The sequence below is a fragment of the Pleurodeles waltl genome, chromosome 2_2, assembly GCF_031143425.1.
Source record: "Pleurodeles waltl isolate 20211129_DDA chromosome 2_2, aPleWal1.hap1.20221129, whole genome shotgun sequence".
Classification (NCBI taxonomy): Eukaryota; Metazoa; Chordata; class Amphibia; order Caudata; family Salamandridae; genus Pleurodeles; species Pleurodeles waltl.
The window spans coordinates 231,463,534-232,616,966 of NC_090439.1; the positions used below are offsets into that span (position 1 = coordinate 231,463,534).

General features: G+C 44.7%; 1 protein-coding gene across 1 annotated transcript; it reads left to right on the forward strand.

Annotated features, from left to right (window-relative positions):
• The first annotated feature begins 6,124 nt into the window (after positions 1-6,124).
• On the forward strand, positions 6,125-763,139 carry ADAMTS16 (ADAM metallopeptidase with thrombospondin type 1 motif 16). The gene is made up of 23 exons (XM_069219698.1): positions 6,125-6,642; positions 6,839-6,944; positions 36,235-36,560; positions 140,851-141,157; positions 142,984-143,183; positions 160,735-160,818; positions 191,125-191,284; positions 220,489-220,594; positions 242,051-242,188; positions 287,860-288,013; positions 337,741-337,836; positions 407,797-407,945; positions 431,123-431,295; positions 458,750-458,880; positions 464,832-464,955; positions 495,252-495,496; positions 536,282-536,420; positions 639,987-640,113; positions 697,685-697,886; positions 716,871-717,065; positions 746,437-746,661; positions 760,752-760,899; positions 761,881-763,139. Exons 1-23 carry the CDS (start codon positions 6,580-6,582, stop codon positions 761,994-761,996), a joined length of 3,714 nt encoding a protein of 1,237 aa, XP_069075799.1. The 5' UTR covers positions 6,125-6,579; the 3' UTR covers positions 761,997-763,139.
• Positions 763,140-1,153,433: the final 390,294 nt, after the last annotated feature.

Here is a 1,153,433-nt window from a genome sequence, read left to right on the forward strand (position 1 = left end):
TTTGACGCTAAACTGCGCTAACGCAGTTTAGCGTCAAAAAATTTAGCGCCGTCTAACGCCATTCTGAAGCGCCATGCGGGCGCCGTATTTATGGAATGGCGTTAGCCGGCGCAAGCAGACCGGCGCTGCCTGGTGTGCGTGGAAAAAAACCACGTAGACCAGGCAGCGCCGGCGTTGGGCAAAAATGACGTTAGGGCGTCTTAAAATGGGGCAAGTCAGGTTGAGGCAAAAAAATCGCCTCAACCCGATTTGCGCCATTTTTTTACGACGCCCAGACGCCATTTCATGACTCCTGTCTTAGTAAAGACAGGAGTCATGCCCCCTTGCCCAATGGCCATGCCCAGGGGACTTGTGTCCCCTGGGCATGGTCATTGGGCATAGTGGCATGTAGGGGGGCACAAATAAGGCCCCCCTATGCCACCCAAAAAAAATTAAAAAATATAAAAAATTATACTTACCTGAACTTACCTGAATGTCCCTGGGGTGGGTCCCTCCATCCTTGGGTGTCCTCCTGGGGTGGGCAGGGGTGGCAGGGGGGGTCTCTGGGGGCAGGGGAGGGCACCTGTGGGCTCATTTTGAGCCCACAGGCCCCTTAACGCCTACCCTGACCCAGGCGTTAAATAGTGGCGCAAATGCGGGGTTTTTTGACCCGCCAACTCCCGGGCGTGATTTTTGCTCGGGAGTATAAATACGACGCATTTGCGTCGCCGTCATTTTTTTAGACGGGAACGCCTTCCTTGCATCTCATTAACGCAAGGAAGGCGTTCACGCAAAAAAATGACGCTATTTGCCAATACTTTGGCGCTAGACGCGTCTAACGCCAAAGTATAAATATGGCGTTACTTTTGCGCCGAATTTGCGTCGAAAAAAACTACGCAAATTCGGCGCAAACGGAGTATAAATACGGGCCTAAGTTCTTTGTTCCGTAAAAAAACAGCAGGGAACAGTTTACTTCATGAAAAGAGTTGTCATCCTAAGAACCTTATACATAGTATTCCATATGGGGAACTGCTCAGAGCTTAAAGGAATTGCAGTGCGGATACTGATTTTTCACAAGAAATAGAGACAATGAGGGATACATTTTTATAGAGAGGTTATTCACGAAAAGTCATTGAAAATGCATGTAAAAAGGCCATGACAATTGACTGTGAAGAGTTGCTGATCCCACAGGTAGGAGTAATGAATGATGAGATGCAACCTGTCAGGTTTATTACAACTTTCCCCAATCAGGCTCGGGAAGTGAGATGCAGTTTAAACAAGTACTGGGATATATAACGAATGGACGAACATCTAGGTGAATTCATTGGAGATAAACCTCAGATGACCTTTAAAAGATGCACTTCACCGAAGGATAAAATAGTTTAGTGCAATCTACACATATTGGTAGGCAAACACCCATACAAGGTTTTTTCAGATGTGGTTCATGTACAGCTTGTAAATATAGCAGCAGTTGCCTTGAAATCCAATTATTGAAACACATGAGACCATATATGATAAATAAACACTTGACTTTTAATACGGAATTTAGGGGCATATTTGTACTCTGTTTGCACCGAATTAGCATCTTTTTTTCCACTCTCATTCGGTGCAAAACTAACTCCCTATTTATACTTTGGCGCTAGACCAGTCTAGCGCCAAATTTATGGAGCTAAAGTCATTTATTAGACGTGGAAGCCTACCTTGCCTTAATGAGATGCATGGTAGGCGTTCCCGTGTAAAAAATTACTCTATGGCCTTAATGCCATATTTATACTTCAGTGGAAAAGTGGTGCACGGGTGGGAGGAGGGGTAAAACAATGGTGCACGGCTTGCTCAGGGTCAGGGCAGGCATTAGGGGACCTGTGGGCCTATTTCCATGGTGGAACACAATGGAATAAGCCCACAGATGCTCTCCACAGGCCAAAGGGCCACCCTCACCCACACCAGAGAGACAGCGGAGGATGGGGGACCCCATCCCAGATAAGTACAGGTAAATATTTTATCATATTTTTTAAGTGAAATAGGCGGCCCTGAAATGTGTCCCAATACATGGCACAGGGTGCAATGGCCATGCCCAGAGGACCCTGGTCCCCTGTGCTGGACATTGGGGTGGTGGGCATGAGTTCTGTCTTTTCTAAGACAGGAGTCATGTGGTATGGATAGTTTTGCGTCAGAAAATGTCTCTAGGAAGGTTAGTCATTTTATTTTACTCTAACCTACCTAATGTCATTTTTTGGTGCAAAACTCCCTTCTTCCATACTGCCAGCCCCACCCAAATAACGTAATTTTTTGTTTACACTAGCCTACCCTTTGCACCGGCTTTCACCATTCCATAAATATGGTGCCCGGCTGGTGCACAGAAATGGTGCAAGCTGGTGCTAAACTTTTTGGTGCAAAAATGCGTTAGTGCAGTTTTGCCCCAAAAGTATAAATCAGGGCCTTAGTGTCTATGCATTAGGCTTCCCGTGTGAGAAATATTACATCAGCAGCACAATCCATAAAGTCAAAAAACGAGTGCCCGAACACATGAGAGCTGTAATTAATAGGGATAAACAAAATCCAATTGCTAGACATATTGCCCTGTACCATCAGAAAAACACAAATGTGTTAAAGTTTTGTGCTTTGGACTGCATTCCTATACACAAGAGAGGGGGTAATATGGAGCAGGAATTAAGGAGACGGGAATCTAAATTAATTATTAAATACAGAGCTCCCTATCCAGAAGGATTGAATTTAGATGAAGAATTATCTGTGCACTTAGGTTAAATTTCAATTGCAATTTTGTTTTTCAGGTGCTAAGAAATACTTATCCTAACAGTTAAGGTATTATGTAATAAGAGACAATAAATGTGATTTGCTTGATTCATTATATTCTGGTATTTATTTTGGGTTGTAAAATGACTTTCATGTTGTTTATTATGTTATTTCAGGGGAAGATTATCTTCCGAGATCGAAATATTGAAACACAGGAGAGCTATTATATCTGAACTTCTGAACATCTATTTTTGGTCTGTGATTGTTGGAATAAAATGGAATTCTGAAGTAGGAAGCTGTATTTTTCTATCAGTAGTTTGGAAATGGGAATTGTAATGTTGGAATTCAGCAATTGAAGTTATATTACGATAAGACATTTGTATCTGTATTAAGAAAAATATGGTACGTTTTTTAGCCACAATACATTTAATGATATTAATGCAACATGTAAAAATGAAACATATCTATTAATGATTTTCTATGTTGATACGAAAAACAACAATTTCCTGATTAATATTTTTTTATTAAAAGCTGATGATTCAGTGCTATATAATAGAGAATTGTATTGAGTTATATTAGTTAAAGAATATACAGCATGTATGTATATATATATATATATATATATATATATATATATATATATATCCAATTATATATATTTATATTGGTAAGGTTGAATCCAAAAATGAAGTTGCAATGTTCCAATATGGGCGACATTGTTTTCACTGTTCTGCTAATAGGTGCTTGTCTGTCATTTATGTAAGTTGTTTTTGCATATGTAATGGCTAGTGGTTATATAGGGAATAGGAGGGGCCACATGAGTTGTATACTTGAAGGGCCAAAGAAGAAGACCGTGATGGTTGAAACGATCGCCCTATTTTTGTTTCTGTGTCACTACGGATTTTTTTTATATGAAATGGAATTTTGGATGTGAATAAAGGGCAGTCATCTGCTTGGAGTGCCAGCATCTGAATTCTATGTGGAGTATATATATATATAATCCTCAACAGATGGAACAGTAAACATCCGACGGCTGCACCAATCCCTTGATTAAATCCCGACCATTAGGACGAAGTCAGATTCAACAATGCTAAATTAAATTGTATCGAGTTTATTCCTTGTAAAGGTTACACAGAGTCCTCCATATATATATATATCAAAGAAACAATTGCATCGCCGTATCCTTCGCCGACAGGGAGAGATGGGGTTGCGACCCCCACTGTATCAATCCAAAACCATTATTCCGGCCAGGTGAAGCATCACAAAAGTAAATAATGAGTCTCTGTCACAAAGAAATAATTGAAGTGAAGATGTAATGAGCAAAGCTTTGTCTGTGGTGTGTCATGACGCTTCGCCCGGCTGGACTATATATATATATATATATATATATATATATATATATATTGTGTGAGAGAGAGAGCACAAAAGGGGACAACTGAACCTTATTATACCGCACTTTTCCAAACAGTGTCCCTATACTCACAAAGGCTACTTGCCCACATCCTTCTGTCAATTGTCCCAACAGCCCTATAGTGAAATATCTTATAAAGGAGAGATAATGAAAAGAGTATAGTAAATGCATTCTGTATAAAGTCCAGTACTTCAGTAATGCTTCCAAATGATCGGGCCCTTGATGAAACATTACTTTATTTTAAATTAAGTTATTCACAAGGAAAACAGGACAACAGAAAACACGTTTCACTCTCCAGGTGAAGTGCTTCTGCAGGGCTGTAAATCAAAATTACACAAATAAATAAAAACTGAATATTTATATACATGTTAAAGTATTTTTTACTCAAGAACTCTTATTTGCAGCATTACTGAAGTATTGGACTTCATACAATGATGTTGTTTCTATACTCTCTTTTTGGCTTCTTCTTATTAATATATTTCACAATTACATAAAATATAACAATCTGTAACATCGTTTGTTCATAAGTATGACAATTTCTGGGATCTATGGTTTTTGAAACCACTGCTGGGAGGTCATTTTAATTATGATCCAAGAAGACAGACCTAATAAAACTTAAACATGTCACCTCTAACCTCACTGAACTTCACTGGTGCCCCTTGTTGGTGTTCACCATATTCAAAACCATCTGCATCAGTTACTAAACCATTGCATCATGCACCCTTGCTCAAATCTGATAGACAAGCTCACCATATCTGGTGGCTCTGTGCACACCTGCAACCAGGACACCATGAGACTGGAGATAAAGGAGAGTAAAAAAGAAAAAATTAAGCAACAGGTCTTTTCCGGCTAAGCCCCCGGCATCTGGAACAACATACCCAATCACCCAAACTTGCTTCAAATCAGGAAAGACTTGAAAGCACGCCTCTTTTATAGGACACTATATCAAGATGCAATAACAGTCCACAAATTAGCTACCTCTCAAAATACCATGTTAACTGTAAGCTTGCCCATGAGCCTGTACAGAGCACTAGTTACATAATCTTGGTTTGAAATATAGGAGAAACACATATGTACATATATGTATGCATACCGTACCGCCAGACCGAACATTAGACTTGCCCCCCAAAGCACCATCATACACCAACAGCACCAGACTATTACCCCTGCCACTACTTGACCGCCCATCACACACTAATCGCTGCACTAACACCCACCAGTTCTACATTTGCACACTCAGCAGTGCACTACCACTCACAACACTGCAGTTCCACCAAACAACAATTACTGCTTTTGTGATTACTTTACTACCACCACGCTATCACACAATGATGCTGCACTTCCACTGAAAGCACTGCGCTGCTTTCATCACACAAAAACGATCCACTGTTGCATTGCTCTCAACAAAACCATGCACCCACTCACACTACCACACTTCCACACCACACAACTGAGGCTGTCACTTTTACTCACTACAGTAACACGCTCTCTCTCTTGTGCTGTGTCATGTTCTGCTTAATCGCTGTTAGCGGTATTCATGGAAAATATATCAGGGAAATCTCTTTTGCTGGAATTTGTGATTTTTTTCTGTTCAGTTATTTCACACTACGCTGGCATCCACGTTGACTTTACAGATGAGCAACGATTTCAAAAGTAGGTGTGTCAAAATTTGATGATAAAATGTGCTGTGAAATATAGTGATGAATGTCTAGGAACTGCCATCTTTTTCTTTACTTCATGTGCTGTACCTGCTGGAGCGGGAGTCACCTCTGGGACTCCGCTGTGGCGATGACCAGCAAGGAAGGAAAAAGTTCATGCTGGGCAAAGCCTCCAGCGAGAGTGTCAACTCGCTGCTCCCACCCCCAAGCCTCAGCCTGCCCACCATGGGAATGCAGGTGCGGTGGTTGGCTCGCGAGGGCTGTCAATCAGGACACACCAGCTAGCCAGACTTGGACAGAAAAGAGCCACAGTATGGTTGTCAGAGGCTCACATGGGACTGCTAGAAAGAGGAGAGGGGAAGCACAGCACCAGCCAAACAGCTGACGAGCCACCACCAGCAAGTGTTCCCACTTCCTGCATGCCCTTATCCCGACAGAAACACTTCCACTTGCTGCCATTCACTGCCTCGTTTATTATGCATTGTTTTGCCACTCGTGGCGAGCTTGCTGTTATTTAGCAATGTGAAGCAACAACAGTCCGCTGCAGGGGTACAACAACTGCAGGGCACAGACTATACTTCTGAACACACCTTTCTGTTAATGATAGTAACTCGCGTTCCAGACGCACACACGCTGAGCCACAGTCTTGTGCGAATGTCACACGTGTGAAACAGAGGGAAATCTCTACACGAAGCCTTCTCGGTTCTTGGCACCCTTACTTGGGCATACTGCACTATCAAGGAGAGAAAGACTGCGGCTGCTTACATTTTGTACAGGATGCATTTAAAAAGGGATTGTGTAGGCTGGAGTCTGTTTCTTGCACTTGGCGTCTATTTTAAGGTAAGTTTGAGGTGATTTTTTCCATATGGCTTTCCTATTCAAAATTGCCTTTTTCTTTTCGGATACTTTTTCATATTGGCATGAAAATGTATGAAAATACACACAGGCATTACTGGTCTGCTTCATACTGCTATCTTCCGACCTTCGATCCTTTCTCGCCTCCCGACTTAGTCAGACTTTTGCACATATTTTGCAGAGTGCACCTGCCTGCGCTGCTGAAGGGACACCCGCGGCTGCAAGAACCCGAAGCCCCCCTCAGCTCTCCCTGCACTCGGATTTGCTAGACCTGACCGGGCACAGCGGTGAGTACGGAAAAGGCGTGCGGTGTGCGCGCTGGGAGGAGGGATGATTGGTGGTAGCTATGTGGCGATATTTAAGGACGAGAAGGAGAATACGTTATTAAACTTTTGATATAAATGTGTGAATGTTTCCGTGTGACTGTGTTTCGGGAGGTCTACCATAACGCTGCCTTTAAAACACAAGTACTTAAATAAAGATTCCCTATCACTGACCGTACTGCATGACACTGGTGGCATAGCAAGGATGCCATCGATCATGGTGCAAGCAAAATCCCCTCATCCTAAAGGTTAGGGACTGAAATACATCTATAACTGAGGAACAGAGGGTTCTTCAGACCGCTTAGCCCCGATGCCACTGCACCTGCTGCACTAGAGCTATCCCGAGTCCCACACACTTACTAGGTGTGAACACGAGATGCCCAGAAAAAAGATGTATGCCTCTTTAAATGCTCATCTTCTGAGGACCACGTCCTTGCATTTTGACAGAGGTGACTGCGAAGCTTCGGGGTCGCCAGTACTCGCAAGTACATACTGTTGTGTAGGGTCTCCGAAAGGCAAGGGGGTGCAGGTACAGTTGGCGTTAAACGCGCGCGCCTCTCTGGTCGAGTGTCCTCTCTGGGGACTGCGAGCCTGTGGTAAGGGTGTACAGATTCCCATGCTATTGATGCGGGCCGAGCTGTCGCGCACACGAGCATCTGAAGGGGAAATCCCGCCCGGCGCGCTCTCTCTCCTTTGTTCTAAGTTCTGATGACAATTGGAATGGACAGCACGCGGCCTCACTGCTGCTGTTATGACGCGTTAGTAGCTCTAAGACCTCAGGGCGCAGAGCAGCAGTGAGGATATGCCACTGTACTGTGACGAGTTTGAGGTGTTCACAAGACCTGTCCAGTTCCTATTCCAAGAGTGAGGGCATACTGCTGGGGTCAATGGGATGACTTGGTTTGCCCAAGGTCACATAAACTGACATTAGAATTAGCGTAGGGATTCTGGATTCGCAGCTTGATCACTAACATACCCCCAAGACATCCTTGGCGGTGGAAGTACATCTTTGTGTTTCTACTTCTTGTCCAGTGTGGCTATTGTATGTGCTGTATGCATCTTGATATATTGTAGGACTACTATACCTGAAAAAGCCCAGTTTATGGTTGTGTATTGATAAATGTGCCACGACGTATTATTCTGAAATATGTGCTAAGCACTGCTGTTGCCATGGTGGGCGCTTTGCGAGTTTACGTTTCCACGATGAGCACATCGCAGCACAGGTGGCCGGTTGTCATAAAATATACCCTGTTCCTATACTCTGTGATCAGGGGGACTGCCAAACACCCAGCGGCAGTCCTAGCTAATGTTGTGGTGTAGTGATCTGTGCGCATTTGTAGCACGCCCATCCAGCTGAGCACAAAACTCGACACATGTATTCCACTAGACTGCCAGACCAAAGAGGCGTGTTACTGGAGAGTCCCACCAACAGCTGCACTCGCTTCCTGTTTTATATGGGAAAGAAAACTGGCTGAATCCATGGCTGTCAACGAGATGAAGCCTCAAGAGGGCGCTATTAATAAAGACGTGAATTGAACGAGTTCTTTAAATACTATGCAAACGTTCGTGTGTAATATATGATTTTCTAAAGATTTATCACTGATGCAGTGAGAGCAGTCGATTTGCAGCGGAGATGCATAATCATCCTGCAAAATAATCAGCGTTTTAGTCATCCTTCATCAAATAGTTAAAAAAATATATGAATAGATGTGTTAAATAGAGAAGTGCCAACAAAACCTGCTGAATTATCCATTGTCTTGTCCCCCAAGTTACCACTCACCACTGTATGAGATACTTTAGATTTAACCCGTGCAGTGCCGTAGGAAGGGTGCGATGGTCTTTGACGTAAGGAAACAGGTTGTACCACATACCTCCAAATTGTAATGAAAATACAGACATACTTGAGATACATTGGGCCTTTCACTGCCTCGGCCCCGGTGCCACTGCATATACTGCACAAATGATAACCACGCCCCTGAACCCGTGGCAAGTGAACTCTTTTAATTCCTTTTTGGGGTTCACATCTGTACCATCTGGACCAAAGTGATTCGCCAATCCTCGTACTTGACTCAGCTTTGCAACAGTGCTAGAAGGGGAAAAACGTCCAACAAGAACTTAAGTGCAACTGATGTTATAGCCTACTCAGTGCAAACTGACAAACACATATAATCTCTAATTGGAAACTAGAGTTCGTAAGCCTAGCTGCATATTTCAATAACGGAATTAAATATTTTTAATACGTGGCGTGGTGCTCCTCATAAACGTAATGATATACTTTCCAAACTAATTTGTTGCTTATAAGTTTTCACATCTTACTCCGTGCTTAGTTTAAGCCGTGATTGCAGGTGGGCTTACCAGCACTCTTTTTTGAGAACAGCACTTGTTTTTCGTCACCAGATTTTAACCCCGAACAAGAGAGAAGTGGGAACAAAGGAGGACTATTATGACATCAAAACATGATATAATAAAAATCGTGACCAAAGGAGACGGTTGGAATGAAAAAATAAACTGCAAGAGGGAGATAAAGTGATAGGGAGAGGCGGGTGGTGGATTAAAGCAACCTGAGATGAAATCAATATTTCGCAGATTGCAGTGGGTTCCTGAGAAAAATGTATGGCTCCGACACTCATTCTTTTACATTCTTACTGTTCATGCAGCACACAAAAAGAGTGGACGAGTTGCAGGGCACCAAGTTCCAGGTTTGACCCCAAGCTCAGGTCACGTTTAGGAAGTTCAGCTGTAGTTTAAATAGGTCTCGCGCATTAAATGGATTAGATTTGTAATAACGTATCTGCGCCGGAGCGCTGCTGGGAGGTGGCCAGCTGAAACACACAATGACCACATGCACTCATTATCGTGTTGCTGCTCCGCCTCTGCAAGAAGCCGGTTTAACACAGCCTCAGTTAAGGGAAAAAGTGTCTCACCTGCTTGTAGCCAATCGGGACATACAGGCGTGACACTCTTGTTGGTGTAAAAGGTCATTTATTAGAACAGGTTTTAAACATCATTACTCAAAACTTAACTATATTTCCTTTAACAGACTTTAACTTAAACAATTCCTTTTCTTTTATTTCCTCCTTAAAATCTCTCCCTTCAATTCTTACGTATCTACTCCCCTATTCTTCCCATGCCTTCCCTGCCTGTAGCCTACCCCTCCCCGCTCTGATCCTTCAAATCCTTGTTTTTCCCCCTGGAAGGGTGGACAAGCCCGCACCTGGCTCTCCACCCTCCCCCATCTCCTGCCATTCCTTCGAATTCACCTGTCCTAAATGACTATTAACCCCCCTTCTTACCCCTTCCTGCCTACCTACAATCTCCTCCCTCCGTCTTCCTACGCTGGGTGGGTGGTCCAAACTAAAACTCCCTCATACCTAGCGTCGGCGCTGAGAAAGGGCCGACCCCACCCTCCACCCCCCTTATATACCCTACCTAACAAACCCACCCCGCCTACCTCCCTACCAATGGGGCGCCTTGCGCGCCACTTCCTCTCCCGAAAATGCCCGCGGAGAGAGACTAGACTGCGTCTCTCCCTCTCCGCGGGCCCCCCCATTTCTCCTGGTTTTACAAGGCCCTGTCCTGGACGCTTCAGCTGTCGTTCCTCGGATGCACGGTATTAGCCTGTCTCAGTCCTCACGAATGAGAGAAAACTGTCAGCCAAAGTAGTTTTTTAGACAAAAGGTGTAACCCCTCATACACTTTAAAGCTAGCCGGGGACGTAGAAGCTACAATATAAAGTTCACATCTGACAACACGTTTCGTTGGGCTTCATAGTCGCAGACAGTTGAGAACTGCTGTTGAAGTCTATGTATCTGAATTCGTTTCTCACGTGGACCTCTGCATAACGTTCACATCATATGGGCAAGTCAAACAGCGAATACACATATTTAGTGACTGAAAGATAACACCACAACAATAAGGGCACACCAAGTTTCTGTTGGAAGAAAGTTAGGTTGCATGTTTGCTACACAAGATATTGGTCTCCGATCCAATGGCAGCCTACACTGAAATGACCTCAGCTGACTGCCCTTCTGATTGGCCAACAATCATCAGGAAGATACATCACCTAGTCTTGAAATATTGTATGGGTTACTCCAGCATCTGGCCCACATAGCCCATGGAAACTTAAACACCTACACGAGGTGGGCGATAACAGACCATCTCTGGCATTCAGGCTGCTAACTGTCCAAAAGTAATAACATATGGAGTAGTTTTCCTCCCAGGTCCCTGCCAAAAAAGGATCCAGGGGAATTGACTTGTATTTTCATTTGGGTTCTTTCTCATGCTTGCTTTCTTTACTAATTTCCTTTGGATCTCTTTCTTGCTCTGCCAAACCTGAAGGGGCATTAACCTCCAGGACCGAGATTCCCTATTCTTACCAGTGATATGTGAGTCCTGTATTTAATTTGAATTTGTCTCTTTGCAGAGAGGCCTTTTAGCCACTGCTGATTTAAACCTAATGGCATTCCCATTTACATCGGTGCTCAGTTAATGTTTTGCTATCAGACACCTGCAGTTTTAAAAGGCTGCTATTTTGAGCTATCTTCAGGTGTACATCACAGATTGCCACTCCATAACGTTATTGGCATTTTCCTCCTAGTCCATTGATTAGGACGTATTTGGGCCTAAGCCACAGGATAAGACTTCTCCCACTTCCAGAGGGTGGTCATGCATTAGTGTTTCAACTGGGACTCTGACCGGCCCCCGGAGCTTGTCTCCCTTCTTTAACTAGGCAGCTTCCTTTGCTTCGCTCCAATTGATCATGCAGTGTAACTGCCCATCTCAAAGTGACAGATAATGATAGAAGCTCATAGATACCATTCATGTTAGGTGGGTGTCTGATTTAGAATATTATCCATGTTCATCTGCTCGCCTTATAATTGTGCTGCTCTGGCGGCCCTTGCGGAGCTGCCCCTGCAGCCTGTGCCACAGTCGTATTGTAAATGGGAAACCTAAATGACACAAACCCCTGAGGATGGCCTTGAGAAGAGGGATTGACAGGTCATAAATGTTTCTTTCTCTGTGACTCTAGGCACACCTAACTTTCTGATGCTGTCACTGTTCTGGTAAATAAGGTCTTACAGAAGGCAGGTTTTCGAAGGAGTATTAATGATAGCCCATTAGCAGGAGATGCTCTTATTTGCATCTGAAAGGCTGTCTCTTTCCTCTTACCCACAGAGATGTTTAACCTTTGACTGCCTACAAAAAGGCAGAAGGTCAGGAACTAAATTTTATTTTGCATTTAAAAGTCCTGCACTTTGTCACTATGACATAGGATCCCATAACCTTTTTTGAGAAAACTGCATGTGTCATTGTGGGGCTTGCAGTTTTGCTCTTAACACTTTCATTATTGGCTCAAAACCCCAGAATGCAAAGTGCTGTTGACTAAAATTTAAAACTTGGTTGGTTCTGTTATACATGACGTGGAGCTACTTCTCAGCTGGGTTTTACATTTTTACAAAGTCATATACTACATTTAAAAAAATGCTTATCCTGCACATAAAAACAAAAGTAAACACTGCTCACATATTTTGTGTGAGTTTATTAGATCACTCGCATTATGAATTAAAACAAGCGTTGGCAATGTGGATCGATTTTTCTTATGCATAGTGAGAAGTTTACACCAAACTTCTCAACCCAATGATAGTACAACATGGATAACCACAACACAATCTTCCCTAACACAAATAATAAGTAAATAATGGATGGAAGTAGCAGAAGGAATATTAAGCAATTCTCTGACAGACAGAATAGGTACAATACAGGAAGCGAACACAGTAATTAGGGAATGAGAGGCCCTAAAGGACTTTGTAAGAGTCTAATAAACAGACATACAAGAAGTACAACACTCCTGCATACAAGATCCACACCACTTTTATAATTATCATACATTTATGTATTCACACAAGATGATGAACACTCATCTAACTAGTATGGTATGCTTCATCAGTGGGTTCCGTATCTTGGACTGGAAAGCATTCAAGAGTACTCATGTTAATTGGTTGTATAGATTGCCAGCTATGACTTCTCTAATTTGAGTGAGGTTATGCCACTTATGTCAGCATTTATGGTCTGTCTTTGTTAAATTGTCAGACCTATATTAAAATGGTATATGGATGACCTAAAATGTGTTTTGCTGGTGTCTCCCTACCAGAGGATTGACAAAAGAAGGGCTGAGCAACTGATCCTACTTCTCTTTCCTATCAGCATGTTTCGGTGTTCAAATCAGGGGCGTAGCTTTGGAGAGTGTTTGGGGTGTTACACCCCCCCCCAAATAATTGTATTTCCTACTAAATAGGAGAGGTAGAGGTGATTCCAGTTGGTGAGGTGTCTGGCGGCGTTTTACCTACACACAGACAAAAACTCATGCAAACTCTCTCCCTCTCTGTTTTGTAAGTCTTCAAAAATGTTTGCTAGTTTACAACATATTGGCCCTCATTACTACTTCGGCGGTCTTGCAAAAAGATCGCTGAAGCTGCAGGCGCCACAATAGCGCCAGTGCTGGCGGTATTGGTGGCTCCCTATTTTGACATTTCCACTGGGCCAGCGGAAAAGTCACATCAACATTAAAGCCGGCTCATAATAGAGCCGGCGGAAATGTTGATGTGCAGCGGGTGCAATAGCACCTGTCGTGCATTTCACTGCCCAAAATTCGGGCAGTGAAATGCGCGATGGGACTGTGCCTGGGGGCCCCTTACCACCAGCCTTTTCATGGCAGTGTTTACCGCCATGGACAGGCTGGCGGTTGAGAACTCATAATCCCCAGGGCAGCGCTGCCCTGGGGTTTTATGACCGCCTGGCGGAAGCCCGGCAGTATAGTGGAGGGTCCGGCGGTATGGCCGTGGCTAATGCGCCTTGGTCATAATACACTGGCGGAACACCACCAGCCGGTTGGCGGTGTTACCGCCAGTGTTCCGCTGGCCCCCAGGGTCGTAATGACCCCCTTAGTGTTTTCTCTCACTTAATAACCCTTACTAAACCGCGTTCCTCTCCCTTTCCACTGCCCCTTTAACCCATGTCTTGCACCTTACTTGTCGTAAACGTTTACAAAATTAATACCAGAGTGATTGTTAGGAAATCTGAATATCACCCCCCTCACTCTTACTGACCAAGCTGCACCCCTAGGCAAGGTATTGTTTCTGGTGAGTAGACTCGTTCGAGAGCATGAAAAGAGAGAGCCAAACCAAAAAGACACGAGGTGTGAAATATGAAGGTGGAAGATTTCAGAACAATCTGGGAGAAAGGGCTTGCTCTAACAGAAAGTGACCACAGAGGAAAGTGGTATGAGAGCAGGACAGTAGTCTTTGAGACATTCCATAGACCACTACCCTTCAACAGAAGTTAGTAAGATTTAATTAGGAGTCTCATACTTTCAGAATTGAAACATTTTCGATACTAACTATTCACAACATTGTTACTCATTTATCTGATACTGTTACCAACATTAGTAAAGCCAATAGGTTTGTCTTCTTTTAGGCATATATTTGTTATTGTGTAATATGTCTATATGCAATAACAAAGAGGCGCTCAAATTCTGGGTAAGGGACCCTGAAACACAGTAAGGTGCCAAGCCGAATGAAGCACAGGAATTTAGTACATGTTTTAAGCCACACCCTTAATTAAATATGCCACTTCTCTTGGAAATGATTCAAAGTTCTGATTCTTTTGCAATGCACCTTTTAGTGACCTCTTCCCACCTTTTGTATCTCGCTTTAAGCCTAGGTGCAATATATCATACATAATATATACTAGGGTGGAGACACACGCTATCACAGCATGGCTTTCAGTACAGAACCCTGTAAAATCCTAAACAATATGGCCATGTGGTCAGTGTGACGAAGTGGAAGTGCTGGTCGAAGCACTGGTCGGGTAGGAGGGGAGGACGCTGAAGATGCGAGGGATGTGGTGAACCGGAGGAGCGGTCGGAGCAGTGCGGAGGCCCAGTTGGACGACCAGAGGACCGGATGGCAGAGGTAGGCCGCAGCAGGGGTGAGCAGGTTAACGGGTTCATTGGTTTGCAGCAGGGCTCCAGCAGGGGTGTGTATTGGAAGGAAGAAGGTAGCCCCTCGTGCTGCAGTGCACCTCATGCCTGCCATTGGCCCATCCACGCACTTGCCCGGCCATCCGCCAGCCTGCTGCTAGGCTAACCAAGCTCAAGAATTAGGACTCTAGACTCCGGGATCAAATCCCCTTGCCCCATTCCGGCTCTAGCCTTAACACCAGCCCTAGCCCTGACGCCGGCATAAGAGGAAGAGGCAGGAGCACGGGGGAGTGTAGGGGATTTCACCGCCAAGGTGCCCAAGCTCCCATCTGTGTTCCAGTCTACATACTAATAAATGAGACAGATTTATTACCAAAATTAACACTAAAAGACTGAGAGGAAATAAACTACTGGTAACCACCAGCGACCCAGCATGCCCGTGCCCCCTCCTCTGAACCCTGGTGGGGAACACACCTTGGTGCGTAACACACCTAGGCAGGGGAGTGGCGGTGCTGGACAAATGCACTTGGCATGGCAATGCAGTGGCCCTCATGGACAGCCCTTTCGTGCTTTTTTACTGCCTGAATTACAGGCAGTGAAAAGTGCAACGGGTGGTGTGGCAACCGACACACCGCAACATTGCCGCGGCTCGATTACGAACCAGCATCAATGTTGTGGCCCAGCGGGAAACTCGTAATAGGGCCGTTTTCTAGCCCAAAGAGTTTGGCGGTCACTGCTGCCCGCCAAACTCAGAAAGATGGCCCTTATCCCACAACACAACAGTGAGAAGAACTGGTACCTTCATATACACTTGAATTATCACAGGAGAAGGGCAGGAAAATGCCTGCAAGCACAAATACTGAGGAGCAGCAGAACGGTACTGAGAATGTATGGACACTCCTATTAAGTACTGTGCGACTGTCAATCAATGCGATGTACTACCAATCGGATAAGATGGACATTCAATTATCTCTCCTAAACTCCTAAATTATCTCAAATATCGATACCAAACTATCTGACATGAACAATCTGATTAGAAGGGCCCAGGCTGAAATGCAGCTAACTCAATCATGCTGCATCTGTGTCATAATAGTCAACAAACTATCAATGTTACCAACCCCAATGGGGGAACTCCTGTCTAATATAAAGGAGACAACCAAAACTACAAAGGTAGTACTCCATGCTGGCCTCCATTTGATGGGTAATATGACAGCAAAAACAATAAACTGAGATGAGTCAAGAGGACAAATCAGCTAGAAACATGCTTAAATAAATATGGACATCAAAAATCAAGTGATTGGTGGGCACCCATCCACACCCTTGGAGGAGTCAGCTATTAAAGATCCTGCTCAGTCAGGGTAGTTGGAGAGGGATGAAACAGGAGTAACAGTGCAATCTGCCACAAAGCAACTTCGGAAACAGTGGAGGAAGGGTAGGAAAATAAAGGCCGACATAATGGGATTTTTCCAAACCGGCTCTGCCATCCCAGAAATCTGAACCATAACGGAGGGGGTTAACAGTGTACCAACAAAAGCGAACATGCAAAATAACCCAAACCAGCCTGTCACAAGCAAAGAAGTAGCTGAGGAGCCTCGAAGGAGCAGGGGTTGTATTAGCGGGAAGATCTAACAACCAGCACAATAGGGGCAAGACAGCAGCCTCATAGGAGGAATCTCCCAAATTCTAACTCCAACTACTGAAGATTCCCTGTAATCAGCACAGTCAGTGGCGGTAGGTCCTGTTGAATCGAGAGAACGAGCATACTAAGATAATCCATCAAAAGATATGTAGGCACAGCTAGAAACCAGTCCTATCCTGTTCATTCCAGAATATAAGACCAGAGGCTGGGGTGAACACCCTCAACAGAGAGAATATCCTCAGACTGTTAACATCAATCAGCAGACTGGAGGATTTAACACCCTGTGATCTTGAATCAATTAAGTTTAAAGAGTACAGAAAATCTCTCAGCAAGTGAGATGACAAAAGCAACCTTTGCATTACTGTGATTAGCAAAGAGGAGTATGGCTGAGCAAGCACAACTAAGTTCCTGGAGGATCAAATTGTTTCCCTACCAAACAAATAGGCTACCCAGAACCTCTACTACCAAAACATAATGACAGCCAGACCGCTGCCCTATGCACACAATGGTTAAGATACAATCTGTACTCAAATGGGCCCAGAGCACAACCCCAGAGCACCAGGAGGAAACTGAAGGCTGGAGGAATAGGCAAGCCAAGATAGATACCTCGGCATCAGATGATTGGCACTGGCTAGCCAGAACAATAAATATTTGGAGCAGCAACTCCTGACTTGAACCAAAACCATTGATAACACCCACTTACTCTTGGCACAAAAATGTCTTGGGTAACAAAACTATCTTCAAACCAACATCGACAAATGCTACACAATCACTTAGAGCGGACATAAGAAGTGGCAACAATAAAGCACAGGTGGTGCTTATAAATGTGTACTGTCTCCCACGTGATAAGGTCAATGGAGTGAAACTCCTGAGTGGGGAACTAACAAGGCTACTAATGGAGGAGCCTACTCCAAACTTTGTGCTTACGGGTAACTTCAACATGCACTTGCTGAGCCGCCAGAAGAGGATCACTTCCTGGAAGAACACTGGTCGGCATGGAGCATTCCACAGCAGGAAAGCAATTAGTGGGGAAAGCAAACCATGATAGCAAAAAACCTAGTTAGAGACATGAAACATCTAAGGTTTTGTGCATTGAGGCCGCTATTCAGGAGATCGACACCCTGCAACATCCTTTCAAAAGCATTAGCTAGCACCACAATAGACTATATGTTTGTATCGCTCCTCAGATTGGTAAAATAGCAGACTTCCGTCTAAGAGCAAAAGATTATTGCAACCATCTCCGACAAGAAATTATAATGAGAGTACAGGGCGCAAATCCAAACTGGCCAGTGGAGGACCCCACCTCTATACACATAGTAAACAATAAAAGGATCAAATGTAGGATAGACAAAGGCAGGAGGAAGGGGGCGCCGTGCCCAAATTCGATTCCACCTGTCCTGTTTCCCTGAAACCAGTTTTTGTGAAGATTCTTTAAACAGAAATAATTCCAGCATCTTGTGGGGGGGGGGTCAATATTCTCCCCAATCTACATGAAAGGTAACAAGAATAAGGCAAAAAACTACAGGCTGGTTGTCATTAATAGATGATGACAGCAAATACTATGCTGGTCTCATACTAGAAGATCTGACAGTCTGGGTGACAGAAAATGCATTCATCCCCCTTAATCAAAGAGGCTTTAGTAAGCAAATGGGGACAACTACAAATATACTAATTCTCTCCCTCCTGATAGATGTGGCAAAAGATGCCAACTGGCCATGATATGTCTGCTTTATTGATTACTCCTCAGACTTAGACCATATAGAAAGGAAAAAACTGTGGGACAAACTCATTAAAAGAAATATTCCTTCTGGCCTCCTGAACCAGCTGATTCTCCTACACACCAACACTTTGGTCCAAGTGAAAAAGGGAACTGGGAACCATCTGTCAAGAAGGATTCCAACTACAAATGGGCTGAAACAAGGCTGCGTTTTAGCCGCTACTCTATTAAATCTTTTCATGTTGGCTCTACCATCCAAACAGGATAATTGTAATACTCATGCCCCGTGGATTTACAGTCTCACCCTCTTCAATCTACTATACGCCAATGATCTTGTGCTCATCAGCCAATCCCTGGTCTGCCTCCAGCGCTTACTAGACACCTCTGAAAGTTATTCTGCCAAAAAGGGGTTGAACATAAACTTAGACAAATTCAAATTTATGCTGTTGAATCAAGAAACGGCTAGAAACATTCAACAAATATAAATATCTGGGCGTAAAAGACATCAAATGTACATTTACGGCTCAGAAAGAAGCACTAAAAAGAAGAGGAATCACAACAGCAGTGGCAATTAAAAAATCTGAAGAACAAAATCGCCGGCCCAAGCCATACTCCGCTGATCCAGGTAATACAGGCAAAACTTATTCCTACCATCACCTATGGGAGTGAATGCATGAGGGGTAGGGATGCTAGTATGCTGATGAGATAGTAACAGAAGCAATGAGAATGAGCCTTAATTTACCAAAATAACCTCACTGACCCAAATAAGACTGGAATTTGGCATGTAGACACAACAACTTGCATGCAGAGGTGCTTATATTGAAAGCTGGTACACGATCAAGAGAGCTGTGGCGGGCTCCTTATATGCTCATTTACGGAACAAACTGTTGACAGAAAAAAGCGGCACAGCAATGGCCTACTTGTAAGAGTCAGTAGATCAGCTAGGCCTACGTGATCCCTAGGTTGCCCCGGAGTCATGCAGCAACCTCAAACAGCTTGTCCATAAAGCAGTCAAAAGAACCTCCTGGGCTGAGAACAAAGCATTGCTGTCTGTGAGGGTGCACAAATAGTTAACACTACACAGCTACACTAGGGCGGCTTCACAATCTTACTTGGGTGCAGCGTTTTCCAAAGCAACTAAAGAAACGTTTTTACGGTACAGACTCAGTATCCTCCCTTCTGTGCTCCACTCACCACCTAGGAAACGTCTGCAATCAAAACTCACCTGTCACCTGTGTGGGGCGGGAAAAGAGGATGTGATGCATCTGCTGTGCATTTGTGGCAAACTTATACATGAGAGTAGATCACTGCTAAAACCTCTCTCTTCAATGCCAAGGGAATAAGAACATGTAGGCACGCAGTGAAAGCATGTTTTGGGGGTGGAGATGTTCAGCTAGCCTGCCATTTTGTACAATTCCTGAGTATTGCTGAAAAGAAACTCAAACAAAGGGAACAAGTTTCCGCTGAATAGATCAGCGACCAACAGATACCTATGTTCATTTTCTTCAATCAAACATGAAATCCAAGCTTGCCATAACAACTTGGAAAGCAAAACTACACATAATCTAGAGGAGCTCTTTAATTAACTGATAACTTGCATACTTACATATCACTTCAATACTGTTTTTCACATAATGGTCGCTGCCATCTGTATTAAGAGCCTAAATATTGCAGACTTTGCACGTTTGCACTTATAGTCAGTATAGAATACTACAGTTGTATGGCTTTTTGATCCCAAACTTTTAGCTGCTAAACAGCATGTTCTATTTTTGATTAACTGATTTGAACTGTTTCTTGTTTTTTACTTGTGGAAAGACTACAAATGCTGGTAACTTTGCACATCGGTCCTTGCTGTCTACATAGAATTGTATGCTCCCATATGCTTTTATTTTAACATTTTAGCTATTAATTGTAGGTCTCGCCCTTGATACATTTCATCTACAATTCCACTTTAGCTGCATGGTCTCTGTTTTTTTACCATATCAGTATCTTGCATTGGTACAAGATCAAACTGCCATTTTTTGGTTTTGTTTATGGCTGTAATTTAATGTCAACTCGTTCACGTTTGCAATGATTTTAATTAATCATGAAATAAATACATTATTATTATTATTATTGTTATTATTATTATATATGCAGGCATGCTGTTAGATGATCATGGATACAATGGTTATTCCCAGAAAACGTGATGAAAATGCTTGAGTTCCTTCAATATGCCCAATGTTGTACAAATTAAGAATGCAACTCATGTCCCTGTATATTATGAAAGTAATGAGGGCATGAGCATTGAGGTCTTTCATGTGTGCATTTATATGGTTCTATATGGGGGGGGAGTTGCACCTAGAGAGTGGTTATCTATCAAGATATTTGTGACCATCTCCTATGATCCAGACAGAGTTATCATGTTAGGAAATTTATAGTCATTATGATAGTCACTACACCTTACATATACACTAAGAAATGCTTCTAGTTTCTTTAGGTGAAATCTTCTATCTGCCCCATGAGTCAGGTCTTTCTGGTTCTAGAGCTTGATGTGCTATTGCATTTTAGGGGTTGCAACATCTCGAGGTTTGTGATCACAAAGTGCAAGCATGCAATGTATCAAAGACGTTTAGCAAGTCAGAAAAGACTTTCCACATGCAAAAAGCGTATTCTAACTCCTTGCAAATCAAAATTAGGAGGAACTGGGAAGGGACAGGTATTGACAATGGCAGTTTGTGATGAAATGTATCACTGATTTGTGATCACAACTACCATCACAGACCATTGTTCAGAAACCGACACTTGAGATTGTCTAGTATCTGATTCACCAAAGGGAACATGTTGCCCATTGGACAACTTCCTCTTTGTGAATTATGTCTGGCGGGCTCTCCATCGGGAGCAGGTAGTGGTGCAAGATACCACTTCCTTCTATTTCTTATATTTTCAGGTGTGAGTGTAACTCATGTAATTGTCAGTAGCGTAGTGTTACAAATTGGGTCTCTAGTTGGCAGAGGTTTGCACTCCATCCAAGTAGGGACCACAATCCTAGTCAGGGCTAGTTAAATACACACTAAACGTTTACCTGTGCTCACCCTCTGGTAGCTTGGCACAGAGCAGTCAGACTAAACTAAAAAGGCAATGTATACAGTATTTGTGAACACACAGAGTAACACAGTGAACACACCACAAATGACTCCACACCAGTTTAGAAAAATAGCCAATATTTAACTGAGTTAAACATGACCAAAATGAAAAAAATGCAACATACGCAAGTCAAGTTATGGATTTTTATAAATCAAATCAAAACGCAGTGCTTAGAAGTCAAAAGCTCCAACCGGGACTATCTAGTCACGCTGGACAGGGGCAAATCCAAGAGTTCAGTCCGACCGCAATGGAGCGCGAGTCCAGTACAGAAGTCAGGCAGACCCTCTGACAGTACCTCGGTTACGTCGATACTTGGGACGATGCGTTGATCCAAAATAGGGGATGCCTCGCTATTGCAGGTGATGCATCGTTTTCTGATCGGGCATCGTCACTGCTGTGTCGATGATCAGAAGCAATGTGCACCAGTTCCAGTGTGTTGGTGCTGCGTTGATTAAGTCGGGTTGCGTTGTAAGTCAGGGTCGTTGAGCAACACAACAGTGAGAGGTGTCCCCGCATCGGTGCTGGCAGTGGTGAGGCGTCATTTCTGCAGGGGGATGCGCCAGGTTTGATGCATCAGTTCCAATTGGCGCGCCTGTGTCAATACATCAGTTTTTGAGTTGCAGCACCACACTCACCTCCAAGGGCCCAGGACTGGATTTTGCACCACTTGGCAGAGCAGGACTCACAGCAGAGGAGCCCAGGTGCTGGTAGCATGATGCAGGTGAAGGCTTCAGTGCCTCTGAGACTTCAGAAACCAGAGGCAAGCTCAGTCAGATCCTTAGAGAAACTTTAGATTGCAGGATGTAGAGAGTTAAGCCCATTCCTCTCACTCCCAGACAAGAAGCAGTAGACAGCATGACAACACAGCAAAGAGAACAGCAAAGTTGCAGTCCCTCCTGGCAGCACAGCAGTCCTTCTTGATGGCCGAATGTCCTCTGTCCAAAAGTGTTCTGAGTATATAATGTCAGAGGTCCAGTGCTTATACCCAAAAAGGCCTTTGAGGTAGTGGTGACTTCAATGGAATTCTCTGAAGTGCAGAAGGATCTATTTAAACGCAACCCTGGCTCCATTCTCCCATTAAGGGGTGCATCAGCCCTTTGAGTGAGGGCAGGACACAACCTATTCAGATGTAAGTGTGCAATATCTCTCCCTTTCCCTGCCCAGGAATACTATCAATGTGCAGATGAATGCAGATGTATCCCCTGTCACACTCAGCCCTCCCTGTGTTGTGGCTGTCTAGAGAGAACGCACAAGTGTAGCTGTCACTCAAACTCAGACATGTATTCAGAGACAGGTTCAGGCACAGAATGGTTAAAGTAAGAAAATGCAAACTTTCTAAAAGTGACATTTTCAGACGTGCAATTTAAAAACCACCTTTACCAAAAGATGTGTTTTTAAATTGTGAGTCCAGAGACACCGGAACTCCACTTTTCTGTCTTTTCCCAATTGGAAATTATACATAAAAGATGGTTTAGGTTAACTCTGATGTTAGCCTATGGGATAAATAGTCCTTGCAGTAGTGAAAAACGAATTTAAGAGTTTATCACTATCTCGACATGTTAAACTTAAAGGTACATATCCAACTTTTTAAATACACTGCACCCTGCCCTAGGGGCTAACTAGGGCCTACTTTAGGGGTGACGTACATGTAATAAAAAGGAAGGTTTGTGCCTGGCAAGGGGGTACACTTGCCAGGTCGAAATGGCAGTTTAAAACAGCACACATAGGGTGTTCAGTGGCAGGCCTGAGACACGTATGAGAGGCTACTGAAGTGGGTGGCACAGTTGGTGTTGCAGGTCCACTTGTAGCACTTGATTTGTAGGCCCTGGGCACACATAGTACACTTCCCTAGGGACTCATCTGTAAATCAAATATGCTAATCATGGACAGACCCAGTATATCACATTTTGGACACAGAACCCGTGCACTTTAACAGTGGTCAGCAGTGAAAAAGTGCACATAATCCTAAAGCCAGAAATAACAAAGTTCAGCACACAGTCAAAACAGGAGGTCAGAAAGCTAAAAGTCATGGGAGACCACGGCAAAAGATGTCAGGTCTTACAGGTAGGTTACGTAGGTTATGTACTACACCAATGCCTCCCTAATTTCCCCTTAAAGGGCATTAGTTGCATACAAGACTGAGCACTTGAGGTATTAAGAGCTGTGGACAATGAATTGAATAGTAATTCTTGCTTTTTAATATTTAATTAACTTTATAACGTTTTGTATTTTCCCTAAATTCCAGAGACTTGTTCAGCATAACATTTTGCTTCCAGTTATGTTTTAATGTGTACGTTGTGAAAAAAGAAACTCTATACATGAATAACAGCATCATTTCAGGATAGAGGGATGCTCTATTACCACTCAGACTAAAGAATAGAGGCAGTAGGATCAATTTTCTTGTTCTCGCTATTACATAAAGCATGCTTTAATACTATCCCCCGATGCCTGTATATTATTACAAATGTACTCCGCCCTACACATGCCCAGTCTAATAAAACACCAGGCCCACATTTCTAATGAATCGCTATAAAAATCATTAAATATGCCAGATTTTTCCAATTAATGGATTGCTGAACAGCTCTTTTGTGGCAATTATTATCCTGCTTGGCAATCAAATGAACCACAAGACACGGTGCCAAGGAACAGAGCAGTCAAAGGCTTTGTTCTTTGTGTGTTCTTTTCCTGGCCAACTTTAGGAAACTTAGTGGAATTGTAGCAGACCAGAAGTCATGCATTAAAAATACAATTACAACGGATGAGCAAATTAGGCAACATTATCCTTAGGTGTATCTAAACCTAATTCAAAGGTGAAACACTCATAAAGTTTAAACGTATCCGTACATGAAATATCTATCATGTAGACTTGCAATATTTATTACAGAATCGGTAACAGATCCTTTTACTTAGTCCATAGAAAAAGCGTTTTTTAATGGCTGCTGACTGAAGATGTGAAGTTTTTTTCAATGCAAATTCCGACAAATATTTTCAAAACTTTGCAAACTTTTCAAAGGTTGCAAAATGTAGATTGTTTGAAAACCTCCTGCTTAAATAGGTTTTGTTAAAAGAAATCCAATCAGCAAAACTTGTTTTGTAAAACCTCTCTTTGCAGGACAATTATACTTTAAAAAAATTGCTTTCAAGAATATTCGATTAGAGGCAAGGTTTTGCGAAGTATGGAACACTTGTACACCTTCACGAAATGTGAAGTTTCTATATTTTGCAAAATATTCAGTGGAAAATGATATTTTTTTCCACACCCACTAATATCTTTGACTCCCTTTTCTTGAAAATTCACAATATTACCCAACAAATGAAGAGGCCACTCTAGCCTGTTAATACAAGTTTCTATCAGAGAGGTCAAAAGAGACAAGTATGATAGGAAAGTCCTAAAACCTGTCTTTCTAATTCATAGTGCCATACTGCATGGTCCACACACCTCACGGATAACAAAAAGAAATAAAATAGCTTCTCCAGCCTCTTAACCTGGGATAAAAGGAAATATGAGTCATAAAAACAACCAATGAGTCATAAGAGAAAAGAGGCACTATAAAAGGGCCTAAAAAATGGGCACCCAAGCCTGACCCAATGTAAGGGAAGGCAAACCCTTGCTACCAGAGCCCCATTGCTGCTATCCTGCTCCACTCATGAAACATAGCTTTGCCTCCTAGTTCTAACCCCTCCTTAGCCTGCCTTGGACCTTTCAGGGTTAACAAGATAATCTCAGTCTTTTGCCGAAGTATGCACGACTAGAGAGCAAAACGTCTTGTTAGCTTTTCCATGCTCGACCAGCAAATGGAGAGCAAAGTCATAAGTCCTAGAGCCTTCATCTACACTTTGGTTGCTCCCTAGACTTTTCCAAGGGAACGGGATTACGAAAATCGTATGGCCTTCCCATTTCCTCACAAAGTCCTTGATTTTTCAATGTCTGTAGTACTCATTATTTAACCATCAATGCTCTCTTATTTTTCCCAGGGGCCAGGGAGCAAATATTTGAGATCTTTGTGCATTGTCACTCCTTCACTACACTTGTGTGCTAATGGAATGTATGTGGCAGCTAGCATCAGGTGCTCTTCAAGTATTCAAAGGCCTAGTATGCATCACTGTAGTATGAAGAACTGCATAGAAGAAAGCTGCCCCATTTTCAATAGCAGCATATATATGCAGTGGACAAGGTAGATGACAGCTGTCTGCCTCTTGGCATTGTGGGAGGCCCAAATGTTCGCTGGGGTGCTGCTTTTTCTCCATAGACTTAAAATTAAAAGTAATCAAGGTCATAAGTTATCAAGGTCATAAGCCACCACAGAAAAAGTGAAAAGCCCTGGCCTCCCCATGTTCAGTGGGAACTCCTCAGTCAGGATGCATAGTACACAGTATCTAAAGTGGGCGATTGTCCATAAGGGCTCTATGAGGGTTTAGCATAGTACAGTATACAAGTAATTTAAGTTGACGGAGACCTTTCCATTTTAGAGGAGTACAATGTCTCACCACCTTGCATCTCCTCAATATTTTCCAGTGATTCCAGTTCTGCGGAGGTAGACTTTCATGACTGTGAGAAAAATAATATAAAGTGTGTTCCACCTTCTCCTTCTCATAAAAGAAAACTGTCAAAAGGCTGCACATCAGTTGATAGCAAGTTGTTCCCAGAAAGGCAGACTTTGCGGGGCAGAAGAACAAGCACACATTCAAATTCCAACCATAACATCCACAACAATTCATGCGTTTTATGGCTATCCTGTGTACATTCTTTTTGCAAGACCTCATAGTTTACAACCTGTCAGTGCAACACCTTAACCTACACCTGCAGCAGTAACCAGTCATAACTGAATCAGTGCACAGTATTCCAGTAGCAACTCTGTGGCCGACAAAACACTAGCAACAACAAGGTGATGGATGGGACTCTTGAATTCGTCGCAGCCACGGAAAATCGCTGGGCTGCACTCCAATCCATCAAATTTCACCCCCGTTCCTTTTTAGACAAAGACCCATCTTATGCAAATCAACACTGACCCTGCTCCTCATGGGAACTGTCTGTCTCGAACTGCTATGAGAGGTCCCCTACCAGAAAGGACCAGAAAGAACCCCAGAACACTAGTACCATATTCAACCTGCTCCAGATGAGGAACCACGCACACATACGGTACCACTTTGACAGCAAACGTCACAGAGAGGTTGACTGTGGAATTAAGTGAGGTATGTGGTGCGATAGATGTGAAAGACCTTGGGGCTTATTTACAAGCCCCTAGCATCACTGCTGCATCATTTTTCTGATTCAGTGGTGGCGCTAAGGAGTCCCCTACAGTGCACCACATTTACAAACTGGTGCAAAGGAACCATTGTGCCAGTTTGTAAATCCTTGCACCACATTATACCTGTGCCAGGTATAATGTATGCAAGATAGGCATTCACCTCTTAAAAGCCACTCAGAACTGGCGCAGTGAAATCTATAACATTTTATGGTGTGGTTCTGCTCAGAGCAGGAGTTAAACGGATTCAAGGCTTTCTAAAATGGGAGCGTTCTATGCATTGCTGGAGTAGCATATTTTTTTACGCTTGTCCAGCAATGCGTGACTTTAGCGCCACAGATGTGCCTGAATTTCTTACGCATCTGTGGAAAATGTGCACTATGGAGCTCTGTATAGTAAATATAGTGCTACCATGGTGTCTTTAGGGGGCCGCAGGGCAGCGAAAGAAATCTGGTGCATCGGATCCCATGCGTCAGATTCTTGTAAATGAGGCCCCTTGTCTTTCAAAGTAAGAGCTGTCCTCCATTGTGGCAAAAAAGTTTTGGAAGTCATTTCACAAAGAGGGTGCCCCTCTCTTCACGGATGATATCTGTGAATTTGTAATACACTTTCCAGCACCTGCCATTTTGTCAATGAAATGTGTTGTATGAGGAACATCGGATGTGCTCGAATTTTAGCCAGAAATACAGTACACTTTGCACAGTGCAAAATACTTACAGGAACAAATGTGTTCCTGTATATACTTGAATATTCATGTTGCACTTACCTGGTCGCCACGCGACTGCACTCTTTGAAAAAAATGTGGTGCCATCCTGCTTCTCAGTACAAAAATATCTCTCTTGTCCATAAGACTGAATAATGATGGCAGGCTAAAAAGACAGCCCAAACAAACGGGTTGCTATCATACAAGACACGTCTAACTCATTTATTGATGGGGTCTATGATAAGAATCCACAGATACCATAGAATCCTATTTCCATTATTAATAATCTTTATGTGAAATACTGGTCTTCTTACCAGATTGCTTTAGTTCTACAAACTGCCTTACCATCATCCGCTGCTGTATATGCCAACAATTGAAATCCTAGATTACAGGTTTACAGACATCCTTGTGAACACCATAGTGCTCTAAGTGACTCCAGGCTCAATTGATTCATGACATGGGATTGTTTTCCACCAACCCAGAGGCAGCTCATGTGCAATGTCTGCTGAACAGGGAGCATATGATGGTTGAGTCTGCCTGAAACTTAAATTACGCTCGTGTAATTTGTGTAATTTCATGTTAAACTTGTTACGTGTCACTTTCCATCATAGTGCATTACTGGTAAAAATGTACAGCAAAATGTACCATTCGTGGTAAAAATTTACTACAAGCACACCTGAACAACAGAACACGTGTGGCTCTTGTTCACTGTGTTTTATTTAAATGCATCCTCACTCCAAAAATTGGTGCAATAATACATTTTACACAAAAATATTGTGCAAAATGGTAGATTTGCACTTCATGTAATTGCACGTAATTTGCACAATTTTGCTGAAATTTCCATTAGTTACATGAAAGCAAATTACGCACATTTTGCACACCCCTAATGATGACACATTGGCAAACTGCACTGGAGGCACATTTGCAATGTTGCTTTCTTGCACAGTGGTGGTACGAATATAGGCAACCCCAGAGCACACTGATCACTCCAATGTTTTTCACCTTTTAAACCCATTCCATTGGGCTGAGGAGGAGCACATGTAACATGTAGCATGTACATGGCAGACAACATCACAAAGCAAGCCTTCTAGATGCTTGCCCCCTTAAATTCTTCACAGAAGTGTGCAGGACGTCGCCTCAATGCTAACTTCTTTGTGTAACATTTTGCTGTCTTGTGCCAACAAGCCCTCTATCTGGAAGCAAGCTCTCTTAGTCCCACTATTCAAAGAGTCTTCTGCTGACCCTTTCATTCTTAGAAACTATAGGACTATTTCTCTTCTTCTACTTCCTGCAAACATCAGAAAAAGAAGTCAATATACAGATTTCTACCTTTCTTTGAAACAGCAGGACTTATAGCCTCTTCTCCAACTGGCTTTCGACCGTGCAATCTGCTTTACCTCCTGTGTCATCAGAACTCCCTGACAGACTTGACTGAGGAGGCATGGCCACTCTTAAACTTTAAATCTCAGTGTGGGTTTGAGAATTTTGGTATCCACGGCCTTGCTTTGGATAACTGCAATTCTCTATACCCGAACCAGCCTAAAATTGAAAATTCTGGGCTTCAGCTCTGAATATTGGTGATAGGCCCTTACTTGGTATACCTCCTTGCTCTGCATTAAAGCACTAGAGTGGGATGAGTAACCACCCTAGTATTGAATGAACACATTTTATATAACTGAAAAATGTAACCATGGATCGCCAATTGTAATGGTATTTGTATGTGGCATACCAGCCCAAATTTAATTTGTTTTTAAACCGTCATGGTTTGTTTTTCAAAGCTTGCAATCAGTGACAAAATCATATATATGTAGGAATACATTTTGAAGTGTTACCAAAGGTATTCCGATGGTACAAAAAAAAGACAAAGGTGTTGAATTTGTTGACTGAGCAACCAGGTTCACATAGCCTTTGCTAGCGTGCCTGGTCCTTAGTAAGTAAACTTACAAGGGGATGCGTATAGGTCAATGAACCTTTTGATTCGCATGGAGTGTTCTAGCTATGGTGTAATCGATGTGCATCAATAATCAATACTCAAACCAATAAGCAAAACATTATTTCGTAGTCAATATCGTCAATATTCATGAAAAACCACAACTCAGTATCTGTTCTAACAATTTTATTTCCCTATTAGTTAGAGTACTAAGTCATGAGATTAATTCAAACTTTATTCAAATGCACTCAAGATTAACTCATTAGTGAGCATCAATAACATAATCTAATCGGAACTTGAGAAAACATGCGTTCTAATGCCTCAACATGAACCAATAACGATGAATATGTTAACATGAGTAGCAGAGTTCAGCAAATCAGTCTGTCAATAATTTGCCACCGTTTATGTCAATGTCTCAGAATAGGAGCCCTACCTAACCCTGATTAGCATTAGCATATGGGACTTCATGCAAAAACAGTTTAGAATATAAATTTGGAAAAAACATCTAGCTTAAGAGAAAAACTATTTAGACAGTGCAGTTGGTACTTAGAAAGAAAAGGCACAAGAGTTCAGTCACATTGTCATAGTTACATATCCACGGTGTGGATCAGCAACAAAGTCAGACTTCGTCTTCAGATCACCAATAGATCAGCATCGCAACAGGCTCTAAAGAGCATGAGCACAGTGACAGAAGCTTGAATCTCTTCTCCCCCAATATCACATCAATTTCGGAATAAGGTCTGAAGATTTTTCCCTCTGTCACGGCATTATACCAAAGTCACCAAGACTATCCCCCAATTCCTAATTGGTCAATTATTCACCAGTTATGACTCTATCCAATGATCTTAGTTTTTCAAATCTATGAATTCTAGTATTACACAGTTCTCAAGGTGTCGATTGGTTCACTGTACGATGTCCTCATCATCCGGCTCATCAGGTATCAAAAATGTTGCATCTTTTTCTCCTGTCAGTGTCTCCATTGTTTGAGTCCTGGGAAAGTACAGTTTGTCTGCTTTACCCAGTCCTTGATACATTTATGATTCCATCATCTCCTGTCCGTCAGTTCACGCATAGGATTTTTGCTGAGCAGATTTTATTAAACCATAAGCAGTTCAGGGTCAGTTCAGCACATTAGCTTCTCTACATCACAATAATAATTCAGCTTCTGCATGAGGTCTGGCAAAATCAGGACATAACTTCGGCTAAGTTATCTCTACAATATAATGCAAAACACACATTATATATCTCAATATGACATACTACTACATTGTTTTAATACATTTTTCTACATTTCATACGTTATTCATTTTATTAGTACATTTGTGAATCTTGATGACCACTCTCCGAGGGCACATTTTCAAACATGTACATTAATTCTCTACATTATTTATTTCAACATTTTATTATTATCCTTCAAAATGCATAAACACTATATAGCATGAAACAGAACAAAGAGGTAAAAGTAGACGCACACCAAGGATGTCATTCCATGCTGTGGTAGGGTCGACTAAGGACAAGGCAAGTGATGATAACTTGAACTTAATTGATCAATAATCCTATTATGCCCTATAAACACCACTGAAAACAATTACAAAATGTATGCTCGTAAGTAATGGCGTAAATTGTACAGTATGGTGGATTTATCATTCCATTCATGTGAGACACAAACATATTTGCTCAAAGGACTATATTACTCGCTGGTTGAGTGCTTGGTTTATTATTTTTAACGCATACACAGATCAACATAGAGCATATCAAACTACAAATGCATAATTCAGCTTTCATTAATGACATAAAAAATACAGTGGCCTGTCCTGTCATAATTCTTACTTGTCATGGTGGTCTGGCCCCAGTTTCCTTTCGCCGCTTTCAGCGGTACCCCCTTGTCATCGCCCCAACAGTGGCGCACAATTTATAGTTATGGGCCCAGAGGGCTGGCAAAGTACACAGAGGCTTGAGGCATACCAAGGGGAAGAAGCGCCAAAGTGAAGCGGGACCTTATTAATCACCACAGGGAGAACCTCAGAGGGAGGTTGGCGAAAGCCGTTTGTTACGGAACCATTAATCATTTGTAAGGGCTGGCGCTGGCAGCCTTTAGTGTTAGTAAGGGATAACAAAGGCCATTAATGTGCCGTCACTCCCATTTAACTACGGTAAGCGTCATGTAATCAAGCCATGTCGTAAGTGCTAAAAAAGAACCTGTGCCAAGGTTTCTGCTGTAAATGGCCTCCAGGGCCGACAGGCTGTGTGTGCTCAGGTGAATAACGCATCGTGATCCGAAAGTCGAAATGCACCATACAGCTAGCCTTTAACCCCCGGTCCTATCGTGCAATAGTCCCTCTCCCTCGCCCAGCCCACACATCGCACTTTCAGCTTTTTAAAACGTGCCTGAAAAATGTTTGAGTGCAAGCAGAACTACTTAAATAACCAAAAGGCGTTCTTCAAAAGGCCTTAAAAGCCAAGGTCTGTGGAAAAATAATTTAATTGTTTTTTTTTTTATGAAGAGAAAATCTACGATAAATACAGGATCTTGGAAATTACTGAGCTCCCGGTTTTGGAGGAACGTGGGCCCTGATCTATACTTTTTGGTGCAAAACTGCACTAACACTGTTTTGCACCAAAAAGTTTAGCACCGGCTTGCACCATTTCTGTGCACCAGCCAGGTACCATATTTATGGAATGGTGCAAGCCGGTGCAAAGGGTAGGCTAGCGTAAAAAAAAAAATTACGTTAATCAGGTTGGGCTGGGTGTATGGAAGAAGGGGGTTTTGCACCAAAAAATGACGTTCGGCTGGTTAGAGTAAAAAAAAAAGACTCTTACCTGCCTAGAGTCATTTTCTGATGCAAAACCATCCATACCACAAGACTGCTGTCTTAGAAAAGACAGGAGTCATGCCAACCACCCCAAAGGCCAGCACAGGAGACCAGGAACCCCTAGGCATGACATTGCACCCAGTGCCATGTAGGGAGGCCCATTTCAGGGCTCCCAAAGGAACTTAAAAAAAAGAATTACTTACCTGTACTTACCTATACTTACCTGGGATGGTGTCCCCCATCCTCTGCTGTCCCTCTGGTGTGGGTGGGTGTGTCCCAGGGGCCTGTGAAGGGCACCTGTGGGATTATTTCATGGTGTTCCACCATGGAAATAGGCCCACAGGTCCCCTAATGTCTGCCCTGACCCAGGCCTTAAAAAATGGTGCAAAGCAAGCTTTGCACCATTTTTTACCCCTCCTCCCTCCCATGCGTGATTTTAGCATAGGAGATAAATATTGCGCTAAGGCCATAGACTCATTTTTTGCACAGGAACGCCTACTTTGCATTTCATTGATGCAAAGTAGGTTTCCACGTCCAAAAAATGACTTTGACTCCATAAATTTGGTGCTAGACGGGTCTAGCGCCAAATTATAAATATGGAGTTAGTTTTGCACTGAATTTGCATAAAAAATGACGCAAATCCAGCATAAAACAAGTATAAATATTCCCGTAGTATTCTCAGTGAGGTAAGCCTCCGTGCATCTCTCATTGAAAGGGCAGTTTCATTTCCCTGTTGACTGTGAGGAGGTATGAACTGACAACAGTTCTAGGATGGCTCCTGGAACCATCTTGAAGGTAGACGTGTCAAAGACAGTTGACGGGGTAAGACCATTAGCCCAGTTGATGCATGTTATTCAGAGTAGAAACTGTCATGATACTGTACAATTTCTTGTAGTCAAAAAGGAATTATCAAGAATTCAGTTCTATCAAAGATTCCTTATGTGTTTGTTTATTACTTCGCAATGATGTGACAACAGCTGAAAAATGTTTCAGTTCCACATTTATGCCCTTGAGTTTTCTCAAGGCAAAAATTCAATATTTATATCATTTCAGAAGTCCTTGAATGTGCTGAAAGTGAACATTGTTGTATTGGTCGCACATTGAATGTGCCTATTGGTGTAGCCCGAGTTGTTGGACTACAAAACAACTGCATCAGCGCATCTGTGCATCAGTGTATCTTTTTGGGATTATTAGTTCAAATTCTGTGTCTGCTGTATTCAGGCTTCTTGTGATCTCAATCCATGCACCTGTTGACAACAGTATAGTCAGCAGTATGGTTCTCGGAGGGGGGTAGTGAGCTTCAAATATAATGGTGTATTGTCAATACATTGTTAAAGTTTAAAACTCATATTTTTTCAGTTTTTATATAGTACAAATTCGACCCGAAGGCATTGGAGTGCTTTACATGAGCAGCAGTCACGTTACACAAGGACGCATTCATTTTTGGTAGGCACAAGGAGACTAAGGGGCATATTTATGAGCCCCTAATGCCACTGGAGCATCACTTTATGTGACGCTCTGGTGGCGCTATGCTCTGTGCCGTATTTACAAGGTGGCGTTAAGCCACTTTTTGTGGCTTAACGCCACCTTGTAACTATGACCCCTTCACACCCAGCCCTTTGCGTGGAAGGAGCGTGCAATGAGTGTTGCTGTGGGCTTGCCACAGCAACACCCATTGCATTTTGATGCTGCCTCAGATTTACGAGTTTTCGTAAACATGAGGCAGCGCCAAAATCTAACGCCACCCCAGGGTGCAGCATGCATAGAAAGAGCAAAATGAAAGACATGATTGTTTATGTGTGGGAAGGTGTCCCTTACTGCACATAAACAATCATTTCAAAATGACTCATGGCACTTCTGTATTTGCTGCACTCTGCAGCACACACAGAAGTGCCAACTCGCCATTAGTGATTGTTTATATGCAGGAAGGGACACCTTCCCACACATAAACAATCAAACCCTCAAAGCAGACATCCTTGCATGATAGTGCAAGGATGCCTACATTGGCGCTAGCAGCAAAATTTAGCACCAGCACAGGGGACAACACATTCAATTAAATAATGTGCATCCCTGCATTGTGAAAATGACGGGGCGCGTGCTGCCAATTTTGGCACACCGTCACGCTTCATCATTTTCCTTTAAATATGGGCCTAAGTGATTCACTCAGAATCACAAGATGTTTAGCCAATACAGAAACTCGACCCTGGTTCCCCAGCTCCAGAGTAGGCAGCTCTAGACGTTATAGAACATACTCTCCTTATTGCTAGTCAAGCAATTATATCAAGGCCTGGCATACACATTACATAATGGTGGTAGATATTATAGGAGTGGAGGGCTCTGCTTTCTACCAGTGTAAACTGAAGCGTATACGCACAGCCCTATAAACATTGATCAATGAGATGTGATCTGACATGCTATATCTCAAATATTTCTGTAGCACTGACTGTTTTTCTATATATTAGATAGGAGACTGGGCCCATGATCTGAGGTTTCATACACAGCAGGCATTCACATGAGGACCAACAATATTGTGGGCAATTAATGTGAGGGTGTGAGGCTTTCCTCTTTAACCACCTACAGAGCAAACTCTTTGCCTCCTTTAGGTTGTAATCATAATTTTCCAGTTCCAAGTATGCAGTGATTATGCTGTAGCATGTGCCACAGCTGTTGGGTCACTTGTAGGGGCAACTTGGAATATTTGATGAGTTTGTGCGCATAATTACCGTTACATTGGGCAACACCCCAGCAGTACCATGCAGTCAGTGCTTAATTTGTAAATAAAAAGATGCCGGTGCTCAAAGCCTTCTTAAACACGCTGCTGCTGCACTTAAATGTGCAAACAGGGAGTACTGAGGCAGCGTAATCCTGAAGTCATCTCGGGCCTCTTCAATCCATTTGAAACCCCTCCCTGTCCCTTCACCTGACGCTTGCAGCATTCTGCTTTCTCCCATTGTGAAGCTTTTTCGTGTTTCTCTTCCTCCTTCTTTCCCAAATGTGTCTTTTGCTTGCAGCAAATGCTTGAGACAGTAGACTTAGCCTCAAAAATAAGTGCCGGTGCTTAGCACCGGTTACAACAAGCACAAATTAAGCCCTGCATGCAGTGATGGATTAAAACTCTTGGAAAGGGAAATAACAGTGTGACTATGGAAATACTGTGCTTATTCTGCACTGTGTGTTATACCCTTTTTCTAAGGGGTATGACATACACATTTACCATCTGCTGTAAGCAAGTGCTATATGTGGACAGGGACTTATGTGGGGGCAGTGTGGGTAGGTAAACTAAGGTGGAGGTAAGGGGAACTCAGTTCAGATAGGGTTGTATTAAATGTTCCCCCTTGCTAGAGTAATTAGTTAGAGAGGAGCGCGACTTGACTGCTTTTGCAGCCAAAGGTTCATGCGGTTCTGCTTGCTGGAATTACAGGCTAATAAAATCAGTTCCCTAGGGTATGGAAACACCAGCTGTGATCAGGTGGAGTGGTCTCGCACCCGAATTTAGTGCAATTTAATGCTCCACCTGACTTGTAATCCCGAGGGTAGTCTAGCTAAGTCTCTTTGTTCCCCACCAGTCTGGCTGTTTCCAGCTTTGGCTACATTAAGAGGTGAAGCACTATATGAATAACTGTTATTTACTTACTAATAGCCTTTATTGTTGGTGCTGGTGGCTCTGAACTGTGGAATTGCTTGCTGTCTGATTTGTGCTTGTGAAGAATACAATATTCATACCTATTGAGGAATTTTGCTGTTGACTGTAGACTACTGCCTCATTTCAGGGCTGTGTGATGTTTAAGCAGTCTATCCATGAATGCCATAGTGTGTGATAGTCGAGAGCAGTACAAAGGGTTCTCAATATTGAGGCTGGTGTGGCTTTACCTTCGAAAACAAAGCAATTTCCCCACCTCTATGTACGGTGGAAAAACCTAGATGTTGGTGTTTGGTAACCCTGCAGATTTTCAGCGGTGTTCCTATTGCCAACCACCTCTTGATGAGATCCTAAACCTAATTGTATAATTTTAACTGTATACTGCAGCTGCAAAAATCATATTATCCAGCTATCTTTCGAGGGTACTCTCTTTTTTACCTTGTTCTTCTCCTTCTTTCACAGAATATGAAATCGTGGTTGTTCAAGAGGTGGATAGCACTGGAGACCACATCTCACATGAAATTGCTCACCATCAAAGAATGAAAAGATCTACTCAGAGCTTAGAAAGCAACCAGGTTCACTTTCGAATCCATGGATTTGGTCAAGATTTTCACTTGGAGTTAAAACTTTCTGATGGTCTATTGGCACCTGGATTTTTAATACAGACACTGGGGAAGAATCGCACAAAAAACATGCAGGTGTTCCCAAGTGAGGAGTTCTGCTTTTACCAAGGTTCCTTGCGGGCGCAGGAGAACTCATCGGTAGCACTTTCAACATGCCAAGGCTTGGTAAGTAAAGATGAAGACGGCAAACAAACAATTACATGGAAATGTTTATTACATTTTGCAAATTGATGCTCCTCACATCAGCCAAGTAACATACACAAATAGACCTAATTAACAGTACCTGCAAAATAGTTAATTTGAAGCTGACAGAATTAATTTTATCAAGCGTGGTCTAAACAGATCAGCCACCTTTGTAGTTGATAGAACATCGTAGATTAGAAGCACATGTGTAGCTGTTTGACAGTCCTGGGCTCGATAGTGAGTCATGATGCTTGAGGAGGTGGCCTTTGAGGCTAGCTTTGAATGTGTTGTTGGAGAAGAATGTATTGAATGATGGGCTGGAACATTCTCATTGCAGTGATTTGTTACCAGTTTTTTTATTTACCAAAACTTGTTTTGAATCTCGGCTGTTTACACTTTGTGGACAAAATATATGGCTTTCCATCCATCCATGACCGGTGCATTTGTAAAATGTTGCACTTATAGGACATGGATAATACACAGGAATTATTTCATATTTTATGTGTGTTGAGCATGCGCACATTGTTCAAGGGTGGAATGCTGTCATTCCCAGGAAGGGACGCCAGAGCCTTAAGTGGGCTGCCCCTTTCTGTATGCTGAGGTGGATGGAAGCAAAATGGGAATGACACTGCAGAAGACCAGTGGATGAAGAAGGCTAACTGAAAGCCTCTGAAAGTAGACATACTACACGTGGTTTTATTAAAAACAAATTTTCTTGTCTAGCGCCGGACCTAACAATAGTGAAATATAAGAGCACTAGGAAAATAGCTTGTGCAATTTCAAGAGCCTTGATTGCGGCCAATAACTCACTATTCACCCTCTACTGCCCTGGGGTGTATTGTAAGGCCCTAATAGGCCCCACGATTGCCAAGACCTGGAAGGGCCCCTCTCAGCCTGGACTTTGTGCTACAAAACCAATAAAGAACAAGTTCGCAGCTTCTTCAGCTAGGCTGGAGCCCGCTGGCGATTTCACCCCAAGAACAGAAATGTATTTATTGCGTGAGGCAAGGGGGGCCCGACTTTTCCTTCCAGGAGTGGGTGTGGCCCCCCTAGAGACAGTAGGTGAATGGATGTGGCCTCACCTTGAAAGCAGGTGACGAGAGGCCATCTCTCTTGTTGTGTATCCCCTCCTTCTCCTGTTCACAATGGGCAAACTGCAACTTAATTTGACAAACATCTCTCTGTACCAGTCCCCACTCCGAACTGGAGCTCCGAGGAGGGGTACCGGGACTCTGCTAGGTAAATAGATTGGCTGCCATTCAAATTCTGTAATAGTCCTCATTGCTCTCAGAGGACCTGCAAGAGTCTGTGCTCCACCTTCCTGCACTGACATCAGGTAAATCAAAACAGCAACAACTCATTTCTTCTGGTCTAATTTGTTTAAGGTTTCAATCTGGACAAATAGAAATTCTTGTCGCACAATATTTTTGCCACTTTTAGTGGATGGTATTTGCTTTCAAACTTACTAATACTCATATTGAAATCAAAAATGAAAGTTTGATTTAGCTCTCCATAAATTCAAATATACAGCTCGTGATCTGCAAGATACACATGAATGAGAGCAACAAGCACATGAACCCGCTAAGATATGATACTTGGATCATAGTGTGGGACATGCACCATTCACAATGATTAGCAGCACAGACGTTAACATTTCATGACATTTTATGACCTTTGATCAGCTGATTGCACATAGGTAGATATCTGCAGCGAGTATTAACCACCCTACCCTTCTTACCAGAAGAACAGAGACCTGCTTCATACAAACAGGTTGCTGTAGTGGGTGCCTTTACGCTTTCTGCTATTCTTCAGCAGATATATTTGGCTAGCACATTGTACTACTTCCTAAGGACAACCGAAAGGTCATATGTTTGAATCTCATTGTGGCCAACACAGCCGTTCATGCAGCAAGGATCGATAAAATGTGTACTTTTCAGTTATTTAATAAAAACACATATCATTTACACTGCCACTCACTCAACTGTGGTAAAACTTGCAATTGTAAAAAAGTAGTGCAGGTGTGTTTATGCATCTATAATTGTTAGTATCATGATTGTCTAGTTTTTGGACCTTCACTGCTGTAAAATCCACAAACCTAGGTACTAATCCATCCCTACGTGATTAAACTGTGATATTTCCTTGCCAGTTCAGTTCTTTCACTGTATCTCTATTCTGAAAGCTGACAATGCTTGGAGTTCTAGAAAACAGGCTAAGCTCAGAAAGCACTATATCAACCCATCTTGCAATGACAATCGCAGTGGCTTTTATAATGAACAGATGTTTGCAAGCATATAATAAACTGAAGCGGTGTCTGCTCATCCCGTGGTACTACAGGCGTCCGGTGAGGGTCATGCTGGACTCATACATGCAGTCCTGGCCCCTGTGCTTGCAGCAGTTTCACAGAGTGCAGACCTGCGCCTGGTGGAACTGGGCCCAGTGTCATCAACCACTCCGTGAGGGCTGGCCTATTACACTTACCCCACACCCATCCCTCACAGGCATCACTGATCAGGTAAACCTGCCAATAAAAGGGCAAGGGGACAGTTGCATACTCCCTGGCCATGTGCTGCATGTGGGCCTAGGGCCCAAGACCCAACAGGGGTCATGACCACAGATTCACATAATTTCAGTGGCCATGCATACAGAGAAGAATAAATGTTTCCTCTGTTGCTAGGTACTTTTTTTGCAAGAGAATCTTGCAAGATTCCATGGGAGCAGTATGATCCTGAAATTGTAGTGGACCTGCACTTGAAAAGGCATCATCTTCTCCCACAGTGTGGGACATGCCAAGAGATCTAGGCTTGCGCTCTCACCGCTGAGGCCAGACACACTCCTTCAGGCCATAGAGTTAGGGGCACCAGTGCTTGGAACACTGCTCACTTCTCCTGCAGGACACAATTAGATATCTAAACTTTTGCCCTCACTTCTGACAGGGGCATAGCCTCGTCATATTATTGGTGGGTTGTGAACTTCAGATGTACCAAGAACCACGCTGGGCTATCCTATTAAAACACATTATACAAGGTCCGGACTCAAAACCCAAAGTAGACCTGGCTAATTGTCAGACCAGCTCACATAGGGGGTGATTCTGAGCCGCCCGCCAAGCGGGAACCGCCAGAAGACCGTACCGTGGTCAAAAGACCGCGGCGGTCATTCTGGGTTTCCCACTGGGCTGGCGGGTGACCGCCGAAAGTCCGCCCGCCAGCCCAGCGGGAAACACCCTTCCCACGAGGACGCCGGCTCAGAATTGAGCCGGCGCAGTGGGAAGGTGCGACGGGTGCAGTTGCACCCGTCGCGAATTTCAGTGTCTGCTAGGCAGACACTGAAATTCTTTTTGGGACCCTCTTACAGGGGCCCCTGCAGTGACCATGCTATTGGCATGGGCACTGCAGGGGCCCCCAGGGGCCCCGCGGCACCCCCTACCGCCTACCGGGAGAACCGCCAGGAACAGGATGGCGGTAGGGGGTGTCAGAATCCCCATGGCGGCAGAGCGCGCTCTGCCGCCATGGAGGATTCTCAAGGGCAGCGGAAAGTCGGCGGGACACCGCCGACTTTCCGTTTCTGGCCGCGGCTGAACCGCCGCGGTCAGAATGCCCAGCGGTGCACCGCCAGCCTGTTGGCGGTGCTACCGCAGTCATTCGCCCTGGCGGTTTTTACCGCCAGGGTTAGAATGACCCCCATAGTGTCCATAGCACAGTTGTCCACTACAAAGGGGCTTAGGAGGGCGAGTCTTCCCTCCACCCCCCTAGAAAACTTGGTGAAAGAAGTGGCAAAAACGGTGCACTCTACAACACATTTGTCATTATATAATCAATTGTATTACTTTTTAAAGCATTGTAAATCATGACCTTACAGAGCACCACTGGGGCTCTTCGAAGATTCCCTTACCATTACCCACTAACATTGCATCTCATCTCACCATAGCCCCTCTCTCACATTTTTTTCTTGTTTTATAGTCCTACCATACAGCATTGGGTGATGTAGCACTTTACATCACACACACACACACACACACACACACAATGAATCACATGTGTGTAAATCAGTGTATAGCAAATCTTATATAAGATAAAGGAGACTACAAGGTGTAGGATTCACATGTCATCCATACTAGTATGTTTTTCTAAGAGTACTTGGTCTGGGGAACTATAAATTCTGGATTCAGAACGTAACACAGTAGTTAGGGTTGACTTTACTAACAGAAATTTATTTCTACCCAAACAAATCTTTTTTAGCGAAATTAGGATAATAAAAGACTGTGAAAAACATATCTCTCTAACCTGTACCTTGCAGTTTGCAACCAGCTCTTTGATGACAGTTCATAGCTCATTGTGTTAGATTATGAATGTAACGTATGAGCTGTACACACAGTAACAAAAGATATCTGTATGACAAAAGCAGTATCCTGCTGAGCTATGCATGTGAAATACTATACTGTAATCTGCATAATACACATTCTTTTCAGCAGACGTATTAACCCTCTGCGCTACCTTACATGAGCCAAAACTGCAACTAGACAATACTTCGATCTCACTCCAGCAGGTACACTGCTCACCACAGTTATCTTGGCACTTTTATTGTTGCCTGAAAACTGTTAGACATACAAGGGACTCTGTAATGCTTTTAAAACAGCTGCACTGCTACAAAACCGGCCCCCAGTAACAAAAGCGGTCCTTCCAGCCTCCAGGGGAAATGCTCGCAGCCTGGAATGGAAAGTCGGGTCTTGCTGAGAAGCAGGACAGTATGTGGGCTTAAGGGCAGTGGAAAGAGAGGAGAGTATGGATTGTTAGGGGCACTTAAAACACAACATTTTTCAGACTAATCTACATATTTTACAGCCTTCAAAACACAGGGGAGAAAGACTGTGTGTTTTTGTAAGTGTGGACGTGTAAAATCCCAGGTGAAATCCAACAGACATTCCACATTATCTGAATAAAAGCATGTGTACCCAAATATTTACTACAGGATACATTTTTAACAGGGGTGTACCCCCCAAAACCCTGGCACCAGTGCTTGGAAAGGTGGGGTCTTCTCCTGCAGTGCTGGATATGCGAGAAATTAAAACTTTTGCTTGCACTACTGAGACCCGAAACCCCTGCTGGGAGGCCACAGGGAGAGAAGCACCAGTGCTTGAAAAGGCGCTCTCTTCCCTCACATTGCCAAGAGATCTAAACTTTAGTTAGCACTACTGAGACCAGAAACACCTCCCTGAGGACCATGAAGGAGGGACACCAGTGCTTGAAGAAGTGCTCTCTCCTCCTGCTGCGCTGGACACCTGAGAGATTTAAACTTTTGCTGCACTACTGGGCCCCGAAACCCCTTATGATTAGTTAATGCACCAGGGTGAAGAAGAGTTGTATCCAACTAGCATTTAAGGACCTAAACTTGGCCTTCAACTGTGTTAATCGGCAAAGGTTATTTGGAGCTGATCTCTATGGGGGAGGAAAATCCCTGAGTGCATTTTGTGAGACAGTTGCACAACGATGTCACTGCACAAATCTGATGCAGCCCTGCTGGTGAGTGCTCTGAACCAATTTGGATTGGGTGAGACGTCATGCAAGATTGCATTCTACTTGCTAAAGACCTAGAGGAAAAAACTACTGTTGATCTCTCTGAAGTACCCCTATGCCGACCACCGTTGTTGGGAGAGCAAAAGAGCATTAGAATTCTTCATTTTCCGATGCATAATTCTGAATTTGAATGTAGAAGTATATACACTATGCTGCTAACAGTTGCAGAGATATATATATGTAGATAGTGCTGTCAATTGGTCAGAATGTGCCGGATCTGCATTTGAAGAAATATTCTGTTCCCATAATGGGGTTTCAAGCTAAAGTCAGTCATCTAGGATTGACACCAGCCATAGCCTGAGGTGGTGCGCCGACTGCTGTCAGACACTATCAAGACACACATCACTGACTGCTCGGCATTCTCTCGGTCACTGTGCTGTGCCAGCACACTGCATGTGAGAGCAGTACAAATGCAAAAGGCGAGTAAAACAGGATAATGAGGAGAGAAAGTGCAATGTCTTTTGCAATGCACCAGTGCATAGGGTGTGCCCTCTTCTGCCTCCCAGCCCTAGCCTTCACATACAAGGGAGGACAATTCCAAAAGTATCGGAGGCTAGACAGAGCAGCAAATCTATTGCTTTCCTGTTCTACCCTGTCTTAGGTCTACTCCCATGCCTAGAGCAACGTTGAAGCAGCACAAAGCATCAGAACCTTTATGATGAACATATACTAATGGTTCCTCTTCACATATGAGAATCACATGGTACAGTGGTCCACAACGTGTGGTCTGGGGACCCCTAGGGGACCGTGAAGCCCCCTCAGGGGGTCCGCGACGGCTTAGAAAATTAAATATTATTAACAGATTAGGTCTCCAGCTTTCAGTAATGACTCAGTGGGAGTCCCTAGATTTAAAAAAAGATTCAGTGGGGGCCCTGGGTGCCAGTAATGATAAAGTGGGGGTCCACAGTAGTCAAAAGGTTGAGAACCACTGGTATGATACATATAACAATGTGGCCTTGTCTGAGTCTGTGCTAGCCAAAGTTGGCCTCCAAAAGTTGTACTAGTGCTCCAGGCATTAGAACCGGGCGCCATATTAAAGCAAGAGACATTAGCTCTTGATACAATGCTCAAGATAAGACCTCCATAACTGGACAAGTACTCTTTATTTCACACCATAAATAGACCAATAATGGCAACACCTAAGTTGCAGTAACTAAAGGAAGTAGCCATATTCTAGCGGAGTCATTGAGAACTAGAGACATTATTTCACATGAACCCTTTAGAACCAGACATCGTACTCAAGATAAGGCCGCATTTTAGTGATGTTCACAATGTAAAGTTACAACATAACTGTCCTTATCTCCTGGTTGTGTAACGTCTACCTCTGCCCCAACACTCCTTTTTCTTTTTCCATAGATGTATCATATTTCTTATGGACTTAGGCCCATATTTATGGATGGTTAGCGTGACTTTAGCGCCATTAATTTTGGTGCTAAAATGGCGCTAACCTAACTCCATATTTATATTTTGATGCTAGACCCGTCTAGCGTCAAAATATTGGAGTTAGCGCCATGTTTAGGAAACGTGAAACCACCTTGCTTCAATGAGATGCAAGGTAGGCATTCCCAACCTAAACACAACGGTAACCCCCGAGCGCCATATTTATCTCCAGGCGCAGCAATGATGCGCAAGGAGGCGAGAGACCTTAATAATGGTGCTAAGCCATTTTCATGTTGGAACATCATGGAATGGGCACAATGATGCCCACCCCAAGCCACAGGGACACCACCACCCACACCGGAGGGAAACTACAGGAGGGGGACCACAACCCAGGTAAGTTTAGGTAAGTATAACTTTTTTTCGTAAGTATCATTGGGGGCCCCTTACATGGGGCCCCCTGCCTGGTACTGGGTATGTTGGACTTGCCCAGGAGACACTAGTCCCCCGTGGTGGGCACTGGGCTTGTGGTAATTACTTCTGTCTACACTTAGACAGGAGTCATTTTGTCTGCTTGGGTGTCAAAAAATAATGCTAGGCTAGTTAGCGACATATTTTTTACTGCTAACCAGCCTAATGTCATTTCAGACCCACTAGCGCCACTTTCTTAATGGCATTCCTGACCGGCTAGCATCTTTTTTTAAAGACGCTAGCCATTCTTTAGTGCCATCTTGCATCATTTAATAAATATCGTGCAAAGATGGCTCTATGGAATGGCGATAGCCGGTGTTAAGAAAAATGATGCAAAACTGCACTAGCGCAGTTTTGTGACATTTTTCATAAATATGGGCCTCAGTGTACATCCAAAATAAGAACTCGGAGATGCTCAAGGAGAAGGGACGGTTGCACTGCTGTCCCCTAAGCTGTAACTGTGTTGTGCCTCTTAAAGATGCTATCTCTGCTACTGCGTATAATGTATTTGGTCTATGTATTTAAAGGAAACTTACAGTGCTCTTTTTCATTTGTTCGATTTTAGCTAGTTAAAGCATTCTCTGCTGCTTACCATAACACACTCTTTCCGTGAGTGTGAGGGAAGCTTGCAGTAAAGATGCAGATGTCTATCCTGTACCTGGTTCTGTGTGTAGAAAGATTGATGTTGCCTACGTTGTGCCTGTGTTGTGTGTTAGCTTAACTTGGTAAAATGTGTAGGAATAGGAGGAGTTTGCAGCGTATGAAGACCTTGATACCTTTGATCACTGCTTTGACTTGGGGCAGTCTAAACCATATTCTAGAGTCTAAAATGTTCCAGGTTATATCTGTGATTGAAGGAAGGATTCTGAGACCTTGGGGGCAAACAAAGGGTAGTAGAATGGGCTCTCCTTCTCCTCTTAGAAGGATTTCAGATTTGGCTCTCTTCATGCAAGGCAGGATTTTCTTCATCCAGTGTTGCACATGGTCCGCACATGAGAAGATCTAGTTAGGGCTAGTAAGTTCTCTTGCCAGAAATCAATTTGTGGATCATCAACACATTTTTGGACGTTTATGTGGTGCTGGTTGAGAATCTAGGCCGGGGGTTGAACAATTGAACAACATCATTAAAGGGATGATCTATGGGAAATGCCACAGTTCAATAGTTTTTGTAATGACTCATCTGATTCAATTCTAATATTGTAGCTGTGGGTACTAATAATAAATAAAGTCCATGACAGAGCACCCCCCCCCCAGTGTGCCTGGCCACTGTTTGCACCTTTCTACAAATATTGTGTGATAAGCAGTGTTATAGAAGCAGAGGGGCTTAAGGAGTATAAAGGGTGTGTTCTTGGTTCCATCCAGAGAAAGGTGGAGCTAATGTCTAATGTTGGCTAGAGCTAATTGAGTACCAGTAAAGGGTCTCAAGCCTTACTGATGTCATGGAGGATGAGTCAGTTCAACATACCCATGAAGTTGTCTTCAGGACTTCCTTTCCATGATTGTGTGGAGGTTGGAGATAGAGCTGTAGTTGGCTACAATTCTATGATAAGCATTTTTTGGGAGGAGGTGATCACTGCATGCTTCAGCAGGTTAGGCACAATTCCCATGTGGATAGGGGCACCTATCATGTTTGTAGTGTTTGTTGAAGGAGAAGGGATGGATGGTTTGAAACAAGAAGCTGAACTTGGGTTCATGATCTGGTTAGATACTGTTATTGTGTAAGTCAGACTAAGGGCCTGATTTAGAATTCAGCTGATGGGTTACTCCGTCACAATGGTGATGGATATCCCATCCTCCGAAAGATAAATCCCATAGGACATAGTGGGATTTATATTTCAGCAGAAAGGATTTCCCTCACCGTTGTGAGAGTAACTTGCCCGTCGAAATCTAAATTAGGCCTTAACCTTCTTGGCAGTCTTCAGAGATTCTAATAAAGAGAATGAGAGGCTGTGGTGATGAAGTAAGTGGAAAGAAAAAATTAAGATTGCATCACAAAGTATGGCTATTTTGGACTTGAATATCTCAACTAGATCTTTGCAGTTTTAGTGGAAAGCTCATTGGTTGTATTACGGGTCAGCAAAACTAGATAATTGCTGATAAATATTGAAGATGATATTTCTTTGAATAGGAGCCTCAATTATGCATTTATGGAAGTAGGTCTTGTTGACTCTTGATTGCTCCGTGGTAACATTTCCAATGGATCCTGAAACCAGTGTTATCTTCTTCAGTATGGGATGAATATCATTGATTTTCCAGGTTGCAGGTAGCTCACTTGTTAGTTGTTTTGATTTTGTACGATTTAGCAATTTGGCTAGAGCAAAGATGTCTAGGATGGATCCTATTTTAATTTACACAATTTGCTGAGTCGAGCTGCTTTGTCTTCATGGCACTCTAAATCATTTCAAAGTTCTGATTGTTACTGTTTCTGAAATGATGCATTGGTATGGTGAATTGAGCTGTTATTTTAGCAAAGGATAGATCTGTACTTTTGGCAACAAAGTTCATAAAGATGAAAACATGATTGTATCATTTCTGGTAACTTTGATTTTTCAGGTTGAGTAAGAAGATGGCACACGTTGAATGTGTACCATGCAGCATGCCTTGGGCCATTCACTACCTATGGATAAGTGAAGCCTGGGGATAAGGGGAGGAAGTGAGTGGCACAGCTGAAGCAGTGGTCTGAGGGGTTCAGTAGTTTTATAATTCTATTGAAAGAGCGAGTTCTACATTTGTGATTATGTGATTGGGAGAGTGGGCATTTTGGCATTGCAAGGGAGCAGGTGAAGAGATCAGAGTGGTTGTTTACATGTGATCTAATGGCATGGGAGGTAAATTAGAAAGTGGTGTTTTTTTAGGGTTGACATGTCTGTTTTTATACTTTTCTGCATTGCATCTTTACACCACTTCCTACACTTTCATACATACATGCAATGTGGTAGGGAGAGTGTCAGGGCCACCTGGAACTGAGGAAGGTCACTGACCAATTTGGGCTTTTCAGTTGGCTGATAGATGCCCACCAAAAGAAGAAGGCATAATATGAGTTCCTTTTGCTTTTTTATCTTATCAGCGATAGCTTTACTAAAATGTACACAGTGAACCACTAGATCATTTTAGGCTGTGATTTATGGGTCCTATAATAATCTTTGAAATATTTTCTATAAGAGCTCCATATATTGCTATACCATTCAGGTATATCACTTGCAGTGAATGACGAGGGACCTATGATGAAGCAGGCCACCATTCGTGGGAGAGGGTCCTACCTCCTTAAAAGGAATACTCCTTGAGTAGATGTACTTCTCATGATCTGGTCCCAGTATCGGGTCCGGTACCTTTTGCTTGTGTGTATGAGAATTTGGGAGGATGTGTTGGAGAACCTCTAACCTCCCACTTCCACTCTTTGTGGTTGGTTTGTATTGAACATTCACCCGGAAGGATTCAAGCTAGAGGGCGCCGTAAGTGAGAACCCACTTAGCAGGGACTGTCAACCTGTTTCGAGCCCAGTGAATGTGAAACATCTCTACTCTGTTTTAGTTACTATCTTTGAATGTATGGCATGAGGATTATGAGGTTTTCAGTCTGCACGTTACACTTTAGAAAAATACATTCACCCTTTACTCCTAGAAAGCAGATACGCCTTGCTGCAGAATTCCAATTGCATTGAAAAAGTCAACTCATCTGTGCAGATCGTTTTTCACATTGTTAACAAATGCGAAATACTTTGCAATAATCTCTTTCCAAGAAGTGGAATCGTTTGGTTTTCGGGTGTTACCTGTAACTCCTCGACGCACGCACATTTGAGCCTTTAGTAGTTTTCCTTCAGTGAGTGTTCCTTTGAGCTGGGAAGAATTCTGTGGGAATTAACATTAAGACAGCACTTGGTAATTGAAACATCAGGGCTCTGAATTCATTAGAGCTCAGTGATCATCTGTGAGCCCAAGCTCACATGAATGACACCATGCAGCCAGAGCTCTGAGTCAATAAAAGGGCTGGATGGGATTGGGGCTCTTTGATCCTAGTGGGAGTTCACAGCAACTGCCTAAAAGAGTCACTGTTAATGAAATCACAAAGGGAGGAGAGAAACTCTCTCTTCACGTCACAGTCGGAGAACAGCAGTCAAAGAAAGAGACCAGGCAAAACAGGATAGAGCAGTCCGATTAGTCAAACTTAAGACATGCATAACTATTGAACAGCCATTCCCAGGCTCAATACAGTAAGTTTAAAAAAACATTTATATGTTTGTGAGCAGCAATTAAAGAAGGACAACGGCTGAGTTCGGTTTTATACTTATTTTAACAATGGTGAAAACGTAGCATCCTTTTAGCATCTGCTATGAGTGGGCAATAAAGGAAGTGCTGCATGATATCAGCCTCAGCATTCAAATATGTTATTGTGTTCTGTTTGTAAGTGTGTGTGTTTGTGTGTGCAACGCTTGTAAGTCTTCCGTACAAAGCATGAGGAAGAGAGTCGAGAACAAATAATGTGTCTCCACCCTTCAAGTACTGTAAATGCTGCACTTTCAGCTGCTCTCGGGTGTCAGTACTGCATCCTTTCGGTTGAGGTTATGAGGAGGAGGTTCAGGAACAAATGCTGAGAGGAAATATGTCGTCCACCACTTTCTATGAGTATGTGGGAGAGGGCTGAAAGAACTGAGGTCTTGCAAAGCCAGGCAAAAGGAAGTTTCCTCTGGAAGTGGGGGGTGAGCAGAACATGGTAAATACATCTCCTGCACCCTGGTACTTTGCAACGAGTGCCTTCAAACTGTTCCCACTAAACAATGGCTCCAAAAAAGTTAGTGTTGCTTTGTGTTAGAGAATGGGCAGAGCAACAATTTAGCAGAAAAAGAGCTTGAAACTTGATAACAGCATAATATCAGGAACAAATTCGGCAACTTCGGGATACAGGCTGATGTGTTTGATAAGTACCTCAACCTAAGTGATCAGCTGGCCTACAGAGTAGAGGGTGTGCCTTGGAGAGGCAGCGTGGTCTAGCGAAAGACATCCCTAGGAAGATAGACAACTTGACCTAAAGGGCAGACTTCCACCTCAAACCACCCTTACTGGTGTATGAGTGCATGCTTGAGGATATTTTTTGACCTTATCAATAAATCGTTGTTTACTTTTATTACATGATAAGGTATATATGCAGGTTTAAGGGCAGCATGCTTTTTTTATGGGAATCAAGACATTCCATAAGGCCGTCCTCTTCTATACTTATAGTATACTATACATAACCAGCACAACTTATTTTTTTATCAGTGTTAAGCTGCGTCTGGCCGCTGATTTTTCTCAGCAGGAAAAGGTGTGATGTGCTGAGTAAGGAATCTGATTTTGTATTTATTTTTGTTCTTAGTTTGAGTTTGTCCCTAGTTTAAAAAATCAGCACACCATTGAGGGTTCTGTTGCATGAAAGAGAAAATTTCAGATACAGCCTTTGGTGCAAGTGTATAAGGTGCCCAAAAATGGAAATGGCTTTTCCAGTCCCCTGCAGCAAATGCAGGGACTGCACACTACTGAGTCATAAAAGTTCGTAACACAAAGGAAATTGTCCACAGCTTCCATTACTGTGTGGGTCTTAGATACATTTGTAGATATTAAGGAGTCGCGCATTTGTAGCGGAGTAATGCCAAATGTGATAAGGTTCCACTGAGTCTCTTATATATCACAGACATTCATTGACTTTGAGTAGTTTGAGAGCCCCTTAAAGTGATGGAGTCCCCCCCTCAGAAGGATTGGGGCTACTACCCTGCACCGCCGGAGCTGCTGAGGCCTGGTACAGCCCCTTTGATAATTGGGGCATTGGTGAGTGATACTGAAAGACCTGGCAATGAAACCTAGCATAATTGCACAGCTTCTGTCTGGAAAACAAATCCCTCACCTTCACCTTCTTGCTAATGTGTATGCGTGAACTTAACTCCAGTGCAAATAGTGCTGCAGTTAATCAGTAACCTGCTGTTGACATTCTCATGTTTTGTTAGTAAGCCTAAACCCAGACGTATTTAATTTTTCTACTATTTCTTAGAATATTAAAAAATTAAGCGGATTTAAGCCACAACACCATGAACATCATTTAGGGTTCGCCAGGGGTCACAGCTACGACCCCCTAGCCTGCCATGTGCCCCCCCCCCCCCCCACTGCCGTCACCCTGGCTTCAGAGGTAGAAAATTCAGTGCCAGTAACACAGTGGCAGCTCTTCCTTATGGACGTCAGTTGGAGCTCTGCTCTTTTTGTTTTCTGTCAATTTTTATTGCGCTAATAGAGAATGATAGAATATTATTCACTATTAATGTAATAAAAATGTGAATGTGCCCTTCCATGGCAGCTGAGGCAAGTAAAGAGTATTTTTAATGTATGTTGTATGCATGCTTGCGGGTGAGAGTGTGTTCAAGTGAGAGAGTGTGTGTATAAGTGTGAATTTGTGTCTGTGAGTGAGAGATCAAAGGGCACGTGATGTCGCTTCTGCTCTCCCAGGCATTTTGGTGAACTGACGCCCTTTCACAACACCAGGCGGAATTCAAAAATACAACACATTACATCATGTCATCAATTAATCTGCTTGTACTCAGAAAATCCTGGAGAGGATTTAAAACGGATTTTTTCAGCATGTTGATAGGTCGATTGACAAACAAGTACTTCTGAAGTTAGGCCTCGTTTTTGCAGTGTTCCACGGAATTTGCTTATGAAAAGAAGTGCTTGATCTGTGAGCACTCTGCAGAGCTCAATTCAGGCATTAATGAGCTGAGCAAAGACTAACAAACAAAATGAGAATAATAGACTTACATTTTTCAGAGAATCTATTGTGGTAACACAGATGTAGATACAATTCTGTTTCAAATAAAGAAACTCTTTGACTTCCTGTAAGAGACGGGGTCGGATGACCCTATGGGGCAAACAAGCAGTGCCCTACTGGCTGGTCTGAAAAGTCAGTGGGTGGGCTGTTTTGTGCCGTTTGTGGCCCTGCTTTATCGTCTAATGGGTCTTTTTAGGGTCGAGCGTGCAAGCTTTCTAGTCTGCTGTAATCTCTCTGTGGGCTTTTACCCATGCCCACTGCACTCATCAGTTTTGTTGGTTTGTGGGCTTGCCGTTTAAAAATCGCTTGCTTTCATTTGTGAAAGGCATGCATAAGTCATGCCTTTTCCGGTGTTTAGCCCTCTTCGAGGACATCTACCAGTTACTGAAAACATACGAGGGTACATGTTTTCCGTATGGCTTCTGGACTACTTTTTAAAAAATTTCCTACACAGCGTGAGCTCGCTGGGCAGTAGTCAAGCGCTTTGAATGACATCGACCCTGTTACATGGATAATTGCACATCTGCCCATACGTTTGACGGCAAGCAAACTTCTGTTTCCTTTTGTGTATTCCTTCATGCTCATGGCGTAGCACTTTAATCAGCTTGTTTCGGTAAAAATGTATTACTTTTCATTTTCCATTTATGTGGCAATAAATGTCTGGTTCGGACTTTACAACACTAATAGCTCTAAGTCGAGCAAGTGGGAGATCTATTGCATTGCAAATGCTTGTTTACGGTTGCTTTCCCTGGAATGATTGCATGCTGCAGACTCAAATTCAAGCAGTCTTCCATACCTTGCAAAATACTTATACGGCGTGTCTTTACAAGTTCAAAACTCCCCCTATTTCAAACAAGGGACACTTTTTAGCAATCTAATTCACTAATGAGGCCCACTTTTATTTTGGTGTCGGGGCCTATTTTGTGCCCCAGTACCACCCCAGTAAGAGATGTCCACTGAATTGTCAATGCTTCAAAATTAAGTCACATGTATTTGAGATTGGTGAGGTTGTTGAGAGAGGGTGTAAGACTGGGGTTGAGTCCGATTGCTGGGGCACCAGTGTGAGCCTTAAGGTATGTTCTTCGCTCTGAACCACAATCTCCTGTTAGGGGAGGTAGGAATATCACCTAGCAAAATGTCTACTTCTAAATTAAATTGTTAGGCAAATTACAGTATTTAAGAAGGTAAAGGTTCCAACTGCTGTTGTGCAGGCCATTATTTTGTGACATGTTGAAATTATAATAGCATTTAAATTGTCACACTGGCAGTGAGAGCTGTGAATGAGAACCTCCAGTAAAGTAGCATCTTTCATTCTCATAGGAAATTGCTGGTAGAGTTAAAGCTGCTGCTATCACTTAAGATGGGCCCATTCAAAAAAGTAAATATTCATAATTATATATACTCATGTGTGTATTAGTACTGTACCTGATTGCAGTCTTTTACTGTCCGCCATTTCTGAATGGAGATTTACCACTACCTGTAGACTTAAGAGCCTCCACTCCCTTACAAGTAACTTAACAATTCTATTTTCCATTCCACCAAGTTGGAGGGCACACCCATCACCTAGGGCTGAGATTTCCATCTTGGAGATGGAGATCTCCCTATGGGAAAGCATAAGGGAGTTTAATACAGTTTATTATTTCTTAAAAAGCATATACATTTATACATTCTAATGTGTAAAATAAATTTAAATTAATTTAAACCATTGTTATTAAACAGAAAATATTAGAATACATTTCATTTTTACAGCACACAAACTCCTCAAATTAAATATGTATTAAATAATAAATTGCATTAAACATAATAATTACATTTATAAACCTTAATTTTTAACAATTTAAAGGAAATGACTCATCTTCACTAATTTATATTTATTTAATATCTAGTAAACTTGGTGAGAGTAAATATTTAATTAATTTACAAAAAATAAAAAAGTTATCATTTGTAATGTATTTCTTAAGTTGAGTTTATTATTACATTAAAAATATTATATAATAAATATATATTTTAATTTTGAGCCAATTATTTATTTTAACATTATTTTCTGAGGGGTGTTCATTTAATTAGCTGACTCCATTTATTTCTTTACTGGTGTTCCGCTGTAACAGTGGTTGGCCATACATGGTTCTTCACCTACTCTAAGGCTGGATTGTAGTACATTTACATGCATTTTGACACATTTAGGGTAGTATTAAATTTATAAGTGTAATTTGTGAATTGAAGTTTTCTTACTTTTTTAGGGGTGTGTGTTTTGAATAGCATGTCCCTCCAAAACACCTCCTCACTCTTCCCTACAGCCCTTCTATATAGTAGCAGTGGTGTCATTAACACTCCCACCACTTTGCAGCTTGAGTGGGGTGAGTATTACAAGGCATTTCTATGTAACATGGAGCATTAGGATGTTAGTAATGGCCCCTTTGACTTTGATTGGACATTCTGAGCTCCAGGAAGCTCATAAATATGATCTATTTGAGTGGAAGACTGAGAGGGAGGAATGGGTGGACAGGAATGCCGCATACCTTTCCCTTCTGCCTGCACCGGCGCACAAATTGGTGTCTAGTGCCAATGCGGCGCACTACAGTGCAAGGGTGTCTGCATTGTTGGCACAATTGTTGTTGTGCAGGAAGGGACAGCTTCCCCCACAAAAACAATCAATGGAGGTGTTTTCCTCTTTCTGTGTGTGCTGCACAAAGAAAGTTATTTCTCCTTGTTACGCCTCACCTGGGGAGGCATACAGTTTTGACTCATTCCCAGGTTTACAGATACTTGTAGATCTAGGAATGAGTCAAAACCCATTGGTGCTGCATGGGAAAAGCCACGGACATGCCCATGGAATGCAGAATAAGGCAACAAAGCACTTAGCACTGCCTGGCCTTAAACCATATCTAGGAGGCCATGCAAAGCCACGCAGGGTGGCTTTGTGTCACCTCAAAGATATGACTGAGAGCATAAAAAGTGACGATCCAGTGATGCAGGCCTCTTATAAAAGAGCCTCTATGCTTTGCTGAGAACATTTAATAGCAAAATGAAATATTTTCTTAAGTGTCCTGCCTCACTGCCAGATATACCGCTTATCTGGCAGTGCATCAGGATAATTAGATGAATACATTAGTTGGTGTGTTGTGATTTGTTGGCAGTGGGTAACTGTACCCAATGAGCCCGCCAGCATCACAGAACAAGGTAAATGTCTTTGGCTCAGAGTTGCGACTGGGGGTGGGGGCTGGAGTGAAGCATTGTGCTGCTTCTTGGAGATTGTGGAGAGCATAGCACTTTAAAAAAATGTTTCTTAAAGTGATATCATGTGAATCTTTCAAATAGATTAAAATATTTGAATGGCCTAATTAGGCCTACATTGATTTTGAGGTATTTCTTAACACTTTTTGTGCACCTTGGTGAAAGGAGCATAAAACGTGTAAATTGCACCTTCAGATTCAACAGAAACAAGATCTGGGAATTTTACAAGCTCTCATGAAACTCACAACAGACAATCCACAAGGGGGCATTATTTCTACTAAGTAAGTGTGATAGTGGGGTATGTAATGTCTTTGTTTCCAGGAGGGTGCTACAAAAGTAACAATTTCAAATGTTTGGAACATCCAAAAAGTCGGACTTTTTTGGGGGTGTAAACTGACATTTGCAATTCTTTCCCACCCTAACAGTGCATGTAAACATTGGCCTAAAAACAGAGAAAGGATTCTCATTGCTCTTGGTTTGATCCTATTCTGTCACGAACACTAGTGTTTTACCAGCACAAGTTGGGTAACAATGGGCGGTAGGTATTTTGTGGATTCCTTCAGATTCTGAAAGCTTTCACAAGAGAAATGTAAGGAAAAATGCATGCTTTTAGGCAAAGTTTGACGTTAACAGGGCACTGTGGGTCAGAAAGCTTGAGAGATGAAGGCATGGCACACCACCCTGGAATCCTATGGTTGTCTAAGTTTTGAAAATATATGTGTTTTTTAGGTTTGCATGGTTGGCACCACAGCACAACCCTAAATAAGGCAGCTACCTTCATTGCTTATCTTTCGACGTAACCCTTTAGGGTCTTTTGTGTTATGGTCTCTTGCTTCACCCACACATGTGGGGTACCATTATTGGTGGAAGACATGTGAAAACTCAGGGTGGTAGGAAAGTTGTGGCTCCTCACAGATTCCAGAACCTCTGTCACAGGACTGTTAGAAAAATGTGTTTTTCAGTCAAAGTTTGAGGTTTGCAAAGGATTATAGGTAGACAAACCTGGTGAGAGCCATGCAAGTCACCCCTGGTGAAAGCCATGCAAGTAAAACTAGACTAGGTGTCTAGTTTTTAAAAATATGCAGGTTTGCTTAGTTTCCCTACATTCTGGCTGAGGTAGGGCCCAAAATCCTCAGCTACCCACTATGCAAAAAAGGGTCAGGTTTAAAAGGGAAAATGTAATGTAGCGATGTTGCCTTTTGGGCCATTTTCTTTTGTAGAAACTGGGCCTACCCACACAAGTGAGGAAACCTTTTATCAGGAAACTTGGGGAGTGCTGGGTGGAAGGAAGTTTGTTGTTCCAGGCAGATTCCAGAATGTACCATCACAGAAATATGAGGAGGTAAACTGACATTTGCAATACTTTCCCACCCTCACAGTGCATGTAAACATTGGCCTAAAAACAGAGAAAGGATTCTCATTGCTCTTGGTTTGATCCTATTCTGTCGCAAACACTAGTGTTTTACCAGCACAAGTTGGGTAACAATGGGTGGTAGGTATTTTGTGGATTCCTTCGGATTCTGAAAGCTTTCACAAGAGAAATGTAAGGAAAAATGCATGATTTTATGCAAAGTTTGACATTAACAGGGCACTGTGGGTAAGAAAGCTTGAGAGATGAAGGCATGGCACACCACCCTGGAATCCTATGGTTGTCTAAGTTTTAAAAATATATGTGTTTTTTAGTTTTGCATGGTTGGCACCACAGCACAGCCCTACCTCCATTGCTTATCTTTCGACGTAGCCCTTTAGGGTCTTTTGTGTTGTGGTCTCTTGCTTCACCCACACATGTGGGGTACTATTCTTGTTGGAAGACATGTGAAAACTCAGGGTGGTAGGAAATTTGTGGCTCCTCACAGATTCCAGAACCTCTGTCACAGGACTGTTAGAAAAATGTGTTTTTCAGTCAAAGTTTGAGGTTTGCAAAGGATTATAGGTAGACAAACCTGGTGAGAGCCATGCAAGGCACCCCTGGTGAGAGCCATGCAAGTAAAACTAGACTAGGTGTCTAGTTTTAAAAAATATGCAGGTTTGCTTATTTACCCTACATTCTGGCTGAGGTAGGGGCCAACATCCTCAGCTACCCACTATGCAAAAAGGGTCAGGTTTAAAAGGGAAAATTTAATGTAGCGATGTTGCCTTTTGGGCCATTTTCTTTTGTAGAAACTGGGCCTACCCACACGAGTGAGGAACCTTTTTATCAGGAGACTTGGTGAGTGCTGGGTGGAAGGAAGTTTGTTGTTCCAGGCAGATTCCAGAATGTACCATCACAGAAATATGAGGAGGTAAACTGACATTTGCAATACTTTCCCACCCTAACAGTGCATGTAAACATTGGCCTAAAAACAGAGAAAGGATTCTCATTGCTCTTGGTTTGATCCTATTCTGTCACGAACACTAGTGTTTTACCAGCACAAGTTGGGTAACAATGGGTGGTAGGTATTTTGTGGATTCCTTCGGATTCTGAAAGCTTTCACAAGAGAAATGTAAGAACAAATGCATGATTTTAGGCAAAGTTTGACATTAACAGGGCACTGTGGGTAAGAAAGCTTAAGAGATGAAGGCATGGCACACCACCCTGGAATCCTCTGGTTGCCTAAGTTTTAAAAGTATATGTGTTTTTTAGGTTTGCATGGTTGGCACCACAGCACAGCCCTAAATAACGCAGCTACCTCCATTGCTTATCTTTCGACGTAGCCCTTTAGCGTCTTTTGTGTTGTGGTCTCTTGCTTCACCCACACATGTGGGGTACCATTCTTGTTGGAAGACATGTGAAAACTCAGGGTGGTAGGAAATTTGTGGCTCCTCACAGATTCCAGAACCTCTGTCACAGGACTGTTAGAAAAATGTGTTTTTCAGTCAAAGTTTGAGGTTTGCAAAGGATTATAGGTAGACAAACCTGGTGAGAGCAATGCAAGTCACCCCTGGTGAGAGCCATGCAAGTAAAACTAGACTAGGTGTCTAGTTTTTAAAAATATGCAGGTTTGCTTAGTTTCCCTACATTCTGGCTGAGGTAGGTGCCAACATCCTCAGCTACCCACTATGCAAAAAAGGTTCAGATTTGCGTGGAAAAATGTGATTATCTACATTGCGTTTTGAGCCGTTTCCTGTTGCAGGCAATAGGCCTACTCACACATGTGAGGTACCATTTTTATCAGGAGGCTTGAAGGAATGCTGGGTGGAAGGAAATTTGTGGTGCCCCACAGATTCCAGAACTTTTCATCACAAAAATCTTAGGCAAATATGTTTTATAGTCAAAGTTTGAGGTTTGCAAGGTATTCCGGGTAAAAAAGCTGGTGGAAGTCATGCAAGTCACCTCACGCCGGATTTCCCTAGGTGTCTTGGTTTGAATTATGTACATGTTTGTTAGGCTTCCCTAGGTGCCACCTGAGCTAGTGCCCAAAATCTACAGCTACCCACATTTGGGGGAAAATAGTCAGGTTTGAGTGGGAAAATGTGATTTGTCCATGATGCATTTTGGCCCATTTTCTTTTGCAGGCACTAGGCCTACCTACAAAAGTGACATTACATTTTTATCAGAAGACATGTAGAAATATAGAATCATAGAACATTTATTATTACCAGTTAGATTTTAAATCATTGTGCCAAATGTAGGCCAGTGTGTAGGAAAGAAGACATTTTTTAAAATTCCCCATAATTCACATTCTACTATGGGCGCCCACAGATTCAGAGATGTACAAACAATCACTACTCCTAAACTCCATATCTTGTGCCTATTTTAAAAATACATAGGTTTCCTTGATACCAATTTCTCATTCTACATATTTCACTATATGAATTGGTCTATACTTGGTACTAAATGAACAGTCATTGTACAATGCAGTTCGGTTGTTGATTCTGGGTAGCTCATGTTCTTGGAGAATCTACAAGCCCTATATATCCCAGCAACTAGAAGGGTCTTGCAGATGTAATGGTATTTTACATTTGTAAATTGCCCATCATGGCAAAAAGTTACAGATGAAAACCCTCCACAAATGGGTGTTTTTTCTTATTCATCTCAATATTTCTTTATTTCATCAGTTAGTTATTTGGGAAACCCTTGAGGGATCTACACACACAACCCCATGCTAATTTCAGAATTCAGCCTACTTTTCAGAAATATTCAGCTCTTCTGAATTACTCAGTAGTTTCTGACTGGCTCCCACCACAAACTGGAAGTAGGTTGAAAGCACAAAAAAGGAGAAACAGGCTTTCTATTTGTAAAATGACAAAACTGTGGTACAAACATAGATTTTTGAGTCAGCTCTGCTTGTTCTTGAAAGCTGAGAAGATGGTTACTTTAGCATTGTAAATGTTCCATTGATGCCATCTGTAGAAAAACACTTTTTGGCAGAGTACTTTTTCCCTTTTTTCCCCCCAAAAACTAAAATCATCTCTAATTTGGATTTTTTCTCAACCCCTTCAGGAAAATCCACAAACCCTGGGTACCTTTAGAATTCTCAGGATGATGGAAAAAAGGATGCCAATTTGGTGTGGATACATGATGCGGAAAAAAGGTTTGTAGTCTTAGCACAAACTACCCCAAAAAGCCAAAAAAGAGCTCAGCACTTTGGATGCAGGGAGTTCGGGTTAAGCGCTTCAGCACAATCATATTCTGAAGATAAATATATGTCATTTTTGATCCCGTTCTAACAATGAGCACTGTGCTGTAGAGCAAATGAACACAAATCTCACTTAAAACTTTATTACCTTCTAACAGGTGCATTACCCTTAATGTCTCACAATCTCCTGAATCCCCAGCACTAAAAAATGACTGAAAAAGGAATCACAGCAGCAAAACTGAATAGTAATGAAACAATAAATCAACAAAGAACTATAAAATGTCTCAATTCGGAATGAGCAGTGAAATGGACAATAATATGTGATTACCTCTCAAATCAGGGTTAAGGATTGTCTGGTGTGTAAAATATGGATATCTTGTGGACCGTGGTTCCGCAACCCATCTGGATGAAGCAGCAAAGAAACCCTGACTGTAAAGGGTCAAGCTTGCAAACGCATCTTCATCCAGAATGCAGACCTAGTGCCAAAGTCTCCCCTTTCCGTCATCCCAGGCAATTTACGAGATAACTTCAAAGTGGGTTGAAACTTGAGGCGACACACAACGGAAATGAGGAGACTGATGAAAAGAGCAATAGAGAGTCCTGGGGAATTGGTAGACACTGGTGTTATGTGAAACAGAAGCATAATTATCATAGATCAAGGTACTTTGCCACTGCAACTAGATCAGGAGTGGGCCATGACATGGATCAAGAGGCCAGAAAGCAGATTGCGACATGACAGATAGAAGGGGGAAAGGCCAGAGAATGGCTACCAGGTGGAGGAGACTTTTGTGGATCTGCTGTGGAAACTTGAGAGGGTCAGTTTCAGCTGGTAATACAATTCAACCATTTTGAGGCAACTACAAACATATTTAAGAGTTCAGGTGCACAGAAGTAAAGGTATTACCTTTACATTTCACCAATTTAGACTTGAATTAGGTCAGTTCAGCATGAGCAGACAGTGCAGACCGCAATAAGTGGAAATAGGAGGGACTCTCACTGAAGGAGTGCACCCAGATGGAATAACTCCCCAAAGAGAGCATTGAGTGAAGTATTTCAGCCAGAATTGTGGAAAAAGAAGCAGAACAATGTGGGGAGGTACTTCCCGCAAGAGACAACACATGCTTTATACACAAGACCACAAGGTGCCTGCAACAGAAGCTGAATATACCCCCAACAGCAATTTGGAAACACTACATGAGACCTATGACTGCAAAAGTGAAAAGGAATTTGTGAGCATTCTATAACTCCAGGTTTGACTCTTCTAACATGCCCAGTCCTTAATAAGTAAACTTCCAAGGGGAAGTGTATAGGTCGATGAACCTTTTGATTCGTATGGAACATCCTAACTATGGTGTGGCCAACTGTTCTCAATAATCAATACACAAAATCGATAACCATTAATCAAAATCATTAAACAGCAGTTAATAACATCACACCATGACCTTTCAGTCATGAATAACCACAACTCAATATACGTTTAAGCAATTTTATTCCCTATTAGTAACAATACTAAGTCATGTGTTTAATTCAAACTTTACTCAAATCAAATCAAGATTACTTCATTAATAACAACCAATAACACAATCTAATTAAAACTTGAGACAGAATACGTTCTAAAGCATTTGCATAAGTCAGCATGTGACTCATAGATGAATACGTCAACATGAGTAGCAGAGTTCAGCAAATCAGTCTGTCGATCATTTGTCGCTGTATATGTCAACATCTTAGAATAGGAACCTCATCTAACCCAGATTAACATTCGCATGTCGGACTTCATGCGAAAACAGTTTAGAACATGAATTTGGAAAACATCTAGCTAAAAAGAAAAAAAAAAAAACTTTTAGACAGCACAATTGGTACCTAGAAAGAAAAGGCCCAAAAGGTAATTCAGTCACATTGTCATAGCTATCTATCCACGGTATGGATCAGCAACAAAGTCAGTCTTCGTCTTCAGGCCATCAATGGATCAGCATCGCATCAGGCTCTCCTCATAAAGAGTATGAGCCCAATAACAGAATCTCAAATCTCTTCTCCCCAATATCGCATCAGTTTCGGAACAAGGTCTCTCTTCGGACATCTGATCCTAACATCTGAACTCTTCCCTTCTGTCACGTCATTATATCAAAGCCACCAAGACTATCCTCCGATTCCTGATTGGTCAATTAATCACACGATTTTCCTTTACCCAATGATCCTTATAATTAAAATCTATAATTTCTAGAATTACACAGTTCCCATGTAGTTGATTGGTTCACTGTACGATGTCCTCATCATCCGGCTCGTCAGGTATCGAAAATGTTACATCTTCCTTTCCAGTCAGTGTCTCTATTGTTCGTGTCCTAGGGAAGTACATCCAGTATGCTTTTCACACTGTCTGTTACAATTGTATTCTATCATCTCCTGTCCGTTGGTTCACGCAAAGGATCCTAGCTGAGCAGATTTAATTAAACAATGAGCAGTTCATGGTCAGTTCAGCACATCAGTATTTCTACATTGAACGTGAATATTCATCTTCTGCACGAGGCCTGGCAAAACTAGGTCACGACTTTGGCTAAGTTAAGCTCTACAATATAATGCAAAACATACGTTATATCTCTCAATATGATATACTACTACATTATTTTTATATATTTTCAATGTTCCACATGTTTTAGTCAATTTTTTATATAATTTGTGAATCTTGGTACCCACTCTTCAAGGGCACATTTTTCAAACATGCACATTATTTCTCTACGTTAATTATTTTCCACTTTTTTCATTATTCAAAATACATAAACATTCATTAATAATTTCTAATTAATATATTTGCGTTAACAAACCCTCCTCTGATGACTAAATATGTTATCACACTACTTTACCATCAACAATTTCACAACTCTGTTTCTTCACCATTTTATCTTCTCCTCAAATCTTCCCTATAAATTATTTCCCTGTTTCGTTCTTCCCCCCCTCTGATTATTTTTAAACCCTTCCAGTTTAATCTTTTGACACAATTTGCATGAACCCCATAATCCTAATATGCAAGCAATCACAATTAATATTCCCTGTATGATTTTTAATAATACCATATTCCACATATTACGAAGCCAATTTCCCACTGAAACGTATCCTTTTCCAAATTTTTCCCAAACACCTGGTTCCTTCAATTCTTTCAAATCCTTACTTGAGTTAGTCAGGTTAGTAAGTAAGTCTCTTATCTCCTTACTATTGTTAGGGATATAAGAACAGCAATGCCTAGAGTTAATAACTTTACAGACTTCGCTGTCCTTCACTAGAAGGATGTCTAAAACAAGGGGACCTTGAAGAGTCATAGCTCTATCCACAGCCAATTCAGTATCTATCAGGATAAGTCCCTGTAAAGTTTGTCAACATGTTATCCACAATAGTAGACAACTTTCGTATCTCAATCAAATTCAGGATGACTCCCAGTGAAGGAATCACCACACCAAATATGTCTCCCACCACTGCAGAAGAGGATTCCCTCCTCTGTCACTTACGATGTAACTCAGTCAGTTTCGGAAACTTTTTCAAGTCATCTCTCTGGTAAATCTTTCGGAAAAATATCCCCAAATAGCATGTCCCATACCATCCTCTTGGAAGACGATAATAAGCATTAAGTCCACAAATATAATAGATACCTGGAATCGCAGGGTCCTGACCATTCAACATAAAGGTCCACTTACTCTGAAAAAATATACATGCTTACATTCACTCGTACCCACAAATAAATTGTCAGTGCGTTATATTTGCCTATATATACAAAGCTTCCCTATGTGTAATGCATTTAGTGCTAATTTCTCTTGCGTTTTAATTGCAGTGTAAGCATAGTCATTCTTATAAGTCCTTTTCTTTAACCCTTTTTCTAAGTTTTCTTTTAATGCCTTTCTTCTGTCATCAGTATGCCCTATGAAGCTCTTTTCTAAAGGTGTAAGCAAGCATGTAAGGTTATTTCTGTGCATGTATGTAGTTCCAAATGTTAGTGTAGGCTCAAAGAATCCTCTAACCAATACTATATCATGATCCTTAGCTACTCTACTCAAATACCTAATAATAGGGACAAATGAAAACACCATATCATAATTAGAGTAAAACTATGGTATATACTCTTGGTCATAGAACCTTGTTAGTACCAGACTACAGCTTCTTCCGTATGATAGTGGAAGACTGTGGTATGTAACTCCTTCCTCTACTGATGAAGGAATTTGCATACACACAAGACAATCCTTTGCACCCATTGTCTCAACATACTCACTCAACAAGCGATACAAAACGTTAGACGAAAGCTCTCCTTGAGCATTAGTAAAATCATGCAAATACTTCTCATCTAACTTAAACTTCTCCAAAGCCGTTAGTGTAGAAGTCCCAGAAGCAGAGCTACGATTGGCTCCTTTCACATCAAGAACAGACATTCCCACATTCACTACTATAAACAAAATCCCACACATACTCGCCAATTCAGCGCTCATATATTTACAGCGCCTAGTATTCCTAACTTGATCATTTAACTCAGCCATGATCTGTAAAGAACCAGAAAGCAGAAGTAATTCTTATAAAGTGCAGCAAAATCAAAAATAGCAAAACATTCTTCTCCCGCAGTTCAGTCTCACATCCAGGAACCCCTTACCTTTGTCAGAATCGATTAGCAGCTTGTCACATCCGGTTTTTAATGTCAAATCAGGTTTACAATGTCTCTTCCGGTTTAATTTCAAAAGTCTCTTTTCTTAAGATATTTTCAGATTGGTTCAACAATTCATCTCCTTGATCACCTTCAGGTTACATCAAAATACTGACTCAGAACCTCTCAATCAAAACAAAAAGACATAAACTTGTGTTGCCATTCATTAGTAGTTGCATACGCCCATTCAGGACCTGCATATCGCCGACCTGCTATTCTCTTTCTTTTCAACTTTCGATCACCACTTAGTTCTCCTTCACTCAATTCTTCTTAGTCTGGCACTTGCTTTGTCTGTTTCTCAGCACTGTCTGGTTCTGGGAGAACCCCTGCTGAGCTAGGCTCTCCTGCTGTATCAGTTGAGATTGATTCTCCCGCACTCTCCTGTAATTCTTCACTTTCGGCTCTTGCTGGGGTAATAGAACCATCTTCCACAAGCTCTTGTTCAATTTCAAGTTCTCTTTGCTCCTTCTCCAGTTCAGGTGTGGCAACCTGTTTCACCGTTGTTGGTACTCTGAACAACGCTTCTTCATGATCCAGTGGACATGCCTCCTTCTTCTTATGACTCGCGTGAATCCAGTTTGGGAGTCCTGCATACTTCACAGCTGTCGTAGTTGTTAGGACCACCTGGTAAGGCCCTCTCCAGTGTGGCTCCAAACACGTCTTGCGAACAGGTTGTCGGACAACGACCCAGTCGTCAGCTCTCAGATTGTGCCCTGGATCATGAATTGGTGGTAGGATAGTGGCGCCCAGCTGCTGAGAGAAAGCTCGAACAACGTCAGCCAGACCCTTGCAGTAGTCCAACACCATATCATCTGTAATATTTACAATGCATTTGCTGGAACTGCTGGTAATCTCATTGCTCTGCCCATGAGGATCTCGTGGGGCCACAGCTCTGTCTTCCTGTCAGGTGTATTTCTCACCGACATCAACACCAAAGGCAATGCATCTGGCCATTTCAGATTTGTGCAAAAACAACAGATGATGGATGGAATGCGGAGCAAATCAAGCATTCACCCCCAGTCACAGATCTGGATTTAATCCTTCAGTTATTTTGCTTGCCATGCCTTCCCAGTTTGGACCCACCCATATGCAAATCAGTCTTGACCCTGTTCCCCATGGGAACAGTCCAGCCCGAACTGCCAGGCCAGGTCTTCACTGGACCAGAAACAAGCATCCTGGGACCGGTTTCAGGGTATCACCCTTCATCAGCCAGGCTAGCTTGAATCTGGTGGCACAGCAAGCACGGGACCCATGTCTGGGTATACCCTTCCCACTTGGGGCAACAAATGCAAAAACAACATCTGATGGACGGAATGCAGAGTAAATCAAGCATTCACCCCCAGTCACAGATCTGGGTTTAATCCATTCGTTTTTTTGCTTACCGTGCCTTTCCAGTTTGGACCCAGCCATATGCAAATCAGTCTTGAACCTGTTCCCCATGGGAACAGTACAGCCCGAACTGCCAGGCCAGGTATTCCCTGGACTAGAATCAAGCATCCTGGGACCGGTTTCAGGGTATCCCTGTTCATCAGCCAAGCTAGCTTGAATCCAGTGGCACAGTGAGCAAGGTACCCACGTCTGGGCGTACCCTTCCCAATTAGGGCAAATTTAGCAACACAAAAGGATGATGGACGGAGTGTTGAACAATGCAAACACTCACCACTTCACTTGTCACATTGTCATAGCTACCTATCCACGGTATGGATCAGCAACACAATCAGTCTTCATCTTCAGGCCATCAATGGATCAGCATCACATCAGGCTCTCCTCATAAAGAGTATGAGCGCAATAACAGAATGTCGAATCTCTTCTCCCCAGTATTGCATCAGTTTCGGAACAAGGTCCCTCTTCGGACATCTGCACCTAACATCTGAACTCTGCCCTTCTGTCACATCATTATATCAAAGTCACCCAGACTATCCCTCAATTCCTGATTGGGCAATTAATCACACGATTTTCCTTTACCCAATGATCCTTATAATTCAAATCTATAAATTCTAGCATTACAGAGTTCCCATGTAGTTGATTAACTCACTATACGATGCCCTCAGCATCCGGCTCGTCAGATATCGAACATGTTGCATCTTCCTCTCCAGTCAGTGTCTCTAATGTTCAAGTCCTCGGAAAGTACATCCAGTATGCTTTTCACACTTTCTGTTACAATTGTATTCCATCATCTCCTGTCCCTCAGTTCACGCAAAGGATCCTAGCTGAACAGATTTTATTAAACAACAAGCAGTTCATGGTCAGTATTTCTACATTGAACGTTAATATTCATCTTCTGCACGAGGCCTGCCAAAACGAAGCCACGACTTTGGCTAAGTTAAGCTCTACAATATAATGCAAAACATACGTTATATTGCTCCATATGAGATACTACTACATTTTTTTATATATTTTCAATGTTCCACATGTTTTAGTCACTTTTTAATATAATTTGTGAATCTTGTTAGTCATTCTTCGAGGGCACAGTTTTCAAACGTGCACATTATTTCTCTACATTAATTATTTTCTACATTTTTCATTATTCAAAATACATAAACATTAATTAATAATTTCTAATTAATGTATTTGCATTAACAACTCTGAGAGTTCTCGAAGAGAGCCCTTCCACACTAACGAGACACTAGCTGCCACTCTCTCCACTTCCATATCCAACTATTACACATTCTCCCACTATCAGACATAGGTGATAACTAAGTGCCATTCAGATTCCCTTTGTTCCATCTCTCTCATCCACGCTGTTTGATTGTCCTCTCCACTTATGACACTGTTTATCTTCACCCAAAGTTATTTTAGTACACTTACGTACTGTAAGTTCTAATTGTTCTAATTTACAAATGTGGTGCTAAGGGGCGCAAGGGCATTGTAAATCTGGCCCTAAGTGAGGTGAATCTATGTAAATTAGAACAATCATGCATTTTTTTACTACTAAACGAAGTTGAGCTCCTGCCTCTCAAATTATCTATAATTATGTTTTACTATATGGGTGTTACAGAGATTCTAAAACCTAAATTGGAAAGCCTTTGCATACATCATACATAATATGTGCAAAGGGTTTACAAGGTGGCGCAAACCTTGGGGCAGATTTAAGGAAACTGGAGCTGCACTCGGTGCAGTGCCACTTTCTTTATACCTTAGCGCCCCCCACTGCCACCATGCGTGCGCGCATTTAAATATGGCACACCATGGCGCAGAGTAAGTGGCATAGCATTCTGTTACCTCCCATACAAACTTTATTGTGGCAACCTGCTGAGACACATCATAAGAGGGTCACTAAAATGGCACAATGGAGTCTACAAGATTTCATAGCACCATTTCTAGCCTCATTTTTAATACCTGCTTAAAGCAGGCATTAAAATGAAGCTCCCATTGATTTAAATGGGCCTCTTAACACTATACTGGACTAACGTCATTTTTTTTTAATGCTAATCTAGTATAGCGTTATAATAGCATCTATTGCCCCTAACATGCACCATGGTGCGCCGTATTGTAAATACAGAGCTACCATGGTGGCATTAGGGGACGCAAGGGGGCGCAAGAAAAGTGGCGCATCACTAGTTATGTGCCACTTTCTTGTAAATATGGCCCATCATTTTACAGAATGTTATGTTTCTGTGATGCACGATTACTTTAATATTTTCTTCTAAATGGGCAATGCTATTCCCATTCACAAAGAGGCTTGCAGACTGATTCTGTGTCGCGGTATGTGCACTGTCACCACAGCTCATTTACAACCCTTAGTTGAAGTTCGCCTTTATAATGTGTCTTACAAATTTGCTTTCCACAAGGCAAGCTGAATATCATCAGGAAGTTTTCAGGAATGTGGAGCTAAATTTTGTTAGGACATGCCGACAGTATGCTGGGCAGAATTCCGGGATTACTGCGCATGAAATAAAGTCTGCTAATGCTTCAGTGACCAATGACTTGCTGAATGGTCAAGTATGCAGCGACAGAACAGCCACATAGGCATCTTTCTACAGTTATATTCTGTGGAACGAAAAAATAATCTCCTACCTGTCAACGTTTGTCTGTCTCTGAAAGAGGATTTGGGGGGGGGGGGGTCAGTAGGACAAACACATTTGTAAACCCTTGTAAATTCAATGCTTGGAGCGGGAGAGTTTTTAACTCAAAGGTGTTGCCATGCGTGTCAATGTTTTGCTATGTCCTGCTTCCTCTGCTTTCAATACTAACGTTCCTGGTGATAACATGCCAGGACAGAGCTCATTGCACTTGTTCTTTCCAAGAACAGCATCACCTGGATCATTCCAAAGTCACTTGCACACCAGTGGGATATCATTGTCTACAGTGTCCCTAGGTCATGAGCCTTAAATAGAAAAACTGGCAGAGGGGGAAAATGCCCTCGCATCTACTAGGAGTTTACTAGTCCATGTGACTGGTTGCTCTCGATGGGTGGCAATACATGCATTCTTTGATTGTAAAGCGCTCAGAGCAGTGGAAGAATAGGGAATCTGTGTTGTGCCTTTTTACGGGCTTTCCCCCTAGCTGGAGAGTATAATTTTTTCATGCTAGCAAGTGATCACTTTTGAGGGTTATGATGTAATCAGTCATCTTTTTAGAACACAAAAAAATCAGATCACTACAGAAATTCTGGTTTGACAGCTACTTTTCAAGGAATTTCTAGGAAAATAGAGGCATTTAATGTTATTTATAGAGAAGCTACATTATTCTCCGCAAGCGCGTAAAAAAACCTCCAGAGCGCCAATCCATGAGCAAGGAAATAAGCATTTATCATATACTTGCAGGTTCTTTTTTAGAGCACCGACGTAGCCACAGGGAGAGCAGAGCACCTACATCAATATTTACCTCTTGAGTAAGTAGCTTGTCCCGGGACAATACATAGTCCAAAGACAAGCTATTTAATGAAGAGGTGAGTTTACAAGACTTTTCAAAAGGAAAGAAGATTGGTGCCCCAAGCGTTGCATATTCCATCAAGTTGTAGACTCTAGAGCAGAGATTGCTAGAGTTTTTGCGTTCTCTTGACGTTTTTATTAGATCTCGTCTACAAGGCAACTGAGTTACTGTCAGCTTCATTTGCTTGCTTTTTCATTTTTTGCTAGCTTGTGTCATCTTTCCTTCCTGTTCTTCTGTTTGTCCCTCCCCTGGAGTATAGCCCCATTGCTTATGTCCTCTTACTACTAACTCTTTAGAAACTATCTCTTCCTCTTTTTTAATAAGCACTCCTTTAGAGTGCATGTGTTTTTCAGCTGCTCTGTCGCGTGCTTGTCTCTCTCCTTCAACCTCATTCTGCATTCCTTTCTCTTGCACATGTGCTTCTTCTATAATAGAACCTGCAGGCCTTCAAAATGACACTTCATCACACCTTTCTTTATTACTTTTTGACATGCCGATCAGCTTCTTGCCAATGTTGTACAGCTTAATGGAAAGGCACTGGAAAAGCCAATAGGTCCCAAAGTTGAGACCCATTGGCTTTGCTAGTGGTTGTCTTAAAGGGATGCTGAGAGAATATGATTTTCACCCAGTGATGTGGAAATCCCCACTATTGGAGATTTCCCAGAACACGTTTGCAATTTATTTTGATGCCATACAATATTAAGGATTGATTAAAAACTACCAGCAATGCTCCAGCAAGAGAGACAGAGGGCAACTCTAGAAACTTGTGCAGATTGGTAAGGTGCATGGTGTCTGTGCACTAGGGAGCTTCGATATTGCTACTGAGGCACAGGGAGGGCTGTGGCAGTGAGGAATCATTAGGTCGCTGGTTAAACGGCCATCTAAAGTCAAGCCTTAATTACAACATAAGTATTGACATAATCACTGTCACACCACCACTATGCGCATACGTTTGAGTTGGTATTTCCACTATATATTCGTCACCTTTTGTTTGGAGAATGGCGGGACACAATTTGAAGCACTATGAAAAAAATCCCTTAGGTTTGCATTGATTTGTGTTACCATTTTATCCAATGTCCTTTGACGGCATCTACATCTTTTTTTCAACAAGGACATTTAAGCTTGGATAAGATAATTATTTTCCAGTTCTCTTTTATTTCAGTTATGTTAATGCAAACATGACCCATGGGCCTTAGACCCTTACAATAGAACATGACTAAAAAATAGGGAAAACGTCATCATTATGGGTGCTTAAGATGTTGAAGGCAAAGGTTTTGAGGGGTCAGAAAGTCTAAGAGGCAGTTTTACTATGATTTTGCATCAGTTTTGTGTCACTTTTCTAGTGCAGCCCTGACGCAAAATCATTTTTGACATGTACGAAGCCACACAAAGCACCGTGCTTGGATTTGCATGATTTAGTAAATGCGAACTAACGAAATTTGCATTACTTTGTGCTGTCTAGACACCACATGGGCAGAGCATGGGTGGTTCTATTCATCCACCTATGTATTTTGATGTTTACCCAGATTTGCATAGACTTGTAAACATAGGTTGGCGCCAAAATGATGCGCCTACCTAACAGAGGCATAATGAGGAGAAACATCTTTGTTTCTCCTTGTTAATTACTCTTTCCGCAACACACATAGAAAAGGAACATAACTCTACCGATTGTTTTTGTGCAGAAAGGTATCCCTTCCTGCACAAAAAACTATAAGGCAGGCACCCCTGCACCATGATATAAGTGTTCCTGCTTTGGCTCTAGGCAGCCTCAAGTGCACAAGCGCAGGGAGAGAGCTTAGCATCATTACTTCCTCATCTGTCTTCTTCATCTCACTCCTTACTAATGAGGCTTCTGCCTCCAATGTAAACCATCCCAAGTACAAAAAGAAGCACAATAATCCCCAATGGGGATAGACCTTCCTCTTTAATGTAGTTGTAATAAAAGAAAGACTAACTCTTCCCATATACTATTTTCTGTTGTCCCTTCGAGATCATCCATAAGGTGTTTTTTTTTCATATTATAAGGTTCATACATTCTTTTGTTAGAATTGTGTTATGCGTGCCGGCTTCACGCTTTGAGTGGCTCCTATGGCAGACAGGAGGACACGACTCAGTGCGTCCTTTCTGGTTGCAGGTAAGCTTCTCAGAGGTTATAGGGATGCGAGAGGGCACAGGTCATTGTGTCCATTTGTGTTACAGGGAAGCAGGCCGAAGAACACAGTTTAGCACATCCTTCCAGGCCGCATGAAGGTTTCCCTGTTGGATCAAGAGGATGTGGCTGTATGTAGCCGTCCTCCCGGGGTGATTGTACACTGGTGATGCAGCTGTGCTATAGCCAGCGTGCCCATCAGTTATAGTATGTAGTGAAATAGTAATAACTGTGCTGAAGCGAGCCTGTGTTTTTTATTTTTAAAAGAAAAATAAATACATACAGTTTTAAGATGCAGCGTGCTGATGCCAGCAAATTCTCAATGTTTTAAGTTTTCTGACTACTGCCTGTTCTCATAGGAGGCAGTATTTTTATGATATATACATGTATTAATGGAGATGTTTATCTTTGGCTATCATATTCTCCTGTAGTTTGTTACTGATTTGAATCAAACTGCGCCCCAGCCAGTTTTCTAAAACTGTGTAATTCTCCTGGTAAAATCTTATCTGGGGTAGGCTGACTACCAAAGAAGTAGATGAAATTTGCTGAAAAGAATGGTGGGTCTTTTTATAGATTCTAAATCTTGTGAGATTTAGTAAATGAAATTTGGGTAAGGTTAAATTCAGGCGATTCTGTTGCCTCCTTTATTACGCCTTCAGTCATGAAGGAGGAAGGACAAAAGGCAGTCCCTAAGAAGAGATACAAAGATAATGGTGATTTTGAGTTGGAGGTGGCGGATCTGTATGATCCAGGAGGACAGAGATTTCCATTTCTTCAGGATCTGCAGTGCATGATAAATGAGGCAGTGGTAGCAGCATTAAGGGTGTAGGAGCCACCTGCCAAGCAGGCTAAACTGGCTGATCTAGTGGGAGATGTTTCTGAGCGGGGGGCCTGCAACCAGCAAGGTCCAGAATTCTAGGAGATTCTTTCTCATTCAGGACAAAATTTTGGATTTCTTGAGCCAACCTCTGCAGATGAGAAGGCTTTTTGCACAGTGTCAGTGTAAAGAGCCTGAGCCATTACCTTTCCATCCTGCAGTAAATAAGGTACTGACAAAGGAATGGTGTGACATTGAGAAACTTCTGTTTCTGAGTTTCTAGCTAAAAGATACCCATTGGAAGATTTTCAGGAAGGATCCCCCTCTTCTGTAAAGGTGGATTCTCTTTTGGCTGGACTTTCTTCCCATGACAATAATTTCAGAAGACACATCCCCTTCAGATATCGTGGATATGAAAGTGGATTCAGCAGTTAAAAGAGTATATGCTGCCTCTAACTTTGCCCTTTGTATGTCTGCATATGGTTTATATACAGTTCAGTCTCTGATGAAAGACTTTTAGATTCTAGCAGTAGAGATCCAGAAAGATTCTGAATGTACAAAAAGATTGTCCAATATAGAACAACAGATCAGATTCCTGGGGACATTTCATTTGATTTTCTTTCTGCATCTGCTTCCACATCTGCTTCAGCCATCTCAGCTTGAAGACACGTATGGATGCAGTAACGGAGGGTGGATTTGTCTCAAAAGACTATGCAGAATCATTTTCCTTTTACAGGATCCAAACTGTTTGGTTCACATTTGGAGTGCTTCATAAATACGTCATTGGAGGGGAGGAAGCTGATGGCTTCTCACTGCTTTTCATCCAGATGTCATACGTTTTCTGGAAGAAGGGGTGTTTCTTCCCAGAGAGGCATGAAAGGTGCTTTTTAACCCATTTGATGAAAGGGACGTGGCTGGGGTGGCTGCCCCTCTAAAAAATCTCTGTTTCAGTCAGCAGGCTCATTCCATCCAACAGCCCAGAAATCCTGACTGCATTAGTGCAGTAGGAGGACAGCTTCTTCAATTTGTCAGTATTTGGGAAAAGTCAATATCAGATGCCTGGGTGTTGACCATTGTTCATCAAGGTTACAAGATAGAGTTTCAAGAAACCCCTAGGAGACATTTTTAAGGCACTCCTGTTCCACTAAATCCTAATTACAAAAGCTCTATTCTATTGGGTATTATGGATTTACTAGCAAAGAGCACCATAATCCCAGTTCCCAAGAAGAGTACAGGAAGGGGTAATATTCAGTTCTTTGTGTTGTAAAGACGACTTCTGGAAAATTCAGACCTACTCTCGATCTCAAAAAAAGGTTGAATGGTTATCTTCAGCAGAAGCCCTTCGAAATGGCAAATTTACAGTTGATCTTTCCTTTAATTTCCCTGGGAGATTTTTTGACATCTCTGGATATGCTGGATGCTTATTTACATGTCCCTAGTCATGAGCAATTTTAGAGAGTTCTTCTTATTTGTGTGGATGGAAAACATATCCAGATTAAGGTATTGCCTTTTAGGTTGCACCTAGCTCCTTGAGTATTTAGTGCAGTACTGCTCCTTTAGTGGAGTTGTTGCATGAACAAGGCATTTGTTTTTTCCCTATCTTGACAACCTACTAATCTCTGCACCTTCTTTCTTCAGGACTCATCTTCATGTTCAGACAGTTTGTAGAGTTATCCAGGAGCATGGGTTTCTGCTGAACTTGAAAAAATCCCAGGTGACCCCATCTCAGGAACTTCAGTCTAGAGGGTCTATTTTTCAAACACAAGAAGCAAATATGTTTCCCCGAAATCACAGGAAGATCAACGTGACTCAAAGCCTGACCACTCTGTTAATAAAGAACCCAGCTCCAGTAAGAGAATGGTTGGGCGTACATGGGGAGCTATCATCCTGCCTAACTATTGTCCCATCATCCCGGCTTAATTTGTTTCCCCTGGTTCAGCACCTTTCAAGACATTTGAGTCCTTGGTCCCAGGAGTACGAGAGACTAATTCTAGTATTGCAGTAGTTGAGACAGGAATTGAACTTGTGGCTGATTTCAGAAAATCTGAACAAAAGTTTATCTCTGGTGGTTCCTGATCCGAAGACTGCCACTACAGATGGTCTGGAGATTCACTCAGCTCAGGTACTTAGGACTTGGGATGAGAGAGAGAACTATTCAAATTGGAGGGACCTGCCACTTATATTCCAGGCCCTTCAAGCTTTTCTTCCTCTGATTCACAACCATACAGTAAGGATAAGGACAGACAATCTGGTGGCCAAGGCTTACATAAATCACCAACGGGGAACTTGCGTGCAAGCTCTAGCAGTATTGTCCCAGAAAATAGGTTCTTTGGCAGAGTCCAATCTACCTTCTTTGGCAGTGATTCATTTTCTGGGAAAGGAGAACAGGCTTGCCTATCAAATGGGCTGGTTATTCCTGTCCTCACTTGCAATGAGTCTTTCCCCAGTGATTTTCCATCAGATCTGTCAGAAATGTGGAGTTCAGTGGATATACATGCTTGCCACAGAACAGAATTCTCAATATTCCCGCATTCTGCATCTTGAGCCGTTCGCAGAAAACATGGGGTAAGGATCCCCTTTCAGTCCAGTGGCCTAATGCCCTGATTTATGACTTCCTATCTGTCCCCTTAATTGCCAGGGTCCTCAGGAAGATAATTCAGGAGAGAGCACGTGTTCTGTTTTTGGCTCCTCATTGGCCTCAAACGCTGAGGTTTCCCATTCTCCTTAAACCGACAGGAGACAATCATTGTATTTTTTCAACCTCTCCTTCTCCTTTACAAATTGCCCTCATTCCAGAAGCTTCATTGATAGAACTTAGACTAGAGGTCTGGAACTTGAGCAGCCATGACAGACAAGTTTGGGTTGTTCAGTAGAAGTGGCTTCTACAATTCAGCGGTCCCGGAGATCTTCTATGCTCAAGACTTATTCCAGGAGTTGGACAAAAGTTTGAGGGATGGTGTAGTTCAAGGAGATTATCTTCTGTTTCCTGTACTCGTACCCTTATTTTACAATTCCTGAGGGATGTTTTTTACTTGGACTTGCTGTTTCTACTTTGCATGGCCAGTAGGCTGCTATTAGAGCTTTCAGGGGCCCAGAGGTCTGGGCGTTGACAGCCTGGTTGTTAGATTGCTGAAGAGTTCAGCAAAAAAAAGGCAAGTAATTCACTCCCCAATCCCAACCTGGGATCTTCTGTTAGTCCTTAGGATTCTTCAGGGTTCCCCTTTTAAGCCTCTGAACTCTTTTCCCTTAAAATTTCTGACTCTTAAAGTATTTTTTCTAGCAGCCATCATGTCTGGTAGACAATTATGGGTGTATGGGTCCTTTTCGATAGATAAACCATCCTTGAAGTTTTTCCTGATAAAGTCGTGCTCAGAACTGACCCAGCTTTTCTTCTAAAAGTGGCGAAATCTTTTAATTTGAATGAAGATATTATTTTGCCTGTTTTTTTTTCTGAACGGTCTTCAGACAGGGAAATTAATTTATATCTTTTAGATGTTCATAGAGATTTGTCCATTTATAAGGTTCGCTCAGTTGAATATAGAAAGGTTGAGTTTTCTTTGTGACTTTTTGAACAAGTAACAGGAGGCTTCGCCCCACTTCTTCCACATTGAGGAGATGGGTCAAGCAACAATTTCTGGTTGCCTTTAATTCCTGTGGTGCCTCCCCTTCAGGTACCATTAAGGGAAGATCTACAATGGCTCTGTCAACTTCATGGACACCATACAAGGGTGTATCACTCAGTGACTTTCACAATGCAGGTACTTGGGACTCTCCAAGTACTTTTGTTTCAAACTATAGACTACTGTTGGGGGGTGTCCATCTCCACTGCTTTTGGGTCAGGGTGCTTTCAGCAATAGTCAATTGAATGATAGCATGAATAAATTCACTTTTGTGGCATATGTTATGTCTCGGTGTTTCATATTTCTGTACTAGTGACCAGTTAAGGGAGGATGGCTTGGGCATGTCCTCATTAGGAAGGACTGGAACGAGGAAGACAGGTGAAGAGGTAATGCCTGTATTACTTACTGGTAATCTCCATTATGCTGAGTCGTAGTCTTCCTCATCACAGTCCTATAATCCATCCCTCCCTCCCTTTTTAATTATACAGTTCACCTTGATTTTTGGCTGTGGATTACAGAATGTGTGGAGGGGTTAGAACTTCTTAAATTACACCTCCTTTAAAAGGTAAGGTCTACCCCTGTAGTTGATTAAGGTGTTTATTTTTGTACTTTGGATGATCTACGTTGGAGGCAGAAGCCTCGTTAGTAAAGACTGTGACGAGGAAGACTAGGACTCGGAGCAATGAATATTACTGGGAAGTAATTCAGGCATTTATTCCGAGATAAAGTTATTTCCAGCTTTTCGCACAATGCAGCACAGCAACTTGCCTTGCTGCATTGTGACTGAACTCTTAATAAGTCTGACCCCAGATTGGCTGCTGTTGGATGAAATGAAGCAGAACTGAGGTCTCTGTTTAGTTTTAAAGGAAAGAGGCTTACCGTCTATACTTTGCTGGAAAGCAAACAGTAATTGAAAAAAACACCTGAACACCTGATCATTTCTTTTCTGTACACAGCCTAAGCTCCTGTTATTTAATAACAGTGTTTGAACCTGGACATGTATCTTGATGAAGATAAGATAAGGACTCCTACTTACAGTTTATTAATCGTCATTGAAAAGGAAAATGTTTGAGTTGGAAAGGAGAACACAGAGGGTTACAGTATGCTGTTAAGTAACAGTGAATAATGTGGCTTCTGCACAGGTTTCAGTAAGTCTTTAAGTGAACGTGTAAACATGTTAGACAGCAAAGGGTGAAATATTAGCGTGTACCATTCACAGGGGATTTCAGGAATGGTGTAAACTATTTAAAAAAATACCGTTTGTGATTGCTAGGGCTCCTTGAGAAGCCTTTCACAGTCTAACACATACTCCCACTGGGCTTGCTCGTCTCTAGATGGGGTTCATTCATCAGAGGCCTGACTTGGCAAGCAGGACATTACCTAATGAGAAAGAAAGCGTTCATGAAATATTGGCCTATGGATGGGTGAGGGGGAGGGAGGTACGGGTGAAATGTTGTGGTTGGAACAAGAATTTAGTGGGCTAAACAGGGTGGCTTAATGAGTTTAACGGTTGATACTGTAATCTTCAGGCCATGAGATAGTGCTGGCAAAGCTAGCACATCATTCCAGAGTCGGTAAGCAGAGTAAAATCACATTGGTAGGCAGAGTACAATTACATTGGCTAACAGCATAGCGCAGAAGAAAGCGCTAAGTAAAAATGAGCTTACAGCAATTTATTGACTTATGTTTCTGCGCACAGAAACCCAGCACTTTCTCACACGAGGCCAAAGGGACAACACGTTAGTATTTTGGTGACAGTGTTCTTTGGGTAATTCTAGACCTTTGTTCTTGGCTGGTCGCCGTTGTTTGGCCCTAGGCTGTAACGTGCAAGGTCTGTGACGGTCAGAAGACAATGTTATAGCAAATCATGACAACGTGTGGTTAATTCAGTGGAAGTCAACGGCTCCGGTGAAAACTGCGCAACGTATTTTTACTAAACCCAATAAAGAATGACGAGGTAAAATAAAGGGTCCACGTTTCGAGTTTTTACTCAGAAGAGGGGCATAAGGTGGAATTCAGTGCCTGCTCTGTAATTACCTGGCATTTCCCCGCTTGTAAATTCTGCAGATTTGACGTGCTTGAACTGATCTGGATAAAATTGTAGGGGCGAATATTTATTGCACCCTGTAATTACTTCATGTGGAAATTCCGGAACTTGTGAAGATGTTCCCTCCGTATTTACAATCCAGGCAAACGTGTGTGCTGCTACTGCTAGGTCCAGCGTCAACACATTTGCAGTAAAACGCATGTTTCTCTAGGAAGTGAGTAATTACTCGCTAACTGGGATTTCTTTCACTTCCTTCCTTACCACGTGCACAAGCTCACTCGTAGCTATTCCGCTTGATTATGATGTGAACCTGGGTAACATGTCGAGCTCTGCAGAAAAGTGACCTCTGGGCCAGTCTGTGCCTGTGTCTGGAAGAAACGGGGGACAGAGAAAGAGACGGAGGCAGTGCCTTGATAGCACGGGGAAGTAGCCTCAGTCTCCGTCTCCATCTGTTTTCCCCCTACAAATCTACCCTAGCGTGGAAGACTTGATAGAAACTATTGACCAGGAAACCTGAGACTTTAAAGGTACATTTCTTTATTGATTAAATTGGTAACTGACGTGGTCCACGTTACCTACAGTGCTGATCTTCTAAAAACATGATATTATACTTTTTTTGCGAGTATTGCTATCGGATCAACTAGAGCACAGAAGGTAACAGAATGCTTTACTTTGTCACAGAACTGGTGATGCATTCAGGGATGTTTGCAGGGCTTGAGGGGATAACAGTACTGCACAAGGTTGTGGACGGGTGAGCAGACGTTGGGATGCCAGGTGATGGGCTGCAGAACAATCGTAAGGGACACGGTTTTAATTGTTTTCTGAAATGCAGCAGACCAATGACAAGTCTTAGGTGCTGGAGAAGATCACTGTACCTTTTTAAAACATAAGAAACCATCATTAACATAAATCCCACAAATTTTGACACTCCTTATCAAATGTGGACATATATCCCATAGTTTTGTATAGGGTCGAATATCCCAGATCACGTATGGACACGCTGTTCCTTATTGGAGTGAGTATTTACATAAAAAATCAGACCGATTTTCTGACCCCAAATACAGGCAAGCCAATAAACTCTATCCAGATTTCTACAATGCACATGGAGAAAAAAAAATCCTGCTCGCTGTTGCAGTCACAAATGGTACAGCAATTGAAATAATAGTTGGTGATAACAAAAATGTGGTTGTGTACATATTCTCCATCCCATCCTCTCACTCCAGTGACGGAAATATATGGTTGACCATTGTTTTGCATCTGAGTGCATCTTCTGACTAACAATGTATTAAATACAATTACAAGTTAGTTTTTAATGAAAAGAAGAATGAATGTAAAGGAGTTCACTTACAGGAGTCAGAACATACTTTTTGCATGAGGAAGCCAAAAGTAATTCCATTGAAGAAGCACAGCTAAAAAGGTCTTCTTCATCACTAGGATTACAATCCCACTGTTGAGAATCTCTCGTAGCCGGGGTAGCGTGCTCAGAAGCCAATCGGTAAAAAAGGGTAGCCCTTTGGATAACCCCTTCACTTTCAGCGTCCTGTCTAGTGTCTCAAACCTTGAGTGGGTTTGCATGATTGTCGAGCGCAATTAAGAAAAAACAGAGTTAGACTACCAAAGAAGACATAGGGCAGACCAACACACCTCTTCAGAGCCATGCTGGGAGTTTTCCAGAAGAACACAGGCCCTGTCTATCCTCTGGGGTGGTAAAACATGCAGACATTTACACAGTATCAACCTCGAGGGGGGAGGGGGGAGGGAGGATGTGTGTGTGTGTAGGTACACACCTCAAAAGACGGGATAATCAGAGGAGGTCTAGTAGTCCTTTCAGCAACATGCATGAGGCAAAGAACCTATCAAATAAGGAAAATGGTGTCAAATAGGCAAGAATAGAAGTTGGCTACATAAGCAGTAGATGTGCACCTTTTTAAAGGCAGGGATACTGCTCACTACTCTACAAATATATCTGACAAGTGAGGAAAGAATGGAAGAACAATTAAGGATGGCAACGTCAGCAGAAAACACACAATTTTTTCAACCTATTTCTGCTTCATTAAATGATGTGAAAGTTTCAGGCAGGGGTGCATGCTCCAAGCCCTTCATGCTCCAGAAGGTTTTTCAAAGTGGATGAGTACTACTGTGGTGAACCCTGATAGGACAATGACTCAAACCCTGGCCAGTCTGGCACCCTGCATAAGTGAGGACAAAAGACAAAGTGCATGGTAGGTTGCTGCCCTAACAGCAAAAACTGAGGGCCTCATTACGAGTTTGGCGGAGGGGATTACTCCCCCCAGAAGTGACAGATATCCTCTCCGCCATCTTACAAGTTCCATTTTATCCTATGACCCTTGTAAAACAGCAGACAGGATGTCCTTCACTTTTGGGTCAGAGTAATCTCCTCCGCCAAACTCATAATGAGGCCCAGAGTCTGTCCTCTATCCTCTATGTGAGCTCAATACCTTTTCTTAGAGTGCAGAAACCCTTGCACTGTCTAGTTTACATGAGGAGGAAACATCCCAAATTTTTATAATCATCTCCCTGACAACTTTCACTTTATTATTAGTAGGGAATGACAAGACCATATTCACTTCATGTCTGAGCTGAGGGATATCCCTATGTGAATCACAAAATATCATCCACGAAATAGCTCATTAACACAAAGGTAATAAAGACCTGGGAGAAAATTTTACATTTTAAATTTCTCATAATGCAGTTTTACATAATTTTTAAGCAGAAGAGCCTCTTTTGGGCAGAAAATGTCTGGCAGAGAGACATTTTTTGCTCAAACCAGTCTCCTGCAGGTATCTCGCAATATTTTCTTACCTGAAGTGCATTCTTGTGTGAAAAAATAACATGAGATAAGGGTAAAACACATTTCTCCCTAAAATCGTAATCTAGCAACATTTTTATGGTATTTCACAACATTTTATTGGGATGAATACACAGTTTATTCATCATTAGTACTGAGTTGAGCGTATGTTTTAAAGAAATCCATTTATTTAAATGACACATCCTAAAACAGTGTTCTTTCGATCATGAATGTACTTCAGAATCAGTGGGCCCATCCCTCCCTTTAGCTTTCCTCTACAAGGAAGCTATGCTTCTATTCATGTGAGTAATTAAACTGTTCTTGTGAAAGACCACACACAATTCATGCAATTTAAAGTGGATTAGGTGATTTTTAGACGGTCAGAGTTAACTGGTTAGCAAAGCCCTCCTGTCGCTGCTTTATTCCTTGCGTGGGCTTCTGTAATTCTTCGCAGAATCCCTCCCGAGGTTATATACACGAAGGTTTGTTTGTCACTTCCAAATGTAATGTTGCACCACACGATGGTAGAATATTAATTGTATTCACATACAGTGGGACACCTTGTTTAAAGATACTTGTTGGACAGTTCATCGCTGATAGGTCAGATTATATTCCTGTTAAGAGACTCCAAGGCAGTGATTCTGAGTTTGTCTGTGTTTTCCGACCCCTCTTTGCGCTGGGGAGGAAATTGCCAGTTGGGTGCTATTTACTGCACCTGCTAATAACCGGGGGTGTTAAAAATCTCATCCTTCATTAAATCTCAGCAGGTCAAACCGGTCAAAAGTTAACAGAGACAAGCAATAAGATGCGATTGGAATCAAAATCCCCTTTATGAGCCCAAAACTTGGGAAAAATACTAATTATCATAATGGATAAATTCTGAGGACTGGGACAAGGGATTGTGCCAGGTGCAATCAGGGCCGGCTTTAGGGTGGTACCAGCGGTGGGGCCGCACCAGGTGCTGACCTGGACTGGGGGCACTGACCTCACGGGGGCGCTGTGTTTAGCAATAACTTACGAAACTTGCGATTTAAAAGCACCTGCTGAAAAGTTTGGTTTGATTCCAGCCTTCAGGAAACAATTAGAATGTCAAGGTAACTCTTGTGATTAATGTTCCTGCTAGGGAGAGAGATGGGCATTACGTCTTGCTGTAAAGTAGTGCAGAGGGTTAAAATGCCTGCTGCAAAGAACATAACTATATTTTATGTGGATAGCTGAGTAAATTAGTAAAGCCAGCCTTTAGGAGCGCTTTAAAACAAATTAATGGTTGTAAGAGGGGGGCTATGTCAGTGGTGAAATGAAGTTGAAGGGGGGGGGCCCTACAAAGTAACTGTAGGTGGCCCCCTCCTCCCTAGACCTAGTTAGAGGCCTGCCTCCCCTGCACTGTGGCGAGGGGACCCCCTGGAGCTGCCCCCACACAGCAGGGACTGCAGGTGCCTTTGTTATGCCACTGAGCTATGGGGAGATGTGGGACTCACATGCCAGGTGGTATTGAGTGATTCCGAGGAGGTGTTCTTAGGGTGGGGGACACCGAAAAAAGACTGTTGCACAGGGTGTTAACAGCGCTAAAGCCGGCCCTGGGTGTAATAAGCAGCACATTCAATCCACCAAGCGTGGAATCTTCCTCCTCATACTTCATGTTTTTTATGAGTGCCAGTTATTTTCTGGAGGGTTTACAAAATGTTTTTTGTACCTTTTTATATTCATTGTAAAGTGTCTCTCCGCAGGCCTTTATAGGCTAGCACATATGTTGAGAAAAATATTAGGTACTGGAAAAAACTGTAGGTTTTCCGTTATAAGCCAGATATAGTGGCTTTAACAGTCCATAATCAGAATTCCATTTCATGAACTATTTTTAGTCGCAAATTACAAAAAAACACAAACTCATTTACAAATAAGCATAATTTGTATAATACCACATAACGATTTAAAAAACAAACTTGCAAAATATGTCTCTGCATTTCTGCTATATAAACTTGAACTTTGAGTTCATATTTAAACATTTCACCTTTTAGATAAATACAATTCTTCCCATTGCTTGATTTGGTTGCAGACGTAATTTACAACACCTACACACAAGCAAATCTGCCAGTGCAGAGAGATTAAAGTGTACAAATGTGTGAATTATGTTTACTTATTATCCTAAATTCTTAGCATTTCTGATCAAGTTTAAGAATAACTGTGTGCTTCAATAATTGAGTTAGCAACTATAATAAAAAATAAAAAGCATGCTCATAATCCAGGGCGTGGCCTGCACCCATTCCGGTATAACCTGTGATGTGCTGCTCCAGTCCATTTCTCTTTGAATTCTTGGACATATAGGAGGCCATTATGAGTCTGGCGGTCTACTGGCCACCAGACTCACTGTGGCATTTGGACTGCCACCAATGCGACAGTCCGAGCGCCACATTATGACCACAGCAGTCGTGCCGTGGTTGGACCGCCAGCACCACCAGGATTAGTTGTCCCGGTGGTTGTGGTGGTCCTAATCCGCCAGGGGATTACAACTTCATTCTCTGTCAGTGATTTCATGGCTTGTGGAGAACGGGTGCAGGGGGCCCCAGGGGGACCCCTGCACTGGCCATGGCCAGCACCGTTGTAATGTTCACTGTCTGTTTTGCAGACAGTGAACATTGCAAGGGTGCTGGTGCACCCTGCATCCTACAGCATTGCAGCAGGCTTGATAGCGAGCCAGAGACAATGCTGTAGGGTGTTTCCCGCTAGGCCGGTGGGAAGAAATTCTCGTTTCCACCCACCGACCTAGCAGAAAACTCATAACGGGCCCGGCAGGGAGGTAGCCACAATGGTGGCAACCTCCCCGTCGAAAGTTCGGTGGGCGGGTAAAACTGTCCATTGACCTTGTAATCAGACCCATGGTCTATTTTATTCCATTATAAAACAGGAATAAAAGTTCCAGAATTTGAAGGAACAAATCCAGACTTGACCAACACATCACACATGGACCTAGGAAACTTGGCCGCTATGGGTGGGGACAATTAGCCATTCAGGGGGCCGGCCCCATTCCCTGGCCAATCAATATTTGTGAAATATGGGAGGCCTAGGGGACTCTCATCACATTCTGCACAATGGGGCTTATCATTTTGCGTTATGCCACTGATCAGGGCCTGTTTGTGCATACATGTTTGTACGTCTGTGTACGTGTGTATTGAAAATGTGGAGTAACAGTCAGACTGTAACTGAAATTTTTCTGCATCCTTTAGCTTACATTCCTGTCAGTATAGAGCAGAAATCCCAGCTAGAAACGTTATTTATAGTGTTGCTCTGGGGAAGCACTTATCTGCAATGTTGTGCAGTTGCAAGTGGGATTAATTCATTGCAGTCCCAAATGCGTCAACCAGTTCCCTCATCTCATACCGGCATTAACTGCAAATCATTCCATATCATGTGATGAAAGAAAGGCCCACCCGTGTGCAGAACCTTAAGTGCCCCGAGGCATAGAAATATTTGCTGTTTAAGCAATTTCACTGGTACGCCAAACACTCTTTTTGGCTCATTTATTTATTAATGTATCAAAGTGTTTTACACAGCAAATGCATGCTGCTTGTGGCCTGCCTCGTGGGCTCTGCAGCACTTTAAGCAAACCGTCATGAAACAGAATTCACGAAATACAGTCTCAGCAAGCAGTGTGTACCCTGTATGTATGAGCTGTAAACTTTGAACATTCTGTTACCTTTTGCACAGCAATGGCATATTTCCTCAGTACTGTAAATGGTTAGTGTGCCTGCTTGCTCTTGAGAAGTGCCGGTACTCTCCCAATAAAGTTAAAGAAAAGCAGGTGTTCAGGACCGGACAATACCTGCCCATTTAAAGCACTGTATTTCCCAAATAACATGCAAGTATTCATATGGCCCAGTATCACTAAGTCCTTCCTTCTTGACCATGAGCCCACTTTCTCCAGCACATCCCATTACTCCCCACATTTGGCAAGCAAGAAAGTACACACAATTTTCTGGGTTAGGGGTCATGAACCCCCACCGTATTTTTATTAAACATACAAATATTTGTATAGTAAAGATCACACATAATCTCAAATATTTATACACAGTAACCCTTATTATTTACAGCTGGATTTACACAAGTTCATGACTAGCCTTAACAGAGAGACTAGTACATTCGATTTCCTAGCACTATCCAAACATGTTCCTATGTATCACAATTTATGCCCATGAGTGAGATAATGACTGGACCCAGTGGTGTCTCCTTGCCCAGAATCAGCCTTTCCCATCTTTAGGCCTCTGGTGGGTCCCTCCGTAGGAGAGGATCCAGCCCATCTGTATCACCTATCAGGGTACACCTGTGTAGGGGGCCCGCCTGCCCGCCAGGATACTTCCCTTAGGCACCCGCTCAACCATCATTACTAGGGGTGGGCGAAGCTCACAGAGTTCAACTCTGCATAATTCTGTGGAATTGGCTTAAAACTCAGTGAAATTCCCTGGAATTTCACAGAGTTCTGCATGCAGCGGAGTGCTGCCTGCCCTACTGTGACTCCCTGGCCTGAATGAGCCCTATCTCAGAATCTCTAAACATGGTCAGGCCTGGTTAGCCAGGCCTGATCCTGCTTAGTGCTTCCAAGATAAGGATAAGGCACAGTCAGGTCAGGGCCCTAGGCAGCAAAGGCTGCTGTTTCAGGCCTCTTGTGCTGACACAGCCCACCAGTCTGGAGCTTGCTGCTCTCCACACCTGCACACTTCCCTTCACCAACTGCCCTCCTGCCCCTCACAAACTTGCTACTGAGGGCCAAGCACACCCCCTGCCTTGCACCAGCCTTGCAATCGATTCCTTTGCACTTACACACAGCCTCAGACCACCCTTTCTTTAGGGCCTGCACTAGCAGCAACAAACCAGCTCACCACCAGCAGTCTGGTATTTGCCACTGGACTCTAAGTTTCTTTCTAAGGCAACATACATCCCTATCTGTTGGGGGCTGCCAGACTAAAACTCAGCACACAGTTGATGATCGCCCGGTCTCCAGCTCTCCCTGCCGGCCTCAGCACCATACCCCATAACACTACTTCCTTTGCCAGAGATTGGGAAGAAAGGTTCTTTTCAAGTGGAGCTCTGACGACAAGTTCCCTTTTTTCCAAGCACAGACCCCTCCACCCCCCGTATATGCAAATGCTGTCCAGGCCAGTGCTGGACCCTGTGTGCACATAAAAGAGAAAGCTAAACAAGGGTCTTACCTGGGTCCCAGGGTCCCCGTTGCTAGCGGCCTGGCTCTCTGCCTCCCTATTCACCTTGGTCTCGGGCTGCTGAGGATAGTGAAAGAGGGAGGCCTGGATCTGGCGCTGTGGCTGGTGCAGCCCCGCAGATTGCAGCAACTCAATGCCACTAATGTCAGGCCAAGTGTCAACTGCAGCCCAGTTATGGGCCACACAGCACAAGCATAGAGTTTCTCGCTTGCACCGTGTGTGGCTCACAACTGGACTGCAGTGCACACATGGTGAGCTCTACTTCACTGTTGGGGCTAGCAAAGTTTTTGGCTCAACTTCATGCTCCAAGCGGACCATTGAGTGCCAACATCTCTGTTAACTCCACCAGCGGAGTGGAGCTCACCACCCACTCCTAATCATTACTATCCCCCAATGGGCCAGTGCTAGCTGCGCACCAGTTGCACATGCAAGGGTGGTTGGGCAGATGCCAGTGAACACTCACAACAACCTCGCCCTTAGATCCTCCATTCGACTCCCTGCCAGCACCTCTTGCCGGGCCCTGTGACATTGCTGTTATGCTGATGTAAGGCAAGGTATGCCGAATTGTCCCACCAATCATGACCTCACCCACCACAGGCCATCATAGTTGCCCTACTACTTGGCCTACCCCCAAAACCGTCCCCCTTTTGAGGGCAATGCCCTAGCCAGGCCAATAGAATCTCTCAGAACATCTCATTACCGATCGCTGACAGGTGTACTCCGCCCTGTATGAAAACGCTTGCATGTCATGAACCCATGGGGTACACACAACAGCCTAGGCGATCCGGACAATCTTCCAACCTTATTATTTATCCAATTCACTGACTCCCTCGAAATCCTGACTGAACTACCATCCCGGGATGAGGTAAGTCCATGCCAGTATGGCATGAGGGAATTTACAGCCAGCAAACCAGTTTGGGAGTCCATAGTTCAAACATATGCTTCCCGCCACGGTGCACCACATCATGGCCACCTAGATACAGCATGACTCCGGAGGGTGTGGAGCCCTTGGGCAATCGTATCCAAAAGACCTCTGGTGCGCCACCTGCACACCTCCCCAACCATATAAGAACAGACAGTAACCAACACAAACCTACTTTGCACGCTTCATGTATGACTGGCTGCAGGCCCACACATCCGCAATTCTGGCCACCTCCGCCTGGACAGGGGCTGGTGAGAACTCCAGCCACTCACACGACTTTTGCACCTACTGCCTGTGACAGCATGAGAGAGAAAGAAACAGAAAAAAGGTCAGGAGCAGCCTTTACAACATCTGCAGTCTCACATAGTGCTTGTAGTAGCCTGAATACCACCTGCTAATTCCAATGAGCCATTACTGCTGCTGCGGTGGCTGAACCAACTCGAAAGGAGTAAGACCAAATTTATCAGGGCCGAACAACATGTTCTGCGTACATGTGGCCTCTCCAATGAGAGCAAGCCCCTCCTGCCACTTTATGCTAAACCCCTTAAACTTAAATTGATGGTGAAATCGGTGCACTTTGTTGAATTCTTGAGCCCGCAGGCCAACCACATGGTTTGTGGCAAAATTGTATCACTTTTCCCCTGCACAGCGGGTCCCAGTGAACTTCATGAAGAGACATGCAGGCCAGCAGAAGGTGCATTTCAATGAGCCTGAACCTACATATTTGAACATTTGAAAGCTTTATTGACAGAGCAAGTTTTAGAAGACAATCCACTTCTTAACCATCATCAAATACACTGCAAATGTTAGAGACATGTGATTAGTCTTTTTTTGTCAAAGAGGTATATCAATATACATTTCAACTGCCATAAAAGTCACTGCTAACCTCTAAAGATGACCTGCCCATTTCTCTCAGCTGTCATAATCGAAAATCTAGTTTTTAACACGACAGTACAATATAGTGTTTTGCTATCTAAAGATACACAACATTGACAAAAAATCTGCATTTATGTACCTCTTAAATGAACTCTAGACCCGCGCTTGCACCTTTGCTGAGAGAGGAGTTCATAATTGGGACTTTTAATGTTCACCTCGCTGCAAAAAATTTAGCCCAATAATAAATATATCTATGAGTCAGAAACCCCATTGGCGTCCTAGTAACCAATCAGCAGAGCCAAGACTCATAAGGAAAACAAAGTGACAGCCGTCTCACTAGTCTGTTGTTGTCCTCTTTGACACTATGCAGCACATTCCCTGCAGCCAGCAAGATCACACATCTCCCAAGCAACAGAGTCTCATTTCTAGACTACTGTTAGGTATCTCGATTTTTCTCTTCAGTGTGGGAAGAGGAAATTAAATATATTGAAAATCAATGGCTTACCATGTACGAAACCCTCAAAACTTAAAGATCCATCTTAGTTTGTGAATTACATCAACAGACTAGAAGGGAAGGAGCACCCACAGAGAGAAAATGGAACAGTCCTTGACATATGGGAAAGCTTAGTTCCACATCTCTATTAATATGAACGCAGCACCAAGGGAAAACAGGCCACACATTTCACTCATCTAGCAACACTTAATATTTGCGTTGAAGGGAAAGGTTGACCTGGCAACAGAGCTTTTTTTCCAAAACGGTCAATGAGGTTTTAAGTAGATTAAGAGCAAGTGGTATATAAGGTGCGAATGGCATACCAAACTGAAGTGAACTTGAAACAATGCGAGGAGAGGTTGGTGAGTTCTATTCTTCAACTGTTTATTTAGATAATATTGAAGTAAAACAGACATTAAATCACCCCAAACTCAGAATTAGTTTTGAGTAGATTAGAGATGGGTCTGATTAGCGTTGCAAAATTTTCAATAAACCTAGAATAGAACTCGCAAAGTCCCAAAAACGATTTGACACCACCTTTGTCCTGAGGAGCTGGTGCACTTACAATCGCATCCACTAGACCTGGTCTGGGATGCACACCTTCAGCTGTGATGACATGACCAAGATACTCTACTGACGTTTGTAAAAACTGACATTTTTCTCTTTTCAACACAACACCCGCACCATCAAACTTACTTAAAACCTGTTTCAAAATTGCATCATGTTCCTCTCGGTCACACGCATGTATCAACACATCATCCTGGAAAATACACACTTTGTCTATTCCTTTGAGGAGAGTAGACATAATCCTCTGAAATACAGACGCCGCTGACGCCAACCCAAACGGCATACGACAATATTGATATGTTCCCCACGGGGAAACAAAGGCCGTGAAGTGCCGAGAATCTTGAGTCAATTCAACTTGGTGATAAGCGGTAGCCAAATCAAGTTTAGTAAATAATATCGCTCCATTAATACAGGAGAGCATCTCACCAATCTTAGGCAGGGGATGAGAGTCTACCCAGATCTCTTTGTTAAGTGCCCTCAAATCCACACATACTCTCAAGTCCCCATTTTTTTTCTTTGCGACAACCAATGGAGATAACCATAAGGAAGAATCAACGGGTTCAATAATTCCTTTTTTTTGTAAATTATCTAATTCTTTTTCCAGCTCATCTCTGACACTGAATGGCACTCCTCTCAACTTATGTTTAATAGGAATGGCCTTATCCTTCACCTTAATCTTGTGTGTAAAACCTTTTATCTTCCCTAACTCACCTGAGAAAACCCTTGGAAATTCATTCAACAAATTCTCAATATCAGAGGAGTCTCTAATAGCTGACACCTGTTCACACGTGCCTGGGCGCAAAACCATTCCAAACAGCCCTTGGTGAAACCATCCTAAAATGTTCAGTCCTTTCACTGCTACGTAGACCTTCCCCATAATGCGTCGACCCTTGAAAACCATGATGTCTTCAAAGAAACCTACTAAATCAATCCTCCTTCCCTCATAAGAAATAGGAGTCCTATCTGGTGGATTCAACTTTCGTGTGCCCCAGTTTTGTACAAAGAGCTCCTGGGTGATCATAGTGATTCTAGCACCCGAGTCAGCCAGTAACTTCACATTTTTGTCTCCAACTTGAACAAAAACATATGGATCAATACAGTGCTCAGGATTACCAGATACTATGTCCTGGTCTCCAAACCGCCAGAATCATCTCTTGGATTTCAGTCATCAATTCATCCATCCTGTCATCATTATCATCACTGACCGCATTAACCTTAGTGAAACTATTTTTGTTACTTTGACAAACCCTTGCGAAATGACCAATTTTGCCACACGATCTACATTGAACATATTTTGCTGGACATGCTTTTCCTCCTTTTACATGTAATGTGTAGCCACATCTAAAACAAATATTAGACTGCTTGAAAAAGCTACAGGATTTGTTCGCCTCGACTTTGTTGTGAGTAAATGCCGTAGTCTTGCGTCTGTCATCAGATCTCTGAACTACATTCACCTGTTCAGCTTGAGCACATTCCAATTCTTTAGCAGATTTAATAGCAGTCTCAATGCTTTTAGCAATCCTAATGGAATCCGACAAAGAAGGATCTCCCAAGGACAACAATTTTTGCTTTATAGCTTTGTCAGAACAGTGAAAAATAAATTGGTCACGTATTAACTGATCCGTAAATGTGTCAAAACGACACTCTGACGCAAGTTTCCTCAATACCGAAATGTACATGTTAACATCTTCTCCACTTTTTTGCTCTCTCCTAAAAAACTTATGTCTTGAAATAACTAAACTTGGTGGTGCATCAAATCTGTTGGCCAATTTCTTAAGAGCTTCTTCAAATTCATCGAGTTCCTCGCCTTCATCCGCTTGAACGTCTGGTAAATGTTTATATACCGACCTACCCTCAAAACCTAAAGAATGGAGTAACAAGCATTTTTTTCTTTCCGGTCTAAATCTTGACGCTCCAATAGCACCCATATATGTTTCAAACGCATCATACCATTGCCTCCGGGTGTTTCCAAAAAAGGTGGCGGAGGGTTGACCGACTGCATTACTGGAGACGCAGACACAGGAACTATTTACAAACCAATAAAAATTAATTCAATGCAGAATGAAAGGTCCAGTGCAACTATTGCTTGATAAAAACACTATGAAGGTTGAAAATTACTGATGTTCAAAGATGTCCGCCACTCTTTCCATCAAAAATGGGCCTGCCTGCACCATCACCTCCTGAATGAGGGATCATGGGAGGAAATACACACAAAAAAACTCACTGTTATATGATCAGTCCAGGAGGTCATCAATTAGCAGAGAAATAGTACTAGCACAAGTGGGCTACACGATGTCTGCCTGGGGTGATTCAGTTTCACAGCTCGTCGCCAAATGAAGTGAACTTGAAACAATGCGAGGAGAGGTTGGTGAGTTCCATTCTTCAACTGTTTATTTAGATAATATTGAAGTAAAACAGACATTAAATCACCCCAGCGCACAGCAGTCGGCCCTCCGATGTCGAAACCATCCAGCCCTGCCGTCCGACCGTTGCTCTGGAATCCCCGGTGTTCCTCGTTACATAATTCAGATCGAGGAACACCGAGAAACCAAAACACGGGCGCGTGTCAGCGTCTCCGCTGTGCGCGCGGCACAACAAACAGCTGATTACAGCTGACCGGCCCGCGCATCGAGAACGCTGCAATTATATTGTGCTTAAGCACTACACAAACACTTTGTTCAAATCTGATAAAGACTACTGGGAGTCCTAGCTGACGCCCCTGTTCAGCCCTCATTTCAATACAGGCATGGTTATTGACTCCTAGAGAGATTCTATCTTATGCATCCTCTATAAAAACAATCTCCCAAATGCATCTTTCAGATCTGCTTTGAAAACACAAGTAATGCTGCTCACATCGTCGGCAGACACTCTAGAGCTGGCAAAAGAAAAATAAACATCCCTGAGGCTTGTTCCAACCCACTACACCGCCCGCCAGCCGGCCAGACCGCTCCAGAGTCCAAACACTGCCCAGCGGAAAGTTGGTGTCCAGAGTTTGTGAAGGAGCAGCGACGGAGCAGTTTTAGTGAGTGCTAGCCACCAGTGAGTCCCCCTCCCTAGCGGAAGCGGAAAGTGGAAGGAGACAGGTACTGGAGGCAGTACTTGGGCTTGAGGCCAGTCTTCACTGCACAATGACAGAGGCGAGGAGGAGGCGTTCACCAGCAAAGAGCCAGGTAGGAGCCAGCCAGTGGTAAGTAGAGCGATGTGAAGACCACATGGGAGTCAGGCAGTGATAAGTAATGTGATGTAGGAGCCACGTGGGAGCCAGCCAATGGTAAGTCAAGGTAAGAAAAGGGTGGGCTCTAAGCCTGTTTAATTTTTTTTTTTAGACATAAAAGATTTTGCAAGAGCAGTGCAAGTGCTGTGCAGGCGAGACCTAAAAACAATTGTTTTACATCTAGGACTCGTTAGGTATTATGGCTGCTCAGTGATGTCTAACAGAGCCAATGCGCAAATCAGTTTGACTCTTAGCATGCATTTCTTGCTGGCTCCATCAAAAGAATTAAGGCTGTCTTGGCACAGTCACCAACTTTCGAACTACAGTTGCAGGTTATGCGACTACGAGAAATAATCCGAAATAGATCCTTTTTCTGCTGTCCCTTGATTAATAGTGTGAGGAAAGTCTTACTTAAGCAGATTCAATTCACTAACAACATTGGACTCCAGATGACTGCTTTCTCACAATTTTAACTTTAAAATTTAATATACTCAAGGTGCTATCTTACACTGAAGGATTGTTTCATTTTAAGTCGGTTGGTCTGAAATCAATTTTATAAGTTGAAAAACCTGTGATTTTATACAACTGTGGAGTCACCATGAATTTAGATGTTGTTCATTCCGGATACATCTTTACATGCAATTGTGAGTTTTGAATTTTGATATAGTAATGATTTAATGTGTGATTATATGTAAGATTTTAATTGATGAAACATAAAAAACTATTATTTACATATTGACTTGTCTTTTTAAGATGATCATGTGGTGAGTCGAAAGGGTTTGTACACTTTGGAGGTTGCACATAATTTGAAGGGGCGGGAGGGTCATTGACAGGACAACCTTATTTCAGTGGTGTCGCTAGGCGGGCTACTATCCCTTAAATACATTTAATCGCAGTTTCTCTTTGAGGAGTGAAGTACAAATCAAATAAAATTGCTGTGCTGCGTTGCATGAAAGGGAGAAAACAGAACATCACCATGTCTACTAAGATGTGGTGTTGGTCTCCTCTCTCCATGCACGGGTGCTTTTAGCAGCCATAAACCAATTCAGACACTTGTTCATAGTATAAGGTTGGCAGTGTTGTCTAAATATGTTTTTCTAGAGCAATTACTATGCTTTAAAGCTTTCCCTACACCGTATGTGTGTTGTACAATGCAGCACACATGCAAACTTACATACATACATAGAGGACTTTGCCCTTGGTACAAAGCTTAGAATTACAGGTTTGCATGCAAAATTCAATGTGGTAGCACTGGTTTTGGTGTGTTACACCATGTATATAGTGGCCAATAGATGATCAACCTATGATCACCCTGAGATACTGGACCTGGGTCAATTGATGCCCTTGTTATCTGTCATATCGGGTGTGGTTTAACATGCAAGCATCTAAGCGCTCATAATCTGCAATTAGTAAATTTAGATTTAGTACTGATTTGCTTTCTCATAAGTGACTGAACACGTTGTAATGGTTTTCTATATAGATCAAACCACCCTTATGTGCTCTACTGATAGAACAATAAGGAAATATGAAAGAGAGTCAATCAATCCTCTGTATTTATAAAAACCTATATATCCAGTATATGTTTTTAATTCTCAACCTAGCATGACATTTGTTAGCAAAACCTGAGAACAGAACCAACTCACCATTGTAATAGTGCATGACTTTACTTAGCAGGAAAGGGGGAACATTGGCAGGTCCCAGTCTACCATTAAAATAAGCAGTGATAAAACCAGTAGATATCACCCATAACTCCTACTGCTTTTGCCTATGCTTTGTTTCTTTTCCCAGATGGCCATTGTTCAAGAAGATGCAGAGCAGCAGCCATCTTTAACTTGTTTAAGATTAATCTTGAAAATGTGTCAGCAGTGCATGCTTACACATGTGCAGCAGCCACCTTGGAAAGATTTTTCTAAAATCATAAGAACAATCACTCCAGGAGGGCGGCCGCGAATGATTGCACAAAGTGGCAGCCATCCTGAATGGTTTTAAATTAATTAAAGGTTGGCTATCTGCCAATACAATGGTCAGCATTTCTGAGAACACGAATGGCTGGAGGTGGTGGGAAATAGGACACTGGAAAGGCTAGTTATTTATAAAGAGAGTGGCGTTGCCAACTGTGGGGTAGGGCCCAGGGAGAGACATACATAGGGGGAGGAAACAGTCACAGATGCATGGCAATGCAAGGTTCTGACACCAGTGGAAGGATACAACTCATTCATTGAAAACATGTTGAGAGGGAAATGCTGTATGGATGTTACAAACACAAAAACAGGGATGAAACGATTTAACCACTGGCACAAAACCAAGAAAGGCATGAAAACCATTGAATCATGAGCAAAAGGGAGATCCAATGTCCACTCTAAGTCTATATTGGATACAGTAGATTTGTTTGGCAAAAAATAAAGCTAGCAGTAGATGAAATCTAAAACACTTACACCCACTTTCACACTTGATGATCAACCAGATAAAAATCCCTTGAGGCAGCATGTAATTAAATTTCTATCCGACTTTCATAACTCTCCTTCCCTTTCATTTGGTTAGTCAGCCATCTAGTTCTGTGGAGAACTCTTAAACACTTTTAATGACGAGCTAGGAGCGACAATGAGATTCCCTTTCACAGTTCAAAAAGCATATGTTTGCAAATGTTTTCATAACCTTGTTGGGAATGCCTAGCATAGAAATACATAGGAACTCTGAACATGTTAAAGAAAAGAAAGAAAGAAGTAATTTTAAAACATTAATAACTTCAAGCAGAGACTACTAAAGAATTCTCAAGTAGGACCATTTTTGGTCGAAGTTTAAGCATTAGAAGAAATCCCTCACTGGTAAACAACCAAAGAAAAACTATTAGCAGCCCTGGAGGCAGAGAGAGGGTGCAGTTCTCTGGCATGAATTACCACAGTAGTTGGGAATAACTAGCCTCTTTCATGGTTACAATAATAATAACTAGCTTTTAAATCCCTTCATTCTGCACTGCTGCCATTTCCAAGCATTGTTGATATTACAAATGTAAAGTACTATCTAACCTAGCAGCCTCAGAAGACTGAATCCAGTTTTCCAGGATTCAAACTCAAGACCATCATATTGCCAGGGGAGGATGGTATTAAGGGGCGCAATGGGTGTTGCCCCACTAACAATAAACAGAACTGCAGGCATTAATCAAATGAAACTCAAGGGGATGCAACTGTGCAAGTGCCTGACTGGGCAAGGGTTTACTCGCCCTCAAGGTACAAGGCAGGCTTGTGACATCAGGCTGGTGGGCGTGGCATTTTTAAAAGCCAATGCATTCGCTTGCATTCGGACGTTCAGTATGGTGACTCAGAGAGGAGCTCACACAGTTCCATAAACATGAGAGGAAGGGGGTGGACCAAGGAAGAACAGTAGTGAGACCCTTGAGTCGCTTTCAACAGGTCGGTGCCAACTGCAAGGGAGCACGGGCCAGCTACGGAGTCGTAAAAACCTCTGTTACAGTACCTTGGAAATTGATGAGGAAACAAAAATGGTGCACAGAGTAGGGGAGGTGAGGCATCGCTGGAGCCAGTCCATTGTTGGTTCAATACTGCCAGCAGAAAGGTGAGGCATCAGTTAATCACTGCTAAGCAGGGGAGGAGAGGCGTCAGTTCCTTATGGTTGCAGAGGAGGTGATGCAGCATTTGCGGCGAGGCTTTGGTTCCTTACAACAAGACGGAGTCGATGGATCTAGCAGGTCAGGATGCGAGGTGTCAACTTTGTGGTTTCGTGGTCACACCAGAGCGCTGTAGGTGCTACCACAGAGGTGGATGTCACAAGCGTTGGTTTTCAAGGCACACTGGACTTGCATTATGGCAGGAGTTCAGAGACACCGCAATGGAATCGGGGCCTGCATTGTAGATCGTGGTCATTGCACTCAGAGGGGAGCATGGCTTCAGTGCAGGCAGTGGCGTGGGATCGGAGAGCAGCACCAGTTCCGAAGTTGTTCAGGAAATTGATGCAATAGTTTCTTCTTTGTTACACAGAACTCACTCCCAGGAGCCCAGGATCTGGATTTGGCACCACCTGGCAAGGCAGGGCTCTCAGCAAGAGAGCCCAGGCACTGGAAGATGAAGACTTTGATGTCCCTGAGACTTCTTAACAGAAGGGAAGCTCAGTCCAAGCCGTTAGAGAACTTTTCGGAGCAGGATGTAGCAAGCCAAGTCCAGTCCTTTCACTCCAAGGACGGAAGCAGCAAGAAGCAGGCCAGCACAACAAAGCAACTGACAGATTGTGAGTCCCTACAACAGCATCCAGCTCATCTTCCTGGCAGAATTTCCTCAGTCCAGAAGGATTCTACCTTTGTGGTGTCATCGGTCCAGTACTTATACCCATTTCTGTCTTTCAAGTAGGCAAACTTTAAAGAGAAGTCTTTGTAGTGTACAAGACCCTGCCTTTCCCTGCCCTGGCCCCAGACACACTCCAGGGGTTGGGACTACTTTGTGTGAAGACAGACACAGCCCTATTCAGGTGCAAGTGTCAGCTCCTCCCACCACTCTATTCCAGAACGATCCAACAGCCTGGTGATGATCCATCAGGATATGCAGGGCACACCTCGACTCCCTTTGTGTGACTGTCTATAGTGAATGCACACACAGCCCAGTTGTAATCCTGTCCCAGACGTGAATTCAGCAGTCAGGCAGAGGCACAGAATGGTTAAGAAAGAAAATGCCCACTTTCTAAAAGTGGCATTTTCAAACTTACAATTCAGAAACCAACGTCACCTAAAGATGTATTTCAAAATTGTGAGTTCAGAGACCCCAAACTCCACATATTTATCTTCTTCCAATGGGAAATTACACTTAACAGACATTTCAAGGCACTCCCCATGTTACCCTATGGAAGAAATATGTCTTGCAATAGTGAAAAACGGAATTAGTAGTATTTTACTATCACAGCATGTAAAACACACCAGTACATGTCTTACCTTTTAAGTACTCTGCACCCTGCCCATGGGGCCTGCCTTGGGCCTACCTTAGTGGTGATTTACATGTAAAAACAGGAAGGTTTGGGACTGGCAAGTGGGTGCACTTGGCAGGTCAACATGACAGTTTAAAACTGCACACACAGACATTGCATTGTCAGGCATGAGACATGATTGCAGGGCTACTCATTTGTGTGACACAATCAGTGCTGCAGGTCCACTAGTATTATTTAATTTACAGGTCCTGGGCACACCTGGTGCACTAAACTGAGGCCTTACTGGTAGATCAAATATGCTAACCATGGTTAAACCAATCACAAATACAAAGTAAAGAGGGGCACTTGCACTTTAACACTGGTTGGCACTGATAAAGTGTCCAGAATCCCAAAGCCAACATAAACAGGTCAAGGAGGCACAAAGTCTAGAGCTTACCATGCAAAAAAGGCCAGGTCCAACACAACCCCGTACCAGCCTAAAGCCAGGGTAGACTAATCAATACCTTGATGGATTTCCCTGCTTAAGGCAATAGAACATGGACCCTGGCCCATAACAACAAAGGCAGTTTCCAGTTCCACACCTTTCTGAATCCAGTGGATCTCTCTGCCCATAAGCTCAGGGCCCACTAAGTGAACCCATGGAGTATCCTACTCCTAACCTGCAGACCCCATCTGTGTAACACCTAAACTTACTTTGCTCACAGAGGTATACCGATAGGCAGAGAGTACCACCATGGCCAGTGTAGTAGTGTGCCCCATCCACCCTCTGGATATGACTCTTGTTCCCAACTCGAGGGCAATTCTCCATAAGGACAGCAACCCACAATGGCCACTGACAGCTGTCAGTAATGAGAGCCAGGCCTCGCCCCTTCCAGGGGTCTCTGACCTTTGTGGTTTCTCAGAGAGGGGGTGTTAGAAATGGGGTTTTTGGTTGGCAGTCAGGTTACCCTCTGTCCAAGCAAGAACCCTCACTCTAGTCAGGATAAGTCACACACAATCCAAATTATCCTGTGCCCACCCTCTGGTAGCTTGGTACGAGCAGTCAGGCTTAACTTAGAAGGCAATGTGTAAAGCATTTGTGCAATAAATCATACAATAACACGATATAGCACCACAAAAATAGACCACACAGTGTTTAGAAAAATATAGAATATTTATCTGGATATTTGTAGATCAACACAATAAAAGATGCAAGAAGAATTTGTAGAAGTATCACTGAAAAGTGATATAAAGTGTCTAAAGTCTTTAAAAAGCAAACAAAGTCTCTTTCAAGCACAAAGTACCTGGTTTGGAGAGGAAAATCTCAGCAGCGGGCCGCAGAAGAGGAGATGCGTGGAAAAATGGTGTGTGTGTCGGTTACGCCCCTTCACACACGAACTTGCGTCGTTATTTTTCACACGGGGAGACGTGGGTCGTTCTACGGGAGGAAAAATGGTGTGTGCGTCGGTTGCGCCCCTTCACACACAGACTTGCGTCGTTATTTTTCACTCGGGGAAGATGTGCGCCGTTTTCTGGCATGCGGACCGTCTCCTTCTATGGATCGCGGGATTACCAGATGTCCCAGGGTCTGTGCGTGGATTCTTCGGCTTGTTTTTCCGGCTGTGCGTCGTTCCGGGAGGCTGTGCGTGGAATTTTCTTTCTCACAGCAGGCGTTGCGTCGATTTCCCCTCTGGAAGTCAGGCGGCGTTATCCATGCGAGGCCGTGCGTCGAAGTTCCGGTCGCCCCGTAGGCATCGCGTCGAGCAGCGTTGGCGTGCAGCGATTTTCTCGCCGCGGAGCAAGCTGTGAGTCGAAATTTTCATCGCACGAAGAGTCCAAATGAAAAAGAGAAGTCTTTTTAGTCCTGAGACTTCAGGGAACAGGAGGCAAGCTCTATCCAAGCCCTTGGAAAGCACTTTTACAGCCAGACAAGAGTTCAGCAAGGCAGCAGGCCAACAGCAAGGCAGCAGTCCTTTGTAGAAAGCAGAGAGGTGAGTCCTTTGAGCAGCCAGGCAGTTCTTCTTGGCAGGATGTAGTTTCTGGTTCAGGTTTCTTCTCCAGCAAGTGTCTGATGAGGTAGGGCAGAGGCCCTGTTTTATACTAAATTGTGCCTTTGAAGTGGGTGTGACTTCAAAGAGTGGCTAAGAAATGCACCAGGTCCCCTTTCAGTTCAATCCTGTCTGCCAGGGTCCCAGTAGGGGGTGTGGCAGTCCTTTGTGTGAGGGCAGGCCCATCACCCTCCCAGCTCAGGAAGACCCATTCAAAATGCAGATTTATGCAAGTGAGGCTGAGTACCCTGTGTTTGTGGTGTGTCTGAGTGAATGCACAAGGAGCTGTCAACTAAACCTAGCCAGACGTGGATTGAAAGGCACAGAAAGATTTAAGAATAGTAATATTAAATCTGACTTCACCAGTCGGCAGGATTTTGTATTACCATTCTGGCCATACTAAATATGACCTTCCTGCGCCTTTCAGATCAGCAGCTGCCACTTCAACAATGTATGAGGGCAGCCCCAATGTTTGCCTATGAAGGGAGCAGGCCTCACAGTAGTGTAAAAACGAATTTAGGAGTTTTACACTACCAGGACATATAAACTACACAGGTACATGTCCTGCCTTTTACCTACACAGCATCCTGCTCTAGGGGTTACCTAGGGCACACATTAGGGGTGACTTATATGTAGAAAAAGGGGAGTTCTAGGCTTGGCAAGTACTTTTAAATGCCAAGTCGAAGTGGCAGTGAAACTGCACACACAGGCCTTGCAATGCAAGACAAGGTTAAGGGGCTACTGAAGTGGGTGGCACAACCAGTGCTGCAGGCCCACTAGTAGCATTTAATCTACAGGCCCTAGGCACATATAGTGCACTCTACTAGGGACTTACAAGTAAATTAAATAGCCAATCATGGATAAACCAATCAATAGTGCAATTTACACAGAGAGCATATGCACTTTAGCACTGGATAGCAGTGGTAAAGTGCCCAGAGTTCAAAAGCCAACAACAACAGGTCAGAAAAAATAGGAGGAAGGAGACAAAATGTTTGGGGAGAACCCTGTCAAAAAGCCATGTCCAACAGGGGGGCAGTAACCCCAGGTGACTGGCACAGTTTGTTTACTCTCCCTCTGAACATTTCAGGGGTAGCCCTCCAGCCCAGGGTCTGTAGCATTAGGCTGAGCATGTGCCTGGCAAGTCAGGACTTCTGGGGGAGTACAGCCAAGGGAAATACATTCCTCATGTTCTGTATGGGAGTCTGCTTGGCACAGGTCTTCCAACCCATGAACATCTAACAGAGCATCAAGCCCTCCCAACCTAAATCAGGCATCACTAGGGTCATTCCCCACAGCTGGCAACCTCTGACCCACTGGTTCTCCCTCTAGGGACTGTCTCCTCCTCTCGTTCCTCCATCTGGACTTTTGCACCCTCCTCTCCGGAGTAGTGCTGCCAGGCACTAGTACCGATGGGACACTTGCGACAGCCACCACCCAAGTTCTCCTGACACTATGGGACTCCCATCAGTGGATGGTCTCCTGGTATGGACCAGGTCCCCCTACCTGTGCCCCCTCTAAGAGCAATACAAGTATTGGGGCTGGAGATAGGGAACCCAGGGCTTGTACCCACTACAGACCCATCTACCCCAGGGCCTATCTGGGGTACTGCAACCCTTCCCCTCACTCTGATGGGGAACACCTAAGCCACTCCCCTTACAGTTACTCCCAAATGTCTCTTCAGACCCTGTGGCACTCACCCGGAGGTCTGCTTCCAGTGTAAGTTCCCTGGGGTCAGAGAACTCACACACCACCAGGTGTTGACATAGCTCTAGAAAACAGTGACTATAGTGGTGCACTATACTAGGGACTTATCATGGATAAACCAATCACAAATATAATTAAAGCAGAGTTCACTTGCACTTTAGCACTGGTTATAACTGGTAAAGTGCCCAGAGTCCTAAAGACAACATAAATAGGTCACAAAAATAGGAGGAAAAAGGCAAAAAGTTTGGTGTTAACCCCACAAAAAGGTGCAAGTTCAACAGTGTGCCTGTACAAGTGCATGGTCAAATGTTTAACTGTGTGAGTGCAGGTGAGTGGTGTGCAAGTATGAATGCAGGGTGAGTAATGGTAAGTCTAAGTATAGAGTGAAGCGTGTGCCTTTGAGAGTGTTGTGAATGGTCTATCTGTGTGAGCCCAGAGTACGTTGTATGACTAAATGAGTTCACTGGATGAGTGATGTGCTGTTATGAATGCCCTTGTGAGTGCATGGTGAGTGTGCTTGTGTGTGTGGGGTGAGTGAATCAGCATGCCTCTGTGAGTACAAGGCGAGAGGAACAATATGTTTGTGTGAGTAAACTATGAGTGGTGTGTCTGAGTGAGTACCGGAAGAGTGTACCTCTTTATGAGCTCATTCGCCCCTTTTTTTAAAAGAAATGTAAGGCTTTCTTGAAAGCTAAGCCGAAAATGCATAATTTCCACTTATTTTTTTCTCTAATTTTCTCGTGGGAGAAGAACTCTTTCCCCGACGCTACCCACCCATATTTGATTCATTTTCGCTCGCAATTTATATTCAACAAACAACTTCCGCAGCACCACTTTTAAAATGCACCAGCCTCCGCTGCAGATCACTACATTTGTTAAACGTCAAGCTAAATGAGCAGACTGAACCTGCCTTCTGTTTCCGCTTAGTACTAAAGTCCTACGTACGCCTGTGCTCAGTGGTAGGCCCTCGGACTGTCCTCCGGATCCCGCAGGCTTAGAATTATCTTCATGAAATCCTCCTCAGTGGCCGGAAGTGTCGAAAGGAAGCGTTACAGAGCTGTTTGCCAGTACTTTCCTAGTTTAACATCTGGTTACCTGTCAACAAGGTGGAAGTACTCATTTGGAAAGTGCTGTGCACGTCTTTCTGTAAAAACGAAACAATCACAACCGTGCAATTTGTATGTTGTAAAGCGGGCGGCTTGCTCTTTTCCATCTGCGCTGGTAAAGGCTGGGAAGTGTGCCATATAGGCAGCTGCGCTAGGCCGAAGAATCAGATGTTTTCACTCAAAGCATTTTATGGCACTAAAAATCCCACGCTGCTTTCCTATTGTTTACAAGCCTCCCTGTGCTGTGTTTTCATAACATTATCAATATAACGTTGTTTTAGTGCACACCGACAGTTGCATACAAGACCAATCTCAAATAAACAACATCTTTAAGTATCCTCATATTTTTGATGTGCTGAGGTCATTATAATGTGAAAGGCAATGCCCCTCATTGTAGTGTGACAGAGTGGCCCCTATTTTGTCTCTAAAATAATCTAACAAGCTCCAATATTCCTTATACAAGAGACCCCTTATGTGCTAGGTAAATACATTCCTGTGACACCCGTTTGTATAGTTGCAGTCTCTCGGATGGTAATATCACATCATGTCAACAGAATCTTGCAGAGCAAAGTCACACAACCTTAGAATAGTAATTACTGCGTTATGTGGTGTCTCAAGATCATTAAAGCAAGCTCTGGCAATTTGAAATTGTTCTTTTATTGGCTGCCAGCCCTTGGTCTTTGTCACTGTTTGTTTTGCATGGTATGTATAAAACATTTTTGTGGAAGCTGTTGGGCCCTTGCCAATATTAAAACACATTGGATAAAACACACATTCCCGTAGTAGTCCCTCGCAAAAAAGAGAACTACTTTCTTTGCGAATCTGTTCCTTGTGAAAGATCAGAATGCTGCCACAGTGAAATTCGCCATTGGAGGACGTGGTCTCACCTGTTGCCCCAACATATATGCAGTAGTGGGTGAAAGAAAAATGTGAAAGACACAACAGACAAATGAATAAAGATGGCTGGCCAAAAGCCTCTGTAAGTGAAAATACGATAAATATAATTTTAATAAAATCAAATGGAAAATAGTATGGAAAGCTGCCTTGAGACAAATCCTGTCTGTGATAGATAACTATGAATCTATTTCTATAATGTTTTGTGGTCACTCTTTTCCTTCATGTGCTACAATGCCTAGGACTGGCTACTCAAAATCCACCATTGCACCAGTGTGATATCAGTGTTTTGTAGAATACCACAGCATCCATACTGCTATTTCCTCATTCCTTTTATTCCAACTACCTTGTATTCCTGGCTCCCTAGTTCCAAACGAAGAAGCTCTGGCTGTTAGGCTATGTCATCTCTCCTACTGTAAGATGCATGATTAAGGGAATAGTCTGAAGTCCGAAAAAGGCCTGGGAGGAGTTCACGGAGTCCAACTCTGCCGAATTCAGCGGAGTTGAATAAAAACTCTGTGGAATTCCGTGGAGGCGGAGTCCTGAATGTGCCAGATCTCAGAAGCGCTACGCAGGGTCGGACTTGGTTAGCCAGGCCCGACGCTGCTTAGTGCTTCCGAGATCGGGTGCATTCAGAAGCAGGATGTAGGCAGTGAAAGCCGCCATTTCAGGCCTCTTGTGCACTGGCCTGCCCTGTCTGCAGTGCCTGAAATGGCAGCTTTCACTGCCTACTCCCCTGGCCTGAATCCAGTTTCAGTACTTGTTTGTGCACCAGTGTGCACAAACAAGGAAAAAGAAGAGACAATGACTTACCTGGATCTTCTAGGGGGTCCTCCTCTCCTCGTTGCCTGGCGGTGATGAGTCCACAGTGGCTGCCTCTATCTGGCCTCTGCTCCCTGCTCCCATTCTCCGGTGTGCGCTGCAGCCCAGTTATGGGCTGCACAGAGCAAGCGGAGACTGTCTGCACTTGCTCTGTGCAGCCCATAACTGGGCTGCAGTGCCCACTAGGTGCGATCTTCTTCGATTGAGGGGCTAGCAGTGTTTTAGGACTAACTCTGCGCTCCAAGTGAAGCGCAGAGATCCAAAAACTCAGTTAGCTCTGCCAGCCCCGCACACCCCTCTCTAGATGTGCAAATAATTCACGAATAGACCTTATTTCGTGCAGAGATCTGATTTACTGCCAGCACTTCAACCAGGAAGTGATGGCAGCCCTTATGAGAATCGGCTGAAGCAGAGTCCCAAACAAAATTGAAAAAGAAAAAGAAAAGGGGTCAGGGTACCCTAACCCCCCTAGCCTTTGTGCTGGGGTTCCCCATTGGACCCGGCTTGGGCAAAACATGATTTTTGGTTTTAATTCATGGTGAAATTCACAAATATTCACAAATATCTCTGTGAATTAAAAAGAAAACAAGTGTAGTCTCCAATCTTGCTAAATTGGTACCCCCCGGGTGGGCCAGGTCCCGGTGGCATGCAGTGTTTATTAAAATAAAATGGAGGGGTGCATGGGCCCCACTCTAATGGCTTAATTATGCACAGCAGACATCCACCTCCTGCGGCTTTTTTTTCTGAGGGTGGGGGGTGCACAGATCCATAGATAAATACGCAGGGTAGGATTCTTTCTGCCACAATGCTCATTTCACAGAAATTAAACCTCAGCGGGAAGCACTTACAGATATAAACAACGCCTGTGCTCAAGTTGAAACTTCACTTCTGTGAAGTACTAAACATCCTAATTTCTTGTGTATGGTCAAGGCAAAATAAATGTTTATTCTCTACATTTCCTCCTTGAAAAGTTATCTGTAAAAATTGATGGAGGAGTTTGCATCCTTGTATTTTTGAGTGCAGTATCTCATGTAGGGAGTGTGACAAGTGCGTTCTTACTTGGCATCTGCTGCTGAGACCAGAGATCGTGTTATCCCTTTTAAAAACTACAAGTATGTAAAATGGCTTTGAAGCCCCAACCATCATATACATCAGTGGTATGCAACGTCATACCCCCTTTTTCCTGGGAAGATTGACAGCTTTATAAAAAAAACACTCCCCAGCCCGAGCGTGTTTCCTGCCAAATTTGGAGAGGCGTTCTTGATGCATAAGAATATGATAACATCCCCACCAAATAAAGACGCACTTCATGAGTGCCGTAGGGTAGGCTCCAGGGTCTGCCCACAGGCCAGGTCCGTGGCCAACCCCTGCAGCACACGTCCGAAGGTCGTGCATGGTGTGGGGTTAAGTGGTTATAGGGGGTAGGCCACAGGGGCTGACCTGCATGGCAAATCCTCCAGTTATAGTTACCTTCGGGTTTGAGTTACTGTTACTTGAAATCACTCTTAATTATAACAGTTCAATTTCCATGGTTTTGTACGTTTGAAATGTGAGCCTAGCTACAATGTCCCTGTAACCTTTGTTTTTTAAGTGATTTTCTATGTTTTTTTACATTTTAATTCCTAACTGTATCATCCCCATACCTATGTACATTTGTATAACCTAGTGGTGGTTGCCACTAGGTAGTTATATTTAGGACCTTGTTTCTATAGAAAAAAGTGTTTTTTAATGTGCATATATCTTTGGTGCCCGTTGATGGATCTTCAAAAAATGTTCCCAAAAAATTCAGCACTTACTTCAGCTGCTGTCTGGAAAGTTTTCGGGTGATCCGTCTAGTGAGGCTGAGAAAAAGGGAGGGGTCCCAAAATGTGTTTCCCCCATACATTTTTCCATAGGGAATTTGAACACAACAACAGCCCTATCCACTGGACGGAATTACACCAAATTTGGCAGAAATGTAGCTCTTGGTCTAGAAACAACCCTTTTTGTTATTTGGTTTAATTCTGTCCAGTAGTTTGGGAGATATTAAAGAAAAAACACATTTGTAAAAATAGGGACATGAAGGCTCTGCAAATCCTCCTGATTTCATGCTGAGGAAACCAGGAAGTAGTGGCAGCCATCTTGAGACTCGGCTTCAGTTGAGTCCCAGAAAAAATGTTAAAAAGAAGAAAAGGGCTAGGGTAGGGGCACCCTGACCCCTTAGCTCTGGTGTTGAGGTCCCAGAAGATTTTTAAAAATGTAAACTGAAAATCGTGGTGGATCAACAAATCGGGTGACAATAAAAAAAAAAAAGTGTGGGCTCCCACACTTGCACTGAATAGAGCCCCTGGGTGGGCCAGGTCCCAAGATTATTTCTTTTTTAAAAGGAGGGGGGCTCACAGGGCACCCCCCCCTCCTAAGGCTCTCTGCGCCCCAGGGACCACCACCTTCCCGGGGCTTTATTTGATTATTAGAGGGGGGCTGTGCTGATCACCCTCCATGGGCTCAAATGAGCCCAGGGAACCGCCACCTCCCTGGGGGTTTAAGTAATAAATGGAGGGAGGCCATGCAGGCCCCCCTCCTGGAGCTGATTGAAGTCCCAGGGACCATCCACCTCCCTGGGGCTTTATGAAAAAAGAGGAGTTGGGCTGCACGGACCTCCCTCCCAGGCCTTTCTCGACCCCAAGGACCAGCACCTACTCGGGAAGGCCCTTGAAATTGAAAGAAGGGGAATCATGTGTCCCTCCCCCCCCCCCAAGAGCCATATGTGTTCTGGGGCACCACCCCCCAAGGCCAGCTCTTGCTATGTCCCAGGGTGCCCACAACTGGGGTATAGCTGTTTGCTCTGACTTGGCAGGAGATTTGACAGCTCTTCTCAAGTAGGAGCAAACCCCAAATCCACTCCCAGAAAGCAAGAGCTGTCAAACTGCTCCTGCTTGCTGGAAGGGGAGTTTTTCCCTGTTTCCCTGCCCGCAGAGATGAAATGATGGCTCTCACACACATGGAGCTGCATGTTTAGCAGCTCACTGTGTGAGAGCAGTGCTGACTCCCCACAAGGAGAGGCGTTGCCTGGGACCGCGGGGACATTCAGGCTCCTTGGTTTCCAACGCTGCTGACTGGGTGGCTGGACCCCAGGGCCATGGGATCTTCACAGCCGAAATCAGACTGGGGAGGGGGCCATGCAGTCCCCCTCCCCTTTTGAATGAAGACCGGGAACTAGTGCATTGGGTCCGTGGGGCTGAAATTGGCCCAGGGAATGGTGTGACGTGGTCCCCCGCCTCTATTAAATTAGTTTGCCCAGTGATTCCACATTACAAAATTATCTGAAATCCTTCATGGAGGTGACTGAATCATTGATCTATGGGACCACAGTCAGTATGTGACTCTGATGAGAGGGATCTTTCTTGTCCTCTTTTGTAGAGAGCAGAGTCAATGGTTCTCCCTTTAAATTACTACGAGTATGCAATGTGGAAATCACCTGGAAGCTCCACCCACTTGGCCTTGCACTGTCCACCTTAGTATTATGCAAAGGTATTTCCACATTCTGCCAGGATCATGGATGGCTTTCCAAAGGACCCCCAGTGCGATTGCCGCTGGTTTTGGTGGTGTGTTCATGATGCTGAGGAATTTGAGGACATCTCCACAAAACAAAGAAACATTTACCTCATATAGCTAAAAGAAAGGACCCTGTTTTGGTGAGGATTTTTGTCTTTGTAGTCTCATTGGACTCTCAATAGGAGGATTCATGTTATCACAGAATTCTAAAGAAAGATGCACCAGGAACAATCACATTGCCAAATGCACACAAGGTCACTGGTGACATTTCTTTGTGCTCCACTACATAGCTGTAGTGTAGAATACATGCTGGACATTTATACAATGAGGCAGAAAGAACTACACTTGTGTAAATATTTTGTGAAAAGCTGTGGACTCTTGTTGGATAAAAGGGCAGGTGAGATTACTTTGTGGTTGAGTCACTCACACAGCTAATGACACACCCACACAGACACCTAAGCACCCATTCGCAGACGCACTCAGGCATACACTCATGCACCCACTCACAGACCCACTCAGACACTCAAACAGCCACTCACAGACCCACTTAGACACTCATGCACCCACTCACAAACCCACTCAGACATTCATGCATCCACTCACAGACCCTCTCAAACATTCATGCACCCACACACAGACCCACTCAAGCTCATGCACCCACTCACAGACCAACTTAGATACTCATGCACTCTCTCATGTATGTTTTTTATCAATGTAAACCCACTCTTTATTTCCTTCAAATGCTGTGCAATGAAACTGTCTGCTTTTATGTGAGATGCGTTCTTTAATGTGCTGTATGTTATCCAAAATCAATACTTTTCTAGTGTGGTATATTGGGATATACTTTCTTTTTATTTACAAAATGTTTGAAACTTTACACCGTTATGATTTTCTATGATTATTCAAATAAAGACTGATTGGTTGATTAGTCCTCTGCTTGCTACACAATGATCAATCATTATATACATTTTCATGTAGGTGAGGAATATTGAAGTTTCACAACAATTATAATGTTTAGTGATGATGATGATAAATACTTATAGAGTGTGATCAGATACTCTCCCCTAGTTCGGTAGGAGATACTAGGGAACTGTCAGTAGGAACGCTTCAGCAGAGGGAATTTTCCACTGAGTAATGTAAAAATGGATTATAGGTTGAATAAACAAGGGACCTTGTTTATTGAAGGCCCTATAATAGATACACAGAGTCTTAAAAATCAGGTGTTGCGGCACAGGCAATCAGTGTAAATCCTTTAGATGTGATGAGATAGAGCTTTGTAGAGGCACGCCCATCAGGTTCCGAGCTGTAAAATTCAGAATTAATTACAACAGCTATATTGATTTCTTTGGGGTCCCCAAATATAAAGAATTGAGAGAATGAGAGCTCATACTACTATGGAGCACAAATCCATAGCAGTACTTCACATGACATAAAAAAATACAACCATGAACAATGAGAGTATCAATTTGCTACTCTGAGAATTCTTGCCAACTTCTTTAATAGCAGGCCAGTGCTTAGTTCCGGTGGCCACCACAAAGGAGAATAAATCACAAATGACCTTCCAAAGAGTAATAGCTAGTTCTTGTCACTATTTAGCGTGAAGGAGTGCTTTTTCATTCAGGTCACAACCACCCTAAGGCAAGATTTAAAATAGTCAGCGAGGGCAATACATTTTTCTATGAACAAGACGACAACAATCTGTGTGTCATATGTGTAGGGCATTAAGGAGAAGTCATAACTGTGAATTATGGTGGCTGGTGGTGTCAAACAGATATTAAAAAGATTAGCACTCAGTCAAGAGCCTTGTGGACCTCTGCATACCAGGAGCCTAGACTCTGAACAAAAGGCTTGAGGACAACTGCTTGGGAGGTCAAAAAAAGCAAAGGTACTTCAGTTCTTGGACTTCAGTGCCAACAGAGTGGAGTATCTGACAGAGTAGAGCATGAGGTACAGTGTCAAAAGAGGCACTAAGGCCCATGTTGATACTTTTTTTGAACCGCATTTGCGTAATTTTTTTAACGCAAATGCAGTGCAAACTTAAATCCATATTTATATTTTGACATTAGACACATCTAACGTCAAAATATTGGAGTTTGCACCATTTTTTTAGATGTGTGAACCTACCTTGTGTCAATGAGATGCAAGGTAAGGCGTGGCCATCTAAAACATTATGCTATCCCTATAGCCCTATATTTATCCCCCATGCTAAAATGATGCACAGGTGGGATGAGGGACCAAATAATGGTGCAAAGCTTGCTTTGCACCATTATTTAAGGCCTGCATCAGACCACGCATTAAGGGCCTGTGGACCCATTTACATGGTCAGACACCATGGAATTGGTCCCCAGGTGCCCTCCCCAAGCTCCAAGAACATCTCCACCTCCACAGGGGGACACCAGAGGAAGGGGGGGCCCCATCCCAGGTAATTAGGGTAAGTAGAGGTAAGTATTTTAAAAACGTTTATAAAGTGCCATTGGGGGCCCTGAAATGGTCCCCCCTACATGCCACAGGGTGCAATGGTCATGCCCAGGGGACCCTTGTCCCCTGTGCTGATCACTGGGGTGGTGGGCATGACTCCTGTCTTCTATAAGGCAGAAGTCATGTGGTATGGATGGTTTTGCATCAGAAAATTATGCTAGCCTGGTCAAAGGCATTTTTTTGCCTCTAAACAGCCTAACATCATTTTTTGGTGCATCCCCACCCGGCCAACGTAATTGTTAATGACGCTAGGACAACCTTTGTGCCGGCTTGCAGGATTCCTTAAATTTGCTGTCCGGCTGGCACCCTGGAATGACACAAGCTGGCGCTATACTTTTTGACGCAAAACTGTGTGTTTTTTTAATAGGGGATCAACCACTGTTTTTTTCCATAGCTGAGGGATTTCCAACAATCCAAGAGATGTGATCCAGAGGGAAAAGAGCCGCAGTGCAATGGTGTCACCTGGCATGTTAAAGATATGCACCAAACATGGGTCGATTGGGGGAGCCTGCCTTGATCTTTTAAACATGCTGTTTCATAGGCTCAAGTTTCAATGCCTGAAATTGCAGTAAATAGATTTGCAATTCTCTGAATTAAGAACCTTATCTAATGTATTTGATTGGTCAATGTCCTCTTACTCAAATGAGTGTTCAATTTTAAGGATTTTCTCCTGAAATTAGGAAAATATAGAGTCACATAAGTTAAAAGTGGAGTAATAGCTGGAGTGGCTGTGGAAGGGGAAAAAGACTTGTCACAATCTTAAATACTTCTCTCACTGAGGTATCTGCTGTTTGAATGGCACAAACAATATATGTGTCTCTTGCCTTATTGCAGAGTTAAAAAAAAACTTTGACTACTATAGAGTGGGTCTGTCTATGAGTAACACTATAATCAGATCTGTTTCTCTCTAATGTCTTGCACTGATATTTGGCAACATCAGGTTATTCTGAGTACAAAAGAGCTGAGCGGAAACCCTTTGTGGTTGCAAACATTTGCAGGACACAACTTTATCAAAGGCAGAAATAATCAGGCCATTAAAATGTGACGTATTAGCATGCAAATCTTCACTGGTTATTTCAGGCATGGGATAATTGACTAAAGATGCTCCACGGGTGGCACAGGTTCTAACAGGTGTACAATTTGAAATAACAAATGTACTCACCTGTGATCTATCTATGGCAAACCTACAGGTGAATCAGTTGGTATCAACTCATTAGCAGAGGAAATTGTGTTTGAGGTATGTGTGTACCACCATATGTGTGGGAGAATGAAATAATTGATAAGTATTAGAGAGTAAAAGGAATTAGTTAAGGGACGGGTATCTGATTTCTCTATAGATTTAAACTAGCTATGGAGTTCTTGTGATAGCAGAAAGTTAGCATGTCTTGTGAGAAGGTAGCCTCTTTCTAGCCTTGTTACCCCCACTTTTGGCCTGTTTGTGAGTGTATGTCAGGGTGTTTGTCACTGTTTTCACTGTCTCACTGGGATCCTGATAGCCAGGCCTCAGTGCTCATAGTGAAAACACTATGGTTTCAGTATGTTTGTTATGTGTCACTGGGATCCTGCTGGTCAGGACCCCAGTGCTCATAGGTTTGTGGCCTATATGTATGTGTCACTGGGACCCTGTCACACAGGGCCCCAGTGCTCATAGGTGTGCATGTATATGTTCCCTGTGTGGTGCCTAACTGTCTCACTGAGGCTCTGCTAACCAGAACCTCAGTGGTTATGCTCTCTCATTACTTTCAAATTGTCACTAACAGGCTAGTGACCATTTTTATCAATTTACATTGGCTTACTGGAACACCCTTATAATTCCCTAGTATATGGTACTGAGGTACCCAGGGTATTGGGGTTCCAGGAGATCCCTATGGGCTGCAGCAATTCTTTTGCCACCCATAGGGAGCTCTGACAATTCTTACACAGGCCTGCCACTGCAGCCTGAGTGAAATAACGTCCACGTTATTTCACAGCCATTTTACACTGCACTTAAGTAACTTATAAGTCACCTATATGTCTAACCTTTACCTGGTAAAGGTTAGGTGCAAAGTTACTTAGTGTGAGGGCACCCTGGCACTAGCCAAGGTGCCCCCACATTGTTCAGAGCCAATTCACTGAACTTTGTGAGTGCGGGGACACCATTACACGCGTGCACTACATATAGGTCACTACCTATATGTAGCTTCACCATGGTAACTCCGAATATGGCCATGTAACATGTCTATGATCATGGAATTGCCCCCTCTATGCCATCCTGGCATTGTTGGTACAATTCCATGATCCCAGTGGTCTGTAGCACAGACCCTGGTACTGCCAGACTGCCCTTCCTGGGGTTTCACTGCAGCTGCTGCTGCTGCCAACCCCTCAGACAGGCAGCTGCCCTCCTGGGGTCCAGCCAGGCCTGGCCCAGGATGGCAGAACAAAGAACTTCCTCTGAGAGAGGGTGTGACACCCTCTCCCTTTGGAAAATGGTGTGAAGGCAGGGGAGGAGTAGCCTCCCCCAGCCTCTGGAAATGCTTTGTTGGGCACAGATGTGCCCAATTTTGCATAAGCCAGTCTACACCGGTTCAGGGACCCCTTAGCCCCTGCTCTGGCGCGAAACTGGACAAAGGAAAGGGGAGTGACCACTCCCCTGACCTGCACCTCCCCTGGGAGGTGTCCAGAGCTCCTCCAGTGTGCTCCAGACCTCTGCCATCTTGGAAACAGAGGTGCTGCTGGCACACTGGACTGCTCTGAGGGGCCAGTGCCACCAGGTGACGTCAGAGACTCCTGCTGATAGGCTCCTTCAGGTGTTAGTAGCCTTTCCTCTCTCCTAGGTAGCCAAACCCTCTTTTCTGGCTATTTAGGGTCTCTGGGGAAACTTTAGATAACGAATGCATGAGCTCAGCCGAGTTCCTCTGCATCTCCCTCTTCACCTTCTGATAAGGAATCGACCGCTGACCGCGCTGGAAGCCTGCAAACCTGCAACATAGTAGCAAAGACGACTACTGCAACTCTGTAACGCTGATCCTGCCGCCTTCTCGACTGTTTTCCTGCTTGTGCATGCTGTGGGGGTAGTCTGCCTCCTCTCTGCACCAGAAGCTCCGAAGAAATCTCCCGTGAGTCGACGGAATCTTCCCCCTGCAACCGCAGGCACCAAAAAGCTGCATTACCGGTCCCTTGGGTCTCCTCTCAGCACAACGAGCGAGGTCCCTCGAATCCAGCAACACCGTCCAAGCGACCCCCACAGTCCAGTGACTCTTCAGCCCAAGTTTGGTGGAGGTAAGTCCTTGCCTCACCTCGCTGGGCTGCATTGCTGGGAACCGCGACTTTGCAAGCTACTCCGGCCCCTGTGCACTTCCGGCGGAAATCCTTCGTGCACAGCCAAGCCTGGGTCCACGGCACTCTAACCTGCATTGCACGACTTTCTAAGTTGGTCTCCGGCGACGTGGGACTCCTTTGTGCAACTTCGGCAAGCACTGTTTCACGCATCCTCGTAGTGCCTGTTTCTGGCACTTCTCCGGGTGCTACCTGCTTCAGTGAGGGCTCTTTGTCTTGCTCGACGTCCCCTCTCTCTGCAGGTCCAATTTGCGACCTTCTGGTCCCTCCTGGGCCCCAGCAGCGTCCAAAAACGCCAAACGCACGACTTGCGTGTATCAAGGCTTGTTGGCATCCATCCGGCGGGAAAACACTTCTGCACGACTCTCCAAGGCGTGGGGGATCCATCCTCCAAAGGGGAAGTCTCTAGCCTTTGTCGTTCCTGCAGTATTCACAGTTCTTCATCCTAGTAAGAGCTTCTTTGCACCAACCGCTGGCATTTCTTGGGCATCTGCCCACCTCCGAGCTGCTTGTGACTTTTGGACTTGGTCCCCATGTTCCTAAGGTACCCTAAGTCAGGAATCCATCGTTGTTGCATTGCTGATTTGTGTTTTCCTTGCATTTTCCCTCTAACACGACTATTTTGTCCTTAGGGGAACTTTGGTGCACTTTGCACTCACTTTTCAGGGTCTTGGGGAGGGTTATTTTGCTAACTCTCACTATTTTCTAATAGTCCCAGCGACCCTCTACAAGGTCACATAGGTTTGGGGTCCATTCGTGGTTCGCATTCCACTTCTGGAGTATATGGTTTGTGTTGCCCCTATCCCTATGTTTCCCCATTGCATCCTATTGTAACTATACATTGTTTGCACTGTTTTCTAAGACTATACTGCATATTTTTGCTATTGTGTATATATATCTTGTGTATATTTCCTATCCTCTCACTGAGGGTACACTCTAAGATACTTTGGCATATTGTCATAAAAATAAAGTACCTTTATTTTTAGTATAACTGTGTATTGTGTTTTCTTATGATATTGTGCATATGACACTAAGTGGTACTGTAGTAGCTTCACACGTCTCCTAGTTCAGCCTAAGCTGCTCTGCTAAGCTACCATTATCTATCAGCCTAAGCTGCTAGACACCCTATACACTAATAAGGGATAACTGGGCCTGGTGCAAGGTGCAAGTACCCCTTCGTACTCACTACAAGCCAGTCCAGCCTCCTACATTGGTTGTGCAGTGGTGGGATAAGTGCTTGAGACTGCTTACCACTCTTGTCATTGTACTTTTCATAAGAGAAAAATATACAAAACAAGGTCAGTGTATATACACATAGCCAAAAAGTTTTGCATTTCCTCTTTTCACTCTTTTCTAAGTGCTGAAAAGTACTTCTAAAACTTTCAAAAAGTTCTTAAAAGTTTAAAAAGTTTTTTCTGTCTTTCCAAAAAGTTCTGAAAACTTTTTTTCTCTTTTTCTATCACTTTAACTCTCTCTAAAAAATGTCTGGCACAGGAAAAAATGTTGAACTGTCCAAACTTGCATATGATCACCTTAGCTGGAAAGGAGCAAGGAGTCTCTGCATAGAGAGAGGTTTGAGTGTAGGGAAGAATCCTTCTTTAGAACTGTTAATTAATATGCTTAGAGTACAGGATAAGGCCATAAGTGCCCAATCTGTAGAAAAAGTAGCTAATGGTTCTCAATCTGATCCAGGGACTCCCCCAGGAAAAGGTTCAGGAAAGAAACTTCTCAGCCTGCCCATTACTAGACAGTCTAGCATAGTTGGTACAGAGGTTGAATCACACCATACTAATGGTGTGCTCTCACATTATACTGGTAGCCAAGCTGTTAGGGTGCCCTCTGTAAGGGACAGGTCCCCTTCTGTTTATTCCCATCATACCTCTGTATCTAGAAATGTCCCTCCCACCCACCCTGATGACAGATTGTTAGAAAGGGAGCTCAATAGATTGAGAGTGGAACAAACCAGACTGAAGCTCAAGAAGCAACAGCTGGATTTGGATAGACAGTCTTTAGAAGTAGAGAGGGAAAGACAGAAGTTGGGTTTAGAAACCCATGGTGGCAGCAGCAGTATTCCCCATAGTCATCCTGCAAAAGAGCATGATTCCAGGAATCTGCACAAGATAGTTCCCCCTTATAAGGAGGGGGATGACATTAACAAGTGGTTTGCTGCACTTGAGAGGGCCTGTGCTGTACAGGATGTCCCTCAAAAGCAGTGGGCTGCTATCCTATGGCTATCATTTAGTGGAAAAGGTAGGGATAGGCTCCTTACTGTGAAAGAAAATGATGCCAATAATTTTACAGTTCTTAAGAATGCACTCCTGGATGGTTATGGCTTAACCACTGAACAGTACAGGATAAAGTTCAGAGAGACCAAAAAGGAGTCTTCACAAGACTGGGTTGATTTCATTGACCAGGCAGTGAAGGCCTTGGAGGGGTGGTTACATGGCAGTAAAGTTACTGATTATGAAAGCCTGTATATCACAATCCTGAGAGAGCATATACTTAATAATTGTGTGTCTGATTTGTTGCACCAGTACCTGGTAGACTCTGATCTGACCTCTCCCCAAGAATTGGGAAAGAAGGCAGACAAATGGGTCAGAACAAGGGTGAACAGAAAAGTTCATACAGGGGGTGACAAAGATGGCAATAAGAAGAAAGATGGTGAAAAATCTCAAGATAAGCATGGGGATAAGGGTAAAACCAAAGATCCCACTTCAAATCTTAAACACTCTTCAGAGGGTGGGGATAAAACACATTCTTCCTCTTCTTCCCAACCTGCACACATTAAAAAGCCTTGGTGCTTTGTGTGTAAAAACAGAGGCCATAGGCCAGGGGATAAGTCCTGTCCAGGTAAACCCCCTGAGCCTACCACCACTAATACATCAAGCTCTAGTGCCCCTAGCAGTAGTGGTACTAGTGGTGGGACTGCTGGCAACAGTCAAGCAAAGGGTGTAGTTGGGTTCACTTATGGGTCCATAGTGGAAACTGATGTAATCAGTCCCAAGACAGTTTCTGTCACACCTAGTGGCATTGGCCTTGCCACACTGGCTGCTTGTCCCCTTACAATGGATAAGTACAGGCAGACAGTTTCAATAAATGGTGTTGAGGCCTTGGCCTACAGGGACACAGGTGCCAGTTTCACTTTGGTGACTGAAAACCTAGTGCCTCCTGAACAACACATCATTGGACAACAGTATAAGATTATTGATGTCCTTAACTCCACTAAGTTTCTTCCCTTAGCTATAATTCAGTTTAGTTGGGGTGGAGTTACTGGCCCTAAGCAGGTGGTGGTATCACCTAGGTTACCTGTAGACTGTCTCTTAGGTAATGACCTAGAGGCCGCAGGTTGGGCTGATGTAGAGTTTTATGCCCATGCAGCCATGCTGGGCATCCCTGAGGAATTGTTCCCTCTCATTTCAAGTGAAATGAAAAAGCAAAGGAGAGAAGGCCTGAACACTCAGGATCCCTCTCCATCAACAGGTAAAAAGGGTATCACAGTATCCCCTAACCACCCTACCATTCAGGATACTATTCCTGTGGTGGGAGAAACCTCTCCTGGGGTGGCACCTGTTCCAAGGGAATCATCAGCTGGCAAAGCTGGACTCCCTGAGGTGGAAGTACCTCTCTGTGGGATAACTAACATTGGTGAGAAAAAGAGCACCGTTTTAGTTAACATGGAGCATCCCTCCAACCCTCCCAGAGAAACTTTAGTGCAGAAACTCTGCACTGCCTCACAACACTTAGGACAGCATCCCTGCCCTAGTGTGGAGCTGATAGGACAGCATCCCTGCCCTGCTCCAACCCAAGAGAAACAGCATCCATGTTCTCTCTTCCAGCCATATGGACAAAGTTTTTGCCCAGCTATGGCTTTTCTGAGACAGCATCCCTGTCTGGCATTTCCATCACTACAAATAGGTTCAGTGGACAATTCCCACTGCTCTAAACTAAAACTTACTGATAGAAACTCTGAAAATACATCTTCACATTGTTGCTTAGCTAAAAAACTTCAAACAGGGTGGTTTACATCCCCACAGGGAAGTAACCATATAGTGGATGATAAAGGGAGTAACCAGTCTATTGCAGAGCTACTCTCTACTTATCACCACTTAGACAATAAAGTCTCAACTGGCCAAGGTTAGCCTTATTGTCCTTCGTTTGGGGGGGGGTTGTGTGAGAAGGTAGCCTCTTTCTAGCCTTGTTACCCCCACTTTTGGCCTGTTTGTGAGTGTATGTCAGGGTGTTTGTCACTGTTTTCACTGTCTCACTGGGATCCTGATAGCCAGGCCTCAGTGCTCATAGTGAAAACACTATGGTTTCAGTATGTTTGTTATGTGTCACTGGGATCCTGCTGGTCAGGACCCCAGTGCTCATAGGTTTGTGGCCTATATGTATGTGTCACTGGGACCCTGTCACACAGGGCCCCAGTGCTCATAGGTGTGCATGTATATGTTCCCTGTGTGGTGCCTAACTGTCTCACTGAGGCTCTGCTAACCAGAACCTCAGTGGTTATGCTCTCTCATTACTTTCAAATTGTCACTAACAGGCTAGTGACCATTTTTACCAATTTACATTGGCTTACTGGAACACCCTTATAATCCCCTAGTATATGGTACTGAGGTACCCAGGGTATTGGGGTTCCAGGAGATCCCTATGGGCTGCAGCAATTCTTTTGCCACCCATAGGGAGCTCTGACAATTCTTACACAGGCCTGCCACTGCAGCCTGAGTGAAATAACGTCCACGTTATTTCACAGCCATTTTACACTGCACTTAAGTAACTTATAAGTCACCTATATGTCTAACCTTTACCTGGTAAAGGTTAGGTGCAAAGTTACTTAGTGTGAGGGCACCCTGGCACTAGCCAAGGTGCCCCCACATTGTTCAGAGCCAATTCACTGAACTTTGTGAGTGCGGGGACACCATTACACGCGTACACTACATATAGGTCACTACCTATATGTAGCTTCACCATGGTAACTCCGAATATGGCCATGTAACATGTCTATGATCATGGAATTGCCCCCTCTATGCCATCCTGGCATTGTTGGTACAATTCCATGATCCCAGTGGTCTGTAGCACAGACCCTGGTACTGCCAGACTGCCCTTCCTGGGGTTTCACTGCAGCTGCTGCTGCTGCCAACCCCTCAGACAGGCAGCTGCCCTCCTGGGGTCCAGCCAGGCCTGGCCCAGGATGGCAGAACAAAGAACTTCCTCTGAGAGAGGGTGTGACACCCTCTCCCTTTGGAAAATGGTGTGAAGGCAGGGGAGGAGTAGCCTCCCCCAGCCTCTGGAAATGCTTTGTTGGGCACAGATGTGCCCAATTTTGCATAAGCCAGTCTACACCGGTTCAGGGACCCCTTAGCCCCTGCTCTGGCGCGAAACTGGACAAAGGAAAGGGGAGTGACCACTCCCCTGACCTGCACCTCCCCTGGGAGGTGTCCAGAGCTCCTCCAGTGTGCTCCAGACCTCTGCCATCTTGGAAACAGAGGTGCTGCTGGCACACTGGACTGCTCTGAGTGGCCAGTGCCACCAGGTGACGTCAGAGACTCCTGCTGATAGGCTCCTTCAGGTGTTAGTAGCCTTTCCTCTCTCCTAGGTAGCCAAACCCTCTTTTCTGGCTATTTAGGGTCTCTGTCTCTGGGGAAACTTTAGATAACGAATGCATGAGCTCAGCCGAGTTCCTCTGCATCTCCCTCTTCACCTTCTGATAAGGAATCGACCGCTGACCGCGCTGGAAGCCTGCAAACCTGCAACATAGTAGCAAAGACGACTACTGCAACTCTGTAACGCTGATCCTGCCGCCTTCTCGACTGTTTTCCTGCTTGTGCATGCTGTGGGGGTAGTCTGCCTCCTCTCTGCACCAGAAGCTCCGAAGAAATCTCCCGTGGGTCGACGGAATCTTCCCCCTGCAACCGCAGGCACCAAAAAGCTGCATTACCGGTCCCTTGGGTCTCCTCTCAGCACAACGAGCGAGGTCCCTCGAATCCAGCGACACCGTCCAAGTGACCCCCACAGTCCAGTGACTCTTCAGCCCAAGTTTGGTGGAGGTAAGTCCTTGCCTCACCTCGCTGGGCTGCATTGCTGGGAACCGCGACTTTGCAAGCTACTCCGGCCCCTGTGCACTTCCGGCGGAAATCCTTCGTGCACAGCCAAGCCTGGGTCCACGGCACTCTAACCTGCATTGCACGACTTTCTAAGTTGGTCTCCGGCGACGTGGGACTCCTTTGTGCAACTTCGGCGAGCACCGTTTCACGCATCCTTGTAGTGCCTGTTTCTGGCACTTCTCCGGGTGCTACCTGCTTCAGTGAGGGCTCTTTGTCTTGCTCGACGTCCCCTCTCTCTGCAGGTCCAATTTGCGACCTTCTGGTCCCTCCTGGGCCCCAGCAGCGTCCAAAAACGCCAAACGCACGACTTGCGTGTAGCAAGGCTTGTTGGCGTCCATCCGGCGGGAAAACACTTCTGCACGACTCTCCAAGGCGTGAGGGATCCATCCTCCAAAGGGGAAGTCTCTAGCCCTTGTCGTTCCTGCAGTATTCACAGTTCTTCATCCTAGTAAGAGCTTCTTTGCACCAACCGCTGGCATTTCTTGGGCATCTGCCCACCTCCGAGCTGCTTGTGACTTTTGGACTTGGTCCCCATGTTCCACAGGTACCCTCAGTCAGGAATCCATCGTTGTTGCATTGCTGATTTGTGTTTTCCTTGCATTTTCCCTCTAACACGACTATTTTGTCATTAGGGGAACTTTGGTGCACTTTGCACTCACTTTTCAGGGTCTTGGGGAGGGTTATTTTGCTAACTCTCACTATTTTCTAATAGTCCCAGCGACCCTCTACAAGGTCACATAGGTTTGGGGTCCATTCGTGGTTCGCATTCCACTTCTGGAGTATATGGTTTGTGTTGCCCCTATCCCTATGTTTCCCCATTGCATCCTATTGTAACTATACATTGTTTGCACTGTTTTCTAAGACTATACTGCATATTTTTGCTATTGTGTATATATATCTTGTGTATATTTCCTATCCTCTCACTGAGGGTACACTCTAAGATACTTTGGCATATTGTCATAAAAATAAAGTACCTTTATTTTTAGTATAACTGTGTATTGTGTTTTCTTATGATATTGTGCATATGACACTAAGTGGTACTGTAGTAGCTTCACACGTCTCCTAGTTCAGCCTAAGCTGCTCTGCTAAGCTACCATTATCTATCAGCCTAAGCTGCTAGACACCCTATACACTAATAAGGGATAACTGGGCCTGGTGCAAGGTGCAAGTACCCCTTGGTACTCACTACAAGCCAGTCCAGCCTCCTACATGTCTGAGCACATAAAGTGTGATAAACTCAGCAATAGCAGTCCCAAAGTTAGCATCAAGGTCAGGGGAACGGTGCATGAGAAGCCCTGTGATAGTCATTGTTGGGAATAATACTAGCAGAAAAAACAGTGGGCCTCATTTACTTTGCTGCAGGGCAGCGCCACAAGCCTTTTTGCTGCACCGCCCTGCGTCAAAATAAAAAGGTGCTGGAGCTAAATTGCTGCCTAGCGCCAATGCAGGCACCTTTGCACCTCGGTGAAGGGTGCCTGTATTGCAGGGATGATTGTTTATGTGCAGGAAGGGACACCTTCCAGCACATAAACAATCATTAATGGTTTTTCCTCTTTCTATGTGTGCTGTAGAATGCAGCACATATAGAAAGAGGAAAAAACGGGGAGAAATAATGTTATTTCTCCTCGTTGTGCCACTTTAATGCCATCTCTGAGGTGGTTTAGGAACCTGATGCATTCCCAGACGTAGAAATCTGGGAATGCATCAGATTCCATCAGATTCCATGAGAGTTGCAAGGTAACACCCACAGCAACACACATGGTACTCCCCTTTCACTCAGTATTGTGCGTGAAAGGGGTCCATATTTACAAGGCTATGAAAAACCAAGCAAGGTGACTTTGTGTGGCCTCATAAATATGGGAGGCACACTGCACCACCGGAGCGTAAAAAAAATGATGCTCTGGTGGCGCACTGTGCTGCTAGGGCCTCGTAAATGAGGCCCAGTGTTTCAGCTAAATCAAAAGATGGGTTTTGCAAGGAAGTCATGCAGAGGGAAGCATTATAAATAATTGCCAGCCTGCTCCCAGCTTGGCTTTCCATGTCGTTACGAATAATAAGATATCCCGTGGGGAGTGTAATGCAGTGGCTTAACGCAATGCAGTGGCGTAACACAAAATGATGTGGCCCCCTGCAGAATGTGAAAAGTGGCCCCTTAGTCTTCCTTATCTCACATATATTCATTGCCCTTGGGCTCCATAAGGCTCCCTGGAGGTTTATGGGTTTCCTGAAAGATTGGTCCGCCTGTGTTGTAGGGGCTGCAGGGAATTTGTGTTAAGCCCATGCTGCAATGGCTAACTAGGGACCTGATAAATACCTAAACCAGATGTATGTAATGAAGAAAATATCTAAATTGGCTGAGTCGAGCAATAACCTTATATAATGCGCATGACATGGGAGAAAACAAAGCATTTATCAACATACGACTGGTTCTAGAAGTGATATCCCTTGTCTTGGAAGTATGGCATACCTCCTTATAAGAGAGAGTGTGCATCCGTAGGCCTGCCGCTGAAGACAGTATCTCGGGAAACGACTGCAATATGATCGAAAGCAAGCCCTGATCCCTGGAGTTCTATAAACGAGAAAAAAAGGGCTGCACGACCTGTACCCAGCACCTTCGGGACATTAATGGGCGCAGAGTAGCTTGCCTTTGGAGCGCATTTTGGGGAGCCACCGAGGTGCCTGTTGCATGTGCTCAATGTGTGAATACACAGCAGGGTTGCCTAAATAGGCTGATCGTGGGTGGCACATTATACACCAAAAGTGTTTAGGGTAGGACCTCAACTTCCACGTAGATGTGGGGTGCAAACTCAATATTAATGGAAAGCGGAGTTAAAACTACAGCTTTTTACAGCTGCCACAAAAAGGAACAACGGAACAACTAACTAACTGGGTAAGAGCAGTGAGTGCATAATTTGTGTTTGTTGTTTCCGGTGTGGAGGACCAGCACTTATTTTTGAGGGCCGGAACTTATTTTTCTGCCTCAAGCATTTACTGCGCACAAAAGACGCGTATAGGAAAGACCAGAAAGAGAAAAGGGAAAAAAAAGCATCACAAATGGAGAGAGAAGCTGCAAGAGTGAGCTGAAGGGGCAAGGAGTGGCTTTAAATGGATTGAAGCGGCCCAGAGATGGCTTCAGGATTAGGCTGCCTCAGTCTCTTTCCAGCAGGAACATTAATCACCAGAGTTGTCTTGATATTTGTGTTGCTGCCTGAAAACTTTTCGATGCACAAGGAACATGCAGCAGGTGATTTAGAAAATAAATAAGCTATTTCTAAACACAGCCTCTTACCAGGTCAGGGTCAGGTGCAGCTAAACCGATCGCACCGCCTTAAAGCTGGCCCCGAATATCAGGTCAGATACATAATTCTGCTGTATTCACAAAAGGGCTTATTAAAATTGCAGCTGAAATATCAGGCAGCTACCAGCTTTGAAAAAGCCTAATTGAAACTGCCTACCTACGGGGTATATTAATAATCGGGATGTTATGAGATGATGAAGAAAATCTCTCCCTGTCAATCAAGTTCTTTGAGTGAATCGTTCGTTTTGCAAACGATGTTAACTTGAATGCTTGTCCAGCCTCATGCTATTTAAAACGTCTTCCACTGCTTTTCAATAACCTTGTTTCTATTAATGCATCACAACAGGGAACACTCATTTAATGAATATTTGCTGTGTTAGCACATCAGTCTATTCAAATTTATCTTAGTTACTTTCTTGTAATTGCAACTTTTTTTCTAAATGGTTTCTGCCGAGTTGAAGAAGATATTTCCTTTTCTAAGGCGAAAATAAAGGTTACATTTTTTAAATAGTTTTTGGCTTTGTAGGCTTGTGCGGAGACCCCCTTACAAATGGTGTAACGTTTGTGGACTGGAATGTAATAAGAAAGCTGCTTCTGGGGGTGGATGTGTACACAGTAACAGAACCCAAGGACGCTCTGGCATGTGGGAACGGCAAACATGTGCTCGGTTGCACGCGCAGCTGGATGTTGTGTGGACTGCAAAACTCACCGGTTGTCTTTCCGTTAGAATGCGGCCCTGGGAAGCCGAGTGGACGAAACTGACGAGCCCCACGAGGAAACATTCCAATCATATCAACATTATTCTGATTTCGCTTCAATTATAATGCAGAGAAATAAGGTTAAACAGGGAGAAAGAAAACAGGTGCATTATAAAATGTCTGTTTTAGTTTTCAAAACAAGTATTGTTCATTCCCATATGTTCTACCCTCCACCTGACGCTGACAGCAAGATGACTAGTGACTTAAAAACAGTCGTTGCTGATATCTGGGAATCTACAAAACAGAAGCTCGTTTTCTGACGTGGCCAACTCCGCTTCCCATTCTTTTCAGGTCGGTGAATTCAGTACTATTAAACGGATAATTGTAACCGCGGGTGTTTACAGCACCTGGGAGTGACAGAAGTGTGATACGAGGCAATTTATTAAAGAACTAGTTATTATTCTGTGACTGCAAGGTGACACCAAGGCTGTACACAGTAACCGAAATTACTAAATAAATAGTAAAAGATTACTAAACAATTAAAAAAAAATAAACATAGCTCGAGGAGCGCAATTTGTAAATTATACATTTTATCTGATAAGCATTGATGTATTTCTGCTGAAACAGAAGCGCCACCTTCACCGACAGGCAGATTGGGTTATATGGATCATTCAGTAAGGATGCAATAGCATGAGGCAAATGGTATGCAGACCTTCTGCCATAAAACCACATTGCGACATACATTTTGACATCTACAATGTACCTCAGTAACAATGTGGCAGCTGCAGGTGCCAAAATGACAGTGCTGGAGCAAGGAAGCAGGACCGCAGGGGTAAATAAAAACCAGATTGGGGCATTAGAGCCATCCCTCGTACTACGGAGGCAAAAGCTGTCAGAAAAGAAGGTAGACTGCAGAAGCTGGTATTACAGCCGGGTGCCAGTCTGCTAATTCTAGCAGTAAGAGGTTGCTATTCAAAACAGGGAAGAATGGCCCAAAACGTATGTGAGGTATGGGGGGTTGTGAGGGAGCTAAAATAACAAAACATGGTGCAATTATCACCTTGGAACAAACACTTACGCATAGAGTGCGTTGGTGAATGTCCCACAGTAAAAAATGTCCAAAAATGCAGATGGAGAGAAAATGCCAAATCAAGTGGTTTAGAATTTTTCAACACACTGCAAGCAGTAGTAGTTGGACAGAGGCACACAGTCTAGAGCTTTGGCTTGACCACATTGTACACGAGGGCAATGTACATTGCATACAAATTGCTACTCGGCGTCAGGAGAATCCAGAGCCACGTTCCCTGCTACTTGAAGCCCTGCGTTCTATCTGTGAATTATAGGCTCAATAGGGCTTGTCCTTATGCGTAAGCAACTCTGCTTGTGTTAAGATCAAGGGTTAGCCGCCCTTTGTTACCATTAATTAATCCATACTGTTTGAAACCCTTAGAAACGTAGTCGTTTCCAGTATTGTCTTTAAATGGATCACGGGCCAGATGTAGCAAAGTGTTTGCGCCTCGCAAACGGCGAAAATCGCCGTTTGCGAGGCGCGAAAGCCACTTTGCTACTCAGAAATGCATTTTGCGAGTCGGCTCCGACTCGCAAAATGCATTTCCGACTCGCAAATAGGAAGGGGTGTTCCCTTCCTATTTGCGACTCGCAGTGGGATGCAATTCCAAATGGACTCGCAGTTACCATCCACTTCAAGTGGATGGTAACCCACTCGCAAATTGGAAGCGGTCCCCATGGGACCCCTTCCACTTTGTGAATGGACCCAAAAATATTTTTTCAGGGCAGGGAGTGGTCCAAGGGACCACTCCCTGCCCTGAAAAAATACCGAAACTAAAGGTTTCGTTTTTTTTTTTAAGTGCAGCTCGTTTTCCTTTAAGGAAAACGGGCTACACTTAAAAAAAAAAAACCTGCTTTATTTAAAGCAGTCACGAACACGGAGGTCTGCTGACTACAGCAGGCCTCCATGTTTGCGAGTGCCTATACTCGCTATGGGGCCGCATTGCGACCCCATAGCGAGTTGCAGTCGGTGTCTCAGACACCGTACTGCATACCAATTTGCGAGGTGCAAATTGCGAGTCGCATGGACTCGCACTTTGCACCTCGCAAATTTTTACATTGCTACATCTGGCCCCACATCCTTTCTGTCTGGTATAACTCAGTCTATAGCATCAACTCTCTTCTCATTCAGTGACATAATTTTCAGCTGTGGCATCCCGTACAGTCCAATTCATCCTTGATTAATCTCTATATGATACTCGTTGCCTTTCTACCTCTTCAAGCATATGTCTTTCTTTCTTTATCATTTCTATATGTGGATCTTGCATCTCTATTCCTACACCCAGGAGGCTGCTTCTATATGTGTTGCGATGACACTCAGCTCATCTTTGGACTTTGCCATACAGCCTCTATGATTTCTTTTCACCAGAGCCAAATCATGATGGCAAGCCATCTACAATTAGTTGATGGATGTCCACGAGCTTTCTCAGGTTTGAATCTGGCCAGGACAGAGATCCTAATGATCTCATCACTTCCAGCTGTTTGGAAGCACACTTTCTGGCCACAAAAAATAGAACCTCCACCTGCCACTGATTTTTTCAACTTTGGTGTCCAACTGGACCCTGGATATTCAGGTTGCAATTTCTGTTTTGCTGAAATACAAATCTTGAAAAAAATATATACCATACATTGACTGGAGCCTACGCATTTCTCCTATGAATGCTTTCAATTCAATCAAGACTAGAGTTGCAAACTTTTGACTGCTCCAGAATAAAACATATCTGCCATCTCCAACGTGTGCAGTATGCAGTGGTTTGGGTGGTCAGAGCCACTTCTAGACAGGGCCACATTAGTCCCATCTTGAGGTGTTTCCATTGGCTGCCCATCCATTCACCGATCATCTTCAGAGCACTGACTAATGTCCAAAAGGTGATAAATATAAAAAAAACTGTCTTATTAATGACTGCGCATTCTCTTTATCACCCTAATCATTCCTTGCATTCTTCCAACCATCTTTTTCAGCCAGTTGCCAACATAAGAGTGGTATATTATAGAGATACATTGTATGGCACGAGAGGTGCTGTGGTCCCTGTTACCTAAATTAACCCACTACTCTGCTACCAAACCAACATGCAAAACATTACTTCATCTGAGACCACCGTTTGAAGTTGTGATCGAAAGATCTCAGGCCGTATTTCATTTATTGCATACAAAACATTGTGCTTATAAATATCAAATAAACACCACATTAAATATTTGAACACTAACGACATTTCATGTCTCTGACCATAACTACTTTGTTCCTGTGCAAACAAGGAGAATATATAGTGTCTGGGTGAGAGCATGAATGGCACTGTGACCCTTCCTTTCCACCACCCAGTCAGAGACCAGGAGCCTCCATATGGGAGATCCTACCTTACCGCTCCTGGGAGCTCTCGTGCAGGGGGCCAGTGTGCCCCTAGGATACCTTCCTTGGGCACCCATGGTAACCAACTTTTATCTCCCACAAAGGGCCAGTGCTATATCATGCACCTGTGCAGGAAGTGACCGGTAAGGACCACATGTTGGCAACCGCTCCCAGCCCTCTGCAACTTCCATACGAATTGCTGCCAGCACCCTTTTGAGATTCCTCTGACACTGCAGTTTTAGAGATTGTTTTGCTATAAAAGGATGCTGCAGGTGACCCAGGAGTCCCCACCAATCATGACCTCACTTGCCACAGGACTGGATAAGTCACCTACTATCTGCCCACCCCTGCTACAGAGTGTGTTGGGTGAGCCAAGCTAACCAATTTGCAAGAAACATTGCATTGTCCTCTTTGAACAAGTGTACATCATCCTACAAGAAAAAATGTTTGCACTTGAAGGAACAACGGGATATTGATGCCATACTAGTAGTGTTCAGTAGCTTAGCCACTTTTTTGATTAGGCGTTTTGCAGTCCTTGCAGCCTAGGATGGCCAGGTCATTGCCTCCCAACTGACAATTACCACTTCCGAGAGCGAAAGCCTCCGTGGCAACAGTCTGTCCAATGATGATCTTAGGTCCACCAATTGCAGCCTTCCTTGACCGCAGAATGTTAGATGAATTTCTGTCTGTCTGGTGTGCGTTGTGTTGTCCCAGACAACATAGTGAACCTTTACTTGCTTCACATACGAATGCCCCAGGAGCAGTACTTCTCCGGTGTGCCTTCCCCCTGCGTCAGCAGGAGAGTACCAGAAAATGAAAAGCAGCGGACTAATGCCACATCATAATCACATGTTCAGTCTCATACACCACTTATAGCAATTGGACTTCCAATGCCCTATCTTTTACACCAATTGCCCACCAAGGCCCATGCCCACTTCTGCGGTAGCTTAATCCTAAAGGAGTACTCTGCAGGGACTAAACCCACTGCAACCATGGCCAAACTGACCACCCTGTTAAAATGAAACTTATTAAGTGGCATTCCATCTTGTGCCATGTAAACTTCCAAGTTTTTTAGTGGCAACACTCATTTCCCCGTGCCCTGTTAAGCAGGATATGCTCTCTTCTATCTAACTGGTCAGTTTTTGAGTGATTAATGGTCAATGCCAGGAAACCGTTGGCCCTCCAATGTCCCCAACCTGAAGACCTCCTTGTATGTCTTTCTTGCTATTTGCCAGTAGTTCACCTACCTGTAACACCCTATAGAATGGCAGGCAGAAAGCAGCTCTGAAAAGGCACACTTCTGAAGGTGACCTGCAAACCTCTGCCAGGCTGGCAACGATATTCCCCAACTTCAGCTGGTCAATTGGATGCCTATTATCCTGTTCGTTCCCCTCTAGCCTCTGTCAACCCCTCAATGCTTTCTGTCTGCACAGTGAATATCCTAGTCCTATCAGGAAGCCCATGCTTTCTGATGAAGAAGGTAATGATGGCCACCTTACATACAATACCGGCCTACCGTACTCCCTCACGGATCCCAAAAATACACTTATAGACTCAGGTGAAAGCAATTTACCCACTGCCTTATTTCCTTGAAACCTGCAGTATTTGCAAAATTTTCCCTCATAGGCTTGTCTCGTTTTGGGTACTAAGCTGGCAGTCACAAAGTCTGCAGACTGGGGAACAAAGCTGCCAGAGTTACTTCGGGAACAGTGAAGGGAACTCCGCTGCTTTTGGGTAGTGGTGTCTGAAAACCTGCATTTTAATACTAGACAGAACATCTGCTGCATTGTTCAATACACTGGGTGCCTGTTTGGACTTAAAAGTGACATTGAGTTTTAAACATAGCAATATGATTTCTTTCAACAACCTCAAGATCATCTTACACTTTGCTGCTTACTGATTAATGCACTCGGCCACTGCCATTTTGTCGACCAGAATATAACCAACTTGTTGTGAAACCAGTCAGGTCAAATTGTGAGGGCTACCAAAATGGAAAGAACTCAAAGAAACCTTCATTTGCCACACGTCCTGATTGAACCCTTCTAATGGCCAATGTTGTGCACACCAAGAAGTGCCCAGGATGGCCCCAAAAACATACGCTGCTTGCAGAGTGCGTAAACAAACCTAACTCACTATTGGTCTTTGCGGGGCTTGGCCATACCACTGCACCATTGAAGTGCATCAAAAATGCCTCATAGATCCCCATGTTTTGCCTCACTGCGCTTGATTACCTGGCGTGATGGTGTTTCTGCTTCAAACTGAACATGGCCTGTGCAATAGACCTGGAGAAGAGGATGCCCAGGGGTATGATGTGCAATGTAAAATTCACCTGACCCACTACCACTTGAAGCTGGTGCAATGTCGCCTTTCTGATGATGAGGTACTCCTTCAAAGCCCTTGTAAATGGTTCAACCCTCTTCTGCAGTAGCCGAGAAACACCTTCTTTGGAATCAAACTCTAGCCCAAGAAATTCAATTGTTGTGTCTGGGCCAGATGTTTTTGCCTGGGCAAGAGGAATCCCAAATGCTTCCATTGGTCCTTGACATTTTCTGGAGCCTCCCTACAACCTATTATGCCTAGAAGCCATATACACAGGAAATCATCCAAATACTGCAATAACCACAGGTGCCCTGCCTTCTGCCAAAAGACCCATTGCAAGAAGGTGCTAAACCTCTCGATGTAAGAGCAGGAGACCAAACAACCCATAGGCATGCATTTTTCAAAGTACAAGTAGCCCTTAAATTGAAATCTTAGCAAATGAATATTATCAGAGTGGACTGGCAGCTGCCTAAATGCAAATTCTTTATTCGCCTTTGCCAATAATTCCCCAGGCCCTAGCGTCCTAATGGCTTGGTCTAGCAAGGAGCATTTAGCAGAGCACAATGCCCCATCAATGACTTCATTGACCTACTGCCCCCTAGGAGCTGACAAACTATGGATCAAGCAGTACTCCCTTGGATCTTTCTTTGGAACCACCCCCTTAAATCGGAATACACAAAATTCTCCAGTGGGATGGAGTCAAATGGGCCTGCTATCCTCCCTAAGTCCCATTCATTCTGAATTTTACTTCTGGCCTCCATACAATCATCCCACAATGATTACAGTATGAAACCCCTATACAGCCTTCTGTAGGGATTCTGAAACCTTTCCTAAAACCCTCATACAGAGACTGTGCTGCTGCTTTCTTGTTGTATGCATTCAACAATGACACTATCGCTTGCTAATTAACCAGGGAGGGTCTGTTTACCAATAGGGGCTGCTCACTGATGTTTTTTAGGTGCCCTGTCCTTTGACCTCTTGAAATACTGGGATTCCAGGGGATTGGAGTCTGCAGAAGGAGTAACAGTGTTTGAACTTACATATCCTAGGGGCTCTAAAACACACCCTTTTATGAAAGTCCCAACATGACCTCTTACTTCTTCCCCACCCCACCCTGTGTGGGTGGAAGGCCCTAGGGCTAACCAAAAGGACTTCACTGGAGCAGCTTCCACCTTTTGCACATTCATATAACACAATCATGTATTCACCACAGTCTGGTCCAACCATAAAGTGGGTCTGGTAGACTTTATCTTTCAAAACTCATTATCATAGCCTGTTAGACCCAGTTTCCTGGGCACCAGAACACTCAGTGGCTACCCCGCCCCAATTGCATCAACTGGAGTGTCCCCCAACTGGTTATCTGGGGCCTCAGTACTAGTGGACCCAAAACCGGATAACCCAATACTCCTCTCCAGCACTTGACTCTGTCAGATTAGTGAGGCAGAGCAGTCCAAGGCTTACTCAAAGAGGTGAGGTGAGTTTAGACATTCAGAATACAGAGTACATTGTACTACCAGCTAATAAGATCAATGTCCAGCAAGTGCTTTACTTTTTAAGTACTTTAATACACATAAGAGAAATGTGCTGCACATAAAACTAAGATAAACAGTGCCTAGACACTAAGCACTATACAAGCACAGTTAGCATGTAGAAACAGAATTAGCATTGCATATTACAGACAGGTTGCTCTCATTCGCTAGAGCCAGGATACCAATCCTTGTATGGTGGTGGTGTAGGTTCAGCATATGATGTGAAGTCAAATGTTCCAGATCAGCCCCAGGACCCACCACCCAAAGAACAGAAGTGCATTCCCTTAGCAAGGACACTGCTCTGGTGGTGTTGGGGATCTGATCACAGGTGCCTGATGTCTTGGCACAGTTTACTAGAGTCCCACTAAACCAGTAGCCACTGGCTAGCTGTAGGAGGGTATTAGCTGGCCAGAGTGCCAATACACCCTGGTACCCCCATGTGTCACAAGGAGAAAGTTAGGGGTCCTGTACAACAGGACACTCTTCCCTTGCAACAGATTATAACTCAAAGTATCACAGGCCGCAACAGCACAGGGGAGGGGTCTGGGCAGATGTGACCTAACCTTCAAAGGCTTGTGGAATGAAGCTTCCTCGTCTCCCTCTGTTGATGTGCTGCAAGCTTCATTAGCTTGAGCAGCTGTTTGCAATTTCCTTGTCATACAAGCCAATGCTGCTCCATGTGACAAGCCCCACAAACAGGTGGTCTTCTGCATCTGCATTCAGGTAGCTGATTGATCCCTTTGCTCTTTCACAGCTGGCAAATTCCTTCACAGTAGAATCCATCCATCACAGAGAAAACTCTCAAAGTTCAGACGTGGTGAGTAAGCTTCCTTGCCTTTACACCGCTGGGCCACAGCTGGCTTCTGTAGATGCTTGTTAGAACTGAACACCAGTCTTAAACAGCCACTGACCACTCAGGCCAGCCTTTTATTATCTCTGATTGATAGGCTGATCAAATCAGAGGGTCTGCTACTTTTGAATCCTGGGTGGCCCTCCCATCATGAGGACTATCTGTGTCATGCTCACTGCGTGTATAAGAAATATATACAATGAGTTTCTAGGCTTCAGGACAGGGTCTTGTTATCAGCATGGGCTATTCTCCAGAGAGGAATTTTAATTAACTCCAGACCAGGAGGCACTGACCATCACCCCCCTAGCAGAGGGCAGCTAAACACAGATAAGAGCAAGTTTCTATCCCAGCCCACCAAATTTCTCCAAGGAATAGGGAGGGGCACAGGGGAGCTGGAATGTCAAGCAGAACAGTTCAGCTCACATTAAACACAATGGCTCACCTCATCAAACTCCCCTAGGAAACCTACTGACTCTCAAACACACATCCCAGGTAGACAAAGGCAACAGGAACACAGGCAAAGAAGACTGCACAGATCATATCAGGAAGGTGGATGGTAGTCCCCCCCTCTCCCCACCAAGGGTGCAAGGATACAAGTATCCCTGACTATAGATTTATTGCTGCCACGACTGTCAGTCTACCACTGCCTTGGTAGAGAGGGTAGTAGCTATTCTCTATGAAATAGTGGTGCACTATGCATGCTCTCCTCGACCTCAGAGCTAAGGTTTAGGGTCTCAGTCCATGTAAACAGGAGATCCTCAGTGGACATATATGTTTGTCATGTTCACTGAGGTAGTTATCCAGAAACCATACCGTAACTTTTAAGTAACTTGCCTGTAGATCACCAAAAGGCAGGGAAAGCATGCTCTCCAGAGACATGCAGATGACTTATTGTCCCAACATAGTCCTTCCAAGCCATTTCCACAAATTTGTCATTCGCACATACTCTTCTGTTCTGGCAGCTAGCTAGTTGCATCCCTATTGCAGGGAATCTCTCCTTTCATAATTGCCTGAACAATAGTGAACCTCTTGACCCAATTCATCAATGCTACTTCCACTTTTTTCTTATATGGCCAATGTGTGCAATTCCTAGCTGCTGGCTCGGGTACCTGCCCCCCATGGGACCGGCAGGCACAGAAGGGCCAACAATTCATCCTTTGCATCAACAAATCCATATCAACTTCTCAGTGAGGGTGCTTGTTAAGCCTCTTGGAACCGCTAGGTATGTTCACTAGGAACAACCTGCACCTGGGCAAGACAATCCCTAAGAACCACAATGTAACTTTCTCCAAAGTAGGCGCTCTGTGTACTGCAAAAAACAATCTCACAAATCCTGAAAAAACGAACAGATGGCAACCCTCAGCTGCACACTCCCTCCCTTCTTTGTCCAGCTACTACCAACACCGGAAGGCCTTTAACCCCTTTGTCGCCATGGACGTAATGGTTACGTCCATGGCAGTGCCCGTGTGGCGCCATGGACGTAACCATTACGTCCTGCGACCAGCCTTCGGGAGAAACGCTAGCGCTCCCCCCGAGGGCCGCCCCCCCAACTCCCCAGGCCAGGGCTGAAAGGGGAATCCCTTCCCCTTCCACCCCTGTCCCCCCCGTGACGTCAATCGCGCTGACAATCACAGAGCCTCCCCCATTGCGCTTGAAGCTCAGCTTCCAGCGCGATCGGAAGAGAAATGCTTTGCATTTCTCTTCTGATCACGTGGGGGAGGCCGTGAGAGGCTTCAAAGGGAAGAAAATGTATTTCCTTCCCTTGGAAGTCTCTCTTTGCGTTTTGGCAGCCAGATTGAAAGCAATCCGGCTGTCAAAACGCCCACTAGACACCAGGGATGTCTTTTTTTATAAATGAAATTGGCATAAGGGAGCGACCCCTTAGGCAAAGGTCGCTCCCGGGGGGGGGGGGGGGGTTTAAGGCTTTTTCTGCCCCCCCTGGGGGCAGAAACCTCTAGGCACCAGGGATAATTATTATTAGTTTTTTTTTTTTTAGTTTTTTTGTTTTAGGTGTGGGGAGCAACCCCTTAGGCAAGGGTCGCTCCAATAGGGGGCAAATTATATTTAGGCCATTTCTGCCTCCCTTGGGGGCAGATTGTCCTATTTTTATGAGGCCAATCTGCCCCCAAGGGGGCAGAAACCACTAGACACCAGGGAGTTTTTTTTGTGTGTGAATTTCACGTAAGGGGAGCGACCGTTTAGGCAAGGGTTGCTCCCCTGGGGGGCAAATTTATTTTAGGCCATTTCTGCCCGCTTTGGGGGCAGAACGGCCGATTGTAGGTCAATCTAAACCACTAGGCACCAGAGATCTTTTTTTTTGCGCCGTCAGGCAAGGGGAGCGACCCCGTAGGCAAGGGTCGCTCCCTTGGGGGGGGTGGGGGGCACATATATTTTAGGCCGACCTGCCCCCAGGGGTGGGCAGAAACCTCTAGGCGCCAGGGCATTTTTGTTTTGTTTTGTTTTTTTAGAGATGGGAAGCGACTCCTTAAGCAAGGGTCGCTCCCCTGGAGGGACAAATTGTATTTAGGCCATTTCTGCCTGCTTTGGGGGCAGATCGGCCGATTTTAGGTAGAAACCACTAGGCACCAGGGATCTTTTTTTTTGCACCGTCACGCAAGGGGAGCGACCCCATAGGCAAGGGTCGCTCCCCGGAGGGAGGGGAGCAAATTTATTTTAGGCCATTTCTGCCCCCCCTGGGGGCAGATCGGCCTATTGTTATTAGGCGATCTGCCCCTGGGGGGGGGGGGGCAGAAACCTTTAGGCGCCAGGGCTAATTTTTTTTTTGTTTTGTTTGTTTGTTTGTTTGTTTGTTTTTTTAGAGATGGGGATGGACCCCTTAGGCAAGGGTCGCTCCACTGCAGGGGCAAATTGTATTTAGACCAATTCTGACCCCCTTGGGGGCAAATCGGCTGATTTTAGGTGAATCTGCCCCCAAGGGGGGCAGAAACCAGTAGGCACTGGGGATCTTTTTTTTTGCGCCGTCACGCAAGGGGAGCAACCCTGTAGGCAAGGGTCGCTCCCCGGTAGGGGGTGGGTGGCAGATTTATTTTAGGCCATTTCTGCCCCCCCCCCTGTGGCCGGCTGAGCTAGAGGCCAAAATCCACAGGTAGGCACTTTGCAAAAAACACCTCTGTTTTCTGTGAAAAAATGTGATGTGTCCACGTTGTGTTTTGGGCCATTTCCTTTCGCCGGCGCTAGGCCCACCCACACAAGTGAGGTACCATTTTTATCAGGAGACTTGGGGGAACGCTGGGTGGAAGGACATTTGTGGCTCCTCTCAGATTCCAGAACTTTCTGTCACCGAAATGTGAAGAAAAAGTGTTTTTTTGGCCAAAGTTTGAGGTTTGCAAAGGATTCTGGGTACCAGAACCTGGTCAGAGCCCCACAAGTCACCCCATCTTGGATTCCCCTAGGTGTCTAGTTTTCAGAAATGTGATGGTTTGCTAGGTTTCCCCAGGTGCCGGCTGAGCTAGAGGCCAAAATCCAGAGTTAGGCACTGTTTTCTGTGAAAAAATGTGATGTGTCAATGTTGTGCTTTGGGCCATTTCCTTTCGTGGGCGCTAGGCCTACCCACACAAGTGAGGTACCATTTTTATGGGGAGACTTGGGGGAACGCTGGGTGGAAGGAAATTTGTGGCTCCTCTCAGATTCCAGAACTTTCTGTCACCGAAATGTGAGGAAAATGTGTTTGTTTAGCCAAATGTTGAGGTTTGCTAAGGATTCTGGGTAACAGAACCTGGTCAGAGCCCCACAAGTCACCTCATCTTGGATTCCCCTAGGTCTCTAGTTTTTAAAAATGTACAGGTTTGGTAGGTTTCCCTAGGTGCCGGCTGAGCTAGGGGCCAAAATCTACAGGTAGGCACTTTGCAAAAAACACCTCTGTTTTCTGTAAAAAAATTGTGATGTGTCCACGTTGTGTTTTGGGCCATTTCCTGTTGTGGGCGCTAGGCCTACCCACACAAGTGAGGTACCATTTTTATCAGGAGACTTGGGGGAACGCTGGGTGGAAGGAAATTTGTGGCTCCTCTCATATTCCAGAACTTTCTGTCACCGAAATGTGAGGAAAATGTGTTTTTTTAGCCAAATGTTGAGGTTTGCAAAGGATTCTGGGTATCAGAACCTGGTCAGAGCCCCACAAGTCACCCCATCTTGGATTCCCCTAGGTCTCTAGTTTTCAAAAATGCACAGGTTTGATAGGTTTCCCTTGGTGCCAGCTGAGCTAGGGGCCAAAATCTACAGGTAGGCACCTTGCAAAAAACACCTCTGTTTTCTGTAAAAAAAATGGGATGTGTCCACGTTGTGTATTGGGACATTTCCTTTCGTGGGCGCTAGGCCTACCCACACAAGTGAGGTACCATTTTTATTGGGAGACTTGGGGAAATGCTGGGTGGAAGGATATTTTGTTTCTCCTCTCAGATTCCAGAACTTTCTGTCACCGAAATGTGAGTAAAATGTGTTTTTTTTAGCCAAATTTTGAGGTTTGCAAAGGATTCTGGGTAACAGAACCTGGTCAGAGCCCCACAAGTCACCCCATTGTGCATTCCCCTAGGTCTCTAGTTTTAAAAAATGCACAGGTTTGGTAGGTTTCCCTAGGTGCCGGCTGAGCTAGAGGCCAAAATCTACAGGTAGGCACTTTGCAAAAAACACCTCTGTTTTCTGTCAAAAAATGGGATGTGTCCACGGTGTGTTTTGGGGCATTTCCTGTCGCGGGCGCTAGGCCTACCCACACAAGTGAGGTATAATTTTTATCGGGAGACTTGGGGGAACATAGAATAGCAAAACAAGTGTTATTGCCTCTTGTTTTTCTCTACATTTTTTCCTTCCAAATATAAGAGAGTGTGTAAAAAAGACGTCTATTTGAGAAATGCCCTGTAATTCACATGATTGTATGGGCACCCCGGAATTCAGAGATGTGCAAATAACCACTGCTCCTCAACACCTTATCTTGTGCCCATTTTGGAAATACAAAGGTTTTCTTGATAGCTGTTTTTTACTCTTTATATTTCAGCAAATGAATTGCTGTATACCCAATATAGAATGAAAACCCAAGGCAGGGTGCAGGTCATTTATTGGCTCTGGGTACCTAGAGTTCTTGATAAACCTACAAGCCATATATAGCGCCGCAACCAGAAGAGTTCAGCAGACATAACAGTATATTGCTTTAAAAAATCTGACATTGCAGGAAAAAGTTACAGAGTAAAACGTAGATAAAAATTGCAGATTTTTTCACCTCAATTTCAATATTCTTTTTTTTCAGTTGCTATTTTCTGTAGGAAACCCTTGTAGGATCTACATAAATTACCCCTTGCTGAATTCAGAATTTTGTCTACTTGACAGAAATGTTTCGGTTGCTGGGATCCAGCATTGGTTTCATGCCCATTTCTGTCACTAACTGGAAGGAGGATGAAAGCACAAAAAATCATAAAAATGGGGTATGTCACAGTAAAATGGCCAAATTGTGTTGAAAAATTCGGTTTTCTGATTCAAGTCTGCCTGTTCCAGAAAGCTGGGAAGCTGGTGATTTTAGCACCGCAAACCCTTTGTTGATGCCATTTTCAGGGGGAAAAACACAAGCCTTCTTCTGCAGCCCCTTTTTCCCATGTTTTTGAAAAAAACGAAATTTTCACTGTATTTTGGCTAATTTATTGGCCTCCTTCTGGGGAACCGACAAAGTCTGGGTACCTCTAGAATCCCTAGGATTAATTACTGCAGCAGGCTCTCACTACGATGTTCAGGAGGCAAAATATAAATGAACTGAATACTTCACATAAGCTTTGATTTACTGCACACCAAAATGCATGTTTCAGTTACTGTAGCAGGTTCACACTACGAGGTTTAGAAAGCAAAATATAAACGAGCTGAATACTTCAGGTTATAAACACAGTGCAAGCATAAATAATCATAATAATAGAGCAGAGAAACAAAGGCCTTTCATCCCTGTGTGGAACTTAACTTAGTCCACGAAATGCTGGGAAGCCTTCTACCCCCTCCTTGGACCTCTCTCCCCCTCAAGCATCACAGTCAGCAAAACAGGGAGGCAGCGCTGGGCCATGGCAGCTTTCACAACTCCATCTGCGAGCTTCAAATCCCTCACCCACACTTCAGTGCTTAAATAACACGAAGCTTGGATTCTATCTCATTCTGGCATTTTCTAGCTATGTTATCAGTACTTGGCTGCTCTGCCCTTCTCCAGCCTTTGTTTTCATTCCATCTTCTCCCTGTACTCTCGTTCTCAAGGTTGAGACAGAGTCTTCTACACAAACAAGCTTGAAAATAATATCATGAGCTTTTCCACGTTGTTTGGGGGGGGGTTTCAACAGGCATCACACTCATCTACACTGCTCAAGCTAATTAACCCTTCGCGTCACAATGTCTTCCGCACCTTTCCCTATACTGATCAACTGCTAATGAGTTTGCCCCAAAATCAGCTGCTTATGTTTTGCCAAATGGACAGGGTCCCCTTACTTCACACAATGCCCTTTAAACCAGTGACAAGAAAACTCGCACTATTCCCCTGCAGCACAAAGAAAACACTGGTGCCCCCCTAATACTACAAAATATGCATAGAATTCCTTATAATTGCCCCGACCTTGCAGCATACTCAACTGTTAAAAAGACCACGAATCAAACCATTAATCTTATCCAAGACCTTCGTAACCTGAAAATACTGTTGCAGCTTCTCAAAACCCACCAAAGCTGCCTTTAACAGCAAGAGCTCGAGAGTCAGACTGTGAAAACTAGTATCCCAGCCGGTGCAGCTCCCAGACTGCAGGTGCAGGAGAGGCCGGCAGCTGGTGTGTGGAGCTTTGCAGGTGGCTGCTGACGTAAAGAGCTGAAGTTGCGAAGCGGGAAACAAAAAGACTCACTTCTTGACTCACGAACCCCTTCTAAGGGCAGGGCCAGCACACTGTGACCCTGGCCGGAAACCCCTTCTAGCTCCAGAAGGACTAAGGGGCATATTTACAAGTCCCTTGTGTCTCTTGCACCCCCGTAAAGTAATTTTGTTATGCTAAGGAGGCATTAAGGTGGTCCCCACCATGCGCTATATTTACAAAGTGGGGCAATGCATGGATTGTGCCACTTTGTAACCCCTTGCACCATTTTATAAATGCGCCAGGTATAATGTATGCAAGGGAGGTGTTCCCACTTAGGGAGGCCCAAAAATGGTACAGTGAAATTTACAAGATTTTACTGCACCATTTTTTCTGTCATTATTACACCTGCTCAGGGCAGGCGTTAAACTGCTGCTCCCATAATAACCTATGGGGCTCCCTGTGCTTTGCTGGGCTAGCACCATAATTTATGGTTCTAATCCAGCAAAGCGCAACAATAGTGTAATAAATTATGAGGCTATTGTGCTAATATGTGCCATGGTGTGCTGTATAGTAAGTACAGAGCTACTATGGTGATATTAGGGGGACGCAGGGTGATGCAAAAAAAGTGGAGCATCAGAGTTGATGCACCACTTTCTTGGAAGTATGCCCCTTAGTTCTCTGGCATGGTGTAGCTGTGGTCACGCCCCTCAGGCTGCCACTGCCAATCCAGAGTTGTGTCCACAGTTCCTCTCTTGTGGCCCTGGCACCCTGGCCATAGCTGTTAACTCCCCTGAGTTCTGAAAGTCTAGTCCGTTCTTAATAGATACAGCTGTAATTCCCGGCTTTATGGTCTGCGATCTGAAGCAAGTCATCATAGCTTCAAAAAGCTGCTTAAAACTTGACTCTTTAATATCTAGTCCTACCGGTCTGTCACCCCCTAAAGGTTTTGTCATTAGTCTTCATATGTTATGTTATCTTACAGTGCCAATAAGCTCTGTGCAAGTGCACTCAATAAGGCCAAATAACATAACACAAAATAACAAAATATGACATTCTATAATGATGATGCATCAACAAATATCCTTGGAGCTCGAATGAGTAAATTTTTATTGCTTCAGACTCAGAGGGATTGTGCCCCAAGTCTCTGACAATCAGAGTATAATTGTGAAAGAGTCAGTGTGGCAGGTGAAGGGAGAGTGACGAGGAAGCTATGAGGTAGGGGGACGTTTTTAGTTGAGTGGATGGAATGAAGATGGGGAAATGGCATGAGTGAAAGCAATAAAATACATTCTTGTGAGGTGCCTAATAGAAAAGAAAAAAGTAGTTCCATAATTGTGAGCAGCGGAGAAGGATACCAGTCAACCAATGAAAAGGGAGGTGAGGAGGATATGCTCTAAGGGAGGGGACAAACATAAGAATAGGAAAGCAAGCCACCCAAAAAGAAGTAAGCAATTAGAGTGACAATAAAGCCAAGGAGTAATAAGCAATAGGCACTTTAAGTTTTTTATACAGTCCACAAGAGTCTTTCATCTACAGACAGCTAAAAGTTGTCTGACAGGCGAGACTTAAAACACAGTTTGCTTCCGTTCAATTGGCAGTGGCAGGGGCATTCTTTTGTAAGGGAAGAACTGGAACTTCTTAGTGCGATTAATATAATTAAGACAATGTAATGGTTGACAGCCAGTGAAACTGGAAGCACAACTCCACGGAATAACAAAATATGTACCAAAAACAATTCAGAGGCACGGCTAGAGAAGGAAGAGGCTTTTGAGTTGGCCTTAGGTTAGGAGAAGTCTGTTCCTGAGGCTTCTATGAATGTCCTCTCTCATTGTCAAGTGCCACTTGCAGGGTTGAATATGTGACACAGGAGAGGATGCGGAGTGACAAGTAAGTAGTTTTTTGTCATTGGCTAGTGATTGGGTAGTGTAGGGTAGTTACATTCCAATCTCTGCCAGCTGTTCTTCAGTCAAGCAGCAGTCTCCATAGCAGCAGTTCACGGTAGTTGAAATAAATGACCCTTCCAGCCAAGGGACTAGGGGTGGGGATCACCGGCATAGGAAAGCACACGAGTCAATCAGAATTATTAAATGAGTAGCAGCGTAGCACACTCAAATCATGCAAGAAGGAAAAGTTTAATCCTTTCAAGTCAATGTATAATTTGAGTGGTGGTCACCCAGTAAGTCAGAAGTATGGATTGCTAGTAAACTTTTGTGGGGGTGGGGGAGGTGATCTCTTTATTGCAAAAGTATGAAGTACAGTAACACACTGTTTTTTGTGGGTTGTCCTAATTTACCATTCTCTGGGGTCTGCGAGGTCTTCCACGTTATGCCCAGTTTTTCATGTAATCCATGGTGACTGGTGCCACACAGTTTGCCCTATACTAATCACTCTTCAGACCTTGACTGCTCTCACGCACTCTGTACAGGCTGTTTGCACGCTGACAAGGCAATGTGCAATGTGTACAGTTTTCCACCCAAATCCATCGCAGATGTCTAGCTTTAGTGACTCTACATTTCTAGATTTATGATGGGGGTGGAATGGGGAACATAAAGCTGCAGTCTCATTTTTATTTGGGAGCGTGGGAATGCAGCACTTGTGTAAGCAGCAGCCTAGCAGCCTAACCCTCTAAAGTGGATGACCGTTTTATGCGATGAAAACTGAGACCTCCGCCCAGAATGCAATGGAGGGACTGATTCGGCTTGTAAGCTGACCTCAAGCCTCCCTCGTGCACTAAAACACTGTGAGAAGGTATGTCAATAGCGCAGGAAAAGGCATTGTAGCTTGCAACTTAAAACATCAAACCTTAGTTTACGCCACTTAGAGAGTCTGTAAACCAGCTACGAGTGAAATCCGAGAAGAAACAAGAGGAATTTGACTTGGAGATGGTAAAGTGGACAGAATTCAAGGCCAAGCCAATTAGCTTTTACTTTAAACGCTACGGTAAAAGAACCTTGCAAAAAAAAAAAAAAAATTTGCAAAATGAATATGGAAATAAATAAGTGCAAGGTCAGGCCTTTCTTAGCATCAAACGCCGCACTGACTAATGCCACATTTACCGAATACCAGGGCTCCCTATCTACCACCGCAATCCACTTCCTGTCTGCTAGGTGATGAAAAATGAGTCTTGCTCCACCAAAATAAGGGCCTCACTTACAAATGGCCTGCGCCAGCATTGCATCACTTGTTTTGACCCACCGGCAGCGTAGGCTGCAGGGCCATATCTACAAGGCCACGCAAAGCCATCTTGCATGACTTTACATGGCCTTGGAGTTATGGGCCCCTTTCACGCATTACTCCACATGAAAGGGGCGTTCCAAGGGTGCTGCTGTGTGTGTTCCCACCAACACTCATGGTATCTGACACATTCCTAGATTTACAAGGTTTCGTAAGCCTGGGAATGCATCAGTTTCCTACGTCACCCTAGGGGTGGCGTATGGGTGGGCCAATGAGGAGAAATAACATTATTTCTCCTTGCTTTTTCTTTTTTCTGAAGCACAAAAAGAAAAAGGAAAACACCTCTTGCCAAAAACAATCATCCCCACATCGCAGTCATCCTTGCACCAATCGTGCAAGGGTGCTTTGTTGCTGCATGGCAGCAATTTGTGCGCCAGCGTAGGGGACAAGGACGGAAATGCGGCATATCTTGAAGATACACCACATTCCTGCCCTTTAGTTTTGAGACTGGGCAGTGCAGCAAAAGCCTTGCAACGCTGCCCTGTGCCAAAACTTTGGAAACGAGCCCCTCAGTGCTTCTGCACACCACCTGCAACCATCAGTCCAAAGTATGAACTTCTTTCTCTTTCATTGGTCAGCAGGCCTTCCCATGTTTATCATGCGTTTCCCCTGTAATGCGGGTGTATTTACCAGATGACCGTGAAAGGGATCAAACCACACTAATTTCCATAAAATGAGCACATCATTACGACTTGTACAACATGCTAGAACAGAACAATACATTGAAGCAACCGTAACAGTAACATTCATCTAAGGATACAACTAAAACAGGCTACTGCTCATTATGTTGGCACAAGTAGGCAGCACACAACTCTCAGACACTGATGACAGCCTTTGATAGACTTCCATGTAGTACTGCTTGGCATTTTTTGGAAATATGTTGTCAATAACTTATTCTTTGAAAGTTATTTTTGCTCTTTGTTTCTTTAGTCGGGACTGATAAGAACAGAACACGCAGATTACTTCTTGAAGCCTCTACCACCGCACATTGCACTTAAACACAACTACTCTTCGCCTGATGGTCACCATCCGCATGTGCTCTACAAGAGGTCCACAGACAGCAGATTGGACAATTCTAATGAGGTCACACTGGTAGAGGGACAGGTGGGATTGGCCAACCAGAACCAACTAAATCCGGAAAACGGACAAGCACAGCAAGATCTCAACTTCCAGCACCTTAGTGACCACAGACATGGGCACCTGCCAAAACAGCATTACTGTGGAAGACGCAAGAAATGTATGTAAGGGCATTTGTTCTCCTTCAGTCACAACCAAAGTATGCAATATGTGATATCAATAGATGTGACTAGCTGATTAGCTGAATCTAGGCTGTAATGTGATACAGTTTGTGTTATGTTGTGCTGGATTGTACTTTGCTGTTTTTTGTTTGTGTGTGTTATGGGAAAGGCTTTTCTGGAACGCATTAACATCATCCAAAGAGTTGTAGGGCACAATGGGGAAAGGTCAAAAAGAACATGCCTTAATCTAAAAATGAATGAATGGAAGAACCAACTCATTGCACAAATATGTTTTTGTCTTCTTCTGAAACAAAATCAGACTAAACATACTACTGGGTTCTAGCGGGAGAGACGTCCATAAGTAGCTCAGCACAAACCTCACTTTCTGAAAGCAGGGGTCAGGGATTAATTAACAGTTCGAAGATTGTGGGGACTGACCTAATCAACTATTTCTGCAATCCTATGGGAGCATTAGAGTACAAAGGACCTCATGTACCTTTCTTGGGTCCCAGATACAAATATGAACAGCATCTGCAGTTCATACAAGACAATTGTTTGAAATTAGAAAAAGGGAATATTTTTTTTAAAACTGGGGACGTTAATTCTCCACATTAATTGTGCTTTGAAGCAAAGGCAGTTTGGGGTAGGATACAGCTAAAAAAGGCAATTTTTTAGCTTAAAAAAGCAGGAATCACCGGCTGAATCAGATCTGTAGGTATGTAGGTTCCGATAACGTTTTTGTGCAGAGACAGATAAACTAATCCATCAAGGAACGAAAAAAATGCATAAGATTTTTCAGAATCTCGGCTGCTTTAATGTTAACAGGCAAGGGTTCAATTTGTCAATTTCTCCAAATGCCTATGAATGATGGGCTGGAGACCTGTAAGGAACAGCTGACCTCCGTGCCAAATTAGTATCAGCAAAATGCCGAAATTTCAGTGCATGCTCCTTAAAGGGACAAGAACTGGAATTTGAAAATGAAACAGGATGATCCAGAAATATTAGGGGAGCATGCTGGATCCCAGGACTGCGCTGCCTCTTCCCAGAACGAGATGGATGTCTTCTTGGCTTTTTGTATGCGAAATGCAAAAATAGAAGAAATCAGACTGTCAGCCATCATGTCTAGTATGCATCCCGAATGGCAATGCTGGACGTCTCTTGTATATTTTTAACGATGTATTCTGAAAATGTAATATTTTGTGCCGAATTTCGCTAAACCTATTAAATCTATCGTTAATTAGAATTGACAGCACCCGTGAAAGGGACATTTACATTGCTATAGCCAATAATATTGAAAGCCAACAATTATCTTTCATTTCATTATACGGTATTACCAAAAGCGACCTTTTGACCTTTTTGAGAAAAGCTCACATGATGTGTTTGTGCGGGCACTTTACATACAGATCTTTGCTATAGATCAGATGTCAATCGAATAGCACATTTTTCTATATTTCCTTGCATCTTTCTTATTGATGTTAAATGTGTTTCCTTATGGATAATCCGTATTTTTTCTGTATTTACTCATTAATTTTCTCAACCCTCGCCACCTTTTCGTCCTGAAATATTTTCCTTATTCTTTCTAATTTTCTAACAACTGAATTCTGGTACTTTTATCACTCCTGTATATATCTTTCCCTCAAATAGTTGGTTTACAGAATATTTCCCTATGACCAGTTGATTTCCCCATGGTATTTTGGTTTATTACTGTCATACCTAACCTGTTTTTCTGGAATTTCGGTTGCTTTTCTATTACATGAAGTGATTTTATATCCCTCTGTTTAATGGATTATCCTTGTTCTCATAACCTCTTTGTTTTACTTCACAGACATGCCCAAACCGCCGAAAGAAGATATTTACATCTTGCCAGACGAATACCGATTTCAGCCGCGAAACAGGCGCTCCCCCCTCAAGACCCACAAAAATAAACCTCTGAATGTGGAAACTCTCGCGGTCGTTGACAAAAAGATGATGCAAAACCACGGCCATGAAAACATCACAACCTACGTCTTGACGATTCTCAATATGGTAAGGCAGGGACTACTGTTGAGGGAAATTGTGTAATTTTATTTTCACAATACCAGGGCAACTCTAAGAGATGATCGGGATGTTTTCAGACCCACAAACCTGCCAGCTTTCTGAAAGGTGCATACAAATGAAGAGTCAGTCAACATCCAGCCACAAAACTGATAATTGCCTCTTTGCCACAAAGCATGTTACACTCCAGAGGTAAAGGCAGAAATCCTTGAATAATATTTACTGTGGGATCAGGCTGCTTTTAAACATTCTAAACTTTTGTGGTGCCTTACAACTGCAAGTGTTCAATAGTCGGGTTAGGAGGGCTTCTCATTACCCCTAGGGTGTTGTGACAGCGGGAGAGGTGACCATGCTCCAGCAGAGGTTTGTTTCCAGACATAGGATTCACCTGTTAACCTTGCCAGAACTTTGCTCAAGGACAACAGTATAAATCTCCCCATTACGAACTAAAGATGGGCAATTTGCACCCACTGTTTGAGAATAGTAATGCAAATTGCAATATGATCAACTTGTAAAAGGTAATTTCTACATTGTAGCGTGATCTAAATTCAAAAGGGTGAACCAGAAAGACAAGCTCTGTAATGTTAGAGTTGGAGGCCTATGCCAGCTACTAATGGCCTGAAGTTGCTTCATTGTCTTCAATGGCACTCGCACAACATTTCAATGTTCTCAAATGCGTTATTGCACCCAGATACTTTGCGGAAAGTGGTGCACAGCTTTCCGTCCACTTAAGCACCATGCTGATTGTTAAACAGTCACACTTTCAGGCGCACAAAGCAATCTTAGTTATATGTTTTTCCTCAGTCCAGAGCTTTATTATCTGCTTCTTCAAAGGGCCACCTCGCAAAGCAAAGGCTTGCAATACTCCAGGTCGATATTAAAACATTGGGCCAGATTTACAAGGCCCTAGCGCCACCGGAGCATCTCTTTTAGTGATGCTCCTGTGGTGCTCTTCATTGCACCATATTTACAAGGAGGCGTAAAGCCACTTTTTGTGGCCTAACGCCTCCTTGTAAATATGGGCCCCTCCGATGCAGTTTACTGCGGCAAATGGGCGTGCAATGTGTGTTGTTCTGGGCGTTCCACCCCAACAGCCATTGTTTAGATGCTGCCCCAGATTTACAAAAAATCATAAATCTGTGGCAGCACCAAAAACTAACGCCATCCCAAGGGTGTTGTTAGCATGGCGCAACAAGTAGGAATATTTTTATTCCTTCTCGTCTTTTCTTTTTCTATGTGTGCAGCACTTATAAAAAGAGCAGAAGACCATGGATGATTTTTTATGAGGAGGAAGGTGTCCCTTCCTGCACATAAACAATCATTCAAAAATGATGATTTAGTACTTCTATGTGTGCTGCCTCGCCACTGTTGATTGCTTATGTGCAGGAAGGGGCACCTTCCCGCACATAAACAATCCCGCCCCTCAATGCAGACACTCTAGCAGTATGGTGCAAGGGTACCTGCATTGGCACTGGTAGCTAAATTAAGCACCGACGCAGGGGGAAACACAGGGGTGCACCAAATTTTTATAAATACAGTGCATCCTTGCGTTCCAAAATTGGCACAGCGCAACACTGCAAATCTTGTTGCAGCACCACTTTTTTGTAAATCTGGGCCATTGTTTTCTTACACACTTCTTCCTAATCAATTTCAAAAAAATTCTAAGCATTCTCAGTATTACTTATTATGATGACGTCATTTATAGGGACTCACTTTGACAACCTTAGATAGCTGGAAGGCTAAGTTTACCTTGCTGGTATTTGAACACATGACGTACTGATCTGACCTGGTGTTAGCAATGAACATTAATTAAAAAAAATAATCTTAATGGCTGTGGATAAAGGACATGTTTTTTAAAAAAATATCGGTAAAAAAGAGTCATCTTGCCAAACAGGACATTTTGGTTTGGTCCAGAACCTAGAAGTAAGATTTCTGGGCCTGATTTAGAGTTTGACTGATAGGTTACTCCATCACAAACGTGACGCATATCCTGTCTGCCGTATTAAAATATCCATAGGATACAATGGAATTGTAATAAGGCGGACAGGACATCCTTCACATTTGTGACCGAGTAACCTATCAGTCAAACTCTAAACTCTAAATCCTATCCACCAAACTCTAAATCAGGCCCTTTGCCTTGTTCCCATGGATACTCAACTAGTTATCTTTCATCCTCTTGTGCACTTTAGTCAAGAAGTCAGCTTGCCAAGTTGCCAGGAGAGATTCAGCCTGATCTGGTAGACATCTACATAAACTTGACACCTTAGATGATAATTCATGATCACCTAGGTCAAATACAGAACTAACCACTGAGTAGAGTTTGCAGTGTTTCAGCAGATAGGGAAATATAATGCTTGGCTAGCCATTATCTGCTACCAATATACATGTGTCATAGAAAAATTTATTTAATCTAGCAAGGTCATATTTACAACAGTGAGGTCAGATGGGTCAGTGATGTGGTAGTCACTCACTATACTGCTTATATGAGAAAATATTCTACTGCCTTCATCTAATTCCTAGATGGTTTATGTGTCTTTGAGGATAGAATCTTCATGTTGCCTGTCCATGCCTGTCCATGCAAACCCCTTCAAAGGCTAGGAAGCCTTTAAGTAATATTGTTTACTCAAGTAAAAATACAGTTTTCACTCTTGACACTGCTGAGGGCTTGCCCACTATAATACAAACTTTAAACAAGCATTGGCAAAGCCAATGGGCTGCACCTATGAGAACTATTGGCTTTGGCAATGCTTTGTAGCCATGCTATACAGAAGTGCAGATGCTTTGCAGTGTTGCTAAAACTAATTTTAAAAAGTGCTGTGATGCAGCCAGTGTTAATGTGCTTTTTTAAAAAGTGCATTAGCACTGGATGCATCATAGTTCTTTTTAGGTCGCAGCCTACCAGACAGCACAACTTCACTCCACATCACTGTCCTCTATGCCACTCTGCAACACTGCACTCTGTGGCACTACACTTTATGCCAATGCACTTTACTCTGTAACACTCACCTCTATACCCCTGCACTCTATGCCAATCTACTGTACACCACTCTAATCTACTCTACACCACTGCACTCTTTGCCACTGCACTCTACACCAAGTTACTGTACGCAATTACACACCATTACACTCTATGCCACACTACTCAACTGCACTCTACCCTGCACCACTCCATTCTATGCCACTTCACTCTACTCTGAAACAATCTACTAAAAACTACTGCACTCTACACCACTATACTCTGCTCTGTTGCACTTAACTTTAGGGCACTACACTCTATGGCACTCTACTCTTAACCACTGCACTCTGCGCCAATCAACTCTACACAACTGCACTCTATGCCACTGCACTCTACTCTGCATTACTGTACTGTATGCCACTGCTCTGTAACTCTTAACCACTGCACTCTGTGCCAATGCACTCTACTCTACTCCATTCTACACCAATGCACTGACTGTTTACTCTGCAACGCTGCACTCTCCACCACTGAACTCAACCCATCTCTACTGTGTACTACTGCAATCCATGCTACTCCACTTGACGCCACTGCACTCTATGCCACTGATCTGTACGGCATTATACTCTACTCTGCACCACTCTATGCTACTTTACTCTGCACTACTCTATGGCAATGCACTTTATGCCACTCAACTTACTCTGTACTCTAAGCCACTGCCCTCTATGCCACTCAACTCTACTTTGTGCCACTGCCCTTTGCATCACTCAACACTATGGCCCTCATTACAACCCTGGCGGTAAAGTCCGCTGACCACCGTGCCGACAGCCGCCAACATACCATGTCCGTGGCTGAAATCTGCTACGGGTATTATGACCCACACTTAGAAATCCTCCACAATACAGACACCCACAAAAGTCCACCACATCAAAGGTCAGTGATAAATTGGCGGTACCAAAACCCACACCATTACGCCAACAGGAATACGCCCACACTATCACGACTCACGAATCAATGTGGCGGTAATTCAACTGCGGTAAACTATTGGCAGTACACACCGCCGCACTCAAAATACACACACACTTGCAAAACACAACCACATTGGACAATTAAAAATACACACACCTGACAGACATGCACCTACCACACCCACACACCCAATCCAATATAAAACACACACCCACATTACCCACAACCCCTTGCAACAAAACGTTTTGAAGAAGCAGAGATACAGAAAAGCAAAGACCACACCAGCATCCAGAGGCACACAGCACCAGCAGTCATACACCACCCACGCACAAAACACCACACACCCCAAAACATCACCCCACACATCACCTCACACATCACTCATTCCTCATCATGGCACCTCAAAGACACCCCAGGTTTTATGAGGAGGAGCTCAGGGTCATGGTGGAGGAAATCATCCAGGTAGAGCCACAGCTATTTGGACCACAAGTGCAGCAGACATCCATTGCTAGGAAGATGGAGCTATGGCAGAGAATTGTCGACAGGGTCAATGCAGTAGGACAGCATCCAAGAACACTAGATGACATCAGGGAGAGGTGGAACAACACAAGGGGGAAGATACGTTCCATGGTATCCAGACACCAGGTATACGTACAGAGGACTGGCGGTGGACCCCCACTTCATCCCCCACAACTAACAACATGGGAGGAGCAAGTCTTGGCAATAATGCATCCTCAGGGCCTCGCAGGAGTAGCAGGAGGACTGGACTCTGGTAAGGCAAATCTTTACTACTATATCCCCCACCCTACCTGCATGCTACCACAAACACCTACCCTACCCTCACACCCATCACTCTACCACCTCACATATACCCCACTATCACAACCCACCCATCCCAATACGAAACCCTGCATGTTACACCAATGTATAGACACCCATCACAGACGTGCATGGACACCCATCACCAAAGCATGTCCAAGGTAGAGACTCACCCAGGGCACACAAACACCACTCACACAAGGGCCAAGGCAATATTGCAAGTACAGTAATAGAGGGAAACACACCCATTGCACAAGATGGCACACACAGATACATTAACAATGCATTCACATCCCAACAGGACCCCTGCAGGAGGTGCCAGTCCTATCCAGTCCCCCCCACAGAAGAGGCCCACAGTGACGACAGCAGCTCTGCACACCTGGATCAAGATGACCAGCCCGGCCCATCAGGGATCTCTGGACAGTCGGTTCCCCTGCCACAGTCCCAACCCACCACAGAACCTCCCCCCTCAGGAAACACCACCGCAGCAACCACCCAGCGGGCCCATGCCACTGTCCCCAGGACACGTCAATCAGCAGTGTGTCTACCACAACAGGGACCCCAGGCAAACCCACTAACCCAAGCAAATCAGGGACCTGGGGTCAGTGGCAATGGGCACATGGTTCATGGGACAGAGGCACAGGATAACAGGGAAGCTGGGAGGACTGCTGTGCAACAGGAGCATACCACCATTCCCAGGAGACCATGGGCACGGTACTGGCCAAGTTTCAGGAGACCCAGTGGCTGCAGGAGAGACAGTACCTGAGGATCCGTGAGGACTTGAAGTCCATTAACACCACCCTGGTCACCATTGCAGGGTTGCTGGCAGACATGGCCAACACCATGTGGGAGACAGTGGCATACCACCGGACCCCTGACACCAGCCCAAACAATAAACAGCCTTCCACATCCACCGGCGCTAGTGGACAGGAGGTCCAGTCACAGGACCAACAGGCCAACAGCACCCCACCCCCTGCAGAAGGAGAACTACCCCGCAAACGGTCCCTACAATCCAGGCAGAAGACTGAGAACATTGCCAAGACCCCCACCAGGAAATAAGACTCTCCTGACTGTCACCCTTGTGTCCGACTCTGTCACCCTGTCCACCTTGAACTGACATTGTTCCTCTTCCTATGCCACATTGGACAATGCACCTGTGATACAAATAGACTGGACTCTACTATGGACCTTCCTCCACCATCACCCCAGCCCCTTCCACATACCCCTATACACATTAGCCCATAAGTAAACACCCTTGAATCACAAACCAATCTGGAGTCAGTCTGTACTTTCACAAATGTATAATTACAACTTCATTCACAAATATCAATGTAAATGTTCATTTGCACATACCAATGTTTGACAGTTGTTGGGCAGCAGTAAATATAGCAGAAGGCAGAATGAGGTATCCAGATCTGTGAAATGGAAAGCCAAAGTGAACTGTCCGTGTCCATACACAGAGGTTAAGAGGCTGACTTATACAATGTCTGACAGCAGTCAGATATGAGATGAGCAGTGCCAGTCTCTTACCTGTGTGTCACTGGAAGTACTGCATGATGATGTTGTTTCGGTTGTCAATATCTTCTTCCTCTGCCTTCTCTTCCTCACTACCTACATGCTCCACAGCTGCCACAATACAATCATCAGGCCCATCCTCCTGCAGAAAAGGCACCTGGCGTCACAAAGCCAGGTTGTGCAACATGCAGCATGCCACGTTTATCTGGCACACCTTCTTCGGTGAGTAGTATAGGGAGCCACCTGTTAGATGGAGGCACTGGAATCTGGCCTTCAGGAAGCCAAAAGTGCACTCAATAATATGCCTAGTTCTGCCCTTGGCATGGGCAGTGCAGGGGCCCCCAGGCAGAGCCCCGTCGCGCATTTCACTGCCCGAATTTCGGGCAGTGAAATGCGCGACGGGTGCTACTGCACCCGCTGCACATCAGCATTGTCGCCGGCTCTATTACGAGCCGGCAGCAATGTTGATGTGACTTTTCCGCTGGGCCAGCGGACGGTAACAATGTTACCGTCCGCTGGCCCAGTGGAAAAGTCATAATAGGGAGCCAGGAATACCGCCGGCAATGGTGGTATTCTGGCTCCCGCAGCCTCGGTGGTCTTTTTACAAGACTGCCGAGGTTGTAATGACCCCCATACTTTTTTGGAGGAAATAGCCATGCCCACCAACCGAGGGAACTGAACTAAACAAGGCTCCACTAATGGTTACAGGTGCTCCTTGTTTTTGCCACCTATGAAGTGGCACAACTATAGTACTGGTTGTAGCTAAGGTCAGGATCTTTTTGTTTGTGACTGACCTCCGCAGGTACCACATTTCCTATTTAAATCACCCTTTCTTCATCATTCTACTTGAAGTTTATTTCCTAAGGCAAAGAAGAGGACTGAAGACATTCCTCTCCTGCTTTCTCCTGCTGTTTCTACCTTCGGCAATCATTATGTACCGAAGAGCCCTTGTGTGCCCTCTAAAGTTGGCCTTGTCACCTCCCTCCCAGCTGACAAGTGATTCAGAAGGGTGGGCATCCAAATTTTTTCAAAAGGCAGAGACACTTGCAGTTATTGGATTCAGAATGCATGTCATATAGACCAGTGGTTCGCAACCTGTGGTCCCCTGTGGTCCGTGAAGCCTTCCCAGGGGGTCCGCGATAGCCTAGAAAATTAAAAAATATTAACAAATATTGACAAATTAGGTCTCCAGCTTCCAGTAATGACCGAGGCGGGGGTCCCCGGATTCCTATGATGATTCAGTGGGGGTCCCTGGGTTCCATTAATGTTAAAGTGGGGTTCCACAGAAATCAAAAGGTTGGGAACCACTGCTATAGTCAATAGGGAGGTGGGAATTTACAAAGATTTTATAGTGCAACCTTTGCAGAATTATTGCAAAAAATATGAAAAATAGCCAAAAAACAGAACGTTTTATGGGGTTGGGCTTCAGAGCGAACATCATGACTTTCTCATCGCTTTTACTGGTGCCTACTACCTGTTTTCAGCATTTTTTCCTGAGTGTAATTTGGGGAATCTTTTTCTCACAGATATTGTGTCACACACAAAGAAAAGGTACACTAGGTGTGCACTTGCAAACAAACCACTGATCTTCGAGCTCCCCTCTATGTAGTCTGAGAACACAAGATGGGAGAGACTGAAAAGATATTTTCACTGGGAATTTTTTTATTCAGTATGAGCTTTCAAGTGCAGGCTAAGACTCAAAATATTGCACGAATGTCAGGCACTGCACAAACCAAAGCTTGCACAACAAAAAGAGTGCACAACCCTTAAGGAGAACCACCTATGTGCATCAAGGCAGTGACGTTCTCTGATGTCCATTTTTTATATTAAAAAACAATGGTTCCACCGGAGGGAGCAGAATACGTTTTCACTTCCTAGGCAAATATCATTAATTATCAAAAGATGCTGCTGTGTCACATAGTGTAATGTAACAATACAGTGGGAAATAATTCAGCAATCAATGTAGATCTCGACACTATGTCAAGGGTGTTCTCGTTAATGATGCAATGAATAGTGAATCAAGTGAGGGCAAGTGCACAAAACATGATGTGACAGATAAAATAGGGGAACATGTAGAAGAGTCCTCATTTATTCAAGTACAGTATCTGACTCAATTTTGGAGTTCACTAAACAGCAGGTAACAATGTATATATATCTACATGTTGAACCATCAATGTTTCAAACTCTTTAGTGATCTAGATTCTATGAGGTCTTCATCAGGACAATAAAGTAACACCTATAAACTGATAAGAATACAACTCCTCTTCCTGAAGTGGGAGCATAGCAATAAGTAAACCTTTTTCATACTTAATCATATTTGCAGAGGAAGCAAAGGCTTGTTCTTCTTCCTCTGAGGAACCACTGTTTTCTAATACATCACTTACCCAGGTTCCCAGGAATACAGCTGCCATCCAAAGTGCCCTGATGCATAATATTCCCTTACCTTAGTAGAGCATGCAAGTAACAATAGTTAACGTCCTTTGGATAGAGTATTAACCACAAAACATTTTTTTTAAAGTACACCCTAAAATGATAAAATCAAGTTTAAGAATATACTCTGTTCAGAACTTTAAGTGGACCGGGTCCTGCCGGTACTCAATACCGGCAGTTCTAAGAAGCAGGTGCGAAGAAGGCAGGCTCCCTAATTTTGCTCGCACCCTCAGGGTGAAAAAAAGTGTTAAGTCGCCAGCAGTACCACCCTTCACTGCCTTTGATGTAACTTCAGAGAGACTTGTTATAGTTCTTTTACAGTCCCATCATTTTAGAAGTGAAGCATGTTCAATATTTTTAAAAAACGAGGTCATTGTTGTTGCTTACTTATGTCATGCCACTAACAACTAGGTGCATTGTTACTTGTTGTATTATATATCTGTGTGCAATGATAGAAAGAAGAAGCAAAATGCCAGTCGGGCGGCACACTTGGCTAAGTACATATTTTTAGTTTAGGTGCTTTTAAGCTACCGCCTTAATTACATCGGCCACGCCCCTTGAATAGATCCCCTAGTATTTTCATTCCACTCAAAGCCCTGACTCTGGTCAACTTGAGAGTGGGGCAATTGTGTATTCAGCTCTTGGTGGTAGCGACATGTAAAAACGAAAAGTGAGCTCCGTCTGTCATGATTTCTGCAGTATCTTTTAATTAGTATGGCATGGACCCTGCCAAAAGGGGAATTAGAATGGAGCCTCACAGAACCAACTCAATCTATTTTTATGATGCTATTTCTGAACAACGGAGTCCTTTGATCAGAAAGCAGCATTACTGTGAATAAAAGTATCAGCCCTTTTGAGCCAGCACTCTCGGTGGTGAAACACTGGGTTGTCGAGACATTTTTGCACCTTTGACAAGAGCTGCAGAGTGATGCAAAATGCCTGGGTTTGGCAGAGCACACACATAAGGTCTCTTCCCTGTCTAGGCGGCATATTTATAACTTTCATTGCGCTGAATTAGCATAATTTCTTTTATGAAAATTCAGCGCAAACTCAACTCCCTATTTATATTTTGACGCTAGACCTGGAATGACGTGAGCGGTGCTATACTTTTTTACGCAAAACTGCATTTGCACACTTTTGCGTCAAAAAGTATAAATATGGGCCTAGCTTTCTTAAAACATATCTGCTAGGGTGAAATGTTTGTTATGCAAGCGGATTTGCAATTTTATGCAATTTTGCGGTTAGGAAACCCAGTGTAATTTTCACTATTAAGAGACTGGATTGAGCAGACAATTTCTTACGGGAACAGTAAAACTGTTGTTGAGACATTTTCTCCCCAAACTAGTCTCCTGCTGGTATTTCATGTGACTTTTGTATAGGAAGAATACTCTGGCTTGCCAAGTTTATTTCACATAGTATGTTAATTTCTGAAACAAATAAACATGTATTTTGCGCCAACAAATCTCAACTTCGCTCACTTCCAAAAAATGTATTCAATTAAGCATTATATACCACTTCTGAGGGCTATACCAATCGTTCAAGGTCCAGAACTAGAGTTATAGACTTGAGACACAAGTGAGGACCTATAAGAAGGTGGAATGCTTTTAACAGCCTTTATAGCCTGAGACAGAAGGACTGTAATGTGGTTAGAATATTCCCCCTAATGAGGATGGGAAGTTCTAAAATATAAACTAAATAATGAAAAGACAAGCAGTGGAATGTTGGAGCAGAAGGTCTGTACCAGCCATTATTGGCATTAAGCCACTTCATTTTCTCCATTGGAGCTCACAGCATTCCAATGTCACAAATATATACTTATAGTCCGCTGCCAAGAGTTATACCTGTTGATAAAGGCCCTGAACCTGAGTTATAGGCCTAAGCAACAGGGGAAGGATAGTAAAGAGGAAGAAGACCTTTAACAACCAGTATTACCTAAGGCATTAGGGCTATAAGGCTATTAGAACATTCCACCTACTAAGGGTAGAATGTTCTAAATTAAAAAGGGAGAAACATGAAGGCAAACATTGGAATGTTTGAGCTCCGAATTTATTCCAGCCACTGTAGGCCTGGAAGTACTACTCCATTGTCTTCAATTGAATGCTCAGCATTTCAATGTTCTAATTATAATTATTATCAAATTCTAAACTATAAGTTAGAAATAATATTCCACCTCCACCTAATTAACACAAGTCCCCATTTTAAGGACAACCTCTCTCTTACAACCAACTCTGACCATTATCTAGATGCCACTGAGTCTCATTTGTGCCCTAGCCCTGATAACTGACTGATGTTGCTGCATGAATTGGGTTTATCACATTCTAAGAAAGCCTAAAGAAAAAATGTAAACTGTGCACTTGCTGCAGGCTCTACTAGACTTCCCATCACTGCTTGTTTGAGCTTCAAAGCCCCTGAATTTGACGTATAATGCATGGGACCCTTAAGAATCTGAAAAAATACCACCAGTACAGATAAGTTCAACATACCAGTGAATTTTCCTGATGGTACCATGCCACTGAATTACCTCGAAGGAATCACTGAAGCAGTATGATGGCATCAAACAGAGGGGGTCATTACAACTTTGGCGGCCGCACTCCCGCAGTACCCATTTGGACATCACCGCTGGGCCGGCGGGCGGAAACCAAGTTTCCACCCGCCGGCCCAGCGGGGATGTGGGCTGCAACATGGGAGCCGGCTCCAAATGGAGCCGGCCGTGTTGCGGCCGTGCGACGGGTGCAGTTGCACCCGTCGCGCCTTTCACTGTCTGCAGTGAAAAGCCGCATGGGGCCCTGTCAGGGGGCCCATGCCAGTGGCATGGGCAGTGCAGGGGCCCCCAGGGGCCCCACGACTCACCATACTGCCAGCCTTTTCCTGGCGATTCATACCGCCAGAAAAAGGCTGGCGGTCGGGGACTCGTAATCCCCTGGGCAGCGCTTCAAGCAGCGCTGCCCACGCGGATTATCACCGCCAGGGCAAAAGTGGCGGAATACCGCCGGCCCCGGGGGTGCGACTGTGGCGCTTCCACCGCGGTTGTAATAGGCCAGGAAGCACTGCAAGCCTGTTGGCAGTGCTTCTGTCATTTTAGCGCTGGCGGTCTCGGACCGCAGGGTCAAAATGACCCCCTTAGTTTTTTTCATGACTTACAATTTCCAGACACAGGACAATTTGTGTACTAATTGAGTGAATACACATCTTCCATTTATACACAGCTGTAGTTGAGCACCTTAATGTGTGTTTGTTAACAAACTGCTCTCAAGCTTGGTGGATCGCTTCCGTCTCATACAAGCTGGAACTGCAATTCTAATGCTCCACATTCACTTGTAATGAAGAAGCACTTAATTGTCCATGTTCATTGAATAGGGTGGGCGATTTTTGCCAGAAGGTGAAATCCTGAGGAGACAAATGAGAGCAATGTTGTCTGTTGTGACCAAAAACATTCCCATACAACCCACAATTCCCTAGCAGGTGCTAATATCTGAGTGAAAATCAGACAGACCCATGGATCTTCAGCCACTCTACCTTTGTGCATGTCAGTTTCTGAACACTGTATTGGTCAGTCCTCATCGACAATGCTCATGGTTAACAGTGTCTAATGTGTCCTCCAGAGAGAGTTAACAAATATTAATTGTGTCCCTTGCAAGGATATGGGCACAGGATGATGGAAATTACAATTAATAGTTATTAATGCCATACAAAATGTGGGCAAAAATAATATCACTCATTTCACCTAATGTCACCCATCGCAGGCAGCCGAACAGAATTATTATTCCTATTTGCTCTTTGTCCCCACTTTACACTTTAAGTGTACTAAGAATGCAGTCAAATAATAGTGGATCGTACCTGTGTTGTAACTGATTGAGCCAATCTTAGAGTACTGGCATTTGTAAACATCATCCTTCAATTTCATGAGTGCTGGAAAATATAGTGCAACCAGGGAAAAAAACTTGGGGCCTGATTTAGATTTTGGTGGATGGGGTTACTCCGTCACAAATGTGACGGATATCCTGTCTGCCATTTTACAATCTCATTATATCTTATGAGAACCGTAATATGACATATGGGATATCCATCACATTTGTGACGGAGTAACCTATCTGCCAAAGTCTAAATAAGGTACTTAGACTTGAAAAATCTGTAAAATGATTTTCTATATTTTCCAGCAGAGCACCAGGTAATGTTTTTGTTTTCTCACCACAGGTCCCAACCACAGTATAGAGGCTGAGTAGGCCAGACTAAAAGAAGATGTTACGTACATTTTTAGGACCCCTTTTTAAGAAAGGGAATGAGGAGACCTTTTTCTGACATATGAACTTTGCTTCATTTGTAAATCTGCATAAGTTCAGAGACCCAGTTTTTAATTTGGAACCTACTATTAGCGCTACTGAATGCTGGTGTTGCCTTTCACCAAGGTTAAATAGTCTTAATCTAAACCCCATGCCTCTTTCATCCAACACTACTTTTCTTTTTCCCTTGCAGGTACCTTATCATCCCTGTCTTCTTCCTTTGTCACAGATTTCTGATTTTTATCTCCCTTTTCTTTTTGCCTCTTCTGTTTCTCTCTCATTTGTGGTTAAAATATAATGATGAAAAATAAGCACTCGCGGCTGGCGACGAGGCAAAGTGGCTGTCGTGGGAACAAAATAAAAGTGAAAAAATATATACTAAAAAAACTTACCTTAACCACCACACCGCTGCTCTCCGCTGCACTGGCAGCACAGGCTCCCAGCCTTCCCTATGGCCAATCCTGACACTCAGAGCAGCATTACGATTGCTTGGAACACCCTTGCTGGGCACTCTGAGGCAATCTGGGAGCCTGTGCCTGCTGTCTCCAACTTGGCAACACAGTGCCCAGTTGGAGAGAGTCCTGTGCGGATGTGTGTTGGGCCGGCCCAAGATGGCCGGCCAAACATGCATGAACACTGAGGAGGAGTGCTGAGCACCCCCCCTCCCTGCCTGTCATCCCCACGTTGCTTATTATTGTTTTATTTTCAAAGGTTTGCAGCTGCTGTTGCTGCTGCTGCTGCTGCTGGCGGAGGGAAGGGGATGTGTCAACCCTCCACCATAGAGGAGGAGCCGCCCCTGAAAATAAGATTTGGTTCCAAAAAATGAGCACCAATGTCAGTCACTGGTAACTATCCACATACACCTGCACAAAGTAAGCACTGGGTCTGGGAATGACTTGATAGAAACTGGGAATGCCGAGGAACAGAAACTTAAGAGCAACAGAAAGGCAGCTGGAACAGAGTGCTAGTATTAAGCGATAAAATTTGGTAATAGCAATTTTGCCACTACCACCATTCCAAAAAATAATACCACGCCTAGAAAGTGGTTTTAATTTTGAAATGTTGTTCATTTGCATCCAATCACTGTACCCACCTTTCCAGTTGTGGTATTTGATCCCTTAAAAATAAAAAAATAAATTTATTTTATGGAAGATGAAGGTAACCACCTTCGCGGGAAAAGATTGTGATAATCACTCACATATAATAGGAGGGGTAAAGAAGCTGAGTTTCCAGTTATTGCTGACTATATTCTATAATGTATCAGAGTCTGCATTTCCAGTAACCTAGTCTTTACAATGAAGGTGATAGAGCGGAACATGGTAACAATTTACCCGCGTTCGGACGCTCTTTAGGTCGATGAATCCCTTGACTAAGTGGGAACTCTCTGTACTCTTAGTCGATCAATCACTTTCTTTCGATAGTTAATAACGAACATAAGCAACACCTTGAACAACATAACACTTAACAATTAATCCAGAATACATTTCGGCGAACCCTGACCTTTCAGTCAGGAATAACCACACCAGTTTATTGCAAAGTTAGTGAGTTTATTTCCCTATATTAACAAAGCTAGCACGATATAGATGTATCTCAACACCAAATGATAAACATAAATGAACATTAATAGCTGTCCATATCGTCGGAACAAGTGTAATCTATGTAGCATTTGAATCACAAGGCATTCGATAGTGGCAATGCAAAGCACTAATACGATAATCTGCAATGGGCTAATTGCGTACATTTAGTCAGCATAACAAGATCTCAAATTGCATCGTGCGACATATGGAATCCTCGTCTAACCTCAAATTAGCATCAGCATGTGGGACTTCATGCAAAAACAATTTAGCAACATCAATTTAGAAAACTCCTAGCTAGGGTCTTTATCAAAATCAGCAGTTGGTTACCTAAAAGGAACACAATGCAATTTTACAATTTCCTTTCATAATTACCAATTCCAATCAGCAATCAATGAAGTCTTCGTCTCACAGGTACCGTTTCTCGATCAGCATGGGACGGGACAAGGGGCAGGGGTGAACGGGGCAATTGCCTCACGGCGGCAAGATAAACTACTACTTCATGCAAAGGGACAAATCAAAGTTAAAGTCTCTAGGGCAAGAATCATTAAAGTCTCTTTCTCTCGACTAGAGAAAGCATCAAAGTCTCTCAAAATGGCGTCGCAGCAAAATGGGTCATAGTAGCTACGACATCAAAATGGCGGGATGTCCGAAGATAGAAGCTTCCCTCTCGTGCACCTGGGTTTTATAGACAACAGTTCAAGTCCAGTAGGGTCTCCATTGGAGGGTTCATAGGTTAGCTTCAAATTGACCAATCGAAAATGACAATTCTCAAGCTTTTACTTAAGCATACATTATCCTTGGAGATGGGTACGTAATTTGCAACATTGTCTCTCGATTAGCTTACTCTCAGAGCCTCCATTGTCCGCACCTGGAAGTCGACCTTGAATTAAAGAGAAAATATGCCATGCTGGCACTAACTTTAAGATAAGCATGTGAACAGTCTCTGTGGAAAAGTACAGCTTCAAGCAGAAATACACGTTTAATAGCACAGTGGAAAAATACAAACATTTAAACCGTGAGACCAGGCGACTAGGCCAAAGCCTCCGCTAAAGTAATGCTAAGCTAAAACATTTCAAATAAGCAAATCGTAGCACATGTTTATGATTATGTCGGATTAGTGCAATTCTAATACACCACGTTATATAAAGCACGCGTATAAATGATGGTAAACTACTCTGAGGGCACATTTTGTCCCCGTACAATCTTCATTAATTCGGTTAATGTCACACATGATTATGTCAGCACTACGTTTATGCGTTAATAAATCAAAACCTTCATTTTCTGCTTCATCAAAGGTCAACGGTGAACTGAGTGTTCATGGGTTAGGTGGCACTTTGACATTCATCCTTAGAATTTCGTGGTTCACATAACCCTTGTGAGCAATTACAGATCATGTTTAGCACTTCTCCTCTGTAACAGAAGCTAAGAGTCAAAGGCATGGCTTGTAGATATCCTGCTTTCATGTAGGATTTACACTTGGAGAATTTGGCATTTCTGAATACTGTAATAATGTAACGGTTTCACTGTCTCTTCAAGCAGGCGTAAACAGGGACAGTGCACCCTATTACTATCATTGTGCTGGCCCCAGGGCAATCACAAACTTGTGGTGTCATGAGGGCAGTGAAGTCTCTGAAATACAGAGCTGCTGCTTACAAGCCGCTCCTTGTTTCACAGCGCAGGTCGCAGAAGCCTGCAATTTAAAGAGAAAACAGAGATCCCCTTTCAGGTGGGTGCAGTGAGTGACCGCACCGACCTGCAAGAGATCTCTGAGACGTTCATGGAACCCCCTTTGCTCCCCCTTAGAGAGCTGCCCTCAGGGGATGCTCTGTCAGTGCACCTTCTAAGAGCCTGTTTGCCTTTGCACCTAACACAGAGGAAAAGTGATTCTTTCATTTGCATGGGATTTACTAAGAATTCACACTGTGCAGCAACTAAAGTTAACTGTGCTGCATGGTATGGTGGGGGAGAGCAGAACAGTACTATGTCTACTAAGATGTAGCGCTGTTGTCTTCAATGTGCGCTTGCACTATTATGGCAGCCATGCACCAACACAGACACCCTTCGCCTACAATGTAAGGATGTCTGCTTTCTCCAAAGCGCAGGTTTTGTAGTGACAGGGGTCCATTAGTAAAAAAAACTAAGCTTAAAGTCTTTTCCCACTTTGTACTTGTGTTGTACAGTGTAACACACATACAAAATAGGAAAAATGAAGGGAAATTAAATTATTTCTCCTAGTTGTACCTGCCTCGAGAAGGAGTAGGATTTTGGTATAAATCCCTGCAATTCTTTGTGTTCAGTGATTTGCATCAAAACCCATGAGTGGTTGCATGGGAACTCATGCTCTACACATGGAATGCCACCTCGATGCAGCATAATGCAATGTAGCACATTGCGCAACTTTCAGTTACTTTGGGATACTATCTGCAGCAAAGCCATATTTGCATTGGATAAAAAAGCTACCTTAACACTTTGCATCAGGTTTGTATAACAAAAGTAGTGCAAAGGATGCACAAAGCATTAGCAAATCTGGGTCTAGATGTCAGCAGCAAATTAACTCACAAAACCAGTTTACAATTTTACAAATCCAAAGACATGCCCAGACCTGTCAGCTCACATGGTGCCACCGTGTGTCACACGATTTCGGCTGTCTTCACACGGTCACCCAGTGAAAAGGTGAAATCACATGGTGGCAGGTAAGAGGAGTTAGAAACCACTGAAAAGTGTGGATTTCCAGCTCCCCTTTGAAGGCTGTAAACAGTTGATGTCCGTTAAGAGCTGTGAAAACACCCGAGGCCATCCACCGTACCCCAGTAACCTTTGTGTTTTTGTTTCTTCAGAGAAGAGAGAAGGGAGGTCAGTGGGGACAAGGCAATGGGACAGACAGGCCTCAAAGATAGTTCAGCATTAAGCCCTGCCCCTTCCACTGCCACACCCTCTTTTCACTTTGCAATTTTGCCTGTATTTTACCTAAGGCAATGAATGTGTGTATCTCATTTCAGGTGTCTGCCTTATTCAAAGACGGGACCATAGGTGGCAACATCAATATTGTGATTGTTGGACTCATACTCCTGGAAGAAGAGCAGGTATGTTCAAGAGGCTGGTCATGCTGTGGCAAAAACAACACTAACAATCTGACATTTTCTCTCCTTATATTGAATTTTCCATTAAAAAATAGTAGGAGAAATGTCCCCTGACTTGTCAAATATTCATTCCGAACGTTTGTGTGTGTACAGATGTAAAATGCGTCTGTAACATGCACCCAACATCACATTCCGTTAACACGTCTTGATAAAATAATGTTACTCGGAGACCTAAATAAAAGTGAGACACTCTATTTATATCGGTTTGTTCTTTGTACTTTATGACTTACAGCTGTTTAGTCTAGATATCAGCAAGCAATTAATTACATATACACCAGAATTCCTTACGTGTATATTGATTATGGCCAATGAAAAAGGTTAATTGTGTTGGAGATGAGCAGTGAGGACATTTTGAATTGAAGAAAACACATCTCTTGGAACGTGTACAGCCTAACACAAAGTAGGGGACAAACTCCACTTAAAGAAGCCTGAATAGTCCTTGGAAAGCACCAGTCCAATTGGGCTAGCCGTGCCGACATTGCGCAGTGGATTGGACGATGTGTGGATGTTGTTTGAGCTGAACGGGCTGCCATATCAAGGCCCGAGTGCGCAGGGTCATATTTCAGCCACAACCCCTGCCAGTCCCTGCACCACCCGATGGCCTACTTGTTCCCATGAGTCGAAACGGCACAGGTCACTTGCAGCTTGTTCACACTGGAACAGCAAGCAGCATGTAACCCGGCTACCATATATGTGCATGCACACGTGTGTACAGGGTTTCACTTTCATCCATGAGTGGTAGGCAGGAAGCCCCAGGCACAAAGCCAGAAGCTCAACAGTGCAGACGGAAAGGTGGGCTCCTTCCCCTGTCTTCAGTCGTATGAGAAGGTGGCGTTTAGTATTTTCGTTGTTGGACTGGTCCTGTTGGCACAGGTGCATGCAGTCAAGGCGCTTAGACGTGAGGGGTGAGGGCTTTACTGATTGGGATAATTATGGCTTTGGCAGACCGTAAGGTGGTATAGACCTGGTCAGGGTGGCATGTTTACATGGCAATGGCACTTTACACACCTGGAGCAATCAGCATGTTTGCATTTCAATAGAGCTTTGCAGACCAGAGAAATCAATCTGAATTCTGCCATAGTAGTAGTGCGTTCAATGATGGGACAGTATGGATTATTTTGCTTAATGTATGTAGCTGTATGGATTCTGGCATGACAGCGGTCTTTTGCACACTTTCACAATATAGACTGTGCAACAGCAATATTATCTTTTCTATAACTACAATTCCTTCGCATCAACAAAAATGATTCAGAGCTGCTAACAAATGTTATCAGTACAGTATAGTGACAACACCAGACAACATTTCACTGGTTTCCAGCCCAAGAAAGATTAACTGTATTGGCCACTCAGGAGCATCAGGCATGGTTATTAGCAGGAAATTCAAAAAATGATTCTAAATAGAAATGTGTAATGAAATAACATAAACAGCAGCAAGTGCCCTGTGGATCCAAGGAACCAAGGAAAAGACAAGAGCTGTAAGCTTTTCTCAACTCATCATGAATTATCATTCAACTGTCAACTTTTAATGTTTTGTAAATGCAGTCATTATACTTGCAAACAACATCATATCAGTTTCTGTAAATATATACTATAGGAAACTGAAGAATTATTTGAGGGTGTGACAACACATCTCAAATAATAATCAAAATCCTTTTCAGGATGAACCCCAAAAATCACTAAATAAACCTCTGCTTAACCCTCTGGTGGTTTGGCATAAGAGCAGTCAGGCTAACTTAGAGGTAACGTGGAAGTGTTTATGCAGCACTCAAACAGTAATAAAGTCAAAACACTATACAAGAAAAATCTTAAAATAATTTAGAAAAATAGAGTGAATGTGAATAAATAAAATGGCATCACAACAACAAAAATGCAGTAAGCAGAATCAGAGTAATGCATTTTCAAAGTTTTAAATAAAAATAGTGCCAAGAAATGCAAAGTGCAAGTCATGGTAATCTGGGTGTGTTGTACTGGTTCAAAATCAAAAGTTCAGAACCTGGTGGAAAGATTACCTTCTAACTTAGTCCAGTTTTCACATTAAAAGAACTCATCGACAGGGTCACCAGCGGTCAAGCTGCAAGCTGTTCTCTGAGAGAGCCCTGCTCCTTCCACTGTCACGCCCCCTTCTCACATGACGATTTTTATTTTCAGGTTGGCAGGTCTGCATGCTTGAAGACAAGCATGTGGTGATCAGAATTGTGCAACCATTTAAGAGTGGCAGAAAGTATTAATAAGAGTGCATACCTGTGAAAACCTAATACATTTTTAATGCTTCAGATGCAGTGCTCAATAGGCCACACAAGAGTCAGACGTAAAGTTAGATGCCTTTCTTTCATTCCCAACATTACTGCTTTATTTAGCTTCTATTCCACAACAGCTACATTTTATGAATTTGCTGAATATTTGTTCACTGCTGTACTATATTTCAACCTCACTTGTTTTGATTGCAAGTACAGTCTGGGGCATATTTACTAATGTTTCACGCAAAACAGAGCAGCAAGCTCAGCTGTTGCGCTGCGTAATGTGAAACAGAGAGAGGAAATGTGCCATGTCTACTAAGATATGGTGGTAGCTGAAGTCTAAGGGCTGTGATCAGAACTTTACATTGATGGTGTGGTTGTCAGCGCAAAGAGCTAGTCAATGATTGAACTTCACATTGATGGGAAATGGAGGTCAGTTGTTGAAGCAGAGAGCTCTGGGTGGTGAAGTCCATAGGCGCATAGGCAGTCAAACAGTTCCTGCACTGGTCTCAATGAAGTTCGCTCACATTCATGAGGAGACTGGGGAGGGTTCTTTTTGAAGCGAAGATCCCAGAGCATCTGTTTTTTCAATTTGAGTTGACATTGGATGAGCACACTCTTAACAAAAGCCAAGGGCCCAGGACCTTGTGGGGCACCTCTTGGGGGTTAGAACTCACTCCAACAGAGGCCAGCATCAGTGATCAAGCAGGTCCAGTTGGTACTAGTCAGCTGGAAGCTTGCTGTGTCCCTGTATCCTAAACAGTAAGTCAGCCTACTGACCCTTGAAGTCACTTCTGGGGTCCTGGGTTCAAAGCAAGCAGGTCCAGTCTTCCTTTTGGCTTCAGACAACAGGGCTTTCCTTTTTCTGAGCATCCACAGGTCCAGAAGTGTTCTAGTGAGATTTTCTGAGGGTGCTAATTTTATACCTAATGCCAGCCTGTGTGAGGGGAACACCCCCTTTGTCTAGCCCCAAACTCGTTCCAGTCCGTATTTCCCCTTTCTCTTGGTTCAGCTCCAATTTATTTAAGATAGCAAGGGACAGATGGGCTGAGGTGTGGACTACATTTCTCAGTGACAGCACAGGCATCTTCCGAAATCAGGAAGGGGCTGTGTATAGCTCTTAAGCTACCCTTTTTTTAGCACAGTAAGTGATGGGTACAACCCCCCAGGCCACCCTGCTTATGAGAAAAACAAAGGGGCCCACACCAAGGGCCCCTTTGTCTCCTGGTGGGAAAGAATGTACTTTACACCACAAAAGAGCCATTAACGGTCATGTGGCCCTGGACACAGGCAGAAAGGCAGATTTGGGTTAGGCAGAAAAATGACAACTTTCTACTACTGGCATTTTCACAATAGTAATTTAAAATGACTTTGTCATCAAAGAGGATGTTACATTACAATTCAAATGAGCAGAAGAAGCATTTCTCTAGCTGTTCCTCAATGGAAGTTATACCTCATTAAATGTAATAAGGTAATCCATGGCTAGTCTATGGGGGATCTAGCCTTGTGGAAGTGAGAAATGCCTTTGGGGAGTTTTCACTGTCATGACATGTAAAACTTAAGTACACATGTCCTACTTTTTAAATACCATTCACCCTACACTATGAACTGTTAGGGCTTACCTCAGGTGTGATACATAGGTATTAAAAAAGAAGGTTTATGCCTGGCAAAATGTTTGTTTTGTCAGGTCGAACTACCAGTTTAAAACTGCACTACAGGTTGCAGTGTCAGGCTTGAGACTTTTATTATAGCTCTAATTTAGAGGGTAGAACAATGAGTTCTGCAACACATTAGTTTACAGGTTTTGGTTACATGTACTACTAGAGACTTATAAGTAAAATAAATGGACCAATTAGGTGCATACCAATTTAACATTGCCACTGGACTAAAGGGCAAAGGCCGGAACGCCAATAAAAATGGGTTCAGCAAATGAAGGCAAAACCGCTGAGGTTACCCTTCAGATTTTAGCATCAAATTAACACTTTTCATTAAACATAGGTATTTTCCCCAAAAGGTAGAAATTTTTCTGAAAACAACATCATTTTCCTTTGAAAAAACGTTTTTTTTAAAAAAAAATTGTTCATATATATTTCATCTTCCAGCATCAGCTTGTCATGTTGGCTGATTGCTCAAATGTACAACAGCCTCTAATGCACAAATTCTGCCTTACAACCTCCTTTACTAAATCGCATATGAGGGGTGGTCACTGTGATGTAAAGGCTGTGTACAATAAGAGAAGAATGGCTATCATTAAACCAAGGCCAACATTATGGGGGTCATTCTGACCTTGGCGGTCCATGACCGCCATGGCGGAGTGCGGCGGAAGCACCGCCAACAGGCTGGCGGTGCTTCCTGGGTGACCGCCGCAGTCGGAAAAGGGAAGCCGGCGGTTTCCCGCCAGATTCCCGCTGGCCCAGGGAACCCGCCATGGCGGCGCTGCTTGCAGCACCGCCATGGGGATTCCGACCGCCTTCCCGCCAGCCTGTTTCTGGCGGTGTCCACCGCCAGAACCAGGATGGCGGGAACGGGTGCCGTGGGGCCCCTGGGGTCCCCTGCACTGCCCATGCCACTGGCATGGACAGTGCAGGGGCCCCCTAACAGGGCCCCACAAAGATTTTCACTGTCTGCTTAGCAGACAGTGAAAATCGCGATGGGTGCCACTGCACCTGTCGCACCCCTTCAACTCCGCCGGCTCCATTCCGAGCCGGCTTCATTGTTGAAGGGGTTGTCCCACTGGGCCAGGCAGCGGTCTTCTGGCGGTCGGCCGCCGGCCGTGCGGGATAGCCGGAATGGCCGCCGCGGTCTTTTGACCGCGGTTCGGTCTTTTGACCGCGGTTCGGTCTTTCGGCGGGAACCGCTTGGCGGGCGACGACCGCCGACCGCCGCGGTCAGAATGACCGCCTATGTCACCAATCTTCAGCGATTATTCACAGTAGGGGCATATGGGCATCTCATCCTGTTCAACTGAAACAGCCCCAGCCCCCTGAGGGGCCCTTTCCCAATGAGTGAGAGCTTAGAGCCTGCAGCTTCAGCTAACCACACGCTAGAAGCATTTATTTTATGCTTTGACCTTCACCGGAGGTGCTCAAACTGTAATGGTTTTTTACCCTACCTTTGCTTAATGTTACATTCTTTTACATGTATTTGCATAGTATACATTTGCAATTGGAATGTGACCCAGATATATTCAGAGGGCCCCATGTATTGACCTGAAATAGGCCTGTCTTTCATTTTCAGCTGGCCTTAAATGTTCAGTATAACAGGGTCCTCTACACCTCATTCTCTAGCAAATCAATGGGCCTCATTTATGATTGGAGGGAATAGACCCAGTCAAATCAGACAGACCAAATATTATGATACTGCCTATTGCAAGAATTAATACCGAGAGCCATGACACAATGGGTTGAGAATGACATATCTTGAACCAGATGCAAAGAGCTCACCTCCCAACTATTCATTAAGGATTTGAATGCACCTGCACCGCACTTCATTACAGGCAGCTGAAGCAAATGTCAATGTATGTGTACTTTTTAGAAGGGGTGAGCGCAACGTGTGATAATTCTGTGTACCATAATCAAATGGAATTACCTACACTTTTAGCAAGTTTACACTGAAACAAATAAAAACATTGTAACTCTTCGTTTAGTGCAATTTTCTTACCGCAGGGTGCATATTTTGCTTAGAAATAGTGCAAAATGCAACAGAACATGCAGAGCAGTGCGAGAAGCCAGAGACACGAGATAAATGTGCACTTGAAGTAGGATTTTCCCTCATCAATGGCATTCATCGCTAGTTTCTTAAAGCGGACGTGAGGATGCATTTGGCACTAGGAAAATGGCGGTAAATGCAGCACAACATAAACAGCAGCGTGAGCAGCTGCGCGGGCTCACTAAATGTGCTCTCCAGGCAGGTAGGACTTTCCCCCCAAAATACTCTTAATTACATGAGCAGGTGTAATTGCATTCTTATTGGTAACTCTGTGTCAAAGACTAACATGCAATTACTCAGATTACTCAATCATAAGTAAAATTACTCCCAGTCCTACTTTTAAATGTGGTTGGCCTTCAGCTTCATCTTTTGAGGAAGCCCGTGGGTCAAATTGCTATGTTCTTTTGAGCATCACCCCGTATTTACTGCTTTAGTATTTCAATTTGCTTTAATGTCAACTGTTTGTTCATGTTAGATTTCGTGTTACATTTATTACAATTCATTTCGGCTTTATAATTTTCTCTAGTCACCGTCTGCTGAGCCCTTTCGTGGCTCACTGTAATTTCCTTTCTTTTTTCTGTCTTTCTTGTTGCTCCCCTCTTTTCCTTCCATGGATATCCCATCCTCGATATGTGTTTCCTCCTCCTTGTCTTATATTAAGGCATGAAGTCTGTCTATGCAACACTTGCTTGATATTATTATGCAGTAGGCACACCAAAGAAGTTAGCATGATAATCCTGGTTGTGTCAAACCAGGTGCAGATAGTTTATAGAACAGAGGATTCTTATCATTATCTTCTGTCCTTTAGTAGTTTATCTCTGTTTCACTTATCTATTCAAGAACTATGCTTCATATCAGCACTTTAAAGAAACTGAAAGGTTTTAGGATCTAGGTCCTGTTAAACTGAATGCTATACTTTTTCATGGCTTTTATTCAGTTTCTTCCAGGTCATCGTTGAATACTGACAAGAAACATGGCTACACTGGGATCATACAGACATACTCATGTCTGAAGAGAGTCGGCATTTAGGTGCTTCTGGTTCTGTCAAAAGACAGGTTGCTCATTTTGAGTATAAACCATTTTGTCATAAGCTGTTTATTTGCTCTGGTGATAGTATTCTCTACATTAGTGGCTATATTGTAGTAAAGATTTAGGCCCATATTTATACTTTTTGACGCAAACCAGTGCTAGCGCTGGTTTGCGTCAAAAACCACTGGTTTGCGTCAAAAAATTTACCGCTGGGTAACGCCATTCCTGCGGGCCAGGCGGGTGCCTTATTTAAGGATTGACGTTAGCCGGGCTGCGGGCTTGTCAGAGTAAAAAAAAATGACTCAAACCAGGCAGCGCCGGTGTAGGAGAAAATGGGGGTTGTGCATGAAAAAATGGTGCAAGTCAGGTTTGAGTAAAAAATCATGGCTCAAACCGGACTTGCGGCATTTTTTGACGCACAACCCCCATTGAAATGACTCCTGTCTTAGCAAAGGCAGGAGTCATGCTTCCCTGCCCAATGGACATGCCAAGGGGACTTCTATCCCCTGGGCATGGTCATTGGGCACAGTGGCATGTAGGGGGCCCACTTTAAAAAAAATATATATATATACTTACCTCAACTTACCTGTACTTACCTGGGATGGGTCCCCCATCCATGGGTGTCCTCCAGGGGTGGGCGATGGTGGCAGGGGGTGTCCCTAGGGGCAGGGAAGGGCACCTCTGGACTGCTTTCATGGTCAGAGACCATGGAAGTGAGCTCACAGGTCCCTTAACGCCTGCCCTCACCCAGGCATTAAAAAACGGTGCACATCAGGCTGTGTGCCGTTTTTTAAGGCCCTTCCCCTCCTGTGCTTCAAAATGACACGGGAGTACAAATAAGGCGCACAGGGCTTAAAGTCATTTTTTTGGATGGGAACGCCTACCTTGCATGTCATTAGCGCAAGGCGGTTTCCTGCATCCAAAAAATGACGCACGCAGAGGATTTTTGACGTCCGCGGGGTCGGGCGTCATAGTATAAATATGGGGCAAGGTTTGCGCTGAATGTGCGTCAAAATTGTTGATGCACATTCGGCGCAAACAGGGTATAAATATGCCCCTTAACCTCTTAACATTTCAGCCTCTGAAGAAATGTCGGTTATTCAATATATCTTTCCACCAGATTTATACAGTGATCAACCTCCTCTCTATGGTGATAACTTTGCCACATACAGGACAGCCTCACTCTGTTGCTCCTGACTAATTAAGTATCTTTTTAGGAGATCTTAATCAGCTGATTGAAGATTACCGATTCCAGTCCCAGTAAAATGTTCTATTCTTTGATTCTTCGATTGCTCCATTCCATCCTTAACTTATGACTTCTGTATCGTCTATTTCTGCCCTCTTATGTAGAAAGCTGCGCTTAATCTATTCAACCTTGTTGACCTTTGACACATTTCCTGATTGCTGGCTCCAGCTAAAATTCTGAAAGATGCGATAAGCTGGCGGTTTTAGCTTCTGGATGTTTGTCGAGTTAACTTTAACCTCTCAAAGGGCATAGAGGCTTTTCTCATGTCACTGAGATGATGTAGGCGTATTCTAGGAGCATTTTAGAAATTCTGGGGAACTGAACACTGTTATCAGCACCATTCATCTGCCATACCGCAAGGACATTTGCACGTAATTCATGCCAAGGAACCGTAACCATAACAACAGTGGTTTATTTGGTGATTAATTTTGTTATTATAAAGTAATCGCAGCAAGGTTTATCTCCAGTGTACACACAGTGAAGAGAGACTTAGGTGTAATCAGTCGTAATGATTTAATGGTAATGTTATAACTTATAATTAAATCAACTAAATATAGAGAGGTACTGTAGACGGGTCACGGGGACCGCGTCTTCATTGCCCAGGATCCGCCATTCTTCGGCAGGCTTTCCCGAGACGGCGTTGCGTTCCCCTGGCAACGAGGGGACGCCGCGCCGTAACAGCTGCAGCGACTTCCAGGTTCGGGACGGTGAAAAGAGGAAGGACAACGATCCTAAGGGGAGGAACGAGACGGAGAGAACGCCGACCGCGGGAGCAGCCATATCACCAGCAACGCCAGAGACGCAGGAGCCCAACTTCGGAAGAAGAGAAGAGATGCCGGAGATCGCGAAGGGAGAGACGCCGAGGACGCGAGAACCCCGCCACGACCCTGGAGGGTAGTGGCTTATGAAGGTACGGTCCCTCTTAGGGGCAGGAGGGTTACGGGGAAGCACGATCACTGGGAAAGGGCACCAGGGAGGCGGTAGGAAGGCCGGGGAGGGTTATTGAGATACAAGGGAAGGGGAACAAAAGGAACCGACACTGCACAGCGCTGGAACCCCAAACCCCACATCCAACACCCCCTCACGGACCCGCCCTGCTTGCTGCCCTTCCCTCTTTAAACCCAATAAACAAAACCCGATCCCACAGAGGGACTTACCCGTTTCTTTCTTTTCCTTCATGCCTGGAATCTGAGGGAGACGTCCACATCGTCCACCGCCGGGACAGACCAGAGGGAGAGGAATCCTAAGGAAGAAAGAAACAAATTAAGAAAAGCTACAGAACCAGAGACTTACCGAACCTATATACTCTGAACAAGTGAATATCCTGTGAATAGAAACAGAGAATAAAACTTAAAGCATAAAACCTATATACGACCTCTCTGACTCTGCTTGCTCCGCTCGCATATCAGCCCACCACAGTGGTGTCAGAAGTGGGATCAGAATCCCCTGGTGGGCTTACGAGCGAGAGACAGCATGAGTGAATCCCCATCCCTTGAGGATATGATTAAGCAACTTGCAGAAGGACAAAGACATTTGCAATTGGTGTGGGAAGCACACCAAAGAGAGGCCAAGGAAGACCAGGAGGCCTTACAATCGGCCTTAAAGAGTCAGGCTACAATTTTAGCCAGCAACCAACTAGTGCATGAAACCGCATTGCAAAAGTTAACCGATACAATAGCGACCAGTAAAGTGCATCCAAACGTTCCTAGTTCGGTCCTACAAAAATACCAAGAGGGGGAGGACCCGGATTCATTTTTTACTAACTTCGAGAGGGTGGCCTCGTCTGCTCAATGGCCAGAGGACCGCTGGGGTCAGTATGTGGCACCCCTGCTTACTGGATTCCTACAAACAGCATACCAGTCCACCAATCCTGATGGTACGACCCATTACAAAGACATAAAAAAAAGTATCTTGGCGCGAGTAGGACACGATACGGAGTATTATCGGTTAAAATTTAGGAAAAAAAAGTGGAGTACGAACGAAGACCCTCGCTCCTTTTACTTTCGGGTAAAGGACTTGGCTCTAAAATGGTTGGGACCCATGGGGACAACCCGGGAGGATGTCATTAAGACAATTATTTTAGAACAGTATTTAGATTCTTTGCCTCCTAGTACCAAGAACTGGATCCGACAATATCCAAAGGTGGACACTGAAGTTGCTATTGATTTGGCTTGTGCTTACCATCGCTCCGCAGAAATTAAACCCTTATCTCAGAGACCATTCCCAAAACCACCCACCCCTACATCAAAGGCAGGTCCCAGGTATTTCATGGAAGAAACCCGGTTTCCTAAACCCCTAGAACATCACCCTATGCAGTCCCCACAATGTTTCTATTGCGGGGAGTGGGGCCATATTGCAAGATTATGTCCTAAGAAAGTCGAAGGACCGGAACCTATGGAGATTGGAGTCACTCGGCGTAGAGTTCTCTGTACAGGGAAAGGGAATGAGAAATTTAAATACGCTGTCACCATAAATGGACGGGTCATTTCTGCATTAATAGATTCAGGATGCAGCCAATCGGTAATTCGGAAAGATCTAGTCCCTCTTGAAACTTCAGATACTGATCAGTGGGTCTCCATCTGCTGTATACATGGGGACAAAGGAAGCTACCCCCTTGCAGTTGTTAAAATTGAATGGGGCCCCTTTCAGGATATGGTTCCACTAGGGGTTATGGATCGACTAATCGAGGACTGCATTATAGGAACTGATTATACTCGATTCTATGATCTGTTAGACCACATCCGCGGGCCTGTCATAAATCCCGAATGGTGGACCGAAGCCCCTTTTTCCAATACTACAATTGAAGAGACTCCCAGCCGGAAGAAACTCACGCGCAATGAGAAAAGACGTGAGAAAAACCGATATCAGGAAGCCCGAAAGATTACGGAAGATCCTAAGATAGTAGCAGAAATCAACAGCGGCCCCATCTCTTTTCGAAACAGCCAGAGAGAAGACCCTACCCTGTCCCACACCTGGAGCTCGGCCAAAACGGAGATCACCAATGAGGTGGGTCCTTATTTTCTAGTCAAGAAAAACCTCCTATACCGAATAACTATGCCTGTTACGGGAGGAACCAAGCAACAACTAGTAGTCCCTGAACCATTTCGGGCCCAAGTACTGTTTTTGGCCCATAACCAACCCGGGGGAGGTCACTATGGCCGTGAAAAAACAGAAGAATATCTTATGCGTAAATTTTATTGGCCCAGAGTGTATGCTCAGATACGCAGATACTGTTCCCAATGTCCTAGATGCCAATTAACCGAACCAGGAATGCCCAGGAAAGCACCGCTATACCCTTTACCCATCATTGATACCCCCTTTAAACGGGTGGGGATGGACCTAGTCGGGCCCCTACTTCCGTCTTCTAAAGGACACACTTACATTTTAGTCATAGTCGACTATGCGACTAGATACCCCGAAGCCATACCCCTCTCCAGTATGACAACCAAAACAGTAGCACAAGCCATGATAACAATGTTTTCCCGAATAGGTTTTCCCCAGGAAATACTCACAGATCAAGGTACACCCTTTCTGTCAAAACTCATGAAACAAATATGTCAGATACTAGGGATCAACCAACTAAGGACCTCGGTCTATCATCCCCAGACAGACGGGTTGGTAGAACGATATAATCGCACTATAAAGGCACTGCTGCGGAAAACTGTAGATGAATCCGGTCGCAACTGAGATCAGAAGCTTCCCCTGGTCCTGTATGCCATACGAACCCACGAACAGTCTTCTACGGGACATAGTCCCTTTGAATTAGTTTTCGGGAGACAACCTTGTTGTCTCCTAGATATGGCCGCCGAAACGTGGGAGGAAGAGCAGGAAGAAGGGAGACCCCTGATTGACTATATCCACCAACTCAAAAGTCAGTTACAGACCCTCTGGGAAGACGTCCATAATCATTTAGTCACGGCTCAAGCACAACAAAAATCATACTATGACAGGGGAAGCAGAATACGCTCTTTTCTCCCAAATGACCAGGTCCTCATCACGCGGCCTACATCAGATCATAAACTGATTGCTAAATGGCAAGGACCCTATAAGGTTATCAGAGCAGTCTCTCCTGTTACCTATCTATTAGAGATGAATGCCTGCCCGAGGAAAACACAAATTTACCATATAAATTTACTAAAACAATGGAGACCTTCAGAGGAGACGGAGGAACAAACGGCCTCTGGTTGTTTTGTCTTCTCCTTCCATGAAAGGGAAATAGACCTTTGCCCCTTAAGAATAACACACCCAGAAGAGAAACCAACTATTAACAAAGAACTAGCCGAAACTGAAAAAAACCAATTATACGCACTAATCGAACAACATCCTCAATTCTTTTCAGAAACACCGGGAAAAACTTCCTTGATATATCACCACATTAAAACACCGGTAGGACACGTAGTACGTCTTCGTCCTTATCGCATCCCTGAAACTCGAAAACCCATAATCGAAGCCGAAGTAGAAAAAATGTTGGCACTCGGTGTCATCGAGCCCTCTACCAGTCCCTGGAATTCCCCCGTCGTATTGGTTCCTAAACCAGACGGGTCGATTAGATTCTGTATTGACTTTCGCAAACTTAATGAGATCTCCCTGTTCGACACCTACCCTATCCCCAGAGTAGATGACATCCTAGAGAAACTAGGGAAAGCCCGCTACTTATCCACCCTTGATTTAACAAAGGGGTATTGGCAGATTCCCCTACATCCCGATGCCAAAGAAAAAACAGCCTTCTCAACCACCTCCGGTCTCTATCAATTCACAGTCTTACCTTTTGGTCTTCACGGCGCTCCCGCAACTTTCCAGCGCCTGATGGATCGGATCTTAAAACCCTTTCAGACCTTTACCGCAGCCTACCTAGACGACATCATTATCTTTAGCGAAACATGGCCAGATCACTTGCTACATCTTCATACAATCTTTTCCGCCCTAACTGAGGCTGGTTTAACCGCCAACCCTAAGAAATGTTTACTAGGAAACACTGAAGTCTCATATCTGGGTTATGTCATAGGGAACGGCACTCTACAACCGCAGAAAAACAAAGTGGAGGCCATACTCCAAGCTGCGAAACCCAGAACGAAGAAAGATTTACGATCATTCCTAGGCTTAGTAGGATACTACCGTCGATTTATCCCCAGTTATTCGACCCTTGCAGCCCCTCTGACTAACCTTTTGACTAAACAAAGCCCCAAGAAACTTGCCCCATTCACCGACACCCAACAGGGTAGTTTTGAACGATTAAAACGGTCCCTTACCACAGACCCAATACTAAAATGTCCCAATTTTTCAAAAAGTTTTCACTTATATACTGATGCTTCGGACGTCAGTCTCGGAGCGGTACTCACCCAACCAGATGAGGAGGGTTTCGACCACCCCGTAGTTTTTTTTAAGTAGAAAACTGTTTCCAAGAGAGACCCATTATCCGACTATCGAAAAAGAATGTCTCGCCATCAAGTGGGCAGTTGACTCTTTGCAGTATTATCTATTGGACCGGTCCTTCGTCCTCTTTACTGACCATGCCCCTCTCACCTGGCTTGCCACTCACAAGGACTCTAACGCTAGAATACTGGGATGGTTCCTAGAATTGCAACCATTTACGTTCCAGGTATGCCACATTCCTGGTTCCCAACAAGGTCCTGCCGACTACCTCTCCCGGTTTCCTCCTTCATCCTCCTCGGTCCTCGAACAGTCCCGATCATGGGAAGGGGACTGTAGACGGGTCACGGGGACCACGTCTTCATTGTCCAGTATCCGCCATTCTTCTGCAGGCTTTCCCGAGACGGCGTTGCGTTCCCCTGGCAACGAGGGGACGCTGCGCCGTAACAGCTGCAGCGACTTCCGGGTTCGGGGCGGTGAAAAGAGGAAGGACAACGATCCTAAGGGGAGGAACGAGACGGAGAGAACGCCGACCGCGGGAGCAGCCATATCACCAGCAACGCCAGAGACGCAGGAGCCCAACTTCGGAAGAAGAGAAGAGACGCCGGAAATCGCGAAGGGAGAGACGCTGAGGACGCGAGAACCCCGCCACGACCCTGGAGGGTCGTGGCTTATGAAGGTACGGTCCCTCTTAGGGGCAGGAGGGTTACGGGGAAGCACGATCTCTGGGAAAGGGCACCAGGGAGGTGGGAGGAAGGCCAGGGAGGGTTATTGAGAGACAAGGGAAGGGGAAGAAAAGGAACCAACACTGCACGGCACTGGAACCCCAAACCCCACATCCAACACCCCCTCACGGACCCGCCATGCTTGCTGCCCTTCCCTCTTTAAACCCAATAAACAAAACCCGATCCCACAGAGGGACTTACCCGTTTCTTTCTTTTCCTTCATGCCCGGAATCTGAGGGAGACGTCCACATCGTCCACCGCCGGGACAGACCAGAGGGAGAGGAATCCTAAGGAAGAAAGAAACAAATTAAGAAAAGCTACAGAACCAGAGACTTACCGAACCTATATACTCTGAACAAGTGAATATCCTGTGAATAGAAACAGAGAATAAAACTTAAAGCATAAAACCTATATACGACCTCTCTGACTCTGCTTGCTCCGCTCGCATATCAGCCCACCACAGGTACCTTAAATGGATAATATGCAGTGAAAAGATGTGAGTTATAATTTCTACTGTCTACAGAAATTACATACACAAGTGGTGAGAGTATTCTAACAGTAAGAAACTGATATTTTCTGCTTTACAAAAAAGATTATTCCATGAAGTTATTAATCTCCTTCGAATCGTTGATGTTTCAACCTTATTGGTAGCACTTCTGTGGGTCATCACCATAACATAGGGTTTTTAGGAGCATCTAAAGGGAAAGCCAGAAGTATCAAAAGGATTATAAGGTTCCTAATGCTAGTAATATTGGATCAATGTCCTAGGAAATTGCTGAAGATTGATTTACGAGTGTTGGATGATAGTGTGTCTTCTTGCCCTGTTCATTAGTGTCTGGTGAAGTTAAGTATCAATGCAGTTCAGGTTTTGTGATCATTCGCATCAGTTGAGAAAGGGGACAAGGCAATGTGTGCCTAGCTGGTGGACCGTAGTTCGGTGGCTCTGCCACCTGAGGCCCTTTAGCCTGCCTACATTGCCCTGCCTGGGTGGCATTGAACAAATTCAAGGCTTCCCAGGACACCAGACTCACCCCTGGGACCTACCTGGTGCATATTTCTTAGGGTTCATGCTACAACACTCTACAGAGCCTCACTGGCCTAGACTGCGCCTGTATCATGGCACTCTGGGCCTCCTGCTAGCCACCTTGGGGATACCCCCGCTCTTCTGGGGTGTCTCTTGTTTCCGCAGCATCTGTCCCTGGACGAGGTGACATCCATTGTTCTCAGCACTTCTCGGCCCCCTCCGGTGCTTCTGCTGGTGTACTAGCGGCTCTGAGAAAGTGAGGGGCCCTGTCCTTACGACAATGACCCGGACATCGCCACTGTGCCTGGCACTTCTCTATCTCTGCAGCAGAGAACTGAGGGATGGCTGCCCACCTCTCTACTATCAACACCTAGCTGCAGGACCTTGCACATGGCCTACTCCCTAGAGGGACTCCCGACCGTAACCCAGCAATGGACTTTCTAGCAATGAGCAGGTTAGTCATCATTACCTCATCTGACCTATCGTCTTGCCACTCACTTGCCCTTTACCTCCCTGACTCACTAACACTTTAGGGGCATGGGATTGTGGCCTAAACTTCCTCTATCACCTGGCTCTCCCCTCTTGCGCAGTTTAATTTTTCGGGGGTGGGATCGCATGGTGCCTTTCACAGAGGGACGTCACCAAACTTTTGGTTGCACCTTCAGGTATCCCTGTGGCTGACTGGACATCACTGTTCTGCCCTCTCTCCCTCTAGTCAGATGGGGGGCAGCTGGTGCAGGTGTGGGGGAACTTGTGGCCTCTGTTCTCGTTTTTGCGGTGAGGAGGTATACTGGTGTCCACAGCAGACTGTACTTATTATGATAGTCTGCTCATGCTGTGGGAGCCTCCCAATCATTCTCCTTCCTCCTCCAGGGTGAAGCCATAGCTCCAGCAAGCAGCCCACATACTGGAGGCACTGCCTGATTCTGCACTGTTGTGTCGCTACGCATCCTGTACTTCACAATGGGCAAGTCTTGTGCTTAGGCATCTGCCTTCATGGTCTCTCTTTCTGGGGGTGTCTTGACTGCAGAGCCCAATCTCCCTCCCTGACTAGACCCCAGGATGACACTGACAAGCTGGACCTCATCCTGGCTGCTATATAGGGGAACCTCTATTTGCTGGAAGCCAAACGAGGCGCAGTGTCATGATGACAACTACAAACTGGCTGACAATGTTTCCCGTACAAAAATGGCAGTCACTAACCTGTAATCTCTTCTGACCAATGTATAATCTACCCTCACAGACCTCATGGACAGGGTGCAGATCCTCATAGGCAGGATGAAGGATGCATAGGGCTATGCCCACATAAGCAGCCTCAAGATAGTGGGCCTCATGGAGGGTGCAGAGAGTCAGAATCCAACCTCGTACCCCGAGATCTGGATCAAAAGTTTCATGCCTCCACATAAACCTACCCCCTTCTTCTCTATTGAGAGGGATCACAAGGTCCCAATGCACTGAGCTCCACTTTAAAGACGGCAACAAAATCCTTTGAGAAGCCTGGGGAAACTCCCTTCACTGGAAGTTGACAATTGTTTTGTCCTGACTGGCGGTCTAGCGCCAGTGCTCCGCTTTTCTTGGTGTAAAACACAAACTCTGTGAGCTGAGGTTATAGTACTCCTTACTGTTCCCACCAAGATCAAGGTTATCAGCGCCCACACCATCTACTTCTATGAAAAACCTCACAGTGGTGTGGGATTAGGTGGAACAAAGAGTGCACTTCACTGGAGTGGAGGCAGCGGTGGCAGACTGGGAGTGGGTCCCACCACAGTCTTGTCAGCAATGCCCTCGCCACTGTATTGCTTGTCCTTCCTGTGATATGTGCCTCTCCACAGATTATCAAGCAGCAGAGGATCATCGTGCAGCACCAGCCACCATGTCTGCCTTTCACCACCACAATAACACTTCATGGGGACCCCGTAGGACCCTTCCAGCCAGGTAGACTACGCCACACCTCGTCTGTCAGCTTTGGAGGTGAACAAGCCCACCCCAGTTACTCCACAGACAGCAGATTATGTTCTCTGATCAATGCCACTGTGAAGGGGCCTCTTATGAGCTATGTTTCTTTGACTTCTATGTTGAACTGCTGATTGACATTATCTATGGTTTGGCCTCTCCCTGCATTACTGATTCCTGATTGTATGTTGTTTGGAGGGGGAGCTGTTTGCTTTCTGACTTGCATACAGAATTGTTCATTGTCACATATTGCTCAGGGACATTGGATGGCTTCCCTTTGTTGTTGCTTGCCCTGACTGTGAGGTGTGTGATAGCGCTATTTCACTAACGTGCATGCCTCTCTTACACTTGTGTGCACTAACACCTCCCAGCCGTCACCTGAGTGCAGGAGGACCGTGCCCTACAGCTGAGGTCAATATAATCCCATGCTATGCTCAGGGCAACTCCACCACCACTAAGCATAATACAGTCTAATGCTTCAGGAGACACACTTTATGTATCCCAAAGAGCAGAGACAGCAGCGGCGCTGGGTGGGGGTTGTTTTCCACCAACTCTTCATTCTTCTCTTAAGGGGGCCCTGATTTGGGTAGGGGTGGGAAGCCTGCTCTGTCTATATGCCTCCCTCCTTGACCCCAAAGGTCAGTATGTGCTGGTGCATGGCAGATTGGATGGAACTGTGAGCATCTTGGAAAGTATCTGTCCCAACATTGACTAATATGTGTTCTTTACTGAACTCTCCACTTGCCTAGTGCACTGGGCCAATGTCCCCTGTGTTTTAGGTGGGGGACTCCCTTGATAGGTCCTGCTTCCCCTCACCACAGGCCCAAGTGGCACACACTGTTAAGCACTTTGCAAATTGGTTGCCAGCACTGGAATCCCCTTGACATCTGGCACCAGTATGTCCCCCACTACAAAAAGCTTTCTACCGTTGCCTGGCTGCGCTGGCCTGTAAGGGTACCTCACTCGGGCACAGTCCTCCCACTCCCGCGCACACCCCTGGTCTAATTGGCAGAATTGTGGATGACTGCATTCATGTGACACCTCTCTCTCTCTCTCTCTCTCTCTCTCTCTCTCTCTCTCTCTCTCTCTCTCTCTCTCTCTCTCTCTCTCTCTCTCTCTCTCTCGTACCTATCCCCACTATCACTATTGTCTCATAGCTCCTACCCCCATCACTGTGAAAACTACGGGCCCCAGCCTCTAAACCTTATGTGTTTCCTGTTTTTGTTATCACACCCTGGGACATATTTACAAGCCCCTAGTGCCACTGGAGTGTTACTTTTTGTGACGCTTCAGTGGCGCTGTGCACTGCGCTGTATTTACAAGGTGGCGTTAAGCCAAATTTTGTGGCTTAGTGACACTTTGTAAATACGACACCTTCACACGTGGCACTTTGCATGGAAGGGGCGTTCAATGGGTGTTGCTGTGGGCTTTCCACAGCAACACCCATTCCATTTTTACACTGCCCAAGATTTATGAGATTTTGTAAACCTGAGGCAGCGCCAAAATCTAACCCACGCGTTAGCATGGCGCAATGAGGAGAAATGCTTTCATTTCTCCTAATTCTTTGCTCTGGAAAGAGCAAATCACTATTGAAGATTGTTTTTGTGCAAGAAGATATCCCTTCCTGCACAAGAACAATCTCCCCCGCAAAGCAGCTATCCTTGCCCAATGGTACAAGGGTGGCTGTGTTGGCGCTTGTCAGCTAATTTAACGCCAGTGCAGGGGTAAACACAGGAATGAGCCGTATTATTTAAAATATGGCGCATGCCTGCATTTTAGAAGTGACACAGCACAGCGCTGCCAATTTTGGCGCAGCGGACACACTGCGCCACTTCTTGTAAATATGCCCCCCTGCTTCTTAGTTTCCTGGAAAGGGTATGTCTGCTATGCTGCAACATTGAATGGGCTATTACCTAATGGCAGCTAGACTCATGTTCTTACCTCACTGAATTACCGCCAAATTTATTGCATGTACCTTGCTTTATCGGTAGTGACATCTTATGTACCTCACCACTAATGTGTATGTTTGAAAAACCCGAATACATTTTTTCTAAAAAATCAGTGTCAGTTGAGCAATCCTATTCATTTGAGTAATCCTCCTCAAGCGGGGAAAGTGCCCAGAAACACTGTTCTCTGTCCCAGATAATGCAGCACTGACCAAATAGCCTTCTGGTAAAATAGCTATGGATAGTGAGAAAATTGTTAGCAACCTAAGTCCAGTCAGAGGCGTGAAGAATATTACACCTTACTTCATGAGCCTAAATGCAAAGTTTTTTTAAATGTCTACTTTTTAAATGTGTTCTTAAAATACTAACATAATAAACTTTTTGCAAAGCTTCTATGGCACATGTAGAATTTTTTTGTAAAGCTTTCTCAAAAATCGTTCCTCTCACATGTCTCGAAATTCTTGAGAGGTAAAATCCCCTACTCAATGTATGCAATGTAGTATTCATGAATTTGTCTCTGGAGACGAAAGGAGTGAAGTGGCAAAGGCGTTATTTAAATATCTGTCTGTCTGAATCGATGCGGCGTATCTCAGGCTGCTAGAGCGGAAGAGAAGATTGTTTTGTAAACTGCAATTTCAGTAACCGATTTTACATTGCATGGGTGGTAAAGGTTTTGGGGATCATCTTTGGTGTGGGGCATATTTGCAATCGAAGAGGCTTTCACCTGTGCCATAAGAAGCCTGCAGAGCAGCTGGCGGTGGTCAGACCTTCTGCGGCGCATCCAGGTCAATGTTTTACTTCAGATGCTGAACGATCTGTGCGTTGGTATTGACAGTTTAATTATTTTCCACTGCGAAAAGAAAGGTTCTTTGAAATGCACCCACCTAGCAAGGAATACAAAGACCTATCTTTTGATCAAACACCTGCGCTGGCTTTAATTAATGTCATTTTCTTTGGAAGAATGTCTGGCATGCTGACTGCAGTATGAAGATATTACTGGAATTTGACGTGGCGGTACTCACTACTTCAGATGCTCTAATTACTTAAATGCCGGGATTATTGCACCTGTTTCCTCTCACCCGTAATTTGCTGATTCACCAGGCCAGTTGTGCTGTAAAAATGTATGGGAGCTGTGGTGTTGTGCGCAATGGCGGCGGGTCTAGTGAGCATGCGGGCGGGGTCAAAGGCGTGTCTAAAAAAATAATTTGCTGTAGCTTTTTTTGGTCTGTCACCTTGAAGTGATTACATATAAAATAAGGCAAGCTGAAAACATACGCAAGTTAAGTCAATCAGTGGCAAGTACACTATCTTAAATTATGAAACCTGTTAGTTAATGCACTACTGAGGCCTGTGTCTGTAACCAGAGAGCCACAGGAATGTATCCTGGTTGGCGCAATGGGGAATAGTGACTTGAGTATGTTTAGCGCTATGAGATCCTAATCTGTAAAAGAAAGCACTGTGAATATGTAAGTCATTATTTTAAACTTGCATAAAATACGGGTGTTCTCGAGAGCCCTTTGCAAGATGGCCGCACCCTAGTGCAACTCTGCTGGCCGGGGGGGACAATCCATTCAAAATCCTGCCATGCAGCTGCTATTTAGCCCTAAACCTCAGGTCAGTGTTTGAGAGGGGACAAGGCTAACAACAAGGCCCCACAGCACTGCCACCGGTGGCTCGAATCCCAAGGACACTGATCTGTGGTGGCGGCCTTGGGGAAAGGAATCTAGCAGTGAAGTGGCACCCAAGCTGCGGAGAGGATTGGAGACAGGCAAGCAGGCTCAGAGAACGATGTGGGATCTGTGCCGCTGCTGGGAGCACCTGTTAAATGTCTGCCGCCTGTGGCTCTAGGGGGTGAGTGAAGAAAGTCGCAGCGGAGGATGTTGGGTGCCCGGGCCAGACTGCAAAGATCCAGGTCCTGAGAACAAAAGACTGGAATAGCAGCAGCTGAAGCTTCCACCAGCTGTACTATTGTAGGCTGTACTGCACGTCAAGGACACTCTGCTTTCCTGCCCTGAAAGTCAGTTGGGAATGCAAAACGGCAAGTTAATGAGGTGGGTGGGAGCAACGATTTTAAGAAAATAAGAGGCAGCAAGTTGACTTGCTGAAAGCCCACTACTCGAGTTGCGACACCTGCGGGAGGGCGAACATCAGCACCTACTGCTTGCCCCATAGCACCCCTGCAACTGCAGACATGATGTCTGCTCCGACTAGGCAACAACCCGTGGCCCAGCTTGCGAGGACTGGTCGTGTGGGACTTTCCGTTACTGATGCCACAACTACAGGGCTTGAGAAGGTCTTAGTACCATATATTCCTCCTGATATGGTCAACACAATGCAGCCCTTATCACACTAAGGAACCGAGGTGGGAGCTGCTGAAACAACTTTAGGATGCATGACTTGTGGAAGCGCTGTGAACACCAGTGAGGAGAGCATAAGGCGCTGTATTGGGGGGCTTAAGACACAGTGATGAGTGCAACATAGATACAATTGTAGTAAACACAAGATGCTATGCTGAAATCTGATACATGGTGAATGCCATCTGTGCAAACTTAGGGTAAAATTCAGGCAATGACTGCAGTAGGGGGGCAAGTGGGCATGGTGGTGTCATGTAGGCTCTCATTATTATAATGAGACTACTGGATTTTGAGCAACAGAATCGCCTGCGGTGTGGGAGACTGAGTCTAACCCACTGCGGGTGACACCTGTCGCTCTAATCGGGGTTTTTGATCTGGCTAACTAGCAGTGCCTCATCTCTACCATAGGATAGTGATGATCGGGCAGCCGAGCGCATGACATACTAGGCTTCTCAGGGAAGTTGTGGTCACTCAGGTCGCATCCGGTTCTCTCATTTACAACTTAGTCTCATATATCAATGACAAACAGAAGCAGTATATGTTTCAATGATGAGTTTAATAAACCAAATGCATCTTAGATAGCAAAGCGTGAGCTGCAATAACCAGAACGACACAACATGACAATATTAGAATTGTGACGAGAAGACTGAAGCATAAAAACAACGCTATCATATTGTCACTATAATCGATGGACTATTGCCTATCTAGGTTATGATTTGAGCACAGCATGTTAAACTCTAATTCTGCCTTTCAGGTTCCCCTGGGAAGACATCAACCCCCATACCTGAGCAAAGGCCTGTGGTCTGTGTTAGCATCTGTAGCAAAGCATTCAGCAATCAGCATACAGTCGTGGTTCCCTGGCTGGAATCTCCCTCTAACGTGTAAGGGGCAAGGAAGTGTTTATATAATAGCACAGCTGATATTCTGAGAAAATGTCCCTACGTAAGGATGTGTATTTTCTACAAAAGTTGGAGACTAAACTTCTACCATGTTCACCGGCAATGTACTGAACTGTAGCCTTGAATTAATCACAGAGTGATCAAGAATGTCTTGTTTAAGAACAGAGTGCTGGCCTAGGCAAAAACAGTTAGATAGGTGAAAATAAACAAGACTGTAAAAATGGTTATTGTAATAATAATAAAGCGAAGCTGAATAAAATATATCTAGGTTAAAGTGCACAGTGGCCTAGTGTGTTAAAATAACGTGCATGGAGCTATAACTAAAATGGCTACACAACAGTGGGTACTGACATACTGCACCGGGTCTGTGCTTTGATTGAAGCAGGCAAACACAGACTGTAGACTTGGGTACTGAGTGGACCGGCCCACCTCTGGCTGACTGCAGCAAAGCCAAGGGGAGACCACCAATTCACGTGGTGCCCAGGGGAGGAAGCCAGGTACAGGAGACAACTGCTATGGTCAAACCTGGAGTGTGCACACCTACTAACATGGTGAGGGCATACCGCAAACAAAAGCGCCTGGTATTTGACTCCAAATGCTCTATCAACCCTGCTGGAGACAATGTGAACAAGGAGCATGAAGCATCTCAGCAGGGCACATCAGCCCTGGAGGCCATGCTGATGACCATATAACAGAGCCTCCAGTCTACAGATGGCAAAATAGACGTACTTATATAACTTGCACATTGGCATACAGTAAACAAAGCTCAACAAACAGACGGTGCGCATCACAGCAGCAAAGCAGCGCATCTCCACTGTGGAGGACTATTTACAGTCAATGAGCTAGAAATGCTTGACCATGGAGAAAGTCCTGGTAGTCAGACAGGCAAAGAACGAGCATCTAGAGGCACGTTCCTACAGGAATTACTTGCACATCACTGGAATCCTGGAATCCACGAATACTGGGAAAATGGAGACTTATATAGAAGCACTCCTCACAACGCTCTTTGGTCGTAAACATCTATCACAACTACTGGTGGTCAAAAGGACCTATCAGTCCCTTATAGTGTGGCCCACCGAGGGCACCCAATAATCACAAAACTTCTAAACTATTGAGATGGAGGCACTGTACTAAGACTGGCACGGAAGATTAGAGATATTACTTATCAGGGGAATCATGATTATACAGTAGCAGTACAAGCTGCCCAAAGAGTGTTCTTACATATGAAGAAACAGATGCAGAAGGCAGAAATCCCACGCACAATGCTTTACCAGGCACAACTGCGTATAGGCTACCACATCACGTCTAAAATATTTGCGACTTCACGAGTAGCCAAAGATTATCTCAAGACCATCACACAGAAGCGATGGGACCACACCGTAGAAGACACTCCCGAAGAGGGCAATTGACTATGCACTAATAAACTGTCCTTTAGTCATCCTAAAAATCAAGATACAGGAGGTGCGGCATGTGTACTGAGATGGTGGAGGTCTTGGCCTCACAACGATGCACCCTGCTTCAGCCCTCTGATGCAAAAGGGATGGCTAGCACACTGATACTTCTACATCCTGGTGACCTCTTGCTTTCTGGAGTAGAATCGGAACTCTGGTGGCCCAACAGAGGGAACCCCATTTTTTACCTATGTATGGCAACCTGCTGAATGAGATGTTTAGTGTTGAACTCTTGTTGTATACAATTTCTCTTTCTACTGAACGTGGGAATATCTTTGGCATGATTGGGATGCTGAAGTGGGAGGAGGGTAGGCTGACTGTTGTTTAAACAACCAACTTATGCGGACTGTTATGATATTGTCACTGTAAATGACATGTGCTGCACCCTGATTTGCAACATGTTACAGGTACAAGAGTTGGCCTGATGAATATCCACTGGGGATAGGTAACGTTCCTCACCTAGAAAGTTTGGGGGCTAAATAATTCTCACAAAACTACACAGATCCTCTCTTACCTTGATAGGTAGCATGTAGAGCTTGCATTTTTGCAGGAAACGTACCTTACACAGCGGTGTTTAAACTGGCATGGTCATAATTCTCATACTCGAGGGGAATCATGATAAAAAAAGGAGCACCCTTCACAGAAAGGCATTCTGTAGTGGATGACCAGGGTCGATATGTTATAGCACAGGGCAGTCTTTGCGGCACACCGGTCACTTTGGTCAACACACGTGGCCCTAATGTAGATGACTCTGTCTTCTATATAACAGTCTGGCACCATGTACCTGAACTCTCTCCAGCGACTGTTACATATGGGGGAGACCTCAATGCATCCTTAGACCCTGACCTGGACCATTCGGTTGTGATGGACTGGCATGGTAAACAGGCTGCTAAGATTATCAGAGATGGTTTTGCTGAAGTATGTATGCTAGATATATGGAGGCTTTGAAACCTGACCCACCGTGAGGGCACATTCATATCATCTGTTCACGAATTGTGCTCTCGCCTAGATAATTGGTTAGTAACCCGTTAGGTGATTCCTTGGGCAGCAAACGTTCACCACCTCCCTAAGACATTAGCGGATCAGGCACCCACAAATCTTGTGCTCTCAATACCTACTCATCCCCTGACCCAGTTTATGTGGTGACTTCAAGGGAAGACCCTCCTAGATCCATTGTTTCATGAGGGGCACCCATCCACAATTGTAGAGCACTTTGAAAAAATGTAGGCTCCATGGAGGGCGTAGACACGCTGTGGGAAGCCTTTAAGGTCACCATTAGGGGAGTGTGTATCAGCACGCAAGTCGGGGTGTTATGGGCGATCCGTGACCAAATACAAAATGTTGAGAGCCAGCTGCAGTCCTAAGAGAAAGTATACAAGTGCAACCCCAGTCCTGCCACTCTGGTTGGTATTAGGTACCTCATCATCACCTTTCAAGAACTGGTAGCCCAGGAACTACACTTCATAACTAAATGCCATGAACCACATACATATGGGGAGAGTGGACATCTGGGCAGGAGTTTCCCTACACAGCTGAGATCACCAAGGAGACAGGTGCATGCAGTGTGGATCACCGCTCTGTGGGGCATTGACTACTATGACACCCCATCCATATATAAGGATTTCACTGATTTCTGTGCCCACCTGTAAAGGTCTCACCACTCCACTGCAGAGACTGAACTGGGAAGCTAACTTGATGAGATAGCACTAGCATTGTTGTCCTTGGGATAGCAGGAATTTCTGACACAACCTATTACACCCGAAGAAATGAAAGTCACCATAAACTCACTCCCAAATGGTAAGGCCCCAGTCCTGTACAGCTTAACAGGCGAATTCTATATGGAATTTTGAGTGTTGCAAGTGCAATATAGCTACACCCTATATGAAGGGGAGCATGCCACGCAGACTCTACCCTAGTCACTACAGGAGGCTCTTGTTGTTACATTGTTGAAACCAGACAAAGCTCCAGAAAACAGCAAATTGTACCAACCATTACCACTAATAAACATCGACACCAAGATCCTGGCCAAGATATTGGTGACCTGGTTGCAGTTGCTGATTCCCAACTTGGTATTGCCAAACCAGAAGGGCTTTATTGCAGCCCGATCCACCACACGTGACCTGCATACCCTATTTACACTATTACAACAATTAAATCCGTCTCTGCAGGCAGCAACTGTGCTATTGGATGCAGCCAAAGCCGTCAACTCACTAGAATGGGGTTACATGTTCACAATTATGGCTCGAATAGGGAAGCCTGCAGCTTTCCTGTGCTGGATTTGATTACTATACACTAAACCAGTGGTCCATGTCCATATAAATTATAACACGTCTGAGGGGTTACTGGTATACAGTGGTACACAACAAGGGTGCCTTCTGTCACCATTACTATTTACTATTGCACTGGAACCCCTGACCTGTTTGATCTGCCAGCGGCACACCACTTTTGCTCTCCATTTTCATCTGAAGCTGCTGGGTATCTCATTGTACGGAGATGACATGGTGTTATATATCAGGAACCCTGTCATACAGTTAGCACTAGTACTCTGTGAATATATAAGATTCAAGTGTTAATGCGGCCTGAGCTTCAACTGGTTGAGATCGGCAGTACTACCCCTGATACTAAGCACCCGGGCATGCACTCTAGATTTCTCTCTGCAATGGAGTATGGAAACAGTCAAATATTCGGGTATCTGGACACATAGGGATCCTGAACTGGTGACATGCTACACATATATCAGGACCATATCACATTTTGCAGATCAAATACAACAGTGGTCCAGACTGCTACTCTCTTTAGCAGATATAATGGATATTATGAAAATGATTGTAATGACTAAGTTTTTATACCTCGTTACAAACATCCCAATACTATTGCAACAACGTTTTTTCAAAACACCCTGAGCACATATGATGACATTTGCATGGGCAGGCAAACAGCCAGGCATACGAAGAAATGTACTCACCCTGCCATACACAATGGGAGCTTTCAATGCACCAGACCTGCAACTATACTACCTTTGTGCACAGGCTCCATTTGCTCATTACTGGTATGCTCCTCATGCCTAAGTTCCACACTTAGCTATAGAACACAATGAAGCATAGCAAGCTATACTGCAGCATAATTGAGAGTGATTGATGTGTGTTGAGATAAACACAATACATTCCACTACAGATGTCTGGTGGATCCTGGAGGCGCACAGGGGTAAGATCCCCTTATAAGCCCCAGAGCCTCCACTGAAATATCATCCCGCCTTGTCAGTCATTCAGGAGGACAAGGCATTGGCACTACTTGGTCGGGCAAGGCTGCAGATGCTGGGTGACGTATACCTAGATGGCAAGTTTATAGCCTTGGCCGATGTCTCAGGAACAAAGCACCAAACTCTGTTACTGACTTTCACGTATTATTGCCTCAGATCTGCCTTGCACGTATTCTATCCTCAATTTCCTGATTCGCCTCCAGCGCTTAGCGCATTGTGGGCATTGCTGACTAGCAACATCCGCCGGAACCTGATCACTGAATTATACAACCCAACTCAGGCGGACAGACAGGGTGCGGCCCGGATCTGGCAATGGTGAGGTGGAATGAGGTGCTGGACTATCCACCAGAGCCAGTAGAGTGGGGTTTCTGCTGTACGCAGATAAATATGCTCACCTCTAATTGCAATTGGTGCATAATACACTTTTAGTACCTACACCAAATGTACTACACACTAGTAAAATTGTACAGATATGGTTTAAGGGCGGATATGAAATGTGTGGGCTGCTAGATGTGTATTTCTTGCATCTCGCCTGGGTGTGCACTCCGGTCCAGCCATCACAGCTATAAGACATATCTGCTTTCAAACCTGAAGGGACTGAAGGGGGAGAAATTACTGAGGTGGTAGCCTTTATGATCTATATATGTATTTTATCCTCTCACCCTCCATGACATCAAGCTTTACAACTGTGAAAGAACTGCTGTGCAGGAAAAACAAACATATTGGATAATTAGTAACAGTGCTGGTCATCATGTTGTTGTCAGTTTATAAGTTTTAAAAAAGCAAAAAAGAAAACGTGCATTATCCACCGTATAAGATAGGCTGCTACACAATTCGCAAAAATGTTTCAGCTAAAAATATTCTACCTATATAGATGCCACATCAACACCATGATGTCATTTCATATTCGTGACTTTACACTCCAGGAGGGTGGAGCCACAAAGAAGAGTGACCACTAGTGTGACTTTCTAGGTCCCTTTGTTGAGCGAAACCTTCATCGTTTAATCAGGTCACAAAGCTAGGAGGATGGGAGGGTTAGTAAGGAATCTGTGGCTAGACAGTATCTAACAGATAAGGCGTTACTGAAGGTAAGTAAGTCATTCATTTGATGGAGACTTCTAGCTGCAGATTCTTTACCTTAGTATAGATACCTAAGCAATGCCTCTCCGGAGGGGATCTGCAAACCCATCTTGGACCAGAACGTCCTGCAGGACCGAACAACTAAAATGTCCATCCCAACAGACCTGACTGTCCAGGCAGTAGTGCTTCGTGAACATGTGCAGTGAAACCCACGTTGCTGCCTGACAGATGTCTAGGATGTTCTAGGATATAATTTATGTCACGTAACCTAACTGTGATGTAAAGCTGCCTCAAAAGTAATACCTATAGTATTAAAACCTAAAAATGTCACTCGCCTGGCCCCACTACTTTGACACCTAGCAGGTTGAGCAGGTCCTGGTCCCGGTCGATGTCAGAATTGCAGGAAGTGTGAGACTCTGTGCCAATGCTCCTTGTCTCTGCTAAAGCTGTGGAGTAGAGGAACAAAAAGTCAAACACAAAAATGCAACTGGAGAGGGGGAGGTAAAATGGGCAACCGTACGTTCTCCAGAGAGAAACTATATCACCACAAAATGGTCTGGTGGCTAGCAGTATAGTTACTTAAAAACCCTCTACTTAGAGGTGTGATTCATAGTCCTATTTAGGTAAACTGATGGTCTTGTCGGGTGACGTGAGACTGAAGAACATCCTTGTGGAAGAGGAAGCCTTACACACTAAACGTGTCATGTGTCACTGGCACAATTTTGCTGGTGTGGCATGAGAAAACACATCTTGCATAATTTTGCAGTAATTCTATGTAATTATTGTACACAAGGAACAAGTTGCTTTCCTTCGGTAACACCTTATTTGATGGAGACTCTATATAGCTGCATATTCCTTACCTTAGAATTATACCCAGGCATCAGACTGGATCTGGAAGTTGGTGAGCAGTACCACTGTATGCCCTTAAGTGGCATTCTTTGGCTCCGCGTCAGTGTCATCACACTGAACATAGTGCTGTTTTTTATACTTGTTCTTTATAATCACCCATGTCACAGCTCATCTGGTAACTCCCTTACAATTCCACCCAAAAAGAATAAGTATACGTCATCAGGAAGCTTTAAGTGATTCTATCAATTAAACCAATGCCGGTTGGTTCCAAGCACCCTGTACTTTTGAAGACTGACCAGTTGCGCACATTTACATTCCTTTCAGGGAATTTTACATTTCTTTCAGGGAAGCAGGCACCCTGGCAAGGAGGCTTGCTTATCTGCCCTCGGTTTCACAACACAGGAGACTCCCCTCCTTACACTTCAAGTGGAGCATTCTAACTCTCAGAATTAACCATCCCGAAACAGTTGTCTTTTCCCAAAAAGTAGGACCTTTTTTTTCTTTAAATTAAAAAGAACTGACTGGCTGTGCTCTTCAGATCCCGCCCACTTCGACCACTACAGCAGGCATTGGTTATTCAGGTATGAGCATATACTGAGGTATTCCAACGAGGACCATGAGCAGTGCCTTATAAATTGCTGTTGCCCTCTCGAGCTTGTGGTCATTTTCAAATATTTTCTTATTCTGAAATTTCACATGATGAATAAAAATTGCAGTGATATCCTGCTGTACCTTTTGTTTTTCCATATTTTAGTGATAACTCCTGTTAGTAGCCGACTTGGGATGTATAATCTACTTGTAACGAGGGCCAAAGTATTCTGCTTGGGATCACTGTTAAAGCAGTTAGCATGTTGTTGTGTGTAATGATGAGAGACCCTTTCTAATGTAATTTAATGATTTCCCTTGGCTTTAAATAATCACAAAAAGCTGATCAAAACATGAAAAGGAACACCGTCTTCCACTAATCACATTACACTGCCTTAACAGCAAGTGCTTGTTTTTGTTTGTTCTACAATGGATTATACTTGAAGTCGGTACAAATTCATGAAGCAAAAAGATGCTGATTGACTGTGGTGTGGTCCATGAAGTCCTGGTGACGATCTTCTCTTTTGTTTGCAGCTAGGGCTCGTCATCAGTCATCATGCCGACCATACTCTGAGTAGCTTCTGCCAGTGGCAGTCAGGGCTCATGGGAAAAGATGGCAGCCGACATGACCACGCTATCCTTCTCACCGGTCTTGATATATGCTCCTGGAAGAATGAGCCTTGTGATACTTTAGGTGAGAAATTATCATGTTAAGTTTGTTTTTAGAATCTTAGTTCTTTATTATATTAAAACGTAAGTAAAAACCGTGTGGTGAGGATGTATAGAATATGTAGCTAGCCTTGACACACAGCACATACTCCCAGGCTTTCACATTGTCCTCACTAGCCCTACTCTTAGTCACCTGCCTGCACTGCCAGCAACTTCTCCATAGCACCAAGGAAAGTTACATAACTGCTTTCTTTCCCACCAGCATGGTTTTTACACTGGCTGCTTTAAATGCCCAGTCACTTTTACTGTGGCATGTATGTGGCCTCTAACTTGACACCAACTCCAAGCTTTCAGGTGACATTACATCAACATTATTTGCAACCACACTAGTGCATTCTTGCACACATCCCTGGCAAGGCAACACAGCTACTAGCTTACATAGTGGCAGCCGTTGACTATATGAACAAGCATCTACAAAGCCAACAGAGCTCACCTTTTGGCTTTGCCCCTGCACTCACCATGACGCGGCAGCCATTTGTTTTGTGTTTTTAATTGATCATTTTTACATTGCAAACGTTCATCTTGGAGCGGTGAAAAAATTACCAAAGCAGACTTTGTTTTAGAAACCAAGAGCCTCGCACCAAATTGCAGGTGCTGGTCATACTAAAAAATAATAAAAGAAAAGAAAAACGAATGAGACGTGAGGAGGGAGCAGTAGTGGAAAGGGGGGGTGGGTGCATATGCTCTGATGGGCTGTGAAAGGGAGGGTGAAGCAGAAGAGGAGATCGGTGGGGGAGTGTAAGCGTAAAATAAACAGATAAAAACGAGAGGGACTGAGAGGCGGAATCAACAGGTGAGCTTTAGGGCAGGGGGCAGCAACATAGTGAGTGCGAATGCAGGAATTCCTGGTGGGAAGCATCACACGAGGGCAAGAGCAAAAAAACACAAGTACTCGCACGGAATGCTGGAAGAAAAAAAAAAGTCGTTTCGGAAATATAAGCAGTAGAAGAAGACATGTCATCCAATTAAAAATATGGTAATGAAGCTGTGCTCAAGTGGAGAGACAAACTCAAGAACAGGAAGAACAACCTTTAAACAACAAGAAAGCAAATAAAATTGGCAACAAGCCAACAAATGACAAGCAGTGGGTTGAATCAAAATCTGCATTAAATCTTAATTAAGCATGTCTATAGTTTAAAGTATGTATTTAAGTACAAACAGCTAAAAGGCACGACCTAAAAACAATAACATAAAGAAGAAAAAGAAAATGGTATGATGACTCTCGGGAGTGACTTGTTCAGACCTCCATATAGATCTATTGTGCTAAGGCTCACGAGTTTGCACATGTTGAAGATACTGGGTTTGATTTCAAAGTGTATCGTAAAGCATTATACAAAACATCAAAAATCATAGTATGTTTTTACTACAATGCATACCTACGTTTCTTCATAGGCAGGTTTTGGGATACTTAATTATCTGGCCTGTTACTCCTTTTATTATAAGCACTGAAACGTCACCCTTATTATAGCCTTTTAGCCTTCAGTGGTGCGCTATACTGCATCTGTATAGGTGTGAGGGTTGTATCGGATAGAAAGCTCTCCCCTGTCCTCCATTTACCACTGCTGGACAAGTCAGAGCCACACACTGTCAGATATACAGACACACAAATTAGCTGACTGTGAGAACACCCATCCTTACTCAGTGGAGATCATTAGCCCAGCTGTTAGCAATCTAGATAAAATCAAGAAACTAAAACAATTGAAGAAGAAGAACATAAGAACGCAATTGCATGCACAAGTATTATTAGAACACCTCAAGAATGATACCATTCTCCAGGGCAACGAGAGTAGGAACATTCCTATAATTTTTATTTTTTTATAAAACCTACTTGACTCAATATAGTGGAGATGGAACTAAATGTTCTCACTATTGGCCCACTATTGGCTTACAATGTCCATTGAAACAGCTTTACATATTAGTGAAGCTGAATTAAAGGAAACTGAGGATTTAGTAAGCAAGATAGCCAGTGATCTACTATTGAGGAGGCTGAACAACGGTCTTGGAGTCAGTATAAGAGATAATATCAGACTTTAGGACCCACAAAATTAATCAGAAAACCACAAAAGTCTCAAGCTGAATTAAAAATGTCAAACCTGAAAAAGAGTACCCATATCTGAAGGAAGATTTTTATAAACTTAATGATCCTAGTAGCTTGAATTTACAGCACCAAGGCAGGTCATGTAGAAGATTCATAACCTTTTCAGAAACTTCTTGAGGCTCAGAACCAAGAACACCAGGAACCTTCACTCCAGGTTTTCCACACCCATGGGCCCAACCTTTTTGCGGCAGAGGTTTCCGCCAAGGTCGAGGAGGAGGATGGAAAGGTACACCTACAGAACAGGAGCATCTCAGGTCAAAGAGATGGACATAGAGATGATAGACAGAAAAAAAGAGTCTATTCCTACATTTAATCTGTCAAAATATGTCCTGATAGAGGCAGAACAGCAAGTTTTGCACAACAAATGTTCCTTTGTCCCCATACATCTTCAAGACCCCGTAGATACAAAAACAGAAGTGGTGTAGTTTCTAGGTAAAGTTAGACTTACAACATTCTTTTCTGAATGCAATGAGAATTGAGACTTGAATATCACTGGTCTCAAGAACAAATTCTCTTTTTGCCCAGAAAGTAGCAGCATGCCACCTGAAGTCCTCGTATTTGAAAACATGTGATCTGGAAGATTGACCACCCAAATAACCAGAGAATTCATTTCAGGCACAATTGTAGTAAAGAGGAGATGGAAGCAATAAAATGTCTGGCGAGTAATACATTAATAGTGATTAAATAGTGAAGTGATGGATCTGTAATAAATAATTTTAGTTTTTTAATAGACAGGAGTGTAAAACCTCTCTCATATATGAGCTACCAAAAATACTTAAACATCCCACAAGTTCTCCAGGCAGACCAATAATTTCCATATACAGATCCATACTTGAACCCTGTGGTTAATAAATAGACATTTTCCTCAAGCCATTCATAGCAGAGACACTGGCATACTTATGAGATTCAATGCTTGTCATCAATAAAGTGAAAGGCCTTTCATTTGATGATACTAAACAAATATGTCACTCTAGATATTAAGTCACTTTATACAAACATACCAGAGGACGAGGCACTTATAGTCATGAAAGACATCGTAGACTCTATACCAAGACCACACTAGGATTGCTTGCCATTAGTGATAATTTAAAATGCAACAAGTGCAGTACCTGTCAGTACACTAGTGACACAAAACAATCAACATAAATGGTAAAACACATAGACAAGTTATGTTTTCGAACTGCACTACAAAACAGACCATCTACTGCATTCAGCGCCCATGTGGAATCATATATATATATTTATATATAGGGCAGACCATCCAGCCAGTAAAATGTAGAATACTACAATACATGTCAATGATAAGATTGTAGTGGCTGGGGCACTTCAGTAGAACATTTTCAAAAATACAACCATACTGAAAAGGATATCTGATGGACTGTTTTGCACGTTTTACGAACGAAGCTCAAAGGGTCATCTTCAACTGCTAGGATGGGTAGAATAGAGGCACAAATGATTGAGAAATACTGCACAGCGAATAATGGCCTTAATGACCTGGATAAAACATGGGCTTTAAATAATACATGGTTTTATAATTGACTTCAAATTTTATGTATACAGCTGGACAATCTCTTATTTCTCCCGGGAATGTTTAAACAAGAGAAGGATGAGGGTGTCACTTTTAACATTCTGAAGTACTGTTCTTTTCCAATCTATTCCCTGCAGCGTCGTGACTATTGGTTCAGCTAAGGGTAATTCATGATTGGACATTGTATATGGTGCACTCCCAGCAACATGCTTTCTAATAATGTATTTTGAATTTTTTAGTGTGGTCAAAACCCCCTCTGCCATGTGTTTGAGGGGGTCGGAGAAGAATTGAGCAACTTTTAGTCAGCCAGAAGGTATAAGCAAGTGACAGCCTATGTGCGCTCCAGACTTTTCTCTGCGATCTTTTGGACACATAGGAGGGCAGGCGGGTGTAGATTTGCCTGGTGCAGTCATGTGATTTAAACTCAGCAGCCTGTGGAGGAATCCGGCGTGCCAGGCAAATGGGAGCACATCCTCTATCCTCTTCGTGTAGTTTTTTTACTCCTAAAACGGCAGGCGGAACAAAACTGGTTAGTGGAAACCCCATGATTCGTTCTTATTGACCACACCTCAGACCTGATCCTTCACAAGCGCAAGGCAGACACCCATTGGAGCGGCGTAGTAGCTATCAGACTCGCAGGACTTGTTTAGACTGCTGTGACAACAGAAGACACTCACACGTGAAGGAAGTAGCAGGGTTAACAACCAAGCGGCTGCCAGGAACAGCGGGACATTTCAGTCCATGAGTCTGATGACATACGGCAGCAGTAACCTCTGTAATCTTTCATCGGGGTACCAGTGCTCCAAACATCCTCCTTTATAGTCTCCTTGGTCAACACTCAGACCAGGTAATGTCGCCCGCCTCTAAGTGCGTGACTGAAGGCCGGCTTTGAGATGTTTATTTAGCTAGGTACATGCAATTACGCTTTGGTCTGTTACTTTAGATGCGCCTCATGTACCACAAATCTTTGAAGTGCCACAACCACAGAGGAGACAGCCCGTAGAGGCATATGCTGGCAACAGCTTCAGTGCCATAAGGTTCAGTAAGGTAATTTCGGTGGAAGAGGTTAATTGGCTTACCCTCACATGGTGGAGTCACAGTGGGGAGCTTTTAGACGGGAGGGGAAGTAGGGACACTTATTTTTTCCTTCTTCCTATTTTACCTTTCTGCTTCACATTTTTGTTACGTCTCTTTGGTTCAGTCCTTTGAATGGACACTGATGGCCTTGGTATGTTCGACTTGAGCACCATACATAATGCACCACATGGGAGTTTTAGTGTATAATTGCTCTTAGGCTCTGCTTGTCACTTTGTACTGGCGTGCATTTTTGGTGATTCAGCACTCAAACTAGCAAAGTTGAGGTAACAAAGGCAGTGACAGTACACTGTTTACAATTTTCTTCACTAAGTCTTCCTTCTTCCGCTGTCCTGATGAGGCTTAAAGCCATAAAGGCTGAAACACATCGACTTTTATTTGGAGGAGTCTCAAGCAAATTATAGGTCTATCCTTGAAGTAATTAGAGGCACACAGACCTAAGGAGTTGAAGTCGTGGGCGTCTTCAGTTTGTGCACCGCATACGAGGACTACCTCTGTCTGTGTACTTTACACAAAAATTGTCCTAAAAAGCCATTGAAGATAGTGATTTAAAAGTGTTTTCTCCACTCTTCCCTTATATATATATATATATATATATATATATATATATATATATATATATATATATATATAAACACAACAACGTTTTCATGTATGTACTTTATTGCTGAACTGTGTTAGTAATACAGCATAATGAGCACAAGTATGTCAAAACGTATAGTATTGCTGTGATACATGAATGTGTATAAGTATGTCAATATGTAGAGTATCTTCGAGTTATATGTGGGGTGAGTTACAAATCTACTGCAGCCAAGAGCATTGTGAAAGCAGGTTTTGAACTTGTGAATAAAGACTCTACTGGATGTTTTAGTGATCAATATACAGTTGATCAATTCAAGTGATTACTTTGGAAGTTGTTGTTTATTTCCCACTATATATCCCTTCTTTGGTTTTCACTGCTCTGTTTATTGCCCAGAATGTGGGAGTATTTGGACAAACCCTGTTAGTACTGACGTCCATTAAAGGCCTTCCAAAGTAATTTAGGACTGGATTAAGGACCAGTAAAAAGGGAGCAGGACTTTAATGTCAGGTGTAGCCTACAATGGCAGGCCTTAAGGCTATCAGAACATTCCACCCAAGAGGTTAGAATATCCTAACTAAACAATGCTCCTGGAGACAGAGAGGGTTGAAACCTTTCTCCCATCAACATTCCCAAGGCTCTGAAGTCTTTCTTTTGCAGATCTTGCTGTGAATGTTCAACAGTTACGACCCAAGAGACTGCAAGATAACTGCACTTGTGCCTGCCGTTTACTAGTAAACAATTGCAATATGTGATGCTTAGAGGGGTTATGACTGCTTTTGGCTCCGATGTAACTGCACCTGCTGCTCCTTTAAGAGCATGACTCTAGTGTTTCCAAGGTAACCGCACTTGTGACTACCTGTTTAGTAGTAAAATTGAGCAATAATCTGTGTTTAGAGGGGTTCTGACACCTTGTGGCACCAATGCCATTGCACCTGCTGCACATTTAAAACCATGACCCTAGTGCCTGCAATATAACCGCACTTGTGACTGACTGCCTGACTAGTAGTTAAATAAATCAATATTTGATGTTTAGAGAAATTCTGACAACTTTTGGGCCTGGTGACACTGCACCTGCTGCACAATTCAAATCATGACCCTAGTGCCTGAGAGATAACTGCACTTGTGACTGCCTGTTTAGTATTTAAATATTGCAATATTTGGCACTTAAAGGAGTAATGACAACCTTTGGCTCCAGTGCCACTGCACCATTCATTTCATAACCCTATTGCCTGTACGGTAACTGCACTGGTGACTTCCTGTTTAGTAGTACAATATAGCATATTTTGGTGTTTATTTGGGTTCCTAGAGCTTTTGGCCCTGGGCGTCATTGCACCTGCTGCACCACTAAAATCATGACCCTAGTGCCTGTAACTTCACTTGTGACTGCATGTTTAGTAGTAAAATTTAGTGATAATCTGTGTTCAGAGAGGTTCTGACACCTTGTGGCACCGGTGCCACTGCACCATTAAAACTATGGCTTTAGTGCCTGCAAAATAACTGCACTTGTGACTGCCTGATTAGTAGTAAAAAAAAGTCGCAACATTTGGTGTTTAGAGGAGTTCTGACAACTTTTGGGCTTGATGCCACTGCACCTGCTGCACCCTTCAAATAATGACCTCAGTGCCTGCAAGATAACCGGATTTGTGGCTGCCTAATAATAAGTCACTGAGATAATCTAACAATTTGAAATAAAACTTTGCCCAATTATTCAAATGACCTTTCTTTAAAAATGAGTGAGTGGTAATTTAAGAAATGAACACACAAATAAATGTAATAATATTTACAACTGTTATTCATAAGAAATGTAATTATTAAATAATGAAAAACACACCATGATGAGCCCACTTGCTGCTTGCATTACATCTGCACTCGATACTCCATTACAAGATGGCCAACATGTTTACACACATTCAATTCATCCTTTCACGTACAAACACTAAAATGTAACCAATCTCCAAACACCGGAAGGTGTACTTCGGCCACACTCCACACGACGACAAAAGCAGAACAGAAAGCAGAACAGTAGAGCAGGAAGTGATTTGCTAGCCAATCAAAAGCAAGTAAATTCAAGCGATTGGGAGCAACGTTTGAATGAACAAACAGGAAGTTCAGGGAAGTAAGGGGCGAAGTGCGGGCGGGTTCTAAGTCCTTTTAAAGATTTTTTTTACTTACATAATACCTCGCAAGCACTGCGCAAGCACTATGCAGAGGAAACTTAAAAATGACAAAATAATAAAGCAATACTATTATAAAATTTGCTGCATTATGCCGCATAATTTGCCCTTTCTTTCTGCATAAATCACTTAACCCTGCTGCATATTTTGGCTCTCTCCTGCTGTGTAATTCTAGTGGCCCTAATAATTAGGACATTGTATTGTTGAAAGCAGTGGGCCAGTACCTGCGTATAAAGGATGCTGCTGCTCCATTATATTCAATGGACCTCTCAACATTCTGATGTTCTGAGTAATGGTAGCACCCAACAGTGTCCAGCCGGTGGCAATTTCACCGTAGTAAACTTAGAAAAAAGGTGCCCTGAGCACTCAAACGTTAAAGACGCTTTCTAACATTTGTACCACGTAAAGTTTAATTCTTGCAAGTTTCACAGAGAGCTACGAATTTTTATACAATTCCAGGGGAGAACCAACAAACCTTGACTTAAATGCTGACTTTCATGTTTGTCAAAACTCCTGCACTGATTGTTCCCAGTGCCTTGCATCGTACTGTTTTGTGTCGTACTTAAGCCCAGACCTCTGAAATGCCAAAATATATAAAAATGTACAGTTTTTTTCAAGGCTTGCCCTCAGTTGGTGAAGGGTAAACTTATCAGTTTATATGATCATAAAACAAAGACCTCATCAGTGTTTATTTAAAAGAATATTCTTTGTCAGACTTATTTAAGAGTAGGTCTGCTTTCTTTGAGGACAAAGGGTGTGAAAACGGTCACGAGGTGAGGGGACCGATGTTTACTTTGGATACAAAGACTCGATAATTTGAATCTAATTGTGGTGTTTTAGAAACCATCACCTGGTTTGAATTTAATTTGTGTTCACAGGGAAATAAGCACAGTATTTGTCTTTTCTCACCCTTAACCTCCGCCCTATTACCTCATGGTGCACCAATCACCAAGCGGCATTTCGAAAGCACAAACAAACAAACCTTGTGAGAATTAAGATACATTCTTTCACAAAGGCCTCATGCCTGGGATAACCAGCTGCCTGGTCCAGAACGTCATAAGGGGGTCTGACTCTCGGCATGCAAAAATAAACAAGCACTGCCAGTGTCAATCGATACGGTGTTGGCTGCCAGCCGTTTGTCTTTGTCAACGCTTTTTTTGTCTGAGAATATTTGATTTTCAGTCTCAAAAAACATACATTGCATTGTAAAAATTCACAGGAAAGTTAGCCAGTGGTTGGAGTATGCTCACCCATTGCCCAATGCTGTGTAGTGATTTTGGCAAGTGGAACAATCACAGGCCAAAGGATAAGAGGGCTGGTTGAAGCACCTATTATTATTAAATATGTGTGTGTATGTATATATGTGTGTGTATATATATATATATATATATATATATATATACACCGCGGGGGGGGTTGTGAAGTTTCATCAAGCGGTGCCAAAGATATAGGCAAGCAAAAAACAGCTTTTTCTATAGACACTAGGTCCTAACTACAACTATCTAGTGGCAAACGCCACTAGGTAATATGTATATATACTTCATGCATTGAAATAAATTGAACTGTTTGGCTTTAAATTGGTGGTGCCATTGTCATATATACGAATAAATCCAGGGAAGACTGGAATATGATCGTGGAATGACTATTTGGACAATATATTCCACAAGCGGTGAGAAACTGCTCACCAGACAGCTGCACCAAATCAGTAATCGATCCAAAGAGGCAGAAGAAACCAATTTCTTCAAATATAATTCATCACCTTTATTGTCACTCGTAATGAAATCAACGCTGTCTCCACAAAAATGTCTATGCGTTTCGGCTAACGGCTTCTACTGGACATTAACAGCCCTCTTCGACACACATACAAATACAAACCTAGACCCTCATTTGTTTCAATGATACACTAGTGCAAACTAAAATGGCTGCCATCTTTGAACATGTATATTATTGAATTCAAACTGTAATGTCTATTGTTATGATACCATCCATGCACATACCCCTGATGAAGGATGGCACATATTCAAAATAACAGTGCATTATGGCCAAACGTTTTACATATATAGTCACAATGATAAATAGTAAATAGTATTTAAATCAGGCCACTGCAAACTTATTCAGAGCTCTGTTGTAGCTGTCCAAATGCTCCTAAAGGCGGAATCAGCGCTTCATTTATATCAAAATGATCTTTTCCCTCACAGCTAAAGTGCCTAGTGCCTATTATGTCTATAAAGATATTAGAAAAACAATATGACTGATAGCAGCAATATATCAATAAATGTCCGTCAATGTATGAATTTGTCAATAAATAGATCACTGTTCATCATAACATATACACATATATATTCAATATAGTTTAAAAACAACAGTTGCGTTATCAAAGTGTGCAATGCCAGCCATGTTATATAAAGTGCCTAGTGCAAAAGTGCTAACCCATCTATGTATACAGTGTAATAAGACCAAAAATACGTGATAAAAGAGAACAATATTTGTAACACTTCCAGCATCTACATATAAAAAGTCCACATATTATCAAATATTGTTCAGTAGAGCGAACTGTCTCTATATGGCACCAATATGTAAACCATTTGGGATATCTTATGTCATTACTTGTGGAGATGAAAAAGCTAAAAATATAGCTAAAGGGTAAAATCTTATTGATGTTGAATTGATTTCATCATGATGAATCATCATAGATGTACATGTAGTTCTGCATCAAGATTATGTCCCCGTTGATTTTCTGAGCCGAGCAATAGTATCATCTTGGATTTCATCTTTCTCAACTCCAATGTTCTATCACCTGCCCTCAGACTCAGTCTGATCGATTTAATTCCCTAAAAAGTGAAAGTACGGCAATCTCCTGCATGTACATCCCAGAAGTGTTTAGCTAGAGGGTAAGATCTATAATGATTTTTGATTGCTCTAAAATGTTGTAGAAATCTGCTCTTAAGTTTATGAATGGTGCTGCCTACATATTTCTTCTGGCAGCCACATTCAATGACATATACAACATATTCAGTTTGCAAGTAATCCGATCTTTGATCTCACAATTTGTGCCATCAAATGTTCGGTAATTCTGTGTATTCTGTGCATATTTACACGCTTTGCAAAGACCACATTTCTAAAAACCTAAACTTCTTTTTGCTAGCCATGACATACTGTCCTTTTTAGAAAAAGGCTCCTAGTCAAATGATCTCCTAATGAGTGAGCCTTACGATAGGTAATTTGAGGATGTTGACCAATACTATCCTTAATATGAGGATATTGTTGCAAAATGTGCCAATTACGTTGTAAAATGTTTTTAAGTGCCACATGTTGTTGAATAAATTCAACAAATAGTCGCGGAGGAGATCTTTTGATGTTCAAATTATTCTCACTGGGTGAGTTCTTAAAAAGCAATTCTTCTCTAGTTTTACTCTTGACCCTGTTCTGTGCATCAATCAAAATTTTAAGAGGATCTCCCCTCTTCAAGAATCTTTGGGTCATTGCCCTGATTTCTGCTTCAAACCCATCATCCTCTGAACATATCCTGCGAGCCCACCGGAATTGGCTATAAGGTATGCTCCATTTCAATGCCTTAGGATGTCCACTATTACATGCAATATAGAATTGCATGCTGTGGGTTTGCAGTATACTTTGGTCTCCAACTTAAAATCCTTGACTTCCAACAGAACATCCAAAAATTCAATAGTGTGTCTGCTATATAGTGATTCCAGATGGATAATTAGCAAATTATTATTTAACATACCCATGTATTCCAACAGGGATTGTTCATGACCATCCCATATAAGAAAGAGATCATCAGTATATCGCACCCATGATACTACTTTATCCATGTAGATATTGTGGGCCTCAGACCAAGCTATTTCTTTCTCCCACCATCCCATATAGAGATTTGCATAGGTCGGAGCAATATATATATATTACCTAGTGGCGTTCACCTCAAGATAGTTGTAGTTAGGAACTTGTTTCTATTGAAAAAGCGTTTTTTGATTTGCTCACGCACCTACTCACACACCCACTCAGACACTCACACACCCACTCACACATTTTTCAATAAAAAACTATGCATGGAGGGGGCGAGAGTTATAGTTACCTTAGGGTACGATGACACCTTTTATGGCATAATTTATATTATCACAACAATATTTGCAATAAAATTATTGATGAGAAACTTGGAATGGCAGGGCCATGAGTTATAGATACCTTATGGCGTGAGTTATAGTTACTTGAGTCAAGCATAACTATGACTGCTGAATTTCTATGGTTTTATGTGAGTAATTTCAGAACCTAACTATAACGTCCCTGTAACCTTTGTTTTTTTCAGTGAAAAAAGGAAAAAAAAAATATATATATATGTATGTATTTCACTGACAAAACGGTTACGTGGATGTTACAGTTAGGCTCACATTTCAAACATACAAAACCATAGAAATTCAGCAGTTATAGTTATTTCAAGTAACTATAAAGTGTGCCCTAAGGTAACTATAACTCATGCCCCTGCCATGCACAGTTTTCTGATCAGTAATTTTATCACACATGTTGCAGTAGTATTGTCAATGATGTCATAGAAGATGTTATGAGTGATATCATATGTGGAGTAAGTAGCAGTGCATGGTGAGAGCACAAGTTATAGTCACCTTGGGCACGACCCTATGGGGACTGGTCTGACAACATTTTCCCGGGTTCTTCTTAGTTCCCAGTCTGGCCCTGCCTGCAGGCTCACTGCCTCCTGCAAAAAATGCTGCTCCTTTGGTGCGGGAGCAATCCTTTCATCTACACTTAAAAAAAAAAAAACTGCTTTATTTAAAAGCAGTCACGGACATGGAGGTCTGCTGACTACAGCAGGCCTCCATGTTAGTGAGTGCCCATAGTCGCTATGGGGTCGCAAAATGCGACCCACCTCATTAATATTAATGAGGTGGGTCTTTGCGACCCCATAGCAACTCGCAGACGGTGTCTGAGACACCGTTCTGCATATGGTTTTGCGACTCGGAAATTGCGAGTCGCTCGGAGTCGCAATTTCCGAGTCGCAAAACCTATTGTTCCTACATCTGGCCCAGAGTAACATATAGTGCCTCTAAAGTACAGACAGCAGTAGTCAAGCTTTACTTGCACAAACATACCAATAGAGAATGTACATGAGCAGTGCAAGCTCCATTCATAGACAGCACATTTAGCAGAATGCAAGCTTTCAGCTTTCGCTCTAACATTGACAAGCATACAAAGTAACAACATCACAGACAGGCATGCATGAAAACACACTTACAGCAACAGTGCGTGCTTCTGTGTGCATGTATGATTATCTGGTTCCCCAGTATTTACTGGTGAAGCGTGGTACTAATTGTGGTTTGGTTTGTGTTGTAGAAGGAACAGGGCAAGAGCAGGGAAAGGGTTTGATCACTGTTAGAAATTGGTCTCTAGTTGGCGGAGGTATGGACCCCGTTTTAGTAGGGACCACAATCTTAGTCAGGGTAAGTCAATATTACCATAAATTAACCTGTGCTCACCCTCTGGTAGCTTGGCACAGAGCAAGCAAGCTTACCTTGGAGGTAATGGGTAAAGTATTTGTTCAACGCTTGATATGGTAAAAACACTGAAAACACCGCACAAAAATAATCCACAGCATGTTAGGAAAATAGAGCCTAACTTAATGAACAAAGCAAGACCAAAATGACAAACATTCAATAGGTAGAAGTCAAGATATGAATTTTTAGGGAATATCTGCAAATGTAGTCCTTAGAAACGTAAGGCGCCAACCGTGGCTATCTGGTCGTGCTAGACTGGATTCAATTCAAATGTTCAGGCCAACCACAATGGAATGCAGGCCGACTACAGGGACCAACCTTGTCCTGCTAAAACAATACCTTATCTGAAGGGTTGTGTCAACGTAGAAGATCCGATGCAAAGAGCAGATGAGACGATGCAAAGGCAATGTGCTGGTTCCGATCCGCGCGTTGAGGGATGTGCAGCTTCAAACCCTATGCAATGAAGGCAATGCATCGTCATCGAACCTCACAACTGACAATGTGAAAGTAATGTGTCAGGGCTGAAGGTGATGTGGCAGTACTGCAATGTCTAGTTCCTCAGCAGCAATGTGTCGCCGTTGAGGAGAGATCCAGCATTTCCGTTCAGCTCAGTGACGTTGAGGCATGGATTTCTGTAGAAGACAGCTCCAGAACCAACTTCCAAGGGCCCAGGACTAGATTGGCACTACTGGTCAGAATAGGACTCACAGTTGGCAGAGTCCAACAGCTGTAGCCGAGGTGAGTGAAGTCTTTGATGTCCCTGAGATTTCAGAACAGGGGGCAAGTGAGCAAGCCCTTGAACTCACTTTGATTCTGGGGATGTTGAGATGCAAGTACAGTCCTTCTCACTCCCAGGCAAGGAGGGTAGCTGGCAGCAGGGCAGGCACAGCAAAGCAGGAGTCCAGCAAATTCTAGCAGAGTTCCAGCCGAGTGACAGTACTCCCTCCCCTGCTCCTACTCCCAGGGTTCTGCACCCCCCTCCATGGAGAGAACCCCTAGAAGTCACACTGGGGTGATTGGGCAAACCGCCCCCCCTTCAGGTCAGGGTTTACCCCCTGCACCTGATCCTCCAGTCTAGGGTCTGTACCCTCAGACTGGACCACTGCCTAGCAACTCAGGACTTCCTGGGGAGCACACCTACTCCCCATCAGGTCAGAGTTTACCACCTGAACCTGATCATCCAACCCAGAGTCACCACCCTGCGGTTGAACCATTTCCTGGTGCACCAGGACTTCCTGGGAGGCACACCTATCACTCACAAGGGAAACACCTTCCCCAAGGGCCACACAAGAGTCAGGCTGGTGCAGGTCTACGGACCTCTGCCCATCTGTCAGAGTCTGGATTCCTCCCACACCCAGAAATGGTCTCACCAAGGTCAATTCTGGGGTGCTCTGACCTAAGAGCTAACCCCTGACCCTCCAGGTTCTCCACTGGGGTCCACAACCCCCTATCAACCCTCTGTCTGGACTTCTGCACCCCCTAACTAGGAGTGGTACTGCAAGACACCAAAACTAGTGGGACGCTGGCTAAAGCCACCCCCTCCCCGAAATTCTCCTGACACTGTGGGGTCTCCCTCAGCAAATGGCCCTACGGCACGGGCTAGGCTCCCCTCCTGGCGTTCCCTCATGGAAACCTCCAGGACCTGAGACTGGATCTCAGGCACCCTGGGCCTCAGCCCAACCCCATTCCCTCTCCTCAGAGAATGGACATGGGATCCCTCACCCATCCCACTACACTGGGACCTACCTGGGACACTACAATCCTTTCCCACTTCACCTGGTTGGGAAATACTTAGACCACTCCCCTCAGGAGCACCCCCAAATGCCTCTTCAGACCCTCTGGTACTTACCCAGAGGTCTGCCTCCAGTGTAAGTTCCCTGAGGTCAAAGAACTCACACTCCACCTGGTGTTGGCGTAGCTCTGGGAAAAAAGGACTAGACATTTGCTCTCCAGCGACTGCATCACTCAGCCCCTTACATGAATTAACCAAACTACCCTTCACCAAACCATCCATTGACTCAGCCTTGAAAAAGTACCCCACATCACCCTCCTGAGACTGGTGAGAAAATACCTGACTGTCCCTGACACTCAACCCACACTCTTCTGGGATGTCTCCACACTCCATAACCAGGACTTCTACCTGGTGGGAACCCCTCTCCCTGTCACTCTCACCGAGAGCCAGTAGAGTATCCCTTCCATCACTAGGAATATGACTCCCCATGACAGTTCCCCAATCCACCTCAGGGACCCAGTGCATCACTGGAGCTAACTCATACACCTAAACCTCCTGGTGTGTGTTAACCCCCTCCTTCAAGTAGAGCACCAAGTCTCTGGGCATGTGCACTTCTTCATCTTCACTGGATACAAGATTTATGCTGCCACCATCTGACCTGGCTCAGCCCTCATGGCTTCCAGCTTCGGCTCTTCACAGCTCAGCTCTTGAGCTCCCAATATCTCTTTTTCCTTGGCTAAGGCTCTCTTAGCCTCAGCTCTCTCTAGCTGTTCGTCCAGCTCCCTCATCCACTGCTCCTGAGCTAGGAGCAATTCCTCTCTCTCTGTTTCCCTTTCCTCATTAGGGTAGTACACCTCCTCGGAACAATGTGGTATGGCTGCTTCCCAGCATTTAATCACATACTGAAACAGGGCTGTCTCAAAGACCCACCTTGGGGTCCTTCTTTTCACAGCCAGCCCCCTTCCTTGCAGAAAACCTTTAGCTACCTCAGCGTGTAGTACTCCAGCTGCCAGAAGTTGACTTCCATTCTGCAAAGGCCTCACAACCAAAAACCACAGTCCAAAAATATGACAATATCTCTAGGAGGACGCCAGAGAACAAAAAGGAAAACACAGTATGTGGTACGTAGTGGTCTGCGATATGGTAGTAGTGTACACCAATCACTGTGGGTCAAGTGCAAATGCAAGTCCTATCCTCACCGCTGACAACCAATGTTGGAAATGGGGTCTCTAGTTGGCAGTCAGTTTGCACACTCTAGTCAGGATAAGGGAGATACCCGCTCAGATAACCCCTGCTCACCCCCTTGGTAGCTTGGTACGAGCAGTCAGGCTTATCTCAGAAGCAATGTGTAAATCATTTGCACATAACGCACAGTAATAAGTGAAAACACTACAAAAGGACACCACACCAGCTTTAGAAAAATTGCCAACATTTATCTATTTAAAACAAGACCGAATACGATAAAAATCCAACATACAGTAATAGAAATATGAATTCTGCAAGATTTACTCAAAAATGCAGTTCCTTGAAGTCGATAGCTCCACCTGGGACTATCACAGAGTCATGATCAGCAAAACCAACAGTTCAGGCCGGCTGCGGCATTGCGGGCCAGCTACGGTGTCGGGAAGACCCGCAAAGAGTACCTTTGATTTGCAGGGTGTCGTGATTCTCGCAGTGAGCTCCGGAGAGCAGCGGTGCTGATGTTGCGGTGTCGGTTCCGGAGTCGGTGGAGGAGTTGTCAGGCCCTTGAGGTCACACGCGTTGCAGATTGAACTCCAGGCTGTTGAAGTCAGGTGCGCCAGCGTGGATGGCGTCTGGGCTGCTTTGCGAAGTGGGACGATGCGACGTGCGGTGCCCACAGGCCAAGGTGCAGGCAGCTGCTCGGTGACGGTGTCCAGTGGCGTCGGTGAGACCAGGACTGCGGTGTGAAGTGGGGCGGTGTGACGTGCGGTGTCCACAGGTCACGGTGCATGCAGCGTCGTCGTCATTGCTGAAGCCCTGTCGCCGGTAGGCCCAAGCCAGCGGTGCGGGATGGGACGACGGTGCTTCGTGACCCTCACGAGCGGTGTCCACAGGCCACGGTGCAGGCAGGATGCCTGGTGATGACACAGGAGTCGATAGTGCTGGTGCCGGTGTCAGCAGGAGCGTCGTCATCAGGGATGCCCAGGCTGCGGTGTGAGCAGGTGATGCCGGAGTGCGGGGCCCACAGGTCGTGGTGCGAGCAGCGTCTCGGTGAAGTAGTCCGATGACGGCATCATAAAGACCAGGGTTGCAGTGCGAAGCGGGGCAATGCGACTCCGTGTGGCATCGGCAGGTCAAGGTGCAGGCCAGCGGTGTCGTTGGTGGCATCGCGGTGGTTTCTCCTCTTGAACAGCACAAAACACACAGTTTCCAGTGCTGCAGGTCGAGGTGCAGGCCAGCGGTGTTGTTGGTGGCATCGCAGTGGTTTCTCCTCTTGAACAGCACAAAACACACAGTTTCCAGTGCTGCAGGTCGAGGAAACTGAAGTCTTTGGTGTCCCTGAGACTTCCAACAGGAGGCAAGCTCTACTCCAAGCCCTTGGAGAATTTTCTCAAGCAGGACACACAGCAAAGTTCACCCTTTGCACTCTTTTCAGGCAGAAGCAGCAACTGCAGGCCAGTCCGGCAAAGCAACACAGCAAAGAGGCAGTACACCTCCTTCAGTTCTTCAGCTCTTCTCCTGGGCAGAGGTTCCTCTTGGTTCCAGAAAGATTCTAAAAGTCTGGGGTTTTGGGTCTTCTTCTTATACCCAGTTCTGCCTTTGAAGTTGGCAAACTTCAAAGCAAAGTCTCAAGTGTTTGCAAGATCCTTCCTTGTCCAGGCCAGGCCCAAGACGTACACCAGGTGGTCGTAGACTTCACTGTGTGAGAGCAGGCACAGTCCTTTCAGGTGTGAATGACCACTCCTCCCTTCTCTCTAGCTCAGATTGCTCATCAGGATATGCAGGCTACACCCTGCCCCCTTTTGTGTCCCTGTCTAGAGAGGTGCAAAACAGCCCAACTGTCAACCTGACCCAGACAGACAATCCACAAACAGACAGAGTCACAGAATGGTATAAGCAAGAAAATGCCTACTTTCTAAAAGTGGCATTTTCAAACAGACAACTTAAAAACCAACTTCACTAAAAAATGTATTTTTAAATTGTGAGTTCAGAGACCATAAACTCCAAATTTGTATCTGCTCTCAAAGGGAATCTGCGCTTTAAAGATATTTAAAGGCAGCCCCCATGTTAACCTATGAGAGAGATGGGCCTTACACAGTGAAAACCAAATTTGGCAGTATTTCACTGTTAGGACATATACACCACACTAGTATATGTCCTACCTTAAACATACACTGCACCCTGCCCATGGGGCTACCTAGGGCCTACCTTGGGGGTTCCTTACATGTAGTGAAATGGATTGTTTAGCCCTGGCATGGTACACTTGCCAAGTCGAATTGGCAGTTTGAAACTGCACACACACAGACACTGCAGTGGCAGTTTTGAGCCATGTTTACAGGGCTACTAATGTGGGTAGCACAACCAGTGCTGCAGGCCCACTAGTAGCATTTGATTTACAGGCCCTGTGTACCTCTAGTGCACTTTACTAAGGACGTACCAGTAAATCGAATATGCCAATCATGGCTAAACCAATCAACAGTACACTTTACACAGAGAGCATATGCACTTTAGCACTGGTTAGCAGTAGTAAAGTGCCCAGAGACCTAAAGCCAACAAAAACAGGTCAGAAAAAATAGGAGGATGGAGGCAAAAAGATTGGAGATGACTCTGCAAAAAGGGCCATTTCCAACAGTACTTTTAGCAGCACAGCAGTACTTTCTGGCAGGATGTCCTCAGGTCCAGAAGTGTACTGATTTGGTGGTGTTCACAGTCTAGCATTTATAACTAGTTGAGCCTTTGATGTAGGGGAGAACCTTCAAAGAAAGGCCTTCGAAGTGCTCAAGTGCTCAAAGTCCCTGCCCTTCCTTCTTTGGCTCCAGACACACTACAAGGGGTTATGCAGCATTTTGTGAGAGCTCAGGATCAAGCCCATTCAGGTATGTCAGCTTCTCCCTCCCATCCTGCCCCGGATGACCCATCAAGAAGTTAATGGTTCATCAGGCCCACCTAGCTCCCTTTGTGTGTGTCTGTCTAGGGGGAATGCACAAGAGCCCAGCTGTCACCTACCCAGATGTATATTCAGAGACAAGCACAGAATGGTTAAAGTAAGAAAATGCAAAATTTCCAAAAGTGCCATTTTCAGACTTGCAACTTAAAATCCAACTTTAAAACCAGTTGTGATTTTATAATGGGAGTCCAGGGACACCAAACTCAAAATATCTATCTGCTCCCAATTGGGAATTACACTTATAAAGTATAATAAGGCAATCCCAATATTAACCTAAGGGCGAAATAGGCCTTGCAGCAGTGAAAATTTAATGTAAGAGTTTTTCACTTCCTGGCCATGTAAAACTTAATAGTACATGTCCTGCCATTTAAATATGCTGCATCCTGCTCTTGGCATACCTTAAGGGTGACTTATATGTATCAGAAAGGAAGGTTTGGGCCTGGAAATAGGGTTAACTTACCAGGATGACACAGCAGCTTAAAACTGCACATACAGGCTTTGCAGTGACATGCCTCAGTCATGTTTGCAGGGCTGCTGAAGTGGGTGGCACAGCCAGTGCTGTACACCTACTGGTAGCATTTAATTTGCATGCTCTGGGCACAGCTAGTGCACTTTCCTAGGGATCTATAAGTAAACTAAATATGGCAATTGTGGATAAGCCAATGTTACCATGTTTTGAGCAGGGAGCACATGCACTTTAGCAAAGACTCCTAAAGCCAACAAAAATTAATTCAGCAAAACGTGGAGTGAAAAGGCAAAAAGTCTGGAGATGGCCCCGCTGAGAGGGCCAGGTCCAACAGTCACCATGACACAAAGAGACTTGACACATACTCAGCACACACCAGTCTGGCAGAGTAAGTATTTAGCAAGAACATAGTACTGATACAGCACTTATCAAAGTCATGTAAATATCCTTGAATCATGCGTCACATGGACATCATGGATAGTGCAAAGCATTAGCTCAGCACAGGTACAAAGCTGAATGCATCAGTGTAAGCCTTGCTCATTTACATACCACAGGTACTGCCCTGACAGCAGCTTAGCAAGATTGCAGAACAGGTTGAGCTTGGACTACTGATATGATTCCCCCATGAAAGCACAATGCTGGCTGTAGCAGTGCAATCATCTCTGCGAACACAGCACATGACGCAACAGTGCAAGCCATACACTCACATACACTAATCCTTCCCCTGGGTAGCCCTGTAGAGAACTGTTAGAAATGGGGTCTCGATTTGGCAGTCGGTTTGCACCCAGTCCAAGTAGGGAACCTCACTCTAGTCAGGATAAGGGAGATACCAAGCTTAGATAACCCCTGCTCACCCTCTTGGTAGCTTGGCACAGGTAGTCAGGCTTATCTCAGAAGCAATATGTAACGCATTTGCACATAATACACAGTAATACAGTGAAGACACCACACCAGTTTTAGAAAAATAACCAATATTTACCTATATAAAACAAGACCAAAACGAGCAAAATCCAACATACGATAATAAAGAGATGAATTTTGCAAGAATTACTTAAAAATACAGTTCCTTGAAGTCAATAGCTCTGTCTTGGGCTATCACGGCGTCGTGAACAACAAATCCAACAGTTGAGGTCGGCTGCGGCCTCGCAGGCCAACTACGGTGTCAGGAAGACCCGCAAACAGTGTCTTGGAAATGCAGGGCGTTGTGATACTCACGATGAGATCTGGAGTGTGGCGTTGCTGGCATCGGTTCCGGAGGTCGGTGCGGGGCTCGTCATGCCCTTGAAGTCACACACATTGTAGATCAAACTCCAGGCTGATGATGAAGTCAGGAACGCCGACGTGGATGGCGTCTGGCTGCGATGCGAAGTGGGACAATGCGACGTGCGGTGCCCACAAGTCACGGTGCAGGCACTGGCTTGGTGACAGCATCCTGCGGCATCAGGGCTGTGGTGTGAAGCAGGGCGGTGCAACGTGCTGTGTCTCCAGGTCACGGTGCAGGCAGCAGCATCGTCGTTGCTGAAGCACTGTTGTAGGTAGGCCCAACGGGGTGGTGCGATGTGGGGCAGGCTTTGTGCAGCGCCTACAGGTCATGGTGCAGCAAGGAATGTCTGAGGACGACACTGGAGTAGGTGGACCGTGGTTGCAGTGCGGGATGGGACTGTGCTTTATGTACCTCACGAGCGGTGTCCACAGGCAGCCGTGCAGGCAGCAGCACCGGTGTCAGCAGGAACGGCGGCGTCATGGATGGCCAGGCTGCGGTGTGAGCAACTGGATGCTGGAGTTCGAGGCCCACAGGTCACGGTGCAAGCAGCGGCTCGGTGGAGCATCAGATGGCGGCGGCAGTGAGACCAGGGTTGCAGTGTGAAGTGAGGCGGTGCGACTCCATGCGTTGTCAGCAGGTCACAGTGCAGGCCAGTGGCATCGTTGGAGGCATTACAGTGGTTTTTCTTCTGTTGCAGTACTAAAACACAATGTTCTTGGTGCTGTAGGCAGATGAAGCTGAAGTCTTTGATATCCCTTAGACTTCCAACAGGAAACAAGCTATACTCCAAGCCCTTGGAAAACTTTCTCAAGCAAGATACACAGCAAAGTTCATCTTTTGCTCTCTTTTGAGGCAGACGCAGCAACTGCAGGCCAACCCAGCAAAGCAACCACAGAAAAAGGGCTGTACTCCTCCTCCAGCTCTTCTCCTTGGCAGAGGTTCCTCTTGATCCAGAAAAATTCTACAAGTCTGGGGTTTTGGGTTTACTTCTTATACCCCTTTCTGCCTTTGAAGTAGGCATACTTCAAAGAAAAGTCTCTGTTGTTCACAAGATCTGGCCTTGCCCTGGCCTGGCTCCAGACACACTCCAGGAGGTTGCAGACTGCATTGTGTGAGGGCAGGCACAGTCCTTTCAGTTGTAAGTGACCACTGCTCCCTCCACTTTAGCCCAAATGGCCCATCAGGATATGCAAGCTACACCCCAGCTCCCTTTGTGTCACTGTCTAGAGGGAATTCACAACAGCCCAACTGTCAGTCTGACCCAGGCGTGGAATACACAAGCGGGCATAGGTACAGAATGCTTTAAGCAAGAAAATGTCCACTTTCTAAAAGTGGCATTTTCAAACAAACAATTTAACAAACAACTTTACCAAAACATGTATTTTTAAATTGTGAGTTCAGAGATCCCAAACTCCAAATCTCTATTTGCTCTCAAAGGGAAACTGCACTTTAAGGATCATTAAAGGCAGCCCTCATGTTAAATTATGAGAGAGAAAGGCCTTACACAGTGAAAACCAAATTTGGCAGTATTTCACTGTTAGAACATATAAACCACACTAGTATATGTCCTACCTTAAACATACACTGCACCCTGTCCATGGGGCTACCCAGGGCCTACCTTAGGGGTGCCTTACCTGTAGTAAAAGGGAAGGTTTTGTCCTGGCAAGGTACACTTGCCAAGTCGAATTGGCAATTAAAAACTGCACACACAGACACTGCAGTGGCAGGTTTGAGCAATGTTTACAGGCTACTAATGTGGGTGGCACAACCAGTGCTGCAGGCCCACTAGTAGCATTTGATTTACAGGCCCTGGGCACCGCTAGTGCACTTTACTTGGGACTTACCAGTAAATCAAATATGCCAGTCATGGATACACCAATCAACAGTACACTTCACACAGAGAGCAACTGTGAAAACTAAATTTGGTATTATTTCACTATTAGGACATGTAAAACACACCAGTACATGTCCCACCTCTAACATACCCACACCCTGCCCTTGGGGCTACATAGGGCCTACCTTAGGGGTGCCTTACGTGTAGTAAAAGGGAAAGTTGGGGCTTTGCAAGTGGGTGCACTTGCCAGGTCGAATTGACAGTGCAAGACTGCACCCACAGACACTGCAGTGGCAGGTCTGAGACATATTTACAGGGCTACTTATGTGGGTGGCACAATCAGTGCTGCAGGCCCACTAGTAGCATTTGATTTACAGGCCCTGGGCACCTCTAGTGCACTTTACTAGGGACTTACCAGTAAATCAAATATGCCAACCATGGGTAAACCAATCAACAGTACATATATATACTGTACATATAAATATATATATATATATATATATATATATATATATATATATATATATATATATATATATATATATATATATATATATACATATATATCTATATATATGTGTATGTATATTTGTATATATATATATAGATATAGATATATGGAGCATTTGCACTTTAGCACTGATTAGCATTGATAAAGTGCACAGAGGCAATAAACCAGCAAAAGCAGAGTCCGGTATACCATAAATACAGGAGGTCAGAAGGCAAAAAGACAGGGGAGAGATGCTAAAAAAGCTGCCAGGTCTAACAAGAACTATGAGCTGGTCCACATTATGGGATCAGGGGAGAGATACTACATGGAACATAAGTGAAATGAAGAGCAAGACAAGATGTTGAAGCATCTTCACTGGATTAAGAAGGGACCTGGATCAGGGTATGTGGTCCACAGAGATGGGATGGGAGGGACAGGGACTAGATAATGAAAGGGGTCATGGTAGGGATAAGGGGCACACTATTAGAAACACTGCAGCATGGACAGAAGCAATGTGTCATCCCTTCTTTTCATCCCTTCTTTTCTATCATCACAATTAGAAAGCAGGTGCAGTACATGCAGCAGTAGTGAAAGCTACTCTCATGCACAAAACAGCTACAGCAAAGACAACAGTAGTGCAAGCTTCCTTCACATACACAACACAAATTTATAACAGACAGGAGCTATGCAAAGTACCTTATACACAGAACAGGTTCTCCATGGGTATCAGCAGTATAACCTTTGAGCTCACTCACACACAATAGATGTTATGTGATGCAGATTTGTAAAGTGCACTATCACCTAGGAGGATATCCTGGCACGGAGCAGGTGTAAATCTAGCCACACTGAGGGGTCAGTGGGACTGCTGAAAAAACCCAGTCTTCCGCCTCTTGTGGATTTTAAGAAGTGAGGAGGAGGCTCTTATGTTTAGTGATGTAGGAGAAGGCTTGAATGCCAGATCTGATTTTCAGTATGAGTGGGATTTGCGCAACAGGAGTCTGGACGAGTGGAGGTGTCTGGAAGGTTTGTGAAAGCAGCTGCAATTGTTGAGGTATGCTGGGCCAGTGTTATGTAGTGCCTTGAAAGTGTGGGTGAGAAGTCTGAATAATGCTTGTTTGCGGATGGCGGGCCAGTGGAGCTCCATCAGCTGTGTTGTGATGTGAGTGTGGCAAGGGAGCAGCCTTGTGGTGAGTTTTTTGTTTGTCTTGGCATGAAGGGTGTTCCTGCAGCCCAGCAGCTTTCCAGGGGATGATTGGGATCAAGTTGAAAATCTTCCTCAGCATCTTTAGGCCTAGGGTATGGAAGCATGAGGTGGTGAAAGCATTAACTTGAGCAGTCACATTGAGTTTGCTGTTGTTGATGATGATCTCAAGAATTGTGGCATGATATCTGTACTAGCTCTATTGGCTACCAGCTTGAGTTACAGAGTCATATGAATGTCATCCATGGCAGTGATTAGGGCATTTTCTATGATGTGACTGTGTTTGAAACTAGAATGAGGTGGTATTGAGGAATTTGTGGTCATTGAGGTGTTCAATGAGGTGTTTGCTAATGCTTTTCTCTAAGTCCTTGGCCGGAAATAGTAGCAGTGAGACCAGTCTGTGTTTGGCAATATTTGAAGGGTCTGCATAGGGTTTCTTCAGCAACGGGAGAACGGTTGCATGTTTTCACACATCTGGGAAGGTCGCAGAAGAGGTGAAAGTATTCAGAATGGGTGTGAACAAGGCACTGATGGATTACAGTCCTTTGAAGTAGGTGTGGCGGGGGGAGGGGTCCGATGGGGATTCCTGAGTGGATAAACTTCATGGTGGCAGCAGTTACTTCTAATGTGATGACGGTCTATATGTTGAGCTTTGGTTCTGAGGGAAGTGTTTGGTGTTGTCTGTCAAATTTGGTTGTGGGCTGAAGTTGCTGTAAACTGAGTTGATTTTGTTGCTGAAGAATTGAGAGGTCATTGCAATGGTCCTGTGAGGGGACGTCGAGTTGGAGGTGGTGGATGGTGAGGTGAAATCTTTTACAACGTGGAAGATTTATTTGCTTTTGTTAATGCTGGCCTATGACTGGGACTGCAGTAATGGAGCACATTTCTTCAACCTGCCCTCTTCTCATCTGTGCTGCTGTCAGAGAAGAAGAAACACCATAATTATTTGGAAGGCATTGCATTGCAGTGGAATTTAATTGACCTAAAGGTCAAGTTTTGTTGTAGCACAAAAGCTTGACCTGATAAAGGGCTCTGGCTTACACAGTTTGATAATCAAATGATTACAGCTCTTGGAGGGAAAGCACTTTTTCTGTGAAAGCACACAACTTCTGCCCAATCAAAATATATATTCCTGTCCACCAATATGTAGTTGGAACCAAAGCTCTTCTCTGTAGTGCTCCCATAAGCTTATTTTTAGGTTGATCGTATGAGGTGTGATAACAACTGCACTGTCAAGCTAGACCTAAAAATAAGTCTACTGCTGGCAACCAATGTAATTAATCATACGGAAAATGGCTGGCCTCCACTCTTTTTAGAAATTGCTAATTGTTTAGTTCCAGCATCAGCGTGCATAAGGAGCTGACAACAGTAGTAGGACAATGCAACACAGCATAATACAAGCATGGCAACTGTGATCCAAAATGTAAATGAGACTTCTGGGCATAATGAAACACTATGCAGAGGTTGTTCACATGATGTATGAGATTAATTATTTTAAAGTGTTGGGACAGAAAAGTCCTTTTCATGGTGATGGACATGCAACCACGCCCTTAAACGCCTAGCTGTACTAATGCCTGGATCTCTAATGCAGTTTTTTGTTGTCATGTGCGAACATGGATCTTGGATCTGCCATGACACAGGGCTGTCTAACGGCTTGCACTCTTTTTGGACCGGGAGGGGCTCCAACATCTTTACCCTCATAGTGGGTAAAGACTACTGCCTTTGCCAGAAGTTAATCTGCATGAGTGCTGTGGTGGCAACATAATGTGTAGTGACCTGTAGCAGTAAACAGGTACTTGTGACCTGTGTCACTGGAGTGCGTTTAACACAGGCTCACTGATTTAAAGTTCTGTTGCTGTGTGCTTAACTTACCACTCGCCTACATTGGTTTGTTGTGAAGTGCTGTGCAGTACATGTGTGGTGTACGTGTGCAGGGTGTATGTGCGCATTCTGTGAATGGTACAAAATATATAGGATGTACAGTTGTGCAGCACGTGTATTTATATACATGTGCTGGGTGTATGTATGCCTGTTAATGGTACATTACATGAATGACTCTGGACTCCATTTTGGGAGACCCAGGGCTGACTGGGAGAACATGAGGTGACTAGGGAGAGCAATCCCCCTAAGGAGATTTGTGTATTGCTGCATTTCTGCAACCTGGGTGGGGCACACTGGAAGAAAGGAGAGCTAGGTTATTTGTACACTTCAAAGTATACATTTTAATTCTGGGAGAGGTCTTCTCAGGAAGGAGATGGGATTGATAAGAGAATCATAAAGAGTAAGGCTGAGGCCCTGGGGTAACCCTTCAAAACACATATCCCTGTGGTTGACATCCAGCTGCAAATCTCTGGTCAGTCCCATGGTCTGTGTTGTAGGGCTATCAGAGTTGTTCATGCTGTGACAAACTGTTTTCTGGAGATAGAAAGAACAGGTGTGGGCACTTCAAAGGGAAGCAGACCCCCAACATAAACTTCAAAGACTCAGATTCTAAATCACATTTATTGTCTGGAAATGGAAGGGGAGCTTCAGACTCTTAGAACTGTAAACTCTCAACCGGCCAGCTGGGCTGTGCGAAGAAGAGAAGATCTGTTAGACTTCTGCCTGTGACGATGACTGGAGGCCAAGGACTGCTAGTCTCTCAGCTGGGAGTGGGGACATCACTCAGGTAATCCAAAATCACCTACCTTTCTAGCTTGGAGCACCAGTGCCTGCCGGCTTGCCAAGACCAGTGTGCCCTGTGAGGGAGAGGAGAGGGTTGGAGGGAGCGTGGTCCAATAGAGGGATTCTAATGAGTGGATTCCTGTAGTGAGATGTGAGGAGAAGGCTGAGAAGATGACTGCTGCACCAACTAGGTCACTCCTGTGTGCAGGGAAAAGTCTGCGACTCCTGTGATGCCAGTGGAGAGCCGCCATAGGTGAGCCATGACCCGTGATGCATTAAAAGGTTCCTCACTCGTGTGAAGTCCCAAGTCGGCCACCCTGTATGCCAAGTGGGGACACTATGAAGACTGTTGCCATGCAATTGGGCCATAGCCCATGTGTAGTATCAAGTGGGCGACCCTATATGCCAGGTGGTGCCACGGTGAAGATTGCTACCAATCCATTCAGGCCATAACCCGTTTGCGGAATCAAGTCAATGACTTTGTATGCTAGGTGGGGCTGATGTGAAGTTTGCTTTGTGCGGATGGGGCCTTAGCCCATGCGCAAAGTGGAATGGTGACCCGTAAACAGAGAATACAGAACGCCGTGGCCAAACTGATCCTGGACATCCTCCACCAAAGCCACATCTTCACCCACCTAAGATACTTACACTGGCTCCTCGTCAACAAATGCATCACCTTCAAACTCCTGACACACGCATATAAGGTCCTCCATACCATCGGACATGCCTACCTCAATCACCCCCTCTCCTTCTACACCCCCACCAGGCAACTCCGCTCAGCACAACAGGTCCCTGCTACCTTCCTCAGGATCTGGAAGAGCATGGCAGGAGGAAAATTCTTCTCCTACCTCGCCTCGCAGACCTGGAACACAATGCCGCTCCACCTTAGGCAGTCCCCATCGCTGGCTCAGTTCAGGAAGGATCTCAAGAACCAGCTCTTCGACTGACCAGTGTCACCCAGCTAGCGCCTTGAGACTCCCTGGGTGATAAGCCTAGCTTTATAAATGTGGATTGATTGATTGATTGATACGCCAGAGCAAGCCATCGGGACAATGCAAGAAGTGTGGTCTGGTCCAGACCATCAACAGAGGAAGAAGGTGATGAACCGAGCGGGCCCATGACTTAACAGAGGGCCAGCACCAGGATCCTCGCACCCCTCTATCTGTGAGAAGAAGCCCAAGGAACTTACCATGCTTTGGAGGATCATGAAGAACAGTCTGTCTGCTACCGCTGCAGGACCATGTGTGAGGAACTAGAGAACACTTGACCGCAACCCTCGTGGACTGCATCTGAAAGACTTACTGGAGGCAGACACTGCAGCTTCAGTACCTATGAAGGAGGCACCCCCATAGACTCCAGTCACCCGGATACTGCTAGTGTGGGTAAGACTGATTTTCGTGCCTGACAACCCCGGGGGCACTTGCTTGTCAGATAGCACTGCTGCACTGGAACACTTTTGATGTTAATTGAGAGTCAGACTGGGACCCTTGAAACTTGAACTACTAGTGGAACTTAACCTCAATGTCACCAATAGTGAATGGGAAATAACCACTACAGCTAGTTGGAAGGAAGTGGGAGTCAGAGGCCCACCTCTGAAACACTAGAGCCCTGACCTCAGGGGACTGTGTGTATTGTTTATGGATATCGTATTTTTCTTTGTGGTTGTGTATAAATAGTCCTTCTTCATAAAAGCAAGTTTTTGACTGAACAATCATTTATTATTGCTACTGTGCGTATTTTGAGTTGTGAGCCTGTGCTCCTCTTCTGTGTCTACATATCCTCCGAGAAGCCTGGGACTGCTTGACCCATGCTACCACTGAGCTTCACGTGCTGAACGGGTACTTGACCCAACTGCTTAGTATCTATAATAGGTTGGGCCACGTACATAAGGAGTGAAAGGTCTCAACCCCCACGGTTCGGCCCAGGAACTCTTGCTTGGGGTTCTGACATAAATTGAACTACTTGTCATAAAGAGTGAGCAAGGCAATAGGTGACATCAATAGAATGGGTAAAACACATTTACTGTCAACATTCACTATTAAGCTATTTAATTTGATGTGTATCTACTGCATGGCGGCCATATATCATCATAGCTCTGTTTTTTTGGTTCCAGACTTTGGGGAATTTACTGAAACAGCAAATGGTACAGCCTTAGACCTACAACATAGTAAAAATATATATACCGAAATGCCTACACCTCTTAACCATTATTCAACTCACCAATACTCAGTAAGCAGCACTTTTATTATGGGGTACATTTCTGAAATAGAGAAGAAAATATATTTCCTTATCAATACGGAGAATTAGACTAAAAAATATTGTTGTAGAATTTACAAAGTAGCCATGCTATATATTAACCTCATATTCTTTTGTTTTTTCACAACAGGATTTGCCCCCATTAGCGGAATGTGTAGTAAATATCGCAGCTGCACAGTAAACGAAGACACCGGACTTGGGTTGGCCTTCACTATCGCTCACGAGTCCGGACATAAGTACGTTTCTTTTGTTTATAGTTCAATGATTGTGCATTGTGTCCTTTTATGTCAGTGCTTAATTTGTGCTTGTTGTTTCCGGTGCTGAACACCAGCACTTTTTTTGTGTGCTGGCGCTTATTCTTCTGCCCCAAGCATTTGCTGCGAGCAAAAGACACACATGGGAAGGACAGAGGAAGGGAAAAACGAAAAAGCATCATAAAGGGTGAAAGTAAAAAGCTGCTAGAGTGAGCTGAAGGGGCATGGAGTGGCTGTAAATGGATTGACTAGGCCCGAAATTACTTCAGCATTATGCTGCCTCAGTATTTCTTGTTCCCACATTTAATTGCAGCAGCCGCGTGTTTAAGAGGAGTGCTTTGGGCACCGGCACGTTTTTATATACAAATTAAGCAGTTTTTTATGTACTGCATGCCAAATCATATATGCAGGATGGGCTGACTATTCTGCCACTCTCACGTTTTTCTGGTGGGATGCTTTTAGAGCAGGTTATGTGCATGACACAACGATGTTCCTAAGGTTTCAGTCTATTTGCAGCTTTCTAAGGAGTGGGGCTGCTTTGGATTTTTTTTTGCCAAGGCAGATTTTGTTTTTCATTCTGGGTCTACGTGTATAGTGCATTTATACCAATTTTAAAAAGGAGCCTGAGTGACACACATTATCCTTGCCATGTACCAACACCCGAATGTTCAGGGTGTTATAAGGCAGTACTGAACTGTAGTTCAGATCTGAATGCTGTGGTAAAATACTGCACATTATAAAGTATGGACCAGGTGTACCAACCTTTGTAACGTTCACAAACAGCCCGAATTAGAATACAACTGTAAAAAAGGGATTTCTTACGTATCTACCCCGTTATAGAAGTTGTAAAAAATTAACTGCAAAATAGAATTGCGACTGCATACCAAATGTGTATTTGGAAGAGGCTTGTTTTAGGCGTCCCGTCCAAAAGCTGAATGAATATGTACCTTATGTATCATTGGTTTGGAACCATAATTTCGGTTACAAGTCATCGAAAAGTTACTAACCTTCATGTTGCTGTGGTAATTCATTCACAAAAGGGAAGGAACCCCCTTTGCTTTGTGAATTGTGGACATTGCTCTGAAGAAGTAGACAGCTGTCCCATTTCCATTAAGGAAATTAGGCTGCTTTCAAAACGTTTCCTTATTTAAATATAATAACATCCATGGTGGTCTTCTGACCCTTGCAGGCCACCATTCCTGTGGTTCTATTCAATCAAAGTCAATTGCAATTTGAGACCTGCCTAATGAATCTTAATCTGGGAGATCAGATTGCATCCCACTCAGATTGAGAATTGTTCTTACTGATCTATAACCCGATAAGGTGGGTCACAAAATTCAGCCAGTATGATGATATAGATGGACCTATTTGTCCATTGTGGACCTTACTATAAATGTATACAGATGCCATTAGCTTTTAGCTCAGATCATAGTATGAGATTGTGTACGAGCACATCTTAAAAATAATTTAATAAATTCTCTTACTTAGACCCATAGTTGTTATAGCACGTTGAAGGTGTTTTTTCACATTGCACAACAGTTTGAACAGTGAAATGGCTTTCTGAAATGTGAAGTATGAATGTTGGTGCAATGGTATGATGGCTTTATGTGTTGGTCATAATATCGCAAGGGCCAAAGGAGTTTAATCGACAAGGTTTTGTGTGTGTAAATTAAACTTTAAAGATCTGACCATAGCAGACGATGGTTACCATCCTTACATATTCCCTTTGCCACAAAAGCATGGGTAGTTTAGTGGAAATTACCAATGGTTTCAAATGGACCTAGTTGCTGGCATATGTGTTTTTAAACACGGACAGAACTGCTATAAAGATAATTGTATCTTATCACGTTTGTTTTGTGTGACAAGTTATCATCTCATACTGTGTGGTAGTTCATTCACAATTTATGTATAGCCAATTTATTTTGTATGTTACTCATCTATTTTGTGAAGTGTTAGCGCAACCCACCGATGTTCGAGAGTGATTCTGGTGGAGGATGAAAAAGGAACCACAGAGCAAAATCCTTACATAGGCTCAAATCTGTATGCTTGAAGGAAGTAGGGTACTCAGTGCTTGTGGAATTTCCTCCTGTCAGATTTGCGTCAAAGAGATAAATGAAATTAGTTTCTAATGGAAGGGTCTTAAGAGAGTGGAGACCATGTCCAATCCATTATCATTAGGACAGAAGTATTGACAAACTGTGCTAGTAGTGCACCTTCAGCATCTAGATAGTGATGATGGTGAATCAGTTTGAAAAGGTATTCATAGGATTTTTTAATAGAATGTTCATTAACACATCAGTCAGTTTTAAAACGTACCTGTCTGGTAGGGGTGACAAAGGTATGCAGTTTTGTCCATTCCTGCTTCTAGCCCATCAAACAGGAGAGAACGAAAGAATTTATAGGCTAGGAGTAATATTTCATTTTTCATTGGTGTCCATTATAAGCCACCCATGGTTAAACCTGAAAGATGTAGTCATTGAAGGGGCAGCCAGCTCCTCGTTCTTTTTCAATCCTCATACTATCCTGTTTGATGTTGGCATGACAATGATACCCGGTATTATTGCTATTGAGGATAGTTGTGGGAGGTTCCTGATAGGCTTTTGAGAAAGCACTAAATAGGACTGGTGATTGCAAGAGACCTTGAGACAATGGAGAAAAATAGTTTTACTTGTTGGATATGATTTGACAAAAAAGACCTGAACCATTATGATAGCCTCTTTATACCACATGCAGTGTTGACAGGGGTGAGGAGACAATTGTATTGAGCCATGTCGAAAGCAGACAGCACATCTGGAAGGACCTAAGTATGTTCTTGGTAGAAAACCATTTATCCCAGGAGTACATTCGTGTGATTTTGGTACCCCACTGTGGTCTTATCTTACACACATTGAAATCTCTATGGCGAGTGGTTTCCAGGTATGAAGGCTGTGTTGAGTTTAACACTGATTCAAGAAAGTTTGAGATCGATGGCTATATTTAGATGGATATGTATTTTACCTGTACCCTGGATAATAGAATATACCTAGAATTTGCACTAGGCATACAACCTTCAGTTTGCATTTATTTTCAATTTGCTATTATAGTTATATAGGGCTTCAAACTTCTAATAAAATACCAAACCTCTCTTGGTGGATGGATCACATTCTAGTTCATATATTTGGAATTATTCCACAAAGGGGTCAGAGGAAACCGTTTGTAACTGATGACATACAATTCACACCAGTAATGCATAACCAACTAGTTACCATCTGAATATACATAAACGGAAAGGAAGAACCCAGTATATGTGTTTAAAAAAGCTCACCAAAGCAGAGGCCCAGAATCACAGAACTTGACAGTGGTTGTCCCATAAAGAAACCTTCCAATAATTGTGTGTTAGTAAATACATTTGTATAACACAATACTTCCAACATAGTTTCCTCTAGAACTAACACAATTGTCCACTTTATATCCCTTGCTTTCTGGACAAAACTGCACTGCCCTAATGAGCGCTAATAAGAGCAAAACATGTCAGGAGTTGCTTTTATTCAGTATAGGTTGGCTTGGGTGGTATTTTACCAATCCAAAGCATCAATACTGTGCCTGTAATAGTGAAAAGGTTTCGTAATTTTTTCAGCTTGGCATGGATGGAACCTGATAATCCGCTTTGCTGTAAAAACAGCGAAAGCTTTGTCACTTTCTAGCTTGACTTGGATTGCACTGTGCTAATCCTATGCTTAAAAGTCCTGCTAGAAAAACAGACATTTGCAGCGAGCAGATGTGGAGTGTTGGAGATGCTTTAGAGTGTTTACTGTAAATGAATCCTTCATCACCTAAAACCTGGGAATTACCCAGGGTTCCATATATAATTTTCGATGGAAATGACATGTTTGTCCCCTTAGTACCCTTGGGGCCATTTGTTAGATCTGCAACAACCTTTACAAAATAAGTTCAGTCAATTCAGCTCCTTTGTGGAAAGTTTTGCGCTGTTCAATCAAACTGGGAAAATGTAAAACGAGATGTCTCAAAACTTGGATTTCCCATGTTAATTCCCATGGGAAACTTATGTTACATTTACTAAAAAAATGACTGAATGGAATTTCACCAAATTTGGCAGAAGGTCAAAACTTTACTTAAAAGCATGCTTTTCATTATTTGATGTAAATCTTTTCAGTAATTATTGGGAAATTTGCATTTAAAGAATGACTCAGGTGAGAGGATGCAGCTCAAGAGTTGAAGATCTGAGTTCAATCCTGACCTCGGCGTCAGTGCAAGGTCCTGTGATTCCGGGCAAATCACTTAGGGCCATATTTATACTTTTTGACGCAAAACTGCGCTCACGCAGTTTTGCGTCAAAAAAATTAGCGCCGGCTAACGCCATTCTGGAGCGCCATGCGGGCGCCGTATTTAATCAATGACGTTAGCCGGCGTTAGCCACCGGCGCTGCCTGGTGTGCGTGGAAAAAAACGACGTACACCAGGCAGCGCCGGCGTAGGGGGATATGGAGCTCGGGCACCAAAAAATGGGGCAAGTCAGGTTGAGGCAAATTTTTCGCTTTGCGCCATTTTTTTCGACTCCCAACCCCCATAGAAATGACTCCTGTCTTAGCAAAGACAGGAGTCATGCCCCCTTGCCCAATGGCCATGCCCAGGGGACTTCTGTCCCCTGGGCATGGTCATTGGGCATAGTGGCATGTAGGGGGGCACAAATCAGGCCCCCCTATGCCACAAAAAAAAAAAAAAAAAAATACCTACCTGAACTTACCTTAATGTCCCTGGGATGGGTCCCTCCATCCTTGGGTGTCCTCCTGGGGTGGGCAAGGGTGACAGGGGGTGTCCCTGGGGGCATGGGAGGGCACCTCTGGGCTCCTTCAGAGCCCACAGGTCCCTTAACGCCTGCCTTTTCCAGGCGCTAAAAAACGGCGCAAAAGCGGCCGTAAGTCATTTTTTTTGACCCGCCCACTCCCGGGCGTGAATTTTGCCCGGGAGTGTAAATGCGGCGCACATGCCTCGGAGTCAATTTTTTAGACGGGAACGCCTACCTTGCATATCATTAATGCAAAGTAGGTGTCCATGCTAAAAAATGACGCAAACTCCATGGACTTTGGCGCTAGACGCATCTAACGCCAAAGTATAAATATGGAGTTAGTTTTGCGTCAGAATTGCGTCAAAAAAAACGACGCAATTCCGGCGCAAACGGAGTATAAATATGCCCCTTAATATCCCCGTGCCCATAGACAGCGCCTTGAGACCCTCATGGGTGATAAGCTGCACTATATAAGGCTACATTTCATTTTAGTGGAATGAAAAAATATATTCATATAATAATTCACAAAAAAGTAGGGGTACATATGACAATTTCTTCTCAGTCTGATCACACTTTTACTTTTTAGTTCATTTCACAAACTTTCTCTTGTCCTTAGCTGGAGTAAATAGCTAATCTTTTCCAGGGTCAGAAAAGGTGGGACCGAAGTCTGTGAATGCACACAATTGTACATGTTTGTGGGCACTCACAAGCTTACAAGGCAAACCTCTCCTTTTAATGCCCACTTCCAATTCCTGCATGGACTTACCCAGACCGTTTGCCTCCTAAGCTGAGAACTGTCATTTTACCACATGCTCTCCTTGTGTGAGTGAGAGAAAGACCACACCAAGTTCCTCTCTGTGGTGTAATTCAGTTTGAAGTGGGGTAGCAGACGGAGAATGTTTGCTTCCATGGTTTTATCAGTTCAGCCCATGGATAAACAGTCCGACCCCTCACTGTGGTCCTGCTCGCCCGGGTGGGATGCCTACTAGACAACGAGACGGTGTAACTTCAGTTTAGAAATCTGAGTTGACTGCCAGACAGGCGTATTGTTTGCTATCTCGACCTTTCGCTCTGTCTCGGGGGTGTCTTCCTTGCCGTCATTAGAGGGCACCTCAGACACTGAAAAGTGAATTCAGGCAAACAAAGGGTTGACCATGGAGGATAACGACTTCACTACTGTGAAGAGCGATGGTTTGCAGTAAAGAGGGCTGCACCACTGAGTCTGGTAGATTTGCAATTCCCAGACTGCTCCTCGCCAGACGACAAGCTGAAAACGTGCACGGGTCTATGACAGCGAAATGGAACAGAGTGAATGAAACATTTTACTGAGGAAACTAAGAGATAAACTTGTACCGGGGGTGATATGGGTGATATGGGTAGTCTTCATATTCACAAATGTGAATAAATTGGAAAGGGCTCTTTAGAAAAATAAAGTGTATTTATGCAGCTTTTGCTGCAGTAGATTGAGGTTTTGGAGAGCTTTCTATAAGGGCAGCAATTTACTTTTTGCCAGTGGATGGAAAAGGTGGCATCTGCGCTCCTTCCTGGTAACTAGGAATTGTTTTTCATCATCACACTTTAGGCCAGGGCAAGCGAGAGAAGGTGGAGAAAGAGGAGCTGGGAAAGTGACAAAGGGGGGAAGCAGGGCCAGCTAGAGTAGGCTGGATGAAAACAGTGTGGTGCCAGCGTAATTAGCCTAAATTCGGTAATATGACTTTACTATTCCGAAATTACACTATCATGACACATTGCTTAATTAGGTGCCGTTTGGTGAAAGATTTTACAGTGAATGTGCGGTTCGTTGTCAATAAAATGATCGCAAACGAACAGGAACAGCTCGAATGACGGAGCAGGAATGCTTGTTGTTCATTGCGCTTTTATCTTTTTTTTGCACTGTTTTTTAGCGTGAAATACATCTTCGTGTAGTGTACGCTAAAATACAGTGACAAATGCCAGTTTTGAATTTCTCATAATTGCACATAGTAATGTAATTTGGCCAAAATTGTACGTAACTATGCAAAAGCAAATGACCTGCATTTCAAATGAGACATGTAGATTGGTGAGGTGGAAGAAAGAGGTATGAGGTGGTAAAGGAAGTCGGGATATTCGGCATTCACAGCTTTCAACCAATGCTGTGGATGGGATCCTAATAAAGCTTTGGGTCAAATAAGCACAGAATAACTGTTATTATTATTATTGAAGTTAATACACGTGCCAGCCTACAGAGGAATGAGAGACTGAGTCAGTCGTGCTGAGAACTTGTGACCTTCAGGTTGCACAGAGATTTCAGGAGCAAACCGAGGTCAATGTACAAAAGTATTGCGAACTTGTCTATTAACTATACTAAAAGTCTTGCCATTTTCCTGGTTTGCATTCCACGGGAGTAATGGATTGCGCAGAACAGTAATTGTCTCATTGCAATTGACCCCAGTGCAGCTGAACAGCTATATGCTATATATGCAAGACAGTTGGACTTGTACGTTTCCGTCGTACTTTCCGCATAATTATTGATTTACCACTTGTGCCTCATAACCCATCATCTAATGCATAATCTGCAGTTTTTTTAAATGAAAACAATCAGTTTTTCTAACTCAAACGCATTAGCAGCCGTACGTGGGGCCTTTGTTCCTCTGCGGTATAAGCCCCTCACAAAAGTTGACTAGTCATCCTTCAGTTGTTTATTGCTGCATTCATTTGGTATACAAGTCCAAAGAGGCGTTACTATGAGTAAAAATGATAAAATAATTATGCAATATTAACAAAACATTTACCTTTTCTTGACCCATAAATTGCCTTTTCTTGCTGTATAATTTAATCAACTTTTCCACATAATTTGGCTCTCTCCTTCTGCATAATTTCAGTGGTTCTGCATGAATGTCTTCTGGCATTAGAAATTGCACCACGATGCAGTTGCAGTAAAAAGAGCAAATTCGATATATAGTTATAAATTATCTATTGGATTTTCAATCAGTAATTGAGACCTTCTAGTTTTGGGTGAAAAGGATTCTGTTGGGAGAAATAACTTGTTTTAAAGAAAGAACTGTGAGTCAGATTTATCAGAAATTGACGGTGGGTGTCGCTGCACCAAATTTGGCAGTGTTGCACACCGTCATTTTCAAAACACAGGGATTTGCCACGTTTACTAGAATACAGCGCACCCCTGTGTTTCTCCCTGTGCAGGCGAAAAATATGCTTCCACAGTCCAAGCATGGCTGTGTTGAGGGGGAGATTGTTTTTGTGCAGGAAGAAACACCTTCCTGCACAAAAACAATCTTAAATGGTGGTTTGCTCTTTCTATGTGTGCTGCAGAATGCAGCACATATAGAAAGAGCATACAAAAAATAAGAAATGAAAGCATTTCTCCTTGTTGTGCCATGCTAATGCCACCCCAGGGGTGGCAATAGATTTTGGTGCCACCTCAGGTTTACGAAAACTCATAAATCTGGGGCAGAGTCAAAATGCAATGGGTGTTGCTGTGGCACGCCCACAGCAAAACCGAATTGAACGCCCCTTCCACCCAAAGTACTGCGTGTGAAGATGCAGTATTTACAAGTGGAGATAAGCCACAAAAAGTGGCTTAACGCAACCTTGTAAATACGGCGCAGGGCATAGCGTCACTGGAACGTCACAAAACGTGGCGCTCTGGTGGTGCTAGGGGGTCTTAAATATGCCCCCTATGTCTGTTTCATGAGTTTAATTATCATAATGAACGGTTTAAGCAAAGGTGCGCACTGGTGCACGATTTACAACAAAACCGAGTGCCATATTTACAAAGTGGAGCAATACATGCATTGCGCCACTTTGTAACCCTTTGTGCTACATTATACCTGCGCCAGGAATAATGTATGCAAAGGGGACGTTCCCCCATTAGAGTGGCCAAAAAAATGGCGCAAGGAAATTAACAGATTTCCTTGCGTTTTTTCTTTCGCCATTTTTAACTCTTGCTCGACCAGGCGTTAAAAGGGGCTCACCATTGTTTACAGTGGGCCCCTATGTACTCTGCAGGAGTAGCACCAATATTTTGGTGCTACTCCTGCAGAGTACACTAATAGCATCATAATAAATGACGCTATTGCCCCCTACCCTGTGCCATGGTGTGCCGTATTTTTAATTCGGTGTACACATAGTGATTGTAGGGGGGGAGGTAAAGGGTACAAGAAAAGTGGCGATGCACTGTGTGGAGCACCACTTTTCACAAATATGCCCCGAGTTGTTAGAAAAAAATCCTGCACTATAGTTTCGCCCCAAAGTTTCCAAGCAGAAGCATGCCGGGCGACAATTAGTTCTGTCATTCTGTTGAGTCCGTGAATTCAAACACGTGTCAGACTGAGGCCAGACAACAGGCTGCCTGTTTCCTTTGAAAAGAGCGCATTCCTTCAAATAATTGTCTTAGTTCAGTTGAATTGTTGCTATGCAAGCACTGAACCAATCTGAATGTGTGTTTAAAGGATCTCATTGACTAGCCTGAGCATCTGTGACCAATCCATGGTATGTATCGGCATTCCACACTTTGTGTTCCGAAGAACTGGTGGACATCTGAATTGTAAGACATCAAAAGCTCTCGTCCACAAGCTTTTCTAGGAATAAGTCATATTTACTCCACGATGAAACAGAAAGTCCATTTGAAAAGTAATGTCATTCAAAAATTCAGTATCACTAACGCATGCAGACTTTACTACATTTGAGAATCCTATCCACAAAAGTAGTTATGGATAGAGCTGAGCATTTTTTATACCATGTTCTGCAAAACGAGCTTCTGACTCTCACAGAAGAAAATAAGCATTGGCAAAGCCAGTAGGTCTTGCCCATGTGAAAGCAAATGGCTGTGCAGATGTCTTTTAGCCATGGTTTGCAGCAGTGCTGATGCTGTGCAGCATAGCTAAAAGTTTGAAACAAAGTTTTGTGTTACAGCCAGCACTGACCGCATCATAGCACTTTTTTCTTATGGAGGGTGGGGTGGGCAACATGGACAATGGTTAGGAGGGTGGGACAACAGGGAATGGGCAACACGGTTAATGGGAGAGAGGGAGGCAGGCAACTGGATAATAAAAAAAAGAAATGCTGTGACGCTGCTGTGCTGGCTGCGTCATAGAGATTTTTTCTCAGGGAAGGTGGGGGGTGGCAGGGGTTAAAAGCAACATGGCCAAGGGTGTATGGAGGCTTGTTAAAGGTAACACAAACAAAGGTGGCTGAGGGATTAAAAGAAACATGGACAAGGGGGAGGGAGTGGAGTTAAAAGCAACATGTACAAGGGAGCGAGAGATTATAAAAGGAACATGGACAAGAGCGGCATGCTGTACAAAGGCAACACGGATAACAGGGGAGGGAATGTGTTAAAAGCACACAGACAACAAGGGGGAGTAGGTGTTTAAAAGTAACATGGACAACGGAGCAGGGGATTAAATGCCACATGAGCAATGGGGGTGGGAGGGAAGAAGGAACACAGCACAATGAAGAAAGAAAAAATAGTACCTCAAGCACAATGCAGGCAGTGGAAAGACACTGTTCAAGATGAAGCAGTAGGTACTGCGTCAGTTCACCACAATAACGAAAAAATCAGTACGTGGTCAATACTCCACAAGAAGGAGGAGGAAGTCAAGCTCGCACCCACTTGCCAATTAGGAAGCATCAAATAAAAGTGACAAGCCAACATATGTTAAGCATTGGATGGGCTCCAAGTCCCTTGTTGTATACAATATCTCTTGCATGCAAAAGCACATTTGTGCTGTCTTATTCATGACCTAAAAAAAGCCCATTAAATACAAATTGTCCCATTCATCCAGTTTGGCTGGTTCTTCCTATCAAAACTAAGCACAGTGGGAACTACTGAGACACACAAACTGCCCAGTCAAGCTAAGTACATATTGGGGAAACAAACCACTATTGTTAAAATATAAACCAAAATGAGGTTTCTACTTTTCAATATTTTAACCACTTAACCAGCCTTAATGTTCTCATTCTGGCGTAAGAAGATATTTATTTTTTTCACACCCAAACAAGCATTCGCAAAACCAATAGGTCTCACCTATGCGAGAGCTATTGACTTTGTCAATATCTTTTAGCCATGTTGTAGAGCAGCATGGCTGCTGTGCAGCTGAAAAGTAGAAATACAGTGCTATGACGAGACCAGCACTGACCATGAGGGGCAATGATCTCTTTTCTTAGTATGGAAATATTCTCTGCCTTTGCAAACAATGTTTTCAGGAACAAATTACAATAACACCTTGTCAGCAAACATAAATCAACAAGAAATTGAAATACCCATCTATGCATCAATCTTTAGATGGAGCAGGAAATATGATCGAAAGGCTGAGGGTGATGGGCAAAACACAAATTATGCAATAATTCCAAAAATAAACGCTAACTGGTATCTATAAATGGGTGCAAGGGCTGCAATCTACTCAAAGCGATCAATAGTTGTCAAAAGCAAGAAGGATCATCTAAATGCTGCAATGTCTGGAGCTCACAAATACAAAAAAATCAGTGAACAAAAGAAACCTCAAACTTGTTTAATCATTTTACATTCAAGCTGAAGTTTGCCATGTTTGCCTCGCATGAAGATAGCACAAAAAAGGCCATGCCTCATAGGGAAAGCAGCACCATCGACATTTTTGTTGTGTCTTGAAACCCATTGGTGCAAATTTTGGCACTACTTTTTCTGATGGAAAAGGCGGGCATACAGGGCAAGCAGTAATAGGAGAGGAGTGGGGGAGGACCAAACAAGCAACAATGACTGAGGTGGGTAGAGGGTGGGCAAGCAATAATGCAGAAGGGAAGGATGAAGGGGGTGTAGATAAAAGGGAAAAACCTCTGAGAGCAACGAGCAGTGGAAAGACACTGGTCAAGGGAAGCAGTACTTGAGCCCTACTTCAGGCTAGGGAGAAACACACAAACTAGAAGCAAAGACAGCACTCACTGACCACATAGAGCAGCAAGGAAATGAGAGAGATGAAGCCAAACAGCAGTAAGCAATGGGTGGGCTTTAAGCATCCAACAAGGAAACAAGATGTCTTGCAATTGACAGAGCATGTGCTATCTCAGGCAAGACCTAAAGTATAGGGTGTGGAGGGGGGCAAATTGTCAAAGAGGTGAAAGTGTCCACCAAACATACAGAAGGGCATAAAACATCTTACAGTGCCCTCAAAACATTAAGGGGCACTAGGGTGAAGGTAAGAGAGTGTATAAGGAAAGCAAGAAAATTTCCTGCCTGAGGGGGAACAGCCTATACAGCACCACCTTTATAGCACAGCACCTCTACCATGCAGGGAAGTAGTGGACAGGTAAGATCCTTTACCATGTAGATAAGTATCTTTATTATATAATCTACTTATTGTGTTATTTAAAAAAGCGAGACTTAAAAAGGATCTCCAAGGCATACTAATAAAAGATCTAATAAATTGAGAGTAAGTGGTAGGGAGAAAACTACTGAATGTCATAACTTGGTTGCTACATTGCACAAAGCCTTTTAAACTACACTAAAGCATTAATTTATAGTTTTTGTGATAATTTGCTGTATTATCACAATTCAGTATTTGCATCAGTGCTACTGGTAATCATGCCATTATAGCATATTTACAATTAAATGTGATATAAACAACGTTTCTTCAACTTCCTGTGCATTTAAAGGCGCAGAGTTAATTCCAGCATTTGTTAGTGCGCACAGCTATGCATTTCTTATGGAGGGAAATGGTGTTGCTGCAGTAGTGATGTGTAGCACCATTTTATTCTAAATAACACCACTTTGTTAAATGCATGGAAATCCACTGAACATTAAAACCATTCTTCACTACCCACCTTCCGTAAATGAGGGCGTAAGTATATTAGTCATATATTTTTATTTAACACTGGAGACACACATGGCAATGATAACCGAAATTCACTCCATACTAACATGTTTCACAAATATGTCTTTTTAAGGCTGTGGCTGCGTTAAGTACATGGTGTCTGCAGATTCAACAACGAAGTTGCATGTTCCACCTATTTGATTTTGTTCAGATTCTGACTATGAATCTACACTTCTACTGTGGAAACTATAAATCTTCGTAAGAGTGAACATGTTATGTCCCTGAGTACAATATTCTCATTCTGGCAATTGGAGAAAGGTTATACTTTGTAGGCAGGGGCCCTTCAGTATTGAGGAGTTTTGAGGGCTGTCCCTTCTGTTTCCTCGTCAATCCACTGGTCTGGAGCAATACAGTGCTTCCTTTAACCCACCGCTACCAGCTGTAGGAATGACAGAGAATAAGAACTGCACCTTTCTGATGGGCTGTAGTCAATGCCCAGCACATCGGACACACACAGTTTGGGGAGTTTTGAGCACTGATTCATAGCTGCCCATTAAAGGAGGGGCCTAAAATCATAGCCTGCAGTTCTCCAGCAACCGGTGTACATCAACACCCAATATTTAATTGTAGGTCGCACATCACATTAAAAGAGTGATTGATAATGCTATTCCGGTAAAAGAGAGAATCTCACACGCTGTTAATGTGATGCAGGGACTGCAGTGGGATGTGGAGCTGAGAAGAGCATATTGAAGTACCAAGGAGAAGGACTTAGTAGGACAGTTACATTTGGCCATCACAAGTGAAGTATAACAAATGCAGTGGGCAGTTGCGGCTCGCACCGCACAAAAGGGGTGGTGTGGTGTGGGGAGGGGGCCTGAGGGGGGGTCCTGTGGGTATAAAAATTAAATAAAAAAAAACAGAAAACACTTACCTCCTTCGTCACGCCGCTCCTCTCTTCTTTCGTTGCAGGCAGGCACAGGCTCCCAGCCCGCCCTGCGGCCACTGCGGTCAATCATATTGTTGCTCAAAGCAGCGTCAGGATTGGCTGGGAGCTCCCAGCCAGGACACTCCCAGGCAGACTGGGAGCATGTGCAGGTGCTCTCCAGCCCAGCAACTTTGCAGCTGGGCTGGAGAGAGACTACTGCGCATGTGTGTTTGGCTGGCCCGAGACGGCCGGCCAAACACACATGCGCTCTGAGGGGGAGTGCTGAGCAATTCCCCTCACTCCTCGTCACCCCGTCCCTTTATAAGGAAATAATAATAAAACTGTTTATTACTGTTTTCTTGTGAAGGTTTGCATCTGTCGCTGCTGGCTGGGGGGTGACGCTACTCCATCCAAATGGAGGAGCAGCCTCTGACAGTGGCATAAGAATAGCCTCCGCAACCTCTGTGGTGTGATGGGAGGAGGAGCTCCAGGGAGGCCCTCAGGCAGTGTCCACAGGCCCCTGGCCTGAGAGCTCCTGACTGGGTCTGGAGCATGGGGCAGGGCCCGCTTTAGGGCACTGCGTGCACTGACATTGGTGTGGGCTCTGTGTTTAAAAATAACATATGGGTTTAGAAGCACTGAATTTGCTTGTGCATCCAGCAGTTTTCAAGCACAATAAAAATGTCAGGACAGCTTTGATAGATCTGTTGAGAGATCCGAATTTTGTGTAGTAGCAATTTTTACTCATCATAAAGTAGCGCAGATGGATAATATGCCTGTTGCAAAGAACGTGTACCATGAAGATTACAAAACTGTGAGTGAACTGAGTAGCGCTTCAAAAAATAAAAATAAATGTATGTCAGAGAGGGGCCATGGAGAGTTGAGGGGCACTGTTGGAGGGAGGTAGTGAGGGAAATCATGGGGACGAAGGTCATGGGGCAGGGTGCCAAAAAAGATTGTAGCACCAGGTGCCACCAGTGCGAAAGGCGGCCATGCTTGGGGGGCCCCCTTAATGTATTTTGCAGGGGGCCCCCTCAAATTTCGTTACATCACTGAACAAATGGTTGGGATGCTGCTGCTGCTCTCTGTGTGTTGTGTGTGTGTGTGTGTGCACATGTATGTTGTGATATTTCTAAGCATTGTGTTTGAATAGTGCCACCCCTAGTTTAATGCTGTCACTGGGAAAATGGTGGTCATTTTAGGCATATTATGTGCCTCACAGGCATGATGGTGTACACCCTGGTCAATATTGCTAGAGTTCATAGCATGAAATTCTGAATCATGGGCACGCAAGGCAGACTTTATCAATATGTGGTAGTTGGACATATAATTACTTGACAAAATGGAAAACATATGTTAAGATCCAAAACATGCATTTAAAAATGAAATACAGTTAATTCAGGAGATAAAGCAGTTTTTTCATGAAAATTAGGAACTGGGAGTTTGTTATAGGAAATTTTACTTTAATAGCAAAATGTGTTATTTCATAAACTGACAAACATGTATTGGTACACAATATCTATCTATCTATCTATCTATCTATCTATCTATCTATCTATCTATCTATCTATCTATCTATCTATCTATCTATCTATCTATCTATCTATCAGCATTTCCAAAGGAAACATGTTTTTTGTGTTGCTAATAACTTTGGCACCATTTGACAAATCTCCATTAAACTTTCCAAAAAAAGTGCTCTTTTTGCCTAGTTTGTACATGGAAAGCTTTGGGGTGATTCGGATGAGCACTGTGATTGGCTGCCACCAACATGAGAGAAACATTCCTGGCAGCCATTACAAGACTTGAGGACTTAGGACGTTGTCCTGAACTTTTTTTAAAGAAAAATAATAAAAAGGGAAAGGGTAGGGATACCCTGCCTCCCAAGGCCTCATGGGGGGACCCGGAGGGATCACCTTGGTGCCAAAATAAAAAACAGTCATCAAAATGTGCTACAATCCCACAAAAGGCCCACGGAATCACAGCAAAAAATAAATAAAATAAAATGGTAGTCGCCGTTCTATAATTTATATATGGGACAAGGTCGTCAATGGCACCCTCCCCTACCCAATTAGGGCCAACGGGACCCCATTCCCCGGGGCAATGTATATTTAAGGGGAGAGGGGCATGTGGCACCCTCCCAATCTGTTTCCAGGCCGGGGACCCCCTCCCCAGGGACCAAATTAGTTATTGAGGGGAGTGGGGGGACGCAACTGCCCATCCCCAAGACATTTTCAACTTTAGGGATCCCATCCCCTGGGGCCCAATTAAGTCTTTTAGGGGAGGAGAGCATGTGCCCCCCGAGTTTTAAAATGCCCTGGAGACCCCATCCCCCAGGGCCATCATTTTCACAAAAGGGAGGGAGGGCATGTAGCCTTCCTCCCTGAGCTTCCAATGGCCTCAGGAACCCCATCCCCCAGAGGCTGGCTCACTTGCTGTGTCCCAGGGAGCCCACCTCCAGGACACAGTACTTTCCCTGCCCATCCAAGTGTGAATAGGAAAACATGTGCTTGCTTCCGTCTGGAGAGAGCATTTTTAAATCTCCCGCCAAATGGGAGCAAACACAGTCTGCTCCCAGCCGGTGGGAGTTTTAAAAATGCTCCTGCTAGCAGTGAGTAGACTTGTGATCTGTTTCCCTGCCCACACTGAAGATGGCAGTGAAACAAAACAACAGATGGCTCTTGCCCGGAGGGAGCAGCATAAATAGCTGCTCCCTCTAGGTGGGAGAAATTCCGGCTCCTGCAGCATGCGGAGAGCCAGCTGGGGCCGTGGGGGCTCTGGGGTTCCCTCCGCAACCCCCAATGTTGTGCTTTGTGCCCTGGGTGGGAACCGGGCCAATCACCTTTAAATAATAAAGGCCCTGGGGATGGGGTCTCTGGACCCAAGTAGGTTGGGTGATGGGGGCTGCATGGCCCCCTCTCCCATTTTCAAAAATAATAGACAGGTCTGCGACCCCTATCTCTTTTTTTATCATACTTGGCTCTGGAGGATGGGGTCCCCAGGACCTAATAGGGCTCGAGGAGGGGTTCGTTAGGCCACTCCACTTTTAACGAAGGCAAGGCCCTGGGGAATATGGTCTCCAGGGCCTATAAAGGCTTGCAGAGAAGGGCTGCTTGGCCCCCTCCCATTTTTGATTGTATTTGGCCTGAGCAGATGTCGTCCCTGGGGCATTTGAAGCCTCGGGAGGGGGGGCGCACCATCTCCTTCCTGTTTAATTGTATTGGCCCGAGGGATAGGGTCCCTGGGGCCTTTTAAGGTGTGGGGAGGGTAGCCACACAACCCTTCTTTCCTCTATATTCGAACTATCCCTGGTGGATGGTGTTTCGGGGGCCAATTAAAGGTCAGGAGGCTGCTGCATGCTGTCTCCATTTAAAATATATGTTTTGGCCCATGGGATGTGGTTCCCAGGGTCAGAAGGCCAACCCTATGCTGCGCACACCAAAAGCTGTGTGTAGTGTGGGGTTCGAAGCCTGCTGGGGGTTTGGCCTTGGGGCCTGGCGGCAGGCCAAGCCCTCTGGCCAGCCCCCTGCTTCGCATAGCCAAAGATTGCACATCATAAGGATGGCAGCCTGCAGCAAGATAAAGGCACACACAGGCCCTGCAGTTAAACCCATGCCATGTGAGACCAAAGGCCATGCGTGGTGCGTGGTCGGCTGCATCTGCATGCTGCCTGTGGGGGGTTGGATGCGAGGCCTGCCTGCAAGGCCTCGTACCCAAACCGCATGCAACAAACAACCATGCACAGTGTGGGCTGGCTGCCTGTGGGAAGCGTTGGCTGCCTCCGGTTGTGTTGTCTTTACATGCGGTAATAAAATATTGCTTTACGTTTAAAAAACATAGAAGTTCACTGAAAAAAATCTAAGTCAAAGTAATTTTATAGTTACGTGTGATAAAAAGACCTGCTTTGTCCCAAAAAAAACCTTGGAAATTTACTGAAAGAAACAAATGTTAAAGTGATTTTATGATTAGGTAAATATCTCATTGCCAACATTAACAATTTGAACTAAAATAAAACACAAAAATTCATATGATTAGTGGAGCTAACTATAAATTGCAGCCCTGACATGCACTGGTTATGACCACATATATTTAATCACTCATGACATTTTCTCTGACATATATACATATATAATATATATGCATGTGTACATGTATGTATATATTCACTGAAAAAAACAAAGGTTAGAAGGACATTATAGTTAGGTTCTGAAATTATTCGTACAAAACCTTAGAAATTCATTGGTTATAGTTAGAGTTATTTCAAGTAACTATAACTCATGACTTAAGGTAACTATAACTCCCACCCTCGCCGTGCACTGCTAATTACCCCAGATATTAAAGCAAAAAACCTCAACAAGTCATTGTTACCATTGTGAAAGGTGGAAAAATGTGTCCCACAAGGTACAGAACAACAAGCCAAACAAAAGCATCTTTCTTATGCACCCCTGTGGAACAAAATGAAAAATTGCTCTAGCAGGGAGCCACACAAACTACATTTGGAGGACATGGTAATTGGCCACTAAGAAAAAAATAATATTCCCAATTTTTTTAATAATACCAATAATTGCAGTTCTTTCACTTTGAGCTTCATATGTATTAAACGCCTACTAAAAGTAGTCAGGAAACCCCAAAAATAAACTAGACTGCATATATAACGTTTCGGAATTACTTCATGAACAACTAAAAGACACAGTTATGGTCACATAATTATCTAAACCAGGTAGCAAATACAATACAAATGCAATAAATAAAAAAATAAATCACATTAAATCTGATTGCCACTCTGTAGTTATAGTTAGTATTCCCCAAGATAGGAATTAGCTCCCTAATAACTTTCCATCCATTTGATGAATTACCACAAAACTTTTCAGACCTGTAGCATTTTCTACATTTTAAGATGTTGTACATTTTTGTGGTGAATCCTTAAGGGAGTGCAAAGATAGAAGTGGGTCTCAAAGTGAATTTTTCCACCATTGCATTTTCCATGGACTATTGAATCTGATGTACATGAAAATTTGCGGGATTATACATTATGGTGCAGAGATGACGCTTTTTGGGTACTGCAGTTAAGCAGTGTACGTATTCTATAACTTATAAGGCATTTAAAATTAGTGAAATCTGTAACTGCAATACGTTTGTGGAATTTCACAAAAGTTTGTGAAACAACCGCAGTACATGGCCATAAACTCATTTAAACATATAAAACAAATATATAAATGCCCTACCTATTACAATTTAAATAAAGTGGTAATAGGGAATAGGTAGGGACCTACTACTTGCCTATATCTAATGCCTGTTTGGAAGCTTTCACAATGAAATGTTTGCTCTGACTTGATGGGAGCTGACTAAGCTGCTGCCAAGTCAGAGCACACAACTATGTCTCGGGGGTGGGCACCCCGGGACATAGCAGGAGCTGGCCCTGGTAGGTGGTGGTCCTGAGGGCCATCAGTGGCTCCTTTAGGGGACTTGTGCGCCCCCCCATCCACTCTAAATTTCCCCAGGGAGGTGGAGGTCCCCAGGGCCTGGGGGTCCGCAATGGATCCCCTATCTTTTTTCAAAATTAGTCCTGTGGAGGTGGCTTTCCCCCAGGGCTGTGGGATGGCCAGGTGGCCCCCACATTAGATTTAGAAAATCTGGCCTGGCGAGGTGGCGGTACCTGGGGCTGCAGGGGGAGGCCATATGGCCTCCCCCACATGAAAACAATATTTTTCCCTGGGGAGGTAGCGGCCACTGGGGACGGGGCCACGTGTCCCCCCCCTCATTTTACTTTGTGAGTACTTCAGTGAGGCGGTAGTCCCCTGGACTTATAGAAGACTTAGGAGGGAAGTCATGTGTCCCCCTTTTTCTAAAGCCTCTAGTGCTCCAGGACCTGGCCTACCTGGGGTTTTCATAAAAAAGGAGGGAAAACACCTATTTTCTTTCCATTGGATAAATCTACTGATCCATCCGCTTATTTTAACAATGCTTTAAAAAAAATGTTTTTAAGCCCTTACGGGCTCCGTCAGGGACACCAGCACAAGAGCTAAGGGGTCAGGGTGACTCTACCCTGAACCCTTTTTTTTAAACTTTTTTTTTTAGGACTCCAAGATGGCTGCCAACACGTCCTTGTTGAAGTGTTGACAGCCAATCAGATGTCAGCACAGGGCCAGTCAGATCCACAGAGTATCCGCGTGCCCACATATCTATATTTTTAAAACTCTAATATCCACAAAACTATCCACAATCAAAAGAATGCTTTTGGGACCAAGATCTAACTTTCTGCCAACTTTTGTGTAGTTCCGTTCAGTGGTTCGGGCTGTAGTCATGTTCAAAATTTAAAAAAATTATATTGACAGAGAATGGGGGAAAAGTGTTTTGGGGCCCCCCTTTTTCTCCCTGCTTGACAGATCACACCAAAACTTTCTAGAAAGCAGCTGAAATGACCAAAGTTTTGAAACTTTTGTGAAGTTATTGGCAAAACAAAAAACTATTTGTCTATGGTAAAAACGGTCCTGACTATAACTGCCTATTGGCGACCGTATATATATATATATATATATATATATATATATATATATATACACACACACATATATATACATTATTTGAGTGATATTCACCACTGCTCTCAGAGGCTACATGATTTGTGTAACCTGCCTGAACCTGTGAGTTTGAGCAACAGTATTGCTGCCTGGGCCTACAATAGCTGCTTACCTTTGCTGTTCTTCATGAGATTACAAGATTTGTTTCTTTTTTATTCCACCACCATACACTTTCCAGGGAGACCAGGGAGATTGTCAGCCATAACAAATGACAGACAATGTACTTGTGAAAGTGATGTGATGAAAAGTGAAAGGAAGTAAAAAGTTGATGTGAAATTAGATGCTGCAGAAACAACAGCAAATGGAAAGTTGTATTTTCTGAATGAATAGTAACTCCAACGATTTGTTTTATATATTTAAGGATATTGGACCAAAATAACACCTTTAGACACCATTTTCTCAAAATGTCCTTAAGTTGATGAACACCCAGAACCAAGGGTCAGGTTTGTTTCTGCAGGAATGTTTCAAGTGTATATTTTTTGTGCACTAATAATAATTTGTGAAATGCAATTTTAAACATATTCCTGCATAAACAGACTGGATTCCTATAGTTGCAATAAAAAAAAAGTTTAATGTAATATATAGAAGTGAATTTATTAATGTGTTTTAGTTATGGCATATTTTTTGTGCAAAACGTCATTTTAAACAACATGGATGCCATCTGTCACTTATCACTCATGTTTCCCTTCTGCTCACATCTTCTCCCCACAGACTCGCGGAGCACAGTCAATCTAATGTGCAGCAGATTATTTCCACTGTTACGATTACTTTGCTGTTGGTGACCTTCTTCCTGTTCTCTGTGACTTGTAACGTTTGTCAAGGTCTCTTCTGATGCCTTATTTTGTGATCCCTAGTCTTTTCATTAGAAGGAAGCCCTATTGTCTAAATGATCCATATTTGTTAGAACCTCTCCAGATGACATTAGCATAGAGGGTGTTGAATGTCATTTTTTAGAAATGGGATGGTGCTTATGTATTGAGGTAATAACATGTTTCATTCTTGTGTTCTGTTTTTTTGGAAAAATTATACCTTTGCTCGCACCACCAATGTGCGCTCCACGTTGAACTTCTTTAATGTACTTGTCTTGGTGAGCCAGAAAAAAGCATATCAGATGAAGTTTGTCACAAAATTCAATGTTAATTTCTCAGCCAATCCTATCAGTAAAGATGTCAGCATGGGTCGAATTATGCTTATGCTTAAATCGCCACTGTCAATTGGGTTAGGTGCATCTCACTATAGACCAAGGGCAAATTAAGGCAAAAGAAGCACGATGATGAGCTTTCTTTGAAACATTATGTTTTGACGAAGTATTTGTTCCATTTGTATCAATATTTTCTAATATGTTTCTACCTTTTGTTTTTTTAAGTTTTGGCATGGTCCATGATGGAGAGGGAAACCTGTGTAAGAAGTCTGAAGGTAACATCATGTCCCCTACACTTGCGGGACATAATGGTGTCTTCTCCTGGTCTGCGTGCAGCCGTCAGTACCTGCACAAGTTTCTCAGGTATAGTATATCTGCACTGCAATGACTATGCAAGTGTCCATCATATTGAAAAGCATGAATAATACCTTTGAAGTCATCCTTGTTTCATAAAATCATACACTTGATGTGTTCCTCTGCCCGATGCAAATGTTTTGAATTTCAAAGTTTTTGTTTTGTTATTACTTGGATTTGCCATCTATTTTTCTATATTAGTGTATTTTAGGAGAGTAAAGAAAAGAGACTATTCTTTAGAATATTTCGATTTTTAACATTGTAACTAGGATACTCTCCAAGTCTAACTATTACATGTGCTACTCCATCGTTTATCTCAGAAACCTGTTTTTTTAGGTCTGGGTTGACAGCACAGCTGTCACCAGACCGTATGTTATATACAGAAAAAGATCTTCAAGTAGCAACTAAGAGGTAGGCTTTGGCTCCAACAACATGAAGGCTACTTTGAGTACAGTATTCGATTGAGCTGGAGGGTGTTTCCATGAAAGAGTGTGTGTACTGCACGTCTTCTGGCTGGTGGAATGTTTCTCCTCCACCAACATGGCAGCCATGATGTAATGTGATGAAGTTGAAACATGCAAAGGAAACATTCCATAATGTTATGGTAGTATTGGGTATGCTACTATTGGGTCCCCTCACCTTACTGCAGAGAGTGAAGTCCGTCCACCTGCCCTGGCAGCCACTGCAGCCCTTCACACTTTACGTGTGCCAAGGGAGGGCTCATGGCAGTCAGGGTGGCGCAGGCACTGCTCAAAGCCAGGATGGACTTGAGTTATTAAAGTAAGTGATGGTCAAATCCTGGTCACGGTGACGCCGTAAAGGCTGATCAGATGATAAATGGAGTGTAGCCTGGGCTGGCTGTGCAGGCCCAGACAGTTGCTGACTGCAATAGTACTTGAGTTTCTGAGGTGCAGGCAGCCTTGGAGACTGAGACAGGAGGCCGGGTGCTGTGGGAGCTCTCTAAGGCTTGCCCATAAGTCTATCATCGGGAGCGGTGTTTTGGGTCAACCCCCATCCTAATGTTATGCTGACCTATATCTGGAGTCATCTATTTTCACAGGCTGCTGCCAGAGGTAGCGTGCAGTTACAGGCCTGATCTTCTATGGTATCAATGCACACTGACTGAAGTAACAGTTGGAGTAACACATCCTGCAGCAGTCGCCCTTGAGGCTTCGGTGTCACTGTCATTAAATCTCCAAAGTAATCAAAGCAATAGCTCACCTCTCCTTATCTGGTTCTGATACATGGTACGAATATGCCTAAGGATGTACCAAAAGTCTGCCTTTATATCTGTGTCAGTTCTAAAGTGAGCAGTGTTTAAGTGCAGTGTGAAAGATATGTAAGTGCAGATTAAGTAGTGTGTGAGTAGTATGCAAGTGCACTGTGAGTGATGTGTGTAATTGCAGAGTGAGTGGTATGGGAAAGCATGATGAGCAGTGTGTGAATACAGGGTGAGCAGTGTGTGAGTGCAGAGTGAACGGTGTGCCAGTCTTAGCGCAGGAAAGTCCCTTTATAAGTGCAGGGTAGAAACTATAGTTGTGTGAGTGTAGAGTGAGTAGTTTGTGAGTGCAGAATGGACATGTAGGTGTAGGTGAGTGTTGTGCCTGTGAGTGAAACGTGACCAAAGTGCCTGTGTGAATTCAAGGGTGGTCTATTTTAGTCCATGGAGAGAGCTATACTGATGTGAGTACAGGGTAAGTGGTGTGTGAGTGCAGGCTGAGAGGTATGTGAGAGTAGGGTAAGTGGTTTGCTTGTCTGAGTTATCCCTGTGGGTGTCTATAAATGCAGCATGGGATTTGTGCCTTTGTGAGTGTAGGGCGAGTGGCCTGGCTGTGTGGGGTGAGTGGTTTGCCTATGTAAAGGGAGGGTGAATGGTGTTCTTGTGTGGGTTTCAGCTTGAATGGTGTACCTGTGTCAGTGTGTGGCTGGGTCTATATGAGTGTAGGTTAAGGTGTGCCTGGTTGCATGAGTGCAGATGAGTGCAGGGTGAGTAGTTCACCTAGGTGCCTACAGGTGAGCAGTGTACCTGTGTACGTGCAGGGGTGAGTCTATATTGTCCATGTGAGTGCAGGACAAGTGGTGTATGAGTGGAGAGTGAATGGTGCTCAAGTGCATGATGGGGCTTGTGCCAAGTGATTGAGGAAGAGTGATGTGTAAGTGCAGGATGAGCGATGTGAGAGTGCTAGTGGAGGAGCAGTATACCTCTGTCATTGGCAGGATAAGTGAGCGTAGAAGGAGGGATGTACCTGTGTGAGTGCTAAGGGAGGTGTGTGCCTTTATGAGTGTGAGGGTCAAAGGTATGCCTATGTGAATGCAAGGTGAGCGGTATGTCGGTCCGAGTGCAGTTGTCGGTCTCCACTGGTGCAGGATGGGAGGTGTGCAAGTGTGAATGCAGGGTGAGAGGTATGCTTGTGCGAGTGCACTGTAAGCAGTCTACCTAGGTGAGTTCAGGATGAGTGTTTTGGCCCTTTGATTGGAGGGTGAAAAGTGTGTCTGTGTGAATGCAACAAGAGGCTGTGTTTATATGAGTGTAGGATAACAGTTATGCCCTTGAGGGCATTGGGTGAGAAGTGTACCCATGTGAGAATGTGAGAAAACAATTATTGTTGTGTCTGTATGAACACATTGTGAGTGATGTGCTTGTATAACTACAGGGTAAACGCAGTACCTGTAAGTGTGGGGTCCCCGGTGTGCCTGTGTGAGTGCACGAAATGTTGTATGTCCACATGACAGTGTGGTACCTGCTTTGCCCATATGAGAGTATGGTAGGCAGTGTGCCCCTTATGAGTACATGGTAAACAGTGTGTTTTTCCGAGTGAAGGGTTCATGACGTGCACATGTGAGTACATGGTGAGAGGTATTCCTGTGCGAGTGCTGAATGAGGAGAGAAAAGCTTTGAGTGCGGGGTGAGCAATGTTCCTGTATGAGTGCATGGATGCAGCTGTGTGAGTGTTGCATAAGGGGTGATCCTCTGGGACTGTATTGTGAGTGGTGCTCCTTTTGATTGCATGGTGAGTGGCATTCCATTGAGACTGCAGAGAGAATGGTGTGCCTGTGTGAGTGCATGGTGAGTGGTATGTGTGTGAGTGTGCAGGATGAGTGGTATGTAAGGCCATGGACCGTGCCGTGCCTACATGAGTGCACTTGCCCATGTAAATTCAGAGTAAGCGGTGTGGCTGTGAGCTCAAGGTGAGCAGTCTTCCCATATTGATGCAGGATTAATTGGGTGTCTTTGTGCGTGTAGTGGGAGGGGGTGCCTGTCTAACTACTATGAGAGCTGCGTGCCTGTGTGAGTCGAAGGGGAGTGCTGTGCCCATGTGAATATTACAAGGAGAGTGTCTATGTGATTGAAAGACCAGCAGTGTGCTTGTGATAGTTCAGGGTGAGTGGTGGTCTGTGTCATTGCAGGGCAGTGGTGTGTTCTTGTGATTGCATGGTGATCAATGTGCCCATATAAGCGCATGGAGAGAGGCAAGCTCATCCGAATGTAGGGTGTGTGATGTGCTTTTTTGAGTGCAGGGTGCTGCACATTAAGACAGACCTATTGGAATTGCTAATCGAACACTCACTGAATACTTCACGTTTAGCCTGGTTAAAGTGACACTGTAGATCGTAATAAAATATCACATTCTTAAATTCACAGATATGTGGCACTTGCAAACATCCAACCAACAGCATATCCGTTTTAGAATTGCATTGTGATCTTAGAATTGCATTGCTCTGTGAAATATGTCCCTTCCCACAATCCATAAAAAAATGTAGGGACAAGAAGCACACTGTGTAGTAGAAAAAATGTGTTTACTCCCATGACAATTTGCACATACTAACAGAATAGCTAAGCACCCCAGTCACTGCATATTTCACTGCGTACTCGAGTTTTAAAAGAAGCAACTCTCTAGAAGCATGACAACTGAGCATACAAAACATAAAAAGATGCTTTTCTGCTCTGTGTATTTGTAGCTGAGCTAAGATATAATTCACACATGTTTCACCGAAGAGATAAGGAAAGTCAAATTCTTCTTTGTTTAGTTAATCAGTATAATTGTTGTAACTGAGATGCTGAACAACTATCTATTTGCTGTTTGTTAATAACCTCCTGCTTTCCCTTATGCTTAAATTTGGTCTTTTCTCAAGAATTGTTGACATTTTGGGCCGTATTAAGAGTTTGACGGATGGGAACACCTGTCCGCCAAACTCCTGATGGAGTGGTCGCCACCATTCTGGCGACCTCTCCTCCGGCCCCATTAAGACTTTCCTCCTGGGATGACCAGCGGCTTGTCAGCCCAAAGGGAAAGTGGCCGCAGCATTGTTGCAGACTCATAATAGAGCCGGTGGCAATGCTGCTGCATGCAGGGGCACCAACACCCTCGAAATGCACACTGTCTGCACAACAGACAGCGTGCATTTCTAGGTTGGTGGGCAAGTGGGCCCCTCCACTGCCCATGCCACAGGCATAGGCAGGGCAGGGCCCCCCCTTGTGACTCCCTGCATACGTTCTCTGCCAGCTTTTTCATGGCGGTGGTACAGCCATGAACAGGCTGGCAGAGAACAAGGTTGTAATCAGCAGGGCAGTGCTGTGTTCAGCGCTGCCCTGGCTGATTACAACCTGCACCCATCGGTATCTTCGATCCTGGCGGGGATGGCAGTAGGTTGGTGGGTCTACCTGCCAAACTTGTAATGTCGCAGTCGGACCACCGCAACCACGGCGGTTCGAACGTAAATGTCGTAATAGGCCCCTTAATGTGTCAGATTTATTAAATAAATTATACTTTTAATTTATTGAACATTGCACCTTAATTTAGCACATGGAAAAATTAAACACAAACCATTGTCTTCTGGGGTAGAAGGGACTGAGATATATACTTCCAGTAGGTTACTTGAACAATGTGTAGCCAGGAAATTTCAGTTTAAATCCCAGTTTCCTTACTTGCCCAAATTATAATCCCATGTAATCCACTTTATTTAAGCATGCTTTATTTTGATGAAACTGGTACCACCTAGAAAAAAATCATCTCAGGATGTGTGGTACATAAAAACGTAGGTGCTGTATAAAAGACAACATTTAAAATGCATATGTGTTAATAATAGGGCCATGCACAGTCTCTCTATTACTCACATCTCTTGATCACCCACCCTACCCCCAGCCCCCCATGACAAGCCTGCATTTTGTCTCTTTCTGCTGCATACAAGAAGGCATCACGTTTTGAGGAGGTTCCCAATGATGACGCATGCCACCTTTGGTGGGTGAGGAAAATCGTCCTTTAAAAGGAATACTCCTCTACAGCTAAGCCTTTCTCCTTTCCCTTTTTTAGGGTCGAGCCTGCGTCGCATGCGCTTGCGCATGCGTTTCGCTTGCGAGACGCTTTAGGAGTTAGAAAAGGGCTCAGAGCCCTGTTCACGTCACGTCAGTTGTATTTCATTGGTTTGTGGGCTTGCCTGTTGAAATCTGCTTGCTTTCATTAGTTGAAGGCACGCATACGTCATGCCTTTTCCGGTGGTTGGCCCTCCTCGAGAGCAGTGACCAAGTACTGAAAACATGCGAGGCTCGCTGTTTCCCGTCCGGTTTGTGGACTACTTTTTATCTTTTGTTTGCAGCGCGATCTCGCTTGGCAGAAGTCAAGCGCTTTGCATAACATCGATCTTGTTACATAGTTAATTGGACTTTTGCCGGTTACGTAGATAATTGGACTTTTGCCGATAGGTTTCATTACGAGTGAACTGTAGCAGCGCGATCACGCTTTTTTTTACTTTCAATGTGGAAAGAAAAATCCGGTTGGGAGTTTACAACTGCTAATAGCTGTAACTCGGAGAAATGCGAGACCCCAGTGCATTGCAAATGCTTGTCTTTCTTTTTGCTCTTTACTATAGACCCAGGACTTTTGTAGTGTTTCATAGTGGTATACTGGGAAATGAACTCCTGCAGGTCTGTAAAATTCCCTCCGGCCTGTTTTTGTGATTTGGCAGATGACAGTCTGCCACGATGCAAGTCACTGCAACACAAATCAGGTGAACCATGGCCTGACAGGACCGGGAGTCAGGTACTCTCGGTAGCTGGAGCTGCCACCAGCATGTACTACATGTCAGGCTGCTCAATCCCTCCTGTCACCTGACAACAGTACCACCGACTGAGGTGTGCGCAAGTCCATGTTAGGCTGGCTGTCACTAGCACTAACAGCACCAGCTGCATGTGCATGAAGAATGACAAGCACCCGGACCTGGGCCCACTCAAGCTTCCTATTACTCTATGTAGGACATTGACTGGCTCGGGCTGTGTCGAGGCACTCGGGTGGGCCACGCTAGCAATTGCTCAACTTGATCGTGTGGTGATGAAGTGTGCTTTAGTGCGCAGTGTCAGGCCTCCACATAACTGAAGGAAAGTAAAGCAGACACTGAGGACAGTCTCGAGGGCGCATTCAAACAGAGCCAATACCTTGTGCACGAGGACTGGCTTTCTCGGTCTGACAGCTGTTTCTCGGATCAATTTATGTTGTTATCACGTGTGATGCAAATTTCATATGGGGCTAACATAAAAAAAACGTTGTCATCATTCTCCCCTGGTCTTGGACTTCGGATAGCTTGGACAATTAATTCGTAATTTACTTTGAGTATTTCATTGACCAACTGTTGAAGTGTTTTCAGCTCTTTGAACCTCATGCCGACACACAATGCAGGATTATGTTGGCATAGCTGAACGCTTTTTGGAGTCCCTGGCTCATTTTCCTTCTTGCGGCTGGGCTTGGTTAGAGTCGACCCAAAAAACGGTTGATAAGAATCAAGCACGCCTCTATGGCTAGAAGCGACAGCGCAGCTAATCCTGCAACGCGCTCAGTCAGCCTGAATGAGCCGGTTCTTAAAATATTCGCCTGATTTTAAGTGGAGCCACTACAAACACTGGTCGCATTGTTGTTACCAGGAAGTGTCTGCGCGTTTGGTCTCTTTGTCTCAAACGCAGAGGAAGGGTCACAGATGGAAGTGAGATACATTAATCTCTCAGGTCATCCCGGTCAAGAAGCATGAACGATAAAGACATTCTAACAGCAAAGACTCTCAAAGAGGGGAAAATGTATGGATTGCGAGGGGGGTAAACGGCTAAAGACAATTTAATGTTTTGAGTTTGTGAAACAAATCTTTGTAATCATGGCACAGTCTCACCTCTGCTCTCGAAATAATCTAACAGTCCAAAAATCCGGCCATAATTGCAGTTGGCGGAAGATCAGCGTGGCTCTCTCTTGTAGTTGGAGCTACAGACCCTGACAACATTGCACGATAATAGCGGGGGCTCTTGGGCTGGTAACAGCGCAGCGTGCAAGGGCTGCCTGATGCCTCATTCAGGAGCTGCTCTCCTGGCAAGGGATCCCGGAACACGCTGAGAAGCGGACCCAGCAATACAGTAGGCTGTGAAAACAGCTGCTTGCCTGATCCTTTGGCCAGAGGAATTATGCTGAAAGCAAAACACCCTCTGGGGAGGCGTAGCGGGCTCTCGCCCAGCTGACACTGAGTAGTAAGGAAGACAGGCTAATTAGGGCTGGTGAGCTGAGGACAGGAAGGAAGCCTTCCTTCCCCTGCCTCGAGCAGTAGAACAGTTCTTTTTGTAGTGCTGTGAAAAGATGCGTTTAATGAACGAAGGTGGATGTGAGTGAAATAAATGCAGCATAAATTGATTGGCTGTTCTGGCCTAAGAGTGTTCACAGTGCATGGCAACACTTGTTGGGTGAAACAAAAAGCAGCAATTTATCTGCCGAGGACCGTTATAAGAATGAAGCCCTTTAGGTTCACTGATTCTAGAAGTGAGTGCCCGTGAAGCCAAAACTCTCGACACCCAAAGGTTCAAAGACATTTCGGTAACTTGCTTCATGCATACATGCTTCGTCATGTAACTCCTTTGGCCCACTTGATGAGCTGCAGTCCATCAGGAAGAAGGAGGGGCCAGATGGACAAAGCATTTTTACAGTTGTTAAACATTTTACCGACTCTTAAAACGCATTCTGAGTGAAACCCCATACAAGTTTGGTATTTGGAAGGGGCCTGTCCGAATTCGTATGACATGTATCAATGTTTTTTAACTAAAATCCAATAGCAAGAATAATTGACTCCCAAGTTGGGATGGTAAGCCATTCACAAAATAGAGGGGGTCCTTTGGAGTCCCCTTACTCTATGTGAAAGAGGCAGGGGTCCGGGGGGCCACTGCCAACTCTCAAATTGGAGTGTGTGAATATTGTACAATTTGCTTTTGTGTAATTACGTGAAATTCCAGCTAAATGATGTGACATTAAATGCAATTATGCAAAATGCCAATCTGTTATGTTGCGGTATATTTTAGCACAAAATATATTCTCATTTAAATTTTTGATGCAAGGATGTGTTTTGAGCCCCACCAGGAAACCCCCATGGTTCACGGACGCCCTCAAAGAATCTAAGAAATCCTGCCGAACCCTCGAAAAAATCTGGCGCAGAGAACGAACCACAGAAAACATGACAGCCCTCAAGACCGCCACCCGTGAACACCACCAGCTGATCCGCTCCACCAAAAGGACTTCATTCAAAGAGCGACTAGACAACAACACCCACAACAGCAAGGAAATCTTCAACATCGTCAAAGAGCTCTTCCCCCCAGCGCCAGCTCCAAAGACATCACACCCTCACAAGAACTCTGCAACTCCCTCGCTACGTTCTTCCACCGAAAGATCGCAGATCTACACGACAGATTCGGACCCCAGACCCCGCCCCCTACCTCCGAACCTGCAGCCTCCACCACTACACTCAGGTACTGGACCCCTATCACCTCAGAAGAGACCAGAAGCATCATAAACACCATCCACTCCAGCTCCCCATCGGACCCTTGCCCCCAGCACATCTTCAACAAAGCCGACTCCGTCATCGCCCCCCATCTCCGGAACGTAATCAACAGCTCGTTCGCATCAGCCACCTTCCCTGAGAGCTGGAAACACGCGGAAGTCAACGCCCTCCTGAAAAAACCCACGGCTGACCCAAATGACCTGAAGAACTTCTGCCCCATCTCTCTCCTCCCCTTCCCGGCCAAGGTCATCGAGAAGACCGTCAATAAGCAGCTGACTGCTTTTCTCGAGGCTAACAACTCGCTCGACCCCTCCCAATCTGGATTCCGAGCCAACCACAGCACAGAAACCGCCCTCATCGCAGTCACCTACGACATCAGGACTTTGATGGACAACGGAGAAACAACCGCCCTCATCCTCCTGGACCTCTCGGCTGCCTTCGACACCGTGTGCTATCGCACCTTAATAACCCGCCTCCTCACCACTGGAATCCTAGTACAGGCCCTAGAATGGATCATCTTGTTCCTCTCTGACAGAACCCAGAGAGTCCACCTCCTTCCCTTCCGCTCAGAACCCACAGAGATCATCTGCGGCATACACCAAGGATCCTCGCTCAGCCCCACCCTCTTCAATATCTACATGAGGCCTCTCGCCGCCATCGCACAGATTCACAACATCAACATCATCTCCTATGCCGACGACACCCAGCTGATACTCTCCCTCACCAAAGACCCAACCACTGCCAAAACCAATCTACAGGAAGGAATGAAAGACGTCGCGGATTGGATGAAGCTCAGCCGCCTAAAACTGAACTCAGACAAGACGGAGGTCCTCATCCTTGGACAATCCCCATCCGCCTGGGACGACTCCTGGTGGCCCACGGCGCTGGGCACCGCACCAAACCCCTCGGATCACGCATGCAACCTCAGATTCATTCTGGAACCCCTTCTCACAATGACCAAGCAAGTCAATGACGTCTCGTCAGAATGCTTCAACACCCTACGCATGCTCCGAAAAATCTTCCGATGGATCCCCACCGAAACCAGAAAGTCAGTCACCCATGCCCTCGTCACAAGCCGTCTGGACTACGGAAACACCCTATACGCAGGGACCACCGCAAAGCTTTAAAAACGTCTACAACGCATACAGAACGCCTCCGCACGCCTCATCATCGACATCCCTCGCCACAGCCACATATCCGCCCACCTGAAACACCTGCACTGGCTCCCCATCAACAAGAGGATCACCTTCAGGCTCCTCACCCATACACACAAAGCACTCCACAACATGGGCCCCGAATACCTCAACAGCCGCCTCTCGTTCTTCACGCCCACCTGTCAGCTTCGCTCAGCCAGCCTCGCCCTCGCCACTGTCCCACGGATCCGCAGAACCACCGCCGGAGGAAGATCATTCTCCTGCCTGGCAGCTAAAGCATGGAACTCCTTCCCCGCACACCTAAGAACTACCCATTACCATCTTGCCTTCAGGAAACTCCTCAATGGCTTTTCGAGCAGTAGTAACTCCCCCCCCCTCCAGCACCTTGAGACCCTCTCGGGTGACTAGCGCGCTCTATAAATGTTCTGATTGATTGATTGTGCTAATAAATAAGGCAAAAAACAAAGCCACCACAACCAAAAGGCGCTCACATCGCGTTGTTCTTATGTTTTAACTTTAATGATGTGTTCACTGTACATTTTTACTGTGAATGGCATGTAATTACAGACAGTAGTGTAATGGTGTAAATTTGGGAATTTTTCATTACAAGCATAATGTGCAATTCCCAAAATTATATGAATTATGCCAGAGTAATTTACATTTTGACCATCACTTTATTAAAAGGCAAATATAGACTTGGTGGTGGGCTGACCCTAGCAGTTCACCATCCCTATGATGGCCACCAGTCAGAGGGAGTCACAACTTGCAACCTACATTCTTAATATTCATGAGGTAGGTCAGATTATGGCCCGCTCTGAATTACAATTTTATGAAGCATTGTTAGACTTTTCATCCTTGGCGTGGTCTCCCTTAACTTTTTGCCTCTGTTCCCCAGGTTGTTGATGTGTGCTGGACTCTGATTTTACTGTTTTTGTTACTCTGGGCACTTTACCACGGCTAACCAGTGCTAAAGTGCAAGTGCTCCTTTACAAAATGTGCATGTAATTGGCTTATCCATGATTGGCATATTTGATTTACTAGTAAGTCCCTATTAAAGTTCACTAGAGGGGCCAGGGCCTGTAAATCAAATGATACTAGTGCGCCTGCAGCACTGGTTGTGCCACCCACATAAGTAGCTCTGTAATCATGTCTCAGACCTGTCACTGCAGTGTCTGTGTGAGCAGTTGTAACTGTAAATTCGACTTGGCAAGTGTACCCACTTGCCAGCCTTAAACCTTCCCTTTTCTTACATGTAAGACACCCCTAAGGTAGGCCCTATGTGGCCTCAAGGGCAGGGTGCAGTATATGATTAAGGTAGGACATATAGTAATGTGTTTTATATGTCCTGACAGTGAAATATTGCTAAATCCGTTTTTCGCTGTTGCAAGGCCTTTCCCTCTCATAGGTTAACATGGGTGCTACCTTTAATTCTGATTAAAGTGTAGATTCCCTTTGGGAGCGGGTGGACATGTGGAGTTTGGGGTCCCTGAGCTCACAATTTAAAAATACATCTTTTAGTAAAATTGATTTTAAGACTGTGTTTGAAAATGCCACTTTTAGAAAGTGAGCATTTTCTTGCTTATACCATTTCTGCGACTCTGCCTGTTTGTGGATTCCCTGTCTGGGTCAGTTTGACAGTTGGGCTGGTTGCACCTCACACTAGACAGTGACACAAAGGGAGCTGGGGTGTAGTCTGCATTTCCTGATGAGCCATCTGTGCTAGGAGAGAGGGGAGGAGTGGTCACTCACACCTGAAAGGGTTGTGCCTGCCCTCACACAATGTAGTCTACAACTCCCTGGTGAGTGTCTGGGGCCTGGTCTGGGCAAGGCAGGATTTCACATTCAAAATAGACTTTTCTTTGAAGTGGGCCTACTTCAAAGGAGAAATTGGGTATAAGAAGGGCACCAAAAACCACAGACTTTAGAACACTTCTGGAAACAAGAGGCACCTCTGTCTGGAAAAGAGCTGAAGAGCTGAGGAAGAAGAGCTGCCCTGCCTGTGACTGTGCTTTGTGGAGCTATCCTGCAGTTGCTGCATCTGCCAGAGTAATAGGGCAAACACTGGACTTAGTGTGCCTCTTGATTTAGAGCTTGCCTCCTGTTGTTTGAAGTCTCAGGGACAGCAAAGACTTCTCTCTGCCAGCACCTGGAGTCTCTGGAGAGACTCCTACTCTGCCCTGTAGAGCCCATACAGTTCCTGGGACCCTGAAAGGAGAAGCTGGCAGCCTAAAAGGAGGGAATCCACGAACAGAGTTCTGTGCGGGAAAAGATCGACGCAACTCCGATCTGCGGCTGAAGAAACGATGCGCCGCCAGCTCCGTGCCTAAAAATCGACGCTCGCCGGAAACGTGACCGAAGAATCGATGCATGGAGCTGGAGAAATGACACGCAGCAACGCTGACGGAGGCTGGGAGAATGCAACCCGCGCTGCGTGGTTTTCGGATCACTGTGCGGCTGGAGTTCCGACGCAAACACCACTGGGTGCGTAAAAACATCGTAAGGCCTGCCCGGACCCGAGAGTGCTGACCAGATCGACGCATCACTCTCCTGCAGAGAGAAGGAACGACGCGCCCGACCCGACGAAAGGAGAAATGACTCAAGGTCCCGAGTGGAATCGACGCATCGCAAGCCCTTTTTGACGCACACTCGCCCGTGCAGGGTTATCTTTGACGCACCAAAGGTACATTTTCACGCTAACAGTGTTAGTGTGTGTTTTAAACAACATAAATACTCTTTTTGCTTTTTAATTTATAACTTGACTTGTGTATTGTGGATTTTTGTCATTTTGGTCTTGTTTTGTTTAGATAAATATTTCCTATTTTTCTAAACCTGTGTTGTGTCATTTTGTAGTGTTTCCATTAAGTTACTGTGTGTGTTGGCACAGATACTTCACACCTAGCACTCTGAAGTTAAGCCTACTGCTCTGCCAAGCTACCAAGGGGGTAAGCAGGGGTAAGCTGAGGGTGATTCCTTTTTACCCTGACTAGACTGAGGGCCCTTGCTTGAACAGGGGGTAACCTGACTGTCAAACAAAGACCCCATTTCTAACAAGCATTCTGTTAGTACAGAGGTCAGTTTAAACAGTTTTTTACTGGTTTCAAATTGTGACCAGTATTTTTCATACACCTAGCCTGTATTGATTAATATAACTAGGACAGGCCATTGCTGGCATGACCTGAAGTGAAAAATAGAGCTTTATATCTTGGCAGAGTGTCCCTGCAGTGTAGAGTGTCTCCACATGTGATGTTCCTAACAGTAAAATCATTATCATATTTCCCCTGGCCAGACATATGACTGTGGAAGAACTGAATAACAACCCTGTCCCTCCCAAATGAACACACCTATAATTCTGCTTTTGCCAAGCAACTATATTAAAATGTTACAAGTTCTGGGTGCAGACCACAGACAGGTTCAGGTGGGGTAGCATCATTCAGACTTTTAAGTCCAGTCTGTGGTCACACTATATAAGACTTTGATGGGGGATCACATCCACATATGCCCCACTGGCTACTTCACATATGAAATGAATAGAGAATTGGGATCAGAACAACATTTGAGGTCTATATATTAATACTTACACAAGTCTCCCTGGGTTTCCTAAACTGGAACACTTTTCTGCTTTAGTGAATATGAAGAGCAGCCTTGCAGGTTGACAGTATTGGGTCTCTTAATCTAGAGTGAGTGGTGACACTCCAATTTCCACCCTCAGTATAGCTACAGAGAGTTGGAGTATAAAGACTTCAGGGTCAGGATTGTGTGAATACACACCTGGCTGAGAACCAGGAATATGCGCTCAGACACACCCAGGGCACAGGGGCTGCCTTGTGCCAAGGTTGAACTACATAGTTGGTTGTTCATTAATGGTGACTCAACATGTTTGATCACACATTGTCATCTTCCTGGATTCCATCATGTTGCCTTAGAAGGGTTCACATGTCACTTTGTTAATCAGTGGTCGGAGGAGAGCAACCTTCCCTCGAGAACACATCATACCAGCCAAGGATAGCTCATTGTATAAACAGCAAATATATCCTAAGCCCTAGCCTGATTGAGTCTCAAATTTCTGATTACTCAATAAAAAACATCTGGGCATGTAGATGGGATAGGGCACAAGAACCTGATTGGGTCCTGCTTTTGGCTCACCCTCCTGAAATAAAGGGAAGACCTCACCTAGAAGAAGTGTACTTATTGAGGTGAGCTTCAGAGCAAGTAGTTCAAGATAATTTGTTCCCTGGGGGATTAGCCATCCTGTCTGGCACTCTCCATGTGGTTGTGAGAGTACATAGTGCAATCCCTTCAGGGATTTGCAGACATTAAGGGTTTTGTCCATGGTAAAGACTTGATAAGACATTTTTACTAATAGTTCATGCACTGCAGCGTAGCAAGGCAAGATGCTGCACTGCGTTGAGTGGACAGCAGAGAGCTGAACAACAACTTATTTACCAAATTATGGGGCTCCTCCTATGCACTGGCACACTTGTGGCTGCCTAGCACCAATGCAGTCATATTTGTGTCATTGTGCATTAGTGCATGTATTACTGGCAGGATTGTTTTTGTGCAGGGAGGGATAACTTCCTGCATAACACCAATCCCTTAGAGGCATATTCCTTGCTCTGTACGCTGCAGAATGCACCATACTGGAAAGAGGAAGTAACAAGGAGAAAAGAAGATACTTTTCCTTCTCACACCTCTGTTGGGTAGGCACATCATTTTGTGTACAAGTCTTTATAAATCTTTACAATTAATTGTTTTATACAAGTTATATCACAGCTGTACAAGGCAGTCTGTTTTTCCTATTTATGAATTCCCATAAGTGGTCCAATAACACTATGTGAATGAAAGTGCAGGGGCTAAGCTTGTTGCATGTTTGCAATATCCACCCTCTTTAGGGTTCCAGCATATATTCATAATAATGAAAGAGAGGAGAACCTATTCCCATTTAATAATATGTACTGTGCCCACAGTTTTTCTCTGTAACTTTTATTTCCTGAAAGCAGTTGCTTCATTTGCTTTGCATTCCTTCCCAGATGGAAATGAGGGAATTAGCACGGGCTTGGCATTTGCACCTGTTGGAAAACATGGCCCTGGACACAAACCCTCAAGAGTGAAGCTCAGAATGTACATCCCATGAATGGCAGTTTACTATTTTAGTGGTCTTTTGGTAATTGAAAAGAGGGCAGAAGGATGAAGAGAATGATAGAGAAGTTCCCATTGTCACTTTACAGTGTATAGCACGATCCAAATGGAGGCTCTAAAAGGAGGAAAGGGCATTTACTGGGTCAAAGCCGGTCAACATGCATGATATAACAAAGGGTTATGTAACACCTGGCTGAAGAGAAGGCAGAAGGGTGGTTACAGTCTCAATTCATGCAAAATGTTCTGATACTTATTGCTATTGGTTGTCTTGTTTTTCATTTATGTTTATGAGTATTGTATGTAGGTATGCAGGCATATGATATTTCTATAGCACAAACCTAACCAAAAGACTGCTTATTACAGTACATGGGCAAATACAATCATAAAGTCAACAAGTAATAGGAACTGAATTTGGGCTGTTGATTGTTAATCATTGTGATGTAGTGTTCTTTCAAGAGCTGAGTATTCTATTCCTTCCTAAACTGGAAAGCAATTGCAGAAAACCTCATTTCGCACATGATCATCCCAGATTTTTTGCCTTTTAATTGGCCCTATATTTTTGCTGGCTTTTTTACTCTGTGCACTTTACCCCTGCTCACCAGGAATAGAAAACTAGGTGCGTCCCTTTTAACCATTGTTAAATTGGCTTATTCCTAACTGGCACATTTAACACTTGTAAATTTGTAGTACATAGTGTGGAAAGAGCACCTAGGACCTGGAAGGGAAATGCCATTTGTGAACAGAACTGCAGCACCAATTGTGCCATCCACCATAGTGGCTGTGCAAACATGGCTTTAGGCCTACCCTGTGTACAGTGACTGCTGCAGTGGAAAACCTGCAGTGTAACCTGTTAAAATATCCCCTTTTGACAGGTAAAAACCTAATTTTTAAATATTGGTATATCACTCCTGTGTAGGTCATATAGCCCACAAGGTAGGATGCATGGTAGTTAAAGGAGGGACATGTAGGAAATTAATGTTACCATGTCCCTTCAGTGACAAGGCCGAAAAATCAATTTTCACTGTGGCGGGCTTAACTGTCCTATGTAGAAACCCAGAGACCAGAATAAAATACTAATATTGTATCTCGGGAAAAAGGGACTACCTAGAAAAATTATTACACTTTTTTTAATAGTTATTAAAAATAAAATTCAGTGGTGAAGTCAGATTTAAAATAAAATATTAAGGAAAAGTAACTTCTAGAAAGGTATCCTTTACCTGCCTGAACTGTGAGAAAGCTAATTAGCAAAAGTCTCTGCCAGCTCTCAGCCCCGGTGTGAAATGCCTCCCAGTAGAAACAATCGGCTGATAAGAATGGGCAGAGATGACTCCTCTGAACTTTACAAAATATGCAGGATGGAGGCTGTGGGCGTCCTTTTAACAACAGTGTTAAATTCTGCGTGACATGTCTGTTGAGCCACAAGTAAAACTTGGAGAACACTTGGAAGACAGAGAACATGATGCCAAGACAATTCTTATAAATCTCCTGGCGGGTTGCTGAAGGACTGTGATTTCTCCTACCATTACCAGTGAACACTCCCTACACACACCCTTATCCCAGCACTGAGAGCCCAAGTTTAGTGTGGCCAAAGAATTTGTCATCTTGAAAATCTCATAACACACTGCATTTTAGCCTTTTGGCATAAGGCAAACATGTACCACAGAAAAAGTGGGTGGAGTTAGCCCAGGCACCTTTCACCCAGGAGTCATCCCACCCTCAAAGCTGGTTCTATGCATAAATGTAGCACCTCCTGGTACACACTTCAGAACACTTTCCTGACCTGCAGAATATCAGAAGAGGGCTGGACCTGCTGTCTGTGACCTGAGAGGAGAACTGAAGGACTAAGCTTGCTCTATCTTGTACTCAGCGCAAAAAAGTGGACTCGCAGGGTCAGTTAACTGACCTCCTTTGTGACTACAGGGAGAAAGCAACCAGTGCTGACCAGTGGTAAGATAATCAGACCTGGACAGGATCCTGCTGTCGGCATTTGTGTGACACTTTAGTGAGTCTCTAAATGCTTCCCTTGAGTTCGTAGGAACCTTAAACATGTACCTTGAGGTTGATTGAGATTTAAAATACTAAGCCTGAAAGTAAAATCTTTTAACAGAAAAAACCTGGTTTGTATTTGCGACCTGTGCTTGCTCCATTGCGATCAGCTTGAAATTGCACCCAGTCTACTGTGACCGTAGACTATCGTAGGTGCTTTGAGATTTTTTGACCATATTTTCCCTTACATTTTTAAAAACTCATATGTCTGGTTCTCAGTATTAAATTTGTGTAATTTTCGTATTACGTTGTTTATTAGATTTTACTCTATTTTTCTAATTTGGTTTGGTATTTTTATTGTTCTGCATTTTACCTTTATTATGTATTGATGCTGCATAAAAACTTAATCACATCACAACAGGGTGCAGTGGCTCTCAAAGAGATTTTTTTGTATCCTCAATTCTGAGGTATATTAAAAGACTCTAATAAGGTAAGATGATGGTCTGTTTGGTCACATGAAGGAGAGTCATTCTTCTGGAAGAGGAAGCCTCAAACACTAATTGTGTCATGCTTCATCCTCAGCAACCTCTCCCCACCCTGATAAAACAGTGACACCAGGACAGTCTCAACCTCCCAAGAAATATTAGGTGGAAAGAAGTTCCTAAATTAATTGTGCTGGATAGTGCCGGGATCCAGGATAATTAAAAGTACCTTATACCCATGTTGTCACCTTATTAGAGTGGGACCATAGGTATGATTTAAAACCTTTTAGTATGGCCTGTGAGATAGATGACTCACACCATCTATTTTGTCCAACATGTTTCTGCCCTTATTCTGCCTAACTGGTCACGAAATTGGTGAAAGTCTGGCAAGCCGGGGGGAATATCAGCGGCACCAGTGTTGAAGTCCGTTACGTCATGAAATCACAATGTGTCTGGCTGGGATATGTCATTTTTAGCACAGGTAGCATGAGTGCGTGTACCTGAGAGGCGTATAGTGTTGAAGGAAAGGTGCTCTGTGTCTAAAACATGGTGACATTGGCTTCTCTATGATTGACATATTTAGTTTACTACTAGGTCCCTAGCAAAGTGCACGATGTGTGCCCAGGACCTGTAAGTCACATGCTACTAGTGGGCCTGCAGCACTGATTGTGCCATCCACTACAGTAGCTTTTCAAACATGTCTCAGGCCTGCCATTGCAGAGCCTGTGTATGCAGTTTAAACTGCCAGTTCGACCTGGCAAGTATACCCACTTGCCAGTCCCAAACCTTCCTTTTTATTACATGTAATACACCCCTAAGGTATGCCCTGCTTCACCCCAGGGCAGGGTGCAGTGTATTTAAAATGTTGGACAGGTACTTTCAAGTTTTTATGTACAGGTAGTGAAAACATCTTAAATTCATTTTTCACTATTGCATGGACTATATCTCCCATTGGCTAGCATGGGAATTGCATTAAAACACCTTTTAAGTGTAATGTATCATCAGGAAAAGATAGAAAAATGGAGTTTGGTGTCTCCGGAATCACAATTTAAAAACACATATTTTGGTAAAGGTGGTTTTTAGATTGCAGGTCTGAAAATGGCACTTTTAGAAAGTTGACCTTGACTTACTTTAGCCATTCTGTTCCTTAGCCTTCCTCCAATCCACATCTGGTCTGTGTGGGTTTAGGTGACAATTACACATGTGCATTCCATCCAGACAGCCACAAAAACACAGGATGCTGCATTGCCCCTACATTCCATTTGTATACCGGTGGGTCTTCTTGGACAGGATGGGTGGAGGGGCTCTCACTCACACTTCCGAGGGTGGTGTCCTGACCACACACAAAGGAATGATAACCCCCCACAGACCTCCAGGCAGACAGGACTGGGCTGAAAGGGAACTGGGGTGCTTCAAAACCACTCTTTGAAGGCTCCCCACTTCAAAGGCACAATTGGGTATAAGTACTGAGCCTCAGACACCATATTCTCAGAGCACTTCTGGACTGAGGACATTCTACCAGGAGGAAGGACTGCCAGGCTGTCTGGAGGGACGGCCACTTTGATGTTTGCTCTGCTGTGTTGGCCTGCTGCCTGCTACTTCGTGCTTGGGAGCGAGAAGACTGGATCTAACACTGTGCATCCTGCAATCTAAAGTTTCCCCAAGGGCCTGACCGAGCTTTGATCCCTTTACTGAATTCTTTGGGATTTAAAAGACTTCACCTGCATCTTGCCACCAGCACTTGGGCTGTTCCACTGTAAGTCCTGCTCTGCCAAGTGGTGCCAAATTCAGTCCTGGGCCCTTGGAGGTGAGTATGGTGCTGCAACACAAGAACTGATGCAACAACACCAGCGCATCTCTTGGAACGACACATTCTGCTGCAGAATTGCCACTTTGCCACTGCCTGCACCAAAGCCACAGAAAACGTTTGTTAACTGCGCAATGTAACAATCCCGACTGACAATGCCACCTTGGCTTGGCCGATGCAGTACTGACGCATCAGTAGCAGTACTCATCGCTTCTGGACATCAATGCATCACCAATGTTGCCCAATCAGTAACTGCATGCGTGACTCATCCCCTCCTCTAGATCAAAGCTGTGTCACTGAGCATCGATGCAACAATAGTACTGTCAGCAGGTCTACATGACTCTTGTACCCAGCTCGCGCTCCATCGCGGTTGGACTGCACTTTTGAATTTGCCCCGATCCAGCGTGACCAGCTAATTCTGGTTGGAGCAACTGTATTTTAAGCACTACATTTTGATTGAATCTTTGAAACTTCATAACTTGACTTGTGTATGTTGTGTTTTTGTCTTTTTCATCTTGTTTGACTCAGATAAATATTGGCTATTTTTTCTATACTGGTGTGGGTTTCTTTTTTGGTGTTTTCACTGTGTTATTGTGTGTGTGCACAAATACATTACACATTGCCTCTTTAGTTTAGCCTGACTCCTCTGTGCCACGCTACCAGAGGATAAGCACAAATAAACTTTCAGTGTGTATTTTACTTGCCCTGACTAGGATTGTGGTCACTACTTGGACAGAGGGCAGACATCTGCCACATAGAGACCCAGATTCTAACACAGACCCTGAGGCTAGGTGCCTGAGGGTACAGGGTAAGGATTGGTTTAGTTATTGTTTAATGTTTCCTGGCATATACATTTAAGTTTGTGTGCATGTATTTTCATCCTGTTTTCTCACATTTGCAGTGTGTTTTGGTTTTTTAGTGTTACTTGTTGATTCTACACCAAAATATTGCTTTAAATATAAAAACCTTTTTTCTTCTATTTCTATTGAATGTATAGCGAACGTGTGCAGTTTGTCCATAGGTCTGAAGCAATCTATTATATTGTGATACTGTGTGTTGTTGTCTTTATGTAGGTACTTTACCTGACTATTCAGGTAGGATTTGTCTGTTTTTTAATTTATATTTTAGTGATTCAACCTATGTCTTAGGGATCATTAGGCCCCAACATATACCCATGACCAGTTAAGCGATAGAAGGTCAGAAACATGTTGGCCTAAATAGATGATGTGAATTATCTATCTCACAGACCATACTATAAGGTTTTTAATCATACCTATGGTCCCACTCTAATGAAGGTGACAACCTGGGTACCATAAGGTATTTTAATGTCTGGATCCTGCCATTATCCAGAACAATTTATTTAAGAACTCCCTCCCATCTATTGTTTCACGGGACGTTGAGTCCACCCTGGTTGCACTGTCCTACCAGGGTGGGAGGGGCGCAAAGGATGAAGCATGAGACGATTAGTGTGTGAGGCTTCCTGTTCCAGAAGAAGGACTCTCATTCACATGACCGAACAGACCATCATCTTAACTTATTAGGGTCTTTGAATATACCTCGGAATTGAGGACACAAGATAAGCTCTTCGAGAGCCACCACACGCTGCTGTGATGTGATGCTGATAAGGGAGGATGTATGGTGGTTTTCTTTCACCTCCCTCTCTCCAATAGTGATCATGCATAAACACGTAACACAATGCCCTGCAGAAAGCATGTCTGTTCTGTCTCATAGGTACCAGGAGGTTCCGATCAAGATTAATTTAGTGTAGTGACTTTGAGCGTTCACCCTGACAAGAGTAGTGTTTTTTCCTTCATTCACTCCAAATAATAATTAAATTTCCTATAGGATTTTTTTTAAATGTGTATATGACAACACATATATTTTTATGCATTAAATCTATATAATTAGGTCATAATATATAGATAACATATAAGTACATGAGTGTACTTATATGGGTTTATCCTTCTTTGTATGATAATACATGTACGTAAGAGTATGGAGATATGATTATAGGTGCATATACATATGTTTTCCTATGTTTACACACACATATGGTTTCCTATGTTTTCTTTGAAGGGCATAAGTATGTGTATATTTGTATATTGAACCATGCTATATATATATATATATATATATATATATATATATATACATGGCCGGTAGAAGCCCGGAGCTCTGACATTCCAATGTTGTCGAATAAAGGTCTCACAGAGCCAGAGGGGATTTGAATCCCCCTCAGGCTTTGTATGACCTTTGGCTTATTTGTTAGAACATTCTGCCCTCTACTGGTGGACTGTTTTAATAGCCTTATAGCCCTCAGTAGCTGGGCTATACTGGCATTTAAGTGCCACTCCCTTGTTAAAGGCCCTTGGTTTCGGCTCGGGCCTTTAACGCTGGAGCGGGCTTTTATTGACCAGAATAGCCCTCAACGGAGGGCTATAATGCTATATTACAAGCACATCTCCCCCACCACTGTGATTACCATTAAGAACTGACTCAGAGGATGATTACAAGACACTTTAATGGATAATGAGAGGACAATGACGTGCAATTGTGTTCAGAAATTGTGTGGTGGAAAGTCACGAAATTTCAAGGGCATGAATCACCAATTTCAGACAGTAACTCTACTTCTGCTCTGTGCACTCATTTTTTAGGACTGAAGAGGGCATTAACAAACGCCTTTGCAACACGTGTAGTCTTGATTCTAGGCTCAGTTCTCCACAGAAATCCCTTTATCATATTTCTCTGTTTGCTTTCTCTGCTCACATTTGTGTTCTCAGCAGGACATCAGAAGAGTGCTTTGATCTGTCTATACTGCTCTAAAAAAACCTCAAGGAATGCAGCAGCAGAGATGAAATGCATACATCCTCAAAATGGAAGGATTATGATCTCGATCTGCCAAATATAAAATATTAAAAAACATACGAGGGAGCATACACTCCCTTCTGATACATGAAGGAACCCTTCACTAAATGAAAGAGCTGTTCGTGCCACTTTTTTACGTGTGTTATATACATTCCAAGAAAAATACATTTTGTTTGCATTAAAGCAGTTATCAGAAGAACCTCTGCCAGCTAATGAAGCATTTGGGGGAGTGGGGCAGATATTAACGAGGGTAGACCCGGCCCAGCCATCACAGCCACCATTACACTTATCGGTACGACCCTGTTTCAAATAATATCTCACATCTTCCCATTAACCATTACTACTCCATTTCAATTAATCTACCCTTACTCAAAAACTACAGTAACTGCATGAGCACAAAGGTAACACAATCCTAAAGTAAAGGAAGCACATATCACTAATCTACTACCTATTTACCTCTGATCTTGGACTCTGGAGTACTATGCTACCCTCCACAGCGTGCTTCAACCCCTTTGCCACGGCAGTATATACAATTTAAAATGTATAATTACAATTACCCTCTTGGTCAAAAAGATTACTGTCTAAGCATAAAGGCCCTCATTATGTCCCTGGCGGTCTTCTGACCACCAGGGTTAATGTGGTGGTATTACCATCAACAGTCTGGAGGTACATAGCGTCACATTATGAGTGCTGCGGCGGCATTTTGAGCCGGCCTACCACCATGGTTTCCGTGGCGTTAGCAGCGCCACAAAAACCATGGTGATAGGTCCTCTCACCAATAGGCAGCTCCCCCACCTCAACACACACCTGACACACCTACCCCCCTCCATCTAAACATCCCCGATTTAAACACCCCCGCCCCCTTTGATACATGCATTCGTCCCCCCACCCTGCATACACGCACACATACACCCACACACACCAGGCATACACCCATTCACTTACACTGGCATACATGCATTCACTCACTCACTGGCATACACGCATTCACATACGCATTCTTCCAGATATACTCACACACATTCTTACAGACAGACACACTGACATACAGACACGCACTTACTTCACCATTCTTACACGCATTCACTCACACACATACAACCACGCATACAACACAACACACATACTGTAGATGCATTCACACATGCACTCACATACTCAGTCGGATGACCGACTTCCCTTGTCCGGCTAGGAGGTCGTCCAGCAGGTAACAGGAAGAGGCACTGCTACCGCCTGCAGAACACCATCAGGCCGTATTTCTGCTTAAAATAAGGCTGGCAGTGCCTGGTCACCACCGTCCGCCAGTATGAACACTGCCAGATTTCCACCCTTATTGTGGCGGAAGTCAGGCAGTGCTCATAATCTGGCAGACGGATGGTCGCCACTACAGTGGTATGTTGGAGGCTGTCACTGAGGCGGTAGGCTGTTATTACCACCAAAGTTATAATTAGGGCCAAAGTCTATTTGTTAGAGAGCTTCTAAGAAGCATAGGGCAAGAATATCTGTCAGACTCCAACAAACTCACTTTTATTTCATCCAGGCTCTGTTCGTCCAGAGTGTAAGAAAAATGTGAGTGAGCACTATCAAGTTGCTGTTCTCTGGGTTTCCTGCAGTCTACTAGCCTGATTATGAGTTAGGGATAAACAAACGCTCAGATTCCAGGTCAGTGGAATTACCATTTTCGACCAGTATCTCTGCACATGTTTACTGCTAGTACGATTTAAACCCTCAGAATGAGGAATAACTGTGAGGATACAGAATATAGGGGCATATTTACAAGCCCTTAGCGCCACCAGAATATCTCTTTTTGTGATGCTCCAGTGGTGCTGCGCACTGCACGAAGGAGTGGCTTTAGCACAGCACAACAAGGAGAAACTATTTAGCTTCTCCTCGTTTTTTGCTCTTTCTTTGTGTGCTGCATTCTTAGCACACATAGAAACAGCAAATCGCCATTAAAGATTGTTTTTGTGCAGGAAGGTGTCCTTTTCTGCACAAAAACAATCTCTCTCGCCACGCACCTATCCTTGCATCATGGTGCAAGGGTGGCTGCAGGGGCACTAGGCAGCTAATTTAGCACCGGTGCAGGGTAAAACACAGGAATGTGCTGTATTTTTGTAAATACGGCGCATACCTGCATTTTCAGAAAAGACGCAGTGTGGCGCTTCCAATTTTGGTGCTGCACCTCACGCCATTTCTTTGTAAATATGCACTTAAGTCTGGCATTCGCATGGTATTCACTTTTATGTCCTTAGTCTGGCATTCACATGGTATTCACTTTTATGACAGGTTAAGGGCATACCCCATGTCATGAGAACGACTTTCTTTAGTCTTGATTTTTCATTTCTTGAAACTGGGAAATGGGCATTCTAGGATTTTGTAGGCACAAAGAAAGTCAAAAATAAAAGTACAAGTTTCAGAATGCTTAGTCTGATGTACTGAAAAACAAGGACTGGTTGGAAATCACACCATAGATATAGTGGAGTGACAGCCTGACCTACTTTCAGTGGTGTCTGGGAAAGAAGAAAAATCAAGCACTGGCAAATCCACTTGATCTGGCATAAAACGGAAAATTATTCCGCAAAGATTTGTGGTGTTGCTGGGTGAGTGGGTGACAGCAAGAATGTGTCAATAGTTTGAAAAACGAATACATGATTGAACACTTGGATTGATGAGGTAGTGATTGAATGAATGAATCAATGGATGGATGGGTGCGTGTTATTAAAGATGGATGTTTTCATGAATGTGTATTTTGTCATGCTATAGGTATTGTTCCCAAAGTTTATGTTTTTGGGTGTCTTTCGGGTGCACCGCCCCTAAAAAAGCCTTCCTTTAATGTGCAGTGTGTGCAGTAGATTTCTGCCTACTTTGCACTCCTCCAATCAGTGCCCTCCGTCTGTTCTCAATGAAACAAGTACCAAAAAGAAAGCAGTAGCTTCAGTCATCACAGAACTACCTGTAGCACCCTCACTCCTCTGAGGACCAGATCAGCATCCTCTCAACATTCAGAGCCACAGGCATTTAAGTGAGAGAAGCTGGTCTGAAAGTCCTCTATATGGAACATACCCAATTTAACTTAAAGCAGTGGTTTGGTTACCTTAAACACTTCTTTGGTATACTGTACATGGACAAGGTTATGCGCCTTTTATATCAAGATGTAGAGTAAAAATAGAATCTGTTGGCGTACGCTTAGTGTACCCGTAACAGAATTTAGACTGCTCTAAACTAAATTCATTGTCTTATCATGATGTTTGTTTTGTTCAAACATAGCTATAAACCTGCTGAAAATTGTTTTTTCCAGAACTGGCACACTTTTAAGTCTTTATTTGTAATTATCCTATTAATAATTCTCTTGCAAACTCTTGTTTTGTGGGAAAACTCAGCCTTGCCCGGTGAAATTGGGCGAGGTGCACAACTTCATCAGCGAAAATGAACTCACACTTGATTACTACATTTCAGAGCATTACAGCATAATTTAGTCAAATCGTAGAACAGACAACAACACTCAGTTCTAGCCGCTAATATATTGAATATGTGTGAAAATCCAGGTAGTGAATCTTCAGGTTAACTTTTTTCAGGCAGGGTTCTGAAAGTTGGCCAGCAGTTCTGAATTGTGTGGTTTCATGTGTCATCTAATTTTTCTTGTCTGGCTGGGATGTGTCCGAAAGAGTTTACCTGTAATTAAATAGCATGTCCAAGATGCCAGATTTGTTGGCATAGCATGCATCCCTCAGTTGACCTATCAATCACTTCCTTGAACGCTTTATTAATAGGTCCTGAGCAGACAGCAAGCCTACTCGCATTTTTAACGTTTGCTCCTTTTTTTGATTTTGTAAATTTATCTCACCAATTAAGTCTCAGACGAAAGCTTCTTGCTCCCCTTCCAAATCACTTCGGTGTTTTCGATGCATTTCGATGATTTACAAGGGCACGATTTAGATCCGCAACCAGATATTACTTAATCCGGATTAGTGCTTGTGAAACATGAGTAGCTGCTAGAACTTGAAGGATAAAGGCTTGGTCTAGCCTTGTGCCAGGCACAGCTCTGCCATGCACACTTTTGCAGCCAGGGAACTGCTGGAGAGGAACTACACTGCTAGCAGATCCTTTTCAACTTTCTAATTTGTGAGGTGTTCTGATTTGGAACGCGGCATATGTGAAGCTTCAACTGTAATCTAAGGTGCAATCAAATTCAATTTGTTAAAGATCTGAGATTTTCCAGAGGCACCGGTATAGTTTCCCCCATGTGTAGTTTTCTGGGGTAGTAGCTTTTGAGCGCCACCATTTTCACTTTTCGCCCATTACTGTTCATCCGTCAGGAATTCATGAATTACCATGAGAGTGAATCTAGTGTGAACAGCGTTGTGCCGAGTGAGCTATGAGCTCTGGCACTGTGGCCATGTACATTAAACATCAAACACATGCAATGCAATATGTCTCTCATTTACTTGAGTTACAGCTTTTGGCGTTGTGAATGAATAACTGGGCTTTTCTTGCCACATAAATTGGTGGACCCTGCCGCATAATTTGGGCCTCTCTGCCACATAATTCCAGTGGCCCTGCGTATAACTAAAGGACATCCATTTACCATTTACCTTTGACCATTTATCCATTGTTTTATGTAGAATGCAGGTTGTCAGCAGAGCAATTTATCCAACTTCTGAGATGGCAGTAAAATAACCTGTCTGAAAATCCATGATTAGATGTGAACAAATGTTAAATTAGCCACATTTAAACTTAATCTCAAAACATTAACATGATGTTCGCACAATGTTAAGGTAGATGGGAGCAACTCAGCTCTTGCGTATGGTGGTGCCATGGCAATTTAAAGTTTGAAAAGGTGGCAAAAACGCCAGCCTGTTTATTTGGCTGCCAAAGCATCCAGGTGGGCCAATACCGACTGCATGGATACTTGCTGCTGGCGAAGAAGCATGATGCCAGTTATGAAAATCAGACAGTCCAGGGAGACACGGATTGTGGGATTACCCATCACCTGTACGTAACTTGTAAGGGGTAAAGAAATAAAATTCCTCTGGAGTGAGTACCAATCTAGGGTCGATATCCTAGAATGAACCCTGTCTTTGTAATTGCAGGACAGTGCTTTGGGAGAGAGGCGGGCGCCAGGAAGGGTGGATGCAGAGGTGTTCCATCTTCACAAGAAAGGCACCATGTTGTTTTTTAACAAAAGAGCTCTATGAAGACAGCAGGTATCTCTGTCTGAGTTACTAACGGCCTTGAAAGAAGGTCCGTGAGGATCGCGTAGTGCTCATCACAGACCTCAGGACAAAGCCTTTGGGGTGTGGCATTGTTCAGCTTTAAGGAAAAGGCGCTGCAGAAAATGTTTGTCGAGTTTAAAACAAAATCACATCCGACCGCCGCCGGCTTCCTGGCCTTGCTGTGTAAGGAACCTTATAACACATGTCCCTGACATGGAGAAACTGCCATCTGTTTGGGACATCAAGTGCGATCGAGTTTGTGCTATGTAAAACTTGAAAAAGCGCCATTGCTGCCATAGAGCAAAGGAGAGAGGAAACAATGTGAAGCAACTGGTAGTTATGCAAATCGCTCCAATACTGCCGATTGAGATTGCGGTGTGTAAGACTTGAAAGCGCCATGGAGCTGGAAGAATAAACATCGTGAAGTAACTGGTAGTCATGCAAAGCGCTCCAATACTGCTGATTGAGTTTGTGCTGTGTAAGACTTGAAAGCATGAAACAAAAGGAAAAAGAGAGGCTAAAGAGACACGGTAGGTTCAGAAACAAAGTCCTGGTCCTGTGTATAGTACTCCCATCAAATATATAAATCAAAAGATATACACAGTTCCCCTGAAAAAGTAAGTTCGTATAGTTCACAGGCTCCTGGAAATCCAAATATTTTAGAGCAAGAGCTCTCACTCACCATTTGGTGACATGCTTCATCATTGGGCTATGCTCCTCGTCAGGCCGGCACTGCAGTGCCTGACGGGCCCCACAGAGGGTCTCTTTGCCAGGGATCTTTTGGTAATGGTAAATAGCCGGTCAATGTGTGTACTAATGTAGGATTGGTATGCAAAGGAAGTGCTGTTAAAAATGACTAGAGGTAAAACGTATTTTATTGAGATATCTGACCTCTGTCATGATTAAAAACAGGAGTATGGGGAGGGAATAAGATAAGGACTAAACTCCCCAAAAGCAAAAGTAAGCAAAAGGTGTTGGCAGTGTGACTTAAGAGGGTCTCACAGGACTGCACAGTCACTCACTGCACCTGCCTGCAAGGGGATCTCTCTCCCCTCTTGAAAGTGCAGGCAGCCTGTCGCCTGCACTGTAAGACACAGAGCTTTGAAGCAGCCACTGCGTATCTCACCTATATGTGCTACCCACATGGCAACACAAGGTAGCTGCAGCCCTAGGGGCAGGGCATTCTTTGTAATCCAGCACACTGTTCCTGTTTGGGCCCGGTACACTTTTTGAAAGGTATGCCATGGCACAAACAGGGAAAGTGTGCTGTATTCATCATATGGCCCCAGTGGTTGAATTATACATTTTACCCGGGGGCGCAATGGGCGTGTGTGCCTGCTTTGTGCGCCCCGGGCACAGTGGTATTATAGAAGGGGCCGCAGACTCTTGTGTGTCCCCATGTAAATAAGGGAATCAGTTTGTCTCTGAGCCCACATCCATAATATGGCACAGGCGCGGAGGCAAACATGCCTTTAGGAGACGCACTGACAGTACACTACCAAGAGGTGGTGCATTTTCAGTGCACCTCCTAAAAGCAGCCCTCTGGATGGCTGAAAGGGGTCCCGTGGACCCTCAAGACATCCCGTTACAGGCAGGTGCAGTCACTCACTGCATTTGCCTGAAAGGGTGTCTCTCTCTCTCCTCTTGAAAGGATAGGTGCGTTGCTGCCTGCAATGTGAAACACAGAGCAGCTTTTAAACAGCTGCACTGTATTTCACTTGAAGGCACTGCCTTGAGGGCAGTGTAAGTTTGCATATGCTCTGGAGGCAGGGCATTCTTTCTAGTACAGCGCACTATCCCTATTTGCACCCGGTGCACTTTTTGAAAGGTGCACCAGGATTGCATTTATCTACATCTTCATACCTCTGACGTGGCACTAAAGCAGTTTCAGTGGATGTATAGGACGCTACTCGATACCTTTTGAACTGTGAGTGAAAGCCAAGTATAAAAAATATGAACTTGTATTCTCTGTCCCAGTCTGATCTTGTTTTATTAAAAAAAGCCACTTCAAGCACCTCCTTGCCCAGTGGCCTAGGGAATAGTGAAGAAGACACTATCTTACAAAGAGTTTTGCAATTCCTGTCATAGTCACAAGAACCAGGGTTGACTAGACAAATCGGTCAATCAATTAAACAGTGTCCTGGTCTTATGAGCAGCACTTAATGACTTGTCAGCTAGCAACACTTTGCATTCCAGGGTACATCGGTTATCTTTTCTCATTTGCACTATAAGCCTACATCTCCCAACATGCAAAGAACTATCAACTAAATGATGGCAATGCTTGAAGCTGGCACAATGGCAGGGGGCTAAGTTGCAAATATATTCTCGATAATATAACAACTTACAACATTGCCTTTCAAAGCTATACACTGATATGCATCTGATGTGAATATAATTAAGTACTTTGCTTATTCACAGCTCCAGGAGAAGTAGTAGATCTCAGGTGGCAGAATGTTGTCACCGTCGCTACCATTCCATATAGGCGTTAATCTTAGTATAGCAGTAGCTGCAGGTTTTCTAATGAACATCTCTGGCATTGGAGCCTGACAAGTGTGCACCTTCAGTAAGAAACAAGAGGCGGGAGGAAAGGAAGTCTAGGAGAATGATGGCTAACCAAAGTGTGAGTAACCAATTGAGCAGACATTGTAAAATATCCATCAAGGTGGTGGTGGAAGAAAGGACATCTTCAGTAGGGCAGCCAAAGAAGACTTCAAATGCCACTGTTGAAGTCTTGAGGAAAGATCATAAACACAATCACACTTACTAGCACTCAGTTCACTTGGCATGCTAGTGAATTAAGGTCTTTAATTTGTTATTTCATGGAAGGAGGAAAAGAATTTGCTGAGCCAATTAAAAAATGCTCCTATCATGATTTTTATGCAGTTACACTTTCAACAATATAAAATAATTGTGTAATAATTGTGGAAGGAACCCTGTGCCTTTAACCTAATTAGTCTTAAAACAACAATCAATTAAAATCATCTTTGCTTAAGTGGTGGCCAGGCTTTCCATAATTGTTTGGATTGCCACCTCCATCTATGGGGAACACTTTCCATGTCAACTGGAATAGCGCATAGTCAAGTTACAAAGGCCACCGACTCACACATCTGATCTGTTTGAATGTGGCAATCTAAATTTATTTTGGATTTCAAGATCTATGCTTTGCGGACCCAGTCCTAAATGTACTGTTTATCATTTGCTGCATGAGTGCTACCAAAGGGATGGTTCCCATTCCTCGTCCTGGTAATGACCCTGTACAAATAACCTCAAGGGTTTGAAACGTTGAGACAATACTGTGTGTACTGTACTGTTTATGTAATTGTGGAGCCTGAAACTCTGTGTTACAGTTTAGATCAAACAACTGTGCATCCTCCACAGTCACAATTTATGCGTATGTTGTATAGCAGAAGTGCATCTCTCACTCACTTTCCTCACTTTCACTGGGCCATTGCATTGTTTGGGAAAACATCTTTAAATCCGAATGTATATGTTTACAGAGCTGAATGAGTTAGTTTTACTAAGATTTCAAGTGTTGAGTAATCAAATAAAATGTACTCTTTCTAGTAGAGATAGTCTATTGATGGTTATTCACTTCTAATATGACAGGCAGAATATCCATCATATTTTGACAGAATATCCCATCCTGCAAACTCTATTTAAGGCCCTATATGTTGCCATAAAGGCACAAGGGTAAAACCCTGTCCAGTAGACAAACCTCATCCTCAAATACTGATTAATTTCCTCTTACTCAAGACTGAGGGCCCAATGTATGAAACAATTTTGTGGTCGCACAAGGCCAATTTTGCCTTTTGCAACCGCAAAATGGCCTTTTCTAATGTACCATCTCTATTTTGCGAGTCATCATGCAAATACTTACTCACAAATAGGGATTACAACTCACAATTACGAAGGGGCATTCCAAGGGCATCCCTTCCTAATTGCGAGTCGCACCTGCATGTACAATTGCTTTGTGACTGCAACTGTGGCCGCAAAACAATTGCAGTTACCACCAATTTCAAACTGGTGGTAACCCATTTACAATCAGGAAGGGGTCCACACGGAATCCCTTCCTCTTTGTGAATGGAAGCGACAATATTTTTTCAGGGCAGGTAGTGGTCCCATGGACCACTGCCTACTCTGAAATAATTAAAAGAAAACTTTTCTTTCTTTTGTTTGAAATGCATCCCCGTTTTGCTTTGAGGAAAATGGGCTGCATTTAAAAAAATACTGCTTTATTTAAAAATGGAGTTCCGAGCAGGACAACATCCCTGTAAGAGCGGCTATTCCCAATGGGGTCGCAATTTGCGATCTGCCTCATGACTATTGATGGGATAGGTCATTTGCAACTCCATTGTGAATCGCAAACAGTGTTGTTGGCCCTGTTGTACATTTCGTTTTGCGACTTGCAAATGATTGGCAAATTGCGAGTCGAAAAACATACATACTTCTGCCACTGATTATTTTCTTATTTGCCAGTCCTTCTTCTGCAGGATTATCTGTGCAAATATTGGGATGACCACATTGCATAATTCACCAATTTCCTTTAGCTTGATGGCATTTCCTCTAAAAGTGTCTCCCTGGTCCTGCCTCTAGAATCAAATGCACCATCTTGTGATCAGGTGACACCATTGATCATGGGTTAGGACCCTGCACAGATAAGTGTGCTTATTCAAAACACAGGATCACAAAAGGTTTCAAGTAAGAAACCTGGCATTGGAAGTGTTGTCAAGGCTTGTGGTTTCAAAGACAATAACTTACCCATAAAACACCAGCTCCTCTTACTACATTGTATAAGTGGCATTACAGTAAAAAACAACTGCAATAATAGTAAAATATTTAATTTTTGGCTATTGCTTCATACCACTTTTTTTGCACCAAACTAGTAAGTTATTTTGTTTTTTCCCTCAACCTACTGGTACTCAGTTCCTCAACATAAGAGCAATAGCTGATTTGGGCTTGACGGAATTCAAATTTTGTGACTTGCATTCATTGACAGATGTCAGGTGTGAGCACGTAACTACTAGCATCATCTAGACAAAATTGAATTGTTGAAATTCCGGTAGTCTAAATCACAGTTTTTATTTAACAAAAGCTCTGCTGAACTATAATAAATGCTGATAGCTATTAGACTGCAACACATGTGCTCACCCTCTCAAAGATGGTACCTAGGATCAGCGTAGAATATGAGAGTGTAGCTCCATACCACAAGATGGATGAAGAGAAAAATGTTAAGTAGGAATAACTCCAAGAGCACTATGAATGGACAAACAGCAGCTTTCATCTTAAAAAACGAATTAGAAGGATTGATGTCAAAAACACAAAGGCTTCTTTTGCTAGCTGGCAGGAGCAGTAGCTGGAAGAGATACTCCGAAGGGAAGGTGTGAGTGGTCCAGTGTTTCCAGACCTGAAGTTTCTGAGTCCGGAGATACCAGACCGGTTTTAATGGGTATGGTCCTTACGAAGAAAAACTGTGGTAGGAGCTGCAGGCAGATGCATAGCCCAGCGCCTGCCCACCCTCTCAGGCACACCAGGGGAAGCAAAAAAACTACAGTCTCTTTGCTCCCAAAGGTGATCCATGCATCCCACTGCATAGCCACCTCCCCCAACCATCCCCACCCACAGGTATTTACCATCTGCTTAGAGCAGGTGCAAATATCTGTGTTAAACTCTCGGAAATCAAGAAATATCATTCCAGAGAACCTAGCACTTCTGGGTCCAGCTGGTTATTTCCCCATTTCAGGGACCTTAACTTCTGATCCCCCTTTTCTCACTTAGAGATCCCAGCTGCAATAGTTTAATTCCAGCTCTGGCAGCAGCGGTCCAGCATGATGGGCAGAGGGATACCTTTTTCTGACGCATAAAGTGTGACCTTTGCTTAGCCTGACAGACACATTTCATGTTCGGCTCAGGGATTCAGGCTCTGTACGTACACTAAAGGCACAGGCACTTGAGTGTCTGAGCTGAAATTTGCAGGACTCAAGATTTCACAGCCCGGTGACCATGAGGTCCTCAGCCTAGCAAAGTCTTCTGTGAGCTTCCTCTTTAAGGTGAGGGGGTACATCACTCAAACTCTCAGACCTGGGCCACGGTCGATTGCCCATCAGTGACGCTCGTCACAGAGTGCAGTGAGGATAGCAACTGATGCCATCTCACTCCACTACAAGGTAAGGAAGATCCTCCTCTCAGTGTCTGACCTTGTCAAAGGTGGAAGGATCTTTTTTTAACCTCTTCCTTCAGGAAACAAGAGAGGCTTTCCTCCTGCCACACAATATGCAGTGTAGTGAGGTTATTTTTTCGTAATGTTGGATGATTGCATGTGTGTATGCATGAATGTTTGGGTGTTTGTGCCTGTGCGCATGCTGTGAATGGGTGTGTGTGTATATATGTGTTGGGTGTAAGTATTTGTGTGCATGAGTGAAAGAGAGTGTGTGTGTACCGCCCCACCCCTGCTGCACTTTACAGGTCGCCACTGAACTCCCTGCAGAGATAACAGGGAACTCATAATGGAGTTAATGCAGGTCATTAATATTATGCAATGAGCTTGGAGTGGGGATGTTTCTGATCGGATGTTATTTGCTTAGGCAAACTGTGGAAATAGTGAAAGACAGCAAAGATTTTATGAAGTTAACAAATGAAAGGGGAAGGCAAAGCCACAGAACAAGAATAGTTAGTGAAGTAATTTCTTGGTAGACCTATATTTTATTATATAACATGGATACCTTGATTGAAAATAGCTTGCTGTTGTTATTCACACATGCCGCTAACCAGAGCATTGGCAACAGCAGATGTTCTCAAAAGGACTCAAGATGCCTGTCCCATTCCATATGTATCTCAAAGAAAAGCAATGGGCCTGACTTCTGCTGAACAACCCATTGCTTAATTTACCCCCTCCAGCCCCCACTCCATAGAGTAATGTACGATACATGTATGTAACAAACATTCTCAAATCGTAAGTGTTTGGCAAAACGCGGAAATAGGATTGCAACTGCAAATCACTTCATGCAAATATGGAAAATTCATACCTTCATGAAGAGGCAAAGGACAGTCGCATATAGTAATGTTTTCAATAAAGAAAGGAGCAAACCCAGCAAGGGGATTTGTGGATTCACTAACGGGGCTTCATAGCCCTTGTTTACCGCGCCCGTAGGTGCACCGGTGTCATCCTGGCGACGTCAGGAGCTGAAGGGAACCTCTGTGAGGGAAGCCTTCTTGGCAGCGGAACGCTCCCTTTGCTGTTTGCAGTCGCACGTGCACGGAAAAGTCAATCCGTTTCCCAAGCACTTAGCTATGGGCATTAATCCATCTAACGACTTGTGACGGGGCCTGTGTACCAATTGCTAATTTTCGTGATTTATAATCACTTCTGTGTGCATTTATTCATGATGCAGACAGACACGTTTAGTAATCAGCATCTCCTACTTTTTTGATGCCATTTGCAAGTGCAATTGTGGCTACTTTCCCTTAACTTTCTTTCAAAGTGTTTTCGACTACGAACAATGGAACCTCGTTTAACTTATTTCACGTTTGTATTTGCAGTGGCTTGCCCTGTGATTCAGTTCGTGCATTTTCAATCCTGTTGTTATTTTTATGTACAGTGACTCTTCCATTACATCTTAGTATGTGAAATAATCATGGTATGGTAACACGCAGATTTCAAATGTGAAAGTCTCTTTTCAGAATCCCAATTGTCAAGTCAGCATGTCAGCAACTCTTTCTTGCTGTTTTGTGTGATATGTGTCCCTAACTAGCAGAAGATCATTTCTCACAACTGTGCGAAAACCTCCAGAAATGAGTGTTGTGATGAAACGTCCCTTGGAAAGCCACTTTTCACTTCACGCTCGTAGGGATTCAGCCAAAGACAGGGTGGTGGTCGGTCAGTTCTGTCTGGATAGTATTCTGCTTTTTCTTAATGAACATGGTACAACACCCTTACAACTAAAAATAACCATGAAAGAACATTTGTCTTTGGAGGAAATGTATGGAGCCCTCTATCAGGTCCCTGCGTTTTAAATGTTATTTTTTCTGCTGGTCATTAAGTTTTTCCTGCAAATAAGCTATCCATCTCTATGCCTTATGGCATAGGTGCTCACAACATCTGTTTTGTTTGTGCACCTAGGGGCTTACTAGCCTATTATGGTGGTGTCAATAGCACTGTTTACTGTTACCTTATTATGATGGATATTTGGTTTTTTTAAACACACAATTTATTGAGGTCTTTCAGAATACAAAAGCAACAAATCAATGGAATCAAATGTACATAGGTCATGCTTATATGCATAATGTACCATAAAACAGGCACAAGTCAAGACAGGGACTCTAGGGGGAAGGGGGGATCGCGGGCAGGGAGAAGGAGTGCTAGGGGAGGAGGAAAGAAGGGAAAGAAGGGGGCAGTGGAATAGAGCAAAAAGGCTTCCTAAAGCCGACGAATGGGGGCATGCAAGTCATTCAAGGGCATTAAGAGTAAGCATAGGCGGGGTGGTCGCCCCATGTATATTGTAGAAAATTAAAGGGTCATAGATGCATTGTCCGAGAAGAGCTTAACGGTGAGCCATTCAGTCGAGGTAGAAGCTCTTCCTGTGTCTGGACCAATGGCGACAACAGACCCCTCTAGCGTCCCCAGGGTGATGTGATGTCACCTCAGCCATGGCCCAATGAGGAAATCTACATCGCCAATGCTCGGGATAAGGGATGAGGCGACTTTCAACGTGGTGTAATGGCTTTCTTAGCTAGGATGAGAGCAAGGTCTGGGAAGCAAGCTGCTACTCTACGCCTATGCAACCTGGGATGAATTCCCAATGGCCACACCTTCCAAGAGGAGATATTAGGAATTACTGTAACACGCTCCAGTTGAGACAGTATGGTGTTCCAGTATGAATGCTGCTGAGGGCAATCCCATGAGAGTTGCCTCAAGTCAGCGCCTGAAGTGCTGAATCTCTCACAATTATCCTGTGCCCCCGGAGAGATACAAGCAATGTGCTAGGGAGATAAATAGGACCCGTGCAAAACATCAAATTGAATCAATTTAAGCTGTGAATTATGGGATACCTGATGCGGATAGACCAGGGCCTTCTCTCGTTCTTTATCGTGAGGTGGTATGCCAAATTCTAGTTCCCTCTCCTCTCACAAGGGTTGAAGTGACCATTGAGTATGGTCTAGGAGAGCTCTGGTAAGCTATGTAATGAGTCTACGGCCAGAGCCCATCAGGTGCAGGGTTCTAAGAAGCTGGTGCCTGGCGAGTTCCTCGTCTTGTGCAGCATGATAGAAATTAATTTATTGTTCCCTCAGTACTGCAAGCTTTGTTTTCATTTTGTGTGCGCACATATGCACGTGGGACAGATAGTTTAATGCAAAAGACATGACTGTTTAGCGCCTCCTATGTCATGATGCACCACTTTGTTGATGTTGAAGTAACTTTTCCAATAGCAAATACAACATTTGAGGTAGCTTTATTATTTTTAACTTAATGCAGCGCAGCAATCAGTGCTGCTATACTGCACACCACAAGGGGGAGAAAACACCACAGAGTTATGACTGAATTGTGTTTTTATTGAGATGGCGTGGTAGTGCTAATATGCTGGCCTACAACCATTAGTCAACAGGGAGTTAATACCACTTATGAAGGAGAAAGAAAGGAAATGAGTATTTCCTACCCCTCTACCCAAGTCCTCTGCACCGACTGGTCTGCTGCTGCTGTCATCCACTGTGCTGGTGCATTATAACGGCTGCCTAGCACAATATACAAACTTTACATTATTGTTCAGAGGTATGTGAGTGCTAGTTACCATAGCATACCGTTCCAGTACAGAATCCTATACCTAGACAAAGTCTGAAACACCCCACACATTGTATGTGAGCTGTGCAATGCAGCTTCCATACAAAGTGTGGCACGTGTCGAGAAATGAAAGCATTTCTGTGTTAGTGTCTGCATCAAGGAGGTGTTAGATTTTGATGCTAAGCCCAGTCTGGCTATCTTTATAGATCAGTGTTAAAAATGGGGCTTCTAGTTGGCATGAGTATACACCCAGTCCAAATAGGGACCACCACTCAGGTTTAGTCAGATACACACTAAAAAGTAACCTGTGCCAACTCTGTGGTAGCTTGACACAGAGCAGTCAGGCTTATCTAAAGAAGCAATGTGTAAAGCATTTATGCAACGCACACACATTAACACAATTAAAACACCACTAAAAGATTTCACGCCGGTTTAAAAAAATAGACAATAATTTTATAAATAAATCAAGACCAAAATGACAAAAATCCAATGAGGAGTTGCTTGAAGTAGCACTGCACCAGGGCAAAGTCAACAGTTCAAGTTGACCGCAATGGAGTGCGGGCCAGGTACAGGAGTCACGCAGGCCTGGGGAACAGAGTACCTTGTTTTTGGTTGCAAACATGAGATGCATGGTTGATTTGTCTGTAGATGTGTCAATGTCACTCTTGCAGTCGAGGGATATGCGTTGATTTTTTTCTCACGTGTTGATGGCGATGCATTGGTTTCCGAAGATGAGTGCCAAAGCTGTGATGAGTTGATTCCAAAGCTGATGCTCTGGGTTTCTCCACACTATCGAAGGGATGTGTCAGTCATCCTTCAGAGATGGTGGTGATGTGGCAGTTTCATTGCTGCGTCAATGCTGATGTGTTGCTTCCATTAGGCAGGGGCTGCATTAGTCTATGTGGCGGTCCCTGAGATGCTGCTTGGGCCACAAGTGTAATGAGCCAATTTTACTCCTGCAACAGGGTTTGTGTGTTGGTTGCCAGCAGGCAGATGTATTGATTTCACTGGAGCAACTATCTGGGTCCACTTCCAGTGAACCAGGCACAAGAGCAGGGTTAGAGACATTGATATGCCTGAGTCTCTAGCAACAGAAGGCAAGCCAACAAACACTTGGATATCACTATGATTTGCAAGACAGAGTCCAGCTATCTCTCAGCAGGATCAGGGAGCAGGAGGCAGCAGGGTAGCACAGCATAAAAGCAGTAAGCAAAAAGTATTCTCTCTTCCTGGTCCTGGCTCCAGACTGTCACTAGAGGGTAATCAGCTCTTTGTGTGGGAACAGGTACTGCTTATTCAGGTGTAAGTGCCAGCTGCTCCCACCCTTCCTGCCCAGGAAAAGCCATCAGAATGAAGATGAGTGCTCAGTCACACCTAATCGTCCCATGATTGTGGTTGTCTAGAGGGAATGCACAAAGTGTAGCTGTCACCCAAACCAGATTTATTTTGGAGACAGGCTGCAGGCACACAGAGCTGTAAAAACAGAGAAATGCTTACCTTCTAAAACTAAAAAGAACAGACGATGGATGGAATGCTGAACAAATCAAGCATTCACCCCCAGTCGCAGATCTAGGTTTAATCCATCATGATTTTTCTTCACCACGGCACCCTAGTTTGGACCTAGCCATGTGCAAATCAGTCTTGATCCTGCTCCCCATGGGAACAGTCCAGCCTGAAATGCCAGTCCAAGTCCTTCCTGGTTGTGAAACAAGCATTCTGGGACACATTTCATGGTATCACCCCTTATCAGCCATGCTAGCACGAATCGAGTGGCATAGTAAGCACAGGACCCACGTCTGGTCATACCCTTCCCACTTAGGATGACAAAAGCAAAAAGAACAGATGATGGATGGAATGCAGAACAAATCAAACATTCACCTCAAGTCACAGATCTGGGTTTAATCCATTTTTTTTCTTACCATAGCACCCCAGTTTTGACCTAACCATTTGCAAATCAGTCTTGACCCTGCTCCCCATGGGAACTGTCCAGCCCGAACTGCCAGATCAAGTCCACTCTGGACATGAACCAAGCATCCTGAGAACAGTTTAGGGGTATCACCCCTCATCAGCCAGGCTAGCTTGAATCCAGTGGCACAATTAGCACCAGACCCATGCCTAGGCATGCCCTTCCCACTTAGGGCAACAAAAGCAAAAAGAACAGATGTTGGACGGAAGGCTGAACAAATCAAACATTCACCCCAGTCACAGATCTGGGTTTAATCCATCATTTTTTTGCTCACCAAGCCACCCCAGTTGGGTCCTAGCCATATGCTAGTTACATAGTACTGTGCTCTATGGGTTACCTAAACCCTACCTTAGGAGTGACATATATGTAATAAAAGAGGAGTTTAAGGCTTAGCAATTGGTTATGAATGCCAAGTCGAAGTGTCAGTCAAACTGCACACACAGGCTCTGGAGTGGCATGCCTGTGACATGTCTAAAGGGCTACTTTAAGTGGGTGGCACAATCAATGTTGCAGGCCCACTAGCAGCATTTAATTTACAGGCCCTTGGTATCAGTAGCGGCTCGAGGGGTGCTGAAGGGGCGGGGCAGTGCATGGGGGGACGGGAGGGAAGGGAATAAACATAAACATTTATTTAATTTAATACAAAAATAAAACACTTACCTTTCCTCGACGCTCCCCTGTCCCTCGTCGCTGCTGCAGGCACAGGCTCCCAGCCTGCCATGCGACCAATCCTGATGCTGCTCAGAGCGGTGTCAGGATTGGCTGGGAGCGCCCAGCCAGGGCACTCCCAAGCAGACTGGGATCCTGTGCAGGCTCTCCCAAGCCCGGCAACCCTGTTGCCGGGCTTGGGAGAGCCTACATCGCATTTGTCTCTGGCCGGCCCAAGGCGGCCGGCCAACCGTACATGCGCAGTGAGAGGGAATGCTGAGCACTCCCCCTCGCTGCTCTTCACCCCTGTGGCCCCACCCCCTTTACCGGAAAAATATCATAAATCAAGTCAATGATCATTTTCTGGTAAAGGTTTTATAGCTTCCGCTGCTGGCAGGGGACAACGCTCCTCCGCGCAAACAGAGGAGCTGCCACTGCTTGGTATATAAGTTATACCACTTTACAACAGACTTACAAGTAAATTAAATATGGCAATTGAGTATACAGCAATGTTACTATGTTTAGGGGAGAAGCACATGCACTTTAACACTGGTCAGCAGTTGTAAAGCGCTCAGATTCCTAAGGTCAACAAAAAGAATCAGCAAAAACATGAGGCAAGTAGGCAAAATGTTTTAGTGAAGACCACCTAAGGCTGATAGATTTAACAATTAGGTTTTATGTTAAAGCTATGGGAGCTTGCATAGATCTACTTAATGTATACTTAACGCAAACTGGGGCAAAGCAGTGCAAAGTGCTATTTGCACTGAGAAATTGAGACCTTTCCAAGGCAACATACCTTTTGTTCTTGCAAGACTTTGTGTTGCTTTCCATCACTTTGTATGACTTTACACCAGCACAAAGATTTAGTAAATATCAGCCTTCCAGTATTACTTGAGTCTATTGAAGTTGTGAGTAGAATGATTTAGAACAGTTTTAACAATGATTTATTTATCATTTGGTAAATCTGTTCTAATTAAATCCATAAATAACCCTCAATCAGAGATTGAATTGCATTGCATCCTCCAAGAAATGGGGTTTCTGATTGGCAGAGGTATGCTCCGAGTCCAAGCGGGGACCACATTCCTAGCCATAAATTAACCTGTGCACACCCTCTTGTAGCTTGCCATGGAGCAGTCAGGCTTAGGTTAAGGGGCAATGTGTAAAATATTTATGCAACTCTTCAAACAGTAAAACAGTGAAAACACCACACAATAAGTTACCACATCCGGTTGGTGAAATAGATCTTAATTTAATGAACAAAACAAGACCAAAATGACAAGAATCCACTAAGAAGAAGTCCTGATATGAAATTTTAAATAATAAACTCAGTTGTAGAAGCATAAAGTGACAAACGGGGCTGTCTGATCATGCTAGACCGGGTCAGATCTGAAAAGTCAGGCCAACTGTGATGGCATTTTGGTTGGATGCAGGGAACAGTCTTGTCCCGCGGAAAACAGTACCTTAGTTCGGAGTTGCATCAATGTAAAGGACAAGATGTGAGGAGAAGAAGAGATGATGCACTGATGTCAATCCCACAGATGTAGGCGGTGTGTCGGCTCTGAGCCGCACAAAGTCGATGATGCAGCTTGAATGCCGGTGTTGCATCATGCAGTCAACAAGATGGTGCTCCTGATCCTTGCAGCAGCTGCTACGTGGCAGTATCGATTCAGTGTTCTTGATCCTCGTAGTAGCGGCAATACTTAGGTGGCATTGATGCACAAGTTATGGCAGTTGCAGCACTCTATACCCACTTTTAGGGGCCCAGGACTGGATTGGCACCACTTGACAGGGCAAGACTTGCAGCAAGCAAAATCAAGGTGCTGTTGCAGGATGAAGAGAAGTCTGTGATGTCCCCGGGACTTCAGAAGAACAGGAAGCAAGCCCTTGGAGTCACTTTGGTTCTGGGCTGGAGAGTTTCAGGTCCAGTCCTTCTCACTACCAGGCAAGGAGGACAGCAGGCAGCTTTTCAGCAGTGCAGCAATCCCTCTTCCTGGCAGAGTATCCACAGGTCCAGAGGTGTACTGAGTTGGGGGTGTCTGGGGTCCATATCTTATACCCAGTGGTGCCTTTGAAGTAGGAGAGACTTCAAAGAGAGGCCTTTGAAATGCACAGAGTCCCTTTCTTTCCAGCCCTGGCTCCAGGCTCGCTACAGTGAGTTATGCAGCCCTTTGTGTGGGATCACAACAGCCCATTCAGGTGTAAGTGTTAGCTCCTTCCTCCCATCCTGCCCAGGATGGCCCAACCGGCTGTGGATAGCCCATTAGTCACACTTAAGCTCCTTTGTGGGCAGCTGTCTGGATAGAATGCACAACAGCCCTGCTGTCACCGACTCATATGTGTATTCAGACAGGCAGAGGGCATCAGATGGTAAAAGTAAGAAAATGCCAACTTTATAAAAGTTACATTTTCAGGGCTATAAATTAAAATCTGACTTCACCATAAGTTGTTGTTTTAATTGTTATTCCAGAAACTTCAAACCTGGGGCCCTATCTCTTCCCAATTGGAAATTACACTGATGGTGATGATTCAATTACACTTATAAAATTTAATAACGGGATCCCAATGTTTTCCTATGGGAGAGATAGGCCATGCAATAGAGAAAAATGAATTTAAGAGTTCACTACTAGGACATGTAGAATGTAAAAGTATATGTTCTGCTTTTTTAATACACTGCACCCTGCCCTTGAGCTGTCTAGGGCCTACCTTAGGGTTAACCTATATGTATTAAAAAGGAAGGTTTGAGGCAAGAGCGTTAACTTGCCAGGTTGGTATGGCAGTTTAAAAACTGCACACACAGGCTCTGCAATGGCAGGCCTGAGACACGTTTAAAGGCCTACTGGAGTGGGTGGCACAATTAGTGCTGCATGCCCACTAGTAGCATTTAATTTACAGGCCCTGGGCACATGTAGTGTGCCAAGGACCTGTAATTAAAGTTAATGAAATATGCTAATTGTGGATAACCCAATGTTACCATGTTTTAAGCAGAGAGCACATGCACTTTAGCACTGGTTAGCATTGGTAAAGTGCCCGAGTCCCAAAGCCAACAAAAACAAGAGAAGGAGCAAGGCAAGATGTTTGGTGATGACCCTGCTGATGGCCAGTTACAACACATCCTTTATCTTATCTTTTGCAGAGGTTCTGCACAGTACAGTGGGAAGAGATACATTTTGAATTGTGCAAAGCAAGGGCGTTGAATTACATGTTGAAGGGTAGGGTTTAGTTCAGATTTTTCTGCTTGCATACTTGCAGTAAATGATGACCACCTCTACTGATTTAATAACAATGTATATATGCCATATGTAGAAAACATGTGTATTACATGCAGTACACCCTAGCAAACCTCAGCCATTCACATGTTCTTTAAATACCAGTTGTTATTTGTACCCATTTTAATGGTGCTCAATTCACCAATCTCAGAGGGATGCATGACTGGCTTTGCGAGGCCTCAAACTTCAACATTTATTTCCTTCTTATTGCATAGATTGTTGGGGTGTCTGTTCATAACTGGGTCAATTTTTCATATGCTGAAACCGAATTACCCTTGGCTTGACACTATTTATTGAAAGGTCCACCGTTAAAGTCTGAATGGTTATTCTAGCTTTTTAAAATGGTTGTAAAAATTCTTTACATGGGAATTATTTTGTAATGAATGTGGCCGTAGAACCTTGTAAAATGTGAGCACTAAAATATAATGTATTATATACAATATATATTTATCTTGATTAATGATTTGTATACAATTAACGTGTAGGCTTAATTTTATAACTAAAACCAATAAATGTAATGTAAGAAAAAATTGCCCTAGAACATTCACCGAATCTCCCTAGACATAGACTCCAGGAGAAAACTACTAAATTCGTAATCATTATTAAACGTGTCAAATGTTGTTCACGTCAATGTAGCGCTGATTTTAGTACAGGAAGAATGACATAATGGGTGGGACAAGGAAGACTTTACATTGTCGAATGGAAGGACAAAGCAGAATAAATTCAGCAAAATCCCTTCATAATGGCGTTCGTAGCAGATTTGCACTTCACCCAGATATTGCTGGTTTCAGTTTGGCGGCATGGATCCTTCAGTCTAGCCATGTCCCAGCTCCATGCCAGAGTTTCAGGATCTTCGGCCACAGGTTGCAATGTGAAAAGGCATACGGGCATCTAAAAACTGCTGCAATATTTCTGTTGGCTCCAGGGGACTTCTTGTAATGGCTCGGGGTACTGCACATGTTGCTGTTGACAGCAGTACAGCAGACCATCGTGGCGTTTAGTAATGGCAGAGGGACTCTGTGTATAGAGATAATAATAAACACTGTTACATCTGCTTTCTCTAGCAATATAAACTCTAATGTATATTCCGTCAAGGTGAAACGCTCAGTGCCACTTCGCACAGTCAGAGGACCTCACAAAAGAGGCATATAAAGCCAAGGCCGGTTTCTACTTTTAGCAGTCAGATTTGAGAATAGGAAATTGTCTGCAGCTTCAGTGATATTCTCTACGGTATTCGTGATGTGATATGTGATTTGGCAGTCAGGGCACGAATCATGTAGTTTGTCACCTTTGCCATCACATCATTTGTAGGCTCTTGAGAAGTACGCAGTGGGTGTTCTGTGAGCTTTGCCCCCCTACAGCTATAGATTTGATGTGTTTTGGATCATTAATAACTAGATAACTAAAGGCATTTTTAATGATTTTCCATACAATTTTCAAAGTTGTAATTTGTCTGCTTCTGAAGTTTTTGTCATGCTCCTTGCAGCTTGGTTTAGGGTGACAAAGTTATAAATGGATCTGAGAAGTCGTGTTTTTATCCAATTCCCATAGGAGCATTTGATGAAGAGCACAGCTCTCCAAAGGCTGTGCCCAGTATACTATGTCTCTCCAGGACAGACATATGCCCGAGGCCATCCAAAACATCCAGCTGCATCTGGTCATGTGTATAATGCTGCTTGACGAACTCTTAGGTCAGAGCGACTTGGTTGCGGAATGGCCAAATGCAACTCCCTCCTTCTAGTGGGAACGTGGATCAAAACCCAAGAATCACATAACAAAACACAAAAATCACAGAACAGACTGAAAAGCCAGTTTTACAGTTGTTTACTCACATCACTAAAGAGTGGTTGTTATAAAACGTACAATTCCAATAAAAAAATGCAGTTGAAGGGCTGTTATGATTCCAACACCAAATCCAAAACTACTGGAATTCACCTGCTGTGGTAAGGGTTCATAACTGCACTGCTTAATAACCTCACGAATGGTGTCACGTGTTACTTTACGAATAACATTTTCTTTAATACTACTGGTTATGTCACATTTAACATCACCATTAATGTCACTTCACAGAGCTCGACCTTTGAACCCAGAGGAATGCCTAGCAATATATATGCACATGGTCTGGCACTTTCCAGACCCTGGTTTCATTGCCCCTTTTCTCAGGGTCGACTGGGTACTGCCTTCGGGCATGCCTGGTAGGCCCTGGTCGTCCTGGATTCTTTATTCCTGCTAGAGTCCCCTGGACCTTTCATTTAGCTATGGGAGCCAAGTTAGAAATGTAGGGCATGGTACCCAGCAGACCTACCCCCAGAGCCTGCCTGGCACATTCTGTGCTTGTGATCAGTGGGTTCTGAGCGCAGGCTCTGGCTTTTTGACTGGCACTGCGTCCAGCGTACAGGGCCCACACTCCATGACACCTCCCCTTAATAAAAGGTTTTCAGCGTGTACCTGTATCTGTCTGTATGTTTGTGTGCTATTGTTAGTGTGTGGAATTATGTATACGTATTTTTTATATCCAATATTTAAATATATATATTATTGAAAAAATTAAGCCTTACAATACTTTTATTTGTCTCGTCTCTCTTCCAGCACGGCTCAAGCAGTGTGCCTTGTTGATGACCCTCAGCCTGGAAAAGAATATAAGTTTCCTGAACATCTTCCAGGAGAGCTGTATGATGCCAACACACAGTGCAAGTGGCAATTTGGGGAGAAGGCTAAATTGTGTATGCTGGACTTTAAAAAGGCAAGGCATTACACACACCATTCAATCTCTTTAATTTATGTTTGTTTGATGTTTGCATTTGGCACCATATGCTTTGTAAATACTAGCATTGCAGGAAGGGACTTGTTTTTGGGCACTGGTGAAGTGGTTAGTTCTTTGTGAACAAACAGCTATTCTGTAAAGATAACCAAGTACACCCTCTAATAGTGCATGTTATGCCATCCCATTTCCCGAGAGCCCTCGCTGGACGTGAAATCCTCATTTACATCTGTCCTATCGCTGCCCCCACTACAGGTCTTTCAAGGGCAAAAGCAATGGAGAAAACCCTAACATAAAAAAAAACACATGAATACAAACAAAACCACCACCCTTGCCAGTCAGTGTTCAGGCAATCACTTTTCCAAAAGCATTGTAGGGTTCATGAAGGAAGATCTACTTATTATAAACAGATAACACGACAGAGCAATGTCCACCCTGTGCGACTAATCTTGCAGCATTTCTTACTGTACATTGTATGCTCCTTAAATCCCAAATGCCTCCTTTCACCCCATGCCAAAACACACAAATCTACCTCATACTAAGTAGTCAGCGCTTACTTTGAGCAGGTGGTTGCGGGTGGGGCCCAAAGGCACTACATTTTGGGGAATAGCCCTTATTTTTACTTATCAGATTTTGACCCAGAGCAAGAGAGAGAAAAAGCATGAAGGCAGAAAAGAAGTAAAGAAAGGCAGAAAAACAGTGACTAAACCAGAAAGAAGGGATGCAAAAGAATGTGCAAGAGTGAGGTAAAGGGGCAGGGACTGTATGGTAGTGAAAGACAAGAGTCAGATGGTGGAATGAAGAGTATGCAGCCTTGGTATCTAGTACCTTCGATAGTCGGTACCATGGGCCGCAGGCTTCTGAGCAAAACTTTGGGCCCCAGCACTCATTCTTTTGCAAATTAGGCCCTGTCAGTAGCCCTTTAGATGCCTTCAGTACCATGGTGCCTTAATAGTCTTGAAGGCTAAATGTGAGGGTAGTTATAAGCTCAGTGGCTACAAAACAAAAACCGTCATACTGCTTCATACAGCTTGCATTTGATTTAGTCTTCCCTTCTTTTGCCCTCTATCCATCTTATCTCACTTGCGCATTATGGGGCTTATATATGAGGCTTGCGCCACCGGAACGTCACATTTTGTGATGCTGTGATGGTGCAAACCTCTCAACCATATCTATGAGGCCACGCAAAGCCACTTTGCATGGCTTTGAATGGCCTCATTGATATGGAGGAAGATAAAGCAGTGCAAGTAGCTGCTTTGTCTTACTCTGCACCAGGGAGGCATTCCATAGGTATTGTAGTGGGTTTTCCCGCAACACCCATAGACTTTGACGCTGCCCTAGATTCACTTAATCACATAAACCTGGGGAATCGCCTCTTTCCATGTGTGCTGCATTCTGCAAAGTATTCTGGAAAGATGAAAACTCCTTTTTGTGCTGAATGGTTCACCATTGTGCAAGGGTGCCTATGTTAGCACTAGCCTGCCAAAATGGCACCAGAGCAGGGAGGATGGACAGGAATGCACCATATTACATAAAGACGGTGCATTCCTGCACTTTCACTTTGGGCAGCCCTGCAAGATGATTTGCAGCACTGCCCTACTCCAAAACCCCGTAAATAAGGGCCTATGTATGTAAAGCCCAACAGAACCCTAGGAATCATCAGGGACCGAAAATAGGGTCTGTAGATCAACAGTTGTACTCATGGAACATTATTTTCTATGAGACATCCCAGAATGACCCTTCCCTTTATCATCCCTCAACTGTACTATTTTCTAGAGCCATGATCAACATCAGAGTCAATAACAAAATCAGCTGTCTGCAGAAACCCAGAAGGTTGCTGTCCTGAATTGATGTTAAAAATGGCCCTGGAGTTTCCCTGACAAACATCTCTAATCCTTGTTTTTCAATATATGTGTACCAGAATTTCGAGCATTCACTCATTCGTGGATGGCCTTAACAATGAGGAGAGTCCTTATGTCCCATTGAAGCACTTCCGTTAGGTACATATGAATCGGATCAATAGGTAGCCTCTGGGATGAAGCCAGAAAAAGAAAATCTTAATGCTAGTGTTAATCTACTGATGGGAGGGAGTTATCCTTGTCTTTCTAGAGGGTATTTTCTTGGACAGTCCTTGACTGACTGATCCCGCTCACCACAAAAAACACAGATCTTGTTGCCTATGCATCTCACTTTCTCCCCCGGTGATGGGGTCCCTAACATTTCCACTTAAATGTACTCCTCACAGTGTGTCACTAAGAAACTCTCTCTGAATGAAATGACAGAGATGGCATCACAATTTTGTTGTATATCATTTCTCTTTTGTTCCCTTTGGTGTTGTTCAACATGGTGGTCTGACAATACCAGGCCGGCTATTAGGTCTGGGATCTTGGGTATCTAGGAAATAATATCTTAAAGCCTCCATCAAAAAACTATTTGACGGTGTTACTATCACTTGGTTATTAAAATGAGGTAAATATCCTGTCAATTCTCTAGACCCTTGCTGATGTCCAGTAGTTCATGATGTAGAGATCGGCAGTAGAACTGATGTTTGAACATAATTTAAACTAGCTCTAGGAATTGGACCTAAGTGTCCAAAAGATGGTCTTCTTTCATAGTCATGTTGGTGGCCCATTTTAGTGAGTTTCCTTTTAGAATCATCATGAAGAAAGCTCCTAAGGGGTACCAGAGGCATAGCGCACAAACAACTGTTCATAAAGTGCAAAATACACTGCATCAGGAAACCTTGAAAGTATTTTGGCTTCTTCTGCCCCATATTTCTCAGGCCTGGGAGAGGAATGTGTTTTAGCACTGATTCCTGGCAGTCTAGAGTTGGGAATAAACCAGGGGCAAGGAATACCACCCCTAATGAGTTCATAGTACTGGATCCTGGTAGCTGTGGGGGCAATAGCTGGTGGACTACCCTGCTCTGTTGATGGGATGCCTGAGAAAGCAATATTAAGTTCTCTTTGCTATATGCATCTACATTTGAGTGCACATTCTGGAGTGCAGCTGCCATTTCATTTACGAACTTCTCCTTATTGCATTTGCAATCTGTGAAGATGCCGGAAGTTAAGCAGATTAGATCAATACTGGTTACTGCAGGGCACCTACACCTCACAGAGAGGATCTCACCTTGGGTACCTAAGTGAGGAGTATGAGGCCCATTGTCTCTTGAGATAAGGACAGTTTACACAGTCAGAGCAATCAAGGAATTGCAACACAATGTGGGCATGTTTAGTCTTGTTCACAAACGCTAGACAAATCTCCTTCACTTAAGATACTTTTGAGAGAGCACTGCCTTCCCCAAACTTTAAATACTGGATTGCAGATTAGAAATGGTGTCCCCAAAAAACAAACTATAGATTTTCCTAGAAATACCCCCACAGACCATAGAGAAAGAATCAAAAATAGAAGATTTCTAGTATGCAGAAGGATATCGCTACTGTTATTCAGGTATCTTCCTTGGTACAGCTACTTCCGCATCCATAATGTTGCAAAGGTGCAATTCTCTATGCTCAGCATCTTTTGTGCTGGTAATTGGGCAAGAAGGAAGACACACATCTTCCTCTTATAAAACTGTGCTCCTGGAAGTGATCCCAGCAACTGAAGTGATATTGGAAGGGAATACTTTTCTAAATAGCCATTTCCCTGGTGCTAAGTGGGGAGAAAGAAGAGGAGCCTGTTGGGATGAAAAAGTCCCTTGCATGGTGACAGACGTGTACCCCTACCATGAATACCCGAGCTGCAACAATGCCTGGATCCCTGGTGTAGATTTTTGTTGTCATGTGTCTCATGGATTGCAGTATTTGTTGGTCGGGAAATGGTGAAAGGCTACTTCTTTGCCAGGAATTAAGTAGCACAGGCATAGTGGAGGCAGCATTCTGTGTGGTGATCAGTAGAAGCGAACATGCCTTCTTACCTGTGTCGCTGAAGTGAAGCATTCCGGCTCACTCATGTAATTTTCTGCTTCTATGTGATTAAGTCACCGTTGGCCTACATCATGTTAGCATGTAACTCTGTGCAGCACATTTGTTGCTGTATGCATGTGCTGGCTGTATGCATGCTTGTGAATGTTACAATACATGGAAAACTCTGGGTTCCATTTTGGTAGACCCAGGGCTGTATGGAAGGGCATGAGAAGGTAGAGGAATTCCCCAGACATATTTGTGAATTGATAAATTCCTGTGAGCTGAGTGGAACACACTGGAGAAAGATAGAGTCAGGTCACAGTGTACTTCAAAGAGCGCTCTTTGATTCAGAGAGAAGTCAATGGAAAGGGCCTCTGCACATCTCAGGAAGGAGATGGGGCTGGTAAGAGAATCATAAAGAGTAGGGCTGGGGCTCTAGGATGACCTTTTGATGCACATATCACTATGGATGACATCCAGATGAGAACTTCTAGTCATTCCCAAGCCCTATGTTGTGGGACTGTCAGATTTGAAGTCACTACATCTGTGACAGACTGCTTTCAGGAGAAAGGGCAGAAGAGTGAGCACTTAAAAGTGAAGCAGACCCTCAACATAATCCTCAAAGACTCTGGCCCTCATTACGAGGCTGGGGGTCATCAGACCGTCAGCCTCGCTATGCGGTCTTACCGCTGCGGACCCGATGGTAAAGACCGCTACATTACAAGTTGTGAGGTTTGGCCGAAGCCAAACCTCCACAATGCCACCTGGCCCTCCGGTGCAGTCGTACCGACGCAGCCCGGGTGAGAACCTCCAAGCCAGTGGCAGGCCTCAGGCTGCCAGCTGGATTACGAGGCTGCAGACCACCAGGCTTTCCGTGGCAGTCACCCCACCACAAAAACCCTGGCCAAAACGCTCCTGCAACAGGAATCTTCATTCCTGTCATCAGCACACGCACCCTCACATGTCCACACACATGCACCCACACACATCCACAACTTTACAAACATGCACCCCCTCATCCACGCACTCGCTACATACTCCCCCATTCACTCGGAGACACACACTCAAACATGCATACTGAAACACGCTTTCACTCACTGACACACATTCAGGCACACCCATGCAAATATGCACATGAAAACCCCCATTTACACGCACACACACACACAAACATTCACATTCAGTTGCATACACAACCCCCTCCACATACTCGCATTCTTATTACACCCCCTCCGTGTACTCGCACTCACACACGCAGACATACACACACAGACACCCCCCCTCCTGCACCCCATACACCCACCCACAAACACCCCTCAACCATACACATCCATTCACACACATGCATTTACATATACACACTTTCATCTGCACACTTGCACACAGACACCCCCACTCACGCGCTCACGAACACGCACTCACATACCCCCATTCGCACACATACACGCAGTGATATACCCCCATTTGCACACATACACGCACACACCACACACATGCACCCAACACTCCCCTCCAGCCCCCCTTTGGATGATCACCTTACCTTTTCCGACGAGCTGGTTGTCCAGGAGGGAATTGGTCCTGGAGTCTTGCTGCCGTGGCGGTGCTGGCAATGCACCCGCCTCTTTGGAGTTGGACTTCTGCCCATAAATGGGCGTAAGTCATCCAATGACTCCAAATATGGCGGTCAGCAGACCGCCAGTACTGACGTTCTGCTGGCTGCAGCAGCTTCTGAAGTCAGTCATAATGAGGGCCTCAAACCCTAAATGGCATTTGGTGTCTGCAAAGGGACTATAAGAAAGGGAGTTGGAGGACCCCAAAATTGGCAACAGTCAAGCAGCCAGCCTGGCTGTGACAGGCGGAGAAGCTCTGCAAGACTTTTACCTGTAATCAGGGCTGGAGACTCAGGCCTGTCATTCTCCCAGCTGGGTGAGGAGACATCACCCAGAGAATTCCTAGACCACTGGACTTTGAGCCTGGAGCACCAGTGCCTGCCTGCTTGCCAAGGCAAGTGTTCCCTGAAAAGAAGAGGAGAGTGCTAGAAGGAGCAGGTCAAGAGGGGGATCCAGGCAAGTGGATCCCTGTAGCAAGGTATGAAGAGACGGCTGCTGCACGAGTTGGTTGACGCCCCTGTGCAGGTTCAAGCCGGTGACCCGGTATGCCAGAAGGATTGGCAGTGAAGTTAGTGGAGGCTCAGACCTTTCATTCTCCCAGCTGGATGGAGGGACATTACCTAGAGAAATCCTAGAACACCAGCCCCTGGAGCCTGGAGTACCAGTGCCTGCCTGCTTGCCAACACCAGTGTGCCATGTGAGGAAGAGGAGGGCATTGGAGGGAGCGACGTCAAGTGGGGGATCCTGGCAAGTGGATCCCTATAGCAAGGTATGAGGAGATATCTGCTGCACAAGCCAGTCAATGCCCCTGTGCAGGGTCAAGCCGGCGAACCGGTAACCAAGAAGGGGTGGCTGTGAAGTTAGCCATGGTCAGAATCACCACCATGCCGATCAGGCTGTTACCAATATACAGAGTGAAGTCTGCAAACCTGTATGTCAGAGGGGGCCACCATGTAGACTAATTCCAATACGATCGGGTCACAGTCCATGTGTGGAGTGAAGTCGGCAACCCTATTTTCTCAGAGGGGCTGGTGTGAAGAATACTGCTGTGTTGGTCGGGCTGCTGCTTTTGTGCAGAGGAAAGTCTGCAAAGTCAGAGGGTGCTGTGTGTGGTGTAAGGTCAGTGACCCAGTATGCCAGAGGGGGTCCACTGGAAAGGACAAGGACCATTGCCTGGATTAAGCCTTTGTCTAGTGGGAAAACCACCGTTGGGACCCGTGCAGCCTCGGTGGCCCTGACTGAGTATTAGAACAGCAGCAACCTACCCAAACTGTGGAGAGAATCCGAGGAACTTAGTGCCTCACCAGAGGAGGTGCCATAGAGGTCCATCCACTGTCCCTGCAGAGCTGCGAGTGCTACTTACCAGCAGCAGTCGCTGCCACTCTCCACTGACACTCTGGCTACGCCATCCTTGCAGGAGTGGGTAAGACTGATTGAAGGGCTGGAAGCCCAGGAGGAACTTGTTCGGCCACATAGCGCTTCAGGCACTAGAACACTTTTGACTTTTATCAGAGTTGCTTTGGGACTCCTGCGACTCATACTACTGTGTGTCTTGTTTGTGTATGCTATACTTCACTTTGTGTTTCTATACAAATACTCTTTTTTACATAAAAAGCAAGTATTTGACTGAACAATCATTTATTGTTGCTATTGAACACATTTCTGAGTTGTAAGTCTGTGTTTACCCCCCTGTTTCGACTCCCTTCTAGAAGCCTTGGAGTGCTCAACCTGCTCTACCGCTGAGAGTCAAGTGCTGAATGGGTACTTGGGCCCTTTAATCAAGGCTCATAGCAGTTTGGGCTCCGGACATAAGTAGTAAAAGGCCTCATCCCCCATGATTGGGCCCAGTAGCTATTGCTTGCCCATTAGCCCTCTGAAAGGGTTCTGACAGAATTCCTTTTACTTAGATTTCCACCCTTGCCTCCATGACTTTTTTCTACTAAACACCAACGCCAGCATTTCTCTTTCTCACTCTTTTTTTGGGTAATTGATGTCATTATGGGTTGGTGGTTTCTCCACCCCCATGCTGTGCCTCTGTGTCACTACTTCCCACCTGAACTAACACGCTGACTCAACTTGCCACTAGTGGATAGAATCTACAATCATCCCACCTGCTCCCCATATAGCAGCTCTCATGTCTAAGAAGAGGGTCAATCTTCGAAGCGCAGTGATGTGGACCTCTGCTTGCTCCCAAAGTCGCAAGGTGATGCTTGCAGTCAGAAGTGAGCAGCAGCTCCTAAGAATTAGAATGGGTTATCAGTACTCAAAAGGGTGTCCACCACCTGAATGACCACCTCTGCGTTTCTCCTGGTAACCGCTGTCTCTCACTTAATAGCAACTTTAGGAGAGTGGAAGTCACCTATGCCAGCAGATTGTCTGAAGTCAAAGCCTTCAAATGTGGCCATACGCATCATTTGGTCAATCAGAATTTGCCACTAATTTACCCTTGTGTACATCTTACCTATGTGCATAGAAGGTTATGAGAATGATACCAATGTGTTTACTTGTGGAGGTTTTTTGCAGTTTTCTGTATCCAGTATAACACAGCGTTAATGCTCCAATGACGCTTCTGGAGTGAAAACGGAATAGCCCACAGCACAGTATGTTTTTGTAAAACATATTAAGTACCCCAGGGCATTTCTGTGAGTGCATGGATAGCGTCTGGCAGGATCGTTCTGGATTGTTAGGTTATTTCCACCCACACACACTGTTTCCACTTAGCTGGTACTTCTCATGAGATGTCAACACCCTATTGAGAGGCCTGACCCTGGACATCAAAATGTGAACTTCCAGGGCTGTTGTGAAACTTGATAAGCCCAGTTGCATGGAGACCACTGCTGTAACTGGGGCGTCACCACCCTAAATCGCCCCTCCCTGCATTACCTCCTTACACTGCTGTTGCAAGTCGGTGTGTGAAATTATTTGAAAAGTGAAAACTGCACATGCTTATTTGATTATCAAGTCGTTAAACGGCCCATATAGTGAAATAAAATCCTCTTAACCAAGTAATTGTCTCCAGACCTATCTGACCCTCATGGGGCATGTTACAAATCAAGAGTGTTTGAGGTACAGGGTATTTTACTTTTTATGCTTTAAGTATCAAGGTGTCACAGCTAATTGGATTAGTCGGGTTAGACAAAATAACACAGTTATGGAAAGGTTGCACCGTGGTGTACCTAGTAGCTTAAAAGCACCAGCTCCGCCATTTCAATCATACTTTTGTACTCTAGTTCTCCATTAATGAGCATTTTCACAGAACATAATTGCGATCACTAGAGGCACTATTGCTCACCGTCAGGGAATTAATTTAGCAGTGCACGGTCAAAGATAAGCAGCAACAAGCATTTGCAAGGCAATGGGGCTCGTGTTTGCTCGAGCTGGAGCTATTAGCTTTGTAAATTCCTAACTGGACTGGAATTGAAAATGTAAAGTAATACAGTTGACATAAGCAAGCCCATTCAAAGTGCCACAGCTGCCATAAGCAAGGAAAGACACAAAAGGAAAAAGAAGTTTGCTCGCAGTCAAACATATTAGCAAACGTACAATTATCCAGGAAACAGGGTCAGTGCCTAAGGCGGTAACAAAACCGCCCCAAGGCAGGACAAACTTACAGCATTTACAATGCCATCAAAGGATTTTTGAAAGGCAAGCCTACGAACGAGTAAAAGTGACGAGCGTGAGGTGGGTGTGGTTAAAAGCTCACATATATAACAACACGTCGGAAAAGCAGCGCTTGCGCACTGCTACGCTCGACCTAGAAAAGGTATAACTGATTTGTTCCGTGGGCAAAAATTAGGGGCACTAGGCATGTTTGACCATCACCAGAGGGCATTATTGGGCTGCTCATGAGCATAATAAAGCTGCACCCGTGGTATATTTAAGCTGAATAGGGATATACTAGGGATGTACCAAGAGTCATAGTTGACCTGTGCCAGGGTGTAATCAAGCTTCACCACGCACATAAGTGAGCTGCATCTTAACTCAACCTGCCTTTTCATGAGCCTCACAAATGGTGTGATGATTCAAAGGGACCTGTATTGTAGCCTGGTTGCAATGTGTTCTAATTCTTTGAATCTAAACTCAAATACTGAATGATTACTCCATTTCACACTGGCTCGCAGCTCATTATTGCTGTGCCTAATAGCTCTAGGCACCACTGGGGGGCTGTTATAGACAGAGGTTCTCATTTACAAGACCATTGCAACACCGCTGAGTCATTTTTTTACACAATTTACACAGCAGTGAAGTGCACTGCACTGCTCCAGATTTACAAAATGATGCATTGGGCCCAATGCGTCAATTTGTAAAGCCATGTGCCAGATTATACCTGCACCAGGTATAATGTATGCAGGGTATGCATTCCCAGGCAAAAAGCCATGCAGAACTGACGCAGTGAAATTTACAACATTTTACTGCGTCATTCTGTGACTTCACTGCGTCAGAATTTTACCACCTGCTCAGAGCAGGCGTAAAATTGATGCAGGGCTTTCTTCCAATGGGAGCCTCCTCGCATTTCTGGAGTAGCATCATGTTAACTATGCTAGTCCAACAATGTGTGAGTTTAGTGCCAAAAGATGTGTCAGACTTTCTTGAGCATCTGTGAAAATGTGATCCATGGAGCTCTGTTTTCAAGCTGCTGACCCATTCACACAAGCCTCTACACAACCAAGGACTCACATACATTAACCACCGCCTGAACATCCACCAACTGTTGAGAAGATTCTGCTCTGCCTCCCTTTCACTTGCTCATACTCCCTGCATCTACTGAAGCAGAAGTAGAGAACGTTCCTTCTCTCATGTTGCAGCAAAAACCTGAAACAGCCTCCCCACACACCTCCGGACCATCACCTCACTTCTGGAATTCCGAAAGGCCCTCAAGACCTGGCTGTTCGAATAAGCCTCCGGAACCTGCAAGCGCCTGGATACCGTATTGGGCAATTAGCCACGCTCTATAAATCCTGATTGATTGTAAATACAGCGCATTCCATAGCTTTGTTAGGGGATCTTCGGGAAGTGCAGATTCCTGTAAATGAGGCCCAGATTATGGCTAGGACCTATGCACAATAGCAAAACACTCAAGTGTAAACACAAATGCAAACATTTTACGCAGACACAAAACGAGTAAATCATGCTAAACAAGAAAAGCCCCCTTCACAAAACGACACCTTAAAAAAAGAGGCAGCTGGGGCGTAAACATTTCTCACAGGCCTCGTAACAAAAACAACCCTGATAAAAACTGCACCAGCTTTATTTCAAATCACGGAATATGTGTGATGTGCAGCAGTAGTGCTGCCCTTCCAGACAAAATACAAGCCACATAACAGGCACAACAAATGTACCCACTTCCATCACATACAAGTGGAAGATTTCACACGCACAAATGTTATGACAAATGTACAGCGATGCCTGCAGCAGTGCATGATATCAGTAAACAAACAGTAGCAGTGCAAATATATATTCCACAAACAACTCACTTGGGCTATGCAGTTCAAGCTTTGCTCAAACACTAAATATGTATAGAATGGGGCATGCTACTAGAGAAAACTTTATTCATGCACTAGACAAGTGCAGCCATGGACATTAGCAAAGCTAGCTGCCACAAACATATGAAATATTGCTTTGACAGCTAAAGTGCAACCTTCCCGCGGACATTAGATAAGTAGATTTCCTCACTCATTTAATAAGAACATCACATATAGCAGCAGAATAGGAACATAACGTATAGCAGCAGTGCAAACTTCTCAGAGAATGTACACCATTGGCCGAAGCAGTTCAAACCTCTGTTACACGCAGATATTACAGGGACAACACAGGCAACAGTACCGCAAGCATCACACAGACACAGTGCCATTGCCATCATCCTTCATATACAGAACAGGTGCAGCATGAGACATAATATTCAAACATCCTTTTACATGCAAACACTATGGCCCATATTTATACTTGTTTTGTGCCACATTTTTTAATGCAAATTCAGCACAAACCTAACTCCATATTTATATTTTGATGTAAGACACATTTAACATCATAAGATAGGAGTCTGCACCATTTTTTTGATTTTTGAACCTACCTTGCGTCAATGAGATGCAAGGTGGGCATTCCCATCCAAAGAATTATGCTACCCCCATATCCCCATATTTATCCTCCTGTGGTAAAATGATGCACGGGTGGGAGGAGGGGCTAAATAATGGTGCTAAGCTTGGTTCCTTCCCTAAGCCCCAGGAACACCCCCACCCCCACCAGAGGGAGACCGGAGGATGGGGCACCCCATCCCAGGTAAGTCCAGGTATGGTTTTTTCTATATATCTGTTTTACCATCAGGGGCCCTAACTTGGGGCCCCATGCATGGCACGGGGTGCAATTGCCATATTTCTGACCACTGGGGTGGTGGGCATAACTCCTGTCTTTCCTAAGACAGGAGTAATTTTGTTGGTGGTTGTGCGCCAGGAAATGCCGCTAATCTGGATAGAGGCATTTTTTTGCTTCTAACCAAGCTGGCGTCATTTGATGACACACAACCCCCTCCTTCCCGACCGCCATCCCTACCCGGCTAATAAAAACCATTGCAATATAGAACATAATAAAACTCCCATAATGGGCAAATAAAACCAACAATATAATTCCCAAGAAAAAAGACTTTAAGATACATTAAAAGTTGGGAGCAACAATTATATCCAGAAGCATTGGAAACCAAAGAACGATACAGCCAATGATATCATATAAATGGATTGCAAGGACGAAAACACTTTCATGTTCTCACTTGGTGCAAAACAATCATTTACAGTTCCATTAATAAATGTATAAAGTCTGATTTCATGAAAGAAAACGTGAAAAACTAAAAGCCTCAAGCAAGGCAAATATTGCAGCCTGTTAGTATCAAAATGCAAAGGAGTAAGAACTGAGTTCATATTCTGACTTAGTGCAAAACAATCATTTACAGTACCATGGATAATTTTAAAAATCTGATTTTATAAAAGAATACGTTGAACCTATATGCATTAATTAGCATGAATGTAGAGTGGATGCGCTGCGCTTTACTGTTGCAGCACAGAGATTCATTTTGGATTGCCTGTGGGTGAGTGGCATATAGGATGGAGGTTGGAGAGAACATTTCAGGCAGCAATATCAATGGCAGGACTCCCTGAAAGAAGAAAAGGCTGTATAGAACAGAAAGGCATCGAGGAGCTGGGCAGGAGGAAATGAACAATGGCATGCTGCACCTCAGAAAAGGTTCTGCACTGTCAGGCCATGAGGCTTTCAGACCTTGGTCTCCCTGCAGGACACCTTGGAGCACAGCATTCATGCGGTGAATCTGTGCTTGCTTGTGGGAACCATGATCTCATAAAAAGAAGCACCTGTCATGGCTTGGCGCTAAGGATGGTTTCAACAAAGGAAGCAAAAGTACTTTTGATGGCTTGGTGGTAGAAATAATTTACTACTGTATTCAGTGGTTTCTCATTGGATACACTATACTTGACAGGGATCACCACTGTGACCCATGGTAGTCTCATCCTTTGTTTGTGCTTGAGAATGGGCTTAAGAAAATCCAACAATGATCATTTCCTTTCCTGTAACAAGTGATGGCGAGCTAAACCTCAGCCAACCAAGTGGTCTTCTCTTTACGATTAAAAGCACTTGCTTGTGCATAACCACACCATCGGAGGCTGGCACTTGAGCCAGCACTTTTGCTCCCCAGGCATTGTGTGTGAGCTGGAACACTAGTGGGAGCAGTGCCTCTCCCGGCTGTATCCAGTGCAACAGTTATCTCAGAATGCTCACATAATACAGTGCAAGATCAGTGGTCCATGCATTTTGGAATAGGAGCTTAGCTGGTGTCCCAGAAGAGTGTCAAATGATTCCTTTTTACCAATTCCAACAGACGCAATTTGGCCACGTGCACATTTCCTGTATCAGTACAAAATATACCCTCACCTAGCACCCGAGAACAGCCTAAGTCATTACTGGCTGGTTTCCCCTCTGAAAGGATTGCTCCTGCCCAAGTATAAATCTGTGCATTTTTGTGCCGTCAATTTCTATGTTTATTATTGAGTTGTGTTTTATGAATAAAGAGCTGTATATTTTTTAAGTAAAAGCACTGGCTGGATAATGATTGTTTAACTATTACTATGTGCTTAACTGAGGGTCTACCCTGCACACCTCTTTGAGTAAGCCTTGAACTGCTCACCCTCACTTCCTGGAGGGTCAATTGCTAAAGGGATGTACTTGATTCTCAGTTTTGAGACCAATGGTAAGGTAAAGTTCCAGGACATCATTGGTTCCCATTATTGCTATTTGCGGCAACTATTCCCTGAATGACCTGATACTCCTGAAAAAGTTCCTACATCAACTTTATTGGTTCTGGTATTTGAGTGACCAGAGTCAAAGTGGTCTACTGATATTGTGCTTTGTTGTGTTTTGTATTATTGGAAGTTAATCATGTTGAATAGTGTCTAGCAATGATTGAGTAGGTTAATATATTGTTTAATTGTGGATTATATGGGAAGTGGTCAAATACATCCGTTTACAAACCTTTGAGAATCAATGTTTGAATGGGTGCTTATGCCAATAGACATTTCCATTTTATGTACGGCTGTCTGATGTACGGCTTTAAGTGGTAGTTATGTTTTGAGGCATCTTTGCCTGTCAGGTGACTTTGATGCCATTTCTTATATGTGTGGATGTGAGTGTTGTGTTTAAGTACATTTCTATGGAATGGTTGATATATAATTTGCAGATGTAGGTGTTCCAGAATAACTTGTTCAGTGGCAAGCACTTAGCCAACTACATGGAATGGAGTCAAATTAAGTGTGTGAATGAGTCAGGGATTATGTATAATGTGTAGGATAAAGTGTGAGTATTGCTTGATCTAAATGTATCACTGTGATGGCAACTGCACAATGAAGTAGATGGCTTAGAGTTGTACTTGTGTATATGTTTGTGTGTCAAATGCTGCCCGGCATTGTATTCAGTACATAATGAGTTGCAGAGCTATAGTGTTAATGGCTTGATATCAATAAATCAATCAGACACTTGTAAAGTGCAACTTGTCACCTGTGAGGGTACACAAGCACTGGCAGAGTCCTGGGTCTCAGTGAAAGATAGATTAGGTGAGTTCCTGTGGTGCAGGAGGGAGGCAGTTCCAAGCTTTGGCTGCGAGGTAGGAGAAGGAGAATGCTGTGCAGCGTTGTATGTGGGAGGTATCGGCTAGCATGAGGGAGGTGAATCAGAGGTGTCTAGAGGGTTTGTGAAACCTCAGGCGGTGGTTGATGTAGGGGGGTCCAGAGTTGTGCAGGGCCTTGAACATGTGGGTGATGAGCTTGAACTGCCATCTCTTCTGAACCAGGAGCCAGTGGAGTTAGTTGAGGTGGGGGGGTGTTGTGGGTGTGAAGAGGGAGATCCAGAATGAGTCTTGCAGCAGCATTCTGGATGGTCTGTAGTGTTTGAACTAGATGGGCCTCGATTTCCACGTAGAGGGTGTTTCCATAGTCTATTTGACTTGTGACAAGGGAAGTCACTTGAAAATATTATGTAGCATGCACAGGATGAAAAGGCAGGAGGATGACACTGCATTGACTTAGGACCTTATGTGAGTTTGCTGTCCAGGATGGTACTGAGATTCCTGGTGTGCTCAGCTGGGGTAGGAGTGGGCCCAAGTTCTGTGGGCCACTAGGAGGCCTCCCAGGGGGAGTTGTGGTTGCCGAAGATCAAGACTTCCGTCTTGTCTGTGTTGAACTTGAAAAACTTATCTGTCATCCTATTGGTGATGCTGGTCATGAATTGGTGGAAGTGGGTTGTGTCAGCTATGGAGGTTCCAAAGAGGGAGAGAATGAGTTTCCTGTTGTTGGCATAGGATACAATGTTAAGTCTGTGGGATCTGACTATGTTGGCAAGGGAGGGGCATGTAGATGCTGAAGAGGGTGGGGCTGAGTGATGAGCCTTGAGGGACTCCGCAGATGACAGGTTTGAGCTTGGATGTTAAGGGTGGACTTGTTGTCTTCTGTCAGTGAGGAGGGAGGCAATCCATCTGAGGGCAGCTCCTTGGATGCCTATATGGTGAAGTCTGGTGATGAGCATGTGATGGGAGATGGTGTTGAAGGCTGCTGAAAGATCTATGAGGATAAGGGCAGGTGTCTCTCCTTTATTGAGGAGGGTCCGGAGATCCGGATGTCATCAGTGGCCATGATCATGGCTGTCTTGGTGCTGTAGTTGCTGCAGAATCCAAACTGGGAGTCGTCAAGTATGTAATTGTGTTCGAGGTAGATGGTGAGTTGTTGGTTGATGACTTTTTCTATGAATGTAGCCAGGAAAGGGAGCAAGGAGATGGGTCTCTAGTTGTTGAGTTTGTTGGGGTCCTCTGAAGGTTTCTTCAGCAGTAGTTTGATTTCTGAGTGCTTCCAGTCTTCTGGGAAGGTGACAGAATCCAGCGAGGTGTTGAGTAGGGTAGAAAGTTTGAGGCCGATCCTGGATGCTCCTTGGTTGAAGATGTCGCGGGGGCACGGGTCTGATAAGGCCCCTAAGTGTATGGATTTTGTGATAGTGATGTCATCCTGAGTGGTGAAGTGGTTCCAGGTGGTTAGCCTTGGGATGGTCTTGTGCGTGGACGTATGACCATTGAAAAAATCTTCAGGCTTGAGTTGGGGGTTGATATTTCTGTAGATTTTAGCAATTTTGTTGTGGAAGAAATCTGCAAGGCTATTGCATATGTCCTGAGAGGAAGAGATGTTGGTTGTCACCGTTGCGGAGTTGGTGAATTCCTTGACTATACAGACGAGCTCCTTACAGTAATTGGCGGTAGCTTTGATGTGTGATGCTTGGGCTTTTTTTTCATCTCACATAGCTGCCAATGGTATGGGTTGCTTGCTGATTTTCTAGGCGGTTCGGTCAGCTGGGTATTTGTTGGCACACCACCTTCTCTCGAGGTGATTGCAGTGGTGCTTAGCTGTCCTGAGGTCCTTGGTGTACCAGCTGGCTTGCTTGGTGGATATTCTGTGTTTCGTGTTCATGATGGGGGCGATGATATCAGTGCAGTCAGTGATCCACATGTTGAAACCTCTGACGTCTTGGTTCACATTGTTATGGTGTTTGGGCAGGTTGAGGGTGTTGGTCCATTCGGTCTCCGAGGCCTTGTTCCAGCTGTGACAGGCAGCGCTGGGTTGTGTTGGGGTGGGGGCATCGGGGTCATGATGTTGAAGTGAACGATTGAGTGCTCGTCCATGTAAGTTTGGTGGTGTGGCAGCATTTGATGCAATCGCTGATGGTGAATATGGGGTGTGTGTGGGAGCATGGGGTTGTGCACGGTTTGGGTAAGGCGGATGTTGTTCAGGCTGTCAAGGATGTTGGCAGAGTTCGGTTTGGTTATGTTGTTGAGGTGGAAGTTGAGGTCGCCCATGAACATGTTGTCCTTCAAGAAGATGGTGAGGGGGGCAATGAAATCAGTGATGTTGTTACAGAAGATGGTTTGAGGTCCCGGTGGACAGTATGCAAGCATTCCCCTAATGGTGGAATTCTCACCCGTTTGGATAGTGACAATGTGTTTCATTGCTGGGATGCTGTTGTCTGTGGTGGTGATTCATTTGATGGAGTCTCTGTGGATGATGGCAATTTCTCCACCTGGCTTATTGATGCAGTCCTGGTGAGTGATTCTGTATCTTGCTGGTATGGCAGTGGTGATATCAGGGACCGAGCAAGGTCTCAGATAGGAAGACAATGTCGAGCGTCAGAGTGTCAAGAAGGTCCTAGACCTCAGTGGTGTGTTTGCCGTGTGAGCGAGTGTTGAGGAGGGTGCATACAAGCTGGTGGCGAATAGCGGGTGTTGCACATTGAGTGATCTAGGTGCTGCTGAAAGGGCGTGGGTATGCTTGTTGTGACAGGTAAAGTGGCAGAGGTGCAGATGAAAGGTCACACCATGGAGTGTGGTTCGGCACAGTGGCACTGTTTGTGTTGGCATCCAGGGTCGAGGGTACAGAGGGCAGTAGAAGTGCAGCTGTGAGTGGCGCTTGGAACAGAGTTCCTGGCGATGTGTGTAGTCCAGGAGCAGACAGGTTTGTCTTTGGCGTGGCCGCCATTAAGTAAATCCTGGCAGGTGGGACAGGCACAGGGAGGCAGTTGGCAAGGCTGATGAAAAGGCAGGAGGGAGAGGTGGAGGCAGTAGAAGGCGGGAGAAAGAAGCAGGAAAAGTGCAAAATAGGGGAACAGCAAAAGTGGACTAAAAGAGCCCAAACAGGGTAGAAAAAAGTAAAAAGAGAGCAAAAAGAATGAAGGAATGAGTTGGAAACAAAGCAATAGGGAAAAGATAGAAGTTGAGATTGAGAAAAATGGGTTGGAAATGGGTGGGAGCAGTAGCAAAAAGAGAGGGAAAGAGAGCATGAGCAGCAAAAGGGGCAGGAAAGGGAGAAGGAGCTGCAAAAAGGGCAGTAAAGAGAGCAGGAAGAGGCTCAAGAAGAGAGTGGGGCAGAAGCAGGAAGAGGGAGAAGAATGCAGCAGAGTGAGAGATGGCATGGAAGAATGTGGATCCTGGAGCTGGCCGAGGACCAGCAGAGGTAGATGTAGAGCTGGGCCTTGGCAAATCAGTGTAGTGTTGAGATGGCAAACATTTAACTGACTAATAGATGCAACCACAGTAGCACCATGGCACTATCACCTCATGCACAATACTTATACTGCATTAGAAACAGACCTGGTACTGCACTGCTACCAGCAGTTTAAGTTGTTTTTATGCACAAAATAGGTAAATCACAGATGCCATCACTGCAAGCTATCCTCATGCATCTCTGATATGCCATAAATAGCACCACTGGGAGATTTTCTTACGTAAAGAATAGTTGTATCAGTAAAAGCAGCAGTGAAATCTTGTCTCACTTGCACAAAGACTAAAGTACAGATGTATAGCAACAAATTTGTGCCCCGGACATATTCCCACAGGCATGTTGGAGTGTGCAAAGTAGTGCTCCTATAGTACACTTTACGCACAATAACCAGAACACCACCACAAGAGTCATACGTGACTTCCCACGCAAAATCCACAACTTTCTCCAACTCGAAAAGCCACAATGGCTCACCAATCACAAACGCATCCAATTCAAACACTTCATGCACACATTCAAAGCCTTACACAACACTGGTCCACCATACCTCAATAACTGCACACACTTTATCCAGCCTGACAGACTCATACACTAACTCACACATATCCTCTGCATTCACAATAGCAGTACAGGAGGTCGTTAGTCCTCACACATGGCACCAAAGACATGGAGCAGTTTCCCACAACACATCAGAACCTCCTCCTCACTTACTGAGGCCCACAAGAAGCTGAAGACCTAACTCTTCGAATTACTCTGAGAGGACACTCACCGACGCACCTGCACGAGCACCAGGATACTCTCTCAGGTGATTAGTGCACTATTCAAATGGACATACATACCTTTGTGAATTGGCAAAATGGAAACAAAATGGAAATACTCAGGGAATGTTCTTAGACATTTGGTAGGAATAAAGAGTTGCCTGCCTATTTTGTACTTTTACTAACAGGAGGTCGATTCATAAAGTCATGTAAGAGTATGTAAAAGATAAATCATGCAGTACTACTTCCCATACTTGTCAATGCGTTTATGGATCAGCTAATTGTGGCTTTAGTGCGTTGCTTGGTGTATCTCACTTAAGTCGCCAGCCTCAACCACAAGACTGTTTCTTTAGAAATAAACCCCAGCTCTGTTGCTTCCACAATGATTAGTTTGTAAATCTGTTCTATCTAGATGTAAATTGAGGCACTGTTGTGCTGGTGCAGATGCCCCCTTTAATACCCCCACCATTCAAGGATTAAAAAAACATGCACATGTGCCTGGAACTGAATAGATATTGTCAGAGTCATAGTCCATTTCATTGGGGTTCAAATGTTAAGCTGCTTCCAATTAGAGGAGTAATCAGTAAAGATGGAAAGCATCTGCACGCCATTGGTTAACCCGTGTTTGATATCCCAGATTTGCGATAATACTTGCCTATTACGGGGGATTATACTCCCGTCCTTCTTTTTGTATTCTTGTTTCTTTGATGTTGTTTATATTCTGATTAATACACTGTGATCCAGCTAGCACCCTTATGGAAACCCTTTGGTGCCCAGTTGTGGTAAAAGAATTAGGCACAAAGATAGCCTCAACTATGTATTTACCCACTTGGCTTAGCAAACAGAAGCTTTGTTGAAAACTGTTCTGCTAAGCGTTCACTATTTCCCACATTCCAGCTCCTAGAGATACACTATGTCAGCAATAGGCCCTCGCCTCTAGCAGACAAAACTGGACAGCTAAGAATCTCCGACTTTGGTAGAAATCGACACAGGACTACATGTGAGCAAGGACAACCCCGTCAAACTGAGGCCCATATTTATACTTTTTTTGTATTTTGTAAGTTTGTGCCGCTTTTGTGTAAAGATATTACGCAAATGTGGCGCAAAAAAGTATAAATATGAGCCTTAAATTTAAGTTTGTTACTATGACACCTCAATTAATTGTTCTCAAGGATCACAAATTACACACTACCAACAGACAAACTATTAGGAGCTAAGCTTCGACCCAAACTTTAATAAAGGTTCTATGCTACATTTTCTATAACATTGGCCCTACTGTCATAGACACATAAAGAAAAAAATGTTTGCTCGCAGTCAAACGTATTGGCAAACGAACAATTATCCATGTAACAGAGTTGATGGCCAAGGTGGTAACAAAACTGCCCCACGGAGGGACAAAGGTAAAGCATTTACCAATGTTAACAAAGGATTTCTGAAGGGCAAGCCCATGAACGAGTGATAGTGATGGGCGTGCAGTGGGCGTGGTTAAAAGTCCACAGATAGATTACAACACGTCAGAGCGCTTGCACGCTCAATCTAAAAATGAGGGCTGTGTGGGTTCAACTGGAGCCAGGGGAAATCTACTCTCGAAAAAGTAGTGGGATGGGGATCCCCGCACCCAGCAAGAACAATAGGTTTGGGAAGTGGGATTTCAAATTAGTATGCGCAGATAGCATATATTCAACATAGACATAGCCAGCCTTCCCATTAGCATTCTGTGCAGCGTGAACAAGAGGTCCAAATGGACCCTGCCTTTTACCAAGATATTCTTGAGCTACACACCTCATGTATACAAACTTGATACATGTCTTACACATGATAAAGATAAGAGACCCCATTTACAGAGACTGGATCGACATTTCATTGGGAAGAAGCAGTAGGGAGTCTTACATTTTATAAAAAAGCCCTGTGCCCCGGAACTATGAAATTGCTGCCACTACTATGAGCAATCACTACATAACTTGGGTGTAGGGGCAGTAATTGCCCTCATTAAGAAAGGAGATATACTATGAGTGCCACAAATCTCATCACTAATTAAATAGCAAGCATTAAACTAATAATAAAGAGTAACTGAGTTCACTGGAGGAAAAACACAGAGTTATTCATAAAAGATAAACATACAAGACATGCTTGTTTCCAGTCCAGACAGGACCTGGCCTGGCAGTTCTGGCTGGACTGTTCTCGTGAGGAACAAGGTCAAGACTGATTTGCAAATGGCTGGGTCCAAACTTGGGTGGCATGGTGTGCAAAAGAACGATGGATTAAACCCAGATCTGTGACTGGGGGTGAGTGTTTGCATTGTTCAGCGCTCCTTCCATCATCCTTTTGTATTGCATCATTTTTTGGAAGTCTTCAAGTGTCTAATGATGTTTGGAATTAAAATTCCAAAGAAAATATTGCCAGATGTTCTAACATTACTGCCTAGGCGTACCCCTAATGATGAGTGTTTGGCATTTGTGTAGAGACCCTGGATTGTACTGTCAGTCTACAATACATTCTTAGGGGAATCCCAGAAGAGACTGCAAGCAAATGATTCATTTAGATCAGAAATATTTTAAGCTTGAAGCTTACCAGACAGCACAGCTGTCTGGTTTGCTAATTACATCTAGGGGACATTTGGAAAGCTTTCCTGGAAATGCATTCCACCTGCTGCTTATCAATGGCTTTGTGTTTTGTAAGTTATATTTTCTTGCTTTTTATTTGCTGGCTTTATTTGTTTTAGGCTGTCAGCTTGAGTTTGTCCCTACCCTAGCCCAAATCCTATTTACAGTATCCTTCCGAGTGCTCCCTTTCTGTAAATAAGCCTTTAAATTTAAATCTTGTTCTTATCATGTCACATTTGCTGTGCATTCAAAGGGAGGTCAAATGTCAGGTTCTGTCTTCCGAGGGAGCTTTTACTTTTCTTTCCCTGACTTCTAAGTGAGAGGATTTATGTGACAATCATGATGGCTACTGGGTATAATTCTGAAGTGTGGTGGAAATAAATATCTGAATACAATCAAAACAAATCAATACACTAGGTGATGACATTTCCACACATTATAGCTGTGCGCTGTATACGTTTATCAGTAAACCTTTATGTATATGCAAATGTAATGTTCATTTCAATTGAAGATGTGTTGTCTGTACTGGCAGTGCACTACCACACCATGCATACTTCACTTTAGTCCACTCCACTCTACTCTGCACCACTCCATTCCACTGCACTCTACTCTGCACCACTCCACACTATGCCACTCCACACTGGGTCACTGCACTCTACTCTGCACCATTCTACCCTATGCCATGTTACTCTATCCCTCTCTACCCTGCATCACTCTATGACAATGCGGTCTAACTCACTGTACTCTACCATGCACCACTGCACTCTCTGCCCCTCCACCACTTAGCCCTACATTCCATGTCACTGCAAACTATGCTAGTTTATTCTACTCTGTACCACTCTACGCCAGTGCACACTACGCCATCCACTATACCTCGCTCTCATCTAAAGTGCACTACTGCACTCTACGCCATTCTCTGTGCTACTGCACTTTGCTATGCATCACTCCACCAACCATGCACGATTCCGCTCTCTGTCGCTTCTTTCTTCTCTGCAACACTCCACTCTTCCCTATGCCATGACAATCTATGCTGCACAATTTCTCTCTGGCACATTCTACTCTACTCTGTACAAATCTACTGTACACCACTTTGCTGTACTCTAACTAGTGCACTCTATGCCAATGCACTTTACACCACTTTATTAAAAAACAATGCACTGTATGCCACAGCGCTCAATGCCAATCTACTCTGTACCACTACACTCTACACCACTATACTCTGCTCTGCAGCACTACACCACACTGCACTCCACACCATCATACTCTACATCACTGCACGCTATGGGCACTCTTTTCTATTCTGAACCACTACTTTCTCTACTCCACTGCTCTCTATGCCACTCTTCACCACTCTACTCTATGCCATTCTACTATATACACCACTGCATTCTACGACAGCCTACTCTGCAACACTGCACTCTCTGCCACTGAAATCTACGCCACTCTACTCTATGCCACTCTATGCCAATGCACTCCACTACACGCAATGCTATTCTACTTTGAGTCACTGCACTCTATGCCACTGCACTTTATGCAACTGCCCTCTATCCAGCACCACTCCATTCTTCACAGCTCAACTCTAAGCCATTGCATTCTACAACATACTACTATGTAACACTGCACTCTCTGACACTTAAAAATGCACCCCTCTAAGCCACTCCACCACTCTATGGCACTCTATGCAACTAAACCCTATGCCACTCTCATTTAGTGTGCACTACTGCACTCTATACCACTGCGTTCTACACCTCTGTACTCTACCCTGCACCACTCTACTTTAATATTCACCACTGGACTCTTCGCACTGCATTCTGCATCACTCCAGTCTAGACCACTCCACTGTACTATGCACCCCTCCACTCCAGTGCATTCTACAGCACTACTGTATGCCACCCTACTGTACTCTACACCACTCCACTCTACCATGCACCACTCCACTCTATGCCACTTCACTCTACTCTGAAACAATCTACACTATGCCACTGCCCTCTACCCCACTCTTCTCTAAACCACTGGACTCTAACAAGGTACCCTACATCACTTCACTCAAAGCCATTGCACTCTACACAAACTACTCTGAACTACCGCAATCTATGCCACTATATTCTACTCTGCAACACTCTGCTCTATGCCACTGCATGCCACATTGCTCTACACTACTGCACTCAACACCACTGCACTCTACTCCACTCTATTGTACTCTGCACCACTGTACTGTATTCCACTGCTCTCTACAGCACTCTACTCTGCAGCACTATCCGCTATGCCACTGCAGTCTACGCCAATGCACTCTACACCAATGCATTCTGCACCAATGCACTCTGCACCAATGAACTCTAAGACACTGTACTCTGCAAGATTGCACTTTCCGCCACTGAATTCTGAATTCAGTGCTACTCTGCACCACTGAGTTCTATGCCACTGCATCACTCATCTCTACTCCGATGGACTCTATACCACTACACTCCACAGCACTCTAATCTACTCTGCACCACTGCACTCTAAGCCACTATACACCACTGCACTCTACACCACTCTACTCTATACCTCTACACTCTCTCCAGCACCTCTCCACTATACACCACTCTACTCTACACCACTCTACTCTACAGCTCTACACACTCTGCTGCACCACTCCACTTTACGCTACACCACATCACTCTACTCTGAAGCAATCTACTCTACTCCACCTCACTATACAGCACTCTACTTCACTCTGCACTCCAATCTATGCCACTCCACTCTACGCCATTGCACTCTACACCACTGCAATCTACACTTTGCCACTCCATTCTACTCTACACACTCTACTTTACACCAATCTACTCTATGCCATTCTGCTCTATGCCACTGCACTCATTTCCAAAACACTCTACACCAATGCACTGTACACCACTTTACTCACAACCAATGCACTCTAAGCCAATGTACTCTATGATAATCTACTCTGCACCACTATTTTTATACCACTTTACTCTAGGACACTGTAATCCACTCTACAACATTCCACACTACAATGATGTGCTCCAGTAAACTCTTCTCGACCCTGACGCTCAACTCCAGTCTTTGCCACTCCACTCTACAACACTGTACTCAACTGTATGCCACTGTATGACTCTACTCCTCTCTGCGATGGTCTGTGGAATACTTCCTCTATGCCACTTCATACCACTTTACTCCACTTTATTCTGCGACACACTACTCCAGTACTCCACTCTTTGCCACTCCAGTACTCCACTCTACATCAAGCCACTGTATGCCACTCCATGCCACTCAATGCCACTCAACGCTGACACTCTATGTCACTCCACTCTACGAAACTCCATGACACACCATGCCATTGCACTCTATTACACTATTCCACTCTATGCCACTCCACTTTATGACAATCTACTCCCCTCTAAGCCACTCTCCTCTACAACACTCTACTCCAGTCTACATAAAAATTTTGGGTTTCGTAGAAGGGTGCTGCTCATCGAAAAGCTCTTCCTTGTCTTGTTAGTGGTAGTAAGTGCTATATAATTACAATTGCAAATGGAGTTGATGTGCTGCAGTGAGAGGGCAGGCCACACATGTAAAACAAGCATTTCTGTCAAAAGAATTTTCTCCCTCTCAAGGCTTTGCTATGGACTTAAAATTTTCAAATGAAAATGTTGGGTTAAAATGGGTGTGTTAACCTTCTGTGAGCAAGGCTGAAAGGAGGGTCTAAAATTAAAATGACTGCCCTTAAGCCTTCCGCCATAACAAGACTTACAAAAGTCGTAGGTTTAGTGCCATTGAGTGACTGTGATGTTCTGTTTAACATTTTTAGGAAAAGTCCTTACCTACCAACAGAAGCAGCGCTCCCCACCCAGAACACACTGCATGCTCAGAGAGGGCAATAAAAGGGGGCACACCATTGTTTACGGTGGGACCCTATGTACTCTGCAGGAATAGCGCCAAAATGTTGCCGCTACTCTTGCAGAGTACATCAGTAGCGTCATAAAAAATTACACTATTGCCCCCCTACCCTGCGCCATGGTGCGCGGTAATTTAAATACGGCGCACACATAGTGGCAGTAGACGGCCGGTAAAGGGCGCAAGTTTCTTCAATACGTCCCACTGTATCTGCATATGGTGAAGCCTTTAGTAGGCTTTGCTGCCCATGTGGGGGCGGGAATCCTTCGTGAGGGCCATGCTTGCCCCAAAGTCTTTGTGTGCCTGTAAGTGAATTCACCTGAATGAAATCGACCATACACAATTTTGTAGTACATCTCCGACATTTGCATGTGAGGCACGTGTCCTCTCTCAATCGAAGGTGTCACAGCCTAGACACAAAGCTCAAGCCATATTTTGCTGCCTCACTAATTGAGACATTTTTTAAATAAAGAAGACTACAGAGAATGTCTGGCCTGCACTATAGTATTACATAGTCTGTGTCCTGTAAATATTTTAAAATTGTACTATTTTTCTTACCCTCTAAAATCGTATAACACCTGACAGTTCACGCAAAAGATGAAATTAACAAAAAAAAAAATCTGTTGAGCCTTTTGGCGGTAGTAATGCCAAACCAGAGTTGTGGTAATTTGCACGTTTTACTTTAAGAAACACTCTGTCAGTGAGACAGGTTGTACTTAGCCACTCAAAACCTTTTAATGACAACTTAAACCTTTTCTTATGTCTTGAGACATACCTGAGGTTCTTTCTTTTAGTAATTTCCCAGACTACTGTATATCTTTTAAAGCAAACTTTAACTTTTACAACTCCCTCGCCTTCATTTTCTCCACAAATGTCTCCCTTCAATTTTCCTGCCGTATATGCTCCCCTATTCTGCCCATGCCTTCCTTGCCTGTAGCCTACCCCTCCCCGCTCTGATGCTTCACCTCCTTGTTTTCCCCCTGGAAGGGTGGACAAACCCGCACCTGGCTCTCCACCCTCCCCCATCTCCTGCCACCCAGGGAAACCCGTGAGGCGTTTCGCTGCCCCACCCCTTTTTTATTTCCGGGTACACAAGTTCGTACCCCATATGCTTTCCAGCATTAGTCTCAGTTCTGTGATATAGTACACGTTACCTATCTGTGATAGATGCACCCCGTCATCACGGAATAAAGCTTGCTCTTGCTCTTTTATGTCCCCGTGTCTTAAAACCTTGATCCCTTGAGCCCAACAAAAAACTCTCATGGCTCTGTTCAGATTCTTTCTAGCCCGCTCAATGGCTCCATGGTTGATCGCCCCTCTCCATGCCCTTCTTGGCACAAATTCAGTCCAAACCAAACTTGTCCCGCATAGCTTCCGTTTCAAGAGCTCCAGATCCCTCTGCATCAATTGTATCAGAGTGAGCCCTGACAGCTTCACTAAATCATTCTCACCCAGGTGAATCAATAAAAGATCTGGGCATCCCCACTGCGGCAAGTTACCCGTCATAAATGGGAGCAGGCTCCCCCACCTCATACCACTCTTGCCCCACCAATGCACTTCATGGCTTCTGCTGGGCAGTCCCAATTATCTGCCGTAAATTTGCTTCTCTGCAAATTTTGCCGCCCAATGAACGAACGAATGGCCGACCAACCACGTCGTCATCTTTTCCTTCTCTGGCCCGGCCACACAGCCTGCAAAGAAAAAACATTGTAACCACTGTCTTGATAACTAACCGCAAACGCACCCCCCCCCCCAAACCGTTCGTTCTGCCCTTATCAAGGCCTGACATAACGCTCACAGCATCTAGACTTCCATCTCCCTATGGATTTGATCTTAGCCCAATCCCAACCAATATGTGCTGCCTCCGTTGCTGCGCCAATTCTGAATGAGTGTGTTCCATAATCTCCTGCGCGCCGCCCTATCCTTATAAGGGTCATTCTCATCACTTGTAACAATTGATAACTAGTTAACTTTTTCCCCGACGCATGCATAAAAACCCCTGATTCACCTGCTCCTGGCCACCTCGTCTTGAAACTGACCCATTCCTTTACCGGGCAAGCCGCCTCAACGCCCCCTTTCTCTAGCCATATCCACTTGCCCTTACCCAGCTGATCCGTTTTGGACCGTCTTAGCCATATTCCCAACCTTTCTTTGTGTATGCACACCTCTTTTCTCCTTACTCCAATATCCTTACCCACTCCCAACAACTCTGATACTCTAAACGCCCCAAAAAACATCCACAACATGCATAAACGAAATAAACCCACCTCATCTTTATCCCTACAACAACTTGGTAACACCTGTGTCATCTCAACTAACATTCGAATGTAATGGGCTCTCTTGCTGGTCTATCCCCACTCGTTCTAACCCTGCTCCATCCCTTCAGCATTTTACCCAATAAATCACTATGTGCTGGGTCATAACCGAAAAACTGTTTTCCGTAAAAAGACACTCCAGCCAGCTTTCCGCCAATTGTCGCCGGAGATAAACCCTCCCTGATCAGAAACAGCACGAAACGTCTGGTCCGTGCCTCCAGTACCGGCAAGCTTTGCTCCCAAAAATTGCCCCCAAACTGTTCAAAAGATTGAAACTCCAACCATGCCAGTCTGTAATTACGCCGCGTGGATACTGCTAATGACATCTCCACCAGCCCTGTGATCGTCATGCCCCCCATTCCCAGATGTCTGCCGGGACCACAGTCTTGTTCTGATCTGCTCCTGGGGCCAATTCGCGGAAACGTTGCCACTGTGAACGAGATAGGGAGTCTGCAATCTCGTTGTAAATCCCTGGTATATGTGTAGCTTTAAATATGACATTCAAAGATAAACATAAAAGCATAAACTGCCGCAACAAGCGCAAAACTCTGATGTCCTTTGCTCTCTGTCTATTCACCAACTCTACCACCGCCATGTTGTCTATTTGAAAAATCACTGTCCTCTTGGCTAATTCCTGTCCCCACACTGCTAGTGCCACTAAAAGGGGAAAAAACTCCAAGAACGCTATGCTTCTCCCTTGCTGCCTCCAGGATGTTGGCCAAGACTCCGCACACCACCTCCCATCCCAGTATAAACCAAACCCTGACGCTCCTGCCGCGTCCGAGAAAATTTGTACTTGCCATATTGTGTCTGACTCACCAAAAGACATTGGTACTCCGTTGAACCTCCTCAGAAAAATCTCCCATATTCTAATGTCTTCTCGTAATGTCAATGACACTCGTATCTTGTGGTGCGGAAGTACGGCACCTGACATGGAAAGTCCTAAACGCCTGCAAAAAGTCCTACCTCCCCTAACTACCCTGCAAGCAAAATTGAGGTAACCTAACAGCTTTTGAGCTGTCCGCAACTCCATCTTGCGCAGAGTGCGCACCACTGCTAAGAACTCCAGTATCTCCCTCACTTTTGTCGCAGGCAACCTAGCGACCAACATCCTCGTGTCTAGTTCAATGCCTAAAAAGGTTAGGATCGGTGCGGGCCTTCTGTTTTTTCTGGGGCCAGAGGCACACCCGCCTGTTGTGCAAGCTTCTGAAACGTGTCCAGGGCCCACCCACAAACCCCAGATGCCGCCGTTCCTACGAATAAAAAGTCGTCCAAATAATGTGTCACCCACCTATGCCCGCTTGTCTTCACAAAAACCCACTGCAAAAAGGTGCTGAATGTCTCAAACAGGGCGCAAGATATCGAGCAACCCATGGGCAACACTCTATCCAAGTAGATGTTGCCATCTAGCTGCATGCCCAAGAGGTCAAAATCTGCTGGATGGATAGGAAGCAATCTAAAAGCTGATTGAATATCACATTTTGCCATTTCTGCCAACCTACCGCACTTTAAGACCAGCCTTATCGCATCATCGACTGACGCGTAAACTACCTTAGAGTCCTATTGGGCAATGAAATCATTTACTGATGTCCCTTCGGGCCATGACAGATGGTGAATCAAACGAAATTCTCCCTGCACTTTCTTGGGTACCACTCCCAATGGTGATATCATTAGCGCGTCACTTGGCCACTTGTAAAATGGGCCTGTTATTCTGCCTAAACCTAACTCCTTTGCTATTTTGTCGCGTACAATCTGCGGGTGTTCCTTGGCTGACCGCAAATTGTCAGCCCATCTCCTTTGCCGTGGGCCTTGGTAACCTAATCTAAAACCTTCTCTAAAGCCCCATTCCAATAGTCGTGCCTTATCCATATCTGGGTATAAGCGCAACCATGGCCGCAGAAATTCCAATCTAACTGGTGTAGACCCCTTATGGCGCAGGAGCGCCATGTGCCCCTCTCCCTCTAGAGGCCCTCCACTGTTCCGCTGGACTGGATAATGAGAAACATTGTGTGACTGGATGACGACCCCCGCACTTGGAGCAGTCATGCTTGAACCTACATTGTGCTCTGGAACAAAAACCTTTGTTAAAGTTCCAGCAAGTCCCCGCGGTTGCCCCCGCTGTCTTAGTTGAATTGCCCACCCCTCCATGGGCGGGTCGCGCTTGAAAGGGCTTGTAGGTCACCGGCAGTCCGCTCGCCGTGTGAGTGGACGCCGCTGTCTGTGCCGATGCCATCCATTGCATCCACAGTTCGGAGTCTACATCACCCCATGGTTTTTCCAGGTTAACACTTACCCGGGCCCTGAACTCTTCATCGTAACTGAGCCACGCGAAACCCCCAAAACGCATTTGAGCCTTTCTAATTATATCCATGTATTTAAAAAGGGCGATAGCCCTGTCTGGGTATTTTTCACAGTATATACTTGCGAATATCAAAAAGGCCGACGTCCAGTTATCCATTGTTATGGGTACCCGGGTCCTGCGTGCCAACTCCCATTCTTCCTCCTTAGACCCTTCCTTCGCCTGTATGTCCCTATGTAATAGTTTAAACACATCTACGTATTTGTGCTTCCATATCTTACTCTTTGTCTTCTCAGCCACATGTGAACCCAGTGGCATGGCTAAACCCATGTACAGCAGCCTCTTCTTGTGACTTCCCCCCTCCTTATCTTCTACCGCTTTTTCCCCTTTATCCTCCTTTCCTGCCGTGGCCGTATCTATCGTGGCGGGACCCTCCTTCTCCTTGTTCTCGCCCTCCTTTTGCGTAATGCTATTGCCTGCTATCTCCAACACTGACCCGTCACCTACTCCGATGGACCTACTCGTGTTAGCCTCCTTTATTGTCCCCCCCTCACCCCATACTGACCACCATTTCTTACCTCCAGCGCTGTCCCCCAGGTTCTTTGGCACTCCTTTCCAGCTCCTGCCACGATGCATGACTTGCCTACTCCCAGTGGGGCCTTCCAAAGGAGCTGTAACCTGTAAAACAGAGCACGAAGAAGAGGTTGCGCTGCTCTTGCGCCCTCGCCCGCCACCCTTTTTCACAGCGCTCACCTCCCAATCGCATATTTCGCCATCCTCCCATTCATCCCCTTCCTCCTCGTAATCCAATTCCAACTCATCATCTCCTTCCCACTGGCCTTTGCGTTGGCCCACATCTCTCACATTGGTTGATGTACTCTCGTTTGCATCACTGCCCGCATAAGGCGGGTCCTCGTGACGGCGTCCTTGGTCTCTCGGTGTGGAGAGGGCCGCCATAGACCCCTCCAGTGCTTCGTGCCAACGTGTTTGGGCCGTCTTGCGCCCAGTCGGCGTTGACCGCCTCTTGCCAACCTCTGTTGTTGACATTGTTGCCTTGTTGTCCCCATGACCGTCTGCATCACTGGGTCTCCCTGCGCCAACTAACCCTTCGGCCGCTCTAGCCTCTTCCCCTGTTCTCCTCTTATCCGTGGTACCCATACCCAGGTTCCGCTCTCCTGCCCTGGCTGTTGCATCCCTGATTGCCCTCTGGCCTCTCTGGTTTTGGGAGTTGTCTCGCTGTGGGCGCTCGCCTCTTCCCTGTCTTTGCACAGCTGTGCCCACCTGGCCTCCGTCTCTAATACCACCCTGTGCTGTTCCTTGATTCTAGCCTCTAAATCCCAGGTATCTGCCTGTTCCCAGTTCCCTTGGGTGTGCGAACTCTGGCTCGTCCCGACCCTTGTTTCCTGTGGTGTCTTGACTTTTCCCCCCCCTGGCCTGGTGGGGCGCCATCTTGGCCATCCCCGTCCACCCCCTGTTTTTCCCGGCGTACTTGCCTCTTTTCTTCAGTGGCGCCCCAAACCAACCTGGGTTGGGGGCCTCCCCTCTGTGATATGACAGATCTAGGGGGGCGCAAACCCTGCTGGTCCCCGGTATGTGCTGCTCTGCTTCCTTGCCTAGTCCTTCAACCCCGGCCCCCCCCGCCGCCTGTCCGCCCGGGCCTGCGGGGTCGAAACCCACCTGTGCGCTGTCTGTGCCCATGACCTGGGAGGCTTGTGTCTCCTCGCCGAACATCAGCGGGCTCTGAGCCCCGTGCAGTAATTGTGCTGCAGTGCACTGACCGGGGGGATGGGCCCTTCGTCCTTCTCCCCGTCGGACTACTGTGACTCACAGGCCGCTACTGCTGCCGCGACCCTGCCAGATGCCGCCCTTGTGGGGCGTGTCATCCCGACCCAAGCCTGGTCTAAAACCCCTGGCCTGAGCAGATCTGCCCTGCCTGCTTCACCCAGAACGCGTAGTGCGGCCCTCACCGCCTCTGCGTCGTGGCCTGTGGCCATACCGACGGCCGGCACTATCAGTTGCCGATCCAATGAAAACCTGATCTCCTTGCCCGAGCTCTGGGTGTCTATATATATGTCTATATATTTGGCCTTGCGTGTGCACTTTGTCCTTATTTATTGTTGTATATTTATCATTATTAATATATATATTTTTTTATTTTTTGGGGGGGCCTGACCTGCCCTGGCACCCGAGCTCGATTCTCCACAGTGGCCCCCTGCTTAGGGGGGGGGGAGGGGGGAAGGGGTGGCAGGGGGATCAACTGCCGAAAATTACCCAATTCCTAAAAAAAGGGGGAGGGGCCCTCGCCGCCCTGTGTGCTTTACCGCGTGTTCTGTGTGCCCCCCCGCGGGGGAGTGGGGTCGCCGCCTGCCCGCTGGGCCTGCCGTATCTGACTTTTGATACTCGGCCGCTCGGTGTTGCCCGCGTTCCAGGGGGCCGCCTCGTGTTGCCGCGCGCTCACTCCGCGCATTGGAAAGTTCAAATTGCCCGCGGGGCCGGCTCCCCCTGGTGCGGCGCTGCCCCTATGGGCTTCCCCAGCCTCCCGGCTCCGCCCGAATGAACTGACATAAACTTGCCCTCGGGGCCGCCCCCCCTTTTCTCCGCTGCCCTCCTGTCTCTGCTGGCCGCGTCCCGGTGTCCTAACAGCCGGGTAACCCAACGCAGCTGAAAAAGGGGCCTAGCTAACCTAACTGCAACCAACTCCTTACCTCGCCTCACTTAATTAAACCTTCCCCCTCCTAAGTCGGCACGCAAAAAGGGCCGACCCCACCCTCCATCCCCCTTATAAACCTACTCTAATCCCCACCCCCACTTACCAACTATCCAATCAGGCGCCTTGCGCGCCACTTCCCCTGTCCCGAATCCACCCGCGGAGAGACTAGACTGCGTCTCTCTCTCCGCGGGTCCCTTCATTGTGGGGAAGTAGTTACATTCAGAAATTCTAAAAAAAATAAAAACACCGATGGCCCAAGTGTTATTGTGCACCCTAGTACAACTTAAATGAACAAAAATGGTTTGCCAGGGCAAACTGTCATTCCTGATTCAGAGCAGTTAGGAAAAGCTAAATTGCAGGCAAGGGCATTTCGCCAGATTGTTGGACTGCACGCACGCACACACACATGCGGTTGTGAAAGTCAACCAATGTTTTGTAGATAGTTCATTGCATCCTAAAGCCTTGCTCAATAAAACTTGTCGTGAGCAGGGGTGAATGCGTTTCCAGGTGGGAATTTGAAGGGACACTCCCACTATTGATAGATTCTTGAAGGAACATGTTATCCCCAAGGAATATATTTTCCTCTTAGAGTAAACAAGGTTTGAAAGTACACATTTGCATCATACCTCAGCAATACAGATTTTCATCCATACAAATTGTGCATAAAAACATACTTGAACAGTTCAATACATGTGGATAGCTACGAATTCCATAGATCTTTAAAAATACTTCCAATTTCTTTGCCAAAGCGTGGGCATACGCTCCAAAATGATGAGTAAACAAACAAGATTGAATTTCAGAATTTTTAATGCCGTTTTCTGAATCAGGCCCTTGCAATGCTGTACGATTCACACTAAAATGTTATTCACGGGATAAATGCAATTACTTAAATGAACAGGTACTGTTGTTCAGTACCCACACCAGTAGCAGCACTTATTTTATTTGAAAGGGAGAGTACCGGCACTTCTCTCAGGAGCAAATAGGTAGTCTGCATAGTAAATGCCAGCTCGCCTATAATTCTATATAAGGCACCGGATAAATATACATTTTAAATGTAAGAACGTCAGAGGAAATGAACTTGCTTTACGGCAGCAAGCAGCACTTAACATTCTTTCTAAAAACCAGCGAGCTACAGTAATTTTTCTCCCGCTTCAGGGGTTCCCTCTGAAGCGACCCATAAGAACTGCAGGTTTAGCACGCCCTGGCTTCCTGAAGGGCGCGAGAGCTTCCACTGACTTGTAAACAATGCACGTTTCAGCTTCGTATCTACTAATTACGCACACCTTTAATGCAAAGCAATGACTGGGGTGAAGATACTTTTAAGAGCGCCTGGGAGTGGATTTCATGGATTGCACCCTTGCAACTTGCTTTTGTTCGTATTGTATTGTGGTGTTTCTGGGACACTTTTTGCTTTGACGTTTGCAGTGCTTGATAATGGCGCTAACTATAATTGCCACAAGTGCCTAGTACAAAAAGAACATTTTGTAACAGAACTGTGAATTCAAGAGTTGGTGCAAATGATTGTGCGAATTTTACTAGGAAAGGGGCAATCTATGCATTCTGACAATTGACGTCAAAATGTGATGAATACATTGTGCTACAGACCTTTGTTTTCACACAACTGATGCTGTGCAGTAATGTTGCTTAGTGTTTGGCTCGTCTTTTCTCAGCGCTTAACTTGTCAGATAATGAATGCCAGTGCCCAAAGCACTGTTCAAAAGACAACGGGCGGTGTTATTATAGATGAAAGGCTGGACTGACCTGGCTGGAATGCTAACTGGTGACCCTCGGGTTGGTTCAGCTGGTTCGCTGGCCAAATGCACCATGTAGTTTGCCTAACAGCTGCTGTGAGCGCGAGCCCGCCCCCGTGCTAACCTCAAACAATAGGCGTTGCTGGACTGCTGTCAGCGATCTAAAAAATCCTTTAGAACATACTCTTTGTGGCCACTTCTACAAAAGGGCCAGGGCCTGATAGGGCTGGCAAACAGATAGATAGATAGATAGATAGATAGATAGATAGATAGATAGATAGATAGATAGATAGATAGATAGATAGATAGATAGATAGATAGATAGATAGATAGATAGATAGATAGATAGATAGACGAATAGATAGATAGATAGATAGATAGATAGATAGATAGATAGATAGATAGATAGATAGATAGATAGATAGATAGATAGATAGATAGATAGATAGATAGATAGATAGATAGATAGATAGATAGATAGCACTGCAGGACCCTCAGTTGCTGTCCTTCTCTCACTAAAGAAAAGAAAACAGACCTGCCTGCTGTCACCCCTCTAAAGCTACAACATTGCTACATTGCCAGAAGTCCGGTTTGTGACCCATTGCAGAAGCCACAGGTGGATACTGACTTTTACCACTGCTGCCAAAGGGCCTTGGACTCTATTGAAACGCACTGATAGAGCGTTCCGTCCTAATAAATTACCTGTATTTGGACGCTCTTGGGTCGATGAATCTTTTGACCAAGTGGGGCTCTCTTCACCCGAGATTAGTTAATTTAATCAAATCAATAATCAATAACGAACATAAGCAATGCCCTGATCAACATAACACTTCACAATTAATCCAGAAAACATTTCGGCGAACCATGACCTTTCGGCCATGAATAACCACACCAGTTCATTCAAAGTTAATGAATTTATTTCCCTATATTAACAAAGCTAGCACGATATAAATGTGTCTCAACACCAAATGATATATGTAAATGAACATTAATAGCTGTCCATAACGGCGAAAAAGATGCAATCTATGCAGCATTTGAATAACAATGCATACGATAATAGCAACGCAAACCACTAAAACTATAATCTGTAATGGGCTAATTGCATACCTTAGTCAGCATAACAAGGTCTCAAATTGCATCGTGCAACAAATGAATCCTCATCTAACCTCAAATTAGCATCTGCATGTGGGATTTCATGCAAAAAACAATTTAGCAACATTGATTTGGAAAACTCCTAACTAGGGCTCTTATCAAAAATCAGCAGTTGGTTACCTAAAAAGAAACACAATGCAATTGTACATTTTCCTTTCATATTTACCAAATTCAATCAGCATTCAAGGAAGTCTTCGTCTCACAGGTACCGGTTTCGATCAGCATGGGACGGGGGCAGAGGGGGCAGGGTGGACGGGGCAATTGCCTCACAGCGGCAAGATAAAAGGACAAAACTACTACTTTATGCAAAGGGGCAAATCAAAGTTAAAGTCTCTAGAGCGAGAATTACTTAAAGTCTCTTTCTCTCGATTAGAGAAAGCATCAAAGTCTCATTCAAAATGGCGTCGAACATCAATTGGCATCGTAGAAGATGGCAAAATGACGAGGTCGGCAAGATGGGCCATAATGGCTGCAATGGGCAATAATGTCCTCAATGGGTGCAATGGGTAATGGCCAAATGGCTGCTTTCTTCTTGTGCACCAGGTTTAAATAAACAACAGTTCAAATCCAGTAGGGTCTTCCATTGGAGGGTTCATAGGTTGGCTTCAAATTGTCCAATCAAAAACAACAATTCACAAGCTTCTACCTAGGCATACATTATCCTTGGAGTCGGGGACGTAAGTTGCAACATATTTTACCAATTAACTCACTTTCAGAGCTTCCATTGTCTGCACCTGCAGATTGACCTTGGAGCAAAGAAGAAGATGCCAGGCTGGCACGAAACCTTAAAGATAAGCATGTGAACCGATCTCACTGGAAAAGTACAGCTTCAAGCAAGAATACACGTTTTATTAGCACATTAGAAAAACACGAGCATCTAAACCGTGAGACAAGGCAACTAGGCCGAAGCCTCCACTAAAGTTATGCTAAGTTAAAACATTTCAAACAAGCAAATCATGGCACACGTTTACGGTTATGTCAGATTAGTACAATTCTAATACATCACGTTATATAAAGCACGCTTATAAATGTTGGCGAACTACTCTGAGGGCACATTTGTCCCCGTACAATCTTTATTAGTTCGGTTAAAGTCACACTTGATTATTGCAGCACTACGTTTATGCGCTAATAAATGTAAAACCTTCATTTCTGCGTCATCAATCCCTCCTCTGATGACTATTTGTCATCACACAAAACTATTCCCACAAATTTTATTCCATTAAAATTCTGTCAGTTCTCTTTGCCTTTTAGTTCCCCTTGTTCTTGCCTTGTATTCTTCTGCCATTCTTTTCATCATTTTCTCTTCCTTCCTTCTCTTAATTCTTGTCATGATCATTAGTATTCCCCTCTTTATTCCCCAAATCCCAAAGATGCAAATTAGTACTATTAGTATTCCCTGTATTATTTTTAGTAATATTCCATTCCAAATGCCACCAAGCCAATTTCCCACTGAAGCAACTCCCTTTCCAACCTTCTCCCAAACTCCTGGTTCTTTCAATTCCTTCAAGTCTGCACTCTCTTTTGTTAGATTTGCAAGCATTGTTTTAATCTTCACACTGTTGTCTGGTATATACGTGCAACAGTGACGCGCACCAAGCATTTTGCAAACGCCGCCATCCTTTGCTAAAAGAATGTCTAGGGCAAGCCTGTTTTGAAGAGTCATAGCTCTTTCGGCTGCAAGTTCAGCATCCATCAGGATTATAGCACCTGAAAACTTTGTCAACATGTTATCCACTATAGTAGACAACTTTCTTATTTTGATGGAATTCAACACAACTCCCAATGAAGGAATCATGGCTCCAAATATATCTCCTACCACAGCAGCTGCGGTCTCTCTTTTCTGGATACGATGAGATCCAGGCGTCTTTGGAATCACCGATAGGTCATTCAGTTGATAAACCTTTGGGAACACTATACCCAAATAACATCTCCCCCACCATCCCTTTGGAAGACGATAATAGGCATTATGCCCACAAATGTAATATACACCAGGTATGACAGGGTCAAGTCCGTTCAGCATGAATGTCCATTTGGCCTTAAAGATAAACGTATGTTTACATTCACTCGCTCCCACGAAAATGTTATCATAATAAGATTCACCACGATATATTTAAAATTTCCCTACATGCCAAGCGTCTAAAGCTATTTTTCCTTGTGTTTTTATTGCGGCAAAAGCATAATTATCTACTGAAGTCCTCTTACTTAGCTCTTTTTCTAATTTCGCATTCATTTGTGCCCTTCTATCATCTGTGCGATCTAAAAAGCTTATTTCTACTGCAGAGAGCGAGCAGGTAAGGTTTTCCCTATGAGCGTTAGCTGTTTCAAAAGGTTGCATTGGCTTGAAAAATTCCCTCATTATTTTAGCATCCCAATCTTTAGCAATCTGGCTTAGTTGCGTTATTATAGGAACATATGCAAAGGTAACATCATAATTTGAATAAAAATACTGTATGTTAGTTTGACCATAAAATCTAGAAGTTACTAAACTACATGTAATCCCATATGTAAGAGGCATGTGGTGATAAGTCACCCCTTCCGTTACCGATGTCGGTATCTGTGTACACACATAACAATCTTTCGCATCCATAGTCTCAACATATTCTGTTAGTAGGCGATAGAAAACATTATACGAAAGTTCCTTCTTATCATGCAAGTGTCTCTCATCTAATTCTAGTCTTTTCAATGCGGTTAGTTCAGTGACAGTAACAGGAGCAGAAGTAGAAGCATCAATTTTCTCATTCTCACCCTTACCACGCGTTGCAAGCACTATTGCCATTATTATTAGTACACATGCAGTTATCAAGCCTATACACGCATATTTACAATATTTCACTCTACTGTTTTGTGTAGCGTACTTAGTCATGATCTGTATAGAATCAGAGAGCTAGAAGCACCTATAAAGAAACGATTTAGCAATTTGTTACAAAGCTGAACGAGCGCAATGTTCACACAGTTTTCTTCAGGAGCCCAGTCACTTATCGGTTAGCAGCATTTGTCTCAATTCGGCAATAACTCAGTCTTTTATCAGTTAGCAACGTTGTCTCAAATTGGGTTTAAGAGTCAATCAGGTTATCAAAGTCTTATCAAGTTAGCAAATGTCTCATCCAGTTTAGCAATGTCTCAGCTGGTTGTATCACGTTAGATTATAGCAAGCAATGTCATTTATCAGTTTTTCAGTCAATAGTGTCCATAAAACTTTTCTTTTCTATTGGTATCTCTTCTTCTTCGTTCTCGAGGCTAAGAGATTCAAATTCGTCGGTCCAATCGTCATTGACTACATATGCCCATTCTGGACCGGAATATCTCCTGTTTGGTATCCTTTTCCTTTTCAATTTTGCATCTCTCTTTGATTCTGCCTCACTGGTACTTTCCTCTTTGGCCAAGTCCTTTTCTTCACTTGATGTTGGTACCACGACAGACACTTCCTTTCTTTTCTCTTTCACTCTTGGCCCTTCACCGTCGTTCAACGTTTCTCTAGTTCTTAGTTTTACTGGTGATATACTTGGTCTTCTCTTTGCACTGTGTCCACTTGATGGACCTGCGGTCTCTTCTGAGGAAGTTTGAACAGTTTCGTTCTGTTCTGCCTTGTCCCCTCCTTCTGGGGAGTCAATCAGGTTTTCCTTTTCTTTTTCTGTACCGTCTGCTTCTGGGAAAGCCCTCCTCTGATCAGGCTCTCCTGCTTCTTCACCTCTTTCGAGCCCTTTGTCACCGTTACTTTCTTCAGGCTCTTTGTCACTTTCAGCTGCTTCGTCGCTGTCTGAGGTTTCTCCTTGGTCTTCCCCAAGTGAATCGGTTGTTTCGTCCTCAGAGAATATTTCTCTCTCCTCTATTTCTGCCTGTTCGCTTCTAGTTCTGTTTTGCTCTGTCTCAGCGCTCGGCACTTTGTTATCAGGTACTGGCAGTTTCAGCGCTTCAACTTCCTCATCTGTGGGACACAACACTTTCTTTGTATGACTGGCGTGGATCCAGTTGGGAACTCCCGCACACTTCACAGCGGTAGTGGTCGTCAGGATCACTTGGAAAGGGCCTTTCCAACGGGGTTCCAGACACGACTTCCTCACGTGCTTCTTTATCACGACCCAGTCACCTGCTTTCAGTGTGTGTCCTGGACCTTGGATCGGTGACAAGGTGGTTGCTTCCACCTGGTGAGAGAAAGAGCGAACCACGTCAGCCAGACCTTTGCAGTAGTCTAACACCATATCATCTGTAATATTCAAAAGCGCGTTTGCGGGAACTGCAGGAAGTCTCATGGCCCTGCCCATGAGAATTTCGTGCGGGGACAATCCAGTCTTTCTGTCAGGGGTGTTTCTCATTGACATTAACACCAAAGGCAATGCGTCAGGCCATTTCAAATTTGTCGATGCACATATTTTTGCCATTCTTGATTTCAGTGTACCATTCATTTGTTCCACCAGTCCTGAGGCTTCAGGGCGATAGCTACAATGCAGTTTTTGCTCAATGTTCAGCGCTGCGCAAAGTAACTTTATCACCTCGTTATTGAAGTGACTTCCTCTATCTGATTCTAAAGAGATCGGGAATCCGAAACGTGGTATCAACTCCCTCAACAATAGTTTTGCAACTGTAAGGCTGTCATTTCTACGTGTGGGGTATGCATCAATCCAGTGACTAAAAATGCACACAATCACCAACACATACTTCAGACCTCCATGCACAGGCATCTCAATAAAGTCCATCTGCATTCTGCTGAACGGGCCACTCGCCCTGCCAATGTGGCTCACGTTCACAACCGTTCCCTTTCCTGGGTTCATCTGCTGACAAATGACACAACGATGTCAAACTGCTTCTGCAACTTGAAGGAATCTGGGGTTAAACCAATCAGTTTTGAACAATCTTATCATGGCATCTCTCCCTAGGTGAGCCTGCCCATGATAGAACCGCGCTAGCTGCGATAAGAGACTATTTGGTAAAACAAATTTTCCTTCATTTGAAACCCATAACTCATCTGGTCTCCTTGTACATTGTGACTTAATCCAGGAAACTCTTTCATCCTCCCTGACGCTATTCTGTAATGCTTTTAGTTCATCCATTGTATCCACGACCTTCAAGGCAAATGCTTCAGCTGGTTAGAGTTCTGGTTCACTTATCAAATTCCATTCATCCCTGAGCAATATACAGTTCAAGGCACAAAATCTTGCGACTTGATCCGCATATGCATTTCCCAGGGAAACATAGTCCTGTCCTTTTGTATGAGCACTACACTTTACCACTGCAATTTCGGCTGGCATCTGAATGGCGTGTAACAATTCCCTTATTCTCTCCCCGTTTTTCACTAGGGACCCTGAAGAGGTCAGGAAACCTCTCTGTGACCATAATTGCCCAAAGTCGTGCACAATTCCAAACCTGTACTGACTGTCAGTGTAAATGGTAACCTTCATCAATGTAGACAGTTGGCATGCTCTTGTAAGGGCTACAAGCTCTGCTACTTGTTCGGAATAGACTCCTTGAAGCCAGGATGCTTCCAAGACACCTGTTACAGTGCATACAGCATATCCTGCTTTCAAAATTCCCAACCCATCTCTTAGACATGAACCATCAACAAAAATAATATGGTCATTTTCATCAAGCTTAGTATCCCTAATATCAGGTCGGGGTTTTGTGCAAAATTCAGTCACCTGAAGGCAGTCGTGCTCGACGTCTTCAGCGTTCTCAATTTCAGCATTTTCACCGGGAAGCAAGGTTGCTGGATTCAACGTAGTGCACCTTTTCAGCTGCACATTCGGTGAGCCCAGAATTATTGTTTCATACCTTGTGAGTCTTGCTCCAGTCATGTGTTGCGTTCGGGAGCGGGTCAAAAGTATCTCAACTGAGTGAGGGACCATGACTGTTAATGGGTGTCCCATCACTATTCCTTCACTCTGAGTGAGGCTGATACCAACTGCTGCTACGGCGCGCAAACACCCTGGCAGTGCTGCTGCGACCGGATCCAAAGTAGCTGAAAAATACACTACTGGTCTGTTTATGCCACCATGGGCTTGGGTCAAGACAGACAAAGAACATGCATCACGTTCATGACAAAACAATGTGAAAGGCTTTGTGTAATGAGGCATACCTAAAGCTGGAGCCCTGCACATGCATTCTTTCAATTCAATAAAAGCATCCATCTCATCTCCTTTCAGCTCAATTTCATCCAAGGCATCCTTCTGGGTCAGTTTCAGTAAAGGCTTTGCTAGAGTTGAGAAGTTGGGAATCCACTGGCGACAGTAGCTCACCATCCCCAAAAACTTCCTCACCTCCCTCCTTGTCTTTGGTGGACTCATTTGAAGTACACTTGTTATTCTTTCCTTAATTATTCTCCGTGACCCTTTCTCTATTTGATGACCCAAGTATTTTACTTTCTTCTGACAGAACTGCAACTTTGAAGGAGACACCTTGTGTCCATTCCTTCCCAAATGGTTCAGTAGAGCAATGGTGTCGGCTGTGCAGCCACTTTCTGTCTTAGATGCAATCAGTAAGTCATCAATGTACTGTACTAGGGTTGACTCGAATGGCAATTCTAACGCTTCCAAGTCTTTCTTTAGAATCTGATTGAAAATTGACGGTGACTCAGAAAACCCTTGAGGAATTCGACACCAACTGTAAACTCTGTCTAAGAATTTGAAACAAAAGAGAAATTGGCTGTCCTCATGAAGAGGCACCGAAAAGAATGCTTGTGACAAGTCGATGACTGAGAACCACTCGGCATCGCAAGGGACTTGAAACATTATCACAGCTGGATTCGGTACTACAGGGCAGCATTTAATTATGATGTCATTTATTTTCCTCAAGTCCTGCACAATTCGGACCTTTCCACTCGGCTTTATTAGTCCCATGATTGGTGAATTACATGGACTGCTTAACACTTCTTTCAATACTCCTTGTTTTACAAACTCGTCAATGAGTTGGGCGACTTTCATGAGGGTGTCTTGTGCCATGTGGTATTGTGGGGTCTGGGGAAAAGTTACATTGGGTTTTATGGTCACTTTCACTGGTTCCACTCCTTTCACCAATCCCACCTCTTTTCCTGTCATATCCCACACTTTCTTTCCGACTGTTTCCCATAATTCAGCTGGAATATATTCTTCAGTTATCATCGGAAAAAGGTTAATCAGAGGATATTCTTCATCGACAGTTTCCATCTCATCCCCTTCTACACTGTCCTCTTCTTCCCCATCACTGCTCGTCTGAATTCTAATTCCATCGTTCGAACACATAATCGAACATCCCAATTTGCACAATAGGTCTCTCCCTAACAGTGCTATCGGGCTTGAGTCACATACCACAAAATTATGTGACCCTTGATAGTTACCAATTCCGACTTGTACTGGATCTGTGATTGGGTTCGTCAGGTGCCTGTTTGCTACTCCCACTACTTGAACTGTTCTCCCTGAGAGTGGCAAATTTGGTACTTCAATGCTCCTAACAGTTGAACGTGTGGCTCCTGTGTCAACCAAGAATGAAACACGATGACCCATAACTCTTCCCTCCACATATGGACCCTTTTGATCAACTTCCAAGGATGCTGCAAGCACACAATTTCCCTCCTCATCTGAACTTTCACTCTCCCATACATTGTTTATTCCATTCTCACTGTGTAATGGGAACTGTTGTACTGTGCCATTTGTATTCATCACCTGACCCGAGACCTGTGGAGGAACCATCACTTGCTGCTGACTCACTGGTGCCAAAGGTATTTGCATTTGCTGATTAGGTACCATGGGAAACTGCTGTTGCATTGGCTGCATTTGCGTCATCTGCATACGGGGCATCTGCATCTGCTGCGGCTGCATGGGCTGTAATCCCTGCAGCTGATTTATGGTCTGAAAATTTGGGTTTGGACCTCTCATTTTCGGTCCCCTCATTGTCTGGAATGCATTGACATCATTGTTTTGCTGACCAACACCGGCACCTTCCTGCACCACCATCGGGCACTCGCGTTTCCAATGCCCGACGATTCCGCACACGTGACACGGCATCACCCTTTTCATTGCCTGCACACCATTCGGAATCGCAACAGTGTTCAAATCCGGACCATTACTCCCAAAGCCTCCTCTGCCTCTGCCTCTCGCCTGTGGTTGAAACACCATGTTTCCCTGCGGCTGCGGCTGCGGCATCTGCTGTTGGAACCCTTGCAACCCTTGCAAACCTGTCTGAGCTGCTTTAAGTTGCATCACCATCACTTTCTCTTTCAACCTTTTCTGTTTCACTTCAATTTCGTCGCTACAGTATTTCGCATAATTCAACACCTCATCAATAGGTTTCGACTGCCAACAAATCAAATGCGTCTTTATCATCTGACTTATCTCTGGTCTCAGCCCTTCCACAAATCTAAACACAAAATTAAGCATGTCCTTCGCCTCTATTGTTTCCGTGCCACTGTAGTTCTTGAACGCCTTCAACAACCTCTCATAGTAACCATGAATCGACTCTTTAGCCTCTTGGGCAGTTCGATCAATCTTCTGCCAATCCACATTTTTCGCGGCAACCTTCGTCTTCAAATGCTCAATCACCTTATAGTACAAGCTCATCACCATAGGTGATGGTGCACCCGTATCCCTGTCCCTCTTTGGTTCACTTGTCGGCCAACCTACAGCCCTTTTGCAGTCTTCCCACAAATCTGCCGGAACCACAATCTCAAAGAGGGTGTTCAGGTCTTCCCAAAGACATTTTGCAAGCTTCACAAACCTATCAGTCTGTTGATACCATTCAATCGGTTTCTCTCTCAGTTTGGGAAAATCATCCGTAAAAGACTGAATGTCGCTTCTGTGCCACGGTACATGTATTAATTTTCCCCCTGCTGTCTCCCTCATTGGTAACATGGTTATTGCATCACTACTCTGTGGTCTTTTCTCCTTATGCTCTGGGACACTATCTTTCTTCTTTTCCTTTTTCTTTGCCCATCTACTTTCCCATTTGTCTAAGCACCTCCACACTTGTGCACTCTGCAGCAATTCTCTAAGGTGCGTTTTCATGCCTGCTGACCTCATGTGTTCAAAGTCTGTGGTCCCGAAATCCAATCTATAGCTCCTGCTCAAGTGTTTTGTCTTGTCTATCTCAACCCCATTTTTGTCAGCTATTTCTTGCAACCTTCTATGTACCTTGTTCACTTCTCTCGTAATCCTGGGACATAGATACCTCAGCTCTTCTTCCGAGTAGGACTCTAACGTATTCAAACCCATAGTCCCTTCCACCAATTCTTCTGCTTCCATGTTCAACCTGACCCTATTCAGATAGTCCTCTCCCTTCCCACTGGCTGAGCTTTGTGTGGAATTCAGACTGTTGAACCACTGTGTCAGCTGTTGCGCATTCAACCCCATCAGTGTAGCATTCACATCGACTGCCATTGATGGTTGCGGCAACTTTTCAGTGTTCGATGATAGCGGTATCATCAGTGGGGGACTCGACCTCACCACTGTTGACTGAGCACATATGGGACTAAACTCCATCAAGGACCCAGATCCAGTTGGCAGAGCCGCTATCGGAGTTGTCTCTGGAGTGTTTTCTATGCACCTCCTTTCCGTCCCATTCTGCACCACTGATCCTTGACCGCTCATACCTGAGTTAGGCTGAATGTACAAAGGTACCGGTGGACCTACAGTAATGGGTAAGGATATCGCATCTGGGTTCTGTCCATTCCCCAGGTTCTGAGGCATGTTCATTCCCACACTATGGGTCATCATTGCCGGCATGCCCGTCTGACTCCCCGTCATCTGAGCATGTGCGGTTCCCCCCTGCATCTGCTTTTGAGGCATCAAAAGCTGAGTTGATTCAGCTTGTGCCAATGTTGGGTTGCGACCATTCTCTACTCCCATTACGGTTGGATCTAGAATCATTCCCGTACTGTTGTCACTGCTGTAGTACCTTGGGACCTGCGGCTGATAATTTTCTGCTGTTTTCAATATAGGCACATCTGGGTATATTCTCCTAACCTGCGGTATCTGCGGGGTGAACAGTAAACTCGGGTCCTTAGCTCCCGATGGCATTTCTGAATTCGGAGTTTCATTATTCTGTACCGGTGCCGGAGGGGCAGAACTGGTACTTGGACCTTGTTCACTCTCTGCATAAGGTGGTGGACGGTCGTTCAGCAATTGCATGATGAACTCCTCATCCTCTGACTCGTCTTCTCTCCTTAACTTTTCCTCGTCCTCTCTATCTTTGGAACACCTCCTGTTTGTCTTACAGGTAGCTTTCTTGCCTGTCGCCTCTTCTTCCTTAGCAATTGCGGGAAACAATTTTATCCCCTGCAATATATCTGACTTCCACACCTTCTGTGCATTATCCCACCTAGCGTCCGCTAGTGTCTTTTCTACTTTTCATATCCTGGTCTCGAACTTCTTTTGCTGTTGCTGTCTAGCCATTAGTTCCCAAATCGCTAGAGCCTCAAACTGTGCTGGCCTTGGAGGTACCTTCATGCCGTACATCGCGAATCTCAAATTCTCTAGGATCCTTATATTGAATGTCCCATGGATCGGGAACGCTACGCTCCCATGTCTCTCTGTCAGCTTGTGCCATTGCTTTAGCCAAAGGCACGGAGCTACCCCCCTTTCCTCCATTACAATGTAAGCTGGTGTACCTTCGGGTGGCGTTTCCTCTCGCACGCTCGCTTTAATGTAAGACTCCCCCTTCATCGCACTCTTTAATGCTTTGAAAAATTTCATTTTCTCGTCTTTTATTTCACAAAGTTTGTAATCAATAAGTGACTTTAATTCCCGGAATACTCTTCGCTTGCCTTTCCCCTTCCAATCGAGCCCCACGGACTGCGTCCAATCCGTGCGCGACCCTTCTCTGCAACCAACCTATCCCAGCGCGGCTCCTAGTGACGTCACACTCACACACACTGCGGCTGACAAAGCCTCGCGGCTTGTCCTCCTTCACTCAGCTCCTCTCGTAACAACTTCTGGCATGTATCGCGAGCAACCAAATAATAATAAAACAGATCTGTCGGTTTACTACAGGAAGGGTAACACAATCGCTTCAGGACCTTAGGGATTTTTCACTAGCCTCGGCAGTTATTCCATCTTTCTCGGTCCCCACTTTCGCAAGCAAATTCTGACCCGCAGACTCTGCTCTCAACTTGTCAATGATCTATTCTAGTGCACTTAGAATTTGTCAAAGCCCGAAGTCGAAGTTTTCTTCCACTCCCTTAACACACGTACCGACTCGTTGACCACGCCCGGTCAACCTATTAAACCGACCAGACCACAACATAAAACAAGTGTCTCATACACTTTTCAACATACTCCGGAGTCTCTTGACCTCGCAGGGCCCGTCTCAAGAACAACAACCACGTGGACCTTTTTCTGCACAAAGCGCCACATGCACATGAAGTTCGACGACTTCCCTACTCTCACACTCGGAGTCGCACCTCCGCTATTCTCTAAAATCCTCGCAACCTTTTCAAACAATCTGCGGCAATAAACTGTGCAAGCGCAAAATCCTGACTTAACTCATACCGTCACTAGTACCGCCAACGCCGATTTCACACCTCCATTCCTTCCATTCGCAAGCTCCGAGATCCCGGGAAAGTCGCGGGGGACTTAGGGCATCATCATTCTCCCAATCTGTTTTACCCAAGAAAATCTAATTCAACACCATATACTTCTCGAGTGGGGTCTCAAAGAGCGTAACCTTCAATTCAACACCATATACCTCTCGAGTGGGGTCCCAAAGGGCTGAACCGTTACCTCTCGAGTGGGGTCCCAAAGGGCGAAACCGTTACCTCTCGAGTGGGGTCCCAAAGGGCGAAACCGTCAATTCAACACCATATACCTCTCGAGTGGGGTCCCAAAGGGCGAAACCGTCCTCTGCTACCATCTACTGATAGAGCGTTCCGTCCTAATAAATTACCTGTATTTGGACGCTCTTGGGTCGATGAATCTTTTGACCAAGTGGGGCTCTCTTCACCCGAGATTAGTCAATTTAATCAAATCAATAATCAATAACGAACATAAGCAATGCCCTGATCAACATAACACTTCACAATTAATCCAGAAAACATTTCGGCGAACCATGACCTTTCGGCCATGAATAACCACACCAGTTCATTCAAAGTTAATGAATTTATTTCCCTATATTAACAAAGCTAGCACGATATAAATGTGTCTCAACACCAAATGATATATGTAAATGAACATTAATAGCTGTCCATAACGGCAAAAAAGATGCAATCTATGCAGCATTTGAATAACAGTGCATTCGATAATAGCAACGCAAACCACTAAAACTATAATCTGTAATGGGCTAATTGCATACCTTAGTCAGCATAACAAGGTCTCAAATTGCATCGTGCAACAAATGAATCCTCATCTAACCTCAAATTAGCATCTGCATGTGGGATTTCATGCAAAAAACAATTTAGCAACATTGATTTGGAAAACTCCTAACTAGGGCTCTTATCAAAAATCAGCAGTTGGTTACCTAAAAAGAAATACAATGCAATTGTACATTTTCCTTTCATATTTACCAAATTCAATCAGCATTCAAGGAAGTCTTCGTCTCACAGGTACCGGTTTCGATCAGCATGGGACGGGGGCAAAGGGGGCAGGGTGGACGGGGCAATTGCCTCACAGCGGCAAGATAAAAGGACAAAACTACTACTTTATGCAAAGGGGCAAATCAAAGTTAAAGTCTCTAGAGCGAGAATTACTTAAAGTCTCTTTCTCTCGATTAGAGAAAGCATCAAAGTCTCATTCAAAATGGCGTCGAACATCAATTGGCATCGTAGAAGATGGCAAAATGACGAGGTCGGCATGATGGGCCATAATGGCTGCAATGGGCAATAATGTCCTCAATGGGTGCAATGGGTAATGGCCAAATGGCTGCTTTCTTCTTGTGCACCAGGTTTAAATAAACAACAGTTCAAATCCAGTAGGGTCTTCCATTGGAGGGTTCATAGGTTGGCTTCAAATTGTCCAATCAAAAACAACAATTCACAAGCTTCTACCTAGGCATACATAATCCTTGGAGTCGGGGACGTAAGTTGCAACATATTTTACCAATTAACTCACTTTCAGAGCTTCCATTGTCTGCACCTGCAGATTGACCTTGGAGCAAAGAAGAAGATGCCAGGCTGGCACGAAACCTTAAAGATAAGCATGTGAACCGATCTCACTGGAAAAGTACAGCTTCAAGCAAGAATACACGTTTTATTAGCACATTAGAAAAACACGAGCATCTAAACCGTGAGACAAGGCAACTAGGCCGAAGCCTCCGCTAAAGTTATGCTAAGTTAAAACATTTCAAACAAGCAAATCATGGCACACGTTTACGGTTATGTCAGATTAGTACAATTCTAATACATCACGTTATATAAAGCACGCTTATAAATGTTGGCGAACTACTCTGAGGGCACATTTGTCCCCGTACAATCTTTATTAGTTCGGTTAAAGTCACACTTGATTATTGCAGCACTACGTTTATGCGCTAATAAATGTAAAACCTTCATTTCTGCGTCATCACCACCGAAAAATCGATATATCTCCTTTGTCAACTTGACTCTCTAAAGCAAGCAGTCGTGGCACTGCTTACCTTCAGATGAACCTTTTCAAGTGATGCTTATGGCCCAGTGTATTGATGCTCTATAAACTATTAAAATAAATATCATGTTTCCTGCTCATTTTTGCTATTGTTGGCCCATTAAGAGTGTATTTATGAATTTGCTGAGCACAGGAATCCCTATCACGTGTATTTGCACTCTGAGCTTGTGAATGCTTAATATCGTTGATAATGAGGCCCTCTGTATTGTTTTCTTCACCTCTCTTAGATGCAAAGAAAGTGCCCGTTATCTCATTAGAAATTCAATATCTAGTTGGAAAACCAGCTACTGGGCGAAATTCCCACGTCCAGGTGCCAAGATGTAATCAGCCAGTAACTATGTACCACACCTACAGATACCAGAGCAAAAAAAAATCTTTTTTTTTCTTCGCTTTCTCGTGGGTATTGATATGTTAAGACTGGAAGTGACAGAATGGATATCGAGAACAAATAAAAGCTTATATTTGTCTAGTGTGTAATGCCGCAACTATTCTTTGGCCAGTTCTCTTCTGTGCCTTTGATTAGTATTAATGAGGAAAACTCGCATTGTGTTTTTTTCTACATCTGATGTCCTTTTTTTTCTTCTTTAAAGGATATTTGTAAGGCACTCTGGTGCCATCGAGTTGGCAGAAAATGCGAGACGAAATTCATGCCAGCTGCTGAAGGAACTATCTGTGGGCATGACATGGTAAGAAAGAATGCCGAAACATCGAAAATACCAGCAATATCTGCCGTCATTGTCAAGAATTGTCTCCTTTCGCTGTTTGGACATCTCTTCGAAATTCACCTAAAGTACCCAAGCGCAATTTTTTCCTTCTAAAAAACAGAAAATACAGGGCTGGATTTAAGAAAAGTGGTGCTAAACCAAGCACAGTGCCACATTTCTTGTGCCTCTTAGCGCCCCTCTAACGCCACCATGTGTGCGCCGTATCTAAGATATGGCGCACTATGGCGATAGGGAACACGCTTCAACATTTTTGACGTTTTTTTGGAACTTTGCAGGATTAGCCCCATATTTATATTTTTTTAACACCGCATTTGCGTAATTTTTTTACGCAAAAGCGGCACCTCTTACAAATTTTTATTTTATTTTATAAGTTTGTGCTGATTTTGCGTAAAAAAACGATGCAAATGCGGTGCTAAAAAAGTATAAACACGGGCCTTAATATCAAAAATATTGACGCTAATCCTGCAAAGCCCATTGAGGCCCATCGTAAACAATGGTGTGTCTCCTTTTAACTCCTACTCTGAGCAGGCGTTAAAAGTGCTGAAAAAAATGAGGTAAAGAAGTCTCTTAGATTTCTTTTCCTGACCCAGGCGTTAAATAATGGTGCATAGCAAGGTTTGCAACATTATTTGACCTCTCCTTCATCCCGTGTGTGATTTTTAGTACAGGGGGCTAAATATGGCGCTAAGGCCATAGAGTAATTTTTTGCACGGGAACACCTACTTTGCATCTCATTGACGCAAAGTAGGTTTCCACATCCCAAAAATGATTTAACTCCTTAAATTTGGCGCTAGACGGGTCTAGCACCAAAGTATAAATATGGAGTTACTGTTGCACCGAATTTGCATAAAAGAATGATGCAAATTCGGTTCAAAACAAGTATGCCCCCAAATATTGAAGAGGAAAGTGGTTGCCAACCATAGTCACTGCTTTTGAGTTTAGCTCACTTGCACTTGTGGGTATGTGAAGTTGAGCTCTTTGTCTTTGCTCAGTGGCTTGCAGGTCTTCTGAGGACTTTAGGGGGGCTATACTGGCCTCCATGGCATTATGAGGCACTCCATGCAGACAGTGAAACAAGCAAAGGCAGGGCATGATAGCAGTTTCTCTGCAGAGCGCCACGCCTGCTTGGACTCTAGAGGAGAAGGGCAGCACATAGCCTTACACTTCCAAGGAGGGACCCACAGATCCAGGTAGGTCTTGTTATGGTAAGTTTTTCCATAATATCAATACCCTGCCCAGCGACCCTTTTCAATCATATTAGGGCTTGTTTCATGTCCGTATTCATGCTCTGGAGGGCAGATGCAAATCCCGTGATTCCTTCCAGAGAGCTTGTTGAGGGAAAAGGCTTCTGCCGGACAGTACAGCCTTGTTCATCTCCCAGTGTCCCAATAAGTGACCATATTCACACCACCTGGCTAACAGAGATCCCTGGGTTAACAATGGGAAGTTTGGCTCAACTTGGTGTTCTGTGAGCAGTATGACTCTCCCATCTTAGACGCACCACACATACACACACACTGTGAAATGCACCTTCCACACACTTGAAGGGGTTCGCAGCAGTAGGTTTGCTGGAACATGATTCAAATTCCTTTGTACTGTGCTCAAACCTCCTCCTTCTTACCCAAGCTGGATGCATAAACCTTTCCAACACGCTTTCCTGACATACATCAGACCGAGTTTTTCATGCTGACAGCCACATCTACAAAATCCATAGCTATCTTTACCACATCTCATGCTTTCTCCGATCTATGTAAACTTCTCATGATAAAGCAGTCCAGTCTGCCTGTCTGTCCTACTGACCTATTTATCATGGTACTGACATGCTTCAGGGTAATCCACAACTATTTGACAATTCAGTTACACTTGTCTGCCCTGTTCCTCGAACTGTTCCAAGACACTCTTTGTTATTTTGTTTCCGGGAGGATTTCCACTCATATTTATTGAAATGATTCATGGTTCGAGAAACAAACCCATCGTATTCAGGTCTGAATAATCTAGGCCACTGAGATTATGCATGCATGTTAAAATGTGTGTAAGCGTTTGGCAGCAGCACCCGAGATAAGCAACTTGCTGTTACTTCCTCCTTTTGTCTTTGACATTTTGAAGACAAACCAGCACTGTTCGCACTCTTTGTCCTTCATTGTGCTCCTCAAGTGTACTGCAAATGTTACCACAGTCCTTGTAGTTTAGAACTCTATTTAAGTCTTGACAAATAGGGCCATCCAGGGTATGACATGGAGATGCGGCGGCCTAGAACAGGCTGCGTTGCGACTGAAGATTGCCAGAGTCTTTCTCTTTTCACCCCATGGAATCCCCATCCTTTGTCATACTCTGGTCACTTAGGGAATTTAAGATGCGAGGAACAGTAAGTACCTTGCCTCCCCATTTCCCTAGCTCTGAGTTCTCCACGTAAATATGCTTAAAGGACGAGAGAGCAAGAAATGCCAGCCCTTGTATCCTTCTTAAACACTCTTCTTCTTTACTTCAACCCCCGTCACCCATACTCACCTCTCAGTTTTCTTTGTCTTTGCAGGGTTTTGACTTTCCCTCCCTCCCCACACACCTGGTACAACTCCAGTATTCCCATACTCACAGGCAGCACTTCACAATCCTATTATGTTCCCATTTTCAGTGCTTCCTATCTTTATTTCTATGACTATATTTCTTCTGCTTCGGTTTCCTTCTATCACAATATTTCTTCCTCTTCGACCATCTACTGTGACAAACGTGTCTAAAACGCTAAAAGAAGCAAATATATTGTTATTGTAGTAATTACATAGCTAGTAAGTGAGTTGGTGAACCACCATCCGATTTATAATCAGCAGATCTCAACAATAAAAACGTATGTTTCAAACTCTAATTGACCTAAAGTTACTAAAAAAGCTCTACATAAAATGTAATACGGTGCCTAACACTCATCATGAATTAACTGGCTGCATTTAAACTGTTGATTGCTCTATTCAGGAATTCACAATTTGAAAATTGAACTCTAAGGGGCACATTTAGTAGAAGTGGCGCAGCTCAGCCACTGACCCAAAATTGGCAGTACCGTGCTGCGTCACTTCTAAAACGCCGGGATGCGCCGTATTTGAAAGAATATGGCCCATCCCTGTATTTCTCCCTGTGCCAGCTGCAGAGCGCTAATGCAGCCACCCTTGTGCCATTGTGCAAGGATGGCTGCGTTGCGGGAGAGATTGTTTTTCTGTAGGAAGGGACACCTTGGTGCACAAAAACAATCTTTAATGGCAATTTGCTCCTTCTATGTGTGCTGCACAATGCAGCACACATAGAAAGAGCAAAAAACAAGGAGAATTGAAAGCATTTCTCCTTTTTGCACCAGGCTAACCCCACCCCTGAGGTGGCGTTAGATTTTGGGGCTGCCTCAGGTTTACAAAATCTTGTAAATCTGAGGAAGCGTCAAAAAGCAATGGGTGTTGCTGTGCAACACCCATTGCACGCCCCTTACACGCAAAGTGCCGCGTGCTAAAGGACCGTATTTACAAGGAGGCATTAAGCCACAAAAAGTGGCTCAATGCCGCCTTGTAAATACAGCGTAGTGTACAGCACCACTGGAGCATTAGAAAAAGTGACGCTCCGGTGGAGCTAGGGGTTTGTAAATATGCCCCAATTGTGTTAATATGCCTAATATTCTGTACCTACTTATTGATTTGAGTAACTTTTGTGTTAGAAATAGAGAGCCATTGCTACATATCTAAATATACTTCAAACAGGATGAAAAGAATGATTAAAGAAAATGCTAATGTCACCGTATTCTAAAGCAAAATTGTACGCATTTTGAGTATTACTTGAGTTGAATGAGAACCCACCTCAAACAATAATTACAGTCCTTGTCTGGGTGACTCACAAAAGTCCCTAAATAAACCTGTGTCCAACCCCCTGGTAGCTATGGCGAAGAGAAGCTAGATTTAACTTAGAGGCCATGTGTAGACTATTTATGCAGTGCTCAAACAGCAATAAAGTGAGAACAACATGAGAAAAATCCCAAACCAAACAAAAAAAAGATAGAGACTATATTGAGTTATGAATTTTTAAAGTTTGTATTTAAAAATAGCACTAAAAAGCATCAGCTGCCAACCACAAGCAAATGGTCACAATGGACTAGGACCGGGGTACAATATAAGGCGAACTATGATGTAACTCTGGTCAGATACAAGGATCAGGGTTATCCCTGCCACAAGTTATCTTCACACTTAGAAACTTTCATTAATGCAGAAAGTTATCAGTAGAGCCAAGCAGCCAAGTTTGAAAGCTGCTGCATGAGGTCATGGAGTCAATCGGAAGGTGCTTGGCATCAGGCCTGGTAAAGCTGCTGACGAAGGTTGTTGGTGTTACTTAGATGCTGCTCAGCATAGATTTCAGTGAGGCCGTCAATTGATTGCCGATCAGCATCAAGTCTGGGAAAGCTACTGATATGATGCCATTTGGTGTTGAATCCGGATAGCCCGGCAATGGAGGTTGTTGGCGTTGCTTAGATGCTGCTCAGCATCAAGTCTGGTGAGGCCATGGATTAAGAGCTGCTTAGGTCCGGAGAAGCTGTCAATCAGGTGCAGCTCAGTGTCAAATTCAGAAAGGCCAGCAACATAGGTTGTCAGCGTTAATGCTAGGCTTCAAGTTTACTAACGATTTCAGTTATGCAGGATCGTGTACACTCTGACCACAGCCAACAGTCCAGGACCTTGTAGGCAATAATAGGGAGTCAGAACTCAATGCCACAGAGGCCAGCAGAGGGAACCATGTCAGATCTAGTTGTAACTGGTCAGGTGTAGAGCAACTAAAGACCATTGGAAGCATATCAGAGCTCCTTAGCTCAAACAAGAGGTCAGCCAACTTCTCCCTGGAGTCCCTTCTGTGGTTCTGGGTTTAAGACAGGCAGATCTAGTCTTTCATCAGGAGCTTCAGACAGTAGGGCAGTCCTTCTTCTGATTCTTCTCAGGTCCACGACTGTTCTGAGGAGGGTACTGGGGATCCAAAATGTGTGCCCAGTGCCAACCTGTTGATGGGGAGCAACCACTGGCCACACCCTAGCCAATGAGGAAAGAGTTCTCAGAGCTGACCCTGGCCACCTTTACAGAACTCCCTGTGTTCATTATTGTAAACTATCTCACGGTGCCCCTCTCTACCTAAATCCAAGACAGTAGAATATTTCTTCTTTGAGTTGGTGCTCCCCAGGCATTACCAGAGGTGTGGTTCTGATAATGTGCAAATCCTCACTTGCTGTCATTCCAAACTAGTTCTGGGGTAGCTCCTCCTTACACTGGGTTTGGAACCACATTTACTGGAGGGACAAAAGAAGGGGGAAGGCTGATGTCAGGTTCATCTGCTTATGGTGGGGTAGGCCTCTTAGAAATGTAAATAGTCCTTGGACACAGCCCTCAGGCCAGCTGGTCAAGAGAAGACCAACACTTCCCCACAACCAAGCGCTTTGCCCTCTGTCGGAGAACAATCCACATCTCACCCCAGTGGAGTCATCAGCAGTCGAGTGACAGTTGGATACTGGCAGAAAGGACTATAGAGGGTTAGGCAAGGGGAGGCAATGTTTCTAAAAGTACATGTTCCAATATAGTTAGTCAAAATTCAATTTCACCCTGAAAATGGATTTTGAATAACTATTAAAATGAGTCCTTAAATTATATTTTTAGCAGCGTCAAATCTGAAATTATCATTAGAAGGTGTTATAATGTAATTCAGACTTATCCTATGAGGCAGTTAACCTTGCCAACGTGAGAAGGGCTTTTGGGACCCTTTCACTGTCAGGAAATGTGTAACATTAATTTATACATATCCTCCTTTTAAATATCATGTACGCTACCTTTTTGAGCAATATTGTGTTTTTTTAGTGAATGCCATTGTGAATAGTATCAGTTGGGGTCCATTTTGTAGACTTTCGTTTGTGTGTAAAAGTAACATAATAAAAAGATAACTCGCTGATTGCAGCTTGTAATTTGTTATTAATAGCATAATCTGACACATAGTTTTTAGTTACCTTGATTTCTAATACAATGAACCCAGTCATATAATTTGATTCACCCTTGCAGCCTCCTTCCACTGATCCTTGATCTGCTTTTCAGACGTAGGCCTATTTCCTCCCTCCCACATTACTTTATACTATACAAGGAAACATATGTATGTTTGAATTTCTTATCAGCAAAACTAAATTAAAACTGATGTCCCTGAAAAAAGTATTGTTAGAAATTAGGTCTCTAGTTGTCAGGGGTATGCACCATATCCAAGTAGGGACCACAATCCTAGTCAGGGTAAGTCAAATACACAATCTAATTTAACTTATGTTCACTCTCTGGTAGCGTCCCACAGAGCAGTCAGGCTTAACTTAAGAGGCAATATGTAATGTATTTAAGCACACTTAAAACCCACTAACCCAGTGAAAACACTACAAACAGACTCCACAATGATTTAGAAAAAATAGTACTTTTTTTACTATGGAATACAAGACCAAAACAACAAAAATCTAATTACTAGTTTTCAAGTTATGCACATTTTCAAAAGGTTAGCACAGTGCTTAACATAATTGTCTATTGCATGTTGAATGTCAAAGATACAAGCAGTAGATCGATAGACTGGTTTCCGCAGAGCTCCTACTTGGGACAGGGCTTAACTGCCACAAGCAAGTAAGAAGGGATATGGGGCCATTCAGCCCAATGCCACTTCGGAATTAAAAGCCACCCGTGAAGGAGTGCAGGTCGGCTACAAGCACCCACACAGGCCCGCAGCTCATGCAGTACCTTTCCTCGGGAGGCGGTGATGTAGAGGGAACAAGACATCTGACTCACTTCACGCTGGTTGGAAGGTAGGCCTACAGAAATCCCCTATCGTCTTCAAACCTTCGGCGGGGTGGATGCAATGTGGCATCCTTGACCCAGGGAAGACAGGCTCAGCGTTGTTAGTTAACCCCATGGGGGAGGGGCTTAGATGTAGCATTACAGATGAGCCCTGGGATTGCCAAGGTAACTCGTCATTGAACTCTGTAGGGAAAGGAGATAAAGCGTGGCTTCGTAGGGGAGCCCTTGTGTTGCCAAGCCAATGCTTTGCAGTCGGGCAGTGAGCCACGCTGGAGTGTCTGTCCAGGGTACTGCAGAGTCTTATGCAGAAGCAGAGAGCTTGGGCTTTAACAAGGTAAAGCTTCGATCTTTGTCCAGGCAGTCAGGCGGGGCCATGCTGAATGGGCTTCCTTTGGTGCTCCGGCATCTTTGGCGGAAGCAGGGTGCTTGTTCTTTGCCAAGTGAAGCTCTCATTCTTTTAACAAGGCATGCTGGCAATCAGGCATGCGCTGATCTTTTTCAAAGGTACAGCTGCCGGACTCAGGGGTGGCAGAGTGCCACAGCAAAGATATACAGGTGAAGTCTTTGATGGCCCTGAGACTTCATGAACAGGGGGCAAGCCAGAAAGCCCTTAGAGGTATATAGGATTTCAAGAGGTTTTTGAGAGTAATTTCAGTCCATCTCACTGCAAGAGGCAGCAGGCCAGCACAAGAGAACAAGTTGCAAAGTACCATTCCGGCCAGGCAGCACAGCAATCAGCCTGCACCAGGCTAACACAGCAAAGCAGTTAGCAAAGTGGCAGTACCTCCTGGCAACACAGCTCCTCTTCTTGGTAGAGTCTCCTCAGGACCCAAAAGCTAACTGGCTTCATGATGCCAGAGGTCCAGCACTTATACCCAAATGTGCCTTTGAGAGGGGGAGACTTCAAAGAGGCCTTTGAAGATCACAACGTCCCTGCCTTTCCTGTCCAGTCTCCAGGCTCACTACATGGGGGTATGCAGCTCTTTGTGCGGGGACAGGCACAGTCCTATTCAGGTTCAAGTGTCAGCTCCTCCCTCCCAATCTACCTCAGGAAGGTGCATCAGGCTGGTGATGGGCCTTCAGGATGCAAATGTAACACCCAAGCTCCCTTTATGTGACTGTCTAGAGGGAATGCACAAAGCCCAGCTGTCACCCAACCCAGACATGTATTCAGAGACAGGCAGGGGCACAAAATTGGCGCCTGACTGTGGCAGTCCAACCATTTTTGCTGCTAAATCCTAAAATTAGCCTACAACTCCACATGTCTTTTTATATAAATATACCAGGATTTTGTGCTAATTTTCCACTGCTTCTGTGGGGTTCACTCTTGGACTCTGAAGTGGCATGCAGTCAGAGTCTTGCAAAGAGTGGCAGTGACTGGAGCTGCTGGTGAGCCTGAGACCTGGCAATGCTCATATGATTCTGTCAATCTGGCGGCAGCTCTGATGGCTGGCTGTGTGGACTGCTCCTATCAACACATTCTCCCGAGGCAGCAGGAAGCAAATTTCATCTTGCAGAATATGAAGGTGGTTTCCATGAGTGGGAGAGCTAGAGGCGCTGGACTTGTGCCCTCTGTGTTACTTGGTTAGTAGCTGTTAGGGAGTCTAACACTGTCAACAAGATGCTTCTCCAGAAGTCACTAATTTGCTAAGTGGAGGGCCTCCACTATACTAAACCTTGACAGGTAGTGGAGGTGAAGTGAATTGTACGCCTGGTCCCAGGTGTCTGCCTGTCTACCACTAACATTATTCCCCTCTTGGACCCTACGCTCATCTAGCTCGGTGCTGATGGGAACATATGGAGATTTTAATATCCACAACAGGTGAACTGCAAGTGGAGTAATTTTACAGTCACTGCTCATGGAACATTAAGGCCAGCATCTGCTTGGAGTAGAGACTAAGCTTGTGATACCTCCTTCCTGTAGATTCACAGAGAAAAGGGTCCTTATTGTGGCCATTGCTTCACTATGCACCATCCAAACCTGCTATATATCTTGCCACTCAGGGGGCACTAGTTAGAACCTCTGTAGGAGAAGAGTAAATGACAATCCTCATCCTAGTGTGAAAAAAATCACAATATTCTGCGGGGACCTAAAGCGAGGTAAACTGTGATTTGCCCACCCTTTCCTCCTAAAATACTGGAGTGTAAAGAGAGGGGCCCTGACAGCACTGTCGAGTGGGACATGCCTTGGGATTCGTATCCCTGCTATTAAAATGAGGAGCGGCCCAAGGTTCAATTATAGTAAAATAGACAATATAACTATAACGAGGGGAACATCTCAAGGTATGGGTAGACAAGCACACCACCAAAATAAAATTTTTACGGAATGTCAAATGTCAGCTCATACGAAGAGGGTAACCCTAATGCACATGACAAGAAAATTCTCTACATGGAAAGTTCCTTGAGGTCATTAGGGCCAAACACAAATATTTCGATAACTAGTCTGGCAAACCCTTACAATATTGGAAAATATGAACAATTCATTAGGAATCACCTTTCCAGAGATTTCGTTCAAATACAATTTTCTGACAAGGCTCCTCTCAAAGGGTGCATTGCTAATTGGCTTTCAGGCTACCCCGCATTAAACGCTCAGCTCCCTTATTGTGAAATTATGAACTATTGGGACATTCGTCTCACATGAAAAAAGAGTAAATTGGCCTACCAGTTTGCAGCAATTTCCATTTATCTAGACTTTATGGTGTGGTAGAGGATGCTTAAAAAACATTTACAGACGTGAAACAGTGACTCTCACCAAATGGAATACATTATTCAGTGTTGTACCTGGCTAGAATCAAGGTACTGTTGAATGACAAGCTAAAGACGCTTCCAAAATATTGGTGGCATGCATTGGTAGAAGAGCTGAAATAAGAGAGCATTAGAGCAAGGCCGAAGACAACTGCTGAGTGACATTGAGTAGGTCTGCGGTCATTTGGAGTGGTGCATGGATAATTCGTATTTGAAACAGGTAATATAGTTTCCTCTATCTGAAAACGGAATAAACATGAAGAGTTGGTATATTGTTGGGGACCAGCAGTGAAACCACGTTTCCCTGCTTGTTTGTTTTCTTACTCTCTAATTATAGTGTCTTTGCCACCTATATTTCAGACCCTGTATTCTATACTCCAAAATAGAATTGTTATTCCTCATAATCTAACAAAGATTGAAGACTCTTTACAGTTTAACCATATTCTTGCTAGGGTATGTTTTTAATTTTAGTGCAGAGGGTCACTGTTAGGATATTGAGGAATTGATACTGACTTTAGAAGTTGGATTAATTTGAATTTGAAGAGATCTGTTACAATCTTATTGCAATTCTGGCATTCCACCAGGCTAAAATGTTAATTTGTACCTGAGCATATGCGTGGACTATTTACATCCACCCATATAGAGGTTACTTCAAGTTTGATAAATCAGGTTGGTAAATCAGGACATCCTCCAAATAGTTGTCACATATTCTGTTTGCTCTATTTAGAGTACCATTGACATGAGTGCACTTGTAATTCGGCAGCTGGAACATCTACCAGTTTTTATTGGATGTCTAACATCCAACCAACTGTTAATATGTCCCTTAATCCCTAGGTAAATGGCTGTTATGCTCGAATGTTAGTGGGCATAAGGATGCTCCTCAAGCAAGAGGGATGTTAACATGCTGTGGTGCAATAATTTTGATACATCCCTTATTTAAGGGACGCCATTTCCACCTGGGGTCAGAATCCACATTTGTGAAGAAATGAGGCACACAGGCATGTCTCATCCTACACGTCTCATGCCTGAAAAGTGGTCCTACTGTTCAGGAAGATAATGCATTTTAGGTGTATGCAGATGGTGATGGATGGAGAAGACAGGTACTAAATGCTAACAGAGCTGTTAGAAAATCTCCTGATAATCCAAATTCACAAATATAGCCTTAATTTAGGTTGGCCCCACATTTGCCGAGAGCTATCAAAGCAAGTTGACAGCCTACTTCCCCACAATTCTCCGCCCTCTGCTTACCAACTCTGGCATTTCCCAGCTGAGGGACTCCTTGATTCCCTTTTTAATAAGGAAATGAGGGTAACCAATATAGAGCACTTTGGGGCTGATTTAAGAAACGGGGTGCTTCATCTTGTGCAGCACCACTTTCCTTGTGCCCCTTAGAGCCCCATACTGTGACCATTTGTACGCTGTATTTAAAATACAGCACACCATGGTGCAGGGTAGGGGACAATAGCATCATTTATTTTAATGCTAATGATGTACTCTGCATGAGTAGCGTCAACATTTTGGTGCCACTCCAGCAGAGTACATAGGTGCCCATTATAAATAATGCTAGGCCACCTTTTAACGCCTGCTCTGAGCAGGCGTTAAAAGTGCTAAAAAATGGAGCAAGGAAATCTTTTAGATTTCCTTTTTTTTTTTTTTGTCCTCATTCCCTTAATTCCCTGGTCAGGACCGCTTCCTAATACCTTATCTAGTTTATCGCAAGAACGCCTGACCTGGGAGAAGTCCATCTTCGGGCTTTGTAACCCTCTGAAATAGTAAATATACAATTTCTTGGACCTCAAATGTAATCATAGGACCAGCTGCAAGTTACTACTTCGCAAACCAGTTGATAAATGGCTCCCAAAATCCCGAACCTTTACTAGTCCCCCTTCTCTAGCGTCACATACTAACTTATAGAATAACAAGCCTTTCCAGTCTTCAAAAGTTGGGGGCAGCAGGCTGATCCACTCCCTGCATATCTCTCTTCTGGCCAACAAAATCATGTAAAACAACAGCTTAGCACAGTCTTTTTTTTATCCTGTTATCTCCTTGAGAACAATCAAAAATGATCATTGAAGGGCTTACCTTGCAGTCCATGAGCAAAATCTGGTTAATACTTTCACCCACCTCAGACGTTGGAGACAGGGACAGTTTACAAACATATGCAGGTCCCCTACCGACTCGGCCCCACACTTGCAGCAGCATATCTTATTGCCTGACTCCAGTCTTGACAGCTTCTACAGGGTCCAAAAAACCCTGTGAATTGTAAATAAATAGTTCCTTCTGAAACAAGCCGGTTTGACTGTAGAATACAACAAAGCTACAGATACTTGCCACAACTCTGAAATCTGCACTCCTGGGAGATGATCTTTCCAAGTATCTTCTGGCAGCACAAAATCCCGATGCAACGTTTCCAGGAGGGTCCAATACCATAGTTTTTTTTGCCAGTTTCCTCCTCCTGTAATAACTCCTCCACTGGATTTGTGCTGCCCACTCCTTCTTTGACTTGCATCACCCAGCTCCTCATTTGCCAATATTTAAATTTAGATAAATCCTGCTGTACCCCTTAAAAGTTTGCTATAAGACCTTCTTCCGTACTTAGCTTCCCCCATTGGAACAGCCCAGACTCCCACAACGGAACAGCCAAAATGTCCTTTGTCCATTCAGGTGACCTTGGAGAATTCCAAATGGGTGCCCATTTACTATAATGTGGCAGGTTGGTACCTCTCCTTACTTCATACCAGATTTTTGCTGAGTCGGCTAATACTCTGAGCCACACTTTCTTGAAAAATTAGGGTCTCCAAATTTGTACAGAAAGCCCTCCTCTGGAACCTTTGCCACCTTCACCATTACTTTGAAAAGTGACCCAAAATCAGAGGAGGCAGCGCCGCTGCAAGCCTTCCTCATATTCTTTATAAAAGTTGCCCACGCATACAGCTGTACATCTGTACATCTGGTAGTGCTACACTCCCTTTCTCTCTTCCTCCATTCAACTTCCTCCATGCTATACGAGCACTTTTGTTGCCCCAAATAAAGCTACTAATCTTGCCTTGAAATTTATGTATCCATTCTTTATTAAATCTCAATGGTAGTGCATTGAAAATAAACAGCACCCTCAGCAAGAGCATCATCTTAACCAAGTTGACCCTACCTAAAATTGTAAGAGGCAGATTAACCCGCTTCTTCATTTGCTTGCATGCCTCACTCGTAACTCTCACAACCACAACGTTTCTTTCCACAGTCATCCCCAGGTCTTCTGTTATCAAAATGCCCAAATACTTCACCTCTCTACTTATCCTGACGTTTCCCATAGCAGTAATCTCAGGCATGTTCCAGACCATGACCTCTGTTTTATCTCTATTAACCATATATCCTGCCATTCCCCCAAATTCCATTATCAATTTTTCCAATACAGGTAGGGATTGACTTAAATTGCTCACATAAACTAACAAATCATCTGCATAGAAAGCTACTTTCTTATACCAGCTCCCATGCTGGAAGGGGAGTATCGATGAGTTGCGCCTAATGATATTAGCCAGGGGCTTGATATATAAATTGAATAACAAGGGGGTTAGCGGACACCCCTGTCTTGTTCCTCTCTCAATCCTAACAGGGCTGGTTAGGGAGCCGTTAACTAAAACCCTTGCCACCGGGTCATGATATATCATCCGTAATATCCTTATAAACCTGCTTCCCAAATTAAAATGTTCACAAAGCGTAACCAGGAAGGACCAATTAACAATGTCATATGCCTTGGCGGCGTCAATCATCACAACCACAAGAGGAAGCCTACACGTACTCGCTAAATCTATTGTGCCTATCAAGCGTGTGCAAATATCTACCCTTCATGAACCCCCTTTGATCTGCATGAATCAATTTACCAGCGAGCTTACCCAATCTATTTGCCAGGACTTTTGCAAAAGTTTCATAATTTTTATTCAGCAGGGAGATGGGCCTATATGATTCACACCTTGTAGGGTCTTTCCCTGGCTTAGTGATTAAAGTAATCATTGCCTCCCTCCAAGGAGGAAATCGTGCCCCTCCTTAAAGATACTACTACACTACCCCACCAAAACATCGATTATGCTGTCTCATAAAACTATATACACTTCCAGAGGTAATCCATCTGGGCCAGGCGTCTTTCCGGATTTCCCAGAGGCAATCACTCCTTCCACTTCATCCCGCCTAATTCCTTCATTCAAGTTCCCTCTATCCTCATCCTCATTACTCAGGGACAAGAGATCTACACCCTGCAACAAGGCTTGGACCCGCCCTGGAGTTACCTTTAACCTTTCTCCATAAAGATCCTGAAAGTACTCCCAGAATGTCTCCTCTATTTCCTTATTCCCTGTACAGGAAGCTCTTCCATTCCCCCCTTGAATCTCCACCACTCTATTCCTCATCTGTTTAGCTTTTGTTTGCCATGCTAGTATTTTTCTGCAATTGTCCCCATATTCAAAGAAGGTCTTCTTGTTAGCCTCACACCTCTCTTTGACTCTTCTGTCTAATTCAGCTACAAGTTCATTGCAATATTCTTGGAGTACCTTAGCTAATTGTTCCTTTTCTTTCCACCTGACCATCTTTGCCTAACAACTGTTCCTCTGCTATCTGGATAAGCTCTTCCAAACCCGCAATCTTATTTCTATATACTCTCCTTTTGAAGGAGGCTGCTCTCATCAATCTGCCTCGCCGAAACACCTTATAGGCATCCCAAACCACTTCTGGTGCTGCTGAACCTTCATTTAACCTAAAATACTCTTCTGTGTCCTTCTTCAACTCTCCCACAATAGCTTCATCTAAGAAGAGGGTCCTATCTAACGTCCACCTAAACTGCCTGGCACTCCTGCCAAGCTTAAAGTACACCCTCAATGCTGAGTGGTCAGACAAATGCACACCAACATGCAGAACCTCTTCAACGCACTCCCTCACTCTCCCATCCACTAACACATAGTCAATCCTGGATTGATGTTTATTATTCTTGTTATTAAAAGTATACCCCCGCCTGGCTCCCATCCTCTCTCTCCAGAAATCATGTAACCCAAAATGGGACATCATGTTAATTACCTGAGATCTCATTTTCTTGTTCATTTTTGCCCTGCTCGACTTGGACCGATCGAGGTCATAGTCCAGCACAATATTAAAATCTCCCGCCCATATTATTGGATCTGTATACTGGAGCAGGTGATAGTATAATTCTTGCAGAGGTCAGACATCATCCCTATTTGGCCCATAGTATCCCACTAAAGTGAGGGGACCTCCCTATTACCCATCCCCCAGCCCTGTCCACTATTCCTCCCTGGAAAGAGATCTCAGGATGGTTCTTAATTATTAGAGCCACCCCTTTGCTACCTCCCACCTGTGAGGAGCATAGAATATGCTGAATCCAACTATGCGGCTTAAACAACTTACTACACTCATCACTGGACAGATGCGTTTCTTCCAAAATTATCACCGTAGCTTGGGAGTCCCTGCAGTATTGCAATAACCTCTGTTGTCTGGCCCTTACTCTCAAACCATTTACGTTCCAAGAAAGAAGCCTTAGTTCTTTATCCTTCATCCCTATTTCCTCTCTTCACACACGCTCTCACCCTTGCCCTGAAAAGAATGACCATTTCATATCTGAATCAGGACAAACATTTTTTAGTTTTTCGCACATGCTCCCCACCCTGTGCCCTCCTCCAACCTCCCCCTCAACTCTCATATCCCCTAAACCCGCCACCCTTTCCCTGAGAGAACCTACCCTTTCTCCTCACACGGCACCTCACCGTGAAAGGCTCTTGCCAGCCTGGAGTTAACCTTAAGAGAAAATAAATAAATAATACATACACACGGTCCTAATCCCAAAGGCTGATAGTCCTTATCCAATGTCTTAATCAGACCGTCTACCTCTCGAATGTCTCTAAATACATAAATTTTATTATTTACCATCACCTTCAGAGCTGCAGGGAATTTCAACTGGGCCGTAACCCCTAATCGCTTCAGAACATCAATTCTTTTCCCTAGCTCCCATTGTCTATTCAGAGTTGCAGTAGATAAGTCTGATCTAATCTCAAAATCGATACCCTCTGCAGTTAAAGTCTTATTCTTCAATGCCATAGTTAAAATCCGTTCTTTAATGGCATATGTGTGGAAGCATACCAGAATCTTTCTAGGTTTATCCCTATTGTTTGTTTTCCTAAAGGTGTCTCTATGCACACGCTGAATATCTTTTAATAAGACTTCCTCCTCCTCTTCAACCTGGGTACCCTGCTTAATCAAACGGACTACCAAGCCCTTCAGATCCCCTTTTTCCAGTTCCTCCAGGACTCTCAAAAGTCTCAAATTGTTTCTCCTCATTCTGTTCTCCATTGTTTCAAGCTTCACTTGCAGACTTTCCTCCCCCAGTTTCACCTGCTGAATCACCTCCCTATTTTCTTCAGTTACTCTCCTCAAATCGAAAACCTTGAATTCCAGAGCAGCCATCCGCTCAGCTAAATCATCCAATTTTTGCCCAAGAGTTTCACATAAACCTCTAATCTCTCTTTGATTAGTATTTGAGGTCTCAAAACCTCCTCTCACTTCCCCTGCTAAGTCCCGTATCATCCCTGCAATAGAATTGACAAGAGGTTCATCCCTTGGGGACTAGCACTGGGTGGGAGCTACCTCGTCATGGTGCTGAACCTCCTCCTCACCTTGCTTCTCTGTTGGCATCCCATCCTGCCACATAATAGGGCCCTCAACAGAGAGTTGAAGACCCGCCTCTTGACTTGAGACCCTGCCACTCTCGCTTCTCTGGTGCAGATTATGAGATTCTAGCAACTGGAACCTATTAGGTGAGAGTTCAATCTGCGAAACCAGGCTGTTCTCCACCCCTCCTTCTGGGCTATCATCAGGGGTCCCTGGACCTGCTACCTCCATCCCCTTCTCTTTCTCCTGTGTGCCCGGGAGGATCTTAAAATATGGCCTAAGTGACGGGGTAATTCTTGTCCTTCTAGAATCTGAAACTGAATGTCGAGGATTCGGCCTGACCCCTCCTAGCTGACTGGAACAGCTGCTCTTCCCTGCTGGCTGCTGCTCGACCACGCTGACTCACTAGTTCTCCAGCTCCTTACAGGGGGCGGGGGTATAACCCGAGGTACTAAACTTCTTTTTATGTTTGTAATCACCTTTCTTCCCACCTCAACCTCCCCCTCTCCTTCTACCTAGGCTCACTCCCTTTGTACTCTGCATCCTAGAGTTAATAGAGGGATCCACTCCATACCGGATTGTGGGGGTTCATAAAATATGGGTGCCCCCCCAGGAAAGTTACAATACCTCTTTCCTCTATAGGAGTCAAATGCAGGAGCAAAATCTTCCCTGTACTTCTATCGCCCTTGTTCGCGTCCTCCTGGTCCAAAAAATGGGAGTGCAGCTTGTGCTGACACTTCCCTTGTTCCCCCAGAGGGGAACTCTGGTCACAACGCGTCTTCCATGCTGTACTTCCAGGACGGCCCGCATCCAAATCGCGGGCCGCAAGGACGCCGTTTCACCGTTGGTTCTCGCTGTCAATTCACCGTTCTCCCTCACCTACACTGTGGCCGCGGCACCTGCGAGAAACTGGGCTGGGGGCGGAGCGCGATCAACATGTGCACCTCCAGACCGGCTCAGAGCTCATCCGCGGCCCCCGTCAGCAGGCCGCCATGTAACTTCCCTTAGATTTCCCTTGTGACATTTATTCATGCCCCCTAATGGGGGAACGCCCCCCTTGCATAAATTATGCCAGGTGCAGGCATAATGTGGCACAAGGGTTTACAAAGTGGCTTAATGCCTGCATTGCACCACTTTGTAAATATGGCGCAGGGAAAATGCCACTTTAGCACAGCCTTAATAAAAAAATGATGCTATGGCGGCGCTAAGGTGGCACTAGGGGCTCTTAAATCTGTCCCTCTGAGTTTAATATTGGTTCAGTGTCTAAGCCACATGCTGTCTGAGAGCCATTCAGGATCTGTGTAGCCAAATCTTCAGAACTGCTAAAATCCATAAGTCTCAGACTCAATAAGCTTGAATGAGAACTGAAAGACTTTGAGATTCAGGCTAAGGACAGGGTCATTTTGCATGATCTGAATGCCAGATTGATTAAATGCAGAGACAGGGGTTACCAGGAGATGACACTTCTGGACAAATATGGGGCCACAAGGGTATACAGGGAAGGGGAATACCCCAGACTCAAGCTAGCTATGACAATGATGAGTACCTAGGCATCTGCTGAACTGGTAAGCATTAAGAAGAAGGTCGGTGGCTGAGTTTATGACATTACTAGAATTTTGAGAGAATTCACTGCTTTTTTTCATACATTGTTATATTCCTCTAGATCCTTCTGCTTGGAAAGAGTATACTTTAATATCTAAAAGTAGTTTCACTGGCCTGACTAGACGATGCAAATAGGACCTTACACACCTAACCCATCTCAATAATGGTGATAAATACTGTAGTAAGAGAAAAGTGCAGTGGGCGCTCTCAAGGTAGTAATGGGTTATTGGTAGCATTCTATTAAGAGTACATGGATATCTTAGCTCTCTATCTAGTGACAATGGTCGAAGAGGTGAGGGTGGAAGAAATATTTAAATGAGGATATAGGAATAGTGATGATAACAACATTACTAAAATGGGTAAAACTGAGTCTAGGTAGGCTGCCCATGACATTCCAGTTTGGACCCAGCCATATGCAAATCAGTCTTGACCCTGTTCCCCATGGGAACAGTCCAGTCCAAAGTGCCAGGCCAGGTCTTCCCTGGACTGGAAACAAGCAGCCTGGATGATGAAGGGTGAAACCCTGAAACCGGTCCCAGGTTGCTTGTTTCCGGTCCAGGGAGGACCTGGCTTGGCAGTTCGGGCTGGACTGTTCCCATGAGGAACAGGGTCAAGACTGATTTGCATATGGCTGGGTCCAAATTGGGGTGGCATTGTGAGCAAAAGAACGATGGATTAAACCCAGATCTGTGACTGGGGGTGAGTGTTTGCATTGTTCAGCACTCCGTCCATCATCCTTGTGTGCTGCTAATGTTGCCCTAAGTGGGAAGGGTATGCCCAGACATGGGTCCCTTGCTCACTGTGCCACTGGATTCAAGCTAGCATGGCTGATGAAGGTTGAAATCCTGAAACCGGTCCCAGGATGCTTGTTTCCGTTCCAGGGAGGACCTGGTTTGGCAGTTCGGACTGGACTGTTCCCATGAGGAACAGGGTCAAGACTGATTTGCATATGGCTGGGTCCAAACTGGGGTAGCATTGTGAGCAAAAGAACAATGGATTAACCCCAGATCTGTGACAGGGGGTGAGTGTTTACATCCTTCAGCACTCCGTCCATCATCCTTGTGTGCTGCTAATGTTGCCCTAAGTGGGAAGGGTATGCCCAGACGTGGGTTCCTTGCTCACTGTGCCACTGGATTCAAGCTAGCCTGGCTGATGAAGGGTGAAACTCTGAAACCGGTCCCTGGATGCTTGTTTCCGGTCCAGGAAGGACCTGGCTTGGCAGTTCGGGCTGGACTGTTCCCATGAGGAACAGGGTCAAGACTGATTTGCATATGGCTGGGTCCAAACTGGGGTGGCATTGTGAGCAAAAGAACAATAGATTAAACCCAGATCTGTGACTGGGGATGAGTGTTTGATTTGTTCAGCACTCCGTCCATCATCCTTGTGTGCTGCTAATGTTGCCCTAAATGGCAAGGGAATGCCCAGACGTGGGTCCCTTGCTCACTGTGCCACTGGATTCAAGCTAGCCTGGCTGATGAAGGGTGAAACCCTGAAACTGGTCCCAGGATGCTTGTTTCCGGTCCAGGGAGGACCTTGCTTGGCAGTTCGGGCTGGACTGTTCCCATAAGCAACAGGGTCAAGACTGATTTGCATATAGCTGGGTCCAAACTGGGGTGGCATTGTGAGCAAAAGAACAATGGATTAAACCCAGATCTGTGACTGGGGGTGAGTGTTTGCATTGTTCAGCACTCCGTCCATCATCCTTCTGTGCTGCTAAGTGTGCCCTTGTTGCCTATGTCATTCACAAAAGCAGTCGAACCACTGGCCATCTACTTGAGAGAGCATCATCTCAGCAGGGACCTGCGGTCAATTCCCTATAACCACTCAGCCCACTGCCATGCATGGCCTTTGGCCATGCACCACAGGGGTTGGCTGCAGGGTCCGGCCTGTGGCCAGGCCATCCAGCCAACCCCCTACAACCACATCATACCAGCACCACGCAAGGTCTTTGCCATGCATGACAAGCGCTAGCTGCAGGCCAGGACCTGCGGCCAACCCCCTATAGCCAACCCAACCCAACGCTATGCACGGTTTTCACCACTGCACGGTTAGAGGTTGCTGCGGTCAACCCATTTTGAGCTCCAAACCCCATGCCACACTCAGGCTTCGGCTGTGCACTGCACAGATCGGCCACAGATCCTGGTCTACAGCCGGGCCTTGCGTGCTACCCTTATAAGCAACCAACCCCACACGGCCTAAGGCCATGCGCGATGTGAGGTTTGGAGCTTAAAGGGGGGCAGCATTAGATATATATATTTGGGGCAGCCCCACAGCCCCCCCCATCCAACGACAAACACCTTCCCGGGGCTCACTAATAAAAATTGTTGGAGGGCTATATGAACCCCCACCAGGCCGCAGGGACCACCACTTCCTGGGACAACACATTAAAGAAAGTTAGGATGGCTGCACAGACCACGCCCCAGGACCCAGGGATCACCACCTCCCTGGGGCTACATAACACAGTTTTTAAGGGGGAGGTGTGCTGGCCCCCCCAGGGACCACCACCTCCCTGGGGCAACATTGAATAAATATATGGGGGCTGTACAGACCCCCTCATCCCCACTACTTCCCTGGGGCTACATCCTAAAATTTGTTAAGGGGTGCCATGTGGACCCCCTGAGCCCCAGTATCCGCCACCTCCCTGGGGCTACATTAAATAAATATAAGGGGGGGCCACGCGGAACCCCCTGGGGACCACCACCTGTTGGGTCTGCATTAAATAAATGTAAGGGGGGTGTGTGGACCTTCCTGGGCACCAGGGATGGCCATCTCTCCAGTGCTCCCTGCTAAACAAATTTGGTGAGGCCACATTGACCCCCCCCCTAGACTCCAGTAACCACCACCTCCCTGGGGCAAAACATTAAAAATAGGGGGCCACGCTGATCCCCCGGGCCCTGGGGACCATCACCTCCCTGGGCCCCTTTTTATTCTTTAGAACAGGAAGGGGACCACTCGGCCACCCTCCCTAGGCCAATTTTGGCCCTGGTGACCCCATCCCTCAGCCCGAGCCACATCATCCTGGATGCCCTAGCCCCACCCAGGCCACCAAGTAGTGTTTAATGGGGGCAGCGATGGGAGCCTCAAGGCCCCTGTGATCCCAGCTAGCTCCCAGCCTCCCAGCCACTTCTCAAAATGCAGCTCCCTGTGTGTGGAAGCAATGTTTTCATCTCTTTCCCTATCCGCATGATAGTGGGCAGGGAAACAGATGAAAACTCTGCTCCTAGTATAAGGGTGCAGTTTTAACTCTCTGACTTTCTGGGACTGGAGTTATGTTTGCTTTTGCAAGGCGGGAGCTGTCAGCTCCCACCAAGCAAAAGCAAACAGCTACCTCATGAGGGTGGGCGCCTCAGGAGGTAGCAGGAGCAGACCCTGGGGGGTGGCAGTCCCCAGGGCAATGTATGGCTCCAGGAGGGGGGCCACCCAGGGAGGTGGTGGTTCCTGGGGCTGTATATGGCTTGGTAAGGGGCACCTCCATCTTTTTTCAAATTTCTGTGTCCCCAGGGAGGTGGTGGTCCACAAAGCCAGTGGGTCCATGTAGACCCCCTCTTTAAATCCCTTTGCAGCCATGGGAGGTGGCAGTTTGGGGGGTCTGAGTGCCCCCTCCCCAACAATATGTAATAAAGTCCAGGGGAGGTGGTGGTTCCTGGGGCTCAGGAGGGTCCGAGCAGGTCCCAGTTAATTTTTTTACTATAGCCCCGGGGAGATGGTAGTTCCCGAGGCTTCCAAAAGGACTAGGAGGGGGCACCATGAACCCCCCTTCCTGATTTTAAATTTCCCATATCCCTGGGACCTGGCCCTCCTGGGGACAAAATGAATTAAAAATGTTGTAGATAAAATTTTTAAAAAGTTTTTCAGTGAAATCCATAGATCCAGCAGCTGTTTTTTTCAAAAATTAAAAAAAACTTTTTTTATCCCTAGATATCTATATTTTTAGCCTCTAATATCTCTGAAACCTTTGAATGGATTTACACCAAATCACAAAAAGCACACTCTGCGCACCAAGATCTAGCTTCTTTCCAAATTTGGTGTAATTCTATTCAGCAGTTCAGGCTGTAGGTATGTCTAAAGAGCCTACGGGTCTGCTTGACGGATTACTCCAGCAGCTGAACCGACTGTCATATTAGTTATTAGTTTTAAAAATGTAATAAAGGTTCGTCAAGTTATGCCAAAGTTATTGGTAATACAAAAAATGCCTTACCTAATGTAAACTAGATCATAACTATAACTGGCAACCATATATATATATATATATATATATATATATATATATATATATATATATATGTGTGTGCAAAAAAAGAGAGAGCTTTTCCCAGACACAAGTATAAGTTAAAAAAAAACCTTTCAGGTGACACATAACTTGTGCAAAAAAGGAGAGAGAACTCTGAGTAGTTCCCAGGTTAAGACGGAAAGCACTCCAATATAAAACACCCTACAACACCAGCAACACTAGATTTGCTCACCTCAAATATCTGTTTTTCTAGCAATTTTTTTAAGCATAGGATTAACACAGTGCTAACCATGGCGAGCTAAAAAATGACAATGTCTTTTGCCATTTATACAGCAATGTCATTTAACATAGGATCAGCAGAGAACTATCATTGCCGGGCTGTACATGACAAAAGCCTTTCACCCCTCCAGGCACAGTATTACAGATTTCAATTGGTAAAATACCATCCAAGCCAATATAGAATGAGCAAAAGCAACCCCAGACATGAGTTTCACTTTCATTGTATCTCTTTAAAAAGGTTTAGCTTTGTTCAGACACAAGGGACCACCCAATATAAGTCAAAACAAAACCCTTTCAGAGTTAGAGTGATGCATAAAGGAAAGAGATATCTGGTTAGTTCCCTAGTTTAGGTGGAGAGCAGTTCCAGTATAGAACTCCCTACAACACCAGTGACACTCTAGACTTGCTCACCTCAAATGTGTTTTTCTAACAAAGATTTTGAGCATAGGATTAGCACAGTGCTAAGCACACTGAGCTAGAAAATAACAAAGTATTTTGCCATTCATACAGCAAAGTCTTTAAGCATAGGATTAGCACAGTGCTTTCCATGCAGAGCTGTAAATTACAAAAGCCTTTCATCACTCCAGGTACAGTATTACAGCTTTGAATTGGTAAAATACCATCAAAGCCAACATGGAATGAACAAAAGCAACCCCTGACATGTTTTGCTATTATTATAGTTCTTCAGAGAGGTTTAGTTTTTCCCACACACAAGGGAGTGTCTAGTCTAAGTCAAAACAAAACCCTTTCAGAGTTAAGGTGACAAATAAATTATGCAAAAAAGAAGAGAGAACTCTGGGTATTTCTCAAGGTTAGGTGGAGAGCAGCTCCAATATAGAGCACCTTACAACACCAGTGTCACTCTAGATTTGCTCACCTCAAATGTTTGTTTTTCTAATAACGTTTTTAAGGATAGGATTAGCACAGTGATATCCACACCAACCTAGAAAATTAATGGCTCCAGGAGGAAGTGAGGGGGGGCTGCAGGGTCTCCCTCCTTTCTCTTTGCAAGGGCTGGCCCCAGGGGGGTGGTGGTCCCTGGAGGGAAAAAGCAGCCTCAGGAGGGGGGCTGCACTGCACCCTTCCCCTTTCAATATGGCCATGCCCCTGGGAGGTGTCTGTCCCTGGGTCAACTTCAGATACAGGAGGGGGGTCTGCACAGTCCACCTCATATTTTCCTCTCAAGTCCTGGGGAGGTGGTGGTCTCCGGGGCCCATTTATGGAGGGGGTCACACGGCTCCTTCCTATTTCTCCATAAAGCCCCAAGGAGGTGGTGGACTTTAAGGCCTAAACTGGCCTTGGGGAGGGGTACTGCATGTACCACTCCCCTTGTCCCCCTGGACCACCCAGGAACTGAAACAAAAACAAGCATAGGAAACTGCACTTTAAAAAAATAAAAATTCAGGGATCTACTATGGTTTCATGTGAAAAATGTAAAAAAAATGCTTTTTTGCACTTACCCTAGCACCAGGCCTAGGGGGGCAGGGTATTCCTTCACGGCCCCCTTTTCTCTATTTTTTTACTTTATTTTTGGGAATCTGCTGAATCCAAGTCCCAAAATGGCTGCCAGCACTTGCTGGTTGAAGTTTTGGCAGCCAATCAGATATCAACATGAGGTCTGTTGGATCCAAGGAGGATCTGGGTCCCTAGATGTCTATATTCCTTTTTCCAATAGTATTGCAAAACTACAGAACAGATTTATGTCAATTAACAAAAAGAGCTCTTTCTGGGCCAAGAGTTAGGTATGTGCCAAATTTAATGTAATTCCATCCAGTGGTTCAGGCCATAGTCATGTTAAAAATCCATATGGGAAATTGCATGGGGAAAAAGTGTTTTGGTACTGCCCCTTTCTCTCCACCCACACTTGACACATAGCACCCCGAAACGTTCAAGACAGCGGCTGAACTGAGCTGAGTGGCATACTAATTTTGAAAATTTCATGAAGAGTGGCAGTTTTATATATATATATATATATATATATATATATATATATATATATATATACATATATACATGTATATACACATACCTAGTGGTGGTCGCACTAGGTAGGTATAGTGAGTACCTAGTTTCTATTTAAAAAAAAGTTTTTTTTTGCAAGTCTATATTTTTGGCGCGCTTGGTGAATCTTCACAAAAAGTTCCCAAAGAGATCAACGGTGGCATGAGCTGCTGTCTGAAATGTTTCAGGGTAATCTGTGAAGCAGGGGCTCAGACCCTTGTGTACCCACTCACAGCCCCACTCAGACCCTCAAGCACCCACTCACAGACCAACTCAGACTCCCACACACCCACTTACTGACCCATTGACACCTTCATGCACCCAGTCACAGACCTGCACAGACACTGACACTCCCACTAAAACATTGATGCACGCACTCTCACACCCAGAGACTCTCACAGCTGCTCTCATCCTGAGATACACCCTCTCACATCTATTCTCATGCCTGAGAGATAGGCTTTGGCCAACTCCCACCACACACGGCCAAAGGGCCATGCGCAGTGTGGAGTTGGGTGACTAGGGGAGTTGGCCGCAGGGTCAGGCTGCAGGCTGCAGGCTGCATGCTGCAGGCCGGGCCTTGCGGGCAACCCCTGCCACGCATGGGTGTAGGGCATAAATGGTGCAAGATTTGGTGCTTATAGAGGGTTGACCTCAGTTTTGGCCAACTGCCGCGACACACAGCCAAAGGCCAAGCACTGCAGTGGTTAAATTAATGTGTAATAATTAAAATTACTATGCAGTGAAAAAATCAAAGAAACTCACTGAAAAATCCAAGGGTTACAGGGACATTACAGTTAGGAAATAAAATGAAAAAAAACATAGAAACTCACTTTAAAAATATCAAAGGTTACAGGAACGTTATGGTTAGGCTCACATTTTAAACTTACAAAACCATAGAAATTCACCAGTTAGAGTTATCTCAAGTAGCTATAACTCGTTCCCTAAGGTAACTATAACTCGCACCCTCGCCATGCACTGCTAATTACCCCACAAATTACAGCAATTATGACATCTTTGATAACATCATTAACAATATCACTGTAATATCTGAAATCATATTTTTGACGAAAAAACTGTACATGGCGGGGGCACAAGTTATATACTTATACATGTTTGTTTGTGTTACTGAGTGGCAGTTGCCACTCTGTAGTTATAGTTTGGTCAGCTTTTGCTATATGAGATGCGTTTTATGGATTGCTAATAACTTTGTCCACACTTGACGAATCTCTACAAAACTTTCCAAAATGGCACTACTTTTGAATAGTTTGTACAGCTAAAGTTTCAGGATGATCCGTCAAGGGGTGGTAGAGACAAAAGTGGAGGCCCAAAACACAAAATCCCCATGCATTTTCCACAGATTTCTTTCAAAAGCACTAAACCAAAAACTGCTGAACAGAATTACATCAGATTTGGCAGGAAGCTATATGTTTGTCCACAGAATGGGATTTTTGTGCTTTCCTGTGAATCCGTTTAGTAGTTTTGAGAAATTAAGGTTTAAAATTAGTTGGGTCTGCGGGGATCCCTCAGGAATGTCAAGGAGTGCCAGTTTTATAATGGATCACTCTGATTGGCCCAGGGATCTTTTTTTTTCCCTCAAGCCATCTCACGCTCAGGGGAATCAGACTTGCGCAAGAGCAAACACTCTCATTGGCTGTCCGCAACATGAGAAAAATGTTTCTTGCAGCCATTACAGGACTTGGGACTTAGGAGGTCATTACGAACCTGGCGGTCAGTGGTAAAGCGGCAGTAAGACCGCAAACAGGACGACAGAATTTTTTTTTTAATTATGATTGCGGCGGTCATCCGCTACTTCACCATTTCGACCGCCATGGCGCTGAAGACCGCTGGGCTGGAGATTGCGGTCTCCAGCCCGGCGGTCGTCACTAGACCGCCGACGGTATCAGGACCCTGCATACCGCCATGGATCTTGGGTGGTTGGGGACCGCCATGAGATCTATGGTGGTAGGCACTCTCAGTGCCAGGGAATTCCTTCCCTGGCACTGATAGGGGTCTCCCCCACCCCGCTACCCCCACAAATCCTCCCCCCACACCTCCACCCCTCTGCCACCCCCCAAAGGTGGCACAACCCCCCTCCCCACCCCGACCCCAAACATGCACTTATACACACCCCTATACGCACACATACACCCCGACAACACATACCCGCACACTTACAAACAGACATGCACACCGTCCGACCTGCACACATTTCACATACACACAGCACCCCCCGCACGCATACACTCACCTCACTCACTCACCCCCTCTACACTCTCACACGCACACCCCCATGCACACACACAACACCCCCCCACCCCCTTCCCTAACGGACGATCAACTTACCTTGTCCGTTGATCCTCCGGGAGGGGACGGGATCCAGGGGGGCAGCTCCGCCACCAGAACACTGTCACCAGAACACCGCCACACCGAATCATGGCATGTGATTCAGTGGGCGGTGTTCTGTTGACGTGGCGGTGGGGCTGAGCAACCTCCACTTTCCCGCCGTCCACCAGTATGACTGCTGGCGGCTTTCCGTACGAAAAAGGACGGCGGCCTGCCAGCGGTGATAATACGCGGCGCGGAAGACCACCACCACTGGCAGTCTTCAGCATGGCGGTACCTCGGCGGTCTTGCGAAAAGACCGCCGAGGTCATAATGAACCCCTTAGTCCTCTGTCCATGGAGGAGCTAAAGAGGGACCTGAGAGACCCCCTGGGGCCAAAATACAAATAAAATGTGTCATTTTTGCTGAAATCCAATGGGATTCCCTATCATTATAATCAAGGCCACATAACATAAGGGCAGGAAGGTGCGCATCCCCCCTCTTCGACCCATTACAGACCTGGGAGGGACTCCACCAGGGCCAAAATGTCCATAAAGGGGAAGGTGACTGTGCAGCCCCCTCCCTGAAACTCCAAAGGTCCGAGGACCCCATCCGCCAGGCCAGATAAACTTTTTAAAGGGAGAGAGCCATGCTGTCCACAATCAGTGACCGTTTAATGGCTGCAGGGACCCCATCCCCTGGGTTTGGCTTGCTTGCTACATCCTTGGGAGCCCAGCCTCAGGACCCAGTATTTTTCCTGCCCACAGTGGCAAAGGCAGTTAAACATATTTGCTCCCACCTGGCAGGAGCATATTTGAAGCTTCTGCCAAAAGGGAACAAACACAAAGTCCGCTCCGTGCAAGCAGGAGCTTTAAAAATGCTGGAGCCAGCTGGGAGCAGACTTGTATTCTGCTTCCCTGCCGGCACTGATTTGGTCAGGAAAGCAGAACAAGATACTGCTTCCACCATGAAGGCGCAGCATTAATAGCTGCTTTCTCCAGGTGAAAGCAATGCCAGCTCCCACATCATGGGGGGAGCGGACTGTGGCAATAAGGCTCTCGAGCTCCCCCCGCAGCCCTCAACTTCTGCATAATGTGTACCTTGTGCATTTCCGCTCCCTTTTTAATTAAGATGCAGCCATGGGGGATAGGGTCCCCAGGGCCTTATTAGGCTCAGGAAGGGGGGCATGTGACCCACTCCCATTTGAAAAAAAAATACAGCCGTGGGGCATTGGATTGCCGGAGGCTAATAAGGCTTGGGGAAAGGGGAAACACGGTCCCCTCCCCTTTAAATAAAAACACACAGCCCCAGGGAATTGGTCCCCCTGGCCGGATAAAGCTTGGGGTGCTGGGCCATGCAGCCTCCCTGCCGTTTTAAACCAAAAATAGCAAAAGGGGATGGTGTCCCTAGGTCCTAATAAGGCTTGGAAGGAGGCTGCACGTCCCCTTCCGGGTTGCTCTCGGAGCATAGGGTTCCCAGCGCCCAAGAAGGCTTCGGTAACAGGGCCATTCAGCACCTCTTCCATGTTTTATTGTATCTGGCCACAGGGGATGAGGTCCCCAAGTCATATTAATGCTCGAGGAGGGGAGCTGCAGGCCCTCCTTCCCTGATTAATTGTATTTGTCCCCGGGTGATGGGGTCCCTAGGGATAATTAAGGGTCAGGGGGAGTTGCATGCCCTCCTTCCCTTAATATATATGTCTTAGTGTCAGGGGATGAGGTCCCTGGGTGCCTAAAGACCAACGCTACATTGCGCACATCAGACGCTGTGTGCAGTCTGGTGTTGGCAGCCTGCTGAGGGTTTCGCCATAAGACCTGTGGCAGGCCAAGCCCTGTGACCAACACTCTGCTGTGCATGGCCAAAGGCTGTGCACAGCGAGGGGTTGGCTGCCTCCAAGTGGCTGCCTGAGGGGATTTGGATAGCAGGCTTGGCTGCAAGCCAGGCCCTGAAGCCAAACCCATGCTACGTGTGACAAAAGGCCATGCACAGTGTGGAGTTGGCTAGATCTGGGTGAGTTGGCAACAGGGCATGGCAGCAGGTCAGGCCCTTTTGCCAACCCTGTGTTCTGTATGGCCAAAGGCTGTGCACAGTGTGGGTCTGGCTGCCTGTAGGGGTTTTGCCACAGGCCAGGTCCTGCGGAGAGAACCCACTATGCACAGCAAAAGGCAATGCACATTGGGGGTTTGGCTTTACCTATGAGGCTAAAATTTTCCTTTAAGTTAAAAATACCTAGAAATTCAATGAAGAAAAACAAAGGAGAAAGTAACGTTATATTAGGTGTGATAAAAAGATCTTTTTTTGTATTAAAAAAAAGAAATTCACTTAAAAATACAACCGTTAAAGTAACATTAGAGTTAGGTGAACATGTTGGTGACAACATTAACATTTTGAACACAAAAAGCACATAAATTCACCAGTTATGGTTAGCAGAGCTAACTCTAACTTGTGCCTCTGCTTTGCACTGCTAATGGACGTGTATATTACATTACTCATAACATGACATCATTTATGACATTACTGATGACTTCTCAAATTACATCATTGATGACATCACTGATGACATCATCCAGTGAGTGTGCTAGTTTATTTTATAATTTACATAGTTGCGGGTAACTACCATATTATTTATCTACCTAATTTTGTGCAGCCTGTGTCCAGCTAATTGGTGTGTTTACAAAATATATGTACTTCTTATGTGCCATAAACATGCTAAATATCTTTGAATTGAAGAGCAACTCTGTGTGCTCTGAGTTGATGACTTGTGACCAGTATGTTCCACACAAATGTTTTGGTTCTGCAGAAAAAGTTTCTAACAGGGCAAATATTCTACGTAGTAGATACTAAGGGGCATATTTGCAAGCCCGGTGGCCACCTTGTTTCACATTAGCTTAATTTTTTAGGCTAATGTGGTATTAAGGTGACCTTTTGTTCCGCCATATTTACAAAGTGGTGCAATGCATGCATTGCGCCTCTTTGTAACTCCCTTGTGCCATATTATGCCTCTGCCAGACATAATGAATGCAGGGGGGGCGTTTCCCCATTAGGAGGCTCGTTAAAAATGGTACAATGAAATTTACAAGCTTTCACTGTGCCAGTTTTAGCATCATTTTGCTTTAGGCAGGTGTTAAAATGGTGCTCCCATTGTTTTAAATGGGCCTCCCTTTACTTTGCAGGTTTAGCGAAACCATCATTTTTGGTGCCATTGTCCTAATGACCACCATGATGCACCATATTGTAAATACGGTGCAACCATTGTGTCGTTAGGTGGCTGTAGGGGCAAGCAGGAAAAGTAGTGCATCGGGACCAATGCGCCACTTTCTTGTAAATATGCCTCTATGTATTGTAAGAAGCCTTGAGTTATTAGACAGAATAGTCTCAGCATAACAATTTCTACATAACATAGAAAAATGTGCACTAAGTGAAAAGCTATGTACGTGTGCATGTTTTACTTCAGAAGATGGGCTACCTATAAAGTTTTCATCACAGTATGAAGGCTGAAGGTAGAATGATCTTTAGCACCTACAGACCCTGGATTTTTAAGTGAATAGTGTCTATTTTGACTGGTGCATTAAGTGTACACTGTTCTTAGTAGATTCTTTTTATTACACTCTGGTGTATTTCTCATTAGAGTTTCACTGTCTGCGAATAGTGTGGTTCAGAGTAAACTCTTTCCATAGAGTAAACATTTGTTAAAGGACCAACTTTTTCACTCATTACTTCATTTCTCAAATTAGATTCGGTGACTGTGAAGGGCTTCATACAGATAAAAGCTGTCCATAGTAGGGCATTAATTTTGGAACAGACATTGAGTATCTTGAGGAACTTGGCTTTCTCTGAAAAATTGTATACATATTGAACATTGTGTGCAATAAGGGCCTCCTATACATCTGCAGTTGATTGGTAATGTGATCTAGACTACAAGTAAAGTGTATGTTATAGGGTGAATGTTGCACATAGCAAATTCTTGCTGCACCTAAGGGAATTATATCTGTGATGACATTAAAGAGTTATTTATGGAATTATCACTGATTATCGGCAAGGAGATTGAACCGTCTACTTTGTGGTCCTCTTGGAATGCATTTATGATGTTTCACCTTTATTCCAGAAAGTTGTAGCATTTGCTCTATTTTTAACTAGGAGGAGGGCTGAAAAGTGCTGGGGTAGGAGCTAGCAATTGTTAGATCAATTAAAGTCCTGGTAAAATGTAACAACATGCCAGATGGAAGAAAATGAGAGTACTATATGGCAAGGTTGGGGCTTTGTCATGCAGTACACTCGCATTTGTCTCCTTGGGTCCAGTCCGAGTTAGTTGCTCAGCCCTCAGCTCAACCGTTTGGTAGCTATGGTACAGAACAGCAACGCTTAGCAAAGGAACATTGTGTAAAGCATATAACAACACCAAACAACAAAATAACAAAGCCACAAAACAAGAAACAGACATAAAACACTTTATAAAAATAGAACATATTTGTAAGGATTTTTAGAGTCCTTGATGAGTAAAATCCACCAGCGGGTTCAGGAGCTATGAATTTTGAAAGCATTTAAAAACATTATCATCAAGTGCAAACAAACATTGACAAGTCAAAGCTTCTCAAGCAATTGAAAACTTTGTAAAAGTTTGATACACTGTGTTCTGTGACTCCGACCCGGGCTGGATGACCAAATCCGACAGTACAGAGGTCTAGAAGTCTAGAAAAGAAACTATGAATAGTTACTGGCCACCAGAACATCTTTGAAGCAGGTTCCAAACTTTACCTGACAACCGCAATTGACTTCTATAGAGTGCTCCTGATGCTAAAGGATGCAGAGTTAAGGATGCTCAACAGATGCTCCAGAAGCTGTGAGGTCCAGTAGGCTGAAGCCCGGTCGAGTCCGCAGTCCACAGGTGAGTGGGGGCAACTCTGGTCATGGATCTCGGGATCCACAAAGTCCACTATGCAGGTGGAAAAGGGCTGCAGATGCAGACCTTTCGTTCTTGCCACACAGCAGTTCTGGTGCAAACTTTTGGTGGGGGTTAGATGAATCTGGTCACAACCATCACCCACAGGACCAGCAGTCTCGGGTGTAACTCCTGGATATTCCCAAATTATCTGTTGAAATGCCCACCATCTAGTAGCAGCAAAACAGCTGTGATGGCTAGCAGGAATGCTGTTTAGTGTCTTCCAGCTTTAATCTCCCCAGTGACGTTGGCGGCGGTGCAGCCTATTGACCAATGGAGTCTCTGCTTTGGACTAGGGCCAGGAACCAAATTTTCCCCAAACCAGGCACCCAGAACAGGACCCAAACTCCACTAGCCCAAAGTGCAGCAGGTGCAGTCGCTCCAGCGTCACAGAGTCTCTCTTTGAGCTTCCAATGGGTGTAGAGGGGTCTTCTCCTTATACTTGGTCCAAATCCAGTGAGTATTGAAGTCTCAGGTGCCAGGGGTGCTCATTATATCCCAGTAAGGTGCCCAAGGGGACAACGGGGTCACCAGCCAATCGGCTAGTAGGTCCCCTCCTACTTTGTGACACAGTTTTGATGATATGTGGCATCTGACTATCCCAGTGTGCACTTTGCATGTCACAACCAACATGGCTGAAGTCTTCCTCAAGTATGAGGTCCTCGGTAACCCACTCCTGTTGCTACAATGGCCTGCACACCAATCAAAACTAGTTCTGAAAATGGTTTTCCTTTCTTTGGCTCTGGCTCTATGCTGTCTATGGGAAACAAAGGGCTTCCTGCATGGGAGTGTTGTCACAGCGGCCTTTCAAAGGGCGCATCACCCTTTGATGCTTGCTTTTCGGGCTAACACCTTTGCAGCCTATCCTCTGAGTTGGAGTTGCATCTCCAGTGCCTTTGTTCTCAGACTGGGAGTCGTTCAGATGCCTTCTCTGAAGCCACAGGACTAGCAGGGTCAAAATATGGCAACTTTTGCAAAAAAGTTGCCAGCTTTAAAGTGGACACAAATTTAGACTGAACAATTGAGTCACATTTGAAATACCCTTTAAAGTGATACCTTAGGTGCTGCACTGATGAGTGGCCATGCAGTCAAGATGGTGACCACGCGAGAGGCCTGAGCCGCTGCATCACCACGTCCTGTTTTGTTCTGCAGGCCCCACAGGATAAGGCAACTCGGTTGCAGGACCAGAGAAGCCCTTCTGGCACCAATCTGCACAGAGGTACCACACTACCAGCCTGTCCTGAGATGACACTTGTGGAGGCCCTGGATGCAAACGCTACAGGGGACTGAGACTCTGATCAGGTACTCTGGACTATTACCCAGACACGGCCCATCTTGAACTGCAGGGCCTCACCCCCTACATTCCACACTGTCCTGCCCTGGGTCGGAGCTTCAGAATATCACGGGCACTGGGTTGCAAAATAAGCTACATGGCAAGGCTGCCTGCCTTTGTTTTCTTGGCCTGCAACGCCGGGCTGGCCCTCTGTGCACACCAACCTCCTGGTGGCCTATGACACTGGCCTCTTCACTCCTGCATGTGCCCTACATCTTCTCCACCTTGGTAAACATTTTAGTACCCTAACTGAACCCGGATCACCGGGAGGGTGCACTGATACTGGGGGCACCGGATTGAGTAATGATGTGTTTTCTTGCAAGACCGACAGTGCCTGGGGTCTCCTTGTTGCTGGCTATGGTTCCACAAGCTGCAACCTCCCCCACCTCAGTGACTGGATGGGGACATTTCCAGAGCTGGCTGTAGCTACTCAGTGCCTATCCGGCCTCATTTCATCCATTGAGGATTTGCAAGTTCTTCAGGGGGTTGCATGTTCATAGCACTGCACCCTTCCTTAACATGCGCCCACTACAGGGTCTCCACATACATGCTATTGAAGGGGATCCCTTGTGGCCCTCACCAGGAGATAGTTACACCTCTACTCATTTGCCTCAAGCCTCTGGCTGCAGACACTGGGACATATTGCCTACATGCAGAGGTGGCATTAGATCCTGGTGGATTTCCACAACTATGCCAAGCGAGTGGCTGCTCCGCAATCATACCAATGCCCCCTCTTCTGCTCTAAATGAGCGTGACAAGTGAAGCGACCATGGCTTCACAACCCAATGCCAAAACATACACCACGTTTAATAACATCTTCGCCAAAACCTCCTCAAATTGTACCAGAATGCACTATGATGAGCTCTCAGAGTGACGAGGCACCACTCACAAAGGCACTCTTGGAAAGCCTTTTGGTACCCTCAGGGAGGGCATAGCAGCAATTAAGCAGGAAACAGCATCAGATGGGAAGGACATTCAAGGGACCTCTGTGAGCTTAGCCAACGGGTCGACTCTCTGGAACAAACAATCAACTCCTGAACAGAAGTACTGGAGGAGCATCATCAGGAACTTCTTGAACTTCGGGATAAGAAATTGGAACTCCACTACCAGCTGGAGGACCTTGAAAATAGACTTGCCGTTCCAACATTCACATCCGGGGCGTCCCACTGCAAGCAGTATCGGGGGAGCCTGAGAGACTTTGTGGTTCGCCTGTTTCACCATATGGTTTCAGAACTCGTGGACCAGACAATTCACCTTGACTGCACTCATAGGGCAAGTCATCCTGCCTGGTCACCAGGCCAGCCACAAGACATCCTTATATGTCTCCACTATTACAGACAGAAGGAGTCATGTCTGCAGCCTGAGAAAGGAATGCCATTGGCTTCAAGGACCTTAAGATCGGGCTCTAGAAGGACTATTCTCCCTTCAGATTGCAGCACCACCGATCCCTGCAACCCTTGACTGGCTTCCTCTTAGATAAAGGGATCAAATACCAATGACATCACCCCTTCAGGCTGAGACAATGAGACTAGGATCATCCGGACCCCTGAAGAGGCCCGCTTGCTTTTAGACATGGCTGACTTCTCTGGGGAACACTCCACTCAGCTGCCGATGCAACAAGCAACATCTCCCAATGCAGGCAAAAGTGGACCTGTCTGTTTGACAAAGAAACCTGTTGGAAAACACTCATGCAAGGATGAGCCAGCACCTTGGATCCTGATAGTGATCATTGAGTGCTTGGAGGTCATTCAGATGACCCTGTTTTGACAGCTGGCGAATGGTGCCTTCTTTCGTCTCTGGCCAGAGATGCTTCCGGCATGCTCAATCAAATACCTGGGGTCTGGCATCGCCATGTTGATTGCTGATTTTATAGCAGCGGAGCTCCATGGCTCCATTAGTTCGAAGGTTTACCACTTCTTGTTGCCACTGACATGGACCCTCAGGTTTTGATCTTCTATGTTCCCAGGCGAGGGACCCGCTTCTTACACGTTTACTTTTTCTCTCCTTGTTCCTCGATCTCTGCTCCTCTCCCACCTTCCATGAATACTATATCGCACCACTCCACACACTTTTGGACACCACACCACAGACGAGCATAAAGAGATGCATGTATGCACTCTGACCCGTCCATTACTCTATACTGCTCCTAACACACCCCATATACGATGAATATACTTAGCCTGAATGTTTGGGGACTTAATGCTCCAAAGAAGCACCTTTCGCTCTTATCCTTCCTTGAAGGCACCACATGTGACATCTACCTTCTCCAAGAAATGCACCTAATTAAAGCAGACTGGCTACGCCTACGATCCCGATAGTTCGACCGTCAATATTTTTTCCTCAGGGCAAGGGAAGAAGGGAGGAGTAGAAATCCTTTTTGCCACTCCCAGGGGATGTGACTCAGACATATGCAGATCTACATGGTAGGCTCTTAACGTTACAAGTGGACCTCCAAGGGCATACTTTCACACTGGAAACTCTTTATGCCCCAAATGAGCATCAGGAAACTTTTATCAAGGACACAATAGACCGCATTATGACTATAGCAGCCACAGATATTATAACTGTGGGAGACTTTAATATTGTACCTGGCTCTCATTTGGATTGCTCCATCCAGAGGGTGGGAGAGACTGGGGCCCCTTCTGTGTCCTGCAGACAGTGGCTAGCTGATGTGGGTCTGGTGGACATGTGATGACAGAAGAACCTAACAACACAGGAATATACCTTTTTCTCTGTGGCCCATCAGACATATGCCATAATTGACCTTTTTCGTATCTCCCTGCATATCACTGCTATGACTGATGCACTAGACATTGGGGTGGAAGTCCTTTCTGACCATTCCCTCATCACTCTTTGCTTTCCCATGCTCTACAACTCCTCCTTGTTTATGGCATCTTAATCGCAAACTTTTTACCTACGATAAGATAGTGACCGAAATCACAGAGGCACTCACCTCATTTTTAGCTACCAATGACATCCCTAACATGGCTATAGATCTCCTGTGGGACACACTGAAGGCAGTGAGGAAGGGCCAGTTTATTGCAATAGCTGCCTGTTTCAATAAAGACAGGTGCGCTACTCGCGCCAAGCTAGAATCCACCATAAAGGACTTAGAAGCCACCCATACACAAATGTGCTTGTTCGCTACAGGGCACCAGCTGACGGTGGCACACAAGCAATTTAAAGACCTCAACATAGGCATATCAGAATACACCCTACTGAGAACAAAACAAATGTTCTGTGCTGGTTGAAACCACCTGGGGCAATTACTAGCCCACCGTTCGTGCACCCAAGCGATGCAGTAACATGTGAACGCTATTGTAGCCCCTGACAGGATCACAATACATCAAGATGGGCGAATAACACAGAAATTCAAACTCTTCTGCACCACCCTTTACACAGTGGAGGATTTAGAGCTGGGAGTGGCCAAGCCCTATTTGGCACTGGTCCCCCTGACTGGCATTCCTCCAGGGTAGGCCACCAAGCTGAATAGGGACATCTCCCCTGCCAAGGTCCTCATGGTCATAAACTGCCTCCATGCTGGCAAGGCACCTGGGCATGATGGCCACAACTCAGAGTTCTATAAAGTATTTGGGCCCTATTGGGCCCTATTTTGGAATGCCTTTATAATTCATTCAATTCCTCTGGTACCCTAGCAGACACTGTGCAACCTGTGACAATAACAGTCCTCCCTAAGCCTGGTAAAGATCCGGTGCAGTGCTCCTTCTATCGACCCATTTCTCTACTTAATGTAGAAGCCAAGATTTTCACTGGAATTTTGGTTCAGCATCTCATCCCATACATGCAAGGATAAGTAGACCCAGACTAGACCAGGTTTATACCAGAACAAACCTGAAGTGATAGTACAAAACACATTTGCCATTGTTAAACAAGGCACTGTGTTCCCATATCCCAGCACTTGTCCTCTCCATAGATGCTTAGAAGGCCTTAGATTGGGTCCATTGGCCTTACTTGCGCTTGGTATTGGAGAAAGTTGGCTTTGGTCCACAGTTTCAATGGTGGACCCAATGTAGTTATGTCTTACTTAAGGCAATGGTACCGATCAGTGGGGTATATATCTCATCGATCCTCCATGCTACAATGGGAGTCTGGGAAAAGATACAAGTCTGGTGGTAACTGCCTACTCCCATCTCACCGCAGGCGTCCGTCATAGGGAATCCAGATCTCCCCCCACCGCATTACGGGCCCTCATTCATACAATGGCAGGAAGCCAATTGCAGGAGGGTAGGTGACCTATTTAATGCAGATGGCCTTATGGACTTCCCCCCACTCCAACGCGATTATGGGCTACTGACCTCTGCCTACTGGCAATACACTGCTATTCAGCACTGGGTGTCTAGCCCCCTGGTACATTCAGATGCAGGTAGGCACTCACAGTCTTTGAGAAATGGCTTCTTACCCATTCCTCTGACAAACGTATCCTTTCTAACATCTATTTGTTCCTCAACAAGCCCTAAGCCCTTACCCTATCACTGGCACAGTGGAGGTGAAAGGTGGAATGTGATCGCACCTTCACCACAATAGAATGGCCCAACATTTTGCACCAAGCCAGATCCTCAGCTTGCAGTACTGCTAACAAAGAAATGTTCCTCAAAATCGCTCATTATTGGTGTATAGAATAGCACAGTGGAAGAGGGGCAGTGATGATACTTGTTGGCGTTAATGTGGCCAGTTTGCTACTCTTATCCACCTCCTGTGGCACTGTCCCCAGATAAAACCTTTCTGGACAGAGGTCTTCCAAGTGGTTGATGACATATGCAACAAAGGCGTCCTACGTTTTCCGGCTATATTTTACTAGGCCTTCCGAACCCTTTGACCTACCGTTTTAAATCCGCAAAAGGTTGTACTATCACTCCGCTATTGGGAGCGGCCAAACACCTGTGTTGGTGGGGCACAGACAAGATCCTGACGAGACTCAACAGATTCCATAAAGTATGGGAACTCATGGGTATGGAGAATTTGACGGTAGATATGACAGAGACACTACCACAGTTTGATAAGGTGTGGGGACCATGCATACGCTATCTGTCCGATGAATGTAGGGAACTCACCTGCCCGAAATATTTACACATTCTCCGACCAACACACTCCGATCATGCTCCTGTCTGACCCACTATTTAACACGATCTTTTTTGTCTTACTGACCCTACCCCCTTTCTTTTATAACCCCTGGTATGTTCCGACTGCAGACTTCAGCTACCCTCCTGTGACCTGCCCTTGATGTTCCCATTGTTCAAGTTACTTGTTTCCCACAAGCAAGTGGATGTAGGTCAGTGGAATATTGTATATTTTTGTTCAAAATCAATAAATAAATGGATTTAAACCATATATTGATACCTTAGCATGGCATGGTTAGGTAGCGTCTGTCAGAAGTTAGACGCATTGGTGTGCAAACCGTTAACTCTACTATTACCTTATACGGCTACTTAACCGTCCTCAGCAAACACTTTAGGGCTTTGCTGTAGAGACATATCAGAAAATATATGTCTACCTTAACAATATACAGCTCCTTGCCATGGGGTTTCATAGGCCTGCCTTAGGGGAAACATATATATAGTTAAGGGACTTAGGGGACTTTGATGTTAGTGATAATGGCAAAGTCTGCTGTGCAGTGCATGCACAGCCTCTTCCGTCTGCAATGGAATCTGAAAGTCGTGTTTTCACCTTGTCACACAGAGTGGCACAACCAGTGCTGCGGCTCTTGTGTGGAGACAGCCTTATGTGTCCTTGGTAACTGGGTACCATATACTACGGACTTACACGTAAGTCTGCACGTGCCAATTGGTGTATCCAATTCTCCACAACACTTCAGAAAGGGAAAGAACACTGGCACTGAGATCTGGACAGCAGGCCTCAGTGCGCTCCCAAAGTCGAAAACCAGCAGCCAGTAGTCCACAATGGGACACAAAATTGAGAAAAACCTTTAAAAAACGTATTTTCCTAAACCAGATACATACACCTCGTTGCTTCCCCTAACTTCCCATCGAAAAGACAATTGGAGCCCCTTTTGGCAGTATCTGAGTGTGAAATTTGTCTCTGAAACGTAATGCTTGCCTTGAATTTAGCCTTTCTTTTCTCACAGCAGTGGCTCCACTTTTTTTGGTTGGTAACAAAGTTTTCTCAATTGAGTAACTCATGTAAATTTTCATGACTAATAGGCTGGACAGATGCCACTCTACCAGTAATCAGTACTGTAGAGCTAATTTAAGGAAAACATTAATGCCTCAAAGCTTACATGTAACAATTGCTTTACTCAGGGAAACATCTTTCCTAATAGTCAAGATGGCTTTTCAATGTCATTTTATCTTACTGCACTGCACGAATGTAACCCTTAGTTTTGGTCAAATACCTTTTGTTAAACAAAATCATATGAAAAGGTGCCTCGGCAGAGCCATATATGCAGATGAGGAGAGAATAATATGCTATTTATTGCAGTCAGTCGTTAATCTTTTTTTCAGTTTATATGCTGTAAAAATCCAAAACTACAGCATCGATAAAGTTCATTAAAGCACAAGTAATTAACATAGCAATCCTCTAAATGCATCAAGGTTTACCTAAAAAATCTCATACACATCACGCATCACCATTTTGAGGGCGGGAAGGGGCAACGTGGCCCATTCGAGGCTACACATTGTGCGAGTCATGGCCCTTCCCTATACTCAACAATGCTAATCAATGACATATTAGACTCTGCTCATCTGCATATGTAACATGTAGGCGTTTTATTGGCATGCATGCCCTTATGCAGATATATTCTGAACAAATAGCTAAAATAGGACACCAGTGCCTTGACCAGGAAAATATGCCAAACCGATACTTGAGCTCATGACTCCGAACCGTGTTCTTTACTTCTAAGTGAACTTGCGTTATTTTTCTCTACAGCAAATGGCTCATTGGAAAATTAAAATGGAAACTCCCTGGCGACGTTAATGTCTATCTTTACCATTGGTAAAGCTCTGCCTCCTCAGTCGTTTTTGTATTTTATTTATTTATAGTTTAAAGTAAGAAGAATCGAGAGTGAAATAATTTAGCACTGGATGCTTTCCCTTCCTGTAATGTGTGCACACACCAAGGTAAATGGGCGAATTAACAAGCCGGTAGTTTTGTACCGGAATGTACCTCCCATTTTAAAGCACTGGGACAGTGATGAAAAAATCTACCTTTCCATGTCAGATGCGCAAGACATTTCAAGTTTGAACATTCTTCGCGTCTGTGCTTGTAGCATCAGAGCCCCTATGGAGAAATACAACTTTGCATTGCAACCTACTACAGTAGTTGAGTGCAGTTACATTTCTCATATCCATATGCCTTGATGAGGGAGGCTAAAATGCCTTCCTGAGAACAAACCCTTTAAAAAGCGCATCGCACGCTTTCTACATGAACTACGAGTCCGGCAATTTGAATAATGTTTATTTTAACGGTAGAGTGCTCGGTAATAAAACGATCATATTACCGTAGCTAGCTACCAAGGCATTCAGGGTTGTGACCTAGAGCCTGTTCTCAGACTGGGAAAGTCGAATAGATTTGAGGAATTGGACAGAGGTAGGATCTGAAAGCAAGTCTCGAGGAGTAGGGAAAGGGGCGTGGGACAGAAACATGTAATGCAATCCGGTTTGTGCAGTCTCCCAGTAAGGCACCCTGACGTCGGTCAGGCATTCTGCCAATGACGCAGAGCCAGGTGTTTTTAGGACAACGGATACAGGCACGTTCCTGTAATTCGAAGGTGCTGAGCTGAAAGTTGGGCGGTTTTCAAATGTGGGTCGACAGCAAGGGCTCCATTCACATGATGAAGATGGATGATAAAATCATCCTTACCGCCATGATTCCCTTCTAACTTTACAAACACAACATTCAAACGAGACCTGCCCTTGTACTTTCAAAGCCTAGCTTTGGCTTGCTACTTCTCGGCATAAGTGAAAGGGAGAAATTAGCTGGTCGGTGGCTTCAAATGCAGGCAAGTCTTACTTGGTTTGTGGAAAGGCAGTGTGACTGAATCCTATTCTGAATGGGACTGATGGTGTTTGAATACTGAGAATCTTCTAATGTAATCAGGACTTTGCCACCCATGAACCGTAGAGGTCAAGTGACCCCAGGTCTTGAATACATTCTTCACTCGCTCCTGGAATTTTAGGCGTTAGCGTTTCCACTCTGAGGCCCTCATTAGGACTTCAGCAGTCTTTTTCAGAGACCGCCAAAGCCGCTGCAGCCAGCATACCGCCAGACCGCCATATTTGGAGTTGTGTGTGGACTTCCGCCCATTTATGGGTGGAAGTCCGACTCAGTCGGCCTGACCGACAGAGCTGAAGAGGAGGTTGCATCACCAACACTGCCACGCCAGCAAGACTCCGCCCTCAGTATTACAAGCTGTAAGACGGCTTGGTGGAGTCTTGCTGGTGTGGTAGAGCTGGCGGTGTAAAACCGCCAGGACCCATCCCGTCCTGGACAACCTCATTGACAGAGAAGGTTAGTGATCATCTGACAGGGGGATGGGGCGTCTGTTTTTGCGTGTCTGCGTTTGTGAGTTGGAGTATGTGGAGGGATTGTAGTGCGAGTATGCGGAGTGGGGAGGGGTGTTGTGAAGACATGCTTGTATGCGATTGAATGTGAATGTTTGTATGCGTGTGTGCACACGAATGGGTGTGTGTGTGCGTGTGTGCATTTGCATGGGTGTGTCTGAGTGCGTGTAAGTGAGTGAATGCATGTTTCAGTGTGCATGTTTGAGTGTGTCTCCGAGTCAATAGGGGTGTATGTAGCGAGTGCTTGGTTGAGTGAGGTGTGTGTTTGTAAGAGTGTGGACATGTGTGGGTGCTTGTGAGCATGTGTGTGGATGTTTGGTGGTGCATGTGGTGGTGACAGAAATGGGGATTCCTGTCACCGGGTGCATTACCACCAGGGTTTTCATGGTGGGGGTGAGGCCTGCTGCCGGGCTGGAGGAGCTGAACCCCAGCCGCGTCGGGCACCAGCGAGTACTTGGGTGAGTGAGGTGTGTGTTTGTAAGAGTGTGGACATGTGTGGGTGCATGTGAGCATGTGTGTGGACGTGTGGTGGTGCATGTGGTGGTGACAGAAATGGGGATTCCTGTCACCGGGTGCATTACCGCCAGGGTTTTCGTGGTGGGGGTGAGGCCTGCTGCCGGGCCAGGCGGTGTTGTGACGGTTTGGCTTCTGCCAAGCCCCGCCACTTCTAATGCAGCGGTCTTTACTGCCGGGTCCGTAATAAGGACCTGAGTCTTGTACTGTAAATTTTTCCTATAGGCCCAAATATCCACACATGCAAAGTGTTGCTGGCTTAGACGCAAGTGTATCACATGACACATGGACACAAAATTATACAATTCACTGCAGGACTTTGTAGATTATTTGAGGATGGTTAAATTGGGAGAATAAGTTGGATAACTATAACTTTTTTACTTTGCTTTACACAATCTGACTTTGACTGATTGACTTTGCTTGTTCATTACAATGTTGATGATGCCTCTTTTGAGTTGTTTGGGCAAAATTGGGAGCTTACAATTCGGGTTTAATGCCATTTTGCCCTGCCTTTCTGGTACAGTCTCTCTAATAAGCTCCCAATAAAATACCCCAGGGTGCTGTATCCTAAATAGAAAGATCATCTGATATGGTAACTCAAGAAAGCCTGACGTGACTTAAGTATTGTGTACAATGAGTAAAAACGAAGGGCCTCATTTACTAGGCCCTAGTGGCACACTTCACCACCGAACTGTTATTTTTTTGTATACTCCGGTGGCGCAGTGTGCCAGCCCTAATTTACAAGGCCGCGCAAAGTCACCTTATGTGGCTTTCATGGCCTTGTAAATATGGACCTCTTTCACGCATAATACTGTGTGAAAGGGCTGTTCAATGGTTGTTGCTTGGGGTGTTCTCATGCAGCAATCATGTAACTTGAAGGAACCTGATGCATTCCCAGATTTACAAGTCTGGGAATGTGTCACATTCCTACACCACCACAGGGGCAGCATCAAAATGACATAACAGGGAGAAATATCTGTTTTTCTCCACGTTTTTTCCTCTTTCTATGAAAGAAGAAAGCAATCATGCCCGCAATGCAGCTATCCTTTCACCATGGTGCAAGGATGGCTGCATTGGCACTAGGCAGCAATTTGTGCATCAGCGCAGGGGGAGGGGACATAAATATGCCATATCTTGTATCTACGGTGCATTTCTGCCCCCTTCCGGTGGCGCAGGGTGGCGCAGCAAGGCGTAAGAATTTGTTACGCTAATCCTGCAAAGCGCCAGACTAGCATAAAAAATTCTGATGCTAGTACCTTAACTACTGCCATGGTGGCCATATTTTAAATAGGACACACACATGGTGGTGATAGGCGGGCGCTTTGGTATGTAAGTAAAATGATGCTGCACTGTTTTCAGCACCACTTTTCTTAAAAATTCCCACTGATTTGTAATTGGTGGGCAAGCCCCATATTTTGTAGTGGTGCCAAACACCCAACATCATCATTTAAAAGCTCTTATATGGCACCTGGCAGTGAAAGGGTTAAAAGACCTCAGACATTTGTTCAAAAGTAACAGGCTAAAAATAATCAGCATTAGGTTAAATGCTCAATGCAAAGTTGAGATAGCCCTGCAAATGTTTGTTTGCAACCATCATTTTAAACTGTGCCCTGCACTTAGAAAACTACTAAGATTAGTCTGATAACTGAGGGATCAGGAATGATCTTGCAAATGTAAGTAATAGTTGATAAAAGAGTAATTTCATACTGAGAGGTGTGGTAGATGAGGGTGTGGAAAAACAAATCAGAACATTAACACATGTGAGGATGACATGAAGGGAAGCAGTGTGGTACAAACAGGTTTGAGGTACGGATATCAATTAAGGGTAGCTAGAGCTAACTCTAGCATGTCAGTTGAAATCCCTGGCATTGCCCTTGGAACCCCTAGTCTCAGGGGTTGTGAGGACTGTGGTGTATTATATAGTGTGTGTTAGACTTTTCATCCTTGGTGTGGTCTCCCTTAACTTATTGCCTCTGCGTCCCAGGTTGTTGATGTGTGCTGAACTCTAATTTTGCTGTTTTTCTTACTCTGGGCACTTTACCATTGCTAGCCAGTGCTAAAGTTCAAGTGCTCCTTTACAAAATGTCTATGTCATTGGCTTATCCATGATTGGCATATTTGATTTATTAGTAAGTCCCCAGTAAAGTGCACTAGAGGTGCCCAGAGCCTGTAAATCAAATGCTACTGGTGGGCCTGCAGCACTGGTTGTGCAACCCACATAAGTAGCTCTGTAATCATGTCTCAGACCTGTCACTGCAGTGTCTGTGTGTGCAGTTTTAACTGTACATTCGACTTTGCAAGTGCACCCACTTGCCAGGCCTAAACCTTCCCTTTTCTTACATGTAAGGCACCCCTAAGGTAGGCCCTAGGTAGCCCCAAGGGCAGGGTGCAGTGTATGGTTAAGGTAGGACATATAGTAATGTGTTTTATATGTCCTAACAGTGAAATATTGCTTAATTCATTTTTCACTGCTGCAAAGCCTGTCCCTCTCATAGGTTAACACGGGGGCTACCTTTTAATCTGATTAAAGTGTAGATTTCCTTTGGGAGCAGATGGATAAGTAGAGTTTGGGGTCTCTAAGCTCACAATTTAAAAATACATCTTTTAGTAAAGTTGATTTTTAATATTGTGTTTGAAAATGCCACTTTTAGAAAGCAAGCATTTACTTGCTTATACAATTTCTGTGACTCTGCCTGATGGTGGATTCCTTGTCTGGGTCAGTTTGACAGTTGAGCTAGTTGCACCTCACACTAGACAGTGACACAAAGAGAGCTGGGGTGTAGTCTGCATTTCCTGATGAGTCATCTGTGCTAGGAGGGAGGAGTGGTCACTCACACCTGAAAGGGCTGTGCCTGCCCTCACACCGTGCAGTCTCCAACCCCCTGGTGAGTGCCTGGGGTCTGGCCTGGGCAAGGCAGGATTTCACATTCAAGAGAGACTTTACTTTGAAGTAGGCCTACTTCAAAGGAGAAATTGGGTATAGGAAGGACACCCAAAACCACAGACTTTAGAAAACTTCTGGAAACCAAGAGGAACCTCTGCCTGGAGAAGAGCTGAGGAAGAAGAGCTGCCTGCCTGTGACTGTGCTTTGTGGAGCTATCCTGCAGTTGCTGCTTCTGCCAGAGTAAGAGGGCAAAGACTGGAATTTGTGTGCCTTCCATCTTGTGAAGATCTCCAAGGGCTTGATTTAGAGCATGCCTCCTGTTGTTTGAAGTCTCAGGGACAGCAAAGACTTCTCTCTGCCAGCACCTGGAGTCCATGGAGAGGCTCCTACTCTGCCCTGTGGTGCCCATCCTGTTCCTGGGACCCTGAAAGGAGAAGCTGGCAGCCTAAGAGCAAGAAATCCACACACAGAGCGCCGTGCAAGGAAAAGATTGATACAACTCCAATCTGCGGCTGGGAAATCGACACGCCACGGGCTTTGCGGCTGAAAATCGATGCTCGCCTGTAACCGGACCGAAGAATCGACGCACAGAGCTGGAGAAACGAGGCGCAGCATCGCTGATGGAGGCTGGGAGATCGCAACCCGTGCTCCGTGGTTTTCGGATCATCATGCGGCTGTATTTCCGACAAAAGTACTGCTGGGCGTGTAAAAACAACGCAAGGTCTGCTTGGCCCCGAGAGTGCTGCTGGATTGACGCACCACTCTCCTGCGGAGAGACGAAACAACGCTCCCCGACCCAACAAAAAGAGAAATGACGCAAGGTCTAGCTCGTGAGTGAAATTGACGCATCGCAAGCCATCTTTGACGCACATTCTCCAGTGTGGGGTTATTTTTGATGCACCCAAGGTACATTTTCATGCTAACAGTGTTAGTGTGTGTTTAAAACTACATGAAGACTCCTTTTGCTTTTTAATTGATAACTTGACTTGTGTATTGTGGATTTTTGTCGTTTTGGTCTTGTTTTGATTAGATAAATATGCTCTATTTTTCTAAACAAGTGTCATTTTGTAGTGTTTTCATTAAGTTACTGTGTGTCGATACAAATACATTATACCTAGCACTCTGAAGCTAAGCCTGCTGCTCGTGCCAAGCTACCAAGTGGGTAAGCAGGGGTTAGCTGAGGGTGATTCTCTTTTACCCTGACTAGAGTGAGGGTCCTTGTTTGGACAGGGGGTAACCTGACTGCCAACCAAAGACCCCATTTCTAACAGTGTGGTAGTGTGAACTCACTGTGTAATACACTAACAAAACCATCTTGGGTACAGTCAGGCTTGTTTGTAAAACCTCTAGCTCAACCCTGGGTATCTCTGGCTTCAACCAGCAAGACTCAATTTAAACAAAGGAACTAGTGTAAAGCATTTGGGCGCACCAAACTACAGAACAATAATAAAGTCACACAACATGAAAGAAATGTGACACCAATTTAAAAGAACAGATTATATTTTCATAATTTTGTTTTCAATATTTTTATTTTTTTCATTGAGCAATACAAAGAATAATGTACAAGGGCATGCTCAATACCAACTCTCTCATAATGTTGCATGTAAGCATGTATCACATGTAGCAGTCTAATTCTCATTTCTTTTGCCTTGAGCAATTGAACTGCAAACAATTTGCACATAATCATGTCTCATTACTTTAAGACTCCTAAGTTGCATTCTTGCGCTGTTATAGTATGAACAGTCATCATATTTATTCCATAATAGTTACACCAGAGATCCCAGATCTTAGTAAATTTTCTTGGGCAACCTCTGGCTTTATACGTGACCTGTTATGCGACCACGTATAGATCCATCCCCCACCGCCATTCCACTAAGGTGGGAGTCTCTGGTGCTCCCCAGTGTTTCGCTAGGTCTCTTTTTGCCACTACGAGACCGATGTTGCTAAAGAGAAGCTGGGCTCTCGGGATGTCTTTCTCAATAGGGATACCAAGGAGTATGTACTTTGGGTCTTCCAGTATTGATATATTGAGAACCTTACCTAGTTTCTCCATAATTGCTCTCCAATATGAGTGTATAGCGGGGCAGTCCCAGAGTGTGAACGATCCCCCATGGTCCCCACCCGAATTTGTGTAGGCGGACCCAATCATAGTAGACTCTGTGGAGGATCTTATAATGTATCAATCGGAGTCTCGATTTAATCGTTACTTCTCGTGGGTGAATGAGAGTCGCTTCCCAGTCTCTGTTATCCAGTCCACCCAATTCGTCCTCCGACTTCCCCCTTAGTTTCTTTAATTTGTCCCCCTTTCCCTCTTGGGCAGCACTTAACTGTTCCGTGGAGCTGCTCTGGGAGGGGACGGGCTCCTAGGATGCTGCTCTGCCAGCTCCGCCACACCTCCATTCACTGCGCCTCCATTCACCGCCAGCCTATGAATGCATCATTATAGGCATGGCGGTGCCAGGACTAACGTGGCTGTGAGGGTGTAGCAGCACCCACCCCCGCCACTGACCGCCAGCATGGCGGCCATCACTGCCATCAATGGTGGTGAGGCTCCAGGCATCAGAATATGGCAGGATGTCTGCCACTGCCACTGGCGGTCTTCCGTCAACCGTCAGCATGGTCAGCAGTGGGCTATCCCACCATGTTTATAATGAGGTCATAGTCTAGATTGGAGAATGCTCTATGGGTGCTGGAGTAATAGGAGTATTTGCAACATTGAGGGTGGCATCTACGCCAAAGGCGAGTGCGTCCTCGGGTATCTGCAAAACTAGCCAGTGGTGTATCTCTTAGGGAGTCCTGAGGGCGTTGTGACCTATCCAGGTTAGGGAATATGACGTCATTAAAATCTCTCCCTACCATGTGTAGTGAAGAATCTGTTTCAAGTAATATCTCTGCCACCTTTTTCAAAGTGTTCTGCTGTAGTCTTGGGGGTGTGCACACTAATAAACACGATGTCTCTTCTGCCCCACAGTCCCCCATTGACACATATTTCTCATCTAGATGTTTCCATGTCTTTTGGGCTCTAAATGGGGGGCTTTCTAATTAAGATCGTTACTCCCCGGGACCCTGAGGTGAAGCTGCCCTGTGCCAAGGTGGTGTAGGGGCAAACAACATCTGGTTTCAGTCTCCTGATGTATGCGGTCATTACTCCCCTTTTCATTTTGTTTCCTACGCCTTTTACATTCCAAGATAGTACAGAGGTTAAGCCCAGGTCTAAATCCTCACCTCCTGTCATTTATGTGGTTTGACTATGTCTGACTGCCCCTGTAATTAGCTATGTGATGACATTAGTGCCTCAACTGACTTGGTGTCCAGCTCTGAGAGAGATGACATGAACTGGTTAAGCAAACTGTAAACCATTTACCCCTGTTCCCCAACCCTACCCCCACACCCCTGAATATGCATATCCCATATTTCCAAAACAACTGCATTATGGGTTGCACTTGAGAGGTCTATAGCCCACCCTCATCAACACCCCAACAATTAACTTTTTAAGTCAGAAAGAATCAAAACAATCAATTAATTCTTTCTTTACCTCCTTCGGTCATACACTCCACTTTTACTCTTCCAGGTGTACTTGTGTTACCACAACGTCCACTCTCACTCATCTCTCACTGTTCCTCAAACAGCCTTGAACAAAGGGGAGGGAGAACAGTTTCCAAATCACTGTAACACTGTCTGGATCATCTGTTCCTGTTCTCCATGAGTTTAACTCGTAGATCAGTAAGGTGCCTCTCTTCGGCTCGCTGAGACATTCTCACCTGGGCTCGATGGTGTTCTGGCAGTCATTATCTAGCCCCTGATCTCATAGCCAGTCCCACAATCATTTCACTGCCTTTAGTCCTGCAGCTCTGCTGTCTAAGGAATGAGTTGGAGGCTCTTGTTCAAAATGTGCTATGGCAGCTGCCAAAGGATGGGGGGCATCCGATCCAGTCTCCTGATCATCCCCCCTGTAGTCATGTATGGATTCTCCATCCAAGGCATCGTTTTTGATTATTTGGTGTCCATAGGCTATTCTGAAGTGAGTTCTTGCTACCCCTCAATATCTATACTTCTCCACGGTGTTCCTCCTGATTGCAGCGTGGGTGCCTACCTCTACTCTTTGCCTCTGCCAGTCTCTTTGGCAGGCCCCTTCTTCTCCAGCTGGATGTACGTTGGCCTCTTTCCTCATCCAGGTGGGTAATGTGCAGTGTTCTTCTAGCCACTCCCAGGCCTCTTCTGGAGTTTGGAAGAAAAAGGATTTCCCCTGGAATAAGACATTCAGGGGGTCATTCTGACCCTAGCGGTAATTACCGCCATGGCGGAGGTCGGCGGTAGCACCGCCAACAGGCTGGCGGTGCACCGCTGGGCATTCTGACCGCGGCGGTTCAGCCGCGGCCAGAAACGGAAAGTCGGCGGTGTCCCGCCGACTTTCCTCTGCCCTTGAGAATCCTCCATGGCGGCGGAGCGCGCTCCGCCGCCATGGGGATTCTGACACCCCCTACCGCCATCCAGTTCCTGGCGGTTCTCCCGCCGGGAACAGGATGGCGGTAGGGGGTGCAGCGGGGCCCCTGGGGGCCCCTGCAGTGCCCATGCCAATGGCATGGGCACTGCAGGGGCCCCCGTAAGAGGGCCCCAAAAAGAATTTCAGTGTCTGCCAAGCAGACACTGAAATTCGCGACGGGTGCAACTGCACCCGTTGCACCTTCCCACACCGCCGGCTCAATTCTGAGCCGGCGTCCTCGTGGGAAGGGTGTTTCCCGCTGGGCTGGCGGGCGGACTTTCGGCGGTCGCCCGCCAGCCCAGTGGGAAAGCCAGAATGACCGCCGCGGTCTTTTGACCGCGGAGCGGTCTTTCGGCGGGAACCGCGTGGTGGGCGGCGACCGCCGTCCGCCGCGGTCAGAATGACCCCCTCAGTTTTGTGGGAAACAGGAGCATATAGCTCTGGTTAAGTCCTCGCAGTTTAGCTTTGACAGGTGCGATTTGGTTTTTTGTCTCCTCATGTATAGTCGGGGAAGTCATGATCTTTGTGTTCTCATGGAGCACTTCTCCCTTGTTGCTTGATTCAGTAAGGATCATCTCCTGATCCTGAAAGTTCAGAAATCGCGCTATCACCGGTCTTTGGGGGGGGGGCCCCGGTGGAGGTCTTTCCCGCAGCACTCAATGTGCCCACTCAATTATGAAACAGGTGGAGAGATGTCAGGGGACAGGGTGAGTCTCAGTCACTTATCCAGGAACTGTTATCATATTGGGCCTTCCACCCCTTCATGGAATACCACAAATCTCATATTGTTTCATCGGGCATGGTTTTCAGCGTCTTCCAGTCTCCATGTCAATTCCTTTGTAGTAGCTCGGGCTTTGGTTCTTTCTTTACGAATGCCCTGCACTGTGTCCTCCAGCTCCGAGATTCTCAATTCCACCAATGTGACCCTCTCCACCACATTGCGAAGATCTTGGCACAGGAGAGAAACTTCTGAATGCACTTCACCCATCTTTCCCTCCAGGGCCTCTTGGGAGGATTGTATCGCCAAGAGGAGGGCAGCATTGTCAGGCATAGCTGGTGGCGCAACCTCCGCCAGTGAAGTAATGGCTTTCATGTACCGGTCCATTTTCCCCTGCCGAAGGGGGTTGGGGTCTTTTTCCTGAACCATCCCCTCCCCTAATGTTCTCTCAGTGGGTTTCTGTGCTTAGGTAGGGTCTATCCTCTCAGGATGACTCCCCCCACAGTCTCTCTAGCCCTCACCAGATACCACATGAGTCTTACCAGGTCTATAAGGAGGGGACACTAAGTGTTGCAGCCTCACTTCTTCTTTTCTTCTTCACTCAAAGTCTTGCTGGCCTGTGGAGTGTTTGTCTGCTGGTATGTGCAGACTATGTGGTTGACCCCAGCGCAGTCTGGTCAGGCCAATGTGTACAGTCAGAGGGGGGGTCTCCTCACCAGTGTGGTCCTGTCTGCAAGGTGGCGGCTAACTCCCCGCTTCTCTCTATGTGCCCTCGTAAATTTGGCTTCTCCCTCCAGTTGCTGGTTTTACAGGCTCTCACCCCACTGGATCATCCACCTGGGGAGGGGAGGCAGGGTTGGGTGTGCGCTTGCGCCACTCCAGTCCCTCTGTCAACTCTGGATGAGATCAGCAGCCTCTGCCCTCTCTGTCTGCCATCCTGGTGTGGCCTGCTACAATCAATTCCCTCTTGTGGGGCTACCTCCTGTCTCTCAGGAGGGACATGTTGTTTACAGCGCAATCACGTGGTGCTCCCAATGGAGGCAGTTGTGTTCTCTTGGGCCTCCGTCCTACCCACCTCCCTCCACTGTGTTTGCAGCCAGAGCCAGCCACAGGCTGCTCCCTTGTGGCTCCATGTCAGCAGCTGTTAACTTAGGCCATGTGGCCAGGCCTCAAGCCCCGCTCTGTCACAGTAGCAAGCAGAGCGTTTTGGGGAGAGGGGATAGGGGTGATGAAAGTCTCTCACCAGGTTCTAATCACTCGGCCCTGGCCGATCAGTCACGCAGGAGTCACCTCCGTGAGCCTCTCTCAGGCAGCAATCATCTAAACCCCCTTCAGGAATCACTTTGCCAGAAGTCTTCTGTGGCAGCTGAATTTAGTCCCAGGGTGATGTCCGCAGTGTCAAGATCATGGGATGGAGAAGGATGTTGCAGGATTGACTGGTAGGCCCAACATGGAGCTCACTCAAGAAGCACCCGTCACTGCCACTATCTTGGCCACGCTCACATTTTCATGAATTTTTAGACACCAAGATGAGCAAAATCTACAAGAAGGTTTCAGAGATATATATTTTTTAAGTAAAATGTGAATCTCAGCTTTTGAGTCCAAACCTTTTTAAGTTGAAAACTTTAAAAAAATGTTAAAGAGAAAGGTTTGAATACTCCGGCCTGTACTGGGCAACCAATTCCAACAGGAAGAAGGCCATGGGGGCCAATAGGGATTATTTGGACAGTTACCTGGTCTCCTAAGCAATTTGAAGTCCTATTTCACGCTTTATGCAAGGAACGCCATAGACTTCAGTGGGGTTATCCTGTTGCTGAGGGTACAGGATTCTTACGGTGCTGAAAGATTCTCTGAGTGCTCTGCGGTATATGGGGGCCCTTCCTGGGGGCATTCCTCAGGTCCATGGTTGAGGTGGGGTGAGTTGGGCCAACGGAGATGATACCCTTCACAGTCCCCCTTGATATAGCAGAAATCAAGTTATGACTGAGCTACTGGTCTCTGATCACAGCAGGTCCAGCTGTTTCCTTTGGTGAAGGCTAGTGTCTATCTATGGTGACCAATTTGCACTCTGACCACTCACCTGGATCAGACAGACTCAAATGCATCTACTGAGCCAGAGGAATGGTCTTCTTGGCTGGATGTCAGCTTTGATTGGATCAAAGGACTTGTAGGAGGCTGGCCTGGCTTGTAGTGGGTACCAGAGGTAATTACACCTTGTGCCAGGTCCAGTTATCCCTTATTAGTGTAGAAGAGGTGTTTCTAGCAGCTTAGGCTGATAGATGGTAGCTATGGCAAAGCAGCTTAGGCTGAACTGGGAGACATGTAAAGCTCCTACTATACCACTGGTGTCATATGCACAATATCATAAGAAAACACAATACACAGAAGTACTAAAAATAAAGGTACTTTATTTTTATGACAATATGCAAAAAGTATCTCAGTGAGTACCCTCAGTATGAGGATAAGATATATACACAAGATATATATACACAAACTAAATTATGCAGGTAATAGCAAGAAAAGTAATGCAAGCAGTGTAAAGTTACAATAGATTGCAATAGGAGCACATAGGTATAGGGGCAACACAAACCATATATTCCAAGAGTGGAATGCGAACCACAAATGGACCTCAACCCTATGTGAGCTAGTAGAGGGTTGCTGGGACTGTAAGAAAACAGTGAGGGTTAGAAAAATAGCCCAACCCATGACCCTGAAAGGTAGGTGTAAAGTGTACCTACTGCCCCCAGAGAGCACAGAAGTCGTGATAGGGGGTTTCTGCAGTAAGAACAAACACCAGCAATGCAACAACAGTGGATTTCCGGACCTGAGTACCTGTAAGACAAGGGACCCAAGTCCAATAGTCGCAACAGTGTCGAGAGTGGGCAGGAGCCCAGGAAATGCCAGCTGAGGGTGCAAGGAAGCTGCCACCTGTTGTAAGAAGCTTGGAGTTCTGGAAGAAAGAAGAAGACTAGGAACTTCCCCTTTAGAGGATGGATGTCCCACGTCGCAATGAAGCCTGCAGAGGTGTTTCCATGCAGAAAGACCGCAACCAAGCCTTGCTAGTTGCAAGGGTCGCGGCAGAGGTTTTTGGGTGCTGCTGTGGCCCAGGAGGGACCAGGATGTCGCCACTTGGAGAAGGAGACAGAGGGGGCACCCAGCAAGTCAGGGAGCCCTCACAAAAGTAGGCAGCATCTGCAGAAGTACCTGAACAGGTACTTAGAAGAAAAGTGAACCGGAGTCCACCCGAAGTCAAAAAAGGGAGTCCCACGATGCCGGAGGACAACTCAGAAGGTTGTGCACTGCAGGTTAGAGTGTCTGGGACACAGGCTTGGCTGTGCGCGAAGGAAATCCTGGAAGAGTGCACAGGAACCCGAGCAGCTGCAAATCACGCAGTACCCAACAATGCAGTCTAGCGTGGGGAGGCAAGGACTTACCTCCACCAAACTTGGACTGAAGAGTCACTGGACTGTGGGAGTCACTTGGACAGAGTTGCTGAGTTCCAGGGACCACGCTTGTCGTGCTGAGAGGGGACCCAGAGGACCAGTGATGTAGTCTTTTGGAGCCTGCGGTTGCAGGGGGAAGATTCCGTCGACCCACTGGAGATTTCTTCAGAGCTCCTGGTGCAGAGAGGAGGCAGGCTACCCCCAGAGCATGCACCACCTGGAAACAGTCGAGAAAGCCGGCAGGATGAAGCGATACAAGGTTGTTAGTAGTCGTCTTGCTACTTTGTTGCGGTTTTGCAGGCGTCCTGAGCAGTCAGCGGTCGATCCTTTGGCAGAAGGTGAAGAGGGAGATGCAGAGGAACTCTGATGAGCTCTTGCATTCGTTATCTGGTGAGATCCCCAAAGCAGAGACCCTAAATAGCCAGAAAAGGAGGTTTGGCTACCTAGGAAGGAGGATTGGCTACCAAGAGAGGTAAGAACCTATCAGAAGGAGCCTCTGACGTCAACTGCTGGCACTGGCCACTCAGAGCAGTCCAGTGTGCCACAGACACCTCTGTTTCCAAGATGGCAGAGGTCTGGGACACACTGGAGGGGCTCTGGGCACCTCCTCTGGGAGGTGCAGGTCAGGGGAGTGGTCACTCCCCTTTCCTTTGTTCAGTTTTGTGCCAGAACAGGGCTGGTGGATTCCTGAACCGGTGTAGACTGGCTTATGCAGATGGGCACAATCTGTGCCCATCAAAGCATTCTCAGAGGCTGGGAGAGGCTACTCCTCCCCAGCCTTCACACCTATTTCCAAAGGGAGAGGGTGTTACACCCTCTCTCAGAGGAAATCCTTTGTTCTGTCTTTCTGGGCCAGGGCTGCCTGGACCCCAGGAGGGCAGAAATCTGTCTGAGGGGTTGGCAGCAGCAGCAGCTGCAGTGGAGACCCCGGAAAGGCAGTTTGGCAGTATCCGGGTTCTGTGCTAGAGACCAGGGGGATCATGGAATTGTCCCCCCAATGCCAGAACGGCATTGGGGTGACAATTCCATGATCTTAGACATGTTAAATGGCCATGTTCGGAGTTACCATTGTGACGCCGTACATAGGTAGTGACCTATGTCCAGTGCACGCGTGTAATGGTGTCACCGCACTCACAAAGTCCGGGGAATTTGCCCTGAACGATGTGGGGGCACCTTGGCTAGTGCCAGGGTGCCCACACACTAAGTATCTTTGCACCCAACCTTCACCAGGTGAAGGTTAGACATATAGGTGACTTATAAGTTACTTAAGTGCAGTGGTAAATGGCTGTGAAATAACGTGGACGTTATTTCACTCAGGCTGCAGTGGCAGGCCTGTGCAAGAATTGTCAGAGCTCCCTATGGGTGGCAAAACAAATGCTGCAGCCCATAGGGATCTCCTGGAACCCCAATACCTTGGGTACCTCAGTACCATATGCTAGGGAATTATATGGGTGTACCAGTATGCCAATGTGAATTGGTAAATTTAGTCACTAGCCTGTTAGTGCCAAATTTGGAAAGCAGAGAGAGCATAACCACTGAGGTTCTGGTTAGCAGAGCCTCAGTGAGACAGTTAGGCATCACACAGGGAACACATACAGGGCACATACTTATGAGCACTGGGGCCCTGCCTGGCAGGGTCCCAGTGACACATAGACTAAAACAACATATATACAGTGAAATATGGGGGTAACATGCCAGGCAAGATGGTACTTTCCTACAGGGCTACTGACAGGTTACTTCAGCTTTTATGGCTCTGGTGCTAGAAGGAGAGGCAGTTGCAGTCCAGTGGTTGGTGCAGCCTCTCTTACTAGGTCCAAGAGTCAGCAGAGCAGTCCTTTTTCGGTCTTCTCTCCAGGCCAGCTGTGATCTAAGGTTCAGGGTGCCAGGGGTGCCATATTTGTTCCCAGAAAGTGCCCTGGGGATGAAGTGGTCACTAGCTATTTGGCTACCATGTTCATTCTACCTTATGATGACTTCCAGCTATGTGTGGCATCTTAGCAATCCCATCCGGCGGTACTGGGAGCCATATTGCACTTTGTCACACTCAGGGTGGCACAATCAGTGCTGTAGCCCAGGGTGGACACTTTAACGTACCTTGGGTACCTTGGTACCATATAATAAAGACTTATAAGTATGTTAACTTCTGCCTACAAGGAGTAGCAAATTCAACATATACTTTGTATAGGGTTAGAACACTTCCACTGAGATCTAGTTAGCAGCCTCAGTGCACTAATAGAGGTGAACAACCACCAGCAGCAGTAAAAAAAAACTTTGAAGTGATCATGCAGAAAGAGTATTTTCCTAACAGGGGTCATGAGGGAATACAAATAAAATAGTTTGACTTTAAGAGCCTTGTTAACTTTCTGTAATTTCCATTCCTTGACTTTCTCTTGCCAGTCAGCAAATAAGAGTCTGTTGAGGGAGCATGGAGTGGGGCATGGTTTTATAACTGTGCTGTCTTCAGTAGTGAAAGCATACCATTCTCTTTTCAGCTGTGAGCGCTGAGATTTCTGCTAATAAATATTTCATGTATTCAGTAATTTGAATTTGCATCGAAAATGAATTTACATAGAATATAACGTGCAACTCAGTATGTCCACTTGAATGGCTGCCATTTCCTATGAAATGTTTATTAAAAGCGTATTAATGTTTATTCAGAGCTTATATGAATGTGAAGATGTAGTAATATGCCATACTTATGATTAAATGCTATGCATTTGCTTATATTTACTATAGGCCTCAAGTTAGTGAGGTCTAGGCCTTAATAATGCACTGCTTCATATTAGAAATGCAATGTCAGAATAAAAATGATCTCATGCTTGCTGAAAAATAGAGATGTCTTTTGCTAACTGAAGGTTGACCAAGTCACCGTAGTACCAAAATGTTTTTCTCACGAAGAAATGTGTGTGAACCTAAATGTTCTCAAATTGTTATAAATGTTAACTCGAAGCGTATGAGAAAGCAATGTTCCCAGGAACTAGCAATGGATGTACTGACGGAAGGACGACGAGTCGGACGATGTGCATAAAAGAAAAGAAGCCAATCATCAACCTGCGAAAGACTGTTTAATTATATCTTAGATTTAAAAAATAAGTTCTATTAGACTAAATGGCTATCGCATGATTCTTTGACCAATGACAACGTGGGACAACTTTAACGTAACCACACTGCATTGAGTTCTGGGTCATTCCGGCATTTGTCATCATTCCAATCTCTCACTTTTAGCAGAGTTTGACTCAATATTCCATTTTTTCTTGTGCTCCATGCATGATGCTGGTGCTTACCTTTGAACTCGATGCTTAGAGCTTGTAGCGCCTTTTGATGTCTGTCTTCTAATGGTTCAGAGAACTTAAAGTCCCCAATTCTGAACCATGATACCAGCATTGTTAATCTAGAGAAATAAAATTTCTAACTGATATTAAAGGTGTGGTTATTCATGACAAAATGGGTCATGGTATGGGAAAATTACTGACTCCAAAGAATTTATATTGTTTGTTTTGATGATATTGATTTTATGTATGGACTTCCTTAAAGGAAAACGGGATGTGTTTAAAAATGAAAAAAGAAAAGTTTTCTTTACATTTTTTAACAGTAGGCAGTGGTCAGTGGGACCACTGCCTGAACCTAAAAAACATTTTTGCATGCATTCACAAAGGGGAAGGGGTCCGTTGGGGACCCCTTCCCCTTTGTGAATGGGTTACCACCAACTTTAAGTAGGTGGTAACTGTGATTGTTTTACGACCGCATTCATGGTCACAAAACAATCATACATACCTCTGCTATTCGATATTAGGAAGGGATGCCTTTGACATGCCCCTTCCTAATACCGAATTGGTATGTAGTCGCAAATCCAATTTACGATTCAGTAACAAGTTACCAAATCGCAAATTGGACTTGTTACATACCAAAACGCATTTTTGCGATCGCAAATGGTCCAATGTTTGATACATCTGGCCCAAAATGTGTACCTAAAAAGCCTAGGATGACTTTCCAGGCCCTTGGAGTTTGCCTATGCTTGTTTGAAAATGTTCTCAGCGGTCTAGTGATAGTGTGAAAGAGATAGGTTTTGCATTTGCATAGCTTGAGCTTACTGCAGGTGAATTGTGATGTTTGTGAGGGTTAAGGGAGTTTGCGTACTCCAAATACTATTGTTGAAGGAGTTTGCGTTCTCCGAAGTGCGATAGTAGGGAAGTCGCCGAACTTCACATGTGTGTGGCGCTTTGTGCTAAAAAATTATCCACGTAGTTTTTTGTATATGGGCCCTGCAAGGTCTAAGACTCTGGAGTATATTAAAAGTGTATGAGACACTTGCTTTTCGTTGATATTTGTCTGTTTAGTAGGTTATCGGGCCTGGTTAGCAAATTTGAGAGTGAGTGTTAAGGTGAGTGAAAGGTTTTCAACAGAGATCTGGCGAGTCCTATGTGCACAAGGACAGACCCACTCATCAGTTGAGAGTAAATTTTGCTTGCGAATCAGAGGAACTGAGAAGAAAGAGTAACTGTTAGAGCGAAAAGCCGTCAGTGAAAAATCTGTAAGGTTTCTCAAGTGACTGTGTTACCCTACCTGTAGTAAACTGACAATTTGGGTTTTTCTATTTCGTTGAACTGTTCGCAACAATTTTGCATTAGTTCGGTGTAAATCTAAGTTTAGGAGGACAAGCCACAAGACTTTGTCTGCCGCTGTACGTGTGAGTGTGACATCATTGGAGCCACGCTGGGACAGGTTGGTTAGTGAGAAGCGTTTTGCACGAATTTGCGGACAACCGTGAAGCGTAATTGGTTGAGAAGTTTGGCGAAGAGGATTTTGGGATTAAAAGTCACTTCCTGATTTTATTGAAAGCAGCATAAATTAGCAAAAATGACATTTTTCAAAGCTCTAAAGAGTGCCCTAAGAGGAGATGTGTATATTCCAGCAACAATGGGGGAAGCTACTCCATCAGAAGATACACCCACATATGTTGTATTCAAAGAGCAGGGTGCTGCGCCATGCACTTGGTTAAAATAGTGGTGCAAAGCGACAGAAAAGGATGGGAGTTTGGCATTTCCTACCCATGGGACATTTAATTTGAGGATCTTAGATAACTTGAGAGGGTAATGTACGATTTGAAACCCCTCCAGAGACCAGCACAGTTTGAAGCATTAGCAGTTTTGGAACTAGTAGCTAGACTGTAACAGCAGTTAAAATTTGAGAGAAAAATGAGAAAGGCTGAAAAGACACTAGCGGAGGCTAGGTAGTATAGTGACCAGAAGTTCTGGAGATCTGAGACTTTACAGGGAATTAAATTGTTTTCTGCAATTACACAAGATAATGAAAATATTGTGAGGAAAGCTAGCAGAAAGAAAACCCCAGGTCCTTCTGAGGGTAAAGAGCAGAAATTGGCAGAAACTAGTAAGTCTTTGACTCTCAACAAAGACTCAGATGAAGATGAGTTCATTTTACAGTTATTGAAGAATAGTCCTCCACCATATGCAGCACACATGAAGGGCTCAAAAACAAATGTAAACCCTACAGCTCCGATACAAGTTGGACCGACCCAGAGTCCAATACAGAGTAGTCCTAATAGATCTAATACTTTGGCAGCTCAAAACATGATGCCGCACTCGAGTACTCCAAGAAGTTACCCAGATGAACCCATTGCAGGTACTACAACAAACCTAATAGTGCCGACAGGAGAGGTGTACCCAAAACCAGCATTGGTTCAGATGGAGTGAACTCCTCAAGTAGTGCCTTCAATGCAGAGACAAACGATTCCAAGGTATACTTCCATAACAGGAACGCAGACAGAGATGTCTGTGCAGATGAGCCAGAATATGCGAAAATGTGCCCACGAGAACCAAATGTCAGACCAAATCCAGTTGCAGTGTTAGTACCCATTACCATTGGTCAAGTCATTCCATTGTTTGCCCAGGGAAATAGTGAGACTAGCGGCCAGAGAGTCATAAGCCAGAACTTATCAAGGGAAAGACTGGATGAGAAGACCGGATTGGTGTCCCCCATGAGACCGACCCTTGATGGAACAGGACCTTTAATGGACTTAAGTTCTTACAGAGCTCCCCCAAACATTGTGACAGGGTCATACATAATTTCTAACTTGAACTTAGGTACACTAAAGACTCCAAACTTAACCTTACAACAGTTGCTGAAATGTTAAGCCCAATCAAATTTCATTGCAAGGTTTGACAGCCCAACAACTAACTGAATGGCTGGTAAAGTTGAGTAGCCCTCAAGGTGCTTCTGGAGGAGGGAATTGCTTAAACCGTACTAGACGTTTGATGGAAGCTGAGGAATTCATAAAAGGAACAATGGGAGTAAACAGACTTGAGTCATACACAGAAGGCAAGCTGTGTTACTTGTGCCCATTAATTACAGAATGGGATTGGTACACCAAACAATTGGTAGACATGGCAGATAAATATGATATAGGCATTGAGAAAACTAAACATTTGAAGAGAAGTTACAGGTTAGAGTTTGACACAAAAGATTTTGAGCACATGAGAACTTCAGGAATGAAGACGCACCCTAAAGAATTGCTTCAAAGCCTTCAGCAATAGACAAATGGGAAGACAGATGGGTGAAGAAGAGGGTTACAATTAAAAGAGATTCTGAAACTCCTTCTGCAAACATGCAGCAGGCTGGGGACCCAGTAAAAATATTACCAATGAGAGAAATTCAGGAGGGAACTTTGTTCATGTCCCTTGGAGCAGAAGTGATATTTTGTCATTTACAAATGACTGTCCCAGATTGAGAGAGAAACCTGTAGAATAGTACCAACAGATGGATAGGTTCCTGAAGCTTGTGGAATGCATATAAGAAGACTTAAACACTCTATTAGAGATAGTAGTTCCTGCAAACCTATGGGTGGAATGCAAGAGGGGTGTAGACTGGCAGCGCAAAGACAGAACAGCCCAGGAAGCTAAGATGTCCATACATGCATACTACGAGAGATTGTTGCAGGCGTTTAAACATTACAGTGGTACAGAAACAATTGAGCCGAAAGACATGATTCATTTTGTGTTCAGATTTTTTGAAGGACTGAGACCTGAAATTAGTCAGATGATTAAGAGTCATTTGATTTGCTGGCAAGCAAAGCCGATTGATGAAATGTTGCAGTATGCAAAATAGTGTAGTGACGATATTGAGTTGAAGCAGAGAAAGTTGAAAGAAAAGGCAATGGTGATGCAGATTAAAATGGCACAGACAGGGTTACAGGAAAATTTTCCACCACAGCAGCAATAGGGAAATGCGCTGTTTCAAAGTCAAGGCAGAGGTAGAGGTCATGGAGGAATAGGAAGTGCGAATCATGGTCCTGATATAAGCACAGTAGTGGTACAAGGAGAAATGCAAGGAACGAAAAGAATGTTGCCGTGTCACGCTTGTGGAGGCCTTGAGCATTGAGGTTTAGATGTTACTGACGCACAGCTCGATTGTATTCTTGTCGCTTTGATATCATAAGGAACGGTATGATTTTATTCTTTTTTGTAAATTTTTGTAGAGGTGTCACTGCCCCCTGATAGTCCTGATGAGGCCCTGACTGAAGAGGCCGAAACGCGTTGACACATCTTGCGAGATTGAGGGCTTTTTGAGTAAATTTACTCAGACAAGGAATTTTAAGATGCACTACATAATACCTTTGGAAATAAATGTTTAGGTATTTGACAGCTGGGTGCAGCTAAAAACCTTCAATTATCGCATTTCTAGTGGATTACAACGACAATCTTGTCACAGTGACCACAATGTAAAGAAATGGTGTCGGGCATAACCCTCCTTTGGCATATTGCCAATACTGAGATTCGTTACTTAATATGTTTGTAATGTTTTGTATATATTCATGTTTTGTATATATGTATGTTATGTATATACTTATGTTATAGAGTGTTCACCGACGAGCTACTGCTTACCTTTTAGAATGATTTAAATAAATAAGGGGAAGTAATTGACCCATGATATCAGGATTTAGCACTGGTCTCATAAAATAATGGTTTGATTCATCCCTACCTGCTGATTATTTGTGTTTATGGGTCAGGGCAGGCTTTAGGGGACAGGGGGGAATATTTCCATGGTGGAACACTATGGAATAAGCCCACAGGTGCCCTCGCTAGGCCCCAGGGACACCCCCACCCAAACCAGAGGGACAGTGGAGGATGAGGGACCCCATCCTAGGTGAGCACGGGTAAGTATTTTATTTTATTTTTTAAAGTGCCATAGGGGGCCCTGAAATGGGCCCCCATACATGGCACAGGGTGCATTGGCCATGCCCAGGGGACCCTGGTACCCTGTGCTGGCCATTGCGGTGGTGGGCATGAATCCTGTCTTTTCTAAGACAGGAGCCATGTGGTATGGATGGTTTTGCATCAGAAAATGACTCTAGGCAGGTTAGAGTCATATTTTGTTTTACTCTAACCTGCCTAGTGTCATTTTTTGGTGCCAAACACCCTTCTTCCATATCAGCAGCCCCACCCAACTAACGTCATTTATTTTTTACACTAGCCTACCCTTTGCTCCGGCTTGCACCATTCCATAAATATGGTGCCTGGCTGGTGCGCCGAAATGGTGCAAGCCGGTGCTAAACTTTTTGGGGCAAAATTGCGTTAGTGCATTTAGCCCCAAATAGTAAAAATCAGGGCCTTTGAGTCACTAGAAATGCCTCACCAGTTGACACTGGTACAGTATATTGATGATCTGGTGATCACATCCAAAACAAAGGAGGAATGCAAGCATGATACGATTAAGGGAAAATGGTCATAAAGTGTCTCCAGCTAAAATGCAGTAGAGGGAATTCAGAAAATATCAAGAGAAAGGGTTCCAGCCATATTGCAGATGAATCCTCCAACCACTCAAAGAGATATTAGGATGTTTTTGGGAATGATGAGCTACTGCCGCCAATGGATCCCAAATTGCTTGGTCATTTCAAAGCCCTTGCAGAAGCTGAATCACAAAGAGGTTACTGATCCTCTAGTGTTAGACCAAGGATGTATGAATGCCTTTGTGGATTTGAGAGAGAGCCTGTGTCGAGCCTCAGCTTTGGGTATGCCTGATTACACAAAACCCTTCATGTTGTTTTGTCATGAGAGTGATGCATGTTCTTTGCCTGTCTTGACACAAACACATGGCGGTGTAAATCGCCCAGTAGCATATTTTGCAGCTACTTTGGACCCAGTTGCAGCAGCATTACCAAGCTGTCTGAGGTCTGTAGAAGCAGTTGAACAGAGCCTCACTCAAAGTGAGAGCATTGTGATGGGGCTCCCATTAACAATCATGGTCCCACACTCCATTGAAGTTTTGCTCACTAGATCCAAAACCCAGTACTGGACCAGTACAAGATTGACAAAATATGAGACAATGATCCTGGGGTCCCCAAATGTATCAATCAAAAGATGTACAGTGCTTGACCCAGCAGCATTGCTTCCAAATGAGAATGCTGAAATTGATAAAATGGATGATATTGAACATGACTGTCTAGAAGTAACTGAATTGTGCACAAAACCAAGGCCCGACATTAGAGATACCTGTTTGGAAGAGAATGATCAAATTGTCTTTGTTGATGGCTCCTGCCTGAGAGAAAACACAAGCGTATTGAGAACAGGGTATACTATATGTACTATCTCTGGTATATTAGAAGTGCCTGTCTTCAAGGAGTATATTCTACACAAGTGGCAGAGTTCGTAGCTCTTACCAGAGCGTACCATGTATCTGTACAACTTAAGGTTACAGACAGTCAAAATGGATTCAGAATAGTCCACGACTTTGGTCAATTGTGGTCACAGAGAGGTTTTCTGACCTCTTCTGGTTCACCAGTGGGAAATGGCGAGATAATTCATGTACTGTTACATGCCATCAAGTTGCCCGAAAAGATTGCTGTGGTAAAATGCAGTGCACACTTCAAATTGCAAGATTTTGTTTCAATGGGAAATGGATATGCGGCTCATGTCACAAGGTTTGCGCATTAAACTGTATATCGTTCAAGGAAAAATAGGAACTGTTATCTGATGACAATGAAATGTACTCAAGTTACGCATTGCACATTGTAGATACTATGGATGAGTTAAAAGCATTACAAGACATTCTGTCCAAAGATGAAAAATGAGAATGGCTCAAAATGAAATGTGTTCAGAGGGAAGATGATGTTTGGGTTTCAGGAGAAGGAAAGGTGGTCTTGCCAAATAGTTTGCTGACTCAAATAGCTAGATATTATCATGGTCAAGCACATGTGGGAAGGGATGCTATGGTCCATACTTTTAAACAGTTTTGGTTCAATCCAAAGGTTACACAGGATGACGAAGCAATTTGCCACAGGTGTGTTGTTTGTCAATAGATGAATGTGGGAAAAGGAACAGTAGTTAATATGGGCCACAATGGAAAATCTGGAGGTCCATTTAGCACAATGCAGATGGATTTCATTGAGATGCCTGTGTGCACAGGATTGCAATATGTGTTGGTGATTGTGTGCATCTTTAGTCATTGGATCGAACCAGTCTCACCTTAGCAAAGCTAGTGCTTAGGGAACTGATACCACGTTTTGGGTTTCCGGTTTCTTTAGAATCAGATAGAGGAAGTCACTTTAACAACGAAGTAATCAAATTGTTATGTTCACCTTTAAACATTGAGCAGACACTGCACTGTAGTTACTACCCTAAAGCCTCGGGACTCGTAGAACAAATGAATGGTACATTGAAATCAAGAATGGCAAAAATGTGTGTGTCCACGAATCTGAAATGGCCTGATGTCAATGAGGAGTGCACCTGACAAGAAAACAGGACTGTCACCTCACAAAGTCCTCATGGGCAGAGCAATGAGGTTGCCGGCAGTCCCTGCAAATGCTCTTGTGAACATTACAGATGATATGGTGTTGGACTACTGCAAAAGCCTGACTGATGTGGTTCGCTCTTTCTCTCATCAGGTGGAAGCTGCCACACTGCAACCGTCTCAAGACCAAGGACACAACCTGAGAGCAGTTGACTAGTTTGTGATCAGAAAGCACGTGAGGAAGTCATGCTTTGAGCCTCGGTGGAAAGGCCCCTACTAGATAGTGTTGATCACCACAACAGCTGCAAAGTGTGCTGGACTTCCAAACTGGATCCACGCCAGCCACACTTGAAAAGTACCCAATCCTTCAGACAGTGAAGAAGAGTTGTTGAGAATACCAACAACGTCCAAACACACTCCAGGGTTGGAGAGAGGAGAAAACGAACTAGAGACTGTACCTGAGCAACCCATATCCAGCATAACCAATCTTGTAAGACACGAAGTGGAAGAGATACAGGAGAGTGACAATGAACCCACCTCAACTGAGGAAATAAGAGAGACTGGTCAGAGGAGGGCTCACTCAGAAACAGACGGTCTTGAAAGTCTAATAGAACAAACGACTGACCCCAGCGAGGAAGGAGTTGAGGCGGATCAGAGCCAAAATGATTTGACTCCTCCGGAACCGGTTATGGGTATGTCAAAAGAAGATTTTGCAAGTCTGACACTAAAAAGAGCATTGACAAGAAGACCATTGAAAGGAGATAAGTGGCCAGAATCACAGCCAAAAGTAAAGAAAACAATTACAGTGACAACAATTGAGGAGGAAGTTGACACCACAAGAAAAGAGGATTTGAGCGAAGGAGAATTAAGTGGAGATTGAAAGGTGAAAAGAAAGAGAGTTGCGAATCGAAGGTACGCAGGTCCTGAATGGGCATATGTAACCACCAGTGAGTGGCAGAAGGAGTTTTTGTTTTTTTTGTTTTGATCGAGATAGTTCAGGTCCATATTTTGGCTCTTGAAGGAAACCAATGAACTGAACTCTTGAGAATTCCTATATCTCTGAAAAAAGAGAAAAAGAGACTGTTGAAAATGAACCGGAAAATACTTTTTTGATAACCTGATTTGACAAGCTGCTAAATCAATTTTTCATGAAAATTACCGATTTGGGTCCTGGAAGAAAAACTGAAAGCTGTAAATAATTACCGAAGGTTTGAAGATTTTTGTTTTTTATTTTTGCTACATAGCTGTAAAATTTGTCTTTGCTTCTACTTTCTGATTCTTTATAGACCATGAATAACCCCAACCAGCAGAGTAGGAAGAATAGGTGCTGTAAGTATATGGGTATTGGTTTGGCCATAGTATGCATGATATTATGTTTGATATTGATTGTAGGTGTGCTTGTTTTTGATAAGAGTGAGGCCAACCATACCTCAGTTTTAGAGACAACTACTGTATTCACAGAAGTAGATAAGTTTAGGATAGATGAAAAATATTTACATGCAGATGACACCCCAGGAGAACTTTCTTCTAATGTTTTCTATCACTTATTGAGTGAGTATGTTGAGACGATGGATGCAAGAGATTGTTATGTTTGCATATGATAGTTTGTTATGATAGTTTTCCCAAAAATGTACCAACTAGAAGACATGAACAAATTACCTGAAATGAATAAATTACATAATGAAAGACAAAAACGAGAACCAGTTTCTGGTACTGCTGGAGACATATTTGAAGCAATAATTACTTCAGTGGGAGTTGTTCTGAATTCTATTAAAATCCTAAAGTTGTCTACTATTGTGGATAACATTCTGACAGATTTTTCGGGAGCCATTTTCCTCGGGATACAGAGATGGCTGCGTTAAGAGCTATGACTCTTCAGAACCGCCTTGCGTTGGACATCCTTTTAGCAAAAGAGGGCGAAGTTTGTAAACTGCTGAGTCTGCAACATTGTTGCTTATCTATACACCAGATAATATTAGATAACTTAAAGGCCTTATAACAATCTAATCAAAGATAAAGCTGATTTAAAGGAACTAATTGAACCAAGTTTATGGGAAAATGTTGGCAAAGAAATTGCTTCTGTGGGGAATTGACTTGGCAACCTGGGAAAAGCGATATTATTGAAAATAATACAAGTGATTCTAATTATTATGATTTGCTTATCTGGAGTATGGGAAATATGTAAATTGTACAATGTACTTAAAATGAAAAGATTGAAAAAGGATCAGAGGAGGGAAGACATTAGAATGGAAAGATTGTTTAGGGAAAATTCAAAGGGGAAAGAATAAATAAAAATGTAAAAGAGACAAAGGGGGTCATTATGACCCTGGCGGAAGGCGGAGAACCGGCAGTAAGACCGGCAAAAGGCTGGCGGTCTTACTTTGTGAAATTATGACCATGGCGGTTACCGCTATGGTCATCTGCCGGTTCTCCGTTCCGCCCACCAGGGCGGAGACGACCGCTGGGCTGGAGACCTGGGTCTCCAGCCTGGCAGCCATCACTATACCGCCGGTGGTATTTGGACCCGGCGTACCGCCGTGGATTTCCAGCGGTTTGAACCGCCATGAAATCCATGGCGGTAGCACTATCAGTGCCAGGGATTCCCTTCCCTGGCACTGAAAGGGGTCTCCCCCACCCCGACTCCCTCCTCTACACCCCCCACCACCCCTGCCACCCCCCAAAGGTGGCAGGGCCCCCTTCCCACCCCGACCCCCAACATCACATCACCCGTACCCACACGCACGCACGCAGGCACCACCTACACACTTACACGCACACATGCCGACATAAATTCCTACATCCACACACACAGTCAGACACGCACACCCACATTCAAACATACAGGCACACATCCATACAGACATACCCCCAGACATAAACGCACTCATTCCCATACACACAACACCCCCGCAAGCATACACACACTCACACACCCCCTCTACATACAGAGACGCACACCCCCATGCACCCACACAATACCCCACCACCCCCCTCCCCTCACGGACGATCGACTTACCTGGTCTGACGTTCCTCCGGGAGGGGGCGGGAGCCATGGGGACAGCTCCGCCGACACCACACCGCCAACAGAACAACGCCATGGCGAATCACAGGACGTGATTCGCTGGGCGGTGTTCTGTTGGCGTGGGGGTGGAGGTTGAGCAACCTCCACTTCCCTGCCTCCCGCCAGTATGGCTGTTGGCGGCTCTCCGTCCGTAAAAGGACAGAGAGCTGCCAACGGTCATAATAGGCCGAGCGGCAAACCGCCACCACTGGCGGTCTTCCGCACGGCGGTCCCTCCGCGGTCTTCAAAAAAGACCGCCGAGGTCAAAATGACCCCCAAAATGTTGAAGAAAGTATATTGAAATAAATAAATATATTTGGAAATTGTAAGTGTGATGACATATTTAGTCATCAGAGGAGGGATTGTGAGTGCTGAGAATTCTACTACTAAATATTTCATGAATTTGCATAAAAAATGAATTAACATAGAAAATAATGTGCAACTCGAAATGTGGCCACTTGAATGGCCGTAATCTGCTATGAAATGTTTAATTAGAAGTATATTAATGTTTATTCAGAGATTATATGAATGTGAAGATGTAGTAATATGTCATACTTATGATTAAATGCTATGTATTTACTTACATTAACTGTTGGCCTTAAGGTAGAGAGGTCTAGGACTTAATAATGCTCTGCTTCATATTAAAAATGCAATGTCAGAATAAAAATGATCTCATGCTTGCTGAACAATAAATATGTATTGTGCTAACTGAAGTTTGACCAAGTCGCCATAGTACCAAAATGTTTTTCTCATGAAGAAATGTGTGTAAACCTGAATGTTCTCAAATTGTTAAAAATGTTAACTCGAAGCGTATGAGAAAGCAATGTTCCCAAGAACTAACAATGGACGTACTGATGGACGGAATGATGTCAAAATTGATTCTTGACGAGTCAGACGATGTGCACAAAAGAAAAGAAGCCAACCATCAACCAGTGAAAGACTGTTTAGTTATATCTTAGATTTGAAAAATATGTTTTATTGGGCAAAATAGCTATCGCACAATTATTTGACCAATGACAACGTGGGATGACTTTAACTTAACTGCACTACATTAAGAGTTTTGGGTCATTCCGGCATTTGTCATCATTCCACTCTCTCCCTCTTAGTAGAGTTTGACTCTACTTGATATTCAATTTTTTCTTGTGCTCCATGCGTGATGCTGGTGCTTATCTTTGCACTTGATGCTTAGAGTTTTAGAGATATTTCCTTCTAATGGTTCGGAGAGCTTAAAGTCCCTGATTCTGAACCGTTACCCCCTTCATGCCCCGATGTTGATGCTAATCGAACTGATGTCCACCTGACGAAGACTAACAGCTTGCTGATCCATAAGGAGAGGTATACTGAATTTGCAAATGTCTTTGTTGTTGGTTTTTCTTTTGTTTCTAGGTACCAACTGATGCTTTTTGATACAGCTATAGACAGACATTTTCAAAATTTATGTTAACTAAATCTTTTGCATGAAGTCCAAACATGCTGATGCTAATTTGAAGTTAGTGAGAGTCTCCTCTACTCAACTAAATTGGTATTTGATGTTCTTCAGTTGTTGAATTCAAATGGACGTTATTTCCATTGCGCAATTACTCTTGCTGTTGATTTGTACTTTGGCTTTAGCAAGATTAGTTATCAATCCATTAGTTAAGTTCAGATTCTTTAGAAGATTTGGTCAACCACTGTTGTTTTTATACATATATCATGTAGTTTTGAGACTAATTTATGTGATACTAGCATTGTTAATCTAGGGAAATAAATTTCTAACTGATATTAAAGGTGTGGTTATTTGTGACCAAATGGGCTATGGTGTGTGAAAATTACTGACTCCAAAGAATCTCTATTGTTTGTTTTGATTATATTTATTTTATGTATGGACTTGGGTTTGAACATCTTAACGGAGTCCAAAGGTCCATCGACCCTTTAACGCATCCCCTTGGCAAATTAACTTTAAGAAACAAACAAGGCCTGACGTGCTAGCACACCTTGCATTTTAACAAATTGACTACCGTCCATGATCTGAGGGAGAAAAGGAGAAAGCGCACTTGGTAATTTTCTTTCTGTATAGTAAAAATGTGTTTTCCCCATGTAGATGCCCCTTCCCTTCTACCCGACCACCCTAATTCTGGGCATGTTCCTGCACATTGCCTCAATGTATCCTGAGTAGATCTTCGATGTGCAGAAAATTGCTAGGCAATCTGAGCATCTGACAGCCAGAGCTTTCAAATTAATATGTTCACTTCACATTACAGACTGATTGGAAAATGGTGTACATTGCCCAAAGTGCTGAATGCTTTATTGACCCTAGATTCTTCCATTGAAATCCTTCTGAGACCTGAGCCTATCGGTTTTCACAGTAGATATCATAACATCTGAATTTTGCTACACCAAGCTTGCTCTGATACATGTTCTGGCCCTTCAAAGTGATCCTATACACTTTAGTTCTCTTTTCCTGGACTTTTCCCACCACACCACACATCTTCAAAATCATCCAGAATATATTGTAAAACTTAGGTTGTGACCCCCTATTTCATGTGAAATGACTCCAGTTTTTTTATGTTGATTGTAATATAGTTAAGATTTAAATAAACTAATATTGGAATCCTGAAATATTGCAGTGGTGCCGCCGTGGACAGTGTGTGAAGTATGGTGATCAAGGGCCTGTCCCAACACATGGGCAGTGGACAGACTGGTCCAGCTGGTCACCTTGTTCAAGAACCTGCGGGGGTGGAGTGTCCCACAAAGAGCGGCAGTGCAATAATCCACGGTAAATATACACCTTTTCACTTCATTTCTTCAAGTGGGTGGTTAGTTAGGGTCCATGATGCTGGTTTGTCTATTGGTGGATGGTAATTTTTGCTTCACTCTGGTGATTAATGTTCCTGCAGGAGAGGGATTGGAGTTTTGCTTAGTGGCTCTTTTGACTCATCATAAAGTAGCACAGAGGGCTAATATGCCTGCTGCAAAGAATGTGTACCAGGCAGATCATAGAACTGTATTTAATCTGGATAGTTCAATGGGATATTACTTTTGTCACAGAAATCCTTTTGCTACCTACAGTTCATAAGCTACCGTCCTAATATTGTACAGTGATCTATGAACTGTCATTCAAGAACAAGGTATAGGTTAGAATGTTATGTTTCTTCCCATTCTTTAATTATATTGATGTTTCTAAAAATGGTTTGTCTGTGTAGAAATACATTCTTACTGGTAACGCCACCCCAACCACTGTGGTTAGACAATACACCCTTAAAATGTACTGCATACTATTCTGGATGTTAGGTGAATCCTTCACGGTGTTATCCTCATTGCTGTATGTAATATTTACCATAGATTGATTTACACATCTCTGATTCATTGTTTCTGTAGAATGTGTCTATGATGTAAACTGTTCTGACACTCAGTAGAAGTAGCGCTATAAAACAAATGAAAGAGATGTGGAAGGGGAGCTATGCAGGGATGGGGGGTACTGTTGATGGTAGTAGCGAGTTAATCTATGTAGAAAAGTGAATTGTTTGGGGGGGTCAAAAACGTTTGTTGCACCGGGCGTCACAAGAGCTAAAGCTGGCCCTGTTAATTCCTAATAGATTACTGTCTTGTTCACTTTTAAATTAACAATTTTGATGTGATTGCTGTTGTCGAGAATTTTATGTGTAATCTCGCAAACCAGTAAACAAACCGCAGTGTCCAAAGAACAGGTCATATCTCAGGTGCCATTCTTGCACTGCCCGGCAATGCAACCCGATTTGTTTTTGTACTGCTTTCGATGTATAAATCTTTCACGGCAAAAAAAGCACATTCACAAGAATCCTCGGAACCCCTGCCTTACTAATATTGATGCAGTAGTATTCCTGCTACAAATGCATCCTGAAGTTGTGCATGTAGGGATATAGCTCTGCGTAGAACAGTTGAACTTCATCACACCATTCTTCTTTACAAAACACCATGATTGCAGTATCTGTTTCTAATTAACTGTGTAACCACTTAGGCATATGGGTCAAGGCATTAGTCAATGGTTGTATGTCAAAATATCAAACACAGAAACATTGCACTACCTAAATATCTGGGCCAAAATATTAAGGACTAAAATATCTAGAAAGTAAAGACATATAGGTAGGTATAAACTAACTATTCTTAACTCTGCATATACGTATTCTAAAAGTATTTATACCATCAAGGTACATATATATGAAAGTAGGTAGATAAACCTATACTCACTTATACATAATGACCTTGTTGACAATTTGGTCCTTAATAAGCTCTCCGCTATATTTTGGTAGGACAATATTTTTGACTTGATATTAATATGGAACATCTTGGTGAAGGGAGTATCCTGAACATCCAATAAGTAGGAGTGCTTATGATACTGTCCACACTTTACCCATTATAGAATCTCTGAAAGGTGGCAAATGGATTTCCTGGTGGTTGTTCATGTCTAGGAATGTATATTGAAAGTTCCAAAGCTGGGAATTGTAGGTGCAGTGTAGGGACAGTGGTATGGGTTTTAATGGAAGTAGTGCTTCATGGAAGAGGCCAAGATAGGAACAATGTCACCTAGAAGTGTGACCCAAGACAACAGATTTTGGATACAATTGTATTTTGTAATTGAGAGAAAAAGGTAATTTTCTCAGGGATCCCTTGCTAGTGAATGTGCCATTGTGTTTAAGAAATGAAAAAGCACTGTAATAGATGTTTTCAAATAAAAATTCAGAATGTTCACTAAGACCATGCATGAAATATTATTAAACATGTTTGCATCTCATTACTACATACTAATGCCATATCAAAGACCTTGTGTCGCTCTTTAGGTATGGGGTGGGTGTTGAATATGTCTTCTACTCTCACTCCATACTAAGAGCATGATTACAACTTTGGCGGAGGGGGTTAATCCATCCCAAATGTGACGGATATTCTGCCCGCTGTATTACGAGTTCCATAGGATATAATGGACTCGTAATACGGCGGGAAGGATATCCGTCACATTCGGGATGGATTAACCCCCTCCATCAAAGTAGTAATCAGGCCCTAAGTATCTTAATGGCAGGTGCTGTACCTAAGTCCTTGGCTTTGAGAACTTGGGTTCCCTAAAGTATAATCTGCTCCTCATAGATATCACTAGTGATCAAATTCTCTTTAAAATGAGTTAATCGTTGTGCTTCACACATTCAAAATATGACAGTAGATACTCTTTATTTTAATGTGTTCATGCACTGCCATGGTCAATTGAGGAAATTCAGTGGAAAATTACAACACTGGGCTTTTAGTTTGAGGAAAGGCAACATTCTAAAATAGGAAGTTAAGCTATATTTAGCTAATTTAAATCCACTGAGACAGGCACTTCCATACACAGATTCAGACTCATTTGTTACAAAATCTAAAACAAGTGAGGTATTAGGAAGAAGCTGTATTTTAGGAGAAACACTGGTAAAGAAACTAGAAGGTGTTCCGCGAACTGCTTACAATTCATCATAAGGCCATCCATGCGGCCATGTCTATTTAATGTCGAAAGGACTATTTGCCACTGTGTTGCACTGCTCAATTTATCTGTAATGCTGTTCTTCTCACAACACCTTTGTTCACAACACTGTAGTCATGCTGCTCTCTGATTAAAGATTGCTTCCTCTACATGGAACATTACAGGTATTAGCTCAGCTGGAAAATGATATGCAATTTACTTTTATCTTAAACGCAGGGGGACACAAATAGTGCTTCTGGAGGAGCCACACATGGCTGACCCAGAGATAGCCCATCTGCTGAGACTATGGCATAGCCACCGTAACTCTACAAACTACTCAACTTACTCCTGCAGCACATTGATGTGGGCATGTGCTGGAGTTCCCTTTCTGCAGTGCACAACTGTCTTGGATGGGGAGGGGAGATTCAGCCTGCTGGAGGGAAATCTTGATGCCAGACCGCTGGTCTTGAGTAGCATATATGCCTCAAACTCAGAATAGGCTACACTCTGAGGTCACTGGTCTGGGGTCATGGCGCAGTGGGTAAATCTTCATTGGATACTTAGTGGGGACTTAAATAGTATTTTAAATACTTCTCTGGACAGTTCATTCCCTCCACTTCCTCAAGCACTCACTGTGCACAATCCAAAATGGCTGGCCCATTGGTTGTACCAATGGTCCCTGGAAAATATCTGTATGCACCTCCAAGAGGGCTTTTGAGTATACTCCTTCTTCTCACCTCCTCACATTCTACATGCACAGATCAAGCCTATTTTCTGTACCATCTCCATAAGCTCACTATTTACACATACTGGGTATGGAGGTAGGATGGTTTCTGACCACAACACTTTGTGAGACTCAAGTGGGTAGCACCATGTCACCACATCCTCACATGAAAGCTGCAGCCCTCCCTTCTGGAGGACAAGGTATTCTGAACCACGATTCTCAAAAACAAAGAAGACTGTTTTGACCATAATCTCAAAACGGCCTATTCCTGGGCCACAGAGTGGGATACGTTCAAAGTCAAAATACATGGGCTTTGTACTGCAAAGGCGGTCAGGGAATGTGGAACACATGGCACAGAGCTACGTACTTGCGAGGAATCCTTGCTCAGGGTGGAGACTTGAGTGTTTGGGAATGATGCACACCAACAGTCTTGTCTACCAAAATGAAGCACTCCAACTTTTTTGAGTGGCTACACGGCCTCAATTGTGCAGCAAACGTGGTGAAAACACACAAGGGAGCAGACAAGTTCACGACCCTCTTTGCATGGTTAATAAAACACGAATCGCCCCACAACCCCATCCTTTCTATTCAACTTACTCAAGATGCATGTGCACATACTGAGGTAGACATACATGAGGCCTTTCAAGACTACTACACGATCCTCTATGCAGCTCTACAGTCTCCGTCACAGGAGACTGCACTAGTCTTAAAGGGCTCTCCTTTGATTCATATATCAGAGACACACAGAGGACCATATTTGCAAGTGGCCTGCACCGTGGATGTGACACTTTTTTCGATGCATCGCTGACGCAGGCTGCTGACCCATAACTACAAGGCCATGCAAAGCCACTTTGCGTGGCTCTACATGGCCTTGTAGATGAGGAGTAAGGCAACACAGCACAAGTCGCTGCGTTGCATTTCTTTGCATCTGGGAGGCATTTTCATTGGTGTTGCGTGGATGTTCCCATGCAACACCCATGGATTTTGATGCATTCCCAGATTTATGAGGTTTTGTAAACCTGGAAATGCGTCAAAAACACTACGCCACCCCAGGGGTGGCACAGAAGTGATGCAACATGGAGAAATATCTTAATTTTTCACAGTTTTTTCCTCTTTCTATGTGTACTGCAAATCAAAAAGGGGTGAAGGAACAGGGGATTCCTAAAGGGGATAATTCAAAGTGATAAAAAAAGTTTTTAAAAAGTACATCAAACTGTAAGGAAGTAATTTAAAAGTAAACAAGGTGAAGGAATAGCATACTTTTTCTGCAACAAAAAGTAGTTTGGCCTGTGGTTTATGGATTTCTATTTTGCAATCTGGTAAATTGGAAATTTTTAATGGTCAGGAAAAGTCTTTTGGCTTCCTTTAAAATAGAACACAACCCCTCGCCAACACTTGCTGGGATGCTTCATCATATGGGTGCACCTCACCTGCAACAGCTCTTAAGTTGTGTGTGATTTTGATGGTACTGTGGAGTGACCTTAATACTCATAGTTTTTATGCTCCATGTTTTTTGTGTTAAAATTGTGGGTAGTTAGCGTAATTATAGGATAATTATTTTTATTCTGGTTCCTTTCTATCACAAGAATAAAAGTTGAGAGTTTATATGCGTTGCATGACCATTACTGCATACAGGCTTTGTCTTAGGCTTTCCTCAGGACCTAATTGCAGCTCTATATATTATTACTTTCTAGCCTGTGACTGTCTGGTTGGGTTATGTGAGAGTGAGAACAGAGACATATGACATGTTGTTTTGCTACTTGTCAGTTGTTACTCTGTACTTCCTGTATGGGATTAGCTAAAACGTCATGAGTCACATCAATGTGTTAAAAACAGAGCAACATTTTTTACTTCACAAGAACTAGTCCCTTATAGGTTTACCTTACCCAGTACACTTACACGCACCTCACACACTATGCAAAGTGTTCTTTCTATGTGCATTTATGAACACTCACTTAACCAATATTGATTTAGTATATCATAGCCAGGTGGTGGTAGGGAAAAGTATTCAGGGGCATATTTAAGAGCCCCTAGCACCACCAGAGCATCACTTTTAGTGACAGTGTGGTGGTGCTATGTCCTGCTCCGTATTTATAAGGTGGCATTAAGACACTTTTTGTGGCTTAACACCACCTTGTAAATACGGCCCCTATACATGCAGTCCTTTGCGTGGAAGGGGCTTGCAATGGATGTTGCTGTTGGCGGGCCACAGCAACACCCATTGCATTTTAACGCTGCCTCAGATTTACGAGATTTTGTAAGTTTGAGGCAGTGCCAAAATCCAATGCCACCCCAGGGGTGGCGTTAGCAAGGCGCAACGAGGAGGAATACTTTTATTCCTCCTCGTTTTTTGCTTTTTCTTTGGGTGCTGCATACTGCAGCACCCATAGAAAGAGCAAAATGCCAGACATGATTGTTTATGTGGGGGAAAGTGTCTCTTCCTGCACACAAACAATCATTTCAAAATGATGCTTTGGCACTTCTGTGGGTGCTGCATTCTGCAGCACCCACAGAAGTGCCAAATCGCTATTAATGACTGTTTATGTGTAGGAAGGGACACCTTCCCACATATAAATAATCAAACTCCTCAATGCAGACATCCTTGCGTGATGGTGCAAGGATGTCAGCGCTGGTGCAGGCAGCTTAATTTAGCTCCAGAGCAAGAGACAACACAGAGGTGCGCCATATTCAAATAAATACAGCGCATCCCTGTGTTGTGAAAATGACAGAGCGCGGCACTGCCAATTTTGGCGCAGCATCGCGCTCCGTCTTTTTCTTTTAAATATGGGCCTCAATGTCGGATAGTTTCCTATTTTGCTGTAGAATGCAGAATGTTTTACAGAATTAGGGCCCATATAAATTAAGGCCTTGCTAATTTCTTTGTGGTGAATTGGTCCAAATAACCTATTATTTGCAGTGCTTCTGCTTAACTTCTTTCCGGTGCTGCGTCTCGCTGACCATTGCTGATAGTGACCCATTTTTATGCAGTGAAGCATCCATGGTGCATATGCAGTCTGCTTGGATGTATGTCTGACTGAATGATGATGCCATGACATCGCCATTTGCATCAGTGTGTGGTATGTCTATGTGGTGATGTACAATTTTCCTATAATTTTCCTGGGAATTGTGGTGATAATTTGGATACTCTTCTATCTCTGAATAAGGTTATCATGGGTGATTGAACTAAAGAACTAATCCCGCAGCTCTGATTTGAAGAAACCTTTCTTAGATAAAGACATCTCATCACAGTTTTTGTAAAACGTTCTTAATGTAACTATGTTCTATGCTGCTATTAGGCTGTAATGACTTTGCTTTACAATTCTGTTTCATGTTACCTGCTTCAAAGGCTATTGATACTTGGACCCATATTTATAAGAAAATGACAGAGCGCTATGCTGCGCCAAAATTTGCAGCAATGCGCTCTGTCATTTTCACAATGCAGGGATGCGCCATATTTAATTGAATACGGCGCACCCCTGTGTTGTCCCCTCGTGCACCATCATGCAAGGATGTCTACGTTGAGTGGTGTGATTGTTTATGTGCAGGAAGGTGTCCCTTCCTGTACATAAACAATCACTTAAGGGGATTTGGCACTTCTGTGTGTGCTGCAAAATGAAGCACACACAGAAGTGCCAAAGCGTTATTTTGAATTGATTGTTTATGTGCAGGGGGGAACACCTTCCCGCATATAAACAATCATATCTGGCATTTTGCTCTTTCTATGCGATAGTAAATGCAAAAAACTAGGAGGAATAAAAGTACTCCTCCTAGTTGCGCCTTGCTAACGCCACCTTTGGGATAGCGTTAAATGTTGCAGCTGCCTCAGGATTACAAAAACTAATAAATCTGAGGCAGCGTCGAAATGCAATGGGTGTTGCTGTGGCACGCCCACAGCAACATCCATTGCATGCCCCTTCCATGCAAAGGGCTGTGTGTGAAGGGGTTGTATTTACAAGGTGGCGTTAAGCCACAAAAAGTGGCTTAACGCCAACTTGTAGATACGGCGCAGGACATAGCACCACCAGTGCATCATGAAAAGTGACGCTCCAGTGCCGCTAGGGGCTCATTAATACACCCCTTATAATCTTCTTCCAGGCATTTGTTTCCTCCGTGTTTAGCTTCACGCTAATGTTTTTTTTCAGTACGAAGTCTTATTGTGTTGACAACCTTTAAAATGAGCTTTGTTCAATATGGTGATTATATAGTGTTATAGCTAAAAGTTGGTTCCAGTTGGTCTTGCAGACTTAACTTTGAGTGTTCTAGTTTTTGGCACTACTTTTTGAAACCTTGCCCTGGGTCAAAAGTTGTTGTATGTACTCCTCCGTGTTAAGATAATGCATCCCAATTGACTTCTTCTTTCAGTCCTCTCTTTTTCGTGGATAATTTATATAACGATTTCTTTTTCAAGCAAAATCTTGGTCATTTTTTAAATTTCCTGTGCTGCTAAAGTGTTCTATTATTTTCCTACTCACGCGTTCTCCATTATGTTTCATCCTAGTGTAAGGGTTACTAGATTGGTGGTGAGTTATGCACACCTGATGCTGATTTTAGGTTCTACAACCTAAATGTAGGTTTTGCTGGTTGTCATCTCTATTTAATATAAATGGTGGGGTCATGTTATTCTGTGGATTACATTTGGTGTAGGATATTTGTTCCCAAGGAGTAAACATTCCCAAGTCAATTTCTTTCTGTTTGCATGTTAAGTCTACACATACTACAAGCGTCAGATTCCTTAATGTGGTTTGTGTGATGTTAAGTTGGATCATTGGTGTGGGGCATATTACTTTATTTTGTACACTAAGACCCCCTTTGAAGGTAAGTGAACACGCTTCAGTGCCTATATTTGAAAGGCGCCTTGTTTGTTGAGTATCCTTTTGCCCTCTTTAGACAGAGTAGGGAAAGTGTTTACGAAAGTTTCTATGGTACTGTTTAATTCTGTATGTGTTTCTGAGAGAGCATTCTGATATTATTTGAGGTGTGATTTCATCTTTCTTAATCTATTTTTCTCTTAAAAGGGTCGGACCTGTTTTTTTTTATTTCACCTGTGGTCTAGAACTATTGGAGGTTGGTTTTGAAAGCCCAGGTCCCCTCATTGGTTAAGAAATGAATTGCAGGAGGCACCTGGAGGCTTCAAGAGAGGGAGAAATGGGGGATGAGAAAGAAGCAGAAAGTAGTGAGAAAGCGATCAGAGAGGAAAGGGAGAGGCAAGAGAAGGAGAGAGCAAGAATGGAAAGAGAGCTGTAGCGTTAGAAGAGGAAGAGAGCGTGGCTGGGACGAGCATTTTTGTCAAGTCTGCTTTTGGTTTCCCAGTCCAGGGCCGTTGGGTAATGTCACTTTGTAAAGACAAAGGCAAAACATTCAGCTTATGGTACTAAGAATGCCAGCTCCTCATGCTATACCAAATTTCCTCGGTCAAATCTCGAAACAGGAGGTGTGTATCACTCCTAATAAATACGTCACCTCGGGGTATCAGTACTTACTGGGTGCTGTAAATACCACCAACTCTCCCAACCACCTCATAATGAGAGCCTGAGAATGTCATACTCTGTATGGAGGGTAAGACAGGAGCTGGTCCTTTTAAACTCGTTCAAAACAGGCTACAAATAACTGTACTGCCTATACATGAATGCATTCATTGTTGATTGCTAGTTTGTTACGTGACACCTGTAGTATTGAATGCACAGATGTGTAAACCTGCCTCAGATTTGACCTGTGACCAACAACGTGTGCACATACCTCCAACAAGCTCACGGGGCTGAGAATTGGGCTGCAAATACCAATCTACTCTGCGTGCCTGTCCGGTTTAAAATTATTTAATGAACAAACGCTGACACAGCTTTGATGTGCGAGGCACTGGCTGGCACACATTTAAGTCAAGTCATCAATCCATCAACAGATGCTCAAGTTTCCAAATTGGTTAATAAGAGGGATGTTTCCCAGATCAAAGGCAGATCTAAAGGTGGACTTGGGAGACAGACACTTTCGTGAGTCACGCTCAAAAGAGACGGCATCATCATACCACTGTTTAATAATCACAGGGCTACCTCAGGCGAGTGCTTTCTATGTGAGGGCAGCGAGGGCTATTTATGCTTAAATTCAATTTAGTTTGCTATTTCAGATCAAAACATGCTGGAGATGAAAATGATGTCATAAGGCAAATCGACAGATGTGAAGAAAAACGGTCAGGATCATCTCTACTGAAGAGCTCCCTCCCCCAGACTGGGTTTATTTTGAAATTACAAAGGAGCACACTTTGACGCATACATACATTGCAGAGCATACTCACAGTGAGCGTCCACTGCTCTTTTTAGACCTTGTCTATGACAGCTAATTGGCTGTCTTTTGCGAGACATATTGTTATCTTAAAGTGGGTTTAGAGCGCACTCATTGCCTACCATCAGTTTTGCTCCTCTCAACCACTTTAAAAAAACTGAATGTTTTTGCACATTCTTTTCTTTTTAGTTACGATCCAACTTAAATCAATAACTGAAAAGCAGAAAATTGTCCATGTCATTTTGTAAGCACGCACATGTGTAGTGAATGCACCTATAAAATTATGCGGTCGGACTCTTCTAAAGCATTTTTTTTTTTTACATTCTATAGACTGACAGCATGGGATCAGGGATGCTTTGAAACATGGTTAAAACCATTTGCAAATTCAAGAGGTCCCAAATGCCAATTCTAATGCCTTGGCCAATGTTTGATAATATCATGAGGTGTGCTTGATCAGGGAATTCTGCAAATCTTTCAAACCAAATGGAGTTATTTTTAGGGCGAAATGGATACTCTGATGACGAAGAAAATACGAACTGAATTTAAAATGCGTTCTGAACAAAGAAGTTTTTTAATTTAGCAGTTTGACCAACCGCAGAACCAATGGAAACTGGTGAGTTGAATTTGAGGTATGCTGGTGTCTGACAGTAAAATGTTAGGACAAGCCTAAACAATGGCAATTGCCTGATTGATGTTTACATGCTGAAGTACAAGCAGCTAATGTCTGCCTGTTCCCATTCCAACCATGGGCCATCCAGAACCTCAAGTTCTCTATGCCTATCAAAATGTGATTGATTCCTATCGATCCTAAAGGGAGCTGGCATCATCTGCAGGATCTTGGTAATGCACATGATACCCAGCAGTGAGGTTCATTAAGGTTTTCATGTAAATACTGAATATGAAACGTCAGTGGTGGGTCCAGTGGGAACATGCCAGCGACAATCGTGGTAAAAGATGAATGATCACGAATTCCCCCCCTGCCTCTCTCTATGTGCTTAATAAAAAAGAAAGACAGAGCAGTTCAATTAATTATAGCTTAAGCACATCATTATATGATAGCTGGCAACTTTGAACGGACCTACATAAAAGTTTCCCAAAAGCATTTTTTTTGCCACAATATGATTTCTCTGAATGATTCTGTACACAGTGGTCGAGCAAGGCAAATGTTATACTGCAGTCCAAAAATGTGTGTTTTCAAATCAAATCCAAATCAATGTTTCAATCAAAAACTCAGAGGAAGGTTGCTCAAGGGCATAATGAAAATTACTGGACAGAATTACCCCAATTTTGTCAGAAATGAGACGGATGATCCAAATGAAATCCTTTTGTGTTTAGCTAATAATCAGTTGAGTAGTATTTGAAATATCAGAAGAAGAGATAGTATTTTACAGACACTTCACTCACTGAACTGAGGACCAGAAAGGTAATGAAAAATCTAATTTGATTGGCCAAGGCAATAAAAAACTATAGCCATTGATAGTCTTGCAAAGCTCAGGACAGAAGTGGGTGGTCATGCAGTAGGGTATTGGAGATGATGCAGGGTTGTGTTCATCAATTAAGTATTTTAAATATTTGAATTGAACAATAATATTTCATTTTGGATATCAAAAGTTGGTAGGAAACATTGCAGTTACTGACAAAACATGTTGCTCTAAAAACGATTGATACAAGGTCCGGTGAATGCGAAACAAATAGCTGAAAAAAATGAAGAACTGCTGGTCGAACAATCAAAAGAGATGCCAAATGATGAATAACCTGAGCTCAGGAATATAGGGGTGAATGAATACAATTGTAATGCCAATATTGCCTCAGATTTTATATATTTTGAGTAATTTAGTAGTTACAAATCCCCACTCTAAGCATAAATACATAGAAAAAACTTTTTGACTTTCATTTGGGGGTAAAGGAAACAAAGCAAAATTTTGCACAGCAAAGGCTCAACATTTCTACATCTAAGAGGATTTGGATTGCTCCATTTGGAAAAATATCACCATGCTTTTATATTGCAAAAGTATAAGTGATCGCTTAATGTCCAATGTCAGAAAGACTTTGCTGAGTGTATATATAGAAACACAATACAGAAACAAGCCAGCTATTTTGCTCTCAGTGTGCTCAGAACACATGGTGAGAACTGAATGCAACGAATTCCCAAAATGTTATGAGATATAATTGGAAGAAACTGGCTAGAAATGTTGATATACATCTGGATATCTGTGTATTTGCCCCGGCAAAGTGTAACTCGCACATAAAATATGCAGGTGGACTGTTATAACGGGAAAAATGGAAAATAATAGATGGCATCTGCAGTTTTCGATTAATATGGAGTGATGAGGCAGTGGTCTCTTTAAAGAGAATAATGAGAGAATTTGGCCAATTCGAACAATATAGGGTAAAATTCAGAATTATCCAATATTGTTTGTAAGAAATTATACCTTTAGGCAATGACACATTTGCCCGAAATAGCTGGCGCTATCAACGGTGACAAGGATTCAGCTATTACGCGGCTCAAGGCATCAGCTACTCGCACAAAATAGACTCCACCACAGCCAGATCTTACCATTTCAAAAATATAGGCTGGAGTCAAGATATTGCTGGTGAGTACACTTGATTCATGGTCCAAATGCACATCTTATCGGCAGTTTATAATTCCTGATCTCAAATTGAGTTTATCAGAAAGAAAATCCCCTGGAGATTGTATTGGACACCTATGGAACTTTCAAAGTTAATGCTGATGGAAACAGATAAATGCTAGAAATCAGGGTCAAGGCATCTTTTACTTTCTTTCCAAGTAGAACAGTGCTTATGGGAGAATGTAAATGAGAGACTAACTGCTTTGATGTTGAAATTAAAATCAGGATATTGATGTTTAAGACACCCCAACAGTGTAAGACTTCCATTAAAGGAAAACGGCTGTGGACACAAAAGCATTGATGATCGGCAACAGAATCATTTTGAAAAACAAGAAATGTTAAATTAGGCTGAATATAAACTGCTGGATACAAACATACACAGGTAGCTTGTAAAGAAAATACGAGTTCGCTAATCCAATATAGTTTATTATCTTGCTTTAGAAGAAATTACACCAATCAAAAGAGATACCTTTGAATGTTATATCAAAGAACTGGTTGTGGCAGCATAATTGCAAGACTAGAGGTTGGTGGTTGATGCCTACGGAGTGGCAAAAATAATTTTAAGCAAAAAAGGAAAATGGGAAAGGGAAAAGGAATTCTCTGAGCACAAATCATCTTAGATCCTATACCCAAGAAGTTCACTGGACTGGGAGGCTTGGATTTTACTCTGGCTTCGGGAGGAATAGACTTGTTTGCAATGTTTCTAGTGTAGAATAGCCTGACTTTTAGACAATACGTCTGTTACAAATAATAACTGATGGAGACTTCTAGCAGCATATTCCTCACATTAACATTTTACGAGGCATCAGACTGGATCCAGGAGATTTTTCATGATCAGCACCCCAGCAAGTCGGTAGGTGGCATTGTATAGCTCAGTGTGCACCGTCTGCATCGTCCCAGCTGGAAGTGATGTCCGTGGCACCTATATACGCACCACTTAGGTGCGTTGACGTCAGTTCCTTCTTTTCGCACATAAGCCAGTGCTTATCCAGAGAAGGGCAACCCCATCAGTCACTTTTTGACTGAACGTTTTCAATGTTTTGTCAACTCTTTTTGAGGTTTTTACTACTTGTGTGGCAGGGATGTCCTCTAAGAAGGCTAGCTTCAAACCATGTGGCACCTGTTACCTAACATTATCGGTGATGGACTCGCATCTTGTATGACTGTGGTGCCTCAAGTGCGACCACAGCCCGAAGCTGTGCCCAGAATGCTGCGCCATGAACCCCAAGGCCTTGAAAGAGCAATCACTCAAGCTCCTGCGGCTTGGCATGCAACGCCCAGACGTTCAAGTTCCTGGTCGAGAGGAAGGTCCCAGGAGCAGTCGCAGACTCCGAGGTCCTTGTCGCACTCCAAGTTGTAGGGTCACTCAGGTAAGTCCCACCATAAGAAGAAGAAGTCCAAGAGGTCTTTGACATCCCCTCGTCTGTCGGCTGATGAGACGCAATAGCTTCAGCATTCAAGGCCTGGCTCCAGGCTCGAGCCTGGTCCTGGGCTGACTCTACAGCTCCCTGAATTTCTGGGAGCCGGAGCAGCCCCCACCCAACTTGAGGGGAGTTCTATGTGGCATGGACCTCATTTTTAGGTAGGCATACTCCTCTGTCACACCTTTGGGCCCTGAGAAACCAGCAGGGGGCCCTTCTGGTTCCACACTGGTGGCTCTGGTTCCAGCTCCATTTGGGTCCTAAAGATCCTTTCCTGGATCCAGACTGGCACCAGTCATACCATCTTGAACTACCTCAGTGTTGGTTCCCAATGTCAATGCTCCCAGCGGTGCCATCACCATTCTGAACCTAGACTCCAATTTGTTTCCAGAGGGGTACCGATTCCGGTGCCATCTGGCACCATGCCTTCCAGGTCAAGGCCTGAGCCCCATTCCTATGGGCTAGGATTCAGGTAGGCTGTGATCCCTGAACTTCAATAGCTTTTGGTGGCAGTCGAAACTAACATCTTGATGGAGGTGATGCAACCGGGAGTTTCCCTCTCAGAACAGCTGCTACCATTTAACAAAGCCTTCACTGACGTCCTTCTGGGGACTTGGTCAAACTCAGCACAGTGGCTCCTGTGAATAGGGTGATTGCCCATCACCTCCACCAAGCTCTGGGGACCCGAACTTCCTCACCCAACATTCTACTCCAGAGAGCTTGGTGGTCCAGGCCTCTACGTCTCATGTAAATCCTGGAGCATTCCTTACCGCACCTCGGGACAAGGAATCGAAGAGGCTGGACACTTTGGGGAAGATGTTTTCTTCTTCAAGCCTTGCTTTGTGGTCCATGAACACAGCATACCTTTTGGCAGGCCATTACCATGTTCTATGTGTCAGGGTTGTGCAGGTGCTGCCTATGGTCCTGGAGGGTGCCCGGGCCATGGTCTCTCAGGCTGTTGCTGATAGGAGAGATACAGTAAAGTTCGCAATATGTTGTGGACTTGACACAACCAACTCACTTGGCAGAGCGGTTTCACCAACAGAGGTCTTGTGGTGCCACACCTGGTTGAGGATGACAGGCTTTTGGGAGATGTTCAGTTTGCCCTGATTGCCATGCCCTTTGATGGCTCCTGTCTCTTCGGAGACATGGTGGATTTTGTGCTGGAGCACTTTAAAGACAGTCAGGCAATGGCCAGGTCATTGAGCCTTTCTATAGCCCCAAGTCACCCTCAATCCACCTTTTGCTCCTTTTGAAATACATCACACAGGTTTTGCAGATCATGCACAGGGGTCACTCCTTCCCCTTTGTGACCATCCCTCCCACCATGCTACCCTCTTACGACAGGCTGATGGGGAATTATCTTTCTCTTCTCCACTAGGAAGTTATGGCTCTCTTGGCCAATGGAGACATAGAGAAGGTGCCGATGGCAGAAGTGGGCTGTGGATGCTATTCATTCTACTTTCTGGTGCTGAAAAAGGTTGGAGGCTTTCATCCTGTTCTAGACATATGGCCCCTTAACTAATTCCTCAAAAAGGAGAAAGTCAAAATGCTCACATTAGCTCATCCCCTGTCTGCCCTGGATCCAGGAGACTAGATGGTGGCACTGAACTTGCAGGACATATATTTCAACATCTTCCTCCTGCCTGCTCACAGGCATTACATGGGGTTCACGGTTGGCCACAAGCATTTTCAGTTTTCCGTGCTCCCTTTTGGCCTTACCCACGTCCCCGAGTGTTCACTAAGGCCATGGTGGTGGTTGCAGCTCAGCTGCAGAGATCAAGGGTGTCAGTTTCACCAGCAGGCTGTTGAAGGTGGGCTCGTCCCAAGCTGTCATCTCCCATCTCCAGACTACAGCAGACTTCCTGCATTCACTGAGGTTCACTATAAGAGTCCCAAAGTCACACCTGACTCCCTTTCAGAAGCTCCTCTTCATCAGAGTTTTTCTGGACACAGGGCGGTTTCAGGCTCATTCCCCCAAATTGTGAGTCAAAGATATTCAAGCTATGATACCAATGTTTCAGCATCTATCCTGGATTTCAGTGAGACAGACTCTGAGGCTGTTGGGACTCATGACCTCATGCATCTTGTTGGTAACACATGCGTGAGGGCGTATGCAGGCTCTGAGTTGGGCCCTGAAGTTCCAGTGGACGCAGCATCAGGGGAATCTCTTTGACATGGTCCAGACCTCAAAGGGAACTGCAAAAGATCTGCAGTGCTGGCTGATGAACCATGATTGGGTCAGTGGCAGGCCCCTCTCCCTTAACTAGATCTCACAGTAGTGACAGATGCGTCACTTCTGGGATGGAGCAGTCATTTGGGAGAGGTGGAGATCAGAGGACTCTAGTCCACCAGTTGGAGCTCTGTGCAGTCTGACTGACATTGAAGACCTTTCTACCCTTCATCAAGGAGAGGCAAGTGCAGTTGTTCATGGACAACACCACTGCCATGTTGTACTGAAACAAACAGGGTGGGGTTGGGTCACGGACCCTTTGTCAAGAGGTTCTGAATAGCTGGAACTTCAGAGCATATCCCTGATGGTTTAACACCTGGCAGGTTTTCTGAATGTAAGGGTGGACAAACTCAGCCGAAGATGCTTAGTGAATCACAAATGGCGTCTCTATTCAGAGGTGGTCTAAGTTCTCTTTCAGCAGTGAGGAGAGCCTTGGTTAGATATGTCTGCTGGCACAGAAAACTTTCAATGTCAGCAGTTTTGCCTGCTGGAATTTCCAAGGCAGCTCTTGCTCGGAGAAGCTTTTGGCATTGAGTGGAGCTCAGGCCTTCTCTATGCCTTTCCACCAATACCACTTCCACCCAGAGGTCCCAAGAAAATCAAGAATGACCGGGCCCAAGTCATCCTTGTGGACCCGGACTGGGCTTGGAGAGTCTGGTATCCTGAGCTAGTGAGCCTGGCTATCGGTCCTCCGATCAGGCTGACCCTGTTGCAGCAGCAGGGGAGGGTCCTCCAACCAAACCTGTCCAGCCTCCATCTTGTTGCGTGGAGATTGAATTACATCAGTTCACAGCTTTCAACATCCCTCCGGAAGTCTCTAAAGTAATCTTGTTGGCAGGTGGGCCTCCACTAAAATGGTATACACCTGCCGATGGAAAGAATTGTGTCATGGTTTGCAGAAAAACAAGGTTATCCTCTTTCTGCCCCTCTTTCACAGGTTCTCCTTTACATACTTGCTTTTGCCCAGCAGAGCTCTGTGTTGGGCACTCTCAAAGGCTACCCCTCTGCTATCTCTTCTTTCTTGCAGTTGCCTGACCAGCCATCCCTCTTCAAGTCCCCTGTTGTAAATATGTTTCTCAAGGGTTTTGCACATCTTTATTCCCCTTCACTATTTATCATGCCTCAGTGGGACTTTAATCTTGTGCTAACATTATCAATGTGTGCTTATTTTGAGCCTCTCCATAATTGACCCCTCAAGCTCCTTGCCAACAAAACAGCATTCTTTGTGGTGGTTGCATCTGCCCAAAGAGTGAGCGAGCTTCAGACATTGTCATCCAAGCTTCCTTACCTACCAATCTACCCTGACAAACTGGTGCTTCACACAAAAGCCTCCATTCTTCTGAAAGTTGTCACTCCATTTCCTGTAGGCCAGTCCATCACCCTCCCTACTTTCTACACTCCTCCACATCCATCTAAAGAAGAGGAGTGACTCCACCAGCTAGACCCAAAAGAATTGTTGTCATTCTACCTCGAACGAACACAAGTGTTCCAACTCTTCGTGGGGTATGTTGGAGCCAAGAAAGGTTGAGCCATGCACAAGAGGACCATCTCCAGATGGATCTGCTACGCACTGGCCAAAAACTAACCCCCTGAGGGTTTGCAAGCTCATTCCACCAGGTATAAAGCTGCGACCACTGTCTTGATCTGTGGAGTTCTGGTCCTGGATATCTGCCAGGCAGTAACATGAGCTGACAAAGCACTACTGCCTGTGCAGCCAGGTCCATAGAGATGGGCACTTTGCCCATTCGGTCCTGCAGGATTTCCTCACTTGAAATTGGTCCGCAGACCCCTCTCGGGGATGGTATTACTTGGGTAGCTTTTCTAAAGTAAGGATTCAGCAGCTAGAAGTCTCTATTAGATGAACAAGTTACTTACCTGAGGTAACGCCTTATGTGGTAGAAACTATGGGCCTGATTATGAACCTGGCGGTCTCATGACTGCCAGGTTTGAGAAGGCGGGTGGACAGCTGCCAATGTGGCAGTCCGAGCATCACTTTACGACCGCGGTGGTCCCGCCGCGGTTGGACCTCCAGCACCACCAGGATTAGTCATCCCAGCGGTCTGGCGGTCATGGCGGTTCTAATCTGCCAGAGCAGTACTGCCCTGGGGAGTACCACTTTGTTCTCCGGCAGCAATTTAATTGTGGTAGCACTGACATGAAGAGGCTCTCAGAGAAGAGGTGCAGGGGGCCCCAGGAAGGCCCCTGCACTGCCCATGCACTTGGCATGGGCAGTGCAGGGGCCCCCCAGGCCAGCACCGACGCAATGTTCACAGTCTGCCTTGCAGACAGTGAACATTGAGAGGGTACTGGTGCAACCTGAACACTACAGCATTGCCATTGGCTCTATTACGAGCCGAGGACAATGCTGTAGGCTGTTTCCCGCTGGCCCAGCGGATGGAAACTGAGGTTTGCGCCTGCTGACCCAGTGGGAAACTCGTAATGGGCCCAGCGAGGAGGCAGCCACAATTGCGGCAACCTCCCATCGGGATTTCGGCAGACGGGCTTTTCCATCCTCCGAAATCGTAATAAGGCCTTATATCTAGCTGCAGATTCCTTACCGACCCACCCATCCTCTCCACTCTGCGAATGGGTATTTAGGGACAGGTCTGTTCCTGCTCAGGGCCCTAGTTTTTCACACCACTGGTCAGTGTTTTTCATGGCTTCACGCTTCTGGCATGGAAAGTAGTAAAAAGAAACTGACATCAGCACGCTTGGGAGGCACCTATATAGGTGCCGGGAACATCATTTCTGGTGCGGATGACACCAATGGTGTAAGCAAAGCTGCATGCTGCCACCTACCATGGTGCAGGGGTACTGCTCATGAAAACGTCTGGGAATGTTCTAAGGTAAGGAATCTGCAGCTACATATTGTCTCTGCCAGGTAAGGCGTTACCAAAGGTAAGTAACCTGTTCTTCAATCAGGTAACCTAAAAGATGTTGTTTTCTCCTAAAACCCATACATCTGCTAGCCCAAGCCTCTTTTCTTACCCAACAAATGAGATCGGGGACATTAGGAGAAGCCTTCTAAAAGTCTCTTCAATGACTCTCTGAAATCCAAAATCATCTGAAAGGAGGATTTTGGAAAACATATATATGGCTTTTATTTTAAAGTATTAGCCCCAAGGGCAATAGATTGAGATAATAATATTTACAGATTCTCTAAAGATAATGTGTCTGGTGAGCTTATTGCTCCCTCAAGACCATATCGTTCTTAGGCTAATAAAAGTAACTGGGGCTATAAAGGATTTCACATAGTGGGGAATTGAGATTTAAAGGTCACATTGTCCAGGGTACCTACATTGTCTTTGCCTGAAAGTATCTAAAGTCAAGAGTTTCCATTCAGTATCTATTAGAATGAATTAGTAGACTTCTATTTTAAAAAAACATTGGGTCCAGAAAGCTCACATAGAGCCACCCAGAACAATGTGAAAATGCAATGGGAGGCCACAAATAATACTAAGCTAGGTATTAGCAACCAATTTATAAAATTCTAATAGTGGTGAGCTGAAAGACTGGTCCCAGCTAGCAGGGGAGGAAGAGCAAAATTGCCCCATATGCCTATGAAGTACACGCCACATGATTTGGATCCCCCTAGTCAATTGATCTTGTGGAACATGACTGACTGGTTAGCTAATATTTAGTGTTCTTCTAACATATTATGCCTGTAAGCAACTTAAGTGGATCAATTAGTCATTTCACAAACGTTAGAGTGCACATTGTTCCACGTATCCAAACTTCTGGTAGAGGTTGCTACATTAAATGTAAGAGAGTGTACTGTCCTGGTACGTACCTGGTGGATCTAGGGAAGGGTGCACTTGGGCATAGAGTGGGAAATGCACCTTACCTGGCCCCTGCTCTCTAATGAGCAGGATGCAATTTTATCCCAATGTGAGAGGAAGGTTTCGTTTAACAGGAAACTTTACTATAAATATTTTGTTAACAAATTGAGGTTTGGAGGTGATGGAAGAGATTGATTATTTTTTGGCCATCCCCTGAGAAGTATGCCTGTACATAGGAAGAAATCTGAGGAAGAATCTTTTTTGGCTAACTTACATGAGGTAATTACTCAGGCTCTACATGATAGAGTTGAGTCCGATATCCCAATTCAGGACACTCACCAATAGTACTTTTCGCCTACACTTTTGTGACTTGCAATATGTTCAAAGGATGAACAGTTTTGAAAGCCAGGTGCATCTTGAGAATAACTATTTTGACCACTTTGTTTTCATGCTTAATTGCAGGAAGCATCTTCATCCATATAAAAACTCAGGGAGTTTGTAAGATTTAATCCCCTTTGTGGCTTTTGCATTGGTCAAAAAGACTGCTGCCAAATTTAAATTCTTCAAGAGAAAATTTGATTTCTCAGTGGATGGTGGGTTTTGGTAATGGGTAAAGGCAGCTTACATGTAAGCTCACCTTTGAGAAGATCTGTTGAAGGAACGTATGGAAGGTTTAGAGACAAAATAAGGGTGTGGAGTGGAGATAAAGGGATCTCCTGTAGAATAACTTGGTTTTCCTCATTACTGCTGAGTGCAAATGGTCCTTGATGAGGCTTTCTAAGGAATGGAATAAATCTTCCATCAAGTTGAAACACCCATCAAAATATATCAATATTGATTCAATTTTCAGCACAAGGCACCACTGACTTGCCATGTGTGCCCTCTCTACTATGTAAATCTTTGACAATGCATAGGACATAGGCCCTCATTCTGACCTTGGCGGGCGGCGGAGGCCGCCCGCCAAAGTCCCGCCGTCAGGTTACCGTTCCGCGGTCGAAAGACCGCGGCGGTAATTCTGACTTTCCCGCTGGGCAGGCGGGCGGTCGCCTTCAGACCGCCAGCCAGCCCAGCGGGAAAGAGGCTTCCACGATGAAGCCGGCTCGGAATCGAGCCGGCGGAGTGGAAGCTGTGCGACGGGTGCAGTTGCACCCGTCGCGTATTTCACTGTCTGCGCAGCAGACAGTGAAATACATGTAGGGGCCCTCTTACGGGGGCCCCTGCAATGCCCATGCCAGTGGCATGGGCACTGCAGGGGCCCCCAGGGGCCCCGCGACCCCCCCCTACCGCCATCCGGATCCCGGCGGTCCGACCGCCGGGATCTGGATGGCGGTAGGGGGGGTCGGAATCCCCGCGGCGGTGCAGCAAGCTGCGCCGCCGCGGAGGATTCAATGGGGCGGCGGTACACTGGCGGGACCCCGCCAGTGGTGCCGGTCCGACCGCGGCTTTACCGCCGCGGTCGGAATCCCCATTGGAGCACCGCCGGCCTGTCGGCGGTGCTCCCGCGGTCACCGCCAGGGTCAGAATGACCACCATAGTCTTTTTAGTTTTTTTTCAACCTACAGTGAATTTTAGTAGGCAATTACCTGCTCCACTTGCCTGTATTGCTTCCTGCACCTACCTGTTTAAAACTGATTTTCCATGTAGCCCTTTGGAGGGTGGGGGAGTTTTCATATCCACATAAGATAACTATACTTTGAGTAAAGCTAAATAGAATGTTACATGTTCAGTGGTACTTCTGTAGATCTGGTGTGGATGAATTCTCCTGGACATTTGGTAAAAACCCATAGTCTATGAGGGCACATGTTGTTAATAAGGGTAATTAAAGTAGCCCTTTCACATGTTTATGCATGTGTATACACACACACTCTCACAATGACTTCAGAAATGAATTAATGACATCACTGGTGACATTGAATATGACTTAATAGATGACCTTACAGAAGTCACAATTGGTATCCGTTTTCCACATCTGTTTGCAGATGCTTGTTTCATTATGTGTCTAGTGTGGGACGTCTGTATGTTGAAAGTGATCCTGCAGCTTCCCATCTACAGTTAATGTCTATAACACATGCTTTTTCCTATGAGGGTAATTATAACAATATTTTCTCCCCACAAATTCTTTATCAGTTTGCAATTAGTAGTACACTATTTTAGTACGTATATTTCAAGATACCGTTGTCGACACATAGGGGGTCATTCCAACCCTGGCGGTCATCGACCGCCAGGGTGGAGGACCACGGAAGCACCGCCAACAGGCTGGCGGTGCTTCCTGGGCTATTCTGACCGCGGCGGTAAAGCCGCGGTCAGAAAAGGGAAACCAGCGGTTTCCCGCCGGTTTTCCCCTGGCCCACGGAATCCTTGCAGCGCCGCCATGGGGATTCCGACCCCCTTCCCGCCACCCTGTTTCTGGCGGTTCTTACCGCCAGGAACAGGATGGCGGGAACGGGTGTCATGGGGCCCCCTAACAGGGCCCCACGAAGATTTTCACTGTCTGCTTAGCAGACAGTGAAAATTGCGACGGGTGCCACTGCACCCGTCGCACCACCGCAACTCCGCCGGCTCCATTCGGAGCCGGCTTCATTGTTGCAGGGGCTTTCCCGCTGGGCGGGCGGGCGCTCTTTTGGAGGGCGCCCGTCGGCCCAGCGGGAAAGTTGGAATGGCCGTCGCAGTCTTTAGACCGCGGGCGGTCATTCGGCGGTGACCGCATGGCGGGCGGCGACCGGTGACCGCATGGCGGGCGGCGACCACCGCCCGCCGCGGTCAGAATGACCGCCATAGTCCCTGGGTACAGCTATAGGTGGAGTCCAATGGTCTCTGGGTTCTACGGACATTGTAAGCTCCAGTGATTACATTGATGATGTAATAGCAATTTGATATGTGATGTCACTAGTGGTGTCATTGATGATGTCATTTGTACTATAATCTGTGAATTCATATGCAAAATTATGAGCGGTGCATTGATGGGAGATGAGATTGCATAGTTCCCCATAACTGAAAAATGTTAGTGTCTTTTTGTTTTTTACATTATGGATGTAAGATCTCCCACTGAATCATTTTAGGGATATAACTGGGTAGTACATGGTCAAGGAAGAGATACACCACAGGGTAGCAATTGCAATCTCTGATGACGACTAATGACATCCTTGAATTCAATACTGACTTGCCATGTCACTGAACAATAGTAAAAAACAAAAGTAATATGACAACCAGGTAAGACTGTGTGGTAATGGATAATTACTGTGCATACAGAAATGTATTCTGACACAGCAAAAGACTAAGGATTTACAGACTAGGAATTGACCAGAAGCGCATCTCTGATTGTAGAACAAGTTTTTCTTTAAGATTTGATATCTTAATTATTGCATCGGCCCGTTTGTTTGTTTGATTTTTTCAATGTGTAAGATGTTTCTTTTCCTCTTATAATTTCAGTCCTTCACATGGTGGAAAGTTCTGTGATGGCTCCCCTCGCATGTTCAAACTTTGTAATACTGAAAATTGTCCTAAAAACACAGTTGATTTTCGGGCCCAGCAGTGTGCAGAATACAATAGCAAGCCATTCAGAGGATGGTACTACAACTGGAAACCTTACTCCAAAGTAGAAGGTAAAACGTCTATTGATTCTGTCCATTGATTTACAACGTGTTCATCTCTGGAGCCCAACCTCCACAGCTATAATAACGTTCCTTCTTTTCAGGCGTAGGCTGCCTGCTTAAGCGTGCAGACAGAGATATTACAAACGTTTCAATGATTTAGTTATTTATTTGTTTATTTATCTGTTTATTTCTTGTTTATGTATGTATTTATATATTTATTTTTCTCGAGGGTGTTTGTGGTTGGTGAAAACAAAAAAGTGGGAAAATACCACAATGACAAAAGACGAAACAGAAAGAGAATTTTTAATTTTTTACCAAAGTTAAAATAACGAAGAGACAAAAATGATCTAGAGGACCTCAAAGGCTGGCCACTATCAACAATTACTGAACAATTACGAAAAGAGCTAAGATAATGACAAAAAAATACGAGTTCTCAAATGGCTGTATGGAAAGACCCGGCATCCCTGGCTTATCATGAAATTAGCTATTTCATTTGTTAAACGGTAGATTACACAGTGAATGGCGCTCCAGTAGGCAGTGGAAGGGCTAGGGAAAACATCTGATCAGCTTTGGTGGAATTGCTGCATCTGCAATCTAATTAATTTGCCTTATGCCAACTTCAGCTTAAGCTACTTCATCTTGAATGCCTTGTGATAAGAGCAGACATGTATGAAAGTAATGAAGCAATTGCCTGAAAGCTGTTTCTACATTCTTGGCCAGATCATCCAGATATAGAACATATGGAAGTTTACGGTTCTCAGAAATGGCTAGGATATATACAACAAATTAATACCCTTTTTGTTAATAGCAGTTGGGAAGAGTGTAATGTCTAAATACAATTGTGGGGTTTATTTAAAAGCTGACATTATTCCAATATTACATTATTATTAAATATAGTTGGTAGCAATGACTTGTCCCATAGAGGAAGCTCCCCCTATCGACTGTTGGAGTTTTATATAGTTTCATCAATTTAGACTATAGATTCAAAGAAGCACAGACAGCGTTCTACTTCACTTCAGAAAAACACTGGAAACTGAGAGTACTGCCATGTCCATAGGGATAATAGAAGGTAGTGGTAAATGAGTAGCAAGTATTAACTCCTAAACCATGAGGTTCAAACACTAACCCTAAGCCACTGAAAAGGAGAATGTACTCTCTGAGAAGGCCAAACCTTCTTTAGGAGTGGACATTTAACCCCTTCACTGCCAGGCCTTTACCCCCTTCTGTGCCAGGCCTTTTTTTGCCTAATTGGTATAGTTCTTGCTTAGGCCCTCATAACTTTTTGTCCACATCAGCTACCCACGCCAAATTTGCGTCCTTTTTTTACAACATCCTAGGGATTCTAGAGGTACCCAGCCTTTGTGGGTTCCCCTGAAGGAGGCCAAGAAATTAACCAAAATTCAGAGAAAAACGTTTTTTTGTTGTTTTTTAAATGGGAAAAAGGGACTGCAGAAGAAGGCTTGTGGTTTTTTACCTGAAAATGACATCAACAAAGGGTTTGTGGTGCTAACATCACCAGCTTCCCAGCTTTCAGGAACAGGCAGACTTGAATCAGAAAACGCAATTTTTCAACACAATTTTGGCATTTTACTGGGATATACCTCATTTTTACGATTTTTTGTGCTTTCAGACTCCTTCCAGTCAGTGACAGAGAAGGGCATGAAACCAATGCTGGATCCCAGAAATCTAAACATTTCTGAAAAGTAAATAAAATTCTGAATTTAGCAAGGGGTAATTTGTGTTGATCCTACAAGGGTTTCCTACAGAAAATAACAACTAAAATAAAAAAATGTTGAAATTGCGGTGAAAAAAACAGCAATTTTTATCTACGTTTTACTCAGTAACTTTTTCCTGCAATGTCAGATTTTTGAAAGCAATATACCTTTATGTCTGCTGGATTCTTCTGGTTGCGGGGATATATAGGGCTTGTAGTTTCATCAAGAACCCTAGATACCCAGAGCCAATAAATGAGCTGCACCCTGCAGTGGGTTTTCATTCTATATCGGGTATACAGCAATTCATTTGCTGAAATATAAAGAGTGAAAAATAGCTATCAAGAAAACCTTTGTATTTCCAAAATGGGCACAAGATAATGTGTTGAGGAGCAGTGGTTATTTGCACATCTCTGAATTCTGGGGTGCGCATACTAGCATGTGGATTACCGGACATTTCTCAAATAGATGTCTTTTTTACACACTCTCTTATATTTGTAAGGAAAAAATGTAGAGAAAGACAAGGGGCAATAACACTTGTTTTGCTATTCTATGTTCCCCCAAGTCTCCCGATAAAAATGGTACCTCACTTGTGTGGGTAGGTCTCGCACCTGCGACAGGAAATGCCTCAAAACACAGTTCTGGAATCTGAGAGGAGCCACAGATTTCCTTCCACCCAGTGTTCCCCCAAGTCTCCCGATAAAAATGATACCTCACTTGTTTGGGAGGGCCTAGTGCCCGCAACAGGAAATGCAGCAAAACACAACGTGGACACATCCCATTTTTCTACAGAAAACAGAGGTGTTTTTGAAAAGTGCCTACCTGTAGAATTTGGCATCTAGCTCAGCCGGCACCTAGGGAAACCTACCAAATCTGTGCATTTTTGAAAACTAGAGACCTAGGGGAATCCAAGATGGGGTGACTTGTGGGGCTCTCACCAGGTTCTGTTACCCAGAATCCTTTGCAAACCTCAAAATGTGGCTAAAAAAACATGTTTTCCTCACATTTCGGTGACATAAAGTTCTGGAATCTGAGAGGAGCCACACATTTCCTTCCACCCAGCGTTCCCCCAAGTCTCCAGATAAAAATCAAACCTCACTTGTGTGGGTGGGCCTTGTGCCCGCAACAGGAAATGCCCTAAAACACAACGTGGACACATCAAATTTTTCGACAGAAAACAGAGGTGTTTTTTGCAAAGTGCCTACCTGTAGATTTTGGCCTGTAGCTCAGCCGGCACCTAGGGAAATCTACCAAACCTGTGCATTTTTGAAAACTAGAGACCTAGGGGAATCCAAGATGGGGTGACTTGTGGGGCTCTCATCAGGTTCTATTACCCAGAATCCTTTGCAAACCTCAATATTTGGCTAAAAAAACACGTTTTCCTCACATTTCAGTGACAGAAAGTTCTGGAATCTGAGAGGAGCCACAAATTTCCTTCCACCCAGCGTTCCCCCAAATCCTTTACAAACCTCAATATTTGGCTAAAAAACACGTTTTCCTCACATTTCGGTGACAGAAAGTTCTGGAATCTCAGAGGAGCCACAAATTTCCTTCCACCCAGCGTTCCCCCAAGTCTCCTGATAAAAATGATACCTCACTTGTGTGGGTAGGTCTAGCGCCCGCGACAGGGAATGCCCCTAAACACAACGTGGATACATCACATTTTTCTACAGAAAACAGAGGTGTTTTTTGAAAAGTGCCTACCTGTAGATTTTTGGCCTCTAGCTCAGCCGGCACCTAGGGAAACCTACCAAACCTGTGCATTGTTGAAAACTAGAGACCTAGGGGAATACAAGATGGGGTGACTTGTGGGGCTTTCACCAGGTTCTGTTACCCAGAATCCTTTGCAAACCTCAATATTTGGCTAAAAAAACACTTTTTCCTCACATTTCGGTGACATAAAGTTCTGGAATCTGAGAGGAGCCACAAATTTCCTTCCACCCAGCGTTCCCCCAAGTCTCCTGATAATAATGATACCTCACTTGTGTGGGTGGGCCAGGTGCCTGCAACAGAAAAAGGCCACAAATTTGTAGAGATTATGGGGATAGCACAGCGAGTTGATAAGCACATATTCTTCTTTTATACATCTTTAGGCGGACTCTGCTTTGGGGACCCACACAAGTGAGGTGTCATTTTACTTGGGAGACTGAGGGGAACGCTGGGGACTAGGAATTTTGTGCTGGAGCAGTGAGCGCACAAAGAAAAGTCAGGAAAATATGCTTTTTAAAGAAAATTTTGAGGTATACAGAGAAGTCTGGGTAAGAAAATGTTGGGGAATCCACACAAGCCACACCTCCTTGGACTCCTTGGGGAGTCTAGTTTTAAAAAATGTCTGGGTTTGGTAAGTTTCCCTAGATGAAGGCCACACCCAGGACCAAAACCATAGGGGCCCCCTCCCACCCAAACACAGGTAGGTTTGTAATATATCATTTTGATGTGTCCACATATTTCTGTGATGTGCCAAACACTAAAATTGTGAAAAGAAACGCACTTAGGTTATGTGAAAAAGACCCCTCACCCACCAACCAAGTTGGTGGCATGCTTTATCATTGGGGTCCCACATGAGACACCTAGCGTGTCACAAGTGTGCTGTGACGCCTGAATACAACGGAGCAGGTTTTTTAATTTTTACCACACATACTGGTTGGATTTGGCACAAGGGTGAGTGATGGTTCAGTAGATCAAATTTTATTAACAAGAGATTTCACAAAAGTGAAATGCACTGTTAATAACTGAAAGGCCAAAAAACTGAACCAATGACTCACAGCTCGTGAGCTGTAAAGCCACGGCAAGGCACCAACCGCTTTACAGTCCATTCACACACCTTTCGTACATGACATGCACAAGACCATTCACGCTGCCAGCCACGGGCCCAGCACATTACAACTCTCGCATTGACAGACAGCGCCACTCAAGGGCCCATCACTTTCATACGCCCACATGCCTGATACAGCAATCACACCAGCTGATGAGTGTGTAGACTGGCGTTGGGCTGGCACCGTCAGCAAGCGCCACCACACGCACACCGCCAGCCAAACGCCACCCCACGCAAACTGCCAGCCAAGCACCACCCCACACACACCGCCAGCCAAGCGCCACCCCAACCAAACCGCCAGCCAAGCGCCACCCCACGTACACCGCCAGCCAAGCGTCACCCCACGCACACCGCCAGCCAAGGGCCACCCCACGCACACTGCCAGCAAAGCACCACCCCAAGCACACCGTCAGCCAAGCGCCACCCCACGCACACCGCCAGCCAAGAGCCACCCCACCCATACCGCCAACCCACGCACACCGCCAGCCAAGCGCCACCTCATGCACACCGCCATCACTTTTTTTGTTTATAAACAACAAAGAAACCACTTACTAATTATAAAATAAGTACAAAACTACAAACACAAATGTTCTAACTAAATACATGACAGTAATGCCAACCATGAAACTGAACATATTAAAATATAAAATAGGCAGTTTACGCTCACGGTATTTCCCAAACGTTTTTCTTGGTGTGGTAACTTCTAAAACAACCAGGCACACACAGCCCAGGCTTTGAAGGGCAATCGGGGCAGTACATCTGGCTCTCCCTCCGGATTGCTCTCTGGGCACATACTCTGCATTTCTTTGTGGGCAAGTCTTTTTTGGGAGTGGGAGGAATGTGATCTGGAAAGTGCAGATCTTTCAATCTAGCCACATCCTTCACCACTTCTACTCTAGGAACTCTTGCCTGTCCACCACAATAAGGCTCTCTGTCACTGACTCCTGAAATTTAACAAATGTCATCCGTGGCTCAGGTGAACCATCCTTAACACAATAAAAGCATGAAAAGTTGCCAAATGAAATAAATGTAGGGCCAACTTTTTATACCACACGCAAGACTTACGAAGAGCAGTGTAAGGTTCCAACCTCTGATCTACTCTATCAACACCACCCATGTGCCTATTATAGTCCAAAATGCACGCAGGATTGCGCACTTCCGCAACCTGACCCCAAACAGTCACAGGGGAAGTACTCTCATCATGGATGGTAGATATCATGTACACATCCCTCCTGTCTGAAAATGTCAGAGCTAGCAGCTCATTATTCCACAAGGCACTGCACTGTCCCCTCTCAAGTTTTTTATAGACAAGCTCCCTTGGATAGTCTTTCTGGTTAGAATGGATTGTGCCATAAGCAACAGTGTCCACTCTAAACAACTCCTTGAACAACTGCACTCCAGTGTAGAAATTATCTACGTACAAATGGGGACCTTTGTTAAACAGTCATCTAGAAAGGTCCCACACAATTTTTTCGCTAACTCCAAAAGTGGCCGGACAACCAGGAGGGTCAATACTGGAATCCCTACCAGTGTAGATCCGGAAATTATACACATATCCTATACTGCTTTCTGACAGCATATACAATTTAATCCCATACAGTGCCCTCTTACTAGGAATGTACTGCTTAAAAACTAAATACCCCTTGGAAAGGACCAAAGACTCGTCCACACTTATCTCTTTGCCTGGAACATAGACCTCTGAAAACCGATCTACAAAATGATCAAGGACTGGCCTAATCTTAAAAAGACGGTCACAATCAGGGTGATCTCGTGGCAAGGCTAAAGCATTGTCTACAAAATGCAGCACACGAGAAGAAGCAAATAGCGATCACGTGTCATAGTTGCAGGAAATATAGCCGTTGCCATCAAGGGACTAGTAGACCAATAAGAAGCCACTGACGGCTTCCTGATCAACCCCATCCAAAAACTCAAACCTAAAAACTGTTTCATCTCTTCCAGATATGTGGGAACCCACTGAGAAGCTCTAGACTGAGGCCTAAGTCTGGCAGCGTTGTCCCTCAAATATTGCTCTGCATACATATTAGTCTGCTCCACAATCTCTTCCCAAAATACATCGTCCATAAACAAGTGAAAGAAATGGACAGGCAAAAAGTTTTCCGTAGTGACTCTACACCCTGGGAGACCAGTAAATGCAGGTAACTGTGGCTGCTCCATGTTTGAGGCAATCCAGGTGTCAGCTCTTCTAATGGGAAACCCTTCACCCTCAGGCTGCTGCACTCTTGGCACATCATTGTCCTCCTCTAAAACAGGCCCTTCATCTGCACTGAGAGTAGCTTCCTCATCAGAAGAACCCTATTGGACAGAAAACACACTGCCAGAAAATCTCACTTCCTCCTCTGCCTCAGATGCAGAGTCAGTCTCGTAATCATGGTCCGAAGACGACTCAAAGAGCATGCCAACAACCTGCTGAGTGGTCACTCTGCGGCTAGCCATGATCCTCACTAACAACAAATGTATTGCCAACAACAACTAGCACTAAAATAAGTAATAAACAAAGTGTAGCTTTATCACAAAGAGTTATGTACTAAAAAACTATGCCACTCACTTGCCTGAAAAAGCTACTCACCAGCAACTACTCTGCACAGACACAGCAATCACCAATGATATCCCACTAAAAAGAAAAAAGAAAATTAGACATATGACAACACAAATATCATTGTGCTCAAATCTAAGGACAATTTGTCACACAATACTGCATTTAGTACACCACCTACAAACATGTCATTCATGCATGTTAACAATACTCCTTTGGAGTAAATTGCTTTCACTTACCTAAAAACATTCAACTATGCAAACCGCAGGACCACTACTGCCAAAACCACAAGGATCCACAGCAAAGGAAACAAAAGCTTTGAACTAGAACAAAAAAAGAAGAAATAAACTGTTATAATCACAAATACTTTGCCAGTTGACAAACACCCCGTCACCAAGAACTTAGAAATTCTCCTGCCTAAGAAGAAGAAATTCTGGTGCCTAAGTGGCTTCTGCCTCACTAGGAGGCAGATGGGCCTAAAAATAAATAGGCTGATCTGCCCCCAAGTGAGGCAGAAATGGCCAGAAGCTCTGTACCCTGTTTGGTGGGGCGGCCCTTGCCAACGGGGGCGAATGGGGTGCCCCAAGCACAAAAAAAACAAAGGGAACCCCCAAAAAAATCTCTGACATATTTGTGCCTTCTGCCCCCTCTTGGGTTAAGGTTCAGGTTAAGGAACTGTAAATCTATTAGGATATCTTATATCCCCAGATAGAAGAGTGTAAAATAGTGCCAATATGCTGAAAATGAGGATTTGTAGAGGAAGGAGTCTGCATAAGTCGAAAAAATAAAACAGAATAATAGTGTTGACCTAGTTGACCCCACCATTAAACATAAATGTCTGTTGCCCCTCTTCCACTGTAAACTAGTACTTATTTTAAGAAATATATTACTCTTGTAGTGAACTTAGTGGAACGAACTCTGGTAAGATGTTCTATGAATAAAGTAACTCAGTTACAGAGGCAATCAATTCCCTCTAAAATTAGCACTTTGGTTTTGGCCACAGTGAGTTTATTTTCTGAATGAGAGTAAACTCAGGAACAGTTTGCTCATAAGCAGCAGCTCCTTTAGAAGTTTTTTTATACACTGTGACTTCAAAAGCAAACAGTGTTATCCGAATTGCCACAGTAGAATATCAACTGGGCAGAATAACAGAGATATGAGAAATGTATTTTGTATGTGGTCCCATATAGTGTATGAAGGTCTGAGAAGAGAGGATAAACCTGGTTTCTTGGAAAACTGACAACTGTTCTGCAAATTCACTGTTGATAGAGACAGTAGATTTTGACACTGAATAAAGAGTTTTAATCCATGAAATGAACTCAGAGCCCAGGTTGTCCACATCCAGTACATTCAACAAAACATCCACTATTTTATCAAACACCTTGCCTGAATTTAATTGATTACTAGTTTTGCAGTATATTCCTTCAAAAGGATTATGCTTTGGACAAGGTAGATAGATCTTTTCACCCAGCATAGGGGTGTGGAGACAAAGGCATCAAACTTCACAACAAATCATTTTAAAATGACAGTATGACCAAAGTTTCCACACAAGGAAAACTTCAGTCTGAAATAAAGTCCACGGGTGTTTATTACAAATAAAGGCTCAGAGTAACATAGATTATTCTCAAAACAAGACTATAAAGATTCAGAATCATCACAGGCTGTCCAAACCTCCTAAAGAAGTTCAAACAAATTAACATCATAAAGACTAAACACTCGACAGAGGCTACACATAAAAGAAATAAGAAACTCTGAAAGAGTGGAAACAAATGCTGTGTAATTCTGTTAATCATTTAGCAGTTAAATTCTCAATTTAATAACCCAGGCAAGGGGCAACTCTACAAATTAGCAAATCCATAACATTGTGTACTGGGTCAAGCACATGTGAGCAAAAAGGCAAAAAGCACAAAAAAGACAAAACATTTTTTTTTAAAGTAAAGACAGAAGTCATGCCCCCAGCCCAATGGCCATGCCCAAGGGACTTAAGTCTCCTGGGCATGGCCATTGGGCACAGTGCCATGTAGGGGGGCCCAGGTTAGGCCCCCCATGGCACTTTGCAAAAAAAAAAAAAAAAACTTACCTTGACTTACCTGGGGTAGGTCCCCCATCCTTAGGTGTCCTCCTGGTGTGGGTGTAGGTGGGTGGGGGTGTCCCTGGGGGCAGGTAAGGGCACCTGTTGGCTGTTTCCGTGGTCTCTGACCATGGAAAAAGGCTCACAGGTCCCCTAAAGCCTGTCCTGACCCAGGCGTTAAATAATAGTGCTAAGCAGACTTAGTGCTATTATTTAAGGCCCTCCTCCTCCTGTGTGTGATTTTTGAATGGGAGGATAAATAAGGGGCTAGGGCCTTTGAGTCATTTTTTGCCCAGGAACACCTACCTTGCATCTCATTGACGCAAGGTAGTTTTCCGCAGGCAAAAATGACTTTAAGTCCAATATTTTGGCGCTAGTCATGTCTAGTGTCAAAATATAAATATGGAGTTAAGTTTTTGCCGGATTTGCATAAAAAACAAATGTCGCAAATCTGGGGTATACATATGCCTCTTAGTTTTCTAGGCTCTGAGTCTGTCTTTCTCATACAAACACACAACACACACTCCAAAGAATTAGGACTTTCAAGTTGGCATGAAATCAAGTTTGGCTTATATGTAACATGTATGTATTACGAAAAATCGACCATGCACAACTGTATCAAGTCATCAATTGTTTGTCTAATTTCTTTCGTTACATATCCATTGGACTTTGGCTCTAGGGCAACTGATCTGTCCCAATAATTGGCCAAAATCCATGGTGTTACCTACTTATCACAGATGCGTGGGACCATTCAAGATACAGAGGTCTTAAGCTTTATACTTATCTTTATGTATAGTGTTTTATTACATTTTGTATAGCTTCATACTATAAAATTACCTCCTACACACATAAGCTATTCTTTTCATTTCTTCTCTTTATCCCACATAATTTTAAATGGGAATAAAGGATTGTGTATAACCACTTTTAAAGTTTCCCGTGCTTAAATAGGTCAAGGTGCTGGTTAATAATTTTATAAACTTCTATATGTTTGGTTTCCATACACTGATTCTCTGAGCAGACATTGATTGCAGGACCAGAATTTATTAGATACAGTAATCATTTCTCACTAATATTAAGGATAATGAGAGAGTGGTCAGAGACCACAGTGAGATGACTCAAAGCTGTTGCTATATCATGGATGCAGGGAAGTGATCAATGTCTGAGTGTTGAGCATGGTGTGCAGAAAAGAATGAAAAGGCACTCCCATTGCCAATATTTCATTTTAACATGTCCATGAGCCCAAGTACCAATGTAATAGCATGAATACAAAGCAAAGCTTTCCCCTAGGTAGATATATACAATATTTTAGTAACAGTAGACTGAGTAGTGATTATAGAACTAAAATCCACATGGAAAATATTGGCTCCTTGCTGCATCCTCTATTCAAAGGTTGAGAATTGTTAGGGTCAGAAACAATACCATTTTTAAACACCCCTTTTTAGATATAGGATTATTAAATATCCAATGCCACTGAGTCTCTATCTGATTAAGCCTTTAAATTCTATTATTAGAATTAGTGGTTGTGGTTTGTGGGGTACAAAATGGACACTAACTGGAAAATGTATTTACCTTTCCTTGCACAATATGTGTGTTTCTTATAGACAAGCAATGTGAGTTTGCAAATTAGAAATGTTTTGTCAGAACAAATGCTGTTTGGACTTATTGTTGAATACTTTCACATTCTATGTTAATATTGTCAAAAGGAATGTCATGTCACAGAAACACCCAGTATAGTTATGTGATCTGCTAAAGAAAGATTGAGCCCCACCATTGCTTATCAGTTACTTTTCTGTACCTTCGGATGTTGACAAGTAAGTTACAAGATTGATCTAATTAGCATTGTGAGCTAAAAGGAAAACATTAAGCCCTTTGGTATTTGTTTTTAGAGCTGTCACATTCAGAGAATATTGGGAAGCTTTGTGGAAAAGGTTTGCAAGTATTGTTTTGGAACTACTTCTCCCAACACACTGTTCCCAGTAAACAAAAGGTAACTGCAATGCTGTCCATTTTACATGTGAACAAACTTCAGGAAGAATAATATTTTATGTACCATAAGTAAGGAGACTCAGATAAAGTCTTAGAGGTGGTCACAACCACTAGATTTCACGTGCAGCGATGTTCCTGTCTGTTGAAGTTGGTTGTGGTAGGTAAGAATGTAATGATACCCATAATTATTTACTCACAGCTTTTGCAAGGGTAGCCCATGTCTGCCGCCTTCACATATGGACAGCATTGTAAAATAGTGCCAAGTGAGCTCCTCCTTGCTAGGTTCTTTTGTAAGCTCCCCCCATGACATCACAAATTCATGACTATCTGCATTAGCAATATGACACTCTTTCAGCACTGCAAGATTATTATTACTGTCAAGGCAGCTGGTCCATTTCCATTGCCTAGGTCTGATGAGAAGAAACAGCTGCATTGTTGTGCTTGCCTGACATTTCTGAGGGACAAGAGAGTTTAATCTCTACATTGCAGAGTCTGGTGCACTGGTTCATAGTTATATGTTTCTTAGACCTCTGAATAGTTTTGTTGTGGAAGTTGTTAGAGAACCTACTCATGAGTGATGCAGGCAGACTATGATTTTGGAATTGTCGCCATTTGCAGAGACATCATATAATTTGATTGTATAGAAGGGGAATTGCCTTTGCATGGATAAGGTCTTGCTTAGTGGTAGGTCTTGAGGTATTTTAAACTCTGCTTCTCAGGCAGTGGAGATAGAATGAAGTTGACCAATGCCAGTGTGAAGAGGACACCCACGTCCATAGGTGTCATGGTGAACAGCCCAACTGAGATTTAAATATGGAGAACCAGAACTGAGGTCCTAAGAAATGGAAACGTTTTCTATGACCTGGAAGGTCCTTTTCTTTAAAGGCATTGGACTTGACATGTGTAAAGATGCGACGTAGAGACTTGGTGTACTTCATCTGTATTTTATTCCATTAGTAAAAAGGAGACGCGCAGTGCTAGCAAACGAGCTAACCGCCCATCCCTCAATCCTCGCCGATCTCCACATTCTTGAATGCCACTCCGTCATTCTCACATCCGCGAGAAGACATAGCGTGAGGCATTCAGGAATGAAGAAACCGTCACTACATATCTTCCCCTTTTACAATATATAAAAAAAACACAATACAACCAATACAAACAATACAACCAATAAAACTAAACAAATCAGACATATGAAACTACTTCACTTCAAACAATACAATTAAAGATCATTTAAAATATACCTTTAAGAATAATAATCTTCCAATCTTTTAGGTTTACAGATTCTTCTGCCAGAACTACTCCATTTCACATTCCTACTAAGAACACCCTGTGATCCGCATGCATCGCGAGAAGACATAGACAAGTCATCTGCATTACTAGGTGCACTAGGAACGTTCTTATGTTGATTCAAACATTCCTGCTCACTCCTCTCACCTTGATTCACACACTCCTGCACATTCATCTCATCTTCCAACCATTCCTTACAATTCTGACCATCCCGAACACTCCCTTGTCTCGTGTCACTTGTCCTTTTACATAACGACAACACGGCCATGTGCCGTATTTTGCCATCACTTAACCTTACAGAATTATCATACACTGCCTCTACTCTGAGGGGAGATGAAAATCTACTTTGACATTTACCTGTGTGCTTACTAGTTTTAACCCTCACTACATCTCCCACACACAATTTGATTTCTTTACTCTTGTGGACGTCATCAAAATATCTTTTGTATTTATCCTGAGCCCTTTCAATATTCTTCTTCACCTCTTCCGGACTCCATTCCACTCTTTTAACAACTTTTAGCCATCCCACATTGTCCTTCGACATAGGTGTCCTTCCTCTCATGAGCTCAAAAGGACTAGCATTAGTACTCACACATGTGGTAACCCTAAAAGCCCATAAGGTTTTCCATAATTCTGTTTCCCACACTAATTGGTTACAACTAGACAATTGAATTATACCTTTAAGTACTCGGTTGAATCTCTCCACAGATCCATTACCCGCGGGATGATATAACGAGGTAGTTCTATGCTGAATACCATTCCTTCTAATATAATTTTGGAAAACAGAAGATACAAATTGCGAACCATTGTCCGACACGATACATTTCGGTAAGCCTTTTCTCACAAATACTTCATCCATAAATCTAATGATACTAACTGCATCAGCTTTTTGTACAATACTCACCTCCGGCCATTTTTAAAAATGATCCACCATAACCAGCAGAAACCTTTCATTCTCACCAATAGGTCCCATGATATCAATATCTACTCTTTCCCAAGCCATATTGGGACAAGGAATGGGATGTAAAGATGGTCTCAAAACTACTTGCGTCTTATCAGCATTCTCACAAGCAAGACAGTTTCTAACAATTTTCTCTGCATCCTTATCTATACCTGGCCACCAATACCAAAACTTTACCCTGTTCTTGGTTTTTCCTATGCCAAGATGTCCTTCATGACATATTTCAAGAATTTTCTCTCTTAATGCCACAGGAGGTATAACTTTCCCATTTCTGAGAATCAACCCATCTTCCATGGACAACTCATCCCTTACTTCCCAGAAAGGTAGCAAGATTTCCTTAATCTTTTTTTTTTAATGGCCATCCCTTCGTAATTGCAACACTCAAATCATTTAGCACATCATCACCCTCTTGTGCTAATTTCCAATCATTGCGTGTAATGTCTCGACACACACCTTCTTCCACAATAGCCACCCACACATCTTCATTTATGTCATCTTCCTTATTTTTGGTTGGTAAAGGCATGCGACTTAGAAAATCTGCAACAATGTTTTTAACACCAGGCAAATATTGTACAATGTAATTATATTCAAACAAACAAACTGATAATCTTGCCAACCTAAGCGAAGCTTTGTACAACCCCTTCTTGGTTAGAACCTTCACTAACGGTTTGTGGTCACACCTTAACGTGACCTTAGTACCCCACACATACTGTCTAAAATATTCCAACGCCCACACACATGCCAGTGCCTCACGCTCAATAACTGAATACTTCTCTTCAGTCGGAGTCAATGAGCGTGACGCGAAAGCAATAGTATCCTCATTACCTTCCATGTTTACCTGTGTCAGAACTGCTCCTAAGCCTTTACTGCTAGCATCTGTAGTGATAATACACTTAAGATTCACATCAAAATCTTGTAAAGGAGGTGCATTGCAAATATCATTTTTTAACACCTCAAAAGCATTCTGACACGTTTCCGTCCACTCAAATTTGTTCCTTATTTTGAGCAATTGTCTCAAACAATACGTTTTAGTCGAGAAATTTTTAACACATTTTGAGTAGAATTCTACTAACCCTAGAAAAGCACGAACCTCCTCCTTGTTTTGGGGATTGGGCGCCTTACTTATTGCTGATACTAACGCCTCCTTGGGTTTAATGCCGTCAGCAGATACTACATGCCCCAAATAATTGACATGGTCACATGCAAATTTACACTTGCTAAACTCCGCTGTCAAACCTTTCTCATCTAAAACATTTAAAACCTGTAATAACGTTTGATCATGATTTTCCTTCGATTTTCCCATTACGAGAATATCATCTTGAAACACCATGACATTGTCAATTCCTTCCAAAATTGAGCTCATTAGTCTTTGGAACATTGCAGCCGCTGACGCCAAACCAAATGGCACCCGTCTGAACCTATAACACCCAAAGGGTGTAACAAAAGCAGTCAAATTCCTGCTGTTTGGATGCAATCGTACCTGATGATAGTCTGCTTTCAAATCAATGGAAGAAAACCATTTCATGCCCCTTGTGCGAGACAGCATCTCATTAATATGAGGCAAAGGAAATTGATCTACAAGTATATTCTTATTGAGATCCCTCAAATCTATGCATAGTCGTAAATTTCCATTAGCTTTTCTTACTACCACCAATGGAGCAATCCACTCCGACGATTCTATGGGTTCTATGATTTTCTCTTCCTGTAGTTTATCCAATTGCACCTTAACGCTCTCTTTCAGAGGAATAGGGATGTTTCTCACTTTGTGCATCTGTGGCTCAACCTTGTCCTTCAAATGAATGAAGTGCATGAACCCCTTCATCTTACCAATTCGCCCAGAAAATACTCTCGGAATTTTTTTAAAAACTAACTTGCTAATATCCACTTCCGTTTCACAGTTAAAACTGGTTCCGGATTGTTAGGATCTAAAACAATGCCTAATTTACCTTGTTCAACCCAACTCAAAACAGAGGGACCTGTTGCAGCCACATATAATTTTCCTACTGTCACTCTATCTTTGTATTGAAATTTCAATTCCTTGAACCCCAACAATTCAATTACTTCGCTAGTAAATGTCTTAATTATTATGTCTGGCGCACACAACTGCTCCCCCACAATGTGTTTAAAATTCTTTTCCCAAACATTCCTATTAACAATAGTATAGGGAGACCCTGAATCTACAACAATACATAAGGTCACCCCCCCAAATTTATTTCACACGTTGGTCTTTTATTCCTTTTCTTTTCTTCTCCTCTTGCGCACAAAATGGTGTATTCATTTGTGTGTGCATCAGCAGTGTCTACACATAAAACACACATATTCAAAACATCTTCATCAGATGAGTTGGAGTCTTCCAACTCCAACACCCTACTGTTGCTTGCCATTTTCTTCTGACAAACTCTTTGAAAATGTCCAATAACACCACATCTTGAACACTTCTGCTTCTTAGCAGGACATAACTTGTCGTTTGCCAAATGGTCATAACTGCCGCATCTGTAACACTTCTTTCTTTCATCCAGTTTATGATCCTTCTGTTCTGCCACTGGTTTCCCTGGCCATTTCTTTTTGTGCTCAAACGATGTTCTTTTCCCCTTCACTCTTGCAACGATACTCTCATCACTCTTATTTTCATTAAAAATTTCCTTGGCACACCTTCCAGTCAATTCTGCCCTTTTCACAATGTCAATAATTTCTTGCAACAAGCTCTCTCCTTTAGCCCATAGGTTGTCTTGAATACTCGAGTTGGACGCCTGCATGACAATCTGGTCTCGAATTAGCTCATCATGCAAAATACCAAATTTGCAGTTGATTGCTAACATTTTTAAGGCAGCAACATAATCCTCCACTGGTTCGTCCTTCCCTTGTTTACGATGGAAGAATTTACAGCGATCCACTGCCACGCAGACCCTGGGCCTATAATAATTATCTAAATCTTCAAGCGCATTGCTATACAAATCTCCTTGACCATCTTGTCTTAGTTTTTTATTGATGTTTTTAAACACCTTCAGACCTCCAGGCCCTAAACAATGTAAAAGAATTTTGTACTTTTTCTCCGCAGAAAGTTCCTCTTCATCATCAATCGCAGAAATATAATTCTTAAAGTATTCACACCATTCCTCCCATTTCAACGTAGGTGTGCCAGAAACGGATATAAATGGTTGGGGAGGTGTAAGATTCCATGAATTGCCCAAAGCCATGCTGCACAGTCTCCTTAAATCTCCCTTGAAAAATAAATAAATAAATTAAAAAATATATATTTCTTTTTTTTTTTTTCCTTTCCTTTTCTTTTTTTTTTTTTTTTAAGAAGGTACTCAGAAAATGTTGAGTTTCCAAGTTCTAGTGTTTGTGATTAAAAAAAAAAGCGAATGCCTTTTTGCCCGATCCAAAATGGCGGCACGATGCCCAATCCAAAATTGGGTCGCAATGCACATCCGAATAACGTAGCAATACTGGTTGTTAAGGACAGGCCTTGTGACAGGCTTTCAGGATGTTGTGTGTTGTACCAGGGCTCACCACAAGGTGTCTCCACCAGTTGAATTCCTAGAACTTCAGAAACCGATCAACGCTGATCCTCGTCAGAAGGCGAAGGTTTAAAACCTTAAAATCAGCGTCCACACTCCAACGTCGCAGGTGAATCCCATCCTCGTCGCCAATTCTGTAAAGATGCGACGTAGAGACTTGGTGTACTTCATCTGTATTTTATTCCATTAGTAAAAAGGAGACGCGCAGTGCTAGCAAACGAGCTAACCGCCCATCCCTCAATCCTCGCCGATCTCCACATTCTCGAATGCCACTCCGTCATTCTCACATCCGCGAGAAGACATAGGCCCTCATTCTGACCCTGGCGGTCTTTGACCGCCAGGGCGGAGGACCGCGGGAGCACCGCCGACAAGCCGGCGGTGCTCCAATGGGGATTCCGACCGCGGCGGTAAAGCCGCGGTCGGACCGGCACCACTGGCGGGGTCCCGCCAGTGTACCGCGGCCCCATTGAATCCTCCGCGGCGGCGCAGCTTGCTGCACCGCCGCGGGGATTCTGACCCCCCCTACCGCCATCCAGATCCCGGCGGTCGGACCGCCGAGATCCGGATGGCGGTAGGGGGGGTCGCGGGGCCCCTGGGGGCCCCTGCAGTGCCCATGCCACTGGCATGGGCATTGCAGGGGCCCCCGTAAGAGGGCCCCTACATGTATTTCACTGTCTGCTGCGCAGACAGTGAAATACGCGACGGGTGCAACTGCACCCGTCGCACAGCTTCCACTCCGCCGGCTCGATTCCGAGCCGGCTTCATCGTGGAAGCCTCTTTCCCGCTGGGCTAGCTGGCGGTCTGAAGGAGACCGCCCGCCAGCCCAGCGGGAAAGTCAGAATTACCGCCGCGGTCTTTCGACCGCGGAACGGTAACCTGACGGCGGGACTTTGGCGGGCGGCCTCCGCCGCCCGCCAAGGTCAGAATGAGGGCCATAGCGTGAGGCATTCAGGAATGAAGAAACTGTCACTACAACATGCCACCTAAACAGTAGCAATTGATACAGGAAGATCCTGATTTGGGTAGGGTTGCCAGGCTCTGAGAAAGAGGGCTTTATGTTATAGCTTTAAAGAATGCATCACCCCTTCAAATGGTGGTCCCTATTCATTATAATCCCTATTACTGAAACAAATCATGAGGTGAACCATACCATACTAAGAAGTTTTTATAGAAGCTACATCATAACATTGAAAATGCAAAAGCATCTGATTAGGATGCATTACAGAATTGGTGAAAAGTCATCACTCAATAGGGAATACTACTATTATCTGAAGGCTCAGCTTCAAGATCCATGAAATTCGGAAAGGATGATTTGGAAATTGTAATAAAAGTAAATGTGAGTTTGCTAGCCCAAGCACCATGGGTTGCTTTCGAACCACTTTGGAGGGTTATCAGCGTTTTCCATTTGTCTGGCGGTCTAGTTGAAAGAAAGCAGCCACACTGTAGGGGCCTGCCATATGAAAATGGTAGCATCCAGCCTCTTGCAGAGAGGTAAGGTCATCATGTTTTTTTTGACTCCCCTGTCCTGCAAAAGTAGATGTAAACATATTGGGAATATAACACTGGATATAAGCTTCCAATACAGAATTCTGGTGCAAAGAGCAGAATGAGATCACAAGCTAGAAAAGCAGCAGTGGAGCAAGCACCTGATTAGCTGAGTTCCCACTGGTGAATGTGAATAAATAAGTTGAATCGAAAATGTGCTTCTGGGAAATTAGGTAAAATTAGTGCATCAGAAGGCAGGGGGGCTACAAACCTGAACATCCATACAGCCACTATCTTGCCCCCTTTCCTAGCATTTACAGAAACATTTAGGTCTGAAGATAATTCTATGAGCATTGAACAGTGAAGCAAGAAGCAGTTGTTGGACCTGGTTAAATCCCTGGTGGCAGGTATGCTTTGTTCAGTGATAGAAACTCCCATATGCATGTAATGTTTTAGTAAACATATCCTCCTATAGGACATAACAAATGAGGTAACCTGTCTAGAACGTATGTGAAAGCACAGAGTTTTCATTGCATTTGTATTGAAACTGTTAGACACTTGATGGAAAGTCATTACAGATTGAGGTTCAATACTGTTGTCAGATTACTCTGCCTTAAGGCATATGACTGGCTCAGATCATATAATTAGTCATCTCCGATAATATTTGCCTTGTCCATGCTGTCCTAGAGGGGCCTCTAACCTCTAGCAGCCTTAGCAGCTTTTCACCTCATTGTGGGCCCAGAGGTCCAATGGGAGGCACCCAGCTGTTCTATGCTGACCCACCACAAACAGACGCCAAGCATCCAATCCTATGTGGCAAGATCTTTGCCCTGTCTCAGCTGCCTATAGTCCATAGAAGCAACACAAGCAGATCCAGAAATGCAGCACTGTATACAGATATTGGAACACAGCACTGCGGTTTGGAGATTAGGACAGGATTGCAAAATTGAAATATACTGGTAGAACAGCCATTACATCCTATGTTCCTTAATGTGAATGCAAATAAACAACTTGTCTACCCTATGAGTACATGAGATGTTACTGCATTGTCTGGCAGACAGTTTTGTAAAGCTAGTCATTGTGGAAGGCATGGACTTGTTGCATTCAAAGAATATTTTCTTCCTTAATGTTAAGTGCTTAAACCTAAAAAGAATTTAAGATTTATTGAGGCAGAACATTAGGGCCTAGGAACCAATAAAACTCGGAGTAGCGAAATAACTTTGATTACACATGTTGGCAGAATAACTTGGAGCAATTTGTAGTTCACTTTTGATTCCTGCCTGTTTTCACAATCTTTCATACTGAAATCTTCTCCATCTTTAAAAACAAAATGTTTGGGGCGTGGCTACAGCACTGATGATGGCGGCCGCAACCTAACGACGCTCCACGCCATGCAGCCCCAAAATGCCACCATCCTGCCTCATCTCTCCACCTAACGAGACACGAGACAGTCCTATGGAGCATTCTGGCACCCCTGCTGCTCTGAACTGTTGGAGGCTGGGCATTCACTCTGAGGGGCATCGGGAGTATTCTGAGGCAGGGGCAAGGATCTTAGACCCACACGGCCTCTGCCACAACTAGCTCCGTTTGACTGTTGCAGAAGGTGGGTCAAGCAGCAACACTCCTTAGGCATGTTAGTTTCAGCCCAGGAGCCACTGGATTGGTTGTTGCTGAGCCTCCCTGACCGGCAGGGGCAAGCTCCAGGTGTGGAATCATCCCCTGTGGCGAGACGACTTGGGCTAATGGTGATAGCAGTCTGGGCAGTTTGACGCGCACTGTGCTTCCAAAGGCCTTACCTGGGTTCCAGAGACTTCTTTTAGGTGTGGTCCCTCTCCCCCATTGACATTCATGGGGTGCCTCTGGGACGAGGCTTGCCCCATGCCCCCTGGGTCTCCAAACTGCCCTCTACAGGACTGGGTTAGGCCCAATGGCAGTTGACTGCTTGTGTATCCTGTGATCACCATGGGAAGCTAACAGGTCTCTGTGGGACGGGGGGCTAGCTCTGGAAGTGGCCAGTCTGTTCCTGTAGGGCCCACCCGATGGCTGTCTCTTCTACACCCTGTTCCGAAGGGGGGATATATCTCTCTGGTTCTGCTTGTTATGCTTCAGCCTTCAGGTTTTGGCTGCTGGCGGTCCCCTGCAAGATGACGTCTGATCTGCCGTGGACTGGCAGTTGTCATGGGGCCTCCTTTATTCAGGGAGCAGGTCTCTCCCTGTTGATCCTGCAGTAATGACTGGGTAGTGATTGTTGGACTGTTTGTGCCGCCTTGTGGAGATAAAGGGGACTGGCGGGTCTACCGGGACTAAAGACAAACTCTTGAGGATGCAGCAGAAACACAACTTTCTCCATGGTGAAAAATAAAGCACCCTCCCAAAGGGCAAACAGGACACACTGGACAAATTTGATCACACTTCAACAAAATCAGTAGGGATAGATGGTGATGACAATCCCTATGCTACAACCTTGGATACCAACATGATACTGGAGGTGATTACCCAGTCGTGCACCACTCCGGAGGCAAAAATTGGTACAGAGGGGTCTGATGTGATGTTATTGTATAAAGGGGTCGACTGGATCATGGACACAGAGACGCAGGCCTCCACCATAGGGCATGCAATGTCTGAGATGGAACTTAACCTCTCACATTTATCCTCAATAACAGGGACCTGGCTGCATTGTTGAAGGATGCCGAGGGGAGGGCCTCTCAGAACAATCTATATTTTGTGGGGTTCCCAGGGAGCTGTGAAGGAGCCTCACCTTAGAGGTTCCTAGACCAATCGATCCACTCTATAATGCCCGCTGCCTCTTTATCTTCCCGTTTTGGCATTCAGCAGGTGCAATGAGCTCTGACCGAGAAATTGTCCCCAGGGGCCACTGCTCGGCCCATGATTGCACGCATCCTCAACTCCCTGGATAGAGATGCCACACTCCATCATGTGCAGTCACAGTATTCACTGCAGTTTCAGTCCCGCAGAATAATGATTATCCCTAACTACACCAAGCTGGCCCAGGATCAACATCACTCATTCCTTGAAGCCAAGAAGAGGCTACGCAGTCTAAAGTCAACTTTGCAGGGGGGATTATTAGCTATCTGACTTCAAAGAAATGCTTGAAACTACAAACAATCCAGGACCTGGAAACTTTGATCCTAGGGTTTGAGACATGCTAATCCTGCATCCCCAGATTATTCTGCATACATTTCATCTCCAATTCCAATTGTGCCATCTTCTTCTCAACGAGGCTAAGATGTGTGGTTGTCCTCACAATCCTGGATCTATCAGTGAGGGAACAAAGCTAGCAAGCTATGACACCCTCTCTGCTCCAATATTAGACATCATTCCTGGTCCTTTTTTACTAGATGCTGTGGGTTCCAGGGTCACTGGGGATGAAGCTCTAGCATGTCAATTTGCCCATGTTTATGCAGCCTTTTATGCACCACAAACTCATCTGTATGACACACAGATTATGCGATTTGTGTCAGACCTACCCGTCAGGTTCCTGTCGTTGTCAGATAGGGCAACACTGGACGAGGAACTAACTTCTGAAGCACTAACAGTGTCTCTCAGTGAGTTGCACTCTGGTAAGACACGGTGCCCCTACAGGTTGCCCAGTGAATTCTTTTAATTGTTCATAGGCAAACTTGGGGAGACCCTGATGGCCACCCTCAAGGAGGGGACCTCCGCAGGACAAAAACAATAATGATTCCTAAGTTGGGGAGAATCCCAGACCAGTGCTCCACCTATCAGATGATTTCTCTAATAAATATAGAGGCCAAAATCCTGGCTAAAACTGTGGCTAACTACTTACTTAGGGTCATTCCTTCCTTGGTCCACTGTGACCAGGATGACTTCATGCCTGGAGCCTACTATGCGCTTGCCCCCCTGGCAGACCAGCTGGATGGCTCTGCAGCAATACTGCTGGCAGATATTGAGCAAGTGTTCGACTCAGTGGCCTGAAGTACTTCTTTGTACTCATCCACCAGCTTCATGTTGGGCTCAAGTTTCAGAAATATGTTAAACTCCTCTATACAGACCTCACTGCTCACGTATGAATGGGCACTGCTCATTCTAGGTCCTTCCCCATTGGATGGGGCACGCGTCAGGGGTGTCCACAGTCCCCGCTGCTCTTCACGCTTGCTCTAGAACCCCTGGCTGAGTGGCTTTGTATTGGTTCACAGATCTGAGGATTCTAGTGGAAGGGGAGTCTGATAGATAGGATTGCACTCTATGCTGATGACGCCTTGATCTTCTTGCCTCAGTCGTAGACCTCCGACCTTTGTGTGCTCCAGATCTACCAGATCTTTTTTGAGACCTCCATGAATAGGACCAAATTTATCATCTTCTAAGTCCCCCTACTATCAGGGCTTGGGATGGGCCTCTGGTTTCCAGATTTCCGTGCATAGCTTCAAATATTTGGGATGTTCATTTCACCCCAGACCCTTCCCAAGCATGGGAGATGGATATCTGTCCGCTTGAGGATACACTGGCAGTAGAGTACAGTCTATGTTGTGAAGCTTTCTATGGAATTCTGGCACCCCTCACCAAATGTATCAAATCCACAAATGATGGGGGGATTGCCATTGCCGAAATTGAGTCTTATTAAAGGGCAACCCACCTCATAATTGTCGATAAATGGCTGGGCGATATTCAAGATTACCCCGCTTTTACATCAGAAAAGTGGGCGCTCCATGGTACCCCAATCCTCCACTTATTATACAGGGAAAGACATGGCTTTCGCTCCTCCCAGCAACATGGGTAGTCCTGCAGAGTTGGGGAGAACTTTGGCCAAGATAGGCTGGAAGCGGATGCTTACGGTGCATACCCTATTATGGATGGGTGGCTTGCTACCCCAGGTGGCAGCACTGGAGGGTTTCTCCAAATGGGATACCATAGCCATTTTGATGCTGGGGGATGGTACGTAGGGTGCCACACTAAAATGCTATTCTACCCTTTACGGCCAAATTTGGTTTACGTTGTTGTTAGTTCCATTGCTACCAGCTACTACGCTATGCCTTGACTCCATATATTTGCAAGTTGGAGCCACTACCCCGAATACAACCCCCTTGAGGCCAAGCTACTATCAGGAGAATTAAACACACACAAAATCACCCAGGCCTATTGGTCCCTGATTCACCACAATCCTGATCCATTTGCTGAACTGCATGTGGCCTGGGTATGGGACACCAAGGCATTGACAGATGAATACTAGGCAAAGACAATGGAATCCCAAAGATACTCAGCCATTGTGCCCTGACTGAGACTCACAACATGCCTGATTCATTTGCTGCACTGCATGCAGTCTGGGTATGGGACATTGGGCCGTTGACTGATGAAGATTTTGGAGGAGACTAGTGCATCCCCGAGATACTCAACCATTGCACCCTGACTGAGAGTCACACAGCTGACATACTGTCATCACACATTCTTTACACATCACAAACTCTGGCCTGTGGGGAGGATTGCTTCCCCCTCATGTCTTCACTGTGCCTTCCTGCACACTGTGTGGGAATGTGTGATAATACAATCATACTGGACTAAAATTGTGGACTGCCTGGACTGGGTATTGGGACGTCCCACTCCACCGGATCTTAAGTTGATCCTTCTCCACACATCAGCAAATTTTGAGAACGATCGTTACACAACCACCTTCCTCTGGCTCAGCTTCACTGTAGCTAAGAGAGATATAGCTCACCACTTGAAGGATGTCATACCACCTCAGCTGACAGAATGGATGGGGGGCTGGATTAGTGTCTAGACAGGGAAAATCCAGTATACGAAGCCCGGGAATGTCACCAAAAATATTTGAAAATTTGGCAGTGGTGGGCTCTCTATATAAGGATCTCTATTGCACAACCAAAGCTGCGCGGACCCAGCTTGGATGCAGATATTCAATTGTATGGTGGGCCGAGCCCCTGATGCAGCTATTGGTGATACTCCGGGACTTACCCTTGTCTCTGTTTAGGGGACCTTAATATTGTTGGTTGGTGGGTTGAGACTATGCGATGTGTGTTGTGTCTGTTTTGTGTGCTTACCACATCATGTGATGTTGTAATGTTTTTTGCCTGGTGAAATTATATAACAAACTTAATAAAATGTGTTTAAAAAACATACTATTCCAATGGGTCTAGCAGCTCTAGTTACCGAGCGAATCAGAATTTGTAGCCACACTACTCATAATAAGGCCCTTTATGGTATAGAATGTAAAGATTAGGTAACGACCATGCACACCAGTCATCCGGTGGGTGACAAAACTGGCAAAGTGGAAGAGTTCATGATTACTGACCTGCTATCCATGTTTCTTTTCCTAAACAAATTATATTATAAAGAATGCACGTAATGTTGAGGGATCAGATGATTAGCAAATCTTTCTTGGGCAAAGTTTAGTCATAGAATTTCGAACTGAAAATAAAAAATCCATGATTCTTTAAATTGAGGAAAAATATATGCCCGAATGAACATCAAGGTTGGTTTTATTGGAATTTGAAATTTGGTGCCGGGGTAGGTTTAGAATTGTGTTTTACAGACCAATGAAAAACAAACCTCCAGAGGCAAAATGTTCTGCAGTCCTTACTGATTTGTCCATTGGTATTTTTTTTTAAAGTCTTGACACGTCAAAGAACATATGTCAATTATTCTGGAGTGTCCATTATATCATACCTTAATGATACCAGTCCAGGGGGGAATAAGAACTACTTTAAGGAGACCTGGCGTTTTTTTGTCCCACGAGAATTAGAAGCAGAACATGACGCAAATATATCGAATTTCGATGATACACTTCCACCACTTCCCACCAGTCAAGGATGGAAGAAAGGTGGGAAGTTACTGGCATCCTACAGCAAAGCAAAAATCGAACAACCTAGATTGTTGGTAGTCACTGTGTCTCCAGTGCTTTGTGGTGGTTCCTTGACCATGTTTTGTTGTCCAGTGAAACACACCCAAAAGGAATGAAATGACTGAAATCCTCCTGTTTCTCTCTTTTCTAGCCGTGGAGATTTGGACTTTTTTATTTTGTTTTTGCTCCCGTAAACTCTTCAAATGAAGTGGGAAAAGGCCGCATTTCACTATTTAACCGATCTTTTCACCAAGACATAGGCTCTCATTTCAACCTCGGCGGTCTTTTCTTAAGACCGCCGAGGTTCCGCCAGGCCGAAGGCCGCCAGTGTTGGCGGTCTTCCGCCAATCATATTATGACTGCTGGCGACCCTCTGCCCTTTTTTGGATGGAAAGCCACCAGCAGCCATACTGGCAGTCGGCGGTGTAGTGGAGACTGCTCCACCGTCACTGCCACATCATCAGAACACCGCCCACTGAATTACGTCCCAGTATTCGGCGTGGTGGTTTTCTGGTGACGGGGTGCTGGCGGCGGAGCAGCCCCCATGGATCCCGTTCCCTCCCGGAGGACCACCGAAACAGGTAAGGTGATCGTCCGATAGGGGAGAGGGAGTGTTGTGTGGTGTATGCATGCATGGGGGTGTGCATGTGAGTGTTTAGAGGGGGTGTGAGTGCGTGTATGTATGCAGGAGGTGTAATGTGTGTAGGGGAAATGTTCAGTGTATGTATGTGTGCATGTGTGCATGTATGTGCGTGTGTATGTGTGTGAGTGGTGTGAGCGTGCGTGAGGGGGGTGGGGGGTATGTTTGGGGGGTTTATGTGGGTCAGAGGGTGGGATGGGGGTCCTACCACCTTTGGGGGATAATAGGGGGGTCATGGGTGTTGGGGGTGGATTCAGGGGAGGGGTGAGGGGGAGACCCCAATCAGTGCAGGGAACGAATTCCCTGGCACTGATAGTGCCTCCCGCCATGGATTTCATGGCGGTTCAAAACTCCATGAAATCCATGACGGTATGCAGGGTCATGATACCGCCGGCGGACTAGTGATGTTGGCCGGGCTGGAGACCGTTGTCTCCAGCCTGGCGGTCGTTACTGCCGTGGCGAACAGGTGGTACATTGGCAGTTTTGCATGTGCCAAACCACCAATATCATAATGGGGCGGTAATGACCGCCAGCCTATTTGCAGTCCTACCGCCATCACTGCATCGTCCGCCAGGGTTGTAATGAGGGCCATAATGTTAAAATCACCCATAAAACTGGGATGGTACCTGTGAGTTGACAGCAAACTCTCTCATCCATTGGGCACGTTTGATCAGGTATCGTCCTGAAATTCTATTTCCTGTTGTAGTAGAAATGCACCATCTAACGTCCATTCGTCCCCCCCTGTCTGAAGAATATGTCATCAAACAGTGTACTGTTATCACCCTTGATGACAGCACCTGATTTATATCAGATATTAGTGTGATGCTGTTACATTGGTGGATAAATTGTATTGCTATGTGCAAGATAAAAACTAAATTACAAAATTAAATGTTGTTGCGTAATCCCAAAGAAGGCAAAACACTCCTTATTATTGTACTCTTTGCATAAAAGGACATGGATTGTCAGGGCCGAACTGGCCGTTGCGGGCATCGGGCTCTCCCCTAGAGGCTGGAAGGGTGGGGGCCGTTTTGCAGCAGTGGGGGCCTGATTTGTTATTGGGGGCTGGAATTGCAGCAGTGCTGCAAACTCAGCCCCCAGTAACAAAAGCAGCAGTGCTTCGCACTTACATACCCATCCCGGGCTGCTTTGGGTTTCCCAGTCCGCCCTTAGGATGTGTCTAAAAGGCCACTTCATGGCACTAATGTGTATACTGCTTCTCAGTTTTTATATGCAACTTTCCTGCAGACAATAACACCCCGATTAGAAATTGGGTGGAGCAGTATCCATTGTTGGGTTACCTCTAGATATTCTGGAAAGCCCGGAGCGAGAACACTAGGCACCTCACCTGATGATTTACATGGGCATCCTTTATTGTGTCAATGTTTAATTGGGTAAGTTTGTAAGTTTGTGTCAGTAGACTGGCATTTAATGCTCCTACTCTAAAGTTTTATTGCCTAGGGACACATTTATGGATGTGTTTCCTTGCTTGGAAGTCTAATCTTCGATAGTGAGCCTCATCCCGATGTAAAAGATCAGCAATGCATTGATTTCTTTGGTGATAATTTGTAACCCAACACTCTTTTTTTCTTTTCGCAGAGCAGGATCTCTGCAAACTGTACTGTATTGCAGAGGGATACGATTTCTTCTTTTCACTTTCGAACAAAGTCAAAGATGGAACACCATGTTCTGAAGACAACCATAATGTGTGCATAGATGGGACTTGTGAGGTAATAATGAAAATAAGGTACTTTGTTGCTCATACAATTCAGATTTTATAAGAAATTGTTTTTTGTGTGATACATTTTTTTGTGGTGCATGAGAATTACACTTGTACAGGAATGGTCTGTCCACATGTTACTGTTCCACAACTTGGACTCTACATAAGAAAATTATGCTTCCTGAATGGAATATTGACACTGCAGTGCAATCCAGAAATCATAGTTTTCCTAACATACTGTTCCTGAGGGGAAGGAACTCCACTTGTAGACTTTCCAGTAATTTTAGAATTGTCTTCAGATGTCAAAACATTTCCCATCACCACTTAACTCCAAATCATGCGCCAAGTGGCTTGTGTATTCATTAGGCATTTAAGGTATTTTTTTCACTAACTACTTGCATTCAGTTTATAATTTAGTTTAACTCGTTCCTTAATCTATGACTGTTTTCTTTCTAGAAGTCTCTTAACACCTTTCACGGTGTGATTGTCTGATCTCAATCAAACTAAGGCCCATATTTATACTTTTTTAGCGCCGCATTTGCGTCATGTGGTATGCATGGTTTTGCGTCAGAAAAGGACTCTATGCAGGTTAAAGTCATATTGTTTTTTTACTCTAACCTGCCTAACTTAATTTTTTTGTGCAAAACCCCCTTCTTCCATACCGCCACACCCACCCAACTAACGTAATTTATTTTTGATACTGGCCTACCCTTTGTACCGGCTTGCACCATTCCATAAATATGGTGCTTGGCTGGTGCACAGAAATGGTGCAAGCCGGTGCTAACATTTTTGGGGCAAAACTGCGTTAGTGCAGTTTTGCCCCAAAAAGTATAAATCAGGGCCTAAATGTCAGCTGGAATAAAATGCTTCCACCGATCACTTTTCCACATTATACATACTGATATAGAATGAGTTGAATAGTAACGTTCTTGGACAATGGTACGTTTTTAATGGTAAGGCCAATCATGCTACCAATAGAATTCCCATTCCTAGTACAAACACACATATTTAGTGAAGTGAAGATAAAAGCAGAGAAGTAGTTTAAATGACTTTCTCAGTCTGAACATTACATGTGAAAGGGTGGGGCTCTGACCTTGATACTTTTTAACCCCCCCCTTAATATTCTTCCAGGACGGGCATTTAACCACCTATACCCTTGTACTAGTCGAGGTTCCCCACTAGTCACTCTAGTACATTCCCTCTTCTGGGAAAGAGTTGCCTAAGTATAACATAAGAGTTTAAGAGAAGGAAGAAGGTCCGAGGTTGCCATAGCAGATTCAGTAAGGTTACTTTTGCTGGGTACCATTACATATAACCTTGTGAGTGGAGAAGTACATTGGATGTTTTCATATTTTCCATTTTTCCATAAACAATACTGAAATGACCTCATGAAGGGAGCCAAACGATGTTTTGCAACCCCCGGGCCCTCCGTTAGTTACATTTCCTTTAGCTCCAGATGCCGTTGTCTAGCCTGTGGATCTAAAGAGCATAGAAAGCAGAGAGGAATCTCACTAACCCACCAGTGAGGATAGTGTACAGATTTACCAGTATGGAGAATACCACAGACTCAGTATGGTACTTTTATAGGCCTCATATCCCCATTTTGCTGTAAGAAGTTAAAGACAAACTCAACTATATTGATATTTTACAACTGTTCATGTAACAATAAAGTAGAACATAATAGATTCAATGCAATTGTATTCTACATCCTCTAAACATATTAGTACGAGTAAATATTACAAATGTACTCACATAGAAGTTAACTTACACTTTATTAAAAGCCAGCAAGGGCCTGAATTTGAATTTCTGCCAGTCTGTCAAGTGTACACCATCTACACTCTCATACCTCTCCCTAAGTCAGCTGTGATGATGAGCAGAACCTTCCCTGACCCGTTGGTTCATGTGCGGGGCACTCAAGCAAATACCCTTCTGTCCTCTAGAAAACCGGGTAGTCCTCCTTGAACCACTCATAGTCCTCATCCACTCACAGAAAAGGTATGAACAAACATTCTGTCACAGTAGCCCTGGGTTTCTACCTCACAGTATTTTAATGTATCTGATTAATGACATAAGCCTAGCATGTACAGTATAGTTCTATGAGGTGCCTCCATAAATACAGGTTTAAGAGGAATGTAGGGCTCTGACACTCTGTATCTTTTTTATTATTTCTAATAAACAATATCACTGCCTGAGAGGGTACAGCTAGCATTCTGGGGCTTTGTAAGCAGATCCCTGCTGCCCAGTTTTTATATGGACCTAAGCTGATTGAGTAATCATTCAGAGGGGTCTCACATTCTTGAGGTTGACTGGATTATTTGTGAGCTGAAACCAGAAATTATGGGCCAGATGTACTAAAAATCTGGATTGCGCCTCGCAAATTGTGAGTCAGAGCGACTCACAATTTGCGAGTCGCAATCCAGAATATAGAATGTTGGATATTAATGAGGTGGGTCTCAATTTGCAACCCCCTTGCGAGTGGCGGCACTCACAGGGATGGTGGCCTGCTGGAGACAGCAGACAACCATGTCTGTGACTGCTTTTAAATAAAGCAGTTTTTTTTTGTAATGCAATCCGTTTCCCTTAAAGGAAAACGAGATGCATTACAAAATGAAAAAATGAAACGTTTTCGTTTCATTTTTTCAGAGCAGGCAGTTGTCCATAGGACCACTGCCTGCTCTGAAAAAATGTTTTTCATTCCATTCACAAAGGGGAAGGGGTCCCATGGGACCCCTTCCCTTTTGCGAATGGTTTACCACCAGTGTGACACTGGTGGTAACTGCGATTGCTTTGCGACCGCGTTCGCGGTCACAAAGCAATGCAGCATCGCTCTGCGACTCGCAATTAGGAAGGGGAACACCCCTTCCTAATTGCGACTCGCAGTCCCGTTTTGCCAGGTTACCGACTCGCAAAACAGGGATTGGGCATCGCGATGTGCTTTTTACACATCGCAAACAGAGAAATTCGCTGTTTGCGATGTGCAAAAAGTTTTGTACATCTGGCCCCGAGTTACCGACTTTATAGGGTCGGCTATTTTGCCATTGCTGAAGCAAAGGCTTTTGCTCACTGGGTCTCTCGTGATGACATCTCCCAAAGACACATTCTTCAATCAGTGAAGAAGGGGACGTCCTGAGCATATATGATCAAACGCCCTTGAATAGTGAGGCTTTCACTTATTTTCACAGAGACCTGGTACGCTGCTGATAAACACTGATTTGGACAGGGTGTAAATTCCAGGATATATTTTAGCACAGTGATAGTAACTAACAACACTGCCATGCTGTGAGTATGAGATTACGTCTAGGAAGGTAAACTGGAATGTCAAAGTGAATGAAAGAATGCGTGATATCATGTGTTAGAAAATATATAAGAAACAGTTTTGGATAGAAAGCTTTCTAAGAGGGTAAAAAAAACTGAGAAAATGTGACCGCCTTACGGCTTATGTTAAATCCCCTTATGCTAAGTAGAATGTAATAATTTCTCACCTGTTTCTCTCTAACAAGGTCGGCACTTCGGTATGTAACTCTGTTTCAATGAGCAAGCACAAGCGCTATAATTAGTTATTTGTCACAGGACGTTGTGACTCTCAGTGGTGAAGAAAATTGCTTTGCGAGATGCAGATCTCCAAATTCTAACTGATGACTTGTCTAATAATTCTCTTCATGCCTAGGAATGAGAAAGTAAATGAAAAATATGCAATATATTGGTGGGTTTCTCTAAAATCAGACAGTGCTGTTCATGTGTGTCAAAGTTCAGCTGTAAAAACTGGACTAACTAAAAGATCCATGTTATTCCTACTGATGTCTATTATGCAAAAATGAATTGAGGATGGAGAAATTCTTCAGGTTGTATATAAATGTTCATGTTATTTAAAATGTATGTATTACACATGCTACACGCCTACTCTCAACACAAAGGATGTGGATGTAATATTTCGTAAGGATTAGTGAACGGCTGGGAAACCTCTCTCCTTGGGTCAATTATTAAGTGAAGTCGAGGTAGGAGCAAAATGTGAAAATAACGAAGTATTTACCTACTGGGGCCCTGATTTATACTTTTTGACGCAATCCTGTGTTAGTGAAGGTTTGCGTCGAAAAGTATACTGCCGGTCATATTTAAACTATGACGCTAGCCGTAAGGCCCAGTTAGCATCAATATAAGTGACGCTAACCGGGTGGGGCAGGCGTAGGGGAAACTGGAGGTTGTGCGTGAAAGAATGGCGCTAGTCAGGTTAGACAATTTTTTTTTACTGTAACCTGATTAGCGTCATTATTTCCACACACAACCCCCATGGACATGACTCCTGTCTAAGTAAAGACAGAAGTCATGCCCCCCTGGTCATGGGCATTGGGCACAGTGCCATGTAGGGGAGTCCAAGTTAGGCCTCCCTATGGCACTTTGTGAAAAAAAAAATACTTACCTGGACTTACCTGGGGTGGGCCCCCCATCCTTAGGTGTTCTCCAGGTGTGAATGCGGGTGGGTGGGGGTGTCCCTGGGGGCAGGGATGGGAACCTGTGGGCTATTTCCATGGTCTCTGACCATGGAAAAAGGCCCACAGGTCCTCCAATGCCTGTCCATACCCAGTTGTTAAATATTGGTCCTAAACAGGCTTAGCGCCATTATTTAAGGTCCTCCTCCTCCCTTGCGTGATTTTTGCATGTTAGGATAAATAAGGCGCTAGGGCCTTTGAGTCATTTTTTGCCCGGGAACGCCTACCTTGCATGTCATTGACGCAAGGTAGTTTTCCACAGGAAAAAAATTACTTTAACTCCAATATAAATATGGAGTTAAGTTTGCGCTGGATTTGCATAAAAAAAAAATTAGCGTAATTCCGGCTCAAACACAGTATAAATATGCCCCTTGATTCTTCATGGGGCACTTCAGTCCTTGTACAGGCCACTTAAGCTCATGCAGCTGGGAATCAGGAACCTTCTATTACCTCACAGCTTGATGTAAAAAAGGTCAAGGGTGGACATTCTACATTATCGTGACAGATGTCTCAAGTAATTCTTGACTTGTGAGTGTACTGCCGGCTAAAGTATTTGTAGTAGGGCTGCATATGCATATATAGAAACATAGGCCCTGATTTAAGAGAAGTGGTGGTGCACTTAGTCCAGCATCACTTTTCTTGCACCCCTTAGCGCCCCCCCTAACGCCATCATGTGTGCCATTATGTGTGCCACCATGCGGGTAGTCAGGGGAAGTATCGTCAAAAATGTTTGCACTAGTTTGGAGCTTTGCAGGATTAGTGTAAAAAATGTTGACGCTAATCCTGCAAAGCCAATTGAGGCCCATTGAAAACAATGATGTGCCTCCTTTTAACACCTGCTCTGAGCAGGCGCTATGAGTGCTGAAAAAATGGTGTAAAGAAATCTTTGAGATTACTTTGCGCCATTTTTTTGCCCCCCCTAATGGGGGAACGCCCCATTTTCATACATTGCGCCTGGCACAGGCATAATGTACTCCAAAGGGTTACAAAGTGCGCAATTCATGCATTGCGTCACTTTGTACATTTGGCGCAGCAATTTTAACCTCGCTGGGCCGCAGTAGCATAAAAAATTACACTAATGTAGCGGAAGGAGACACTAGGGGCTCTTAAATCAGTCCCAGAGTTCTTTCCTAACAGTCAGGGCCTGATTTATGAAAAGTTAGCGCCGCCTTTATGTCATTTTGTGATGCAAAAGCGGCGCAATCTTACAAAATATAATGAAAGAGGATCTCGTTTGCCCAGTGAGATCTCTGCCAAAGCCTGTTGCAAGAGCAATGCTATAGCACTTTAATGTCTTTGGTCACTCTCACCCTTAAGCATGCTTTGTTTTGCAGTTATGTGTTGAGATGTGCTGACGGCCATTCTTTATTCTTCTAATACACAAAAACATTCATTTTACTTTTTCCCTATACTTGAAAAGTGTCTTATTCTACAGGTTGAACCATATATAAATGCATACTTATCATTTTTACAGGTGGTTGGATGTGATCGTATACTTGGATCCATTGCTGTATTTGATTCATGCGGGGTGTGCAAAGGCAATAACTCTACATGCAGGATGTACAAGAGCCAATATACCAAACAACACTATTCAAACCGTGAGTAGCATAATGCATATTGTGGAACATCTTTACTGTGAGGTGTTTTTATCATTAAAAGAGTAATCATGAAACTGAAAAAGATATCTCTTGTAAGTAGAGGTAGTCCGAAGGCTAAGAACTGGAAACTGTGCAAGATCGCATTTATCTAGCACTCTGTAGTGCTTAGTTTGAGCCTGTGGTTGCAGGTGGGGCTCACCAGCATTCATTTTTGGGGACTGGTAGTTATTTTTCCTCTAAAAACTTTGATAGATAGTTGAAAAACTGTGACAAAGAGAGAAAGCAGAAGGACCATGTAAGTGTTTGAAAAAAGCAGGGAGTGTCAGGTGATGGATTAAAGAGGATAAGGTGGAATCAAGACTAAGCAGTCTTGGTAATCAGCATTCCAATGATCGATGGCGAGTGCCCCGGGTTTCTGAAAAAAACTTTGGCCCCATCACTAATTCTTGTACAAATTACACACTGCTGTTATGCAACATCACACCAAGTCAGAGATGTCTGTTTCTGGGCTGAAAATTGGCAGAACTTCCTTTTGGTGACATATTTGAAAGCTAGAATGTTTCAAAACCTTGGACTTAGAATCTTACTAATTGACCACAGATCTTGGCTAGTGTGCTGTTGCTGGTGACCTATGTAAGGGGTTGGGGTGTAACACATGCTATGGATTTCAGCGAGCACTGTTAAATCTGGCATTGTTTGGCATGGTTTCCCCTGAATTTTTGCATTCTGACCTGTTTTGACGGTGCTGAACATCGTTTTTGCTGGCTTTAGGGCTCTGTGCACTTTTTCACTGCTGACCAGTGCTAAAGTGCATGTGCTATGTGTCTAAAACATGGTAACATTGCCTTCTCCATGACTGGCATATTTGATTTACTGATAAGTTCCCAGTAAAGTGCACTAGGTGTGCCCAGGGTCCGGAAATCAAATACTACTAGTGGGCCCACAGCATCAATTGTGCCACCCACTACAGTAGCCTCTCAAACATGTCACAGGAGTGCTAATGCAGAGCCTATGTGCCATTTTAAATTGCCATCTTGACCTGGCAAGTATACCCACATGAACAGCCCAAACCTTCCTTTTTATTACATATAAGTCACCCCTAAGGTAGGCCCTAGTTGGCCCCAAGGGCAGGGTGCAGAGTATTTAAAAAGCTGAGCATGTGCTTTCAAGTTTCACATGTCCAGATAGTGGAAAAAACTCTTAAATTCGTTTTTCACTAAAGCAAGGGCTATCTCTCCTATAGGTTAATATGGGGTTGCCTCAAAACATCTTTTAACTGTAATTTCCAATTGGGAGCATATTGAAATATGGAGTTTGGTGTCTCTGGATTTACAATTTTAAAATACATCTTTTGGTGAAGGTGTTTTTTTAAATTGCAGGTCTGAAAATGCCACTTTTAGAAAGTTGGTATATTCTTACTTTAAACATTCTGTGCCTTAGCCTGTCTCTGAAGATACGTTTGGGTTTAGGTGACAGCTACACTTGTGCATTCTCTCCAGACAGCTACAAACAGGAAGGGCTGGGTGTGACAGGAGATACATCTGCATTTATTTGCGAACTGACAGTTGTTCTGGGCAGGGAGAGGGAGTGGTACATCACACTTACATCTGAATAGATTGTGTCCTGTCATCAAACAAAGGGCTGATTACCCTCTACTGGTAGTATGGAGCCAGGGCGGGGTTGAAAGGGATCTTTGTGCACTTCAGAAAATTCTTTTGAAGTTGCCCCTATGTAAAAGGCCTTTTTAAGTATAAGTACTGGGCCCCTGAAACCACATTCTCAGAACACTTCTTGACTCAGAAATTCTACTGGGAAGAAGGACTCCTGTACTGTCAGGAGGGATTGTCACTTTGCTGTTTGTTCTGCTGCTTTTGGCCTAGTAGTGAGAGGAATGGGTCTAACTCTCTACATCCTGAAATCTAAAGTTTCTCCAAGGGCCCAACTGAGCTTGCCTCCTGTTTCTGAAGTCTCAGGGAAAACAAAGACTTCACCTGCATCTTGTTAGCAGCACCTGAGCGCCTCTGCTGTGAGTTCTGCTCTTCCAAGTTGTGCCAAATCGAGTCCTGGGCCCTTGGAGGTCAGTGTGATGCTGCAACACAAGAACTGAGCCATCAACACCAGCACTTCACTTCGAACAGTGAATCACAATGCAGAATTGCAGCTTTGCAACTCCTTGCACCAAAGCCGTGGGCACCCTTCACCGATTGCGCAATACAACAACTCCGACTTTCAATGAAGCCCGACTTGCCCGACCCAGCATAGATGCATCAGAACTGGTAGTCATTGCTTCTGGACATCAACACATCAACAACTTTGTCTGACCAGGAAAAACTCATTGTCTGAAAGCTTTGGATCATCGCATCATCTCTGAGCATCGACGCAACAAAGGTACTGGTTGCAGGTCTGCAAGACTGCTGTACCCGGCCTGTTCCCTGTTGCGGTTGGATTGAACATTTGGATTTGCCCCTGTCCAGTGCGACCAGATATACCCAGTTGGAGCTACTGTCTTCTTAGCACTGCATTTTGATTTAATCTTTGAAAATTCATAAGGACTTCTGTATGTTGGATTTTTGTCGTTTTGGTCTTGTTTGACTTAGATTAAAGTTGACTGTTTTTCTAAACCGTTGTGAGGTCCTTTGGTGGTGTTTTCACTGTGCTACTGTGCCAAGTTATCAGAGGGTGAACACAGGTAAACATTTAGGGACATATTTATAAGCCCCTTGCGCCACCTTAATCCACATTAGCTTCATTTTATTTTTTACAATAATGTGGCCCAACAAGGCCAAAATCCTTGCGCCATATTTACAAAGTGGCGCAATGCAAGCATTGCGCCACTCTGTAACCCTTCGCGCTACATTATGCCTGCACCAGGCATAATGTATGCAAAGGGGGTGTTCCCTCATTAGGGGGGCCATAAAAATGGTGCAAGGAAATCTAAGAGATTTGTATGCGTCATTTTTTAGGGCACTTTTAATTCCTGCTCAGAGCCAGCGTTAAAAGGTGGCTTCCATTATTTATAATAAACCCTTATGTACTCTGAAGGAGTAGTGCTAATATTTTGGCGCTACTCCTGCAGAGTTCATCAATAGGGTCAATAAAAATGATGCTATTGCCCTCTACCCTGCGCCATGGTGTGCCATATCTTAGATCCGGTGCACACATGGTGGCTGTAGTGGGGCGCTAAGGGGTGCAAGCAAAGTGGCACTGCACTAGGTGCAGTGCCACTTTTCTTAAATATGCCCCTTAGTGTGTGTCTTAATTGCCCTGACTAGGATTGTGGTTCCTACTTGGACAGAGTGCAAACCTCTGTCAACTAGATATCCAATTTCTAACATTGGTGCTCAGCGGTGGGGAAAGGACTTGTATTTGTGCATTTCATACAGTGAATGGTGTACACTACTTCCATATCTCGGACCATTACATACCAATATACGTTATTTTTCTGTTTGACAACTTTCTGACTTTTTGCAACAGCCATGTCATAATCTAGAGAGCCAGAAACTGCAAATGCAGGAGTAGAGTTTGAGAAGGAGAATTTGGAAACATGCACTGTGTTCCAGCTGTGAGGTTTTTGCAGGGAATTCAAGTGTTCTTTTAAAGACCTTGCTAAAAAGGAGGAGCTGGCAGCCAGGGAAACAGCTGCACAACTAGAGGAGGAGGACAGGCAGGATGCCAAGAGGCTCAAGTTGGAGCTGGCAAAGCTCAAAATGAAGAATGACGGGGCGAAAGCTATGGAAGGAAAGAGATTATCCATTGAGGAAAAGAAAGTTCTATTGGCTCATGATCTGAGCATTAAGGAACTGGATCTGAAAGCCAGGAAGGCTGAGTCCAGTACAGATGTTGGCAGCATATCTTCAGCATCCTCTGAGAAGACAGTACACATACACAAGAGCCTGCTAACTGATTCTAAGGTGGACAAAGACATAGATCACTGGTTTGACCCTAGGAGATTGCTTTGCAAATGCATAGGATCCCTCAGGAGGATTGGAGGGCCAGTTTGTGGAAGCAGTTTCCAAATGAGGGGAGATACACCTTACTCACCCTGCAAAGGAGTGATAACACAAGGTATTGCGCCAGAAGGAGGCCATTACTGGGAAATATGGGTCGACCCAGAAATATACAGGCAGAAGTTTAAGGAGAGTTTTAAGATTCTTCCTCAGACCTGGGCAGATTGTGTTGATTCTTTCTGCATGGCAATGGATAGTTAGGTGAAGGGTAGTTATGTGACAGACAATCAGGGGCTGTAAAATTTGATTGCACAAGAACACATGTTTAGTCTTTGTTTTACAGAGCTGCACCAGCACTAAATTGATTGTAAGCTGTCTGATCCCAGGGAGCCTGCTAAAGAGACAGACTGCTGGGTCAGCACTGTGGTCCACAAGAATGTTTCTGGGGTGGATCAAGCCAAGGGTGGGCAGGGTTCCCAGCAGAATAAGGAGTGGGGGGGGGGGGCAAAAATAAAAGTAAGGAGTTCTTTAAAGGGCCCCAAACTAGTTCCCAGAGTAAGGCTTCCCAACCCCCTACTGAAAACAAAAATGGCTCCTGTCAGGTAAAACTGCTGGGAAGGGCCCCCTAAAGTGTTTTGACTGTAGTTAGGAAGGGTATTTCAGCAGGTCTCCTGCATGTCCCAAGTGGACACAGCCCCCTACTGGTGGGCAGTCACAGGGGGTGGCAAGTGTAGCACTCGGGGAGGAGTTGGTTCCAGCTAGTGGTGGGGAGACAGCTGAGATTACCCTAGTGCCCATGGGTGACAGCAAAATGGTATAAAGAATCCTCATGCCTGACAATACTAAGAAGTATAGGAAGTGGGTTACCATTAATGGGCATATGGTGAAGGCTCTGAGAGAAACAGGAGCCAGTATGGCAACTGTCCAGTGTCATCTGGTGTCTTCAGAGCAGGTAGTCCCTAATGCTAATGTGGTCCACCAGTTTTTTTTTTTTTTTAAGATCTCTTTTATTGCTTTATAATTGCATGAAACGCATACAAAAACAAAATAACTTCCCATCTTTTTGTAACTCCCCCTCCCTCTCCCCTTTCACACTTCCCATCAATTATACAGAGGTATTTGTTCGGTTCACAAATGAATCACTTATTTGGTCTCTTGTACGATCTTCAACAGGAATGTCTTGATCAATTATACATGATCTGAATCTGGTAAATCTGCCTCCGCATCAGAGTTAGAAGTGTCAGGTGTTCTAAAATTGTCCAGTATCATGTTCCAGTGCTGAGCATTGTCTCTAGTTCCTAGGCCCCTGAGTGTTTCCCTTAGTAATACTGTCCCTTCAGTTTCCGCCCACTTGATTAATGCATTTCTCCAATGATTTATCTGTGGTCCCTTCGGATCTTTCCAGTGTGAAGTTATTTCTCTCCTTGCAAGTATCAAAGCCAGGTCTATGAATCTGTTTGTGATTTTATGCTTGCTGGGGCGAGGGAAATCTCCCAAAACCGCCACCATGGCTGATCGGGATAATGTTCTGCCCGTGCAAGTGGAGAGTGCTTCAAATATCCCCATCCAGTAGTCCCTGATTAGTGGGCAACTCGAGAGCATGTGCAGCAACCCTGCTGTTAGTTCTGCACATCGGGGGCAGCTGGCATTTTCTACACCATAAATCTTTGATATCATATAGGGGGTTAAGTAAGCTCTGTGATAAACATAGATTTTTATTAATTTAAACCTGGCATTTCTGGAAACTGTATATATGTTTGTGGTTATTCTGGTCCACTGTGTGTCATCTATTGTAACATCCAGTTCTCCCTGCCATTTGTTCTTAAGTCTATTTAAGGGAAGACATATGCTGGTTAGTTGAGATGTATATATCCCTGAAATCAACTTCCCTTGGTCTCCTATAGTGCATATTTGGTCACAGGTGTTATGTCTGGGGGGCTCTTCTAGTCCTGTACCCCATTGTCTACGAAGAGTCCTAGCAATTGCGTTAAAGGTTAGGAACAGCCCTGGTGGTATCTGGAACCTTTCCTGCAGTTCTGCATAAGTGCACAGTTTCCCGTTATTATATAGAGCCCCTATGGTGTTGATCTGAAGTGCCATGAATTGGGTGATACCCCTTATTACATGATTTCCTGTGACGGTTCCTATACAGATCAGGGGGGCCTCTGGCGAGTACGGTGTTCTGGTGTGTGTTCGTTTTAGGTATTGTTCCCAGCAGTGACGTGATGCTTCCCATTCTATCAGAAGTGTTTTATTCTGTTTCTTGGGGTTTAGTAGAATGCCCAGAATTCTATCACGGGGGCAGTGGAGAGGTGTTCTCAATGCTTCCCCCACTGGGGGTGCTCTGATGAATCGCGCCAGCCATTGGAGTTGGCTCGCCCAATAGTATAATTCAAAGTCAGGAACAGCCAAACCACCCTCTGCTGTTGTTCTCTGGAGGGTGCGCAATGCTATCCTTTGTCTGTTGGTTCCCCATATAAATCCTGTAATCAAGGACAAAATTGTTTTAAATACCACCCTCGGTATAATGAGTGGGATGGTTACAAAATAATATAACATTCTAGGTAACACTATCATCTTAATCAGTGCAACTCTCCCAGTAACCGCTAGCGGGAGTGTCTGCCAGAATATCATGCTGTTTTTGATACTCCTAATCATGCTCTGAATGTTCCCTTCTAGTAAATCCTCAGCGGAGTGATAGATATTGACCCCTAAATATTTGAATGTGGACGGGGACCACGGAAGACCCCGATTGTCCATTGGTTCTTCGATACCCCTAGCAGCTGGAAAAATGGACGGCTTCCCCCAGTTTATCCGGAGTCCAGATGCAGCTCCAAAGTTGTCTAACATTGTCATTGCTCCTGGTAGATCGGTCTCTGCGTTCCGGAGGAAGAGTAACATGTCATCCGCATAGAGAGCAATATGATGCGTCCAAGCATTGATTGTAATGCCTTCGTAGAACCTCTCAGACCTAGCTGATTGGGCGAGAGGTTCAACTGCCAATGCAAAAAGCAAAGGTGAAATCGGGCATCCCTGTCTTGTACCCCTACCTATGGCAAAGGAAGGGGATATTTTACGGCCAGTGCGTACTCTCGCTGTGGGGTTTGTGTAGAGAAGCCTCGTCCATTTGACAAACCCTTCTCCTAGTCCTAGCTGCAGCATCACTCGTTCTAGGTAGTCCCATCGTAGGCTATCAAAAGCCTTCTCGACATCTATCGAGATGATTACTGCTCTATTTGCGTCAGAGGGTAGGGCATGAAGGAGTGAGATCAATCGATGGATATTTTGGGCAGTGCTTCTCTTTGGGATGAATCCCGATTGGTCCTGATGGATTAATGAGGACATATATGGTAGAAGTCTATTAGCTAGTACCCTGCTTAGTATTTTATAATCTAAGTTCAACATTGATAGTGGGCGGTATGATCGAACTTCTGTGGGGGGTTTATGTGGTCCACCAGGTTGTTGCTGTAGACAACTGTCAGAGCCAATGTATGGTGGCTCGAGTTCCCTTTGTATGAGGTGAGGGCAGCTGTGAGTCCGTCCATGCCAGTGGATTGTCTGCTGGGCAATGACCTGGAGTATACCACCTGAAAGTAGGTGGTGCTCAGGTCACACTTGGAGATGTTATGGTTGCCTGAGTGGGCGTTCCAGGCCACACGGTCCATGGCAGCATGTGAGGGTGGTCAGAAGGACCTGGAGCCTGAAAGAGTGGCCCAAGTGTCTGCTAATAAGAGGAAGGGCAAGGGGTGTGGGAAGCCTGCTCCTGAAATTCCCACTGTATGGAAGGAGGCTGACCTTAAGGAGAATGCCCCATGACCTACAGCGGAAGATGTGATCTAACTGGGGAACCTCCCTGTGCTGGCCAAATGGCAACAGGAAGGAGGTCCCTCCAGAGAGGAGTTCTGCACAGTGCAGGTGGAGTTCCTTACTCTTGCAGGCTTTAGAAGCAGGCTGAAGCCCAGGCAGGTGTTGATCCCTCTGACAAGCACCTGATTTACTGAGAGAATGTCTCCTGTATAGTGAGCCTAAGGCTCCTGAACCTGGGCAGCCGGTGTGCTGATGGTAGTCCAGTGTCTCAGAGCTTTCCTACTGGGTCTAGCTCATGATGTGCCACTGGCACGTCATCCGGGGCAGGACAAGACCTTTGAAAGGCTTGTCATCCATTTGTATTAGCCTCAAATGAGGAAGACGTCAGATGTGTTGTGCAGGTCCTTTCTTACCTGCCCGGTGAGTGGCAAGAAAGGGGGGAAATGCAAGGCCCCCCATCCAACCCTTTCCTGTCATGAGCACCCCTTTTGAGCGGGTGGGCATTGACATTGTGGGGACTCTGGATCCCAAGACAGCCATGGGCAACAGATTCGTCCTGGCCTTGGTGCACCATGCCACCAGATCCCCGAAGGCTATCCCTCTGAGGACAGTGACTGAGCCCACTGTGGCCAAGGTACTGATAGGGATCCTTACCCAAGTGGGTTTCCTTAGGAAGGTGGTTTCCGACCGCAGGACCAACTTCATGTCCTTGTACAAAAAGGCCATGTGGAAGGCCTGTGGGTAACGAACAGGCTCTTCACACCTTACCACCCCCAAACCATTGGGTTGGTTGAGAAATTCAACCATACCCTGAAAGGCATGATAATGGGTCTATTCAAACCCATGAGGCGCAAGTGGGACATCCTCTTACCATGTGTGCTATTTGCCTACAGGGAGGTACCACAGAATGGGGTTTGCTTTAGCCCTTTAGAACATCTGTATGGGCAGAGGACCTCTCAGTTTGGTGAAGGAGGGCTGGGACCAAGTCCCAGGAAGGCACCCCAGGATGTATTTAGCTACATGCTGGCCTTCTGCAACCAGACAGTCCATTTCCAGAAACCTGCATAGGTGAATCTGGAATCCGGTCAAGAGAACATGAAAAATTGGTTTGACCAGAATACTACTCTGGTTGAGTTTCAGCCTGGTCAAAAGGTGTGGGTTATGGTACCAGTGGAGCCCGGTACTCTGCAAACCACTGGTCTGGCCCATTTGAGGTTAAGGATTGAAAGAGTGATGTCACCTACCTGGTGGACATACAGACTAGTAGGAGTCCTTTAAGGGTTCTGCATGTAAACTGCTCAAACCACAATTTGCGAGGTCTGAGGTGACCATGCTCTTGGTTACTGATGATGGGGTGGATGAGGAGAGTTAACCTCTCGCTAACTTCCTATCTTCCTAAGAGCAGGATGGGTCAGTAGACGGTGTGAGTCTCTCCCCTACTCTGACCCTAGATCAATAGAGAGACTGTCGCCAGTTGCTGGGACAGTTTGCCTTTGTGTTCTCGCTTACTCCATGGTTAACCATTGGTACACCCATGATATGGAGACTGGGGATAGGCTGCCGGTCAAGCACAAAACTTAAACCTACAGGTTGTCTGACACAGTGAGAGCTAGTATCAAGGAGGAGGTTGCTAAGATGCTAGAACTTGGGGTTTTTGAGCACTCCAACAGTCCTTGGTCCAGTCCAGAGGTTCTGGTCCCCGAGGCTGCCCCACCCAGTGTCACACACAAACTCAAGTTCTGTGTAGACTACCTAGGGCTCAATGCGGTCACTAAGACTGATGCTCGCCCCATCCCCAGAGCTGATGAGCTCATTGATCAGCTTGGAGCTGTCAAGTTCCTCATAACGTTTGATTTAGCATCTGGGTACTGGCAGATTGCCGTGACTGAAGGGGCAAAAGAGAGGTTAGCATTCCCAACCCCAGAAGAGCACTTCCGTGTCATGCCTTTTGGGTTGAAGAATGCCACTGCCACCTTCCAGAGGTTGGTCAACCAGGTCCGGGCTGAGTTGGAGAACCTCAGTGCTGCCTACCTTGACGACATTGCAGTCCTCAGCTCCAGTTGAGAGGACAATTTGTAACACCTTCAGGAAGTGCTGAGGGCCCTGCAGAGTGCAGGCTTCACTATCAAGACCTGTAAGGGCCAGATAGGGCAGGGCTCTGTGGTCTAAGTGAGACACCAATTAGGGGGTGGCAAGGTGCAGCCCTTGCAACCCAAGATTGACACAATTCTGACTTGGGAACCCCTCAAGACCCAGACTGAAGATTTTACACCTCACTGAGTATTACAGGAGTTTTTCAAGGGATCTTGCACCATTGCTACTTCCTTGACAGCTGACTTCCAAAAAGCAACTGCATCAGGTACTCTGGACAGATGAGTGTCAGACTGCTTTTGAAACCTGAAAAAGGTCATGTGCCTGGGCTCAAGGCCCCTGCTCTAACTCTCTACGTCTTGCAATTTAAAGTTTCTCCAAGGGCCTGACTGAGCTTACCTCCTGTTTATGTAGCCTCAGGGATATCAAAGACTTCACCTGTATCTTGCTACCAACACCTGAGCTCCTCTGCTATGAGTCCTGCTCTGCCAAGTGGTGCTAAATCTAATCCAAAGCCCTTGGAGGTGAGTGCAGTACTGCATCACAAGAACTGATGCATCAACACCATCACGTCGCTTAGAACTGATACACCCTGTTGCAGAAACGCCACTTTACCACTGCATGCACCGAAGCCGCAGACACTGTTTGCCTTCTGCATGACACAACAACTCCAATGTTCAATACAGCCCGGGCTTGGCCAACGCAGCACCTATACATCAAAACCGGCAATCATCGCTTCTGGACATCGACGCATCAATGGTGTTGCCGATCAGGAAACGATGCTTCCCCTGCAAGGGCGACACATCCACTCCTTTGGATCAACGCATTGTCAGTGAGCATCGGCGCAACAAAGGTACTGTCAGCAGGTCTGAGTAACTCCTGTACCTGCCGCACCCCATCGCGGTCAGACTGAATTTTGGATTTGCCCCAGTCCAGCGCCATCAGATAGCTCTGGTTGGAGCTATTATCAACTAAGCACTGCACTTTGATTTAATCTTTGAAAATTCATAACTTTTCTTGTGTATGTTGGATTTTTGCCGATTTGGTTTTCTTTGACTTAGATAAATATTGGCTATTTTTCTAAACTGGTGTGGAGTCCTTTGTGGTGTTTTCACTGTGTTACTGTGTGTGTGCACAGATACTATACACATTGCTTCAGTTTAGCCTAACTGCTGTGTGCCAAGCTACCAGAGGGCAAGCACAGGTAAACATTTAGGGGCAGATTTATGAAAAGTGGTGCTGCACCTATTGCAGTGCCACTTTTCTTTCGCCCCTTAGCACCCCCCTAACGCCACCATGTGTGTGCCATATGTAATATATGGCTCAACATGATGGTAGTTAAGGAACTAGCAGTATAATTTTTGACGCTAGTTTGGCATTTTGCAGGACTAGCATAAAAAATGTTGACGCTAATCCTGCAAAGCACCCAGAGGCCCATTGAACACAATGGGAGCCTCCTTTTAACGCCTCCCTTGCATACATTGTGCCTGGCTCAGGCATAATGTGGTACAAGGGGTCACAAAGTGGTGCAATGCAAGAATTGCACCATTTTGTAAATATGGGCTGCATTTTTGGCCATCTAATGCCACATTAGTCTTGAAACAATTACCCTAATGTGTAATTAGGATGGCGCTAGGCCCTCTTTAATCTGGGCCTTAGGGCCTGATTACGACTTCGGCGGAGGGGATAACTCTGTCCCAAATGTGACGAATATCCCACCCGCCGAATCACGAGTCCATTATACCCTATGGAACTCGTAATATGGTGGGCAGGATATCCGTCACATTTGGGGCAGAGTAAACCCCTCTGCCGAAGTTGTGATCAGGCCCTTAGTGTGTATCTTACTTGCCCTGACTAGGATTGTGGTCCCTACTTGGACAGAGTGCAGGTCTCTGCCAACTAGAGACCCAATTTCTAACAGGCAGAATGAGCAAGCCCAATTTCTTACATGGGGTTTAAAGGGTTCTCCTTTCAAGAAAAATGTGAAAAAATTGGGTCAAGTAGTTCATGTCAAAGGACAGTTTTTACACACATTTGATTAAAAGGCCATTGGCACGGAAAGTATACTAATTCAATCTTTAAGTGCTTTCATGGTGTGCCTGTGAAGCCTTATGCTCGAGAGGATTTGACCCATTTTTTTCAAAATGTACTAGGAGTGCTGACCCCAGGTCAATAATTACCTCAAGTTTCTCAAGACCAGCATTTTATCCTGGTTCTCTTATGTCTCCTAAATGTCATGGGTGTCCCCTTAATACAAGAAATACTAATAATAATTTTTGCTGTTAATGGCGTCCTTATACAATGAGTAACCAATTTATTAAAAAATTGTATGTCGGGACCAACATTTTGCCATGTTTGCCTGCCAGTCCCCAGTGTCACACAATTGTTTTCCCATATGCAATAAACCAGTAGCAACATTTTTGTCTTGGTCTCCCATATACAAAGAATTAAAGACAGTATGGCTGGGCCTGGATTTTGAAATAAGTTCCATCCCTATGCCAAAACTTCCATCCACCATGCCAGTGCTAATATGTTGCCATTGTAGAACCAGTATTTTATAAAGGAACAAGGGTCGCTTAGATAAAAGGAATACAGATTTAAATACCACATGGAATCACAATGAAGTCTATGGTAAACATGCAGTACATCAGTATACTTATTCCAAACAAAGGTAAAAAAACAGTGTTGTGGGAAAACAAAAACGTCTTGGAAACCGTAATTCAAAATTGCTGAGGCATACCCCATGTGACAGAAAGCACAGCTAAAGTCACAATTTTGCAGTACTCTTGCTCATGTCAAAACATATATTATTTGAAAGAGTCCAAGTACTAAGGCCGTCATTATGAACACGGCGGTCTGGGCTGCCATGCCTGCGGTGGCGGTAATTACGACCACTGGTAGGGCACAGGCCCCATATAATAAACATGGCAGAACCGCCACTGGAGTAACTCCGCCACCATCAGGCTTCCGCCGCCAGGCAGCCTGGAGATGGTGGAGTTACATATCAGACAGGGCAGCACTTCAAGCAGCGCTGCCCGCCGGACAATGTACCTAATTCTACCAGCCTTTCCCTGGCGGTTTCCCCCGCCAGGGCAAGGATGGCGGAATGGGTGCCTCGGGCCCAAGTGGGGGCCTCTGCACTGCCCCTGCACTTGGCATGGGCAGTGCAGGGGCCCCCCTGCACAGCCCCGTCACGCACGTCACTGCCCGATTTATGGGCAGTGACATGCGGGACGAGTGCTGCTGCACCCGCCGCACTGCTACATTCCCGCTGGCTCCATGTGAAGTCAGCGTCAATGTAGAGGCCCTGCATTCCACTGGGCCCACTGGCGGCAACACTGTTTCCACCCACCGGCCCAGCAGAATGTTCACAATGTTGCCAGCGGAGTCCTCGGTGCGCTGGCGATCTTTTGTTGACCACCAGCGCCGAACTCGGCGAGTTTTCCCGCCGAGTTCATAATGAGGGCCTAAATGCCAACAACATTTCAATTCCTTACTTGATTGTTGAGATCATCAGGACATAAAAATTATGCCGGAGATGAACATATTAGTTATGCTCCTTAATCAAGGCCCTCAATGGGCAATTAGCAGTAATTACTTAGGACAAAACAAGTTATCGGATGTCCCCATTGGAACAGAGTCTCAACAGCATGAGGTGTATGCATGTTCCACCATGCAACCAAATTATTGGCAACGAAAACCTGGAGCCAAAACGAGTCACATGTTGCGCGCCCAGGTTGTAGGCCAGGGACTGCCTTTAAGTAAGAATTCTTACTTATACTGTTGAGACTCTGTTGGTTCCACTGGGGACATCTGGTAACTGGTTCACACGCACACACACTATTTCATTCATTGTTTTACTGTCTCACTCACATACTACCCCATTCACTGGCTCATTCACAGGCTCACATACTGGTTCACTCACATGTTCACACTCTTTCTCAGATGCTGTCTCACACACAGGTGTTACTGCCATTAATATAGTAAATATGAAGCTGAAAAATATATCTCTTTATAGCAGAGGCAACTTAAAGGCTAAAAACTGTAAAACATCTGTGTGTGTATTTATCTACTATTGGTCACACTAAATTACGCCTGAAAATAGGCAGGCACTTCCTCTGTGAGAAATGTGAAAATCTACACATTTTCTAAATCTCGACCTTAGAATCCTAATGATTGACTACAGTTCTTAAGTCGTGATGGCTCATTGTTTTTTTAATTGGGGGGGGATAATTCTTACTTATTTCCAGACATCAAAGCAAGCAAGCCCAACTTTTGTATCCAAGGGTTTGAGGATTCCCTCATAGGGAAATTAAAAAAAAATGTGAGTTACCATTTCAACATAAATGTTCCAGAAAGTCATATGCTCTGAAAGGGCACTCCCAAAACATACAAGTACCTCCATGGTGTGGCATTTAAGCCTGTCACTTAGTTGACCCTATTTTTTAGCAAATGTGCTGTGGGTGCCACCCTTAAGTAAATAATTTCCTCAGGTGCGCCAGGGCCACTATGTTGTCATGGGTGCCATCCTTATGCTAAAATTACCAACACTATGCTAGTGCCAGGCATTTGCCATTGATGCCATCTATATTTCATAGACGACTTATATGTAAAAGATTACCTGCACTATGACAGAGCCAAATTTTCTCACTGCTCCCTTCAATTCTCCAATATCAAATGGGTGCCCAACTTTATGCCAAGAATTACCTCCAATATGCCAGCATCATCAGTTTGATCTGAATATCCCTGTAAGGAAATGCCTCTTTTTGCTTGTTTACCCCTAAATTGTTGAACTGATCCTGCTGGTTTCTTGACTCTGAGAGTACACTGAGGCCTGCTAACCAGACCTCAGTGCCAGTGTTTTAACCCCGTACCAATTACATGTTCAATTGGATTCAACTAATTGGCAACGCCTGACTTACTTATAACTCCCTAGTATATGGTACCCGGGGTAACCAGGACATGTAAAACAGAGGCCCTGCTCAGAGCTGAACCACTGTTTGTGCCAGCCTTCATGTGAATGCATACAAAATGTCTCCCAGCCTGCCACTTCAGACTGGAAGGGCAGTGCTCACACTGCCAGTTCGACTCTGTCATTTAAACCTAAGGCAAAGCCATCTTATCCCTTAGCACTATATGTCCATCCCCCTAAGGAGGGTCTATTGAGTCCTGTGGCAGGGAGCAATATATTGCTATGGAAGATAAGTAAGAAATATATTATACAATATGTCTTAGCAGCAACACTTCCAGATTGTCATTTTGCTGCGTGTAAAGTTGGCAACCTCACTGGCTAGTACAGGATTATCATGTGGCATCCCCAACCTGCTAACTTTTGATGGGGACTACCAAACTGGGTCACATGAGGTATCAAATTAATCATGGCATTAAATGTGACCTAATGGCCAGGTCGAAATTAATGTCACTATTAATAGTGGGAAGCCTTTAGAGAGTTTCCCCTCTGCGCTCTGCTTGTCCAGCAGCCTCAGAAAGGCATACACACCCAAACAGCTTTCTGACGATCTGGGGAGACATGAATAATTCCGAGGCTGGGGAACAAAGGGCAGTGCCGCAGTAGTGATGTGTCACATCTTCTGCCCAGATAGCCACTCGGGGTTAGCCCACAGGCGAGCTACAAAGGGGAAGCAACCTGTGATGGGCCACCTGGCCCAACACTCCTGAGCAGAATGCCTTTTGTTCCTGTAGACAGCCAGGAGACAGGGCCAGAGAGGGGAAACTCAAACCCAAACCAGTTTTACTGTGGGTGTGTTGCCCTCAGGTAGTCATACCTTTAGGGTGGGCTACCTTGCTCCTCATGACTGAGGAAAGCTCATGCCATCGTGAAAGGATCAAGAATGTGCCATTCTTGGATAGCCAGATGCCACACATCCCAGGAAATTCATCACAAGGTAGGAGGGAACCCAGTATCCCATTGGCTGGTAACTGCATGATCACCTCACAGCACTTTCCTGGGATTAAAATGACACCCATGGCATGCTGCCCTCTGTACTCATTAGACTTGGAAGGGGACAAGAAGAAGATCACTTTGCACCTGTTGGAAGCACACAAAGAGAGTCTGTAACGCTAGCGCGAAGGCACCTACTGCACTTTGGGTTAGCAGAGTTTGGGCCCTTTTCTGCATACCTGGCTTGGGGAAAAGTTGATTCCTAGCCCCAATCCGAAGCTGAGACTCAAAATGGTCCATTGGCTGGCCCTCCAGAAATGGCACTGGGGATATTGACGCTGGAGGAGCCCAAGTCAAACCTTTGGTAACCACCACAAAGTTTTGTCACTGCCGGACGCTGGGCACCTCAAAGGACAATTCTATACTCATGAGTGTTGGTTGTCACCAAATTTGTCACTCAAGGCATACACTAGCCTCCACCAAAGATTTGCAATGTGACTGCTGTGTTGCAATCTGTTTAGGCAGCCCTTGGAACTTTGCTAAGAAGACTTCGTAGGACCACCAGATCCAAGAAAAGAGCTGCCCCCAGTCACCTGTGGATCGAGGACTCGTCTGGACTTCACTCCAAAGAACTGCACAGCATCAGGAGCATCAATGAGCATCTTTGAGCCTGCATCCCTCAACAGCAGGACCACTTCATTGACGTCTATGGCAGTCATCCTGTAAAGTTTGGATCTTGCTTGAAAAACCCTCTGGTGGCTAGGTAATTGGCCAAAGTATTCTTTCTGGCCCCCAAGACCTCTGTCCTGTCTGACTTAGTTGCCCAACTTGGGCCGGAGTTGTTGAACTAACTGTTTCAAACTTTTCAAAAATTCAAAATTTTTGTTGGCCAATGCTTGTTTGCGGTTGATTTGAAAGTTATTTATTGTTTCTAAAACCTGTATCTCTGTAACCCTCTGGTTGATTTTAATGATTAGGGTCTCTAAAAATTAATTTAAAAAGCTCTTTTTTTGCATTGTGCAGCACACACAGAAGTGCCAAAGCGCCATTAGTGATTGTTTATGTACAGGAAGGTACACCTTCCCGCACATAAACAATCCCACCTCTCGACACAGACATCGTTGCACGGTGGTGCAAGGATGCATGCGGTGGCAGCTCAATTTAGCACCAGCGCAGGGGTGCGCCGAATTCAGTTAAATACGGCACATCCCTGCATTTCTAAAGTGGCGTGCCACTGCCAATTTTGGCGCAGCACCGCGCTGCACCACTTTTTAATAAATCTGGCCCTTAGTGCCTCATCTGACCCAGGTGCTAAATAATGGTGCAAAGTAATAATTGCCCCGTTATTTAGCCACTCGCCCATGTGTCATTTTGGAACGGGGATAAATATGGGGATATGGGGTTAGCAACATTTTTTAGATGGGAAAGCCTACCTTTCATCTCATTGACGCAAGATAGGTTCACACATCTAAAAAATGATGCAAACGCCAACATTTTGACGTTAGATGTGTCTAAACTCAAAATATACATATGGAGATAGTTTTGCACCAAAGTTGTATAAAAAATGATGCAAATTCTGCGCAAATGGGGTATAAATATGCCCCTTAGTGCGTCCAGAGGAACTGCCATGGCAGTGGTTCTACTGAAGGTACATTAATCTTTTCCAGGCCGACAGAAATCTCTAAATATGGTGGGTGGTAGTCTACCAATGAAAAAGGAGGCAATTGCCTCCGCCACCCTGTCAAACTACTGGCCATCCTCCAAACTATAAATTAAGTTCCTTTTCTGATTTCCACAAGGTCAAGCATAATGCAGCATTGTTTGTGGGAGTCAAAGATCATAGGATGTCCTAATCTGTGATGTCATGATGCTTAAAGATTTAACATCACTGAAAGGATGGAACATATCAAGGCTCCACTTCACTCTTTGTTCCAGTCGACACCTGATTGAGTCTCCATCATTAGTATACCAGCGCAGCATCATTACTACTATCATGTAACGATCAAGGATGGAAATTTTCAGCTATCCATGCTCCACATAACTGGTCATTGAGTGAGGATCTGCAGAACACCTGGTCTGTGGCATTATTATATATTTTTCCCTTTCCAATTATTACATTGACAGACTGCGCAGTGTACAAAACCAGATGGTCAACTTAGCTTGGAACTTGCACTAAAATGTATATAAAAGCAAGTAGTTGGCTTCAGGTGAAGTACAGTATGACGTTAACATTTCTTGACATCGTAAAAAGGACTTTATAAGCAAGGACTCAGTAAGCAAGTCATACTGCTTGGTCAGTCATGTCTGGCTAATTTAAGTAGTTGTAGTATGTACACACGTATATTTACTCACTTCCACCATTCCGCAAGCATACGCAGGAGTGCATAGTCAAAAACAGAGAGTGCAAAACAAAGACAATTGTACATAATTACACCAACCCTTTCACAAGAACACACGTGCACACATATTCATACCCAACCATTCTCAAACACACATGCATACATAAATTTGCACGTACCTATTGATAAGCATATAAAAACACATACTTATACACATCCTTTTACAAGCACACACACAAGAACATCCACATTGATATTTACACATGTACACAAACATTCAATGAAACACTTAGGCCCATATTTATACTTTTTGACGCAAATCAGCGCTTGGGCAGATTTGCGTCAAAAAGTTTACCGCTGGCTAACGCCATTCCAATGCGCCAGCCGGGTGCCGTATTGATGGAATGGCGTTAGCCGGCGCTGCAGCCTGGTTAGCGTCAAAATAAATTATGGTAACTGGGCAGCAGAGGCGAAGGGAAGACTGAGGTTTGTACGCCAAAGAATGGTGCAAGTCAGGTTAGAGTCAAAAATATTGGCACTAACCTGACTTGCGCCATTTTGTGACGCACATCCTCCATGGAAATGACTCCTGTCTTAGCAAAGACAGGAGTCATGTCCCCTGCCCAATGGCCATGCCCAGGGGACTTCTGTCCCTTTGGCATGGCCATTGGGCACAGTGGCATGTAGGGGGGCCCAAGTTAGGCCCCCCTATGCCACTTGAAAAAAAACAATTATACTTACCTGCACTCATCATGGATGGGTCCCCCCATCCATGGGTGTCCTCCAGGGGTGGGCGAGGGTGTCCTTGGGTGCGGGGAAGGGCACCTGTGAACTGCTTACATGGTCTCCCACCATGGAAATGAGCCCACAGGTCCCATAACGCCTGCCCTGACCCAGGCTTTAAAAAACAGCACAAATCCGGCTGGGCGCCATATTTTAAGGCCCGCCTCCTCCTGTTCGTCATTTTGATGCCGGGGAATAAATAAGGTGCAAATGCTTTAGAGTAATATTTTGCACTGGAACGCCTACCTTGCATGCCATTAGCGCAAGGTAGGTTTTCACGTACCAAAAATTACTCATAATCCTTTACTTTGGCGCTGGATGAGCATAGCACCAAAGTATAAATGTGGAGTTAAGTTTGCACCGAATTTGCGATGAAAAAAATGACGCAAATTGGCGCAAACAGAGTATAAATATGGGCCTTACTTGGCAGGCTGCGGCAGTAGATGTCAGGACCGGTGGATGGTGAGAGGGAGATGGAGAATAGCCCGGAAGGAGCTGGAGGCTTTATCAAGGAAGCAAGAACCCGAACATACTGCTGCCTACTTTCATTGTATATTTTTAAGATAAGAGCAACATGGGTATTAACACAAATGCACATATTTATACATTTTTGGTGCAAACCTGCGCTAATGCAGGTTTGCTTCAAAAAGTATGGCGCCATCTAGTGTCATTCCTAGACGCCGGGCGGGTGCCAGATTTATGGAATGGCGCTAGGCGGCTCTAAGACCCTGTTAGCGTCCTTGGAAAGGATGCTAACAGGGCCAAGGAGGTGTAGAGGGAACCGGGGCTTGTGCGCCAAATAATGGTGCAACACTGTTTAGAGGCCAAAAAATTGCCTCTAGGCAGTGTAGTGCCATTTTCCTGTGGACAAGCTCCATGGACATGGCTCCTGTCTTAGTAAAGACAGGAGCCATGCCCACCACCCCAATGGCCATGCCCAGGGTACAAATGTCACTTGGGCATGGCCATTGGGGCCAGCGCCCTGCAGGGGGCCCCAAGTCAGGGCCCTGAGCGGTGTTGGGCAAAAAAAAAAAATACTCTCCCGGACTTACCTTGGATGCGTCCCCTATCCTTAGGGGACCTCCTGGTGTGGGTAGGAGTGGGTGAGGGTGTCCCTGGGGACAGGGAAGGGCACCTGTGGGCAATTTCCATGGTCTCGAACCATGCAAATCTGCCTACAGGTCCCCTTACACCTGCTCAGACCCAGGCGTTAAATAATGGAGCTAAGCAAGCTTACCATTATATAAGGCCTCCATCCCCCCGTACTGGATTTTAGCACGGGCGATAAATATGGCGCAAAGGCCATATCATCCTTTTCTGGATGGGAACGCCTACCTTGCATCTCATTGATGCAATGTAGGCTTTCCCCTCCAGAAAACAACATACACTCCATAACTTTGGCGCTAGATGTGTCTAGCGCCAAAGTATAAATATGGAGTTAGGTTTGCACTCAATTAGCGTAAATAAAAATGACGCTAATTCAGCGCAAACCAAGTATAAAGCGTTCACATGGAACTCATGTATAAAGTATACATTGAGACAGCAAATTAACTGCCATGATTTAATGTACAAATGATTCTAAAGAAAACCATCATGAGAAGAATATTATCAATTAGTTTGAGTTGAATTTATTTTAAGCAAGAAAATGCAACTTTAGCAGAGTTGTAAAAATCAATGCCAAAAGTCAGTGGCAAGTGCGCAATACCCCAAGTGAAAAAAACATAACCAGGAAAAAGTTGAGGAAAAAGTTTGTGTGGTACAAGTACATTGGAAATATCAGGCAGTCAAATACAGTATTGGTTTTCTGGAATATACAGTAACAGAGTTACATGGTATTATTTAAAAGATTGGTCTGTCTGTGGAGATGTGGATGTCGTTTTGACTCTGTGGAACTATATTAGGGTCTCATTACGACTGGGGGTGATCTGGGGAACTAATGATAAAATAGAAGAGTTAGCGCTATGGAAAGTCTCAAGAGGCTCGAATGTGGGACTGCATCTGATCTCCAGAAATCCACTAAAATGCAATACTGCATGCTGTAGCTTGACGGGATGGTTGATAGGACATGCCCTTAAGGAGATCTAGACCACTTCTTTGAAATCCTGCAAAATTCTCATCCGACAACAGCCCAAAATGAGTTTTTTGTCACTCAGCCTGTGGGTTAGTACGCATGCAACATTACCCTGAAGATACAAAAATAAACCACAACGTGTAATCTGAATTACCAAAATGAGGCCTAGCCAATCCTGTTGATGTGCCTTGGCTGTGAGGTGATGTGACTAGAAATGTATCAGGTTGCTGATATGCTGAACATGAGTCACGCCTGGAACTGGGGCTAACAAAAAACAGGCAGGAACAGATTCTTCACCCTGAACATCTTATAGTGGTAGGAGGCTGCCTGAATTGAGCCTTGGAGGCTGGGACAATGACTGGCGAATCCTAAACAGGAAGAAATACAGCAGTCGGCAGTGATGCTAAGCAAGAGTGTTTAAGGTGGAGACTCAATCATAGGTGGGGCCTACAGCCAGATGGTAGCTGGAACAATGAGTGAAGTGGAGCTACCTTTTTCTAGCTGTGGGGATAGTCAGTCTTGGGGAATGGAGACTGAGGCCCATATCTATACTCTGTTTGTGTTGAATTAGCATCATTTTTTTACGCTAATTCAAGGCAAACCTAACTCCATATTTATGCTTTGGCGCTCGACCCTGCTAGCGCCAAAGTTATGGAGTTAGCGTCATTTGTTTACTGTGAAAACCTACCTTGCGTCAATGAGATGCAAGGTAGGCGTTCCCGGGCAAAAAATGACTTAAAGGCACTAGCGTCTTATTTATCCTCCCGTGCAAAATCACTCACGGGAGGAGGAAGAGGGCCTTAAATAATGGCGCTAAGCCTGTTTAGCACCATTATTTAATGCCTGGGTCAGGGCAGGCATTAGGGGGCCTGCGGGCTCATATCCATGGTCAGAGATCATGGAAAGAGCCCACAGGTGCCCCTCCCTGCCCCAGGGACACCCCCACCCACCCGCACCCCCACCTGGAGGACACCTAAGGATTGGGGGGCCCATTCTAGGTAAGTTCAGGTATGTATTTTTAATTTTTTTCTAAAGTGTCATGGGGGGACCTAACTTGGGACCCCTACATGCCACTGTGCCCACTGGCCATGCCGAGGGGACATAAGTCACCTGGGCATGGCCATTAGGCTGGGGGACATGACTCCTGTCTTTACTAAGACAGGAGTTATGTCCATGGGTGTTGTGCGTCAAAAATATGACGCTAGTCAGTTTAGAGTCATTTTTACTCCAACCTGACTAGTGCCATTCATTGCTGCACAACCTCCAGTTTTCCCTACCCCTCTCCTACCTGGTTAGAGTCATGTATTATGACGTTAACCAGGCCTTACCGCTGGCTTGCGCCATTCCTTAAATATGGCGCCCGGCTGGCGTCCTGGAATGGAGCTATCTGGCGTTATATTTTTTTACGCAAACCTGCGCTAACGCGGGTTTGCATCGAAAAGTATAAATATGGGCCTGAGTCTGAGAGGCAGACTTGCCTGGGGTGTACCCCTGCTGCTTGCTGTGACTTTGAGCAGGATTTAGAGAGGGCTGATTGTGGGTCAGACTGGCCTTGAGGACCAATGGAGAAGCCCAAAATGAGATTGATAAAAAAGAAGGAAATTATAAACTTACTCAGTGGTGTACATATTGCCCTGCATTGACTGTGCGGCAGCAAGAGTTACATGCTATTGTCACTGACAAACGTGACAATAATACTGCTGCAACTAACTAAAGGTTTATGAAAAGGACACACTGCTAACTCTTTCGGACAACATAATAAAATGTGGAGGTGATGCTGGACCTCTACTATTCCTTGCACTGGCAAATTCACACATTAAGACCAACTGGTATCTTCAAACACACCACCATACAACAGATAGTCACACTAACCCCAGCATACAGAAAAGACATCATGATGGGCAAAGACAAAACTGGCAAAAAAAAGTAAGGAGTAACACCAACACGCAATGCACCATCTCACAGATGACTGTACAAAAACACACGTTAAAAAGGCACAAGGGCAATTTCTGAGCATACCAAGTTGCCCAAGGTATCCTCAATTACAGATGTACTCTCAGTAATACAAACGTCAAAAAGGCCACTCGAAACAAAGATAGACACTGTGACAATTGATATAAAGCTAATGAGGCAAAATATGCGGAAAGTAGTTGAGAAAAAGCAAACCACGAAAGAAAATAAAGGTTCTGTGGACCACGGCAAACACTGAAAGAAAACGTCATCAGGATAAAGACCTCAAATAACAATCCCGGAAGATTAAGCAAAACAGGTGGAAGGATAACTCTATATGAAATAATCTTCGAATCATAGGATTCCCAGAAATAGCGCAATAGGATTGGATCCTTGTAGGAGGCTGGACTGGCTTGTAGTGAGTACCAAGGGGTACTTGCACCTTGCACCAGGCCCAGTTATCCCTTATTAGTGTATAGGGTGTCTAGCAGCTTAGGCTGATAGATAATGGTAGCTTAGCAGAGCAGCTTAGGCTGAACTAGGAGACGTGTGAAGCTACTACAGTACCACTTAGTGTCATATGCACAATATCATAAGAAAACACAATACACAGTTATACTAAAAATAAAGGTACTTTATTTTTATGACAATATGCCAAAGTATCTTAGAGTGTACCCTCAGTGAGAGGATGGGAAATATACACAAGATATATATACACAATAGCAAAAATATGCAGTATAGTCTTAGAAAACAGTGCAAACAATGTATAGTTACAATAGGATGCAATGGGGAAACATAGGGATAGGGGCAACACAAACCATATACTCCAAAAGTGGAATGCGAACCACGAATGGACCCCAAACCTATGTGACCTTGTAGAGGGTCGCTGGGACTATTAGAAAATAGTGAGGGTTAGAAAAATAACCCTCCCCAAGACCCTGAAAAGTGAGTGCAAAGTGCACTAAAGTTCCCCTAAGGACAAAGAAGTCGTGTTAGAGGAATAATGCAGGAAAGACACAAACCAGCAATGCAACAACTGTGGATTTCCAGTCTAGGGTACCTGTGGAACAAGGGGACCAAGTCCAAAAGTCACAAGCAAGTCGGAGATGGGCAGATGCCCAGGAAATGCCAGCTGCGGGTGCCAAGAAGCTTCTACTGGACAGAAGAAGCTGAGGTTTCTGCAGGAACGAAAAGGGCTAGAGACTTCCCCTTTGGTGGACGGATTCCTCTCGCCATGGAGAGTTGTGCAGAAGTATTTTCCCGCCAAAAGAACACCAACAAGCCTTGCTAGCTGCAAATCGTGCGGTTAGCGTTTTTGGATGCTGCTGAGGCCCAGGAGGGACCAGGAGGTCGCAAATTGGACCAGCAGAGAGAGGGGACGTCGAGCAAGACAAGGAGCCCTCTCTGAAGCAGGTAGCATCCGGAGAAGTGCCAGAAACAGGCACTACGAGGATGTGTGAAACAGTGCTCGCCGAAGTTGCACAAAGGAGTCCCACGTCGCTGGAGACCAACTTAGAAAGTCGTGCAATGCAGGTTAGAGTGCCGTGGACCCAGGCTTGGCTGTGCATACAGGATTTCCGCCGGAAGTGCACAGGGGCCGGAGTAGCTGCAAAAGTCGCGGTTCCCAGCAATGCAGCCCAGCGAGGTGAGGCAAGGACTTACCTCCACCAAACTTGGACTGAAGAGTCACTAGACTGTGAGGGTCACTTGGACAGAGTCGCTGGATTCGAGGGACCTCGCTCGTCATGCTGAGAGGAGACCCAAGGGACCGGTAATGCAGCTTTTTGGTGCCTGCGGTTGCAGGGGGAAGATTCCGTCGACCCACTGGAGATTTCTTCGGAGCTTCTGGTGCAGAGAGGAGGCTGACTACCCCCACAGCATGCACAAGCAGGAAAACAGTCGAGAAGGCGGCAGGATCAGCGTTACAGAGTTGCAGTAGTCGTCTTTGCTACTATGTTGCAGGTTTGCAGGCTTCCAGCGCGGTCAGCAGTCGATTCCTTGGCAGAAGGTGAAGAGAGAGATGCAGAGGAACTCGGATGAGCTCTTGCATTCGTTAACTAAAGTTTCCCCAGAGACAGAGACCCTAAATAGCCAGAAAAGAGGGTTTGGCTACCTAGGAGAGAGGATAGGCTACTAACACCTGAAGGAGCCTATCAGAAGGAGTCTCTGACGTCACCTGGTGGCACTGACCACTCAGAGCAGTCCAGTGTGCCAGCAGCACCTCTGTTTCCAAGATGGCAGAGGTCTGGAGCACACTGGAGGAGCTCTGGACACCTCCCAGGGGAGGTGCAGGTCAGGGGAGTGGTCACTCCCCTTTCCTTTGTCCAGTTTCGCGCCAGAGCAGGGGCTAAGGGGTCCCTGAACCGGTGTAGACTGGCTTATGCAGAATTGGGCACATCTGTGCCCAACAAAGCATTTCCAGAGGCTGGGGGAGGCTACTCCTCCCCTGCCTTCACACCATTTTCCAAAGGGAGAGGGTGTCACACCCTCTCTCAGAGGAAGTTCTTTGTTCTGCCATCCTGGGCCAGGCCTGGCTGGACCCCAGGAGGGCAGATGCCTGTCTGAGGGGTTGGCAGCAGCTGCAGTGAAACCCCAGGAAGGGCAGTTTGGCAGTACCAGGGTCTGTGCTACAGACCACTGGGATCATGGAATTGTACCAACAATGCCAGGATGGCATAGAGGGGGCAATTCCATGATCTTAGACATGTTACATGGCCATATTCGGAGTTACCATTGTGAAGCTACATATAGGTAGTGACCTATATGTAGTGCACACGTGTAATGGTGTCCCCGCACTCACAAAGTTCAGGGAATTGGCTCTGAACAATGTAGGGGCACCTTGGCTAGTGCCAGGGTGCCCTCACACTAAGTAACTTTGCACCTAACCTTTACCAGGTAAAGGTTAGACATATAGGTGACTTATAAGTTACTTAAGTGCAGTGTAAAATGGCTGTGAAATAACGTGGACGTTATTTCACTCAGGCTGCAGTGGCAGGCCTGTGTAAGAATTGTCAGAGCTCCCTATGGGTGGCAAAAGAAATGCTGCAGCCCATAGGGATCTCCTGGAACCCCAATACCCTGGGTACCTCAATACCATATACTAGGGAATTATAAGGGTGTTCCAGTAAGCCAATGTAAATTGGTAAAATTGGTCACTAGCCTGTCAGTGACAATTTGAAATAAATGAGAGAGCATAACCACTGAGGTTCTGGTTAGCAGAGCCTCAGTGAGACAGTTAGGCACCACACAGGGAACACATACATATAGGCCACAAACTTTTGAGCACTGGGGTCCTGACTAGCAGGGTCCCAGTGACACATAACAAACATACTGAAACATGGGGTTTTCACTATGAGCACTGGGCCCTGGCTAGCAGGATCCCAGTGAGACAGTGAAAACACCCTGACATACACTCACAAACAGGCCAAAAGTGGGGGTAACAAGGCTAGAAAGAGGCTACTTTCTCACAATCCTACAATAGCTAAAACTACCCAGCTTGTCATTTCTATTTGCAGTAGAAAAATCGCAGCGGGCCGTGCCAGCTCGATTTCTACTTGGAGCTCCTCCAAGGGCTCTAACTGCAAGATTGTTAAATCAGAGAGAGAGAGGGACTGCATACTAAAACGTGTAAGAGAAGTACAAAGACCTCATTTGAAACCATTAAAACGTAATCTTCACTCACTCACTACAAAAACAAAGTTTAATTGCATCACAAATCGTTCATAGAAGCTAATTAAGCATTAAGGTTAATGGATCTGAAATATACGATGTTGTCCCCATCCTATGTAAAAGTCATACACTTCTTTGAAAGATCAAAATCTGTGAATGGTGGGACATACGGAGAGTTAATGTAGTATGTCAACACAGACTAAGATCATTTGGTTCCCTGCAGAGACCTCCGACATTAACTCATGCCTGGCAAAGATCAACACCATTCTCTGCATACTGATAAACACCTCGAGTAGTGGCACAAGAAGATGGCATCTTGATAGAAAAAACAATGGGGTAGCCGGACGATCCCCAAGAAATGACACAATCACAGAATCACATACCTTAAAAGGAGGAAGAAAACACAGACAATGACTATGCCACATGTAGACTGAAAACCGAATGCAAGCTCTAGGTCTAACCAAACTAAAAGCTATGATCTAGCACAAAAGTACTTGACTTGCAGGTGGGTAGCAAGATGTAGTGGCAGTCTTAAAAATAGCATGTTTTCTAAACAACAAACTTATATAATGCACTGCAAAGCATAACATGACCTTGGACATAATGGGATCTACCTAACACATAGGTAAATGAGCTGGTGAAAGTGGGTGATATCCCTGACTGCATATGCCTAACAGAAGGGAATCCAGAGGACAATGTGGTTCACCTGTGTAAGCAAACTGGGCTTTTTGCAAATGCCCCTCCTCTTTCCCCACCTATTTAAACCCCTAGAGGCTGGCTTTTCAACTCTGATAGTGCACGGAGACCTGCTAACCAGGCCCCAGCGTAAATTGTTATGTCAACATGAATTCCTGATTGACAAACCTTTACCCATCTTTAAGCCCCTAGTGGTACCCAGGGGACCCAAGTGGTAAAGGGGCCCCAGGACTGCAGCATGAGGTTGTGCAACCCCGGAGGGTCCCGGCAAACCACTGATGGCAGGCCTGCTGCCAGGGCAGAGCAAACTGCTTGAGTTCGACTGTGCCCTCACCTTGATTGGCACAGTCCAATGCACTGCCTTACATATAAGTCAGACACCCCTAAGGAAGGCCTCTACAGCCTAGGAGGCAGGGTGCATTGTATTTGTGGTGCAGACACGTAAACACAAGTTTATATGCCTCTATAGCATCCTTTCCAGTAAGTTACACTATAAGGGCAGGCCGGTCCATAGGATAACATGGAACTTAAGCCACAGTTGACCAAGGCTGCTAGCTCCATTATCGTACTACCTAGATATGTCGAGTTTGGTGTCACACAACATTCCTACATTCCCCTAACATGAATCTTGTGTCAAGGAACAACTGCCATGTGCCAAGTTGGCGCATCAGAGGTTGCCCACTTCTTTGCCACCCTCTGTTGTGCTCTGGGTAAGCACCAGCACTTTTTCCAGTGCTTGCTGGCAATAGGACAGAGTTCTGACCTCCTGCCAGGCAGCCTGGATGCTCCCAGATTTCAGGACAACGGGCTGAGGTGGGCAGGAGGTCACACCTCCTACACCCCAACCAGCCTAGTGAATAGAGTTATCAGGGTGATGGGATTCAAAGGCTGCATCACCCCTGATAGCTATCTGTGCTGTCCACCAGCAAGGAAATAGGACACCCCCCTGCCCCCAGGCAGGAAAGTAAGTATGCAGGACTGTGTACACCTCCAGCAGGATGACCACAACTCTAGGGTGAACTACCCGATCTGTGCACTAAATATTAGTTTGTACCATCTTAGGAGTGCTAGAATAGAGGGTTTTGGGTAGCTAAAGGTGACCTGCCCCACCGGATGTGGTCACGTTAGAGGCAGATTAGCTGTTTCATTCATAATTAGGCAGATGGGCAAGAATTGGAAGAAAATTGCAAGACTGATACTCAGAAGGCCACCATTCGCTCACCTCATGCTGTATTGGATCACAAGGCCATTTCATAAGATTACAGAAGAGATGGCCATTAAATGATGGCAGGATTGAGGTTGCAATGTAATTTGCAACTTATAACATACTAGCAAATTTCTCACCTTTGCAGAAACACAAGAGCTTTTAACCGCAAGCCGGACCCAGTTTCTCCAATACTGGAAATTGGAAAACATGACTAGAACAATCTAGATGTGTTTCCAAATAAGCCGCCCATAACTAAAACAGTGGCAACAATACTAACTATGGCAGGTGGCAGGAAATTAATCACAAACCTCTGTGCAGCACTGGTAGGATAAAGGAGGGAATGCAGAGAATGCACGTGAGTGACGGGAAACAGACTAACTTGAATAATTAACTGTCATAAACCTAAATAGTGTGTGCAAGCAGGTTCAAAACATGTCTGCTAATGCACGAATCAAACTGATTCAATTTCACTACATCCACAAAACGTACATTTCACCACAAAAAAACAACAAGAATAGAAGCGAGGACATCTTTGAACTTTAACATGTGGTGGAACTGGAGCAGATTTTCGGCAAATGGTTTTGGGGTACTGTCATTTCAATGTTTTGGGACATGGTGGATGGAGGGAATGCAAAAAGCAACAGGGACTAGAACTGTAGAAATGCAAAGATACGAGCAGCGGAGGAGGGATCTGGGGAAATGGGCAGTAGCTGAGAAGCTACAAATGAAGCAAGTCAGAAAGAATGAAAATCAAAAGAGATAGCACTATGGGTAGAATGCTAGCTAGACTCATTGAGACATACTTCAGAAAGGGGATGGACACTAAACGCCTCTACACACACACGCCTAAAGAAAACTAAACCACGAAATGCAGAGAAACTAGGAAATATTTAAAGGAAAGAAAATTAGATAATGCTGAGAAAATTCTGAAATGTTCAGTTGATGTGTGGAGTGACTCTCCAGAGGACAGAAAAAAACGTATCTTTTTGCTGAAAAACCAAATACATGGAGACACAATTCAATAAAACATTTAAAAAGTGAACGGCTCATGCTAGCCTGTGACTACACAAAGATACAGCCATGCCTAGCAAACTGAACGAATTGTCAAGAAAACTCACCTTGCATTAGTGACTCTGGCAATCCGCAGATATCAACCCCAGAGATTATTTCCCTACCGCAGCAGCCAACATCTTCGTGTGCGGTGCGGGTCCACAGTGGCACCTTTTGCACTTATTCAATATCTCAAACTTTACACAACATCTGAAAAGTAGTCTAAAAGAACGGTAGGAAAATACCAGGCCTTTTACAAAAACAAATTAAATACATAAATAGACTAAGCAGCTTGTGTTTTAAAAGTTTTATGGGTAGTACCCCCTTTGCCTCTTGCTGGATATGAATATTCTGAGCACATTTGGAATTTGTTGATCGTTTTAGAGATTGTGTTGCTATTGACATTTAGACAATTAGCACAAGTAGTTCACATCCATGATTTTATAAAGTTCTAAAATACGTATTTGTATATTTTAATGTTTTGTAGAGTTTCTGCAGTTAAGAGACACCATTTGTTGTGAATATGATATTTTCCAACAATATTTCTTAAATGGTTATGAAAATATGTATTTGCAGTATTGCTTCAGCTCATCGTCTGAAATACAATGTTGATGCCAAACACTAGTCACAGTGTCTCTTTTTAAAAAAAACATTGTCTGTCAAGTCACACCTTTAATGAAGGTATGGGGGCCATCTGATGACTGATTGTACCTTCAGTTCAAACAAGACCTAGTGCTTGGACCTGTGTAAAAGTTAACTCAAAAGGTGTATTTTTCCTTCCCAGAGTATTACACTGTGGTCACTGTCCCTGCTGGTGCCCGTAGCATTCGGGTACACGAAATGAACATTTCTACCTCATACCTGTCGGTCCGCAATGCCCAGAAAAAATACTACCTCAATGGTTACTGGACGGTGGACTGGCCAGGCCGATACACGTTTGGAGGCACTGTATTTGATTACAAGAGATCATACAATCAACCAGAGTCACTCACTGCAGTTGGACCTACAAACGAAACAATAATCATTGAGGTAAGAACACTAGGCTTGAATTGTGACTCCATTTTAATTCTGTCTGGCTTAATAGTGGTTCTGTGTGTTCAGAAATCCAGTGTATCTCCACATTTCTCACAGTTTTCTACTATAACCATTATTTAAGATGACACACTAAAGTATACAAAAAAAACAGTGTCTGTGATTACTTCAAGCAATCCATTCATCATTTTTTGTATACTTTAGTGTGTGATTCTAAGAGGGCTGGGCATGTCCAGAGGTGGGCCCTGTGCACACTGTGTCACTGGAACCAATCTAGGCCTGGCTGAGAAGCCCTAACTAGGGTGAAACTGGTTCTGGGTTGCTTGTGTTTCGGTTGACGGAGGACCTGGCCTGACAGATCTGGCTGGACTGTTCCTACTGGAGCAGTGTCAAGACCAGTGTGCATTAGGCTGGGTCCAAACTGAGGTGGCATGGTCTGCAAAATAACAATGTACTGGGGTGCAGCCAGAGTAATGACCAGTGACTGAGATTAATTTAAGCATTCCAACATTCACTTTTTGTATACTCTATTAATATAAGGCAACATATTTCACCAATAACTAACTCTTAATATTTGACTTGCTATCACATCTTTTTTAAATTACTTATAGCTTCTTACAACACACTTAGGTCACAATATTAAAGGCCTGAAGTTCATATATGCAATAGGCGTCTATTCTGCAGTTGGTCAGAGGTCCCACCTGTTACTGACAAGTGACTACTCAGAAAAAGCTTTAGTGACATAGAGTTGTAAAATGAAATGCCCTCTGAAATCAAAATCTATATTGGTATTAGTAGGATGATGTACCTGTGATGGTATTATGATGTTCTAACCATGGTCTTACTCAGTTAAGGGCTTCTGAATTTCATTCAGCCATCCTGCATGTGGACATTAGTTGTCTGTCAGATGCAGGAGCAAGTAAGCAGCTCAAAGGAGAGGACACTGATGCGCCCTAACATCAAGTGCTTTAGAAACATGTATTCAAGAAACTGTAGACCTACATTAAGCCTCCTTGACCCTCCCGGAAATGTAAATGAGTAGTTAAGGCCTAACCTATCAGAGCTCATGTAGGGTGAATCTAGGTACTGTAAAACATCTCTCAAAGTTACAAAAAAGCTATAAGTGTCCAAACAGAGCTGGTTGATAGCACACCACATTATTTCCTATAATCTAAATCCTACATGCATCAAAGAACATATCTTAGATTTGGTATGGCCTTATAATCCTAATATAGTCTTCTTCTCTGTTTCTACTTGCCTTCGGTCAGACCATCACATAATTAAATGTGACCTCCCTGCATTGTGCAGAAGAATATGAGCTATTTGGACTATAAACCCTTTAAAAACTCCTTAGTAGATCTGCTGATTGCAACAGATTTTAAACCCTAGTCACCAGGTGGACACGGCCAACTCTCAATTTTCAAACTGGCTACTTAGAGCCAGCAATAAACATGCTCTTCTTCAAAATGTTAAAGTTACTAAACGTACTAAACCAGTCCTCTAGTTCACACCAGAACTAAAAGCAGCGACGCCCAAAACCCCTCTGGTACAAAGATGATAGACAAGACAATAAAAATACATTTAAAGTAGGGATGAAAGAATATAAAATCATTCTTCATAACATTTAATCTGATTACTATGCTAATACAATTTCGGAGGCATCAAATGAACAGATGGAATTTTTCAAGATAATACACAAACTATTTTCTACTAAGTGAATCACTCCAGCCATCAATCTTGCACATAAATTCTGTGAAACTCTTAACAACTATTTTATAATTGAAATAGAATTAATAAAAGCAAGAATCACAAAGAATACTTTAAGCCTGCAGATATTGACAGAAGAGAAAAACCAACACCACCTTTCTTCTTTCAATGTCCTAGATAAGAACAGCCTCCAAACGTTAATGAAAAGGCTCAAATTGGGCTCACTATTAGACCCTTGTCTACCAGCCATAATGAGATACGTAGAAGAGGTTATAGAAGCCCTACCTCTGAAGCTACTGAATAAATCTTTAATTAAAAAAAACTGTTCCTAAAACCTTTAAAACATTAGGGCTGTTTTATTGCTACAAAAAAACAAGAGGAGGATCTGAAGGTCGTAAAACGCTACCACCCTATATCCCTGCTGCCTTACTCAGCAAAACATATGGAGGCACATGTGGCACAGGAGACTTGCATTCACCTTCAAAATTCCAAATATCTCAACATGCTGCAAGTGGGCTTTTGCTCCAGTCACAGGACATAATCAGTGTTTCTAGTAGCAATTGATGACTTAGGATTTGATGGTGATGCAGGGAAGACTCCTGCTCTAGAGTGGTTGGGCTTGTTGGCAGCTTCCAACATTGTCAACCATGATATTTTGGTTGACAGGTTGGAGAGTGCTGGTTTAGTTTATTTTTTTTTTAGACCAAATAAGAGCAGTGTTACTTGGACCCCATACCGCAACCTCCACTCCGTTACTTGTGGAGTCCCTCAGGGCGCCTGTCTTTTCCTACTTTCCACACTTGCTTAACATGTATGCCAGGTCCCTAACAAAAGAGCTGGCAACAAAGGATGCAGATTGTACAGTTTTCCTGCTCAACAGAAAATCCAGAATATCCAGAATATCTTGAGCGTTATCTGAGGTTGGATGGGGAACAAACAGCTCTAGCTAAACTCAGAAAAAACAGAGATCGTCATTTTAACTAAAAGAACAAATCTCTAGAATAACTGTTTCTGGCCATCAGGGAAGGCCAACCCCCACACTTCCATCATCATTCACAAAGAGCTTTGGGCTAGTGATAGAGAGTAGACATACCTTGCAACCCAAGTTAGAGTAGCAGTCTCCAAATGTGTTTTTCTTTTAAACAGAATCAGAAATTTTTCCCTCAGTCTCCCCACAGATGTCTTACAAACAGTCATTGTGGCCACAATGGTAATGGAAAAGGCCGTCAACCAGCAACTTGCCAAATTGTTAGAGACACACCAGATCCTAAACCCATACCAATCCGAATTCAGGCGCTCCTAGCAACCACCAACAACATACGGGCCATACTAGACCATGGACACACGGGTCCACTCATCCTCCTTAACCTCACTGCGGCATTTGATACTGTCTCCCACCCCACCCTCTACGCCATTCTCCATGGCACCGGCATCTGTGATGAAGCACTGGAATGGATCAGATCCTTATTCACCGGAAGAACACAGTGTGTCAGTCTACCGCCCTTCATATCAGAACCCAAAGAAACATGCTACGGAGCACCCCAAGGACCCTCACTCAGCCCAACACTCTTCAACATTTACGTGACCCGCTCGTCAAAATCACCAGACAACATGGCCTAAACATCGTCTCCTACGCTGACGATACCGAACTGATCCTTTCCTTGACCTACGACCCAGCAAAGGCAAAGAGAAACTTCCTCAATAGATTGAGAGCAGTCGCCACCTGGATGGAAGCCAGCTGCCTCAAACTAAACTTGACCAAGACGGAGATCCTCTTTATCAGCTCCTCCCCTTCCTGGAACGACTCCTGGTGGCCTACTGCGCTGGGAAATGCCCCCACTCCCACCAATCACGCATGCAATCTGGGCATCATCCTGGACTCCTCTCCGTCCATGACCCGCCAAGTCAACACCGTCTCGTTGTCACTGTCAGGAGTTAACCGCGGCGCCTGCATTGACGATCGGGATATTGTAGTACTTCTGGACTACATATCCCATGACGCCTATCGCCGGAAGAGGTCGCGTAAAACCACGCACATCCAGGAAGCGTTGTGCGTTATTCGTTTCCCAGATCAAAGTCGGATGGTCAACGAGGGCTCTTGTTGACGGCGTTCCCGAGGGTGGATTCTCGTTCTGCTTCCAGTGGAGTACTTGTTTTTCTCCTGTTTCCCTCAAGTCTTGGATATTCCCGATATCGTCGGGAGTCTCGAGTTCTTCCATTTGGATCTTCGAAACATGAAGGAGAGGTGGTAAGCGGTGAGGCGATCTGGTGCCGGATTCCCTCGCCTTTTTCCCACTATCCTGTTCGCCCAGGACACAGTTAGTATCCGAGGCACGGCGTTCCTTTATTTGAACTGTTCGTTACTCATGAACTGTTGTCTTCATAGCCGGAGAACATTTTTATTCTGCTGTGACGCAGTGTTAATGTTTACTTTTGCGGGGATTGAACTGCCGGGACATTTTTGCTTTTCAGTACATGGTGTAGAAAGAATGGGTCATTTCTACCATTTGCGTGACTATGACATGAGGCTCAGTGTTTTAACTGAGTTATAGAAAGGAGCCCGAGTTGGGTTTTACCGTCATTCTTTTTCTTCTCTCTCTTCGTTTTGTTTCCTCACTATTTTATGTCTATCTTGTACAAGAGTGGGTGTTGAACAACCCATAAGAGATTATCGGTGTTCATCGTTGACCTGTGGCGTCCATCTATGATTCAGATGGAGCATAGACAGGCGTTGGACTAGTCCTGCCCTCAGGAGATATTGGCAGGTACGGTCCTTGGTGCTTTAGCGAGACATTGCGAGAATAGACAGGCTAATGTGATATTAACGCTGTGTATTCTTCTCCCTACAGATATCCCTTCCCTGCTGTTCCTTCCCCTTCCTTCCCTCACCTGATTACTCCAATGCACTGTGGTTTTTATCGGTGACTTGGTGGTGTCAGGAGGTGGACTCCCATTTGCATCGCACCGAGTCTGAGGAGCATCTACAACGTGACAGAATAACGCACCCACGAATAACGCTCCTCCCGCTCGGTGTGATGCAAAGATGGCATCTATGGATGATGTATTACAGGCGTTAGTAGTAGTACAACAAGAGTTGGCTAATTCTAGGGCTGAGGCAGCGGCTTTAAAAGAAAGGGTAGAAAAGCTTACTAGGAATCCCTTCGACGCCTCAGCATCCACACCACAGGTAACCGTGAATGTCTCCCCTCCTATCCCTTTAGCCAGCCCAGAACGGTTTTCGGGGGACCCCAAGAAAATTCAGGCCTTTTTGACTCAGTTGTCTCTACATTTCTCTTGTAAACCCACGTCTTTTCCCTCTAACCTTTCCAGGGTAGCTTTCGCTATTTCTTATCTCTCTGGAGACGCAGCTAATTGGGCCGTGCCATTAGTCAGGAACGATGACCCCTTGTTATCGGATTGGAATGCCTTTCGGACTGCCTTCGAGAGGGTGTTTGATCATAGAACAACCACTTTTAGTGCTGATAGGGAATTACTGGAGCTGAGACAGGGGAGGTCTGATCTGGTCACTTATCTTACGACCTTCAATAGACTGGTGGCGGAATCAGGGTGGCCAGAGGAGAAGAGAATGTCTCTCTATTATCAAGGCTTACGAGACGACATGAAGGATATACTCGCTCAAATAGATCCGCAGCCTTCCACTTGTACAGACCTTGTGAATCTTACCCTGAGACTGAACCACAGATTAGCAGAAAGAGGGGTAGAGCGTAGAGCAGGTGATAGGCGACCTGGCATTCCAGAAAGGGAGGTGCGATCTGCTTCTACTCCCAATGAGATAGGTGGGGAGCCTATGGACGTGGGAGCCGTTAGGGCACCCTTGTCGAAGTCTGAGAAGGAGAGTAGGAGGGTACAGGGGTTGTGCATGTATTGCGGCAGGAAGGGTCATTATGTAAGAGAGTGTCCCCTCAAACCTAAAAAGAGATTCTCCTACTCCCCCACTCAAAAGGTGGCGGTTATGTCAGGAAAGACATCTGAGAAAGAGGTTTTGCCCTTTACAGAACCCCAACCGGTGCTACGGTTAACTTCCTTAACCCTTTTTCCACAGGAAGAAAAAGCGTCCCACCTTTTGTTATCAGTAGAGTTGGTGACCAAAGAACGAAAGCATCCAGTATGGGCGATGATAGACTCCGGAGCCACGGGAAATTTCATAGATGCAGGGGTGGTTAGGAGATTGGGACTTCCTAGCATTCAGAGAAAGGACCCCGAAATAGTATTGGCGGTTGATGGTACACCGCTGAAATCTGGGCCCCTCACAGAACATACGGAGGATATTGGTTTGATCTTCAATGGGGTATCTCCGGAACATAAAGAAAGAATCAGGCTGAATATAATAGAGGCTCCTCAGTACGAAATTATTTTGGGAATGCCTTGGTTAAGAAAACACAATCCTTGTATCGATTGGCAAACCAAGACGGTTAGTTTTCAGTCCTCGATGTGTGAGAATAGCTGCTTCTTGTACGACGATCCCCCCACGTTAGCGTTGGCTCAAGGGTTACAGTTGGCCACAGTGGTGGAGAAAACAGTGATATTGCCCTCCGTTTATGTCGAGTTCAAGGATGTGTTCGACGAGGGTCAGGCTAAGACATTGCCACCCCATTGTATGTATGATTGCAAGATAGATCTGATCCCTGGAGCTCTCCTTCCTTCTTGTAGGGTTTATGCTCTATCAGACCCAGAAACCAAGCATTTGAGAAAATACTTGGATCACTTCCTGGAGATCGGGTTCATTAGACCGTCTTGTTCTCCGGCAGCCTCTCCACTCTTTTTCATAGCTAAAGCTAATAAAGAGTTGAGAACCTGCATCGATTATCGAATGCTGAACAAGAATACGGTGAGGAATAGATACCCTCTTCCTCTCATCCCAGTGTTATTGGACCAGGTGAAAGAGGCGGTAATCTATACAAGGTTGGACCTGAAGGGAGCTTACCATCTGGTCAGAATCCGCGAAGGGGACGAGTGGAAAACGGCGTTCAAAACCCGTTATGGCCTGTTTGAGTACTTGGTAATGCCGTTCGGGTTGTGTAATGCCCCGGCGGCATTCCAGTATTTTCTGAACGATGTTCTCAAGGAATACATAGACCATTTCGTGATCGTTTACATAGATGACATTCTGGTGTATTCCACATCCCTGGAGCGCCACTTTGACCATGTTTCCTTAGTACTCCAAGCATTGCGACAGCATAGCCTTTTTTGCAAACTGAGCAAATGCGAGTTCCATGTCCGGAAGGTTGAGTTCTTGGGGGTGGATTTAAGCCCCGAGGGGTTTTGCATGTCGACAAGAAAAATACAGGCTGTTCAGGAGTGGCCAGTACCCACTAGTATGAGAGACGTGCAATGCTTCCTTGGGTTTTCTAATTATTACAGAAGATTCATCTCTCATTTTTCCCACATGGTGTCACCTATAACAAGGTTGCTAAGAAAGGGTGTGTCTTTTGTTTGGTCAGAGGAGGCAGAGGAGGCTTTTTGCTTTTTAAAACAGGCCTTCTGCTACGCACCTATACTTCAACATCCACAGCCAGATGCACCTTTCATCGTTGAGGCAGATGCCTCTGATATAGCGATTGGTGCCGTGTTATCACAACGAAACAAAACCACTGGACAGCTTCATCCTGTTGCGTTCTTATCCAGGAAGCTATCTGCTGCGGAACTTAACTATACGGTGGCAGAAAAGGAACTGCTAGCCATCAAAAAGGCATTTCAGGAATGGCGACACTACCTTTGGGGAGCTCAACACCCGGTCACGGTGTATACTGATCATCGCAATCTGCAGTATATGAAGGAGGCAAGACAACTTACCCAGCGGCAAATGAGGTGGATGCTGTTTTTTTCGGAATATGAGTTTGTGGTGACCTTCCGTCCTGGGGTTGACAATCGCAAGGCAGATTCACTGTCCCGACAAGAGGACGTGAGAACCATAGGTTCAAGACCCGAGGAAGCAATCATCAAACCCGAAAGAGTGCTCTGCGCCCTTCATATCTCCCATTTCCTAGAAAAGGTTTCTAAGCATAAGTCTGCTGCTCAGTGGAAGAAATGGGCAGAACTAAGTCAGGACCGTACCCTTAAGCATGGAATACCGCTGCAATGTAATCGTTTGTATTTGCCAACACAAGAACTCCGAGTGCAAGCCTTCAATTGGTGTCATGATGCGGTAACGGCTGGTCATCCTGGTTACACCAAAACTGCGCAAATTGTTCAACGACATTTCAGGTGGGAAGGTTGGGCTAAAGACGTTGCGGCCTGGGTGGCTCGGTGTGAGATATGTGCACGAGCCAAGGGAGAAAACGCGAAGAGCCAGGGAGACTGATGCCTTTGCCCACTCCGGATAAGCCATGGCAAACCATTAGCGTGGATTTTGTGGTAGGATTACCAATGGACCAGGGGTACAACGCTATCATGGTGGTAATCGACAGTCTTACCAAGATGGGTCATTTTCTCCCTTGTAAAAATCTGCCTACAGCAAGTCAAACCGCCCACCTACTTTTGTCTCAAGTGGTGCGGTTACACGGTCTACCGAGAACCATTATCTCGGACAGAGGCCCCCAGTTTGTCGCTAGGTTTTGGCGCATGTGGTGTAAGGTTCTGCGTATTGAATCCGCCCTGTCCACCAGCTTCCACCCACAAACCGATGGCCAGACGGAGCGCCTTAACCAAACCCTGAAAAAATATCTGCGGTGCTATGCAAAGGACGCTCAAGAATCCTGGGTTTCGTTGCTATGGCTTGCCGAACTATCATACAACAATGCTTGGCATAGCTCGATACGGGAGTCTCCTTTTCGTGCTAACACGGGTTTCCACGCGGAGATGTTGCCCATAACCATACCTAGGGATGTCACGGATCAACCTACGGTTCATGCTGTGATTAAGAATCTCCAATCCGTGCAAAAGAAGATACGACTCAATCTGGAGAAAGCCAAAGAACAGTATAAGAAATGGGGTGATGAACATCGGCGTGAGGGACCGGCATATCAGCCAGGCGATAGAGTGTGGCTTTCCACCAAGTATATACGCTTCAAGATGCGTAGCGTCTTTCATCCTCGTTACATTGGTCCCTATGTGGTGTTACGCAAGATAAACCCTGTGGCTTATCGTCTCAACTTACCTGCTTCCTTACGGATCCATCCGGTGTTTCATTGCAGCCTTTTCAAACCGGCCCTTTCAGCGACCCGGCAGGCGGTGCCTCCGGTGGTCAGAGGTGGCAGCTGGAATACGAGGTGCGCAGAGTGTTGGATTCCAAACGACGGGGGGGTAAGCTGTGGTACTTGGTTTCGTGGAAGGGGTACAATGCTGAGGATGATTCATGGGAGCCGGAACGCAATGTCCATGCCCCTAGGGCTGTGCGGCTGTTTCATGCCCGTCATCCCTCTAAGCCTGGTCCGAGGAGGCGCTTTGGAGGCGGGCGTACTGTCAGGAGTTAACCGCGGCGCCTGCATTGACGATCGGGATATTGTAGTACTTCTGGACTACATATCCCATGACGCCTATCGCCGGAAGAGGTCGCGTAAAACCACGCACATCCAGGAAGCGTTGTGCGTTATTCGTTTCCCAGATCAAAGTCGGATGGTCAACGAGGGCTCTTGTTGACGGCGTTCCCGAGGGTGGATTCTCGTTCTGCTTCCAGTGGAGTACTTGTTTTTCTCCTGTTTCCCTCAAGTCTTGGATATTCCCGATATCGTCGGGAGTCTCGAGTTCTTCCATTTGGATCTTCGAAACATGAAGGAGAGGTGGTAAGCGGTGAGGCGATCTGGTGCCGGATTCCCTCGCCTTTTTCCCACTATCCTGTTCGCCCAGGACACAGTTAGTATCCGAGGCACGGCGTTCCTTTATTTGAACTGTTCGTTACTCATGAACTGTTGTCTTCATAGCCGGAGAACATTTTTATTCTGCTGTGACGCAGTGTTAATGTTTACTTTTGCGGGGATTGAACTGCCGGGACATTTTTGCTTTTCAGTACATGGTGTAGAAAGAATGGGTCATTTCTACCATTTGCGTGACTATGACATGAGGCTCAGTGTTTTAACTGAGTTATAGAAAGGAGCCCGAGTTGGGTTTTACCGTCTTTCTTTTTCTTCTCTCTCTTCGTTTTGTTTCCTCACTATTTTATGTCTATCTTGTACAAGAGTGGGTGTTGAACAACCCATAAGAGATTATCGGTGTTCATCGTTGGCCTGTGGCGTCCATCTATGATTCAGATGGAGCATAGACAGGCGTTGGACTAGTCCTGCCCTCAGGAGATATTGGCAGGTACGGTCGTTGGTGCTTTAGCGAGACATTGCGAGAATAGACAGGCTAATGTGATATTAACGCTGTGTATTCTTCTCCCTACAGATATCCCTTCCCTGCTGTTCCTTCCCCTTCCTTCCCTCACCTGATTACTCCAATGCACCGTGGTTTTTATCGGTGACTTGGTGGTGTCAGGAGGTGGACTCCCATTTGCATCGCACCAAGTCTGAGGAGCATCTACAACGTGACAGTCACGCTTCCACACCCTTCGACTTCTTCTAAAGATCTTCAAGCAGATCCTCACTGAGATGAGGAGGACAGTCTCCCATGCACTCGTCAGTAGCAAACTAGCCTCAGGCAACGCACTCTGTGCCGGCTTCTCAAAGAAACTGCTTTCAAGACTACAAAGAATCCAGAATGCAGCAGCAAAGGCTGATTTTGAACATCCCCGACACAGCTGCATCTCCTCCCACCTCAAAGACCTACACTGGCTCCCAGTCAACAAGAGCAATACCTACAAACTTCTGACACACACCTACAAGGCACTACACAACATTGGACTGGCCTACCTCCACCACCTCCTCACCCTTTATGCATCCAACAGACAACTCCATTCTTCCCAGCTGGCCTTCGTGGCCATTCCCAAGAACTAAAAAAGAGAAGCAGGAGGAAGATCCTTCTCCTACCTCGCAGCCCAGACACGGAATGCACTACCTCTCAAACTCAGACAATCCGCATCACTGAAGCAGTTCAGGAAGGACCTCAAGACTTGGCTATTTGATTGAGCAGTACACCTTGAGATCCCACGGGTGATAAGCCCCACTATAAAAGTACTGATTAATTGATTGATGGCATCAAGTATGGATTACTTCAAATCAATGTTGGTTTCCCAAATAAAACTGTTCTTAGCCTCCAAGTGGTACAGAACCAGGCAGTTTACCATACTTATGGAGTACACAGGCATGCCCATGTAATATCTCTACTGAAACAACTGCAGTGGCTGCCATTCATTCAAGGCATACATTTTAAAATCTCTTGTACAGTCTTCAAGGCCTTATAAGCACTTGCTCCGATTTTCTGGTAAAGAAAATCAATTGGAAAGTGTAAACCCTCATGTATGTCAAAATCATCTAATGCCAATATCTAAGGATCCCTCTGAAACCTTGGCTATTTAAACAGGTCTATTGCTGTTAGGTTGTTCCCTGTATATGTGTACCAAATCATCCTCTGTTACTCACTTTTAAGAAACCGTTTGATGAATGTGTGCTATACCAAGTAGCTGTAGCATAACATAACTTAATAAATATGTGTACAATATTAACAGTGATCAGAAAATAGGAAGTACAAAACAAAATAAATGAATGCAAAACAGTAGTCACATAATAAAACTGGTGATCTCACAATGTGAACAGTGATATCAGGAAGGAACTGGTTATCCTATAAAGTAGATGCTAATCACTGAATACATCAATGAAACCAGTGACTAGCTAAACACTCTATGTAATATTTGTTAAGACCCAATGTTTGCAGAGTTTTAATATGTGTTAAGATTTAATGTTTACAAAACTCAGAACAGATGTAGAAAGGGGAATAACAGAACCCTTCCAATGCAGTTTGGAACCAGTACTGCGGTTACACCAGTTTCACAAATGGTTACTCTTTTTGAAACTCAATCAGTGTCAACATGGAATACTGAACAAAAGGGAGATCACAAACTCCTGGCAAAATGGTAACTTTGTAGAAAGTATGCAATGTTTAAAGTTTGACCCAGCAGGGTCACACAATTTTCAACTGCTGAAATAACATACAACATCAGCATCACACCAGATACATCACTCCTGGCACCTGTAAAAGGAGTGGTCAGTGTCTTGGACCTTGTGTCTGTGTTTACTTAACAAAGAGGAATTCACCGGCTGGTCCATAACAGTGGGTCCAAGCTCACAAACATGCATGGCTCATAACAGATAGACTCCAACATTAAATGGATCTGATAATTGGGAAAGCTAACCAGGTGCTGGCTACCACATTTACTGGGGTTAGGTAGCAACAAAAATAACCAAAGTCATTGCAGTCAAGGGAGCAACAACCAGAAGTTAACACCCATATCATATGCCATTCATAGCAGCCAATCGCTCAGGAGCCTGCCTCTATCTCCAGTGAGGAGCCTGGGGTGAACAGTTAATGTTAGGAGACATTTATTGCCATTGATGTCATTTCTTCAGCAACATGCCACTGATCATGAAAGGAGGAATTGGGTCCACTTTTTTTCTATCATTAGGGAAATCCCTACAGATTAACAAGTCAAAGTTTAACATGTGCTGGGCTAAACACGTGGGCAAAAATTAAAAAGAAAATTGACAAAAAGAATTTGGAAAAATGTTGTCTGGGACATAAGGTGACTAACCAAAATAGACAAAAAGTAAGTAAAAAGGAAAAGTGTCTGCATGTCAGAAGCTCTGTCAAGAGTCTTCTTCTCGTGGACAGGGGACATTTTCTAAGTCTCAGCAAAGCATTTCAAAGAAGGGTAATGGTAGGGAGGACTGTACCTCTCAGAGTTCGAGGGTCTGCTTCTATAGGGAAGGGCAAGAAGGCTGCCTTAAATCCAGATGCGGGTAATGGTATATCAAAGTTAATAGTGCAAGATGATTTGATCATCAATCACTCTACATGACGCAGAAGGAGTAATTGTCCAATGGAAGTCAATCATGTGGCATGTACTGTACTGCAACATCAGTGAAGATTCCCATTACCAACTTGCGAAAAGCTTCCATCTTAGCTCATCTGTGCTGGTTCAAACAATTGTATACATAGTCCATTCCACAGTTCCTGAGTGTACTGGGTGCAAGGTAAGTGTCTCAGCCTCACTCTGTGTGAAACAATAGAGTATCTATTACCAAGCTAGCATTTCATGGGAACAAAGTCTGAAAGAAAAGTTCACGTTAGCAAAAATTATGAAATATTTTCTGCACAGTCAGAAAACAGGGCCTCATAGGCCTCACTTAGGCTATGCAAAATAAGAATATATATAATTCAAAATTATGAATTCAACACTAATAAGCGTTGTCAGTGTTCATGTTACAGTAGATTTAAAATGAAATAACTTTGATGACATATATTGCTTTAAGTGTGGTGCAGAACTACATTCTTCAACTTTTACATGTAACATTTAAAACCTTTCACTGTCGAAATCCTTTATTGTTTTAGTACAACCTATTAATTTGTATCATTAAATATAACATGGAAGCAAATTAATTGATGAAACATGAAATTAAAAAGCTATAATTTAGCCTAGTAACCTATAGTGAATGCACATTAATATGGCTTTCAGTGCATCACTTTACAAGAAAACTATTAGTTCTTTGATTAACAAAATGCATAGATTGTCACCAACAGATGATTATTGTAATTGCAGAGGTAACAATAAAAATTCTGCTACATCAATCCCCCCTCTGATGGCGAATCAAACCATCACATCAAATTTTAATCTCTGATTTTCAATGAGACAGGTCAAAATCTTTGATGTCGTTCCAGTAAAGATCTTCTGGACTCCTCTAACAAGTCCTTTCCCTAAACTCTCAAACCATCTTCCAGTTGCCGAAAAACCACTACCTATAGCTTCCCAGGCACCTATTGCTTCCAACTTCTTCAGGTCATTTTTGAGACTTTGTCATGTTTGCTGTATATTTCTTCAGCTCCCCTACTATTGTCAGGCATGTACTTGCAGCACTGTTGAACTTATAACATTTTGCAAACTCCGCCCTCTTTTTGCAAGAAGGATGATTAATGCAAGACAATTTTGTAAAGCCATTAATCTAATGTCTACTAACAAGAGGGCATCTGCTGTGTCTGTAGATAATTTATCAACTATTGTTGACAACATCCTTATCTTGTGATCATTCAGGATCACATCCACAAATGGAATTATGGCACCAACATATCTCCTACTATTTCTGAGGCATTAGCAGCTCTCTTAACACTGGTGTTTGATTTCTCATCCCAAACAGAATCACTAAAATGCTTCACATGATAAACCTCTGAAAAGACTACTCCTTGATATCACAACGTATCATACCATTCCTTGGGTAGCTTCTAATAAGCATTTTTCCCACTGATGAAATAAGCACCTGGTACGGTGGGATCTTGTCCATTCAACATGAAAGTCCAAACACTTTTCAACAAAAACATGTCTATTTTCACTAGTTCCTACAACTTTTGAGTCAGTCTTTGATTTAGACTTATATACACACATCTTCCCTACATGTTGCCCGTCTAAAGCAAGGGATCCTTGACTCCCTGCTAATATGTGAGTTTCTTCTTTTTCCCATCTTTGTAGCACTACTACTTGTTCTAGCTTTGCTTTCATTGCTCTTCTTCTGTCTTCAGCTTTCGCTATACAATCCTTTGCGTCTGGGGTAAGAATACAGGTAAGATTATTTCTATGGGCATAGACTGTACCTAATGTCAATGAAGGTCCAAAGAAATCTCCAACTGTGTCAATGTTTTTCACTTTGGCAGTGCTGCTCAAATATTTCATGACTGGGACAATTGAGAACACAAGGTCATAATTTGAGAAATAATATTGGAAATACTCTTGTAGATACAAAACAGCAACAACCTACAGAAAATTCCATATGCAAGGGGATACTATCATAAGTGATTCACTCACTAACTGATGAAGGCAATTGAGGGCAGATATAGCAATATTTAACTTCCATGGCATTTACATACTCATTTAATAGTATATAATAGACATTTGTAGACAAATCACCTCTGGAACCATCTGCATGTAAATCTTTATCATTAGACAAAGACTTTGGTTTTCTTATTGGGCTTGCAAAACTCAGGGCACTTATAAATTGAACATTTTCTGAACCACTAGGTATTGGTAAACTTAATCAAGAGAGTGATACTATAATCATGATAAATGTCACAACCAATAGTCTTACACATATGTACTTACATTTACTACTTTTGTTTCTATTTGACTCCACAAGTTCTCTAATTTCAGACTAAATATTTAAAAATCAAAAATGCAAAAATGCAAAAATGTAAAAATACAGTTGTGGCAGCAAAATATCAACTATCTTACCAGTCCTTTTTATTGATGAGCAAGCAAATATCAAGAAAAAATAAAACTGAAACAATTTTTTCCCCAAGACCAAAACGTTAATTGCAAAAGTCTTCCTGATCCTCCTGAAAGTTCATCAAGTTTTTCTTTACTAAAATGTTAAACAAGCCTCTAATAAAAGTTTAAATGTTTCTAATAAAAGCACAACTCATAGTCACTAAGTAATCACTTCAACGATGTAGGGCCTCATTATGACATTGGCGGTGACTGTTAAAGTGGCAGTAATATGGCCAACCACCTGGCGGTAGTTACTGTCAAATTCTGACCATGACGGTGATACCTCCCATAGACAGCCAATGTACCACACCAACCGCCACGGTGTTAACACCAATGACCATGGCAGTAGCCGTCAACAGCCAAGCAGAAGTCAAGGTACCACCCTCCATATTATGACATGGCAACCTGCCAGGATTTCCAGGGATGTACCAACGCCATAAAAAGCCTGGCAGAAACACTCCACAGAAATGAAAGACTCACCATCAGGGACACAGAGGACTCCGCCGCTGCCATGGAACTGGAACTCCAAGTCTTCCTGATGCTCCACCACGCAATAGCCGTCCTGGAAGACCAATGCCGACGAAGAAGACGACTGGAATGACAGCCGCCTAGCACACAAGGGAGGGAGCGAGAAAAGGGAGAGTGACACACATATGCACAACACACACCATTCACACACACACCATTCACAGAACCAGCTGCAGAGTAAAATGACTATACTGATGTACGAACACTGTAATTTTCTGCCAACACCCACCATAAAGAAACATGAAATGTAAATGCAGGTGTCTTCAATGTCCAGATTGGGCCAATGGCCAATCCAAAGTACCAAAGGCCCACATGGCCACAGGGAACAGTCCAAGGCCCAACCTGACTCCAGACATAATCTGAACTCCACTGTTCAGGGGCATCATGTTGGAAATGAGCAGGAGCTTTAGGGGGAACATGGGGGGGGAGTTCACCTCAGCTGAAGTGGGTAACATGCCCACTGGTTCTGGAGGGGGGCTCCTTGCCCACTTGTCACTGGAGGGGAGTGAAAGGCCATAGTTTCTGGAGTGGGTAACATGCCCACTGGTTCTGGAGGGGGCTCCTTGCCCAATATTCACTGGAGGGGAGTGAAAGGCCACAGTCTCTGGCGTAGGTAACATGCTCACTGGTTCTGGAGGGGGGCTCCTTGCCTAACAGTCTCTGGAGGGGGGGCTACATGCCCTCAACTGGTGGAGGGGGTGTAGGAGGCTGGCCTGGTTTGTAGTGGGTACCAAGGGGTACTTAAACTCTGTACCAGGTCCAGTTATCCCTTATTAGTGTAGAAGAGGTGTTTCTAGCAGCTTAGGCTGATAGAAGGTAGCTATAGCAGAGCAGCTTAGGCTGAACTAGGAGACATGCAAAGCTCCTACTATACCACTGGTGTCATATGCACAATATCATAAGAAAACACAATACACAGATATACTAAAAATAAAGGTACTTTATTTTTATGACAATATGCCAAAAGTATCTCAGTGAGTACCCTCAGTATGAGGATGCCAAATATACACAAGATATATGTACACAATACCAAAAATATGCAGTAATAGCAAAAGGAAGTAATGCAAGCAGTGTATAGTTACAATAGATTGCAATAGGAGCACATAGGTAGAGGGGCAACACAAACCATATACTCCAAAAGTGGAATGCGAATAACGTATGGACCTCCAAACCTGTGTGAGCTCGTAGAGGGTCGCTGGGACTGTAAGAAAACAGTGAGGGTTAGAAAAATAGCCCACCCCAAGACCCTGAAAAGTAAGTGTAAAGTGAACCTATATTCCCCAGAGAGCACAGAAGTCGTGATAGGGGAATCTGCAAGGAAGACCAACCCCAGCAATGCAACCAAAGTGGATTTCCAGACGAGAGTACCTGTGGAACAAGGGGACCAAGTCCAAGAGTCGCGACAAAGTCGAGATTGGGCAGATGCCCAGGAAATGCCAGCTGAGGGTGCAAAGAAGCTGCCACCAGATGGTAGAAGCTGTGGATTCTGCAAGAACGAAGAGGACTAGGAACTTCCCCTTTGGAGGATGGATGTCCCACGTCGTGAAGAAGCTTGCAGAGGTGTTCCCACGCAGAAAGACCACCAACAAGCCTTGCTAGCTGCAAGGATTGCAGTTAGGGTGTTTGGATGCTGCTGTGGCCCAGGAGGGACCAGGATGTCGCCACTTGGATGAGGAGACAGAGGGGGCGCCCAGCAAGTCAGGGAGCCCTCACAGAAGCAGGCAGCACCCGCTGAAGTGCCAGAACAGGCACTATGAAGAGGAGTGAACCAGAGCTCACCCGAAGACACAAAAGGAAGTCCCACGACGCCGGAAGACAACTCAGGAAGCTGTGCACTGCAGGTTACAGTGTCTGGGACCCAGGCTTGGCTGTGCACAAAGGAAATCCTGGAAGAGTGCACAGGAGCCGGAGCAGATTCAAATCACGCGGTACTCAGCAATGCAGTCTAGCGTGGGGAAGCAAGGACTTACCTCCACCAAACTTGGACTGAAGAGTCACTGGACTGTGGGAGTCACTTGGACAGAGTTGCTGAGTTCCAGGGACCACACTCGTCGTGCTGAGAGGGGACCCAGAGGACCGGTGATGCAGTCTTTTGGTGCCTGTGGTTGCAGGGGGAAGATTCCGTCGACCCACAGGAGGTTTCTTCAGAGCTCCTAGTGCAGGGAGGAGGCAGGCTACCCCCAGAGCATGCACCACCAGGAAACAGTCAAGAAGGCGGCAGGATCAGCGATACAAGGTTGCAGTAGTCGTCTTTGCTACTTTGTTGCGGTTTTGCAGGCGTCCTGAGCAGTCAGCGGTCGATCCTTTGGCAGAAGGTGAAGAGAGAGATGCAGAGGAACTCTGATGAGTTCTTGCATTCGTTATCTAAAGAATTCCCCAAAGCAGAGGCCCTAAATAGCCAGAAAAGGAGGTTTGGCTACCTAGGAAGGAGGACAGGCTAGCAACACAGGTAAGAGCCTATCAGGAGGAGTCTCTGACATCACCTGCTGGCACTGGCCACTCAGAGCAGTCCAGTGTGCCAGCAGCACCTCTGTTTCCAAGCTGGCAGAGGTCTGGAGCACACTGGAGGAGCTCTGGGCACCTCCCCTGGGAGGTGCAGGTCAGGGGAGTGGTCACTCCCCTTTCCTTTGTCCAGTTTCGCGCCAGAGCAGGGCTGGGGGATCCCTGAACCGGTGTAGACTGGCTTATGCAGAGATGGGCACCATCTGTGCCCATCAAAGCATTTCCAGAGGCTGGGGGAGGCTACTCCTCCCCAGCCCTGACACCTTTTTCCAAAGGGAGAGGGTGCAACACCCTCTCTCTGAGGAAGTCCTTTGTTCTGCCTTCCTGGGCTAAGCCTGGCTGGACCCCAGGAGGGCAGAAACCTGCCTGAGGGGTTGGCAGTAGCAGCAGCTGCAGTGAAACCCAGTGAATGTTAGTTTGGCAGTACCCGGGTCTGTGCTAGAGACTCGGGGGATCATGGAATTGTCTCCCCAATGCCAGAATGGTATTGGGGTGACAATTCCATGATCTTAGACATGTTACATGGCCATGTTCGGAGTTACCATTGTGACGCTGTACATAGGTAGTGACCTATGTCCAGTGCACGCGTGTAATGGTGTCCCCGCACTCACAAAGTCCGGGGAATTTGCCCTGAACGATGTGGGGGCACCTTGGCTAGTGCCAGGGTGCCCACACACTAAGTAACTTTGCACCCAACCTTTACCAGGTGAAGGTTAGACATATAGGTGACTTCTAAGTTACTTAAGTGCAGTGGTAAATGGCTGTGAAATAACGTGGACGTTATTTCACTCAGGCTGCAGTGGCAGGCCTGTGTAAGAATTGTCAGAGCTCCCTATGGGTGGCAAAAGAAATGCTGCATCCCATAGGGATCTCCTGGAACCCCAATACCCTTGGTACCTCAGTACCATATACTAGAGAATTATAAGGGTGTTCCAGTATGCCAATGTGAATTGGTGAAATTGGTCACTAGCCTGTTAGTGACAATTTGTAAAGAGAGAGCATAACCACTGAGGTTCTGGTTAGCAGAGCCTCAATGAGACAGTTAGGCATCACACAGGGAACACATACATATAGGCCACAAACTTATGAACACTGGGGTCCTGACTAGCAGGGTCCCAGTGACACATAACAAACATACTGAAAACATAGGGTTTTCACTATGAGCACTGGGCCCTGGCTAGCAGGATCCCAGTGAGACAGTGAAAACACCCTGACATACACTCACAAACAGGCCAAAAGTGGGGGTAACAAGGCTAGAAAGAGGCTACTTGCTCACAGGGGGCTCCTTGGGTGCCTCTGCTGGTGGAGAGGGCTCCTTGCCCTACGCTGGTGGATGGAGTGCCTTGGGTGCCAATGCTGGTGGAGAGGGCTTCTTGGCTTTCTTTGGTGGTGAAAGGGGAACCTTGGCTTTCTTGGGTGGTGGAGAGAGCTCCTTGGCTTTCTTTGGTGATGTAGGGGGCTCCTTGGCTTTCTTTAGTGGTGGAGGGGGATCCATGTGTTTCCTCTTGTGACGGGTCCCCTTGGCCTTTGACATGTGACTAGTATCCTTGCCTCCAGGTCTAGGAGGTGCATCCACTGACCCCGTCCTCTGTCCCTTGGGTTTTCCCACCCTAGTCCTCCCCTTCTGAGGTAGAGGTGTGCACTTACTAGGAGTGGCTGCTGTCCCACTGAGGGGCCCCTTAGTGCCAGCAGCAGATTTCTTGAATGGAGCTGTGGCAGAGTGGTTGGCTGAGGTGCTGGGCTTGGTTGTTGGGACCCTGCACTTACAGGCAGGATGAGAGGGGTGGAGGGGGAGGGAAGAGGTCAAGTTGGGCAAGGAAAGGCTTCTTAGGGACGTTGGGGTGGGATGTGGGAGGAGGGATGGGAGTGGAGGTAGAGGCGGTGGCTGTAGGAGGTGTACGTATGCTGGACTCGGGTGCAAGTGCATGGAAAGTGTGCATGTGTGAGGTGGATGGCTGTTGGGTGTCTTGGTAGGAGCGTTTGTGTCTCTTAGGAGGGGGTGGAGCAGACAGGGTGGGAGAGGACAAACAGGACGTGTGGATGGATGTTGTGGAGGTGTCTGCAAGTGGGGTGTGTGTGTGCTGCATGATGTGGTGATGGTGGTGGTGGCTGTTGATAAAGTGCATGCAGTTGTGTGTGCAGATGTGACTGTGGGGTAGGAGGAGAGGGAAGCAGTGGAGGCAGTGGATGTTGTTGTGTGTGCAACTGTCTGTTGTTTGTGTGAGTGCTTGTGGCTTGAAGTGTGCTGCCTGTGTTTGTCTGTGCCACTCTTGTGTGATGTCTTGTGTGCATGCTTGTCTGTCTATGTGCATGGGAGGGGTTGGGGTTGAGGAGACTGGGATTGGGAAGTGGTAGCTGAGGGGGGACAGTAGGACCAGGGACACTGGCTGCCATCAGAGAGGAGGCCAGAGACTGAAATCATCTCTGTAGGGCCACCAGCCCACCATGCATGCCCTCCAGGTAGGCATTGCATTGCTGCATCTGGGATGCCAGCCCCCGGATGGCATTCACTATGGTTTACTGCCCTACAGAGATGGATCTCAGGAGGTCAATAGCCTCCTCACTGAGGGCAGCAGGGCTCACTGGGGCAGGGCCTGAGGTGCCGGGGGCGAAGGAGATCCCTCCTGGGAGAACGGGCATGGCCAACTTGGTACTGGGCTACTGGGAGGGCGATGCTGGTACGGGGTGGTGGCTGTACCTATAGCTGGGGTGGTTCCAGAGGTGTCCGCCACCACCAGGGAGCGTCCATCGGAGGAGGAATCAGAGTCAGTGTGGTCACCTCCATTCACCCTTTGTCCCACTGGTCCCCTCGGCATTTGTGGACTCTGCCTCCTAGATCCCATGGGCTGCAGCTCCCTCAGTAGCCGGTGCCCCTGATCCTCCGCTAGATGATGCTAATGCACACATGTACACAATGACAGAAGAATATAGGGACAGGAAGAGAGAAAGGGAACACTGGATCAATTGCAGCACCAACATAACAGATGGCATACACATTACCATCACACACAGGGATCAAGATTGAGCACTACGTACCCCGCTGGCATTCCATTGGCTGGATACCACAGCAAGATGAGAGCCAACCACTGCCATCTGCACCTCTCCTGGGATCTACTAAGCCCTGTCTGACATGAAATGCTATCTAGCTAGTTTGCACGATTTTGCCATTTACCCATTTACCCTGATCTGGACCACGCAGCAATGTCTGAGCTGGCATTAAGGGGCACCCACTAACTGAAACCCACCACCAGGATCCCATGCCAGGCAACAAAGATGTTTTTACACACACTGTACTCCCCCCTTGTGGCTGCTGTGCTGCCCTCACGCGCCCATCCAGCTCTTGGTAGGCCACAACCAGTATGCGGGCCATCAGGGTGGTCAGGTTCCGATGGACACTCCTCCCTCGTTGGGAGGCCATCCCCAGATGGGTCTCCGCAGTCTTCCGGGCCCAGTGTCTCAGGTCCTCCCACCATTCCCTGCGGTGGGTGCTCTGCCTACTATAGACCACCAGAGTCCGCACTTCCTTGATGATGGCATGCCACCATCCCTTCTGATGGGCGCTGACCTGGAGAGGATATACAGACAGAAGAACACCATTAACCATAAAATGGAGCCTGTCACACATATGGCCCTTAAATGCCATTTCCCCCTCAAATGGCACACACATAACCCAGAGCCCTGCATGTACACTACCACCAGCCATACCCCCACCCAAATGACACACTGCCAGCACACACACATCCCCATGCAACCTTGTTGCATGCATCGTCCCTATTCTGTACTCACCTGTTGGTCTGGAGGCCCATACAGCTGTTCATGCAGGGCTAGGACACCATTCACCAGGTGATCCAACTCCCCTGAAGTGAAGGCAGGGGCCCTTTCCCCTGTCACACGGGCCATAGCAGGTTCCAGACTCAGGTCACGGCAGCACATGCAGTGGATGTGTTATCCTGTGGAAAGTCAAGAATCAAGTGAGGTCATAGACAGAAAATGGTGGTAACGTACCCAGCAGTGTACACCGTCACCGCCGCCAGTGATCCTCATCGGACTCTTTACTCCATAGAGCCCCATGTTAGCCAATGAGGAATAGCACAGCAGTGCAAGACCGCCTTCTGCCATGACACCCAATGCCGGCGGAGTTACAACACCTTCACCTGTCCCTACATACAGGACAGGCGCTCGCCATTTTATGGTGCTGGTCAACATTCTGAAATAGAAAACTGCATCTTGGCTGTCAATTGTACATATATTGCCATTTACATAGTCCAATTACATACATGGTCAATGTACACTGAAGTGGTGGTTCCATTGTTCAGTTTGCCATTCCCTTCTCACTCTTGTGTCCCTCAGGTACCTTCCACTGTGGAGGAATAGGAGGAGGAGGCAAGCCCCCATGTACAGACCCCTTGTAGACTTGGCTACACTGGAGGAAAGGCACATAATACTCACCTATAGACTGGACAGGGCCACAGTCACAGAGCTGTGTGCTCAGTTTGAGCCTGATCTGATGTCTGATATTCATCATCCCACTGGAATCCCCCCTCTTGTGCAGGTTCCATCTCTGCTCCATTTCCTGGCAACTGGCTCTTTCCAAGTGACAGTGGGCTTGGCAACAGGAATGTCACAGTCAGTGTTCTCAATAGTGCTGGCAAGGGTTTTTTCTGCCTTGCTCAAACACATGTGCAGCAACATCACTTTCTGGATTCTATGCAATGGGACATATTCCAAATATTTTTGGGGCCACTGACGGAACACATATAGCATTTGCCCCCCCCCCCCGCCACAATGAAGAGATGTTCAGGAATCGGAAGAGTTTGCACTCACTTGATGTGCAAATGGTGTGCCTGGCTGACCAGTACATCTCCCACATCACTGTCAAGTATCCTGGATCGGTGCATGACACCTTCGTTTTGAGGAATAGCAGCATCCCAGATGTGATGGCACAACTACAGAGGCACAGGGTGTTGCTAATAGGTGAGCCTGAGTCCCCACCCAATGCATGTCATTGTATGCCTTCTGGAGTCATCCCCCATTCCATTGTGCAAGGCTAATGTGTGTTCCTCAATTCTTGCCAGTGACTCTGTTTCCCCAAACCTGTTGTGGCTCTTGACCCATGTAAGGAATGCCAGGACAGAGGCTGAGAATAGGTATAATGATGCTCATTGACAAGCCAGGAGAAAAAGTGAGCGGATCTTCGGCCTCCTGAAGGCCAGGTTCAGATGCCTCCATCTGACAGATGGATCCCTCTGCTACTCCCCTGAGAAGGTCTGCCGGATAGTTGTTGTATGCTGAATGTTACACAACCTGGCTATCAGACGACATCTGCAGGAGGAGGAGGGTGAAAATGCTCCTGTGGCAGCAGTAGACCCTCAGGACAGTGAGGATGAGGAGGCAGAGGATGACGATGTGGACACTAGGACATCAGTCATATGGCAATACATCCAATAACACACACGTAAGACAGTGGGACTAACCATTCCTCTGATTACTTATCTTTTCAGTGTGGCTGTAGCATAATGGCAGTCACTGACTTACCATCTCAACTGACTGTCACCTATCAGTGTGGCTGTAACATGATAGCAGTCACTGCCTTACCATCTCAACTGACTGTCCCCCATGCCTTCTCATTTTGCAGATGTTGGTGTGGTTACAACTGTGTACTGATGTGATGACTACAGACAGCTACAGGCCATAATTTGTATGCAATCACAAAATTCAGGACAATTGCACAAGATGAAACTGTCAATATTATTACACATTTTCGTCATATAAACCACTATCACTCAAGTTGTGTTCAAGGTTTTTTATTGTAGTGAAAAATATAGAAGGAACAGTTCAATGGAATGGGGTGATGGTAGAGGTGAGTCCAGGGTATTAGTCCAGTCTGTTTGTAGCACAGGTCCAGTGTCCAAAGGACCAAAGGAAGGGGAGCAATGGCAGTTCAAAGTGGACAAGATGACTGAGTGGAACACAATGGGGACATTCAGGAGGGTCTCATTTCCTGGTGGTGGTTTTGGTCTTGGCAAGTGTCTCTGGCATCTGTCTGGGTCGCAGGGAACATTTGCGGGGTGGTTCACCTTCTGCAGGGGGAGTGGTGCTGGTGGCCAATGGGTCCTGTGGCAGGGCCACCTGTCTACTAGCTGACGCAGATGTGAAGGGATGCACAGTTGACTGGCTAGTGGAAGGGGCCCGTTGGTGTGCTGTGTAGTCCCTCATGATGTTGGCCATATCATCCAGCACCCCTGCTATGCAGACCATGGTAGTGTTGAGGGCCTGAAAATCTTTCCTGATCTCTTGGTGGTGTTCCTCCTGCAGCCGCTGGTTCTCCTGCATGATGTTTAACATCTGACCTAACTAGTCCTGGGATTGTTCGTAAGTGGCTCCTGGGCAATCGGTTCACTGGGCCTGTCCTCCCCCCTGGCACACAACTGTCCTCTGTGCATCCCTGTCCCCTGTGTCTGTGTCCCCTGAACAGTGTGCCCACTGCCACTGACCCCAGGACCCTGATTGTCTTGGCTGTGAGTGTGCACTGGGGTCCATGTACAGGTGGGCACACTGTCGATTGATGTGTCCTGGGGACAGAGGTGTGGGGAGGTTGGGTGGCTGCTGTGATGTTGGATACTGAGGGGTAGGCTCTGTGGTGAACGGGGTGTGGGCTCGGGTGGCCGACTGACCAGTGGTCACTGATGGGCCAGGAAGTTCATCCAGATCCAGACATCCAGAGTTACTGTCATCACTGGGGGCATCTTCTGATGGGGGACTGGTTAGCCATGGCACCTCCTCACCGCTGAGATTGGCTGGGGCACCTGTGGGGATGTAAGTGGTGTATTATGCTACATGTCTGTGACATTTTTTACATACCTAGTATCCCCTATATCGTTGCTGTTGCCCTGCCACCTTTGTTTGTGTATGGTGATGTCTTGTGGGATTGTTAGTTCTCCATTCTGTGCATGCATTGGTGTTGGGTGTAGATGCAGGGCTGGGAGAGATGTTCATGTAATGGGTATGGCATGCAGGGCTTGGCATTCAGGTTAGTCAATTGTGGTGGTACACTGTGGGGGGAATTGAGTGGAGTGATGGGTGTCAGGGTGAGGACTGGTGGTGGCATGCAGGTATGTGGGGGGGTAGGTAGTAAATATTGACTCACCAGTGTCCAGTCCTCTGGCAACTCCAGTGAGTTCCTCAGGATGCAGTATTGCCAAGACTTGCTCCTCCCATGCTGTCATCTGTGGGGGAGGAGGTGGGGTTCCACTGCCAGTCCTCTGGATGGTGAGCTGGTGCCTTGCTGGCATGGAACGTACCTTCCCCCGTAGGTCGTTCCACCTCTTCCTGATGTCGTCCATTGTTCTTGGATGCTGTCCCACAGCGTTCACCTGGTCCACGATTCTCCGCCATACCTCCATCTTCCTTGCAATGGAGATTTGCTGAACCTGTACTCCCAACATCTGTGGCTCTACCCTGACTATTTCCTCCACCATGCCCTGCAACTACTCATCTGTGAAACAGGGGTGCCTTTGTGGGTACATGGGTGTTGTGTGGTGTGTGTTATGCAGTGGGTGTTGAGTAATGTGGTAGGGTGTGAGGTATGTGACGGATGGATGGGTGTTTGTAATGTGTGTGTAGTTGTGTCTCTGATTTACGTGGCTATCTCTTGCCTATTTTTCATGTTCATAAAGGGTTGTGGGTAAAGTGGGTGTGTATTTTATAGTGCTGTGGGTGGGTGGGTGTGGTGTGTGTATCAGTGTCAGGTGTGTGATTTTAGTTTTGTGTTGTTATAAATTTGGGTGGCCATTCTGACCCCGCCGGTGTGTACTGCCAATGGTTTACCGCCATTGATTGTCCACTGTGGTGATTTGTGGGTCATAATGTGGAGGGCGTTGTTTTGTTGGCGTAACAGTATGGGTGTTCGTACCAACAGTTTACGACTAACCTTTGGTCTGGCAGATATGTGTTTGTGGCAGTATTTTGTCAGTTTAGGGTGTGTATGTCATGATATGGCGAACGGACGTTCCCCTGCGCGATGGTATGTTGCTGGCCGTCACCGCTGCGGTAATCAGGATTTACCGCCAATGTCATAATAAAGGCCATAATGTCCTTGTTCATCAAGCAGTAATGAGATTTCAAAGTTCAGCTCCACCTCAATCACAAACTCAAGAATGTTGAACTGTTGTATTGTTAAAGAAAATGTTGCAAATTCCTTCTCCCAGTCATTTGCTGCTAAGTATGTCCAATCAGATGCTGCATATTTTTGACTAGGTAGGAACTCTCCTTCTTTTTGATCTCTGAGCTACTGGTTTATCAGTTTCACTGTCGTACTGACCAGATTTATCAATCTCTTCTGGTATTGTTGTGGGCACGTGCACTACTGACACAGCTTTCTCATTTGACCATTTGTCTCTGGGTACAACTCTCTTTGCTATAGCACTGGATCCTTTGTCAGCATCTGAGTTTTGCAGAGCCAACTGTTTCTGTCTCAGCCCTCTGTACCAACTGCTGCTATTGACTCATCTAGACCCCCCCTTAGACCGCAATTGTGCTGCATCAGCCACTTGCACATCCCCAACAGCTTGACTAACCTGACCCCTCTGACTCCCTGTAACCGTCTCTTCAGGGTTAGATGCTGTATCCTTGAGGGGACCTGGAACTTTTTAAGTATAGCTTGCATATAACCAGTTAGGAAAGCCAGTACACTTTACTGCTGTTGCGATCACAAGCATGAGATGGTGGGGCCCCCTCCAATGTGGCTCTAAACAGGATTTCCTCATGTGCTTCTTAACCATGACCCAGTTTCCTGGACACAGGTCATGGCAGCGCTTCCACTGTGGCTGAATCGTAGCTTCTCCAACCTGATGAGGCAAATAAAGAACCATGTCAGCTAGTCCTTTGAAATAATCCAGTACCAAACTATCTGTGATGTTCACAAGTGCATTTGCAGGTACAGCTGGCAATCTCATAGCACTTCATGATGAGTTCATGAGGGGACAAGCCAGTATTTCTACTTGGAGTACTGCACAAAGTCATCAAACCAAGAGGCACTGCATCAGGCTATTTCAGAGAGGTGGAGGCACATACTTTTGCCAATCTGGACTTCTAAGTTCTGTTAACTTACTCCACCAATCCAGAAGCTTCAAGCCTGTAACTGTGATGTAACCTTTGCTCAACTTGTAATGCTGCACATAATTTCAGGACTTCACTCTTGAGGTCTGTCCCTTGATCTGACTCTGGAGAAGTCGGGAAGCCAAACCTTGGAGTCAGCTCTCCATGTAATAGCTTTGCTACTGACGCTTACAGCAGCAACTGCTTTAAGACTGCCTAGTACTGCCAAAGCCACAGTTTCAAGTGTGAAGGAAACATATGCCACAGGTCTGTTTGCACGTCCATGCATTTCAGTCAAAACTGAAAGAGCACTTTCTTCCCTCTCACAGCAAACCAAAGTAAAATATTTATTACAATCAGGCATTCCCAGAGCAGGGGCATGACAGAGATTTTCTCTCAGCTATGTGAAGGCATGTTTGAAGTTGTCATCCAATGGCACCAATGGCACCAGATCAGATAAATCATTGTGTGTCAGCCCCTGTAAAGGTTTGGCCAAAAGGGAAAAGTTCTGAATCCACTGGCAACAGTAGCCAAGAGCAACTCTTTCCAGAAACATTCTGAGTTCTTTCTGTGTTTTGGGGGGATTCATTTTCAGAATTGCTGAGATGAGATTCTCTCTTGTGCCACCTTCCTTGCACCCTTCTCAATATGGTGACCTAAGTACAATGCTTCTTTCTTACAGTACTGCAATTTAGTCATGGAAACTTCATGTCCATTCTCAGCTAAGTGGTTCAACGGGACACTGGTATCTCTCCTGCATGCTTCCTGAGTGTCTGATGCCACTAATAGGTCATCAGTGCACTCGACCAAGGCTGAATGGTAGGGAATTTTAAGTGAATCTAGATTATTTTTCAAGATCTGGGTAAAAATTGATGGACTCTCAGTATACCTTTGTGGGGCTCAGCACCATGTCAAAACACGATTTCCAAACCGAAACGGAAAGGGATACTGGCTCTCTTCATGCAGTGGTATGGAAAAGAAAGCTTATCACAAATCAGTCATGGTGAACCACTCTGCTTCTCATGGACTCTGGAATAAAATCACTGCTGGATTCGGTACCACAGGACAACATGGAACAACTGTCTTATTCCCTTTTCTAAGTTCCTGGACTATGCAGCATTTTCAATTGGGCTTCAGCAATTTCATAATGGGAGAGTTACATGGACTTCCCATTATCTCTCATAGGATTCCCTCTTCTATCAGTGAATCTGTTGTAGGGGTGACCGCTGAAATTGTTTCAGGGGTCATGTGCACCGGGGAGTTCTTGGGTACACAGAATTCAGTTTCACTGTTATTTTGATCAGCTCAACTCAATTAATGAGTCTTATTTCTGTTCCTGAAAAGTCCCAACCTTCAGGGGACATGGTGTCTTTTAAATCCTCTGGCAAATTATTACATGTCAACATTGGGTACAATGTAACACAAGCTTTGATTCACAATTTTAAATGCTGCATCTTCGTCATTCATGTGGATCTCATTACCATGTGGTGTGCAGCTGATGGAACAATTCAAACTACATAGCAAGTTGCATCTACGCACTTTTACAGGACCCTATTTTTACGGGGACAGATTCTGTTACTGGTTTGGACAATTGTTTATTTGCAACTACTACAATTTCAATTTGTTTTCCTGAAAGTGGCAAGTTCGGCACTACTGCTGTTCTGATGGTAGAACTTGTGGCACATGTGTTGACTAGAAATGACACATGGTGACCCATCACCATTCACCTATGGATCAGGTTGATTCATTTCTAAATAAGCAACTAGCATGCATTCCTTTTCTTCTTTGGGGTAACTTCACTGAAAAATGCCTGAAAAATAATCATCACTCAGATCCATTAAAGGAAACTGTAATGCCAATTGATTCACATCTACATCTGTACCCTGGTTTAAATTCTGTCAGAAAGCATTTGTCTGTTGCTCTGACGTCAGTGTTGTGGAACATACATTTGCTGTCTCAGGGACACATTTGCATTTTGTTTTCAGGGTCTCTGAAGTCTTGGATTTGAACCTGATTATTGTTTTGTGCTTGTACAGCTCAATCACTCTGTATCTGATTATTTACACTATTAAGTGGCACTCCCTCCTCCAATGGCCCAACTGATTGCTTCTTTTCAAGGCCTGGACATCAACAATTGCACTCTGATCTACAGAAGCACCATGTCCTCTACATTGCTGCAGAAAATTATTACATTACCTTTCATCACCTGAGTTCCCTGCAATCCACCATTATTCACTGCAAACTAATGAGCCTGACTAGATTTCTGTGCAGTTTTTAATTACATTACCATCACTTTTTCCTTTAACTTTTTCCGCTTCAATTCCAATTCATCACTGCATTATTTTGCATACCACAAACTCTCATCAATCAGTTTGTTCTGCCAACAAATCAAATGCTGCTGAATTGTGTTACTTTTTTCTGCTTCAATGCCTAAAAAATCTGAACACAAAGTGACCCATTTCTTTAGCTTTTATGGCTTCACTACCACTGAAGTGCTTGAAAGCCTGCAACAATCTCTCATAATAGGAATGAATTGACTCAGATTTGTGAGTCATCCTGTCAATTCTCAGTCAATGTCTTTTGGTTATACCTTATTTTTAAAAAAGCCAGTCATTTTCTGATACTTTTTCATTACTTCTTCAGATACCACATTTGTCTCTGGATCTCTTGGAGGTTCCCTGTCAAGCCAATCTACGTATATCACTCAAAATCTCAGTGTCAAACAATGTATTCAAATCTTCCTACAATGATTTTGAAAACTAACAAATCTCTCTGTCTGCTTGTACCACTCTACTAGTTCTCTATCAATTTCAAATAATCATTTGTGAAGGACAAATATCACTTCCACTCCAAGGTATGTGAACATATCCTCCACTGGGAGTTTCTCTCAAAGGGAAGCATCTTTACATTTGCCTCACTATGACTTGCTCCTTTCGGAGATAAAACTGTTCCCATTTTCTTCTGATTTCTTTTCTTTGCCCACCTTCCATCCCACTTAACTAAAGCGCCAAATTACTGAACGTAAGTGATCAATTCTCTAACTTGCAATCTCATTCCAGGAGGTCTCATGCTTAAAATGTCCTTGTCAGCAAAGTCTACTCTGTAAGTTCTCTTCAAGGGTTTTTGATTTCTGCAAATCCACATCATATCTCTGGGCTAATTCCATAGTCTGTCATAAGCTTGACATTCATGTTTTGTAATGTAATGTCTTTGCACAAGAACCTCAACTCATCTTCAGTGTAAATCTCTAAGTGAAATGTGTCTACATTTCCCAGCATCATTTCATTCAATTCTAACTTCAATCTGGGTATATCCAATGATTTATCTCTCTCTCAGTTGTTTTCTGCTCTTTCACTGTAACTCGTTCCTCCTGTTACATCTTCAGGACTCAAATTATTCAGCCACTCATTTAATTGCTGGACAGTAAAGCCTCACAAACTTATTGGATTATTCTGTAACATTACTGTTCTTGGATGACCTGCAACTGATTGATCTGGGGTACTTGCAATAGACATGTCTTCTGGTGGCTTTAATGGGATTTAGATTGAGGGGGACAGGACATCTGTCACGTTGTGACATAGTAACCTGTCTACCAAGTTTTAAAACAGGCGTAAGTCTGAAGATAGAATTATTTTATGCCAGGAGCAGGATTTAATCAATGTTGATGGCTTTCCAGGTGCAAACTCCAGACAGTTCCCATTCAGTACATTTCCTGCCTTCGTTGAAGGCTTTACTGAAGGTAATTCTTTGACTGGGACCATCCTGGGCTTTCTATCCAAACCGTGCTACATTGCATTTGACCCTAAACCTTACCTTTGTCCCAATCTTACTCAACTAGCTTCCACAGAGTTGTTTTTTTGCACTTTTTGGTGATAAAACGTAATTCAAGCTTTAAAAAAATCATACCTCAGGTATATTGGATTTTTGTCATTTTGGTGTCATTTTGCTCATTAAAATGTTCTCTACTGTTATAAATTGGACTGAGATCTTTATTGTGTTGTGTTTTTTACTTTTTAACTGTTGCGGTGCTTCTAAATGCTTTGCACATTTTCTTAAGTTAAGCCAAACAGTTCAAGTGTATTGCCTGCATTGTTGAAGAAGAGGATGTTGCTCTAGGCTAGAAGTGAGGAGGGATAGGGACACTGATGCCTTTAGAAATTCTATGTGACCTTTTTAGCAAGGGATTGCTGACTAGTCCTTCCTGAGCACTACGGTTTGGTGAATGGTGGGGATGAGCTAAGTCAGCAGAGACAGTTGCTAGTGAAAGTGAAGTTACTGAGTAGAGCCTGGGCCCTTTGCTTCTTTTGAGTGGCCATCGAGCCAGGTGCAGAGCTTGACATTTATTTTGGTCATGTGGATACTGCTTCAAATCAGCATCATCACGAGGATCCATCACCTTGCACGAAGAACTTGTCTGGTTCCAGAGAAAACATGAAGTATGAAATGAAATCATGTTTGAGAATACCACTTAAGAGTGGGTTTCAGACTTACCCACTTTGATTCAGTTTGAGCTGCTTCACTGCCCTAGGAGTAGAGTCATTGTCTTTCAGAACTCATATCACCAATAGCCAGTCCTGTAGAGATGAGGGGACTTTGTCTGGTTTCTGCAAACCTTGCTGAATGAAACTGCGAGCCTGACAGGGAACGTGGAAGTTCCCTGCTTACTGAGACAGAAGAAAAGAGAGACCGGCCCTGCAGGGGATTGATAGCCCATGCAGGAGAACCCTGCTGCCAAGCCTAGTGTGTGGAGTGGGCCATAGATATAAGTTAGATAATCAAGAAGACCCATGAAGTGCTCAGATTCCTCCTCTCTCCTTGCCAGACTGCTGAGTCCAATCTGACTGAGGATAGGTCAAGTCTGACTTGCTACAGTTCACCTCAAAGTAGAGACTGCATAATTCAAAGACTGTCATGCAGAAAGACAAAGACGTGCTGTGAAAACTCTATCTTTGTTGCACTTTGGTGATGACGCCAGTATCGCAGATCAAAGTAGCAAGATCCTTCACTGCAAGCCCTGCAGCAGACTACTGAATTGTCTTTGTAGGACCACTTCTGTGCCAGTCAGCTGACCGAGGAGAGATAGAGGTAGGACTGCCTGAGTGTGACTGGCTCAATGCACTATCTCCCCCTGAGTCACATCCACTAGCAGACCTGTGCCCGTTAATCCCAAGTGTGCACCAGATAAGGTAGTTTGAAATGCTTGCGAGACATTGACTGTGAACATTAGGCTAACAGAGATTAGTGGGACAATAAAACAAAACATTTCTATTCCACAAAATTAACTGGATAGGCTTTTGCTATTGACTGACCCATGTGTCAAAGGATGATAGGAAACTGTTTTGAAGTAACATAGTGTGCCTACCCCTGAGTTTTAATTTTGATAACTTCCATGTTTTCATTCTTTAAAGAACCCTGTAGACTCTATGGTGTATCCCTACAGAGTGACTTAACTTGAGTGTGCTAAATTATTTTCTGTGGTGAATAAAGTATTTATCCTGTTCTAAAAAGACAAACATTAGGGTGGACATCACATTTTCACATCTGTTGTGTGACTGCCTAGCTTCTGAGACTTTTCCCCTTACCCGACTTCCCAGAGGCACCTTGGACTGCTCGCCATCACTAGCCTAAGCGTCAAGGGCAAAAAGGTGTACGTGGTCCAGTTTGCAGAGCCATGGTAGGATGGACCCCGGGACATTGGAGGCAAACGACCTCAGCTACTAAGGTTGGGGCACAGGTGCCCTTATTTGCCCTGTGCCCCCCAAATGGAGTCTGATATGATGAACATCACATTGGATTCTATACAACTTCATAATTATAGCTCTTACTTAAAAAAAATATCATTAGTAGTAATGATTGTGTGAAGGGAACTCATCTCTACCAGACAGAAATCCATTCTTCCAACACAGGACCATTTTTCATCAAGAAGTGACCCTTCACATCTTACCACTGAAAGTATGAGATTCCCTTAGTAAATAACTATTTTTTCTAAATGGTGCTGTATTCAAAGGCAAAGTAATAGACTAGAAGTGCCATTTTGATTCAAGATTCTTGATTTTGTTTTTTGTCTGGTAAGAGCACAAAATGTCCACCTGCATGGTAAGTGACAGTGCTAAACAGAAACCATCTACTAGCGACGCACCATCCTGGGAGCACTAGAAATGCAGTGGAGAATCCCGGTGTTATCCATGTGATTACCCCACCATCAAACCATACACATAATGCAATAATGTTAGTTCTGCTTCAATTTGAGACAGCACCACTTGCGGATAAATGTTTTACATCATTGTCATAGTAAGTTGAAAGTAATTAATTAGCGGTAAACATCAAATGAAGCAGACAACTAATATGAAAATGCAGGTGGAAGGCTAGTTTTGGTGTGTCTTTCATATTTTGGGCCTGATTTATACTTTCTTAGCACCGCATTTGCGTCATTTTTTTACGCAAAAGCGGCACAATCTTACAAAATGTAATTATATATTGTACATTTAGGCTACTTTGGCATCAAAACATGACGCAAATGCGGCACTAAAAAAATATAAATCAGGCCCTTTGTATCCCCTCAGTAAAGTTTGTCATCGATTCTTCTTGCCCATGTTCACATCCAATGAGCCCAGTTGACTCCATCCCAATAGTATCTTGTTCCAACTTTCCAATCCTTCATAATTTCACTTCTCCTTTTGCTCCTTTCCCCATGATAAGGATGGGTATAAATGGGGGGAAAGGGGGCAGAAATATACTCTTTGTCTGTAACCTCCCTTTCCTGAAGAGGCCTTGCCTGTTGACACCCTGGCTAAGAGCAGCTGAACATACATTTTACTCAGATCAGAAACGTAAACTACAGAGCAGACCAAACCAGCTACATATATAAACAATATGGAATATACAAGACAACGACTAAAACTATGGGGCATATTTATGAAAAGTTGTGCATCATGTCATGATGCACCACTTTTCTTGCACCCCATTGCGCCCCCCTAATGTCACCATGTGTGAACTGCATTTATGATACAGTGAACCATGGCACACATTAGGGAACTAGTGTCAAAAATTTGTGATGCTAGTTTGGAGCTGTGCAGGATTAGTGCCAAAAACCTTGACCCTAATCCTCCGAAGTGAAAGGAAGCCCATCAAAAACAATGGGAGCATCATTTTAACACCTGCTCAGGCAGGCGTTAAAAATGATGCTAAGAATGGTGCAGTGGAATCTCATAGATCCCACTGTGCCATTTTTCTGGGCTTCCTAATGCGGGAAGGCCCCCCTTGCATACATTATGCCTGTCGCAGACATAATGTGGCGCAAGAGGTTACAAAATGATACAATGCTTGCTTTGTGCTCTTTGTAAATATGGAGCAGCGTTTTTGCCAAACTACAACCAACCAACATGACTGGTGCAAGGGGCTCATAAATCTTCCCCTGTGTTTTTCCCAAATTGTCAAAAAATGCATAGATGATTATACACGAATGTGCCCTTTTTAAAGAAAATAACATACATCAAAAAGTATAATTGCCCTTTGGTTCAAGCCTTTAAGTCACAACATAAAACAGAAAGGACAGCCAAGAAAAACAAGTATTTCCTAGAAGTATCTGCTTGTTTTAAATATCTGGTGAAAAAGGAACACCAAACACCAACAACGACACTGCACCTTGATTTTTCCTCTTATCCCTTTTAAATGTCTTACGGTCACGTAAGTAAAAGTACCGATAGACAATGTGACAATAATCTACATATGCTTCATTAAAGCATCTAGCATAACTTGCAATATCCAATTTCATGAGTACAGAGAAATTGTTTTTAAATGGTGTTTTATTCCACATTAAAACAATTTTAAAACAAATAAGTACGTAATAGAATATTACTTAATTTAAAGGTCTCTGGAGATTAGCAAACTGATTTTGCACGCAAGTATTTGATCTCATGCGTCCATTTTCTTACGATAATGGCATTACTCCTAGTCCTACTCCCTCGCCTTCCTTTCAACCAATGAGGCTTCCTGCCTCCCACTAGACCCTCCCTTCCCCTTTTAACCCCCCCCCCCCACCCATACCCCCTCCTGTACAAAAACCAAGCCCAAGCAGCAACTCAGACAGTCCGTACCGGGAGGGCTGGAGGGAACGGAAAGGAAGGCGAGGGAGTAGGACTAGGAGTAATGCCATTATCATAAGAAAATGGACGCATTACCTCCCGTCCCTCCCTCGCCTTCCTTTAAACCAATGAGACATAGCAAGAAACACACAGGAGACGGACACTGAGTTGCAAGAAGTTTAATATCATGCACAAAGGCCACCAAAATCCCACCCCTATTACTTCATAGAGGATAAGACCCGGTGACCCAATACCGACTCCAAACTACCCAAGTCCGACAGCCCATAATGCCGAACAAACGTCAAAGGAGAGTCCCAAGCGGCGGCCCTGCAAAATTCCACCACTGAAGTCCCATGAAGCTCTGCCACCCCAGCCGCCATACCCCCGTTAGAACGACCCTGAATCCCAAGAGGAGGAACAACCCCTTACAAGGAAAAAATCAACAGAAACAATGATCTCACCCACCGACACAAGGAAGCCGTGGAAGGCATCTCCTCTACGGGCCGGCCCGAAATTTACAAAAAACGAAGCACCCTTACGGAAAGGAGCCACCACACGCAGGTACTCCAACAAAGCCCTGCGTACATCCAACGAATGCAAATGAACCTCCTCCACCGAAGCGGGATGCGGACAAAAGGAAGGAAGGAAGACCTCCTGGCGAGCATGAAAAGAAGAATTGACTTTCGGGATAAAAGAAGGTACCGGAACCAGAACCACCCGATCCTGAAAAACTTTACAAAAAGGAAAGGAACAGGCCAAGGCCCCCAATTCCCTTAAACGGCGAACCGAAGTAATGGTCACCAAAAAGAACGTCAATAAGGAAAGATGTCGTAAATCACAGTCCCCCACAGGTCCAAAAGGTGAATCCGTAAAAACATCCAACACCAAAGAAAGAACCTATGAAGGAAAAGAACGTACAGGGCGAGGAAACAAATTAAGAAGCCCCTGAAAAAAAATCCCGGCATCAAACAACCCTCAACCGGAAGACTACGCCACGGACCACTAAATGCCTGAATAGCCGCCGACCGTACCAGCAGAGACGCCCCTGACAACCTCAACTGTGCACCGTCCTGCATGACCTGCATCACATCAAAGAGAGACGCGCCGGTAGGATCCAAATCATGCCTCAAGCACCAAGAAGAAAAAACCTACCACTGCCTACCCAAGAAAGTAAAGTGGAACGCCGCCTGGAACCCAGCAAAGTAGAACTCAAATCCACTGGCACCCCCAGACCCGTCAAACCTCTGCGATCAACTTCCAGGCCTTCAAGTGTAACCTCCTCCAAGACCCCATCGAGAAGCAGGGAAACTCCAGGGGTGACGGACACAGAGGAAGAGGCCACATCCGACCGGATGCCCTCAGCCGCAGCAATGGGAACCAATTCGCCCTAGGCCAATGGGGAGCAATCAGGATAACCCTGTCCCCCAGAAGCCGCACCCTTCAGAAAAGACCTGAGTAGCTGAAACGGAGGGAACGCACACACAAGGCCCCTTGGCCAAGGACACGACATCCCGTCCACCTCCCAGGCTCGGGGACACCGAAACCGGGAGCCGAAGTGACCGAGCATCGCGTATTCCTCGGCCGCGAACACATCCAGCACTGGAAGACCCCAGAGCCGAACCAGATGAAGAAACAGCGATCTCCGGAGGGAGAAAAGTTGAGAGGAAGTAACACCCTGCTCAGCAGATCCCCCCGCACATTGACCACCCCCCTGAATGAATTTAGCCCTGAGAGAAGGAACCCCCCCTGAGCCCCCACAAAAATCTACCTGGCCAGACTGAATAAAGCCCTTGACCTGGTCCCCCCGTGTCGGATGACATAAGCCTTGGCCACTAAGTTGTCTGAACAAGCACCGCAGTTCCACCAAATGACCTTGCAGCCGCAACCATAGAAGAGCACGGGGGCAGTCTGTACCACAACCAACCTCACCATGGACCGGAGCACCACTAACCTCATCTCTGACACTGGCACCAAGCCAAGAAGAGTCCGAAACCGAGACCCTAGAAAAACCAGAACCTGGGATGGGACTAAATCTGATATCCCCCAGTTGATTAAAAACCAGTGGTCTGCCGGACACCAGAACTTGGGCCACCTGCCTCTGTAATAGGGACCGCGAGGTTGCATGGATCAAATGTCGTCCAGATATGGATGAGTAAACACCCCTTCTGAATGTAGCAAAGCCACCAGGGGGGCCAGCACCTTCGTAAAAATCCGAGGAGAAGACTTGAGGCCGAACGGCAGTACACAAAACTGATAGTGCACCAGATCCACAGCAAACCTCAGGAACCTCCGCGAAGACCTTGCCACAGGCACGTGCAGGTAAGCATCCTGCAGAACCAGTGACACCAGAAAGTCCCCTTGACTGACCAAGGGAAAAACAGTCAGAATAGGCAGCATGCAGAAATGCACCAACTCGAACCAAGCATACACCTCCTTCAGATTGAGCACAGGCCGAAACCCCCCGATACTTACTGAACTAGAAAAAATAACGAATAAGTGCCTTGACCCCTAACTTCCAGCGGGGAGCGAGCAACGGCCCTATGACCAGCAAGTCCCGGACTCCGTCCAACAATGCCTTTCTCCACGACCTTCCTGCAGGTAGAGGAGTGAGACGTACCCCCGAATCTGGAGGCATCACCACAAAATCGATGATGTAACCATTGGCCACAATGTCCAGCACCCAACGATCGCTGACACTCTCCACCCAAGTCGAAAGAAAGTGACTCAGCCATCCCCCAACCAGCTCTATGCCAGGCCCACAGTGATTGTCAGGACCCCCTCTTGAACCCACCCCGGTTCGAAGGCGCCGACATCTTAGGGGAAAAATGTGGCTGAAAACGCAGTTTCCTGAAAGAAAAAGATTTGGCCCCCATCGTAGGAGAAGAACGGGAATGCTCCTTCCACCCTTTACCTGAAGCAGAACCCCCATTAAAAGGCAAGGCATGCTTCCGTTCCATAAAAGCTTTGTAAAGCATTGAAGGTAATTGAACCCAAAACAAGCTATGACCCTCAAAAGGTAGTCTCAGCCAGGCAGACTACCCCCCCCGGGCCGGCCTTCCAGGCTCGTAACCAGAGGGACCTCCGGGCCCCAATCAAAACACCAGACGCCAGAGCCGAAGTACGGACCACATCTGAAGACACATCTGCCAACAACCTGGCCTGCTGCTCCATACTAGCCAGGAGCTCCGAACACCTTGCCCCAACCTGAACAGCCACTGCCAGATTAACCAAGTCCTGCACCAACGACTGGGCCGCATAAGCAGAATCAATACCTGCCCTCAGAGCCAGATTCATAGCCGCAAAAGCCCTCTCAAGCCCCGAGTCCACCTTACGGTCCAAGGCATCAGAAGGCACACAATTCTACGGCTCGACAGCCGTTCTGCCAATCAGGGTAGCCAAACTTGAATCCAGGAGGACCGAGGGAGGACATACCTCCTCACTCACAAGTAAATAAAGTGTCTGAATGAACCGTGGAACCTGAGCCTTATCCACATCCTCCATTCTCGAAACACCATATCCTCCACAGGTCCCCGAAAAGGCATGGAAAATTCAGACGGCGTCTGATATTGTGGAAATAAGTGAGAGCCAGAGTTGGTAGGTCGAAACACAGGAAACCCCAAATAGTTCCGTCCATGTGCCAACACAACCCACATCACCTTCCAGGAGCCATATTCACCCCCAGAGGACGTAGATGGAGCAACCCCCCCCCTCACTCTCTGAGGAGGACTTCCCTGTAATTGCAGGAGAATGGGTAGCCCTAGCCCCACTAGGCCTGGCCATCCCCGCATGAAGAGCTCTGGAAACAGCCCCCTCGAACATCACCTGCACCTCCTCCCTGGACAGGAGGGGCGCAGCACCACCACCCTGAACTGGGGGCTCCCAGGAGTGGAAATGCCATCAGCACCTCCCTCCCCTGAGGAGGAAGAAGAAATAATCCTCCGTCCATTAACTGAATCTGTAGGCATGATCTCATCCACAGAACACATTGTCACCATATAAAGGTCAAAACAAGAATTTCAGTCAAAAATGCGGGCAGAACGCCCGTCCTACCCGCACAGAAACCAAAAAACACTCTTCGGCATCACTTCGCGGCTCCGCGGCGAAGAAAAACCGGAACTCAACGCCCCAGCCACCAAGAGCCGGCTGACCCCGTCAGCCACCTCCCAGGACGCGTCTTACGAGCAGCCCCGCCAGCTCAGAAAAGACGCACCCGGCCGAAGCACACCTCGCGGAGCTCCGCGTCCCGAGGAGTGCATCCAACGATGTCCCCCAGGCCCTGCCGTGAAGGTAAGTGAAAGGGAACGTCTAGCATGGGCTAGACAAAAAGAACAGGAGGGGGTATGGGTAGGGGGGGTTTTAAAAGGGGAAGGGAGGGTCTAGTGGGAGGCAGGAAGCCTCATTGGTTTAAAGGAAGGCGAGGGAGGGACGGGAGGTAATGACCTTTAGGTCATACCAGATATCAACAGCAAACCTTCGAAGAATATGTCCTCTACCCTGCAAATGAATACATTATACCTGTGAAAAAATATATATTTCAGACACGTGGAATACATGACATGTAGGGGCACACGCCCATTATTTTACGTAGCTGATCTAAATAATTAAATAACTTTTGGACTTCTGTAAACGAATTTAATTTTTTAATTGATTTCTAAACATTAGGGTGCCAGGAAATGTTTAGATCATGGAGCTAGGAAATACAACCTGGAGTGTAGTTTAACTGCCTTAAGTGTAATTCATTTACTTTGAGTGAAAATGATTCCCAGACCTCCCTTGCACTAAACTCAAGAAAACCTCTTCCTGGCAAAGATGAGCAACAGTTACTCTTTCAAGGTCTCCTTTCTGAGTGAACAAAAACAGTGCACGGCGAGGTTTCCGTGAACGATATCAAATTATTGGAAATGCTGAATTTTAAACCAAATTCCACATTCTCCACTCGTCCAGGCCTTTCACAGTGAGTCATAGGTACTGTGGTGCTGTTGCGTAAAACCGGTGCAGGAAGGCACTTTAAGAAAGAGTTTGCAAACTGACACTTGTATGAGTTCTGCCTAGCCTAAGTTCACGTACAATATTTCACTCATACGTAATAGCACGGATACGTTAGGCTCCATTAAGGCCTTCGAGACGAATTGTGTGGATTTATTGAGTGGAGATTACTATCACACACCATTGGAAGCTATCAAGGGTGCAGAATTGGACACGTGAAATCAGCTGCATTTTCGCTAACATTTCTACCTCCTTAGGGTGTTTGAAAAATGTAAGCAGAAAAGGGCCAGTATTAGCTCAAAACATGCAGGAAATGGCCAGGTAATTCCTGGACCGCATGGTATTTTGGTGGTAACCCCATGACGGTGCCATTGTAATTTCCGGGCTGGATCGTAATGAGGATTTAAGTTGGGTAATAATACCACATTATTTGTGCTACTCAAATGAAGAGGGGCTTAATATGGTTGAGTTATCATAATGCTGTTTCTTACTGACTCCTTTTTGGTAATCCCCTAGGTGCTCCTCCAGGGTAAAAACCCAGGAATTGCTTGGGAGTACACTGTGCCAAAGTCAGACGGTGCCAAAAAGTCAACCCCGAAGCACAATTACACATGGGCCATCATTCGGTCAGAGTGCTCGGTCTCCTGTGGAGGAGGTAATGTATCTGTGCCATATTACTCCCTAGCATGAAGCATTTTCTGTAGATTTATGGGCCTGCTGTGGCTGCTTGTGTGTTTTATTAAAAACTTAGTTACAGCCTAGGGGTCTTTTTCTGGTAAAGCAAATCTCGCTGGACTAGATCCAGATTGTATGCGTGTTTTCATATTAGGACCATACTTAATAGTTATCAAGCTGATTTACGGGTTTTATGTGGAAGTTTGATAAAATGACAATCTATGACCCATAGAACTATTATGTGAGGAACTTTCATGCTTTTCGGAACCGCTTGTACTGTATGTTCAAAGGCACCTCAAACTCGATATTCCACCAGAATACCGACAGAAAAACATTGTGGGGCCATTATATCAAGGCCTATGTATCGAGTTCCAAAAAAAGGAAATATGTGTTTACTTTACTTAACTTCACATACATGTACCTTAACCCTTGACGGTATATGTATGTGTGTGTAAGAACTCTGGGTAGTTCCTAGGTTTAGGTGGAGAGCAGCTCCGGAAGGGAGCACTCTGCAACACCAGCTACACTCAAGGGGGCTTATTTACAAGCCCCTTGTACTGCTGGTGGTTCACTGTTTTCCATATAAAAAGTGATGCACCAGCAGCGCAAAGGGGCTTCTAAACAAGCCCCTAGATTTGCTCATCTCAAATGCCTACTTTTCTGGCAGAGTTTTTAAGCAAAGGATTACAACAGTGCCATCCATGCCAAGCTAGAAAGGGGCAAAGTCTTTTGCCATTTGTGCAGTAAAATCTTTAAGCATAGGATTGGAACAGTGCAATCCCCACCAAGTTGTAAAATGACAAATACCTTTCACTACTCCAGGCACAGTTTTACAGCTGTGGATTGGTAAAATACCATCAAAGCCAACCTCGAATGGGCAAAGGCATCCCCTGGCGCATGTTTCTCTATTGTTATAGCTAATCAGAGAGGTTTAACTTCGTTCAGACACAAAGAAGCACCCAGTATAAGTTTAAAAAAATCTAGAGTGTGGCTGGTGTTGCAGGGTGCTCCTTACTGGAGCTGCTCTTCACCTAAACTTGGGAACTACCTAGAGTTCTCTCTTCTGTTTTGCATAATTTATGGGTCACTCTAACTCTGAAAGGGTGCTGTTTTGATCTATCTATCTATCTATCTATCTATCTATCTATCTATCTATCTATCTATCTATCTATCTATCTATCAAGTATATCTGTATTTACTTATATGTACTTCCCTTCACAATATTTAGGGCCTCGAAATTTGGTCCTCGATATTTTGGCCCCACACCTTTTGTGACCCTGATATCCTGAGTTACAACCGTGGCGTTTATGTAAACAAGTAAGACAGCAGTGAATTGTATTTGCTGATGCTACCCTTTTTAATTTATCAGGTTCCTATATTATTACTACATGTTATGTTACTTCTTTCGTGCAACCACTTGTGACATATTGGAGATCCCTTATTTACAAAATTACTTTTCTTGCATGCCTGCGGGAGTACCTACCTTCTGATTCCTGGTATTTCCTATTTCCTTGTGTCATTTTGCTATCAAACTCACTACCAACCTAATTTTCCTTCTCAGCTTTATGTTTATTTTTCTGCTTCACACAGTTATCATTCAGTTTTGTTGAGTTTCGTCTTATGTTCCAGACCAGCCATTCCTCTCCAAGATGGTGGGAGGTGAGAGGGACAGATGTGACTGGCTCAGAAGGAGCTTTACGCCCCCCATTGCTTGCAATTCGTTGGCATCATTATCACATTCTCTTTGTGGCCTTCTAATTCGGCAGCAAGTTCAATGCTGTCACTCTATTGCCTTTGTTTGGAGCATGGACTAAGTACAGAACGGTTTACCTTAATTAGTGTCGGTCCACTGTGATAGAGGAACTATTTCTTCTTATTTTTTTTGCATTTTTAAATAGCACAAGTTGGACCCAATCGAAAGATAATGGGGCACTATCCATGAGCACCAGCTACATTACACAAGTTCACATTCATTGTTTTTGAATGCACAGGAGATTAAGTGATTTGCCCAGAATCACAGGATGTTCAGACAATGCCGAGACTCAAATATGGTTCATCAGTTTAAAAGACGGCATCTTTGCCCACAGCGCCACATCCTTCTTCCCCCTCCCACTCACTCCTCCATTCAGATTGGAAATAAATCACTCTGGCAGCACGAGGCAGACATCCTGTTAACTACATCCCAGCACTGCTCTCCGAGCTTGCAGCATCTCAGCATACAATGAATGAGGGGTCATTTACTAATTGAATCTCTTATCTATGAGTATTTTGAAGAGCCTGCTCATAAGTTGATTGCTGCCAACAGCTAGCGCAGAATAACCTATGTATCTGTCGCCTGATTTAAAAAACAAGAATTTGCAAAGCCTATAGATCTTACTTATGCAAAATCTATCAGATTTGTCTATGTTTTAGCCATGTTGTACAACAGTGTAGATGGTGTACAACATACATGAAAATTTAAAAAAGAACGGTATGATTTGTCCAGCTTTGACCACGTCATAGCTCTTTTATTTTGTTTACTTTCAGCCAGGTTGCACAGCAGCCTGGGTGCTGTGTAACATGGCTAAAATACATTGACAAAGCCAATAGATCTCACATACGTGAGACCTATTGGCTTTGCCAGGGCTTGTCTTTTTAACTGTTGGCAGTGCAAAGGAGGAGGAAACCAGTATGCAGCACAGTGGGTAAATTAAAGCTAACCCCTGTGTCAAATTTGTAGTGTAAACATACAAACAAGTGTGTGCTGCTTAACATAGCCAAATCAAACCACGGAACATTTCACAAGAGGCTATATGTGATTTTTTGTTTCATTGAGCTTTAGGTGTAGCAAAACACTTATGAAAGAAAGGGGCGCATGCCCATTCATCTAGCTTTACTTGCCTTGTTTGATTGAACAAGGAATTTATTAGCCACGTAACTTCCTGCACATATGTTTGAATGAGTGGCAGATTTTCACTCATTGGCCCATGCCCAAATAGGATTAGGCATGGTCACGTTACTGTGTATAATCTGCTTTATTTTAGGCTGTTAGTAGATAAATCAGTGCTACTTTACTGTGCTTATGTTGTCTTCTTCACTGCTTTTGATAAGGGTGATCATGGCCTGTTAGCCAGGGGTTTCAATTTAGACTCCTGTTCGCTATTCATGGGCAGGATAGTTATAACTAAGTTTGGATTGTGCTTGCTTAGACAGTTGACTCATTTACTGGCAAGACCCATAGGCTTGCATTAACTAATAAAGTATTTAATGGCACTCTAAATCGAGCATGCATTCAATTTATTTTTTGGGCAAACCCACAACATTTGAGTTTTTCTGAATCGCAAAATGAGTTTAGAGATTATTACTGATTCACAATTTAGAAGTGGCGTGTTTTAGGCTTTCCTCCTAAGTTGTGAATAGCTAACATGGGGAACAATGATTTGCAGCCATATTTGCAGTCACAAATTATCGATCAGTCACTGATTCCAAATTTGGATGCAAGTTTTTGCAATGGCAAAAGTTCATCTTTGGTCCTCTTCCCCTTTGGAAGCCAGGTTGGCATCTCTGGGGGCAGTAGGCAGTGTCAACTGTCAGTGATTTGTTTCAAAATAGAAAACTTTGAAAAAAAACTTTTTGTATTAAGGATATCAGTATGCTTAAAATATAGTTTTACATTTTGAAATGTAATATGCAGGAACAGTAGTCTGCTTTCTCTTGCAAGCTATCATCATGGTCGTTGTAGCAATCACAAGGGATTGCAAATTGTGATATACCTAAGGGATATTAATTAGGTGGGTTGTTCTGCAACCAGCTGCAATTTTAGGAACCTACCTATTGGTACATCGCAAATTAAAAGACTTCCCACACAAAATCGATACGCAATTTGAAACCACTTTTTGCATCCAGTATGTAAGTCCATCTGGCTCTTAGTTCAAAGCCTTGATGAGATAAGTAAATTTTCAGTTACTTTGTAAAGTCGTAAATCTGTATACAGATTTTTACAGGAGAACCTGTTTGCATTTTTTTTACTTATGAATGCATGATTCATATTTTCATTGGAAAATGGATTATCTGATGTTATCAGTAACTGTTCTACTATTTAAGGTGAACATGCATTCATCAGGCTGATAGAATTCTTTCTTTCATGTGTTGAATTCGCATCACCAAAATCAGAAAACAGTGTGTGGTGACAAAAGGAGTAATTTGCTTATCATTACCTTTTAATTCAATGAACATAACTCGATATTTTCTTAATAGGAAATTATCCAGTTTGTTAATGCACTGTAAGAATCGCTGAGCTGGTGAAAACAAAACCTGTTCCCATTTAAGGTGAAGTGCACTAGTCTTGTGTTATCAATTATTAGAGGTAACATTGGTTTCAACGAGGTAATTATCGGTCATGTATTAGTGTTTTGAGAGCTTAAAGGGGCCAGCAGCTGGAACTTATAGAACATTCAGTATAAATTCCTCAGTTTTCTTTTTTAATATGGCAACCTCAGTTCTTTATTGAGCATGTAAAAAATAAATTTAAATGATCCCAAATCGTTTTGGCGTAATTTACGTTTGTTTCCAGTTTGTACTTCGGAGGTGGGAAAATAACTGTTTTTGCTGACATTGCCCTTTTTTTCTGGCATTGACATGAACATACTGGCAGTGTCACCAAAGTACATTGTCATCTTCTGCCCGCACGTTTTCGTGACCAAGTGTCGCTTACTGAAGTTGTTTTGCCCTTATGATAGGTTTCAACATAGTAACTGGAAGTAATCTCATTGCAGAGATTTTCGAGTGGACTTTCAACAAAATCCTGCCACATAAGCCTGTGTGGTGGGAAACTGAATAATTGCCAAAAGGTTTACTACTTGTCTGAAATGTTCAATCCCTTCCTTTTCTTTTTCACGTTTTTTAAATTTTTTAATTTATACTGTCATTTATTTTAAAACACCTGTTTATTCCTTTTTAAAATTCTGATTAAACCAATGTTACCTGTCCTTGCTCAAAGCTACAGATTGTCCAACATGATGAGTATCCAACGTGATGCACAAACCAGATTTCCATCAAGGATACCATATAGGCTGATAACTTGTCCAACATATCAAAACTCTGAAACCTTTCAATCGAACTTCTAGATAGAAACTGATTATCCCATCTGAAGGCAATTTATCTATGATGGGGTTTCGTTAAAACAATACAACCATGTGCAAAACCATTATAGTGTGATGGCGTTTATGCAAGCAATACCTGTTGCCTGCAAAGGTTCAATCTGACATAGTCACAGCAATGCACAGTAAGATATGGAGGGGCGTACTATAGCCAAGACACTGTAAAACACATCTTGTGGTTAGAACGTTCTTTCCTGCTCTTCGGAAGCTGCTGTGGATACGTTACTTTAGCATGCTATTCTTCCCGAGAAGCAAGCATTGACCCGCCATATGACAGGAGGTAAAGGTACCAGCGAAGAGAGGGCAAAAGAAGAGAGAAAAGGAGAACATGCTAGCTGATGGAGAAAAGAGGAGTCTGAAACCGAGGCAAGGGATTGAGGCGATGGAGAGGGGGCAATTCGTGCTGCTTGCTTTGCTAGTGGTGGAAAAGGAAAACAGCAGGTTGAGGATTGTTTAAGATCAGGTTAATTATTCTGGCCTGCAAACATGTTGTAACAATCTTCTAAAATCACAACATTTTTCAAATTCCTGAAAAAATCTTAAAACACCTCTATCGGGTTCTTCTTACCATAATTTCTCCTACCTTGTAGTTAGGTCGCAGCTAAACTGACTCCCTCAGAATTCAGTTTGAAGTTGAAGCAATAAATATTTTTTAGTGTGACGGAGATGTTATATATAAAGCACCCCACGGCTACTATGGCAAGGGTTGGGCTCTATATATACGATAAGGGAAATGGAGAAAATAAAATCACAGGATGTGCAGCAGCACCCACACTTGTCCTGCAACAGCACATATTAATCTACTTCAAGAAAAGTGGTGCAAATGTGTTTGAATAGGGGTGAGGTACTTAAGGAAGTGGTTGGGCAGGAAGAGTGAGTTTGCAGTACCACATTTTTCGGTCCCTGGATTGATTCAAATATAGCATAAATATTTTGTGAGGTTCGAAAGTGTGCAATCAAATTATTCAGTCAGTCGAGTAGGCTTTTCCTAAATTAGTGAGTGTGCAGATGAACAGTGGTTCTGGATACAATGCAGCATTTGCAGTGCCATTGTACTGCATTGTCCCCACCAGACGTTTTGCTGAAACATCTAAAGAGGAAACAATCTGAACAGACAACCACTTGAGGGAATTCACCCTCCCCTACAACACCTACTCGCTAGAGAATAAAACGTCCTGCTGGAGGGTTCTTTGTGTCCCTCAAAGTGATTCATTAGGATCCTCTCACTTTGTCCCCCACCACAAAAGATGAATAATTGTGTCATGCTGAGGTGTTCATGGCATCTCTCTAGGACCCTCATGTTGGCTGGAGATGTCTCCCAGATGTGCAAAATTTGAAACATCAGAGAGTCAGGAAGTATTTCAGACACACATAGATCGAAAAATATTTCAGGGTAGAGCACCTACCACAGCTCCACAAAGTAGTTAAACGTGCCTGTTGAAACTTGCTGAATGAGGAAGCACACTACAATAGCCACTATACTGCCTGTCATGTCCCTTTTTTGTGTCCACATTTGTGTTGCCTAGTTTTTAATTCTACTTGTTCTTTCATTTATTGAAAAATGTTAGATTTGCAAAAATAGTAACAAAGCATACTTATATCAGTTGGGATTACTTGACGTGAATAATATAGCCAGAAAATCTCCATATAGTGCCAGGTTTTATTTCTTGTACATCCTGGTCAGATAGCTGGCCTTAAACATGTGGCCGGACAATAATGCTTCTTGTCCAACTGTACCACGCAGTCCTGGGACCTCGGGTATAATGCTCACGTACAGTCTCTGCAGTCAGTGCTATAGGGGAATACAAACAGCGCATTAGCTTCAGTGCTCAATTTGTGCTTGTTGTTTCCGTTGCTGAGCACCGGCACTTATTTTTGAGGGCCAGGGCTTATTCTTCGGCCTCTAGCATTTGCTGCAATCAAAAGACACATATGGAAAAGACGGAGGAAGGGGAAAATGAAGAAGCGTGACAAAGGGAGAAGGTAGAAAGCTGAAAAAGTGAGCAGAAGGGGCAGGGAGTGGCTTTAAATGGATTGAAGAGGCCCGAGATGGCTTCAGGATTATGCCACCTCAGTAATCCATGTTTACACATTTAATTGCAGCAGCCGCGTGTTTAAAAGGAGGGCTTTGGGCACCGGCACCTTTTCATTTACAAATTAAGCACTGATTAGCTTCACCTGGTTTCCTTTTCCCCTTCCCGTCGATAGAACAACCTTGGAATCATCTACTAACAAGTTACATAACCTTTACCTTCATCCCATTCACCAGCTACAGGACAATCTTAAAATCGTCTTCAAACACAAGTTCATCTATTTACAAGGCGCTCTAATCAGACTTTGAATCTTTTTGAGCAATCTGAAGTTCAAGCAGACTTGAATGATTTATACAATATCTATAAAAAAATAAAAGTCAGCTTGTGCATCCCTAATCTGGCCCTCAGTGGCTCAGCTGTGCTCTGTTCATGTGGCAGGAGCTAGAGTTCCAAACAGGAATCTCTTAAACTGATGCTTGAATTCAATGAAATTTTCTTCACCAGGTCACGAATAGCATGTCCGTATAGCAACGTAGGCACAACCTTGAACTACTGAATCCTGCAAATAATGAGACCTGGAACTCGGGTCAATTAGCTCCAAGAAACTCTTTTAAAGTGATTGTTATGCTCTTTACAAGTAGCTTAATATTATTATTATTAGTATTAGTAGTAGTATAGATCTTATTAATATTTTACCAGCTAAAAGAAGTAGCTGTTCCAACATGTTCCTTGGAACTATGCTTCCTTACCTTGGTTCTACAATTGAAAATGTTTGCTTTCTAAGAGAACTTTCCAGAAATCCCTGTTAACTCCAAACCATGTGTCAGTAGATGCGAAGTTAATTCTTGCCTATTTTGCATCAAGCTATGTGCATCATTCACTGCACTGCCCTGGGAATCACAGCCTCTCTAGGAGGAAGCGCCAAGCACACCGTATGAAGAGTGCCTGCTGGTTCATTGAAGAAAGTTCTGGGCTTGGCTAGGACGCAAGTGGATGTGGTAGGACATCTTTAAAAGAACGTTGCCAGCATGACAAGCCTTACTGACAGCTTTATGGCTGTCTGCCCTGATCCACGACACACTCAATATTGGAGTGGGATGGAGTCAGTACTGGATAAACACATATTCGTCTGTGGGAGAAGCTCCCTAGCAACCGCATGGTAGAAAAGCATTACTGGACAGTTTGATTAGGGTGGTGTGTGAGGATGCGAAAGGAGGTTCCCATTAGTTCTGGAGGAATAAGCAATGGAAAGGCCTCCTAAAGGGGCAATTGCATTGCAAAACACAGTGTTAATAAGGAACAGAAGACCGAACGAGTTCTGCGTGCTCTTACACTGCTGAAATTCTTAAACATGGCCTCAAACCTCTCTTCATCTTTTCAAATGCTGGTTTTAATAGCAAATCTGCGTGCCTGCAAAACGGCAAAGATCGTACGGCAACCCATCTTGCAACTTAGATGTTTAACGCAGCTGTGCAGTTGCATTTCTTCTACGGAAATCGAAGAAATGCATTTCTGCTGCTTTGTGTGCTCATGCACAAGTGCACAGGCAGAAACACACACATGTAGATATGTGCAGACGCAAACAATTGGCATGCACATACACATACACAGACTCTCTCTTTCTCGCTCTCTTCTCTCTCTCTTGTAGACACTCTGGACCCAATTCACAAATGAATTTGTAAATCCACATCCACTGTTATACAATTACTTTTAGAGCAGATTAGTACATTTTCGGAATTCTTAAAGATTTCCAAGAATAATGTTTGGAACCCACAACAGTCAGCAAAAATTTATTTGCACATGCTCCTTTTTCCTTCTGTGGAAAACTCCTCCTCTTAGCCATCCATCAGTTAAAGGGGTGTGGCCTTCCCCTTCCCTCTTTCTGTAATGAATTTTTCTCTCCCTTGACATATGTAAATTGCCAATCATATTCAAATGGGGATGTGCCTGTGCAAAGTGCAAAGTTTTTAAATACCCAAAACCTTGTGAATTTGTGGGCATTCCATTCCTGAAAGGCCTATTTACCCCTTAATAATATACACTACAGGTATAATATGATGTGTGGGTAAATGTATTTATAATTGCTGATTCAACTTTTGTGATGAACAAAAGTGATATTACAAATTAGAACAGATTTATTCACCTATATTACACAATTCATATGTGAGTAAATATGTTTAAAATTCTGCGTTCTGAATGATGACTGGATGGAGGCACTGGAGGACCCCAAGGAGGCCGCGGTCTCGACCCACCTCCGTCTTATCCAATTTGAAAACGTACACAGGGCCTATTAAACACACCATCACCTGTGGCCTGATGGCTTCACCTCAATGTCTCCTCTGTGGAGCAGCTGAGAGTACTTTCATACGTTCTGTGTGGAGCTGTTTGTTGTTAGATGTGTTTTGGCGCAGGGTACTCTCTTGCCTAGGTGAGGTTCTCTCTTGACCCCACAGCGAGATCCTAAGGTGGTCCTTCTACACGTTACAAAGAGGTGGGCATTGGAGGAAATAGGTATAGTTATGTACTTTTATTTCTGGCCTTACTCTCACAAAGCGTGATATAGAAATAGCATTGGAAGGCCAAGGCCCCACCCTCGCTCACAGTCTGAAAGAGGGATGTAGACCACTGTATGGGGCTTGAGGTAGCTGTTTATCAATCTCAGGGTTTCCAGCAGAAACACTATAAGATCTGGCAGAGATGGGCAGACTACCGGGGAATTGTTTTGGAGCCAATGCGCCCTCAAGATTCAGGGGCCAATGAAGACATTCAAGACCATGGCCTACATAGGGAGTTGGGCACTCAACCACACGTATTTAGATATTGGCTGGTGCATGGACAATTGAGGGGTGGCTGGTAGGGGGCTGGCTAGTGCAGGTTGTTTTCTTTATTGTTTTGACTTTATATCTGTTTTTCACTACCACATGTATGAATTTATGTCTCCATCCTATGTTAGGTCCTTCAGGATGTCGGTAATTTGCATGTGTTCAAAAACCTAATAAAGTCTATTCTTAAAATAAAATCACATTCTGTGATTGGCAAATTTGTGTCTTCAAATCATTCTATTTGTGCACGTAGGTAGAAGTAAGGTGTGCAAGTGGCTTTCTGAATCTCACCCGGGTTCATAAATGCCTTTGCATGCTCTCCTGAAGATGAATCAACCAATCAACCATATGCTAATATCTCCTAGAGATAGCCCAGAAAACCTCATACTAAATTTCTGAAAGCTCAGAGCTCACAAACGAATAGGCCCAACGTTTCCCCCCGCAAAAAAGATCTACTTTTAAAGTTGAGAAGCTTGTTAAAGATGGCGATCACAGTCTTTATGCAAGATTCTGGAACTACTCATGGTAGGAAGTAAGTTCTTTGTTACTTGTTAGGCCGTTAGGTTACAGCAACAGCAGGTAGGGCCTGTCAGGGCTCCATCCTCCTTTCAACTGTCAAACTGTCAGATAAAATTACATAAAATTATCCAATCAATAAAAGAAGATATTCAAAAAACATCAGACATGACTAATCAAAGTGCAATGTGCTTCTAGATAGTGCTGCTGCTCAAATGAACAGAAAGACCAACAAGCATGATTAATCAAGGTGCATTGTGCTTCTAGAACGTACTGCTGCTCCAAGAAACAAGACGACGCAATGGCAGATTTCATCATCTGATAAACCTTGTAAAAAATGGGTCGCCTGAGAACAATATAGAAGATCTCTAAGCTTCATAAGAGGTACTAAAAACATTTTAGTGTACAATTTATTATATTACTGCAAGGGCATACTCTGGAGTCCAACTTATATCCAAGCAGGAGGCATAAAGAATACTTCGTTATATCAGCCCTTAAAGGGAAAAATAGGGATCGCTCTCAGCTCCCACTGGTGTTCCACAAGCAACTGGTAGATGCATCCCCAGGATGAAGGTGCAAATAGCTCATAAGAATTGAATGTCAGCCTTCCATGCTTAACCTCTCTTATTGTACCTGCTCTAATAATAAGGCGTGTGCTTGCTTCCTGATGAGGGCAGCATATGGTGCTGTGTCAGAGTTGTCGGTTAAACAAATCTCTTCCAGGGATTTTTTTTTTACATACACCAACCAAGGGATGGAGAGATCCTTATCACAGGACAAACCATCTGAAAGTATGCATCTTATTAGTGATATTTCTTCCATGATCCAAATAGATAACCACAAAAAGGGTGGGGCAAATACAAATATAATCACACAGATAAATGAATCCCAATACCTTACGGCAAAATAAAATGAGGAGTCGATACAGGGGCTGACAAGATTCTTCTACAAAAATGACTTTTCTTCCCTCTGAAGTGTTGTATGGTCACCTGTTCCCCAGATTTCTGCTCCGTAAGTTGCGGTAGGTACGCACTGGGCAGAATATATTTGCAGGAGGGGTAAAATCACCCTGCCACCAGGCATGGACATTGGGCTGAGGAGTGAGCCAACTGCCCTAGATAGGTAAGCATTTTTCTGTGTGATATGGGGACACCATGGTCCAGTAGAGCTAAAATGACCCCCAGATAGGAGGAAGTGCTAGTGTTTGATAAAATATTCAGACCCACTGCAATAGATAAGAATTGAGTGCACTTTGGGCCACAAATCATTATAAAAGATTTCACAAAGCTGGTCGACAAATCAAATTTTGCCATAAAATGTACAAAGGTGTGGACTAGTAGGTGCAAGGCTTTAGGAGTGTGGATTAGCACTGCATCATCCACTTAGAGTAGTGCAGGAAAAGATGCATCATTTATCATTGGCATGTGGGGGTACACTTAATGAACTCTGAACTAAGATAGTTTATATACAAGATGAATAGCAACGGGGCAAGCACACATCATTGGCGGACCCCTCTCACAATTCAAAGTTCATCTGGCACTATTCCATTATTACCAAACTTGACCCGGCCTTTTGTTCCTGCATTCAGAGATACTAACAGATGTACTCATTTCAAATCCATTCCCAGCTTAAGGAGTTGCCACTGCTTTGGCTGGCTGATGCAGTCAATAGCCATCAACAAGTCCATAAAAGCTAGATGTAGTGTTTTGCCACAGCATATTTCCCAATGATCAAGTGTAGATTGAGATGTTCCTATATCATTACAAAAGCCAAACTGGCAGGCATTTTAGATATTGTTTTGTTAACGCACTCCAGTACTCTGTTATATAGAACTCTACCAAGAATGTTGGCGCGGATATTAACCAATAAGATAGGACGATAGCATTTGGGATCGAAGCGATTCCCTTCATAAAAAATTTGGACAGTAACCAAAGTAAGTTAGGAGTTTGGAATTGTGAAATGACTCAAGCTCTTGTAGACATTTGTCAGCAGTGTGGCCTAAAGGTTCATATTGCACTTATTTATACCAATGGGGACGCCATCCGGCCCTGGTCCTTTGCCTCCTGCACTCTCGTAAATGGCAACTGAGACTTCCTGCAAGGAAACTGATAACAAAAGGTGATGAATCCCTAAGATCTACCTGTGCACAATTAGACTCATTATCTGCATAAATGTTCTCAAAACATGCCACCCATTTCTCCCCATTTACGTGACAGCTAATGGATGTACCTCCCTGGTCTAAAGATCTCATATTTGATACAGCTTTACGAAAGGTCTTACTATTTTTAGTTTGGGCTGTATCAGTTAGTAAGGCCCAATGACAAGTGATAACTGCTTACTTCTCTTACTTGTTACTAACTTACGAGTTCGCTGGATGACCACAAGTGCACAATCACAGGGTGCACATTTAAAGCTCAACATTAAAGGAGATTGGCCAGAGAGCATTTGTGGTCAAACCAACGTGAGTCTTGATGCGCTGATTTCATGGTTGCCGTAAGGCACTGTCTGATCCTAACACAGAATGCGGTAAAAGAGGTAACAATCACCCCTTTTTTCAATATCCTCCGTTAAGCATCCCATTTTGCCAGCTATCACCTTTGTGAGAAGTTTCGGAGGGTCAGACACTTTTCAGCGAAGTCTGAAATTATTCGTGGTTTCCAATAAATTACTAAGGCCAGGAACAATCTGGGGGATCTCCCTATAGGGGCACTTGTAAGGCTATATCAATCGGATTTTGGTCGCCAAAACTGGTGCTAATAATAGTGCCATAAGGCAGCAAGTTCATTCAATTTTAGGAAATTAAAATATATACAATTACTGAGGAACTATTCCTTCCCCTAAGACTGGGTAACCCCAGCATGCCAGATCCAGCTTCCTCCATCACATTATGCAGATCAGAGGTGGCGAGAAAGACCTCCAGCTCTTTGCTTCTCTCGTCATTTCTCACAGGGGCCATGGCTCTTTCCCCGCTTGGAGGTTAGGTAATCTTGCGTTAAAATCGCCCCCCCGATGAGATATACTCACCGCAGTGGCTGATATATAATCAAACAATCCCGGATATTTTTGATTGAGCACATTAAGAAAGTAATTATTATAAAAGTTTATAGAAATAATTTCAAAGCCCCCCTGTAAAGAACAGCTTCATAATCACTCCCTGGGGTTTCACCGTCTTTGCATGGTCACCAAAGTAGATTAATCCAGATGGTCAGTCCTCCAGAGTGTCTCGGCCGAAAACTGGACGGTGCTGCCGATATGCTAAAACACATAAAGCCTTTGAAAACTATGGGGTTAATGTCCCAAGTCTTCTGCATTAATATATTATCATACAGCTTTATAAACAATTGCCAGTGAGGAAGTGATATACTGGAACTTTATATTTATATCTGTGATTTTTGGCAGGCAGGATCATAAGCGCAGAAGCTGAAATGGAGCAAACCAGCGTTAATGTGAGTTTGCTCCACAAAGCGTTTTCTAGGCTATGAGACTTTAAAGTTGTGCCTAGACAAACAGGCTCGGCAGGTATTATGGGCGCTACTGGGGTAGCATGTGCCAGATTTGGGGTCCTTGGATTTGCAAAGTATGTTCCAGATGCAATTGGTGTGTGCTACCAGTCAGTCAAGCTCATTGCAGTCTGCTTAGGCTGCATACCTGTTCTTTCATATAGTGCCCTGCGAGGGCTGGGGCCAATAGTCAAAAAGAGATGGTCGTTAAGGTTCGCTTTGGTGGCTTTTAGAAATAGCCCATGGGTAATGTGACAATCTTTGTTCCAGATGTTGCTTCGCGTGTTCAGGTGGCCAGTAATTAGCCCGCACTCTGAGGTCACCTGAAATTATTAGCGATGTAGTTCCCAGCTATGTTTTCACCAAAGGGGCCAATCCAACCAACTCTCCATGCCGTTATAATATCAAGTCTTTCTGTGGGGTTGAAGATCCTGTGCGCACCAAGCTAGAGGGTAATCTTGTTCGGTAACTCAGCCCGCGTCATGATCTGATTGTGTTTCAAGGGCACCTGCCATTATCAAAACATAAGGGCAGGCCTCTGGAGGTTGATTTAAAATCATGGATTTAGAAATATTATCCATATGCCTGCATTCCTCCGCAGCATGTCCGTGTGGTTCTGTCTACCAGCTGTGGTTGCTAAAGGATTATTACCAACAAACCCTGCAACCTGATTAATGTCCAAATGGTCCAGGCTACCATTTGGCATGTCACTTTGTGTTGTGGGCATGGGGTTGACCGCAACCTAAGGAATTTCCTGCCTTGAATGTGCTTTCGGACAACACACCGAGGGCCTATCACCAGGTACAGGTTTGACTGCACTTGTGGTACATTTGGACCCAGCATTAGATGTAATATGGAGTTTGCGTGTTGTCGCTATTTTGATTTCTATTGCCTCAAGGTGCTCTTTTATTGGTCTTAATTGAGCTTCCAGGATCGTGGCTGTTTGCGACAAGAAAAAGCATTGTGGCATGTACAGACCCATTTTTGTGATTCGGTAATCTATTTATTTACAGAATCTCAAAAAGGGTTTGCGAGTCGCGATTAGGAAGGGGTGCTCCTTCCTAATTGCGAGTCGCAGTCCGATGTATGATTGTTTTGTGACCACATATGTGGTCACAAAACAATCACAGTTAGCACCAGTCTCAAATTGGTGCCAACCCATTCACAAAAGGGAAGGGATCCACATTGGACTCTCGCCCCTTTGTGAATGCATGCAAAAAAAATTTTTCAGAGCAGGCAGTGTTCTCTTGGACCACTGCCTGCTCTGAACAAATGAAAAGAAAACTTCAAATTTTTGTTTTTTAAATGCATTCCGTTTTTCTTTAAGAAAAACAGGCTGCATTAAAAAAATACTACTTTATTTAAACGCAGTCACATACATGGTGGTCTGCTGACCCCAGCAGGCCACCATCCCTATGAGTGCCGCCATTCCCCATGGGGTAGCAAATTGCAACCTACCTCTAATATTCATGAGGTAGGTCATTGGCGACCCCATTGCAAACCGTAAACAGTGTTTACATACGGTTTTGCGACTCGCAAATGAGTCGAAAATTGCGAGTCGCAAATCTCGGGGTCATACATCTGGCCCTTAGCCCCTTTCCAGTTGCTTTTTGTCCTGACTGGGATTTCTCCCATGTAGCATGGACACCAGACTTTTTATGTTTAGACGCAAATTCAAAGGGAGCAGTAAGGCCGTTGGACCACAAAGAGGCCAGGGAGGTACCAGGGATTATTGAAATGGTTGTAACGCCTTGCATGACAGTGGGGCCACGGGGGATGCTGTTTTCCCTGCATCCCTGTCAATGACCTCCTCCATGAGGCTACTAATTTGAGCTACATCAATGCCATTTGCACACCACCGAGGCTGCACCCATGCCCAAAGGATAGTCTACATTCGGTTAGGGCAATTGCATTTGACACAAACCCCGTTGTATGCTTCAGCATGGTGTCAATGATTGTAGTCTTGTGTGGGGGTCCCGAACATCCAGCCACCTTGCACTTGCCCATTCTGGTGGAGGATCAAAGAGAATGTCTCACCTGATTGTCCAAAGTTAATCACCCGTGTCAGAGGGGTGGTGTAGGAAAGTACCATCTTGTCTGGCATGTTACCCCCATTTATCACTGTATGTATGTTGTTTTAGTCCTTGTGTCACTGGGACCCTGCCAGGCAGGGCCCCAGTGCTCATAGTATGTGCCCTATATGTGTTCCCTGTGTGGTGCCTAACTGTATTACTGAGGCTCTGCTAACCAGAACCTCAGTGTTTATGCTCTCTCTGCTTTCCAAATTTGTCACTAAAGGCTAGTGACTAAATTTACCAATTCACATTGGCATACTGGTATACCCATATAATTCCCTTGTATATGGTACTGAGGTACCCAGGGTATTCGGGTTCCAGGAGATCCCTATTGGCTGCAGCATTTCTTTTGCCACCCATAGGGAGCTCTGACAATTCTTACACAGGCCTGCCACTGCAGCCTGAGTGAAATAACATCCACGTTATTTCACAGCCATTTATCACTGCACATAAGTAACTTATTAGTCACCTATATGTCTAACCTTCACCTGGTGAAGGTTGGGTGCAAAGTTACTTAGTGTGTGGGCACCCTGACACTAGCCAAAGTGCCCCCACATCGTTCAGGGCAAATTCCCCGGACTTTGTGAGTGCGGGGACACCATTACACGTGTGCACTATACATAGGTCACTACCTATGTATAGCGTCACAATGGTAACTCCGAACATGGCCATGTAACATGTCTAAGATCGTGGAATTGTCACCCCAATACCATTCTGGTATTGGGGTGACAATTCCATGATCCCCCGGGTCTCTAGCACAAAACCCGGGTACTGCCAAACTGCCTTTCCGGGGTCTCCACTGCAGCTGCTGCCAACCCCTCAGACAGGTTTCTGCCCTCCTGGGGTCCAGGCAGCCCTGGCCCATGAAGGCAGAACAAAGGATTTCCTCTGAGAGAGGGTGTTACACCTCTCCCTTTGGAAATAGGTGTGAAGGGCTGGGGAGGAGTAGCCTCCCCAACCTCTGGAAATGCTTTGATGGGCACAGATGGTGCCCATCTCTGCATAAGCCAGTCTACACCAGTTCAGGGATCCCCCAGCCCTGCTCTGGTGCGAAACTGGACATAGGAAAGGGGAGTGACCACTCCCCTGACCAGTACCTCCCAGGTGAGGTGACCAGAGCTCCTCCAGTGTGTCCCATACCTCTGCCATTTTGGAAACAGAGGTGTTGGGGACACACTGGACTGCTCTGAGTGGCCAGTGGCAGCAGGTGACGTCAGAGGCTCCTTCTGATAGGCTCTTACCTCTCTTGGTAGCCAATCCTCCTATCTTGGTAGCCAAACCTCCTTTTCTGGCTATTTAGGGTCTCTGCATTGGGGAATTCTTCAGATAACGAATGCAAGAGCTCACCAGAGTTCCTCTGCATCTCCCTCTTTGCCTTCTACCAAATATCGACTGCTGACTGCTGCAGGACGCCTGCAAAACTACATCAAAGTAGCAAGATGACTACCAGCAACATTGTAGCGCCTAATCCTGCCGGCTTTCTCGACTGTTTCCAGGTGGTGCATGCTCTGGGGGTAGCTTGCCTTCACCCTGCACCAGAAGCTCCGAAGAAATCTCCCGTGGGTCGACGGAATCTTCCCCCTGCTAACGCAGGCACCAAAAGACTGCATCACTGGTCCTCTGGGTCCCCTCTCATCCTGACGAGCATGGTCCCTGGAACACAGCAACTCTGTCCAAGTGACTCACACAGTCCAGTGACTCTTCAGTCCAAGTTTGGGGGAGGTAAGTCCTTGCCTCCCCATGCTAGGCTGCAAAGCTGTGTACTGTGTGATTTGCAGCTTCTCCGGCTCCTGTGCACTCTTACATGATTTCCTTATGCACAGCCTAGCCTGGGTCCCCAGCACTCCGTCCTGAAGTGCACAACCCTCTGACTTGGCCTCTGATGTCGTGGGATCCTCTTTTGTAACTTCACGTGGACTCCGGTTCACTAATCTTCTAAGTGCCTGTTGGAGTACTTCTTTGGGTGCAGCCTGCTTCTGTGAGGGCTTTCTGAGTTGCTGAGCACCCCTCTGTCTCCTCCTCCAAAAGGCGACATCCTGGTCCTTCTTGGTCCTCAGCAGCACCCAAAAACCTCTACTGCAACCCTTGCAGCTAGCAAGGCTTGTTTGCAGTATTTCTGCGTGGGAACACCTCTGCAAGCTTCATCGCGACGTGGGATATCTTTCCTCCAAAGGAGAAGTTCCTAGTCATCTTCTTTCTTGCAGAATTCCAAGCTTCTTCCATCCAGAGGCAGCTTCCTTGCACCTTCATCTGGGGTTTCCTGGGCTCCTGCCCCACATGGACACTGTCGCGACTATTGGGCTTGGTCCCCTTGCATTGCAGGTCCTCAGGTCCGGAAATCCTTTGTCAGTGCACTGCTGGTGTTTGTTGTTCTTGCAGAATCCCCCTATCACGACTATTGTGCTCTCTTGGGGTAGTCGGTGTTCTTTACTCCTACTTTTCAGGGTCTTGGGGTGGGGTATCTTGTACACCCTGACTGCTTTTTTACAGTCCCAGCGACCCTCTACAAGCTCCCATAGGTCTGGGGTCCAATCGTGATTCGCATTCCACTTTTGGAGTATATGGTTTGTGTTGCCCCTATACCTATGCTTGCCTATTGCAACCTATTGTAATTCTACACTGTTTGCATTACTTTTCTGACTCTTACTTACCTATTTTTGGTTTTTGTATATATAACTTGTGTATATTACTTACCTTCTTACTAAGGGTACTCACTGAGATACTTGTGGCATATTGTCATAAAAATAAATTACCTTTATTTTTAGTAACTGTGTGTATTGTGTTTTCTTTTGATATTGTACATATGATATAAGGGGTATATTAGGAGCTTTGCATGTCTCCTAGTTCAGCCTAAGCTGCTTTGCCATAGCTACCTTCTATCAGCCTAAGCTGCTAGAAACACCTCTATTCTACTAATAAGGGATAACTGGACCTGGCACAAGGTTTAAGTACCTTTGGTACCCACTACAAGCCAGGCCAGCCTCCTACAGGTGGCACAGCCCAGTCTATTCCGACCGCATCCTGTGTGTGTCCCGTACTGCCGGACACTAGGTGTCTTTTTGAAGCACCCAAATGGTGAGAGTTGCTTCCTCCCTCCTGCACCTACAGAAGCACAGAACAGGATGGGGCTTGCAGTCTGCCCCTGAAGTCTCTCTCAGCACGTCCCGCACTGCAGGAAAGGGGGAATCTTCTCAAAGAGCCCTTCAGGTGCGAGTAGCAGTGTCCCTCCTCCACCAGCACAGGCACAGAGCAGAATGGGGCTTGCAGTCTGCCCCCAACGTCTTTCTCAGCGCTTCCTGCCCTGGGGGTAATGGAGTGTCTTTTGAAAGCCCTTGACTGGTGAGAGTTGCAGTGTACCTCCTCCACCTGCACAAGCACAGAGCAGGATGGGGCTTGCAGTCCCCCCTGGAAATCTCTCTCAGCATGTCCTGTGCTGCAGGCAAAGAAGAGTCCTTTTTAAAGCACCTGACTGGCTCAAGTTGCAGCACCCGACATCCACCCACACTGGCACAGAGCAGGATGGGGCTTGCAGTCTGCCCTAAAAGTCTCTCTCTGCGCGTCCCACGCTGTAGGAAAGGAAGCGTCTTTTTGAAGTGCCCTACTGGCGTGAGTTGTTGCATTCTTCCTCCAGCTGCATAGGCACCGAGCAGGATGTGGCTTGCAGTCCACTGCTGAAGTCTGTCTCAGGAGTCAATCCCTTGTACATAAAGTGCAAGAATAATCATTCACAACCACTCACTCTCAAACATGTTTAGCTTACATAGTCACCCAACAACAAACCAATAAACTGTCCAGTACCCATGCAGACAAAGACAACAAATAGAAGTCACAAGACCTCTACAATGGGTGAAGATGTGAGGTTTCTCTCACCGCTTGTCAAACAAAGAAATTAAACAGCTACTAAGTTGTGACTACCATTGCACAATGGTCCCAGACATGCAAGACTTGCAGCCTTCTCGGACATTAGGACCTATCACCAAATGTCTGCACAATCATAATGACACCAAACACCATTTATATATGCAGTACTGCATTGCATCAAGCGGGCATACAATGTGTGGCACATGGGCGTTCCCATTCACTGAAGCATGGTTTTTGAAGCAAGCCCCATCAACTAATATTTGCAGACAGGGCTTTGCGCCTAAAAATAATGCCTCCATGAGGCTTGCACTAACTTTCCCAACAATGCATGTGTGCTGCACACATACAAGGTGGGAAAAGTGTTAAACTATGTCTAATCACAGTATTATGTACTAGAAGGTTAGACTTCTAGTACCAAACCTATGCTTGACGTTATGCATTCACTCCTGCCATATAGTACAAGGGTATGTGTGTTGGAGCATGACTGCTTAAAGTGCGCCAGCACAAGTAGTGAGGAAAACAGTGCCATATCCTAGTAATACAGTGCGGCTCAACTCTCTCCCTTTTACACTACTTTGGTTGCTGCGCTGATTGATAAATTAGTAATCTGCCCAGTGGTGTCTGCTTGAATTACAGACAGTTACTGAGAGACAAACTTTGCAACTTTGCACATCTCTAGTACTATCAAGAACAATATTTCTTATTTGTAAGGTTTGGTGCTTTTTTTTCCACTATTCCCTGTAGTGGTTTGTTGCCGCGGATACCAATATTTGTATTGTTTCTGTATGAGTTTAAATGTGAACATTGAATTTTTCTGTGTTCAAAATAGCAATCACAGCTCCAACAAAGAAAGTGAACACTATATCAAGTCTTTCAAGTAGGTAGAATACTTCCAAATAGTGAAAGTGTGTCCTGCAAAGTTCCAGGAGTGCAGGATCCATGGCAGATAGTTAGAAAAACATTGAATGTGCAATGAGCAACATTGAGATTTATTGTACTTTTATCTTTTGTGGGTATCCTGAACATCTGTCATGGATACAATCTGAGCAGACTATCATTGGACACTAACAACATAGCACATCAAGTCAGATTATCACAGATCAAAAAATGTAGAACCTCCAAAGCAGTTTGTGTAATCCTGACCCAGGGACATATTTATGGGCTTTTGGCAGAGGGCAGTGAAGCAAGGGGCATATTTATACTCTGTTTGCACCTAATTAGCATAATATTTTTTTACCTCTAATTCAGCGCAACACTAACTCCATATTTATACTTTGAAACTAGAACCGTCTAGCACCAAATTTATGGAGTTAAAGTCATTTTTTGGAAGCAGCAACCTACCTTACCTTAATGAGATGCAAAGTAGGCATTTCCGTGCAAAAAATGACTCTATGGCCTTAACGCCATATTTATAGTCCCATGCAAAAATGGCGCACAGGAGGGAGGAGGGCTCAAAAAATGGGGCAAAGCTTGCTTTGCCCCATTTTTTAACACCTGGGTCAGGGCAGGCGTTAGGGGACCTGTGGGACTATTTCCATGGTGGAACACCATGGAATAAGCCCACAGGTGCCCTCCCCAGGCCCCAGGGACACCCCCCCTACACACCAGAGAGACTGCAGAGGATGTGGGACCCCATCCCAGGTAAGTACACATAAGTACTGGTAGGTATTGCATTTTATTTTTTAAAGTGCCATAGGGGCCACTGAAATGGGCCCCACAACAAGGCACAGGGTGCAATGGCCATGCCCAGGGGACCCTAGTCCCCTGTGCTGGCCATTGGGGTGTTGGGCATGACTCCTGTCTTTTGTAAGACAGGAGTCATGTGGTATGGATGATTTCGCATCAGAAAATTACTATAGGCAGGTTAGAGTAATTATTTGTTTTTAGTCTAACCTGCCTAATGTAATTTTTTGGTGCAAAAACCCTTCTTCCATAGCGCCAGCCCCACCAGACTAACGTCATTTTTTTTACGCTAACCCACCCTTTGCGCCGGATTGCACCATTCCATAAATATGGTGCCTGGTTGGTGCACGGAAATGGTACAAGCCGGTGCTAAACATTTTGGTGCAAAACTGCGTTAGTGCAGTTTTGCACCAAAAAGTATAAATCAGGGCCCAAGTCACCTTGCTGTGCTGCACTACGTCAAAGGGAAAGGGCAGGAATGTGCTGTATTTAAACCAACGCCGTTTTGACAGCATAGCGCCAACAAAGGGACCCTTGCACCTTGAAGTCTGCCCTTCACCTTTTACAGTGGGTGGTTTGCAGCCACGGCCCGTCCTTTAGGGCGGAGGGGCAGCACCCCCCACCTTTTGCCCTTCATGAAGAGTGCCTGTCAGGCTGAGCATAGGTCAGCCTGAAAGACACTCTTCATGTTCAGATCAGGAAGCCACGTGCAAGACATGCAAGATTTGTGCAAACTCCTGGCTGCCTGAGCTGAACTTTGCTGGGCTGAAGAGGTCACAGCTCCTGTGGGTGTGACCTCCTCAGCTCAGCAAAGGTGCCTCGAGGCCCATCCCCTCAGTGACAAGGGGAAGCGTCACCCATTGACTTCGACCTGAGCGCTTCAGGTTTAAGCTCTGAAGCACCCAGGGCAAGTGTCAATCAGTGATACCTCTTCACAGAGTGGGGAGGGTCATAAGTCTCACTGACCCCATCCCACTCTGTGACGAAGTTGGGACTGCTGTCTTCCCTCATTGGCTGACCTAAGGTCAGCCAGAGAGGGAAGGCAGCAGTCCCAACCCTCCTGAGACCTCCAAGCTGAAGGTAAGTGTGTGTGTGTTTTTTTTAAATGAATGTTTGGTGCGTGCGTGTATGTTTGAATGTTGATGAGTGTTGTGAATGGATGTGCGTGCTTGCATGTGTGAATGAATAAATGTGAGTGTGGGAGTGTGCTTTCTGCCCGCCCCCTCCCTCCTAAAATTACCGTCCGCCACTGGTGTTTTGTGCTTTTAATGTTTTTCAATAGAGTTGTACTTTTTAGATCTGGGTGAAATTTTTGTTCATTAACAAAAGTAAGCATAATTACTGGTTGCTTGGCTTTGCAGCTTCGTACACTTTTCACAGAGGAGGGTTTGAGTAGTTAATGTCTGTGGTACTGGTTTGTGCGGCAGTTGCAATACATTTTCTCATTAAACCAGTCCCCCATCATCATCTTGCATAGTTATTATAGGCAGGCGTTTTTCATGTAGCCAACAGGGGAAATGTATTTATGCAAGATCTATAATTTTCATTAAAATCACGTGTACTACATAAGTGATAAATCACACATGCGTTTGCCCCTAGTGTTGTCATAACCTTTCTATGCTAAAGCAAGATGAGGAATACATAGCAATTGGTTAGGACAACTTAAATATGTATTTACAACAATACCCTACACAAGACAATAACACTGTATGCGAGGACCACATTTTATTCTGTGCAGACCGTGTTTTTCAAAAAGAAATTGTTTAACGTGGTTAAGGACTTTCTGATACCTAAAAATTCTACTAAAGGAAAAAAACATTCCACGGGTATTTATGAAAGAATTGGTCACTTTAGAAAAACGAAAACCCAACCTCAGGTAACATAGGACCACAATTTAATTGTGTTACTTAACCAGATCACCTTACACCCTTACCTGCCTGTCTAAGGCATAGCCAGGACACCTGACCTTATAGAAATTAGCAGATGCCTTTGTATTCACGTTTTTATCTACGTTCCTGAAGGTTTGTCATAATATTGATAATGCATAATTTTATTAAGGAACTATTCCTTATGAAATAGCCCTTACCCGAAGATAAAATATTGGGCCAGTAGACGCACAACACCATCTGTCTATTTGAGACTAAAGCTGCACATGACATCATAATTAAAGCTTGAATAGCAACCAAAAGGTGACAGGCCTTTGAAACACAAATATGGATAACAGTCCTAAGAATAGTGCTAAAATATAGAGGACCATACGCTAAGGTAAGCGAACAAGGCCATGCCATCTTTTTGAGTCTAGTTGAATTGTCAGTTTTTTTTAAAATTATGTTATATTTCTCACTTATTTCTAACTTTATTAGATTTTCAGTATGTTAGAAACATCACTTAAATGGAACAGATGATGTACAGCATTCAGTGCCTGAGCAGATTGGGTATAATGAGGACACATTGGCTTAATGGATTTAGCAAATGGTCACAGGTCTAAAATAGATATTATAGGGTGGATCTGATATCAAATATTAGTGTTGCCTTATGATAAGAAGGTGCAAGAGAGTGTAAAGGGCCAAATAAAGATTTACAACTTTAATGTAGTGGGAATTTACAGGGATAATAGAGATTTATCACCAAGTAGACATGAGAGCACAAGGTCATGCCTCAATTAACAGAATACTGGTCATAATACTGGCGGACTGGTGATTATGTTAGGGAGTGGAGATCATGATGGCCGTGAATTTGAAGTTGAAACAATATGGGATTTTCTTAGTTGAATTTAGTTTGCTCTCATTTACGAGCCAAAGCATCCCTAAATTGTTCTGAGTTTTCTTGAAGTGCCTGAACAATTTGATCATCTTCCCAGATTTAATGACATAACCTTTGAAGGCTAATATTCTGGTTAGTGTGCGTCACCTATGTAGTGCCACCGTATGCCGCTGTGAAAGGTTCTTGCTAGAACTTTTTAAAGCTTAATTTCAACCACTCCAAAATGTGTCCACCTCGTTGCCTCCGACAAAGCTTTTGAAGCTAGTTTGCAAAGTTCTATAGCTGGTCCCAATTGGTGTGTGAGAAGCAAGACCTGACAAACCTCTGTGGATCACTCAAGGAAGTCTTGATACTGGGAGTGAAAAGGGACCATGTAACTGGAAAACAAACATTCCTACCATAACAAAACAGATGATATGCATGGAAATTATAATTGAGAACGAGACAGGGCTTAAAGGGGTACTAATTTAGAGGAAGGAAAAAACAAGTAAGAATAGAACACCTAAAAATTAAAGAGTTTTTAAATAGTTTTTATAACCTACATATATGGGCCCATATTTATGCTTTTTTAGTGCTGCATGTGTACCACTTTTTAACTCAAAAGTGGCGCAAACTTACAAAATACAATTATAATTTGTAAGTTTGCCCCGCTTTTGCGTCACAAATGACACAACTGCCGCGCTAAAAAAGTATAAATACTGGCCATGGCACCTTTGGTGTTAAAAAAAAACCTGAAAACATCTATTCCAAGAGGCTTGGTATGCCTTTGCAATGCTTCCAGAAGTACCTCTACTTCAAAGAGGACATGGGTTTGATGAGTGGAAGAGGGCCACCAAGTAGTCATAGCTGAATTACTAGCACCCTGTTCCTTCACAGTCCCTGTTCATCCTCCTCTGAGGATTGGTACAGGGTTACTCAGATCATCTTCCATTTCCTAAACATTGCCTCCTCCGTTACTCCACAGTAGCATAACAGCCCCCATCTGGTACTTGCTCCCCATGGACAGAATTCCACTCTTAAGATCATTGCTCCCATTACAGACATATCAGTACAACCATGATCAGAATCTCATCACTTTACCTGGATTGAGCGATTATATTGACTATGGGGCATATTTATACTCTGTTTGCGCCAGAATTGCGTCGTTTTTTTTGACGCAATTCCGACGCAAAACGAACTCCATATTTATACTTCGGCGTTAGACGCGTCTAGCGCCAAAGTCCATGGAGTTTGCGTCATTTTTTAGCGTGGACACCTACTTTGCGTTAATGATATGCAAGGTAGGCGTTCCCGTCTAAAAAATTGACTCCGAGGCATGTGCGCCGTATTTACACTCCCGGGCAAAATTCACGCCCGGGAGTGGGCGGGTCCAAAAAAATGACGTACGGCCGCTTTTGCGCCGTTTTTTAGCGCCTGGAAAAGGCAGGCGTTAAGGGACCTGTGGGCTCGGAAGGAGCCCAGAGGTGCCCTCCCATGCCCCCAGGGACACCCCCTGTCACCCTTGCCCACCCCAGGAGGACACTCAAGGCTGGAGGGACCCATTCCAGGGACATTAAGGTAAGTTCCGGTAAGTATTATTATTTTATTTTTTTTGTGGCATAGGGTGGCCTGATTTGTGCCCCCCTACATGCCACTATGCCCAATGACCATGCCCAGGGGACAGAAGTCCCCTGGGCATGGCCATTGGGCAAGGGGGCATTACTCCTGTCTTTGCTAAGACAGTCATTTCTATGGGGGTTGGGAGTCGAAAAAAATGGCGCAAATCGGGTTGAGGCGAAAAATTTGCCTCAGCCTGACTTGCCCCATTTTTTGGCGCCCAAGCTCCATATTCCCCTACGCCGGCGCTGCCTGGTGTACGTCGTTTTTTTCCACGCACACCAGGCAGCGCCGGCGGCTAACGCCGGCTAACGTCATTGATTAAATACGGCGCCCGCATGGCGCTTCAGAATGGCGTTAGCCGGTGCTAATTTTTTTGACGCAAAACTGCGTTAGCACAGTTTTGCGTCGAAAAGTATAAATATGGCCCTACATATTTTGTGATTTATACAATGGGTGGTTCTTAATTCAGTGTTCTATCCTATTATGTAGTTTGTAATACCATCTTTCAAACATATTGTATACAGAACTTCAACTGCCACAAGAATGGAACGGTAAGTGTACATAGGTACTTGAGATTTACTATGCATAACCCCACATCTGTGAACGCTGACAATATGTTTATCTGCAGGGTGCAGATTAAAAGTTAATCTATACTTTCCGTCATAATATTGTTATTGTGGCTGTACTGATAAGAATATTTTGGCAAGGCAATATTACGTACCTCAGTATTGTGGTATACAACTCTCAAAGCCATTCCCCTCAACTATTTCAACCAAGAGAACATCAGAAGTCACTTTTTGCTAACAGGAGCGCATAAAGGGCTTAAGGTTGGAGCTGCAAAATATGATGTAAGAAATAATGCATGAAATATCACACATGCAAAATGCATAAAATATCACACATGCAACAACACTCACCAGACCTCCCTTCTGATGCTATGCCACTCAGAAAAGATGCACATGCTGCCATGTATATCATCCACTTGAAAAGATGTGAACCGCTAAAGGAAGTCTGCTGAGAGAGTTCAGTGCATTTTCCGCTTCTTGGGCAACTGCTTCTGTCCCACATAGCATCACTGGCCCTTCCTTAGGGAGCAGCACCAGAGCGCATAAGCTGCAGAACTCTACTTCATGGAACAGTACAATGGCATTAGCGACAAAGCCCGGTATGAGTTTGAAATTGCTGAGCAGCATAAAACTGCTTAGCCTGCTGCTTCCATGCCATGCATTAGTCGCTGGCTGCAGGGTTCCCTAAATTGAACATCATTCCTGGAGCACAAACTTACAACTTTAGTTTTGTAAACCCTGCGAATCGAAATAAGGTGCTATTAAGTCTTTTCATGCCCTCAATAAAGGTCACGGCGACTAGAAAGATTATGTGAGTGGTCTTTTTGTCAGACCAAGCATTAGCCGCTGATTATCTGTATAATAAAATCTGCAAAAAGTAATAGGTACTGCAGTTTACCGAGGCTGAGTTACCATTTTAGTGAGGAAGGTGAGGGAGAGGAGAAACCTTGTTTTTTCCTGTGGAATGCCCCCAGCTCTGGATTGATCAAACCTGTACGAGTTCCAGAAGTGCTAGTAACAGGAGTTAACAGCCCCAAAAGAATTATGAGAGTCACATAACCACTGCGCATCTGGTGCATTTCACTCTGACATTGCGGCTGAAAGCAGCAAAATAACTCTGTAATACTCAAGGGAAAAATTGGGATTTAACAGGGGAAATGTACACGGTAGTCACGATTGCTTTGGTAATTTCTCATTTCTGAGGGTATCATCCAGGTACACTTCATAATGCTCAGAACTTTTCCAGACTTTCCCCAGAGTTACGATTTTGCTCTATCAGGACTGAGGCTCTCATAATGAGGACCTTAGAGTAAAATTCAGTTCCACAAAATCTGAAGATACTTAGGGCCACTTTTCTTGAGGCCCCTTGTGCCCTTCTACTGCCACCATGTGTGCGCCAAATTTAAAATATGGCGCCCCATGGCGCAGGGTAGAGGGCAATAATGTCAGAATTTCTGAGCTATTGATGTACTGTTCAGGGTTAGTCCCAAAATGTTTGCGCTAATCCTGGACAGTACATAGAGGCACATTGTAAGAAAATGTGTGGTCCCTTTTAACCCTTGCTCTGAGCAAGTGTTAAAAGTGCCGAACAAAATGACGCAAAGAAATCTCTTAGATTTCTTTGCACCATTTTTTCACCCCCGTCTAACCGGGGAACACCCCCTTCCTATACATTATGCCTGGTGCAGGAATAATGTGGCGCAAAGGGTTACAAGGTGGCGCAATGCATGCATTGCACCACTTTGTAAAAGTGGCGCGGGGAAAAAGCCACCTTAGCATCAAAAAATGTCGCTAAAGTAGCGCTAGACCCTCTTAAATCAAGGCTTAGGTAAGCGTTCTGTGCTGGGACGCCCATTCAAGTAGTTAGAAATGTTTACAGTTGATAGAATTTACAGTACATATTATACATATAACCTCGCTTGCTTACGTGCAGTGAAGCGCCTGATGTTTCTGATAAAGTACTTTACTCAGGTTTAAGAAGGCACTCCTGAGATTATAAAAAGTAGCTTGAATCAGCAGTATCAATCTCTGACCTTAGACATTTCTGTGACCCTACCGGAGTCCTGAGCCTTCATTCCTAGAGGTACAGTTTAAGCAGAAGAGACAAGGGATTCAATTTGTTAATAGCATAACATCAAGCTGTGAAATACAGCAAGGCGTTTTCATGTTTTCTAAAATTCCTGAGCTGAAGGTAGGGCTACGCTTGAGAGGACAGCATTGAACGAATGCCACTGTACCTTTCCCTCCGAGATCGAAACTTAAAGTACCTTTGTTAAGATAGATTCTGGATGGTTCACCAAGACACGCTAATTAAAACAAATAGTAAGTGAAGAGATGCACGGTGAGTGTAACATTCTTTAAATCCAATCATTTGAAGAAGGCATACAGAGCCACTATCCAGTGGAATCTACGAATTATTTCCCAGAATATGCGAGCTGTCTGCACCCTTTCTGTTGGTTACAGTTCTCGGATAACGACAGACTTCAACAGCACGCTGCAGCTCCTTAAAACAATTATTTGGCCATATCATTAACGGGTGCACTGGCGGAGGGCACAGCACTGTCCAGACGGCATGCATATAGTTCTGCAGCAGCTCAGCACGGAAACGGGGAGAAGCAACCACTGCTCCCTAACTCCGAGCTGCGCTGTCTAGAGCTCATTCGCTAATTCACAAAATGTCTAGGTAGCATCTATCTTTTGCTCCAACACACATGTTCATGATAGTGGCCCCTGGGGCTTGTTACCCAAAGTGACTTCGGTGCTACTGGCATTTGTGTCTGTGTTTTTTTTTTTTTAGGTCGAGGTGCAAACGCTTTGACCTATTGTAATTCTTGTGGGTTAATGACTACGCCCACCTCACGTCCATCACTTTCATTCGTCCGAGGGCTTGCCTTTCAAAAACCACTTGATGTCATTGGTAAATGTTTCACGTTTGTCCCGTAATGGGGAAGTTTGGTTACCTCCTTGGACACTGACCCTGTTACAGGGATAATTGCACGATTGACAATATACTTCAGCATAGATGAACTACTTTTTTCTTTTGCCTGCACTTCGTGGCTGCCATGGCCCTCACAGTGCTCAGAGCATGAACTCGATCAGCTGTATCGTTTTTACATTATATGCCCTCTGATCTGTTTAGTACATATTCTTTGCAGCAGGCACATTAACCCTGTGAGCTGCCTTATAATGACTCCAAGCTTCCACTAGACAAAAATACCTACTCTTGACTGCCATGGAGCTCAAAGCTCTTAGAGCACAAACTCGATCAGCTGTATCGTTTTTATGTTATATGCACTCCGATCTGCCTGGTACATGTTCTTTGCAGCAGGCATATTAACCCTGTGCACTACCTTATGAATACTCCAAGCTGCCACTAGACAAAATTACGTTCTCTCCAGAAAGAACATATATCACCAGAGTTATTTTGACATTTTTACACCATTTGCACTTTGTGATTTGCCTAGCACACGTTCTTTGCAGCAGGCACATTACCCTCTGCGCTACCTTATAATGAGTCCAAGCTTCCACTAGACAAAAGTACGTTCTCTCTCCAAAAAGAACATTTATCACCAGTTATTTTAAAAATTTTTCATTGTATGCACTCTGACCTGCTTAGTACACGTTATTTGCAGCACACATATTTATTCTGGGACTTGTAGTTTTACCTTTGTAATGTGATACAAGCTAGAAACCAGCCCTTGGAGTAGTAATCTTAGAGTTGTCCAGCTCCCTAGTTCAATGCGTGATTCACTCATTTAGTTTATGTTTCAGCTTTACATTCTGGGACTTGTAGTTTTACTTTTAAACCGTGATACAAGCTGCGAATACAAAGCAGAAATCTGACTAGATGAACTACACACGTTTGAGACTGAAACGTGAGCTGTGTGTGTGTATTTATAAAACTAACCTCGAGGAGAGCTTACAGTTAATTATGCTGTACAATGGTCAATATTTTATAACAAATATTCCAGTTCAAGACTGACTGAGGATCATTAATATCATGTGAGGTAGCTCTTCTCAAGCGTGCAAAAAATTATGGGCATTTTGTTTGACTCCCCAGACTGCAGTAAAGGGACAGTGATCCAGTAAGCATGCATTCTTGGAGTACAATTATTTATTAATTGCCTTGTGGGCAATGTCGCCAGTACCAACTGCAAAGTAAATATGTTTTGAACCTGGGAGTAGTTTGTGTTTGAAGGGCCTTGTTTAAAAAAATATTACAGTAGACCTACTAGCCCTTTAGTTATATTGTAGGCCCACTGGAATTATGTGGCAGAAAGGACAAAAATATGTGGCAGGGTTTACCAATTAACGTGGCAAAACGTCCAGTTATGCATTTCAAATGCCAATAGCTCCCACTCAGGTAAATGTGATACCTATTGCATTGCAGATGCTTGTTGTTATCACAGAAGGGAACACAGGCACATTCCTGTCTCTCTCACTCTCTGTATGTCTTATTGAATAGTATTCAAATGTGTTATTGGGCCCTTTTTGTAAGAAAATCTTCCTATAAAAACAGTCCATTTGTTCCATTCATTACGTTATGGAAGCCCACGCTTGCTCTTCCAGACCAGTGTCAAATTGCCAGAAACTGTTAGCTGAGAATCTCCAAGGGATGAAAGGTGCAGCCTTCTTTGTCATGTCAATACAAGGAGAAACATGACATCATGACAGAATAGAGGAGACATTCTTCTCTCTTTGCAATGCATTGGCCTTTCATCATTGGTGGCACCCATCCATCTCTTTCTACATTAGTTCCTTCAAAAAACCCAACACTGCCCAGGTGGCACAGTGGTTGGCAATGTCCCAGCAGGCAGTTGGTTAAAGAATGAGCACAGTCAGGCCAGGCTGCCCTCTCCCACGTTGTGGTGTTCTCATCTGAATAGGTTGTACTGGTAAGTGATTGTTACAGGAGAAATGTGTACAGTTGCAGCATGCATTGCTATATTGTTTGTTAAATGAAAGAACATACTTTCATTTCCTCCCAAATGTGTATCATTTTCCCATATCAAGGTAAATAATATTGGTAATAATCTTGAGTAGCTTTGCAAAAGCTGTCAGTGAATGGGTGGAGGAAATACAGCTGACAGGCTATGGGTAAGAGAAGTCCCTGTCTTGTGAGTTTTGGCTGGACATGCACACTGGTTATCAGTTCAGTTTTGCTTAGATAGTCAAGTTTTCAATCATGTACGCCATTGGCTCACCATTGGCCTGAGCAGCAATGCACACCTTCAGACAGGTGTGCAACGTGTACTGTGTGTTACATTACCACTAAACAACAAATTTGTTAAAAGTATAAGGAACAAAAAGCTTCCAACAATTCTACCAAACAGAGATGTTTCATAAGTAAATTGCCAAAAGACCCTGAGAAAATCAGGTAAGAGACCAAAAGCTATTCAAGGAAAATGAGCTGTTCCTCTAATGAACAAAGGGAAACATTGTGTTAACAACAGGCAATTGGAAAGGTAAAACAAAAAATGACAAACTACTCTTGTATGACCGCAACTGTCCCTTGCGACCAGGTCACTTTCACCCACAAGTGCATGCAGTTAGGTCAAAGCTGGATTTTGGAACAGTTAAGCATGTTACCTTTCGACTAGTAATGGGATATGGAGGAAAAATCTGTTCTGCCAGATCAACCAAAAGGCTTGATCTGATGAAGTACGCAAGATTAAAAAAGTTGGTCAACCAGGTGTGATCAAGAAGAAAAATTCCATTTGACAAGTGGTATCTTTCATTGTTTCAAGCTTAAAGCAATGTCACCAACTAAGGAGCAAAGCTTCCCTCATTCAGTGTTTTTGCTTCACGGTTCTTGGTGGTTTTGTTGGTCTGTCAAGCACCATGCAAGGGTTATATCCACCTAGGGCTCTCTGTGATCAGCCTGTGGCTTTTGCAGTTTATGCATAACATATTTGAAAATCCTACAATGCATGTAAGATGCTTCCTCTATCTGATGAACTCACATGTTTTCTGAATTTGGTGCCAAAGAGCTGCCTCAATCTACTGTTGGATTGTGGTGTTTAGTTGACATTTCCGCTTGCAGTTGCACACTGCCCTGCAACATACAAAGGTAAGAATAGTCCACTAAAACCTAATTTTATGTAGATATTCTGAATTGGTTCTTATGAACCCAATCCTCTTCAGTGTAGTTGGCAAATGTGGATCTCCACTATCTAGGCAACTTCCAGGTACTTTCACAATGCACAGCAAGTTGTATGCTCCCATGACATATTAAGTCTTTTGGAGTCAGTACAGAAGGAAGTCATCAGTAGCCTTGAAACAATGCCTTTCACTTAGATATCCAGATGAAGATTATGTTAGTATTCTTGATATATTATCTTGTGGGCATGGCGAGTATTCTCTTAAAATGAAAAGCTAGTACTTCAGTATAACAGAGGTAGATGCCCCTGGAGCTATTCTCTGCTTCCCACCATCCATTACCAGTATCATATTGTCACGCTTTACCTTTCGTTTACTGCCCTACTCAGATGGAGCTGAAGTGCGACCTCGGTTCTTGTAGGTCCTGCTCTGGCCAAGGTAAGGGCGATCCCTTCTGGTAGCCACAGTGCTGCTGACAATGGTACGCCACAACAGTCCATGCCCTCCAGAAGGAGTTCCAGAGGAAAAACTCCTAAGGAAAAAAAAACTCTTTGACAAGAACTCCCTGGAACAGAAAAAGGACACGTCAAAAATCAGAACTCCAATGCCAGGAAAAGAATAATAGGATAAGCTGGAAAAAACAAACAGGAACAACAACTGGAATCAGAGAAAAAACAGCCAGAGCGTGATCAGCACTGAGGGAGGTGTTGCAATGTAAAGAGAAAAATAATCTGATCCCTTATACCACTTAGCAGGAAGTGACATGGAGGAAGAACGCCATCCTAGATTGGGAAAAGAGCTATAGAACAAAGCAGAAAAAGGCATCATATTAGAAAGGGAAACAGATGCATGCAGGGAAACAAAATGAGAATTGCATGCTGGGAAGGAGAAAACATGGCCCCACAAGGAAAAAGGAAAAAAGAAAAAAGGAAGAAAGGAAGAGCCCTAGATCAGGACACCAGTGAATTCCCAGATATCCCGCGGCGGACACCGATGCCACGCATTGAACACGGCGAGGTATCTGCACACATGGAAAACGTAAAAACGAGGAGGAATAAAAGTATTCCTCCATGTTGTGCCATTGATAACGCGTCCCGACTTAGGTACTTTACTTACACAAGGACTCGTTTTAGGCCAATTAACCTTTTGACCCTGATTGGAGACACCTTAAGACGAGATATCTATTCCGCATTTCAATCACTAGATCAATAACCTAATTAATATTCACAACAATAAATTAATCAAATTAGTTAATTGCATCAATAAGAATTGAAACGCAATGTGACCTTTCAGCCATGAATAACCACACAGAATTTAGTAAGATTTAAGATATTTATTCCCTATTGGTTGCACTCTACTAGGAGGTTTATTAGTCTCAGTACCAGAAAACACATTAACAATGTCACAATGTGGCAACTTGAATACGACTTAAGAAAAGCAAAGATCATGAACATTAGGACAAATCACGACGTCAACATGAATCAACGTTAGCAGAGTATCATTAGCACGCTATTCAACAAAGCAAAGATTCAGTCATTTGTCTATTTGCACCCAATGTTAGTGAACTCCTTAACTAACCCCCAATTAGCATCAGCATGTTGGGTTTCATGCAAAACAATTTAGTAACACAAATTTAGAAAACATCTAGCTATGGCCTCTATCAAAAGAGCAGTTGGTACCTAGAAAGGAAAGGCAAACAGACAATTACAGTTCATCATCATATAGTTACCCTCTGTAATGGGTCAGCATACAGAATCAGTCATCGTCCTCAGGACAGCAGTCGATCCACCATCAGCCAGGATAGGACAGCAGAGTCTCGGCAGAAAGGGAAAGTAGGAATACTTCCCTCATAAGGAGAAGAAGTACATTATAGGGCAAAAGGAAGGTGAGGATGTTTTAGGATATCAGGCAATAAAGCCTCAGGGCAGGGCAGAATGGCGGGATAAAAGGCAGGCAATGACTCGCAGAGAAAAATTGGCTGATTTCTCCTTGTGACACGTCATTAAATTGAATTTGCCAGACAAGTCTCTAATTTCTAATTGGTCATTATCTGGTGCACCATTATCTCTATCCAATAGTCCGTTGATCACCTTACTAGAATTTTCACTTAAAACAGTTCTCATGCAGCTTATTGGCTCCTGTGATTTACGTCTTTAACGGGTAGAATGTCAGGTAGGAAGAGTTACACTCCTTGCTTCAGTCAGCAACTCCATTGTCTTTACCAGTTTGAGCGACTTTGTACTTGTTGCGAATTACACTGTTGCATTCGGCAAGAATGTCTCCTTGAGCAAGTCGGATCTCATGAGAAAGAATTTACTACGGTTACACACATCTCTAGCTTCTGGAAAAGTACAGTTTTATGTCCTTCAGGAAGACAGCACATTGCACGTTAGAAAAAACACATTTAATATGAGACCAGGCAGCTAGGCTCAGATCCTTGCTAACTAAGGCCTAATGGTTAATTCATCAAAAACCTCAACATATAACTCTTAATGCTAAAACAGAATCATACATTAGTACATTAATAATTCATCATTAGTCAATTTCATTAATCATCGTATACATTGATGGCCAATCCCCGTGGGCACATTTCAAACGCGTATGTTAACACTAGACTGTCGTGTTTTCTATGCAGCTTTATTACACGTTATTTTGCAAGCATTTCATGTTAATTTTGATTATAAAAGCTACACTCCAACACCAAGCTAACGTCACCCCTAGGGGTGGCATTAGTTTTTGGTGCCATCACAGATTGCAGACTTTTTGCAAATCTGGGGCAGCGTCTAAAGCAATGCATGTTGCGATTAAACACCCACAGCAACACCCATTGCGTGCCCCTCTAAAGCAGAAAGCTGCATCAGAAGGGCCCATGTTGACAAGTTGGTGTTAAGCCACAAAAGGTGGCTTAGCACCACCTTGTAAATGCGGGGCACTGCACAGCGCCACCAGAGCATCACAAAACTGACGCTCTGGTGGTTCAAGGGCCTTGTAATTCTGGCCCTTAATGCTTTCCCTGAGGCCCTGAAAGGATTTAAAAGTTCACTCCTGTTGAGGATTGTGACTTACTGGACTAAGCCAGAAGGTAAAATCTTTGATGAAGGCAAACCTGTGCAGTGTTTCTGACCTGTGCTCCATCACTGCCACCCTAAAATTGCCCCTAGGTTCCAGTCTACCACTACCATTGACTATCATTAGCACTTTGTATTTCATGTTGCTATTTGTACTTAAAACTTTAAAAACTCATATCTCCACTTCCCCTTATGTGCTTTTTGGTATTTTGGTGGCATTTTGTTTATTAAGTTTTATTCTATTTGTTTCTAATTTGGTTTGGGATCTTTATTGCTTTGCATCTTGCCTTTATTACCGTTTTGGTACTGCATAAATAATGTGTCCTAAGTTAAAATGGTCTGCTCTGTGCCATAACTACCAGGCCCTTGAGCTCAGGTTTATTTAGTGACTTTGAGTGTTCGCATTGACAAGGGTCCTGATTATTCCTTAAGGTGGGTAATCACTCACCCCAAAGAATTATCCAGTTTCTTACACTCGCCACGAGCATGACCCAACTTATTGCACCACTAAGTAATTCCACACCTCCCTCTCAAACAGCAGGGAGAATGCCTCACCTAATCCATTCAACCATAGTATTCAGTGAGTCCATAATGGACAAAAACAGATTGTGAGTTTCAGATAGCCTTCCATTCATGTGGCTGGTAGTACTAGGAGCAGCTCCAATTCTTGTTGATGCAGTACAGAACCTTGTAATAAGCTGTGACAACCACTGTCTTTTGGCCACCAATCACCATGGTGGTCAGAAATATTTACTTCTACTGCTTGTTGTTGCAATAACTGGGACCGGGGGCGACGGGGGTGTCTGGGGACTGTATTATGGCAATCCTGTTGCTACTTCAACTACATCATCATGTTGAATTGACCACGGTTTTCATGTTGTTGAAATCCAACTACATTAACATTGTCTTTGCTGAAGGATACAAAGTAAGAAATCCTAAACCAACAGACATTTCAAACCTAAGCTGCCATGCCCAGCTTCAACATTCAAGGTTGGCATACATACCTCCTGCCTCAAAGACCTCCATGTGCTCCTGGTGTCTCTGACTATAAAATTCAAATTTCTTTGCACTGTTTTCTAAGGTCACATAAGCCACTTCCTAAACTACTTACAATACTTATGTCCTAACTATGCTACCAATCACAGCTTTAGATGTAGCAAAGCAAACCAGATTGAAAAAGCCAGATGTAAGGGGAAACCACTCAGAGCGACAGCAGTTTGAGGTCTATGTTCTCAGTTTTGGAGCTCATTGTGGCCAGTGTAGGAGGCTGGCCCTTTATGAAGTGTGCAAAGCTAGGTACACTGTGCAGGGGGTCCAGGCAAACACATGTTCATTTGCAGAGGTAAAAACTAGATGTCCTAATGCTCTACTTTTTATTGTAGCTTGGTCGAACCGTTAGGCCAGTCTTGGAGAAGTGCAAATCATTTGTTATACTCACAGTCTCAATCATGCAACTCACACATTCGAATTAATACCTCTAGACCAATTTATAAAAGTACTTCAGATTTTTATGTAATTTTAAATAACAACATTAGCAAAATTGGTTAAGTACTTTTGAGATATGGATTTTTTAAGTTTAATAAAAATAGTCATTTTTTTGCGTAATTGCACACTATAGGGATCAATGGAAAGTCACCTTATAAAATACATATAAAATCATGCAGTTGCTTTACCAAGTTCTTCTTTTGCAGGTTGTTCGAGGCTGTTGGTGGGAACACTGTGCCAGCTGGAGAAGTTTGGGTGGCTCCCGGTTCCGGCGGGAGCAGCAGGAAAAAGTCTGGAGCTGGTGCAGGGCCACTGCAGGGGACCTCTAGGAAAAGGGATGTGCAAGTAAGTTTAGAGGTGGTTCCTTGGGGTCCCCTTCGAGTGTCGAGGTCGCCGGGGTGAGGGACCCTTAGGGCACAGCAGGATTTTGTTGCAGGGCACAGGACGCCGGGTGAAGAGCTAATTGGTGAACCAGGAGCTGTATGCAAAGATGTCCTTGAGATCTGGAGGTTAGTCACTTTAAGTCAGAGTCCAATTCCTTGGGATCTGTGTGTTGCTCTTTAATGGCCCACCTCCAGGCAACACCAATTCAGATGCCGTAATGGCACTGAAGATTGGAGAGGCTAGGCAGGGGGAAAGGGAAGTAGGAGAGGAACAGCTTGGAAGGAGATCTGAAAAGGAAAATATTATATACAAAGAGAAAGAACAACAATAACATTAAATGCTGGTTAATTATTTATATTGTATTATTTTACAAAAATCATGTGGGATAAACATGTAAGAGATAGAGCAATGCTCCCTAAGGTCAACTAAGAAGATAAAAGCGAAGATACTCCAGGACTAACATATTATCATACATCCATAGATAAGATAGTCTTTGCCAGAAGCTTAGGAAGGACAAATCAGAAACAGGCCGTCAAAAAGTCTCAAGAAAAATCCGAACTAACATTAGATGCTGCTTAGTATTAATCCAGTTTACTTTATCCTCTGCCTTAACGCAAAGAATATGAAGCTGTAGTTGCAGCGAGCAATCATTAGGCTAAACACTCCCAAAATGAACTATTGTCAAAATCATAAACATTTGAAAAATCTAAGCATATGTTTAATATCACACACAAATGTAAATATGCGTTTTTCAATATCATGCACGCGTAATCATAGGTGTCTTTCAATAATGAACGGTTTCTTTAACAAAAGCATGCAAGAATTTACACGTCAATCTTTTCAAAAGAAATCTCCGAAAGAAAAGCCAGATCGAGAACGAACTGGTAACTATGGAAACAGTAAAGACCAAGCTCTGAGAATCAAAGGAGCGGAAACAAAGTATCAAGCTTTCCTTTGAATCTAAATAAACAACGGCAGGGAGAAGCCCCGTCGGAACGGACTCACCCTAGCGAGTCCGGCCACTTGCTTAAAGAAATTCCAGAGGCTTGACAAAATGAAGGCAAACAGGAAGGCTCAACTTCAAAGAGAATCTGACCACAGTTCAAGCCCAGGCAAGGTTCCAAAATAGTAAGCGCTGGAACCTGGGTGTGGCTGGATTTATAGAGGTGCCACACCCTAAACATGGCCTCTCCTGAAGGTTGCTGGGAATTGTAGTCCCAAGATAAGGGAACATCGGGGATGTGGGCAATGAAGCCACCATCGAGCACTGCCGCCAGAGAGCTGCACCTTACCGCAGGAATGACAGGAAAGGTGCGCTTTGGTGCAGCAAAGGGCGTGGCAAGTGCGTGCTACCCTAGGGGGGTTGTTAGGAGAGGCTAGTTCGAGACCGCGCCAAGGCACATGGCTACGCCATCTCCAAAGCCTGACAGTACACCCTCTTCCCGGGCGCGGTTGAGGGCCAGGCTTAGTTGGAGGAAGACGATGAAAACTTTACACCAACCAGGGGGCATGAACATGTGTTGCGGGCTCCCAGGAGTTTTCTTCGGGTCCATAACCTTTCCATGCTACTAGGTACCATAAGGAGGAACCACGGAGTCGGGAATCTAGGATGGCTAGCACCTCATATTCCCAGTGTCCCTGTACCAGCAGCGGGGCTGGCCGAGGTGCGCTTCATGAGGTGGAAGGCTTTAACAAAGACGTATGAAAAACTGGATGTATTCTTAGAGAGGGAGGTAATTTCAACTTATAAGTCACAGGATTGATTTGGCGGAGGACCTCGTAAGGACCGATGAACTTAGGGTTAAACACGTTGTGGTCTTTAAATGTAAAGTTTTTTGTAGACAACCAGACTTTGTCTTTTACCTTGTAGATGGGCCCAGCTTGATGTTTTTTGTCGTATTGTAGCTTATAGTTGTACTTAGCTTGACGTAGATTGGCTTGTAACCGTGTGTGCACTTTTTGCATTCGGGACAGAAACTCTTGAACCGCAGGCACAGTTTGGGTTGCAACTGGTAAGGTGACTGGTAACAATCAATCAATCAATCAATCAGTTAATTTGTAAAGTGCACTACATACCCGTGAGGGTTTCAAGGCGCTGGGGGGGGGTGCTGCTACTGCTCGAAGAGCCAAGTCTTGAGAAGTTTTCTGAAGGAAAAAAGGTCCTGGGTCTGTCGTAGATCCGGCGGGAGGGTGTTCCAGGTCTTGGCGGCGAGGTACGAGAATGATCTGTCGCCAGAAGACTTGCGTCAGATGCAGTGGATGGAGGCGAGGGCGAGGTTGGCGGAGCGGAGATGTCGGGTGGGGGTGTAGAAGCCGAGTCTGTTGTTCAGGTATGATGGTCCGGTGTTGTGGAGTGCCTTGTGTGCGTGGGTGAGGAGCTTGAAGGTGATCCTCTTGTTGACGGGGAGCCAGTGAAGGTCTCTTAGGTGGGGGGTGATGTGGCAGTGGCGAGGGATGTTGAGGATGAGTTGGGCGGAGGCGTTTTGGATGCGTTGGAGGCGTTGGAGGAGTTTGGATGAGATACCGGTGTAGAGGGCTTTGCTGTAGTCAAGTCTGTTGCTGACGAGGGCCTGGGTTAACACTTGTGAGTGTCGACCATACAGACCATAGAAAGGGGTTTCTTTTATGGATGAGTGATAGTAATTGTTGTATGCTAGCTCAGCGAGCCAGAGGAGATCTGGCCATGCGGTAGGAGTGTCAGAGGCGTAACAACGTAAATACTGCTTCAGTGTCTGATTTAGCCTCTCGGTTTGACCATCAGTTTGTGGATGGTAACTGGTGGATAGAGCGGAATCTATCTGTAAGGCTCAACACCAAGCCCGCCAAAAACGGGCAGAGAACTGTGACCCTCTGTCTGAGAGAATTGTGCTTGGCAGTCCATGAAGACGGACAATGTTTTGGAGAATGAGGTTGGCTAGGGTGCTAGACGTTGGGAGTCCTTTGCAAGCTATGAAATGAGCGTACTTTGTGAGACTGTCAATGATTACCAGAATTGTGTTTACATGGTTTACTTCAGGGAGCCCAGTGATGAAGTCCATTGTGATGTATTCTCAAGGATAATTTGGAGTTGGCAGGGGCATTAGTAGTCCTTTTGGTTTGCTATGTACGCTCTTACAGCGAGCACAGACTTCACAGGATTGTATGAATTGTTTGACATCTTTGGAGAACGTGGGCCACCAGAAATATCTTTTCAATAGTTCCATAGTTTTTTGAGGGCCTGGGTGACCTGCCACTGGGTGGGTGTGTAACCATTGGAGGCAGTTTGCCTTAAATCTTTGGTTGATAAGTACACCCGAGAGTAATAGAGTGGTAAGCCTTGTTGGATGGTATGCTTAGTACTTTGTTGTAACAAGTTCTGCCACTCTGTAATGTGAAAATGAGAACGAATAAGGTCTAGGAAGTCATCAGCGGCTATAAAGCAGAGCACCCTTGCAGGATCTATAATGGATTGTGGTTTTGGTTCTTCGTGGGAGAGAGAAGAGTCTTGTCTAGTTAGGGCATCCGCTTTCCTGTTTTCAGTGCCTGACCGGAAGGTTACAATAAAATCGAATTCCGCGAAAAACAGCATCCACCTTAATTGTCTGGGAGTCAACACCCGAGCTGAGCTCATAAACTTGAGGTTTCGATGATCAGAATACACTGTGATCTTGTGCTTTGATCCTGATAGACAGTGCCTCCATTCCTTGAAAGCGTCTTTGATTGCTAAGAGTTCTTTCTCGGCAATGGTGTAGTTTTGTTCAGCGGCATTCAATTTCCTTGACATGTAGGCTACCGGATGGAGTTGTCCGGTGTATGGATGACGCTGTGATAAAACGGCCCCTATCGCCACATCAGAGGCATCAGCTTCTACAATAAAAGGGTCTGCAACTCTTGGGTGGGCCAGAAGAGGAGCAGTGGTGAAGGCCTGTTTTAAAATAGTGAATGCTGCATTGGCTTCCTCAGACCAACAGAAGAGAATGTTCTTACGTAATAGTCTAGTGATAGGAGCCACCTTATGGGAGAAATGGTCTATCGAACGTCGATAAAAATTTGCGAAGCCCAAGAAGCATTGCACATCTCGTACTGATTTGGGTGTAGGCCATTCAATCACTGCTTGGATCTTCTGTTCAGTCATCTGCATTCCTTTAGGAGTTAAAATAACTCCCAAGAATTCCACTGTAGTGACATGAAACTCTCATTTACTGAGTTTACAGAATAAATGATGAATCCGTAAAGTATGCAAAACTTTCATCACATGCTCTTTGTGTAGCTTCTTTGAGGTGGAATAAATCAGGATATCGTCGATATAGACGATCACAAAAATATCGAGATATTCTCTTAATACATCATTGAGAAAGTATTGGAAGGCGGCAGGAGCATTACACAAGCCGAAGGGCATTACTTGATACTCGAACAGCCCATAGCGAGTTTTAAAAGCCGTTTTACATTCGTCGCCTTCACGTATGCGAACCAAATGATAGGCTCCACGTAGATCAAGCTTGGTATATATCACTGCGTTCTTAACTTGGTCTAACAGTACTGGGATCAATGGCAACGGATATTTATTCTTCACCGTGATTTTGTTCATTGCCCTGTAGTCTATGCAAGGTCGTAATTTGCCGTTTGCCTTAGGTACGAAGAATAACAGAGAGGCAGCTGGGGAATGTGAGGGACAGATCAAATTATTCTCCAAACACTGATCAAGGTATTTGCGTCAAAAAAGATTCTCCTTCTCAGATAAAGCATAAATTCTACAATTAGGTATTGCAGGACCAGATAGGAGATCTATTTGACATTCGTACGGCCTATGTGGAGGTAAGGTGCTTGTGGCTTGCTCGATGAAGACATCGACATATTCGTTGTATATGTTAGGCATGGTAATATCCTTTTCTGCTGCAGTAGCTATACATTGTGAAGAACGTTTTTGGTCAGTATGCAAACAGTTCTGTTGGCAAAATGCTGAGGAAAAACTAACAGTTTGTGTTTGCCAATCTATGTGTGGATTATGTAGTATTAGCCATGGCATGCCAAATATGAAGCCGTACTGAGGTGCCTGGATGATATCAAAAGAGAGACTCTCTTGGTGTTCATGACCGTCGACATCCTGGCAAGTCGTGCAAATGGGTAAGGTGCGCATGGTGACAGGGCCTCCGGATAGCTTACTTCCGTCCACTGCTTGCACAATCTCTGGTAGCTTTTTCCTAACGCACGTGAGTCGTAATGATTTAACAGTTTGTGAGTCTACAAAATTCCCAGTTGCACCTGAATCATTTAAAGCCTGGACTCTCTGCCATTTTCCTAGTACCATGATCCATATGGAGAGCCGACAATGTCTAACATGGTGACTAGAGTTGGAGTGTACGGAACGGATCATTAAGGTATCCAAGAGGTCCCCTTCTTTGTTTCTTGGGCCTTCTAGTTTTCCTCAGAATTTTCAAGCATGGCTACTTGTTTCTTTGGGATGGTATTAGTATCCACTTTGTTTTTTGGCTTGGCTAGACAATCCCTTACAAAGTGTCCCTTTTTTCCACAGTAGAGACCTTGTCCCTTACGGCGACAAAGTTATTTTTCCTCCTTGGTTAAGGGTTGACAAAGGGTTCCTATCTCCATAGGTTCGCCAGCACTTTCTGAGGAAGATGTGGAGGATAATGGGTTTCGATATCGATCAGAATGCCAATAGCTACACTCGGGCGTTTTTTGGCCCCTCTTTTTTTGGTAAGCCTATGTTCTAGCCTCAATGTGAGATCTATCAAATCATTGCAAGTCTTTGGTTGAGGATCGATTTGTGCCAGAATCTCTTTTAATTCCTCTTTAAGCCCCTGATAGAAGAGTGCAGCTCATTTCTCCTCAGGCCAAGATGCTTCTACCACCAAGCGATTAAAGTGAGGCAGGTTGGAGATGAGATCTTTATTGCCTTGTCTTAGCTCTAAAAGTTCTTTATCTGCTGACATGGTAACAGCCCGTCGATCAAACACTTTTTCAAACTCGTTTATGAACAGACGCCAATTATATAATAACCGACTGTCCTGGCGTAATAATGGGACCGCCCATGTAGCAGCATCACCAGTTAGGTACGAGATAAGGAAGGCTATCCTGGATTGTGGGTCCAGGAAGGCGGCCGGACGACATGTGAAATGCAGCTCCACTTGAGTAAGGAAGATCTGTACCTTAGAGGAATCTCCTGAGAATCTCTTGGGAGCAGCAAGGGGAATTTGAGTAGGAACATGCACTGAGATATTGCTATGAGGAGAAGGAACATGCGACTGGAGTGTGGCTCCTTGTTGCATGGTTGTTGTACCATCAACCTTGGCTTGTAGTTGTGTCACCTTTGTGACGAGAGCCGCCGTTGTATTTTTTGAGTCTTGTAATTCCTTTTGTAACTGTGTCAAGGCTTGCATCACAGTATCCAAGGTGGCCATTTTGAGCAACACTGGCATAGACCGAGAAGAATGTAAATTTCGTGGGCTTACTATTCTCTCAGAGTCCAATTCCTCGGGATCTGTGTGTTGCTCATTGATGGCCCACCTCCAGGCAACACCAATTCAGATGCCGTAATGGCACTGAAGATTGGAGAGGCCAGGCAGGGGGAAAGGGAAGTAGGAGAGGAACAGCTTGGAAGGAGATCTGAAAAGGAAAATGTTATATACAAAGAGAAAGAACAACAATAACATTAAATGCTGGTTAATTATTTATAATGTAATATTTTACAAAAATCATGTGGGATAAACATGTAAGAGATAGAGCAATGCTCCCTAAGGTCAACTAAGAAGATAAAAGCGAAGATACTCCAGGACTCACATAATATCATCCATCCATAGATAAGATAGTCTTTGCCAGAAGCTTAGGAAGGACAAATCAGAAACAGGCCGTCAAAAAGTCTCAAGAAAAATCAGAACTAACATTAGATGCTGCTTAGTATTAATCCAGTTTACTTTATCCCCTGCCTTAACGTAAAAAATACAAAGCTGTAGTTGCAGCGATCAATCATTAAGCTAAACACTCCCACAATAAACTATTGTCAAAATCATAAACATTTGAAAAAACTAAGCATATGTTTAATATCACACACGAATGTAAATATGCGCTTTTCAATATCATGCAAACGTAATCATAGGCGTCTTTCAATAATGAACGGTTTCTTTAACAAAAGCATGCAAGAATTTACACGTCAATCTTTTCAAAAGAAATCTACGAAAGAAAAGCCAGCTTGAGAACGAACTGGTAACTATGGAAACAGTAAAGACCAAGCTCTGGGAATCAAAGGAGCAGAAACAAAGTATCAAGCTTTCCTTTGAAGCTAAATAAACACCGGCGGGGAGAAGCCCTGTCGGAACGGACTCACCCTAGTGAGTCCGGCCACTCGCTTAAAGAAAATCCAGAGGCTTGACAAAACAAAGGCAAACAGGAAGGGTCAACTTCAAAGAGAATCTGACCACAGCTCAAACCCAGGCAAGGTTCCAAAATAGTAAGCGCTGGAACCTGGGTGTGGCTGGATTTATAGAGGTGCCACACCTTAAACATGGCCTCTCCTGAAGGTTGCTGGGAATTGTAGTCCCAAGATAAGGGAACATCGGGGATATGGGCAATGAAGCCACCATCGTGCACTGGCGCCAGAGAGATGCCCCTTACCGCAGGAATGACAGGAAAGGTGCACTTTGGTGCAGCAAAGGGCGTGGCAGGTGTGCGCTACCCTAGGGGGATGTTAGGAGAGGCTAGTTCGAGACCGCGCCAAGGCACGCGGCTACGCCAGTTCCAAAGCCTGACACTTTAAGGGTTGCATACAGGACAACATAGGCACTCTGGTGGGATTTCCAGGGTGTTCCTGAAGTCCCTTCAAAGGGGCTTCCTCCTGGTTCTTTTTTGGTGTCTGACTTCAGCTGACCAGTACCCAGTGTATTGGTACGCTTCAGCCACTGGAGGGCGCATGGCCACCAAGCTTGGCACACTGACATGGTTTGTCCTTGTGGTTGTTTGTGTCTTGTCGAGTCTGGCTGAAACTTCCTGTTGAGGCGTTAGTTGTGGGTCAGCAAAGTGACCGTCACTGGGTTGCTGGTTTCTTCTTTGTTGCAGAGTTGTACCTCCACTCTGGAAAGAGTTCTTGGGTGATTGGCAAAGCCTTAAAGTCCTCTGGGTTTCTTTAGGTCAGTCCAGTTGTCCAACAGCTCCCCAGCGGCGATTGTCAGGTCCTGGGTGCAGCAGGCAGGGTTTGGTGCCTTTTCTTTGTGCAGCAGGTCCACAGTTCTCTTGCCTTGGATTTTCTTTGTGCTGGTCTTCTTTGTGTCCTTCGAATCTGATTTCTTGGTCTAAAGATACCCACTAAATACTGAATTCAGTGGGCATTTTAGGGGGAAACTGGTATTGTCCAATAGGACACTTACCTTTGAGTGGCTACAGTCACTATAGTGACCATTTCCTGTGGGACGGGTCACTTCCCTAACCCTGATTGGCTATTTTCTTTCCATCTAAGATGGAGGAAAATGAAATGGAGTGTCTACTTCGCAGACAACACTTTAGGGTAGTGGATGCCAGGTTGGGCCACTCTCCTACCCTTTGTGTGGTTTCCTGCCTTTGCTTCCACCAAAAGTGGGGGTTTGCAAAGGGTCTGACCATCTGCTGCTAGCAGCAGGCTTTGGGTCAAGTTTTAAAGGCAGTAAGCCCTTTGAAGTTCACCGCCAGGGCAGTGCGCATTCCTGAGGGAGGGGGTGTTAGCACCTCCACTCAGGAAGGGCATTGTTTTACAAACCAGAGAGACAGGGCTCTCCCCCATGGTTTCTAGATTGGGTGTCTAGAGGTGGCAGGTTGGACAGAACCAGTCAGCAACCATACCAGGGTAGTTAGCTTTTGCAGGGAGCACCTCTAAGGTGACCCCAGGTACATTTAGGGATAAATCCAATACTGGTACCAGTTTGGATTTATCATTCTGAGTTGTTTCATACCAAACAACCCAGGGTTCAGAGTAGCCATCATGTAGCTGGGGAACTCGTGTTGACCAGTGTCCAACACTTGTATTAAAATGGCTGCTCTGTTCACTCACTATGTCCCAGGTTTGGAAAGGACACAGTGGGGGTATATTGCTTATGCAGCTATGCCCTCACAAATTCATTCTCAAAAAACTCAAAAGTCTCAAAAATTACATAAAAATCTGAAGTACTTTTCTAAATTGGCCTTGAGTTATTACTTTGAATGTGTGAGTTGCATGATTGCACTTCCCCAAGCTTGACCTAACTGCTTGACCAGGCTACCATAAAAATGAGAGCATTAGGTGCTCTAGTTTTTACCTCTGTAAACCAACTTCCACAGTCAGTTCTCAGAAACCTGCCAAATTGTCCCCATCAACATTACTACTCCCCCTGCCCAATGTGTGCAGTTCAACCTTTGCTATGGATAAAATCTGACTCAATATGAGGATCTTCAGCCCCCAGGGAAGATGCGGCCTCAAAACAAACTTCCCTTTCCCCAGTTTACCAGTGCTATGAAGTGGCTTTCTATCACAAGTCAGCGCTTCATCACACACTAAAATATTAAATAGTCTCAATAGAATCCAAATAATAATATAATAAGTTGAGTTTCTAAATTGAAAACACAAAAAGGGATGAGAAGAATGCTTGCAAATAGACTAAACCACATGGAGTCACCCAGAGTAGCATTCCAAACCATTGTTTTTGTCCATTGTGCCACTCTAGACAGAAGCCTACTTTATGCAAATCAGTACCTACCCTACTCCTCATAAGAACAGTCCATCCCAGACTGTCAGGCAAGGCCCAGTCTAGAAGGGAACAAGAACAACTCAGACCAGTCTCAGCCTTATTAGGCCTCATCAGAGTGGTATAGCTTGGATCCTAAGCCCCAGCAAGGAAGTGACACATAATGGTGTTCCACCAGACACACAAAAGTGATGGGAGAATTTTGTATGAATAGTCTAACCACAGGCAGTTGATCTAAGTAGTACTCAAACCTATTGTATTTCTCTCACTTTTGTACTCTGGACCAGTCATAAATCCCTTGCTCTCTGTGCACCGGATCCAAGTTGTACCTCACGGAGTGCAACTTTAAACCTTTGTTGGATGTATGTGTGGCTACCCCAAAGATTGTCCTCCCATTCCCATCTAGCCCTTGATATTGCCACCCAGTTCATAAGAGGACCACGGTTCAAAGAGCCAGGTGTGATAAAAAGAAAAAAACAAGAAATTAAAACAAGAAAAATTATGTCCAACTAGTTTGTGTTCTAGAAAACGCAGGAAAACAAATGTGAGGTTAATTGTACAAGGTCAACAGTAGTGACCTGCCTGTGCTACCCCTATCAATTTGTAATGTCATCTCTAGATCTCTTTTGGTACTTTGGCGCATGGCATCATAAGAAAACGGATACAAGAATGCTTTCTCACTAAGTCATACTATAACCTAACTTTACTTGAATCTTAGCAATAAACAGTATTACTTCCTAACATTATGTTTATTATGTTTGATAGCTCATAACAACATTGTAAATTCTAGCAGAATAGAACTTGTGCTTACCTTAGTAGTTGTCATTCTGCAACCGTACCATATTTTATATCTAAATTCTTGTACTATGGACTTTTGTTCCCAGCAAAATACCACAAAGATTGACACCACCAGACCCATCAATAATGAAGAAGATAAGAGAGAATATCAGATAGCAGTTAGAAATTGGGTCTGTAGTTGGTAGAGGTATGCACCCTGTCCAAGTAGGGACCACAAGCCTCGTCAGGGTAAGTCAGATACACAACCTAAATGAACCTGTGCTCACCCTCTGATAGTTTGGCACAGAGCAGTCAGGCTTAACTTAAGAGGCACTGTGCAAAGCATTTTTGCAACACTTACATTACAATAACATAGTGAAAAACACCAAAAAGTCTCCACATCAGTTTAGAAAGATGGAGAATGTTTATCTTAGTACAACAAGACTAAAATTACAAAAATCAAATAAGCAGAACTTGAGATATTAATTTTTTAAAGAATAAATTGCAATACAGTGCTTAGAAATCAATAGTACTAAAAGGTTAGTTAAGGGCGTGCTAGACTGGGGTAAATCCAAAGTTCAGGCCGAAAGCAGTTGAGGACAGCCAGGCTACAGGACCTGCACAGGGCCAGCTGAAAAGTACCTTGGATAGCTGCGTCGACCTCAGGGAGTCGATGCAAAATCGATGCGTCGGTTCCGATCCACACAGACTTGCATCATGCGTCATTACCAAGCTGCACAGTCAGCAAGTGGTGTCCTGGGAGTGCGCCATTGGGCTCCCTGCAATGCAGTCGATGCATCATCGTCGAGCCGTGCAGCGAAGGCAGTGCACTGGAACTGGTGGAGATGCGTCGGTCCTGAGCTGCGCAGTCAGTGATGCAGAGTTCTCAACCTCGCTGCAGAGTTGATCTTTGGCATTGAGGGAGAATGCAGCGGTTGTGATCTGCCCAATGGTGTCAATGCATCGGTTTTTGCAGAAAAAGCAGATGCAGAATCCTCTTTAAAGGCCCAGGATTAATTTGGCACCTCTTGGCAGGACAAGACTCACAGATGGCAGAGCCCAGCAGCTCCAGCAGAGTTAGCAAAGTCTTTGATGGCCCTGGGACTTCAGAACAGGAAGCAAGCCAGCAAAACCCTGGAATCGCTTGGTTCTTGTGAGCATGTAGAGCGGTAAGTCTATTCCTACTCACTACCAGGCAAGAGACAGCAGGCAGCAGGCCAAACCAGAAAAACAGTTCAGCAGAGTGGCAGTCCTTCTTCCTGGCAGAATGTCCTCAGATCCAAAAGTGCACTGGTTTGGTGTAGTTTGGGGTCCAGTACTTATATCCAGTTGAGTCTTTCACATGTGTGAGACTTCAAGGAGAGGCCTTGAAAGTGCATAAGGTCCCTTGCCTTCCTTCTCTGGTTCCAGACACCCTGCAGGGGGTTATGCAGCTCTTTCTGTGGGGATAGGTGCAGCCTTATTAAGGTGTGTCAGCTCCTCCGTCCCATCTAGCCCAGGAAGGGCCATCATCCTTGTGATGGGCCATAAGAATGTAAGTGTCACACCATAGCTCTTTTTGTGTGTGACTGTCTAGTGGGAATGCACAAAGTCCAGCTGTCACCCACACCAGATATGTATTCGAAGACAGGCAGAGGCATGGAATGGTTAAAGTAAGAAAATGCTAACTTTCTAAAAGTGGCATTTTCAGACTTCACCATAATTTGTGATTTTAAATTGTGAGTACAGAGACATCAAAGTCCAAATTTCTATCTTTTCGCAATTGGAAATTACATTTAAAGGCTGCCTAGAGGTAACCCAAGTGTTAACCTAGGGGAGAGTTACGCCTTGCAGTAGTGAAAAAGGAATTACATATTTTAATAGCTTTTCACTACCAGGACATGTTAAACATAAAAGTCCATGTCTAACATTTGAAATACACTGCACCCTGCCCTTGGGGCTACCTATGGCCTACCTTAGGGAAGATTTATATGTAATAAAAGAGAAGCTTTTGGCCTGGCAAGTGAGGGCACTTGCCTGGTCGAAAGGGCAGTTTAAAACTGCACACACAGGCCCTGCAGTGGCATGCTTGAGACAATTTTAAAGGGCTACTGTAGTGGGTGGCAAAATCAGTGCTGCAGGCCCACTAGAAGCCTTTCATTTACAGGCCCTGGGCACATACAGTGCACTTTACTAGAGACATACAAGTAAATTAAATATGCCAATTATGGATAAGCCAATATCTCCATGTTTTAGAGTACTGAACACCTGCATTGTAGGACAGGTTAGCAGTGGTAAAGTGCACAGAATCACAAAGCAAGCACAAATTTAGTCAGAAAAACAGGAGGTCAGAAGGCAAAAAGTCTGGGGAAACGGCACCTACGATGTCACGTCTAACAAAAGCCAACCGAATGCAGAAGTCAAAGGTGCACTCAAGGAAAAAATGAACCAGCCAGCTTCTGAAGGGCAACTTGGGAGGAGCAAAGAGTAACATTTATACTTTGGGTTCCAAAATGATCACACACTCTTCTTATGCTGTTTGTTTATGTAACGAAAGAGCTTTCCTCTTAGGTGATCTCACATGATCATCAGCTCTTGCTCATAACAGGAGTTGGGGTGTGATGCAAGCAAACCCAAGCTGAAAGCTCTTTGCTTCATCAAAGGCACATAGTAAATCATGGCAGACCTTGCAGCAAGATCCAGTGTACACGTAAGACCCAAAGACAACAGCATTGTTTTTTTTCACACTAACCGCAGAGAGGTAAAACCTATCAGGCATACTCATATGCAAGAAAGTCTGAATTTTGTGATGATGAAACAGTGTTTTAATATTTGGAGGGATCTAACTAAGTTCAAGTGCATCTTCCTTCAAGTATAATTTAGCCCCATGGTATTGAACATCCAACAATAATCATGGTTAACAGACATCCCATAATACTACCAGGGAATATATACTTGTGTTGGGGTTTTTATCGACTAACGCCCTGTTAAAGCAAGTCTTAACTCATTTTGAAAACCTCCTTACAGGATGTGGGAGATGGGCAGGCAGCTCATTCTTTTTGTTCATATGGGAGCACCATGTCCTTGACAACAGTCTGCTCAGGTGCTGCTACATACCACAGACTGACCTCTTAAAATGGGCTTGATTCATGAGCACAAAGAATGGTGGGGATCTGAGCCAGACACAGCTACTTAACTAAATTGGGAGTGAGAGGGGAAGCAGCTGCAAAATGACATCAAGGGAAACAAGTGAATATAACTTCATGATTGACCACATTTTCTAACATGGGAACCACCATTCTGCGTCTCCATGTACATGGTGACCCTCTATAGCGGGGTGCTCCACTCCCTGAGACATACTACAACAGATCTCACATTTGGAGAGAAATAAAAGACTTACTACATTGATTTTATCATGCAGGGCCACATGACAGAGTTCACAACATTGCAGTGTTTATAAATATGACTGTACCCTAGAAGTGTCAATCAGGTTTCGTGAATTTCTAGCAACGGACACCATATTCCTTCATGTTAAAATGTGTTCACTTTGGTTAAACTCCATATTTAGCATACATGAGTACTCTTTGTGGTAGTCACTTGGTCATAAATATGTGTACTTCCTGTCTAAGGACTTGTCCACAGGTACTCTGTGCAGGATAACATATTGGTTATATCTAAAATGTTGAGATGAGGAGCAGCACAGGGATATTCAAAACATCAATTTGTTGAGATTAGTTTATTATTAATTTGATAGATTAACTAAGTGTGCAACTGCATCCTGTGAGCAGAATACTAGATTGCTATTCAAATTGTGACCTGCCGGTCACCAACTTACCTTACTCTTCTTTAAGAATAATAGAGTTGTTTTAATGAAATTCCAGTTACTCATGCCTTGCCATTCTCACCCTTAGTCCACCCTGTAGTTTAGTCTTGTGTCTTTTTTTACTTGGCTTTCAATCATGTCCACTCACACATTCTTCAGAAGGATATGGTTCTGTTTAGTAATTAAGCATTATAATGCCCAGCTAACATGAAACACAAAATGTATCAAACTTCATGCTAGATTGTGCCCTCTCTGCAGGGTAATCCTCAGTTTTTTTGTCTTAACCCTCCTGTTTTCTGAACTCCCTTTATAGAGCGCAGTGCACTCTATCTACTCACTCCTTATAACATGGTGAAATTGGCTTACACTCAATCGGTACATTAATTTACCTATAAGTCCCTAGTCAAATGGTACTACAGGTACCCAGGGCCTGCAAACTGAATGCTACTAGTGGAAGCTCTAGGTGCTTTTACCAGTTCAAAGCTAGCACCAAGCATAAATATTGGATCCTCAGACCAACTCTTCAGTACACTCCTTGACCTGTGGATTCTACAGAAGAAGGACTGCCATGCTGGCAGAGGACTTCCCTTCTGCCTGAGGCCTGTCCTGCTGTCAGAGAAGGAACCTTGGACCTGCTCCCTTCATCCCGAGCTACTTGAGGGGCTCCAGGGTCAGCTGACTAACCTCTTGTTCAGTGTTATAGGGACACAACAAGCTGCAGAGTGGTTCTCAGCCACTGCCCAGCTGATCTGCTGCACTGGACCTGCCTGGACTTGCAACTGGACATGCCTGAGCCCTGCTGGTGGAGTGAGTTCCTGATCCCCAAATGATGCCTTGTGTGGTCCTGGGCCATTAACTGGCATCAGAGTGAGCCTAATTGAAGATTCCATCAAATCCATTGCGAAGTGACACAAAGCCCCACAAAGACTCACTGCACAGCTACAAACTCCATTGGGACCGATGCCAAGCAACGCAAAGCTCTGCATAGCTTCGCTGCACAATTGCCAACCTCATTGAAGTCAATGCAGAGTGATGCAAAGTTCTTCCACGCAGCTGCAAGCTTCCTCGGAATTGACACTGAGTAACGCAAGGCCCCGCAAAGCCTCATCACACAACTAATCAGAACAAACACAAAGCCCCGCAAAGCTGTGCCACAGAGCTTCACTGGAACCCAGGCCCGACAATGCAATGCCTTACAAAGCAAAGCCTTGTAGTGCACACACCCAGGACATAAGGCACAATTTTGAGCGGGTCAGACTTGATCCTGTGCTGGCTTGTCCTCCAGGGCAGTCAGCCTGAATTGGTGACTTTGTCCCGGTCGTGCACAACCAGATACCCTCAGTTGGCACTTTGCGCCTTTTGAATCTACTTTTATCGAAATCTCTAAAATGGTATATCTCTAGTTCTATTTAGTAGATAGTTGTTGTTTTGGTGGAATTTTATCTAGTGACATTTGCTGTATTTCTAAATTGGTGAGGGATTTTTTCTGTGTTGTGCTTTTACTTTATTTCTGTTGTTGTGCTGCAGACATACTTTACACATTGCCTCTAAGTCAAACCTGCCCGCTTTTGTGACAAGTTATCAGAGGGTTAAGCACAGGTTAGCTTTGTGGCTTTTGTGTTTAACCCTGACAATTGTGATTATGGCTGTTGCTTGAGAAGGGCTCACACTCCCTAACCAGCAACCCAATTTCTTACATTCCATAATGGTGTCCAATAGGTTTTTGGTGTGTCAACCACTAGTCACATAACCAAATATAGATTGATGGTGAATAAGAACGGTGAACTCCGAAGTCATGACAATTTCATTTGCATTTTTCTATTACAATTTTGCCTTGATTACGAGTGCCCAGTTAACTCTAGTATGTGCAGCAACTCCTATTACAATGCATATCAGAATTACTAGTTTGCCGCAAAACAGAAGCAGGGCAAATTTGCCCGGTTAAATTTTAGCAAGTTAAACCTCCTGATATATGCATGGTGAAAAATGTTCGGTGGATTTTTTTGCAATATGTGAAAAAATCCTCACGTAATGCTACATTTTTCCAGGAAAGAAAACGGGAAAAAGCATGTAATTGTCATAACAAAAGCACCTGAAAAAACCCAAACACCGGACCTCATTACAAGTGGCCCAATAAATTAAACGTGCGTTATCGAGGCCTTTGTTTCATTTTTGTAAAAAAGAATCATCAGATGAGAGAGGCATGATATAATAGCTAATGCTGTATACACAGAAGATCATATGATGGCAAACAGGTGTTGTATTAATAAACAAAGATTAAAAATTATAGATACGAAGAGGGAGTCACACTGCATTTGTTGGAGTTTTACATTTGTGTAATGAAGCAATAGTGTCACGTGTATTTCCTGTCTTTTAACCAAGTGTCAGAAAAGAATAGAAAATGCCAGATCTGTGGATTTTATTCCAATTATGAAACATTTTGGAAAGTTAAAATAAAATTAAAACATGACTAAAACATGTTCTGAACCACAGAGAGTTTCCTAGGTAGCATTTGTTTCTTTATTTTCCCAGGCCCCCTAATCCGGGCAGCTCAAGACACTTCCTGGAAATATTTAGAAAAACCACATGGCCTTCTCCGTGAGATCTTACAATTAATGTGCACATGTCATTGTTAACTGTGGTTGGCATTTACACAAAGAGACCACCAACCACAATTGAGCTGTTTGTCTGGTAATCTGCAGGAAAGACACTGTTCATGGTGTGGCTTCGCCCACTGTGCACCTGAAAAGAATCCTTCTTTCAAAAGGACACAAAAGAATTTATAATGCACTTCATCCCATTTTCAAGATGCAATATTTTCTATCATGCTTTGAAAGGTTTCTTCCTGACTCTACAGGACTTTTGGCAATGTTGTTTCCTTTCTTTAATTCTTTAGCTGTAGATTTTTTTCACTTCTGTAGCACTTTCTGTCTAATATATTTTGCAGAATTAAGCAAAACAATCCAGTGCAGATATGTGTGTGTGTTATGCAGGTCACATGTTTTAAATGCCTGATGCCTTTCACCGAAGTTTTGGAGTGGATTAAATGATTGCTATTGGTTTGGATAATAGTAACACCTGATATTATAGCAGTGAAACGGGAACAGCTAACCTTATAAGGACAACTGACTAGTGAATTATATACATGAGATTAAGCATCACCTGGATGTTTTTACAAAGAGCTTGTTTTTTAAAGTTCAGTCATAAGCTATTTTGTGTGGCTTCTTGCGCGGACTAATTATTTAAAAGTGGCTTAATTTAAACTTATCATTTGATCAAATAATAACTATTTTTGAACTATGGTAAAGAAACTCATTCTATACTCATACACTATCACTACATAAGTACAATTTACACAAGGAGTAATTGCATATACTTAACATCAACCTATATACAGTACACTGCGTCCATCCTACGTAAACTGAATGATAGACAAAACAACATAGCGTGTTCAAATGCCTTTGAACAATTCACCATTTTGGCGGTCATTCTGACCCTGGCGGTAAAAACCGCCAGGGCCGTGGTCCGCGGGAGCACCGCCAACAGGCTGGCGGTGCTCCTTTGGGCATTCTGACCGCGGCGGTACAGCCGCGCCCAGAAACGGAAAGTCGGCGGTCTCCCGACGGCTTTCCGCTGCGCAGGGCTGCGCCGCCAGGGGGATTCCGACCCCCATACCGCCATCCTGTTCCTGGCGGTTTCGGCCGCCAGGAACAGGATAGCGGTATGGGGTGTTGTGGGGCCCCTGGGGGCCCCTGCAGTGTCCATGCCAATGGCATGGGCACTGCAGGGGCCCCCGTAAGAGGGCCCCACTTAGAATTTCAGTGTCTGCTGAGCAGACACTGAAATTCGCGACGGGTGCTACTGCACCCGTCGCACCCCTTCCACTCCGCCGGCTCCATTCGGAGCCGGCTTCCTCGTGGAAGGGTGTTTCCCGCTCGGCTGGCGGGCGGCCTTTTGGCGGTCGCCCGCCAGCCCAGTGGGAAACCCAGAATGACTGCTGCGGTCTTTTGACCGCGGTACGGTCTTCTGGTGGTTCCCGCTTGGCGGGCGTCTCCCGCCGCCCGCCAAGCTCAGAATCACCCCCTTTGTGTTTTCAGCTGATGTATGCAGACTACCATGAGGTCCGTAGACATTCTGTGGTAAAAGTTTTCCTCGTGTCAATGGGTGCAAGTTGGGCACACGTTGTCCCCACTGAGGGCGGAAGTGGATCCCAGTAAAGTGGGAAGTACTATTTTCCACTGGTGTACCTGAACAATCCATAGCCAATATGATTTTTTTCACTCTCATCAAGGTTAGTGTGCAATGGAAATAATGTACCTGTACCTTCTAACTCTAATGCTAAACCTAACCGTAACATCAAGCCATTCTCTGTGATAGTTTCAGTATGCACAGTGCATAAGGCCAGGCCCTGTCGCAAGTACCAATTTGTAATGGTGCATACTGGTATGAAGTGCAGCAGTGAAAAACATATTTTGGATTACATATAACATTAGCACTACATCACGATTATGCATGACAGTTTCTGAAAATATATGTCAATTTAGGTTTCATCTGGAAAAGTTGCATGCTGAGAGACTTCCAAAATATACATTTCCCATTGAAATTTCCATATGGAATTATTGCTAACGTAAAAAATGTTGCACGAGTATGATGCCCATATGGTACTAATAGTAAAGAAATGCCTGCAGGTTGTATCCTTCAGCCACATGCCACAGTCAGAGCTGAATGCTGATTGCCAAACGTCATCATCATTGGGCACTGGGGTGGGAGGACTGGTTGCAAAGCATAGTTGAAAGTCCCACCTTTTGCATAGTCACCTGCAAGACGAGACTGTTTTGCCATGTGTTGACAGGGAACAAGGTACTGGGTGTAGGATACAACCAAAAGCCATGTCCTAAAGCACTGGGTGTGGAGATTGCTTGCTGGCAATGGCAGTGGCCACATCATGCACTCAATGCCTGCGGATCACACCCAGAGACCACGACAAGGAGCATGGAGCAACACATGTAACCCCTGAACATGCTTGTGGATTGTAGCTAACAGAAATCTGATGATGCGTGGAATGCACTTCATAGATAATTTCTATGTGTATCAACTGGGACGGGCTTTTGGTTTAGTTTCACTATTTTAGTGTTAGTCCTTCTATAATACATTCCATTTGGAGGTATTCATCTTGAGTGTGCATGAATGCGTCATCTGTTCCATCAACTAGCATTCAAGTGCTGTGGTTGCAAGAAACATGTGACCTTTGCTGTGGAGGCCATGTCTATAGAAAATGTTGATGCATTTGTGAAAACAGGGAAGGTAAGTAGGTGCATGCTCAGGGCAAAGATCTTCTCAGATTCTTTGATGAAGCTTTTCTCACCTGAAGATCCCGGGATAATCCTTGTTTTTTTTTAAAAAAAGGCCCTTTGCATGCAAAAAGGCATCAAGCATCTAGTGGTTTAAGCTGGGAAAGCCAATCATTTACCTATTGGGAACACTGCTGTAAGAAATGAACCTTATAGTTCATGGAACATAGCTAAATTACGTGAATCCAAATAAGCAACCCTAGAAGAATTACATCCCTTTTGTTCACTGAGACTAGCAAGAGGTATGACAGGTTTGAACTGAGTTAACAGTTGTTGAAGGACTTCAAAGAGGTTGAGGCCCAAGATTTCTCATCTGTAGTGTTATGCAGGGACTACATATAAACTCATGCAACTCCTTCAGTGAGCATCCTCTGAGTATCAGATCCACTCACACACCAGGCAACATCTAATAAGAAATACTCTCATTCATCTACCAGGATATTGTTCCAACACGTGCCAGTTAGGCTTGGGAATTTAGCACTTTTATGATTTCAGAACTCTAAAGAACATTATGGAAAATGTTGGTTTAAGGTAAAATACACCAAAGAGGTGAAATACTTAAATGCGACTTTCCTGGCGTGAAAAGAACGCACTTGAGTAATAACACATTTGTAGTAACTGACTGTTCTATAATGTCCAACACAGACTTTAGGTAGGTATTTGCTGGAATGAAACTAAAACTAAAATACCTATTTGCATTGCTACTTGGACATAAAGGCGGTCATTCTGACTCTGGCGGGTGGCGGTTGCCGCCCGCCAGGCGGGAACCGCCATTTGCCCGCTACGCGGTCAAAAGACCTCTGCCGGCATTTCAACCTTCCCGCTGGGCCGGCGGGCGCTAACCATGTTAGCGCCCGCCGGCCCAGCGGGAAGGAGGCCTGCAACACAGAAGCCGGCTCCGAATGGAGCCGGCTGTGTTGCGGGCATGCGACGGGTGCAGTTGCACCCGTCGTGCTTTTCACTGTCTGCTAAGCAGACAGTGAAAAGCTTCATGGGGCCCTGTTAGGGGGCCCCTGCACTGCTCATGCCAGTGGAGGGGCCCCCAGGGGCCCCAAGACACCCATTCCCGCCAGCCTCTTCCTGGCGGTGAAAACCACCAGAAACAGGCTGGCGGGAAGGGGGTCAGAATCCCCAGGGCAGCGTTGCTTGCAGCGCTGCCCTGGCGGATTCGCCCAGCTGGGGGAAAAACGGCGGGAAACCGCCGGCACCGGTTTTCTGACCGGGGCTTGGAAGCACCGCCAGCCTGTTGGCGGTGCTTCCGTCATTCGCGACCCTGGCGGTCAAAGACTGCCAGGGTCAGAATGACCCCCAAAGTGTTTTAGGTGACAATTTAGGAAAGTGATTTAAGACTAATGCCACCACCTTGATTAAAAGAGTTGGGCTAATTCTTACGATATGACAAAGCATAAATTGTTCCGCTACAGACTTGGTTAGCAATGTTTCTTATGGGACTTCTGACAAATTGATTTTCAAAACAGATTAATCATTCAATTTGCTGATACAGTCTGTCACAATGAATGTATATATGTATATTTCAAATCATAAATACAATAAATACAATATAGGTCACAAACTTAGTCTGGCTAATGCTTGCATGTTGAACGCCTTTCTGTTTGCTGCTTGACAGTTGGGAATGCATTTATCTATTATAATTAAAATTACAGAATGGAGCAACTGAATGTGGTCTGTATGGTAAATGCAGGCACCAGTAAAGTGGGATGGTAGTGTACACAGTTAACATGAATGTACCTGGAAATCAGTTATCATGTCACAAATTGTTGTTCCTAATAAAAAAACATGTTGCTAGTTCTAAGATGAGAAAATAAGACCCTGTATCTTGTTTATTGTCACAGCACCATCTATCCTGTTCAGAGTAGATTTTGAAAATCTGGCACACCTAGGGCATAAAAGTAGGAGAGTACGCTGATGTAAAAGCCTCATCTGCTACACAAGGGTCATGGCCAGAAGCCACACTGTGTAGCCGGTTTACACTGCTCTTAGTCAGAAATCATGTCCAGTAGATGCTGGGGAAGGGTACAGAACACAGGATCATGCCAAAGTTGTCATTTGAGTAGAAAATATATTCTGAAGTAAAACAGAAGAAGTTAAATGCAAGCAGATTACCTGAAAAAATGAAAGTGATCACAAGTGGCAGCTCATTGTTTCACATATTTTTCATACATAGTTCTCCAGATTTGCTGATGTAATAGTCCTTGGCTTCAGGGCCATAACAAATGGAGAGTGTTTGCATTATACGTTTGTGAATTCATCCCATGGTACCCTGAATTGGATCTCAATCTGATCTCAATGCAGAAAGCTTATGAAAACTTGTAGTGTACTTGATGTAAGCCTTTCAAAATTGTTCATGTTTAGAGAATGGTACTTAAGACACATCGAACATAAACTGTGCATTTTTCAAATAGGATATTCAACTACAGCATGTGGCACTCCGTGGAAGAGTATATTCTTCACCTTACAAACGTTTGGTTGGGTATCCTTTTTAAATTTTTTCTTTTAAATTCAATCCTTTTCAGGCATGTTAAGTTGTTGATAAATACTTCTGGGATCTCCTTCACAAATCTTATTATTCCCTACTTCGCTGATTACAGTTGAATAGCTCTTTTTTTCAAAAGAATTAGAGAGGTGGAGTTGGTATCCAATAAGCCCAAGTCTGTTTGATGACACTGACTTAATTTGAAATCTTTCCCTGTTGTGTGCATTTATTTACATTTTACAGAACCTACAAAATACCCAAGTAGATGAATTGGTTCACCACAATATTCTATTGGGCTGATGTGCAGTTTGTACAATCTGACTTTTCCCCTGACATTTTCTTCACACACTTCTTTCCATTTAAGTGTCAACTTAACTTCTGCATCAAAAAAAGATTCCTATACTGTAACCTTCAAATGTTACTTGGCCAATTTCTCTCCCTTCCTTTTCTTATCTCTCTTTTATTTAATTAACTTTGTAAAAGACCTGTACGCTTTGGAATAATTAAATTTATTTCCACATAGTTTTTAAACCGCTTTCAAAACTGGACGTTCTTTACTACATGTCAGGTGACATTTGACCTCCCTACCTATAACATCTCCCACTGAACTCTTCAGATATATGGTTATTTTTTCAGCACGTGCTAAGCTCCACTCATTTTTCTTTGTTATTTGTTACACTTCATTTAACTTAAAATCATCATATAACAATAGTTTATCCCTCACTTTCTTAAAGTTTCATTCTAGCATTAACTAGTCTCTACTCCTCTATTCAAGATTTTCTCAAAAGTCGCAGCTTGGCATTCATTTTCTCAATTGTTACTTTTCTTCTGTCTCCGTTTGCTTATGCTTGTTTTACGAAAATAGAATATCTCCATAGTACAGACTTTTAGTAAAACATGCTCAAATAACGTTTTAATGCATATTTCAAATTCTTTCAAACCATTCACTTCTTTAGAACATACATTATGCATATGATCATAGATACATTGCCTTATGGGCCTCAGCAATTCATAATAGTGAAGGTTTCTTGACTGTGCTCAAATCTGTTCCACACACCTTTGCATAATATGCAAAAGTTGTTTCCACTTTCCCCATTTTAAGGAACAATCACCAAGTGAAGAAGAATAATGAGTGTACTAATATTTTCCATTTTTGTTAAAACTGATTAGTTATTTACACATGTAACACAGGACACAACAACTGAGCTTGAAGTATAGCAAAACAATGACTCTAAAATACAAATCGCCAGTACCTGACCTGAAACAAGATATTGTTATGCATAAAACTTGAAAGCTAAGTTTCTTACCATTGCATTAATACCAGTACATTTATATTTGAAGGAAGAGTTACCACCATCTCCAAAAGATTAATCTTTTAAGCTGTAGTCTTTTTCCTCTGAACAACCTTCTTTCTCTCATGTCATCTCAGTGAACACTTATTCCTCTGCTGTGCAGTGTTTTACATATTCAAAATGTTCAGGTCCTGTCACTGCATCCGGATGCAATGGTATCACATTGCATTGAAAGAACAACATCTTACATACTTCTGGAAGATACACATGAAGTTGTGAGGGTAAATCCCTCATCAACACGCTTGTGACAGAGACGGATTCTTCTCCACATATGCCAGTTGAAACTATGGATTCTTGAAATGTAGACGAGTCCAGAAATCGTAAAGTGCGAGGTAATATGCAAGTACATTGAAGCTGAGATGTTAATTTATGTTTACCTCCAACTGGTTTCCTGATACTAATATTAACAACATCAAAGCAGATGTACACCTTGAAATGCTTAAGAGATGCAGGACAGAAGCATCTCCGTGAGACTTCTGTTGTCTTTAAAGAAGGCAACGTTTTTAGAAATTCTTGTCTAAACTGTCAAGATTAGTATGATGCTAATATAGAGGGGAACAGAGTATGACATCACTAAGTCAAAGAAATGAAACTCATGGTCAAACAGAAATAGGTGTGGGGTTTAAACACATGCAGCAATTCTCCTCCAAAACGCCACAGTTTTGAGGCCCATGCATATCCTTGTTGTCCCTTGATTTACCAGTTAAGATCATTCGCCAATGTGATAAGATACAAACATTCAGGCACTTATTCGCTTTAAAATGTAATCTGAATGAGTGCCACATCCACAGGCAGCCAGACACATTTTCAGATGTAAATTAGTGTATCATGCATTTCAATGGAGCCACTTTCTAGGAGGCGAAATGATAGCCATTCATATGCGGTGAGTGATGAACACTCCTCTGTGCTGATCCAAGGTGCGAATGACAAACACTATTTGTAGCTGGAAGGGGCTGACTAGCATCTTGCCTTATTTGGTTTCCTATCTTAGTTTATAAGGGGACACGTTAGAGGTTCAAAGGACCTTTTGACTGCGCTTAGGGTAGTTCCCACAATCTGCCTCAAATTTCGGTACCAATCAATAACAATAACAGTCAATAGGATCAATAATCTTGGGAGTCAGTAATTTCCACATACCATGACCCTTTGGCCATGAATAACCACACCTTTATGTAAAAGTTAGAATGTTTATTTCCCTATATTAACAATGCTAATATCACGTAACTTAGGGCCAGATGTAGCAAAGTGAAAAATGCCGTTTGCGAGGCGCAAAAGCCTCTCTGCTATGCAGAAATGCATTTTGCGAGTCGGATGTGACTCGCAAAATACATTTCCGACTCGCAAATAGGAAGGGGTGTTCCCTTCCTATTTGGGACTCGCAATGCTATTCAATTTCATTTGCGAAAGCGGTCGCAAATGAAATCGCAGTTACCATCCACTGGATCATCCAAGTGGATGGTAACCCAGTCGCAAACGGGAACCTTCCCCTTTGTGAATGGAAAAAAAAATAATAATTCAGAGCAGGCAGTGGTCCAATGGACCACTGCCAGCCCTGAAAAAAACCGAAACTAAAGGTTTCGTTTTTTTTTTCCAAGTGCAGCTTGTTTTCCTTTAAGGAAAACGGGCTGCAGATGGAAAAAAAACTGCTTTATTAAAAAGCAGTCACGGACATGGTGGTCTGCTGACGCCAGCAGGCCACCATCCCCGTGAGTGCCCATACTCGCAATGGTGTTGCAAACTGCGACCCACCTCATTAATATTAATGAGGTGGGTCTTTGCGACCCCATTGCGAGTTGCAGAAGGTGTCTGAGACACCTTTCTGCATAGCAAATTGCGACTTGCAATTTGCGAGTCGCACGGAATCGCAAATTGCAAGTCGCTATTTGCTTACTACCTACATCTGGCCCTTAGTCTCAAAATCAATGATAAACATACAGAAACAATAAGGGTTGACCGAATCTTCTAAGAATCTCAATTTAATCAATGCGTGGATCACTACACATTCTAGAGTTATGGTACAGATCAACAGCAAGAATAACCGCACAATAGAAATAGCATACATTTAGATTCAGCAAAGAAAATACATCAACTGTTGTCAATTATTTAGCAGGCATCTTCAGTGAGTCTCCTAACTAACCTTCTGATTAGAATGGCATGTTTTGGCTTCATGCTAAATTTAGTCAAAACAAATTTTGAAAAACTTCTAACGATGGCTCTATCAAAATTAGCAGCTGGTACCTAAAGACAAAAACAAATAGACATGGCAATCAGTAACATAGTCTTATACCTTGCCTCAGTCTTAGTCAATTGGATATCAGTTCGGTCAGCATGGGCATCGGGACTCAGCAATAAAGTTCAAGATAGAAATGTCTCAGGAATAGACATAATACGGAATGTTGCTTCTCGGCAACAAAGTTAGTAAAAAGTAAGACTGTCTGGCTATCTCCTCTTAGTAGAGTCTGGCTAAGTAGTATTTCCTAGGACATCTTCCCATGTAGCTATTGGTCAAAGAATAGTACGTTTACATTTAGTCCGATTAAAGTTTTGTGTAGCTATTTTAGTTATAGCTCCATGCACGTTATTTTAGCACACCAGGCCTGCAGCTGTGCACTTTAACCTAGATATATTATATTCAGCTTCGTTTATTACTTTAACAATAGCCACATTTGCAGTCTTGTTTTATTTCTCTCTATCTAGCTGTTCTTTACCTAGGCCAGAACTGCGTTCTTAAGCAAGACATTTCTTTCACTCAGTACTTCTCTCAAGGCTGCAGCAAGATAGGTTGCCAGTAAACGTAGTAACGCTTTGTCTGTGGTATTCATAGAAACATTCACATCCTTATGTAGGGACATTTTCTTAGAACATCAGCTGTTTTATTATAAAAACACTTTCCCTTTCCCATACACGTTAGAGGGAGATTCCAGCCAGATGGCCACGACTGTATGCTGATTGCTTAATGCTTCGCTGCAGCTGCTGATGCAGACTTCAGGCCTCTTGCTCAAGTATGAGGGATGATGTCTTCCCAGGGAAACCTGAAGGGCAGAACTAGAGCTTAACATTCTGTGCTCTAATGTAGCCTAGGTAGGAATTAGTTTAATGATTCTAGTGACAATATGTTAGTGTTATTTTTATGCTTTACTCTCCTCGTCACTATTTTAATCCTGTCATGCTTCATCGTCCTGGTTATTGCAGTACATGCTTTATTATCTAAGTTGCAGTTGCTTCATTAAAACCTTATTGAAACATATACTGCCTCTGACTGTCCTTGTATTTGTATATGTGAGACTAATGTAACTGAGAGAAACAGATGCGATCTGAGTGACCACGATTTCCCTGAGGAGTCAATTGTGTCATGCGCTCTGCTGCCCAATCATCCCTGCTCTTAGGTAGAGATGAGGTACTGCTAGTTAGCCGGAGCGAAACCCGGATTAGGCCAATAGGTGTCACCTGTAGTGGGTTAGACTCAGTCCCCCACACCGCAGGTGATTCTGCCTTTCAAATCCAGTAGTCTCATTAGAATAATGAGAGCCTATGCTACAAAAGTAGAACCTCACATCTAAGATATAACTAAACTGTCTTTCACATTTCGATGATTGGTTCCTCTTCTCCCATTCCCATAGTTGGGGTCATCAGGTGAGAATTTTGTATTGCCTTATACTACAGTCAGTGCATCCATTGTTAGTTCCTTTGAATATCACCTTTGCACACTCTAAATTCTACAAAGCATCAATAGCTAGTACACCATATATCTATCTCCCAAGAAGGCCATATTGTACTCAGTCCCTTTTGCTAGTTCCTACTCTGTCTCCCCAGTCAGCTGCTCCATTTAATCTGACACCTTATCATTTAACCCTGCACCTACACTAACACCAGATGGGCAAAAGGAAAGCAATAGAGGCAGGGGCCGGGGCAGTACTAAAAGCCAAGCGAAAAAGGCATAAGCATGCTGCTAGCAATTGCGTTATGGATAGAATCGACTCTCTCCTGGGCGAATGCAACGGAATACTAACTAGCCCCCAGGGAAACATTTCTATTGCAACTGGGGAGGGGCCCACTTCAACTAGCAGGAAGGAAGGTTTCATGAAAATCGCTGAGATTTTCATGAAACGTGGGCAACAAGTTACTGACACTACAGGGGCGGGTGAAAGTAGGAACGTTATCACCCATGCGGCCCCCTCCCTAGCAGAAGACCTACCACTTGCCATCAACGATTCCATCCAGCTCAGTAACCGCTTCAATCCCCTAACCAACCTCCCTGAATCACGCGACGACATCAACCCAGACACCCTGGCAGATGGGCCAGCAGCAACCAACACGCACTCTCCTCATGTAACCCCACAGCATATCGAATACATACAAGCTCTAAGGAAGGAAGTCACAGAACTCAAGCATATGGTTAACTCATTACTTGCAATAGTAAAACAGCTAACCCACGCAAATAACACGACCACCAGTAACCTTGCCCAAAATCCAATCCTATCAGGCATCACAACAAACTCGCCCAACTCCTCTGCTTCTAGCCACGCTGGCCCTCACCCTACCAAAGAAAAGACCATGAACTCCCACCAGTCTCCCCTCTTCCACAATTTAGGCATAGGAAATTCACTAGACATCTATCATAATACCCTCAAACCCATGAGCAACACCGCCTCAAAATACTCTACGCAACCTGCCACTGACCAGTCCCATTTAGGTAATATAGTTCTAATGGTTAACGTTCCCAAGTTAACCACATTGGCGCGCAAGGAAGGGGTAGACTCTATCAAAAACAAGGCAATCCACTGGATTCGCCATGTTAGAGGCTGCCGATCCATAATACGTGAGGACCTAATTACCGTAGTACGACGGCCAGACCCGGGAACTCACTTTGATATCCTAAAACTGACACTCAAGAACAGGACCATGGCGAACAATCTGGTGGCCCTAGACGCAAGAACAAGCCCACCTGCACACTCACGCATCCAGTTTAAACAGCCCAGGTCACCCACGCTCCACGAGGAACGCCCGAGTTACCACCCGGCAGAAAACCTATCCCCTCTTGGTAAACATGATTGACTCACAGCCCCAACTAAAATCTATGCAGGCAAACCTTGCAACCTTCCAACATCCATCACCCCCAGATCCTCCTTTTACCCCACCACTGTCTGTCCATGTATTCACCCCCCTACCCATGATACCGCGACCATTTCCGGCTCACCGAGCAATCATGACAACGATGCTCCACCCATCTTGCAGGCACATTGCCCACCAAACCTAGAGCTGCTGTCTAGGCCCGCAAGCATCTCCTTGATCAGGACCAGGCCTGTTCCAACAGAGGAACATCACCAACCACCACAAACCTCACGGGCAAACATTGGCATCAACCCATCCCTGCTCCCCCAGCCACATCTGCCAAACCAACCCCTGACAGCCAACCTCAAAAACCCCGGGCATTTAGGTAGGACAACTCAGTCACAATCTGGGGTACGACTTGTCTCATGGAACGTGGCAGGTCTGAAATCTATTCTTCCCCTTCCATCCTTCTCCTCATTTATTGACGAACATGACATATGTCTCCTACAGGAAACATGGTCACTCGACCCACTCTTCCGAACAGGCTACTCAAATTTCCACATCCCCGCTGTGGCCAGCACGAGAGGCAGGCCCTCAGGGGGTCTGACCATCTGGATCAAAACATCACTTAGCTGCCCTATATCACAGCTACCTACCGCCTCTCCCGACCTGTTAGGCCTTCGTCTATCCTTTGGGCCTGACTCTGTGGTGAACATCTTTAATATCTACGCTCGAGGGGTCAGGGGGGGTCAAGTCTCCAAAACCCTCTGCGCCCTCGTAGCCCTCTTACAAAATTATCCCCGCCATCATAAAACCATTGTGGCTGGGGACTTCAACGTCACATTCGAACCCCTTGACTGGGACGATCTCAGGTCCACCCGCGAGGAAGATCAAGTCTGGTCTATCCCCGCCCTGTCCATTGCACCCATCAAAAGGTGGACGTCGGTTGCGATTCAGGTAAAATCATTGACCATGGAGTTTGGACTCAGGGCGCTAAATGGCAGAACTAATTCAGACACCAACGGTAGTCACACATACAACAAAACGAACCACACCAGCAGAATCGATTATTGCCTATTCGATATAAGATTATGGCCTCTAGTCATCGATATGACAATCATCGAAAGGACCGAAAGTGATCACAACCCTCTTTCTGTCCACACATTAGCCCTAGGTAACCTCCCAGCCACGTCTAACCCCGCAGCAGTAGCACCCGAGGGTATTAACCTGGCCAACAACAAAAGACACCTAAAATGGGTCAATATTGTGGCCCGGCCCGCACTCATCAATGCTGCCAACAACACCCTAAAATCCACACTAAGGGACCTAGAGGCAGGTTCTGCAACACCCCACCAGGAAATTAGCTCAATCCACACCTCCTGCTTTAGGGATATCGCAACCCACTTCTCAGCACCCCCAGCCCACGACGACAAACGACCCAAAGCCAGGCACCGCTGGTTCAACAAAACGTGCCGGTCACTAAACAAGCGCCTAGTTCAAGCCATTAAATCCAAGGACCCCATCGCCATCCGCGTAGCTAGGAAGTCCTATAAATCTGCAATATGCATAGCCAAGCGTGATCAAGATAGCAAATGGTGGACATCACTCAGCGACGCTGTGCGTGAGAGAAATTATAGTCTGTTCTGGTCCCTGGCAGCGCGAGGCCCAGAAACCAGTGGTTTGGACATCACAACCAATATTGCCCCAAGAGACTGGATAGCCCACTTTAGTAGTCTGTACTCCCCTGATCATGATAGCCCCACCTCTGTTTGTACGGGCCCCTTCCTATTTCACTCGTTAGCACCAACCACCGCAGCACCCCTGTTGTTCTCCCAAAGTGATATAACTTACTCTCTAAGCACTCTAAAACGCGGCAGGGCCCCTGGTTCAGACTGAGTCCCAGCAGACCTATTCTCAACAGACCTAGCATCCTGGTCAAGATATCTCACCATTCTAGCTAACGCAATAGCATCTGGGGCACCAATTCCCGACTCTTGGAAAGCGGCCATTGTTATTCCAATCTTTAAAAAGGGCGACAGATCTCTTCCCTGTAACTATAGACCCATTAGTCTAATTGACTGTGTCCAAAAAGTCTTCTGCCACTGCCTCCTAGGGAAGATAGAAGAATGGATAATTGACCACGATATCCTTAGCCCCCTCCAAGCCGGTTTCCGAAAGAAGATTTCCACCACTGATCAAGCCCTCAGATTCCTATTATTATATTGGAAAACAGTGTTCATCGGTAAAGGCAGCCTTTATGTAGCTTTCGTGGATCTCAAATCTGCTTTTGACCTAGTACCTCGCAACAAACTGTGGGTCACTCTCTCTCGGATGGGAATCCCGGAACACATCCTTGCCATTTTGATACGACTCCACGAGGACAACTACGCACAAGTCAGGTGGGGCAACAAGGGCCAACTTACCGATAGAATCCACGTCTCTAGGGGTGTGCGGCAAGGTTGCGTACTTGCCCCGACCCTCTTTTCCCTGTACATCAACGAAATTGTCCCCTCCCTCCTCAGACTGCAGGCTGACGCACCTTCACTTGGCACACAAAAAATCCCAGTCTTACTCTTTGCCGATGACACTCTCTTGATATCTAAGACCCCTAGTGGTCTAAGGAAACTCCTTGCGTGCTTCGAGCATTTCTGTTCATCCCAGGGACTCGAAATCAACGCAACGAAAACCAAACTAATGACCCTTAATCCCCACAGATCTTTCAAAGGGAAATTTACTCTAGAGGGCTCCTCACTCGAGAAGGTGGGCATTTTCAGCTACCTGGGCATAACACTCACTGACAACATGTCCTGGAAGCCACACATAGGAAAACAAGCCCTTAAATTAAGACAAACAACTGGGGCTCTACTAAAAAACTTCCACCTCTCACACACAAAACCAATTCGCCCAGCATTACAATTATACGAAGCCCAGGCAGTTTCCTCAGCGCTCTACGGGGCTGAACTTTGGGGTTATACCAAAACCCAAGACCTAACCACCGCTGAAAACAACTTCTTAAGAAACCTTGTGTCCCTTCCGCTAAGCACCCCACTGTTCCCTCTTTTCAAGGACCTCGGCATCAAACGCATTGGTCACAAAGCCCGCCTGCGACCTCTGCTGTACTGGCGGCGTCTCTGGACCACTCCGGAACTTGTCATCTTCACCGAAGCTCTACAGGTCATCCTAAAAGCCGACCACCTGCACAGAATCCCCTGGCTACGATCCATCAAGGATTTACTCCACTCTATCGGGCTCGATGATCTCTGGAACTCACCAGCCACGTCAGTCTTTCCCTCGAAAAGCGAACTAAAGAAACTTTACTGGCAAAGGGCCAACAACGAAGACACTCGGGCTGCACTCCACACTACATTATCTTGTGACTTTGCCAACCTAAAAGAGTCATGCAAGTACGAAACTTTTTGGGACCTAATCACGGCCCCAAGGGAAAGGAAACTGTACTTCCAGCTCCGCATTGGAACACTCCCATTAAGACTTTTCACCAGCAGCTGGTCACACAACGAATCCACCGCATGCCCTGCTTGCAAAGCCCCCGTGGAGAATCTCCCTCACCTCCTTTTTGCATGCCCCGCGTATACTGCCCCCCGTAGGAAATGGCTGGCCCCGGCATGCAGACTACTGGGAGCACGCTGCTCTGCGCTAGCTCTGCGAATCCTTAGATCAGACACCAGGCCAACGCTAGTGATCGCTATCGCCAAATTCCTCGGAGCTAGTTGGCTTATTAGAGGGAAAACTCTCCTGGACAAAGACTCCAAATAAGACTGTCCCAACATCCTGCAGAGTGCATTTCACTTCATTTCATTTTTTCTAATTTCATTCCATTTTATTCTATCTCATTTTTATTCCATTTTAATTTTTATTTATATTTCATTCCCTTTTATCACCATATTTACCTGCAATTTTATTTTATCATGTGCATTTATTTGTATTTATTACTGCTCGCGCTTTTTTGGCTCTTGTAGCCGCAATAAAGCTTCTTTGAATTGAATTGAATTCTAGCAAACAGTTCTCATGGGAAAGAAAGTTAGCTACTAGCATCTGGTAAACACAATGGAAAAGTCTAACTTTCTATGCAGCCATTTTATGTGAATCATTTAAGCAATGCAACTTAACATGAGGCCTTGCAACTAGGCCCAACACCTCGCTAATTTAAGGCCTATGATAAATAGAGCAAATACGTAATACATAACCATTAATATGACATACTACTACATTAATCTAAACATGGGCACAACATTTTACATTAATAAGCAGTTAATGAGGACACTTTGTGATTATTGGCAGTCACTCAAGTAGGCACAAGTTGTAAATACAGCGCAACCATGGTCTCGATAAATGGGGCGGAGCAATTCAAGAAAAGTGTCATTTCAGGACTGATGGGCCGCTTTCTTGTAAATATGTCTCATACGTTTGCTGTTAGAAAAAACACTCTGCTTTGACCGCCTGCATTGCACTCAGAGGAGTATTGTAATTTGTCACAAATAGGGATGGACACCCACGACTTTCATGCCACTGGGCAGCTTCATTCTCGTCAGATGGAGAATGTTGGACACTCAGTGCTGCTCTGGCTGGTGGAATGAACATAGGGTCTGAGGTCAATAATTTTAAAGTTAGAGTGACAAGTAATTGAGACAATAGAAGGCATGAAGTGGAGACCTGTGTTCCCTTTTCACTTTGATCACTTCCTGCCATTCCAGTATTGAGCTTCCCAGTCCCGTTTTTTCTTCCTTGCCTTCTGGTAATTATACTTCAGCATTTACAGTTGGAAAGAAATGAAACTGAAAGAGCCGGATTTCAAACAAAGCAGTACTGCATCAACTAATCACATTGAGCATTGAACCACTTGAGAGCTCTGGTTATGTTGCTTTTTCTTGTGTAATTTGGGTGATAGGTCATGTAATTGAATGCCCATGATAGGGTGTCAACATTCATCGTTGCCTGCGCAAGGAGCCTCCTCAACCAATGGGTCACTTGTTAGTTCACACATCATTCTCCATCTATTTCGGCCACTCATCTCCGATTTACTGAATCGGTTTTGATCACAAAGAACCCTGTTAGGAGAAAAATTTGAAAGTTTCCTTGAATACTATGAAAAATGTGATTGTTAAATATTAATCTTAAATATTAAATAGGTTGACAAGCATATCAAATAAGTTGACAAGCATATTCAACATAGGGATTATACAGACCACGTAAAATCTGAGTGTATTTTGGTATATTGAAGAAAATTTGTCTGATGTATGGGAGTACATACATCCACGCTCGTCAACGCTCGTAAGCATTTTTATAACCCATTGGAATACAATTATGGTAAGGATATTCTTCAGCACCAGTGTTAGGTTCAGATAACGAAATATATCCAAATCAAATATGGCCAATGGCACAATTTCTCTGAAAACTGGTCAAATCAGTCTTTGTAGTTTCACAAGGGCTGCTCCTTGGACTCTATAATAATTTTGGAATAATTTGTGCAATGTCTTGGAGACAATAGAGTACAAATCTATTCTAATGTATGGACCCAAATTCAATGTTTAAAAATCGGAAACAGATTCTCCAAGGTTGTGAGTTAAGAGTTTTCATGTTAAAAAATACAGCATGCACATTTGATATTAAGGGCCTCAGTACGCGTGTGGTGGTCCGAGGACCGCCACACTTGCATTGACAGTCGAACCACCGCACTCTGAGTGGTCCAACCGCCCAATTACAACCCTGGCTGGCGGACCCACAGGGGACCCCCATTCCCGCTGGGAACATTGTTCCTGATGGGCTGACGGAGGCCTTGGTTGTAGTCAACTAGGTCTAGGGTGACCACCTGGCATTAATGCAAATTCTGGACAGGACTGCAAAAAATTCAGGACAAAGGATCAAAATTCCAGACAAAAATTCAGGACAAAGTGTCAAAATTCAGGACAAAAATTCAACAACAAATGTCAGTTTTACGCAAGAGAGGCCATGCCTCATTTTGTTAGTGCATTTATTCACTCTTTTTTTAACATAGCACTATTTATTCACTGTGGTCTTTTTATGATTGTCTCCTGGTATGCTACATTCAGCTGTCATATTACGTCCTTGTTCAGTAGAAAATTAATGCCCTTCAGTACTGTGGCAATGCCATCCCTCCTACCCAAATCTACCCATTCTTTCTTAAAGAGAAAGTAACAGCAAATTTTTGATTTTGTTTCTGAGCATTTTAAAACCCCTGGCAAACAGTTTGGGAAACATTAGGGTAATTAACCTTATTCTAGTTTAAACAAATTGAACAAAAAAATCTGGCTCACCCCAACCGCCCATGAACTTTCAACCTAAAAAAAAATTAAAGAGGCAGGGCAGATGGTGTGGGCGACAGTCTCACACCTAATGTCAGGATGTGAGGTACCCACAACTTGTCTGTAGTCTCACAGCACTAGGGTGTATGTCAGGGACTTTACGTTTACCTTCCATGAGTCTACTTTGAACTTTATGACACTGCACCACTCTGCATTACTGCACTCTCTGCCATTCTATTGTATGCCACTCTACTCCACTGCACTCTATGCTACTCTACCCCATGCCACTCTATGCCACTGCACTCTGCGACAATGCACTCTAAACAGCTGCACTGTACGCCACTGCCCTCTACTCTGCACCACTGTACTCTACGCCACTGCTCTCTGTGCCACTCTACTCCACTCTACATCACTGCACTGACACTCTACTCTGCAACATTGCACTCTCCACCACTGTACTGTACACCAATCTACTATGTACTACTGCATTCTATGCCACTGCACTCTATGCCACTCTACTCTATGCCAATCTACTCTGCATCACTCCACTCTACGCGACTGCACTCTACAGCACTATGCTCTACTCTGCACTGCACCACTCTACACTCCGCCACTGCACTCTGCCACACGAGTCTACTCTGCCCTCTATGCCACTGCACCACTCTACACTGCTGCACTCTCTGCCACTCTATTGTATGCCACTCTACTCCACTGCACTCTGTGCCACTCTACTCTGTCCCACGCCACTCATGCCACTGCACTCTAAACCACTGCACTCTACGCCAGTGCACTCTAAACAACTGCACTGTACCCTGCACCACTGGGCTCTACGCCACTGCTCCTATGCCACACTACTCCACTCCTCACCACTATGCCACTAACTTTTAGCCATGAACAGCTGTCCCTCTGGTGTATAACATGGCTAAAACACATTGGCAAAGCCAATAACTCTTGTGTAGACTAGACCTATTGGCTTTGCCAATGTTTGTTAGTACTATGAGGTACTGAGGCCCCTGAAAGAACTGTGAATGTATAAGTCCTTATTTTAAACATGCATTTGACGCCTCGTCAGGGATAGTAAGCGCTATATAAATACAATTACAACATACATAGGCTGCCACAAAATGCGCAAATACATTTTGGTTAAATAAAAAAAGTGCTTCTCCAGTACAGATTTGAATAATATACAGTTTATACCTAGTACTAACATTTTATATAACACTCCATTAAAACCACACACTCTACAGCTCACCTTGGAACACCATTAAGGTACCTCTCTAAAAGAAAATATATTTGCCATTAGAAAGCTTCAAGTGACTCCTTTGGTTAAAGTGGATGCAGGTTTTCAAGCCCCTTTACATTTGCAGATTTACCAGTTGCCCACATTTGCATTTCTCTAGGGAAGGAGACATCCTGGCAGGAAGATCTGTTTTGTATCTGTCTGCCTCTCCCCCCCCTCACAGCACAGGAGACTCTCTGCCTTTCACTCCAGCTGGTGAAACTAATCTGCCTGTAGTTTCGCCATGCCGTCCTTTGTCCTTTTGGTTTAAGAATAAAATTACAGACAAATGCCGTCCGTTAAGCCTTTCATCACGGACAACGGACGGCAGGGTGAAATTACGGGCAGTCCATGAAATTTACGGACGGGTGGTCACCCCGACTAGGTCGGCGCTGAACTCAGTGCCACCTGGCTGATTACAACCTTGTTTTCTGCCAGCCTTCTCCTGGTGGTTTCCGCACCATAAAAAGGCTGGCAGAGAATGAGTGTGGAGGGCCTATGGCATGGGCAGTGCAAGGGCCCCCCTGGCCAGCACCTTAGGAATGCACAATGTCTGCTTTGCAGACAGTGCACATTCTGAGAGTGCTGGTCGGCCCCCTCTGTGCTACGAGATAGCACTCAGCTCCTTTAAGGGAGCTGAGTACTATCTCATAGCACTGCTCCCACCGGACTGACCAGCAGTAACACTCTATTACAATGTTCCAGCCAGTCAGACTGGCTGGAACATTGTAATAGGAGGAGGGGACGCCACTGACATGGCTGTGGCATCCTCGCTGCGGGTTTGGCAGTTCAGCTTTGGGAACTGCCAAACATGTAATGAGGCCGAAAATCATGCCCATAGTATTTTAACTTTTGGGTATTCACATGTGTGTTCTTTCCTCTCACCTACATCTATGCACTGACTGGGCCACCTGTGACATTATATCAACCACACAAAGGATGACGGGAGAAACAGTCTGGGGTTACTTGTGTCCCATTGCAGAGAGGACCTGGTTTGGCTGTATTGTTCCAGATGGAGAACGACCAAAGCTAATTCGCATAAAGCTGGGTCAAGTGTGATGTGGCACAGTGAGAAAAATAAAGATGGGTTGGAATGCCACCCTAATAACTGGTTAGACTCTTTCAAGCATTTCTTCCATCACCTTTGTGTGTTTGACGCTTAATCACTTTGATTAAGGTCATATGTCAGAATATTGTATCAGAAATATTGTGTGGCATAATTATTGTGTCTAAGTATTGTTTTCAAAACATCATCCTGTTAGGTGTAGATTGTCTATTACTAATTCCAATGAGGTCATTTAAAAAAAATGATATTCTGACTGCGCTATTCTGACCCCACATCCTGCCTAAACCCTCTATCTGAATATCCATACAAACAGGAAGACTATTACACTTTTCTGCAGCTTAAGCTGGCATGTGTTTGTGTGTGTGTCTGCATCTCTGTGTGTGCTTGTGAGTGCGTGTGTGTGTGTCAGTTTGGGTGTCAGAGCTTATTCACCTGTTGCTGTAACTGCATGCCTCCAGGTCGAAAATGCTGTTTTACTGACAATTTATGTCAGTTTTCATTTCAGATATTGCCAGGCAGTGCTCGCTGATTTATTGGCACAAACGCTTTTTAGCTAGGACATTTATTAACGTTAAGGCCGGGCAAATCTTGGGTACTCCTATAAGCATTAGTTCATATAAGTCCTTGTGTTGCTTAGAAATTGGAGCGTGTTCTTTTTTAAGTCAAGCCTACTAGATATCACAAGCCTTTCTGAACTTACTTTGGGATTGCTACCTGCTAATTGAATACAATTGGTTCACATTCTCATCACTATCATTTGCTTCTTTCTTATTTGATGGCTTGCCTTTCTCTTCTGGTGTTTACCTTCCACTGGAACATAGCCTCTTTATTATCCTTTTGATCAGCTGACTTATATCCTTCAACAGCTCACATTTAATTAACTACTTTTTTTCTTTTTAATTCAGCACTTCATGGGAGAGCATGTCTTTTCTAGCTCTCTCCCTCATGTGCTGATTCACTGTTCATATACACCCCCTGTATCCTGTGTCGCTGCCCACCTCTCCAAGTTTGTCTGTAAAATCACTGCAACAAGGACATTTTTGCTGGGATATGGCTAAGGAGCAGGCTTCCAGTAATGTTTTAGTTTTATTTCCTGCATTCCATATTGCATTAAAGCACATGCTTTGGCACACAAAGGCTTTCAAGGCACTTAGAGAAGGGCCATCTACTGCCCTCTCTCAGCTGTGTCTGAGGCATCTTAGCATGACACTTCCTCTGGATGCCCATAATTCATCTGCCTGTGCTACTGGAGAGGAACAAATGGGTAAATCCTCTGGAAAATAAATTAGGCCTTAATATGCATTTCCTTTATGCTCCGACACTTCCTTAATATTTTCAAGTTCTGTTTAGAGTTTCCTGACTGAAACGTATTTGAAAAATAAACGGTGACATTTGAATTCAAAGTACAGTTTTTAGTAACTGTAAGATGCGTTTGCTTTTTGCCTAGTATTTTTTTAAATGTTTTATTTTTTAAAATAATACTTTATAGACAAACATTAGTAAAGGCCAACAACTCGACATTTGCATTATAAAAAGCAAGATCTTTGGGCTTTGCCAAAGCATGTTTAATATACGTTGGGCATGGAAGCATGTAAAATGCAGGTATGCAATGGTGTGACTATGATGTGCAGAATGTTGAATTACTATTTCACCAAAACATCTGAAATTAGGTAGATACTTTTAACTGTTCCTCTTCAATAAAGCCATTTGCTCCAAATTGTGTCTACTCCTTCGTTCACTTTTGATATTGAAATGAATAAATAAATACATGAATAACAAAGAATAAAGAAATAAAAAGGGTAAATATGAAGTCGTATCTTAACAATGAATTAACATTTTTTTATAAAAACTGATCTTATTAAAAGGTAGGAGCCACAGTCAGGAGCTCTTTGATTGTGTGATAGCTGTAGTTTGAATCTCTTTTTAAACACTTCCGCACTTTCACAACACTGATCCAAATTGGTCACATTAAACCTCTGGAAATTACCTTAAATGCATGAATGATATGGAATCTTGCTACTTTCAACTGACAGAGTAAGATGGTGAGCAAAACATTTGAGACGTGCCTTATAGTGGCAACTTCATCTCTAGACCCTACAATGATGCCTTTAATCTCCTGTTTCACACCAATCACAACTTGAATCTCTCCTCTGTGTATCGAGTCAAATGGGATTCTAGTTTGCAATGCGTCAAAAACCCTCAATGAACATAATAAGATGTATATATGTAATAAAAAGACATTCTAGAAAACAATCCCTTATACCATGCTTACAAATCATGGCCACTTGCTAAAAATTTCAAGGCAAATGTCCCAGATATATTTGTGTCACATCAGTGTAAATTTCGAACAAGTGCCTGGTGCCAGGGTCAAGGGTGAAGGAGTTCAGCCCTTGTACCACCGAAGAGTACTTAATTGTACATTTTAACTGTGACTTTAGTTCATTGAAATAGATCAGCCTTTTTCTCATCTAATGACCAACAATCGTGTATCCATGATTTCACATTCTAGTACCATTGTGCTCCTCCTCCACCAATGTGTAGCACGCAAAGCACTCTGGGGGGTGCCAGTGGCTGTGTACATTGAAGAGTTCCACTCTACTGCAGTGTCCTAATTGACATTACAGATGTCTTTCCACTTCAGCATTTGCCTTCATTAAATTCTTTGACAGGACTATTCAAACTAAATCAAGACTGATGGAGCCCTACTTGACCTGTGGGGCAGAGTTTCATTTACTGTGCATTTAGCTGCAGTTTAGTACTGTGAGATGGAGCTGTGGTTTCCGTTTTGTAAACGCTGCTTCTTTTATGTCTACTAAAAATCTAAGATAGCAAAAGTGTGTTTTGACTGTTCGGTTTGCCTTACGTTGTTCAATTAGAAGTGAAACAGCCCCTTTGGGTGAGTCTGAGGGCTCATGTTGGATAAGGTCGACATGGGTCGAAGATTGCAAAAGCTCGGTATGGAAGCTAACCGAAAAAGTGTTTTTTGTACTTAGTGGAAGAACAATATTCAGATTCAGAGGTATTCACAGCAAGTAGATGGAAATAAAACAATTGTAAATTTCTTTATTTTACAAAACATTTTCATCAATGATTCTGTACCCGTTTTTTTCAGTAAGCCTAAGTATAAGGAAAAAAGTATTACTTCGAATGAATGAGACAATATCTTGCTTTTCAATATTTTTCAAAAGCATCTTGTTCAGCCTGTTCACCATGAATGGTTATCTTCTTGCACTATGTTTTGAAAAGGATGACATATAGTAATGACCCTTTCCAGCAGGGGTGGGGGGTCATTCCAATATATGGGGTAATACTAGGCGATAATACCATCTAGGCAAAAAAAAAAAAATGCAAGGTGAGTTTTTTCTCAATGTAGTATTACCTTTTGTGTATTATGTAAAATGAGAATCACGGACTCAAGTTATGAAACACTGTAGGTCACACTTAGTAGTGCAAACTAGGGCTTCCATGCTATTTTGGAAACACATGACAATTTTGTGAAAGGAGCAGGGAATAATTTGCAGTTGGATGTTTCAAGTGGGGGCCGGGATGCTGGAAGGCTTTCAACACTACCAGATGACTTTGAATGGTCATTATCAATCAGTAGTTCATTTTAGTATTTAAAGATCCCATTAAACGTACATAATCACAGAAACAGTACATTAAAACAAATTTAAGATCATAAAGTAATCAAAATATTGTGCAATATACAAATTCCATTTCTACCCTATCATATATAAATATTTAGAATATGCAGGGTACAAAGAGCATCATGCAGTAGCAATAATCTAAAAGATGTCAGAGAAACTCATAAAATAGGTAAAATCGAAAATTTAGATCAGTTAAAAATTGATAGCCCACAAAAATGCTAAATCTGCCTGGAGTCACAGGACATAACAACAATAACTAATACATATCTTTAAAAAACAGCCAAATGAAACTATTCCCATCGCTGATGATCTGGGATGTCTTAAAAGTGCCTATATACAAAGTGCTTTGTAGTCTTCTTCTCATCAGCCAGCCTGCAGTGAGATACCTACTCATAGCAAATACTATGAACGGACCAGTGTGCGACCTTAATAAATTTGAGACAACGAAATAAATGTATAAATCCTGATTTACTGCAGAGAGGATGAAGGCATTTTATTCAGTTTTTTTATACCAATGGCAAAAGAATAATAAATGTTCCACATCTTCTCTAATAGCTCCACAGAAGTCACAGGAAGGATAGGTTACTGGAGAGTTGTTTCCAGCTACTTATATATTGTTCAATCTGTAGAGTACCCAACCTAAACTTAATGTATTCATTCTTGGCTAAAGATGGAGTTAAGTCATCAAGGTAGGGTCCAAAGGCCAGATTACATTTCAACTAAAAACTGTTTGTCATCAAAGAGGCAGATCTGCTATTTCTGAGATATTTATCTTCAATGTAGCAGCAGAATGCTATTCTGGCTGCTGTTTTAATGTCACTGTTTATGGAAAAAGGATTGCTCCATATTGCACTCATACCTAATACCTGAAAGGTGAACTTTATATGAGCAAACCAGCGCATTAGACATACCTAATACCTCAGCACGATTCTGTAAGGTTCTGACTCTGAGGTTCTCCACAAATGTATCTACAATAGCAAGGGTCTTAGGGCTGCCATATCATTAATCAGTTTAAGCCATCTTTCAAAGAATGAGGGATTATAGGTGTTCTTTGTAGCAGGTTGAACAGAGATCTGAGAAAAAGATTTTCTTTAGTGACCACTTCCTTTTTCACCACATAGCCCTGAGCTCATCCCCGTTCAACGCAGGACTCTGTACCTCTGCATGATAGATCTCTAAAGCCAGGGATACATGTATATGTGTTGTTTTTAATATATTTTCAGCATGGAAAAAGCTTGTTGTAACAGGGAAGCACTTACTTTATTCATGTGCATCGACCAGGCAGTTGAATTATTTAAGGTGACGCCAAAATAGTCAATGTTTTCCTCCCTCTGTAAAATGACCCCTTTAATGGGTAAGCCACCTCTGAACAATTTGTGAGAGTTAAAAAGCATATACTTAGCTGTTAATGTGTTGACTTTTAAGCTACTCTCATCACAGAAAATGGTGAATTTGTTTAAAAAAAATAGTAAACCCATGGGACTGAGTGAGGTTAGTAGTGTATCATCAGTGAATAAAAGTGCTGGTACAGGGCTTCCACAGAATCTAGGAGAATCATGAATGCAATCAATCACGTAATTACATCATTATATTTTAGCAGGAGAAAACTCCTTCTTCTTGGAACAATATATTCTTAAGCCAACTAAGCCAACTTACAAAGGAAGAAGAAAAAATACATTATCTTACTGAAATTTACATCTGTTTGAGAAATGGTACAATGCAAATTGCACATTTTGACTATGAAATATGTAAAAGTGGTGGTAAGGAATGAAACTAAACTATTTAAAAATCACAGACAGTAACAGGTGGTGGACAGGGGTGGTACAACCAAAAACCAAGACAGGTCTATAAGTGTTGAAATAGTAAGAGAAATTGGCTGTATGCATCTTGCGTGCTGATTACTGTTTTCTGAAATGGCCTTATCTGAATCCACTTGCAACTACAGTAAAATAGAAAGATCAGATCTTAAAAGTTATACAGAAGTTTGTAATGGTGGGAGTTCCTTTGAAAACAGTAGCAATGCACAGGGTGAATACGGGCTGGTGTAGGCCTGTGGCTCTAGCATTCAACAGTTTCTCTTTTTCTAATCTAAATGGATGTGCTGTTCTAATACCAATATAATCCATTTTAGTCGAAATGGTCCTGTCAAATATGATCATTGCAGACAGCAAAAAGTAACTAGTTAATTAGAAATTACCATAAACAAAATAATCAAAGAATAATGCTGCAAGAGGACTAACATAAGGTCTGCCTCTAAAGAAGACCCAAGGAAAGACTAAGTACAGATCAGTAAACAGACAAACACAGAGTCAGCTCTATAAGCAAGTTAAACAATCTAAGTATAAATCAAATAGACTGACATTGAGTCTGTTCCCAAGGAAGGCCCATAAAAGACTGTCTTTTTGTAAAAAGAAAGCCGGTTTTATAATGTTTCAGGGTACAGAAACCACACGTATTTCTAGGAATGATAAGACCTAAGAGGGCTGGACTAGCAATGTTGCAAACACATAATCCAATCAATATTCTGGTAAACAAGATACTTCTAGAGACACAAAGGACCAAATATGCAAAGCCTTTTTTTGATTGTAAACAGCCGTATGTGCAGGATCTGGCTGTTGCTCCATCAAGAAGACTTCTTCTAATACATCAAATCCTAACTGTGATTTAGTGACACATTACCGAATCGCAATCTGAGTTTGCATCCAAATACTGATTTAGTATTTGGAAGGAGCATATGTACTGATCTGAAATGGCATATTTTAATGTTTTGCAACCAAATTCTGATTGTAAAACATGCATTTTTTACCACCTCCTCAAAGGAGGTAAAAAAACATTTATATTTTACCACCTCCTCAAAGGAGGTGGTAAGCCATTCACAAACAGTAACGGGTCCCCAAGGCACTCCATCCCCTTTGTGAATGTTGAAAAAATATTTTTTATGAGCCATCAGTTACTCTCAAGAAAGGAAAATTACATTTTCTATTTTTCTTTTTAGACATGTCCTATTTTCCTTTCAGGAAAACAGGTTGCATTTTAAGAAAAATAACACTTTATTTAAAAACAATTACAGACATGGTGGTCTGCTGACCTCAGCAGGCCACCATCTCCGTGATAGCTGCGGTTCCTAATGGGTCGCAATTTGCGACTAACTTCATTATTATTCATGAGGTAAGTCGAATTGTAATCAGTAATTAGCCAACGCACCTAATGGTACATCGGTTGGCTCGCACATTAGCACTCTGGTTGCAAAAATGTTTGTCACATATTGAGGGTGGTATTTTTGCGATCAGAATTTATTTAATCTGGCCCCCACTTTCTAATGCATTTCGCTGTTTAGGTTATGCATAACTAATTAAGGAAAGAAACTTACATTTTATGAAACCCATCATTACGATAGCTTGTTTGGCTAATGAATGATATACACAGGACATCAGCAGACAACCTTGGATAATTACAAAAAATAAAGCAACATTCTGAGCATTGCTTCCTCGAGGGAAAACAAATATTACATGTCATGCTTGTTGTTAGAAATGGGGTCTCTAGTTGGCAGAGGTATACACCTTTATCCAACTAGGGACCGCAATCCTAGTCAGGGTAAGTCACACACAATCCTAATTATCCTGTGCCCACCCCCTGGTAGCTTGGCACTGAGCAGTCAGGCTTAACTTAGAATGCAATGTATAAAGTATTCGTGCAATACATCATACAGTAACACAGTGAGAACATCACAAAAATACACAACAGAGGTTTTGAAAAATAGATAATATTTATCTGAATGAAGTAAGATCAAAACAACAGAGATCCAATAAGTAAATTTGAAATATCACTTTTGAAAAGTTTAAAAGAATCTTAATCCTTAGAAATAAACAGTTGTCTCTGTGTTACACACAGTACCTGGCATCCGTCAAAAATAACGGCGCAAGGAGACCGCAGAGGAGGAGATGCATGGAAAAATAATGTGGTACATAGAATTTTCCGACGCTGCACAGACGATGAGTAGTTTTTTTCCACGCTGCAAGGGGTTTGTGTCATTTTACAGTGTGCAGTCTTGGATCCTTACTGCGATGCAGGGATATTTTGGCGCCCAGGGACGATGCATGAAAATCCTGGACACTCTGGAAGAAGGCACCAGCGCTGCGTCCATCTGGTAGACGATACATCAAATTTTTCCACTTCAAGCCAGGCACTGCATCAAATTTCTACTGAGGAAGTTGGGCTGTGTCATTCCGGTTGGCTGCGCGGCGGTTTTTCGGTTGCAAGGCAGATTCCGCATCATTTTCCGCAGGTGTTGCATCGATTTTTAGCACACAAGGAGTTTCTTTGAAGAGATGAAGTCTTTGTTGGCCCTGAGACTTCAGACACAGGAGGCAAGCTCAATCCAAGCCCCTGGAAAGCACTTTTGGGGGAAGGCAGAGTCCTTCCAGCAAAGTCAGAGCGCAGCATGGCAACAGTAGGGCAACCGTCCTTCTCAGTAAAGCAGTCCAGGTAAGTCCTTTGGGCAGCCAGGCAGTTCCTTCTGATAGGATGCAGGTGTAGGTCCAGAAGTGTCTGAGTTGGTGGGGTCAGAGACCCCGTTTATATACCCCAAAATGTTTTTGAAGTGGGGGAATGCCCATGTTCCCCTTTCAGTCCAGTCCTGTCTGCCACGATCCCTGTGGGGGTTATCAGTCCATTGTGTCAGGGCAGGTCACTGGCCTTTGAAAAGTGTCAAGCCATCCATCTTTTCAGCCCAGGAAGAACTATTCAGTATGCAGATGAATGAAGATGAGACTGAGTGTCCTGTATTTGTGGTTGTCTGGATGAAATGCACAAGGGAGCTGTCAACCAGCACAGACCAGACATTGGTTTGAGACAGGGTGTAAGGCAAAGATGTTTTTAAGTGCAGGTCAGAATCTACCACTGAAAAGGTATATGAGGGCAGTCCTAATGCTAGTCTATGAAAGGATCAGGCCTCACTATAGTGGAAAACGAATTCAGGAGTTTTCCACTACCAGGACATATAACCACATATGTACATGTTCTGCCTTATACCTACACAGCACCATGCCTTATGGGTTACCTATCAATCAATCAATCAATCAATCATTCGCATTTATAAAGCGCGCTACTCACCCATAAAGGGTCTCAAGGCGCTGGGGGGGGGGTCAGTGCTTGAAGAGCCAGGTCTTGAGCTGCCTTCTGAAGGAGAGGTGTTCAGGTATGGCGCGAAGGTGGCTGGGCAGAGAGTTCCAGGTCTTCGCTGCCAGGAAAGAGAAGGATCTTCCTCCGGCGGTGGCTTTGCGGATGCGGGGTACGGCTGCCAGGGCCTGTCCGGCGGATCGTAGAGTGCGCGGAGGAGTGTAGAAGGAGACGCGGTTGTTGATGAGTTTGGGTCCGAGGTTGTGAAGGGCTTTGTGTGCGTGGGTGAGGAGTCGGAAGGTGATCCTCTTGTTGACGGGGAGCCAATGGAGTTTTTTCAAGTGTCCTGAGATGTGGTGGTGGCGAGGGATGTCCAGGATGAGTCTTGCGGCAGCGTTCTGGATCCGTTGGAGTTTCCTCAGCAGCTTGGTGGTGATGCCCGCGTACAGGGTGTTCCCGTAGTCCAAGCGACTGGTGACGAGGGCGTGGGTGACAGTCTTCCTGGTGTCGGTGGGGATCCAGCGGAAGATCTTGCGGAGCATGCGTAGGGTGTTGAAGCATGCTGAGGTCACCGAGTTCACCTGTCTGGTCATGGTGAGGGATGAGTCCAGGATGAAGCCGAGGTTGCGTGCGTGGTCGGTGGGTTGGGGAGTGCTGCCTAGGGCGGGGGGCCACCAGGAGTCGTCCCATGCGGTGGGGGTGGGGCCGAGGATGAGGACCTCCGTCTTGTCGGCGTTCAGTTTCAGGCGGCTGTCTGTCATCCAGTTCGCCACTTCCTTCATTCCTTCATGAAATCTGGTCCTAGCTGAGGTGGGGTTGTTTGTGAGGGATAAGATGAGCTGGGTGTCGTCGGCGTATGATATTAGGTCGAGTCCGTGTTTGCGTGCGATGTTCGCCAGGGGGGTCATGTAGATGTTGAAGAGAGTGGGGCTGAGGGAGGATCCTTGAGGTACGCCGCAGATGATCTCCGTGGCTGTGGATCTGAAGGGGGGCAGGCGGACTCTCTGAGTCCTTCCGGAGAGGAAGGAGATGATCCATTCGAGGGCCTTGCCTCTGATGCCGGCGTTGCTGAGGCGTCGTATCAGGGTGCGGTGGCAGACCGTGTCGAAGGCTGCGGAGAGGTCCAGGAGTACGAGGGCCACGGTCTCACCCTTGTCGGTCAGGGCTCTGATGTTGTCCGTGGCTGCGATGAGGGTGGTTTCGGTGCTGTGGTTGGTCCTGAAACCGAACTGTGTGGGGTCGAGGGAGTCGTTGGTTTCCAGGGCGTTGGTGAGTTGAGTGTTGACAATTTTCTCAATCACTTTGGCGGGGAACGGCAGGAGAGAGATGGGCCGGAAGTTTTTGAGTTCGGTGGGGTCTGCTGTGGGTTTCTTTAAGAGGGCGTTGAGCTCTGCGTGTTTCCAGCTCTCCGGGAAGGTGGCGGTGGTGAGGGAGGCGTTGATGACATCTCGGAGGTGCGGTGCGATGATGTCGTCGGCTTTGTTGTAGATGTGGTGCGGGCAGGGGTCCGATGGGGATCCGGAGTGGATCGAGTTCATGACGCGGGTGGTCTCCTCGGTGGTGGTTTGGCTCCAGGTGAGGATGGTGGCGATGTCGGTAGCGGGTTCCAGGGGGGGGTTCGCGTCGGTGGTCGGGAAGCTGTTGTATATGTCGGTGATCTTGTGGTGGAAGAAGGTCGAGAGGGAGTCGCAGAGGTCCTGTGATGTAGGGATGGAGTTGTTTTCTGCGTCCGGGTTGGAGAGCTCTTTGACGATGCCAAATAGTTCCTTGCTGTTGTGGGCGTTGTTGTCAAGTCTGATCCGGTAGGCTGTTTTTCGTGCGGCACGGAGGCGTTGGTGGTGTTGGCGGGTGACGTCCTTGAGAGCTGACATGTTCTCTTCGGTCTGGTTGAGGCGCCACGTCTTCTCGCGGGCGCGGCATTCTTTCTTGGAGTCCTTGAGGTCGGGGGTGAACCAGGAGTTTTTCTTGTGGTTGTTGGTGCTGGCTTGAGTTTTCAGGGGGGCCAGGAGGTTGGCGCAGTCGGAGATCCAGTTGGTGAGGTTGTTGGCGGCTTCGTTTGGGTCGGTGGTGCTGGTGGGTCGGTTCTGGGAGAGGGTTGATGCGAGCTGATCCGTGGTGATACGATTCCAGTGTCTTCTTGGTGGTTGCTGGGTGTGGTGGTGCACAGTGGTCTTCTTGAAGATGAAGTGGACGCAGCTGTGGTCCGACCAGGTGAGTTCGGTGGTGTGGCTGAAGGTGATGTGTTTGCTGGAGGAGAAGATGGGGTCGAGCGTGTGTCCGGCGTAGTGGGTGGGGGTGTTGACTAGCTGATTCAGTCCCAGGTTGGTGAGATTGTCCAGTAAGGCGGTGGTGTTGTTGTCGGTGAGGTTCTCCAGGTGAAAGTTGAGGTCTCCTAGGAGGATGTAGTCGGTGGACGAGAGTGCGTGAGGGTTGACGAAGTCTGCGATGTCTTCGCTGAACTTGGTGCGGGGTCCTGGTGGTCTGTACATGAGGGTGCCTCTGAGGGTGGTCTTGGGGTCGCTGTGGATCGTGAAGTGGAGATGTTCGGCGTCGGGGAGTGAGTTGTCGGTGTCGGTTGAGATGCGGATGGAGTTTTTGTGTGCGATGGCGATGCATCCTCCGATGCGGTTGGTGCGGTCTTTCCGGATGATTTTGTAGCCGTCGGGGATGGCTATGGCGATGTCGGGTGCCGAGGAGGGATTCATCCAGGTCTCGGTGAGGAAGGCGATGTCTGGGTTCGTAGAGTTGATGAGGTTCCACAGTTCGATGGCGTGCCTGTGGACGGATCGGGTGTTGACCAGGATGCAGTGGAGATTGCTTCCGGGGGAGTCGTTCTTGACGGGAGCGGTGTTGGTCCGTAGGCAGGTGAAGTGACAGTTGCTGCAGGTGAAGGGTCCGTGGGTCCGTTTGGGGGGGGCGCGGTAGCAGCCCGGAGTGCGGCCGGGGTTGAGGTTGACGAGGGTGGCGGAGTCGTAGGTCAGGCGGGGGGCGCGGGGGCCAGGGGTTCGGGCGCTGTGCGCGGTCCAGGCGCGGACGGGCGCAGACGGGCTTGCCTTAGGCGCGCCTTCGGCGCGCCCGCTGCGCGGCCTCGCAGCGGCCGCCATTTAAGGGGTAGCCGGGGAGGCGGGGTCAGCTGGGAGGCGGGAGGAGGGCGGGTAGGGCGAAAAAAGCGTCAAAAAAGCGGCGGGAAAAAGGCTCCGAAGGCGAGGAGGCCTAGAAAAATGGCGAAGTGCCGAAAGGCGCAGAAAAACAGGAAAAACAAGGGGGAGACGGCGGGAGGGCAAGGGGGACGGCACTCAGAAGATGCAGGCACTCGGGGATACAGAAGAAAACCAGGGGAGCGCGATCACACAACACAGGCACTTAGGGATACAGAAGGAAAAAAGGGGAGCGCGATCACACAGCACAGGCACTCGGGGATACAGAAGGAAAAAAAGGGGAGCGCGAACGCAGACACACGGCAACACAGACACTCGGGGCACAGGCAGCGATGCAGGCAAAAGAGAAGGCAGAACAGGGGATCTGGATCTGGTGGCGCTGTGAGGACAGGGGAGCGACCTACCCTGGGGTCAAGGGTCGCTACTACTGCCTCGCAGCGGCCGCCATTTAAGGGGTAGCCGGGGAGGCGGGGTCAGCTGGGAGGCGGCAGGAGGGCGGGTAGGGCGAAAAAAGCGGCAAAAAAGCGGCGGGAAAAAGGCTCCGAAGGCGAGGAGGCCTAGAAAAATGGCGAAGTGCCGAAAGGCGCAGAAAAACAGGAAAAACAAGGGGGAGACGGCGGGAGGGCAAGGGGGACGGCACTCAGAAGATGCAGGCACTCAGGGATACAGAAGAAAAACAGGGGAGCACGATCACACAACAAAGGCACTCGGGGGTACAGAAGGAAAAAAGGGGAGCGCGATCACACAGCACAGGCACTCGGGGATACAGAAGGAAAAAAAGGGGAGCGCGAACGCAGACACACGGCAACACAGACACTCGGGGCACAGGCAGCGATGCAGGCAAAAGAGAAGGCAGAACAGGGGATCTGGATCTGGTGGCGCTGTGAGGACAGGGGAGCGACCTACCCTGGGGTCAAGGGTCGCTACTACTGCCTCGCAGCGGCCGCCATTTAAGGGGTAGCCGGGGAGGCGGGGTCAGCTGGGAGGCGGGAGGAGGGCGGGTAGGGCGAAAAAAGCGGCAAAAAAGCGGCGGGAAAAAGGCTCCGAAGGCGAGGAGGCCTAGAAAAATGGCGAAGTGCCGAAAGGCGCAGAAAAACATGAAAAACAAGGGGGAGACGGCGGGAGGGCAAGGGGGACGGCACTCAGAAGATGCAGGCACTCGGGGATACAGAAGAAAACCAGGGGAGCGCGATCACACAACACAGGCACTCGGGGGTACAGAAGGAAAAAAGGGGAGCGCGATCACACAGCACAGGCACTCGGGGATACAGAAGGAAAAAAAGGGGAGCGCGAACGCAGACACACGGCAACACAGACACTCGGGGCACAGGCAGCGATGCAGGCAAAAGAGAAGGCAGAACAGGGGATCTGGATCTGGTGGCGCTGTGAGGACAGGGGAGCGACCTACCCTGGGGTCAAGGGTCGCTACTACTGCCTCGCAGCGGCCGCCATTTAAGGGGTAGCCGGGGAGGCGGGGTCAGCTGGGAGGCGGGAGGAGGGCGGGTAGGGCGAAAAAAGCGGCAAAAAAGCGGCGGGAAAAAGGCTCCAAAGGCGAGGAGGCCTAGAAAAATGGCGAAGTGCCGAAAGGCGCAGAAAAACAGGAAAAACAAGGGGGAGACGGCGGGAGGGCAAGGGGGACGGCACTCAGAAGATGCAGGCACTCGGGGATACAGAAGAAAACCAGGGGAGCGCGATCACACAACACAGGCACTCGGGGATACAGAAGGAAAAAAGGGGAGCGCGATCACACAGCACAGGCACTTGGGGATACAGAAGGAAAAAAAGGGGAGCGCGAACGCAGACACACGGCAACACAGACACTCGGGGCACAGGCAGCGATGCAGGCAAAAGAGAAGGCAGAACAGGGGATCTGGATCTGGTGGCGCTGTGAGGACAGGGGAGCGACCTACCCTGGGGTCAAGGGTCGCTACTACTGCCTCGCAGCGGCCGCAATTTAAGGGGTAGCCGGGGAGGCGGGGTCAGCTGGGAGGCGGGAGGAGGGCGGGTAGGGCGAAAAAAGTGGCAAAAAAGTGGCGGGAAAAAGGCTCCGAAGGCGAGGAGGCCTAGAAAAATGGCGAAGTGCAAAAAGGCGCAGAAAAACAGGAAAAACAAGGGGGAGACGGCGGGGGGGCAAGGGGGACGGCACTCAGAAGATGCAGGCACTCGGGGATACAGAAGAAAACCAGGGGAGCGCGATCACACAACACAGGCACTCGGGGGTACAGAAGGAAAAAAGGGGAGCGCGATCACACAGCACAGGCACTCGGGGATACAGAAGGAAAAAAAGGGGAGCGCGAACGCAGACACACGGCAACACAGACACTCGGGGCACAGGCAGCGATGCAGGCAAAAGAGAAGGCAGAACAGGGGATCTGGATCTGGTGGCGCTGTGAGGACAGGGGAGCGACCTACCCTGGGGGCCTACCTAGGGGAGTTTAAGGTTTGGCAAGTGCTTTTAAATGCCAAGTCAAAGTGGCAGTGAAACTGCACACACAGACCTTGCAATGGCAGGCCTGAGACATGGTGAAGGGGCTACTTATGTGGGTGGCACAATCAGTGCTAAAGGCCCACTAGTAACATTCAATTTATAGGCCCTGGGCACTTGTAGAGCTCTTTACCAGGGACTTACAAGTAAATTAAATAAATAGGCCAATTGGGTATGAACAAATGTTACCATGTTTGAAGGGAGAGGCCACATGCACTTTAGCACTGGTTAGCAGTGGTAAGTGTCCAGAGTCCTAAAGCCAGCAAAAATGAGGTCAGAAAAAAGAAGAGGAGGAAGGCAAAACGTTTGGGGTGACCCTTTCAGAGAGGCCATTTTCCAACACTTGTGCAGACACCACAATTAACACTTCATTTTTATTAGCAATGCTTTTCCTGAAATGGAAAACCACACAAGCACAGAGAGAGAGAGAAAGAAAGACTCACTTGCATAAAATAAACATGCACTATGATTCTGCATATAAATACCTGTCAATGCAAGCAGATCGTGGCCTATCCATGCAAACTGAAACAAGTTTAAATTAGGCATTATTTTATAACAGGTAAATACTTGCCTACAACAGTGTTCCTATCTCTTACAAGCACCATTTTTCCTGCCTTAATAACAGAGGTTTCATGTGGATTTAGAGAGTGGGGACTAATATACAGTGGGTGTCTGGCTACCAAGACACTTTGGTTTGATTGTGTTTCACGGAACTTGGATCACCACCCCATCATAGCCTGTTTACCACCCCTAACCAGAAACCTAACACCACGGAAAATATGTTGTATTTGCAGAATTTCTGCATTATTTTGGCCCTTCTGCAGGTGTAAATCGCTGCAGATGCTGACTGTGTGAATAAGATCATGAAATGTGCTCCTGCAGAGGACTTTGTCATATTTACGTTGAGTATGTCTCAATGAGGTCCATGGTGTAGAAGTCACATATAGCTTTGTTAAAATGTTGATCTAGGAAAAGGTATTTTTGTGATTCTATATGTATTACAATGTTGGAATATGGTATCCTTTGGACTTTTATATTCGTGAATAGTTATGTAATTGCTTAACAATACTTTTTTCACCTGTATCACATATATGGTGAAAACATTTCGATCAAAAATGAAATTGCCACCAACAATAGCATAGACTATCATGGGTTATAATTCATGGATCTCAGATCAGATCTCAGCTCAGCTGCTCCAGTAGGGGTCCACCGTGGTTTCTTGAATCCACAAGGCTAATGCAGATCATTGGAATCTGTAGTTCTACATTATTTTACAAGGCAAACTATTATAAATAAAAATATGACCTGACTTAAAAATTATGGCCTAAATTCCATTTAAAAAAAGACCGCTCCATTTGGTGTAGATTTCCTATTAGCTCCAATGGGTCAATATTTTTTTTTAAATAGTTAGGAGACTGTGGCCCTCATTACAACCCTGGCAGTAAATCCCGCTTACCGCCGTGCCGACGGCTGGCAAAATACCATGTAAGCGGCGGAAATCCGCAACGGGTATTATGACCCACACTGAGAATTCCGCCACTATACAGACACCCACACAAGTCCACCAAACCAAAGGTCAGTGATAAACTGGCGGTAACAAAACCCACACCGTTACGCCAACAGGAATACGGCCACAGTATCACGACCCAAGAATCAATGCGGCGGTCTTTCAACCGCGGTAAACCATTGGCGGTACACACCGCCGCGCCCAAATACACACACACAAACAAAACAACACCACATTGGACATTTCAAAATACACACACCTGACGCATATACACAAACCACACTCACACCACTATAAAACACACACCCACATTACCCACAACCCCTTACAGCGAAAAATTTGGAAGAAGCAGAGAGAGAGACAAGCAAAGACCACACCAGCATCCAGAGGCACAGAACACTATCACTCATACACCATCCACGCACCTCACTCCACATACCCCAACACATCACACCACACATCACATCAACCATCACCTCACACATCACTCACACCACATCTTGGCACCTCAAAGACACCCCAGGTTTTCTGAGGAGGAGCTCAGGGTCATGGTGTAGGAAATCACATGGGTAGAGCCACAGCTATTCGGATCACAGGTGCAGCAGACATCCATTGCAAGGAAGATGGAGCCATGGTGGAGAATTGTGGACAGGGTCAACGCAGTAGGAGAGCATCCAAGAACAAGGGATGACATCAGGAAGAGGTGGAACGACCTACGTGAGAAGGTACGTTCTTTGGTCTCAAGACACCAGGTAGCCATACAGAGGACTGGTGGTGGACCCCCACCTCCTCCCCCACAACTAACAACATGGGAGGAGTAAGTCATGGCAATCATGCATCCTGAGGGCCTCGCAGGAGTAGCAGGAAGACTGGACTCTGGTAAGTCAAATCTTTACTACTATATCCCCCAACTTACCTGCATGCCATTACATACCCCCACCTTCACCCTCACTCCCATTACTCCACCACCTCCCACACACCCCACCATCACAACCCACCACTCCCACAACCAAGACCTGCATACAACAACAATGCATGGACACCCATCACAGACATGCATGGACATCCATCACCAAAGCATGTCCAATAGAGAGACTCACCCAGGGCACACAATCACCACTCACACAAGGGCCAAGGCGATAGTGCAAGCACAGTAATAGAGGGAAACACACCCATTGCACAAGATGGCACACACAGATAAAATAACAATGCATTTACATTCCAACAGGACCCCTACCCAACGTCATCGGACAGGAGGTACGAACCATATCCAGTCCCCCCACAGAAGAGGCCCACAGTGATGACAGCATCTCTGCATGCCTGGATCAAGATGACCAGCCTGGCCCATCAGGGACCTCTGGAAAGTCGGTTCCCTTGCCACAGTCCCAAGCCACCACAGTACCTCCTCCCTCAGGAAACACCACCACAGCAACCACCCAGCGGGCCTATTCCACTGTCCCCTGGACACATTAATCAGTAGTGTGTCCACCACTACAGGGAACCCCACTAACCCAGGACGATCAGGGACCTGGGGTCAGTGGCAATGGGCACACAGTTCAGGGGACAGAGGCACAGGACAACAGAGAAGCTAGGAGGACTGCTGTGCGACAGGGGGACGTCAGGCCCAGGGAACCGAACCTCCATGAGGCACTCTCAAACATCATGGGAGCATACCACCATTCCTAGGAGACCATAGGCACAGTACTGGACAAGTTTCAGGAGACCCAGCGGCTGCAGGAGGGACAATACATGGGGATCAGGGAGGACCTCACCAACATATACACCATCCTGGTCACCATAGCAGGGGTGCTGGCTGACACAGGCAAGACCATGAGGGAGGCAGTGGCACAACAAAGGGCCCCTGACACTAGCCAAATCGAGGAACAGCCCTCCACCTCTGCCGGCGCTAGTGAACAGGAGGCCCGCCACAGGAACAACAGGCCACCAGCACCCCACCCCCTGCAGAAGGAGAAACACCCCGCAAATGGTCCCTGCGATCCAGGCAGAAGACAGAGAACATTGCCAAGACCCCCGCCAGGAAATAAGACCCTCCTGATTGTCACCCTTCTGTCCCACTATGTCACCCTGTCGATCTTGAACTGCCATTACTCCCCTTCCTATGCCCCATTGGACAATGCACCTGTGATACCAAGAGACTGGACTCTACTATGGACCTTCCTCCCCCATCACCCCAGCCCCTTGCACATACCCCTATACTCATTAGCCCCTAAATAAACACCCTTTAATCACAAACTAATCTGGAGTCTCACAAATGTATTATTACAACATTAGCAACAAATAGCAATGTAAATGTTAATTTGCTCATACCAATGTATGACAGTTGTTGGCCAGCGGTACATATAGCAGAAGACAGAATGAGGTACCCAGATCTGAAAACTGGAAAGCCAAAGTGAACTGTCAGTGTCCATAGACAGAGGTTAAGAGGCTGACTTATACAGTGTCCTACAGTATTCTGAATTGTGCGGAGGAGTTACAGTCTCCTACCTGTGTGTCACTGAAAGCACTGCATGATGATGTTGGTTTGGTTGCACCGCTGCAACAAGTCCATCAACATGCTCATCGTCCTGCAGAAAAGGCACCTGGCGTCGCAATGCCAGGTGGTGCAACATGCAGCATGCCACAATTTTCTGGCACACCTTCATTTGTGAGTAGTATAGGGAGCCCCCTGTTAGATGTAGGCACCGGAATCTGGCCTTCAGGAGGCCGAATGTCCTCTCAATAATACGCCTAGTTCGCCCATGTGCCTCATTGTAGCGGTCCTCTGCCCTTCTCCTTGCATTCCTCACTGGGGTCAGTAGCCATGAGAGATTGGGGTAACCAGAGTCACCTGCAAATGTCGAGGGACAACTGTTATCCACACACCAACCCTTAGGGACTACCCCATACCCAGACACCTACTCATACTGTGTGGGGACCTTGGGCTCCCCTATTAGCCACACCCGGTGCCTCTGGAGTTGGCCCATTACATAAGGGATACTGCTATTCCTCAAAATGTAGGCGTCATGCACAGAGCCGGGATACTTGGCATTCACATGAGAGATGTACCGGTCCGCCAAACACACCATCTGCACATTCATTGAATGGTAGCTTTTTCTATTTGTGTACACTTGTTATTTTCTGCGGGGGGGACAAAAGCCACATGTGTACCATCAATGCCACCAATGATGTTGGGGATATGTCCCAGGTTATAAAAGTCAGCCTCCACTCTGGGCAAATCCTTCACCTGGGGAAACACGATGTAGCTGCGCATGTGTTCCAGCAGAGTATACAATACTCTGGTCAACACTTTAGAAAACATTGGTTGAGACATCCCTGATGCCATGGGCACTGTTGTTTGAAAGGAGCCACTTGCCAGAAAATGGAGCACTGACAGGACCTGCATTAGAGGGGAGATTCCTGTGGGACGGCGGATAGAGAACATCAGGTCTGGCCCCAATTGGGCACACTGGTCTTGGATTGTGGCACAATCAAGTCTGTAGGTGATTATGATGTGTCTGTCTTCCATTGTCGACAGGTCCACCAGGGGTCTGTACACCGGAGGATGACGCCATATCATCATCTGCCCCAGCGGTTATGGCCTATGGAGGATAACGGTGAGCAGAGGGTCATGTACCGCATAGGTTGCACAAGTATGTCTGCATTAATGTGAGTAAATCCGTGTGTGACGTAGTTAGTCCATATATATGCCAAAATGTGCTGTGATGCAGTTAGGTGCCATGCCATGTGCCACCCTGAAATGGCGGCTGCCTGACTTGTGAGGAGGGACAAGGGTAAATGAGGTAACTGCGCTGACGTTGTGCTGCGACGCGGTAGGCGGTCAAAGACCGCCGTGTAATTCAGCATTGGTTATCATTGGGCCCTATGGGTTCCAAGAGCCAATGGCGATGTACGCCGGCGGTGACGGTACGCACCGCCGCGGACGTGACCGCCATTTTCTATCTGTTCACTCACTTGATACCTGACCTTCAACAGGAGAGGACCTACTCTGCAAGTGCTGCTGTGACCACAACCTGGAAGCGACAATGGCTCGAGTGTCTGGGGAAAGGGCCTCTGCCTTCACCGCGGAGGAGTTGGACAAACTGGTGGATGGGGTCCACCCCCAGTACACGCTACTCTACGGTCCTCCAGACAAACAGGTGAGTACACTGTGAGCATGATGCAAGGGCAATGCCTGTTTGGAGTGGTGTGAATGGAAGATACATGTGGGGGGGGGGGTGAGGGCTGCATGTGAGGATGGTGAGTGTATGTGCGTCAGGGCATGGTTGGGAACTGGTGGACAATGAGTCTGACGGTCCCGATGGGTGAGTAATGTCCTTACCCCTGTACCTTTCCTCTAAGTCAGCGCCCACCAGAAGAAGGGTATTTGGCGTGCCATCGGCAAGGAAGTGCGAACCCTGGGGGTCTATCATAGACAGAGCACCCACTGCCGCAAGAGATGGGAGAACCTGCGCCGCTGGAGCAAGAAGACGGCGGAGGCCCGGCTGGGGCTAGCCTCCCAACGTGGAAGGGGTGCCCGTCGCACCATGACCCCCCTGATGTTCTGCATCCTGGCGGTGGCCTATCCGGAGTTGGATGGGTGCTTGATGCCATCACAGCAGCCACAATGGGGTGAGTACAGTGTCATAAAGCTGCCTCTGCGCAGTTTAGGAAGTATCTGGGTGGGGGATGTGGGCTGTGGGTGCCCCTAGGCCAGGTCGAACATGGCAGTATAGGTCCCTTGTTGGGCAGGCTCTGAGGTACTCCAACCCCAATAATGTTAGTGGGCATCTACTACTGGGCAGAGTCCTGTGGGTTTCAGGTGTGCACCTAATGGCGTTAGGCATTGTACCCCATGGCCTGGTGACTTTCCTACCAACTGGTAGTGCATGGCCTAGTGCATAGGGCTGCTCTCTGTGTGTTGTATCCGCCAACGGTAGTGGTGTTATTGGCATTGACCAAGTGAGTTCTCTGTCTTTCACCCCCTTCTTGTTTTGTCACCCTGTCCTTATGTGCATTAGCATCATCTGGTGGAGGAGCAGAGGCACCGGCGATGGAGGGATGGAGGGAGCTGCATCCCATATGGCCCAGGAGGGTGAATCCACGGAGGGTGAAGGTACCAGTGGGACGGAGGGTGAGGGGAGCTCCACGACTGGGACAGGAGGGGATACCAGCGACAGCGACTCCTCCTCTGATGGAAGCTCCCTGACGGTGGCAGACACCTCTGTGCCCACCCCAACAACAGGTACAGCCGCCACACCCCCTACCAGCACCGCCCTCCCAGCTGCCCTATAACGAGTTTCCCGTGCCTGCTCACCCAGCAGGGTGGGCATCTCCTTCGCCACAGGCACGTCAGGCCCTGCCCCAGTCAGCCCTGCTGCCCTCAGTGAGGAGGCTATTGACCTTCTGAGGTCCCTCACTGCTGGGCAGTCAACCATTCTGAATGCCATCCAGGGTGTCGACAGGCATTTGCAGTAAACAAATGCATACCTGGAGGGCATTCATTCGGGTGTGGCAGCCCAACAGAGAGCATTTCAGGCTCTGGCCTCTGCACTGATGGCAGCCATTATCCCTGTGTCCAGCCTCCCCCCTACAACTTATGCTACCGAGACCCAATCCCCTCTACCTCAACCTATCCCAAGCACACCATCAGACCAGCATGCACACACATCAACACACAAAAGTGGCTCAGGAAAACATAAGCACCGCACTTCATCTCACAGCCACTCACACAAGCATCATACCCATGCACACCTACCAACATCCACTTCCTCCACTGTGTCCCCCTCCTCCACGTCCTCCAGCTCCCTCCCTCTCTCGTCTCCACTCACACCTGCATGCACTACATCATCAGCCACTCTCTCCATCACCAGCATGCCCATCACTTCACATCGCTCACGTGCTATCACCACTCCCACTACCATTCACACGTCCCCTGTGTCCTCTCCCAGTGTGTCTGTCAGCCCTCCTCCCAAACTACAGGCACACACCCACTCAACAGCCATCCGCCTCACAACAGCCTCCAGCCCATGCACCTTCACCCAAACTCTGCAGACGTTCACCTCGTACAACCACTACCTCTTCCTCCACTCCCACACCCCCTCCATCTTCCCGTCCCAGTGTGTCTAAAAAACTTTTCCTAGCTAACATTGACCTCTTCCCTACACCTCCCCCCGTCCTTCTCCTACGGCCAGGATGTCTAGATCCCAGCCCAGCACCTCAGCCACCAAATCTGCATCCGCTGTGGTCCCTGCTAGTCCGGTATGTTCAAAGGGGGCACCAGTCAGAGCTGCCAGTGTGCCACCGACAGATAATAAAGACCACCCTATTCCACCACCTGCAAAGGTCAAAAAGGGGCCGGCTTCCAGCAGGGCAAAGTCACACCACCCACCCAGCAAGGCCTCGTCCAAACACTGAGAGGACAGTGCCAAGGTCCCTGCAGCCACTGTCAACATGGGGAAGGGCCATAAGCCAAAGGGCATGTCACCTCAGGGCATGATGTCTCCTGGTGAGGGGCTGGTGACCACCATATCATCTGGGATGGCAGCCACCTGCACCACAGTCACCACTGCCGCTCCGACCGCCACCTGCACTGCCACCTGCACCGCCACCTGCACCGCCGCTGCCACAACATCAGGCTGCAGCATCCTCCCCAAGGATCAGCCATCTGAGAATACCGGAGACGGTATGGTGTCTCCATCCACCACAACAGACACTTGCACCACTGCCAGTACTGGCAGCATCTCTGCCACCTGCACCACCATCAGCACCGCCACGTGCATAGCCGATGCCACTCTGTCGGACGTCAGCCCCATCCCCAGTGGGCAGCCGTCCGAGTCTGCAGGTGACGTCCTGGACCCTGGTCACACCACTTGAGACACCACCTCCAGCACTGACACGAACCAGCGATTGGCAGGCTAAGTCGTCGCAGGATGGAGTGTGGCTCTGCCTCCATGGAGTATCATGCTACCTGTTCCAGGTACATCGCATGGCTAAGACACCCAGGTGAGAGGATGTCAACTGCCACACCCCCGGTGCAGCATCACTGGGCACAAAGCCCCCTCCAGAACCAGTGGAGAAAGGCATCCACTCACCCAGTCCTTGGCAGGATGAAGCACACTGGGCACAAAGACCCCTCCAGAACCAGTGGAGAAAGGCATTCACTCCCCCTATCCTTGGCAGGAGGAAGCACTCTGGGCACAAAGCCCCCTCCAGAACCATTTGAGAAAGGCATCCACTCACCCAGTCCTTGGCAGGATGAAGCACACTGGGCACAAAGCCCCCTCCAGAACCAGTGGAGAAGGGCATTCACTCCCCCTATCCTTGGCAGGATGAAGCACTCTGGACACAAAGCCCCCTCCAGAACCAGTGGAGAAAGGCATTCACTCCCCCTATCCTTGGCAGGATGAAGCACTCTGGGCACAAAGCCCCCTCCAGAACCAGTGGAGAAAGACATCCACTCACCCTATCCTTGGCAGGATGAAGCACTCTGGGCACAAAATCCCTCCAGTGAATGTGGGCAAACCACCCACTTGAAAGACTGTGGCTTTGCACTCCTCAGGACCAAGCAGTGGGCAGTGCACCCACTTGAGAGACTTGAGAGGCTGTGGCTTTGCACTCCCCAGGACCAAGCAGTGGGTAGCGCACCCACATGAGAGACTTGAGAGACTGTGGCTTTGCACTCCCCAGGAGCAAGCAGTGGGCATGGAGCCCCCTCGAGGAGCAGTGGTGTCGTATCATCATCCGGCTGAAGTGTCCCCCCTCCCCTTCCCCTGAGGTGCCTGTTTTGTTCCACCTGATGACCCTACAGTATTCTTTCTGTCAGGCAGGTGTCATGTGTGGGCTTTGCCCATGCTTTTTGGGACCACTGGTCCACAGACATTCCATGGGACAGTGTACGGACTTGTGTACTTGATGTAAATATTTGTGTATACTGATTATTTGCTGTTCTCTTGATCTATCTGATTGTTCCAATATAACACTAGTTAAACTCATTCCTTTTGTCCTTGCATTCTTCCAGGTGGTGACGGGGTGTATCTGTGATGTTGTTGGATAAGCGAGTGTGTATGTTGTTGTGGGTGGGGGTGGGGGTGTTGCATGTCGCGTGTGTGTGTCACTCTCTTTTCCCTCCTCCCATCCCCTGTGTGCTAGGTGCAGTACTCACCGTTGTCATTGTCGCCACCACCTTCTTTCCACTTTGTGGTGTATTAGTAGATACAGCAACATGGGTAGGATCTGCAATTCGGGCTCCATGGCGTCCTAGTTCTTCCTTGGGTGTTGAAAGGTGAGTGGTTTCCGTTCAAAGTACTGTTTCCGCCGTGCTTTCGATGGCGTTGGTACTGCCCCAGAAAAGCTGGCGGATTAGTGCCTTGTAATAGTGTGGGCAGTACATTGTCTTCTGCCTGTCTGTTGTCAGTTGCCACCGCGGTGTTTGTTGCTACCGCTGAAGCGGTCAGAGTGTTAAAGTGGCTGTCTGTGATGGCAGTTTCCGCCGTTGTCGTGATCCCATTTTTTTTACCACCGGCCTGTTGGCGGTATTACCACCGCTTTAACACCGACCGCCAGGGTTGTAATGAGGGCCTATATATTTATCAAGAAGTATTTAGGCTATAATAATATTTTGATGCCAGAACTTCACATTCTGAAAAGCCGAACCCATGATGTAAAACAATGTTAAAAAAATTGAAGGGATCATTTTCCCTTCTGTTTTTCTCCATAACCCTCCTCCAGCTCTATCAGCCCTCTTAAGATCCTAGATTCTTTTTTCCATGAAAACAAATCCAGGAATATCCATGGATTCCTCACATTTTTGATGGTGACCAAAATGCCATTTACTATCACTGGCAGTTGGTTAGATTGCTTAGATCTACAAAACTGTGAAGAATCTAGCTATTGGGACCAAATATTCTCTCAACCAATCTGATTTGTTTTCTTTTTTTAAAGTGTTATCTTCAGCAGATCCAGATATAAAAATAATTAACACAAGGCTTTTTGAATTTTTTAATGTGATATAGACAATGATAGTGCTTCTTTGATGTCAGTCTTTTATTTTCCCTATAATATCTTCTGTTTTGCCATTATCTTGTTCAGAATTACAACACACAAATACTAATCGACTCTTCCTTATCATGAGCTTCTAGTAATTGACAAATTGTGTATACATACTGCCAGATTCATGCCTGCGCTTATGTTTCAGTTATTCCTATAAAAGGGATGAATCAGTGTATTTTGGCTCTTGTTCTGTGCTTAACTTGGAATCTGTAATACATCCTTGATGCTAAACATATTAATTACACTATAAAAATAATATTGTTGTGAAAATGCAGAAATGCTTCACGAAATGTGTGTTGGCTGTAATCAAGATTTTTAATGTTCTTCATATGTAGTTAACCAGACTAAATAGTATTGACCTGAAGCAACTTTATAATCACAATGAAGGGTAACGTTATGGCTGGATTAGGTGATCTTTCTTTTTATACAAGATGCACTTGGTGTGGTGGTTTTTGTTCTACATTTTCTCGAATCTCCAGTTTGCATGTGATCTGGCACTATGTATCTACCTGACTTTGTAATATAGTTTAGGTACACGTTTTATACCACCCACTGCCATTTGAACATATCCCCTTGCAATTCAAACAATGTATGTGATATTAATATGCTGAGAATTTGTGGTGGCCATTTTACTCATACATCTGGAAACATGTGCTGTGGAAATAGACATCTCAGATTTACGAGAGGTACACAGTAAGCAGAACGGGCTTTAGTGCCTGGAGGGCACGTTTGGCAGCACGTCTGGTAACCATCGACTTAGTAAAAAAAAGAACGGAAGCGAAGGCTATGACAATCTCTTTATTAATTATACAAAAAATCCACTGGAGATGGTGGCCTGCGTGTCTGTTGTCTAAAACACACTTACGTTGTTAAGGGTTCAAAGGTGAAAACCATAAAGGATGAACGTAAAATGCCAATCCCCTTATGATCTCACTGAAAATAAGGAATTATCTATTTATGCGGTTTATTTTGAGAAATAAATAAGTAGAGGCATCACCCTTATGTTGTCCAGAAATTAGCCTTCCGGCACGAGGCACCGCCCTGCAAAGAACACAAGGTAGTCCTGCTCCAGGCTGTTGCAATGTGGTCATGGCCCATAGTCATTCATAATATCATTGGTATGCCCCTCTTTGAGCCCATCTTTAATTCTAGGTATCCAGGTTCCTTGCACCTGTCCAATTGGGCATCTATTGCTCTGGCAGAACCATTTGATGAGCTGGGTACATTTCTGTATAAATGTTTTAAGGGCTAATAGGTATGATTTTCACCCCATCTAAGTCATAATAACCACACACAAGCTTTTTGTTCAACCTAGGCACCCGTATGGATAGATGTTGCATGCTTGCTGGGCTTTCCTGACAGTGCATCTTTCTGACTAAATAAATATACATAACTGATCACCTTCAGGCGCTTCATATATGAAGGAAATGTTTATAACATTACATAGCATAATACCCCTTCTGTCTCTGGTTATAGAGGTCTTTAAAAGCCCTCTCCCTACAACTCATGCCCAGAACTTGGATAGAAGGACTTTCACAACCAGTAGAGCGAACATCAACGGGCTATTACTGCGATTGATTAAACACTGCCTCAATCCTTTATGATTAAGAACGACCAAAACAGTCATTTTAAAATGTTCTTACCTTGAGAGCACTCCATTCATGATTAAGACATTTGTGTCATCTCGTTGTCATCTGTGGGAGCCCTCAGTTTGGAAAAAATGCCCAAAGATCGGTAACAGACAAGGCAAGGCAAGGCTCTTACTCATGTAGTGCAGCTAGGAGTTCCCAGAATATTTCCTTTTAAAAATTACATTAAATTGGATTATGATTGGAAATGAACTATACTCACAATGTCTGTTTGAAGCAATTTTAAAAAGTTAATATTGTTGTGCTTTTCTAGCGCAAAAAATGCTGGGCAGTTAATGTCTTAAACTGGGTCAAAAGATTAGACTTTTAAAGAAAACATTATTTTAGAATGAAGAAATGGAATAATGATTTTAGAAACCGTTCAGTTAGCATTAAATTACATAGACTAATATGAATGATACGTGTATCAACCACTATCGTTTGTTGGCACTGCCACTTCTAATCCTTTCCTTTGTCTTGGGTAGTATATTACACACACCATGCTGTAAAGAGCTGTGTGTGAAAATACACTGCTATGCCGACATCTTGACTAGATGAGCAGGTCTGAGATGAAATACATTTTGGAGAGATGTAATCCCTTTAGCTAGAGTTCAATGAGTACAGCTTCTACTTAGCTCTCTCATTCGGAAATCTGAAGCTCATTCACTAAGATTTTTAAGGCTGGCATACCTTAAACACATTATCCACTCTAGAGAGACAGGTTTGGAATTGCTTCACTACCTTAACTTAAAATGTAGTAAAATTATTCCAGTCACCTCTTTTTTATGTACGAATAACTAAACTATGGTCTTTCTTTATATGTTTATTGTATCATTCTCAAATCTGTTTTGTAGATTTATGGGACTCTACTGAAAGTTGATAAAGTTTGACTTAGTTTGCCCCATTTTCCCTGTATGATAGAGGAATTTTCAAAGCACCATGTGGCCTAGATTTAGGTTGAGTTTCATTTTTGCATGAATCTGTTTGATTTTGATGCAAAAAGGCCTACAGCGGTTAAATATACTTGGAAACCCGAACTTCACCTTCTTCACTCCAACAACGAATGCCTTAGACGTTACTGGCACTGCTTGTGCAGTCTCGCACTGTGATCCCTCTGGGTTCATTCTAATTGTGCACCACCACCTAGATGATGCACAGTTAGTGAGTTGCTGGATCAACGCTATTTTGGTGGTATACCAGAAAATAATTTCCCTCAGTTGCATTGGGCCACATCTGATGCACATGGGAGAGTACCCACTTTAGAATTTGGGGGTGCAACATGTGAACCGACACAATCAGTATTACTAAATAGGATACAGACACACCTGCAGCACCTTCTGCATTATTGGGGTACCTCAGGGATATTAAAGGATGTGTACTGTGGAACCGTACTGACAGTTTCTGAGTAGTATTTGCACATCACACAGTATAGGCATAATATGTGTGATGTGGAGATGTCTCAGCATCCATGCAGGAATGCTCCACACTGATCAGATATTCTATACCAATCTATGAAAAAGTGTGCATATAGGGTTTTCCAAAATGCTAATTTATCAAAAACAAAGCAGTAATAAATGTTTGAAGAGCAAGCAAAGTCCAGAATGGTCATAAATCTCATGTAATAAAATGTATTTTCTTTTCCCTCAGCCTGATAATGTAGTATGAGGCCTAAGTTAAAAGATACATGCACAAATGTTTGTCACTGTCATTTGATGAACCCATGTACTACCATCAGAAGCTTGACCTCCAGAGTCCCAAATCTCATGGTACTCTGGAAACACAGCTGTTGCTTCCATCGTGCATGTATTCCACCGGGATTATTTCTAATTCATCCACAAGGCAGGACCTGGAAGAGAAACAGATAAGATTAAAGAAAAGAGAGAGTGAATGTAGGAGAGGAGGTGGGGATAGGAGACAGTGATAAAAGTTGTAGAGATGGGAGATACCATTTGTATTGTATAAAAAATGTCCATGTGTACTCCCATGTATGTGCACACACCAAGGTGTCGCTTCTTATGTGTGCAATTATTATGATGTAAAACGTGTGGTGGATGTTTCAAAAACATAAATTAATCAGTGTGGGTACTGGAAATTTGTTCTTAAAAATTACTTACGGCACTGGGAATACAGAGTGAGTATGTTATTTCGGCCTATCTGATTATTTTCGGTGTAGTAAAGTAGTGGTCTATGCAGTTATATTTTATCACAGCTCTTTCAATCATTTAGGACACATGAACACAAAAGAAGCCTGCTACAAAGACTTGCGTGTTCAAGTGAATACATCTTTATGCAATCCAAAAACAAGACCAGTCACTGGCCACATCCCATGCAATCTGCAGGCCTGTCCACCCAGGTAAGAAGTAAACCAAGTTACAAATGTCCTAACTTCGCTCTCATAATGTGTATGTTTGTATCTAAACAGTGGAAAACATATTGTTAAAGTAACAGCGATATTCTTCTACCCTTTTACTTCTGTTTTATGACAACAAATTGTAATTAATTTGAGCAATTGGTAATCATTCTGGGGTTCATAGAATCTCCCCTGTGCCATTACAGTCCAGGAACAACCATATACAAACGGACACTGCAGGCCGAGCAGAATGAATTATTCCCAGACTGGTTTAAGGTGTTTCATAAATGAAGATTTGACTTCTATTGGACAGCGAGTTTTTGACCAAAGCCTCGATATTTCACTCCTGCCGAGTAAGACTCTCTTATCCAAAAAGTTGTTGGTGGATTTGTTTAGATAATCACAGCCACTGATAACCACCACGGGATGCACTGCAGTCCATAATTTTTTATCTGCATACTTTTATAGAAAGGGATCCAACAGATGCAAAACATTCTTCGTCCCGACCCAAAAGTTTGTGCTAGACGTTCCCCTCTAAAGCAGGACCAAGGCTGAATTGTATATGGCTGGTCTCTATTTGTAGTGGCACAGAGCATAAAAATAATGGATTGTAATGTAGCCCTGGCCAATTACCTGTGAATTACCAGTGGCTGAGGTGAATTGTATTATTTTCCAGATCAGTAGGCAATATCAAAATGTATTCTGCACAAGCCTTCAACTTGTCTTGAAATACATTTTGATAGAATTAGAAAAATATACTAACATTCAATTTTTCATCTGCTAATAATCAACAATTGCTACATGTTCGACAATTGGTATATTTTAGATAAAACTAGTGATTGCTTGACCACATAGATTCGGAATCAAATGAGTTGCAAGCATAGAAGTACATTTCACGTCATGGCTTTGCAAGTTTTTGGACTGATGTCTTTGATAGACTAAACTTAATCCTTGATACAGATATCAAAGAAAATGCTAAATTTTCAATACTTAACCAGAATACATCTGTCAATATTTTTTCGATATCAACATGAGTGAAACCAATTCTTTCAACGTCCACCGTCTAGTCCCTCCTTCCTTAGGAGACCCTCACCAGTTATTTTCTATCAAGAGTATGTCTTTTCTCTGGTACACTCGTAGCTGATAGCATCATCGTTGGGACTTTTTTCCCCTAACCAAGGGGGCCGTTTTCACTCAGATGCTGGAAACCATTAGGGATCCATGAAAGAGGAATTACAAAGTGTGGAGAGAGCGAAAAAGAGATCTAAAATACCTCTATAACCCAGATAGAGTCCAACTTTACTGTAATTTGGATAGGGTAATGATGAAGAGCAAAATAAGGTGTGATGTGGCAAGAACTAATTACGTGTCCTTCACATACATAAGGTCAACATGTTTCAGCCTACTGTGGAGTGAGGTAGACTGAAGTGTGGTGCAGTGCTACAGTGGAGTGCTAAAGTGGTTTGGCATATAGGGAGTTATAACAACTTTGGAGGAGGTGTTAATCCGTCCCAAATGTGACGGATATACCACCAGCCGTATTACGAGTTCCATAGGATATAATGGACTCGTAATATGGCTGGTGGTATATCCGTCACTTTACCATCACTTTTGGGACGGATTAACACCTCCTCCAAAGTTGTAATAACCCCCATAGGGTTGTAGAGTGTAGTGGCATGTAACGGAGTGGCAGCCAGTGGAATAGTGCATAGTGTAGTTTCGTAGACTGGATTGCCATCCAATGGAATAGCACACACTGGAGTGCTGAACAGTGGAGTGGCATACACTGGAGTGGTATTGCACTGACTACTGCACAGTGGAGTTGCGTATAGTGGAGTGTCATTGGTTGGACTGATGTACTGTGGAGTTGAGTACAGCAGACTAGCATACAGTAGAGTACCAATAAGTGGAATAGAGTATAGTGGAGTGGTGTGGAGTGGAGTGGCATACAGTGGAATAACATAGACTGAAGTGTGTACAGTGCACTGCAATACAGTGGAATAGCATACAGCATGCAGTTGAGTGGTCTGCACTGTTGTGGCATGCACTGGAGTGGCGTACATTAGAGTAGGGTAGAGTGAAATAGCATAGAGTGGAATGGCGTACAGTGGAGTTGCATATAGTGGAACAGCATAGAGTAGATTGGCATAGAGTAGACTGGCATAGAGTGGAGTACTGTACAGTGTAGTTGCAGATAGTGGAGTGGCATACAGTTGAAGTAGAATAGAGTACAGTGGAGAGGCCATGAGTGGAGTGGCATAGAATGGAGTGTGGTATAGTGTAATAGTGTACAGTGAAGTAGCATAGAGTGCAGTGGCGAAGAGTGAAGCAGCATAAGGTGGAGTGAGGTACAATTTAGTGACTTATAGCATAATAGCATGGAGTGGAATACATTGGAATAGCATTCAGTAGAATAGCATACACTGAAATAGCATACAGTGGAGTGGCGCGGAGTGGAGTGACACACAATGGAGTGAAAGAAACTGTAGAGGCGTACACCAGAGTTGTATAGATTGGAATAGCGTACAGTGGACTGGTATGGAATGTAGTGGGGTAGAGTGCAGTAGCATAGAGTCCACTAGCATAGAGTTGAGTGATGTAGAGTGTAGTTGCATACAATGGAATAGTGTACGGTGGAGTGGAGTGGGGTATAGTAAAGTGGAGAAGAGTGAAATAGCAGAGAGTGGAGTTACCATAGAGTGGAGTAACATACAGTAGAAAAGCATACAGTAGAGTGGTGACGAATAGAGTGTGGCAGACTGTAATAGCATGCAGTGGAGTAGCGTAGAGTGGAGCGACACACAGTGAGTGGTGTACATTAGAGAAGCATACGGTAGAATAGAGTGGGGTGTTGTAGGGTGGAATAGCGTATAGTGGAATGGCTTTGAGTGGAATAGTGTACTTTGGAGTGGCATAGAGTGGAATGGCTTAGACTGCAATGGAATAGCATATACTGGAGTACTATACAGTGGAACAATGTAGACTGGAGTGGTATAGAGCAGATTGGCATAGACTGGAGAGGCACACAAAGGAATGGCATAGAGTAGAGTGGAGTGTTGTACTGTGGAGGTGCATACAGTGGAATACTGTGGATTGGCATACAGTGTAGTCATGCAGACTGGAGTGTAATACAGCAGAGTGGCATACAGTGGACTAGCTTACAGTGGTGTAGTGTATAGTGCAGTGGCACAGAGTGAAGTGTGGTAGAATGGACAAGCGTACAGCGGAATAGTGTAGAGTGGAGGGGCGTAGAGGGGAGGTGCATAGAGTGGATTGACCTACAATCTAGTATTGTAGAGTGGACTGGAGTAGAGTGGAGTGAGTTACATTGCAGAGGTGTCCAGTCAAAATGTGTACAGTGGTGTAGAGCTCAGTAGCGTTGAGTAGCACATTGTGGATTGGCGTACAGCAGAATAGCGTACAGAGGAGTGGGGTAGTGTGGAGTGGCTTAGAGTGGCATAGAGTGGAACAGTGTAGAGTGGAGTGGGGTACAAGGGAGTAGTGTAGAGTGGAGTCACATTGAGTGGAGGGAGGTACAGTGTAGTGCAATACAGTGGAATGGCGTAGAATGGAGAGGCATACCATGAATTGGCAAACAGTGTAGTAGAATAGAATGTAGTGTTAAAGAGGGGAATACTGTAGATTGAAGTTTTGTGGAGTGTAGCAGGCTAGATTGTAGTAGGGTACACTATATTTGCATATAGTGTAAAAATGCACTGTGGAGTGGCGTAGAGTGGAGTGGCTTACATTGGAATAGAGCGTAGAGTAGAGAGGAGTGGCATAGACTGAAGTAGCGTGCAGTAGAGTGTAATAATGTTGAGTTTACTGGTGTAGAGTGTACTGATGTAAAATGGAGTGGCATATAGTGGAGCAGCCTACAGCAGAGTGTCGTACAGTGGAATAGCGTAGAGTTTAGTAGTGTAGAGTGGAGTGAAAGAGAGTGGAGTGACAGTATAGAGTGGTGTACAGTGTAATAGCATACAGTGGGATGTTGTAGAGTGGAGGGGCATAGAGTGGAGTTGCATACCCTTGAATTGCATACAATGCAGTGGTGTACACTGAAGTAGTGTATAGGGGAGTGGCTCAGAGTACAATGGTGTAGAGTTTAGTGTTGCTGAGTGTTGATGCATACAGTGGAATAGCGTATAGTGGAGAAGCTTATACTGGATGGGCTTAGACTGGAGTGTCATAAAATGGAGTGGAATAGAGTGGAATAGCCCACAGTGGAGAGGAGTAGAGTGAAGTGGCGTACAGTGGATTATCATAGAGTGGAGTGCTATACAGTGGCGAGACATAGAGTAGACTGGCATAGAGTGTAATATCATAGACTGTAGTGGCGTGGAGTTGCATAGAGGGGAGTGGCATACAATGGAGTGTGGTAATTGAAACTGAAATATCTTGAGAGCGTGCAAATGACTGTAGCTGTGATGTTTCAGGAATATACATTATGATTTGCAAATGTTCGTTTTTGGTTGTATGTGTGAATAGTGTAAGTAGTGTTAAAGTGAAAAGTTTTTTAAAAAGTAGCTATATACTTTGCAGCTGTATAGCCTGGTTCATGCAGATGAGAAGTCAGTTTGTGATTAGCTAATGGCTGTATTTACCAAATGTAAAAGGCTGCCATGTAGTTTTTAGAACAGTTTGGATGCATGCTGCATTCTGTGTTTTGCTGCATTGTGGATTACGGTCTTAGGTATCGGTAAGTAGTAGGTTTTATTGTTGTTCACTACTTATTACCACTTTATGAAAGTGGCAATAGGTCGATAAATGTATTTGTACATTTTTATACATTTTTACAGCAGGTTAGGGAGAACCGCACCTTTTTTTCAATTTTTTTTAGGTATTGCAGTAATTTGTAGCTATTATTGCAGTATTCCGTAGACTATCTTGTGCATATTTAAATGTTAAAAATAAAGAATACACCGTAGTTCATCTTCTATGTAAAATATAGTGCATTATAATGTATTTTACATTTTTAACATTTTTCAAATTTTCTTTTCTTTTAAGTACCCAGGTACTCCCGGGGCAGTGCAGTGGTACTCTGTATATTATTTTAAATATATAGAAATGTATATTTTCCCAGTCTATCACCACTTTCATAAACTGGTAAAAAGTTGGGGGAAATCCTAATAATTACACATATCTGAAGGCGTAATGCAGAACACAGCAAAAGTGTACCTAAAAACAACATGGCTGCTTTTAGCTTTTGTAAAGGCAGTCATTAATCAATCAACCACTTAGGCCCTCATTACGAGTTTGGCAGGCGGCCTCAGCCACCTGCCAAACTCGTCGCGCCACCTGCCCGCCAGTGAGGGCAGAACACCGCCAACCTTATTACAGGTTCACAGCAGGGCCAGCGGGCAGAAACAGTGTATCCACCACCAGCCCTGCGGTGGACAGGGCTTTCACATTGCAGCCGGCTTGTAATTGCTGAATGCGTGATGGGGCTGTGCATGGGGCATACAACTAAAGTCTCTGAAACATGCATTGGTGCCCAAACGTGTTTTGGAAAACCCATATATTATTTGTACCCTCTTGACGAATAGCCTCAAAACTTTACATACTCCACAAATGTAGAAAGAGGAATAGGTATGCAAAGTTTTGTGGATATTTGTCAAACGGACACAAAGGTATTAGTGACCAAAATTCTGCTGAATAAATTCCTATCCCTTGGAATCCTAACAATAACACTAAAGAGTGGCTATTTACAATCTGTAATATATATATATTTTTTACTGAAAAAAACTAAGGTTACAGGCATGTTATTGTTAGGTTCTGAATTTCCTCGTACAAAACCACAGAAAGCAAGCAGTTACATTTAAAGTTCTTTCAAGTAACTATAACTCACACCCTTGACATGCCCAGTTTTATTATCAATAACTTTATTGCAAATGTTGCAGTGATAATATCAAAGATGCCATACAAGATCTCATTGATGATATATTATGTGAAGTAATTAGCTGTGCATGGCAAAGGCGCAAGTTATAGTTACCTTGGGGCACGAGTTATAGCTACTTAAAAGAACTCTAACTATAACAGCTGAATTTCCATGGTTTTGTACGAGTAAATTCAGAACCTAACAATAACGTCCTTGTAACTGTTGTTTTTTTCAGTGAATGTCTATGTTTTTTCCACGTAAAGTAATTATTCCACACCCGCTGTGCACCGTCGTTGAACGTGGGAGGCAAGGGTTGGCTGCAAGGCCTGGCTTCCAGCCGAATGAGTCTGTAGTTTTTCTTTCACATTTTGTTCATATTTGTGAATATTTTGCCAATAATTTGTAAAGATTTGTGAAAATGCAAAATTTTTCTGGAATACCATGCACGGTGATGAAAACATCATTTTAAACCTGTAATTTTCTCCTAAAACACACCTAATGCACACCCCGGGGTCAGTGTTCTTGACCCCTTATGCCTCTTTCAATTCGTGAATGTTCGCAAATTATTTGCGAAATATTCACAAAGTAATTGCGGCCAGAGATATACACATGTTTTTTCCCTTTAATATAGCTGAAACTACTGAATGGATTTACAGCAAATAAGCGAAAGCATGATCTGTGTACCGAAAGCTAGCTTTCTGCTCAATTTGGTGTAATTCCGTCCAGCAGTTTCGGCTATAGGCGTGTCTAAAGGTCCTATGGGAAACGCAATTTTTAAACCCCCCTTTTTCTCAGCTTTTTTGGGACTATTTCGTGAAAATTTGTCAAATAGTACCAAGATATACGCAAGTCAAAAACACTTATTCTATGGAACCATGGTCCTAATTATGACTACCGAGTGGCAACCCCCACAAGGTAATATATAAAGCTCCTTTATATGGATCCCCCTGCAACTTCACTAACATTCTGAATCTGCTCACCTCAAATGTCTGTTTTTGCAGCAGTGTTTGTAAGCATAGGATCAGCACACTGACATACACTTCGAGCCAGGAACTGACCATTTTTACAGTAATGTCTTTAAGCATAGTATTAGCTAGTCCCATGTAGGCTAAGCTGGAAAACTATAAAATACTTTAACCACTCCAGGCACAGTGTTACAGCTTAGAATTGGTAAAATACCACCCAAGCCAAAGTGAATAAACAAATTCAAACCCTTACACAATACCCCCATTTGATAAATCATCCCAAAACTTTCCAGTGAGGAGCTGAGGGTGGATGATTGTAAAGATTTGCCAAATGGCACCAAAGTTACTAGCAAACCAAAAAAATAGTTTCCAATGGATACCTGGTCCTAACTGTAACTACACAGTGGCATCTGCCTCTGTGTAGTGTATATATATATATATATATATATATATATATATATATATATATATATATATATACACACACACACACACACACACACACAGACACATATATTCACTGAAAAAACAAAGGTTACAGGGTTGTTATATATAGGAAACAGAATTAAAAATCATAGAAATTCACTTAAAAACAAAGGTTACAGAGACGTTATAGTTAGATTTACATTCTTATCCTTGAGATTACATGTAACAAAATACCTGTCCATGGACTTTAACACTGTGTAATAACGATCCAGCCTTAAAATCTCAACAAAATTCATAATAAATATGTCAGGCACATGCCTTTGTTTTACCTTCTAATTACAAACAGATTAGACCTATCACATCTGGAATAACATTTTCTAATAAGGCCTATTGCCTTTAAAATTGATAAACCCCATAATCACCTGATGCCTGCTATATTAAGCATAATATTTTCCAAAAGGCAACTATCAAGCAGACTTTCATAAAATTATAAATATGCACAACATTATAGTTGGCAAACAAATATAAAACCCATTTTATGAGTGATCCAACAGATTACAACAGTTTCCTAAGTAGGAATCTTTTCAGGGAAGCAGTCAGTGGTCCTCTGGCATTAAATGATTCCCAAAGGAGAGTGTTTCTCCAGGAGACAGCTTCCGCTGTTTGAATCACTTACCACCTTCATTTGGGGGTCAGCAACTGGTGTACAGTTTCCAACTACACTTGCGGTCAAAACCTTTGATACAAACCTTTGTGACTGGTAAATTCGGAGGGGACACCCTTTAAAGCCCCCTCCTATTTGTGAGTCAAAGTTGCAAAAGCTGTTGTACGAATCTGAAAGACTCTTCTGACTTATAAAAGGTCTTTCATTGTTAAAAGCCATTTTATATTTACAAATTCACTGATTTTGCAAATTGACAAGTTTGCATCAGCAAAGGACATTTCACATCTGGCACAAGAATTGATTGCAGAAACTGAAAGCTTCCTCACCAACATCTAAATACTTATAACCGAGAGAGAAGAAATTAGCTACAAAACACACCAGCCTATGCAGACCTTGTAGTGATGGACAGGGCAGTGTGAAGTGAGACAGAGCCCCTTCCAGTGTTCATGCTACATTTGCCAAAGAGAGAAGAAAGTGGAGTTCTAAGGAAAGCCCTTCTGAGTTTGTCATAAACCTATACCTAACTATGTATTATTTACAGTGATTATGAATGGCAGAAGTGCGGTGTGAAGCCCTATATAAAAACAGGTTACTATAACCTCTAGCTCTTTAAGTATCTGTTGCTCTGCTGGGTGTAGAAATGAACACATTTTATAAAGATACAAAAAGCAAACTAAGACCTCAATTATGCTCCTGTTCAACATGCGAGGAGAATAATGTTAGCTATTTAAAGCCAATAATGGTCCCATTTTGACCTATTGAGATTGTAGGAGGAAATTACTAATTTGGAAAGTCCCTTGCCATGAATCTGAAGCATGGCCCTTCTCACATACTGAGAGGAAGGAGAAAGTTACAGACAGTTGTTAATAATGCCTCAATTAACCCATTTCTGATTGAAAGGAAGAATGTTCTGTGACTATGGTATTTTTCTAATATGCAATGGTAGTGTTTTAAAGGGTATGGACCATGACGCTGTTAGTAAGGAACTTCTTAGAAAATAAAGAAAAACTGTACCACAATGGCAACGCTCCTTAGCTCGCACTTGGATAAATTTTAGCACAATGGTTCCTGTCTACAGCTTGGACTTTGGCAAACTGAAGCACAGGGGTTGTGCTCTGTAACTTACAATGTGACAAAAAGGAGCGCAATGGTTGCATGTTGTATCTTACACTGAGACAAACTGGAGCACAATGACTACTCTCTGTAGCTTATAATAATGAGACAAACTGAAGTGCAATGGTGGTGCTCTGTAGCATGCACTGGGCCAAACTGCAGCACACTATTTGTGATCTATAGCTTATACTGGGAAAAACTAAAGCACAACAACTGCTCTTTGTCTCTGTAGTTTAAACTGGGTGAAATTGGAATACAAGAATACCCACTGCAGCTTACACTGGGATAAAATGGAGCACAAACGGGTCTCTATAGCTTATAATGGAACACACTAGAGCACAATGTTACATTATGTGAATTTATAAAGAGCATTATCCACATCAAGGGAATTGTGACACTGAGCAGGTGTGTTTGCCTAACCCGTCCCATGATAGGTTTGTTAATTGAAAAGCCACTTCTTCAGCTTCTTGCAGAATTCAAGAAGCAAGAAGGAGGCTTTGATGTGGAGTGGGAGGTAGTTCCATGGTTGAGGAGTGATGTAAGAGAATGCCCGTCATCCTGATCTTGGTCTGTATATTTGTGGGATGTGCGTGAATAGGAGTCCTACAAAGCAGAGGTGAATGGGTGGTTGGTAGAAGGTGATGTTCCTGTTCAAGTAAGTGGGGCCTGAGTTGAGTAGTGCCTTGAATGTGTGCATGTGTGAGGAATTTGAATTGGGCGCATTTGTGTAATGGAGCCAGATTAGTTCCCTGAGGTGTGATGTGAGTTTTGTTTCAGAGGTTGAGGATAAGTCTGATGCCGATTTCTGAATGGTTTGTAGTCTTCTAGTGAGCTGATTGGTTTGGAGATGTTCCCATAGTCCAACTTGCTGGTGATTAGGGCATGAGTGACAGTTTTTCTGGTGTTGCTTCGGAGCCATTGAAGATTTTCCTAAGCATCTTCATAGTATGGAAGCAGAATGCAGTAACAGCATTGACTTGTGTGGTCATGCCTAGATTTCTGTCAATTATTATTCGGAGATTCCTGGCATGGGTACTGGTTGTGGGTCGAAGTTTGCCGACCACTAGCTGGAGTCCCAGGCTGAGCTATGTAGCTTACAGTGGGCCAAATTGGAGTACAACAATTGGACTCAGTAGATTACACTGGGTCGCTCTGGAGCACAGTGATTGCACTTTGTAGCCTACTCTGGGACAAAGTGGAGCACAATGAATGCACTCTGTAGCTTAAACTGGCATACATTAGAGCAAAAAGACTGCACTCTGTAGCTTACACTAGACTAAATTGGTGCACATTGGTTGCACACTGTAGCATACACTGGGACACTAACATGTGGTCATAGAAAATAAATAAAAAGTTCAGTTGAGGATTGTTAGACCTGTCATCTTTTGGCATGGTTTCCCTTGACTGTTTGCTTTCTGACCTCCTGTTTTGACTGTGTGCTGAACTTTGTTTTTGCTGGCTTTAGGACTCTGTGTTCTTTTTCACTGCTGACCAGTGCTAACGTGCATGTGCTCTGTGTCTAAAACATAGTAACATTGGGCGTTTCCATGATTGGAATATCTGATTTAATATCAAGTCTGTAGTAACGTACAATATGTGTGCCCAGGGCCTGTAAGTCAAATGCTTCTAGTGGACCTGCAGGACTGGTTGTGCCACCCACTCCAGTATTCCCTTCAAACATGTCTCAGGCATGCCATTGCAGAGCATGTGTGTACCATTTCAACTGCCATTTCGACCTGTCAAGTGTACCCATTTGTCAGTCCCAAATCCTCCTTTGTATTATTAAATGTAAGTTACCTCTAAGGTAGGCCCTGGTCAGCCCCAAGGGCAGGATGCAGTGTATTTAAAAGGTTTGACATGTACTTTTAAGGTTAACATGTCCAGATAGTGAAAAACTAATAAATTCATTTTTCACTATTGCAAGCACCATCTCTCCCATAGGCTAACATAAGGGTTGCTGTGAAACATCTTTTAAGTGTAGTTTTCAATTGGGAACAGATAGAAAATTGGAGTTTGGTGTCTCTGGACTAGAAATTTTAAATACATCCTTTGGTAAATTTGCATTTTAATTTGCAGGTTGGAAAGTGCCACTTTTAGAAAGTTGTCATTTTCCTACTTTAGCCATTCTGTGCCTCATCCTGTCTCTGAATAATCATCTCGGTTTAGGTGAGAGCTATATTTGTGCACTCTCTAGACAGCCATAAACAGGAAGGCCCGGGTGTGACAGGAGATACATCTGCATACTGATGTTCATCCTGGGCAGAGAAAAGGAGAGGTAGTTCACACTTACATCTGAATAGGTTGTGGTCTGTTCTCACACAAGGGCTGATTACCCCTTATTAGTATTCTGGAAACAGGGGTGGGTTGAAGGGATCCTTGTGCACTTCAGAGAATTCTTTTGAAGTTACCCCTAAATTAAAGGCATTTTGGGTAAAAGTACTGGGCCTTCAACACCAGATACTCAGAACACTTCTGGACTGAGGACATCCTACCAGGAAGAAGGACTGCTGAGCTGCCAGGAGGGACTGCCACTTTGCTGCTTCTTTTGCTGTGTTGGCCTGCTGCCTGCTGCTTCTTGCCTGGGAGTGAGAGAACTGGACTTAACTCTCTACATCCTGCGATCTAAAGTTTTTCCAAGGGCCTGACTGAGCTTGCCTCCTGTTTCTGAAGTCTCAGTGATATCGTAGACTTCACCTGCATCTTGTTACCGGCGCCTGGGTTCCCCTGCTGTGAGACCTACTCTTCCTTAAAGTGATATGCACATATTGTTGACGAGAAAATGATTTTAAACATTAAGTTTAAATTAAAATGTATCATTTGTTGACCCTTCCAAAATAAGGTGCAGTTAGTGTATACAGCGCACTGCCACTGTAAGCAGCAGAGGTGTGCGAACTACTGAAAGCTCGAGTCAGGTTCTACTGTGAAGCCTGGCTCTGGCTCTGACTCAGCTTGAAGGCTTTTTGGTACTTCAAGCTTATACTGAGCCGAGACTTCATGTAGATTACGCCTCCTTCCTACTTGTACCCTGGATGTGGCATCACAGCCAGATCTGCCCACTTTGGAACTAGGGACCCTCCTTCAAGTCTTGGTGGTGGCTCAATAGCCTGTAATTCTGGGCAAACTACTTAACCCCCTCCATACCTATAAACAATGATCAATGACCTTGTGTAATGTGGGTGTTGCTCATATAAAGCGCTCTAAAACCTTTGGGTCCAGCTTGCAGCTGTAGAAAAACTGCAGAACAATGTACAAAGGTAAAAGCGAAGCCTTAACGTAAGGAAAGACAAACTGATAATCATTTACTGGTATTCTGATTTGTACAAAAAAAAAAAATGGAAAACTTGTGGTTTCTCTGCCTAAACTGTGTGATTTTAAGTGAATATTTGATTTCACTAAAACTCTTTTCCTTCATTATCGCGCATGAAAGCAGCTTCAAACATGTGAATTCAGAATACCAATTATACAAAGAGCTAATATATTTGATTTAAGCGATTATAATGTTGCTCTACAATAATCTGTGCCACATGCAGGCTTTACATAACAGTTATCATGCCTCTTAGGGCCAAATGTAGCAAAGGGTTTTACCCATTCTGTGTCTATGGGAAAATGTGTTCATACATATGGCCCTTAGTTCACTAATGGTTCATGTTTAAAAACTATCATTTTTAATAAATTACTCAGTTCTATAATGTGACGTATTTTGCAGATACTTTATCATATTTCACGTGATGTGTGCTGAATGATTGACACAGCAATATTTTCAAGGCTTGGCTGGTGCAGGGGCTCCAAGATCCAAGCCAGACCCTTGGCTTGGCTCAACTTTCCCTGTTAATATAATGGCTTTCCCATCTCTAAAAAGCAAAAGCAACACCCCATACATGGTTCTTTTTACACTACAGACTTGTCAACTGTCATAGTCCTGCAATGTAACACACAATATTGGCTTCCTTCACACAAAATTCCGATGAAGAGACAACATCACATGGTGGCACAAAAAACAAGGGAAGGCCCTTCACGGAGTAAGAGTCTTGCTTGTACGTGGAGGGCTGTATGTACAGCGATGTCCATTATGGGGTGGAAAACCTTTTAGGACAACGGCAGTAGGCTTAAAGGTTTTAGATTTTTGTTGTTGTTGTTTTTAGTCGAAAGGGTTGGATGTGGGTAGAAGTGCCCGAAGTTGTGCTCAGCACTAAACCCCCTCTAAGTCCCTACACTCTCCTCCCAAACAGTGAAATATTGTTATTAATTGTCAGGTCTGGTACTAACTTACAGTTCAGTTATGACATCACAACTTTTTTGCGAGATCCAGCACACTTTTTAGAAGGCGTCACGATGCTGAATTGCAACTGCTGTTCAAACAATGAAAATGAGAACTAGCAGTTGGTATTATTATTTTTTTATTTATTATATAATAATAATAATAATAATAATAATAATAATAATAATAATAATAATAATAATAATAACAATAATAATAATTTAATACTAATAATGATAATAATAATGTAGAATCAGAATCATGTATGGGTAGCAGAATGTTTTCCAGCAGATAGTTCTGAATAAGATCAGCTAGACAGCGAAAGGTAAGCTAGCCCTAAAAATGTGTAATGCACCACGCCCTCTAGGGGCTAGACATATGGTTACACTGCTTTACTTTCAGTCATTCTCGTTTCATGTGGTTATGCCCTGTAAGGGCAGACTATATGGTAACATGACCATGTTTCTTACAATTGCTATTTTGATTGTAGTGTCCTCTAGGGGCTTTTCTGAGCATTACGGTCTAATGTCAAAAGTTTATTTCTGATAAAGGTTTTTATTGGCTTTATATGATAATTGCATATGTTTCATTAATCTCCCCTTATTACAATTATGACCATTATTCAGGACACCTTAGCATCCTTATTACGCTATGACTGAACACCCTTGCTATGTTTGAGTGACTCTTCTAGTTTATTTCCCTTGTTACTCCTCTGTGGCTGCCTTGTTTTGAGAATTGTGTATGCCAGCCAGCAACTCTGATAGTTGAGTGGTGAAAGTGGTATTCTATTGGAATTAGCATGGCAGATTTAAATTAGGATGCGAAATGGCAATATTTTAATTTTGTGCTGCAGATAAAGGAATAAGTTGAATGGAAGTGCTTTAGTTATATGCAGGTCCACTGGAATTGTGTTGCAGGAAAAGACCAAATTATGAGGCAGGGTTGAGCAATTTATGTGGCAAGAAAAGTCCAGTTATGAATTTACAAGGCCAATAGCTCTAACTCAAGTAAATGTGAGACCCATTGCATTGCAAATGCTTGTTCCTTGTAGTTACTTTTGAAAAACTTATAATGCACCTGATAGACCGCAAGGTGTGGATTTGATGTTCTCAAATAGTTCAACTTTCTCATGTTGGTGAATGAGTGCGCTTCAGTGGTACATGTGTAAATGTTTTGTTCGTATTATTTATTAAAGTGAAACCTGTCTAATAAATAATAGATTTGAAGATAGCACATTTGAAAATAATGAATTCCCTTAGCGGCAGTAGAAATGGTGCTCGGCTGTCAGTTTTAGAAATTAGCAATTAGAAATCTTACACTGCCTCACGCTGTGTACACAGATTGATTGCACTGAAAGCAAAAATGCTGGATTAATGTCAAAATGCAGAATCATCGCGCTAATGAAATCCCACCGGGGACTAATGCTCTGCAGGGCGCGGAATATTTGGAGTTCACGGGTGCATTTGTAATTTGAAGCTGATGAACACTTTTGAAGGGTCTTGTGATGGAAACAACACTCTTTCCAAATTAACTACTGAAAGAAGTTTTACATTTCTTTATTAAAACACGAGGTGTGTTTTTTTTCAATTCAAATATTTTTTTCTTTCCGACTGCATCTTCATGGAACCTCACTACATACTCATAGTACGTTTTTGAAATATGAATAATCCGATTGCAGGTTTCTGTATTTATCATACTCTGTTAAACTATTCCCAGCATTCTCTGAAATGGTCGGGGCTCAAAATGTCTGCACAAAACAGAAAGTCATACTAGTATTACAATAAATATATAAACAACTTCAATAATACTTTTTTTTATGTCGCTGACATATTTTTAGACTTTTCGGGTGACTGACTAATCAAAATCTTTAGATTGCTGCATTCGCTGTCATCAACCATCATAATTAAAGATGTGTTTGCAAGTACACTGAAGACTTCCCATTCTAAACTATTCTATACATTGATTGCGCAACACCATTGGTAGAAGTGTTGCTCGATCGTCTATGGTTGGACTATGGATCTTTTGAAATACACTTTTTAGTAACACCTTCATTCCAATTAATCTGTAGACCTGATCATAAAACCAACTTTCTTTGCTGCGCTGGCGTATGTCAGAACGATGTAATTCTTAAGTGGCATGGCTTAAGTAGTGAGATTTGTAAAGATACTGCAGATAGCCAACCTCACAGCAGGCGACCTCCATGCATTTCAGGGTAGCTTCATTGAGAGGGGATCCCCACCAGAAAATCGACTTTGACAGATTGAGTAGGGCTGTAATATCAACTACATGTGTTGTGACCGAATGGTGTGCCTGAGCCCACTCAAACCAAGGCATGTTCAATGCAAGTGTTTTCTACTTACATTCTGGTTCACTTATTTTAGAGAACAGTTTGAATCACGTTGCATTTACAGGTCGGTTAGGTTAGGACATTTAAGTGCTTCACTACAAACAGATATTTTGTCTTTATTATTTTTACTACTGCTCTTATTATTATTTGGATTTGTACAGCAAATGGCGACGCAACAGAGGGTTTCCCAGCGTTATAATTGCAGTACCCAGAAACACATCAGGTGCTGCTCCTAATGCCAGAGTTAAAACAAACAGGTTTTAAGCTTCTTGCAGAGGACTGAGCCGCAGGCTCTCAGGTCGGAGGGGAAGAGAATTTCACAACTTTGGGCCTGAAAAGAAAAGGCCTTGGCCTCCTTGCCTGTATCTCCTAACTCTAGGAACTACAGCAAGCTCCAGAATGCTTGAAAGCAAGGACTGGCTAGGGAAGTACGCCGACACCAGGTATCTTAGAAAAGATGGGACGTAGTTTGAAAGACATTTATGTCCATAGCATATTGCTTTGAATTGAACTCTAATGTTCAACTGGGAGCCAGCGTAGTTTACGGAGCAGGCTGGCTGTGAGATGGAACTTAAGGAGATGAAGTAAGAGTCTTGCTGCTGAATTCTGCACTATCTGGAGCCACCTCAGAAGGCTCTACATGACCCTTGGTAAAGGATGTTTCCATAAGCAGCTTAGAAATTATCAAGGCCTGGATGACGGTATGCTTGGCAGAGGTAGGTAGATCTAATAGAATTATTTGAGCCATCTCAAGATACCAAAACAGGTAGCAGTACTTTAGTGGTTTGGTGACTCATGTATAGGCTCTGATCCAGCCATTTCAGTTCTAGAAGCTCATATGTGGAGTGAAATTGTATATCACAGCACATGTATCCTATCATGCTCTTGTTATGCTACATGATGACCATTCCGAAACACAGCATGTGGCACCAATACATAGGGATAATAATTACCTTTTTTCCACACAGTGACTTGTATCATACTTTCCCATACTGTAAATAGCAGCTGTTACTATTATTACCCAATGTGATGGCACTAAATCTACAATCCTCAAAAGGATGCATTGCTGAGTGAGACTTTTGGGGATTCAAACTTGAAAGAACACTACCACTTGAGTATCCCTCATGAGCAAGAGGCACATTGACCAAGAGGCCAAGACACCTGCCACATCTATACACTACTTCAAAGGAGGTGTACAAAGGGAGAAACCTTTATTTTGTTATATCTAACACTCACCATCTCTAATAGTATCATGTTTCATCATCAGCTTCACCCTGACTCCTAAACGTCAGGGCGGGCTTATTCATCTTCCAGGAAGCTCTTTAAAGAAAGTTAACAAGGGGGCTTAGTTCTAAGATAAAAATTCCTTATCCATTCAAGAGTTATTTGTTGTGCTGCATCTTTAATCTTATCCCAGCTCGTGCCAAATTTGCTGACATCTTTTGAAAAGTGAGAAATCAAATCTATAGTTCCTCTGACATTTTGAGTAGACTTCTAACTTTACACAAAAACCCCCAAAATAATTTATTAAACATCATATAGTTTTCTGTGATTTCAACATTTGCACCAGCAGATTGTCCACTAGAGAGACAATCCATAAGAGCAATTGTTTTGGCTTTTAGGGCTCTGTGCACTTTACCATCACTAACCAGTGCTAAAGTTCTAGTGCTCTCTCTTGTATACATGGACAAAGGGGCTTATACTCAATTGACACACTTAACTTACTTGTAAGTCCCTAGTAAAGTGACACTACCTGTGCCCAAGGCCTGGAAATGGAATGCTACTAGTTGGGCTGCGGACCTGATTGTGGCCCCCACTTAATTAGCCCTTTAAACCTGCCTCGTGCTTGGCATTGTAGCCTGAGCGTGTAATTATAAACTGCCATTTCAACCTGGCAAAATAAACCTCTTGCTATGCCTAAACGTCCTTTTTAAGACATATAAGTCACCTCTAAGGTCCTAAATAGCCCATAGGACAGGGTGTGGTGTATTTAAAAAGTTGGATATGTACGTTTAATTTTTACATGGCCTGTTAGTGAAAACTCTCAAATGAGTTGTTCACTATTACAAGGCTGACCTCTCCCATAGGGCAACACTGGGTTACTGTAATACATTTTATTAGTGATAACTTTTGTTTGAGAGCAGGTAGGAATGTTATGTTTGGTATCTGAGGAATTGTAATTTAAAGTAATCTAAAACCCTTTCTAAAGGCAAAGTCAAATTATAACTCACAATTCTGAAATTGTCACTCTTAGAAAGTTTACATTTTCTTGCCCTATTTGGTGCCTGTAGCCTGTATCCTGGGTCACAGGACAGGATGTAGTTGGCTTTTGAATATTGCCCCCCGAACAGGATCATAATAGAGGATCCGGGTGTTTTTTTCTACTCTTTTTGCCCTCATTTGCAACAGTCAATTCCGACTGTCCATCTTAGATCTCCGTTTGCCTCTAATCTGTCCTGCCCCTGGAGAGAGCTAGGTTTTTCAGATAGGGAGGAAAGGTTCTGTCTTTTTCTGGGCTAAATTTTGTCAGGCACCAAATCTGAGACCCAGTCAGACATAATCTTCGGATGGTGAGGAGGAACAGGATATTTCTCTAATAAGTTTATATTATCCACAGGTTGCTCTCCTCACTTTCTCCCTCATCCATGTTATCACATTCTGGCTCTTTTAGTGTGGGCACGGCTTATGTCCATTTTACATACATAAGCAACTGAGCTCAACCATTCAGCCTTGGACAGACTTGGTTTAGATATCCACTGCTTGAAGATTTCTCTTCTCCCCAGTAAATATAAATACAAATTAAATAAAAAACACAGCTTGCTGCTGTCACTGTGGAATATTCCCAGCTCTGGCATACATCTGAAAACAATCATCTCAGGACTTACCTCAATACTGATTTGGAATATGCAACTCAGGACTTTACCAGTCTCTTCCCAAAACTGCTGTACACTAGAACGAGTCACAAACATATGGATGTCATCAGTATCTTGCAACCCACAGTTGATGCAGAAAGCCCCATCCGACCCTGCAGCTTGGCCATTCTTGTTGGTGTCCAAAGCTCACTGCTAAGGGTGAACAGATGATTTCTTCTAAAAAAAGGCAGGTTTTACTGTGCTGTAAAGTGTGTACATAGATACTTGCTATATATTTTTATCTGCAACTTCATCAGGTACGGTCTCAACAGCATCTCAGGCAGGCTGAAGTCTCCATCAATGATGTTGAGTATTAGTCAATACCATAATGACACCTCCTTCCTCCAATGAGTCCCATTCACCAAGCACTCTTCCAACTCACTTGTAATATTATTAGTTTCCCCCAAAGCTTGGGTCCAGCTTTTCAGCTGATACTACTTGAATTTGGAGATGGATCCCCTAGACAGTCCCTGACATTCTTCCCAAGAACAGAGTTTCCCTACCTGGAGCAACTGGACTTGGTAACACTCGGGTTGCCTGGGGAATCCCATTCTGGGGCAAACCTACTATAGTACGACAATCTTGTTGCTTGTCTGAGGTGCACCCAGAGCAGAGCTACAGCTGCTAATGCTTTTATCCTCACCTTTTTTAAATATGTCATGTTTCCAAACTTGTATATAAACTTGGACTACCCCCCTTCATCTCTTTCAGCATTGCTTTGAACACACGGTTGCCCCCGAGTTTCCTAAGTCTGTCAGTAAGTACCTGCAATCTTTAAGCTAGAAGGATCAAGAATAGAGTTTGAAATCTTACAGCGCAATACCTCCCTTGTTGTGTTTGCTATGCAGTTTCTCCCTTGAAATTCGTGTACACTTGAAAGCCCAGTTAAATTAATTTATCCTCCCATGTAATTTTTCTAACTAGGTTCTCCTAAAACGTAGTGTGATGGCATTGGAAATAAAAGTAAATGTTAGTAAGATGGACATTTTTATTAGATTTACTGTGATCAGCTCAGTTACAGCCTATTTGTTTCCTCAAATTAGCTCCTTTTGTATTTTTCGGATACCACTTTGGTGGGGGCAGAGTTAGTGGTAAGTCCTTCTTGCCATATTGGCATGGCAGATATAACATCACTTATGTTCACCAATGTTGGGATCATTTTCAGGTATATCATGAAGTCATTCACATGCCTTGAGTTTTCTCCGAGTGAGTGTGGGACATTTCAGGATGTTTTCTGTCAGCATCACAATCTGACAATCCCAGACAGAAAGTGCACCTAAGAGGATGTCATCAGATGAGCCAGCCTAAGGCACTTCTTCCACCAGCATTCGTTTGGCCAAAAAGAAAAAGTTTTCAATTAGTAACTCCATCCTCCCCACACTAGAAATGAACTGTGACGGCCACTTTTTTGATGGATTTTCCATTATAGCCCTTCTCTAGATCAGATCTTTATAATTTTTTAACGAATCAGGCCTGCTAAAAACGGGTAAATAAAATGGAAAAAAATGCTAAATACAGGAATGTCATCTACTCTTTTGCAAGATTTTTCATTTTCTATAAAGAAAATATTATTTTATTGAAGTTGCACGTAGTGTGAGGGGGAGTGACGTGGACAAACAATGTCGACTGTGCTAATTCATTTTGTGACTCTAGTAAATAAAAAAAGCAAGCTCAATTCCCTAGGTAGCAATGCAGAGCAGAGGATTACCGTAATACCCTGGTTTAATCATCTCAGATATCCAGACACCTATTTGCAGCTCTCAACATGATAAAAATGGAACCTAGCCGAGTGAGCCAGAGTCTAACACTGCTGGAATCTTGGGCATCTTTCTAAATCCTAGGTAGGCTACAGCATGAAATTGTCTTGCAACTTTGTGCCAGCATAAATACTCCTGATAGATCTACTAGAGACCTGTGCTGTTGGCAAGTGACCAGCACAGTTTTCAACCCGCTTTAACAACATGTCCAAGAAGACGATTTTAACATTAATATTGTCTATCAATAGGCGGTTCATTCGAATTACCCGTCGTGGACATGCTGGGGCAAGACTGTGCTCTACATGAATTTGGATGCTGAGAATTCAGCAGGTAGTGTTGGGTATCCAAGACGAATAGGGGAAGGCTATAAAAGGCATGTTAGGCCACCCCGTCCCTTATGCATACTAACCACATGGTGGGAACCTCTTTTATTATTCTTTGCCGTCATATTAATCTTGGTGATGATTTTCATATGAAGATACGTATTATACGCAGAGAGCATAAGATGCTCCTTTAGTATGAAAACTTTACTTGAGCTTTTTGTAGAAAAATACCTCTGATAATTAATGCTGCCCATAGGGCGTGTTTTCTTTGAAAAGGCCTGTGCCCAGTCCCTGAAGATGGCTAAGCATAGCCCGATTCTAAGGCTCGTTTAGTTTATTAGTAATACTAATAATAATATTAACCGCTTATATGGGGCACACAATAGACGTAATTTCCCCTTATAGTTTAACAATAAGTCCTATAATTGTCCAACTCAAATTTGTTTGCTTTACCAAACGGCAATGTTTTAAACGGGGACGACATTCACCTCAGAAATTTAGCCTGTCCAGCTGAGCTTTCAAAGGTTAGGTATTCACCTTGATGGCGAATCGTGGCCCAGATAGACTGAGCATGTTTGAAGTTGACCCAATATATTTAGGGGCTGCTAAATAAAGTATTTGTTTACTGTGGCGTTACTGACTTTACCTCTCGTCCGTGTATTATTAAGTGAATCTGGCAATTATATTAAAAACTAATTATAGGCTATTTCTTTTCCAGAGCGCTTATCTTAAGAACTCGCACTGGGATAACTGATGCTACACAATTCAAAGTTATGATAGTAACCAGTGAAGCTTAAAGTGCATCTCCTAATTAAAAGTGGCATATTCCCTGGAATATCAAGGATGACATAGGCATTAATACCTAACAATATGTTTGTCATAGGGCTTCTAGCAATTCTCTCCATCACCTCACTAAACAAAGGCAGGCACACATACGTACCCTCCGTGCCCCATTCATGTCTCCGCGTTGCACTCTCACTAAACTTACAACGCAGCTCACAGTAGTTAATGTCAGTATTCGAAGTGGCTCATCCAGAGTCACAATTCCATAAATGGTCATTAGTGAAGTTATTGACAAGTTCTGTAGTCAACAATGCTAGGCCACTCCCCATTCTTTACCATCTTCATGGCCCATGTGAAAGGGCAAATTATCATAAAATTATGACGAATAAAATGTATTTTTCGAACCACATGCCTTTTAATAGTTGGGACCAACAAGAAACTGATTTTAATTCCACCCACGATCATTTCCGTCTGTGTTACAAGTGCAGATCAATCTTCAGTAGTAAATGCAATGCAAAGGGTAAGAAGTGGATGTTACAAGCCATGCTTCGCATTATAAATTTGTCAGCACCCACAAACATCTTTCTTTGTGGGCATTCACAACTACAATTTAATTTCTTGCCTCTCAGGAAAAGGCCGGAGATTTACTCAAGCCAAGGAATGTAGTCACTCCCTTTTCGAGATGGGAAGGGGCACAGATCACACTCACTTGGGGGTGTATGCAAAGGGTTTTTAAAGAGAAAAAGGGCCTTATGCAGCAGGCCCTTTTCCCCACTTATCTTAACACACTAAATATAATTTCAAACATATTTGAATAAAGAACAAGTCAACCACAATTTAGATAAGATTTCCTATTTATTATATTCAAAGCTGCACCTTAACGTGCCCAGTGTTCATTAAGGGTATCCCTGTAATTCCAAAGGAGCTGGTAAGGGAGACACCGGCCTGATTAAAAGTACAAGATCTGCACTTGGGATCCAGTACATTTCACCCAGATATTTAAGCTGCTGTATTCCATCTCTGAAGTAATTCTTCATTTCACGCGCTGTACCGGAGCTGGTTGGGGCAGGAGCCCTTTAAATCTTTGATTCGCGCTCCCGCCGTCGCGGGAAGCGCTGCACCCGTCCAATAGGGCAGGAGCCCTTTAAAACTTGAACAGCGGCCCCGCCGTCGCGGGACGCGCTGTACCGGAGCTGGTTGGGGCAGGAGCCCTTTAAATCTTTGATTCGCGCTCCCGCCGTCGCGGGAAGCGCTGCACCCGTCCAATAGGGCAGGAGCCCTTTAAAACTTGAACAGCGGCCCCGCCGTCGCGGGACGCGCTGTACCGGAGCTGGTTGGGGCAGGAGCCCTTTAAATCTTTGATTCGCGCTCCCGCCGTCGCGGGAAGCGCTGCACCCGTCCAATAGGGCAGGAGCCCTTTAAAACTTGAACAGCGGCCCCGCCGTCGCGGGACGCGCTGTACCGGAGCTGGTTGGGGCAGGAGCCCTTTAAATCTTTGATTCGCGCTCCCGCCGTCGCGGGAAGCGCTGCACCCGTCCAATAGGGCAGGAGCCCTTTAAAACTTGAACAGCGGCCCGCCGTCGCGGGACGCGCTGTACCGGAGCTGGTTGGGGCAGGAGCCCTTTAAATCTTTGATTCGCGCTCCTGCCGTCGCGGGAAGCGCTGCACCCGTCCAATAGGGCAGGAGCCCTTTAAAACTTGAACAGCGGCCCCGCCGTCGCGGGACGCACGCGGGCGGCGCCCGGGCGAAGCCCGGGCCAAGGGCGGGCCCGTCCTTGCCCGTCATTGCCAGGAAGAGGCAGGGCAGGGCCACCCCCCTGACATCTCTTCAATAATCTCTGGACTGGACATCTATGAACATAGGGCTCCCTGAAGGTACTGTGACGCTTTGTTTGTTCTCCTTGCCTCTCAAACCGTCCCTGTTACTGTCGCGCTGCGTTTGCTGAGGGGGCAGGAGCCCTCCAAATCCAACTGTTTATCCGGACTGGCCATAAGGCCCATTCCACGAAGGAACCCTCTGTCCCCCGCTGTCACCAACGGGTAGAGATTTGTCCTGGGCCCCCCCCTCTGTACCCCTGTACCTTTGTGTTTCAACCCGGTCCCCTAGAGACTAGAGCCCTCTTTTTCCCTTTTTCCCTTAATATCAAAGTACTCTGCCTTAGATACACGAATATAGCTCTTCGAGCTACCGCCTACTACTTTAATTATGGGTAAAAGGAAGCACTCGAAACCAAACATTTCAACAAATTTAAAAGACAGTTCATCTATATTAAAATACATCTCTGGGGCGATGGGAATGATAGATAAGCAAATTGCTACTGTTGAAGGGAAATTGTCATTATCCAAAGATCAATCTCATGACTCATCAGGGTCTGCACTACTGCAACATAACTCTCCATCTAGTGAACCTGGGGACGGTAAATCAAAACCAAGGCTTACAAATGGTTGCATTAAAGACTCTTCAAATATAATCTACTCAATGGACGAAATATCCCCTGTTGCTAAGCGACCAAGGAAACCGGAGACGGGCTTGGGGGACAAGACCTTAAAGAAAACGCCAGTGATAGACTTAATAATTACCCCTACTAAAAAAACCTCTAAAAAATTAACCCGGAAGAAGCCCCAAACCTTAGCAGGAGACACTGTTCGATCACTCCTTATAAAACTTCAGGAGACAGTAAACTCACTGAAATTATCTATCGGCGTCACTCTGGACTCAATGTCGGAGCGCCTTAAGGGGGTGGAGTCTAGTCTTGAGGCAGGCCTTGAAACAATAAAGTCCTTACAACGGGAAGTCATGTATCCTACAAGTAAGGATCCCGGAAACACATTGCGGTCCTTAGAACACGAGAACAACACACAATCTATTCCATTTAACAGGCCAAGTAGTACACATCGAAACGCTGACTCCCAGAAGGAGCCTCAACTTCACCCAAATGCTTCCTCTACGAACCAGCATAACCAACCCTCACTTCCACCTCATAACTTTCCCTCAGATAAAAAACTACTGAATCCCACCTTATGCAAGATAGCCAGTAGTGCTACGCGCAGGACAGCAAATACAAATCCCCACTTAGAACCGGGGAGAAACACAAATAGCTGGCCTAGATCAGCAAATCTTGCTTATCTCCCTAGTGACCTATTACATCTTCCCCCGGAGGCTACACCATATGTAGTGGTCCTGGCAAATGTCCCACCTATAGATGGCCAACAACGAGAAACTTGGACAGCCTTAAGAAATAAGGCCCTTAATTGGATCGGGGCCCGTATGAGCCCTGGAATGGTGAGGACTCTTTTTGATGATATAAAAATGGTCAGAAGAATTAAATGGATAGGAACCAGCAGGAAAGCACTGCTCGGAGACTGCGTGGTCCTTTCTTTTGGCTCACCACATTTAGTGAATAGGATTATTCTTGACCTGGGAGCCAGAAATCCTAATTCACAAGGAATTTCGCTATTACCCTTGGGATATTTTTATCAAAGACCAGAGGGGAACAACTCCATCTGCTCACAGAGAGCTGTAGCATCCTTATCTAGTCCCGACTTGTCTAAAATGTGCAACAGATTTTATCCCCTCTCAACGATGGAAAATATAGACTGACTGGACATGAAACAGCTAGCACTCCAGGATAGAGAAGTACAGATAAAACATAGATCAGGGTTGGAACTACAAAAGGAAGATACATCACATAAATCGGTTCCTATAAGGAATGAGATGTTACCTCGTTTAAGCCAGGGCAATGATGAACTTAGTATTATACCAAATACCACTATGGGCAACATTCCCCCTCTTCCCCCAAAGAACCGGTCCTGCAAGCTTCAACAGAATCCTAACCAGAAACCTGAAATAGCCCTATTATTCTGGAACATCGCAGGTCTAGCTAACAAATTAGGCAACGAGATCTGGGTTAATTTTCTAGAAGACTATCTATGTGCCTGCCTACAAGAGACGTGGCTTCTAACCCCTGTCCATCTAAATGGATATAAAACATTCCACACCCCTGCTGAGCAGTCAAGGCAAGGCAGACCTAAAGGGGGACTGTGTACATATATCTCCAACAAGCTGCCCCTACAGAACCTAGCAATGAAATTTATGAGTCCATATTACCAAATGATAGAGAGTGACTTAGATCGTAATACCCACCTGGTCATTATTAACTTTTATAACAATGCTCCTCCTGGAGAATTTTCCAATACTCTCGTGAAAATGGGAAATGACTTAAAAAAAATAGGTGAAAAAAATAACCGTGAGATCCTACTGATATGGGGTGGTGATTTTAATGTCCATCCGTGTAAAGTAAATTCAGATAAGATATGTGGATGGGACTCGGAAGGTATAGGTTCAAGCCTTCACTTCTCTCATAACATCCAAGGAGATGAAATGAATTTGCTAGCTCAAACCTATAACCTATCCTTTGTAAATGAACTACTCTCGGACGAACCACACTTCAAACCAACGTACAATGGAAGGGGCGCAAACACAGTGATCGATTATGTCCTAATGTCCACCCACTTCGCACACCATCTTACAAACTATACTTTGCACGACATCGCAATTAGTGATCACTACCCCCAGAGCATAAATCTCCTACTATCCCTCCCTTTAGTAGATAGGGAAGACAGCATCACACTGATAGATGACATTTCACTGGTGCCGTGCAATGGATACACTATGAAGTGGTCTCAGACAGATCCCAAGTCTCTATTAAAACAGGTTATATGCCAATGTAAACATGCTTTCGCAGATTGCCTAAGAGAAAACCCACATCCTGAACAATGTCTAAGTGCGTTTACGAGGATCACCCAAACCATCAAAGAAGCCCTCACTATTAGAAGCGACAAGATAGGGAAAAAAAGGATGTACGGATGGTTTGACCATAACTGCACTCAAGCACACAAGAGATTGAAAAAGGCCCTAAATGCCCCAAAAAGATGCATGAGTGACATACGCAAACGCAGACAGGAATATAAGTCAGCAATAAAGGAAAGGAAACTGTCTATAAAAACAAACCTGTGGGAAACCCTCCATATAGCAAGCCAGGAGAAAGATAATATACTTTTCTGGAAGACAATAAATTCCCCTGTGCTAGGGGATAGAGACACTCCTAGAATGGAAATTGCCATCTCTGAGGAAGAGTGGGTAGCACATTTCTCTAATATATATTCACTGACGAGTGCTGCATTAGATCATACACATGACCTCGACCATCAGGAAGGCCCACGCCTAGACCTAACCCCCCAATTTAGCCTCCAGGAAATAGAGGAAGCTATAAGTGACAGCAAACCAGGGAAAGCCCCAGGCCCCGATGGCGTTCCGATCGATATATTTAAGGCCAATATTGAGCTGTGGGGTCCTATACTGACGCAGACGTTGAGGGCCATCAGCACATGCGGACCCCCACCATCCTGGAGAGTCTCCAACATAATTCCAATATACAAAAAGGGTGACCGCCTTAATCCAGCGTGCTACAGGCCAATCTCCCTGCTGGACACAACAGCTAAACTAGCAGGGAGAATAATCCTGAACAGACTGCAATCATGGGCAGAGGAAAAGAACGTCCTATCCCCGGTCCAGTATGGATTCCGGAAAGGAATCGGAACAGTGGAACAAAGCCTAAACTTAAGCATCATCATCGCAAAGTATACCAAGATTAGAACAGGTAATCTGTACCTGGCTTTTATTGACCTATCATCAGCTTTCGATTGTGTAATCCATGACAAATTGTGGGTCATCTTAAAAAACATGGGGGTGGAACCAGCCCTCATCCAATTTATTCGCGAAATGTACACAGGGTGCAGAGCAAGAGTGAGGTACGGCCTAAAAGGGGAAGGTACTCGCCTCTTTGGTCTACACAGAGGAGTGTGCCAAGGCTGTGTTCTTGCACCGTTTCTGTTCTCAATGTATATAAACAATTTAGACAAAGAATTGGCCACTAGGTGTAAAGATGTACCACAAATAGATAAGCAACCTGTCCCAGTATTACTTTACGCAGATGACGCAGTATTAATGGCCAGAACCCCAATAGCTCTCCAGAAACTTCTAACAACCTGTATTACATACATGACACAGTTGGGACTTACCGTTAATCGCTCTAAAACCTTCATCATGAACTGCGGAAGGAAGCATGGCAAGACTTATAACACCACCATTCTAGATAGCAAGGTGGAAATGACGCAAACCTTTTCATACCTAGGCATCACATTTGATAAACTGGGTTCCTGGGCCAACTGCAGGAAGATGAAGAGAGTACACCTGACCAAAACAACGACGGCACTTCGACTCTTCTCCAAAAGGCTTGGGGGGATTACACCACCCAACATGATAAAGATCTATAAAGCCAAGTGTATTCCGGCCGTTACGTACGGGGCAGGAATTTGGGGACATACAAACTGTGATCTAGTGCAGACAGTGGAAAATGACTTCCTACGGCAACTGTTGAGGGTACCAAAAGGCACCTCATCGTATGTCACACATTACGAACTCGGGGTTCCATTTATTACAGACGTGATAAAGATCCAGCCACTACTATTATGGCATAAAGTCTGGACTTCGGAACACACCAGTTTTAATAAGGCTATCCTGACCGATTGTACGAAATCACTATATACATCAAGGGTACCATGGCTAAAATACATCATGACCTTCTTCGAAAAAATGGGCAAGCAAGACTATTATACCAACCCAGTTTCCTTACAGAAGATATCCAGGAAGGACCTGAGTATCCTGGCATTAAACTATCTAGAAGACACACGATGGGAGGGGGAATAAAAAAAAACCTCAGTCATTCATAATCAAATAATTTTGACGGCTGAGGGTATGCAGCCGTACTTGGTAAACATGGTATCTCCTCGCTACCGCTACGTTCTCACAAGATTTAGACTAGACACATTCCACCGTCTAGTTTCATTTCCAAGTATGAATGATTGGACCACTGTGTTAAATCCATGTCCTGTGATGCAAAAACACCCCAATCTACAATTCATGTGGTTTTATTCTGTAATTTTTACGCCTATCAGAGGAAGCGTTTAGTCGCTCCACTTCTAAGGACAATTAATCTACCCCAGTGTCGCACAGCTTATGCCTGTCTCCAGTCATTATCTTCTTTAGAGATGTGTGGAATCCTAGCTAATTTTTTATGTTCTGTATTAAAGATAAGGAAATCTATGGAGGAGGCGATCGAATTGTAACTCATTGCGATAGGGCTTCTATTTTATTTTTATTTATTGACATATTAGACTGTTTTTATTGTAGGCTTTTAAATCTTTTTATTATTCTTACCATTTTTATCTTATCTCCTTGACTTTTTCATATTAGTGAAATTGTATGTATGCATCATAAATGGAGTTCTTTTATGACTGTTATGTCTTTTATGACTTGCTGAAAGTCGAATAAAGATTTTGTACTACTACAAGCCATGCTTCGCATTATAAATTTGTCAGCACCCACAAACATCTTTCTTTGTGGGCATTCACAACTACAATTTAATTTCTTGCCTCTCAGGAAAAGGCCGGAGATTTACTCAAGCCAAGGAATGTAGTCACTCCCTTTTCGAGATGGGAAGGGGCACAGATCACACTCACTTGGGGGTGTATGCAAAGGGTTTTTAAAGAGAAAAAGGGCCTTATGCAGCAGGCCCTTTTCCCCACTTATCTTAACACACTAAATATAATTTCAAACATATTTGAATAAAGAACAAGTCAACCACAATTTAGATAAGATTTCCTATTTATTATATTCAAAGCTGCACCTTAACGTGCCCAGTGTTCATTAAGGGTATCCCTGTAATTCCAAAGGAGCTGGTAAAGGAGACACCGGCCTGATTAAAAGTACAAGATCTGCACTTGGGATCCAGTACATTTCACCCAGATATTTAGGCTGCTGTATTCCATCTCTGAAGTAATTCTTCATTTCTAGGTATACATCCAGAGTGTATTGTATCTTATTGCAGTATTTATAAAGCACTTGCCTACATTGGTTGCATATGCTACACAATGTAGGCAGTGTGAGTGAAAAAGAGTTGACTTTGTTCTAATCCTATGGGAAGTGTTTCCATGTTGTGTGTGAAGACCACTGAGGTGCGGTTATCATGTTATGGGACACAGCACTTGCCAGTGGGATGGATGAAGAAGTGTGAGAGATAAGCACACAGTTGATGGTTTTTAGTAAACTGTCTGCTTTGAGCAGCTACAGTCCCTTTGTGGAATATTTTCTGTTGTTAGTCCACTTAATACAGGTTTGTCCATTCAGGGATGTTGTGTTTACGATTTATGGTCCTGAGCAGGCATAGGTGTAAGGGAAAAGTGGTGGAGAGAGCTGCTGGGATGGACTTTGCTATTATCATTTCAAATGTGATTGAAATGGCTGTAGTATGTTGCTAGTAGGGACCTACAGTGTTGAACTAAATAAGAGTCCCTCATTGGCCAGCAATATATGGAGATCTCTTCAGTTACTTTGTGCCTGTTTAATTCAAGATGGATAGTTTATTGCTGTGGACTGCTATAGTACTGGATGGTGGATATGACCATTAGCCGCTTTGTCTTATGTGAGTGAAAGTGTCAGGCAGTAAAAGGGAGTAATTAAGCAGCGTGTATAAACTACAATTGACTGTCAGCCTGCTGATTATTATGGTATTAGTTTTAGTGTGGGTTACATTATGTATTGTAATTGCATTACATGGCACTTACTATCCCTGACGAGACATTGTTGTGCTTTTACACTAGACACATACTGCTGCAGGTGTTTTTTTTTGTTACTTATTGTCTCTATGCCAAATATGAGTTTGCCATACTAAGATAGTCACACATTGTAATTCTTTACCAACATTACCTGTCTTTCACCACGAAACTCTGTTGATGTTAGTTGTATTCAAGGAATACAGTACATTATTTGAGCTCTCAGGGCCATCTATATGACCTGGTTTGCATTGTGTGTGCACCACACAACATAGTACATGTGTGACAGAAGCCTTATGTGAGATTTACGAAGCAAAGCAATGCCACTTTGCGTGGCCCTGAGTGGCTTCATAAATCAGGAGTAAAGCAGCGCAGTGCGAGTCGCTGCTTCGCTTTATTTTGCCCTGAGAAAGCATTCCACGGGTATTGCAAGGGTATTCCTACGCACCTGCCATGGTTTTTGACACATTCTCAGATTTACCAGCATTAGTAGACCTGGGAATGCTTCAAAAAGATATGCCTTCTCAGGGGAGGTGTAACAAGGAGAAATATGTTTATTCCTCCTCGTTACTCCCTCTTTCTATGTTTGCTGTTTTCTGCAGCACACATAGACAAGCATTTGCAATGCAACGGGTCTCGCATTTCTCCGAGTTAGAGCTATTAGCAGTTGCAAACTCCCAACCTGACTTTTCTTGCCACATTAAACGGAAATAAAGAGCACGATCGCGCTGCTACAGTTCACTCGTGAAACCTATAGGCAAAAGTGCAATTATCTACGTAACCGGCAAAAGTGCAATTAACTATGTAACAGGGACGATGTCATGCAAGGTGCTCGACTTGCAAAGCGAAATTGCGCTTCTAAAAAAGATAAAAAGTAGTCCACAAACTGGACAGAAAACAGTGAGCATTGCATGTTTTCAGTACTTGGTCACTGCGCTCGAGGAGGGCTAACCAACAGAAAAGGCATGACGTATGCATGCCTTCCACTAATGAAAGCAAGCAGATTTTAAAAGGCAAGCCCACAAGCCAATGAAAGACATTGACATGACATGGACGAGGCTCCGAGCCCTTTTCTAACTACTAAAGCATCACGCAAGAGATACGCATGCGACGAAGGCTCGACCCTAAAAAGTACCCTAAAGAAGATTTAAACATGACAAGGCGTAATAATACATTAGTTGGTCCCTGCTCCCAAAGAGAAAAGAGTGATGGAAAGAGGCATGACTGACTATTTCAAGGAAGAGAGTTTAAATGACCATGAAACAAGCAAATGAAACAGCTTTAAGCCCATAGTAAGTATACTAAAGTATACAAGAGGCCATCTGCTTAATTACTCACTGTGTATACTTGCTCACAAGGTCCTTTGCTGTTGCTGCTTGCTCACTGGAATTGTGTGTTGGCCCAGTTTCCTTTTAAAGTGATTATGTTATTGTCCGCCATCCTCATTGTAAGGCGCTACAACACACTGAGTGGGCAGCACTATATAAAAAACATAGATAACTAAACAAATAAATGTATGACACTTGTACAGAGTGCTTGAATTTATAGAAACTATTCTCAGTCGATTCCAGGAAAAATAATCTTAAACATTCTCCTGAATGCAACTAAGTGAAAAGCACATCTAACCTATTTTGGGGGGCAGGGGCACTTCCTGGTCTGCAGTGCTTTGCATGAGCGACCTCTCGGAGATGTGATAAAGTTTTTGAAGTAAGAAATGATAGATTTCCTGATTGCGGCACCTCAGAGCAGGCAGAAACCAGAAAAAACAGCTGCTCTCCTCCCTTAAGTCACGCCGCCGGCCATGTGCGTGCTGAGAGCCGGCAGTCCACACTCACTGCCTGCGTCTCACATCCACTGGCCTCAGTAGAAGATGTTCGCACATGTGGCTCGAAAGTGAGACAGTTTAAAAGCCATAAAACACTGCTACATCGGGAACACTAGCCGAGCAGCAAGCCTTACTCTGAGGGTGCGGGCAACATTTTAGTGCCTTAATTATTCTCAATTAATCAAGGGAGGCCTGGCAGTGACATATGCCGCATAATTACGGTGCGGCTTAAAGCAGTGCAGACCACTTTTGCCTCCTTCTGAAAAGAATCAGACAAACGGGTCGCAATGAAAACAACTGCACTTTGAAGGGACCCGCGGAGAGAGAGACACAGTCTAGTCTCTCCGCGGGGGGATTCGGGACAGGGAAAGTGGCGCACTAGGCGCCTGATTGGTTAGGGATAAGTGGGGGTGGGGGTTAGAGTAGTTTATAAGGGGGGTGGAGGGTGGGGTCGGGCCTCTTTGCGCGCCGACTTAGGAGAGGGAAGGATTTTATTTTAGGACCACCCACCCACCCAGCTTAGGAAGACAGGGGGAGGAAAGGTTTATTCAGGTAGGTTAGATAGGTCAGGTAGGTTTGGGGTCAACAGTCATTTAGGACAGGTGAGTTGTGAAGAGGTAGCAGGAGATGGGGGAGGGTGGAGAGCCAGGTGCGGGTTTGTCCACCCTTCCAGGGGGAAAACAAGGAGGTGAAGCATCCGAGCAGGGAGGGGTAGGCTACAGGCAAGGAAGGCATGGGCGGAATAGGGGAGCATATACGGCAGGAAAATTGAAGGGAGACATTTGTGGAGAAAATGAAGGAGAGGGAGTTCTAAAAAGTTAAAGTTTGCTTTAAAAGATATACAGTTAATGTTTTGAAATATTGTTGTGTTAAATCCTGTTCTAATAAATGACCTTTTACACCAACAAGAGTGTCACGTATGTATGTCCCGATACTCTAAAACTGCGTAAGTAAGATGCATATATTATAATAACCGCAGAAAAGAACAGTGGGATTTCAACATACCACTCTTTAAAATCTTCTGCTTGAGACGGCGAATTAACAAAAAAAGCCAGTTCGAGCTTTTAGACTACAGGTGGTTTTACATCTTTGCCTAATGGGACCCCCATATCCACCCAAGAGAACGCGATCAAACCATATACCACTGGTGAAAGAGATTTCTGCCTCGAAGGTATTAGCAATAGAAGTCATTGCTACGCAGCATCGACAAACTTGCAACTAAGAAATGTTCTCTGGTTTGTTCCACCCCTGAGTCGGTCAGGCCTGCGACAGATATTCCCTTCAATGGCATTTAGTAGCAGGCACGTTGTGCAGTCCACTGCCTGGCAAAGCACGGGCAGTCCGGTAGCTGCAATAGGACCCCTGACCCCACGGACATGCAGTGCGCAGTGGAGGGACATTAGAGATTGTTAGTTCCATTTATATAGTGCTTACTACTCCTGATAAGGTTTTACCAGGGCGAAAACCGATATACATACAAAATAGAAAAATGAAAAAAAACAGCGCGATCGCACAGCTACAGTTAATAATGCCTATCAATAGAGAAAAAAAAAAAAAGTCGTCCACAAACCCAGCGAGCCTTGCATGTTTTCTGTACTTGGTCACTGCGCTGGAGGAGGGCTAACCACCGGATAAAGGCATTACGTATGCGTGCCTTCCACTAATCAAAAGAAGCGGATTCTAACAGGCAAGCCAACTTGCCAATGAAAGACACTGACGTGACGGCGACAGGGCTCCGAGCCCTTTTCTAATACATAAAGCGTCTCGCTAGCGATACGCATGCGTGAGCGCATGCGACGCAGGCTCGACCCTAAAAAAGGAATTTGACTCTCAGGATTACTTTTTCGCAGGAAGGTGTCCCTTCCAGCACAAAAACAATCCTGCATGTAATGCAGACACCCATGCATCCTGTTGCAAGGGTGCCTGCATTAGCGTTAGGCAGCCCTTTGTGCACAAGCGCTGGGGAAATGACAGGAATATGCCATATTGCCTTAAATACTGAGCATTCCTGCCCTTTTCATGTGCCACAGCACAGCAAGGTGACTTGCTGCTCTGTGATGCACTGCAGTTTCACAAATATCCCCATAGTCTATAGCCAAAGATGTCCCATTGCTTACTGGAGAACAAAATGTAATACTTTTGGAGTTCAGACAGTTTGCCTCCATCGTCTGTTTCTTGAAAAGGAGTAGGCGGCAGCATTCTGTTTATGTGTTATTCCCTTCTACTCCGAAGCAGTGATCATCCTGGAACAGAATTATTTAAACTGAGAAGTGATCCTGTCTGAGGTGTGCCATATTACTTACAAAATGCACTGTCCCCATTGCACCACATTGAAAGGCAGAAAGATGGTTTGAATCTATTGACCCCAAGGCCTCTTTCAATGCACTAGAAACAATTTGGAGGTGTGCAAGAACCGCCTAGGAAGCGAATCATGGGTGTGGCTGCATTCAGCTGCAGGTGGATGCTTCAGAAATCTCACAGACTACCCTGTCTCCTCCTAAGTGGGCCTTAGAGGGACTCATTGATGGTGAGACTCCTCAAATCTGTTGCACAATCAGTGTACTGGTGAATGGCCTGTTTGCCTCTGGAGCCACATCTGTAATGTGACACAGGTAATGGCACAAAGGCTAGCTCACATTTGCATTGTGCTGCAGCCCCAAGCAAATGAGGGACTGCCCCCCTTGGGCTAGTCTGGGCACAAATGTTGTGTCCCTGTGATCCATTCTACAGAAAGGGCCATAAAGTTGTCTGTGACTCCTGTAATACCACAGTGTCTTGAAGGAGGGGAGGGGATGCAAAATAAATAGGTGCAAATGCCTTTGGCACTTTCTATATATGGCCTATGGTGAAAGCTAGTGTAATGATGCAAATAGAAAAACATAATTAAAAATAAAGGAATAAAGAGCTAACAATTAGCAAGGAGAAACAGTTGACATTCACATGGAGTTCCTCATTAGGAGTGGTTGGTAATTCTTATGGGACCAGTAATATGAGTTCCAAGCCCCAGGGGAAGTAAATGCTTCGCAGGAATACTATAAGGTTTAGCAAAAATCACTCAACCATCAAATGCTTAACAACTAAATAGTATTTAAACACATGCAGGGTTGACCTCTGAAAAATCATACATTTTGGGTTTAGAGAAGACCTTTGGGGCACATACGGGATTTCAAAAAGTAGACGAGTAGTTCTACAAGCCTTGCAAACTCCAGGGATGCTTACGCATTTACATCACGGATAACTGTCGAGCGCATACATAGTACCTTACATCACTCCTGTGCCGTCTCTCCAGTGAAAGGCGAGTCGTCTGTTACTGCCCAGACCATCTAGACATCACTTCTCTGTCCTGAAGAGGATACTTTATAAATCATTAAGCGAACCCTGCCGGGTTTGGCCGCATGCCTATGTCTGAACACTTAACCTGAGGAGCAGGGCTATGATGTCTATAAATATTGCACTTTCTGTGGATACACACTTGGCCGTTCGGTTCTTGAACAGATGTGAAACTTGTTAAGCGTCATGAAGGCATTTACACTGCGCCGCCGGCCTGGTGCCTGGGGTAATATGTGCAATGTAGGAGAAAGTGGGTATGAAACAATACCTGCTCCACCAGCAAAAGCACTTGCGCAATATTTTAACCACATTCGGTTTTCAGTAAGGGAATGCTACTGAATGGGACATACACTGCCCTAAGGTAGATTACCTTGGCGCTTTGTGAGTCAATCACCAAATCAATCAGTAATACTTTATTATGTTTAAATTGCATAAACCATGAAAGCAAATATAGTTACATAGCACAAAGTACAAGTGCAATGATTATCAACAAGCATTTGCAATGAAATAGGTATTGCATTTTCTTGATTTAGAGCTAATGTCATTGTAAATTCATAACTGGACTTTTCTTGCCACATAAATTGGTCAACCCTGCCTCATAATGTTGTCTTTTCCTGCCATATAATTCCAGTAGCCCAGTACAATTATCATATAAACCTTTATCAGAAATCAACTTTTGGCATTAGAGTGTAAGGCTCAAAACACCATAACAAAAATATAATTTTGGACACATTGGAGGGTGAAAGGAAAGAGAGAGTCAGGAGTAAAGATGGAGCGGGCAAGAGGCGTAGTAATTATGTAATGGGCCCTGGATTAAGAAAGGAAAATGGTTGACTGGAATTTTGGTAGGAAAATAGAGCAGTAATTAGAGTTGAGTGAGGTCCTTAGGTCTCTGGACCTAGGTGCCACTGCACCTGTAGCTCTAGCAACAAGGCCTCAGAAGAGAAAGCAGATGGGGCAGAAAAAGAGAAGCAAAAGAAATACAACAGACAAAAGGAAGAAGGAGAAGGGGTCACAAAGAAAGAAAAGAAAGAAGTGAAAGAAAGAACAGAAAAAGAAAGCACAACTAAAAGAAGAAATAGAGCAAATATGTGAGACAAAAGAAAAAAGGGAAGGAAGCTAGCAAACAAAAGATAAAGAGGAAATAATAATTGAAAGAGGTGTGAAAGGAAAGTGAAAAATGAGCAGTTGAGAAAAAAGATAGATGGTGGGAGAAAGAAGCAGCAAAAGAACTAGGGCATGTATGTACTGATACATTTCCCACAGACACAGAATGGAAAAAACACTTTGACACTTCGGGTCCCGACAAGTAACTTGTGACTTCCACATACAGACGAGAAAAAAGAGATTTATAGTAAAACGTGAATTGACAGATAAAGATAAAGAAAAGCACCAGAGAAAGGAAGGAAGAAAGATTTAAAAAAAAGTGAAAAGGTGTACACAGAGTCAAAAGGAAAGAGCAAATAGAAAAGGCAAAGAAAGAATGAATACCTGCTGAAGAAAAAAAGAGAGGAACGAAACAAGGAAAGAAATAACCAAGTTTTTTAGAGTTTTAAAGAGGAGGTAGGAAGAGGAAAATAAAAAAGGGAAAGTAGTAGAAATAAACAGTTGAAAGAAAGAGCAAACCTGTTAACATGTGGATTTTAGGAGCTGAAAAGAGAAAAATGAGGGAGAAAGAAAACACAGAGAGTAAACAGAGTAAAGGAAAGAACAGAGTGATATAGGTGAAACAAACCCTCCCAAATAAATATAGCAGCTAAGAATTGTTAGAAATGGGGTATTTGGTTGGCAATCAGGTTACCCCCTGTCCAAGGAAGGATCCTCACTCTAGTCAGGGTAAAGGAGAATCACCCTCAGTTAACCCCCGCTCACCCCCTTGGTAGCTTGGCACAAGCAGGCAGGCTTAACTTCAGAAGCAAGGTGTAAAGTATTTGTCCCAACACGCACAGTAGCTCAGTGAAAACACTACAAAATGACACAACACAGGTTTAGAAATAGGTAATATTTATATAAACAAAACAAGATAAAAACAACAAAAATCCAACATGCACAAATATGAATTTAAAAGGCAAAAGAGTCTTACATCCTTTTGAAAACAATGAAAACGTTTTTAGGGTACAAAAAGTACCGGTGTAGCATCTAAATAAAGCTGTACACATGAGCATCGAAAAAGGCCAGCGATGCATAGATTTCTCACTCGCAAGCAAGAGCGTGCATCGTTCCTCCTCCAGTCGTGCCTGTGTGCTTAATTTCTTCTCTCCCGCAAGAGAGCGATGTGTCGATCCGGACGGGCACCTCAGGTCCGGGCAGGCTTTGCATTGATTTTCCGTGCCCAATAATGTCGCGTCAAAATTAGTTGCACGGTGTCAAGAAACCATGCTGCGTGGGGGCTTGCGTTGTTAACAGCAGCTGCTGCAGGTGTTGCACATCGTTTCTCCATCCATGTTGTGTCGATCTCCCAGCTGCGATGCAGGAGGGAGCAGCGATTTGAGCCACGAGACTGGCGGCGCATCGTTTCTCAGCCATGAAGCAGTTGGTACATTGAACGTTTCCCCGCACGGCGGTCTCTGATTTTCAAGGTTTTTGGATACTCTTCTTATACCCCTTTCTGCCTTTGAAGTAGGCCTACTTCAAAGGAAAGTCTCTGTTGTTTTCAAGATCCTGCCTTGCCCAGGCCAGGCTCCAAACACACACCAGGGGGTTGGAGACTGTATTGTGTGAAGGAAGGAACAGCCCTTTCAGGTGTAAGTGACCACTCCTCTCCTCTGCCCAGATGGCCCATCAGGATATGCAGGCTACCCCGCAGCTCCCTTTGTGTCACTGTCTAGAGAAGAGGTGCAAACAGCCCAACTGTCAAAATGACCCAGACAGGGAATCCACAAACAAGCAGAGCCACAGAATGGTTTAAGCAAGAAAATGCCTACTTTCTAACAGTGGCACTTTCAAACACACAGTCTAAAAACCAACTTCACTAAAAGATGTATTTTTAAATTGTGAGTTCAGAGACCCCAAACTCCAGATGTCTATCTGCACCCAAGGGGAATCTATACTTTAATCATATTTAAAGACAGGCCCCATGTTAACCTATGAGAATGATAGGTCTTGCAACAGTGAAAACCAACTTTGGCAGTATTTCACTGTCAGGACATGTAAAACACATAAGTACATGTCCCACCTTTAACATACACTGCACCCTGCCCACGGGGATACTTGTGGCCTACCATAGGGATGCCTTACATATATAAAAAGGGAAGGTTTAGGCCTGGCAAGTGGGTACACTTGCCAAGGTGTATTGGCAGTTTAAAGCTGCACTCACAGGCACTGCAGTAGCAGGTCTGAGCCATGTTTACAGTGCTACTAATGTGGGTGGCACAACCAGTACTGCAGGCCCACTAGAAGCATTTGATTTACAGGCCCTGGGAACCTCTAGTGCACTTTACTAGGGACTTACTGGTAAATCAAAAATGCAAATCACGGACAGCCAATGTACACGTACAATTTATACAGGGAACGCTTACACTTTAGCACTGGTCAGCAGTGGTAAAAGTGTCCAGAGGAAACAAAACAGCAAAAACAGAGCCAAGCACACAGAAGCAACCTGGGAAGTAGAGGCAAAATGTTAGGGGAGACCATGCCAATGATGCCACGTCTAACAAGAATAGATTTAATGGCTACCCCATGTCCTCAAACAGAAGTCAGGGTGTGGAACAACAGAGGGCACTGCAGAACAGCAAGAGGTGCATTAGCAGAGTTGTATGTGAATCCCAGTACAGCAATTCTGGGGAGCTTCAGCTCAAGATTAGGGGTATAGACAGAGCTGTGTCCCAGCCCATTGCTGGAATAACAGAAAGGCAGCAGGTAAGGAATGAGCAAAGGAGGGGTGTGTAATTCCTAATATTGGAATAATGGGGTGCTGCAGGTTAGGTTTGAGGTGCACTGCCTGTTATATGTGGGCTGCAGTACTGGAATAGTAAAGGACACACAAAGTCAGAAGTGAGGTATTTTAATGGAGCTATGCGTGGAACGTAGTATTGGCATGCCAATGTTGCAGAGTGTTAGCCTGGAGGTGCCCTGATGAAGCTGCGAGTGGGCCAAGCATGGGAGTGGCTTTGCGCTGAACCACAGAAGCAGCAAGGGGGGGGGGGTGAGCCTTAGTACTGAGAAGAAACGTGCACTGAATGTAAGAGTTGATGGATTCTGGCTGAGCTGTGGTGGTTCCTATCGACAGTGGCTTTGGATGTTAGACTTGAGGTGCACCGGCTGAGCTGTGTTTTGTTCTTTTAGGTCCACTATTGGCTTGGCAGTGGAAATGAATGTTAGAATTGAGCTGCTGAAATAGAAGTGTATATGACTGAGTTCCAAGTAAAGGAAATGAGGTGACCTCATTGGGGTAGAACTAAGGTGCAAGGTCCCAGTTCTGGAACAGCAGTGGGTACTGACTGTAAGAACTGAGGTGCTCTGGCAAACAGCGTGTGTGGCATCCTGGAACGGCTGAGGAGCTTGGAGTGTGTGAACTGAGGTGCAATGATGGAGCTGCGCCCAAGGTCCCAGTACTCGAACATCAGTGTGTACTGTCTGTAAGAACTGAGGTTCACCAGATGCAATGCTCAGAATCTCACCTGTAAATAATCAGATGCTATTACAAATGTTATATATAACCTTACAGTTTATCTCGTTGTCAGAGTCAACTATCACTGTAGTATCATAAATTGGCTGTTTATGCTACAGTTTAATTACATGTCAAGCTATGTTCTTTAATTACACCATAATTTGATGTGATGTACTTTAAATACTTTTAGTTGTAGGGTCTTTTTTGAGGGGGAACGCAGCATACGAGAGAGACATGGACTTCAATTCACCAACACGCCAAGGGTAGTGGAAGTGACATCACATTTCACTTTGACCTAATGACATCACAGGAAGTGACATCAAATGAGAAGTACCGGTACTCTCCAATTAAAACTATTACGTTTTTCTTGAGATGTGCCGGTACTCTCCCTCTCAAAATAAAAAAAGTGCCAGTACTCAGTACCGGACAGTACTGGCCCATTTAAAGCACTGCATATATATATATATATATATATATATATATATATATATATATATATACTTATCAGGAGCATGCACTCTACACAGGTGTTTATTCTACCTGGTATTTACAAATGTAGGTGAAATACTCAAAAGCAACTTTCTGTGCTAGTAGGGAAGCCTTCAGGTAGTCAGTCTGTATTAAAAGTGGTTATATTAGCTTGTGGAAGACAATAGTGTCTCTTGCCTTACGGCCTCTGGAGAAAGGATGGAGAGAAAACTTCGATAGGGGGGTTCCTAAAAAAAACAGATTTACTTTGAGCTGATATTTACCAATATGCCACAATGCACAACTATGCCAGAAAGCCATCCAATGCCTCGAGCATTGCATTCACATCATCTGGTGCCTTCCTGAAGCAACCAAGACGGAATCTTTGCTATTTTCCAAGACCAACAAGCAAAAAACAGTTTTCACCTTTTTATTTTTGTATCAAATACTTGAAATAATAACAAAGCATGTGACTATCACACCACCTTGTCAAGGCACAACCTACTGGCTTTGTCAGTGCTTGTTTAACATGGTGTGACTTTCAGTCAGCAGCCTTGAGCAGACGGCCTTATTAATGGCATTTCGTAATGATAGTGACAGCCCTCTACCAGTGAGAATAATTAGATAGCATGACGACATACCAGACGGACGGACCGTTATAAATAATGGGACTCCCAAAACAGAGGGAACTAAAGACTCACAAAGCATCTGTGACTTCTGGCTGCTCCACCAGTAAACCTGACACTAAGGCCAGCTCATCCCACGGAGGTCCGGTTCCCTGTGTGGTGACCAACACAAGTAGAAACAGAGACATTGAAATAAACGCCATTTCTAGTTCTCCTTAGCAAGGCATGGGTTTTATATTGAGATCATAATTAATCGGTTAGCGCTTTATTTAACTGGTTACGTGCTAGTAAAGACGTGACAGTCTGCTTTTCTGTGTGTGTGAGTGCAGACGTGGGTTTACAGAGCTGGGCTTCTTCTTTTCCACCATTATCTCTGCTGATGCGTATCGCCAGGAGGCTGTCATCAACCTGTTCATGCCCCCCAGATTCCCCATGGGAGGCCTACTGTGCGACAACAAACTAGGAAATAAATGTGGGCATAGAGATGAGAGAACCCTTTCTCTGCATTTCCGGTGTGAAAGGAGCATCTGTCAAAACAAAAGACAAGGAAATATGATTACGGGATGCTGTGCGTCCTGGATGTGACATCTTTCAGCCATTTGGCCCCGAACCATGTCATAAAAAGAATGCTGAACAAAGTATTATTTTGTCTGGACTACTGATTTTACCAAGGTGAAGGAATTGATCCCCCGGGTGATAGTATGGTGTATTTTCGCCTTTTGCCTAAGTCCCATCCATCACTCTTTAGGGTGAAAGGGTGTACCGGTGTGAGACACTTGATAACTGAAAAGGTAAGTTCATACACACTACCTTCTGACCACTGACAAGTGATATGCTCCAGCTTCTTCCACAAAATCACAGCCGTACAGGGATAGGAGGTGACAATTTATTTTCCCTGCTAAGAGCCCTAACCTCCTTCTATGTGTGCAGCTTTCCGCCACTTTGTACTATAAACCACCAGTGAGCCATCAAAATTAACTCAACAAAACCTCATGAGTGTGCATAAAATCAGTGTCCCAAAATTCAAAAACCAATATCCTTGATTACTCTAAGGAGGGGCGAGGGATTTAAGAAATACGTTACTTTCTCCCAATGTGTAACTATCACTTTAATTGTAACCTACAGCCCTTTATTGTCAGTGAGTTCACCGACCGAGTAACAAATCAGGTAGCAACGTCCCTGTGTTCTTTTCATTTAAATGAAAACTAAGCACGGTCGTTGGAACGAGATATGTTAATCAGGAGATAGAGGGCGTGGTATAGCATGGGTCAGGCAGAAAATACATGGGTCATGTTTTCTTTGTTCTTTCGAGCCATAAAATCATAAGCTGTAATTTGGGAGGCAACACATCCAAAGGACTTGTAGCTGAGGCTTGACTGAGTTGAGTGGTGCCTGCCCAGTGCACAAAGTTGATCCTTGGGGGCATAATGGGTCATGGAATCTTGCACTCTGATCTGGTGTGGTGTCAGACTATTGGGTTATCTCGTTCTAGTCTAGGGTCATGATCTACTGGTTCAAGTGATCTGCTGCCACCAAATTTACCATCACTTCACACTTAAAACCGCTCTTTTCCGAAGGACCAGCAATTTATATTTAATAAAGATTCAAGAGGACATTAGACATCTTCGTTGCAAACGCTCTGAGCTAGCAGGCCAAATAGTTGCAGCTCATCATTGTCAAAACCAAAATGCCTTGATTGTGACCACAGGTTGCGGACCTAATGGCTTTATCAATACTTTTTTTCCCAAAATGGCTGCTGTGTGTGCATAAACTTGCAGCAGTCATCTCGGAATTATTTGATATTTTAAACCAAAAATCAAATCATACTAAGGTGTCCATCATGCATGCACGGCGGTCATCATGGAATTGGATTTATTTTGCTTTAATTAAAATAATTTCAAGATGCCTATTGCAGATGCATGCACAAGTTTGGCAGCCACCTCAGAATGCTTTTACTTAATGGAAACAATGGCCATCGCACGTGTGCCAGCCCACTGTCCAACTTAACATGATTTTTATTTTGTTTTATAATCATTCAAAAACGGCCACCGTGCATGTGCACACCTGTACAGCAGCCATATCAGAATGATTTTTCTTAAGGCAAATTAAAAAATTATACCAAGTTAGCTACTTCCCATGTGTGTGCATTCCCAATGGCCACTGTGGAATGGTTTTGCTTAACACATGGGAAAAATAATTCCAATATGACTCTTTCATGAACACATCCTCATGCATTCACATACATAGCTGGTCATCTTGGAAGAGTTTAAGATCTAATAAAGATGGCCACCCACTGAGACAGTGGCGGACTTTGTTCAGAGTGGTTAGGAGGGCAAGCTGGCAATGGGGGCTAGTTTTTTAAATAAAGAGAGCCGGAGTGAAAAAGTAGGTGGACGGGCAATGACAGAGAGAGGGAGACAAATAATTCACTAATGAACTTCAGTGCAAGGTCCTGGTGTCACCAGTGGAAGGAGACCATTCATCAAAACAAAACACACTGAGACCGAAAGGCTGTTGGTGGAAAAAACACAAGAATAAGGATTAAAGTGCCAGCGCGCCTGGTCCTTAGTACTACCTACTTTCACTTCCGTGTCGCGTTGGACTTAAATGCCGTGAGCTTACCTTTTGGCTTATCATGGCCTTTTTCGTCATTTGAACCCATATCCTTGACTTCAGAGACTGCTTACTCAGAATCTAATTAGCACCATTATTTTGGTACATGGTACATCTTTTACCAGACCTGTTACAGAAACGATTTTTGTGGACTCTTGAAAACTACCAAGTTTTTCAAAGTAGAACTTTCTACATTCATAATTTTGCCTTGAAAAAGTCCTTGTGACGAAAACACATGTCGGCTGTTCGCAGAATATATTTGTTCCACGAAGAATAAAATCTCTTCAACATACACATTGTGTTTGGAGTTGGACTTCTCTTTCCACTTTGGACTTGATCTTCGGACTACCTTGGGTGTGCCCTGGTACTCTTAGATAATCATTTGTCACTGTCAACGTCACCCAAGGGAACCTTACTTAACCCAGATTCATACGAAAACAATTTAGAACACAAATTTAGAAAACATCTAGCTAGAAGGAAAACTACTTAAACAGCGCAGTTGGTCCCTAGAAAGAAAGGTACAAAAGTTCACAGTCACATTGTCATGCCTAGCCACAGAATGGATCAGCAACAAAGTCAGTCTTCCGCTTCAGGTCATCAATCGATCAGCAACGCATCAGGCTCTCAAGAGCCTGAGCCCAGTGACAGAATCTTGAATCGCATCTTCTGACATCTAATATCTGCATCAGTTCTCCCCACGCATCTGAAGTTTTTGCCCTTTGTCATGACCTTTTATTAAGGTTTTCCAGTCCATCCCCCTAATTTCTAATTGGTCTGCCAATCACCAGTTATTACGCTACCCAATAATATTAATTTAGCAAATCTATGAATTCTAATATTATGCAGTTCTCAGTTCGTTGATTGGTTCACTGTACGTTGTCCTCATTATCTGTCTCATCAGGTATTGAAAATGTTGCATCTTCTTCTTCAGTCAGTATCTCTGTTGTTCTAGTCCTGGGAAAGTACATTGAGTCTGTCTTACACCAAATTTGTTACATGTCTAGTTCCATCATCTCCTGATCGTCGGTAAATTGCAGAAAATTCTAGCTAAACAGATTTTAGTAACATACGCTGTTCATGGTCAGTTCAACGCACCAGCTTCTCTGCATTGCACTAGAAATTCAGCTGCTGCTGAGGCCTGGTAACTAGGCCACAACTTCAACTAAGTTTACTCTGCAATATAATGCTAAACATAGGTTATACATCCTAATATGACATATTACTACATTATTATTACTCTTTTTTACATTTTTAATCATTTTAGTACAAGCTTGTTTAAACTGTCTGTCACTCTCCATGGGCACACTTTCAGTTATGCACATTAATTTCTCTACATTTAATTCTTCCATCAAGTTCTTGTTAATCAAAACACATAAACATTCATCAATAATTTCTAATGAGCATATCTGCGTCAGCAAAGGTCATTTGGCCATATTTCTCCAAGGTACTCCTTGGGCTCCAGTTGTCTCAGTGCAACTGCCACTGAGGCTTCTCACTAGATGATATTTCACTCAGAAAAAATAAAAATTCATACAATTGCTTTTTAACATAAGGATATTCCCCAGGGTATGTTTACAAAGCATTTTGTCGTAGTTTGGACTCTTGCTCTAGGCAAGACTGCTGGTTAAAGGATGACAGTACTTTTGTTTGTAGGTGACTATGCCTATCCTAATACAAATCGCAACTGTTGTCCCAACCTTACCGGCTCACTAGCAGTACCTCACCAGAAACACAATAGTAAAAGGGTGATTTGTGGCAACCTTTACGCATGGACTCGAGAATAAGACATCTCAGGGAGTGTCGTGGTTAAACGGAGATTACCCCTTTCTCACAGATATATCATGTCTCATACAAACACAGGCAAAACAAATATGCAGTAAAGTTTCAATAGTTTTTATTTAGCACAACTGTAATTTGCGATAAGTTGCATGGGCTGCAATGATTAGGATAATGAATAATGCAAGGAACAGAATTGTGAAGACAAGAGTCATTATTACAAAGACCCCCACCATCTTGCAAAGACATACGAGATGTAATATGCCCTAATACCCTAATGTGATAGGCCTAACCTCCTACCTAAAGGAGAGCTGGATTTGCTAAACCTAATCCGCCAATGCCAGGTCCATGAGAGGAGCCTCCAACCCTCGTTACCTTGGAATGAGGTCTCTATCTCAGACTCTGCAGGGACACGAAGACTGGGTCAGCGTCAAGACGACGTGCAGTATCGATATCAGCGATAGTGGCGATGCCCTCTGGTTGGAATCCGTCTGATTATCTGTCTAAAGTGCGATGTATTTATTCAGATCTACCAGGACCCCTGACATAGGTGTGTTCCCAAACAATAGATAACAGACATGCTTGGGACGGCAATTATTATAAACAATCCCTCGAAAGTATAGAGAGAGAAAATCCCTATGTGTGAACACCTACTGCTTGTTTGTCTTTACTGCTTGATCTTGACGCCTTAGAGCGGTGGCACTGATAATGCAATACATAACAAGTAACCTAACTATAAACAAGGCAGCCATCTTAGATGAATTAAATAATTAAATGGCTAAGACAGAGCAACCTAAGTAGGTTAAAAGTCACTAGGTGACGGGGCACGAGTCTGCAAGCCAGAGGCTAAGCTAACTCCTGTTATCCCATTAAAATAAACTAGAATTCACTACTATTTATACACGTCTCAGCTCTTAATTCACATCATTCACTTATTTCAGCTTTGAAACGTAAACATTTTTCAGAAATGTTCATAATTCAGCGACCAGACCCTCACGGATGATTTGCTGCCCTTTAGAAATCCTGGATTTATTTATTTATTCTTTTGCTATGGACTTGAAGATCAGCCGCAATAATTCTTCCAACATTTGGGGCATATTTACAAGAAAGTGGCACATCAGAGCTGAAGAAAGTGGCACATCAGAGCTGATGCGCCAATTTTCTTTCCCCATCCCTACCGGCACCTAACACACCATGGTTGTGCCATATTTACAATACAGCCCACAATGACGGTCGATAGCACAATAGCGTCAACATTTTTTGTACTACTGTGGTTCTTTACTACACTAGCATCAAATATTTTGACGCTAGTGCACCAAAGCCCAGGGAGGCCCATTTCATATAATGGGTGTGTCATTATAACGGCTGCTCTGAGCAGGCGTTAAACATGGCAGAAAAAATTACGCAGTGAAGTGTTGTAATTTTCACTGCCCTATTTTATTAAGCCTCCCTTTGCCAGAAAGCCCCCTTGCATACATTATGCCTGGCACAGGATTAATGTGGTGCAAGGCTTTACAAAGTGATGCAATGCATGCATTGCACCAATTTTTAAATATGGTGTGGGAAGATTGCCTCCTTAACGCCACAGTAGATTGTAAATATGCCTGTATGTCTTTCTTTGTGGTGCCATTAATGTGTTCAGGAACTCCTCTGGGCTACCCCCTTCAAATACATCCCAGTGTTTTCACATTGAATGTAGCTGGTGACACAGGGAAGCAAGATCCTGATGCCCTATTTTGATTCGATCATATCGATTTATTATAACGAATAAGAACTTGCCCATTATTTTGCCTGTGGGTCGTTTTCCTACTTCGTGTTAATATTTATAAATATGTATGAGTGCAGTTGATAAACTACCACGTTTACAAGCTGAGTGGCAAAACGTACATAAAACAATACCGTTAGTTGTAGGAAAGCAGTGAAAACACCCACAGAGTGAATTCCGTGACTGTTTTTGCAAGATACACGGATTGGAAAATAGTTATCTTGGAAAGACAATTATTTTTATTTGTCGGGAAATCCCTCAACTGAACAGAGGTGCCTAATGTCTAATATGTCTCGGGAAGCGTAATATTCAGATGATTGGAAGTTGGCATCTGATGCGCTTTTTTAAATAACATTTTGACAGGAACCAGGCGTCTCAGAAATTCGCTTCCTGTTGTTGCTGGCATTAGTCATCCTAATGCCTGGAAGCGTGTATTTCCACAAATAGGACAATGAAGATAATGGAAATTCATCAGGGAATGTTCTTACTTAACCCGATAAAAAATAAGGTAAAATGGGGTCAGCCACCTGTTGGCTTGGACTAACTTGGTACAACTGGTGAGAGAGAGCATTGAGTAGGTGTCACATTTATTTAAATTTCTGGGGTACAAAGGGTAATTCATGATGAAAACTAATAAATCCAACACTAGCATATATGCTGTATAATTAATCTATTCATGCATTAACATACCTAACACTGACTACTTTTCGGTTAGGTGGGTGGGTCACGAAAAAAAATCAAAATTGGAACTCAGGCAGTTTACACCTGTTCATTCCCAATTATATTTGGCCCCCATCAAATGGTTTGTCAGTTTCAAAACACACTGAGCCCAAGTCACACAGTTTTCTTCCACAAGTTGATGTTACTTAGGGCCTGATTTAGAGTTTGGTGAAAGTGGAGTTCCTTTGACTATGGAACAGAATTTAGGGGAGTTTCCACAGCATAAAAGTGTACATTGGTAGCTGTCAGTAATATAGAGTTTTCCACTTCCGGGTTCCAGGTGACATCAAGGACAACTTGAGTTTTGTACTTGTTGGTCTATCTGATGTCATTTTGAACCGCTCAGTGTAAAACAATCCTGTTATTGGCGACTACCCATCAATAATTCTATATTTTATGCAAAAATCAGCTCATAGTTCTTCTCTATTAGCATTCAACCATGACTTCTTCAAAGTTTCGGCTACTAACCACACTGATGTCATGCTGAAACGGGCATGCATAATAACATACTGGTTAGTAAACAGTATATTCTTTACTTCTTTTATAAAGTACGTAAAACGTTCAACTATGGTGAGAGGCAAAGGCAAACAGTTCCACAACCTGCAATGTGAATTGACAACGCTTATCCCGCAATTTTACCTTCTTAAATCTTTGTGAGTCTGGTTGGTGGAGCGAAGCTTGCCAGAGCAAATGGCTCCCCTAATGATTCACAAACAAGATTCATAGGCATATGAACACTCAAACCCTGCATGCATTGTGGACTAGTGTGAGGACTTTATAGTGTATGTTTACAATAACCAGGAGGCAATGGAGCCTTGAATGCTGATGGCTAATTGTGGCCTGTGGTTTTAGTGGGCATATTTGCTTCTCAGCATGGATCTGACATTTTCGAATTGATTAGCCACACAGGAAAAGACACAATAAAGTATCAACTTTGCATAGCCCAAATAATGCAAAGCTAATAGTGGGTTGGTTTCTCGGAACACATGCAACATTACTTGACTCTGTTGGTAATTAGCAAATTTTACCATTTCTGTTATCTGCTTCTTTTATATTGATGGTCACTGTCAACTCATACTCCTAATTATATTTTTTGTGCCCATTGTAAACCATGGAGAAGCTCTTGTATCTGGAGACTGGAACGGCTGGTGCTGAGCAGTGTACTCCCACTAAATAGAACTTCTATTTCCTAGCCATCAAGTGCCAGCTTAATGGGACTCATAAAGGCAGGGGTGTAATTCAGACAACCAGGGATGCCAACGTCTCCCTTTCGCTCCAGCTACACCACCAACTGAATGACATTAGCACACATATGTTTTGCTGTTTTTCTGCAAGGAGGCTCTGTTGTATAAGTGTTATAGTATTTCATCTGTTGGGTTAACCCCTCTAGAAAAGATTTAGGGCCTGATTTAGATAATGGTGGACGTGTTACTCCATCACAACGGTGACGTATATCCCATCAGTCAAAATCTAAACCCCATTATATCCTATGGATTTAGATTTGGGGCGGATGGGATATTCATCCCCATTATGATGGTGTAACTCCTCCACCAATATCTAAATCAGACCCTTAATGTGTTCTTAGTTACTAATAAGCAGTCTTTCATCAGTTCAAGAGGCCAAATAATGGAAGCACCCTTGTGGAACTTCCATATCAAAGAATGAGCTGCAGATGGTTGTGAATCCTCACCTGTAATACCAACTGTCGAGGTGCATATTTCATGCAGCACAATGCTAATGAGGCAATGCCTTTGCACCTGCACTGTATTACTGATGCAAGCTCAATAGCAACATGTTCTTGGGAAGTATGTTAATTGTGCATAACTTTGGAAGGATCCACTGGTCATCTCTTGGAAAGGAGCATATTGGCCTCAGTGATTATCCAGCTACCCGTGGCACAGGGAGTTGTAGCCAAACACTGCACCAGCTGGAGGGAGTGGTCCCTCCTCAGTCTCCAGAATCAGGCCATACCACCTGCAGGGAATGATGGAGTGGTGGTTTGAAAGTGCACACTGTCTTTCATTGATGAAGAGAGTATGTTTTGTAAATATCCTCTGCACAATTGTGGTCTACACAGGGTGAACCCATTAAGATTGCACCACAATTCAGACTGAATTTGTGCACCGTTTAGCATAATATGGCACAACATGCTCTTAGTCTAGTTGACAAAAGCAGGCACATGTTTCATTTGATTTAGGACTGCTCCCTGCCCTTCATCATGCACCTAGAAAGTCAGGTAGATTCTCCATATTTTTTCTTTACTGGACTTTTTACCAATGTTGCCACTGGTCTTTTTGCTATTAGCAAACATGAGGTCGGTTAGAAGCTCACATGGCAAATCTAAAGATGGATGGGTTTCTGTTTTATAGCAGAGTCCATGAGGCATATTGTTGGAAATAGCCTTTTCTGCAGGGTTATCCCCAAACTTTTTACCTTTATCCTCCTATTTTCCTGACCGTCTTTTTGTTGGCTTTAGGACTCTGAGCACTTTACCACTGCTAATCAGTGCTAAAGTGCATGTGCCCTCTCCTGAAAACTTTGTATAATTGGCTTACACCTTCTTTTGGCATATCTAATTTACCTGTAAGACCCTTGTAAAGTGGTATAGCATATACCCAGGGCCTGTAAATTAAATGCTACTAGTGGGCCTGCAGTGTTGATTGCGCCACTCACAGAAGTAGCCTTTAGAACAGGTCTCAGCCTGCCACTGCAGTGCCTGTGTGCACACTTTATTATCACACTGACTGACATTCAAACTACTTGCCAAAGCCTAAACTCCCCTTTTAGTACACCTAAGTCACCCCTAAGGTAGACCCTAGATAGCCCTATAGACAGGGTGTTGTGTATGTAAAAGATAGAACATGTACTTCTATGTTTTACATGCCCTAGTAGTGACAAACAGCCTATTTTGTTTTTCACTACTATGAGGCTACTTCTCTTATAGGTTAGCATTGGGAATTCCCTTATATATGTCTATGTGGTAATTTCTGATCTGTGAGGAGTAGTGTGGGCATGTTTTGATATATCTGGACGGTAGTGAGAAGTCCTGCTTACTGGTGTAGCTGGAGTTTACATTACTATTTTAGAAAAGCCACTTTTAGAAAGGGCATTCCTCTGTGCTTATAACTCTAGTGTTTGCACCTTGACTTCAATCCATGCCTAGGGCAGCGTGACAGATACACTTGGTGCATACTTTCCAGACAGCCATAACACAGGAGTGTCTGAATGTGACAGAAGATCATACTGATAGTCATCCTGGGCTGAGGGGAGGGAGGGTCGTTACATCTCAATAGGCTGTGTCCTGCCCTCACTCACACCATGGGCTGATAACCCCCTAGCTGTGTCTGGAGGCTGGGCTGGTTTGGAAGGGGATTGTGCTTGCCTTGAAAGGTGCCTTCGAAGTCACCCCCTGAACAAAGACATTTTTGAGTATAAGTACAGGGGCTCTGATCTCATGTTTTTAGAGCACTTCTGGAACTGAGACTGAACCTCTGTCAGAAGGACTGCTGATCTGCATAAAGACTCAAAATAGACAGCTCTTCTATTGTTACCCTGCTGCCTGCTGTCTGGTGGGTGGCATAAAGGACTCACTGGATTGCTTTTCTTCTTGTTGCCCTGCTACCAGCTGCTCCCTGACTCTGGACTGCCTAGGCACTGCTGGAATGTCAGAAGGAACCACCATTCTTGACCTTAATGTGCTGGCCTACTGCCTCTCTGTGTCCCGTGTGTTCTCCTAGGCCCAGCTTGTGGTGAGTGTTGGTTGCTGCCCCTGGCCCTGAAATTATAATGCATAGTGAGAGCTGTCTGTGGTTGCTTTACCAATGCCATTGTGGTTTGAGCTCTTTTCTCTCACCCAAGCCGCGCAGCTCAGAACAATCATGATTGCAAGCCAGCTAGCGTGTGCTGAATGCTGCACATTCTCCTGTACTTCAGCCAGTCGGGGGGCATTCTGTCTTCTCAAGTGCATGTGGAGTGCTCTGCTAGGATACCCTGTGGTGCAGACAAATAGGAAATGAAAGATTTCACCCAGGGAAATTTACAGAGGGTGTGTCGATGTCTGCTCACCCTGAATCTCACAGAGTGAATTGAGCCACACTCTGACTTCCGACAAGAACCACGCTGCGTGTTTGTGGGTGGCTGCATCACTTTACTCTCGTTTCCTGGGGTGGGGGACCCAGCTGGACCTCCACGCTACAGTGAACTCCTCGGTGGGTACCCCGGTAGTGGTCCAAAAGGCCTTGGAAGGCTCAGACACGCCACTCCGACAACACTGTGTCAGAAAACAGCATTTGTCAGGAGCAGCTCCACTCACTTGCAAGCCACTGCTCCCTCAAGGATCCTATGCATAAAAAGGGTCCCCTCTCTCTTTCTCCTTACCTGGGGACCGGCCTCAGGAGTACTACTTGAAGGAATCGCAACTCCGTGACAGATACAAAGTCAAAGGCAGGGAGGGACTCAGTAGCACTCGTACAAGTTACCGTAATAACTGTAGGAGGTGGACCTGTACCCTTAGATTTTTATTTAGTGGATGCATAAGGGTTACTAGGAGTACCGGTGTGCCCTGCCCTATGATTTTCTGGTGAATCATTTGCTTTCAACAATACTTGTATGTGATGGCTCTCGTGTTAATTTCTATAATCTGCCCTGCACTGCTCATTACATTGTGTGCCCTAAGTGATCATTAATCCAGATTGTGGTTGTTGTGCAGTACCCAGGGCCACGAGTACCATCCCCTGTATGTCCCCCTGATTCATGCCACTTTGGTTTACCTAGATTCAAAACTAAGGAATACTATTTCATTCCTTATGTAACCTGCACAGTAATTATGTTTTGTGACCCTTTTTGATAATGGTCCATTGTAATTAATGGGATTACTGCTATAACCTAACTACAGCATTCTATGCCCTAATGTTACAACGTATATTGTTCTGAACTGTCAGGATAGTGAGTACTATCTCAGGATTACATATATTCGACCCGTACTTATGATTCATAAAGTTTTAGTCTCATATAACCCTGTGTGGAGGTTTTTTTTAGGTGTATTTATTGTGTCACACGAGTGTATGTGTTGTGCAAAAGCTTTACACATTGCCTCTGGGGATAAGCCTGAGTGCTCTGTGCTAAGCTACCAGGGGGTGAGCACAGGTTCTCTTAGGTGTGTAAGTAACTTGCCCTGACTAGAGTGGTGGATTCTGACTGAGTTCGGCGCACTACCTAGCCTACCAGAAACCCAATTTCTAACACATATTTAAGGGAATCTATGACCCCTCTGTCTTCTGAAGTCCAATTAAAGACCAACAATGTGTTAGCCCATAGCACTGAAGAAAGTATCTTCCTGACTTTGACTCAGCAGGCTCAAGCAGACATCAGAAACCTTCAAGTAGATATAATGTGATTGTAAGGCCATCTAGAGTGATTTCATTAAACTCTAAGAGTGAGAGAGATGTAGCCATGTTTACAGTGTGAGTATGGCTACCTGGATTATTCGGACAAACACTCAATTTTATCTTGCATCTTAAAACTCTTATCTATAAATAAGATAGGCAACCTGTTTGTCAACTCCTTGATGCTGAAATGGTAACCTACAGATAAATGGATCAGGAATGTTCCTAAACTTTTCAACAGCATAGATTTGAGGCAAAACTATAACAATGAACAGCCAACAATCCTCTTTCTGGTCTTGCTGGAATTTATGTTCTGGAATGGATACCGGATGATGTCAAAGACTCATTGGTGCAGCAACCTGAATTAAGCACAACATCACAAAGGAGGAGTTAGGGGATAAGACTAATTGATGGTAAGGTATTGCAGTTGAAATACAATACACAGGTATATTTAACACCTTTACTGCTTTAAATGCAAAGCTATCTACTTTAACATTATTGAATGTATTCCAGTGTTACCCTTTAAAAATGGAAATGTGAATTTATCTAGGAAATGCAGAAGAAAATGTAAGGACAGAAAGACTGATTCAGAAAGCTAAACTTTCACTTTTGTGGAAGTTTACAATTGTTTGGTATTTACAAAGTACGAGTTTAATTTTACTAATAGTAATTATAGACATGCCTATCTTTTTATGTATGGAGTCTTCACAGACGTAAAATTACTACTAGTAAAAATAAACTCATAGTTTGTGAATACCAAAAAAATAGTAAACTTTCATAAAAGTGTAAATTTACCTTTGTGAATCAGGCACAGTGTAACTAACACAAATATTGTGACCTAACAATGTGCTCTGTAAAATCTACATTTTTATCAGTGAGGAAGTGATTACAGTGGGGATACAAACCACAGCTACATAATGCACAACTCAAATTACTGCATCCACAAATTACGATAATTAGCGGATGCACAATTTTTAGCTAATGGAGAGTTGGGCTTCGTGGAAGGGGGAATTACATGCACTTTGTACATGATTTCCTTCAGCCGCGAAATGCACAACTCGAAATTGAAAGCAATTTGCATCCGTGATTTGCACCAGGTTTTACCTGCTGTAAGTCTCGGAGGTGACTCTGGTGTCAGGCACATTTTTCACCCAACTTGTAATCCTGCTTTGGGGGCAATGGCAGTTTGTGCTAAAAAAAAAAGGGATTAGGGGCTCAATTCTAGTTCTGGCTTGAGTAGGGTTTTCCTAAGGCACTGCTGTTACGTGAATGATCTCAATAGACTGGTGAGAACTTTTACTCCTATGATCCCAGGACCCTAATGGCTTTCATCAATTATGAGATAATAATCTCAAGTTTCCAGATTTAGCTGGTCACCAAAAAAAAGGAGACCCCACAGTCAATTATCCAGCATCCCGTCCAGAGCATAAATAGCAGAACCACAGACACCCAGAATTTCTGTACTTTTAGCAAAGGGATGGCCATTGACTCCGACGCGATCCAGCCATGTCTCTCAGCTTTTTTTCCATTGGCTGTCTGGCAACCACTTGAAGTGTACCTCCAAGAAGACGGAGGTGCTCAGCTTTGTCTTAAATTTAGATGTCCACTAGCCTATAGGCGTGCTCTCTCCAGATACTCAAGCCGTTGTTGTAAAAAATGTAGGGATTACATTTTATGATAAAATGTCATTCTACAATCAAATTATTTCAGTGGTTGGTGTATGTTTTGGCATCCTATGCATGGAAAAAAATCTTTGCACCTTCTACTAAGATTACTGTGATACTGGCCTTCGTGTTCTCCCGATTGGACTACACCAATGCTTTATATGCAGGTCTGCCAAAGTACCTTCTGAGTAGACTCCAGACTGATCCGAATGTGGCAGCTCGGTACGTTCTTGCACTGGCATTCTATTGAAACTTGATTATCTCTTGGCCAGGAATGCTTTCTACAGCCCTATGAGAGTTTTATGCACCTTTAGTAATTATCTGGCTAAAATCCCCAGGTTTTGTCTGGCTACTGCAGGCAGTCGTTCCTTTCTTTTTCAGGGCCCATTAGGATGAAACAATCTTCCGCTGGACTTCTGGGGGCTGTCTTAAAGAAAAAGCTTAAAGCTTGGTTATTTGTACAGTAATTGTCTTTTGCATCTGTTTTTCTTTCCTTGGACCTAATAGCGCCAGGGCACTTCTGAGTAGCCGTGCACTCTATAAATCCCCATCACTATCACTGTGATCAATTATGGTCAGCTATAGAAGTATTTAAATCCTCTTTTTTAAAGAGAAAACTTTTTTATGAGTTTTACTGTATGTTTTGATGTAACAAATGTGCCACATGACCTTCTAGACTATGCTTATTTGTTGCTGAAAATTCAGTGGCATATTATTAGTACTATAGCACACACAGTGAGAGGTCTTTAACAGAAGGGTGGTTGTAGTCTGGAAGATCGTGGAAGGAATATCAAGGGGCCACAATATTCTGACCAAAGTATCAAAAACACAAACATCGAGGAGGTGAGTGCACAGACAGAGATATTTATTTAGTATTCTTAACTCCACAGCTACATGCCTTTAAGATATATTCAAGTTGCGTACATTTGGAGGTAGGTATAGGAAATCTATATATACCTGTCAATATCTTGGTCCTCGATACACTGGTCATGATTTTGCGACCATTCAACGTTTTTTCCAAAATGTTCTAGGCCTACACCCATAAGGATAAAAGAACCACCCGTGGGATATTAAAAGAATAAAACACTAAGGGCTTGATTTAGATCTTGGCAGAGGGAAATACTCCGTCACAAATGTGATGGATATCCCGTCTTCCATATTATGATTCCAATATATCCTATGGGGATCGTAATATGGCAGACGGGATATCCGTCGCATTTGTGACAGAGTATTCCCTCTGATGAGATCACAATCAGGCCCTAAGTGATAGGTGGAGTATACTACTTAGACCTGTTTCTGCTTCATGCCCTCTAGCGTCATGCAATTTAACTCCTGCTACAGAGGACTGGTTACTTTTGAAGGTTCTGTAATGAAGATCAGGGACAGCTTTTGGCATGGGCGAGCTGTGCCCAGGCTCAGGGTGCCAGTATTCCGAATGGGAACAGAAGGAAGCTACATGACTTAATGTTATGCAAACAGCAACTCCTCCATCCCACTTGGTTCCAATAGGGTCCAGTTAAAGACTTTGCAATCAGCCCTTAATGTACCTCAGCATAGTTGCTAGCACCCTATCAACTACTTGCCCTCCTCCCTTTTTCCTCACACCTCCTGTCGTCACACCTCAACAACCTCAGCCCCCACAACAAACACCAAATTTTCTTTCTGCCCAGGATACTGTTCCTGTCAATCCAATTTAGGGCCAGCCCTGACTTGTGATAAGGTAGGTGTTCAGGGAAATGGCAACAGTGTCAATGTAGATAATGAATATGGGGGCTCATTTACAAGCCCCTTGTGCTGCCTTAGCGCAGTCCCCGACCCCACGCCATATTTACAAACTGGCGCAATGTCACCACGGCGCCAGTTTGTAAAGCTTTGCGCCACTTACCTGTGTCAGGTATAATGTATGCAAGGTAGGCATTTCCCAGTAAAAAGCCCCGCAGAAATGACGCAGCAAAATCTACAAGATTTCACTGTGCCACTCTGCGCCACCATAGCGTCATTTTTTTAATGCCTGCTCAGGGCAGACGTAAAAAGTGAGGAGTGCTGATTCCTATGAGGCCCCCTTAGCATTGCGGACTAGGGTCAACATTTTGATGCTAGTCCAGCAATATTAAGGGTTAGCGCCGCAACAGCAGAATTTCTGACTCTGTTGTGGACACTTTTGCGCCATGGTGCATTGTCTTGTAAATCCAGTGCTCCCATGGCGTTGTTAGGGGGGGCAAGGGTGACGCTAGAAAAGTGGCTCATCAGAGCTGAGGCGCCACCTTCTTGTAAATGAGCTCCATGGTGTCATACGAAGTGAATCAAATGATTGCAGCACTGAGCAGTCAGAAAGCCCTGTAGCGAGTTGCTTTTTTAATGTTCGAAGGGCCTGATAATTTCTGATACCAAGGATAACGAATAATGATTAATTCTTCGGTCGTAATTGCCAGTTCTATTATCAAGCAACTCACAGTGAGCGCTGTAATGTGCTACTAGGGGCCCAGCCAGTTGGCCCATTTCTAAAAAATGTTTTATTTCCGTGGTAGATTTTCTTCCACTAACTCTGTTGACCAGACTCACATTTATATTTATCTTTCTAGGCATAATAAAATAAGTACTGCAAGTTTTCCATTATATTTTAAAACTTACAGGATGCACGCACAGTATTTTGTCTTTCGAACGTCTTCGTTAAACTCATTTTGTTTGCATCTAGTTGGATGGTGGGAAACTGGAGCGCGTGCAGCAAGACCTGCGGGACGGGCGAGCAGCAGCGCGAGGTGAACTGTATCCAAAAGAACCACAACAGACTCGAAATAGTTGCCAAGCACTTGTGCCTGTTGGATGCCCCGGATACCCGACAGACATGCAATGTCCAGAGCTGTCCGCCAGCTTGGAGCATCGGGCCTTGGTCGGAGGTAGGTTCCAGTGGCATCTGCACCAAACATGTGAAGCACCGCCCCGCTAGGGGGATGTATGGCCACATTTCGAGTAGAGTGGTAGTAGAAAGTACTCCAGAGAATGAAGCTGGTGTCTACCACAGGAATTTCTTTCACCATAGGAATCCTTTCGTGGAGTAACCTGATTCTATGTGTTCTCCTGAGTTCACTTTTCATGAAGAAAGATGTCTTGCCATCACCCATAAACTTTACATCGGGGCCTTAGACTGTGCATCTTTATACAGCCCGAATAGTTATTGATCTAAAAGACTTGCGCATGTTCTATTGTCACTTAAAAAAAAAAAGAAAAGGTAGATTTCCGACCCCTTAATCCAACATACTGGTGCCAAACTGGTTGTTTAAAATAATTAAAACAGACTCCACGTTTTCTGCCTGCTTAGTGGTGTTCTAGGTCATGTTTTTGAAAACCTATTTCAAAGATAACAGGTTTTTAGACATGAGTGTTTGCGTGCCTATCTGTTTTTTACTTTATTTTTTGCTTATTTAAGCTATAATTTCGCTGAAAGATAAAACATGCAGTGCTATGTTGCAATGTACATAGTACTTTGCTTCCATTAGGAGGATAAAGGGATCCAGTGGTCTTTCTAAAAACTCTAGCAACTCACATGATAAAGCAATAGTTTATTATGGGTAGCTGACCCTAGAAGACTGATGAACAGGGATGAGAGGTAGAGGAGAAGAGAGAACAGGAGGTGGCAAGAGGAAGCAAGAGCAAGAGGGAGGTTGAAGTCATGGTGGATTACTGCTGACAGTGGGAGGAAATGCCAGAGAAATCTTAAAATATTACTTGATAAACACTAAGGCATGCCAGAGAAAATCTCTGGGCACCCGTGACCCCAATAATTCTCTCTTTTTCACTACATTGTTTACAGCCAATAATTTAATCCTGCTTCTTGCTAACAGATATAATGACCTTGGTGCCCTCAGCTAAAAAGAAAGAGTGAGAGAGAGTGAGACAGAGAGAGGTGTTGAGGGAAAGTTTCATATCTTCTCATTTGCCTAAGAGCCAAGCTTGTTGAGGGGTTTGTCATTACAATGTATGCCTCATTACCATGCATGGATTAACAATTATATTTATTTACCAGGCATTGGCCTTTACCCCGAAAGTTTCACTGTAAATAAAGGCATGGTTGGTAAAGGGATATGCATGGTAAAAATGTAATTGGTAAGTATAATCCATATATATATATATATGTGTGTGTGTGTGTGTATGTATATATATATATATATATATATATATATATATATATATATATATATATGTTACGAAGTGGCAGTCGCCACTAGGTAGTTATAGTTAGGACCTAGTTTCTGTACAAAAAGCAATTTTTTACTTGCCTATATCTTTACCGCAGCATGACGAATCTTCACAAACATTTCCCCAAATTTTGACAGTCACGTCAACTGCTGTCTGGAAAGTTTCAGGGTGATCCGTCAAGCGGGGACCGAAAGAAGAGGGGGTCAAAAAGGTACATTTCTAGTGTTAATACCTATTGGGATTTTGAACAGGTCTACAACCCGAACCACTGGACGGAATTACACCAAATATGGCAGAAAGGTAGCACTTGGTCCAGAAATCACCCTTTTTGTTATTTGTTCTAAATCCATTCAGTAGGTTTTGAGAAATTAAAGAATATCCAAATGTCCATATACAGGGATGCAAAGGCTCTGCAAACCCTACTGATCACGTGCTGAGATCTGACTGGCTGCAACACTTCAACAAGGAAGTTTTGGCAGCAAAGTTGGGACTCAGCTGAAGCCAAGCCCCAGGAAAAAAAAGGAAAAAAAAAAGAAAAGGGGCCATGGTAGGGACACCCTGACACCTTAGCTCTGGTGCTGGGATCCCAAAGAGACCCCCAAGAGCAAAAACACATTTAAAAAAAAGACTTGGTGGGAGACGCAACAGATTTGCGCTTGTTTAAAAGCAGGCCCCAGTTGAGCCAGGTCCTGGGGGCCATTTACATTTTGGCAGCCCCAGGGAGCATCACCTCCCCGGGGCCAGTGTTTAATGAAATGCTGGTGGGCTGCTTGCCAGCCCCAGCAGCCCGGGGACCACCACCTCCCCAGGGCTTTAAATAAAATGGATGCGGGGTGCCCGCTCCCCCCACAGCCCTGGGGAGCACCACCTCCCCTGGGACTTAAATAAAATGGATGCAGAGACTGCAACCTCCCTGGTGCTAGTGTTTAATTAAATGCAGGTGGCTGCTTGCACCTCCCCCATAGCACTGGGGATCACCACCTCGCCAGGGCTAAAATAATATGAGGGGGTCCATTTCCGACCTCCGGCCCAGGGACCACCACCTCCCAGGGCTAGTGTTTAATTAAATAAGGGGGGGACACTTGGGCCCCTGCAGCCCAGGGGACCACCACCTCCCTGGGGCTAAAATACAATAATGAGGGAGCTCCGTTTTTGACCCACGACCGCAGGGACCACCACCTCACCAGGGCAATACACAATGGGGGGGGGCGCGTGGCCAGCCAAGTCAGAGTAAACACTTCACTTTCTGCAAGTGGGAGCTGTCAGAAAAGCTCTCACTTGCAGAAAGTGAAGTTTTCATCTGTTTCACTGCACGCAAGTAGGTGTGCAGGGAAACAGATACAAACATTGCTCCCACCTGCAGGGAGCTGCTATTTAATGCAGCTCCCTGCTTTTGGGAGGAATGCCGGCTCCTGCAGGACACAGAGAGTGGGCTAGAACCGTAGGGGCCTTGAGGCTCCCCTGCGGCCCTCTCACTCTCTCTCTATTCCATCCCATAATGGGATGAAAGAGAGATTGTAATTGTAATGGTCTCTCCATGCAATGACTTCAAACAGTCAGAATAGCAAGATGTTTGATAACAATCTTATACTTAAATTTTGAGGCACTGCAGAAAAGGGTCACTTCTTACCTAATAGTAAAGCTCGTGCTCTAACAGTAGGTTGAAGGTTGAAATCCTGGTATCAGTCCTAGTGATGGATCATTGAAGTCTTTTCACCCTCTAAATCTGTGGGTTGAATGTCATAACTTAGACTGGGCACTGCATGGTTAAGGGTCAACTTTGGCCTAGTGGTTAAGGTCTCAGACATGCACACTAAATGTTAAGGGTTTGAGTCTAGGAGTCAGTGGTCATTTCCTGCTTTAGTTTCTTTTCAACTATAAATATTTAAGTTACATATTGAAAGGTGATCTCACTCTTTTTAATTTACAAGAACATTTTCATTTTCAATTTGTCCGGAAATATCTCATTCTAAGTATATCATTCAGGAAAGCCTGAATTAGTCTCTCTCAATCTCTCACTTTCTCTCTCTCTCAGGTTAGGTGGTGAAGGTGGCCAGGCCCTGCGGCCAACCCCACTGCACACGGCTGAATGCCATGCGTGGCACAAGGTTGGGTGGTTATAGGGGGCTGGTCACCCAACCTCAGGCGCGTCGCAAATGCCTGTTCGCAGCGGTGGTTGGATTAATGTATAGTAATGAAAATTACTTTACGTTAAAAAAACATTAAAATTCACTGATAAAAAACAAAGGTTTCAGGGACGGAACAGTTAGGGAATAGAATTTAACAAAACTTAGAAATTCACTTAAAAAAACAAAGGTTACAGGGATGTTATAGTTAGACTCTCATTTTAAACCTACAAAAACATAGAAATTCATCTGTTGTAGCTCGAGTTATCTCAAGTAACTATAATTTGTACCCTAAGGTAACTAACACCCATGCCCTCGCCATGTACTGCTAATTACCCACAAATTACGGCACACATTACATCTTTGATAACATAATTGTTACTAATAAATGTAATATTTGCAGTCGAATTTCTGTCGAAAAAACTGTGCATGCTGGGTGCACGAGTTATAGTTACTTGAGCTAACCCCATCCCCTGGGGCCCAGCCACAACTTAATGGGGAGGGGAGAAATGCAGCCCGCTCCGTGGGCCGATTTCAGCCATGGGGACCCCAGACCCTGGGGCCCAGCCTTAAAATGAATAATTTTATCCTGGGGAAGGGTGGCCGCAAGGGCAGGGAAAGAGATTAAAAGTCTGCTTCCATTGGGCAAGAGCACTTAGTCAGCTTGCACCTGCTGTAACCGAAGTGTTTGTTTTTGCTAGGTGGGAGCTGTCAAAGCTCCTACCAAGCAAAAGCAAATAGCTAGGTCCCGGAGGTGGGATCCCCCAGACATGGCAGGAGCCGGCCCTGGGGGTGGCGGTCCAGAGTGTCATTATTGGCTCCAGGAGTGGGGCACCCAAAGCCCCGGGGAGGTGGTTGTTCCTGGTAAGGGAGGGTCTGCGCGCCCCCCACTCCATATTAAAATAAGCCCTGGGAGGTGATGGTCCCCAGGGCCCAGGAGGGTCCATGTGATGCCTGGAAAATTAATAATTAATGCCCTAGGAAGGTGGTGGTCCCAATGGCCTGGGGTGGTCCGCGAAGCCCCCGTTATAATTTACATGAGCCCCTGGGAAGTGGTGGTCTCTGGGGCATAAAAGTGCCCTAGGAGGGGGGATGTCTGCACTCGGCACTTTATTTTTAAACTCATTAACATGCCCCCGGGACCTGGCCCACCCTGGGCCTTTAGTGTAAACAAGCACAGGAGACCACACTTTTTTTTTTCTAATTTTTGCTGCAAATTCACAAAGAAGTGCTTTTTTGCCCTGGCGCGGTCCTATTGGAACGCCAATACAAAAGCTTGGAGGTCAGGGTATTCCTACCCTGACCCCTTTGCTTTTTTTCTGTTTTTTTGTGGGACTCGGCTGAATCCAAGACCCAAGATGGCTGCCAACACTTATTGATTGAAGTGTTGGCAGCCAATCAGAGCTTTTCATTTCCCTGTACGAGCTTTTTATTCTTTGCAAAGTCGTAGTGGAGGATCCACTGCCCTAGATATACAAATCTGGATTCCCTTAATTTCTCAACAACTACTGAACAGATTTACACTGAATGACAAAAAGCACAATCTAATCTGCAGAACAAAATCTCCCTTTCTGCCAAACTTTGTGTAATTTCATCCAGCGGTTAGGGCTGTAGTCATGTTCAAAACTCCTACAGGAATTAACATATGAAACACAGGTTTTTTGATCCTCTCTTTTTCTTGGTCCATATTGAAGGATCACTCCAAAACTTTCCATTCGCAACAAGAATTATTGGCACACTGTGTTTTTTGGGAGATTTATTGAAGATACCTCAAACGGCGCCAAAGAAATAGGCAAGTCAAAAAACACTTTTCCTATGGAAGGTAATATATACACATATATATATATATATATATATATATATATATATATATATATATATATATATGAAACACGTACCTGTACTGGCCTGTAAATAACCTCCAAATAAAAATTAACTGAACAAACAATAATATATGAAGTATTATTGCTTATAGGAAGAAATCCGTTATACACAATACTTATTATTCAAGTTATACCAATTTTCTAATTTCTTCAAAATATTGCAGGATATATAGTCCACAATCTAATATGCACTTAAGTGCCTACCCACAATCATATAAAATCTATTCCAAAAATGAATAATCCAGTCCTTCAAATACAACAATAAATCATAAGCATCTTGCCCAGTGTACATATTGCCTATATGGAATTATTTAGTACGTAGCACCCATAATGCAAACCATTCTTAACCCCATCGCTGCCAGTCCTTTTTCCCCCTCAGGTGCCACTCCTTCTTTTGGCTATTTGGGGTAGTTAACAATAAGGCCCCCATAACTTTTTGTCCACATGAGCTACCCATGCCAAATTTGCATCCTTTTTTTCCAACATCCTAGGGATTCTAGAGGTACCCCGAGTTTGTGGGTTCCCCTGGAGGAGACCAAGAATTTAGCAAAATTACAGCCACATTTTTATTTTTTTCAGAAAAATGGGAAAAAGGGCTGCAGAAGAAAGCATGTGTTTTTCCCTGAAAATGACATCAACAAAGGACATCTGGTGCTAAAATCACCATCTACCCAGCTTTCAGGAACAGGCAGACTTGAATCAAAAAAACAAATTTTTCAACACCATTTTGGCATTTTACTTGGACATACACCATTTCTATTATTTTTTGTGCTTTTAGACCGCTTCCAGTTAGTGGCAGAAATGGTTGTGAAACCAATGCTGGATCCCTGACAGCTAAACATTTCTGAAAAGTAGATAAGATTCTGAATTCAGCAAAGGGTCATTTGTGTAGATCCTTCAAGGTTTTCCTACAGAAAGTAACAGCTAAAATAAGGAAATATTGAAATTGAGGCGAAAAAAGAGCCATTTATGACCACGTTTTCTTCTATAACTTTTTCCAACTATGGCAGAATGTTGAAAGCAAAATACTGTTACATCTGCTGGACCCTTCTTGTTGCAGGGATATATAGCGCTTGTAGGTTCATCAAGAACCCTAGGTATCCAGAGCCAATAAATGAGCTGCACTGTGCAATGGGTTTTCATTGTATATCGGGAATACAGCAATCCATTTGGTAAAGTATAAGGAGTTAAAAATAGGTTTCAAGGAAACTTTGTATTTCCGAAATGGGTACAAGGTAAGGTGCTAAGAAGCAGTGGTTATTTGCACATCTCTGAATTCCGGAACCCCCATACTAGCATGTGAATTACAGGTCATTTCTCAAATATACTTCTTTCTTACACACTGTCTAACATTTCAAAGGACAAAATGTAGAGAAAGACAAGGGGCAATAACACTTGTTTTTCTATTCTGTGTTTCCCCAAGTCTCTTGATAAAAATGGTACCTTACTTGTGTGGGTAGACCTAGTTCCCGTGACAGGAAACGCCCCAAAATTCAATATGGACACATCACATTTTCACATTGATATCTCACGTGTTTTTTGGAAAGTGCCTAGCTGTGAATTTTGGCCTTTAGCTCAGCTGTCACCTAGGGAAACCTAGCAAACCTGTGCATTTTTTAAAGCTAGACACCTAGGGAAATTCAGGATGGGGTGACTTGTGGGGCTCTCACCAGGTTCTGTTACCCAGAATACTTTGCAAATCTCAAAATATGGCCAAAAAAACACTTTTTCCTCACATTTCGGTGATGGAAAGTTCATGAATCTGAGAGGAACCACAAATATCCTACCACCAGCATTACCACAAGTGTCCCGATAAAAATAGTACCTCACTTGTGTGGGTAGGCCCGGTGCCCGCACCAGGAAATGCCCCAAAATACAATGTGGACACATCACATTTTCCCAAAGAAACCGGACGTTTTGTGCAAAGTGCCTAGCTGTGGATTTTGGCCCCTAGCTCAACGGGCACCTAGGGAAATCTAGCAAACCGATACATTTTTGAAAACTAGACACCTAGGGGAATTCAGAATGGGGTGACTTGTGGGGCTCTCACTGAGCTCTGTTACCCAGAATCCTTTGCAAACTTCAGAATTTGGCACACAACACTTTTTCCTCAAATTTTGGTGCTGCAAAGTTCTGGAATCTGAGGGGAGCCACAAACGACCTTCCACACAGCATTCTTGCACATCTCCCGATAAAAATGTTACCTCACTTGTGTGGGTAGGCCCGGTACCCTCGACAGAAAATGCCTCAAAACACAACGTGGACACACCACATTTCCCCAAAGAAAATGGACATGTTTTTTGCTGTGTCTAGCTGTGGACTGTGGCCTCTAGCTCAACCGGGACCTAGGGAAACCTAGCAAACCTGTACATTTTTGAAAACTAGATACATAGGGGGATTCAGAATGGGATGACTTGTGGGACTCTGACTGAGGTCTGTTACCCAGAATCCTTTGCAAACCTCAAAATTTGGCAAAAAAACACTTTTTCCTCACATTTCGGTGATGGAAAGTTCTGAATCTGAGGGAAGCCACAAACTTCCTTCCACCCAGCAATACACTTTTTCCTCACATTTCAGCACTGCAAACTTCTGAAATATGAGGGAAGCCACAAACTTCCTTCTGCCCAGCGTTCCCCCAGGTCTCCCGATAAAAATGGTACCTTGCTTGTGAGGGTACACCCAGTGCCCGCGACAGGAAATGCCCAAAGTCACAACGTGGACACATCAAAATGATCTATTACAAAACTACCTGTTTTTGCAGGGAGGGACCTGCGATTTTGGTCCCGGGTGCGGCTGTCATCTAGGGAAACCTACCAAAACCAGACATTTTATTAAACTAGATACCCGGTGGAGTCCAGGGAGGTGTGGCTTGTGTGGATCCCTCAACATTTTCTTACCCAGACTCCCTGCAAACCTCAGAAATGTCTTAAAAAAGCATATATTCTTCACTTTTCTTTGTAGGATCACTTCACCGCTCCTTCTGTGATGTTCCAAACCTTCAAACTGTGAAAAGAAATGCCCTTAGGGTATGCTAAAAAGACCCCTCACCCACCAACCTAGTTGGTGGCATGCTTCATCATCGGGGTTTCACCCAAGACACCTAGCTTGTCACAAGGTGTGTTTCGATGCTTGATTACAGCAAAGCAGGTTTTTTCGTTTTTAATTTTACCACACATACTGGTTGGATTTGGCACGAGGGTGAGTGATGGTTCAATAGATCAAATTTTATTAACAAGAGATTTCACAAAAATGAAATGCACTGTTAATAACTGAAAGGCCAAAAAACTGGGCCAATGACTCACAGCTCCTGAGCTGAAAAGCCACAACAAGGCCCCAGCCGCTTTACAGTCTATTCACATGCCTTTCATACATGACATTCACAAGGCCATTCACGTCGCCAGCTGTGGGCCCAGCACATTACAACACTCTCATCAACAGAGAGCGCCATTCAAGGGCCCATCACTTCTATGCAACCACATGCCTGACACAGCAATCACACCAGCTGATGCAGTCTGATGACTGGCATTTGGGTAGCAGTGTCACTATTTACACCGCCAGCCAAGCGCCACTCCATGCACACCACCATCACTTTTTTTTAACAAAAAATAAAACACTAGCTAATTATAACACTAAAACTACAAACACAAAAGCTCTAAATAAATACATAGCAGTAAATGCCAACTGTGAAACTGAACAAAAAAATATAAAACAATATAGAACAGGCAGTTTACACTCCCGATAGTTCTCAATAATTATTTTGGGTGTGGTAACTTCTGAAACAGCCAGCCACTCACAGCCAAGGCTTAGAAGGATAATTGGGGCAGAACATACGAGTCTCCCTCTGGATACCTCTTTGGGCACAGACTCAACATTTCTTAGCGGGAAAGTGTTTTTTGGGAGTGGGAGGGATCTGATCAGGAAATGGGCGATCTTTCAATCTAGCCACATCCTCCACCACTGATACTCTAGGAACTCTTGCCTGTTCCACCACAAAAAGGCTCTCTATCACTGACTCCTGAAATTTAACAAATTTCATCCTTGACTCAGGGTAACAATCTTTGAACACAATAAAAGCGTTAGAAGTTTCTAAATGGAACAAACGTATAGCCACATTTTTATACCAAACATAAGACTTACAAACAGCAGTGTAAGGTTCCAACCTCTGATCTACTCTATCAACACCACCCATGGGCTTATTGTAGTCCAAAATGCACGCAGGTTTGCACACGTCGGCAGCCTGACCCCAAACAGTCACATGGGAAGTATTCTCATCAAGGATGGTAGTTAGCATGTAGTCATCCCTCCTGTCTGCCAATTTCACAGCTAGCAGCTCATCATTACGCAAGGCACTGCACTGTCCCCTCTCAAGGTTTTTACACACAGGCTCCCTTCGATAGCCTTTCTGGTTAGAGTGGATTGTGCCACAAGCAACAGTGTCCACTCTGAACAATTCCCTGAACAATTGCACTCCAGTATAGAAGTTATCTAGGTACAAAGGGAGACCCTTGTTAAACAGTCATCTACAAAGTTCCCACATACTGGAATCCCTAACAGTGTAACCCATAAATTATAAACATATGCTGCACTTATTTCAGACACCATATACATCTTAATTCCATACTGTGCCCTCTTGCTAGGAATGTACTGCCTAAAAACCAAACGGCCCTTGAACAAGGCCAAAGACTCATCTACAAATATTTCTTTCCCTGGAACATAGACCTCTGAAGACAGATCTACAAAATAATCAAGGACAGGCCTAATCTTAAAAAGATGGTCAGAATCAGGGTGATCTTGTAGCAAGGCTAAAGCAATGTCAACAAAATGCACCATCCGAATAAGAAGAAGCAAATACCGATTATGCGTCATGGTTGCAGGAAATATAGCTGTTGTCATCAAGGGACTAGTAGACCAATAAGAAGCCAGTGACGGCTTGCTTATCAACCCCAGTAAAAAAGTTAAACCCAAGAATTTTTGAATCTCTTCCAGATTTGTGGGAATCCAGTGGGTAGCTCTAGACTGGGGCCTACGTCTGGCACTGTTGTCCCTCAAATACTGCTCAGCATACAAATGAGTCTGCTCAACAATCTCTTCCAAAAATACTGCGTCCGTAAACAACTGAAAGAAATTGATAGGCAAAAAGTTTTCCGTATTGACTCTACACCCTGGGAGACCAGTAAAGGCAGGCAACTCTAGCTACTCTATGTTTGGAGCAACCCAGAGTTCATGTCTTCCAATGGTAAACCTTTCAGCCCTAGGCTGCTGCACTATTGGCACATCAGAGTCCTTCTCTAAAACAATCCCTTCATCTGCCATGGGAGTGGGTTCCTCATCAGAAGATTCCTCTCGGGCAGAAAATTCACTGCAGAATCTTCACTTCCTACTCTGCCTCAGATGCAGAGTCAGTCTCATAATCATGGTCAGAAGACAACTCAAAAAGCAAACCAACAAGATGCTGAGCGGCGGCTAGCCATGATCCGTTCTAAGAAAAATAACTTGACAAATGCGCCAACAACAACCAGCACTGTCTAAAATAATTAACAAAGTGTGGCTTTATCACAAAGAGTTATGTACTCAAAAACTATACTACTTACTTGCCTGAAAAAGATAAATTCACCAGCAACTACCATGCACAGCCACAGCAATCACCAATGATATCCCACTAAAAAGAAACTTAGACATAAGACAACACAAATATCATTGTGCACAAATCGAAGGACAATTTCACACACAATCCTGCATTTAGTACACCACTTACAAAAATGTCATTCATCCATGGCAACAATACTCATTTCAGGTAAATTGTTTTTTCTTACCTAAAACATGCAATTATGTAAACTGCAGGTCAACCATTGCCAAAACCACAAGGAGTCACAGCAAAGGAAGCAAAAGCTTTGAACTAGTACAAAAAGGAGAAATGAACTGTTATAATCGCAAATGCAAGTACTTTGCCAGTTGAAAAACACCCCACCACCAAACATTTAGAAATGTTCCCTGGTGTTTAGTGATTTCAGATGGGCCTGAAAAAAACTAGGCCTATCTACCCCCAAGGGAGGCAGAAATGGCCAACTGTTGTGTGCCCCCTTCGGGGGACGATCCTTGCCCATGGGCCTGCCCCTACATAAAATCAGAAATGGCCATTAGTCAAGTGCTCCCTTTGGGGGGGGGAAACCCTTGCCCAAGGGTCCCCACAAAAAAACATAAAACAAAATAATCCATTTTGTCTTCGTGGCTTCTGCCCCCCTTGGGGTCAGATGGCCCTAAAAAAATAGGCCAATCTGCCCCCAAATGGCGTTAAACATATTGCCCCCCAAATGAGAGCAACCCTTGCCCAAGGGGCCACTCCCGCTACATTTAACTGTCCCAAACAGAATCCCTGGTGTCTAATGGGCATGAAATGAAAGCATTTCTCTTCCGATCGGGGGTGGAAGCAGGCAGAGAGGCATCAAAGCAAAGGAATGGCCTTTCCTTTCCTTTGATGTCTTGCACAGCATTTCTGCAGCCCGATCATGAAGAGATCGGGCTTCAGAAATGCCCACTAGACATGAGGGATTTTGTTTTGTTTTGAAATAGAAATGAGGGGAGCAACCCCTTCATCCAGGGTTGCTCCCCAGGGGTGCAATTTTGTATTAGGCCCAGATCAGCCTATTTTAATTAGGCCGATCTGCCCCCAGATGGGACAGCAGCCACTAGGCACAAGTTTTTTTTTTTTAGAGATAAGGAGTGACCCCTTAGACAAGGGTCGCTCCCCTAGGGGGGCATTTTTATTTTAGGCCATTTTTGCCCATCTTGGGGGCAGATCAGCCTATTTTTCTTAGGCCAATCTGCTCTCAAGGTGGGCAGAAACCACTTAACACCAGGGATATATATATATTTTTATTGACTTTATGCTTTTATGTATGGGGAGTGACCCCTTAGGCAAGGGTCGCTCCCCTGGGGGGCAAATTGTATTTAGGCCATTTCTGACACCCGTGGAGGCAGATCAGCCTATTTGTATTAGGCCAATTTGCCCCAAAGGGGGCAGAATCCACTAGACACCAGGGATAGGTCTGTGTGTTTTGTTTGTGGGGCAGCCCCTTGGGCAAGGGTCGCTCCTCATGGGGGCACATTACTGTTGGCCATTCTGCCCCCTTTGGGGGTAGATTGGCCTATTTCTGTAAGGTCCATCGGCCCCCAAGGGTGGGAGAGAGCCCGCCAGACACCAGGGAAGATTTTCTTTTTTTAAAGTGGGTGGGGGGGCCCACCCACGGGGACTAAGTTGTTCTGCCCACCGGTGGGCAGATGGGGCAATTACCCTCAAGCCACTCCCCGGGGGACAGATGCAAGGGAATTAACACAAATAATGGGGTGGTGGCTACCAACCAGTTTGGGCATGGTTATGCCCCCACCCCAACTGAAGAGGTAACAGCTCTCCTCCCACTCACTAAAAGATCTTATCCCAACTGCAAACAAGCAGTTGATTATTTTGGGTTTTGATTTTACATTTGGGCCATGAGAGTTTGTCTCTCAAAATCGTTCCACTTGGAACGGTGAGGGCTGCACTTTTTGGACTTTGGGACACTGCCATGTAGAAAAATCAACTAAAACTAGACACATCTGAAAACTAAACATCTAGGTGAGTCCAGGGTGGTGTCCTTCACATGCACTGCGCACCATTTTCTTAGCCACAATCCCCTGCAAACCTCCAACTTTGCTTGAAATCACACGTTTTCACCACATTTTTGTGATAGAACCTTCCGGAATCTGCAGGAATCCACAAAATTCCTACCACCCAGCATTGTTGCATCTATACCGACGAAAATTCTGCCCTACTTGTCAGCCTAAAACTGCTTTTTTTGCAAACTGCCCTTTTGGACCCGCTGTGGTTCCCCCTCAATTTCGACATGTTTGCGGGCACTAGGCCTACCCACACAAGTGAGGTACCATTTTTATCGGGAGACCTGGGGGAATGCTGGGTAGAAGGAAGTTTGTGTCTCCTCCCTGATTCTATCACTGAAATGTGAGAAAAAAATAGTTTTTTGCCAAAAATGTAATGTTTGCAAAGGAGTCTGGGTAACGGAGCCTGGTGAGAGTGCCACAAGTTACCCTATTCTGGGTTCTCTAGGTGTCTAGTTTTCAAAAATGCACAGGTTTGGTAGGTTTTCCTAAGTTCCGGCTGAGCTACAGACCAAAATCCACAGCTAGGCACTTTCCAAAAAACAAGTCAGTTGTCAATGTAAAAATTTGACGTGTCCATGTTGCATTTTGAACTGTTTCCTGTCGCGGGCACTCGGTCTATCAACACAAGTGAGATACTATTTTTATCAGGAGACTTAGGAGAATGCTGGGTGGAAGGAAATTTGTGGCTCCTCTCAGATTCCAGAACTTTCTGTCACCAAAATGTGAGGAAAAAGTGTTTTTTTGCCAAATGTTGAGGTATGCAAAGGATTCTGGGTAACAGAACCTGATGAGAGCTCTACAAGGTACCCCATTCTGAATTTCCCTAGGTGTCTAGTTTTAAAAAATGCACAGGTTTGGTAGGTTTCCCTAGGTACTGGCTGAGCTAGAGGCCAAAATCCACATCTAGGCATTTTCCAAAAAAACAAGTCAGATTTCAATGTAAACATGTGATGAGTCCATGCTAGTTTCCTGTTGCAGGCACTAGGCCTACCCACACAAGTGAGGTGCCATTTTTATCGGGAGACTTGGGGGAACACAGAATAGCAGAACAAGTGTTATTTCCCCTTGCCTTTCTCTACATTGTGTCCTTCCAAATGTAAGACAGTGTGTAAAAAAGATGTCTATTTAAGAAATGGTGTGTAATTCACATGCTAGCATGGGGACTCCGGAATTCAGAGATGTGCAAATTACCACTGCTTCTCAACACCTTATCTTGTGCCCATTTTGAAAATACAAAGGTTTCCTTGATACCTATTTTTCACTCTTTATATTTCACCAAATGAATTGCTGTATACCCGGTATACAATGGAAACCCATTGCAAGGTGCAGCTCCTTTACTGGTTCTGGGGACCTAAGTTTCTTGATGAACCTACAAGCCCTATATATCCCCGCAACCAGAGGAGTCCGGCAGAAGTAATGGTCTATTGCTTTTAAAAATCTGCCATAGCTGGAAAAAGTCATAGAAGAAAACATGGACAAAAACTGCTCTTTTTTTCACCTCAATTCCAATTTCCTTTTATTTAGCTGTTACTTTCAGTTAGAAAACCTTGAAGGTTCTACACAAATGACCCCTTGCTGAATTTAGAATTTTGTCTACTTTTCAGAAATGTTTAGCTGTCTGGGATCCAGCATTGGTTTCACATCCATTTCTGTCACTAACTGGAAGGAGGCTGAAAGCAAACAAAATAGTAAAAATAGGGTATGTCCCAGTAGAATGCCAACATTGTGTTGAAAAATGTGGGTTTCTGATTCAAGTTTGCCTGTCCCTTAAAACTGGGAAGATGGTGATTTTAGCACCGCAAACCCTTTGTTGATGCCATTTTCAGGGAAAACACAAGCTTTCTTCTGCAGACCTTTTTCCCATTTATTTTTTTGAAAAAACAAAGTTTTAGCTGTATTTTTGCTAATTTCTTGGTCTCCTCCAGGGTACCTCTAGAGTCCCTAGGATGTTGGAAATAAAGGACACAAACTTGGCTTGGATAGAAAATGTGGACAAAAAGTTGAGAAGGCCTAAGCGCGGACTGCTCCAAATAGCCAAAAAAAGGCCTGGAACAGGAGGGGGAAAAGGCCTGGTAGCGAAGGGGTTAAGGAGCAAATAAGTAAACAAACAAAACTGCTCATCTTATTAGGGGTCATAATTATTAATGTTTGGGTCACCCCATGTAAGTGTACACATGCTATCAAACGTGGCTGAAAGGGAAAAAAGATTTAAAAAACTACTACTTATTCAAATCTTTTGTAAAAATCTACACTTATATACAGACGTGAAACTGCAAGAGGAGAGTGATAGGTGTCCAGTTTCCAGTGTCATCACGCCAGAGCTATGTCTGTGCATGCTATTTGGTGTAAACCAGGTGTAACATTCTAATGCCTTGCCTGTATGGGAATTAAATCCAGTTAGGAAACAAATACCCGCTGGTCCTATCCTCCCCGCGTATCTAGACTTACTTGGAAACGGTGTACTCACCGGTCAGAAAGTCAGAAGGCAGGCTCGTATCTGCATGTCCCGGCTTCCGCTTAGACTGTATACGTGGGCCTCTCCTGCACGACTAAAACTAATGCACGCGACCTGGACTTTCAGCGTGCAAGACATTATCCTGAGTTACTTAGAAGACTGTTCCAGTGAGGCCCTTGTGTTTGCAGACTTCAGAGAGCTTGTGTATAGCACATGTATCCAATGGAAGATAAAGAACCCTGTTTATTTTGCTACATGATTTGTGAACCAACTGCAAAAATAATTACCGTGGAGGGCCTCAAATTAAGACTAGAGAGCTGATAAAAGAATAGGGGTAGAGTCCAATGTTCCAGTACAACAAATAGCAATGTAAAATGCTTTATTGGCATGAAAAGATGGGCAAGTCTTGCCAGAGAGGACATTTGGGAAAACTGAAATGATACAGGAATTTAGAGGATCATTACGACCCCGACGGTTAGCAATAATGTGGTGGTAAGTACTGCCAACAGGCTGGCTGATGGTACTTACCGCCACATTATGACACTGGCAGGTTGGCTGAAGGCAACCCGCCAATGCATCACTCCGACCACCACAGCGGTAACAGCCGCCAGGCTGGAGATATCCATCTCCAGCTCGGCGCCCACCATTGTGCCGCCTGCAGGATTATGACCCCGCCTAACGCCATGGTTTTCATGGTGTTTATAACGGTACGAAAACCATGGCGGTAGGCCATATCGGTGACAGGGAATCCCTTCCTTGTCACTGATAGGGGTCTCCCCCCACCTCTCTAGTTACCCCCCACCTCTCCATACCCTCACCCCACCCCCCCAATATCCACATCCCTCCCTTCAGAAACACACATACACACACTCATTCACACATACATATAAGCATGCATACATCCAATCACAGACAAATCCGCACACACTTCCAAATATACTCACAGACACGCATTCACATTTCACAACATACATGCCCTCACACATCCGTACATGCACACATGCATTCAACACTCAACACACACCTGCATTCACGCTCACACATGCATTCACACACCCCCCCAACACACACACACACACAACACCCCCCACCCACCTCCCCTGTCGGAGACCCGACTTACCTGGAGCCAGGGGGTCCTCTGGAAGGAGACGGGACGGGGCACTGCTACCGCCAGCAGCGCCTGCCAACAGAACACCGCCAGGCCGTATTATTTGTCATAATACAGCTGGCGGCGGTCTACTGGCGTGGCGCTGCTGGTGGTAGCAGCGCCACCTTACCGCCATCTGCCGATCTGCCGGTATGGCCACAGCCGGATTCCCGCCATTCTTGTAGTGGAAATCTGGCTATGGTCATAATATGGTGGGCGGTTGGTAGCCACGGCGATGGTCTCTTGGAAGCCTTCACTGTGGCGGTAGGCATTTTTTACTGCCGCTCTTGTAATGAGGACCTATGTTTTTTATGTTTTGACTTCACCGTCTTTGCCCACGGAGTGCTAATCTTTCAATGCATCTTGTCTCTTCTGTTGCTGCACTGTCTATGCACATAGCCACTGCTTCATCAGTAATGGACATTTTGTACTCCTGTCATGTAAAGAATATTGAACAAATAACAAATCACTGATAGGTTACTGTTCTTCAACAAAGGTGAAGAAAGTTGGCAAGCACAGATCCTGATTTACCTGCTAACATTGCAGGGGAACTCACCAGCCCTCCTTAGTTCCTGTCAACAGGATGACAACAGTAGTACTGCAGGTGAGCCACCTGGTTTCATGACAAAACTATTACAAAATTCAGACACAGCTTCATCTTTTCGGTCGCTACTCAACCGCTTCTCTCGGCAGCATGCTTCCAACTGCCACATCTCAGTCTCAGTTTGAATTGGATTGTACAGAAGTTTGGCTGAATGAGAAAATGTCTGCAAATATCCTAAGTCGATGATTGGACATAATCAGAATTATTTATACAGGCCTTTCCATATGCTTCATCCTAACCTCCTGGCCATTGGCATGAAAAGGACATGGCCTCCTCCTTTCACAACTGCCTGCTTCCTCTTTTACCACCTTCCCTCCCTCGCTGGCAGTCTAAAGCAGCTCTTCTGCAGCTTTTAAAAACACTATATTTAAATAAATTAATAGAGCTAATTAAATGTTTAAATTATGATGGTGTGTCCCATTATGCACAGTAAACAATTACTAACATTTGATGAAAATTAAAATATCAGGAAGCCTCCTCCCCAAACACGTCACTGGATTTCTTGTATTGGATAACTTCAGCCAGTAGTATATCTGCACAGTTTTGAAAAAGGGTGATAGAAATGCACAGAACAAACAAGTACAAAATAAGAAAATAATGACATCAACATGGTTAAATAATTCTACTTAGATTTACCCACTCTGCGCCTATGCTGCCATGAAAATGGAAACATTTGTTAACATTTAAATTTGGATTAGTAATTTTGATCATGCAGAGTAACCATTCTAATCTTGGAGACAGAAGTGCTCGGCTTTAACTTTGACACCGTATACAGATAAGAACCCCGAATAGATGCAGAAGCGTTTACCTGCACATACATACCATGCGCACATACAGAACATGCTCAGCCTCTGGATTAGGTCCTACCCTCTCTTTCACTCGAGATGTATGGCCCATAATCCCATTTTTGATGCCACAGGCTGCCTATTCATTTGCCCCGGCATATCCCTTTACTTCAAATTTTGGAAAACAAATTGCCCGATGGTGTACTCCTTTAGATACTTTCCCTGCAAATCTCTTGTTGTGCCTGATATATGTAATGATATGTTCTCCGCACAGCTATTCACAGGACATTAATGATATCTGCAGAACGTGCCAACTATGGGATCTCTGAATGTCCATATTCTCACAAAGCATATGTGCCATTTTTTAACCGGTCTGGCCTCTGTCACTTTCATGAGACAAAGGGGTATATTTGCTGATAGATAAGGGGGACTTAAACAAGCTGTTTCGTCATGGCTTACATGCAGATCTTAACATGGTGGATCAACCTACCCTGCTATATTGTTGGTGTGAATATCTGGAAGAAGAACACATTTCACAAACTGTTCATCACAAAACGTGCTTCGCCTTGATTAAGAATTCATTTTAAAGCATTTTATCCAACCAACGGGTCATTGTTTCAGTAAGGCCAATTATATTTTTGATGTAAACCAAGCAAAGGCATAATAGCTGAGATCCAAACATTTGATGTTTTGCTGCCTTCTTTAAATCTGCTGTCTCTAGAATAGATGTATGGCAGGAGCACTAGAAATGTACATGTTTTCAGCTCATTGGGCTATTATTTACTTATATAGTAAATAAATATTCCTTCTAGCGGGGGATTCAGAGGGTTCTATGTGGAACTGTAAGTAAACATATTTTACTTTATATATTCTGATGTCGGTAGACCATTAGAGTGAATATTAATGTTTATAAATGTTTTCACAAAGATATTTAAAATGTTAATGAGTTTTATCTCCCCTAAGAAGGTTTACTCTACCCTGGAGTCTGAAGACAATGTTTTCATTAAACCTTGTTGCCTTTCTTCTAGTGCTCGCGCACCTGTGGAAAAGGATGGAAAAAACGAACAGTTGCCTGCAAGAGTACCAACCCCTCCCCCCGAGCGTACATTCTGTCAGACTCTGCCTGCTCTCAGGAGCAGAAGCCTGTTACTCAAGAAGCCTGTTTACTGAAGCGTTGCCACAAGCACAAGAAGCTGCAGTGGTTTGTGTCAAACTGGTCAGAGGTGAGTAGCACCGAGCATGCCCCAAAGAATCTAGATGTACGCACTAGGGGCCTGATTGACAGAGGTAACTTGCGCTTTTGGGAAAGTTTACTATTGTTTGCTATTCACAAAGGGATTTACAAGTAGGTTATTTACCAGTGAGGAGTTTCTGCACATAAAAACGTTTGCCCGAGTTAGAGCTATTGGCTTGTAAATTCCTAAAGTGACTTTTCTTGCCACATACATTAAAAATGAAAAGTAAAACAGTTGACATAAGCGAGCGGATTCAAAGTGCCACAGCCACCATGAGTGTGAGCATGAAGGAGACATACAAAAGGAAAAATGAAAAATAAAGCAGTTTAGATAATGAGCCGATTCAAAGCGCCACAGCTGCCGTGAGCGCGAAGGAGATACACAAAAGGAAAAATGAAAACTAAAACAGTTTACATAAGCAAGCAGATTCAAAGTGCTATGGCTGCCATGAGCATGAGCACAAAGACGACACTCAAAGGGAAAAAGAAGTTTGCTTGCAGTCAAACATTTCGGCAAACGTGCAATTATCCATGTAACAGGGTCAGTCCCCAAGGCGGTAACAAAACCGCCCCAAGGAGGGACAAACGTAAAGCATTTACCAACAATAATAAAGGTTTTTTGAAAGGTGAGCCCACAAATGAGTGAAAGTGATGGACGTGAGGTGAGCGTGGTTTAAAGCCCACATAGATACCAACACGTCGGAAAAGCAGTGCTTGCACGCTGCTCTGCCCAACCTAAAAAGAACTATTGTTTTAATATGCAGAGACTCCGCACTTGTAAAGATACTCATAAATCCCCTTGTGAATAGCAAACAACTGTAAACTCACACAAAAGTGTAAGTTTAATTTTGTGAATCAGACATAGATGTGGAAAGCTCTTTTTAAATAAAATCCATATTACTATATTTTTCATGCTTGAAAAAGGAGATGATAGATATAACATTACTTTTGACAATTGCAGTTCAATTTTAAATGCAGTGAGTTTTGGCAGTTTGCCTTCAATATTGTGAAGGCAGGACTAGATCAAGGTGCCACATCTGGAAACAAATATTTGTGCTCAAAGAATTAGAAGACTGGCAACTATTTTGTGTTTGACCATTTCTTAATACAGTCACAATACAACGTTCAGTACCTCAACACCCTCCCTCCTGCAACCCTCTTTACGATCCTAGCTAGATGTGACTTTGAATGCTGGGAAAAAGGCACAGAGGTTAAATAAGCATTGACAAAGCCAATAGGCCTATGCGATTGTGTTTTAGTCATGTTGTACACCACCTGTGCTGTGGGGTGGGGTAGATTGGAGTGGGGTAGAGTGGAATAGGGTAGATTGGGGTAGAGTGGAGTGGGGTAGATTGGTGTGAACTGGAGTGGATAAAGAGTAGGGTAGAATGAAGTGAGTGGATTGGGGTAGATTGGGGTTGAGTAATTGGGGTAGATTGGAGTGGGGTAAATTGAGGTAGGTTGGAGTGAGGTATAATGGAGTGAAGTAGGATAGATTGGAGTGGAGTAGGTTGGAGTGGAGTTGGATAGAGGGGTGTGGGGTAGATTGGGATGGGGTGGGGTAGACTTTATTAGAATTAACTAGATTGGAGAGGAGTAGATTGGGGTACATTGGAGTGGGGCAGATTGGATGGAGTAGATTGGAGTAAGGTAGTTTGGGGTGGAGTGGGGTAGGGTAGAGTGGAGTGTGGTGTGGTGGACTTAGGTGAAGTTGATTACATTGGACTGGGGTAGATTTGAGTGGCATGTGGTAGTGTCGAGTGGAGTGGAGTGGGGCAGATTGGAGTGGGGTGAACTGTAGTTGGATCAATTGGAATGGAGTTGAGACTGGAGTGGAGTGAGATTGATTGGAGGAGAGTGTAGTGTAGTGGGATAGGTTAGGGTGGAGTGGGGTAAATTGGTGGATTTGAGTACGATAGATTGGAATGGAGTTGGATAGATTGGAGTGTTGGGTGGAGTGTGGTGGAGTATATTGGTGTGTGGTGGATTAGGGTGGAGTAGGTTAGATTGTGGTGGGGTGTGATAGATTGGAGTGAAGTGGAGTGGGGTATATTTGTGTGGGGTGGAGTGTGATACATTGGGGAGCAGGGTAGATTGGAGGGGTGTGGGCTAGATTGAGAGGGGGTGGGGTAGTTTGAGATGGGGAGGAGTGGGGTAAAGTGAGGTAGATGAGAGTGGAGTGGGGTAGATTGGAGAGGGTTAAATCGGGGTTGAGTGAAGTAAACTATATTGGGATAGATTAGAGCGGAGTACATTGGAGGGGGGTAGATTGGAGCAGGGCAGATTGGAGTGGGGTAGACTGGAGTGGAGAGGAGTAGATTGGAGTGGAGGGGGTAGATTGGAGTGGAGTGTGGTAGACTGAAGAGGAGTAGATTGGAGTGACATGGGTAGACTGACGTGGAGGGAAGTAGATTGGAGAAGACTTCCGTAAATTAGGTTGGAATGGGTAGATTGGAGTGGGATAGGGTGATTATGGTGTGGTTAATTGGGGTAGAGTGGTGTGGGGTAGATTGGGTGGCTTGGAGTGGGTAGAGTGGAGTGGGGTAGATTGGGGTAGATTGGGGTAGGGTGGAGAGGGGTAGATTGTAGTGGAGTTGAATAGATTGGAGTGAGATAGAATTGGGAAGAGTGGAGTGGAGTGTGGTAGACTGGAGTGAAGTATTGTGGGATAGACTCCGGTAGATTAGAGTGCAGTGTGATAGTTTAGATTAAAGTGGAGAGCAGTGTGGTAAAGTGGAATGGAGAATGGTAGAGTGGAGTATAGTAGACTGGAATGGGTAGATTGTGGTGGAGTGGGGTAGGTTAGAGTGGGGTGGGGTAGAATCGAGTGGAGAGGAGTTGTATAGTTTGCAGTGGAGTTTGCAGTGGAATGGGGTAGACTGGAATGGAATGAGGTGAAATGGACGGGGTAGAGTGGAGTGGAGTAGATTGGTGTTGATTCGGGTAGATTGGAGTGTAGTGGGTTGGTGGTACATTGGAGTGCGGTAGATTGGACTGGATTGGAGTGGAGTGAGGTAGACTGGGGTAGATAAGAGCAGAATGGGGTAGATTTGAGTGGGGTGCAGTAGACTGGGGTGGAGTGGGTTAGATTGGAGTGTGGTGGGTTGATTGGGTTAGATTGAGTGGAGTGTGGTAGATTGGACTCAAGTAGTTTGGCATGGAGTGGATTAGGGTAGATTAGCGTGGACTGGGTGGGGTGGGGTAGATTGGAGTGAGGTACGGAGTAGTGGAATGGGGTAGATTGGATCGTAGTGGAGCAGATTGGGTTAGAATGGGTTGTAGTGGGGTAGATTGAGTTGGAGTGGGATAAATTGGGTTAGAATGGGAAGAATGGGTTAGAGTGGGGTAGATTGAAGTGAAGTAGATTGGAGTGGCATGGTGTGAGGTGGATTGGGGTGGGGTGGTAAATTGGGGTGGGTAGGCTGGGTTGGGGTAGATTGGAGTGGAGTTGAATAGGGTAGATTGTAGCGGAGTGGGGTGAGATAGATTGGGGTACATTGAATGGAGTGGGATAGACTAGATTAGAGTGGGGTAGAGTGGAGTTGGGTAAGTAGTGTTGAGTGGAGGTGCATAGAGTAAAGTAGTGTGCAGTGTCATGGAGTGCTTGGCATAGACTTGAGTAGCATGGAGTTGAGGCGTGTTGCAGAGTGTCTTACAGTACAGGGGCTTAGAATGGAGTGGCATGTCGTACAGTGGAGTGGAGTGTCAAAGAATGAAATGTAGTGTAGTGTGGAGAATGCATGTTGTTTTACCAAACTGCCATTACAGAAACACATTTCAATCGAAATGACAACTACATTTGCACTGAAATACAGTTTACTGCACACAACTGATAATGTTTGCAAATGTCACTACCTATTGTATTAAAGTGTTTGATTGTATTCAAATATTTGTTTCCACCACACATCAGAAATACAAAAGGTACTATTAATTCTGATATATTCTGAAACATCAGACCATTTAACTTTTTTGTTCTATGCTATTAAAAAACAACATCAGTTCTCATCTTACACGGGTACTCATCAGGATTATTGCATAAATTCTCTCACGTTGAAGTCAGAGAAAGAAAAATAAACACCAAGGTTTCTAGAAGATAGAGCTTGACATTTGACCTTTGTCTTTGAATGCACAGCAAATGTGACAAGTTAAGAACAAGATCTAGAGGCCTGTTTAAAAGAATCGACTTTCTGGAAGAATACAGTAAACATAGTTTAGGCAACAGGTGAGACAACCTGAACCAGGAGGGCCTAAAGCACATAAAGACTGCAAATAGAAAGCCAAAAGATGTGAGCTACAAACTAGAAAGCCAATGGTAATCAATAAATGGTATGTATTCCTAGGTCAACTTTGTGAAAGTCTCCACAATGTCTTCAGCAAACCAGAGCAGCTGTCTGGTAGGCTGCTACCTAAAAACGGAAGCCTCAGAGAGATATTGAGCTGGGGGAAGGGCGTAATAAAAACACACTTTCTGCATTTGTTTTTATTTAGACCTAATTAAGGGAAGAATACAATTGAAATTAAAGACGTAACGGAGGAACAAAACCAAGGCCAATTAAACTGCTTATTATGTGTATATCTATAGAAATAGCTCCTCCTATTCAGAAAAAGTATTTTGAGATAGACTTATAAGCACTTGCTTTCTAGTATCCACCAGGTAAACTGTCACTCTGAAAGAATGATCAATGTTGCAGTCATAAGCCTTATAGGGGAGTTTCGAAAGATGTGCCAAGACAAATCACTCATCACATGAATATAGACATAGGTCACAAGCAAAGTTAATAATAGAATTAAAGGACTCAAAGTGTATTGTAACCAGATCTCTATTAGGGATGTCTGAGGAATCTTAGAGAAATTCTAACCCCACCTGCACACAAACCTTCTGTTGGGGGCTTACTAAAAGAATAGGACTTTACATTCCATGCCGTAGTGATGGGTTCAGACCCGTGTGCCAGGCTCCATATTAAACTCTTCTGCCTTCTTATAAATCTATTTTGTAGAAGCAAATGTATACTAGAAAGTCTGTAGTCCCTCGTTAAACATCATCTTCCTTGCACCAGTGGCTAAGTGATACTTACCGACCTCTTGGTCTACTGACCTTCAAGTTAGTCACAGCAAAGTACTATAACAGCTCAGGAGTCTTGCATTCTACTAAAGGATAGCAACTTCTCACAGTTAAGAGAGTTGATCATTTCAGCAGTGCTGTAATTAAAGTTGGGAAACATGACAATATATTGTAGAAACTATACAATCATCCATATTGGGCACTCAACCACTAAAAGAAGAAAAATAAGCTTTATTCGATTTTTCAATAACAAAATCATAAAAGCATACTTATTTAAAATAACTTTTTTAAAACAACAAAGACAATCAACAAATACACATTCCAATCTACAGTATGGTATACCCATGAATCGATTATAAGTACATTTTTTTTCTTTGCTTTTCAATGGCCCATAAAAAAATTGACATAATGTGGCAGATAAAAATAGATGGCAAAAATTGTAGGAGCGCATATGGTGGGCGACATTGGGTAAAATCGAGAGATCTTAACAATGGCAAAATTATGATTTTCCTTTTTGTCTCATGCAACTTGCAGAAGAAAAGAGTGTGAAAGGTGGTTTGCATAGATACACTATCACACCGGCATCTCTCCAGAGAGGAGGACCAGTTGTTCTTTTTTTGAAACATTAATAAATAGTGGAAGATGTCCAATGTAATTCGAATGAAAACAAATCTGTCCTGTGCATTATTTACCGCTTCTAAATAGGGTTGCATGACAAAAGATGTTAATATCAGCTGGTTTTTCATTACACTCGGCTTTCGGCTTTCAACTGACAGTCTATGCTCCTCCAAGAGGGAGAAACACGCATTTTTAAAGGACTTCCTTGTAACTGACTCTAAGATTTCCCGTTGATAAAAATACTCTTGATGCCCCAGATTACCCATAAAGTTCTTAATATACATTAACCATGGAACATTGAAAGCGTGAGTCGATCTGAAGCAATCCTGAACGATCTCACAATTCTACCCTCATGCTCACATGTCCATATCTTGTGCCATAATAGAGATGGCTGGATCTTCACTATATCAGTTATAAATGGGACCCCTAGCTCGGCATTGGCACACACAGGATGAAAACCTAGCAGAAAGACACAAAAGATATCTTAAAACATGTTTTCTATCACTTGCAGAGGATAACAATTGATGTATCACCAAAGTCCTGCCCCATACAGGGCTGTCGACAAGCACTTAGCCTTATAGATGGTAAGCAGCTCCACAATTATTTTTTCCCTAGTTTACAGGCACAATTACATAGTGCCATCGTCGCTTTCTGGAAACATAACTTCCTTGTAGTTAAAGCCTTTGTCCATGACACTGCCTTGTCAAACATAACCAGATACGAGAACGTTTTATTGTTACCAATTCTGGCGCCACTTATCATTAAGTTTCTTAACTTAATCAATTTGTTCCCACCCCTCATGGCAGAACTCTTACTCTTATTTACGGCAAGTCCTAAAGTCTCTATATGGGATACAAAGTTTGTTAGTAGCTGCTGTGATGCTAAGGGCGTACAGGCCATAAGCACGGCATCATCAGCATAGAGAAGGGCAGGGACAGGATGGTGTCCTATTTGAGGGAGATTTTTACATTCAGCACTCAGTGTCCCACCCAAACTATTTATATATAATGTAAAAAGAAAAGGTGCCAGGACACACCCCTGTCACCTCAATCCCTATGCTGAATGGTTTGGTGCATTCACCCTTTATTCCAGACCATACACCTGCCCTGCACAGTTGATAAAGTTGTCTGAGAAACTGAACTATTGAGTAATCCACTTAAACACCATAATTGACCACAATTTATTATGAATCACGCAGTCAAAAGCGGCTGATAAGCCAACACAAAACAAAAATAAACTCCCCTGTTTCATAGATCAATATTTCTTAATAAACATCTTTAAATTGAGTCCCTGCTCACTCGTTCCTACTCCAGCTCTAAACCGATTTTGTAGGTTGGATAAAATATCTACGTCTTGTGCCCAAGCTTGTAATGTTTCCAAAACAATACGTCCACCTTTACCAGCGAATCTAATAAAGATATTGGCCGGTAACAGGCTGGGCTATGCCGATCCCCCTTTTTAAGGATGGGTACGATGAGTGATTCTGACCATGTTTCTAGGAAACCTACTGGACAGCTTGCATTTAAAAAGCAGGTGAGTGGGTGACTCCACAGAGTGGTGTTAGCTGTAAATAAATTTACAGAAATTAAAATTGGTCCCGGGGCCTTCTCTCTTCTAAATAGTCACATTTATAGCTTTGACAACTTTGTCTCATGTAAATGTGAGACTAATCAAAGAAACAAGGTTAATGTCATTACTGCTGGCAAACTCCTCATGATTTCAACTGTCCCTTTGGTTCTGATCATTCGAGTTCTGGCTGAGAAATGCACAATCCAGTCTGCCTCGCTAATTGCAATTTCCAAATGAGGCCCTTCCAATGGTCTTAAGTAGGGAGAGTTAATTACCCGCCAGAATGCTGAGATATCTTTACTGATGCTTGACTCTTGCAGTTGTCCCTAAATATCCTCCCTTAGAGCATTTCTCTGCTGTTTCAATGTCAGCTTGTAATTTTTTTCTTGCTGACCTAATTTCATTGGTGCATCGTGGGCATTTATGTAGGGCACCTTTCAATATTCTATGCACTTTTGAACGAGGGCTATCAAACCATCCCTTAATCTTTTGTTTGTTGCCTCTGACAATCATTTGAAAAGCCACCAAATTTTTCTTAGGGCTAGTGTCAAGTGTCAATATCTAGACAAGCCTCAAAAGCCTTCTTATTTCCTCCTATTCCTTGTTTCAAAAACTCATGGGGGTCGACTTAGTACCATTGCAGAGTGTACCCATTAATACTAGCAATATCCATGGTTCCCGTCTTGCAACATTTCTTGTTAAACCTCCAGGTTATCATGTCTTTAGTTGCTAAATGAAGGTCAATACTCTGTGGGTAGTGATTCCTACATGCGTTACTATGGGTTATAAATTTTTTCACCCTTCCAGAAGGCCTCTTAGTGATTAATACATAATCTGTCACACAGTTCTCACCTCCACCATTATATGTACATTTGAATAACGCAGGCGGCATACAAATTTCATTGCAAAAAAACAAATCGTAATTATATAGTAAATCATTTAATTTTTCAGCATAATAACCATGTAAAAATGTGGCTGGTCGAAATTCTCGCTGTCGGTTAAACCACAAATCTTTTCTGGGGGTTTGGTGCATAATTCAATGATGAAATTCCCACCCCATACCATGATCACATCCTTGCTAAAACCAGCGTTAAGGATTTCACAATCTTTGCCCAGCTGAGACAAGATTGAATTTATATCAACCTTTGGTAAGTTGTTATAAAACTTAATTAATTACAACACGCATGTGGCTGAAAGTTCAACTTTAACAGTCTGGTAAAACGTTTTGGATGCCATCATGAAAATATTCGGGAAAGGAATATTCGTTTGAGACATAAATGCACATTCCCCCCTGTGGCCTCTGCGAAGTGGATGGTATAGCGGGAGTAAGAAAGGTCCTATATCCATTTAAAGGATGGGGTTCACAACCCAGGTCTCTTGTAAACAGAGTATTTTAAATGTAATTACGAAATCAATCCAGTAGACCATAGCGCTCCTATTTAATAGAACTGACACTTTCCAATACAACACCCTTATAGCTACAACTTCAAAGGAGCCCTATGGCTAGTGCAGCTCTCGGGATTGCAATGAATCAAACCTTCATAAACAACAGACCCACTTCCTAATGAGCCTACGTCAGCGGTAACAGTAGCAATAGTGTAACTTTCCTGGATATCATCAGTCCTTCCCTTAAATTCTCTCAGACCTTACCCTGAACTTACCGGCGTAACGTTGGTTCCTGTGACGAGTCAATCCACACCTTCTAGAACTTCTAAGCTTGCAAAGCGATTACTTGTAATAATGGGGGGAGTGGCCCAATCAAACCCTTATTTGTGCTTAAAAGGCGTTTTGGCATCCCCCATGCATCCAGTGGTTGATAAAAAATAACCAAGAGGTAAGAGAGATATGCAATTTGGAGACAGCACTGAAGAACCTTCTCTGTTTAGTAGAATTTCTAGCAGGCTTGTCCTTGAACAAATCACGTTAGCCCTGTTTTATTTCCTTACCCAATGTGATGCTTTATTCTGTAGTGAATCCCATGATTCTGCTGCCGTTGCAGGCAAAATGAGTATGTTAGCCAAAACAACCACGTAGGGTGTAGCCAAGGGGGGTATATCAAGAAAATCACTAGGTCTTCCTACCTTATCCCACACAGCCCTGTTATTTATAGAACCATGTCTCGGTGCTGGAGCAGCGTTCTCCCTACTTAAAGCATGTATTGTAGGAGGGGCCTGAAGTACAAAATGGCAGCTCTCAAAGCTCTTTTCAGGCAACAAAGTACACCCCCATGGCTGTTGATGCTCTGAAACCGTTAAACCCTGAGTCACACCATGTGCTATTATATCGGAGGCCTTCCTCCCTCCTGGGCCTGTCTGCGAGGATTTATCTGTATTCAATGGAAGACGTTTTTGTAAAACATCTACACAAGTGGAAGCAAGGCATTCCATCTGGCGTATTCTTGCTAATAGAGATGTCAGTGTGGTTTCCGCAAAAGATTCAAATGATTGTACTAAAGTTAAGAACGTCTTAACCTCTTCGGGTGATGCCTTACCCATTTTACTCTTATCATAGACTTTCGCAGGGCCTACTTTGAGAGGTGCTTTGGGATTCAACACTGCCTCTAACTTCTCCTGTTCCAGCCTCATTTCACTTAAAGTAGAACCCTGAAGTCCTGCTAAATTTTGACGGAGGGTCAGCATCCGGTTCACAGAGGTATATAGAGTCAGAAATGTTCCTGTGATATTTTTTACTAGAGTTCTAGGTAGTATTACTTGTTAATCAGTGTTCTCCCGACGAGGGGAACATGCCTCACCCTCTACACAGGTAGTTAGGGGCTCCTCCAAACATAAAATGTGCTTTTCTATTGATCCCATTGCCCCTATTATATAATTCAGTAGTAAAGTACGTGGTGTTCCCTCGGCCTTCCCCTTAGTGCCAGGCATAAGATGCTTTCGCTTTCCCATCTTTTAGTTCACTACTCAAAATTATCAAACTGCAGTATTTAAGCTACCACTTTCACTTACCCCACATGGTTCCGGTCAATTTATCAAGGTCGTCAAAATCTGGCAAGTCAAATAACCAATTTATCAAAAATTACAATAATCTACCCTACAAATCAGCCAGTTCAGTTGAGAATGCTTCACTTAAACTATAATATATCTGTACCAACATTGACCATAAAATCGGGATCCTAATAGACTATCACAAACTACACATAAGTTGCTAAGGAGTACCAAAGGGTGTGGCCCTGTCCTGCCTCTTCCTGGCTCCGACAGGTGCAGGATGAGCCCACTCCTGGCCTGGAATTTGCCTGGGCGTGGCCGACACTCAACCCACATCAAGAGGGTAGAGGCAGCAATATATGCGTGTTGTGACCGCCTCCCCTAACAGGAGCTGATGTAACCTGGAACAAGGGCAAGTCTCTCAGTGTGCTCGGCCCCCTGACACTGGCAAAAATAGCCCACACCTCAGGGGGAAAGGCAGCGCTATATGTGCGATGTGACCACCTCCTCCTTGCCGCTGCTGGGAAGAGTCAAACAATCAGGCGGCGATGTACCCTTGGACTGAAAGTCCCACCAGGGCAAGTCTTTCAGTCTGCTTTGCCCCCTGAGGCTAGCCGCAATATCCTGCGCTGTATGGGAGAGGCACCGTTATATGCGCAATGTGACCACCTCCCCTTGCTGAAGCTGCAAAGAGTCAAGCAATCAAGCGTGATGTACTCTGGGACTAGAAGTCCCACCAGGGCAAGTCTCTCAGTCTGCTGCCCCCCCTGAGGCCAGCAAAACTATCCCCACTCAACCACTAACCCTTTTTGTGTCTTAAGTTTTACTACAGTGCGCATTTACAACAACAAATGATCTTGTGCCATAGAAGGCTCTTCAGACATTTATGCTCAAATTTAGGATTTCACAACCATTGTGGTAGATAGTCCACAATTGTAAATTATACATTATAAGGTAATGGTGGACACAATGGTGTTCTTAGAGGAGGTCAGGGAGTGGCCATTGGGAATCTAACGAACATCACATACTTGTAGCTTTGTGCATTTTTTCAAACAATCTCAATATTTTTTCATACTTATCTTTAGTGGTAAATAATCCTGAAGCAACCGTGCAAACTTGGTGTGGAAGGACACACCCTCCCATATTCCTAGGGAGTGTAGGTTAAGTTATCTAATTAAAGACAGGAGGACATTAAAAAAAAGCTGAATTCAATCTTGAGAATAATCATTCTCTTTGCAATCCAATAGGAATGCTTAACAAATTAATCACCTTTCAGTAAATCTGTGTTGAATATACATGTACTTAATACCTATTTGTGAGTTTTATAAAGCATTGAACTTTTCCCTTCAGTCACTACGGACTGAAGGGCCAACCCAGTATTCCCTTGTGGGCTTGGGTATGATTGGTGCTGTGGGCGCATTTTTCATCTTTTGCAGAAATAAAATGCACAATGAGGTTGACCGAACTTTTGACACTGAAGATGTGTGGTGAACAATCAACAAATTACTTCAGCACCACTCCAGTAATTTTAACACAATGACCAAAGTGGCCATGGAAGTAAAACTCCAATTAGGAATATACCGTAGTTCAAAGCTTTATTACAAACACAAGCTCAAAGTCATGTAGACTATGTGCAAAGTCAAGTTAAAGAGATTCATAATCACCAAGGGTTGCCCCAGGCAACAAAATACATTTAGGCATACTAACATCAATAAAACTAGGCATTCAAGAAGGACAATACAGAAAGTCATCAGAAATATCTGCGACACAGAAATCAGGTGGTGCTCAGATTTCACAATCATTTAGTCAATTCAAATTCAATTAAGTCAAAACACATTGGCTGGACATTTGTCAACCCTACAGCTAACCAAATTAGGGAAATGTGGGGAGAAACACATATGGTCAAAATACAAAAAGGGCAAAAATAATTAGTAAAAGATTCTTACTCAGGCTACAGGAAACTAACTTAGAAGATAAATAAAATGAACGTCAGCATGGTGGAGAGTCTACCCTAAAAGGGCTTTTCAAGGGGCAAGAGTAAATGGCGGATAGGAAAGATACCTCTCTAAGGGATACAGCATACTGGGAAGCTTCATCAGCAAAGCATCTGGTCAGCAAGCCATCTGCAAGCATCAGGAAAGTGGCTGTCTATGACCAACGCAGGACAAGGGCTGCTACATATTTGAACAAAGTTCGATCAGCAAAGGATATATTAATCCATGTTAAATTTTCCAATTGGTTACCAGGATGAGCTTGTATTATGCTGAAGGGGAATTATTCAATTAGAATCACTAGCCTGCCTTCTGGCTGCATCAGTTCTACAATTTCCTGGATCTATCATGAGAACATCTCTTCCGTGTGACTCCAAAAGGTTGTAACAATTTGTTTACAATTTTGGTCCATGTTCCTGCATTACAAACTTCCAAGGCCAAAAGAGTACCATTCATCTACAGTTAAACAATAGTCTTTTTACCAATGGGACTTTGCTTTTCATGGGAAAGAAATCTGAAAGAAGGCTTATGTTACGTTATGAAAAAACAATTCAGCATGTTTACATGACTGCAAAAGCCAAGCTCTGTAGACCTCATTTATGCTAACACAAGAAAATATGACATGCAATTGAAAAATATTTGTTAATAAAACACACATAATATGTAAACTTATAAATTCATCATTATTAATATTTCATCAGTATGAGTAAAACATTTCATTTAAAATTGTAAAAGCTTTGCTACTGCACTACATTTGTAATAACAGAGAAGTGCATTTTTCTCCTTTGCACATATTTTCAAAGTCCATGAAACATAAGAAATATAAATTAATTTTGACATTATCTATTAGTTTAAAATCTAAATTATATTTTAGCATCAATTTTAACCTAGCATATGATTAAATAAAAAAGGCACCAATGTCGAACTGTGAAATACAAGCAAATAGCACATTTAATGTACATCAGCGCAGCTTTCTACATTAGTTTTTCTCTTTTACGTTTATAACTGTAACTTGTCATAGTCAGCTGACTTTTGTGACATGAGGGACGGAGATAACATGTATGCTCTATCAGTGCTCTGCAGTTTTTGTGTTAAAAAGTAGATTGGAGAACCTCGAGTCAGGTAGGATGTTAACCTTAATCTGCAAGGAGGTCAGTTAAAGGCATGTTTTAGCAGTTGAATTTTCATGTGTTCCCTGACATGCATGCTGTTTTAGTCTATCCCCGGACAAAGGTTTTAGGCATTCAACTGTTTGGGACCTCCTAGTGTGCATCATCCAAGTTTCAGCAAATTCAAACCTTGCTTATTCATTATATTGGCGATTGTAAAGGACTGGCAAACAGCAAACTCCCAACGTTCCTCAAGCTCACAGCCAGGGGGGCATGAGTAAGGAGTGACTCGTCCACTACTTTTGCGATCTCAAAGATACCAGTAGGGTTTGGGTATCTTGCATGGTCTACACGAGTTGAGCATTGAGTGATGCTTTGCACGTCTTTGCCAGGCTCCAGATGGAGTGTCGCCTCATGTGCTTGATTCTCAGCTGTTGTATTATTAAACGGGCTGTAATTGGCTATATACAGATAACTTAACACGGAAAGCCACTCCTCACACCGGGCTCGCTCCCTTTTGATTAACCTGCGAGACGGCATTGTGCACATTTATAAGCCTGGACTGATTCATATTAAATGAGGCCTTTTCCATGAACACACAAGTATCGTAGTCCTGAAGATGTTTTCTTTGATTATTTCCGGATGAGACTGAAATATCAACGCACAGTCCTTCTTGCTTTTGGATTACTTATTCCACTCCAACAAGTGTCAATGGCATATGTCTTAGAAAAGTAAGAGTTTTACTGTACTGTAAGCATTACATTGTCAATGTACTACATGTTTTTTGTCTGCTGAACCCCATTAATCTTAATGCATTGATTTTCTAATACAAATTGGTACTAAGAATATACACCTATCTCTGATATATGTTCATTATCTTGGTAAAAGTCGTATTTTTTATAGGGATCATTTTCAATTGAATTGAGATATTATAAATGGATAACATCAAACTAACACACGTTTATTCAGAACTAGTGTATATTCAAACAATTCCCTTGTTGACATCCTTGTTCATTATTATTATTACTTAAAGCCACATGGGAATACTGGGTTTCCCTTTTTTTGTACTAACACAATCATTCAGGCATGCCTTCCTCAAGAATAACTTTAGTTCTATCTAGAGTTTGATTTGGACCACTTTTGTGAACACATCTTTAGAAGTGAATTTATTTATACTCTTGATGATGCCCATTACATGGATGGAAAACAGTTGTGACAGAGATAACAGAGGGTTGGCTTTGGTTCCACTGTAGAACCTAGCGGTTAACTGATAGTACAGAAAAGGTAAATTGAAATATTGCTGTTTAAAGCCCTTATCACAACCCCATGACCATAAATGTAAAAATAGGTTGTATGCTAATGTAATGACGGAAGAGCAAGTCAAGGTATAAAGAGAACCTGATAACAGCATTTTGACACTAGGCCACATCAAGAAAGAATAATAACACTGGCAAAGCAATAGACAATGTAAAATATGCATAATTTGTTCACTACTATGAGTAGGGTGACCACCTCCCGCCAAGTCATTATGGACACCATCTCCAGTCCTGGGCTTTTGTGTGACAGTCAAATGCATTGTTGGTGTTGTAGTCTTGCTTTGCTGTAGTTGAACCAGATAGACCAACACACCTGAAATCAATGATTTGAAGGTGAAAAATTCAGATTGTGTCTGTGATGGACTGTAGTGAGATGCTCACCACAAGTATGTAATTCAAATGGACATGTACTTCTCACAGAATTAATCTGATCTTCAGAGGAAATGAAAGATATCACCCAGATTATTTTTAGCTAACTTTGGTGTAATAGGAAAGGTAGAAACTGCAACTGAGGGGGACTCTGGAACAAAATGTACTTCTGACACTCATATATGGAGACAAAATGCATGGAAGCCTTCTGTCAGTGATAGATAGATCAGGAGAAAAAGGTGAGAGCAGTTCTACAGTGAAGGATGGAAATAAAAATATATCTGTAGTTTGTCTCCATGAAGATATGCATTACCTCCTCTGCCATCTGCCTCACTCCAGGCATTACTAGTGAACTCTTCTCCTTCTGACAGAACCTCCAAAGACAAAATTACATGCATCTCAGTGTTCCACCCATTCAAGATGGTCTACTTCCTGTCCTTAGCTCTCAGTATAAGGAGGAAGTAGCTGCCCACCACTTCCAGTTTGTTTTTATTTTATGCATGTAAGTTTATCCAAAGATCAGGTGTTTATTGTATTGTTACTTGTGGAAATCCTACTATAGTGGAGTATGTACACGTTAGAGGTCTTGCTTTAGCCGGCCCAGGCAGTCCGAAACTTAGATCCTGGCGTAGCAGATCAAATTATAATTTGAAAGCCCTGCTTCAGTGGGCTTGAGGGCTGTGTCACAGTTGCCATTTGCACAGATTTTAAGGTTTCTTATTGTATTCCTGACTTTGGAGGGATTGCTCAACATGGCAGTAGACCGGGGGGCCCTGCTTTAGTTGGCTCAGTTATTGAGTGGTCTCCTATTGGGGTTGCAGGGTGCACTCAACTGTATCTATAGAGTGGGCTGGTGCTGTGTGCTTTTGTTTATACTTGCTGGGAGAAAGGGGGCATGATTGTGTTCAAGTCATAGCCATTTCCTAGCAACATAAAGAAACATGAAATGCGTCTCATCTTCCCATTCTAGCTGTGGTGACAGCAGCAATGGAATGAGGCAAAAAAGGGCAAAGACAATTTACCTGGAAGAGGACGAGTGATCCTCAAAAAGTTCCCCCCATGGGGGATCCAGATGATTCTTCTGGCAGTGGAGGCAGTGTTTAAGGAAAGGGGACAGGCCCCTTCCCCTAAAAGACCCTGTGTGGAATTGGTTTCAGACCAACACGATGGAGGAGAAGGTGAGGGGCAGAGCTGGTGCAAATGCCCTGAATTGAAGGAGGCAAAATCTGGCTTTTCCAGACTCCACACAGATGGAAGACAATAATGATTTCTTTTTACATTAGCCAAAGAAAGAGTTTGGAAATATTTCTCTGTATCCTTCTATCACAAAGGTTTTCGAGTCCTAATGGAAAGAAATTGACAAGTCATCTTTTCCAAGATTTCTGTATCAATTGTACCTGAATCAAAACTTTGGGGATTAATTTCCTGCCATGGTGAAGTTAGATTTGCTTATGGCAGATCTGGCCTCTGGGGGTACCACTATATATGTGGGGGCTAGCCCATCTGATCAGGTGGACAAAAGAGTTAATGCAGTGGTAAAACGTACCTAGGTGGCCACCAGCCTTCACTGAAGGACTTTCAGTCTTTGGCAGAGCTAATAGGCCAGGGAGCAGATTTACCGTTGACATTGGCTTTCACAGATTATTATCGGACATTTTGTATGACACCTTGAATGTGGCGGCATTCACAGCAGGTTCAGCCATTGCAGCAAGGCGTTAGCTATTGCTCTGATTTTGGAAGGTGGAAGCTTCTCAAAAAGCCCTGTTAATGAAAATTCCCTTCCCAGGTTCCAAGGTGACAAGTTGTTTTAAGGAGACAGTGAAAAGATCTATTGAAAACAGAAAATTGTGGTGCCAGGGTCCATCCTCTCAGGGAAAGTCAAGTCAGCCATTTTGACAGAGGGGACATGGTCATGGAGTCCCTCCCTCTGATAAGGCCCAGGCTGAGCTTCCAGGAACATTAGCTCAGTCCCAACCGAAGCCCTGACTATCTGAGAAAGGAGGAATTTCCAGTAGAAGGTGGGATTTCATATTTTCTGGAGGATTGGTGGAGTTCAGTGTTGGATCAATGAGTCCTGGAGATTGTGAAAACATATTTTCCAATCAATTTTGGTTCTCAACCTCGAGAGGTTTTTTTTTAAGCCTATTACCTGCAAACCTATGAAAGCAATAGGCTTTGAAAGAAGGGATTCAAAAGTTGTTGGAAAGCACTGCAATTGTGTCAGTTCGAGTTCATCAGAGAGAGAAAGGAGTCTACTTGTTGCTTCTTCTCATACAAACTGCATCATGGGAGTACAAGCCAGTCCTGGATCTGAAAACTGTGATCTAATACATTCCCCATACCAAATTCAAAATGACAACGCTGAAAAGATTCTTGTATTCATCACTTGATCTTCTAGATGGATATTTGCATATTCTGATTCATTCTTGCTCACAAAAGTTCCTTTGCTTCTGTGTCTAAGATCATCATTATTAGTGTTAGGTACTTACCTTTTGTCTTTCTTCTTCTCCAAGGGTATTCACTCAAGTGTTAGCCCCACTGGTTGAACAGTTACATTCTTAAGGAATCCAAGTATTCGGATGATTGGTTGTTTTCTTGTTCTTTTTCTAAGACACAATAGCAGGTTTTGGAGGTATGCAGCTTACAGGTTTTGTTAAACTTCAATAAATCCTGTCTGACTCCAACATAGGACTTGAAATTCATAAGTGCTCATTTCAACACAACAGTGGAAAAGGTTCTCGTTCCAGAGGACAGAAAGATCAAAATTCAAATGGTGTCTTGGCAAACTCCCTCTCCCCTGTTCAAACAGTGGTAGAGGTTGCAAGGCCTCATAGCATCATCACTGACGCTAGCAAGCTAGGTTTGAGTGCCACTTTGGAGGGTGCAACAGCTGAGATTAAGTGGTTGCCTCTACAGACAACAAATGCCTCAAATTAGAGAGCAATAAGGCGTACATCTGGCTTTGTTAGAATTTGCCCCACAGTTATTCGACCACCATGTTCTGATCAGGACAGACAACAGGGTAGTAATAACTTATGTCAATCATCAGGGCGGGTGCAGGTCTCAGAGTTTCAGCCTTTTTGTCAGGGAGATTGCCATATGGTGGGAAAAGGACTTAAGGTAAATGTCATCAATTTGCCTTCAAGGATGGGAGACAGGTTGAGCAAAGGACTTCCTACAATGAGTACATTATTGTTAGCAATGGAAGCATTCCTTAATTTGCAGAGGAGGTTTAGCTATCTCAAGGTGGGCCTGTTTGCTTCCAAGGAGAACATGCTTCTTCCACGTTTATGCTAAATCATTCCTTGTCCAGAGGCATGGAAGATAGACGCCATGTCTTTCAGGTGGCAGCCAGTTCTCTTTTATGCCTTTCGTCCAATTCTGATGATACCCAGGGTTCTGCTGAGGATCAGGGAGGACATGGTACAAGTGTTGCTGGTGATTTCAGGATGAGAGAGGTGTCCCTGGTATGTCCTTGCAAAACAACTTGCGGTGAAATCTCATTGGATAATTACATAGGATCCATATCCATTTGTTGGTCCGTCACTGCCATTGGGCATGCTCTTGAAAGGGTAAACTTGTTAGAGAAAGCTGTTTTTCAGAGGTCATTGATATGATTCAACTTTCTAGATGTTCATCCACTCTGAAAACATACTCATATCATTTCCAGTTGTTCAATAAGTGGTGTATGGTAAAAGTCTGGGAGCCTGCATTGGAGAGCCCACTGAGGGTGTTGGTGCATTGTGCCGGGAATATTTTCTCCCGTCTTCTAGCTCATAAACCACACACGCGCAGGTGAGACACCATCACGATGGTATCCATATATGGCCAATAAGTGGTTTTGAATAAAGTTTGGATAGGTGACATGTTTGATTGTCTGAGATTTTAAGCTGGTTTGCACATTTATCTTATGGGAAAGTTTTCTAATTTATTTGCCTATTTTAGCTCCCAACCCTTCGACAGGAGAAGAATCTTTGTTACATCTCTTTGATGTAAAAAGAGCAATCATGATATATCTGGTGAGAACTGAGAAGTTTAAAAAGATGGATAACCTTCTTGTGGATTTTATTTCAGCTGGTTCCTGCAGCCTTCTACATCTATTTTAAGTAGGTGGCTTAAGCAGGCAATTTGTCTGGCAAATGAGACTCCAGTTGGTCTCTAGTCTGCAACGGAGATCAACATGTGGTGTGTCTGTATCATGGGCATTCTTTAAGAGGGTGCTAGTGGAAGACATTCGTAATGAAGCCAACTGTGCTTCTTCGAACACTTTCATGGACTATTACCGTCTTTGACAGTAATTACAGTATTTGACTTTGCTATATCAGTGTTGGAGCAGCAGCAGCTATTTACTATGTGAAATTAACATATGAGGAATTTAACAAATTGTTACATTTATTAAAATTAAAGTACTGTATTGGTTGGCAATTCTTGTCTATAGTAATTCTTGCATATGCAGTTATTGAAGCTGATCTCTGCTTTTGGTGTCAGCTCACTAGTAATGACTGGGGTGAGGAAGATTGGCAAGGTAATACCCTGGTTACTTACTGGTAATGTTCATTATTCTGAGGCCAAATCTTCCTTGTCACAGTCAGGGTTTACCATATCTCCCAGCCCAGGGAAGGTAAGCATCACTCTTAAGTTGAAGCTTGGTATTATAGGAAGTGGTGGGCGTCTAATTCCTCCATATGTCAGCTGCAAGGGAAAGGAAGTGGGCCATTTTGGAGGAATGAGAAACTGGGATGTCTGGTATTTTCTCTTCTGGAGGTTCTGTCAACAGGAGACAAGCTCACTAGTAATGACTGTGGCAAGAAAGACTTGGACTCACAGCAACTGTGATTACCAGTAAGTAACCGGGGCATTAATTTCACAGGAAGCAATGTCTTTGCCCACTGCCAAATATTCTACCTTAGGGAGACCTGCAATGTCCCAGTATCACCAGAACCATATGTGTGTGGTACGCAATATAACATCGTGAATATTAACTATCCATGCAGTAATTGAAGCCACTGTCCAATGAACGATGCTGTCGGGTGCCCCTTGCATGCAGTTTCACCTTGATGTTTATGCCCAATGATGGCAGTGTTTTGGGCCATGTTGCTAGTTCTTGTGACAACCTTTAAACTTATAGATGCCCCAGAGGATGACTGACATGTCCTCTCGACCTCTGAAGCTCACCGATCTTCAAAGTGTCCAAGTTATAATGCATGCTGACATCAGGTGTACGAATGATGCTGCTTTGAGCCTAACGGGATGAGGTGGTGCCATCACACTGGCATTTCCCTTGAAGTAGTGGTAGAATTCTAAGGATGAGTAATGTTACTACTTAGTGGTGTTTGAAGAACATAGAGGTGCAGTCATTTTAAAGTTGGCCGGAGCATCAGGTCAAAGCGGTGGTATTTACTGTCATTCAATGGTGGGGTCAAATTTCCATAGTGACAAATCAGTTGTGCAAAGAACAGAAACTGTGAGGTTTAACTACATTCTTACCTGGGAAAGTGTTCTAGCAAACTCAGCATCCGGATAAGCTGTAACTGATGGTGCACGAAGGTGGACAGATGCCCGAAGGGAGGTTATTCCACTAGCAAAGAGGAAGCATGGTAATGATTGACAAGAACAGGGAACATTGAATGTTTCCCAAGATAATATTCTCCTGCTAGCCAGTGGGTGATGGGGTCGAGAGCACTTAACCTGGAATTGAGTTATGATGTACATGCGTTGCAGGCATTTACTCTTTCTTAACACAAACAAATATAAACTTCCCTTTAATATATTCATATTTGCATATCTGCAACCAGGATAAACCTCCTTACTCATGTAACTCAATCATTTTGTCAACTAGGCTTTAGATATTCACTAAAATGATTGGTATGTTACTGTTATGTGACATAATTACTATTCCCCACTCAGACAGTGCCACATGAATTCTGTATTCCTTTTTTCAATTGACATCAAAAACGAATAATACTAGATATGAAAAGAAAAGGAAAATAAAACAGAAGCATTTCTGATTTACATAAATGATTTTTAGTGGCTAACACGAGACACAACACTCCACTTCTGAACTTTAGCTTCGTCAGAACCAGAGGTGCATTGCAAGGCTACATAACATACCTTCAATAGCAAAGAAAGTCTGCTGCGGTCTTTACACGTCATCCTATGCTGTGCGTCATCAGGAATACATGGTGGAAGGATTTTCACCGCTCAACGTGAAAGAGAAATTTCTCTCCTCGAACATTCCCCATCCAAAAAAGGTAATTTTAGACCTTATATAGTATTATTGTCAAAACCAATAGGTGGGGCTCTCAAGTAGCTAGCTTCCTTACCTCTCCTGTACTCTGAGTAATGCTTTGTAAGATGCTCTGAGAGACAAATGCTAGAAAGATATTTCCAGTGCAGAAACACAAGCAACTTTTAAGGTCTTAGGGCCTAAATTAAAGTTTGGAGGGCAGCCAGCTGTCCCCCAGGCTTACAGAGGTGGCATGTACCTCTGCCACCCTGGTGGACTACCACCCACCATATGTAGAGATCTCTGCTGGCCTGGCGGATATCTCTGTGCCATCAAAGAAGCCACCGCTATGTGAGCTCCTCTAGGGTACTGAAATGTTCCTGTTGGGCAACCGTGTTTCATGTTGCTGCTCAGTAAACTTTTTTCGTTTTGCAAAAACAAGCTCCCAAAGTCGAAGTATTCTCCAGGGTGCAGGGGGTATTATTTTTTATTTTTTGTTCGGGATCCAGACTTTCCAGCAGGCCCGAGCAGATAAAACGCACATAACAATATTTGCCCTAAACAGGGTGGATGTTATAGTGCATGTATACAGTACTGATGGCTTTAAGTCCGTTGGGTCGTGGGTGTAAGGTTTCTGCCGCTGCAGCCAGTCAGGCAACCCTGACAAAAATATGACTGGCAGGGGTCTCCCCACTGCAGCCAGTCTCCCAAACTCTATATGAAGCCCTTTCAAGTCCTTTAGTTAAAATGTCAAACTTGTACACCACATTCTGATGCAATCAAACTATGATTATGTCTTGCCTTCCTAAAGGTAATACACAGTATTTTGTCACTCATACCCCCCACAATCGTATACCCCTTTCTGTAATCATGCTTAATTTAATGTTTCATTTAATGAAAGTGTGTGTAAAATATAATTAGTGCAATATGCTTGGACAAAATATGGCTGCCAATTTCTTAATACATACATTAGCGGGTCTCTATCTGCCATTCCATCATAACATCTATTGGATCTATCCAGGTTGTATTTTGTAAATAATTAATCTCATTGGTATGATTTATACCATGAGTATTGATTTGTGAACACTTCCGCCCTCATTACGACTTCAGCGGTCTTTTTGTAAGACCACTGAGTCTACTGCCACCAACAGACCGCCAGTGTTGGTGGTCAGAAGACCGCCATAATTGGAATTGCAGTGGATTTCCACCCGTCTATGGGTGGAAATCCTAGCCCATCGGCCTGGCTGATGGAGGACCGGTTCCATCGTCAGCACCGCCACTCCAACAGGACTCCGCCTACTGTATTACGATGCGTAATACAGTGCAGCGGTGGCCTGTATGGTAGTACAGTACTGGTGATGGAAGACTCCAGGACCTATCCTCTCCCAAATGACCACCTCGCCGAAACAGGTAAGTGGGATGTCCGAAGGGGGGGGTGTTGGGTGCATGTGTGTGCATGTATGTGTAGTCGAATGGGTGTGCTTGAGTGCATGTATGTGTGCGAATGGGGGTGTCTGAGTCCGTGTTTGTGTGCGAATGGGGGTGTCTGAGTGCGTGTATGTGTGCGAATGGGGGTGTCTGAGTGCATGTTTGTGTGCGAATGGGGGTGTCTGAGTGCGTGTTTGTGAGCGAGCGAGTGGGGGTGTCTGGATGTATGCAGGAAGTTGGGGGGTGTCTGCATGTCTGCAGATGAGGGGTGGTGTGTGCAAGTGTGCAAATGAGGGGAGGTGTGTGCAAGTGTGCGGATGATGGGAGGTGTGTGCAAGTGTGCAGATGAGTGGGGTGTGTGCAAATGTGCAGATGAGGGGGGATGTGTGCATGTATGCATATGCAGAGGGTGGTGTGTGAATGTATGTGTGCATGTAGGGGCGGGGACGTGCATGAATGCGGAGGGGGCAAGGGTGTGAATGATTGCTGGGGGGTGCGTATGTTTGAGCGCAAGTGGGTGTGTATGCATGTCAGTGAGAGCAGGTGGGATTGTTTGTATGGATATGTGTAGTTGGGTGGGGGTGTTTGCAAATATGTGGATGGGTGGGGGGTGCATGGAGGTGTGTGGATGTGTGGGGGGGTGCCGGTGACAGGAATGGGGATTACTGTAGCTGGGTGCGTTACCGACAGGCTTTTCGTGGTGGGCGACCACAGCAAAAAGCCTGGTGGGATACTACCTTCTAATACGGCAAGAGATCTGAGGCCTGCCGACGGCCCGGAGGAGCTAACCAAGGGCCGCGTCTGGTGGCGTTTTAGTTTAGCCAAACCGGCCTACTTGTCTTTACTGCCAGTCCGCAGCAGTAACACCGCCACCACGGGTGTCATGGTCTTCAGACAGCCACACTCGTAATGAGGGCCTTTGTATTTAAGATCAGGCAGGGATGACTATTGTAAGTATACTTGCAGGAAGTGTCCAAATTAGATATTTTGGAAAATCTGCTTCTGTCATTTGACATTTTCTGAGCATACAGTGGTCATCAATGGAATGTTTGGTGCCTATTTTTCATAACCCAAGTTTTTTTCCACATCTTCCTAAAGCATTGACTTATAACTCACTGTAAAATTAATTTGTAGATCCCAGTGCATATTTTAAATGTACTTAAGATGTAAATCTGTTGTAGTCCTTAAATGAGAGTTTCTGAAACACCCACAATACTACGACAGAGTCATTCAGAGGATCCAGGTCAATGTCTGGCTAGTCATTAGTAATATTTAAAATGGCTGTATGCGGGGTTGCAAAAATGTGATATGGAGTTTTAATAGGAAAATAGCGATTTGTCATTGACAGGTTAAAGAAATCCAGACTTAAAATTTATGCCATATTGTTATTTAAATTGCCTAAATATACATTTGAGTTAAATGTGCTATCCAACCACAATCATGATCTAGTTAATGATTTTCAATACCTATATATGTCGGAATCTCGGCATGTACTGGTAAACTTTTATCATGAATTGGAGGTGGCAATCTCCCTATAAAATGACATAAAATATTTTATTACTGGTATATTCTAACATCAGAATTTGCTTTTGTAAGAGGACCGCATTATTAGTCTCTCCCAATAGGTTAGTACAAATAAGTAGCATTGTTCTGCCATTTACTGCCTCCACTGCTGGTTTAAAGGCCTTCTCCTGCCCCTCCACAACTTCACCCATTAGCAGAGGGAGCAGTTGGGTAACATCAAACTGAATGGCAGTTTCAGAGCATTTTGTGCAAGCTTCCAGTGGCCAAATCACTTGAGAAAGCTTGTGAGCGAGAGAATGCAGCACACAAGAGTCTCACTACTTCCTACTTCTCATGTGAGACCACAAAGGTAATGCATATAGGCGCAGGACACAAACCACCAGCCTCCTCAAACAAATAGGAAATCGATCAGTGATGTTCCCAGCACCAAACACAAAGCAGTGACCTGCTGTCCACGGGTCAGCCATCAGGAGCAGGGCCTTCCCAACACAGTAAAAAACAGAAAACATCCTTCCCAGAAAATCAGGACATAAACCAGCAAGCAATCTTAATACCTATACAAAGGCCATATGGGACAGCAGCTTATTTATGTTGAATAAGATACCGCCCACCACACGTTAATAAGTAGATTGCACATTATCTCAGAAATGCCTTCCCTCACAAAGGAATATAACCCGCTGCTTGAAACCTCTATATGTTCATGGAAGTTCTGGATGACTTCCAATGTTCAAGGCATCCAGTTAGTTATAATTTAGTCTAAGGCTCAAGAGATAGTCTGTGAGAAGAGACAAAAGCCTATAAATTATCTAGAAATTTGTTCTGTCAGTCACACAGATCAAACTGAAAAGGAAATCTCACGAATCTTTCATCCTCTCAGATTAATCTGCTTGCTTCAACTATCAAATTAATCTCACCAGGAAAAGACTCATGAAACTGTTTGAAATCATTTGTTTGCAACCCAGCATCTTCTCCCCCTCTAATCCAATGCTCCTCATTTTCACTGACAAAATAAAATCAGACAGAAACTTGACATCTTCAATATCATCTCTTCTGTCAGGGAAGAGCTTTCCAATGTCCCTTGTCCAGAATTCTCCAACAACCCTCCTGCCATTTCAGCAGGAAAATGATCCCTTCTTTGAATGAATTCTCCCTCATATCAGTCGTTGTGAGACCTATATAATGTAGCCTACATTTTAATCCAAAAAATGGCAACAGTTGTGTTACAGTTAATGTCTTCTGTGTCCATAATCCGCTTTCTGATCTGGTTAGTTGCCTTTGTTAAATGACAAACATTGTAACTGCCACATAGGAAATGGTGAGCATTTTAGGTAGTTGTACTCGCTGTTTACTCATCCACGTTTTAGGTCTGGTGTACACCAAATGTTATTTTGACTGTTTGAACGCAAAGTGAAAAGGGGTTTTCTGATAGAGCCTACATTTAGAATATTTCAATGTTTCCTAATAACATTGCATGTGTGGTTGGACTTGGGATCATATGTAATGACCACTTTGATGTAGTCCTGTTTCTCTTTGTCTTATTTCTCCATTAATGTGGTCTAGGGGTTTTCAGTGCTCTGTTTCAGGTTTGTCGTATTCGTTTTTTGGGGAATTCCTTACGGGACAATCGATTTTCATGGTCTCCTGCCCGTTCCATATATTTTCACCCTACCCAGAAATAAAACTCAGTTTGCAGACAAAGAAAGCACTTGTAATCATCTTACATTTGCGCTCAGAGAAACACACCTATGATGATAAGCCAGAGGCACTGAATGTATCTGTCAGTGTTACCCTGGATTGCTCCCATGAAGCATCTCCTTTCACCAGGGCTAAGTGAGGAAATAATTTGTCAAAGTATAAGTAGAAATTATAAAGACACACACACCATCGGGCAGGCAATTGAGCTGAATATAAGCCAGTACTATTCCCTAACTGATACATTTTACAAGGGGACACAACCACTATAGCTTAACTCCTCAGGGGTGTCTAGATGGAACAATTTATTATATAATGATAAATGGGTGGAGGGTGCTCCATCTATTTTTTCCTCTAAACTCCCCCATTTGGATCAAAAACAACTATTCTCTGCTCTCTAGTGGTGTCCCTCGGGACTTTATCTTAGTGCAAATTCTTGTTAGAATCTGTGTTAAGCACCTGAGTGAAATCCTTAAAGATCTTGACGACCCCTTCCACCAATACGCCAATGTTTAAGAGGGTTATCTCAAACTGGATTCCCCTGAATATGTGGCCAAATTAGAATCTTTACTTCATAGCGTCCACAAATGGTTGGAGAAGAAGCAGCATTATTCACATATGTCTAATGTCCTGGTCCGTTTAGTCAGGTAGTCCACCATCTGAACACTGATCGTCTCTGTCCACTGTTCTCAAGCACTGTGGAATAAAAACTGATGGTCTTCACCACTGTTTGTCTTTTTCATACATTATACATATGTGTATAATGGATGTCAATTAAGTAAATGTAGATATCAGGATAATGTACTGAGGAATTGATATGACACTAATGTACAGAAGATTGTATAACATATGGTTTGCTGTTTACATTTGGATAAGATGAGATGGAACAATATTATTTTTTTGGTGTATATCCTACAGAGTTCTCCATGAGTAAAAGATTAATGTTATTAGATGAATTGGGAAAATACGGATGAACAGCACAATAATAATTGCTGTATTATTGTCTATGGGAACGGTATCTAATTGATCCCTTAAGAGTCGATTCTGTTTATGATTATGAATCTCTAAAAACATCAGATATCACAATTAAAATATCCACATCTGCTATAACTGTGTGAGCCCTCCTTGACTTTTATCTCAGTCTTAAGAGACACATCCACCCCTGTGTGTGGGAGGCTAACTCTGCCAAATTCCACTGCCACACATTCAAGAATGCAAACTCATTTTCTCTGAAGGGTATAATAATATGCAATCTGGACTAGGGCGCATCCATCCTCACTGGCCAAAAAAAAGGTTAGCCCTGCATTAGCATTGTTGCATGCATCAGTCTGGTTCGTCATATAGTAAATACAGAGAACATATTCCCCTGCACTTGTCAACCTTAAATGGCTCCTAGTTGATGCATATCGCTCCATGAGAACTGCCTGCCTCACTTTCAATGACCAGTGGTGTAATGAAACTTAAACGGACCCCCTGCAAAATACATGGAGGGACTCCTCTCCACGCTCCGAACTCAGTCAGGAGCCCTCAGCCAGGGTTCCGCTGCCCGTGCACAGTGCCAGAGGGACCCACTGTAGCTCGGGGCCCTCTCCGCAACGCGGGGGGGTTTGTTATGCCACTGTCAACGACCTGATCCTTCAAACCTGATAATATCTTGCTGACAAAGACTGCTTTTCTGAAGGCTGTCATTCTCTTCAGTGCAAAGACAGAAAATCGCTCTCCGCCCTTCTCTTTAGGAAACAAATCCATGCTATATCACTTACCAAATGTATAGGAATTAAAGGAAAGAAAGGGGAAGATAAAGGGAAAACAGTAGCAGTGAGTGAGGGCATGGAATGGATAAACATGGAAGGAGTAGGGGGAAGTAGTAAAAGTAGAATTAACAATAAGGAAACAGGAAGGGATAAGTATGGGTATTAAGTAAAGGGAATGGGAGGTAAAAGAATAGAACGACGTGAAAGAGGGTAGTTAACTTGGAGGCTGTATAGGATGGGGGAAATGTAAATGGGTTTGGGGAGGTAGTAAAAGTAAAAGAAAAAGGAGTAAAGCAGTGGGATACAAGACATATGGGCTTAAAGGGACAAGATGTGAGGGGTTAAGGTGGGGAACACCCATACTAAATAGAGGGGTTAATAAAAAAAACGAAGAAAGAGATATTTCTTCAAAAAAGCTTTTCTCCAGCTTCAGTTCGTCACTTGGAAGAAAAACGTTCACATAAAGATTGCTAAGAAAAATTCAGCAGAACCTCTTTAACTACATATTTAATCAGAAACACATTCAACCAAAAAGTATGTGTTGTCTTATGTTGATCATTAATTGTATAGCACTTTATGCAGCACTACTGTTGCCTCAAACTGCAGGACATGAGATGTAGAAAACATAAGGCCAGTAGCAATGTAAGAACATGACAAAGTAGAAAAACTGAGTGAAAAATGTGGTTAGAGTACGACACCACAGCCTAGTAGCATCTACTAGCTCAACTAACAAAGTCATAGTTTGTGGTGAGTAGCTGGTTTTAGACATCTCAGGCCATATTTTACATTGTGCTCTCGGGGCCGCAACAGGCGTCTGCCCCCTCTTTGTGCACCTCCAGTGCACAATAGTATTACAGAGGGGGCCACAGACGCTTCTGCGACCTCTTCTGCAATAATGATAGCGCTGGTGCACGTTGCACCAATGATATCATAAGAGGGCACTCCCTCACTTTGCATGGGGGCATGGCCCCATGTGAATGAGAGTATTACTTCTCCTCTGTGACAGTGCCATATTATGGACGTAGGTGCAGAGGCAAGCATGCCCTTAGGAGGCGCACTGAAAGTGGGCCACAAAAAGGTGGCACACTTTCAGTGTGCCTCCTAAAGGCAACTATCTTGGGGGAAGAAAGTGGGCCTCATGGACTGCTCAGACATCCCCTTGCAGGTATGTGCAGGCACTCACTGCACCCTCCTGCATGGATATCTCTCCCCCCTTTTCATAGTGCCGGTGAGTTTCCACTGCACTGGTAAAAATGGGTTAGCTTTTAAGCAGCTGCTCTGTATTTCACTTGAATGCGCTGCCCACAGGGCAGGGAGTTTTTGCGGCTGTCCTGGGGGAAGTACAACCTCTGTAATATGGTGCACTGTCCCTATTTGTTCCCAGCGCACCTATTGAAAGGTGCATCATGGCCAAAACAGAGAAAGGGCACTGTATTCATAACAATTCATAATGTTGTGATGTATGGAAAGATGGAGAAGTTAAGGTTAATCGGCTGGAATGGGTGGGTTTGTACTGTGTGATTACATTTCTCTGCACTTGGGTTAATTGTACATCTATCATATGTATTTCAAGAATTATTTTGCAAAATGTATTGTACAATTATTTACAGTTTACAGAACCGATATAGTTGCATTTTGAAGTAACATACAAAACTGCTGTAACCATTTGCACACTGTCAGTGTATAGTTTTTCACATATCATTCAATGAAGGACTTTACAAAACAGTATTGCAGCTATTTACTCCTATTCTTTATTGTAGTGTTCCTCCAGTTGTGGAAAAGGAATGCAGAAAAGACTGATAAAGTGCGCAGAGAAGTATGACTCAGGAAAATACAGAGAACTTTCCCCAAAGAAATGTTCCCACTTGCAAAAACCCTCCCTTGAGTTTGAAAAAGAATGTAGCCTCAAGGCCTGCCCCAAGCAACTCACTCATACAGCAACGAACTTTGGCCGGGGAAGCTGGTATTCTGCCCCTTGGTCTCAGGTAAGGCGTTGTGCATCAGCAACTCTCCTTTTGGTTGTTCTACCATTTTTCATAGGTTCAATTGGGCAAGCCGAAATCGTTCAAAATGTATGAGAAATGTACAGCGCACAACTGAGGTTTCTTCTGCTTTGTGAAAATGGTGCAAGTGAAAGGGCATACACATGGTCAGACAACTTCTGAAAATGCATGAGCAACAACAATTATTGCAAGATCCCTATGCCTTCTGGACATTAGGTCGCTGCCATTTCACAGAAATAGCAAATGTATTACTGAGATGCCCAACAACTTAAATCTCTCAGAAGAATCTAGAAGCATTTCAGTTGGGAAGCATGCACTTTATAAAACAATTAACATAAAAGTAAACAGATAATGCTTCAGAAATTGTGTTTACTGCTTGTACTGGTGAGCCCACTCTTTTAAGGGTAATGTGTGGTGTTAGACTATAACTCCAGTGTCATAAAAACATTATTCAAATGGGATTTTCAGGAATGTGTTTTAGCCTATGCTCCTCATTCTCCAACACATTCTGTCTGAGCAGGCCTTATAAATGCCAATCTGTCACGGTTCTCAATGTTCCAATGGTCCAATTTAAACTGAAAGTGCCCTTTTCAAAGTATACTTTTCTCATGAACGTGGTGCCATGTGCTCAAGGTCTTTTCTACTCATTGGTGATTCAATTCCCCTCATTTGGCATTGTTTACCATACTACTGAAGGAATGTTATACGAAGAAAGTTGCATCACTAGGTGGAAGGAAAGAAGTGCAGTATTGTAAGCCTATAATGAATTCTCTTTTGAGAACGCCCCTTTATGCATTCTACTTCAAGGGACTCCATATTTAACATGCTGTAGGACACAACATTGTGCTTTATCAGTTTGTGAAAGAGTCTGTTCACTAGATGGACAGCACGCCCCTCCCACATTACCTTGACAATTCAACTTTCCTACCATGGCTCCTCAGCTCACATGTGGCACAAGACTTTCTGCCTGGTAGACTACCTGATTGGTAGAGGATTTATTCAATTCAGGCATAACCATTTCTGCAAGGGTGAAAAGGTAGAAAGTTGAAAGAAACCGTTTCCATTTGCCACAACTTTGACAGGTCACATCATTTCCCAAAGAATATGTTTTTTAGATGCCACAGTTTCATTGAACCAGTACTGTTTATAGTGAGTCACGTTTCCAACTGTGTCTACCTCGAAGTTTCCTCTTACCCATTAGACCATTTAGCAGGAATATTCTTCATATTGGAGGGAGAGCGATCAGAAATTGATTCCAAGACAATGTATACTCATCCAAAAAGCATACCTATTTTGTGCTTTCCAATGTAGTCCAGGATTTTTGTTTCAAGAGAGCAACACATTCACCAAGAAAGGACAACATCAATTTATTCTTGCAAACCAAAATTCAATGCTCTGATAGTATTTCAGAAGGTACAGTCACTGGGTAGGGGGATCCACCCCAATGCAGGTAACACTATCTATAGTTTTTTTACTATCACCTCTCTCCCAGTCTCTTACACTTTTTGAATACCTTCCAAACTCTAACTGCTATGTTGGGTCCTCTTTTGTATTACCAATGCCACCTCAATTAATGTGAGACCCCTACCTAATCAAGAACTTACTGAAGCAAAGTGTTAGCAATGCATTTGTGTATTCCCTCAAAGTCACCCTAGTCAAGTGCAATGTAGAAAAGCACCCCTGGCACGAGACTCTGCCCAGTTGTCACTCTGCACTGGTCTTCTATGAATAAAGCACATTATAGTCTTTCTGCTATATTCATGATTATTATTTACTGTATCTGCTGATAGGATGTGGGGAGAATTAGATGAAGCTTGGATATGTCTTAATACAAATAACTATAGAATCTTAAGAGGCCAGACTTTCTTTTTCACATTACTTATAGGAGTCGTCCACAATAGAATAAAAACAGTTATCTTTACTTAAACCTTCTGTGCCAGCAATCACCAACACAAGGCATTTTCAAATTGTCCTGTGTTGATGATGTCTGCTTGGGTTTTGAGAGTTATTGTGACATCTTTCACTGGACAGCCCCTTAAGATCCTGGCAATTGTCTACGTTCTGATTCTGGGGTGAGGGAGCAAAGAATGCAAAACGGGTGTTGCCAGAGACACACAGGAAGAATAGGTAAGATGACCTTAAAAGATGTGGAGTTACCTAAGCATATTTCCCAGCTCCTCCAGAAAGTAACATTGATCTCCTGAGATATGGTAAAAGGTGGACATCTGTTGCCCTAAGAAGCAAAGGCGTTACTCCAGGTGCGTCGCTTTTCCTTTTATGAGGACTAGAGATGTAGAATTTAAAAAATGCTAAACAAAAAAAAGTACAGGAAAAAAATCAAACTTGGCTCATTACAGCATCTGGTAAAACCCGATACAACCAGAGACGCTTTAAGGAATGGACAAAGTGGGCAATTGCCAGCGCCCTGACTTTCCAAGGGGCATCTAGGAAAGAAAACTTTCTCTCTATGTCCCATCTGTCTATTTCTCCTTATCAAACTTTAACACACTACTCAATAATGTTTGGAATCACGGGGCTTCAAATAGCAGAAAGTGGGCAATAAAATACAAAGTTGTTCGAAAGAGGCATTCCTAAGGTATGTGGTCCATGGGGCCCCCAACATCCTTAAGGTGACACAGGTTACAATGTAGCCAGCCTGAGAGAAAATTGATTATGCAAAGAATAATTGTGGAAAGATTGCATACTAGAGCGTTAGCAGCGTGGAATAACCTTCAATATATCACCATCACATTTAATCGGTATTGCATTTTTAACGAATTTATGCATGATTTATAAGTTTAAGAATTCCTGCACAAGTGTAAAAAAAACACCCAAAAAACGAAAACACACGGCGGTTATGGGAAAATCCTCATTGTTGAGCCTGTTGTATTATCATATGGGTTTTATCCCAGGATCACAGTCAACTATGTTGTTGTGAGAAGGCAGGAAACCATTTCCTTCCAAGACGCACTTTCACACAAATGCTCAGTGGAGTGGAAAATGGCTAATTGCATTCGGCTGGGAGCCCAGCTGCTCTTTGCTTTTCACAGCGGTTTGCCCTTGTACAGCTTAGAACTGCGTCCCCGTGCCCTCAGGCACTGCCATGCGTTTTGAAGGGTTGCTCTGGTAATGGCTCAACGCATTACCCATTGTGTTCTGCTTCATTTACAGCCGTTTATGCTACTTATTTTGCACGTGCAGAAAAGGGTCAGAGGTCGTGCACATTTTCTGCCTGGTGTAATTATGGAATGAAATCTGCAAGTGAATCATATGCAGTGAAGAGAGTGCAAGAAAGAGGATTGAACGTTCCAGTAACCCTAACTGCACTTGTTAGGGCTGGATGAGCGTCAACATCATTAAGGGTGCAGTATAATACTTTGGGATATATTTACAAGAATGTGGCACATCATAGATGATGTGCCACATTTGTTGCTCCCCGCTACCGGCACCTAACAACACCATGGGTGCCCCGTATTTACAATACGGCAGACCATGGCGGTTGTTAGCACAATAGTGTCAAAATTTGTGACGCTATTGTGGCGCTTTCATACACTAGCATCAAAAATGTTGACGCTAGTGCAGCAAAGCACAGGGAGGCTCACTGAATATAATGGGTGCATCATTTTAGCGCCTGCTCTGAGCAGACGGTAAAAATGACAGAAAAAATAGCGCAGTGAAATGCTGTAAATTTACTGCCCCATTTTTTTGGGCCTCACTGCGCCGGAATGCCCCTCTTGTACACATTATGTCTGATGCAGTGTAATGTGGTGCAAGGGGTCACAAAGTGGTGCAAAGCAGGCATTGCTCCACTTTGTAAATACAGAGTGTCAAAACAGTCACCTTCACGTCAAAAACATGACGCTATGGTGGCGCTTAGGTGGCGCAAGGTGCTTGTAAATATGCACCTTAATGCCTTCACACAATATATTTCAAAAGCATTTTCTTTTAAAACTGTACTTAAGGACTTTGAGACCTGATCTCAAGAAACCCTAACTGTTTAGGGTCAAGCGCGCCAGCGCCCTAGCCTGCTGTACTCTTTCTGTGGCCTTTTAACCATGCCTACCGCACGCCCATCAGTTTCGTTGGTTCGTGGGCTCGCCTTTGGAAAATAGCTTGCTTTAATTTGTGAAAGGCATGTATACTTCATGCGTTTTCCGGTGTTAAGCCCTTCTCAATCGCACTGACCAACTACTGAAAACATACGAGGCTCCATGTTTTCCGTATGGCATCTGGACTACTTTCTTTATTTCCTACGCAGCACGATCTCGCTGTGCAGTAGTGGAGCGCTTTGAATGACTGTTACATGGATAATAGCACATTTGCTGTCACATTTAATAGAGAGCAAACTTTTGTTTCCTTTTGTGTATTCCTCCATGCTCATGGCATGGCAATTTAAATCGACTCGCTTATGTAAATCTGTATTACTTTTCATTTTTGATTTATGTGGAAATAAAAGTCAGGTTAGGACTTTACTATGCTATTAGCTCTAAGTCGAGCAAATGTGAGACCCATTGCATTGTAAATGCTTGTAATATGTTATGTTGTAGGCCGACTGGTGGCTGATTTTCGAAACTGTTGATCATTGCCTTGATTTTCAATTTTTTGTCTGGTTTATGTGGCATTAGCTACCTTATTTCTGCATGAACAGAAGCTATCTTTTACTGGTATTTGTTGTCCATTAGAAATAAAATATAAATCTGTCAAATCTCAAACCGCTCCTCCTTTTAAGGGTTTTATATGCCACTACAGCACAGACCATGGTGGCTGGGATGGGGCCACCATGGAGGCGATCCTTCTCAGATCAAGCCATTCAGTGTATGTAAGGTGGCCTTACTGAGTTCTGACAGATGGGGAGGTGTCAGAAATGTCATTGGCCTTCTCACTACATTGTAGCTCGAGGCTCCATCATTTTACATCATACTGTTACCTGTGAAATAAACTAATAGGTATGCCTTTCCGTTCAAGTGCAATTTCCCCAGGCACACAGGTAATATTTTAACATAAAAAATTACGTTACTAACCACTGTGTGATCGTCACTTAAGTAATCTTTACGGACCTGCATTTAATAACAATGTTGTCTGGCTAAAGTATGGCTAATTTCAAAGTAAGGTGAACAATGAAAAATAAACCTTTCTCTAGATAAGAAGGAGTGAAGCATCTAGGTGTGAGCTAGACCAAAATACTAACAGTAAAGTCTACATCACTATTTGATGTGTGAGATTTACAAAATTACAAAAGTTATTGAGGGAACCAGTGAGTCAATGAGTTGGGCGTCTCACACATATTCTCATAGTTTGTGCAATAATTCCATTCGGCCACAGTTTCCATCTCTTTGCTTGAGGACTTTGGCATGGGTTCGCCTATGTACAACATCTTACTTTATTTTAGTGACACAAGGCCAAAAATATCTCAGAGGCAATACTACTTCTGGAGGTAAGTATTATACACAATACATACACTAGTAACCAAAATCAGGTAAGTACACAGTCATAGAATAGTGCAAACAGTAGAATATACAATAGATTCCAATGGGCCTAGGGGCAACAAAAACCATATACTAAAATAGTGGAATGCGAATGTCGAATCCCCCCCAAGGCAAGTGTAGTGTGAAGAGGAGCACTGGGAGGGAAGAGAACACCAAAGGTAAGCAAAGTACCCCACCCCAGAGCCCAGGAAAGCAGGAGTAAAGTACAGCAAGTTTCCTCAGGACACACTACAAGTCATAATAAAGGATTTTGCAAGAATCAAGCAAGACTGCAAACAACAAACAGTGGATTCCTGGACCTGAAGACCTGTGGAGAGAAGAGACCAAGTCCAGAAGTCGAAGACGAGTCCAGGAAGGACAGGAGCTCCTGCCAACCTAGAAGAAGATGCAAAAGTGGATTCTCCAGTCAGAAGAAAAGTACAGAAGTGCACCAAAGAAGATGGCTGTGGGTTCCTGCTCGGTGCAGGTGATGTCCCACGTCGAGTTGTTGGATGCAGGCTGTTTGCGTTGCTGGATTCTGCCAACAAGCCTTGGTTCAAGCAAGTACACGGTTTGCATCAAAAAGGAGCTGCCTGGACCCAGGAGGGACCTGGTGGTCTCAACTCGGTCTATGGAGACAGAGGGGGCTCTCACCACTTTAGAGAGCCTTCGGAAGACCAGGCAGCACCTAAGGGAGGCCCAGAAAATGGGGACAAAGAAGATGCAAAATGTGGTTGTTGCAGCACTACACAGGATGGAGTGCTGGGGACCTGGGCTACACTGTGCATTAAGGATTCTTGGCAGAGGTGCACAGAAGCCCAAGCAGCTGCAGGAGATGCAGTGCACAGGGGTACTGTCTCAGCATGGGGAGGCAAGCTCAAACCTCAACCAAATTTGGACAGCTGGACCTTTGGACAGTCTGGGTCACTTCGGTCCACCACTTGTGTTCCAGGGAGCATGCTCATTGTCAGAAGAGGAGTCACAGAGTACCGGTCATTATCGCAGAAGGGTGCCTGCAGAAGCAAGGAAGTGCCTCTGTCACTCCACGGGAGATTCCTTTGGTTCTTCTGGTGCAGGGTGAAGACAGGCAGTCCTAAGAGCGTGCACACCTTGGAAACTGTTGCAAAAGCTGGCTGGAGCTGAAGTTGCAGGTCACAGGAGTTGTCCTGGATACTTTATTGTAGTTACAGCGATTCCTGGAGCAGTCTGCAGTTGATCCGATGGTCAGAAGCTGAAGCAGAGGATGCAGAGGAGCCTTGGAGGAATCTTGCATACCAAATCTAAGGAAACACCTGCAAGAGGGACCCTAAATAGCCATCAGATGGGGATTGGTCACCTAACCAGGTAAGGGCCTCTCAGGACGGGTTTCTGATGTCACCTGCTGGCATTCGTCAATCAGATACTCCCAGAGTATCCCACAACCTTGAACTCCAAAATTGAAAAACCAAGGGGGACTCTGAGGGAGCACTGGGCGCCACCCCTGGTGTCTTGATGGACAGGGGAGTGGTCACTCCACTTTCCTTTGTCCAGTTTCATGTCAGAGCAGGGGCTGGGCATCCCTGAACCGGGGTAGGCTGGATTATGCAAGGAGGGCACCATCTGTGCTCTTCAAAGCATTTCCAGAGGCTCTGAGAGGCTACCCCTCCCAAGCCTCTAAAACCTATTCCCAAAGGGAGAGGGTGTAACACTCTCCTACCAAAGGAAATGCATTGTTCTGCCTTCCTGGGATTGAGTTGTTCAGTCCCAGTGAGAGGAGAAACCTGTCTGTAAGATGGCAGCAGCTGGGGCTGCGGTGGAAACCTCCGAGAGCTGGCTTGGCAGTACTGGGGGTCCATAGTGGAGCCCCCAGGGTTCATGGGATTGGCCCCGCAATACCAGATTTGGATTGTGGGAACAATTCCATGATCTTAGACACCTCACATGGCCATATTCGGAGTTACCATTGTGAAGCTACATATATGTAGTGACATATATGTAGTGCACGGTTATAATGGTATCCCTGCACTCACGAAGTCCAGGGAATTGGCCCTGGACAACGTGGGGGCACCTTTGCTAGTGCAAGGTGCCCTCACACACAGTAACTTTGGACCTAGCCTTCAGTAAATGGTTAGACATAAATGTGACTTATAAGTTACCTGAGTGCAGTGAAAATGGCTGTGAAATAGTGTGTGCACTATTTCACACAGGCTGCAGTGGCAGTCCTGATGAAAGGTTTGTATTAGCTCCTTATGGTTGACAAAAGAAATGCTGCAGCCCATAAGGATCTCCTGGAACCCCAATGCCCTGGCTACCTAGGTACCATATACTAGGGACTTACAAGTGGGATACAGTGTGCCAATCAGAATTGGAATATGGAGTCACTAATGTATAGTGACAAATTGGGTAAGTAGAGAGAGCATAAGCACTGGAGTTCTGGTTAGCAGAACTTCAGTGACACAGTTAAGCATATTGACAACACACATAGGCCACAAACTATGAGCACTGGGGTCCTGGCTAGCAGGATCCCATTGAGACAGGCAAAACGCACTGACAAATAGGGCTTTAACTATGGGCACTGGGGTCCTGGCTAGCAGAATCCCAGTGAGACAGTACAAACACACTGAAAAACACTCACAAACAGGCCAAAAATGGGGGTAACCATGCTAGAAAGAGGCTAGTTTCTCAAATAACCCCCACCCAAACGAAGGACAATAAGGCTAACCTTGGCCGGTTGAGACTTTATTACTTTATTGACTAAGTGGTGATAAGTGGAGAGTAGATCTGCAATAGAGTAGTGCCTTTCTTTATCATCCACTGTATTGTTACTTCTCTGTGGGGTTGTAAACCTCCCTGTTTGGCGATTTTTACCTAGAAAACAGTGCAAGTGTAAATTCTCATAGTCTCTATTTGTAAGTTTTAAAGTTGGGTAGCGGGATTGGTCCACTGAGCCTATGTCAAGACAGGGTTGGTGTCCTAAGGAAGAGAATGCCAGATGGGGATGCTGTCTCAGTAAAGCCTTAGCTGGGCAAACTGTTTGACCATATGGCTGAACAGGGTTGCTGTTTCTTTTGGGTTGGAGCAGGGCAGGGTTACTGTCCTATAAGCTCCACACTAGGACAGGGCTGCTGCCCTAAGTGTTCAGAGGTAGTGCAGAGCTGCTGCACTGAAGTTTTTCTGGGAGGGCTAGAGGGTTGCTCCAAATTTACTAAAACAGTGCAATTTTTTCAAATCTGGTTTAGTGGTTCCACAGATAGCTACTTTTACCTCTGGGAGTCCAGCTGTGGTGACTGGGGGCTCCCTTGGTACAGGTTCCACCCCAGGAGAAGTTTCTCCCACCACAGGAATGGTGTCCTTAGTGATAGGGTGGGGAAGGGATACTTTGATACCCTTTTTAACTGTTGGTTGAGAAGGTTCCTGAGACATCAAGCCCCTTTCTCTTCTTTGCTTTTTCATTTCACCTGAAATTAGAGAAAGCAATTCATCAGGGATACCGAGCATGGATGCATGGGTCCTAAACTCCCCCTCAGCCCAACCTAAGGCCTCTAGGTCATTTCCTAAGAGACAGTCTACAGGTAAGCTAGGTGATACCATCATCTGCTTTGGGCCAGTAACTCCACCCCAACTAAGTTGCACTACAGCTAAGGGGAGAGACTGAGTGGAGTTATTGACATCAGTAACCTGGCACTTCTGTCCAAGGAGGTGTTGTGCAGGTGACACCAAGTTTTCAGTCACCAAAGTGATACTGGCACCTGTGTCCCTGTAGGCCTGGGCCTCGACACCATTTATTAAAATTGACTGCTTGTACTTGTCCATGTTAAGAGGACAAGCCGCCAAGGTGGCAAGGCCAATGCCACCAGGTGTGACAGAAACTGTCTTGGAAGATTCTATCCCAGTTTCTATGATGGCCTCAAAAGTGAACACTACTATGCCCTTTGTTTGACTATTGCCAGTAGTCCCACCACTATTACCACTACTGGCAGGGGCACTAGAGCTTGATGTACTAGTGGTGGTAGGCTCAGGGGCTTTACCTCGATAGGACTTATCCCCTAGCCTATGGCCTTTACCTCTGCACACATAGCACCAGGGTTTTTTTATTATGTGTGAGTGAGAAGAAGAGGAATATGATTTATCCCTACCCACAGAGGAGTGTGTGGACCTGAAGCAGGATCTTTGTGCTTACCTTTATCCCCATGCTTATCTTGAGATTTTTCGACATCTTTCTTCTTTTCTTTGTCTCCCCCTTTATGAGCTTTTCTGCTCACCCTTGTTCTGACCCATTTGCCTGCCTTCTTTCCCAATTCTTGGGGAGAGGTCAGATCTGAGTCCACAAGATATTGGTGCAACAAATAAGACACACCATTGTTAAGAATATGCTCTCTCAAAATCAGATTGTATAAGCTTTCATAGTCAGACACCTTGCTGCCATTCAACCAACCTTCTAAGGCCTTCACTGAACAGTCTAGAAAATCTATCCAATCCTGTGAAGACTCTTGTCTGGTCTCTTGGAACTTGATTCTATATTGTTCAGTGGTTAAGCCCACTCCATTCAAGAGTGCACCTTTCAGAACATTGTAGTTGTCTGAGTCATCTTCTCTAACAATAAGGAGTCTATCTCTCCCCTTGCCAGTGAAAGACAACCACAGGCTAGCAGGCCACTGTACCTGAGCGACCCTCTGAACTTTACAGGCCCTCTTAAGTGCAGCAAACCACTTGTAAATGTCATCCCCCTCCATGCGAGGGGGGATAATCTTGTGCAGGTTTCTAGAATCAAATATGTTTTCTCTAACACTGGAATTTCTGAAACTACTGCTGCTGCTGCCACCATTGGGAACAAACCCATGTCTTTCCCTTTCCACAGCTAGGGATTCCCTATCTAAGGCCAACTGTTGCTGTTGCAGTCTCAGTTTGGCCTCCTCCAACCTCAGCTTTCTGAGTTCCCTATCTAGGGATTAATCCTCAGGGTTAGATATGTGGGACACTTCTGACACAGAAGTGACATGGGAATGAGCAGAGGTTGACCTTTCCCTGACTGTACTGACCTGGCCTCTGGGTGTGAAGGGTCCCACTACCAGCTACACTAAGAGGTTTGTTAAGGGAAAGATCTGTGGAAGGACCCTCTCCTGGATCTTCAGGACCCTCTCCTGAATCTACCCGGGTGGAATCTCCCTCTACCTCCCCTTCTGATTGTACCTGAACAGTAGGATGCTCCTGCTCATCTTGTAAGAGGAGATTCAAGAGAAATTCCTTGTTGGGGTTCTTCCCAATCCCTAAGCTTCTCTCCAAGCAGAGATCCCTCAGACTTTTGAAATTCAGACTTTCATTAGTGATCTTAACAACCCTGGGGGTAGCCTCTACAACAGACATAGTGAAAGAAGGAGTTTAGGGAGCAGAGTAAAAAGTTAGTAAACTATTTGATCTAACTTTTTAGAGAAAAAGAAAAGCTTTTCAGAACTTTTTAAAACTTTTAGAAAGTTTGATAGAACTTTTTGAAAATGACACAATGACAGCTAGGTACAATTGTATATAGCTCTAAGTATTGGAGTACACTTTTCTTGTGAAAAGCACCTGTAACAAAGTGGTAAAGCAATTGCAAGTACTTATCCCACCGCTGCACCACCAATGTAGGAGGCTGGCCTGGTTTGTATTGGGTACCTAAGGTACTTACATCTTATACCAGGTCCAGTTATCCCTTATTAGTGTAATGTAGGCAGTGTTGTAGCAGCTTAGGCTGTCTGGAGGTAGCTGTAGCAGAGCAGCTTAGGCTGAACTAGGAGACATGTAAAGCTCTTGCAATACCATTATAGTTACACAGTACTTATAAACAATAAAAGACAATGTCACCAAAAATAAAGGTACTTTATTTTAGTGACACAAGGCCAAAAATATATTAGAGGCAATACTCCTTCTAGAGGTAAGTAGTATACACAATGTATACACTAGTAACCAAAATCAGGTAAGTACACAGTCATAGAATAGTGCAAACAGCAGAAAATACAATAGATTGCAATGGGCCTAGGGGCAACACAAACCATATCCTAAAAGAGTACAATGCGAATGTCGAATTCCCCCCTAGGCAAGTGTAGCGTGTGGAGCGATGCTGGGAGTGTAAGAGAACACCAAAGGTAAGTAAAGTACCCCACCCTAGAGACCAGAAAACCAGGAGTAGAGTACAGCTAGTTTCCTAAGGACACACTACAAGTCGTGATAGACGATTTTGCAAGAAACAAGCAAGACTGCAAGCAACAAACAATGGGTTCCTGGACCTGAAGACCTGTGAAGAGATGAGACCAAGTCCAGAAGTCGAAGAAGAGTCCAGGAAGGACAGGAGCCCCTGCCAACCTAGAAGAAAGTGCAAAAGTGGATTCTCCAATCATAAGAAAAGCATAGAAGTGCACCAAGGAAGATGGCTGAGGGTTCCTGCTTGGTGCCGGTTATGTCCCACTTTGAGTTGTTGGATGCAGGCTGTTTGCATCGCTGGATTCTGCCAGCAAGCCTTGGTTCAAGCAAGTACACAGTTTGCATCAAAAAGGAGCTGCCTGAACCCAGGAGTGATCTTGGGGTCTCAACTTGTACTGAGGAGACACAGGGGGCTCTCAGCACTTTAGAAAGCCCTTAGAAAACCAGGAAGCACCTACGGGAGTCCCAGAACATGAGGACAAAGAAGATGCAAAGTGCGGTCATCGCAGCACTACAAAGGAAGGTCCGACGCTGCCGGAGAACAACTCAGGGAGCTGTACGTCACAGGATGGAGTGCTGGGGACCTGGGTTACACTATGCATGAAGGATTCTTGGAAGAAGTGCACAGAAGCCCAAGGAGCTGCAAGAGACGCGGTGCACAGGGGTACTGTCGCAGCACAGGGAAGCAAGCTCTTACCTCCACCAAATTTGGACAGCTGGACTTTTGGACAGTCTGGGTCACTTCGGTCCACCACCTGCGTTCTAGGGAGCATGCTCATCGTCAGGAGAGGAGTCCCAGAATACAGGTCATCATCGCAGAAGGGTGGCTACAGAGGCAGGGAAGTGACTCCATCACTCCACCGGAGATTCCTTTGGTTCATCTTGTGCAGGGTGAAGACAGGCAGTCCTCAGAGCGTGCACACCTTAGAAACTGTTGCAAAAGCTGGCTGGAGATTAAATTGCAGGTCACAGGAGTCGTCCTGGATACTTTGTTGCAGTTACAACTATTCCTGGAGCAGTCTGCAGTTGAACCGATGGTCAGAAGCTGAAGCAGCGGATGCAGAGGAGTCCTCGAGGAATCTTGCAAACTGAATCTGAGGAAAAACCCACAGGAGATACCATATATTTCCCTAAGAGGGGGACTGGTCACCTAACCAGATATGGACCTATCAGGAGGGGTCTCTGATGTCACCTACTGGCACTTACCAGTCAGATGGTCCCAGAGTATCCCAACACTTTAGAATCGAAGATGGCAAAACCCAGTGACACTCTGGAGGAGCTCTGGGCACCAGCCCTGGGGTGGTGATGGAAAGGGGAGTGGTCACTCCCCTTTCCTTTGTCCAGTTTCATGCCAGAGAACGGGCTGGGGGTCCTTGAACCGGTGTAGACTGGATTCAGCAAACAGGGCACCATCTGTGCCCTTCAAAGCATCTCCAGAGGCTCTGGGAGGCTACCCCTCCCAAGCCTGTAACACCTAGAGGAAATTCACTGTTCTGCCTTCCTGGGATTGAGCTGCTCAGTCCCCAGGGGGGCAGAGACCTGTCTGTGACGTTACAGCATCTGGGGCTGCAGTAGTTACCATTGTGAAGCTACATATATGTAGTGACATATATGTAGTGCAAGCTTATAATGGTATCCCTGCACTCACAAAGTCCGGGGAATTGGCCCTGGACAACGTGGTGGCACCTTTGTAGTGCAAGGGTGCCCTCACACACAGTAACTTTGCACCTAGCCTTCAGTAAATGAAGGTTAGACATATAGGTGACTTATAAGTTACCTGAGGGCAGTAAAAATGGCTGTGAAATAGTGTGTGCACTATTTCACTCAGGCGGCAGTGGCAGTCCTGATGAAAGGTTTATATGAGCTCCTTATGGGTGGCAAAAGAAATGCTGCAGTCCATAAGGATCTCCTGGAACCCCAGTGCCCTGGGTACCTAGGTACCATATACTAGGGACTTACAAGTGGGGTCCAGTGTGCCAATCAGAATTGGAATATGGAGTCACTAATGTATAGTGACAAAGTTGGTAAGTTGAGAGAGCATAAGCAGTGGAGTTCTGGTTAGCAGAACTTCAGTGACATGGTTAAGTACTACTGACAACACACATATGCCACAAAGTATGAGCACTGGGGTCCTGGCTAGTAGGATCCCAGTGAGACAGTAAAAACACACTGACAAACACTCACAAACAGGCCAGAAATGGTGGTAACCATGCTAGAAAGAGGCTACTTTCTCACAATCATTTATGTGGGAACCCCAGATAGGTTCAGAGTGAGTCAAGACAGATGAAATGGCCTAATTTCAAATAGTGTTAAATGGCCAATGAGTAGTGCACACAAGAATGCCAAATGTCAGCAAAAGGTGTGCCTTCTGTATACTTAGCTACCTCTTACATAAAATGATGACTTGCTGTAAAGCCCAGTGTGATGTGTGGACTTCTATTCCTTTCATAGTGTACTGTCAGTTGTGGTGGTGGTGTCCAGGTGCGATCAGTGCAGTGCCTCAGCAATGGAAGACCAGCCATTGGCTGCCCTCAGCATCAAAAACCTGGAACTTCACAGGCCTGCAATACACATTTCTGCCCTGCTCCCGAAAAAAAAGGTAAACAACACTTAGTTTTTTATGTTTTCTCACACAGGTCAAACATAGTTCTAGTTTCAGTGCCTCTCCCCTTTTTTCTGTCCTCCTCTACAGACTTCCTGGAGAAGCTTGTCATAGCAACGATAGGTCACGGGAGTTCCGCTTGAAAAACAGATAGCTTGATCTATTTATCTTTCTCTCACTACTAACCGTGTCACAGACTGCCTGGTTACAATTAATTGGATACTTGGTCGTGCAACACTTTCGCTGCCATCAAATATATGGTGCCAGTCACCTCATTTCAATTTGGATTTTTGCTGTGCCTATGTTACCTTTTGAGAATCCCAGTTCTGTCCCAAGGCAATATGATCACCATGTGCTTACGCAGCATCCTTAGATTTACGTAAAAGGTATCAATATGGGCCTTGGAGTTTTCACAATCCCTATTACTGCAGTAATATAGCATCACTGACAGCTCCTACACTCTGAAAATTGTCCTAGCATCATTGGTTTATAGACAATGGGTATAGTGATCCTATCATGAAAAGTAAGCCACTGGAGTTCTTGCTGAATGGAGGCAATATGACTGTATAGTTTTCATTATGTTATAGTTTAGCTGTAGAATGAAGAATAGTCTTGAGCAGGACTGGGAAAGAATGAAGAATCACTCCTTCACCAACTATCCTTTCGATAAATTCCTTCCTTCCTATTCCAGCCAACGTTACTTGTTTATGCCTACCTGGGAAAAGGTACTGCACATTCTTTCCTGCTAAGGATGACCCAAAATAAAGAAGTAGATAAAGTAATACTGTTATTTCACTAAATAGATAAGCATACTTTCAAATACTTCAAATACAGTAAGGCGAAGATTAAAAATTAGTAAATACAACAATGGTCGATATTCGACTTTCTGTCTTTTACAGACTGCTCTGTACGTGAATAGCGTTATTTTTATGAAAGTGGTTTTGCAATTCTGTCTAACTCTCATATTCTATCTTTTAGATGTTTTCTGCAAGGATTTATTTAACTGGTGCTACTTGGTGCCCCAGCATGGTGTTTGCAGTCACAAGTTTTATGGGAAACAATGTTGCAAGTCATGCTCGAAATCCAATTTGTAATGAAGAATTGACTATCGCGAATGGAAGTGTATGTCTTAGTGTCTGAGTTACCACTTCTGATTTGGGCTGCGCCTAATGACGATGGAGATCCTGAAGAGGACCGTGTTTGGCCTTCAGGGGAAAAAATCAACATCTCTCCCAACTATGCAAGCAGGAAATTCAAGAAGCCAGGCCATGAACCTTCCTCAGGAGTATTCTCATAGGAGCCAAACTGGACGCAAGGGCCAGTGCAAGCGTCCTGTCCATAAGAAGAGATTTGAAGAGTTTTAAGAAAAGAATTCAGTAATACCAATTTGTTTGCAGATCATTAGAGGTCTTGAAAAGCTCTTGAACTTTTCTGGTATGCATGACACTCTATGAAAGAAAACAGATGGAGGAGGTAAAAGTAAGGGTAGAACACAAGTGTAGCTCTTTTGCACCTCATCTCCCCTCAAAAGAGCAGTCCATCAAAAAGCCTTTTATGCCAAACATGAACTACAGTCGTCCATCCTACACATCGTATCCAAGCATTTCCAACATTTGCAGTTGAGCGGTTTTGACCACATCAGTGGTAGGGACTATAGTATGTTTTGCTCTTTAGCAAATAATTACTTCTAATAACTCTCACAGAAAGGAATTACATCAACTCTTGACCCTACCTTGAGTGAACTGAACCTTTTTTTAACATAATGTACCAATCAGGGAAAGGGGCAAACATATCAATCATGGTGCTAACTTTGCCCTCCCACTCACATGAACTCAGTCGCCTTGATTTTTGTATGAGTGTTTTTATTGAAACTACTTTTTTATGCTTTGTCGTGATAATAAAAAAGTAAGCATCTGTTATGCATCAGTTGCTTCTAGCAACTGATTTACCAGACATAGTCACCCTTAGACAATGTTAAGGTACTGCCACACTAGACGCAAGCTTAATAGAAGTTTTCTGAAGCATGAGGCGTTTCTCCTCGTTTCTAGCCCACGCATTAAAAGAAATAAAAATAAACTATTTACAATGTAAAGCAAGCTGCACACAATAAAACTGCAAGCAATAGCAGTTTAATTTCGGTGCCTACTGGAATTATACGTTTACCTGCAGCTGCGCCTGGAAGAGTGCATCTGAGTATTTATGGTTATGAACTTTTATAATAAATTTTTGTAAAAAGGTTTGGCACCGCCTGTGAAGTCTTGATTTCTAGCTGTCATTTATCAGATTTTAATTCAGAACATTAGCCGTGCCAGAAAAAAATGTAAACACTGATTCTGCCAGCAACCTGTTTTTTTTTTATTTCAAGCATGCTATTTACTCATTTTGTGCTGCATATTAAAGCATGTTGTTCCACTACAAAAAATGTTGTTACTAATATCTACTTCATTCACAAATATGGTTCAGGATACTAAGCACAATGGGACTTCAACATATCTTACACTGCTGTTGTTTGCTATATTGCCTGCTACAATTCTTTAGGCAAATTATCAGTCACAGGCACTGAAGCTATTCAAAGGCTTGCAGTACGTCTTAAGTACTAATGCCCCAATGTCTTGCACTCAGTAATAACAAGAGGCTAGATATACAGATCTGTTTTTGGGTTTTAAATGGTTCGAATCGTGTAATCAGGCCATTTGAGCCTGAAAAAAGCATTTTGGTATGTATATGGGCCCTATTAGCGGTTCGGTAACCCATGAACCAATCACAAATAGGGTTTGCTAGTCGTTTTTAGGAAGGGGATTGTTTTGGGCGTCCCTTCCTAATACTGAATCGCACTGGTATGTGTGAATGTTTTGCGACTGAAATGCAGTCACAAAACATAAGCATTTTACTGCCTACTTCAAGTAGGTGGTAACCCATTCGGAAAAAGGAAGGCGTCCCCAAGGGGGCCCATTACCCTTTGAGAATGGATACTCTTAAAAAATAAAATCTTTTTGAAACGCATCCTGTTTTCGTTTAAGGAAAACGGGCTGCATTTAAAATAAAAGTTTGCTTTATTTAAAAGCAATCACAGACATGGTGGTCTGCTGACCCCAACAGGAGACCATCCCTGTGATTTTGGCCATTCCCAAAGGGCCGCACAACAAGACCTACATCCTGAATATGAATGAGGTAGGTCTATCTGCGACTCACTGGGAATCCCAAAAAGTAGTAAACACACTTCAGTACATATGAGTTTGCAATAACTAAATAGCGAATCGCAAAAATTTGGTTTTTGTTAGTCACAAACCTTAAGGGAGAGATTTACGAAAAGTGGTGCTATGTGTGCGTTGCATTCAATATACAGAACACTATTGTGGTAGTCATGGAACTAGCTTCAGAATTTTTTATGCTAGGTTTGCGCTTTGCAGGATTAGCGTAAAACATTCTGATACTAATCCTGCAAAGCGTCCAGAGATCTTTTGAAACCAATGGGAGCCTTCCTTGAACACCTGCTCTGAGCAGGCATTAATAGTTCAGAAAAAAATGACACAAAGAAATCTCTTTGATTTCTTTGTGCCATTTTTCCAGCCCTCCTAATGGAGGAATGCCTCCTTTGCATACATTATGCCTGGCGCAGGCATAATGTAGCACAAATGGTTACAAAGTGGCACAATGCATGCATTGCGCCTCTTTGTAAATACGATATGCGATTTCGGTCTCTTTGGGCCACATTACCATAAGAAAAATGACACTAATGTGTTACAAGGAGGCACTAGGGGCTCGTAAATCTGCCCCCAACTTTTGTACATCTGGCACTAGATAGGGAATTTTGATGTTGCCAAAAACAGCTATTTTGTTAACATCAGGCACCATTGGGAAATTATCTGTCCAGCCTTCTTTGTATCTTTGGATTTTCACCAACTGCAAGCAATTTTCTTTATCTGACCCATTCTTTAACTCTTAAACCAGGGTTCAGAAGAAAGTGACCAGTTCCTAGCTCCTTTTTCATTCCTGGTGAGGTTAGACTCCTTAATGGTCTGGTATTCAATGGTGGCTTTTTAGGGCCTAGCGCTCTTTCAGTTACATTCGTGCCTTATACAGCAGAAGGAGCACAGTTTAAGGAAGCATTTCTATGAATCCTTGTTGCTTATATTTGATATGTTTTCACTATATACACAATTAAACATTTTACTCCGAAAACGGCAGCCTTTGACCAGAATATTGCTCCGGTGCTTTACTGGATGTTATGTCTTTCAGACAAGAAAAGCCAGAAAGTAAGGTTGGGGCATTTAGGTACAGAAGGAGCCTTTTATGCATGTGATCTATACATGTGTACTGCTATTCATCCTGTCATTGTAATGCACATTACTTATAAGTCCTTATTGCACTACATCCCTTTACTGAACCCCGAAATGCTTTGATTTTCTGAGGCCCTATGTTGACCCTATTTGATATCTCTGGCATCAATGAATAACTATGTCATATACCTTGGTGTACTGGGAATTCCAACATTGGCAGATTAGAGCAAAATGTAATCCCTCTTTCTACCCAGGCAAAGGGAAAAAAATGCCAACTGGACACTTTTTTGCTTGTTTGGCACTTTAAGCCTAGTGCCCCCTGAATCACCCTGTCTTGCACATGGAACAGTATGGCAGGTGTTATATTGTGTTGCCCCTACCCAGGACAGGGACGCATGTCCTTCTCTGTTGGTCATTTCTAGTCTGATTTGACTTGCTCCAAATGGTTTAGGTTATTTCTTTCATTTGACACCGGAAATGAAATTTCAATGTAACCACTATGTTCAAAGTTGCTTGACTTCCCTTTCACTACATGTACGTTTTGAGTCGACTGTGACAGCTCAGGCAGTGCCACTTCCCTGTGACCAACCCACCTATTCCACACATCCAAAATCTGGTACAGTATACAAGCCAGTAGCACACTGAAGGCAAGACCTTCTGTTGCTAGTCTCACCACAGGGCCATGGAGGCTGGCCGTTGGAAAGTAATTCACACCTCTGATCAGCTATTTTACAGCAGTGTGGAATTTATGTTGGCACATGGAATGGCAGCTCCTTGTATTTTGCATAACATAGAGATTGGACTTAATGAACTTAGGGGCATATTTATACTCTATTTGCACTGAATTAGTGGCATTTTTTTTAACTCTAATTCAGTACAAAACTAACTCCATATTTATACTTTGGCGCTAGTCCCGTCTAGTGCCAAAGTTATGGAGTTAAAGTCATTTTTTGGAAGAGGACACCCACCTTGCCTTAATGAGATGCAAGGTAGGCGTTCCTGTGCAAAAAATGACTCTATGGCCTTAACGCCATATTTATACCCCATGCAAAAATGGTGCAAAGCTTGCTTTGCCCCATTTTTTAACACCTGGGTCAAGGCAGGCGTTAGGGGACCTGTTGGCCTATTTACATGGTGGAACACCACGGAATAGGCCCACAGGTGCCCTTCCAGGCCTCAGGGACACACCCCACACACACCAGAGGGAATGCAGAGGATGGGAGACCCCATCCCTGGTAAGTACAAGGTAAGTATTGCATTTTAGTTTTTAAAGTGCCATAGGGGGCCCTGAAATGGGCCCCCATACATGGCACAGTGTGCAAAGGCCATGCCAGGCGACAATATTCCCCTGTGCTGGCCACTGGGGTGGTGGGCATGACTCCTGTCTTTTGTAAGACAGGAGTCATGTGGTATAGATGATTTTGCGTCAGAAAATGACTCTAAGCAGGTTAGAGTCATTTTTTTTACTCTAACCTGCCTAATGGTGCAAAACCCTTTTTTTCCATACCGCCAGCTCCACCCGACTAACGTCATTTTTTCTTACGCTAGCCTACCATTTGCACCGGCTTTCATCATTTTATAAATATGGTGCCCGGCTGGTGCACAGAAATGGTCAAGCTGGTGCTAAATGTTTTGGGGCAAAACTGAGTTAGTGCAATTTTGCACCAAAAAGAATAAATCAGGGCCTTAGGGCCTCATTTACAACAAACTGATCAATCCCAATCACAATGCGCCACTTTGCTTGCACCGCCCTGCACCCATCTAATGACACCATGGTGTGCTATATTTACAATACAGCGCACCATGGCACCTGTTAGCACAGCTGTGGCAAAATTTCTGATGCAGTTGTGGCGCTTTACTCGACTAGCAGTAAAAAATTTGATTCTAGTCCAGCAAAGTTCAAAGAGCCCCATTTAAAACGCCTAGTGTCGCTGTAACACCTGCCCTTGAGCAGGCATTAGAAAATGAAGCTAGAATGACACAGTGAAATCTTGTAGATTTCACTGCGCCATTCCTGTGTGCCTCTTAGCAGGGGAATGCCTCCCTTGCATACATCATACCTGGCACTGGTATAATTTGGTGCAAGGGTTTACAAACTGGTGCAGTGGTCCCATTGCACCAGTTTGTAAATGCAGCACTGTGCGAGGACTGTTTGCACTGCCGTAGCGTCAAAACAAATGATGCCAGGGCAGCGCAGGAGGCTTGTAAATGAGCCCCTAGGAGTCTTATTTAGAGTTTAGCAGACGTGATACTGTGTCAAAACGTGATGGGCAAACCCGTCCACTGTATTAGAAGTGCCATAGGCTACCTTGCACTTGTAATGAGGTGAACGAGACATTCCCAACATTTGTAACAAAGTTTCCTGTCTGCAAAACTCTTAATTGGAAAGGAGAAGCTCAATACTATCCAACATTTTGTTCCCACTTATTCGGTACATCAGTTCTACAACTTGGTCAAACACAGCACGGAGGTCCATGGCGTATTAGTGCACATGACTTTCAGAATACTTTGTCGACACAGGCATGTTACTTGGAACAATGCAAAGGCTATTCCATCAGGTTACAAAAAGTGGCCATTTTGTAACATGGTGGAATAGCCTCCAGAACTTGCTTCTGAATTTGGAGAGGAGAAAGTGTGGGAATAATATTGCCTGGAATAGAAGCTTCATTTAATGAGTTATCCCTTTATTTTTGTATGGCTGTGGCTTTGGTCTGTAATAAAAGTGTTCTTTTAGGTGATATTATATTGGTGGTCTACTAAGAAATGGCGCCTCTGTCCAAATGGATCATTTGAAGAAGATGAAATAAGAGTCCCCGGTGTAACATAATGAATAGTTTTTTTACCTAGCTTATGATTCCCCTCCCAGCATAAGGACCCTATGCTCATACTATTCCCGAAGAATCCAGGCTTAGACCCAATGCAGCCATCAGTCCTACCTACAGAAACTGAAATTATGAAATTGCTTGTGGTAGGTTACGTGTAGCACTTTTGTGAATCTAATAATAACTGATTCATTGTTCAAGTGGATTTCGTTCATATTTGGTGGCACTTTGGATGAGCTACAGGTTTTAGGTGATGTAAATTATGTCACTGTTATGATTCGTCTGGGTCCCTTCACAACATTTCACACCAATGATCACGATACCCTCCTGGTAGGCAACAGAAAAGTGGAATTGTGTTTTTCTGTGTTTGACTGGCTCACCTCACTTTTACCTGTCTGCCATGATAGAGTGTCTCTTCAGCCTTTTATCTCGGATTTCAAGTTACATGTTTGTGGAGTCCCTCAGGATTCCACATGGCTACCTTTCCTGTTTCATTAATATTTGTTTTGAGCCCAGGGGTGTAGCTACAAATAGTAGCGCAGCTGCGGAGGCACTGGGGCTCAGAGGCCTGATTATTGCTGTATTTTACAATCCAAACAGTAGTCTGATGGCCCATTTCCTTCCTTCCCTTCCTTGCGCTAGGGGCAACTGGCCAGGCTCATCCGTTCTCATATCTTTTTGATGTATGATGATGATAACCAACTCATCTTTCTACTGTATTAGTTGTATGGTCAAGATATTTTGGCTGGCAGTGTATGAGGAAAGTCAGGGACCGTGTGGGCTCAGTCTGGCTAAGGTTCGACATGCTCACGACTGGGGTGATATTGAGGAGCTAACATCAGAAATGAGCAGCCGCTTGCTGACTTGTTAAAATGGGCTCCTGTCCAGTCGCTACTGTGATGGAAACTTCAGCTTCTGAGCCCAGGTTATCTGCTGACTTCTTTCACCTTAAGCCACTTTAGTCCATGCTTCAATATTTTTCTTCACATGGTAGGAAGATGACTGTTTTAGCAATCACAAGATCCAGGCTAGGGTATAGAACCCCCTCTTACTGTTCTTTCTGAGATTCCTTTCAAATGCAGCTGAGAGAGTGTGCTGCCATGCAACTCAACTAGCCCTGGTGCAAGCTTGGTCCATACATCTGCTTCATCATCAGGATATCCTCTCTAGTGGGTCGTGCACTAATCAAATATACATAACATAATATGAACGAAAGTGATTATTTCAGTGTTAATGCACAGAGAGAAATTCTTAAAAGACAATTTGGTATGGTATATGAGATTTTTAGTGCAATTCATCCTGCTTCCCAGTATGTTTTGTGCGCTGAGCTTTTGAACAAACATGACATGTTTGCTGATCTATGTTTTCTCAGTGGACAGCGCTTCCCACAGAAAAGGCATATAGGATTTTTTTAGGAAGTCTTCTCCTATAGACAAATTTACAAATGGAGCCACACTGGCAGACAGTTTAATTGAGCCACCCATAATATACTAAGAAGTCAAGTATTGTGATAAACCATTGGGAAGGAAGAATTTTGGGAAAACATTTTCCTGGGATTCTTCAAAGGCAACCATGTTCTCCGGCGAATAATTCTTATTTTGTGCCAGTGGTCGCAAATGGTGGGCCCTGATACTTATTTGGGGGACCTTGATTTAATTTTCATGGTAAGACCTTAACCCAGAGCAAGTGTGAGACAGGTAGAAAAAGGAGAAAGATGAAAGAAGAGAATAATAGGAAAATGGTAACAAAGAGAAAAAGGAGGGATGAACAGAAACCTGCAAGAGTAAGACATTTTTAAGTGTAATACAACGCAGCAACTAAAGTTCCTGCACTGTTGTACTCAAGCAGGAGAACGAAAGGCAGAACCACAGTTATTAATAACGGTGTGTTGCTGCTCACTACCTCTGTTCAAGCTGCCTAGTGCCATACATAACCATTGTACTGTGGCGCAGAGGTGTGTGCATTCAGTTTAGCATAGGAAATGTACTGAACGCATATCTTTCCAATATAAAATCTTATGCCTAGGCAATTTTTCAAACATTAAACATAGGGGTGTAACCTCAGGGGGTGTTTAGAGTGTTCACCCCCTAACAAATCTATTTTCTGGCAAATAGTTGGGTACAGGTGCTTTCAGTCTGGTATGGTGAGGGGTCTGTCGGATTTCACCAGGAATAAATAAACACACACAGACAAAAAGGCACTCACACTTTCCCCTTCTCTGTTTTAAAAGTCTTCAGAAATGTTGGTTATTTTACAGAATGTGGTGATTTCTCTCTGAGTAATCCCTACCAATCCTCATTCCTCTCTCTTTTCACTGTCTCTTCAGCTCCTCTCATGCACCCTGCTTGTCCTATAATAAATGTTAACAATACATGCCAGACTGATCATTGGAAAATCTGAGACTCACACCCTTTCCCCCCCCAATTTTTCTGACCAAGCTATACCCCTGATCCCACACATTGTAATCCACTCTGTGAAATGTTAGGAGGAGTGAAAACATTTATCTTTGTTAGCGCTTGCTTCAGGGAGGTGTTATTTTTTATGCAAACTCTGGCTTGACTATCGAGCTTTGCATCAAAAACTATTGGTGCCTACTCTAATATGTCCAAGTTACACCAAAATAACTCAACTTGATGTCAAGTAGAGCAAAGCAACACAAAGTACTATTTCTCCTGAGTAAATACCATTGCAAGAATATGAACTGCCTTGAGTCACTTTACATGACCTTGAACATACCCTAGTAAGCATGAACCCATGTTACTTAATGTAATAAAAAATCACATCAGGAGTGTAGCTTTACGAAGAAGCACAGAAAATTGCAATCAATATGTAATAATGATATATGAACTCTGAAAGAGAGGAAGCATGCTCGCTTGAAAAGAATGTAGCAGAATTGCACCAAAATAACAGCCTTGAAGTCTCATGAAGTGATTTAGCAAAGATGTTAACTCCTTATCCTCATTGCATTCCATGTATACCAGAGGAGTGGCAGTTTGTCGCCACAGCTATGTCTAATTCAACATGAAAGAAGTGGCTACCGACCGAAACAGACTTGAATTTAAATTTAATGGCCATCTAAACTAAAGAGTTTTGTGCTTAATCTGTCTGCATTGTTAGAGAATAGGCATTTTGCAGGGTTTCCCACACTTTTTGCCCCCATTTGGACTACTAGCTGCTGGTTTTCGACTCTGAAAGGACACTAGATCCTGCTAACCAGGCTCCACTGCCAGTGCTCTCTCCCTAAATATGAAAAATATGAATTGGTAATCTCAATAGGCAAGAACTTTGACTCCCCCTTATAAATTCCTGGTAAGTGGTACCAGTGGTATGGGAGTTAAAGGGGCCACCAGGGCCTAAAGCACTGGCCATGCCACTCTGAGTGACCCACAAAAAGGATGACAGGAAGACTATCATTGCAGAATACAGGAGCAGTGTAAACTGCTCAAACTCAACTTTGTCCTCACCATGTGTGGCAAGGTCAAAGTGTTATTTTTAATATAAGCCAGACACCTCTAAGGTAGGAATCCAGATTCCAGGAGGCATGGTGCATTATATTAAAGGTGTGGACATATCAGTGCAAGCGTATATATCCCTACAGTATCCTCATTCCATTAAGGGCTACTATAAGTGTTCAGGAGGCCGTAAAATAAGATGGGCTGGCACTCAGGCACCCCAAGGTAGTCATCTCCATTATGGTCCCACTGAAAATTGTCAAGTTTGGTATCAAACAACTTGCCTCATCAAATCCTACTTTTTCCCAAAGTCGCATTTAATGTGACATGGGTCCAAGTGGCTATCCTAGAGGTTTCCCACCTAGGTGCCCCAGCCTGTCCTGTGCGTGGCTGGTAGCCTGCAGCTTCTTCCACCTAGACAAGAATCTGATCCCCTGCTTGGAGGTGTCAGCTCTCCCAGGAGTCAGAAACAAAGGCATGCCTGGGCGAGAGGCATTACCTCCCTCTCTGAAAGGATGTCTTGTGAGGTGCTGAATCAAGCCAGTGAGCATCAAAGCTTCCACTGCCTCTGATATGTAAGTAAGCTTCCCCCCAGAACAGGAAATGCCAGCCCCTTGGTACGGCTGTACCCGGGCAGGAGAAAAAATTAGGTAGTCAGAATGCGTACACCCCCAGAAGGATAGCCATTCCCCAAGGGTAGGCTACCTGGTCTGTACAGCCGAGGAAGGTTTCTGACATTTTTAAAAAGTGGTACAATAGAGGTTTTTGGGAAGAAAATGTGGCACACCCACAGAATGTGTACACCTTAGAAGTGGACTAACCCCTGGGGCTCATAGCCCATTGACTGCTAGCACTTACACCCCTAACATCCCTAAATCAAGGATTTAAGGTGCATCCCTGTTACTAGAACCGCAGATCTGCTTGATTTGCAACAACAGACTGTAGGAAAGTGCCTCTTTTGACATGGTCATTACTCCATTTTTTGCTTGGGTTCTGGTGCAATTTTGACTATTGGTGCACTGGATCCCTGCTAAACAGGTACCCAGGCAAAGCAAAACACAAACGCTGTGGGATTGCGTAACTGGATGGACGGAATGTGGAACCAATCAAACATTCACCCCAGTCACAGATCTGGGTTTAATTCATCCATTATTTTGCTCACCATGCCACCCCAGTTTGAACCCAGCCATATGCAAATCAGTCTTGACCCTGTTCCTCATGGGAACAGTCCAGCCCGAACTGCCAGGCCAGGTTCTCCCTGGACCGGAAACAAGCATCCTGGGACCGGTTTCGGGGTTTCACCCCTCATCAGCCAGGCTTTCTTGAATCCAGTGGCACAGTGAGCCCGGGACCCACGTCTGGGCATACCCGGCGCACTTAGGGCGGCAAAAGCAAAGCAAAACACAAACGCTGTGGGATAGCGTAACTGGATGGATTTAGGTGCAGATCACTGTACTGGGGGTGAATGTTTGACAATGTTCAGCATTCCGTCCATCACTTGTTTTTGCTTTGTCAAACAGGTACCCAGGGCCAGATCTTTTCCCCCTACAATTGCACAGTCATTTTTCCCAATTGGCAAACCTTAAGCTACCACTTTAAGTCCCTCGTATATGGTACTTTTGGTACCCAGGACATGGAGTACTAAAGGAAGGCCCCTGAGAGCAGCAGCACAAATTGTGTCACCCTCAAGGACCCTCTCACTAAGTGCACGCAGTGCTGCTTTAGCAGGCTTTGAGTCTTGGTGAAGAAGTCAAATGAAAACACAACATGGCACACAGCCTGTGTGCCCTGTCACCTTTATACTGCATACAATATATGTAAGTCACCCCGTTAGCAGACCTTCCAGCCCTAAAGGCAGGGTGCATTATATTACATGTGAGGGCATACTTGCATGAGCAGATATGCCCCTGATATCTCTTTGTCGATTCTCAGACATCGTAAGCGAACAGGGAAACCCTTTTTAGTACAGGTGCTGGACACTGGTCATTACGAGTTCCCCAGCTACATGATGATAGGGATGTTTGGTATCAAGCATCTTGTATTAATAAACCCTCACTGAATCCAGTTATGGATTTATTCATACATGCACTCAGAGGGCACCTTAGAGATGCCCCCTGAAAACCTACCAACTCCTAGCGTGGACACTGAGGGGTCAAAACCTGTGCAGAACCCTTAGACAGAGTACTGCCCCCCCTGAGGTGAGAGACAATGCTCTTGAGGACCAGAGACAAAAGCCGGCACTGGGCAGAGGTGTTACCTCCTCTCCTAGGTAGGATGGCCATTCCAACGGGAGGAGCTTCAAAGGGCTTGCCGCCTTTGTAGGGCGACCCAGGTCTCCCCAGATAGTGGAGATGAACACACCCTCCTTCCTGACCCCACTTTTGGCTGTGGCACAGGCAGGAAAATTGTTAAATTAGGAGGAGTGACCTCTTCATGCCAGTCCCACCCCTAAGGTGAATGAGCAGAAGTGGACACAAATTTTTAAATTCCTCCATCTTGTTTAGAAGGAATTAGGCCTCTAGGGTTAGGGTTATGCCCATTTCCCAGCAGAAGGGGTGATAAGAAGGATGTAGTCACCCTGAAGATGGTCAGCCACCTGGCCCTCCCTATAGCGCCCCTAAATTGAGTATTTAGGTGGTGTCCCTGTCACATCAGCAGAGAAGGCTGCAGACACCAACTGACTTGGCCCCAGCCCCACCAGCCTGTCTGCAGCCCTCAACAATCCTGTGACAAAAGATGACCCGTCCTGCAGCCCAATGACCTCCAAAGCTTTGGTAGGACTGCCTGCCTTCGACAAAGATCAAGATCTCCAGAGAACAGTGGAACTGTTCAAGAAGAAACCAAATTTAAAATAAAAGAACTCTGCCCAGAAGAACTGTGAAACCGCCTTTGAACCCACCTCTGCACTCAACACCCACGGCCCGAGTCCAAGTGGCCCACCAATCCTGCGAAGGTTCCCAGTGACTCTGAGTCCGAGTCTACTGTGGGCTCACCCGTACCGTACTCTGCCTCAAAGCCTGAAGCCTCAGATCGAAGACACCCCCTGACTGTGACCTCCCCGGTAAGCTGTTCCTGACACCAAAGGACAACCCTGCATCCAGAGCTCCTAGGTCTTGGGGAACTGGATGGTTGGTGTCCCTACATTCCTAGCATCAGAACGTACCTGTGCAGCTGTGGGGTTTCTTCTTTCAGCCTTCTGGCCTGAGCCTGCAGCCTTTTTTCCAAAACTGATCACCCCTATTGGATTGCACTGGGCACCCAATGCTGTGTTGGCACTCTGCACCTGGCTGCCACTGTGCCACTGAGGGTGTAAGTTTTGCCTGCTGCCTTGTGGATCCCCCTGTGCTTACCTCAACCCCAGGAGATCGACCCCTGACACCACTTTACTCACCTGTGAGCAGCGCATTTTCGGTTACCCCAGTTTCCATTAGATAACATTGGGCACCCAACAGTGTGTTGGCACTCTGCGCCCGGCTGCCCCTGTGCTGCTGAGGGTGTAAGTTTGGTGCTGCCTTGTGACCCCCCTTGTAATTACCTCAACCCCAGGAGATCGTCCCCTAACATTACTCACCCGTGAGCAGCACATCTTCGTTCACCCCCCAGTCTCCATTGGTTAACACTGGGTACCCAGCTCCCAATTCGACCTCTGCACCTGGTCGCCCCTGTGCCGGTGAGGGTGCACTCTTGGAACTGATTTGAACAATGCCTGTTGTTGACCTAAAATCCTGAAGACAGGATGTGTAAGTCGTGTACTTACCTGCAAAACTGCAATCTTGTTTTCCTCCCATAGGTTAACATTGCTGAACTGAAAAATTGCACTGTGTTGATTTTTTAAATTGTAAAGTACTTATCTTTTTAAAACTGTTTACCTTAAAATGAAGGTCTTCAGTTCAGAGCATATATAAAAGCAAATGTTATTTTTCTAAATTGGTCTCGGATTTATTTACCAAGTGTCTCATTTATTGCCTCTGTGAGTACAACAAATGCCTAACATTACTCCTTGATAAGCCTAACTGCTTGCCCACACTACCCCAGATAGAGCATTAGTCCTATCTACCTTTGCCTCTGCAATACCAATTGGGGATCCACTGGACTATCTGCACAGTGTACTTAATTTTAATGCACTATATAGAGAGCCAGCTTCGTATAAGAATTAAGAAGAGACCTGTGATTTCAGGACCTGCACAAAAATGCACGATAACCGTTATTTGTGGCATCAACCCTGCAACTGCATGACCATGAATCATCCTGGACCAGGGACAGACTCCAAAGGAAAGAAGAACCTCTCTGCAAGCCAAAGGCAACTCCAGAACTCCCTTGGACTAAAAATGCTAGCTCCCTACAGTTGCAGGCAAATCAGACTCCTGGAACCAAGAATCATTGGCCATCGGGTCCGCCAAAGAATTGCCCAGGAGAAGTAAGAAGAGTAAGGGTAATCCCAGTGGAAGTCACCAGACCTGTGGCCTTAGTGTCCCTAGATAGAGGTGGTACTTTTAGCTGGTGTAGGGTGGTAGTCAGTCCTGACTTCCCCCTTGATTGCATCATATGGTCTGATACCTGAACGGGCAGTCACCCAGGGCATTGCACGCCCAGGGATCCTGGAGGTCCTGTCCGTGAGGTTAGAAGACTTAGGCCCAGCAGAAAGGGGAAAAAAGAAGAGGCAGGAAAGGAAGGCCACTGATAGCAAGAGACCCAGAAAGCTGAGGACATTCTGCTCCAGTAAAGGAGAATCCAAAAGTTGGCATTGGCAAGGCCTCTCCTCACCCCCAAGACATCCTGGAGAGCCAGACAACTGTTCAGAACCTGGGTGTAACCCTTGGACTGACAGAAGAAAGTGTGGTAGAAAGATGTCTGTCACATAAGGTGGTTGCCCCCCCAACTCTGAACAGTTAGGGGGGGTCCAGGAACCCACTGGTGGCCATAAAGTAGCACGTCCACCTGTCAGTGGATATCTCAGGATATAGCTTTGGACACTGACAGCTATTAGTATCCTCTGTTGGGTGCTAGCCTTCATGCAGCACTGTACTTGTCATGGGAGGCAGACCCTACAACAAGATATAAATTAGACTCCCTAACCCTGTTGGTCGTGGTGGGCCAATCTTTTCTGTGCCCTGACTGTCACTCTGCAGCTCCCACCTAGATAGGAATCTGACCCTCTGCCTGGAGGTGTAAACTCTCCCAGGAGTCAGAAACATAGTCCTGCATGGGCGGGAGGTGTCACCTCCCTCCCTGACAGGATGGCTAGTGACGTGGCTATCAAGGCAGTGAGCTTTAAATCTTCCACCATCTCTGATCTGTAAGTAGGCTTCCCCCAGAAAAGGAAAGACTGCCCCCTGCCCCCAGGTACATTTGCACCCGGGCAAGTGAGAGAACTAGGTAGTTAGAAGATGTACACCCCAAGAAGTTTAGTCATAATCCCAGGGTGGGCTGCCTAGTCTACACAGCTGAGGAAGGTTTGCGACATTTTAAAAAGTTGGTAGAATAGAGGGATCGGGGTAGAAAAAGTGTCACACACCCCTGGATGAGGTCACCTTAGAGGCGTATTAGCTGCTGGTACTAATTGCCCATTGGCTACTAGTACCCACACCCCTAACACTCCTTAATTAAGGTGCACCCTAGGCACCAGAACCTCAGATCTGCTTGGATTGTAACAAAGGACAAAGAGACCCATGGTTGCAACTTCAGGGCCTGCACAAAGTAATGGCACAATAACCTGCACCTTTGGCAATCACCTTGCAACTGCACAACCACAACTCGTCCTGGACCAGAAACCAGTTCCACTGAAAAGAGGAATTTCTCTGCAAGCCAAAGGCAACTCCAGAACTCCCTTAAGGTACAAACCTCCTCCAGCCTGCAGGCAAATCAAACTCCTGGAACCAAAGAATCAGAGGCCAGCGGGCCTGCCGAGGGATTGCCCAAATGTAAATGATCTAGTGCATTGTGGGAAATGTAGTTTTGACCTTCAACAATTTTCAGGTGGCTACTGTTTTGCCCCTGGACTCCAGGACTTCGATGTATCCAAAGGCTGTGATCAAGTCTTACTGGTAGCCAGCCAGACTACTACTGCCTTTACTTGACGCTGTGCCTTGAGGAAATCCTGCAATATCATCAACCAGAGGTGCCAACAGCCCCGTTGTTGAGATTTTGCATCCCCTTCCTCACCAACACTGTTTAAATGGCAAATTCAGCACCCATGGCTCCCACATTTAGCAGCAGGGAAAGCTCGGACATCATTACACCCAGGCCCTATAAACCTGGTAAAATTCAACTGACTGTCGGAACCTGCATCACCTATAACTTCAGTGGGTTCCACTGAACTCGAACTACAAGTGACCATTTATCACAAGTGCATTTTCCCATAGACCACAACGTTATTGTTTCACAACTGATTTATTTTATCTTTAAAAATCTATAACTCTGGTTATGCTCATTCAATTGTCTTCATTTTGATGCCCAGAAAAATATAAAAATCTGCTTTAGTTTTATAAATTGCTGTTGAATTTCTATCAAGTTGTTTTAATTACTTATTGTTAGACCTGACAGCCTTAGGGTGGTCACCCCTAACTTTTTGCCTGCCTCCCTCCACTTTTTGGACACTGATTTTGCTGGCTTTTAGACTCTGCGCACTTTACCACTGCTAACCAGTGCTAAAGTGCATATGCTCTCTCCCTTAAAACATGGTAACCTTGAATCATACCTGATTGGACTATTAATTTACTTATAAGTCCCTAGTAATGTGCTCTCTATGTGCATAGGGCCGGTAGATTAAATGCTACTAGTGGGCCTGCAGCACTGGTTGTGCCACCCACTTAAGTAGCCCATTTTCCTTGTCTCAGGCCTGCCATTGCAAGGCCTGTGTGTGCAGTTTCACTGTCACCTCGACTTGGCATTTAAAAGTACTTGGCAAGCCTAAACCTCCCCTTTCTCCACATATAAGTCACCTCTAATGTGTGCCCTAGGTAACCCCTAGAGCAGGGTGCTGTGTGGGTGAAAGGCAGGACATGTACCTGTGTAGTTTACATGTTCTAGTAGTGTAAAACTCCTAAATTCGTTTTTGCACTACTGTGAGGCCTGCTCCCTTCATAGGCTAACATTGGGGCTGCCCTCATACAGTATTGAAGTGGTAGCTGCTGATCTGAAAGGAGTAGGAAGGTCATATTTAGTATGGCCAGAATGGTAATATAAAATCCTGCTGACTGGTGAAGTTGGATTTAATATTACTATTCTAGAAATGCCACTTTCAGAAAGTGAGCATTTCTTTGCACTTAAATCTTTCTGTGCCTTACAATCCACATCTGGCTGGGCTTAGGTGACAGCTCCTTGTGCATTCACTCAGACACACCCCAAACACAGGGTACTCAGCCTCACTTGCATACATCTGCATTCTGAATGGGTCTTCCTGGGCTGGGAGGGTGGAGGGCCTGTTCTCACACAAAGGACTGCCACACCCCCTACTGGGACCCTGGCAGACAGGATTGAACTGAAAGGGGACCTGGTGCACTTCTTAGCCACTCTTTGAAGTCTCCCCCACTTCAAAGGCACATTTGGGTATAAAACAGGGCCTCTGCCCTACCTCATCAGACACTTGCTGGAGAAGAAACCTGAACCAGAAACTACATCCTGCAAGAAGAACTGCCTGGCTGCTCAAAGGACTCACCTGTCTGCTTTCTACAAAGGACTGCTGCCTTGCTGTTGGCCTGCTGCCTTGCTGAACTCTTGTCTGGCTGCAAAAGTGCTCTCCAAGGGCTTGGATAGAGCTTGCCTCCTGTTCCCTGAAGTCTCAGGACCAAAAAGACTTCTCTTTTTCACTTGGACGCTCCGTGCACGAAATTTTCGACGCACAGCTTGTTCCGCGGCGAGAAAAACGCCGCACACCGACGCTGATCGACGCAACGCCTTTGGGACGACCGGAACTTCGACACACGGCTTCGCAAGGACAACGCCGCCCGACCTCCAGAGGAGAAATCGACGCGACGCCTGCCGTGAGATCGTAATTTCGACGCGCAGCCCCGCAGAATGACGCACAGCCGGAAAACAAGCAGGAAAATCCACGCACAGACCCGGGACATCTGGTAATCCCCGCGATCCACAGAAAGAGACTGTCCGCGCGCCGGTTAACGACGCACGACTTCCCCCGTGAAAAATAACAATGCAAGTCCGTGTGTGCTGGGGAGAAATCGACGCACACACCCTTTTTCCACGTATCTCTTCTTCCGTGGCCCTCTGAGGCGATTTTTCACTCCAAACCAGGTACTTTGTGCGTGAAAGAGACTTTGTTTGCTTTTTAAAGACTTAAGACACTTTGGGGGTCATTCCGACCCTGGCGGTCCATGACCGCCAGGGCCGGGGACCGCGGAAGCACCGCCAACAGGCTGGCGGTGCTTCCAGGGCCATTCTGACCGCCGCGGTCAGAAAAGGGCAACCGGTGTTTTCCCGCCGGTTTACCCCTGGCCCAAGGAATCCGCCATGGCAGCGCTGCTTGCAGCACCGCCATGGGGATTCCGACCCCCTTCCCGCCATCCTGGTCCTGGCGGTAAATACCGCCAGGAACAGGATGGTGGGAACGGGTGTCGTGGGGCCCCTGGGTGCCCCTGCACTGCCCATGCCACGGGCATGGGCAGTGCAGGGGCCCCCTAACAGGGCCCCATAAAGATTTTCAGTGCCTGCTGTGCAGACACTGAAAATCGCGATGGGTGCCACTGCACCCGTAGCACCCCTTCAACTCCGCTGGCTCCATCCGGAGCCGGCTTCATTGTTGAAGGGGCTTTCCCGCTGGGCCGGCGGGCGGCCTTCTGGCAGTCGCCCGCCGGCCCCGCTGGAAAGTCAGACTGACCGCTGCGGTCATTTGACAGCGGTACGGTCTTTTGGCGGTTCCCGCCAGGCTGGCGGCTTCCGCCACCCGCCAGGGTCAGAATGACCCCCTTTGTATCACTTTTCAGTGATATCTCTACAAATTCACATTGCAACTTTATTCGTTTTGACCTACAAATATCCTGATAAATATTCTATATTTTTCTAAACACTGTGTGGTGTATTTTTGTGGTGCTATATGGTGGTATTGTATGATTTATTGCACAAATACTTTACACATTGCCTTCTAATTTAAGCCTGACTGCTCGTGCCAAGCTACCAGAGGGTGGGCACAGGATAATCTTGGATTGTGTGTGACTTACCCTGACTAGAGTGAGGGCTTTTGCTTGGACAGGGGGTAACCTGACTGCCAACCAAAAACCCAATTTCTAACACTTATCATACATGTTGATACTCTTAAATGCTTAACACATATGCTCTTGTAAAGACTGTTCTGTGCCCCCTACCAGGAGGTCTGAGCTAGGGATTTATTAGTGTGAATCCAATGGACCTATTTGGGGTATTGTAATGTACTAAATAGTGAGCCTAACTAGCTTCACTGCAAAATACCCCACTTTCGTGCATGTATTAATCTATTGACTCTGACAACAACTTTGTCCCAAAACTAATGAAATTATGAAAACTGGATATAAATTACTTTCCGATTTGGGAGAATACCTAAATAACATGGTTGGTACAGTGACAGAGAGGTCTTTCCTAGAGGGTAGTGCTATAAACAACAATTCTAAATTAGTGACTGAGATCATGCCAGCCCTTATGCCAGCAGAGGAATGATATTTCAGCAATGAAGGGGTCTAGGAGTAATATTTCTACACTCCTTGTGGTTGAGACTGCCTCTTTGAAATCATGGGAACATTTTATAAGGAGTCAGAGGAATTGAGTAAATGTTATTACCAGACATATGTCAACCAGAAGAACATTGGAATGAATGATTAAACAAGACTCCTTATTGGAGTCATCAAACAATAGACCTCCCCGAAGAAAATTACTCTGGGGCAAAAGCCAAACAAACTCCAACTGACTCTCAACAGCGGATAAGCAAGATTTTCGTAAACAGACATAAGACTGTATGATAAACATAGTTAATGTTATGCCAAAGAAATTTAAAAAAATTAAAGTGGAGAAAATGGGCCTGATTCACAAACTATATTGTGTAGAATGTAGAGTAGTACCAAAAATAGTACTACTGACTCACCGCAAAATGCAATTCACAAACCTAGCAATATAAATCTCCATCTCCATCCCACCTATCATTTGTATAGGGAGATCATCATACATGAATGTTTCTGACTTACTAATGCCGGCGGGACCGTAGGAGTGGCTGGAAAAAGGTGAATAATTACTTATAAGTGGGAGGGGTTTATGTAGGAGTAAGGAGAAGGTTAAGCATGGCTAAGGAGGAACAAACAAGCACCGACTTCTATAGTTACTACAGTCAAAAAAGGACCCAAAACACTAGTAAGTGTTCTTCAGTTCAGACTTGAAGTAAGCCCAGCACCACACATGGCCAACCACTGGTACTGCTATAGCGTTGCATAGAAAATAGGGACTCTGGGCACATTCCCACTGTACTGAAGTAGGAAAGTGTGCGTTCCCTTCCTACACATGCCAGGAAGAAGAGCTTACATGATTGGTTAAGATGTTGTACCCAGGAGTGACCTGTGAAAAGGTACACCACACACCTGGGGCGGATACAGCCCTGGCTACTAGTGGGATATTGCACTGAGTGCGCCACCCACCAGAATAGCCTGTCAAGCATGTATCTGGCCTGACAATGCAGGCCAGTGGAGGCGCAGTTGTGCTGTTTCTCAGGTTGGCACTTCTAGCTCCATAACCAATACTGAATGGGCCCTCTGCTACACTTTAGACACCCCCTGAAGGGCGGGGCAGGTGGTAGACAGCAGGCTAGGCAGGTACACATCAGTGTCCCATGCCCCAGTAGTGAAGAACCGTCACAGGGGTTTTCACAACAGAGGATCAGCTCTTCCCATAGTGTTTTGCTTATTCTCTATCCAGTGGCCTTGCTCTCTGGGCACTTTCCCACTGTATGAACAGTGTGAAAGTGTGTGCGCATTTCCTGCATATGTTAGGAAGCGGCACTGGCCAATCTGTGCACACATGCCCACTGGTGTTCCAAACATGTGTTGAGCCTGTACAGCCTGTCAAAGAAGGCATGTTTATGTGCACTTGCACCTATGGTGTTCTTAAACATGAGTCCAGCCTGTCGTTAGCAGGCCTGTGTGCACACTTGCACCTATGATGTTCTTAAACATGTATCCAGCCTGTTATAGCAGTCCTGTGTGTGGGCACTTGCACCTATGGTGTCCTTAAACATCTGTCCAGCCTGCCAATGCAGTCTTGTGTGCGCCCAGGAGCACATATGCCCAGGGAATGAAGAAAACATGTGTGTGTTTTCACTACCGATAAGAGCTGCTCTTCCCATAGGTTAACATAGGGGGAGTTTACATTTACTTCTAGCTGCAATAGATTGCAGTGGAGCAACCTCATAATGTTCCCTATCATTGGGTTCGTCCTGACAAACCCCTTCCTATGGTAAAGGTGGTTTTGTCAATTATAACTTAGAAATGATACTTCTAGAAAGTGGGCATTTCTATGCTCTAAAACGGTTTTGTGTGTCTTTTAAATTCATCTCTAATCCACACTGGAGACTGGGGGAGCTCATATGTGCAACCCCCAGCAACAGCTATATACCATGGGCACACACCTGGTATGACAGTCCTCTGCCATTTAAGGGCCTGGCTGTATAGATTGGAGAGAGAAGTTTGACACTTGGCCTCTTGGACCAAATCATGGCCCCACTAAAGTTCAAGATCTGCATTCCTCGGCCCCATAGCAGACAGGATTGAAATTTCACCATTTGCGGGCCTCTGAGTGGCCCGCTTCATTGATCATGCCGCATTTCTCTTGTGTGACATGACGACTGTATGCTCATTGCGTGCAGTGTCTGATTCAGAGCTTGCAACCCTCAGAGGTGGGGGCATGCCCGGAGTAGTGCTGCATTCCACCTTGTGTGGCACAACTGATTTTGTGCCCCTGTGTTTGTCCAGAATTGTCTGGTGCGACTCAAGTCATTGCACTCTAGACATTGTGCCTCATTCCACGGAGGTATGGAGTTGGTAACTCTTTGTGTGTGATCGGAATTATCTGGTGCGACTCAAGTCATCACGCACCAGACATAGTGCCTCATTCCAGGAGGGTACGGAAGAGATAACTCTTCATTTGTGTTCAGAATTTTCTAGTGTGACTTGTCATTGCACACCAGACATTGTGCTTCATTTCCAGGAGGAGCGTGAAGGAGCGGATTGATGTTCTGGACTGCATTGTCTGACTGTGCACTATTTTGAATGGTGTGTGTCCTATGGTGACCCTCTCCCTATGCTTGGTAGAACAGGACCCGGGCCAGAAGGCACTTTGTGGATTCCTTTGAGTGAACTTTTTAAGTGGGGGCCAAACTTTAATTTGGTGACTCCTGCCTGATCAGCCTATTATCTATTTTTTCCCCTACCTTTCCCCAGGGACTCTGAATAAGTGTGACTCTGGCCGCGATCAACCTAGTGCCCGGGTAAAGGTTTCTTTCATCTCCAGCCCATAGGGTCGGGTAGTAGGGGTTGGTTGAAGGGTGGAGGTGGGTTTGGGACCACAGGGTCTGCAAGTACAGTAACAACTGATCTGCTAAATATCAGTGCACTGCATTAGGGTGTTGGGAGTGAATGTGTGCAAGTACGATATGAGGCTGTTTGATATTCATAGTGCGCTGAGCAGTGTGGAGTGCCTGTGTAGGACTGATTGCCTGTAACCAACTACACCAGACAGCGGCATTGTCAAACACGTTGTTTCCTTACCAGAGGATTATCATGGTTGAGACTGGTTTTTAACCATGAAGCCTAGGCTCATGCGGCTATTTAATTTAAAAGTTCTGTAAATATTGGTGTGTACACATTGTTGCTATCGTTGTGAACCGAGGTGCACCCCATAACTGTGTGGTAATGAATGGGAACAGTTGCTAGGGCGCGTCTCGTGCCGGCAACGTTATAGGAGGCCGTTGGGAGGGAAAGTAGGATTTTTCCCAAGTGTACATATTGCTGATGTTGTTTTAACAGGGTTGGGCCTAATACTGCTTGTGATATTTCAGAATGTGATTTATGCTCAGAAGTACATGATTGACATGTCATGTTACTGAATGTATGTGTTTAATACAAACTTCTTTACATACACAACGTGTGACGTTTCTTTTGTGACTCTTAGTGTATTTATTGTATAAGAATGCAGTGACAATACTTTACACATTGCCCCTGTGCTTTACACATTGCATGACTGCTCAGTGGCAAGCTATCCAAGGGTGAGCGCAGATTATACAGTGAGTGTAATCACCCACCTCTTATGGGACTGATAGATTCTACCTGGCTAGGGCCTTGCCTCAGCCAACCAGCACGTGCTGTCTCCAACAAGAACTCCATAGGAATTAATGTTAAAATAAGTTAAATGATTTCAGCTTTTGAAAGGTATATGTAAATGTAATTTAATGTAAAAATTGTCTCAAAATAAAAAATAAATATTATTCTATAGTGAAATATTTTGGGAACCTTTTTTAATTAAAACTCAAACATAATTTAAAAAAATGAATTAATTGAAATTGATTCTATACTGTTGGAAATGGTGTTTTCTGTAAGGTCATCCTCAAACTTCTGGCTTTCCTCCTCCTCTTTCTCTGCACGATTTTTGTTGGCTTTAGGACTCAGTGAGCTTTTTCACTGCGGACCAGTGCTAAAGCTCATGCGCAACGTGCTCTGTGTCTAAAACATGGTAACACTGGCCTCTCCATGATTTCCATACTGATTTACCAGACGGTCCCTAGCAAAGTGCACTATGGCCCATATTTATACTTTTTTAGCGCCGCATTTGCGTCGGTTTTCTGACGCAAAATCGCCGCAAACTTACAAAATACAAATGTATTTTGTAAGTTTGATGCTGATTTTGCGTAAAAAACCAACGCAAATGCGGCACTAAAAAAGTATAAATATGGGCCTATGTGTGCCCAGGGCCTGTAAGTCAAATGCTACCAGTTGGTCTGCAGCACTGTTTGTGTCGCTCACTTTGGTAGCCTTTCAAACATGCCTCAGGCCTGCCATTGCAGAGCCTCCTTTGTGTGTAGTTTAAACTGCCATTTCGACATGGCAAGTGTACCCACTTGCCAGGCCCAACCATACCTTTGTTTTACCTGTAAGACACCCCTAAGTTAGGCCCTGGTTAGGCCCAATGGCAGGCTGCGGTGTATTTAAAAGGTTGGACCTGGACTTTTAAGTTTAACATTCCTCGGTAGTGAAAAATGCCTAAATTCATTTTTTACTATTGCAAGGATTATCGCTCCACTAGGTTAGTAGGGGGATAGCCTTAAAACATTGTTTAAGTGTATTTCCAATTGTGAAAAAAAGAGAAAAATGGAATTGGGTGCCTCTGGACTCACAATTTTAAAACACATATCTTGGTAAAGGTGGTTTTTAAATTGCAGGTCTGAAAATGCCACTTTTCGAAAATTAGCATTTTCTTACTTTAACCATCCTGAGCCTTCTCCTGCCTCCAATCCACGTCCGGTCTGTGTAAGGTTAGGTGACAGCTACCTTTGTGTATTCCATCCAGGTAGCCATATCTACAGGGCACCCAACTGACCCTGTATTCAAGCTGCATACCGATGGGTCTTCTTGGTTAGGAAGGGCAGAGGGGGCTCCCACACCTCAAAGGGTAATGGCCTGACCCCACACTAAGGAGTGATAACCCCCCACAGACCTCCTGGCCGATAGGACTGGGCTGAAAGCGAACTGGTGCACTTCAAAATTACTCTTTGAAGTCTCCCCCATTTCAGAGGCACATTTGGGTATAAATACCAGTCATCTGACACCAAGTACTAGGAACACTTAAGGACATTCTACCAGACAGGACCACTGGGCTGTCTGGAGGGACTGCCACTTTGCTGTTTGTTCTAGCGTGTTGGTCTGCTGCTTGCTACTTCTTGCCTTGGAGTCAGAGGACTGGGTCTAACTCTCTACATCCTGCAATCTAAAGTTTTGCCAAGGGCCTGACTGAGTCTGCCTCCTGTTTCTGAAGTCTCAGGACATTAAAGACTTCACCTGCATCTTACTACCAACACCTGGACTCCTCTGCTGAGGGTCCTGCTCTGCCAAGTGGTGCCAAATCCAGTCCTGGGCCCTTGGCGGTGAGTGAGGTGCTGCAACACAAGAACTGATGCAACAAAACTGGCATATCATGGAAACGACTTATCCCACCACAGAAATGCTGCTTTGCCGGTGCCTCACCGAAGCCATGGATGCCACTCACTTACTGCATGAAGCAACGACTCTGATTTACAAAGCAGCCCAGCTTGGCCACCGCAGCACTGATACATCGAAAGCAGTACTCCTCGCTTCTGGACATCGACGCATCAATAATGTTGCCCGATCAGGAAACGACACAACATAAAAAGTGCGATACCTCTTATGACAATCCGTAAACAATTTAGTTTCTGTAAATAACAGATACGTTTATAACTTTTTATAGATCAAACACTCAATTCCTCGTAATTCATCTACCAAATCCCATCATTAATTGTTGTGCATAGTATCATACATTGTTATATTTTTACATAAGTCAGGCCAAATTGTAACAATCAATTTATTGTAGTTTGTCCATATTGTATATGTGATCAAGCCATGATTCAAATCAGCCAACACGTGTTTCTTCTCGGGACAATGTTTCTTTATATCCCGAACGACTTCTTCAGGGCTGAAAAGATTTTTGAATATATATTGATACATGAAACCAAAAATTCTCCAACTTGAGATTGAAAAAAACGTCATAAAAGGTCCCAAATAAAAAGATATTTACATAATCCAGTATAATCAAGAAGGACCACCTTATATTCCAAAGGAAAGATGAGACAAGTGAAAAGAAGGCAAAAAATGTATGTCCACGGGGCTTTCCCAACCCCAAAACAACTATGAAGTATCCCTGAAAAAGGGAGAAATTTTTGCTGACGTCATGCATTACTCTTTCACCGTGATATAAAATACCCAATACACACCTCCGTGTAAAAAGTGAAAATCCCTTAGTGTCTAAATTTCACCTCTGTGTAGCATGCCATTCACTAAATGAATCCACTCAAATGGCCCAATTAACCAATACTACTGGTGCCTTGATTTAAACACAAAAAGGACAGATTTAGTTTCATCTGTCTTAAAAATACATGAGGTAACTCACCACTCGTCTTTATCAATATGATTCTATTACACAAACGAAAATAAACAAATCCCAGTGAAATAACAACCTCTTATAATCCAATCCTTGGTAAAATAATAGCACAAAGAATATATAATACCTACATTGAGTCCTCCAATCAAAAAAAGAAATCCATCACAGCTTAAACATGAAATACTCCAGTGTTATTCTAAATGTAAAATATATAATAACCATTAGTTGTCATCCAATGTACCAGTAGTTATTAAAAATGAACTGTCCTAACTTAGTCGCTCACCTGACTAGTGCACGTGAATAAATAAAATCAGTAGTCAATGGCGCAGGACATCAGCGTGTCGAGTAAAACCAATGTATCAATTAAATCACCGAACAGATCTGCATAGAAAAAGATATACTTTTAACATTACTCTCAAGTCAACAACCTTCAAGTGTAAAAAAGCGCAACATAAATTTACCTTGGAACCACCGATACGATTCCAAAACAGCAACAACAGTTAAATCCTGCGCCGAGTTGCGAGTACGCACCGTTCGTCTTCTGAACTCGGAAGTTAAATACACTTCCGGGTTGAATCCCGATCGTCAGAATAAACAACGGACTGCCGGTAATGTCCGTAATGTTCAAATTCACACCATTTTATACACATGTTCTACCGGGCAAACCGCTTACACTTTGCTCAATTTCAATACTAATTTCAGACAGTTATGGAAACTACAATATAGCTGATAAACAGATATTAGTAATCACGATTGTAAACAACAGCTCCTCGGTAAAAATCAACACGTGCCTATTGAATCAAACCAAATTAAAGTCAACAAGGAATACGACATCTTAGATGATTATTTCCTTTTAACAAATATCGCAGATCACATCACCCTTACCATGAGCCGAAATTAGGAATATTAATGGTCCAACAGCAATTATAAATTTAATCTAAATAATGATCAAGCCAGGATTCAAATCAGTCAAATAATGAAACATTGATTGTTCTATCTTATTACTCAATTTAGCAATCTAAGGAAGTATTCATGTTCCAAATTTTATTACCTTGTTGGAGAATTTTGGTTGTTATAATCGTTACAGAACGCAATATGTTAAACATGTTACATAGACTGATTATTACAAACATGAAATTATAACCATGAAAAATCCAATTATATCAACCAACATTAAAAATATCATTAGTCAAATACCAGTTTTGAGTCAATCAATCTAAGTCTTGCACATAGTTAAGGTTTTTCTTATCTATTAACCGATTTGGCAATCCAAGAATATATTCATAGTTCATAACCCAATTTGTTTTGAGATACTCAATTATTATAATCATTGCAATGAACAGTGTATTATATAAATTGTATGAACACATCTTCTAAGTCATAAATTTATTTCCCTAAGAAAAATTCTAGCTCTCTATCAGAGTTGAGGCCACGCTCAACAGTTCTGAGATTCATGATCCATAATGCTTCTCTTTTTCGCAGGGCCAATTCCCTATTACCTCCCCTAGGGTCCCTGGAAATATGTTCCAATCCAAAAAATTCAAAACATTTCTGCATCGTTTGTAAGTTACAGTCCATAATATGCGAAACAATAGGATATCTAGTATCAAGATTCTTCAGAGCCCGTACGTGTTCACCTATTCTTGTTTTAAGTGCACGTATCGTGCTACCCACATATATTTGAGAACATTTACATTTTATTATGTAAATCACAAAGGTGGTATTACAATTTATCAATGACTTAATCGTATAATGTTTGTCATCCTGTACATATTCTTTAATATTGTGGCAAGCCCAACGGCACACCCCACATCCACCACATTTGTAGAAACCCGGTGTTGTAGTAGATAACCAAGTTCTATCTATTCCAATAGTGGTGAAACTTGGACTCAAAAGATTACGTAAATTCCTACCTTTTCTAAATGTCGTTAAAATTCTCTCAGGAATAAAGTCTCTTAATGAGGAATCATGTGATAGGATCCCCCAATGTTTAGACATAAATTTTATCATTAACAAGGATACATCATTAAAGTCTGTAATAAATCTAACTTTTTTGTCGTGTTCCATCCTTTTGACGGGACCTTTGTTTTTCAAAGTTTCTCTTCTGTCAAGTTTTTTAGCTCTGATCTGAGCTTTTTTTACCACTTTTTTAGAGTATCCTCGTGCCAAAAATCTCTTACTCATATCATCCACTTGATTTAAGAATTCCTCCTCCATACTGCAATTACGTCGGGCCCTTACTAGTTCAGCAAAAGGAATAGATATTATCTGATGTCTGGGGTGAGCACTCTCAGCATGAAGTATAGAGTTACAGGAAGTCGTTTTGCGAAAAAGTCTACTATGAATCTTATCGTCAGCAATATATATTTCTACGTCCAAAAATTCAATACTTACTGCACTAAAATGATATGTAAATTGTACATTCATAGCATTAGAGTTTAAAAAGGTACAAAATTCAATTAATTTCTGTTCGCCACCCGTCCAAATTAAAAAACAATCATCAATATACCGTCCCCAGTACAGGATATAAGTTTGCCACTGGGTAGACAGTGGGCCCCAAACCCATTTGTGCTCAAACCACCCCATAAAAAGATTCGTGTATGAGGGGGAAAATTTGGAGCCCATTGCCACACCTTGTTTTTGTCGTTACCAGTCTCTATTGAATAAAAAGACATTGTTTGTTAGAATTACATTAATCATATCCATTATCATCAATGTGTGTTCCCATAAACTTGCTGATCTTTTGTTAAGAAAAAACTGAACAGCCTCTTGTCCCAGCTCGTGATTGATACAAGTATATAAGGCCACTACGTCCAGTGTAACCAATAGTATATTGCTATCTCATTCCAAGTCATTTAAGATGCTCAAAATGTGTGTAGTGTCCTTAATAAAAGACGGAAGATTACACACCATTGGTTTAAAAAAAACATCAACAAATTCAGAAAGCCTCTCAGTAGGGCCTAATATACCTGATACAATTGGTCTACCCGGGGGAAAGGGTAGATTCTTGTGTACCTTTGGTAAAGTATACAGACATGGGTATCTAGGATGATCCACCTTCAAGTATAGAAATTCATCTTTGCTAAGTAATCCCTGGTCTCTCCATACAGATAGCTTTCTATTAATAGTATATATTAGATTTGGAATGGGATTGCCAGTGATCTTCTCATAGCACATAGTGTCATTTAATTGTGACAAGATCTCATTGTCGTAATCTATCTTGTCCATGAGAACGACATTGCCACCCTTATCAGCCTGTCTAATAATGATGTCCTTGTTTTGTTTAAGCATTTTAAGTGCTGTTAGTTCTTCAGAATTCAGGTTTTGTTTACTCGTATATCTAAATTTCTTCTTTATCAAGTATTTATCAAAATCATTACAGACCGAGTCAAAAAACTTATCAAAGGGGTTCAGAGCCCAAGATCTTGGAGTCCAGCCTGATTTGTTTTTCAATCCACTCTAAAATCTTACATGAATTAGAAATTGACTCAAATAGGAGCATGTCAAGTGGATTGAAAAACAAATCAGGCTGGACTCCAAGATCTTGGGATCTGAACCCCTTTGATACGTTTTTTGACTCGGTCTGTAATGATTTTGATAAATACTTGATAAAGAAGAAATTTAGATATACGAGTAAACAAAACCTGAATTCTGAAGAACTAACAGCACTTAAAATGCTTAAACAAAACAAGGACATCATTATTAGACAGGCTGATAAGGGTGGCAATGTCGTTCTCATGGACAAGATAGATTACGACAATGAGATCTTGTCACAATTAAATGACACTATGTGCTATGAGAAGATCACTGGCAATCCCATTCCAAATCTAATATATACTATTAATAGAAAGCTATCTGTATGGAGAGACCAGGGATTACTTAGCAAAGATGAATTTCTATACTTGAAGGTGGATCATCCTAGATACCCATGTCTGTATACTTTACCAAAGGTACACAAGAATCTACCCTTTCCCCCGGGTAGACCAATTGTATCAGGTATATTAGGCCCTACTGAGAGGCTTTCTGAATTTGTTGATGGTTTTTTTAAACCAATGGTGTGTAATCTTCCGTCTTTTATTAAGGACACTACACACATTTTGAGCATCTTAAATGACTTGGAATGAGATAGCAATATACTATTGGTTACACTGGTAGTGGCCTTATATACTTGTATCAATCACGAGCTGGGACAAGAGGCTGTTCAGTTTTTTCTTAACAAAAGATCAGCAAGTTTATGGGAACACACATTGATGATAATGGATATGATTAATGTAATTCTAACAAACAATGTCTTTTTATTCAATAGAGACTGGTAACGACAAAAACAAGGTGTGGCAATGGGCTCCAAATTTTCCCCCTCATACACGAATCTTTTTATGGGGTGGTTTGAGCACAAATGGGTTTGGGGCCCACTGTCTACCCAGTGGCAAACTTATATCCTGTACTGGGGACGGTATATTGATGATTGTTTTTTAATTTGGACGGGTGGCGAACAGAAATTAATTGAATTTTGTACCTTTTTAAACTCTAATGCTATGAATGTACAATTTACATATCATTTTAGTGCAGTAAGTATTGAATTTTTGGACGTAGAAATATATATTGCTGACGATAAGATTCATAGTAGACTTTTTCGCAAAACGACTTCCTGTAACTCTATACTTCATGCTGAGAGTGCTCACCCCAGACATCAGATAATATCTATTCCTTTTGCTGAACTAGTAAGGGCCAGACGTAATTGCAGTATGGAGGAGGAATTCTTAAATCAAGTGGATGATATGAGTAAGAGATTTTTGGCACGAGGATACTCTAAAAAAGTGGTAAAAAAAGCTCAGATCAGAGCTAAAAAACTTGACAGAAGAGAAACTTTGAAAAACAAAGGTCCCGTGAAAAGGATGGAACACGACAAAAAAGTTAGATTTATTACAGGCTTTAATGATGTATCCTTGTTAATGATAAAATTTATGTCTAAACATTGGGGGATCCTATCACATGATTCCTCATTAAGAGACTTTATTCCTGAGAGAATTTTAACGACATTTAGAAAAGGTAGGAATTTACGTAATCTTTTGAGTCCAAGTTTCACCACTATTGGAATAGATAGAACTTGGTTATCTACTACAACACCGGGTTTCTACAAATGTGGTGGATGTGGGGTGTGCCGTTGGGCTTGCCACAATATTAAAGAATATGTACAGGATGACAAACATTATACGATTAAGTCATTGATAAATTGTAATACCACCTTTGTGATTTACATAATAAAATGTAAATGTTCTCAAATATATGTGCGTAGCACGATACGTGCACTTAAAACAAGAATAGTTGAACACGTACGGGCTCTGAAGAATCTTGATACTAGATATCCTATTGTTTCGCATATTATGGACTGTAACTTACAAACGATGCAGAAATGTTTTGAATTTTTGGGATTGGAACATATTTCCAGGGACCCTAGGGGAGGTAATAGGGAATTGGCCCTGTGAAAAAGAGAAGCATTATGGATCATGAAACTCTGAACTGTTGAGTGTGGCCTCAACTCTGATAGAGAGCTAGAATTTTTCTTAGGGAAATAAATTTATGACTTAGAAGATGTGTTCATACAATTTATATAATACACTGTTCATTGCAATGATTATAATAATTGAGTATCTCAAAACAAATTGGGTTATGAACTATGAATATATTCTTGGATTGCCAAGTCGGTTAATAGATAAGAAAAACCTTAACTATGTGCAAGACTTAGATTGATTGACTCAAAACTGGTATTTGACTAATTATATTTTTAATGTTGGTTGATATAATTGGATTTTTCATGGTTATAATTTCATGTTTGTAATAATCAGTCTATGTAACATGTTTAACATATTGCTTTCTGTAACGATTATAACAACCAAAATTCTCCAACAAGGTAATAAAATTTGGAACATGAATACTTCCTTAGATTGCTAAATTGAGTAATAAGTTAGAACAATCAATGTTTAATTATTTGACTGATTTGAATCCTGGCTTGATCATTATTTAGATTAAATTTATAATTGCTGTTGGACCATTAATATTCCTAATTTCGGCTCATGGTAAGGGTGATGGGATCTGCGATATTTGTTAAAAGGAAATAATCATCTAAGATGTCGTATTCCTTGTTGACTTTAATTTGGTTTGATTCAATAGGCACGTGTTGATTTTTACCGAGGAGCTGTTGTTTACAATCGTGATTACTAATATCTGTTTATCAGCTATATTGTAGTTTCCATAACTGTCTGAAATTAGTATTGAAATTGAGCAAAGTGTAAGCGGTTTGCCCGGTAGAACATGTGTATAAAATGGTGTGAATTTGAACATTACGGACATTACCGGCAGTCCGTTGTTTATTCTGACGATCGGGATTCAACCCGGAAGTGTATTTAACTTCCGAGTTCAGAAGACGAACGGTGCGTACTCGCAACTCGGCGCAGGATTTAACTGTTGTTGCTGTTTTGGAATCGTATCGGTGGTTCCAAGGTAAATTTATGTTGCGCTTTTTTACACTTGAAGGTTGTTGACTTGAGAGTAATGTTAAAAGTATATCTTTTTCTATGCAGATCTGTTCGGTGATTTAATTGATACATTGGTTTTACTCGACACGCTGATGTCCTGCGCCATTGACTACTGATTTTATTTATTCACGTGCACTAGTCAGGTGAGCGACTAAGTTAGGACAGTTCATTTTTAATAACTACTGGTACCTTGGATGACAACTAATGGTTATTATATATTTTACATTTAGAATAACACTGGAGTATTTCATGTTTAAGCTGTGATGGATTTCTTTTTTTGATTGGAGGACTCAATGTAGGTATTATATATTCTTTGTGCTATTATTTTACCAAGGATTGGATTATAAGAGGTTGTTATTTCACTGGGATTTGTTTATTTTCGTTTGTGTAATAGAATCATATTGATAAAGACGAGTGGTGAGTTACCTCATGTATTTTTAAGACAGATGAAACTAAATCTGTCCTTTTTGTGTTTAAATCAAGGCACCAGTAGTATTGGTTAATTGGGCCATTTGAGTGGATTCATTTAGTGAATGGCATGCTACACAGAGGTGAAATTTAGACACTAAGGGATTTTCACTTTTTACACGGAGGTGTGTATTGGGTATTTTATATCACGGTGAAAGAGTAATGCATGACGTCAGCAAAAATTTCTCCCTTTTTCAGGGATACTTCATAGTTGTTTTGGGGTTGGGAAAGCCCCGTGGACATACATTTTTTGCCTTCTTTTCACTTGTCTCATCTTTCCTTTGGAATATAAAGTGGTCCTTCTTGATTATACTGGATTATGTAAATATCTTTTTATTTGGGACCTTTTATGACGTTTTTTTCAATCTCAAGTTGGAGCATTTTGGTTTCATGTATCAATATATATTCAAAAATCTTTTCAGCCCTGAAGAAGTCGTTGGGGATATAAAGAAACATTGTCCCGAGACAAAACACGTGTTGGCTGATTTGAATCATGGCTTGATCACATATACAATATGGACAAACTACAATAAATTGATTGTTACAATTTGGCCTGACTTATGTAAAAATATAACAATGTATGATACTATGCACAACAATTAATGATGGGATTTGGTAGATGAATTACGAGGAATTGAGTGTTTGATCTATAAAAAGTTATAAACGTATCTGTTATTTACAGAAACTAAATTGTTTACGGATTGTCATAAGAGGTATCGCACTTTTTATGATTAGTTTTATGGTTCCTTTGGAACCAATTTGAGGGTTGGGTGATTACCCTCGTGCAGGCATCCTCTTTCCTTGAGATCTGTGGTCCTTTTGTAACTTGAGCGCCTTGTTTTCCCTAGCTTTCTCACCCCATTATTAAGTTTATAGGAAACGACACAACTCCTGCAAGTGAGACACATCTCCTCCTTGGATTAACACATCATCACCAAGCCACGATGCAACCAAGGTACTGTCAGTGGGTCTGCATGGCTCCTGTACCCGGCCCACGCCCCACCGCGGTCAGACTGAACTTTTGGATTTGTCCCGGTGTAGAGCAACCAAATAGCCCCGAGTAGGAGCTATTGCCTTCTAAGCACTGCATTGTCGTTTAATATCATAACTTGCCTTGTGTATGTTTGATTTTTGTCATTTTTTGGGGGTGAATATTGGCTGTTTTTCTTAACTGCTGTGGAGTCCTTGTGTGGAGTCTTTACTGTGTTACTGCGTGTGTGCACAAATACTTTACACATTGCCTCTTTAGTTAAGCCTGGCTGCTCTGTGCCAATCTACCAGAGGGTGAGCACAAGTAAACTTTTAGTGTATATCTTACTTGCTCTGTTTAGGATTGTTGTCCCTACTTGGACAGAGTGCAAATGTCTGCCAACTAGAAACCCGATTTCTAACATATGTGTAATATTTCCTAATTTGTAATATATAATAAGTTAATATAAACGTTTTATTTTAAGTGGGATTTTTGAATATTGATCTTTAAAAATAATTTTGATTTAATGAAACAAATTAAAATAAATTAAATATTTAATTGCAAATTGCTTAATAGTGCTGTAGCTTTTTTATATATTGTTCTACATTTAGAGAGCTAAATATAAAAAAGTAAATTAATATTTAACATGAATTTAGTTGTTACTATTAGGCAACCCTCAATAAATTCCAAGCTGCACAATTTTTTCTTGTTTAGGGAATGCAGCATAGTGAGTTTTCACACAGCAATGTGCTGCCCAATCCGGGACGCTGTCTTCTTTTTTGGAGCAAAATGTTATGCGACCGAAAGAAGTATCCAGCAAGAGGTTATATTTTACTACCAAAAGAAATTTGCTAATGCGACTTTGCAAATTTGAATCCCATAAAACAGGGAGTATTCATCAAGCATATGTCGCTCAATTCATCAATTCACAAAGTGTGAAACATCAACATAACTTCTGCCTTGAGAAATATTTGCAGTAATTCAAGACTTCACTTTGGGTTCTAAAGTTATTGCAGTCATAGAGTTATCCAGGTTAGGTGTCCCACAGAAGGCAGGTAGGATAAAGCAGAAGGAAAGTGCATCAGTGGACACAGGGGTACACTGCAGCACTGACTGTTCAACCAAACTTGACCCCAACCATCAAGTGAAAATTTAGGACCATTTGGATAGTCATTCTTATGCTATACAATGTGCTGTAATGTGAGTAGATAAACAGGTTTACTGCAATATGTCTCTGATACAGGACAACTGATTTCTTCACTCAGTAATCAGGGCACATCAACTGACACAGAACTACAATCAGTTTAGTGGGCCGCTAAAAAGGCACTAAGGGGCAGATTTAAGAAAAGTAGCGCTGCACCTTGTGCCCCATAGCATCCCCCTACCTCCACCATGTGTGCACCTTATTTAAAATATGGCACACAATAGCGCAGGGTAGGGGGCAATAATGTCAGAATTTTTGCACTATTGATGTACTGTCCAGGGTTAGGGCAAACTGTTGGTGCTAACCCTGAACCTACATAGGGGCCCATTATAAATAATGGTGTGCCCCTTTTAACGCCTGCTGACAGCACACATTAAAAATGCAGAAGTAGATTTCTTTGTGCCATTATTGCATCCCCCCTAATACATTATGTTCGGCGCACGCATAATGTGGTGCAAGGGGTTACAAAGTGGCCTAATGCATGCACTGCGTCACCTTTTTAAACTAGTGCGGCGATTTTGACGTAATATCGCCACATTAGTGTAAAAAAATGACACTGTGTCAATATCATGATGCAAGGGGCTCTTAAATCTGCCCCATAAATTGGGCAATTCAGGGGTTTTATTTTCTAAGCCTGAGGAATGTGTTGCTAGATTAGTAGGAGGCAGACAGCTAAATAAGATCAGATGTAACATCTCATGAAATATTATTTCACACTTGGGTTTTGAGGCACCTGGGAAACTAAGAACTGAAGATGTTCACTTGTGTTTGATGACAAGGACCCAATACGTTTTCGAGGTCAGTTTTGGAGTATTATTTTGACTCTGTGCAGGAGTACTTCATCAATATTGGGTAGTGTGTCATTGCCAAGCAAGGTCTCAGTAATAAAAGCAGTTCCGTTTTAATGAGATGATAAATATTTGTAGACAACGATCTTGCATTGGTCAGAAGGCAGGGGTTAGAGAGTGGCATAATGCATGAAGAGCTAGTGGTGGTAGCTGATTTAAGGAATAAGAAGCACTCAGAATAGACAAGAGGTGGTAAGATGAGTAGATGGTTTGGGGTTTGTGGGGAATCAGGAAGTAGGATCTAACTAGCGAAGAAGGACCTGGATAAGAGAATAAGGGGAGGGTATGTTGAGGGGGGCATGTGTGATTGTGTAATATGGTGAGGGGGAGCAGAGGTAGGTAGGAACCTTTTTGAGGTTGCTGTGAAAGATAGATGAAGAGAAAGGGAAGGATAAAGGTGACAACTGTATGTTGTGGAGGTTGTAACTTAAATGGGGTGTTCTAGGACTAGGAAGGAAAAAAAATGTTTAGGGAGATGGTTAAGGAGAGACAATTTAGATAGGGTAGGTTTGGTTAGGAGGCATGCCAAGGCAGGGAGATTCTGAAGTGAGGGGGGAGGTTGGCAGATGATGAATTGGAGATCATGGTAGTAGAGTACAAGTGTTGGATGTGAATGAGGAAATGAGCTGACTAAAAAAGGGAAAGTGTGATGTTAGGTGTGTTAGTTGCAATGACACGTTGAAGAGGGAGTCGAGATTCCGAAGTAGTAGAAGCTATAGAAAATGGTGAAGGTATGATATGAAAAAGGAAAGTAAATGTTTTAGAGGGGAATGGGGAATTTGCAAGATTGTGGACAATTGGTATTGGGAAATGTGGTCAGTAATGTCATTGGTAGTGAACTGGATCGCTAAGGAAGGGCTAAAGATATGCTTACAAAAGGTGTGTTTAGGTGTTTTTGAGAACAGTCTATTTTTGGTAACAGTGATGAGACAAGGACCTGTCTGTGCTGTTCTGTTCTGAAGGAAGTGCAGCTGGAGAGCACAATCAATATATATGAGTAACTCTATGGGTTCATTCATGGGTATCCACCAACCAATTCATAGGCTTGGAAATGAATAGCTTAGCTTCAATGCAGAACTCTGGTTTTATCTGCAGATGTGGGACTGCCCTTCCAAGATGTTTTTTTTACCTTTGTTTTTACTGGTCTACTAAGAACTTTTCCTGTTCAAGTACAATCTTTTTGGGTTCTTTATTCATCCACTCACAATATCATGAACTGATGGGTGGCTAATTACTACTATATTGTTCTGCCATAAGGAAGACCTCACCTATTTTTTGCATGGGACTAGAAAGGCATGGGCTGGACATCCATTCTGCCACTATGTGACTTTCCTGGTGTGTTGCAGCTAGGGGGAGACTTTAAAAGCAAAGTGGCCTGCAATGATCCAACCATACTTCTTGAACCCCACTAATTATAGTCCCCTGCAGTGTAGGGCTGTTTGAATATTCTTTTCCCTGTTGAACCACCATCAGTTTGGTAACTTAGGGCCAAATTTATCAAACTTTCATGCAGAAAAGTGCAGCTCTGCAAGCCACCTTGCTGCGCTGCAAGAAAGGGCAGAAATGCACCATATTTAACATCATATGGTAAATTCCTGCCTTTTCTTTGCACTGCCTCCCTTTTGGCTGCCAAATGTCAGCTCAGGCAACCTTGCGCCACAGTGCAAGGGTGCCTGCATTGTAGGCAGCATTGGTTTTTTGCAGGAAGGGGCATCTTCATGCATAAAAACAACGCTCTGGCACATTTTCCTCTTTCTAGAAAGAGGAAACAACAAGCAGAAGAAAAGATATCTCTCCTTGTTGCACGTACCCTGAAAAGGAGTACCATTGTGACGCATACCCAGGTTTACCAGTGTTGGTAAATGTGGGAATTGGCTAAAATCTATGGGTGGGTGCTTGGGAACACTCAGGCCCCATCCATGGGACTCCTCCCTGTGGCAGATTAACACAAAGCAGCGATTTGAGCTTCACTGCATTACTCTAGATTTATCAAGCCATACAGGGCCACGCAAGGTGACTTATTAATTGTGTCACCCTTAACATCTCATGCGTGGGGCAAGGAAGATGCAATTCAATTATATATATGCCTCTCAATGTCTTATTTATATATTTTGGCAGTAAGCATACACCTCACAATGGACGGAGTATGCTTATTGCCATTATAATGGTCAGCCCACTAAATTTAGATGCAGGCTGATCAACGGTGGGGACAACTCCATCTCTGCAGTGTCCAAACTTCTCCAACGGCCCAACGGAATAAGCACAATCAGAAAAATGGCTGTATATCTGCCTGCCTAATTTAGATGGGTGGATGTATAGCAGTTTTTTACTGCCCGTTTTCACTAGGAGAACCCTGGCTGTAAGGGGCACTAAAAAAATTAAAATGCCCCCTCACCACGGGAGATGATTCCCATTGCAAGAGGAACATTGTTTTTTTTTCATTTTCAGAAATAAAATCCTTCTTCCTGATTTTCTTTTTGAAAATAAAAAACACATAAGTTTGATGGACAGCTCTGTTATGTTGATGGAACTGTTTGTCAAACTTCAAAAAGCATTAACAGGAACCTCCATGATAGCTGTTCTTGACAATGTTTCAGAAATGACAGCCGGCCTGGCAGTCATTTCCAAATTTGGCAGGTAGCTACTCTGTGAGGGCAATGGAGTAATTTACTCCATTGTCCTGATGGAGTGAACTCCATCCTCCAAAAAACAAATGCCCTTTAAGTTTTCAGAATTTAAGACATGCTAATTATTTTCAACTCTTACTATATATGATATGTTTCAATGTTTATTTATCTTAACACTCTATCACCCATGTACTCTGATCACTGTGCCATTTGGACTATTGTTTGCCACACTCATCTCAGTTGTTTCGTAAATTCATATTAAAATATCTTTTACAGAGATGCACATCTCAAGCCTTATTTGTTATTTTTGCCATTTCCATCACTTAATAGGATTCCTTGCATCTTTAGAAATCAATGGGCACAAATAAATCCTAATGAAACATGTTTCATCAGCTCACATATTTCACTCAGATTCCCTTTAGGAATATTAGGTTTCCTGTGTATCTGCATAAGTAAGAATAAATTGAGACATGTCCTGAATTTTCCTCTATGTTTGCTCAAAGAGGGCAAACAGGAGTTGTGGTTGATTGCATTAATGTCTGCCATGAATAGACTAGCTCTCAGCAAGAAATTCTGTTAGACCTGACAGTCTTAGGTTGGTCTTCCCCCCAAAAATGTTGTCTATTCTCCTGTTGTTTTCTGAATTATTTTTTGTTGGCTTTAGGACTCTGTTTACTACACCACTGTTAGTCAATTCCGAAGCACTTGTCCTTTCTCCTTAAAACATGGTAATATTGGCCTACACCTGATAGGCATATTTAATTCACTTGTAAGTCCATAGTAAAATGGTGCAACAGGTACCCAGGGCCTGTAAATTAAATGCTCCTAGTGGCCCTGCAGCACTTGTTGTGCCACCCACTTATCTAGCAAGTGGCCGGACCCCCTGCAAAGTACACGGAAGGGCCCCATCCCAAACCAGTAAGGAGCTCTCTGGCCAGGGGCCTGCTGCCTGTGCACAGTGTACTGTGTTGAGAGGGCCCCATAAAGCTCATGGGCCCTCAGCACCACAGGGGCTGCGGGGATATAGTTACTGTCAGTGTAAGCTGTCTTTTAAAATATGCGTCAGGCCTGCCATCGCAGCCTGTGTGCAGTTTTTACCTGCCAATTGGACATGGCAAAATATACTCTTTGCCAGGCCTAAAGATCCTTTTCTAATGCATGTAAGTGACCCCTTAGGTAGGCCCTAAAAAGTCCACAAGGAAGAGTGCAGTGTATTTAAAATGTTGGACATGCCATGTACTTTTATGTATTACACATTCGGGTAGTGAAAAACTCTGAAATTTGTTTTGTTGGGGAACAGATAGAAATGTCACTTTTGGCCTCCAAAGATTTGTAATTTAAAATCCTCTATAATGGTAAAGTCAAATTTTAAGTAATAATTCTGTAAATGTCACTTTTAGAAAGTTGGCAATTGCTTGCCCTAACCATTTGATCCCTGCAGCCTGTGCCCTGGGTCATGTGACTGTGATTAAAGTGGCCTTTGTGTATTCCTCCCAGACACTGAGACAAAGGGAGACTGGGGGTTGGCAGGATGGACCATACTGCCAAGATAGGAGGGGCGTAGCTATTCTCTGCCCCACTATATTACAAAAGAGCTGCCTCAGTACACTCACAAAGAACTTCACACCAGTCTTTTGTCACCCTAGGCCTCTTGAAGCCTGTGCAAGGAGGAAGGAAATTCCAGAACCAACTGTGGAGGAAACCTCTAGAAGTCTTTTTCACTTCACAGCTGGCACTAGGTATAAAAATAGAACCCTCACACCCACTCTTCAGTTCACTTCTGCACCTAGGAGGGACACTCATGAGGCTTGCCTTGTACTTCAGAAGACTGCCTTGCTGCACCCTGATGACTGCCCTGCTGTTGGAAGCCTGCCTTGAATCCTCGAGGGACTGCTGTACTGTTTGAAGATTGCTTTGCTACTTGAACTCAGGAATACCAGAGCTGCTCCAAGCTGTAGTTGTCTGGCCTTCTGTTCTGAGCCACAGGAAACCAACAGAAAGCTCCAACAACTGGAGCTCTGCTCCAGGACCATGCCTGAAGTGAGTTATATGTACAAGTGGTTCCCACTGAGCCCTAGACCCCGTGGAAGTGGGTTTTCAAGATGCTCTGTCAGCCCAGCTGTGGTCCTCTCAGCAGCACCAATGCAGTGCAACACATCTCACAGCTGCATTTGAATCACTGCTGCGATGCAGGACCTCTCATCTCATCCCGCAGCGTTCCAAAACTTGGGACTTGGAACATTTTCAGCTAAAAAGTGTTCTGAGAACCGACAGGAGATTTAGATCTCCCTGCTCGTGAATCTGCTCAAGGTGCACCACCGGTCAACCTCACTTCATGGTAGCTCCTGGTACGTTCTCCGAAGAAGCAAATCCTGCTCAGAGACTCCTTGCAGTAGAGGTATCTAGCCTCGTGGAGCCCTCATGGTTTAAATCAGGCAGCTTCCTCCCAATGGAGATTTTCATCTTCCAAAAAAATGATTAAGTCCGAGTGTAGAACTCTTCACTGTGACTTCATACAGCTGCTCCCTAGTGCTGGCTCCTCCACCTCAGACACTGCTGGCTACCTTGCCCCACTGAACTTTACCTTCTCAGACTTTCTTCCTAAAAATGTCTTCAAAGTCTAAAGGTAAGCTAAAACTGGGCCCAATCCATCTCATATAGCCAAACCACACTCCGTCATAATCGGCCTTAACTTTCGCCTTGCCCTGGTCTTGCACGACTAGATACCCGCCTTTGGCTTTTGGTCATTTATGTGCTAGTTTGGCATCCATTCACCACCTACATAGGACGGCAGCAGAGGATGGAAGGGCTGCATTTGACGGAGTCCAGGACACTTAGCGCATAGGAGATATATTCTGTAACCTCTACAGACACTGAGGGAGGCTCCCCATAGGCCATGCACTCGGACTGAATGACACTGTTACCTGTGGCTCTAGGGGGGTCTCGTGGACTCCTTATATGCTTGTGGGGAGAGCTATTCTGTGTTGGTAGATATTACCCTGGGTGGGCACATAAGTGCTCCGTTGCCCACATTGTAATGTTATGATGTTTCTGCCAGAACCGTACTGTGTGTCATACTCTTTAGTTCAAAATGCAAAATAAACATGTTAAAAACAACTTTAAAAATTCATAACTCTGGTTTCACTGATTGCATTTTTGTTGTTTTAGTGTCAAATACTTCACTAAAATGTTTGCTATTTTTCAAAATTGCCATGGGATTGTTCTTGTGTTGTGTTTTCACATTAATACTGTTTGAGTGCTGCATAAATACTTACCACAGTTTCTACAAGTTAAGGCTGACTGCTTTTGAGCCAAGCTACCAGAACTTCAAGCACAGGTTAATATAGTGAGTTTTGTGGTTCACCCTGACAAGGACTGTGGTTGTTGCTTGAGAAGGGTATTCACCCTCTCAATCAAAAACCTAATTTCAAACACACTTGTACTTTGGAAAGTTCTATATCACTTTCAGAGTATTCCTGTATCTTATATTTTTTTTATAAAAGGAACAGTTAGGTGCCCCGTAGCTGAGCATAGTGCAGCAGTAGAAATAAGGTAACAACAACAAAGCTAGGACACCCTAATAAAAGCTTAGAGCTCCCTGGGAAAGAAGGTTTTTCTTCATTCTGGGCTCAATGCACCAACTTGTGCCTGACAGAAAGAAGTATCTGATTCTGGGGAGACAGAACTCCAGTGCAACAAAGGAGACCTTGCTCTATGGAAGACGCATTACTTTTCCGTGCCTCATCATAGTGCATATGCCAATAATAATGTGGTAAAGAAATGTTGGAGGAGTCTGTGTGTGACATTAAAGAAGGGAGGCCTTACACTTCAACAAACTGGCAGCTGAAACGTATTGTTGTAATTATGGTGGACTTGGTCATAGCAAGATGGGGGGCCACAAAAAACTCAGAGATACTGCACTGACACAGCTGCATACTTAAACTGGTATACAAGCTATCAGTTCTACAAATATAGGGAAATATGAAGGGGTGCCAGGAACACAGAGAGGAGCTCCGAGCAAGACTTGTATATAATGACAAAATAGAACTAGGGCGGAAGTACCATCTGGATCCTGATTATTTCCGTATTTTGTTACCAACCCGGCAGCTGTGGAGGGTCGGTGGTATTTACCTAGCTTTTTAGGGGTTCGTGGCATTCTTGCAGTGCTTCTGCATCCATCAGTCACGCACAACTCCTGTGTTATTACAAACGATTAAAAAAAACAATCTTTCAACATGCCTGACTTTCTTCAAGCCGGAGAGCTTATATAAAAGTGTTATATTCAATGATAGAATCATACTTCTAACACTGATCAATCGATTACAGTCCATGATGATACAAGTCTATTGGTTGTTTGATAGGCCGTGGCTTTCAAATGTTGTGCTGCTGGCTTTGTCAATGTTTGTTGGCACTGGCGTGTGAATGCATGGTCCAAAATGCATGAGTATGCATGGTCGTGATAGAACGTATTTTCTCTTAAAGGAAATGCATTCCAAAGTAGCTGCGAAGTGCACACATGCTTAGGGATGCATGCTTCATGGCACATGACACAGGAGCTCGCATGCATCGTAACATTTGGTGGACATTTTTAATTTAACCATTCAAACATGGTGGATGGCCAGTTTGAATGGTAAATGTAATTTTTAGGAAAAGAAAACTGCTCTCGAATTACAAGAAAGGTAGTGAGTGGTTCAGAAGCCCTTTGCCGCTGCTGCGGATTCTTGTAAATAAAATATTATAATAATTTAATTTCTACACCGGCAGTGGGATGGAGTGCAAGGAGGGTTGGTAAGTGAGTAAACAAAAGACAGCACAATGGAGGGTCGGGGCTATAAGAGGGAAAAGGTTGAGAGAGCAAGAAAACATATGAACTCAGGTGGTGTGCTTAATAGCAAACAAGAAAATAGTCCAATCAAGAATGCCGTGGAAGGATACAACTTATATTCAGTTACACACGGTGGGCCACAATCATGGCCAAGTGACACAGCTCTGCAAGTCACCTTGCTGCTCTGCATCACGGGGAAGGAGTAGGAATATGCCGTATTTATCCCAGTATGGTGCATCCCTGTTCTTTCCCCAGCGCTGGTGCACAGTGGGCTGCCTAGCGTGAATGCAGGCACCCTTGCACCATGGTGTAAAGGTACGTCTGTTGCATGCAGGATTGTTTTTGTGCAGAAGGGACACCTTCCTGCACAAAAACAATCCCCTGAGGCTAAGGTTTTTTCCTCCTTCTATGTATGCTGCAGAATGCAGCAGTCCTAGAAGGAGGAAAAAAATAGGATTCTGCAGCACACATAAAAAGAGGAAATAACGGGGAGAAATAGAGACTGTAGTTTTAGTGACATGTATTGTGTGGTAAAACACATATTATTTGAAATGTAACCATTATGATTTTTCATTCATTCTCATACTGATAGAGAGTGTTTACCTTTAAAATGATAATGATTTTCATAACATTTGTGTATTAATGTTGTTGCTAATTTTGAAGAAATGTAGTTCTCCATCATATTCATTTACATGCATTAACATGTTTTATAATAACTGTAATGTGAAGCCTAAATGAGAATGTCGCTGACATTTAATAATGAAAAGTAGACATGCTTAAAGTAAAATTAAGAAAATGTGCAATTCTCATCCTGTGTTAGCTTAGCCATGTTGGGCCTACTAGAAAATCACCACTTGTTTCAGGTGGCTTTCACATGAAATGTTAGTTTAGAAATAAATGAGCTATTGCTTTACACATAGAAAGCAACTTTGGAGAAGACACATGGAAAGACCGAGAATGTGAAGACTGACACTATGCATAATGTGGCCAACTTGTACAGGAGACCAGGAGGCCAAGGACAGCTACCTTCCCAGGATGGTCTTGGGTATAAAGGAAATTGTTTCAAGCATGTTGTGCAATGTGAGGAGACTAAAACCCACATGGTCATCTGATGTTTGGGCATCACAAATGGACTAATCATAATTTTAACTAGGACTTTCACTGATCAGTTTACTCAATAAGCAAAAGGAAGAAGACTGATTCCATTAGAGAGGAGAGGTACAGACTTCTTTTCCCTTTGCCCTACATTTTCCCAATGCATGCTGAGAGCTATTCAGACTTTTACCTAACCCATTGAGAAGACTCTTGACTGAGCTTCTGAAATGCTGGCACCTTCCCATTTTACCTACTTTTTACATTCCTTGGTTAGCTTCTTTTTGTCCCAGATGTCCTTTCTCCGGGTTTTTAATCTTGTTTTTGCTTTTTAACTTTTGTCCTCATGTCCTGTAAGTAAGGAGAATTCCCATGGGTGCAAGCTAGTTTAGTTAGATGACTTTTGTTTGCACTAATGTGTAAAAGATTAGGACAGCCCTTATTCTCAGAACATCAAAGTCCTTCTGTTGTTATTCTGTATGGCAGTCATAGGATGCTTAGTTTGCTTTAGGCTAAACAACTTTAGCTTCTTTTGAAGTTTCAGTCACCCCAAGGTGATATTGTATCTTTACAGCTTGTTTTTGAGAAATGTTTATGTTAACATGAGTATAAATTTGTAATAAACCTCTTTACCTTTATTTCCGATTTGGGTTTTCATTGCGTAGCCAAATTAGTTACACTGTAAATTAAATGCTGATTGATGCCATGTATTACAAGATCCTCACCCTTGCTAGGATGAAAAGATTTGTTGACCTCAATTACAGCATACAGAAAATGTCCATCGGCAGAGACGTGCACTGCATTGCATTACACAAGATTGATGAAGCCACTCAGGGCCTCGCAAGGTGGCCTTGCGAGGTTTTATAAATCTCATTTTTCAGTTGTGTTGCTTTTGCACCATGTTGTGTGGTGCAAGAGCAAAGCAAAGAGGCTCATACATGTGCCCTGTGAGACTTAAATGTAAGAATGGGGACGAAAGCCATTGAATCAAGTGCAGACAACTGAGACAGACAACAAGCCATGTAATCATGAGCAACGGGCTGGCTCAATGCCCACTCCAGGTATATTTTATGTATTGGAAATAAAAAGGCGGCCTACTAAAAAACAAAAGCTGGCTATAGCCAAAACCTAAAAAGAGTGCAGTTTCTAGAGCCAAAAGAAAAGCAGGTGTAGCAGGATTGTGGAACCGCGTGTAGGTATATACTTCCTTGCTAATGTAAATGATGTAACATTGTTCCATTGCGGCCTCACTGTAGTGTGATCTCTGAAAGGTCAAAACAAAAAAAGTTCCTTGACACTCACAGTAACAGTGCCATCGGCCCTTTTTCTAGTGATTAAGCGTCGATAGCAGCTCCCTTGCTTGTCAAAGGCCGGAACGGTGCCACTGAAAACAGCGCCCGCGATGTCTGTCAAGAGCACTCCTTCTGCTGGAGGGGAAATTGCACCTGTCTGAACTCTGCTAATGGGCTGTTTTAATTCGTTTTACGATGCAGGCACGGTGGTAAACTCTGATATTAGAATGTATGTGTCATGCAACAAAAGCAAAACCTAAGAGGTGTTGAAACCATCGCAACCACAGACGTGTAAAAAGAGAACTTGCTGCGCCAGTATGAGCAAGTATTGCTCAGAGCTAGCTGTATGTAGGAACACATTGAAGTGCCGAAACTAGATGAGGGAACAAACAATATGGCACGCACTTTATTGCAGTTCACGAATGTACACACGGAGATATCTGATTTGCCCAAAATAACATGTTTTTCAATCAAGTGCCAACCCAAAGACCAGAGCCTAAGGCTCTCTTGTTAAAGGCTCCAATTTAGCGATTGTAGAAACGCCCCGCGCGTCCTACGGGTGAATGTCGACACACTATGTCCCCTTCCTTAAAACACAGTAAGAATTTAAAATCCGGTTATTTGTTTTACATAATTATACAGTGTGGCTATCTTTCTGGGCACCGTCATGTATCTGCTGGCAAGTTGCGGCTAGGTTCCTGCCCAAAGATGTGCAGGCCACAGATAGGAATCCGGTGGGGCTGACTAAGTATGTCATCCATCGGCAGTCGATAAATTAAGATGGCATGTGATAGATGACAAAATCACCAAGTAATCACGCATCCAAGTATTATTGTTTTTGTGGCATACCCTACATGAATACTCATTATTATTATTTTCTCAGGGACATGCAGCCACATCAACATTCTACAGTGTATGTGTACTGCCACATTGAATAACACATATCATGCACCTCCTCCCCTTCACTAGACGACCTGGGGTAGCAGAGTATAGGTCTAGCTCAACAGGGGACGTCATCGTGTTTCACAATAAATCTAGACAGCCAGACAAAATAGATCTGAAGAGAGTCAACAGTATCGTGTGCACACACTGAAGTGGGGGGTCGAGCTAAAACTACATCAGAGCATGAAATACAAACAACAGCTGCCCTTGGTGGCCCTGGTTGGGAGAGCCGTGCATGGACAGAGGAGCATAGATCACCGATCCTGCTGACTGTTGTTCTTCTCAGAGGTGGCTCTGGGGTCAGGGAGACAAACAAAACTCAGCAGAAAGCACGTTCAACTTGGCCTTGACTAGTTGCAAATTGACGGACCAGAAACAACGGTCATGACCCATGATAAGTCAATTACAAAACAACAAACGAAGCACGTCTGTCTAAAGAAACTGGAGCCCATTCGGAAATCATTCATAATAATGTGACGGGTTACTTCTTTACGGAATGGCCCCACAACATCTAAAATAGGGATACAAGAGGAATATTCAGGGAATATTCATATCCAGTTAGTACCATTCGAAAGGACTGTTCCCTTTTTGCATTCTATTAAAAAGGAGTTAGGCATTTCAGGGCCAGGCCACAAAAGCATGGATGAGTTTGTTAACTAGTAACCCTGCGGCACTACATCTCAGACTCATAAATGTCTATGCCAATCAGCCTTTGCGTTGGGAGTATTTGCTAACATTACTGTAACTACTGTATATTGTGAACACATACATAAAATGAAGGAAGCAGTATGTCGTCGGAGGTATGGGAAGAGCCCAATTTGTAAACGCCGTTGGTGTAAGTCCATCAGATTCCCTACTCAGGGCAGACGTTCTAATATATTTTTTTCCGTTCATGATGGTCAGAAAATACTGCCGGTCATGAACAGAAAAAAAGAAGAATGAACCTCACTCCCAGAGGGTCAGGGTAATTGGCATTTTGTTTTTCAAAAATAAACTCCTGCTTTGGAAGTTTTTGGAGAAATCTTTCTGAGTGATCAGGTGAAGCATGGTGGCTGCTCAGAAAACCTTTACAGCCTTCAGAGTGGCCGACATGGGACCAGCCTCTCTGAATGTATAGAGATCTCTGCCAGGCCAACAGAGATCTCTAAATATAGCGGGTTGTAATCTGCCAGGGCAGCAGAGTACATCCCTCCGCTGGTCTGGTGGTAAATAGTACAGCCTTCCAATCCCTATATGACCCCATTGTTTGGATTTAGGAATTGGAAACAAATCCAAAGTATGGTCATGTTTTATAGATATGTGTAGCTATATGATAGATTAGGTTTTAGGTGTGGTAAAAATGCACACTATTGGTGATAAGGAAGAAGTGGTAAATGGGAAAATGTTTGTCAAGGAGGAGGTAACCGGGATACAGGAGGCAACATCAGGACCAACCAGTGACCTACTCCCTTCAAGCAAAATACCCTAAACATCATTCACCCTACAGACTTCACAGAGAGGGCATCCAAGAATCAAAAGCTGCACCTGAGGTTTGTCAAAGATCACACAGTAACATGAAGACATCTCTCTGACACCTTTCCCGAATATCCCCTGTTTCCATGTTCTCTAATAATTCATGCCCAGCTTCTCTGTCCCCTTAAACTCTATCTCTTTATCTAGAACTTCTCTACCTCCTTGTATTCATGTAACCTTATCTCATATTCCATTTCCTCTCCATGCTCTTGATCTTGCCTCCATGTGCTTTTCCCAATATTCCCTGTTTCCATGACTTCTGTGCTTTGTCCCAGTGATCCCCCGCCCCCTCAATGGAATGTCATCTGTCATATATCCACAAGACCAACTGTTTCCATATCCACTCTCTTCAAGTCTCGCTGCCTCTTCCTCAAGTCCCTGTCTCCATGGCTATCTGTGTCCCTGTCGAATGGCTTTATGCTTCCCTGACAACTCTCCACGTTCCCTTGCCCTTGTGGCCTTAGAGTCCTTTTGCTGCCTGTCCCCAGTAGTTATAGCTCCTGTCCTTTGTAAAAATGTTGCTTCTTCTGTCTCATGTTGGAACTGGCCCCCTATTGTCTTGTATCCAAATCCCATTGCTATCTGTCTCCCTTCCCACAGTCTTCCTTAAATCATGTCTGCATGACCTCGGTCTCCACAGTCCTAAGACCTGAACACAACAGACACAACCACATCTTACAGAGCCATAAGGTTCATCATGCAATGAGCCACATTTTATTCAGCTCTCTTTGCATGGAGGTGTGGTTGAGGAGCATCCATCCTTCTTGTCTTCAAGGCAGTATCTAAGTGGCACACTAAAACACAAGTGACCTGTGTCTGCAAGCAGTACCTCATTATTGCCAGTGAATGCTGGTGGTGGACAGCAGCACTCATTTTACTTTTACTCAACTTATTTTTCATCACCAGACTTCGGAGGAGAGCAAGATAGAAAAGCAAAAAGAGGGAAAGTAAGACAGGAAATCAGGGACAAATGTAGAAAGCAAGGATTAAAAGGAGGCTGCAGAAGTGAGATAGATAAAAATGTAAGGTGATGGAAGAAAGACCTATGAGATGGAGTCAAGACTTCTCAGCCTAGGTATTTTCCAACCCCAACATTTAGCAGTGCACAGTTGTCTCATACGAAAAACTGTTTGCCCTTGCACTTATTATTTTGATTATACATTAGGCACTACTGCATGCAAGGAAGATATTAGATGTGACCTACAAGCGCACGAGGATAAGAGAAACAATCAATCATTGTGTCATCTTTGTCTGAAGCCACAGGGAGCCGTCTCTCACACTTCATTTCCTTGCTGGTGTGTTATGGCAGTGCTTGATACAAACACCTTTCACCACTGGATAATGAAAGTAGTTTTCTTGGCCTAATAATGCGAGATGAGACTGCTTGGCCAAATTCATAAGTGAGTTTTTGTTATGGTGTAGATATGTTGTTATGTTGGATTTTTGGGTTTTGTTTTGCATTATTGTAGTGTGATATTGTGCTGGATTGTGGTTGTGGGTACGCCTTCTCTTCTATCTGTTTTGTTGGTTAGGTCCTGCTATGTTTAATTGTGTTGTTATATAGCTTTCGTATGTTACTGTGATAGGCGCTGTTGCTTACTTCAGATATGTCAACATATGTTGCAAAATGTCCTGCCAAAGAGGTCCATGCCTTTAAAGTTCTAATGAGAAGCAATCATTTACTACCCTCTAAAGTGATAACTGCTCCAACTCCTCAACTATTTAGGGCAATGTTATTGGAATGCAGGAGGAAAATGGTACCGTCCAGAGTTGGGAAAATGGGAGCGATACTTAAACACAGTGGAAAATTGAACTTAAGTAACAGCCAACTGTCGGCCAAAACTGTGGAAAAGACTGTGCCGTAGCGTTGCTCAATGAGTGCTCACGTTTTGTGACAAGGTCCCTGGTGCGTACATGAGGAGTGTTCTCATGGGTAACATCTTAAAAACACTATTTGGAGTCTTATCCCATCCTGATAAATGTCAGCCAGTGCTCATGGCCTATATCTTTACTGGTGGACAAACATACTGATGTAAAAATGTGTATTTCCTATATAGATCTCACCATAAGAGTTTCTAGATGTTGTACAATTTTGTGAATGCAAGACAATCAACACATTTTTAAGCAAGTAAACTAGGATCTAGGAAAGACTTAGGGACTGATTCCGCTTACCTTGTTCTAAGATATTAAGACTGACTTAGAGAGTAAAGATGGTTCCATTTTACAACAGGTTTTCCATAGGCTAAAACAGTCTCAAATCTCAGTAAAGACAGTCTAAGGTTTGTCTCAACTGAGGCTAAAATCCTCCCTAATTCAGCGCTAGCTTTTCTTGCTCATGATGCTCTCCACACAGTTTTAAGTGGGGTAAGAAATTTAGTAAGTGTGGCCCTGCCTGTTTTCTGTGCACATTTTGGGCATATTTAAGAGTCCCCTGCACTACCTTAGTGCCGCCATAGCGTCATTTTTTTATGGTAGGGCAGCACTAAAGTGGCATTTCCTCTGTGCCATATTTACAAAGTGGCACAATACATGGATTGAGACACTTTGTAAATCCTTGCGCCATATTATGCCTGTGCCAGGCACAATGTATGCAAGGGGGGTGTTCCGGCGCTAGAAGGCACGCACAAATGGCACAGTGACATTTAACAGATTTCACTGGACCATTTTTGGCATCATTTTTAATGCCTGCTCGGGTGAGGGGTTGAAATAACGATCCTATACAAACCTATGGGCCTTCTAGCACTTTGCCACACTGCCATCAACATTTTTGACGCTAGTGTAGGAAAGTGCCACAATAGCATTCAAAATGTTGATGCTATTGTGCTAATGACCGCCATAGTGTGCCATATTATAAATACAGTGCAATCATGCTGTTGTTAGGTGCCAGTAAGGGGGCGCAGAAAAAGTGGCGCATCAGCTCTGATGCTCCACTTTTTCTTAAATATGGGCCTTTGTTTGTAAAAACATATAATTCTTGATTTCCATAACAGTAAAATAATCATTCATAATTTACTGCTTATCACCAAGTGTACCCTTTACTCCTCACAAAATATTCCTTTAACTTAGCTGTCACTATAACTTTAAGCAGAATGAGTTGCCAACAGTTGTGATATTGAACCCAAAGCCTCATTGTAAACTTTGTGGGGTATTAAAAGGTGCAAACGTCACCCCAGTAGAAACACTGTTTGTGCCCACACCATCCTTCAGGTAGGGTCTGGTGACAATTGTACATGAAAAAATTGGACGCAAGCATAATTTTGACTTAACTGGAAAACGCGACAAAATGCAAAACCAACATAAAAGCCATTTGCATCTTGCTTCAAATTCCCTTATGTCTCTGTATGTTCCTTCAATTTCATCTAACATTATTAACAGAGATTCCAGGGCACACGAAATGTTAAAAAATGTCCCAACATGATATTTTGGAAACACTAAAGTGCTGTTGTTTGTCGTATATTTAATGTAAAAGACCTGAATCATAAAACGTTTGTATGTCGAGTAACAAATGTGGATGTGCACAAAAGTTCACAAAATGGGATTTCCAAAATAGACTTGTTCAAGATTTACCAATGTTAGTGCAATGCAACTCTGAGTGAGCAATTTGCAAAGTTGTGTGAATGGCAAAAAGTAGTGCAGTGCTCCTATGCGTCCCACACCATGATGCCACTGCCCGTGCTCATGCAAAAAAATTCTATCTTTGCGTGCTAACCTCCATTTAGCAATGCACTACATCAAAAAGGTGAGTACGTAGTGTCTTGAGTGAGGTAACAGTTTGTACTTGAGTCAAACCCTATAGTACAAATCTCTGTTTGCAGACAATTGCCTAAGTGTTACTTTGGCATTTAGGAAACTAGACGATTTTTCTTTTTGCACATTATTTGCCCTTGTTTTCATTTGATGTTAGTGTTGGAAAATTACCCTTTCTGAAGGGTCATTCCAAACTTTTTGCCGCCCTCCTCCTCTTTTCTGACCTCATTTTTGTTGGCTTCGGATTATGGGCACTTTACCACTTCCAACCAGTGCTAAAGTGCATGTGCTCTCTCCCTAAAACAGGGTAAGATTGGCTCATACCCAATTGGCATATTTAATTTACTTGTAAGTCCCTTGTAAAGTGCACTACATGTGCCCTGGGCCTGTACATTAACTGCTAATAGGGGACCTGCAGCACTGATTGTGCCACCCACATAAGTAGCCTCTTAACCATGTCTCAGGTCTGCCATTGCCAGGCCTGTGTGTGCAGTTTCACTGCCACTTCGACTTGGCATTTAAAATCACTTGCCAAGCCTGAAATTCCCTTTATTACATGTAAGTCATCCCTAAGGTAAAGTCCTAGGTGACCCATAGGGTAGGATGCTATGTAATTAAAAGGAAACACTGTACATATAAGTTTTACATGTTCTGGTAGTGAAAACCCCCCCAAAGTTGTATTTCACTACTGTGAAGCCCGCTCCTCTCATAGGCCAGCATTAGAGATTCCCTTCTACGTGTTCTTATTAATCCCTCAGAAACATATTTTTTTCTTTTGAAGACACCTTTTCCCCTGCAACCCTTTACAATGTGGGGGATACTAATCCTTTTTCAGTGTGTAAAAACATCTGCATAGCAAAATCGTGTAGTAGTGTTGACATGTACACTATAGTCTCAGACCCTTGTCTGCGGCTTTGCCCTGGCTATGTCTGTATCCTACCAACCTTCTGAATCACGACTTTCAGGTTCAAGACATGCAACGCTTAAACAATATGACAACCCATTGTGGCAGTCAAGAATGTCTCATTGTGTAGGCGTTCAAGTCTGAGCACGAACATGTCAGACTTCGCAAGCCATTATGTTGACATCGAATCCCAAAACGATGTAACCATTTGCTAGGTTAAGTTGAAAATAAAACCTACAGGGGTTTGATGAAACTGCCTGGAGAACGCGGTGAGGGTTCTGTTTAGGCTCAGAAATCATTTTCAGAGTCATCTGAAATGAAAAAAAAACAAAAATAGAAAGCCTCACTTCCTCAAAAGTGTCAGCCGTAATATTCCCTGCCCAACTCCGGGAAAGGAATGTGAACTCCCTCACACCCCCGAGGTTCCACTGGGGTGTCTATTGATTGTTATGCCGAGGATTGATGGCAGTTACATTTCAGTTTCACTCTTCTGAAATCAAATAAGGGTGTCTGCAGGGACCTTCAAAGATTGTTTTGACTGTAAATTGGGTGAACCGAGAGACTCCTCCAGGCCTTCAGCACTGAGTGTTTCTGCACACTGTGTGGGGTGTGAGCCTCGGAAGGCGACTCTGCACAGGAAGCGGAAGAGAAGGCTGTCACTTACTCTATGGCACCTTGACTTGCTCAATGCTGTTTTCTTTTCTGGTATGTTTCGTGTTTCTAATGGTTTAGTCTGGAAGGGAATTGTAAAGCATCTCACCATTCTCTAGGGAACCCAAGAAGGCTGGTGCTTTGACAAATGCCTAAATAAACTCTGAGCTAACAAGTAAAGCCATGTCCTCTTGAACCAAATCCGTTTATGGACACAACTGCCTTCTCGGTTAAATATCCAATTTAAATAGTAAAAAAACAACCATTGGCAAAAAGCTAAAAAGTTCCTTTCTAAGTGAAACTGCTTCTTCATTGAGTGGTTGTGTGAATGGGCCAGTGGATGGATGGGGGGTGATTACTGGGTGATAGAAGAGTGAGTGCATGGATGGTAAGGCGAATAGGGGTGCACATGTCTAAAGAGGACCCAATCAGTGAGAGAGTAGCAGAGCAATGAGGGAGGGGCAAGGGCTGTGTGAGGGGAAGAGTACAGCGATGTGCCCGGGGCAGTGTGTGGAGCAGTATGGGAGACGGGACAGGGCATGGATATGGATATAACTTAGAAATAACCAACTCTCTCTACTTCGATATGAGGTATTGATGTGGAACATACAAAGAATGGGTAGCTCAAATATTCATGCACTCTATTTCTTCTCCCTATGTTTTGTATAACTACCTTAAGCCTCGTCATCATGCACTCTCTCGTGGAAGATGAGTTATAGTTTCTACTTGAGTTTTGTAGAACTTCAAAATTACCAGCATTCTTAACATCAGGTTTTTCCTTGCTCTTGGCAATTTCCACCTTGTGTATGGAATTCATGTACATAGACCGATCTAAGAATCCTTCCTTTTGAGTCATTGAGACATCTTTACTTCACTATATAAAGCACTAGGTCTTGGAAAGGTAAATCCGAGATTCATGTAGCTGCAGAAACATTATATCACAATTGCCTAGCAAGGGATGGCATGAACCAAAAGGAATTATACTTGATCTCTGTCTCTTAAGAGTATGCAAGACTTGGTAGCCCGCTGAGTCTGTTTTTTCTATGCATTGAATGTGCCACGCAGCACATTCTACTCACGTGCTCAGCCACTGTCCAGAAAGTGCTGGCGCTCCATGATGACTTCTAGCCTTTTCTTATCTGAAAGGGACGTAGAACAAGCAGATTTGGAATACAGTCCCTCAGGTTCAAGCAACACTGAGTAGTAAGGAGGGTCTCCAACCCTGTTTCCTGACAGTCTGTGACCATGACCTTTGTCACTGACCTCTCTAGCTCTGGGGATGTGAACACGCTGCAGCGCACACAGTGCATATGCAGCCTGTTCAGAAAAACATGCAGCCCATGTGTTTACTTTCATACATAAAAAGACTGCTTCATGAGATTAAATGTGAGTATCACCAAGAACCCGGCTAAGGCAGCAAAAAGGCTTTTCATGTCATCTCTGTTAGTTTGGCCACGGACAGCAGAGTAGGAAAATGAGCCTTGCTCAGCATAGCACCCCTGATCCTCTCTGACTCCTGATTTGATGATGGTTGGGGAGGTAGCGTTCCCCTGAGCATGGATGGCTGTGAGCGACCCCTGAAAACTGGGTGCACTGCACAGAACTCATGATAAACCTAGTACAGGTGCCATGCATATCCGCTTATCAGAACATCACAGACAGCATGAACTGCACTGCATTACCACAGCACGGTTCCATGCGCAGCGTTGTATCAGTACTGCACTAGAACAGTAAACAACATAATGTAGGTACACCACTCTATCAATGTAGCCAACATGCAGGTAAAACTGATGATAATTAGAGCACAAAAATGTGCAACACTTTGCCAGTGATGCAGCCAGGAGCATGTGCAGCAAACCCGTACTCAGCACACAACTGTACTTTTACGATGCATTATCAATACACTCCAGAGTGTTCAACACTATGGGCCTCATTATGACCCTGGCGGGCGGCGGAGGCCGCCCGCCAGGATCGCGCCCTCCAAATTACCGCGCCGCGGTCAAAAGACCCCGGCGGGTATTACGAGTTTTCCCCTGGGCTGGCGGGCGGTTCCAGTTAAACCGCCCGCCAGCCCAGGGGAAAACGACCTTCCCACGAGGATGCCGGCTCGTAATCGAGCCGGCGGAGTGGGAAGGTGCGACGGGTGCTACTGCACCCGTCGCGTATTTCACTGTCTGCAAGGCAGACAGTGAAATACATTTTGGGGCCCTCTTACGGGGGCCCCTGCCGTGCCCATGCCATTGGCATGGGCAAGGCAGGGGCCCCCAGGGGCCCCGCGACCCCCCCTACCGCCATCCTGTTCATGGCGGCTTTCCCGCCATGAACTGGATGGCGGTAGGGGGGGTCAGAATCCTCATGGCTGCGGAGCGCGCTCCGCAGCCATGGAGGATTCCAATGAGCAGCGGAAAGTCAGCGGGAGACCGCTGACTTTCCGCTTCTGACCGCGGCTGAACCGCCGCGGTCAGAATGCTCATTGGAGCACCGCCAGCCTGTCGGCGGTGCTCCCGTGGTCGGTGGCCCTGGCGGCCACCGGCCGCCAGGGTCAGAATGACCCTCTATATCCATACGTTACAGAGTGCATTTGCAGCACTTCATCAATGCAGCACCGAAAAGTGTCCAAACAGCATGGTATCAGTACACCCAGGAGCATGTGCAGAATTTATCACCAAAGCACAGAGGTCCGTATTTATACTTTTTTTGCGCCGCATTTGCGCCATTTTCTGACGCAAAAGCGGCGCAAACTTTCAAAATACAACTGTATTATGTAAGATTGCGCCGCTTTTGCGTAAAAAAAAATGACGCAAATGCGGCGCAAAAAAGTATAAATATGGGCCTGAGTTTCTGTTCCCCACATTAAAAATGCAGCACGCTGTGTGTACAACACATGTTCGGCATCATAAAAACAATTCCCCCCTCGCCTTGGTAGACTTTTTGAATTGCTGTCTTTTGTATAAACGGCGCTTTCACTTGCCACAGGTGTGGTGGACAATGAAATCTGCAGGGCTGCAACCCACGTAGCCCAGTTTACGGTATTTTGCCCACTTGAGTTTGTGCCACACATGTTCAGCACATGTCTCCATACCCTCCTTTTAGGTCGCACTGTTTTCAGAGGGTTGGAGAACCACCTGGAGATAGTTTGGCATGTACATTATATAGGTCTGTGGCAGTGCAGGACCTAGAATTCTGTGACTAGGAGGGCATTGAGGAAGATCGTTTAGGTCATGACAAGGATTGGGGAGTGAGCAAAAAACAACAAAGGGTTTCGAAGACCCATTGTTTCAGATACTGACAATTCAAACGTGCATAACAAGCAGAAATTGCATATCTATCCAGTGCTGGATCTATCAGAGAGAACCATTCACCATGCCCTGTTTGCAATGGCCAAGGTATGCTGTTAGCAGGGCCCTGAGGGTTGGGCATGTGTACAGCCCATGCACCATACCAAGGGGCATATTTATACTCTGTTTGCACCGAATTAGTGTAAAAATGAGTCTATGGCCTTTACGCCATATTTATACTCCCATTCAAAAATGGTGCACGGGAGGGAGCAGAGGTCAAAAGAAGGTGCAAAGCTTGCTTTGCCATTTTTTAACGCCTGGGTCAAGGCAGGCTTTAGGGCACCTGTGGGCCTATTTACAGGGTGGAACACCATGGCATAAGCCCACAGGTGCCCGCCCCAGGGACACCCCTACCCACACCAGAGGGACAGCAGAGGATAGGGGACCCCATCCCAGGTAAGTACAGGTAAGTATTTTATTTTATTTTTTTAAGTGCCATGGGGGCCCTGAAATGGGCCCCTATACATGGCACCGGGTGCAATGTCCATGCCCAGGTCCCCTGTGCTGGGCATTAGGGTGGAGGGCACGACTCCTGTCTTTTCTAAGACAGGAGTCATATGGCATGGATGGTTTTGCATTAGAAAAGGCAGGTTAGAGTCAATTTCTTTTACTCTAACCTGTCTAATGTCATTTTGTTGGTGCAAAACCCCTTTCTTCCATACCGCCAACCCCACAGACTAACTAATTTTTATTGACACTAGCCTACCCTTTGCACAGCTTGCAACATTCAATAAATATGGTGCCCCGCTGGTGCACAGAAATGGTGCAAGCCGGTGCTAAACTTTTTGGTGCAAAATTGTATTAGTGCAGGTTTGCACCAAAAAGTATAAATCAGGGCCCAAGTGCATATTGGGCATGGCTGTAGACCACACCCAATGGTTAAAGGCAGCAGGTTACTACTCACAAACCCTATCCTGTACCCAGTGCCTACTAAGCATCATCATGCCCGCAGAACTGCAGGCTGCAAAGTATGTCAGAGCTGTATGAGTTGGAATTCAGAGCTGCTACAGAAACATATCTGTATTTTAGTATCACACTTTCATATGTACAAATGGTGAAATGTATTTTTTTATGTTTCGCACCATATTTATAATGTACTTGCAACAGTGGTTTCTACACCTGTATTTTAGGGAAATTACATAATAATCATGGGTTATTTATTCATCATAACTTGTGGAAATTACTGTACTAAGTAAATTATACATTTCAACCAAGGGAAAGGCCAGAAAGTAGTATTGAATATTGCAGCATTTACCAGTATTATGCAGTGCTGTTTAAATATGCATTTCCTGTTTCAAAACCGGTGTTATATAAAGAATACATAATGCATAACATGTTGTTGAGTTCTGATGACATTTACAACTCTGCCTCAAGGTTGACTATTATGTCACGAAAAGCACTGATATCATAGAACATGGTGGTTCTCCTCCATAGAGACACATACACACAAATGCATAGATATTGTAGTATCACCATAGTGCAATCACACCATTAGAGCTGAGAATATGTAAGACTTTCCATGGGAAATCCAAGATCCTTTTCAGCTAAACAGTGGAAATCTTTGACTAACGTTCACCTCCTGAGATGCATATGTGATTACATATATGAAGTTTGGTGAATAACTATCAAGGGTTTCATATTTTAAAAGGCCGTGTTTATGGACAGCACTCTGTGTGATGTACTTCTGAAACACTTTCTTTTCAGGTTTTTATCTCCCATTGACATCTTATTTCTTATTATTAAACAAATATATAACTTGTATTTTATGTATCTTTTGCTACAACATAGTTTGTTGTTTTGGAGCAATGTAGATAGAGGGTTCCTCTTACTGAGCTCAGTAGTCCTCCTTTTATCAATGTCAGAACGATTAAATGAAGAGATGGCCCTGGGGATTCAAAACAGTGTCCTGGTGGTTATACAGGGACGCCAGCAGAAGATGTTATACCGGACTTGTTCTCATTTACATACATACGAATGAAATGTGAATTCACTAGAAGGATCGATAGACAGATATTTGTCAAAACTAACGTCAGGTTGCGATATTTCTGTTCTCTATTTGTGTAATTTATATTCTTAGTATATTTCCACAATTTATTAATGGCTTCAGAGGAGAAGTGGATTAAAATAAACCTATTTAATTAATTTTTTGGGTAAAAGCAAACATAATTTTCAGTCTGTTTCTTTCATTTCTTAGTCTTTGTCTTTTCATTACCTGGCCATGGGACTTTGCACTTATTAGCTTTTCTCGTATTCCGTGTGTCAAAAGACACCCTACATTTCATATGAGGATGTGGTGGGACGTGATACCATTAGCTTCCATCCTTGTCTTGACTTCACCCCATCCATGCACACTTCAAACAGATCATTGTTGATTTGTATGTCATTTGGCTCAGTGGGACCAACAGACCAACTTAAGACATTATATTAGGGATAAACAGAGAATTTTTCAAATGTGAATAGGGTCTGGATGGGTCAAGGGCCCCCTGGGAAGTGGGTCTGTAGAATGCTGGTACTCTTTCCATACCTATTCTTGTCTTTGTAAACATGCAAGAATAAAAGACAAAAGCTGTAGCCTTCACTCGTAAAACATCACAAACTGCAACCAAATGTTGTTTAATCGGGAGGCTTATAGCAGTCTCCAGCCTTGTTTTGAGTTCTTTCCCGGTTGCAAAGACCTATTGGGAATTTACAGTGGGCTTAGAGCCCAACCATTGGCTGGCTTTATTACCTCTCTCATTTGCTTGCTTGCCACTCAGCTTTCCAGTGATATCTTTCTTGGCATGTAAAGAGTCAGGTGATCACAGTGGGATGTGACTTCCTGGCTCTTCCACTAGACAGAAGAGTTTTTGTTCCTCTGACCCATGGTCGGGGAGGTCAAATAAGGGATGACCTTCTCCTACCAATAACAAAGTAGTAGCCCTATCTTTCATCCAGAAGTTTGAAGAATGCATCACATTCTTCGAGTTTCTGGAAGGGAGGTGGGAGTATTTTTTCCCTGCCTGCAAAATGCAAATTCAGTCAGGTTTTTTGTGTATAAGTGATGTTATTGATGGAACATTTTTCTGGGCATTTAAAAAAAAAATGTTAGACGTGGTAAAACAGCTGTGGGTCAGTCTTTGGTATTATACAAAGGACAGCTGCTGTTTAAGCAATATATCAAAATCAAGAAAGCTTGTTACAGCATTAAATTGTGCCTACTTTGTGATGGCTCTACTGGCTATACCAACAGCCTACATGTTCACTGAGGGAAGGATTCCAGCATTTGACCAGATAGATACCAGTGGAAACATTGTTTAGGACCTTGAGAGTCCCCTATTAAACAAAGGGCACCACTTGTATCTAGTCAGTTTCTACACTGGAATTCCACTGTTCAGGGAGTTGTTTTCTATTGCTACACCTGCTTGAGGTACAGTTAGGCGCAACAGAATAGGGTTTCCGGTGGTGCTGGTTAGCAGGAAGCTTGTAAAAGGGCAGTGCAGTGCTTTATGTTGCTAGGAACTGTTGGGCCTCAAATTCCAAGATCAAAGGCAAGTGTATCTCTTGACCACCATACATGATGAGACAACATCCTCATTCTCCATGCATGATCATATGGCTGGAATCAAGAATACTAGTTACACTCTGTACTACAACAGATAGATGGGTGGCGTTGGCAAGCAGGACCAATTGCTTCAGTGTCACAATGCTGTATGTAAGACCTACATCTGGTTTAATAAACTAACTGTGTACCTGATGCAAATGGCAATGGGCAGTGCACATGTTGTGTATTGCCATTCAGTTCTTGGACACAAGCACTTTCTTGACTCAGAGAAGTAAGTAATCTGCAAAATTATTTCAGTTGAAGCTGGGCCTTTTCCAAATGAGTTGGAGTGTATTTGAAGGTTGGTGGAGCAACAGAAAGGGGATGCAATGGGGACCATGAACTACTGTCCCCAGTGTCCCTCATATGCTGCTCTATGTCATCCCAAATGTTTTATGTTGTATCATACAAAGTCAAACTTGTGGGAGACTCATTGGGAAAGTACGTTTTGTGGTGGTAGATTTCAGGGACTGAGGCTCAGATTTATCAAGAGGCTTGAGTTTTCTTTGCATCACACAAGATGATGCAAGGCAAAGCAACTCCCTGTCCAGATTTACTAAGCCACACAGTGCCACCTTTCATTGCTCTGCATTGCTTACTAAATCTGGAGTTACTCTAGGCAGTGCAAGTCACTGCCTTGCACAACTCTACATTTTAGAAGGCGTTCCATGTGTGGAACTGGGGGCAAAATCACAGTTTCTGTACCTTGAATGCCTAGGACTTATACCAGTGCTCAGTATGATTGTCAGAATTCTTTCTTATTAGCAATCTTCTTGTGAACTAGAAGCATTGGATTCTATCCAGGAGTTGATGGTTGCTCCTTCACTCCCTCAGTGGTAGAACATTTGGAAATTTCATTGGAGCGCTTGTCAAAGAAGTCTTGTAATTCCTGTAAAACAGTGAAATGTTAAGTTATGTCAAAAGGCATCTCCACCACCACTGTGCCACGGCTATCAAGATCTGGAACATATATCTGGATACCGAACAGGGCTGATATGTAGTCCAGCCTCTTAAATACAGGGCAGATTATTCAAAGCTCCCTGGATGCCATACAAGTGAAGGATTTAACTAAGGACCTGAACCTAATACTCTAGCTGTTAAGGATTGATTTAAGTCACAGTTCTTTCTTTCCACTATTGAAATTCCATCAGGATGATAGGGAGAATATTAATGCACAGAGCAGCATCCAGGGTTCCCATGGTATCCCTGTGAGCCTTAGAGGCAAATGCAGGACCCTGGTCAGAGTAGAAGGCCGCTACTGTATAGGTCTCCACAAAGACTTGCAAATCTTTAATAAGTGTTAGAACATCTGCCGGTCGCTGTGTACACACCCATAAGAATCTAGTACAGGAATCTACAGCTAGTAGAATTAATTTAAAAGTCCAGTCAGGATTTAATGCCCCACAGTGGTCTTAATATACACACTGGAAGGATTTATTGGAAACTAAGAGGGTGTCTGTGGTGGGTGTGCAGTGGTAGAACTTTTAATTTGTTGGCAAATGTCACAGCTAAGGACTTTTTGTTTTGTCTGTTTGTACAGACCATGCCACCAGTAGCATTTCTGAAGTAAAGAAACTGTTAGCACTACATCAGCATGTGCAGACACCAGACCCTCATGTGTAGCTATTATTAGCTCTAGTCTGCGGTCCTGGTTGGGTATCACTGGATCACCCACCCTGGGAATGCAGGCAAAGGGAATGTTTTGGGCACTCAAAGATCAGAGTACTTTGCTGGATATGGTTCAGGTAAAGGAGTGCAACTGCATGAAGCAGTGACTACAGCCATGATGTCATCGTCTATCCTCGTGTGAGAATGAGTAATCACAGCTACCGCAGCAGTCTGAACTGCAGCTTCTGCAGCTTCATGAGCCAGTAAATTCCCTGCACTGTGTACACCAGCACGTTGATGACTCAGTGTATGAGTTACATGAGCCCATGGCAACAATCTCTGAGATGTACTACCTTTCCCCAAAGCAGTGTATGCTTGATATTATTCCCTTTCGAGTCTCTGAATCCATTCAGACACCAATAAGGCAAGTTTTCATTACAAAACTGAACACAGTAATATGAATCCCACACTATCAGTGTGGGGAATTCAGAATCCGTATTCTCTAGTATCAGACTCAATGCTTTTCATTCAGCAAGCTGAGCTGTGCAATCCTCTAAGGACTGCATGAATGTTTTTATTGGCTAGAATTTGTTATTTTTCAAGATAAGCAGCAGGATATTGGTATTTGGTGCCAATCACATGTTGCGCTGAACCATCAGAATAAATTACATATTTATACTATTCAAGAGGCAGTACGTCACTTGCCACAGTGTTTTATTGTTCATGTTGAAAAAGTTGTTGAGTCTGAGAAATTGGGTCAAAGACACAATCGGTAGCTGTTAGGGAAGTGGCCCGTTGTATCAATTTTTGATGTAAGGCTCTCGCGTTCAGACCCTTGCCTTAGTATTAGCCTCTAGGACTGGGAGGGGAGTTACAAAAATGATGTGTTTCCCTTGAGCCAATGATATTTCCTTTATGACAGCAGTCTGAACTGCAGTCAATATTTTTAAGTGGATGCAAAATGCATTTAAGCATTTGAATAGAGATGTGATTTATATGCAATAGGCAATGTGTCTCTTTCATTGAAGGGGATATAAGTGGAACCAGCGGAACCTGCACTGCCATGTATCACTAAATTGGTTGTGTTGAGTATGTAAGCGTCTGGATGCTAGATTATCAGTCTGTAATTATCTGAGTATTTGTGTGTGTTCAGATGCTCAATGTGTGCTGGAAAAATATGGACAAATAAAATCATATAATTGTTTAATCAATTCTGCATAGACTGGTATGTATGTTCTACCAAAATTCAGGAAGCCTAGCAGTGACTGTATTTCTTTACGGTGTTTGGTGGCTGCAAAAGGGCACAGTTCTATAAGAAGTGCATGGCAAGGACTTTGCCTTCATTGGGCAATTTGTATTATAGAAACAGGGCACTAAGAAAAGCAATTTTTGATTTTTAAAAATTTAATAAACAGCCCTGTTCGACTAATCCTAACACTATGCGATCTACTCGTGCTAAGTGTCTGTTTATGTCATCATCCATTAGATAGATGTCTGCATAGGACAATGCCTCAGGGTCGATTTAATGTAAAACTGACGTTACTCGGGCGGTGAACAATCCAGGACTGTTCCTTGAGGGAATCAACAAACAAATCTTTTTGACCCAATGACTCTGAAGGGGGTCTTATCTCTGCTTTCAGGTGTTATATTCTGACAGAAAACACCACTAGAAAGGTCCAAGGTTGTTTAGAATTATGTATGGTCTATGTTGTTCATTAGAGCAGTACTGTGGGAATTTTGAATAGTGAGAATGTGTTCATGACTATTTAAATGTCTGTATTCAATAGAAACGATCAGGTTTTCTGACAAGAAAAACAGGATTATTAATTGGGGAGAAGGAGCGTTCACTTACACAGTGGTATTTGAGTTGTGACCTTTTCCCTCATAAGCCTTTGCTTTATGTTTAACAGGGTATTGCGGTTGCATCTGTAGGCTTGAGTGCATGGGTATTATATGGTAGAATGAACCTTTGGTCCAACCTACATGACTGATGAATGCAGGTGCTTGTGCACAAACCTAGTCTTCAGCATACTCTTGTTTCATTGCTTCTGGAACAAGAACTGAGAAGGACTGTAGTATAACATCTTCTCCTTGTGGGACTTTCCTCTCAAACTCAAGCGGCCAATCTAACTTAGCCAGGAGAATGTCATAACTGCATGTTCATTTTCCCAGAAAATCACGTTAATAGTGGGGTGTATATTGCCCTCAATTTGAATTTCCAATTCATATAGTCTTCTTGCAGGGCTCCCCCCACTGATCTGGTGTTTCAACTTGTGCGAATGTACTAGTTGTTCTTGAAACCGGAAACTCTTGAAGGTTCCAGCATACTATTGTGACCTCTACTGCACTGTCTGGAATACCTGCCACCTTCTTGAATTTAGGTTTTTGCTGTGGAAGTTTCTCTCACTTTTTTCTGATGATGTCAGATGAGCATCGCAAGTCTGTTTTCGGTTCCCTATACTCTTCATGCCTGTGATCGGAGCGTCCTCTCCTATCAGAGCATATGTCTGGTGTGTCCTGAAAGGAACAAGATGGATGAGTATCAGTATACTGAAACCTATTCTTAATGTATCATGGTTATGCAAGCTGTAACATTTCTCAGTGCGCTATGGTTGCAAAGATCCACCCCATGTTTTTGTTCTATCTTGTTTGTTCCAGCATTTTTTAGAAGACGATGGTGTCGGTTTGGCACCTTCTTGGTCTGATTTGCTTTATGCTGTGGCTTAATACCCCGGCTCCAAAATTAGATGTATAAGTTGCGGTATCTCACGTTCCTGATCAGGTACAAGAACCTGGGTGAATCGTTGGTATACTGCCAGTGCTGCTGTCTCCCTTTTAATATTACTTAATAATATTGAGAATATACTGGCAAATTTGCCAATTAATTCCATTCCCAAGTCCAGGGCAAGGGCAGCCTCTTATTAATTTTGAATCTGTTTTAGCACCTGTGGCAAAACAGCTATTGATGGTATACCATGGGTTATGGTATATACAGCAGCAAAGACAGTGTCCCAAGTGGCACAATCTTCAATGAGTGAACCGTTCCAAGAGGAAGGCACATAGTAAGAATCCTGTGTATACCTTGGGGTCCGTATGGAGAACTGCTTCAAGCTGATTTGTTTTTTGAGCAATCCAAAATGGAATCTCTTCCCTTTTGGTGGGAACCTTACCCAATATTGCATTAATAGTAACAGGAGTAATTACAAGCACATCTAGCTGTGACTGGACAGCTTGAAAAGCCCTTGCTGGAACAATTGGTATTGTTCATGTAACAAGTTGTGTTAAGCGTCTGTATAATCTTGCAAGATTATTGCTTAAGGGATGGAGGTCATTAGCATGCAATGCTGCTACATTGGGAAATGATGTATACCCGACTAGCACGGGCCAGATTGCACCATCGTTACTGAGGGGACCCAGTCCTGAGTCTTGTGATGCATGTGGAAGGGCACCTAGGAACCAATTGTGATGTTCCTGGTATGTTAATGGTATTTCTAAGTGTTGATATGGTGTTTTTTTATTAGGTGCTGCCATCTCGGTGCATGTGTGAAATTTTTGTGTGTTTCCGTCTACTGTAGGAAAAATGACCCAAGAGTAAAAAGCTTTGCATTTATAAGCTTTGTGGGCTTCTACCACAAAGGTAACTTCACCTCAAGTGTTGGGGAGACTCTGTTGTGTCAAATATTTTGTGACAGCATGCCTACAGTTAACTGGAATGATAACTGGATTTGCCTTATCAACAATAGGATTCAGAAAGGGAACACTATAGTGGGGTAATCCTTTTAAAGGCTCAAGCTTGAACAACCTACGGACTGAAATCGGAGTTACAGGCGTCTCCATATAAGGTGAAAAAGGACCACGGGTTCATAAAAGCTACTCAAGAGACGTATCAAATAAGTACCTAACCTAGAACAATGGTGGCCCCATGTTATGTAGGATCCCTCAGGGTACAGGGATATAGGCCCTTATTACAACCTTGGAGGTAAATGCTGCCTACCTCCATGCTGACGGCTGCCAACATACCGTGACCGCAGCGGTATTCCGCTACGGGTATTATGACCCACACTAAGAAATCCGCCACTATAAAGACGCCCACACAAGTCCGCCATACCAAAGGTCAGTGATAAACTGGAGGTACCAAAACCCACACCGTTACGCCAACAGAAATACACCCACAGTATCAGGACCCGCGAATCACTGTGGTGGTCTTTCAACTGTGGTAAACCATTGGCGGCACACACCGCTGCGCTAAAAATACACACACACACACACTTATAAAACACCACCACATTGGACAATTCAAAATACACACACCTGACACCCATACACACACCACATCCACACACCCACAACACCATAAAACACACACCCACATTACCCACAACCCCTTACAGTGAAAAAAAAAGATAGAAAGCAGAGACAGACAAGCCAGGAGCACCCACTCAATCAGAGGCACAATACATCATTACCCACACACCATCCACGCACCTCACAACACCCAACGCATCACCCCACACATCCTCACACATACCACTCACACCACATCCATGGCACCCCAAAGACACCCCAGGTTTTCAGAGGAGGAGCTAAGGGTCATGGTGGAGGAAATCATCCGGGTAGAGCCACACGTATTCGGATCACAGGTGCAGCAGACGTCCATTGTAAGGAAGATGGACCTATGGCGGAGAGTCGTGGACAGGGTGAACGCCGTGGGACAGCACCCCAGAACCAGGGATGACATCAGGAAGAGGTGGAACGACCTACGGGGACGGTACGTTCCATGGTTGCAAGACACCAGGTAGCCATGCAGAAGACTGGCGGTGGACCCCCACCTCCTCCCCCACAACTAACAACATGGAGGAGCAAGTCTTGGCACTAATGCATCCTGAGGGCCTCGCAGGAGTAGCAGGAGGACTTAACTCTGGTAAGTCAAATCTTTACTACTGTATTGTAGGAAAGTACCATCTTGCCTGGCATGTTACCCCCATATTTCACTGTATATATGTTGTTTTAGTTGTATGTGTCACTGGGACCCTGCCAGCCAGGGCCCCAGTGCTCATAAGTGTGCCCTGTATGAGTTCCCTGTGTGATGACTAACTGTCTCACTGAGGCTCTGCTAACCAGAACCTCAGTGGTTATGCTCTCTCTTTGCTTTCCAAATTGTCACTAACAGGCTAGTGACCAATTTCACCAATTCACATTGGCATACTGGAACACCCTTATAATTCCCTAGTATATGGTACTGAGGTACCCAGGGTATTGCGGTTCCAGGAGATCCCTATGGGCTGCAGCATTTCTTTTGCCACCCATAGGGAGCTCTGACAATTCTTACACAGGCCTGCCACTGCAGCCTGAGTGAAATAACGTCCACGTTATTTCACAGCCATTTACCACTGCACTTAAGTAACTTATAAGTCACCTATATGTCTAACCTTCACCTGGTAAAGGTTGGGTGCTAAGTTACTTAGTGTGTGGGCACCCTGGCACTAGCCAAGGTGCCCCCACATCATTCAGAGCAAATTCCCCGGACTTTGTGAGTGCCGGGACACCATTACACGCGTGCACTATACATAGGTCACTACCTATGTATAGCGTCACAATGGTAACTCCGAACATGGCAATGTAACATGTCTAAGATCATGGAATTGTCACCCCAATGCCATTCTGGCATTGGGGAGACAATTCCATGATCCCCCGAGTCTCTAGCACAGACCCGGGTACTGCCAAACTGCCTTTCCCGGGGTTTCACTGCCGCTGCTGCGGCTGCCAACCCCTCAGACAGTTTCTGCCCTCCTGGGGTCCAGCCAGGCTTGGCCCAGGAAGGCAGAACAAATTACTTCCTCAGAGAGAGGGTGCTACACCCTCTCCCTTTGGAAAAAGGTTTCAGGGCTGGGGAGGAGTAGCCTCCCCCAGCCTCTGGAAATGCTTTGATGGGCACAGATGGTGCCGATCTCTGAATAAGCCAGTCTACACCGCTTCAAGGATCCCCCAGCCCTGCTCTGGCACGAAACTGGACAAAGGAAAGGGGAGTGACCACTCCCCTGACCTGCACCTCCCCTGGGAGGTGCCCAGAGCTCCTCCAGTGTGCTCCAGACCCCTGCCATCTTGGAAACAGAGGTGCTGCTGGCACACTGGACTGCTCTGAGTGGCCAGTGCCAGCAGGTGACGTCAGAGACTCCTTCTGATAGGCTCTTACCTGTGTTGCTAGCCTATCCTCCTTCCTAGGTAGCCAAACCTCCTTTTCTGGCTATTTAGGGTCTCTGCTTTGGGGAATTCTTTAGATAACAAATGCAAGAGCTCATAAGAGTTCCTCTGCATCTCTCTCTTCACCTTCTGCCAAGGAATCGACCGCTGACTGCTCTGGACGCCTGCAAAACCGCAACAAAGTAGCAAACACGAATACTGCAACCTTGTATCGCTGATCCGGCCGTCTTCTCAACTGTTTTCCTGGTGGTGCATGCTGTGGGGGTAGTCTGCCTCCTCTCTGCGCTAGAAGCTCCGAAGAAATCTCCTGTGGGTCGACGGAATATTCGCCCTGCAACCGCAGGCACCAAAAGACTGCATCACCGGTCCTCTGGGTCCCCTCTCAGCACGACGAGCGTGGTCCCTGGAACTCAGCAACTCTGTCCAAGTGACTCCCACAGTCCAGTGACTCTTCAGTCCAAGTTTGGTGGAGGTAAGTCCTTACCTCACCACGCTAGACTGCATTGCTGCAGACCGTGTGATTTGCAGCTGCTCCGGCTTCTGTGCACTCTTCCAGGATTTTCTTTGTGCACAGCCAAGCCTGGGTCCCCGACACTCTAACCTGCAGTGCACAACCTCCTGAGTTGTCCTCTGGCGTCGTGGGATCTTCTTTTGTGACTTTGGGTGAGCTCCGGTTCACTCTTCTTTGTAGTGCCTGTTCCAGCACTTCTGCGGGTGCTGCCTGCTTCTGAGAGAGCTCCTTGTCTTGCTGGACGCCCCTCTGTCTCCTCACGCAATTGGCAACATCCTTATCCTTCCTGGGCCACAGCAGCATCCAAAAACTCTAACCGCAACCCTTGCAGCTAGCAAGGCTTGTTTGCGGTTTTTCTGCGTGGGAACACCTCTGCAAGCTTCTTCAAGACGTGGAACATCTTTCCTCCAAAGGGGAAGTTCCTAGTCCTCTTCGTTCTTGCAGAATCCACAGCTTCTACCATCCGGTGGCAGCTTCTTTGCATCCTCAGTTGGCATTTCCTGGGCGTCTGCCCACTCTCGACTGTGTCGTGACTCTTGGACTTGGTTCCCTTGTTCCACAGGTACCCTTGTCCGGAAATCCATCGTTGTTGCATTGCTGGTGTTGGTCTTCCTTGCAGAATTCCCCCATCACAACTTCTGTGCTCTCTAGGGAACTTAGGTGCACTTTACATCTACTTTTCAGGGTCTTGGGGTGGGCTATTTTTCTAACCCTCACTGTTTTCTTACAGTCCCAGCGACCCTCTACAAGCTCACATGGGTTTGGGGTCCATTCGTGGTTCGCAATCCACTTCTAGAGTATATGGTTTGTGTTGCCCCTATACCTATGTGCTCTCATTGCAATCTATTGTGACTGTACATTGCTTGCATTGCTTTCTATTGCTATTACTGCATATTTTTGGTATTGTGTACATATATCTTGTGTATATCTGCTATCCTCATACTGAGGGTACTCACTGAGATACTTTTGGCATATTGTCATAAAAATAAAGTACCTTTATTTTTAGTATATCTGTGTATTGTGTTTTCTTATGATATTGTGCATATGACACTAGTGGTATAGTGGGAGCTTTGCATGTCTCCTAGTTCAGCCTACGCTGCTCTGCTAAGCTACCCTTTTCTATCAGCCAAAGCTGCTAGACACCTCTTCTACACTAATAAGGGATAACTGGACCTGATGCAAAGTGTAAGTACCCCTTGGTACTCACTGCAAACCAGGCCAGCCTCCTACATTGGTTGTGCAGCTGTGTGATAAGTACTTGCAACTACTTACCACTTTGTCATTTTTGTACTTTTCATAAGAGAAAAATATACAAAACAAGTTCAGTGTATGTACACCTAACCAAAAAGTTTTGCTTTTCTCCTCTTACTCTATTTTTAAGTGCTGAAAAGTACCTCTAAAACTTTCAAAAAGTTTCTTAAAAGTTGAAAAAGTTTTTTTTTTCCTGTTCCTTAAAAAGTTCTGAAACTTTTTCTTTCTTTTCCTGTCCCTTAAACCTTTTTCTATCATGTCTGGTACAGGTCCTACTCTTGATCTGGCCAGCACTGCTTATGACGACCTTAGCTGGAAAGGTGCAAGGAGTCTCTGCAATGATAGAGGTTTAGGGGTAGGGAAGAATCCCTCTAGAGAATTGTTGGTTAATATGCTCATTGAAAATGATAAGGCCTTAGGTGGCACATCATGTGAGAGATTAGCAGATGGTTCACACTCTGATTCTGGGGTAGCCCCAGCAAAAGTGTTAGATGGTAACCTTCCCAACCTGCCCCTTAGCAGGCCACCTAGCAACCATGGTACTAATGTGAGCTCTCATCACAGTAGAAGTGTTACTCCTACAGGACAGGTTGTTAAGAGTGCCAACTATTAGGGATAGGTCTCCCTCTGTTCATTCACACCATTCTTCTGTGTCTAAGCATGCCCAACCCACCCACCCTGATGACAGAGTGTTAGAAAGGGAACTCAATAGATTGAGAGTGGAAGAGTCCAGGCTGAAGCTTAAAAAGCAACAGCTGGCTCTACACAGGGAATCTTTAGACTTAGAAAAAGAAAGACAGAGGTTGGGGTTTGGACCCCATGGTGGCAGCAGCAGTATTACAGATAGTAATCCTGTAAAAAAGCATGATTCTAGGAATCTGCACAAGATAGTTCCCCCTTGCAAGGAGGGGGATGACATTAACAAGTGGCTTGCTGCACTTGAGAGGGCTGTGTTGTACAGGAGGTCCCTCAAAGGCAGTGGGCTGCTATCCTATGGCTATCTTTCAGTGGAAAGGGTAGGGATAGGCTCCTTACTGTGAAGGAAAGTGATGCCAATGATTTTACACTTTTAAAGAATGCACTCCTAGATGGTTATGGCTTAACCACTGAACAGTACAGGATCAAGTTCAAAGAAACCAAAAAGGAGTCTTCACAAGACTGGGTAGACTTTGTTAACCATTCAGTGAAGGCCTTGGAGGGGTGGTTACATGGCAGTAAAGTTTCTGACTATGAAAGCCTGTATAACTTAATCCTGAGAGAGCATATTCTTAATAACTGTGTGTCTGATTTGTTACACAAATATCTAGTGGACTCAGGTCTGACCTCTCCCCAAGAATTGCGAAAGAAGGCAGACAAATGGGTCAGAACAAGAGTGAACAGAAAAGTTCATACAGGGGGTGACAAGGATGGCAAGAAGAAGGATGGTAAGTCTTCAGACAAGGGTGGGGACAAATCTAAAAATGAGTCTTCATCAGGCCCACAAAAACACTCTGCTGGGGGTGGTTGGTCCAAATCCTCTTCTAATCAAGTAAAGAAACCATGGTGCTATTTATGTAAAGTAAAAGGCCATTGGACAACTGATGCCAGTTGTCCAAAGAAAAGCACCAAGCCTCCCACTACCACAACCCCTACTGCTACACCTAGTGCCCCTAGTAATAGCAGTGGTGGTGGGAGCAAACCTACTAATAGCCAATCCAAGGGAGTAGCTGGGCTCACTTTTGGTAATTTAGTTGGGGTTGGTCTTGTTAGGGAGACCACAGAGGCTGTGTTAGTCTCTGAAGGTGCCATTGATTTGGCCACCTTGGTTGCTTGTCCCCTTAATATGGATAAGTACAAACAACTTCCCCTAATAAATGGTGTTGAGGTTCAGGCCTACAGGGACACAGGTGCCAGTGTTACCATGGTAATAGAGAAACTGGTCCACCCTGAGCAACACCTACTTGGTCACCAGTACCAAGTGACTGATGCTCATAACAACACTCTTAGCTACCCCATAGCTGTTGTGAATCTCAACTGGGGGGGGGGGGGGGTTACTGGTCCAAAGAAAGTTGTGGTTGCCTCAGATTTACCTGTAGACTGTCTACTAGGGAACGATTTAGAGACATCAGCTTGGGCAGAAGTGGAGTTGGAGGCTCATACAGCAATGCTGGGCATTCCAGGGCATATTTTTGCTTTGACAAGGGCTCAGGCCAAAAAGCAAAAAGGACAGGGTGACTTGGATCCTGGAACAATGGACCAAGTGCTCCCTAAAGCTAGGGTTAGTAAAGGGAAATCACTACCTACTATCCCTCCCTCTACAGTGGATTCAACTTCTGAGGAAGAAGAATTTCCCCCCATGCAGAACCTTCACCAGAGGAGCTGGAAGCAGACACTGCTGAGCTTTTGGGTGGAGGGGGGCCTGCCAGGGAGGAGCTGAGTGTGGCACAGCAGACCTGTCCCACACTAGAGGGTCTAAGCCAGCAAGCTGTCAAACAGCAAAATGGGGATGTCAGGGACTCTCACAGAGTTTACTGGGAGGACAACCTCTTGTATACAGAGGCAAGGGACCCAAAACCTGGAGCTGCCAGGAGATTGGTTATTCCCCTGCAATACAGAGAGTTCCTCCTAACTCTAGCCCACAACATTCCCTTGGCTGGACATTTGGGGCAGATGAAAACATGGGACAGGCTTGTTCCCTTGTTTCATTGGCCTAGAATGTCAGAGGACACAAAGGAATTTTGTAAGTCCTGTGTCACCTATCAAGCCAGTGGCAAAACAGGTGGCACCCCAAAGACACCCCTTATTCCACTGCCTGTGGTTAGGGTTCCCTTTGAAAGGGTAGGGGTTGACATAGTTGGCCCCCTTGACCCTCCTACTGCTTCAGGCAATAGGTTTATTTTGGTGGTAGTGGACCATGCCACCAGATATCCTGAAGCAATTCCTCTAAGGACCACTACAGCTCCTGCAGTGGCAAAGGCCCTCCTGGGAATCTTTTCCAGGGTGGGCTTCCCAAAAGAGGTGGTATCAGACAGGGGTAGCAACTTCATGTCTGCTTACTTAAAGGCCATGTGGAAGGAAGGTGGTGTAACATACAAATTCACCACACCCTATCATCCACATACAAATGGACTGGTTGAGAGGTTTAACAAAACTCTCAAAGGAATGATAATGGGACTCCCTGAAAAACTCCGGAGGAGATGGGATGTCCTGTTACCTTGCCTCCTTTTTGCTTATAGGGAGGTACCCCAGAAAGGAGTGGGCTTCAGCACCTTTGAACTCCTATTTGGACACCCTGTAAGAGGTCCTCTAACACTTGTAAAGGAGGGTTGGGAACAACCTTTAAAAGCTCCTAAGCAAGACATAGTAGACTATGTACTTGGCCTAAGATCCAGAATGGCTGAGTATATGAAAAAGGCCAGCAAAAACCTTCAGGCCAGCCAAGAGCTCCAGAAGCAATGACATGACCAGAAGGCTGTTCTGATTCAGTACCAACCAGGATAGAGGTGTGGGTCTTGGAGCCTGTGGCCCCAAGAGCACTCCAAGACAAATGGAGTGGTCCCCACATAATTGTTGAAAAGAAGGGAGAAGTCCCTACTTGGTTGACTTGGGCACTGCCAGGATTCCCCTTAGGGTGCTCCATGTCAATCCCTAAAACCCTACTATGACAGGGCTGATCTCACCCTGCTCATGGCAACAGATGAAGGACAGGAAGAAGAGAGTGACCCTCTCCCTGATCTCTTCTCTTCCACAGAACAAGATGCTCTAGTGGAAGGTGTAGTTCTGGCAGATTGTTTTACTGCTGAGCAGAAAGACCACTGCATAAATCTCCTAGGTCAGTTTTCTGAACTCTTTTCTAGTATGCCAGGCACCACTTCTTGGTGTGAGCACACTATAGATACTGGAGACAGCATGCCTGTCAAAAGTAAGATCTAAAGGCAGCCTGACCATGTCAGAGACTGCATAAAACAAGAGGTTCGGAAAATGCTTGAACTGGGAGTGGTTGAGCACTCTGAAAGTCCATGGGCCTCTCCTGTGGTACTTGTACCAAAGCCGCATTCCAAAGATGGGAAAAGGGAAATGAGATTTTGTGTAGACTACAGAGGTCTCAACAAGGTAACTAAAACTGATGCTCACCCTATACCCAGGGCAGATGAGCTAATAGATACACTGGCATCTGCCAAGTATCTAAGCACCCTTGATTTGACTGCAGGGTATTGGCAGATCAAGTTATCAGAGGATGCTAAAGCAAAAACTGCATTTTCGACTATTGGAGGGCACTACCAATTCACAGTAATGCCCTTTGGTTTGAAAAATGCACCTGCCACTTTTCAGAGGTTGGTGAATACAGTCCTGCAGGCAGGGGTTGGAGGCATTTAGTGCAGCATATCTAGATGATATAGCTGTCTTTAGCTCCACTTGGGATGATCACTTAGTTCACCTGTGGAAAGTTTTGGAGGCCCTGCAAAAGGCAGGCCTCACTATCAAGGCTTCAAAGTGCCAGATAGGGCAGGGGAAAGTGGTTTATCTGGGACACCTGGTAGGTGGAGAACAGATTGCACCACTTCAGGGGAAAATCCAAACTATTATAGATTGGTTTCCCCCTACAACTCAGACCCAGGTGAGAGCCTTCTTAGGCCTCACTGGGTCCTACAGGAGGTTCATAAAGAACTATGGCTCCATTGCAGCCCCTCTTAATGACCTCACTTCAAAGAAAATGCCAAAAAAGGTATTGTGGACAGCTAGCTGTCAGAAAGCTTTTGAGGAGCTGAAACAGGCCATGTGCTCTGCACCTGTCCTAAAAAGCCCCTGTTACTCCAAAAAATTCATTGTCCAAACTGATGCATCTGAATTAGGGGTAGGGGCAGTCTTATCACAACTTAATTCTGAGGGCCAGGATCAACCTGTTGCTTTTATCAGCAGGAGGTTGACCCCTAGAGAAATGCGTTGGTCTGCCATAGAGAGGGAGGCCTTTGCTGTGGTCTGGGCACTGAAGAAGTTGAGGCCATACCTGTTTGGCACTCACTTCATTGTTCAGACAGACCACAAACCTCTACTTTGGCTAAAACAAATGAAAGGTGAAAACCCTAAATTGCTGAGGTGGTCCATATCTCTACAGGGAATGGACTATACAATGGAACATAGACCTGGGCGTACCCACTCCAATGCAGATGGACTCTCCAGATATTTCCACTTGTCCTTCGTTTGGGGGGGGGGGGGGGGGGTGTAGGAAAGTACCATCTTGCCTGGCATGTTACCCCCATACTTCACTGTATATATGTTGTTTTAGTTGTATGTGTCACTGGGACCCTGCCGGCCAGGGCCCCAGTGCTCATAAGTGTGCCCTGTATGTGTTCCCTGTGTGATGACTAACTGTCTCACTGAGGCTCTGCTAACCAGACCCTCAGTGGTTATGCTCTCTCTTTGCTTTCCAAATTGTCACTAACAGGCTAGTGACCAATTTCACCAATTCACATTGGCATACTGGAACACCCTTATAATTCCCTAGTATATGGTACTGAGGTACCCAGGGTATTGGGGTTCCAGGAGATCCCTATGGGCTGCAGCATTTCTTTTGCCACCCATAGGGAGCTCTGACAATTCTTACACAGGCCTGCCACTGCAGCCTGAGTGAAATAACGTCCACGTTATTTCACAGCCATTTACCACTGCACTTAAGTAACTTATAAGTCACCTATATGTCTAACCTTTACCTGGTAAAGGTTGGGTGCTAAGTTACTTAGTGTGTGGGCACCCTGGCACTAGCCAAGGTGCCCCGTCATCGTTCAGGGCAAATTCCCCAGACTTTGTGAGTGCGGGGACACCATTACATGCGTGCACTATACATAGGTCACTACCTATGTATAGCGTAACAATGGTAACTCCGAACATGGCCATGTAACATGTCTAAAATCATGGAATTGTCAAGCCAGTCTACACCAGTTCAGGGATCCCCCAGCCCTGCTCTGGCGCGAAACTTGACAAAGGAAAGGGGAGTGACCACTCCCCTGACCTGCACCTCCCCTGGGAGGTGCCCAGAGCTCCTCCAGTGTGCTCCAGACCTCTGCCATCTTGGAAACAGAGGTGCTGCTGGCACACTAGACTGCTCTGAGTGGCCAGTGCCAGCAGGTGACGTCAGAGACTCCTTCTGATAGGCTCTTACCTGTGTTGCTAGCCTATCCTCCTTCCTAGGTAGCCAAACCTCCTTTTCTGGCTATTTAGGGTCTCTGCTTTGGGGAATTCTTTAGATAACGAATGCAAGAGCTCATCAGAGTTCCTCTGCATCTCTCTCTTCACCTTCTGCCAAGGAATCGACCGCTGACTGCTCTGGACGCCTGCAAAACCGCAACAAAGTAGCAAAGACGACTACTGCAACCTTGTATCGCTGATCCGGCCGCCTTCGCGACTGTTTTCCTGGTGGTGCATGCTGTGGGGGTAGTCTGCCTCCTCTCTGCACTAGAAGCTCCAAAGAAATCTCCCATGGGTCGACGGAATCTTCCCCCTGCAACCGCAGGCACCAAAAGACTGCATCACCGGTCCTCTGGGTCCCCTCTCAGCACAACGAGCGTGGTCCCTGGAACTCAGCAATTCTGTCCAAGTGACTCCCACAGTCCAGTGACTCTTCAGTCCAGGTTTGGTGGAGGTAAGTCCTTGCCTCCCCACGCTAGACTGCATTGCTGGGTACCGAATGATTTGCAGCTGCTCCGGCTCCTGTGCACTCTTTCAGGATTTCCTTTGTGCACAGCCAAGCCTGGGTCCCCGACACTCTAACCTGCAGTGCATAACCTCCTGAGTTGTCCTCTGGCATCGTGGGATCTTCTTTTATGACTTCGGATGAGCTCCGGTTCACTCTTCTTCGTAGTGCCTGTTCCGGCACTTCTGCGGTTGCGGCCTGCTTCTGAGAGGGCTCCTTGTCTTGCTGGACGCCCCCTCTGTCTCCTCACGCAATTGGCGACATCCTGGTCCCTCCTGGGCCACAGCAGCATCCAAAAACCCTAACCGCGACCCTTGCAGCTAGCAAGGCTTGTTTGCAGTCTTTCTGCATTGGAACACCTCTGCAAGCTTCTTCACGACGTGGGACATCCATCCTCCAAAAGGGAAGTTCCTAGACCTCTTTGTTCTTGCAGAATCCACAGCTTCTACCATCCGGTGGCAGCTTCTTTGCATCCTCAGTTGGCATTTCCTGGGCATCTGCCCACTCTCGACTGTGTTGTGACTCTTTGACTTGGTCCCCTTGTTCCACAGGCACCCTCGTCCGGAAATCTATCATTGTTGCATTGCTGGTGTTGGTCTTCCTTGCAGAATTCCCCTATCACGACTTCTGTGCTCTCTGGGGAACTTAAGTGCACTTTACAACTACTTTTCCGGGTCTTGGGGTGGGCTATATGTCTAACCCTCACTGTTTTCTTACAGTCCCAGCGACCCTCTACAAGCTCACATAGGTTTGGGGTGCATTCGTGGTTCGCATTCCACTTCTATAGTATATAGTTTGTGTTGCCCCTATACCTATGTGCTCTCATTGCAATCTATTGTGACTGTACATTGCTTGCATTGCTTTCTATTGCTATTACTGCATATTTTTGGTATTGTGTACATATATATTGTGTATATTTGCTATCCTCATAATGAGGGTACTCACTTGATACTTTTGGCATATTGTCATAAAAATAAAGTACCTTTATTTTTAGTATATCTGTGTATTGTGTTTTCTTATGGTATTGTGAATATGACACTAGTGGTATAGTGGGAGCTTTACATGTCTCCTACTTCAGCCTAAGCTGCTCTGCTAAGCTACCCTTTTCTATCAGCCAAAGCTGCTAGACACCTCTTCCACACTAATAAGGGATACCTGGACCTGGTGCAGAGTGTAAGTACCCCTTGGTACTCACTACAAACCAGGCCAGCCTCCTACATGTATCCCCCCCACCTGCATGCCATCAAAAACTCCTACCGCAACCTCACTCCACCAACTCACACATAACCCGCTATCACAACCCACCCATACCAATACCAAGCCCTGCATGTAACACCAATCCATGGATCCCCATCACAGACCTGCATGGACACCCACGCCCAGTAGAGAGACTCACCCAGCCCACAAAATTACCACGCACACAAGGCAAAGCTGACAGGGAAACACACCTATTCCCAAGATGGCACACGCAGATACAATAACACTGTTTTTGCATCCCCACAGGACCCCTACTCAACGTCACGGGAGAGGAGGTTCTAGCTACATCCAGTCCCCCCCCCAGGCGAGGCCCACAGTGACGACAGCAGCTCTGCACTCCTGGATCAGGATGACCAACCTGGCCCATCAGGGACCCCTGCACAGTCGGTTACCCTGCCACAGTCCCAACCCACCACAGAGCCTCCCCCCTCCGGAAACACCACCACAGCACCCACTGTCCCTAGGACATGTCAATCAGCAGTGTGTCCACCACTACAGGGACCCCAGGCAACCTCACAAACCCAGGACAATCAGGGACTTGGGGTCAGTGGCAGTGGGCACATGGTTCAGGGGACAGAGGAACAGGACAACAGGGAAGCTGGGAGGACTCCTGTGTGACAGGGGGAGGACAGGCCCAGGGAACCCACTCTCCAGGAGGCACTCACCAGCATCCTGGGAGCATACCACCATTCCCAGGAGATCATGGGCCAGATACTGTACAAGTTACAGGAGACCCAGTGGCTGCAGGAGGGACAGTATTAGGGTTTAGCGAGGACCTCAAAACATCTACACCATCCTGGTCACCATTGCAGGGGTGCTGGCAGACATGGGCAAGAACATGAGGGAGGCAGTGGCACACCAACGGGCCCCTGACACTAGCCACACCGAAGAACAGCCGTCCACCTCTGCCAGCGCTAGTGGACAGGAGGCCCCACCACAAGACCAACAGGCCACCAGCAACCCCACCCCCGGCAGAAGGAGAACCACCCCGCAAACGGTGCCTGCGATCCAGGCAGAAGCCAGAGAACATTGCCAAGACATCCGCCAGGAAATAAGACTTTCCTGATTGTTACCCTTCTGTCCCACTCTGTCACCCTGTCCACATTGAACTGCTATTACTCCTCTTCCTGTGCGTCATTGGACAATGCCCCTGTGATACCAAGAGACTGGACTCTACCCTGGACTTTCCTCCACCATCACCCAAGCCCATTGCACATCCCTCTCTACTTATGAGCACTTAAATAAACACCCTTGGAAGAAATACAAATCTGGAGTCTATCAAATGATTGAAATATGTATTAGTTCAACATAATCAAAGCATTGCAAGTCATATGTACAGTTAAATATACTTTGGAATGACCTTTGGTGGGCAGCAGTACACATAGCAGGAGCCACAGTGGGACATAGAGATCTGAGAATAGAGGGTACAGTAAGTGGCCATAGACATAGGGAAATCATCAGGCTGCCATGTACACTGTCCATCAGAAAACTGAAAGTTAAGTGAAGTTACAGTGTCTTACCTGTATTTCACTGGAAGTACTGCTGTATTATATTACTTCTGTTGTCAACATCTTCTTCCTCTGCCTCCTCTTCCTCACTATCCACAGTGTCCACCGCTGCCACAAGACCATCTCCAGGCTCATCTTCCTGCAGAAAAGGCACCTGGCTTCTGAAGGCCAGGTTGTGCAACATGCAACATGCAGCGATGATCTGGCACACCTTCTTGCGTGAGTAGTACAGGGATCCACCTGTCAGATGGAGGCACCGGAACCTGGCCTTCAGGAGGCCAAAGGTCCTTTCAATAATCCTCCTTGTACCCCTATGTGCCTCATTGTTCTCCAACCCCAACGCCAACGCCGTCACGCCCTCACAAGATCTGTGCAACTCCCTCGCCACCTTCTTCCATCGCAAGATCAGCGACCTCCACGACAGCTTCGGACACCAGACCCAACCAAGCATCACCGAACCCACACCTCCTACCATCACCCTCAACGACTGGACCCACATCAACACCGAAGAAACTAAAACCACCATGAACTCGATCCACTCTGGCGCTCCATCGGACCCCTGCCCTCACTTCATCTTCAATAAAGCCGACGACATCATCGCCCCGCACCTCCAGGCCGTCATCAACTCCTCTTTTTCTTCTGCTACCTTCCCCGAATGCTGGAAACACGCCGAAGTCAACGCACTACTAAAGAAACCTACGGCTGACCCGAGCGACCTGAAAAACTTCCGCCCCATCTCGCTCCTCCCCTTCCCCGCCAAGGTAATAGAGAAGACCGTCAACAAACAGCTGACCACCTTCCTAGAAGACAACAACCTGCTCGACCCTTCACAAACCGGATTCCGAACCAACCACAGCACTGAAACCGCCCTCATCTCAGTCACAGACGACATCAGAACCCTGATGGACAACGGTGAAGCAGTCGCCCTCATCCTCCTCGACCTCTCGGCTGCCTTCGACACCGTCTGTCACCGCATCCTAATCACCCGCCTCCGCTCCACCGGGATCCAAGGCCAGGCCCTGGACTGGATCGCCTCCTTCCTCTCAAACCGATCCCAAAGAGTCTACCTCCCTCCGTTTTGCTCAGACCCCACCGAGATCATCTGCGGCGTACCTCAAGGGTCATCGCTCAGCCCAACACTCTTCAATGTCTACATGCGCCCCCTCGCCGACATCGTACGCAAACACGACATCATCATCACCTCCTACGCCGACGACACCCAACATATACTCTCCCTCACCAAGGACCCCGCCAGCGCCAAGACCAACCTACAAGAGGGCATGAAGGACGTCGCAGATTGGATGAGGCTCAGCCGCCTAAAGCTGAACTCTGACAAAACGGAAGTCCTCATCCTCGGCAACACCCTGTCCGCTTGGGACGACTCCTGGTGGCCCATGGCCCTCGGCACTGCACCAACCCCCGTACCCCGCAACAGCCACATCTCCGCACACCTGAGACACCTGCATTGGCTCCCAGTCAGCAAAAGGATCACCTTCCGACTTCTCCCCCACGCACACAAAGCCCTCCGCAACAAGGGACCGGATTACCTCAACCGTCGCCTCAGCTTCTACGCCCCCACCCGTCTCCTCCGTTCCTCGGGCCTCGCGCTCGCTGCTGTCCCTCACATCTGCCGCTCCACTGCGGGTGGGAGGTCCTTCTCCTTCCTGGCAGCCAAGACCTGGAACTCCCTCCCCACCAGCCTCAGGACCACCCAGGACCACTCCGCATTCCGGAGACTCCTAAAAACCTGGCTTTTCGAGCAGCAGTAACCCCCCCGCCCTTTTCCCCTAGCGCCTTGAGACCCGCACGGGTGAGTAGCGCGCTTTATAAATGTTAATGATTTGATTTGATTGTAACATTCCTCTGCCCTTGTTTTAGCATTCCTCACTGGGGTCAATAGCCATGAGAGGTTGGGGTAACCAGAATCACATGCAAATACCAAGGGATACCTGTTAGACACACACTAACCCTTAGGGACAACCCCATACCCAGACACCTACTTATACTGTGTGGGGACCTTGGACTCACCTATTAGCCACACCCGGTGCCTCTGGAGTTGGCCCATCACATATGGGATGCTGCTATTCCTCAAGATAAAGGCGTCATGCAGAGATCCAGGATATTTGGCATTCACACGGGAGATGTACTGGTCCGCCAAAAACACAATCTGCACATTCATAGAGTGATAGATTTTTCTATTCCTGTATACTTGTTCCTTTTTCCTGGGGGTGGTGGGGACAAACGCCACACGTGTACCATCATGGCACAAATGATGTTGGGGATATGTTCCAGGGCATAAAAGTCAGCTTTCACTGTGGCGAAATCATCCACCTGGGGTAACACGATGTAGCTGCGCATGCGTTTCAGCAGGGCTGACAACACTCTGGTCAACACGTTGGAGAACATTGGCTGAGACATCCCTGATGCCATGGCCACTGTTGTTTGGAAGGAACCAATTGCCAGGAAATGGAGCACTGGCAGGATCTGCATTAGAGGGGGGATACCTGTGGGCTGGCGGATAGCTGACATTAGGTCTGGCTCCAATTGGGCACACAGTTCTTGGATTGTGGTCTGATCATGTCTGTATGTTAGGATAATGTGTCTGTCCTCCATTGTCGCAAGGTCCACCAGGGGTCTGTACACAGGAGGATGTCACCATCTCATATTCATCCTCAGCGGTTGAAGCCTATGGAAGAAAACAGTGAGCAGAGGGTCATATTCACACATCTATTGCACTAATGATGATTTATTTCCTTTACAGAACCAGCATGTGAATCCGACAGTCAGTTGCTGTGCCAGTGTCTGCTGTAACGCAGTTAGGTGCCATGCCTTGTGCCCACCTGAAATGGCGGCTGCCTGACCAGTGAGGAGGGTCAAGTGGAAATTAGGTAATTCCCCTGGCGTTGTGCGCCGTCGCGGTAGGCCGTCGAAGACCACGGCACAACTTCGCATTGGTTATCATTGGGCCTTATGGGTTCCAGGAGCCAATGGCGATGTACGCCGGCGGTGACGGTATGCACCGCCGCGGACGTGACCACCATTTTCTATCTGTACACTCACTTGCTACCTGACCTTCAACAGGAGAGGACCTACACGTCAAGTGCTGCTGTGACCTGTCTCTGAAAGTGACAATGGCTCATGTGTCTGGTGAAAGGGCCCCTGCCTTCACTGCGGAAGAGTTGAAGAAACTGGTGGATGGGGTCCTACCTCAGTACAAGTTACTCTACGGTCCACCAGACAAACAGGTGAGTACACTTTGAGCATGATGCGTGGGCCACAAATGGATGGAGTGCTGTATGTGTAACCCACATGAAGGGGGTGCTGAGGGGTCCTGGGTAGGGTGCTGCATGTATGGTGGTCAATGTATGCGCAGAAGGGGATGGGAGGGATATGGTGGGCCATGAGGATGATAGTCCGGACGGTATGATTAATTCTTTTTCTGCTGTCTTTTACCTGCAGGTCAGCACCCATCAGAAAAAGGGTATTTGGCGTGCCATCGCCAAGGAGGTTCGGACCCTGGGGGTCTTTGAGAGGCGGAGCACCCACTGCCGCAAAACGTTGGAGGACCTGCGCCGCTGGGCAACAAAAATGGTGGAGGTCCAGCTGGGGCTGGCCTCCCAATGAGGAAGGGGTATCCGTTGCACCATGGCCCCCCTGATGTTCCGTATCCTGGCGGTGGCCTATCCGGAGTTGGATGGGCACTTGAAGGCATCACAGCAGCCACAAGGGGGTGAGTACAGATTCTGAATCATGACTTTGCGCGCGTTAAGAGTTACCTGGGTGGGGGATGTGGGCTGTGGGTGCCCCTAGGCCAGGGCGAAGATGGTAGGGTAAGTCCCTTGTTGGGCAGGCTGTGAAACACTCCTACCCCAATAGTGTTAGTGGGCATCTACTACTTGGCAGGGTCGTGTGGGTTTCAGGTGTGCAGCTAATGGCTGTAGGCATTGTACCCCCTGGGCTGGTGACTATCTTAGTAACTGGTAGTGCATGGTCTAGTGGATAGGGCTGCTCCCTGTGTGTTGTGTACACCAACTGTAGTGGTGTTGCTGGCATTAACCAAATGTATCCTCTGTCTCCACCCCCTTTTTGCTTTGTCACCCTGTCCTTGTGTGCATTAGCATCCTCTGGCGGAGGAGCAGAGGCACCGGCAACGGAGGGAGCTGCATCCCACATGGGCCTGGAGGCCAAATCCACCAACGGTGAGGACACCAGTGGGACGGAGGGCAAGGGGAGCACCACGACGGGGACAAGAGGGGAGACCACAGACAACGACTCCTCCTCCAATGGAAGCTCCCTGGCGGTGGCAGACACCTCTGGGCCCACCCCAACAACAGGTACAGCCGCCACCCCCTACCAGCACCACCCTCCCAGCAGCCCCTCAGCGTGTTTCCTGTGCTCGCTCACCCAGGAGGATGGGCATCTCCTTCGTCCCAGGCACCTCAGGCCCTACCCCAGTCAACCCTGCTGCCCTCAGTGAGGAGGCTACTAACCTCCTGAGATCCCTCGTTGTTGGGCAGTCAACCATACTGAATGCCATCCAGGGTGTCAAGAGTCATTTGCAACAAACAAATGCATACCTGGAAGGCATTCACTCTGGCATGGCGGCCCAACAGAGAGCATTTCAGGCTCTGGCCTCAGCACTGATGGCAGTCCTTGTACCTGTCTCTAGCCTCCCCCCTCCAACTTCCTCTACCCAGACCCAGTCCCCTCAACCCCAGCCTATCCCAAGCACACCTTCAGACAAGCATTCACCCAAATCAACATCCAGAAGTGGCTCAGACAAACACAAGCACCACACTTCATCTCACAGGCACTCCATGGTAGCGTCTCCACTCACACCTGCATGCACTACATCATCATCCACTACCTCCATCACCAGCACGCCCATCACAACACACCCCTCACGGGCAGTCACCACCCCACATCCATGCACACGTCCCCTGTGTCCTCTCCCAGTGTGTCTGTGACCCCTCCTCCCAAAGTAAACAAATGCAAGCACCCACCCACCCAACAGCTGTCCACCTCATAACAGCATCCAGCCCATGCACCTGCACCCAAACTCAGCAGACAGACACCTCCTACAACCACACCCTCTTCCTCCACTCCCAAACCCTCTCCCTCTTCCCACCCCAACGTCTCCAAGAAGATTTTCCTGGCAAACATTGACCTCTCCCCTACCCCTCCCCCCATCCTTCCCTCGGGCCAGGGTGTCCAGAACCCAGGCCAGCACCTCAGCCACCAAGTCGACATCCGCTGTGGTGCCTGCAACTCACAGAGGCTCAAAGGGGGCACCGGTCAGGCTAGGCAATGTGCCACCAACTCCTGCAAAGGACAAAACCATTCTGCCACCTGCCAAGGTGAAGAGAGGGACAACATGCAGCAAGGGCAAGGAGCACGTCCCACCCAGCAAGGCCTTCTCAAAAACTCCAGCTGCCAGACCTAAGGTCACAACACCATCTTCAAGGTGAGGAAGGGGCAAAAAACACCAGGTAAGGCACTTCAGCCGTCGGAGGCTGCAGGTGAAGGCCTGGTGGCTACCAGCACAACCGCCAGCCACGCCACCTGCACCACGGCCAGCGCCACCAGCAGCCCCGCCGCTAGCACTGCCATCTGCACTGCCACCTGCACCGCCATTAGCAACACTACTGGCAGCACCAGCAGCCTCAGTGGGCAGCCGTTCGAGGCTGCAGGAGAAGTGCTGGAGCTTCCCACCAGCACTGGCAGCACCCCCACCAGCACTGGCACTACCACCAGTTTGCAGCCTTAGCTGCCGCAGGATGGAGTCTAGCCCTGCCTCCATGGACTATCATGCAACCTGCTCCCTGCAAATCTCGTGCCTCAGACACCCAGGTAGACTGTGTCCTGGCACCATTCAGGATGAGGCACACTGGGCACAAAGCCCCCTCCAGAACCAGTGGAGATATGCACCCACTCACCCCCTCCTAGGCAGGATGAAGCACACTGGGCACAAATCCCCCTTCAGAACCAGTGGAGATATGCATCCACTCACCCCCTCCATGGCAGGATGAAGCACACTGGGCCCTTTCCAGGGCCAGTGGAAGAAGCCATCCACTTGGAAAACTGTGGCTTTGCACTCCCCAGGACCAAGCAGTGGGCAAACCACCCACTTGAGAGGCTTGTGAGACTATGGCTTTGCACTCCCCAGGACCAAGCAGTGGACAAACCACCCACTAGAGAGACTTATGAAACAGTGGCTTTGCACTCTCCAGGACCAAGCAGTAGGCATGGAGTCCCCTTGAGGAGCAGTGGCGTCAGTCCATCGTCCATCTTCCAGCTGAGGTGCCCCCCCTTCCCCATCCCCCTAAGGTGCCTGTGTGTTTTCGACCTGATGCCTCATCAGTGTTCTCTCCGTATTGAGGCAGGAGTCAAGTGTGGGCTTGGCCCCTGATTTTTGCTGCAGCGGCCCACAGACATTTTGAATGGACAATGTACCATATTATGTACATATTGTATATTTTTGTAAATACTGTTTTTCTATTTATTACGTATATCTGCCTATTTCAAAACTATCACTGTTTAATTAATTTCCTTTTGTCCTTGCGTTCTTCCGGGGGTTACGGGGTGTAAATGTAATGTTGATGCATGTGTTTGTGTGTATGGTGTTGTGGGTGAGGGTGGGGGTGGGGGTGTTGCGTTTTGCATATGTGTGTCACTCTCTTTTTCCTCCTGCATCCCCTGTGTCCTAGGTGCAGTACTCACCGTGGTTGTCGCCGCCGCCTTTCGTATTCCTGGTAGATGAGGAGGTAGACCAGCATGGGCAGTACCTGCAGCTCGGGCTCCATGGCGTCCTGGTTCTCCTTTGAGTGTCAAGAGGTGAGTGGTTTCCTTTCCGTGTCCTGTTTCCGCCGTGTTTTTTATGGCATTGATGCCTGTAGGAAGGTAGCCTCTTTCTAGCCTTGTTATCCCCAACTTTGGCCCGTTTGTGAGTATATGTCAGGGTGTTTTTACTGTCTCACTAGGAGCCTGCTAGCTAGGAACCAGTGCTCATAGTGAAAACCCTATGTTGTCAGTATATTTGATATGTGTCACTGGGATCCTGCTAGCTAGGACCCCAGTGCTCATATGTTTGTGGCCTATATGTGTTCCCTGTGTGGTGCCTAACTGTATCACTGAGGCTCTGCTAACCAGAACCCTAGTGTTTATGCTCTCTCTGCTTTCAAAACTGTCACTGCAGGCTAGTGACTAATTTGACCAATTGTGATTGGCACACTGGAACACCCTTATAATTCCCTTGTATATGGTACCTAGGTACTCAGGGTATTGGGGTTCCAGGAGATCCCTATGGGCTGCAGCATTTCTTTTGCCACCCATAGGGAGCTCAGACAATTCTTCCACAGGACTGCCACTGCAGCCTGAGGGAAATAACGTCCACGTTATTTCACAACAATTTTACACTGCTACTTAACTAACTTATAAGTCACCTATATGTCTAACCCTCACCTGGTGAAGGTTAGGTGCAAGTTACTAAGTGGGAAGGCACCCTGGCACTACCCAAGCTGCCCCCACATCGTTCAGGGCAATTTCACCGGACTTTGTGAGTGCGTTGACACCATTGCACGCGTGCACTACATATAGGTCAATACCTATATGAAGCGTCACAATGCTAACTCTGAACATGGCCATGTAACATGCCTAGAATCATGGAATTGTCACCCCAATACCATTCTGGTATTGGGGGGACAATTCCATGCATCCCCGGGTCTCCAGCATAGAGCCCGGGTACTGCCAAACCAACATTCCGGGGTCTCCTCTGCAGCTACCGCTGCTGCCAACCCCTCAGACAGGTTTCTGCCCCCCTGGGGGCTGGGCAGCCTGGTCCCAGGAAGGCAGAACAAAGGATTTCCTCTGAGAGAGGGTGTTACACCCTCTCCCTTTGGAAATAGGTGTGAAGGGCCTCAGAGGAGTAGCCTCTCCTGGCCTCTGGAAATGCTTTGAAGGGCACAGATGGTGCCCTCCTTGCATAAGCCAGTGTAAGCTGGTTCAGGGATCCCCTCAGCCCTGCTCTGGTGCGAAACTGGACAAACGAAAGGGGAGTGACCACTCCCCTGACCAGCACCTCCCAGGGGAGGTGCCCAGAGCTCCTCCAGTGTGTCCCAGAACTCTGCCATCTTGGATGCCGAGGTGTGAGGGCAGAATGGACAGCTCTGAGTGGCCAGTGCCAGTAGGTGACGTCAGAGACCCCTCCTGATAGGTGCTTACTGTTCTTTGTAGCCAATCCTCCTCTGTGGGCTATTTAGGGCCTCTCCTGTGTGTATCTCATCAGATAACGAATGCAAGAGCTCACCAGAGTTCCTCTGCACTTCACTCTTCGACTTCTGCCAAGGATCGACCGCTGACTGCTCCAGGATGCCTGCATAACCGCAACAAAGTAGCAAGAAGACTACCAGCAACATTGTAGTGCCTCATTCTGCCGGCTTTTTCGACTGTTTCCTGGTGGTGCATGCTCTGAGGGCTGTCTGCCTTCACCCTGCACTGGAAGCCTAGAAGAAATCTCCCGTGTGTCAATGGAATCTTCCCCCTGCTAACGCAGGCACCAAAATTCTGCATCACCGGTCCTCTGGGTCCCCTGTCATCCTGACAAGCGTGGTCCCTGGAACACAGGAACGGGGTCCAAGTGTCTTTGAAAGTCCAGTGGCCCTTCTGTCCAAATTTGGTAGAGGTAAGTCCTTGCCTCCCCACGCCAGACAGTAATCCTGTGTACTGCGTGGACTGCAGCTGCTCGGGCTTCTGTGCACTTTTGCAAGACTTCCTTCATGCACAGCCTAGCCCAGGTCCCCAGCACTCCGTCCTGCATTGCCCAGTTCGCTGAGTTGGACTCCGACATCATGGGACCCTCTTTTGTGACTCTGAGTTGAACGCTGTCCTCAGATCTTCTAACTGCCAGTTCAGGTGCTTCTGCGGGTGCTGCCTGCTTCTGTCTGGGCTCTCTGTATTGCTGAGTGCCCCCTCTGTCTCCTCCTCGAAGGGGCGACCTCCTGGTCCTTCCTGGGCCCTGGCAGCACCCAAAACCTCAACCATGACTCTTGCAGCTAGCAAGGCTTGTTTGCAGTCTTTCTGCATGGGAACAACTCTGCATCCTCCAGCACGCCGTGGGACATCTTCTGACCAAGGGAGAAGTTCCTGGCACCTTTCGTTGTTGCAGAATCTTTGGCTTCTTCCACCCGGAGGCAGCCCTTTTGCACCTTCATCCGGGGTTTAGTGGGCTCCTGCCCCCCCTAGACACTTTTGTGACTCTTGGACTTGGTCCTCTTCCTTTACAGGTCCTCAGGTCCAGGAATCTGTCTTAAGTGCTTTGCAGTCAGTTGCTGTCCTTGCAGAATCCCCTATCTCGACTTTACTGTCTTTCTGGGGTAGTAGGGTAACTTTACTCCTACTTTTCAGGGTCTTTGGGGTGGGGTATCTTGGACACCCTTAGTGTTTTCTTACACTCCCAGCGACCCTCTACACACTACATAGGCCTGGGATCCATTTGTGGTTTGCATTCCACTTTTGGATTATATGGTTTGTGTTGCCTCTAGACCTATTTCTCCCTATTGCATTCTATTGTGTTCTACATTGTTTGCACTACTTTTCTAACTGTTACTTACCTGATTTTGGTTTGTGTCTATATATTTTGTGTATATTACTTACCTCCTAAGGGAGTATATCCTCTGAGATACTTTTGGCATATTGTCACTAAAATAAAGCACCTTTATTTTTAGTAACTCTGAGTATTGTGTTTTCTTGTGATATAGTGCTATATGATATAAGTGGTATTGTAGGAGCTTTGCATGTCTCCTAGTTCAGCCTAAGTTGCTCTGCTATAGCTACCTCTATCAGCCTAAGCTGCTAGAACACCTCTATTCTACTAATAAGGGATAACTGGACCTGGCACAAGGTGTAAGTACCACAAGGTACCCACGATAAGCCAGGCCAGCCTCCTACAGTACCGCCCCGGAAAAGCTGGCGGATTGGCGTGTTGTGATGGGGTGGGCGGTACATTGTCTTCCACCTAGCTGTTGGCGGTTACCGCCGCGGTGTTTGTTGCTACTGCCGTGGTAGTCGGAGTGTTAAAGTGGCTGTCTGTGTTGGCGGTTTCCGCCTTGGTCGTGATCCCATTTCTTTTTGCGTCGGCCTGTTGGCGGTATTACTGCCGCTTTAACACTAACCGCCAGGGTTGTAATGAGGGCCATAGTCTGCATATACCATTGGGAAATGTTGGCATGATTCCTAGCTAGCTCACAGTGCCCTGTCTGACTTCTAAACACCAGGGTAACAGATCGGTTCCACAACCTCCAACATGACTACTCAGATTCCCAAGGAAATCATGGAAACAGATCTACCCTTCTGTTGTTATGTACAATGCCCAAGATTAGACACAAAAAATAATTTACAAATGTTGCTTAGAACATTTTTTGCAGTGGCCTTATTCTTGCATAAAAAGCATGGGCAGCGATTATTAGGCCAACGAGACATAGCATGGTAACCAGCATCACAAAGGTGGTGAAGAAGATATGCAATTCAACCATGGTTTTGTGATTGTGTTGGTATACTCCTATCTGTAACTACCTACACATCTGGGAGTATAGTAGGAGCACCTTCGGCCAGATCTATTGGAAAGCCTGAGTCCCTATAACTGTGTAAGATATACCAGGATGCAAAGAAGCCAGCCTGGTGTAGTCCAGGTTATGGGTCCTGTGAAGGGTAGAGGTGGTATTCCGGGACAGCATCAAAGTCAGCCAAGCTGCATCTTAGGCACTGCCTGTGTGCCATGTTTCAGGACAAGCCCAGCAGGAGTGCTCCTCTACCGCATATGGTGCACGATCAGTTGTATAATACAAGCACCATTTGTGTCACACTTTGGGAGAAGCGTAGGCTCAATGCTGTGATATGTCTACAAATGCGGGGCTGCCTCCATGGACAATCAAAATGCTCAGGCATCATGTTCTGTGTGCACAGCCTTAGACGGGGTGTACAGATTAGATTAATTGTACAATAATTTCTTAGCACATTATTACATAAACGAACAGCCATGTGAAGGGTTACACGAAAAGAAATGCTAAGTTAAAAATGTGCATTTAAAAGGGAGTCTTTAAGCAGGCTTTATATGCCCTCCCTACAACCCATGCTTCCCAGTATTAGAGTGCCTGTGCTCCTCCTTTGAACATGGTAAAATTGGCATACTCCTAATTGGAATTTTTCACTTGCCCATAAATCCCTAGTACATGCTACAAATTGAACACAGGGCTTGAAATTTAAATCCCATTAATGGACTGTCATGTGTATTATGCCATCTACTACAGTGGAAGTGAAAACACAGCGTTAGGCCTACCATTATAGCCGAACTGTAGCAATGTAAAAACGGGAATTCAACTTGCCAAAATAAACAGTTTTACAAAGTCAAACAAAACTCCCTTTTGAACATTATTAAGACACTCCTGTGTAGGCTTTATAGCCCACAAGGCAGAGTGCATGGTATTTAAAATTAGGATGTGAAGACATTTAGGCCCATATTTATACTTTTTGATGCAAACCTGCACAAATGCAGTTTTGCATCAAAATTTTACCGCTGGCTTGCACCATTCCTGTGTGCAAGCCGGGCATCATATTTATGAAATGGCGCAGGCCAGCGGTGAGGACCTCCTAGCGTCAAAAGAAAAGACACTAGCTAGGGTGGCGGTAGGGGGAAATGGCGTTAGGGCACCATAATTGACGCTAGGTTGGTTAACACCAATATTTATGGCATTAACCAGCCTAGCTTCATTTCTTGACGTAACAGCACCCAAAAATGACTCCTGTCCGAGTAAAGACAGGAGTCATACCCACCACCCGAATGGCCATGCCCAGGGGGCCACTGTACCTTGGGCACAGCCATTGGACAAAGTGCCATGCAGGGGGGCCCATGTAAGGGGCCCCCAATGGCACAGCACATTAAAAAATGTATGCTTACCTATATTTACCTATACCTACCCAGGATGGGGTCCCCCATCCACTGGTGTCCCTCTGGTGTGGGTAGGGGTGTTGCAGGGGAATGAGGTGGGCATCTTTGGGTCCATTCCATGGTGTTTAGCCATGGAAATAGGCCTACAGCCACCCTAACGTCTGACAAAGGCGTTAAATGATGCCGCTAAGCAGGCTTAGCGCCATTATTTACGACCGCCTCCCACCCGTGTGCAGTTTTTGCATGGGGGGAGAACTAGATTAATGTTTCAGACGGCAACGCCTATCTTGCATCTCATTGACACAATGTGGGTTCACACATCCCAAAAAAGTGCGCTAACTCCAATATTTTGATGCTCAATATGTATAGCGTCAACATATAAATATGGAGTTAAGTTTGCGTCGTTTTAGTGTAAAAATAAATGACGTTTAAATGGCACAAACAGAGTATAAATAAGCCCTTTAGTTTTAATATAACTGCACTGACTAGCACCAAAGGTTATTTTCCACTGTGGCAGAACTAGCTGCTCCATGTTAAAAACCAGAGTACAAATTAAAAACTCTAATAATGTATCTTGGGAGTAGGACTAGCTAGGAAAATATTTTAACTACTATTTTAAATAGGTATTAAAAATCCAATCCAATGGTGAAGTTTGTTTGTTATTAAATATTAAGGAACAGTAACTTTTAGAGAGTTACCCTTTACCTGCCTGAATTGTAAGAGGATAATTAATATAATCCAATGCAAGCTCCCAGAAAGTGATACGCTTTTGAATAGGAGTGAATGAGGCTTGAGATTCCTCCCACGAGCTATGAATTAGGTCAGTGTGATTGACAGGGCCACCAGAATGGGCAAGGATGACTGCTTTGAGCTCAGCACATAACACACATGGTACACTTGAAAGAAAATGAACAGGATGTCAACGCAGTAATTTTTTGCATCCACTGTCTAGTTGCTTAAGATTCCTGCTTTCGTTCTACCAGCCTTCTGTCTCTTGGTCTGTGTTTGGTACAGAGCCTGCCTTAAGCTGGATTTTAGTGTTAGATGTGGGAGGACTGTAGGATTTAGTAGACTCCCAACGCACACCCTCAGCTCTCAGAGATGAAGTTTAGTGTGGCTGATGACTTTCACCATCTTGGAAATACCCAAAGTGGGTAGGGTTGGCACAAGGAACTATTACACCATTGGTTGGGCATGCCAAGGAGTAATTCCACCCACTACCTAGTTCCAGGTCTTTGACCGGGACAAACCTGATTGCTGTATCTGACCCTTGCTCTATCACGGTCACCCTCAAATTGCACCTAGTTCCTAGTCTACTTCAACCATTGACTATGAAGGGCACTTAGTGCTTCTTGACACTATCACTATTTAAAACTTTAAAAAGTAATATCTCCACCCCTATCCCTCATTGGAGATTTGTTATTTTGGAGTCATCATGTTTATTAAATTGAACTTTATTTTTCTAATTCAATTTGAGATCTTCATTGTTTTGCATTTTTACTTTACTACTGTTTTATACTGCACAAAAATACTTTATACATTGCCCTGTCTGCTCTATGCTATAGCTAGCAGGGGAATGTGCTAAGGTTAATTTAGTAAATTTGAGGATTTACCATGACAAAGGTTGCGATTACACCTCAAGGATGGTAGTCACCCAACCAAATAATAATCCTGTCACCACTGGAGGTGATAAAACCAACCAGTATGAATCTGTAATTGAGTAATGAATGGCCTCCAAGGAAACTTACCAAATCCAGGTATATCTGAAAACTAGATACCGAGAGGAGTCCAGGGCCAGGGTGGGGTGAGATCCATGGAACTCATGAGGTTTTCTTCTCCACAATGCCCTTCAAACCTGAAACTTTGCAAGAAACACTCATTTTACTAACATTCTTGTGAGAGAAAGTTCTAGAATTGTTGTGGATCCACAAATTTCTTACAAACTAGCCTTCCCACATTTTGCCTGATAAAGACGATACCCCATTTTTGTGGCTCAGCCTAATGCTTATGACACAAAAGGAAATGCAATGAGGAGACATTGACAATAGGGATAGCAGAAGTATTTGAGCCCGGACTTAGCAGCCATCCAGTAAATGTATCAAACTGAGATGTTTTTGAAAGCTAGACTCCCAGGGAAGCCTAGTGTGGTGTGTCTTGCGGATATAACAGTGTTTTCTTTACCCATGATGCAATAAAAAACTCAAACTTCACCTAAAATCCAGAATCTGCCAGAATGCACAAAATTCCCAACACCCAGCCTTCCCACTCTTGCCTTGCTAAAAATGTTTCCCGACTTGTGTGACTAGACCTATTGCTAGTGAGGACTCACTTTGTCCCTGGTTTGATCTTTTCCTGTCGTGGACTTTAGGTCTAACCACACAAGCAGGTAGCGTTTTATCGGGGCAATATGGCACTGCCTGATGGTAGGAATTTGGTGGATCCATGTTGATTCCAGAACTTTCCATCACAGAGTATGGGAAAATGCATGCTTCTAGGCAAGGTTTGACGTTTGCATGGCATTGTGTGTCTAGTTTTCAAAATATCTGGTTTGTTAGGTTTCCTTAGGTGGCAGCCAAGCCTGGGCCGGAATGCCTAGCTAACCATGTTGCCAAATCAAGTCATTTTTTGTCAGGAAATATTGCTATCTCCACATTGTGTTTTGGGCCTTTCCTCTCATGGGTGCTAGGCCCACCCCCGCAAATTGGGTACTGTTTAAATCAGGAGACATGTGGGAGCACTGCGTGGTAGGGAATTTCTGGATCCCCTAATATGCTGTTACTTTCCCTCACAGACATATGAGAAAATATGTGTTTTTAGTCAAAGTTTGATGTTTGCAAGGACTTTTAAGTACAAAAAACATATGAGATTCCTTGTCACAGATGGTAGGCCCGCACCCAAAAGTCAGGTACTGTTTTTTATCAGGAGATGAGTGAGAACACTGGTTAGTGGAAATGTTTGGATACCAGCAGAATCTGGAACTTCCCCTCACGTACATTTGAGGAAATCATGTTTTTAGATAAAGTTTGAAGCTTGCAAGGGCTTCTGGATCATAAAACCTGATGAGATCCACATACAAATGTCTGGTTTTGCCAATTTCCTTCAGGTGTCTGCTGAGCAGAGGGCCAAAATCCACAGCTTACCCCACAAAAGTGTTGGTTTTTATTTGGAAAAATTTGATGTCCATGTTCTGTTTAGGGACCTTTTCTGAAGCTGGTACTAGACCCACCTACACAAGTGGATACTGTTTTCATTGGAAGATGTCTGAAATGACTGGGTGTTACAAACTTTAGAATCCCCCCAGATTCTGGAATTTTCCCTCACAGAAATGTGAGGAAAATGTGTTTTTAGACAAACTTTGAAATTTGCAAGGATTACTGAGTGGAAACAAATCTTGTGAGATTCATGCAAGTTACACCACCCTGGACTCCAAAAGGAGTCTATTGTTCTAAAATGTCTAGGATTAGTAGGTTTTCGTGGGTGGTGGCAGAGCCCAGGCCCAAAATTCACAGCTACCCACATTGTAAAAAAATGGTTGCTTTAGATTGGAAAATGTGATGTCCATGTTGCATTTTGGTGCCTTTCTTGTTGCAGGAGCCAGATACAGTCACACAAGTGGTTGTACCGTTTTTATTGGGAGACATGACAGAAAGCTTGTGGATTACTAAAAAAAAATAATAATAATTCTCTCACACAAATTTAAGGTAAATGCATTTTTTTAGCCAAAGTTTGGCTACAAGGTCTTCTGGGTAACAAAGGTTTGTGGAATCCACATGACCCACACCACACTGAACTTCCTTGGGTGTCTAGTTTTCAGAAATACAGAAATGTCTGTGTTTGATAGGCTTCTTCAGGTTGTCAGGCGAACCAAGGCCCAAAATCCTCATGTACCCACATCTCCACACCAGCACATTTCTAAAAAATGTTTTGATGTCTCTGGGTCATAATTTGGAGAATTTTGTGTGACAGGGTGCTAGGCCAGCCACACAAGTGGAGTACCATTTTTATTATATGAGTAGGAATGCTGGTTGGTAGGAATGGTGTCCAGTACTTTTCCTCACATAAATGTGAGAAAAATGTGTCTTATTTGAGGTTTGCAAGGCCTTCTCTGTAAAGAAACACTGTGTGATCCACAAGGTTTCCAGTTTACAAAATTATCTGTGATTGGTAGGTTTCCTTGTCTGCTGGCTGAGCTACAATCCAAATTAAACAGGTACCCACATTGTAAAAAAACATTGATTTTGCTGGGTAAATTGTGATCTCTCCAGGTTGCATTTTGGGGCACTTTGTGTTGCAGAAATTAGTCCACGCAAGTGGGGTAATGTTTTTTTGGGAGAACACAGAATAGTAGAAAATTTGTTATAACGTTTTGTATTTATCTGCATTTGTGGCATCTAAATGCCCCTGGAATTAAAAGATAGTATGGGCAATCCCAAATTTGGATGTGTACAAATTGCCAGTGTTCCAAAACTCAATATTTTCTGTACATGGGATTCCTTAATACCCATTTTTCATTCCTTGTATGTTACCATATGAACTACTGTATAGTCAGTACACAATGAATAATCATTATAAATTGCAACTGAACGGTTGGCTCTGAGTACCACATGTTTTTGGAGGATCTACAAAGAATACATATACTCACGACCAGGAGGGTCTAGCGGACTTAACAGTATACTTTATCATTCCAAACTTTATTCAGTATCAATACCATAAAAGTTATAAATTCAATAAATAATTGCTCTTAAAAGAACATTACAGTACAACAATATGATGAGAAAATACATTAAAAAAAGAAAGAAGTCCTCTGAGATACAAGTGTTAGCATCAGAAGGACAATTTGTTAAAAGAGCCTAAGTAGCTTCAACATATTTCTAGAACAATCTTATAAAATAAGCATCAATGGTACAGTTTCAAACAGTACAATAAATTACACAAAGTAAAAAATGTATACAATTCAATAAAACCAAATAAAAAGGGAAAATGTGACTTCTGAGAAGCATTGCAGCATTAACAAAAGCAATCAAATCCAAATAATGGACATAGTATATCTTTTTCATCAGTACTAAAATGCACTGTACTTTCCACTTCAAATGTATAAGGATCAATGAAAGAAAAATATCTGACAACAATATTCAAGTTGGGTAACAGGTATTGAGCAAAGGATCTCAGGTACCAGAGTTATATGTACATCATTTCCTGGCTGCTCTGGAAATTAGGGAAGTGGCTGTCTGAATTTGAGGTACCCACCCTTAAAAAGTACCTCTTAGCAGATCAGTTGTGTTTGCTAAAGGTGGTATCAATCCAGATATTAAATCAGTGTGTGGTTGCCATTAACTACGAATGATCCCATCTTTGCAAATTATGAGTAACAATTTAACCTGCTGGTGCTAAGTGTAGGTTACCATAATTTTCCATTTTATAAATTACACCCTTTCCAGGAATTTAGCTACAGCACAGTCATATCATGTTCTCAAATATAATTGTAATAATCCTAGAGCTTAAGTGTATTGCCAAGTACCAATCTGGGAACAAACTGGTTTAATCTATGACAGTCTTGGATGGGTATAAGATAGGCCGGCAAAAAGGGCATGGGCTACAAATTCACTTAGAGCATTACACACTGGACATGCTAGCACTGGTATAGATGAGGTTGCCCATCTGGCCGTGAATGTATTGAGTAGCAGTGATCCTAACCAAAATTGAACATACAGTTTCCTGTCTGTGGGATCAGTAATGAAATCCAAATAAGATTTAAGCCCGCTGTGTGTCTTAAATACAGCAAATTCAATTGACAGCATGCCCCTGTTTGTATTGTTGTCATCATTCTGAGCTTTCCAAGACCAATAATGATATTTTATTTTCTCTTTATGAGGAAAGCGATTGGTTGAGGAGGAGTCACACAGATCTTATTAGCCCAAGAAGCTTAGCAATTTCTTAATTGTGGAAGCTATCCAACTCTGTTAGCTCTTTCAGTGCATCAGCAGAAAGGGTAGTTCCAGTGTAGCTCAACCTCCTTCAATACAAGACATGTCTAATTCCTGCTTTGTCTGAGATTTATCTCTGCCACATGTCTAGTTTGAGTGGGTGTATCGATGTGCTTGCAGGGAGCATAACTAGATTTCAGAGGAACTTAGTTTCTGTTCTTGGTATGTCCGCCAGGCTGTGTAAACCCAAAAGCTCAGCCTCAAATAGAGCAGCACCCACTGTCTTAGCCTCATAACCCTGTAGAGCTGGGTCAATGAGCTTACTGAATGATGCTCGACGTTCTTTTACTATGGCACCAGCGATCTGATTATGTTTTAGGGAAACATTTTCAATGTGGGTTTTCCATGACATTTTTTAAGACAGCCTGATTCCTAGGTAGTCAAAAGTGTCTACTTTCTCCAGATCAGTTCTTTCCAGAACCATCCTCCCTTTTAATGATTTGTGTTGGTTGATGGCTATGCACTTTACTACCAGACCATGCAGGGAGCAAAATTCTTCAAATCGGTTTAGCAGGTTCTATAGTCTACTCGGAGTTTGAGACACTAATAAAGTGTCATCAGCAAAGAGTAGGGTGGGTATTTTTAATTAGGCCAGGAATGATGCGCCATTTGGGCATGTTGACAATAAATAAACTGCATCAATTTTGTGCATCAACAATATCTAACAAAAACAAGGTCGGAGCCAGCACACACCACTGCTGGGCACCCTTATTGATCAGGATAGGATCTGTGAGACATCCCTGGTCACTCCTCCTTACTCTGGCATAATTATCCCCATGGAGTCAAACAAGATTTGAAAGAATATTAATAGGCATCCCCATGTCCCTTAGCACTTACCACGGCTTCAGTCGTGGAACTAGATCGAAGGCAGATTTTAAAGCAATACCGGCCATGTGTAAGTGACCTTTGCTGCTTAAAACTGTTTTCCAATACCATATCAGAAAAAGGAATGCCTGGTCTATGGTGCTGGCTTTTTATTTAAACTGTGCTTGCAACATGGAAAGTAAGTTATGATATTCAATCCTCTCATGCATTTTTCTAATATCACCCGGTAGAACACCTTTTGAATGGTGTCTAATAGACTTATAGGTCTAAAGTTTATGGGCAATCTTCTGTCTCCATTTTAATAAATTGGCAAAACCTCAGCTCCTTTCCAGGAGCTTGGAATAGGTGTGCCCCTTGCAATTGCATTGGTCAGCACTAGTATGTATTTAGACCAATTTGCTTTATCATCACTGATATAAATGTATCCTGGAATGCCATCGGGTCTGGGTGCTTTGCGTAGTGAAATGGCATCTAGGGAGATTCTAATGTTGCTTAGATCAAATGGCAACTCATCCAAGTGGGCGTTATGCCTTTGCATGGCAAAACCATTGGGATCTTGGGAGACATCAGAGTACAATGCTTTAAAGTGGTTGTACCAGGGAAGTGGAATATTGTAGTTTGCTGATTGCGCCGTGGCCCCTCTACCCACCAATGCCAACAGGGCCCAGAATGTTTGAGGATCATTACCAGTACACGATTTAAACATATCACACCATCTATTCTTGTCTTAGTTCCTCCTAGCTTTTTGTTGCATCTGTTTTCTTTGTGGACTTAATCTGCCCTAAGTTTTTTTTTATCTAATAGTCAATGCTAACGGCATTCTGGCCTTTCTGCGTTCCTTAGTAAACCAGTTGTCTGTGTTGCAATGATTGCTCACAGTTTAAGAAGTGGAGACTGAAAATGAAACACTATTCAATCAAAAGTGAGAATGACTACATGTAGCTTCTTTTATATTTATGTTTTAATCAGCAGTGAGTTAAGCTTACAAGTGGCACTTGACACTTCTAAAGTAATACTTGTCAAATTATCAGGCTGTACTGCTAAATGGTGACATTTAAGTGTATGATTATTTTTGGCCATCTGAATGTCCCTGATAAAGATTCATGAAGCAGGAGCCATAGGCATTTTTCCCAACATGATGACATGTAATGGCAGAAGGGGTTATGATCATGCTTCATCTTCTTCATAACTACCATATCCCCCACTTTGTGTCAGATTCTAATATCTATCAAAATGTAATAAAAAAGGCTCTTATGATTGTGTTTGTTGTATATGACAGTCCTTCTGTTGTCTGATTTTGTTCTGCCATTTGTTGCCCTGAGTCCATTTTATATGGACAGGGCTTTCAGCTGTAGTGCTGCTAGAGTCCACTTTTTTATAGGAGCTAAATCCAGTTTGAGTACAGCCCATCGCTCATCTTCTGAAGTTAATTCAATGCCATCACAGTCCAGAGGTTCAAATGTAGTAAAATCCATACATAAAAGTAGCATATAGGATTTTGGGTTTGGTTATGTGGTCTCTGAGCAATAGGACCACTGGGAGGTAGAGTGCTGTGTCCTTACACTCTAAGCAATAACACCTGTGCAGCTGCTTGTTGGCCAAACTTGCTCTTCCAGTGGTTCTAATGTAGTGTTGAAATCCAAGGTCAGCATGCATAATGTCATTTGTTTTATCTTTCCCAATGTCTCTCTGGTTTGTATAGTGTTTCAGATGATTTGTTGCCCTTTTCCCCCTTCCATAAACATCATAGATATCAATATTAGGACCCCTATTTGACCTGAGTTGAATACCCACAATGTCTGGGTAATCAATATGCAACTCTTGCATAGTACATTTAAGTGAGATTCTATGCCATATTAACAAACCACACCACGATAGGGCCGACCACAGAGATTTGTTTTGACAGAGATCCAATGATTGGTATACACCGGTTCCATACTCCTAGTTTCCTGGCAAATGGATATGTCAAATTGTTCAATAAAATCATTCCAGTCTGGTAATTGAAGTTCAGACTTTTGGCTTGCCACATTCCAGGAAACCACTCCTATAATTTTATAATTTTTGGAGACGTTATATTAGATTAATAGCTTCTGAAATTAGTAACAAATTATTGGGGGAATTAATTGTTGCTTGGCCAATTTGTAGCATATTGTTTATAGGCTGGAGGTCTCTCCCTCTGGTAACTGGAGTAGAAAGTCAATACATTTACTCCAGGGTAGGGCCTATTGCTAAAGTGTTGGGCTTTGAGACATTATGACTTTTTTCTGGTAGTACATATTGGGATGAAGAAAGTAAGTACTTCATACCAGGCAGTCAGTTGAGTTCTCCCAGAACAGAGATCCATATGTACAAAATAAGTGATCTGTGATTTCCAAATTGCAAATTCAACTAAATCACTATTTGGGAATTGCAAATCAGTAAGTATGTAACTGGCGATTCCACAAATTGTGATTCCTACAGATTTGCAGGCACCAGCCAGTGTAAGTTGTCTTCCCTCTATGTACCATACATAACATAATGTTAGCCAATCCAGATATCATACGTCACAGCATGAATTACTCCATTGAGGTGTTTGGCCAACCCAGGCAATGCATCATGGGAGGTGTAGTACGCATCATTACCATGCTGTACTGAGTGCTCATAACAACACAAAACATATCTATACATCACAAACATGCAGCAAAGTCACAACAATATTGTGGCCAAACAATGCACATTTATTGACACTAACTATATACATGCATTTCTGCAGATCACAGCCCAGACTTGTCAGGATCCATGGTAGCCAAGGGGGCTAATAACAGTGAGGTGGTCATTGAGGTCACAAAACCTCTACCCCCTCAGCCCATCACCCAAACTCCAACTTACAGGAGAACCACCATCTCACTACTGCCATAGAGGCCAAACCTCACCAGACTATCTAGGGCTGTGTCAGACAACAGGTCGGATGCACATTCTGTGTATGGTGGCCTGGAGAGCAGGGGCGGCTGGTGTTCAAGGGTTAAGGGGCTGCGCCTCTAGCCTCTTCTGGCCTCTCTAGTGACCATCTTGCCTGGCATGTTACCCCCATATTTCAATGTTGTTTTAGTCTATGTCTCACTGGGACCCTGCAGGCAGGGCCCCAGTGCTCATAAGTATGTGCCCTGTATGTGTTCCCTGTGTGATGCCTAACTGTCTCACTGAGGCTCTGCTAACCAGAACCTCAGTGGTTATGCTCTTTCTGCTTTCCAAATTTGTCACTAACAGGCTAGTGACTAAATTTACCAATTCACATTAGCATACTGGTACACCCATATCATTTCCTAGTATCTGGTACTGAGGTACTCAGGGTATTAGGGTTCCAGGAGATCCTTCTGGGCTGCAGCATTTCTTTTGCCAACCATAGGGAGCTCTGACAATTCTTACACAGGCCTGCCAGTGCAGCCTGAGTGAAATAACGTCCACGTTATTTCACAGCCATTTACCACTGCACTTAAGTAACTTATAAGTCACCCATATGTCTAACCTTCACCTGGTGAAGGTTGGGTGCAAAGTTACTTAGTGTGTGGGCACCCTGGCACTAGCCAAGGTGCCCCCACATCGTTCAGGGCAAATTCCCCGGACTCTGTGAGTGCGGGGACACCATTACACGTGTGCACTATACATAGGTCACTACCTATGTATAGCGTCACAATGGTAACTCTGAACATGGCCATGTAACATGTCTAAGATCATGGAATTGTCACCTAATACCATTCTGGTATTGGGGGACAATTCCATGATCCCCCGGGTCTCTAGCACAGTACCCGGGTACTGCCAAACTGCCTTTCCAGGGTCTCCACTGTAGCTGCTGCTGCTGCCAACCCCTCAGACAGGTTTCTGCCCTCATGGGGTCCAGGCAACCCTGGCTCAGGAAGGCAGAACAAAGGATTTCCTCTGAGAGAGGGTGTTACATCCTCTCCCTTTGGAAATAGGTGTGAAGGGCTGGGGAGGAGTAGCCTCCCCCAGCCTCTGGAAATGCTTTGATGGGCACAGATGGTGCCCATCTCTGCATAAGCCAGTCTACACCGGTTCAGGGATCCCCAGCCCTGCTCTGGCGCGAAACTGGACAAAGGAAAGGGGGGTGCCCAGAGCTCCTCCAGTGTGTCCCAGACCTCTGCCATCTTGGAAACAGAGGGGTTGGGAGCACACTGGACTGCTCTGAGTGGCCAGTGCCAGCAGGTGACATCAGAGGCTCCTTCAGATAGGCTCTTACCCCTCTTGGTAGCCAATCCTCCTAACCTGGTAGCCAAACCTCCTTTTCTGGCTATTTAGGGTCTCTGCTTTGGGGAATTCTTCAGATAACGAATGCAAGAGCTCACCAGAGTTCCACTGCATTTCCCTCTTCACCTTCTACCAAAGGATCGACCGCTGACTGCTCAGGACGCCTGCAAAACCACAACAAAGTAGCAAGACGACTACCAGCAACTTTTTGGCGCCTAATCCTGCTGGCTTTCTCGACTGTTTCCTGGGGGTGCATGCTCTGGAGGTAGCCTGCCTTCACCCTGCACCAGAAGCTCTGAAGAAATCTCCTGTGGGTCGACGGAATCTTACCCCTGCTAATGCAGGCACCAAAAGACTGCAACACTGGTCCTCTGGGTCCCCTCTCATCCTGATGAGCGTGGTCCCTGGAACACAGCAACTCTGTCCAAGTGACTCCCACAGTCCAGTGTCTCTTCAGTCCAAGTTTGGTGGAGATAAGTCCTTGCCTCCCCACTCTAGACTGCAAAGCTGTGAACCGCATGATTTGCAGCTGCTCTGGCTCCTGTGCACTCTTCAAGGATTTCCTTTGTGCACAGCCAAGCCTGGGTCACCGGCACTTCATCCTGCAGTGCACAACCTTCTGAGTTGTCCTCCGGCGTTGTGGGACTCCCTTTTGTGACTTCGCGTGGACTCCGGTTCACTTTTCTTCTAAGTGCCTGTTGGGGTACTTCTGCATGTGCAGCCTGCTTTTGTGAGGGCTCCCTGAGTTGCTGGGTGCCTCCTCTGTCTCCTCCTTCATGTGGCGACATCCTGGTCCCTCCTGGGCCACAGCAGCACCCAAAAACCTCTACCGCAACCCTTGCAGCTAGCAAGGCTTGTTTACAGTTTTTCTGTGTGGGAATACCTCTGCAAGCTGCATCGCAACGTGGTACATCTCTCTTCCAAAGGAGAAGTCCCTAGTCCTCTTCTTTCTTGCAGAACTCCAAGCTTCTTCCAACTGGTGGAGCTTCCTTGCATCTTCAGCTGGCATTTCCTGGGCTCCTGCCCACTCTCAACACTGTCGCGACTATTGGACTTGGTCCCCTTGACCTACAGGTACTCAGGTCCAGAAATCCACTGTTGTTGCATTGCTGGTGTTTGTTCTTCCTGCAGAATCCCCCTATCAAGACTTCTGTGCTCTCTGGGGGTAGTAGGTGCACTTTACACCTACTTTTCAGGGTCTTGGGGTGTTGTATTTTTCTAACCCTCACTGTTTTCTTACAGTCCCAGCGACCCTCTACAAGCTCACATAGGTCTGGGGTCCATTCGTGGTTTGCATTCCACTTTTGGAGTATATGGTTTGTGTTGCCCCATACTTATGTGCTCCTATTGCAATCTATTATAATTCTACACTGTTTGCATTACTTTTCTTGCTATTACTTACCCAATTTTGGTTTTGTATACATATAACTTGTGTATATAACTTATCATCTTACTGAGGCTACTCACTGAGATACTTTTGGCATATTGTCATAAAAATAAAGTACCTTTATTTTTAGTAACTTTGTGTATTGTGTTTTCTTATGATATTGTGCATATGATATAAGTGGTATAGTAGGAGCTTTGCATGTCTCCTAGTTCAGCCTAAGCTGCTTTGCCATAGCTACCTTCTATCAGACTAAGCTGCTAGAAACACCTCTTCTACAAATGCAAGGAATCCTTTGTGCAAGGTACAGCCCAGGTCCCCAGCACTCCATCCTGCATTGCTCAACTCGATGAGTTGACCGCCGGCTTCGCGGGACCCTCCTTTGTAGTGTTGAGATGACTGCTGTGCTCAGTTTTCTTGAACCCATGTTCATGTTCTTCTGCGGGTACTGCCTTCTTTTGCATGGACTCTCTGTGTTGCTGAGTGACCCCTCTGTCTCCTCTTCCAAGTGGCGACCTCCTGGTCCTTCCTGGGCCGGGGCAGCACCCATTTTCTTTAACTGCAACCTTTGCAGCTAGCAAGGCTTTTTTGTGGTCTTTTTGCAAGGAAACAACTCTGCATCCTCCAGGACTCTGTGGGACATCTTCTGTGCAAAGGATAAGTTTCCGGCACCTTCCGTTGTTGCAGAATCGTCAGCTTCTTGCACCTTCATCCGGGGTTTAGTGAGCTACTGCTCCTCTGGACATTTTTGTGAATCTTGGACTTGGTCCCCTTCCTTTACAGGTCCTCAGGTCCAGGAATCCATCTTCAGTGCTTTGCAGTCAGTTGTGGTCTTTGCAGAATCTCCTTTCACGACTTTAGTGTGTTTCTGGGGAAGTAGGGTCACTTTACTCCTACTTTTCAGGGTCTCGGGTGGGATATCTTAGACACCCTTAGTGTTTTCTTACACTCCCAACGACCCTCTACACACTACACTAGGCCAGGGGTCGCTAAGTGGTTCGCATTCCACTTTCTTAGTATATGGTGTGTGTTGCCCCTAGGCCTATCGCCTCCTATTGTATTCTACAGTGTTTGCACTACTTTCCTAACTGTTTACTTACCTGATTTTGATTTGTGTGTATATTTTGTATATTTTACCAACCTCCTAAGGGAGTATATCCTCTGAGATATTTCTGGCACATTGCCACTAAAATAAAGTACCTTTATTTTTAGTAACACTGAGTATTGTGATTCTCATGATACAGTGCTGTATGATATAAGTGGTATAGTAGGAGCTTAGCATGTCTCCTAGTTCAGCCTAAGCTGCTCTGCTATAGCTACCTCTATCAGCCTAAGCTGCTAGAACACTACTAATCTACTAATAAGGGATAACTGGACCTGGCACAAGGTGTAACTACCATCAGGTACCCACTATAAGCCAGGCCAGCCTCCTACACTCTGCTGCACATGTACCCTCCTGCTGCATCTATAGTGGTGGTAACACATCGTCAGAGTCGGACTCAGGCTCTATGGGAATGTCATACAGACCCTTCCTCACTACAATATTAAGCAGTATGGCACATGTGGTGATGATCTAGAAGCCTGTGTCAGGTCTGTACAGTAGTGCCCCACTGGTCCTCTGCAGGCAGTGATAGCAGGACTTCAGGATCCCAAATGTCCTCTCTCTAAGATTGAGCACATTGTCCTGTGTGCCCTGTTGTACTTTCTTTCACTTCTTGTGCATGGAGTCAAGTACAGTGTGAGGATCCAGGGACGTAAGGTATATGCACTGTCACCTTAAGGGCATAAGAAGGAATACCATTAAGTCACTTGACACACACCATCCTGCCCACTGTATGCTTTGCATCTGCAATTTTCTTATCTAGTAGGAAGCCGTCGCCAAATTCACCCTCTGCCAATCAGGTATGTATTCCACTGTGGCGGAACATTCATTTGTCGCGGGTACTGCCTGGGAATCTGGCCACAAAGGCCCTCATAACAACCCTGGGGGTCAGTGTTAAAGCAGCGGTAATACCGCAAAAAGGTCGGCGGTAATAAAAATGGAATCACGACCGAGGCAGAAACCGCCAACACATACAACCACTTTAACACTCTTACCGCCACGGCAGTAGCAACAAACATCGCGGTGGTAACTGCCAAAAGACAGGCGGAAGACAATGTACCGCCCACCCCATTACAACACCCCATCTGCCAGCTTTTCTGGGGCGGTACCAACGCCTTTAAAAGCACAGCGGAAACAGTACTTGGAAGGGAAAACACTCACCTCTCGACACTCAACGAAGAACCAGGGCACCATGGAACCCGAGCTGCAGGTCCTGCCAATGCTGGTCTACCTTCTCATACATCAGGAGTACCAACGGCGGCGACGACGACCACGGTGAGTACAGCACCTAGTAGACAGGGGAGGGGGAGGAAAAAGAGAGTGACACACACACACAACACGCAACATCCCCACGCCCACCCTCACCCCCAACACCATACACACAAACATATGCAACAACATTACACATACACTCCGTAACCCTCTGGAATAATGCAAGGACAAAAGGAATTGAGTCAAATTAGTGTAATATTAGAATTCTAGGGAAATACGTTCATAAATAAATAAATATTATGTACAATATGTACAATATATACAAAATGAGGGACAATGTCCACACAAAAATAGTCTGTGGCCCACTGGGCCAAAACATATAGGACAAGCCAACACTTGACTCCTGCCTCAAAACTGAGAGAACACTGCAGGTACATCAGGTCGAAAACACACAGGCACCTCAGGGGGGCAGGGAAGTGGGGGCACCTCAGCCGGAAGATGATACTACGCCAGTGCTCCTGGAGGGGGCTCCAAGCCCACAGCGATGTCCTGGGGAGTGCAAAGCCACAGTCTCTCAAGTCTCACCAGTGGGTGGGTTGCCCACTGCTTGGTCCTGGGGAGTGCAAAGCCATAGTCTCTTAAGTGGGTGGTTTGTCCAATGCCTGGTCCTGGGGAGTGCAAGGCCACAGTCTCTCAAGTGGGTGGGTTGCCCATTGCTTGGTCCTGGGGAGTGCAAGGTCACAGTCTCTCAAGTCGGTGGTTTGCCCACTGCTTGGTCCTGGGGAGTGCAAAGCCACAGTCTCCCAAGTGGGTGGTTTGCCCACTGCTTCGTCCTGGGGAGTGCAAGGTCACACTCTCTCAAGTGAGTGGATTGCCCACTGCTTGGTCCTGGTGAGTGTAAGGACACAGTCTCTCAAGTGGATGGTTCTTCCACTGGTCCTGGAAGGGGCTTTGTGCCCAGTGTGCTTCATCCTGCCAAGGATAGGATGAGTGGATGCCTTTCTCCACTGGTTCTGGAGGGGGCTTTGTGCCCAGTGTGCTTCATCCTGCCAAGGATAGGGTGGGCGGATGCCTTTCTCCACTGGTTCTGGAGGGGGCTGTGTGCCCAGTGATGCAGCAATTGGGGTTGCCAGGTCACAGTCCCTCACCTGGGTGACAGAGCCACAAGATTTGCAGTGGTCAGGATGCATGATAGTCCATGGAGGCAGGGCTACAGTCTATCCGCCGGTGGCTATGGCTGCACAGTGGTGGTAGTGCCGGTGGTGGTGGGGGTGCTGCCAGTGGTGGAGGGAGGCTCCAGCCCTTCTGCTGAGGCTTCGGTCGGCTACCCACAGGGGCTACTGCTGCTGCCGTTGGTGCTACTCTCAGCGGTGCAGGTGGCGATGCTTGCAGTGGTGCAGGTGGCAGTGCTGGCCGTGGTGGAGGTGCTGGTGCTGCCAGTGGTGGGTGGAGGCTCCAGCCCATCCCCTGCAGCCTTGGACAGCTGCCCACTGGGGCTGCTGCTGCTGACAGTAGTAGTGCTTGCGGCGGTGCAGGTGGAGGTGCAGGTGGCGGTGCAGGTGGCAGTGCTTGCGGCGGTGCAGGTGGCGGTGCTGGCTGTTGTGCTGGTAGCCACCAGGCTTTCACCTGCAGGCTCAGACGGCTGAAGTGCCTTGGCTGGTGTTTTCTGCCCCTTCCTGCCCTTGGCAGATGGTGGTGTCACCTTAGGTCTGGCAGCTGGAGTCTTTGACATGGCCTTGCTGGGTGGTTGTGGCTCCTTCCCCTTTCTGGATGCTGTCCCCTTCTTCACCTTGCCAGGTGGCGGAATGTTCTTTGCCTTGGCAGGGGTTGGTGGCACACTGGCTGGCCTGATGGGTGCCCCCTTTGAGCCTATGACAGCTGCAGGAACCACAGAGGACGTGGACTTGGTGGGCGAGGTGCTGGGCTGGGTTCTGGCCACCCTGGCCCGAGAGGAAGGGTGGGGGGAGGGGTATGGAACAGGTCAATGTTGGCTAGGAAAAGCTTCGTAGGGACAATGGGGCGGGAAGAGGGTGAAAGTTTTGGAGTGGAGGGAGAGGGAGTGGTTGTAGGAGGTGTCTGTCTCCTGTGTTTGGGTGCAGGTGCATGAGCTGGATGCTGTTGGGAGGTGGATAGCTGTTTGGTGGGTGTGTGCTTGCGTTTGTGTACTTTGGGAGGAGGGGGTCACAGACACAGTGGGAGAGGACACAGGGGACGTGTGCATGGATGTGGGGTGGTGACTGCCAGTGAGGGGTGTGTAGTGATGGGTGTGCTGGTGATGGAGGTAGTGGATGAGGATGTAGTGCATGCAGGTGTGAGTAGAGACGCTACTGGGAGGGAGGTGGACGAGGAGGAGGAGGGAGGCACAGTGGAGGCAGTGGATGTTGGTGTGTCTGCATAGGGATCGTGCTTGTGTGAGTGCCTGTGAAGTGAAGTGTGGTGCTTGTGTTTGCCTAAGCCACTTTTGTGGGTTGATTTGGATGAATGCTGGTCTGAAGGAGTTCTTGGGATAGGTTGGGGTTGAGGGGATTGGGACTGGGTAGAGGAAGTTGGAGGGGGGAGGCTGGAGACAGGGACAATAGCTGCCATCAGTGAGGAGGCTAGAGCCTGAGATGCTCTCTGTTGGGCCGCCACACCAGAGTGAATGCCCTCCAGGTATGCATTTGTTTGTTGCAAATGCCATCTGGACACCCTGGATGGAACTCAGTATGGTTGACTGCCCAACAGTGAGGGATCTCAGGAGGTGAATAGCCTCCTCACTGAGAACAGCAGGGCTGACTGGGGCAGGGCCTGAGGTGCCTGGGGCGAAGTAGATGCCCACCCTACTGGGTGAGCGGGCACGGGAAACACGCTAAGGGGCTGCTGGGATGGTGGTGCTGGTAGGGGGGGTGGCGGCTGTACCTGTTGTTGGGGTGGGCACAGAGGTGTCCACCACCGCTAAGGAGCATCCATCGGAGGAGGAGTCACTGTCTGTAGTGTCCCCTCCTGTCTCCGTCGTGGTGCCCCCCTCGCACTCCGTCCCACTGGTGCCCTCACCGTCAGTGGATTCGGCCTCCAGGCCCATGTGGGATGCAGCTCCCTCATTCGCCGGTGCCTCTGCACCTCTGCCAGATGATGCTAATGCACACAAGGACAGGGTGACAAAACAAAAAGGGGGGGAGACAGAGAATACACTTGGTCAATGCCAGCAACACCACTACCGTTGGCGTACACAACACACAGGGAGCTGCCCTTTGCACTAGGCCATGCACTACCAGTTACAATGCTAGTCACCAGCCCATGGGGGACATGGCATAACACCATCAGCTGCACACCTGAAACCCACAGGACCCTGCCCAGTAGTAGATGCCCACTAACACCCTTGGGTGTGGAGTGCTTCACAGCCTGCCCAACAAGGAAGCTACCCTGCCATGTTCGCCCTGGCCTAGGGGCACCCACAGTCCACATCTCCCACCCAGGTAAAACCTTAACGCACGCCAAATTATGAATATGAATTAGTACTCACCCCCTTGTGGCTGCTGTGATGCCCTCAAGCGCCCATCCAACTCCGGATAGGCCAACGCCAGGATGCGGAACTTCAGGGGGGTCAGGGTATGATGGCACCCCTTCTTCATTGGGAGGCCAGCCCCAGCTGGGCCTCCGCTGTCTTCCTTGCCCAGCTGCGCAGGTCCTCCCACTGTTTGCGGCAGTGGGTTCTCCGCCTGTCAAAGACCCCCAGGGTCCGCACCTCCTTGGCAATGGCACGCCAAATACCCTTTTTCTGATGAGTGCTGACCTGCAGGAACAATAAAGCAGAGAAGGGATTAGTAATACCGTCCGGACCATCACACTCATTGCCCAAAACCCTCCCATCCACTATCGCACATACATTGACCACCATACATGCAGTACTCAGGCCAGGACCCCTCAGACCCACCCCTACACGGGTCTTACACACGCAGCAATTCATACATTCATGGTCCACGCATCATGCTCACAGTGTACTCACCTGTAAAGTAAAGTGTACTCGGGTAGGACCCCATCCACAAGTCTCTCCGACTCCTCCACAGTGAAGGCAGGGCCCTTTCCCCAGACACATGAGCCATCGTCGCTTCCAGACACAGGTCACAGCAGCAATTGCAGTGTAGGTCCTCTCTTGTTGAAGCTCAGGTAGCAAGTGAGTAAACAGATAGAAAATGGCAGTCACGTCCGTGACGGTGCGTACCGTCACCGCCGGCGTACATCGCCATTGGCTCCTGGAACCCATAGGGTCCAATGATAACCAATGCGAAGTTGCACGGCGGTTGTCGACCGCCTATCGCAACGGCGCACAAAGCCAGCGGACTTACCTCGTTTCCACTTGTCCCTCCACACAGGTCAGGGAGCCGCCATTTCATGGGGGCACAGGCTATGGCACCAAACTGCGTCACAGCAGACATTGGCACATCAACTGACTCTCAGATTCACATACTAGTTCTGTAAATGAAGAGATGCATCATTATTGCAGTAAATGTGTGAATATGACCCTCTCTCACCGTTTTCCTCCCTAGGCTTCGACCACTGAGGATGAATATGAGATGGAGCCATCCTCCAGTGTACAGACCCCTGGTGGACCTTGTGACAATGGAGGGCAGACACATTATCCTAAACTACAGACTTGATCAGGCCACAATCCAAGAACTGCGTGCCCAATTGGAGCCAGACCTGATGTCAGCTATCCGCCAGCCCACAGGTATCCCCCCTCTAATGCAGGTCCTGTCAGTGCTCCATTTCCTGGCAAGTGATTCCTTCCAAACAACAGTGGCCATGGCATCAGGGATATCTCAGCCAATGTTCTCAAACGTGTTGACCAGAGTGTTGTCTGCCCTGCTGAAACACATGTGCACCTACATCGTATTCCCACAGGTGGAGGTATGGCCACAGTGAAAGCTGACTTTTATGCCCTGGGACATATCCCCAACATTATTGGTGCCATTGATGGTACACATGTAGCATTCCCCCCCCTGGAGAAATGAACAGGTGTTCAGGAATAGAAAAATCTATCACTCTATGAATGTGCAGATGGTGGGTTTGGCTGACCAGTACATCTCCCATGTGAATGCCACGTATCCTGGCTCTGTGCATGACGCCTTTATCTTGAGGAATAGCAGTATCCCATATGTGATGGCTCAACTCCAGAGGCACCGGGTGTGGCTAATAGGTGAGCCCAAGGTCCCCACCCAGTATATGTTGGTGTCTGCATATGGGGTTGTCCCTAAGGGTTAGTGTATGTCTAACAGGTATCACTCAGTATTTGCAGGTGACTCTGGTTACCCAAACCTCTCATGGCTACTGACCCCAGCGAGGAATGCCAGGACAAGGCCAGAGGAATGTTACAATGAGGCACATGGGTGAAGAAGGAGGGTAATTGAGCGAACCTTCGGCCTCCTGAATGCCAGGTTCTGGTGCCTCCATCTGACAGGTGGATCCATATACTACTCACCCAAGAAGGTGTGCCAGATAATCGTTGCATGTTGTATATTGCACAACCTGGCCTTGAGACGCCAGGTGCCTTTTCTGCAGGAGGATGAGCCTGGAGATGGCCTTAGGGTAGTGGCTGAGCCTGTGGATAGTGAGGAAGAGGAGGTAGAGGAAGAAGATGTGCACAACAGAAGTAATAGCATACAGCAGTACCTCCAGTGACACTCAGGTAAGACACTGTAACTTCACTTTACTTTTCAGTTTTCTGTTGGACATTGTACATGGCAGCCTGACTCTCCTATGTCTCTGGCCACTTACTGTACCCTTTGGCAGCTCTATTTTCAGATCTCTGTGGCCAACTCTGGCTCCTGATATGTTTACTGCTGCCCACTAAAGGTCATACCAATGTATTTGAATTGCAATGTTTTCAGAATGTTGTACTAATACATATTTCAATCAATTGACAGACTCCATATTTGTATTTGCTTCAAGGGTGTTTATTTAAGTGCTAATAAGTAGAGGGCGGTGTGCAATGGGCTGGGGTGATGTGGAGGAATGTCCAGTTAGAGTCCAGTCTCTTGGTATCACAGGTGTATTGTCCAATGGGGCATAGGAAGGGGAGTAATGGCAGTTCAAGCTGGACAGGGTGACAGAGTGGGACACAAGGGTAACAATCAGGAGAGTTTTATTTCCTGGCGGGGTCTTGGCAATGTTCTATGGCTTCTGTCTGGATCACAGGGACCGTTTGTGGGGTGGTTGTCCTTCTGCAGGGGGTGGGGTGCTGTGGCCTATTGGTCCTGTGGCGGGGCCTCCTGCCCACTAGCGCCGGCGGAGGTGGAGGGCTGTTCATCGGTGTGGCTAGTGTTAGGGGCCCGTTGGTGTGCCACTGCCTCCCTCATGGTGTTGGCCATGTCAGCCAGCACCAGTGCAATGGTGACCAGGATGGTGTAGATGTGTTTGAGGTCCTCCCAGCTCTCAGGTACTGTCCCTCCTGCAGCCACTGGGTCTCCTGCAAGTTGGCCAGTATCTGGCCCATGGTCTCCTGGGAATGGTGGTATGCTCCCAGGATGTTTGTGAGTGCATCCCGGAGAGTGGATTCCCTGGTCCTGTCCTCGCCCTGTCACACAGCAGTCCTCCCTGCTTCCCTGTTGTCCTGTGCCTCTGTCCCCTGAACTGTGTGCCCACTGCCACTGACCCCAGGTCCCTGATTTTCTTGGGTTTGTGGGGTTGTCTTGGGTCCCTGTAGTGATGGACACACTGCTGACTGACATGTCCTGGGGACAGTGGCATGGGCCCGCTTGGTGGGTGCTGTGCTAGTGTTTCCTGAGGGGGGAGGCTCTGTGGTGGTATGGGACTGTGGCAGGGTAACTGACTGTCCAGAGGTCCCTGATGGGCCAGGTTGGTCATCGTGATCCAGGGGTGCAGAGCTGCTGTCATCACTGTGGGCCTCTTCTGGGGGGGGGACTGGATGTAGCTGGCAACTCCCTTCCGGTGACGTTGAGTAGGGGTCCTGTGGGGATGCAAATGCAGTGTTATTGTATCTGTGTGTTCCATCTTGTGCATGGGTGTGTTTCCCTGTATGGCTGTGATTGCCCTGTCAGCTTTGCCTTGTGTGAGTGGTGATTTTGTGGGCTAGGTGATTCTCTCTAATGGGCATGCTGTGGTGATGGGTGTCCATGCAGGTCTATAATGGGGGTCCATGGATTGGTGTGGCATGCAGGGCTTGGTATTGGGATGGGTGGGTTGTGATAGTGGGGTATATTTGAGGTGGTGGAGTGATGGGGGTGAGGGTAGGAGTTTGTGATGGCATAAAGGTAGGGTGGGGGATATAATAGTAAAGATTTGACTTACCTGAATCCAGTCCTCCTGCTACTCCTGGGAGGCCCTCAGGATGCATGATCGCCAAGACTTGCTTCTCCCATGTTGTTAGTTGTGGGGGAGGAGGTGGGGGTCCACCGCCAGTCCTATGTACAGCTACCTGGTGTCTTGCAACCATGGAACGCACCTTCCCGCTAGGTCGTTCCACCTCTTCCTGATGTCATCCCTTGTTCTGGGGTTCTGTCCCACGGCTTTGACCCTGTCCACGATTCTGTACTTATCTCCATCTTCCTTGCAATGGACATCTGCTGCACCTGTGATCCGAATAGCTGTGGCCCTACCCAGATGATTTCCTCCACCATGACCCTTAGCTCCTCCTCTGAAAACCTGTGGTGTCTTTGGGGTGCCATGGATGTGGTGTGAGCGGTATGTATGAGGATGTGTGGGGTGATATGTTGTGGTGTGTGCTGTGAGGTGCGTGGATGGTATAAGGGTGATGGTGTTCTGTGGCTCAGATTGGGTGGGTGCTCCTGTCTGGTCTCTCTCTCTCTGTTGGCAATCTTTTTTTTGGTTGAAAGCATTGTGGATAAGGTGGGTGTGTGTTTTATAGTGGTCTGAGTGTGTGGGTGTGGTGTGTGTATGTGTGTCAGGTGTGTGTAGTTTGAATTGTCCAATGTTGTGTAGTTTTATTAGTGTGTGTATTTTGAGCGCGGCGGTGTGTACTGACAATGGTTTACCACGGTTGAAAGACCGCTGCAGTGCTTTGTGGGTCTTGATACTGTGGGCGTATTCCTGTTGGAGTAACGGTGTGGGTTTTGGTACTGCCAATTAATCACTGACCTTTGGTCTAGCGGACATGTGTGGGTGTCTGTATAGTGGCGGATTTCTCTGTGTGGGTCATAATACCCGTAGCAGTATACCGCCGTGGTCACGGTATGTTGGCGGCCGTCAGCACGGCAGTAGGCAGCATTTTTCGCCAGGGTTGTAATGAGGGCCAAAGTCTGTTATGATAAAGGAGGAATCATACACTACTTGCACATTGGGTGAGTGTGAGCTTTTCCTCTTCCTCTAAATTAATTAACTAAGGGGGGACATACGGCAATATGTGTGCCATCAACACAACCTATAACTTTGAGAAACTGCGCTGCCATGTAGAACATCAGTTTTTTATGTTGTAATTATTGGGGATTATTGGGAAATTATACATAATGGTTATGCTGCTCACCATTATATCCAGGAGCCTGCTAAAGAACCTGGACAGGGCACTTTTTGACACCCCCACCACTGCTATGACCCCGGTAACTGCCAGAGGCTTTGAGGTGTATGCAACACAGTACTTGCACATGTGGTGGGATTATGTTGCTTCTGAGTGTTGGGTCCTGTAGCTCAGGTTGTAACTCAGCAATTAAATTATCATCTGAGTACTGAGTCTATACCTCCTCTGTCTGTCCAAACAGGGTGACACTCACCCTAAATATCCTCTCATGTCTCCTCCTCCTTCTCTGCCTCACTACCAAAATACTCATCCTCTTTGCCAGAACGTACAATGCTGCCATAGTGAAAGAGCCTGATGCTTTGGATGCCTTTTTATAGTTTGCACCTGGTTACCACCAGATGTAACTCAATGGTAATTGCATTTCCTAAATGACTATTTTGTGACTAGTCGCAATTAGGAAATCCTTTGTGCACGTGGTTGCTGACTCGCAGTTAGGAAATACCTTTTTGGGATTTCCTGTTTTGCAATTTCCAAAATTAGATTTCTATTAATTAGAAAACACATTTTGCACCACCGCAAATGCTTTTAGTAAAACCAAAATGGCATTTTGCATTTCCTAACGGCCCGAAATAGCTATTGGCACCGTTACGAAATGCCTTTTTACACATGGCCCAGAGTCACATATTAACTGAGGGTCTGTCCTTCAGTTTGTAATCATTGAGTGTGATCCTACTAGACAAAATTTAAATGTATAGAGCAGCCATTTGGAGTACAGGTCCTAGCATTAAGGGCAACCAAGCTGTCAGCCACTTTCCTGTCTGGAAATGTCAACTCGAAACATTCAAAATCAGAGCCGTTAGCACAGTGTCTTGTAGCACAGAAATGTCTTCCCTAATCACTGAACAACAGCCTCTTATGTGGCATCCTTTGGACAACAATATTTTTTAGGGTGTCCGCATAGCTAGATGCAAGGGAAGGTTTGGGATCATTAACCTTATTGATCTGTCCTAGTATGGGAGAAGCGTTTTACGTACTTGTGAAACAGTATAATCGAACTTTTAGGCATGTGATTTACTGCTGGTATCTGTACATTTCCCATTGTCCTAGGGTATCCGCCTCTATGTCGGTTTTCATTGATTGGCAGAGGCTGACTGCTTTCTCTCTCTAACCCGCCCCTAGGGTTCTGGGAGTAGGAGCTCGGTCTGTAGAGGGGTAGCGTGTTAGTCACACCCAATTTCTCTAGGTACCTGCCAGTGTCATGCCATGGGTTGGCCTGTTCTCTAGACTTTTCGGAGGATCCTCACATCTGCTAGGGTAGATATAAAGGAATGTAGGTCTTTTGGGCACTTCACCAATGCTCTCACTGAACATCTACATACAGCAACTTTGCTGGCCTCTGTGACTACTATTATTCATTTTTTGCCATATCAGTTAGGTGTAAAACCATAGTTTTAAGTCACCCTATTTTAGCCCTCAGCTCCTTTATTAACCTAAGGCAATCCTCTGTGGAGAGTTTAGGTAGCCCAACAGGAGTACTCTGGTTCACAAGCTCTGATAGGGCCTCAGGGGCATCTGGGGTGTCTGTAAGCACTTCCAGAAGGAAAAGATTGATTGCTGCAGGCAATACTGGGCTCTAGTTGGGGTACATGTGATGAGTCTGGGTATTTGAGTACACCTTCATTAGGGAGCATGTGGGGTAGCAGTAAGCACAAGGGTCTCTCTTGCTAGGGAGGTCTGCCATGTTTTCTTCTTAAATATGTTGGGGAGAGTGTGTACTTTTAAGTTGTATATGTCCTGGTAGCAAAAAGCTTTCAAAGTCATTTTTCCTTAATGTGAGGCCTACTCCTCTCATAGGCCAGCATTGGGAATGAATTAACATACCTTTAATCTGTAATTCCTGATCAGAAAGGAGTAGCTAAGTCATGTTTCATATCACGGAATGATAATGATCAATCCTTTTATTATTACTATTTTTGAAACATCACCTTTAGAAAGTGGGCATTTCTCTGCTCTCATTGTTCTGTGTGTCTGACAGCCTGTCTCCAATATATGTCTGGACTGGGCTGGGGGACAACTATATTTGTGCATTCCCTACAGACAGCCACATAGCAGGACACTCAAATGCATCTGCATACTGATGGGTCTTCCTGGGCAGAGAGGATGGGAGGGTAGTGGCCCAAACCCCACACAAAGGGCAGATTACTCCCAACTGATAGTCTGGAGCCAGGGCTGGAATGAAAGGGGGACCTGTGCACTTCAAGGAGCTGTTCTGAAATTCACCCCCACTTCAAAGGCACTTTTGGGTATAAGTACTAGGGCTCTGACCCCTGAAATCAGAGCACTCCTGGAATTGGGAAGAACTCTGCTGGATTAAATACTGTTGTGCTGTAACAATTTCTACTTTGCCTAGATTGACTTTTCCAAGGAACTGCTTCTCTGGTTTGCTCAGAAGCCCTGCTGCCTACTTATCTCTGCCCTGCTGAGGACAAGGATTGCACACATTCTGCTGAACTCAGAGTGACTTAAAGGGCTTGCTGACTTGCTCCCTGTTCTTCTGCAGTCTCAGGGACATCAAAAACTGCCTGCAACTCTCTTGGTGCTCCTGGACTCTGCCATCTGTAAGTCCTGCGGTTGCCTGAGGTACCCCCTCCAGTCCTGGGTCTCAGAAGTGGGTTCTGCAGCTGATTTCTGCAAAAACCAATGCATCGCCTCAAGTGCATGAGAAATTGTGCCACATCGCTTCTTCGAAGCCGACGCAGATGCTGCTCGACAATAGAGGATTCACAGTTTGAGCAGTCTGACGACGATGCCCTGCATGGCTCAACGACAATGCATTGCATTCACTTCAACAGAGTTTGACTGCAACTTGGGACCAGACTGCAAGGATTTGAACTGATGCATCATGCCCTCAACGTCGATGCTTTGATCCATCAAAGGTTGTGTTTCAGCAGACTCTGCCTGAGACCTGTACCAGCCTACCCTCTATCACGGTTGGTCTGATTTTTGGATTTGCACCGGTCCCTCTCGACCTAAAGTAACCTTTTTACTGCTAGTGACTTCTAAGAACTATTTTTAATTTAATCTTTACAAAATTCATATATCAACCTCTGTTGATTGGAGTTTGGTTGTTTTGGTCTTGTTTCACTCAGATCAGATAAATATTCTCTACTTTTCTAAACTAGTTTGGAGTCCTTATTATGGTGTTTTCATTGTGTTACTGTGTGTGTGTGTGTATATGTGTGTTTGTATGTGTGTCTGTGTGTGTGTTGCACAAAAAGTTTACACATCTTAAGTTAAGCCTGACTGTTCTATGCCAACCTACCAGAGGATCAACACAGGTTAATTTAGAGTGTGTATCTGACTACGATTGTGGTCCCTACTTGGACCGCTGTCAACTAGTGACCCACATTTCTAACATTGGTGATCAGTGGTCCAGATAGGACTTGTGTTTTTGCAATACCATATAGTAATTCAGTGTTCTCTGCAACTCAATAACATCTCAACCTGGAGATGCAGCACCTGTCCCAGAAGTTGTAGAATTTGATCTGGCTCAGTTAAAGTCCTATACTGTGGCTCAGATGAAGGTCTTTTGCAAGCAATTTCATGTCTCAATGAGGGGGGTCACCAGGAAGGCATACCTGCAGAAAGCCTTAAGGGCCTGGGCAGCATCCCAGAGTGCAGTAGCTGATGATCTGGATGAGGAGCAGGAAATTCCTAAGAAGGATGAGGAGCTGACCCTGGATACCAATACAGTTTTAGGACTGCTTTTGGAAGGGGGCAACAATTCACCAGAGGTAGTAGTTGTTCCCAGAGCAGTGCCCCATCAAAGAACTTGACCTCAGGGGAACTGGAGGACTGGAAGGGGGAGAGGAAACTAAAATTGGAGCTTGCCAGGCTGGAGAAAGAGCAGGTTCTTGTGAGACTGGAGAAACAGCAGGCTCTTGAGGAGAAAAGGCTGGCCTGGAGGAGAGAAATATGGCCCACGACCTCAGTCTGAGAAAGATAGACATAAGAGCCCTAAGTGAGGGGTCCAGTAACAGCAATAATATTGGTAGCATACTGCAGAGTCTTCAAGTGAGTCCAGATGCCACATCCCAAAAGATATGGTGCCCAGTTACAGTGTGGGGGATGACACAGACAAATGGTTGGTATCCTATGAAGTGGCTTTGAATGTGCACAGGGTCTCAGAGGAGTTCTGGGGGCGGGTAGACTTTGACGATCCATGCCCACAGTGGGGAGGGACACACTCCTAACATTACAGGTGTGGGACCAGACCAACTACAATGTCATGCAGACCATTTTAGTCAGGAAGTTTGGTTTGACACCTGAAAAGTACAGGCAATGGTTCAAGGCTAGTCACAAACTCACCACAAACACGAGGAGCTTTTCTTTATTATACTGGTAAGGCACTGAATGTCTGGGTAAGGGGCAGCAAGGTTGATGATTATGAAGGGCTGTACAATGTGTTTTTGAAGGAGAACATGCTTGAGAATTACTTTCTAGAGCTGGCTCAATAACTGGTAGATAGCAAGAGGACTGACTCTAGGAAGCTTGCTGAGGAGGAGGACATCAGGGTCAGCACCAGAGTGTCAACAAAGGTATCTGGGGGTCTCCCAAAAGGGTGGACAGGGTTCCCAACAGGATAAAGAGGGGGGGGAGATAAAAAAAGAAGGAATTCTCAAAAGGCCTCCTAAACATCTCACGGGGAGGATGTCTAGTTCTCAGTCCCAACTACCCTGACAAAAGTCAGCAGCCCGAAACTCCCACGGGCTATGAGGGCAGTGAGTATGGACACTACAAAGGGGGCCTCAAGTGTCCTAGAAGAGTACACCCTCCCACTGGAGGCAAAACCCCAGGGTTGGCTGGTATAGTGCTGGGGGAGGAGTTTGTTCTGGCTAATGAGGGGGAGTTTAATTGGGTTAACTTAATGTCCGTGGGTGGCAGTGAGATCCTTCCTAAGATCCAGGTGACATCAAATACTATAAAGTATAGGCAATGGGTAACCGTGAATGGGCATGGTGTTGAGGCTCTGATGGACACAGGGGCCATTATGACTATGGTAAGGAGTCAGCTGGTATCCGCAGAGAAGGTGATTCCAATCCATTTCACCACCTTTTGGTGGCTGACAACAGAAAGGGTCTATATCCTGTGGCCCTTGTTCCATTTGAGTAAGGGGTGTTTGAGGACTTTTGAAGGTTTCTGTGAGCTCTGCCATGCCTGTGGACTGTTTGTGGGTTAATAATCTTGAGTCCTCTATCTGGAAGGCAGTGGAAGTCAAGGCTCATGTGGAGATGTTGGGGTTACCTAATTTGATGTGTGCAATGACAAGGTCCATGGCTGCCCGGGATGGGAGTTAAGAAGGGCTAGAGCCTGGAACAATGGCCCAGATAGCTGTTAAAAAGGGAATAGGCCAAGGTTGGGGAAAACCAACCCCTGAGTGTACCCCCAGTGAAATGGATGAGATGCCTGCGTGACCGCCCCCGAGTCCACTGAGGAGAGCACTGCTCCCCTTATTGACCTGCCTACACCTGCTGATTGGCACGCAAAGGGGGACCCACAATGAAGGAGTTCTGTAGTACAAAGAGGGAGTACCCAAACCTAGAAGGCATGAGGAAACAGGCCAAAGTCCAAGCAGCTGGTGATGTCTCTGTGAGCTATCACATTTACTGGGCTGACAACCTCCTTTATAGTGAGCATAACTTTCCTGTGCATGGGACAACAAGGACCCTGGTGGTCCTTCAATGCTACATAGCCTTCCTACTGGAGCTGACTCATGAGATTCCCCTGGTAGGACACCTGGGTCAAGACAAGACTTTTGCAAGGCATGTGACCTGTAAGGCCATTGAGAAGACAGGGAAAAAGCTAAAAGCTCCCCTGGAACTATTACCCATCATTAGCAACCCCTTTGAACGGGCGGCCATCAACAACGTTGGGCCTACGGATCTCCAAACTACTTCTAGTCACAGGTTTATCCTGATTCTGTTGGATCATCCCACATGGTACCCAGAGGTCATCCTTCTGAGGACCAACACAATACCTGCACCCTGGGTGACAGTGAGATGGTTCCTAAGCTTGAGGTACCATCAAATACTACAAAGTATAGGCAATGGGTCATCATTAATAGGCTCGATGTTAAGGCTCTGAGAGACATAGGTGCCAGTATGACAAGGTACACGGCTGCCCGGGAGGGGAGTCAGGAAGGGCGAAGGTCTGGAACAATGGCCCAGCCAGCTGCTAAAAAGGGGAAATGCAGATAGCATGGGAAACCAGCTCTTGAGTGTACCCCCAGTGAAATGGATGGGGCATCTAGGGTGGCTGCCCCGGAGTCTACTCAGGAGGCACTGCTCCTCTTGGTGACCTGCCTACACCAGCTGATTGGCATGTAAAAGGGGGACCCACCACAGAGGAGTTCTCAAGGGCACAGAGGTGGTGCCCAACCATGAGGGCATGAGGAAACAAGCTGAAGCCCAAGCAACAAGTGATGTATCTGTGAGCTATCACATTTACGTGGAGGACAACCTCCTTTACAGTGAGCCTAAGGTTCCTGTGAATGAAACAACAAGGGGCCTGGTGGCCCTCCAGTGGTACATAGCCTTCCTACTGGAGCTGGCTCACGACATTTCCCTGGCAGAACACTTGGGTCAAGACAATACATTTGCAAGGCTTGTCCCCCACTTTTATAGACCTAAGATCAGGACTTCCTCAGACACATTCTGCAGGACCTGTGTGACCTGCCAGGCCAGTGTGAAGACAGGCAAAAAGCTAAAAGCTCCCCTGGGACTGCTACCCATCATTAGCATCCTCTTTGAAAGGGTGGACATCAACAGTGTTGGGCCTATGGATCCCCATACTATGTCTGGTCACAAGGTTATCCTCGTTCTGGTAGATCATGCCACAGAGTACCCAGAGGCCATCCCTCTGAGGACTAACACTGCAACTGCAGTGGCAAAGGCTTTGATGGAGATTTTTACCTGACTGGGTTTCCCCAAAGAAGTTGTGTCTGACAGGGGCACAAACATCATGTCTGCATATATGCAATCCATGTGTTAAGAGTGTGGAGTAACTTACAAGTTCTTACTCCTTATCACCCCTAAAACAATGGGCTTGTTGAGAGGTTCAACAAGACCCGGAAAGGCATGATCAGAAGTCTGCCTGAGGGCCTGAACAAAAAAATGGGATATCCTTGTCCCTGTTTGGTGTTTGCATCCAGGGAGGTACTGCAGAAGGGAGTGGGCTTTAGTCCATATGATCTTCTACATGGGAAACCTGTCAGAGGACTTCTCAGTCTATTGATCGAGGGGTGGGAGCAAGCTCCCAGGAAAGCTCCCCAGGATGTAGTGAGCTGTAAGTTGTGTAAGCAAGCTTCTGGCAACTTAGAAGTGAGCTAGGCTGTGATGAAGGAGTGGTATGGCCAAAATTCTACCACTGTGGAGTGACAGCTTAGGCAGAAAGTGTAGGTTATGGAACCAATGGAGCCCAGTGCTCTTCAGGAATGATGAACTAGGCCACATGAGGTGATTAAAAAGAAGTGTAAGGTCACCTGCGTGGTGGACCTTAAGACCCTCAGGCAACCCCACTGGGTGCTTCATATCAGTCCCCTCAAACCACACTTTGAAAGGTCTAAGCTCACCATGCTGTTGGTGACTGATGGAGCTGAGGAGGAGAAGAGTGAACCTCTCCCTTTTCTCTTAGCCTCCAAGGAGAAGGATGGGTCTGTGGAAGGAGGAATCATTTCCCCTACTTTGACTCCTGAACATCAGAGGGACTGTTGCCAAGTGTTGGAACAGTACTCCACTCTTTTCTCCCCTACTCAAGGGATTCCCCACCTGTGTACCAATGGTATAGACACAGGGGACAACGACTATGTCAAGGCAACACTTTACAGCTTGTCGAATAAGGTGAGGGCTAGCATCAGTGGTAAAGTCTCTGAGATGCTGACGTTGGGGGTGATAGAACCCTGCAGTAACCCCTAGTCCAGTTCTGTGGTTCTGGTACCAAAAGCTGCCCCACAGGGCACCACACCTGAATGGAGGTTCTGTGTGGATTATAGAGGGCTAAACTCTGTAACGAAGACTGATGGTCACCCCATCTCCCAGTTGGGTGAGCTCATAGACAGGTATGGGGCTGCCCAGTACTTAAGTACCTTTTCATCTTACATCAGGGTACTGGCAGATCACCCTAACAGAAGGAGGCAAGGAGAGATCAGCCTTCTCCACTCCAGAGGGCCACTATCAGCTTAGAGTGATTCCCTTTGAATCAAAGAATGCTCCTGCCATCTTTAAGAGGTTGGAGAACCAGGTTCTTGCTGGGTTGGAGGCCTTTTTAGCTGCATAGCTGGATGACATAGCTGTCTTCAGTAGCAGCTAGGAGGGCAAACTTTTTCACCCCAGGGAAGTGCTCCAGGTCCTGCAACAGGCATGCCTAATAATCAAGGCCAGTAAGTGCCTGATAGGGCAGGGGCCGTGGTGTACTTCGGACACCTGCTGGGCATGGGTTAGGTGCACCCTCTCCAGGAAAATATTGAAACTATCATGGTTTCTAAGCTCCTCAAACCCCAGGATCAGTTCAGAGCATTCTTGGGCCTCAATGGGTGCTATAGGAGGTTTGTCAAGGGGTATAGCACAATTTTTACCCCGTGAAGTGAGATGACATCTAAGAAGCAGCCTAAAAATGTGATTCAGACAGAGACATACCAAAACGCATTTGACTCCCTAAAGCAATCCATGCGCACTGCCCCTGTACTCAAGGCCCCTGACTTCTCCAAGGAGTTTATCATTCAAATAGATGTCTCAGAGCATGGCATAAGGGGACTTTTATCACAGTTAAATTAATAAGGTGTGGACCAACCTGTAGCTTTTATCTCTAGTAGGTTACTTCTCTGGGAACAGAGGTGGGGTGCTATTGAGAGAGAAACCTTTTCTGTGGTTTGCATCCTGAAGAAGTTGAGGCCATCCCTGTTTGACACACTTCCTGATTCAGACTGGCCACAGACCCCTCTGCTAGCTCATGCAAATGAGGGGTAAAAATCGAAATCTGTTGAGGTGGTCCATCGCCCACACAGGATATGGACTTCAGGGTGGAACAAAGACCTGGGGTAGACCACACCAGTGTGGATGACGTATCTAGGTTTTTCCGCCTTAGTGATGAGAACTCCCTAGAGCTTGGGAAGCTCTCCCAACTTTCAGCTGGGGGGGACATGTGTTAGACCTGACATCGTTAGGGTGGTCTTATCCTAGAATTCTGGCAATAGCTTTGGGACTCTGACCACCTAATGCTAAAGTGCATGTGCTTCTCCCCTAAAACAAGGAAACATTGGTGTATGCACAATAGGCATATATAATTTACTTGTAAGTCCCTCATAAAATGGTATACCAAATACCCAGGGCCCGTAAATCAAATGATAGTAGTGGGCCTGCACCACTGATTGTACCACCCACACACGTAACCTTTCAAACCTGTCTCAGGACTGCTACTGAACAGCATGTGTGTACCACTTCAACTTGCCATTTAAAACCTCTGTCAAGCCTTAAACTCTCTTTTTATTACATATTTCACCCCTAATGTAGGCCCTAGGTATCCCATAGGGCATGGTGCTATATCCGTGAAAGGCAGGACAGGTATCTTTACGTTTTACATGCCTTGGTAGTGAAAAACTCCCAAAGTAATCATCATCATCAACACAAGCTTTCTTCGGTCAACAGACCATCAAATCAACACAAACATTATAAATATCATAAAAACATATACAATCCCAAATTAAAACTAATGAATGATAAATACTTTTAAAAGCCAAGTTACCCAAATTAAAACCCACCCAATCGTTATTCATGCCTCCTTAATTACAAAGGAATTACGTATATACCATGCTGCTACTAAAAACTTACTAACAGCAAAAATTAACACATTGGACCTGTGGCTTTTTAAAACCCTCAAAGCTATGGCACATTTACTCATCCTCATTTCCCGAGAAATTTAGCAAATCCATTTCGACCTTGGGGATGAATAAGCAGGGCAAAAAAACTTAAAATGTTCAACTGTTTCAGAGGCACCCCCGCACGCAGGGCATATATTGGAAGTGGCAGTTGGTCCCCAACTGCTCGTCAGAGACTTCAAATGCAAGGACCCAAAATGAAATCTAGCGTATATACCTTTACCTAATAGATCAGGTATCATATCTAGGTAGGGTTCATACTGTGGGTACCACTTAAAATCAATAAAAAGCTTAGTTAATCGGCCATGGGATTTGCGACAAATATAATCATTTCTTACATGAGACCAGTATACAGATTTCAGAAGTTTTTGTGGCATTTCTCTAAATTATGGGGATTCTCCCAGAAGTCTCCTAAACCCAAGGTGCGAAACCCAAGGAATAGTAGCCGCATTTGGTCTCCTTAACAGTGTGAAAAGTGAAGTCTTGTAAATATCCAATTCGGGAACAGTCCAAAGCCTCACCCAATATAATAGAGGTCTGAAGGCGATTAAATCGGCTATTCGATTTCGACCCAAGTAAAAAAACAATGGAGTAAATGGTGTACTAAGAGGGCACGCAATCAGTGCCCTCGCAAAGTTAATCTCACCCTTGGCTAATCTATTACTATTGGAAGGTCCCCATACCTCCGCACCATAGACAGCAGCTCCCTGCGCCTTAGCCACATAGATCTTAATCGCTGGGGATACAGCTTTGGTGGTCATACTCATAAAAGCACAGTATAGTTGCTGCTCTATGTTGTAGGAGTCCCACACTTTTACTAATCTGGTCTTCCCAGTGTAATTTACTTGATAACCTCACTCCCAGATAATCAATAGAACTAACCTTACTCAAGGGATCTCCATCCAGTGTAATAGTACATTTCTTACGAGGTCCAGGATGGAATACCATCAATTTGGTTTTGTTAAAATTCAGGCCCAGACCATAGTTCCGACAAAATAGGTTGAATCTATCGACAAGAATTTGTAGGCCCATTGGGGTCTTTGAGATGAGGAGTGAATCATCAGCAGAAAGGAGAATGGGAATTTTCTGAGCGTTTAAGGAGAGGGCATCATTCTGACATGAAATCATGTCCTGCGCCACCTTGTTAATAAAAAGGGAAAACAAAAGTGGAGCCATCACACAACGCTGGCGAACTCCCCTATGAATGGGGATTTTTTCAGTCAGCTCACCTTGGTTGCCCCATCTTACTTGCACGTATGTGTCTTCATGCAACCGCTTTAGTATTTGAATTATACTAACTGGGGTCCCTATTCTGTACAGCACTTCCCATAATTTCTTTCTTTGGGACCAAATCAAAAGCAGATCGCAGATCTACGAAAACAACATACAAAGTTTGGTTGGCAAGAACCACATATTTCCAGTGTAAAACAGCCAGCCTAAAAACCTGGTCAACCTTACTGATTTTGGGTCGAAACCCTGCCTGGAGAGGAGAAAGGATCTGATGGTCAAAGACTAAACTTGTTAGTCTTCCTAAAAGTTGTTTTGCAAAAATGTTTTGTAAGTCATCTATAAGACTAATTGGTCTATAATTAGTTGGAAGATTTACATTACCCTTTTTTGTAAATAGGAAAAATGTCAGCCCCCTTCCACGTGGTCGGAATTTGACCCCTTTTAGCAATTTTATTTGAAAGTAAATTTATGTACCAGGTCCATATAACTGGTTCAGACCTGTAAAGATCACCTGGAATCTTATCCGGTCCTATAGCTTTACCTGATTTAAGAGAATTAATTGCATCAAGGGTTTCTTCCATAGAAAAATAAATGTAATCCTCAGGGTCATAAAGACCCTCTCCTAATGAATCGGTGGAAGGGTTCACATCCTGCGATGATAAAAGGCCCTGTTTCACATCATAAGTATCGGGAGCCTACGGAATACCAGATATAGCATAAAGGCAGGAGAAATGGTCCACCCAGCTTTCTGGTTGTATATGGTTCCTAATGTTATTCCTGCCCCCTCTTTGTCGTTTAGACAACAATTCCCAAAACAGCGTATTATTGTTTGATTTTGAAGCATCCAGTAATTCCTGCCAGATGGAATCTTCCCAAAATGTTTTCGCTTGTGAAATGGCCTCCTTATAAAAGCGTCTAGCTTGTTGTATGTCCCCCGAAAGCCCATCATAATGGCTTTTTTTAACCCAGACTTCGCCCTAGAACAGGCTTCATCAAACCATCCATTGCTTGCCAAATCCCCACCCCGCGGTCTAGCCCCAACTTTTTTGTAAAAGAAAATTTGCATTTTTGAAATGTTATCATGTATACTAAGCATATACTAAGAATACTAAGAATAAGAATATCATTAGGATCCTGTTCTTCATAAACTGCCAAGTTGTCTATAAACGATTGATAGATCCCACATAACAGGTAAGGATTAGACATCACCTTGGCCACCCAACCTTCATGGAGCTGTTATTCAAGCTTGGAGAAGGGACCACTGAGTATTGGTTATTGTAATGTTATCTTACTGTGAGGGATACTCTTCTCATATGCCAGCATTGGGAATTCTCTAATATACTTTTAAGCTATAATTCCTGATCAGAAAGGAGCAGTTACCTCATGTTTCACATCATTGGAAATATAATGTTACATTCTCTTTACTGGTGAGGTTGGATTTATTATTATTATGTTAAAAATGCCACTTTTAGAAAGTGGGCATTTCTCTGCTCTCATTGCTCTGTGTACCTGATAACCTGTCTCCAATACACAGCTGGACTGCCCTGGGTGACAGCTACATTTGTGCATTCCTTCCAGACAGCCACAACACAAGACACTCAACAGAATATGCATTCATCTGCACACTGATGGGTCTTCCTGGGCAGGGAGGATGTGAAAGGCTCACATTTATATTTTAAAAGGTAGTGGCCTGAGTACCACATAAAGGGCTGGTTACCCCCAACTGATAGTCTGGATTGAGGGCTGGGATCAAAGAGAGACCTGTGCACTTCAAAGAGCTGCTTTGAAGTCACTGCCACTTTGAAAGCACTTTTAAAAATACTGGGGCACTGACCCCCTGAAATCAGATCACTTCTGGACTTAGTAAGAACTTTGCTAGAGTAAAGACTGCTGTGCTGTAAGGATTGCCACTTTGCTCGGACTTACTGTTCCAAGGAGCTGCTTCTCTGCTTTGCTGAGCTGCCCTGCTGCTTGCTGATCTCTGCCCTTCTGAAGACAATGACTGAGCCCATCCTGCTGAACCCAGAGTGCCCCCAAGTGCTTGATTGCTTGCCCCTGTTCTTCTGCAGTCTCAGAGACATTAAAGACTGTCTGTACCTCTCCTGGTGTTGTTGGACTTTGCCATCTGTGAGTCCTTCCCGTGCCTGAGGGCCCCTCTCCAGTCCTCGGCCACAGAAGTGTGTTCCGCAGCTGAAATCTGCAAAGACCGATGCATCACCTTGAGTGTGTTAGAAATTCTGCTCCTTCGCCATAGATGCTATTTGACGACCCTGGATTCACAGCCTGCACTGCCCGATGACGACGCTGTGCGCGGCTCGCTGATGACGCATCCAATTCATTTCGACAGAGTTCGACGCTGAGGCGAGGATCAGAACTGGGACATTGTACCCTTGACATTGTAGCTTTGCTCTATCAAAGGAAGAGTTTCAGCGGACCCTCCGTGGGTCCTATTGCTGGCCTACCCTTTATCACAGTCAATCTGAACTTTGGATTTTTACCAGTCATTCGCAACCTCAAGTAACCTTTTGACAGCTAGTGGCATCTAAGCGATATTTTTGATTTAATCTTTAAAAATTCATAATTCGACTTCTGATTGGATATTTGTCCTTTTGGTCTTGTTTTACTGATATAAATATTTGTTATTTTTCTACACTAGTTTGGAGTGCGTTTTGTGGTGTTTTCATTGTGGTATTGTGTGTGTGTTTCACAAATACTGTACACATGGCCTATTAAAGGAAGCCTGACTGCTCTGTGCCCAGCTACCAGAGGGTGAGCACAGGTTAATTTAAGGGTGTATATCTGACTTACTATGACTAGGATTGTGGTCCCTACTTGGCCAGGGTGCTTATCTCTGCCAACTAGAGACCCAAATTCTAACAATAACTAACTTAAAAGACAGAAGTAACTAAAAAGCAATATAACAGCCAACTAAAAGGTATGGTTTCATCATCATCATCATCAACACAATCTTTATTCGGTCATAGATAACCATCAAAGACTAAAAACACGACAATCCAAAAATTACATACTTGATAAAAAAATAAATAAGAAAAGTTAAAAAACGTCAATCAACAATTATAATAAGATAAAACTCTCATTCCATATCCTGCAGCATACATATTTACAAATTACTATATTTTAAAAGACGAGTACGTGTATGCCATGTTGCCACAAGGAACTTGCTAACAGCACAAATTAAGGCTAATGAGGTATCGCTCCTCAAGATCCTAAGTGCGATACTACATTGTCTTATGCCCATATTCTGGCAAACTGGATGAATCCATTTATGCCAGAAAAGGGCATACGATGGACAAAAAGACATAAAATGTTCAACAGATTCAGAAACATCATTACAGCCAGGACATAAATCGGGTATCGATAGTGGTCTCCAGCTACCGGTTAAAGGCATTAGCGGTAAACACCCAAATCGAAAGCAAGCATACAAGCTCTTACCCAATAAGTCTGGGATAAAATCTAAATAAAATTCAAACTGGGGATACCACTTAAAATCAAGGAATTGAGTAGCCAGTCGTCCATATTATGTGCGAAGAAGATAGTTAACTCTGACAAAGGACCCATAGGCAGATTTCAGAAGTTGTTTCTGGGCCTTTCCTAAATTTTGAGGGTTCTCCCAATAGTTCCCAAGTCCCAGGGTGTGAAACCATTTTGACACATACCTGAGCCGTGAAATGGAAGATGTATTGGGTCATTTTAGAATGTCAAGCAGGGAGTCCCTGTAAACGGTGACCTCTGGTGTGGTCCAGATCCTCACCCAAACCTATACTTTTTTAGCGCTGCAGTTGCGTCCTTTTTTGACGCAAAAGCTGCGCAAACATACAAAATTCACTTGTTTTTTGTAAGTTTGCGCTGCTTTTGCATCAAAAAGCGGCGCAAATGCGGTGCTAAAAAAGTAGAAATATGGGCCTAGGGGGTCTCAAAGCTATCACAACAGAGATGAGGTTAAGCCCAAGATCCAGAGAGACCGTAATCAAGGGTGTACTACGTGGACAAGCAAGTAAAGCTCTGGTGAAATTATTTTTGCCCACAGAAAATGTATTAGTATTACAGAAACCCCACACCTCAGCACCATGGGCAGCTGCATTCTGCGATTTTGCCAAGTAGATCTTGATAGCAGGAGAGACAGCTTTCGTGGTAGTGCTTTCATAAAAGCTCAGAATGGCGCCTGACCTATGCTGAAGAAGTGACACACTTATACTGATCTGATCCTCCCAATGTAAGTTGTTTGTAATTCTCACTCCCAAATAATCTATTGAGCAAACCTTACTTAAGAAGGCCCCATTTAAAGTAATGGTACATCTCCTAACTGGTCCTGAACTAAGGACCATCAATTTAGTTTTTCTAGCATTGAGTTCAAGGCCAGAGTTTACACAGAAAGCATTGAACCTGTCAACAAGAGTCTGAAGACCCATTGGGGTTTTAGAGATGAGGAGGGAGTCATCTGCAAAAAGTAATATGGGAATTTTCTGCGCTTGAGGGAGGGGGTGTCATTTTGACAAGAGGACACAGCATGCACCACCTCAGTAATAAATAAAGTAAATAGAGTTGATGCAAGAACACATCCTTGACAAACCCCCTTCTGAATGGCTACATGATCAGTTAATTCTCCCTAGCTACCTCATCTCACTTGGGCATATGTGTTCTCATGTAACCGTTGTAGTAACTTAATTATTTTGGCAGGGGTACCTATTCTGTGCAGAACATCCCATAGCTTTTCTCTGGGGACCATGTCGAAGGCAGACCGAAGATCCACAAAAACAACATATAAGTTTTGCTTCGCCAGGACTACATATTTCCAATATGGGAGGGTCAGCCTAAAAACCTGGTCCACCGTAATGCTTTTGCGCGAAAGCCCGTTTAAAGTGGGGATAGCACCAGATGATCTTGTGCCCAGTCCAATAGCCTATCCAAAAGCTGTTTGGCAAACATTTTCGGGAGGTTGTTAATAAGGCTAATTGGCAGGGGAGCTCACGTCACTCTTTTTGTAAATGGGGATTATTTCAGCCCCTTTCCAGGTGTTAGGAATTGGGCCTCCTGCAGCTATGGCATTTGAGATCATGTTTATGTACCAGGAACAAATTACTTGTTCAGATTTAAAAAGATCCCCCGGTATTTTGTCAGGGCCCGCTGCTTTAGCAGATTTTAAAGAGTTAATAGCAGCTGTGGTTTCCATCAGCGTAAAAACAATAAATTCATCATGACTAAAAATGTCCATTCTTTGATCATCGGTCAAATAGCACATTGTAACCGGCTGCTGGGAGGGGGGTTCCTGTATCACAAAAATACTAGGTAGGGCATAACATTTTTAAAAATGTTCCACCCAACCTTCTGGTTGAATATAAGTACGGATTATACCCTTACCTCCTCTACTTCTATTGGACAATAGCTTCCAGAATGTCATCAAGCAATTTCTGCCAGGTTAAGTCTTCCCAGCTTTTCTTTGCCTGTTTTAAGGTTTTATTATAGGCGAGTCTAGCTGTTCTAATCGCCCCCTGTGAGCGAGTCATAATGGCTGATTTTAGAGCTGGTTTAGCATCAGAACAATTCTCATTAAACCACTCCCTAGTTTTGTAATTATCAGGAGGTTGCTTAGTAGTAGTCTTCCTATAGAAAATATCCTGTAGTTTCCTCATAATTTCTTCATGAATGCTGAGGATTGGAATGTCACTGACCTCACGCTCCTCATAATCAGCCATGACATCAATAAACAGTTGACAAATTTTCTTGATCAAATAAGGATTAGACATTACTTTTGGCCAGCTAACACGAGTATGACTATTGTCCAAAAGAGGCTCTGGAACCACTGTGAGATGGATGTTCTGCGATCTCCTCAATACGTTACTCTGTAGGGCGAGAAGCCGGAGATTATGGTCACTCTTGTGACAAAAATCCACCTTCATGTCTATTAATAATGACCAAAGCATGATACCCACTAAAAATAGTCAATAACGCTGGAGAACAGACCTCGCTTAAAAGTAGGTGCAATATACAAATCAGAACAGGTGTGTCCATCAAAGGCCCTAAGTCCTAAATCAATAAGATTATCCACCAGCAGCCTGTCTACAAAACGAATAGAGATGAAATAAAAATTTGAACCAAGCTTACTGTGTCTGCCCACCTCAAGAACATCTGCACGGATACCAGAGAGGCAATTTTGCTGGACTCGTAACCAATAGATAACCTTATTTATCAGGGAATCCTGGGTTTCCAGAGAGCCAGTGGGCAACTTCAGTACCCCAACCATATAAATAGTGCCTCCTTTGCTCCACAAACCTCGACCCTGGTTCTTAACAACAGGTCAACTCATTCCAACCAGATGTAAAGCATCATCAGAGAGCTTAATTAAATGAGTAGAGGAGGTAGTTGTTCCAGCATGCACCTAGGTACCAGTAGTCCCCCAAAGGCCCTTTACATAATTGGCAGACTGGACTTTATACGGCCTCTCTGGCCCACATGTATTCCTGTCCTTGAAACCAGAATTATACATCCGGCTTACAGTTGCTGGCACACCTGGGAGACCCTCTACAGGGGGTACAAGTACATTTTCAGAAGGGGAGATAATAGTCGGCCCCAGGGGAAGCTTGTTCACTCGAGTCCTGGATTCAGGCACAAAAAGAGCAGTGGACAAGCTCCCTTGAGCAGGCAAAATCCCATCCCTGTTTACCCTCAAACATTTGCACGCACACTTCCGTGCCAGTTCTCCTGTAAATTTGTCCATCATCAACAACACCAAGCTCTTTACTTCATCTAATTTCTGAAGAATGGAGGCCAGATCAGGTTTCCCACATGGCCGTGACAGTCTGTCCAGATCCAAGGGCAAATTAGTCACAGCGTTGTCATCAACACAAGCTCCAGAATGTAAGTGTAGGTCACAGTCATAAGACCCCCCCAATCTCTAACAGAGGCCCATACTGATTGAAACATGGGATATTGAAAGTCACCAAGACTTCAGGGCTTAATGGAGGATGGGGAGCCATTTCCCCATAGGAGAGCCACCTGTAGAGGCCAGATCACTGTGCAGGGAAATGCTTGACACAGGTGGAGAATTAGGTCTTAAAGCTTGAGGTGCCATGTTTAGTTCATCCTCTATGGGGAAATTGGACAGTTGTGGCTTTTTCTTAAATATGTCAGGAATCTTTTTAGCAAATGTAGCAGAAGTACCACGTTTTGTAAATGGTATGTTGGAATTACTTCTCAAAATGGCTTCCACCTCTTCAAATAATATATCAATGTCTTCTAAAGGATTACTTCCTTTGTAAGACAGGCTGCTCATTTTACTATTAAACTGTTTTTTTGTTCCACCAGGGTGTGCGGGTACATCCACAGCCGTACGTTTCCCCATCTCTTGTCAGTCGATGGTGTAATCAAAAACAGTTAGAGTAACCAAAAGACAACTCCCAAAAACAAAGACTCACTTCCCAGGGGTTAGATGGGTGCAACCAGCCCAGCCTCTGTTGGGCGATGACGGGCGTAGACGGGCCCGTCTTGGCCGGGTCTTCGCCCAGGCGCACACCCGCGCGTGTCCCGCGTTGCGCGAATCTGATGCGCTTATGAGCGCCTGAAGGAACAGAGGAGCCTGGGGGATGAGGTCCCACCCCGGGAGTGCAGCCAAGAAGTGCCCAACAACAAGCAGGATGTCCCACGCTGCGCGAGTCTGATGCGCTTATGAGAGCCTGAAGGAACAAAGGAGCCTGGGGGATGAGGTCTCACCCCCGGAGTGCAGCCGAAGAAGTGCTCAATAACATGAAGCGCATCAATGGTATGGTTTGTACAGACTGGTAGCCAAGGGAGGAGTAGTTGGCAGTGAATGTTCCCTTGCTCTTATCTAAGAGGTCCTAGATGCTGCCAAAAAGAGAGTCTAGGTCTTCCCAAAGGCAACAAGCCTAAGGGGAAGCTATCTCTCTTTAGTGGCACCAGTCTTTAATAAGTCCTTGGTTAGAGAAGAAAGAAACAATGTGGTGTTCTGTTGTCTTTCTATTACAAACTGCAAGGAGGTTGAATCTACAAAAAGTAAGTGAAACGGACTACCTCTTACAGAAATGCAAAAAAAGGTGGCAAAATGAGTACCTTTTTATGTAACTTTTCTTTTTCCTGAAAGCTCGGAAGATGGTGGTCACAGCACAGCACACCTTTTGTTGATGCCATTTAAAAAAAAAAAGAGGCACAGGCTTTCTTGCACAGCACGTTTTAGCAGTTTCCCGAAAAAACTGAATATTTAGCTATATTTTGGCTACTCTCTCAGTTCCCACTAGGGGAATCTACAAACCATAGCTATCTTTAGAATTCCCAGGATATTGGAAAAAAGGACACAAATGTGGTGTGGATACATTTTGTGTAAAAAAGTTATGAAGGTGACATAGCAGAAATCTTAGGATTGTCCCTCATGTCACAGTAATCATCAGTATGTGACAGCTTATCTGGTATGTTAATTAAAGTACCAATGGTTTGATTGTAAAGTGATGCACTGAGAAGTTGTGTTAGTGTGCATTCAATCTAGACTAGGTCACTAAACCCCTGAGGTATCAAGACTAATTTACCTGTTTGGAGAATGATTCTGCCATTATGTTATATTTTAGAGTCTATGCTAATAGTTGCCATGAAAACGATGTTTGATTTTTGATGTCAAGTGTTTTAAATCACATGCAATAATAGAGAAATGCATTTCTGCTCCACACTAATGAAAATGTATTGACAAAGGTATTCTGTTTAAAGTTAACGCAACATGAATGCTAATGAAGAATTATCAATGCTGATTTCTTCGTTTGCATATTAAAATGTGCATTATTTAAATGATTAATGTGCTGCTTTAATTCACTTGCATTAGCCTAAGTGAGGCCTTCTAGGTCCTGTATTTTGTGACTGTGTCGAAAATGTCAAGTTATCTTGCTAACATGAACCCTTTTCTTTCAGATATCATTCTCATGAGAAAGCTAGTTTGGTAATAGATGTCCATTGTCTTACACAGATAGTTTGTAAATTTGACCTTGAACAGGGAAAATCCTGGACTGTGAACTGACAATTTAAACATTTGTTTCAACCTCCCATGTAAATGCACAAATGGACACTGTTCTCATGACAGACTTGGGATAACATGAAGATGTTCCAAGCTGGAGCTACATGATTGATTTCTATTGGATGCTGCCCCTTCAACGTCAGGTGGACTGACAATTTGATGAATCAGCTTGCCCTATGAACTTTGATCTACTGTTTCCCCAGACGGACTTTGAGCAGAATCCCTAGAAGAAACCTTCTTGCCATTCTGCACTGCTTGCTGAGCCCTTGGGTGCTGAGAGGTAGTGCCTTCTCTGCCTTTGTCCCTTTGAAATGCCTTGCTGAGATTTAGAGACTTTCCCCTTGACCCCAAGAAGAAGACTACTGACCAAGTTTCCAAATGCTGACCCTTTCCCGTTCTTTTTACTTCCCTTTATTCTGTTTTAGTTAGTGGCCTGATGCCCAAGATTTCCTTTTCTAAATTATTTTTGCCCCTTTTATGCTTTTAGTGTTTTGCATGCATGAATCCGCCCAGCACATGTTAATCCCAGGTTGGCTAATTTGTAGGATTTACCTTTGCCCAGAGATCTGAATTTAAAAGGTCTAAATTACCTTAATGCTCAATAAAACTGAGCAGCTCTTATTTTCTGTACACTAAGTGATTTTACTGATTTTTGTATGGTCTTTGTAGAGTATCTAGCATTCTTAATGTTACTTTGCCTTAACTTGTTTCATCGCCTTGGTCAACCCTTGGTGATACTGTATCTTGATACTTTGTCTTGAGAAATGTCTACATGACTTTGAGCTTACGTTTACAATACAACTCTGCAACATTATTCTTGACTGGAGTTTTACTTGTATGGCCAAATGGATCATACTATGTAATGTAAGTGGTTTGTATTGAAATCTGATATTTGGTTCTATCACACCCTTTTGCTGGTTCCAAAGATCTGTTGACCTCGTCAAGGTATTGATTCCTGTGAAGGATCAAAAATGCTCTACCTGATCTGGTAGCAGAGTTATGGTTTGTCCCACAAGGGGGGAGAACCATTTAGGTATAGTGCTAAGGAGATAGGATTTGTACCATGCAATTGCCCAGTCCAAATTTTGCCACCCCAACTTCTGCCCCATGGTTCGTTCCAAAGACTGGTGAAAATCCAGCATAATTGCTGCGAGAGACAGATATGTGAGTATTAATAAGGTTTTGCACTTACATTTCTTTTGCCCAGAAGATTCCGGTAAATTGTGATGTTGTGAAGTGTTTTGCGGCATCATCGTACTTGCTTGATTGTGGCACTTATTGCCAAAAAATGTCCACGGTGGTTGTTGTTGACAGGTCTGTAGTGGGTTAAGATTCTGGGATAACACACAAGTCTAGAAGACACCTGGTTAATTTATTTTCTGCAGTAAGTTGCTTGTCATGAGATGTCATTGACAGTGCCTGAATCAACCAGAGTGATAATTGCTAGTCAAGTTTCACTCGCTGTGTAACTGTGAATGCTACTATCAGAAAGTGTGTCTCCATACAGTTTTGAAGTGTTTGATTGCCTACCCTGTAGCGTGCAGACAGGTTGTTGGATTTTGTTTGCAATATTTTTGCATTAGGTGTCTGTGAGTAATTGTGTGAGAAACAATTATGAAGCAACTGTGTTGCTGAAAGAAGTGAGTGTGACATAGTGTGCTGGTATAGGTCAGTTGGTGCGAAGCTGTGCTGCTATTGGTGGTCAGTACAGAATTGCTATTGGTTGAGAACATTGAAAAAAAAGGATTGTGAGACAGAAGTTTGCTCCCTAATTTAAACAAAAATATTATGATTTATTGAATTTATTGAAAATTAAATTCTTTAAAGCTTTGAAAAATGCATTGAAAGAAGATGTGTTTATTCCAGTTAGAGAGGGTATATAGACCCCGCCTAAGCGTACTCCAGGTCATTATGTAGTGCCTGTAAAAGGTTTTCATGCATGTGTGTGGCTTGAACAATGGTGCAGAAATACTGAAAGGAAGGTGCTTTAGCATTTCCCTGTTATGGGACTTTTATTTAAAAAATTCTAGATATTCTGAGACAAGTGCTTTATGAGACGAGACCACCTACAAGACCAGCACAATATGAAGCCCGTAGTATTTGGGAACTCATAGAGCCTAGAAAATGACAACTAAATATGAGAACAGAATGCAGAAGGCAATAAAGAAACTTGCTGAGACAAATGGGATGCAGAGCAGAAAGTTTGGAGAGCAGACATAATTGAGGGAGTCAGAATGTGTCCAGCTATTTCTAGTGAAGATGGAGAAAGCACTAAACCTAAGACTAACAGACAAACGGAAAAGCAGAACAGACCACAGATACTGAAGACAAAGGGCCTGATTCTAACTTTGGAGGACGGTGTTAAACCGTCCCAAAAGTGGCGGATATACCACCTACCGTATTACGAGTTCCATAGGATATAATGGACTCGTAATACGGTAGGTGGTATATCCGCCACTTTTGGGACGGTTTAACACCGTCCTCCAAAGTTAGAATCAGGCCCAAAATGTCAGTGGCATGTGAGAGTGATTCAGATGATGAGTTTATAAATCAGATCTTGTTTAATCGTCTACCTCCTTTCCATTCAGTGGAGGTAGGAGCAAGAAATAAAGCTGCCCAAAATGTGACCCTGACTGTGCCTACTGCTCCAAAACCGAATAAGCAACTGCAAGGTACACATGCCTATTCAGGCACACAGATTTCTGAAGCGAATCAACCAGTTCAGAGCTTTAACACAGGTCAGCGTGTACACAGTCCTATTGTGAACTAGATTGTGCCAAATCCTAATGCGAATCAGATGGTGCATTCCCCTTATGTAAATCCGCCTGTGCAAAATTTTATTCTGAATCACACTGTGCAAATGTTTATTTCAGATCAGTCATAGCCAAATATTTTGCCAACTCAAACAGGACAAAGTTTCAATACTGTCTTAACAGAACAGAGAGTAGGAATGACTGTTCCTTAGAATCAGACAAACCAAATTTGTCACAATGCATTAAAGGTTCCTCTGACTATTGGTCCTGTTGTTCCCTTGTATGCTCCAGGTGCATCTGGAAGTAATACACATTCATCAAGTGCTCAGACAGTGCCTGATACACCAGTTACATCTCCTGAGATCTCTTCACATTATGTGTGCAGAAATCAGTTTATTCTAACAACTGAGAAATGGAGAGAACTGGTTGTCTTGTGAGACAGTTAACCCCTATGTGGATTGCAGATCCAACCCCAATGACAAGTCATACAGGATTTACCCCAGATGTGAGATTTTCTCAGACAGCCTCACCAAAGTTTGCGCCCAGATCAGACCAGGCTCCCAATGTTAACTGCAGCTCTCCACCAGGAGGATTACCCTTTAACACAATAGAGAGGATGTCCATTTTCAATACCAGGAATCAGGAGACTTTGGCCCTCATTCTGACCTTGGCGGTCGGCGGAGAGGCGGCGGTCGGACCGCGAACAGACCGGCGGTATTAAAAATGGCATTCTGACCCTGGCGGGAACCGCCAACACAGCCCGCCAACTTAACACTCCGACCGCCACAGCGGTACAAACAAACAGCGCGGCGGTTCCCGCCAACAGCCCGGCGGCAGACAAAGTACCGCCCACCCTATTACGACCCACCAATCTGCCACCTTTTCCGGGGCGGGAGCACCGCCGATAAGAACACGGCGGAAACAGACTACGAACGGGAAAACGCTCACCTCTACGCACTCCACGCGAGATTCCGGCAGTATGGAGCCAGAGTTACAGGTCATCCCCGCACTCCTATTCCTCCTCATATACCAGGAGCACGCCCGGCGGCGCGGAAGACATCGGTGAGTACTGCACCTACGACACAGGGGAGGGAAAAGATTACCGGCACACACCCACCCACCCACACCCACTACAACACACACATCAATGCATTCCCACAGATCACTGTCACAACCCACAAACCACCCCCCTCCGAAATAATGCAAAGACCAAAAGAAGAGATCATAAACGGGCAGATATATTGAAATATGGACGCCAGTAATCCAAATAAATAAATAAACTATGTACAAAATATATACAGCTACTAAATGTAGTCCAACCACTGTCCGTGGATCACAGGGGTCCTGTGCAAAGGGGCAAGGCCCAGTCCCACGACTTGAACTCCACGGAGAGAACACTGCAGGGGCATCAGAAAGAAAATAGGACAGGCACCTCAGGGGGAAGGGAAGGGGGGGCACCTCAGCCACTTGAGTACACGACGCCAGATCCACGAGGGGACTCCATGACCACTGGCCCATCCTGGGGAGTGCAAAGCCACAGTCCATACAGTCCATACAGTGGGTGGCCTGCCCACTGGGCCATCCTGGGGAGAGCAAAGCCACAGTCCATACAGTCCATACAGTGGGTGGCCTGCCCACTGGGCCATCCTGGGGAGAGCAAAGCCACAGTCCATACAGTCCATACAGTGGGTGGCCTGCCCACTGGGCCATCCTGGGGAGAGCAAAGCCACAGTCCATACAGTCCATACAGTGGGTGGCCTGCCCACTGGGCCATCCTGGGGAGAGCAAAGCCACAGTCCATACAGTCCATACAGTGGGTGGCCTGCCCACTGGGCCATCCTGGGGAGAGCAAAGCCACAGTCCATACAGTCCATAACAGACCCCACTGCCACTGGAGGAGGCAAGTTGGCCAGAGGACATCCTGCAGCCCTGCCCGAGATAGATCCTGCCCTGCCACGTCTGCCAAAGGGCCAGCGGTTCTTGCCCTGAAGGGCCCAGTTCAGCGGTTCTTGAGACGGCGGGGCCCAGTTCAGCGGTTCTTGCCCTGAAGGGCCCAGTTCAGCGGTTCTTGAGACGGCGGGGCCCAGTTCAGCGGTTCTGGAGACGGCGGGGCCCAGTTCAGCGGTTCTTGAGACGGCGGGGCCCAGTTCAGCGGTTCTTGCCTTGAAGGGCCCAGTTCAGCGGTTCTTGAGACGGCGGGGCCCAGTTCAGCGGTTCTTGCCCTGAAGGGCCCAGTTCAGCGGTTCTTGAGACGGCGGGGCCCAGTTCAGCGGTTCTGGAGACGGCGGGGCCCAGTTCAGCGGTTCTTGAGACGGCGGGGCCCAGTTCAGCGGTTCTTGCCTTGAAGGGCCCAGTTCAGCGGTTCTTGCCTTGAAGGGCCCAGTTCAGCGGTTCTTGAGACGGCGGGGCCCAGTTCAGCGGTTCTTGCCTTGAAGGGCCCAGTTCAGCGGTTCTTGAGACGGCGGGGCCCAGTTCAGCGGTTCTGGAGACGGCGGGGCCCAGTTCAGCGGTTCTTGCCTTGAAGGGCCCAGTTCAGCGGTTCTTGAGACGGCGGGGCCCAGTTCAGCGGTTCTTGCCCTGAAGGGCCCAGTTCAGCGGTTCTTGAGACGGCGGGGCCCAGTTCAGCGGTTCTGGAGACGGCGGGGCCCAGTTCAGCGGTTCTTGAGACGGCGGGGCCCAGTTCAGCGGTTCTTGCCTTGAAGGGCCCAGTTCAGCGGTTCTTGCCTTGAAGGGCCCAGTTCAGCGGTTCTTGAGACGGCGGGGCCCAGTTCAGCGGTTCTTGCCTTGAAGGGCCCAGTTCAGCGGTTCTTGAGACGGCGGGGCCCAGTTCAGCGGTTCTGGAGACGGCGGGGCCCAGTTCAGCGGTTCTTGCCTTGAAGGGCCCAGTTCAGCGGTTCTTGAGACGGCGGGGCCCAGTTCAGCGGTTCTGGAGACGGCGGGCCCAGTTCAGCGGTTCTTGCCTTGAAGGGCCCAGTTCAGCGGTTCTTGAGACGGCGGGGCCCAGTTCAGCGGTTCTTGAGACGGCGGGGCCCAGTTCAGCGGTTCTTGCCTTGAAGGGCCCAGGTCAGCGGTTCTTGAGACGGCGGGGCCCAGTTCAGCGGTTCTTGCCTTGAAGGGCCCAGTTCAGCGGTTCTTGAGACGGCGGGGCCCAGTTCAGCGGTTCTTGCCCTGAAGGGCCCAGTTCAGCGGTTCTTGAGACGGCGGGGCCCAGTTCAGCGGTTCTGGAGACGGCGGGGCCCAGTTCAGCGGTTCTTGAGACGGCGGGGCCCAGTTCAGCGGTTCTTGCCTTGAAGGGCCCAGTTCAGCGGTTCTTGAGACGGCGGACGGTCTATGGCCAACTGCTAATTGCCTGGTGGTGCCCTCCTGGGTAGCGGGGATGGTGCTCCTTCACTGCCCACCTGGGCTGTGGGTGGTGGGGCCCTCCTGGCCAGCTGGGCTGGGTCCTCCCTGGGCAGCGGCTATGGGGGTGGTGGGCTCTCCCGGGGCAGCTGTGCCGGTTCCTCCCGGGGCAGCGGCTATGGGGGTTGTGGGCTCCTCCTGGGCAGCAGGCCTGCTGTCTGACCTCTCCAACTTGCTGCCCTTGCCCTCCTTAGTCGTCGGCCTGTGGCCCTTGCCTCCCTTTGGAGCTGTGGCTGGTGACTGTCTCTGGGTGGTGTCCGGGGGGGATGTAGAAGGCGGGCTCCTGCGGCGCCCCTTCCGCCTTCTGCTCCTCTTCCCAGGGGGTGGGCTGGCTGTCCCCTTGCTGCTGGGCGAAGATCCAGACATGCGGGCTGGCGGGCTCCAATACCCCTGCACCCTTGTCAAGGGGGCTGCAGGGCTGGTGGTGGCTGAGGTGCTCTTCTTACCCCGACGAGAAGGAGGGGGGGGCTCAGGGTCAGGAAAGAAGTTAGTAGTGGCGAGGAAGAGCTTCTTGGGACAATGGAGAGTGGTAGGTACAGTGGGAATGGGAGTGGAGGGAGAGGATGTGGTTGTAGGTGAGTCACGTTTGCTGTCTTTGGGTGCAGGTGCAGGAGGGATAGGCTGTCGTGAGGTGGATGGCTGTTGGGTGGGTGGGTGGCTGCGTTTGTGTGGTGTGGAAGAGGGGGTGACAGACACAGTGGGAGAGGACACAGGGGACGTGTAAATGGCAGTGGGGATGGTGACTGCACGTGTGCGGACTGGAGTGGAGGGTGTGCTGGTGATGGAAACACTGGCTGATGGTGAGGTGAATGGAGGTGTGAGTGTAGACGTCACAGGGAGGGAGGAGGGAGACGAGGAGGTGGGGGTCACAGAGGTGGTAGTGACTGTTGGCATGTCTGCATCGGAATGTTGCGTGTGTGAATGTCTGGGTGATCTGTGGTGCTTATGTTTGGATGAGCTTCTCTTGGGTGTTGAGGTGTGTGCAGGCTGGTCTGATGGTGTGGGTGGGACAGGCAGAGGAACAGGAGACTGGGAGGGGGGAGTTAGTAGAGGGAGGCAGGAGACAGGGACAATGGCTGCCGTCAGTGCTGAGGCCAGAGCCTGGAACGATCGCTGATGGGCAGCCTGACCCGAATGAATGCCCTCCAGGTACGCATTGCTGCGATGAACCTCCCTCTCCACCCCCTGGATGGCATTCAAAAGGGTAGTCTGCCCAACAATGAGCGTTCGGAGGAGGTCAATGACCTCCTCACTGAGGGCAGCGGGGGTAACAGGGGCAGGGCCTGAGGTGCCTGGGGCGAAGGAGATGCCCGGCTTCCTGGCAGAGCGGGCACGGGGCGAACGCGGAGGGGCTGCTGGGAGGGCGGAGATGGTGCGCTGGGTGGCGGCTGTACCTGTAATGGCGGAGGGCACGGATGGTGCCACCCCCGCAAGGGAGCCCCCTTCCGAGGACGTGTCCGTGTCGCTGCAGGCTCCAGTCGTCCCCGTCGTGGAGCTCCCCTCGCCCTCCGTCTCACTGGTCCAGTCTGACTCTGTGGCATGGCCCTCCTGGGCCATGTGAGATGCAGCTCCCTCCTGCCCCGATGCCACTTCTCCTCCGCCTGATGATGCTGATGCACACAAGCACAGAAAGACAAACAAAAAGGGGGGGGGAGAGAGAAATAAAGGGATATTGAGTACATGGATCTCCGGTACAGTTAGCGGACATGACAGACACAGATGCCCCCTGCACTAAGTTGCGCACTTGGGGTCCGCTACGCATTCCGTGGAACATGCCCTACACGCCTAGAGTTGTCAACTGCACCCATGGATGACACGGCCCAGGGATGGCTGTACTGACACACTACTGAGGGTGGTGGCTGGGGACACAGGGGCTTACGGGGGTGCCCAGCCTACAGATATCGCCCTGGCCTAGGGGGACCCACAGCCCTCCTCCCCCACCCAGACACCTCCACTGCACGACAACAGAGTAGATGATGCTTGTACTCACCCCCTTGTGTCTGCTGTGCTGCCCTCACGCGCCCATCCAAATCAGGGTAGGCCACCGCCAGGATCCGGAACATCAGGGGGCTCAGTTGACGGCAGGCACCCCGCCTACGTTGGGAGGCCATCCCCAGCAGAGACTCGGCGGTCTTCTTGGTCCCGCGGCGGATGTCCTCCCACCTCTTGCGGCAGTGGGTGCCCCGTCGATGGTGGACCCCCAGGCCCCGGACTTCCTTGGCGATGGCACGCCAAATCCCGATCTTCTCATGGGCGCGGACCTATGTGACACGTACAGGGAGGGAGAAATACCACGTTCAAGTTACTCAGCATTTTCCTTTCCAGTGGCCCAACGCCCCCCATCCCCGCCAGGCCCCCCGCCAGGCCCCCCGCCATGCCCAACATGCCGCCCATCCCCGCCAGGCCCCCCGCCAGGCCCCCCGCCATGCCCAACATGCCCCCCATCCCCGCCAGGCCCCCCGCCAGGCCCCCCGCCATGCCCAACATGCCCCCCATCCCGCCAGGCCCCCCGCCAGGCCCCCCGCCATGCCCAACATGCACCCCATCCCCGCCAGGCCCCCCGCCAGCCCCAACATGCACCCCATCCCCGCCAGGCCCCCCGCCATGCCCAACATGCCCCCCATCCCCGCCAGGCCCCCCGCCAGGCTCCCCGCCATGCCCAACATGCACCCCATCCCCGCCAGGCCCCCCGCCAGCCCCAACATGCACCCCATCCCCGCCAGGCCCCCCGCCAGGCCCCCCGCCATGCCCAACATGCCCCCCATCCCCGCCAGGCCCCCCGCCAGGCCCCCCGCCATGCCCAACATGCACCCCATCCCCGCCAGGCCCCCCGCCAGCCCCAACATGCACCCCATCCCCGCCAGGCCCCCCGCCATGCCCAACATGCCCCCCATCCCCGCCAGGCCCCCCGCCAGGCTCCCCGCCATGCCCAACATGCACCCCATCCCCGCCAGGCCCCCCGCCAGCCCCAACATGCACCCCATCCCCGCCAGGCCCCCCGCCAGGCCCCCCGCCATGCCCAACATGCCCCCCATCCCCGCCAGGCCCCCCGCCAGGCCCCCCGCCATGCCCAACATGCCCCCCATCCCCGCCAGGCCCCCCGCCAGGCTCCCCGCCATGCCCAACATGCACCCCATCCCCGCCAGGCCCCCCGCCAGCCCCAACATGCACCCCATCCCCGCCAGGCCCCCCGCCATGCCCAACATGCCCCCCATCCCCGCCAGGCCCCCCGCCAGGCCCCCCGCCATGCCCAACATGCACCCCATCCCCGCCAGGCCCCCCGCCAGCCCCAACATGCCCCCCATCCCCGCCAGGCCCCCAAGCCAGCCAGTGGCCCCAAATCCAGATAGAATTAAACTCACTTGTTGGTCTGGAGGACCGTAGAGTAGCGCATACTGGGGGAGGACCCCATCCACAAGTTTCTCCAACTCCTCTCCAGTGAAGGCAGGGGCCCTTTCCCCAGTCGCAGCAGCCATTGTCCCTTCCAGACCGAGGTCACAGCAACACTTGCAGTATAGGTCCTCTCCTGTGAAAGTTCAAGTCGCAAGTGGATAAGTAGATAGAAAATGGCGGTCACGTCCGCGGCGGTGCGTACCGCGGCGGTGCGTCCCGCCACCGCCGGCGCCCTTCGCCATTGGCTCCTGAAACCCATAGGCTTCAATGTTAACCAATGCGGCTTCGCGCCGCGGTCTTGGCCCGCCGCCCGCCGCGGTGTGCCACGCCAGCGCATTGACCTCACATCCCATTGTCACACTTCACAGGTCAGGCAGCCGCCATTTCCAGGGCCCACATGGCTCAATTTCAACTGCGTCACACAGGCCTAGGCCTTGCATAGCCACTCATACACGCCATTCACTGCATAGAGAATCGTATACTGTGCTAGCTGTGAGTACGTACCTGTGGGTTGCCTGACTGTGTGCTCCATGTTGTCCTTCCTAGGCACCGTCCGCTGGGTTGGGCGAGGAGACGGATGAATCCTCCCGTGTACCGACCGCTGGTGGACCTGTCGACAATGGAAGAACGCCACATTATCCTGACCTACCGTCTTAACCGTGCCACTATCCATGAACTGTGTGCCCGGCTGGAGCCCGACCTGATGTCCCCCATCCGCCAACCCACAGGGATTCCCCCTCTGGTGCAGGTCATGTCAGTACTCCATTTCTTGGCAAGTGGGTCATTTCAGACAACCGTGGGAATTGCTTCTGGGATGTCTCAGCCCATGTTTTCAAAGGTGTTATCCAGAGTGTTGTCTGCCCTGATGAAATCCGTGAGGAACTACATCATTTTCCCTGAGGTGGGCGAACTGGCTACAGTGAAGGGTGATTTCTACGCCCTTGGACATATTCCCAACGTAATTGGTGCCATTGATGGGACCCATGTGGCTTTGGTTCCCCCAAGAGACAGGGAGCAGGTGTACAGGAACAGAAAAAGTTACCATTCAATGAACATCCAGGTGGTGTGTTTGGCTGACCAGTACATCTCGCATGTAAATGCCAAATTCCCAGGGTCAGTGCATGACGCCTACATCCTCAGGAATAGCAGCATCCCTTACGTGATGGAACAGCTACAGAGACACCGTGTATGGCTAGTGGGGGACTCTGGGTACCCCAACCTGTCGTGGCTACTGACCCCAGTAAGGAATCCCCGGACCAGGGCAGAGGAACGGTACAATGAGGCCCATGGGCGTACTAGGAGGGTGATCGAACGCACCTTTGGCCTCCTAAAGGCCAGGTTTCGCTGCCTGCATATGACCGGTGGATCCCTAATGTACTCACCTAAGAAGGTGTGTCACATCATCGTGGCCTGCTGCATGCTTCACAACCTGGCTTTGCGCCGCCAGGTGCCTTTCCTGCAGGAGGATGGTCGAGACGGTGGTGTTGTGGCAGCGGTGGAACCTGAGGAGAGTGACGAGGAGGAAGACGACGGGGCTGAAACAGACAACAGGGACAGAATCATTGAACAGTACTTCCAATAGGACACAGGTAACATTTCAAAGATAATTTAGTAAAAGTTAACTACTCTGCAGCATCTCTGCTGCCTGTCTATTTGCCCCAGTGTATGATGACTGAGTTTTGGCTTTTCCCTCCCTATTTCAGATCTGGGGTCCCCACTACGAGTCCTGTGCTTCGTTTCCCCATGGACTACAGCTTTGTGGCAGCTGTTTGTTGACTTCACCATGTACAAGGACATATTTGCACTGTCATGTCAATTACAATCTATTGAAATCACAGCCAGACTCCTGATATTTTGGTGCAAAATAGGTGTTTATTGAAGTGCTCAAAATGGGATGGGTGGTTTCAAGTGGGTGGGGGCTATGGTGAAGGAATGTCCATGGCAGAGTCCAGAGTAACAGTCACACAGGTGCATTGTCCAGAGGCCTGTGGAGAGATGGAGCATGGGCAGTTCGAGGATGGACAGGGTGACAATGTGGGACAGTGGGATGACATCAGGTGGTATCCATTGCTGGCGGGGGTCTTGACATCCTACTCTGTCTTGCGAGATCTCAGGGCCCTCTTGCGGGGTGGTTCTTCTCCTGCAGGAGGTGGGGGTCTGGTGGGCTGCTGCTGTGCGGGGGCCTCCTGTCCACTAGCGCCGGCGGAGGTGGATGGCTGTTCTTGGTCCCGGCTAGTGGCAGGGGCCCTTGGGTGTTGTTCAGTGTCCGCCCTGCTGTTTACGAGGTCCTGCAGCAGCCCTACCATGGTAACCAGGGTGGTGTTGATGGCTCGGATGTCCTCCCTGTACCCCCGATAGTGTTCCTCCTGCAGCACCTGGATCTCCTGGAACCGGGCCAGTACCGTCGCCATCGTCTCCTGGGAGCGGTTGTATGCTCCCATGATGGTGGTGAGGACCTCGTGGAGAGTGGGTTCCCTGGGCCTCTCCTCCCCCCCCTGTCGCACAGCTGCCCGCCGAGTTGCCCTGTTTCCCTGGGCCTCTGCCCCCTGGCCGGTGTGCCCACTACCACTGCCCCCAGGTCCCTGTTGTTGTTGGGGTGGTGGGTTATCCTGGGTGCCCTGTAGTGGTAGACACACCGCAGATTGACGCGCCCTGGAGACAGAGGCATGGGCCCGCTGGGTGGGAGCTGTGCTGGTGTTCCCAGAGGGGTTAGGGTCTATAGTGGCCTGTGCCTGTGTGAGGGGAACCGACTGTCCAGAGGTCCCCGATGGTCCGGGCTGGTCATCGGTGTCCAGATCGACAGAGCTGCTGTCATCGCTGACGGCCTCTTGGGTGGGGGGTGTGGATAATTCTGGCCCCTCCGCCGCGGTGTGTTGACGGTCGGGTCCTGCAGGGGTATAGAGGTATGGTTATAGTTTCAATGTGTGGCATATGGGTGTATCTGTGGGTTCCCGTGTCCCCAAGTGCTGGCATTCGTGTGTGGGGGCTTTGGTGAGGGTGGCTTGTGGGGGGGATGTGTATATGCATTGGGCATGCTTTGGTGATGGGTGTCCATGCTTAGTGGACGCATGCAGGCCTAGGTTTTGGGATGTGTGGGTTGTGATGGTGAGACATTGGCGGGGAATAGGTGTGCTGGGGGTGGGGGTGAGGATGGTGGTGGGGGTGAGGATGGTGGTGGGGGTGAGGGTGGGGGTGAGGATGGTGGTGGGGGTGAGGGTGGGGGTGAGGATGGGGGTGGGGGTGAGGGTGGGGTTCGAGGATGGGGGTGAGGGTTGGGGTCTGATTTGGCATGCAGGTGGGGGGGAAGCAGTATTGAAGCTTCAACTTACCAGTATCCATTCCTCCGCCGACTCCTGCGAGGCCGTCAGGATGCAGGATGTTCAAGACTTCCTCCTCCCATGATGTGAATTGTGGGGGTTGAGGTGGGGGTCCTCCGCCAGTCTTCTGCACGGCGATGTTGTGCCTGGATACCATGGAACGCACCTTCCCCCGTAGGTCGTTCCATCGCTTCCTGATGTCTTCCCGATTTCTGGGGTGCTGTCCCACTGCGTTCACCCTGTCGACAATCCTCTGCCATAGCTCCGTCCTCCGGGCAATGCTGGTGTATTGGACCTGTGTGCCGAACAGCTGGGGCTCTACACGAACGATTTCCTCCACCATAACCCTGAGTTCTTCGTCTGTGAAGCGGGGTTGTCTTTGGGGTGCCATGGGGTGGTGTGTATGATGTGTGGGGTGGAGTATGTGTATTTAAGTGAGTTGAGTGTGGTGGTGTGTGTTGTTTTGTGTGTGGATAGTGTGTGGGTGATGGTGTTGAGTGGCTGTGGCTGTTATGTTTTGGATGCTGGTGTCTCGCTCTTGCCTTCTTTACGATTTTGTAAGCGTAGGGGTTTGTGGGTGATGTGGGTGGGTGTTTTATATTGTATTGTGTGTGTGGGAGTGGTGTGTGTATGTGTATCAGGTGTGTGGGATTCAAATCGTCCAATGTGGGTGAGTTTTGTTCGTTGGTGGGTATTCTGACCGCGCCGGTGTGTCCCGCCAATGGAATACGGCGTTTGAATGACCGCCGCGTGGATTCGTGGGTCGTAATGGGATGGGCGTATTTCTGTTGGCGTGGCGGTGGAGGTTTGGTCACCTCCACCTTTCCGCCGACCGCTGGTCTGGCGGTCTGTTGTGGCGGTCGGATTTTCGGAGGTTTGCCTTCTGCGGGTCAGAATGACCGTGGCGGGTTTCCGCGACAGCGGCGGGATTATGGAGGATTTCTGACCGGCGGTAGGCGCCTTTTACCGCCGAGGTCAGAATGACCACCTTTGTCCATTAAGTGTCACAGAATAATCCTGTGGGTTCTAGAGGTTTCACTGCACAGCAGGTAAATCACTGGTTAAATACTTTGAGCCCTGAAGGTGCAACAGGTGTAACAAACTGCAGTGCTAGAACAGAGGACTCCCCTGAAAGAGATAGATCAGTAAGTGTGCCCAGGTTAAAACTGGGATTAAATGAGATATTAGAAATGTTAGCCACAGCCAAATTGGAAACTTACACATAAGGTGAACTGCGTTTCATGTGCAAAGATGTTACTCAATGTGCAGGACAGGTTAGCTGAAGTAGCTAACACATATGATGTGGATTTGGAAAAATCAAATCCCTTAAAGAGAAGTTACAGATTGGGGCTTAGCACAAAAGATATAGGTGGTCATTCTGACCCTGGCGGTCTTTGACCGCCAGGGCGGAGGACCGCGGGAGCACCGCCGACAGGCCGGCGGTGCTCCAATGGGGATTCCGACCGCGGCGGTAAAGCCGCGGTCGGACCGGCACCACTGGCGGGGTCCCGCCAGTGTACCGCGGCCCCATTGAATCCTCCGCGGCGGCGCAGCTTGCTGCACCGCCGCGGGGATTCCGACCCCCCCTACCGCCATCCAGATCCCGGCGGTCGGACCGCCGAGATCCGGATGGCGGTAGGGGGGGTCGCGGGGCCCCTGGGGGCCCCTGCAGTGCCCATGCCACTGGCATGGGCATTGCAGGGGCCCCCGTAAGAGGGCCCCTACATGTATTTCACTGTCTGCTGCGCAGACAGTGAAATACGCGACGGGTGCAACTGCACCCGTCGCACAGCTTCCACTCCGCCGGCTCGATTCCGAGCCGGCTTCATCGTGGAAGCCTCTTTCCCGCTGGGCTGGCTGGCGGTCTGAAGGCGACCGCCCGCCAGCCCAGCGGGAAAGTCAGAATTACCGCCGCGGTCTTTCGACCGCGGAACGGTAACCTGACGGCGGGACTTTGGCGGGCGGCCTCCGCCGCCCGCCAAGGTCAGAATGAGGGCCATAATCATCATAAGATCCCCTGAAATGAAATTGCACATTAAGGAATTGATTACCTACATTCAGAAATGGAAAGCTATAAACAATTGAAAAGGTAGATGGGTGAAGAAAAGATACCAGAAGGAACCAAAGCCAAATGTGCCTCCCATAGAAGCAAATCAAGCTGAAGCAAATATAAAGATGCTGCCCGTGAGAGAAATACCAGGTGGAAGTTATGTTCATGTACTTTGGAATAGGAGTGATATTTTGTCATTCACAAATGATTACCCGATGTGGAGAGAGAAACCAGAGGAGAAGTATGAGAAGACCGAGAGATCTGTGAATCTTTCATAGTGCCTCTGGGAAGAGTTAAATACATTGTTTGACACTGTGGTTCTGAGTGATATGTGGGCAGAATCTGAAGTTAATGTTGATTGGCCGTACAGAGAACCCCCAACAGATCCAGTAACAGGTGCACCATCGAAAGAGGTGAATCATTTTGTATTCAGATTTGTACAGGGATTGAAACCAGACATAGGTGAGATGAGTTAGCAGCATTTGATATGTTGGCAGAATAAACTAACCAATGAGATCCTGCAGTATGCAAAATACTGTAGGGATGAATTGGAACTGAAAGAGATAAAGTTGAAAGGGAAAGTGATGGTCATGCAATTAATGCTGCACAGAAGGCTAGTCAGAGCCAGCAGATAATGGTGAATACTGGTGACATGGAAGGAGTGTAACAGCAAGGAACTAATGTTATGTATCCTAGAGGTAGAGGATGTTGTACTCAGGTAGATCAGACTGGTGGTGTTGTTTATGTCCAAGTCCAAGAGTTGAAGAGAACAAATTTGTGTCATGCTTGCAGATAGTTTGGTTATTGCGAAGGGATTGTCATCCGCATGCGAATAAAGTGAATAATCAGGTACAGAATACAGGAGTTGCTCAAGTACAAGACAATAATTAGGTTCAAATTCAGAAAGTTCAAAGAACCTGAGTGCAGAATATAAATGTGCCCCAAGGACAACAGATGCAAATACCATAAGCTCAGATGACCCACCAGCAAATGGCTGTTCCCCAATAGAATCTAAATCAAATTGCAAATGCAAGTGTGAATCAGATAGAATCACAGTTTCCCCTAATGGACCTGAGTGATGAGGAATTTTCAGACCTGCTACAAACAGATAGCTCAAGTGATGAGTATTGCGCATTAGGTGCATCCTTAGAAGTAGATCAACGTGGTCCCTATATAAATGCTAATGTAGTGGGTCACAACATATCATTTCTAGTTGACAATGGGGTTCCATGCTCCACTGTCAGAATAGAAGAAGTACCAAGGCCCTGATTTATACTTTTTAGTGCATAACTGCACCAATGCAGTTTTGCACTAAAAGGTTTAGCACCAGCTTGCACCATTTCTGAGCACCAGACAGGCACCATATTTGTGGAATGGTGCAAGCCGGTGCAAAGGGTGGGCTAGCATAAAACAATATGACATTAGGTGGGTGGGGCTGGTGGTATGGAAGAAGCGGATTTTGCACCAAAAATGACGTTAGGCAGGTTAGAGTAAAAATATTTACTCTAACCAGCCTAGCATCATTTTCTGATGCAAATTCATCCATACCACGTGACTCCTGTCTTAGGAAAGACAGGAGTCATGCCCACCACCCCAATGGCAAGCACAGGGGACAAGATGCCCTTGGCATGGCCATTGCACCCAGTGCCATGTAGGGGGGCCCACTTCAGGCCCCCAGTGGCACTTAAAAAAATATATATACTTACCTATACTTACCTATACTTACCTGGGATGGTATCTCATCCTCTGCTGTTTGCTGTGTAGGTGGGGGTGCCCTGGGGCTTGGGGAGGGCACCCGTGGGTGTATTCCATGGTGTTCCACCATGGAAATAGGCCCACAGGTCCCCTAACGCCTGCCCTATCCCAGGCATTAAATAATAATGCAAAGCAAGCTTTGAACCATTATTTGACCCCTTCTCCCCCGTGCTTGATTTTAGCAGGGGGGATAAATATGGCGCTAAGGCCATAGAGTCATTTTTGCATGGGAATGCCTACTTTGCATCTCATTGACGCAAAGTAGGTTTCCACATCCAAGAAATGACTTCAACTCTATAATTTGGGTGCGAGATGGGTCTAGCGCCAAAGTATAAATATGGAGTTAGTTTTGCACCAAATTTGCGTAAACAAAATGATGCAAATTCAGTGCAAAACAAGTATAAATAGGCCCCTCGATTTGCCCCTTTCAGGAAAAAGAATGCAAGTTGTAGGAGTTGCAAATAAACAGTTGACCAACCCTGTAACAGAATTTGTCTCTGTAAAAATAAGTTAATTTGAAGATGAGCACCAATGTGTGGTCTGTGACTCAAGTCCAGTAAGCTTGCTTGGACACAACCTATTGTGTGAGCTAAATTGTTCTATTAGTTGCATACCCCAAGGAATTGCAATCCAAACAAATGAAGAAGATGTGCCCTGTAAAATTGTGAAGCAGTGCCTGACTGTCATATGTACCCACTGCTGACATTTAACAATTTACCCAAAGATTTAAAAGACACAGTGACACCTGAAGATTGGGATTTTATAGGAAAAGAGATAGGACTCATTATAGGAGTTGAGCCTGTAAAAGTAACAGCCAAAAGCAGTGTGTCCTAAAACACCTCCATATTACATGACCCCCAAGACAACTGCTGGAATAGCTCACCTGATAAATAGTTTAATTGAGCAAGGTATCCTGAAAGAGATAATTGGAGGTCCATGTAACTCACCAGTTCTAGGACTGCAGAAGCCCAATGGAAAGTACTGCAAAGTCCAGGATCTAAGAAAAATCAATGAGATTGTTGTTCCATGTTGTCCCGTGGTATTGAATCCTTCCGTGATTTTATTCCAAATGCCATGTGAAATAGAGAAGGTTCATAGTGATTGATATTTGTCAAGCATTTTTCTCTACATTGTTGCATAAGGAAAGCCAATTCCTCTTTGGGTTCAAATTCGGAAGTCATGCTTTGGCATGCTACCAAGCTCCACAAGGGTCTTCTGAGAGTCCATCCATTTTCAACCAGATCTTGAAAAAGAATCTTGAGTCACATAAAATGCCCTATTATTCAGTCTTAGTGCAGATTACTACTGAGCTGCTGCTTGCATCAAACACTCGAGGAGCATGTAGAAGAGATACAATTGCTCTTTTGAATCATTTGGGAGACAATGGACATAAAGGTGGTCATTATGACATTGGCTGTAAATACCTCCTACCGCCGTGGTGACGGCCGCCAACATACTGCCACCGCGAAGACCATCGCTCTGCCATATTATGAGCACTGTCTGACTCCCGCCACAGTAAGGGCGGAAATCTGGCAGTGTTCATAGTGGCGGAGGTTGGTAAGCTGGCGCTGCTAAAACCAGCACCGCCCCACCATTAGACCACTGCCAGACGTATTTTGACCGTTTCCTGCCGGACAACCTCCTCGCTGGACAAGGTAAGTCGGGTGTCTGACAGGGGAGTGGTGGGAATGTGGGGGTGTTGTGTGTGTGTCTGCGTGTGTGAGTGCATGTGTGAATGCATCTGTATGTGTTGTTTGAGTGGTTGTATGCGTGTGAGTGAGTGCACGTAAGAATGGTGAAGTGAGTGCATGTCTGCATGTCAGTGTGATTGTGTAAGAATGTGTGTGAGTTCGTCTGGGAGTATGCGGGTATTAATGTGTGTCTGCAGTAAGTGTATGAATGCGTGTATGCAGTGTGTGTATGAATGTATGTATGGCAGTGTTAGTGAATGGGTGCATGAGTGATGCGTGTGGGTGTCTGTGTGTGTGCATGTGGTGTGTGTGTGTATGGGATGTTTCTGTATTGGAGGGGAGGGGATGAGTGAGGGGATCGGAGGGGAATGGAGGTGTTAGTTTGTATATCGGGAGTAGGGAGGTAAGTGTGTGTATGGGGGTGGGTGATTTTGGATGGAGAGGGGGCGTCAGGTGAGTGTTGGGGGAGTGGGGGAGCCACCTACCAGTGACAGGGAAGGAATTCCCTGTCACCGGTGGGGCCTACCGCATGGCTTTCATGGCGTTGCTAACGCCACGGAAACCATGGTGGTAGGCCGACTCATTATGGCATATATCTCTGGCCCGGTGGCTAATACCGCCATGGCTGTATAAGTGGAGAAGTGGGGGGTTGGCTGCAGCTAACCTGCCAATTTCATAATATGGCGGTATCTACTGCCAGCCTGTTGGCGGTACTACCGCCATATTCACCCTGACCGCCAGGGTCATAATGACCCCCAATGTTTCCCCAGTTCAATAGCAATTTTGCAGGAAAGAAGTAATTTACCTAGGTCACCACATCGAGAAAGGTGTGCGGAAGGTGTCACAAGAAAGAATCTCAGGATTTTTTTACATGAATCCTTCTGAAACACAGAAAGAAGTGCAAATGTTCCTGTGAATGGTTGGCTACTGTGGCCAGTAGATTCCAACATTTTTCCTTTTAGCCAATCCTTTGCAGTGGCAGACATACAAGGATGTGTCTGATCAGGTACCATTGGATGAAAACTGCATGCGTGTCTTCACAGAGCTGAGAGAAAGCCTGTGTTGTGCCCCACCTCTGTGATTGCCTCATTACAACAAATGTTTTTATTTGTTTTGTTGTTAGGAGGATGATGTGCTTTTTCAGTTTTGACACAGTTGAATGGACATGCGAACCAGCCTGCAGCTTATGTTTTTTGCTACACTTGATCCTGTGGCCTCTGCTCTGCCTGGTTGTTTTAAGACGGTGCAGCCCTGAGCGTCTGCATTGAACAGTGCGAAGGCAATGTTAAGGTTCACCTTCTAAATGTTTTCTTACCTCACTCTGTGGAGATATTGTTAACCCAAACCAAGACTCAAGTCTATCTGACCAGTGACTAAGACTCAACTCTATCTGACCAGTGCGAGTTTGACCCGTTATGAGGAGATCATCCTTGCTTCTTCCAATGTTAACATCAAGAGATGTACAGTTTTGAATCATGCTACGTTGGTCCCAAATCCATGATGAAAATACACATGGTCTAAAGGATGAGGTTGAACATGACTGTTTCAATAAGACTGAATTGTGCACCAACTGAGACCTGCCATTCAAGACAGTCCCCTTACTGAAAATGACAAGGTCATGTTTGTTGATGGCTCCTGTTTAAGAGATAAGGATTGTACACTGGCAGCTGATTATGCATTTTGCAAGGTCTTAGGTGTGATTGAAGCTTTCTGACTTTGAGGAGTCTTTTTTGCCCAAGTAGTTGAATTAGTTGCTCTTTCTTGAGCATGCTGCATTTCTGAATAGCTGAAAGTGACCATTTTCACTGATAGTCAGTACGGGTTTGGTGCTGTTCATGATTTTGGACACTTGTGGTCCCAGAGAGTATTCAGGACCTTCTCTGGATCCCCTGTCCATAATGGTGACAAGATTTGCAATTGTTTGAATGTATTACAACTACCTGCAAACATTGCTGTTGTTAAATATGCTGTTCATGAGAAATCTACTGCCTATGTAATATAAGGTAATACATATGCTGATGAAGTTGCAAGATATTGCACCTTAAGCTCCACCTCTGGAACAATAACACAAATGATGAGACTAGTCCAAATGTTATGCTAACTTTTGTTGATACCTGGGAGGAAGTTAAAAGATTGCAGGAGGAAGTGACAGAAGAAGAACAGCAAATCTGAGTTAGAGCAGGATGTGTCAAGAGAGATGAAAATTATATTTGGGGTTTCGATGATGGAAGAGCAGTGTTGTCAAATAGTTTCTTGTCACCCATGGCTAGACATTATCATGGACAGGCATATAGAGGTAGGGATGATCAGAACCATTAAACAGATGTGTTTTAACCCCAGATTCAGAGTAATGAAAGAAGCTGTGTGCCACAGGTGTGTCATATGACAGCAGAAGAAGGTAGGAAAATGCACATTAGTTCCATTGAGTCAAAAAGGTAGACCAGGAGGACAGTTCAACAGAATGCAGCTGGATTTGATAGAGTTGATTATGGAATTGACTGAGCTACGTCTTAGTCATTGAATGCATTTTCTCTTGTTGAGTTGAAGCCTACCCAACCAGAAGAAATGACAGTCTCACAGTAGCGAAACTGTTAATTAGGGAGCTGATTCCTAGGTTTGGATTCCCGACTTCTCTAGAGTAGACAGAAAAACACACTTCAATGGTGTGGTTCTAAAATTATTATGTGCAGCATTAAAGGTTGAGCACAGACAACAGTTACAGACCTGAGGCTTCTGGATTGGTGAATCAAGTTAATGGCACTCTGAAATCTAGAGTGGCAAAAGTATGTGCATCCACCACTTTGAAATGGCCAGACACATTGCATCTTGTATGCGCAGTACACCCAACAGCAAAACTGGGTTGTCCCCTCATGAAAGTTTCATGTGAAGGGCCATAAGATTGCCAGCAGTGCATGTAAATGTGCCTGTGAACATTAAAGATGACTTTGTGCTGGATTATTGCAAAAGACTGGCTGATGTAGTTCGTTCTTTGTCCCATCAGGTTATAGAAGCTACAAAACAGCCACAGCAGGAGCTCTGCCATGACCTATGTGCAGGTGATTGGTCAGGATGAAGAAGCATGTAAGGAAATCCTGCTTGGAGCCACATTGGAAAGGCCCTAAAAAAGTAGTGCTTGTCACTACCACAGGTGTGAGGTGCGCTGGTCTCCCTAACTGGGTACACACAAGCCACACTTACAAGGATCCATGTCCCCTAGATGATACAGCACCTGTCCCTGAAGGGTCGGTTACAGTGAGTGAAAGGGATCCAGTTAGTCAAGCTGTTGGGGCTGGACAAGTGGCTGCTACAGCACATGTCCTGTCTGAGTGAGTCAACAACAGTGGTTGGTACAGAAGGGGCAAGGCAGAATCAGTTGGCTCGTGCAAGCTCGGATGCTGATGAAGGACCAGTTGCTGTAAGTAAAAGAGCGGTACCAGGAGATAATTGGCCAAGTGAATAAAAGGTGCCAGCAGTACAAGTGCCTCAAACAATTGCTGAAGAAACTGAGAACACAAGCCAAAGTGACAGTGATGCTGAGGGTCGAGTAAACAGACGATCAACGAGAAAGAGAGTAGCAAGTCAAAAATACTCAGCACCTGAATGGACATATTTGGTTGCCGATGACTGGTAGAAGGAGTTTGCAACCTTTTGCGTTAACCATTCAAATCCAGTTCAATATTCTTGAGTTTGAGATTGCGGTGGAGCTGAACTTTGAAGTCTCACTGCCTCTTGATGAAAAAAGACATTACGTTTTGGAAGTGATTATTAGTGATTACGAGCTGTGCTTTTATTGGTGACTTTTGAACTTTTATTAGAAGCCTTGTTAAACATTTGAAAGTAGAGAAATACTTGATGAACTTTCTAGAAGAACAAAGAACTTTTATAAATAATTTGAACTTTTGAAGACACTAATTTTTTTTTTTGCTTTGCTCTTGAATAAAAGGGACTGAAAGAGACAGTGATCCATTAAAGCAGCTTTGCATTTTCAATTTTTGAATTTGGATTTTTGGACTGAAATTAGAGAACTCATGGAGTCAAATTGAAATTTAGGGAGTAAGTGTAAATTCATATATAAAGGTATGGTGGTTGTGACACTTTTGATTCATGATTATATTTTTACTCAATAAACTGAGCCTACCCACAAGTGACTCTGAGAAAGTCTTATCTACAAATGCCCCAAGTTTAGTAAATCCCATAGCAGATCAATATCCCCTGCACAATGATGAGAAATATGTGCACACTGACAATTCTAGTGTAGATTTATCAGCAAATGTATATTATAAGTTGTTATATGACTACATAGATCACAAGAAGGTTAGAGATTGTTATGAGTGCACACAGTCTCCTTCATCAGTGAGTGAGGGAATAATCTATCATAGGTTACCTCTAACTTAAAGAATTTCCGGTAGCCTGTTATTAACATTTTTTGAATCAGCGGGAGTATTATTAATATTATTACTCAAATTATGATCTAGTGTTTTCAACTGTCCCAATCATGAAACATTTGAGAACACTGCAAAGGCGAAAAATATTGACAAAGTGGGAGGTTTCTTTGAGCCTGCATTGACATTTGGTACAGTTTATGGCCACAAGAAAAGTCTGACCTGCATCCTTACCCCAGTAGAGAAAGAGTTCATTGAACAAGGAGAAGAGCTATGAAAACAAAAAATAGAAAAGGGAATAGTTTTACAAAATTGGGGGAAAGAAAACCTGCATTCTGTAGCTGGAAATCAAGGATTTGTTGCTTTAGATTGGCAACATGTAGGCAAGTTATGCACATATAGACCTAGATCAAAGACTGATACACTTTTTGTAGGAGCTAGTGAATGTAGACATTTGTTTTTGTTTAAAAGTGACATTCATGTTAGCTGGACAAGACCCAGCCATAACAAGTGTTTATTTCATATGTGGAAGGAATGCTTATTACAAGTTGCCAAAAGGTTGATATGGTACATGTTATTAACATTTTTGAATCAGCAGGAGTATTATTAATATTATTACTCAAATTATGATCTAGTGTTTTCAACTGTCCCAATCATGAAACATTTGAGAGACACTGCAAAGACGAAAAATATTGACAAAGGGGGAGGTTTCTTTGAGCCTGCATTGACATTTGATACAGTTTATGCCCACAAGAAAAATCTGACCTGCATGCTTACCCCAGTAGAGCAAGAGTTAATTGAACAAGGAGAAGAGCTATGAAAACAAAAAATAGAAAATGAAATAGTTTTACAAAATTGGGGAAAAGAAAACCTGCATTCTGTAGCTGGAAATCAAGGATTTCTTGCTTTAGATTGGCAACACGTAGGCAAGTTATGCACATATAGACCTAGATCAAAGACTGATACACGTTTTGTAGAAGCTAGTGAATGTAGACATTTGTTTTTGTTTAAAAGTGACATTCATGTTAGCCATACCAAGTGTTTATTTCATATGCGGAAAGAATGCTTATTACAAGTTGCCAAAAGGTTGATATGGTACATGTTAACTGGGAGTAGTGTTTCCAAAGATGTATCATGTCTACAATTTCAAGGATCCAGTCTGAGATGAGAAATCAAACACCAGAGTCACAAGAGGTGTTAATGCTTCAGAGATTATAGGAGGTATTTTTGGTGCCAAAATCAATAGGTGCTATCTTGTATGATCTCAAGATTAAGAAGTTGTCAATAGTGGATCAGCGATCTACAGATACTGCAGGTGCTGTTTTATTACTGGACACAGAAATGGTTGCCATTAGATCAATGGCTTTACAAAATCGCCTTGTGTTAGACATTCTTCCTGCAAAAGAAGATGGAGTTTGTAAAATGTTGCAAGCCCAATAATACTGCAATCATATTCCTGATAATTAGTAAGGAGATAAGGAAGTACATTCCAAATATGTTGCAAATGTGACAAACCTGAGACAGGATCTGAAGGAGTTAAAAGCGACAGGTGCATGGGAAGCAATAAGGAATGGTTTTTCAGTGATTGGAAAATGGTTTGGAAATACAGGGAGAGGAATTGTTGGAATCTTCCTAAGACCCACATGGATAATGGCAGTGTGTGACCTAGTTGCAGCTGGTCTGTACAAATTGTTCAAGAAGTTGAAAAAGAAAAGAACTAAGAATAAACAGAAAAAGGAGAAGATTGAACTGGAGACAGAAGGAGTATTTACTGTAGTAACTTCAAGCAGTTGGAGGATTTCAGACGACCTTACCTGCATAAGCCTATGAAATACTGGGCTGTCTCACTGAAAATGAGAGTTGGAGTGTTTTCTGATTGATAGATGTGCCATCAGACGGGGGGGACTGATCTAGCAGAAATCTTTTTATTGTCCCTCATGTCACAGTGACCATCAATGTGTGACAGTTTTTGCATTATGTTCATTAAAGAACATGACTCTCTTTTCTTTCCGATTTCATTGAGAAAGCTGGTTTGATGTTAGATGTCCATTGTCTTACACATAGACAGTTTGTAAATTTGAGCTTGTATAGGGAAAATCCCGGATTCTGAACTAGCCATTTAATTATTTGTTTCAGCTGTGCATGGAAATGCATGGATGAATGCTGGTCTCATGACAGACGTGGGAAAACATGAAGCGCTGGAGTCACATGATCGATTTCTATTAAATATTGGCCATCAACGTCAGGTGGACTGACATTTCAACAACTCAGCTTGCCCTATGAACTTTGATATATCATTTCCCCACCTGAACTTTGAGCAAAATCCCTGGAGCCCCTAGAAGAATTCTTCTTGCCATTCTGCGTCCTTGACTCTGAAAGGTATTACCCTCTGTCCTTGCCCCTTTGAAATGACTTGCTGAGATTTAGAGATTTTCTCTTTGACCCCAAAAAGAAGACTCCTGACTAAGCTTCTAAATGCTGATGCCCTCCCTTTCTTTTAACTTAAATTTTTCCTGTTTTAGTTAGTGTCCTGATGCCCAAGTTTTTCTTTACTAAATCCTTTTTGTCTCTTTTTGTACTTCAAGGAGCAAAAATACAATTTGTTGGCGCAGGGCAGCACCACAAGGCTTCTTGCTGCGCTGCTCTGTGTCAAAAGAAAAGGGAAGAAATGTGCTGTATCCATAAGATATGGCACATTCTTGTTCTCTTCCACTGTGCTGGCACATTATTGGCTGCCATGCACCAAACCAGGCAGCCTTACACCATGGTGCAATGGTGTCTGCATTGTTGGAATTATTGTTTTTGTGCAGGAAAGGACACCTTATGCAGAAAAACAATCAATGGAGGCATTGTCCTCATATGTGTGCTGCAAAATGCAGCACACATAGAGAGTATTACAAAAGAGGAGAAATAAAGTTATTTCTACTTGTTACACCTCCCATGGGGAGGCGTAGGCTTTTGACACATTCCAAGGTTTATAAAGCTTTGTAAATCTGGGAATGCGTCAAAGTCCGTAGGTGTTGCATGGGAAAACACCCATGGTACGTCTTTTTAATGCAAAGTAAGGCAGTGCAGTGAGTTGTGCTATGTTGCCTTACTCCATATCTACAAAGTCATGAAAAGCCACGCAAAGTGGCTTTTCGTGGCTTTGTAGATATGGGCTTGCAGCCTGCATCGCCAGTACATCAAAAAAAGTGATGAAGCGCAAGCCACTTCTAAATATGCCCCAGAGTGTTTTGACAGCATATGTTCTGCCCAGCACATCTTAATCCCAGATTGTCTCATTTGTAGGCTTTACCTTTGCACAGAGATCTGAATTTAGAAGATCTAAATTGCTTAATGCTTATTAAGACAGAGCGGGGCTTGTTTTCTGTACACCAAGTGTTTTTACTGATGTTTTGCATGATGTTTATAGAGTGTCTAGTACTCTTAGTGTTAGTTCGCCTTACCTTGTTTCGTCGCCTTGGTCAACCCTTGGGGATTCTGCATCTTTACAACTTTGTCTTGAGAATTGTGTACATGACTGAGCTTAAGTTTGTAATAAAACTCCTTAACCTTATTCTTGACTGGAGTTTTCCTTGATGGGAAAATGGGTCATAGTGTGTAATGTAATTGATTTATATTGAAATCTGATGTCTAATTCTACCACACCCTTTTGCTGGTTTCAAAGATCCGTTAACCTCATCAAGCATTGATTCCTGCGAAGAATGGAAATGCTCTAGCAAAGGTTTAAGATTGTAGTACCCCAAACATCCAAAAAAGGTCTTAACAGGGAGGGGAGGCTTAGCAGTCAAGAGGTTAATAATAATAACATTAAGGGAATTGCATTGCTTGGACCTCTAACTGTGCTCTTGAAAGTAAATACTCAAGAAGGGAAGCTATTTGCAACTCCTCCTTGCAGAGTCCTGTGGCACTCTTTTAGCCATATGTCACACAAATGTTCCCCTTCTGGGGAAGTTGCTTTCAAACCGTGGCCATGGACCCAGCTGTGTAACTAACTTCCTGCAATTACCATTAAGTTAATTACGTTGCTCAAACCCTGACAGTGTTGGGCTGGGTATGTATTCCCTTATTCCACACACTTTGCACTGTAAGGAATGAGAGATGTCAGGCATTCTGATGGCATTACATTTTTGAAAGCTGTTGTGGATATAAGATACATGACAATCCATGGCATAACAGGGGCCCCAGCTGTCCCTGCAGTACAGGAGGGTCCTCAACAAATTAGGGGATCCCCAGCCCTTCATCTGGCTCCCATTCATCACAAGGCCAATGCATATCTGTGAGATGTGAGAGGCACAGGAGCCACGGCTCCCAATCTGCTGGGGGCCACCATTTTGCGTTATGCCACTGATAACAATGTCTTATCCTCAATCTCTACTGAATACCATTCAACTGAGGAACTCAGCAATTTGAACGGAATACCAAAAAAATGAGTACCCTTTGTTTATTAGTAAAATCTGTTATTTGCAGAGCTCACTAATAGTATACATGTGGCTCGAAGCCTTACGTAATAAACAATTTGCTTTGGTTTCATAACTTCTTCTCCACAGAGACAACATTCAGGTGTTCTTCATCATTATCCTTTTCTCTAACCTATTCTCATTGCCTCATATCTTATACTGTCTTAAGTCAGCTCACATACAGGGTTGTTCAATATCTTTCCTCTCAGTCACCCCTTTACTCTACTTTGACTGCTGTTTGTCATAAGAGTCTTGTCAGCCTTTTCATACTTTTTGAATGGGCATGATGACCCCTCCTTCTTTTTATACCTCTAGCCTTACTCCAGTTGTTTTCCTCCCTCAATTACGTTTCTCTTCACCCTTCCAACAAGCTACCCACCAGGACCAAAATATTTACTCCCTGCTCATTTGCTTTATCTTTGGATCTACTCATCGATTTGGTACGTTTTTTCAATGTTAGCATTCCTGTTCAGTATGCCAACAACAATCTCTTCCCTTCCATGACCTTTGTGAGCCTTTTTCTACAGTCTTTCATCTATTGCCATGATTTCTTTCTCTTCCTCACTGTCCTTAAAGGGTGACCATTCACCTCTTTTTCTTTCCACATCTTTGTATTTCCTACCCCTCATTTGATTTTTCCAGTACTACTTCATTAATGCTCACTGCTCTGGAGTCTGAATATCCCATTTCCCTAAAGGTTTTGGCATAAGACATCCTCTACCATATGCCCTGACATAATTATTTTCCTTTTTGTGGCTTTCTGTTGTACCATTTTATAAGAATAGTGCACTTTCCACACCAATGACATGGTCTAAAGCCTTCATCAAGTTTGATGAGTTGCCCACTGGCCTCCTCTCACTAAACAGTTCCCCCCAAGGACTTTCCATATTATATATAATATACCACTTCCAACCGCCTTTTCCTTCTCATTTCTTAAGAAGGTAGTATTCCAGCCCCATGTCCAATTCAAATTTCTCTGTTTCTTCTTCTGTCGTGTCATTTGGGGCAGAACCCTGACCACTTCTCTGACCCCTACTTCTCATGCCTTTGTTACTCCACTGTCCTTTTCACTCATATCTCACTACCTCTGTTAAGAAATTCTCATCTCTGGCCAGCTATCCTCTTGTCTGGTTCAGCCTTGACCCTTTGGCCTGCCCTTTAAATATAGTCCCTCCAAAATACTTGCTCCATGCCATTCCTGCCCAAGCTGTCCTCACTGCTGCTCTTGCACTAGGTCATTGCTCATCCCTTATTTGACTTCTTTTCTGTGCTCTCTTCAATTACCCCTCCACTGTGCGATCTGTTTTCTGGGTGTGGGAGATTCTAAAGCAAATACAACAGCCTACACGCTGTCACTCCTTATCTCACATGACCAAATGGCTGCTCTTGAGCCGCAAGAGTACTTTTGTCAACCTATGCAAGTTGCCCAGCAGTTCACATAACTTGCATCACCTCCTTGGTGTTGTTCAGAAGATGCCCATGCCCTGACATGTCCTGCAAGGAAATGCTCTTTCCCACAACATGTACATGCACTGCCAATCTCAGGATGAGATACACCTTATTTTCCACTAACTTAACTGTTTTTAATAGGAGGTTTTGGTGATTGCAGTGCTAATGTTCTGAAAGTAGGCCCTGTAAATCAGTGGTGTGGAAAGTTTGAACTTCACTGGCATAGACAGGCAAAGTTCGTAATCGCCAACATCCCATGCATACACAGAACCAGATCAGGTGGACAAGTGTTTTCTTAATCACTCCTCAGACATGGAGACTCTGCCCTCTGCACATTAGAGCCTCCTCGTCCTCTCTATTTGAATTACACAAGAAGATGAAGACCTAGCTTTTGACTTAACCAACCTACCATAGGTAGGGCTAGGCACACACATGTTCTCAGTGCCAGGGTACCCTTGAGGATGATAGGGCACTTTACAAATACACATAAACATCCATAGTGTGCACTGATGCTTTGTAACATCAGAGAGAAATCAGTATGGAGTAAGGGGCAAAACAACATTATTTTAAACTTTGCAAGTGTTTGACTTCATGAAGCTTGTGAAGTCTAAAAAACTGAATTTGTGAAGTTTTGGGTCACTTGATTTCACACATCCTCAGATGCAAATCTTACAGATGGTGGCCACTCTGGATTGTGATTATGTTAGAAATAAACAGATAAAAAGGTAGCCAGCCAACTGTGTCTCTGAATGTCTCTATTCACAATCCCTATAAAATGTATGCATATGTGTTTCATGATGCAGAGCTAGCATGCCACAATGGACTGCTATAGAGCAGTTTGGATGGCGCATAACTATGTTCTGGAGAGAAAGTGTAAAATTAATTACTGTGCCAAGTACTAGGGCATAGGGGAAAGGAAAACGCTTTCAAGGTTTCTATCGATGGCCAGTGAGGTGCTCATTAAAGAAGCAGGCATTTGTCTCCTCTCAGAGCTGCAGAAGCGAGGGTCCATGCTTGATTTGCAAATTATTACAACCCCTTGGTACAGGGAGATTTTAGCTTTTCTTTTTAGCTTTTTTCTTGGTCTTGAATTAGACAAGGTTGTTTGAAGTGGGTAGTTTTTGAGGCACCTATGCCAGTGCTTCAATGTAGTTACAAACAGCATATTATCTTCCACATTTAACCTTTTAAGGTCTTCCCTACCAGGCAGAGCAAGCTGTTTGGTTATAAAAGACCTATTGTGGGCTTACCACAAACCTACAGTGTGTTTAGAGCTCACTCCTTGCTTACCATTGGTAGGCTTTATTTTCTCTCTCAGATGCTTGCTTGGTACTCGATGGCTTGCCTTCCCCTTCTTCTGTTTGTCCTTCCCTTGGAGCATAGCTTCTTTACCATCCTTTGTTTGAGTGGCTTGTAGGCTTCCATTGCTCAAATTTGGGGAATTATTTATTTTCTTTTTCTTTCAGAATTCTGAGTGCATATGTTTTCAAGCTCTCCTGCTCATGTGCTGTTTTCCTCCCCAAAACACCTGCCATATGTGCTGTGTTGCTCTGTCCCTCGAGCTGCTGTATGTCTCTTGTGTGCTTTTGCCCACCTCTTTCTGTGCTGCTCTCTACTTCATTTGCTGCTTTGTACCTCCTCTTTCTACCCAGCATGGCTCTTTTTTTATTTTACAGACCTAAGTGGCATCCACCATCTAAGACTACTGAAGGTCCCTGTCATTCAGTAGGTGCATGCATACGTGGTGACATATGTATGCTCATGCAGGATAACGCGACCTGTAACTGCAACCACGGCTTTGTGCCTTTATTTTCTTCTTTACATTTTGTGCCAATGCTTTGCAAGCAAACAGCATTGAAAAGCAAACAGGTCCTTTTCACTTTACCAATCCTTGTTTATATTATGTGTGTGCAACTTTAAACTTGTCATTCTCCATTTAAAGGGTCTCAAGAGCACACATATAAACATGTATAGAAGCAAATTAGGGATTAAGTTTATCGTCTCTTGCTAACATGGATTCCCGTCTACTTAACATTATGAACTTTGGGGTCCCATGAGGGCCGCTGCCATCCCTGACCACTAAAATTGACCATGTCTGTTCTTGTGAAGATATTTTTGACCTCCCAACTATTCATTGTGAGCATACTCTGTGACATCCACCAGTTGTGCATTTTCTGTCTGAATGTGCACGTAACAACAGTTCGTGCAACACTTGCACTAACCCTTTGAAGTAGGATCACAGTTATGTCTACTTTTGTTTTTTTACATCTTTTTATTGGAATTAATTATAAAAGACGATGCAATGATTTATACAACACGATTAAAGATGGAGGTAGGGGAAGGTGGGCAGGAGCCAGTGGTGGAATAAAAGTAAGTGCAGGAGAAGGAAAGTAAAGGAGGGGTAGGGAAGGGTGGCATAGTGTGAATGACTTGGCATTCTCTAGTACACTCAAAATCTACATCCCAGGAAGGACCCTGGTCAGTAATCAGTTAAGCTGTGCACATATCCATCTGAAGGGCTGTAATGATGAGCTATGCAAAATTTGTCTGGGTCATCTGAGGCATTTGAGGACGTCTATGGTGCCATCTGAATACAGGAGCGATCGGCTATACTCTGCAATGCAGCCACAGGAGCACCGCTCTAAGGACTAGTGGGATTCCTTGTGATGGGCACCTGGTAGCAGAGCATCTGCTGGTTGTGTAGGTTCCGATAAGTGGTCTGAGGGTTCCTGTTGGTGGAGATATGATAGTAATGGTTCCCATATATCTCTGGGGCACGAGCACAGAGGCATCAATACCCAGAAGTGGGACAGCTGCTCCTGACAAAAACTTTGTCGATCAGTGATAGGAGGGCTTGTGTCGTCCTGCCAGGCAGCTCCTGCTGCACGCACAGTGAGGGGTGATGAAGTCTACATACTGGTGTAGAGGTGAGTTATCAGTTTGCATGGCGAAGGGAAGGTGAGGATATGTTCTAGGGTGGAGAGAGTAGGAGAGGGGCCGGGAATGTGTTGTATATAGATCAGCAAATTGCTCTAATTTGATAGTAGAGTAGTGTATCTAGCATGGTGATAGGAGAGCCAGAATCAGGGTCAGGGGTGGAATTAATTGATTACCAAGATAGAGATGTGACCAGGTTACAATGTTGCAGTTACGAGCCCTTTACCTCCATCTTGTAAGGGTGGTATGCGCAGGTTATTATAGAGAGGGATAAATGGAGCACAGAGACAAGGTATTCGGGTTTGCTTCCTCAGTCTCTCCCATGCCCATCTAACTATCTCCACTTTGTCTATGTCTGTTCTTGGGGCCTTCTGTGGTGTGTAAAGTGCAGTGTAAAGGGGCCATGGAGCTACACGGTCCTCTTCTATGGCAACATGAAGTTAGAACGGTGTGGGGTATATCTAATAATATAGACAGAGGGTCTGAGTACAAAAGGCATATATTTGAATATCAAGTGCCCGAGTCCCCCCTGGTTTAGCTGGACTGTAAGAAGTTTCCTTTTTACACATGGCTGTTACCAACCCATATTAGAGTTATTATGGCAGTATGCAAGTGTTGGAAGAATGAGGCGGTCAGGGTGATGGAAATATTGAGGAACAAGTACAAGAATTTGGGCAAGACCACCATCTTAGCTATGTCTATTCGGTCTGCCAGGGATAGAGGGAGTTTAGTTGACAGTGGCAGTCTATCTTCTAGCCAGGTAATGGTGCGGTCATACTTTGCTCACCAGAATTCGCTGGGGTCATGGCTGAGACAGATGCCTAAATAACGCACCGGATCTGTAGCCAGGGTGAGTGGGAATTCAGTTGCGAAAGACAGCATAAAGTCAGTGAGTGAGACCAATATAGATTTGGATCACTTTATCTGGATGCCCGATATACAACCAAAGTGTTTCACCTCGAGTGTAATGGGGCCCAAGTTTTCGCGTGGATCCCAGGCATGTAATTTGATGTCTTCCGCATACATCAACACAATCAGACCCCTAGAGGAGAAGCCAATACCAGGGTGTGCGTCGTATTGCCTGAGGTGTGATGAAGCAGAAAATGAAGGTTTTGATTTATTAACGCATCAACGTAGTGTGAAATAATCATGTGTGACTTTAACCGAACTAATAAAGATTGTACGGGGACAAAATGTGCCCTTAGAGTAGTTCGCCAACATTTATAAGCGTGCTTTATATAACGTGGTGTATTAGAATTGCACTAATCCGACATAATCATAAACGTGTGCTACGATTTGCTTGTTTGAAATGCTTTAGCTTAGCATTACTTTAATGGAGGCTTTGGCCTAGTGGCCTGGTCTCACGGTTTAGATGCTCGTATTTTTCCAATGTGCTATTAAACGTGTATTTCTGCTTGAAGCTGTACTTTCCCACAGAAACCGTTCACATGCTTATCTTAAAGTTTCGTGCCAGCCTGGCATATTTTCTCTTTACTTCAAGGTCGACTTGCAGGTGCGGACAATGGAGGCTCTGAAAGTGAGCTAATTGGTAGACAATGTTGCAACTTGCGTACCCATCTCCAAGGATAATGTATGCTTAAGTAAAAGCTTGAGAACTGTCGTTTTTGATTGGACAATTTGAAGCTAACCTATGAACCCTCCAATGGAGACCCTACTGGATTCGAACTGTTGTCTATAAAACCCAGGTGCACGAGAAGAAATGGGATCATTGCAGCCATTACCAGCTCGATACCCGCCATTTTGCAGACTTCGTAGCTATTATGGCCCACTTTGCTGCGACGCCATTTTGAGAGACTTTGATGCTTTCTCTAATCGAGAGAAAGAGACTTTGATGATTCTTGCCCTAGAGACTTTAACTTTGACCCCTTTGCATGAAGTAGTAGTTTTACTTTGCCGCCGTGAGGCAATCGCCCCGTCCACCCCTGCCCCTTTGTCCCGTCCCATGCCGATCGAAACGGTACCCATGCTGATCGAGCAACGGTACCTGTGAGACGAAGACTTCCTTGTGCGCTGATCGTAATTGGTAAATATGAGAGGAAAATGTAAAATTGCATTGTGTTTCTTTTAGGTACCCAACTGCTGATTTTGATAAGGGCCCTAGCTAGGAGTTTTTCTAAATTAATGTTGCTAAATTGTTTTTGCATGAAGTCCCACATGCCGATGCTAATTTGAGGTTAGATGAGGATTCCATATGTCGCACGATGCAATTTGAGATCTTGTTATGCTGACTAAATGTATGCAATTAGTTCATTACAGATTATCGTATTAGTGCTTTGCATTGCCATTATCGAATGCCTTGTGATTCAAATGCTACATAGATTACACTTGTTTCGACGTTATGGACAGCTATTAATGTTCATTTATGTTTATCATTTGGTGTTGAGACACATATATATTGTGCTAGCTTTGTTAATATAGGGAAATAAATTCACTAACTTTGCAATAAACTAGTGTGGTTATTCCTGACTGAAAGGTCAGGGTTCGCCGAAATGTATTCTGGACTAATTGTTAAGTGTTATGTTGATCAAGGTATTGCTCATGTTCGTTATTGATTATAGATTTCAGGAAATTGATTGATTAAGAGTACAGAGAGTTCCCACTTAGTCAAAAGATTCATCGGCCTAAAGAGCGTCCGAACACAGGTAAATTATTACTACGGACCGCTCTATCAGTAGATGGTAGCAGAGGACGGTTACGTCTTTTGGGACCCTGTACTCTTAAAGTACATGGTGTTGAATTAACGGTTACGCATTTTGAGACCCCACTCGAGAAGTTGAATTAGATTTTTCTTGGATAAAATAGATTGACAGAATGATGATGGGCTAGGTCCACCGCGACTTTCCCGGGATCTCGGAGCTTGCGTATGGAGAGAACGGAGGTGTGGAATCAGCGTTGGCGGTACTAGTGATGGTATGAGTGAAGTTAGGGTTTTGCGCTTGCACAGCTTATTGCCGCAGGGTGTGTGAAAAGGGTGCGAGGGATTTTTTTTTCTTTTAGAGGGTAGCGGAGGTGCGACTCCGAGTGTAGAAGTAGAGAAGTCGTCGAACTTCACAGAAATAGCGGAGGTGCGGCTCCGAGTGTGAGAGTAGGGAAGTCGTCGAACTTCATGTGCGTGTGGCACTTTGTGCATAAAAAGGTCCACGTGGTTGTTGTTGTTGAGACGGGCCCTGCGAGGTCAAGAGACTCCGGAGTATGTTGATCCATGTTGTGGTCTGGGCGGTTTAGTAGGTTGATCGGGCGTGGTCAACGAGTCGGTACGTGTGTTAGGGAGTGAAAGAAACTTCGACTTCGGGCTTTGACAAGATTCTAAGTGCACTAGAATAGATCATTGACAAGTTGAGAGTAGGTCTGCAGGTCAGATTTGCTTGTGAACGTGGGGACCGAGAAAGACGGAATAGCGGCCGAGGCTGGTGAAAGGTCCCTAAGGTCCTGAAGCGACTGTGTTACCCTTCCTGTAGTAAACCGACAGATCTGTTTTAGTTTTTGGTAGCTCGCGATACATGCAAGAAGTTGTTACGAGAGGAGCTGAGTGAAGGAAGACTAGCCGCGAGGCTTTGTCAGCCGCAGTGTGTGTGAGTGTGACGTCACTAGGAGCCGCGCTGGGATAGGTTGGTTGGAGAGAAGGGTCGCGCACGGATTGGACGCAGTCCGTGGGGCTCGATTGCAAGGGGAAAGGCAGGCGAAGAGTATTCCGGGAATTAAAGTCACCTATTGATTACAAATTTTGTGGAATAAAAGTGATCTATTGATTATAAACTTTGTGAAATAAAAGACGAGAAAATGAAATTCCTTAAAGCATTTAGGAGTGCGATGAAGGGGGAGTCTTACATCAAAGCGAGCGTAGGAGAGGAGACGCCGCCCGAGGGCACACCAGCTTACATTGTAATGGAAGAGAAGGGGGTAGCTCCGTGTCTTTGGCTAAAGCAATGGCACAAACTGACAGAGAAACATGGGAGCGTAGCGTTCCCGATACATGGGACATTCAATATAAGGATCCTAGAGAATTTGAGATTCACGATGTATGACATGAAGGTGCCTCCAAGGCCAGCCCAGTTTGAGGCTCTAGCGATCTGGGAATTAATGGCTAGACAGCAACAGAAAAATAAGTTTGAAACAAGGATGAGGAAGGTAGAAAAGACACTAGCGGATGCTAGGTGGGATAATGCGCAGAAGGTGTGGAGGTCAGATGTATTGCAGGGGATAAAATTGTTTCCCGCAATTACTAAGGAAGAAGAGGAGACAGGTAAGAAAGCTACCTGTAAGACAGACAGGAAGTGTTCCAAGGATAGAGAGGACGAGGAAAAATTGAGAAGAGAAGAGGAGTTAGAGGATGAGGAGTTAATAATGCAATTGCTGAACGACCGTCCACCACCTTATGCGGAGAATGGACAAGGTCCAAGTACCAGTTCTGCCCCTCCGGCATCGGTACGGAACAGTGAAACCCAGAGTTCAGGAGCGTCATCGGGATCTAAGGACCCGAGTTTACTGTTTACCCCGCAGATACCGCAGGTTAGGAGAATATATCCAGATGTGCCCATGTTGAAACCAACAGAAAATTATCAGCCGCAGATGCCAGGGTACTACAGCAGTGACAACAGTGCAGGAATGATTATAGATCCAACCGTAAGGGGAGTACAGAATGGTCACAACCAGACATTGGCACAAGCTGAATCAACTCAGTTTTTGATGCCCCAAAAGCAGATGCAGGGGGGAAACGCACATGCTCAAATGACGGGGAGTCAGATGGGCATGCCGGCAATGATGACCCATAGTATGGGAATGAACATGCCTCAGAACATGGGAAATGGACAGAACCCAGACGCGATATCACTACCCATTACTGTAGGTCCACCGGTACCTCTGTACAGTCAGCCTAACTTAGGTATGAGCGGTCAGGGATCAATACTGCAGAATGGGACAGAAAGGAGGTGCATAGAGAACACTCCAGGGATAACTCCTATAGCGGCTCAGCCAAATGGATCTGGATCCTTGATGGAGTTTAGTCCCATATGTGCTCAGTCTACACTGGTGAGGTCGAGTCCCCCACTGATAATACCTCTAACATCGAATACTGAAAAGTTGCCGCAACCATCAATGGCAGTCGATGTGAATGCTACACTGATGGGGGTAAATGCGCAACAGCTGACACAGTGGTTCAACAGTTTAAATTCCACACAAAGTTCAGCCAGTGGGAAAGGAGAAGACTATATGAATAGGGTCAGGTTGAACATGGAAGCACAAGAATTGGTGGAAGGGACTATGGGTGTAAATAGGTTAGAGTCCTACACGGAAGAAGAGCTGAGGTATCTATGTCCCAGGATTACGAAGGAAGTGAACAAGGTACATAAGAGCTTGCAGGAAGCAGCTGACAGAAGCGGGGTTGACATAGACAAGATGAAACACTTGAGCAGAAGCTACAGGTTGGATTTTGGGACCACAGATTTTGAACACATGAGGTCAGCAGGCATGAAGACACACCTTAGAGAATTGCTACAGAGTGCACAAGTGTGGAGGTGCTTAGACAAGTGGGAAAGCAGATGGGTAAAGAGGAAGGAAAAGAGGAGGGACAATGCTACAGAGCATAATGAGAAAAGACCACAAAGCAGCGAGACAGTAACCATGTTACCAATGAGGGACACAGCAGGGGGAAAATTAATACATGTACCATGGCACAGAAGCGACATTCAGTCATTTACGGACGATTTTCCCAAACTGAGAGAGAAGCCGATTGAATGGTATCAACAGACTGATAGGTTTGTGAAGCTTGCAAAATGCCTCTGGGAAGACCTGAACACTCTCTTTGAGATCGTGGTTCCGGCAGATTTGTGGGAGGATTGCAAAAGAGCTGTAGGTTGGCCGACAAGTGAACCAGAGAGAGACAGGGAGACGGGTGCACCATCACCTATGGTGATGAGCTTGTACTATAAGGTGATTGAGCATTTGAAGACGAAGGTTGCCGCGAAAAATGTGGATTGGCAGAAGATTGATCGAACTGCCCAAGAGGCTAAAGAATCGATTCATAGTTACTATGAGAGGTTGTTGAAGGCGTTTAAGAACTACAGTGGCACGGAAACAATCGAGGCGAAGGATATGCTTCATTTTGTGTTCAGATTTGTGGAAGGGTTGAGACCAGAGATAAGTCAGATGATAAAGTCGCATTTGATTTGCTGGCAGTCGAAACCGATTGATGAGGTCTTGAATTATGCGAAATACTGTAGCGACGAGATTGAGGTGAAACAGAAAAAGCTGAAAGAGAAGGTGATGATGATGCAACTTAAAGCAGCTCAGACAGGTCTGCAAGGTTTGCAAGGGATGCAAGGGTTCCAACAGCAGGTACCGCAACCGCAGCCGCAGTTGCAGAGAAACATGTCGTTTCAGCCACAGGCCAGAGGCAGAGGAGGTTTTGTGAATAATGGTCCGGATTTAAACACTGTTGTGACGGGTGTGCAGGCAATGAAGAAGGTGATGCTGTGTCACGTGCGCGGAATTGTCGGTCATTGGAAACGCGAGTGCCCGATGGTGGTGCAGGAAGGCGCAGGTGCAGGTGTAGGTGTTGGTCAGCAAAACAATGATGTCAATGCATTTCAGACAATGAGGGGACCGAAAATGAGAGGTCCAAACCCAAATTTTCAGACCGTAAATCAATTGCAGGGATTGCAACCTATGCAGCCGCAGCAGATGCAGATGCCTCGTATGCAGATGACGCAAATGCAGCCAATGCAACAGCAGTTACCCATGGTACCTAATCAGCAAATGCAAATACCCTTGGCACCAATGAGTCAGCAGCAAGTGATGGTTCCTCCACAGGTCTCGGGTCAGGTAATGAGTACAAATGGCACCGTACAACAGTTCCCATTACACAGTGAGAGTAGAATAAACAATGTATGGGAGAGTGAGAGCTCAGAAGAAGAAGGAGATTGTGTGCTTGCAGCATCCTTGGAAGTTGATCAAAAGGGTCCGTACGTAGAGGGAAGAGTAATGGGTCATCGTGTTTCATTCTTGGTGGACACGGGAGCCACACGTTCAACTGTTAAGAGCAGTGAAGTACCAAATTTGCCACTCTCAGGGAGGACAGTTCAAGTGGTGGGAGTAGCAACCAGGCACCTGACGAACCCAATAACAGATCCGGTACCAGTCAGCATCGGTAACTATCAAGGGGTACATCAGTTTGTGATATGTGACTCAAGCCCGATAGCACTGTTAGGAAGAGACCTATTGTGCAAATTGGGTTGTTCGATCATGTGTTCGAACGAAGGAATAACGATACAGACGAGCAGTGATGGGGAAGAAGAGGATAGTGTAGAGGGGGATGAGATGGAAACGGTAGATGAAGAGTATCCTCTGATTTGTCTTTTCCCGATGATAACTGAAGAAGATATTCCAGCTGAATTACGGGAAACAGTCGGAAAGGAGGTGTGGGACATGACAGGGAAAGAGGTGGGATTGATGAAAGGAGTGGAACCAGTGAAAGTGACTGTAAAGCCCAATGCAATCTTTCCCCAGACCCCACAATACCACATGGCACAAGATACCCTCATGAAAGTTGCCCAACTCATTGACGAATTTGTAAAACAGGGGGTACTGATAGAAGTGTTAAGCAGTCCATGTAATTCACCAATAATGGGACTAATAAAGCCGAGTGGAAAGGTCCGACTTGTGCAGGACTTGAGGAAAATAAATGACATCATAGTCAAATGCTGCCCAGTAGTACCGAATCCAGCTGTGATAATGTTTCAAATTCCTTGCGATGCCGAATGGTTCTCGGTCATCGATTTGTCACAAGCATTCTTTTCTGTGCCTCTTCATGAGGACAGCCAATTTCTCTTTTGTTTCAAATTCCTAGACAGAGTGTACAGTTGGTGTCGAATTCCTCAAGGGTTTTCTGAGTCACCGTCAATATTCAATCAGATTCTAAAGAAAGACTTGGAAGAGTTAGAATTGCCATTCGAGTCAACCCTAGTACAGTACATTGACGACTTACTGGTTGCATCAAAGACAGAAAGCGACTGCACGGCCGATACCATTGCTCTGTTGAACCATTTGGGAAGGAATGGACACAAGGTGTCTCCTTCCAAATTGCAGTTCTGTCAGAAGAAAGTGAAATACTTGGGTCACCAGATAGAGAAGGGATCACGGAGAATAATGAAGGAAAGAATAACAAGTGTACTTCAAATGAGTCCGCCCAAGACGAGAAAGGAGGTGAGGAAGTTTTTGGGAATGGTGGGCTACTGTCGCCAGTGGATTCCCAACTTCTCGACTCTAGCGAAGCCTTTACTGAAACTGACCCAGAAGGATGCTTTGGATCAAATTGAGCTGAAAGGAGATGAGATGGATGCCTTTGTCGAATTGAAAGAGTGCATGTGCAGGGCTCCAGCTTTAGGTATGCCTGATTACACAAAGCCTTTCACATTGTTTTGCCATGAACGTGATGCATGTTCTTTGTCTGTCTTGACTCAAGCCCATGGTGGCGTAAACAGACCAGTAGCGTATTTTTCAGCTACCTTGGATCCGGTCGCAGCAGCACTCCCAGGGTGTTTGCGCGCCGTAGCAGCAGTTGGTATCAGCCTCACTCAGAGTGAAGGAATAGTGATGGGACACCCAGTAACAGTCATGGTCCCTCACTCAGTCGAGATACTTTTGACCCGCTCCCGAACGCAGCACATGACTGTAGCTAGACTCACAAGGTATGAAACAATAATTCTGGGCTCACCGAATGTGCAGCTGAAAAGGTGCACTACGTTGAATCCAGCAACCTTGCTTCCTGGAGAAAATGCTGAAATTGAGAACGCTGAAGACGTTGAGCATGACTGCCTTCAGGTGACTGAATTTTGCACAAAACCTCGACCGGACATTAAAGATACTAAACTTGATGAAAATGACCAAATTCTTTTTGTTGATGGTTCATGTCTAAGAGATGGGATGGGGATTTTGAAAGCAGGATATGCTGTATGTACTGTAACAGGTGTCTTGGAAGCGGGATGGCTCCAAGGAGTCTATTCTGCACAAGTAGCAGAACTTGTAGCCCTTACCAGAGCATGTCAACTGTCTGCATTGATGAAAGTCACCATTTACACTGATAGCCAATATGGGTTTGGGATTGTGCATGACTTTGGACAACTATGGTCACAAAGAGGTTTCCTGACTTCTTCAGGATCCCCAGTGAAGAGCGGGGAAAGGATAAGGGAATTGTTACATGCCAGTCAAGTACCAGCTGAAGTTGCAGTGGTAAAGTGCAGTGCTCACACGAAAGGACAGGACTATGTTTCTCTGGGAAATGCATATGCGGATCAAGTCGCAAGATTTTGTGCCTTGAACTGTATATTACTCAGAGATGAATGGAATTCAATAAGTGAGCCAGAACTCGAACCAGCTGAAGCATTTGCCTTGAAGGTCGTAGATACAATAGAGGAACTAAAAGCACTACAGAATAATGTCAGGGAGGATGAAAGAGATTCCTGGATTAAATCACAATGTATAAAGAGACCAGACGAGTTATGGGTTTCAAATGAGGGAAGATTTGTTTTGCCAAACAGTCTCTTATCACAGCTTGCGCGGTTCTATCATGGGCAAGCTCACCTAGGGAGAGATGCCATGATAAGATTGTTCAAAACTGATTGGTTTAACCCCAGATTTCGTCAAGCTGCAGAAGCAGTTTGCCATCGATGTGTCACTTGCCAGCAGATGAACCCAGGAAAGGGAACAGTTGTGAACGCGAGCCACATTGGTAGGGCAAGCGGGCCTTTTAGTCGTATGCAGATGGACTTCATTGAGATGCCTGTGCATGGAGGTCTGAAATATGTGTTGGTGATTGTGTGCATTTTTAGTCACTGGATAGAGGCATACCCAACACGTAGAAATGACAGCCTTACAGTTGCAAAGTTATTGTTGAGAGAGTTAATACCACGTTTCGGATTCCCGATCTCTTTAGAATCAGATAGGGGAAGTCACTTCAATAACGAGGTGATAAAGTTACTCTGCGAAGCGCTGAACATTGAGCAAAAACTCCATTGTAGCTATCGCCCTGAAGCATCAGGACTGGTGGAGCAGATGAATGGTACACTGAAATCAAGAATGGCGAAAATATGTGCATCGACAAATTTGAAATGGCCTGACGCATTGCCCTTAGTGCTAATGTCAATGAGAAACACCCCTGATAGAAAGACTGGACTGTCTCCGCACGAAATTCTCATGGGCAGGGCTATGAGACTTCCTGCAGTTCCCGCAAACGCGCTTTTGAATATTACAGATGATATGGTGTTAGACTACTGCAAAGGTCTGGCTGACGTGGTTCGCTCTTTCTCTCACCAGGTGGAAGCAACCACCTTGCCACCGATCCAAGGTCCAGGACACGCACTGAAAGCAGGTGACTGGGTCGTGGTAAAGAAGCACGTGAGGAAGTCGTGTCTGGAACCCCGTTGGAAAGGCCCTTTCCAAGTGATCCTGACGACAACTACCGCTGTGAAGTGTGCGGGGGTTCCCAACTGGATTCACGCCAGTCACACAAAGAAGGTGTTGTGTCCCACAGATGAGGAAGTTGAAGCGCTAAAACTGCCAGTGCCTGATAAAACAGTGCTGAGTGCTGAGACAGAACAAAACCGAACTGAAAACGGACAGGCAGAAGCGGGAGAGAGAGAGATATTATTGGAGAACGAAGAGTCCGACTCACTTGGGGAAGACCAAGGAGAAAGTTCAGACAGCGACGGAGAAGCTGAAGGTGACAAAGAGCCTGAAGCAGCTGAGGGTAGCGAAAAGCCTGAAGCAGCCGAAGGTGACAAAGAACCTGAAGCAGCTGAAAGTGATACAGAGCCTGACGAAAGTAACGGTGAGGAAGGGCTTGAAAAAGGTGAAAAAGCAGGAGAGCCTGATCAGAAGAGGGCTTTCCCAGAAACAGACGATACAGAAAAAGAAAAGGAGAGCGTGATCGATTCCCCTGAAGGAGGGGACAAGGCAGAGCAGAACGAAAAAGTTCAAACCTCTACAGGAAAGGTCGCAGGTCCATCAAATGGACATGGTGCAAAGAGGAGACTAAGTATATCACCAGTAAAACAAAGGTCTGGAGAAGGTTTGAACGACGGAGAAAGGCCAAAAGTAAAAGAGAAAAGAAAAGAAGTGTCTGTCGTGGTACCAACCTCGAGTGAAGAAAAAGACTTGACAAAAGAGGAAAGTACCAGCGAGGCAGAATCGAAAAGAGAAGCAAAATTGAAAAGGAAAAGGATACCGAACAGAAGGTATTCCGGTCCAGAATGGGCATATGCAGTCAATGACGATTGGACTGACGAGTTTGTATCTCTAAGCATCGAGAATGAAGAAGAGGAAGAGATACCAATAGAAAAGAAAAGTTTTATGGACAGTGTTGATTGAAAGGGTGATAAATGATATTGCTTGCTACAATCTAACGTGAAACAAACAACCAGCTGAGACATTTGCTAAACAGATAAAGACTGAGTTATTGCCGAATTGAGACAAATGCTGCTAACCGATAAGTGACTTGGCCTTTGGAGAAGACGGTGTGAACATTGCGCTCGCTCAGCTTTGTAACTGAATTGCTAAATAAGTTTCATTTATAAGTGCTTCTAGCTCTCTGATTCTATACAGATCATGACGCAAAACAATAGAAAGAAATATTGTAAATATGTGTGTATAGGCTTGGTAATTACATGTGTACTAATAGTAATGGCAATTGTGCTTGGAATACGTGGTAAAACTGAGAATGAGAGAATTGAGGCTTCTACTTTTGCTCCTGTTACTGTCACTGAACTAACCGCATTGAAAAGGCTAGCACTGGATGAGAGACTCTTGCATGATAGGAAAGAGCTTTCGTATAATGTTTTCTATCGCTTACTAACAGAATATGTTGAGACAATGGATGCGAAAGATTGTTATGTGTGTACCCAGATACCGACATCAGTGAAGGAAGGGGTGACATATCACCACATGCCTCTAACATACGGGATTACATGTAGTATAGTAATGTCTAGGTTTTATGGTCAAACTAACATACAGTATTTTTACTCAAATTATGATGTTACCTTTGCTTATGTTCCTATAATAGCGCAGCTAAGCCAGATTGCTAAAGATTGGGATGCTAAAATTATGAGGGAATTTTTCGAGCCAATGCAACCTTTTGAAACAGCTCACGCTCATAGGGAAAATCTTACCTGCTCACTCTCTGCAGTAGAAATAAGCTTTTTAGATCGCACAGATGATAGAAGGGCTCAAATGAAGGCAAAATTAGAAAAGGAGTTACATAAGAGGACTTCAGTAGATAATTATGATTTTGCTGCAATAAAGACACAAGGGAAAATTGCTTTAGATGCTTGGCATGTAGGGAAGTTTTGTATATATCGAGGTGAATCTTATTATGACAACATTTTTGTAGGAGCGAGTGAGTGTAAACACACGTTTATCTTTAAGGCCAAATGGACATTCATGATGGACGGACTTGACCCTGTCATTCCAGGTGTATATTACATTTGTGGGTATAATGCCTATTATCGTCTTCCGAAGGGATGGTGGGGAAGATGTTATTTGGGTATAGTGTTCCCAAAGGTTTATCAACTGGATGACCTATCGATGATTCAAAAGACATCTGGATCCCATCGTATCCAGAAGAGAGAGACCGCAGCTGCTGTGGTAGGTGATATATTTGGAGCCATGATTCCTTCATTGGGAGTTGTGCTGAATTCCATCAAAATAAGAAAGTTGTCTACTATAGTGGATAACATGTTGACAAAGTTTTCAGGTGCTATAATCCTGATAGATGCTGAACTTGCAGCGGAAAGAGCTATGACTCTTCAAAATAGGCTTGCTTTAGACATTCTTTTAGCAAAGGATGGTGGCGTTTGCAAAATGCTTGGTGCACGACACTGTTGTACCTATATACTTGACAATAGTGTGAAAATTAAAACTATGCTTGCTAATCTAACAAAAGAAAGTGCAGATTTGAAGGAACTGAAAGAACCAGGAGTGTGGGAGAAGGTTGGAAAAGGACTTGCTTCAGTGGGACATTGGATTGGGGGAATTTGGAATGGAATATTGCTAAAAATAATAGAGGGAATTTTAATAGTGATAATTTGTGTATTTGGAATTTGGGGAATAAAAAGGGGAATAATATTGATTATGGAAAGAATTAAAAGAAGAAAGGAGGAGAAAATTATGAAAAGAATGGCAGAAGAATACAAAGCGCAAACTAGGGGAACTAAAAGGAAAAGAGAACTGACAGAATTTTAATGGAATAAAATTTGTGGGCTTAATTTGTGTGATGACAAGTAGTCATCAGAGGAGGGATTGATGAAGCAGAAAATGAAGGTTTTGATTTATTAACGCATCAACGTAGTGTGAAATAATCATGTGTGACTTTAACCGAACTAATAAAGATTGTACGGGGACAAAATGTGCCCTTAGAGTAGTTCGCCAAAATTTATAAGCGTGCTTTAAATAACGTGGTGTATTAGAATTGCACTAATCCGACATAATCATAAACGTGTGCTACGATTTGCTTGTTTGAAATGCTTTAGCTTAGCATTACTTTAATGGAGGCTTTGGCCTAGTGGCCTGGTCTCACGGTTTAGATGCTCGTATTTTTCCAATGTGCTATTAAACGTGTATTTCTGCTTGAAGCTGTACTTTTCCACAGAAACCGTTCACATGCTTATCTTAAAGTTTCGTGCCAGCCTGGCATATTTTCTCTTTACTTCAAGGTCGACTTGCAGGTGCGGACAATGGAGGCTCTGAAAGTGAGCTAATTGGTAGACAATGTTGCAACTTGCGTACCCATCTCCAAGGATAATGTATGCTTAAGTAAAAGCTTGAGAACTGTCGTTTTTGATTGGACAATTTGAAGCTAACCTATGAACCCTCCAATGGAGACCCTACTGGATTCGAACTGTTGTCTATAAAACCCAGGTGCACGAGAAGAAATGGGATCATTGCAGCCATTACCAGCTCGATACCCGCCATTTTGCAGACTTCGTAGCTATTATGGCCCACTTTGCTGCGACGCCATTTTGAGAGACTTTGATGCTTTCTCTAATCGAGAGAAAGAGACTTTGATGATTCTTGCCCTAGAGACTTTAACTTTGACCCCTTTGCATGAAGTAGTAGTTTTACTTTGCCGCCGTGAGGCAATCGCCCCGCCACCCCTGCCCCTTTGTCCCGTCCCATGCCGATCGAAACGGTACCCATGCTGATCGAGCAACGGTACCTGTGAGACGAAGACTTCCATGTGCGCTGATCGTAATTGGTAAATATGAGAGGAAATTGTAAAATTGCATTGTGTTTCTTTTAGGTACCCAACTGCTGATTTTGATAAGGGCCCTAGCTAGGAGTTTTTCTAAATTAATGTTGCTAAATTGTTTTTGCATGAAGTCCCACATGCCGATGCTAATTTGAGGTTAGATGAGGATTCCATATGTCGCACGATGCAATTTGAGATCTTGTTATGCTGACTAAATGTATGCAATTAGTTCATTACAGATTATCGTATTAGTGCTTTGCATTGCCATTATCGAATGCCTTGTGATTCAAATGCTACATAGATTACACTTGTTTCGACGTTATGGACAGCTATTAATGTTCATTTATGTTTATCATTTGGTGTTGAGACACATATATATTGTGCTAGCTTTGTTAATATAGGGAAATAAATTCACTAACTTTGCAATAAACTAGTGTGGTTATTCCTGACTGAAAGGTCAGGGTTCGCCGAAATGTATTCTGGACTAATTGTTAAGTGTTATGTTGATCAAGGTATTGCTTATGTTCGTTATTGATTATAGATTTCAGGAAATTGATTGATTAAGAGTACAGAGAGTTCCCACTTAGTCAAAAGATTCATCGGCCTAAAGAGCGTCCGAACACAGGTAAATTATTACTACGGACCGCTCTATCAGGTGCACCGCCAAGGGCTCCATGGTGACCACAAACAGAATTGGCAACAGGTGGCATCCCTGCCTTGTCATAATCTGAAAGTGATTAGATATCATGCCATTCACCCTAACCCGCATTGATGGGAGGGTGTAGAGAAGATGTATTTGTCGGAGGAGCCACGGGCTGAAGCTAATACACAAAAGCAGCTGGAACAGGCAGGGCCATTCCAGTATATCCAACAACTGTAATGGCGCCCAGGAGGGCGGCAACAGCCATGACCTGTGCCATGCAGGCAAAAATGGTGCGAAGATTATGGGACATTGAGCTCCAGGAGATAAAACCAGATTGATCAGGTTGGCCTATCTTAGGAAGAAGCTGCAGCAGCCATTTGGCACGTATCTTTGCAAAGATTTTATTGTCAATGTTTATCAGGAAGATGGGCCTGTAGGATCGCACAAATAAGCTGGTTTATCTGGCTTAAGCAATGTGATAATGACTGCTTCCCTGAGTGATGGAGGGAGTGAACCAGTCTTAAGGGATTCCTCACACACAGTCAAAGGATGTGGTGCCAGCAGGGGGGCAAATTCTTAATAGAACAGTTATGTCTATTTATTGGTCTTTCCTGCTGAGGGCTCTGAAAAGAGCATGTTTGGTACCTTTCACCAAATCCACTTTCGTGTATGTTACAATCTTCATTGTGCAATATTGTTCCTCTGTTTCAGGACCTCCAAATGTCCATGTTTCTACGCATCTGACCTTTTGCTCCCCTGTCTCTTGGTCCCTTTCTATGTCACTATTTTCTTGTGTCTCCAAGTCCCAATGCCCCTCTGTTTCTTTGCCGTATTTTCTTTCATCATCTTGTATTCCCCTGTACCCTACTACTAGCTCCTGTGTTTGTTCAATGGTCTCCTTGTTCATGTGTCTTTTGTGTTCCATACCTACCTGATCCATGACTCCCTGCTCTGGAACCTTCCTATTCCTTTACCTCCTATCTCTTCCTGACCCTTCTATTTTTTTGTCCCTCTTTTCTTGTCAAAGTGCCATATTTTCCTCTTTCCATTCATTTGAACTGAACTAGGAATTCTTGAAAACCTTTCTTCTTTGTGTCAAACTTAGCATACAAGCTTCTTTTTGTCAATCAACACAATCTGCTATATCAAGGAATGAATATGCGGCCCTTCTGCTCTTGTACCCAGAATATCAGCCTACCTCCTGCAGCCAACCCTCCCGCATGAACCCAAACCCAAGTTGTGCACCACCTTTGGCCAATGCAGCATGGGACTGAGGTTTTTTTCAATTTTTCTCTTGCTCTGCCGATCCACCACAAATTTACATGGGAGGGCTGCACTGAGACCCATGGAGGATCCACAGACCTGCGGATTGGACAAAAACAAATTGGACAAATTTCAGTAAAGAACCCCTCTATGTGTCCTATGGGGTCAGGATACCTGTATCCCCTAATGTGTTTTTGCACGTTTTTTACTAACTCCTACCCGATGACAAACAAAATGGCAGCCACAACTTTTTTGTCAGGTTGCAGCATGACAATCTGGGCCTTGCTTTTCCCCAATATCCGTGGAGCCACCTCAGGTGGATTTGCTAAGGATCCGCGTCCCTACATATCTATATTTTTTAACCTTAAATTTTACAAAACAATTTAATGCTCTCTTTAGCTGTTGTCTGGAAAGTTTTGGGGTGATCCATCATGCAAGGGACTGAGAAAAAGGGCGGGGCCCCAAAACGCATTTTCCTCATGTTAATCTCCATAGGGATTTTGAACTTGACTGCAGCCAGAACCCTTGGAAAGATTTACACCATATTTGGCAGAAAGCTAGCTCTTGGTCCAGAAAGCACCCTTTTTGTGATTTGGTGTGACTACATTCATGATTTTTCTAGTCATTAAATGAAAACCAAATGTGTATATATAGGGGAGTGAATCCTTTGCAATCCCTACGCGGAGCTTCATGAACCCTCGCACCAGGAGAAGTGCTGTGAATGGCAAGCTGCAACCTGTGAAGAAAGTTGAGGCTGAAATTTTCTAAACCTGGGACCATGTCCCGGGGATGAAAATAAAGATTGGAAACTATAGACGGGGTCGGGGTAGGGGTACCCGGACCCCATGGGTGCACTGTAGTGTTCTCTGAGGGAACCTTTATGAGTTTTACAAAGCCATAACCGTTTTTATCGCATGCGTGGAGTTGCGACTCCATCGTGATGCTCAGAGCGATCCCCCAAGTCACAAACTTTGCTGGAATTAAAAAAAATATATATACATTCACACACCCATACACTAATGCACAGACTCACAGACCCACTCGGACACTCATGCACCCACTTAAAGATCCACTCAGACTTTCAAACACCCACTCACAGACCCACACAGACACTCATATACCCAATCAGACCCACTCAGTAGCTCATGCACCAATTCACAGATCCACTCAGACACTCACACACACACTGACAGACCGACTCCGTGACTCATGCACCCACTCAGACACACCCACTCACAAACCCATTCAGAATCTCACACACCCACTCACAGACCCACACAGACACAAACCTACTGTAGGAGGCTGGACTGGCTTGTAGTGAGTACCTAGGGGTACTTACACCTTGCACCAGGCCCAGTGATCCCCTATTAGTGTATAGGGTGTCTAGCAGCTTAGGCTGATAGATAATGGTAGCTTAGCAGAGCAGCTTAGGCTGAACTAGGAGACGAGTGAAGCTCCTACAGTACCACTAGTGTCATATGCACAATATCATAAGAAAACACAATACACAGATATACTAAAAATAAAGGTACTTTATTTTTATGACAATATGCCAAAAGTATCTCAGTGAGTACCCTCAGTATGAGGATAGCAAATATACACAAGATATATGTACACAATACCAAAATATGCAGTAATAGTATTAGAAAACAGTGCAAACAATGTATAGTTACAATAGGATGCAATGGGGACACATAGGGATAGGGGCAACACAAACCATATACTCCAAAAGTGGAATGCGAACCACGAATGGACCCCAAATCTATGTGACCTTGTAGAGGGTCGCTGGGACTGTAAGAAAACAGTTAGGGTTAGAAAAATAGCCCACCCCAAGACCCTGAAAAGTGAGTGCAAAGTGCACTAAAGTTCCCCAAAAGACATAGAAGTCGTGATAGGGGAATTCTGCAGGAAAGACACAAATCAGCAATGCAACAACAATGGATTTCCAAACGAGGGTACCTGTGGAACAAGGGGACCAAGTCCAAAAGTCACAAGCAAGTCGGAGATGGGCAGATGCCCAGGAAATGCCAGCTGTGGGTGCAAAGAAGCTGCTACTGGACAGTAGAAGCTGAAGATTCTGCAGGAACGACAAGGGCTAGGAACTTCCCCTTTGAAGGACGGATCCCTCACGCCGTGGAGAGTTGTGCAGAAGTATTTTCCTGAAGAAAGACCGCCAACAAGCCTTGATAGCTGTGAATCGTGCAGTTAGGGTTTTTGGATGCTGCTGTGGCCCAGGAGGGACCAGGATGTCTCCAATTGCGTCTGGGGACAGAGGGGGAGTCGAGAAAGAAAAAGAGCCCTCTCAGAAGCAGGCAGCACCCGCAGAAGTGCCAGAACAGGCACTACAAAGTGGAGTGAAACAGTGCTCACCCGAAGTTGCACAAAGGAGTCCCACGCCGCCGGAGGACAACTTAGGAGGTCGTGCAATGCAGGTTAGAGTGTCGTGGACCCAGGCTGGATTGTGCACAAAGGATTTCCGCCGGAAGTGCACGAAGGCCGGAGTAGCTGCAAAAGTCGCGGTTCCCAGCAATGCAGTCTGGCGTGGGAAGGCAAGGACTTACCTCCACCAAACTTGGACTGAAGAGTCACTGGACTGTGGGAGTCACTTGGACAGAGTTGCTGGATTTAAGGGACCTCGCTCGTTGTGCTGAGAGGAGACCCAGGGTACCGGTGATGCAGTTCTTTGGTGCCTGCGGTTGCAGGGGGACGATTCCGTCGACCCACGGGAGATTTCTTTGGAGCTTCTAGTGCAGAGAGGAGGCAGACTACCCCCACAGCATGCACCACCAGGAAAACAGTCGAAAAGGCGGCAGGATCAGCGTTACAGAGTTGCAGTAGTCGTCTTCGCTACTTTGTTGCAGTTTTGCAGGCTTCCAGCGCGGTCAGCAGTCGATTCCTTGGCAGAAGGTGAAGAGAGAGATGCAGAGGAACTCAGATGAGCTCTTGCATTCGTTATCTAAGGAAATCCCCAAAGCAGAGACCCTAAATAGCCAGAAAAGAGGGTTTGGCTACTTAGGAGAGACGATAGGCTAGCAACACCTGAAGGAGCCTATCAGATGGAGTCTCTGACGTCACCTGCTGGCCCTGGCCACTCAGAGCAGTCCAGTGTGCCAGTAGCACCTCTGTTTCCAAGATGGCAGAGGTCTGGAGCACACTGGAGGAGCTCTGGGCACCTCCCAGGGAAGGTGCAGGTCAGGGGAGTGGTCACTCCCCTTCCCTTTGTCCAGTTTCGCGCCAGAGCAGGGCTGAGGGGTCCCTGAACCGGTGTAGACTGGCTTATGCAGAAATGGGCACCATGTGTGCCCATGAAAGCATTTCCAGAGGCTGGGGGAGGCTACTCCTCCCCTGCCTTCACACCATTTTCCAAAGGGAGAGGGTGTAACACCCTCTCTCAGAGGAAGTCCTTTGTTCTGCCATCCTGGGCCAGGCCTGGCTGGACCCCAGGAGGGCAGAAACCTGTCTGAGGGGTTGGCAGCAGCAGCAGCTGCAGTGAAACCCCGGGAAAGGCAGTTTGGCAGTGCCAGGGTCTGTGCTAGAGACCCGTGGGATCATGGGATTGCACCAACAATGCCAGGATGGCATAGAGGGGGCAATTCCATGATCTTAGACATGTTACATGGCCATATTCGGAGTTACCATTGTGAAGCTACACATAGGTAGTGACCTATATGTAGTGCACGTGTGTAATGGTGTCCCCGCACTCACAAAGTCCGGGGAATTGGCCCTGAACAATGTGGGGGCACCTTGGCTAGTGCCAGGGTGCCCTCACACTAAGTAACTTAGCACCCAACCTTTACCAGGTAAAGGTTAGACATATAGGTGACTTATAAGTTACTTAAGTGCAGTGTAAAATGGCTGTGAAATAACGTGGACGTTATTTCACTCAGGCTGCAGTGGCAGGCCTGTGTAAGAATTGTCAGAGCTCCCTATGGGTGGCAAAAGAAATGCTGCAGCCCATAGGGATCTCCTGGAACCCCAATACCCTGGGTACCTCAGTACCATATACTAGGGAATTATAAGGGTGTTCCAGTAAGCCAATGTAAATTGGTAAAATTGGTCATTAGCCTGTTAGTGACAATTTGAAAGAAATGAGAGAGCATAACCACTGAGGTTCTGGATAGCAGAGCCTCAGTGAGACAGTGACACATACAACTAAAACAACATATATACAGTGAAAAATGGGGGTAACATGCCAGGCAAGATGGTACTTTCCTACACAACCCCCCCCCCCCCCAAACGAAGGACAATAAGACTAGCCATGACCTGATGAGTCTTCATTGTCTAAGTGGAAATATCTGGAGAGTCCATCTGCATTGGAGTGGCTACTCCCAGGTCTATGTTCCACTGTATAGTCCATTCCCTGTAGGGATATGGACCATCTCAATAATTTATGATTTTCACCTTTCATTTGTTTTAGCCAAAGTAGAGGTTTGTGGTCTGTCTGAACAATGAAGTGAGTGCCAAACAGCTTTGGCCTCAACTTCTTCAGTGCCCAGACCACAGCAAAGGCCTCCCTCTCAATGGCAGACCAATGCTTTTCTCTAGGGGTCACCCTCCTACTAATAAAAGCAACAGGTTGATCCTGGCCCTCAGAATTAAGTTGTGATAGGACTGCCCCTACTCCTAATTCAGATGCATCAGTTTGGACATAGAATTTTTTAGAGTAACAAGGGCTTTTCAGGACAGGTGCAGAGCACATGGCCTGCTTCAGCTCCTCAAACGCTTTCTGACAGCTAGCTGTCCACAATACCTTCTTAGGCATTTTCTTGGATGTAAGGTCATTAAGAGGGGCTGCAATGGAGCCATAGTTCCTAATGAACCTCCTGTAATACCCAGTGAGGCCTGAAAAGGCTCTCACCTGGGTCTGAGTAGTAGGGGGAACCCAATCTATAATAGCTTGGATTTTCCCCTGAAGTGGTGCAATCTAGTCTCCACCAACCAGGTGTCCCAGATAAACCACCTTCCCCTGCACTATCTGGCACTTTGAAGCCTTGATAGTGAGGCCTGCCTTTTGCAGGGCCTCTAAAACTTTCCATAGGTGGACCAGGTGATCATCCCAACTGGAGCTAAAGACAGCTATATCGTCCAGATATGCTGCACTAAAAGCTTCCAGCCCTTGCAGGACTGTATTCACCAACCTTTGAAAAGTGGCAGGTGCATTTTTCAATCCAAAAGGCATTACTGTGAATTGGTAATGGCCTCCAATGGTTGAAAATGCAGTTTTTGCTTTTGCATCTTCTGATAATTTGATCTGCCAATACCCTGCAGTCAAGTCAAAAGTGCTTAGATACTTGGCAGATGCCAGTGTATCTATGAGCTCATCTGCCCTGGGTATAGGGTGAGCATCAGTTTTCGTTACCTGGTTGAGACCTCTGTAGTCTACACAAAACCGCATTTCCTTCTTTCCATCCTTGGAATGAGGTTTTGGTACAAGTACCACAGGGGAGGCCCATGGACTTTCAGAGTGTTCAACCACTCCCAGTTCTAACATTTTCTGCACCTCTTGCTTTATGCAGTCTCTGACATGGTCAGGCTGCCTATAGATTTTACTTTTGACAGGCAAGCTGTCTCCAGTATCTATAGTGTGCTCACACCAAGAAGTGGTACCTGGCACAGTAGAGAAGAGTTCAGAAAACTGACCCCGGAGATTTATGCAATGGTCTCTCTGCTCAGCAGTGAGACAATCAGCCAAAACTACACCTTCCACTAGAGCATCTTGTTCTGTGGAAGAGAAGAGATCAGGGAGAGGGTCACTCTCTTCTTCCTGTCCCTCATCAGTTGCCATGAGCAGGGTGAGATCAGCCCTGTCATAGTAGGGTTTCAGGCGATTGACATGGAGCACCCTAAGGGGACTCCTGGCAGTGCCTAAGTCAACTAAGTAGGTGACTTCACCCTTTTTCTCAACAATTGTGTGGGGTCCACTCCATTTATCTTGGAGTGCTCTTGGGGCCACAGGCTCCAAGACCCACACTTTCTGCCCTGGTTGGTACTGAACCAAAACAGCCTTCTGGTCATGCCATTGCTTTTGGAGCTCTTGGCTGGCCTGAAGGTTTTTACTGACCTTTTTCATGTACTCAGTCATCCTTGATCTGAGGCCGAGTACATAGTCCACTATATCTTGCTTTGGAGCTTTTAAAGGTTGTTCCCAACCCTCCTTAACAAGTATTAGAGGACCTCTTACTGGGTGTCCAAAGAGGAGTTCAAAGGGGCTGAAGCCCACTCCTTTCTGGGGTACCTCCCTGTAAGCAAAAAGGAGGCATGGTAAAAGGATATCCCATCTCCTGCGGAGTTTTTCAGGGAGTCCCATAATCATGCCTTTGAGAGTTTTGTTAAATCTCTCCACCAGTCCATTTGTTTGTGGATGATAGGGTGTAGTGAACTTGTATGTCACACCACACTCCTTCCACATGGCCTTTAAGTAAGCAGACATGAAATTGCTTCCCCTGTCTGATACCACCTCTTTTGGGAAGCCCACCCTGGAAAGTATTCCCAGGAGGGCCTTTGCCACTGCAGGTGCTGTAGTGGTCCTTAGAGGAATTGCTTCAGGATATCTGGTGGCATGGTCCACTATCACCAAGATAAACCTATTCCCTGAAGCAGTAGGAGGGTCAAGGGGGCCAACTATGTCAACCCCTACCCTTTCAAAGGGAACCCCAACCACAGGCAGTGGAATAAGGGGTGACTTTGGAGTGCCACCTGTCTTGCCACTGGCTTGACAGGTTTCACAGGACTTACAAAATTCCTTTGTGTCCTCTGACATTCTAGGCCAATGAAACAGGGGAACAAGCATGTCCCAAGTTTTCATTTGCCCCAAATGTCCAGCTAAGAGAATGTCGTGGGCTAGAGTTAAGAGGAACTTTCTGTACTCCTGAGGAATCACTAACCTCCTGGCAGTTCCAGGTTTAGGATCCCTTGCTTCAGTGTACCAGAGGTTGTCCTCCCAGTAAACTCTGTGAGAGTCACTGACATCCCCATTTGCTTGTTTGACAGCTTGCTGTCTTAGACCCTCTAGTGTGGGACAGGTCTGCTGTGCCACACTCAGCTCCTCCCTGGCAGGCCCCCCTTCACCCAAAAGCTCAGCAGTGTCTGCTTCCAGCTCCTCTGGTGTAGGTTCTGCACAGGGTGGAAATTCTTCTTCCTCAGAAGTAGAATCCACTGTAGAGGGAGGGATAGTAGGTAGTGCTTTACTTCTACTAGCCCTAGCTTTAGGGAGCACTTGGTCCATTGTTCCAGGATCCAAGTCACCCTGTCCTTTTTGCTTTTTGGCCTGAGCCCTGGTTAAAGCAAAAATATGCCCTGGGATGCCCAGCATTGCTGCATGGGCCTCCAACTCCACATCTGACCAAGCTGATGTCTCTAAATCATTCCCTAGTAGACAGTCTACAGGTAAATCTGAGGCAACCACAACTTTCTTTGGACCAGTAACCCCCCCCCCAGTTGAGATTTACAACAGCCATGGGGTGGCTAAGTGTGTTGTTGTGAGCATCGGTTACTTGGTACTGGTGACCAAGTAGGTGTTGTTCAGGGTGGACCAGTTTCTCTATTACCATAGTAACACTGGCTCCAGTGTCCCTGTAGGCCTGAACCTCAACACCATTTATTAGGGGTAGTTGCTTGTACTTATCCATGTTAAGGGGACAAGCAACTAAGGAGGCTAAATCAATAGCCCCCTCAGAGACTAACACAGCCTCTGTGGTCTCCCTAATCAGACCAACCCCAACTAAGTTACCAAAAGTGAGCCCAGCTACTCCCTTGGATTGGCTATTAGTAGGTTTGCTCCCACCACCACTGCTATTAGTAGGGACACTAGGTGTAGCAGTAGGGGTTGTAGTGGTAGGAGGCTTGGTGCTTTTCTTTGGACAACTGGGATCTGTTGTCCAATGGCCTTTTATTTTACATAAATAGCACCATGGTTTCTTTTCTTTGTTTTGATTAGAAGAGGATTTGGGCCCACCACCCCCACCAGAGTGTTTTTGTGGGCCTGATGAAGACTCATTTTTAGATTTGTCCCCACCCTTGTCAGAAGACTTACCATCCTTCTTCTTGTTGCCATCTTTGTCACCCCCTGTATGAACTTTTCTGTTCACCCTTGTTCTGACCCATTTGTCTGCCTTCTTTCCCAATTCTTGGGGAGAGGTCAGATCAGAGTCCACCAAGTACTGGTGCAACAAATCAGACACACAATTATTAAGAATATGCTCTCTCAGGATCAAGTTATACAGGCTTTCATAATCAGTAACTTTACTGCCATGTAACCACCCCTCCAAGGCCTTCACTGAATGGTCAACAAAATCAACCCAGTCTTGTGAAGACTCCTTTTTGGTCTCTCTGAACTTCATCCTGTACTGTTCAGTGGTTAAGCCATAACCATCCAGGAGTGCATTCTTAAGAACTTTGAAATTATTGGCATCACTTTCTTTCACAGTAAGGAGCCTATCCCTACCCTTTCCACTAAATGATAGCCATAGGATAGCAGCCCACTGCCTTTGAGGGACATCCTGTACAACACAGGCCCTCTCAAGTGCAGCAAACCACTTGTTAATGTCATCCCCCTCCTTATAAGGGGGAACTATCTTGTGCAGATTCCTAGAATCATGCTCTTTTGCAGGATGACTATTGGGAATACTGCTGCTGCCACCATGGGTTTCTAAACCCAACTTCTGTCTTTCCCTTTCCACTTCTAAGGACTGTCTATCCAAATCCAGCTGTTGCTTTTTGAGCTTCAGTCTGGTTTGTTCCACTCTCAATCTATTGAGCTCCCTTTCTAACAATCTGTCATCAGGGTGGGTGGGTGGGACATTCCTTGAAACAGAAGTATGGTGAGAATGTACAGAAGGAGAACCATCCCTTACAGAGCGCATCCTAACAGCTTGGTTAACAGAAACATCACTTCTACTATGATGTGAAGCAATACTCTTGCTATGATGTGAGACAACACTATCAGTATGGTGTGACTCTACCTCAGTACCAACTATGCTAGGCTGTCTTGTAATGGGCAGACTAGGAAGTTTCTTTCCTGAATCTTTTTCTAGGGGAGTCCTTGGATCAGATTAGGAACCATTAGCTACTTTTTCACCAGAAGGGGCACCTCTGGCCTTATCCTGTTCTATAAGCATGTTAACCAATAGTTCTCTGGGGGGATTCTTACCTACACTTAAACCTCTTTCTATGCAGAGACTCCTTGCTCCTTTCCAGCTAAGGTGATCATAAGCAAGTTTGGACAGATCAACAGTTTGGCCTGTGCCAGACATTTTAGAAAAGTGTTTTAGTGACAGAAAAAGGAAAAAAAGTTTGTCAAAACTTTTAGAAAGACAGGAAAAAAACTTTTAAAACTTTTTAAGAACTTTTTAGAAAGTTTAGAAGTACTTTTCAGCACTTTAGAAAAGAAGTGAGAAAAGAAATGCAAAACATTTTGGTTAGGTGTACATACACTGAACTTGTTTTGTATATTTTTCTCTTATGAAAAGTACAATGACAAAAGTGGTAAGTAGTTACAGACACTTATCCCACCACTGCACAACCAATGTAAGAGGCTGGACTGGCTTGTAGTGAGTACCTAGGGGTACTTACACCTTGCACCAGGCCCAGTTATCCCTTATTAGTGTATAGGGTGTCTAGCAGCTTAGGCTGATAGATAATGGTAGCTTAGCAGAGCAGCTTAGGCTGAACTAGGAGACGAGTGAAGCTCCTACAGTACCACTAGTGTCATATGCACAATATCATAAGAAAACACAATACACAGATATACTAAAAATAAAGGTACTTTTATTTTTATGACAATATGCCAAAAGTATCTCAGTGAGTACCCTCAGTATGAGGATAGCAAATATACACAAGATATATGTACACAATACCAAAATATGCAGTAATAGTATTAGAAAACAGTGCAAACAATGTATAGTTACAATAGGATGCAATGGGGACACATAGGTATAGGGGCAACACAAACCATATACTCCAAAAGTGGAATGCGAACCACGAATGTACCCCAAACCTATGTGACCTTGTAGAGGGTCGCTGGGACTGTAAGAAAACAGTTAGGGTTAGAAAAATAGCCCACCCCAAGACCCTGAAAAGTGAGTGCAAAGTGCACTAAAGTTCCCCAAAAGACATAGAAGTCGTGATAGGGGAATTCTGCAGGAAAGACACAAATCAGCAATGCAACAACGATGGATTTCCAAACGAGGGTACCTGTGGAACAAGGGGCCAAGTCCAAAAGTCACAAGCAAGTCGGAGATGGGCAGATGCCCAGGAAATGCCAGCTGTGGGTGCAAAGAAGCTGCTACTGGACAGTAGAAGCTGAAGATTCTGCAGGAACGACAAGGGCTAGGAACTTCCCCTTTGGAGGACGGATCCGTCACGCCGTGGAGAGTCGTGCAGAAGTATTTCCCTGAAGAAAGACCGCCAACAAGCCTTGCTAGCTGCAAATCGTGCGGTTAGGGTTTTTGGATGCTGCTGTGGCCCAGGAGGGACCAGGATGTCGCCAATTGCGTCTGGAGACAGAGGGGGTGTCGACAAGACAAGAAGCCCTCTCAAAAGCAGGCAGCACCCGCAGAAGTGCCGGAACAGGCACTATGTAGTAGAGTGAAACAGTGCTCACCCGAAGTTGCAAAAAGGAGTCCCACGCCGCCGGAGGACAACTTAGGAGGTCGTGCAATGCAGGTTAGAGTGCCGTGGACCCAGGCTGAACTGTGCACAAAGGATTTCCGCCGGAAGTGCACGGAGGCCGGAGTAGCTGCAAAAGTCGTGGTTCCCAGCAATGCAGTGGGGAGGCAAGGACTTACCTCCACCAAACTTGGACTGAAGAGTCACTGGACTGTGGGAGTCACTTGGACAGAGTTGCTGGATTCAAGGGACCTCGCTCGTCGTGCTGAGAGGAGACCCAGGGTACCGGTGATGCAGTTCTTTGGTGCCTGCGGTTGCAGGGGGACGATTCCGTCGACCCACGGGAGATTTCTTCTGAGCTTCTAGTGCAGAGAGGAGGCAGACTACCCTCACAGCATGCACCACCAGGAAAACAGTCGAGAAGGCGGCAGGATCAGCGTTACAGAGTTGCAGTAGTCGTCTTCGCTACTTTGTTGCAGTTTTGCAGGCTTCCAGCGCGGTCAGCAATTGATTCCTTGGCAGAAGGTGAAGAGAGAGATGCAGAGGAACTCAGATGAGCTCTTGCATTAGTTATCTAAGGAAATCCCCAAAGCAGAGACCCTAAATAGCCAGAAAAGAGGGTTTGGCTACTTAGGAGAGACGATAGGCTAGCAACACCTGAAGGAGCCTATCAGAAGGAGTCTCTGACGTCACCTGCTGGCCCTGGCCACTCAGAGCAGTCCAGTGTGCCAGCAGCACCTCTGTTTCCAAGATGGCAGAGGTCTGGAGCACACTGGAGGAGCTCTGGACACCTCCCAGGGGAGGTGCAGGTCAGGGGAGTAGTCACTCCCCTTCCCTTTGTCCAGTTTCGCGCCAGAGGGGTCCCTGAACCGGTGTAGACTGGCTTATGCAGAAATGGGCACCATATGTGCCCATGAAAGCATTTCCAGAGGCTGGGGGAGGCTACTCCTCCCCTGCCTTCACACCATTTTCCAAAGGGAGAGGGTGTAACACCCTCTCTCAGAGGAAGTCCTTTGTTCTGCCATCCTGGGCCAGGCCTGGCTGGACCCCAGGAGGGCAGAAACCTGTCTGAGGGGTTGGCCGCAGCAGCAGCTGCAGTGAAACCCCGGGAAAGGCAGTTTGGCAGTGCCAGGGTCTGTGCTAGAGACCCGTGGGATCATGGGATTGCACCAACAATGCCAGGATGGCATAGAGGGGGCAATTCCATGATCTTAGACATGTTACATGGCCATATTCGGAGTTACCATTGTGAAGCTACACATAGGTAGTGACCTATATGTAGTGCACGTGTGTAATGGTGTCCCCACACTCACAAAGTCCGGGGAATTGGCCCTGAACAATGTGGGGGCACCTTGGCTAGTGCCAGGGTGCCCACACACTAAGTAACTTAGCACCCAACCTTTACCAGGTAAAGGTTAGACATATAGGTGACTTATAAGTTACTTAAGTACAGTGTAAAATGGCTGTGAAATAACGTGGACATTATTTCACTCAGGCTGCAGTGGCAGGCCTGTGTAAGAATTGTCAGAGCTCCCTATGGGTGGCAAAAGAAATGCTGCAGCCCATAGGGATCTCCTGGAACCCCAATACCCTGGGTACCTCAGTACCATATACTAGGGAATTATAAGGGTGTCCCAGTAAGCCAATGTAAATTGGTAAAATTGGTCACTAGCCTGTTAGTGACAATTTGAAAGAAATGAGAGAGCATAGCCACTGAGGTTCTGGATAGCAGAGCCTCAGTGAGACAGTTAGTCATAACACAGGTAACACATTCAGGCACACTTATGAGCACTGGGGCCCTGACTAGCAGGGTCCCAGTGACACATACAACTAAAACAACATATATACAGTGAAAAATGGGGGTAACATGCCAGGCAAGATGGTACTTTCCTACACCTACTCACAGAGACACTTACACACCCACTCTCACACCCAGAGACATCCTCTCACACCTACTCTCTCACCCAGATGGACACTTTCACACCCATTCTCACACCCACATAGATACTCTCACACCCAATCTCACAACTAGACAGACACTCTCACACCCAGAGACACCCTTTCACACCCGGAGACACCCTCTCACATCTATTCTCACACCCAGAGAGACAGGCCCTGCGGCCAGCCCCCACCGTGGATGACCAAAGGGGAAGGCCATGCACGGGATTGTGTGGCTACAGCGGATTGGCCTGCGACCGAATGCCGTGCTAGTCAGTGGTTGGATTAATTTATAGTCATTTAAATTACTTTACGTTAAAAAAATCATAGAAAATCACTGAAAAAAAGAAAGGGTACAGAGACATTATAGCTAGAAAATAGAATAAAAAATGGTAAAATGTAGCAGTTATAGTAACTATAAATATAACTAAAATTTCAATGAAACAGTAACAGTCAAATTATTGAAGAAAAATCTTTGCATGGCGGTGGCACGAGTTACGTTAGGGCCCAAGTTATAGAGACTTGAAACAATTCTAACTGTAACTGCTGAATTTCTATGGCTTTGTGCAAGTAAATTCAGAACTGTAACTCCCCTGAATTGAATATATATATTTTTGACCTTCCTATATCTTTGGCACAGTTGGGTGAATCTTCACGAAATTTCCCCAAAAAAGTGCCCTGGTGATTCTTGCTGTGCAAGGGAAGTTTTTGGTTGATCCCTCAAGTAGAGGGCCACAAAAAAGGGGCTCAAAAACGTTGCATTTCCCATGATAAGTCCCATGGTACCTGTCAACAGGTCAACAACCCGAACCACTAGATGGAATTACCCCAAATTTGACAGAAAGCTAGCTGCTGGTATGCAGATTGTGCTTTTTGTTATTTGGTGAAAATCTGTTCAGTAGTTTAGGTAATATTTAAGGACGAATACATTTGTATATCACTGGCTGCTAATACTTCCCATTTTTTTGTGAATAATTCATGAAAATTCGTGAATTTCACTTGACACAATGCCTGGGGATGAAAATTCTAATTGAAAGTGGCATAAAGGTTCAGGGTGAACGTACCCTGACCCTAGTGGTGTGATATAGATGTGTTTTAGGGGCAAATTATATGTTTAAAATAATTGCATCACAGCATGAAATATTCATGAAAATTTGTGAATTATTCCCAGAATATTTGCAATTATGGAAAACGTTGAAAGAAAAACTACAGACTCATTCATTCACTAATTCATTCACTCATACATGCACATAGAGGCTCAGACGCCCACTCACACACCTACTCAGACACTCATGCACCCGCTCATAGACTCACACACCCACTTTCAGACCCTCTCACACAGTCACGCACCCATTCACACATCCACTAACAGAGACAGGCCCTCTGGCCAAAGACCATGGGTGACGCGGGGTTGGGTGGGTATATGGGCTTGGCTGCAAGGTCTGGGTGCAAGCCCAGGCCTTGTTACCAACCCCCGGCCCGCGGGGTTGGAATAACGTATATTAATTCAAATTACTTCATGTTAAAAAAACATAGAAATTAATTTAAAAAATAAAGTTTACGGGGACATTATAGTTAGGTTCTGAATTTACTAGTGCAAAACCATAGAATTCAGCCGTTGTTAGAGTTCTTTAAAGGAAATATAGATCGCACCTTAAGGTAACTATAACTTTTTTCCAAAAAAGTGCTGGAACGTTTTGGGGCGATCCATTAAGGAGAGGGCAAGAAAAAAGCGGGGTCCCAATATGCACAATCCCCATGCATTTTTCATAGACTTTTTTAGACAGCGCTACCCCAAAACATGCTGAATGGAACTATACCAACTTTAGAAGGAAGCTAGATCTTGATCCAGAAAGCATGCATTATGCCATTTGGTGTAAATCCATTCAGTACTGTATGAGATATTAAGGTTCACATCTATTTGTATATCTGGACAGTGGGGTTCAAGGGACTCCAGCAAGAGTTCCTTGAACCCATTAAAAAAAATAGTGATCTGATTCAACCAGGTAGCATCCTGTAGGCCAGGTTCTGTTGCCATATCCCAGCAGAGTGAGGTTGGCTGCCTGTAGGGGATATGACGCAGTGTTTGGCCTATGGCCAGGCCCTGCGGCCAACCCTCCACTGCACACAGCCTTTGGCCATGTGCGGCTGGGGTTGGCTTTACGTGTTGTAATAAAAATGACTTTACTTTAAAAACCCTTAGAAATTCAATGAAAAAAATCTAAGGTTAAAGTAACTTTATAGTTAGGTGTGATAAAAAGTTCTGTTTTTGTTAAAAAAAAAAAAACCTTAGAAATTCACTGAAAAACCCAAATATTAAAGTATTGTTATAGCTCGGTCAATATGTCAGTGACAACGTTAACATTTTGAACTAAAAAAACACAAAGTCACCAGTTATAGTTAGGAGAGCAAACCAAAACCTGCGCCCCGCCATGCAATACCTACGACCTCACATATTACATCACTCATGATATGTTCTATCACCTCATTTATGACATCAGTAATGACATCTCAATTGAAATAAATGTCTGCAACTGTATTTCACTAGTACAGGAAATGGATTGCTATCTAAACAAAGCCATAAGGAGCATTTGCCAAGCTCTTTTCCCGGGGCGATTATACAAATAGATGCCCAACATGGACAAATTGGGCAGACGATTTAAAGGGAAGGCTCAGATCTTCAGGAACCAATGTGATATCATACACACATTCAGCCCTAGCAACTTCTTCACAGAAAGGGTCATGAATAGCAGAACTAGATTTTAGCCTCTTAGTACCTCTATTATTAGGATGCATACCACTAAACCTCTTCTTCACCTGATCCTAGGGTACTCTGGTGAGATCATCCCTGGCACTGAATAAACAGAACAGCATCAAGCTCTCCCTTCTTCACCACAACAATGGCACCTACTGATAGGTGAGCTGCAGTGACCTCTGTGCTATAACTCTTGTCTAACATATCTGCCTTCTTGATGTTAGCTCGGAACACTGCACACACCCAGGACAAGATAGGGAACTGTGGACTGTCTAATGTCACAGGAATGGCGGCCCTATTACGAGGACCCTGTTCAATTATTGTTCTCTTTTAGGCATTCACGTTAGTGTTCAACCATCAAGAGCCAGTTCTGGCTTGGAGGCACTCTCCAAAGCACCCACCCAACCACAATGGAACATTCTCAGCCTGGTAATGGCACAACCTCCATGGAAGATTCTGCTCACCACAGGTACTCTGTTGGACTCACTCATCAACACCAGAATATTCCATCTTGGGCAGTCTTCTAGCAGTCCTATCCATTTAACTGGTCAGACACAAACCCTGTGCACATTGACCACATGGATAATCAACCTACCCTTCATTCCCTAGGGTGAACTAACATTTATTCCATATCTGTCAGTCCATGTGTAGTGTGCACCATAAGTTTGGTGACAAAAGCAAGCACCTAGATTATTCACTATGCTAATGACAGCCAGTGACCTAGTGACACCCAGTGACCTAGATAGAGCATTGGGGAGCGAGCAAATAATACAGACTCTGAATTGTGGGGAAAATGTCACCTTATTTCTGAAGGAAAATAACCTCACATTACCCAAACAAACCAAAATGCTAAATAAACCTCCACTCTTGAGGAACTCAACGTACTCCTTTGATTCTAACTTTCCCCTTCATCGTTCACTGGGGCAAATTACCCCTTTGCTTCCTTCGCTTAAGATCTCAGTTTCATAGAACTGTTTGGTACCCCTCCTGCTACAGACTCATTATTGTTTCTTAGCCTGGATATCTCCCCTTCAGTGTCTTACTCTTTCCATGCTATTCCCTTTTAACTAGGGTCTGAATTTTTCTTCATCATCCGAAAAACCCTCCTATGAGGAGTTATTTCTGTCCTCCCCACCCTGTCAATGCTTTTACTCACCCATCCATGGTCTACATAACCTTCATTAAACAAGCCCTATCTGCCAGTAGAAGCAGATGCACACCAACCAATTGAAATAAAAGCGAAAAACAATGTCCATATAACTAAATAGGCAAAAACATGACATCTTGTGGATCACTTGTTTTCTGGATCGATTGGTCACTGAAGACTTCCTTGACCCCACCAAACTTTCCTAGGTAAAAGATGAGTACAGATAACCTCTGCCTGCTCCCACCTGTTGAGCTCCATCCTCATATTTTTCTTGATCATTTTAATATGATCCACGCTCATCTGTTCTGTTATATTGTGCTCACCCAAGTAGATGAGCATAAAATCAGGCCTCGGTCTTGTGTCTCCTAAATCCCATAAATGGCCTGCAACTGTTCTTATCTCATTCTTCCTTGACTAGACAAGCACATGGTCCCTTCACAAAGGCCAAACCTAGATGTTGCCCAAAACATTGCTTGCTGACATGTTCTGTAGTCCACTTGATGAGGAGCAATCTCAGAACCACAAGTTCAATCCCTTGTTCCCCAGCAGTTCACTTTCTAAATTTAATCATACAGCACATTACTCCTTCTGTATTTCCACACACAAACCCACAACAGTTTCACTTACATCTGCTAAAACCCCTCAATCTCATCTCTCCTGATTTTAGGCAAAACCTTCCATTGATGCCTCTGTCCTGAATAAGTGAGTCACAAGCTCCCTGGGGCGAAATCTTATTTTTGATCAAATTGTTCAATGTCACTCAGTACCTGATATCCAATCACTAAACTCCATTCTTCATGTACAAATGCTGCCCCTTACAAACTATCCTCAGAACTAAGTAACACATACACATTCACACTGAGTAAATCTCTTCATCCCTTTACCGCTTCATGAACAGTGAATTATTGCTTCCCTCTGATCTATTTTACTCCTAAACCAAATAAATCAGCAATCATTCTCAGATCAACCTGACCTCACCACTCTGCAGCTCCACAACCTTCTTTATCTGTACAAACTCTGAAGCCATGAAAGCCCTGAAGTATATCAATGTGAAAATTGAAAAAAACCTGAAGCCTGCCAGGCAGACGTGCATAATATCCTCACCTGAGTTACCACCACCCTGCAACACTGGTATAGTAATGGGTCTCCTACAGTCAGCCTCTCTCTCACCCATTCTTCCATTATCTCTTTTCCAACGTCTCCTTCAGTGTGCTTATATCTTTATAAACATTTCCTGTAGACGCTATCCCTACCACTGAGCTTGCTTTCATAGGCCATCTACAGGGCATCATCACTATCATTTTTAAGGATATGGACATGTTATTATTCAAAAAAAATATTTCCCTTCAAGTAAGTCAACACTAGCTCTCTCAGAAGTCTCTGTGCCCAGCCATCACTTGCCTTCATATTGTTGATCACCTTCCCCGCTACTGGACAACACTGTGCCCAATAATCTCAGCACCAACACTGCTGAACGATTCAAGGCACACTATGCTGTATCTCCTCACTCTCCCAGTGTCTGGCCAGTGCTCAGCGCACCAGCATTCTTCCCAACATTGGAAAGGCCTCTCTGAACCTGTGGCATTCAAATATAACTTTATTCTGCAGGGTACTGGATCACCCTCAAGCCACATCATAACCCCACAGTATGTCTGCCATATTTCAATGCCTCTGTGGCTCCTTTCTTTTACTCTTATCCTGTGGTGGGGTTTCATGGCACCTATCATGGTCAGAGTCATCTGCCAGCAGAAAGCCCTGCCAGGTGCCACTAAAATGAAAATATCAAAAGACCCAACACCTGCTGCATCACCCAGAACTCACTTTTCAGTGCTGTCATTACTGTATTACCAACTGCTTTGATTTCCTCAATGGTATGTGTGACATCATGGCCGTGGAGTTTAGCCCAATGCCTACAAACAGCAAGGATGTGGCTGGCCCTCTGTGTTGTTGGTTGCCAATGGCAGTCCCAGTCTCTACAACGCCCTCAAAGAAAGCCATCAGTCTTTAGCATTTCACCACCAAAAGTCCCTACTTAATCATCCCTACCTACTGATAACGCGTCCTTCTATGTTAATTTATTACACATTAGGACTCGTTTTAGGCCAATGAATCTTGTGACCCAGTGGTGAGACACCGTAGGACGAGATAACTGATCAATATGTCAAGCAATATATCAATAATGTCATCAATATCTAGCAACACAATGCACTTTACTTTAGATAAAGACATTAATCAAATTGTCGACGCAACCATGACCTTCCAGTCATGAATAACCACACCTTTTGTTAGAATTTTATGAATTTTATTCCCTATTGATTACAATCTACGAGCAGAAGAGTTAATCTCAATACCAAGAAGCATAAGAGTATAGTCACAATATGACAACTGTGATAAGATTTCATTAATGCAAAAATCACAAACATAAGAACATAGCACGGCGTGAACATAGATCAGTATACAGTGAATATCATATAGGTGTCAGTTCAGCATAGCGCAACGTCAATCCTTTATCTATTTTCGTCAGTCAGGAAGATTACCTATCCTAACCACCAATTAGCATCAGCATGTTGGGTTTCATGCAAAATAATTTTAGAACATCAATTTTGAAAAATATCTAGCTATGGTTTCTATAAAAATAAGCAGTTGGTACCTAGAAAGGAAAAGCAAACAGACAAATTACAAATCATATCGTCATAATTACCCTCCAGGAATAGGTCAGCTCACAGGATCAGTCTTCGTCTTCAGGACATCAGTCGAATCGCCTTCAGTCTAACATTGTCTAAGGACAGGGGACACTTCCCTCATAAGGAGGCAAAGCATAAGGGTAGTATAAGGGTGAGGACGGTTTATTAAGTCTCAAAAGTCACCAAACAGAGTGACAGAGTTTCTGGATAAAATCAATAGCATTCCCTACCTAGTTCTAACGTTCCCTCTGTGACATGAGTTTTTATCCCTTTTTCGTAATACCTTCCCCCAAAATTCTATTGGATATCCATTATGCCCCACTATCTTTAACCTATCAAATTATACATTGGGTAATCCCAATTGTCACCCCACGATAATTTATAACACTTTGATTGGTCTTCATTTGACGTCTTCGGAGGTGGCACATCCGGGGGGTTTTCATCACCACTTGGCACGTTTCTCGGGTCATAAGTTCCTTTATCCATGGTCAAATGTCCTTGTACATTCTTTCATCTACTTTTGTTTCGAATTTGTATATAAAGTTATACCAAAGCAGCAAGCATGCGGATGGGAACGGAATCACAAAAGATACATGAATCTACCAAGTTGGAAGAAAAGAACATTTGCAGGGTCATGGCCCTTTTCAAGTCAGCACACTGAAAAACAGAGAAAAATGCTTTAATATGAGAGCTAGGCAGCCGAGTCTACAACTTACCCTAACTTAAGACCTATGAGCTTTTAATACAAACACGATATCATAAATGTTAATACTAATCATAGCATGAACAATTTTACTTATTATTATTAGCTCACGTATATAATTATGACCACACACATTATATTGAATTTTAAATGCATGTTCAAACATTACTCTAATTATTGTCGTTTTCTATGCAGCATTGTTAATCATTAATATAAGCATTTCACGTCTAGTATATGTAATATTTGAACTACGCTCTCTCAGTCCCTCCTCTGATGACGCTCGTCATCACACCAACCTTTCCCTTGGCCTTTCACTTTTAATTTTTCACTTTGCGCATAATGCGCATTTCATCATCTTGCCCTTTATGTGAACTTTCCCAGATTTCACTGAACATTTTCTCTCTTTCACTTTCTTCGTTTCTCCTTGTTCTTTTAGTCCAATCTTTCTTTATTTTGTCATTAATTTTGCATGCCCCCCACAATCCTAATAGACAGACCAGAACAATTAATAGACCCATCAATATTTTGCCCCATTCCAAATGTTGGTAAACCAGCTCCCAACTCTGGCAATTCCCTTTCCAAATTTCTCCCAAACACCAAGTTATTTCAAATCCTTCAAATCTGTACTATCTCTAGAAAGGTTAGTAAGCATACTTCTAATCTTTTTACTGTTATCTGGAATGAACGAGCAACAATGACGCTCGTTGAGCATGTTGCAGACCCCTCCACTCTTTGCTAAACGAATGTCTAAAGCAAGCCGATTTTGAAGAGTCATAGCTCTTTCTGCAGCAAGTTCGGTATCCATCAGGAGTATGGCCCCTGTAAAATTTGTCAGCATGTTATCCACAATAGTAGACAACTTTTGAATCTTCATAGAATTCAAGATAACCCCTACTGAAGGGATTATTGCTCCGAATATATCACCAATGACAGCCGCCACTGATTCTCGTTTTTGTCTAGGATGTTGTAATTCAGACGTTTTAGGTATTTTTTTTAAGTCATCAATCTAGTAGATCTTTGGGAATACTATTCCCAAATAACATGTCCCATACCATCCCTTAGGGAGACGGTAATAAGCATTAAGCCCACAGATGTAATAGATTCGAGGGATCGCTGGATCCTGTCCATTCAGCATAAAAGTCCATTCACTCTGAAACAAAAACACATGCCTGCACTCACTCGTTCCCACAAACAGATTGTCTTGTTCAGATTTTGGCCTATATATACAAAGCCTACATGTAATGCATCTATGGCTAATTTGCCTTGTGTCTTGATTGCGGTGTAAGCATAATCATTTGCGTACGTGCGTTTTTCTAACCCTTTTTCTAATCTTTCCTTCAATGCTTTGCGCCTATCATCAGTGTGATCTAAAAAGCTTTTTTCAACAGGTGATAATAAGCAAGTCAAATTATTGCGGTGTGCATAAGCAGTTCCGAATGTAAGCGTCGGCTCAAAGAATGCTCTAACTATTTTTATATCATGTTCCTTAGCTAACTTGTTTAAGAATTCAATCACAGGCACAAAAGAAAACACAACATCCAGATTTGAATAAAAGTATTGCACATGCTCTTGATTATAGAATCTTGTTAGTAGCAAGCTACAGCTAATCACGTAGGTTAAAGGAAGGCTATGGTAAGTAACCCCTTCTTGTACAGATGAAGGAATTTTAGTGCACACATAACAGTCTTTTGCATCCATGGTCTCCACATACTCATTTAGCAAGCGATAGAAGACATTAGTAGAAAGTTCCCCCTTTGAATTAGTTCCTTCATGCATGTGTCTTGCATCCTGCTCAAATCTCTCCCACGGTGTTAGTGTGGTAGTTTCAGGTTTTGAAGTAGCATTAATGGTTTCTTTCTCTATCCATGGCATTCCCACAATCACTCCCACATTTATTATTGCACACACAACACCAATTATAAGTCCTAACCAACCACACACTTTACTTTTCTTGCTATTACTTCTATTATAAGCCATGTCTCTATAGAATCAAATAGCAGAATAACAATCAACTAGAGGATAATTAAAAACTCTTTTTTTTCCTTTTTTTTTTTTCCTTGCGCGTATTTATAGCGTTTCACTCACACCAGGACCCCTTTTGTCAAATCAGGTTAGCAGCTTGTCGTAATCAGGTTTTCAGGCCAAATCCGGTTTTAATGTCACATTTGGTAATTTATAAGTCTCTTTTTCAGTTTTCAAATTTTCAAAATTTTAACCAAGTTGTTTCTATAGATCAGTTCAGGTACCGTAGAATTGGCCTGGTACTTCTCGGTCAAAACAGAATGCCAGGAATTCTTGTTGCCATTCAGATGTTGTAGCATACGCCCATTCAGGACCTGTATATCTTCTGTTTGCAACTCTTTTTCTTTTCAGTCTTTGTTCACCTTGTTGTTCCCCTTCACTTAAATCTTCCACTCGAGATGTATTGTTCTTTTCTGTTATTGTTTCGCTTGATGTGTCTTTTATCTTGAGGAGTGGTTTCTCTGGCCAATTATCACCTTCATGCATCTTCTTTTGATGTGTCTTTTCAGGACGCTGGACAGCACCCTCCTCTTGTGAAATGGCGTTCTCACTTGATGGACCTGCAGCTGGTTCAGAAGGCTCGGGCTCGCTCTGATTTCTCTCTACTATTTCTCCTTCTTCTTTTTCTGGATCAGTACCGGGTTCAAGTTCTAACCCGTATTTGTCTACTTCTGGGAGAACCTCTTTTTGATTTAGTTCTCCTGCCGCCTCTACTGAGATAGGCACTCTGTCACCTCTCTCGAACTCATTAGCTGCTTGAGGGACGAGGCTGTTCTCAGTGGGCTCTCCGACAGTCTTGGTTTCTTCTTGACTGTTTTCTGGCCCTGACACTTCTCTTCCTGAAGCGGTTGTGCCGGTAACTTCAAGTTCCTCATCAACAGGACACGTTACCCTCTTCGTGTGACTGGCATGTATCCAGTTTGGAACTCCGGCACACTTCACAGCAGTAGTAGTTGTCAAGATTACTTGATATGGTCCTTTCCAACGTGGTTCTAGACACGATTTTCTCACGTGCTTCTTGATAACCACCCAATCACCAGCTTGTAGAGAGTGGCCTGGATCGCCAATCGGTGGCAATGTGTTAGCTTCCACCTGGTGAGAGAAAGAGCAAATCACATCAACCAAATCCTTGCAGTAATCCAACACCATATCATCTGTAATATTCACTAATGCGTTTGCGGGCACTGCTGGTAATCTCATAGCTCTACCCATGAGGATTTCATGGGGGGATAATCCCGTTTTCTTGTCTGGGGTGTTTCTCATTGACATCAGCACTAAAGGTAATGCATCTGGCCATTTCATATTAGTAGCTGCGCACATTTTTGCCATTCTTGATTTCAAAGTACCGTTCATCTGTTCTACTAGTCCTGATGCTTCTGGGCGGTAGCTACAATGCAGCTTTTGTTCGATGTTGAGTGCGGCACACAGTAGTTTAATCGCCTCATTGTCGAAGTGTCTGCCCCTATCTGATTCTATAGAGACCGGAAACCCGAACCTTGTTATCAGTTCCCTAAGTAGTAATTTTGCAACTGTCTGACTGTCGTTCCTGCGTGTGGGGTATGCCTCAATCCAGTGGCTGAAAACACACACAATCACCAACACGTACTTCAATCCTCCACAGACAGGCATTTCAATGAAGTCCATTTGCATCTTGTTGAATGGACCGCCAGCTCTCCCAATGTGGATCAAAGTTACCACAGTCCCTTTCCCGGCATTCATCTGTTGACAGATGATGCACCTGTGACAGGTTATTTCTGGGGCATGTCTGAATTTAGGGTTGAACCAATTGATTTTAAATGACCTGATCATTGCATCTCTTCCAAGGTGAGCCTGTCCATGGTAAAGTCTGGCAAATTGAGATAGAAGACTGTTTGGCAAGACTAGTTTCCCTTCCTCTGAGACCCATAAATCATCAGCCCTTTGTACACATTGCATCCTTTGCCAAGAGCGTTTCTCCTCTTTACTTGCACGACTCTAATGTTTTTAACTCATCTAACGTGTCAACTACCCACAATGCAAGGTTTAGACATGTGTCATTTTCAGTTTGTGGTAATAATTCCCATTGCTCCTTGAACGATATACAGTTCAACGCGCAAAACCTTGCGAACTGATCTGCATAGCCGTTTCCCATGGACCCAAAGGCGGTCATTCTGACTGCGGCGGTCGCCGCCCGCCAAGCGGTTCCCGCCGAAAGACCGCTCCGCGGTTAAAAGACCTCGGCGGCCATTCCGGCTTTCCCGCTGGGCCGGCGGACGACCGCCAGAAGACCGCCAGCCGGCCCAGCGGGACAGCCCCTTCAACAATGAAGCCGGCTCGGAATGGAGCTGGCGGAGTTGAAGGGGTGCGACGGGTGCAGTGGCACCCGTCGCGATTTTCACTGTCTGCACAGCAGACAGTGAAAATCTTTGTGGGGCCCTGTTAGGGGTCCCCTGCCCTGCCCATGCCAGTGGCATGGGCTGTGCAGGGGCCCCCAGGGGCCCCACGGCACCCGTTCCAGCCATCCCGGTTCTTCCAGTGGACACTGCCAGAAACAGGCTGGCGGGAAGGCGGTCGGAATCCCCATGGCAGTGCTGCAAGCAGCGCCGCCATGGCGGGTTCCCTGGGCCAGCGGGAAACCGGCGGGAAACCGCCGGCTCCCCTTTTCCGACCGCGGCTTTACCGCCGCGGTCAGAATCGCCCAGGAAGCACCGCCAGCCTGTTGGCGGTGCTTCCGCCGCACTCCGCCATGGCGGTCATGGACCGCCAAGGTCAGAATGACCCCCAAAGTCTTTTGATCTAATATGAGCACTGCATTTCACCACGGCAATTTCAAGAGGTAACTGAATTGCATGTAACAAATCCTTTATTTGCTCACCATTTTTCACAGGAGAACCAGATGAGGTCATGAAACCTCTCTGTGACCAGAGTTGGCCAAAATTGTGTACAATCCCAAATCCGTATCTGCTGTCGGTATAGATAGTGATTCTCAAATTCACAGCTGCGTGGCATGCCTTAGTAAGGGCAATTAATTCTGCCACTTGAGCGGAAAACACTCTCTCAAGCCAGGAGGCTTCAACGATGCCAGTTATAGTGCATACCGCATAACCAGCTCTTAATGTCCCAGTGGAGTCTCTTAGACAGGACCCGTCGACAAACATGATACAGTCACATTCTTTCAATTGTGTGTCCTGAATGTCTGGACGAGGTTTGGTACATAATTCGGTTACCTCAAGACAGTCATGTTCAAATTCTTCCTCATTTTTTATTTCAGTGCTTTCAACAGGAAGTAAAGTTGCTGGGTTCAATACATTACAACGTTTAAGGGTGACATTTGGTGACCCCAGTATGATCGTCTCATACCTAGTGAGACGAGCATTTGTCATGTGCTGAGTTTTAGTTTGAGTCAAGAAAATGTAAACTGAATGTGGAACCATTACTGTTAGGGGGTATCCCATGACTATGCCTTCACATTGTGTAAGGCTCTGACCAACTGCTGCGACTGCACGCAAACAACCCGGTAAGGCTGCTGCGACAGGGTCCAAGGTAGCTGAAAAATATGCTACAGGGCGATTTGCATCTCCATGGACCTGTGTTAAGACAGACAAAGAACAAGCATCACGTAAATGACAAAACAACAGAAAAGGTTTCGTATAATCAGGCATTCATAATGCTGGTGCCCTGCACATGCATTCTCTTAACTCCATAAATGACTCATGTTCTTCCTTAGACAAAGCTATAGTATATGGCTCATCCTTGATCTCTTTGCCTGTCAGCTTTATCAATGGTTTTGAAATGATCGAGAAGTTGGGTATCCACTGGCGACAGTAGCCCACCATTCCCAAAAACATTCTGACATCTCTTTTTGTCGTTGGAGGGTCAATTTGCAAAATGGCTGTTATCCTTTCTTTCAATATTCTCCTGGACCTTCTTTCGATCAAATACCCTAAGTATTTTACTTCTCTCTGACAGTATTGTAGCTTTCTGGGTGATACCTTATGCCTGTTTTTTTCCCAGATGATTCAGCAATGCAATGGTATCGTATTTACAATTGTCTCTAGTTTTGGACACAATAAGCAAGTCGTCAATGTTCTGCACAAGAGTTGAACTAAAAGGCAGCACCAGGGACTCCAAATCCTTTTTCAATATCTGATTGAAGATGGATGGCGATTCAGAAAACCCTTGTGGAATTCTGCACCAACTGTACACCTTATCCAGGAATTTGAAACTGAACAAAAATTGGCTGTCCTCATGAAGAGGTATCGAAAAGAAAGATGTGATAGGTCTACCACAGTAAACCATTCAGCATCGCAGGGAACCTGGAACATTATTACTGCCAGGTTGTGCACCACAGGGCAACATTTTATCACAATTTCGTTTATTTTTCTCAAATCCTGCACAATTCGAACTTTCCCACAAGACTTCTTCAAACCCATTATAGGAGAATTACACGGACTGCTCAAAACTTCTTTCAAGACTCCCTGCCTGAGAAAATCTGCAATTATTTGTGATACTTCGATGAGAACGTCTTGTGTCATATGGTATTGTGGCACCTGAGGGAACACTGCATTTGGCTTTATCTGGACTTGAACTGGTTCTACCCAGTGCTTTAAATGGAAAAATAGAAGTGCAGGTACTCTGTAATAGAGTACCTGCTTGTTTCTGAGAAGTGCTGGTACTCTCCAATTGAAAGTACTCAGTACCGGAGAGTACCGGCCCATTTAAAGCACTGGTTCTACCCCTTTTATTAGTCCTACTTCCTTTCCGGTCAGGTCCCATACCTTCTCTGTTACCGTTCCCTGTAACTCGACAGGTCAATCAATCAAGGTATGCATTGTGAACAGAGTAATCAAAGGGTAATCTTCATAAGCTGTTCCTGTGTCTTCTTCTAAAAACTGGCCTTCATCTCCCTCATCATCATCACTATTTGTCTGCACTTCAATCCCATCATTGGAACAGGTAATTGAAAATTTTGTTTTGCACAGTAAGTCCCTTTCCAGTAGGGATACCAGACTCGAGTCACAGACTACAAACCTATGTAGCTCCTGGAAATTGCCGATCTCAACCTGCATTGGATCTGTAATCGGGTTTGTCAGATACTGGTTTGCTACTCCAACTACTCTTATGGTACGCCCTGAAAGAGGCAATCTTGGAACCTCTGCACTTCTAACTGTGGAGCGTGTGGCTCCTGTGTCAACCAGGAATGAGACCTTGTAACCCATCACCTTTCCTTCCACATACGGGCCTCTCTGATCCACCTCTAAGGATGCTGCAAGCCTGCATTCCTCACTGTCTGAGCTATCATCTGACCATTCCTCATTCATTCCATTTTCTCCCCGTAATGGGAATTGTTGTACTGTATTATTTTGATTCGTTACCTGACTTGTGACCTGTTGAGGAAGCATCACCTGTTGCTGTCCCATCGGAGCCATCCGTAATTGCATTTGCTGTCTAGGTACCATAGGAATCTGCTGTTGTACTGGTTGCATTTGCACTGACTAAAAACACGGCATTTGCATCTGTTGCATGGGCTGTGCCCCTTGCATTTGTACTAAATTGTTCTGGAAATTTGGGTTTTGATGCCTCATTTTCGGGCCCCTTACATTTTGTAATGTACCAACATTAACACTCTGCTGAACAACACCATCCTGCACCATATTCGGGCACTCCCGTTTCCAATGTCCCACGCCCCTGCACGTGTGACATGGTGACATCTTTTTCGACCCTTGTACATCGTTTTGGACCACAACAGTACTCAAGTCTGGACCGCGATTCACGAACCCTCGGCCTCGACCCCTCGGCTGTGTCTGAAACACACCATTCATTTGCAGTTGTGTCTGTATCATCTGTTGAACTCCGTGCCCCTGTATTCCTGCCTGTGCAGCCCTTATCTGCATCACCATCACTTTCTCTTTCAGCTTTTTCTGCTTCAGCTCAATCTCATCACTACAATATTTTGCATACTGCAGCACTTCATCAATCGGCTTCGCTTGCCAACAAATCAAATGATTCTTAATCATCTGACTAACTTCTGGTCTCAATCCTTCAACGAATCTAAACACAAGATGATTCATGTCCTTCGGTTCAATGGTCTCGGTACCGCTATAGTGTTTAAATGCCTTTAACAATCTTTCATAGTAAGCATGTATTGATTCTTTAACCTCTTAAGAGGTCCGGTCAATTTTCTGCCAATCAGTCACTTTCGGCGACACCTTTTGTTTAAAAAATTCAATCACCTTATTATAGTACTCCATCACCTCTTCAGAGGGTGCCCCTGTCACCTTATCCCCTGCCGGTTCCTTCGTAGGCCAATCTACCCCTCTCTTACATTCGAGCCACAAATCAGGTGGAACAATAATCGCAAACAAAGTATTCAGGTCCTCCCAAAGACACTTTGCAAGTTTCACAAACCTGTCCGTTTGTTGATACCACTCAATCGGTTTCTCTCTCAGTCTGGGATAATCATTTGTAAAAGATAGGATGTCTCCTCTGGTCCATGGTACATGGACTAAAACACCACCAGCTGTCTCTCTCATGGGTAATATTTTTACTGATTCCAAATCGGGTGAGGCCTTAGTTTGATTAGACCCTGGACTGTCACTCTTTTCCTTGTCTCTTTTCTTTGCCCATCTGCCTTCCCACTTCTCCAGTGCACCCCAAATTTGTGCGCTTTGTAACAATTCCTTCAAATGTGCCTTCATTCCTGCAGACCTCATATGCTCAAAGTCTTTAGAATCAAAATCCAATCTGTAACTTCTTTTAAGATGTTTAGTATTTCCGATATCAATATTGTATTTATCTGCCAGGATCGCTAATCTTTGATGTACCTTGCCTGCTTCTTTGGTAATGTTTGGGCACAAGTATCTTAATTCTGCTTCCGTGTATGACTCCAACCTATTTACTTGCATTGTACCTTCCACTAACTCAGCAGCTTCTGCCCCTAGTCTTACAAGGTTCAGGTATTCGTCTTGTTTTTCCTTTTCTGGTTCAATCGTAACCACTGCAGCCTTTTGGGAAGTATAAGTCTTTTCTAACCATTTGTTTAGCTGTTGGACTGTGAGACCCTGCAATGAGATGTTCCCTGCATGTATCATTGGTGAATGTAAGGTGTTTGTACTCACTGTCTGAGGAGTTAAAACTCCTAATCCTGCTTGACGCATCGCCTCGATGGGTGCTCCCACTGGACTAAGGTCCAGTAAAGACCTCGGCTGTTCAGTCGCTTGTTCTCCTGGGGCCATTATCTGGGGGGTTCCCATAGACCCTCCTCTTGCTACGTCTTGAGTCATCACTCCCTGGTCACATATGCCAGTTTTACCCTGGGCATACAATAGCACTGGTGGACCGACAGTAATTGGTAATGAAATGGCAGCAGGTGTCTGACCTGTTCCCAGACCTCGTGGAGCAGTAGTTCCATAGGTCTGTTCCAAAATACCCGTACCAGGTACTAATGGTGGACCAGTTACTGGGTTATACCCTGGTATCAGTTGTGACTGTGGTTGGGATAGTAATTTCGGAGTTGACTCAATCTGTATTAACTTTGGTTTCGTATATATCGGGTCTGGCGGTACTATAAGACTTGTGGTAGTCTCAAGTACTGGAATGTCTGGATCGATTCTCTGTATCTGCGGTGGAGGTTGTAACTGTATCGGTATGTCTGGAGCAGTGGGTACACTGACACCATTCTGTATCAAAGCTGTATCGCTAGTCTGTACCGTATCAGCAACTCCCTTGTTCTGCGTCTGGTTCCCAGGGTCTGCGCTAGTACTCGGAACACTATCGCTCACCGCATAAGGTGGTGGGCGATCGTGCAACAACCTGTCCATAAACTCCTCATCGTCTGAATCATCTTCCTCTTCCCAAGTTCTTTTATTCTCTTTAGATTTGTCTGAGTCTTTATCTGTTTTACAAGTGTCTTTCTTTCCCTGCGTTTCTTCTCCCTGTGTCATTGCTGGGAATAATTTTAATCCATCAACAATTCCCCTTCTCCACATTTTGCTCTCATCATCCCACCTAGCTTCAGCATAAGATTTTTCTGCTCTTCTCAGTCTTTTCTGAAACTTTTCTTGTCTCTGTTTAAGAGCCATTAAATCCCAAACCGCTAACGCCTCATACTGAGCTGGCCTCGGAGGTGGTTTCTGTTCACTTAACATCCACCTCAATCTTGCAAGAATCCTCGTATTAAACGTTCTGTATTTCGGAAACGCTAAACATCCCTCCTTCTCTGTTAGTTTGCGCCACTGTTTCATCCATAAACATGGAGCAACACCTTTTTCTTCCATGACTATATAAGCTGGAGTACCCTCGGGTGGTGTAGGCTCCCCATCAGTTGCTATAATATATGTGTCTCCCTTCAGAGCGCTCTTGAATGCTTTAACAAAATTCATTTTTGCGATTTTCTCTTGTTTTGTATTTAATCAGAAGTGACTTAGTTCCCAGGACACTCTTCACCCACCTTTCTCAACCTATTGCCTCTCATGGACGGCAGCCAATCCGTGCGCGACCCCTCTCGACAACTGACCTATCTCAGCGCGGCACCACTGACGTCACACTCACACACACTGCAGCTGACAAAGTCTTGCGGTTCGTCCGCTCCCCACTGAACCCACACGAAACCATACAAACTAATGCATTATAGCGAGCACCTTAAATGACAACACAAATCTGCCGGTTTCCTACAGGAAGGGTAACACATTCGCTTCAGAACTTTACAGAGATTTCACTTGAAGCCTCGCCGCTACTTTCTCCTTATCAGTTCCCGCATACGCAAGCAGAATTCGACCCGCAAATCCTACTCTCGACTTGTCAATGGCTCCTCCTAGTTCACTTTAGAATTTGCAAATCTCCATCGAAGGTTTCACACATACGTTTCGACTCAAACTTGACTTGTCAACCACGCCCGATAGACCTATTAAACCGCACAGATTACAACATAAACCCAAGTGTCTCCCACACTTGTCAACATACTCCGGAGTCTTAGACCTCAACAGGTCCGTACATAACAACCAACCACGTGGATAATTTTGAGCATTAAGCGCCACACTCACATGAAGTACGCCAACTTCCCTGTTCTCATACTGTGGAGTACGCCCACTCCTACTAAACAACACATATTTGGCCTAACTACATACAAATTTCACAATCACCTGCAAAAGGCATAAGCTAAGCAAGCGCAAAACCCTAAACCACATACATTATGGCGCCGAGAACATTCCCAACTCACTTAGGCAGGCTCCAAGATCCCGGGAAAGTCATGGTGAACTTAGAAACCCATCATACCTTCAATTTGCATTATCACAGAAAAATAAATTAAACAATGATTCTCCGTCCTAGGGCCCCCAAGGGCCAAAACCGTCGCTCTGCTACCAGAACTGATAACACGTCCTTCTATGTTAATTTATTACACATTAGGACTTGTTTTAGGCCAATGAATCTTGTGACCCACTGGTGAGACACCGTAGGACGAGATAACTGATCGATATGTCAAGCAATATATCAATAATGTCATCAATATCTAGCAACACAATGCACTTTACTTTAGATAAAGACATTAATCAAATTGTCGACGCAACCATGACCTTCCAGTCATGAATAACCACACCTTTTGTTAGAATTTTATGAATTTTATTCCCTATTGATTACAATCTACGAGCAGAAGAGTTAATCTCAATACCAAGAAGCATAAGAGTATAGTCACAATATGACAACTGTGATAAGATTTCATTAATGCAAAAATCACAAACATAAGAACATAGCACGGCGTGAACATAGATCAGTATACAGTGAATATCATATAGGTGTCAGTTCAGCATAGCGCAACGTCAATCCTTTATCTATTTTCGTCAGTCAGGAAGATTACCTATCCTAATCACCAATTAGCATCAGCATGTTGGGCTTCATGCAAAATAATTTTAGAACATCAATTTGGAAAAATATCTAGCTATGGTTTCTATAAAAATAAGCAGTTGGTACCTAGAAAGGAAAAAAAACAGACAAATTACAAATCATAATGTCATAATTACCCTCCAGGAATAGGTCAGCTCACAGGATCAGTCTTCGTCTTCAGGACATCAGTCGAATCGCCTTCAGTCTAACATTGTCTAAGGACAGGGGACACTTCCCTCGTAAGGAGGCAAAGCATAAGGGTAGTATAAGGATGAGGACGGTTAATTAAGTCTCAAAAGTCACCAAACAGAGTGACAGAGTTTCTGGATAAAATCAATAGCATTCCCTACCTAGTTCTAACGTTCCCTCTGTGACATGAGTTTTTATCCGTTTTTCGTAATACCTTCCCCCAAAATTCTATTGGATATCCACTATACCCCACTATCTTTAACCTATCAAATTATACATTAGGTAATCCCAATTGTCACCCCACGATAATTTATAACACTTTGATTGGTCTTCATAATTGACGTCTTCGGAGGTGGCACATCCGGGGGGTTTTCATCACCACTTGGCACGTTTCTCGGGTCATAAGTTCCTTTATCCATGGTCAAATGTCCTTGTACATTCTTTCATCTACTTTTGTTTCGAATTTGTATATAAAGTTATACCAAAGCAGTAAGCATGCGGATGGGAATGGAATCACAAAAGATACATGAATCTACCAAGTTGGAAGAAAAGAACATGTGCAGGGTCATGGCCCTTTACAAGTCAGCACACTGAAAAACAGAGAAAAATGCTTTAATATGAGAGCTAGGCAGCCGAGTCTACAACTTACGTTAACTTAAGACCTATATGCTTTTAATACAAACGCGATATCATAAATGTTAATACAAATCATAGCATGAACAGTTTTACTTATTATTATTAGCTCACGTATATAATTATGACCACACACATTATATTGAATTTTAAATGCATGTTCAAACATTACTCTAATTATTGTCGTTTTCTATGCAGCATTGTTAATCATTAATATAAGCATTTCACGTCTAGTATATGTAATATTTAAACTACGCTCTCTCACTACCATCGAAAAATCATCAAAATCGTGCAGAACTTGCTCCGCCCTGATTCACTTTGTACAACCTGTTCAAGAAATGTACTGAATGTTCCAAAAATAGCACATGCCTCAGAGCAATCCACCAGCATGGCATCGTCAAAGTAAAGCGTTTGCCATTTAATTTTATGCCCAGCAACTAAAAACAATCCATTGCGTGTAGAGAAAAGGCAGACTTAATGCTGCACTTTTCCTTTTCCACACAGTTACAGCATGTTCATCACCTTGTCTAAGTTTACTTAGGCCACTAAGCACTTGCTCTTGTCGGTCAATAAAATCCTTCACAGAGTTCCCTTCCCACCCTGAAAAGCAAGGAATCAGTCTAAATTGACAATGCCCAACAGTGACATGATAAGCTTTGAAAGGGGAATTGTCCGGAACGGGCCTGTCATCGTATCATCTCTGACTTTCCTGTCAGGTTTTTCTCTAATTCCATGGGGAGACAGCCTTTACCACGCAGGTAAGAACCTTTACCATGCCTGTATTTGCCACACATGTGTTTGTTAATAGCATAATTAAAAGGGTTTAGGTGCAGATAGTGGTAAAGGGAACTAAGGGTAATTTTAGGGTTTAGGGGTGGATAGTGTTGTTGGGAGGTAAGAGTCATTTTATGGTTTTGTGGTGTATCGTGGTAAAGGGAGGTAAGGGTAATTTTACAGTGTAGGGGTGGATAGTGGTAAAGGGAGGTGAGAGTGATTTTAGGGTTTAGTGGTGGACAGTGGTAAAGGAACCCAAGTGTAATTTTAGAGTTTAGGAGTGGGTAGTCGTAAAAAGAGGTGAGGGTAATTTTAGGGTTTAGGAGTGGGTAGTCATAAAGGGAAGTGAGGGTAATTTTAGGGTTTAGGGATGAGTTATGGTAAAGCTAGATAAGGGTAATTTTAGGGTTTAGAAGTGGGTAGTCATAAAGGGAGGTGAGGGTAATTTTAGGGTTTAGGGATGAGTTATGGTAAAGATAGATAAGGGTAATTTTAGGGCTTAGGAGTGGATAGTGGTAAAGAGAGATAAGTCTAATTTTAGGATTTAGGGGCGGGAAGTGGTAAAAGGAGGTAACAGTAGTTTTAGGGTTTCCATTTTGCACCTGAAGAATTTGATATTTCCGGCTGCGCAGAAGCTGGGTGTTTTTCTGATGTAGACGTAACAACCACAAAATGGCATCCATACTTTTTCATTACTTATATCCATAACACCACGGACAGAGAGTGCAGGAACTTGTCCACAGGGGGTCCTCATTCACACTAGCTTTTATTCAGCACTTATGGCACAGTGCACGTTTTTCTGTCATCACAATATCACTCATTTCTTCTAGTGACATTGAGGGACTTGAAATCAATGGAATCAGGATTTCATTGATTGTGCGTGGTAAAGCCTTATCACAGGGATACCAGACGTCATCGCTGACGTACACATCGGCAGAATATCTCAAGTGTCTGGGAATTTTAGGCATTTCATTTTGAGTTTTATATACACCGTACAGACAATATTTAGGCAGCTATCCTGCCATACTGCAATGGTTTTTGGCTCAAGGCTCGGGCTTCAGTACCAACCTCTGTCATTTTCAGCTTTCGATCTCTGAAATATCCACCAGTTTGTTTAACGACGGCGCATTAACCGTTTGACCCTGTTAGCACTTACCTCCATCCTAATCCAAGCATAACAAGCCCTGCCTCTCCCTTCCCTGGTGGGAACTGGGACTGGGGGAGCTATTTCTCAGACTTTTTAAAGTGTTTTTTTCTGTGAAGGAAAAACTCATTTTCCACGTATCCTTGTTGATTTAGCTCGACCAAAGGTAAATAAGTAATGACTCATCCTTGGTTAAACATGAGTCTTTTTGGGAATCCATTTTCATTGTTAGCCTGCGTTCATTCCCATATCACTTGGTGAGTCATCCACCCTAATCCTTAGTTCTTGGCAGAAGGAACGTTTCTTTAACAGCTCAAATGTTGCTGATATCAGCAGTTTCGGGTTGCATAAATACTTAAGGTCTCATCCACATTAGGGGGTTTGGCAGGCCCCAGAGATGTACAGCAAAAATGAAGGCCACAGGTGGCACAGCAAGGCAAATCATAACAAGGTACAACTTCTCTTTACAAGCTGAGACGTTTAGTAACTTATATGTACTCATATCTACACACAGATTTGTCCACAGTGTATGCATTTGGCTTAAATGGCATGAGTTTGAAATAATCCTGTTTCTGATTTTGTTTAGACTCCACACAATTTCATTCCATTGGGGTGGAATATGGGCTCAGAACCTCTCTCTTTCTCCCTCTCCCCATCTCTCTCCCTCTCTCTCAATGGGCCAGATCGCAAAAATGCAATTTGGTATAGAACATGTCCAATTTGCTATTCGGTAACTTGTCAATTGGATTTGGGACTACATACCGATTCGATATTAGGAAAGGGCGTGTCAAGGACATCCCTTCCTAATACCCAATCGCAGAGGTATGTATGATTGTTTTGTGACCGTGAATGTGGTCGCAGAACAATTGCAGTTTCCACCAATTTCAAATTGGTGGTCACCCATTCACAAAGCGGAAGGGGTCCCCAAGGGAACCCTTCCCCTTTGTGAATACATGCAAAATGTCTTTACAAGCAGGCAGTATTCCCACGGACCACTGCCTACTCTTAAAAAATGTACAGAAAACGTTTCATTTTTCATTTTTAAACGCATTCCATTTTCCATTAAGGAAAACGGGCTGCAGTTAAAAAAAAAAGATTGCTTTATTGAAAAGCAATCACAGACATGGTGGTATGCTTAGCCCAGGAGGCCACCATCCCTGTGATTGTAGCCATTCGCAATGCGTCGCAAATTGCGACCTACCTCAAGAATATTAATGAGGAAGCTCCATTTCCGAGCCCTTGCGAATCGCAGTATGAAACTCCTGGAGCTTCATACATTCCAATAGCGATTACTTAATTGTGATTCGCTATAAATCGCAATTAGGTAATCGCAATTGTGAAGAATGATACATCTGGTCCTATATCTCTCTCTGTGGTAACCACTCCTTGATGCTGCTCAATCATGACACAACACGGAAACACTTCGCACACAGGGACAAAACAAAGAGAACACACTTCCATTTGCACACCTTATATGGTGTAGTATGCTACAAATGTAGACAAGCACTTCATATAAATGTTGCATTATAATACAATACAAAAATATGATTAACCTCCACTGTTGCATGTATTTGTGCTAGATATCCACAAATTGAAAATGCGTTCTGCAAACAGTGCATGAAGTCTTTCTGGCGAGGTGCTACATGGCACATTCTATGCAAAAGAAGGATTTTTGTGTGCACACAGTGGAAAATACCACCAACAGCCATTGGTTATCACCCATTATTGGACAGTTTCTAAGAAGACCCAGCCCCTGAGCACAGCAAGAAGAGCAGCCGGGGACTTGTTCAAGCAACATAGTGTAGGGGACTACATTGCTGCAAAGAAAAACACTACTGCCCTCAACCACACCAATAATCTGGCATCCGATGTGGGATTTGTAGCCACTGCTCTCTTACCACAATCTTATTTTCTCTCTCTTAGTTGATATCCATAAGAAAATGCAGTTATTTGTGTGGCTACATTCCCTGCTCTCTCACTTTTTACTAGATTTTATTTCTGGTGCATAGATTTTCTACACAGGGTCGATGCAGTTCAGCACCCATTGTAGGTGCACCGACCTCTAAAATTGTTAGAATTGACCAACCTCTAACTGTGATATTTAATTTACTTGGAATTCCCTAGCAGATTGTACTGTATGTACCCAGGATCTGTAAGTTAAATGTCACTAGTGGACTGCAACACTTACCATGTCATCACTCAAGTGGCAAGCGAAAAAAACTTGACTCTAGGCCTGCCACAGCAGCCTAGCATGGCAGTTTTATAAATTGCCATTTCGTCCTGAAAAAAAAGCTTCTTCCTGGCCTAAATCCTCTTCATCTAACATACAAATCACCCACAGGTAGACTCTAAATGGTGTACAGCAGGGTGCATTTAATTTTCAAAGAACAACATTTATTCTTAAGTTTTATATGTCCAGATCTCCAAAGTAATTTTTCACTGTGGAAAGGTTGGCTCTCCCGTAGAAAAGCACTGGGTTACATTATATCGTCTTATGCATTATGTCAGTTTTGGAATAGATAAAATCATGGTTCATGGAATCAGATCAATAAGATTTAAAAATAAAATCCGATGGTCAAGACAGATTTTAAATGATTATATTGAAAATGCCACTTTTAGAAATTTGGCATTTTCCTGCCTAAAGCCCCTAGTAACCTTTTCATGATTAATGCCCAACTGACAGCCTGCTAAGAGGTGTGGATATCTCCCTAGAAAGGGAACAAAAGGCCTTGACTTGGAGGAGGAGTGACCTCTTCCTGACAGAATGGCCTGGGTGACATGCCCACCAATTACACAAGCTTCAAAGGGGCATCTCATGTTACAGGCCAATATAATTCACAGATAGGCCTGCCATTATCCAAACAGACAGAGTGGCACAAAACCCAGTGGGGGAAAAACCTGTGCCAGAACTGACTTGCAGGAGGAGTTACTAATTTCCTTAGACACACCTCAGGGTGTGCCCAGAGCTTTGGCTAGGAGTAGAAAGATTGTACCATGTTGGATGTTGGCAGAGTAGGGCAGTGTGGGGACATTTAGGGCCAAACCCCAAGTAAATCATGTCAAAGTAGGTAGGGTTGTCTCTGTGAAGTTTTTACTACTAGGCAGGTAAATTCCCCCACCCACAAGGTAATGCCAGGCATAAACGTGGCATCCCTTGATACCTTCTCCAGAACACTGCTGGGCCAGAGGACGAAAGAAAGACTGCACCTACTATATCCTATGGAGAGAAACCCCAAAGGATGGACCTGCTCCCATTTGAAATGGTGGACTCCATTGGGTAGTTGGCTAGCCTCCTACCAGTGGCTTGCCCTAGAGTGAGTCCCCATGCCCAAGTGGTGTCCATAAGTTCCTGGGTCTCTTAGAAAAGTATCTGGGTGCATTCCTCTTGCCCAACCATAAAAGCTGGGACTTTACTTTAAAACTTTTTCAAGGATTTTTGCCAAAAGAACCAAACTCTACCACAGGACTACCGCTAAGCTGCAGCTATCAATGTTACACTGCCGGCTGGACTCAATATGCTGGTTTGCCCCACTGAAAGGATCCTGACTTCCAGAAAAAGTTTCCAAATCCGAAGGTAGAAATCTTCACTGGGTGAAGGCCCGAAAAAGTATTTGGCCAACAAGGGATCTTCCTTGGTTGTGAAAGTTAAATTTGTCCTGCTCTGCATTTTCCTACCAGAAGTCCAACAGCTTAATCAGGACTTTGCTCGACAGCTATCAGGCCTCGTGGAACCCATCTTGGCCACAGCCTTCTGCCTTGACCCTCTGAAATTGTCAATTTCCATTCAGAGACTAAATCAGAAGGTAAAACTTTCCACTGGACCAAACCTGGTCCCTGAATTGGTCCTGTGCCCCCTAGCAGTTGACCTTAACTTTTGACTTTGAACCAGTCTAGCTCTATTAGATACCTGCAGTTGGCACATTGTGCGTTTTGGAGCTAGAAGCCTCTAAAACTTTGAAAAATCATATGTCCAGTTCCCTACATCTGATTGTTATGGTTTTGTTGTCTATTTCTTCATTCAAAGGTTCATTATTTGTATAAACTGGAGTGGGATACTTATTAGTTTGTATTTACTGTTTTTTTACTGTTTTGTTCCTGATAAAGGGTTTTACACATTTCTGCTAAGTAAAGCCTGCATGTTCTGTGTTACAGCTACCGAGGACTGAGCTAAGGTTTAATTATTAATTCCTAACTGGACCTAGTAAGGAATATTGCTGTCATTACTTATAAAAGACTACCATCTGCTGCAACAAATCCTGTTTCGCACAATATCCAAATTCCAATTGTTGGGGCTGTCCGGTGTTCATTTGCATATATTGGAAAGAGACCTGAAATGTACAGAATTCTGTAAAAATAATTTCAAAAGTGAAATATTATTGAGGCAACTTATGGGCATTTTACAAGTAAGTGTTGCATCGGTCTTGATGCGCCACTTCTCTTGCGTGCCCCTACCATAGCAGTTGTTAGCACAATAGAGTTAAAATCTTTAACGTTATTGTGGTGCTTTGCTACACCAGAGACAAAAATTTTGAAGCTAGTGCAGCAAAGCACTGGGAGGCCCATTGATTTCAATTAGTGCGTCATTTTAACGGCTGCAGGCATTAAAAATGACAGAAAAAATGGTGCAGTGAAATGTTGTAAATTTCACTGCGCCATTTTTTGGGCCACCTAACGCGGATATGTCCCCCATGCATACAATATGCCTTATGCATAAAATGGCGTAAGGGGATACAAAGTGGTGTGCTACTTTGTAAATATGGGGAGGGGAAAAGGCCACCATAGCGCCGCCTTGCAATCAAAAAAATGACGCTAAGGCGGCGCACTGGGCTTGTAAATATAACCCATAATTTCTTAAAGTGAATATTTAGGGTATTACATCCTAATTATGTGCCACGAACACCGTGAGTAATTAGGGAAAGTAACATTGTGTACCGAAACGGTGGGCTTTTTGATTAGCTATTGTAATTTCGGTACAGAATAAAAATTTCGTAAAAGCTCTTCAGACAATTTGACATACCCCACAAACCTCTAAACTCCTATATGTATAATCCACTCGTACCTATTTGTACGTGCATTCTTTTTCAATACGTTTTTCTTCAGAAAATAGACTGCTATTCTCCACTTGCTATGCCACTCTCAATGTTACCATATCTGCCACAGGCGATATAAGTCCCCAGAACGTTTTCAACACCCTGTCCCCACCAGATCCATTCGACTATTTCTTTTTGCAGTGCATCTCAGTATCTACTCCTCTTGAATCAATCTAGAGTGGTCTTCGTGCCAAGCGAAGAACGACCTTCTTGCTAGCCAGAAATTAAATATAGACTTGTCTCCCCAAACAAGCAGGTCTGAAGCGGACTCCATTTTCAGCACTGATGTAATTGGTGTTTATGTGTGCCCTTTGGGCACGCCACAGAGCTAGAAATGTATAGCTGCTGAGCGGCACCCGTGCGCTAATCCCGGAGCCTGAAACGGATATCTACCTCATGTATCCTCTGCCAGCCCCAACTCGCCACTCTTCCTCTTACCGCGCAAGCAGACACGCAAAAGAATCCAGATGACTCGTCACCCGAAGACTGTCATTTGGTTAAGACGGAGAAGCCAAATGTAGACTATGACACAGACTTTGCGTGAAGCTTAGAAGAGATGCGCGCCAGCAGTCTCTTGTGTCCTCAAAACATGCATGCGAGTTGTAGACTGTCTCCTGGCATGAATAGAAGACACATGCTCGCCATAGCTTGGCGAATTGCTGGATAGTGACTGATGGTTCCACAGGGCAAACCCGAGGAAGGCTTCCATTCCCTTTCAGAGACAGCAAGACTACCGGCTATCTATTTTTACACCACATTTTCTTGGAACCCAAAAAAAATGACCGAAGCAAACCCTTGATAATTTTAAATGCTTTGGTAGATGCGTTTGAAGTAGGCATATGTCTCAGAATGATCCCAAAACGTGATCTAGTCGATCCCAATTCGCCGTCTGTAGTAGTGGCAGTCCCAATTTTAATGCGCAATACAGGATAAATGTATTTTATTGTATTGCATCATTTTATAGCTCTTACTCCCCTGTGTGAGGCACTGAGATGCTAGCCTGTATGATAGCATGCTCCATTGTGCAGGGAGTGTGTACGGTATGATGTTGTCTTTCTTTCGATCCCATGTGAGAAGTGTTTCCGTGTTGTGCATGATGACCACTGAGGTGCAGTTATCATGCTATGGAATGCAGTGCTTAGCAGTGTGATTGATTTGAGAGACAAGCGCACAGTTTATGGCTTTCGGTGAGCTGGCAGCAATGAGCACCTCTGCAGGTTCCTTTATGCTATGTCTTGTTTTCGTAGTTCAGCTGGTTGCTGCACTAGGCTGACCATTCTGAGTTATCTTGTTCAAAGTTTATGGTCCTGAGCAGGCATATGTTTGGGGAAGACACAGATCAGAGATCTGCTGAGGTGGACTTTGCTCCTATCATCCGATATCTGATTTCCATTGTGAAATGTCAAAAGTGGTCATTATATGTAGTTAGTTTGGACCCGCAGTTGTTGGCTAAATTAAAGTCCACCACTGGCCAGCGGATCCAGGGCCAACTTTAGCTCTGGTGACACCCAGTGCACCAATGTTTGTTGGTGCCCCCCAATGACCACCTCTGCCACAGATTCACTCACTACCAGCCCTTAACAGTGCCCATCTAGTCTCCATAACCACTCTCTCTCAGATGCATTTAGTTAGTTTTATAGCACTACACATACTAGGGTAGCGTGTCAGAGCACTTTACATCACAAAAACGTTATACAGAGGCAAATCAAATCATATGTGTTAGTGTATAGTAAATGTTACATAAGACAGAGGACTACAATGTGTAGAAGTCATGTCATCTAAACTGGTAGGCAGCATAGTTTAAGAGTGCTTGATGGGGAGAAGCACAAACTGAGAATTTTATAAGTACCACCATAGTTAAGGGTATAAAAATGAATTGATTTATACCCAAACAAACCCTTTTTGCATCATTAGGATAATGAAAGACTGGAAAAAAATCATAACGCTCTAAGCTAATTTACCTTGCAGTTTCCAAGCTGCTCTTTGATGGCAGCATCTAGCTCACTGTTCTATGTTAGGATTTTAACCTATAATGTAACTAAAGGATAGCTCCAACAAAAACAGTAACCCACTCACCTATTTCCATTATATGCACTTTGTGATGTGCATGGTACACGTTGTTTGCAGCAGGCATATCAACCCTCTGCACTATCTTATGATGAGTTAAAACTTTTACTAGACAAAATTCGATCTCTCTCAGAAGGTTCATTAATCACCGGAGTTATCTTGACACTTTAATTGTTGAAAATTGCTGGAGGCAACAACGCAGCAGCAGGTGCTTTTAAAACCATAATATAGTTGCGAACATGGCACCCCCGCACAAAGTCAACACCCAGTGAGAAGCGGCGGCTGCCCCAAATTTCAAGGGGAGGGGCATGACGGATGACAGGGGGAATACCTTTTTTTTTTAAAGACACTGTTTGCCACCGCCGTTCTCTCCTGCTGCCTCACTCGTCCTCCTTTCCTGTTCTGGTGTCCCAGCATTAGCTGAGACACCAAAACAGGCTCCCCAGCAAACTTGGTGCTGCTTTCATGCTCAAGCTATCATGAAAGCAGCATCAGGATTGGTCTGAGCAGCTCGGACTGCTGCTCAGACACAACACTGAGACATGTGCAGTTTCTCCAGTCCAGCTGTATACACAGCTGGGCTGGAGAAAGTTAAGTGCGCATGAGTGCTTGGCTGGCCGTCGTAGGCCATCCAAACAAACATGCACACTTAGTGCACTCCATTGTTATCCCCCTTCCCACCTCCTGTGGACCATGCCGCCCCTCCCTTCACATGCTGGCTGAGCCAGCAGATGAAAAAGAAAACAATATTCAAGTATTGTTTTATTTTTCTCTCTGCTGGCTCTTAGCCAGTGGGGCGATGCTCCTCCGCTGTTGCAGAGGAGCCGCCCCTGCTGGTGAGGTGGCACTGGGCACACCACCCTAGAACTAACCCTGGCAGCACATGGCAGATCTCTTCATTTATTCCATGCCTGTTCAGTTTTGTCTTATGTAAGTGTGAGAGTGTCAAGAGGTATAAAGAGATTATTATTCGGTCTGTAGGAACTGCAATCGACTGCCCAACCACTGAGTGTTATGAAAGAAGTATTATAATAAGGCAGAAGGGATATCATATTTGGACCCATTTCACTATTAGCACCTGTAGGAGATGAGCGCAAATTGTGTTCACACCATTTTTTGTTCGAACATTAACTACCAGTTTTTTGCTGATGGTAACTTTTTACTAAAAATATTGAAAATAGAATATAAGGCATGCTAAGGGACACAAAAGTACTTGTGTAAAGATGTTTTTATATTGTATATTGATGTAAACATCTAAATGAGCTTGACAGAATATGGGCCCAGATGTATCAAAAAAACGATTTGCATTTCCTAAATAGCAAATTTTAAGTTTTGCGATTCAGTAATAGCGATTTCTTAAAATGCGCAAATGCTATTACCGAATCGCAAATAGAGAATGCAACCCCATTCAACCCTATGGGCCTGTAGGTGCGAATGCTTTTGAATTTCCCAATTTGCGAATTCCAGTTAGGAATTTGCAAATTAGGCAATGCAAATCCCAGGGTGCTGGGGGCCTAAGGCCCCCTCTGATGCACCTCAATTTTTTTTCGCAGACATGTGACACACACACATGCCTTAGGGGCCATGCGTGCTCTACATGTCAATTTAAAAAATGCATGTATAATGCATTCTTAAAATTTTCACATGCTTACCACCAAATTGGATTTGGTGGTAATTGCATTTCCTAAATGCCCAATTCGCATTTAGGAAATGCTTGATACATGTACTTTGGAAATCGCAAATAGGAAATCTCTATTTGCGATTTCCTATTTAGAGAATCGCAATTTGCGATTCTCTAAATGGGATCGCAATTTTAGGGAATCACTATTTTAGCCATTCCTTAAAATTGCACAGCAAATGCCTTTCATGCATCTTGAAAGGCATTTTTGCATTCGCAAACGGCTGAATTTTGCAATTCGCACTGTTTGCGAATGCAAAAACGCTTGATACATGTGGCCCCTGGTGCTGAATCTGTGGTAAATCCCTAGATGTGCCTAATATATTGCTGCAGTTAGGATATGCAGAATTACATCAGATTTAGAATTTTCTGAACATATGTAGAGAGTAAAAAGCAGTTTAGCATAGAGTTTCTGCATTTATGTACAGAGGTGTTAACACAGTGGCAGTGGAGTGTTTACTCTGATGAGTAGCTCACAAGTAATATCTTGGAACAGTGGTAAGGATGATCTAGGACAGCCATAGAGGTGGAATTTGACACAGTGGCAATAGCTCTGGGGCTCCTGATGCTGACCAGAGATAGATAGCAAAGAGGATTGCCTGGACACCCTAGAACTGTGATGCGTTTGTGGGGACTTGGGGTTCCCGGGCCACAGAAGATCTGTACGAAGTCTGCAGCTGTGGGCTGTGAGTCTCTGCCATCTGATCCCGTTTCCTCTTATGGGCATAGGTTCCTGGCTGCTGCTCCTTCTCTCTCCACCTTCAAAATGGCAATCACCTGCCTGAGAGTTTTGCAAATCCGCAGCTGGTCCACTTCAGGTTGTCATTCTCCTTTCTTTTCATAGTTGTTCCTCTGTTGGGTTTCTTCCTGACTTTCCCAAACTATTATGTTTTCTGTCATGTGGTGTTTATTGTCATTTCTTTTTCTTACTGTTTTGCTATTTAAAGGCCTCAGTCTAGTTTGATACAATGTCACAGAAAGGCTGTTTAAATTGGCTTTATTCTTCGTTCTCTCCCCTTGCTGATTTCAACTCCTCACTCCTGAAGGATTTCACTTTTGGATTCCAGATTCATGGTTTTATTCAATCCTCTGAAGTATTTGTCCATAACAGAGGTTTTTTTTTACACCTTTGGCGTTTTCCTCCTGAGAAGCTTGTCAAGAGCACTTGCCTATTTCATATTCCAGTGTGAGGTGACATTGTGACTTCTGAAAAAACTCACCCGTACATTGGCCAGAGGAAGAACAGGACAAGATAACTGGTAAGCATCCAGACCTGAGCAGTAACTGAGGTTTGACAACAACTCATAGAACTTCTGGAGAGAATTCTATGTCTTGAGTTGAGGGGGGAAGTTGCTTAAAGGTGTATGAGTAAAAGTAACATTTTAGTCTTAAGGCTGCCTGAAAAATTGGAGGGACTAATATGGAGCTGCTCCTCAGGCAGTGTATTGTGATCACTATGTCTTCTAAGGGGTGGATATCTAAATTCTCGATAGCAAGGGTCCAGTGATCCCTAGAGCCACCTCTGCCTCCTCGTGCTTCTCCACACTCCGTCATTGATAAACTGTTGAATTACAGGTATCATATCACACTTCAGTGTGCAAGGCACAAAGGACCTTCCCAGACTGAGGTTGGCTCTGTACTGGTCTTTCTGGAGTATACAACTGCAGTGCTGCAACAAAGGCATTATTTCTTGGAAGGAGCTCAGTACCATGCAGTTACAATACATGCTTCTCTTTCCTCCAAAGCTACAGGTCAATGCTGATGGAAAGTAATAGGTTTTCACCAAGGCTTTAGCAGATTGGACAGGGCTGAATCCTAGACAGCCTCCATGGGGCTTCCTCTAAACAGGGTGCTGGAACAAAAGAGGAGATGACAAAAGGAAGTGATGGTCCACTCAGGTCTGTTTTCCCATGATGCAACTTGCTGCAGCTAAGAAAGCGGTAGTGATTGTATCGATGATGACAAAGCAAGGCAGAGATCCACATCACACTTCTAGAAATGCTGCTCCTTTTTCTTACTTTAAAGGATAGGATGACTTATTTGGATTGAGTGAAGACAATGTGAAACTGAATCCAGTTATGGCACCAATAAAAGAGGTTGGTTTTATATGATTATATAGAAAAGTAATATCTCAAATGCCAGTTTTATTACGTTTTTTAGGAGTGCATTTACAAAACATATCTCATCATTCACCGCATGAATACCACATGGAATGCTGGGCCTGACGCTGATGAATGTTGGTAACAGCTCTCCCCATTCTTGCTAGTCCGCAGCGATTTGCAACTTGCGACCTGCAATCCATCCCGAGGGGCCACAGGGGCCATGCTCCCGACCGCCATTTCTAGCGCAGGTGTATGAATAAAATTATTAACGAGTGTTCATGTATTCTGATTAAGGGATTAGTGTAGAAAATAATAATGTAGAAAAATAATGCACTCATTTGCAAATATGATTACGAAGAGTGGCCCCCAATGTTCACAAAGTGTACTTACTAGTAGTTTAATATTGTGAAATGTTGAATATATGTTTAATTAATGTAGTAATATGTCATATTAAGGGTTATGCATTATGTCCTAGTTTTATTAATTGTAGGCCTTAACTTAGCAAATGTCTTGGCCTATTTGCCAGGCCTAATTTCAAAGCTGTATTTCTTCACGTTTAATAAATGGCTGTCCTGTGATTTTCCCTTTTTCACTGTTTAACTGTGCTCACAACGGAAGGTTCTCATGAGAACCGAATGCTAGAAGATGCTGTTCTTGCTAATGTAACACCTTGGCCCTCATTACAACCCTGACGGTCGGTGTGAAAGCGGCGGTACTACCACCAACAGGCCACAGGTATAAAAAATGGAATTATGACCACGGCGGAAACCGCTCACAGAGACAGCCACTTTAACACACCGACCGCCAGGGTGGTAACGGCCGCTGTGCTGGAGACTTCGGTCTCCAGCCAGGCGGCATCACAATCCCATCCTCAGAATTATAACCCCGCCTACTACCATGGTTTTCGTGGCAAGCGTACCGCCACGAAAACCATGGCGGTAGGCACTATCAGTGCCAGAGAGCTCCTTCCCTGGCACTGATAGGGGTCTCCCCCTCCCCCTTCCCCTCCCTAGAGTCCTCCCCTGCCCTCCCCCTCCCTCTCCTGCCCCCCACACATTTACACACCCACACCTGCACACATATTTACATATACACAAACGCATACCCACATCCACCCATGCATGCACACATACATTCCCACACACCGCAACACACACCAACATACTTTGGCGCATACACGCATTCACTACACACAAAATACACGTACACTTACATTGAGTCATTCACGCACTCATTCAACGTGACTCACACCTCTATACATGCATAGCAAAACATACACACACACCCCCACGCGGCCTCCAACATACCGTCGCCGTGGCTACCAGCCACCCACCTGTATTATGACTGTCAACAGAATTCCGACCGAAGTCTCCAGCCCAACGGCCGTTACCACCCTGGCGGTTGGTGTGTTAAAGTGTCTGTCTGTGTGAGCGGTTTCTGCCGTGGTCATAACTCCATTTTTGTTACCACCGGCCTGTCGGCGGTATTACCGCCGCTTTATCACAGACCGCCAGAGTTGTAATGAGGGACATAGTTTTAGTAGTTTTAATTTAACAGAACTGCACAAGAGAGGGATAGCTCATTCTTGCCCATTTTGCGTCCTGACAACAGACGTGCTTAACCCTAATGCGTTTTCTGAACTTTGATGCTGAATCCTAATGCTTTGCTGATCGACTGATGTCCTGAGGACGAAGAATGACTCTGCTTGCTGATCCACATTGAGGATCGGTATTCTGAATTAGACTGTTGATAATTATGTCTATTTGCTTTTCTTTCTAGGTACCAACTGCACTGTTTTGATAGAGCCATAGTCATATGTTTTTCCAAATTTGTGTTACCAAATTGTTTGCATAAAGCCCAATATGCTGACGCTAATCTGATGTTAGATAAGGATCCTCACTAACGAAATTATGTTAATAGGGAATAATGCTTGACAAATTTCTCTGCTGAATTCAAATGTATGTAATCACTTTAACGCAGTTGACTTTGCCCTTAATTTCCACCGTAACCTTAGAATGTGTTGTAGTTCAAGCTCTGATTAGATTACGTTTCTTCCGCTGCTTTGGACAGCCAGTATTGTTTCTGTATGTGTTTCATTTGATTTTGAGATTTATCTGCATGACCTTAGCATTGTTAATATAGGTAAATAAATATTCAAATTTTTACTAAAGGTGTGGTTATTCATGACTGAAAGGTCATGGTGCGTGGTAATTACTGACTCTATTGATTATTACTGTTATTGATTGTTGTAGATTATTGATATTGTGTATTGGTAATTTATTATCGATTTGTGTGCACTGGAGCTATGGTAAGAACATCTTAATTGCGAGTCAAAAGGTTCATCAACCTATTCGCGTTTCCTTGTAAGTTTACTTATTAAGGTCAGACACACTAACACCTGTCTCCCATTTGTGTCTCTTGCCTGCCCGTTGCCTTACCGCCTGTTAGTTCCCTCCACTCCTCGTTCGACGAGAAGGCAGCAGGAGCAACAGAACAGAGCCTGTCGAGCCAGACATGGAGTGCTGGGAGGGGAGCCACCTGAAACCAGGGAAGGCTAGGCAGCACTGGAGCCTGGCCGGTCCGGGCCGGAGATGCAGAGTGGCCCGGGGAGGCCGCAGAAAGTAATCAAGAAGTAAGGGACATGAGTGAGGGGGTCAGTAACTGTTTCCTTGGTGGTGGCCGGGGCGGGCAGGAAGCTTTAGGATGCTGGCAGCCCTCACCACGCGGACGTGGCTGACTTTAGGCCAGTGCGGCTTGTTTGGGCAAGGCTGCCTTGCTCTGCTCTGCCCTCGGCTGTGCTTCTATCCCCCCAAGAATCTCTTTTGCTTTTTGGCTCTGTGTCTTGATGACAATTGTCACTCTGCTGCTCTTATAAAAACTTTAAACAGCTTAATAGCCTTTCTTGCAAATTATATCTGCTGTCATATTTGCAGTTAGACTAACATCAAGTTCCCAACATATTGGAGAATGCTGATTTCTATAGAAGAGAGAGGCACACCCCTGCGGAGGCGGCAAGGCTGGACCCAGGTGCAGCTTGTTGGGGTGTTTGCCCACCCGGTTCGCCATTACTCAGTATAGCCCAGTACCTAGTGCAGCACTCCTGAAAATCTGAGATCTGGACCTTTTGAATCAGAAGTTTGTTTTTGAGGGGAAAGAGCTCCTGTAGAAGGAAGGCACAAAAGTATTTCCTGTTACTTTGTTTCAGCTGCCCGGGTGTTTGACTGTGTAATTGTCTCATCTTCCTGGGGATACTAGCATGTTAAATCAAGGGAGCTGTTAAAAATAAAAAGTCGGAGTCTCCGGAGCAAGAAATTTTAAAATAAATCAAAATTAGGAATGACTGTAAGAAAGCTGAGATTAGGCTGTTTGCTCCAAGGGAGGGTTTGCGCAAAGACTACATCAAATCCCCTCCAGAACAAAGAGGCCTCTTTAATGATGCTGAAGGGGAAAAATCAGTTATTCAGCTTGTGGGAAAAGGATAAACCGCCGCAAGAGGAGCCAAACTCGATTGTGGAACTGTACAGGATGGTCTAATGTTAATGCTAATTTGTATCCCACTGTTTTTGTGGACTCTGGTTGCAAAGGGGAAAAGTCAGCTACATCCCAGAAGGATTCTATACAATATGTTGTGGGTGCTTCCATTGTACCTTCCACCGGTTTACCCCTCTCCAGTACTCCAGTAAGACACCCCTAGCAATCTCTATAATGGAATCTGACAACCCCCATATCACTTTGCAAGAAGATCTTTGTCCGCCTATAGTGCCATACGTTCAAGAGGATTTTACTTTACAAGATCTGGATATACATTTGTGTAATAGGTATGGTCTACAAGATTCTAGGAAGATTGTGGCGACCCTTGTGGTGGTTCCCACGGGTTTGCAACTTTACAGTAGCACTCCCTTTATTGAGATCTCATCTCTTTGGAACTCCTAATCTTCAAGTAAGTGGTATTCAAGTAAGCCACCCTACTGAGGAAGAGATAAAAGTATTAGCTTTTTTATTGTGTTTAGAAAGGCTTTTGTCTTCATTTTTAAAGTTGTTGGAAAGATGTGTTTGCGGTTCTCATTGTGTTCTTGACACTGTAACAAAAATTTTAAGGGAGCTGGTAAACAATAAAATGAAAAAGGATATAAGCCCCAGTGATCCAGGGGAAATGGAAGGGGCTTTGAACCGAAGTACAGAAAAGGCTCAGAAAGTTGTTGCTTGTCAAATGGATGTTTGCTCACAGTCTGGTAAACCAAAGTGTAAGAAACGTATTTAGAATGTTTCCCATAGTGAGAACCCTGTAGATTCTATAAAATTCATTTTTAATACTGCTTCTAACATGAAGAATCTGGATCAAAACAGGCTGGGTGTTGAACATTATGTATTTCCAATTTTTAAATCTCGACCTAGACTGGAAGCGAGTGAGGGTGAGCCAGAAGCTCCACGGGTTAAAGCTGGTGAGAGGAAGAAAAAACTAAGAGGGAAGAAGAAAAACCTCTCTGCAGATTTACTAAAATGAGGCAAAGGAGGTTACTTTTCAGAGAGGGAATAGATGTTGTACAGAGTGAATAAGGTATAATACAATCTTCGCAAGTAACCCATCAAGCAGACTTATCTTAAATAAGAATTTGCTGCTCAGATGCTCTTCTGAGATTCAGCACTTAACGCTTATCCAAGGTAGCAATTTTAATTTGGTCTATCTTCTATCCTTCAAAGCTGTTGTTTAATCAAGGGTAACTTTTCATTTTAAACTTAGAGCAAATTTGGTTTTAGGATTTATTTTCTGAATGCCTGCAATGTAGGGGGGGGTCAATGTAATTTTAGTATTAGAAGAGGATGGGCTGTGTGCTAAGAACGATAGGTTTTTGCCTTGCCCACCCTCTCTTCTTGGTGAGAGGGCTGTGCCTCATTTAAGGGGGATGAAAATCCATTTAGAAAAGCATGGTAGACAAGTGATCATTAGAAAACCTCTAACATTTCACTTCCAAGGAACCTTTAAAGAGGATCCCCTCAATTGGAACTGGATACCTGGTGCATTAGCTAGTGTCTCCCACAGTAGTCACCTGCAACGGGATTTTTATTAGCAATGAGCTAAAAATAATACTTGGGATGCTACTGGAATAAAGACCTGTAGGAAGAAGTTGGATTACCTGAGTTCGTTAGGGCCGATGTGGTTTGTCTCCAGGAGACCTGGTGTACCGATGATTTGGTTTATGGGGATTATATTGTTTTAGAATGTAAAGCATCCCCGTCAAGAAGGGGACATACGAAGGGAGGGGTGGCATGCCTTCTGTCCAATAAAAGTCAGTGGAGATATGAAGGTTACAAAGATCTAAGTAATGTATTTATGGCAGTTACCCTGTTCAATCTTGGGGAAAATCAGAGTACTCCTCCGCTATTGCTGATAAACTCCTATATTCCCCCAGAAGCTTCTTACGATATTCCTTTAAGGGAGGTCTTTTCTTAAATTAAGAAAGAGTCCGATAAGGAACTCTCCCCACATATAATAATGGTTGGGGATCTGAATTGCAAAATATCCCAGGTTGACATAGACCAACTGCAGAAGCCTGAAAAATAAGAAGCCATGCGGACACCCCCAGCCCTTTTTTTCTGCCAAAATAAAAACTAACAAGAGAGGGAAGTTTTTTGTGACCCAGTTGAAAAACGTTGAGGGTCTTTTAGGGAATGGGAGGCTTCCCTCTGGTTCCCCTGCATAATATACACATAAAGCACTAGGGTGGGCATCAACATTGGATTATGTGGAGGTGGGATGTGCCTTTTTTTTCTTAATGGGTGATTTAAAGGTCACTGATACTCCTCTTAGTAGCCATAATCCCCTCATCCTTCAATAATTTCTGTATTGGTTCTTGGAAGTATGATGTGCAAGCTGCTAGGTTTAGTAGGAAAACAGGGTGAACTCTCTGGGATTTTAAGGCAACCATAGGCCTCAGATACACCTTATTGGTCACCCTTGATAAGTTGTCCGGTTGGGTGGGGAAAGAAATAAAAAGATTTAGGGGGTCATTACAACCCTGGCGGACGGTGTTAAAGCGGCGGTAAGACCGCCAACAGGCTGGCGGTCTTTTTTTGAGGATTATGACCATGGCGGTTACCGCCATGGTCATCCGCCGCTTCTCCGTTCCATCCGCCAGGGCGGAGAAGACCATTGGGCTGGAGACCTGGGTCTCCAGTCCGGCGGCCATGACAATACCGCCGCCGGTATTTTGACCCGGCTTACCGCTGTGGATTTCCAGCGGTAGGAACCGCCATGAAATCCATGGCGGTAAGCACTATCAATGCCAGGGAATTCCTTCCCTGGCACTGATAGGGGTCTCCCCCACCCCGACTCCCTCCCCTACCCCTGCCACCCCCCAAAGGTGGCAGGGCCCCCTCCCCACCCCGACCCCCAACATCACATCACCCATGCCCACACGACACGCACGCAGGCACCACCTACACACTTACACGCACACACGGCGACCTACATGCCTACATCCACACACACAGTCAGACACGCACACCCACATTTAAACATGCACGCACACATCCATAAAGACATACCCACAGACATACACGCACTCATTCCCAATTATACAACACCCCCGCAAGCATACACGCACTCACACACCCCCTCCACATACACACACGCACACCCCCATGCACCCACACAACACACAACACCCGCCAACCCCCTCCCCTAACGGACGATCGACTTACCTGTTCCGTCGATCCTCCGGGAGGGGACTGGAGCCATGGGGGCAGCTTCGCCGACACCACACCGCCAACAGAACACCGCCGCGGTGAATCACAGGATGTGATTCGCTGGGCGGTGTTCTGTTGGCGTGGCGGTGGAGCAACCTCCACATCCCCGCCGCCGGTCACTATGGCTATTGGCGGCTCTCCGTCGGAAAAACGACATAGAGCTGCCAACAGTCATAATACGCCGAGCGGAAAACCGCCACCACTGGCGGTCTTCAGCACGGCGGTCCCTCGGCGGTCTTGTGAAAAGACCGCCGAGGTTTTAATAACCCCCTTAATTCTTTCATGCAGCAGTTAGTTAAAGATGTTAAAAAGGCGAATCCAGTGGCAAGATTGAAGGGGATCCCCAGACCCCTCTACTCTTAAATCGAGAAATAAACTCTCTCGTTGGCGGAGCAATACCTGGACTATGTTCCTGAGAGACATGCTAAGGTGCAGCTACTAAAAATGTGGAGGAGTCAGTTGAAGGTTTGTTTAAAAAAAGAGAAAGGGGTAGGTTTTGCATAAAACTTAGGGAAGCGGTATCAAAAGGACAGACGAGGACTTTCTGGGCACTCGTAGCGGAGGGATGTGAAACAAGGGTCAGATCCTACCCCGTTGCTATTGAAGAATAAAGATGGGTTACCTTCATCCAAGGACTCAAAGTGGCTAATGAGGAAGTTGAGAGGTCCAGAGTAGAGGAAGATTCTACCTTGTATGGCCCCATAGAACTTGTAATTAGGAGAATGCGCCTTTCGACGGCGATGGGCCCGGATGAAATCCCAGTCACCATTATTAAAAAAATGCCGGTCATTCAGTAAAATTCTTTGCTCAGTGTTCGGAAGGTGCTATGTGACAAAAAACAGTAACCGCTCTTGGAATGGGAGTGTTATAGTTCCACTCTTTAAGAAGGGCGATCGTAACCTATCAGAAACTAGTCTTCTAAATAAGAAAGCATTATAGTAGATTGATTTGTTCACACATTGAAATTGATATAAGTTTGTGTATGTGCTTTGTACATACCCTTTTCCATACCTCCCCTTTAAGGCACAGTTCGTTAACCTTCCAGATCCAAATGACAGTTGATCTCTGGACAGCTAGAGTTGAAGTGAATGATGCGTATTTATGCCTAATGCCTAATGTTGCAATTCTTTTTTTGGGTTACGTGTTTTTTGGATGAGTACCCTTTGGATTTGATGTTGTGGGTTTATTGTTGTTGCTTACGCTTCTTTCTTTAGATTCTCTGAGGGTGGGTAATTGGCCACTACAAGAGCTACAGGCACCATTTTTGACGCAGTGAATGTTTCTCTCTTGGAATGGCCTGTGCTTCGTGAAGAATGCAGCTGGGACACAGGCACTAGCGTTAAGTGTTTTGAATTACTTGAATTTCTCTGACTGGGCTTTTGGTTATACTTTCTGATTTGTGTGGTACAGCTGAGAGGTTTGCATTGGATGTATGTGTTGCAGGAGCTACTGAAGATTGTTGGTTGACAGTAGAATTGCTGTAAATGCTAAGCATCACAAAGGGTGAAAATGAAAGGTAGAACTGTTACATGTCTCCCTCGGAGTTGTAGGAGTGTTGTACTGATGATTGAGTTCACATATTATTGTTTTGAATTACCTAGTCTGCTTCAAATGTCAGAGGTATGGCCAATCCCAATACCCAGCAGAGTACTGACTTTTTTGCACCTTCAAGGCACTTACTTTGCATTCCAACAAGCGATCAACCTTTATAACTTGGAATCAGTAAAGCTGTCGGGTTCACCGTGCTTCACCGCAGGATGTCTTAAACAGAGTGCTGGCAGCATGGCACCTGGGATGCAGTGGGTCCACGGTTGTTTTTTTTGTTTTTTGTTTAAACTTTGTTTATTGATATTTGCTGTAGTTGGATAACAGTTGGTGTAAGAATGAGTCCCTCATTTCATGTCAGCAATCCAAATTTATAGATTGCAATTGGGTTACATACAGTACCTTAATTATTTCAAGCCTCTTCAGGACTTAATACAGTCAGTCATTATGTACATTACATCATCATACCTTTGCCTGGTCCTGCAGCCGTTGTTCCATTGTGGCCATTCGACTTTCCTTGTCATCTTAGGTATTACCATATAAACTATTAACTTAGCTAACAAAAAAAAACAACAAAAAAAAACACATAAACAATGCACTGGAGAGATAGTTTGTGTTACGGTGGGACTGGGTTATGCACATACGTCTAGATCATCCACCAGGAGGGCCACATTAGGCGTCTGCCCGTCCCCTATTCTAGTGTAGTAGTGTGGTCCATTACTAGAGAGACCTAGTTTCAACACCAAGTTGGTTGTATAATTAAGTCTAATACGTTGGTGTTGATGCAGCAGGTCTTAGCCTCCCCTCCTAAAGGAAATTAGTGGGACCTCCTAAGCATATGTATTATAGATATCTATGTTCCCCTACTCCTCTTCACCTCCATCCACGATTGGGTTCACCTTTCGCCCAGCAGTGTTCCCTCCTGTAGGAAGTTCAGGCAGGTGTATGTGGGCTTGGGGCCTGCGCTGATGGTGCAAGCTGTACCATAATCAGACTGGGATCTCCTCAGCATCTTGGGCAGGCAGCGGCATCTTTGATTATTAAATAGCCCAATCAAGATGGTGCCTCCATTAATATTTCCAGTGGTCTATTCCCATTCCAAGATAGAGGTTATCTCCTTCCTGTGGATTGCTCCCTGTTGCATGTCATGTAATACTATATAAGGCTGTCAGACCGTGTCAGGTGTGTGTTGCAAACGTTCCCGTTCTGTGTACACTCTCCTAGTTAGTTCCTTGTGTCCTTAACTGTGTCCTTAACTAGTTTTTCTGTTTTTGTGCACTTTGGTCCTCTCCGTCATTGCCAGCCCTTCTGGATATTTCACCTTTGGAGATTTTCACACTTTTGCTTTTCATCCCCCCAGAAGTGGTTCCCTTTCATGGGATGGTATCAGCTAAGCATGGTATCTTCTCCCTGTTGGCCGGGTGGCTCCGGGAAGGGACCACCCTTTCTTTAATTTTAAAGTTTCCAGGATCCTGAATCGACCACCATGACCAGCGATTGACCGCAACATCAACGGAAATCCATCCAGCTTTTAGTAATGGATCCAATGCACAAATTATAGGCGGTCATCTAACCCCCAATATTCAACTGAAAGAGACTTACGCAATGAAAATGCCGCCTTACGACAGTCTTTGTCGGCTCACCATTCTACCGATCATCCCTCAGTACCTGTGGGGACTATGCACTTTGATGGCAGTGCAGAGAAGGTGCAAAAATCTCTGGATGCTGTGACGGTTTATTTCACCTTTTGTCCAACCCAGATTGAATTAGACAGAACAAGGGTGGACTATTTAATAAATTGCCTTACCTGTGATACTCTTGCCTGGGTGATTTGGGTGATGATTTTGGTGTCCTCTTCAGACCCAAATAATGCATTGTTCCTGGAAAAGTTTCAGAAGGTGCCTTAGCACCCAAATATGGAATATTCAGGAGAGGATGCTTTGTGTGGCATCCAACAGGGAACCCAGGAGATGATGACTTACGTAACCCGCATTAGAAAACTGGCGGGAGAAACCCAATGGGCTGAGTGAACCCTTCTCACTTTATTTCACCGTAGTCTGATAGATGAAATCAAGAATGAGTTAGCACATGTTCCCTGCCCAGCTACCCTAAGTGAGGTCATGAAACAGCATTGCATATTGAATTTCATTTGAAGGAACAAAAAAAAGAGAAATGAAAAAATCAGGTCAGTTACGCATCCTCCAAGGCAGATGCCTACCTTTAGAATGGAAGGAACCAAGACCATAGAGCCCCAGGAAGAGCCAATGCAAATATGGTCCATGTGTGGCCCCTTGTCAGAAGAAGAGAAACAAAGGTGTCGTCAAAGGAGTCTTTGCCTGTTTTGCAGAGAAAGAGGTCATCAAATAAGGGAGTGTCCAGTTCCTGCCTCCAAACCTTCGGGAAATACCTGAGTTCAACTCTGGGGACGAGGGGGAGCTTGGATGTACATCCTCCTCAATTATTCATCTCAAACTTTGTTCCAGAAATGGGATTCCGTTATTCTTATTGCCCATAACCTTGCATTTAGACTCTGAGAAAATGGTGTCAATTATGGCTTTGTTGGACTCAGGCGCTACAGACAATTGCTTAGGTTCTACTTGGGTATCAACCAATCAGATTACCAGGGGGCAGAAGGGGAAAGTAGAGATAATTCATAGAATCCATGGAACCCCTTTAATTTCTGGAACACTCATTGAATGCTCTTCTAATTTGCCAATGTCAATCTTTAATCATCAAGAACAGTCATGTTTTGATAAGATTGTGTCTCCCAATCATCCAATTATCCTGGTCTTCCCTGGTTGTGTCTACGTAACCCTTACTTGAACTGGCAACCTGTACAATTTCCTTGAGTTCAACTTAATGCAATAAGAACTGTTTGGGGGTCTCTCAAAAGTCAATAGACTGTGGTATAGCAGGCAAAGACAAAAGACACCCCCCTTTTGGCTACCATAAATACAGTTCCGGAGCCATACAAGGTGTTCCATCACCAGATAAAATGATTGTCTCCACACTGGCCATATGACTGTACCATCGATCTTAAACCAGGATTTGAAATTCCTTTCAGCAGGGTATATTCCTTATCCAAAACAGAAAAGGATGTTCTATGAGAGTATTTGAAGGGAAATTTAGAAAATGGGCTCATTACTCCCTCCACCTCTCCCGCAGGAGCTCCTCTATTCTTCGTTCCTTAAAAATCGAAAGACCTTAGGCCTTTTTATTGACATCTAGAAATTAAATGAGATAACTATCAAGGATCAATATCCTCTTTCTTTAATTAGAGACATTTTAGAAACAGTTTGAGGATCCAGTGTGTTAATCAAGTTTGATTCTAAAGGGGCATACCATCTACTGCGCATAAAAAGTGATGGTGAATAGAAGATGTCCTTTCATACCCCATTTGGACACTATGAATACAAAGTGATGCCGTTTGGACTCTATAACTCCCCTTCAGTATTCCAAAGATTCATGGATAGTATCTTTGCAGGCATTCTAAACCTATTTGTCAAAGTATATCTAGATGATATTCAGTATTTTTCCAAAAACATATTAGATCATCACCATCCTGTGTCTCAAGTACTTTGCAAGAATTATCTAAAATGCAAACCCAAAACATGTACCTTTGAAGCATCTGAAGGAGAATATTTGGGGAGGCATGGAAAGATGGCGACGGACGTGCTTTGCTAAGCTCCGTCCAGTCCTCATTGTACACCACAGCGAGGGCTTGTGCCTGCAGTGACAGTCGTAAGTAGAGGCATAAAACTGTTTACTGACTGGGGGCTTAAGGTGTGTGTTGAAAATATGTCCATTTGGCTGCATTACTTGGAATTCTGACCAGGACTGTCCAGACCAGATCTTGAGCCCTGCCTGACGTGGGTGCTTTGGGGGCCATGCACATACCTTAACATTGTGCATTTATATTGGAACACTGCTTTTACTCAGACAGGGTCGCTAAAGCCTTTTGCAGCGGTCATACACTTGGAAGTTAACACAGGTATTGGTGAGGGGTCTCTGCATCAGGAGTGACAAGGGCAAAACGTAAGGTATTAAACTCGGAACTCCACATCATGGAATGGGAGCTGCAATTATTATAGATTGAAATGGTATGCTGATCTGGCGAACTAGACCGGTTGCGCTCTTCTCATAAGGAACATAAAGTCAGAATCAAGATTGGGGAAGCATTATCATAGAGAGAGATTGGCCACCCTGCACATGGATGGAGATTGATCCAACAGGTTGTGAGGAAAGATCAGCAGCGGCCTCCAATTGAAGACATTCAGCCACCTAATGGCACAGTAATCAATACACAGGCAGCCATCAACACTGTTTTCATGAAGTCCTACCGTTCGCTGTATGCAACAGTGAGCTCTTCACCACCTGCACATATACAAGACTATCTTCAATGACTCCTTTTACCTCAGCTACCATTGCTAAACAGGGAAGAGCTGGACGCTCCCATACAGTTGGAGCACATCCAGCTTGCTATCAAGCAGATTGCTTGAAATAAAACTGCGAGCACATATGGCCTCTTGATAGAGTATTACTCTGCATATGGATCAACCTTGGTGCAGAAGCATCTAGAGGCCTTCAACAAGGCCACACCGTTATAATAGTGGTCCTCCTTAAGCCCGGGTGTGATCATTTAGATGTCCAGTCCTAACAGCCACTATCCTTCCTGAACCTTGAGTATTGGAGAAGATGTTAGCCAATAGATTGCTGTTGGTTATTGATATCTTGGTGCATGCAGATCAATCCAGGTTGATACTGAACCGCAACGCCTTACAAAATATACGTAGTATTCTCTAGATGATAGGTATCGCGCGACTGGGAATCGGGATGGAGTGTAGTGCCATTGGACATAAAGAAGGCCTTTGACACCCTGGTATGAGACTATTTGATGGCCTCCCTTGGAAAAACGGTCATAGGTCTTATCTATCTGAGCTGGATCTGTATCTTATATGGAAATTCAACTGCTAGGATGAGTACAGGTGTCACAATCCCTGATAGTTTCAATATTCAGAGAGGCACCAGGCAAGGCTCTCCATTGTCTCCTTTGATATTTGCCTTGACCATGGACCCGTTGGCATGTAGTCTGCGACTGTGGGCAGCACAATCGGGGATACTGGTTCAGGGTAAACATCATGTTATCTCCCTATATACAGTTGATGCGTTAATGTATTTGTGTGATACAACATTCATGCTCCCAGCCTTAATGACACTGTTTGAAGACTTTGGAGAGGTATCTGGCCCTAAAATGACCTGGGCCAAATTGTGCATTTATCCACTGACACTGTTCCCAGAACCGGATTGGAGAATCCCCCTGGACTGTAGATTAACTTGGTGCTACACTACGTTTAAATATCTGGGTGTGCAGATTTATCATGGCCTCTGTGACCTTAGAAACTGTAACATCACTAGGGCACTAGCTATTCTAAAGTCCCTTCTATTCTGGATGTCGATACCGCTGTCCCCAGTGAGGCACGTGGTGATAGCTAAGATACTGCTATTACCTCGGCTCCTATACTTTTTCACTGCTCTCCTGATGTATCTCCCCAGGACATTTTTTAAGGCATTGCATGGGATACTGTCTGGGCTCATATGGGGGACAGGAATATATAGAGTGTCATTGGCGATATTGCAGAAACTGCTACTAGAGGGCAGACTGGGTGCACCAAACTATGAGTGGCATTACGCAGCAGCACAACTGCAGGTGCCGATTAGATGGCTGGGCACAGGGATCTGCTTAAAGTAGGCGGCTGTTGCAGAGTCCCTAGAGGGAGTTCCGATATATACTTGGTTGTCAACTCCTGGAGCCCTCCCCAAGGAGGTATCACAAAATATGAAGGTGGCCCGATTGTGTTGGGGTCAATATGTGACTGGTCAGGGTGACAAATTACCTTACTCGCCTCTCCCTCTGGTTCGTCAAATGCCAGCCCACCATGAAATGATACTTCCCTTTGATTTGGCACCTTTAAAGGCAGCTGACATATTGGTCCTGGAGGATTTATCAAATGAAAGGAGTCTTATGTCTTTCCAGGACATTAGGGACATGTATGGGATGGCAGCAGGACAGTTCTTGGCATATCATGCGGTTTAACATCCACTAAACTGTAAATGGGAGTGGGGGGGGACTGCCCCAATCTCTAGATGTTACATGTTTCCTTTGGGGGCACATGGCATGCCATCATGGATTTATATTTTGTTCTGCCGTTCACAGCCCCTGGAGGGCCATGGACAGTATGAGGTTCATGGAATTTGACCATACCTACTCCACTGTCTGACAAACAATGGGACCAGGCTCTGCGGCAGGTGAAGAAGGTGTCCTACAACCCCTGTTTCTGGTTCTCACAGTTCAATTTCATACACCAAACCTATGTTACTCCTCATCGAATACAGAACATGTATCCAGGAGCCTCCTCCAAATGTCCCAGATGGAAAATACCAGATGCTGTTTTTTATCATATGACATGGGAATGTGCAGTATTACAACATGCTTGGCCTGAAGCAACTGCAATAGCAGTTGGACTAGTGGAACACACACTACTACCTATTCCTGAATCCTAGGGCATATTTACAAGTGGCTTGTGCCACTGTTGAGTCATTTTTTTGATGCATCAACGGCTCAGTCAGTACTCCATATTTACAAGCTGGCATATTTGGGACAATGTGTCTGTTTTTTTAGGCCTGCTGCGGAAAATATGCAAGGTAGACGTACCTAAATTCTAATGTAAAACTGACATGAGTGATATTTATGGGTTTCTGGAAAAAGTGATGCATGATTGGCAAGTGGTGCACAGACCCTGAAATGCATCAGAATTCCTACAGATTGGCAACCCAGGTGTAAGATATGACGTAGTGGCACTGGTACATAAAGACAACACACACAAACCATTTTGGCAAGCTCAGCTACACCATGGAGGTGCTCTTTCTTCCGCTGGGAGTTATGAGGAGACCACCACCACCTTCACCACCACCACGTAGGCAGTGCAGGAGACGGGAGTGTGTCTACTGTCAGCGGATTGCCCTCATTGACCTCAGGGAGGATGAGGTCATCACATATTATAGACTCATGAGTGAGTCATTCATAAGTTTGCTCAACCAGCTTACGTCAAGTCTGCAGCCACCAACTGACAGGCCCCCCAACATCCGTCCGAAAGTCAAGCTGATGGCAGACTGGTTCATTCCAGACGAAAACAGCCAGGCTGGCAGGATCATCCCAGCCATCTTTCTCTGCATTCCTACCCTCTGTCCTCGATAACATCTTCAGCCTCACACCCCAGTACTTCCTTTTACCCATGACACAACAACAACAGCTAGACACCAAGCAAGGCTTCCATGCCACTGCTGGGTTTCCACATATTGTGGGTGATATTGACTGCACAGTAACTGGTTCCCCCCCGCAGCAACATCACTGTGAGACTTATGTTTTGAGAGCCCTGCATCACTTTTGCACCATGTAAAGTGGCACATGCCTGACAGTGCTCTCAGTCCAATTTCTGAAACTACGCAAAGCCATCCTGCTAGGCTTTGAGTGAATTCATAAATCTTGAGAAAGGCAATGCAGCACAACTAGCTGCATCACCTTACTCTGTGCCTGGGAGGCGTTCCCTGAGCGTTGCAGTATGTTTTTCCACGCAATACCCATGGATTTTTACACTTCACCATATTTACTAAATCATGATAAACATGTGGAAGTGCAAAATCTGTTCACCTCCCAAGAAGAACTTTCTTTTTTTCTCCTCGTTTTCCCCACTTTCTATGTGTGCTGCATTGTGCAGCACACATAGAACGAAGAAAACATAACTTAGGATTGTTTCTGTGCAGGAAGGTATCCCTGCATGCACAAAAACAATCCTGCATTAAATGGAGGCACTCTAGTACTATGGGGTAAGGGTGTCTATGTTGGTGCAAGGCTGCCTAAACGGCACCAGCGCAGGGAGAATGGACAGGAATGCGCCGTATTGCATAGATACAGTGTATTCCTACCATTTCATTTTGGTGTAGGGCAGCACAGCAGCGTGTCTTCCTGCAATACGCTACACTAAATTCCCATAAATGAGGGCCTATATGTGCAGAGAAAAACGATTGGTCCCTGTAGCAGTGTGACAAAACATATACTGGAATATGTCAACATGTATGTCAGTGACACCTCCGTTGCCATCATTATATAAACACAATAGAATATGGTAGTTGCAACATATGTCTCATGTGAGCGGTAATTCCTTATCATTAGTAATGTATTTGGGCCATGACTGATAAACTATACATGCCTACATGTCTGTCTGTTTATGTGTTTGTGAATCAAATAAATCGTATTAAGGTATTGGATGTGTTAGTGTACCATGACCTATGTCTGTTATGATACAGCGTCAGTGGTACTTGTTTCACCCTCATAGTTATGGAGCAGGGGTCCATAGTTCATAGCAAATACATGATTCTGCAAGATGACTAGTTTGCCAAGCAGACACACACTTCTAAGATGCTATGTTCAGGTAATGATGTCTTGCTCCAAATGCAGCCTTTGGGTGATGTATGTACTGTATAGAAGCATATTTAAGTATGGCTTATCATGTTTTCCCTACACGTCTGTAGCTGGAGATAATATTGACAGTTCCATACCATTATCTGTGATTAAATGTTATTGATGTCCCCCAAGAATGTTCTACAGGGGGTACATTACAGCCCTATATCCATGAATTGACTATCTGCCACTGTGTGAGTTAACGCAGCTACATGTGCAGCCTTGTGATAGTCCAGATGTTGTATGCAGAGGCAAGCCACTATGCTTGTATTGTTTTACCTTGTCCACTTAGATTTATAGTAATTATCAATTATGTGCACATTTGCAGAACGCAACTCAAAACCCCAATTTACGGTAACCAGGCCCATGTGCTAAAATGTAGATCAGATCAGAAACATTTTTTCTGTATGATATGTTATCCATCTCATTGTGAGTACTGTTAAATGTTGTACTCCCACAAAGATAGCACTTGACTCACTTTACCATGTCCAAGTAGGGGATGTCTATGTAGTGGCAACATATTGGCCATGTACCTATCCCCATTGGTCGTTTAGTTTGGGCCAGCAAGATTTGATAAGTGTTACAATGTCAGACTAAGGGCCTCATTTACAACAAACTGGTGCATCGATCACGATGCGTCAGTTTGCGTGCACAGCCCTGCGACCCCTAGCGACATTATGGTAGTGCTGCATTTACAATGCAGCGCACCATGGTGGTCGTTAGCACAGCTGCGTTAGAATTTCTTACGCAGTTGTGGCGCTTTGCTGGACTAGCGTCAAAAATTTTGATGCTAGTTCAGCAAAGCTTGGGGAGGGCGATTGAAAACAGCCTAGCATCACTTTAATGCCTGCCCTGAGCAGGCGGTAAAAAAATGACGCTAGAATTATGCAGAGAAATCTTGTAGATTTCAATGTACCATTCCTGCGGGCCTCCTAGCAGGTAAATAGCTCCGTTGCAGACATTATACACAGGTATAATGTGGCACATAGGTTTACTTACTGGTGCAATGGTACTATTGTGGCAGTTTGTAAATATGGCACAGGGTGGGGGACTGTTTTGCGCCACTGTAGCATCTAAAAAAACTGATGCTATGGTAGTGCAAGGGTCTTGTAAATGAGCACCTATATTTCTTATACATCATGTACGTGTACTGACTGTGCTAACTGTTATCTCTATTTGCACCCTAGACAATATGACAGCTGATGAGTTAGGCACATTTGAACTCCCACAGGAACGGTACTGCCATGTTCGAAACATTGCAAAGAATTTCCATAAAATGTAAAAACTGTATATGCGGGCTGAGGCAGCAGGATCCTGGAACATTGGCTAACCCACAACAACTGCAGTGCCAATCTTTTCCCCTCGCAGGGACAGACCAGACCTAAGCCATGCCAGAGCTTGGCCATGGCAGCCCAGAGCAGCCTCAAGCCAGCCACAGCCGTTCCCAAATTGTTGCTACACCAGCTCCCCCAGCAGCCACACGACATGTGGCCACACCTTCCAGGAGGCAACCCCCAGAGCAATCGGTGTTCCACTACAACATTATCCAGGTACTACAGAAACTTAATCTGAAAATGGATGATTTACCTGAGGAGCAGGGCTGGCAGAGCAACTGCCTGGGCCACCTACATAGGCGGTTCAGCAGATTTCCAGGCTGATGTGAACTTTTTTTTTGTAGAATATTTGTGTGTATATTGTAGTTTTTAGGTAATCATTAAATAGAATAGGTTTAGATTAGATAGGGTTTATTATTTGTTTGTATTTTATAGCTTCTAGATTTTTTCCGGTCAATAAGGTGTCAGTGGGTGGGGGGTTTGTTTAGATTTCAATGTGTAGCTAATTCATGTATAGGTATAGTGTATTTCTATTATGTTTCTATGTGTGTTAAGGGGGTGGAGGGTTGGTACTTAACAAGTCTGTTGCGGTAAATGTGTAGCCTAGATTAAACTAGGTTTAGATAGGTTAAAGTAGTGTTAAGTAAAGTTATTGTAGGATAAGTAGGTTCAGCAAGTTAGCATTAGATTAGATCTAGTTGGGTAGTAGGGTAGGTTAGGTAGTTTAGTTGTTGCGAAAAACAATTTCTGATATCCTTTTCTACCTTCACAACTACATAAAAGTTTACCGCATAGGAGACATAATATTTGCTTAGTTTGATTTGAGCACATGATATTGGGATTCTCTGGAGTGTTTGTTGATATGTGTAAATTTGTGAAACACCTATTGCCAAAAGTCAGTCAATGTTGCAATAGGGTCACTTAGGAATCTTCAAAAAATGTTGGGCTCTGTAAGTGGTCCTCTTTATGTGAACTGTTTCCCAATTTTACCTTCTCAGGTGTATTTATATATCCCCAGGACCAGCCAGGGCCAGCTTTAGGGCGGTGTGAGGGGTGTGGCCGCATCGGGTGCTGACCTGGATAGGGAGGCACTGACCTCAGGGGGACGCTGTGCTTAGCAATGACTTACAAAACTTGCGATTTAAAAGCACCTGCTGAAAAGTTCCTTGTGCATCTAGCCTTCAGGAAGCGATTAAACAGTCAAGATACCTCTTGTGATTAATGTTACTGCTGGGGAGAGAAATGGGAGTTTTGTCTAGTGGCAGCTATGACTCTCAGAGGGTTAATATGCCGGCTGCAAATAACAGAACTATATTTTAAATGGGCAGTTGAGTGGATTAGTAAAGCCAGCCTTTATAATAGCTTTAAAACAAATTGATATATATGGAGAGATGAGGGCTCATTTGCCGGGTGATAGTGAGGCGGTCATGGGGTTGAGGAGGTGCCAAAAAGACTGCCACACAGGGCACCACCAGTGCTAAAGCCGGCCCTGGGACCAGCAGTAAAGTTATGAAAGCAGTACCAGACTTTGTGGCTGGAATGAGTCTGCAAGCCAACTTCAAGGTTCTAGGAGACCTAAACCTTCATGCAGAGAAATCAGAGTGCTCCCAGACAACAAACTTTGTGCATGATTTATTAATCATCCATTTAACCCAACTGGTGAAGCTCCCAACACATGAGAAAGGGCATACTCTAGACCCTATTTCTTTCAAATATAACTTAAATGAATGTGGAAAAAAGCCTATACCAATACTATGGTCAGACCACTACTCAATCCTTTTGCAATCCCAATGATAGGGAAACAGTCTCCCAAAACTGAACAGTTCAAAGTCTCGCAACTATGGTCAAAACTAGATAAAACTAGCTGGCACTAGCAAACTCGGTCCCAATTTATACCAAAGACGAAGATGTCTCTGTGTGAGAAATTCAAAGAGTGGCTCACAAAAAATTTAGATGAGTCAATTCCTCTGCGCACTAATCAAAAAATGGCATCCCGAAAGAAAAACACATGGTTTTCACCAGAATTAAAACAATTAAAAGAGACTGCAAAAAGCTTGAAAGGAAATGGAGAGATGTTTATGATGAGGAAAGTAAACACAAGTATAAAATCACCCTAAAAAAATACTACTATCAAATTCACAAGGCCCGGGCAAATGACCTTTCCAAGAAGATTAAGCAATCCAAGAACTCGACCAAAGAGATATACAAAGTAGTAAAGTCATTCTTGGAATGGGAAGTTCTAAAAGTTGGAACCATAGCATCAGTAGAACGATGTGCAGTGCTTTCGCATCACTTCATTGAGATACTTATGTCTCACTGGTAGTCTCAACAAGGGGGAACACTAATATAGACAGGAGACAAGAATAGATAATAATGGTTATAAGGGTTGGGACGATAGTAAAATCAGGCTCTCCAGCTGACCCAGTCCCAATGGATATTTCATTAAAAGGAGGTGAAAAGATGGCTGAAGTAGTGGCAGAGATGTATATTCTCTTCTTGGAAAAAGGTAGTGTCCCTAGGGACTGGAAGCATGCCATCATCCGTCCACTATTAAAGAAATCCCATTTGGATCCAGAGTCAGCTGGAGATTATAGAACAGTCTCCTGATTGCCAGGAGTTAGTAAAATTCTAGAGAAACTAATCAATAAAAAGATTATCAATCATCTTGAGGCTGTTAGCGCATCTGACCTTAATCAGTAAACTTACACGGGGACGCAAATAGGTAGAAGAACCTTTTGACTTGCTATTAAGATGTTCTTTTCATAGCTCCGGTACATAATCAATAACCAATACACAATAGTCGATAATCAACAACAATCAATAACAGTAATAATCAATGGAGTCAGTAATTATCACGCACCATGACCTTTCAGTCATGAATAACCACACCTTTTAGTAAAAGTTAAGATATTTATTTCCCTATATTAACAACACTAAGGTCATGAAGATTAATCTCAATATCAAATGAAACACATACAGAAACAATACTGGCTTTCCAATGCGGAGGAAGAAACGTAATCTAATCAAAGCTTGAACTACAACACATTCTAGAGTTAAAGTACAGATTAATAACAAAGTCAACTGCGTCAAAGTAATTACGTACATTCAAGTTCAGCAAAGAAATTCATAAAGCATTAATCTCTATTAGCACAATTTCATTAGTGAGCATTCTTAACTAACACCAGATTAGCATCAGCATGTTGGGCTTCAGGCAAAACAATTTAGTAACACAAATTTGGAAAAAACTCTAACTATGGCTCTATCAAAACTATGCAGTTGGTGCCTAGTATGAAAAAGCAAATATGCATAATAATCAACAGTCTACTTCATTATACATATCCTCAGTGTGGATCAGCAAGCAGAGTCAGTCTTCGTCCTCAGGCCATCAGTCGATTCACAAGGCATCAGGATTCAACATCAAAGTTTAGAAAACGCAAAGTCTTTAAGCAACTCGAAAGAAAAGAGGTAAACCCTCCAGAAGAATAGAGAAAAATGGTGCGCCTTCACCCTGTGCAGTGTCGTTAAATTAAAACTCCTAAAACTACTTCTTAAATCCTTTTTGGTCAGTTAATCGCATGTTCACACCTTGTCCAATAAAACTAAAACTCAAAATCTATGAATTCTACTATTATTCCATTTACATGTCATTGATTGGTTGTCCTGCAATGTCCTCATCATCCGGCTTGTCAGGTAACAATATTGTTGCAGCTTCCACTCCAGTCAGCATCTCCATTGTTCTTCTCCTGAGAAAGTCAGTCTCATACGCATTACACACAAAATGTCACATTAACAAGAACAGCATCTTCTTGTAGTCGGTTCTCATGAAAAGCAATTCTCAGCTGCGAGCACATAATGCAAAATTGAAAATTACAGATTAACTCTCTAGGACAGCCATTTATTAAACGTTAAGAACTACAGCTTTGACATGAGGCCTGGCAAACTAGGCCAAGACATTTGCTAAGTTAAGCCCTACAGTTAATAAAGCTACAGCATAATGCATAACCTATAATATGACATACTACTACATTAGACAAACATATATTCAACATTTCACAATATTGATTCATTAGTAAGTACACTTTGTGAACATTGGAAGCCTCTCTACGTAACCACATTTTCAAATGCGTGCATTATTTTCTCTACGTTATTATTTTTTCTGCACAAATCACTTATTCAGAATACATGAACACTCGTTAAACATTTTTATTAATACACCTGGGCTAGCAAGGCTAACAACCTGTTCCACCCTACCCAAATGGGTTTTCGAGCAGGGCACAGTACTGAACCTGTTCTTTTAAGAGCCACAGAGGACCTGAAAATGACCATGGGCCAAGGGGGATCGGCGGCACTGATCCATTTGGACTTGAGTGCCGCCTTTAACACAGCCTCATACGCTACCTTGCTCCAGCGGCTAAATAGAGTAGACATCACAGGGAAGACCCAAAAATGTCTTGCCTCCTTTTTCCAAGTCAGTGAAGGAACAAAACTTTCATCTAGTTCTCTGCTCAAGAGTGATGTACCACAGAGTTCATCCTTAAGTCCGACCCTTTTCCACATCTATATGCACCCACTTGGAGATATCATTGGTGCATTTGGATTTAAGATGGTATCCTACGCAGACGACACACAGATGGTGGTCGTCACGCTATTTCCAGACATTGATGCAGTTTCATCAAGATTAAACTGCTATCTAGAAAGGGTGTATGAAAGGATGAGAACCAGTAGCCTAAGACTCAATTGGGAGAAAACAGAGGTGTTGCTGCTGGGATGCAGCACTATGCTCTGCGACAAGATTGTGTGGCCAACCTCCCTGGGGATCAGCCATCCCCTAAGGAAGACGTAAAGAGTCTGGGAATGACTAGACAAACATCTGACTATGGCCCCACAAGTAAAAAGGATATCAAGCTGCTGTTATGGCCTTTTGAGAACTCTTAGGAAGGTGTTAAGATGGCTCCCAATGGGATCACACAGAGCAGTGGTCCAAGGGATGATTCTGTTCCGCCTTGACTTTGAAAACGTGCTCTACCTAGGGAGTCCCAAAGCAGTGATAAACAGGCTACAGATTATTTAGAACACTGTTGCTCTCACACAATCTGCAAGCATTGCACTTAAGTCACACCATTGGCTGCTGATAAAATATAGAAAACAATTTAAGGCTCTCTGCATTCTGCACCGAGGAAAGCACAGAGCAGGCTGCACCTTCCTACAACATATGGCGGTGCCTTATAAAATGTTTAGGGATTTAAGGTCCAACAAGCAAGAGCTCCTGGTTATTCCAAAAATCCAAAGAGCAAGAACCGGGGGGAGATCATTCTCACACTTAGCACCTAAAATGTAGAACGCATTACTGAAAAGTCTGCAAGAGAAGAACAATCATCTGAAGTTTAGGAAAAAGCTAAAGACGTTTTTTTTCCTTAAATTCAGGGTTAGGTTTCTGCACTCCTTTTCCTTTTACAGCACTGGGAAACCTGAATTGCAGGTAGCCATGCGCTTTACAAATGGCATAATAATAATAACAGACGCACAGCCCAACACAGACAGTCACCTACTTTAGCACTGTGTGTGTAAGTTATTTTGCATATTCTACACATTCAGTAGGGATGGATCTGTCACTGCATAGTGGCAATTCATGGCTGTGTTGGGACATACACTGGTGCCTGCTAACCCACACTCACCATTGTACTAGTATGTCATTGTTGTTTGCTGGTTGGTATCCATGAAAGTGGCCCCCATGTGCCAGAAGACATTATTCATCCTTGGGAATGAGTACTTGAGAAGTGTTGCACGTCCTCCATGTGTATTTCTGCAACTACTAGCTAAGTAAGAAAAAATAAATGTCTGACTGTTTCTATTACCCTGAGGATATGTAGATTTGTTTGGAACTCTGTGCTCCGGCTCCTCGATATTGTTATGTGTGCACATGGTAAAATCAATGTAATGTGTGGTTACACTCACACTCAATGCATGTGAGGGCTCTCAGGGCCATAGGGACACAATGTCCCTATGTATCCCGGTGTACCTTAATAAACCATATATCATTTGATAGAAGCCCCCAAAGAGTAGTAGCAGTTCCTGCTTAATGACATCCAAGGTTTAGCATTGAACTTCTACATCCTTAAGTGGCATAGATATGATGTCAGTGAATGCATTATGATAATATACACTGGATCTTCAGTTGAAGCATTGCGGTTGACATAGGTGCATGATGACATTGTCATGATAACTGAACAAGATATCTGTTGATGTGTCAGCATGTGTTAGTGGCTCACCTGCATCACAGGACCCATTTTGTACAGGTTTGCAATTATGCGATTATTTGGCCTATTTCACAGTGTGGCACTGAAGTTACTAATGTTTATTGTCACACCATGATGTTCAGTAGTTCGAAGGGATTTGCAACCTAATGCCATGACGGGGGTCCATGACGTTTGACCTTGTCCATCAAGAGAAAGTGATAGGTGTAATTTCCTGGAGAAGGTTGGGGTGCCTTTTTGTGTCTGAACATCCACCATGGTCTAGTTAGTCCTACCTGCAACAGACATACAACACACAGCTTCAAGGTTGTGCATTTATTTACAGTTGTGTTTATAGGCTGATTCACAGTAACAGTTCTTGCAGCAACAACCCCAATATTGTTTGAAAGCAAAAGGATGTCCAGGCAGAATCCATTGGGGACACATGTCATGTGACATGTGGAGTAGAGGAGTATTCCAGTGAGAAGGAGGTCCAACTTGCCATTAGGAAAGGTAGGCCTCATGAAAGTCCACAGATGGATCAGATTAACAGGTGGGCATACGAAAAGGAGACAGTATCAGATGACAAGGGTGATGGCATGATAATTAATACAGGTCCAATGAGAAACTGGCCAAGAGCCACAGACAAATGTTACTGGCTAGCTCTCCACCAGAAATATGTAAAGTGCACATCTACCTCTGATGTGTGTTGTGCCTCCCCTGACAGTTGTGGTGTTTGTACAGGAGTCATTTGAGGCACACACACACATCAGGGGCTGAAGATGTGGCTCCCCCATCCTCAGCATTATTTGCCTGTGTCAACAAGGAAGGCAGCACAGCTCCTAAAAGGGTCTGCTGGCTTGTCAGCACAGCAAAAACACCGCAGGGAAAGACACCCATTGTTGCAATATTGGAGTTCTGCTTCTGCTCCATAGATATAAGGATGGTGCCCTAAGCCCCCTGCTGGGTGGCAACCTCACTGGTGTCAAATCTGCAGGGTGGTTACTTTTGCCTCTGCCTCATGACACCAGGGATGTCAGCCGGGGACTATTCTAGTTTGGTGACTCTTATTGCTTCTTATTGCCTCAGAGGTGTCCTTTTCAAGACTGACTCCCTCTAGGGTTCCTGTGATGGTCTCCATCTCCGCCTGCACCTCATCTACCAGCTGACACTGGACTCCTACCACCTACTGTTGGAAAAGAACTTTGGGGTCCTCAGAGTCCAGGGCTGGGCTCAGGCTGTTAGATGGGGTATGTTCCATGGTGGGTGGTTCTTCTGAAGACCTATAAATGCAGGGCTGGATGCTGGTCAAGAGTGTAGTTTCTCACTCTGCAATGAAATGGTGATGTGTCAATGGTGATCTATGCTAGATGTTGACATGAGGACTCTGATTGACATACAGAATTGATCCTTATTCACTTCCAGTTCAAGTTTAGGTAAGGTCGACATCTGCCTCGGAGATTAGCTTTCTATTTCATGATGGCTATAGTGAAGGTGGTTTCATGCATTGACAGCACTACTGTGCACATTGCACCAACTCACTTTGGTGCCTGCATTTCCTCTGGCCACTACTCAGCCCACAGCTCCTGGGAAAGTGATATAGGTTTGGTCATGTATTTGATTTAATCCTGCAGTCTGCCTTTAACACAACACAGCACAGCAGTCTGCCTTGTTGTGCTGTCTTGCATCCACAATATGCTTTCATGTGGCTACAGGCTCATATTTGACACACATCTACACAGCTAGCAAACTTGGTACACTGCGGGAATGTGTATGTACATACAATGGTTGTGTTATTTGTGTATACTCATGGGATTTCATTACACACACACTTTTCTTCGTAGCTGCAAACAGTGGCCACTATGTACCATCTCTGAGGCATTAGGTCCAGTCAAACTAGGTAGATTGCTAGCAATGACGCTCACCCCATTTAAACATTGCCAGAGTTGGTTATCTGCAGAGTATCACACATTGTTCAACTTACTGTCACACACTGATGGAACCTGAATCATATGTTGATTCTCATGTGACACTAACACCAACAATATGAGTCACCACATCCAGTTGACCAACATGGCTGCCTGAAATTGAGGGCTATGGGTCAAGCTGTACCCCACATGCTAGTAGTGATGACAATCATTGACATGTACCTACCATGGTTTGTCACACAACTAGGCCCATACATCTCATCCTGCAACCATCCATACATCCTGCCCATAGTTGTAGCAGCCTAGCTCATCCTATCGCTCCACAGTTCCTTGTTTGGCATCCTCCTTGTAGGAGGCTGGCCTGGCTTGTAGTGGGTACAAGAGGTAATTACACCTTGTGCCAGGTCCAGTTATCCCTTATTAGTGTAGAAGAGGTGTTTCTAGCAGCTTAGGTTGATAGAAGGTAGCTATGGCAAAGCAGTTTAGGCTGAACTAGGAGACATGCAAAGCTCCTACTACACCACTTATATCATATGCATGATATCATAAGAAAACACAATACACAGAGTTACTAAAAATAAAGGTACTTTATTTTTATGACAATATGCCACAAGTATTTCAGTGAGTACCCTCAGTAAGTAGGTAAGTAATATACACAAGTTATATGTACACAAACCAAAATTAGGTAAGAGCAAGAAAAGTAATACAAACAGTGTAGAATTACAATTGGTTGCAACAGGCAAGCATACGTATAGGGGCAACACAAACCATATACTCCAAAAGTGGAATGCGAACCACTAATGGACCCCAGACCTATGTGAGCTTGTAGAGGGTTGCTGGGACTGTAAGAAAACAGTGAGGGTTAGAAAAATACCCCACCCCAAGACCCTGAAAAGTAGGAGTAAAGTACACCTACTACCCCCAGAGAGCACAATAGTCGTGATAGGGGACTTCTGCAGGAAGAACAAACACCAGCAGTGCACTGACAACGGATTTCTGGACCTGAGTACCTGTAAGTCAAGGGGACCAAGTCCAATAGTCGCGACAGTGTCCAGGGGGGCAGGAGCCCAGTAAACCCCGGATGAAGGTGCAAGGAAGCTGCCTCTGGTTGGAAGAAGCTTGGAGTTCTGCAAGAAAGAAGATGACTAGGAACTTCTCCTTTGGAAGACTGATGTCCCACGTAGCGATGAAGCTTGCAGAGGTGTTCCCACGCAGAAATACCACAAGCAAGCCTTGCTAGCTGCAAGGGTCATGGTAGAGGTTTTTGGGTGCTGCTGAAGACAAGGAAGGACCAGGATGTTGCCTTTTGGAGGAGGAGACAGAGGGGGCGCTCAGCCACTCAGAGAGCCCTCACAGAAACAGGCAGCACCTGCAGAAGCATCCCAACAGGCACTTGGAAGAAGAGTGAACCGGAGTCCATGCGAAGTTACAAAAGGGGGTCCCACGACGTCGGAGGACAGCTCAGAAGGTTGTGCACTGCACAACGGAGTGCTGGGGACCAAGGCTAGGCTGTGCATGAAGGAAATCCTGGAAGAGTGCACAGGAGCCAGAGCAGCTGCAAATCACGCGGTACACAGCTTTGCAGTCAAGCGTGAGGAGGCAAGGACTTACCTCCACCAAACATGGACTGAAGAGTCACTAGACTGTGGGAGTCACTTGGACAGAGTTGCTGTGTTCCAGGGACCACGCTCGTCAGGATGAGAGGGGACCCAGAGGACCAGTGTTGCAGTCTTTTGGTGCCTGCGTTAGCAGGGGGAAGATTCTGCCGACCCACTGGAGATTTCTTCAGAGCTTCTGGTGCAGGGTGAAGGCAGGCTACCCCCAGAGCATGCACCACCTGGAAACAGTCGAGAAAGCCGGCAGGATTAGGCGCTACAATGTTGCTGGTAGTTGTCTTGCTACTTTGTTGCGGTTTTGCAGACGTCCTGGAGCAGTCAGCGGTCAATCCTTTGGTAGAAGGTGAAGAGGGAGATGCAGAGGAACTCTGGTGAGCTCTTGCGTTCGTTATCTGAAGAATTCCCCAAAGCAGAGACCCTAAATAGCCAGAAAAGGAGGTTTGGCTACCAAGTTAGGAGGATTGGCTACCAAGAGAGGTAAGAGCCTATCAGAAGGAGCCTCTGACGTCACCAGCTGGCACTGGCCACTCAGAGAAGTCCAGTGTGCCCCCAACGACTCTGTTTCCAAGATGGCAGAGGTCTGGGACACACTGGAGGAGCTCTGGGCACCTCCCCTGGGAGGTACTGGTCAGGGGAGTGGTCACTCCCCTTTCCTTTGTCCAGTTTCGTGCCAGAGCAGGGCTGGGGGATCCCTGAACCGGTGTAGACTGGCTTATGAAGAGATGGGCACCATCTGTGCCCATCAAAGCATTTCCAGAGGCTGGGGGAGGCTACTCTTACCCAGCCCTTCACACCTATTTCCAAAGGGAGAGGGTGTAACACCCTCTCTCAGAGGAAATACTTTGTTCTTCCTTCCTGGGCCAGGGCTGCCTGGACCCCAGGAGGGCAGAAACCTGTCTGAGGGGTTGGCAGCAGCTGCAGTGGAGACCCCGGAAAGGCAGTTTGTCAGTACCCGGGTTCTGTGCTAGAGACCCGGGGGATCATGGAATTATCCCCCCAATACCAGAATAGTATTGGGGTGACAAAATGTTCGGAGTTACCATTGTGACGCTATACATAGGTAGTGACCTATGTATAGTGCATGCGTGTAATGGTGTCCCCGCACTCACAAAGTCCGGGGAATTTGCCCTGAACAATGTGGGGGCACCTTGGCTAGTGCCAGCGTGCCCACACACTAAGTAACTGTGCACCCAACCTTCACCAGGTGAAGGTTAGACATAAGTTACTTATGTGCAGTGGTAAATGGCTGTGAAATAACGTTGACGTTATTTCACGCAGGCTGCAGTGACAGGCCTGTGTAAGAATTGTCAGAGCTCCCTATGGGTGGCAAAAGAAATGCTGCAGCCCATAGGGATCCACTGGAACCCCAATACCGTGGGTACCTCAGTACCATATACAAGGGAATTATATGGGTGTTCCAGTATGCCAATGTGAATTGGTGAAATTGGTCACTAGCCTGTTAGTGACAATTTAGAAAGCAGAGAGAGCATAACCACTGAGGTTCTGGTTAGCAGAGCCTCAGTGAGACAGTTAGTCATCACACAGGGAACACATATAGGGCACACTTATGAGCACTGGGGCCCTGGCTGGCAGGGTCCCAGTGATATATACACTAAAACAACATATATACAGTGAAAATATGGAGGTAACATGCCAGGCAAGATGGTACTTTCCTACACAACCCTCCCCCAAACGAAGGACAATAAGACTAGCCATGACCTGATGAGTCTTCATTGTCTAAGTGGAAATATCTGGAGAGTCCATCTGCATTGTGGGTACTCCCAGGTCTATGTTCCACTGTATAGTCCATACCCTGTAGAGATATGGACCACCTCAACAATTTAGGGTTTTCACCTTTCATTTGTTTTAGCCAAAGTGGAGGTTTGTGGTCTGTCTGAACAATAAAGTGAGTGCCAAACAGGTATGGCCTCAACTTTTTCAGTGCCCAGACCACAGCAAAGGCCTCCCTCTCTATGGCAGACCAAAACATTTCTCTAGGGGTCAACCTTCTGCTGATAAAAGCAGCTGGTTGATCCTGGCCCTCAGAATTCGTTGTGATAAGACTGCCCCTACCCCTAATTCAGATGCATCAGTTTGAACAATGAAATTCTTGGAGTAACATGGGCTTTTTAGGACAGGTGCAGAGCACATGGCCTGTTTGAGCTCCTCAAAAGCTTCCTGACAGCTAGCTGTCCATAATACCATTTTAGGCATTTTCTTACTTGTGAGATCATTAAGAGGGGCTGCTATGGAGCCATAGCTTTTAATGAATCTCCTGTAATACACTGTGAGGCCTAAAAAGGCTCTCACCTGGGTCTGAGTTGTAGGGGGAACCCAATCCATGATTGTCTGGATTTTCCCCTGTAGTGGTGCAATCTGTCCTCCACCTACCAGGTGTCCCAGATAAACCACCTTACCCTGCCCTTTCTGGCTTTTTGAGGCCTTGATAGTGAGGCCTGCCTTTTGCAGGGCCTCCAAAACTTTCCAAAGGTGGACCAGGTGCTCATCCCCGGTGGAGCTAAAGACAGCAATATCATCAAGATATGCTGCACTGGAAGCCTCCAACCCTTGCAGGACTGTGTTCATCAACCTCTGAAAAGTGGCAGGTGCATTTGTCAAACCAAAGGGCATCACTGTAAATTAGTAGTGCCCTCCTATAGTTGAAAATGAATCTTAGGTTTAGCATCTTCTGCCAATTTGATCTGCCAATACCCTGCAGTCAAATCAAAAGTGCTAAGATACTTGGCAGATGCCAGTGTATCAATGAGCTCATCTGCCCTGGGTATAGGGTGAGCATCAGTTTTTGTTACCTGATTGAGACCTCTGTAGTCTACACAAAACCTCATCTCCCTCTTTCCATCTCTGGTGTGAGGTTTTGGTACAAGCACCACTGTGCTAGCCCATGGGCTTTCAGAAGGCGCAATCACTCCCAGATCCAACATTTTCTGCACCTCTTGTTTAATGCAGTCCCTGACATGGTCAGGCTGCCTATAAATCTTACTTTCGACAGGCAAGCTGTCTCCAGTATCAATTGTGTGTTCACACCAGGATGTTGTACCTGGCACAATTGAAAAGAGGTCAGAAAATTGTCCAAGGAGATTGATGCAGTTGTCTTTCTGTTCTGTAGTCAGACAATCTGCCAAAACTACTCCCTCCACTAAGGCATCTGCTTCAGTGGTGGCAAAGAGATCAGGGAGAGGGTCACTCTCTTCTTCCTGTCCCTCATCTGTTGCCATGAGCAGGGTGAGATCAGCCCTGTCATAGTAGGGTTTCAGGCGGTTGACATGAATCAACCTAAGAGGTCTCCTGGCAATGCCCAGGTCTACCAAATAGGTAACCTCACCCTTTTTCTCAACAATTCGATGGGGTCCACTCCATTTGTCCTGGAGTGCTCTTGGGGCCACAGGCTCCAATACCCACACCTTCTGTCCTGGTTGGTACTGGATCAGAACAGCCTTCTGGTCATGCCATTGCTTTTGCAGCTCTTGGCTGGCCTGAAGGTTTGTACTGGCCGTGTTCATGTACTCAGCCATTCTGGATCTTAGGCTAAGTACATAATCCACTATGTCCTGTTTAGGAGCTTTTAAAGGTTGTTCCCAACCCTCCTTCACAAGAGTGAGTGGACCTCTTACAGGGTGTCCAAAGAGGAGTTCAAAGGGGCTGAAGCCCACTCCTTTCTGGGGTACCTCCCTGTAAGCAAAAAGGAGGCAAGGTAACAGGACATCCCATCTCCTTCTGAGTTTTTCATGGAGTCCCATTATCATACCTTTGAGAGTTTTGTTAAATATCTCTACCAGTCCATTAGTCTGTGGATGGTAAGGAGTGGTGAACTTGTAGGTAACACCGCACTCCTTCCACATTGCTTTCAAGTATGCAGACATGACGTTGCTACCCCTGTCTGATACTACCTCTTTAGGAAAACCCACCCTGGAAAAGATTCCCAGGAGGGCCTTTGCCACTGCAGGGGCTGTAGTGGTCCTTAGAGGAATTGCTTCAGGATATCTTGTGGCATGGTCCACAACCACCAAGATAAACCTATTGCCTGAAGCAGTAGGAGGGTCAAGGGGGCCAACTATGTCAACCCCTACCCTTTCAAAGGGCACCCCAACCACTGAAAGTGGGATTAGAGGGGCCTTTGGAATGCCACCAGTCTTGCCACTGGCTTGGCAGGTCACACAAGACTTTCAAAAATCTTTAGTGTCCTCTGACATCCTAGGCCAGTGAAACAAGGGGACAAGTCTTTCCCATGTTTTGATCAGGCCCAAATGCCCAGCCAAAGGAATGTCATGTGCAAGAGTTAGGAGGATCTCTCTGTACTGCAGGGGAATGACCAATCTCCTGGCTGCTCCAGGCTTTGGGTCCCTTGCCTCTGTGTACAAGAGGTTGTCCTCCCAGTAAACTCTATGGCTGTCACTGACATCCCCCATTTTGCTGTTTGATAGCTTGCTGTCTGAGACCCTCTAATGTGGGACAGGTTTGCTGTGCCACACTCAGCCCTTCCCTGGTAGGTCCCCCTCCACCCAAAAGCTCAGCAGTGTCTGCTGCCAGCTCATCTGGTGAAGGTTCTGCACAGGGAGGAAATTCCTCTTCCTCAGAAGTGGAATCAACTGTACAGGGAGGGATAGTGGGTAGGGATTTACCCTTGCAACCCCTAGCTTTAGGGAGCACTTGGTCCATTGTTCCAGGATCCAAGTTACCCTGTCCTTTTTGCTTTTTGGCCTGAGCCCTGGTTAAAGCAAAAATATGCCCATGAATGCCCATCATTGCTGCATGAGCCTCTAACTCCACTCCTGCCCAAGCTGATGTCTCTAAATCATTCCCTAGAAGACAGTCTACAGGTAAATCTGTGGCTACCATAACTTTCTTTGGACCAGTGACCCCCCAACCCCCCCAGTTGAGATTTACAACACCCATGGGGTGGCTAAGAGTGTTGTTATGAGCGTCTGTCACTTGGTACTGCTGACCAAGTAGGTGTTGTTCAGGGTGGACCAGTTTCTCTATCACCATAATTACACTGGCTCCTGAGTCCCTGTAGGCCTGAACCTCAACACCATTTATTAGGGGAAGTTGCTTGTACTTATCCATATTAAGGGGACAAGCAACCAAGGTGGCCAAATCAATGGCACCTTCAGAGACTAAAACAGCCTCTGTGGTCTCCCTAACAAGACCAACCCCAACTACATTGCCAATAGTGAGCCCAGCTACACCCTTGGATTGGCTATTTGTAGGTTTCCCACCACCACTGCTATTACTAGGGGCACTAGAATTTGCAGCAGGGGTTGTGGTAGTGGGAGGTTTGGGGTTTTTCGTTGGACAACTGGAATCAGTTGCCCAATGGCCTTTGACTTTACACAAATAACACCCAGGCTTTTTAGGTTGATTATTGGAAGAGGATTTGGACCCACCACCCCACCAGAGGATTTTTGTGGGCCTGATGAAGACTCAGTATTTTTACCTTTGTCCCCACCCTTGTCAGAAAACTTACATCCTTCTTCTTGCCATCCTTGTCACCCCCTGTATGAACTTTTCTGTTCACCCTTGTTCTGACCCACTTGTCTGCCTTCTTTCCCAATTCTTGGGGAGAGGTCAGATCCGAGTCCACTAAGTATTGGTGCAACCCAGTCAGGCACACAGTTATTCAGAATATGCTCTCTCAGAATAAGATAATACAGGCTTTCATAGTCAGATACCTTACTGCCATGTAACCACCCTTCCAAGGCCTTCACTGAACAGTCCACGAAATCTGTCCAGTCTTGAGAGGACTCTTTTGTGGTGTCTCTGAACTTAATCCTGTTTTGTTCAGTGGTTAAGCCAAATCCATCCAAGAGTCCATCCTTCAATACTGTGTAATTGCTAGCTTCACTTTCTCTAACAGTAAGGAGCCTATCCCTACCCTTTCCAGTGAAAGATAGCCACAAAATAGCAGCCCACTGCCTTTGAGGGACCAACTGTCCCATACAGGCCCTCTCATGTGCAGCAAACCACTTGTTGATGTCATCCCCCTTCTTGTAAGGGGGGACTATCTTGTGCAGATTCCTGGAATCATGCTCTCTAACAGGTTTACTATCAGGAATACTGCTGCTGCCACCAGGGGGTCCTAACCCCAACCTCTTTCTTTCCTTCTCAATGTCTAGGGATTCCCTATCTAAGGCCAGCTGTTGCTGTTTAAGCTTCAGTCTGGTCTTTTCAACCCTCAACTTTTTGAGTTCCCTTTCTAACAAGTTATCCTCAGGGTGGGTGGGTTGGGAATGCTTTGACACAGATGACAAATTGGAAACTTCAGAGGGGGGTCTGTCCCTATCTGTCTGGACCCTGGTAACTTGGCCTCTAGGAATAAAGGATGCCCTACTGTGATGGGACCCTCCATTACTACCAACATTACTAGGTGTCCTGCTAGGGGGCAGACCCTGTTCAGAACCCTCCCCACCCTTCTCAGGGAACTCTCCTGAATCAGACTGGGAGGTTTCTACATGTTCTAACCTCTCATTTGATGGGCCAGCATGGGTCTCATCATCTACAATAAGCATGTTGAACAGAAACTCTTTAGTAGGGTTCTTTCCTATAACTAAACCTCTATCTAAGCAGAGACTCCTTAAGCTCTTGTTATTCAAACTGTCATAAGTAGCATTGACAGTTTTGGGAGCTGAATCTACCACAGACATGATAGCAAAAGGTTAAGAGATAGTGAGAAGAAAGAAAATGTTTCAGAACTTTTTAAAGCACAGACAAAAAAACGTTTTCTAACTTTTAGAAAACGTTTAGAAGTTTTAAGAAACGTTTCAGAACTTTGTAAAAAGTTTTAGAGAAGAAAAGTAAACTTTTTTGGTTAAGTGTACATATACTGAACTGTTTGGTATATGATTCTCTTATGAAAAGTACAAAATGACAAAGTGGTAAGTAGTTACAAGTACTTCTCCCACCGCTGCACAACAAATGTAGGAGGCTGGCCTGGCTTGTAGTGGGCACCAGAGGTACTTACACCTTGTGCCAGGTCCAGTTATCCCTTATTAGTGTAGAAGAGGTGTTTCTAGCAGCTTAGGCTGATAGAAGGTAGCTATGGCAAAGCAGTTTAGGCTGAACTAGGAGACATGCAAAGCTCCTACTATACCACTTATATCATGTGCATAATATCATAAGAAAACACAATACACAGAGTTACTAAAAATAAAGGTACCTTATTTTTATGACAATATGCCACAAGTATCTCAGTGAGTACCCTCAGTAAGAAGGTAAGTAATATACACAAGTTATATGTACACAAACCAAAATTAGGTAAGTAAGAGCAAGAAAAGTAATGCCAACAGTGAAGAATTACAATTGGTTGCAATAGGCAAGCATAGGTGTGGGGGCAACACAAACCATATACTCCAAAAGTGGAATGCGAACCACAAATGAACCCCAGACCTATGTGAGCTTGTAGAGGGTCGCTGGGACTGTAAGAAAACAGTGAGGGTTAGAAAAATACCCCAGCCCAAGACCCTGAAAAGTAGGAGTAAAGTACACCTGCTACCCCCAGAGAGCACAATAGTTGTGATAGGGGACTTCTGCAGGAAGAACAAACAGCAGCAGTGCACTGACAACGGATTTCCGGACCTGAGTACCTGTAAGACAAGGGGATCAAGTCCAATAGTCGCGACAGTGTCCAGTGGGGGCAGGAGCCCAGAAAAACCCAGATGAAGGTGCAAGGAAGCTGCCTCCGGTTGGAAGAAGCTTGGAGTTCTGCAAGAAAGAAGAGGACTAGGAACTTCTCCTTTGGAAGACAGATGTCCCACGTCGCGATGAAGCTTGCAGAGGTGTTCCCACGCAGAAATACCACAAACAAGCCTTGCTAGCTGCAAGGGTTGCTGTAGAAGTTTTTGGGTGTTGCTGAGGACCAGGAAGGACCAGGATGTTGCCTTTTGGAGGAGGAGACAGAGGGGGCGCTCAGTAACTCAGAGAGCCCTTACAGAAGCAGGCAGCACCCGCAAAAGTACCCCAACAGGCACTTGGAAGAAGAGTGAACCACAGTCCATGCAAAGTTACAAAAGGGTGTCCCACGACATCGGAGGACAACTCAGAAGGTTGTGCACTGCAGGACGGAGTGCTGGGGACCCAGGCTAGGCTGTGCACAAAGGAAATCCTGGAAGAGTGCACAGGAGCCGGAGCAGCTGCAAACACGCAGTACACAGCTTTGCAGTCTAGCGTGGGCAGGCAAGCCACTTACCTCCACCAAACTTGGACTGAAGAGTCACTGGACTGTGGGAGTCACTTGGACAGAGTTGCTGTGTTCCAGGGACCACGCTCATCCGGATGAGAGGGGACCCAGAGGACCAGTGTTGCAGTCTTTTGGTGCCTGCGTTAGCAGGGAGAAGATTCAGTCGACCCACAGGAGATTTCTTCGGAGCTTCTGGTGCAGGGTGAAGGCAGGCTACCTCCAGAGCATGCACCACCTGGAAACAGTCGAGAAAGCCGGCAGGATTAGGCGCTACAATGTTGCTGGTAGTCATCTTGCTACTTTGTTGCAGTTTTGCAGACGTCCTGGAGCAGTCAGCGGTCAATCCTTTGGTAGAAGGTGAAGAGGAAGATGCAGAGGAACTCTGGTGAGCTCTTGCATTCGTTATCTGAAGAATTCCCCAAAGAAGAGACCCTAAATAGCCAGAAAAGGAGGTTTGGCTACCAAGTTAGGAGGATTGGCTACCAAGAGAGGTAAGAGCCTATCAGAAGGAGCCCCTGACATCACCTGCTGGCACTGGCCACTCAGAGCAGTCCAGTGTGCCCCCAGCACCTCTGTTTCCAAGATGGCAGAGGTCTGGGACACACTGGAGGAGCTCTGGGCACCTGCCCTGAGAGGTACTGGTCAGGGGAGTGGTCACTCCCTTTCCTTTGTCCAGTTTCGTGCCAGAGCAGGGCTGGGGGATCCTTGAACCGGTGTAGACTGGCTTATGCAGAGGTGGACACCATCTGTGCCCATCAAAGCATTTTCAGAGGCTGGGGGAGGCTACTCCTCCCCAGCCCTTCACACCTATTTCCAAAGGGAGAGGGTGTAACACCCTCTCTCACAGGAAATCCTTTGTTCTGCCTTCCTGGGCCAGGGCTGCCTGGACCCCAGAAGGGCAGAAACCTGTCTGAGGGCTTGGCAGCAGCAGCAGCTGCAGTGGAGACCCCGGAAAGGCAGTTTGGCAGTACCCGGGTTCTGTGCTAGAGGCCCGGGGGATCATGGAATTGTCCCCCCAATACCAGAATGGTATTGGGGTGACAATTCCATGATCTTAGACATGTTACATGGCCATGTTCGGAGTTACCATTGTGACGCTATACATAGGTAGTGACCTATGTATAGTGCACACGTGTAATGGTGTCCCCGCACTCACAAAGTCTGGGGAATTTGCCCTGAACGATGTGGGGGCACCTTGACTAGTGCCAGGGTGCCCACACACTAAGTAACTTTGCACCCAACCTTCACCAGGTGAAGGTTAGACATATAGGTGACCTATAAGTTACTTATGTGCAGTGGTAAATGGCTGTGAAATAACATTGACGTTATTTCACGCAGGCTGCAGTGGCAGGCCTATGTAAGAATTGTCAGAGCTCCCTATGGGTGGCAAAAGAAATGCTGCAGCCCATAGGGATCTCCTGGAACACCAATACCCTGGGTACCTCAGTACCGTATACAAGGGAATTATATGGGTGTACCAGCATGCCAATGTGAATTGGTAAATTTAGTCACTAGCCTGTTAGTGGCAAATTTGGAAAGCAGAGAGAGCATAACCACTGAGGTTCTGGTTAGCAGAGCCTCAGTGAGACAGTTAGGCATCACACAGGGAACACATACAGGGCACATACTATGAGCACTAAGGCCCTGCCTGGCAGGGTCCCAGTGACACATGGACTAAAACAACATACATACAGTGAAATATGGGGGTAACATGCCAGGCAAGATGGTAATTTCATACACTCCTACTTTGACATATGTGGCATGGTAAGAGATCTCTTCTTCCAGCTCCCTCCTGACACATGCTACATCTTCACCCAGGTCCACATCACATGTAGGGTATAGTCCACTTATGCTCTATGTCATCTCTTCCCACCTGCAAAACAATTGTGACACTATCAGACACAGCAGTATGTGTGTGTTGGTCAGGTTACTCTGCAATACACACATCACTTCTCACCTCTTTGCTATGCAATGTCTCCTCATTCAGATACAGTGCCAGTTCAATGTGCTCAGCGACACCTAAATTGCACTGCACTACCAGGGGCCCACCGGTCTCACACACCATCTATTGTTTGAACAACTACACATGCTTCTTTGGTGTGCATCACTTGCATTAACCCCCACCCCCAGTATGAATTTGCACCTGACAAGAGTTAGGGTGGTCTCTGTCATGGCAGGAAACACCTGTGTGATCTCACTGGGCACATCAAGATAGCTACGTGCAATGCAGTTTCATGTTAGTGACTATACATATGGCTCTTCACATGTTCCTATGTGGTGATACTTCACATGTCCTACACCTGACCCCCAGACAACTCCATTCCATTCCATTGCTTTACAGCCATATTCAGCTGCATGGCCCCAATACAGACACACTAGTCTCATGGCTCAAGGGGACATGCATTATCCAAGTCAAGGTGAGTAGGCTTCCAATGGCCAGGCTTGATATGGTGTTCCAGTCCAGTTTTTTTGCTTTGTATTGTGGGGCTTGTAGACCTAGTTAACAATGTTATACATTACACCACAAGTGAACATGGACTGGTGCTGCACATCACACATAGACTGGAAAATCCTGACAGAGCTGGACTGGGCTGTGCAACATGTGACTGGGCAGGATGACTTACATTTCTATGATGTATGACTAGACATGTGACCATTTCTATTTGTTTCCCTTACACACAGCGCAGTGCAGCACAGGAACCTAGCATGCTGTGCTGCACAGCATATCTTATTTGGTCATATTGTCTCTTGTTGCCACTTACCTTGTAGGTATTGGTTCTCATGGGCTGCACTGTTGGGTCCTTCCACTCCTGCCACCAACTCTCCTGGGATGAGTAATGCCAACTGCTCCTCCAAGGATGTCAGCTCCTCTGGGAACTCTGATCCTTCTCCTCCAGTCCGATTGGCTGCCCTCAGGCTATTGGGCAGTTTCTCCATGGTTCTAAGCTTATAATCGGGCCAGCACTTGTTGCACTTTGGTACTGTCCTTTCAGCTTACGTGACACTGTTCATCTTATCCATTATGGACTGCTAAATGGCGTCTTTTTTCCTTAAAGGCAATTTGGAGGTGACAAATAGTTGATGTTCATCCTTTGTCACCTCTGAAATGAGGATCTGATTCACCTCCTCACTAAAATTACTCTTTCTCTTCCTCTTCCTCTGGAGTCTGTCTAGACATCCTGACTGCTCCATCTCTTCCTTTTGAGTTATGGGGAAATGTTGTTGAAAGTTTTTGATTTTATTGATGCATGATGCACTCCAACCATGGATCTCCACAGGGAAACCTGGAGAGAAGGGTCCCCGTAAGTGCTTTGTATGTGATCAGGTGTGTCACATAAGGGGGATCCCAAATGTCCCAAGGGGACATTGGCACCCACTGGTGCTCAGTCACAGGGTTTGGCCAGTGTAGCTCTTGGGGAGGAGTTGGTTCCTGGTGGGTGGAAGCCAGCTTTTATGACGCTTGTCTCACTATGGGACAGCGAGATGGTTCAGAGGACCTTCGTGTTTGAGAACACTAAGAAATACAAGCAGTGGGTGACCATCAATGGACAGAGGGTGGAGTCTCTAAGAGACACAGGAGTCAGTGTGACTACTGTGAGAAGTCACCTGGTGTCTGAGGGCAGATAGATCCACATGTACTTCACCAAGTAGTTGCGGTAGACAACTGAGAGTGCCTGTGCAGAGTGCAGGTTTCCTTTGAATGAGCGGGGTCACAGGTTCTATGAGGGTAGCTGTGAGTCCAACCGTGCCTGTAGATTGTCTGCTTGGCAATGACCTGGAGGATTCCCCTTGATAGGAGGTGGAACTCAGGTGTTGGAGATGTTGGGTCTGCCTGGGTGGGTGTGTGTACAACCGTTTAATGGCAGCCTGCCAGGGTGATCAGTGGACCCTAGAGCCTGAAAGAGTGGCCCAGGTGTTTGCCGGAAGAAGGGAGTGCAAGGGGCACGGGAAACTGGCGCCAGAAGTTCCCACGGTCCGGGAGGAGGCTGAACCTGATGGGGAAGCCCCTGAGCCTACAGGGGAACAGGTGGCTGAGCTGGGGAGGTCCTTGGGCTGACTCCATGGAAGCAGGAAGGGGGACCCACCAGGGAGGCATTCTGGGAGGCACAGAAGACATGCCCTACTCTGGAGGGTTTGCGACAGCAGGCTGCAGACCAGGCATCTGGCAAGAAGTCTGGTTCACATCTGATTTATTGGGAGGATGGCCTCCTCTATAGAGAGCCTAAGGTTGCTGAGCCTGGGGCAGCCCGTGTGCTGGTGGTACACCAGTGCTTTAAAGCCTTCCTACTGGGTCTGGGTCTGGCTTATGATGTGCCTTTTGCTGGCCATTTGGGGCAGGGCAAGACCTTTGATAGGCTTGTCACCCACTTGTACTGGCCCCAAATGCACAGGCACTCTGATGTATATTGTAGGTCTTACCAAACTTGTCTGATAAGTGGCAAGAGTCGGAAGAAATGTAAGGCTCCACTCCACACCTTTTCCTGTTGTCAGCACCCCTTTGAAAGGGTGGGTATTGACATTGTGGGGCCTCTCGATGCCAAGACAGCCATAGGTAATAGGTTTATCCTGGTCTTGGTAGACCATGCCACCCGGTACCCAGAAGCTATACCTCTGAGGTCAATCTCACCCACTGTGGTGGAACGGGCATTGATGGGGGTTTGTACCTGCATGGGGTTCCCCAAGGAGATGGTATGTGATAGGGGTAACAACCTCATATCCATCTATACGAAGTCTTTGTGGAAGGAGTGTGGGGTGACATATAAGTTCACCACTCCTTACTACCCCCAAAGTAACAGTCTAGTTGAGAGATTGAACTGCACCTTTAAAGGCATGATAATGGGCTTGTCAGAGCCCTTCAGGTGTAAGTGGGACATCCTCTTGCCATGCCTTCTGTTCGCAGAGAGGGTGATGCCTCAAAAACGTCTTTGATTTAGCCATTTTGAGTTGTTGTATGGCCCCCTGTCAGGGGACCTCTGAGTCTGGTTAGGGAAGGCTTGGAGAAGGCCTCCAGTAAGCTCCCCAGGATGTATTTAGTTACATGCTGGCTTTTAGGAACCAGACAACCGCTTCAGGAAGCTCGCTCAGGAGAACCTGGAAGCAACCCAGGAAGACATGAGACGGTGGTATGACCAGAATGCCACTATGATTGTGTTTCACCCTGGCCAGGATGTGTGGGTGACAGCCCCAATGGATCCTAGGATGTTCCAGGACAAGTGGACTAGGCATTTCAAGGTGGTGGAGCCTAAGAGTGATTTTACCTAACTGGTGGACTTGCGGACTCCCAGGAACCCTTTGAGGGTCCTGCATGTGAACTGCCTCAAACCTCACTTTGAGAGGTCTGAGTTGACAATGCTCCAAGCAACAGATGATGGGGTGGAGAAAGAGAATGAGCCTCTTCCTGACCTCCTGTCTGCTAAGGAGAAAGATGGGTCTGTGGAGGGTGTGAACCTCTCCCCCTCTCTGACCCCAGAGCAACAGAGGGACTGTTGCCAGGAATTGGGAAAGTTTGCCTCACTGCTTTCCTTGGTCCCACGGTTCACTAATTTGTGTACACATGATGTGGACAATGGGGATAGTCCCCCTGTAAAAGACAAGATTTATGGGGTGACTGACAAGGTCAGGGCTAACATCACAGATGCCAGACCTTGTCAGGAGTGTGTTGCAAACATCCTCATTTGGTGTTTATGTTCCTAGTTAGTTCCTTGTGTCCTTAACTAGTTTTTTCTGTTTTTTTGTGCCTTTTTTCCAGGTTGGTCCACTCCATTGTTTCCTGCCCTTTTGGATATTTCATATTTGGGTGTTTTTGTGCTTTTGCTTTTCCTTATTCAGAAGTGGCTCCTTTTCAGGGGCATCCACTAGCTTTGGATCTTCTTCCTGTTGGCAGGTTGGATTTGGAAGGGGACACCCTTTCTTCAATATCAAGGTTTCCAGAATCCTGAATCAACCACCACAACTAGCGACCAAAAGAAGCTAGTGAAGTGCTGTCAGGGTCAGGCACACTGCACCATATTTTCATGGTATGAATGTTAGGTTCTGATGTCCCCTTCCATGCGGAGCAAGAATTGACTGATATGGAGGGAAAATATGGAATCGTGATAGGTCGGATAGATGAAACTCAATCACATTGTTATGTGTATATCCCCTAAGTGCCCACCTAGTAGGGCTTCTACAAAACACAAGCTGCCACTTCGCAGGAGATATTACACCATATGCTTTAAGAAAGGGGCATTTTAGTTATTGAGGAAGTAACAGAAGCATTTACATTACTCCTGCCCCTGGCTATGATGAATCTTGATGATAAAATCCTCAACAAGATGCTTGTTATTAGGATACCAGTGCCCAGATTTACTATGATTTTGTGTCAGGGTTGCATCACATTTGTGGAGGCGCCCCAACGCAAAATCCTTTTGCCATTTACTTAGCCGGGCAAAGCTACTTTGCATGTTTTAGTAAATACAAAGTTTCACACCACAGGATATAGAGCTGTCTTTTATCACTATGCATCAGTTAGGCATTACATAGTTGGAGCATGGGATATCCCCTGCATCAACCCATGTATTTTGACAGTAATCCAGATTTACAAACACTTGTAGACCTGGGATTGCGCCGAAATGGTGTGCCCACTCCACCTGACAGATGCATAACAGGGAAAAATACCTTTATTTCTCCATATTCCTTCCTCTTTCCATGTGTGCTGCATCCTGCAGTGAACATAGAAAGAGGAATATGCCTCTTTAGATGGTATTGCTTCCTGCATAAAAACAACCTTGCACATAATACAGGAACTCTTGCACTATGGTGCAAGGATGCCTTTGTTTGGGCTAGACAGCTCACAATGTGGCAGCACAAGGAGAGAGCAGAAAATCTCCAGGGACCCGATTCTCAAATGCAAACTTAAATGTTTGGCCTAAACGTAAAGGGCATTTATGAGTAGTATATTTACCTTTGCACTCAAGAGGAATCTCTGTCCTGAGTGGGGATGTAAAGATACTACTCGTAAATGCCCTTTGTGAATTCCCAAAAGTCGTAAACTTTGATGTTTGTTCTAAGTTTAGACCAAACATCTAAGTAAGTTTACTTTTCAGAATCAGGCCCCATATCTTTTTAAATATGGAGAATTTCTGCTCTATACCTTTCTAGCAACACAGTGCAGCAAGTTCCCTTATTACACTGTGTGTCATGAGCTAATAATAAATATGCCCCTAAGAATTTTACTGTCCATAATACACCCACACCAGAATGGGTTTACCCTAAGTAGACACATCTCCCCTATTTTGTGACAACTTTAACATTTAGGGCCAGATGTAGCAAAATCCCAAATTGCGACTTGCAATTTGCTAGTCCCTGCGACTTGCAAATTGCAAGTCGCAATTTGGGATGCAGAAAGGTGTCTCAGACACCTTCTGCGAGTCGCTATGGGGTCGCAAAGACCCACCTCATTAATATTAATGAGGTGGGTCGCAATTTGCGACCCCATAGCGAGTCAGGGCACTCACGGGGATGGAGGCCTGCTGTAGTCAGCAGACCTCCATGTCCGTGACTGCTTTGAAATAAAGCAGTTTTTTTTTTGTTCAAAGTGCAACCCGTTTTCCTTAAAGTAAAACGAGCTGCACTTTGAAAAATAAACCGAAACCTTTTGTTTCGGTATTTTTCAGGGCTGGTAGTGGTCCATTGTAGCTCCGGAAGTTTGTGGGCTGTGAAAAATTTAGTTGTTGTCTGAAGAGGGAGGGGTGTGAGCCCTTCTCAAGCAGCAGCCACAATCCTTGTCAGGGTAACCCACAAACAGTCACTAAATTAACCAGTGCGTAATTTAACCTAGTAGCTTGGCACAAAAGAAGTCAGGCTTAACTTAGAGGCAGTGTGTAAATCAATTATGGAGCACACAAACAGTAATAAAATGACAACACAATACAAGAAAAATCCCACACCAATGTAGCAAAATAAAGTAAAATTTAATAAATTATTTGACACCAGAACGACAGAACTCTAATCATTGGAACCAGAGATATGCAATATTAAAAACGGAGGTAAAAATAGTGCCTTGAAGCACACAGCGCCGAACTTAGTTATCTGGTTGCACTGGACCAGGACAAAGTCACAAGTTCAGGATGACAGCAATGGAGTGCAGACTGGATACAGGGGCCAGGTTAGGCCCGCTAAGAATTGTTGATGTGGGTTATTGTGCCGCTATACAGAGGTTCTGAGGACCAAAGCATGGTTCTGTGTCCATTTGTGTGATGTTGCTTTGGTTCCAATGGGAGATGCAAGGGTTGTGAGGTGAGGTCCACACTGAGTTGCATTTTTGCTAGGTCCCTTCCGATGGGGAAGATGTAAGGACTACAATTTGAGATCCTACATCCAGTTACATCGCGCTGGATTGGTTCTGATGAGGAGCTGCAAGGATTACAATGCGAGATTCTGTATTGAGTTGCATCGTGCTGCATTGGAACCAATGGGGAGCTACGAGGGCTGCCTCAAGTTCTGTCATGCTGCGTCAGTTCTGATAAGGACCACAGCTGGGCTGGCACTTTTATCCCCATTTCCAAGGGTCTAGGACTGCGGAGGCACCACTTGGTGGGTAGGACTCACAGTAGAGAGAGACCAGGTGCAGGGTGCAAAGGTGTTGAAGCCCTTGGAGTCACTCTGGTTGTTCTGGGTTCAAGGTGTAAGTCCAGTCCTTCTTCCCCAGGTATCAGGGCATCAGAGCAGTTCTACTTGCAGCAAAGCAGCAGGGAAGAAAAGCAGCAGAGCAGCTGTGCAGTCTTTCTTGCAGCAGGGCAGCAGAGCAGTCTTTTCCCTGGGTCTTCAAAGTGATCAGAAGAGTCAGTCCGATGGTCCCCCTTTTATACCTGATGTCCATGCTGATGATGGAGAAGCTTCTGGAGTTTCCCTCAACAGATGTTTCCATAATTCCCTGCCTCCCAGACTAGTCCCAGTCTGTCTGAGGGGACAATCGGCTAATGTGAAGTCCTTTGTGCATGAGCTGACACATTGCTTTAGAAGTGTAAATGTGGTAGGTGACAGTTCCGGCCCCCTATCAAGTCAGAGATGGGCCATCTTGCCAATACCAAGACCCTTCTTTGTGATACTGTTTAGGATGAATACACAGGCCAACTGCCAACTACACCCAGTCATGTGGCCCAGGAACAGACTGCAGGCACCAAATGGTTAGCACCAGAAAATGCAAACTTTCTAAAAGTATCAAAAAACAAAATAATGGGAACAGTCCAGCCCGAGCTCCCAGGGCAGGCCAGCTCCTCCCTGATCCAGAAATCAAACAACCCAAGAGTGGTTCCACCCTTATTATGGACACCTTAGCCAGGTATAGCTTGATTCTAGAGGCGTGTCTGGGCACACTCGTAGCACTTAGCGCATCAAAAAACAAAATAAAGGATTAAATGCTTGAGTTAATTTCAGCTATTGGTGATCGCTCGGTCGCATCCCAATTAATCATTTTTCACCCACCATGCCACCTCAGTTTGGATCAAGCTATATGCAAATAAGCCTTGGCCCTGCTTCAGTGGCACTAATCCAGCACAAACCGCGATGGCAGGTCCTCCCTGAACCAGAAACAAGCAACCCTGAACCGGTTTCAACCTTATTATAGGCTTATCAGCTGGGTATAGCTTGATTCCAGAGGCACAGTGAGCGCAGGATCCACGTCTGGGCACAAACGTCACACTTACGGCATCAAAAAACAAAGTGCTGGATGGAGTGCTTGAATTAATCTCAGCCACTGGTGATCACTCAGGACGCATCCCAATCCATTGTTTTCACCTACCATGCCACCTCAGTTTGGACACAGCAATATGCAAATCAGCTTTGACCCTGTCCCAGTGGGAACAATCCAGCCTGATTTTTTAAAAGGAGCACAATGTGATGTGCCACTGGGAAGTATAGAACGATCTTCACCCGATGTGTACATGATGATAGGCCTCTTAGAGAGCACTTTGGAATGTGCCTAAGTGATTAACTGGGTGTTGTACATCAGGGGTGCACTGGTTGGGGTGCTTCTCAATACAGGAAAAGTAAGTGCTGTGCACTCAGGTCACAAAATATTTTGTACCAAGGGACACAGAATGCAGTTCAGATGTACGGGGCTGTGTGCGTTATCCTATTGCAATGTCTAAAGAGATTGTGTAATTCCTTTTAAAGTATTTAGCAGAATACATCTGCATACATTTAGGTAACATATGGCCACAAAGTGCTTGCTCAGTCTATTATAGTGAAAGAATGCTTCTTTTCACCTCATCTTGCACACTATTCTTCTGGTAACTTATCATATTAACAATTGCTGGTGACAGGAATTTGATGGCCATTTAATACATATATTTGGAGACCAGTCACAGAGCCATTTGCACTCTTACATCAGATTTGTGAGCGCAAATGGCTGGATTTGCGACTGCAGGGAATTGACAAAGGCAAATCCTTTGGATCCTGCTGAATATTTCCTTTCAATTGTACAATATTATGGGGCATATTTACGAAAAGTGGTACTGCACCCAATACAGCACCACTTTCCTTGCACCCCTTAACGCCCCCTAACGCCACCATGTGTGAGCCGTATTTAACATATGGAGCACCATGGTGGTAGATGGAGAACTAGCATCAACATTTTTGACAATAGTTTGGCGCTTTGTCAGATTAGCATCAAAATGTTGACACTAATTCTGCAAAGCACTTAGAGGCCCATTGAAAACAATGGGAGCCTCATTTTAACACCTGCTCTGTACAGATGTTAAAAATGGCAAAAGAAATGTTGCAAAGAAATCTTTTAAATTTCTTTGTGACATTTTTTCAGCCCCCCTACTGGGGTAATTCTCCTCTTGCATACATTATGCCTGGAGCAGGCATAATGTGGCGGTAGGGGTTATAAAGTGGCGTAATGCATTCATTCCACCACTTTGTAAATATGGCGCGTGGAAAAAGTCACTTTAGCTCCGCCCTAGCATAAAAAAATTATGCTATCGAAGCACTGAAGTGGAGCTAAGGGCTCTTAAATATGCCCCTATGCATGAGTTAATACCATGGCAAGGGTCGGGAGTGGGAGTTTCAAGGAGAGGTTTGTCTTGATAGTTTGTGAACGCATACTAACACGTGTTTGCTATTATTCTCAAACACCACCTGGCCCTTTCCCAGATTGAAAACTGTGGGGGATTTACTCTAGTCAAGGGTGGACTACAGCCCTTTTCATGGTGGCTTGGTTAATGAAACACACCCAGGCGTCGTCACAGTGTAGCGAAAATTGTGGAACATCTAAACACAGAACAATTAAAAAGACAGTCACATGAACTATCTACGATTACGCCTGGAAATTCTAGGCACACTCTTGGAAGAGTTTGTTTATTCCACAAGGTCCCAACTCTACACTCAGGTGATAGACCTACTGGTGAAGATTTACAACTATATTTATCAACTTATGTATTTATGTTTTCCTGCCTTCAACCGAACCCAATGATTTTTTGTGCTCCACTGGTAAATTTTTCAGCGGCCCATGCTTTAATTTACCTCTAAATATGAGGCATTTCATTAAGAAATCGTTTTATGGAACGTGAAAAAGGCAGGGACAGCTGAAATGGATTACTTATTGCAGTCAGGTAATGCAATAATACCACTGGCCGGGGTCATAGTGAAATGTAGATAAATGCCACAGATAGGCTATTTTACATCATGCTTCAGAATATATTATAATATTCTAGGTCAGGTTCATGAAGAAAAAAATGATTAATTTTACAAAAAATAAATGTATCTAATAATAGGATTCACTGTTCATATGATATACCCATGTCCGCACAATATTTGTACATATTAACCAAACATGCACATCCAGTTTGTTAAAGTAAACAAAAACTCCTCCTGTGATAATGAAATTATTAAAAGACATAAAAAATGTGTTCATGTAAGCATTGTGACATATTGTCTGAAAAGTTTGATCCAATCACGTCTTTCTCGGATGAGGACTATTCAAAGTGCAATTGATGCACATGCATTGCTGAAAATTAAATTAAGAAATAAATAATAGTTAAAAGCAATATTATATATAAATGAAGTAGTCCTGTTGACCATGGTTGTAGACAGAGAGATTAAGGCCCTCATTAGAACCCTGGAGGTCTGTGTTAAAGCGGCGGTAATACCGCCAACAGGCCGGCGGTAAAAAAATGGGATCACGACCATGGCGGAAACCGCCAACACAGACAGCCAGCCACTTTATCACTCCGCCCACCACGGCGGTAGCAAGAAACACTGCGGCGGTAACCACCAACAGACAGGCAGAAGACAATGTACTGCCCACCCTATCACAATCCGCCAGCTTTTCCGGGGCGGTATCAACACCATCAAAAGCTCGGCGGAAATAGGACTTAGAAGGGAAACCACTCACCTCTTGACACTCAACGAAGAAACAGGACGCCATGGAGCCCGAGCTGCAGGTCCTGCTGATGCTCGTGTATCTGCTCATACACCAGGAACACCAAAGACGGCAGCAGCGACGACCACGGTGAGTACTGAACCTAGCACACAGGGGAGAGGGGGAGGGAAAAGAGAGTTACACACGCACGCAACACGCAACACCCCCACCCTCACCCACAACACCATACACACAAAAACTTGCAGCAACATTACATTCACACCCCGTAATCCCCTGCAAGAACACAAGGACAAAAGGAATAGAGTGCAAATAGTGATATTTTGAAATATGCAGATAAAGTTAACGATTAGAAAAAAACAGTATATACAAATATTTACAATATGCACAGAAGGCCATACACTGTCCTTTGCAAATGTCCATGGCCCAGTGGGCCAAAAACTCATGGGCGAAGCCCACACTTGACTCCTGCCTCAAAACAAAGAGAACACTGCAGGGGCATCAGGTCGAAAACACACAGGCACCTCAGGGGGAAGGGGAGCTGGGGGCACCTGAGCCAGAAGATCGTACTACGCCACTGGTCCTGGAGGGGGCAACATGCCCACAGCGATGTCCTGGGGAGTGCAAAGCCACAATCTCTCAAGTGGGTGGGTTGCCCACTGCTTGGTCCTGGGGAGTGCAAAGCCACAGTCTCTCAAGTGTGTGGTCTGCCCACTGCTTGGTCCTGAGGAGTGCAAAGCCACAGTCTCTCAAGTGGGTGGTTTGCCCACTGCTTGGTCCTGGGGAGTGCAAAGCCACAGTCTCTCAAGTGGGTGGTTTGCCCACTGCTGGTGGGTTGCCCACTGCTTGGTCCTGGGGAGTGCAAAGCCACAGTCTCTCAAGTGGGTGGTCTGCCCACTGCTTGGTCCTGGGGAGTGCAAGGCCACAGTCTCCTTGTGGATGGCTTCTTCCACTGGTTCTGCAGGGGGCATTGTGCCCAGTGTGCTTCATCCTGGGAAAGATGGGGTTAGTGGATGGCTTCTTCCACTGGTTCTGGAGGGGGCCTTGTGCCCAGTCTGCTTCATCCTGCCAAGGAAAGTGATAGTGGATGCATTTCTCCACTGGTTCTGGAGGGGGGCCTTGTGCCCAGTCTGCTTCATCCTGCCAAGGAAAGTGATAGTGGATGCATTTCTCCACCGGTTCTGGAGGGGGCCCTGTGCCCAGTGATGCTGTACTTGGGGTGTGGCAGTTCCCATTCCCTCACCTGGGTGTCTGAGGCACGAGATGTACAGGGAACAGGTAGCATGATACTCCTTGGAGGCAGAGCCAGACTCCATCCTGCAGCGACTAAGGCTGTAAACTGGTGGTAGTGCCAGTGCTGGTGGGGGTTCTTCAAGTGATGGTGGGAGGGTCCAGGTCGTCTCCTGCAGCCCCGGACGGCTGCCCACTGGGGATGCTGCTGCTGACAGTTGTAGTGGCACTGGCTGGGCATGTGGCAGTGCAGATGGCGGTGCAGGTGGCGGTGTTTGCGGCAGTGTCTGCAGCAGGGATGCTTCCGGTGCTGGCCGTGGTGCTGGTAATGGTGGAGGGAGACACCAGGCCATATCCTGCAGCCTTGGACGGCTGCCCACTGGGGATGATGCCGCTGACAGTTGTTGTGGCAGTGGCGGTGCAGGGGGCTGTGCAGGTGGCGAGGCAGACGGCGGTGCAGGTGGCGGTGCCTGCAGCAGTGCTTTCAGCAGTACAGGTTGCGGGGCTGTCAGCACTGATGGTGGACACCAGTCCCTCACCTGGAGCTTCCGAGGCCTGAAGTGCCTTGCCTTGGGTTTTCTTCCCCTTCCCCACCTTGGCAGATGCTGCTGGGACCTTGGCATGGGCAGCATGAGTTTTGGAGGAGGCCTTGCTGGGTGGGTCGTGCTTCTTGGCCGTGCTGCATGCTGGTCCCTTATTCACCTTGGCAGGTGGCGGAATGGGTTGGTCCTTTGCAGGAGTCAGTGGCACACTGGCTGCCCTGATGGGTGCCCCCTTTGATCCTCTGGGACTTGCAGGTACCACAGTGGATGCCGACTTGGTGGCTGAGGTGCTGGCCTGGGGTCTTGACACCCTGGCCCGAGGGGAAGGACGGGGTGGGAGGCGTAGAGAAGAGGTCAATGTTTCCAGGAAAAGGTTTTTAGACACACTGGTACGGGAAGATGGAAAGGGTTTGGGAGTGGAGGAAGAGGTAGTGGTTGTAGGAGGTTTACATCTTCTGAGTTTGGGTGAAGGTGCATGGGCTGGATGCTGTTGTGAGGTGGATGGCTGTTGAGTGGGTGGGTGCTTGCGTTTGTGGACTTTGAGAGGAGGGGTCACAGACACACTGGGAGAAGACACAGGGGATGTGTGCATGGTTGTGGGGGGGGGTGACTGCCAGTGAGGGGTGTGTAGTGACGGGCGTGCTGGTGATGGAGGTAGTGGCTGAAGATGTAGTGCATGCAGGTGTGAGTGTAGACGCTACTGGGAGGGAGATTGGCGAGGAGGAGGGGGACACAGTGGAGGCAGTGGATGTTGCTGTGTTTGCATGGGCATGGTGCTTTTGTGAGTGCTTGTGAGATGAAGTGTGGTGCTTATGTTTGCCTGAGCCACTTTTGTGTTTTGATTTGGGTGCATGCTGGTCTGAAGGTGTGCTTGGGATAGGCTGAAATAGAGGGGATTGAGTCTGGGTAGTGGAAGTTGGAGGGGGGAGGCTGGACACAGGGACAATGGCTGCCATCAGTGCTGGGGCCAGAGCCTGAAATGCTCTCTGTTGGGCCGCCACGCCAGAGTGAATGTCCTCCAGGTATACATTTGTTTGTTGCAAATGCCCTGCTAGACCCTGGATGGCATTCAGTATGGTTGACTGCCCAACAGAGAGGGATCTCAGGAGGTCAATACACTGAGGGCAGCAGGGCTGACTGGGGCAGGGCCTGAGGTGCCTGGGGTGAAGGAGATGCCTACCCTCCTGGGTGAGCGGGCACGGGAAACATGCTGAGGGGCTGCTGGGAGGGCGCTGCTGGTAGGGGGGGTGGTGGCTTTACCTGCTGTTGGGGTGGGCACAGAGGTGTCCCCCACCGCCAGGGAGCTTCCATCGGAGGAGGAGTCGCTGACATTGGTCTCTCCTCCTGTCCCCGTCGTGGAGCTCCCCTCGCCCTCCATCCCACTGGGGCTTCACCCTCAGTGGATTCGGCCTCCAGGCCCATGTGGGATGCAGCTCCCTCCGTCGCTGGTGACTCTGCTCCTCCGCCAGATGATGCTAATGCACATAAGGACAGAATGACAAAACAAAAAGGTGGGGGGAGAGACAAAGGATACACTTGGTCAATGCAAAAACAACAAGTGATGGACGGAATGCTGAACATTTTCAAACATTCACCCCCAGTCACAGATCTGGGTTTAATCCATCGTTTTTTTGCTGCCCATGCCATTCCAGTTTGGACCCAGCCATATGCAAATCAGTCTTGACCCTGTTCCCCATGGGAACAGTCCAGCCCGAACTGCTAGGCCATGTCTTCCCTGGACTGGAAACAAGCATCCTGGGACCGGTTTCGGGGTTTAACCCTTCATCAGCCAGGCTAGCTTGAATCCAGTGGCATGGGAAGCACGGGACCCACGTCTGGGCATACCCTTCCCACTTAGGGCGACAAATGCAAAAACAACAAGTGATGGACGGAATGCTGAACATTTTCAAACATTCACCCCCAGTCACAGATCTGGGTTTAATCCATCGTTTTTTTGCTGCCCATGCCATTCCAGTTTGGACCCAGCCATATGCAAATCAGTCTTGACCCTGTTCCCCATGGGAACAGTCCAGCCCGAACTGCTAGGCCAGGTCTTCCCTGGACTGGAAACAAGCATCCTGGGACCGGTTTCGGGGTTTAACCCTTCATCAGCCAGGCTAGCTTGAATCCAGTGGCATGGGAAGCACGGGACCCACGTCTGGGCATACCCTTCCCACTTAGGGCGACAAATGCAAAAACAACAAGTGATGGACGGAATGCTGAACATTTTCAAACATTCACCCCCAGTCACAGATCTGGGTTTAATCCATCGTTTTTTTGCTGCCCATGCCATTCCAGTTTGGACCCAGCCATATGCAAATCAGTCTTGACCCTGTTCCCCATGGGAACAGTCCAGCCCGAACTGCTAGGCCAGGTCTTCCCTGGACTGGAAACAAGCATCCTGGGACCGGTTTCGGGGTTTAACCCTTCATCAGCCAGGCTAGCTTGAATCCAGTGGCATGGGAAGCACGGGACCCACGTCTGGGCATACCCTTACCACTTAGGGCGACAAATGCAAAAACAACAAGTGATGGACGAAATGCTGAACATTTTCAAACATTCACCCCCAGTCACAGATCTGGGTTTAATCCATCGTTTTTTTGCTGCCCATGCCATTCCAGTTTGGACCCAGCCATATGCAAATCAGTCTTGACCCTGTTCCCCATGGGAACAGTCCACTTGGTCAATGCAAGCAACAACACTACTGTTGGGGTACACAACACACAGTGAGCTGCCCTATGCACTAGGCCATGCCCAACCAGTCACTAAGATAGTCACCAGCTGATGGGGTACAATGCCTAACGCCAGTATCTGCACACCTGACACCCACAGGACCCTGCCCAGTAGTAGATGGCCACTTGTACCATTGGGGTAGGAGTGCTTCAGAGCCTGCACACAAGGGACCTACCCTGCCATAATCGCCCTGGCCTAGGGGCACCCACAGCCCACATCCCCCACTCAGCTAGCTCCTAAAGCGCGCAAAGTCAGTTTTCTGAATCTGTACTCACCCCCTTGTGGCTGCTGTGATGCCCTCAAGCACCCATCCAACTCCGGATAGGCCACCGCCAGGATGTGGAACATCAGGGGGGTCATGGTGGGATGGGCACTTCTTCCACGTTGGGAGGCCAGCCCCAGCTGGGCCTCCGCCGTTTTCTTGGTCCAGCGGCACAGGTCCTCCCATCTCTTGCGGCAGTGGGTGCTCCGCATGTGATAGACCCCCAGGGTCTGCAACGCCTTGGCGATGGCATATACACTGAATACCTCTCATGCAACACTCAGGCCAGGACGCTCAAGCACCCCCCAACATGTGTCTTACATCCACACCTCTCCAAAACATGCATTGCCCACACATCATGCACACAGTGTACTGACCTACTTGTCTGGAGGACCATACAGTAATGTGTACTGGGGTAGGACCCCATCCACCAGTTTCTCCATCTCCTCCGCAGTGAAAGCAGGGGCCCTTTCTCCAGACACATGAGCTATTGTCGCTTCCAGACTCAGGTCACAGCAGTGTAAGTCTTCTCCTGTTGACGATCAGGTAGCAAGTGAGTGAATAGTTAGAAAAGGGCGGTGATGTCCGCAGCAGTGAGTACCATCACAGTCGGCGTACGTCGCCATTGGCTCCTGGAAACCCATAGGGCCCAATGATAAACAATGCGAAGTTGCGTGGTGGTCATCAACCGCCTACCGAGACGGCGCACAACGCCAGCGCACTTACCTCATTTACACTTGTCCCTCCTCACAGGTCAGGCAGCCGCCATTTCAGGGGGCACATGGCATGGCACCTAACTGCGTCACAGCAGACACTGGCACATCAACCTCTGCTCACCATTCTCCTCCATAGGCTACAACCGCTGAGGCAGATTATGAGATGGCGGTATCCTCCGGTGTACAGAACCCTGGTGGACCTGTCGACAATGGAGGACGGACACATTATCATCACATACAGACTTGATCGTGCCTCTATCCAAGAACTGTGTGCCCAATTGGAGCAAGACCTGATGTCAGCTATCCGCCAGCCCACAGGAATACCCCCTATAGTGCAGGTCCTGTCAGTGCTCCATTTCCTGGCAAGTGGTTCCTTTCAAACTACAGTGGCCATGGCATCAGGGATGTCTCAACCAATGTTCTCCAACGTGTTGACCAGAGTGTTGTCTGCCCTGCTGAAACACATGCGTAGCTACTTCGTGTTCCCCCAGGTGGATGAATTGGCCACAGTGAAAGCTGACTTTTATTTCCTGGGACATATCCCCAACATCATTGGTGCCATTGATGGTACACATGTGTCATTTGTCCCCCCCCTGGAGAAATGAACAGGTTTACAGGAATAGAAAAAGCTATCACTCAATGAATGTGCATATGGTGTGGTTGGTGGACCAATACCTCTCCCATGTGAATGCCAAATATCCTGGCTCTGTGCATGATGCCTATATCTTGAAGAATAGCAGCATCCCATATGTGATGGGCCAACTCAAGAGGCATCGGGTGTAGCTAATAGGTGAGCCCAAGGTCCCCACACAGTATAAGTAGGTGTCTGGGTATGGGGTTGTCCCTAAGGGTTAGTGTGTGTCTAACAGTTGTCCCTCAATATTTACAGGTGACTCTGGTTACCCCAACCTCTCATGGCTACTGACCCCAGTGAGGAATGCCAGGACAAGGGCAGAGGAATGTTACAATGAGGCACATGGGTGTACAAGGAGGATTATTGAGAGAACCTTCGGCCTCCTGAAGGCCAGGTTCAGGTGCTTCCATCTGACTGGTGAATCCCTGTACTACTCACCAAAGAAGGTGTGCCAGATCATTGTGGCATGCTGTATGTTGCACACCCTGGCCTTGAGACGCCAGGTGCCTTTTCTGCAGGAGGATGAGCCTGGACTGGTCTTGTGGCACCGGTGGACCCTGTGGACAGTGACGAAGAGGAGGCAGAGGAAGAAGATGTGGACAACAGAACAAACATAATACAGCAGTACTTCCAGTGACACACAGGTAAGAGACTGTAACTCCCTTAACATTTCAGTAATCTTTTGGACATTGTACATGGCAGCCTCTTACCCTCTGTCTATGGACACTGACTGTTCCCTTTGGATTCTCTATTTTCAGATCTGTGTGCCCCATTCTGGCTCCTGCTATATGTACTGCTGCCCACCAAAGGCCATCCTGTAGTATATTTCACTGAACATATACGTTGCAATGCTTTGATAATGTTGGACTAATACATTTGAGATTCATTACACTGACTACAGTATGGTATTTGTTTCAAGGGTGTTTATTTTTGTGCCAATAAGTATAGTGGTGTGTGCAAAGGGCTGGGGTGATGGTTGAGGACTGTCCAGTTAGAGTCCAGTCTTTTGGTATCACAGGTGCATTGTCCAATGGGGCATAGGAAGGGGAGCAATGGCAGTTCAAGGTGGACAGGGTAACAGAGTGGGACAGAAGGGTGACAATCAGGAGAGTCCTATTTCCTGGCGGGGGTCTTGGCAATGTTCTCTGTCTTCTGCCTGGATCGCAGGGACCGTTTGCGGTGTGGTTCTCCTTCTGCAGGGGGTGGGGTGCTGGTGGCCTGTTGGTCCTGTGGTGGGGCCTCCTGTCCACTAGCGCTGGTGGAGGTGGAAGGCTGTTCCTCGGTTTAGCTAGTGTCAGTCGCCCTTTGTTGTGCCACTGCCTCCCTCATGGTCTTGCCCGTGTCAGCCAGCACCCCTCCCTGATCCCCAGGTACTGTCCCTCCTGCAGCCGCTGGATCTCCTGAAATTTGGCCAGTACCTGGTCCATGGTCTCCTGGGAATGGTGGTATGCTCCCAGGATGTTTGAGAGTGCCTCGTGGAGAGTGAGTTTCCTGGGCCTGTCCTCCCCCTGTCGCACAGCAGTCCTCACAGCTTCCCTGTTGTCCTGTGCCTCTTTCCCTTGAACTGTGTGCCCACTGCCACTGACCCCAGGTCCCCGATCGTCCTGTGTTTGTGGGGTTGCCTGGGGTCCCTGTAGTGGTGGACACACTGCTGATTGACATGTCCTGGGGACAGTGGTATGGGCACATTGGGTGGGTGCTGTGCTGGTGTTTCCTGAGGGGGGAGGCTCTGTTGTGGGTTGGGACTGTGGCAGGGGAACCAACTGTCCAGAGGTCCCTGATAGGCCAGGTTGGTCATCCTGATCCAGACGTGCAGAGCTGCTGTCATCACTGTGGGCCTCTTATGGGGGGCGGCTGGATGTAGCTGGCACCTGCTCTCCGGTGATGTTGGGTAGGGGTCCTGTTGGGATGTAAATGCATTGTTAATGTATCTGTGTGTGCCATCTTGTGCATGGGTGTGTTTCCCTCTATGATTGTGATTTCCCTGTCGGCTTGGCCTTGTGTGAGTGGTGATTTTGTGAGCTGGGTGAGTCTCTCTATTGGGCATGCTGGGGTGATGGGTGTCCAGGCAGGTCTGTGATGGTTGTCCATGCATTGGTGAAGCATGCAGGTCTTTGTATTCGGATGGGTGGGTTGTGCTAGTGGGGTATATGTGAGTTGGTTGAGTGATGGGGTGATGGTAGGGGTAGGAGTTTGTGATGGCATGCAGGTAGGGTGGGGGGGATGAAGTAGTTAAGATTTGACTTACCAGAATTCAGTCCTTCTGCTACTCCTGCGAGGCCCTCAGGATGCATGATCACCAAGACTTGCTCCTTCCATGTTGTTAGTTGTGGGGGAGGAGGTGGGGTTCCACCACCAGTCCTCTGTAGAGCAATCTGGTGTCTTGCTACCATGGAACGCACCTTCCCCCGTGGATCGTTCCACCTCTTCCTGATGTCATCCCTGGTACTTGGATGCCACGGCGTTTACCCTGTCCACGATTCTCCACCATAGCTCCATCTTCGTTGCCATGGACATCTGCTGCACCTGTGATCCGAAAAACTGTGGCTCTACAAGGATGATTTCCTCCACCATGACCCTTAGCTCCTCCTCTGAAAACTTGGGGTGTCTTTGGGGTGCCATGGATGTGGTGTGAGTGATATGTGTGAGGATGTGTGGGGTGATGTGTGAGTTGATGTGTTGGGGTGTATGCTGTGATGTGCGTGAATGGTGTATGGGTGATGGTGTTCTGTGCCTGTGCCTGTTCTGTGATTGAGTGGGTACTCCTGGCTTATCTCTCTCAGTTAGCTATATTTTTTTCGTTGTAAGAGGTTGTGGGTGTGTGTTTTATAGTGGTGTGGGTGTGTGGGTGTGGTTTGTGTATGTGTGCCAGGTGAGTGTAGTTTGAATTGTCCAATGTGGTGTAGTTTTGTTAGTGTGTGTGTATTTTGAGCACGGCAGTGTGTACTGCCAATGGTTTACCGTGGTTGAGTTGAAAGACCGCTGTGTTGATTCGTGGGTCGTGATACTGTGGGCGTATTCCTGTTGGCGTAACGGTGTGGGTTTTGCTTTTGCCAGTTTATCACTGACCTTTGGTCTGGCGGACTTGTGTGGGTGTCTGTATTGCAGCAGTATTTTATTTGTGGGTCATAATACCCGTGGCAGATTACCACCGCGGTCACGGTATGTTGGCGGCTGTCAGCACTGCTGTAGGCAGCATTTACCACCAGGGTTGTAATGAGGGCCTAATTGTCCAGTTGTGGTCATGAATTTGTCTTTGTTTCAGAGGAAAGCCCTGAAAATCATCAGCATTCGTGAGAACCACGGCTAAGTAATACAACTTGATCTGTGCTATTTAGAATATGATGAAAGTTAATCAATTAAATAGATTATTATGTTATTTAGAGGTTATAAAGCAGCAGTAAATCTCATCCCACATCTCAGCCCATGATGTAATCAAGGTTAGGTCGCAAAGCAGTTGCTGTTTTTGCACAATGACTAGTTAGTGACAGACACGTAGTTGCCACACCTGAACACTTTTAGGGGCATATTTACAAGAATAGTGGAGAAGGGCAGCACAGCAAGTGAGCTTGCTGCGCTGCATGGCGTGTAGGAGGCTGGTCTGGTTTGTAGTGGGTACCTTGGGTACTTACACCTTATCACAGGTTCAGTTATCACTTATTAGTGAATTGTAGCAGTGTTCTAGCAGCTTAGGCTGATAGAGGTAGCTATAGCAGAGCAGCTTATGCTGAACTAGGATACATGCAAAGCTCATGAAATACCACTTATAGTTACACAGTACTTATACACAAGAAAAGACAATACTCAGTGTTATAAAAATAAAAGTATTTATTTCGGTGACACAGTACCAAAAATATCTTAGAGACAATACTTCTTCTGGAGGTAAGTATTATACACAATATATACACTATACACCAAAATTAGACAAGTAAATAGTCATAGAACAATGCAAACAATAGGAAATGCTATAGAATGCAAAGGGAGAAAATGGGTCTAGGGGCAACAAAAACCATATACTAAGAAAGTGGAATGTGAATCACAAATTCCACCCTAGACAAGTGTATTGTGTGCAGAATCACTTGGAGAGTAAGAATACAGTAAAGGTAAGTAAATTACCCCACCCCAGAGCCCAGAAAAGCAGGAGTAAAGTACTGCAAGTTTCCTTAGGACACACTACACCTTGTGATTGGGATTTTGCAGCAGCCAACCAAGTCTGCAAAGAGCAACTGCTGGATTTCTGGACCCGAAGAACAGCAACGGGAGGGGACCAAGTCCAGAAGTAGAAACAAGTTCCAGGAAGGACAGAACCCCCTGCCAACCCGTAAGAGGGTGCAAAAGAAGAGTCCCCTGTTAGTCAAAGACTGCAGGAATGCACCCTAGGAAGATGCCAGCGGGTTCCTGCATGATGCAAAAGATGTCCCACGACGTGAAGATCATTGCAGATGAGATTTCGTGTTGGAAGTCTCCAACAAGGCTTGGCTATGACAAAAGTGCGTTTTGCATCAAAATGGCGCTGGATGGACCCAGGAGGGACCTGGTGGCCTCAACTCTGTGTGAGGAGGAAGAGGGTGCTCTCACCACTTTAGAGAGCCCTCAGGATGCCAGCCAGCACCCCCTGAGGTCGCAGGATCTGGGGACAAAGGAGGAGCAAAACACAGTTGATGCAGCACAACAAAAGAAGGTCCCACGCCACCGGAGAACAACTCAGCGAGTTGAGCGTCGCAGGGTGGAGTGCTGGGGACCTTGGCCAGGCTGTGCATGAAGGAATTTTGCAAAGAGTGCACAGAGGCCTCAGGAGGTGAAGAAGACGCAGTACACAGGGGTACCATTGTTCTGGGGAAGACAAGGTCTTACCTCCTCCAAATTGCATCAGCAGGACCTCAGGACAGTCTATGTCAATGATGTCCACCCTCTGTGTCCTTAGGAGCACTCTCGTCGCTGTGAAAGGAGTCCAAGGGGACCCGGTCGTCGTTGCCTGCTTGGAGCAGGGGAGTGACTCCATCACTCCATAGGAGATTTCTTCGGCATTTCTGGTGCAGGATGAAGACAGGGAGTCCCCAGAGCGTGTACACCATGGAAACTGTTGCAGCTGCTGACTTGGAGCTGAGGTTGCTGAAGAAAAGTATCTCTTGTAGGTACTTTGCTGCAGTTACAGCGTTTCTTGGAGAAGGTTGCGGTTGATCCGAAGTCAGAGGAGGCTGAAGTTGTTGCAGAGGATTCCTGAAGGAAACTTGCAAGCAGAATCTGAGGAGAACCCACAGGAGGGACCCTAAATAGCACTGAGAGGGGGATTGGCTACCTTATCAGGTTTGCAGCTATCAGGTGGGGGCTCTAATGTCACCTGCTGGCACTGGCCACTCAGATCCCTCCAGAGTGCCCCCACACCTTGCAAAGCAAGATGGCTGAAGTCTGGGACACACTGGAGGAGCTCTGGGCACCACCCCTACGGTGGGGATGGACAAGGGAGTGGTCACTCTTCTTTCCTTTGTCCAGTTTCGCACCAGAGCAGGGGAGAAGGGCTCCCTGAACGGGTGTAGACTGGCTTATGCAAGGAGGGCACCATCTGTGCCCTTCAAAGCATTTCCAGAGGCTGGGGGAGACTACTCCTCCCCAGCCTGTAACACCTCTTTCCAAAGGGAGAGGTGTAACACCCTGCTCTCAGAGGAAATGCTTTGTACTGCCTTCCTGGGACTGGGCTGCCCAGGCTCCAGGAGGGCAGAACCCTATCTGTGAGGTGGCAGCAGCTGTAGCTGCAGTGCAAGCCTCAGAGAGCTGGTTTGGCAGTACTGGGAGTCCATGGTGGAGCCCCCATGATGCATGGAATTGGCTCCCCAATACCAGATTTGGATTGGGGGGACAATTCCATGATCTTAGACATGTTACATAGCCATATTCGGAGTTACCATTGTGAAGGAAAGTGTGACAAAGCAGTTTTTCCAATCGTTAGACTCCAAGTAAGAGGGAATTTTTGCTGATGCTTTTGAAGGAAAGTGGCTCTTTACTGTCAATCAGTACTGTATCCACCTAAAACAGTGGCACAGTTACAAAAATGACATTATTTGTTTACAGGAAAGCGCTATAGACTCTCTAAGGGTATTCAATATTTGAGTCAAAAAATTGAACCCAAGATCTAAAATACACTTTGGACATGGGCAAAGACAGATTACACTTTTAGATCTGTGAATTTGACATGAGGGAAGTATGCATAGACCATGAACCAGAACAGTATTCTAGATAGGTGCTTCTCCTATAAAAGGTCATGTTATATATGAAACATTCTCGCTATTTAAGTTCACTTTAAATGCCAAGTAATTTGAGTGATAGTTTTTTTAAATTGTGACTTTAAAATTTAGGTTGAAAACTGACAATGATCCTTTGATCAAATAGTTCTTGACAAATGGGCATTAATGTGGTACAATTCTGGTGGTAACAGTCCCACCATGGGTTTTCCGACTGAAAACCCACCCGCCGCCTTGGCAGTCCGCTCGCCAGATTTAGATGTTGGCGGTCCCATAGGTGGGATGCTAGGCAAGTCTGAGTTGGCGGATTGGGGGGGAGAGGTGAAAACCCACCTTCCTTCCCCATTCCACTCCTGTTTTCCACTGAACTACACCCTCAGTTGCGGCTGCCACTGGACCACAGAGAAAACATGATCCCCCCCCATCGCTGGACGCAAAGGTAGGGATCCCGCATTGTCTGTGTATGTTACGAGAGTCACTACACATGAGCATAGGACCACTGAAGACATATACATGTCACAGTAATTTTTTTAGATTACTGTGACAGGCATATGTTAGGGCCACAAGTGGGTCAGGCACAGATGGGGACACACTGGTACCCAACACATATTGCACACATACACAACTGTCATTATAGTGCCAGTATTCATTGGCAAATGAATGCTGGCACCACAGTGATGGCACAGTCACACCTGTCAATTGTGTCCATGTGTGCACATTGCCAGGGTGCCTGTACCTGTCATGTTGTGCTGCAAGTTGTGTGTGTGAGTCAGTACGTGTATGTGTGTGTGTGCGATGCGACTGGCTGGGTGAGGTGGATGGAGCTGGAATGGGTGATGTGGTTGTGTTACTATGTGTGCCACTTGCATAAGGCATTGATGTTGTGTATGTTGTGTTGTGTGTTGAGTTGCTGCATTCAACATTCAGGTGAGTGGTTTTGTGTGACAGTCACTGTTGTGATGTGTGTGTGTTTGTGTAGAGGAATGTGTGGTTGTGTTGGTTGTTCTGGTTGTGTTGTATGTGGGTGCAGTGTCAATGTTGTGTGTGTGTTGTGTCATGAATAGTTATCAATGTGTGTTTGCAGCATGTACGTGTTGTGTTGTGGTGGAAGGACAATGGATATGGCGGTGTGTGGTATGTTGTGTTGTGTGTGATGCAGGGAGAGGCAGGGGGACACACGTGGCAAAGGTAGGGTATGTGTGTTTGTGTGTGACTGTTCTGTTGTCACTGCCATTGTCCTCTGTCCATTGGATCCCACGAAGTCCTCCCTCCATCAGCGAACTGCCGTCAATACACCGCCTGCAGGTCTGTAACATCTAAATACAGCAGGCAGAAGTCTGTCCACTTGGCGGTCTTCTTGGGTCCACCCCCAACGTGGCTTGGCGGTGCCATTGCCAAAATCTAAATCAGACCCTTAGATGCCTGAAAAACTGTTATGTATTTAGAGGTTATGTATGATTCAGAATAGCCTAAATTAAAAGATGGAATGAAGATAAGTGATTTTGGCTCCGAGTTGGTGTTACATTAATACCATCATGTAGCGTTTTAACATTGCTGTAATAACTGCAAAAATATGTATATTCTATAAATAAATGAGTGTTCCCACCATGTAACCTCTAGGGGTTGGCACAATGTAAGTTTCACTTGTGAAGTTTTGAGATATTAAAAAAAAAAATCACACTTTGGAAAATGCTGCAAGTTTTTGTCAAATTTGCAAAATGTCAGAATTGAAAAAACGATTTTTGTGAAAAAAATTCAGGCAAACTTTTTTTGCAAGAGATTTCCCTACTACAAGTTGGCCTCTGCCAGGAACTATTCTGCAGTGTTTTAAAACTTCACAACCTTTATGAAGTCCGCAAAATTTCAGAAACAACAGCAAATACGTCAACTTCACCTCCCCATTATACAATGATATTTTTGCGATTTACAGATCTTACAGACAGAACTGCTGCTGATACAATATTTCAGACAGATACAATAACTGGTTTATTGGTAAATACCAATACATCTTAGGGATGGATATGTCTAAGCACATTTCTGAGTCAGGAATGAATTATGCTCCCATTTTGTAAGGCTCTCTTACATTGCTAACATCAGTAACACAGGTATACTGTCTAAATACTTATGATTTAAGAATGCACAGAGTGCACATCATTGACATCAACATAGATACATGTTCAACTTTTTAATGTGTTGCGACATTGTGTTTTCATTGAAGTTTTTACAACTATAAATTCCACAAGATGGTAAGCTCGATTTAGAAGTCTTTTTTTCATTCCCCGTCTGTACTAAATTTAAGTCACACCTATTAGACATAGCATTCTAGCAGTAACATTTTAAAATCTTCTCATATGCCTCTCTTGCATTGAATTATGGAATTTAGGTGTATTTGTCCTGAATCAATAAAAGCTGGGAGCTGCACCTCCGATGGTCATATTGTGCCTTCCACATAACTTCTTACCTGCTCCTAATGATGAGGGAAGAAAATGTGGGGCGTAAAAAACAATGCTGGTATGGTTTTGCCAAGTCTGAAGTGTGAAAAATTGCAGATTATGGCACCACAAAATTTTAAATCGTAAGGTCATAAAGTTTTATTAAGAGTAACAAAAGGATTTAAGACTTAGGCCCTGATTTATACTTTTTGGTGCTAAACTACACGAACGCTGTTTTGCACCAAAAAGTTTACCAACAGCTTGTACCATTTCTGTGCACCAGCCGTGCACCATATTTATGGACTGGTGCAAGCCGGTGCAAAGGGTAGGCTAGCATTCAAAAAATGACGTTAGTCAGGTGGGGCTGACGGTATGGATGAAGGGGGTTTTGCCCCAAAAAATGACGTTAGGCAGGTTAGAGTAAAAAAAAAATACTCTAACCTGCCTACAGTCCTTTTCTGACGCAAAACCTTCCATACCACATGACTCCTGCCTTAGCAAAGGCAGGAGTCATGCCTGCCACCCCAATGGCCAGCACAGGGGACAAGGGTCCCCTGGGCATGGCCATTGGACCCTGTGCCACGTATAGGGGGGCCCATTTCAGGGCCCCCATGGCATGTTAAAAAATAAAATTAAATACCTACCTGTACTTACCTGGGATGGGGTCCTCCATCCTCCGCTGTCCCTCTGGTGTGGGTAGGGGTGTCCCTGGGGCCTGGGGAGGGCACCTGTAGACTTATTCCATGGTGTTCCACCAGGGAAATAGGCCCACAGGTCCCCTAACATCTGCTCTGACCCAGGCATTAAAAAATGGGGAAAAGCAAGCTGTGCACCATTTTTTTATCCCTCCTCCCTCCCGTGCACCATTTTTGCACAGGAGTATAAATATGGCGTTAAGGCCATAGAGACATTTTTTGCATGGGAACGCCTATCTTGCATCTCATTAAGGCAAGGTAGGTTTCCACGTCCAAGAAATGACTTTAACTCCATAAATTTGGTGCTAGATGGGTCTAGCGCCAAAGTATAAATATGGAGTTAGTTTTGCACCGAATTAGAGTAAAAGAAAATATGCCCCTTAAAGTGTAGATATTGATGCTCCTTGTGATTCACAAGGCAGAAGGGGCGTGAAAGGGCATCCTCCCCTTCCTTACAAGTATCAATGGTTTGCAACTAAGATTATGGTGGCAAACAATTCATTGGGTACCGACACCTCAAAGGGGAAGTGATATCCTTGTGCAAAATGGAAGATGTTCATTATTGTCACATGGTGGCATCTGGGTGAGCAGACAACAGTTGAGTGTCCTATTGCAGTGGCCCCATATGTCAGTTTCTGTTGAATCACAGCACTTGCCCCTTTATGGGACCGGAACTTCCATGCTGGCTTCCTGAAAATGAGAATGCAGTGATGGAGGCCTCTGTCCCTCTCCATCTATAACTACATTTTCAGTAGTTTGGAAGTATTCACTAAACAAATCTTGCTGCATTAATGTGAAAGAGATAGGACATTTGGAAATCCTACCAAATTACTATTTTGTAAAAGTAACAAATTAAGGGATATATTTACAAGCCCCGTGAGCCACCAGAGAGTCACTTTTTTTGACGCTCTTTTGGTGCAGAGTGTAGACCCATATCTGAGGCCACACATAGCCACTTAAACATAACATAGACTCAAAACATTTTTTGAAAATGAACAGGAGCAGAGCATACATTCCTCTGCAACCTGGAAAAGTGTAGTTCACTAAGGAAAACTAATTATGTACGTAAAAGTTTCTTTGGTGGAGTACATAAGATATGAGTAATTGAAAATACTACAATACAAAGGACAGAAATCAGACTTCCTGCATTTGTACCACTGCAGGAACCTTTGAAACCATTGAGCTAAGCGTGAAAGGAGATTGATGATCTGTTGTAAAGGATTTGAGAGAGACAGATTTTGTGGAAGACGTGATTGACTGCGTTGAGGTTTGTTGAATGGTCGAGAGGGAATCCATGACTTCACTTTAGATCATTTTGATTATGGAACTATAAAATCATTACAACATTTGGCAGAAGATGTTTTTGTAGGAGGTGGAATTAAAACCAGATTGGACGAGCATCATGGGAGTTGGAAAGAATGAGGTGTGTTGATATTGTTCAGCTGTGAAAGCAGGGACTACCAGAGAGAGTAGTTACGCGTGGGCCGTAAAGGGTCAAGCAACGACTTTTGAGGCTGGGAAACGAAGTGGGTGCAACACAATGAGTCACGGTGGAGAGGGCTTGTCTTCGGGTAAATGAAGAAAAGCATCCTCATTCCATTCACAGAAGTGTCGTGAATTAGATGAAGTCCGTGTTCTCTTTTGAAATGAACGGGTAATGATGTGGCTGTTGTCATTGTACATCTGAGGACTGACAGCACAGCACATGGGATGGACTGAGTGTTGAGAATGATTGTTTTGATATGTCCCTATTAACAGTCACCTTGCCCCTCTTGTACAAACAAGACCCAGTACTGCAGCAAATGCTGCAGTTAAAACGTATCTTTACTCTCACCAGTTTAGCAGTCATAGTCATGTGAAGGGATCTGCTGCTGTTTGTTCCAGTCAAAATGAAGGCCTTCTTCTTGCATGCCGTGACTTTCTAGTATGATAGTACGGCCCAGGGAATTGCATATGTTTTTTTTTTTGCGCAGTTTTATATGGCGCAAACTCAACCCAAAAGTATTGGAGCGCTTTACCTAATCAACAGTTACACTACACAGAGACAACTGGACGTCTAGTCATGAAAATGCCAGGGGTAGAGGGTGACATCACACACCCTTTGACCATGATAATGTCACAGGAAGTGATATCATATGATCTTTGACCCTAAATGTGGCTAGGAAGTAGTGTCACATGCCCTTAACCCTGAAGACATCTGGATAATTGACACCACTGAAATTATGTATTAAAGGCATGATTAGTGTGACACACTACAGAAAAATGACCATTTTAGGAACCACCTATATCAGGGTACTACATGATCTTTGAAAGTAGTGAAATGTAATACTTACCCTGAATTGTAATGAACCAGACCTCTTCTAGCTGGGCTCAGGGGTGGGTTCCCCGCTGAGAACATTTTTAAAGAATTCTGGGCAAATAGTGTATGAAAAGCACAATTTTCACATAAATTTGTTAAAAAGCGACAGGTCTTTTAAGGTGTGCCAAGATATGCCAAGCTAATGAAGCCTGACGCTCATGAGGCGATCACCCAATTATCTTGAATGTGCTATGGATGCCCCCTTAAGTCAAAAGTCAGATCTCCATTGTGCCAAGGCCAGCATTTTGTCATGGGTTCCCCACATATGCCAGGAGTGCCCCCTAATGCCAAAAATACATACAATATCCCTGTGTCAGAATTGTGAAATTAATATCATCATTTGCACTGGGTTACCCTTATCTCAAATTACTTCTACTATAGGGCCAGTATTTTGCCATGGTTTCTAACCTACCCTACATCATGGCCTTCATCCCTTATACCACAAAGTATCTTCAGTGAGCTAGCTCCAGCATTTTGCCATGGGTGTCCCCTGTGCCAACAATTTTCTTAAGTGTGCCATTGCCAGCCTTTTTCCATGGGTGCCATTTCTGCTAAGAATTACCTCCAGCATGCCAGTACCAGTATTTTTCACAGGTGACGATCATTCTAATAATTGCTTCCAGTATGCCAGCAGCAGTATTTTTTCTTGGGGGCCTCTATAGGCCAAGAGTTACCTTCAGAATGCCAGGGTAGCAAGCATAATACCACATTGTGATTCACACACACATTCCCTCACTCCCACTCATTCTTACTAATTTATTCTCACTCACTATTTTGCGCTCGCTCTAACTCACTCTCTTCATTCACACTCGCTCACATTTACACTCTCACTCCCTCAGACTTTGACCTGCGTGCCCTCACTCTCACCATCACTCATTCTGATTCAGTCAATGACAATTTTATTTATTCTCACTCACAGCCTGTCTCTGACTCTCGCTCATTACCTTCTACTGACTCTCACTCACTTTAATTCACACACATGCTCACACGTACAGGCATGCGCACAACCTTTTTTTATTTACATTTACCATTGAAAAACTTGTTCTAGAGTCATGGTGCTCTGTTTCTTTGTTACAATGATAGTGAATAATAAACTATTATTCAATATTAGTGTAGAAGAAAATGCCCAAAAATGAAAGTGGAGCCACAGTTCAAAAGGGTGTGCTCCCTCTGATCCTGGCATTGATTTTGCTAACTCCAAGGTCAAAGGGGTCACAAAAGCAGTGCGAGGGGTTGCAGTTGCAACCCCTGAAGGTCACGATTTGCCCAAAATCACAGGCTGAGGAGCTGACACCGAGACTCAAACCTGGTCAGCCTTCATCCTACTCATTAGGAACAGTCGGGTCCGAAATTCCAGGCCAAGTGCCACAAAATGGGATCACAAGCTACCTTAGACGAGTTCTGGCCTGCTTTGGCTTTGTTAGTGGGAGGCATCTTTAGCTCTGTGGCCCAGTGAACCCAGAACCCCAGTCTGGGCATACCAGTCACACTTAGGACACCATATTAAAAAGTACACAAAGGCGAAGATGGAATTTTTACAAAAGTCTTAGCCAATGGCAATATCGTAGGGCTGCATTCCAGTCCATCATTTTTCACCCAATTCAGACTCGAGCCATATGCATATCACTTTGTTTCAGCACAGTCCAGCCCAAGCTGCCAGCCCAGAGATACAGTGGGTAAAGGGTGATGAACTCGAATGAGGTCTTGAGTAATTATATGATCACAGAGGATATAGAGAGGGAACATGAAGAGATGAGCACTGTGCATCCTATGAACTGTTACCACATCAAACCATAAAATGCATGGGTCATTATAAAGGAATGTGTAAGAAAGTAGCCTCTTTCTAGCATGGTTACCACCACTTTTGGCCTGTTTGTGAGTGTGTGTCAGTGTGTTTTACTGTGTCACTGGGATCCTGCTAGCCAGGACCCCAGTGCTCATAGATAAAACCCTATATGTCAGTATGTTTTGCCTGTCTCACTGGGATCCTGCTAGCCAGGACCCCGGTACTCATAGTTTGTGGCCTAATGTGTATGCCTGTGTAGTGCCTAACTGTGTCACTGAGGCTCTGCTAATCAGAACCTCAGTGCTTATGCGCTCTCTGCTTTTACATTTGTCACTGCAAGCCAGTGACTTCATTTACAAATTTCAATTGGCACACTGGGCCCCCTTATAAGTCCCTAGTATATGGTACCTAGATACCCAGGGAATTGGGGTTCCCGGAGATCCATATGGGCTGCAGCATTTCTTTTTCCACCCATAGGGAGCTCAGACAAACCCTTACTCAGCACTGCTATTGCAGCCTGGGTGAAATAGTGCACACACTATTTCACAGTCAGGTTCACTGCACTTAAGTAACTTATAAGTCACCTATATGTCTAACCTTCACTTGCTGAAGGTTAGGTGCAAAGTTACTAAGTGTGAGGGCACCCTTGCACTAGCAAAGGTGCACCCACATAGTACAAGGCCATTTCCCGGGACATTACCTATATGTAGCTTCACAATGGTAACTCCAAATATGGCCATGTAACATGTCTAAGATCATGGAAGTGTCCCCTCATTCCAAATCTGGCACTGGGGAGCCAATTCCATGCATCCTGGGGGCTCCCCCATGGACCCCCAGTACTGCCAAACCAGCTCTCTGAGGCTTGCACTGCATCTACAGCTGCTGCCACCTCACATACAGGGTTCTACCCTCCTGGGGTCAGGGCAGCCCAGTCCCAGGAAGGCAGAACAAAGCATTTCTTCTGAGAGCAGGGTGTTACACCCTCTCCCTTTGGAAATATATGTTACTGGCTGGGGAGGGGTAACCTCCCCCAGCCTCTGGAAATGCTTTGAAGGGCACAGATGGTGCCCTTCTTGCATAAACCAGTTTACACCGTTTCAGGTGTAGTGTGTCCTAAGGAAACTTGCAGTACTTTACTCCTGCTTTTCTGGGCTCTGGGGAGGGGTAATTTACTTATCTTTACTGTATTCTTACTCTCCCAGCAATCCTGCACGCACTACACTTGTCTAGGGGGGAATTTGTGATTCACACTCCACTTTTTTAGTATATGGTTTGTGTTGCCCCTAGACCTATTTTCTCCCATTGCATTCTATAGGATTTCCTACTGTCTGCATTGTTCTATGACAATTTACGTGTCTAATTTTGGTGCCTAGTGTATATATTGTGTAAAATACTTACCTCCAGAAGGAGTACTGTCTCTAAGAAATTTTTGGTACTGTGTCACCTTTATTATTGGTAACACTGAGTATTGTCTTTACTTGTGTAGAAGTACTGTGTAACTATAAGTGGTATTGCATGAGCTTTGCATGTTTCCTAGTTCAGCCTAAGCTGCTCTGCTATAGCTACCTCTATCAGCCTAAGCTGGTAGAACACTACTGCTTCACTAATAAGGGATAACTGGACCTGGTATAAGGTGTAAGTACCCAAGGCACCCATTGCAACCAGGCGAGCCTCCTAAAGAATGCAAAAGAAGATTATATTCCATATTACATTTACCCAGGTGAAAAACAAGATCCAGTAGTTTTGGCCAAGGAAACCTCACCCACATATTGTGGCATGCTTTATCATAGACTTCCTCACCCCACCCTCAACCTCATAAACTTGAAGGAGTTCTTGATAAATTACTAATCCTGAATAAATACAGGGATTCAGCTAAAAATATCTTAGGGTAGCCTTATAGGATATTACTTTATTCACAAGTACCCTAGGTATGGTTAAAAGACAAATGGGGGATGTTTGTGGGTGCTATGACTGCCACATTCATTAATCTGTTTGAGGAAGTGTGACTCTCACACCTATATTGCTTCAAACATGTATCTGCCCATAAAATAGCTTAACTAAAGGTCTCGGAAATTCATTAAGGCAATTAAAGGTAGAGAGAAAAAATAATCCTAAACTAGAACTAGAAAATCATCTCTACGTGCAGGTGAAACAAAGACTTAATTCCTTATTCGCATGGAGGTGATCACCTAGGGAACAGTATCATAGTACGTATGGTTGACAAAGTTACCATTGCAATATAAAGTCAGCACAGATGGTATTTAAAGTGAAGCTGTGGTTCTGTGCACTCAATTATGCATCCTAATTCACACAACTTGGGTGAGTACGTTACAACATGGTTAGGGACCGGAGGGGACAGCTTCTGTAGTCACACATTAATAGCATAACACTGTTAACAATTAGTTACAAAAAAGGTTACGTTCAAAATTTATGGGATGATCAAACATGGTCAAGACTACTAAAACAAAGCAGCCTTCAATAAAAGTAGTACCCTCTAGTCCTTACACTAATATCTAGAAGATTCTCTGATATTCATTTCATTTGGATTGTCAATATTATGAATCACCAAGAAGCGGGCACATCATGCTTCTATCTCACCATCAAGAAGCAGTGTCCATCTATGTACCTACAGTGATTCTCCCCAAACTGCCAAATGTTAAGCACTGACTATGGGAGAGGCTGCTGTGGCAGGTGCCATATTAGGGTGTTGCTGCATATTGGGGAGTGGCCGCATATGTGTTGTCAGTCAATGGCAGCTGTCTCTGTGAAAATGGGGTCAACAATTGGATGACATTGATTGGGATACAATGTCATCCAGTCGATTGCTGGAGCAATTACCAGCATCTGAAATTGATTAATGTAATCTACCCATCTTTGTTTTTTTAATGTGAAATTCCCTAAGTGCAATGTGTATGCTCAGACTTGGGTCACAAATATGAATACAGCTGTAATTAAGGTGCAGGGAGCCCTTAAAGGCCCAGTGCCCTGGTACCACTGCACCTGGTACTCTATTAAAGGCTATGCCTCTGCCAATCCCTTATTGGCTTGCTAACTACTTCTACACACTCCCCAAGCTCTGTGAAAAGCAACCGCCATTTGGGGCCTTGAGTCAATAAACTTCGGGGTAAGTTCTTCTTTCATGTGGATTAATCAATTAGATGAGCAGAGCAATGCACACTATGATGAGGCAGTGGCCATTGCAATGGGAACATGTACATGTATCATATCAGATCTTCATAAATGGTAGTACTCATCTCTTACTAAACTTGTATCATAAAGTGGAAAACGGCAACATTACTTTCCCCCATGAAATCTAGGTATGTAGATGCAGCGTTAAGGGATCATTGACAGAATATCAGAATCAAAAATACTGTGTGGGCAGAATATTGTGTCAAAAATATTGAAGACCAACATATCGAGAAGGTAAGTGCCAATAGGTAAGTATAGATTTACCACGTCTATGTACCTTGAAAATGTATATATCGTCAAGGTACAGTTAGGTGGATTTACATATAGTAAAACTTTGTTTACCTATAGAAACTTACCTTTACAATATTTTTATGCTCAATATTCTTGACACACTATTTAATCCCACAATATTTTTGGTTCTGATATTCTGTCTAAACACTGGAGTTAAGAATAATAAATCTACACTTACCTATATATTCTTAGGGGCATATTTATGGAAAAGTGACAGAGTGCAGCGCAGCAACTCAATTTGCTGTGCTGCACTGCATCGCAGTAAAAGAGCAGGAATATGTTGTATTTAAAATAATACTGCACATTTCTGCATTTTTACTCTGTGCTGGAACCCTTTTTGCAGCCTAGCGCCAAATCAGGCACCCTTGCACCATGGTGTAAGGGTGCCTGTGTTGCATGCAGGATTGTTTTTATGCAGGAAGGGCCTCCTTATGACACAAAAACTATTCTGAGAGGCATATTCCTCTTTTTATGTGTGCTACGAAATGCAGCACACCTAGAAAGAGGAGGTAAGGAGGAGAAATAAATATATTTCTCATTGTTACGTCTCACCAAGAGAGGCATAGCATTTTGCTGCATTCCCAGGTTTACAACTTCTTCTAAATCTGGGAATGCATCTAAAACGCGCCTGGAACACCTTCCCATGGCAGAGTAATGCAACACAATGATTTTTGATGCGTTGCAATACTCCAGATTTATGAACTCACACAAGGCCACCTTAAGATGCCCTGGTGTGGCTTCATAAATTTGCCTTAGTAGTTGCTTCACTCTTGCACCATGTTGCATGCTGCTAGAACAATGCAACTAGAGTCGTAAATATGGCCCTTAGTTTCTAGATATTTTGGGCTTGGATTTGTTACAATATTATGGTTAACAATATGCAAAACTCTGTATTTTGATCTACAGTTAGAAGCAAATCAGACGCAACAGTTTTTAGCATGCTGTAACAAATGAGCACTAGCAAAACTATCAGGTGAAATTTATAACTGTAAATGCAGCAAAACCTCCCCTTGTTCACAAGACAAAACACTGAAAAGTATGCTATGTTGTTAATGTGTATCTCACATAAAGTGTGGGGTGGAATGCTTGAATTATTCTCAGTTCATCATGATATTGAAGAATATAATGAAATCTCACCAAACACCTTGAGCAGAACTGTGAGAAAGTAGCCTCTTTCTAGCCTTGTTACCCCCACTTTGGGCCTGTTTGTGAGTGTATGTCAGGGTGTTTTCACTGTCTCACTGGTATCCTGCTTGCCAGGGCCCAGTGCTCATAGTGAAAACCCTATGTTTTCAATATGTTTGTTATGTGTCACTGGGACCCTGCAAGTCAGGACCCCAGTGCTCATAAGTTTGTGACCTAAAGGTATGTGTTCCCTGTGTGATGCCTAACTGTCTCACTAAGGCTCTGCTAACCAGAACCTCAGTGGTTATGCTCTCTCTTTACAAATTGTCACTAACAGGCTAGTGACCAATTTTACCAATTTACATTGGCTTACTGGAACACCCTTATAATTCCCTAGTATATGGTACTGAGGTACCAAGGGTATTGGGGTTCCAGGAGATCCCTATGGGCTGCAGCATTTCTTTTGCCACCCATAGGGAGCTCTGACAATTCTTACACAGGCCTGCCACTGCAGCCTGAGTGAAATAACGTCCACGTTATTTCACAGCCATTTTACACTGCACTTAAGTAACTTATAAGTCACCTATATGTCTAACCTTTACCTGGTAAAGGTTGGGTGCTAAGTTACTTAGTGTGAGGGCACCCTGGCACTAGCCAAGGTGCCCCCACATTATTCAGGGCCAATTCCCCGGACTTTGTGAGTGCGGGGACACCATTACACGCGTGCACTACATATAGGTCACTACCTATATGTAGCTTCACAATGGTAACTCCAAATATGGCCATGTAATATGTCTATGATCATGGATTTGCCCCCTCTAAGCCATCCTGGAATAGTTGGCACAATCCCATGATCCTAGTGGTCTGTAGCACAGACCCTGGTACTGCCAAACTGCCTTTCCCGGGGTTTCAGTGCAGCTGCTGCTGCTGCCAACCCCTCAGACAGGCATCTGCCCTCCTGGGGTCCAGCCAGGCCTGGCCCAGGATGGCAGAACAAAGGACTTCCTCTGAGAGAGGGTGTTACACCCTCTCCCTTTGGAAAATGGTGTGAAGGCAGGGGAGGAGTAGCCTCCCCCAGCCTCTGGAAATGCTTTCATGGGCACATTTGGTGCCCATTTCTGCATAAGCCAGTCTACACCGGTTCAGGGACCCCTTAGCCCTGCTCTGGCGCGAAACTGGACAAAGGAAAGGGGAGTGACCACTCCCCTGACCTCTACCTCCCCTGGGAGGTGCCCAGAGCTCCTCCAGTGTGCTCCAGACCTCTGCCATCTTGGAAACAGAGGTGCTGCTGGCACACTGGACTGCTCTGAGTGGCCAGTGCCATCAGGTGACGTCAGAGACTCCTCCTGATAGGCTCCTTCAGGTGTTGCTAGCCTATCCTCTCTCCTAGGTAGCCAAACCCTCTTTTCTGGCTATTTAGGGTCTCTGTCTCGTGGGATTCCTTAGATAACGAATGCAAGAGCTCATCCGAGTTCCTCTGCATCTCTCTCTTCACCTTCTGCCAAGGAATCGACTGCTGACCGCGCTGGAACCCTGCAAAACTGCAACATAGTAGCAAAGACGACTACTGCAACTCTGTAACGCTGATCCTGCCGCCTTCTCTACTGTTTTCCTTGTGGTGCATGCTGTAGGGGTAGTCTGCCTCCTCTCTGCACTAGAAGCTCTGAAGAAATCTCCAGTGGGTCAACTGAATCGTCCCCCTGCAACCGCAGGCACCAAAGAACTGCATCACCGGTACCTTGGGTCTCCTCTCAGCATGACGAGCGAGGTCCCTTGAATCCAGCAACTCTTTCCAAGTGACTCCCACAGTCCAGTGACTCTTCAGTCCAAGTTTGGTGGAGGTAAGTCCTTGCATCCCCACGCCAGACTGCATTGTTGGAAACCGCGACTTTTGCAGCTACTCCGGCCTCCGTGCACTTCCGGCAGAAATCCTTTGTGCACAGTCCTGCCTGGGTCCACGGCACTCTAACCTGCATTGCACGACCTCCTAAGTTGTTCTCCGGCGACGTGGGACTCCTTTGTGCGACTTCGGGTGAGCACCATTTCACGCATCCTCGTAGTGCCTGTTTCTGGCACTTCTGTGGGTGCTACCTGCTGCTGAGAGGGCTCCTTGTCTTGCTCGACGTCTCCTCTGTCCCCTGACGCAATTTGCGACATCCTGATCCCTCCTGGGCCACAGCAGCATCCAAAAAATCCTTACCGCACGATTTGCAGCTAGCAAGGCTTGTTGGCGGTCTTTCAGCGGGAAAACACTTCTGCACAACTCTCCACAGCGTGAGGGATCCGTCCTCCAAAGGGGAAGTCTCTAGCCCTTGTCGTTCTTGCAGAAACCTACGCTTCTACTGTCCAGTAGCAGCTCCTTTGCACCCAGAGCTGGCATTTCCTGGGCATCTGCCCATCTCCGACTTGCTTGTGACTTTTGGACTTGGTCCCCTTGTTCCACAGGTACCCTCGACTGGAAATTCATTGTTGTTGCATTGTTGGTTTGTGTCTTTCCTGCAGAATTCCCCTAACACGACTTCTATGTCCTTTGGGGAACTTTACTGCACTTTGCACTCACTTTTCAGGGTCTTGGGGTGGGCTATTTTTCTAACCCTTACTATTTTCTAATAGTCCCAGTGACCCTCTACAAGGTCACATAGGTTTGGGGTCCATTCGTGGTTCGCATTCCACTTTTGGAGTATATGGTTTGTGTTGCCCCTATCCCTATGTGTCTCCATTGCATCCTATTGTAACTATACATGGTTTGCACTGTTTTCTAATACTATTACTGCATATTTTGGTATTGTGTACATATATCTTGTGGATATTTGCTATCCTCATACTGAGGGTACTCACTGGGATACTTTTGGCATATTGTCATAAAAATAAAGTACCTTTATTTTTAGTATATCTGTGTATTGTGTTTTCTTATGATATTGTGCATATGACACTAAGTGGTACTGTAGGAGCTTCACTCGTCTCCTAGTTCAGCCTAAGCTGCTCTGCTAAGCTACCATTATCTATCAGCCTATGCTGCTAGGCACCCTATACACTAATAAGGGATAACTGGGCCTGGTGCAAGGTGCAAGTACCCCTTGGTACTCACTACAAGCCAGTCCAGCCTCCTACAAGAACCATCTTCATACCTCCCAATCTGGATTCCGCAGCAATCACAGCACCAAGACTGCCCTGATCGTGACCACAGACAACATCCGAGCCCTCCTTCACTGAGGAGAGTCAGTGGCTTTTAAACTGCTAGACCATTCAGAAGCATTTAACACCATATCCAATCACACACTAATCAACAGACTACATGCCATCCAATGCTCTTAAATGGATTGCCTCATTCTTCATCAGAAGAACGGAGAAATTATGTGCAAAGAAATCACCTGTGGTGTCCTTCAGGGCTCATCCCTCAGCCCTACCCTCTTCAACATTTACATGCCCTCCCTGGCCAACATTGTCAGATCCCATGGACTCAACATCATATCATACGCAGACAACACTCAACTTATCCTCTCCCTCTCTAAGGACCCTAGGACCATCAGATCCAGCTTCCACAGGTGCATGACGAGCATGGCCAACTGGTTGAGAAACAACTGCCTGAAGCTTAGCACTGATCAAACGGAAGTATTGATCTTCTGCAAAAACAACCTGGAACGCATTGTGATAGCCCACTGAACTAGGACCCGCACCCTCCCCACCGCACCATGCCAGAAACCTTTGCCTCATCTCTGACAGGAAGCTCACTATGAAAACCCAGATCAATGTAGTCTTCTTTTCCTGCTTTTTCACACTGCACATGCTACAAAAGGTCTTCAAGTGACTCCCATTGAACACTAGCGCACTGTCACACAATCTTTCATCATCAGCAGACTAAACCATGGCAATGCCCTCTACTCAGTGATCCCTGCACACCTCCCCCAGAGACTAAAGAACATTCCGAATGCCGCAACCATACTTCTTCTCAGCCTCCCCGACGAACCCACTGACTCCCTGTAGCAGAGATACCAGCTCAAGCTGCTGACCCACACATACAAGGATCTACACCACCTCGGACTGACCTACATCAACCAACGCCTGAAATTCCACCAACCGCCTGAACTTGCACCAACCATCCGGACAACTGCGTCCACACTCCCTCATCAACAGAAGCATGAGCGGAGGGTGCTCAGTCTCCTATCATGCAGCGAAGACATGGAATGGTCTATCCCTGTTGCTCCAGACCTCCCCTTCTTACCAAAACTCTGAGAAGCTCTCAAAACCTGGTTGTTCGACTGAGTTCCACAGACCCTGTAAGTGCCTAGATACCCTTCTGGGTGATTAATTGCATTAAACAAGTTGATTGATTGATTTGGCACCTCAGTTTGGACCCACCATATGCAATCCAATCATGACCCTGCTCCAATAATAACAGTCCAGACAGGCTTCTGTGCCAGGTCTTCCCTGAACCAGAACCCAAGCAACCAAAGACCGTTATGCACCCTGATTAGGGCTCTTCAGAAGTGTATAACTTGGTTCCAGTGCTGCAGTGAGTGCAGGATTTATACTTATGTATGAATATATAATTCCACTGTAGTAATGTAGTGATAGGATACAGTTTATCCAATGTTACCACTGCAATACTGAAAGACACATGGGGGGCACAAACAGAATAAGAAAAAAAAATCGAATCAGGAGCAGGCAACTGAGATAAGCAACAAAACTATCCAAAAAATGAGCAAGAGATTGACCTGAAGGTCTATCTACAGACACTTTGTAATGTACAAAAATTGTAGCACATTGCAAGAGCTTTGTGTGTTACACAAATGGCTGCAAAAGCCAGCAAAACCTTAGTCAAATGTTGCTTTGTCACCTTAACTCATTTGAAAATACTCTTTCAACCGCTGGTGCTTAAAAGTGAACCATACCATGCATGGTTAACCCAGAAGTTGTTTTATGTTGGTGGAAACATTGAAAAAGGTAATCAAAGTTAAAATAAGACCATAACCATTGTACCGGGCCAAATTACTTACTGTTTACCTGTGATTTAAATTGGAGCCCTTTGAAAGTTTCTGCTTAAAACCCCTCCTGAGGCTCCTAGAAAACTCTGTGGTGCAGGCATTATGGTCTTCTGATCTGTTGTGACTTTTTGGCACATTTGTAATGAATTTGGAACTAGGAATTGATATTTTAAAGATTGAAGACTTGCTATCTTTAAATAAAGTAAAGAGCCTTGTTCGTAATGGGGGCTAGGGAACAGCACATTAATCAGCAACAGACTATATAATAAGGTGAAGCAATATGTACACTGTTTCATTAAAAGCCTTGGTGATGCCAAGACCTTCGTGAATCTATTTCTGTTTCCCGACAAACAAATATGGAGTATCATACTACAATTCCGAATAGAAATTGACCCAGGTTGGAAAATCTCTGGCCTCAGAGGTGAGGACTTTGAAAATAATCAATATTGCATCTGTGATCTAGAAAAAAAATACCCCTCAATGCATCTTCTCTTAGATTGTTTCTTTATTTTAAGTGAAAGGAATATATAATATCCTTCCTCTTCTAAGGAAGTATAGTATTGAAAATAGGAATGAAGCACAAGTCATCTTATGCTCAATAAAAGCTCTGGATATAGTAATTACAACTGCAAAGTGCATTTTTTTGATCCAGAAGAGATCCTTTTGATGCGATCTTGAGACTCATACCTAGGAAGATCTTGAGAAATCCAAGACTTTTGTTGAAGATGATGTGTAGGGATACTGTGCAATATTGTTATTTGTATTCCCTTTGTGAATGTTGATAGGCTTTATTTAACTTGGTAAATCTTTTTGATTCGCATGATGTAAATTCTGTTATGGGTTCTTATTTTCTGAAATTTGGAGGACTTTATGTATTTTGGTTTAACAATGTCATTTGCAAGATTCAGAGGAAGCTGCTCAACATTGGGATCTGAAACCTCTTTGACAATATTAACATGGTTTTTATTAAATTGGCCTAAATAACTATTTCTTTAAAACGCAAGTCCTTGAAACTATTTCACTATTTTGAAATTTTGTATTTCTGTAAGACCTGAAAGTCTATTGTATGACTAGTTAATGTTCTGAACTGTTCCCTCTGAAAACAAAGTCTACTGCTGTCACTTCAACTCAGAGTACCCTTTTGATTAGCTTTCACTACTAAACTTGCTTTCTTTCATTTCCATTTAGTAGTTGTTACTGGTGAGTACTTGATGTTACTGACTCAGATCGCTTGCATACAAATTAAAGCCAACTTTGGAGATTTATTTTGTTATCTGTTTGCTCTACCTCACCAGTTGTATCCTCTTTCTCAAGGATTTTACTGCCTACTGAATCTCGGTAATGGTTTACATAGGGCCTCACACAAAAGCGCCAAAGTGAAGTCTTTCAAGCTGTCTTCCAAGTATGAACTTACTCATAGTATTGTGGTGATCAGTATAGGGAAAGGTGCGGAAGACATTGTGACGCAAAGGGTTAATTAGCTTGAGCAGTGTAGATGAGCGTGATGCCTGCTGAAACCCCAGAACAACGTGGAAAAGTTCATGATATTATTTTCAAGCTTGTTTGTGTAGAAGACTCCGTCTCAACCTTGAGAACGAGAGTACAGGGAGAAGATGGAATGAAAACAAAGTCTGGGGAAGGGCAGAGCAGCCAAGTGCTGATAACATAGCTAGAAAATACCAGAAAGAGATAGAATCCAAGCTTCGAGTTATTTAAGCACTGAAGTGCGGGTGAGGGATTTGAAGCTCGCACATGGGGTTGTGATACCTGCCATTGCCCAGCGCTGCCTCCCTGTTTTGCTGTTCAGAGACCGTGACGCTTGAGGGGGAGAGAGGTCCAAGAAGGCAGTAGAGGGCTTCCCAGCATTTCGTGGACTAAGTTAAGTTCCACACAGGGATGAAAGACCTTTGTTTCTCTGCTCTATTATTATGATTGATTATTATACTTGCACTGTGTTTATAATCTCAAGTATTCAGCTCGTTTATATTCTGCTTTCTGAACATCGTAGTGTGAGCTTACTGCAGTAATTGAAACATGCATTTTGGTGTGCAGTAAATCAAAGCTTATCTGAAGTATTCAACTCATTTATATTTTGCTTCCTGAACATCGTAGTGTGATGCATTTTGGTATACAGTTAATCAAAGCTTATATCTGTCAATGAACTCTTTGCTTATATATATATATATATATATATATATATATATATATATGCATAGATGCTCTTTGTAGTGTACTCATATATAAATAGATGCTTTTCATTGCTATTCTTATTCTACTATTGTTGACGTACTAAATGCATACATTTACCTGAAATTCTAGTAAAGCTAAATTGTATTCATAATTGGCGTGTGGTCCTTCACTGAGCGTCCTTTTTGACTTATACTGAACAGGTGTCAACCAGTCACCTGGATAAGACATGTGGCGATTCACATAAGTTGGAGTTCACCACTTTTTGGACTTGTTCATCTCTATTTTGATTGGTTTCATAGCACCTTATGATAAGTGCAAACATTAATATCTTCCAGAGTGTTGTGAGCACTAGCAACACGATGATAAAACATACAAAGTAGAAATGATTATGTCAATAAAAGACCATGGATCTATTAGCCAGCATCAGTTTAAGTGCATAGGATCGACCAACAATTTCAAAAGATGGGTGCAGCCAGATCCATAAAAGACACCGTACTCGCTGAATGAGTATACTTTGTATCACTTTACTGAGCAATGTCTCTATGGATAGTTTTCCAAAACAACTATATTTACACCTTTATGGTGAAACTAATAGAACCCATGAATTTGAGTCAGGAGAATTGTTGTACTCGCGGTTTGCGAGCAGCGTTCTGGTGTTGCCTAGCGCGACACCAGAAGAGCGGAGCGAGCGCGGCCGTAAAGATCAAACGGTTGCTGCTCGTGTGCCGCCTCGGTACGCGTTTGGAGATCGGGGACACATTAACGAAACGAATAAAACTTATAGTGTTTCTTTCAACTTGGTTTTCCCTCGCTTACTTTATTTGGCGACGAGGGTCATCTCCAGACGCTGCGAACCTGCGCGGAAAGTCTCTTGACTGTGATTCTTCAATGTTAGAGGCTGTGACGACATCGGAAATAGAAAAAAAGATTTCAGCACCTCGAGGGAGTGGCTTTGCTTCATGGAAATACTCCAACTGCACGCAAAAATAAGCCCAACGCAAATTAAGGAGTTTATTTACTACTAAATAAAAAAAAAAAAAGGTATGGATCTGGTCTACTGATGATTTGAGCTTCGCTACTTTAAGTTGACACAGTATATGTCTACAGACAGCGTTTTACAGAATTAAGACAACTGTTCTCAAAAGGTTTATAGACTGTGTAGCGAACATTTGTTGGAAATCTAACTATTGATGTGAAAGAATTTTTTTTTATATTCTGGTGTGTTGTGGATAATTCATCAAAATTATTTTTTTTAATACAGTTATAATGTTTTTATTAAATATTTTTGAGTAGCCTCACCATGCAATCGGTTTTGCCCCCACCGCCATTTCTAGACAGTCCAGGTGAACCAGCTATATGTTGGAAACAATGGTTTGATGCCTTCGAAACATATTTAGGGGCGATTGGTGCATCACGTTACAGGCCGTAACGGAAAAAATGTCTGCTGCTCCATTCTATTGGTTTTGAGGGTAGAGCGATTTTCAAGCATCTACCTGAAGTACATATGGAGGATGATGAAATGGATGAGTATGAATCTGCGGTGAAGAAAATGAGCAACAGATTTGATGCTCCCCCCAGCTTGGTAGTGGCTAGACACAAGTTTTTTAAAAGAGAACAACGCTCAAGTGAAGATGTGGACACATATATTTCAGCGTTGCGCGTTCTAGCTGCAGAATGCCAGTTTGGAGTACTTGACGATCAACTCATTAGAGACCAGTTTATTTGTCAAGGGACAGACAAGTCTATCAGACAGAAGTTGTTATCGCTGGACAATCCAACATTGGTGGAGACGATAAGGATTGCTAAGAGCATAGAATCTTCTATCAAGTCTTCTAAGGAAATAGAATTGGCAACGTCCAGCAGAGTCAATGTGGTTGTCAACAAGGATGACAAAAAGTCTGGGATCAAGTCTTATGGACAGAAAAACAATAAGTTTGCCAATTCTAATGTGTTCTTTAAACAAAAAAATGTTTGTTTTACATGTGGTAATTCCATGCATCAAAAAGGATTTAAGAGTTGCCCAGCCTTGGGTGTCCAATGTAGGAATTGTGGCAGGTTGGGGCATTTTGCAAAAGTTTGTCAAGGTAGTAAACGTGAATCTATCATGACGGTGATGGAAGAGAATGATGAAGCGGTGGAACATCTGATGGGAGAGGTTCAGGACATGGTTTTGAGTGTGGTTGATGGAGCGGTTAAGACTGGTGATTCGGATAATTGTGTGGATCCCTATGTTTGCATAAGAGTGGGAGACAAGTCGTTGCGGTTGCTAGCGGACTCAGGGGCTAGGATCACCATGATTACTCTGGAATTGTTCAAGATGAATTGGGGAGAGCGTGTTCTTGAACTGCCAGACAGGGCTCCAGTGTCCTACGAAGGGAGAAAGATTGAACTTCAAGGTTTTTTTTAGGACATTCTTGAGTTTAAGGGAAGACGCATATTTGGTAAAGTCTATGTAGCGGCTAGCGGGTTGAACATTTTAGGCTGGTTCCATCAGGGCCTGTTTGGAATGGTGTTGAGACCTGGTACTTCTGAGCAGATTGCTGTATTAAGAGATTCGGGGGAGATTGAGGTCCTTCTTAATGATTTCCCAAAGGTCTTTTCAGGTGAATTGGGGAAGTTGCATGGGTTTAAACATAAAATAAAAGTGAAAGCCAATGCCATTCCAGTCAAGCATAAACTAAGATCTATTCCTTTTAGCGTGAGAGAAGATTTAGAAAGGGAACTGGAAAATTTACAGAACAAGGGGATTATAGAACCAATTGAATCCTCTTTGTGGCTCTCTCCATTAGTAGTGGCTAGGAAAAAGAATGGGGATATAAGAATTTGCATGGACTTGAGAGCACTCAACAGGGAAATTTGGGTAGACTCACATCCCCTCCCCAATATCAATGAAATGTTGTCCTCTATCAAAGGTGCGAAGATTTTTACGAAGTTAGACTTGGCTAGTGCGTACCATCAGGTAGAACTTGATCTGGAGTCCAGGTTTTTAACAGCATTTGTGTCGCCTTTTGGTGTTTTCCAGTTTTGCCGTACGCCATTTGGGCTGGCATCGGCGGCTTCGGTGTTTCAAAGATTCATGTGTACATTGTTAAAGGGGATTTCCAACGTGGTGGTTTTCCAGGATGACGTATTAATTCATGCACCTGACCACCAAGTGCATGACAATGTTTTACAACAGGTTTTACAGAAATTTATGACTCATGGCGTGGTTCTTAGGAGAGAGAAATGTCATTTCATGAAGTCGTCAGTTGAGTATTTGGGTCATGTAATTAGTCAGGAGGGTGTTAGTCCCAAACCCGGTTTGATTGATGCGATCTCAGCCGCTCCTCAGCCTACAGACAAGGCTGGAGTTAAAGCGTTTTTGGGTATGTGTGAGTTTTACTCTTGGTTTATACTGGAGTATGCGAGTCGAGTGAGAGTTTTATCCAATTTATTGAAAGACAAGACCAGTTTTGTGTGATGTTCAGAATGTGATAAAGCATTTGAGGACATCAAGATCCTGTTGACACAGGCTAAGGTGCTGAAACCGTATGATCCACAGGTTAAATGTTGTCTTACGGTGGATGCCAGCAATGTTGGTTTGGGTGCAGTGTTGACCCAAATGATTGATGGTGTTGAAAACACCATTGGTTTTGCCTCTAGAGTATTAAGAACACCAGAAGTGCATTATTCTGTTATCGAAAAGGAACTGTTGGCTTGTGTTTGGGCCATTGAAAAATTCAGGTGTTATGTGTGGGGGAGACATTTTTTGTTAAAAACTGATCATAAACCGTTAGTCTCAATTTTGAAAGGGACTAATGACAAAACAGGTACACCCAGAATTGCTAGATTGGTAGCGAGATTGATGCAGTATGATTTTGAAGTGATGCATATACCTGGGGGGCGTAACGTGAGGGCAGATTTTCTGTCAAGATTTCCCAGTCAGTGTAACCCGATGGTTGATGATTTTGTGGATGACGAATGTTGTATGATTGCAGCAGTTGAGGTTGAACAAGTGTGTGTATGTTCTGAGTCAGAGTGGAAGGAGAAGATGGCTGATGATATTGACTTGTGCACAGTTATGAAGTGTATAGTGGAAGGTTGGCCGTATGTGAGGGACTTGACGTCGGTCATTCAGCCATTTTGGAAGGTTGCTGATGAGTTGACAATTGAGGATGGTATTCTTTTGAGGAACGACAAATTAATTCCCCCGGAGGGGTTGAGGTGTTATCTATTGAAGAAAGCGCATGATGGTCATTTGGGGGCCACATTGACAAAAAGACGAGTGAGAGACAGCTTTTGGTGGCCTCGCATGGACAATGAAATCGATCAATTAGTAAGGAATTGTGTAGTGTGTTCCAACTCTGACAAGTGTTTGAAACCTGTGACACCACCCCTAATGCCCATATTGTGTCCTGCTGGTCCTTGGCATAAATTGGGGGTTGATATGGTAGGACCTTTTCACTCACTAAATTGTAAGTTGCGGTATGCGTATGTTATTGTTGACTATTTTTCAAAGTGGCCTTATGTCAAATTTGTTCAGGACCCGAATGCCAATACTCTTGTGCTATTCCTGAGGGAAGTGTTAATGAGTGAAGGGTTTCCAGAGGAAGTCATTTCGGACAATGGAGTTCAATTTATGTCTGAAGAGTTTAAAACATTTTTGGAGCAAGGGCATGTTAAACATCTGAGATGTTCTCTTTATCAACCTCAAACGAATGGTTTGGTGGAGAGATTCAACCGTGTGTTGGGGGACTGTGTCAGGTGGGCGTTGAAGAATGGATGTGATGTGCAGGCGTCGGTCCAAGCAATGCTTTGGTTTTATAGAACAACTCCTCATTCCACCACGGGGGTATCTCCTTTTGAAGCCTTGAAAGGAAGAAAGCCCAATACGCAAATCAAACCTGGGTGGATGTCCAAGTTTTTCAAAAATATGCAGGCTGGAGACCGTACTGACATCATCAAAACTAATGTGGATAACAAACAGTGTGCACAAAAGAGATACTTTGACAACAAGAAAGGGGCAAAAGAGTCACTTATTGCAGTAGGCGATTGGGTTGCAGTAAAATTGCCTACTTTTGTTAAAAAGGGCAATCCCAAATTTTCTGAATCGGTTAGGGTTGAACTGTTTTTGGGTAATGCTGTAAGGGTTCAGGGCAATAAGTGGTGGAACAAATCCAAGGTTGTCAAACTGAAAGGGAGATCGGATCCTCAGTTTGTACCCAAGGGTGATTTAGTAAGACAGTCTGACTCGAATTTAGGTGGGACTGGTTTAGTGAAACAGTCTGATTTGTGTGACAGTACTGGTGAAGGTTTGGTTGTGCGTAGGAGTAACAGAGTAAGAAAATTGCCTTGGAAACTGTGTCAATGAGTTACCGTATGAGATGTGTCTTCAAAACTGTATTTATGAGACAACGGGTAATATCGATGTATGTTCTGGCAATGTTAATTTCTTATGGTTTATTTTTATTGTGGGTTGTAGCATTTGTAAATATTGGTATTTTTTTCTGTTGAGATGGGGGTTGTATTGTTAAAAAAAAAAAAAAAAATCAATGTTGTACTCGCGGTTTGCGAGCAGCGTTCTGCTGTTGCCTAGCGCGACACCAGAAGAGCAGAGCGAGCGCGGCCGTAAAGATCAAACGGTTGCTGCTCGTGTGTTGCCTCGGTACGCGTTTGGAGATCGGGGACACATTAACGAAACAAATAAAACTTATCGTGTTTCTTTCAACTTGGTTTTCCCTCGCTTACTTCAAATATGTTGTGGCCTGAAACTGAAGTCACCCAGAAAGGGAACACTTTCAACAAACTAGAGACTTTGGGCCAGATGTGCTAAAAATGTATTCAGTGAAAGATTTTGTAATTACTGCACCAATTTTTATTGAATGCATTCATGTTTTGTGAAGTGACCTGTGGACTAATATGTTGGTTCACAAATACTAAATCATGAATATTAAAGAAGTAGGTTGCATATTGTGACCATCCTACGATTTGCTGATGTAAAACGGATGATGGCCTGCTGGGGTCAGCAGACCACCACATCAGTGACTGCTTTAAAAAAGCAATTATCTTTTTTTAAATGCAGCTAATTTTCCTTAAAGAGAAACAGGATTCATTTTTTTTTTAAATGGAAATGTTCACAATCTATTTTTTTAATAAGCAGTGGTCCCATCGACCACTGCCTACTCCTAAAAAATGTTTTTTCAACACTCACATAGAGGAAGGGGTCCCTCGAGGATTCCGTCCCATTTGCAAATGGGTTATCACATCCTTTGAGGTGTAAAAAAATATTCATGTTTTGCAACCAGATTTCTGTTTTCCGTTCTTCCACAGGCAGAAGTGTGTTCTGAGGAGCAGCTCCGAGGAGATGGGGGTGAAGTGTCACCTTTGTACAGTTCACCAGCCAGTGGGTGGGAGTGACTATGGACATTCCCTAACTAACAGCCACAAATCTCCAAAGGACTAACATTCGCTCTTTTTCAGCACATCCTGTTTGCCTTAACGCAAACTATCCCACAGTGCATCATTCTCGTGGAAATCAAGATGGCAGAATATTTCTGCACCTGTACAAGGCGGTCAGAGTTCCAGGGGTTTGTGTAGGGAATGAGCAGTCTCCTTCTCCTCAAACACACTAAACGGGCTCTGGGGACAGCACCCCTTCCCATTGGAGTGAGCCAGGCTGTCTTCAGTTAGCCCTGGATCAAAGAACCCCTTCTCAGGTCTAACTTTACAGTTAACTACGAATGGCAAGCTTTGGTCTGGGCCCTTTCAAGTTAAGAAGTTCCTGAACCCTCACCAGCTGTCTTTCATGAGAGAGGATAAGTTATATACCTCCCATCCAGGTCTTCCTGCCCAAAGGCCCAAACCATTGTTTCTGCAGACAGGCTAATGCTAATTTGCCTACTGGAGATTAGGCAAGCAAAATCTAACTTTCCTATATAATTATTAAAAAATCAAGTTTGCCAATGAGTTGGGTTTTTAAATATTAAAACCAGTGGTTGAATAAACACTGTCGGTTATTCCAAACTGAAGTTATCAAAAAACACATTTTAATTGTACTTTCGATTTTCTAATAGAAACAGCTTAAGCCCTACACTGTGGAAATATGTGAACCTTAAATTCGTACATGTTTCACTTTAAAATACTAGGTGCCCTACCTTGTGGGCTACAAGACCTACCTAGGGGTGACAGTATTTAAAAGTATGTTTCTTTCCTGTCAAAAGAGGTTAAAGGCTGCAGCAGCCAGGCTTCAAATGCAGGACTGATGCCATGTTTTCCTTGCAAGCCTAGAGGGTGGAATATGTGCTTTAGTCCACAAATAACATTTAATTTGTATGTATTTCTTTATTTTCTACACCATATACTATAGCCTTACTAGAAAGTTAAATATGCCACTTGGGAATTAGCCACTTTTAACATGTTTTATGGGCCAGAGCACATACACTGGGGACTCGAGAAAAGTATCCCAGTGTTCAGAGTTCACAAACTAGCAATGCTAGTTTGTAAAAAATAGGCATGACTGCACAAAAAGGAGTCTATAAAAAAGAACTACCAAAAGAAGGAGAATCATCCTGCTATTAGCTCAGATAAGGTACAAGTTATTGCTGTGTCCAGTATTCCAGTGCTTACGAAATACCGCTGCAATAGCCCTATGAAGCAAAAAGTTCAAAGTCATAGACCATAACCCTTATTCATGGCACATTTAAGGAAAGCATCAAATCAGAATCCAACACTTGGCAAGTCTAGCACATGAGGCCGAAACAGATTCTATCTAGCAATGTTCCTACAAGCAGTCCTGATCGGTTCAAGATTTCTGGAACTCTATGTATCTTATCAATATCTTTATTTTGTCAACAATTCTTTGCCCTGAACTACAAATTTGCCAAAACCTATATTTTAGGGCCCATTGTGTGCTACATTAGAGTCAGCATCTTCAGCCAAGTGAACTTTATCATTGATGATCACCCCCTCTCGCAACCTAATAATTGTTCACCTTTCAGAGTAGTTGTAGAACTTCTTTTAAAGCATGGTAATGTGCTATGAGCACTCAAGTGATGATAGGGTTTGGGAAAGGAATGGTTAAAAGCATGGGGAACCCTATTTGAGTTGTAAATGCATCTATTCCCCCAGATTCACATTATAAAAAACTGATACTTGCCCTGTTTGCCTTTATAAGCGAGGTCATGGATCAGGGGACATTAAATTGTAAGGTTCGTAATTACTCTGTCAGCTCTGTCTTGTGAAGGCAGCAGTTCCAACATCTACGCATTACTCTAAATTCATGTGAGTTATCTTCTGCTGCACCTCCCACCCACAACAATGCCCTTTTTACCCCCACAGTCTTTAAAAGGTCTCACTGTCTGTCTGTTGGTGACTTGCCAACCACTGTGTGCACCATTGAAACTGTGCGGTCAGATAACACAACTCAAATTCCAGGACAGTTATACCTCCGTCAATCAGTTCCAGTTGCATGAGGGCCGCTCTCCTTCACCCTGACCCAATAAAAAAGAATGTCACAAGGGTGTCCAGATCTTTAAAGACTGACCTAGGAATACACAACGGTAAGACAGTGAAAAAATATAATAACCTGGGAAGGATAATCATCTTGAGTATAGCCACTATACCTGCCAATGAAAGGGGGAGCATGCACCAGAACTCAGTGCAGGCCATGATTGACCTTATAGCTTGGCCCATGTCGCCGTCTAACTGATCTTGCCTGTCATGATAAATTTTGTTCCCATCGTGGTTTCCATTGTAGTTTTCCCCAGCTCTTCCAGTGGGTTACTAATGGGTCTCATGGGGGACAGGCGAGATTTTTGCCAATTTATCCTCAGGCCCGATAGGTCACCAAATACCTCCAGCAAATCCCTGATGCCTTCCAAATCCGAAGTCATACTTTTGGGAAAAATCACCATGTCTTCTTTATGCAGGGCTATGCTGTGATGATGCATATCAAGATGGAGCCCATAGTATCTGCCTCCCTCCATGGCCATACTGGCTAGTGGTTCCATGGCCATGGCAAATAACAGAGGTGACAAGGGGCAGCCCTGTCAAGTCCCTCTTTCTACATTATAGCTCCCCGAGATTGTCTAACCTGTGATAACCCTGGCCATAGGATTTACATATAGCAATCGCACCCATTTAATAAAGCTCCCTCCCAGTCCCATCTTGGGCACAACTGCAGGTAGGAACATCCACTCTAGGCTATCAAAAGCCTTTTATATATCGATAGTGAAGGCCGCAGCCTCCTCACTGTTGTAGGTAGTATCCTTCATAACATTTATCGTTGTGTTGGGACCGGGATGAACACCGATTGGTCAGTGTCGAGACGGGCCACTCACCTGAAAAGCTGGATGTCTGCAAGGGCGATGGTATGCCCCCCACGACCTCCTGGAATACCTCTCGGCATTTCCTGGTTGTTAGACCTGACAGCCTTAGGGTGGTCACCCCTAACTTTTTGCCAGCCTCTTTCCACTTTTTGGACACTGCTAACCAGTGCTAAAGTGCATATGCTCTCTCCCTTTAAACATGGTAACCTTGGATCATACCTGATTGGACTATTTAATTTACTTATAAGTCCCTAGTAATGTGCACTATATGTGCCTAGGGCCTGTAGATTAAATGCTACTCGTGGGCCTGCAGCACTGGTTGTGCCACCCACTCAAGTAGCCCCTTTATCTTGTCTTAGGCCTGCCATTGTAAGGCCTGTGTGTGCAGTTTCACTGTCACCTCGACTTGGCATTTAAAAGTACGTGCCAAGCCTAAACCTCCCCTTTTTCCACATATAAGTCACCCCTAATGTGTGCCCTAGGTAACCCCTAGAGCAGGGTGCTGTGTGGGTAAAAGGCAGGACATGTACCTGTGTAGTTTACATGTCCTGGTAGTGTAAAAACTCCTAAATTCGTTTTGCACTACTGTGAGGCCTGCTCCCTTCACAGGCTAACATTGGGGCTGCCCTCATATAGTATTGAAGTGGTAGCTGCTGATCTGAAAGGAGTAGGAAGGTCATATTTAGTATGGCCAGAATGGTAATACCAAATCCTGCTGACTGGTGGAGTTGGATTTAATATTACTATTCTAGAAATGCCACTTTTAGAAAGTGAGCATTTCTTTGCACTTAAATCTTTCTGTGCCTTACAATCCATGTCTGGCTGGGCTTAGTTGACAGCTCCTTGTGCATTCACTCAGACACACCCCAAACACAGGGTACTCAGCCTCACTTGCATACATCTGCATTTTGAATGGGTCTTCCTGGGCTGGGAGGGTGGAGGGCCTGCTCTCACACAAAGGACTGCCACACCCCCTACTGGGACCCTGGCAGACAGGATTGAACTGAAAGGGGACCTGGTGCACTTCTTATCCACTCTTTGAAGTCTCCTCCACTTCAAAGGCACATTTGGGTATAAAACAGGGCCTCTGCCCTACCTCATCAGACACTTGCTGGAGAAGAAACCTGAACCAGAACCAGCATCCTGCCAAGAAGAACTGCCTGGCTGCCTAAAGGACTCACCTGACTGCTTTCTACAAAGGACTGCTGCCTTGCTGTTGCCCTGCTGCCTTGCTGAACTCTTGTCTGGCTGTAAAACTGTTCTCCAAGGGCTTGGATAGAGCTTGCCTCCTGTTCCCTGAAGTCTCCGGACCAAACAGACTTCTCTTTTTCATTTGGACTCTTTGTGCGCCAAAAATTTCGATGCACAGCTTGTTCCGCGGCGAGAAAAATGCCGCACACCGACGCTGATCGATGCGACTCCTTCGGGGCGACCAGAACTTCAACGCATGACCTTGCAAGGACAACGCCGCCCGACTTCCAGAGGGGAAATCGACGCGACGCCTGCCGTGAGAGCAAAACTTCGACGCACAGCCCCGCAGAACGACGCACAGACAGAAAACAAGCAGGAGAATCCACGCACAGACCCAGGACATCTGGTAATCCCCGCGACCCACAGAAAGAGACTGTCCGCGCGCCGGAAAACGACGCACGACTTCCCCGCATGAAAAATAACGACGCAAGTCCGTGTGTGCTGGGGAGAAATCGACGCACACACCATTTTTCCACGTATCTCTTCTTCTGCGGCCCTTTGCAGAGATTTTCCACTCCAAACCAGGTACTTTGTGCTTGAAAGAGACTTTGTTTGCTTTTTAAAGACTTAAGACACTTTATATCAATTTTCAGTGATATCTCTACAATTTCACATTGCATCTTTATTCGTTTTGACCTACAATTATACAGATAAATATTATATATTTTTCTAAACACTGTGTGGTGTATTTTTGTGGTGCTATATGGTGTTATTGTATGATTTATTGCACAAATACTTTACACATTGCCTTCTAAGTTAAGCCTGACTGCTTGTGCCAAGCTACCAGAGGGAGGGCACAGGATAATTTTGGATTGTGTGTGACTTACCCTGACTACAGTGAGTCGCACACACCATTTTTCCACGTATCTCTTCTTCTGCAGCCCTTTGCGGAGATTTTCCACTCCAAACCAGGTACTTTGCGCTTGAAAGAGACTTTGTTTGCTTTTTAAAGACTTAAGACACTTTATATCACTTTTCAGTGATATCTCTACAATTTCACATTGCATATTTATTCGTTTTGACCTACAATTATCCGGATAAATATTATATATTTTTCGACTGGTGGACACAGAAACACTGGCAGGTGTCCAAAAAGGAAAGGGGGAGTGGAAGAGAAAGAGACAAAACACTGCCACGTCTTGCCGGTCCTGCCAGCCACCTTGTATCTTCAGGGGGGCAGGTCATTGTTGACAGAGTGATAGTAGAGTTAGTGCACTCAACTTCCATGAAACTGAATCTCTCTTTCTGATATGGGCACAGAAGCGGTAGAAGAACATCAGGATGCTCCAGCACTTTTCTTGGATAATAACAACTGTTGGCACAATTACTAACACTGCATTACCAAAAACCCAAACTGAGTACCATAACAATAAGTACTGTGACACTAGGGCTGGCTTCACAGAGATTCACTGTTGCACACTACAATTAGAACTGTGGGTGCACTTATCATGCACAAGAAAGACAAACAAGGGCATTAATTATATCACGTATAACTTTCCTGCATGCATAGGGTTAAACTAATAGGAACGAAAACAATCCAAGAAATACAAATGTCCACTTTTAGTTTAAACAGTTATGGTGTCACAGTTTGATTTGGTTTCACTGTGTGTGTGAAAAACCCTTCAAAAGCAAATTCCTCAAAACTGAAACACAGGCATGAATGACACAATTTAAATCCAAGAGTTATGCTATTAGAGAAAGAAAAGTCACGTAAATGCTCTTTTAAAATTGCACTGTCACTTTTTGTAGTACTTGATCTCAAGCAGATTTCCTGAAGCACGTTTAGGCAAATGCATTTGTCTCTTCAAGATAAGCTGTCTGCCAAAATACGAGGTCTGAAATACACCAGCTGTTCTAGGAAAGCGCACGCTCAAAGAACAAACTCCCTGGAGAATACTAGTCACTTAGCTGCAGTAGAGGAATGCCTGGTGTCAGCTGGTACAGGAACAAAGAAAATAATTGCCTCAAAAGTCCTGAATATGAGGACGAAAGCAGGGGCTGGACTGCCAAATCAGATGCTGAGATCAGGAAGCAACACAAATCTAAGCAGGGAGGCATGCTTCACTCTGCTATTTATAGACAATCAGGAAAGCAGTTGAGTTTCCACATGTGGATGAGTCACCACACCCAATTAGATGCACATGTCTACACCACACCAAATTAGGAGCACATGTCTACACCTGTTCATATTAGCAAACAAGCATTGGTAAAACAAGCATTGATAAAACCAATTGTGTAACACAGCACATTATGGCCCTCATTCTGACCTTGGCCGGCGGCGGAAGCCGCCCGCCAAAGTCCCGCCGTCAGGTTACCGTTCCGCGGTCGAAAGACCGCGGCGGTAATTCTGACTTTCCCGCTGGGCTGGCGGGCGGTCGCCTTCAGACCGCCAGCCAGCCCAGCGGGAAAGAGGCTTCCACGATGAAGCCGGCTCGGAATCGAGCCGGCGGAGTGGAAGCTGTGCGACGGGTGCAGTTGCACCCGTCGCGTATTTCACTGTCTGCGCAGCAGACAGTGAAATACATGTAGGGGCCCTCTTACGGGGGCCCCTGCAATGCCCATGCCAGTGGCATGGGCACTGCAGGGGCCCCCAGGGGCCCCGCAACCCCCCCTACCGCCATCCGGATCTCGGCGGTCCGACCGCCGGGATCTGGATGGCGGTAGGGGGGGTCGGAATCCCCGCGGCGGTGCAGCAAGCTGCGCCGCCGCGGAGGATTCAATGGGGCCGCGGTACACTGGCGGGACCCCGCCAGTGGTGCCGGTCCGACCGCGGCTTTACCGCCGCGGTCGGAATCCCCATTGGAGCACCGCCGGCCTGTCGGCGGTGCTCCCGCGGTCCTCCGCCCTGGCGGTCAAAGACCGCCAGGGTCAGAATGACCACCTATATTTACTCAGAAACATAAAGGTTTAACTAAGAACAGAGACCTGATTTAACCCTAATCCCTGGGGATGCTGACAGATAACGCAGGAGGCACCTTGGGGATTCCTGAATGTCAGGGTGCACCAGTCTGGGCGTCAGGGGAAGTAGTCTGGTGGCCAAGATCATACTAAGGATCTTATAGTCTAAATTTAGCAGTGATAGAGGTATATAGGCTTTACATTTCTGCCCCGGCTTTACATTACTGCCTTGGCTTCCTTGGGTTAAATAAAGGTACTACTAATGCCTCTCTGGTAGAAATCGACAATATGCCAAGGTCTTTTGCTGACTTTGAGAGGTGTGTTAGTTTAGGGGCCAACTCTTTGCACAAAATTTATCTGGGAGCCAGTCTCTCTCTGGCGTTTCACCACATGCCATCCCTTTGATCACCAACTTTATCTCCTGAGCAGTTTTGTCTCCTCCGAGACCCTCTGCTTCCTCATGCATAATAGTGGTAAAGGTGATAGGCTAAAGAAAGTGTGCAGCATCTCCCCATCATGTCTAGTGGGGTTGTGGAAATTTGATCTGATTTAATAAGAACTCTGGTAGAATGCAATGCATCCCTGTCATTGGGATGTCTACCCTAGAAGGGCTACTGGAAATGGTAGTTAGTAATATACGCCTTTGGAAAGCTGATGCATGGTGCTTCTTTTGTCAATTTATGAAGCAGATCATTAGTAAATATTAATAGATCTTTACTAAGTCATCTCATAAGCTTTTGTACGTTCATTGTCCCTCTCTGAATAAAGAAACACATAGATTGACAAGAATTCAATTTATCGCTTTTTCAAAAGAAAGAGATACATTAATAATCCTACTGATGAGGAGAAGAAGACATTTAAAGTTTGTTTAAAAAAAAGGGGGATTGTTGTGGGACAAGAGTGATATCTCGCCACTCTCCCATCACAGAAGATATAGGGCAGTTTTGTCAACAAGCTATATGTGGAAAATTCAGGAGTTGAATTCTGTCCTGGAGACTTCGCAGAGGGCTGTGAGTTGTTAACAGCAAGTTATTGCCTGTCCTCTACAGATGAGATCAAGGCTTCATTCCATGCAATGCCAACTTCTGGCGCAATGGGCCCAGACTAAGGCCTCATTACAACCCTGGCGGACGGCGTTAAAGCAGCAGTAATACCACCAATAGGCCGGTGGGAAAAAAAATGGACTCACGACCATGGCGGAAACCGCCAACATAGACAGCCACTTTAACACTCCGACTGCCACGGCGGTAGAAACAAACACTGCGGCGGTAACCGCCAACAGACAGACGGAGGACAAAGTACCACCCACTGTATTTCAACACGACTATCCGCCACCTTTTCCGGGATGGAACCAACATTATGAAAAGCACAACGGAAACAGTACACAGAAGGGAAACCACTCACCTCTTGACACCCAACGAGGAACCAGGACACCATGGAGCCCGAGTTACACATACTTCCCATGCTGGTCTTCCTCCTGCTGTATCAGGAGCAGGACAGACGTCGTCGACGACCACGATGAGTACTGCACCTACAACACAGGGGAGGGGGAGGGAAAAGAGAGTGACACACACACGCAACATGCAATACCCCCACCCCCACCCTCACCCACAACACCATACACACAAATTCATGCAGCAACATTACATATACACCCCCTCACCCCTTGGAAGAACGTAAGGACAAAATTAAATGATTGTAACAATTGTAATCATGAAAAATCAGATGGCGAAAGTTCAAGATTCACTATCTACAAATATGTACACCAACTACATAAGTCCAGATAGTGTACCAATCATTGTCCGTGGACCAGTGGTCCCACAATGCATGGGTGAAGCCCACACAAGATACCTGACTCGAAACAGAGAGAACACTGCAGGGGCATCAGATCGAAAGTAAACAGGCACCTCAGGGGGAAGGGGAGGGGGGGGCACCGCAGCTGGATGAACGCATGACACTACTGCTCCTCGAGGGGGCTCCGTGCCCATTGCAGTATCCTGGGGAGTGCAAAGCCACAGTCTCTCAAGTCTTTACAGTGGGTGGTTTGTCCACTGCTTTATCCTGGGGAATGCAAAGCCACAGTCTTTCAAGTCTCTTAAGTGGGTGATTTGCCCACTGCTTTATCCTGGGGAGTGCAAAGCCACAGTCTCCCAAGTCTTTCCAGTGGGTGGTTTGCCCACTGCTTTATCCTGGGGAGTGCAAAGCCACAGTCTCTCAACTGGATAACATTCTCCACTGGTTCTGGAGGTGGCTTTGTGCCCAGAGAGCGTTATCCTGCCAAGGACTGAGGTAGTGGATGTGATTCTCTACTGGTTCTGGAGGGGGCTTTGTGCCCAGAGTGCTTCATCCTGCCAAGGACTGAGGTAGTGAATAACATTCTCCACTGGTTCTGGAAGGGGGCTTGGTGCCCAGAGAGCTTCATCCTGCCAAGGACTGAGGTAGTGGATGTGATTCTCCACTGGTTCTGGAGGGGGCTTTGTGCCCAGAGTGCTTCATCCTGCCAAGGACTGAGATAGTGGATGTCTTTCTCCACTGGTTCTGGAGGGGGCTTTGTGCCCAGAGTGCTCCACATGCAGTATGACTGGTCCCATTACCTCACATGGGTGTGTGTGCCACGAGATAGCCTAGGAACAGGTAGCATGATACGCCATGGAGGCAGAGACATACCCCACCCTGCTGCGGCTTTGCCTTCCACCTGCAGGTGCAAACAGTGATGAGAGTCATGCCTCTTGGAAGCTGAGCAGGGTCCAAGAAGTCTCCTCCAGCCTTGGACAGCTGCCCACTGGGGATGGTAGCCATGTCAATGGTAGTGCCACTCTCCGAGCACGTCGCAGGGCTGGTGGCGGGGCTGGTGGCGGTGCTTGCGCAGTGCTTGCGGCAGTGTCTGTAGCGGAGGTGCTGGCGGTGGTGCATGTGTCAGCACCTGTTGAGGGACACAGCAGGATGTCTCCTGCAGCCTCGGACAGCTGCCCACTGGGGAAGATGCTGGGACTGTTGCTGAGGCTGGCTGCCCACTGGGGCTGGGGCTGGTGCTGGTGGCGGTGTTCGCCGTCGTACAGGTTGGTGTAGTTGTTGACAGAAGTGCTGAATCAAGTCCCTCAGTCGGATCCACCATGCCCTGTCCTGACCTGCTCTTCGGCTTGTGTCCCTTCCCCACCTTTGATGGTGCCTCAGGTGTCTTGCCACTGTCCCCTTTTGTTTTGGATGAGCCATTGGTGGCTGATAGGTGTGGCTTCTCCGTCTGGGATGTGGGCATCTTCTTCACCTTGGCAGGTGGCGTAATGTCCTTGGCCTTGCTACGTGGCACACTGGCAGCCCTAATGGGTGGCGCACTCGATGACCTGCAGTTGCTGGCACCACAGTGCTTGGGGATTTGGTGGCTGAGGTGCTGGGACCTGGAAAGCCTGGCCCTAGGGGAAGGCCGGGGTGGGGGGAGGTCAAGGGAAGAGGTCAAAGTTAGGCAGGACATTTTTTTTAGACACACTGGGACGGGAAGATGGAGGGGGTTTGGGAGTGGAGGAAGAGGTAGTGGTTGTAGGAGGTGTACGTTTGCTGAATTTGGGTGAAGATGCATGGGCCGGAGGCTGTTGTGAGGTGGATGGCTGTTGGGTGGGTGTGTGCCTGCGTTTGTGTAGTTTGGGAGGAGGGCTCACAGACACACTGGGAGAGGACACTGGGGATGTGTGAATGGTAGTGGGGGTGGTGATTGCACGTGTGTGGTGTGTGGTGATGGGCATGCTGTTGATGGAGGTAGTGGCTGAGGATGTAGTGCATGCAGGTGTGAGTGGAGACGAGATAGGGAGGGAGGAGGAGGACGTGGAGGAGGGGGACACAGTGGAGGCAGTGGATGTTGCTGTGTCTGCATGGGAATGGTGCTTGTGTGAGTGCTTGTGGGATGTGTGGTGCTTATGTTTGTCATGTCCACTCTTGTGTGTTGATGGGTGTGCATGCTGGTCTGATGGTGTGCTTGGGATAGGCTGAGGTACATGGGATTGGGTCTGGGTGGAGGAAGTAGGAGAGGGGAGGTTGGACACAGGGACAATGGCTGCCATCATTGCTAAGGCCAGAGCCTGAAATGCTCTCTGTTGGGCCGCCTGCCCAGAATGAATGCCCTCCAGGTATGCATTTGTTTGTTGCAAATGCCTCTCAACACCCTGGATGGCATTCAAAATGGTAGATTGCCCAACATTGAGGGATCTCAGGAGGTCAATAGCTTCCTCACTGAGGGCAGCAGGGCTGACCGGGGCAGTGGCTGAGGTGCCTGGGGTGAAGGAGATGCCCACCCACCTGGGTGAGCGGGCACGGGACACACGCTGAGGGGCTGCTGGGACGGTGGTGCTGGTAGGGGGAGTGGCGGCTGTTCCTGTTGATGTGGAAGGCACAGAGGTGCACGCCACCGCAAGGGAGCTCACATCAGAGGAGGAGTCGCTGTCACTGGTGTATGCTCCTGTCCCCGTCGTGGATCTCCCCTCGCCCTCCGTCCCACTGGTGGCTTCAGACTCTGTTGCTTCACCCTCCCGGTCCATGTGGGTTGCAGCTCCCTTCTGCTCCGGTGCCAATGCTCTTCCACCAGATGATGCTAATGCATGCAAGAACAGGGAGACAAAACAAAAAGGGGGGAAAGACAGAAGAAACACATGTTCAGTGCATGCAACACCACTACCGTTGGCGGACACAACACACAGGGAGCAACCCTATGCACTAAGCGATGCACTAACAGTTCCTAGAAAATTCACATGGCCATGGGGGACGAGGCCTAGGCCCAATTGCTGCATACCTGGAAGTCACAGGAGCCTGACTAGGTGTAGATAGCTATTACCAGTAGTGGGGTTGGGGTGTCACAGAGCCTGTCTATCAAGGGACCTAGCCTACCAAGTTCACCCTGGCTTAGGGGAACCCGCAGCCCACTTCGACCACCCAGACACCTCGTAACGCATGCAGAGTCAGCTGAAGGAGAGTGGACTCACCCCCTTGCGGCTGCTGTGATGCCCTCAGCGCCCATCCAACTCCAGATAAGTCAACGCCAGGATGCGGTACATCAGGGGGGTCATGGTGCGACAGGCATCCCTTCCACATTGGGAGGCCATCCCCAGCTGGGCCTCGGCCATCTTCTTGCTCCAGCGGCCATCTTTTATGGCAGTGGGTGCTCCATCTATGGTAGACCCCCAGGGTCCGGACGTCCTTGGCGATGGCACCCTTCTTCTGGTGGGCACTGACCTAGAGGAAAAGTGAAATAAAAATGGATGTTTCTATCCCGTACATTTCATCTCACGCATTGCCAAACACCTCCCACCCTGGCCCAGACATACATACACACACAATCCTGACATGCTGGCCTGTCCCCCTCCCCACCTTCTTCCACTGACGCCACTCCATACACTCATGTGCCATCCACCATGCTCACAGTGTACTGACCTGTTTGTATGGAGGACCCTACAGTTGCATGTACTGGGGGGGACCCCATCCACCAGTTTCTCCAACTCCCCCGAAGTGAAGGCAGGGGCCTTTTCCCCAGACACTGTAGACATCGTCGCTTCCAGACACAGGTCACAGCAGCACTTGCAGTGTAGGTCCTCTCCTGTAGAAGGTCAGGTATCAAGTGAGGGAACAGTAAGAAAAGGGTGGCCACGTCCACGGTGGTGCGTACCGTCACTGCCGGCGTACATCGTCATTGGCTCCTGGGACCCATAGGACCCAATGTTAACCAATGCTGAATTGCGCCGCGGTCTTCGACCGCCCACCGCGACGGTATACAACGCCAGTGCAGTTACCTAATTTCCCCTTGTCCCACCTTACAGGTCAGGCAGATGCCATTTCAGGGGGCCACATGGCATGGAAAAAAACTGCGTCACACCTATTTAGGCCTGGAATATAGACAGATAAAGGCACATTGCGAATGTTCAACTTTTAACCAAATAACACAATGTGATACCTCAGTGTTGGATGACCCCCTGCTCGCTGTTCTCCTCCATAGGGCACGTCTGCTGGTGCAGGTGATGAGATGGCGGCATCCTCCAGTGTACAGACCCCTGGTGGACCTGTCGACAATGGAAGAGAGACACATCATTATCACCTACATACTTGATTGTGCAACAATCCTGGAACTGTGTGCCCAGCTGGAGCCAGACCTGATTTCAGCTATCCGCCATCCCACAGGAATCCCCCCTTTAGTGCAGGTTCTGTCTGTACTCCATTTCCTGGCCAGTGGGTCTTTTCAAACAATAGTGGCCATGGCATCAGGGATGTCCCAGCCAATGTTCTCTAATGTGTTATCAAGAGTGTTATCTGCCCTGCTGAAACACATGCCCAGCTACATCATTTTCCCTCAGGTGGAGGATTTGCCCACAGTGAACGGTGACTTTTATGTCCTGGGACATATCCCCAACATCATTGGGGCCATTGATGGTACACATGTGGCATTTGTCCCCCACGCAGGAATGAACAGGTGTACCGAAACCAGAAAACCAACCATTCTATGAATGTGTAGATGGTGTGTTTGGCAGACCAGTACTTCTCCCATGTACATTTTGAGGAATAGCAGCATCCCTTATGTGATGGGGCAACTCCAGAGGCACCGGGTTTGGCTAATAGGTGAGCCCAAGGTTCAAATACAGTTGACATTGGTGTCTGGGTATGGGGTTGTCCCTAACGGTTAGTGTCTGTCTAACAGTTGTCCCTCAACATATGCAGGTGACTCTGGTTACCCCAACCTGTCATGGCTACTGACCCCAGTGAGGAATCCCAGGACAAGGGCAGAGGAACGCTACAATGAGGCACATGGGTGAACTAGGAGGATTATAGATTGCACCTTTGGCCTCCTGAAGGCCAGATTCCGATGCTTCCATCTTACAGGTGGCTCCCTATACGACTCACCGAAGAAGGTGTGCCAGATCATCGTGGCCTGCTGTATGTTGCACAACCTGGCTTTGCGACGCCAGGTGTCTTTTCTGTAGGAGGATTGGCCAGGTGGTGGTCTTGTGGCAGCTGTGGGGCCTGTGGACAGTGAAGGAGAGGAGGCAGAAGAAGAGGATGTCGACAACCGAAACAACCTCATCATGCAATACTTCCAGTGAGACACAGGTAAGAAGATGTAACTGCTTCCCACATCTCATACTATTGTTGGAGCTAGCATAGGTCTGTCATTTTCACTCAGTGTATGGACCCTGACTTGTTACTTTGCCTTTCCATTTCACAGATCTGGATCCCACTTTGTGCCCACAGCTCTGGCCTACAGCTGTGTAACATTTGTTTGTGAACAAGTACATTGATATTGCTATATTCCAGAGATTTTGCAATTACACATTTGTGAAAGCACAGACTAACTCCAGATTGTTTTGTGATTCAAGTGTGTTTATTTCTGTGCAAATAAGTGGAGGGGGTTGTAAAATGGGCTGGAGTGATGGTGTGTTAAGGTGGACAGGGTGTCAAAGTGGGACAGAAGGGTGACATTCAGGGGGGTCTTATTTCCTGGCGTGGGTCTTGGCAATGTTCTCTGTCTTGTTCCTGGATCTCAGGGACTGTTTGCGGGGTGATTCTCCTTCTGCAGGGGATGGGATGCTTTTGGACTGTTGTTCCTGTGGCGGTGCCTCCTGTCCACTAGGTGTATGACTTTGTCCCTCCTGGTGTTGACAAGGTCTGCCAGCACCCCTGAAATGGTGACCAGGGTGGTGTTGATGGACTTCAAGTCCTCCCTGATCCCCAGGTAGTGTTCCTCCTGCAGCCGCTGGGTCTCCTGAAACTTGTTCAGTACCGTGCCAATGGTCTCCTGGGAATGGTGGTATGCTCCCATGATGTTGGAGAGTGCCCTGGGCCTGTCCTCCCCCTGTCGCACAGCAGTCCTCCCAGCTTCCCTGTTATCCTGTGTCTCTGCCCCCTGAACCGTGTGCCCACTGCCACTGCCCCCAGGTCCCTGATCGTCCAGTGTTAGTGGGTTTGTCTGAGTTCCCTGTAGTGATGGACACACTACTGATTTACGTGTCCTGGGGACAGAGGGATGGGCCCGCTGGGTGGGTGCTGTGGCAGTGTATCCTGAGGGGGCAGGTTCAGTGGTGGTTTGTGACTGTGTCAGGGGAACCGACTGTCCTGAGGTCCCTGATGGGCCGGGCTGGTCATCTTGACCCAGGCATGCAGAGCTGCTGTTGTCACTGTGGGCCTCTTCTGCGGGGGGACTGGATATGTCTGGCACCACCTGTCCAGTGACGTTGGGTAGGGGTCCTGTTGGGGTGTGAATGCATAATCTTAGTATCTGTGTTTGGCATCTTGTGCAATGGGTGAGTTAACCTTTACTTCTGTGCTTGCATTATTGCCGTGGCCCTTGTGTGATTGGTGATTTTGGGGCATGAGTGAGTCTCTCTACTAAACATGCTTTGGTGATGGATGTCCATGCATTGGTGTTACATGCAGGGCTTGATTTTTTGATGCGTGGGTTGTGGTAGTGGGGTATCTGTGGGGTGTTGGGGTGATGGGTGTGAGGGCGAGGGTGGGGGTATGTGATGGCATGCAGGTAGGGTGTGGGGGATAAAGTAGTAAAGATATGACTTACCAGAGTCCAGTCCTCCTGCTACTCCTGCGAGGCCCTCAGGATGCAGTATTGCCAAGACTTGCTCCTCCCATGTTGTTAGTTGTGGGGGAGGAGGTGGGGGTCCGCCTCCAGTCCTCTGTACAGCAATCTGGTGTCTATATACCACAGAACGTACCTTCCCCCATAGGTCGTTCCACCTCTTCCTGATGTCATCCCGTGTTCTTGGATGCTGTCCCACTGCATTGACCCTGTCGACAATTCTCCACCATAGCTCCATTTCCTTGTAATGGACGTCTGCTGCACCTGTGATTCGAATAGCTGTGGCTCTACCTGGATGATTTCCTCCACTATGACCCTGAGCTTCTCCTCAGAGAACCTGGGGTGTCTTTGAGGTGCCATGATGTGGTGTGGATGATGTGTGAGGTGCTGTCTGTTGTGATGTGTGAGGGGATGTGTTGGTGTGTGTTGTTTGAGGTGCGTGGATGTTGTATAAGTGATGGTGTTGTGTTTCTGTGGATGCTGGTGTTGTGTTAGGTAATCTCTCTCTCTGGCCTTCTTTCACATTTTTGGTTCTAAGGGTTTGTGGGTGATGTGGGTGTGTGCTTTATATTGGATTGGGTGTGTGGGTGTGGTGTGTGTATGTGTGTCAGGTGTGTGTATTTTGAATAGTCCAATGTGGGGGTGTTTTGTAAATGTGTGTGTATTTTGAGCACAGCGGTGTGTACCGCCAATGGATTACTGTGGTTGAAAGACCGCCGCGTTGATTCGTGGGTCGTGATACTGTGGGCGTATTCATGTTGGCGTGACGGTGTAGGTTTTGGTGTCCCCAGTTTATCACTGACCTTTGGTGTGGCGGACTTGTGCGGGTGTCTGTATTGTGGCGGATTCCGAGCTGTGAGTCGTAATACCTGTAGCGGAATTCAGCAGCCACAACGGTATGTTGGCGGTCTTCTGCACAGCGGAAAGCAGGATTTACCGCCAGGGTTGTAATGAGGGCCTAAGTCCTGATCTCAGTTATAAAAAGAGAAAGCAAACTTTGGGCAACAATACTATCCCCCGTCTTTGAAAACTGTTATACCAACTCTACAGTTCTTCCATCTTGGACCGGAAGTGCCATTGTCCCATTATATAAAATGGGTGACCACAATTTACCAATTAATTACCAACAAATCACACTGTTAGGTGCTGTGGGCAAGGTTTTTACTAGGTGCCTACTGGAGCAATTTAACACCTAGGCTGAAGAAAACATGATTATTCCAGTGGAACAATTGAGTATTCAGGAAAAAGCACACTACTATAGGTAAATTGCAGCCTTACAATGTATCACAGAAAAATATGTGTCTATGAAAGGTTCCTAAGTATATACCACTTTCATTGACTTTTCCACACCATTTGATAATGTCAATTGTCCAACCGTGTGGAAAAATCCCTTTACACTGGACATGCCTCGAACCCCATTGCCTTTGATTATTGCCTTACACACCTCTACCTGGTGTTAGGTACTGTTAGGCGGAGATCTGGGACTATCTGCCAATATTTCCAATAAAAAAGGCCTGAAACAGGGGTGTCTGCTCACACCATTATTATTTTCTTCTTATATATTTGATCGACCAAGTTCCATCTGCCCCTCCCCCATCCCCAAGTATCAGGGACACCCGGTGACTTGTCTTTATATGCCCTAAAGGTTTAATTAGCCATCTTGCTGTGTTACAGCAGTACGCTGGATAACACCTTTTGAAAATTAATACATCTAAAAGTAAAGTATTATGCTTGCAGGGAAAATACTGCATAATCATTCCAACTATTCTTGGTAGCTCGGTATGCAAAAATAAAACAAAATACAATTTTACACATTCAGAGAAAAAAAAAATTAAATGGTTCAGAACACATATCTAAAAGCATTTGTAAGGTAAAATCACAGGCCAAAGGGATGGGCGCATTTTATAATGCAGTGGGAGATAGGCACTTTTCCTTTTAAATACGATCGAAGGGCACATTTTAAGGAACTTATCAGCATTTAACACATTAGGGCTGCCACAGCATTAAAATTAGAATTTGGGTTAAAAAGCTCATTTTTACAAGGTTTGGTGGGAGTGGTACTAAAATGGGGTCATTATCTTTTGAGAAGTGATTGTAACTCTGTAGGAGGCTAGTCTGGCTTATAGTGGGTACCTACTGGTACTTACACCCTGTGCCAGGTTCAGTTATCCCTTATTAGTAGATTAGTAGTGTTCTAGCAGCTTAGGCTGATAGAGGTAGACATAGCAGAGCAGCTTAGGCTGAACTAGGAGACAGGCAAAGCTCCTACTATACAACGTTTATCATATAGCACTATATCACAAGAAAACACAATACTCAGAGTTACTAAAAATAAAGGTACTTTATTTTAGTGACAATATGCCAAACATATCTCAGAGGATATACTCCCTTAGGAGGTAAGTAATATACACAAAATATACACACAAACCAAAATCAGGTAAGTAAACAGTTAGAAAATAGAATGCAATCGGAGACAATAGGCCTAGGGGCAAAACAAACCATATACTCCAAAAGTGGAATGCGAACCACAAGTGGACCCCAGGCCAAGTGTAGTGTGTGGAGGGTTGCTGGGAGTTTAAGAAAGCACTAAGGGTGTCCAAGATACCCCACGCCTAGACCCTGAAAAGTAGGAGTAAAGTTACCCTACTACCCCAGAAAGACAGTAAAGTCAAGATAGGGGATTCTGCAAAGACAACAACTGACTGCAAAGCATTGAAAACGTATTCCTGGACCTGAGGATCTGTAAAGGAAGGGGACTAAGTCCAAGAGTCACGCAATTGTCTGGGGGGGGGCAGGAGCCCATTAAACCCTGGATGAAGGTGCAAAAGGGCTGCCTCTGGGTGGAAGAAGCCAAAGATTCTGCAACAATGGAAGGAGCCAATAACTTCTCCTTTGGTCAGAAGATGTCCCACGGCGTGCTGGAGGATGCAGAGTTGTTTCCATGCAGAAAGACCACAAAGAAGCCATGCTAGCTGCAAGAGTTACGGTTGAGGATTTTGGGTGCTGCCAGGGCCCAGGAAGGACCAGGAGGTCGCCCCTTAGAGGAGGCAACAGAGGGGGCACTCAGCAAAACAGAGAGCCCACGCAGAAGCAGGCAGCACCCGCAGAAGCACCTGAACAGGCGTTCAGAAGATCTGAGCATGACGGTCAACTCAGCACAACAAAAGGAAGTCCAAAGGAGTCGGAGTCCAACTCAGCGAGTTGGGCAATGCAGGATGGAGTGCTGGGGACTTGGGCTAGGCTGTGCACAAAGGAAGTCTTGCAAAAATGCACAGAAGCCCGAGCAGCTGCAGTTCATGCAGTACACAGGATTACTGTCTGGCGTGGGGAGGCAAGGACTTACCTCCACCAAATTTGGACAGAAGGGCCACTGGACTGTCGAGGACACTTGGACCCAGCTCCTGTGTTCCAAGGACTATGCTCCTCAGGATGAGAGGGGACGCAGAGGACCGGTGATGCAGAAGTTGGGTGCCTGCATTGGCAGGGGGAAAATTCTGTCGACCCACAGGTGATTTCATCTTGGCTTCCAGTGCATTGTAAAGGCAGACAGCCCTCAGAGCATGCACCACCTGGAAACAGTTGAGAAAGCCGTCAGGATGAGGTGCTACAATGTTGCTGGTAGTCTTCTTGCTACTTTGTTGCGGTTTTGCAGGTGTCCTGGAGCAGTCAGCGGTCAATCCTTGGCAGAAGTCAAAGAGGGAAGTGCAGAGGAACTCTGGTGAGCTCTTGCATCAGTTATCTGATGAGAAACCCACAGGAGAGACCCTACATAGCCCTCAGAGGAGGATTGGCTACAGAGAAAGGTAAACACCTATCAGGAGGGGTCTCTGACATCACCTCCTGGCACTGGCCATTGTGCCCTCACACCTCTGCATCCAAGATGGCAAAGGTCTGGGACACACTGAAGGACCTCTGGCCACCTCCCCTGGGAGGTGCTGGTCAGGGGAGTGGTCACTCCCCTTTTCTTTGTCCAGTTTTGCACCAGAGCAGGGCTGTGGGGATCCCTGAACCAGTGTAGACTGACTTATGCAAGGAGGGCACCATCTGTGCCCTTCAAAGCATTTCCAGAGGCCAGGAGAGGCTACTCCTCCCAGGCCCTTCACACCTATTTCCAAAGGGAGAGGGTGTAACACCCTCTCTCAGAGGAAATCCTTTGTTCTGCCTTCCTGGAACTGGGCAGCCCAGGCCCCAGGGGGGCAGAAACCTGTCTGAGGGTTGGCAGCAGCAGTAGCTGCAGAGAAAACCCCAGAGTTAGTTTGGCAGTGCCCAGGCTCTATGCTGGAGCCCCAGGGATGCATGGAATTGTCTCCCCAATACCAGAATGGTATTGGGGTGACAATTCCATGATCCTAGACATGTTACATGGTCATGTTCAGAGTTACCATGGTGACTCTACATAAAGGGATAGACATATATGTAGTGCACATGTGTAATGGTGTCCCCACACTCACAAAGTCCGGGGAATTTGCCCTGAACAATGTGGGGGCACCTTGGCTAGTGCCAGGGTGCCCCCACACTAAGTACCTTTGCACCTAACCTTCCCTAAGTGAAGGTTAGGCATATAGGTGACTTATAAGTTACTTAAGTGCAGTGTAAAATGGCTGTGAAATAACGTGGACGTTATTTCACTCAGGCTGCAGTGGCAGTCCTGTGCAAGAATTGTCTGAGCTCTCTATGGGTGGCAAAAGAAATGCTGCAGCCCATAGGGATCTCCTGTAACCCCAATACCCTGGGTACCTAGGTACCATAAACTAGGTAATTATAAGGGTGTTCCAGTGTGCCAATCAGAATTGGTAAAATTAGTCACTAGCCTGCAGTGACAATTTTAAAAGCAGCGAGAGCATAAACACTAAGGTTCTGGTTAGCAGAGCCTCAGTGATACAGTTAGGCACCACACAGGGAACACATATAGGCCACAAACCTATGAGCACTGTGGTCCTGGCTAGCAGGATCCCAGTGACACATATCAGACATACTGACAACATAGGGTTTTCACTATGAACACTGGTCCCTGGCTAGCAGGATCCCAGTGAGACAGTAAAAACACCCTGACATATACTCACAGGCCAAAAGTGGGGGTAACAAGTCTAGAAAGAGACTACCTTCCTACACAACCCCCCCCAAACGAAGGACAATAAGGCTAACCTTGGCCAGTTGAGTCTTTATTGTCTAAGTGGTGATAAGTGGACAGTAGCTCTGTAATAGATTGGTTACTCCCTTTATCATCCAGTATATGGTTACTTCCCTGTGGGGTTGTAAACCACCCGGTTTGAAGTTTTTTAGCTAGCCAACAATGTGAACTTATATTCTCATAGTTCCTACTAGTATGCTTAAGGTTAGAGCAGTGGAAATTGTCCACTGGACCTATATCAAATGATGAGAATGCCAGACAGGGATGCTGTCTCAGTATACCCATAGCTGGGCAAAACTTTTGTCCATATGACTGTAAGAGAGAACAGGGTTGTTGTTTCTCTTGAGATGGAGCAGGGCAGGGCTGCTGTCCTAAGTGTTGTGAGGCAGTGCAGGGTTGCTGCACTAAAGTTTCTCTGGGAGAGTTGGAGGGATGCTCCATGGTAACTAAAATGGTGCACTTTCTTTCACAAATATTAGTTATCCCACAGAGAGGTACATCCACTTCAGGGAGTACAGCTGCGCCAGCTGATGGTTCCCCTGGTACAGATGCCACCCTAGGAGAGGTTTCTCCCACAACAGGAATGGTATCCTGAATGGCAGGGTGGGTAGGGGATACTTTGATGCCCTTTTCACCTGTTGCTGTAGAAGGATCCTGAGTTTTCAGGCCTTTTTCTCTCCTTTGCTTTTTCATTTCAGCTGAAATGAGAGGAAACAATCCCTCAGTGATACCCAGTATGGCTTCATGGGTATAAACTCTACCTCAGCCCAACCTGAGGTCTCTAGGTCATTACCTAAGAGACAGTCTACAGGTAAGCTAGGTGATACTACCACCTGCTTAGGGCCAGTAACTCCAACTAAACTGAATTATAGCTAAGGGCAGGAACTTAGTGGAGTTATGGACATCAATAATCTTGTAATGTTGTTCAATGATGTGTTGTGCAGGAGACACTAGGGCCCATATTTATACTTTTTGACGCAAAAGTGCGGCGGCGCAGTTTTGCGCCAAAAATATTACCGCCGGCTAACGCCATTTTGGTGCGCCGTGCAGGCGTCATATTTATACTTTGACGCACGGCGGCGCAAACAACAGGTGGGAGTCATTATTTTTGACGCACACCGCGGCGTCAAGTCGTAAAGGAAAACAACGTTAACGCACCGGAAATGACTGTTGGTCGATTTACGACACCGCAAACCGGATATCCGCCGTTTTCTTTTACGCAATAGCGTCAAAAACCCCAGCGAACACAGCCATTTCACCAGAGGAGAGCCAAAATGGATCCCAGATGCCACTACAGACCCCAGGAAGATGACAGCAGACCATGAACCAGCCAGGAGGACACACACAAGACCCAGGACACTTTTAAGAAGAAAAGAAAGTGTCGCTTTAGTGCAGAGGAGCAGGAAATTCTGGTTAAAGAGGTGACGGAACACCAGCACCAACTGTTTGTCACATCATACTTGCCAATCAGTAGGAAGAGAGGCAATATGGCAACAAATTGTCGACAAGATTAACAGTGTGGCCGAAGTACGCAGAACAGTCATCGAGTGCAAGAAACGCTGGCATGACTGCAAGCGCAGGACCAAGGAAAAGATGGCCAGGAACAGGAAGGCAGCACTGCAGACTGGAGGTGGGAGTCCAGCACACCAGGAGGCCCTGGACCACATGGAGGAGATGGTGGCAGCCGTCATCCCTGAGGAGATCGTCAGAGGGATTCAAGGACAGGACAGCGCAGACTACCAGGAGACAACGCACATGCAGGGTAAGTCGCATGGGGAATTAAAATGCAATAATGTCATCTACAACCGGGGGGGATACCGACCACTAAATGCATGGAAGTCATCTAATACATGGAGTGGAATGGGTAAAGGCGCACGGCAGGGGGGCATGGCCCGTTCTGAGAAGACCTGGGGCACACCATTACACAACACCAACAACAGTCCCATGGGGGCATGCTGTCATGCCATCGATGGAGCAAAGGGAAAGACACGCAAGGAGGGAAGGCCACTACGTCAAACTGACATCCTGGCACACGTCAGCCAACATACCCCCTACATTAACTAGGGCCCTATTAGCAATCCTCTAGCCATAGCGACAACTGGAATGTAACTGCGACAACAGTTGCCACTACTACCTCTGCTCTGTGTGCAGCTCAAGTAGCCAATGGCAGTAACCTCCCCATGGATCATACACACCTAAATTATGGGTTGAGGATGACAACTGCAACAATCCCCAGAAACAAGACAAAGGCCCCAGTACTCTCAAATGTCAATGCCCATAGTTGTCGCAAACATCAGCCAATGTAAACAGCAATAGGAGCCACACAGCACTAAGGACACACCAATGCTGCATATGTCAGGGTCCATCCTGTGCCTGGGTAACAAGGCAACATCCCAAATGTCATACTGCTCAGACAACAGCATTGAGGAGGGGACACATGTAACTGGTCACTGAAATACACCTGCACAGTCAGAGGATGAAATAGGACACTGATACGACTATCAGGGCAATCCAATGTAACACACATTCCCCAACATCAGCAGGACACATTAACAATGTCAACATCCATATCAGATCATAACATTGCCATGCATAGGATATGCCACATGTCAATTACATTTAAGTGGATGTGAACGATCAGAGATTGGGGCAGGTCCAGATTGTTAAGTGTGCTGCCAGGGCCATCAATACACCCACAGCCAGTGAAAGGTCTCACCATGAGAATGGATGTACACGGAGGGTCGAGTAGGAAAAGAAGGTGGCAATTCTCTATTTGGCATAAATCAACACCTAGAGGCGATGAGGCTGACAAGTATGATAACTCAATAACATACATGTGACACACAGGTGGGCCATAGGCCTGGAAGAATGCCCATCTGAAGGACTGGAGAAATTAACACAAAACAAGATCACAAAGTGAATTCATCAAAAGGCAGGCACGTCACATCAAAATTGCCACAACACAGACGCACTAATTGTACCCTGTTTCATTGCAGAGGAAGATGGATCTCCTGCGGATATGCCTGTCCCAGATTTCCCTGATGACATGGATGATGAGCTGATAGACATTCCCCAGGAGACTATCCAAAAGGTCCTTGAAACCCTCCAGACCCCACCTTCAGTCACAAGGAGGAGCACAGAACAAGCAGCCATCGCAGAGGATCCACCCACCACCCCAATTGTAAGACCTGCCAGCTCCAATACAGCTGAGGACTCTGACGACACTGGCACCAGCTTTGAGAGAACTGTAGTTGGAGCACAGCGGGAGCTGGCCAAGGAGGTGCGGGTGGGGATGCAAACTATGGCAGCCAGCCTTGAGGGGGTGCGTTCGTGCATGATGTCATCTGCAGATCAGGCAGCAGCTATGCAAGCCCTAACATCCATACTGCAAGGACTACAAGAAACTGTCAAGGAATTCACCACTGCAGTAAGAGAGTTGCCACAACACCTCGCACCCCAAACCTTCCACTGCATGCACAAATGCAATCATGACTCCCTAAGGGCCGATGTGGCTGCTATTCTCAAGAACCAGCAGACCCTCCTTGCTGCAGTACTGCCCTTAAGACCTTCACAGGGAGCAGCGACCGGGATGTCTGACTCCACATCTTCTAACACTGAGGTGTGTGTTGCCCCTTCACAACCACCACCACCAAGAACAGAGGAGGCAACACACACATCAGAAGAAGACATGGATCAGATCACATTCACAAGCAAAATTACCCGGAAGCACTAGTCCCTGCCACATGGCCCACATTTACCAAGGTCCTGCACATTGTAACTTGCCAGTCTTGCAACAACTTTACTCGAGCACTGTTCTGCAAACCACTGTATATCTTGTCACCCAGCCCAGTGATTGTCTCTCTCCTACTCATTGCCAAATCCTGTCCCTCTGCACTGTATGAAACATCAACCCCAGCATGTCAAAAGCATTTCCGTAACCCCTTGTGTTGTATCCCAATTTAACATGTCACTATAATGGACTCACAATCATGGACAATGTACAGATAGCACTACAGCACGTTTCAATAAATAGCACTTACACAACAAATCTGTCTCTGGGTAATGTGACATATCAACTGTGAAGTAAATAACTGAAATGTGCCTACTGTCAAATTACGTAGCTTGTCAATACAACTGTCCTGATAATATGTAGTCAGAGAATTCTGCACAGTTCCCATGATTGCATCATACTCTGCCCTTCCTGAGGGACAAATCGGATGAAGTGAGAAACCATATACCACCATGCTGTGTTGGACAGAAGAATGCTTCCTCGGGGGATAACTAAGGGGGTCATTACAACATTGGAGTTAAAAGCTGCTTACCGCCGTGCAGAAGACCGCCAATACACCGCGGCCGCGGCGGGAGACCGCCACAGCTATTATGACACACATCACGGATTCCACCGAAATTCAGACACCCACACAAGTCCGCCACACCAAAGGTCAGCGATAAATATGCGGAAACAAATCCTCCATCTCCACGCCAACAGAAACACGCCCATGCTATTACGACACACGAATCCACGCGGCGGTCTTTCAACCGAGGTATTCCATTGGCGGTACACACCGCCGCGCTCAAAATACACACACAGCTCCAAAACACTGACACATTGGACAATTACAAATACACACACCTGATACACATACACACACCACTCTCACACACCCAACACAATATAAAACACACACCCACATCACCCACAAACCCCTACGACCACAAATTAGAGACGAAGGCCAGAGAGGGACAGCACAGAATAGATAACACCATCACACAGAGGCACACTACACCATCACCCACACAACATCCACGCACAAAACACCACATACCACTACACTCACCACACTCATCAACACATACACCACCCCACACATCACACACACCACCCCAAGTCACGCCAAAGACACCCCCGCTTCTCCGAGGAGGAGCTCAGGGTCATGGTCGAGGAAATCATCAGGGTAGAGCCACAGCTATTTTGCTCACAGGTACAGCACACATCCATAGCCAGGAAGATGGAGCTATGGCAAAGAATAGTTGACAGGGTCAACGCTGTGGGACAGCAACCAAGAAATAGGGAGGACATTAGGAAGAGGTGGAACGACCTACGGGGGAAGGTGCGGTCCACGGTATCCAGGCACCACATCGCGGTACAGCGGACTGGCGGTGGACCCCACCTCCTCCCCCACAACTAACAACATGGGAGGAGCAAGTCTTGTCCATCCTGCATCCTGAGGGCCTCGCAGGAGTCGTTGGAGGAACGGACACTGGTAAGTCAAATCTTCACTATCATATCCCCCACCCTACCTGCATGCTATCACACACCCCCACCCTCACACCCTCCCCTATCACCCTAACTCCTCACTAATCTACCCATAACACCAACCACCCATCCCAACCCCAAGACCTGCATGACACAACTAAGCATGGACACCCATCACTAAAGCATGCCCACTGCACAGACCCACAACACCCCCCAAACATCACCACACAAGCCCCCACACAGGAATGCCTGCACTGGGGTTCACGCACACCCAACCATTGCACACCATGAAACACACACATGCAATAATCATGTACTTATACCCCCGCAGGAACCCGAAGTAACGTCACCACACCAGAGGGTCCAGACAACACCACTCCACCCCCAGAAGAGGCCCACAGTGACGACAGCAGCTCTGCCCTACTGGATCTTGATGACCAGCCCGGACCATCGTCAGCCTCAGGACAGTTGGTTCCCCTTGCCCAGCCACAGCCCAACACCGAGCTTATACCCTCTGGTAACCCCAGCACAGCACCCACCCAGCGAGCCCATACCTCCCTACCCAGGACAGGTCAATCAGCGGTGTGTCCACCACTACAGGGCACCCAGGGTAACCCACCACCCCAACAACAACAGGGACCTGGGGGCAGTGGTAGTGGGCACAGGAACACCGGGGAACTGGGAGGGCTGCTGTGCGACAGGGGGAGGACATGCCAAGGGAACCTACTCTCAACGAGGCCCTATCCTCCATCATGGGAGCATACCACCACTCCCAGGAGACGATGGCAACGATCCTGGACAAGTTGCAGGAGACCCTGCGTCTGCAGGAGGAACAGCATTTGGGGTTCAGGGAGGAGCTCAGGACCATCGGCTCCGCCCTGGGCACCATCGTAGGGGTGCTGACAGACATTCAAAAGACCTTGAGGGACACCGTGGCACTCCAAAGGGCCCCTGGCACTAGCCAGGACGACGAAATGCCCACCACCTCCGCCGGCGCTAGTGGACAGGACGCCCCGCCACAGGACCAACACACCAGCACCCCACCCCCTGCAGACGGACAACCACCACGAAAGCAGGCCCTGAGATCCAGGAACAGGACAGAGCAAGATGGCAAGACCCCCGCCAGGAAATAAGACCACCCTGATTGTCCCCCCACTGTCCCACTTTGTTACCCTGTACAGCTTGGAACTGCCCCAGCTCCACTTCCAATGGCCAGATGTGCAATGTACCTGTGAGACTAATAGACTGGACTCTGCCATGGACATTCTTCCACCATGACCTCTCCCCATTTCACAAACCCCCTACATTTTTATGCACTTCAATAAACACCCTTGAAACCTCAATAATATTGGAGTCAGTCAATGATTGTGAACTTTGTATTGTCAATTACAGTGTTAAAAAAGGTTACCCATTGGAAGGACAACATACCAATGTCACACATCACAAGCCTTTCAAGGGTGCAAGCTGTTGACACGTAGGTTACCACATTACTGAAACTGAAATGGAAGGGGACAACTCAGTTACCAAATAGGGAGTGAAATGTAGGTAGAGGATAGAGGTAGACGTGTGAAATGTAATATGATGTGAAACATGAAATTGTACTCACCTGAGTCTCATTGAAAATATTGCTGTATGACTGACTCCCTGTTGTCGTTTTCATCTTCATCAGCTTCATCCTCATCACTGTCCACAGGCTCCACAGGCTCAACCGCTGCAACGACACCGTCATCTGGATCATCCTCCTGCAGAAAAGGCACCTGGCGTCGCAATGCCAAGTTATGAAGCATGGAGCAGGCGATGATGATGTCGCACACCTTCTTCGGTGAGTAGAATAGGGACCCACCTGTCCTATGGAGGCACCTGAACCTGGCCTTCAGGAGGCCGAAGGTCCGCTCGATCACCCTCCTAGTCCGCCCATGGGCCTCATTGTACCGTTCCTCTGCCCTGGTCCTGGGATTCCTCACTGGGGTCAGTAGCCAGGACAGGTTGGGGTAACCAGAGTCCCCCAATAGCCATACACGGTGCCTCTGGAGTTCACCCATCATATCAGGGATGCTGCTATTCCGCAGGATGTAGGCGTCATGCACTGAGCCAGGGAACATTGCATTTACCTGCGAGATGTACTGGTCTGCCAAACAGACCATCTGGACATTCATGGAATGATAACTCTTCCTGTTCCTGTACACCTGTTCATTCCTGCGTGGGGGGACCAGAGCTACATTGGTCCCATCAATGGCACCTATGACGTTGGGGATATGTCCAAGGGCATAGAAGTCACCTTTCACTGTAGGCAAATCCGCCACCTCAGGGAAAATGATGTATCTCCTTACGTGTTTCAGCAGGGCAGACAACACTCTGGACAAGACGTTGGAAAACATAGGCTGGGACATCCCTGATGCCATGGCCACAGTTGTCTGAAAAGACCCACTTGCAAGGAAATGGAGCACTGACAGCACCTGCACGTCAGAGGGGATTCCAGTCGGATGGCGGATTGGTGACATCAGGTCTGGCTCCAACTGGGTACATAGTTCCTGGATTGTGGCACGGTCAAACCGGTAGGTCACGATGACATGTCGCTCTTCCATTGTCAACAGGTCCACCAGCGGTCGGTACACCGGCGGATTCCGCCATCTTCCAATATGTCCCAACTGACAGTGCCTAAGAAGGACAACAGCGAAGAAACTGTCAGCATTCCTCCAGGTATGTACCCACAGTCACACACAAGACTACACCAGACAATTAACCCATCCGGGAAAGGTTTTGAGTGTAGGCCTCGGTATGTGTGACGCAGTAGTAATTGAAGCCATGTGGGCCCCTGAAATGGCGGCTGCCTGACCTCTAAACTGGGACATTGGAATTGTGGGGTAACTGCTCTGGCGTTGTACACCATCGCGGTAGGCGGTCGTAGAGCGCGGCGCAATGCTGCATTGGTTAACATTGGACCCTATGGGTCCCAGGAGCCAATGAACAGGTGCGCTGGCGGTGATGATGCGCACCGCCGCGGACGTCACTGCCGCGGACGTCACCACCATTTTCTATCTCTTCAATCACTAGATACCTGACCTTTGACAGGAGAGGACCTACACTGCTAGTGCTGCTGTGACCTCGGTCTGGAAGCGACGATGGCTGCTGCGTCTGGGGAAAGGGCCCCTGCCTTCACTGCACAGGAGTTGGAGAAACTTGTGGATGGGGTCCTCCCCCAGTATACGCTACTCTACGGTCCTCCAGACCAACAGGTTAGTACACAGGGAGCACGTTGTATGGGCTAGGCCTGGGTGGAGAGGGCTGGGTGGATGAGGGAAGGGGGCAGAGTACATAGAACAGTCATGCATGGGGATGAATAGGCCACAGGGATAGAGTTGGGAGGGGGCAAATTACAACGACGGTGCTGTAGGTAATGACTGTTCCTCTTTCCTTGTGCATGTCATGTAGGTCAGCGCCCACCAGAAGAGGGACATTTGGCGTGCCATCGCCAAGGAAGTCCGGACCTTGTGGGCCCACCAGAGACGGGGCACCCACTGCCGTAAGAGATGGAAGGACATTCGCCGCTGCAGCAAGAAGACGGCGGAGGCTCAGCTGGGGATGGCCTCCCAACGTGGGAGAGTTGCCCGTCGCACCATGACCCCCCTGATGTTCCGGATCCTGGCGGTGGCCTACCCGGAGTTGGATGGGCGCTTAAGGACATCACAGCAGACACAAGGGGGTGAGTACAACCTCATCCTATGGACTTTGCATGCAGTGGAGCTGTCTGGGTGGGGGTGGTGGGCTGTGGGTGTCCCTAGGCCAGGGCGAGTTAGGTAGGCAAGGCCCCTCCGTTATGTAGGCCATGTGGCACTCTACCCCAGCTAAAAAAAAAAGGCAAATTGATGTATAGTTGCCCCTTTTCCATCCATGTGGGCAGATTTCTACCATTGCCATGTAGGCCATATCCCAGAAATTGCATGTGCAGAGGGCAGGAGCACGGCGTAATGCAGAGGGCTGCTGCGTTTGTCTTGTCCGCCAACGGTAGGGGTATGCCATGCACTAAAACTCTCTTTCTTCTGTCTCCACCCTTTTTCTGCTCTCCCTGTCCTTCTGTACATCAGCATCAACAGGCGGAGGTACAGTGGCACCGGAGCACGAGGGAGCTGCATCCCACATGGCCATGGAGGGCCACACCACAGACTCTGAATTCACCAGTGGGACGGAGGGCGAGGGGAGCTTCACGTCGGCCACAGGATCACCAAACAGCGACACGGACTCGTCCGCCGATGGGAGCTCCCCTGTGGTGGCGGCACCATCTGTGCGCCCCACTTCTACAGGTACAGCCGCCACCTCCCCTATCAGCACCGCCCTCCCAGCAGCCCCTCAGCGTTCGCCCCGTGCCCGCTCACCCAGGAGGGTGGGCATCACCTTCGTCCCCAGGCACCTCAGGCCCTGCCCCAGTCACCCCAGCTGCCCGCAGTGAGGAGGCCATTGACCTCCTCAGGTCACTCACTGTTGGGCAGTCTACCATTGTGAATGCCATCCAGGGTGTAGAACGAGAGTTGAAACACGGTAATGCATTCCTGGAAGGCATTCATTCTGGTCAGGCTGTCCTTCAGCGAACCCTGCAGTCTCTGGCCTCAGCACTGATGGCAGCCATTGTCCCTGTGTCCAGCCTCCCCCCTTCAACTTCCTCCACCCAGACCCAATCCCCTGTACCCCAGCCCATCCCAAGCACACCTACAGACCAGCATGCACACAAGTCAACACACACAAGTAGCTCAAGCAAACATAGGCACCACACACACCACAGGCACTCACACAAGCATCAGACCCATACAGACACAGCAACATCCACTGTCTCCACTGTGTCCCCCTCCTCCACTTCTCCCTCCTCCCTCCCAGTGTCGTCTACACACACACCTGCATGCATCACATCTACAGGCACTAGGACTTGAACCAGGACACCCAGCACCACAAGCCGCTCACCTGCACTCACCACCTCCACTGCCATTTACACGTCCCCTGTGTCCTCTCCCAGTGTGTCTGTGACGCCCCCTCCCAAAGTACACAAACGCCGGCAATCACTCACCCAACATCCATCCACCTCACGACAGCCTCCAGTACCTGCACCTGCACCCAAAACAGCTAAAGTGACACCTCCTACAACCACCTCCTCTTCCTCCACTCCCAGAGCCCCTCCAGCTACCCATCCCAGTGTACGTCAGAAACTGTCCCTATGTCAAATTGACCTTTTTGCCCCCACCCCCCCCCTCCAATTCATCAGTCCCGTCGTAGCGCCTCAGCCAAAAAGCCTCCAGTACCAGTGGTGCGTGTACCAGGTTTTTGGAGTGCCCCGTCCACCAGGGCAGGCAGTAGGAAACGGAGCCAAGGCACTGTTAGCCCACCCCCTGTAAAGGCTCCGAAAATGGAGAGTGGACGATGGCACCGTGTCAAGACTCCTGGTGGGACAAACAGTGACATGGGATCAAAGGCGATTGGTGAGTCATCTGTAACTCAAAAGAAGGCGGGGAAGGTCCAGAGGAAGTCTCCCCAACCTGTTGTGAGTGTCACGGCGGAGAAGTGCGCCATCATTTCCGACGGTCCAGACACAACCGCCAGCACCGTCGTTACTGGTCAGGAGACCACCGACAGAGTCACAGCCCAGGAGGGCTCAAGTATCGTTACTGGTCAGGAGACCACCGCCAGAGTCATAGCCCAGGAAGGCTCAAGTATCGTTACTGGTCAGGAGACCACCGCCTGAGTCATAGCCCAGGAGGGCTCAAGTATCGTCACTGGTCCAGAGACCACCGCCACCGCCGGAGTCACAGCCCATGAGGGCTCAAGTATCGTAACTGGTCCAGAGACCACCGCCAGAGTCATAGCCCAGGAGGGCTCAAGTATCGTCACTGGTCAGGAGACCACCGCCACCGCCGGAGTCACAGCTCATGAGGGTCCAGAATCCCACAGCCCGCTGGGCAATGATGGAACGTCAAGCCACACACCAACGTCCAGTGTGGAGTTCGTCATGCCACACACCAATGTCCAGTATGGAGTTCGTCATGCCACACACCAATGTCCAGTGTGGAGTTCGTCATGCCACACACCAATGTCCAGTGTGGAGTTCGTCATGCCACACACCAATGTCCAGTGTGGAGATCGTAATGCCACACACCAATATCCGTACCAGAACCGCCATGGCAAAGTACCGCTGAACAGGGCAAAGACAGCCATGGCTAAGCACCGCTGAACAAGGCCAAGACTGCCATGGTGAAGACCGCTGAACAGGGCAAAGACCGCCATGGCTAAGCACCGCTGAACAAGGCCAAGACTGCCATGGTGAAGACCGCTGAACAGGGCAAAGACCACCATGGTGAAGACCGCTGAACAGGGCAAAGACCGCCATGGCTAAGCACCGCTGAACAAGGCCAAGACCGCCATGGTGAAGACCGCTGAACAGGGCAAAGACCGCCATGGCTAAGCACCGCTGAACAAGGCCAAGACTGCCATGGTGAAGACCGCTGAACAGGGCAAAGACTGCCATGGTGAAGACCGCTTAACAGGGCAAAGACCGCCATGGCTAAGCACCGCTGAGAGACTGTGGCTTTGCACTCCCCAGGATGTAACAGTGGGCAAGCCACCCACTGTAGAGACTTGAGAGACTGTGGCTTTGCACTCCCCAGGATGGCACAGTGGGCAAGCCACCCACTGTAGAGACTTGAGAGACTGTGGCTTTGCACTCCCCAGGATGGCACAGTGGGCAACCCACCCACTGTAGAGACTTGAGAGACTGTGGCTTTGCACTCCCCAGGATGTAACAGTGGGCAAGCCACCCACTGTAGAGACTTGAGAGACTGTGGCTTTGCACTCCCCAGGATGGCACAGTGGGCAACCCACCTACTGAAGTCACTTGAGAGACTGTGGCTTTGCACTCCCCAGGATACATCAATGGGCATGGAGCCCCGTCGTGGATCTGGCTTCGCATTCATCTGGCTGAGGTGCCCCCCCTTCCCTTCCCCCTGTGGTGCCTGTATTGTTTCTATCTGATGCCCCGGTAGTGTTCTCTCGGATTTTGGTCAGGTATCTATTGTGGGCGTCGCCCATGCATTTTTGGACTGTTGGTGCACGGACATTGTTGTGTACATCTCTGCACTACTTCTTGTATTGTACATTTATTTTTGACAGATTTCGTGATATATATATCCGTATATTTTTTAATGAGTAGTATATTGGCACAATACAAAGTTTGACCGCTATTCGCTTTGTCTTTGCATTCTTCCGGGGGGATTGTGGGTTGTTACTGTGATTTTTGTGACTGCATTGGTGTGTATGTTGTAATATGCGAGGGTGGGGGTGTTTGGTGGGTGTCCCCGTAACTTTTGCCTCCCCGTGTCGTAGGTGCTGTACTCACCGGTTTGTTGTGTGCCTACGTCGCTGTTGGTCGTAGATGAGCAGGAATGCAAGGGCAGGTAAGATTTGTAGTTCCGGCTCCATGGTGTCCTCGTTCCTCGTGGGATGTGTTGAGGTGAGGTTTTTCCCATAGCACAAGCTGTTTCCGCCGTGTTTTTATCCACAGTGAATCCGCCCCAGAAAAGGTGGCGTATTGGTCTATTGTGATTGTGTGGGCGGTACATTGTCTTCCGCCTGTCTGTTGGCGGTGACCGCCGCGCTGTTTGTCTGTACCGCCGTGGCGGGCGATATGTTAAAGTGGCTGTCTTAGTTGGCGGTTTCTGCCAGGGTCGTAATTCCCTTTTTGGTCCGCCGGCCTGTTTGCGGTATTACCGCAGCTTTAACACCGTCCGCCAGGGTTGTAATGACCACCTAAGTCATCAAATAGTGGTCGCAAAATGTTGTAAACATGCAAAAATAACACAATAAACATGCCATACTAATCTAAGTAAACACTACAAAAACTTCACAAATGAAGGTGTCTGAGTTAACATGCTAATAGGTAATCATGCCGAACTCTGTCACAAATGATGTATGAGGGTCAGGAAGACAAGAATACGAGATTGCCAATGAGAACTCATCTTATAAGGGTGTGCTTGATCATCACACTGCAGTCAAGACCTAAAACTGTTTCCCCAATATCAAGTCTGGAAGCACTGTTAGTGACTTTGAAAACACACTTATCAACAGAAACACATTGGGATCCATATTGACTGTGATTGGTGGTTGCAACAAAGGGTCGACACTTTGCAAGGTAGCTCTGGGCTAGCTGCCAATCCTACAGCTCAGTTGGGATTTGTTTGTAGCATAGGACACAGATGTTATAGTACCAAATTGATGTACACTGAATCTAAACCCATGATCAAGTACCATTCAACACATACTATTAAAGGGTAATCAAATATTTATTCAATGCTAACCACAGATGAGGAAACTGAGGGAAAAATCTTACCTTCCCTAATCTACCCTGACTACTCATTACCCACAACTGTCCCTAACTAACCTAAGCTACACTTACTTATCACAAGTAACAAAACGTTCTAAACATCTACCCCCCACCCCCCTTATGAGACGGGACACATGGAGGACAACACATACTAACCTAAACACATACTATAATATCCTGAACAAATATATATTTTTTGGGTATTTTTCTTTTTAACATATATATTTTTTTTTAACACACAAGAACCCCAACATAGCCCCCCACCCACACACTTAATAAGTAAAAATATAAAGAATGAGGACCCCCCACTCCCCACACACCAACACTAACTAAACTAACAGCCTATACTAACCTAACACTAAGCCCCCTAAGCCCACTAACTATAAGAACAAGGAAAGAGGAGGGAGGGGAGGGAATCATGTCCATCACAAAAAGTGTCTAGAGGTTGGCCCTCCGGAGGGTCCTCTTAATGTCCTTGAACCGCCGGTTAATGTGCCGCACATCCCGGCTCAGGTGGCTCAACTTGCGCAGAACTTTGTCCATCTTATGTTCCATTCAGTTGAAGGCTGCAGGGTCAACAGATGGAGCAGTGCCAGTCTGGGTACCGGTGGAGGAGGTCTGTGTGGGTGTGGTGCCAGGCCTAGTGGGCTGTCCTGCACTGGTGGCAATGCTGGGGCCGGGAAGTCCAGCAGATGTTGGACCAACAGTGGCAGCTGTGGGTGGGGCCACCTGGCTCTGATTGGTGGTTTTGCTGGTGGTGGCTGTGGTGGGCAAAGTAGGCCCACCCTGTGGGAAGGCTCGCCATGCCCCGGAGGCCCGTTCATGGTGATATCGCCGGGCCATCCTCCGGAACCACGACTCCACCAGCAGGATGTGCTGATATTGCATGGCCCGGCGCTGAAATTCACAGACCTGGTCTAAAGTCATGTTAGCAGCTGTGAAGACAAATGCAGATATTCTACATTAGTAACTGCATTGTGTGAAATGGCACAGCAAGTTAATCAGACATTACATCTACTGTACTTGTAACAGCTCATATCACAATACAGAGCATTGAATGTCCCTGAGGAAGTATATGGCAGCCCAGACTACAAAGGTCACATCACACAAAGCACATCCATAACCTACAAGATGGGTAATAACTGGCTTTGACTTGCAATCTGAGTTCTGACAGTTATCATCTAAGAATCATGCTGCATATCCTCCGCCAAGAGCTGGGCTACAAATGTCAGTGTACGGAAAGCAAAACTAAAGCCATATGGTCTGCAAGTTGTAACTGGACTTGCCAGTACAGTACCAAGTGCCAAACCGGAGTGTGTGTATACTAGTATGCAACCAAACCGTCACTTATTCACATGTATGTGCAACATACTGGTAGCATCAGTACTAGGTTCCCCATTCACAAACCCATGGTCGTGTTTGAGGGGGGCGGTGGATACACAACTATGATTTGCCAACAACATGTACACCAAGGAGTGTATAGGAAACTCCACACATGTTTGTCTCTACAGACACACCACAGGTGAGGTCTATCTACAATTAGAAGTCAGCAAACCCTAGAGCACTCATAGGGCCACACATGTCAGGAAATGCAGAACTTAGTACACAACATATACTTCCAGTGAGGCCTGACTTGCATCAGACACAGAGTTGCTAGAACACCCATGATCATGAATTGCATGCACACCTATGCCATTGCACTCAGGTTCCACAGACTTGTTGCACTACATGTGGAAGTACATGCTGATAGGAGGTTCTACCTACTGTTTCAAAATAACGAAGGTAAATAGGGAAGCAGATGTCTATTGGAAAGCTATTAGCTCTACCAATCTTAGAGAATGTGGGTCTGACAGGCTGACTAAATTGGGGCTGACTTCCATTGCGCTTCTTGGTGATACAAGTGTCATACACATGACTATCCCCTGTACTCACAGTGGGGCCTACAGGGATGTCCTACAATCCCTACATGATACCATTGGATATGCATTAGCAAACTCAAAACATGTGAGAACTGCATTCCCACTCAGGGAACAAGAGAAAAGCTTGCCCAACGCATCACACCTTGCTTTGCGTCCAACTCACACGAGTCCATAACCAGCAAACACAACACATAACAGACATATCAACACTTACTGGAGTGGTCGGGGTCCTCAAATGTCGCCACCTCTCCCACAGTGTAGGGTGCCGGTCCACCTGTAAGGTATGGAAGGAAGAAATGTGCTCAAAATCTGTGCACAGTGCAACAATTTCATAAACATTTACAATGTGTAGGCTTAATAATGAAATGGCAGCCATTCAGACATGATGGTACTGGATCTGATATATCACGGCCAACTTGTACATAGCATGGGTCTCCTGTGACAGTTACACACATATCTGCACACATACATTGGCCCTAACTATCATGTGGTTGCAAACATGCCCCATAATTGGTGAGCACTAAAAAATATAGAGTGTAATCGTCTCATCATGTGCATCCAAGAGAGACATCCAAAGCCTGGTTACTTGAGGACTGCATTACCAGTCAAACATGCCTTGTGGCCATGACACATTTATTGTACATAGGTCCAATGTACAGAGGGAGGGGCAGGGACTTTTGTAAGCCATCCTGTTGTTACAGTATAGTCAATTGATGTGGCCCAGCTATGGTGATTTGTACCAACCATGGAGATGTGAGGCCATGTGCATACACTTGGACTGCCATCCATATTTGGATTGTGGCTCAACTAATTCCAACAAACATCTTAAGATGTTAGCTGAGGGCACCTTACACCTTTTCACGATGTTTTCAAATCAAGAACTGACATGTATCCAAAAAGATCAAGGAACACAATAATCCCACACATTCATAGTACTTCTGTGAACGCTTTCCTTCCACACTCACCAGACTCACATGAGACATATGTCTGAGCCACTTTGCTATTATCAATTGACGTGAAGGCAGCACTCATTTTCAGCATCATGTAGTGATTCTAAAGTCAGTCTAGCAATTGCATCAACATAGTTGGCCTAAATGTTGGTACATCTGTACTTCTCTGTCAATAGTACCCTATATAGACATGATTGGCTCATATTTTGTTAGCTGTTCTGACAAAAAGGCAGCACTAATTTCCTTCATGGAAAAGTAACCTGTAAGTTTGCTGAGCACGTGCTACATGACAACTAGCAATTGTGATCCTTGCCATAGTGCATCACTGATCCCCTTATATTTCCCCAGCATTACACACAGTCAGCAAGTTAGCTGGCAGACATTGCACTAATCCCCTGATGTCACTACAGAGCATTTAATCGTGCACATTAACATAATTCGTACTCACCAACAGTGCCACCAATCATGATTCCCAGGTGGTCCAAGAGATCCTGCTCCCTGGTGATGAGGTCAGCCCACCGGTGCTTCAGCTGGTGGTCACTCCTCTGGCTGGCATACACACGCTGCAGGTGATGCAGCACCTTTCCCCACCGGATTCTGCACGCCTCTGTCGGATACCCCTGTATCACCCTGACTGGATCATGAGCGGCAAGAAATGCGTCACCAGCCAGGTGAAGCCCCCCAACTCCTCTTCCCCCATCCTGCCAAGACGTGGCCTACCAGACATACTTATAAGTGATGATATGGAATAGGGGTAAAAGAAAAAGAAAGGGGAAAAGGGGGAAAGTAGGGGTACAAAGACAGAAAAAAAGTAAACCTAAACACTCAAAGAGACCAACTATCCCCAAACTAACACTACCCACAACAGACTCCCACAAACAAGATAAATGGACAAATGTAGACAAAACACATTAGTACAGTATACACAAACAATATTTATTTCACAAATGGACTTTACAGATAGCACAGAGGACAAAAACAGCACAAAATCTCAGGACAACACTCTCTACACAGCCACACAGTCCAGAAGGATCATAGACTGCAAAGTGAAAGTACACCCACTGTACATGATCTGTAAACAGGATATCCTATTACATCACTTCCTGTATGAAAAGTCCCGCCTTTTTCGCGTTATGCGTCATTTTTTGTTTACCAAAACTGTATTTGCGTCATTTTTTTTGACACACAGATGTGAATATTAACCCGCATCCACATAATGATACATGGACTGTACAAATATCTGGATGCGGGCTAAATTTCACTCCTGTGCGTCAAAAAAAATGACACAAATACAGTTTTGGTTGTCAAAAAATTACGCACACCGCTAGGGACGTCAAAATTACAGTGCATTAACTGGTTTGGGGCATTTTTACTTGTTTTTTGGTTATTTTACATTTGAAACACATCAGAGATTGGCTAATTGAAGACAGTATGGTGTTTATGGTGTATGTTCACATGTGTGACATCATACTGCAGTGGAACATGATCCACTACACCCTTCACAGTATTTTTATTGTTGGCTGACGCAATAGATGGTCATAAGTATATGGCCTACATATATGTGTTGTACAAATTGTGCATGTTTGGCATAAGGAGAGGATAGCAATGTGACACACATATGTACAATACTTAAATGCCTTTGGCTCAAAGTGTGTGCTTTGACAACTAATGTGTTGGTTCACCAAGTGGTTGTGTATCACATGAAGCATAATTGTACATATGGTTGTATGAATGTGACGTCCATGTGTTCAATTCTTAGATGTAAGTCAAATTGAAAATGAGCGAGGGCATGTGTTAGTCATACATGTAACAACACCTGTAAAGTGCACTTCGAAGTTTTAGGGTCACGTAGACACCACATGTGACATAGCATGCACCAGATGGATGGCAGACGCTTGTTCATGTCAATGGTCCACATTTTCTACATCCTATGTCCTAGAGTATTGGTAACAGCTTCCTAGGCACTACTTGGAGAATCCCACAGTGAGTCATACACATGCATTGAGGAAGTGGGTACCATGTTTTTTGCACAGACAGACAAGAGTGAATCTATGATGACACCACAGTTGAGGCCATAGAAGTGAGCCCCAACTATCAAGTGGCTGTGGTGGACGAGCATACAAGACAGCGCATGTCCACTTATTTCCAGTGATCAATTGCACATAGGTGTCTTGTTCATGTGTATGGTCCAATGATCATCCTGTAGATTGTTTGGGGTGTAATTTGTCACAGTTCGGTCCAGGACTCATCATGAGTCAGTGGCAGCTATTCCTGTATCTACTGAGTATCCTTGGTTGATCAATGTGAGTAAAGTAGATGTGGACATCTGAACCAACATGTGGATGGTCCCACCCTGTCACTAAAGACGTGTAATGAGACAGTCAACAGGGCAACCTTGGTGTGCTGAGTGAGATAATGTCTCAGGTGTCATGTTCCGGCAGGTGTCATTACAACATTTGTACACAGGTTGGCCTCTGCATTTCCCACTGCATCTGGGAACATCATAGCCTCTGTGCTGATTATTCTTGCAGCTATTCACCACACACAGCCCATCACTATATTGTGCACACTGTGATGCCGTGTGTGAACTGTCAGGGTCCTGACATTTGTGTATTATTCATGGATATTATCAGAGGTTGCTGGTTGTGCTGAAAGCCCCGTACCCAATCCCTGCCTACGGCCCTGAGACACTGTGACACTTTGTCATTCATGCATAAATGCAACCCAGACAAGGGATGGGCCATGAATTTTGTTTTTCCAAGAGGATGTAACTCAAATGGTACAGTTAAAAGGCAGAAGATGCTATACAATGTATTTTGGTATGCATGGAAGAAGCCCATGCCCAATGCCCCCTGATGAATGAGAGGTTTGCTAACGCAAGTGTGGTACATATCTAGACACAGGGATACTTTAGTGTGACGCACAGACAGTTGCCAGTCAGGATGACAGAATGCAAGGTGATTCAGGATCCAGTTACTTGACAAGTTACGTAATCAGTGGTCTGACTGAGACTGTTTTGAGGACAAACTAGACAGTTGACATGTCAAACTGTGTACGTCCTGTATTTTTGAAGGTGACAAATGAACCCAAGGGCTGTGTCACACGGCTTAATTAGTATCAATGCTTGACGGTGTACTTGACATAATGGCAACTCCTATGGTGTTCCAGGCATCATCAGGGGCAGTACTTTTTTAAATGGGTGTTGTGCATGGAGGTGATCACAGGTGTGGGCTGCATCTGTTTCTCACCAGTCCTGTAGGTGAGACTTGCATTCTAAGGGCCAACAGACATTTTCACAAGGAGAAGCAATCTACATGTGCTAACAGGGCTTTGAAACTAGAAAACAGTGTATAAATTGACCTGACGTCCTTGCAGTCAGATGTCCTATGACAATGGCATACCATAGGAAAGGGTGTAGCACACTGGTTTGCTAATGTGGTTTGCTAACTGGTTTGGTCTGTGTGTGTAGAGGAGGTAATATCAGGGTACACATCTTAGTATTCCAGGGACCTCTTCCGACAGGTGGGTTTTGACCAGGTGCATGGGTGTGTCAGGAGTTAGGAAATGGGCTGACATGTATATGGAATGTCATGTGCGCAATGCATGTCATATGTGTGGCACTTATGCTGTCTATGTTCTGCTTCTAGGGAACTCTAGTCACAGATAGTCCTTGCAAATATTGGATGCAGTTGGACTTACTGCTGTCAAGGGTCTGGTCAGGCATTCCTGTTACTGATGCCAAAGCACATTGACTGCCTCATGTATGAGGCTTGTTTTCCCCTTATCGAGTGATGGTGTCTTAGTTGTGTGCCATATGCTGCGTTGGACCTTGCTTTCAACATGTATGTGTGAAATAGTTGTGGTCCTCTGCTATTGGCCTTCAAAGAAGATATGTACATGATATATGTCATTAAGAGTGTGTGTGTATGTGACCATTGTATGTTAGGCATTACATTAGCTCTGGGATGTTCCGTGTCCTACTCAGTATCTCAGCAATGCTCCACGAGGCAACACTCTTATTCTGATAAGTAGAGATGAAGGTGTGCAAAAAGGAATAGCCAGCCCCTGATATGCTGATTAGAATAGGTGTTTATTTCAATTTGTTAACTAAAGTGGTGAAGGTGATCATATTCAGAAGAAATTATTTACAATCTGTTGCCGCCTGCGTATACCAGCGGCTGTGTTCTGTAGTTCCCCCTCCTGTTGCAGGCCAGCATCCTCCTCTTCCTCCTCTTCAGGCATGTGTGGCTCTGGTTCCAGGAGGGGAATGTTTCTTTTGATACAAATGTTGTGCAATATTGCACATGTGAGGATGATCCTACAGACCATCTCGGGGGAATATAGGAGGCTACCACCAGTGATGTCGTGGCAGCGGAACCTTGACTTGAGGATGCCGAAGGTCCGCTCGACAATGCTGCGTGTCCTCCTATGGGCGTCATTGTATGCACGCTCTGCAGCAGTACTTGGGTTGCCAAATGGTGTCATAATCCATGGCTGGATGCCATACCCCTGATCAGCTGCAAGAGAAAATGAATGGGATCATGTTGATGTAGCTGGCGCTATTGAAAATACCTTTCATGGTAGTAGTTGTCTTGTGTTGTCTGTGACTCTTTTGTGTACTAATGTGGAATCCTATGCTTGTAGGCTGTACCATCTGCATTGTGTTGTTTCCTTGGCTGAACGAGTGTTTGTCTGCTAACCGTTTGTCAGCAGTATGTTTTGGGATTTGCAATACAGTGTGCCATCCCTAGCATTGTGACTTGTGATACAGGTGTCCGTGTGTCTTCACTGGGAGTGAGATGATAGTTCCATGCACAGTTAAAATTGAAAGTGTTGTTAACACGTTCATATCAATGTATCCTGGACATCCCATACCTTGAAACTTATGCAATGGATTAATGTAAAGGTCATTGGGACACTTACAATTTGCAAGGTGACATTTAGGCAACCCACTCCACACTTTGTGATCTTTGACGTCTTAACATTTGGCTGTACAGTAATTTCAGATGTGTGACAGGTTCAATGGTGACCTAAGAAACATGGCTAGCGATGTCACAACCTCAGTGTGTTCCAGTTCACATGTTGCTGTTGTGGTGTATGTGTTGTGTGTCCTAGAGTGTTGCTGTGCAGTGTGTGTATATAAGTAGGTTTTTGTACTTACCAAAATCAAGTAGTCCATTGCCATACCGTCCATCCTGGAAGTGTTCATTGATGGTGCAGTGACGGAAGATGTATGAGTCATGTACACTCCCAGGATATTTAGCCACGATGTTGGTGATCAATCCCTGGTGATCGACTATGGCCTACACGTTGATGGAATGTGTGTGCTTCCTGTTGCGGTAGAGGTGTTCAGTTGCAGCAAGTGGCACAAGACGTACATGTGTGCAGTCGATTGCACCAAGGACGTGTGGGAAGCCACTGATGAGGTAGAACCCCTGTTTTGTTTCCTGCTGCTTCTGCAGATGTGGCGGGGTGTCAGTCGAATGATGGCATCCAGTACTTTGGGCAAAAAGGCGGAGAATGATGGTTGTGATATTCCGCCAACCAGGGCACCAGTTGTTTGGAAAGAGCCACTTGCCAGCATATGAAGTACGGCAAGCAGCTTGGTTTCTGTTGGGATGGTGCGGGGTGTCACCAAAGTGGGGGCCAACTGCTGTTCAATGTTGCGCAGCAGCTGCTGAATGGCCTGCCAGTTCAACCGGTACCTCTGGATGATGTTGTGTTCCATGAGGCCCTGAAGGGTGGTTCTTGGGCGCATTATCCTCTCCTGCCTTCTGCGCTGCCTTTGGGGTCCCTGCTGGTGTTGTTGTAGCTGCTGTTGTTGCTGCTGGGCTCTGCGTCTGCGTGCACGCTGGATTACTATCACCTCCATGGCTCCCTGTTGCTGCTCTGCTGCTCTGCTGTTTGTTCTGTGTGTTCTGATTAAATACAGGTGTGTTTGCCCCATTTTAACGCCTGCCCTGACCCAGGTGTTAATTTTTTACGCAAATCGGGCTGTGCGTCATTTTCTGGCTCCGCCTCCCGGCCATGCGTAATTTTTTCCCGAAAGCATAAATACGACGCACGGCCCTTTAAGCCATTTTTGGGACGGGAACGCCTACCTTGCATATAATTAACGCAAGGCGGGTTGCCACATCCAAAAAATGACGCACACAGTGGAATTTTGTCGTCCGCGGGCTCGGGTGTCAAAGTTTAAATACGGGGCAACTTTTGCGCTGATTGTGCGTCAACATTTTTGATGCACAATTGGCGCAGACGGAGTATAAATATGCCCGTAGGTTTTCAGTCACCAAAGTGATACTGGCACCTGTGTCCCTGTAGGCCTGAGCCTCAACACTATTTATTGAAACTCTCTGCCTGTACTTATCCATGGTAAGAGGACAAGCAGCCAGTGTGGCAAGGCTAATGCCACTAGGTGTGACAGAAACTGTATTGTGACTGACTACCCCAGTTTCTATGATGGACCCATAAGTGAACCCAACTACACCCTTATTTTGACTGTTGCCAGCAGTCCCACCACTATTACCACTACTGCAAGGGGCACTACAGTTTGATGTATTAGTGGTGGTAGGCTCAGGGGGTTTACCTGGGCAGGACTTATCCCCTGGCCTATGGCCTTTATTTTTACACACATAGCACCAAGGCTTTTTAATGTGTGTGGGTTGTGAAGAAGAGGAAGAAGATGATTTATCCCCACCCCCTGAAGAGTGTTTGGGATTTGAAGAAGGATCTTTAGTTTTACCTTTATCCCCATGCTTATCCTGAGATTTCTCACCATCTTTCTTTTTGCTATCCTTGTCACCTCCTGTATGAACTTTTCTGTTCACTATTGTTCTGACCCATTTGTCTGCCTTCTTTCCCAATTCTTGGGGAGAGGTCAGATCTGAGTCTACCAAGTACTGGTGCAACAAATCAGAAACACAATTGTTCAAAATATGCTCTCTCAGGATTAGATTATACCGGCTTTCATAGTCAGTCACCTTACTGCCATGTAACCAACCCTACATGGCCTTCACTGAACAGTCTACAAAGTCGGTCCAGTCTTGAGAGGACTCTTTTCTGGTGTCTCTGAACTTAATCCTGTATTGTTCAGTGGTTAAGCCAAATCCATTCAAGAGTGCATCTTTCAAAACTTTGTAGTTATTAGCATCCCTTTTTCTGACAGTAAGGAGCCTATCCCTACCCTTACCAGTGAAAGATAGCCACAAGATAGCAGACCACTGCCTTTGAGGGACCAACTGGACCGTACAGGCCCTCTCAAGTGCAGCAAATCACTTGTTAATGTAATCCCCCTCCTTGTAAGGGGGGACTATCTTATGCAGGTTTCTGGAATCTTGCTCTCTAACAGGATTACTAGCAAAAACACTGCTGCTGCCACCATGGGGAACTAACCCCAACCTCTGCCTTTCCCTTTCCACATCCAGAGATTCCCTGTCTAAGGCCAGCTGCTGCTGTTTAAGATTCAGCCTGCCCTCTTCCAACCTCAGCTTTCTGAGTTCCCATTCCATTAAGTTATCCTCAGGGTGGGAGGCTTGGGAATTGTGAGACACATAAATTATGTGGGAATTGGCAGAGTTGGACCTGTCCCTAACTGACTTGACTCTAGTAACCTGGCCTTTAGGGGTGAAAGGTACCCTACTAATGTGTGACCCCCTCCCACTACCAGTGTCACTAGATGGCCTGTTAGCTGACAGGTCTTTGGAAGAACCCTCCCCAGCAACCTCAGGAGACTCCTCTGAGTCCGACTGGGTACCCCCCTCCTCTACCTCCTGATCCTGGGATGGGCTAGACTGGTTCTGGTCTCTTTCTAGGAGAAGGCTGAGGAGAAGATCTTTTGTAGGATTCTTACCAATTGCTAAACCTCTTTCAATGCAGAGACCCTTCAAACTTTTAAAGTTTAGATTCCCATATGTTGCCTGGACAACTGTGGGAGTACGTTCTACTGCAGACATGATAGAAAAGGTTTAGGACAGAGAGAGAAAAAAGTTTTTGGAACTTTTGAAAGAACAGAGACATTTTTTTCAAACTTTTGAAAACTTTTTAAAGTTTTCAGAAACTTTTTAGAAAAGGAAAGTTCAACTGTTTAGGTCAATGTGTATATTCTGAAGTATTTGCTATATGTTTTTCTTATGAAAAGCACCAATGGCAAAGTGGTAAAGCAGTTACAAGTACCTATCCCACCGCTGCACCACCAATGTAGGAGGCTGGCCTGGCTTATAGTGGGTACATAGTGATACTTACACCTTGTGCCAGGTCCAGTTATCCCTTATTTGTAGATTAGTAGTGTTCTAGCAGCTTAGGCTGATAAAAGTAGCTATAGCAGAGCAGATTAGGCTGAACTAGGAAACATGCAAAGCTCCTACTATACCACTTATATCATATAGCACTATATCACAAGAAAACACAATACTCAGAGTTACTAAAAATAAAGGTACTTTATTTTAGTGACAATATGCCAAAAGTATCTCAGAGGATATACTCCCTTCGGAGGTAAGTAATATACACAAAATATACACACAAATCAAATCAGGTAAGTAAACAGTTAGAAAAGTAGTGCAAACACTGTATAACACAATAGAATGCAATAGGAGACAATAGGCCTAGGGGCAACACAAACCATATACTGCAAAAGTGAAATGGGAACTACAAATGGACCCCAGGCCTAGTGTAGTGTGTAGAAGGTAGCTGGGAGTGTAAGAAAACACTATGGGTGTCCAAGATACCCCACCCCAAGATCCTGAAAAGTAGGAGTAAAGTTACCCTACTACCCCAGAAAGACAGTAAAGTTGAGATAGGGGATTCTGCAAATAAAACAACTAACTGCAAAGCACTGAAGATGGATTCCTGGACCTGAGAACCTGTAAAGGAAGGGGACCAAGTCCAAGAGTCACGCAAGTGTCCAGGGGGGCAGGAGCCCACTAAACCCCAGATGAAGGTGCAAAAGGGCTGCCTCTGGGTGGAAGAAGCCGAAGATTCTGCAACAATGGAAGGTGCCAGGAACATCTTCTTTGGTCAGAAGATGTCCCTGGAGGCGTGCTGGAGGAAGCAATGTTGTTTTCACGCCGAAAGACCGCAAACAAGCCTTGCTAGATGCAAGAGTCACAGTTGAGGATTTTGGGTGTTGCTAGGGCCCAGGAAGGGCCAGGAGGTCGCCCCTTGGAGGCGGAGACAGAGAGTGCGCTCAGCCACACAGAGAGCCCAGGCAGAAGCAGGCAGCACCCGCAGAAGCACCAGAACAGGCGTTCAGAAGATCTGAGCACGACGGTCGACTCAGCACAACAAAAGGGAGTCCCACGAAGTCGGAGTCCAACTCAGTGAGTTTGGCAATGCAGGACGGAGTGCTGGGGACCTGGGCTGGGCTGTGCACAAAGGAAGTCTTGCAAAAGTACACAGAAGCCCGAGCAGTTGCAGTTCACGCAGTACACAGGATTACTGTTTGGTGTGGGGAGGCAAGGACTTACCTCCACCAAATTTGGAAAGAAGGGCCACTTGACTGTCAGGGACACTTAGACCCAGCTCCTGTGTTCCAGGGACCATGCTTGTTAGGATGAGAGGGGACCCAGAGGACCGGTGATGCAGAAGTTTGGTGCCCTGCGTTGTCAGGGGGAAGATTCCATCAACCCACAGGAGATTTCTTCTTGGCTTCCAGTGCAGGGTGAAGGCAGACAGCCCTCAAAGCATGTACCACCAGGAAACAGTCAAGAAAGCCAGCAGGATGAGACGCAAAAATGTTGCTGGTAGTCTTCTTGCTACTTTGTGGTGGTTTTGCAGGTGTCCTGGAGCAGTCAGTGGTCGATCCTTGGCACAAGTCGAAGAGGGAAGTGCAGAGGAACTCTGGTGAGCTCTTGCATTCGTTATCTGATGAGAAACCCACAGGAGAGACCCTAAATAGCCCTCAGAGGAGGATTGCTACAGAGAAAGTTAAACACCTATCAGGAGGGATCTCTGATGTCACCTGCTGGCACTGGCCACTCAGAGCTGTCAATTGTGCCCTCACACCCCTGCATCCAAGATGGCAGAGGTCTGGGACACACTGGAGAAGCTCTGGGCACCTCCCCTGGGAGGTGCTGGTCAGGGGAGTGGTCACTCCCCTTTCCTTTGTCCAGTTTCATGCCACAGTATGGCTGGGGGAATCCCTGAAACGGTGTAGACTGGCTTATGCAAGGAGGGCACCATCTGTGCCCTTCAAAGCATTTCCAGAGGCCAGGAGAGGCTACTCCTCCCAGGCCCTTCACACCTATTTCCAAAGGGAGAGGGTGTAACACCCTCTCTCAGAGGAAATCCTTTGTTCTGCCTTCCTGGGACTGGGCTGCCCAGACCCCAGAGGGGCGGAAACCTGTCTGAGGGTTGGCAGCAGCGGTAGCTGCAGAGAAAACCCCAGAGAGTTAGTTTGGCAGTACCCGGGTTCTATGCTGGAACCCCGGGGATGCATGGAATTGTCCCCCCAATGCCAGAATGGTATTAGGGTGACAATTCCATGATCCTAGACATGTTACATGGCCATGTTCTGAGTTACCTTGGTGACACTACATATAGGTATTGACCTATATGTAGTGCACCCGTGTAATGGTGTCCCCGCACTCACAAAGTCAGGGGAATTTGCCCTGAACAATGAGGGGGCACCTTGGCTAGTGCCAGGGTGCCCTCACACTAAGTAATTTTGCACCTAACCTTCACTAAGTGAAGGTTAGACATATAGGTGACTTATAAGTTACTTAAGTGCAGTGTAAAATGGCTGTGAAATAACGTGGAAGTTATTTCACTCAGGCTGCAGTGGCAGTCCTGTGTAAAAATTGTCTGAGCTCTCTATAGGTGGCAAAAGAAATGCTGCAGCCCATAGGGATCTCCTGAAACCCCAATACTCTGGGTACCTAGGTACCATATACTAGGGAATTATAAGGGTGTTCCAGTGTGCCAATCAGAATTGGTAAAATTAGTCACTAGCCTGTAGTCACAATTTTAAAAGCAGAGAGTATAAACACTGAGGTTCTGGTTAGCAGAGCCTCAGTGATACAGTTAGGCACCACACAGGGAACACAAATAGGCCACAAACCTATGAGCACTGGGGTCCTGGCTAGCAGGATCCCAGTGACACATATAAGACATACTGACAACATAGGGTTTTCACTATGAGCACTGGACCCTGTCTAGCAGGATCCCAGTGAGACATTAAAAATACCCTGACATATACTCACAAACAGGTCAAAAGTGGGAGTAACAAGGCTAGAAAGAGGCTACCATCCTACAAACTCTCTAAAGCATTTTATGTGCAAGGGGATCTTTGAAATGAAGCAAAATCTGTGTTTTATAGTAATTTCAAATATCCACTAGGGTTATTTGAACTGGATCAGGGATTGGTATCATCTATGGCAGGTAGCCCGGTTAAAAGTCTTTCTCAAGCAGGCCACTCCTAATATAAATCTTAATTTGGACAGCGATTCTTGCAATAAAAAAGGAAATGTAAAGTGGCAAATGAACTCTTTTATCTTTAAAAAGCGCAACAATGCTTGCTTTGAGTATGGCCCATGGGGTTTGACGCTTCTGGACTTTAATGAGCTTAAATATTTTACAGCTAAAGGTTTTATCTGCTAAATGGTATAGAATATCAAGGACGTGTAATCTTTGTATTAATGGGGTCCAGGATTTGAAACATTTATTCTACGGTGCCGTTATACCACTGTAAACCTTAGAACTAAAGCTGAAGTTACACATTTACTGTTCTGTCCTCCAAACGAAATCTTTTGTGTTCAAGATTTTTATTTTTAAATATTTTTAAAATGTGTATTGTATGACAGTACAATTTCTGGTTTTAAATTTTGACATTGATTGCACTGTAGGGGGTAACTGGTTTTATTGTACTAATATTTTGCTGCTTATCTTTGTATCTTTTTGTATTTTTTCTTTTTTAAGTAGAAAACTTGAATTTGAAAGAGATTTACTCTCTCATAGTAAGGCTGTGTACCCCTGCCCTGAGCGACTGAACTGCAAGTGAATCTGGTATCACAACTTTATTTTGACTTCAGCATATGTGGGGCTATGCTTGTAGGCTGCAGGTGTAGGCCCAAAATTCACATTAACACCCAGAGAATACATTTGCGGTCTTGGAAGGGGCATCAAATGTATACCCTTGGCTAGACACAAGTCTACCATTTGTGTCCCCAGCTATGTACAGTGAGTAGTGGTGACCGTGGACTATATTCGTAGATACCAGAAGCTAAGCAGGCCTGCCTGCTTGTTCAGGCATAAAAGCACACTGCCTACAGGCCTGAATGAGCACGTTTCCAATCATGTGTCATGACCAGACTCTGCGCTGACATTCCACTGAGAATATCGAGTGCATGTGCATGTATGGTGTATGATAGCAGGACTTCATGTTTTTTCCTAGTTGCATGTATACTGTTACTAATGGGGTCAATTTTGGATTGCCCTGGTCTGATATGACACAAGATGGAGAGTATTAAACAGTGCACAAACAGAGAAAGTGTATTCTCTGCATTACTGAGGAGGAGGGTATAACTTTAGACACAGAAGTGTGGAGAGATAGAGACAGCTGTCTTTATAAATTCCATGTGGCCTTTTAAGCAGGAGGTTGCTGATTTATCCTCCCTAAGCACTGCAATGTGTTTATTGGTGGGGAATGGTTGGAAGTAGCACAGACAGTTGCTAGTGAAGACGAGGTTTATGGGGAGAACCTTGATCTTTTGTTCGTCTTTGAATGGCCCATTCTGGGATGATGATGAGAGGCAGGTGCAGAGTTTCACACATATTGTACTCATGTTGTGGGCATTCCTACCAGGAGCTAACATTGTCACTACCTGCTGTGGAGAATTATTACGTTGAACAAAGAACCTGTCTCCACTACAGAAAAAACAAACGATGAAAAGAAAACACAGCAAATCAGTTTCTAAACCAGGACAGTGCGTCCGCGTGTCCTGGCTGAATGTATTGTACATAATTTGGCCCATAACATCACCATATTATTCCAGTATGAGCTACTACACTGTGTTCCATGTCTGTGATTGCCAACAGCTAGACTCCTGAAGATGAGGGGATTTGGCTGACTTCTGCATATTCCTGAATGCACACCACATGTGGTAATTCCTAAGGCCTAAGAGACATTCACTGTCAGTTTTTGCCTAATACTTGGATTGGACAATTTATCTAGCATTGCTAGTCTCACAAAAGAACTCAATAGTCATCTGCTACAAACTGAACTGAGGGTCACCAAACTCTATGAAGCTCCATTGTTGCAATATAGTGAGCCTGAACCTCAGCTTTAATCATTACTCCCATGTTTTAATTCCATAGAGAAACCTATAGACACTACATGTGCATCCTTTTAGGCTTGCACACCCCATGTGGCCCATATTAATTTCTGTTGTGAATACGTATTAGAGCATTAGAATATCTATTGTGTGACTGAGTTCTGAGTCTCTACCCTGCACACTAACTTCATGAGCTGCTTTAGACTGCTCGCCCTAACTACTGTGGAAGTTAATGATGAAAAGGGTCTACTGGCCCAGTCTGGAGAGCCATAGCAGAACACAGGCCAGGACACTTTCAGCAAATTACCTCAGTCACCAAATTTAGGTCCTGGCGACCATTCTTTGCCATGTAGCTCCCTAAACAGGGTCTGACGTTAATATTGGTTTACACAGTGTGACACAACAATAAGTAAGACTTCATCTCAAGAGCTAACTATAATACTAATTAATAAATTTAACCTGCTGAGTTATTTTGAGATTCGCAGGTGGCCTGACAGCTCACCACTGTGGCGCAGGAAAACATCAAAGTGATGGGTGGTTTGCTAGAATTAATCTAAGCAGCTGATAATTGCATTTTATTTTGCCCACCATGCCTCGTCAGACAGGAACCAGCCCTATGCAAATCAATCCTGGCCCTGCCATATAGGGACATTCCAGCCCTAACTTGCAGGCCAGGCCCTCGATGAGAGCACAAACGGCTGGGGACGAGTTATGTCCTCTTTTGTCCTTCTGCATAGGGTGTAGCTTGAAGTTCTATGGGACACTGACTATGGGACCCATGTTTGGAAACATCCTCCACATTAGGGCTTTCCACTGAGGAAAACAAAAAAGAGATGGCTGGATTGCTGGATTAATCACAGCCACTGCTAATTTAATCTACCGAACTGCAATGCATAATTTTTAACCACCTCACCACTCCCGACAGGAAGGAGCCAGTGGGTTGAGTACCTTCCTCTTCCCACCCAGTCAGTCAGTCAGTCAGTCGAATAACTTTATTCGGCAATTGCAATAAAAGTGCATACCAAAACACATATTACTAATCTATAAATAGTATAAAACGCAATTAAAAACTGTAAAACAATTTCTAAAAACATCATGTAAGCATCTAATCTAAAACCCCTTGACATGTAGCAGATAAATATACTAAAACATGATTAAAAATCACATAAACACAAAATTTACAGATGTTATCTCAAAATAGTAAACTTTCATAAACATATAGAGCTTAAAATAGAGTAGACCTTTTCCTAATACTTAAAGAAGCTGTAACAAAATCTAGTACTTGATGACAAGTTTGGATATCTGTCAGTCTCTGGAAATATAATAGAGCTTCGTTGTAGTGGATAGGTCTAAGATGACAAAAAAATGGGTAAAATAAAAGCCTTTCTGGGAGCAGCAGATAGAGGGCAAAAAAGAAAAAAATGTGAGGTACTCTGCTTTGATTTGGAATCACAGGGGCAGGGAGGTAGATCCTTTTTCCAAAAACATGGTTCGGGAAAGGCTACCTTAAAATGAATCAGATTAAATCTGAAAAGTGTTAAAAGAGATGTTATTCTAGAGCTTGAAAACCAGATCAAATAGGGTTCAAGACATGAAATAGTCACAATCCGGATGTAGGGATCAAAAGATTTCAGTTTCACGGAGCTATGAAATCTCAGCTCTGATACGTGATCAAAATAAGTTAACTTCAAAACAGACCTAGAATTTGTAGTTAACAATTGGGGTTCGTCAAACATGTACCTAAGCCCTAGCTTCTCAAAGGAGTTTCGCAGAAACACAAGCCAGGGGATCCTATATGAGTTGTCCAATTGTAGGCAATCAGAAATGCAGTCTTGAACTAGTTTTGCCGCAGGGTTCAGCCAGCATCTAATCCAGAGCAATAGAGGAGCAATGGAGATCCTGTCCTCCAAAAAAAAACAAAAAAAACGTTGGCCGATTTCCTCATGGCTGATGATGTTTGCTATACATTTTGGAACCATCAGTAGTCTACGCAGGAATTTATTTTCTGCACTTTGGAGAGATGGTATTTTGTTATAGCCCCAAACTCCTGCCCCGTATAGGACTGCTGCAACACACTTGGAGTAATAAAGTGTTTTCATCTGTGCAGGGTGTCTGTGACCTAATTTACTAGTAAAGCGAAAAATCGATTCGTTATTCCTTGTCAACTGTTGGAGCTTGAAGTTAATGTGTGTCTTCCAGGACAGAGAGGAACTCATATACATACCTAAATAGCAAAAATTATTCACCTTGTTTAAAATATGACCTCCCATAATAAATTGTTTAGACTTTGTATCACGTGGGCCACATGTCATAACAAAAGTCTTGGAGTAGTATACTTTCAGATCAAGGTTCAACATAAAATTGTAAAATAGGTCCAAAAGTCCCTGTAAACCATTTGCGGTACGAGCAATTAAAACTGCGTCATCAGCATATAATAAAACTGGAAGCGGTCTCTGGCCCATCTTTGGTACATCCTTTCCATGTTTTACCAGCGAGTCGTAGAGCCCATTTATGTATATCAAGAAAAGAAAGGGCGCTAAGATACATCCCTGTCTTACGCCCCTTGTTGACTGAATGGAAGAAGTTCTCTGGCCATGTAAACCAGTCTGAACTGAAACCGTTAAATCTGTGTGTAGGCATTTAATAAGCTCCAAAAGGGACGTATCACAGCCTAAAGCTCCCAAAATTTGCCATAGCTTCGACCTATTAACCATATCAAAAGCACTAGTTAGATCAATAAATGCCATATGAATGAACTCTTTTTTGACTGTCACGTATTTACTAAGTATCAGATGCAGATTCAAAACTTGCTCAACTGTGCCTACACCGGGTCTAAAACCAAATTGTATTGGGGATAAAATCTGGGCCTCGGTCACCCAATCTTCTAAATGGGATAAGATCACACTTCCTAAAATCTTTGCTGTTGAATCAATAAGAGAAATTGGTCTATAGCAGGAAGGATCTTGTCTGTTTCCTTTTTTGAAGATGGGAACAATAATAGCCGATTTCCATGAAATGGGTCTGTTGCTATTTACCGCACTATTCAACACATTTGTAACTAACGGACCCCAAAGTTCAATTTCAGATTTTAAAAGATCTGCGGGGACCCTGTCAGGGCTAGGAGCCTTTCCCTGCCTTAGTCGATTAATGGCGCTTAAGACCTCATAGAGATCAAAGGTAATATCTAAGGCCTTAATGTTAGGGTCTAAACTAGAATAGGCAGTAGGGATATCTTCTGTATACAGGTTCTCATCGTGCTTTGGACAGCCCCAATCCTTTCTTCTACTTGCTCTAGTTCAGATTCAATGGCCCCCATCACAGAGGATAAATAGCTAGTAATGGAGGACTGGAGAGAGCTGGGCCCACCTTCCCCCTTTTGCAAATTGATCTTTCTCTTCCCCATTAGATAAACGGTCTCCCACAATACCTTTGACAGCTTCCGGAAGAAATTACCGCAAGGCGGGAGGAAGAGACGTTAGAGGCCCAGCCTCTTCCGGTCGATGACGGGCAAAGGACGGGCCAGCCCTTGGCCCGGGCTTGGCCCGAGCGCCGCCCCAGCGCGTCCCGCGAGGGGGGGGGGGGCGCTGTAAAGAATTTAAAGGGCTCCTGCCCTCACAAGTGCTTGCCGCCTCCGCCTCCTCCCGAAAGCGCTGGCAAAGCGCGTCCCGCGAGGCGGGAGCGCTGTGGGGAGTTTAAAGGGCTCCGGCCCTCACAAGTGCTTGCCGCCTCTGCCTCCTCCCGAAAGCGCTGGCAAAGCGCGTCCTGCGAGGCGGGAGCGCTGTGAAGAATTTAAAGGGCTCCTGCCCTCACAAGTGCTTGCCGCCTCCGCCTCCTCCCGAAAGCGCTGGCAAAGCGCGTCCCGCGAGGCGGGAGCGCTGTGGGGAGTTTAAAGGGCTCCGGCCCTCACAAGTGCTTGCCGCCTCTGCCTCCTCCCGAAAGCGCTGGCAAAGCGCGTCCTGCGAGGCGGGAGCGCTGTGAAGAATTTAAAGGGCTCCTGCCCTCACAAGTGCTTGCCGCCTCCGCCTCCTCCCGAAAGCACTGGCAAAGCGCGTCCTGCGAGGCGGGAGCGCTGTGGAGAGTTTAAAGGGCTCCTGCCCTCACAAGTGCTTGCCGCCTCCGCCTCTTCCCGAAAGCGCTGGCAAAGCGAGTCCCGCGAGGCGGGAGCACTGTGAAGAGTTTAAAGGGCTCCTGCCCTCACAAGTGCTTGCCGCCTCCGCCTCCTCCCGAAAGCGCTGGCAAAGCGAGTCCTGCGAGACGGGAGCGCTGTGAAGAGTTTAATGGGCTCCTGCCCTCACAAGTGCTTGCCGCCTTCTCCCGAAAGCGCTGGCAAAGCGCGTACCGCGAGGCGGGAGCGATGTGAAGAGTTTAAAGGGCTCCTGCCCTCACAAGTGCTTGCCGCCTCCGCCTCCTCCAGAAAGTGCTGGCATTTTCCCACCCAGTCAAGGACAGTCTCCTGCCCCATTTAGAGGTCTCTGCTAGCTTGGCAGGGATGGGTTTGGGAAAATGCATCTGGCAATATAGCAAAAGCACTCTTGTCAAAAGAAGAATGCTGTCTGGCTACCATGCAATGTCATGGGGCCGGTCAGAATTGTGTTTTTTTTGTATTTCAGAAACAAACCCCAAAAGCTGGCATTTGTCAGTTTGTGAAGTACAAAAAAAATCAATGGGACTGATGCACATGGAGGTTTCTGATTTTTCAGTGTCTGTATGGAATGTGTCAGTAGGTGCTCCTTAAATAAAGTGGCTTTCGGAAAGCATTGGCCCAATGGCCTGTGACAGATGGGGTGCTGGGTCATGGGTGTCTGAAGGCAGAGCAAGCTAGTCTCCACTGTCATAAGCCTTGGGGTTCCCACACCTGTAAATGATGCAAGCAAAATGTGCAATTGGCAGGGGGAACCCCTGCAGATTTACTGCAGGGTTCCTGCTGTGCAATGTCATATATGAGGCTCTACGTCTCATTTTGTTCAAGAAATGGGGGAAAGCCTGGCATCAGGCCATCCTACTCATTTCTAAAGCCCCCACAGTCTTTCTGTCCTGCTGGGGGAGGGGGAGATTAAGGGATTTACCCAGTTTACCCTCCCCAGGAGAGGGGCACTGAACCCTCTGGATGCCAGGTATTGATTGTTGATTGTTTTAAAAAAAACAAAAAACCAATGGACTGAATGGACTGGCCCTTCCCCTAAAGCCACAGCTGTCTATCTGCCCTGCCTCCCCCAAAATCCCAGTGACTAGAGCCCAAATAGTGCAGCCTTCGCTATGGCAAGAGGGAAGAAATTTGGATTATTTTGGGCATATTTCTGACATTTGGTTTGAAAGAGAGATGGTTAAATGCCTCCATTCTGCCTTTCTGGGTGGCAAGTGACTCGAGATGGGGACTGCTGTGTGGTACAAGCTCTGTCAAGCCCCACACCCTGTTCTGTTTGTCACTTTTTCACCTGATGGTCTGGTGGGCTTTCTGACTCCTGTGATTAAGTGTGATTACATTAGTCTGTAAAAACTGCAATCTGGCCAGCCAGAGCGACTGAAAGCCCACCAGACTAAGAGGAAAAAAAATGAGAAGAGGAATGGGGTGGGGCAGATGACCACCTTGTTAACAAACTCCACCTAATGTGGTGGGGCGCTGGCCCACACCACTAGGCACCAAGCAATATTTCTGGCAGAATGATGTGTTTACCTGCCTTTGCTTGGTTTGGTGTAAATTCATTCAGTACTTTTTGAGAAATAATCATTACAAACATGTGTTGCAAGCTGTCCTACCACGCAGACGTGAGGGCAGTTTGCGGTCCCAAATTTGGGAAATAAACACCTAAACTGAAAGAGGGAGCTTCTTCTTCCTCCATTCTTCTCAAGGACCCATAATCCATTAGCCCAAAAGCTTTTAGTTGCTGGCAGAAAAAGAAAACAAATGTATTGAGGCTGCCATTACAGGACAATGGACTTGGAAGGGGCATATAAGGGGCAGAGTGGGTACACCCTGACCCCTATGCCCAGTAAGTTACGGACACTGGGGAAGAATTTATGGTCTGGGAATGTGTCTTGCAGATTAGCAAACCCAGGTCCTGGGTCAGCAGACCATAAGCATGGGTTTTTGTACTCTTGCTGGTCTCCCCCATGTCTGTGGACTTAGACGCCAGGTTCCCAAACCAAAAGTACTCGCAGACCAATTTTGATCTTTCCTTTATGAGTAATGGAATTAAAGGTCCATCAACACAATGAGGCTTTGTAGGCCCTTGGAAGGGCAATAGGGCTTTCAAATCCTAATGAGGGTCCATGAACCAAAGAAAAATGTACAAATATTACAATATAAGCCCTGTAGTAAAGCAGCATGGATTAGGTACCTGCAAGGATTTGATACAAGGCCTAGCTAAAGACCAGACCCTGCAGCCAACCCCTGCAAGCCAAGCAAAGACTTTGCACAGCAAAGGTTGGTCCTATCAGGCGCTGTACGCAGGCTTTGGGCGAAGTGAAGTTAACTATAATAAATAATTCAAAAAATGAAAATTCATTGGAAAAAACAGAATCAAAGCTAAATCATTATTAGGATTGGCTGTAAAAACGTAATATATGTTTAAAACACTCTGAAATTCACTTAAAACACCACGTGGAAGTACAGTTATAATTATTATTTGAAACGAAATGACCACTGAAATTCACCAGTTAGGGGTAACTCAACAAATCATAACTCACACATCATCCATGTAAACCAAGACTCACACCAAATGCAATTCTTATGATCTCACAAAATTCATGCCAATGGATTCCAACACTTAAAATGTTTACATCATTAAATAACAGCACATACCCAAGCCAATAAATACTACATATTCAAAGTAGTCGCATTAATAACATCTATGCTACTACTATGTGCAATCTCATTTGTAAGGTCATTTATGTTGTGTGTAGTTGCATATGCCACTTTAAGGGTGAGGCTATGAATATTGCATTTGATGTGCACGCTATGGTATACATGGCTGTTGTTTTACTTATAGTTTAGGGGACTAAATATAATAAGTGAATTTCAGTGTTTTTTAATAATTTAAATCCGTATCATGTCTAAAACTTGATGACTTGTGATGGATTGTGATCTAAGTACTTACAGTATGTAGCAGAGGTGTCAACAGAAATGTACATTAGTGGCAAAGTAAGATGCCAGCCTAATGAACCCCTTCAAGAATGAATCAGCAGGCTGACAGGTGTTGGTGCGCACTGTAGTGGCAGGAAAGCAAGTTACGTGTGCACAACCCAACCCTCTTTGGTTATCATGACTTATGAGCTGAGGCATGGCTGATGAAAAGGACAATGGACCCTTTGCTCCTGCAGTATAAACACAGTATTTGGAGCCCATAGACCACCAATCCTTTCTCAGAACTTGCGAGGTTTGCTGAATGTCGGTATCTGACTGCAATTGTGGCTTGTTGGGTCAAGTGAAGTATGAACCCAAAAGAGACCCTCTTCTTGGGAAGGGTGATTTTCAACAGTCCCCCGTGAAGAAAGGGCCCTGACAAACACAACAAAATTGTTCTCATGGACAAGGTCCTCTCCTCAGTGGCTAGCCAATCCCACGCATAAATACTGACCTATGTGTTTTATCTGGTGGTCCATACAGTGTCCTTAATTCAGGATGACAAAAAAGATTGGTGGTCTTTAAGCCACTCTCTAGCCAGACAAACTATTGAAGGCTATCAGTAGCGAAAATCATCAGAAACTGAAGATGCAGATGTGCCGGAGTGGCTTTCTGTTCAGTGGCCTCTCTCTAGCTGGAAAGGGAAAGCAGGTGTACCACTGCAAGCTGAGGGTGAGTCCTTCTCTCCTGAGATCCCCTCCAGTACAGTGGCATTAGGCAAAAAGACCCCAGGAGGAGAAACAGCAGACCTATAGTGGGTCCTCCCCTTACCACATTCCCCCTAGAAGACCACAGACAACTGTGACAATGCTCTTAATGTGCCTTCCACTGTTAGAGTAGGGATAAGCCTGTCCAGACAATCGCTGAGGAGAAAGGGAACTTCCAAGCAAAGGATGTTATGCTTCTGTCAAAATACACTCCTCCCTGTAATGTCATGATGGTATCACCCCCACCACATGAACAGAGAAACCAATGGAGACTTAGCATTTGTCATATACACAATAGGGCCCATTTGAAACTAATTTTGAACCAGGGACTACATTAATGAGGCACCATAGTGAATATTTACCCTATGAGCTGCCAGGTTGCTCAACACTCTAGCAATTAAAGCTCTCACTCTTCCCAGCATGGACAGTGCTGGGGAAGTTCAAATATATGGAACATGACTCCTAAACCCCTGGCCTACTGTAAACGGGTGAAGGAGGAAGTAGCTTGGTGAATCACTAAACTTCTTGGTTTGGCCTGTGGCTAGAGTAACTCAACCCCCTCAATCCAGATTCCATTGCATCCCTGTGTAATATTTACAGAAATCAATGGAAACATAACTTGCCTAAGGTAGGATTTGTAAGCCTTAGTTGGGGTGCTCTTTGTTCGTTCCCCAAGCATGCATGGGGGCTAGGAAAGAAGCAGGATCAGTGCTTGCAGGCACATAACATAGAGGTGAGCCCTCTTTGTGCTCAAGGCTAGCGGGCATGCCAGTCCCTGGCAAATAACCACAAGTTTCCATGAGTCTGTGACAAGCCCTGAGACCAATGTGCATACTTGCAACCCTGCATGAAAAGCTTTGTTAGCTCCCCAAATCCCCATGGATCCCTCGAGTAGGCACTGATGCCATGATAGAAACAAAGGAGCGGGATGAATCAGCTAATGGGTATCCAAGACCTACTTTGCCTCGTGCTCTGCCAGGATTCTTCTCTTTTTGATCATTGGCTTTTGGCCTTTTTACTGTTGGTAAGCCTTACAACTGGTGACTCACCTACAGTAAACACACAGTTAATGGACGGAGTGTGTTTACTGCCAGTGCCTTACTTTTAGGATAAGGCCTCTGTGTCATAGCAAGGGTAAGGGGCACTTGGCTGGTTACATGTGAGCATGTGTGCACACACGTGTGCACACGGGTGAAGGCTGCACATGTGAGGCTACCATTGTGGGCAACCCTGTAATGGAGCACATGTAGCCTGGCACAGAGGGGAGTCTGCAGGGTTGGATATTGGCCTAGGGTAGGCCTTATAATATTAGTGGACACTCATAGGGAAAGTCAATGTGGCTTGCTGTCTTTTCTGCAGTGGCACTTTATTATACACATGTGGGGAATCTGCCTTAGAGTGCAGCTTCACTTCCCTCTGACCTACAAAGTCCAGTGATATCAAAATGGGGTAAAACATGTGTGCTAAGATCAAATCTACAAGTTCCGAGAAGGTTTCTGTACATGTTATAGATCATCCAGAATTGTCATATTTCTCCGGCTCAGTTCAGAATTAGCGACCATGCCTTTTGCCACCAAACTGGACCAGGTTAATTATATTGCTCTTCAGCAGCAGGACCAAAGCCCTCCCACACTAAAAGAGCAATTAAAAGTGTTTCACTCAGCCCCTGAGGAGGACGCAGTGGGGAGAAAAATTTGCATCCATCAATTAGCTGTCATTCTGTTCCAAGGAAAGGACAGCCTGGGCCCAATGAACAAAGGAGGAAGCCCAGACCTCTGCAGCCAACGGATGTGTGTGCACCTCTTTGAAGTTTTGGCGAGAAAGGCCTTGGCAGTTATATAAGTGAGGGGCAGAGCTGAGGCCCCAGAGGCGATGTGACCAGTGGCTGCTGGAAATTACCATCTTGGAGTGTGCCAGCATGCTGTGCAGGAGGCTTGGGACAGGGGTGGAGAGGTGAGTGGAAGCTGGTCTCCTTATACCGCCTAAGACCAGTTGGGGGAAGAACTGGACTTCTGCACAATGAAGAAGACTAATGAGGGATCAGTGGAACCATCTCCCTGCAAAGTGTGTGTTACTTTGGAGGAAGGAAGGCCTATGAAGAAGGTTCTAGGTGGTTAGGGCTCACCACCAGGAGCAAAAGGAGACCAAAATGAAGAAAACAGTCCAAATGGGCTCCAAAATATCAAAGGGAAAAGGATTTGATCTTTGATCCTCTGAGCGAGGATATGGAGTATGTAGACCTTCACTGCCAATGCTGAAGAAACCCCTTGGGGTGGGAAAGGGCCCTGAGGCTGAGGAAAGGAGCCTTTTTAATTAAATTACCTATTTCTTGTATTCTTTATTCTGACCTTAGTGCTATTTGTTTATTTAAATGACTAATTGACTGACTTCTAACCATTCAATTTGCCTTCTGCAATGATTTTAACCCTTAATAAACCTTAATGGTTTTATTATGCTATTTGTCCTTGTTAGACTTGACATCATTGGCATGTTCTCCCCTAACTTTTTGCCTCTACACGTTGTTTCTGTGTACTGGATTCTGTTTTTGCTGTTTCTATTTGCTCTGGACACCTTACCACTGCTGACCAGTGCTAAAGAGTAAGTGTTCCCTGTATTAATTGTTTGTTTATATTGGCTATCTATGATTGGCATATTTGATTTAATAGTAAGTCCTTAGTAAAGTGCACTAAAGGTGCCCAGTGCCCCCAAATCAAACGCTACTAGTGGGCTTGCAGCACTGGTTGTGCCACCCACATTAGTAGCCCTGTAACCATGGGTCAGACCTGCTACTGCAGTGTCTGTGAGTGCAGTTTTAAACTTCCAATTCAACTTGGCAAGTGTACAAACTTGCCAGGCCTAAGCCTTCCCTTTTTTATACATGTAAGGCAGGCCCTGGGTAGCCCCAAGGGCAGGGTGCAGTGTATGTTAAAAGTGGGACATGTACTTATGTGTTTTACATGTCCTGACAGTGAAATACTGCCAACCTCGTTTTTCACTGTTGCAAGGCCTATCTCTCTCATAGGTTAACGTGGGGGCTGCCTTTAAATATTATTAAAGCACAGATTCCCTTTGGGAGCAGATAGACATCTAGAGTTTGGGGTCTCTGAACTCACAATTTAAAAATACATCTTTTAGTGAAGTTGGTTTTTAGATTGTGTGTTTGAAAATGGCACTTTTAAAAAGAAGGCATTTTCATGCTTAAACCATTCTGTGACTCTGCTTGTTTGTGAATTCCCTGTCTGTGTCAGTTTGACAGTTGGGCTGTTTACACCCCTCCTCTAGACAGTGACACAAAGGGAGCTGGGGTGTAGACTGCATATCCTGATGGGCCATCTGGGCTGAGGCGAGGGGAGGAGTAGTCACTTACACTTGAAAGTGCTGTGCCTGCCCTCACACAATGCAGTCTTCCAACACCCTGGTGTGTGTTTGGAGCCAGGCCTGGGCAAGGCAGTATCTTGAAAACAACAGAGACTTCTCTTTGAAGTAGGCCTACTTCAAAGGCAGAAAGGAGTATAAGAAGATGACCCAAAAGCCCTGAAAATTAGATTACTTCTGGAACCAAGAGGCACCTCTGCCAAGGAGAAGAGCTGGAGAAGCTGGAGGATGAGTACTGCCCCTTTGCCTGTGACTGTGCTTTGCTGGGTTGGTCTGCAGTAGCTGCTTCTGCCTGAGAGAGGACAAAGACTGACTTTTGTGTGACTTCCCACTGGTGAAGAATCTCCAAGGGTTTGAACTGAGCTTGCCTCCTGTTGTGGAAGTCTCAGGGACATCAAAGACTTCTCTCTGCCAGCACTTGAGCTTTCTACTGAGAGTCCTGCATGCCAAGTGGTGCCCTAACCTGTATCTGGGCCCTTGAAAGATGCAGCTGTTGGAAAAGGACAGAAATCCACGCAAAGACAGTCGTGCGGTGAAACGTTCAACATACCACCCACCTCACGGCTGAAAAACAATGTGCCGCCAGCCTCTTGGCTAACATCGACGCTCCACCTGCATCACGTCTGGAAGATCCACAGAACGCGGCTGCAGAACTGACTCGCAACACCCACAGCGGCTGCTGTTAACTACGCAAGCCCCCACGCAGCACGGTTTCTTGACACAGTGCGACTGGATTTTGACGTAACATTGCTGGGCGGGGAAAATCAATGCATAGCCTGCCCGGCCCGAGGTGCCCGTCCGGATCAACGCATTGCTCTCTTGTGGGAGAGAAGAAAGAACGCAAGCCAACCCGACCAGAGGAGGAACGACGCATGTTCTCGCTTGCTGATGAAAAATGTACGCATCATTGGCCTTTTCTGATGCACACTTGCCCGTGCAGCTTTATTTTGACGCTACTCAGGTACTTTTACACACTAACAATGTTTTCACTGTTTTCTAAAGGATTTTAAACTCTCTTTACTTTTTTAATTCATAACTTGTATATGTTAGATTTTTGTCATTCTGGTCTTGTTTTGTTTAGATAAATATTATCTATTTTTCTAAACCTGTGTTGTGTCATTTTCTAGTTTTTTCACTGAGTTACTGTGTGTGTTGGTACAAATACTTTACACAATGCTTCTGAAGTTAAGCCTGCCTGCTCGTGCCAAGCTACTAAGGGGGTGAGCGGGGTTAACAGAGGGTGATTCTCCTTTAACCTGACTAGAGTGGGTCCTTGTTTGTAAGGGGGGGGTAACGTGACTGCCAACCAAAGACCCAATTTCTAAAAGTCCTGTTTTCATAGTATACACCTAATGTGCTTTACAACTTGCATTATAATTTTGTTGAGTTAATTCTGTTGAGGAGCAACAAAATCCTTGGAGGTTAACACAGCTCATAGCCTATCAGGAGAGCTTCAATTTGACAAGTAAGAAAAAGTGCCATGATATTTTTAAGTAATGTTAAAGGGACTGGGAAAAAGGCCTTGTATTCATCCAAGTATCCAAGTTTAGACTTCCAAAATATAAATCACAGTTTACAACAGTGAACGTGTTTGCTGTTCGCAAGAAACCACAAGTGCCCACAATCCAGGATTGGTCTGGCCTACAGGGCAATTAAGCAGTACCTGAAGGGCTGGCCTGACAGTTCAGTTTGTGGGTAATTTTTTGGCTGTTTGTGGGCCTGTTTTGTGGTCTGGTGTGACAGTTTTTACTAATGATTTCTTTAAGATTACCACAAGTAATGCCTACACCAAGCTCAAATCCATTCAGTGTCATATATACTCCGAAACACCTAAAAAGCGTGTATTTACAAGTTCAAAACTGCCCCGATTTGCACATATGTGCCAGGTTTTTAGCTATCTAAGGGCCTCATTTCCTACAAGATGATGGGGCACAGTGCTGCTCCAAATTTGGCAGCGCCACACTCCATCATTTCCAAAATGCAGGGATTTGTTGTATTTAAAAGAATATGGTGCGTTCACGTGTTTGCCCCAGTGTTGGCACAAAATTAGCTGCCTAACGCCAACACAGCCACCCTGGAGCCACGGTGCAAGAATGGCTGTGTTGCAGGGGAGATTGTTTTTGTGCAGGAAAGGACACCAACCTTCACAAAAACAATCTTTAATGGTGTTTTGTTCTTTCTATGTGTGCTGCAAAATTTAGCACACACAGAAAGAGCAAAAAACGAGGAGAAATAAAAGTATTTCTCCTTGTTTTGCCATGCAAACACCACCCCTAAGGGGGGCGTTAGTTTTTGGCACTGCCTGAGGTTTACGAATTCTCAGAAATCTTCAGCAGGGTCAAAAGCAATGGGTGTTACGGTAGAACGCCTACAACAACACCAATTGCAGGCCCCTCTGCCGCAGAAAACCGCATCGGAGGGCCCCATATTTACAGGGGACGTTAAGACATAAAAAGTGGCATAGCGCTGCCCTGTAAACATGGGAAATGGCACAGCGCCACCGGAGTGACACAGAAAGTGATGATCCGGTGGCGCTAGGGGCTCATAAATGAATCCCTAAGTTACTAATAGAGGCCACTTTTACTTTGGTGTCTGAGCCAAATTCCTCTCCTCGTTCATCCCTACCAGTGTGTGCCGCCCAGATAAAGTTTTATAATTTGTACCAGTCACTCAGCCCCCAATCTGTGCTGTCAACTGCATGAGCGTCAGGGTCCCTGGACCCTGCATTAAAGTTATCAGGTAGTTCACTGAAGGTGCAACAGTCTTAGCAGCGCTGGCAGCTATCCAGTAATATTGGTGCTGCTGCAGGTAGTCAGTGCTGGTGCTAATAATTTTGATGTGTTGCAGACGGTCTGGCTGTGGATGGGTTGAAATGCTGACTGTATTTCATTTTGATTATGTACAACACTCTGCTCTTGTCCACAGGTGGCGAAGGGCTGAAACGGATCACACCTCCCAGACACACCGGTGGGAGGAGGCCGCAGGCACATAAACTTGACATGCACATTCCGCTGCGCGCAACACTCTGCTCTTGGCCACAGGGGGTGAAGGGCTGAAACAGACCCAAACTCCCAGGCACACTGGCGGGAGTTGACCGCCTACGATGCTCTGCAGCGTCCGAAGGCACATAAACTTGACACATGCTTTCCGCTGTGCGCAACACTCTGCTCTTGGCCACAGGGGGCAAAGGGCTGAAACGGACCACACCTCCCAGGCACACCGGTGGGAGGAGGCCACCTACGATGCTCTGCAGCGCCCGAAGGTGCATAAACTTGACACACATTTTACGCTGCGCGCAACACTCTGCTCTTGGCCAACAGGGGTGAAGGGCTGAAACGGACCACACCTCCCAGGCCCTCTGGCGGGAGGAGGCCACCTTCAACGCTCTGCAGCGCCTGAGGAGCATAAACTTGACACGTGCTTTCCGCTGAGCTCAACACTCTTCTCTTGGCCACAGGGGGCAAAGGGGTGAAACGGACCACACCTCCCAGGCACACCGGTGGGAGGAGGCCACCTACGACACTCTGCAGCGCCCAAAGGCGCATAAACTTGACACGCAATTTACGCTGCGCGCAACACTCTGCTCTTGGCCACAGGGGGCGAAGGGCTGAAACGGACCACCCCTCCCAGGCACTCTGGCGGGAGGAGGCTGCCTGCGACACTCTGCAGTGCCCGAAGGCGCATAAACTTGACACGTGCTTTTCGCAGCATGGAACGCAAGCAGGATGTGCCCAGGCGAGTGCCTAAGTGAAGACCAGGCCAAGAGCAGGCTTGTCTGAGCCTGTCCGTGGCCGAGCGAGGCTGGGCTGGGCCTACTCTTTTGGCTTAGGATTGTTTACTGTTTGATTAGGCTGCTTATAAAACAATGAATGATCATAGGGTTGCCAGACAAGTATAGGAGACTTTAAAGTGTGCTATCATTGTTTCACTATTTGATGCCTGCCCTTTGCAGCTGCAAACTGATTTATTGAAGTGAGTGTTAATATATATCTCAAAACTCAGAAGGCAGATACTGAACCACGCTGTTCAACAATCAACTCCTTTCTGGTACGGGCAGTGGCAATTATTGCCAAGGAAATTGACCTTCCCGAAAGACGTCTATCCCTCGGGGTAGCTGGACCGTGTGAAGGTACAGAGGGACCCCCCAGACCATTAGACATAGTAACTGATCCTAACCATATTTTAGAATTGGAGGACATAAGGAATGGTGTTGACCACACAGGGTGTATGAACACAGTTACTGTTGCCCCTATAACAGTTAATCACTCACCTGCTGTTAAAAGGAGGAAACGATGCAGAAAGGGGGCTGACAGCGAACTGGGCCCTATAATGCCAGCTAATTCTGAACCCATTTATTGGAATAACCTTATATCTGCCTTTAATGATCTTCTGAAACCACTTAGAGATAAATTGGATAAAATAGAAGGGGAGGTGGGGAAAATAATGGCTATGTGTCAGAAACTTTCTGTGCCCCTGGCAGCTCTAATCCCCCTATCAACTGTTGTACAGAATGTTGCACAAAACGAGCCAGGTCCCATAGTTATATCGCAGGGCATAGAGCCTATAGATGAAGATGGTTTTGTCACGAGTCCTAGGGGAGGCGTAATACCTTAGATAAACCGGGTTGGCCTATGGCGAAGGCCACCTAGAGGACAGTGTACAATTATTAATGAGAAGGCTTGCCACTGGACAGCTCAAGACCCATAACAAATTCTATAGCACCACAGACAGGCAACATTGTGAACCTAACGCGCACTGCACCAGCCCCATTGCAAGGGAGGGAGGCTCCTCCTACTATTAATTTACCACTAGAGTGCTGCCCATATGTAATTATCATGGCCAATGTTCCCCCTCTACGACCAGGTCAGATCGAATCCCAAGAGACTCTGAAGAACGAAGTATTGCATTGGCTGCTCCAAAACAATTTATTGTGCCCACCAGATCATCCTAACTCGAAGAGTAAACTGGGTGGGTCCTTTAGAGAAAGAATGTGGGGGAGATTGTATAATTATTAACTTTAGGAGCCCTACACTTGTGAGGGACATTTTACTTAGGGCTACCTTTCACTCACATCATTCTATTCTATAATTGCTCCCATTGGGTGCATTCTATTGGCATTTGCAACCTGCACAATCAGGGCACCACCCGGTATATCACTATTCTGAGCCAATTGGAATTTTTTACCATAGCCACCGTGCCCCATTAAGCAATAGATATCAGGCCCTGAGTACACTTTCAGACAACGATTAAGAAAAGTATAGGGGACAAGTGGATAGTCCAAAGATGGGGCCCAATATGGTGGGGTCCACTGGAAAGATAAAGTTTACTGGCCATAGTAATGTCCCCACAGAGACCCAGGGGACAGAAGGGTCGGATTCCGAGGCCTGTACTATTAACCCCCATAGGGAATTTATTGGGTATTTTTTAAGCACCAATAGCCAAATAGAAGCAATGAATGGCGATAATGAGTTTATTAGAAATATTAAAGAGCGCTATAACCTTGCTACAGGGAATGTCCAAGGCCTAGGGAGTAGGATTGATACAGAGGAGTGGGGCAATATCATCAACAAACTTGACCTGGTATGTATCCAAGAAGTATGGTGTGTTTCCCCAGTCCATATACAAGGATTTACCTCACACTTCCTACCAGCTACTCGTTCCCAATTTGGTAGGGCTAAGGGTGGGCCTCAAGGGCTTATCTCTCATAAACTCCCTATAGTGGTTAAAAAGACCTCCTGGAGAGACCCCAATTTTTCAACTATTGTGGCTGAAGCACACAAGTATGATCGATGTGGTATTAATCAACTATTATAATAATGTTTATGAGTCTACCCGTTGCAGAGTAGTTCATGCGCTAAATCAGAACTTACACACATTTCTACGCTCTATTCAGTCTATTTTTTTTTATTTTATGGGTTGGTGACTTTAAACATCCAATCATGTCCTCTACCAATATCCCGAACATGTGGGCTAACCAGTTATGAGGGGGTAGAGTATGACCATTTTTATCATAATGATTATAGAGAGGCGCTCAATACGATTTTGTCAAAATATGATTTGATGTTAATGGAATGTAAACGGGGTGTTAATGGGGAGGTAACACTTAGAGGCACTAACTCCTCATTTGTACTAGATCATATTGTAGTGTCATTGTTTGCCAATAATGTATGCAATACCCCCTACATTGCCCAGTCATCACTGAGCGATCATGATCCGATTACTCTTCCAACAGTATTCTGGGGCCCCATATGATTGCGAACCAGGCAGAAGTACATAGATCAAATGGGGTGAGACTGAAATGGAATGACGTGGATCCAGCAGATCTTTTACAGAACAATGTGCGAGAATGTTCATCTGAAATTCATTATTGCCTACAAGAGGTAATAGAGCCCTCACAGTTGCTCAGTAGTTTTAATAAAGTCATAACACATACTAAGGGCCTTCTGATATATTACCCTTAAAATAGACAGACTAAGAAGAAGAAAGGGTGGTTTGATCATGCATGAACTAAAGCCAGGAGAGATATTAAACTAACCCTCCATATATCTCCAAGAGAGCCAGTAGCACTAGGCACCATAGAGCAATGTCTTAACTTAGATCTGACCGTAGGGAAATATACAAAGGCCAAAAAAGGGGCTCTCTACCTCTGATTTGCAGATCTTAGTAGTGCCTTTGACTTGGTTGAGCATACCCTTCTTTGGTCAACACTACTGGATATGGGTGCACCAAGATACATTATTAATTTCATTGGCCACCTTTATGCAGATTTAACATGTAGAGTCCGCTTTGGCCAATTAGGAGAATGCCCTCCCCCTTTTAATATTAGTAGAGGTATTCGCCAAGGCTGTGTGCTGGCCCTGTTACTGTTTTCCTTATATATTAATGGGGTGGATAGGTTCCTGCAGGAAATCCAGGCGGACCCCCCTATGTGGCAGGTTGTCCCGTAACCCCATTACTCTATGCTAAATCCAATGGGGCTACAAAAACTAATGGACGGTCTAGAACAGTTTATGATATCAAAGGGTATGGTGATTAGTAAATCTAAAACTTTTACAATGTCCTGTGGCCAAAAGATGAAGAAATGCAGGAGTCTTTAGATCCATAACACAGAGATTACTACTGTAAAGTATTTTAACACACAGAAAGTGTTGGCATTATCAAAAAAATGTGTAAAGGACACTTTTTTGCAACATAGGGCTGGCGTTAGGAAAACAAGTGAATCCGTGAAAACCACTATGGCACATATATGTCCCTTTCATTGGAGGCAAGTAGTAAAGGTTACCAACTTGGTGTTACTAATATGCAGCACCGGTTCAAACTAAGACTGGGTATAGAGCATCATTTAGTAGTATTTCCAAGTATGATATCTTGTCCTCTTGAGACATTCTGTTGCACCTCTGATGGGATAAGAGAACAAAGCACTCTACACTTTATTTTATTTTGTAAATGTTATGAACTTATTTCATTTTTTTTTATCTTAAACCTCTTTGTTTTTTTAAATAGCATACCTTTAAATAGCTTAAAAACCTATCTGGGGGCACTGGAATTTTTGTTAACACTTAACAATACACATGTATGTCATAGGATGGCATTATATATCTTAAATGCCTTTCAAGTCAGGAAAGGTCTTGTTTTTATCTCCGGTGAAACTGGATAAGTGGAATATTAGCTTTTTATTAAATGGTAAATGTGAATTTGCGGGGTCAGTATTAATGTTATTATATATCTTCATGTTTTATCTATTATGGTTAGTTAGCATCTGTGTTATGAATTAGGATATGAATTTGTTGATTATGTATTTATATCAATATGCTTTTATGGCTATGTTGTATTGGCCGAATAAAGTTTAGGAAATGAAACGATTATGTGTATGCCACCAGGACTGTCTTAGTCATGCAAGAGGCATTAATTTATTAATTGGTAGTTTGAGCCTCCTGAGATCATGTGCACTGGGAACTGGCATTGGTCCAGCTTGACCACTCAAAACTCCTACAATGCATGTGGGAGCTAGCCTCAGCTGTATGGCAATCAATCCAGGTTAGATGAATGCCAGGTGTGAGAGATGAGAGCATAGGATAGCCTTCTCCTGTCTGAGTTACTTTCAAACAGACAGCCAGATGTATGAACTGTGGCACATCAAGCCATGATGCACCACTTTTCTTGCACCCCATTGCGCCCCCTAACACCACCATGTGTGCGCCGTATTCACGAAACTGAGCTCTATGGTGCACGATAGGAAACTAACATAAAAAATTATGATGCTAGTTTGATGCTTTGCAGAATTAGCATCTAAAATGTTGACGTTAATCCTGCAAAGTGAAAGGAGGTCCACTGAAAACAATGGAAGAGTCATTTTAACGCCTGCCTTAGGTAGATGTTAAAAATGATGCTAAAACTGGCACAGTCAAATCTAATAGATTCCACTGCGCCATATTTATGGGCCTCCTAATGCCAGAATGCTCCCCTTGCATACATTATGACTCAGGCATAATGTGGTGCAAGGGTTTAAAGAGTGGAGCAATGCGTGCATTTGCGCCACTTTGTAAATATGGTGCAGCATTTTTGCCAACCTAACGCCACATTAGCGTCAAAATAAATTACGCTAGTGTGGCACAAGGGGCTCATAAATATGCTTTAAAGTTCCCTATACGCCAGCATTAAAGTATGTTAGAATACCCCTAGGCAGTGCCACTTAGCAGGGATACAGGATCATCATAAAGGGAAGGCAGCCAGGGCTCTTTCCCCAAGCCTACACCTCCTGGGGCCCCACTCCTATATCACAGCATGTCCTCATTTATTAAAATCATACTTAGTCTGTTCTTCAATGATGTAGCAAACACTACAACACCACTAGGTGCCACCAAATAGCACGGTTTCATTTTCTTCAGTGTTTCTTATCCTTAAAAGTACTTGCTGCTAAGTGGATGGGAAACTAATAAAGGTCCTGCACACTTTATGGAGTCCAACCCAACCAAAGCTTCTGAAGTGCCCGCAGAGATCAGCTCTTACCTTGAGTGGAATTGATGGCATGAAGATATTGTGAGATTTGCACTCCGGCACACATAGGCCTCGATTAGGCTTCCCAGCACGCGGGCAACACAGACAATGACTCGCTTACTCGTGGCTGTGTGCAATAACCTTGAGTGGCTACTACACCCTTATTTAAGCCCTCGGGCTGCGCCTGGTCCTCAGGGTAAGTACTATATACAATGTATGGTAGTGGTCGGGTGGCAAATACATACATTTCAGGGAATAAATAAAAAAAAAAAAGATTAAAAAAAGTAAAAGAAGTTCACACCAAGAACCATGGAGGCTCTGACCGTTGTTCAGCTGTTTTGTAGACTGGTATTTAGCAAACAAATTTCTGACTGGGTCTAGGATTGACTCTCAGTTGGTAAGGGTGGTCACAACTGTTCTTTGCTTTAGGTCAGCTGACCATTGCCCTCTGGTTGGGGAACTGGTATTGTGTTGGCTTCACTCAGGCAATGGTCCCCAGGTGTCTTCTCCCAGGGGTTTGCCAGTGCATTTTTTATTACTCCCTCGACCTCCCCCATTTCCTTCTCAAATGGTGTGCAAAATTTGCATCCTGGGTGCCAATCTTTGATGACCAGTTTATCACCCACCTGAATGTCTGGTTCCACAGCCCTTTGGTCCTGACTCGCATTTTCATTGTTGACTCTCCTCGTTTCCTGGACTGCTTGAACATAATGACAGGGTTCTTCCACTTGGGACCTGGAGGTAGTGGATCCTGGGTAGATCACCTCCTCAGAAGATTGTACTGTGTGGGGTTTGGCGTTAGGCCCTTAAGAATTGATGTAAAAAGCAACCAGGATACTTTCTGTTATCTGCTCCAATCTGGAGTGCTCTATTAAGTGTCCTCATAAATCTTTCCACTTCCCTGTTCTTCTGAGGTCTCTGGGGATTTATCCTTCAATGCTGGATTTTAAGATGATGTAGGTATTGCTGAAATTCCTGGCCTTGAAAGGGTGGAACAGTAACCACTTTAATTTTGTTTGGCAGTCCCAACAAAGCAAAGATCTTCTCCAGGGTAGGCTTTACGCACTCAAACGCTGTCGTTCTTACAAGTTCAACAGCAGGTATTTGGTATGACTCTCAATAACCACCAGTGTATGTCTGTTGTCAGGGAAAATTCCAAAGTCCATGCTCACTGACGACCAAGACTTACTGCTGCCAGCCTTGGTGATTACAGGAGCCACAAGTGACTCACTACTTGTGAGGATGCAGGAGTTACAGTTTTTAACTCTCTTCTCAGGCAAACAGTCCATTCTTGGAAAACAGTCCTGGGCGCCTTAGACATATGTTTGTTTTGGCAATGTTCTGGTGGCCCTGTGCACTAGTTCTACCATTTGCGACCACAGACCGCGAGGGATGACTATCTAATGGCCACGAAGGATGAGCCTTTCCTCACTCGCAATGGGGACCCACACTCCATCACCTTTCATTTGTAGCAGAACCGCTCCCAGCCACACAGGGCTGGCATCCACAAAAAATGTTGTTCGGTAAGTATACTTTGGTGGCATCATGTAGAAGGGCCTTTTTTATTTCCTTGAATGCTTTTGCTCCTTTGCTGTTCCATTTCCATGGAATATCCTTCCTAGTCAATGTCCTCAGAGGGTCCAAGAGTGTGGCCAAGTTTGGCATACACCTGCTGCAGTAATTAGTAATTTCCAGAAAACTATGAATTGCTGATGGATTCTAGGGAACTGCTGATGTCCTGATAGCTCTGACTTTCTGTCGATCAATTTGCAGACCATCATTGGAGAATCTGTAGCCAACAAATTCCACTGCATTGGTATAGAATGAGCATTTGTGATGGTGAAGGTTCAGCCTACACTCCACCAACTGTTGCATAGTGGCTCTCAGTCTGGCATGATGTTGTTCAAAAGTGCTTGAGAAAGATCAGAATGTCATCAATTACGTTGAGTACTGCCACCAAGTCAGATGGTTTTCACGCATGGTGTCTTGTAAGACCTCTGCTACTGACGATACTCCAAAACTGAGAAGCTTGAATAGTTGCCGTCCTACGTGAGTGAAGATGGTTCTTTACTGGACCCCTACAGCATCAGGTGGTGATATCCTAAGTTGAAGTTGATTTTTTAAAAAACATTTCACTCCATTTAAATCAGCCACGTTCGCATCAAATGGTTGGGGCGATGTGCCTCTCCCTGCAAATAGTCTTGTTGGGCAGTCACATGCCGTTGCACAATCATATTGCGCACGTGCATTTTGGGCTTTCCAGCAATAACCAGCAGTGGTTCCCAAGATGTGAGACCTCTCACCTTCTCTATGACACCAGCTGCTCCAACACTTTCTCGACCAGGGGTCAGAGGTGGTAAGGTACTCTTCTATAGAGCAGCACAACTGGGTGTATGTTGCTATCAATGCGGAATTTCGATTGGACGCCTTTCAAGCTCCCCAACCCCTTGAACAGTTCTGAGAAATTTACCAGAACGTCGTCAGCATGGGACTGATGGATCTGCCGTGCAAAAAAAAAAACGAATGCTAGTCCTCAGTTGTGTGACAAACCAGTAGGGCAACAGTATTACCTTTTGGCACAAGAAATTTGGCTTGTGTTTTTATGTCTTCATTGACCACTTCTACTTCAATGACATATCTCAATGGAATAGGGTCTGGGACTCCATGTGTGTACATTTTGGCCTTTGTTGGGAGGATCTCTGGCTTGGGATCCAGATTGGAGAACTGCCCAGAATCAATGACATTGACAGATGCTTTGGTATCGATGAGGGCTGTAATCTTAACTCCACCAACATTTACTTGGTACATGAGAGGAGGTCTCTACAGCTAATTGTCATGTCCAGTGAAGGATACAGTGAATACTTCTTCATCGTCATCCTCCTCAAATCGGCTACTTTCGGCACTATGCCCATGGGTCTGGCCATCCCCCAAATTTTCCAGTGATAACCGCCAAACATTTATGCTTCTATTCCCTTTTGTGCTCGAGTTAAACACAGTACTGGAGCTAAGTCAGACCTTGGCAAAGTGGCTCTGACTGCCACATTTCAGGCACTGTTTTCCTTTTGCAGGGCATACTTGGCGGGTATCGGGTCATTCCACAGTTACCACACATCTTCTCGCTCGACTTGGCACTGGTGGTCTCTCGTGGTCTCACTGGACGTTGTTGTGTTGCCTCAATTTGTTCCACTTTGACTTTTACCACACTGGACGTTGTTGGAATCGTGGGGCTGCGGGCGAGGGAAGACTCAATTTTTCCTGCCCAACTGTCTGCCTGCTCATGGGACTGTACCAGAATCAAGATGTCGTCCAGGGTGATACCGGGCTGCCGCAGGATCAATTTCCAGAGGTTCAGTGGTCAGCGTCCTTGAATTAATTGTGCTATAATTTCGTCTTGCCTGTCTATCCTAGTGCATGTGCTTGCCAACTAACGTAGTTGTGCAAAGAATGTGTCCACAGAATCTCCCTCTGCTTGATGCGCTTGTTGGAGTTTGAATATTTCATAGTCTAGGTCCAATTGGGGATCAAAATGTCTGTTCAGGGCAGCTACGGCTCCATGAAAATCATCATCAGCTCCAGTGTTTGGCAAATTTTCAAATAACTCATACAGTTCTTCACCTCCCATGTGCAGACATCACAGATCATTTAACAGCTCCGTCCATTTTGCGTGTTGTGCAAAAATAATGCTGCAAATATGCAACCCACTGGCGCCATTGCAGATCCGCCAAGACCGGCTCAGCCAGCTGACTAAACAGCTGTAAAGCTGTGACAGTGGCACGTGTCCAATGCTGTTGTGCGGGAACTGCAGCTCCTTGAGGTGGTGCTGACATGGCACTTCTATATTTATTACAGCATTCTAGTGCTTGCTTTCTGCTGTCTTGTCTGCTTCTTGCAAGGTGTGCCTGTTAATGACTCTTCCTTTCAGCCTGAGTCTGATATATCTATTTTATTTTCTATTCATTACTCTTCTTTCTCTTCTTATCTTGTGTGTGTTTGTGTGTGTCTGCAGCCCTCCTTCTTTGCTCTGCAGCCTTCATGCCCCCAGGAGCTCACTTGTTCCACATGCGCCCAGCAGGGAATCCTCAACATAGGTGCTCTAAACCACACTGGCAGCCACTTGTACACTATGGCCCTCATTATGACATTAGTGTTAAATCCCGCTTACCGCCACGGTGACGGCTGCCAACATACCGCTGCGGTGGCAAATATCCGTTTGCCATATTATGACGCACACACACCAATCCGACAGAATACTGCCACATACACAAATCTGCCAGCCCAAAGGTCAGTGGTAAAGTGTCAATACCAACACCCATACCGTTACACCAACAAAACAACGCCCACCACATTATGACCCAAGAATCACCACGGCGGACATTTAACGGTGGTAAACCATTGGCGGTACACACCAGCGTGAAGAGAATGGATACCCAAATAGAAAACAACACTATATTGGCCAAAACCGAAATCACACACCTGACACTGATACAGACACCACACCCACCCACCCACAGCCCCATAAAACACACACCCACATTACCCAGAACACTTTACGAACACCAAGTATTGCCACCAGACTGAAACCAAGACCACTGAGACAACTAAACACACACACCACAAACACCCACACATCCGTCACACACCCCACATCCCACAATCCCCAGCATATTACTTAACACCTTCTCACCAACACACACCACACAACACCCATGTCCCCACTAAGGCACCCCTGTTTCATTGATGAAGAGTTGTGGGTCATGGTGGAGGAAATAGTCAGGGTAGAGCCACAGCTGTTTGGAGCACAAGTACAGCAAATATCCATTGCCAGGAAGATGGAGCTGTGGCGGAGAATCATGGACAGGGAGAATGCCGTAGGACAGCATACAAGAACATGGGACGACATCAGGAAGAGGTGGAATGACCTACGAGGGAAGGCACGTTCTGTGGCAGCAAGGCACCAGCTCGTGGACCCCCACTTCCTCCCCAACAGCTCACTGCATGGGAGAACAAAGTCTTGGCAATCCTGCATCCTGAGGGACTCACTGGAGTTGCCGGAGGAATGGACACTGGTGAGTCAAGATTTAACAGTTATCACCCCCTCATACACGCATGGTATCACACACCCTCACCCTCACTCCCATCACTCCACTCCATCCCACACACTGCACCTACACAAATGACTAACCCCAATGCCTAGCCCTGCATGCTATACCAATGCATGGACAGCCGTCCCAGCCCTACATGGACATCCATCCCAAAAGCATGCACAGCATGGAGAACTAACAAGCCCACAATACATCACCAAACACAAACAAAGGTGGCAGGGCAACAGCAACAATAGAGGGGAAGCCAGGGATGTACAATTTGTCACAGACATGAGGCATGATACATCACTTACATCCCCACAAGTGTACCAGCCAATCTCAGCGGAGAGGAGGTACCACATCTAATCAGTTCCCCAACAGAAGATGCCCCCAGTGATGACAGTAACTCTAGACTTCAGGATCTGGATAAACTACCTGGTCCATCAGGTACCACTGGTCAGTTGGCCACCTCAGCCCACTCACAGTCCACCACAGAGCCTCCCCCAGAAGTATCCAAAACCACAGCAACCACAGTAAGAGGCTGGCCTGGTTTGTAGTGGTTGCCTAAGGTACTTACACCTTATACCAGGTCCAGCTATCCCTTATTAGTCAAATGTAGGCAGTGTTCTAGCAGCTTAGGCTGTCTAGAGGTAGCTGTAGCAGAGCAGCTTAGGGTGAACTAGGAGACATGCATATAGTGGCTCCTGCAATGCCACTATAGCCACACAGTACTTATACACAATAAAATACAATACTCAGTGTTACCAAAAATAAAGGTACTTTATTTTAGTGACACAAGGCCAAAAATATCTTAGAGGCAATACTCCTTCTGGAGGTAAGTATTATACACAATATATACACTAGTACCCAAAAATAGGTAAGTAAACAGTCATTGAATAGTGCCAACAGTAGAAAATACAATAGATTGCAATGGGCCTAAGGGGCAACACAAACTTAATACTAAAATAGTGGAATGCGATCATGAATTCCCCCCTAGGCAAGTGTAGTGTGTAGAGGAGCACTGGGAGTGCAGGAAAACACTAACGTTAAGTTAAGTACCCCACCCCAGAGCCCAGGAAATCAGGAGTAAAGTACAGCAAGTTTCCTCAGGACACACAATAAGTTGTGATAAGAGATTTTGCAAGAACTAAACAGGACTTCAAGCAACAAATGATGGATTTCTGGAACTGAAGACTTGTGGAGAGAGGAGACCAAGTCCAGTAGTCGAAGAAGATTCCAGGAAGGACAGGAGCCTCTGCCAACTTAGAAGATGGTGCAAAAGTGGATTCTCCGGTAAGAAGAAAAGTACAGAAGAGCACCAAAGAAGATGGCTGTGGGTTCCTGCTTGATGCAGGTGATGTCCCACATTGAGTTGTTAAATGCAGGCTGTTTGTTTCACTGGATTCCGCCAACAATCCTTGGTTCAAGCAAGTATGCAGTTTGTTTAAAAAAAAACTGCCTGGACCCAGGAGGGTCCTGGAGGTCTCAACTCAGACTAAGGAGACAAAGGGGCTCTCAGCACTTCAGAGAGCGCTCAGAAGACTAGGCACACCTCACTGGAGTCCCAGAACATGGGGACAAAGAAGATGCAAAGTGCGGTCGTCACAGCACTACACAGGAAGGTCCCACGCCGTCGGAGAACAACTCAGGGAGCTGTGCGTCGCAGGATGGAGTGCTGGGGACCTGGGCTACGATGTGCACAAAGGACTCTTGGAAGAAGTGCACAGAAGCCCAAGGAGCTGC

Coding starts and splice junctions, on each gene's coding strand:
- ADAMTS16 (XM_069219698.1), top strand. CDS start 6,580: ATGCATTTAAAAAGGGATTGTGTAGGCTGGAGTCTGTTTCTTGCACTT. Junction 191,285..220,488: donor TGAGCCTTGTGATACTTTAG/GTGAGAAATTAT, acceptor TTTTCACAACAG/GATTTGCCCCCATTAGCGGA. Junction 760,900..761,880: donor CCCTGCTCCCGAAAAAAAAG/GTAAACAACACT, acceptor TCTATCTTTTAG/ATGTTTTCTGCAAGGATTTA.